This window comes from Ictidomys tridecemlineatus, chromosome 6 (genome assembly GCF_052094955.1).
Source record: "Ictidomys tridecemlineatus isolate mIctTri1 chromosome 6, mIctTri1.hap1, whole genome shotgun sequence".
In the NCBI taxonomy this organism is placed as follows: domain Eukaryota; kingdom Metazoa; phylum Chordata; class Mammalia; order Rodentia; family Sciuridae; genus Ictidomys; species Ictidomys tridecemlineatus.
The window spans coordinates 119516158-120669590 of NC_135482.1; the positions used below are offsets into that span (position 1 = coordinate 119516158).

A 1153433-nucleotide genomic window follows, 5' to 3' on the forward strand; every position below is an offset into this window, starting at 1 on the left:
ATTTACTTAAAACCTGCTTCTTTTTGGAGTGTTTTAGACTTGCCCTAACCTGACAGCAGTGTTCAATGTAAACTGGATAGCGTCCGTTTAAGTAGAATCCTGTGATGTAATAAAATTTGGCATTTATTTTCCGATTCAGTTTCAGGTCCATTTTTTCAGAAGGCAGTTCAGTCACCCACATGGATCCGTAGGGACGGCCTAATTACTTCCCATCACCCATCAACTGCCTTGCCCAGAGAGCCCTGGTGGCTGCAGCGTCTCACTGTGACAGGTAGCAGGTGCTGCCTGTCAGGAGTCTCCTAGACGAGGGCCTTCTCAGTGATGAAAATGAAAATAGTGGTGAACCCTACTGGTAGCAGGAAGAGAGAAGATGGGAAAGGACAAACAAAACATATCCCCATCGATTAGAATAGCAAATTAATAGTCAAATTACAAGATTAACAAATGAAAAGTACACCGTCGGTTTTAGAAAATATCAGTGACCAGAAACGCAAAAACTAAATAGTGAAACATGATTACCTCTGTGACCAGAACCAGAGATTTCCTCTATTCAATTAGATTTTTAAAACTATGTGTGTGTTTATCTTTCATTTAAAAAAAAAACAACACTCACATAATTTAAAATTAATAAGAATCCTATGATTTTTAAGTGTTGCTGAACTTATAATAGCTATCTTGTCATTATATATTTTCTTTGTATATATTAAAAAGGAACCTTATCACATCAAGGCCAGAAATTTTTGATGAAAAAAAGTGATATTCATATTTGAAATGTGTCCAGAGATAAAATAACAGTAGTTTAGAAACAATAGAGGTATAAATAAAAACAAATGATTTTCCCAGATGTAATGGTGCACATCTATTACCCCAGCTACTCAGGAGGCTGAGGTAGGCTGATCACAAGTTCAAGGCTGGCCTGGGCAACATAGTGACACCAAGTGTCAGTAAATAAATAAATAAATAAGTGATTCTAGGATAACTTTCAAATCTGAATTTAAAATATCTAGGAAAGAATAAATCAAATGAAAAAATTTTCCCACTCTACTTGATTAATATATACTTTTATGTGTGTTTTTATATATGTTCTACTTTATGTATATTTTTACATATATTTTCCACTTTTATGTTATCTTATAATACATATATTATTTTACACAACGAATAGTTATACACGACTCTATAAAACATGATAAATATTTTAATATTTAATATATTTTCACAAGACCCGATTAAAATTCACATGGAAAGTATGAGTTTTATTCTCGTAAGTGCACAGTCTTTCTAAAGCAGCTACATATCTAAGTAACTAACAACCTGAAATAATTCTGTTTAAGAGAATCCTTCCACAAAGCCCCAGACTACAAAGAAGATCCGTTGGGAGGATCTGTACACATCACCACGAATTCACATAGGGCTTCCTTAAATGGTGGTCTTCACTAATATAAAATTCAAGTTGAGGTTTAAAAACCAAATAAATGCCTAGCTTTTTAGGAACACATTCATCATTTCAAGAACGCAGGCTTGTAAAAAGCAAGTGTTAAGAAGGGTGTGATTACTTGAAAATGTGTGATGAATGTTCTGCCTCGTTAAAATGCAAAATGCTGTTTCAAAGAGAGGCAGCAGAGTAAAGCCATTCCAATGTGTAAATGGATGAGAGGGCAGATTCACAAAGATGCAAATGTTGAGTAGCTTCCATTACCTACATATGCGGCCAATGGAATATACACTTGGGTGGAGTAGAATGGGGATGGACTTACCCAAACTCTGCACTTCTTTGAGACCTTTGATTTTAATTTGTAGCTTCATCTTCAGATTTCCCAGAACTTTTGAAAATATAATTCTGTGCCAGTGACAGGCAGGCACTTGAAACAAGGCTAGACCATCCATTGGCAGATGGTTTCCATTGGGCAACTAATCTGTCCATTGTATTATGGCTTACAGCAAACCTCAACTGCTGTTGGCAGACAAACCGACTTGTGTGGGGAAATTCTGTGTGCTAGGGAAAGGAATTGAATAGATCAAAGAGATTTATTCCTTTCCAGATGCCTCTGAGTCTATATTATCATATTATATGGGTCCATCATAGCTTACACGGCTTCTGAAATAAAGGGAAAGTAAATTCACATGTCTGATTCCTACGCTTTTCTCTTTTCATTTCATGATTTTCACCAAGTTATAGGTTCAAATGCTTTTCTGTTAGAAAGCCAGTACTTGGTAGAAAATGTTCAATGTTAGATTTATTTGCAGTTAAAGTTTAAGGTACTCTAATGAATAAGTGAGGCAGAATAAAGAAGATTCTGTTGAAGGAAAAAAAAAACTGAGACCACTTTATCAAAGTTTATATGAGACAGTAAAAATATTTTTAAAATCTAGAACCAGACAGCACTCCAGTAAGCACAAAATGCTGGAGATGGGAGCAGAACCTTATGGCTCAGCACTGTCTTTTATTCAGCAGTGGAGGCAGGCATCAGAGGGGCTCACTTTCTGGGTAGAAAATGGCCCCTGGTTACAGAAGAGGTTTGGGGTTTTAGAGGTTACACCGAGAGATGGCTTGTCAGTGGGCGTTCAGGAAAGAGGTTGTGAAAATTTGAGATTGTTTTTACTGGGCAAGCATGGGGGCGCGGGGTGTCTGGTTATCAGCTCCCAGTGCTTATCTTGTCCTCTGGGGGCCTCATATTGTCACGGGGGCAGGATTAATATGTAGCTTTACTGTCATTGGGAGGGAATTTACTGGGAAAGGATCAATGTTTATTCTCTTCCCTTAGGCCGCCATTTTAGGATGGAAGTATGTTTCCTTCCCAGGGATTGTCTTGCCAGTGGCAAAAAATTCACTGGGGAAGGATCAAGGTTTTGTCTTCTTCCTCTCTCTGTCCTTCAAGTTCACATTGTCTTGTGGGTTGTCATTTTCCATATCCTTCAACTCCAAACTGAAGATGATCCACAATGCCCCTATTTCCAGGGGGGAGCTACTTTTACATGGAGAAAAACAGGAAATGAGTTACAGAGATTAACTAATTGGCGCAGTTAGTTTGGTGGTGGTCCTATTTGGGCCTAATTTCTAACTTTCAGCTTGGGATTGGCTGAGGCCTAGTTGCTTCGTTACAATGTTATATTCTTGACCTGCTTGCATGTCAAGCAAGATTGAAGTTCACTATAAATGAAGACCACATTGTGCCAGATTTATAATTCAAGCACAAAGGGCAATGTAGGACAAATTATTTCCATTCAGGAGTTCTTATGTTGGAAGAAAGAGAATTAAAAAGAAAGGCATCAAACATGAGCAGTCTGGCTAAACTGATGGTATGTTATTATTCACAGTGGTGTTGACCTTCATAGTGGAGTTGTAAATGTTACAACTGCTAGGTTAAATTGTGCAAATAGAAAAAAAACAAAACCACACACTTCCTAGACCATGAACATTAGTGTGTGTGGAACTCAAAGATAATGAGGAGAGAGAAGATTATGCTGAAGGCAATTTCCATTGGTGAGAGTCCTGTGGATCTGGCTAGAAGAGAAAGAAGAAGCATGTGCAATCTCATCTCATTAGCCAGGTTGGGGTACAGAGGCACAATGCCTGCTCTTCGTCCTTCTGGCTGGATGAGGGTGGAAAATGTTCAACATAGCTGTGGGTGACAAGGGGGTGAAGAACCCATTCTAATTAGGGAGAATTTCTTAGGTAACAAGTGACTGTTCATCATTCTGGGGTTTTGCTTTGAAGATGTATTTTTATTTGCTTTTTATTTTTAAAGAGAGAGAGAGAGAGAGAGAGAATTTTAATATTTATTATTTTTTAGTTTTCGGTGGTCACAACATCTTTGTATGTGGTGCTGAGGATCCAACCCAGGCCGCACGCATGCCAGGCGAGCACTACCACTTGAGCCACATCTCCAGCCCCTTTTATTTGCTTTTAATGTGTTTTTATATTTTGAACTTGTCAACAGGGGATACAATCACAGATTTAACATCACCTCAAATCTAAGAAGGTAAGTGCAGTTGAGCCTGCCTCCCACCTCTGACCACCCATCTGTCACCACCCTCACCTTTGTCCCTCAGGTAACCACTATCAATAGTTTCTGGCCTGCACCTTCACAAGCAACTGAAAATATATATTTTTTACTTCCCTCTCCCTTTTGGTTTACAAAAACAATATCACAATCTACACTGTCTTCAGAACCTTGATTTTTTAATTAACAACAATGTCTGTTTCCTGAATGTTTCCTCTTGTCCTCAAACCATTTAGTAAATAGTTCACCTTTTCATCCACTGATGTTAGATGCAATTCTTTGTTGTAAATTCTTGTATTTGGGTATATTTCTGGGCTGTTTGTTTGATCACATGTCTTTGCTTCTGTTCATAATTTTAATAACTTTATGTTTTGATATTTCTTTTTCTTTTCCAAAGTTTCCCTGGCTATTTTTGTTTGTTTGCTTTTCAACATGAAGGGTAAGACTAGTTTGTTTAATTTAAACATGAAACAACAACAATAATAGCAAACAAAAACAATAAAAATACCTCTTGGAGTTTAATTTATAAATTAACTTAGAAAGAATTGCCATCTTGTTGATGTTGAAGATTTCCATCCAAATGTCTTTCCATTTGTTTAAGTCTTATGCTGATATTTGACATATTTTTATATAGCTTCTGTGATTTCTTGTTCATTAATTCCAATGGATTTTTTGTTGCTGCCATTGCAAGCAGACTATATACCAGGATAGGTTCTAGTAGGAAACAAATGACTCAAATTGGATAACTTGAGATGAAAGTGATGTTTACAAAAACGTGAGCAAGGTACAGGGAAATTTAGGGCACAATTCTTTGGGGTTAGTAACAGCAGTCTTGGATCCTTTGTTCCCACACCTAGGCATGAATGGTTGAGGAGGACAATTTGCTGTGATATAGAGACAGAATCCCTATAGGAGATATAGCCCTGGTCCAGTGACATACTAGTCCACTGTGATCCCACCAGAAAGAACAGGGGTGGAGGAACACGCATCTTCCTCTTCTTCCTCTCTTAGGTCTTCATCTGGAGTCACCAAGGTCAACCAGAGGCAGGAGGATAAGAGAGTCCATTGATAAAATCAATATAATTAAACCTTTCTGAGTATAGAGCATTCTTGAGTTAGGTGAGAACGACTCTAGAAGGCAAATTGGATATCCAACATAGTGTCCTTTCTTCCCCTGAACCTTCTGCTGGTTGTTATTTTTGTATTTAAAGGATTCTGATTTTTTTTTTTTTGGTACCAAGAATTGAGCCCAGGAACACATAACCACTGAGACACATTCTCAGCCCTTTTTAAAAATTTTTTATTTTGAAATAGGACTTCACAAAGTTGCTTAGACCTTGCTAATTTGCTGAGATTGGCTTTGAACTCTCGATCCTTCTGCCTCAGTCTCCAGAGCTGCTGGGACTACAGGTGTGTACCACTGTCCCCAGCTAGGATACTGATTTTTCCATATGATTTTTCTTTTTGCATCTTTTGTGGTACAATTTGCATTTAATATAAAACTGAGATTTTAAGAGAACAGTTCAATGAGTTGGGTAAATGTAAGCCTCTCCAGTTCCTTTGTGCTCTCTTATGGTCAATTTCTCTACCCTAACCTGGACATAAGACAATTATGATCAGATTTTTTTTTTTTTACTGTCATTTTGTTTTTTCTGGAACTTCATATAAATGGAATAATGTGTTGTCATTTGGATCTGACTTCTTGCACTGTGCATGTTATTTTCATGTCTCATCCACGTTGTTGCATATATCAGCAGTTTATTCTGACGTTTTGCTAATAGTTTTCCATTGTCCAGACATACAACTTGTTTAACATCTACTCACTAGTTAATGAGTATGTGGTTTGTTTCCAGTTTGGGGCCACTAAGAATAATGTTGCTATGAATGCCCACAATGCCTTTGTGTGGATAAATGTACTTATTCTTGGTTATACAGTTAGAAGGGGAGTTGCTGAGTTAAATGTTAAGTTTGTGTTTTCAAAATGAGTATACCAGTATAGTGTAACCAACCACCGTGAGTGTTCCAGTGACTCTATCTCCATGTTGGTGCTTGGTATTGTTAGCATTTAAAATTTCAGCACTCTACAAAGTATAGTGTTATCTCTTTGTTTCTTAATTTGCATTTCTGTTAACCGGTGATGTTGAGTATCTTAACTTATTGGCTATTTGCATGTATTATTTTGTGAAGTGTCTATTTAAAATCTTTTTGTCCATCACCATCACCCCTGGGATTGAACCCAGGGAGGCTTAACCACTGAATTATGTCCCCAGTCCTATTTTATTTTGAGACAGGGCCTCATTAAGTTGCTTAGGGCCTCGCTAAGTTGCTGAGGCTGGCTTTGAACTCATGAGCCTCCTGCCACAACCTCCCAAGTCTCTGGGATTATAGGTAGGTACCGCCACACCTAATCTTTTGTTTGATTGAATTATTTGTCTTCTTGTTGGAAAGTATAGTAGTTCTTTATGTGTGTAGGATACAAAACCTTATTTGGATGCATATTTTGCAAATTTTTCTCTCATTTTATTTCCTGAAGTGGTTTGCCAAAGTCAAATAAAAATATATAGACAAATCTTCATACAAGAGATTTTTATTTAGGAATAAACAAACAATAATATTGCAATTCAGGATATGAGCACATTTGGGGGGCCTCTCTAGTATGTCTGAAAAACAAAAGAGAGCCAGGTGCAGAGGTGCACACCTATAATTCCAGCAGTAGGGCTTGGGAGGCTGGGACAGGACAATCACAAATTCAAAGCCAGCCTCAGCCACCTAGTGAGTCCCTAAGCAACTTACTGAGATCCTGTCTCAAAATATGAGAGAGAGAAAAAAAAAAAAAAAAAAAGGCTGAGGACGTAGCTCAGTAAAGCCCCCACCCCCCCACTCCTTCTTTTTTTCTTAAAGTTTTAAGATTTTAACTTTTAAATTTAGATTTGTGATCTATTTTGAGTTAATTTTTGGCACATAGTAAAAGATAAGAGTTTCAAGATTTTTTTCCCCCACATGGTAACTATTCCAGTGCCATTTATTGAAAAACTGATTTTCGCTCAGTGAAGTATTTTGGCATTTGGTTAAAGATCACTTGACTAAGTACATGTGGGTTTACTTCTGGGCTGTACTTTGTCCCACAAATGGGTGAGTCTTTCTTTATACACATGCCACACTCTCTTGATGATTTCCTCTTACAGCAGTTGATATCAGGTAGTTTAAATCCTCTAAATTTTCTCCTCTTTTAAAATACTGCTTAGCTATCTTAATTCATTTGCATTTCTATATCAGTTTTAGAATCTACTTGTCAATTCCTGCAAGAACAGGGTTTCTGTGATTTTGATTAAAATTTCATTGAATCTAGTGATTCAGGAAAACATGTTATGCCAACAGTATTAAGTTCCGGTTCACGAACACAGCATCTCTCTCCATTTATTTGGGTCTTCTTTATGGTCTTTGAACATTGTTTTGTATTTCTCAAATCTTCTGCACATTTTCTTAATTTTTTAATATTTATTTTTTAGTTGTAGGTGGACACAATATCTTTATTTTATTTTTATGTGGTGCTGTGGATTGAACCCAGTGGCTCACATATGCTAGGCGAGCGCTCTACCTCCAAACCACAACCCCAGCCCATCACTTTGCTAAATTTATCATAAAATATTCTCTATACTATTATAAATGTAATTATTTTTTAAATGTCATTTCAATTTTTTGATGTTACTATATAGAAATAAAATGATTATTGTATATTGATCCATTGATCTTGTTAAAAATCATCTACAAGTTCTAGTAAATTTTATATACTATATTCCCTTAGGAGATAGAAAGATAGGTAGATATAGAGATATATATTTATATTTTTGTATATGACATGTTGACTGCAAATAAAGACAGTTTTACTTTTTTTAATAAACTCTTTGCTTTTTTTCTTGCCTTAATGAACTGTCTAGAACAATAAGTATAATGTTGAATGAAAGTTGGAAGAATGGATACCTTTGTCTTGTTCCTGTTCTAAGATAGAAATTACGTAGTTTTTTTAACAATTCAATATGATGTTAGCTCTAAACTTTTTACAGATGTCCTTTTTCATATTCGGGAAATTTCATTGCCAAGAATTTTTATCATGAATGGGTATTGAACTCTGTCAAATAGGTTTTTTTTTTTTTGCATCTGCTGAAGTGATCATCGTTTTTCTCCTTTATTTTTTTTTTAATAAGAAGAACCACACTAATTCATTCTCGCATATTGACCTTATCGTGCATTCCTTGGACAAACCTCATTTGATCATGATATATCAATCTTTTGATACATTGCTAGAGTCAGTTACCTAATATTTTCTTAAAGATTTTCACATTTATGACCATGAAGGATGTTGGCTAGAGTTTTCTCCTTCTGCCTTTGTCAGGTATGAAATGAGGGTAACGTAAGCATCATAACATGAATAGAGCAGTCTTCCCTCCTCTTTTTCCTGACCTAGTTTGTGAGAGATTGGCATTATTCATGATAGAATTCATCATGAAGCTGTCTGGCACTACAGTTTTCTTTGTAGGAGGGTCTTGAATAGAAAAATTAAACTTAAGAAACAATGATATTTATCAAAAAGCTTCCTTATTAAAAAAAAAAGCACCAGGTGAGGTTTTATCAGTGGTAGTCTACTCCTCTTAAGTATTAGGGAACCCCTTGTTATTTAGGCCATTCAAAATTTTCCCACATTTTTATTGGTGTGTGGTAGTTGCACATAATGGTGGGATTTGTTGTTACATGTTCGTACCTGCACACAGTATACTAATATAATTTGGCCAATATCATTTCCCAGTATTTCCCCTTTTCCTCTATCCTCCCTCCCTTGGTCCCGTTCCTTTACTAGTCTCCCTTCACTTTTTATTAGATTCCCCCACAGACACACATCTTTCTTTTCCTTTTTCCTCTCTAGTTTTCACATATGAGCAAAAATATGTGACCCTTGACCTTCTGAGTTTGGCTTATTTTATTTAACATAATGATATCTAGTTCCATCCATTTCCCTGCAAATGACATAATTTCATTTTTCTTCACAGCTGAAGAAATGTGTATATGTGCCACATTTTCTTTATCCACTCAACTATTGATGAGCATCTAAGTTGGTTTCATAGTTTTGGCTATTGTGAATCATGCTGCTGTAAACATGGATATACATGTATTGCTATAATACGACTTAATTCTTTCAGGATAAATACCAAGGAGCAGTATAGCTGGCTCATATGGTGGTTCCATTCTTAGTCTCTTGAGGAACCTCCATGGTGATTTCCATAGTGTTTGTACTAATTTACAATCCCATCAACAGGGTAAAAGTGTTCCTTTTTCTCTACAATCTCTCTAGGATTTATTATAATTTGTATTTTTGACGGCTGCCATTCTGACTCGTGTGAGATGAAATCTCAGTGTACTTTTGATTTGCATATCCCTAAGTGCTAATGATGTTTAATATTTTTTCATGTATTTGTTGGCCATTTGTATTTCTTCTTTTGAGCACTGTTTACTTAATTGTTTTTTTGGTGTTAACTTTTTTGAGTTTTTTATATATTCTAGATATTAATCCTCTGCCACAATAATAGTTAGCAAAGATTTTCTCCCATTCTGTAGATTTTCTCTTCACATTTCTAATTGTTTCCTCTACTATGCAGAATCTTTTAATTTGATGCCATTACGTGTGTTAACTTTTGACATTATTTCCTAATCTTTAGGATCCTATTAAGAAAGTCATTGCCTGTGCCTATATGCTGGAGTGTTGACCTTACTGTTTTTTCTAAGGTTTGCATAGTTTCTGATCTAATTCCTAGGTCTTTGATTCATTTTGAGTTGATTTTTGTGCAGGGTCTAGTTTCATTCTTCTACATATGAATAACCAATTGTCCCGGCACCATTTGTTAAGAAAGCTGTCTTTTCTTCACTGTATGTTTTTGTCAGCTTTATCAAGGATCAGATGACTGTATCTCTGTGGGTTTGTCTCTGTGTCTTCTATTCTGTACCAGTGGTCTATATCTCGGTTTTTATGCCAGTACCATGCAATTTTTGTTACTATAGCTCTGTAAATAATTTGAAGTCAAGTATTGTGATGCCTCCAGCATTGCTTTTTTTGTTTAGAATTGCTTTGGTTATTCTGGGTGTTTTATTCTTCCAAATAAATTTTAGGACTATTTTTCTAGTTCTGTGAAGAATGTTATTGGTGTTTTGAGGGGTATTGCATTGAATAGTTATATTGCTTTTGGTAGTAGTAGGGTCATTGAAAATTATTGGAAGATTATGTTTCCATATGTTTTGTTGAAATTTTATGAATATTGTCATGTATAAAGTTGACTAATCTTTCATATGCTTTGGAATTCAAAATTATTGATTATAGTATTAGCAATATTGGCAATATTAAAAGATGAATCATTAGGACTACAATAGTTATCACTGTTAGGAAACATATTAGTAAAATTAATTGCCTTATAAAGAAAAAACAATCTTAATCTTGATTTAGGGAAGTTCAAGTTTTCTGCTTTTCTTTCGTCTATTTTCTTGACTGTCAAAAAATCTATTTCATCTAAGTCATTGAATTTGGGAAGCTTAATGTGGTTCAAACTAATTCCTTAATATATCGTAGGTACTGTCGAGATAATCCTCTTTAATTTTCAATTGGTAATTCATGCATTTAATTAACCAGTTAGAGGTTTACCATTTTTATGGATATTTTCAAAGAGCAAACTTTTGGTTTCATTGATTTTTCTTTCTAGTATGCCCATTTCCTATGTCATTGATTTTCAGTGTTATCCTTCTTACTTCTTGCAATCATTCAGATATGGTGGGAATTGGTTAGGCCATAGGGATTCTGCCTCCATGAATGGATTAATGCTGTCTCAAGGGATTTCTAGTTTTCATGGTACATTGAGAGCAAGTTGTTTGGAAACAGGGACCTTCTACATGTTCGGTCCCTTCTGCATGTGATCCTTCCCTTTCCACTCCTCCACCATGTTGTGGTATAAACCAAGGGGGCTTTTGCTAGGATTTAGGCTCCATGCTGTTTGGACATCCCAGCCACCAGAACTGTGTGCTTAATAAAGTTCTTTTTTCATGAACTACCCAGAATCCGGTATTTTGAAACACAAAATGGACTAGGACACTTGTCCTTTGGGTTTGTATCACTATGAAATCCCCCTGTTTATCTCTAATATTACTTCTTCCTTAAAATCCATGTCTATGATAATATAGCTACTCTGGCTTTCTTATGCTTGCTGTTCACCTGGCACATCTTTCATTCTTTTACTTTCAACTCGTTTGCATCTTTGGGTTGAGAGCACATAGGTGGGTCTTGTTTTTGTGTTCTCTCTTCCAGTCTGTATCTTTTGATTGGGTTGTTTAGTCTTTTTACATTTAGTAATTATATGATTGCTTTTAAGTCAGCCATTTTACTCTTTATTTATTATTTGTCACATTTCTTTTTTAAAAAAATCATTCTATTTCTTTCCTCTTTTCTTTAATGTGTTAAACAAAATTTTTTTTAGGGGCTGGGGTTGTAGCTTAGAGGTAAAACACTTGCCTAGTATACGTGAGGCACTGGGTTCACTCCTCAGCACCATATAAAAATAAAATAAAGATATTGTATCCACCTATAACTAAAATATAAATATTTTAAAAACAAATAGTTTTTAGTATACTACTTAAATAATTTATTGGCTCCTTAACTGATTTCTTTTCATTAGCTTTTTAGTGGTTGTTCTAGGATTACATGTGTATCTTTAACGTACTAGACTCTATTTAAGTTAGAACTACTTCTTGGAAAATGTAGGAACCTTGCAACAATACAGTTCTATTTATTCCTAACCTCTTCTGCTCTTGTTGTCACGCATATTACTTCTATACATTTTATAAACCCAACAATACTGTGTTCTAGTTTAGGCTTTAAGCAGTCATATGTCTCTAAATGAAATCAAGAGAACAAAAAGTATATTAGGTGTGTGTATATGTGTGTGTGCACGCACACAGGCGCGTGTATGAAATCTTGTGTACTTGGCACATTTTTTGTTCTCTTTGTTTCTTCCTGTGTATCTGAATTACCTCCTAGTGTTATCTGCCTTTAACCCGAATGACCTCCTTTAGAATTTTTATAGAGTGAGCCTCTTAGCATCAAATTTTCAGTTTTCTTTTATCTGAAAAACATCTTTAGTCTAACTTTATTTTTGAAGTATATTCTTCTAGAAAAATAGAACTCTTGCGTGACATACTTTTACTTTGAATTCTTTGGACATAAACTCCAGCATTTGCTGGCATCCACTGGCTCAGATGGGAGGTCAGTCCTTATTTCATTTCTTTATTCTGTGTATGTATCATTTTTATTTTTCTGCTTTGGACATTTTCTCTTTATATTTGAATATTCATAGTTTGACTATGATGTGTCCAAGTGTGTTCTTTAGGTTTGTTTAATTTGGGTTTTGTTGACTTTTTTGAATCAATTTTTAATTGCTTTTTGCTCTGGGTCTTTTGTTCTTCCAAATAAATTTTAGGACTATTTTTCTAGTTCTGTGAAGAACGTCATTGTGTTTTGATGGGGATTGCATTGAATATTTATATTGCTTTTGGTAGCAGTAGGGTCATTCAAAATTATTATTATCTTTCTTCATTCATTCTTCCCCCTGCCCCAATCCCCAACTCACCTCTTTCTATAATTCCAGTTGCACATATGTTGGAGTGTTTGGTATTGTTGCATAATCTTTTGACATTATTCATAGTTTTGATCTTTTAATCCCTATTTTTCAATAAAATAATTTCTATTGGTTAATCTTTAAGTTCACTGATTAATGCTTCTGTTGTTTATATTCTGCTACTGAGCCCCATAGTGATCTTTCATTTCAGTTACTGTAAATGATTCTCAAAGTTGTACCTGCCTTTCATTATTTTTCACTGCTTACATGTGATTGCTTTTAAATAATTTTGTTCAGCCTTTGTCATTGCCTGAGGAAGAAATTGTTACTTTCATGCCCGCATCACAAAAATCTCTCCTTGGTATATTAATTTAATATACTGTTATTTTCTCCAGTCCCTTTATTGCTTCTAATAGCCTAATAACTGACCCTCTAGGCATATATCATCTTCAAATACTGATAGTGTTACCATCTATTATGGCTTGAATGTATACCCCAAAGTTCATGTGTTTGAAATTTGACCCCCAATTTGGCCAAATGGGAAGTGTTTGGATCTTGTAGTCACTGCCATTATGAATGTACTAATGCTATCACCGTGGGAGTAGGTTTGCTATTACAGAAAAGGGCTCCTTTTAAAAGTATAAAATTAGACTCCTCTTGCTCTGTCTTTCCACTTCTTATCTTTCAACATGCCACCAACTCAGGAAGGCCCTTAGCAGATGCTAGTTCCTCAGTTGTGAACTTTCCAGTTTTCAGAACTATGAGAAATAAATTTCTATTGCTTATAAACTATCCACTCTATGGTATTTTTGTTATAGTAGCACGTAACAGTCTAACACATCATCTTTACAATTTTATATCTCTGATTTCTTTCTTTGGTCTGAACACATTGGGTAAGATTCTCAGTAAACAACAGTGGGTATAGTCATCCTTACATTATCCTGATATTGGATAGTGTTTCTCCAGGAAACCTAAAGCTATTATTTAAGCTATGATAGAAATATATTATATCATGTTAAGAAAATTTGTATTTATTTATGTTTCATTATTTTTAAATAATAAAATGCTGATTATTTTGAAATCATTTTCAGTCTATTAAGATAATATGATTAACTAACATTATATAAAAATATTTCCACAGGCTGGGGATGTGGTTCAAGTGGTAGTGCACTCGCCTGGTATGCGTGCAGCCCGAGTTCGATCCTCAGCACCACATACAAACAAAGATGTTGTGTCTGCCGAAAAATAAATATTAAGATTCTCTCTCTCTCTCTCTTAAAAAAAAAAGAAAAAAAAATATTTCCATTATTGAACCAACTTTACAATTCTGAAATAAATCCCAATCATGTTATATTACTCTTTTAATATGATTTGAACTTCCTATTAGATTCTTATTTAAAATATTTCAAGTCAACTTTTATAAATGAAATTTGTATGTAATTTTTCTCTTTGCTGCAATATTTTCAGATTCCAGCTTTGTATTATCTGGCTTGTTTATTTATTTCTCCCGTTTTTTTTTCTCTTATTTTATATACTTGCTTCTTCCTCCTTTTTCTTCTTCATTGTAAGGTTTGTTAGTGGTTTCTCCATTTTATGGGTTTATTTAGAATAATCAACATCTAAATTTATTTAGTTTCAGTTTTACCATTTTCTGCTTTAACCCTTATTTATTTCTATTTTTAACACTTAGGAATGATCTTGTTTGCCTTCTCTTTATTTTTTAAAAAATATTTTGAGTATTTTAATTCTTTCTCTTGTTGAAACTTATGTTAGTATTAAAAGTTATAAATTTTATTCTAGGTTCTGCTTTAGTTTAATCCCATAGATTCTTGAGATGTGGCATTCCCATTCATGTTGTTTTTCTAAAATTCTGCAGTTGTAGCTTCTATTTTTTTCTTTGAGCTATTTAAGAGAATTTAAAACATTGCGAGGGTAGGAAGTAGAGTTGGGTAGTAGAGCCCTAATCTAGTATATGTGAGGCCCTGGGTTCTATCCTTAGCACTGAAAAAGTAATTCTAGTTGTAAGCCCATTTTTTTTTAGTTTCTGCTTTTGCTGTTTATTACCATTTTCTTGATTTGTGATAGAAAACATCTTTTTTTTCTCTTTTAGAATTTATTGAGGTTTTCTTTGTGATTTAAGAAGTGCTCATTTGTACTAATATTTCATGAACATTTGAAGAAAAATTATCTTATGTTTTTAAGTCACAGAATTTATCTGCTATATAATTTTTTTCCCTACATGACAAATCATGAACTTAAAGAAGTGAATTATAGTCTGCTGCCCCTAGTATATTTCTTCCATTCTTCTTATGACGCCAGTAATTTCTGCTCAATACTATTGTTGCTTCAGTATTCATAGCTATTGCATCTAAACTGTGAATTGCACCCTTTAGTATTCCAAATTTTCTTTTTTGTTTTTGTGTAACACTTTTCACCTGAAATTCATCATATTGGCTATTAAGTTCATGATTTCTTTTTGTTTGCAATTTGCCTGGGACGTCTATGTCAATTCTTTTATTTTTTAGCTTTCCTGAATCACATATTTTAGGCAGCTCTGTTGTATATAGAATGAAATTGAGATTTGCCTTTTCATCTAATCTAAATCTCTGAAAAATAAGTTAATCCATTTACACTTATTGATCTGTCAAAACATTTTACTTCTTAAGTTGTTTGTAAATTTTGATTTACTTACTGTTTTTTATAATTTTGAAAATACTTTCATGAAGTCATTTGTTTTATTTTGTACTTTCTGTAATGTTCTTATAAAATAAAATTCAAAATATGCATGTTTCTGTTCTACGAAATAATTTTATAATTATCATTTTGGGTAATACCCTATTTTCTCTATTTCTTTAAAAGGTATATATTAAATCTCTCTTTTTCATTCATAATATTACCCAGCAATCAATTTTCTTTTTTTTAAAAAAAATTGTTCTTTTTAGTCTAGCAATCAACGTTCTAGTCACCAAGATTGTCTTTGGTCTTCTTTACCTACATACTGTTCGTTGTCTGCAGGAAATAAGATCCATCTATATGATCCTAGTGTGTGACTTTTCCAAAGATGTGGCAATTTCTTCCCCAAGTTTTATGAATTCATGGTAATATTTGTCCACATTTTTTGTTTGCTGCATGCAGTATTTTAATAGTACTAAATGTACTTTTTTCATTTGTTGACAGGTTTTGATGCTCATTCCTAGGGGTTAAATTGTTTCTTTTCACTGGGTCAGGCTTTCCCTTTTTCCTCTTTTCAGCCTCACTCATCCAATATATTGGATTTCCCTAGACTTGGCCCTGGAAAAACCAGGCATTCTCAGGAGGTTCCTATGGAGGTCTGTAGGGGAAGGACGGAGGAAATGGTCCAGAGTTCACAGTCCAGCCTTTCTCTGTTGCCACAGAGACAGGCTCCCTGTCCCGAAAATGTGGCTCATCTGAGGGCTTCTCTGAGACTCTCGCCTATCCTGCTTCTTTAAATCAAACTGGTTCCAGGAAAGACTTCTGCAGCCAGTCTCTGCAAACTCTGTTGCCAAGAAGGGAGTTAACTTTGTATTTCAAGAAGTGCTTTTTGCTGGAGCTCCCTGAGCTTTGTGGTTGCAGGGCCCATTCACCCCTCTGACTCCTTTCTTTGTCCTTCCCTGGGTTGCTTTTGTCCAGTGCCAGCTGTTTTTGGCAGCCCTAATATATATGCTTTGGAATCCAGCAAGAAGATCTGCCATTAATTTTGCTGAAATGGTTGCTTAAATTTTTTTTAATTATTTTAATCTTTAGTTTCTTTTATACAATTTTCAGGAGAAAGAAACTATTCTAATTTAAACAAGAATGCTCATCTCAGCCAGAGTTTGTAAAGTGGCTTGCAAAGGAAATTTGTCAGCTATTCATAGTCCTCATTACTTGCTCTCTTAGTACCTACCCTTTGTTCTTGCCATTTCCAACAAGCTCACTGAATTTCCTCCAAATTATAATTTCCTCTGAGCATATTTGTCGTGTGTGTGTGTGTGTGTGTGTGTGTGTGTGTGTGAGAGAGAGAGAGAGAGAGAGAGAGAGAGAGAGAGAGAGAGAGAGAGAGAGATCGGTGTAGCACAGAAAGGGGAAGGATTCTTATTACTACCTATATTCATAAAGTGATTTAAAAAAACACAATGATTTCTGCCTTTTCTTATCATCCCTAATGATATTCTGGAGCTTCCATACCCCCAGTGTTCTTAGATTTTACTCATACTCCACACTTGTTTGTTGGTCAGTCTTTGTGTGTGGTGGTATTATTTTAAATAACGCATATGTATTTATTTCCAGAAATTACTGTTTCCTCCTCCTCCTCCTCCTCCTTCTTCTACTTTTTTTTTTTTAGTGTAAAATATTTTAGGGTAAAATGTTCCTCACTGTGTAGCTGCCTTCATTTGCAATTCACCCACAAAAACACTTCCCCACTCCCACAATCTGTTAACATCATCTAATCTTATAGAAGCTTTACCTTGTCACCTCTAAGATGACAATTTGAAGCAGATGGCCTTAATTATCAACAATGGAGGGCTGAGCCCATCAATTAGTGCCAGCAATTCTGGCCTAGGACATTGCCAGTAAATTAAAATGTACAACTGGAAAGAAGAAGATCTTTTATAGCTTAATTCTATGGTTCTTGTTGTATAAAAGGCATAAGATCACATTGAATAGGAGAAATGTAGATTTTTAACTATGAATATTTTCTCATTTGAGAAGACATGAATAAAAATATGGCAAAGCCTGCTAAAATGCACTGATCATTCATTTAAAGATGATTATTAAGCAAAAATAAAATAGAGCAAATGCCTAATCCACACATAATAAGGAGGAATCTCCAAAACATTATGCCCAGTGTTAGAAACCAGACATAAAGGACAACACATTGCAGATTCCACTTTTCTACTGTCCAACAACCACCAACAATAATGTTTGGAGATAGATGTCAAAATAGCCACTGCCTATGGGTGGGAGTGAAAGAGACTGGGAATGGATATTAGGGAAACTTCTAGAGTGAGAAAAATGTTCTGTGTAAACATGATAATTACATGGGTGTGTATATTTTTTGAAACTTATCAAATATGCCTCATTTTTTAAAGAAATGATGACTACATTCTTTTTAGGCTTTATCGGGAAATTTCAAGTGTATTAGAAAATATTTCAGTAAGAGTAAACTTTTCCTCCAAGAAAAATTTTTGCTGAAGGTATCTTATCACTCCCAACATGTGGCGAGGTCATGGAAAACATGTATTTGAAGGTGGACAAACTGGCTTAAGCCAGCTCTGTGAACTTGGCAACCTCATTTAATTTCCTGAGACATGGTTTTCTTATATGTAAGCCAGAGATAACAAGCAAGACTCTGCTGGGTGGCTGTGCAGACTGGAGCTGTTATACATGTTGCCAGCCTACCAGCTCACAGTCAGTGATGGATGATTGGTAGCTGATGCGCAGCAGGGAATTACATACACTGCACTTCTCTGAACCGTCCTAGAGTAGAGCCTTGGAATTCTGGTATACATCAGAATGAGCTTCTCACATGAATGCTGAAATTCTGTCTTCTCATGAAGTTGTCTTCTTGGAACATGGCGACCCCTTTGTGTAGGGTTAGGCAGAAGGCGGAGATGGAGTTTTCTCTCTTCTGCACTATTTCAAAAGCCCCTTCAGTGTTATACTCATAACCTCCCCAACCCCTCTCCACAGGCTGCCAGACTCTTCCTTCAAAAGACAAAGACTCCTCTATCTCCTACTGCTACCACAGTCCTATGTAAAGAGCCCTGGCAGCCACAGGCTGATTCTGCAGGGGGTCTTCCTAGTGGTCTGTGCTTCTACTCCTCTCCTGGTTCACTTTGCTTCCACCTGTATTAGCCATACTTTTAAATTCCGTAAACTGAAACTTGGACATCTACAGAACGGTCTCTTGCTGTTCCTAAGCAAACAAACCTTAATCCATCCTAATTTGAATGAGGCATCAAAGATCTAGTACCTTTGGGTAGAGGTTCTGTTATTGATTGATAGAGAAAGATCATTTGAGAATATGAAGGTTGGGGAGGGAAATTTTTAAGACAGCAAATGAACTTCATCTGCCTAGAAAAGAGCAGAAGATCAATTTAAAGAGGGCAAGAATAGAAGAATTGGAACATAAGACTGAAACAACTTTTAAAATGCTTTCCTTCTTCATGTGACTTTGAATTTTGTTCTTCTTGAATTTTGTTCTTCTTCATGTGTACAAGCTCATGATGCACCAATGCTACTTTTACACATGTCTTTCTCTTCAGGTAGTAGAAGGTCCTGTGCTATAGATGACTGAAATGTTGCCTTTCATTCCTTTTGTACCCTCCGAGAAAACCTTCCTTTAATTTATGTTATCCAAGAAAGAACCAGTTTATGACAATATAATTCATATATTGAGTTAGATCCCAAGTGGAAGTTTTTCTTCTCTCTCTCCTAGATTTATTTTTTAAAACCTTATTTATTTTTATGTGATGCTGAGGATTGAACCAAGTACCTCTCACATCCTGGGCAAATGCTCTACCACTGAGCCACAACCCTAGCCTTTCTTTAGTCTCTTTTGAAATGAGATCTTACAGTATGACGTTCTCGAGCTTTTTCTATATTGCAATACCCCAAACTTATTAAAGTATTTTCAATATAGTTCAAATTCTTTAGAGAAATTTTATGGACTTTTTCTTTTTTATCTCTATGGCCCCATTAAAATCTTAGGAACAGTATGGGATTTCTCAAAAAAAAAATAGCTATATGCATCCTTAAAAAGTTTGCTTACAACTCTAGGCGGGTCATAAAACTCCCAGGGCTCCTTCATTGATGCCTGAGATCACGTGGTAAAAATCTGTGTTCTAGAGGTACCTGAATTCTGCCAAGAAACATAAAATTGCACACATTCAACTTTTCCAGCACTACAATGTTCCCCTTTATCTGCAGAAGATAGGTTCCAAGACCTCCTTTAGTTTCAGTGCGTGCCTGAAACTAAACCCTGTATACACTGTGTTTTTCATACACGTACACACCTATGATAAAAGTTAATTTATAAATTAGGCCCAATAATCAATAATAAAATAGAGTGATTATAATAACATGCTATAAAGTTATTAAAATATTATGAATTGTTTATTACTGGAATTTCCCATTAAAATTTTCAGAAAATAGTTAACCACAGGAACCTGAAGCCTAGAAAGCAAAACTATGAATGAGGGAGACTATCTAAATTTTAAAAATTAGCATTTAAACAAAAATGTTTTATCAAAGAACTTAAAAGACACTGTAAATTTATTTCTCAAACATGTGAAGAACTTGGGATAGTGGATGGCTTATGACAACAATCAATATGTATTCTCTATTGCATTATCACTCAAACCATGGTGACGACCACCATTACCATTACTCAGTAGTCCCAAGCTCAGCCAAACCAGGGAGTATGGGTATGGGAGGGTTTTCTTGGTGGAAGGTCTCAACCCCCAAACAGGGAGATTTAGGAAATTACAGTAAATTCCATATATTGAGAATTCAGGGTGAGGTCCTATGTACTTTGTGTATTTACTGCAAATTCCGACCTGTGTGGCAGGGACTGAGACAAGCTGTAAGGGTGGGGGTGATACATGCACAGGGGGTCCCCTGGCTTTTCTGAAGGTGGATACCTTATGGAGGATGAATATCTCCAAAAGGCAGAAAGCCAAGTCCACCTAATACTTTTTGTGGCTGAGAAACAGATGGAGAGGTTCTCTGTTTCAAGAGGCAGTTTAGGGGCACACAGCCGGTGGGCAAACTCCTCAACTGGGCAGTGAGGAAGGCCTGCCCAGTGTCATTGCATCTCAGGTCCCACTGATGTCTGGCAACTCTGCTTGGGCTCTTCTTATTTTAATCCATTTCTTCCCATCCCTTGGGACACCAGTCTGGCTCCAAGGCTGTCCACATCAAGAAACGTGTTTGTTGCTGGTGGCAGTGGTGCTCGCCCGTAATCACAGAGACTTGGGAAGCTGATGCAGGAGGATCTCAAGTTCAAAACTAGCCTCAGCAAGTTAGCAAGGCCCTAAGCAACTTAGCCAGAATAAAATAAAAAATAAAAAGGGCTTGTGGGGGTGCTGGGGTTGTGGCTCAGTGGTAGAGTGCTTGCCAAGCATGTTTGAGGCACTGGGTTCAATTCTCAGCACCACATTAAGTAAATAATTAATTAAATAAAGATATTGTGTCCAACTACAACTTAAAAAGGGTGGGGGTGGGGGGGCTGGGGATGTGGCTCAGTGATTAAGTGCTCCTGGGTTCAATTCCTGGTACCAAGATAAAAGAAAGAAACAAAGAGACCAACGATGGCGGGGTGGAAGGAGGGGAGAAAGAAAGAAGGTAAGAAGGAAGAAAAGGAGGGAGGGAGGGAGGAAGAAAAGCCAGGTAGGCAGGTGTGTTTGCAAATGGCATATAGCAGACCTAACACTTTTACAGTTTTGCCTCAGCTTCTCTGCTCCCCAGCCTGATGGTCCCCTCCTGAGAGGTGGCTCCTCCCTTTTTGGCTGGGGTGAGGTGGGAGCCCAGTGAGAGCCAGGGCCATTCTGCTCAGCTCCCAAAGCTTCTGAGATTCAGGGAAATCCAGAGCTACAGGTCTGGGCAAGGAAATGGCAGTAATGGTAGAGGTGGTGGCAGCCCAGACTAGGGGAATATCCACGCTTGTTTCAGATCATGAGGTCAAATCTGAGGGTGATCCAAAATCAAGTCAAATCTTAACCCATGAATCCAAATCACAGCATTTACAGGCGTTGAAATTTGCTCCACCAAATTCCTCTTCTCTCACTCTCTATGATGGTATTGCTTTCTGACCACAGCTCCTGGATCCATCAAGGTACAGTTTCCTCCTACATACATGTTGGATGAGAGGACATCACATTGGAAATCTGGCTCTGACCTTCAGCCACACCAGGTCTAAGACACAGAGCAGTCTCGGTGTGTCCATTTTCTGAGTACTTTTTTTTGGGGGGTGGGGGTCTCTATTGTAGGTGTTTTAACAATCACCATGCTAGAAAATAAAAGCGTGCCTCAGATACCTGCTCATCCTCTTATTTATGAACACCCTCTGAATTCATGGAGAAAATAAAGGCCGTAGAGTACTTTTACCGTGTACATTGATGAGTACTGGGAGCCAAGTCCTCCATTCTGAAGTGCATGATTCATTTAGTAATTACCGTTTGAGCATTTATCTAGTGTTCTAGGAACAAGAGACAGAACAGAATAAAGTAAAAAGATTATCTGTATTGTGCTCACATTCTAGTGGGAGTGGAGAAACAATGGACAAACAAGTAACATATAATATGTCAACATGGACTGAGTATACCCCAAAGGGCTCATATGTTGAAGTTTAATTTCCATTGTGAGGTATTAAGGGAAGAGAAATTGAATTGACTGTTGTTTAAAGGTAAGATCTTTGGGAAGTATTTAGGATCACATGGCAAGAGACAGGGAGTTTGCCTACGCATCTATCTCTGTGTGAATGTGTCTTTGGATTTTGCCAGAAAGGAGACCATTACCAGGATTGGAACTATAGCTCAGGGCTAGCAGACACCATGCATGAGGCCCTGGGTTTCATCCCCAGTACCACAGGGGCAAAAAAATAAAGAAGAAAAAGAAGGCTATCAGTAGATGCCAGCCCTGTATTTTCTGAACTGTGAGCTAAATGAATCTTTTTCTTTATAGAGTTACACAGCCTCTGGTATTTTGTAACAGTAACACAAAACAGACTAGTATAGGTAGTAAGTAGAAGGGAAAATATAAATATAAAAATATTGCATATTTTGCATATGTATGTGTGTATGTATCTGTGCATCTCTGTGTGAACTATTTTATATCAGTTAATCAGAGCCTTCTCTCAAAAGGTGATAGTAGAGAAGGACACTGCAGAAAGTGAAAGATGATTCAGGCAGCTTTGTGAGAAGAAATAAGAAAATACACAGGCCATGATGCTGAAGACAGATAGTTCAATGGATTAAAAGCATCAAGATTGCTAGTTAAGTGGTATAAATCAAGAACTCGAGATGTAGCTGGTGGCCAAGCATGTGCAAGGACCTGAAATTGATCCACAGTACCAAAAAAAATAAAAAGATATAAATTACTATATTTTATTTATAACCACTATGTATTTGTACTGAATGTGCACATGTCCCCCGAACGAATTCATATATTAAAATCCTCACCCCAATGGAGAAGTATTAGAAGACTGGGCCTTTGGAAGGTGATTAGGTCATGAGGGTTGGGCCACTATAACTGAGATTAGTGCCCTTATAAGGAACCAAAATAGAGTTTTTCTTTTCCACCAAGTGAGGACACAGCAAGATGGCACCACCTACGAAGCAGAAAGCAATCTTCTGGTGCCTTGATCTTGGAGTCCCCAGGTTCCAAAACTGTGAGAAATCAACTTCAGTTGTTTATATGCCCCCCAGTTTAAGGCATTTTTCTACAGCATCCTAAGCAGACTGTGATTCTATTAATTTTATATTTCTATTGTTTTATATTTCTTCAGGCTGTGAATACTTTGTTTTAGTCATGTTTTTTTGTTTTTTTGCAGCTGTGACCTGACAAGAACAATGAGAGGAAGAAACATTTATTTTGGGGTTCACAGTTTCAGAAGTTTCAGTCCACAGATGGCCAGCTCCATCCCTCTGGGCTCCTAGGAAAAGCATGACAATATGGCAGAAAACTGTGTTGGAGTAAAGCATCTGGGAACATGGATGGTCCCAGGAAGCAGAGAGAGGCTTCTCACACCACAAACTAAATATAGACACCAAAGGCACACCCCCAGTGACCCACCTCCTCCAGCCTATAGTCACCTCTCAGTTGACCTCTATCAGGGGATTAATGCAATGATTAGATTAAGACGCTCATACCACAATCATTTCACCTCTGAACCTTCTTTCATTGTCTCACCACACATGAGCCTTTGGGGAACACCTCACATCTAAACTATAACAACTTTTTAACTGAATAAATATATATATGTCCTCCCGTGCTCATGAAATATGAAGACAGTTTCCTGTCGATATGTGAGAGCAGATTTCTAATGTGTCATTTATCAGTTTCCAAAAGAGAGCTGGCAACGCATCTACGTGCAATAGCAGGAAAAGCCTCTTCAGCTCTCAGCCTTCTGAGCAGAGATCTCAAGGTAATTGTAAAAGCACTCTAGCAAAAGCAAAAACTTTAAAAACTTTCCTCCTGGCAGGGCAGCCATGAACTAGAATTGCAAACTTCTGAGAGCTTATTCATTTTCCAAAGTTGAAGCCAATCAGCTGCTGCTGACACTAGACTCTGTGGCCATAGGTAAACCTGGGATTTTTCTCACTGGCCCTGTCACTGATGCCATTTATATCCACCAGAACCTTTTACATGGAAATGCTTGTATCCTTTCTGGTACAGTTAGCTGTCATGCAATGCATCCTCACATTAGACATTCTGGTCAGGACGTTTAGTATTTCTGGAAGAAACAAAGCTATTTCAATTTCAGCAAATCACACACACACACACACACACACACACACACACACACTTACACATAATCAGTTGATGAGGAGAACAGACCTCTTCCAGAATTGGGGATTCACAGTATTTACAATTAAAGTGTGTTTCAAAAGAAAAAAGGATCTCTTCTAGAGTGTATGTTACTAAATTATAAATCCAATTGTGTATTTGATTGACATCTAACAGTAAAATAGTTCAGGGCATATTCTAACTTTGCATAATGTTGTGTCCACAATCCAAAGATGCAAATATCCAAAGATGCAAACATCAAAGAAGACAAAACACATCTTAAAATTTAAAAGTTAGGATTTCAGGAGGTTTCCATAAAGGATCAGATAAAAAGGATTGTTTAATTTAAAAAGTGAGGCTAAAAAGGAAAGGTATCAAATTCTACAAAATCTATAAAACTCTATAAATTAGAAGTGACAGCAAGACCTTGACCCATGCCATGTTTGTTGGTTGACATTTCTCTCATGTTTCCAAACTCATTGATCAGGTTTTCCCCTTAGTTTCCACTGCAAAATAGTTTTTTCCCAGTCTTCCTCCACCATTATATTGTGAATTTCTCCAGTACAGATAGATGTAGTTTTCTACTTCCTGTGCTTGGAAAAAGAGTGTACCACATGGTTTGTTTGAAGTACTGCTTATTGAGCAAATGAAAAAAATGAAGGAGTAAAGAACGGAGAGCTAAGAGCAAGGAATAGAGGTGCTCCCTGTGACATGTTAATATCCTAGTAGAGCAAGCAAAAGAGGGCTGGTTATGCCACTATCACAAAATAGATATGACTCAAGAAGAGACACAGGCTAAAAATAGCCTGGGGTTATGGCTCAGTGGCAGAGCACTTGCCTAATGTGTGAGGCACTGGGTTTGATTCTCAGCACTGCATATAAATAAATACAATAAAAAGGTCCATTGACAACTAAAAAATAATTTAAAATAGAAAGGATTTAAGTAAGCTAATGAATACCCATTGCATAATAGATCATTCAAAGGAAACTAGGAATATAAAATATATATTATGCCATCTTGGGTCCATCAAGGGATGTTCCTGGCAGTGGAAGATGCTTCTTTGGAAAGACTGCTATTTTCCAATGGAGAAGAAGCTGTTCTCTCAGCGGCCCTGTCTTTTCCACATGTTTCGTGAGATGTTGTGATAGTAGGAGCAAATGCGACTCCATTTTGTTTTATGACTTCATCCTGAAAAACAACCAAGAGGGATCAACAGAAGAGTCATGACTGGAGCAAGATGTTCTTTTCCTTTTGCTACAGAAACCTTTAAGAACACGGAACTACTAATGGGGTATTGTTTCTGTAACTAGGGGAACGGGGCTCTGTTTCTGTAACTGGGGTGACTGGGCTAAATGTGATTGGTTAGGTTTCCCTCTGCTTGACTGCACTGTCCCGCTTCTGTAACCTGGCTTGCTTGCATTGGCTAGACCCCCCCCACCAACATCCCTTTTGCGGTTTTCAGGCTTATAAGGAGTGCCCTTGCAATTGTTCGGGGCTGATCAGGGGAACAGCTTTATGTTCCGGTGTGCTTCAATAAAGGCTTGATTCGATTATACGTGAGTGGTCTGGAAGTCAGTTTATGAAACCTTGGGACAAAGCTTGAACTATAACAATGTGACCTGCCTTTGTGATACTAAGAGTTGGAACAGAGAGAATCTTGCACAAAGCACCACCCAGAGAAAGATGAACAGTTCTTAGACACCATTTTCTCCCACATCAGTCTTCTCCTCAGCCTGATTTAATTCCTCCCCAATATTCCTTGGATCTGCCTGATCCCCTTCTCCAGCTTGACCTTAGCCTTGACTCTGAGGTCTTAGTTCCTGGATTACCAACAGTTTTATTTGGTCATTAAATCATCTTTAATCGGAACTGCTCTGCCTTAAATTAAAAACATTACCTAAAATAAAACCATCAGTTCTTCCCACCTGTGTTAGTCAGGATTCTCTGGAGGAAAGAATCAACAGGAAGTATGAAGGGGATTGGTTAGATTGGCTGTCTCGTCCAGAAGCTGGATAGTCAGTCCACAATGGCCATCTGCAGGCAGGAGACCTGGAAGAACCCGTGGCTGTGCAGTCCAAGAGACTGAAGCCCCAGAACAAACTGTGCTACCCCAGTCCAGGACCAAAGGCTTCTGGAAACTCCCTGGAGAATCACTGGCAGAAAACGTTTTGGAAGAGTGAAGAAGGGAGAGTCTGATTTCCTCAGGTGATCGCAGCAGCGACCAGGAACCTGTTCAAGAAGAATTGAGTTTGCATCTGCTGCTGCTTCCCTTGTTCTTCCAAGTTTTATTCCATCCCAGCCACCATCCTATTGGACAGTGCTGCCCGAGCTTAGAGAGGGTCTCCACTTCAATCCCACATGCCAATCATTCCTAGACACACCCTCATTGACACACCCAGAACCCTCTTAATCATTGGCATCTCTTAATTCAATCAAGTTGACAATTCAAATGAACCATTACACTACCCTTCCGGGGGGGCCTGATCTCCAGTCTGTGGTCTCCTTCCCAAGCCTTGTCCAAGTCCCTCACCACCTTCAACAGCATCATGTGTAACATCTAGGAAGTCTCATGGGGAAATTTACCATTCCTCAGTGACCTCTCAACCCAGGAACTAAGACCCCAGAGTCAAGGGTAAGGTCAAGCAGGAGAAGGGGATGAGGCAGATCCAAGAAACATTGGGGAGGATTTAAATCAGGCTGAGGAGAAGACTGATGTGGGATAAAATGGTGTCTAAGTACAGTTTGTTTTGCTCTGGGTGGTTCTTCCTGCAAGATTCTGTCTGTTTCAATTCTTAGTATCACAAAGCAGGTCACATCGGACCTCTTAACCTCTCAATCTGGTTTAATTCCTTAAACTCAGATTCCAATTTACTGATAAATTAAGTGAAGACTGTTTGTAAAGTTGGATCTTTGCTTTCTAATCTGCCACAGTATTCCTCAAATGGTGTACTTTGAAGCCATATTTAGGCAATAATTTAATTTATAGAAATTAGGTGTGCACATATGCGTCATCTTCCCATTACATTTCAATGTCCTTATGGACAATTTCTTTTTCTTTTCTTAAATGTCCACGTGTCTAGCATCTTGCCTCATACATAGTTACTTACTCATAGTTGCTGAATGGATGAATGAAAAAAAGTCAACAAGGAAAAACAATTTGCTTTGCTTTCTTCAACAGTAGTAAGGCAATGTGTACAGGAGGCTACAATTAATGCTTTGGGGGGAAATCTGACTAACACATCTTAAGAGTTTACAAAGCAAATTTGCAAATTTGCTAAGAAACCTCAATTTGATCTCATTCTCTGACTCTCCACATCTATCAGTCAGATGGGGGTCAGGAGGCTTTGCATGTAGCAGCAGATCATGAGTAGATTTTGTGTAAGGATTATCAGGTTTGACATTGACAGTTAATAACACTGTCAGGTCTTGTCAGTTTTGTTTATGTGCCTATGAAAATGATAGAAAGTGACTGTAATTAGAGCCCCCAAAGTGAAGTACATATTTGATGCTTAGAATTTGGTGCAGCAGACATGAGTGAAACTTTATTCTCACCCCCTCAATTTTCTTACATCTAATTCAAGGCCTGGTTATGCATGAGGGCAATTCATGGGAATAATATTGCATTTGGAAATTTGGAGAGCTATTGGATCTGTACGAAGTAGAAAGGATATCCTCCCACACTATTAACCTAATTTTCTTTACGTGTTAACTTGGGACCCAAGAAGGGCATACAATGCATTTCCGTGTATTTCAAATAGGGAAGGAATGTTTATTCTAATTAGTTAATCATAGATGAGCATGGAAACTGAGAAAAGAGTTAACTAGAGTGGTTATTAGTTAAAACTATGGACAGCAATATTTAATCAAGTAGTGTATTCATAACAAGATTCTTGAATCTCCGCTATACATTTGGCCCTCCATAACTGCAAGTTCTGCATCCAAAAATCTAACCATCTGAGCATTGAAAATATTCAGAAAAAAATTTTCATCTGTACTGAATACTTATAGAGTTTGTGTCTTGTCATTAGTCCCTAAATAATACATCATAATGACGATTTATGTGGCATTCACATTATAATAGGTATTACAAGTGATCTAAAGATGATTTAAAGTATGCAGAAGGATGTATATAAGCTCTATGCAAATACTGTGCCATTTTACATAAGGGATTGGAGCATCCACAGATATTGGTACCCAAAGGACATTCTGGAAAAAATCCCCTGCAGACTTTGAGGTGACTTATAATTTGCTGCATGATAGTAGGAGGCATCATGAGTGTTCAACAGAATGAATTATTTGCTTGAGAAGTAGTTGACGTCTTGGATGTGACACAATGATGGGTCAGTCACCTTTCCTGGCGTCCCAAGCATTCCTCAGCTGTGGCTGTGTGGCCCCTACCCTTGTCTCTTCTTCTGCTTTAGTCTCTTTCTCTTTGTGTGTAGGCTGATGTCAAATTCAGAAGCTTTGTCTGAATGTGTTCCCAGAAAAGTTCATGGCCAAAGTCAGACACATTTAGCACCACTCTAAAGTCAGTCCTGAGTGGAGTTGGGGGAGCCTAGTGCCAGAAAAAATGCTTGTAAAATTCCAGTGCCAATCATAATCCCAAAAAGTGGATTCAATCATAAATGCCATCATCCTGAGTGGGGAAATCCTGAAAGATCAAGCCTGAAAGATTAAAATCCCAAATGTTGAAATCTTGAAAGCCCAAACCCAAGATTTCCATGGAGGAAAAAAAAGAGGACATGGTATCATGTCTTTGGGGATTATGACAGACACCACGTAATTTATTGGAGTAAATTTTTATTTTGTACATTGTCATAAAGATAAAAAGCCTTAGCAAGAGAAGTCAGTTCACATAGATTTTCCAAATGATATTAGGGACTCAAATTACTATTTTTCACATCTATGTACATAGATGTCGATTTATTGGTATAAAGCTGCTGAAAAAGTGAGACATATAACAAGTTATGAAAACATTTTATAGATATAATGTTTTAATATGTGGTTCAGTTCTTTTGTTTTATAACCCTTTACAACCTGAAATTCTTCTTTATAAGGTTCATCATACATTATAATATATTGTATAACTGTCTTAGCCTGACCCTCTTCTCTTTCGTTTGGATTGCAATCTCCATGAAGGACAGATGAATCAACTCTGCCCTTTGCTTCTTTTTATTTCTAATAATAATACCTGATCCTCTAGTCAGCTCTCCAGTAAATTTTATAAATGAACTTAAATAATTTTTTGAAAATATGCAACGTACTACATACACTGTTAACATGTCAGCACTATTTTTCATGATTCACTGTGCTATGTACTTCATCTCTGCATCACTTCCAGTACTGAAAGTATAAATGGTTTAAAGATATTTCATTTTATGCACTTTTTGCAGATTTGATTCCACAAAAGTATATTATTATTATTATACTATTCACTTTTTTGCGAGCATTGTGTATCTTCGAAAAATGAAACTTCCTCAATAAACGAAGAGGTGCTCTTTCTGTACATCTGCATTTGTGAAAGATAAAATTTCTTGATATCTCTGTTCTTTGCGTGACTCCACATATGGAGGTAGTCAATCAAGGCTTTTGATCCAACTCATAAAAGCAATTAGGGTGTCCTTCAGGGTATTTCGTATGACCACTGTTATAAATCAGGGTGAACACATTTACCAACATTTTACCTTTTCACCTATTTCTTTATGAATACATTTCATCTGTTCATGTGACTGTCATCAGTATACCCATGTTTATGCTTGCAAAACATACATGTTATTATTTATTACCCATTTTGTTATGTAAAGTGGTCTATGAAGTGTCTGTCATGTTTTATGTTTCTTAAATAAGACTTTCAAAAATCACTTTCAGAGCTAGTTCTTAAAGTGTCTTGATGTGTAAAGATGTAAATATATGAATTTACATATATGAATGCCTACTCATCTTTTTCATTCTCATTTCCCCTATGTCTTATTTTCCTCGTCTACCTGTTTTTAATTCTCTTTTTGGTTATTAGATTGTTGGTATTTATATATTCTATCTAAAATTCTATTTGGACCAAAGTATGGTTTAATTATAACAATAGCATATTTACAAGGCTATAGTGACAACTAGCATTAGCATTTCCAAAAATTTTAAGTAAAAGTGAATTACAAAATGTGTAGCAGAAAATAACATGCTTTAAATAACATCTCCCCATAGAATTTAGAATATAGGGTTCCTTAGAGAACTGAGCCATATTTGTGGTATCCGGTCTAGAAAACAAGGTTGCAAATTAAATTCTTCCTCAATCTAAGGGGAACCTTAAAGATGTTTACTTTTAGATTTGGACAGATTTATTTCAGCCCAATCTTCACTCTGGGCAATTTCATCTTCCAACCTGTTCTTTGTCCGTCTTTTCATTGCCCTACAATTTCATTTTTCCTCTTCCTCTAGTGTATCTGATGCTCAACTATTTTTAGGCATTTTATGGATCGCCTTTGAAACCTTGGAATATTGATTGATGAATCCTATTGGGTTCTTATTCAGAAACACCTATTTCTAGGAATTGGAACCTGACAATACCAGATATATTTTGCTTCTTTCCAACTTCTTGCCTGGGGAAGAGGGAAAGGGAATGCAGTCACTATGTGGAGTGAAGGGATACAGCCTCCAGGGAGCACTCTGCTGAATGACAAGGCTAGAGCCCTCTGGAGAGTGGTTGCTGGGGAGATGGGAGGGCAGTTCCTCCTCAGCTCTAACTCCCAATGCCCAGAGGGGCAACCTGGGCTCAGCTCCCTGTGGATGTGTCTCTCCCCATCCAGAGCAATTGGGGCAATGGGCAAGGAAAGGCTCTGTGAACCATTTTTATCACTCGCTGCTGTGACCTTGAAGTAACCCAGGAGACATTGGGCTGGTACCCAGGAGCCATACTTTCTTCTTGCTTTTGTATAAGAGAAGGATAATATGTCCTTAGGACTTTTCTGTTATGAAAGAGTCAGCAAACAACAGGAATCTTTTTCATTTGCTTGAACATGGTTTGTTGCTGCCAAAAGTAGTACAGACCCTGAAGGAGGCTGGAGTTGTTAGAAACAGCAGGGCATTGGGGAGAGGCATTTGAATCTTAGCTCCATTGTGTAATGGGCTGTATGTTGTTGGCAAGGAATCAACCTCCCAGATTCCTTTTTGGACCTGTAAATGGCTATAGCAGTAGCTCTAACAATGAGCTAATGAATGCAGAGGGCCAGCCTGGCGCCTCAGTGGACATTAGCCTCCCTTTGTACCCTATTTGCCTTTGCAGGGGAAAAATTATGGGTGAGTGATAAGAATTGGAAAAACAAAATTAGTCTCCGTGATCCAGCAACTAGCACTTTCAGAGGATACTGCTATAGGTTTATCCCCTTTGAAGCTCATATTGAAGTTTATCCCCATCATGAGATATTAAGACGTGGGACGAGGTGGAACCTTTAAGAGCTAATTAGGGCTTTGCGCTCAAGAGTGGATCAATCCATTCATGGGTTATCTCAAGAGAGTCTGCTATAAAAGCTCATTTGGGCAGGTCTCCCATGTTCTCTGCCTCTCACCATGTTATGCCCTTGCTTCCTCAGGACCCTGCCAGCAAGAAGTTATTACTAGATATAGCCCATAGACTTTGGACCAGAATCAGAGTCAAAATAAACCACTTTTGCTTATAAATTAATCATCTGTAGTATTGTGCTGTTAGTAGCAGAAAATGGATAAATATACCAGCTAATGCATTTGGAGCCAAGCTAGCATCCCCCCCCCTTCATGCACTGACCATCAGGTGAGAGCCTCTAAGCCTTCTTATGCATGAAATCAATGTTACAAATTGTGAGAGCCTCTAAGCCTTCTTGTGCATGAGACCAATGTTACAAATTTCCCTGTCTACTCCAAAAAGTACTTGTTATGGTTTAGTTATTAGTTGTTCCCCAAAAGCTCATGTATGAGACAATACAAGGTTTATAGGTGAAATAATTGAGTTATGAGAACCTTAACCCAATTAGTGCATTAATCCCCTGATAGGGAATAACAAAGTGGTAGCTGCAGGAAGGCAGGATGTGGTCAGAGGAGGTGGGTCATTGGGGGCATACTTTGGTGGTATATATATTTTGTGAGCTCAGCCTCGTCTTTCTGCTTCATGGTGTGATATCCAGAGTCAGTTTTCTCTGCCACACTCTTCCGCCATGATGTTCTGCCTCACCTCGAGCCTCAAGGAATGAAGCCAGCCTTCTAAGGACTGAGACCTTGGAAATTTTGAGCCCCCAAATCAGCTTTTCCTCCTTGAAATTGTTCTTGCCAGATCATTCATTTACAGCAGTGAAAAAACTGACTTTTAAATGTATTCCAATTCCTTTTTTAGTTAGGAAATGGAAACCCAGAAGAGAAGGAACATCCATGTACTTAAGGTCACCTATCTGGCAACTAAAGATTTGGACCTAAAACTCAACCAATCTGGACTTAGTTTCATCAAGCATGCATGCTCCTCTATGCCTTCTGGGTATCAGGTGCCAGACTTTCTAAAGTGTTCTATTTTTCTTTAGAGCAATGATCCCTACTTAAAATATTTACTTATTTGTTGGCACTCTCTCCTCCTTTGTAAGGTAAGCTCCCCTGGGGCAGAAACCTAGGCTGTTTGGTTGTCCTTTTTTTTTTTTTTTTTTTTCCCAAGCACCTACAGTTCCTGGCATCTATACTGTAGCATCTATAAGGATTTGTGGAATAAATGGATTTCTACAGTAATGAGGATGGATCAGCTTTTCCAGGCAATAAACTTGTACCTTGACAGGGACTTTTCTTTAGGGAAAGATCATAGCAAGTTGTTTGTAGAGTGCACTTCTTCAAACCACCTTTCTCAGGTCACCACCTGTGAACCCTAAGTGGTAGGCCTGAAATCCGTGATGTAATTTAGTGGTGATTCTCATGGAGGACAGAGCAACTTTCCTGGAAGGCTACTTGGAATGACTTGGGAAAAGAGCTCAGCAATAGTAGCTTTTAGTGATTCTCAATCACTTCCCCTGCCACCATGCGAACTTCCTTAGACCTGTCATTTTTCTTCCATTATTTCCTTTATTTTCTGAAAATCAGTTTTCAGTAACAACTTGACAGTTAATGCATCAGATAGTCTGGAGTATTTGAGAATGGTGGAGGGCTGCAACACATTAAAAGGGAGAATTTTAATCCATTATGATGAAATTTATTGGAATGCAATTAGTGAGCTCTGTATATACGCATTTTAACAACTTCCTGTTGAGAAACTTAAATCAGAATTAAAGCCCTTCCCCCTCTCTTTAGTCCCCCAATTTAAGTCTAACGCCACAATTAGGACAAACCGGTTTAATCAAAACTTCCTTGAAATTTCCTTTGCTCATTTCAGACATTAGGAAATGATGAGAGAGAGAGAGAGAGAGAGAGAGAGAGAGAGAGAGAGAGAGAGAGAGAGAGAGAATATATGAACGTGTAGTCTTCGCCTGGGAGTGGAAAGAGGAATTAAATCCTATATTTACTTATTTATGTTACCACTAGTACATTTCCCACCCTGTTCTGTTCTTAGTATTTTCTTCCAACCCATATCATCCCCAATTCTTTCCGGCCTTTCCCTAAACCCTGAAGGATTCAAAAGTGATGAGAAGCGACCCCGCCTTCTAATGAATATTCAACAGTAAGGAGCTGGGAGGAAGTTAAGAAAAACCCTGCAAGAAATTCAACGTGAGTCGGCCTGCCGCGGGCTCCAGTCCGCCGCCCCCACCGTCCAGCGCGTCCTTTAAAAAACAGCAAACAATAGTCCAGCCCCGGGTCCTGGAAGGCGAGCTCGCGGCTGAGAAGGATCCCCGCGGAACCGTTTGCCGCCAGTGAAACGTGGCATCTGCCCAGCCCTCCAAAGCCAATCTGAACTCCGGCCAACCAGGCGACAGTCAGACGGATTAAACGGTTCGGGACCGAGCGGCCAGAAGGTCCCTGCCTTTGTCGTGCAAATGAGGAGGGACTGGGGGGCTCTCGGGGTGGCGCGCACCCCGGGGGAAGTTTCTGAGCCTCGGGTGTTCGGTAACTTTTTCCCCATTTTGAACTCGGCGCGGGATTGTTAGATCCTTCCTAGGACCCCGCTGCTGACGTGGAGGAATGCTGAGAAAGGTAAGTGGGATTTTTTTGCGTGTGGTCGCCCTTCCCGCACTTTTGGAAGAGGGACAAACCAAACAGCATGTGGCCCAAATTCTGTGTTGTAGAACACATTTTTTCTGAAACGAGGATGGAAGGAAGTGAAGCTCAGAGGATTCGGACCGGCTACCAGGGCAGAGCAGTCGGTGTAGTGGAGGTTTGAAAAGTTGCCGCGGCCCCAGCAGGTGCAAGGGGGCGAGAGTGCGGAGCAGCGCCAGGCAGGCTGAACACAAAGCCGGCGCTTCGGCGCGGTTGCGTTGCCATGGCAGCGGGGGCGGGGCCGGGCCGCGGCGTGCCCGGGTTGCCGGGCGACGGTGGGGGCGCGGGCGCCGGCGCAGGCGCTGGGGACCCCGACGTCTCGGTGGCCTTCTCTATCCAGGTTGAGCCAGCCGGTCTGAGGTTTCCTTAGCCGCTTCTCCCCCTCCTTGTAGACTCTGTTGGCAGCCACTTGTCCAGTGGCGAGGCAGTCAGGCTTCTAGGCTAACACCTTCTTAAAAATACTCTGCTTTTGAAAATATTTGAACTGTGGTCCCACGAAGGCATGAAAAACATGGCAATCCTTTCTAAAGTAAAAAAGAAAGTCATTCTGTTTACTTTTCTAGCAAACATTCCTTAATTATTAATTATTTTAAAATAATAAAGAACCTAGGTTGTATCCATGAAAATGAATTGACCTTTAGTGTCTTTCAAATATCTTAACAAAATCTTTGCAAGAGAAAAGCACATCCAGCAGCATTAAAAAAAAAAATCAGTTTTACCGTTGCATCTTACAATGTTTTAGATGCTACTTTCACAAAACATAGAAGAGAATCAATTTCATTTCATTTCACTGTGAGCTTCCCTACATGTAAAAGTGCCAGATAATGTTGACTTATTCGTTCAAAGATTGTTTTAGCCATACACTATAAAAAAGGTAAGAATTTGAATTATCTTTTCCAGAGCAATGATTGACAGCTACAATACTACTTTTTTTAACTTTTTCTTTTTATCTTCCTATAATTAAAGGTATCTTTTGTTATTTTAATTAGTTTTTCCAGAGTTTAATAGTGTTTGCCAAAGATACTGATAGGTTTTTTGTTTGTTGGTTTGTTTTTGGTACCAGGGATTGAACCCAGGGGTGCTTAAGCATTGAGCTACATCCCCAGCCTTTTTTATTTTTTATTTTGAGACAGGGTCTGACTAAGTTGCTTAGCCTCAGCTAAATTGCTGAGGCTGGCTTTGAATTTGGAATCCTCCTGCCTCAGCCTCTGGGATTATAGGCATGCTCATAAGGTCCAGCTGTTATCAGTTCTTACACTCTTAACACTGACATGTTAGGTTCCATAGCAGTTTGTTTGTTTGATTTACTGGAGGTGGTACCTAGGGCTTTCAGTATGCTAGGCAAGCACTCTACTACTGAGGACCTCCGCAGCCCTATTTATCTTAATTTGAGATAGGGTCTCCCTAAATTGCCCAGGCTGGCCTTAAAATTGGGATCCCCCTGCCTCAGCCCCCAGGCAGCTAGAATTACCGGTTGATTTCTTTTCTCTGCTTCTATTTTTGTCTACGTCTTACATATGTGTTCATAAATTCATTTCTTAAACATAATAGATGGTGCCAGACTCAAGAGAAGAGGGGTAAGTGGTGAGAGAGACATAGAAAGTTTAATTAGAAACAGTTTAGAGTGAAGGAAAGGCCAGGAAGCAGTTATAATCCACTATGATGCATTCTTGTATGGAGATGTCATCAGCATGGCCCCTGGTAGAAAACCCAAGCTATGGGTTTTAAATAGGGTATACAATGTTTTTCAGTGCATTATCTTACTTGAACTCCACAACAACCATACAAGAATTCATATTACCATTCGTTTTTAATGTATGAGAAAACAGAAGATAGTGAATGACTCAAAGATAGTGAATGACTTGGTCAGAGTGTCCCAGAAAGAGGGGCACATTTGATGGTTAGTTTTATACCACTGCAAACAAGTTGCAATGGTTTTTGAGCTTTGGGAGACTGGGTCTGTTTCTCACCAGACCTGGAGGCGCTGCTGGGTGCAAGGTGCCTTCCCTCCCTCTCACTTTCCCAAGACTCCTCTTCTGTATGGGAAGAGGATGAGGGAAACTCTTTTCAAAGACAAGTAAAGAAAGAAATAGGGCAGAAGAAAGGAAGAGATGGAGAAGGGCTCCATAAAACAAAAGAAAGCAGAAGGAAAGAGTGAAGGAAAGTGGTCAAAAAAGGAACAATGCTTGGGCCGGGGTTGTGGCTCAAGCGGTAGCTTGCTTGCCTGGCATGCGCGGGGCGCTAGGTTCGATCCTCAGCACCACATAAAAATAAATAAAGATGTTGTGTCCACTGAAAGCTAAAAAAATAAATATTAAAAAATTCTCTCTCTCTTTAAAAAAAATAAAAATTAAAAAAAAGAAGAATGTTCAAAAATGGGAGTGAGGGGAGAGTGAAAGGCAGCAGAAACATTTTGGCCTATTCGTCAGTTCCAGCAGCTGTGGCAAAGTACCACAGACCAGGGGGCTTAAATAATAGGCATTGATTGTCTCACGGTTCTGGAAACTGGAAGTCCAAGATGAAAATGTTGGCAAGGTTGTTTCTTCAGAGATCCCCCTCACTGGCTTACAGACGGTGCCTTGTCCCTGTCCTCACATGTTGTCCTTCTATTTTGTCTGTATGCTAATCTTCTCTTTATGAGGACATGAGTCATATTGGATTAGAGCCCACCCCAATGACCTCATTTCATCTTCATTACCTCTTCAAAGGTCTTGTGTTCAAATACAGTCACATTCTGAGATACCTGGGGTTAGTGTATGAATTTAAGAATAAGGAAGGTGATACCCGCCTGTCACTCTGAAGACAAAACCTACTGACTCATTTTTCTTTTCATCTTTAAATTTTTTTTTTGCTTTAGTTGCAGATGGACATGATAACTTTATTTTATTTATTCATTTTTATGTGGTGCTGAGGATTGAACCCAGTGCCTCATACATACTAGGCATGCACTCTATCTACCACAGTGCCACAACCACAGCCCTCATTATTATTCTCACTAATTCTATAGTTGAGCAAATTGTGGTCATTTTTTTTACATTAGTAAATTCTACTGGATATCTCCTTTTATCCAGAAATGAATTCTTGTAATTTGCTTGCTTCATACTTCATTTCCACTCTCACCTCTGCAGGTTAGTTTCAAACCTTGGGAAGTTTTTGACAAGGGCAGATAGAGCTGAATGATGACCCCTGTTTCCAGCTAGGTATGATGGGTCTTTCTGCCACTTTTGAGCTGTGGAGTGATGTGAGTCTATTTACTGCCTGTGCAGCATGATAAGCCTGATAAGAATGAAACAGCCATAATGTAATCATACAGACAGCAAAGCACAGAATTTATGAGCATCTTAGGCATGAAGATAAGCTAGGGCAATTCTACTTAGATGGCAGTTTCCGTGCATATTTCTAATGAGATATGTTGGCATAGTGTTTCAGACTGCTTTTGAAAGGTAGCCAGAAAAATTTGAAGGTTTTCTCTGAGGCAATGAATAATGAATACTGTTATAATTGGAATGTGTTGCAAAGACTCAAGTCATTAAAATATGTGGTCATACAATAACAGGATCTAGAGAGAGGCCTGCGAGTCTTGTGGCCAGTGCCTGGCCTTAGGTGAACAACACAGAAGCTGCTTTGTCAAAGTAGGAATCAAGACTAGACTTTGAGTTGGACAAAGAAGTTTCCAGAGTCTTCCACCATATGTTTCCCTGTTCACTAGACACCAGAGTCTCAAAATATTTGTGTTTGTCTCCTTAACTTCCTTCATTTCTTCAAACTCTGCCTTCAGAAAAGATGGTACGTAGTTTTCTATTCTTGTTCTTTTGACATCTTGTCATTTGCAAAAAGAGTTTTAGTAAGTCAATCCTTGGTTCTTTTTCAAAAGTTGAATTGAAGCTCTGTGCATTGTTTTAGGAATCTACAGCCCCTCAATTCAAGTGTCCTTCTTCGCCTCTTGAATTCTGGAGTTGTGATTTCTGTCCTCATTGCCCTTCCCCAAGGCCTTCCCGCTTGATGACCATCCTATCTACCTCTAAGTGTGAGGCCCCAGACCATTCTGGAATATCCCTGTTGAAGAATGCTGTTCCTATGTACTAGGTGGGACTTTTTCAAGGAATACCAAGAGCTTTCGAAATGTGCTCTTTGGATACAATCCAGGAGCTTTCCTTGATGTGTGATTTCAGAAACTTGTGTGGAAAAGCTATTGTGATACCAGCCAAAAAAGAATGCCTGTTTCTCAGAGCAGGGCATACTTAATTAGTACAGGGACCAGGGCCAGTATGAAGAGGTTGAAAAGTCAGTTTGGAAAGTTGGTGTGAGTCCCTGAAGAGCAGAACCATATATTTCTCCTTCTTCTTTGAATCAAACATTTGCTTAACTAGTCAGCTGTGCAGATCCCTGGGCACGGCTTCAGGAGGTGGGTCAATCCATTTAGTCACTGCTTCTGTAGATACTAGTAATTAAATGTTCACCTGAAACGAAAGAACAGAAGAGCCACACTCAAATGTACAGCGAGTGAGGAAAAAGGGCTAGTCCTGGCTGTTGATGACTTCCTTGGATTTTGGCACAGCGACATAACCCCTCATTGCTGATGCCACTGAAGAAGGTAATGGCATCAAAGTGGCTTGGAAGTTCCCAAGCACTCCACAAGCATGTGTCAATCACTTAAAATGCACTCGTGAGACAAGAGGTCATGGACTTTTCCTACAGTAGTTTATAACCTGGTTCATGTAAAAGGACATGAGAGCAAGAAAGTAAAATGATAGGACGTGTCACATGCATGCTCCTAGACAGGCCCAAGCCACCTGGGAGCAATGGCTTATGATAGCTCTGCAAGAGATCCCCATCTTCCTTGTCTCTGGGGCTTCTTTGCAGATACCTACCTCTGCAATTTCTCCTCACCAAACCCCCAAACTATTTTTTTCTGCATATATATATATATTTATTTATTTTTGTAGTACTGGGCGTTGAATCCAGGCCCTACTCATATGCTGAGCCACACCCTAATGCCATTTCCTGCTTATAAACTCAGAGTCACACTCTCATCCAATGGAGGTGGGTAGAAAAACCCTAACTCTGAGTGTGTTTAAACCAGGGTGAACCTAGTTGTAGGAGTCTAAGTCTGTCTTCCTGGGGAAATTTACAAGGGTCTGAAGGAAATGAAAGAAGGGGTTGAACTGAAGGAGCAGAGAACAGAGCCATCTTTACTCTTTCTTTATTATTGGTAATACAGTAGTAAATCATTGAATAGCCCCACACATACCCACACATACTCAACTGCTCATTTGGGGAGGGAGGGGAGGATAATAGAAAATACAATAGAATGACTTTCCTATGTTATACATGAATACACAACCAGCATCATGTACAACCACAAGAATGGCATATTATACTCCATGTATGCATAATATGTCAAAATACATCCTACTGTCATGTATAACTAAAAAGAACAAATTAAAAAAAAGAGCATTCAGTTTAAGGGCAGAAGACATAGGCAGCTTAAGCATAAAGACTATGTTGACCTGGGCACGGTGATGCATGCCTGTAATCCCAGCAGTTTGGGAGACTGAGGCAGGAGGATCACAAGCTCAAAGCCAGTCTCAGTGACTTAGTGAGGCCCTAAGCAACTAAGGGAGACCCTGTTTCACAATAAAAAAGAAAAAGTGTTGCAGATGTGGCTCAATAGTTAAGCACCCCTGGGTTTAATCCCTGGTACCTAAAAAAAAATAAATTAAAAAAATAGGGGCTGGGATTGTGGCTCAGCGGTAGAGCGCTCGCCTAGCACAGGTGGGACCTGGCATCGATCCTCAGCACCACATAAAAATAAAGGCATGGTGTTGTGTCCATCTACACCTAAAAAATTAAATATTTAAATAAATAAATAGACTATGTTGAGGGCAAGAGCAGGGCAGAAAGGGGAAAGATACTGGTATAGACCCTACATGGTGATGGAAGAAAGGGCAACAGTCAGTGGCCCACATCCTGAGACTAATGGAAGAACACACACAGCCAGCCCTGGAGTACAGACGTGCCCACTGGGCTTAGCCTGAGCTCCCCACTCTTCACTCTTGAAGCTCAGTTCCCTGCTGTGGGATGATCAGCAGTGATTCGGAGCTGTAAGGGTCACAGATAGGAGCGTAGGGATCTGTCATTCCATCATTCCTGGCTTTTCAAGTTGGAATGATAAATTCTGTTCTTGGATGTTAGGTCTGCAGGGTATTTTTTTTTTTATTTTAGTATGTTAGAGTTTCATGTTTCTATTAGGTATGTGGGGCTGACAGGGACCTATTCATCCTATATCCTAAATCTGAGGAAAAGACATGCAAAATTCCCAAAAAGTGAAATATGTTTTTGTCGCACAAAACCTTTGAACCATGTAAATTAAGACAATTGAGAATTTTATCTGGATGCTGAGGCATGGAGCAGCAGAGAGGGCCAGAGGAGCATCCGGAGAGCTGAGCCCGAGTCTGGCCTCTCACAGGGATTTCCAAATGTTTAGCAAGCCAAATCCCGAGAAGTGGTGGTTTCTGTAATCTGCAAGGAAAGATCTGATTTGTTTCTGAGGTCTCTCAGTTTTCTGGAATTCGGCTCTTTCTAAAAACCAGCCTAAAATGGAAGTTGTCTTCCCTCAGCATCCCAAACACTTTTCAAATGTCAGTCTCTTTGTCTTTTATGTATGCCCTTATCCAGGGAGTGGACACTCATTTATAATGAAAGTTGATCTCTCAGTTTGTAGAATGAATATTTAGGAGATCTTATTTATCAGGTTTCTTTTGAGTGACTGTGTCTCTATTTAGATAATAGGTATGGTGTTTTTAGAAAACATTGTCACATCTAACTCCTAGACTCTATCACCTGGTAAAAAGAGCCACACTGCTACACACACTTTAGTGGGAGGAAAGCAGCTGAAGTAATGTGAAAATCAACAGTTCCTTTCATTTGGGAATGTGTTCTTTGGAGAAAAGTTTAAGCACTTGAAAATTAAATACTATATTCCTTATTGTTAGCTCTGGGACTCTGCCCAAACAAATCATTCTTCCAACAGTGTTTATGTTCAGTCAACATGGGCCAACAGCCATTGAATTAGGCAATTCTTTTCCCCTCTCAAAGACATGATTTGGCCATTAAGGATTTGGCAATGCAATTATACAATGACCATCAGGAGGTTAAAGCCCTAGATCTCAGAAGTTTGGTATCTCATTCACCATTTATTTATTTGGTACCAGAGATTGAATCCAGGGGTGCTAAACCACTGAGGCACATCTCCAGCAATTTTTATTTTTTATTTTGAGACAGGGTCTCACTAAGTTGCTTAGGGCTTCCCTAAGTTGCTGAGGCTGGCTTTGAACTTGCGATCCTCCTGCCTCAGCCTTCTGAGCCACTGGGATTCCAGGCATGTGCCACCATGCCTGGCTCATTCACCATTTTTAAGTGTGTAGTTCAGTGCACATATCTGTGCAACCATTCATGCTGCAGTATGTCACAATTTCATTTCCTTTCTTAAGGTCAAATAATATTCCATTGTATGTATATACCACATGTGTTTTACCATGTTCATTTTCAGTTGGGCTATTGGGTTTTATCTTCCCTCTTCTTGATGAACATTTGGGCTGCTTCTACCTTTTTCATTCCTTTTAATGGCAGCATAGAATTAAACCATTTCCCTGACAGTGAGCTTTCCATTTTTTTTCATGCTTCAGTGAGTAATTGGAATTTAATAGTACTTTGCATGTATACGTGCTTTTTCACTGCTGTCACCAAAAGACCTGACAAGAACAACTTTAGAGGAGGAAAAGTTTATTTGAGGGCCCACAGTTTCAGAGGTAATCAACAGCCAGCTCCATTCCTCTGGGCTGGAAGTGAGACAGAACATCATGGCAGAAGATCATGGTAGAGAAAGCAGCTCACATGGTGATCAGGAAGCAGAGAGAGAGAAATTCCACTTGCCAGATACAAATATATATCCCAAAGCCACGCTCCCAGCTCCCATCTCCTCCAGCCACACCCTGGCCCCCTTCAGTTACCACTCAGTTAATCCCGTCAGGGGATCAAATCACTGGGTTAAGGCTTCCATAACCCAATAATTTCACCTCTAAGCTTTCTTGCCTTGTCTCACACATGAACTTTTGGGGGACACCTAATATCTAAACCACAACAACAAGGATCTGAGTTGGCTAGATTTCTTGAGATGGATTTGCTGAAAAACAGTGTTTGGGGCCTATTGAATCTGGCAATGCTGCTGCTGTGTCCTCTATAGAGATTGCACGGAAGTGCCCCTCCAGTCAAGAGAATCCTTTTCCTACCCCTGGCCAGCACAGGGGGTTAACAACTTAACCTGGGTGTTTCAGGAGGACTATTGTATTTTTTTTTTTAACTGCTCCAGTCTCTGTGCTCCTTTTCTTTGTTCATTTTCACTTGGGCTATTGGGTTTTATCTTCCCCCTTCTTTATATTGGCTGCTGTTGAAAATTTCGCTTTTGTTTGGCATCCTTAAACAGCCTGTGGGAGTCTTTTTTGGAGCTCCAAAGTGAAACAGGAGCTTTGTCTGAGAATAGTAAACCTGCTTTTCAACACCACTGATCCAACTCTGGCTCTGTGACAGGACATTTTTTTTTTAAGGGGACTGTCTGGTGCTGGAGGAGGCTTGATGGAAGTGGTGATAGTTAGAAGTAGGAAAATCTTTGAGAATGTCATACAAATTTCTGTTCTCACAGTGTGTTTTAATGTCATTTAAGGTTCGGTCAAGTTTTCTCTTAGAAGTTCAATGAGTAAACCTCAGATGATAAGTAACTTGGTATTAACCGAATAAACAATGGGAAGAATAACATGCTGCTAAATTTCATTTTGCTGAGCCCGTACAGCTAACTACGTACCAGAAACCTCAAACTCAACATGCCCCACTCTGAACTAGTCCTTCCACCCACCAAGGAACTCCTCAGTTACTGAATTGGCTGGATCTTCCAAGGTACATCCCCATTTTCCTCCACGTCACTGCCATGGTCTAAATGTCGGTGTCCCTCCAAGATTTGTACCTTGAGACCTAACCCCCAGGATGGTGGCATTATGAGGTGGGGTCTCTGGAAAGTGATCAGATAAGAGAGCAGAGCCCTCAATGATATTAATGCCCTTATAAAAGAGGCCCCGAGAGCTGCCTTGTGTCCACCATGTGGGGACAGTGAGAGGGCACCATCTGTGAGCCAGGAAGCGGGTGCTCACCAGGAAGTGGGCTGCCACCTTGATCGTGGACTTCTGGCCCTTCCTCTGTGTCCACCCCCTGCCCTCCTTCCACCACCCTGTCTGAGTTCTCCTGGATGACTGCAGCAACTCCTACAGCTCCTTGGCCTCCAGACTTGTCCCCACTCAATTCCTCTCTGATCCATCGCCAAGAGTAGTTTATAAAATGAAAATTGGATCACTGCATCTCCGGTTAAAACACTTGGATGGCCCCCCATTGCCCTTAGGATTAAACTCCGACTTTTTATCATGGCTGCCAGGGCCAGCAGGTCCTGGCCTGCCTGCCTACCCCTAGTTTCCTCACTCACCACCCTTTCCTTCCTACACTCTGCTCTTCCCACAGTGATCTTTCTTTTTTAAAATATGTTTTTAGTTGTATATGGACACAATACCTTTTTTTCTTTTTTAGTTTTTTTTTTTTTAATGTGGTGCTGGGGATTGAACCCAGTGCCTCACACGTGTAGGCAAGCGCTCTACCACTGAGCCACAACCCCAGCCCCCCCCCACAGTGATTTTTTCCTTACCCTTAGGGTGTGTACTCTTGTTTCAGGAACTTTCACTCTGATGCTCTTCTTTCCTTTGTGCCTGTTCTTTCCTTCCCACCCTGTCTCTTTCTCCAGCAAGTTGAGTCTGACATTCCCCAGCTGGGAGTTAGTGGCTTCCCCTAGGATGCTGCATGTCCCTTACCGTTTTAACCCCCCAGTATTTCAACTCCCTGTTATACAAGCAAGACTCCCCCCAAGGCTCAGGGAGCAGAACCACGTCCAACCTTGTTTCCCATGATCACCCCACTGCCCAATACATTTATTGCTCATAAATAGCTGTTGATGAATAACTGTTGAAAGATGGATAGAGAATGAGACATTGCTACATGTGAGTGGGTTATGAGAATGTTACATTTTGAGAGTCCTAGAATGAGACCCCATGTCTTTCCTGCAAATTCTGGGACCTGTATTAAAAAAAGATGAAACTAAGATGACTGCAGTTTCATTAGCCTTATGTCCCACTAACCTTGTGTAAAAGACACTGAAGATAAGGCTTGCTTAAGGTGAAGACCAGGAAGGCGGAAAACAATGGCTACCCGCTAATCATCTTGGCAAAATCCCAGAGAGGAAAGGAGCTTATTGAGGACAGTCAGGATATAACAAGCTTGGGGCAGAGATCCTGGCCAGGATTGATGAGGAAGGGATGGAAACAAGGATGATCATCAAAAGATGCTAACAGTTATCGAGTGTTTACTGTATACCAGCTACTCTGCTAAAGGTTATCACTCAAATGACCTTCAAGGATGTTCCATTTAAAAACCTCTTCTGTCCTTTCTATTTAATACATTCACCTCTCTGTCCTTCTCTTTAAGATGTAAATGCGGTTTGTGACTGATTCAGGGCAAGAAATTTTGAGTTTGTAAAATGCAGTCTTTGATTTGGGAACTGGGGTCTTATGAAAATGCAGTTCAGCAAAAATAACACAGGCTATATGTCTTAGTCCATTTTCTGTTGCTATTAAAAATACCTGAGACTGACTTATTTATAACAAGTAGAAGTTTATCTAGCTCATGTATATATAGTGCCATTGCAGAGCATGGCACTGTATCCTCTGGGGAAGGGCCTCCTGCTACATCACAACATGGTGGAGGGCATCACAGGTGAGACCAAGGAAGTGTGGCCAAGAGAGTTTGCTTTTATGACAAAGGCACTCCTACATGACCCACTAATCCATTAATCCATGAATGGGTTAATCTATCCATGAAGGCAGAGGCCTTGGGACTCATACTTCATACAGACCCTCGTCTCCAAACCCCCACAATAGCAGTCCGGTTTCACATGGGTTTAGGAGGGTACAAACCGTTTTCCAACCATAGTACCATATTGGTAAGCAAGTAAACCTTGAACTTAAGACATTCTCAGATGATTTATCCTTTGGAAATTTATAGTAAATGTGGTCCTAAGATGTTTCTCCTTCATTGGACTTCACACTGCAAAATCAGAGAGACACAGCCTCCTACCAAAGTAATACCTCTTTGAGGTATTACTTCATCCTTCCCCTCCATCTGTTGATGAAACTAGTTTTCCTAGCAAGGCCGATAAGGAAAAAGAGGAAGGCCTAGGATTATCAGTATCATGTGTGTTGCTTGTATGACCAAAGGCAACATTGAGAAAAAATATTCAAGAGAGAAGTCAACTTTTCAGTCCATAGCACCAAGAGAATGGAATATTCACCCTATGGTGATCTTGTTACCGCTTTTGACTGGTGAGGAGTCCTTGCTTCCCCAATGTTGAAGTATAACACCAGAGAAGCACACCAAGGCCAGGTCAGAGTGGAAAATAGAAGTTTATTAAAGGACAGCAGTAAAGATTTCTCCTGGAGGAAGAAGGGGACCCAAGAGGTGGAATCCGTGGAAGTGCGGTTGTTTCTCCATTTTATAGTTCTTTCAGTGATGGAAGGTAGGTGGGAAGGCCCGAGGGGTGGGACACAGGTGGGCCAAAGAAGTAATCTGGTCAGGAAGGACTTCTGAGTCAGCATCTTCAAGTTTGCTGGGGGCTGTTCATTAACACTTCTTTGGGATGGGCTCTGGCCTTGGGCTTTTCCTGGACTTCATGAACATTCCAAGAGTTGTTCAACTTTTCCCGGAATTCATTCTCAACATGGTCTCCATTTTGGATCTTACTTGATATTAGACCCGATTTACCTAACCACACTGACTACCTAACTTTAAATCTGGCTTCATTCTTTGTTTGTAGAAAATTGATTAGGGAGACGTTGGGGTGAGGTGGTTGATGGGGTAAGGGGTTATTTTTGTTTTCTTTTTAAGAAAGAAGAGAAATAGGGAATGAGACTCATTATTCAGCCTTCAGTAGAGTGAAATATATACAGAAAGCTCCCCAAACAGGAAGAAAAACAAGGAGGATAACTGTGAAGCCGAAAGGGCCTGTGAGATCAGGAACCACGGAACAAGAGTGAGGCCCCAAAAGAAGGTTTACTGGGGCGCGCTCCCAGGCGAGGTTCGCCATCCTGGAAGGGTGAGGGCCAGGAAGTCAAGGACAGGAAAGGCAAGAACAATGCTAACAAGGGAAAGCGGAGGTAGGAGGGCCTAGGCCATCTAAATTGCAGCCACTGACCACAGGTTGGCCAAGTTTAGGGGGATCATGTCCATTGAGAACTGGTTGGGCAATTACTTCAGCCCACCCAGTAGTGGTGGGGTCTGTTGCCATATCAGCTTCTGATTGGCCATTTTGGGTCTCCTCAGCCAGGTGGAAAGTCTCTGCCCATGGCCACCATGAAAGAGGAGGCTGAAGGGAAACCTGCCGACCTAACTGTTGAGAGCCATAGCAGAAAGGGCCCCAGCAAATTCCAGCTGCCAGCAAACTTTCAGACTACCAGCTGATGATTGGCTCACAGCGGCCCCAGCAACATCTAGCTGATTGGCTCCTCTGCGGTGATGCTCATTGGGCTGTTTCCCAGCCCTTTCAGACCACGGAGCTGCTCATTGGGGGACTTCTTTGGCTCCGCCCACGCGACCCAGCCAATCGGCCTCAAGAGCAGGAGGATTGTGGGAGGTGGTGAGGGTTGTGTTGGTGTGAGAGGCGTGTGGGAAGCTGGTGGTGGCAGTTGGGCTCTGAGGGTTTTATCCTGAGGAGCTGTTTTGTTTGGCCTGTGTGGTTCTAAAAATAAAGTTAGTTTCTTTTGACAATTGGCTCCTGAATTGTGCCCAGTGTCCATGCCCATCCCCAGCCCTCTTTATTTTTTATTTTGAGACAGACTCTCGATAACTTGCTGAGGCTGACCTTGAACTTTCCATCCTCTTGCCTCTGCCTCCAGAGCTGCTGGGATTACCGGAGTGCACCACTGCAATCGGCTTTCTGGTTTCTTTAATCTTTTGTTGTTATTGTTTTAAATAAGTATCAAGGAGTTAAAATGAAATGTCCTTCTCCATTGTGAAGTGACCCCCATGGTTTGGAGTCAGGGCCAATTCTTGCCAACCGGGGGTACCCTTGTCATTCTAACAATTTGGGGTTAAAGGAAATTCATTCCTGGGATTTTAAATTTCCAAAATTTTTGGAAAAAAATGTTAAATGGAAGCTCTACTGTGAAAGCATCAGGGGCCTAGACTGGTCCGCAAAAGCACCTTTGACTAGACCTAAGGCAAGAGGAGAGCTCTGAAAGGCCCTGAGGGGAGCTCATGTTGGTGGGAAAAGTACCTTGAGGTAATCCCGGAGGTGGTCAAAAGCCTTTGTATAGAGGTGGAATTAGGTGCATCCTGCTGTGGCTCTAGAGAGCAGAGTGAGGGTAGAAGCTGAGGGTGATGGAAACTTCCTTAATAAAGGCAGAACTCTATTAGCATAAACAGAGAAGTGGCCGAGGAACTAAAAGGGTAGGCTTGGCCAGCAGTTGAAGGTGACTCACAGCTCTGACCTTCTGTCATGACCTGAATTGGGGATGGGTCCCATTCTTCTATGATTGGGACATTTTCTATTTTTTTAGTGAGTAGTACTAGTGAGAAAAGAGTAAATACAGAGCAGGGCTCTTTTTTGTTTGTTGGTTGGTTTTTTACTGGCTTTGCAAAATTGGAGTCTCTGAGTATAAAGGAATAAATAACACGAATGACTGAAAACAGAAGAGTAAAATTTTAATAGTGCACAATAGATTATTTACCCTCACTGCTTTTTGGAGGTATCAAGAAAATAGGCTTGTAACCAAATCCTATGTTTTGGTCAAAAGGTAGATAAAAAGCTAAAATTCTATCAGAATATTGTTACAAAGTATCCACTTTAATCATTATCGCAAGTAGGTTAGTTTAGTTCCAGGTTCTTGACTAGGGGTGATTTTGCCTCCCCAGGGACATTTAGCAATTGCTGGATTTGACTTTGATGGTCATGATTGTATGTGTGCAGGTGCTGTGGCATCTAGCAGCCAGGGGTGATGCTAAACACCCCACAAGGCAGGGGTCAGGACAGTTCCCAAATAAAGAATTATGTTGTCGAAAATGTCAGTCATAACAGGGTTGAGAAACCTGGTAAGCTTCAGATAGGGAAGCTACATGGTCATCCTTCTTTTGTTTTTGGCAAACTGATAAACATCATTTTAAAATTAGTTATCAGGCCAAGCTGATCTTCTGATTTATGTCCCTTAAAAAAAAAACAAAGACAAAAAAAAAAAACCAGCACAACAACAAAGAAAAGTTTTTGTTCTTTGAACACATGTAAATCACACATTATTTTAGTTTAGTTTTGCAGTGCAGCTCAGTCAGATCCAAGCAAGATTCAGCTTTCTTGTAATGAATTCCAGTTAACTGGATTTGACATTAACACTACCACCACCAGGCATTGGGTTTTAAACTTATTATTATTTCTAACCTATATTTAGACCATTGATTATACTGATTACTCGAAATGAATCATGCCCAGATAGGAAGCCAATGAGAGTGGTCAACTTTGGCAGGTGGCCCCGAAAGGCCAGTTTTCAGCTCAGAACAGATGCAATGTTGAGGCCAACTGAGGTTTTTCCTCTTTGATATAAAAATATGGTGTCCCATATTTCCATCTTTTTCTGATTAGCATTTTTGTATTCAAAATCAACCCTATTTGTGATCTAGACGGTTTAGATTCATCTTACCAAAAATGACTGAACAAAAATTACAAAGGGGATAAAAGGCAGAGAAATGTAGAAGATAGTGTTAATTAGTATAGTAATTTACAACTGAGATGAAAGGATATGTCTTTGGAAAGTGTTGAGGTGGGCTGGGGATATAGCTCAGTTGGTAGAGAACTTGCTTTGCATGCAAAAGGCCCTGGGTTCAATCCCCAGCACCACCATAAAAGGAAAAAAAAAAAAAAAAAAAAGGAAAGAAAGAAAGAAAGAAATTCAAGTAAATCACCTTTCCTAAAAACAAAGAACTAAATTGTAAGGAGAATTGGGGAAAGATGAGGTGGGCTTGAAGTGGATGGGAAGAGGTGGCCCCACATTCTGAGTGCTGGTTGGAGCCCTTATGGCATGTGCTTTGTCCATATCTGAACTTCCTTTTTAAAGGACTTGAAGTGTGTGGAGAGCTACAATGATAACCCAACTGGAGGATATGGTACCTGTGAGGCATAAGGAATCAGATGGTTCATTCTGGAAAAAACCCTATTCATAGTCTTCAAGGAAATGAAGTGTTGACAGATGTGCTATGTATTAGTTTCCTCTTGGTGCTATAACAAATTACCACAGGATCAATGGCCTACAACAGCACAAAATTTTTATCCAATGGCTCTATGTGTCAGAAGTCCAAAACAGGTTTCTCTGGCCTAAATTCAAGGAACCATTGCCTGCCTTCTAGAAGTTCTGGGGACGCTCCATTTCCTTGCTTTTTTTGCCTTCTAGGGATAGCCTCCATTGGCTCACAGCCCTGCCTCCATCTTCAATGCCTGCAGTCACCTCACTCTGACCTCTGCTTCCTCCATCACAGCTCCTTCTGTGACTGCTGCCTCCCTCTTGACCTGATAAGGACCTTGCCATCACCTGAGGCCCACCTAGATCCTCTCCTAAGTAGGTGGTGTCACTCCTGTTTCGTTGGTAGAAGAGCACAGCTCAGAGCCTAGTTGTTTCCTGTGTCCCATTCCTCTTAAGAATAACACACGTTTCTGGGTTTTCAGTCATTCTTGTTAGGATCAGCAATGATCTTGGGGCCAGCGGGGGGTGAGGAGGAGGGGGGAAGCAAACCTGGGCTCTTAAAACTGTCGTCTCCACCCCAGCATTAACCAATCATCAGGGTAAATTGGAAATTTTTGTGAGCAGAAATGGTGTTCAGTTTTGTTTTCTCTTTGCTTTTCTTTGTCCATTTGAGGTACCATGAGCATACATCATGGCCCATATTTAAAGTGTATGATTTGATAGATTTTGACATACGTGTACACCAGTGAAATGATCATCAAATCAAAATAATGATCACCACTAAAAGTGGAACACTCAGGCCCTTTCACCACCCATTCCGTCCCCTGGGCAAATACTGATCTGTTTCCTGTCACTGTGGACTAGTTGACATTTTCTTGAATGGCATTGTGCTGCAAAAGAGCATAAGAGAATTATACTGCATTCAGCATGAACTCTTTTGTGTGTGTGTGTGTGTGTGTGTGTGTGTGTGTGTGTGTGTGTGTGGCTTCCTTTGCTTAACATAATTACTTTGAGATTCCTCTATGTTATTCTGTGTATCATTCCTTCCTGTCTTTGTATTGCTTGTTGGTATTTTGTTGTTTATTCAGTCCCCTGTAAATGGGCATCTGTGTTGCTTCTAGTTTGGGGCTATTGTGAGTAAATAGCTTCAGCATTCCTGTATAGTCTTTGTGTGGATACACACTCTCTCTCTTCCTGGGGTAATTACCTATTTACAGAATGTCTGGGTCATGTGGTGGGTGTGTTCAACTTGTTAAGAGTCTGCCAAACTATTTTTCAATGGCATGTACAATTTCAGTTTCCCATCAGCAGTGAATGAGTGTCGCGGTGACTATATTTTCAACCACATGAGGTATCATCAATGTTTGAAATTCTAGCCATTCTAAAGTGGTATGTTGGAATAGTTTTTATATGGTTTAAATATGAGGTGCCTCCCAGTAGCTCATGTGTGAGACGATGCAAGCATTTTCAGAGGTGAAGTGATTAGATCATGAGCAGTATGACCTAATCAGTGGATTAATCCACTCATGTGGATTAACTGAGCAGTAACCATAAGCAGGTAGTATTTGGCTGGAGAAAATAGGTCACTGGGGGTGTGTGAGCCTTTGGGGCTTATATTATGTCCATGGTGAGCAGAGTTCTCTCTCTGCTTCCTGATGATCATGTCCTAAGCTGTTTTTCTCCTCCACACCCTTCTACTATGATATTCTGCCTCACTTTGAACCCAGAGCTGAAACTGTGAGCCAAAATAAGCTTTCCCTCCTCTACATTGTTCTTGTCAAAACAGCTGACTAAAATAAGATTAATCTGCATTTCCTTCATGACTAATGATGTTGATCATTTTTTGTGTTCCTATTTTAGGATATGTCTATCTTCATTCATAAAATGTCTATCCAAATCTTTTTTCCACTTTTTTTTATCAGGTTGTTTTCATATTATTGCAATTGAGGATTTTTTCAAAGCATATTCTGGAGAAAAATCCTTTATCAGATATGTGATTTATAAATGTTTTCTCTCAGCCTGTGGCTTATCTTTTCATTTTCTTAACCATGTCTTTCAAAGAACAGAAGTTTTACATTTTGATTAACTCTAATGCATCAATTATTTTCTTTTATAGATTGTGATTTTTTGCGGTTGTATTTATGAAATCTCTATCTAACCCAAGATCGTGAGTTTTTCCTAGGTGTTCATCCGGAAGTTTTATATATGTAGGCTTAACTTTGGAATATATGATTCAATTTGAGTTAGTTTTTATATTTGGTGTGAGATATGGATTATGGCTCCTTTTTTTTTTGCATATGAACATCCATCTGTTCCAATACCATTTGTTGAAAAAAACTACACTTTTCACTCAATTTCCACTTTTGTTGAAAATCAGTTGCCTATGTATTTATGAGTTTATTTCTATACTGAACTCTGTTCAGTGATCACTTTTCCATCTTTTCACAGATGCCTGACTGTCTTGGTAACGGTAGCTTTGTGTGTCTCAAAATCAGGTACTCCATTTTTATTTTAAGGTTGTTTGGCTATTTTAGCTACTTTGCATTTTCTTGCATTTTGGGAACAGATTCTAATTTTCTGAGAGAGAGAGAGAGAGAGAGAGAGAGAGAGAGAGAGAGAGAGAGAGAGAGAGAGAGGAGGGAGGGAGGGAGGGGAAGAGGGAGAATAGGATTTTGATTGTGTAAAATTTGGGGAGATTTGACATACAGTATTGATAATATTGAATCTTATCATTTATCAAACACAGTACAGTGCATCTCTCATTTTATTTTGTCTCAGCAGCACTGGGTAGGTTTCAGTGTACAGACTTGTCCTTCCAGGACTCCCAACTCTGATTCAAGTCAGGGAGATTTCTGGGCTCAGACTGAATTTTTCCCCTTGGACTGCAGCCAGGAAACTCCTTCCCAGCAATTACTGGGGCAAGAAAAGGGCTCACCTTATTTGTTCCTGTCTCTAGGATCACTGTCAAGTGTTGTCTGCTGTCTAATGTTTGAAAACTATTGCTTCATGTTTAAGATTATTTTTTTGGTGTGAGAGAGTAAATCTGGTTCCTATTTCTCCTTTTATTTTATTTTTCAGAATCAGGAAGCCCCACTCTGCTTTTAATAGTAGACTTTTCTCTACTTAGATGTTTATACAAAGCAAATTCAAAGCAGCTCCTCCATTGTTAATATTCCTAGCCCAAATCCCTGATTTGCAACCATGGTAAGTGGTCAATTTGCCTAGCTTGAAAGATAATGCAGTGTAGTAGAATATATTCAACAGTGAGTCAGTCTATGAGCATAAAGAAAGATGCTTACCCTAATTTGTAAACATCAGAATGCAAACTAAAATCACAAAAAGATGGCTTTTTACACCCATTAGGGCAGATCATTTAAGTTGGATAACACTAACGTGAAGGAGATGTAGAACAATTGAGCCATCATTCGCTGCTGGTGAAAGTTGAAACTTGGTCTGACCACAATGGAGAGCTGGAGAGCTTGGTATTATCAATCAATCCAGATTATTTAGAAAAGAGGATCTGGGCTTAGTGGGAGATGTTTGGATTATGGGGACAAAGCCCTCATGAATGGATTAAAGTCATTATATTGGGGGTGAGTTGGTTACCACGAAGAAGTCCACCCCTGGTGCTCACTTACCCTTCTGCTTTTCTGTTATCAGATAACCCGGTCCAAAGGTGCTTGGCAGATGTTATTGCCACGCCTTTGTGTTTCTCAGACCACAGAACTGTGAACCAAATGAACTTGTCTTGTTTATAAATTATTAGTCTGTGTTATTCTGTTATAGCCACAGAAACTGGATTAAGATGATGTTCTTGTTGAGGCTGATGACCGTGACTGTCTTGTCTATCCTGATGGGATGTTTAAAAGGAGAATCCAGCAAAGATAAATTAGGGAGCGGGATACATCCAGGTGGATAGGTGGGAAGACAAAGGAGCAAGGAATTTGGGATGTGGCCAGCATGTTGTGGTAATGATGCCTATGGATAAAGGGAAATGAAGAAAGGAGGGGACTGTTGGGCTGGAGATGGGTGTATTGGCATTTGGATGGTCATGGAGCAGTGGTGGAAACTGAATGAGCAGACGCGGGGGAGAAGCTGCCAATGCTTACTCTAGGGAATGGAAGCCTAGAGTGTGACCTGGGAAGAAGAATGGTGGGATAAAGGAGATCATGAGAGACGAGGAGATGAGGACACTGAGTGACCAGAATCAGTATTCATGTCATCAATGAACCCACCCAAGGTAATGGTGGGACCACAGGTGGACAGGTGTCCTGTGAACAAGGTGTCGAGAGGGAGTGACTATGGCGGGTGGGGAGGGTGATTTCAGCAAAGTGCAGTGCAGGTGCATGTTGGAGGCCTGAGCCTCAAACAAACAGTTAACAGCTTTTTTTCTTCTGCCACACAAGGTCATTGTCTACAACATGCCATTTATTTATCTGTCCATCCACTTAAGAGTTCACCCTCACATGTGCCTGTGATTAAAGAGGTTAAAAAATATATGGTGGTGAAATACTAAATGGCAAGTGCATGCCAAATTCAGTACTAGGCTTGCAAACTCGGGTGTAGATGAAGAATCCTCTTCTCAGGGCATTCAGAGTTGTGAACATGACTTCAGTGTTACCAAATGCATTCCAAAAGGAGCTAAATGTCACAGTAGAGCGATACTCTGTAGAGAGCAGAGAGAGGAACATACTTTTGAGGAGGGAGCAGGGAATTTGTAAGAAAGCATTCTGGACTTAGGAAAACACAAGATGGGCCTAAGTGGCTTGAGGAGTGGCCAGATGGGCATATTGGCATTTTGGGATCCCTCAGTCCCTCCCTGTTGGGCTGGTAAGACTACAAGAATAAGAAGCAGCAAAAATGCTTTACCAATTTGCTAGTTGCCCAGAGTCTCCCTGAAGGAAGTTTGCCCAGAGCCTTGTCTGGCTCCTCCAGGGAGGGAAGAGTATATAGCATACCTGGACCCGACCCTCTCAGGGGTGCGCTTGCCGTGCTCTCTGAAGGTAACAAGTCTCCAACTTGATGCTGCCCTAGAATGCCAATCAGCATTGTATACAGTATTGCTATCAAATGAGTCATCCCTGTTTAGAATGGGGCCCTGTACTAGTCATTTTTGTATTGCTATTATGAAATATCTGACAAGCTACTGAGAAAGAAAGGGAAGATCATGTAGTTCATATTTTGGCGGCTCAAGTCTACACAGTCACGTGCAGGCTCACGGGCCAGGGCCATCCGTGGGCTGCTTCACCTCATGGTACAAATAGCAATGGCAGAGCAGAGAGCAGAGAGGAGAACAGGAGCCGGACTTGCTCCTTTTATGGCCCTTTCCAGAGACCTTTGTGGGTCCCAGGAGAACTATCTTCCAAGAGCATGCCCCCACCTACCCTAGGACCTCCCACCAGGCTCTAAAGGTTCCACGGCTTCCCAGTAGAGCCACCATGGGAATAGAGTCTTCAATCACAATGGACTCCTGGGGGATACTCAAACCTTATTCAAGCCACAGAAGGCCCTTGGGAACCTTTGGCTCTGGTGTACCCAGAAGTGGTACAACAAAATATTTTTCTTTTTCTGAATGTGGGAGTGAATGAAGAAAATTGCTGCCATTTCTTCTTCTGTCGATTCTCCCAGTGAACTTAGGCCAAGGGTATGGTGTAGGTTTAGTTCCGTGAGGCCTTTAAAACTGAGACGTCTGCACAGCTACTTGAAATCCCATTTGTCTGGTTTTGAGGTTCTGTTTTTAGCATTTCCCCTACACTGGTATATGAACACAGGTGTGTGTGTGTGTGTGTGTGTGTGTGTGTGTGTGTGTGTGTGTGTGCCCGCACATGTGCATGTGTGTGTGCATTTATGTATCCTGTGTATTCAAAGATGTACCCATATAAATAGAAAGGAGACTACCTATATCAAATAACTCAAGTGAAGTGTTGAATTAAACCATCTTGATATTCTAGTAGCCGAAACTCCCAAGTGAACATAGCTTCTCTGACACCAGAAACAACTTCATTACTGAGCCTTAAGATGACCAAGTTTACAAGAGACAATGGTAAATCAGACTTTTAAAAAGATTGATAGTTCAAATACACAAGAAAAGACAGTACTGTGTATATCTTCATTAGGAATCTGAATTAAGTAGGCTTCTGTGCTATATGTCAAGTGATGTAAAATTTTTCTTGGGAAGCATGAAGGGGCTTTGATGATAACAACTAGCATTAGAGAAAATCTAGGACTAAAAAAATCACAGAATGAACAGTAGAATCTTCCTTGTATTTTACGTGCTTTGTTGGTAGTTAACTAATAGAGCTTTAATTGCATATAATGCATTCCAAGCAAATATTGAGGCAGAATATTAATTATGAGTAATATGACTACAAAGTCAGCCCATTTTTTGCTAATGCAAAATATTTGCAAAATATTTATTTTTACATTATACATCAGCCATGGTTCATTAGAGAACATCCCTCATATGAGAATCTGAAATCTGAAATGCTCCAAAATCCAAAACTTTGTCAGTTTCCTAAATGGATAACAAAATACCAACCACCTACAAACCACCAAGTTAGACTAAGTACCTTCCCCACTATCAGACATGCAGCAGAAATTGTAAAGCTCAGCTCTTGATGTTGGCTTTTCTTTTATTATTAGTATTACAATCTGTTGTATGTAAAAATAAATCAAATGGCTTAATATACATTTGAAAATGCATCTACCTTTCCTTTTATATCACTACCTTTTTATTACATATAAGTTATCTCTGCTAACTTGCTTTGAATTTTAAAAGCTCAAAGAGTTTCTCAAAGTGAATAATTCTTTGAGAATCCTTAATTTGAAAGAATTTTGCTTTCTCTGACTTGCTAGGAGTTAACGAATGCTGGAATTACATTGGCAACCAGTACATAATGCTCACGTTTCAAAATGATTTTAATTCTTACAATGTTTACTAATGATGGATGGATGGATGGATGGATGGATGGATGGATGGATAGATGGATGGATGGATTGGTGAAACCAAGTTCCTAAAAGATATGCATATGTGTAGAGGCAAGAATCAGGAATCTTTGATGGATTGGGGAATTGCCTAGTGACTAAGATCATGGAAGTAGCTCATGAATAGTGCTCAGTTGGTGCCTGGCAGGGTAGCTCTAAGCCAGAGCTCATATTTAAGTACAGGGATAGAGTGTATGCAGATAGAAAATGAAAGTAATAACTTCAATGATACTTTGGAGAATCTAGATTGTGACAAAAGGTACAGTCATACAGCTTTCCCGTCCGGTGAAGCAATGAATTTATGTGCTTTCACCACTCTTGGTGTGGGGACAGGGTTGTGGGAGAGGAACAGGAAAGATTTTAGTCCTTGCAGTAGCCCTTAAGATAATCAGTGTGATGAAGAACAGCTGATAAATGTTTTACAAAGGGGTCTGAGATCACACAAAACACAGAGGGCCATTTCCTAGGGAACACACATTCTTTTAGATCTGCCAGCAAGTCTTGAAAGTCGCATCTAGGGCCCAGAAATCAGCAGTCTAAGCATTTTTGCCAATGGAGGAGTGGATTCCTTTTCCTGCACACAGCAGCATAACTGACATTTTTTCCCTCCTTAATAAAGACTTCCAACCCCTTGACCTTTAGAGCTGACCTTCTAAGACAGTACACTGGTTCTTGCATAATTATCACCTGTTTGGCTACACAATTACCCCATTTGGACTCAAACTTCTAGATAGAAGACATTACCCTGAGAAGCACAGGATCTGAGTGGTTGAGCTAGAAGCGGCTATAGGTGCCTGCAACATTCCTTCCGTTTTCAGTGTGAACTGCAGAGAAAAGACAGTATTTTGTGAGTAAACATCCATAATTATATTATTGGGTGAGAGATTAATAATTGATATATTAAAGTCTGAGAGGATGTAGAAGGTAAGTTATCAGTATTCATTAGGAGTTATTACCTTGTATTAAAAAGTTGTCTAAGTCAGGTATGGTGGGATGCACCAATAGTCCCAGCTCCGTGGGAGATCTGAAGCAGGAGATGGCTTGAGCCCAGCAATTTGAGACCACCCTGGGCAGCACTAGTGAGAGACCATCGTTAAAAAGAAGGAGAAGAGAAAGAGAAGCAGAAGCAGAAGGAGAAGGAGAAGGAGTTGTTGAAGTTTTTTTTATTCCTGGTGTATATAAATGTTTTTACTTTTGAACCTTTATGGGAACAAGGAATTGATTAGAAACTAGATAAATATATAGGGCCATTATAGTATCTTGAGCACTTTGGAACATTTGACTTCCTTAGATTTCAAGTGTGACAGGAAAAAAAAAATCTATAAACAATATTAATGAGCAACGGTTTCAGGCAATCCCCTGACAAACATGTACCCAGCATGCTCCTCTCTTGTGTACTGTGACATAGGGAGGGACACAAAGAAGGCCAAGATGGAGCTCAGCAAACTGAAAGGGGCTTAGGGAAGGGAGCCCAGAGTGAAGCCAGGTGGGGTGGCCCTTGTACTAATGAGCACTAATTGGGAGGAACTAAGCTGTTCACTGTATATCTACTAGCGCATTGAATCATCACAGTAATCTATGGAATATGTACAGTTACAATCCCATTTTACAGTAATGGAGTCCCAGTGTGGCTGACACTTCCGTCACGTGGCTTGCAAGTGGGAAATCCAGGAGAGCAACCCAGACACAGGACCCTAACTCCTCACGCTTGTGTTCCTCCTGGCCAGCTCAGACGAGGGTAGCTATTCTAGGATTTTATTCTAAGAGCCGTGTAAATGGTGCTGTGAAGGACAGGATGCTCTTGCTTTGTGATCATCACAAGGACACCTCATGAAGAGATGTTGTCAAGGCCCAGCATTTGCCTGAGCTTCTTCACTGCATCGTTCCTGGCTGCCTTCCCCACTTACAGATCACAGTTGGCTGGCCGGCCTGCCTGCTTTCTCTCTCCCTTTCTCCCTTTCTTTCTCCCTCCCTCCCTCTTTCTCTCTTTCTTTCTTTCCTTCTTACCAGGGAGTTAACCCAGAGGGGCTTTACCACTGAGCTACATCCCCAGCCCTTTTATATATTTTATTTGGAATCAGGGTCTCCCTGAATTACTTAGGGCCTTGCCCAATTGCTGAGAATGGCTTTGGACTTGCTTCAGCCTCCCGAGCTGCTGGGGTTACTGGCATGCACCACTACACCCAGCGCAAAGTTAGCCTTTCTTTGGAGATGGAGTTTGGAGGCTGGTTCTTGTGCAAAGTCTTCCCCTTCCCCGCCTGCTAGGGGATCTTCCTGCCTGGCCCTCAGCTGCCCCTCTTGTGTTGTAGTTCTTCCTGTTAATGCCTTACCCTATCCAAGGGTCAAGCCTTTAAAGAACTGAGGCCTGGTCACCTAGCGGTCCGGAGCACTGAAGGTGCTGTGTAGAGGCTATTAAACACACTTTTGTTGAGTGACTCTGTCCAGGGCCTGTCTGGAAGAAGGGAAGGAGGCCCTGGGCTGCCTGCTCCCTGCCTGGCCAGTCTCTGTCTTTCTGGGTGATGCTTGTCTGTATAGTGGGGGGACAGGCTTTGTGTGTGGAGATGGTGTCTGTAGCCAGTAGCTGGGGCACTGGGGGTGACCAACTTCTGGGCTCAAAATCCTGCTGGAGTCGTGCCAAGCTGTGTGATCTTTAGGGGGAGGGAGTTTTTTAATTTTCGATTTAGGAAGAAGGAGCTGGGGATCCAGCTCAGGGGTAGGGCACTTGCCTAGCATGCTCAAGGCTTTGGGTTCAATTCCCAGCATGCCAACCCCCTCTTCCTTTAAAAAAAAAAAGATGGGATAGTACTACTTACTTCTTGTATTTGTTATAAGGACTAAATTAAATACTATATGTGCTTGATATATGGTAAGACTTACTAAACAATTTTTAGAATCATTATTCATGTGCACCTGACACTCTCAGAAAGGGCAAAATCACTTCTACTTCGAGCTTTGAAGGATAAGCGGAAAATTCTTAAGCTGTAGCTGCAGTAAAAGGCTCTCCTGGAGGACTGGGCTGCAGAGTATGGGGGTGATTTTTCAGGAGCAGAGAGGAGTGGTCCCTTTCCTTACCAGTCCTCAGGGTCACATGGCGTTGTTCCCTTGTGCCCGCCTCTGTCCAGATCTCCCCTTTTTGTAAGGATACAAGTCATATGATTAGGGCCCCCCATGACCTCATATTGCCTAATTACCCTATTTCCAAACAAGGTCACATTCTAAATTATGGAGGTTTAGGATTTTTAGTGTCTGAATTTGGTGGGGGCACAACTTAACCTTTACCAGGTTGGCTGCTGCACAGACTATAAATAGGCCTCATAGATGTTGCCTGGGAGACTCTCCCCAGTAGTGCTAAACCAGAATTTTCATTTTTTGCCAGATACCTAGGTGACTCCAATGTACACGAAGAATGAGAAGCATTTGTCTCCACAGCTTTCTAGGAAGGATTGTGGTAGCATGAATCAAGATTCCCAGAGTGATCATAATTTTTGAATTTCCACAGGATACAAGCATATCCTAAGAAATCATTTAATATATGAATACAAACAACGATGTTTATTCCAGCTTATTCTACTTGGTTATAAAACACTGCTATGCCTAGGCATTACTTTCTACCACTCTTAGTGAAAAATTGTTTTAATTCAGGTGAAATATGATTTATAGATATTCTTGTGTGAAATGATCTCTGAGTCCTAAACTGGCTTATAAACAAATTTCTGGAATCATACTTATTGGTAAACTTAGTAATTGTAGCAAATGAATCCTTGGACTAAAGGATTAATTAAGGGAAAATTATAACCATGTTTATTGCAATAATGGTGCAATGATTATATAAGAAATGATGTGTCCTTTTTGGAGAGGATATTAAATTATTTAGGGGTTAAATGGCGTGATGACTCCGACTGCTGTTTATATTTGAAAATGTTCACCATCCTCAGTTCAAAAATGCAGTCACAAAGTATTTAAGAATGAATTCTCTCAGGTGTTCTCTTGACTGACATATCTCCTTGTCGGTTATTTTGGTCACAGACTATTTTAGCAGTCTATTTAGTTGTTTCTTAGTTTATAATAAAATTGTGTTTATCTTCCCTGAATGTTATTATTGCTATCTAATGACCTTCTTTAACAGAAAGACAAGGTGGGTTGAAAGGCACAAGCCAGAGGAGATCCTTGCTGTGAGGGCCAAGGTCATGATTCATACATATTAATTTGGCTTCATATCATTTACCTTTCAGGTTAAAGTTTCCACGGGATTGCTGCACCTCTGGCACAGGTTTCATTTTTGGCACTTTGGATTTTTATGGTGAAAGCCATGTTCCCTTTGCAGAACTAGGCCTGTCATTTCTAGATGGGACCTCTATAAGTCTTGGCAAGACAGGCCCTGGAAGTAAATAAAAGGAAAATTGGCTAGAGAGGCAGGAACATTGGAAGTTTAGGGCTAGTTTCTGCAAGATCCTGTCTCAAAATAAAAAATGAAAAGAACTGGGGATGTACCTGAATGGTAAAGCATACCTGAGTTCAATGCCCAATACAAAAAAAAAAAAAAAAAAAGACTAACTTTCTTTTCAAAATATTCAGAGGATATAAGTTAAAGCTCTATCAATTTACACTTCACTGAGAAGTACTAGTTGGACTGTACATCTTAAGAAAATCCTTGCTTCAAAGTATGCATCAATATAAACAAAATTTCAGATATGACCCTGCCTTTGAGTTTCATTCTCTTCCTAAAATCTCTATTAACAGGTGATTTATCAAAAGCACAGACAGAGACAGATGTGGTGGTGCATGCTTGTAATCCCAGCAATTTGGGAGACTGAGGCAGGAGGATTGAAAGTTCAAGGCAAGCCTCAGCAATTTAGCAAGGCCCTAAGCGACTTGGTGAGACCCTGCCTCAAAATAAAAAATAAATAAAAAGGGCTGGAGATGTGGAGATGTGGTTAAGCACCCCCTGGGTTTAATCCTTAGTAACAGGGTGGAGTTGGGGGAACCACCCAGATAGGATATACCCTATCAGGTGTTGAGAACCAATCCTAAACTCCTAAGCAATTCATCTAACAACTCTCTCCTCTTGGCTTTATTTCTTACCATCCCTTCCAGGCTATTTCTCCCCTGGACATAGTGAATTACTGAGTAGCTACCTCCCAAAAGAGCATCCTCAGAAGTAGCCACAACAAAACACTTCCTATACCTGCACAGGTCCTCCCTCCAGCCCGCCTCAGGCTGACCCAGCCATCCTTGGCTGGTGAATGGCCATGGATCCCAACAACCCTCCCAGAGTCCAGATTTTCCTGGAGGGCTTCCCAGTACCCCTCCCTGAACTGTCAACCACATTCTACAAACTTCCCTGGTCTCCATCCTGATAAAACCTAAATAATTAAAATGAACTTGATTATTTTTAGAGAGAGTTTAAATGTTTTCTTTATTGAATTTTATTATCCTTCATTCTCCACCTCTGAAGACACACTCACTGTCCTGTTCTTTCATTGCCAGTACCTCTCAGCTCCACAGGGATTTGGAGGGTGCCTGGTATGTTGTTGCAGGATAAGGTATGGTGTGAGCAATAGTAACAAGAATCTTGGCTCCAAACCCACACAAGTATAATGACAAGAACTCCATTCCAAGTCTTTGTCCCTGGCAGGATTCAGGGTACTTTGTGCACTTTCTTAGATGCTCCTACAGTCCACCTGTCCTTGGCCTTGCATTTCTGATTTCTTCTTCTCTGTACCTGGGTGGTTCCTCCTGATTAAGTGGGTTGCATCCAAGGTGACTCTGGAGCTAGTTTCTGCCACATTGGCAGCTCTCCATTATTCTGGGACCTTGCCCTGGTCATTCTGAGAGGCAATTGCTGCTCTCTCTCTTTCCCAGCAGTGACAGTTTTTATCAGGATCCAAAAATTAAGCCTTCCCATTTCTGTCTTCACCTTAGTTATTGCACCAATTTTATTTAACTGGATTCCAACTTGTCTTGAGTTCTTGTTTGAAGAATTGGGCTATCCATCCTTCAGCAGCTGCCTGGAACAATAATACAAACTGCACCCGGATGTTGAACTTAAATTTGCCCTTCTGTGCCTTACGACCAAGCAAGGTCTTTGGGTTGATCTTGAGCACCACTGATTCTCTTCCTAAGTAGGCTCAATTTCCCAGAGCCCCGTGAATAACCTGTGAGGCTAAGGTACCCTCTTTCTTTTGCCTTCCTCCTTGCTTCCACCTTCATGAGCTCTTGGATCTCTGTATTCTGTCTTTGAGGAGTTGTTATTGTGTTCTTGCTATAGTCTGAATGTCCCCTGGAACTCATGTGCTGGAGACTAGATCCCCAAGTCATGTTAATTGTATTTGGAGGTGGGACCTTTGGAAGCTGATTAGGTTGTATGGGCTTTGCCCTTATAAATGGATCGATCCATTTGTGGATTCATGGATTAATGAGTTATTGACAAAGTGAGTGCATCTGTGATAAAAGCCAGTGTGATGTTTCTCATGAGCCCTCTCACCAGCTGATGCCTTATGCCATCTCAAGTCTCTGTATTGCCTCTCCACCAGCAAAAAGGCCCTTGCCAGATTCAGATTTGCCCTTGGACTTCCCAGCCTCCAGAACTGTGAGTTAAACACATCTCTATTCTTTATCAATTACCCAATCTGTGGTATGCAGTTATAGCAGCAGAACATGACCAAGACTCTTCTTTGGAGAGAAGCCCCTAGGGGACCCCAGGATTTACATATGTCCTGGGTTCAGCAGTGGGCAGGCAGTTCTGCTCCTACCCTAGTCTGAATCTCCAGCATGGTAACACAGGCATGATCCATTCCAGAGGTGCAGAGAAGTCAGGTCTGGCTAACGAATGTTGCACTTTCTTAAGTCCATGACTCTCATTCAATAAATACATGCTAAGTTGGTGAATGAATGAATGAATGGTAGATGCCCGTGTGGAGAGTATGATGAATACACTCTAGCAAAGAAGTGGCAGGCAGATTCAGTAAAGGTGTGCTTCTGAAGGTGAGAGATGGCAGTGAGTGTGCCAGGAGTGGAGGGAGGCAGTAGGAACTAGGAAAGAAATACCCTTCCCAGGTGGAGGCCATATGTGCACTGGGAAGAGAGTCGAATAAATATATTTAAAGGAATGAGAATTCCTGAGAAATTGTCCAATTTTATCCACAGAGAACAAATCCCCAAAATAACAACATGGATTTACATATGTGAACAATGTGCCAGTTCTTGTTCTAAACCATATATATATATATATGTCTTAATCTGTTTTCTGTTGCTATAGCAAAATGCCTGAGATCAGGTAATTTATAAAGTTAGAAGCTTATTTGGCTCACAGTTCTGGAGACTGAGAAGTCCAACAGCATGGTGGTATCCTCATCTCAGTATCTGGTCAGGAACTTTTTAGCTGCATCATAAAAGGCAGAAGGTATCACTGACAAGACGGAGCAAGAGTGCTAGCTGATGTCTCTCTTCCTCTCTATATAAAGCCACTAAGCCATCATGGGGTCCCCCCATCATCTCATTCTAATCACCTCCCAAAGTTCCCACCTCCAGATACCATTAACATGAATTTGGGGTTAAGTTTCCAATAAATGAATGTCTGGGGGACACATTCACCACATAGCCACACGTTAACTCATTTAATTTTCACAACTTTCTGTTGTTATTTCCTCCAGAAAAATTGAATCACTTGCCCCGGATCACACAGCCCAGTGGTGGGCTGGAATTTGAACCTGTGTAGTCTGTTCTTAACCAGAGTTCAAGGTATTTGAAACCCTAGGCTCACAGTTAGGAAATACACTGCCTGAATTCTGGGGCTGATGTATAATCCAAATATGGCAGGTAGAGATTTTTCCTGTGCTTTAAAAATCTGCTACTAAGGCTATGTGAGCTATGTGTGTGCGTGTGTGTGCACACACGTACATGCTTGCCTAAGAACACACACAGATGTTTGTATATATTTTTGTATGTGTGTTTTTTCCTTGACATATTTTTTCAGGCCAGAGTTCTGACTGATATTCTGATTTAACTTGAAATAATTTAATTTAAATTTAACTTTCACACCTCTGTGCACTAATAGTGCAACTTTTTCTTACTTTCCAGGATTTGTCTTCTCGACTGGCCCGTGACCCAAACCTGGTAAGAACAACTTCACTTCCTTCCTCCTCTTCCCTCTTCCTTTCCCCTTGGGTGAATCCTGCCTATGCTATGAGTCTGATAGCTCTTTGCTTTTCTCAACTTCAAAATACCCCTCTGTCAGGCCCTCCTTTGGCAACACCTTCCCTTTGGAAGCTAGGCCTTTTCTCACAGGAATTTGAGCCCACACATGAATTTTATTGCTCTATGCATGACCACTAAGTGTTCTGTTATTTTGGCCAACCCATTTGTAGGCAAACTTAGGAGTGATTTTGGTTTTGGAAATAAATATAAATTATAAATTAGTCACTTCACGGTGTCAGACCTCAGAGCCTTACATTTAAAGATATTTTATAGTAGGTTGGGGTTGTGGCTCAGTGGTAGAGTGCTTGCCTAGCACACATGAGGCACTGGGTTCAATACTCAGCACCACATAAAAAAAATAAAGAGATTGTGCTCATCAACAACTAAAAAAAAATTCAAAACATTTTTTTAAAAAGATATTTTATACTGATCAAACCCAGGAGTGCTTGGGGGAGGGGATTTTGTTTTCTACTGGATGAATATAAGCTTAGAGTTTAACATATTTTAGTATACATATACATACAGGTACATAAATAGGACATGCTGTCAGCCCTCTGTATCTGCTGGGTCTGTATCCACAGATTCAACCAACTGAGGATCAAAAAAAAAATTTTTTTTAATGTGTTCTAAATGTGTACAGCAATGCCCCGGTGCCTTGGCCTTTTTCCTCAAATTCCATAGAATTCACATTGTGTTTGGTATTATAAGTCCATCGGAAGATGTGTCTAGGTTTTATGCAAATTACACCATTTTATATAAGGGACTTGAGCATCAGAGGATTTTGGTGCCCCACGGAGTCCTGGAACCGATCCCCCAGAGATACTGAGGGCTGATTGTGTTTGTTCCCAATTATGGATTAAATTGTATTACCAGCCACTTTCACAGTTGTAGGTTATAGTGGCTTTTCTGATGGTCAGAGAGAAGTATTGTAAAAGATCATATTTTCCATCTCAGTATTGTTTAGATCCATGATTTACCTGTTGGGTAAGGAGGGTCATTTAGGTAATGAATGAAATATTCTTTTCTTTCAATTCCTTTCTTTACAACTAAAGTTTATGAAGAGCTTTAACTGAGCTAGACAATACAAAATTTAGGAAATTCAACTTGAGATTATATTTAGGCTTCAGAAACCCAAAGAGGCCGCTCCATTAATAGTCGTGTCATGTCAGTCACAGCATAATGGTAAGGCAATTTGCTTACTTGTTTGAAATTCAAGCAGAAGGTTATTCATTAATTCGGTGAACCATTGGCTTTACCTGACATTGACATGCATTTGCCATTTTCTATTTACCTGAAATAAGGAGGCTATTTTTCTTATATTTTGCTTAATTGGTGAATTTTAAAAAATCAACCCTTTGTATTTATGAAAAAAAACTTAATATTATGGCATTTGGGTACCAAAGTTTTTAGTATTATGCAAATGGATTGTTTCTATATATCTTCATAATCATTTGGCATACACGAAAATGAAAATAAAGTTGACCTAGTCTGTTTAAAAACATTTTGATAATTGAGGCTGAAGGAGAATCTTGAGACATACCTAAGTGGATTTCAATATTATTAGAATTTGGGTTCTATTTGGGGATCTGTAAAGAAGAATGTGCCCCTAAGTTACACGATTTTTATTTCTAAATGAGAAACTGTGTATTTTATAAAATATTGTATAATCATTGCAAATTTTGATAGCTGTAGAGCTAGTTACAATTTCTCCATGCTTTTGGTGGTTTTGTTTTGTTTGTAAGCTCATAATTAAAATATCAATTATCTAATCATATATTTATGTATATCATAATAAATTTTTAATGTCACATGCCCTGTGGTTATCAACTTTTCTTAAAGAACGTGTTACCACTGGATTCCCTCTTTCCTCCTCTTGTGAATACTTTATACTTAGAGTATTATTATTGAAGTGCTTCTCCAAGAACAGATTTAAAAAAATAAAACTGTGGTGGATCATCTTGTAAAACTGTTGCAAAAATCATGTTGTTTGGACCTAATTGCTGTAATCCAGGTTTTTAGAGATTTCTTACAGCCATGGGAATCCCAAGGAATAAGCCACGTGTAGGTAAAGCTCCTAGTATTAACTAGGTCACATTACTAACCGACCACAGGTATCCATTTCATGGTGGCCCAATGGAAGCCATGAGGTCTGATGGAGTCAGGGTCCCCAACCCTTTCTCCCTGCCGTCCTTCTTTGTTTGTTTGCTTTTTGTTTTGGTCCAGAGGGAGTTCTTTGTCCCTGACAGAATCTAGAAATTTCAGCTTCATTAATGTTTGAGCCCTCCCTGTGTGATGTGCGGACCTCGGTTTCTATCTTAGGAAGTCTACCTTGGAGGTGGAGAACATGACCTCTTGCAGACAGATTTTCTCTGTTGATGTGAAACCTACCAAACACAGGTGTAGTAACTTGAGGGATTGGGACCTCCTTGAGATCTGTACTTTGGGGTTTTTTTAAAAATTATTCTAATTTGTTATATATGACAGCAGAACGCATTACCATTCACATTACACATATAGAGCACAATATTTCATATCTCTGGTGGTATACATAATATATTCACATCATTTGTATCTTCATACATGTACTTAGGGTAATGATGTCCATCTCATTCCACCATCTTTCCTACCCAATGCCCCCTCCCTTCCCTCCCACCTCTTTACCCTATCTAGAGTTCGTCTAATCCTTCCATACTCCCCTCTCCCAACAGCACTATGAATCAGTCTCCTTACATCAGAAAAAACATTTGGCATTTGTTTTTTGGGGATTGGCTAACTTTACTTAGCATTATATTCTCCATTTACCTGCAAATGCCATGATTTAATTCTCTTTTATTGCTGAGTAATATTCCATTGTGTATATATGCCACATTTTCTTTTTCCATTCATCTACTAAAGGGCATCTAGGTTGGTTTCACAGTTTAGTTATTGTGAATTGGGCTGCAATAAACATTGATGTGGCCATATCCCTGTAGTAAGTTGTTTTTAAGTCTTTTGGGTATAGACTGAGGAGTGGGATAGCTGGGTCAAATGGTGGTTCCATTCCAAGTTTTCCAAGGAATCTCCATACTGCTTTCCATATTGGCCGAACCATTTTGCAATCCCACCAGCAACGTATGAGTGTGCCTTTTTCCCCACATCCTGGCCAATACTTATTGTTGTTTGTATTCTTAATAGCTGCCATTCTGACTGGAGTGAGATGAAATCTTAGAGTAGTTTTGATTTGCATTTCTCTAATTGTTAGAGATGTTGAACATTTTTTCATATATTTGTTGATTGATTGTATATCACCTTCTGAGAAGTATCTGTTCAGTTCCTTGGCCCATTTATTGATTGGGTTATTTGGATTTTTGGTGTTTAGTTTTTTGAGTTCTTTATATACCCTAGGGCTGTATCTGATGTGTGAGGGATAAAAATTTGCTCTCAAGCTATAGGCTCTCTATTCACCTAACAGATTGTTTCTTTCTTTTTTATTTATATATGACAGCAGAATGCGTTACAATTCTTATTACACATATAGAACACAATTTTTCATATCTCTGGTTGTATACATAGTATATTCTTACCAATTCATGTCTTTATACCTGTACTTCGGATAATAATGATCATCACATTCCACCATCATTAATAACCCCATGCCCCCTCCCTTCCCCTCCCACCCCTCTGCCCTATCTAGAGTTCGTCTATTCCTCCCATGCTCCCTCTCCCTATCCCACTGTGAATCAGCCACCTTATATCAAAGAAAACATTTGGCATTTGTTTTTGGGGAATTGGCTTACTTCACTTAGCATTATCTTCTCTAACTCCATTCATTTAATTGCAAATGCCGTGATTTACCTGCAAATGCCACATTGCTGAGTAATATACAGATTGTTTCTTTTGCTAAGAAGAAATTTTTAGTTTGAGTCCATCCCATTTATTGATTCTTGATTTTAATTCTTGTGCCACAGGAGTCTTATTAAGGAAGTTGGGGCCTAATCTCACATGATGGAGATTAGGGCCATTATTTTCTGGTTTTATTCCTAAGTCCTTGATCCATTTTGAGTTGAGTTTTGTGCATGGTGAGAGATGGAGGTTTAATTTCATTTTGTTGCATATGGATTTTCAGTTTTCCCAGCATCATTGGTTGAAGAGGCTATCTTTTCTCCAATGTATGTTTTGGGAACCTTTGTCTAATATAAGATAACTGTTAATTATGTGGGTTAGTCTCTGTGTCCTCTATTCTGTACCATTGGTCCACAGGTCTATTTTGGTGCCAATACCATGCTGCTTTTGTTACTCTTGCTCTGTAGTATAGTTTAAGGTCTGGTATAGTGATGCCACCTGCTTCACTCTTCTTGCTAAGGATTGCTTTAGCTATTCTAGGTCTCTTATTTTTCCAGATGAATTTCATGGCTGCTTTTTCTATTTATATGAGGAATATCATTGGAATTTTGATTGGAATTGTATTAAATCTGTATAATGCTTTTGTTGTAGTATGGTCATTTTGACAATATTAATTCTGCCTATCCAAGAACAAGGAACATTTTTCCATCTTCTAAAGTCTTCTTTAATTTCTTTCTTTAGCATTCTGTATTGTTGTAGAAGTCTTTCACCTCTTTTGTTAGGTTGATTCCCAAGTATTTTTTTCTTTTTTGAGGCTATTGTAAATGGGGTAGTTTTCCTCATTTCCCTTTCAGAGGATTTATCACTGATACACAGAAATGCCTTTGATTTATAGGTATTGATTTTGTATCCTGCTACTTTGCTGAATTCATTTACTAGTTCTAGAAGTTTTCTAGTGGAATTTTTTGGTCTTTTTGGTATAGAATCATATCGTTGGCAAATAGTGCTAATTTGAATTTTTCTTTTCCTATCTGTATCCCTTTAATTTCTTTCTTCTGTCTAATTACTCTGGCCAGTGTTAAAAGAACTATGTTAAATAGAAGTGATGAAAGAGGGCATCCCTGTCTTGTTCCAGTTTTTAGAGGGAATGCTTTGAATTTTTCTCCATTTGGAATGATGTTGGCTTCAGACTTAGCATAGATAGCCTTAACAATGTTGAAATATGTTCCTGATATCCTTAGTTTTTCTAGTGTTTTGAACATGAAGGAGTGCTGTATTTTGTCAAATGCTTTTTGTGCATCTATAGAGATGATCATATGATTCTTATTAAGTCTATTGATGTGATGAATTCCATTTATTGATTTCCGTATGTTGAACTAACCTTGCATCCCTGGGATGAACACTACTTGATCATGGTGAACTATCTTTTTGATATGTTTTTGTATTCGATTTGCCAGAATTTTATTGAGAATTTTTGCATCTATGTTCTTTAGAGATATTGGTCTGAAATTTTCTTTCGTTGATGTGTCTTTGCCTGGTTTTGGCCTCATAGAATGAGTTTGGAAGTGCTCCCTCTTTTTTTTATTTCCTGAAATAAATTGAAGAGTATTGGTATTAGTTATTCTTTAAAAGTCTTGTAGAACTCAGCTGTGTATCCATCTGGTCCCAGGCTTGGTTGGTAGGCTTCTGATGGCGTCTTCTAATTCATTGATGAAATCGATCTATTTAATTGTGTATATCATCCTGATTCAATTTGGGCAAATCATATAACTGTAGAAATTTGTCAATACCTTTGATATTTTCTATTCATTGGAGTACAAGTTTTCAAAATAATTTCTAATTATCTTCTGTATTTCTGTAGTGTCTGTTGTGATATTTCCTTTTTCATTATGCACATTAGTAATTTGAGTTTTCTCTCTCCTTCTTTTCATTAGCATGGCTAAGGATTTGTTAACTTTATTTATGTTTTCAAAGAACCAACTTTTTGTTTTGTCCATTTTTTCAAATTTTTCTTTTGTTTCAATTTCATTGATTTCAGCTCTGATTTTAATTATTCCCTGTCTTCTACTTCTTTGGGTATTGATTTATTCTGTTTTTTTTCTAGGGTTTTGAGATGTACTATTGAGTCATTTATTTGTTGACTTTTTCTTCTTTTGAGGAATGAACTCCATGGGATGAACTTTCCTCTTAGTACTGCTTTCACAGTATCCCAGAGATTTCAATACATTGTATCTGTGTTCTCATTCACCTCTAAGATTTTTAATCTCCTCCTTGATGTCTTTTGCAACCCATTGTTCATTCAGTAGCATATTATTTAGTCTCCAGGTGTTGGAGTAGCTTTTATTTTTTTATCTTTGATTTTTAATTTCATTCCATTATCATCTGATAGAATGCAGGGCAGTATCTCTACTTTTTAATATTTTCTAAGAGTTGCTTTGTGGCAAAATATAGGTCTATTTTAGAGAAAGATCCATGTGCTGTTGAGAAGAAAGTGTATTTGTTCATTAAAGGATGAAATATTCTATATTTGTCAGTTAAATCTAAGTTATTGATTGTACTATTAAGTTCTATAATTTCTTTGTTTAGCTTTTGTTTGGACGATCCATTTAGTAGTGAAAGAGGTGTGTTAAAGTCAACCAGAAATATTGTGTTGTGGTCTATTTGACTCTTGAACTTGAGAAGAGTTTGTTTGTAGACACTCCATTGTTTGGGGCATATAAATTTATTATTGTTATGTTTTTTGATGAATGGTTCCTTTAAGCAGTATGAAATATCCTTCTATATCTCTTTTGATTAACTTTGACTTGAAGTCTACACTATTTGACATGAAGATGGAAACCCCTTCTTGCTTCTGCAGTTCATGCATGGTATGATTTTCCCCAACCTTTCACCTTCAGTCTGTATATATCTTTTCCTATGAGATGAGACTCTTGGAGGCAGCACATTATTGGGTCTTTTAAAAAATCCGATCTGCCAGTCTATGTCTTTTGATTGGTGAGTTTAGGCCATTAACATTCAGGGTTATTATTGAGAGATGATTTGTATTCCCAGCCATATTTGTTATTGAACTTGACTTGGTTTCTCCTCTGATTAGATTTTCCTTTAGTACAATCCTCCCTCTGCTGATTTTCATCATTGTTTTTAATTTCCTCTTCTTGAAATATTTTGCTGAGGATGTTCTGTTGTAGCTTTCTAGTAGTAAATTCTTTTAACTTTTGTTTATCATGGAAGATTTTTATTTCATCATGAAATCTAAAGCTTAGTTTTGCTGGATATAAGATTCTTGGTTGGCACCCATTTTCTTTCAGAGCTTGATATATGTTTTTCTAGGATCTTCTAGTTTTCAGGGTCTGGGTTAAAAAATCTGCACATAATCTAATTGGTTTCCCCCTGTATGTAATGTGATTTCTTTCTCTCATGGCTTTTAATATTCTCTCCTTATTCTGTATGTTAGGCCTTTTCATTATAATGCGCGTTGGTGTGGATCTGTTGTTTTTGTACATTTGGTGTCCTGTAAGCCTCCTGAATTTGGTTTTCCAATTCATTCTTCACATTTGGAATTTTTTTCTGATATAATTTTATTGAATAGATTGCTCATTCCTTTGGTTTGGAACTCTATGCCTTCCTCTATCCCAATAACTCCTATAGTTGGTCTTTTTATGCTATCCCATATTTATTGAATGTTCTGCTCGTGGTTTCTTACCATTTTCACTGTGTGGCTTACATTCTTTTCAAGATTTTACATTTTGACTTCATTGTCTGAGATACTGACTTCCAAGTAGTCTAATTTGTTGGTGATACTTTCAATTGAACTTATTATTTGGTTTGTTGTTTCTTTCATTTCAAGGATTTATGTTTTTTTAAGAACCTCTATCTCCTTATCGAAGTAATCTTTTGCTTCCTATATTTGTTTATGTAGCTCTTTGTCAAAATGATCTTTTGCTGCCTGTATTTGCTCTCTTATATCATCCTTTAATTTGCAGAACATTTATATTATGTAATCCTGAACTCCTTCTCTATTATTTCTTCTGCTGCGCTGGTCATGAATTCTAATAATGTGGTATCTTGATTTGTTTGGGGCACTTTCTTCCCTTGTCTTTTTATATTGCTTGTGTGTCTTTCCTTATAGCACTGTGGATCTGAGGCGTTACCGTTTTTACCCAGTATACTTATAGTGTCCTGTAGGAATTCAATACCTGTCCTTTGAGGTAAAGGTCGATGTTAACAGATCTCAATATAAACAATATACACCCTAAAAAAATATTTGCTATTAAGACATTTTCAGTTTGGTCACAATATACCAAAACAGTGAATTCAACTATTATCTATAATATACTCAGTAGGTTTGTAAAAGGGTTTATAGTTTCTGATGGTAGACAAAGAAGTGGGATGATACACTGAGGAGGTAGGAGGTGAGGATATAGAGTTGTTATATCTTAGGAAGTATGAAAGGGAAATCTAAAGAGGAAGATTAGTAGCAGGAGAAGGGAGAGGAATTAATTTTGGGTAGACCAGTAAGCAGGAAGACAGTAGAGTACATAAAACAAACATATATATATATAATGGTAAAATAGTAGAAATTGGTGGGGGGAAAAAAAGAATATACAACACAATACTGTACAGATGTCCCAGTCTTCAAAAACCTAAATCATGCAAAGTACTTGGTTTCAGATATGTTGGGGATGTGAGCACAGGAGAATAGAGAGGGAGAGGGAAAAAATTTTTTTTTTGAAGGAAGAAACAGGGATTGTTTTGGTTGGAGATCAGTATCTTTTCTGCTTCCCTCCTCATCCAATAGGTGGGGTTGTCTGTTGTTAGCTGGTAACTCTGCCCTCAGGATGGTGAAGGTAACCAGGGTGTCACTGTGCTGGAGTAGTGGCTGCTGGAGAGATGGGGGAGTTAGAAACTGGGTACCTGGCCAGCCTGAGTTCCAAACTGGGACTTGCCCCCACTGAAGATGGTGATGAAGGTGACCCAAGATGGAGACGCCTGCTTTCAGCAGTGGGGTGTCTGGTCGGGTGTTGGGGAGCCAGCCAATGGTGTTAGACAATGATCAGAGTCTGTGTGAAGTTATCGGGTGCAGGCAAGCTACTGTGGGTAGGGGAGAATCTCCACTGCTGCAGAGTCCCAAGGTGGCGGTGACAGGAGAGCCCCATGTTGGTAGCTGGGGGTCTATACAGGAGTGGTGGCCAGAGTTCCTGCCTGTGGGAAGCTGTTGGGTCCCTGCGTGGGAGCAGCGTCGATGATTTCTACTTGGTTGGGTGGCTGAAAGTTCTGCACAGGTGCTGATGCCGATGGTCCTGCTCAGGTACCCAGTAGTCCTAAGTGGGCTAGTCGTTGGAAGACCCACTCTGACACTGAGGCCTAGAGTCCTGGGCAGGCAAGTAACTGTGAACTGTGTGGGAGCAAGAATAATGCTTGCAGAGAAGCAGTATTCTCACTACTTGAGTCCCAGGTCACGGAGTGACACAGAATGCTGCCTCCCTCTGGCCCGCCATCTTGGATCTCCTCTGCTTTGAGGTTTTCATGTTTTGGTATTTCCTTGTTTTCAACTGTTCCCCTTCAAGCTTTTGAACATCTGATTCTCTGGTTTTAGTACTTGAACTTTTAACTAATTTGTAATTGACATTGCTCCTAAAAATGCAAAAATATACTAGTGCTGTATTTTGTTACTGAATTCTCAGATTCATTCACTCCCATATCCTGAGAAAGCATATGAATTTCTGAAAGTTATTCTTGCTTTTTAACCTTAATTAAATACCTCATTAACACTTAAACAAATTTATCAATAAAAACACATTTACAGTCATAGAAGATGGAAAGCATTGACCTAAATTTTCAAATAACTGCTTATGTTTATTCTTGGCATGAAGATAAGATCATTATGATAAATAAAATTTGCCAGTAAGTGGTAACTGACTTAAAAATCTCAAAACTGAAGTTTATTGAGAACCACTTCAAATTTCAGTTCTAAAAATAAATGGAAAATAAAAATAAATTGAAATTTTGAAGTGTAACACTCAGGGCCCACAAACCCTGTTTCCCTTAGGGGCCACAAGAGGGAGCTGTTGAACCTTAAATATATTTGAATTTCAACCCTGTCTTGGGGTAAACTGTTCAAATAGTCTGGCCTGTAAAATTTAACTAGCATTGTAATGAGGATTGGTCTACTTTTTTTTCCTAGTAAAGCAAAAGTTATGCATATAATTAAGACACTAAAGTTAAATACAATGAATACTTTTGAGTGCATATTATTTATAAGGTGTTTTATTCCTAAAGAGGATACAGAGATAATTTGAGTGACTCATAATCATGTGTGTATGTCTGTACCTTTGCATTACAAAGGAGAATGTAATATATAAGAACCATAAAAGGGAAACAAAATATGTGAAGTTTCCAAAGAGGTGGCACTGGAAATTGCAGGAGGGAACAAGAGGCATTTAAGAAGGCTGGAGGAGTTTTGGTAGTCTGACAAATGAAAAGGAGGAAATACATTAAGTGGCAGCACAGGGTAACTTTAAAAAAAAAGAACTCTGAATCATCTGGTTTGCTTGAAGCAGAGGTTGCATAAAGGCAATTACAAGACTTTCAGGCAGAAAGGTAGATCCGGCTGTGTTGTGATTATGCATAAATGCCTGGAGGATTTCCTGTTCCCTAATTGTGTTAAATGTCAAAATCTAGCCAAAGGAATTCTTAACCTGCAAAGCAGAAGTGTTAGTGGGAAGCAGATCCTCTCCTACCTATGATTTCCTTCATGACCTCTGATAAGTAGGGCCCCAAGCCCCAAAAACATCCTGCTATAGTTTGGCTCCAGAATGTCCCCCAAAGGCTTAGATGTTAAATTCTTGGTCCTCAACTTGGTGCTACTGGAAGGTGATGGGACCTTTAAGAAATTGGGATTAATGGGAGATCTTAGATAACGGCATGTGCTTTCAAAGGGGATAGTTTCTTCCCACCCCCGCCCCCCACTTCCCAACTACCACAAGGTGACCAGCATGAGAAAGCTACTATCACAAGGTGTTGCATCGCCACAGGCCCAAAAGCAACAGGGCCAACTGGCATGGACTAAACCCTTTAAACCTGTGAGCCAAAATAAGCTTTTCTTCTTTTTTAGTTGATTATCTCAGGAGTTTTGTTACAGTAAGGAAGACTGACAAACACATATCCTGATACCGCTTAAAGGTCAGGGGGCTCAAGTGAGATAAAATGCTATAGTATGCTCTGTTATTGAGGGCTATTCAGCAAATATCTACAGAAGTCACAGTATTTACAGGTTCTTAGAAAAATTTAATGTTTCCTATAATTCCTGGACTTCATAAAAGCTTTTGCAAATTTTTCAAAGATATTTGAAAGCTATCTTCTTTTTATGTTACTAAGATAGAAATGACTTCAGGCATGGGGTATACAATGATAGAGTGCTTGGCTAACATGTGCAAGGCCCTGAGTTGGATCTCTAGCACTGAAAAAATAATATTTAAAATTCAAAAGAAGTAACTAATACTTGGTATACTGAGGATAGCTTTAAATTTTTTTTTTTAATAATTTTGTTCCATGGGCACAGTTTCAGCTTTGCAAGATGAAAAACTCTGGAGATTGATTGCACAACAATGTGAATATAATTAACATGACTGAACTGTTCATTTGAAAATGGTTAAGAAGGTCAATTTTATGTTATGGGTTTTTCACCACAATTTTAAGAATTAAAGATTATTTTTTAAAGCAAAAACAAAACAGAAACTATGTCTAGGAAATGGAGTGAATTTAACTCATGTTTTCAGCAGTTGATGCAAACAGCTCAGCCTTGCGGGTCATACTGTTTTCATTGATGGAACAAGTTTTCCTGGAATTAAATTTACACAAAATTTACAGCATAAGATCTGGATGACATGCTGGACAATAACTTCAACTATTGTTTTCAAAAAACACAGAGATCATTCCCATACTTGGATTCTCTTCAAAGCCACAGACATTATGGAAAAACTCAGGAAATTCATTTCTCTGGAGAACAAGGATAACACAATACTGACATTTTGATTTTTTAATTGTCTCATTTAAAGAGAAAATTGGGGTTTCATAGTGCAGTAAACAAAATAATGGTCTCCATAAAGGTGTCCTTATTCCCTGGAATCTATAAACATGTTACCTAATATAGACGGAGTATCAGACAAACAAAGAGTCTATTTTTCTCTCTACAGTCCAGTTCGGTTCTGGAGCTTTCTACTTGGAGAGAGCATCAGAACCCACAGGTGAAGGGATCGGTCCTTAGGATCACCTCACCTTTAGATGCCAGTCTCGAGCCTCAGGTTGTTTTATTTATGATTCTAATCCACTGGCTATAAATCAGGGTCCTTACAGCCCCTTTCTTGAGGTTAATTTGTTTGAGTGGTTAAGAGAACTCATACAGGTGAAGAGATGCCTAGGGGAGGGAAGGGGGAAGGGTGTGGAGTGGCCTTCTCTGGTTGTACTACCATATGTTCAACTACTCAGAAGGTCTCTGAACACTGTCCTTCTGGATTTTTCTGGGGACTCCATTGCATAGTCACAGTTGCTCATGGACCAAGTGGGAAAACCTAGTAAGGCCTGTCTAGATGCTTCTTGGCCTGACTGGGCACATTCCTTCCTCCAGATCTGACGCAGAACCCCTCTGAGAGTGAGGAAGGTCCTATGACCTATTGTGAGACAAAGTAAACCAGATAATTTCTTTATGGACCTGGTAAAGACAGAGGACAACTAAAGTTTCTATGACCAACCTGGGAGAGAGACATTCTAGTTTCTGTGAACTACTTGGGAAGGGATTTATGAACCAGGATCTGTGAGGGGGAAAAAAACAAAACCAAAAAAATACACCATCGTATCACATATGGCAGAGAATTAAAGTTGCATTCATTCCTTTCTGTAGTAACATAGACTATGAAGGCTTCTGGCTGAAAAGAAGGCATCATTAAGCGGGGCATGGTGGTGCACACCTGTAATCCTAGCAGCTTGGGAGGCAGAGGCTGGAGGATCAAAAGTTCAAAGCACTGAGTTGCTTAGCGATGCCCTAAGCAACTCAGTGAGACCCTGTCTCTAAATAAAATATATAAAAGGGCTGGAGACATGGCTCAGGGGTAAAGCACCCTTGGTTCAATTCCTGGTACAAGAAAAATAATAATAATAAGGCATTAAAGGGCTAAGAGGTCTGGTTCAGTTGTAGTATGTGTGCTTAGTAGGCACACAACCCTGGGCTCCATCCCCCAAAGAATTATGAACTAAAGCAATAGAGTCCCAGGAACATGGGGAAATCCATGAGCAGAATACATTCAAAATAACTTCATACATGGGGGTTATTAAATTTGTCCTGAAATGTAACCAAATTTTTATATATACCTGAATGTACTCACTGCATCCGGGTGGCCCTGCCCTTGTGGCTCCCATAGTTCACAGCCTGGTTTTCATTCCAACGATTCAGTTTAGTTTACTAACAAGGTCTCAGACTTAATTTTTGTTTTCTAGGTCACTCAGCCTGGGAATACTGGGACATTTGATATAGTCCTGGCCAGGGAATGTTTCACTCATTTATTTGACTCGGTTCGGGTGGACTGGAAAGGTTTGCGTAATATTATACTTTTATTGGAGAGAAAGGAGGAAAAATCAGGTTTTTTTTCTAGACACATAACACATCCATTTAGCTTTTTAAAATACATTTTTAAATTTGTCAGCACCCAGTCCTCCAATATTAGGAAAGAGCTGGAAGTCCCTGGGCCCGGCAGGGTTTGGCTGACGTCATTTCAGAGCAAGACCACTCGCCTGACCTTCATACTCTGCACGAAACCCTCAAATTGAATGAAACTACTCAGAATATAGAATTTCAAAAAAAAAAAAAAATAGAATAAAAGTGAAAGCCAAAAGCAACTGAGCTGAAAAAATAAAAATTAAAAATAAAAGAGCAGTCAGGATGAGGGGGAAGTGAAGCTGTGTTTAGGGTGTTGCTTAGCATGATGACAAAGAAAGCCACCTCTGGTCTGGCTGCCTTTTCACACATCACAAGGCAGGCAGGTGCTGGCAGTCAGTCTGTGGGACAACCTTCGGAGGCAGTGTCAGGAGAAGAGAGTAAAAGGGAAGTGTGGAGACCCTGGTAACCGCCTGGCTATAATATAGGCCCCTTTGCTTTTCTCACTTATTGGGAAAAGTCTTCACTAAACAGAAAGGAAGAAGGCGATGGGAAGATGGCTATAGCAAGTCCTTGTTTATGGAGGAGAGGACCATGTGTCTCCATTGAGTTCACTCCACACTGCTCTTTCCACATTGTGGGTGCACTTTCAACCCTTGATGAGGAGCCATAGGCAGTGGCTTCCCCCACCCACAGAAAAATTCCTCTGAGGAATCACGAGCCCATCGACATGTAGCAGCTGTTTAATAGATGATTCAGGCTCCCAGAATCATGCTGGAAACCCTTGGAATTATGGTCTTGGGCAACAAGGGAACTTAAAGTTGGGAAAAATCAACAATCAAATCTGAGTTTCAAACCCAAGCAAACGTTGGTTCCAAAGCCCCTACTCATCTGTTCCTCAGCAGTTACTGCCGAGTGGAGGAACAGAATGGGAAAAGAAGGCTGTTGCGGTTCCTTCTTCTTTGGATCAAATATGCATTGTCCCTCAATCTCCTTGAGAGAGGTTGTTTTATTTATGATTTTCATCCACTGGCTATAAATCAGCAAAGAGAGTAAGATCTCGGGACGCACAAGTCCCTTATATAAAATAATGCAGTATTTGCACAGAAACTACACACATTCTCCCAAATACTTTATCTTTAGGTTACTCGTGATATCTATTACAATGTAAATATTATGTAAATAGTTGTTATTCTGTATTGTACAGGGAATGATGACAAAGCAAACCTCTGTACATGCTTAGTACCAACACAATTTTTTAAAGCATTTTTCATCAATGTTTGGTGGGATCTGAAGAAGTGGAACTGGTGGATATGGATAAACAATTGTAATGGAGAAGACCAAATTTTCCATTGAATTGGTTGAGTCCAATCATTTAATACTAAATGCTCACTTTAGAGTTTAAAGAACTCATTGTTGGGGCTGGGGATGTGGCTCAAGCGGTAGCACGCTCACTTGGCATGCGTGCAGCCCGGGTTTGATCCTCAGCACCACATACAAACAAAGATGTTGTGTCTGCCGAAAACTAAAATAAATAAATAAATAAATATTAAAATTCTCTCTCTCTTAAAAAAACAACAACTCATTGTTGGTTAATATCAAATGGGAACTTCCAGGGGCTGGGGTTGTGGCTCAGTGGTGGAGCACTCACCTAGCACATGCAAGGTCCTGAGTTCAATCCACCACATAAAAATAAATAAAGGTATTGTGTCCAGCTATAACTAAAAAATAAATATGAAAAAAATGGGAACTCCCATCTGTTTCCTAACATGGAAGGACTTGATACAGGTACATGAGTTAAATACTTTAAAAAATTAAATTGGTATTTTATGCTTTCTCAACAGGTCTTGATAAAGTGATTTAGAGAGGTATTATTCTTCTCCATAAATTCAAGCAATATCTCCCAAATGATACATTTTATCTATCACTGCATAATAAACCAGACAACATGTAATGATTGAAAGCAACTGTATTATTATTCCTCATGGCTTTGTGTATTTGTTGCACCCTCCTGGGAAGTTCTGGTCTTGTGATGTCCCCTGGGGCCATAGTCATCTGCAAGCTCACTGGACTGAACCAACCGTGATGGTCCACTTGCATGCTTGTCACTTGGTGCAGCTCAGCCAGGAGTTGACCACAGGACCTACACATGACCCTCATGAGGCATGGGACCTCCACAGCATGGCAGCTGGAGCTGTATTATGATCTGGATATGAGGTGTCCCCCCAAAGTGCCTGGGTTAATGCAGGAATGTTTGGAGATGAAATGAATGGATTATGGGAGCTGTAACTTAATCCGTCTTAGTTTGAATGGGCTGCCTGGGAGACAACTGTAGGCAGGTGGGGCGTGGGTGGTCACTGGGGGCGTGCCCTGGAAGGGTGCATCTTCCCTGCTCCCCTCCCCCCACCCCCCACTGCTACTTGCTGCCATGAGGAGAGCAGCTTCCCTCTGCGGGGTCCATCTTCACCATCTGCTGCCTTACCTTGGGCCCCAGCAATGGAGTCAGCCATCTATGGACTGAGATCTCGGAAACCACATTGGTCACAGCAACGAAAAGCTGATGTAAAGGGTCTGAGAGGCTGAGTGCTAGGAGTAAGTGTTACGAGAGACCCTTCTTTCATTTGCTCAATGTGTATCTCAGTACACAATATATGGCAGATAATACCACACTGCAATTTCAAACTGCTAAAAGAACAGAGGGCAGAAGCAAAAGCTGCCTGTCGGTCCTCTAAAGGCTAAACCTAGAATTGGCACAGTGTCACGTCTGCCATCAACCATTCCTTGAGCAACCGCAGGGCCACACTATGGTCAGGATGTGGGAAAATGAATTCCACTTCTCAGTGAAGAGAGTTACAAAGAAATCATGGCCGTCTTTTGTCCATCAGATTTCTTTTTGATAAATAAAGCTCTAGACTACATGTAAGGCTGTTTGGGGGAAAGACACTTCTTATATCTTTCATTTCCTCAACGTGTATCTCAATACACTCCAGTTACATGGCAGATAATACCACAGTGCAATTTCAAATGGTTAAGAGACCCACTTTCTATCTTTTCTTTATTGGGAATCATTTGCTTCCTAAATTGTACTCTAAAATCACCTGGTTTAGTTTTGGCCACAGAAACTTGGGCCAGAATGCTAAGAACCTTAAAGGCCATGAGAATAGGCTAGTCTTTTGAGTTCCTGGGCACAAAGCCTGACTTAGAAACTAAGAAACCAACTTGGGAAGAAACCATGCCAGAGAAAGACCACTGCTGGGAGACATATCCCTGAGTCGTATTTAGTGTGTAGAAGGCAGAGTTCTCAGGATTCTTTATGTTCTTAAAAGCTGAGGATACTGGGGAGCTTTTGATTATAATACACTAGATCAACTGATATTTATAATATTAAAAATTAAAACACAGATGTTTTAAGAGTTTTTAATTCCTTTTTAAAACACCACATTATGGGGCTGGGATTGTAGCTCAGTGGTAGAGCACTTGCCGAGCACGTGTGAGGCACTGGGTTCGATTCTCAGCACCACATATAAATAAATAAAATAAAGGTCCATCAACATCTAAAAAAATTAAAAAAAAAACCCAAACACTACATTATGCTGGATATGGTGGCACATGCCAATAATCCCAGCTATTCAGGAGGCTGAGGAAATAGGATCGCAGGTTTGATTTCAGTAACATACTAAGAACTTCAGCAGCTTAGAATTTGAGCAACTTAGTGAGACCCTGTCTCAAGATTTTAAAAAAGAAAAAGAAAAAAAGATCAAAAGCTCAGTGCATAGAGTCCCTCTGGGTTCAATCCCCAATACCCAAAGAAAAAGAAAAACACATAATAATCTCGTTATATAAATTACATATTTTTATAAAAATAGCTATATTTTCCAAAGCCAAAAAAATAAATTGAGTAAGAAGAATGTAACTCTTTTGGAGTTTGCAAACCTCTCTGGTATCAGGCTTAATGGAAGACAGCTGTATTCTCCTATCTGCTCTTGCCTTTAATCTGAATCTGCGGAATATGTGGTCTTGTTTGAAGTAAACCTGGTCTCTCATAGATACTAAGTGGGAAGAGGAGGATCACTTAAACAGCTTTTCAGATAATGGTGGGTTTGTTTGGGTTTCTTGACAAGTGGAGTTTCTTAAAGGTTAGTCGCCATGTGGAATCTGGACACTGTTTTCAGTGTCATTCTGTTTAGGGAGGTTTTAGGCTCTCCCCTGCCTGTGACTCACAGGTAAGAAACCCAAACTAAGAACTCACTGAGCTGTGGGGACATTTGTAGTCCATCCCTGTCTGCTCCTTTCTGTCCAAAACTTTGCTGTTCATTTGTGCTTTTTTGGTATTGGAGATTAAACCAACGGTCTTATGCATGCTAGGCAGGCACTCTACCCCTGAGCTACACTAGCCCTTTTTAGTTTATTTTGAAACAGGTTCTCATTAAATTGCCCAGACTGACCTCAAACTTGTGATCCTCCTTCCTCAGCCTCCCGAGTAGCTGGGATGACAGGTGTGTGCCACTGCACCCAGCATCTTTGCTGTTCTTTAAGATCATAAACTAATCACATTTCTTCTGCAAAGGTTTCTCTCAGCTTCCTAACAAAAATATTTCCTTTCTAAATTCCAGCATTATTGTCTGTACTGCTGTAGATGGCACCTAGTAGACACTGTCCATTTAAAACTAATTGCCACGTGTTTTAGCTCTTTTATCACTGTGGCCAAAATATATGACAAGAACATAGTAGAGGAGGAAAAGTGTATTTGGGGCTCAGTTTCAGAGGTCTGAGTCCATTGGTTTGGATCCAATATGAGGCAGCATATCAAGGCAGAAAGATAGGAGGGGGAAGGCAGCTCAGGACATGACAATCTGGATGCAGAGAGAGCTCCATTCACCAGGGACAAAATACAAACCCTACAGGCCTGCTCCAGTGACCTTCTCCTCCAGTCACACACCACGCCTATAGTTACTGCCTGGGGAATCCATATCAGTGGATCAATGTATTGATTAGGTTAAGGCTTTCATAACCCAATCATTTCACTTCTAAACTTTCTGGCATTATCTCACACAGGAGCTTTTGGGGGGCACTTCCTATCTAAACCATAACACCAAGTAAGTGCTTGGTAACTGTTGATTAAGCGAATTGAAAACAGGTTTTTTGACTAGTTCTTCAGTTTATTTTTCTCACAAGAAATAAATTAATGATGATGATGATGACAATGATGATGTTTATTAATCTTGGGTTCACAGATTAACTTGTTGGAACCCATGAACCCCCAGAAATTGTAAATATCTACATATATATGTTTTTTTTTCCAGAAAAATTACTTCTCCCATTTCCCTGCAAGAAGATTAGTAACAACTAAGAGAGTCTCAACAAATATACTGTGATTGTTTTGGGGTGATTTTAAACCCACCATCTGCTATAATATTTCAGGAAAGGCCACAGGACCCGCCAATCCTTTAGACTGTCATTTATAAAAGCAGATCCTTCCTTAGTTGTGCCAATGGGTATTAGACCCCTCAGTTCTGTATAGATGCTGGAATTCCAACTGTATGGTATTCTTGAAAATTGCCAGGTGGTCTGTTTTTGGAAGACAACTCTGAACCTGTTTTGTTCCCTGCAAACATCTGAATAGTACCAGGAAAGTAGGATGGATGACTGCAGATGGTACCCAATTTAAGATGGTATGACTTAGGGATTTTTTGACTTTACAATGGTGCAAAAATGATGCTCATGCAGTAGGAACCATACTACAACACTCGAATGTGAATCTTTTCCCAGGATGGCAGTATGCAGTAGAGTTCTCTCTTGTGATGCTGGGCAGCAATGCCCATTGCAGCTCCCAGCCAGCCTGGTGGTCACTAGGGGAAACCACGTACTCTATGGCATGCTATGCTGCTGAGCTATGGTACTCGGTAGGTCCGTTGCATTTCCACTGCAGTATCTTCAATTTACAATGGGTTCATCAGAACATAAACCCACTGTGAGTCCAAAAGTATCTGTACAACATTTAAACAAGATGCCTATCTGAGTGCTGAGAAGCAAGACAGTGTCTAACTCAGGGGTCAGCAAACTGTAAATTGCAGATTTACGTTTTAGGTTTTCCAGGCTATATGGTCTCTGTCGTAGTAAAGGGGAAGGTATGGCTGTGTCCAAGTACAGCTCTATTTGCAAAAATAGGCAATGGCTGCATTGCCCATGACAGAGTTTACTAACCTCTGATCTAATTTATGGCTAACTAGAACCTAGAAATTCCCAGTTATAATCAGGAAGTGTAATACTGAAATGTTTGATAGGATCTTGGGGCCTCTGCATTCCACCCATGGAATGGAATGCAGTTCTAATCTTATCTAGAAAGGGAGCTTATAAATCCAGAAGAACTAGATCATCCCAGGTAGCAGCTCAGACCAGGCAGCCCAGTGGTGTGGGCAGGGAGAAGGGTGATTTTTTTGTGTTCAATGTTCCAGCTTCATGTGCAGGAAAAGGTTATCATCGACACCACCATAAACAAGAGGAGGTCAGCCTCCTGCTGAGAAATCTGGCTTGCTCTCTGATCTGCCTCTTTGTAATTAGGGGTCCTTTCTTTCTCTGTCTCCTGTAGACAATGAATAGAAGTTTGGCAGTGTATGGTGTTCTTGAAACAACCTCTTAATTTTTCTCCTTAGATTCTGCCTTTACACGGGGTTAGTCAGCAGCTGGTAGTCACCCCTCCATGACCACTACTCATTTGCCAAGCTGATGTCAACAGCTCCCTCCACCCCCCAGCAGGCTTTCCTGGCAGGCGGAAGCCTGGTGGGAGAGGACATGGTAGGTAGAAACACAATGGTGTCATTCCTAAGAGAACACAAATAATGGAAGCTGATTCACAACTTTGTACAAGTTTAATCATCCAAAGACAGAGGGGTTTAGACAGTCCAACTTGCAAATCGGAATTTAAAACTTGGCAAGCGCCTTGACTTATTCTTCCTTATCTGGTTTTATCAAAGGGCAGTTTTTGGTTTTTTTTTTTCTCATTCTCAATAGGAGGTGTTGGGCCTCCTCCTCCTATTAATCTTTGTCTTGGTCCTTCTTCCCTCTGTTTCTTGCAGTTACTTTACAAGAGGGATCAATAAATCCTACTTTTCTTTGCCTTGAGTAAGTGGTCATTTGTTCTCCCAGTCAAGCATATGATTGAGACTGGGGTCCCCTGTCTTACACACTTGCACACCAGAGCTTAGTGTTATGGCAACTATTAATGCTGTCCTCATTGATGTCCCCTTTTCCGCAGGAAAGCACTCTTCTGATCACTCAAGCACTGTCCCCATCAAGAAAGATTGAGCCCTGGCCTTTCTATCTTGGGTTACTAGTTCCTGTATCAAAGTATGGAGAGGGTCTTTTTTGACTGAAGGAACCAGGCTGCATGCCACTGCCCTAAAGCAATGAAGATCAGACTATGTGTGGACAATTACAAGCACCTTTTGGTTATATTAGCATTTTAAGATAAATATATTCAACAGCAATTCCCTAAGGGTCTGCTAAAACCCATACAGCAGAAATAGGAAGGGTTGATAAAATGAGTGGCCAAACCAAATGGCTAGTGTCTGCAACTACAGCTAAACTGGAGAGGGTGTATGTTAGAGCTCTAGTCCTGGAGAGGAGCAAGGAAGAAGGAAACAGCCTTCAAAGAATGCTCACAACATGTCATGCTCGGAACTGGTGCTAATTTGGTTTAGATACAATTTCCAGGTTCATTGATGGATGCTTGGTCCCCAGTCTGGTGCTATTGAGATAGTAGAGCTCTGGAAGGTGGAGCCTAATGGAAGGCAGTTAGGTTGTTGAGGGGGCACCACTGTCATAAGAGAGTAATGCTGTTCTCCTGGAACTCCAATTAGTTCCCACAAGAGTGACCGGATTGTTATTCAAATAGCAAGCCTGGCCTCTGGGAGTCTCTGGCTGCATGTCTCACTGTGTCATCTCTCTAGCACACACTCCCACCGTGATGCCATCACCATGAGCCCCTCACCAAAGGCTGAATGACTTTTAGCCTCTGAAACTATAAATAAAACAAACATCTTTTCTTTATAAAATATGCAGCTTCAGGTATGTTGTTATCACAACAGAAATGGACTAATACGACAAGACACTATATGTGTCACAAACCTATTTTTCAAGTCAGAAGAGTGAGACTTTAAGAAGTTAATTCCCAAGGTCTCCCAGTCTGTAAGTAGCTGAGCCAAAATTTGGAACAAAATCTGAGCCTGTCTGTCAACATTCTTTTTAATACCAAGTAGTAACTAGAGTTTTGGAGACAGAAACTAATAGTATTGTCAGGTGTAACCCCACCTTTATGCTCTAAGGAATAATGAGATTGGAGAGGAAGATAACATTATGATCCTGCTGACACTGGAAGACAAGACTCGATAGAGCTATCTGGTCCTGCAAGAGAAGGAGGTTTAAAACACAAAGCCAGGCAAGCCCCAATTTTGTAAAGTTCAGTTTTAGTGGGGAAAAACTACCTGAAGAAAATCCATTTAGGGTTTCTCTGTTATGGATATGAATTGGACCAACTGAAAGGGAGAAGGGGAGGTTTCAGGGTATTTCAATTTCAAATCCTTTAGTAGGTGAAATCTCTTCTTTCGGGCTTTTGCCATTGTTAGAAATCCTTTATGAATCTCTCCCTGTGTTTGAGGCTGGGTTATGGTTGGCCAATCACAAGCAGCTTTTGCTCAGGTGGGACCACAGCATTAACTAACACTCCACAGCTGGAGTCTACCAGGAAACCCCAGAGGCAAGGCCCTGGACTGCTGGGGAGCAAGCAGATAGCCAGGCACTGGGGAAGGGTGCTGGAGATGCTGTGGTTAAAGCCACTTGTGGAATAGAGCAACAAAAGCCCTTTTACTTTGAATCACAAATACAGCAAAATTGAAATACCAACCTGTGCGCTTATCTACGGTCACTTCATAGCCTAGCGCTGAGATGGCTCCTATCTATCCACTTAGCTTGATTCAACCCCAAAATCACTCAGAACCATAGCTAAAAATTCAAAAATCTTCTCATAATAAAAGTGGCATGTCCTCTTTATAGAATCTCCTAGCAAATTAATATTATGTAAGTTACTTGAATTTTTAAAATAAAGGGGTTTCAACCCAAATTTTTTAAAAAGATTTTATTTTAAATATCTATGGACACAATACTTGTATTTTTACTTGTTTTTATTTTTATGTGGTGCTGAGGATTGAACCGGTGCCTTGCACATGCTAGGCGAGCGCTCTACCGCTGAGCCACAACCTCAGCCCTCAACCTGAATTTTTATGTTAAATTTTTTTGTTCTTTTTCTCTCATTTTTCCAAATTGTCCAGGGTCAGAGTTGTATAATCTATGATACCGTTGGTCCAGTTAAATGTCTCAGAATCAGAATCTCACCTGTAAATATATAGCCCTGGTATAAAATGTGTCATCATATAAAACTGTTTAGTTTATATAATATTATATAGTATAAAACTTTTTTGTTTAAAAAAGTCAACAATACCTTTGTCAAACAGCTTAAAGATATTAGAACACAGATAAACGTGGAGTTGGGTTAGGAATCATAGTGGTGTTAAAGAAACACTTTGTCTGGCAGGGTGTGGTGGCACGTTTCTATAATCCAGCTACTTGGGAGGCTGAGGCAGGAGGGTTACAAGTTTGAGGTGTGGGCTACTTAGTGAGACCATGTCTCAAAATTAATAATAAAAGGACGGGAGACATAGCTCAGTAGTAGAAAACCCCTAGGTTTAATCCCCATTACCAAAATTAAAAACAAAACAAACGTTTTGTTTTTAGGCTTTTTATTCTCTCTACCCCCGTGGCTCATATTTTCATGCCTTCAAATTTGGTAGGCAAATATCTATCAAAACAGTGTTATCGTTTGAACCTGGAATGGCCCCCAAAAGCTCATGTGTTAAGGCTTGGTCCCCAGATGGTGGCACTATTGGTGAGGTGTGAAGCTCTAGAAGTGGGGCCTACTTAAAGGAAGTACAGCACTGGGGGTGTGTCCTTGGAGAGTATATCTTATTTCCAGTCCCCTCCTCTGCTTCCTGACCCTCACGAGGTGAGCAGATTTATTTCACCGTGTACTCTCCATACCTTGAGGTACTGTCTCTCCTCAGGCTCATAGCAGATGATCTAGTGAATATGGACTGAAACTTCTGAAACTGTGAGTCCAAATCGACCTTTTTTCTTTTTATTTTCTCAAGTGTTTTGCCACAGCAACAGAAAATAGGACTGTCATGGACAGCCATTCTTAGAAAACGGCAGAGAGGACTTGGTAACCAATGGCAGGTTCACAAAGGCGAGTTGGAACCAATGACAAACCAGATAGGCCTGTCTTAGTGTGTTGGCACACAGTCTGCACCTTCCCACATCCTGTTTGAAGACGTTGCTTACCAGAGTCTGTTCAGAACATGTTGTAGGGATGCTGTGCTCTTGGACTGTGTGTGGAACACAGGGATATCTGTTTGTTGCATTTGAGGTACGTGGACCCACTCTAGGAACAGGGTAGTTCTTCCTTCAGACACATTTGCTGAAAATTCATGGTGTCCTCTTTACTCTAAGAGTTGTCCCTAGTAGATCAGTGTCGACCTTGAGAGAGAGCACGGCTTTCAGAGTAGTTCTGTGACTTCTGTTGTTACTCCCGAATTTTAGGGATGCAGTATTTGTCCTAAAGATCATGAATAAGCTCCATTGGTTATAATAGGAATTTTAAGCTCTAATCAAATGGAAAGCAAGAGGAAAAGTAATGAGAAATTAAAAAGTATCAGACAGGGATGGTGGCACATACCTGTAATCCCAGCAACTCAGGTGAGTTATCTCAAAAAATAAAAAGGGCTGGGGATATGGCTTGGTGGTTAAACGCCCCTGGGTTCAATCCCAAGTACCAAGAAAAAAAGAAAAAACAAAGGACCAATAGTAAGGGCCCTGAAGAACTTCTGGCTTTTGAGGAAAGATCTATAAATCACTTTCTTTTTTCTCTTTCTTCCTTTCTTTCTTGGTACCAGAGATTAAACCCAAGGGTTTAACCACTGAGCAACATCCCCAGACATTTTTTTTGTGTGTGTGTTTTATTTAGAGACAGGGCCTCACTGAGTCATTTAGGTAAACTACCTGAGGTAGCTAACTTTATAAGAAGGAAGGTTTATTGAGGTCACAGTTCTGGAGGTTCAGTGTAAACAGCACACAGCATTCTCTGTGATGAGAGTCATCAGTTAGCTGTATTGACTTATGACACAGTTAGCAATGGCAGGAGTGTGTGGGGGCAGGGCTGGGGAACAAGCAAGTGATTGGGCAATCCTCCTGCCTCAGCCTCTGAAGCTACCTGGATCACAGGTGTGCGCCACTGTAGACGGCCTACAAGACCCTTCCCTATGTACTGCAGGTTCACAGCCCTTTGGTTTTGAAAGCAACCTGGGTTGCCAGCTGAAGGCATTAATCCTGATTCTCAAAAGCCACTCAGATCAGAGACACAAAGGCACGTTCACAAACGCGCCCCAACTTACCATCCCACAGAGCTGGCTCTCAGGTAGTCATTTGATATCTTAATCACCAGGAGGCAAACTTACCAAGTTAACTCTAAGGATAGAACACCTCAAAATATAGTGCGCATAAGTGTAATCCAGGATGCCTCATCAAGATGGAAATTCCTGAGTGTGGAACTGAGAAATCCTGTCCCAGGTGACCAACAGGGAGTCTAGGGATCTGCATTTTTATCAAGACCTCACCACCAACCAGCACCAACAGTTGATTCTGACCCTCGAGGTCTGAGAACCACACCTAGAGAAACACACCTGGAACTTACATTAGAAACTGGTTCTTCACGCTGGGGTTAGCACAGTGGTAGAGTATGTGCTTGGCGTGTGATAGAGTATGTGCTTGGCGTGTGAAAGGTCCTGGATTCAACTCCAGCACCCCCAATAAAAAATTCTTCAGAAGTTTCCTGTTTGTTCGGATTATAAATTCACAGCCTTAACCATGGTTTGACAGTTGATAGAATGATGCCAATGTTGTATACATTCTCAACTGGTCCAAATGGATAATGAAGCATTTAGTGATGGATGTCTCCATCAATAAGGACAATAGCAGATCCGTTCAAGAAAACTCATTAAACTCAGGCATTTGGTCATGGTGTTGGCACGATCCTTCTTCTGTCAGCTCACATGACAGAGAAATGCCAATGGCCTATCTGCATTTTGGACATGCTTCCTCTCCCTTCCTCACTTATATAATACTCCTCTGTCTTAGCTGCCTCTCCAGGGACAGTTGCTTCGGTGGTGACAAATGTGCAGAGAGTTATGCAGCCAGGGGTGAAGTGGGGCATGAGAAGAAAGATACCTACGTGTTGGATGCTGCTATCATTTGGATCTGGATTATCTCCAAAGGCTCATGTATTAAAGACATAGTCCCATTGGAATGTGGCAGAACCTTTAAGAGGTGACCCCCTGGGAGGTTTTAGGTCAATGGGGTGTACCCTGAAAGGAGGTTGTAGGAAGTCAGTTCCTTCCTCTCTCTCATTTTTTGGTTTCCCGCCATAAGGTGGATGGGTTGCCCTATCACATGATGTCACCATGATTTCCTGCCCCAGGCCCAAAACAATAGGGTAATGGATCACAGACTGAAATCTCCCAAACTGTGAACCAAAATAACCTTTTTCTCTTTGTAAGTCGACCATCTCAGCTGTTGTTTCAATAACAGAAGGCTGAGGAACATCAGGTGCTGTCTTTTGTGTATGTGTGAGCATAGAGTTTCTCTGCAACTGTGGTTTCTGCAGCTTGGGAAGTTGAGTAAGTCACTTCTGACAACCACATAACTACTCAGGGAAAGAAAGAACACCTCATCTCCTGGATTCTGGGTCTAGATTGTTTGATGGACCCGCACGCTGATACATGAAGGCACATTTGCATGCAATCCTGTCTCCCACAGTCTTGAGTTCAGTGCTAACTTCCAGTTTGGAATCCACAACCGTCAACTTGGAGGAAAACAACAAGCTTTCTGAAAGATGCAGTCCTTATTGAAATTGTCCCCAAACTTTATGTTTCTCGTAGCTTTCATCAGGGAATTTCTTTTGTTTATAGCCCTTTGCCACAGGGGAGAGGCAGAATATTGGGCAAGCACGATACAGAATGAAAGGTCACATTTTTGCAGCACATTTTTTGTAATTCTGTGCCAATTCATCCGACACCAAGATTTTCTGATAAATGCCCTTCCTGACAAAATTGGAAAGAACAGTAAGTGGAACAAGTGAAATCTCTCTCAACACCAGGGCTGCAGGGGGAATGGTGAGTGGTACATTTTAACTACATCTCAACCTTGGGAAATGGGTATTCATCCTGTTCTTTCCATTTGGGTGGAAATGTGCTGATGGATTTTCATTCTGCATCCACAGGGTGCTTTAATGGAAAGCAGGCAAGAGAAGGATTGTTAATTCCGTGTTTACCCCTGGTAAGAAAATTAAGGCTCCGAGGGTGGAGGGCTTGCCTGGCCCATGATCTGAGTGGACCCCTGCGCTGGGGCCAGGAGGGCTAACCTGCTCATTTTGCCTCATTTCCAGGTTCTCTTTTTAAACCCCCAATATCTCTTTCTTCCTTTATTCTTTTAATTTTTCCTTGAACTCTTTCTCTAAAAATAAAATCCAAGCCTATTGAATTGGTAAGATTTCCACTGTAAAAAGTGATTCCGATCTCCCCCTCCACGTCATGTCTATCAGTCATTGTCAAACCTCTGGACAAAGTTGTAGAAGTTTTTTGGCATGCCCCTCGGAAATTCTTATCTGGGAAATTGTCTTCTTTGAATAACTGACCTACTTCCTTCTATCAGATATGGGGATTTATGTATTTCTTGTGTTCCGGAAAGTTCAGAGCTAAATTTAATATCCAACCATGGCCTTTCTATTATCCTAAGAAGATTCTTCCCTTTCCATGAGGTTTTTAAATTTTACGTTTCAGCTTTATTCTATATGCACCTTTTATTATGAGCCAAAGCTTTTGGGAAACACGCATTTTGAGTAAACGTTTTTGGGGATGTGAATTTAATTGGTTATGAAGTAAAAAATCAAATGCCCTAACCCAAACTGTAAGAGTATTAGATTTAAGTGGGTGGATCATATAAAACAAGTGATTTTTTTTCATCACCAATGCTGTAGAGTAAATGCTGTTGTGTAAGAAACTTGTTGTTGTGGAGAAGTCCAGAAGTTTGATGGAGGAATGCTAAAGCTTGATGTTAGTGCTAAAGTCTCTGGAAGCAATTCATATAAAATATTATGGGAAAGATCATCTTTGCACTTCACAGGAAAAAAGAAGTTGGAGCCACTGGGTGCCTGTGATTTGTTTGTAATTCCACTCTGTCAGCCCTCTCAGCAAACCCTGTTGCTGGACGAAAGCATTGATTTCGGTTCTAGGCACTTATCGAGATGAGGTGAGGAGGGCTTCAAGTCAGAGCCATCTACCTCAATCAAGCCCCATTTCCCTAATCTGGAAAATGAAATCCTAATACCCACTTGAATGAATGTGGACAATTTAGCAAAATGCTTTATCACAAGGAATTATTTTACAATTATTTTTACAATTGTAAAAACTATCAAGTGTTCTGTCTTATAAAAAATCCTATGCAGAGTCAGGTGCGGTGGCAGATACCTGTAATCGCAGCAGCTTGGAGACTGAGGCAGGAAGATCATGAGTTCAAAGCCAGCCTCAGCAAAAGTGAGGCGCTAAGCAACTCAGTGAGATCCTATCTCTCTCTAAATAAAATACAAAAAAGGGCTAGGGATGTGGCTTAGTGGTCCAGTGCCCCTGAGTTCAATCCCCCATACTTGCCCCCCACCAGATTCTATGCAGAGCCCCATAGTAGGGTTTTCTTTTTTAAAGAAACTTTTTTTAAAAATCTATCACACAAAAATGTGTACAAATCACTAATGTGCAGCTTCTTGGATTTTCTCAAGGTGAACACACAAGTACTAGCATTTGGACTAAGAAATAGCTTAAAATTTCCTCCTACCCACTTCTCCATCCTAGGAGAGTACCACTATTCTGACATTTAATACTATGCATATAATATGCCTATTTGGGGGTTTTTGTATAAATGGAGCAATATAGTATGAACACTTCTGGGCCTGTCTTCTTACATTCAACATTGTTTTCCAATATTTATTCATAATGTATGTATGTGTAGCAATAGTTTGTTCATTCCTATGGCTGTATGGATATACATTGTATACCACATTTTATTTATAAATTCCAGCATTGATGGGAATTGGGTTTCCAGTTTGAAGGTGTTAGGAATCAAGTATTTCTGAAATTTTTGTACATGTCCTTTTTCTTTCTTATTTTGATATATATATATATATATATATACAGATAGATATGTAGCAGAATAGATAGATAGGAGAGAGAGAGGGGAAACATGAGAGAAGATTGTCTCACACCATTATGGATGCTGAGAAGTACCAGAAAAGCTGGTGTGAGTACTGGTCCCAGTTCAAATGCCCAAGAACTAGGAGCACCAATGTCTGAGGATGAGATAAATGTCCCAGCTCAAAAATTTTGTCTTCCTCACTTTCTTCTTCTTCTTCCTCCACCAGGGACATTCTACCTGTGCCCTTTTTGTTCTATCCAAGACCCACCTGGATGAGTGCAGTTCTTCTATACCCAGTCTACTAATTCCAATGCTGATCTATTCTAAAAACACCTTCATGGACACACCAACAAATAATGTTTAATCTGCTACCTGGACATTTCTTAGCCCAGTCAGGTTGACATATAAATTCACTATCACACATTACATGGCTGTGAAGTGCTATCTCATTATGCTTTTAATTTGTATTTCCTAGATGACTAATGCATTTGTTGAATTTTTAATATTACATAATATTGTTTAGATAAGACACCTGTGTATACAAAACAACACAGACCTAAATATATAAAGTGAAAGCTACCAGAGATATAAATACAACTTGGTGAATCACAAATGTAATGAATAATTCCAAATATTCTTATTTAAGAATTAAGCAGATTAGTGAACTTTAAATACTCAAGATAAATAAGATCTTAATAAATCCTTAATTGCATGTGATCATATATGTGTATTTTCATCCTATAAATAGGATGCTTTCTTCCTTTTAAATGTATAAAATTTAAGTAGGTACTTGATGATAAAGGACATTTCAAATAGTTCACGAAAGTGGATTTTAAAGTCATTTTAAAGAAACTGAAACCCAAAATAATAATGACAATAATAATAATAATAATAATAATAATAATAATAAGGTGCACTCTCATAAAATGTCCCTAAAGCAAAGAGGAAGATGAGGTTAAAATTATGAAATTACAAGTTATTTAGTAAGCAATTAAAACTAGGAGGACTTGTAGCAAATCTATGGCATCCAGGGAAAGTTGTGTTTTGAGAAAATAGCTTTAAGTACTGTCTTTATAATAGAAGAATTTTTTAAAAAGACAAGTTGAATTTATCTCAAGAAAATGGAAGTAAGAAAAAAATAAAATAAAGGAACCTAAGAAAAGGAAATTAATTAAGATAGTAGCTAAACCAGCACAGTGGCACACACCAGTAATTCCAGTTACTTGGGGAGGAAGACCTCAAATTTAAAATAACAATTTTAAAAGGGTGGAAGATGTAGCTTATTGGTAGAGCACTTGAGAGGCCTTGAGTTCAATTCCCAACATTGAAAAAAATAGAAATTAATAATATTGAAGTAGACAGAGGGGCTATTAAATCCTCGGTTACTCACATTTAAGATTAAGGTCAGTAAATATCTTAATTCTTATCTTGGACATGATGGGAACCTTAAATACAAGCGCATTAATTCTCTGGTTATTTAGCTTTCTTTGCTATTCTAAAATATCAACAGCAGCAGTAATAAGAATAATACCTAAGACAGTATAAATGGTCATAGTAAGTTTTAAAAATTAATGTTATAGTGAAATTTGAGCAGTATTGTGCAGCATTTATGGAGTCTGTCTATATAGGAAGGCTATTACCTCTACATATTTACAGTTGCCCCTCAGTATACCTATAGGATTGGTTCTAGAACCCACAAAGATAACAAAACCTGGGGCTGGGGTTGTAGTTCAGTGGTAGAGCGCTTGCCTCATATGCGTGAGGCACTGGGTTCGATCCTTAGCACACATAAAAATAAATCAAGATATTGTGTCCCCCCCCCCAAAAAAAGAATTAAAAAAAAAATTCTGTCAACTAAAACTTTTTTTAAAAAAAGATACCAAAACCTGTGGATGCTTAAGTCCCTTAAAATGGCACAGTATTTGCACAAACTCACATATATCCTCCTGCAGACCTTAATCATCTCTAAGTGACTTACAATGCCTGACTCAATAAGTTATGTAAATAGCTGTTATACTATATTGTTTAGGGAATAATGATGAAGAAGAAGTCTGTACATGTTTCAGTACACACATAATTTTTAAAACATTTTTGTTCCCTGTTTGGTTGGATCTGAGTTTACAGAACCCCTGGCTCCAGAGGACCACCTGCACTGTACCTATGCTATTATGCTAACTTCAGAATGCTAAAACCATGAGATGCAGGTACTGTTAAAGAGACAGTGGAGGATAAGGTTTTCAGTAAGGCCTTTATATCACATGTATAAATATCCTGAAGAAAATACCTCAAGCCCTTTTCCATACTGCCAACAGACAGAAGCTGCATGAGCCTTCACAAGCTAGAAGAGGCAAATTTGCTGATTTTCATTTGCAGACATTTTCAGGCTCTCTCTGAACCACCTGTAGAAATTATAGAATTGCTATTAACTGTGGTTTTTTGAGGAACTATTATAATGTTAAGCGTAGAGGATATCAGAAAACAAAAAGTTGGTCTTCAGTTTCTATAACAGAAGACTAAAAATCTTCAATGCACTCTAGTTCTTTGAAATCTGATAATGCTGATGGGTCACTTTCCCAGAGCCAAATTTACCTGCTTGACTAGTCTTCCCAAGAAACCAAACATCCCTGTTAAAAGATGAGATGTCAAAACAAAACCAATCAAAACAGAAGACAGGCAGAAGAGTGGGGATGCCTTATGTTGAGTAGGATTCAAGCCTGGCTCTGTCCCAGGAGCCGTCACTCAGGGGCCACTGTCCCTGAACCAGGCAAACAACCAGGAAAGGAGGGAAGAGCCCCACTGGTGGCCGGCCAGGGCAGCCCCCGGAACACTGCGTAGTATCTGCCAGGTCTCAGCCTTGGGCAGGAATCCAGAAGAGGTGATGTCATATTCCTGTGCTGGGTCTTAGCCAGAAGCTTCAATACAAGGCTGTTCAGGCACTTTCTGAATGTCACATACAACTTGCCTTTTCATCTCCAAATTCATGCATTGTGTTTGTGATCAAGGTCTTGCATTATGCCTGTCCTGGCAGGACTCCCTGGGCCTGGAGCACCATGCTGCCATGTTAAGCAACTGCGACAATTTGTACCACACTCAGATGGTCCTACTAAATTGATGCTGTTTCTCTGTCCGGGGAGACAAAACGTACTTCTCACAAATGTGCTACTGGTTAACTTTTCTACTAAAGCATGTTTGTTGTGTTACTGGAGGGTTTTTCCAGTAGGTTCTTAGAAGTGAGTGTATTGTGAGTGAAGCTGGCTCTAGACCCCCATCCACTATGGACCATGTGTCCTCACGTGCCTCTGGACTTCCCCAAATGTGTACAAAAGGGGCTGAGTCCATGAATTCCAAATGAACACTGTTTCTCAGAGCCCTGTTTTCCTTTCCTTTCTTTCTACACGGCACATACCTTATTGCAGGGTCTATTTAACCTTCCAAGCAGGTGTGGACCACGGAGAATGACTTCGAATCATGGTGGATGAGTCGCATCTGCAGCCTGTTTTGGCCTGGCATTTTAGGTGAAAGACTTCATGCCTGGGCTAGCACTGAACCTTTTCTGGCTCTCTATATATACTGCCTAAGCGCTTCCCTGCCTGCCTTATTACAAACACGCTGGCTTGACTTACTTCCCTGTGGAGTCTCTGACCATCTTCACCAGGTGTCACTGCTGGGGTCTTGCCTCCATGTCCCTCACCTTCTGTGTAGGGGCTTTTGGGTGATGCCCAGTAGCATCCTGGGTGAAGGAACTTGGGTATCCAAACCTGAGTTTGGGGGAGGAGGTTATGCTCAGGTGGATGGATGGTGGAAGGAAGTTCTATGTAAGTGCTTCCTCTTGTCTCCCCACTGGTCCTGTACAGTGGAGCCAGGGGAGAGAATGGTCCTTGCTGGGGGTCAGAGGGTTGGGGCTCAGAAAATCCCAAAGAAGAGATCACATGAGCAAACCATAAGAGGTGGGTGGTTTCTGAGAGGCAGGTAAGGAGTCGATAAAGGGATGGAAGGCAACACCATGCAAACCCTGGGGTGGAAGAACTTTCTAGGACCATAAGGGCAAAGGGAGGGGTGCCAAGGGATAGGTAAGGCAGAGGTGGCCGGCCTGGGAGCTCCCAGGAACTCTCCAGGGTTTTTTCTCCTCCTCTGTCCTGGTCCTCCCCTGCAGCTCTGACCCATCCGTCTCTTCTCCCAGGTTCAGACGGCCTGTGTGCTGGTCTCCCACCCCACTGTGCCCTTCAGTGGCCATCTCACCCTCCCTGTGAGGCAAACCTTCTCGTAAGGAGTTGGCCGAGTTTGACTTTTCTACTCACTCATCCATCTTTTGGTCTTCGGGGTCGCTTTGGGCTCTGTTTTTAATGCAATTCAAATAGAAGAAAATGGAAGAATGGGGTGGGATTCTGAAGGATCTCGAAGTCTTAGGGGGACAGTTTTGATTTTAAAGTCTTAACTTCTTGGTTATTGTTAAGAAATTATCTAAGCTGGGTGTGGTGGTGCATGCCTGTGATCCCAGTTGCTTGGGAGGCTGAGGCAGGAGGATTGCAAGTTCAAAGCCAGCCTCAGCAACATATAGAGGTCCTAGGTGACTTAGTGAGACCCTGTCTCAAAATGAAAATGGCTGGGGATGTGGCTCGGTGATTAAGCACCCCTGGGTTTAATCCCCCCACCCCTGCAAAAGAGAAATGATCAGATATTTAAATTCTGAATGATCAGCCCTTATATTCATTAACCTTACTATTGATTCAAAGGAATATACATACATATACGTGTACATGTATGTATGTATACAGAATCCCTCAAATATATATATATATATATATATATATATATATATATGAATATAAAATGCATGTATATAAACATGCATAAACATATGTCTATATATTTCTTTCTTTTTAATCCATCATATGAGATATAAACGTTCCAGACAGGTTGTTAGAATCTCCACCAGAACATCTCTCCCTGCCTCCTAATTTCCAAATGAAAACCAGTCTTCATGAACAGTGGCCCAGTGACAAGGAGAGATGGAAAATGTAAAAGGATGTTACTTTAAGGAACTCTCTGGACCCAGTACCCTCTCTATAAAAGACATTTTATAAGAAGAGCATAAATATTCAGTGCCTTGGCCTTGGTGCCCATGACTGCATTCCTACAGCCAGGACAGGCCAGCAGCACAAGGGCCCACTCCGTCCAGCTTTCCCCTCTTTCCTCCATGGGCTCCTTGTCTCACCCGCAGCCCTGCCCACCTCATTATTTATAAGACATCTTCTCCTGTTTCCTATGGAAAATTGTTGAGCTTCCTGTAGGCTTATTTTGGGACTGAGATCCTTGGCTTTTGATTTCTTCCCCCTCTACCTTACTAACAGCTCTGATTCTTAATTCTCTTGAATTCTCTTTCCTTTCCTGCTGCAATTTGGGCTAAAAAAAAAAAAAAGTCTCTTTTGCCATCTTGTTTTTAGGTTTAGGAGACCAATCAGTACCTACAACTTGAAGTTATTCAACTCTGTGATGTTTTTATTTTAGATATAAAACATCAAGTGTCTGAGCAGCAAAAATGCTTTCTTGCATTTTATAATCATGGAATTCCAAAAAGGTCTTATTTTCAAAGTAACTGTACTGCCTCAAGCCATGATCCATAAAGGATGAATGACAGAATTTGGAAAACCATTGCATTTATATGCTAACACCTAGTGAACTACAGCCCCTAGAAGCTTCCTCTCAATCACTCTTCAGTGCCTGGGGGATTTGTTCAGGGTTTCTGCATATTAATATTCAGGTAGAATTGATCAATGGAAAATAAGTTCCAACACCACCTGCCAGAGAAGTGAAGTTGGTCAAGCTGTTCTTACCCTGGATCCCAATTTTTTTGCCTGGAAATGGTAAGTCAACTTGGTACCTGAGCACCTGTTTTGACTTACCTTGCTACAGTTACTAAGTGGAGCACGGGGTGAGGCAAGTTCAGAAAGCTCTGCACTTTACAGCCACTAGGTGTCCCAGGAGCATGCACCTACAGGGCTCTCGGAGGCCAGAGGCTGCTTTGTCCTCCCCTGGAGTAGTTTAGACCTGCCGATGGAAGGAAGATGATGTTTTGGTTATTTGTTTGTATTATTTTGGGACTGGTAACTTACCCATCCAGACTCAGACAAGAATTTTTTTTTTCAGACAAGAATTTTTTTATTCAGACAAGAATTTTCAGAGACACGAAAACAATGCCTTAATTTTTCTTATGAACATCGATGTGGTAGTATCCCTGTATCGCTCTTTTAAGGTCTTCAGGGAATAGTCCGAGAAGGGCAATAGCTGGGTCAAATGCTGGTTCCATTCCCAGCTTTCCCAGGAATCTCCATACTGCTTTCCAAATTGGCCGCACCAGTTTGCAGTCCCACCAGCAATGTACAAGAGTACCCTTTTCCCCACATCCTCACCAGCACTTGTTGTTGTTTGACTTCATAATGGCTGCCAATCTTACTGGAGTGAGATGGTATCTTAGGGTGGTTTTGATTTGCATTTCTTTGACTGCTAGAGATGGTGAGCATTTTTTCATGTATTTGTTGATTGATCTTAATTTTTCTTGATGGCTGTTTAAAACCTGACTGGAAACTTCATATTTTCAGAAACGGATTCTTGTGTGGGCCATGAGTAGAAATTTACAAGAGATTTTTCAAATATCAATGAACTCAAAAAGGAAAAGTTATTATGGATTGTACATATGCTTAGAACATAAACATCTTAAAAATGAATGGCACAGCTTCTCGTGATCTGACAGAGGCACCTGCATAGCTTTGCCCATGCTGGGAATTTCTGAATAACAGGAACCCTGTGCTTAGAGGCTGCCTTGATGTGTGCAAAGGGGAGGCATAGAGGAGGATGTGAAGAAACCCACAAAAAGGGGTTAGCTTTCTATTACTATCATAAAATACCTGAGACAATCAACTTTTAAAGAGTGAAGGTCTATTTTGACTCATGGTTTCAGAAGTTTTAGTCCGTGATCTATTGACCCCATTACTTCTGGACCTGTGACAAGGTAGTGGACCAAGTCTTTATTGCATGGGCCTTGGGAGGACATTCTAGTTTCAAACTATATAGCAAAGGATCACTTCAAGGACACCATGAAGTGCCAGAAAGCTCCAGCACTCCCATCAAACCCCCAGCAACCATACTGGTCTAACCCCAGACCGCTAGCCAGGAAAAGAGGAAAAATCATTTTGGCTTGATTTAAATAGAACTTCAAATCCATTTTGTAATCATCTTGGATAGATAAATGTCAAATGTAATAAAACTAGCATGATTCAAATGAGTTTGTAAGTAGGTGGTTTTCCACAAATAATTGCTAAGCTACTATCAGAAGTGGGACATCAGAAACATCAGCTGGTAGGAAAGCCAAGTCGTCTAGTCAGTTAGCATTCAGTACTTAAAGAAATATCAGCTCACCCAGAGAGAACTTTCCAATTCAGTGTTAAGGAAACTTGTATGATAGCACAAGGATCACAATGCGAACAGAACACGAAATAATGGTGCTAATTTCTTTCCTTTTTTTTTTTTTTTTTTGGTGGTGCTGGAGATTGAACCCAAGGCCTTGTGCATGTGAGGAAAGCACTCTATCAACTGAGCTATATCTCCAAAATCCCACTAATTTCTTATCATAAGATGTTTTCTAGCATCTAAAAAAAATAAGTAGATTTAGCTAACTACATTTCAGAAAGTAGTTATGATGACTATGATTTTACATTAACAATTCATTTTTTATGAACAACAGTTTTAAATCTATATGTCAAGAGAGGAAATATTGGCCTATTTTATTTTACATAGTCTTTGAGAGTTAGATCAAGAAATCTAGAGTCTCCAGCAGTCTGGAGGGTGTATTTTATATATGTAAGATACAGGTATATTTCTATATCTATGTCTATCTATCTATCTATCTATCTAATGAAGCACCTGTTTTCGCTGTACTATACATTTTTATAATACTCAATTTATATATTTTTGTTATTGTTATGAAATTATTTCCCCAGATCCTTTCTCCTGCTGCAGTATTACATAGGTTGTTACATATTCCTCCATTCATTGTCAACACAACATCATGTAGTTATCACAGACTCAGTAAGAGGGCCAAGGTTCCAATCCTGGATGTCTTTTTCTATTCGTGTTATCATAGGCAAGCTGTGTACCTCAGTAGATGGAGACCAGTTATAGTACTTATCTTCCAGAGCTGTTATGGGGAAAAATGAGTTTATGCATTCAATGGTCTTAGGACAGTGCCTGGCACACCTTCAGCAATCATTCATTCAAATGATGTACTGCATACCAAGGGTTAATAAGTGGGATAGCATCAAATCAAAAAGTTTCTGTGCTGCAAAGAAAACAATTAAGAATGTGAAGAGAGGACCTACAGAAAGAGAGAAAATCTTTGCTAGCTATTCTTCTGGCAGAGGATTAATATCTAGAGTATATAAAGAACTCAAAAAATTTAACACCAAAAAATCAAGTAACCCAATTAATAAATGGAAAAATGAAGTAAACAGATGCTTCTCAGAAGAACAAATACAAATAGCCAACGAACATTTAAAAATGTTCAACATTATCAGCAACTGGGGAAATGCAAATCAAAAGTACCCTGAGATTTCATCTTACACCAGTCAGAATGTCAGTCATCTATTTGCATTCTAGCAAATAGTAAAAAATACTGGAGAGGATGTGGAGAAAAATGAACAACTTTATATTGTTGGTGGGATTTGTAAATTAATAAAACCACTATGGAAATTAGTATAGAAGCTCCTCAAAATACTAGGCATGGAACCACCATATGACCCAGCTATACCAACTCTTGGTATTTATCCTGAAGAATTCAAGTCATCATATATGCATACCCATGTTTATAGCAGCACAGTTCACAGTAGCCAAACTATGGAACCAGCCCCATTCATCAATGGATGAATGGATTAAAAAAATGTGGTAAAAATACACAATGGAGTTTTATGCAGTCATGAAGAAAAATGAAATTATGTCATTTGCAGGAAAATGGATGGAACTAGAGACTATTGTGTTAAGTGAAATAAGCCACAGCTAGAAGACCAAGTGTTGAATGTTTTCTCTCATATGTGGAAGCTAGAGTGGAAAAAGGAAAAGAAGGGGGAATCAAAGGAAATCAAATGGAGATCAGTAGTGGAAAGCAATCAGCAGGTGAGAGGAAGGGAGAAAGGGCAAAGTGCTGGGGAGTGATGTTGACCAAATTATATCGTTACATTGTGTGCATGTAAGAATATGTAATAACAAGTCCCCTCATTATGTACCACTATAATGCAACAGTAAAAAAATGTGGAAAGGGAGGAAAAAGATGTATTATGTGGCTGCTCCCCTTGAAGGCACAGGGAGATCTATGAGAGAAAGTCAAAAAGAGATCATGAAATGCCCCTCCTCTGTTGTCTTGTGATCTCAGCACTTGATGTGACAGCATCCCAGTTCCATGTTATTGAACCTTCACTCTGGGGACACGGTGACAAAGGGCTGTAGGATGAACAAAGGCAAGTTGCTGGCAACACTACATTAATGCCTCCTATACCCCACCAGCCTGAGCTCCTCTCTCACCCGCCCTGCTCTGACTTTCACACCTGGTGACACACTGGACGTTTGTTCTTATTTCTCTTTGCACAATTATGATGCTGTGTAAATTGTTACTGCTGTCAGTGAAGCCATACCCAGAACCTTACCTAGGATGACACCTTTCTTTGAGGTGGGGGGGAGGACCGGGGATTGAACTCAGGGGTACTTGACCACTGAGCCACATCCCCAGCCCTATTTTGTATTTTATTTAGAGGCAGGGTTTCACTGAGTTGCTTATCACCTTGCTTTTGATGAGGCTGGCTTTGAACTTGCAATCCTCCTGCCTCAGCCTCCTGAGCCACTAAGATTACAGGCAAGTGCCCACCCCCCCCAGCCAAATCATAAGGAGAAGGGAGAGTCCAACAAAGAAAACTGAACAACTCACCGTAGCATTGTTTAGGTAGCAGATTAGAATAACAATGGCAATAGCAAACTCACCAGGCCCCAAGCACTGTGTAAATCCATTTATTACAGATGGTCCCCAATTTGATGGGGTTCCACTTAGGTATTTTCATTTTATGATGGCTCAAAAGCAATACATATTCAGTTTTGCATGTGGATCCTTCCCAGGGTAGTGATAAGCAGTCCCATCCTCTCTCGTGATGCTGGGCAGTGGCGGGACCAGAGCTCCCAGGCAGCCCTGCCATTGAGGGAAAATGAGTGACACTCTCACTGTGCTGTCTTGTCAGGGCTTTTGTTTTTTTGTTTTGGATTCAAGTACTGCATACATTACCTGAGATGGTCAATGCTTGAGTATACAATAGGTCTGTGTTAGCTGATTCTGACCACCTGTAGGCTAATGGAAGTGACCTGAGCAGGTTCAAAGGAGGCTCTGCTAAGCTAGGATGCTCGTTAGGTCAGGAATATCACATGCATTTTCCACTTGTGATATTTTCAATTTACAATGTATTTAATCAGGATATGCCCCTGCGCTAAGCCAAGGAGCATGTGTACAACAACTCCTTAATCCTCACCACAGGTCTTTAAATTGGTAAATCTGTATCTGAGTGTCACAGTTGAGGAAATGGAGGCCAAATAGAAGGGATTTAACCCTCTACCTTGTGTGACCATTGCACCCTGGGCGAAAGCAAGAGCTACCTGGTATTTAAAGTCATCATTGATGACACAATTAGATCCTAGCAGAGGACATAACCAACTTAAAAACTTTCTTTGTTTGAAACTCATGGCTTGGAAAATGCCTACAGAATTATAAATTTCCAAATTTTTAAATTTGGTAAGAGATGGCAAGCGAAGAACAATTCAAGAGAATTGGCTCATTGCTCTTTTTGATGATGTATGTTGAGGGGCAGCATGTTCATTGTTCAGCATATAATGTAACAAAATTTATTTTCAAACAAATTTTTTTTTGTTCAGAACGTCTTCGGCCTCACCCACCTTGTAAAAGGTCCCTGCTTAGCCTCTGGACGCCCATCTTAAGTGAGAGTCGCCATTTTAAGGAAAAAGTCTCTCTTTCCCACCCAAGGGCCTTTCTGAGAAAGGCTCACCACTCCCTCATACCAACCCCACCCTTAACCACCCCCCCTACTCTCCCTGCATTAGGACCTGCCTGGCTCTCATTCCTGAGCCTGCCCCATAAAAGTCCCAGAACCCAAGCCTGTATGCCTCTCTCTCTCCTATAGACAGATGGCCTTTATTTGTCAGCTCTGACAAATAAACTTTGTGTGTATCTCTGCCTGGTCTCCGTCTTTAATTTCTCGCTTACCCGTCTCTCATTCCTCAGTTTCCCTTCACCTTGTTTTTTAAAAAGCATCCTTCTTGGACGGCCCTGTATTTGTTTGCCTCAGGGGTACACTGTGGTGGACCTGTGAGCTCCCAGGGCCAGGGCGAAGGGCCATGTATTGTTGTAACCACCGCCCAGCACAGTCGGTGGACCTGGGGGTGTCAGGAAAAGCTTGTCTTAGATCTGTACAGAAAATCCTTCTCACAGAGTGGCTACTCCTTTTGTTGTCCACTTGATTGCTGGACTCATTTACCACACTTGAATCTAAATGGATTTGGGCTGTTTTCAAAAGTGTGATTCATCTTCAAAAGATAATGATTTGGCACTGCTAAGTCACTTAATCTAGCACTTCAGTTTCTGAGGAGGAATCAATCCCCAGAGGATGAAGGCCGGGAACATTTTTTGGGAGTATTTTATGCTAAGGATGGGTACTTTTATTCTCATCATCTCATTTAATTCTCTCATTAGTTCTATAAGTTAATTATTATTTCCATTTTTTAACTGAAGAAACTGAGATTCAGAAAGGACAAGTAGCTAGCTCAAAGTCCCACAGGCAGCTAGTATATTTCAGAACTAATATTTAACTTGGGTACTTTTGACTCAAGAGCCTACCTTCAGGGGCTGTGGTGCAGCTCAGTGGGAAAGCCTGTGCTCAGCAAGCATGAGGCTATGGGTTCAAGGCCAAGCAACAGAAAAAAAAAAATTAAAAATAAAAACCTATTTTCTATTGTTGTTTTCTTGAAGAGAAGGTCAGGAGATGTTATGAGCAGTGGAAATGTCACTGGGAGGAGACAGAACTCATCAAAGCAAGCATTCTGGAGGTGAATACACTCATTTGCACATATAAATCCTAACAGGTTTGTTTACCTCTCAGATTGCTTCACTGTGACCTTTGGCACATTAGAGTTTCTTAATGCAGATGCTATTCTGTGAAGACTTATAGGTTTTCAGAGCCCCACGCCCACTTCTCATGGTCTCAATGCTCCTGACTGAGCACGAACCCAAATCCTACAGGCCTGGATAAGTCTGGGTCTTGTTTTTCCCTCCCACCCTGGGGGTGCTCCACCACTGAGCTACAACAGCCCTCTTTATTTTTTGAGACAGGGTCTGGTTGAGTTGCTTGCCCAGAGAGGCAAGTTTTGATCCTTGTGTCCCATCTCCTGAAATTTCTGGGATCACAGATGCAGGCCACCAGGCCTGGAAAGAGAGACGGGGATTTGCAGGCTATCCCCTTCCGCTCCCTTGCCTGCCTGGTTCTTCCTCATGGTGCTAACCCCTGGCCCCAGCTCTGTTCCCCTAGGCAGGCACTTGGTTTTATTCACATCTGTGTCCTCATTGTTATACCACCGTCTGGCACATTCAGAGGAGAAATGAGTGAGTGGTCATAATTCTTTTCTCGATTGACAAATAAAAATTGTGTAGACTTACGATGCACTGCGTGTTGTTTTAAAATGTATATGATTGTGGAGTTGCCAAATTGGATGCCTTCTTTTTTACTTATTGGATAATCATAACTCTTGATCTGTGCCCAGATATAAACCCTGGAGTATATTCTGGAGGTGAATAGACTCACTTGCACATATAAATCCTAACAGGTTTGTTTACCTCTCAGATTGCTTCACTGTGACCTTTGGCACATTAGAGTTTCTTAATGCAGAAACTCCTCCGGGACCCCACATCCATCCAGGTTCCTTCTCCCCTCTCCTGAGCACCTCAGCTTCCTTCCCTCCCAAACAATTCTGCCTCACCCTCTGGAATCCTTGACACAGGAAAAACAGATTTTCCTCATCACCACCGAGTGTTCTTCCACCTCCTCGCCTGAACTGAACTCTGGCTGTCACCCAAGGACACAGCTTCCCTGAAGCCGCTGCAGGGAGGGCAACTCCTTCTCCCATATCCTCTGCAGCTTGGGGTCAGGAAGAGGGGTCAGCTTTCCTCATGCTTTTGTTTCACTCTTTATAAAAAACAAAACAAAAACCTGCTTTCTACTGTGCATAGCATCTGATTATGAAGCAACCTTCTCCCCTGGGTTGCCGTCCTGAATCTGCATCCTCTTGAATCTGTGTCCTCATTACCTACTTCATGTTCAAAGATCTGGGCACCCAGCTCTGGGAAGCTCACAGGGTGACGTCTTCAACAACCTCGGGTCTCAGTGGTCTGCCTGACTCCTCTCCCATCTGTGTGAGCTCCAAACTCTCTGATGACTACACCTGGAGCTTTCTGTGCCCGAGAACTGCTATGCCCCACAGTGATCCCCTCAGTCACCCTACTCTGATCATGACCTCAGGCCCTTCCAGCACGTTCTCTTGTTAATGTCCACTGCACCTATTGCTCAGCCTCTTCAGGCTGTTCTACTTCCAGATGCTTTCCTAAAATTAGCTCTCCCATCATAGATAATTGAAAGAGTTGCAAGGCTCACAGAGCCTCAGCATAATAATATACAACAAAAAACTATTGGAAATGGCTAGAGTCTTGTGGTTCTATCAAGCCCATACCTTATGATTTAGTGACTGAATTACATTCAAATTGATGACAATTAAGGGGAAAAAATAGTCACCTCACAGTGGAGAAACCCAGCTGCAATAAATTGAATGTTTACATCTCCCCCAAATTCACAAGTTGAAATCCTGACCACAAAAGTGAGGATATGAGGGTGGGGCCCTCATCAGCAGGATTTGTGTCCTCTTAAGACGCCAGGGCAGGGGCTGTAGCTCAGTGGCAAAACGCTTGCCTCAAATGGGTGAGGCACTGGGTTCTATCCTCAGCACCACATAAAACATAAATAAAGATATTGTCTGTTTACCTACAACTAAAAAAATTTTTTTAAATAAATAAATAGACGGAACCTCAACAACTCCCTTGCCAGACAACTCACTGAGAAGAGAAGTGAGAAGATAATCATCTGTGAACAAGGAAGTGAGTGCTCAGCAGACATCAGATCTGCTGGCACCTTGATCTTGGACTTCAAAGTCTCCAGAACTGTGAGCAATAATAAATTTAAAAGCTTCTTGACAGCAAAGGAGATAATCAAGAACATGAACAGAGAGCCTACAGAAAGGGAGAAAATCTTTGCCACCTGCACCTCAGATACAGCATTAATTTCCAGGATATACAAATAACCCAAAAAATTTAACAACAACAACAACAAAATAACCCAATCAATAAGTGGGCAAAGGAACTAAACAGACACTTCTCAAAAGAAGAAATACAAGTAGTCAACAAATATATGAAAAAGTATTCAATATCTCTAGTCATTGAATAAATGCAAATTAAACCATACTGAGATTTCATGACAATTATCAAGTACAAGTAATAATAAATGTTGGCAAGAATGTGGGGAAAAGGGTACACTCAAAAATTGCTGGTGGGACTGCAATTTGGTGCAACAACTCTGGAAAGCAGTATGGAGATTCCCAAAAAACTAGGAATGGAACCACCATTTGACCCAGTTATCCCAGTCTTCGGTACATATCCATAGGATTTTAAATCAGCATACTACAGTGACGCAGTCACTAACAGCACAATTCACAATAACTAAGCTATTCAACCAACCTACCCATCAAAAGATGAGTGGATAAAGAAATTCTAGCATATATACACAATGGAGTAATACTCAACCATAAAGAAGAATGATTTTATGACATTTGCTGGTGGATGGATGAAACCGAAGACTATCATGCTAAGTGAAATAGCACACTCTCCAAAAGTCAAAGGTCAATATGTGGAAGCGAATCCAAAACAAGGGGAAGATTAAAAAAAAAAAGAAGAAGATCAGAGGATTAGACAAATGGAATGAAGAGAAGGGAGAGGGACGCGATAGGGAAAGTCAATGGACTGAATCTGACCTAACTTTCCTATGTCCATATATGTGTATACCACAGTGAGTCTCACCGTCATGTACATCCACAAGACACAATTAAAAAAAAGAAAAACTATAAGTAAATAGCAGAAAGAGCAGTAGAGTAGAGAGAAGGGAAGAGGAGGTGGGAAGAAGGGAGGGGAAGAGGAAATACTGGGGACTGAATTAGAAAAAATTATATTCCATGCTTTTATAATTGTGTCATGTGTCTATTGTCATGTATAAGTTAAAATAACCAATAAAAAATAAAAAAAGAACTGTGAGCAATAAATTTACATTGGTGTTAAGTCACCCAGTCTGTGATCCTTTGTTGTAACAGTGGGAAATTACTGACACATGGGCAGACACCACCTTCATCTTTGATGAAAGTTAACATCACTGACGTTGTCGTAGGCCATCACAGATCCCCTGACAAAGTCAAGGAGAACATTTTAATCCCTGGGTTATTTTTTCAAAAATCCCAATCCCAACCTAATTATGAGAAAAACATCACACAAACCCAAATTGAATGAAATTCTGTGAAGAACTTAAGTAGTACTTCCCAAAATTGTCATGAAAAACATGGAAAGTCCACTGGCTACATCTGTGATTCAATTAATAGTAATGTGTCCATCTCAGGTTCATGGATGTGACCCATGCATCCATAGTAATGAAAGATATTAATGACAGGGGAAATTGGGTAGGGGATAAGTAGGAGCTCTCTCTATATATAAAATATGTATTTTTATTCTAAAATGAAAGTTTATTTACAAAAATGAAGATGTAAAGATCCCCTTCTGCTGATCTCAAATAACTCTTTTGTCATCATTTATGTCAGGGAAGAGAAATTTATAAGGTATCTTCATACAAAGCCCAGCTGCATATTCTTAACCCTGTATACCATACTGAACCACAGAGCAAAACCTGCAGAAGGAACTGAAACTGTACTCTGGTTGGAGATTCAGAAAGGCCAGAATCACCAGGAGAATCCTTTCATCCATCCACCTACTCATTCAATGATATTGACAATCTACTTCATACCAGGCACTGTGTGAAATGCTGTAGAGAAAACAAACAAAAAAAGTCCTTGCATCTGAAGGTCACAGCCGAGTAAAGAAGATTAACAGGTACCCAGAACATACTTGGCAATAGGATAGTGTTCTGATGCTGTATTATAGAGCATAGAGAAGCAAAACTGAAATGGGAATATCTTGGGTTAGTCAACTTTTTGTTTCTATAACAAAATACCTGAGATAATCAACTTATAGGAAAGAAGGTTTATTTGGCTTACAGTTCTAGAGGTTTCCGTCCATGAATGACTCTGTGAATTTTAGGCCCATGGCAAGGCAGCACGTCATAGTGGGGGTGGGAGGGCCATTTGATGATGGAGCAAAGCTGCTCACATCATGGCCAAAATCGGAGACAGAAGGAGAGAGAAAGGAAGAGATCAGGATTCCAAGTCTCTTTTCAAGGTCATTTCGGGTCACTGGGGGAATGACCTACAGTCTCCCAGCAGGCCCCACCTCTTGGAGTTTTCACCACCTCCCTCATGCCAGCCTCGGCCTGGGGAGGCATTCCAGATCCACACTAGAGCAATTTAAAGAACAGCCTACTCAGGCTCTCACAAGTCCTACCACAGTCGGATCACACCTCCCAGGTGTATTATATGATTTCTAACATTTTATAATTTTATTAGGATGCTGTACTCTGCTGCAGGCTGGACGGCGGGGGCCGCGTGAGCCTTGGCTCCGCTCCTGCCCGATGCTGTTTTCACCTGCCGCCTTCCTGCTGGGCGCTTTCGCGGGTCGCTGTCAGTGCACGCCGGCTTGCGATCCTGCAACCCGGCTGAGCACAAAAACACAAGCCAGATGGAACTGAAACAAAGTTTTATTTTGTGAGGGGCCGTGTGCGTCCCCCTAACAAGCCGGTCCACACACACGTGTGTCCCTACCGGACACGGAGGGCTCCACTTCCCCCGGAACACCCTCCTACCATCCTTCCCCAACCAATGGGAACTCTCCGGGAGTCTTGTAACTTGAGTCCCCAAATGGGCCTGAGTGAACAGTAGGAGCCCAATTTCCATATGAATGTAATACTTTTGCAGTGGCTCCTAGCAGTACTCATCAGGGGGGTGTCTGATCATGGTACATAAATTATATTAATGGTAACTGTGCAGGGAAGGAAATGTTTGAGGCAGTAATTCAGCAACCAAGAGCTATCTGTTCAGCCTATGGCGACCTCTGAAATCCCTCAGCATGCTGAGCTTCAGAGCAAGGGTGCTCTGCATATGGGGTAGATATGGGGTACCGGGTGAGAGGCAGAGTGTGCCCTGAGGGGGATGAGCCTCCTTACGTAACAGGTTCTAGAAAGGAATTATGGAGCTTTGGGAATACAGTCCCCGGTAACTCTGAATCTCAGCCTTACCTTTGAGCAAGTCTTACCTCAGTGAAGCACTTAGAACTCAAATGACCACTCAAAACAGCATGGAATGTAAAGCATTAGCAAGGCTCATGGCATTGGATAACAAAAACATGCACCCCACACAGGACTCGGGGAGAGGCTGTTTTGCTAGTGTTTGGCCACATATCTGCCCTGAACCAATGGGACTCAGACCTGGTGAGCCTAGGTCTGAGCCTTGGGACTATTGGTTTATTGTGATGGTTAAAGTTATTTATTTGGGTGGTGCTTGGGATTGAACCCAGGGCCTTGTGCATGTAAGGCAATCACTCTACCCCCTGAGCCCTGTGATGGTTAGATTTTATGTGTCAACTTGACTGGTCTATGAGGTATCTGGATATTTAGTCAGACATTACTCTATGTGTTTCTTTAAAAAAAAAAAATTTGAGTTGGAGTCTTGCTCTGTGGCCCAGGTTGATCTTGAAAGTCTGCCCTCCAGTGATCCTCTCTCCTCAGACTCCTGAGTGCTGGGGTTATAGTTATCATGCATCACAGCACTTAGCTTATTCTGTGTGTTTTTGTGAGAATGTTTTGGATGACATTCACATTTTTGATCCAGTAAACAAACAAAGCAGATTGTCCTCTCTAATGTGAATGGACCCCCTCCCATCCATCAAAGGCCTGAAGAGAACAAAAAGGTCAACACCCCACCTCACCCCAGATCCTCCTGTGAGAGAAAATATTCCTGTCTGATGACCTTTGTTATGGTTTGGATGGGAGGGCTGCCCACAAAGCTCTGTGTTAAAGCATGGATATTCAGAGGTGAAATGACTGGACTGGGAGAGCTGTGACCTAGTCAGTCCGTCCTAGTTTGAGTGGTGTGCGTGGGTGCTAAGTGTGGGCAGGTGGGGCGTGGCTGGAGGAGGTGGGTCACTGGCCTGCCCTGGAAGGGGTCTCTTCCCTGCAGCCCCAGCCTGCCCCCCTACTCTCTGCTTCCTGATTGCCATGGGCAGAGCAGTGCTTCTCTGCTGTGCCCTCCCACCACTGGGCCCAGAGCAATGGACACGGTCCACCCTGGACGGAACCTCTGAAACTTAGAATCAATATAAACTTTTCCTCCTCTGAGTTGTTCTTGCCAGGTATTTTGGTCACAAAAATGAAGAAAAGCTGACTGACTCATCTTTTAAGCTGGGACCTTGAGTTTTTTCTCGCCTTCGGACTTAAACTGAAATATCCGCTTTTCTTGGATCTTAACCTACCCAGAGCAACACTATCTTTCTCCTGATTTTCAGACCTTCAGACTGAGCCTGGAATCAAACCAGAACTCCCCTGGAGTCCAGCTGGCCAGCTCACCTGCAGGTCTCCGGAATGTGTCAGCCCCCATAATCATGTGAGCCCATGCCTTACACCTGCCTACCAATCTACCACCTACTGGTTCTGTTTCTCTGGCAAAAAAAACTGACTAGTATTTTTATGGTTCAGAGATGATTATTAGTACAATAAGGAAATGAAAAAATACTCAGAAAACTCATGATTAAGTCCAGTCCTAAATGGCTTGAACCTGGGCTATCGTTCCTCTATAGAAGGGAGGCCAGCATCTCAGTAGATTCCCAAGCCTGGAATTCCTACTGGGAAGATTGGAATGCAGGGCAGCCAGGTTAAAGGGCAGGCAGCCACATGCTGGGTGGACTGATGCAGAAGCTAGCTGGAGCTCAGCCTGCTGTGGTGCACTCCAGTGAATGGAACCTAAGAGGAAGAAGAGGACGCCTCCATTATTGGAGCAAGGCATTGGAGAGAGAGCCTCTATCTGTGTCATTGAATTTAATCCTCAAAGAAACCCGTGAGGTGGAGCTGATGTCCAGTATGTCTGGATGGGGAGGCCAAGGTTTCGAAATGAAGTGCTTTGCCCCATATACGCAATCGCTTCTCGGAGGTGGATCTAATAAAACTGGCACTCGGAGTTGGAAAGCCTGATCTGACTCAGCCCTCGGAGATCTGCAGCTGATTGTGTGGTGTCTTACTGTGTGAACAGGTTACCCTGCGCTGTGTCAGGTCAGATTTAAGACTCTTTTTTTGGATTGTTGATGCTAATTTTTTTGTTGTTGTTGTTCTCTGTGTGATAGCAAGGAGGTGATTCTTGGCATTGTTACTCACTTTGCTTTCTGTTTGTATGCCTGAAAACTCTGTTTGTATGTTAATAAAAACTTTTTAACATTGCAAGATTTTAAGGAATTTTGGAGTTAGAGGATTCTCTCCATGGGCACTTTTGGACAGCTGACCCTGGGTGTTCTAGTAGCCTTAGGACTTAATGAAATGAGGATTGGAAGCTAGTCATCACAGGTTATTGCTGATTTTGTGGTAATTGAGAATGTAACAAGTACTTTCTATATCAAGAATTCAATTCATGTGCCCTCTTCTCAATGTTTATAGAAAATAAAAGAAGTGCATATGGCCAATCGAGGATACTAAGGAGAGTTTATTGAAGAAAGTATAAAATTGAGAACAAAAATGTGTGAGGAAAAAAAAAGTTGTTCTCTATCACAGAGAAAATGCCTTCTTGGAATCATAGGAAAAGGCTGTAACTAACCCAAACTAAACCAATACATCTAGAATGACTAAAACCCCCAAAGCATTGCCCAAAATGTTGTCTCTCATTTATGAAGTACCCATTTGCAAAACTACATTGAAACTGTCTTTACAATTTGCATGCCCGGATAAACTCGATGGAGCCTTTGCAGAAAGGTAAATGAAAAACCAAGTGCATATATGAACGGGGCACGTTGATGACTAATGTTCAGTTGGATCCTAGGTGCGCTGATCTCTACAGTGTGTATTTATCTTGGGGGCTGGACATCAGTTGCCCAGTTCTACTAGGGCTTCTGTTGCAACTTCTGCCTATCCCTGGTAAGGTTTGAACATGATTTTTACCCTCTGAATCTCAAATTGAAAGTTGATCCTCATAATGAGAATTAAGAGTCTGGACCTTTAAGAGGTGCTTAGGGCTTGGAACATATCACTGGATAAGCGGGACCTATTCTATGTGGATGTTAGTAGGCCAAGGAGTGGACTGTAGTGGATATTTGTCAATTTCTGCTTCTACTTTTTGCCCTTCTAATTTTTTTAAAGTGTATTTATTAATGAATTTAAAAATCGCATGATGAACCTGTTGCATATATACTTATATTTTATTAGGGCATTATAGTTAAGTTTATACATAAGTGCATGAATCCATTCATGCAATTAGTGTGTTAATGGGTACATGGGTTACTCAAGTGGGTCTGCTTTAAAAACCAGTTTGGGTAGGCCTCACGTGTTCCCTGCCATGCAATGCCTTGTGTTACCTTGGGACTCTGCCAAAAACAAGGTCATTGCCAAATGCGGCCCCTAAATCTTGGACAAAACTGTGAGACAAAATAAACCTCTTTTATTTATAATTTACCCAGTCTGCAATATTGTGTTATAGCAATAAAAAATGGGCTAAGTCAATTCCTTCACTCTTTCCCTTAGAGAGGAATTTCAGGATGTGGTTGTTAGATTTGTTGCCTTCCCAACTTCCTCTCCTACTTGTGCATCCCAGCCCCCTGGATTCTACGTCCTTTTCCCATGATTCAGTTGAACTTGTGTTCTGGAACATCACCAGTGATTGCTGGCCAAACTGGAGACACTTTTCTTTCCCAGTCCTAGTGCTCTGCTCCCGTCATGCTCTGGGAAGCTCTCGTCCCTTGGCATCACTTTTCTCCCAGTTCTTTTAATTTCTGATGACTCTTCCTCAGTGTCTGTTTTGGGCCCCTTTTGTTTTACTGTTCCATCAAGCGTCATCCAGGGTTGAATTCTGGACCCTCTCAAGGAAGGCTAAACCTAGTGTACGAAGGATCCTCCACCCATTTGTCCCAACCACAGCAACTCCTGAGCTCCGGATTTACATTTCCCTTTAGCATTTCAAACTGGACTGTCTAACATTGAACCCATTAGTTCTTGTCTCCCTGAATCTGTAGATTTAAGGACCATTGATATTTTTATGATGTCAGGTTTTTCTAAGACCATGGTGAAACTTTTTTTTTTTTTTTGCCATTTTTCTAGAGGAGGTTATGCTGTTAGGTTTAAGTATAGAAATGTGCCCTCCTCATATTCGACCATTTCTCATTACTAAAATGAAATGCCTGACACAGGCCAACTTTATAAAGAGGCTTATTCAGCTTTCGGTTTTGGAGGTTCCAGGGCACAGGCCTGGCCTTGGCTCTCTTCTCTTGAGGACTTGGTTGTATCCTGTCATGGCAGATGGCAATGGTGGGAGGGTGGGAGGGAACAAGTGGTCCCATCTCAACATGGGAAGCCAGAGAGCTGGGTGGGGCCAGGAGCAGGCTTTTCTAACAACTCGTCAGGAGAACTACCAAGGAGTCCTATGAGAACGATTTTTCTCCCTTTGGGGGCAGACACCCTGCCTCCCCCAGCCTAGAACTAGGCCCTACCTGTTCAAGGTTTCATCAGCTCCCACTGAACAAAGGGGACCAAGCTCCTAACCACGGTCCTTGGGGAAAACACACCTTATCCAAACCATAGCACCCCACATCCAAAGTTTCACTTTCTGTTCCTGTGATTACTTGTAATCAGAAAATAATAAATGGTAACTTCTGGGAACAAACAACTCGTCAGTTTAAAGTTGTGTGCCATTCTAAGTAATGTGTCGAAATCACACGATCCTTCTCCATTCTGCCCAAGACATGAAGCATCCCTTTTCCCAGTGCATCCACTCTGTATGTGCTACCTACCTGTTAGTCACTCAGTCGCCATCTCAGTTATCACGTCCACTGTTGCAGTACCACGATGTTGTGTGTCCAAATAACACTGATGTCATAGCCTAATGTTTCATCACAGTGCTGTGTCTTTCACTTCATCACACACATCAAGTAGTCATTTGTATCATCTGACATCATCATAAGAAGGGTGAGTAGAGTGTAAGGAGATATTTTGAGAGCAAGACCATATTCACATGAATTTTATTATAGTAAAGTGTTTTAAATCAATAGTACTAATTATTGTCAATATCTTATTATACCAGATTTATAAATTAAACTTCATCGTAGCTATGTATGTATAGGAGAAATAAAAAGCAAGTTTAGTACTATTTGTGGTTTCAGGCATCTACTGAGGTCTTGGAATATATCACTGGATAAGAAGGACCTATTCTGTGTTGATGTTGGAAGGCCAAGGAGTGGACTGTAGTGGATATTTGTCAAGTTCTGCTTCTACTTTTTGCCCTCCCTTCTATATTTTTAAAGTGTATTTATTAATGAATTTTAAAATCACATGATGAACCTGTTGCGTATATACTTATATTTTATTATGGCATTATTGTTAAGTTTATACATGTACCCAGCATGATTTTTAAAAATCCATTCCTAATTTTCTCCTTTTCCCCATTCCTCCTCTCTCCCTCACGATCTCCTTCTGCTCTACTGATCTTCCCTATATCTTTATGTATCTGACCTCTTCTTATTTCTCCCCTCCTTCTTAATTTGCTCTAGTTTCCACATATAACAGAAAACATTTGACCTTTGGTTTTCCAACTCTGGTTTATTTCAATTAGCATGGAGTTCTCCATTTTCATTCATTTACCAGAAAATGCCATAATTTCATTCTTTCTTATGACTGAGTAAAACTCCATGTGTATGTGTATCTCAATTTCTGAATCCATTCATCTATTGCAAGGCATCTGGGCTGATTCCATAATTTGACTATCATGAATTGTGCTGCTATAAACATTGAGGTGAATGTACTACTATAGTATGCTGATTTTAGTTCTTTTGGATAAATACCCAACAGTGGGATGGCTGGGTCATAAGGTGGTTCCATTCCTAGGTTTTTTTGTTTTTGTTTTTGTTTTTCTTACTACTTTCCAGAGTGGTTATGCTAGTCTGCAGTCCCACCAGCCATGTTTGAGTATATCTTTTTTTCCCATATCCTCATCAGCATTTGTTATTGTCTGTGTTCTTATTAATTGCCATTCTAGCTGAATGTACTTAACATTCTGTTGCACACAAAAGTGGTTAAGATTGTGAATTTTATGTGCATTTTATCCTAAAAAGTGTGGAGGATTAAATACAGTGTGAGATAAGTAGTTTTGATTTGCATTTACCTGATTGCTAGAAATGTTGAACACTTTTTTATGTATTTGTTGGCTATTTATGTCTTTTTTTAAGTTTCCAAACTTATGAATTCCACTGCCCCAAAATAGAAGCCCAGCTTCTTTATCAAGTAGGGCTCAGGCAGATGACTTAGCACTCTACCAGTCAGATTCACCTGTATGAATTTTTGACACATGTTAGAAACTTGAGACAGGAGGTGCCATATGTAATTTATCCTTATGAGTTTGAGTGGTAGCTGAGGAAGGCATCTCTTGGTGGGGTGGGGTGGGGTGGGATCTCTTCTCACACATGTGATTTTGGTATGATGGCAGGAGCAGCTACTGCTGCATCTATATAAATGGTAGCATTTAGGAACTGGTGATATCAATAAAATATAAGTGCCATAAAATTACAGACCTTGTGCTTATTTTACACTCTTTTGTCCCTGTATTGGCTGGATCTCTGCTTAGCATTTGTAGCAAGGGCCCAATTAATTCTTGTTGACTGAAACAATGAATGAATTCATAAATGAATAAGCCTGAGCAATTCAGAATCTTGCAATAGTAAAACTAAAAATAAAGCAAATGTTAATAAATGGGGGAAATCTTTCCATAGTTGCCAAGAGTTTAAATAAACTGAAGAGCTAAGTAGAACTGCTAAATGCTCTCCTGTTTCTAATGACCACACAGTAGCCTGGTACCACCAGCTGTGCTTGCTGATTAGATTAGCCATGATGCTGACATCATTTCTACTTTATAGAACTGGACAAGTTAAAGAGAACATTGCTTGTCCAGCTTTGTAAGTTATGCATTTAGTTCAAAGAAACATGAAGATTGTCAGCTGGAGTTAAAATGAAATGAAAGTTTTTCACTCCGACTTCAAATCAAGTGCCAAAGAGGGCCTGGGTAGGAGGTGCTCTTCCTTCTGCACCAGGCATAAGGACAGTAATGTTTCATGGACCAGTTTTGGGTGAATTTGCCCTCAAATTCATTTGCTGCTTAGCTATCTATTTTTATTGATGTTTCTCTCCCTGTAGAAGAGAAATTTCTAAAGAAGTAAGAATTTCTGTAGAAGACTTGGGACTAAAAATAATTTAGACTAGGAAAAGAATACATAAAAAAAACTAGAAAATAATGTGGAAGAATATGTTGTAAGACCTTCTGTGCTTATCAGTAACTTAAAAATGTGCTGCCTAAAAAAAAAAAAAAAAATGCTGCCTAATTGAACTGACCATTTTCCGCTCATATGGAAACATGTTTTCCCACTCGTAAACAAAAGGACTTTGAAATTCATTGAGACAATTAGCACCATTGGTGTACATTCTTATTGGATAGTTCTTAAATATCTTTGAGTAAAACAAACAAAACAGAGCATTTTTACATGTTTTCTTCATTGAAAAACTGTGACAAATGCAGTATATAAATAAATTATAGTGTATAGATAATTGAGGTGGAAAACTGGGATTCAAAGTATGCTAGAAATTGGATTTTTTTTTTTTTAACTTTGTGGCTCAGAACTAGGAAACCAGTTTGAAGATGTTCAATCAAACTGTTTCCATTCTGTCCTAAATAGAAACATCCTATGGAACTTTTTCTTAAGGAACTAACAAAGAAGAAGGCTACCTACTTGACTAATTCATAGACAGGGAATATGACCAACTAGAAATCATTTCTTTACCTTTCCTCATTGAAGTTGAGTGAAATATAATGTCCATGCTGCTTATGAACAGACCCAACTCGTTGTAGGAAAAGAGTGATCTGTTTTGTGTGCCGGAATATAGTTTATGCCTGATGTTCCATCAGTGAGTGTCAAGACAGCCAAATGAAGATTCAGTAAATCAGTGGCAAAGGATAGCTTCAACTGGACATGGAACAAAGGAATGAAGAAAGAAAATAGGTGCTTCTAGGAGCAATAAAATTTATAGGCTTTTTGTTTTGTTTCTTTATTCTTGTTCTGATACTATTTATGCAAAAGTTAAACAAATCTCCATGTCAACTGAGAAAAATGAACAAAAACAAACCAGCAGAATGGGGGACATGGAAACAGGACATTTAAGATTTTGTGGCTCTGGCTACCCATGGTTTGGGGTGCTACAGCAGTGAATGTGAATTGCAGGAACTGAGGCAATGGGTAACCCCGGGGAGATGGAGGGGGAGAAGGAAAAAGAAAAGAGTTCTGTTTACATGCAGACAAAACAATTGGAGATGTAAAAATGTGACACGTAATCAAAAGGAAGTTGCTCCTCCTTCCCCCAGAAAAGAAGGCAGAAGCCAAGCAGCAAGCAGGCCCAGAGAGCAAGGTTCAAGTGAGGTCCTTCTGAACCACAGACGAGAGAGACTCTCATAGTCCTGGAGGATCCACTGGCCTGTGGACTGGCAAATACCATTACGGCAAAATGACCCCCTTTAACTTTGGTATGTTCCACGAGGACCTTTCAATTAGAAATGGTGAACTCCTTCCCTTTGATTCATAGGTTATTGACAGGACCCTGGGTTCCTTGTCAAGCCACAGCTTTCACTAACTACTGCTGGGTGGTTTTTTTTAACAATGCTATCTCTTGTGGATTAAGAGAAAGGAGACTCATGTCAAGAGAGTGCACCATGTCATCATAGTTGAACTTAATACTAGCCAATAGATTTTTCCACTGTGTAGGCAGTGCCCAATCTCTGAATGGTTTCCATTCCAAAAGTTCTTTGTGGACTTGGAAAGAATTTTCCCACAGGAAACAGAAATAGGAATTAGATTCTCATTCCCAGTCCATAAGAGCTGATTCAATTCACTGTAGACCTGAATTACAGGGACCATATTCTCTGAACCCAAAATTGGGATCCAGATTTGACAAGTACATCTATTCTTCTGGAAGGAAAGAACAAAATGCAAAAAAAAAAAAAAAAAAGAAAGAAAGAACAAAATGCAAAAGTTGGATATGTGCTGGGAGATCCACAATGGACTCTAATGCAGTACTTTAAACACTGCAGTATAAACCCCCACACTGTAGAGAGTCATATTTCTAAGGGAAAATGCATACCTAGCTTCAGTGTTGGTGGTCAGGATTACATTTATCCTACTGCTCTGACCTCCTAATTTGAAGTCTCAGGAGATGACCTCATCAGCCCTCATGAGGACTGGTCTGCTCCAGGCCCTACATTCCTGTCTCCTTGACTGGTCCCACATACCCTTGTCTGCAGGCCCCAAACCATGCAGGCTTTTACGACATCCCAGGCTTGATCTGAGGACCTCTATCCATCACCAACCCTCGTCCTTTCTCCACACTAACTTTGTACACTATTTGCAGACACTGTGAGTTTGTTTTTTTCTTTTTTTTTAAATTTTTATTGTTGGTTGTTCAAAACATTACATAGTTCTTGACAGATCATATTTCACACTTTGATTCAAGTGGGTTATGAACTCCCATTTTTACCCCGTATACAGATTGCGGAATCACATCAGTGACCCATTGATTTACATATTTCCATACTCGTGTCTGTTGTATTCTGCTGCCTTTCCTATCCTCTACTATCCCCCCTCCCCTCCCTCCCCTCCCCTCTTCTCTCTCTACCCCCTCTACTGTAATTCATTCCTCCCCCTTGTATTATTTTTCCCTTTCCCCTCACTTCCTCTTGTATGTAATTTTGTATAACCCTGAGGGTCTCCTTCCATTTCCATGCAGTTTCCCTTCTCTCTCCCTTTCCCTCCCACCTCTCATCCCTTTGTTTTTTTCTTTTAATTGGCACATAAAAACCATACATATTTATTGGACACCATGTGATGTTTTGATACATGTACACATTGCATAATATGCAAATCAGAGTAAGTTTATCTCCTCTTATCATTTTCATGTTTGAATGAAAATATTCAACCTTTTTCTTTCTAGCTTTTTTGCACTTGGAGTGAATTTTCCCTGCAGGAAATATAAATAAGAATTAGAATCTTGTTTCCAGTCTATAAGAGATTTTTATCTTTTATCTATAGTCATCCTAATGTGCAATAGAGAATCAGAACTCAGTATATATTCAAAAGGAATGAACGAAATCGTCATATTGAAGAAGCATCTATACTCCCAGTTTTACTGTGCTCTATTCGCTATTGGCAAGAAATGGAAACAACCTAAGTGCCCATCAACAAATGAATGGATTTAAAATATTGGTATATAGACACCATGAAATACTATTTGGCTAGGAAAGGATGAAATCCTGTCATTTGCAACAACATGGATGGAACTGGAGATCATTATGTAAGTGAATAAGTCAGGCCCAGAGATGTGAATGCCACACGATCCCTCTGACGTGTGGAATTTAAAAAGTTGATCTCACAGAAGTTGAGAGTAGAATAGAGGTTACCAGAGGTTGGGGAGAGTAGGAGGCAGGGAGGGCTGGGGTAAGGTTGCTAATGGGGACTAGTTAGAGTTACCTAGGAAAAATCGGTCCTGGTGTGCCATTGCACTGGGAGTTTTGATGGAGTTCCTTGCTCCCTGCACTTAGTGCCTACTCTCCTGTGGTCCCTGAAGCTTAGTCTCTGTTGGGCACCTCTGTCAGCACTCTGTACAGCAATTGGCCTGCTCACCTGCTCTGTTACCTGCTCTCAACCCTCAGCTGTCCCGGTCTCTGCAAATACCAAAGACCTTCAGCCTGACAGCTCAAGGCCACCCTGATTCTGAACCAAATAGAATCAAAAGAGACAAGACTTGGGAGCCAGACATGCCTTGATTTGAGTTCTGACAGCCATTTAATAGCTGTGGGACTTGACCAAATTTATCAAAATGTTTGAACCCCAGTTTTCTGATGTTTGAAATGGGGATGATAAAAAGAGCTCTACTGTTTTCAGTATGCCAACTACTGAGCTATGCAGGTATGGGCTCAATTAAGCTTCACAATGAACAGTCTGAAGTCAGTGCTAGTATCACTCCATTTTACACATAGGAAACAGATGCATAGGTCCTTTGGGAATTTGTTTAAAGACAGAGTTAAGTATGGGGGGGGAAACCAAGCTTCTAATGCAGTGTATTAGATTTCCTTTTCTTTTACCTTTTTTTTTGTTTGTTATTGGGGATTGAACCCGGGGGGCACTTAACCACTGCGCCAGATCACCATCCCTTTTTAAAAAATATTTTATTTTGAGACAGGGTCTTGCTAAGTTGCTTAGGGTCTAAGTTGCCGAGTCTGGCTTTGAACTTGCGATCCTCCTGCCTCAGTCTCCCAAACTGCTAGGATCACAGGCACGCACCCCGGTGACTGGCTTGTTAGTCAGATTTCTGTCACTGTGACAATAGACTTGAGATGTTCTACTTAAAAGAAGGAAAGACTTATTTTGCTTATGGTTTCAGTCCCTGGTCAGTAGGGCCCTGTGGCCACGCGTGGGCCTGTAGAGGCACAGTGCATCATCCCAGCATGAGGCAGGGGAGGCCTGTCCACATATGCCTTTCTGGAAGCACAGAGGGAGAGAGAGGGGCCAGGCCCAACACCCCTTTAAGGGACCTCCCCCACACACACACAATCTAACTTCCTTCTCTTAAGTCCCCAGCTTCTAAAAGCTCCACCACCTCCCAATAGTGCCACCAACTGATCATCAATCCTTCAAAACATGGGCCTTTGAGGGACCTTTAAGATTCAAACCATCTCGATCAGTGTGACTTCAAATCTGTGCACTTAACCTATAGAAATAACCTGTGAGAGAAATAACCCCTCACCCAGCAGGCAGGAGGTCTCAGGAAGTAACCCATGTCGTTACTGTCAGCAGAGTGCGCGTGCACTCTCTAACTCAGCAGGTGTGTGCAGGAAACCGTTGTCACTCTACTCTCTAAAGCTGTATTCTTAGATCCATGATCTTGAGATCGATTCTCTGTCAGAATAGACGCAGCTTTCCCACCTCCACCCCAAGTCTGCCGTCACATTTGTGTGATGGGGGTTTAGCCCTGGTTTTCTTATTCCTTTTTTTCATTTACCCTTTCATGCAATTATTAAATATCCTCCACGTTCTTACTATTCTGAATACTAAGGACACAATTTTGGAATATGGACATGGCCTCTGCCCTCTCAGTGGTTACCATCTAGTGGGAAAACCAGACCACCAAACCATCCCTTGGCAAATGAGAATGACAACTGGCAAGGCTTCCAGAGGAAGGTGTAAGGTGCTGTCATCCCATCGCTGGATTTAATCTAACCAGAGAATCATGGAGGGCTTTCTGGAGGAAGTGATCTTGACTTGAGAACTGAAGGATGGGTTGGAGGCAGTGGAAACTGGGAAGCATTCCAGGCAGAGAGAACAATGCTCGAAGGCCCCGTGGTGGGAAGGAACATCATGTGCACAAAGCCAGTGTGGCCACAGCAGAAACTGTAGGGTGTGAAAGGAGACTGGGGAGATAGGCAGGGTCCAGACTCCTCCAGGCCTCATGAGCCACCGTGGGGCTTTATCTGTAGGCCAAGCACTTGGGAAAGTGTTGATGGAATCTAAACAGAGGTGTGGTTGAAGAGGGTGACAGGGTCCCAGTCACTGTTTGAAAAGACCACTCTGGCTTCACAATGCGTGACACACTGGAGAGAAAGCAAGATTGCCGATCTGGACTTTTCTGTCTGAAAGACTCTGGCTGAACTCTCCTGGTTGATCCGCTTGCTGATGGCTTTCAGAGAGTCTTATCTAGAAGCTGTAGCTGACGATCCTGATTGGAGAGTAGGTAAATGGGTGGAGGGCTAACAATTCTAATGCTGAGGGATCCTGAGGGTTTGAGGAGGGACCTTCTACCAGGTATGCTGTCCGGTTCTTTCATCAGCCCTAGTTCTTTTTTTGAATTGTACATATTTAATGTCCAGCGTGATGTTTTGATCTACTTACCTTGATATACATACACACAGTGAAGTGATTACTACAGTTAAGCAAGTTAACATCCCCACCATCTCAGATACAGTTAGCCCTCCATATCCACAGTTTCTACATACTCCCATTCAACCAACCACCGATTGAAAATACTCAGGAGGAAAAATAAATGCATCTGTACTGAACACGTAGAGACTTTCTGTCTTGTCATTATTCTCTCAACAAGACAATATAACAATTATTTACATCACACCTGTACCATATTAGGCATTCTAACTCATCTAGAGAAAACTTAAAGTGCATAAGAGTATGTGCCTAGGTGCTGGGCAGGTACTAAGCCATTTTATATAATAGACTTGAGCATCCCTCCCCAGATTTTGGTATCTGCAGGGTGGGATGGGGGTGTTCTGGAACCAATCCCACTGGGATACCAATAGGCAACTTCAATTACTTTTCTTTCTCTCATCTATTTATTTTTTTTTCTCTCTCTCTTTCTCTGCTTTTCTTTCTTTCTCGTTGTTGTAGTAAGAGTACCTAAACTCCACTCTCTGGGCAAATTTCCAGTGTACTCCACTCTATTAACTGCTGTCCGGGAGATCCCTAGACTTGGTCATCCTTCATAACTGCGACTTCACACCTTTGATCTACAGCTCCCCATTTCCTCCTGCCCCTGGAGGCCCTACTCCTAACTTGGGAGTACTCACCTGCTGTTTACAATAAATCACAAAGCCAATCTTGTGTCCCCAGGCAGCATCTGAGGAGGTGCTGAGACTTTCATGTTAAGATCTAACAGCTTTTCTTGCTTAGTCAGTGATCGGTGGTTTTCTGGACACCAATAGCTCAAACATACAGAAATGAGGAATTTTGTACTAAAAATTCAGTACCACAGAACTGAAGGTGAACGGAGGAACTGAATTGAGAATTCTGAAAAAACTCACTCTTTGAGTTCTTTATCTACCAGAGGCAAACCTAAATCTCAAACCCTCTCAGCTTCAGAGTTCATCTTCTCCATCTATCTTTTTGAACTGACTGTATGTCAAAACAGAAGCGCCGAGAATAAGACTCTTAAAAGATACCACAAGAAGTTTTATTGCTAAAAACAAACAACTCAGGGACATCACAGCAAATTAGAAAGTCCCCCCGCTATGGAATGAATGGACTGTGAAGAGATTAAATAGACACCAACGACTTAGTAGAATTTAAAACAAAGATTCTGACATGCTGCTTGAACCTAATCATCTGCCACTATCACACGCCTCATTGCTTTAAAATGCATAAAATACTCAAATGGCACATTCTCACCATGTAGATACAGAACAGGGTAGGAAGGGAAATCAGGATCACTGTGCACACATTTGCAGTTGGGAATTTGAACTCAGCCGGGCCAGACTCTGGGATCCATTAGCTTTGACATGCCATATGTCATTTTGGAAAGGTAATTTCCCCTTAAATTTGCAATTAGGTCTGGGATTTGGCCTGTGACCTTGATGTCACACAGTATCAATTATATTGATGACATACCATGTACCTTACCCTGGAAATCACATAGCAGAGCAAGAGTCGTCGTCTTTCAAATTCTATAGCGTTCCAAAAGCCCAAAGTGCTTCTCAGTTTTGTACTTTATTATGTGCCTTGGTAGGTGGTTGTGTGATGGTTTCACTAAAATCTTATCTCCCTCCAAAGAGTAAACCAATCTTCTTGAAGGTTGGAAAACCAGCTGCAACATCCCTTTTCTTTCCTCCTTCTCTCTTAGAAACATAGTCATCTCCTAGTAAGTTCTCAGTCTTTCCTTTTGTCATTCCCAGGGTTCTGTCAACCTTGAGATGTGAAGGAAGAGAAGTTCTGTCGGAACATAAATACGTTTTGTTTTATTCACTCTTCCCAGCATTCCTTTGCTGCCTGATGTATCTTAGGTGCTGTTCGAAGTCTTCTGGATGTAAAGAGATGTCAAAGCTTTAACCATTACTCACAGAGAATTCCATTTTGTCTTTGCAATTGGACGGGTGAACACAACAACTAGATTCATTTCAGATAAATCTAGCCGAGCCACTTAATAAAAACCACGTTTGTTTGGACATAAAGTGAAGAGGGTTGATTATGCAAAGTTTACTAGTAGTCTATGTAAGACCTTTGTCTTATTTTATGTTAATATAGTCGTCATTTCCCCCAAATTTCATCCTCATGCCCACCAACCCTTCTCCTCCATCCCTAACCACTCCTCTAGTCCATTTGGTACATGTCTGTGGATATGTGTGCAACTGTGAAAAATATAGTTGTGCCATGTATGTAAATATATTAAATGCACGTTGATAGTCTAGTACTGTAGCTCTCATTCTATTTCTTACTGTTTAAAAAGTCACACACCAGGCTTTGAAGACCACTGTATGTGGCCAGGATGATGCCACCTGTACCTCCTGTGCCACCTGTACCTGTCGGCTTCAGTGCTCTATCAAATGCAATTACCATTTTTCTCACTGGTTCCCCTGGGTTAAGCCCCAGGTTGCCTTCCATTTTCCATGTCCACAAAGGATGCTATGACAAGTCCCTTGCACTTTGTCCCTGGTGCCAGTCCCTTCCGACAGTGACTAATGGGTCCTAGGTGGAGTGCTTGCCTATTTCACTGATGACTGCCACACTGTCTCAGATGATGATGACAAGGCATCATTTACACTCAAGGGGAGAACCCTAACTTTTCCTTATAGGTTTCAAGTTAAAATCTAGAATAAAATCAATGGTCATGTCCACTGCCACATACTGAGCATCTGCCATCTACCAAGCTCTAAGCTAGTTACTTCACATGCAGGATCTAAAATACTTACACCTATGTCAGGCACAGCTGAACATCTTTTCAACAGGTGAGAATTCAGAGATTCAGAAAGGGTGGACTGTTTACTTGGAGGCACATATTGGAACTTACACTGGCATTAGCAGTGGTACTGAACTCCGTGTAATTGGAAAAGCATGCATTAGCAAATGTCCTAAGTTTGCTTTAGTAAAATAGCAGAGGTGACTGTGATGTTAGGTGGGGGAGGGGTGACAGTGGTGAAGAACTCAATCTCGTTTTATCCAAGACCTTTGGAGAGTTTTGTCCACCACTGTGGGATGCTCAGAGGACCATGGAAATTCTAATATTCAACTAGGGCTGAAATAAAATGAGATCATTGCATTATTTCCATATAAGTACAACAACAATAAAAACTTCCAAGTAGTCTTTTTTTTATTTTAATTTTTATTGGTTGTTCAAAACATTACAAAGATTGCAGAATCATATCGGTTACACATCCACATTTTTACATAATGCCATATTAGTAACTGTTGTATTCTGCTACCTTTCCTATCCTCTACTATCCCCCCTCCCCTCCCCTCCCATCTTCTCTCTCTACCCCATCTACTGTAATTCATTTCTCTCCTTGTTTTTTTTTTCCCATTCCCCTCACAACCTCTTATATGTAATTTTGTATAACAATGAGGGTCTCCCTCCATTTCCATGCAATTTCCCTTTTCTCTCCCTTTCCCTCCCACCTCATGTCTCTGTTTAATGTCAATCTTTTCCTCCTGCTCTTCCTCCCTGCTCTGTTCTTAATTGCTCTCATTATATCAAAGAAGACATTTGGCATTTGTTTTTTAGGGATTGGCTAGCTTCACTTAGCATAATCTGCTCTGTGCCATCCATTTCCCTGCAAATTCCATGATTTTGTCATTTTTTTAGTGCTGCGTAGTACTCCATGGTGTATAAATGCCACATTTTTTTTATCCATTCATCTATTGAAGGGCATCTGGGTTGGTTCCACAGTCTAGCTATTGTGAATTGTGCTGCTATGGACATCGATGTGGCAGTATCCCTGTAGTACACTCTTTTAAGGTCTTCAGGGAATAGACCAAGAAGGGCAATAGCTGGGTCAAATGGTGGTTCCATTCCCAGCTTTCCCAGGAATCTCCATACTGCTTTCCAAATTGGCCGCACCAATTTGCAGTCCCACCAGCAATGTACAAGAGTACCCTTTCCCCCCAAATCCTCGCCAGCACTTGTTGTTGTTTGACTTCATAATGGCTGCCAGTCTTACTGGAGTGAGATGGTATCTTAGGGTGGTTTTGATTTGCATTTCTCTGACTGCTAGAGATGGTGAGCATTTTTTCATGTACTTGTTGATTGATTGTATGTCCTCCTCTGAGAAGTGTCTGTTCAGGTCTTTGGTCCATTTGTTGATTGGGTTATTTGTTTTCTTATTGTTTAATTTTTTGAGTTCTTTGTATACTCTGGATATTAGGGCTCTATCTGAAGTGTGAGGAGTAAAAATTTGCTCCCATGATGTAGGCTCCCTGTTTACCTCTCTTATTGTTTCTCTTGCTAAGAAAAAACTTTTTAGTTTAAGTAAGTCCCATTTGTTTATTCTTGTTATTAACTCTTGTGCTATGAGTGTCCTATTAAGGAATTTGGAGCCCGACCCCACAATATGTAGATCAGAGCCAACCTTTTCTTCTATCAGACGCAGAGTCTCTGATTTGATATCAAGGTCCTTGATCCATTTTGAGTTAACTTTTGTGCATGGCGAGAGAAGGGGATTCAGTTTCATTTTGTTGCATATGGATTTCCAGTTTTCCCAGCACCATTTGTTGAAGATGCTATCCTTCCTCCATTGCATGCTTTTAGCCCCTTTATCGAATATAAGATAGTTGTAATTTTGTGGATTGATTTCTGTGTCCTCTATTCTATACCATTGGTCCACCCACCTATTTTGGTACCAATACCATGCTGTTTTTGTTACTATTGCTTTGTAGTACAGTTTGAAATCTGGTATCGCTATACCTCCTGATTCACACTTCCTGCTTAGAATTGCTTTTGCTATTCTGGGTCTTTTATTTTTCCATATGAATTTCATGATTGCTTTATCTATTTCTACCAGAAATGCCGTTGGGATTTTGATTGGCATTGCATTGAACCTATAGAGAACTTTTGGTAATATTGCCATTTTGATGGTGTTAGTTCTGCCTATCCATGAACAGGGTATATTTTTCCATCTTCTAAGATCTTCTTCTATTTCTCTCTTTAGGGTTCTGTAGTTTTCATTGTATAAATCTTTCACCTCTTTTGTTAGGTTGATTCCCAAGTATTTTATTTTTCTCGAAATACTGGCCAGAGCAATTAGACAGACAAAAGAAATTAAAGGCATTAAGATAGGAAAAGAAGAACTTAAATTATCACTATTTGCAGATGATATGATCCTATACCTAGAAGACACAAAAGGGTGTACAAAGAAACTACTAGAGCTAATAAATGAATTCAGCAAAGTGGCAGGATATAAAATCAACACGCATAAATCAAAGGCATTCCTGTATATCAGCGACAAATCTTCTGAACTGGAAATGAGGAAAAACACCCCATTCACAATATCCCCAAGTAGTCTTAATATAGAAAAATTGATTTCTCTGGAGAGCTCTGTATTTTGTAGTTTTATTAGAATAGTGTTCTTCTGTCATTTTTTACTCTGGGCTTTGGACTATAAATCTAAATATTTAATGTTTGGAATCACCTAAGACTTCAAAGGGGGACTAGAAATCATAGCTTCTATTTTTTTCTTAATATTTATTTTTTGTGTGCTTGGACATAATACCTTTATTTTATTATTTTTATGTGGTGCTGAGGCTTGAACCCAGGGCCTTGCATGTGCTACCCCTGAGCCACAACCCCCGCCCATAGATTCTACTTTTGAGGATAAAAATCCATTTGCTTAATAAAGTATATATATATATATATATATATATATATATATATATATATATATATATGTGCCAAATTGGATGAGGCTTTCTCTCTACAGTGGAGATGCTAACGAGCTAATGAGAACAGCAACAATAAACAATTTGAGGACAGAGAACCCCTAGGATAACAATTCAATAGATGCCCAGGGCAAAGGTAGTTCCTCTTGAAGGCTGGTAGATGATGCCAACTCTTGATAGGTAACAAAGGATACAGGAATCAATAGCCTGCCCTGCCTAGGAATCCGGGCTGAACTCTACCTCCTCAAGTATTGTGAGAAAACAAAACTTGCCCCTGCAATGCAAAGGAGGGCTAGCCTGGCTTGAACCCCTTGGGATGCCATCAGACTGGAAGTGACTGGGAACATGAAGGCAGCTGAGGTTATGACCAACCTGAGATGCAGAATGTAACTGTTGGAGCTGCAGATAGTTGGAAGTTTCTTACCATTCCCTACATTTCTGAGCCTGTCTTCCTCCATCATTTGCTTAAAGAACAGCATGACAGGTGCCAGGGGAACTCATTTGGTAACATTAATCAGAGTGGTTTAAAACTTTGCTTTCTTCTGATCGGTTCTGCAAAGGTTGCTTGGAAACCAGAGGGACTCACTTTTCAGACAGCAAGACTGCACGACCACTTTCAGCCAAACCGAGATTACAGTGATTCCCTCTGCTACTTTAGAATTATAACGTTTAACTGTTCACTTCCTGGCTGCAGTCTCCCTGGTTGCTGGGCGAACAGCCCCCATCTGGAAGAGCAGGGGCTTATCGGACATTCTCCTTTAAGCAGGGCAGGAATCCAGTTAAGCATTTCATGGATTCCTGCAGTGTCGGCTCATTTGTGCCAATTGCTGGAGCCACCACACCATGTCAGGCACCTCTGTTGCCTGCTCTGAAAGGGGAAGGTTTTTCTCGATTATAGTTCAACAAGCATTTTCCCTCCTGCTCCTCAGAAAAAGAAAAGGGAGAGAGAAAGAGAGCTCCATGACTGGAATTGTAATGAGCTCCCAAAGCTTGTCCTTATTATCTTCTGTCACTTAGCAACCTGCTGGATGAGAGAAGAAAGGAGCTGAACCATTTAAATTCAGTGGTAAGATGTGGGTGGAAAGAAGGGAATAGTGCGCATGGCACCCCAGGTACAACCCAGAGAAGCGTTTAGTGGGTGGGGGGAAGGGTCTTGTTTGTGAGTGCAGAAGCAAGGGAGAGAGGAGAAGCAGTGCCCATGAGGGACAGAGTCCTAGTTGACAGTCTGCTTTCACATTCACAGGATGGCCAGGGCAGGGACTCAGAACCAGGCACTGGTTGCTTCCACGCAGGTGCAATCTGGGCCGCCTCCCTGTGGATTTTGGTGCCTCCCATGTTTTCTGTGCTTTCTGGGTCTAACTGGGCTTCTGAGAGCTCTGAGCTCTGTAAGGTTTTTCTTTCAAGGGGTGAGGTCAACCTTGCTTTCTGGTATTGCTTAAAGAAGAAATAATGCTACCTAGTTCCCTAACTGGAGATGAATTTGTGACGCCTGCTCAGCCCCCATCTGGGGAGGTCTCTAGTGGAATACCACAGGGCTCCCAGAGCACACGTGTCCAATTTCAGGGAGCCCATGATGGCCGATTAACGGTTGTCGGAACCAGGTTGTAAAGGGTGTTGAGTAGTGACCTGGAATCCATGAGGTGACACGTTGAAGCATTTCTTCGCCTCACAAAATTTCAAGTACAGGTCAGAGGAAACCTAGCTTGACAATTTATGAGACATTGGAGGATGGAGATAGTGAACTTGGCACTCTAGGTACGACCCAAAGAAGAGTTTAGTGGGTGGGAGAAGGGCAAACAGAGCTGGGATGAGAGAGTGAAAAATACATCACGACTTCATGGGATTGAAAGAAAAGGAGAGGGCTTCTGTTGATGGTATCAGTCATCTGGAGAATAGGCTCCAGTTCTGTGCCTGCTTTATTTTTCCTTTTAATTCCCCCCCCCTCCTCCAGGAGTGTAAGCATGCTAGTCAAGCACTCTACCACTCAGCGGCATTCCCAGATCCAGTGTGTGTGGGGGGGTATTCAATAAACAACCTTGATCAACCTGAAATATCCAAAGAACCACCTGGAAGTTCTGTCATGGGGTTTCAGTTGCAGAAAGATGACTGCAGTCATGAACCTCTTGTAGAAGTTTGCCCTCACCTGACTTATTTACCTCCAGGTGGGCTGGCTCCCTTTTGCAGAGACTTTCCTCCAGCACCTGCAGGATTGTGCTGCGCACCCACCTGTGAGCAGCTTAGTCAATGTGGGAACCACAGCTGCCTTCCTGAGGGAATGTGAGCCCCCTGGCTCCTGTCCAGGCCAGACACAGAGCTCCTGTTCAACCCAGCGTATTTCCTGGCTCTTCAGTGTCACCAAGCCCCAGGGCACTATCAGTACTGCAAAGCTTCTTATCTGAGTGGGAGCTGTGTAGTAAACAAACACTGTGAGCTCTTTAGAACTTCCCAGGGTCAGGGAAGGTTTCCTAGGTAAGAGGGAATTTAAAGAAGGCTCAGATTTAAGCCAAAGAAAAGAGGGCAAAGGAGACTCTGGCCCAGAGAGATATCAGTGCCAACGTGCAGAGCAGATCGATTGGTTTTAAGGAGTAAAGAGAAAAGAGTCCACTGTCCCAAGCCATAAGTGCCACACGATTATGTAAGTGTGCATGGTATATAGTCATAATTAAAAAAAAATATGTCGTTATCTGATATTCAAATGTAACTGGGCATACTGTATTTTTATCAAGCGCCCCAAACAAGGGGAAGTCACTAAACGGGGTCTTCCAAATCACGTTGGGGGAACATTTATCACTGCCCTGTGACAGCTAAAGTAGACACCCAGAGTGAGTTCTGTTCACTGGAAATGACGCCCATCTATGAGGGCCTCGCTTGGCCATAAAGATTTCAGTCTGCATAGTACTAAGGCTCTGAAAGAAGGGAAGGATTTGTAGGAGAGGAGAAATGTGACCCCTTTCTTCCCTAGCATATAGAGAAAAACAAATTTATTTCATCAAAGTTTTACATGACACAGGGGCTTGGGATGTGGCTCAAGCGGTAGCGCATTCACCTGGCATGCATGCATGAGGCACTGGGTTCCATCCTCAGCACCCCATAAAAACAAAATAAAGAGATTGTGTCCACCTAAAAGTGAAAAATAAACATTTTTTTAAAAAAAGCTTTACGCAACACAGGAAACTTGCAGAGATGGAGACCCACAGACTCAGGGAAAACTGGCTATTTTCATATATAGGTTCAAGGAAGAATGAATATCCCTGTGGAAATGTGGTTGGACAAAAGAGTGGGAGCAAATGGTGATTGACTGAGGGGAAGTCCAGCAACGCCTGACCCTCCAGGCCCTTCTTGACCACTCTGTGGAGTTCCTTTCTCCCAGATGTGAGGCTGGATCCTTCTGGAATGAGGTCCTGTGACCTTCTATCAGACAAGAAGGGTCAGAGGACGTCTTTATGGCCTGCTCTTTGACACAGAAAGGAAGGGAAAGGTGAAAGTAGCATGTCTGGATTTACGGCTGGCTTTGGGGAAGAGGGGCTCTAGTTTCTATTTCCCACTTTGGGGAGAAAAGGGAGCAGGAGAAAGAAGGGCAGAGGGAGACTTTGTTCCTGAGGCCTTCCAGTGTCCTTTAGTTCAGAGCCCTCAGTTGGTGACAGGGCCATGCTTTGGGGGACCACTTTCTGGGACCCACCAGATTCAAGAGACTCGTTCCATGTCTCAGGGGGACAAGGGGGTCAGCTAGAAGGCAGTATGGAGATGGAGACAGAGCACTGTGCCACTAGCCATGATGGGTTCAAGGGTGAGGACCAGTGGCTAGGAGCAATCCCAGAAAGAGTGGTTGAGAGGGAGGGTGGATGTCAGAACACACGGAGGAGTTTTTGATGTTGCTTTGTCTGGGTTTTGTGGTTCTAGGAATGGAACCCACCGCCTCTTGGCCTCTCATGTGCTTGGCACGCAGGAAGGTGTGATTTTGAATTCTCTTGATACCCAGTGGGAAGGCTCCACAGGAGGATATGAGGAGCTAAATTTCAAAACAGAGCGGGTTGCAGCAGCCGGTTCTGTAGCCCTGGGTTGAGGTGGCAGTGGAAGCCAGCCTGTTAGGTGAGCCTTCCAAGGGTTAAGTGAGATTCAATAGAAGATCAGCCGGTGGCAGGAGAAATAGATTCTAGGCTCTAATCTGGGCTGAGATGTGATTCCCCCATGGCCCAAAGCAATTGCTTTTTCAAAAAAGGCAAAAAGGTAAACAAGAATGACTTGTAGCTGCTGTCCTGGGTTCCCTCCTCCACAGTCACCTTGGGGTGATAAGGCCTGGATCTCCTGCATATCCAGAAAGGCTTTCCCTGGTCCTCCCTGAAAGTCACAAGGAAAACCTGGCAAAGCAGCCAGCTCCCAGTGCAGTAGGTGAGGGCCCAGGACTGGAGTGAAGAAAGGGGAAGCAGGTGGAGCCTGCAGACAGGAGTCCTGGAGTCCTCCCAGCCCTGGGCTCAGCTCCTGACCACAGCACAGCTCCCTGCCCTCCCCCGCCCCCACTCGCTCTGCAAAGCCTCTGTTCAGCAGGTGTCCACCAGCCCACTGCCCTCCCTCCCTGTGAGGGAGAGTATGGAACACACCATGATCAAGCACTTTGTTTTCTCTTTACCAAGGACACTAGGGAAAATAGATTATGACCCGTAGCCATAATCTATAAGCACCCAGTGACTTAAAAATGGCTTAATTTATTCCCATCTTCATAAGATCCCGAAGGTTTCTGGTTCCTAGGCAGGTAAAAATCTGTGCATTTTAGAAAGTCTGGCTGGATACTGATTTCATTAAAAAGAATGATTTCATTTCAAAGTGTACGAGTGGTGGACTAAACCTAGATGTTCTAGGAGTAAAGAGAACAGTTGAAATGAGCCTGTCATGGCAGCGTTCATCTCCCCACACACTTTTCTAGGTCACAGGAGGTATGGGGAGGCCTCTGGCACCCTAAGCTCTTTGATCTACAACTTGGCAAGCTTCCCACAGAGCCTGGATTCTGGGCGGCCACTGGGGTCTTTCCCCTCTGACAGGAACTGCTGCTGCTGCCACAGCTGAGTTGGAAGACACCTGACAAAGACCCTCAGGGGCTGGCTGCTGGTTCTGGCCCACAGGGATGCCAGCTGCTGACTGGTTGTAGCCCCTGAGCTCAGCCACCTGCGTGGGTCCAGCCACTAAGAGCTCAAGCATCCTTCCCTCCTGCTGTCTTTGTCCAACCACAGTTAGTAATCATTTTTATGTCTCTGCAGCTGTGTTTGATCATCTAATTTGTAATTAGCCAAAAGCCTAGCTGAGACCAAAGCACTAGAGTTTGGTATTTATAGGCTTGTGATCTTTATTCATGAAATAATTGCAGATGGTCGTCCAAAGGCTCAGGCTAAGAGGGCATGGTCCTACAAGACAGGGAACTGTTCTGTGTTAAACGAAGCCTATGTGGCACTGGATCCCCAAAACCATTAGGGATGATCCCCATTTTAAAGACGAGCCAACTGAGGCTTGGAGTGGTGTGGAATTTACACAGAATGTTAAGTGTCAGAATTGACATTAGAACCCAACCCAGCTGACTTCAAGTTCTGAACTTTGTATTCCAGGCTCTAATGTGGAGCTCCAGTTTTTATTTTTCTTTGCCTTAAAATGAATATGTGTCTGAAAGTGAGCATGTAACTGGACATTAAAACATTAAATAACAAGGGTTGATTGATGGATAGGATCATCAGCCCAGAAGACTAACAAAACTTCAGTAATGTCCCAGCAGGTAGAAACTACACTTACTTTTAAAATAATATAATAAACGTACATATCTGTATTTCATTTTTCAAATTGATATATAATAATTGAACTTATTTCTAGGATACACTGAGATACACACATCTATATCTATCTATATATGTATATATATATTTGAATATATGTATACATGTATACACACATATACCAGGTGCACTTAACCACTGAGCCACATCCTCAGCCCTTTTTATTTTTTATTTAAGAGACGGGGTCCCAGTGAGTGGCTTAGGCCCTCTCCAAGTTCTTGAGGCTGTCTTTGAACTTGTGATCCTCCTGCCTCAGCCTTCTGAGCCCCTGGGATTACACATGCTCCACCATGCCTGGCCCACAGCGTGATGTTTTGATGGACGAATATTAAACCTACCTTTTTAACCACCATTTTTTTCCTTCCCAAAGTGAAATGAAAATCAAAGCTCTTTCCATTCTGGTGGAGGGGCTCTATTAAAAGGCATTTCCTTTGTCCAGAGATGCCTGGTTTAATGCTGGAAACTAGGGGATCAAGTTCAGGGAGGCTGTTTTTTGTAATGGTCCCTGTTTTTAAGATGGCTGTCTAGCTCTGTCCTTCAGACCAGGAACAGGAGCATGCTCTACTGACTCAAAGATGGAATTCTTTTAAATGTGGATTCAGGGCCATGAATGCTTTCCTGAATTCTCATGACCTTTTCTTCTCCCAGCCAATGCCTTGCTGATATCTGGCCAGGAAATTCTTCTCTGACCTTACCTGCTCTTCTTTTAGACCTGAGGAGAGGGAAGGATATAGTAGGGGTGGGTAAGGGGTGTGAAAGAACAAACCAGAGCTTGTGGGTTCAAGCTTTTCCAGCCCAGGACTCTGGTAGTCCACACTACTGTGTAGGAACAACCTTTAATCACTAACTGGGAAGAGTCCCAAGGTGGGCACTTCCATTTGTACAACTTTGAGACAGTTAATAAGGCAGATCTCTTTAAGCAATATTGTATTCATTCTTTGTTTTTTTTTTTTTCTGGGGGGGGGGGGTACCAGAGATTGAACTCAGGGACACTCAACCACTGAGCCACATTCCCAGCCCTATTTTGCATTTTATTTAGAGACAGGGTCTCACCGAGTTGCTTAGCACCTTGCTTTTGCTGAGGCTGGCTTTGAACTTTCGATACTCCTTCCTCAGCCTCCAAGCCACTGGAATTACAGGCATTCACCATCACACCCGGCTGTATTCATTCTTAATTTTTAAAATGTACTAGATTTTCTTGTTTGGAACCTACTCAAGGGTCTTCTGGCAGCTGTCCATCCAGTCTACTAGGAATCTTGCTTGTGTGTGTGAGGAAAGAAATATAGAGGCCATTAGTATCAAAGGGCCTTACCCTGAAAGAATCATTCAAAAGAAACTTCTAGATTCTCAAATGAGGTTTCTATATCAAGGATCTGCAAGGGCCAGTCTTCTTCAAAGTCACAAAAGAGATAGCATTTATCCTTTTGAGTGCCAATCCCAGCCTACACTGTGTTTCCAAAGCCTGAAGTTCTCCATTTGCCTTGGGATGATAGTCTGCCTTGGACCAATTTAGGCATTCACCTTTGTGTAGCTTACACATCTGTATCTTTCACTCACACATTTCCTAGATTTAATGGCTCTAGATAGCTCATCAGGGTTTTGGAAATCTAAAGTGTGGCTCTTATAAACAGCATATAATTGAATCATACTTTTTTTAGTCCATATTATGAATCTCTGTCTTTTTATTGAAAGGTTTAGTCTGTTTCCATTTAACGTAATCACTGACTATATAGGATTTGCATCTGCCATTTTTCTGTTTTTTATGTCTTATTATTCCTCTATTACTGCCTTCTATGATAAATATATATTTTTATATCATATTTTAATTTCCATTTGTTTCTTTTACTGTTTTTTATTTTATTAGTATTTGCCCTAATTGATTACTATTTACATCTTTGCACATTCTAGTTTGGGCTGATTGAAACTTAATTTTAGTAGTGTATAAAAATTTTGCTCCATTTCAGCTCCATTTATCTCCCCCTTTTCCATAAATGTCACACAACTTATGTCTTTGTACATAATAAGCCTACAATATATTATTATTGTTTTATGCAATTGTCTTTTAAATTATATAGCAGAATATAGTTGTAAACCAAAATTTATTATTTTATATTTTCTTCTGTCATTACTTTTATTGGTCCCTTTTTCTGTTTGTAGAATCAGGTTATTGTCCTTTCATTTCACCTTGAATGATGCCTTTTTAGTATTTCTTATACATTATGTTTGCTAGTGATAAATTCTCTCAATTTTTGTTTATCTGGGAATATATTAATTTTTTCTTTGATTTTTGAATGATAACTTTGCTGGCTGTAAAATTTTAGTTTTTTTTTTTTTAACCACTTCAAATATTTCACTCCAGTACCTCTGGTTTCCATGGCTTCTGATCAGAAGTCCGATATTAATATTGTCAGAGATCTTGTATAATGTGATGAGTTGCCTTTTGCTTACTGTTTTTAAGATTTTTCTCTTGAACAGTTTATGATATCACTAAATATGGGTGTCTGAGTTTATCCTACTTTGAGCTTATTGAGCATGGATGTATTGATTAGTGTTTCTTAATTAAAATTTCAAAAGTTTTTATCCATTATTTATTCAAATGTTTTTTCTGACTCTCTCTCTTAGAGCTATCCTCTGAGATTGCCATTATGTGTATGTTGGTAAACACATCTCTGAGGCTCCGTTTATTAAATAATTTCATTCTTTTTTATTTTTATTTACCAGAATGAAAAATCTCAGTTGATCAATCTGTAAATTATCTGATATTTATTTAGTTAGTTTGGTACTGGGGACTGAACCCAGGGGTGTTTAATAACTGAGCCACATTCCAGCCCTTTTATTTTATTTAGATGCAGGGTCTTGATAAGTTGCTTAGAGCCTCTCTAAATTGCTGCAGCTGGTTTTAAACTCCTGCCTCAGCCGCTGGGATTACAGGCGCACCATCACGCCCGATTATCTGATTCTTTCCTGTCAGTTGAAGGCAGCTATTGAGCCCTTCAAGTAAATTTTTCCCTTCAGCACACTTTTCAGCTCAAAAATTTCTATCTGGTTCTTTTTTGTAAGTTCTATCCCTTTACCTCTGATTGATGAGACATCATTTGCATATGTAATTTTAAATAGACATGGTTTCATTTTGACATGATTTTCTTCAGGCACTTGAACATTCTTGTAGTAGCTGATTTAAAGTCCTTTTTAGTAAATCTAACATCTGGGCTTCCTCCAAGACAGTTTCTATTGACTGCTGTATTTCTTATGCATAGATCATATTTTCCTGTTTCTTTGTGTGTCTCACAACTATTCCTTGAAAATTGGACATTTTGAATATTAAATATCCAGAGTCCCGCTTCTCTAGAATGTGTTGCTGTTGCTGCTGTTTGTTTTCTTAGTGACTTTCCTGAATTCATTCTACAAAGTCTGCACTCTTATTCATTTACAGCTTCTGAAGTCTGCTCAGTTAGCTTAGTGGTTGCCTCATGATTAGAGAGATATTTCCTTAAATGCACTGAACTGATAAGCCTTTACTGAGGAGCACTCAGTGCGTTGCATTAAAGCACACCTTCAGTACTCCCTGCACAGTTCACATCTCTGTCTTAGCCTTCACTTCCTGCTTGCACAGAGCCATAGGTGAGAGACTAAGATCTTCTAAGATGTTGCTTGGGAATACATACGTCTTTGCATGTGTGCACAGCCTGCTAGATTCTCAGTATGTCACAGCTTTACAAAGCCCCCTAGGGACATCTCTTTCACCAGTATTTCCTTTTATTTTTTTTATTTTTTGGTTCAACCACCCATTAGCCTCAACTGACATCACCATGTCAGGAAATTACTATGTTAAATAGTTGTCACTGATTGTGTTTGACCAATACTCTAGGGATATGGCTCTACCACACAGAATGTTCTCTGAATAAGGTCAATAAAGGCAAACCCTAAGAATGGAGCTTTTCAGGGAGCAGCCAGACAAAATATTTGGTGGGGCTCCAGGCTTATTCTGTCCCCTCTCGTGGCTGCTTAGTTTCTTCCTGGTTTTCCTTTTTCCACAAGGATATGGCTGTTAGATTTCAAGGGAAAAGGAGGAGGGGAACAGGGAAAATTGAAATGCCAGAAAACTCCTCTGAGATTTAGTTATATTCTTTAAATAAATCCTCCTTGAATTGTTGCAAGCCCTTGGTTAATTTACTGAGTTCTGGAAAAGTTGTTTTGGCCATTCTTGACAGTTTTTTTTCATTACTCTTATGGAGAAGTGAGGTTCAGGAGAACCTAATCTGCTACTCTGGAAGTGCATCTCCAAATTGATCTTTTTTTAAAAGAGAAACTGCCCTGTAATCCAAATAGGAAACCATTCCTATATAGATGCGCATCCTGACTGCTCTCTCGGAGGGAGGCAATTTTAAGAAGGGGATGCCAGGTCCCTCTGGGATGAGATAAAAGTGTTAAATATTATTTAGTTCACTTATTTTTCATACCCCCAATAGGCTTTTATTACTTCCTTCCTCTAGCATATAGTTATGGAATGACTGAAATTGGTTGGTGTTACCTGAATAAGAGTCAACAGTTTTCATTTTAGAAGTAGATGAGTCAATGAAAGAATTTTTAAACAGTAGTGATCATGAAGTAACATGAGAAGCAATTAAGAATAGAAGAGTTTATGAGCAGAATAATGGAAACCTAAGAGGATTCCATAGTAATCAGCCCATATGGGGATCTGTTAGAGACTGACTGTATATAGCACTGGGTAGAAATCTACACCAGGGAACAATTTCTGCTGGCCTCTGATTCTTGAAAACATATTATTCTATTGATATACTGTTTACCACTTTTCAAACTGCTGGAGCTTGGCAGCTAAATATTTCCACTTTTCATCTTGTAGTTTGTAAAGAAGGCAGTCATTGTTAGTAACATATTTGAATATTTTTTATGTGGATATTTATATTCTGTAGACAATACTATGTGGACTCTGAAAAAGCCAGTAAGAGTTAAAAGGTCGTTTGAGTCAGCCTGGAATACTAACATTAAGTTGAATTTTTAAATGTTTGGTATCTGCTTATTAACAATACAGATGATCATTTCCTTTTAAACAGATCCTGAGGACATGATAGCAGGGTGGGATAATAAATCTTATTTTCCAGAGCATCCTGGTAAAACAGCAAGAGTGATCACATTTTGTTAGCAAGGTCACATTTTACTTGAATTATTATCCAAAGCAGTAAACAATCCATCCATTTTCCCACCTGACCCTAATAAATAGGCCCTATATTTCACAGGGTTAAAAGGTCGGCCTCACAGAGAAACATCAATGGGAGTCTGCTGTGTCTCTTTGTGGCTGAGCCTGGTTTCAAGCATGTTTTATAAAGGGTGAAAACAATTGTCTCTGGGTTCACTCAAGCTATTCATCCTTCCTGAACTGAATAAAAGTCAGGAAATGCTGAAATTCACTTTCTGGTCACCCATATTGTAGTGTTCTACGCCATTAGGGATATACACTATGTTCAGCCATTTGCCAATAATAATAAACCTTATGATTAGTGGCACAGGTTTTCTTTAGGTAAAAATTAGTTCCTGAAAATTAAGATGGGCCTTAGGTAGAAACAGTCAATTTATTGGCTTAAACACAGAGGCAAAGTTACAGTTCAAGAATAGCTGGAAAGATCTGGTCCAGAGGCCCAATGAAATCAGATCTACTTGCTGCTTCTCTACTAAATAGAGTAATTGTGGGGAGAGGTGATGTCAGGTAGGGAAATAGAAGCTTTGGCTTGGTGACTTTGGGAAAACTGCTAGACAGGTTGAATTTAAGTATATTTTCTATTGGCCCACCCACTTTATGAATCAAGAGGCAAGATTCTAATATTAAAATACAGGGCAGATAGCCAGGAAAGGAGCCTGACTGTGGTCATAATTGCTTACAGCACTATTTCTTTAAGCCAAGTCATGGAATTTTAGGAGCATTTGGAATGCTTGTTGAAAGTGGAGTTGTCTGTGCCTTTTCCTGCCCTGATAAACTGATCTAGGATTTTGAGTTGATTCAACTTCTAATAATTTGACTTTTAATAATGTTATGTATTTAAGAACAACCAACTAAGAATTTCATGGAGTTCCTATTTACTATACACAAGCCACTTCTTATTCCAGTTAGTACAAGAGTTAAAAAACAAAACTAGCTTTTAACACAAACTAAATACTAAATACCCCCTCATTTCTTATAATCTGAGGTAGATATCCATCACATGTGTGTGACTAGCTGGTTGTCTTAATACCATTTAGTAAAAAGACTATTCTCCTTCCTCCTGTAGGATTATCTTGTCACCTTTATAAAAATTGATTTACCATAAACCCCTGGGAGTGTATTTATATTCTAAGATTGTTGTATACATAATATACAATCAATAAATGAATGATCATGGGATATTCTAATTTTATCATGTCCTTGGTCCTTGAAAACCGGGATTCCTGGCATAGAGGAAAAGAATTATACATGTAGTATATAGGTGTAAGAAATTACTACAAAACTAGGACTAAAAACTACATAGTCCTGAGTTTGAATCAGAAATATTAGTATAGATTTTTTAAAAAGTATTTACTAGGCCTGTTCACAACTATGGTCTAGAAATAATGGTCAATCCAATAACAATAATCACCTTTGCTCATCGTGATATGATCTTGAAATGTCTTTTCCCTCTAAAAGATAATCAGAGTTACTTGGATAAACAGCTGGTTCTAGGGCTGAGATATGAAATATGAAAGACAAACCTGGAATATCTTGCCATGCCAGAGAGCATGAAAGTTATCAACGACTACTAGGGCAACATCAAAAGGATACAGGAGCTAAGGTAAAGAAACTCTTGTTCAACAAAGATAGGATAATTTGATTTTCACAGTGATATTAAATGCTTGCTTTTTTGCTGTTTTGGGGATCAAACCCAAAGTGCATTCATGCTAGACAAGTGCTCTACCACTGAGCTGCACAATCCTTACAGTGAATATTGATCTATACTTGTCAATTATATTCATATCCATGAATCTTTTAAGAAGCATGATATTTCCAAAAATACTTGAATATTTTAACAAGGTAAGTGGTCACCTTCAGAGGATGATGAGGAACCAATTCATCATCTTGAAAATTATGAATACTTGAAGAAAAACAGCCTTTATCCTGCTGTATATCTACATACTGTGCAGTTGGTAACATAAATGAAAGTAAGCACCTCTTTATAAATAAATAGCTTAACAAAAAAATAAATTAAAATGCCATCATTTTGCCAATCCCAAAGAAGATGTAGTATCCTGTGTTGTCCAGCATGAGAGTCACTAACCACAAGTAGCTATTTAAAGCTTAATTAGGTAAATTAAATTAAAAGTTTGTTTCCTCCGTCACAGTGGCCACATTTCAAGTGTTCACCAGCCACGTCTGCTAGCAGCTATGGAATACTTCCTTTGTCACAGAAGGTTCTACTAGAGAGACTGTTTGGGCCAAACACCAATAATGCGTGTTGTCACCGAGTGGAAAACGGACAAGCGTGCTTAGAAGAGACCAGAACACCATGATGATCTTGCCTGAGGGATCCAGCTGTCCACCTATAGGAAGGACAGAGGACAGGGGGATGTGCTGAACAGCAATCAGAAAACCAGATGTGGGGGAATTCTACATATCCAATGATCTAACTTTTTAAAAAGTTAATAATGAGAAGGAAAAGAAAGATATAAGGAGGAATTTGCAGATTCCAAGAGAATTAGAAATTTCAAAGTAAAAGGGTGAAACGACCCTGTCTATGAATGGACCCTGGATGAAGAAACTCCCCCAAAATGCAAAGAAATGATGACACTGTAAAAGTCAGGGAGCAGTTACTAGTGGGGGAAGAGCTGTGATTGACTCAGGGCCCCTGGGAGCACTTCAGGTGAGTCCAGAGAACTCTATTTTGTTGACCTGAGTGCTGGCTACAAAGTGTTCACCTTCAAATAACTCACTAAGCCCTAGTTTTTGTTTTTCATGGCTTTCTCTATCAGTGTTTTATAATAAAAAAGTAAGTTTTTTTTTCTTCAAAGGTACCCAGGTCTATCGCATTGGGGCGTTATGTCTCTGTCAAGCTAATTTCTATGATTTATGATCTTTAAATTTCCTTACCGAATCTTTCTTTTAAGTGGCATCTGTATTCCCCACTGCATTCGCATTGAAGAAGATTACACTCTGCCTGCTCAGAATAGCTCTTGAAAGAAGAGAAAATAGCTTTTCATTCTCTCCTGCTGTCAGCATTGATGCCTTTAGTTTTCTGATGAATTAACTTTTTGATAGCTCACGTGTCTTTCAATGTGTTTGTGGAGACCTTGTTCTCAGCTCGCCCTCCTTCTCTCTTCCCTTGGTAACTTCCTATAGAGCACGCCACCTTCCACCTTTGTCTTTGACAGAATGTTCCTGGCAGACACATGAAGATAATTTAGTTGCGTCCATCCCCTTTAATAGTTGCTTACGAGAACAGAGGCCTGTAGAAGAAAGGAGCTGTTTTACGGAAGTCACAGAACTCATGGGAGCAACATTAGGGCTAGAACTTTGGTTTTCTAACTCTCCAGTTCTGTTCCTCTTCAAAAGCTATATAGAGACCAGGGAGAACTGTGGCTTTCCCTGAGCCTCTCAGTCTCATGCTGCCCATAATTGTCACTGTCACCTTCCTTGTAAGATTCACCCAATTGCATATCTCATCTAGCATCTCATCCTCCTTCCAGAGAAGTCTTGCCTTTCAGTAAATGTTTGGATGATGATTTCAATGGTGAATTTATGCCTTCTCTTGAGATAAAATTTCACCGGATTTTTGAGCATTGAGAAGGAGAAAACAATAATTTCACTTGACCGGCTCTTTTGTGGCATTATTAATGAGGATTATGGCCATCCTAGACTACATGAGTAATAGGGGATAAGAACCTGCCAGGTGCTGTCAGAGGGAAATTCACTAACACTTGGGGTGCAGATGATGCTGTACAGCAGGATAAGACTTTTGGTGCCTTGGCTCCTTTGGCTCCTCCATGTCTCATTGGGTCTGAGACAGCTCGTGCCCCACTCTGTGCAGATGCTGCTCCAGCCGACAAGCTCCCCGAAGTGACAGACATCCCATCTCACTGTTTTTTTCCAAAATCTGAATTCACCTGATGTCATTTTAAATTTTTTTTAAAGACACCTTTTTTTTCTGTCAAATTACATGAAATTTTTGTTACATAAAGTCTCAAAAAATATTCCCCCAAACAAGGAAAATATCCACCCACTACTAATGTCTTCCAGCACTGATTATTGATATGTGCTATTGCTTTCCCCCACTCTTTCCACTTCTGCATTTTTCTCTCCTCCCCTGCATTTTTCTCTCCTCCCCTTTCCTTATCTATTCCTTTCTCTTTCTCCATCTACTTTTTCCATACATATGTAATTTTCAAAAAATGCTGTTAAGGCATCTCATCTGTGGTTTCATCCTGGAGATATGCGAAGAGCATTTTCTAGGTTGGGATAAGTAGTTCATTCTCAATTTGTTGGTCCTATGACTGCTGCTATACTGAATTTGTTTAAGGGTTTTTTAAAAAAATATATTATTTATTTATTTATTTATTTTAGTTGTAGTTGGACACAATACCTTTACTTTATTTATTTATTTTTATATGGTGCTGAGGATCGAACCCAGGGCCTCGCACGTGCTAGGTGAACACTCTACCACTGAGCCCCAGCCCCAGCCCCTTGTTTAAGTTTTAATGCTAACTAATGGTACACTTATTATTTGTCTTTGCATTTAGAATTTTTCTTGTAATCCTACTGAATACTTCTGTGTATTCAGTTAAACTATTTTTATTGTGATAAAGATGTGCAACATATAACGCAGTTTTCAAGTGTGGAATTCAGTACTGTTAACCATATGCAACTTATTGCTGAGAGCCATAGCCGAGTCAGAATGAAGCATAGCATTTTTCCCAGAACTGAGTGGTTGAGAGGTGATGCCAGCAAGCCATTGAGATGATCATGGTTATGTTAAGCTGTGTATTCAATTGTATATTAGACCCCTGATGTCCTCCTCGGCCTGCTACTTTGGAGTTCTCAAGGGGATTCCCGGAGAGTTCCCATTGGTTGGGGAAGTGCGGGAGGAGGAATTTCCAGAAGAGGGATTTCCGTTGGAGTGTGGTGTGTCCCGGGAGAAGGCCGCGTGCATGGCATTCGTGGGAGTGCAGAGAATAAAGGAGTTCCTGTTTTGAACCTACAAGGCTGTGTGGCGGCTTGGTTATTTTGTGCCTAGCCAGACTGCAGCAACTTGCTATACAACAGATCTCTAGAACTTTCCCATCTTGCAAAACTATTGAACAACTCCACATTTTCCCATCCCCTCAGCCCTTGATAAACATCATTCTACTCTCTGTCTCCATGAATTTGTTACTTCATATAAGTGGAATAATACAGCATTTGGGGGGTTTTGAAACTGGTTTATAACACTTAGCATAATAATCTCAAGGTTCTTCCATGTCAAACTGTAATACAGGATTTTCTGCTTTTTCAGAGTTGAATAGTATCCCATGGTATGTGTATACCACATTTGGTTTGTCCCTTCATCCATGGATAAATGCATGTTGCTTCTCCCCTTGGTTATTATGAATAATGGGGCAATGAACATGGGGGACATATCTCTTTGAGATCCTGCTTTTCATTCTTTTGGACTTATACCAAGAAGTGGTCATGCTTGATCAATGGGAATTCTATTTTTAATTTTTTGAGAAATCTTCGTATTGTTTTCCATATGTCTGTACCTCCAATAGTGCATAATGGCTCCAATTTCTCTACATTTTTACCAGCACTTGTTTTCTGAGTAGCTGTCCTAATGGAATGAGGTGATATTTCATTGTGGTTTTGATTTGCATTTTCCTTATGACTAACAATGTTTGACATCTTTTTATATTCTTGCTGGCATTTTTATAACTTTTTTAAAAATATTATTTATTTATTTATTTATTTTAGTTGTAGATGAACACAATACCTTTATGTATTCATTTTTATGTGGTGCTGAGGATCAAACCCAGAAACATTTTATTTGCAGAAACATTTATTCAAGTCCTTTGTTCATTTTTCAAACTGTTATGATGTTGTTGAGTTGTAAGAGTTCTTTACATAGTCTTGATTTAATACTTCATCAGATACATGGTTTCCAAATATTTTCTCCCATACCATAGGTGGTCTTCTTAAGTTGTTGATTGTTTTCTTTTCTGTGAAAATGTTTTTAAGTTTGATATAGTCCTGTTTGTCATTTTTAAATTTTTATTTTCTGTGATTTTGGCATCATATCTAAGAAATCATTGCTCAAACCAATGTTATGAAGCTTTAGCTCAAGTTTTCTTCTAGGCATTGAATAGTTTCAGGTTTTACATTTATGTCTTGATCCATTTTGAATTGATATTTGTATATGGGGTAAGGTGGGGATCTAATTTCATTCTTTTGTGGGTGGATCAATTTTCCCAACACCATTTGTTGAAGAGATAGTTTTTAGTAATTACTTCGTTTTCTTTTTAATGAGGTAAAATGGAAAAATACCAAATGACACATGTTAAATAATCTCAGGTTTCATTGTAAGTCATAATGAGAGCAGGAGAATCTCTTGAACTTCACTTTTAAAATAATTCTGAATATGTCAAAATGAGATCACCAAATACAAAGTAGTTAAGTCCCCCACATGCTTCACACGTTAAATCCTATTACTATCGATTTATGTATTTTCTTTTTTTTTTAAGAGAGAGAGAGAGAGAGAGAGAGGGGTTTTTTTCAATATTTATTTTTTATTTTTAGTTTTCAACATCTTTGTATGTGATGCTGAGGATCAAACGCATGCCAGGCGAGCACGCTACCACTTGAGCCACATCCCCAGCCCAAATATTTTCTTTATGTCTAGTCTTCATACAGTTATTATTTGAAAATACCAATAGTGCTATTATTTGTTCTATCACATATAGCACAAAACAGCTAACCAGATCACCAAAATATTATTTAAGTGTATATGTTATATGCATATAACTATAACTATATATATATATATATAATGTCCATATATGTAATTACACACACAAATATACACTACATGTATCTATAGGCAGTCAGTCCCCAGTTTAAGACAGTTTGACCTGTGATTTTTTTTTTTTAATTTTATGATGGTGTAAAAGCCATACACATTCAGTAGAAGCTGTACTTTTAACTTTGAATTTGGATCATTTCCCAGGCTAGGAATATGCAAGCAGATCCTCTCTTGCAGTTTGAGCAAGTGAGTGATTGTAGCTCCCCATCAGGCAAGGAAACTACCCACACTCTACAGTGTGCTGTTTCTAGGCTGTCAGGCTCAGTATGTTAAGTGGATTCAGTGCATATATATATATTAGTTATAGTTGGGCACAATACTTTTATTTTATTTGCTTATTTTTATGTGGTGCTGAGGATTGAATCCAGTGCCTCACATGTGACCAGATTAAGTGCATTTTCAACTTATGATATTTTCACTTTTCAATGAGTTTGTCATGATATAAATTCATCCTAAACCGAGGAGCATTTGTCTACATATGTGTATATTACCAACAAAATTGGTAAAAGGTGATATTTTCTGGGCTCAGAGAAGGAAGGAGGAGAGGATAAGAGGAGGAATGGGATAAAGTTTCATAGGGAGAAGTCCACACTCAGGCTCATCCTCTTTATGCAGAAGCTTCTCATTTTCCCCTCCAAATCACAGTGATGTACAGAACTGCTATTTCATCCTTGGAGGTATGCCCTCCCACCCAGGCTGCTGCAGGTCAAAATGTCACTCCCTCAGGTTATTATCTGAGCAGGAGTGACTTCAAGTAGGGCTGACTGGCAGTTTTTAGTAATTACTTCCTTTGTTTTTTTTTTCTTCCAGCCTTTCTCATTTCAATGCCCTTAAATTATCCTGCTATATATATTAAAAAATGCACTGGAAGTGGGCCTCCCCTCAGCTGAATTCTGTATCAGCATGTCCACTGCCCATCATTGATGTTTTAATTCTGCCACAGCAACTCGACCACTTCTGTACCCAACCCATCACTTGAATAAAGTGTCTTTATTCTAGAGCCTGACTACACTTGCTGGAATCAAAACTGATTCATCTTAACTAATTGGATAGAAATGTAAAGGTACGCTTTTCCAAAAGGGGAACCCATACATCTTCCACCAATCTGTTACTGTACTTAACATTTACAAGAAATTTTAACACAATAAAATACACATGCGCGCGCGCACCCATACAGACACCACAATCTCTGAGAACAAGTTTTATTACTGTGTTTGCAGCATAAACAAGCACAGCATTAATAACAGTGACACTGTGACAATCAATAGCCCTGCTGCTTCCCCACCACCTCTACATACAGACTGAAGCCAGGAAGTCTGGGAACGGGGAGGTCCTCTACTGGGTCCCATCACACAAGCCAAGTGGGCCCCATGGGCAACTTGTTTGATGAAGAATGTCATGCAGATTGAATCACTTTGGGGAAATGGAATGAAAATTGAAATTAGCTGCTAACATCCAAACTCAATATTACCTGGTAGGTCAACAACTCTTCTGATTTCGACTGTATCTCAGCCACAGAGAACTTTGCTAATAAAATCTGAGGTATCCCCGCCTCTATCCCCAGAAAGTCGTGTTTTGTGTGAATTTGCACCAAGATTTTAATGGCCTTTCCACAGGTAGGAAATGTAGTCACAATACACACGTCCCCAGTCTAAATCTGAGGATGGAGCTGTACTATAAAAATGAGTCCTGTTTGTGTTTCATTTATACTCTCATTTTTAAAAGTTTATTTATATGTGGTACTAGGAACCCAGAGCCTCATGCATGCTAGGCAAGTGCTCTACTACTGAGCTACAACCCTGTTCCTAAAGTTTATATTTTTTTAGTGAAGTATTTTAAAGCAAACCTCTTACCACTTCATTCTAAATACATAGAGTACATCTCCAAGAGGTTAGACTTTTTGAAAACACATATAATTCCAGTGATATTTTATTCTAAACAAAATTAATGATGGAAAATATGTGTCTTTTTTTTGTTGTTGTTAACCATGTATCATTTATACTATCATTAAAAGGAGAGAAAAACAGGGGCCAAACTGGGAGGGTAGGGAGGAAAGGGAGTGGATGGAAAGGGATAGTGGGGAGAAGGAGAGAGGCCTCTGGATTTGGGAAAGTCCTGAATCCATCCCTTGACCCTGAGCATATTAATGCATGACAGTGGTCTCTCTGAGCCTTGGTTTCCTGCCTTTAAATGGGTGACAGTTCCAACTGCTTAAGGTTGTTTGGGAGATTAAGAAACTAAACAACAAATCACCAGTACCTTCTGTGCATTAAGGGCTCAATAATGGTCATTAGAGTTACATTTTTAGTTAATTAATTTATGCTAATTGGGTATATATGACAGCAGAATGCATTTTGACTCATTGTACATAATTGCAGCACAACTTTACGTTTCTCTGGTTGTACAGGATGTAGCATCACACCATATGTGCAGTCATACAGGTACCTACGATAATGAGATCCATCTCATTCCACCATCTCTCTTGCCCTCAGGTACCCTTCCTACTCTCCTGTCCTTTGCCCAATCAAAGTTCCTCCATTTTTCCATCTCCCCTCCCCATTATGGATCAGTATCCACTTATCAGAGAGAACATTCAGCCTTTGTTTTACTTCACTTAGCATGATATTTTCCAACTCCATCCATTTACCTGAAAATGCCATAATTTTATTCTCTTTTAATGCTGAGTGATATTCCATTGTGTATATGTACCAGTTTCTTTTCCATTCATCTATTAAAAGTTGCTTCCACAGTTTAGCTGTTGTGAGCTGAGCTGCTATGAACACTGATGCAGCTGCATTACTATACTATGCTGATTTTAAGTCCCTTGGGTATAGACCAAGGAGTGGGATAGCTGTGTCAAATGGTGGTTCCATTCCAAGTTTTCTAAGGAATCTCCATCCTGCTTTCCAGAGTGGTTGCACCAATTTGCAGTCCAACCAGCAATGTATGAGTGTGCCTTTTCTCCCCACATCCTTGCCAACATTTATTGTTGTCTGTAATCTTGATAGCTGCCATTCTATCTGGTGTGAGATGAAATCTTAAGAGTAGTTTTGATTTGCATTTCTCTAATTACTGGAGATGGGTTTTTTTTTTTTTGTATATTTGTTGATCGAGTGTATATCTTCTTCTGAGAAGTGTCTATTCATTTCCTTAGCCTGTTTATTGATTGGGTTGTTTGATTTTTGGTGTTAAGTTTTTGAGTTCTTTGAATATCGTGGAGATTAGTGCTCTATCTGATGTGTGTGTGACAAAAATTTGCTCCCAAAATGTAGGCTCTCTGTTTACCTCATTGATTGTTTCTTTTGCTGAGAAGAAATTTTTTAATTTGAGTCCATTCCACTTATTAATTCTTGACTTAATTTCTTGCACTTTAGGAGTCTTGTTAAGGAAGTCGGAGCCTACTTTTTCCTCTATTAGGTGCAGGGTCTCTGAAATAATTCCTAGATCCTTGATCTACTGTATGTTTTTGGCACCTTTTCTATACTGTGAGATAACTGTATTTATGTGGGCTTGTCTCTATGTCTTACATTCTGTACCATTGGTCTACATGTCTATTTTGGTGCCAATACCATGCTGTTCCTGTTACCATAACTTGTAGTATAGTTTAAGGTCTGGTATTGTGATGCCTCCTGCCTCACTCTTCTTGCTAAGGATGGCTTTGGCTATTCTGGGTCTCTTATTTTTCCAAATGAATTTCATGACTGCTTTTCCTATAAGGAAAATGATGTTGGGATTTTAATTGGAATCTCATTGAATCTGTAAAGTGCTTTGGGTAGTATGACCATTTCGACAATATTAATTTTGCATATCCAAGAGCATGGGAGATCTTTCCATCTTCTAAGGTCTTCTTCAATTTCTTTATCTTTAGAGTTCTGCAGTTTTCATTATAGAGGCCTTTCAACTTAACAAAAGACCTCTTTTGTAAAGTTGATTCTCAAGTTTTTTTTTTTTGAGGCTATTGTTAATGGGGTAGTTTCCTAATTTCTCTTTTAGAGGATTCATCACTGATGTACAGAAATGCATTTGATTTATGGATGTTGATTTTATATCCTGCTACTTTGCTAAATTCATTAATTCTCTAAGTTTCCCAGTGGAGTTTTTTGGATCTTCTAAATATAGAATCATGTCATCAGCAAATAATGATAGCTAATAATGGTCATCGGTATTATTAACCATAATATATCCTTTATAGTTTCAGGGAAAAAATTAAAACGTAATTGTAATCACCATTCTCAATCTCCATGAGCCATATTTATAAAAACAAAAGGCTTTTGGTGTTTTATTTGCTATGCATGGTGAGAAGAAAGCAGGACCTTGTCCTTTCCCTTACTTCCCTCCAGCCCCATACACAGGGCTATTGACCCTGGACAGCTGTGCAACGGGCACTGGGGAACTGAGCTGGGGGCAGGAGCCGTGGGCTGCATCACCAGGCACTGTCCCCGGCAGCCTGCGCTTCACTCCCTTCTTTCCTCCTAGGATCAAAAGTAGCTGGGTAAGTTGAGTGGGGGATCTGGTCCTAGCCCTAGCTCATGGGCTCAGGTGCAATATTAATAAACTAATACTGTGCTTGGGAAGCCTTCTTAACTGGTATAAACAGTGATCAAGAGCTGAGATTCTAGAGCCAGATCCAAGCTCAAGTCCCAACCACAAATCATGGCTCTTTGAGCAAGTTGCTTGACTTCTTCATTCCTCAGTCTCACATCTTTAAGATAATGATAATAATGGTACCTATCTCAACGATTGTTGTAAGAATCAAATGAGTCACTTAACTAAAAAGAATCTGGCAACAGAGACTATAAATGTTTGCCATTATTACTTTAAATACCATACACACTAAATACCATAAGCGAAGGGGAGATAGGAATTTTGGGCTTTTAATGATTTTACAAATAAAACTACTTATGCAGAACTGCTGGAGAGCAATAGAAAGTTTGAGAATATCCACAGGCTACATATAAGTGCTGAGAAAATTCCAGTAAGAAGTCTTTGCAGGGTGAAGTCTGGTTTTGTTCAATAGTGAAAAGATAGGACAAGATCTTTTTTTTTTATTATTGGTTGTTCACAACATTACAAAGCTCTTGACATATCATATTTCATACATTAGATTCAAGTGGGTTATGAACTCCCAATTTTTACCCCAAATGCAGATTGCAGAATCACGTCAGTTACACATCCACAATTTTACATAATGCCCTATTAGTAACTGTTGTATTCTGATACCTTTCCTATCCTCTACTAGGACAAGATCTTTTTAAGGCAAGAATGTTTGGAGTTTGACCACAAGGATCAGCTGATTTCACTTCATGTGAATTTAAAGGGATCCTCGTTCCATCTGTCTGTAAAATGAAGTAGTGATTTAGCCTACCACATTTTATAGTATTTGATATGAAAACTCTCAAAGCAGGCATAAATCCATCAGTTCTGAGGTATTTCCCCTTAAATATACATGTGTTTTCTGTATACACACATATACAAGTATCTTCATCTTTGTTGGCAGACATCATTTAGAGAAAGAAGCGGGATCACCTTCTTTCTTTATTATTCATGCATGTGACAATGCCAAGGAATGTTGCATATAAATTAAGTGTAGGCAGAGTTCCTGTCTCTGATGAGCTAAGAATTGAACTGGTAAAATAAAATTAATTGAGCATACATCCAAATAATAAACAGAGCTGTGTTCATGATAGTTTTTCAGACATCTAAATATTATATGCTAACTAATTAATATTTTAACCTGCCAGTTGGCTTGCTCTGGATGAAGCCTTTCTTTCCTACTCTGGCTGCAACCTAACTCTCTAGTTTCATTCTCCCTCACTCCCTATTGTCCCCCACCCCAGGTCACAACCAAAGGCTATGCCATACCCTTTTGTGCTTCTTTATACCTTTTTATCTCTTTCCTGGAAGGAAGTTATCTCCATTTTCTCTGCCTGATGAATGCACATCCATTATTTTAAGCACATCTTAATTGTCATCTTCTCAGGCTTGCTTGCTCCAGGAAGAAGAGGTTGTTTGGTCTTCTAAACTCCCACAAACCTTACTCATACCTCCATTGTAGTTCATACTGGGCTCTTTCAACTTTTTCTGCATGTCAATTTCTGCTCAAGGTCAGGAGCTATCCTGGAACCTTTAATACCAAACACAGTGCAAGGGAGCAATTGTATGTTGAATGTGTGCAAAAAGAAAAGGATAATGAAATATGAAATAAGTGCTAAAATAAGCCTATAGAGAATACGTTTTAGAAAGATAGAAATGAAAAGAGCATGAAAGTACTCCATTAGGGCTGAATTGTGTCTGTATGTTGAAGCCATTAGCCTCAACATTAGTACCTCAACTCTGGCTGTATTGAGAGACAGGGCCTTTTAAGAGGGTAATTAAGTTAAAATGAGGCCACATGAGCGGGTCTTGATCCAATCTGGCTGGTGTCCTTATGTGAAGGGAATAGGGCACCACGGGAGGAACATGTCAAGATGCAGGGAGAAGACAGCCATCTGTAAGCCATGGAGAGACACCCCAGGAGAAGCCCACCCACATGACACTTTGACCTTGGACTTCTAGCCTCTAATATTGTGAGAAATAAATGTCAGATAAATAAATAAAAAAAAATAGTTAAGGCACCCAGGCTATGGTACTTCATATCAGTTAGAAACCTTCTCCACCTTTCATTTCTCATCTGTGATAACTAAGAGTTCTTTTTCTCCACATTCAGTTTTTCCTTGTACATGAAAATGGGAACTCTTCCACCACGGAAGTTGGTGGGAATCATGACAGATTTTCCCTCTCACTTCAGTCAAGGGACTGTGAGGTACAGACTAAGCCGATTGGTGCATGGTTGAGCAGCAGGTCAGCCAGTGGCACACTCAGAACAACACTGGCATTGTGTTTCCCTGGGTCTAAGTACCAACAATCCAGTAATTGTCTCCCACGTGGAATCCCTGGTGCTGGGGCCGACAGAGTTGGCTCTCAGTCCAGAGCAAACTTAACAAACAAGTTCAAGGTGAGGGCCATGTCCACTTTACCAAGACCCAGCATTGCAGCTATAAAACCAAGAACCTGCTAAAAGAAATGGGAATAATAGGTCATCTTGTACAGAAAGAGACAACAAAGGAAAAAATCTTGTTCCCAAATTCATTAGTTATTCCAGATAAAGCAGATCAGGTGAGTTTCAACAAACTCGAGGTCAGGAATTCAAAAGATAACCATGTTCCAATGTCTGTGGGCCCTTCTGAACACTCAGGGAATAAACTGATAGGATTTTAGTTGAATTTCCTCTTGAAAAACTATATTTCTGGGAACTTTTCAGATTAAGCCCAAACATGAAAGAATGATATGAAATTTTTTTTTAAAAAAACAGGGGTGGCTAGTGTTGTGGTTCAGTAGAGCGATTGACTTACACGTAGGAGGCACTGGGTTCGATCCTCAGCACCACATATAAAAAAATATTTTTTTTAAAAAAGGAAGAAAATTATGCTTGCCAATAGCAGAGGGAATAATAAACTTTTACAATTGTATCAGGTGAAGAAGACACTAGAAATTAAAGTAGATAGTTAGAAAGGAGAGTGTAATGCAAGATGATTACAAAGTGCCCCTTTGAAGTCTTCCTTTAACAAAAGAAAAGAAATTTTAAGGCTCTGGTGCTCTCTTCAATCAATTGCCTGGGTGATAGTGGTAAAAATGTACACAGGTACAATGAATTACACACAGAGAGAAGAGGTTTCATAATTAATACCTCCACCATGTAGTCCCCAAGAGTCCAAAGAATGGTTGTCAAGCATTAAAAACAACAACAACAACAACAACAAAGACTTTAAGACCCTAGGAAGGAATAAAATCAAATATGGTAGTTTTTGATTTAAGTAAGCTGGTTCTCTCAGAAAATATTTTAAAAAAAGTGAAGTCAATTCTGAGTTTATGGAAATTCACTGAGAAAAATCACCTCCTTTCTTAGCAGTGCTGCCTGCAGCATACCCACATTTGGTGTCTCTGAATTCCACCTGGGAAATAGGAAAGCACCATGATGGTATCTACATAAGCTTTACTTCCCTTTATTGTCAGATATTGATTGAAATTATATATGTACACGATTAAAAAAAAAATCAGAAGAGAAGGATTGCCCGCATTCCTGGGGTTGCCTCTTAGAATTATTTCTGGTTTAGAGCTTTTTGGTGGTAACTCTCATATAGCTCTGAATAAGATGTGTGCATTGTTCAATCCACGAGTTAACTTTAGGTAATATTTTTTAAGATTCTGTTATGATGGGGCTGGGGATGTGGCTCAAGCGGTAGCGCGCTCGCCTGGCATGCGTGCAAACCCGGGTTTGATCCTCAGCACCACATACCAACAAAGATGTTGTGTCCGCCGAAAACTAATAAATAAATAAATAAATAAATAAATATTTAAAAAATTCTCTCTTTAAAAAAAAAAAAGATGCTGTTATGAACGATGCTCATTTCCCTCTCCTGAGTCCCTCTCCCAATTTTAACAATGGTGATGTTTGGTTCTTAGCTGTTTGTGCTGATAAATTACCACAGACCAGGTAGTTATAAACAATGGAGATTTATTTCTCACGGTTCTGGGTCTGGACCTCCTTGCTTAAGGCACAGCAGGTTTGCTATCTGATGAGTGTCTGGTCACCACTTCTAAGATGGTGCTGATGGCACCATCTGGAGGGGGGAAACTCTGTGTCCCTACAGGCCCCAAGGGACCAACTCACTCCCTGAAGTCCATGTTCAAGGTCACTAATCCCATCCTTGAGGGTTCTGTGCTCATTACTTAATCACCTCCCTCAGCTCCCAACTCTGAATGCCATCACACTGGCAATTAAATTTCAACACCTGGATTGGAGGGGAAACACATTTAGAATATAGCGAATCATCTATCTGTAACCTCTGCAATTTTGTTCCTAGACTGAAACCTCTATTTCTCACCCTTTCATCGTTGGGCTTGACTTCCCCCCATGTAGGCACTGCCTGGGCACATTTCAGAATAAAGGCCTTGATGATCATTCCAGTGCTTGGTTGACATTTGAGGGGCTGCTTCCCTTGAATGGGGAACCTTCCTGGGACCTCTGCATTTTCTGAGGAGGACCTGCTAAGGCAGGGATTTGCTTTGGGGGAGCATTCTCCCAAGGCAGTCTCCTTGGTTTCTCTTTAGAAGAACCCTCTAAGTCTGGGGATGGGGAATAAATGTTGGCTGCTTTTATGGCCTGCAGGGCTAGGGGAGACTGCTGAGGTGGTTTCTGAGGTGGACTTCAATTTGTTCCTGGTGTTCAGCACCTTTTCTGGTTCTCATCATTAAAGCCCGTTGGCCCCAAGCCCAGAGCTTCCCTGAGATTTTGCCAGAAAGATTGACTCCCACTTTCTCCCCCAGCTGCCTTCTCTGAATGTTCTGGGCTGCAGTGACTCTGTTCAGTTTCGGTTTCACATAGCAATACATTTGGATTTGCTTTGTCTTCGGGGAAAGATTAAAATCTCTCTTCCATTGATGGTAGCCCCTACTCCACTTCTCTTCACTATTGCCATTAATTCTCTTGTTTTCACTTACTGTCATTTTATTGGGGTCTTGAAGGGAGGTAAGAGCAATACAGATAGAGATACAGGTAGAGGTAGATATAGTACAGATGTAGTTCTTATCCTTATTCAGAGTCAGCCATGTTGAATCAGAACCAGAATCCATGAAAATTCTTTAAAAATGAGCATATACTCTACATACGTTTTTAGAGCTTTTCCCCCCACTTAGCTGTGTATTTTGAAGTATTTTCTTCATCACTATTATTTTTTAAATTCCTGCATATTATTCCAGTATATGGATAGACTGTCATCCACTTAACAAGCCATCCCTATTTACAGGCATTGAAGTTTATAAATTTTATTCTAGTAAATAAATTTGCAATGAATATCTTTATCAGTATAATCTGTGTGCCTCACTGACTAATGCCTTGAGATACCTTTTTAGAAGTGAAATTACTGTAGTCAAAAGGTCGCACATGGGGCTGGGGCTGTAGCTTAGTGGAGAGCACTTCCCTAGCTTGTGTGAGGCATGGGGTTTGATCCTTTGCACCACATAAATATAAATAAAATAAAGGCATTCTATCCATCTACAACTACAAAAATTTTTTAAAAGGTTGCACATTGCTTAAACATTTTCTGATACACAAAAACATAAAAACTGCACATATTAATGGGTACCATGTAATGTTTCAATACAAGTTTACCTTGTGTTATGTTTAAATCAGGATAAACACATCTCCTCAAAGCGGTTGCACTTTTTAAGGATTTTTTTTCTTTTTCTTTTTCTTTTTTTTTTTTTTTTTGGTACTGGGAATTGAACTCAGGGGCACTCAACCACTGAACCACATCCCCAGCCCTATTTTGTATTTTATTTAGAGAGAGGGTCTCACTGAGTTGCTTAGTGCCTTGCTGTTGCTGAGGCTGGCTTTGAAGTCATGATCCTCCTATCTCAGCCTCCCTAGGCTCAGGGATTATAGGCATGCACCACCGCACCCGTCTCGTTTTTTCAGGATTTTGGTGATACACATTGCCAATTGTTTTACAGACAGTCCTTGTCATTTTTCACTCCTGTATTAGAACTAATTTTCTTCCAACCCTGGACATCATACTTTTAAACTTGCAAATTTGACAGAGAAAAATGCCATACTATTTCAATTTTTGGCTGACTTTATTGTTAATTATATAATTCCTGCTATAAGGGAAACAAAGGCACTTTGTGTCTTTACCTTCACTGACTCCCCACAGAGGAAGTGAGAGCTATAAACATTGCAGCACACAGAATGAATGCAACCATGTTGTCCTGCTAAGCTGCCTCTTCCAGAACCTTGTTAGCTCTGCCAGCCAAGAGATTGTCAGTCAAGGAGTGGGGAACCCAGCTGAGGAAGATGGCTGTCCATCAGACCTCCTTCCCCTTTGTGCAGCAGATTCTACAGGATAAGGAGAAAATGAAACAAAGCTGGGGAGGGAACTGTGTTTTAGGAACAGGATTAATGCAACCAGATCCAAATTTTCTTAAGATTGAAAAATATCCACAGTCAATTCCAAAACTTTTGACCTTTCCAGCTGCTATAGAAATGAATTTCTTCACTTAAATCTGCATCAGTCCCCCAGTTTGTCCAGTCAATAACCAACTTTGGATAAGGGAACAAAGAATCCAGCCTAAGTCTTTTGGACCCCTGCTAAAAATTAGAATATGTTTGCTTTATCTGTGAAATAGCATATTATCTATTTCATTTTTATTAATATTAATAATGAGAGGCTAGGGAAATATTTCTAATTCTAACAAAATAAACAGTAATAATTTCCAGTATTTCTATTCCAATTGCTAGCATCTTAATTCAGACACTCTTTTCTAATATAGATCTTGTTTCCTGGAATCCATCCTCCCGTGGGGACAATTATTGCTGCATATATTTTATTCAGTCAAATTGTTTTTTCTTGATTTCCTTATTTGAAGCCATTCTTGCATTTCCTCCTAGGTCATGATAGCTTTTAAAAACTGCATTATTTGGGCTATTTTATCTCCATATTCATAATCCCAAATGACTCATGATTTCCCTGGTTATTCTGTCCTTGCTTGATACTGGTATTGAAGTATACTAGATTTGTCTGATCAGTTGAGGCTCTCTCTTGCTTTTTCCATTCTCCAGACTGTTCAGATTATAGATGCTTCTTGACTTACAGTGGGGTTACATCCCAATAAATCCATTGTAAATTGAAAACATTGTGGGTTGAACATTCATTCAATGCACTGAACCCACCAACCATCCCAGCTTAGCAGCTCAGTCTACTGCACAAGGTAGATTGTTCCCCTAGTGATGGTGGGGCTGACTGGGAGCTGCAGTCACTGCTACTGCCCAGCATTGGAATGAAGAGAAGATCAGACTACATATCACTAGCCTGGGGAAAGATCCAAGTTCAAAGAACCATTGACTATAGATGCATGCCACTTTTGCACCATCATAAAGTAAAAAAAAAAAATTCATAAGTTGAGCCATCTGTACTTAAGGATTACTTCCCTGGGAGAGTTGGTAAATGGTCAGTCTTGACCTTATCTTCTATTCCTTAGCAGCAGTATTTTCACTGTTGACTACCCTTTCTGCCGGGTTTCTGTTCTTGAGACTAAAAGGCTCAGGGGTCACTCTAGTTAAACTGGGCTGACTGGGCTACACAAAATAACCACACGAGAGACACAAATACCTTTTTGTTTGGGGTTGCTGTGATGGCTCCTCTGACCTTAAGGGTCCGCAGGAAGAGAGAGAGGGCGAGAGCACGCGCTGACCCCTTTTATTGAGAAGAAGCTATTCAAATGAGGCAAGGGGTCAGGTTTCAGGGGCTGAGTCTGTCTTCATGATGTCCACTGTCAGCAGGTTGACTGACACCTGGGTAGGCCATACCCAAGGGCACAGTAAGAGGAGGGGACACACACAAGGCACTTCCATGGAAGATTCTATCCTAAACAGGGCAAGGGGTTAGATTACAAAGGAACAGGTGAGCATAGCTCCACCCATGGGCTGTAGCAAGACACACCCATGCACCAGACCCCGACCCTCGCACCCAAGAAGGGTGGGGAAATCTCTGCCACATTTCTGTGACTGAGCGCCTCAGCACCCAGCAGGGGAGTGACCCAGTCACATGTAAGGTTGGTCTCCCACAACTTTGTCAACTTGGCCCTCTTTCTCTCTCTCTGTCATCCTTCAATCTTATTTGAGGTGGAAGTGTCCATCCCTTTCAGCACTCCTGGCTAACACCTTCTTGCCAACCTGTGACCTTGTCACAGGATACTGATAAGGACAGATTTTCTATCCCCTGGCATTGTAGCCAAACCGTATGGTTGGCCTAAGCATTTTCTACCTCCAATAAAAATCTCCCCTATGAACTCATCAGGTCAGTTCAATACTCTGCTCTTGTTGCCCGACAGCACTTCATAGCACCTTGCAGAACCTACTACACTGAATTATAATGAATTGTACATGAATTTTATCTCCACTGGCAAGCTTCTTATATACCATTTTCTCCATCCTTACGATTTCCCCGTCTAGGAAGGATGAAATTCCATTCTCACATCCATTTCTTGTGCCAGGCACCAAAAAGAGATAGTCAATGTTTGTCAAATAAATGAACTAAATGTTCTGATTAACTAAACATAAATAGCTCATTACAAACATCCCTAATAAGCAGTTTGTTATAGTACCAGTGTCTAATCAGGAGGCACCAATGTCTCACTCCTGCTCTGTCTTCCGTCTTCATCTTTAGTTCTCTGTTCCCTGCCTTTATGATCTGGGGATTCAATCTCCTTCCGTAAGTTCTTCAACATCTAGTTGTGGTATTTGGTCTGGGTTACTGTTGTTCCAGATTTTCACTCTGGCATTAATTTTTTTATGCTATTTCCACTGTTCAGTTGCTAAGGCCTCGGTTCTGTTTCAGACATCTGTGAGTGTTAGATCAATCCTTTTTGTGTTGTTTTAACAAAATACCGTAGGCTGAGTGATTAGTAAATAAGTTTATTCAGTTCACAATTCTGGAGGGCCAAGAATATGGCACTGGCATCTGCTCAGCTCTGGAGAGGATGCTCTGGATACATCGCAACATGGCGGATGGCATCATGGTGGGGGCAAGTGAAAGAGGGGAGGTCAAAAGGAAAGACAGGAACCCAGAAAGATGTGTGGGAGTGCTAGGCTCCCTGTAACAAGCTCTTCTCTTGGAATCTAACTGGGGTCCCATGAGAACTACATTAATCCCTTCCAAGGGTAGTGTCCCCAGTAACATAATCACCTTCCTCCAGGGTTCACCTCTTAAAAGTCCCACTGCTTCAATACCACAACACTGGGAACCAAGGTTCCAGCATATGGATCTTTGAGGGAAAACCTCATCCAAGTCATAGTAAGAGGTTTCTAGAATTCTAATGTTATCGTTACTTGTGCAGACAAACTTCACTTAACATGGGAGGCTACTTACTGTGACGAGTCACAGACAGACAATCTAGTCAGGCTTCCTGGAAGCTGGGTTCCCAGGAACAGCATCCCCCAGGAAGTAGTACAAATGCTGGCACTGAGGAATTTCCTGGCTTTCTTCCCTAAAATGTCCCTGAAACACCACTTAAAAGGCTATCTGGACAAATCTCCACTTGAAGATTTAATTTTGTAAACCACTTTGCATAGCTTATATCTGCATGTGCCAAAGTAGAACATTACATTTATATCAGCTATTTAAAATCTTACACAAAAGTTATTTTGGCTCAATTCATCCTTGGTGACATGAATTGATTGTTTCATAGAACTACTTCTGCAAAGAAGCTATGTTATCTTTTTAAATAAAACAAGAAAACAAGATCAGTTATATAAATACCAGCTCAAGTATGAAAAATGCTTTATAAGTTTTGAAAGTGTTCTCTGTGGGTGCAGGTTTAATCTTTCATACAGACTACTTGAGTGTTGAAAATGTTTTCTACAAGTCTGAATGTTAAAGAATAATTTAACTTCTCATTAGTGGAAAAGTACAGTGTGTTCATATGTGGTGTTGACTGACAAATACAGACTCTGGTTAGATTTTATAATTCAGATTTGCTGTAAGGGAAAACAGTAGCTCTCCAGAAATAGCTTTTGGAGACACTACTAGACAGTTCCTTGACTCTATAAAAGAATGATTGTCGTTCCTCTTTCTGGTGGCCTGTCAAATCTGATGGTTGTTTTGTCAAATCTGATTATCAGTTTTCCACATTGCTTCCTGACAGTGAGAACCAACTGGAAACCAATATGTGAGGCTGTTGTGTTGGTTGTTGGAGACCGCCTCAGTTCCTCACACATGGACCTCTCCACAGAACTGTTCTATACCCCCTCAACATGGCAGCCTGCCTTTCCTCCTGAGCTAGGGATCTAAGAGAGAACAAGGAGAGCCAAAGTATCTGTTATGACCTAGTCTCAGAAGTCACACACTATTATTCTTCCAATGTCCTTTGGATGCCACCATTCAGCAAATTTTCACTGTGGGAGAGCATCCAACTGTCTTATTCCATTCTGTGTGCTGAAACACAGTACCACAGACTAGGTGGTTTATAAACCATAGAAATTGACTTTTCACAGTTTTGGAGGCTGGGAAGTGCAGGATCAAGGGTGTATGGTGAGGTTTATTTTCTTCACAGGTGGAACCTTCTTGCTGTATCCTCACATAGTAAAAAGGGCAAACAAGCCCTCTGGGGCCTCTTTCATAAAGGCATTAATCTCATTCATGAGGACTCTACTTCCAAGACCTATTTACCTTCCATCATCTCCACCTCCTAATATAATCACCTTGGAGGTGAGAATTTCAACATATGCATTTGTGGGGGCGGGGGGGGGGGTGCAGGGCACTCAAACAACTGGCAACAGATATAAGCAGTGGCAAGTGAGGATCATGGGACCATCTTGGGGATTGACTGCTGCATTATCATTTCCTGACCTTGTACTTTGTGCCCTGTACCTGTATTCAACACCATAGCTTCATTATCTCAGGCAGCCCTCACAATGACTCATCTGGTAGATAACTTTGACTTTCATCTAATTAAAGAAATATCTCAGAGTGATCAACTTGTCCAATATCTTACAAATTTCAATAGGTAGAGATAAGATTCCAATCGAGGTCCAACTGTCTCTGAAAGCATGCAGTATTCAGCACTGCTGTAGACTGAATGGTGTCACTAAATGCGTATGTTGAAGCCCTAACACACAATGTGGTGGGTTTTGGAGACAGGACCTTAGAAAGGTAATTAGGCTTAGATGAGATCATGAGGATGGAGTCTTCCCCATGGGAATAGTGCCATTATAAGAGGATAAGAAGAGATACTAGAGTGCTTTTTCTCTCTCTCTTTCTGTGACTCTCTGCCCCCACGGCCATCCATTCATGCATCCATTTATCCATCCATGCATGCATTCCATTCATCCATCCATCCATCCATCTCCATCTCTTTATCTCCATATCTACCCCTATTTCTCTCTACCATATGAGGACCCAGCAAGAAAGTGGTCATCTACAAGCCAGAAGAGAAGCTTCAGTCATATTAGCCAACACCTTAATTTGGTACTCCACTGCTTCCAGACAAATGAGAAATCAATGCTATTATTTAAGCCATCTACTCTGCTGTCCCCATTATAGCAGCCCAAGCTGACTAGAACAACTGCTATGCTCCATTTTAATTCTTAACATTTACAAAGCTAATATAAAACCTTTGTTGCAAAGTAACAAGTATGCCTACATTATAGATAGAATAACTGAAAGCTAACCAAGATTTAATCATAGAAAATGTGCAATCTGGTGTTAATTTTGAATGCTCTGTCAACTCACAGGTGAAACCCTTAGCTAATTGCACTAAAAAATTAAATATTATTGTTTGGGCCTTGTCTAATTTTTCTTTCTTCTTATAGCTCTGTGACCTTACTCTCTTTGTCTTTGTTAACCCATACCACACTGGGTCACATTAGGACTATTATGCCAACCACAGATACTTTTCAATCTTGATCTGAAATCTTTCACAGTTTGCATGTATTAATTAATTGATTTTTAAATTTATTTTGAACTCTAAGTAAATAAATAAATGTGCTGGGGATTAAACCCAGGGCCTGACACATGCGAGGCAAGTGTTCTACCAATGAGCCACATCCCCAGCTCTCTCATAGTTTAGATAATACATCACCAAACATATTATTTATGTCTTTAGTTTTTAGTGATTTCCGTTTTTGATTGATTACTACATAGATTTGGGCAAATGGTGGAATTTTAGGAAGTACATTCATCTTCCACTTCTTTAGAATTGCCTGCAATATGTCATTCTTCTCTGAGCTTCATTGCCTCAGGAGGACTCTTTGTGAAATAGTTTTTAGAAAGAGAAAAGAATAAGAAAACCACTCAAGCCATTCCTTTATTGTAGATGGCCATCCTCCCAGTGACTGCAACCGCAGAACTGGCCGTTTCTCTGGCTTGCTTATGCTTGGGCTGTATAGAGACAGCTTTGAGCTGGACTGTCATTATGTAAAAAAAAAGAAGAAGGAAAAAAATTATTCATATTCTTCAGAATTACTAGTAGTGTATATTGTATTCTGCTTCAGTGTAATAACTGTGTTCCTAAAAACATTTCACACTATCAGATTCATACTGTAAAAATACTTCATTTTGCAAAATAATGGACTCAGAGGAAGACTTTGAATAATGTTAGTTTTGCTGAGGTTTCCATAGTAATCTATTTTTCAGGCTGCCAGCTTCTCTTATTATAACCAACTAAAATTATAAATTGGTTGATTAACTCTAAAAAGAAAGTCAAAAGACCTGATATGAAAAAATCCTAAGCAGCACATAAAACAGTCCCAAGCACAGGCCACTGCCTGCTGTCCACCCAGAGAGCACCAGCCAACCCAGAGGCCAGGCCTTGCAATAAGTGGCTAGGTGTTTCTCCACTTCAGGATTTTCTATGCCTCCGAGTTCCCAGTCCCCAACACTGTCTCTTCTTACCAACAGCGGTCTGACAAATACTCCCCAGTTAACTAATAACTTATTTCTCATTTTCAGCAGGAAAGTGCCATGTGTCCCAAACTACGTATATACTTAGTCATTACAAAAATTGTACAAAAAAAAAAAAATCAGGCAACTTTGGGCCTATGTGGATTAGTCCTACCTGATGCTTTCAGGATTCAAGTAATTTATTAGCTCAATTCTATGAAATTTAAGATCATCACAAATCAGTCATATCCCCTTTACCCCGTTGCTGTTGTTATCCTGTAACCTATATCAGAAGTTTCCAGAGGATGGAGCTTGCTTAAAATACAGATTGCTGGGCTCCCTGGATTTCTAATTCAGTGGGTCTGGAGTGGGGCCTGAGGATTTGCATTTTCAACAATCCCTGGTGCTGCTGGGACTGCAGGTCCAGGACCACACTTTGAGAACCACTACGTGACACTTATTGAAGAGAGGAACCACATTCTAGATTTACCCCTCTCCGACCCTTGGCATGTTGCCTAGCATATCGTCACCTTCCATTCACAAATAACATCGTGTATTTGGTAGGGATTACCTCATCTAATTCTTACAACTCTTACCAGGTAGACCCTAATCTATGGTCTCATTTCACAGAGGGAAAATGAGACCCTAGAGAGGTTAATCAACTAGCCCAAAGTCACACAGGCAGTATATAACAGGGCCAGAGAAATGTATTGGATCAATATCCCATTGGAATAAATAAGATTCCTAAGCAACGTTCCATTTTTGGTGATTATTTTCAATTTGTTGTAAAATCCTTGCCATGGATCAAGCTGAGAATATTTTAAAAGAGGAAAACATACAAATCCAACAGAGACGTTTTCACATTAATATTTAGGGAAGGAAAAAGATTGACCAAACTCGTCTTTTGCAAATATTCTTTTCTCAGTAGCTGCTAGACTTTTTTTCTAGGGACTTGGGTGTCCAGGAAATGGCCTTCAGGCAGCACTTATCAGGGTTTCTAAAGAATCCTTTTGCTCCAACTGAGGTGATGCATGATGTCAGCAGCTGTCACCAAAAAAGTGCCCTCAAAGCCAACTGCTGGCTCCCTCGGAAAAGCAGAGCCCCTTTCTTTTCCCGTCTATTTCTTGTAATTTAGCAAAGAATCTGGACTTGTCCTTGTGGGGAGCCTTATCTGCTCTCTTCACTGTACTGAGAGCTGAAGAGTCTGCCTAAAGTCACCTGGGAAAAGTTGTGGAAAGGGAGCATCATTCAGCCCAAGACAACTGGAATCCTCTGGCAGGGCGGATAGAGCTGATTGTCTTCAGCCCTCCACATGTAAACCAGGAGGCTGCTTGGAGAGAATGTCCTGATAGTAAATACCACGGTGTTTATTCCTGCTAGCTTTTCCATTAGGGATCAAATTCTGAAGTTCTCTTCAAAAAGCTTGTAGGTCTTAGTTATCCCCCAAGGAGAAACAATCACCAAATGGCCTGTAGTTCAGTTGATTTGTTTATTTCAGCTGTCTTTGGTGGGAAAATTGATCTGATGCAACCCTGCTGTGATCAGTGGCTAAAGAAGAAGCACTCCTGTATCCCTGTCTCTCTCCGAGACCTACCTCCCCTCCCCAAACTGGGGGGGGGGGGGCGGATTTTGTTTCCTCCTCTGTGAAAAATCAGGATTTTATGCTACTGCTTAATTTCCTAGTTAATGATTATTGAGAAACTGAAGTGTGGCTAGGAGGAAACATTGCAGAATGGAAAGACTCATTGCCTCTGTAAAGGAGGCACTCTGGGTAGGTCGCCTAGGTTACTTGCTTTGGTCCTGTTGTTTTGCTTTGAGAAAGATTAATGGCTTAAGTTGTCTTTGCCTTGCTTTGTCCCTAACATGCATGGCAGCAGTAGGAGCCACGAGTAAAGTAAGTTTCTAAACATTTTCTACATGAAAAGCATGGGCTTTGTGGTCAGATTTCTGGATTCAAACCCTAGCCCGGCCAGTCACAAGCTTGTGACCCTAGCAAATTACTATAGTGCCTTGTGCTTCATTTTTCTGACCTGTAAAGTGGAGATAATAGTAGTACCCAATTCCTACAGTTCCATGAAGATTAAAGTCAATACTTATGAAGTTCTTAGATTTTGGCATAAAGTGAACAGTCTTCTATATCCATAGATCTATAGCCACAGACTTCAACAAACTGAGGATAGGAAATTTTTTTTTGTCTGTACTGAACACACAGAGACATTTTTTCCTTAAGCAATACAGTGGAACAACTATCTACATATCATTTACTTTGTGCCAGGTATAAGTCATCTAGAGATGAGTTAAAGTGTATGGGAGAAGGATTCAACATCATTTTATATAAGGAACTTGAACATCCCTGGATTTTGGTTCTGCACAGATACTGGATACTAAGGATGACTGTATTCCATGAATACTTGTTGTTGTTATTTTTAAATATTTATTTTTTTAGTTGTAGTTGGACAACTATAAATAAAATACCTTTATTTTATTTATTTTTATGTGGTGCTGAGGATCGAACCCAGTGCCTCACACATGCCAGGCGAGCGCTCTACTGCTGAGCCACAACCCCAGCCCACTTGCTATTGTTATTGCAGATGTTAAAGTCAAAACCAAAGTGTCTACTAAAGAAGTCTGTGTGTATGCAAAAATATTTGTGCAAATATTTAGGAGTGAGAGGGGCTGCTCAGTGTTTTGCACTATTGCCTACAAGATTCTTACAGTTTAGTAGAAGAAGCCAAACAGGTGTGGAGCGAAAAGTTCAAGAGTGGTCCTTAGGTCCTCAGGCACTGCATGTCAGGAGAGGGTGGATGGTGCTGACTGGGGAAAGCTTCCTGGGCTAATGGGTCTGGGGCAGAAAAATGCAAGATAACAAATGACAAAGAGGAAGTAGGAGTTGTCCCTTGCTTGTGAGACTTTTTATTATTATTATTACCAAAGCAGTGCAAGCCCACTGGGGAATATACAGGAATGTTTAAAACAGAAAATAAGTCATTTGGAGGTCCTCCACCCAGAGATAACCATTGTTAATTCCCTAACACATTTCCTGTTTCAGCTTTTTAAGATAACCTGGGCAAACCCCGGCCATGGGAAAGGAAGACTCAAGTGCTCTGAGAGTAACTTGTGCCACTGGGAATGGTCCTGGGTAGGCAGAACAGGCCTGTGGTTCTGGGGCCCGTTGGTCCATACAGTGGGCCCACAAGAAGCAAACAGGACTTCTCAGATTTATAATCAGCTTCCTTTAACCCTCTGCTGGCCCAGATTGTACGGAGCTGAGTCTACAACGTACTAAAGAACATGTCAATTCAACACAAAAGGCAGTTTTTAGAGATTATATAGAGAAAGCAACAAAAGGCTGATTTGAAGTTTTTGAAGATTTGTTTATAGGTTCAAAATGTTAGTTTTTGATTAGCTATTTTATTTATACTTATATCTATTTATATTTTATGTCTGCTCTGGGGCTAGAATTTGAGTACATCCTCCAGAGTTTTACTGTCAGAAGCTTGGTCATCTGTGTGATGATGTTGAGGTGGTAGAACCTGTAAGAGGTGGGGCCTGGTGAGTGCTGATTAGGTCACTGGAGCAGTACCCTTGAAAGGCATGTGACTATGGTTAGTTCCCTAAAGAGGGTTATTATAAAGAGAGTGAGCCTGACCCCTGAATCTCTTTGCCTTCCTGTCTTGCCACGGGACTGTTCCTTCTACCACGTACTTCCACCACGATGACATATTTGAAACTAGAAACGAAGCTGCCATATTGTGACACAGTTAGGAGGGCCCTTGCTAGAGGCCAAACAAATAGTGTTGCCAGGAGCTGGGTCCTTGTCCCCAATGCCAATCCAATAATGAAGACATGATTGTGAGAAAGAGGAGAAGGAAGGTTTATTGCTTTGCTAGTAAAGGAGAAACACAGTGGACTCCTGTCCCAAATGCTGTGATTCTGCCATCCAAAGGAACAGGGGGCTTTTACAGAGGTGATTCAGAGAAAAAAATGAGGTCAGGGAGATCAGGAGGGAGAAGTTTAGGGAAAAGAAGATCAGGGATACCAAGGTTGGAAAAAAAGAAAACATGTAAGTTTCAAAGCCACAAGGGATAAAGTCAAAGCATCAAGTGATCCCCTGTTACAATAGGGCCATACAATCCTGGACTTCCAAGTTTCTAAAACTGTGAGCTAAAAATACATCTTCTATTTATAAAGTATCAAGCCTGAGGTATTTTATTTTATTTTTTAAAATGGCAGTTTTATTTAATTATCTATTCCCCCCCACCCCCGCTCTTTAAGATCCTTTTTTTTTTTTCATTTTGCACTGAGGCTGTTATTTTATTTCTTTTTTATATTTATTTTATTTTTATTTGTTCTACTTAGTTGTACATGACAGCAGAATGCATTTTAATTCATCATACACAAAAGGAGCCCAACATTTCAGTTCTCTGGTTGTACATGATGTAGCCTCACACCATAAGTGCAGTCATACATGTACCTATGGTAATGAGATCCATCTCATTCTACCATCTTTCCTGCCCTCAGGCACCCTCCCTACTCTCCCTCCCCGTTGCCCAATCAAAGTTCCTCCATTTTCCCCATGTCTCCCGTGCCCCCTTATGATCAGTATCCACTTATCAGAGAGAACATTCAGCCTTTGTTTTGGGGGGATTGGCTAACTTCGCTTAGCATGATATTCTCTAACTCCGTCCATTTACCTGTAAATGCCATAATTTTATTCTCTTTTAATGCTGAGTAATATTCCATTGTGTATATATACCAGTTTCTTTTCCATTCATCTATTGAAGGGCATCTAGGTTGTTTCCACAGTTTAGCTATTGTGAATTGAGCTGCTACAAACAATGATGTGGCTGCATTACTATAATATGCTGATTTTAAGTCCTTTGGGTATAGACCAAGGAGTGGGACAGCTGTGTCAAATGGTAGTTCCATTCCAAGTTTTCTAAGGAATCTCCATAATGCTTTCCAGAGTGGTTGCACCAATTTGCAGTCCAACCAGCAATGTATGAGTGTGCCTTTTCTCCCCACATTCTTGCCAACATTTATTGTTGTCTGTAGTCTTGATAGCTGCCATTCTAACTGGTGTGAGGTGAAATATTAAGAGTAGTTTTGATTTACATTTTTCTAATTACTAGAGTTGTTGATTTTATATATATATATATATTTGTTGATTGAGTGTATATCTTCTTCTGAGAAGTGTCTGTTCAGCTCCTTAGCCCATTTATTGATTGGGTTATTTGGTTTTTTCGGTGCTAAGTTTTTTGAATTCTTTGTATATCCTGGAGGTTAGTGCTATATCTGATGTGTGGCAAAAATTTGCTCCCAAAATGTAACCTCTCTGTTCACCTCATTATTTCTTTTGCTGAGAAGCTTTTTAATTTGAGCCCATCCCATTTATTAATTCTTGATTTAATTTCTTGCACTTTAGGAGTCTTGTTAAGGAAGTCAGGGCCTAATCTGACATGATGGGAATTTGGGCCTACTTTTTCCTTTATTAGGCACAGGGTCTCTGGGCTAATTCCTAGGTCCTTGATCCACTTTGAGTTGGGTTTTGTGTATGGTGAGAGATAGGGATTTATTTTCATTTAGCTACCTATGGATTTCCAGTTTTGACAGCACCATTTGTTGAAGAAGCTATCCTTTCTCTAATGTATGTTTTTGGTGCCTTTATCTAGTATGAGATAACTGTCTTGATGTGGGTTTGTCTCTGTGTCTTCTATTCTGTACCACTGATCCTAAATGAGAACACGGATATAACATATCAAAATCTCTGGGACACTATGAAGGCAGTGCTAAGAGGAAAGTTCATTGCAGTGATGGTCCTGTTTATTTACCCTGGAGTTTCCCTGAATAGGAACAGAAGAAAGAGAGAAAAAAAAAGGCATTATTATCTTTATTATGAACTCAGCAGCTCTTGGCTAATCTGTACCACAAAGCTTTTTTCTCTCTCGAGATTATAATAAGATCGGAATTTGCAAAGCCAAACAGAAATGGTTTGGAATCCTGGTACATCCATTATCTAACTTGAGGTCTTGGGGAAATCCCCTCACCTTGGAGATCAGTTTGATGATCTGTAAAATGAAGTTAATGCTGCTTACTTCATTAAATCAGTGAGGATTTAATTAGATAACACCAGAATGGAGGGAGAGGTTGCATAGACTAAGGATGGGCAGGGAGGTGGGGGACCATCAAGCCCTGTCTGCTTAGATTCTTCTTGGCTGTTCTGCAGCGTTCCTTCCTCCTAGGGATTAGAACATAACTGCTTCTGGATGAGGGTCTTATTTTGGCAGGGGGTGAGGGGTGCTAGGGATTGAATCAGGGGCACTATACTACTGAACTACATCCATATTCTGATTTTTTGCTGTTATTGTTTGTTTATTTTGGTACCAAGGCTTGAACTCGGGCACTGACAAGGCCTCACTAGGTTGCTGAGGCTGGCTTTGGACTTGTGATCCTCATGTCTCAGCCTCCCAAATTGCTAGGATTACAGGTGTGAGCCACCACACCCAGCTTTATTTTTCTTTTTGAGACAGGTTCTCTCTAAGTTGTGTAGGGCCACTCTAAGTTGTTGAAGGTAGCTTCAAACTAGTGATCCTCCTGCCTCAACTTCCCAAATTGCTGGGCTGTCAGGTGTTCACCATGGTACCTGGTTGGAATGAGGGTCTTACCATCCATTACTAGACAAGGTGTGTCAGAGAATTTCTTTACGGCCAGTTCCAAGACAGAAAGGCAGGAAAGGTTAAAGTGAGATTCTTAGGCTTTATGGCTTGCTTTAAGGAAATATACTAGCTTCTAATTCCTGCCTTGGGAAGAAAGAAGGAAAAGTAAAGAAAAGCAGAAAAAGTCTGGAAGCGACTGCTTCTGAGGCCCTTCCAGTGTCCTTCGGTTCAAAGTGCTCAGCACACCACAGTGCCTACAGTGGGGTATCGCTGTCTCAGCACTTATATGAAATGAGTCCCAGCATCTACAAAGAAGTTTCTAGGGGATACTGGAAAACTTCAGGCAGGGATGGTGTCTACCCCAGCCTGGCAGCAGTAGGGCCACCCTATCTAGGTCTGAGGTGCATAGGAGAAGGCATTGCCAGAGGGCTACCTCTCAGGTACTCTGTGACATTTAGCCAAGGGACAGAGCCAGCCTGCAGAGGTGCCAGAAGGGGCCTAGGGGATGGGAGAATTAACAACAGGATGCCATTCCCTTCCCTCCCTCCCTCCCTCCCTCCAGTCTCTGCTAGTGCCACTGGGCAAGGGCCCTGGCCTCTGAAGATCAAGTGGGTAGAAAAGGGTGAGTTATAGGAGAACCAAGGAGACAGAAGATAGCCAGCACAGTGAGGGCTCAAGAAATAAGAGCTACCGTGATGAGTCACTTCCAATTCGGTTTAGTGCCTTTCCAGCCCCAAACTTGAACACTGCTTAGAAACAGGAATCTTTGTTTGCCCAGGCACGAAGCGTGAGTAACTCCTCATGTGGATAGTGTGTGCCAATCACTGGTTGCTGAAGAGTCACCAGGTTCTGAAAAGGGCATAAAATATTGACTAGTGAGAAAGCTGAACGTGTGAATCTAATGTAAAGTTAAAGCACAGTGCATTCCAAGACGGTAGTGTTGTCAATTTAAATTGCACACCACAGATGGAGATAAAACAGGGAAGGCGTTCTGTCTGTGACAGCTTGATTCATGTCTAGCTTTCCCTCTCCAATTGATTTGCAGCCAAGTGCTCCTCACTGTCCTATTGGCAGAACAACTGTGCCATGGACTAATGGCATTTACAAAAAAAAAAAAAAAAAAAAAAGACTGTAAATGGCTTTGTAATCTGAGGGCTCACCCGTGGACCACAAAACTGTCTCTGGTGTCTGCAATTTCCTTTGAAGTGGGTAGGGAAGGTTTTACTTGTGGGGGAAGCTCTGGATGGAGAGAAGCTCTAACCTACCAGTCATAAATCTGAGAGTCCTGGGGCTTTATCTGAAGGAAGAAAGCACCTTTCACAGCAGCATGGGTGGAGTGTCCCGGAACCAGTCCTCTTTCCCTTAGATTTGGACCCCACAATAGCCAATTGGATGTTTTCCCTGTATTCCTGCCAAGCCTTGGAGAGAAAATGACATCATGGCTGTGATCCCCAGAAATGCTCTCCCCGGATCTGTCCCTGAGGACGTGCCTAACCTGCTCTGTAAAGGTCTCAAAACATTCCAAAGCATGGCTTTTTTTTCAGACTCCAATGCATACTTGATTTTTCTGGCTTCTGGTTACCTGTTAAGGCTGAAGGTGGTTCAATAATGGGGCAGAACAATCACAACACTCCACTGGGCCAAATCCTGCTGCTCAGGCCTTGAGTAGCATACTGACTTGTCCTTCAATGTCCCAACCTAAGGTTTCCAAAAGTGTGCTCCACAGGGGCTCAAGAATATGCATTTTAAAGCTCCCATTGATGTGGGTATACAGTCTTTACCATATTGCTTTAGAAACAGATTTCCTGGGATCAACCAAAATATATATATATTTAAGGATTATTTAAGCATAACAACTTCCTGCCCTGAAAGAAACTGCTTACTTCTCATAAAACATAGGAACTCCAGGTGAGCCATTCACATTTATTTCTGAAACAATAAGGTTGTGTTTACATTTCTTGTAAAATGACATTTTACTACCCATTGCTCTTTAGAACCTTGGCAAGACAGCAGGTGAGGCAAAACGTTTTTACTTTGCCTGCAATTCAAAATCAAGTAATGGTTGGCTTAAACTCAAGTATTAATAGAACCACCAATCTGATATGATTGTTACAAATTCAGTGACAGACTGAGCACCCAGGGAAAACTGACCCTTGTCTTTGGTTGTCACCCAGCAGCATTGGACCATCAATCAAATGAGCTCCTCTGATGTAGGGACTTCCATAAAATCATGTCCTTTAAAGAGGTGACTCTGCAATGTGGGCCTTCAATCCAAAGTATAGCTCATGCTGGCTAAAAAGAGGAATTGTCTAGACTTTTATGCCAAGAGGCAGATCTGCTTTCCACAGCCCACGCTAAAATGTGTGGATCAGAGGAGCACTCAGTGATCAAAGAATTAGTGGGAAATCTGTTCTGTGTGGGTGGGAAGGAATGGGAATCTCGTCTCTGGCTTTAATCCTCATATTTCCATGGTCAGTCCTCTTAGTCTTTGTATTTTAGGATAAGAAAATGGCTAAAACCACAGATGGGGCTGGTTGGAGAAATGTTAAGGATGCAATAGAAATTCTAATCCTAAAGTACTCTGTGGCCTTTGACCTTCTGGCATTGGAGGGACTGTGAAGGGGAGAAACTTCAGACCTGGTGTTTGCTGGAGGCCTAACCTTGAAATTGGAAGTACTCACTTGTTCTTAAGTTTAACAGCCCTTCCTGAGGCTCACCTAAAATAGGATGAGGTGGGAGAGGCCCTTCAGTGTATGGAATCCAGGGAAAAACTTCTAGTTTCTGGCCAGGATTTCTGTTTCATCCTTATCTACTTAGTATGCCAAAAGGCTATGTGATGGACACAGATTTATCTTTCAGACTGGGCAGTGGAGTATGCCTATAATCCCGGCAACTTGGGAGGTTGAGGCAGGAGGATTGCCAGGTTGAGACCAACCTCAGCAAATGAGCAAGGCACTGTGCAATTTAGTGAGACCCTGTCTCAAAACAAAAAAATAAAAAGGGTTGGAGATGTGACTCAGTGGGTAAGCGTTCCTGGGACCCCCCAAAAAAATAAAAAAAAGGAAGAAGGAAAGAAAGAAAAAAACTTTTGCCTTTCAAACTTTCTTGAGGCAGAAGTACTCAGCCCCAGTCTTCTCCCAGGAATTAAGCTCCGCCCCACACCAGCCACACCTGCCCCAGTGTTAAAGAAACAGTTATTCCAGGACATGAGTTAAAAGGAGGACTCAAAGGCCTGGGGTGTGGCAGAGCACGTGTCTAGCTTACATAAGGTCTTGGGTTCCAGTCTCAGCACCACAGAAAGAAGAAAAAGTAAGGCCGACTTTATGCAGGACCATTGTGACAGGTTAGGAACACGGCCACAGGGTCTTGCCATAGTGGCAGTGGGCTCAACTCCAAGGACTGCAGGGGCAAGCGAGACTTCCTAACCAAGGTAGGTGGTAGGAGGTGTCACTGGATGGGAACATCGGGGTCCAGGGGGCATTCTAGATAAACGAACGGACTGAAGGGAAAGTGAGGAATGAGAGATGCGTAAGAGAGAAATGAAAGACAGAGACCAGGCAGAGATACACACACACACACACACACACACACACACACACACACACACACACGGGATTATTTGTCAGAGCTGACAAATAAAGGACATCTCTCTTTAGGAGAGAGATGCAAAACAGGCTTGGGTTCTGGGACTTTTTATGGGGCAGGCTCAGGAATCAGAGCCAGGCGGGTCTTAATGTGGACGGTTAAGGGTTGGGTTGGTATGAAGGAGTGGTGAGCCCTTCTCAGAAAGGCCCTTCCTTGGGCAGGAAAGAGAGACTTTTTCCTTAAAATGGCAGCTGTCACTTAAGATGGCCAGCCAGATGCTAAGCAAGGAACCTTGCTGAAGACAGGCCAGGGTGATCAGACATCCCCTGGGACATGTGCAGGATGAAGCCCCTAATCCTATCTGGAGGGTGATCAGATATTGAGGAAGGGGCAGGGGTTGGCAGGGTTCCTTTGCAAAAATGATATTTTATAAGGAAGCACACAGATGAACCGAGGAGGAGTTTCAGAAGCCAGACTGAAGTTTGGCTAAGCAAAGAATCTTTGTCACAGTGCCTTTGTGGAGAGGGGTGACAGCATCACAGCTCTGGGGGTAAAGGTGGTAGATTATAAAATCTTATAAAGCTAGGGCAATTGTGCACCCCAATAATCCCAGCAACTGGGAAGGTGAAGCAGGAGGACTGCAAGTTCAAGGCCAACCTGGGCAACTTAGTGAGATGCTGTTGCAAAGTAAAAAGAGCAAAGAGGGCTGAGGATATAACTCAGTGGTAGAGCCCTTGCCTAGCATGCACAAAGTCCTGCTGAATTCCATCCCCAGCACCACAAACAAGTAGACCTCACGTCCTTGGACCCAAAGGTCTGGGCCCTGAAGGACCTTGGAGTCCTTGCCTGTGGCTGCTCATGCTGCTTCCTGATGCAGAAATTCACCTTTCTTCCTCCACAGCTTCAGCATTTTAGGGAAGTGCCAAGGATGGATGAGGTGGCCGGCAGGCTCCCCTGGCCCACCCCTTCCCTCAGGATGTTTTCTCTTTGCCCAGAATTGGCAGTGAACCCGCAGGCTGACCTCATTCCCTGCTTTAGAGCCAGCTGTTGATGTGGGCATGTTTGTACTGCCCCATGTGAGCCCACCACCATGTGTAAAGGAATCATGCCAAAGAAATCACAAAGCCCTGGATCCCGGAGTCCACCCTGGAGACCACTGGCCAATGGGACAGCTGCTAGCTTTGGACAAACAGGCTAATGAGGAGTGACGAAGTGGGCCTGGACCTCCTGTCACCCTGAAGGAGAATTCCCTCTGGTTCTGGTATGAGCTAGTGGGGGTGCCTGCCTATAAATTGGATATAAAGGAGACCAGTGAGCCAATATAAATCCATCTAGAGTCCTGGGATCCAGCTAGTAGAAGACAAAACAGAAGAGAAAAAATGAGAAGAGGTCAAAGATGGAGGCAAAAGGAGCATCGAGGAGAAGGCCAGAAGTATGTGGGAGGGATAATCAGTTTTCTGATTTATTAATGACATTTTACTCATTACTTGGTGTCATGAAAATAAGGTGTTTATCAGACACCATCAGGAGTTTAAAGTTGACCAGCTTTATAAAATGAATCATTCTGTGACCCTGTTCCCTAAGTGGAGAACTGAATGGCTCTCTGTGCTGACAGCATGCTGAAGGTTTAATAGTTTTTCAGGATAAAACCCAGACCACATGTAAAGAAGTAATTATTTATCATGTGACTGAGAAGACAAATCAACAGAACCTATAAACATGCTATTTATTTCCTAAATAAATGGCATTCAAATTTTGAATGCTATAGAATCTTTACTTTTTTCTCTATCGGCTTTCCATATGTTATCTAAGAAGTTAGGAGTCTCAGCAGGTGAGATTGCTAAGAAGAAAACTCTGGAGAGCTCTGAAGGAATGAGATGAGGTTTTTCACCATGAGGCTGTCTGGCTTCATCCTGATTCACTCATTTGTCTCCATATAAATCTCCTAATTTTCAGAAATAAAACCCATCCTAAAAGAGAAGAATTTTTCAATGGGGAAATTAAAAAAGATTTTCATACAAGCTTGAAAGTAATCTATAAAAGAAATAGTAAAGATACTTTAAACAAAAGCTATGCTATTAAAGTCCACTTATTAGGTGGTTGCTTTGAAGAGGCCAACATTTATTTGGGGTTTTATATTTTTGTGCATTTGTTTACAATGAGAAAAAGAAAAAAAGAATTCCCATCACATTATGGACACACTTGATCCATACTAAATAATCCCTTTCCTCAAGATGCCTCCTAGACTAACATAGAAGGCAATTCTCAGCCCAATCCCCTACTTGTTTTGGGACCAACCCCAAGGAGGGCACTTTTCAGGAACTGATTTATGTAACCATCTCCTCAAAGTATCTCTGCTTACCTGACCAGGATCCTGGATGGTCTCACTGTGTTCACTTCAGTATACCCAGGGCCTGGAAATATCTCAGAATCATGACATGTCAAATAAAAAGATTTTGTGCTACTTCCAGATATCAGGAAGTAAAGTTGGAATACTGGAACTTTGGTATTTATAATGTGTTCCAATGGCTTATGAGAACCACAGCGGGTTCTCATAGTATGTATGTGAAGTGAGAAATACAAGAGAAAATCCAGCATGAGCCCAGCTTTTGCACCATTGCACAAATAACTAGATTGTTGCTTTTACACCTATCTGAGGAAATGGAAGTTTGGCTGGGTCTCAGGAAACTCTCATGCTTTGGGGGTGGGTAACTGAGGAGAGAGAAGATGAGAGAGTGACAAGGCAGGAAGTTGATGGCAACATGAAACAAAGGAGGGTAGATTAGAGAGAGAGGTAGCTGTGGCAGACACAGTCTGTCATCCATTCTCTTCATTTCCCTCATAATAGCTCAGATTTCATTCAGGGTGGCAGTGTGCCCACCTTAACACTTCCAGCTTCCCTGTGCCTAGGGATGACCACATGACCCAGTGCAGCCAGTCCACCATGGTAGAGTCACTGGGAAAGCTTAAAGAGGAAGTAGATGACATGGACCATTTTAATTTTGCCCTTTATCCTTCTCCCTTCTTCCTGGACACAGAGCTGGTACATGGTGGGTGGGGAGGAACCATCATCTTTGTTACACAGGATGAAAGTGTAACAGAACAGAAATATAGAAAGAGCTTGGAAGTCAATTATATTATGGAGCTGCCATGTCAGTCTTCGATGGTATGATGGCTTGCATATGGTGTTTTCCCTCTGAAACCCATGTTGAAATTTGGTCCCCAATTTACCATGAGAGTGGGTTGTCAAACAGAGGCCGTATTTCATATTTTTTGTCTCTTCAGCACGCATCCATTCACGCTTCCACTTTTGCAACATGTTATGACATGGCAAAAGGCCCTCACCAGATGCCTGGGTTTTTACATCTAGCCTCCAGAATCATGAAATTTTTTTCCTTTATGATCACACAGCTTCAGGTATTCTGTTTTAGTAACTTACAAGGGCCTGAGACAAATGGCTTACCCTGCAATTTCCTGTTTTAGGGGAACAGTCCACCTCTATTTAGTTGAGCCATCCTACTCAGTCTTCAGTTCCTCAAGGTTAGCAGAATGCAATTCCAACTTATGCTGCACTGTAATAGAATGAACTCTGGGCAGAGACCTGAGTCCTATTCCTGGTTCTGATCCTTATTTATTAGTATGTGATCTTAGGGAAATCGCTCAGGACCCTTAACCTCATTTTTTCGTATGTGAAATTGGGATCAAGAACTTATCTTGACCATCTCACGGACTATGTTGAAGATTAAAAAAAATTGAAAGCATTAAAAGTTTTATATGTAATATAAAATCTTATGAATACCCTTATTAAGAAAACACAGAAAAGAAGGTATTAATTCAGCAGGGCCAAGTTTCAGAGGAAATATTAAGTAACAGCAGTATTTGGAATTCAATGTTAAGAAGAGGAAAATGCAAGGGATTCCCACAAGGAAATATGCTTAGAAGCTAGGGCCAGAATTCCATTGAGTTTTATTTCTTACATTCTAAATATGTACCTGTCACAAACTAGTGGTGCATCTTTTTTTATTTTGTTTGAAAGCAGAGGCAGATGCTTGCTACTATCAAAAGCAGGATGAGATGCAGCACTTACCTGATGGAAATGAAGTGCCCTGGCAGGAGATCCAGGGAGGCAGAGGCAGAAGGGCCTGTATAGGACTGGATCTGAGGCAGGAAGGCAACATGCAGGCTCCTGAGAAGGATAGTGTGGAAATGAAAATGGTGTTCTAGAAATACAATCTGGCAAGGAAGCAACTGGAAGTAGACAACGTAGAGAAAGATCAGAAGGAGAATACCATAGTGGACATTTGCACCTGGATTCATAGTTTCCAAACTATAAGGTGAAAGGCAAATCATCTTTTGTTGGGACAAGGTGCAGCTTGGTTTTGATAAGACCTAGAGAAAGTCACAGTCATGCTCTTTGTTCTTCTGGACCTGTTCTTGGGCCTCCGTTTGAGGAACAGAGTTTCCTTCTTCATCCTGAGAGCCAGGATCCATACTAGACTCCAGTTTTATAGAATAGATTCATGTACCCAAGTCCCTGGGTTGATAATCAGTCAAGCACTGCAGTCTCTGTGGGCCAGAAACCTTGCCTCTGGTCCCAGCCCAGTGGCAGGTGTCCTGCTGGCGTGGCTCATGTCCTGGAGGCACCTGACCTTCTGTTTGAATCTAAGAATTTCCAGAATTTCCAGGAGTCTCCGCTGTTGGGGTCTGCCTGCCCCCTTGGGAACTGGAGCCCCAGCTGCTATGTTCATCATCTGTCTAAGGACGTGATATTTAGAAATACCAAGTAGCCTGGAGGGGGATCCACAGAGAAGAATGGGTTCTGGTCCCAATTTTCATCTGTATGGTTGACACAGGGCAAAGCTGGCAGGTGATGGTTTCCCTTCCGTCATGAGCAGGTTCCTACCGTGTGTAAATGGTGGAAAAAGGAAATGGGATCCAGAAAGTCCTCCTGCTCCATCAAGGTATAGAGAAGGGCAAAGAGAGCTCATGGACCAGAGGGCACTTGGTGTTGGGACAAGGAGGACGTCATATACATGAATGTTACTGTCGTGGCTGAGATAGAGCCAACATTAGCAATGTATCCCTGCCATTTCCAGTGACAGATGTAACCAAGAGATGAACCCAGTGGGATGAGAAAGTGAGGCCTACGAGAATCAAATGATAGAATGAGATCAAACCACTCCTATGAAACTCTCCCTCTGCTCAGCTCCTGCCTAGGGTGAAGCGGGAGGGAAGTTTGAAAGCCTGTGTGTTTACTGCAACGAGATTAAATTAACCTCCCTTCGTAGTGGTGCTCAACTGAAATCCCAGCGACTCAAGGCTGATGTAAAAGGATCACAAATTCAAGACCACCTTTGGCAACTTAATAAGATCCTGTCTCAAAATAAAAAAGGGCTGGGGATGTAGCTCGGTGGTATAGTGTCCCTGGGTTCAATCCCCAGGATTCCCCCCACCCCCTGCAACAAAAAAGAACTAAGTTAAACTGATAGAGACTGTTTAAATCCATAATAACTATGTTTGTTAACTCTTTTCCTACCTCTAAGAAGAAATAGCATTCTTGGGATATCTGAGATCAGTTATAGAAAACAAAGTCAGCTGGGCACAGTGGTGCACACCTATAACCCCAGTGACTTGAAAGGCTGAGGCTGGAGGATCACAGTGTCAAAGCCATCCTCCGCAACTTGGCAATGCTCTAAGCAAATTAGCGAGATCCTGTCTCAAAAATTAAAAAATAAAAATTACTGGGATGTGGCTCAGTGGTTAAGTACCTCTGGGTTCAATCCCCGATACCAAGAAAATAAAGTTACATACAACTATCCTTCCATATCTACAGGTTCCACGTCCATGGATTCAACCAATTGTTAGTTGAAAATATCTGAAAAACATTGCCTCTATACTGATATACTGAATGTACACAGACTTTTTCCTTGTCATTAATTATTCCCTAAAACATACAGTATGACAACTATTTACATAGCATTTTCATTGCACTGAGTATTACAAGAAATGAGTTAGAGTATGCAGGAGGATATGTATCAGTTCTAGGCAAATAGTATGTCATTTTATATAAGGAACTTGCACATCCACCAGTTTTCCTGTCCAGGGAGGTCCTGAAACCCATCCACCTCAGATACTGAGAGACACTGCATCTGTATCTGTATCTGTTTTCCACATTGTGTTTAGATGTCAATGCCTGACCCCTGGCTTAAGAAGGACTAATGTCATTGAGCGTAGGGAAGACAGAGGAGCTGGAACTAGATACTCCTACTGATCTGGGGCAGGTGCTAGAGGTACGTGAAGGTAGGGGGAAGAAAAGCTGGTTATGCAGGTAAAACATAATGAGCAGAGCAAGCAACAGGTGGTAGGTAGGCCTAAAGGTGTAGAAGGTTGGTTCTGTAACAGGTAGGTGGGTGGAGCACAGTCCAGCTCCTTAGCTCCAGAGATGTCAGCAGATGGCTGGGGTGGGAGGCCGGCCCCACCCAGAGAGCTCAGATACCAGGCAGACAGTAGTGCTAAGGTCACAAGAAGGAAAATGGCAAGAGAGTGCAGAGTTAGGATTCAAAGGGGTAGGGAAACGGGACAAATGATCAAGTCAGGGACATAGGTATGGGAACTACCCTTCAGGATGTGACCTGCTGGAGAAGGGATAGCCCAACATGGAGCCATCAGACAGATAGCATAATGAGTGGGTGCTTCACCAGAGTTTCTTCACACTTCTGGCCTAACAGAGGGCTGGCCTTAGCACCTGACACAACACCTTCTAGGCTCACGTGGTATATGTGGCCTGACTGGGTAGGAAGAGTTTTCGGATTGTCAGTTAAAGGACTGTAGTAGAATGGTGCTTGGGTAGGACCCGACCAGGCAAAAACAGCCAAGAGGACATCAAAAGTTGTGTCATTCATTGTGAGTTCAGGCCCAGTGAACTTCCCTCCCCAGCTTGAGGACCTCACTGTTACGGAAGGGGTGAGTGCAACAGTACCCCCTTATCCATAGCTGGCTGCAGAGCAGTAGAACTGATGCCCAGAACAGCCCATCACTAGTTGGAAGTTTAGGCCAGGACTGGATCAGTAAAGCACCCTCCCCCTACCCTGGGAAAGGCTTTTCAAGAGAAAGGAAAATTAGTCATTTTTAGGAGGAGAGGGACAAAGGATCATCCATAGTGAATTTGAACACGCCATCTTGATAGACCAGAGGTCCTGACTCAATGAAGGACCACCAGCCTCTAAGAGCAGATAATGAGACACCATCCACCAGCCGCCCACCATGTGTATGCGTTTCAGAGGTGCCGGGAATTCTCTGTGCAGGGTCTTTGTTAGACTGAGGGAAGGCATTGTTCAGTCAGACAGAGGGTCTGAAATTTTTAGCCTCCTATTCTCATTAGTGATATAACAAGAGGGGCCAGGGAAGTTGCTCAAATGATTCCCCCAAAGGTGATGAGAAATAAGATTTAATATCACCTTTTGAGCTGGGAAGCCTTTGCAATCTGCAGGAAACTGAGCTCAGTGAGTTGGAGTCAGAAAACCTGGATGTAGTCAACTATGGGAGGCCATGGATCATGGGGTCAGTTCTTTGGTTGCTCAAAGACCCGGACAGCTCATCAAATTGCTCTGGTCTCAATTTTCCCACCCCCAAAAGGGGGCTACTATCACATTTGCTATGTCCTTGTAAGGTTCCCTGAGATGACACAGATGAAAGTGTCATCTCAGGGAACCTTACAAGGACTTAGTGAATGTGATGGAAAGTATTAAAAGTCTTGGGAAAATGTAGCATTCTGTGGGAAGTACGGATTCTATCATCTGGGTTGCCTGCTAGCTTCTGCCTGTGGGGACAAGACTTGGTCATGGGCTGCAAGTGTGACTCAGTTGTAGAGTGTTCTCCTACCATGTGCAAGGCCCTGGATTCAATCTCTAGCACTGCAAAAACTAAATGGACAAATAAACAACAAAAACAAAAAAAAATTGGTCTTTTTGAGCCTGGTAACCTTTCCCTCAGCTCCCAGTTTGATCCTTGAAAGAAAGAAAAGACAGTTTTGTGTTTCCAAGCTGTAAACCACTGTTCTAGTTATTAGTAGTGCCAGTGTTTCTCCCTGAGCCTACAAAAAAGGAAGCTTCCGTTCAGTGGCACCACAGCCTCTGGATGACTCGACTTATTGATATGGGCTGAATCCTGGCCCCCCACAAGACTTCATATGTTGACGCCCTAATTCCCAGAACCTCAGGATGTGATCTTATTTGAAAAGAGAATCATTGCGTATATAATTAGTTAAGATGAAATCATTAGAGTAGGCCCTGATCCAATATGATTGGTGTTCCATTAAAAAGGGGGAAATTTGGACACAGAGACAAACGCGCATAGATGGAAGACGTGTAGAAAGACATGGAGAAGATGGCCTTCCATGAACCAAAGAAAAGTGTGGAACAGGTCTCCCACACAGTCCTCAGGAACCAACCCTGCCTTCATCCTGGACTTCCAGCCTCCAGAAATTAGAGGAAATGTTTTTGTTGTTTCAAACCCAGTGTGTGATACTTTGTTAAGTACACTCATTAAAAAAAAGTTTCCTGATTTGCAATAATTAGTTATAGGGCAACACAGCAATTTTAAACACACAAGCCTGTATGTCCTATGAAATCATAATTGTTCAAGATTGAAATGATCTATTAGGACTTCAATTCCTTTTACAGAAAACCATCATGAAAAGTTTGAAAATTGGATAACATGCTCTACTTTCACACTAATGGCATTTTAGATAGAGTTCATTTTTTTTTCCAGTTATGAGCTTTCTACTAATCCTTGGACTTACTCCTGGATAAAGGGAACTATAATGAAATCTGACGGTATGTGCTGAGAGCAAATACGCACAAGCTTAGGATCCTTTGGAGTGATAGATTCGCCTGGCCTGCGTCGGATATATTAGTCTCACAAAAGTTTGCAAATCTTCCATGACATGAAAAAATATATAAGGGATAGGATACTTCTTGTTAGATCAATCTTTTGATCTCAGGAAAGAAACAAAGCACTCACTTTTCTGAGTCAAACTAAGAAGTTCTTGGTTTCTTTTAAACAGCACTCAGCTTCAAAAGTGGCTCAAGAGAGCATTAAACTTAGTTGGGCTGGTGTGTGGGAGACAAACTTTTCTAAGCAGATCATTAACAGGATATTATTCTTCTGAGTTTCTGGAGAGTCTTTCATTGCCAGGCCACAAAATTTCTTATTTTAAAACAAATAATAATGGATGGAAATAACTAAGAAACTCTCAGAAAAAGTCTTAGATAAATTCTGATTCTGGACTTCCCAAAGTTGTTGATAGATTTGGCTCTGGGGACCACATGTCCACCAATGCTGAGGACTCTCTGGACTTACTGGGCCTGGACAAATGGACCCTTGCACAGGGCTGGCCACATAGTAGCCTCACACGAATGCCAAATGGGTTTGAGTGTAACAAATTTGTGTAGTAAGTGGAAATTTGATTGAATATGTTCACTATTGTTATTAGTAAGGTGGTCATCTGGCTCAGAAACAGGTGTGAACGTCTGGTAATTCCAATGTGAACTAGGTAAAATTATTTCACCACCTTGGGCTTGTTTCCTCTTCCGTAAGTTGATTTACAAATCTCCTCCAACTTTGAATAGGTTGGTGGAAATACTTTCCTAATGTCAAAGTCAGGTGACAGGTCACTGAACTAGAAATGAGAAGATGTGGGCCTCAGCCCTGGGGTTTGCCAGAGATTCGTTCAGGGGTTGAGTTCAAGTTTTTAGTGTTTCTGAGCCTCCATCTCCTCTTCCGTAAAACTGGGAAAATTAAACTTGCAATGTTAGCTTTCTGTCATGTGACAAAACACCTGAGATAAACAAATTATAAGAACAAAAAGTTGGAGCTCATAATTCTGGAGAGTCCCATCCATAATTGGGTGGCCCACTGCTCTGGGCCTGTGGCGAGGCAGCACATCACAGTGGGAAGGCATGGTGGAGGAAACTACCTCCTGGGAAGCAGAGAGGAAGATACCAGCATCTCAATATGCCCTTCAAGAACGTCCTGATGGCCTAAGCCTCTCACTGGGCCCTACCTCTTAAAGGACCCACTACTCTTCAATATCACCACCTTGGGGACCAAGCCTTCAACACATGGGCCTTAGGGGTACATGCAAGATCCAAACTATAATACTCGCCTTGGGGATTTCTGTGGGAAATGTATTACATAACAGAAAAGATATCTTTTACCACAGAGTTGCATAATGCAGCCTGCACAGTGGTGCCCACCTGTAATCCCAGTGGCTCAGCAGGCTGAGGCAGGAGGATCACAAGTTGGAAAGCCAGCCTCAGTAATTTAGCAAGGCCCTGAGCAACTTAGTGAGACCCTGTCTAAAGCTAAAATAGAAAAAAGGACTGAAGATATGGTCAGTGTTAAGTGCCCCTGGACTCAATCCCTGTATAAATGAATAAATAAATAAATGGTTGCAGGGTGGGGGTTGTGGCTCAGTGTAGAGCACTCACCTAGCACATGCGAGGCCCTGGGTTCGATCCTCAGCACCACATAAAAATGAATAAATAAAATAAAGGTATTGTGTCCAACTACAACTAAGAAATAAATATTTAAACAATAAAATAGTTGCAGAATACAGCATTTATACGTAATATACGTAATCTGTAATCACCACGTGGGTAGGATTTTGGGAAGAAGTTCTTTGTTTTGTGCTTTTTTAAATGAAACGATCAGTCAGATGCGGCCATAAAAGGAGACCAAGGAGAATCTTAGGAAAACTGTTTTTCTAGAGACTGAGTTTTCAGAGATGTGTGGCATGGCAGGCCACACAGGACCACACAGCAATGACACCCTGGTGGCCAGAGGGCAGAAGTCAGGAGCAAGGGGGAGGTCCAGGCCATGTCCTTACTGAGGTTTCCAAGAAAAGGCAGGCAGGGCAAGGTGGATGGTTTAGGGTCAGTCTGTTTGAAGAGTTTCAGTAGGTTCCAAACTACAAGGGCGGCCCCTGGTTACCAGACACCTGGTGCTGGGACGACCAAGGCAGAGGAATATTGTCACCTGGGGTCCTGGGCCAGATAGAAGAGATCTGGCTCCATGTTGGTTGGATATCACATCAAAGACACGTGCCTGGAACTGGTCCCTTTGTTATCTTTGAGAATTTACTAGTCCAGACAAGGACAGTCTCTCCCCAGCCAGAAAGATGTTTTTTTTTTTTTTTTATGTGTGTTCTTTTCAGATATACGTGACAGTAGAGTGCATTCTGACATATTGTATATACATGGAGTAGAATTTATTCTAATTAGGATCTCATCCTTGCAGTTGTACCTGGTATGGAGTTTCACTGGTGGAGTATTCATAGATGAAGATAGAAAGTTATGTCTGATTCACTCTACTGTCCTTCCTATTCCCATTCTCCCTCCCTTCATTCCCTTTTGTCTAATCTAGTGAACTTCTATTCCCTACCCCCAGTTATTGTGTGTTAACATCCACATATCAGAGAAAACATTCAGCCTTTGGTTTTTTGGAATTGGCTTCTTTCTTTTTTTTTTTAATATTTATTTTTTAGTTCTCGGCAGACACAACATCTTTGTTGGTACGTGGTGCTGAGGATCGAACCCGGGCCGCACGCATGCCAGACGAGCGCGCTACCGCCTGAGCCACATTCCCAGCCCCTGGCTTATTTCGTTTACATGATAGTCTCCAGTTTCATCCATTTACTGGCAAATGCCATAATTTCATTCTTTTTTCTGGCTCAGTAATATTCCATTGTGTATATATACCATATATTCTTTATCCTTTCATCTATTGAAGGGCATCTAGGATGGTTCCATAGCTTAGTTATTATGAATTGAGCAGCATCACTGTAGAATGCTGATTTTAATTCCTTTGGATATATACTCAGTAGTGGGATAAATGGGTCAAATGGTGGTTACATTCCAAGTTTTCTGAGGAATCTCCAAACTGCTTTCCATAGTGGCTGCACCAATTTGCAGTCCCACCAGCAATGTATGAGTGTACCTTTTTTCTCACATTCTCACCCACATTTATTTTTACTTCTGTTCTTGATAATTGACATTTTGACTGGAATGAGATGGAATATCAGTGCAGTTTCAATTTGCATTTCTCTAATTGCTAGAGATGTTGAACATTTTTTCATATATTTGTTGCCCATTCATGTTTCTTCTTCTGGGAAGTGCCTGTTCCGTTCCTTTGCCCATTGATTGATTGGGTCATTTGTTTTGTTGGTGTTCAGTTTTTTGTATATCCTGGAGACTGCTCTATCTAAGGTGGAGGTGCAAAGATTTTCTCCCATTCTGTAGTCTCTCTTCACGTTCTTGATTGCTTCCTTTGCTGTGAAGAAGCTTTTCAGTTTGATACCATCCCATTGATTGATTCTTGATTTTACTTCTTGTGCTTTAAGAGTCTTGTTGAGGAAATCAGTTCCTAAGCCAATGTGATGGAGAGTTGGGCCTACATCAGAAAGATGTTTTTTAACCTGCTTCATTATATACAGAAAAAATTATAACGATTTACATTACAAACTTCTTTAAATTCAGCTTAAGTATTATCCAGAAGTGATATCAAGAAATAACCTTAAGTATTATCAAGAAGATAACACGTTCTGGGCTCATGAGAGGTCAGGTCAACAGATCAGGAGGGTCAGAGAGTAGGTCTCACTAAATAGCTCTATTTTGTAACCCCTGACACTCAGCGCTTTGTCTATTAGTTGTTCCTGGGTGTTCTTGAAATTTTACTCAGTATCATTTGAATCTCATCGATTTCAAGTTGCCTCCAGATATTCACAAAAGTACTACTGCATACACACTGCCTGATTGTTTCTCAGGAGATTGAGATTCACTGAGGCTTTAGTGTGTCCATTTGTCTACCAATGGACTGACACTGACTATTGACAGGTCAGGTGTCTGCTACTTTACTGTAGTGAAGAACAAACAGGTTGGTGGGTTAGTGTACATATTTTTAATAATCAGCAAAGGTGAATATATGTATCCTATGGTTGCTTAATAATTTTTTGGTAGTTTTTATATCTTTTATTTATTGGGGCATTATTGAATTTTAGCATCTTATTTAATATCATACTTGCATTGTTTCCTATGATTGCTATGAAAATATTCACAAACTGGGTGACTTAAAAAGCAACATGCCTTTATTCTTCCACAGTTTTGGAGACTAAAACTCTGAAATCAAAGTGTCAGAAGATCCAGGCTCTCTGCAGGCTCTGGGGAGCATCCTTTCTTGTCTCTTCCAGCCTCTCCCCATTGCCAGGAGTCCTTGTCCCTTGGCTTATGTGACTTTCACATGGTCTTCTCCCAGTATCAATGTCCAAAACTTTCTCTTCTTATAAATGACACCAATCAGATTAGGGTCCACCCTGATCTCATTGTAACTTTGTTTACATCTTGCAAAGACTATTTCTAAATAAGTTCCCATTCACAGAGGTTAGGACTTCATCTAACTCTGGGGCTACTATACTGCCCACAACAGTAGTTATTTAAAAAAATGAGGAGTTTCTTCTAAAAAAAAAGGAACAAATCACTGCAGGTGACTGACATAATCTCAGAGGAAAATCCAGGTCAGATTATCATCACGTGTCACATAAAGGCACTGCAGAAAGCTTTACTCTCCAAATTTTAAGCCACTTGAAATTTCATTTATTTATTTAAAAAAAATTTTTTTTTTGTACTGAGGATTAAAACCAGGGACGTTAAACCATTGAGACATGCTCCCAGCCCTTTATTTATTTATTTTTAAATTTTGAAACATGGTCTCACTAAGTTGCTTAGGGCCTTGCTAAATTACTGAGGCTGGCTTTGAATTTGCAATCCTCTTGTCTCAGCCTCCTAAACCACTGGGATTATAGGCATGAGCCACCATGCCCAGCTGGAGTTTTAAAACATAAATTAGTTAAGATTTCAGAATACTAGTTAGTAACCACAGAACCTACAGAAATAACTTCTGTAGTCTGGAAGGATAGGAAGTATGTTCTCCATTGAACCAACGCTCCAAGATTCCCCCTGGTTCTGACACTGAGTAACTATGTGATGTGGAAAGCTTGCCTCATGCACATACTTGTTGTTCCAAAATTTGTAACACGCAACATACAGCCACCTCGGGTCCTTCTAGTTCTAATCACTAATGACCACTCAAGCTATAATAAGGAAAATCCATTTGCTCTGGTTTTCACATGTATTTTCATAGGGGTAAGCAGTTCTTCAACTCTGTGTTTAGTAAATACGAGCCTGGTAGTGGAGGTTAAACTTAATTTAATTTATATTTCAGCCATTGCTATCCTTGAATTCCACCTTGAGCTTAGAGAAGAAAGGTCAGGAGCTCTGACAGATGCTGGAGGCTCAGCCATCAATTCACAGTCTGTTTTCCCTACAGGAAGAGGATATTTTCAAAATATAAAAGGCTCATTGATGTAAGAGTGGAGAGAGTGATTCAGCTATAGAATTTTTGTCTTTGAAGCCCTTTATAAACACGAGTTTGAGGGATCTGGGTTGAGATGCCGGCAAATCTCAACCCAAATCACAGGGTCAGATAGAGAAGCACACAGCTCTTTGGATCGAGAGCCCATCTCTCCCTACAGAGGCCAAACATTCTTGTTCCAAAGTTTGGTGTTATGGAACTTCCGTTCCTGTGTCTGTCCTGAAACAACTGTCGATGGTTCATTGAATGCACAGGACTCCGGTGAAGCTAGGAATCATTTGTACAACTCTGCAATTCGTCGAAGTGAAAAAGCCAAGAATGGTAGAATAATGAAGTGTACCCCTGAATTGGGGATGATTTTCTAACCTCCTTTGTAACAAACACTGGGATTCATAAACAGATGTCTGCCAGATTTTATTTTATTTCATATTTTGATACTGGGAATTGAATCCAGGGATGCTTAACCATTAAGCCATATTCCCAGCCATTTGTATTTTTCATTTTGGGTCAAGGCCTCACTAAGTTGCTTAGGGCTTTGCTAAATCGTTGAGGCTGGCTTTGAACGTGTGATTCCGCTTCCTCTGCCTCCCAAGTGGCTGGGATTATAGGTATGCTCCTACAGCTGGCGGGATTCGTTTCTTTAATGAACATCTACCACATTTAAAACATTAAAATTACCTGTATCGTATAATCATGAAGGAGGGTAATTTTAAAAATTATTAGGTGCTCTGAGGAATTTAATGAAGGTCACTTTTTTGGGTCACTATAATTGCTTTTATATCATCTGCTTTTCCTCCTGTCTTGCACGTTCTAGCGACACTCAACTTCTTGAACATGTTGTTAAACTTCCCAAGTCCACCCTCTCTTCTGTACCTCACAGACTCCTACTTATTCCTCAAACTCTTCCCTGACTTCTCCAACTGGGCTAATCCTTCTCTCTCCTACATTCCAAAAAATACCTCTTATGTTCCTCTATTATAGAGTTCATCAGTACAACACAGTTGCTGAGGACAGTCAATTGGAATGTGAATATAGTCATCTTTAGGTATCTGCAGGGAGCTGGTTCCAGGACCGCGTAGTATTTGCATGGAACCCATGTACATCATCCCTTATACTTTAAGTCATCTCTAGATATCATATAATACCTAGCACAATGCAAATGCTTTTTAAAATAGTTTTTATACCAAGGGGGGGAAAAAAGTCTGAACATGTTAAATAAATATAGACACGCTCATCACCGGCCTAACTACACAGGAGCATAATGAGACGTGAGGTGAATGATACCCAAACAACTAGTGCTGAAGGGAGGCCGAGGATTCTTGATGGCAGAGGCCACAATAGTGTAAGACTAGACAGTGTCCCCAGTGAAGGTGCATCCATGAAGATTCAGTGCAGTACTCTGCACTCAGTGGTAAACTAGAGTTTTGCCTTGAGGAACTTTCTAGAATTTTCTTTTCTGAATATTTTCAATCCTAGACTAGTTGAATCGAAGAATGCAAAACCCAAGTGTACAGAGGACTGACTTTCCCTCCTGAGGGAAGGGTCTCAGTCGTGTTTTTCCCTGCAGCCCGTGGGCCTGATATGCAGGAGATAGTTCACAAATAGTTTCTTCAGTAAATAACATGACACCATACAAGGTATGGCCTTTTGTATCAATAGCTACGAAGCCTCCAATGATTCAGAACAGGAGATCCAGAGATAGCATTAAGTGAACATATTCTTTCCTAATTCATGCATCACTGCAAGGATAATAATGTACTGTTTCAGAGCAGACTAACCTTCATTTTAGGCAAGGCCGGTATTTTCTTTTTCTTCAAAAATGCCATTTAAATTGGGCCAGTAAATGGAATGTCAGGTCTTCACATGACTATTCACCCTCAGTAGGGCATGTCAGATGAACCATGTAGAAATAAAACCTAAAGAACAGTGTTTCCAAGAAGGAGTTAAACAGGACTGAGAGACGCTGCTGTGCACATTCTAGATTGGGTGATTATAGACCAGGCAGGGCTCCACTCCCACCCCCTGCTTTATCACTTTTTACAATAAACAATCCAGCAGGCTTTTGCCAATTGAAACTTACAGTCCCACGGCGAGAACAGTCTTGTTAATCACTTGTAGGGAGAATTTTCTCAGTTTATATTTAAAAATAATTTTAGACTTAGAAAAATATTGTAAAATAGGACAGGGAATTCCCATATATACTTCTCCCAGCTTCCCCTAATATTAACATCTGACATAACCACAGTAAAATGATCAAAAACAGAATATCAACATCAATATGATTCTATTTACTAATTTACTAGCCTTATTTAAAATTCACCACTTACCTAAGGTTCTTTTTTCTGGTTCAAGATATAATTCAGAATCCTATTTTGCATTTAGTTGTCAAACTAAACTGCTTGCTCCAAAATGTAGTTTTGTTTTTCTCAACCTTGATGCTTTCAAAGAGCGCCAGCTAGTTACTCCCTCAGTTTCTGTTTATCTGGTGCTTTCCCACGTTACACTGAAGTTATGAGGAATAACACAGAAGAGAGTGCACCCTTCTCTGTTCATAACATTTTTTATGCTGGCTTTTTGTGTATTAGAACTTGCCCTTTAAGATGTAATTTCTTTCTTTCTCCTCCACTTCCTCCTCTTTCTTCTCTTCTTATTGTCTATATTTCTCAGAACTTTGGCAGATCACTTCTGTGGTTCGAATGCAGTTTGAGTGTGCCCCCAAAGGCTCACGTGTTAGAAACTCAGTCCCCATTGTGGTGATGTTGAAAGGAGATGGAACTTTGAGAGATGTAATCTGGTGGAAGATGGCAAGGTCATTGATTAGGCCATTGATGTTTGGCCATTGGGTCATTTGCTGCCCTCGGAAGGGATTAATGTAGCTCTCTTGGAATCCCTGTTAGTTCCCATGAGAATGAGTTACAAAAAGAGCAAGCCAGAGCCAGGTGTGGTGGCACATTTCTATAATCCCAGTGGCTCAGGAGGCTGAGGCAGGAGGATGGCAAGTTCAAAGCCAGCTTCAGCAACTTAGTGAGGCTCTAAGCAACTTGGCAAGAACCTGTTTTGAAATTAAAAATGCCTGGGGATGTTGCTCAGTGGTTAAGTACTCCTGGTTCTATTCCTGGTACCAAAAAAAAAAAAAAAAAAAGCAACCTGGGAGTGTGGGAGTATGGTAGAATGCTTGCTTAGTATACACAAAGCCCTGGGTTAGATCCTCAACACTACAAAAATAAAAAGGAGGGCTGGAGTTATGGCTCAGTGGTAGAGCACTTGCCTAGCGTGTGTGAGGCCCTGGGTTCAATTCTTAGCATCACATATAAATAAATGAATAAAATAAAGGTCCATTAACATCTAAAAAAATAAAATAAAAAATAAAGGGAAAAAAAGAAGAGGTGATTGGTGAATTCTAAATAAGGCTGGTCAATTAGTAAACAGAATCATATTAATGTTGATTACATCTTAAAGGGAGCCTGAAAGGCTCCCAAGGGCCCCCAATGGCTTGAGTCTAAGTCAAGTATTTGTGAGGTGAGCTCAGGAAACACCTGTTGGGGCAGGTAAGAGGGGTGAGAGGGAAGGACTGAGGCATTCCATCTGCAGTCCAGCTGTCTCTGGGGGAAGGCTGCATCAGCCCATTCATTTTCTGGCATCCTGATGCATTTCAAACCTACAATCCCTCCAAGCAGAGAGTCACTGGTGCCTCCTGTTCAAAATCTAGAACATCATTATTGTTGAAGGCAACTACAAGTGCACAGAGATGAAAAGAGCACCAACATCATCCTTTCTGCCTTTCCCTTCTCCTTTCTTATTTTTCTCTGCCCATTATCTCTGACATTTAAAAATAAAAAAAAATCATCCTAAGAGGTAGGTGGAGTGGACTGGGATGTTGGACACCAGAATAATGGTGTTGTTAGTGAAAAATCCTCTCACTGGTGGAAAGGTCTGTCATTAATTGCTCTTTTTTAATTTGAATCAATTGATGATTAGCCTGAATGATTCAAGGCAAAGAAGAAAAACTTGGTTCCTTAGTTTAAAAACTTATTCTTGGCTGGGAGTATAGTTCAGTGTCATAGCACTTTCCTAGCATGCACAAAGCCCTGGGTTCTATCTCCAGGGACACAAAAAAAAAGGAAGGAAGGAAGGAAGGAAGGAAGGAAGGAAAGAAGGAGGAGGAAGAAAAGAAAGAGGAAGAAGGAAGAAGAAAGAGGAAGAGGAATTGATATTTTAGAAGTTGTGGTCTTTCTTACCAGGATTTACACTACTGATGTGATTATAAAAGGAGATGTTTACCTGTGCTTGGAGAATCATACCTTCCATACTGAACTCAAAACGCCCTACTATAAATAAAGGGAAGCACAGAACACCCAACACTGGGGGTGGGGGTAACCTTTTTTGGAAACGTTCTGGCCACTTGATACCACATCTTGCAGTGTATAGTACACAGGGTCTGAGATTGGTTCTCCAAAACTACAGACAGAAATGTGCAGCTTTAACACTTAACTCTCTGGCCAGGTAATCTTAAGCAAGTTATTTATCCAATTTCCTCACCTATAAAATGGGAATAATAATACCTGCTTCACAGGTTAAAACTGATAGGACAAGGTCCCATCAGTGCAAAGTGCAGTCCAGGGTCATTCAGAGGAGGCTCTTAGCACATGGAGTGGGGAGGGAGTCACTTCCCACTGTATTTCAGACCCTGTGCTACTGGTGAGCTGTGTCTACTCCATCCCAGCTGGTCCTATAAACCAGTGAGGTCACAGTTATCTTCCCCACTTTGGAGAAATAACCAGAGAGGTGAACCCCCTGTCTCTGGGATATACCATAAGTGGTCAAGTCCAGGTGGAACCTCGACTGAACCCTGATCTTTGAGGCTGCGATGCCCTGTCTCACCTGATTCATGTGAGAAACGTCAGCACGTATGTGAGAGAGCAGGTACTCACCTTCCCCAGGGCCATCTTCCCCTATCAAGAGGGATGATTTAAGAGTGCAAGTAAGCTCCGTGTTCTCTGCCAAAAATACCACAAAAGAAAGAGAGCTAACAGAACTTAGCACCTTCTGCACTCCAGGCACTATGCCAGGTACTGTACAAAAAGTAACTTCTGTAAGAAGAGTTGGAGTCTAGCAAAATCCAGCTTTCCTTTCTGGACTCTGCATATCATGTACACATGTTGGCCAAGGCACGACTTTGCTCAAGCACATTTGAGCAGTTCTCAAGAGTGTTTTCTGATCCCTGAGGGTTCATCATTCAGCTCTGTCTGATTGTAGCATTCCAGGTAGCTGCAGTGGGTGCCAAGTGGCAGATTCTACCTTCTCAGGCCATGGCTTAGCTGGTGTTCCCTTGACTAGAGCAAGGAGACACAGACACTAGAGCTGTGGACTTTGGGGCCAGCAGTATGTGGGGCAGCATGGATGATATGCTGACCTGGGCGTCTGCCTAGCTGTTAACCTCCTTGCTTTGTCTACTAGCTTCTGCCCAGAGCTGTCCTCCTTGTATGTAAGGTGCTGACCCCTTTCAAAGAAATCCTTCATTCCTTCCCCAATTTAGGTGAACCTTTGGCCACATGAGGGGTGAAGCAAATGAGGTCTTTGTGTAGGGATGAAGTGGTAGAAAGGGGAGAGGAAAGGAGCATTGGAAATATAGTTGGGATTGAAGGTTAGAGCAGTTAACTAGAGTGTCCTACAAATTCTGAAGCAAACAAGTCAAAGGGAACTTGTTCCAACCACTAACTCCTCAATTCCCTGGCAATACTGACATCACTTCATAGGTCAGGAAGAGAGAGTGGGAAGGCACAGATAGTTTATTTGATTAAAATGTGTAAATCTTACTGCCTTAAGGGAAATAGATTATTTATCATGGCCACAAAACACCAACTAACTGGGTAACAGGTGATGATCTATCATCCTTTTGTAATGTTAAAGATATTAATTAGGGTTGTTTCTAATAGCCATGTTGTGGCATGAGGACTGGACTACCTGCAGCCAGTGTAGCAGAGAGCAGGAGCCTCTGACGGAAAGAGGAGTGTAAGGCCATGTTTTAGTCAGCTTTTTTCATTGATGTGACCAAAGACCTAACAAGAACAATTAGAGGGGAAAATTTTAGGGCTCACAGTTTCCGAGATCTCAGTCCATAGATGGCCAAATCCAAAACTCTGGGCCCAAGGTAAGGCATAACATCACAGTGGAAGAGTGTGACAGAGGAAAGCATCTCAGGACATGACAACAAGAAAAGAGAGAGAGAGAGAGAGAGAGAGAGAGAGAGAGAGAGAGAGAGAGAGAGAGAGAGAGAGAGAGAGAGGGAGAGAGAGAGAGAGAGAGAGAGAGAGAGAGAGAGCTCACACTGCTAACCAGGGACAAAATATAAATTCCAAAGGCACAGCCCAGTGACTTACCTTCTCCCCTATCTGTATACAATGCTACCAAATTAATCCATAACATTGGATTAATTCACTGATTAAAGCTCTCATAACCCAATTGGGTCACCTCTGAAAATTCTTGCATTGTCTCACACATGAGATTGTGGAGGCCTTATTATGTCACTGTGTTGGTGGCACATAGGGGAGATGGCATTTTAGTTGGCACCATCCACGTTCTGTTTAGGTAGAGAGAGTCTGTCAATAGACTTTGGGCATCTTGATTCCATCAGTGGAGTCAGCCTTGATTTGAAGATGATTGGTAGGGACTAAGCCATGAAATCTGATTGCCCCATCCCCTTGGGCAAGATTATTCCTATGGGAATGGAGCATCAGATTTATTTTATTTTACTGGTGACAGGGATCAAATGCAGGCATGGGGCAAGTGCTCCACCAAGCATTCTGTGATTGTTTCCATGTAAGCAGGTCTATAGAACATAAGTTGATTTTAATTTAAAGACAGGAATTGATAACTAAAATACTAAGGTGATACATAACTAAGCAGTTTATTGTCTTATCTACATGCCTTACTTAGTAAGATAACAAATGATAGATAAACTGGTATGATAATTAACACAGAGGAATGCAGGCTATGAATAACTTCTATAATGTTGTTTTAGATTATATCATTATGGGAAGTTTTCAAAAATTTTAAAAATTGCCTCAGTTTTCTTACTTGTCACAAGTATTTTTAAAATGTTGTGATTGTGTTACACATTTATCTAGTACTTGCCTTTGTAGCTAAAGATTTTCCATTGTGGTTGGCTTTTTTGTACAGTCTCAAACACCATTTACACACTGTAAAACACCCTATCTTCAAGATGGGCTGAAACTGTCTTAATCAAAATGTTCCTCATTTTGAACATTTACAGGACTTCCTGCCTTTTAAAAGACCTTATGCAGATGCAAAACGTTTTATTCCTAGGAAAACTATGTGTTCTACATGGAAGTAAAGGGAAGGAAACATTTTGGTGATTTTTTTTTTTAAAAAAAGAGAGAGAGAGAGGGGGGTGGAGAGAGAATTCTTAATATTTATTTTTTAGTTCTTGGCAGATACAACATCTTTGTTTGTATGTGGTGCTGAGGATCGAACCTGGGCTGCATGCATGCCAGGCGGGCGCACTACTGCTTGAGCCACATCCCCAGCCCAATTTTGGTGATTCTTGAGCTGCATCAATGGACTCTTTTCCCAGTAGGCCTCCAATAAGTTTACTGTTTTCCACTGTCCCTAACTTTAAGCCTGCATCAGGTAGAAGTCAAGCCTCATTAAGATATATATTTTTTAATACCACTTGCAGAAAAACTGTGTTTCAAGAACACTACTGTGATTAATTGGTACGGGGGTGGGGGAGATGCCTAAATATGTAAACTTTCTATCAGTTTAAGCTAAGCATGATGCAGTAAAGGTGGGAAGAGATAGGATGCTGACTCCATTGAATAACTTGGTTTTGACAGTGTGGTATGGTCTGCTTTGCTAACAGGGAGTTTCTTAAAGCAATTTAACTGCTAGATAGAGAAAGAGTGGTGATCTAACATGAAAGTCACATTGATTTGCAGTGATTTTCCTCTGCATGCTAATGCTGGCACAACTGATAAAGCAGATTGTGAGCGCACAGCACAGCCAGAAGCCACAGTTCTGCTTGTGAAGTTCCTTCACCAGCTTTCTTCCTCTGTACTCATCTGTCTTTTACAGGAGTGATGCCCGCTCAGTTCTCTCAGTCTGTGCACATTTTATCCTGTCTTCACAACTTAGCAAGGTCAGCCCTTAAGCCACTAAATCCCTTCCATGAAGTGACCCACACCATTTTTTAAAAATTATGGTAAAATACACATAATAACAATATGTGGATGGGCATGGTGGTGCCCATGCCTATAATACCATCTACCAGGGAGGCTGAGGTACGAAGATGGCAAATCCCACGACAGCCTGGGAACTTACACAGACCCTGTCTCAAAATTAAATAAATAAATAAGGGGCTGGGGTTATGGCTCAATGGTAGAGTGCTCACCTCGCACGTGCAGGGCTCTGGGTTCCATCCTCAGCACCACATAAAAGTAAATAAATAAAATGAAGGTATTGTGTCCAACTACAAATAAAAAATAAATATTGAAAAAAATGGCTGGAGATGTAGCTCAATGGTAGAGCATCCCTGGGTTCAGTCTTCAACACTACAAATAAATCATATTTACCATCTTGATCATTTTATTTTTTATTTTTATTTTTTTAAAGAGAGAGTGAGAGAGAGGAACAGAGAGAGAGAGAGAGAGAGAGAGAATTTTAACATTTATTTATTTTTTCTTAGTTCTCGGCGGACACAACATCTTTGTTGGTATGTGGTGCTGCTGAGGATCGAACCTGGGCCGCACGCATGCTAGGCGAGCGCGCTACCGCTTGAGCCACATCCCCAGCCCTTGATCATTTTAAGTGTATAAATACATTCACATTGTTCTGCAACCCTCTATCTCCAGAACTTTTTCATCTTCCCAAATACTGTACCCATTAAATTCTCCATTATCTCCCCATTTACTACCCTGAGCCCCTGGCAACCAGGGGCCTACATTTTACATCTGTCTCTACGACTTTGACTACTCTAGAGACCTCACATCAATGGAATCATAAAGTATTTGTCTTTTTGTGACTGACTTATTTCATTTAGCATAATGTCTCAAGGATCATCTCTGTCACAGCTTATATTAGAATATCCTTCTTTTGGAAGACTGAGTAATATTCCATTGTGTGTATACACCACATTTTCTTTATCTGTTCATCCATCTATGGACACTTGGACTGCTTCCATCATCTGTCTTTTGTGAACAATGCTGCCCTGAAGAAGGATGTACAAACATCTGTTCAAGATCCTGCTTTCAATTATTTTTGGTATATACCCTAAGTTGCTAAATCATATGGTTGCCCACTTTTTCAAAGGATAAAGTCCCATATTTGCTTTTATATTTTATTACTAAGAATCAAATATGGCTTATTAATGTGTCAGTCTTTTGATTATGACAAATACTATATGACTGTTAGTATTGCATTAGGCCACTGGTAATAAAGTTGTAAGGCTTTGGGGATCTGCCTCAGTTATGCTTCTCCCATGAACCCTGTTATCTTTCATGCACAATTTCACAGAACACTTTATTTTTCAGAAATGAATGAATTACATCAGTCCATAAATGCCCAAAGAATTCAAAGCAAATACGCAGGGCATTTTAGTCTGTTTTCTGTGCTATAACAAAATGCCTGAGGCTAGGAACTTTAAAAGAGGAGAGGTTTGTTTAGCGCATAGTTTTGGAGGCTGAGATCTGGCAATCCCATCTGCTCTGCTCTGGTGAGGTCCCCCTGGATGTATCACAACATGGCAGATGGTATCATGTGGGAGCGATTTGTGAGAGGAACGAATTACATGGTAAGATAGGAAGCCAGAGAGATTCAGAAACCAGGTTTGCTCTTTTATAACAATTCACTCTTATAAGAAATAGCCAGGGTCCCCACAAGAACAACATTACTCCCTTCTGAAGGCAGCACCCCTAGTGACCCAGCCCATTTCTCAAATGATCCGCCATCTCAACACCACTATAATGAAGGTATTGGACATGGACCAGCACATGGACCATTGGGGGACAAACCACACCCACACCTCAGTATGGGGTACTGTACAGTAGGTGCTGTACTACCTAATACTGGGGGAACATCAGAAAAATCATCCAACCTCAGTTTTCTGCCTAGAAATGCTGTCTCTCGTTGGTTCCTGAAGGATTCCCTGATCTGAAGTACCAACACAAACATTTGATGCACACATGATCAGTGTGCTACATTATGATTTCTAACAGGATTGAGCAGAGGATAGAACTCTGAGGGAGAACTTGTTTAGAGAGTTGAAAATCTCTGCTAGCCACTGACTCAGTCTTTTCCTTGTGCCTACATAGACGAGATGGTTTGGGGACATCAGGCTTAATGGACCCAACAAATTAGATAAGCAAAAATTGTCAACAAGGGCATTCTGGTTTTGGCAATAAGTGCATGTACAGAGATCTGGAAAGCTTGAAGAAGGCACGGAGGCGGGGGCTGGGGGAAGTGAGGCACAGAGTTGCTATTAATTTTATGAGGGCTGCTTGTTTATTATTCATGGTTTCCATGAGTGTCTGTACCGGGAAAAGCTCTACTCAGTGTGCCACATGAGAAGAGGACTTTGTGATTCATGGATGGTGACTAGCCTTGGTGGAATGTAAACTCCATCTACAAACAAAGAAGCAGAATGAGGACTGAATGCTATATTGGACCACAGAGTAAAATGATTCATGACCAAGGAGGTAAGAGGCTCAGAGACCCTTAGGGGCATCCATGATTTAGGTTACCCCTTATAATCCTGAGGTCCTAGTAAAGATGATACCCACATAGTCCTCAGGGGAGTTAGGCCTGAACGATTGCCAAAACTGAGTCCTTGGGCTATCTGTTTCATGGAAATATTAAAACAGAGGAAAAATAGAGTCCCTTTTTTCAATTATATGATAATATATCATGTTAGAGTTATTGTATAAATGATATTTACAGTAACTTAAAGTCAGAATTTTCATGAGGAAGAGAAATAATGTGCATTTGTCCAAAAGGCAGGCATAAGTGGATAGCAGATGAAACCAAATATCTTGGCACTAGAGAAGGAAGGGATTGGGGAAAGAAGGGAGCAGGAGGAATCAAAGGCACAGAGGGAAGGGGTGTCTTTTCTGCATATGTCACTTATCATCCCACTGTGTAATTTCACATCGCTGACCACTGTAGTGTTTTTCCAACTGTGGAACTTAGCCATGACAGTGTCCTGCAATCAATTTAGTGAATTTCCACAGAACTAAATGAAACAACCCAAGACAGAATAGAGAGCAACATTGCATGTAGCGAAGATCAGCCTTGTTGGTAATTTCTCTTCATATACATGCATAGATCTACTGGATTCTGAGTGAAATATTCTTCATATTGTGAAGTGTGAAGTTTGAGATGCACCCTGATATTTGCCTGTCTTCTGCCCCTGGACCTTACTTTGCAGTCAGTCAATGAGAATTTTGTGTTCAAATCTGGTTAAGGATGGGTTCTAGAGAGATGATTCCTGTTGACCCTGATATTTGTTTACTTTTTGCCACCATTTCTTCAGGAATTATGGATTATCCCAGGACACTCCACTGTTATAACTGGCAGTTGCAGAGTGCTAGGGAGAACCCTGAATTTGGAGCTGAAAACTTAGATTTGATCTTACTTCAGCCATTTACCAGTTTTGTTTGACCACAGCCATAGTTGCTTAAGAATCTTTCCAATCTAAGCCAGCCCTTTCCTGTTCAAATTCATTCAACAAATGTTGATTAAGTGCCTACCCTATACTGGGTATGATGCTAGGCGCCAGGATTCAAGAAGCTTACTCATTGGTGCTAAAAATAAACACATGAACCTAAAAGAACTAGGGGAAAGAAATATAAAGGGATATTTACTTCCACTTGTGGGAAGGTTAACATGTAATGTGCACACTGAGCCTTTTTTTTTTTTTTTTTTTTTGCTGCAGACATCAGTAGTTTATTGTTGGTTTAGTCCAAACACATTCAAAATGGAAACTCAAAAAGAATACTTTCCACCCGAAACAATTAAACTAGGTTCTACTAGCATATAATGCTTAACACATTACAGCAATAAAGATGGTAATCCATTGTCTTCTATACCTACTAAAGCCAAGATGGTAAAGCCAATTTGGTTGCAATAGTGTCATAAGGATAGAATATTACCATCAAAAAATAAAATAAAATCAGAAAATAACAGTAATGATAGATGAATATTTTTATTGCTTCACCGAAAAGGGGACAAAATGTTAAAAGTCCACAATACTGCAGGTGAACAATCACCATGTAAACTTCTCCATATGATGTTTTAATGTTTCATTTCTAGTATGTAAAAACTGAATAGCCTTGAATTGCCTAGTGAAGTGTAAGACTGGCTTTCCAGGCAGAAAGACCACTGCAAGTGGCATCATAGGTGTGGGAAACCTCCTGACATATTTGGGACAGAAATTCTGAGTGACAGTCATTTATGTGAAGGCCCTGTGATAGGGTGTGGGTCAGAGTAAGCTAAAAGTTGGATAGGGCCATCTAGTGAAGGGCTTCATGTGACATGCCAAGAAACTTCAACTTGATTGTGCAGGCAGTGAGGGGTGGCATGGCAGGTGTGTGTTTTAGAAAGAACTCCCAGGAAGCAAGAGGGGCTTGGAAGAGGAGAGCTGAGGCAGAGTGTCCCATGTCCAGGGACTGACTGCATCAGAGGCAGGGAGGGGCCACTGTAACCAGGCAGCAGTGGATATTTGCACAAGGGAATGTGTGAGGTTTTGGTCTGCAGAGGGTTGGGACAGCCTGAAGGAGGATGGAACTGGAAAACATGAGATTTTTAGGTAGATGGGAGGATGGTCATGTCAGAAAATGGCGGCAAGCCCAGGCTGTGAAGGGGAGAACCAGGCGCTTCCCTGGTGAAGCACCTGAATTCTAACATGGCTTTTGCTTCTTCCTGGCTCTCTTAGCACGACTCTGGCTTCACTGAACTACTCCAAATTTCTTGCCTCCATATACATACACATACTCAACACCTATATATACCCCTGACTCCCATGTGTCCCTCAGTGTCCCTCAGTTCCCCATAGAATTTTCTTCCTGCCAGTCATCTAGAGAGCAGATTAAAGGCTTAGTAACATGTTAGTGCATCTTTAGCATTGCTGGTACTCAAATTCTACCAGGCAACTCTGACAGTATGCCTGTACTTTTGGGAAGAACTGATTGGGCAGGATCTCCTTTTTGAAGCCTTTCTAGTCTTGCCATCCACCCCTGCATTAGTCAAGTTTTCCAGAAAACAGAACCAATAGGTCACACAACAGTCCCCTTTCATTGTGTTACCCATGGTCAACTATAGTCAGAAAATGTTATTGGAAACGTCAGAAATGAGCAATCCATAGGCTTTAAATTGGGCACTGTTCTGAATAGAGTGATGAAATTTGTTTGTCCTGCTCCATCCTGGGATGTGAATCATCTCTTACTCCAGGCTATCCCTACATGGTGCCCACCCTTAGTCACTTAGTAGCTAACTCAGTTATCAGTTTGTTGTGGTATCACAGTGCTTGGGTTTAAGTAACCCTTCTTTTACTTAATAATGGTCCCAAAGCACAAAATTAGTGATGCAAAAGAGGCATCAGGGCATAAAACATAAAAGGACAGATTAACTCTAGTACTATGTGGAAATGCTACAGAGCATATAGGAAAAAGCATAGTATATGGAGAGTTGGGTACTTACTGTCTGTAGTTTCAGACATCCACTGGGGGTCTTGGAACATGTTCCTCACAGACAGGGAGAACTAATATTATATATATTATACAGATATATGTGTGAGTGTATGTATACACACATGCGTTTTATACATGTACAAATATGGAAAGGGGGTGGGGAGAGAGAATTGTGAGTGCTAGCAAGTTCAAGGTTTGTAGGTTGGGCCCAGCAAGCTGGACACTCAGATAAATGTTGATATTGTAGTCTTAAGGTCAAAATTCTTGTTCTTTGCAAATTCAGCTTTTTCTCTTAAGGTCTGCACTGATTGGATAAGGCCCCCCCACATCATTAACGGTTGTCTAGTTTAGTTGAGTTCTATGGATTTAAATGTTAGTTACATCTAAAAAGAGCTTCCTAGCAACTTCTAGAATGGTGTTTGACTTAACAGCTGGGCATCATGGCCTACCCAAGTTGACACAAAAATTAGCCCTTAGAAGATTCCCAATGAAGAGTTGACACATCCTGGTCTGAGACATTTTACATATTTTAATCCATTCCTGTAGTAATCCTATAAAGAGAAAATTCTTGTCATTTCACAGATTAGAATATTGAGATTCACTCAGGTTAACAGACAGTGAACCACACAATTCTGACAGCAGCATCCAGGTCATGACCTTGAGGCCCTGGGTTCTTTCTTCAGCAGTGCTAGGATACCTGTGTCTGAATGTGGCCTGAGTGCTCCAGTAGATCCATGTCCATTCTTGGTGTCCTGGGGCATTGGAAACCAGGAAGAACATGGTTTTTGTTTGTTTCTGCAGTTTTGGGGATGAAACCCAGGATTTCTGGGTACCAAGCAAGTGCTGTACCACTAAGATACACCTCCAGCCCTAGAACTTGATTTTAATCCCAGATCTGCCAACCATGGGCAGCTGAGCACCTGAGGCCATTTGTTTAACCCCTCGCTGAATCTTTTTCCCCTTGTAAAATGACAACCATAAACCTCCCCTGTGGGGTAGTTTCCATGATAAAATGAAATGTTCAACATGATGCCTGACATGTAGTAATTATGCCCTAGACCACGACAGGACTAATAACAAGAATACATAATCACCAATTTATTTGGAATAAAATAAAATAACCATTTATATACCTAAAAAATTGGTTTTTGCCAGGATTTATAAATAAATATTTCAGGTTGTGCATAGAGATAATATGTACAATCCCAAATTATTTCAGAATTTTAAAAGATGACTTCATGTGTTTGTTTATTGTTTACTTTACTTTTGTCTAATAACTCTTTACCTACTTCCATGTACATTTTTACTTATTCTTTTTTAAAAAAATATTTATATTAGAATCAACACCCATAAATCAAAGGCATTTTGGTATATCAGGGACAAATCTTCAGAAACGGAAATGAGGAAAAATACCTCATTTTCAATAGCCTCAAAACAAAAACAAAAACAAAAACTTGGGAATCAACTTAAAGAAAGAGGTGAAAGATCTATATAATGAAAATTACAGAACCCTAAAGAAAGAAATCAAAGAAGACCTTAGAAGATGGAAAGATCTACCTTGCTCTTAGATAGGCAGAATTAATATTATCAAAATGACCATACTACCAAAAGCACGGTATAGATTTAATGCAATTCTGATAAAAATTCCAGTGAAATTCCTCATAGAAATACAAAAAGCAATCATGCAATTCATCTGGAAAAATAAGAGACCCAGAATAGCTAAAGCAATCCTTAGCAGGAAGAGTGAAACAGGTGGCATCACTATACCAGAACTTAAACTATACTACAGAACAATAGTAACAAAAACAGCGTGATATTGGCACCAAAACAGACTGGTAGATCAATGGTATTACTCAGCAGAATAGAGGACACAGAGACTAACCCACAAAACTACAATTATCTTATATTAGACAAAGGTGCCAAGAACATTCACTGGAGAAAAGATAGCCTCTTCAACAAATGGTGCTGGGAAAACTGGAAATCCATATGCAACAAAATGAAATTAAACCCCTATCTCTCACTATGCACAAAACTCAACTCAAAATAGATCAAGGACAGAGACACTGCATCTAATAGAAGAAAAAATAGGCCCTAATCTCTATCATGTGGGATTAGGCCCCAACTTCCTTAATAAGACTCCTGTGGCACATGAATTAAAATCAAGAATCAATAAATGGGATGGACTCAAACTAAAAAGTTTCTACTCAGCAAAAGAAACAGTCTGTGAGGTGAATAGAGAGCCTACCTCTTAGGAGTAAATCTTTACCCCTTACACATCAGATAGAGCACTAATCTCTAGGGTATATAAAGAACTCAAAAAGCTAAGCACCAAAAAACCAAATAACCCAAACAATAAATGGGCCAAGGACCTGAACAGACACTTCTCAGAAGATGATGTACAATCAATCAACAAATATATGAAAAAATGTTCATCATCACTAGCAATTAGAGAAAGCAAATTAAAATCACTCTAAGATTTCCTCTCACTCCAGTCAGAATGGCAGCTATTATGCATACAAACAACAGTAAGTGTTGGTGAGGATGTGGGAAAAAAAGGTACACTCATACACTGCTGGTGGGACTGCAAATTGGTGCAGCCAATATGGAAAGGAAATTTCTTGGAAAATTGGAAATGGTACCAGCATTTGACCCAGCTATCCCTCTCCTTGGTCTATACCCAAAGGACTAAAAAACAGCATACTACAGGGACACAGCCACATCAATGTTTATAGCAGCACAATTCACAATAGCTAAACTGAGGAACCAACCTAGATGCCCTTCAATAGATGAATGGGTAAAAAAAAAAAAGTGGCATACATACACAATGGAGTATTACTCAGCAGTACAAGAGAATAAAATCATGGCATTTGCAGGTAAATGGATGGAGTTAGAGAAGATAATGCTAAGTGAAGTTAGACAATCCCAAAAAAGCAAATGCAGAATGTTTTCACTGATTTAAGGAGGCTGATTCATAGTGGGATAGGGAGAGGAAGCATTGGAGGAATGGACGAATTCTAGATAGGGCACAGGGGTTGGATGGGGAGGGAGGGGGCTTGGGGTTATTAATGATGGTGGAATGTGATGAGCCCTCACCTCCCTAACACATGCTTCTGTCACACAGTATGAAAATAGCCTCCTCCTTCTCTCTCTCCCCGGGAAGTCAGCAAAGACAGGTAGCAGAAGGAATGTTCCACAGTGAATTATGATGAAGAGTGTACAGATTTTCTCTAAATAAAATAAACAACAACACAAACACCCACTATGTTGTTCAATTACCCCCATCTATTTATCTTTTAACTTGTGTAGGAAGAGCACCAACTTTATGGGAATCAATGCAGGACAGAATGTGAAGGAAGAAATGATTTTGTTGCAGTTATGGTGACACTCACCTGTAATCCCAGCAACCTGGGAGGCTGAGACAGGAGGACAACAAGTTCAAAGCCAACCCCTGAAACTTAGCAAGACCCTATCTCCAAATAAAAAAAAAAAAGGGCTGTGAATATAGCTCAGTGGTATAGTGTACCTGGATTTTTCAATTCTCTGTATCAGTTAGTCAATAAGCAAACAAAAATTTGAAGGTAAATAAAAGAAGATATAATTTTGAAATACTTAGAGAGATTGATGGCCACTAAAAATGACTGAGAAATGGTTTCACAGGCCTGATTAAAAGAGTATTGATGGTGGAATTCATCCTTTGAACCCCAGCACAGTCACTTCTCACTGTGTAAACAGGCTAGCAAAATGGAAATTAATATCAACAAGTATTATTATCAAACAAGTATTATTTTATGAAGACGTTTACATATAATTTCACTGAATGCTCCCAACATCTCTGGGTGGTGGGTGCCATTATTATTCCTATTTTTCTAATGAAAAAAAGTGAAGGCTGAGACAATACCAAGTGTTGGGAGGGTAGAATGCCTGGAATACTCTTTTTATCACTTGTGAGACTGCAAACTAGTCCAACCTACTGAGGCCAAAGATATGCAATGCAAATCCTATGACCCACCAATGCCACTCCTGGAGTATACTCCAAAAAAAGGATGATTTCTTTCTTTTCTACTAAAAGCATGCTCAAAAATGTTCATGGTAGCTTAATAACCCCAAGTAGAAAAGACCTAATTATTCATAAATGATAGATAGGACACAATATATTCAAACAGTAGAATATTTCATAGCATGGAAAAGAATGAACTAGTGTTACACACAATTACATGGATGAATCTAGACATAATGTAAACTAAAGGAAGTCAGAAATAAAAGATGCAACTAAAAAAATTATATAAAAAAGAATACATCCTGCATAAGCCCATTTATATGAAGTTAAAAAAATAAAACAACCCAAAAGTAGTTTATAGTGCCAGAGGGGAGAGTAATGTTTACCCTTGGTGTGGCAGGCTTTGCTAACCAGAAGGCACCTGAGGGAGTTTTCTGAGGAGCTAGGGATGTTCTATATTTTGATCTAAATTGTGGTTACATTAGTATTGTATCAGTTTTCTTGCTGTGGAACAAACTTAGTGTATTAAAACAACACAGATTTATTACTACTCTGAGTTTCCACGGGTCAAGAGCCTGGGGAAAACTCCACTGGGTCTCTCTTTCAGGGTCTCACAAGGGGGCAATCAAGTAATGATCAGGAAACTTGACTGAGGAAGAATTCACTCCCAAGCTCATTCTTGGTATTGGCAGAATTTGTTTCTTTGGGATTGCGGAAGTGAGAGCCCCAGCTTCCTGATGGCTGGTAGTGGGAGACTGCCCTCAGGTCCTAGGGCTGCCCACAGTTCCTTGCCAGGTAAGTTTCTCCAATGTGGCCACTTACTTGATCAAGCTGGCAGTGAGTCTCTAACTCCAGTCACTAAGATAGCGTCTTATACAGCATAATATAATGACAGCAGTGACATCCTGTTACCTTTGCCATTTCCAGTGATTAGGTACAAATCACAGATTCTGTCTGCATTCGGGAAGAAGGGGTCACATGAAGGCACAAACACTAGGTGATGATCTTTGGTGATTATCTTAAAGATTGTCTAACACATAGACATACACATGCATGCACGCACACCCACACACTCACCCAGCTGAACATGTAAGCTTTATGAGCCTCACAAAATCTTAGTAAAAACTTAATAAAACCCCCAAACGCTAAAAGAAATTAACTAATTAGCTCAGACTCACAGCTACTGGGTAGCAGAAGTAGGATTAAAATTTAGCTCTGTGTGATACCAAAATCTATACTCTCACTCTGAAGACTGAATGAAGGAACTTAAGTAAAGCCCAAATTCTGGCATAGAGAATGGCAGTTACCACAATGATGACAAGCCAGTTCAGTTTTATTACTTGTACACATTACCAGTTTCATTTTGAAACATGTTGAGGGAACAGTTTGTGTATCTCAAACAATGAAATAATCTAGAAGGTGCCAAAACCCCAGAGTTTCTTCCTAAAGACTCTACTCCAATTGACCTTGCTTACATGTATGCCTTTGCCCCTGTTTTCTTAAATCCCCAAGAATAAAATTCCATAAAGTTTTCCTAGCACATCCAATTGTTCATCTTCCCTTGCTGCCCAGGTCTAAAGTTCTGCTGCACATAGTCCTGAGTGAATATCCTGATCTGTGCTGTAATTCTCTATTTTAAAATTACTGATAATTGTCCCCTTCACTTGTTCCTTGTTATTCAAAGTCTACTTAGAAAGCAAAGGTGAGTCACCTTGTTCTCTCCCATCTGTTCTTCTGCATGTTTGAAATTGGGGCGTGGGGGGAGAACTTGGTTTTTAACTTGGGAAACATGGATTTTAAAATGGAAGCATTTCATTTGGTTGGGGTGAAATTCAAAACAGGTCACATGATTCATCTCAAATGATAGTTGTGGGCCCTGGTGGTTATTAGGAGTTCAGAATTTTGGAGTTGAAAAGAATTATTGTCTTAACACAAAATATAAACATCAGCCAAAAAGAACTGGCAGCATGCCAAGATTGTTAGATCCTTGATTTGGGGAACTAAGTTTTTTTTTTTTAAATCTTACTTTTAATGTTTTTAATGTAACATGCTTTTAAGCATATCATAGTAACTAATAGTTTATTATTATTATTATATTATTGATGTAGTACTTAATATGAACCTAGCATTATGTGAGATGTAATAACAAATAAATAACAAATAAATAAACAAAGTAAATAAAGTTTTAAAAAAATACATAGCTAGGGGCAGGGCACAGTAGCACATGCCTGAAATCCCAGGGCTCCAGAGGCTGAGACAGGAGGATTGGGAGTTCAAAGCCAGCTTCAGCAATGGTGAGGTGCTAAGCAACTCAGTGAGACCATGTCTCTAGATAAAATACAAAAAAGGGCTGTGGATGTGGCTTAGTGGTCAAGTGCCTGTGAGTTCAATCCCTGGTATCCTCCCACCCCCCACCAAAAAAAAAAAAAAAAACAACCCCAGCTAAATAAAGAAGCACATGATCTTTTTAGTGCTAAAAAAGGGACATGTTTCAGGTCTTATGCCATCAGTGGATATGAACTATTCATTGCTACCAAGGAAAGTCAGGGAAGGGGTCAAAGAAATGAACTTGAGTCTTTTCAAAAGACCATGGAAATCAAAGAAAACCTGCGCCTGGGTATGTCTCAACTCCGTGCAGTTGCTTTTAGTACACATTCTCTGCATATCAGGCAAGTCTGTTTACATAGATTGTTTCACTTAATCCCTGCCACAATGAGGGCAGGTATTTTATTTCTACATTGCAGATGAAGAAATGAAGGCCCCAAGTAGCTTGATTAAGGCCTCATAGTTAGTGAAAGGTAAAAGGAGGATTCTGTCTGAAATCTATCTCTAAAGCCAGTGCTCTCTCCCCAAGGGCAGAGATATTGTTCTTGAAGAGTTAAGTGCATATATACTATGCCATAATGAAGAGGTCCAAATGATAAGATAAAATATGTCACATGAGGATATTGATTATGAAAATTTAATAAAAGTTCAGGATTTTGGAAATTACTTGATTAAAGCAAAGAGAACTAGTTCTTACAGAGAATTGCTTTGGAAAAGTCCTCATCTTTCACCAGACCATGTCCACTTAAAAACGGACTGGCGGGGGGACTGTGTTAACTTTCTGTCACTATGACAAATAGAAGTAATCAGAAGTAATCAGCTTTTAAGGAGGAAAGGTTTATTTTGACTTATGCTTTCAGAGGTTTCAGTCCATGGTGACTTGGCCCTGTCCCTTTTGGCCTATGGAGGCCTGTTTACCTCATGACAGCTGAGAAACAAAGAGAGGAAGAAAGGGGCCAGAGTCCCAAGGTCCCTCCACTCCATGACCTAACTTTTTCCTACAAGGCCCCATCTTTTAAATGTTTCATTCCTCCCCAAAGTGCTGTGGACCAAGCACTTCAACATGAGCCGTAGGGGGACATTTCATATCCAAACAACAGCAGGGGCTTACAGAGCCCTCAGAATCATGCTGGGATCAGTCAGTTGCAGGGACAAAATCACCACCATCTTCCCCTAAATCCCCATAGTTTTGTGCAAATTCTGGTTAGAAGCTGGGGACAATTTTTTTTTTTCTTTTGATACCAGGGATTGAACCCAGGGACATTTGACTACTGAGCCACAACCCCAGCCTTTTTTTTTTCTTTTTTAATATTTAGAGACAGGGTCTCGCTTAATTGCTTAGGGCCTCACTAAGTTGCTGAGACTGGCTCTGAACTTTTAATCCTCCTGCCTCAGCCTCCTGAACTATTGGGATTTCAGATGGGCGCCCACCATGCCCAGCTGTCAATTTGTTTTTAATTGTAGCAAAATATATATAACATAAGATTTATCATCTTAACCATTTTTAAGTGTACAGTTTGGTGGCATTAGGTACATTCACATCTGTGTGTAACCATCACCACTATCCATCTCCAAAACATTTCATTATGTAAATCTGGATCTCTGTATCCTTAAATAACTCCCCATTTCCCCCACCCCCTACCCCTGAAAATGCCCAATTTACTTTTTTTTAAATTTTCTTTTAGTTATAGATGGATATAATCTCTTTATTTATTTATTTATTTTTATGTGGTGCTGAGGATTGAACCTAGTACCTCAAATATGTGAGGCAAGTGCTCTACCACTAAGCCACAACCCAGTCCTCCCAATTTACTTTTGATTTCTTTGGATTTGAGTAGTCCAGTAGTAGTTCATCTAAGTAGATTCATATATTGCCTTCTTGCTTATGATTTCACTCAGTGTACTGTCTTCAAGTTCATCCAGGTTTCAAGTTGGAATTTTCTTTATTTTTAAAGCTGAGTAACATTCCTTTGCATGCATATACCACATTTTCTTTAGTTTTGCATCCATCTATGAATACGAGTTGCTTCTACCTTATGGCAATTGTGCACAATTTTGCTATAAACATGTTGTATGAGTATCTGTTTGAATCGATGCTTTCGTTTCACTATAGCCCCAGCAGTGGAAATGCTAGATCATATAGTGATATAGTGATATAGATAGAATCACTATATAATCATATAGTGATTCTAATTTTAATTTTTTGAAGGATCAACATACTATTTTTTTATTAGTTGCTCAAAACATTACAATTAGTTCAACATACTATTTTCCATAACAACTGTGAGGACAATGTTACACCGGTCATCATCTTCTCTTTCATGTGGCTGACCTTCCCATCTGTGTTCCCTCTTAACCCTGGTGTGAAAGCATCCCTTTCTCTGAGCAGATGGGTTGTCTCTGCAGATAGTTCCCTGGAGCTGAATCCTGGCCTGTCCCTTCTGTGCTCTCCAGAACCACTGGCCTTGACATCCTTTCCTGGGCAAAAAGCAAAGACAATGTTTTCTTTTCCCTGCCCAAATTATTTGGTCCCTTCTCACCCTCCCCTAAGTAAACATTGATATGTTGAGATAATTTGACAAATGCCAAACATTATTTTATCATTCTAGGAAGCTTCAGACTAGGTCTCTGCTCTAAAGCAACCATAGAATTAAAGATGGCCAGCCCAACTTCTCCATTCCATTCAAAGACAGCCACTATTTATTTAGCATTTGACCGTGCTAAGCACTGAGCTAGGACTTTACATACATACATCCTCATCACACTTAATCTTCACCACAATATATCGCAGATGAAGAACTGGTCATAGTGAGGTTAAGGAATTTTCCTGAAATCACAGGGCTAGAGAACAGAAGAGGCACATGGTCTTGGGGTTTACTTTATGCTGCAGGGGCAGTTGTGGGTCAACTAACCTCCTTCGTTCCATTCCTACCTTCCAAACAAACACAAGGCTGGAGACTGATAGATGAAGATAAAACATAAGCAATATTTTTGATGAAGTCAACTGGAGGATGTGTGCATAATTCTTGCTGATCTTTCAGTGTCCCCCTTCCCCTTCTAGATCTAGACATGAAGGTACTCCCTCTAGATGACAGCCTGGTCTGTGATGTCCAAAAATGACCCCAGATTACTCTTTGCAGTGGTCTAGGTGGAAAGGTTAAAAAGATAGTTAACCTTCTTTGCGATTAATAAGTTAATAAATTAGGTTGGTTCTATCCATGTAGATAGAAATGGATTTCTCCCAACAGTCAGTAGAAGGTGCGGCAGAAACTAGAATTCTTATCTTGTAGAAGATACTCAAAGAAAAAACCTGAAATGTGGAGAAAGGAGTTTCTCTTCCTTCCATCTGAGAAACTCCTGCTGAATTAGGGGGAGGGAACTTTTAGCAGACTGAATCCAGCAATTCTTCTCCAGAACTTTGAGGGGAACTCAGTACTGCTTTCTTCATAATGTTTAAAATCGGGTGCAGGAAATCAAGTCCTGGCTCCATCACTTATTAGCTGTGTGACTTTAGATGTTCATCCAGCCTCTCTGAACTTCGTTTTCCCTATCTATCAAATGAGAATGATAATCATTTTTTTAATGTTTTAAGATAATGAATGTAAAGCCCATAAGCTATTAAGAATTCACTGAATATTAAGGGGAAGATAGATTATAATTTCTATTGCATGACAGGAAAAAAACTCTTGGTGAAAGTTTCTATCCCTGGATACTCTCCTGTAGAAAGCAACAGTGCTGTTATGAACAATCTTAGATGAAAATTTTAAATTGGCTACTGTTAGAATTTGAGCTGCTAGTTAAACTTGGGTACTAGCAGACCAGCAGAGAGGAAAAAAGACAAGAGACCCTGGGAGGTTCCCATTTGTGGGGAACAATGGAGTGCAGATGTCAGCTTTGTTTGCAGGGCTGAGTGATGGCCAGACATGTAGGCAGGGAGAATCGCCTCTATCAGATACAGGTTTTTGTTGTTGTTATTTTTTAGTTAGAAGTCATTTAGATACTTAGATTCCTTGTAGAATAATGGAAATGGAAAAAAAAAACCCCAAAAAACAAAAAACTCTAGATATCTGGCCCTGATCTCTCAGATTTAAAAAAGTGAGAATTAGAGTTGTATGGTATTAACCCATGTAGTGCACATAGCTAGATAGCGAGTGTGGAGGTTAGTACCCAGTCTCTCTGTATCAAATCAATTATTTTTCTCTTGAATCATCCTGACTTTCTCTAACAAGTTTAAAATCTGAACCCAGAAATACATTTTATCCCAGGAGCTCATGGAGCTCCACTGAAATCCTGAAAAATGTTTATTTATTTGTTTTAAAGGATAACTAACAATTATCAGGCACCCATATATATTAAGATGATATTAAGAGTTTTAATTCCTCAACCAATGAAGAAAGGGAGCTACCAACTGTCAGCTCCACACTGAACAGGAAGCTGAAACTTAGCTTACTGAGGGTCCCTCTGGGTGTCTGAGAGGCAGGATGCTTTTAGTTCAAGTCTGTTTGATTCTACAGAAATCTACTCATTTAAATGCCAAACCTATTTTCCCAAGGATGTGGTTTCAAATATAATGGTTTCTTTGCTTAAAAAAAAAGCATTGTATGTAAATATTAATAGTGGTTTCCAAGCAGGCAGAAACAATCTTTGGAAACACAGATGTTTTTTAAAAGAAAAATCAAAACCTACTGCTCAGATTTAAGTTAATTCTAACGAGATACTAAAAAACTTTCAAGTTAGTCCTTGATACTCTTTTTTTTAACAATATTAAGACGGATTTCATTTATGAGGGCTTCATGCAGATCTTGTTAGTTACATAAAATAGAAATAAAATGGAATATTTAATTATATTATCTTTCATGCTGTGTCTATAAAATTTTCCACAGCTTATTTTTTAGAATATTTTTTCTGCTTTTAACATAACATTGCTCATTGTCAAAAATTTGGGGAACTAAAAGAATAAAATTTTTCTGCCCTTATTTTTACCACCTAGTAATACTACTTTAATATCTTGGTGTGTTTTAATTGGTAGCCTATTTTTTAGAGCAGTTTTAGGTTTACAGAAAACTTAGTGGAAATTGTACTGTTCTGATATACTCTCCCTCATACTCCCTCCCTCCACACAGTTTCTTGTATTGTCAACAGTATTAGTCCTGCACATTTGTTACAACCTCAGTATGAGTCAATACTGATAGGCTATGAACAACTACAGATCATGGCCTATAAGAGGTTCATTCTATGTTTTGACAAGTGCATAATGACATATACCCACCATTATATTATCACACAGGTTAGTGTTTTCAATATTTAAAACATCAATTAATTGATTTGCATTGGGCAATCTATTAATTGTCCTTTTGTCTAAAAATTGAGGTATTCAATTGTAAAAGTATTACATGTTTATAATAATCGTGCTTGCACACATTATAACCAATCAATGGAATCATCTTAAAAACTACACTTTTTAAAAAGAATGCACTTATTTTATGAATTCCATTAGTTGTGTAACAGGAAATAATCATGGAACATTTGGGGCACAGAAGGGTTTGCATCCCCTCTGTGGTTTTCATGTGAATCAATGATTAAGACAAATGAGAAAGGTGATGATGGTCCTTTGAGTTCACGGAAACACCCTCACAAGACGTGCCCCAGGCCCTGGGGAAACCAGTAGGCTGAAGCATCCTCACCTTGGGGTTCCCTTCACTCTGAAATCAAGCGCAGCCTTCGCCCCACGTGAACTACAGGCAGAAGTGGGGCTAGGAGTGGGGACCCTTGCCCAGGCGAAGAGGCGGCTTCTCCCTCTTCAGGCGGACCCTGGAGTTTGCTGTGGGTGGGAGTAGGAGAGGGACCCGGCTGGGGCTGGGGTGGGGCAGCCTGCGAGCTGCAGTGGGGGGTAGATGGGAGGCTGGAGGAGAGTGGCGCGGGGTAGGGGGCGTTGTGACTGGGGAAACAGGGATGGGGCTGAGGCGTGAGGAAGAGGAGTGGGGCGTGGTAGGGGGGTAATTTTTTGGATGGGGTGAAGTGAGAGTGGGGAGGACTCCGGGGCGGAGCTGGATCTCAGGATGGAGTAGAGTGGAGGAACGGTGCAGAGGGCCAGGCATCCGGGTGGTTGCCAGCGAAAAGCCGCGCCACCGGGCCAGGCCAGGGGGTAGAGCTGGGCCCGAGGTCGGGGGTGGGGTGGGGGGGGGAGGCGGTGTGAGCCGAGCAGGGGCGTGGCCTGGGGTGAATCGGCGGGGCGTGCCGGGGCTGGGGGCGTGGCCGGAGGGAGCTGGGCCGGGGGGCGTGGTTTGGGGGAGCCGGCGGTGGCCGGCGGGTGGAGGCTCGGCTCCGCGCTTTCTCCCGCGGCTGTCCCAGAGCCTCCAGCCCCGAGGCCGCGCCGGAGAGAACCCGGCGAGCTCGGGGCTCTGCTGGCCTGGAGCCGTCCCTGGGGCGCAGGGACGTCTCGGAGACGTTGGCTTTGAAGGCTCTGTCAAGTGGAGAGAGCGCGAGGTGAGGCTGCACCGGGGGCGCTCGGGTCTGCCCGGCGCGGGCTGTTCGCTGGGCGCGCGGGGAGTAATTGACGGCCTCAGGGACTGGAGGGTAGACCGCTCTCAACTCCTCCTCCCGGTTCGTGGGCTCTGCCTCGGCTGCTCACCTTTGGGGCCGCTGTTTGTGCTCCCTGCCGGGCAGTGGTTACTTGGCGCCCAGCAGCCTTGCCTCGGGTCAGAGCGTGCGTGTGGTGTTCTTGCAGGAGGCGGTTTCCTGCTGGACCCGTCCAGGGATTACCCTGAAACTCTACCCGCGCTCCCTGCTCACTGGCCCCGGTCTGAGGGGGTGGCGTCGGGGGAACGGACAAAGGTTGAGGAAACCCTTGGCTGCTGAGAGACTCCTTTAACGCTCCGCTCGCTTCAGCGGCACGACCTGTGCTTCCAGAGGACCGGTCGGGGATGCGGTTGGAGAACTTGGCTTAGAAAGCAAGTTTTCCCCCCAGTTCCCTACTGGGGCTTATTCCAGGAGAAAGACTTTGGGACTTGATGTCTGTCCTTACTTGACTGAAAGGGAGTGAGCTGGCAGAGTTGGTTTGGCACCATTTCTGTTCAGGAGGTGGAAGAATTATTAGTCCCAGGAAGGTGGAAGCCGGCGCTGCTGCCAGCATCAGGGGGAACTCAGGTGACCTGTGTTGGCGGGCCACCCATCTGACTGAGCAGTTACAGGATCGGAGCAAATTTCCCTCCCTCCAATTGAAAAAAAAAATCAAAGCAAGCAAGTCTGGGTTAGTTGCTTCCCAGCGTTGGATAATTATATTGATAAATAGAATAATTGTTTGATATTTATTTAGCATGTGTAACCATGGTTTCCCAAGTCTGCACCTCAACTCATTTTCTGTTGCCTAGTGTTTTCCTCCCTATTAACTCCTCCAGATCGCCCAGTTCATTGCCCTCTTTTATTCTTACTAACAGGCAGGGAAATTTCATCCTATTTTAATTTTTTTGTTTTTTTGTTTCCACTCTATTTTCTTTCCCACCTTTCTTAACAAACGCCCAGTTTCTCTTTTAGTCTCCCCTCCCCCCACTTTTAAACTTCCTCACAGCATTGTTCTCTGGTTAATTATGCACCCTCCATGTGCTGCAGAACCTTGTTCTCTGCCCCTTCCCCATCCGCAGGCTCTTTATGTGGCTTGTGGCTGTTTCTTCTTATCCAATATTTTAATTTGCATCTACCTTCTTAGGCCCCCTAATTTGCCATTCTTCACCTCTCTCCCAGTTCTAAGGTTCATTATATCCTCCTTTATTTTTGCTCCTTTGCTTGTTTGGGTGGCCCATCCTGTCCACCCTACCTCCTCCTTCTACAGGCACTTTCTTCCCATTTACCTGCTTTTTCCTGGCAAGTGCTTTCTCCAGCACTCTCCCTGCTGCCCTTGTAAGCACATCTGGTCTCTGGTCCTTCTGTTGTGCTTTTTCACAGTCCCTTAGCATCCCTAGGTTCCTTTTCCTCCTTTCCATTTAGCACTCCATTACCTTGCATACATCTGTATTTCAGAATGTCTAGGAGGAGACATTCTGAGGAGGAGGGGGCAGCTGCATTTCCTCAGGAGTGATCTGTATCTCAGGACCTCCCCATTTGCCACTGTTTCTTTTCTTTCTTTCTTTTTTTTTAACTGAAGCAGAATAGCACATATAGTTGTTGAATGATATTAATACTGACATTAATATGATTATTAGGTAGCGTTTATTAAACACTTGCTGTGTGCTAAACACTGTTCTGAGGGTTTACATGTAGTTAATACTCACTTAAAATCCTCTTTATATCCCTGTAATATAGAATCTACATTGTCCCTATTTTACCAATGAGAAAAGGGAACTCAGAGAAGTAACGGACTAGGTTTCTCATGGCTATGCAGTGGTGGAAACCCTCTTCTCACTAGGCACAGAGCCTCCATGCCATAGGACTGGCCTCTCAAACTCAGGCATGCTTGGAGTTTAGCTTTAGAAATGAGATCATTATTTGACATGTTTTATTTAGTCTGCTATGTACACTTGTTGAGGACACAAACTCTTATAGGACTTATAGGACTATGCTGGAGAAAATTTGGAATGCCTGGTGTTCTCTAGAGTGCCTGAGGATAGTGCCTGGGCTGTCAGTTCACCTGTGCCTTCTGTCTGCTTTCCCTCAGCCAGGAAGAAAAAATGTCATAAAAAAGACCATTGCCAATCATCTCCTGTGTGGTGAAAGTTCAGTTTCACTTTAGCTGGATGGACTTTGGGGTCCCTGAGAACTGTGTGATTTTATAAGACTTGTTTATTTCTGTTTCATTGTGCAATCTTGAAGCCTTGATCAAACATTTCCTTGTTAGTTTTCACCCTCCTAAGAGTTGGAGGTAAGTATTTCTACATTTACAGATACCGAGATAGACTGTTATTGAAGTTATATACTTTGGTAGCTGGAAAGAACTTCACATTCCACAGATGAAGAATCTGTGGCCCAGAGAAATAAAATGACATATCCAAGGGGAAGCAGCAGAGGAGTAGAGCTGCCCATGGGGCTCTATAGCTTGGTGGGTTGATCTCTCTGCTGTTGAAAGTGACAAACTGTCTTTCCCTTCCCTTCCATTCCTTTTCCTTCACACTTTTTTTTTCCGTGTAAAAGCTAAATATTTTTAAATGTTTGCTTTTGAGACATGTAATGGCATAATTAGGATCATAATATCACAGAAATATAAATTTAGATGTTTTAGAAAGAACTATTTCTAAAATGTGAGGAAAGAACACCAACGGTACGTGGCTTTCTAGAGGCACACTTTATAAGTACATGGAATATGAAAATCAGTAACTGTGATGTTTGTGTTTTCCCCTTTGCTGAGAGAAATGCATTAGTACAAAGCAGGCACACAGTTTTCTTCTCTGTATTGCAAATCAAACAGCAATGAGAGAGAAAGCAAGTCAAGGGCAAGAGTAGCTGCTGTTCTTGTATTGCCACCTCCCTGCCCCACAGTCTTCTCTGGGTTCCTACCTGTGCCCTCTTTGTGATTCCCCGCACCTTCAGGGAGATACAAGAGTCCTGTTTATATATGATGCCCAACTCCTTCCAGGACAACTTTTCTGGGCAGAATTAAACCCTGCTGCTCTAAGGTGTGCATTGTGTGTAATGGCTTCATTATTCTCTTAGACTTCTAGAGTGTAGCAGGTGGCCATGGACCCCTTGGGAGAAGAAAGGAAACTTTTTTTTTTTAAAGAGAGAGAGAATTTTTTCAATATTTATTTTTTAGTTTTCAGCAGACACAGCATCTTTGTTTGTATGTGATGCTGAGGATCGAACCCAGCGCCGCACGCATGCCAGGCCAGCGCACTACCGCTTGAGCCACATCCCCAGCCAGGAAACATTTTTTTTAAAGATTTTTTTTTCTAAAGATGGACACAATATCTTTATTTAATTTATTTTTACATGGTGCTGAGGATCGGACCCAGTGCCTCACATGTGCGAGGCAAGTGCTCTACTGCTGAGCTATAATCCCAGCCCTTGGAGGAAACTTTTGAGCACATTGTTGTCCGTGTTTTGTATCCAGATGAGGATTGTGTGGTGCCCAAAGCTCCATCATCAGAGGTGAAGCTGAGACTTGAACTGAGGATTGTCTGGCTTAGGAGATCCATGTGCATCCTTCTATAGCCTGTGACTCCCTGAGACAGAAAAGCTATTACAAAGCTTTTTACACCTTTTACCAGGTAGATGGTTCCTACTTGCTGAGCTGAAGAAGAAAAAGCACTGAATTGGGCAGCAAGGCCTATGAGCTTGAAGGCTCAGAAGAGTTCTGGGTCCAGTTTTGGCTCTTTCCTGGGTATAAACTGTGCTGTCTGCCTCTCTGAACCTGGGGAACTGTGGCAAGCTCCAGAATGAAGAGAATGGTGCTGCTTTTTCCATGTGGTTCTGGCAATGTGTTGTGGTTGGGATGGCAACATAGGTAGATGCAGATAATAGTCCATCTTATAGTCTTCACATTCCAATGTCCAAGATGACAGACTGTCCCTAGTCTAACCAGGACTACAAAGGATCTGATTTCCTGGTCAGAAACACTCCCACCCTTTTCCCTGAAGCAGGCCCTTCACTGTCTTTGTGAAATATCTAAGAGAGCTTAGATGTTCTAATTTCATGGATCATGTACCTGTCTCAAAATTTTTCCCACTTGACCCGTACCTTCTTTTCAGGATTTAGCCACAAGGTTAAGGAACTCTACTTGTCTAATCCAGGAGAGGGGAAGGGCCAGCCTGTCCCCTCAACCCAAATTAACACTTTGGCAGAGTCTGTTTTTGAAAATTGGCAAGCTGTCCCTAGGAAAAAAAAATAGAACATAGGCCTCAAATGGCCAGACTGGAGCATTTTTGGTAGGAAAGCAACCTGAGGGGTCTCTAGGACCTTCCTCAGGCCAATTAGCTACCCCCTCTTAACACTGCCCCTCTTAGTCACACCTGCCCCAGCACCCCTACTGCAGACTTCAATAAACTGGGAAAGGGGAATCTTTGCTGGAGCATGTGCAAGGGGAAGGGCAAATAAGCTTTTACTGTTTGACAGCAGCCAGATGGAAGCCCTGCAATGAGATGTGTTCCTGGTATTGCAGGTCAGACCTTCGGTCAGTCTGTTTTTTTAAGAAAAAAATACTGTGTAATAGGTACAGTGAGCAGTCTATTGTACTTGAGTGTTAAAATTATAACAGTGTCCTTAAACAAGACACCATGTATGATATAGATGGAGATAACAGGTCTTAAGTCTTGAACAACTTATGCTTGTTCTTCTGAACATATTCCACATGTGTGTTTGGACTCTGTGGTTCTAATGCTTCAGAAATGGGCTCCATTTCCATCCTTCCCAGGGAAGGCAAGGGAAAAACCGCTTTCCTGTGATGTTTAAGCTTCTTTCTAATTCATCACTAATTGACTAATTGGGGAATTATGTGGATTTATGGCTATTGTGATCACAGGTGTGATAATACTTTCATTGCTGATTTGGAGGAACAAATGTATACCTAACACTTTCTAGATGCTGAAGATGGAAAATTAATCAGAATTAATTTCATAGAGGATCCCCTTCTTATCTGGTGGGAGAGGTGGATATGGAAAAACCTAGCAGTGGGTGAGGTGTTCTGTTTACACGGAGGGTGTTGGGGAGCACAGGAGAGCTCTGAGATCCAGAAAAGCTTCCTGGAGGACAGAGCAGGCAGGGAAGCCACTGACAAAGGCGAGTACTCCAGCCTCTGGGGACAGTATAAACAGAGGTGGGGAGGTGGACTTTAGCTTGGTATCACCAGAGGCCTTCAAATAGCTTCTGTGGCTACAGCCCCCAGCTTGTCGATGTGTCTGATCCTGTGCACCTAAGGCATGGCCCTTGCATCAAGAATGCTTGGGGACTTGTTAGAAAAGTAAATTCTAAGGCTGTACTGAATTAGAAACTCTGGGGGTGTCTCCCAGCTCTCTGTAGTTTAATGAGCCTCCCAGGTGATCTTCATGCATACTGATGTCTGAGCACTACTGTTCCAGAGCAGGTGCTTTCAGGAGGTAACCTGGAAATAGCAACTCTTTTTTTTTTTTTCCGAATTATTTTACAGCGCTGTGGATGGAAGCCAGGATTTTGAGTATTCTGGGCAAGTGTTCTACCACTGAGCCACATTCCCAGCTCCGGAACTGCTACTTTTTAATTGCTGTGTGAATACCTTTGCAGAGAACTGCAAAGGCTGTGCCTGTGACCGTGCTCCTTCCTGATTGTGTGGTGGTTAGTTTCCCTCAAGTCAACAGTCATCCATATTTGTGTACTTCTTTTCCCAGTGTATGTCCTAACAGTTTATTTTGTCCACCTTGCTTCATGCCACTGTATAACCTCTTTCTGGAATACCCAAAGCTGCCATGATTTGGTTTAGTAGTTGTATGGCAATCTGCTTGTCTCTGTTGCTGTATCAGCTGTGTGACCTTGTGAAGGTCTTAACCTTTCTGTGCCTTAGTTATCATATCTGAAAAACAAAGACAGTATCTATCTTATTCCCTTCTCCCTGTTATAATAGAATGTCTTAGCCTGGGTAATTATCAAGAAGAGAAACTTAGTTCTGCAGGCTTAGAAGCCCAAGCTTAAGCCATAAATATTTGATGTCTGGTGAGGGTCTTCTTGCTGCATCCTCAAATAGCAGGAGGGGTGAAAAGGGCAAAAAGGGACCAACACTGTGTCCTCTCATGGCAGAAAAGATGGAAGGACCAGATAGCTTTCTGAAGCCTCTTTTGTAAGAGCATTAATCCCATTCATCAGGAGCCGTCATGACTTAATCACTTCCAATATGTGAATTTTGGAGGGACACATTCGTTCAGCCATTGTAATACCGGATCTCTCAGCTGAGGGTTTCAGAAGCTTAGCTGCACGTTGGCATTACCTAGTCAGGGCAGCTGAAGGAGTCTTTAAAAAATTGAGGTCTATTCCACGCCACCCCCCAAAACAAACAAACAAACAAACAAAAAACCCTGTGATTGGTTTTGGGCATGACCTAGACTTTGGGATGTTTGACAGCTTCCAGGTAGAATCAAGTTTGGGAACCACTGTCATAGGCTGTTGTGAGGACTGAATGGGTCTATATAAAGTTCTTAGAAGAACATCCCTGGCACATAGGAAGTGCTGAGGACAGGCCTGCTGACAGAGGCTGTGGTGGTTTTGTGATTAGAAGCAATGGAGGTGCCATTTCCTTTGAGAATCAACCATGTTGATTGATGCACGTCAGTTTGCAGATCTATAGTGGTGTCTTGCCATGTTCTGAGAGTTGGAAAGTAAAATGGTTCCAATGCTGTGGGGATCCAATCCTCTGAGCATTCTTTAGGAGCAAGGATTCAGAAGATGGTGCTATGAGTGGAGAACAAGGGCCTAAGATCTGAAGTACCAGTGCTTTACAATGTACATAGAAATGTTCAAGTCAATCAGGTGCCCTAGGATTTGGTACCTTTTCTAAACCATCATTTGTAACAAAGTTTTCAAATTATTTCCAGACTTGGCCTCTCTTTGGCAACTGATCTATCTTCTAGGATCTAAATGTCATTGTGTTATAAATTATGTATTTCTAAACATTATTTGAAGGAATGTATAATCTTATTGCATATATTATCCTGTCATACATATTCATTCCACCTTCATTCATTGTTTTATTCATTCAGCAAATGTTGATGAGCACCTGCTTTGCGCCAAACACTAAGCTAGCAATTTTATTCCTTTTCTGTGACGAATTTCTCTCTGTCAGCATGGATAAAGTATTTCTGTTTTTTTTTTCCCCCTGCTGGGGATCAAACCTAGGGCCTCATGAATGCTAAGCAAGCACTGTATCACTGAACTGCAGCCCCAGCCCTTTCTTTTGGTTTCTATTTATAAGGGCAGCCTTCTCTATACCTGGTTTTTGTGGTGACATAATTACTTAACTTTTAATAATAGAACATCTGAAGGACATTTTTTCATGTTAAGTTCATGGGACTTCTTTGAACCCTGCTGAGATTAATTAAATCAAACCCCATGCTGCAATTATCCTAAGATATCCTGACAAGTTATTAATATGGAGTGTGCGCAAAGCTATAAGATTTGAGTAAGTGACCCAAAGTGGAGGAAGCCTTTGACTCGGTTTGAGTGCTGCTGCTTTCTAATTGATTTGGGTGCATAATCAGTGTCCTGGTACTGTGGTCACATTAATTACATAACTGAGAAATATGTGAATTCATATCGAGTTTATGATTTTGTTCTCTATCTGTGGAAAATTTAGATTCTGTCTTTGGTTTTGTTTTGTGGTGTAAGCCGATAATTAGCAGATGTTTACTGTTAGACTGGCCCTAGTACATTTAAATGTGTATTGTAAATGGAAAGAATTGATTCACTGTATGTGTTCTGCTGCCCAATTACTAAGCAAAAATCCACTGCTAGAGAAACTTTTGTATAGCCAGCACACAGGCCGCTCAGTATTATGGTAAAGACTAACTTCCATTGTGTGGTCTTAGCCATTATCACTTGCTTTACCCAGGGACTGAATAGGGTTTAGAAATACAGGCCTTCAAAGGAATGGCCCTTGCTTAAATGTTCCAGGGATCCTTCTGAAATAACATCCCTCCAACCTTCTTTGAAACAAAAAAGAAAGGGGTATATTAATATCTGCAGGTTTAGTTTTATCCAAAAGGAATATGTATTTCAATGAGAAAAATTAAGTTTTTAATTAAAAAAAGAAACCGGAGGTTAACAAGTAATCTAAAATGTGCACAAAATAAATAAGGTATTTTAAAAAGTAGGGTCATTTTAAGATCTGCCAGGCCCACATTCTATGTTTTTTCTACTTTTGACTTTTCTAAAATAAATCTGAAATCCCTAGAGCAGACTGCTCAGCTCATCTTATGAAGAGGCTTCTTGTTTTACCAAGTTGATTTCAACTCTGGCCTTAGAGCATCTGTCCACATGTCCTCGGGCTGCTCTGCCAGAACTGTGGGTTCCTACTGCTTCCTAGAAAAAGAAGGGACTCTTCCCTCTGTGACATCCGGGTCCCCATTCTCTGCCCAGGCCTGTTGGGGGTGTGTTGGCCTGTGATGGAGCCAGAATGAAGTGCTCTGCTGATCTGGGGTGGGGTGGAATGAGGTGTATAGGTTGACTGTCAGAGTCCTGGCCCCACTGTCTGAATTAAACAGGGGAATCCTGAAAGAGGAAAATGGAAGCTTCTTTTGAACATTTTAACATTGATTCTGAGAACTCTATGGCTAGGTGATTTTTTTGCATTAATGTGAATATTGGAGTGTAGCCTAGACGGCTACAATGTAACTAGGTGATGTGATATTATGAAGCCACTATCCAGTAATGCAGTTGTTGACTGAAATGTGGCTGTGTGGCACAGGAGGCACTGGCAGCAGCTCACAGGTTTTGCATTTACGGTGTTTTTTTGTTGCATCATTTTCTCTCCCATTTGTTTGAATCTTGTGTTCTTTATTTATCTCAGCCCTAGGAGCAATAGGCCATGCCATATATACAGTATGTGCCATATAGCTGAAGTGTGTAGTAGGCTACACCCCTTACGTTTGTGTAAGGACTCTCTGATGTTCCCACCGTGAGAAAACTGTCTGTTGATGTGCTTCTTAGAACACACCTCCGTCATTTAGTGACGCATGACAGTATTTCCCTCTGTTGACCTCACTGACCAGCATTGATAATAAACTGTTTTGCTGAATGTTAAGCCATCTAAAGGCAGAGACCTTCTCCAAGCTCAGCTCTTGAAATTCTGAGGAACACTGCAGAATGTTTTTGTTTCCTGCCACCGCCCCCCAGCCCTAGTTAGCCCTCGTCACTTTGGCTCCTGATGCTACGTGGCGGGGCAGGGGAAGGTGCTGCCATTGAGTACATTCTCCCAAGGTTCATTCTCAACAGTAACTGGGGCTGTGCTAACCTCTGCCCTCCCCTTACTTCATCTTCTCTCATTGAATTTCTGCTGAATGAGAGAAGGTGGAAGGAAACTGCTTCTAGACTTTTCCTTCCAGGATAGAAGCTTCTGTTTTCAGAGAAGTTCGGTTTAGAATAAGGTACTTGTAGCTCAGTCAGTCCCTGCTCTCTTCTCCTATCTAACTGCTCTGCTGGTGGACCAGCTGTGTTCTTAGGGCTCCCCTCAAAATTGGGGAAAATACTCAGGGCAAAGAGCATTCTGGGCACTTCCTTCTGAGGTGATCTCTGTGAGGAAGCAAGAACTTCCTGCTTTTTCTAATCCTTATTTGTAATCTGACCTTTTCATACAAACAGCTTACTCTTAATGAGGTTTGACCCAGGAGCTTTTAGACAGTACATAAAAACATGACTAGTTTAGCATTACAAGGTCATATCTTCAATTTACCACATTGTAGGCTTCAAATGCTCAGAGGTAGACAGGTCAAACTTTATTTTAGTCAGCTTTCTGTCACTATAACAAAATACTGAGATAAACAATTTATAAGGAAGAAAGGACGTGTGTGTGTGTGTGTGTGTGTGTGTGTGTGTGTGTGTTTCCTGTTAGATTCAGATGTTTCAGTCCATGTTTGACTAGCTCCTGGCTTTGAGGCCTTTGCTGAGGTAGTATATCATAGTGGAGAGCATGTGGTAGAGCAAAGCTTTTCACTTCATAGCAGCTAGAAGCAAAAAGAGAAAGGGCTAGGATTTTAGTGTCTCCTTTGGAGAACATGCCCCTAATGACCTACTTTTTCCTCTAGGTCCAACTTCCTATGGGTTCCACCACCTTTCAGTAGTACCACAGACTGGTATTACATGTGAACCTTTTGGGGACACTTATCCAGGCCAGAGCACCTCACCAGCACCACTGCCTACGAATGTTTGATTCAGAGCATAGTTTCTGATATTTCCATAGTAGTACATCTGAAGGAAGTTGATCATTTTGACTTCTTGGGAGGTTTTTTTTAAGCCTGCTGAGATTAATTAAATCAAGCCCCATGCAGCAGTTATTCTGAAGCAAAGCAGCTTATTAAATTTCAGTGCATGCTGGACCACTGATTTGAATCATTCAAGTAGATGATTACATTTTTTGTTGATATCCTGCAATAGAAGTTTAATATCTGTTTTTAATTTTTATGGGTGGACACTACTAGTGTCTTTCAGTTTTTCTTCTATTATGGGGCTAGGAATCTCAGGGAAGGAGAAGCTGCCTATGTAAGTAGGACAGAACGGCTTTCTAGGCTTTCCTAGAAAGTGGTCCCTGTAGAAGTCACACCTTCCACTCCACACAGTGCGTCTCTCTTGTTCTCAGGTTGGAGCTTTTGAAGAACACTCTGTGTCAGTGGGAACTCTTCTTCTGAGATGAGGATAGTGGGTATCTGTGTAGATCAGTATGGGATAAAAAGGTCATTGTCAATGGAAACTGGTTCAGCGGAAGGGTTTCTGGGTCCCCGTCACCCTGAACGGGGACAGGCATTCTCTCTGGGTGGTTTCTCAGGTTAACCTAAAAGTCCTGGGACACACTTCAGTCATGATTGAAAAAGATTAAATAAATAAACAAACCAAAAGCAAGTCTCCAATGAGTGCTGTTGGTATTACCACACTTTCTGAACAGAAGAGTGTCCTTGCATGTGAACTCTTGGTGAGGGGATAGAACTCAGGACCTTGCACATACTACATAAGTGTTCTACCAGTAAGTTTTACCCCAGCATCCCATGTAATTATTTTAAAGAGAACTGGATCATCCAGTAGCCAGTTATCACACACACACGTGAGTATCCTCTTCCTTGTGTAAACTCATCACTGCAGGATTCAGAAAGGATTAGCGTGGGACACATTTCTCTGGGAATTTGAGTTGGAAAAAATGCTTCCCATTGAGAGGATGCTGCCGCTGTTGCCTCGGAAGAGTGAGAAGCTCAGAAGTTGCTCCTAAATGCTGATTGGATTTGGGCAGTCTTACATTCCCGTGGAAATGACCCTTGCCATCAGAATGTAAAGGCCCTTGGAAAGCACTGCCCATCATCTGTGTCATGTTTTCGGCACTGCTGTTTTTACAAGAGGCAAAGCAAGATGGTGAAGTAGTGACCCTCATTCCAGAACCTGCAGGGCAGATCTGACAGACTTGCTGCTTCCATGTAGAAGGTGGAGTGAGAATCTGTGCTGAGAATTATAAATATGAAGTGTCCCCAGAAGAGCTTTTGATATGTGATATCCAGTGTAGCAATGTCCAGAGGTGAAATGATTAGATTATGAGCACTGTCACCTTATCGGTGGATTAGTCCACTTGATGGATTAATAATTCGAAATGGACTCCTGGATGATTAGCTGTTGAGAGGTGGGCTGACTGCCTTTAGTAGGACACTGGGGGAAGTGATGTTGGCCTATTAGAAGTGACATTGGTCCCTCCTCTTTCTGTCTGCCAGCTGCCACGAGCTGAGCAGCTTTCCTCAACCACACCCTTGTGCCTCACCTCATGCCCAAGCAACAGAGCTACACTGAACCTTTTCCTCCTGTAAGTTGTTCTCATTAGGTGTTTTTGTTCACACTGAAGAAAAGCTGTTCACTCCTCTTCCATTTCCTGGAAGAGAGTATGGACTGTGTAACTGTGTAATCTGTGCTGGAATTCAGACTGACTTCCACGTTCATCCTTTGTTTTCTTACTAAACCTGTATATTTCACTGTTTATCCAGTGGTGGGTAGTCAAGAAAAAGGTCTCTGTAACATAAATTTGAATCTCTAGATTAAAACCACACTTTGATTCTGGTGATGGGTTGTGTGAAAGCCAAAATTGGTGCATTGATTGTTTCCACTAGACAGAACATTGTAGTAAAATTCAGCATCTGACACAGAAGAGACAGGAATTGGTAGAAGGAAAAAGTAGGCATTCGAAAATTTGCCCAATATATAATTATACTAGTGAAGAGCTTTCATTCTTGTTTGTAAAAATTTAGTTCCTCTCAAATTTTTCAGATACTGAACTAGTCTTGAATATCTGGAATAGACCCAAATGGAATGAACCCCACTTGGTCATGTATATAATCATTTTTATATATCATTATGTTCTATTAAGCATTTTTGTGCCAATATTCATGAATGGTATTGATCTTTAGTTTCTTTTTTGTATTATTATTATTTAAAAAATTTTTTTAGTTGTTGATAGACCTTTATTTGTTTATATGCAGTGCTGAGAATCGAACTCAGTTCCTCACACATGCCAGGCACGTGCGCTACCACTGAGCTCTAGCCCCAGCTCCTCTTTTTTGTATTTTAATGCTTATTTTGGTATCAGGATGATATCAGCTTTGTAAAAACAAATTAGGAAGTGTTCACTCCTCTTCTATTTCCTGGAAGAGAGTATGGAACTGGGGTTAAGTTTTCTTTAAACATTTCATAGAATTCTCCAGTGAACTATTAGGGCCTGGAGATTTCTTTCTTGCTAGTTCTGAAATTCCAAATTCTATTTCCTTAATAGTTAAAAGCTATTGAAATGATCTATTTCACATTGTGTGAGTTGTGGTAGTTTCTGTTTTTTGAGAAAATGGCCCATTTTGTTAAAGATGTCAATTTCATGTCTGTAGAACAGTATTATTATCATTTTGATGTCTCAGGGTCTATATAGCCCATTTCATTCTTGATACTGTTATATCTTTTTTCTTTATTCATTTTACAAAAGTTTGTCAATTTTATTCGTCTTTTCAAGGAATAGTTCTTTGTTTATTGATTTCATCCTTTGCTTTCTGTTTTCATTTTATTTTGTATCTATTCTTTAATTATTTCTTCCATCTGCTTAGTTCAGTTTGGTTTGCTCTCGGTTCAGTAAATAGGAGCTTAGATTATTGGTTTGAGACATTTCTTTTTTTATCTATGCATTTTAGCTATACATTTCCCTCACTGTTTTACCTGTGTCCCCCATATTTTGATACCAGAATGCTTCATTTTCTTTCAACTAAATATATCTTTGAAAACTTCCCTGAAGACTCCCTCTTTGACTTGTGGATTATTTGGAAGTGTATTGTTTAGTTTCTAAGTGGTGCTTTTCCTGTTATTTCTGTGTTATTGATTTCTAGTTTGATTTCATTATGATTGGAGAATACATCCTATGATTTCATTTCTTTTAATTTTTTGAGGTTTGTTTGATGGCTGAGGGTGTTGTCTGTCTTTATTTGTTCTGTGGGCACTGGAATGTATATTTTCCTATTGTAGAGTGAAGTGTTCTATAACTGTCTTACCTTGTTGGTTTTTGGTATTAATCCTGTAATGTGCTGTATTATAGTAACATTGGTAGTAGTGTTTGTTTTTTGCCTTTTTTCAGGAGAGAGGAGTAAAGATCAGCAGAGAATTTGATATCATATTGCCTAGCAGAAATAAGGAGGGTTAGGGTTAGACGTCTACATTGCCAATTTAGGGCTAATTTGACAATTAGCCAAGGAGGGAAAACAGTTTATTTTCTCTTGAAAATTTAGGTACCAAAGAGGACCATTTTTTCATATCTTGTAGAATTAGCAAGACTGAAGAGCTGTGGGTAGTGGTGAATGCCTGTAATCCCATTTACTCAGAAGGCTGAGGCAGGAGGATTGCAAGTTCCAGGCTAGTCTCTGTAATTTAGTGAAAATGTGTCTCAAAATACAAATTTTAAGAAGGGCTGGGGTTGTAGCTCAGTGATAAGTGCCTTGAGTTCAGTCCCCAGCACTGAGGGGGGGGGTGGGGAAAGACTTAAGAAAATGAAGAAAGACTTATCTCTAAATCAGATCAGACAGCTAAAAAATTCCAACTAGCCTTGTTGGAAAATGGTACATTTCCAAGTTTCTCTCTGTTGTTTCTTGTTGAGAATATTTATGAGTTAACTGCTTTAATGTTAAGTATTTATTCCATCATTTGTCTATTTAGGCCCAGAACAGAGAAATGGATTCTTGATATACAGGCTAGATTATTCATCTGTTCTAAACAATTGGTTAAGTACTTGCTCTATTCTAAACATGGTGCCAGTCCCTGAGGATTTAAAAGTAGAACAGGGACATAGATCTTTATATCTCTTTCTTCTCCTGCAGAAGAAATACTTAGAAATCCGAATGATGGCTAGAAAACATGAGTAAATGTAATTTTGAAGATTATCTCTGTTTCAGATACTGAGCTTGAATTAGAAAAGTAATATTAAAAACCCTTGATGGAGGGGGCTGGGGATGTGGCTCAAGCGGCAGCGCGCTCGCCTGGCATGCGTGCGGCCCGGGTTCGATCCTCAACACCACATACCAACAAAGATGTTGTGTCCGCCAAGAACTAAAAAATAAATATTAAAAATTCTCTCTCTCTCTCTCTCTCTCTCTCTCTCAAAAAAAAAAAAATTAAAAAAAAAACCCTTGATGGAATAACTACTCCATATTTTATTATATGGTTCCCTAGTCACTTAAATTCAGAGTACACACCGTTTGCCTATCTCCTCAGTGGTGTGGGATCTGACTTTGCTCAGCCCCTGGTGTACTTCTTTCTTAAGTATGATTGTTTTAGAGACAAGCGTCAATTTCTTACACTTTATATCTAATTTTGTGTTTTATTTCTTAAGAAATAGAGGCCTCCATGTACACTGGAAAAATGTACTTACCTCTGTCTTTGAAATGACACAAAATTATAAGGACTGTCTACCTAAGTCATGTTGAAGTTAAATACAACAGATCTGGTATCAAGACTGTGGTTACTCCATGTCGTTTTGTAAACGCTCTGTTGGTTTAACCTGTTTTACCAGGTACAACTTCAGAAGGGCAGCCAAGAGCTTGGTCTGTAACTATAACATGCAAAAAATTATAAAATATAGCTACATACATAAATCATGGTAGTTGTGTTCTTTTTTCCCATGACATTATACTTTCCTTTTAATATCTGCTTTTCAGATCATAAAACAATATTATTTTTCCCAGAAAACCAGGTCTTTAGATAAATGGGGCCAGCCAAGTCCAAGGACAGGTTAGATACACTGGGTCTGGCATGAGTCCTAGAAATGACTCGCAGTTGATCTTCTTCCTCTTACCTAGGGGCTGTTTCATTAAATTTACTTTGTTTTCTGTGAAAGTGAAGCCTGGTTGTTCTCTAAAGAAGCTCCATATATCTAAATGGAAATAGTTGATTGGTAAGCTATTGTTAATAGCTAACAAGTCCATTTTATTAATGAACTTTCTCCTTTCTTCCTAATTAGATGAAAGAAAGTTGATAATTTTACTATCTAGCTTCTTTATTACTACTTAGTAAAAGTACAGTACATGTGAACATTGCTTTACTTCTCGGATTCACTATTAGTTTTAATTGTTTTCTTAAGAAATTCTTAATAAATACATGGAAGAAAGTAATAAGATACTTCCATAAGAATGCAGGCATTTCTCAGTAGTCTGGCTGATATGGTTTGCTGGAGATAAATCATATGACTTCTTTGAACCTTGTTTTTTGTCTCTGTGAAATGCATCTGGCTTATAATGTGACACTGGTGTTTGGTATGGTTGTTTTCATATTTCCTGCTAGTCTGAGCTCCTGCAGATTGACAGCCCTAACTTCTTGTCTATCTCCAGCTGGTGCAGCCTAGTTGTTGCAAATACTTATTCCTCTTGGGGCTATGCAGGTAACAGAGGAATCATCCAGTTTGGGTAGAGACTTTTGCTCCATAGGTTCCACCCAAGGGTCTATGGGCAATGTTGCCTATTATCAAACCTTCCAGTTTTCCAAGAGAATCTAGATTTTTTGAAGTTTTTCTTAAAATCTCTATTCTTAGATATTAGAGATATATAGGCCAAAGAAGGTGTGGATACTATATTGTCTGTCTGGACTAATATAACAAAATGCCATAGGGATTGAGTTACCTGGACTATAAAAATTTATTTCTCACAGCTCTGGTGACTGAGAAGGCCAAGATTGAGGCACTGGCTTCAGTGTTTGGTGAATGCCCGATTCCAGGTTCACAGATTGCCATCCTCACTTGGTGGAGGGGCAAGGGGTCTCTTTTGGGCCTTTTTTGGTAAGGGCACTAATCCCTTTCATAAGGGTTCAGCTTCTAAAACCTTTTCACCTTCTAAAGGCCCCACATCCTGATAATATCACCTTGGGGGGGAGTATTTCAACATGAATTTGAGGGTGGAACTAGAAGGGCAAACTTAGATAATAGCAGGTACTATCAAATTTAACCTAAAAACCAAAGCTTGCTGCCTTCTGAGCATGCTCTTGAAAAATGTTTATTGACTTAACAGTAATTTATGAGCACGTTATGATGTGGCTGCCAGAAACAGACATCCTTTAGATAGTTCTGAGTAACATGCACCTCTCAGTTCTGTCAAGAGATTTTTTTGTTTTGACCACACTTTTATGACATCACTTAACCACTTTTAACTATACAGTTCATACACTCACATTTTTGTGCAGCCAATCCCAATCTACAAAACTGTTTTCAGCTTGCAGAATTGATTCTGTACCCATTAAACAACTTCACACTTATCCCTTGTCCCAACTACCAATGTCACCAACACATTTTTATCATTTTTTAATTGTAGCCATCTTAGTGTATGTGAATTAGTATCTCATTTGATTTTGATTTGCATTTCCCTGATGCATCTTTTAATTTGCTTTGCTTCTTTGAGTATATGACTATTCAAGTCCTTTGCTTTTTTTTTTTTTTTTTTTTGTACCAGGTATCAAACCCAGGAATTTTTAACCACTTAGCCAGATTAAATCTCCAGCCAATTTTATTTTTTATTTAGAGACAGGGTCTCCATAAATTGCTTAGGGCCTTGCTAAGTTGCCAAGGCTGACTTTGAACTTGCAATCCTCCTGCCTCAGCCTCCCGGGTTGCTAGGATTATAAGAATGTGCCACTGCACCTAGCCTTTTGTCCATTTTTAAGTTGGGTTGTTTGCCATTTTGTTACTGGGTTATATATTTAGGATATATTCTTTATATATTCTGAATATATTCTGGATATTAGTCTTATATCAGATATATGATTTTTATGTAACTCTTCCATTCTATAGGTTTTTTTTTAACTTAGAGATAGTGTTCTTTGCATCAAAGTTCTAAATTTCTATGAAATACAGTTAAACTATTTTTTGTTTTGTCATTGTGCTGTGTGTTATCTAAGAAAACATTGCCTAATCCAAGGTCATGAAGTTTAGTTTGTACATTTTGTCCAAATCTTAAAGTTTTAGCTTTTACATTTAGGTGTTGTCCTATTTTGAGTTAAATTTGCATGTGGTGTGAGGGAAGGATCAGTCTGTATTCATGGAATATAGAATTCTATTTTTGGACTCTTAGTTCTATTTTCATCGATTGGTGTGTCTGCCCTTATGCCAGTAGCACACTTTCTTCATTACTAGTTTTATAGTAAGCATTGACATTGTAAAATGTAACTCTTTTAAATTTATTCTTCTTTTTCAAGATTGTTTTGACTCTTCGGGGTCCCTTGGATTTTCATATGAATTATAGAATCTGTTTGGCAATGTATGCAAAGTAGTCAGCTGGTATTTTGATAGGATTACATTAAGTTTGTAGATTGATTGGAAGCACATTGCCATTTTCACAATAGGAAGTCTCTTCATTCATGAATTTATTAATATCTTATTTATTTCAGTGATTTATAATGTTCAGAGTACAAGTTCTATACTTCATTTATTCTATTGCTACATTTTTTATTTTTTTGTTTTTGTAAATTAAATTTTTTTCTGAATTTCCTTTTGGGATTGTTCATTACAAGTTTATAGAAATTTTTATAAAAAATTACACATTTATCTTACTGCCTTCTTAAACTCATTTATTAGTTTATAGTTTTTTAGTGTTACTCTTAGTATATTTTCTACTTTAGATCATGTCATGTACAAATAGAGATTATCTTATTTATTCTTTTCCAATCTAGATGGATTTATTTCACTTTCTTGCAGAATTTTCCTGGATAAAATCTTCAGAATTATGTTGAATGAAAGTGGTGCCAACAGGCATCCCTGTCTTTTTTTGATGATGTTGTTCTTGGGGGGAAATATCCAGTCTTGCACCGTTAATTATGTTAACTGTGGGGTTTTGTAGATGGTTTTATCGGCTTGAGGAAGATCCTTTCTATCCTCACTCACTGAGTGTTTTCATCTTGAAGGGAAATTTAACTTTTCAAGAAAACATTTTTATGTTTATTGAAATAATCATGTTTTTTTTTCCTTCTTTATTGATAATGGTGTATTCCATTAAAAGCATTTTGGAGGTTAAACCAACCTTGCATTTCTATGTAAATCTCACTTGATCATGGTGTTTAACCATTTTATGTGTTGCTGGATTTGACTTGCTAGTATTTTCTTTAAGACTTTTATGTCTATGTTCATAGGAGTCAGTGGTCTATACTATTCTATTCTTGTGTTATCCTTTTCTGGTTTTGTTATGAGGGCATGCTGGTTTTATGTAATGAGTTTGGTAGAGTTTCTTCCTGTTTTCTGGAAGATTTTGTGAAGAATTAGTATTGTTTCTCTTTGTTTGTAATTCCTGAAGGGACCAAAAAAAAAAAAAGGCCATGATAGTTAGCCTTTCTCTTCAGCCACCTTGAACATTTTATCATTGACAGCCATCTAGCTGGCTCGCACTTCCTCTGTGGAGCTCTCTGTCCTGTGTGCAGAGCTGTTTCTGAACTCTGTGGTTAAGGCAGAATTCTCCTTAGCTCCCTTAACCTGTGTCCTAGGTGGTTACACTGTGGTATTTTCTGCATGCTCCCTTGTTTTCCTCCACAGATGGTGAACTTCTTGAGGGTAGTGACTTGTGTTCTGCACTTCAGTTGAGTGTTCTGAAGTGTCTAGCACAGTGCGTCAAAAAAGATGGGGGAATCTTTTATCCAACTACGCATACTTGAAGGCTCTTTTCAAGATTTCCTAGTATGTGTGAGTTTCTTTAAATCAGGTAAATTTTGGTAAGTTTCTTCGTATGGACATATGTCTGTATGTGCGTTTGTGTAGATATGTGTATAAACATACATACATAATGTCTATGTTCATACTCACATGACTGTATATTATTTCAGGCATAAACCTAAGTTTACTTATGAGAGAATTGGGCAGGAGGTATTATTCTTGGTTCCAGTCCTGGCCCTCACATGGAGATGAAGTCTTGCTTTCAGTTTATTTTCTCATCTATAACATATAAATTGCTTTGAGGACTAGAATAGATTATTTAGATTATTTAGTCCAATATTTTATACTAGTAAGCAATAAATAATGATTAACAGTTGATGGTGTGAGTTTCTATTTAAGTAATCTGACTGATATTAACCATATTCTAATATTTATTTAGTATTAATTGTGTTCTAATATGAATTTGAAATAATAGATGAGTCCTTCAATGAAATCAGATTTTGTTGAATGGTTAATTGAGCCAAAAATGTTCCTCATTAAATTTCTTGGCAAAGGAGTACTTTTTTCCTTTTCAATTCTTTGGAATATTTTTGGAGGTTTTCGTTATAGGCTGTCATTTTTCCTTGGCCATGAAGTGTCGTGAGCTCTTGAAGAAGGGCTTAAAAGCGTGTGCTCTAGTGTCAGGCACTCTGGACTCAAGTCTGAAGGCTCACTGCTGTGCGCTGTCTGCCCCACCTCCTTATCTGTCACAGGGGGAGTCGAGTCCCTGCTTCCAAGGGGTCTTCTGAGGATCCAGAGAAACACTTAGCACAGCACCTGGTATTTAGCAAGTACTGTATGTTAATCAGTTATGTTCTTCGTACTCATTATTTTAGCACTTTATACATATTTGGAGCACACTCAGTGTTTGAAAGAAAAGCTTTGTTGAAAGTATTAAGCTACTTACAGAAAACTTTTTTTCTCTTTTCCCATAATAAGAATTCTCCTGCATTGGGAAGAAGGCCTGGCTAGGTTAGATGAAACTCATTTCCAGAGTCTGAGCATCAAGAAAGACACTTTCCCACCAGCCTCAGTTTATAGACGGACGAACAAGCCTGCCCTAAGACTTTTTGTCTTTGTTTTCATCCTACTTTAATTTTTAAAGTTTATCATTTCTAGTAATTTTGTTCTGCCAATATTAAAAATATTTAGTTATTCAGATTGTATCAGTGTTAGAGAAACTCAGTAGGTTTCTCTGCTTCATTAATCTGGCCAGTTAAAGCTGGCCCATTAAACCCAATGAAACCAAGGGCAGCTCCTGCATGGACACTATGGCATTGGTGCCTGCCGTGGAGAGTGGCACTCAGGGGCACCATTATTTTTATTGTTCCTTTGGGGTTCAGAGTAAAGATATCTACTCCCATGTACATTCCTTATTCATGTAATGTTCCAAAAAAAGAGAAATATCGCCACATACTTGAGTACCCTCACAGTAGTAAATTCCTCTGGCATGCTTGGGGAATTTTGTCAAGGGGCTGCATTTTTCAATATAAAATCATATCAATTGAATATACATTTTTCAAATTCAAGTCAAGTATCATAAACACAAAACATGTTCAGAGTAGATATAACTCTTCCCTACTTTGCTCTGGAAAACTGTCATCCTCCCCAACCAAGATCCTATGGCAGAGTTAGAAACATTTGACAAGGGCATCATTACACCTTGAACTTTGTACACACAAAACAACCTGGGATTGTGGCTCAGTGGTAGAGCGCTTGCCTCACATGTGGGAGGCACTGGGTTCAATTCTCACCACCACATATAAATAAATGAGTAAAGTAAAGGTCTATCAACACCTAAAAAAAAAAAAAAATTAAAAACAAACTAACTTTGTTTAAACTTTGTCCAAATGTTTAAACTTATTTTAAGTAGAAAGTTCTCAAACAAGTACAAGTCAAAACTTTCATTACTTTGTATTGTTCTTCTTTTTCTTATTTGGGGGGTATTGGGGATTGAACTCAGGGGCACTCTACCACTGAGCCACATTCCCAGTCCTATTTTGTATTTTATTTAGAGACAGGGTCTCACTGAGTTGCTTAGTGCCTTACCGTTGCTGATACTGGCTTTGAACTCACAATCCTCCTGCCTCAGCCTGCCGAGCTGCTGGGATTACAGGCATGCACCACTAGGCTTGCCATAATATTCTTAAAAATGACTAATAGTGACCTTTCCTGTTGCAAGAGACAGTGAGGTGAGCTGGATTCCTGTCTGTATTAGGGTTCAAAGTTTGGAGGCATTCATTCTAATCCTGATTTTGCTTTGTATGATTTTAAAAAATAATCATGGCAGATTCCTCAGACTGGTGCCACCATGTTTTTTTCACGTATTGTTTCTCTTCTGTACACTACACGTTGACTTGGATCAGATATTATTACTTCCTCTGAAACTGAAGCTCGGAGAGGTTAGGTAACATGTTTAAAGTCATCCAGCAAAGTCAGCTTCCTTCAAAGGATTGTTGCAAGAAGTAAATCAGAATAATAATAAATATAGTAACTATATTTTTCTCTAATCACGATGTATGTTTACTACTGTGTTTGATTTTGGATAAATAGATGTTCACTGAGAATGACATATTTTGAAAAGTTAGTATTATAATCCTTTGGATACTGAAATTCCATATAGAAAATTCTCTGATTTCTCTATATAGAAATTTTTGGTTTTACCTTAATGGAGCTCGAATTCCATTAAGTAGATATGGGAAATGGGGGAAAAGCATACAGAGCCAACCAAACCACAAAGATTATCTTTCTATTTTTTTGGTTGTTGTTGCCAGTTTTGGGTTTTCTAGAGTGTATATTTAACTTGTTGATTTTTTTCCCTCTCTGGTGTGTAATTGTTGTTATATATTAACTTAATGCCAGGCAACAGCACGAACTTACAAATCACACTGGTGGGTTTTCGTATTCTGTGTAGGACAAAGTTCAAAGCTCTGATAATTTCATGGTCTGAGCGCTCCTGCCAAGTGACTGGATCTGAAATAAAATTATACCTACAATGGTGTGACCACTCTAGTGGCATGTTGAAGACTTGAAAAGGTAGGATGGGTTCAGGTGATTTTTAAATAAAATGAGTCTTTGGTTATCTTAATGGAAATCAGAGTCAAGGGAAAATTCATTGTTTGGTTATTGTTCTGAGTTTAAGGTCAAGTGGTAAAGTCTACAGCTAGTGACCATGGCCTTGCAGAATCTGAGTAAATGTTTCCGTCATTCCTTGGGAAATAGCTAATGCCATTCAGAACAGACGCTGGGAATCAGTCTTTTGGAAAGTGCCACATGTAACATTTTGTTTTGTTTCTCCAGGGGTCCTGCTTTGTAATTATATTTATTGCCAGTTAGGCTTTTCTCCCCTTTGTGTAGTTTAATATAAGCTTTTTCTAATGATGAAGATTGAAGTACACTCTGTGATATGTGTTTGTGGTACTCAGAAATGCTGGTTTGTATTATAGACCAGGCAGCAACTGCTATATTCTTGCCCAGCACATGTGACAGGCACTCAGTAAAGTTTATTGCTTGCTTTAAGAAGGATTTTCTTCACTAGGCATTTTATTTATTAGCAAAGTACTGCTGTGAGCAGAGGTGCCTATAATTTAAATTTTCCTGATTCAAGGATGTAATTTATTCTAAAGCTACCTGGAGATCCATTCAGTAAAAAGTAAGCCTTTGCAGAGAACTTAACGGATTGAAATATGAAAGCTCCAAATTAAGGTATGACTTTTATATTACCTCTGGAAATAATTGCTCCCTTAAAATCCACTAATAGCCTTCTATGATTTTTTGACATCATGATTATTGGTAAGTCTTTTAATATGGTCTCATTTCAGAAACCTGAACAAATCATTGGTTTTAACATAAGAGGCATGGTGTTTTAAATTTCTTACGATGTGTTTTATTGAAAGTTTCTAATGATCTGGATTTAACAGAGTAGACAAATAAATGTTTTGTTTCTTGATCCCTGTATTAGAGTTCTCCAGAGAAAAAGAAAAATAGGTTGTGTGTGCGTGTGTGCATGTACGTGTGTAACAGGTTGCATATCCTTTTCTGGGATTTTTAAAAATTTTGGAATATGTGCATATTCTAATGAGATATCTTAGGATGCGACCCAAGTCTGAACATGAAATACAGATAGGTGCATATATCACTTATATTCATAATATGAAGTTAATTTTAGGCAATATTTTTAATAATTCTGTGCATGAAGCTGTTTGATGTGGAATTTTCACTTGTGATACATGTTAGTTTTTCTTTACAATAACCAAGTACCTGAGGCAGGCCACTTATGAAGAAAAAGAACTCAGTTTTTCTGACTGAAGTCCAGTTTTCATGGGATGAGGGCCTCTTTCCACTGACTTGTCACCTCGTGGTGGTTGCAATATTGGGAGCAAAGAACAGTCTCAGAACAGGAAGATAGAGTGGCTGGGTGGGGCTAGACTCAAGCTTGTATAATAGTCCTGCCAACAGAACTAACTAAAATCCAGTGAGAAATACCTTATTCCTTCCGGAGGGCATGTCCCCAGTGATCTAAGGACCTTCTGTGAGCCCCCCCTAAAAGCTCCACATCCACTTCCCAGCATACCTATTTTGGGGACCACACTCCCAACAAGTAAACCTTGGGTGAAGTGCAGACCATGGCATGAGCTCACGTCTACACTCAGAATGATTCAGATTTTGGAACATTGTGGATTTCAGAGTCCCAGATTCTGGGTACTTGAGAGAGGGAAAGAGAGAGGGAGGAGATATTGCTTGATTTATAGAATTGACTCATGTGATATTAGGGACTGACAGATTCAGACTCGGCAGGGCAGAGGAGCAGGCTGGAAATTCTGACAGGAGTTGATATTTTAGTCTGGAAACTAAATATTTTTGAGGCTGAATTTCTTTTTTTTTTTACTGAAGATCTCTGCCTTTTAAAGGATTCCACTAATTGGAAGAGGCACTCCTATTATGCAGGGCCATCTGCTTCACTCAGTCTCTAGATTTAACTGCCAATCGCATCCAAAAAACACCTTTACAGTGATATCCATACTCATGTTTGACTAGAGAACTGGGAACCCTGGCCTGGCCAAGCAGACAGGTAAATATAGTCACCAAATAAGGAAATGTGGATGTTTCTGCAAACATGATTTCATAGAGAAGTCATCTTTTCTTCATCTACTCACATGATGTAAAGTAAATTGCAAAGTTAAGGCAGAAAAGTAGGAAGTTTGGGAGAAGCTATAGGAAAATCTAATGCTCCACCAGCAATTTGGAATTCCTGCTATGGCCAAGGTCAGAAGTTTATCTTAGGGATACACAAAGTCCTGTGTCATATTTGCTGGGGGTTGATAATAGTCTTCCAAGAGAAAAGGTTCAGGGAAGGGGAACAATTGTAATGGCCTAGCAAAACTGATGACAGGGTACCCTAAATCCCAGAGCAGAATAAAAATAGGTGGCCAACAACGCTCTCCTGACACAAGAGTCCCACTGAAATGGTTTCACAGTGTCTGCAGGGGATAAGTCTGTGCTAGGGCCAATAACTGAAGTGGCATTAGTTACTTTTCAATATTTCTCAGCCTTCAGTTTCAGGAAGCCGAAGCGAAACATAGCAGTGTTGCAAGCTTATCAGGATTTTTGTGATTGTTATTCAGATACAGGTTTTAGAGAGAAGGGCTCCACAGGGCAACTGTTTGGAACACAGCTATTGAAGTCATCAATCCAAATGAAAATAAAAAAGGAGGGAAGGGAATAAAGACCAAGAGGTAGATTGGAAATAGTAGTGCATTTAGATGTTATGTATCCTCAAGGAATGCTAATTGGCTCACTTATCAAGAAAATGGTTTCATTTCCCTAAAGTCACACTTAATATGCTGTTTAGTTAAAAAGAGCCTTCATGTGGGTTAAACGTGTAGGTGTAGGTTTATGCAAACTGAGCAGAACCAACAAAGAGACTCTTATTAACCCGTTTCTTTGCGGAGGCTGTTGCAGCTAACACCAGGTTGCATGTTGTGATACTTGGGCAAGAAAACACTTTTTTCACAGCAGTGTTCCCTGCTGACTTCTTCTTTGTAGACCTTGGACTGTCCCTGCTGTGCACTACCAGACTTTCATAAACCATGAACTCCTCTGCCAACTGAAGAAAGGAGAAAGTCAAAGGCACAACTAGATCTGTTTTTCTCCTGCAGTTGTTCTGGCCCAAAGTCATGCCTGAGTCATTGGAGCTTTTCAGTGAAGGAGGTATAGTTCCTGGTTGTCAGGTGGCTGATTTCTTTTCTTTCTTTTGAGTAGTCCTACCTATCTCCATTTCTCAGTTAGCCTTTAACACACAACCATTGCCCTATATGTCTCCACTTTTCTCTTTCTAGCAGTTGGGTGGGGCACAGAATACAGCTACCTCTTTTTCACCAGGCATTTTTTTCTGAAGCCCTTGCCTTTGAGGCATTCCTTATCAGGAATGAAAGCAAATTCTGAGCTACATAGTGATTTCATTTCTACATCATTGGGTATTTCTTGATTCTCTGCATCCCTTGACATTGTTAATATCTCTATTCTTCTTACAATTCTGTATGGGGACTGGGACACCTGTTACCCTAGTCTTCTGTCTGTCCTTCTGCCTCTGCACAGCTCCTTGTTTTCCTCCCTCCACTAAGTGTAGATGCCCCGCAGGATACTCCCTCCAACATTCTCTTCTCACCTCCAGCCATTGCCAAGGCCACACCTTTCTGAGATCTTGTCTCCACTGATCCCAGAGTGTCTCTTTTGAGTCAAGACCTGAAATTCTTGGAGGATGGAATAGTGTGAACAGAGGCAAGGGAGCAGAAGTCACTTTCAGAGACCAGCAGGCCTGCCGGGTTGACTGAGGCCTGCAGCGTCTGGGCTGAAGTTATGTGCCATGAAATGATTCTTACACCAAGCATGGTGCCTTGCATATTGTAAGCCCTCTCAGGAGTTTGAGAATCATTCAAAGTAAGGATGATGTGAATGATGAGGGCCCTGAAGGCAGGCTGAGATGATTGGCCTTTTATCTAGGAAGGGCTGAGGGCCATTGAAAGTCACTGATGAGGATGCTGACTATGACTGGGGGCCCCTCAGGAAGCCTCCTCTGGCACTGGATGGACTGGAGAGTAGAAAAGAAGAAAAATGAGAAGCTCTTGAGAAGTAACAAAGCCTCTCGGGTAGGAGAGAGAGAAGGGTAATAGACAGGATGGACCAACCCGTCAAACAGGGACAAACAGGTCCAAAGAACTCAAGAGGGACTTGATGGGAGGCAGGTGAGGATAGGGGAAAAAGATGAAGAATGCCAGTACAGACAGTTTCTGATTTACAGGGTTTAACCTAACATTTTTAACTTCATTGTGGTGTACATGTGATACCTATTCAGTGATAACCTGGATTTTTTTTGGTGGGGGGATACAAGGGGCTGAACTCAGAGGCACTTGACCTCTGAGCCACATCCACAGCCCTATTTTGTATTTTATTTAGAGATAGGGTTTCACTGAGTTGCTTAACACTTGCTTTTGCTGAGGTTGCCTTTGAACTCGAGATCCTCCTGCCTCAGCCTCCTGAGCTGCGGGGATTACAGGTGTGTGCCATGGCATCCGCCTGATAACCTTGAATTTTTTTTTTTAAGAGAAAGAGAGAATTTTTTTTAATACTTTTTTTTTTGTTTTTAGTTTTCGGCAGACACAACGTCTTTGTTTTTTGTATGTGGTTCTGAGGATCAAACCCAGGCCGCATGCATGCTAGGCGCATATGCTAACGCTTGAGCCACATCCCCAGCCCAGATAACCTTGAATTTTGAATATGGGTCTTTTCCCAGGCCAGCACTATTGAGATCTGATCCTCTTGATGCGGGGTTGCAACAGCAACCACTCTTCCCAGTTAGCCCCATGGTCAGGAGGGGAAATGACACTGTGCAGTGTACTGTGCTGCTGAGCTAACATGTTTGCTAAGTTAGGTGGATTCGGTGCATTCTTTTTTATTGATATTTGCAACTTATGGTGGATTTACTAGGATATAACCCTGTTGCAAGTCGTGGAGCTCTGTATTCCGGAGATTGTGTGGGGTGGGGAGCTACTACTGGTGGTGCTGACAGAAGATGGTGTGAGGTGTTGTTTTATTGGGAGACTGGTGAGAACAGGACATCAGCTTGATTGGGTTGGAGTGCAAGGGATGAATTCTGATAGGGATGCTCCCTGGCTGTTAAGAGCTGGAAGAATAGGTGACATTGGTTACTTAGGCATATCAAGTTACCTGGAGAAGCAAATTGAGTTTGGAATCTTGGGAATGGGCAGAGAAATTGAGGAGATCAGAAGGGACTGAAAAAGAACAACCAGGTATGGAGGAACAAGAAGACTCCTGAGATTGGCATGCTCAGAAACCTAGAGACAATCAGTAGTTATAGCATCAAAGGCTTCAGGCAAATTTAATTGGATTCTTTCTGAAGAGTCCTTTTGATCTGGCACTTAGCAGTGCATTAGCAGAATTAGCAAGCACAGTTTTAAGAACATAGGGAAGCAGAAGCATGATTAGTATGACAAGGTAAGGTCTACACATGTCAGACCTTGTGCTAGGTGATGGAGCCACAGTGATGAATGGGATAGATGCGGAGTCTGCAAGTGGTGCACAGCAAGAGAGGTAATCAGAGGACTCTTTATACATAGTGGAAGTAGAGAAATTCAGAAACACAAAGAGAAGCAAAAATTTGAGCAGAGTTTGCAGAGGAGACTGTTCAGGTTCATAGTTATTCAGGTTCCAAGTCCATCTTACCATCTTTGCATCCATGGTTCAGTAGCAGAGTCCTTGGGGGTGCCTCACTGATCTCTGCTGCCTTACAGTTTATGAACTACAACAGTATCACCCAAGAACATTGAGGGGGCTTTATTGCAGTGCTACATAGAGTTGCTAAAATGTAAACTGTGTAAGATAAGTGTTAATATATAAAATTATTTATGTTTGCAATAAAAAATGTCCCAAACTTTGCATCCTTTAAAACATGTGATTGGAGAAGTTGTTCATGCAATTAAATTATATTGAGATTTCTCTTTTACTTGGAGTCTATTGGAGTAGGACAGAAATTGGACAGGAGAATTCCCAGGCTCTTTGCAGGATGAGTTGGAGAAACATGGAGAACCACTGAGAGAACAGGCAGCACTGTGACATACAAGAAACAAAGCAGGTAGGGAGGTAGGATGGGTACTATATTTATTATACTCATAATTCTTGAACAATTAATGGATATGGATTAATGATTCTCAGTAGTTCTATCCCCCAGGAAAAATCAAAATAGTTATTTTATATCCTATTAACCTATAACAGTTTTAGAATTTGGGATCCATTATGCTACTGCTGGTAACTGCATAGTGAGCATGCTGTAGATTTTCACTCAGCACTTCCCAGCCTAATTGGATCTGCTCAACTCAAGGGGAAAGACAAGGATTTCTTCTTTTAAAACTCATCATTTTCTATTTCTGAGTTATTTGTGCACTATTTAATATTCTGTTTGAAGGTGTGTAGAATCTGGGCCTCATCTGTAGGAATTTAATCAATAATTTCATTGGTATCTGTCTAGTGAGCTCCACCATGGTCTTTTTATCTGAAGGACAGTTGCAAAATGCTTGTTTATTGGAATAGTAGGAAAACAATGCATGTTGTATGGTTCAGTTATGACTAAATTCATGGGAAGTGAACAATATGCTTTTTATTTTATTTTATTTTTTTGGGGGGGTGAGTACCAAGGATTGAACTCAGGGACACTCAACTGCTGAGCCACATCCCAGCCCTATTTTGTATTTTATTTAGAGACAGGGTCTCACTGAGTTGCTTAGCAACTCGCTTTTGCTGAGGCTGACTTTGAATGAGATCCTCCCCTGCCTCAGCCTCCCGAACTGCTGGGATTACAGATGTGTACTACTGCCCCTGGCTATAATATGCTTTTTAAAAACAGCTTTCTTAAATATGATTTAAATACCATGAAGTTTATCCATTTATGAATCAACCTCACCTTATTTAATTCCAGAATATTTTTATCACACCAAAAAGAAACCTGATACCTGTTTGCAGTCATTCCTCCCTTTTACCTCCCCCAGCCTCTGGCAACCACTAATCTACTTTCTGTCAGTCTCTATGTATTTCCCTATTCTGGACATTTCATATACATGGAATCTAATATGTAACCTTTTTTTTTCTTTTATTGATTTTATTTTTTTTATAGATACAAGACAGCAGTGGAATGCATTACAATTCTTATTACACATATAGAGCACAATTTTTCATATCTCTGAATATAAACTGTGTCCATGCCAATTTATGCCTTTATATATGTACTTTTTTTGCATTACAATTCTTAATACACATATATACCACAATTTTTCATATCTCTAATATGTGACCTTTTACAATTATTGTCTTTTATTTGGAATAAATCAAGGCTCATTGATGGTATTTGGTTTGATTTTACTTTTTGACTATTAAGAATGATATTGTTATAAACATTCGTTCATGGGCAAGTTTTTTGGCATACATATGTTTTCAGTTCTCTTGGGCACATCCCTATGGATGGAATTACTGGGTCTTATAGTAACTGTTTAATATTTTGAGGAAATACCAAATTACATCCCCGCCACCAATGTGAGAGGTTTCTGGTTTCTCCATATCCCTGCCAACACTTGTAGTTATTTGGAACAATACTGCATTATATCAAACTCTTAATTATTCAGGAGATGGTTATCTGTAAGTTGAGTTTTCTAGTAGGGTTTTTGTTTCTCTTGTCTCCCAAGATTCTGATTTGTTGGTTTCACTTTAATATCTAGTTTCACTTCCTTGGAGAGAGGAGGCTGGGGAGAACTTAAATTGGTTAATGTAGCTACATATTAACACCTGTTAACAAGTTGGCTAGGAAGGCTTAAGAGGGAAAGGCTCAATTTATTAACTTATGTGATGTTTTGGATTAATGGCGAGTGGACCTGTTAGAGCTGGAGATAGTCTTGGCTTTCTTTCATGATAATTAATATATTTTGTGTTTTTGTTTATTAGAAAAAACTAAAGTTTATGTAAATATGTTCCATATTATCTGGATGACACCATATATGGACAGCTATAAATTTTTAGTGACTTTTCTGTTGAGTTTAATATCTTGATGCTAAGAAATTCAACTAATGTGACAATAACTAACTTAATGCAAAGTTTTCAGAACATCTTAGGGGATCTGGTATAATTTTTCTAAGAGCTTCATATCTGATTCAAAAAAAATTTTTTTTCTGACTCTGGTTTGGTGAGGAATATCAGTCAGTATTCACAATGAGTGACCTTTTCCCACAAAGCGATTGTCATTGTAAGAAAGTGGGCAGGTTCCCAGGGGCTAGAGACTTAGCATGAAGTGGCTTGTCACAAGTCAATATTGCTTTCAGTATCACACTCAATTTTTTAAATTTCACATGAATTTATAGTGTTTCATAAACTCTATTCATATGAATATTAATATTTTAATATTAAACTCTTAAATTGTATTAAAAAATAGCCACACTTTCCTCTGGCACACTGAAAATTGTTCTAATTCATGTGGAATAGATTTTTACTATCCTTTTCACACCATCCATTCATCCAATAATTGTTTATTGATCCCTGCACTGGGGATATAAAAAATACAAGGATATTGTCCATTCTTTTTAAGATTGTACAAAGTACATGAGGAAACAGTATGAAGTTATGATATAAGAAATCAAGCGCAAATGAAATATGAAATGAAAGACTCAGGATGCTTTGGAAGAGATGTGAGGGCAGGATGGTTTATTATTGGTGAATCAGTTATTGAAGATGACAGTTTCACAGCTAGAAGGACCTGAGTTTATGATCCATTTCTTAACACTCATTGTATGACTTCAGCCAAGGTACCCATTTACCCTTTCTGAGCATCCCTAAGGCATCATGCTTGGTAAGTTCATATTGGTAACTTCAAGAACTAGATGAATGGGCTGGGGATGTGGCTCAAGTGGTAGTGCACTCACCTGGCATGTGCAGGGTGCGGGGTTCGATCCTCAGCACCACATAAAAATAAAATAAAGATGTTGTGTGCACCAAAAACTAAAAAATAAATATTAAAAAATTCTCTTTCTCTCCCTCTCTCTTTAAAAAAAAAATGAAAGAACTAGATGAGTTTTGAAAGGCAGTGTAGTGTGGTAGAGAAGAAATCAAATTGTTATCCCATGGCTGTCCAACTGAAACCCACTTTGTATGGCCTTGGGCCACTCTACAAATGTCTATGACTCAGTGACCTTGTATGTACAAGAAAGATTATTGATGTTGCAGTTGGAGAGACAGAATAATTAATCCCTTCCGGGTCTTTTTACATGTGTACCATTTGATATGGAATCTGGAGAATGAGTAGAGCAAAAAGAACATAATATAAGCTGTAGAAATAATAAATAAATAGGTCCATGTAGAAAATCAAAAGATAAAAGATAAAACACACTTAATGGGTGGAAAAATAGAGACAAAGAGAAAAGAGACTTTTGAAATAGGTTATGTTTTTAGAGCGTCATGGAAAGATTGCACTTCATTTAAAAGTAATTTTGATAGAAGGAAAACCAATAGAAGAGAGAAAGGGGACTGGGGTGGGGGAGGAAGAGGGGAGGTATTAGGTAACAGAATTAACCCAGTTTTGTCATTCTGTTTTATGCATGTGTCAATATGTAACTGAATCCCACTATTATGTATGACTATAATGCACCAGTTTAAAAAATCACCAGTTTTAGTTGAGTATAGATAACTCCTCTGATGGGTGTCCTAACAGTTCCTGTTTGATTATGTATTACTTCCTACCTCCGGTCCCCTTTTCATAGGCCTCAGCCCACATATATTCCCAAGGTAGTCCGTAGATATTTCTAAACCCTATTGTCAGGGAGGCTGGGTTTGAGACTTGCTCTTCAATTTGTTGTCTTGTGAATAAAGTCTTTCAAGAAATTCTTCATTTTAGTGATCAGTATATTGCATGGTGGACAAAATGGGCCTATTTCGACAAAATGATTAACAAACAAGCCTCAGGAATAATATGCAGTTCTTGGAACAGTGTTTAATTCCTTAGAAAATACCCTAGTTTGATCACACCACATTAATGTGGTTCATTTCCTGGTTGTGAAGTTATGGGCAATTTTTGCTTTCTTATAGGTTTTATGTAATATATGTTTGATTATATTGGTTAAAATATCTCTAGAAAGATCTGCATGGAGCTGGTGGCATTGAACAACTCTAGACTGCTGGCTGGGGTCAGGGTCAGAGTGAGACTGGGTCCTGTGTACTCTTTTGCAGTTTTGCATTTTGAATCAAGTGAAAGTATTAGCTTTATTTAAAAAAAAAAAAAAACAGTTTAGGGCTGGGGTTATGGCTCAGTAGTAGATCGCTCACCTGGCACATGTGAAGGCCCTGGGTTCTATCCTCAGCACTACATAAAAATAAAATAAAGATATTGTATTCATCTACAACTAAAAAAATAAAATATTAAAGAAAACAGAAAATTGGCAGCATAAAGAGAACAATTTTGGTTCTTTTGTCTATTTGTTCATGTACACAAGTGGTCTGGTACAATATCTCAGGCTTAACGTTCAATACATATTTTACTTTTCTGAAAAAAAATAGCAGATGAGTAGTATATTTCAAGAGAAAATGATTAGCATGATTTTTAAATTAGACTAGAAGTGAATTGACTAAAAAGAAATAACCCATTTGAGGAAAAATAAAGGATGAGAAAGTTTGAAATGAGCAACCAGCTTCTAACTCTAAGATGAGGAGCGATTTCCAGTATATTGGGAAAGCAGAACTTAGTTCTTTGAAAACTAGCTTTATGGCAAAACTTTTGTTTCAGTTTTTTTCTTTCTAGTCTGTAGAAAAGACTTACTTTAGGAATGTTTTTGTTCTTTAAGTCCTTCACAGGTGCTATAGTATCTGTAATATTTGTCTGATAAAGTAGTTATCAGCATAAAATAATAGTGACATAAGATTTTTACCATCATATAGACTTGATGGGAAAAGTGAACGAGTCAATACTGATTAAGTATAGAATAAGCATATCAGAATGGAACTATCAAAATGTGAAAACATGACTCTTCTTTAAGTGTACCATGAACACATGTCAAAGATCTACTTAGCTCTTTAATGAGGGAATCTGCAAAATGTTGCAGCTGGCTTAAAAATTATTGAGGATATTTATATATGCTGTTGGGAAAGACACACTGAAAGATTTGCTAAGTTAGAAACAAAACTAGTTAATGTTCTATAGGGCAGTAAAACCATTACTTCTTCAGTGATTTTTTTTATGAAAGGTGGAAATTAGTTGCGTCATTGCTGGACAAGAAGAAAAAAATAATCTACAAATTAACCTGTAACTTAACTAATCAGTAGTAAATAACAAGTTACAACAACATCCAACTTCTTAGAGAATGAAATAATCTTTGGGTAGATCTATTAGATCAGCTCTGGCATGGTTTTGAAAGGTCTACTGGACATCTTTGCCTTATTTCCATGTTCTGGCTAGTTTTAAAAGTATATTTTAGGATATTAGAGAGGGATCATTAATACCAACAGAATTGTTGGGCTACCTTGGTGTTTCCATTGTGCGCCTCAGGTCTTCTAAGTGGGCATGGAGTTTCCTGGAGACAGATTTTACCCCCCCCCCAAACTTGTGCAGCCAGCCCTCCATAATGGTGAGAATCATATCCTTAAATTCAACCAACTGTGCTGCAAATTTGGGAAAAAATTTGTCAGTATTGAACACAAATAGACATTCTTTATTGTCATTTATTCCTTAAAAAAATGTGGCATAACCGCTATTTACATGGCATTTACATTAAGTGTTATTGTGAATAATCCAGAGATGGTTTAAAGTATACAGGAGGAACATTTACAGTATACCTTATAAAGGACTTGAGTATCCTTGGATTTTGGTATCCATGGGCAGGTGGGTAGGGAGGGGATCCTAGAACTAATCTCCTGCAGATACCCAAGTGGTAGAGTGCCTTCCTAGCTTGTGAAAGGCCCCCGGTTTGAACTCTAGTGCTGGGGAAAAACAAACACCCTACCCCCCCCCCCCAAAAAAAGCCCACAAACAAGAAGAGCAGCTGTTATTCTTATAGCTCCTCACTTTCCCACTCTCCCTCTCCTGTTGCCTCTTTTTTTTTTTTTCTAAATTCACTGGACTAAATAGCAATCCTTCCCATTTTCCCCTCACTCTCATACAAACACAAACTCACTTTATAATAAAGCAGAAAGCGCATTTCAGATACAAATTGCTTCTCTAAATGTCTCAGAAATGAGAAAAAAGAAGTCCAGAGATTTCTGAAACACCTTTCCATTAAATCCTTCAGACCTAGTTAACACAATTCACGCACGTGGCAAAGGCCTTGTTGAGTTTGGTTTGGGGTATTCTTCTTTTTCATTCTGCTGGCAGTTTATGTTACTTTCCTTAGTGAGTATCAATTGGAATTTAAAGCTGGGTGTATGGTCAAGCAAGGAGGTAAGTTTTGTTTTATAGTCTCTCTTTCTTGTCCTTGTTCTGCAAAACCTGGATGTTGTGTGAGCCTGTCTCATGTGTTGTCATTAGGATGCGGAAAGTTCAACAAGTGAGGTGAGTACCAGCAATAGCAGATTGTCAAATAATGATTAGATGGTACCTCCTACTGAACAAGTGGAGAAGAATCTTTTCTGCTTCTGATATAAGGATTTAAAAATATGTTGTATGTTCTCAGAACCATAAAATCTTAACTCAGAGGAACTTGTATTCAAAATACAGAGGAAACCTCAGAGGTTTTGAATCCAGTCCCCATCCCATCTGCAATCCATGACCCCATTCTCTGAGCCCTTGTGGGGGTGGAGGTGGGGGTGGGGATGGAGAGCCTGAACTTGCTAGACAGTATGTTGTTTGTCAACAACTTTGATTCTTAGTGGATCCTCTGCCACAGGATGAAAAAGTCTCATCTTGCATATTGATCTACCAGAGAGTGTCCATCTGAGTAAATGTCTAATCTTTCTTCCAAAGGAAAATTATTGTCATCTTCCTTGGAAGCTGTGTTTTTAAAGTTGGCTGCCTCAGAATCCTTCTACTGTATGCAAAAGGATATGGGTGGCAAAAGCAAACCAGTATGTGCTTTGTGGTCCTTGGAACTGAATAATGCACATTAGTATATTTAGTGTGTGAATTTGAAGAGGGATGGGAAAGACTTGCCTCTTTTTTTTTCTAGTATTTTTTTAGTTGTCAATGAACCTTTATTTGATTTATTTATATGAGGTGCTGAGAATCAAACCCAGTAACTCACACATGCTAGGCAAGTGCTCTGCCACTGAGCTATAATCCTAGCCCCAAGACTTGCCTCTTTTGATCTGAGTTCTGCTTCTGTTGTTTGCCTGGACTAAGAATTCATTGGAATTTTCAATAGGTACATGATAATATCAGATCACATTGGCCATCCAGGTCACCATATTTTGGGGTTCTTTTTCACATGAATTGCTTTCATGTCAAGCATTCCCATGATAGCCATGTATGGGTAATTTTTAACCTAATCTTTTAACCTTAGCTATGAATACTTAATTATAACAACAGACAACACTTTTAATAACAATATTTGTCTTATCAGTGTGAAAAAACAGGATGGTGGTTAAGGGCTTAGACCTGGAATCAGCATATGAGTTGAAATCCCATTTCCTTTGCTTATTAATATGTGGCCTTAAAATGACATGATGATGCCTGTAAAATTCTTTCCATGGCTCCTGGCAAATGGTAAATAATCAATAAAGAGAGCTGTGCTGTTATTTTCTTTGCCAGACTGTACTAGAGCTCTTCAATAGGCATTTTCTTATTTAACCCAACTACAGCTTGATGAATACTATTGTTATTCCTCCTTTGTTTAAATGTGGGAATGGAAGCACAGAGTACTTATGCAACTTGTTCAGCAATATGGAGTGACTGAGTGGTGTGGCAGGAATTTGAATACAAGTCTCTCTGATGCTGAATGATCTGACCCATCTTTAACATTTGTTTGTCTTTTAAAAGACAAATTTTACTAAGTATATAATTCATGCCAAGAATGTAACGTGTAAGGGCAGAGATTAATAAACACTTTGTATGCACTACAGAAGTTGAAGTATAAAATGCCATTGTTTTTGAATGTCCCAACTTGTCCTCAACCCTCTCTATACCAAGAGGTAAACAGTCATTCTGATTTTGAGAATTGTTACTCCCTAACTCTTCTTTATTGGTTTTCCACATATAAATATACTCCTATATAATGTTTTTCTTTTTCTTTATGCAACTATTTATTAGAACAAACATAAGGCCATAAAGCATGAGTTATAAATACCAAGCAACTTCATTTTATTTTTTTCCCTTGTGGTCTTCTTAAATTACCTATGTGTTTAGTTCTCCTATTCTGAATGAAAACTCAAGCAGGCCCTATGATTCTTGTGGTCACTTTTGGATCACAAAAATTTTAGTCACTTCAAGTTTAAAAAAAAACAACTAGAAAACACTCATTTCTGCAATTAAAATGTTCAATTTTGTGTAACAATCAAAGCAATGATCTTGTTTTAAAATCATGTCTTTAATATTAACAGGGCATGTCTTATCTTCTTTTTCTTTTTTTCCTCTCTCAGAAGTATTATTGGTATTCCAAGCCTTCTGTTCTTCCACATAAAATTTAAATTTAATGAAAGTCACATATACACACTAATGCACCCGCAGGATTTAAAGTTGGATTGGAGATACCATTGTCTCTCAGTATCCATGGGAAATTGGTTTCAGGATCCCTCCATAATGGATGCCAGAATCTATGGATGCTCAAGTGCCTCTCTTTTTAAAAAAATTTGTTGTTGACATGATAGTCAAGTCTCTTATATAAAATGATATCATATTTGCATAGAAACTACACAGTACTCCTGCAGACTGACTTTCATGCCTCCCTCCTGCCCTCCCTCCCTTCATTCCGCCCACCCACCCTCCCTCCCTTCCTCCCTCCCGCTGGGGGATCAAACCCAGGGCCTTATGCATGAGAGGCAAGCACTATACCATTGAGCTAAAATTCCAAGCCCTCCCATATACTTTAAACCATCTCTACATTATATACCTGATACAACATGCCTGCTATATAAATAGTTGTATTGTTTAAGGAATGATGATGGGGAAGAAAGTCCGTATATATTTAGTACAGATTTATTTTGTTCTGATTGTTTTTGATCTGTGGTTGGTTGCATTTGTGGAAGTGGTACCATAGATATGGAGTGCCAGCTGTATTTCTGAGTCTTGATGGTATTAGTTTTTCATCTGTCTTAGTACAGTTAATATGCTTATTAACCCAAGGAGTAAATTTCTGAGAATTTCCCTAGACAAGCTGGGACTCTTTGTGCTTTGTACAAAGTTCTAGATGGCCTGAAATTGCCACTCACTCATTAGCTGCTTGGTATTTAAATTAATAATCAGTATTTTTTTAAGAACAGTTTTAGGTTTACAGAAAAAAATTGGTCAGAAAGTACAGTTCCCTATGCTCCCTTTCCCTTGCACACACAGATTTCCCTATTGTGAACATCTTTTGAGTCAGTGTTAATAACATTGTTAACTAAAGTCCATAGTTGACATGAGGGTTCACTCTTGGTGTTGTTCATTCTGTGGATTTTGACACACATCTCCCATTTCATTATCATATAGTATTTTCACCCCCCATCCTCAATACTCTGCCTATTCATCCCTCCCTGCTTTCAACCTCTGACACCACTGATTTTCTGTTCTCTCCATAGTTTTGTGATTTTCAGAATGTCACCTAATTGGAATTATAGGATATGGGTTTTTCAGATCCCCCCTCCCCCATTTAGCAGAATGCATTTAAGTTTCCTCCTTGTCTTTCTATGGCTTGATGGCTTATTTATCTTAGCACTGAATAATATTCCGCTGTCTGGATGTACTATGGTTTATCCATTTACCCTCTGGGGGACATATAAGTGTGGACATCTGGTGGCTTCTACTAAGAGCAGGAAAATGAGAATAGGTAGCATTTTCAAGTTAGTTGTAAATGGCCCACAGAAAGGAGAAGAAGCCTGAGAAAGGAAAAGAGGGGAATAATGGTGGGCATGAGGTGATAAAAGAGACATTAGATCAGAAGAAACGCACAGAGGCAAAAACAGGAGAATAGGGATTGGGTTTCAAAACCCCAGACAAAATCAAGACTTCAGAAAGTCCCAGCTGGAGGTGCATGTCCCCCTGTGGGCTGTAAGTCAGACTGAGAGGAGGTGGGAAGGCATTCCACAGGCTTCAGTAATGGAATTCAGGACATCTGCCACGCAATTGCTGTGAATGGTATTTCCACTTTTTACCAATGTTGCATGTGGAGCTAGAAAGGAAGGCTGGGATGTGGACAGGCATGGATGTGTCCCCCTGGCTAGTGGATAGTCACATCAGCTGGGAGCAAAACGACAACATCAGGCTGATGAATTAACTCAGCAAACACACCTATAACGCCCCCCTGGAGTTCTGCTTGTCACTAGCATAGTGCTGAGGGAGATGCTGTTTTCCAAATCTGAACCACAGTGATGTACTTGGATGACTCACTTGCTCTCAGAGCCTGGTGTACATATGAGAAACCTGTCTGCCTTCTGGATCAACACTCAGGCTCTATCCAGGAAACTTTTTCTTTTTCAGTGAGAGCTCTTTCTGTGGTTCTAATCATTTCAAGTCCAAGGAACGAGGTTTTCTCTCCTGTGTAACTTAAGGTTGTGCCATGGAGGAAAGTTGATGTCAAATGGCAAATTGAAAGCTTCCTTTTAAACTCCCTAAAAAGAATGATAGAAAAAACATCAAGAGAGAATAAGACCTTTTTTAGAGCTCACTGGTGATAAAGATAGCAGAGTTGTACAGTATGCTGCAGAGTTTTTGAGGTGTTCTGAAAATACTGAGGCAAAACAAGTTTGGCTTTTCTTCTTCCAGGCTCACCACATAGATCACTTTCAGGACCCCCAAATCTGGGGATTTCTCCCCACCCAGAGGCAAGCCATCTGTTTTACAGAGGCACTCTCATTCTGTTCAAGTCTGATGCTATTTGCCTGGAGGTAGCACCACATCCCACAGGTTGAGGGTCAGGTCTACCATACTTTCCCATTTCAAACCCAGTTTTAGTCCAGGCCTCCAGAAGGTCTGGAGCTACAGATTGGGATTCCTGTGTCCTTTTCAGGCTTTACAATTTTGCTACAGCATCTCATAAGAATTCAGGGAAATACTTACTTCTATTTACCAGTTTATTATGAAGAATAGTTTAAAGGATGTAAATAAAGAGGCAGATAAAGAGACATATAAGGAGAGGATCAGATGGGTCCTGAGCTCAGGAGTCTCTAGCTCATCCCCGCGGCATTGGGTGTGCCATACTCCTATATTATGGGTGAGTTCTCATTCACCTTCCTGAACGCCTCCACCAGGTCAGCTGTCCAGCAGCTCTCTGAACCCTGTCCTTTGGAGTTTTAATGGAGACTTCATCACATAATCATGATTAAAGCATGGGCAATGATGGAGAAATGTGACTGAACAAAAAGGATATGATTTAATGTTCATAGACTTGAGTGGGGGACCCAACCAGGCTTGTCGAGATTCTTCTTGGCCTCTCTGTGCAGCATTCTTCTGAATATGAGACAGGAGACCTTCTGAGAAGGAATTCTTACCATCTATTGTCAGACAAGGCAAGGTAGAGAATTTCTTTGCGACCAGCTTCAGGATGGAAAGGTGGGGTTAGGGAATAATGTATGACCTGCTATATCAGTCAGGGTTCTCTAGAGGAACAGAACCAGTGGTATGGTTTGTATGTGAGGTGTCCCCCAAAACTCATATGTAACACAATGCAAGAAATTTTAGAGATGAAATAATTTGGTTATGAGATCCTTGACCTAATCAATGCATTAACCCACTGAAATTAATTAACTGACTAGTAACTAGCAGGTAGTAGTGGCTGGAGGAGATACCTTACTGGAGGCTTGCCTTTAGGGTATATAATTTGTTGCTGGTGAGCCGAGTTCTCTCTCACTGCTTCCTGTTTCCTAAGTCCTGAGCTACTTTTCTCCACCACATGCTTCCGCCATGATGTTCTGCCTCCTCTTGGGCCCAGAGCAATGAAGTTGGCTGTTTATAGACTGAGACTTCTGAAATTTTGAGTCCAAATAAACGTTTCTTCCTCCACAATCATTCTTTTGGTCACAGCAGTGAAAAAGCTGATTCAAACAACTGTAGAATATATGATAATTATAAAAGGGGATTTGTTACATTAGCTTACATGATCATAAGCTGGACAGTCTCACAATGTTCTTCTGCACACTTGAAGAGCCAGAGAAACCACTCAGTCCAAGAAACTGAAACCTCAAAACAAGAGGGACTAATGATACATCCCCAGTCCAAACCTGAAGGCCTAGAAGCCCTATGGAATTGCTTCTGGGAATCCATGTTGAATGGCCGAAGAAACTGGGGTCTCATGTTCATGGGCTATGTTGGCAACAAAAGACACAACTGCTCAGGAAAAACTGAGCTTGCATGGCTGGCTGGCTGGCTTCCTCATCCTGCTTTTGTTCCATCCAGGTCCCCAACCTATTGGACAGTGCTGCTCACCCATGTTCAGCACATTTAGGGTGGGCCTTTGCCCTCAGTCCCATGACTCAATTATCTCTGGAAATAATATCACAGACACACATAGGTGTGCTTTACTAATTTCCTAGGCATCTGTCAATCCAGTCAAGTTGACAATCAAGATTAAACCATCACACCTGACTTGGGGAAGAGACATTCTAATTTTGGGGGAGAAAAAGAAGCAGGTAGAGGGAGGGCAGGAGAAGGTCAGAGAGGGCAGTTTTGCTTTCTAATGCTGCCTCTGGGACCTAAAGTGCCCAGTGTTATAACCATTTGGCACTTTTATCATTCTGAAACTGTTTTATGGACCAAGGACAGAAGACTGAATGTTTTAGCCTTACTAATCTATAGTCATTTAGAAAATGACAAGGACTATTATGGGAATTATGAGCCAAGAACCAAAAAAAAAAAAATATATATATATATATATATATACATATATATATATATATATATAATAGCATCACAGCTATGGATTTGGGAAATATTAGATTGTGACTCTTCTGCAGAAATCTGTTACTTGTATACTTAAAAACATGTTTTCCCTTGAATTATGTGATCTGTTGTCTAAATCCTCATAATGTTTATCAGACTACTAATACGGTCATTATGATTAAGATTTAGTTTTTAATTTTTAACAGTTTAATGAGATGTAGTTTATATACCATGAAATTTACTCACTTTAATTATACAATTCAGTGATTTTCAGTACTTTTCAGAGGTGTGCAATCATCCCTATAATCTAATTTGAGAATGTTTCCATCATTCCCCCCCTAAAAAGACTGGTGTCCATTTATATTTTTTGCCTGATTCCTCCTTCAGCCCCAAACAGCCTCTAATCTGCTTTGTGTCTCTGGGGACATGCTCTTTTTGTACATCTCAGTGTGTCTGGAATCATATGGCATGGGTGTCTTCATTCTTTCTCTTATTAGCCCAAAGCTCTTGAAGTTCATCCATGTCATGGCTGTATTTAATTTTATACAATAATAATAAGTTGTGTTTAAGAGAATTATTTTTTTAATTCAGAAAGGTGTTAATCACCTCATTCCATAGAAGAGTTTCTTCTATCCTTGAACCCCCAAACCCACTTTTATTCACAGAGCTGTGCAACCACACTGAATAGGTAGCCCAGGAACTGTAGCTATTCTCTTTTGTCATGGGGGTATTGGGAATTGAACCCAGGGGCCTTTGACCACTGAGCCATATCTCCAGGCTCCCCTGATCTTTTTGAGATAGAATCCAGCTACTTTGCTTAGAGCCTTGCTAGGTTGCTGAGGCTGGCTTTGAACTTATGATCCTCCTGCCTCAGCCTTCAGAGTTGCTGGGGTTATACTGCCTGGCCAGGAATAGTAACCATTCTACCCACCAACATAAAGGGCAGTTTGGGTCCTGCTTGAATGACACACTCTTGAACCTTACCTGTAGTCAAGTGCATGGTCCATGAGCAGGTCAGACACCCAGCACTGGCCTCAGTTCCTATTTTTTATTTTCACTTGTACTTTAAGATACAATATTAGAGAGCTTATGTGACTTTTTTAAATCTGTAAATTGGGGAAGAAAATTAGAATAAAGGTTTAAAAACTGAAGGGAGTAGGAGGAAGGAATCTTGCAAAAATAATAGATCCAGCATTCTGAAGACAGAAGAAAGAACCATCTCATTAGGCAAGGTTCTTCTTTTGTCCTTCATCTCTTTTTGCATTTCTTATTTGAGATAAGAAATTTCCATTAAGCAAAGGTAGCCAAGCACTCCTTGGAGCTTAGCATAATGTGATGTGCACCATTTATTTTGTGTAATAAAAATGTTACAAAACCCAAGCATTTCACTCACCTGCCCCATTGAGGGGTAAAAGTAGTTGAGAAGAAATAGTAAAATGCATCCTAGGAAGCGATTCAGAGCTCCCAGGTTTATGGTGGGTTTTTTTGTTGTCAAGATTTCTGAAGTTTGAAATTAAGTTTGCCTCTTTTTCCACATCTCCTCCCCCAAATCATATGGACATGACATAAGTTAGCAGCAGGGTAATTATACTGATAAATACAGCATTTCAGCTTCTACACATCTCTTTTCCAGAATCCAAAGGGACCTTGAAAAGCTAGTACATTTTATAAAGTCTGTTTTGGTGACTGGCTAGTTGGTCAAGTGTCTGATCAAGGAAAAGAGCAGAAGTCTTGTGACCTTTCACATTTTTTTTTTAAGTTTGCTCTTGAGGGTTGACATGATTTGTAGTTCTCACTTCGTAGTGTCTAGGTGTCCAGTTGCATGTGTATATTCTGGAGAACGTGACTTAAGTAATAGGGCCTTGCAGTCATTTCATGGCTGATTCTTGAAGGCAAAAAGCATGATAGGGTATTTTGGGGGGCTTAACTTCTTTGGGCCTTCCAGTTCTCAAACGTGTTATTCTTTTTCTTATTGGTATATGGAGAAAACACTGGATGTCATTTTTTTTTAATATTGTAAAGTTCAGAAAATTCGGAAGAATTTTTGTAGCCTCCCACAGAATGATGAGTTTACTTTGTAGACATTCAAACTTACTGTTTACAAAGAGGCCCTGGAAGTTACATCAAATATTTATCAAGCTGCTATTAGGTGCCAAACCCTGTGCTATATATATGTATGCTGTGACTAAGGATGACTAAGACAGGTCCTGTCTTTATGGAGTTTGTTTGGATCAGTCATGAAAAAGAGTAACTCGCCCCCACCCTCACTGCCCCCATACTGAATCCAGGGATGCTCTATGACGGAGCTACATCCCTAGCTCTTTTTTCTTTTTTATTTTGAGACAGAGTCTTGCTAAGTTGCCAGACTGGCCTTGAAATTACAGTTTTCCCAAGTCCCTGGGATTACAGCATGCACCCCTGTGCCCAGCAAAAACCTAACTTTATATCACATGTGTGTGATCCATGGATTGTGGCCCAGCATCATGATTAATACTGGAGTTGTCAATGTCAGGAAGCCATTAGGGGAATTTCACTTCCTGAAGGTTCTCAAACTGAAGCTCATAGACAAGTTGAAATTGCCTATGGGAGATAAGGCAAGAGGCAGATCACAGGGTCTTAAAATAACAATAAGAGATTGACAATAATAAATATTAATAACAATAATTATAACAATATTCTGTAATAATGTTATAAGAATGCAGTCTGTCTTATCTGTCTTTCTCAAAATATCTTAGTTGCCATCTCAGTTATCAGATAGATTGTTACTATGACTAACGATGACTAAGACAGGTCCTGTCTTTATGGAGTTTGTTTGGATCAGTCACGAAAAAGAGTAACTCGCCCCCACCCTCACTGCCCCAATTTCTTTTTTTTTCCTATTATTATTTTTTTTTTAAAGGGAGAGAGAGAGAGAATTTTAATATTTATTTTTTAGTTTTCAGCGAACACAACATCTTTGTTTGTATGTGGTGCTGAGGCTCGAACCCGGGCTGCATGCATGCCGGGTGAGCGCGCTACCGCTTGAGCCACATCCCCAGCCCCCCAATTTCATTTAATCAAGTAACCCTATTTCATTTAATCATGGCCCCAAAGCACAAGAGCAGTGATGCTGATAATTTGGATATGCCAAAAAGAAGCCAAAGAGAAGATGTGTTTTCTTTTATATTTTTTAGTTGTAGATAAACACACAGTATCTTTATTTTTATGTAGAGCTGAGGATTGGACCCAGTGCCTCACACATGTGAGGAAGGCGCTTTACCACTGAGTTACAGCCCCAGCCCAGAAGATGTGTTTTCTTTAAGTGAAAAGGTGAAAGTCTTCTGCTTATTTAATAAGGAAAAAAGAAAAATCATATTCTGAGTTAAAAAGAAATCATATGCTCTATGGTAAGAGTGAATCTTCTATCTGTGAAATTGGGAAGATGGAAGAAATTCATGTTGTGTTTGGTGCCTAATTGACTGCAGACTACTGAAAATAGAAAATGAAACCTCAGAATAAGTAGTGGGGAAAGCTGACTACTGTAGCCTGTCTGTCCGTCTGTCGTCTGACACACTCCTTATCACTGTCTGTCCATCTCATCTATCTTTCTCAGTCTCTGTCTATTCATCTATCTCCTCCTCCTCCCTCCCCTCACTCTCTGTCTACCTGTCTATCCATATATGAAATCTATTGTTATCAGGAGTCATGCAGAGGAAAAGTCTGATCAGCACTGCCGGGTAGGGAGCTGTGAAAGAACTTTCAGCAGAAAAGTGACACTCCTTATTCTTGTCAAAATTGGCACAACAATTTGATTCTGAAATTGCTTTGTTGGCAGGCTGTAGGAAGGCAATTAATTCCATGTGAGGCTCAAAGTTACTGAATGTGTTCAGAATCAAGCACCCGGTGGCCTCCCAGATTAGTGAGGGAACTGGGAAGGGTAACTTGATTCCAATGGTTACCGTAATTGGAGCATCCATTGTCAAACAGGCTGATTGACCTGTGCTCCAGATTCCTTTGGAATGGTGGTTCCCATTCCGGATCACCTGGTTGTGGAATCAAATACAGAATATGGAATGTGCCCCAGGAATTTTGAAGTTAAAGAGTATATAATTTCATTGTCTTCCCTTATTGCTGGAGTTCTAGGGAGTGAATGTAGGTGGAGCCCAAGTCTCAGCCATCACAGCCATCATCCCTTCCCCTCTGGATGTTCATATTGACTTCTCCCCAGCTGGTTGGCTAGTCATGCAGGTGTGGAATTCCTGTGTGTGTGTGTGTGTGTGTGTGTGTGTGTGAGAGAGAGGGGGGGGGGCTTTTTGACTGATCTTTAGCTGCCATAGGTGTAGCCCAACTTTAAGTCTTTGACAGAGCTTCTTCTTCTTCTTCTTCTTCTTTTTTTTTTTTTTAAGAGAGAGAGAGAGGTGGGGGGGGAGAGGAGAGAAGAGAGAGAATTTTAATATTTATTTATTTTTTAGTTTTCGGCAGACACAACATCTTTGTTTGTATGTGGTGCTGGGGATCGAACCTGGGCCGCACGCATGCTAGGCGAGCACGCTACCGCTTGAGCCACATCCCCAGCCCCCAGAGCTTCTTTATCACAAGAAATACCTCACATTTCCATTTATTAACTAGTTTTTTAAAGTAATTTTAAAAGTATTTATTTTTTAGTTGTAGTTGGACACAATACCTTTATTTTATTTATTTATTTTTATGTGGTGCTGAGGATGGAACCCAGGGCCTCGCACATGCTAGGTGAGTGCTCTACTGCTGAGCCACAACCCCAGCCCCTTATCTAGTTTTACTCAGCTGTCTAGAAAAGGTTGTTTGTAAGTATAACGAGAAAGGAGAAAATTAAGAAAAACTTCAACTTCTTCAGAAATTATTATGCTTGGTTTAATTTAAAGTCATTAGTCACTCCATTATTGAGGACTGGATGCCCACACTTTTCTTTTTTTAACCTGAAGTTTTCCAAAATTATGTGGACAATGCAAGAGTCCTGGAAAATAGAGATGGCTAACTATGATTTTGTTGTCATCATCTCCTGGAAAGAGATCCCTGGTGGTGGCTTCCCAGGCCTGGACACTGTGGTAAGCTCTTGGCCCAGGAGTGGAGTCTGTCATGACAGGTACTTAGGAACAAGCTGTGTGAGGAATTTAATTTGAAAGTGAAATCTTAAGCCTCTGCTAGGTTTTCAGTTGTCTTTGCTGAACTGAGGTGTGAGACTTTAACTTCATTTCATTTTTAATTTTCAAGTGTCAAGTGTTTTTGGTGAAAGTAGATTGCTACACTTATGGTAGTATGGGGTGGAGGAATTAGAAATATAAATTTCTTGCCAAAGGTTATTTGATAAAGTTAAAAGAGGCTTTCTGGTATATTTGCACCATGTTCTTGGAGTGCCCAGAGCACCTGAATAACAGGTATAAAGACAGGAATCCTGAAGGCTTCCCAGGAAATCCACGCTGTGTGGTTATTAACATTTGAATTCCCTCTCCTAAGTAGTTTGTGTCTATCTGCTGAGGTGTTTCTGGGGCCACTACACTGGCCTACCCCTTCTGGTTCTGATTATTGTCCAAAGTGACAGGATTACTTTGGATCTGTGTGTGATTGCCAGGCTTTGGTCTACTCCAGACCCAGAATATATCTTAAGCTACCTCCTGGACATCTTCACTTACATATTGCAAAGACAGTCTGTTTACCCGACTACCTACCTTCCTGCCTATGTCTATCCGTCCATCTATCATTCCATCCATCTAGCTATCTAGATATGTTTGGGATATTTTTTTCCCTTAAAATTTGCCTAGTTTCATTGGGGATAATTGACAAATAAAAATCATATATTCTCAAGACTGGGGATGTAGTTCAGTGGCAAAGTGCTTTCCTGATATGCACAAGGTCCTGGTTTCTATGCCCTGCAATATATAAACATATGTGCAAAGCAATTGTATATATTAAAAGTGAACACCTTATCTTTTGATATAAATACAGATTGACTGATCACTAATTTATGTCAATCAGACATTGACATAAATTTGTCACCTCATAGATACCAATTTTCGGAATATTTAAGATCTTCTCAGCAGATTTCAGGCGTACAGTACAGATTTATTAGCTGTAGTCACCATGCTTACATTAGATCTTTAGAACTTACTCAACTTAAAACAGAAACTGTACTCTTTGGCCAAGATCTCCATTTCTCTTACCACCCACCCCAGCCCCTCGCAACCATCATTCTACTTACTGCATATGTGTAAGGTCATGTAATATTTTTCTGTGCCTGGCTAATTTCACCTAGCCTAATATCCCCCATCTCCATCCATGTTGTCACAGATGGCAAGATTTCCAGCAGCTGCTTCTTCTTTTTTTTCAAACAGCTGAATAACATTCCATTGTACACATTTACAATATTTTCTGTATTCATTTGTCTGTTGATGGACACTTCGGTTTCTTCCATATCTTGGCTCTTGTGAATAATGCAATGAACATGAGGGTGCAGATGTCTCTTCAACATACTGATTTCATTTCTTTTAAAATATGCCTGATAGTGGGCTTGGTGGATCCTCTGGTAGTATTGTTTTTATTTTTATTTTTTTGAGGAACCTGCATACTCTTTTGCATAATAACTGTACAAGTGTACAACACTTCTCAGCATTGTGCAAGGGTTTCTATTCTCCATATCCTCACCTGCACTTGTTATCTCTTGCCTTTTTGATCATAGCCATTCTAAGGAGTGTGAGGTGATATCTCACTATGGTTTTGATTTGCATTTCCTTGATGTGCAGCGTTGAAGACCTATCCATATACTTGCTGGCTATTTGCATGTCATCTTTACAAGACTTTTGAATCAGATTCTTTGCTCATTTCATAATGGGTTCATTTGCTTTATTGTGGATGAATTGTTTGAATTCCTTATATATTGGGGGCATTAGTCCCCTGTAAAGGATATATAATTTGCAAATATTTTCTCCTATTCCAAAGGTTGCCTTTTTTTTTGCTGTACAGGACCTTAGTTGATATATAGTCCCATTTGTTCATTTTTCCTTTTGTTATCTATGCTTTTTATTGCATATCCAAATACTCGTTGCCACAACCAGTGTCAAAGACCTTTCTCCCTATATTTTCTTCTAGGGATTTAATGGTTCTAGTTCTTATGCTCAAGTCTTTAATCCATTTTTAGTTGATTTTTGTGTATTTTATAAGATAAGGAACCAGTTTTCTTTTGTGTGTAGATGTGCAGTTATCCCAATACCATTTATTAAAAGAATATCCTTTCCTCATTCTTTGCACCTTACCAAATATTAGTTGACCATGTATGTTAAAGTTAGTTTCTTGACTCCCTTTTCCTATTTCTTTCTTCAATTTTTATGCCCATATCATGCTGTTTTGATTACTATAGTTTTATAATATGGTTTGAAATCAATATAACAATATGATATAATCAATATATTATAATGTCTCCAACTTTATTCATTTTTCTTGAGATTGCTTTTTTTGTCAGTTGGGGGTCTTTTATGGTTCTGTATGAAGTTTAGGGTTTTTTTTTTTTCTATTTCTATGATAAAATGTTATTGGGATTTTGCTAGAGATTGCATTGAATCTGTGCTTTGGGTAATATGGACATTTTGACCATAGTAATAATTATTTTTACTTTTTTGTTGATACATTATAGTTGTACATAATGATATAATTTATTGCTGCATATTCATACATACACACAATCTAACAATACAGATTGACTGATATCACTCTCTAGTACTTCCCCTCTCCTTTCCCACCTTCCTGCCTTTGGTCCTTTTCCTCTACTGATCTCCCTTTAATTTCCATGAGATCTGTTCCCCTTTCTTGTCCTTTTTCTCCTCTAGCTTCCGTATATGAGAGAAAAATGTGTCTGTTGACCTTCTGAATTTGACTTATTTCACTTAACATAAGTTCCATTCATTTTCCTGAAAATGACATAATATCATTTTTTCTTTATGGCTACATAAAACTCCATTGTGTATATATACCACATTTTTTTTTTTAATATACATTGAACATTTGATGGACACCTAGGCTGGTTCTGTAGTTTGGCTGTTGTGAATTTTATGGCTATAAACATGGGTATGCAGTTATCACTGTAGTATGATGACTTTAATGCTTCAGGATAAATATCAAGGAGGGGTATAGCTGAGTCATATGCTAGTTCAATGCCGAGCATTTTGAGGAACCTCTGTACTGATTTCTGTAACTGGTTCTATTAATCTACAGTTTTACCAACAGTCTAAAAGTGTTCCTTTATCTCTGCATCCTCTCCAGTATTTATTATTGCTTATGTTTTTGATGACTGCTATTCTGACTAGTGTGAGATGAAATCTCAGTGTAGTTTTGATTTTCATTTCCCTAATTGCTAATGATGTTGAACACTTTTTCATGAATTTGTTGGCCATTTGTATTTTGAGAAATATCTTTTAATTCATTATTTATTAATTGGGTCATTTGTTGTTTTGGTGTTAAGTATTTTGAGTTCTTTATGTATATATTCTAGATGTCAATCCTCTATTAGAAGGGTAGATAGCAAAGGTTTTCTCTCATTCTGTAGATACTGTTGTCACGTTCCTAATTGTTTTCTTTGCTGTGCAGAAGCTTTTTTCTTTTTATTTATTTTTTTTTTGATGCTATTGCAAATGAGATTCTTTTTCATTCCTTTTTGGATTGAAAATTTTTCATTTTTAGTGCCTAGGAAAGCTACTGATTTCCATATATTGATTTTATATTCTCCAATTTAGCTGGCTATTTATGAATACTAACAGTCTTTTGGTAGAGTTTCTAGAGTTTTTTATCTATAAGATTACTGTGTTAGCCAGCTTTCCATTGCTGCAACAAAATACCAGAGAAAATCAACTTAAGAAAGAAATATTTATTTTGGCTCTTGGTTTCAGATGTCTCAGTCCATGGTTACTTGACTGTGGTGAGGAAGAACATCATGTTGGGGAGTGTGTGGTGGAACAAAGGACTAACCTCATAGGGCCTGGGGAGGAAAGAAAAGAAGGTGCTGGAGACAAAGTATCCTCTTCAAGTTCACACCCCCATGACTGAATTTCCTCCAGCTAGGCCCCATCTCTCAATAGCCTATTAAGTTATGAATCTATAAATTATTAATTGAAGTCAGAGCCCTTGTGATGTAATCACTTCCCAAAGGCCCTCACCTCTGAACACTGAGTCCCCAACACATGTGCTTTTGGTGGGACATTTAAAGACCCAAACCATAACAATCCTGTTCTGCAAACAGTATACAATTTACTGTCTTTTCTTTTTCTGATCTCTTAATTTCTTTTGCTTGCCTAATTGCTTTGATAGGACTTCCAGTGCTATGTTGAGTAGATGAGGTAAGAATGGGCATCCTATCCTGTTCCTGAACTTAGAGGCAAAGCTTTGAGCTTTTCACCATTGACTATGATGTGAGCTCTGTACATGTCATACGTAGCCTTTACTATGTTGAGAACATTCCTGTGTGTCATATTTATTGAGAGGGTTTTTGTTTTGTTTTATTTTGTTGGTTTTTTTTTAAATCATTAAAGGATGTTAAATTTCAGGAAGAGCTTTTTCTGCATCTCTTGTAATCATATGATTTTTATCCTTCATTTTGTTGAGGACTTTTGCATTTGTATTCATCAAAGGTATTGGCTTGCAGTGTTCTTAAGTAAGGACATTTAAAACTGGTCTCCTCGTCTTCCCTCCCCACCTGCTTTCCTACAGGCCTCTAGTTCTGTAAACTGCATCACAGTTTGACCTAGCTTCATATCTGGAGTCATTGCTGTATCCCATCCCCTACCCCTGTCCTAGGGGTCAAACCTGGGGCCTTGCACATGCTAGGCTTTCCTTCATCCCATACACCTGTTTTCAGGCCATTTTTAGTAAGTCCATCCACCACTGTCTGGCAATGGCAGCACTGAGGCTTTTCTGATGCTTTTCTCAGTCTTGCTGTCTTCTTATCTGCATGGGCCACTTGTGGTTGAAACCTTTGCTGAAAGTTCCTATGGTCCTTAGAGTGAACCCCAAATCTGTAACACAGCTGTTGAAGACCCAGTCTTTTTCTGCCTGTCCTCCTCCAGCTGGTGCTTCTGTCTCAGGTTCTTAGTACACTCACCATCCATCATCTCTCTGACATTTAGTGTTGAAGTCTCTTCTGGAGACCAGTTCAGGCATCATAACACTGCTCCGACTTATTTAATTATGTCCATCCCAGTTGTCTGAAGCTCTCTGATGACTTATCTGCTTTTCGGTGTTCTTTCCTGAGTTGTGTCCACCCTAATTCCACCCAGACAGGAATGTTACTTGCTTGATTGATTGAACAATGTCTCATATGAGGCTCATTCTTACTAAAAGATGGAGAAAACAAAAACCACAGGAAGCTCATTTCAATGGAGAATGACAGTATTCCTTCCTAATTTATATTTGCTCAAATGATGACAGGCTTGCTTGTCTTTGCAGGTGTTTTTATCCACAAGTGGCCCTACTGCTTATGCAACCACCCCAAGAGCACTGAGGCAGTGATTACTACTAAACCACCAGACTCTGTTACATTAGGACCCTGGGTCCTGGAGGGACTATTGGGACTTAGAGAGTTGGCTGCCATGTCATAATAGTTCTGAAATTATAACTGGAAAAGAAGTGAGCCAGCTGACTTTGACAGACTTGGCTAGGGTGAAACCAGGGTTGTTTTTAAATGAAAATTGAATATAGTTAAATGGGTTACATTGCAGCACACGCCAGAGCAGCTCCTTTGCCAGGTACTGAAAAATGAAAGACGGGCTTTGTTTGATGTGTGGGCAAGCTGAAATTACAAAGCTTAAACTTGTGGTAAGTATTCTTGTGATGTCACTCCTGTCCCTAAGCACTAAAGTGACTGCCAACATGAGAAACATCAACAAACAGCAACCATACTAGTAAAATTAGAGATATCATGAGTCTAAGGCACATGGTGGGTAGTTTAGAGGAGTCAAATCTCTAACAGGTCTGACCTTCCTAATGAAGTAGCACATGACAGCAGAGGAAACTACAGCAAATTTACTTCTGTGTGCTGACTGGCTTGGGTTTTCCCCTGTCTCTGCAACATTACGGACAGATCCCTGGACTGAGAAGCTAGAGGAAGAAGGTGGCTAAGAGGCAGAAGTAAACACTTATATTATGGATTGGGGTGCCGAGGGCAGATGTACAGAGAGGAAGGCCAAAAGATGCTAAAGACCTATTTCAAAAATATTGCGAATGGTCTTTTTTTACTGGAAAGAGAACACAACTTTGCTTCCCCTCTTTTTCCCCCCATTCTGTTACTATATGAACTTCAAAGACATCAGATTCTTCTTTTCATAGGACTACTATTCATGTACTTGGGTATATTGCTAGTGAATATTATTAATATAGTGATCCTATTTTCATTAGTAACATAGTTTATTTACATTATGAATTAAGTGGGGGAGAGGTAAAATGAACATTTTATAAGAAAATGTGTCTTCAAGCGTGAGCAAATGATTATAAATAGATATGTTGAATATTAATTGTTCAAAAATTTGAGGCATCTAATATATCACACTTAACAGGCTGGGGGTATAGCTCAATGGTAGAGCACTGGCCTAGCTTGCTTCAGGCCTTGGACTTGATCCCCAACCAAGTTTAAAATGTAAAAAAGCGGGCTGGGGATGTGGCTCAAGCGGTAGCGCGCTCGCCTGGCATGCGTGTGGCCCGGGTTCGATCCTCAGCACCATATACCAACAAAGATGTTGTGTCTGCCAACTAAAAAATAAATATTAAAAATTCTCTCTCTCTCTCTCTCTCTCTCTCTCTCTCTCTCTCTCTCTCTCTCTCTCTTTCTCTCTCCCACTCTTTCTTAAGGAAAAAAATGTAAAAAAGCAAAAAAGGTCAGAGACATTCTTTAGGAAAGCAGCCACATTCTTCCACTCATGCCTAGAAGCTCATCATGTCACCTGGCTATGACTTTGAACAGGCAGGATGAATATAGGGAGGAGGAGCTGCTTCCCTCTGTGGATCACAAAGCAGGTCCACATTAAAGCAGCGATCTGTCCATGTGGGTGCATTTTCTGCACCCCTATAGTGCCGAAGTCTGGCTTGGCACAAATCAGGAGCCACTTGTCAAAAAGAAACTAACTTTATTTTTAGAACTACAAACGCCAAACAAAACAGCTCCAGGGAAAAACCCTCAGAGCCCAACTGCCACCACCGGCTTCCACAAGCCTCTCTCCCCCACACCAGCCTTTTCCTCCCACAATCCTCCTCCTCTTGAGGCCGATTGGCTGGGTTGCGTGGGCAGAGCCAAAGAAGTCACCCAATGAGCAGCTCCGTGGAGGAGCCAATCAGCTAGATGTTGCTGGGGCAGCTGTGAGCCAATCATCAGCTGGCAGTCTGAAGGGCAGGGAAACAGCCCAATGAACATCACCGCAGAGGAGCCAATCAGCTAGATGTTGCTGGGGCAGTCTGAAGCTTGCTGGCAGCTGGAAGTTTGCTGGGGCCCCTTTGGCTGTGGCTCTCAACATCTCCCCCTCTCTGTTTAAACAACAAGCATGTGGCTTATGGACCGTGCCTGCCTTAGGTTGTCCAATACATATGGTCCTTACCCGTCTTCGGATGAGCTGACCTCAGGGCGTCAGCCTCCTGTCTTAGGTTGGTACCATTGTAATTGGATCTTACCCGTCATTGACTACCGGTCCAGTACAGCCACACCTGTGGAGAGGTCTCAGCGGGGGGGGGGGGGGGTGAGGTTCTTTGCCTCACCTCTGTTGACCCCCAAATTTTAGCTGAATGATCATGACAAGCAGAAGGGAGGAAGATATACCAAGTCAATTGACGGCTCCTTTTGGGAAAATTGTACCACCGATGATATCATCAGCAAAAATACCCCAACACTACCACAAGTCGTTGCACCAACAGATAGTTCACAATGCATACAAGTGACACATAGTTCTGTAAGCAGTTCAGTGCAAGTTCTGTAAGCAGTTCAGTGATGGCTATTGCAGAAACTGTAGATTAGTTTTATCTTTGTCTTCACCGGCACAGGGATGAAGATAGGAATTCTGGCAATAATGACTAAAGAAAAAATTAGGTAACATTCCAGAAGACACTAAAAGACACTATCTTTTCATGAGCGCTCATCATATATGATATATGGAAATACGTACATTGGACATACGTACATTCAAACATATAACACAAAACACAAGTGTGCACACATAATATAATACATACAACACATAACATAATAGTAAAGGCCTTATAACTTTTTACAGGTAAAATCTCTATTGCAATGTTTAAAAACTCTATAGTCAAAAAAAATAGAACTGATCAGCAAAACATTAACCTAGGTCTATATGAGCTCAAAAAAATAAAATAGAACTTCATGATATGGGAAAGGGCAATAATAAAATAGATATTGAAAAAAGCATCCTGGTTCTGTTGCAGATGTAAGGATAGCCAAATTGGAGTTTTGGATATCAGCTATTATGGATTTGAGCTAAATCATCTTCTTTTTGGTCTGTAGAAATCGCTTTAGTTAATCTCTCTGGAATCCAAATCGGCTGCTGTTCTCCCTGTGGAAACACACAAACAGGCCCCCGACTCCAGACAATCACTGGGTCAGAACCTTGGTTAATCTCTCTGAAATCCAAATCGGCTGCTGTTCTGGGTCAGAACCTTGGTTAATCTCTCTGGAATCCAAATTGGCTGCTGTTCTTCCTGTGGAAACACACAAACAGACCCCCGATTCCAGACAATTACTGGGTCAGGACCTTTCCATTGTCCTGTTAGAATATCTTTCCAAAGTACCTTGGGCTTATGTACATTTTTTGGACACATATGCCTTTCTGCAGCACTAAGTCCTGATGAATCCAAATTTAAAAAGTTTAGAGTAAAAAGCGTTATTTTAAGTTTATCTTTGGGGAATATATACCCCTTCCCAATTCCATCTTTTTGCTTTAATAAGTACATTTTAATAGTTTGATGAGCTCTTTCAACTATGCCTTGACCCTGTGGATTGTATGGGATTCCTGTTATATGAGTAATGCCAAATGATGAGCAAAATTGTTTAAAAGAAGTAGACGTATAACCAGGGGCATTATCTGTTTTTAACTGTTTTGGAATGCCCACAGTGGCAAAATTTTGTAAGCAATGAGCTATAACATCTTTAGTTTTTTCGCCGGCATGAAGGGAGCCCATCAAAAATCCAGAAGAAGTATCAATTGTAACATGCAAATATTTTAATTTTCCAAATTCTGGCAAGTGTGTGACGTCCATCTGCCAAATATGGTTAGGCATCAATCCTCTAGGATTGACTCCAAGATTAACTTGTGGTAAAAAGGTCACACAATTTTGACATTGTTTTATTATTTGTCTAGCTTGTTCCTTAGTTATTTTAAAACGCTTTTGTAAAGTATTAGCATTGACATGGAATCTTTCATGAAAATTTATAGCTTCTTCTAGTACAGAGAAAATATGTATGTCACGTGTAGTTTTATCTGCTAAATCATTGCCTAAACTAAGGGCTCCAGGCAATCCTGTATGTGCCCTGATATGTCCTATAAAGAATGGATCTTTTCTGTCCCAGATTAAACTTTGTATAGTGGAAAACAAAGAGAAAACAGTAGAAGAAGGGGAAATTCTACCAGCATCTTCAAGGGATACTATAGCATTAACTATATACTGGCTATCAGAAAATAAATTAAATACAGAATCTTTAAACATCACAAAAGTTTGTAATACTGCATTAAGCTCTACCTTTTGAGCTGATTGTTTGGGTACTAAAAATGTAAAAGTTTGATCAGGTGTAACTATTGCTGCTGTACCATTATTTGACCCATCAGTGAATATATTTGGAGCATTCATGATAGGTGTTTTTCTTGTCATTTTTGGAAAAATTACAGGATGCAATGACCAAAAAGACAATAAAGGATTAGATGGTAAGTGGTTATCAAATGAAACATTAGATTTGCACATTATTATTGCCCAAGTATTTAACTCATTAGCTAATTCATCAATTTGATTCATAGTATATGGAGTAATAATTTTATGGGGAGAAATTCCAAACACTGCCTTTGCTGTTTTTATTCCTTTGAGTATTAATTGTCCTACAGCCTCAGGATATCTAGTAAGAATAGTGTTAGGAGAATAAGATAAATGTATCCATAATAATGGACCTTCTTGCCAAAATACTCCTGTAGGAATATTTTTTGTTGGTAATAAAATAAATAATAAAGGCAAACTTATATCAATTCTATCCAAATGCATATTTTCCATATATGTTTCAATGATTTTTAATGCCTTTCTTGCTTCAGGCGTTAACATTCGGGGTGAATTTGGATCTGATGGACCTTTTAGGATATCAAATAAAGGTCCCAATTCTCCTGTTGGAATACCTAGATAAGGCCTTATCCAATTTATGTCTCCTAATAACTTTTGAAAGTCATTAAGTGATTTGAGTTGATCTACTCGTATTTGAATTTTTGGTGGACGGACCATGGTTGAGGATAATAGAACTCCTAAATAATTAATTGGAAAATTTAATTGCACTTTATCTATTGCTATCTCTAGATTATAATTTTTTAATAAGTTTGTAAGTGTGGCATAACATTCTAGCAATGTGTTTTTAGCTTTGTGTGCTAATAATACATCATCCATATAATGAAATATTTGTAGTTCAGGATTTTGATTTCTAAGTGGCTGGATTACTTTGTTAACATAAATTTGACACATAGTTGGGCTGTTAGCCATCCCTTGAGGGAGTACTTTCCATTCATATCTCTGATCAGGACCTTCATGATTTAGTGCAGGGATAGTAAATGCAAAACGTGGACTATCCTCAGGATGAATTGGAATTGAAAAAAAACAATCTTTAATATCTATAACTAAAACATACCAGGTTTTTGGCAAAGCAGACAATTGAGGAATCCCCGATTGAGCAGGTCCCATAATGACCATTTCATTGTTAATGGCTCTTAAATCTTGCAGTAATCTCCATTTACCAGATTTCTTTTTGATGACAAAAATGGGAGTATTATGGGGAGATACAGAAGGTTGTATATGTCCTTCCGCTAATTGTTGTTTGACCAGATCATGGGCTACTTGTGTCTTTTCTTTAGTCAAGGGCCACTGAGGAACCCATACTGGTCTTTCTGATTTCCATGTAATTTTTATTGTCTCAGTGGCCCTTTGTGAAAATCCAACCCATGTCTGTCTGTTCCTTGATCTATTTGTATTGGTGCTGCTATACATTGTTCTTGTCTTTCTAATCTTTTTCCTTTCCTAAAACCTTGTCTAGCCATAATAGTGGGTGCATTTTGATTGATATTATTTGTTAATGTCAAACCTAATTGATCTAAGACATCTCGTCCCCATAAATTTACGGGAAGATGATCCAATACATATGGCTGTATAGTTCCTTCACATCCTTCAGGATCCTTCCAATCTAATAGCATTGCACTTCTATCGGGATTAGTCGCCACTCCTAGGCCTCGAAGCGATTGAGTGGCTTGTTGTAATGGCCAATGTTTTGGCCATTCTTGACGAGAGATGATGCTAAGATCTGCACCTGTATCCAGTAGCCCATTAAATTCATGTCCTTGAATATTTAGTTTTAGCATGGGGCGAGAATCTAAATTTAAAGAAAGCATAGCCCAATCTACACCTGTGGAGCCTAATCCCTTGGAACCTCTTTCTACAACATGACTGGAAAATTTATCATGTAGGCTTGGTATTATTAGTAACTGTGCTATTCTATCTCCTGGTGAAATTACTGATATACCCTTTGGAGAACTGGCTATAATTTTTATTTCACCTTCATAATTGGAATCAATTACCCCAGGACTTATCAAAAGTCCTTTTAGAGTAGAAGAGCTGCGTCCCAATAATAAGCCTACTGTTCCTTTGGGAAGAGGTCCTTTTACCCCTGTGGGAATGATTTGAACTCCCATCTCTGGAGTTAGTACTGATTTGGTGGAGGCGCAGATGTCCAACCCTGCGCTCTGGTTTGTCTGATGAGGGATCTGATGTGCTGGGCACTACCCTGATGGGGTTGCTGGGGTTGCTGGGTTCCTCCAGTGCTCCGTATATTTGTGGTTTGGGGCCCCGGAGCATTGGGGCCCCCTGTCCATTTTTTGGCAACGGAGCCCGATGCCTTTGTCCACGATATTGTGGATAAACACCTTGTCCTTGTTCGTTTTTTGATAATGGAGTACCCTCTATGGTGGTTTGAGGACGGTATTCATTAGCCCAATATAATGGAGTACCCTCTATGGTGGTTTGAGAACGGCATTCATTAGCCCAATGTCTCCCTCTACGGCATCGTGGGCAAATACCCGGTATTCTACTTGTTTGATACCTAGTTTTGTTAAACCCTCCTCCTATGGGGCAATTCCTTTTAAAATGTCCTGTTTGTTGACAATTGTAGCATGTTCTTGGCCTGGCATCTAAAGCCTGTTTTACTGCAGCTGCCACAATTTGCCCTTGTTCATTAATGTCTCTGGCATCTAAAACCTGTTTTACTGCAGCTGCCACAATTTGCCCTTGTTCATTAATGTCTCTGGCATCTAAAGCCTGTTTTACTGCAGCTGCCACAATTTGCCCTTGTTCATTAATGTCTCTGGCATCTAAAGCTTGTTTTACTGCAGCTGCCACAATTTGCCCTTGTTCATTAATGTCTCTACATAATTTAATATATGTGTTTAAATCTTCATGTTTCCATGGTCTAATGATATCTCTACACCAACGATTCGCTTGGTCATAAGCCAGTTGTTTTATAAATGGCATTGCTTGTTCTGTATTCCCAAAAACTCTGGTAGCTGTTTGAATAAGCCTATCTACAAATTCAGCGTAAGGTTCATTAGCTCCTTGTATTATCTTAGATAATTGACCTTGTAAACCTCCAGGTTCTTGTAAAGACTTCCATGCCCTAACTGCATCTACAGCAATTTGTAAATATACACCAGGATCATATGCAAGTTGTTGCTGCCGATCCTCATAAGGTCCCTTTCCTAACAACATATCTAGATTTCTCTGAGGATAACCAGCTGCTGCATTTCGACTAGCCGTCTCCTTGCAAAATTCCTCATTGGCAACCTTCCATAACAGGTATTGTCCTCCATTTAGCACAGCTTTACACAAACTAGCCCAATCTGCTGGCGTCATGCTTAAGTTGGTAATGGATTCGACCAAGCTTACAGTGAAGGGTGCTTGAGGACCATAGGTTGCTACAGCCTCTTTTAGCTCCTTCACTGATTTGAAATTTAAACCCTGGTAAGTTCGCTGCCCTCCTACCTCAAATACAGGGCATACTTGAGATCCTGTCTCAGGATCCAAACTATCAACTGCGGGGGTTGGGAGTCTCTTAGCATATGGAGGTGGTGCTGTTGATTGGACACTTATGCCCTCTGGTGATAGAGTGCTGTTAGTAGCAGTCTCCTGTAGAGGTGGCGCTGTTGGTTGGACACTTACGCTCTCTAACAAAAGGGTCTTATTAGCAGTCACCTGTTTTAACTTTTCCCCTGATAGATTTTTCTGCTCTAAACTTCCTTCCTCTGTCTCACTATCTCGAAAGACCTTCTCTTTTACTTGAATCTTTTCCTCTTTCTGACTAGCTCGAGCTTTTACTTGAATCTTTTCCTCTGTCTGACTAACTTGAGAGACTTCCTCTTCTACTTGAATCAATATGTCTTCTTCTTCCTCTACCTCTGTCTGAACTGAAGGCTTTGGACTAAGCAAACTAGATACCAACGTCCACAATGACAATGTGCCAACTGGCAGAGTCCCTGGGTTGTTCTTTTCTATTCTTTTTAAATCTTCACCATGATGGTTCCATTGTGATATATCTAACAACCCCTCCTTAAAAAGCCATGGGCTATATTCTTGTATTACATCAACGTATGCCCTGACTGCTCTTGGTTTTACTGGGAAGCTTCCTTCCTCTAACAATTTACTTAACACTCTTTCGGTTTGTTTTTTACTAATTGCTGATCCCGTATTTCTACTATAATACAACCCAACAAGATGACGCCAAACAAAACCGAGACAGAATCCAATAAAAAGGGAACCACACAAAATCATTATAACAGCCTTTCTATCCTCCTGACATATGCATCCGTCCTTTCTCCCTATCTGTTCCTCAAACGCAAATAGTTTTTCCCCAGATGTGAGTGGTTTTTCTTCCCTCTCACTCATCTCCAGGGACAGGCAAGTTAAAACAAAAATGAAGCAAAACAAAAGAGGAATCTTAGAATGGCTCCCCATCCTCTCGCCCTGCCCTCAGGGGCGAGCAGTTTACTTACCCTCAGTTGCTCCCCGTGCGAGCCACCAAATGCCGAAGTCTGGCTTGGCACAAATCAGGAGCCACTTGTCAAAAAGAAACTAACTTTATTTTTAGAACTACAAACGCCAAACAAAACAGCTCCAGGGAAAAACCCTCAGAGCCCAACTGCCACCACCGGCTTCCACAAGCCTCTCTCCCCCACACCAGCCTTTTCCTCCCACAATCCTCCTCCTCTTGAGGCCGATTGGCTGGGTTGCGTGGGCAGAGCCAAAGAAGTCACCCAATGAGCAGCTCCGTGGAGGAGCCAATCAGCTAGATGTTGCTGGGGCAGCTGTGAGCCAATCATCAGCTGGCAGTCTGAAGGGCAGGGAAACAGCCCAATGAACATCACCGCAGAGGAGCCAATCAGCTAGATGTTGCTGGGGCAGTCTGAAGCTTGCTGGCAGCTGGAAGTTTGCTGGGGCCCCTTTGGCTGTGGCTCTCAACACTATAGGTCATCTGGAATCTGATTCTTCTGCCTGAGTCCATTTATATATGTATATATTTGTATGTGTGTATATATATATATATAAAATAAGCTTAAACCTATTGACTTTCCAACAGTCCAAGATTGAGGGGCCAATGAGGGCCTTATGCTATGACATATTATGGTAGAGGCATTACATGGTGAGAGAGATTGAGAGGAGACAGCACATGTGTGCAAGAGGAGGCTGAACTTTACACTTGCAATAACGATGTCATCCATTCATGTGGGTGGATCTCTCGGGGTCTAATTTCCTCTCCAGTGCCTCACCTCTGAACACTTCTTAATGCCGTGCCAGCTTCAACATGAGTGTTGGTTGAGACATTGCAATGACAGCAGTTGCAGATGTTGTTGATCCTTTTGCAGTGAGGCCTTTGCAGGGCCAGCACCAAGAACTATGCCCACACTCTCAGCAGGTACCCTAACCCCATAAACTCAGTGATGATGGCACAGCTCACACGTCCCCATAGAAACTTCTGGCCACAAATCTTTGTGGGGACTCCTAGGGAGTCACTGAGGAAACCCCTTGACTTGCTGGTGAATTCCTTTATGCAGGACAACTCTGCGAGAGAGAAATGGGAGCTGGCAGTGAAGGCCTGAGAACTGTGTGACATTTTTCTCCCTGTAAATTTCCCTTACTGGAGCTTCATTGTGTTTCCCCTGCTCGGGTTTTCCTTATGGTTCAGGCCCATTCACTCTTCCATTCAGGAGAGGGAGTGAGAACGTGTCTTCCTCATGAGCTGCTAGAACTTTCCTTATGTTCAGGCAAAATGTCACCAAGGATGAACTGATGATAAGAGCCTCCATTCCTAACAAAGTGGCCACAGATCCCCCTGTTACACGTCTCACAGGCGGAGGTCTGAGCCACCCAGTAACAGAAGGGGTCATCGTCGGGTTTGTTCACTGGTGACATCATCGCTTGTTGCTATCAGCTGGCTCTTAAATGAGGATGTTGTGCCAAGAGACATGAAGAGCTTACAGGGAGACAGTATCCAACTGTCAGTTCAATTAGAGGAAGACAGTTTAAACTGGACAGCAGAAAGCATTTGAGCAATTGCTTTAATGTGTAAAACTAATTTTGAGAATTTGAGATGCCTGATAGAACAGAGCCGGGGAAAGGCCTTTTCTGGACCTCTCTACTTAATGATGGCAGAATGGGCTGCTGTGACGTTACCTAAATTAGGACCTCATTGGCTCCTGGATGGAAACTGAGTTGAAAGTTGATCTCTGCTTGGAAAAATATTTAATGCAAAGAACAAAAACAAAAAACAAGACTGAAATAGTTGTGGGGACAGTGTAGCATGGATCTGTGCTCTTATGAACAGTTATCAGTACATCTCATTAAATGCTTGGTGTGAATGCTGCACTGCCCCTCTGAGGGGTTTCTATGTTGATTGCACTGTCAGGGTGTCTGAGCCTGTAAACCCAGTGACACATGGCCCCAGATTCTGACTAGTTTGCCTCTAGCAAGCAGGGACATTGTTTTTGCTCCAGTGACCTTCAAAGTGCCTGTAAGATTAGGGCCGGCCATCTGGAAAACTTTGATTGCTTTGAATGGTGAAGGTGGGGGAGGCACAGTCTCCATGGTGACATCAGCCTTGGCACTGGTTGCAGGCATTAGGTAGTCCTAGCTGTGAACTTTGGTGGCTGCTGTAATCTTATTTGCCATGAGGCAGGTGGAGGACAGGGCATGAGCTGCAGTAAGTCAAGACAAAACTATCTTCAGAGCTGCATTTGGCAGCCTTCCAAGGTTCTTTGAACCCCTACGTTGATGTGGGAGTGACAGAAGAGGGGATGAAGAGGCTGCAACTTAACTGAGCCTTGGGGATAATGCTCCGGTAGACGGCAGAGGAGGACACCACCCGAAGCTCAGGTGTAGACCTAGCTAGCCTTGTATCTCATGCTACATTTGTCTGACCCCTAGTTTCAGAGACAGAAGGAAGATTTTCTTTGGTGTAAAGCCTGCCTTTGCAAATCTTCATCTTCCCCTGCCTCACCCCCCTCCCCAACAGGCTCCAGTGTCACCCTCTAGGCTTGACAAAGCAAACATCCATCCCACTCGTGAAACACCATTCTTACCCACAGGAATATAGTTTATCCCAGTAGCCCAGATACATCAAGCCAAGACATTCATGTGATTGTATGAAATTGTCACCTTTCCCATATGAGCAATAATTCAGTCTTATCCACAGTTACCTCTGTTTGTGTTTTTAGATATTTTTTTCAATTTACAAACATTTAACTTAAATGATTGTTCTGTCTTCTTTGAAATATCCTCCCTATCTTTGCACAGAAGAGACACCGAAGGTACCTGATCCAAGAGTGAGGGTCTTGCCTTTACTGGGGTGTATATGTTGGATGTGGGAAGGGGAGAAAGTCACTTCGTCACTAGAATTGGGACATTAAATGCATTCTCCTATAAGTGCTGTGAGTTGTTAAATTAAATGACAGCATTTTATATAAGTTAAATTTAATTGAATGGGCTGATCTAAAATTATAATATTTAGACTCTTTCTGTAGGGAAATAGGATTCTCATATCAGTAACCCTCTGGAATACTACTTGTTCTTAAAAAATGTGGAGTTTCAGGATTTACAGCTTCCAGATAGACTCCTGATTTCAGCAAGGTTTTAGAAAGATGCTGGAATGAAGGAAAGACCTTCCAGAAATGGAGAGTTACCAGGCTTGTCCTGTACAGGAGCAAGATTTATCACTGTGGGACTTTTTTTTCTACTCTTCACCAAACTGTAATTAATTAAAAATGAAATTTTATATAATTGTAACGATGTAACCCATATGTTGGTGTCAAGTATTTTGAGTTTTAGTACTTACCCAAGTACATTTTACTACATGATTTTTTCCCACAGTTATTATGATTCAATGATAGAAGTTTAGTAATTAAAACCCTTTGATTACACAAAATATATATTTAGGTTAGGTTAATTAATACGACATTATTTGGGGTGAAATGGAGAATCTTATTCTCAACCTAAGTATGAATGTGTTTGATCTTAATTTCCTGGATAAAGAGATTCATAAACTACTACTTATTTCACCTGCTTAGTTTATATGCCATTTTACTTTTGTTTTACCATTTTATAAAGTTAAAATACTTTCTTAAGGCAGAGTAAGAAAAATAGAAAGGCGTGATTTATGTTAAATATTTCTAAGATTTATATTATACATATATATATATTTTATATTTATATTGATTTGAGTTTTGGGTTTTTGGTACTAGGGATTATACCCAGGGGCACTCTATCAGGGAGATATTTTCCAGTGGCCCCGCCCCTTTTTCTTTTTCTTTTTTGAACTAGGGTCTCACTAAGTTGCTGAGGCTGGCCTTGAACTTGTGATCTTCCTGCTTCAGCCTCCTGAGTGGCTAGGATTATAGATTAGTGCCACTGTGCCCAGCTTCGATTCCAATCTTTGAACATTTTTATTCAGATCTTATTGATCAACATTAGGACAGAATAAAGTATATCTTATCAATATCTACATTTGAACATTAATTTTAAAAATAATATTTTAAATATGATAAGAAACACTTATTTATAAAATTCCTAATTCACAGATAATAAGTTTTGTGTAATCTGAACATTCAGATGACTAAATTTTGGTAGATAAAATGATTACCAATTAAAATGAGATATCTGTAATGGTAGTTAAAAAGTGGCTAATTAAATATGACTATAAACATGTCAGTATTTATCACCCTATGATATTAAAATTCCTTTTTAACTAAATATTTTAAAAGTCATTTACAAAATTAGATACTATTGCCATAAGAAAATAGATAGTCCTTAAATTGAACTTTTAACCACAGGAACTATAACAGTGACCATTAAAAATTTTTAATAGTAGTACTGTCAAACAACAAATAGAACATTTTGTTTTATGACTAGAAATGATAAATTTCAGAAGTTTCAAAGATACTCCTCAGAGACTAATCAGTGATACGCCCCTGGTTTTTCTTTATTATATATCCTCTTCCTAGTGGCATCAGTGGTCACCATTCATGCAAACATCCATGAGGACCAGGCAAGTGTCCATAACAAAGAATTATTTGGCCCCAAGTGGCCTCAGTTTGATAAACTGGAGTTCTACAGAACAGTCATTTCTCCGCTCTGTTCACTGGTCACTCAGCTCACTGAATGCGAGAATACAGAGCAAAATCAGAAGTGGTTTCAGCTTTCAAAGAACTTCTCAGGCTCTTCAAAGAGGTTAGTGGAGAGATCAGACCAGGAGAGCAGAGGGCCAGGACAGCGTGGGGAGTGCTAGAACTGAGCTATGCACGAGGCCCTGGGGGCCCACAGAAGGAGCATCTGAGGGGCAGGAAGGAAAGAGTTACTGTAGGGCAAAGTTAGTTTGAACTAAAAAGCTTCCTAAGGCAAAGCAGATGTCAGGACAGGAGTAAGGCATTTTAATCAAAGAAGATCTAATAAAGGAATATTTTTATACAGCGGGGAAACAAAAGATAATGAAGCAATTCAGAGACAAGCAATAGCAGAGAGGTGCTACCAAGCTCTTAGACTGGAGTGATAAAGAAAAGAGGTGGAGTCTGTTGAGCCAGAAACCGTGTCACCTTTGGGACCTCACACATGGGAGGAAGGAACTGCCTAGCTGAGGGAGAAGCCAGAGCAGAGACATAGCAACCACTGAAAACGCTCACTAGAGAGACCCAGAGAGAGAGAAGGAGGAGAAGGAGGAGGAGAAGGAATAATAATAATAATAACAACAACACTGGGTCTCTCTTCCATTCACACGTCATCTTCTACCATTGCTTCCCACTGGCCAAACTGGGAATTGTGGTTTCCTATAATCCAGAGGGACAACAAGGGCCAGAGAAAGAATCTGAAAACAGGGAAGGAAATAGGCAGAGGCCCAACAGTATGGACGAGGATCTCTATGAATAATCCAGTATTACTACAGTGAAAGGTGATGAGTGCTAAGCTGAGGAGATCCCACGTTTTCTCAAAGGTCCAAAGGCAGACACTGGGCTCAGTGATAGAGCTTCATTTGCAGATTGGGAAGGACACTGTCAGCAGAGTGAAGGATGGGTTGTAGGTGAGCCAGACCATTCACTAGGCCAGAGAGGGGCCAGGAAGCCCAGGCAGTTGTCCAGGTGGAAAGTTCCTCAGGCTGATGGTAAGGCAGTGGCAACCCCAGCTGTGCAAAGATGGATGAGATGAGCATTAAAACCTGTGGGAGACCAACCTGGCATGACTGAGTTAACTCCCCTGCTGGGCGATGTGGCTTCAGGCACCCTTGCTGCTAGACTGCCTCGCTCTTCTAGGGTTCAAGTGACTTGTGTCTTCCTGCCCAGGCTTGTCTTCCTGCAGCCCCATGGGTGGAGCTATGCTCACCTGTTCCCTTGTAATATTACCCCTTGCCTTATTTAGGATAGACTCTTCCATGGAAGTGCCTTGTGTGTGTCCCCTTCTCTTACTGTGCCCTTGGGTGTGGCCTACCCAGTCAACCTGCTGACAGTGGACATCATGAAGATAGACTCAGCCCCCTGAAACCTGACCCCTTGCCTCATTTGAATAGCTTCTCCTCAATAAAAGGGGTCAGCACGTTCTCTCTCTCTTCCTGCAGACCCTTAAGGTCAGAGGAGCCGTCACAGCGACCCCAAAGAAAAAGGTATTCGTGTTTCTTGTGTGGTTATTTTGCACAGCCCAGTTAGCCCACTTTACTTGAAGTAACCCCTGAGCCCTTTAGTCACGAACAGAAACCCAGCAAGAACCTCTTAGACTTGGTGATCAAAGAGATTTGCAGAAGAAAGCCTTATAGGATGACCCCAGTTTATGGCCAGTAGGTGGCAGTGTTGGGACTGGAATCTTGTGCTGCTGATTACCACCCTATGGCACTTTCGCTAATAACAGTGTAGGAGTTCCCCATATTCACAGGGGATATGCTCACCAAGACTCTGGTAGATGAATGAAACCCCAGCTAGTTGGATCGGGAGGCTGAGGCAGGAGGATCATGAATTCAAAGCCAGCCTCAGCATCTTAGCAAGGTCTCAAGTAACTCTGTCTGTAAATAAAATATGTATTTAAAAAAGGGCTGGGGATATGGCTCTGTGGTTAGATACCCCTGGGTTCAATCCCAGGTACCACACACAAAAAAGTATTTTTTCTATATAGACATGCCTACAATAAATTTTCATTTTTTTACATAATTAAAGTGCTTTGCAGCTCCTCTTTGGCATGTTTGAATTGCTAGCATCACTACTCTTATGCTTTGAGACCTTATTAAGCAAAATAAGAGTTAATTGGACATAGCACTACAACAGTTGACCAGATAACTAACATGGCTACTAAGTGATTAATGGGTAGGTACTGTATACAGCATGGATACACTGGACAAGGAGATGACTCATGGCCTGGCCAGGATAGAGCAGGACTGTGCGAGAATTCATCCTGATACACATGCACAAAAATGTGATGTAAAACCTATGTATTATTTACTTTGAAATATTCCATTTAATATTTTTGGATTGCTTTTTGTCTGAATGTAGTTGAAAATACAGAAAGTGAAACTGGGAGGATGTGTAGTTGTAAATTACTCAGTCCCTTAAGTCCCAATCTCTAAATAGGGGTTAGATATTCCCTAAGGCAATATTCTCTAGGACTGTGATTCAGGGATCCATACCTTCACTCCTTTAGCCAGTAAGAATTCAATGTGTTTTCTTCTGGTGTTACTTTTTTCTGTAATTTAGGTCAACAATTACAGAAATCTTCTTACTTGCTCATGTAACCTGGTTACATTCCTAGATTTCAAATTTAAGTTAAAATTTAAATTTGCTAGTCATAGTTGTTTTTAGAGATTTCTCATTATGACTGGGAAGAAACTTCTATTCTGAAGTTCATGCAACCCAGAATCCAGCTTGTAATCAATTGGATTTCACAATATTCCCATCTAACATTCTTTCTTGTAGTTCTGTTCATAAACATCTCTGGCAGAGCTCCCATGATTTATAAGACTTGTTATAAAACCACTAATTGAATTGCAACCCTTGTTAGCTAATAGAGGTCAAAGTATTAGTTCTAAATAATGCAACTTGGTATGTTACTCAGAAATTCCAGGAAAAGTCTTTTTCCACAGTTTTCAGTTTCATTCTAAGCAGTATACAACAATCTCATTGTTCTGCTCATGAGCAAAATAGTAAGTAATTAGTCTTTCTAAAAAGCATGTTTCCCCAATTTAGAAGCTCAGGTTTTCTGCATAATTTTTTAACAGATTCTGAATTCTAAAGCTTAAGTAAGTTTTAAGTAAATACTTATTAGTGTTATAAAATTTAAGCATCTTCACTATAAAAAAATGTAATGGTATGTAATGATGATTTGTTACCTTGGCACAGGCAGGATAACATGCAATTTCACATCAAAATAAAAAGAAAAATTTCCTGGGCATGGTGGCGCACACCTGTAATCCCAGCCTCCTCAGGAGGCTGAGGCAGAAGGATTGCAAATTGGAGGCCAGCCTCAGAAATTTAGTGAGACTGTGTCTCAAAATAAAAAATAAACAGGGCTGGGAATATAGCTCAATTATATCCATGTTCAGTTTCCTGTACTGCCAAGACAAAAAACAAACAAAAAGCTAAGTTCAAGGGATCCAGTTCTTGTGCTCTGAGTATACAGTCTTAATCTAAAGGCAGCCATGTTAAACTATTGTTATAGTGTTTTGGTGATACAATTTAGACCCTATGGAATACAGAGTAAGGAATCTTATTTCAAGGAAGGAATTCCAAAGAAAGTTACACCTACAGTTGGTCTCAAAGAATGATTAGGTTTTAGACTTTTCTAAACCCATTTTCCTCTTAATATCCACTACTTCATTATAGGGAGCTGTGCTTCTGACCATGTTATTCTACTTATATATCAAGTGCTTTTCTGCAGGCCTTGAACCCTTAGGGTCAGCTCAAGGCAGCTGTCCTTCTTGGTTCCAGAAGTTCTCCTATACCTTCTACTTGTGGTGTCTGTAGTTTTCCAGTTGAATTATGTGGCAGGAATCATGCCTTGTCCTGTTGTAACAGGGGTTGTTCACTTTGATGCTTTGACTATATTCCTTGTGGCTTTGAAAGTTACGTGCTTTTTCTTTTTTGCAATCTTTTTTTCCTTAAACTTCTTCTCCCTGATCTTCTTTTCCCTAAACTTCTCCTTTCTGATCTTTGTCCTTAGTCTCATTTTCTCTTAATCTCATCACTTCTATAAAACCCCCTATTACTGAGGATGGGCAGAACCACAGCCTTTGGGACAGGAGTCCTCTGTGTTTCTCCTTTGCTAGCAAAGCAATAAACCTTTTATTTTTTCTTTTTATCAAGATTGGCATCAAGGATGAGGACCAAGCTTTTGGCTACACTGTGTGTCTAGTGCAAGTCATAATTAGACCTTTCCAACTTCAAGTGTAGCCAATCAGCGCCTGTGAACTGGATTTGAATATTCAATTAAACTATTTGGTACATTTCGGCATTTTGAAATGTTGAAACAACCACAGTCCCCTATCCCTCCCAGAATAGGTGAGGATAGAGGTGAATAGTTGGACAGAGTTGGTGAGAATAGACAGGTGATACTGAATGTAGGACTTATTTTGGAACTTGTCACAGATTTCACATCCAGTCTCAGTGTGGAGATGATTCTAGACTTTGCCTATTTGACTCATTCAAATGCAATTCACAGCCCTTCAGATCCCCCTCATGTCTCCATTAGAACATTAAAACTGCAGAGGGCATTTAGTAGCCCATTAGTCTTTAGATTAGTGTATTGGCTGATGCTGGCTGTCAGTATAGCCTCCCTGGTCCCAGATGGAATCAACCCTTTAACCATGGCTCTCCCTGGGAATCCTCCTCACTGAATAGTAGGCAGGGGCCAGTAAAAAACTCACCAAGAAGGTAGGACATAGAGGACACATACTTTGCTGGAGGTCAAATCTGCACTTGTGAAGAGTAAGCTACTTGGAGATCTAATCTCAAGGTCTTTCTACAACTTCCTCTTACTTCTTCCCTCCTGCCTTGGGGGTAATGTCCTTGACAGGCCTGTAAAGATTGTTGGAACTTGATTTGTCAGGGTCATGACATGCTGGAACCGAAGACAGATGCTTGGGGTGCAAATCCCAGCTGTGCCTCTGTCTCTGCTCATTAGTTTAGTGCAGTGGAGAACAGCATAGGCACTGGAGAGGCAGCTGCAGGACCCCCAGACAAATGGCCTGACCTTCCCAAGAGTCCATTTGATTGTCTGTAAAGTAGAAATCATGGCTCAGGATGGTGGCACATAATCCCAGTTACTTAAGAGTCTGAGGCAGGAGGATTGCAATTTCAAGGCCAGCCTGAGAAACCTTGTGAGACCCTGTTTCAAAATAAAATAAAAGGACTAGTGATGTAGATCAGTGATAGAGTATCTGTCTAGCATGTGTAAAGCCCCGGGTTCAATCCTCAGTAGCGCGAAAAATATAAAGTGGAAACCATCATGTCGAACTCTTTGAGATTTGCCTGAGTACTCAGTGGCATTATGTTTTTCAAGACCTTAGCATAGGATCCAGACACGTAATGAGCACTACCTAAATGGTAGTCTCTTGTAGTTATTATCTGTCATTCATTCACTAATGATTTATTCAGAATGTGCAGGCTGTGATGTTTTTAAGCTATCCTATGGAAACTCAACAGATCTCGCCTGATGAGGGGAGAAGATTAAGGGTAGCACAGATTTCACTTTGGTGGGGCAAGGAGGGCATGGACACGTGGAGGGGAGTGGAGACAGGTGCATGTGTGGGGATGTGCATGGACCAGGTATGTACAGTTGTCTGGGCATATGAGATGAGGGAAGAGGGTACAGTATTTGTTTAATTTGAATTCTTAGGTCTGAATTTTTAATACTCCAGGCTCCGCCCCGCATCTCTTCATTTTATGGCCAGTTAGAATCTGTTGAAAAGTCTCTTTGCTAACTATGTTTTCTTTACAAAGCCTTTCCTCATGCTTCCTTGGTTTGGTCCCTCCTACCCATGTGTCCATGCAGCTTTGTGAAGCTCTCACTTTCCTGGTGCTTTACAGCCCTCTTTAGACAGGAAGTAGCCAAGAGCATCCTGGTCACCATCATCCTCTGAGCAGCAGCATTCCATAAACTCTGCTTGTGTATTGACTGCATTGCATTTAACACAGGCTAGCTGGCATTTCAGTGTGACACGTTTTGAAATTGTTTTGTTTTTGTTTTTGTTTTTAGTATTTGATAAAGAGAAGGCACAATTTTGATTATTGCCTTGACATGTTCATTCCAGCAGTTTTTTTTAAAAAAAACTTTTACTTAAATAGGTTTCAGCAATTCAGGAGTTCTTCATATTAAACGCACCAACCCATAACTATCTTTTTCTTTTTTAGGACTGTATGTTTGCATTTTTGCCTTGATTTTTTATGAAATGAATTGAAATAAAAAAGTACAACTTTAATTTAGAAGCAGTTCTTGTTTGATCGTGGAACTTGCCTTTCTTTTGTTTCTATTAGCAATTGTTAAGCATAGTAATCAGACCCTGATTATAAAGGCTCCTCTGTGGGCAAGATGGCTAACTGTCTGCTTTCTTTGCTGCAGGCAGTGGCCACCTCTGCAGAGACCCATGAACACAGTAGTTATGAAGGCCAGGCTGGTGGCCCTGGAGATGAAGGTCTGGAGCTGGGACCTATGGACACAGATGTCTCTGTGGGTCTGAAGCACACTGCACTGTGGCCTCGGGTGCCCTGCCCCAAGAACATGACAACAGCTCAGAATGGCCATGGGCCAGCTGTTGCAGCCACCTGTTCAGCCTCAGATCCAAAGGACCCCAGAATGGTGACTGTCCCGGCATGTCAGAATGGAAGCTGTCGGAGCAGCCCCAGCAGTGACACTGAAGCCCCCGAAGCCAGAGTCAGTCCTTCCAAATTCGTGCGTCTTTTCGCTGTGAGCCGGAAAAGAATGAGTGCCAATCCTGAGAGGCCCCGTTCCCTGGTCCTGATGGGGAATTCTTCAACATGGAATGCACTGGCCTCCTTCCGGAAAATGGGATCTTTTAAAAAACTGAAGTCCTCTGTCTTTCAAGGAATTCAGAACCGGGAGGGCTCAGGTGCCTCAAAGGAAGATGCATCGGAACATGACCTGGGAAAAGCAGTCCCTAATGGTGCCGTTGTGGGAATTGATGCTAGCAGATGTTCCTTGTTGGGACAGTCATGTGACCCCCACAGGGCAGGGGAAGGAGGTACGTCCGATGGCTCTGACCCCGAGGACACAGACGATGCCTTCCAGAGGAGCACCCACCGCTCCCGTAGCATCCGCAGGGCCTATGGTCTGGGCCGCATCAATCTACTGGATTCTGAGAAACATCACACCCCTCAGAACCATGTTAGGCCCCTGTCCCCCATCATTCAGGAGCCCACCCTGTGTGAAATCCTAGTGAAGGACTCTGAAAACAACAGCATCATCTACAGGAGGAGCAAGAGCACAGACAACTTAAACTTCCTGAAGAAAAGTTCCTTCAAACGAAAGTCTACCTCCAATCTTGCAGACCTTCGAGCGGCTAATGAAAAGCTAACACCCCAGCGGACCCTGAGCAGTTCATCTGCAGACTCCGAGAAACTTGGTGGGTCAGAGAGAAGGATGAAACGCTGGAAGAGCCCCATCAGGGCCAAGGACTTTGACAGAGTCTTAAAACTTATGAGCAATGTGACTGACGCTGCCTGGAAGAGAGAGGGTGCCAAGAATGGGGGCCCCTCCCCCAGCGAGGCGAACCTCAGACTCCGGCTGCACAGCAGGCTGCACGATGACTACTCACGCCGCGTGTCCAGCAGCACCGAGCAGGACAGGCGGCGAGGCGTGTCGCCGGGGCACAGTGCTGCTGCGTCCTGCACCACGGCTCCTGGCTTCGGCTCTACCCCTTCTCAGGAGCCCCGCCTGGACGTCGACACAGCAGTGTGCCCTCTTGAAGCCCAAAGCTCCCGGGCATCAGAAAGTGATGGTCCCTCTGCCAGCAGCCCCTCAAGTCCAGTTGACTCGAAAGTGTTGAGCGAAACCTCCAGTGAGCCAGATGCAGGCAGCCAGTTTACATTTGACCCCAGGCAGCCTCCCATCCCTCTCAGGCCCACCTCGCCCAAGCCCCAGAGCCCTCAGAGCCCAGGGACAGGAGGCACCAAGTGTCCCAACAGTCTCAGTGCCTTGTCACTGAGTTCAGTGGAAAGTGAAGAAAGGACAGAAGATTCCACTCAGAGAGAGCCCAGGCCTGTGTCCTTCCAGGACTCCGTGCACACCACATGTGGTGACGAAGGTGGCAATGGAAGTGGTAGTGGCAGCCACCCTCAGCTGAGCCTTTGTGGGACAGCCAGTCCCAAGGAAAATCAGGAAGAGGTAAGGGTCCAGGTAGAGGTCCCTCCTGTAGGTGGCCTTGCTGAGTGATCAGTGCTTGTCCACTCTCAGTCTTCATCTCAGCCAGAGATTTCCATGCTATTCAGGGGTGTTGCTCTTGATCCTTAACTGCCATAGTGACTGGTGGCCCTATGCTGATCATGTCAGAGTTATGAGTGGGGATGGGAGTTGTCAATTTGCTCTTTACCAAGTTCAGAAGTAATTTCTGTCTCTTTTTTGAAATGAATTGCTAATGTATCAAATTCCTTGAGGTAACATTTACCATCCATTCATTTTACTGAGTCTGCATGGGTAGGGACACTCTATGTGGCTATTAGGTGTTCTCAGTTTTTTTGCATTTTTGAAACAATTTTTATTACCCAAATAGTTCTTTTTCACATTTCAAACTGTTTCTGTATCCTTTCCAACAGAGTTCTTATAAATATATTATTTGTGTTAGGAGGCCATTACATGTTCTAAGTCTGTGTTATTTCCTAGGAATGAATTAGAAACATGTAGTTCAGTACCTATCAACCCACAGATGATGTTTGTTCAAAGTGATTTTTATGATGGTTATTGTTCTTATTTTTAGAATAGAACTTAAAGTATCTCATGAATTGAATCAGCTAATAAATAACTGTCAGGCATTTCACATTCTGTCACACATCCAGACAGTTTTACTTTACTTTGTAATTTTCACTTTATAAGTACATTCAGTAACAGTACCTTGCATAACTGAAAGATGGGGAAATGCATCCGTGTATGTATATATTGCAAGGAATTCTTCACATACATCATCAGAGTATTTCACAGGTATGAATTGGCTTGCCATGGTGTGGGGGAACCCTAGAAACTTTTTTTTCCCTCTGATTTCTGGAGAGGACCTCTGTTTTGTCTGACTGTCAGAAGATGAACACCTAGATTTGCAAATACACAAGCAGCCAGTGGGACTGTCTAGTTTTGACCTTTGTTATCCAGAGATACCTAGATGGTAGAAACGTCTGGAAAAACCCACAAAGTAGAATTTTTGTAGAGTGCTTTCAGGAGATCCAAATCATCTTAAAGGATCCTTGATGCTGGGGATCCCTGGGTAGCTAGAAAAGTGAGGCTGCCTCATAGTATGATTCTAGGTTACAATAGAGACCTGAAGGCCAGTCTGCGTTTCAGAGCTCTCTCATATTGATGGCCATTTGCTCGTTTGCATATTTTGAAAAAATCCTGTGAAACAGTTGTAAGACAGAACTAGTTGCCAACCTTGGGAAGGACTTCCAGTTCAGCTGGCTGTGATTTTTTTAATTGACCAAAACTTTTATTCATTTCTGAGTGCGTTAATCAGCTTTGAATGACTATAACAAAATACCTGACTCAGACTACTGTGATGTCAAGAGAAGGTTATTTTGGCTCAGGGTTCTGGAGGTTTAAGTCTAAGATTGGACAACCCTGATGTTTTGGGCTTCCGGCAAGGGTGCCACATCCTGGCAGGAGTAGGTGTCAGAGGGACATCTGAAGCCAGAAAGCAGGGAAAAGATGAGTGGGTCCCACAATTCCATTCGAGGGCATGTGCCCAGTGCTCTAAGGACCTCCTACTAGCCTAGCCCACCCCTTAAAGGTCCATTATATTTCCCAATACCTTGGGACCGAGCTTTTATATTGAACCTTTGGGAGGCATTCAGTATCCAGCTATAGCCTTGGGTAAGGTGAAGTATGATATTTCTTCCACTAGACACCCTGTTCTGCCCCACTGATGATTTGGAGCCCTGCCTCCCTAAGAAAGAATTTGTTTGTCTAAAGAGTTCTTTGTGTTAAAGATGGGATTTTATTTCATTTCCAAAATTAGTTAAAAAAATAATTGGAATATTTTATTCCTGCTGGGTGTGTTGGCACACATCTCTAATCCCAGAAACTTGGGAACTTGAGGCAGGAGGATCACAAGTTTGAGGCCAGCTCGGACAACTTAATCAGGAAACCTTGTCTCAAAGTAAAAAGTTTTTTAAAAGGGCTTGGATGTAGCTCAGTGGTAGATTGCCCCAGGATTCAATCCCCAGTACTGAGATAAAAGACAAAAGAAAGAAAAGATTTCATCCTTGAGCATATATTACATAAAGATAGGCAAAAATCAGCATTACTTGTCCGGGTGATTTTGGCCATTCTGTATAGTTACACATGTATATTTGCTGATATTAGTTAAGTATAATTTGATTTCTACTCACAAGGGATCACCAAAGACAGAAAGTAAAAGAAACGCTGGTATTAAAATTCAGTTTATTAGAAAGCTCAGATGTTGATGATTCTGTAGATTTGCCTCAAGATGTTCATTGCATTTTTAGATTGCATACATGTCCTCAAAATTCTTATGTAGCATGTTAAGCTTCTTCTTTTACACCTGCACGCCCCTCTTCCCCCACAGTGCCCCAATAAGGGGGATTGTAATAATCTAGGGGTGCTCTACCTCTGAGCTACATCCCCCAACCCTTTTTATTTTTTTTTTTTGAGACAGGGTCTCCCTAAGGTGCCAAGGCTGGCCTTGAATTTGTAATCCTCCTGCATTGTTAGGATTACAGGTGCGTATCACCACACCCGGCCCTCTTCAATTTTTAACAAAAATGTCAAAAAGAGAAAAACATAGGGAATAGAAACTCAGTAGTAGATACTTGCCTATAATGCTTGAGGCCCCCAGTTTAATCCCAAGCACTACAAAGAGACAGAAAACATAATGATGGTTTACCCAATTTGTATCTTATATATTGGGGATCATCAATAATACTTACAGAGAAGTACTTGTAAACTATGCCCTGAAGCCTTTAATTTTGACACTGAGAAACAGAAAACAAAGTGGAACAAATAAAACACTGCCAACTCCAAGGATTCTAACCTTCATGTCTTAAAAGCAGTTTTTTAAAAATTTCATAGCATTACAGAAAATTAAATTTTAGTCTTTACTATATTTTGATTCATGTGGTGTTACTTGGTATTTTGTTCATTGCAAATATGATTCTAGTTATAAGTTTAAAGCAAATTTAAGCAGTGTTTATTGTTAAATGTACAAAGGTTGAAATCTGCATGTATTATGCTGTTATTGATAATAAAAATTATAGTGAACTCTCAATAAGGAAGAGTAATATTTAGAATTATTTATTTGTAACATGCCACACTAAAAATGACAAAATCATCTTTTGGAAAATTGTAAGCAGTTTGACGAGGTGGTTTATTCCTGTGAAAAAGAACTGGGGAAACGTCATGCTACTTTCATTTATAAGACACGTTCTACTCCTGCCACCTAGTGGTCAGCTTTGCTGTAATAACAGTTGACTAGGTCTCTAAAATTGTTCCTTAGTTTAAAAGTGCAGTTTGAGGGCTGGGAATGTAGCTCACTGGTGGAGCTAGCTTGCCTAGCATGTGCAGGTTCCTGGATTCCATCCCTCACCACAGAGAGAGAGAGAGAGATCCTGGCAAGTAAATGACCATTGGCATTTATAGTGCTACCTGTTCATTTTAAAGGTGCAGGCACAGGTAAGCTATAATCTTCTGGTAAATTCTTCTAGTTTGAGATTTCAGTTTTGTCATTCAAATAATACGTAATCTTGGCCGACTGGGAAAATTTGAATATTTTCTTTGGCTTCATTTTTCCCAAGAGTAGAATGTGGAATTATCTGTATCTGCCTCAGAGGGTTATAAGAACCAATGAAATCGTGCCTGTTAAACAATTTAGCTTAGCATTTTAACACTGGCTGCCACTGTGTGGTTGTCAATATCCCTTTAGATGATTTGTTCACTCTTCGTTGACCTGGCCTTTTGTTTGTTTGTTTGTTTTGGGGGTCTAATGCAGGGGTACTTAACCATGGCATCTCATGTCCAGCCCTTTTATTTTTTCTTTTGAGACAGGGTGTCAGTAAGTTGCTGAAGCTGGCCTTGAACTTGAAATCCTTCTGTCTCAACCTCTGGAGTCACTGATTATTGATGTGAGCCACTGTACCTGGCACGTTGACCTGGCTTGTTAAGACAGAGTGAAGTTAGGCTTTTTTTTTTTTCCATATCTTTTTTTTGATATAATACTATGTTATAGTCTTACAGGGGATTGAGAAGTAGTTTGGAGTCACTTTGTTTTATTTTTGTTTGTTTATTTTATTTATTTGTTTTTTTTTTTAAAGAGAGAGTGAGAGAGGAGAGAGAGAGAGAGAGAATTTTTTTTAATATTTATTTTTTAGTTCTCGGCGGACACAACATCTTTGTTGGTATGTGGTGCTGAGGATCGAACCCGGGCCGCACGCATGCCAGGCGGGTGCGCTACCGCTTGAGCCACATCCTCAGCCCCTATTTTATTTATTTGTACTGGGGATTGAACCCAGGGTCAGTTAACCACTGAGTCACATCCCCTACCTTTAAAAAAATTTTTAATCTTTTCTTTTGAATAGGATCTCACTAAGCCCTTAGGGCCTTGCTAATTTGCTGAAGCTGGTTTTGAACTTGTGATCCTCCTGTCTCATCCTCCCAAGTCATTGAGGTTATGGGTGTGTACCACCATACCTGGCTGATTTTTTTAATGCCCAAGAGTTAAGTTCCAGCATACCCTAACATTGATAGGTTCATTCAGTAATGCACCAAACCAAATTTGATGAACATTTTCAGGTTCAAATGACCAATTAGCTATAGCTATATCAAAGCAGTGTGGGTGATGTCAACATGATTAAGCCCAAATGTATGTATACCACAGGACAACTATGTAGAATGAAATAAATCCCACCAGAGAGGTAAGCAAAATGCTGCGAATTTCAGAAAAGTTTCAACTCTCATCCAGTTGTATCAAATCAGTGCCATTCAATAAAGACTTGTGGATGACCAAATTTGATTTGAAGAAATGGGATTTCTACCAGCAGTTATGATGAAGACAGGGGGCAGTTTGTTAAGGAACAGAAACTTGGGCAAATGTGTAGACATTTCTGTTATTGTAGATAACAGGATATAATATAATTTGGTTTGATATAGTAGAATAATCCAGTTAAAGCCCGGTCACAAACACTTCGAATCCAGAGCAAAGTATCCATACAGTTCTTGGTAAACACCGAGAAGCCAGGAACATTTTATGAACAGAGATGAGCCAGGCTCAGACCCGTTTTTAAGAAATCAATCCACCTTCAGTAGAAAAGGGAATTAGAAAAGGTGGGGGTGGGGGCATTAGATTAAAAAAAAAAAAAAAAGCTGTCAGGAGCCCAGAGGTGAAAAGAGCTTGAAATTGTTAGAGTTAACATAGGATAAGTCAAAAAGGAACAGGAGTGAATGAAACTTTGGAAGGCAAAGAACACATAATAAATAGTGAGATACTCTGTCAGTAAACACCTGCTGTGTGCCACATATAAGGAAAAAAGCTACAAAGCTGTCCTTATTCTCCTGGGTTCATAGTCTAACTGGCAGACTGCAGTGTATGCAAGTTGGCATGATGATAGTGATAAGGGCTCCTCCTGGGAAGGTACAAAATGCCTCAGGGGCACCAAAGGTTAGTGACTCTGGGGCAAAAGTGGCACAATTAGGTAGAGACAGTCAAGGGGTTCTTGAGGAAAGGGCAGGATGGGAGCACAGGGGTAGCAGTTGAGGAGTGGATGGGCCTTCCAGGCTGATGGGAAGACATGGAAGAAGAGACAGTCCCTGGACCTCAGCCCTGCTGCTTCCTATGTCTCGACATTTCTTGGCCATAAACTTGGGACTGGCAAAAGTTCCTGCGGCACAGGTTGTTTTGAAGGTTAAATGAGGTGGTGCATGTATTTAGCACCCCTAAATATGTTCTCATGGGAATTCAGCAGAGTGACTAATGCCTTGTGCTCAGTGTAACTCTTGCATGGGGTGGATGGGTGGGGAAGCAGGAGATAAGAGTGGTCGATAGGTCTGGCTATGATTAGGAAGGATCCTGCTTGGACTTCACCCTGCAAGCTGTGGAGAGCATTTGAGCAGGGGCCACAGAGGGACTTGTGGGGCTGAGACTGACCAGGCAGTTGTGTAGGGAGGGGTGGATGGGGGCGGCCAGGATCACAACAGTGATCCTAACTCATCTAGTCCAGAGGCCTTGAGACCTGTACTAAGGCTGTGGAAATGGAGAGGAGGGAATGGGTTCCAAAAGTACTTAGCAGTTTACATTTTACATTTAAGTGTATGAATGTCTGTGGGGTGAGAGAGGGCAAAGATGACTGTGACCCAGAGGTAAATTGTGTTGGGATGCCAGTAGTCAAGCAAGCCATCATCACCATGATCTGGAAAGAGAAAGGAAGAGATTTTTGTGGTACTACTGCAAGCTACAGTATCATCAAAATAAATTCTTCCTTCTGGTTATAGTAATAGAATGATCCAGCAGGTGAACAGGGGCTGGATTTGTATTCAGGCCTGCTTCCATTTTGAATGAGCATTGTGGAGTTTAAGGATGGTGATGGACACTTCAGATACAATGATAGCTCCAAGGTCAAGGTGCTCATCCCATAGGTTGATCAGAGGTGTAGATCCATGATGCAGCGTCAGCTAGGCATTGCAGTTCAGGTTGTTCAGATTGCTAGTTGGGAGATTAAACAGTTGAGAAGTTACCAATAGCGATTTTACAGAGCTATTCCTAGAACCAGGAGGACAATGCTGCATTATAGAAGCAGAAAGTCTGCTCCAGAGTTTAGTAGTTTTATGGAGGTAGGATTTGCATAACATTAAATGAATCTGTTGTGTAAGTTTGTTGATTTTAGAAACTGTATAACCTTAGTCAGTTAAAGGATATTTACATCTCCATGAAAAGTTTTGACCCTTTTGTAGTTAATCCTTATTCTCACCCCAAACCAGGCAACTACTGATCTGCTTTATGTCTGTCTACTTTTTACTAAGTGAACAATTCAGTGACATTTGCTAATTTATGGCGTTGTGTAGCCAGTAGCATTATCTAATTTTAGAAATATCCATCGCCCCAGAAAGAAACCTCATGCCCATTTGCAGTCCCCTTTTATTCCCAGACAACCCCCATCTAATTGTTATCTTAATTCTGGACACTTCCAAAAATATAATCATGTAATATGTGATGTTTTAGCACTAGCTTCTTTCACTGAGCATATTCTCAAGATTTACCTGTGCTACAGTATACATCAGTACTTCATTGCTTCTTTTGGCCAAATAATATTCCATTATATGGACAGAACACATTTGTTTATGTATTCATCAGTCAGTACAGACTGGGGTTGTTTCCACCTTTGGGTTAGTATATATAAAGCTGCTATGAACATTGATACACAAGTTCTTAGGTGGAAATATGATTTTTCTTTCTCTTGGGTGAATACCTTGGAGCAGAATTGCTGGATCATTTGCTAATTCCAATTTTGACCATTTAAGGAACCACAAAAGTTGTTTTCCTAAATAATGGACCATTTTTGATTCCCACCAGCAAGATATGAAGACTGTAGTTTTCCCACATCTTTACCAGTACTGGTGTTCTGGATTCTAACTCTTCTAGTAGGTATATAGTGGCGTTTCCTTTTGGCTTTACTTAGCACTTCTCTAATGACTAATGATGTTGACCATCTTTTCATGCACTTATTAGTCCTTTATATAGCTATTCAGATCTTTTGTTCCTAACTTTATTACATTTTTATTATTATTGAGCCACTGAGATTTCTTTAAATATCCTGGATACAAATTGTTTGTCAGGTATATGATGGATTAGAGTTCGCCAGAGAAATAGAACCAATATATGTGTGAAATTTATTGTGGGAATTGGCTGATGTGATCATGGAGACTAAGTCTCACCATCTGCCCCTGCAAGCTGGAGTCCCAGGAAAGCCAGTGGTATGGTTCATTACAAGTCTGAAGGCCAGAGCGTGAATGCAAGTGTGAGGATCCAGCATGAGTTGTGGAGTTAAAGAGCCAAAACCCAGGAGCTCCAACATCCCGGGGCAGGAGGAGATGGATGACCCCACTCCATGAGAGAAGGGAATTCTCCATCCCTCAGCCTTTTAGTTCTATTTAGGCCCACTAACAAACTGGATGGTGCCCTCTCCTGTTGGTGAGGGTAGATCTTCCTTACCCACACCACTGACTTCAATGCCAGTGTCTTCTGGAAACATTCTCAGAGACACACCCATAAATAATGCTGTACTAACTATATGGGTATCCTCTAGCTTAGTCAAGTCAACACATAAAATTAACATTATCTAAATTACAAATATCTCCTCTTAGTTTGGCTGGCCTTTATTTTATTCAATCATGTCTTTCAAAGAGTAAAATGTTCCAGGTTCTCAAACATTCTCTCTCTCTTCTTCCCTCCCTCCCTCCCTCCCTCCCTCCCTCTCCCTGTTCCTCTCTTTCTTGTTTTATAGTAGTATTGGGAAGGGAACCTAAGGCTTCCAACATGCTAAAGCAAGTACTCTACCACTGAGTCACACACCCTCATCAAAGTTTCTAGTTTTATTAAAGTCCAATTACAAGCTTCTTTGTGCTTTTACTGTTTAGAGGTAAGAAGTTTTTGATAATCCCAAGGTCACAGAGATTTTTCTCCTAGATTGTTTTCTGAAAGTTCTAAGGCTGCTCCATTTTTAGTGATTTTTTTGTGTATCCTGTGAAAGTTAATTCTTTTAATTATGGACATCCAGTTTTCTCACCTTCACCTATCAAACTGCCTCTGGTTTTTATGCCACAGAGAATGCAAGTTCCCATACTGCATTGGGTTCTCATTCATTTTCTCTGACGAAAATGTCCTAGAATTTGAATCTTAGTAATTGCATTTACAATTGGAAAGAGCATGTTAAAATATAGTATTAGTGCATTTAAAAAATACTTAGGGGAAGATGTTGGGAGTATAGCTCTGTGGTAGATTCTAGCATGCACAAGACCTAGTTTTGATCCCCAGCGTTTACTGGTTTGTATTTATACACACATGTGTACGCACTTGCCTGCACACATGTATGAATTCAACATTTTGTTACAGATACATGTGCTGTGACTCTCAGTGTAATATTTCCTAAGTACACACACACACACACACACACACACACACACACACATACACTCCTAAATAGCAACCCTGAATGGGAATTCAACAGATATTTTTCTTTCATGGGTGAATTTTAGTGGGATTTGAAAACAAGTAACATGATTTCTATGCGTTATCTTTGTGTTAGCTTAAATTTAGCTTCTCCTAGAGTGTTTTTAGTTGTATGGTATGTGTGTCTTTGTTTTCCTTTTTCTTTTTGCAGGTAAAAAATTCCTAATGTGAAAAAGGATCTCTTGTGGAAATAAGAAATCAGAAATTCAGATCATGAGTTTAAAGAGAAAAGTAACCTTTTACTTTAAAAATTGAGTCATTTTCTAACTCTCCTTTTTAAAAGCAGTTTCCACTTGCTCTGAAAAGGTTTATGCTCATTATTACATACAGAGACACTCTTTTTCCAGTGAAAAGTTTCAAAGTATTTCTAAATGGGTTCTCTGCATTTGATACCTTATAAATTTTAAAACCTAAGATTATTTTTTAAATTATAAAATCTAAAGGAAATGATAATATATGCATGTAGTTTTTGAACCTTACAATGGCTCATTTCTAGAATAGTTTTTCTCTAGTGAATTATCAAATAGAATTTTCTCATTAAAAATAATGGAAAAATGGAGATGGAGTCACATGCCCGAACATCTAAGTAAAAGGCTCTTTGCTGACTTTTAAAAATTCGCATATAATGTTTGTACTTACTTATTGGATATAGTATTATAATTTCTCCCTCCCCCCTCTCTGATTATTGAATTAGGATAATTCCATTGCCAACTTTTTTTTTTTTTAACTTAGAGACAGGACCTTGACCAGTCATGTTGATGCAGTCTCAGCAATTCAGGAGGCTGAGGCAGGAAGATGGCAAATTTGGGGCCAATGTTGGCAATTTAGTGAGACCCTGTCTCAATAAAAAGGGCTGGGAGTACAGCTTAGTTACTGCTACTGCTTTTCCTTGCCTAACATGTTTGAGGCCTTCAATTCAATCCCTGTACTGCCAGAAAAGTGAGAGAGATGGGCCACGATTGGGGGACGGGAGTCCTCACTTGGTTGCCCAGGCTCCAATGATCCTCCTGCCTCTACTTCACTAATAGCTGGCATTACAGGCTCAGGCCACTGTGTCAGGCTTGAGAGTTCTTTTTACTCATTGAATGAAGTGGCCCTTTGCTTTTTTTTTTTTTTTTTGGTAGTACTTGGGATCAAAACCAGGACTTCATGCTGCTAGGCAAGTGTTCTAACCACATCCTCCTGTTTTTCCTTTTTTCAGTTCAGGTGACATTGCTCACTTTTATAGAAAATACTATAATACTTATTTTTAATCAAGTATAAATAATATCATATATCGTGTGTGTGTGCACATGCACATGTGCTTTAAAAAAAATAATTTTTGCAGTGCTGGGGAATCAAACCCAGGACCCTAAGCATACTAGTTAAGTGCGCTACCACTGAACTACATCCCCAGTTCGGCATATTATGGTGTTATTCGTGATAAATATTCTGAAGTTTTTGAAACACTGGGCTAGGGGTGTTAATCAATACTTGAGTGTTTGCATAGCCTGCATAAGGTCCTGAGTTCAATGCTCAGGACTGTAAACTAAACAAATAAATAAGTTTTCTTATTTCTTTTAATTGGGGCCTTGTTTTAATTTTGGGGTAGTGAAAGGCAAACTAGGATCATAATGCACTAATAAAAACATTTATTAAAATAAAGATATACAAAGAATTTTTAGAATTTTGGTAAAATTCCAAAATACAGGAATGTGAATGTCAGTATTCTCTGAGGAAAATTTTAGCTTGATGATTAAGAAATTGGTTCCAGCATATCTATTTTTCTCTCCCCAAGCTTCCCTGTAACAATTAAGATCAAAGAGTATTCAGGGTGGGAATTAATTTCCAGTCCTCTGGGTGACAGATGTGCATTTTGATGTGTCTGCAGTGATTATTGGAAGGGATACTGTAGGTTTCATTGGCAGAGAGGCAGGAGTATAAAGGACCGTAGGTCACTCTGTAACCTGAATATCACCTGTGTTTCTTGCACCTCTCACAGTATGGGGAAAAGGCATTTGGCATGAGTTCTCCCTTTATTTAGAATGACCCAGTGCTGCCCAGTGAAGAGAAGCTGGGGAGTTATCATTGGTGCAGGGAATTTAGAGGGAGGGACTGGCTGTTGGCATGATAGTCATTAGAGCTCAAATTTCTCTTTTTCTGAATACTTAAACATATCCTGGTTCTTGCCTTTACCCCCTCCAAATAGGATGATTTATTTGAGATCTTATGATTATTTTTCTCAGCCATTTAAAATCCTGGGACATATAGTTGCAGTACACACAGAATGGGCCTATGCAGGGTTTTGCTGATTATAACACATTAATTTTCATTTAAGGGAAATTAGGTAATGAGCTAGACAGGTTGAGCATCCCCAATCTGAATATCTCAAATCCAAATGTTCTAAAAGCTGGACATGATGGTGTATACTTGCAGTCCTAGTGATTCAGAAGGCTAAAGAAGGAGGATCACAAGTTCGAAGCCAACTTCAGCAACTTAGACATTGTCCCAAAATAAAAAAAAAAAGAAAGAAAGGAGGTCTGGGAATATAGCTCAGTGGTAGAGTACCCATGGGTTCAATACCCAGTTCTGCAATATATAAATAATAAATGGGGGCAGGTGTAAAAACACCCAAGTCCAATCTCTAGTATGTGGGGAGGGAGTTTACAATTACTTTCAAGTTGTTTATGGTGGTGTATGCCTGTAATCCCAGCAAGTGGGGAGGCTGAGGCAGGAGGATTGCAAGTTGGAGGCCAGCCTGGGCAACTTAGTGAGATCCTGTCCCCTAACCAAAAAAATAAAAAAGGATGGTGGATGTGGTAGCCCAGTGATAGAATATCACTGGGTTCACTCCCCAGTACTCCAAAAAAAATAAAATCACCTTCTATTTGTAGAAGGTATATATGAAATACAAGTGAATTTTGTATTTATTTTGGTTTCCATGCCTATATATTACAAATATTCCCAAATCAAAAAAATACCTGAAAGTTCTGGAGTCAGGCATTTCAGATAAGGGTTACTGGTAGTTCTAAATAATGAGCTGCTACTATTTGGATTTTAAAAGATATAGGGACTCAGGTTTCACTTTTCTGAAGTTGGATCACATGCCATTATCACCAGCTTCTTGTAAGTGGTATGATCTATCCTATGAGGTCTAACCTAGTTGTATACAAAGGTTCCATGGAGAGAAATTAGGGAGCAGAGATTTTATTTTTATTTTTACTAACCTCAAGCTAAAATTTAACATTTCCTTGTTATGAATGTTAAAATCCAAGAAGAACAATTTTAAAAATACCTGTGATATTGTCAGATCACAGATCTTTCTACTTTATATAACATTCTTTGCTAATATCTTGAAACAGCTCTGCTTATGCTCATCAATATGATGATGAGAATATGGCAGATATTAGACCAACACTAGTCCTGCTATTCGTATCTGATATTTATTACTATACAACATTTCTTTCAATATTTTGATAACTGTGGTACAAAGTCCTTGACTTACTTTGTCTTTAAAAATGGGCTTCTGAGAAAGGGTCTGTAGGTTTCTCCAAACTACCATTTACCTGTCATCAGAGGCTCTGATAACCGTCGCTCTCACTCCTCTTCCTCAAAGCATTTCTACATCTAAGTTTGTAAAAGCTTAAAAAAATAAAGACCTCCTTTCTTTATTTTCTTATTTTGGGACAATGAAGGAAGATTCAAAAAGTTCTGTTTTCCCTCTTTAAGTGTGTAAGCCAACAAAGCATGTCGCAGAACGGAAAGAGCAGAGATTTTGAAATCAGATAGCCTGGATTATAAGATAGACTCTACGAATGTGAGCAAGTTATTTATTTTAACCCCAAGGTCTTAATTCAGTAAAATGTGTCAAATAGTACCTGCCCCCTAGTTGTGAAGATTCAGTAAGCTCTTGTGCAGGCTTGGCATGGATCTGGCACCTTGTAGGCCTTCAAAATTTATTCCTATTGTTGTTGCATCTTCTACAGTGTTAATTGTCACCTCCATCTCTGTAACAATACCTGAATTCCTTATGACATCTGGAGCTGTTGAACCCTGCGGGAAATCTGGGAGGCTAGCTTATTGCATTAATATGCATTTTGGAAAAGCCCTTTATCATAGTCCCTTTGCCTTAGTTTTTTTTTTTTTTGAATCTTCACAATGCATTTTTAATTTCCTTGCTTGTAATATTTCTTTCTGAATTGTCTTGTTGTACTAGTTTACTATGGTTGTCAAAATAAATTACCAGAAACTGGATGGATTAAAGCAACAGATAATTTTTCTTTCACAGTTCTGGAGGCAAGTTCAAAAATCAAAGTATGATGGGCGGGGCCAAGATCCCTGCAGAGGTCTTCAGGGGGATCCTTTGCCTTATCCAGCTTCTGTCGGTAGCCAGTGAGCCTTGGTGTACCTTGGTTTGTCAGTGCATCAGTTCATTCTCTGCTCCTCTCATGGCTTGCTCCCTTTCCTGTTTGTCTGTGCCCTCCCTAATTTCCCTCTGCTTATAAGGACAGCAGCTATTGAATCAGGTCCCACCTAATCCAGGGTGATCCCATTTTAACTTGGTTACATCTGCAAAAATTCCAGTCTACAAATAACATCACATTCACATGTACCTTGGGGATATCCTTTGGGGGGATACTATCAACCCATAACCTTTGCTGATCAATCCTTTATGATTACTGTGGGTCAAACTTCTGAAGAGATGCATGTAAAATCCAGGTGCTTTATAAAATTTTTTTTTTATTTTTCTTGTGTTCATAATTTACTCTTATCATGATTTCAAAAAGAATTTGAAATGTCTAGCTGGAGATAACAGCCTATATTAACTTTGCATGTTTGTAAAGTTAAAAAAAAAAAGAAATCTTATATAGAAAGAAAGTGTATCATACTGACTAGGAAAAGTACATTAAAAGTACACAGAGAAGTAAGAGTTAAAAGGGCAGTGACTATACTGCAAAGTCTGTTTACAAAAGTTTATGACTTGGGTGTGAATTGGCCACTCAAGCTTATAGACTCCTGGAGTGATCCTAGCTGAGACTGCTGGATTGGACCAGGCAGGGCTCTGGCCTGGCCATGTAAGCCCCTGATTACAGGGCTTTAAAGAAGAAAAACTCTAGAGAACATGGACATGGTCAGCTGCTTGTTTCTCCAGTGTGTCTGTGGGCTGCCCTTGCCCATGGCCAAGTCAGAGGTAGGTTCTCAGATTGTAGAAGTTTGTTGCTGTCTGTGTTTTCAGTTTCACAAAAATTCAGTCAAATTGTACTCCCTGAAATGAGCCTGGGCAGTATTTCTGACGTATGTGAATTTTGCTTAAAACAAAAACAAAACAAAGATTTAGTTTGTTCTGGGGATGCGGCTAGCTCAGTGGTTGATTACTTGCCTACATGTGCAAGGTACTGGGTTCGATCCCTGAACCACACAAGAAAGATTTAGTTTTAAAATATCCCTCAGAGTGTTTTGTTTTTTTAAATAAGGGATTTAACTCTCTTCTGCCTGAGATCAAATATTTGAATGTAAGCTTTAATCTGAAGCTTATATCCATTCCTTCTCTCTGTACTTCACTGGGCATGAAATGGATATGTCTGTTTTAATTGCGTGTTGTCCTGTTAACTAAATTTTGCAGTTCCTAGAACAATTAACGCTTCTTTTGTATCTTCAGTAGAACTGTATAAGCACTGAAAAATCAAATTATAGTTTGTTTTTATATGTGTCCCCTGTGCAAACACAATAGCTGACATTGAGGTGTGATGTGTTGAAGGAATAATCTTGTGCCCCTTCACCTGCTGTGTAATGGCCTGATTTGGGCACACCTACCTTCATTTAGCCCTGATCACTTCCTCGAGTATTTCCTTATTTTCGGTATCAGTAAGAAAAAAATAGCATGTTGCATAAGTGCCAAAACAAACTAAATTCCTTGGACAAAAGGAAAAAAATAGCATATTTGCATAAGTGCCAAAACAAACTAAGTTCCTTTGACAAAAGGAAACAAACAAACAAAAAACAAATAAAACCTCACATACAGCATTGAATAGACTATTTCTTACCTCTGATTCTGTTCTACTTCTGTTTTTCTAGCATGTTATTTCTGAACCTTTTTATTGCAGTGTTATAAGTGGGTTTATTCTCACTATGTACTTAAATTGTGAGTGTCAGTTGATTTAATAATTTATTTCAGACATCCATTATCATTTTTGTGTATAATCTGTTATATATATTTTGTATATACCAGTTGTAATATTCGTTTGTAATTCAGAAAATAATTGCAACTTTCATGGTTTTGCTTATATCTTTCCATGGTGGCATTGAGGAGGAAAACTTTTCCTCTATCCTCTTAGGTGCTGTGTTTGGAGGTCTGCATTAAATTGACAAACAATAGATTAGCAAAACAGATTTTTTTATTCTGGTGTATGTAGGTTTGTAGGTATTCACAGAAAAATGTGGCTCTAGTGGGTGATTGGAATTTGAGGTTTATATACCATCTTGATAGGGAAAGGGGAGGGGGAGAAGGGAATTTAGAGGAAAAGTAAATGTCCTTTAAGAGAGATAAATGGGCTTTTAGGAGAAGAAATGGGAGACAAGATAGATGTCTATTTAGGCATGGATTTTCCTTTTGGGAACCTCTGCTTTTAGGCAGGTAACAGTTCAGAAACAATGCCTTGGACTCAGAATAATTCTCATTACATAATAACATAATCTGGGCCCCTTCATAGTGCCTTGATGTAGAGGCAGCATTCCAGCAGTGAGAGAGAATCAGTGGAGAGGGCTGGGGTATATATAGCTCAGTGGTGGAACACTTGCCACGTATGCACCAAGGCCCAGGTTTGATCCCTAGCCCTACAGACAAACAAACAAGAAAAGGTGGAGAATAGGGTAAGTGAAGACTGCTAGGATCCTCTGTGAGACTGCTGGAAAACTTGTGGGACAGAAATTATGAGATTCACCTTTCAGGGTCTTTGTTGCCACGAACTGGCTCTGTGACTGGGGCAAGTCACTGAACATCTTCAGGTCTCAATGTTTCTAATTTGAAAAATGAGGAGGTTGAAATAGAATATCTACTAATCCCTTCCTGCTTCCTTGGCACTTCATCAAATAATCATGGTGTATGATCTTCTTGAATGTTCAAACTCATCAGACTGGAAATCTTAGGGCCTACCGTTCAGATCTTTGTTGTCACTGGCAGGAGGTGTGCCTTCTTGGGCCACCACCATTTAGCTTTCTTCAGATCCAGCTAGTCTTGTGGGTAAGGACAGGGTGGGGATGCCTGAGGCTACATCCTCAGCCATGGCCTGCCTTACCAATTTACTGTCTCTGGGTGTTCTCCTTGTCCTCCCTGTGCTTGGGGTATGACAGCCTTTTTCCTTTGCCCCAGGATGGAAGAACTGAAGGCATCAGGCCTGACTTGCAGGCTGGTCTGCTGCTGGCTCTGCTCCAGCAGGTCTTTGGACTCAAGTGTCCAGACTTTGAGGGAGTTGCTGAGATAGCATCTGTCTACCTTCAGGCAGGAGTAAACCCTGGGGATAGGACATACATGGCTTTGTAAGAGTGACCACTAACTCCAGCTGATAAGGCCTATTACCATTATCACATTTCACCCCTGCAAGGACCTATTCTTCCCCTGGGTATAGTTAGGGAGCCCAATGGGAGACATTGACTAACTTCCCTGAGATTACAAGGCTAGCTGGTTGCCCAGACAGTGACTGGCACAGAAGTCTGCCTGATTTCAAACCTCTTGTGTTTTCCTGACCATTTCATTGACTCTGAAGAATTGTTTCAAAAATGAAAAGGGGGTCTGGGGATGTAGTTCAGTGGTAGAGTTCTTGCTTGGCATGTGCAAAGCCCTGGGTTTGATCCTCTGCACTGTGACAAAAAAAAAAAAGAAAGAAGGTATTGCTTTATTGAGGGTCACAAAATTTTGAGCCGTGAGATGGTCCAGTCTAATATGTGAGATCCAGAGAAGTTAGTTGTGACTTGTCCAAGATGACACAGCTACTTAGTCACCTGATCTAGTTCTCTCAATCTTAGTTCAGTGCTCTTCCCCCATCAAACTGCTGCCCAGAAGCTTCCAGCTCCACTCAAGCAGCAGGTCCTTGAGTATTGAGGCTAACACCCTGGATTTAGTCTTCTGTTTTTAAGTAGTACACATTTTTGAAAGAAATACCTTAGGGCAGCCATGTGTAACTTTACACACTCATTTCAGGTTTGAGCCTCCTCCATGCTATTATTTTGTTTATTTGGGACACAGTAACTATAGTTATAAGTTCATTTTATTAACTTAAAATGGTGCTGGTTTTCTTAATATTAACTGTGGTTATTATAATGTAGTGGTGTTTGGCCACCGTTTCCTTCCTTCCTTCCTTCCTTCCTTCCTTCCTTCCTTCCTTCCTTCCTTCCTTCCTTCCTTCCTTCCTTCCTCCTGTCCTTCCTCCCTCCCTCCCTCCCTCCCTTCCTTCCTTCCTTCCTTCCTTCCTCCCTCCCTCCCTCCCTCCCTCCCTTCCTTCCTTCCTTCCTTTCTTCCTTCCTTCCTTCCTCCTGTCCTCCCTCTCTTCCTCCCTCCCTCCCTTCCTTCCTTCCTTCCTTCCTTCCTTCCTTCCTCCCTCTCTTCCTCTCTCCCTCCCTCCCTCCCTCCCTCCCTTCCTTCCTTCCTTCCTTCCTTCCTTCCTTCCTTCCTTCCTTCCTTCCTTCCTTCCGGCAGTGCTGGGGGATTAAACCCAGGGCCTCACTTTCTTCATGCCTTATTGTACCTCACCATTAGCCTCAAAATATCACTACTTAAATCACAATTTTAAATCAGCCTCAAATGACAGATGGATTTGGTTCTTCTAATATATGTGTTGGTTGTATCTTCATTGTCTGCTACACAAATAATAATTGTAAACAAGTAAATCAAGGCAGCCCCAAGTGGTGCTGAGGAGGATCGTGGGGAAGGAGACAGATAGCTTGTTCTTTGTTAATACCTTCCTGGATCTTGAAGCTCACCTAACATGTTCACATTTGAAAAGGTGGTGACTGGTGATCCCTGGAGGCCAGGCTCATCCCAGGATGAGGAGAGGACAGAGGTGCCCAGGATCACCAGGAGGAGATGGGGCTCTGGGAAGCGGTCCAGACCGCGGCCACTGTCTGACTATGGCCAACTGGCCAGCCGAAGTTTGTCCATTCCTGAAGACTCCATTGCTGTGGACCCCCAGAGAAAGGACTGTGTGGATGGGCCCCCCCTGAAGAACACATCCTCCACTGGTTCTGCAGACAAGAATGTTTCAGCCAGCTGTACCAAAGGAGGTCGGAGAAGACGCCCCATTTCTGTGATAGGAGGGGTCACCTTCTATGGCAACAAACAAACAGAGGAAATCGAGAATCTTCTAACCCAAGTAAGATCTGGTGTGTTGCTACCACAGCCGGCAAAGAACTTCCAGCTTCCAGGCCTTTGTTCTCTCACTGCAAACTAAACCAAACTAAATCGGAAGCTGCTTTTGCTTTCTTCTCTCTTCCTGGAAGATGATGCATCTCCTCACAGCCTTTTCCTCCTGATGTTGCTTGAAAACTTGCTTGAATTCAAACTAACCCTCTGACACCTGGTCACTTTTTTCCTAATCTTTCTTTCCTGAGGTCTCTAATGATTTGTGAAACAGGTTTGCCTTTTGTTTCTAATCAACCTGAGATTTTAACCAGGGGAAGGGTAACAGGATACAACAGAGAGTGGTCTATTGTTAAAATGGAAAGATTAAAAAAAAATAAAAAGAAATAGAAGGGCTGGAGATAGAGCCCCATGACAGAGTGCTTGCCTAGCATATGCAAGGCCGTGGATTCTAACCCCAGCACTGCAGAAAAACAAATGAACAAAAAAACATAAGGAGCCAGTTGCACACTTGTAATCCCAGTGGCTTGGGAGGCTGAGGCAAGAGGATCCTAAGTTCAAAGCCAGCCTCAGTAAGTTAGTGAGGCCCTAAGCAACTTAGTGTGACTCTGTCTCAAAATGAAAAATAAAGAAGGGCTGGGGATGTAGCTCTGTGGTTAGGTGCCCCTGGGCTCAGTCCCTGATACCAAAAAGAAAAAGAAGAAAAAAAAAAAAAAAGGTAATGAAATGGTAGGGGGAAAATTCACCTCTTATTACATTTAAAAGAAAATCTGTTTTATCCTGTGTGTGGTGGGGGAGGGGGGTTCTGGGGATGGAACCCAGGGCCTCATATGTGCTTGGGCTAGTGGTCTACTACTGAGCTACCCCCCTACGCCTCCAGTCTTTACTCTTTTCTTACCTTTTCTTTTTCTTTCTTTCTTGGTTATTTTTTGATTTGCAACTGGTTTGACATTGGTCCCTTGGTATATTTTAAATTCAACAAATATTTATCAAGTGCCTAGTGTACTCTGAGGATATAAGACTTTTAAATAAAGACGCAGTCCTAAAGAAATTTTATATGTGTTTGGCGAAGTTGATATCTTGGCTGTGGTCAAATGTTCACACAACAGTCTTTAAGTAATGTATATGCCCAATTTTATTTTTAAAACCTGCTGGATGATGTCTTAAATAACACTTAAATTCTCTTAGAAGGGAAATTCTATCCCACTTTTTTTTTTTTCTTGAAATGGTCTCACGAGAGTTACTGAGGGTTACTTGGAACTTGTGATCCTCCTTCAGCTCCCTAGTAGTTGGGATTACAGGCATGTGTGACTACACTTGGCAAAACCCAGCTTTTTATAAAAGCTCAGCTGTTGTTATTTTATGTAAGCAATTGACTTTAGGTCCTCAAGTCCTTGTGGGTCTTTAGGGATGGGTAAAGCTGCGGTCTGTAACCCTGTCTGGGCCTTATGTCTACATCTTTGCTTCCTCCAAAGTCTGCTCTGGGGAAGGCATCTTCTTCACCCGACCCTGAAGCTGTGTGGGCATTCTATCATCTCCTAAATCAGTCCTGTTCTCAGGCACTTCACTTTTGCTTACTATTCCCTGTTGACATGTCTCTGACAAATGCAATGAGATGTGATCCTGTGAGGTAGGAGCCTCTGAGCTGATAATGACTGTTAAAGTTTAGATTAACACATTGCCACTGAGCCCAGTGCAGCCTGCAGCTCTTGGCAGGATTTGGAGAAGCCGTTTCACATCTGTGAGTGGCTTTGTGGTGAGAAGGCTGTATAGCCTGCTGCTTGCAGGAGCTGCCACTTCCTGGACCCTTCTTATAGCTTTTGCTTTCCTTTTGTAGCCAACAGCCAGGCCACCCGTGCCCGCTCACCAGGTGCCACCCTACAAGGCAGTGTCGGCCAGGCTCAGGCCCTTCACATTTTCCCAGAGCACCCCCATTGGACTAGACCGTGTGGGACGTCGGCGGCAGATGAGAGCATCCAATGGTGAGTCTCAAAGTGGCCTCCTATGGAAACATCTGTTTGTTGCCAGGTGCCCAAAGTGTCCAGGTGATTTTGCTGCTTTTCTTCTTCCTCTGGGTCAGGGTGGTGCTTGCCTGGCCTTGAGGAAGTTTCTTCTCAGGATGAGGGTGTGTCATTTGCTGTTGGGGGGGTGGGTGCTTTTTCAGCCAACCTGGTGAATTGGAGAAGTCTGACTCCCTTGTGATGTCTGCGTACCTAACCTTCCATCGGGCACATCCCAGTGAGAACCAAGGCTTAGGCTGGAAGTCTGAGATCAGAGTGTGGCAGTGTTTGTTCCTTCATGTTCCTGTGGCATTCTCCGGGTACATGTGTCTGTCTCCTGTGTCCACATTTCCCCTTTATAAAGACACCAACTTTACTGCATTTGGATCCACCTTAATGACCTCATTGTAACTTGATCATTTAAAAAGATATTGTTTCCAAATAAGGTCACAACTGTGGGTCCCAGGGGTAAGGACTTCATCATCTCTTGGGGGACAGAATTTAACCAAAGGCATATATCCTGACTGTATCCATGTACAACCTGCACACACATGGTCAAAGAGTTACAAAAATTAGGGAAAACGGAAATGGTTTTGATAATGACATGTAGAGGATTTCTCTTCTAATCCCTAAACATATGCAAATAGCTTATTTTGTGCTTCCTGTAGAATTAGTTTTTTTGTTTTTGTTGCTTTTACATTTTTTCATTTTAGCTTTAGGTTTTTTTCATTGAAAAATACTAAAAATTAACTGGCTAGGTTAAGCAAAAAGGGAATGTATTGGAAGGATGTTGAGTGCTCCCAGAATTGATGGTTGGGGAACCAGGCTAGCATGTGGAAAGCAATCGGGGTTGCTCCCAGGAACCAAGGGGCCACAAGAAGGACTGACTCTGATGCCATCACAGGGAAGGAGTGAAGTCCAGTTTGTCCTCTGTCATTCACCCAAGAGTCAGAGTCCCCGGATGAGGATTCAGCTCTCTGAGCTAGGTGTCATGTCCACCACCTGGTAGCAGTGGTGCAGGGAGAAGGAGGGGGTGCCTTCAGGCCTCCTAGCCTTCTGTGCTTGAGTTCTTTGTCCACCAAGGCCAAATACAATAGAGGAGGGTTCATTCTCCTAGAGGAAATCTAGGTGGTGTTAGGAACAGGAAAAAGATTGTACAGGTTGTACGTTTGCTCTCTCTCTCCACTGATTCATTCACCATCAAGAGCTTACCATGTACCATGTGACAGCAGTCAGCAGAACAAAGCCTCTTTAGTCACTTACAATGTAGTGAGGAGAATAACAAGTAAATATTTAACAGGGCAGGTAGTGCTACAAAGGAAAATAAAGCTGAACACAGTGGTCCAGGCCTTTAATCCCAGCCACTCAGGAGGCTACCTTAGCAACTTAGTGAGACACTGTCTCAAAAAATAAAAAGGGCAGTGGATTTAGCTCCCCTGTCCACAGGAAAAGAAAGAAAAGAAAGCTGAGTGGTCAAAGGTTCTTATTGACAAATAAGCAGTACTTTAAAAAAAAATTTTCCTACCTAAACAAAACTGTCTCTAATGTTCTAAACGGTACTCTTATCATGGTACACCTATTCCAGATATTACTGAAAACCCTCCTCCTTACCTAGTGATGAGAAACCAAAGACTCATCAATTATAGCTGACACCTCCAAGTCTAAGACTGTGGAGTTAGAACTCTTTCTTCTCCAGTTCTGTTAGTGTTTTTAGCCTGAGATAAATTTAAGCAACACTGTATCATGATGGGAAGTAGGAAGAGGAAGGGCATAGTAAATAAACTAGTGTATTATGAGTACATGACATCATAAAAGGAAACTTCTCTCTTTTCTTTTTTGGCGGGGTGGGTGGGGTCTGGTTACAAGGCTGTAGGTGGTAGTTTTCAACTGCACGGATATTCTTCCCGTTGGCTGCTTCCTGGCCTCTCCCGGTATCTTACCTGTTAGGGCTCGGTGCCAGAGGAGGTGATCCTGTCTACTTCCTGTGGGTCAAAAATCGGTTACTCTATAAAAATTAATGGGGCATCAGCTATGACCTAGGGACTGTTTTTATCATTTGAGATATAGCTAAGAATTAAAGTATTACCACAAGTTAATAGGTGGCCCTTTCTATCTGAAGGTTCCACATGCACAGATTCAACTAACCACCGATCAAAAATAATCAGGTGCTGGAGGCACAGCACAGTGTTAGAGCCCTTCCTAGAGTACGTGAAGCATGGGCTTGGTTATTAGTACCTCAAAAATAAATAAATAAAAATTTCTGAAAAGAAGAGAATTCAAAAAAAGATTGCCCCCATACTGAATATACTCAGACTTTGTTTTTTCCCCCCTGTTGCTAGGGATCAAATCCACACAGCCTCTGTACCACTGAGCTTCATCCCCAGCCCCAGACTTTTTTCCTTGTCATTATTCTCTGAACAACCATTATAACTACTATTTACATGATATTCTTGTTGTTCTAGGTATAGGTGATCTAAAAATAATTTAAAGTATACAGGAGGATGTGCATAGATTCTATGCAAATACTGTGCCATTTTATATAAGGCACTTGAGCATCCAAGGATTTTGGTATGTAAGTGAGGTGTCCTGGAACAAGTTCTTCAAAAATACAGAGGGAAAACTGCACATTCTAGAATTTAAATAGATCCCATAAGCCAGTGAGGATTACCTAAGGACCTGTGATTGCTCTGCATAAGATGAATGAGGGTGAGGTGGTAGAGAGTAGGAGTGGGAGGTGACACTGGAGTAGAGATTTCAAAGATGAGTAGGAGACAGTGAGGCAAAGATTTGGAGGAGGAGAGGTCCCAGAGGAAGCAATAGACATCCAAAGATAGGCAAGATCTTGATATATCTGAGGTTCAGCAAGGAGGCCAGCATGACTAGAGCTCAGGGAACAGGGACAGAAGAAGATGCTACAGTCAGAGGGTTCAGCTATGGTTAGACAGAAGGGCACTGCAGGTCACGAGGATTTGGGGTTATTTTGAGTGCAATGGGAAATCATTGCCAGCAGGAGAATGATAGGTTCTAATTTCTGCTTCAGAGAGAAAGGAGTTTGCCGGGGAAAGGCAGAGGAAGGGAAACTGATGTGAAGGCCATTATATGAGTCCAGTTGAGAAACCATGTGTCAGTGACCACAAGGCCATCCATGTTTTCCTTGGGTGCTTTTTTTCCACAGTGGCTAGAAGATGCTATAATGAGCAGGCTTATTGGGTTCTAATTCAGCAGAGTCAGGGCTGGGAACTCCAGTGGAAGTACTTCTCCCTTGTGTGTATAAATTCAGTTTCAACAGAGTAGTTATTGAATGGGGAAGAAATATTTTGCAAGTGTGTTAAGAAGTCACCAAAAAAACTTCTGTATGTACCAGTGGTTTCCCACAATAGGTGAGCATTGCCCAGTGACATCAGTCATAAGTTCAGAGCATGTGTCTCCTGCATGGCAGCAGCAGGATGTGTCTCCGAGCTGCCTCTGTAATGTTGATTCAGAAAGCTGTGATTGAGCAGGAGATGGTCACTGGAGAAGGAGTGCTGTCTGAGATGCCACAATGACAGTCTAGGCGCCTTCACCAAGACCCAGCAGAGGTCTGGTGCTGAAGGAAATGCATGTCCAGCACCAGTGGTTTTTCCAGTAAGGACAATTCATTGTCCTCCTCTGTTATGACAAGGGCCCATTGTAATCAACTTTCCACAAGTAGTTGTCTGGTTCCTACCAAGAACCATATCATTAACTTGGTTGAGGGGAAGGTCTTGTGGTTTCGCCCAGGCTCAGCATCTATTTCTGCCACTAGAATGAACCCGCTTAGTAAACCATCAGGATAAAGAGGAAAGAAGATTGACTGACATCTACACAGTGGAAATAAGGTCCACATGATTATTAAACAGCCACTGTTGCTGTCAGAATTTACATGGAATGGTTATCTTCTCATATTTCGGTTTTCTGATATATCCAGTTAAAGGCTTCATTTATTATGTTCTTTCCACCTTCCCCCAAGCCATTCAGCCAAACCCTTAGTTCCCAGCCATGAGTCCACACAAGCTAAATCCTTCCTAAGTCCATTTCCTTCCAGTCAGAGAGATTATGTTTTGCCATTGGGGTTTCCCAATGATGGAAGGCCTCTTTTGAGGAAGGCTAAGACGACTTGCAGTAATAGTATGCCTACCCAAGATGACCTGGCCTTTGCATCACTGAGACTTTGAGCTTGGGAGTTGAGTGAGAACCTTGGTTGTTTCTTTGTTATACCAGCTTAGGTCAGTTTCTGCTCACCAGACTTGGAGATTTCCTGCTACTTAAATCAAGTGATGTCTTAATGGAGTTTCTCATCAGTTTTGCTCCTAAGGATGCCAGAGATCAGTTAGGCACAACAAAAGACCTCATGGGTCAGGTCATTCTAATAATTTGAGCTTTCCCTATTGCCTGGAGCAGTAACAGTGTCCACCTCCATGAAGATGCAGATCTTTAGTGCAGTGGAGGCATCTCTGGCTAGAATTCAAGGCTTAGAAAACTCCTGCCACTTTCATCTTCTGGTGGGAATTGGTACTCACTTGATAGACCATTTCCAGTGCTTCTATCTCCCAGGCTTAGGGTTTCTTTCTTTCCATATGATATGTGATTTTTGGTGTACATATCACCAGAGTGCTAGCACCAATCTCCTTAAGACCATAATTAGTTGCAAAATCTAATACAGATGCCACCCAGAGAGCTATGTTTGGTTTAATCTAAGTTATATTCCATTATGTAATGAGTGAACTTTGTTTAGATCTGATATCAACAAACCAGTTTTGAAAAAGATGATTTTGAGATGAAAGGGGAAATTTTCAAAGGGATTGAATGTTTGGTAACATGAAAGAATTGTTATTAATTTGTTAGTTAGGATAATGATAGTTTTAAGTTTTTTTTTTCTTCTTTTTCTTTGGTGCTGGGGATTGAACGCAGAACCTTGTACATATGAGGCAAGCACTCTATTAACTGAGCTATATCCCCAGCCCTATTTTTAAGTTCTTGTTATTGACATACATTGAAATACTTTTTGCATAAGATGATATAACAGATTTGTTTTAAAATACTCCAGGAAAGTAGGTGGAAAATAGTTAAAATTGGTAGATTTTTTTTTGGGGGGGGGATTACTGGACATTGAACCCAGGAGTGCTCTGAGCTACATCTCCAGCCCTTTTTATTTTTTCTAAATTGTTAGGCTGGCCTTGAATTTGTAATCCTTCTGCCTCAGCCTCTGGAGTCACTTGGATTACAAGGAATGTGCCACAATACCAGGCTTAAAAAAAAAAAAAATCCACCCTTTCCTAGCACTTGGCATTTTTCTTTCTCACTCTATTTAGTATACAAGTCTTATCTCTTATGAGCCCATGCAGGGTGTGAAGGAAGGTCATTTGAACTGAACACTGCTGGTCTACCTCATGGGTGTGGTATTTAAGATAACAGAATCAAGATAATGAATCACAGTGACACTTACAAGTGCCTTTATAAAGTTCATGTATAGAAGGCTGCTGATCTAAAAATATTATGGGTTTATTTATTTACTTAGTGGTGCTAGGGATTGAACCCAGGATGTTGAACATGGTAAGTAGGCACTCTAACACTGAGATACATCCCCAGACCAACATAATTACATTTTATATCTGTGGCTTCATATTCCCTGGGTTTGGCCTTATTGAATTTATCTATCCTTCTATCTATCTCTATTTATTTATTATTTTGGGCAGGAGTACTGGCATTAAATCTAGGAATGTTCTACTATTGAGCTACACTCCCAACCCTTATTTATTTATTTATTTGAGGCAAGGTTTAGTCAAACTATTCAGGCTGGCCTTGAACTTGTGATTCACTTGCCTCAACCTCCCTAGTAGCTAGAATTACCGCACGTGCCACTGCGTGTCCTGCCTAATTTCCCCATTCTGACTTCTGGGTTCCACTCATACTTCTCTCCTTAACTGGCCTATATGTTTTGTCAAGAAAATTTGATGGCTTTTCAGAATTCTTATTTTCATGTTCATTCACTTTCTCTCTACTGGTCCCATCCATCAAGTTCAGATTATTTTACTCTTATGATGAACTTCCGATTAACTTAATTGTCTCCCAGAAAAGAGAATATGTAGTTTTCTTTGATTTTAAACTTTAGTAGATTTTTGTTTGTTTGTTTTTGGTGTAGAGGGTTGAGCCCAGGCAGGCTTAACCACTGAGCCACATCCTCGGCTCTTTTTATATTTTATTTTGATACAGGGTCTCACTTAGTTGTCTAGGGCCTTGCTAAATTGCTGAAGCTGGCTTTGAACTCAGGATTCTCTTGTCTCAGGCTCCCAAGCTTGGAATTATAGGCATGTGCCACTGCTTAGAATTTTTATGGATCATAAGCAACAGATAAAAGTATGCCCAGGTATTGAAGTCACTAGATTTCGGTAGTCCACTTTCAAAAAGAAAAAAAAAAATCCCCTCCCTCTCTCAATTATTAAACCCCCATCCCCCATCTGTTATATATATTTTATATATTTATATTGGTTTTTTTTTTTTTTTTTTTTGTGTGTGTGTGTGTGTGTGTGTTGTGATGCCAGGGTTTGAACCCAGGGCTATGTACCTGGTAGGCAAGTGCTATACCACTGAGCTCTACCTCCAACCCCTATCTTATATTTTTAGAAAGCACTGTAGGGTTGGGGATGAAGCTCAGTGGTAGAGCACTTTCCTAGTGTACACAAGGCCCAGGATTCAATCCCCAGCGCTGCTTTAAAACAAACAAACATAATGCACTTCAGTTAATCAATACATCTATATTAGAGCATTTAGTAATTATGCCAGATAACAAAGGAGAGAATGGTGGAGTTAGTGGATAACTCCATCAGGGGGCAATGCTGTTCCAAGTGGGTACAAGCATGGCAAGTTGACTTTTTAATGATATTTAAAGTTTTTTCTTACACTAATAATTGCTTTTTAATTTTTGTTTTTACATTTTAGCTTTTTGTGAATCTAGTCACTCTGTCTAAGCTGGGAAAGAGAATTAAATTGACCCAGTAGTAGCCTTCTGACCGAGGACAACTCTCTCAACCTGAATGCTATGAGTTGCTCACACCAGATTGTAAAACTAAATCATATCTGATTCATATTTTTCATTAGGAAACAACTAAAATTCCAGTGCTTTAAAGGCATGATATGTCTTGTGATCTACAAAGGACAGCATGACCCAAATTATAGGCAGACCTCTGTATCTACTTGTTCCCTATCCATGGATTCAACCGACTACAGATAATATTCTGAAAAAAGTTGCATCTTTACTGAATATATATATTTTTGTTGTAATTAGCCCCTAAACAATACAGTATAATAACTTTTTAATAGTATTTACATTGTTATCAGGTGTTATCAGTCACCTAGGAGTAATTTAAAGTGTACAAGAAGATGTGGGGAAATTCTTTGAAATACAGCAGCATTTTATATAAGGCACTTGAGCACCCTCAGTGTTTGGTGTACCAGGGGATCCTGAAACCAGTCCCAGCCAGATACTGAGGAAAGACTATGCATGATGACCAACCCATCTGTGAAGCACATCAGAGCTGGTCAATGACTGGTGAAGAAACTGATTTTGAAAATCTCCTAGGTTTCAAACATTCCAAGAAAACAAGCAAAAAGTATTACAGATGCACAGATACTGATTATTGCTTTTGTTTTCACACACACACACACACACACACACACACACACACACACACACACACACGGGGCGGGGGAGGAGGAGAGAGAGAACAAACACGGGTCCTAGTTAGTAGTTGGAAGTTCCGTTCACTTATGGTCTTTTGGAGCCAACCATTCGTACGGGAGGTGCCATAATTAGATAAATTTATGCAAGCCGCCCTAGGATGTTGGCTCCTTCCCGGGCCCTGGCTTAGCCTGTGACCTCCTCCACAATGAATTGGGAGCTGGTCCTCCAGGAGCTGCTTGGGGAGCCCTGGAGTGCTCCGCAGGGAAGGGCGGGGTAGCACCTGTTGGACATCTGTCCCTAGCCCCCCATGATGAGAAAGGTCTAAGCACATGTGACATCATCTGACTGAGCTGGATGGGCCTTAGTGGGTCTTGGAGGGCCTTATAAACGAAGGAGCAAATGCCCCTTGCAGTGCTGGCCAGGCTGCAGGCCTGAGCGCAGAGCTGGTGGGACCACGCTCCGCCCCTCCATCCGCGAGCGGAGACCGCTCAACGGCCCCCAGAACATCACTTTTTTTCTTCTTCTGTTAAATGTATCCTGCGCTGATCAAAGGTTGGTTTATCTAAAGAAAAAAAGAAATGTGCCAAGACATTTTCCAATATGTTTAAGACCCAGTAGTTTCAAAACACAGTGGGGTTTATCTTTCAAAGGGGACATTCTTTCTGTAAGTGCAACTCCTAATTCTTCTATTTGATTTTGTAGTGAAATGTATTCGTCACTCAGAAATGGAAAAGATCCCCTTAAAATATTTGTTTACTTTTCCCTAGTAAGGAACTAGTATTGGTTGTAAAAGGTACATTGATTAAATGTTATGGCACATTGACAAGTTTGTATTACTAGGAAATGCTTCAGGACATGCTATTAGGACAAAAATTGATGTTATTTAAAGAAATACCCAAGCTGCTACCTTTCTGAGTTGGATTTGTCTTGTTTTTATGATGTTGGAATTCAAGCCCAGAGCTTCGTGCATGCTATGCAGGGACCACTGAGCTACATCACTATTCCCAGATTTTATTCAATTTTATTTATTTATTTAGTTAGTTTGCTTTTTTTTTTTTTTTTGTAAATTTGTGAGTTGTTTTTTAAATGTGTTCTTGGTTTCAGAGATACTTCCATGGTTAGGAATCTATTTAACACATATTTTATGCTCCTGTTATTAATGAGGCATTTTGCTAGAGACTAGGGGGTCATGAAGAAACTGGAATGTGTTCTCACACAACTGCTAGTGTAGATACCCCTGTGGAGTTTAATCAGCTCTGGGGGGTTCTGGTAATGAGATCTAATTTGAGAGTTGATGAGGGAAATAGTCCAATTTGTTGTTAGGAGTTATTCCAGGCTGAGTGAACAGCATATGCAAAGAGTGGAGACCAGAGAAAGGGGAGCACATTGGAGAAACCAAGAGCAGGGTGACACAATGCAAACCTCAACCCATTTCCACTTCTCAGATGAGAGCTGCTCTTCATTGCCTCTGTGGAGCAACCTGACAGAAGGCCCCAGCTTGCAGCATGTCTGTTTCCCTAAGCTGTTGTTTTCTTGCATGAGTCCATGCTCAAGGTCATGACCCCAAGCCTATTTACAGCAGTTATGTTTACTATTATAATTATGGAACTTATTTAGACATCATATATGCTGAAGAAATGTAAGTAGGAGACCAAAGAGTCTTTGAGTCTATGAAAATGAGTTTGAATACTTTGGAGAGGCTCAATAAACATAGATTGCTAGGCTAGGGATGTAGTTCAGTGGTAAAGAGCTTGCCTAGTGTGCACAAGACCATGGGTTCCAATTCCTAGCACTGTTAGCACAAGGTGTACAAATGACAGAGGTGGGGAGCAGACTTCAGGTCAGGAAGCTCTTCTTTATAATCTGCCAAACACCTGATGTGGCTCATTTTCAGGGATAAAATGGCTACTGACCATGAGGTTCCTGGTTTTATATATAGTAACAGGAGTTAGTTACTTTTGGCAGGTAGGGAGCAAGCCCAGATTATGGGAGGAGTTTTGGTGGCAGGATCATTTAGGGCCGGGCAGGAGGTCAGGTAGGTAAACCATATCCTTAAAGCACAACTGAAAAAACTAAGGAATCTTGTACCCAGATTGCTTTGTTAGTGTCTCTGGTTTTATTGCTATACTTTAAAGAAGCCAGAAATGGGAATCATAACTGAAGCATTGTGGATGTGGATTGTACAAGAAAGATGTACACTAAGAGTCCCTCTCCATATCATGACAAAATGAATAAATGCATCTTTACATGTTTTAAGTTAAGATGTTTATGGCATAAATACTTCATTTGTTTTTTCTGGCCATTTAGGCAGGTCCCCTGTGCTCCAGGTGCTTTCCACCTCAAAGCTGTAGATCCCTGAGGCTATGGCAAGGTGAAGGTGAGGGGGAAGGGCTTAAAGGCGGGTCTAGACTGGAGATCCAGCTACTAGAAGGAGAAGGAGCCTGGGGCAACCAGGAACCACTGAAGTGTTTTAAGTGGAGTGAGATGGTTAGATTTGCATTTTAGAGAGATGATTGGATAGATTGCGGAGCTCGTGGGAGGAGTCTGTTTCTTAATCTAGTGGCTACAGATACCTGAACTAGAAAATGAGTGTGATACTGGAGAAATGAAGAACTTGGAGGTCAAGCAAACTGTCTGGATGTTTTGGGCAAAGGAAAAGGAGGTCTTGCTGTCACCATGCCTGGGTGACACCAGAAGAGCACATGGTTGGGGAGCTGTTTCCTATTCAGGTGGGTGGAATAGGAGCCAGTTTTCAGTTCAGTTGTCATCACCTTGGATTATAAGGTCTGGCGAGGGGGAGGGAGACCCAGGCTGGAGGTATAACCACATGGGAGTCATGGGGGTGGGGAAGGGTGAGCATGAGAAGAGGCTCTTTGGGGCAGTACTGAGGATCAAGAACATTTGGGATCCAGTAAAAGGAGAAGTTCAAAAAGGTGATAGAAAAAGTAGCCAGAGAGGTAAGTAGAGTCCCAGATATACTAGGAAGCCAGGGGCTTTGAGTGGGTGAGTTAGGCAAATGCATAACCAAGTGTCAAAGGCAGCCAAGACTGGGTTATGCCTGTCCTTTCATCTCCTCGGAAGGCTGAGGCAAGGGGAAGACGTAAGCCAAGAGCTCCGAGGCCATAGTGATAACTCAGCAAAAAACCAAACAAACAAAAAAACCCCATCAGGGTGAGGAGGAGCCTGTCTGGTGACTTTGATTAAAAGTTTGAGATCAGCACTAAGGTGGGACCAGAACAAAGTAGAAGGCTATGGGAGGGGTCAAGGCTTTAAGATGGAAGTATTTTATCTACTTAGCTTAATCTGTGTTGATGGTTTTCTGACTTTATGGCTGAAAATATCCCATATTGCTAAGGATTAATTAAAAATGATTTGTTTTTGCCCTATCTGAAAGCTCATTAAAATGAATGTGCCAATTCTTTTTTTTTTTTCAATATTTATTTTTTAGTTCTTGGCGGACACAACATCTTTGTTGGTATGTGGTGCTGAGGATCGAACCCGGGCCGCACGCATGCCAGGCGAGCGTGCTACCGCCTGAGCCACATCCCCAGCCCCCAGAATGTGCCAATTCTTATCAAATGGTTTTTATGGAAATAGCAATGTTACCTTTATATCAGAAAGTTCCCTTCGTTGATTTAGAATTATTTAATATACCAACATTGAAGAAGTTAGAGGAATTATTAAAAATACCGAGTGTTTATATCATTTCAATTCTCTACCACTGAGCTACATTTCCAGTCCTTTTTTATTATTTATTTGTTTGTTTGTTTATTATTTTATTATTTATTTATTTATTTATTTACTGTGGATTGAACCTAGGGGTACTGTCTCCCAGTGAGTTAGACCACTGTTCATTTTATTTTTCATTTTGAGAATGTGGCTTGCTAAATTGATGAGACTGACCTCTAACTTGAAATCCTCCTGCCTCAGTCTCCAGAGTTGCTGGGATTACAGGCATGTGCCACCATGCCTGGCTTCATTTTTTTTTTTAAATGAAAGTGAACCAGAAGAATTACCAAAGCATATTTTTTTGAAAAATTTTATAGTAAAGTTAAGAAATTTATTAAAACTCTGTGTTTGGCACTGGGGTTGTGGTTCAGTAATAGAGCACTTGCCTAGCATGTGTGAGGCATTGGGTTCAATTCTCAACACCACATAAAACCATAAATAAATAATGATTCAAAAAAAGTGTCCCTGCATCCTCTTCTCCTCCTCTGCCTTAGTTTTTTGGTGTTCATTGTTTTAAAAATTCCTATTTATATTTTAGTGCTGGAGTTGTGGCTTAGTGGTAGAGCACTAGCCTAGCATGTGTGAGGCACTGGGGTCGATTCTCAGTACCACATATAAATAAAATAAAGGTACATTGACAACTAAAAAAAAATTAAAATTCCTATTTATATTTTGTTAGATATAACAGATTTACACATTGATAGTTCGGTTAGAAACAGATTGTAGCATACTTGTATTTTTCCTTAGGAGGGCCACCCGAATAAGGCACTAAAAATTCTGGATACAGAGAATTAATGAATCACTAAAGGGTGGGGGGTCTCAAATAGTTATTCTGGCTGCATATTGATGTAATTATTTTTGTGAAAATTAATTTTATTAACATAACTTTGGGTTAGAAAGCCAGAGCTGAATTTTAATTTTCTGTTGACTAGGTGTCGAACCCTGGGCAATTTAGTTAGCTACAGTCTTTTTTTTTTTATGTAGAATGCAGTGATATTTAATATAGTTATAGCATTATGCAGCCATCCCCATTATGTAATTTTAGACCCTTTTCATAAAACCCAAAGGAAGCTTACTACCCAGTTTTTCTTTTCTTCCCAGCCTTTGGTAACTACTGATCAGCTACAGAATCTTTAGTGCAATGGAGAATTTTTTTTTTTTTTTTTTTTTTGGTACTAGGGATTGAACTCAGGGGTTCTCTACCAATGAGCTACATCCCCAGTCCTTTTTAATTTTTTTATAAGTTGCCCAGGCTGGCCTTGAACTTGTGATCTTCCAGCCTCAGCTGGGATTAAGGCCTGTACCATTGGACCCAGCTGCAATGGGAGAAATTAATTAATATTACCTACCTCACAGATGTAGAAGAATGATCTGGTTCACAGAAAGTATGTAGTAAATAAATATTAGTAGCTAATCAGGAAAGCATTAATTTGTGCAGGGACATGGGTAGTAATGAGCAGTGAACAGAGTTCTAGTTATTTATTTAACCACCCTAACTAACGGCTTAACCCTAGCTAAGTCATGTCATCTAACAAATAAAGCCCTAGAGGGCTAGGGGGCTAGGAGACTATCAGGAACAATGTTCTCTCTAATTATTATACCAATATATGTTAAACAAATTTACAATCTATACCCTCATATTATTAAAGGGGAAAAAATTTAACCAAATCTTTTCCATTGATTTTCTTGACCTCAAATTGCAGTCATTATCCAGTGTTTTCAGAGACTCCAGTAAACATTTTGTTACAAGTATGGGAAGAAGAAGAAACCACAACAGGTGTTGAGGTGCCTTTATGATAATTGTGAGCACACCATTAAAGCTTGCTGTTTGATCTCCATTTCTTAGATCATCACTTTATGTTTTGTTTATTTAAATCACTTTTCAAAATTTTTCTTTCAGTAATGAATCAGAGAAAATATCAAATTAGGTCTTACTTGCTGAGCACCTGTTTTGGGTGATAACAGAGCTCTTGGAAAGCTGGTTGGAGTGTTGGTGACCCAGGGTTTTGATTGTTAGGTGTGAATGTCACGTGTCTTGCCCAATTCCTTCTTCCTTTCCATTTCCACTTTATATGTTCATGCCAAGGAACATTGGGTGTTGGTTGTATTTATCTCTAAAACAAGTTGGATTCGTTTACTTATCTTTAGACAAGTACTTGCAGTAAGAGTATTTTCCTGACTGCTAAGATGGTACACAGCAAAGTCACTGTCTTTTGAGCCTGCTGAGAGATAGCATAGATTCCACAGAGTCCAAGGCATTTAGAAATTATGAAAGGCTTCTGTGTGCAGGAACAAGGATTACAAGCAGGAACATCAGTGCCTGAAACTATATTGCCTGCAAGTCTTGGAGATTACATTAGCTCCAATAGCAGTTCTCTTCACTGGTATTTCATGTCTTATCATTGCCTATAATCAGGGTTTGTTTTTTTTTTTTTTTAAAGAACATAGTGTTCCAGTTCTTGCTCAGAAAAACATGATAAAGTATTTAACATTTTCCCTGCAAACTCATGAGATTTCATTTAAAACCTTCTCCATTTTAAAAATTGAATTTGTTCAAATCTTCCTGAACTATTGAAGAATGAACCTTCTTCCAAATATCACGTGTCTCCTTACCGAGTTTCAGACAGTGGATTTTAAAAGTAGAGGAAGGAATGATAAACATAAGAAGAGGGAGAGTTAAGCGCTCTGGACACCTGGCAAACAACTTCCAAGTATCAGTAGTCTGTCTGTTACTGGCTTGTTGCAAGAAGTCTGAGGCTTGAAGGTAGTGGGTAACCTTCCCTAGCTCAGCTAAGTGCAGCTGAATAGTAGATAGTGGGGCTGGTGTCCTAACCAGGTCCAACAGTTAAGAGAACAAAGAAGACTACAGAAAAGCAGAGATATATTTATTAGACCTTGAAGGATGAAACCTGCACACAGAGGACAGGAAAGTGCTGGCCTTTAGTGAAGAAAGTGCCTTGTCTTCTAAAGGACAGTTATGATTTATTTGTTTCTGCATTAATCCAGGTTCTAGTCAGTGCCCAGGTACAGAATGTCTTGTTTGGAGCAGTTTTTGGAGCGCATAGGCTATGGGTGGGGGTAATGATGGGAGGGTTCATTTAAGCCACCGAGAGCAGATTTTCCACAGTCTTATGTGTTCAAGTCCACATGACACTAGGATGAACAGCTGTAGCTTTGAAGGCACAAAGGCACTTTTCCTTTATCATTGCTTTCGACGCATACTGGATGCTTTTCACAGTTTGTTCTTCTAACTCCGGCTTCGTTCTTCTGTGCTGTAAGTGATTGAACCCTTTCCTTCTGTGGCGAAGAGCCTGTGCCAGTCAGCCTGCCGTCACCATCAGGAGCAGTCGGTGTGCTGAAACAGTGGCTACTGTTGAATTCAGTGCATGCTAGAAAATGGTATGTTGTACATAGCATTAAATGTCTTTTAGATTTCCTTGGAAACTGGCATAACCGACCAGGAGATTAATAATACAATGTCTGTTTTTAATCCATTCAGAACTAAGGAATCACCCTGGGTACTCAATTATTTATGCTAATGGATAAGGGAATATTGTTCTGAATAACTGATAGCAAATGCTGCAAATTATTTCCTGTTAAGGACATCTGCCATCCCAGCTTTAGAAATAACAAATCCATTTTAGCTGTGGGAGATGGCTAATGAGTGCCCATAGATCTTGGTTATGTTCCTCTTGGTTTGGGGTAGCCATTGCTGGTGTGGGAATTGGCACCATTGGTCAGTCCAGCCAGTGATAACCAGAGGTAGGGGTTTCTTGTTCCTTGAATGAGGTGATAGCTGTCCTTGAGCAGTGTTGTGCTCAAAAATAGCATTGCTCTGCCCTCCAGGGCCTCCTACTCTCAGCACCTGCCCCGTGGCTCTTGGGAATAAAAGCATGTCAAAACCCAGGGGAAACAAAGTTCCTAGGATATTCCTCCATTCTGGATATCTCTATGACATTAACATTGGAAAATTACTGCTTTGGGGAAAAAGCAGCAGTTGGGAAACTTTGGTTGCTAAGTAGGTATGCAGTGCTAATTCTACACACCATCAGAAGGTATGCATATAAGAAGATCTGTACCATATTATACTTAAGATACCAAAAATTCAGCTTTAATGACTACCTACTCAATCTCAGGAAACAATCCTGGAGGGGTAGAAAGGTGGACTGCTTTGAATTTGAGGTATTACTACTAACTTGCCTCTCCAATAGCCTTTCTTTTGAATATGCATGTAAATACATATGGGTCTTAGGCCCACTTTCTCTAAAGTAATTTAAATTCCTGCTTCTTTTTTTTTTTCCAGTGGGGGTGGTGGTCGTTGTGATGGTAGTGGTGATGTTAGTGCTACTGGGAATTGAACTCAGGGGCATTCTACCACTGAGCTACATCCCCAACCTTTCCTCCCGCCTCTTCATTTTTATTTTGAGGCAGGATCTTGCTAATTGGCCTAAGCTAGCCTTGAACATACCATCCTCTGCCTTCCAAATTGCTAGATTACAGGTGTGCATCAACACACCAACCTTAAATTCCTGTATTTATACAACAAAATGATCAGAACATTCCATGTGTTTTCAACATTTACTTTATTCTGATTGCTACATATTTGATATTAATATATAATTTGGCTCTCTTCACTTCTGGGACTGACTCTCTGCTTACTTCTTGTGTTGCCCAGTACCAATAATATATTGTAATGATCTCTTGCCCAAAGGAATTTGGGAGAGGAGCAGGATTATATGACTTCTTTCCACTATCCTTAAGTTGTTTTTGTTTTTGTTGGTGCAAGGCATTGAACCCAGGGACACTTTACCACTGAGCTACATCCCCAGCCCTTTTTGTTTTCTGTTGACAGGGTCTTACTATGTTGCTGAGGCTAGCCTTGAACTTGCAATCCATCTGCCTCAGCCTTTTGCCTCACTCACTATAATTGCAGGCATGCACCACCACTCCTGGCTGCAGAAGGTTTTTGTTGTAGTGTTTTTATTGATTTGGCAAATATAGGCTGTAATCAGTGAACTTTTTTTTTTTTTTTTAACTAGAGGTCAAACTTATTCTATTATACTCTTTTTAGTAGTGGCTTCTTCCAAAAATAGATTGCTAGGTGAACATCCTTAGAGAAGATACCACATTTCAGTTCGGCATTTGTTTAGGTATCATTTTTTTCTTCTTTTTTATCTTTATTTCATTTGGAATGCCCCATAAAGTAAGTTTATTTTAGTGAGTACCTCTCTTCTAAGGTCCTGAATTCTCAAGGCTCCTAATCCCTGACCCCATCTCTGGACTTAGAAAAAAAAAATCTCTGGGAAACAGAAGCTGTCCTGTACCAGATGCTTGTGGAAAGTGAAAGTGCAAACAGACAGAACAAAGGACCTGTGGCAACGGAGCTTTTTCTTTTTGAAAACCAGCAATTTTAAGAAAATGAAAGTGCTGTGGAATTTATTTGCCTTTGTTAGAATGGATGCCCATAAGAGTGAACTCCCACTTCTCGCTGCTTTTGCTTCTCAGTGTTGGGAATTTTATCTCTTCACTTGACTAAAACCATGCCTTACTCCTTCCTTTCATAGTTTTCTTTAGTTTCTGAATCAATGAAAGCAGCACACTGGTATTCAGGATTTCGCCTCATAGCAAGGTTTCTCAAGGAATGCTGCACAAGAACAGTGGACAACACACAACAGAAAGTTGCCCAGAACAACAGCTCTCACAGTTGAGTGTGCATTGGCACAACCTGGAATATTGTAGAAAGGCAGTTTCTCAGTCCACAGAGCTGGGCCCAGCAATCTTCATGTCTGACCCACTCCCAGGTCTTGTGAATACTGCTGGACTGCAGGTCCCTTGGTGAGGCTATAGACACTCTCTTTGGAGTAGTAATGTGTTATAGTAAAAAGAAAACTCTGACCAAATAAGGTTGGGAAGCTCCATGTTAATCAAGATTACACAACTGGCCGGCTGGACTTCTTATGCCTGTTATTACTGATGGAACTTGTGGGGTGTCCAAGGAGTAGATAAAGCATACAGTAGGTTTCAAACTTTTCATGGATCATCTTAGGCAGCTAGCATTCCACAAGGTAGACTAGGAAACTTTACATGACATTCATCTGCTATTAAAAAAGGGTATCTTTTGAGTCTATAATTCAATAAAGCACCATATTTATTGAGAATAAACGTACCCCTGTTGTACGAACTATTAATCATTTTAAATATTTGACTCTTAAGTTATCTTTTAAAAATACTTGTGAAGGGCCTGGGGATGTGACTTTGTGGTAGAGTATTTGCCTGGCATGGTGGGGCCCTGGGTTCAATCTCCAGCACCGAAAATAAATGTGAAGGAAAAAGCTTGAAACTGATTTAGTTGCTTGTTATTCCCAGTATGTGTTTCACTTTTATTGTGGGTGTGTCTGCTTGTTTTTTAATAGAGGAAAAAAAATGTATTTCTCCCAGTGCTGGAGGCTGGAAGTTCAATGTCAGGTAGCCAGCACCTAGTTCTTCTCACTTCGTTATACATGGCAAGAGGGGGAGTGCATCTCCTGTGGGGTTTTGAAATTATGAGTTCCCCAGAACACTTTACTTAGCTGGATTCAAGCATGGGATAGAACATTTCAATAGAAACAACCATAAATATTTGAAGATTAGAAAAGCCTTCAACACAGTAATACAGTCAACACTGGTATTATAATTGTGTAGCTTTGCATTCTGAGTTTGTGCATGATTTTTTATTTTGTTGTATTTTTTGTGGTGCTGGGATTGGAACCCAGGGCCTTGCACATGCTAGGCAAGTGCTCTTTACTGAGCCACACCTCTAGTCCCTGGTGCTGTGATTTCTATGAGAGCTGGCATGTTAGTAGGGACCTCAGTGTTTTTCTGTGCGACAGTAGCAGCACAACAGCTAAGATTTACTAATTCCCCATGCTGTTCTGAAAATAGTGTATTCTAACAATCCAATGAGGATTATTGGTACTCCAGTCCCTCTTCCCCTGTACCCCCTACAGATGAGGAGACCGAGATGCCTAGTGGAAATGTTCCCTCATTTAGCTGTGGTCCACCAGGTAGTCATGATGCAACAGGTTTTTTGAACATAGGCTCACCACTGTAAAGCATGTGTTTTACTAATTGGCACTATGGCTTTTTAAACCCACATTTATGACCTTGTGATCACTACTTTGCGTATATTATCTCATTGTTCATAAAGTTTAAAAGGCAGTGGCTTCCTGTCATGAAGAAATTGAAGGAAGCACACTGTTTGTTAACAGTGTCACAATGTAAAAGAAGAACCTTGCTTATTGTAAGACAATTTGGGAAATACAGAAAAGTAGAGAGGAGATAAAAATAACCCATAATGTTTTCTAGAGAGAACCTCCTTTGAAACACATTTTTTCATTAGAGAGGAAAAATATTTTATTTTAAAAAATTCTTTAACTGCACTTTATAGCACCTCAACTTGTTTGTTTTGTTGTTTTGTTACAGTGCTGGGGAGCCAACACAGTGCCTGACTTATGTTAGGCAGGCACCCTAGCACTGAGCGCTATCCCCAGGCTAGAGGATATATATTCTACATAGTAACATATACATATTAGGGCTGGGGATGTGGCTCAAGCGGTAGCACGCTCACCTGGCATGTGTGCGGCCCGGGTTTGATCCTCAGCAGCACCACATACCAACAAAGATGTTGTGTCCGCCGAGAACTAAGAAAAAATAAATAAATGTTAAAATTCTCTCTCTCTCTCTCTCTCTCTCTCTCTCTCTCTCTCTCTCTCTCTCTCTGTCCCCCTCTCTCACTCTCTCTTTAAAAAAAAAACATATACATATTACTTGCACAGAGTAGGGTATACATGTACTTATTTACTTGTGCATCTTTCAAATAAGAAATCCCTCTTTTAAAGTGGTTTTATAAATTTGCAGTTAGCATAATACAGTATCATAACTCAAATTTTTGTCATACCATGGTGTGAAATCCTAACTCAATTTTTGAACCAAGCGACCTCTGTGCTTTTCTCTGGTGAAATAAAAGCCTCTGGAAAAGCTCTGTGAAAGTCTAACTCAGGTTTGGAGATTACAGTTAAAAGCAGCAAACACATTTCTACCACAGTCACCAAGGCTCTCCACTGCCCCTGACAGGCTGTAAGTGTGCTGGGGTTTGGTGTGTGTAGGTTTTGCTTTAGTTTAGAATTTCTTCCCTACAGTCCTCGCGTTGTGATGTCGCTGGAGCAGCTAGCCCTGGGTCACACAGAGTGAGCTGTCAGTTTCTGGGCAGACTCTGGCCAGGAATCCACAGGGCGGCGGGGAAGCAGTGAATAGCGATTCTGCAGTTCCCGAACTGCCAGCCTGCCTATCTTCCCCAATACTGGTTTCTGCCACACCCTTGACCTGCCCTGAATGCTGAATGTTGCTGTTTTTCAGTCGCAAGGATGGTAGCTAGAGGGGAAATAGCAAGATTTTGGAGTCTGGAAAGCCTTCACATGGGTATGTGTACAGAGAATGGTTCCTTCTGTCCAGGAGACTCTGCTGTCTCGACTCTTTCCAAGTTGCAGTTTGTGCACTCTCCCTTTCCCTCCCTCTCCCTCTCCCTCTCCCTCTCCTTCTCTCTCTCTCTCTCTCTCTCTCTCTCTCTCTCTCTCTCTCTCTGTGTGTGTGTGTGTGTGTGTGTGTGTGTGTGTTCTGGTCAGGTGTGAATGTGTACAATAAAGCTCATTCCTCCCAGGAAAGGGTCCTGAGGGGAGGTTTCGTTGCAGACATAGTCCATCAAAGAGATTAACTTTGTTCATGGCACAGTACTTAGAATGAAAGAGAAAATAGTAAGAGTTAAGCATGGTCTTTTTTTTCTGTAAGAGCCGTGGGGTCTGGTTTTAGCTACTGGTACTGTTATTGATTACTACTTATTCATTTCATGAAATTTCCTTTATTTAAGAGGTTATAAATACATAAAACTGTTCCTTTATTTAAAAATTTTCTTTATTTAAGAGGTTGAAATACATAAAAATGTTCCTGGCTAAATTTAGGAGTGAGATTGGAGGTTGTAAATTGATTTGGGGAGAATACTGTTTCAAAATTGATATTGCCTAGTCTTCGGTTATTTCACCGTCTCATCACACCCTTTTTTTGTATTTTTAATTTCTTTATTACACTCACCCTAACTTCTTAGTTTTTCTAAGTATTGACTACTGGACTAGTCCCTATTTGAATGCAAAAGAAATATTATGCTAAGAAGTTATAAAGTATGATCCAAGTATTCTTAAAAGAATCTGTGTATTCTCTTACTTGCTTAAATTAAAGAAAAATTACTACACAAAAAGAATTTTCTCTGGCTGCTGTAACAGATACAGTAGATTTAAAAACAGTTCTTGTCTCTGTTTTTGCCTTAAATAGACGCCAGTAGCTTGCACTGAAATGAATGAAAATCGTAGGTGACAGCTTGAAGGCAGCCTTAGGCCTTGTCAGAGCAATACTGTTTGGAGTTTGTGCTTTCTTCCTTGTTTTGATTGGTTTTTCTGCTGGCCTGGAGAAGACAAGGATGTGGTTATGGCTTCTGTCTCTGGCTGATTGTCAGAATCAGACTGGTGTTCCATTGCACTAACCCAAATTTAGAAAAAGGAAAAAGAATTGCCCCCAGATTTCTATATTGAGAACACAAACCCTACCTTCACAGTGGCCTTGCTGGTCACTCAAGTGGCAGGGCTCAGTAATGCCAGCATCCCACACAGTACCCACTGAGTAAGGCCAGGATGAAAGGAGGGGCTGAGCGGGTGTCCTACTCTGGGAGTTGTTGCAAGGGAGGGATGGTGGCCTCCCTCTGACCTGCAGCATTCCTCCAGGCCTGGGAGATGATCCGGAGCTGCTTCCTCCCACATTCATGTAGAGACCCAGGAGACAGACGCCTGACTCAGCCTCTCAGAGGAATGCTCTGTGTTGCTAAAGACTCATAGCATGCCAGAAGCTTTCCTTGGAAAGCTTGTCCTTTGGAAATGGATTTTGGGGACCTGTTCCCCTTCCCATCATCATACCCTTACGGAATTGGGAGAAACCTGCTCCTGTGCCAGAGCACCCCTTTCACCCTGGCCTCAGCTTCAGTGGACTGGTCCTGGCTGTAAAGGGCTGGCAGCTGTCTCCTAGGCCTCCCTGCTGGGAAAGGCCAGCTATGGAGTTGTCTTCACTTCCCTCTCCGAAAGTTCCCTTGAGCAGTGTGTTCCTAAGACAGGTCTGTTATACTACATGCACATGTATGGTAAAATGACAAGTGCTATGTGAATTGACCGTAAATGATAAACTAGTATAAAATAAGGAATGAAGCTCACCCATGGTGGGTTTGCTTTCACTTGAAAAAAGCTGGTGAATGTTTGTGAGGCCCTTTGGGATACTTTGGTGATCCTTAGGGGGACGTCCAGTGAGAATAGACAGGGAGCCCTTCCCATTGATATGAGTTAAGTGAGGCCAGAGGCGAGGCAGACTCCCCAGGATTGTTTTGGAGCATACACATCTAGTCTGAATCCAGCCCTGCCATTGGGAGTAGTTAACCTCTTTGAGCCACAGTTTCCTCCTCAATAAACGAACAGTAATAATCCAGAATGCTGTGAGGCTCACAGATGATTATGTCAGGCTGAGTATGATGCCTGGAGTACACTATCGCTCACTCGGGGGATGCAGTGGAACTGGCTGGAATCTTGCTGGGTTCCTTCCACCAGTTAGCCAGTGAGAGGCAACTGTGGGAGCTGTAAGGGTCAGTGAGACACTGGCTGTGAGTGAAAGAAAAGAGGACGCTTCTAGCACAGATCCTCAGGTGCCAGAGAGGGTGGACAAAAAAAGCCATCATCAGTGCCAGAAACCCAAGGAAGGACAGCAACTAGCTGAAAAGAGGAAACAGAAACCTAGGGACAAGCCAAAAGTGAAACCCGAGGGCTTAGTGGGGTTTGGCAGCCCACACTTGTAATCCCAGCAACTAGGGAAGCTGAGGCAGGAGGGATCACAGGTTCAAGGACAGTTTGGGCGACTTAGACCCTGTCACAACACAAATAAAAAACTGAAAAGAGCTAGGGATGTAGCTCGATGGTGGAGCACTTGCCTACCAGGTGTGAGCCCCTGGGATTCAATCTCCAGCACTGCATTTAAAAAGAAAAAAAAAAGAAAAAGAAAACCTGAGAGCTCAAAACAAGATGCAGAGAAACCCCAAACTTGAATCCTAGGTCTGAATAGGAAACAGGATGGAGATCAACCTAGAGCAGGAGGAAGCAGAGCTGCTAGGCTGGTGGTGTGTGGGGTGGGTGGGTGGGGGATCCCAGAGGTGCTGGCTGCCCAGTCTCCTGGTGCAGACCTACCCTTGCAAGTCCCGTGAGACCCATTTTACAGATGAGCACGGTCAGGCTCTTTCAAAAAGTGATCTAGAGCATATGTGAGGCAATTTTAGGGTAAGTTTTCATTTTAAATTGAGGGGGGTGGAATTTATTTACTGGTAGTTTACTTAAAGACTTTTATACCCATTTTCAGAAGTTTGCTACAAATTTAGTTTAGTCATAATATAACTGGCTGCTGTCTGCTCTGGGCAGCCAAAGTCAAACATGGCCCCAAGTGGTATGCTGATGTAAAGCTGTATATATTGGGAGAACCATCTTATTTTTTGCAGTACAGGGGAGTTAACTCAGGGGCTCTTTTCCTCTGAGCTACATCATTTTTATTTTTTATTTTGAGACAGGGTCTCACTAAATTACCCAGGCTTGCCTTGAACTTGCAATCCTCCTGCCTCAGCCTCCCGAGTAGCTTGAATTATAGACACGTGCCACCATGTCTATAATGGCTGGGAGACTATCTTTAAACAATCCTTAGACTTTTGTGAGAGGTATCAGTGAGGGCACTTATGTTCATGGCTGGGGCCCTTTTTTTATTATATTATCATTCAATATTTCTAAAGATTAAAAAATACTATTTATGGAGAATGGTTTAAAAGTCTACATTGGGCTTAAAAGTGACTTAGGTGACAGTGATATTTTACATTCTAGAGTGTGAAAGATATTTCATGCTGTAATTCATTCAGCTAGCACTGACTAGTAAGCATGTTCCTCATCCTTGAGAAAGTCAAGGGAGCAGCTATAAGCTAACTTAAATGTAAGAACTTGTACATACACATGGTAAGTATTTTGAAAGAAGTAAGGTGTTTCTAGGACATTGAAGACAGATTGTTACTGTAGGGGATCAGGGAATAATGTGAGAAGAGAACTGAAAAATCATGGAATTCATCACCAGGAACTGACAAACTTTTGAAGGACGATTCGGAAGTTGACAGGCTGTTTTGGGAGGGAGGTTGCTGCATGTGGAGAAGTCAGCAAAAAGATCTTTCTCTTTTTATTGGAACAGAGAATACTCTTTGGTACCAGATGGCTATAGCAGAGCTTTCTGTGCAATCAGAATCCATTTCTCTTCAACCTGTGGCTTCCTGCATGGATAGGCAGTGAAAGACATGCCTCTTGCATAATCCATTCTTGTTATGTAGTTTAAGTAAGGTTAGTCTGAAAGTCCATTGGTTCCCAATTTGGCCAGGCATCAGAAAGAATCATTTTGGGGAGCTTTATGAAGACAGATTCTCAGCAAACACTCTCACCCACCCATCTTGACTCAGTGGTCCTGAGTGGGGCAGGACCACTGAACCAGAATGGGAGTGTTTGCTGAGAAAGTTTTTCTAAACATTCTCCATGTGATTGAGTAACCTAGGTGTCTGGGAACCATTAAGGAGGAGTGGGTTGGGTGCCCTGGCAGCCAAGTGGCATGCTTTGACACTGCTTGTTCCCTCTGTGTGCATCTCAGTGGTTTGAGGGTCACTTTCTGGGTTGAGGCATTCAGCCATGGTTTCAACCCTTGGAGCAGCTCCCTGTGAAAGCCACTCAGGTCTGTGCACACAGCTGCCTGCCTCTGCCAGCCATTTCCGCTTTTGAGATGGGAAGTCCAAATTGCTTATCTCAATCTTGAGGAAGTCAGTAGGAGTGATCAGCAGGAGGTTTTCTGAAGTACATGTTTTTAACAGATTCTTCAAAGCCCGGGAATGTCCCCAAAATAAGATGAGGGAAATCCCCTCTGAGAAGCCTGCTGGCTGGGAAAGGGTGCTGCTCATTAGCTACTGTGCTGGTGATAGCTGGCCCACGGTGGAAGTACTGTCTTCAGACCAAGCCCTGCTGAAGCTGAAGTTTGGCATCTTAATTCTCACCTCCACACCTGCCTTCTCATCCCTCCTCCCTCTCTCAGCTAGCTATCCAGGGCAGGGACATTTTCCTCTGTGACAAATGAGAAAACAGAGGTCAGAGAGGTCAAAGCCTTTCCCAAGATGGCCACTCTGGGACTCAAATCCAGATCTTTGATTTCCAGTCTAGTTCTTTTAAAATCCTGGCACTTAAGCATGTAAAAAATAAGCCATATGGGAAAGAGACCTTTTGTTTGTCATGAGGACAAAGCTCCAACAGGCTGTGGGCAAATAGGAAGGTGTTGTAAAAAGCAGCGCTGCATTGTTGGTGCCCTTTGGTGATTCCTGACCCCCCAAGTTCATCTTGAATCAGTTGCCAGATATGATCTTCGTATTTTGATTTATTGGTTTTACAGTGTTGGGGATGCGACTCAGGGGTGCTCTGCCATTGAGCTCTATCATCAGCCTTTTTAAATTTGAGTTGCTAAGTTGCCCAAGCTGGCCTTGAACTTTGTGTTTTTCAGCCTCAGACTCCTGAGTTGCCAGGATTATAGGCACATGCCACCATGCCAGCCAGGTGTAATCCTTTCATACATGTAAAACCTGAGTTCAGACAGAAGAATGTTATTTGTCTGAGGAGTGAAGGGGCTGCTTATTGTTGGCTTTTTTTTTTTCTTATGTCTTCTTTAATTGTAAAAGTCCTACTGATGTAAGACATGGCACATCCTCTGTGGATACAACACTGTTCTGCATTCTTACTCCTGAGGCCAGCTCTGGCCAGGACTGGAAATATAGACAAGTGGACTCTGGGAGGTGGTGGAGGTGAGTTCTCCTCAGGTGGCAGCCGTAGCCTGAAAAGCTGGTCAGTTCATTCAGGAAGTACACAGACTTGGAGCATAGAGGAGACCTTTGAGGCCAAACCTCAAGATGCTGCCACGTAAGGGGCAGGGCTAGGAAAGGGGCACATGGTGCCTGGGGACGAAGGTGGCTCAGGTAAGGTGCCCAGGAGACTTGGGAGGATGGCATTTCCAGGAGTGATGGCTGCCAGTGATTGTTAAATGGGAGTGTTCACTCACTCACTGCGTGTTTGGAATTGGCGGTACTCTGTGGAAAAAACTCATTCTAGCCAGAGGTATGTGCTGACGTCAGTATGGAGAGCTTTAGAAGATAAAGGGAGCTCTTCCTGCTTGGCTGAAGCTTTAAGAAATGCTGTGCAAGGAGAACTCTGGCTGCTGTCATGTCGATGACAGCTGGAAGTCTAGGCTTTTAAAGGTGATTTCAGTTTGGAGCAGAGTTGGCTCCATATTTACAGTAGCATTTTTAAAAAATGGCTTTTCCATACTTGTTTTCTCCAACAAAACAGTAGAGTTATCATTGAGAATGCAGAGAAACTGCATCCCATGCTCTGCTGGTAGGAATGGGAACTGATGCAGCCACAGTGGAAAACAGGATACAGCCTCCTCAAAAAACTAACACTACAAAATCACCCTGTGCTTCAAATTTTTTCTTTCTGGGTGTATAACTGAAACAATTCAAAGTAGAGTCCCCAAAAGAAATTTGCACACCCACCTTAATGGCAGCATTATTCATTTTAGTAAAGGTGAAAGCAATCCAAATGTCCATCCACAAGTAGAAGATAAGCTGAATGGGGTGTATACATAAAAATGGAATATCGTGCTACCATTAAAAAGGAAATTCTGGGGCAGGGGCTCAGCGGTAACGCGCTTGCCTGGCATATGCGAGGCACTGGGTTCAATTCTCAGCACCAAGTATAAATAAATAAAGGTCTATCAACAACTAAAGAATTTTTTTTCTTTTTTTTTTTTTTAAAGAGAGAGTGAGAGAGGGAGCTAGAGAGAGAGAGAAAGAATTTTAATATTTAGTTATAGGCAGACACAACATTTTTATTTGTATGTGTTGCTGAGGATCGAACCCGGGCTGCACGCATGCCAGGCAAGTATGCTACCACTTGAGCCACATCCCCAGCCCTAAAGAATTTTTTTTAAAAAGAAAATTCTAACACATGCTACAACATAGATGAACCTTGAGGACATTTTGCTCAGTGAAACAAAGGGACATACTTATGTGATTCCACTCATAGGAAGTATCTAAAGTAGTCAAAATCAAAGGAAAAGAAAGTTGAAAAGTGGTTGCCCAGGAGTGGGGGCAAGAAGAGAGGAAGTTGTGCTTGATGGGTATGGGGTTTCGGTTTTGCAAGATGAAAAAGTTCTAGAGAGCTGTTGCACAACAGTGTGAACACACTTAGCACTTCTGAACTGTATCATTAAAAAGGGAGGGTGGGTGTTTGTTTTATCATAATAATTTCCCCCGGTTTCACTGAAAAACATTGAGATTGATTGATTGATCGATACATACATACATACATATTGAGGATAGAACCCAGGGGCATTTTACCACTGAGCTACATCCCTTAGCTTTTTTAAATTTTTTATTTTGAGACAGGGTCTCACTAAGTTGCTAAGGCTGGCCTTGAACTCATTGGCCTCCTGAGTTGCTGGGATTACAGGTGTGCCTCACTGTACCAGCTTTTGAGAACTTATAATTGTTCTACATCACATAAAATTCCCCTGAATAAAGGGTTCGCATTACTAAGTTTCATCTTAGCTGAGGGTTTTGAAGTCCTTTGCAGTTGGTAAGGAAGTGACCCTGAAGAGGATGGAGACGGCAGCAGCCCAGGCCTGTAGGTCTGGGTCATTTAAAGAGGTCTGTCCCTCACCAAGAGGTGGGTGTGGGTGTTGGCACCCAGTGGGCACACATAGGGTTTTCATTTAAACTGCAGGTTGGTGTTTCTCCATCAGCAATTTGTAGTTCAGTTTAAAACAAAAACAAACAAAAAATAACCACTTATTGTAAGTGTTTGCCACACAGAAGCTCCTTTAAGTAGAATGGAATCAGATTACAGGAAGGCCTTGGAATACCTCGGAATACTGTCATGGAATACTTTCATAATGCAATAGATAATTACTGTGTAATTTCTTATGAAATCATGAAACCACTATTTTAAGTTTACCTTGGAAGTATTGTATAGCTTGTCTCAGGGAGGGAGATAGGAGCCCCAAACACTAGCTGGAGCGTTTTCTAGCTAGGATCTGCGATGAATGAATACTGGTGAGAGTTGGGGAGACCTGCATTTCCATCCTGGCTCTGATCCGGCACTTGTGTGGCTCAGTTTAATAACTTAACTTCTTGGAATCTCAGTTTCCTCATGGGCAATTTGTCGTTCAGTTGGAAAACACTTATCGAATGCTTTCTGTATGTCAAGTATTATGATAGAATCTAAAAATAGATTCTGTCCTCCCCTGAAAGGAAGTCACTGTCTTTAAAGGGAAACAAAGATAAGGACCATGAGCACAGATGCAGCATTATGATACAGCACTAACTTCCCTCTAATCTAGACACATACCAAAAAGTCCACCTCTATAAAACACATCTGAATTATAGGATAAAAACACAAGAATCATTAGCTTAGAAGGAACTTAAAATCAGGAATATAGTTAAGGTCATGAAGGGGAAAGGATTAAAACAGAAAACTGGATCAGGTCATTGACAGGCCCAATTGGGAACTATAAACTGGGGTAGGAAGCAAAGCTTAGCAAAGCACCGGAGAGTCAGTAATTATGGCTATTCTCCAGAAGGGTGTAAAGTACTAACGTTTTAGGACAAGGGGGATATCTGCCTAGTAGTTTTTGTCTGGTTACCAACAGCAGAGGGCCTACAAGGGAGGTAGTACTGCTGGTGGGTAAAAGTGAGAGGCCCGATGCACACAGCTGGATGTATTGGGACTTCAGTTTACTTGTGTGTAGTTGGGTACCAGTTATAGTACCAACCACATAGCATTGCCAGGAGGATTATATGAGCTGATAGACCCCAGAAGGCTTAAATTGGTACCTGGCACATCAAGCACCACATTAAAGAATGTCTGGTGCTTCTGTACTGTTTTTTACTTTGCAAAGTACATTTAAACATCATCATTTCATTTGAGGCTTACAACAAATCAGTAACAATTACTGTTGAGAATTTACAATCAGCCCTGAGAGATGGGTATTTATTATTCACATTCAATGGATAAAAAGACACAGAAAGTCCAAAAACTCACACTCAAATAAATAAATAAAAACTTTGCAGCACTGTCATTTGAAGGCAGGTCATCTGACCCCCAAACCATGCTTTTAAATCACTATCCCATATAACCATGCATTACTTAATGACTAGGGCACATTCTGAGAAATGCATTGTTATACTATAGTGTTCCTACTAAGACAGAATAATATAGCCTAAGATACACCTGAGCTTTTGCTCCTAGGCTATAAACCCATACAGTGTGTTCCTGTAGTGAATACTGTAGGCATTTGTAACCATGAACCAATTTTATATCTAAACTTAAGAAAGGTACAGGAAAAACATGGAGAATTTTTCTACCGCATTTTAATCTTTGAAAAAAAAAATTGTAGTTGTAGATGAACAACATGTCTTTATTTTGTTTATTTATTTTTTGTTATTATTGAGTCTCTTAGCGCCTTGCTTTCACTGAAGCTGGCTTTGAACTCAGAGATCCTCCTGCCTCAGCCTCCTACACTGCTGGGATTACAGGCATGTGTAATCGCGCCTGGCTCCGTTTTGTTTATTTTTATATGGTACTAATGATCGAACCTAGTGCCTCACTGGTGCTAGGCAAGCACTCTGCAATTGAGCTATAGCCCTAGCCCCTCCATTTTAATCTTATGGTACCACTGAAATATAATTATGTAATTGACTGAAATGGCATGGCCATTTCCTCCCATCTGTCTAGTATTTATTGGTCACATAGGTGTGCCAGAGAGTTGTCTAGTTACTAGGATTGCAAATAATGATAGATCAGATTAGATATTACATTGGTAACTTTTATTCAAGCCAGACAATAAAATGTAGTAGATGGTGACGACTGCTACAGAGGGAAGTAAACTGGGGAGGATGATATAGTGTTAAATGGGATGGTCCAGAAGTGCTTGCTGGGAGGGGTGCTGGGTGCAGAGGCAGCAAGCCCTGGGCAGAGGGCAGCGCCTGTTTTGTTTGTAGTCAGGACACCAATCAGGGCCAGAGCAGAGTGGGAGGGGTAGGAGGCACAATGTGTGCATAGGGAGGGCCTTGGGACTTTGGCTCTCTCCTCTGTGACTGGTTTTGAGCAAAATAATACCATGAGACTGAAGAATGATGTAGCACCATTATTCTGGCCACTTTGGAGAGAATTCTCTGTTGGGGCAGCCACAGGGGGGCCAGAGAGGGGCAGCTAGATTGAGTGAGCCCCAGCCATGTACCCCAGGCCTGGGTGGTGGGAGACCGGTGAAAGGTGGCCAGGTTCTGGCTACCATAGCTACCATAGGAGTCAACAGCAGACTTAGTTTGCTGGTGAGTCACGTGGGATGTGAAGGGCAGCAGGAGGAGAATGACCTGTGAATATACAAAACATGTAAACCTGCTCAACTGCAGCTAGATGGGAAAAACTAAAGTTGAAAGAGATCAAGTGACTTGCTCCAAGTGCGTTTATCTAGAAAGGCAGTGAAACCAGGATGTTTATAAGTTATTTTATTTTGAATTAACAAGTAACAATTGTACGATCCTACATAGGATGCAGTATGATGTATAGGTGCATTCATTGTGTCATGTCCAAATGAGGCAGTTAGAGTATTCATTACTTCTAGCATTTATCCTTCCTTTGTTGCATCCAGGGATTTTTTTATTCTATCCTTTCCCTTTTGCACACTGCCTGTCTCCCACCCCAGGCCCCTGCCCTGCCTCTCCCAGACAGCAAGGCCCAGTGACTACCTTTAATGTCTGAAATGTTATTATGCTAATGTTCTGAGTCACCAGATCTATGTGTTCTTGCACCTCCTTTCCACAGTGCTCAGTAGATACTCCTCTATGGTGTGGAAACCACTGCTAGAAATCTTTCTCATGACCCACCTCGTTCTCCTGTGTTTATGGTAGCAGCTCAGAGGTTTCAGTGTTCCAGGTCCATATCTCTCTCCAGAGGGTTCCATTCTCATATCTCCTGTAAAGTTGAACACTTCTTCAATGGGTTCTCCTTCTCATTAGACTTGTTTAAATTGTGGATTGTGCACGATCATTACTTTTACTGATTTTCACAACAACAGTCAGATTAGATGGTTGGACCCTCCCTGGGCAGATATTGTTTGGTGGTTCTTTGAGGGAGAAAGTGCAATTATCAGGGCTCTGCTCTGGGTGGGAGACCCAGACACCTCTATTTTTACTGAGCTGCTGCTACTCTTCCTCTTCTTCCTCCTTCCCTCCCCCCACTCTCTCTCTTCCTCCCTCCCTCCCTCCCTCCCTCCCTCCCTCCCTTCCTTCCTTCCTTCCTTCCTTCCTTTCTTTCGTTCTTTTTTTTTTTTTTTTTTTGCTCAACTGCAGCTGAAATGTGATAAGGAAAAATGCTGTTGGTTCCAGGCAGTGCCAGATCACTGTTGGCCGACATCTGAAGATTCCTGCGGCTTTGGGCCTCTTACAACCTTGGTTTTGTATATATTGTGCTCAGCCTGGAGCACTAGAACATTTCAGACATTAAAGGTAGTCACTGGACCTTTCTGTCTGGGAAGCTGCCAGGATTGGAGGAGGCTTTTAGCTTTAGTGCTATCTCTTTTTTAGTTTAAGACATACTTGTGTGTGGAAAAAAATTATACTTGCTTCCCAAAACTTTCTTCCCCTGGCCTCCTAAAACACATACCCAGGAAAGTGCACTAGTCAAGGTAACCTCCAGTTCTTTTTTTTTTTAAAAAAACATTTTTTTTAACACAATGCTTTTATTTTTATGTGGTGCTGAGGATCAAACCCGGGTCCTGCCCGTGCTAGGCAAGCGCTCTACCCCTGAGCCACAATCCCAGCCCAAGATAACCTCCAGTTCTGACCTCAGGGGAGAAAGCGGAAGTTACACATTTACAAAGGAGCCCGTCCCTGTGCTTGGTACAGGCTTGAGTCTGTTTCTCTCACCCACACACACACCCAGAATCAGACTGCAGAACCACCACCAGCCCTGCACTCCCTGGGGTGAGAAGTCCCAATAAGAAAGAGGGGGTGGGGAGGATGGAAGGTGGGTCCTGCTAGGTGGTGTCATTCCTTGCCACTTACTGGTTCAAGAGACAGACACAGAGTGGGTTTCCTGCCTTTGTCCTCCCTGCACTTCTCCTGGAGTTCCACTGACCCTGCTGTGCCCCTGACAGTGCTGTCCTCTCTCCCTTGGTGAAGCAGGGAGAAGCCAGGGCCCAGCCAAGGCTCTGGAGAGCTTCCCATTTTTGTGCTCAGATCCAGGAACATACCTTTCTCTGCAGCCCCATGTCTGAGGCATTCCCTTTCAGTTTCACTCCCCAGTCCCTGGGTAAGATTAGGGATGGGAACAGGAGTGGGGGGTTGAGGTGGGGAAAAGATGCTGGGCACCATGCACCTGCCTAGAACCCCAACTTGGTCCCTACCGAGAGCTGGAACGGGGCCAGTAGCATCATCAATTTATCCAGGGTTCACTGACTTTTCTGTATTCAGTGCACCAGCCTAGGCAATTACACTCCAGGGGCACAGGTGTGCAGACCAGTGGGTACAGCTGGCTCACCCTAGGCTCACTATAGGGCTCTGGAATGGAGGTGACTGCAGCTATGTTGTGGGATTTCCAGGTGGCAGGGGCACACTGCAGTGGGAAAAGCAGTTAAAAAGCATGGGCTCATCAGTAGACGTGTCTGGGTAGAGTGCCCCTAACACTGTGTTCAAAGCTTGGGCACACAGGACAGGGGCAACCAGTGGGAAAGTAGCTGGAGCAGAGTGTGAAAGGAGTTGCTAGGGCCAGGCTGGGAAAGGCCCAAGCTGGCCAAGTAACCACTCAGTCTCGGCTCTGTCTACCCACCATCTGCTTTGTGAGCATGGTGCCTCTGCTTTTCCAGCTTGAATTCTTTACCATAATCTTTATCCTATCTGTATTTGGAGGAAAATCAAAGAATCCAGCACATGAAATACAGTCCACGTGGTTAATTTTCAGAGTGTTTATAACCCCCATTGTTGCAAACTCCTTCAGTAATTTTTCCTACTTTTAGTGTAAGAATTTGAGGCTTTGCTTAAAAATCCAGTACTCTCTACAACACAGCCACAGTGTTGAGGGAAGGAGAGGACTGAGGCAGGTAGGATGCAGGGAGGAGGTCTTGGGATGGTCCAAGGCTGCATGTGGGTCTGCAAAGCTCCTGGGATGTATCCATCCAGCTGTGATGGGCTGGGAATAGAAAATGCACCTTGGATTTAGCAGCATATAAAAAGTTAAAAAAAAAAAAAAGTTCTTCAGTATAGAAAATAGGCTTGTTCACAGAGAGTAAAGTTAGTAGAAATGTTGATTTGCAAGTCCAAAGTCGAGCAGAGCACAGCCATGCTCTGACCTGTCTAGCTCTTCCTCCTTCCTTCTGCACTGGTTTTCTTCCTCTGGTATTCCTTTTTTAAATCCTCGTAGGAGCTTGGGGTTTTCTGAAATCATGTTGACTTCATCCTCTTTCTCTCTCCAAGCTTGAGCTTAACCTCTCCATCATCCTTGGACTTCAGTCCCCATAGCCCTTTCCCCAGTCCTTCACCTTGTTGCCACTGGCTCCTTCTAATCTCACTTCTCCCAGCTGGTTGCTCTGGCTTCATTCTCCTCCCCTTCCTCCAATCCTTCCTTCACATTATAGCAAAGTTGTTATTTAGCCCAGCCCTTGTCACCTTCAGTGCGATCACCACAATAACACTCTTGCCAAGCCCCAGCTGCTCATCAAGGATGCTAGGAGCTTGACGCATGTTCTGTCACTACATTCTTCAAAAAGAAGTGTGTGAAACTCAGACAGAGGAGTTGCTCAGGTCCAGGACCATGCCTGTAGAGGGTTAGCGCTGGAACTTAGCCCACACCTCAGCAACACTAGTATCTCCTCTCTCTACAGTATCAGCAGACCTCAAAAGCTGTCACTCCCTGGCTCAACCCTAAGAAAAGCCCCCATGGCTGGCTCTAGTCCTTGAGAGCCTCCACAGTGAGCCCCTCTCACCCTGCCCCCTCACTTTTCAGTCTCATCTGTCATTCCATGCATGAGTGAATACCATGGGGGATAATTTCCAAGACCCCCAGCGGATCCCTGAAATCACAGGTAGTACCAAACTATGTTTTCTCCTTATATATGCATACCTATGAGAAAGTTTAATTTATAAATTAGGCATCATAAGAGATCAACAATAATGACAAATAATAAAATAGAACCATTGTATACTGTAATATTATAAAACATGAATTTTTTTTCTGGAATTTTTCATTTAATATTTTTGGACTGTGGTTGACCATAACCTGGGAAAATGGAACTGCAGATAATAGGAGAACTTCTATACTACTGTCTGTGTAGCATGTGCTTCAGATTCCACTCTTTTGCTCTCAGTCAAAAGCCATCTGAGTATCATGAATAGATAGCCACTGCTTCTGTTTTTCTGTTTTATTACCTTCTTCCTGAAACTCTACCCTAGCTTACCAGAGTAATGTCCCTGGCCTGCCAAAGTCAAGGACTATCCTTTGCTTAATTTTTTTGTCCCCCAGCACCTGCTACTCATCCCCTTACATAAAATAGTGATGGAGACATCCCTCAGCTTGTACAGAAGGTCCAAGGCTATCAGTCTCAAAGAAGAAACATCTCCATTCAGTGTCAGATGATTAGTTAGCATTGGTGAGAGAAAGCCTTTGTCCCAATATAGAAAATCTTGATAGCAAAGTAGTGAAACCAAAAATTCTACATGTATCCTTAAAAGGTCTGTCTCACCCAGGCAGGGTGGTGCATGCCTGTAATCTCAGCAACACAGGAGGCTGAGGCAGGATGATAAGTTAGAAGCGAGACTGGGCAGCTTAGTGAGACCCTCTCTCAAAATTAAAGATAAGAAGGATTGGGGATGTAGCTGAGTGGCAGAGTGCTTGCCTAGCCTGAGCTCAGTCTCCAGTACACAAAATAAATGAATGCATAAAAGACCTGTCTCTTGTAGTAAAGATACCATGTAATTCCTAATTCTGAGAGTTCCAGTCCTTTTCATCTGTGGACAATAGTAAGAATGAACCTGGGGATTTAATAGTACTATTGCCTTGCAGACGGAAGCAGAATACTTTTTAAAAAGTGATCATAATTTTCAGTTTCTTTACTTACTCTAGTCTATCACCATATTGCTTAGAAACATTATATCTGTATTTTTCTGTTTTGAGGCATAAATTTTCAACTAAATCACACATAGTTTACCTTAGCTCACAAAATAATTGTATTAGCAGTGCTCTCTGAAATGTCCCACTTCTCACTTAACAGAACCCCTGACTCCAGCTCCTCAGAATCAGTTGCTACTTCTGGATTAATAAATATGTCAGTAGATGTTTTCTAATGATTTCTTATTTGAGTAAGATGAAACTGATAATTTTCTCTGAGGAGTATGTTATCAAAGGTAGTTTATTTTGTCATATGAAAAAACTTGTTATCTGTGCTTTCTTTTGTTTCATTTTATTTTGTTATTATCTGTGCCTTTTCAACCATGCCCTTCCTCTCTCTTTCTCTAGTTTCTTCAGATGGAGGTACAGAGTCCTCTGCCTTAGTTGATGACAACGGTAGTGAGGAGGACTTCAGCTATGAAGAACTCTGTCAGGCCAATCCTCGGTATCTACAGCCAGGCGGGGAACAGCTGGCCATTAATGAGGTACCAGAAATCCACACAACAGTGACATTTATTGGACACTGGATTTGCAGGGTCCAGAACTACTTCAGAGGTTGCTATCTATAGAACTCTGATTCCCATTTTGGGGATAGGGGTGTAGTTTGGTGATAGAGCACTTGGCCTAGCATGTACGAAGCCCTGGGTTTAGTTCCCAGCTCTGAAAAAATTGGCTGGAGGGGTAGCTCAATGGTAGAGCATAAATGAGGCCTTAGGTTCAATATCTAGCACTGGGGGAAAAAAAAAGCAAGCAAACAAAATATACCAAAAAAAACAAAAACATGCATATACAAGAACAACACTGTGGTTTTTTGCATTGTCCAGAAAAATGTCTGTGATCAAGCTTTCCAAGGCACTGAAGCTTATCCTTTAAGTAATTAGAGCAGCAATCGTTAGCACTCAGATCTTGCTTTTTAGTTTATGAAATGCACTCCCATGAGCCAATTACATTGGCTCATGTAATTCTCAACTGCAATCTAAAATGTAAATGTTAACATTAGTCATGCCCTGAAATGGATTTGGTAGCAAATGGTAGATCTGGAATTAACCATGTGATTCTCACTCCCAATCTGATGTTCTTTCTACCACTTTGCAGCTTTAGTTCTTTTTACAGAAATTTTTCTAGAAGGCAGGCATCTCAATCTTTGAATACTCTTAAGGAGAGTGTGTGGAGTGTAACTGAGGTCTGTTAGCCTCCCTACTGAGATCTCCTGTCATTATTCTAAACATGATATAAGCCAAGTATCCCTAAACTTAAACCCCCAAATCTGAAGCTCTTTAAGCAATAACATGACATTCAAAAAGCTTAAGATTTTAGATTTTTGGATTAGAATTATCAACCAGTAAAGACTATGCAAATGTTCCAAAATCCAGAAAACTCAGAAATCTGAATCACTACTGCTCACAGGCCTTTTTGTCTATAAGAGCTAAGGGGAGGCAGAATCAACTCTTCCCAGTGAATGAGCCATGTCTGTTCTTGACTTTTTCAATAACTGTTAAATATCCCAAGATCAAGCCATTGTCTTTAATTGTAGTAAAGTATAAAGTTGAATATCGAATTGGGAATTAGTATGAGTAACACACCTCTGGGAGAACATGTGCAGGACTTCCATTAACACAGACAACTAACATTAGGATGCTAGGCTCCAACATCTGCAGAAACCAAATATTCCAGATATTCAAGGTTTTCAGTTAACTGACCTAGAGCTAAGTGAGCTGTTTATACAGTCCCCAATTTACAATGTTTCAGCCTTTTTTTTTTTACCATGATGTAAATACTCATATATTCAGTAGAAATATACTTTCAATTTTGAGTTCTGCTCTTTTTAGGCTAACAATTCATTCCATCCCTACATCCATCCCTCCCTCCATCCATCCATCCCTACATCCATTCTTTTTCACTTTCATTTTACAGTGTTCCGTGTATTACCGGAGCTATTTAACATATCATAAAAGGGTTTGTTAGATGATTTTGCCCAACTATAGACTAACAGGAGTGTTCTGAGCATGTTTATGTTAGGGCAGGCTACGCTGTGATGTAAAGTAGGTTAGGGGTATTAAATGCATTTTGGATGTAGGATATTTTTAATTTACAATGAGCTTATGCGGAGGTAACCCCATTGTAAATCAAGCGGCATCTGTACATCTTTTAAAAGTAGATTTGGGGGCTGGGGTTATGTTGCTTAGTGGCAGAGCATTTGCCTCACACGTGTGAGGTACTAGGCTCAATCCTCAGCACCACATGAAAATGAATAAACGCAGATATTGTGTCATGTATAACTAAAAAAAGTATATTTAAAAAAGTGGGTTTGGATTTTCTTTTAAGAACAGGTTGGAGATGCCCACCTGGTACTTTTCCCCCAATATGTTTTCCTCTATTGATTTTTGTATAACCAGTGAAAGTAAGGATTGACTGGACGTCACCAGGTGTCTGAACAAGAACTAGGAGAGGTCAGAGTCACCAAGATAGAGCTCAGACAGTAGCTTCCTTGTTCCTGCCCGTTCTTAACATGAAGCCTGTCCTGTCTCTGTTCCAGCTGATCAGCGATGGCAGCGTGGTCTGCGCAGAAGCTCTCTGGGACCATGTGACCATGGATGACCAGGAACTGGGCTTCAAGGCTGGGGATGTCATCCAGGTCCTGGAAGCCTCGAACAAAGACTGGTGGTGGGGCCGGAACGAGGATAAGGAGGCCTGGTTCCCTGCAAGCTTTGTCAGAGTAAGTGTGTGGCCCTTTGTGCTTTTTGGAAGTATCTGAGGTGTAACAGCAGACTCCTTTCAGGCAGATCTCCCCCTTATTCAGGTCTAGTTCTTTGGTAATTTTTTGTTTCGGTCCCACATACCAGTTAAACCTGTAAGAAATCAGTTTAGTCCAAATAAAAAATTTAATGAAGGTAAACAAATTATTTGGCAATGCTGCTGTTTCTTGGAGTGTGTTGGCAGGGCTGTGGCTCTGCTAAGGCCATAAAGATGGAAGCTAGGACCAGGCCACTCTCATAACTGGTCACAGACAAGTGGGAAGCCACAAAGTCTTCACCTCCTCCTTCCTTACATCACCTGTCACGTGTGTGTGCACTGCAGCTTCGAGTCAATCAGGAAGAGCTGTCTGAGAATTCTAGCAGTACACATGGCGAGGAGCAGGAGGAGGATACCAGCACAAGCCACCACAAGCACTCTGAGAACAAGCACCAGATGCGGACAAATGTCATCCAGGAGATCATGAACACCGAACGGGTGTACATCAAACACCTCAAGGACATCTGCGAGGTAAGGTGCAGGCCCCAGGGCCTTGCTGTAGGTCAGAGCTCATGGTTGCAGGACACGACCCCACCTCCTCCTTATAAGCACACTTTCCTATACTTCTCATTTCTCCTTACCTCTGCTCCTGCCCATCTAGCCCCTGCCCAGATCCATTAAACACCTGCTATCTACATTGCTGAGTTTAATGGGCTGTGGCTGTTTTACCTGCTCTTGTAGCCAGTCCTTATTTATTCACATACATATATAAATGACTATGTATACACAGAGATGGGGTCTCGCTGCCTTGCCCAGGCTTGCCTCCAACTCCGGGGCTCAAGGGACTCTCTTGTCTCAGCCTTCTGAGTAGCCAGTCCTCTTTAAAGGGCACTTTGCAACTTCTTCCCTCAGGACTTAACTCCTGGGAGTACTTAAAGTGATTGACTTCTGCAGAACTCACTTGACTTTACAGTTGAAGGTTGTCACTTTCTCCAAGCCCCCAGTGTATAATCACTGACTCATAGATGAAATTCAGAGTCATTAGATACAGATGAAAAAAATTTTAAGCTTTATCCTAGACTATATTTTATGGTGTCATGATATTCTCCTCAGCAATCATTTATTTTATGTTCTTGTCCTAATTTCAGAGAACTGAACTTTAGCAGATGTGAGTCTGCAAGGCTCCTTTCTCCCCTATTGCTGTGTGTCTTGTAGACCTTGACTGAGTGTTCTGCTGAGCTCTGGCCTGCCAGGTCTGATCATTCCGGCTGTCCTAGCTGTGAATGCTGAGATCTGCACTATCAATTCAACTGTGACCATTTAGCACTAGAGACAAGCTAAGGCAAAGTACTGTCCATTCTGTACTTAGACAATCTGCCACATGGACCTACTGATATTTTGCTTACTTGTGCCAACCTTCTTATTCTGTGTCAATGTGTGGTGAATGAAGTGTCTTTAAAGTGACATATAAAGACCACCATATGACTCAGCTATCCCACTCCTTTGTATTTTTCAAAAAGATCTAAAACTGACATATTACAGCAATACAGCCACCTAATGTTTATAGCAACACAATTCACAATAGCTAAATTATGGAATCAACCCATAGCCTTATCAGTAAATGAACTGATTAAGAAATTGTGTTGAGGCGTGGTGGCTCATGCCTGTAATGCCAGCATTTGGGGAGGCTGAGACCGGAGGATCTCGAGTTCAAAGCCAGCCTCAGCAAAAGTGAGGTGCTAAGCAACTCAATGAGACCCTGTCTCTGAATAAAATACAAATAGGGCTGGGGATGTGACTCAGTGGTTGAGTGCCCCTGAGTTCAATTCCCACTACCAAAAAAAAAAAAAAAGAAGAAAGAAAGAAATTGTGGTGTATGTATACAATGGAATTCTACTCAGCCATAACAAAGAATGTAATAATGGCATTTGCCAATAAATGGATGGAAATGGAGAATATCTTGCTAAGTGAAATCAGTCAAATTCAGAAACTCAAAGGTCAGATTTTTCCTTCATATGCAGTAACTAGAGTAAAATAAAGGAAAGGGGCAGAGAAGGATAAGATTACATAAGGAACCAATCAAATATAAATAGATAAATGAAAGAAAGTCTGAAGGAGAAGAAGGGAGGGGAGGAGTGCCAAAGCCAATGTCTCGGCTTGGCACCAGAATCACGAGGCACTCACAGCTTTGTAGGTTCAAACAGCAATTCTTTATTCCCGCTCTCACACCGCCTCCACACAGGTCCAGGGGCAAACACGTTCTGCCGTCTCCCCACAAACCACCTACTCCACGAGGCTCTCTCCAAATCCCATTTTAATCTCACGAGAACTCAATGGGAACAAGCAGCAGGAACACCCTAATCCCAGCAATAATCTTCAACTTCCAACTTCCCTAAAACCCATTATCTTAAACTGGCAATGCCTTAAACTCAAGGAGCCGGTTACTTCCTCAAACCTGATCAGCTCTAAACCCGAATCCGCCTTGGTCCTTGAGCAAGGTCACCTTATTAAAGCATGCATGCAATGTTCCATCAAATGTCCTCTAAGCAGCATGGGGTACGCTTGGCAAGGAAATTTCGATGCATCATTCCTACTTGGTAATGGCCCTCAGCAGAGGAGAAGAGTAAAAATGGAGATCATGAACTGAAATCAAATCCCATGCACGTATGAACTTGTTGGGATGCACCCAACTACTATGTGTAACTGTAAAGCTCTGATTAAAAAAAAAAAAAAAAAAAGTCACAAAAAATAAAATGGCATTTTAGGAAAATCAGAATAACTGCTAATCATTGTCAAATATTTATCATGCTCCATTTCTTTGCCTGGATTAACTCAGTTACTAACCGTTTTTATTGGGCAATCCTCTTAGCCCCCTAATGCAGATAAGGAAACTGAGGCAAGAAAGTAAAGTGGTAGAGTTGGGATTTAAACCTAGGCAGTCTGTCCCAGAGCCTGCACTCTGAACTATTGCATTGTGTTATTATCCTGTTAAAATTCATACCAAAAGCAAAGGTCAGTTTGGGGACTGTGGTTGTGGTTCAGAGGTAGAGTAAGAAAATTAATTAGCACTCTTAGTTAGGGCAGTCCTCTGATTAAAGTTGTACACATTTTTGCTGTATAGTGAAAGTGGAATCCTTGTGTTAGATGTCCTTGGCGTCTTGCCATGATTGACAATGAGCAGAGCTGCATTAGCTATTCAGTAAGCAGTCACATTCCATGTTTGACAAGGGTTCTCAGCTGTGCAATAGAATTAGGGATGGGAGAATGATTGTCTTTAAGAATTTAGATTAGTGTGACAGTACTAATTTTTAAGTTCTGGTATTTGAAACTAGTTTCTGGAAGCTTTAAATCCAACCACATGAAACTTTTCACTTTTCTTTTTGTGTTTTTTTTATTTTTCCCCTAAATATTTATGCTGGGGTGGGGATATACTCAGTTGTTGAGCACTTTCCCAGCCTGTATTCGGCCTGGGGTTTGATCCTCAGCATTGCATTTCTTTGACTTTTCAAATAAAAAAGGTTGCTTTTGTATTTTGCAGGGCTATATTCGACAGTGCCGCAAGCACACGGGAATGTTCACTGTTGCACAGCTAGCCACTATTTTTGGAAACATTGAAGACATTTACAAGTTCCAAAGAAAGTTCCTGAAAGACCTTGAGAAACAGTATAACAAAGAGGAACCTCACTTAAGTGAAATAGGATCCTGCTTCCTTCAGCATGTATGTTACTGATGCTTCTTTACTAATAACATCTGGTTAAGTAATAATTTTGAAATGAGACTCCACTAAAAATAGGAGTCTTTTTTCCTTTATTTTGGTTTGTTGCTGTAATTGTTTGCTTGATTAATTTTCCATAGAATAGAGATGTCACTTGTAAAAATAGGTTGGGTGGTTTCTCAATACCCCAAGGCAATTTTTTCAATATCTTTTTGTTCAGTTTGGGATTATATGTGGAGTAATAGTATCCATTAAGTGTCTGTTATGTTTCAAGCACTGTTTTCCGAGGTTTCTCATTGGCTCCTCTACATTCATTAGGTTGAAATGATTATCTTCCCCATTTTACAGATGAGGAAACCAAGGCCCAGAGAGTAAGTGACCCAAGGTCACACATTACTAAGTAGTTGGCATGTGACATTGTGATTGTTTCAAAACATTTCACTAACAGTGACATGAGTTTATCATTATTTACCAGTCATTGACTATTATTATCTTATATACTAAGATTTCAGGAAAAGACAATTTCATTTCCAGCCAAAATAGTCAGGGAATAATCATAGTAATAATGTTAGTGACAGCAACACCACTTTTTCAGTTCTTGGGTCCTGGGCCTGAGAGCTTTTGAGCTGTTCCCTCAGGGTGGGTAGACCTTAAATTGCTGATCATCATGTTCTGGTGTGAAGATGGGCCCTCTAGGTACCTGGAGCATATCTAGGGCATTATAATAGAGCTGTGAGGTCAGAGTAGCAGGTCCTTGTAGAGGAGAAGACAGAGAGGCTTCAGAGGTGAGGGAATTAACAGGAGAGCAGGCTGGTGAGTGTCTTGAGGCCTAGAGAGAATTGCTGCTGCCACCAGGGAGGGTCCTGGTGAGGGACTGGGAGATGGGAAAAGAGATTTGTCAGAAGGGGTATTTTTGAGGAAAGTGTGACAAGTGGTTATAGGTGACAAAACAAACAAACAAATAAAAAAAAAAAACCAATAGTCAGAACTGCCTTACAGGGTTTTGAGTCTCAAAAATTAACAAGAAGCTTAGGAAAATCTGTTTTCTAGGGAAATAGGGGCTTAGTTTGACATTCTGTGTTGGAGCACACTCAAGCCTCCGCCATCCAGCAGGGCAGGGCCAGGCATGGGAAGGAAGGAAAGGCAGCTCTGGTGGGGGCTGAACACGTGTGAGTGTACTGCCCAGTAGCTGAGGGTCAGGGAAAGGCGACATTCAGGGACGTGGAGCAATGCCCAGGGACAGGGCCTGGAATGCAGATACCCTGTTGACCCAAAGGGTGGAGGAAGGGAGGGAGAAAGGGAAGAATGCAGCTCTGAAATCCAGAAAGGTAGATGGTCTTGATGGTCTTTCTTGAGACAGGAGAGTGACATGTGTGAAAATCAGGCCTGGGAGAAGTAGGCAGAATTGTGGGGAGGAGGTGAAGGAGGCATGGAGTCAAAGAGTTTATCAGTGAGCCAGGCACCGGGAAGCATACCTCTAATCCTCGCAACTCCAGAGGCTGAAATAGGAGGTCTCAAGATCAAGACTAGCTTGAACAATTTGGCGAGAACCTGTCTCAAAATATAAAAAGACTTGGGGGAGTTATAGGTATAGCTCAGCAGTAAAGCATTCATGGGTTCAATCCCCAGTACCCCTCAAAAATAAAAAGATCTTATCAGAGAAGTAAAGAGGAGCTGGCTAGAGAGAATCGGGTTTCCGGCAACACTTTTTTCTCTGCCACTTCATCTACAAACCCAAGCTGGATGAAGAGGGGATGGCAGAGGTCCTGCTCCTCCATCTTTCCATGACAGAAGCCAGAGCCTTTGCCAGTGCCCATTGCTGTTGCCCAGGTGTGGAAGCCACTACACAATGGTGTGGATCACCTTGTGTCTCATGACCTGTCCTTGCTGCAGTGATCCTTCCTCCTTTTCAGGAGTGTCCCCTTAGATGACCCAGAGTCACCCATAACCTGATAAGGCTGCTTTCCCCCTCCAGCAAGAGGGCTTTGCCATCTATTCCGAGTATTGCAACAACCACCCAGGAGCCTGCGTGGAGCTCTCCAACCTTATGAAGCAGGGCAAGTACAGGCACTTCTTCGAAGCTTGCCGCCTGCTCCAGCAGATGATTGACATCGCCTTGGATGGGTTCCTCCTCACGCCAGTGCAGAAGATCTGCAAATACCCTCTGCAGCTGGCAGAGCTGCTCAAGTACACCACGCAGGAGCACAGGTGAGGGAACTGCCATGGGACCTTCAGGGCAGATGGGCAGAGATGGCATTGCCCTGAACCTGTGCCTACCCAGTGTTTCTGCAGTGGCTGGGACAGATGGATATAAATGGCAATCTTTAGAGCTGTTGGTTTTTAGGGTAAGGGTTAGTTATGTTTATGACTGTCAACTATTGAAAATTCTAAAGAAAAAAAAAAAAGAAGAAGCCTTATAGGGTATTTGAAGAGGCTCCAGAATAGGCATTTTTAGAGATATAAAAACATGAGGGTAATTCTTAAACTGTGTCATGAGTGTGTGCAGGTTTTTACTATATTGTTATTTCTTACCATTTAGAAATACTGGATGAATATTTTTTCGTAGTAGTTAATGAATTCATTGGTTAAGTAGACAGGTGTGACTATAGTGGTCGCCCTGTATCTGAGAGGGAGACATTCCAGAAACCTCTATGGATACCTAAAACCACAGATACTACTGAACCCTACGTAGATGCATAGACTATGTTCTTTCCTGTATCTAAATATCTGAAAAAGTTTTATTTATAAATGAGGCACAGTAGGAGATTAACAACAACAATAACAAAACAGTTATAACAAAAATACTATAATAAAAGTTACCTAAAGCTTATGAATTATTTCTGGATTTTTCCATTTAATGTTTTCAGAGTAAGGTTGACCATGGGGAACTGAAACCACTGAAAACAACTAGATAAGGAAGGACTGACTAACCTGGATAAGGAGGATCACTGTACCAACCTGCAGAGTATAGAGTGTGAATCATTCTTTTGCCTTCTCTGCCTCTGAACTCTTGTGGAGAGACCAGGCTTAAAAAGGGAAGCTTTTATAATAAATAGATTGGAAGGTGAAGAGTGAGAGATGGCCCCTGAACACTAGGCCTAGATACTAGACTTAGTTTAAAGAATTAGAACCAAAGTGTGTGTGTGTGTGTGTGTGTGTGTGTGTGTGTGTGTGTGTGTGTGTGTGTAAGCGCACGTATCTTTCTGTCTCCAGTGGAAAAGTCAGAAAAGTTCAGTAGGAAACACAAACGTGGATGTCAAGAGAGAGCCACTAATTTGTGGAAGTGTTTTTTAAAAGAATGAATAGGCATCATGACAAGGAGCTAGAGAAAATAGATAATTCAGAAGCAAAGCCTCCTTGAAAAACATGCACCGGCAGCTTACTGCATTCCAAGGTAGAGAAGTTGTAGTCCAAGTTCACACCACTCTTCAACAGTGACTTTTCTTTTTCTTTTCCTCTTTTGTACTGGGGATTGAACCCAGGGCACTTTATCACTGAGCTATGTCCCAGATGTTTTATTTTTTATTATGAGATAGTATCTTGCTTAAGTTGCTTAGAGCCTCAAAATAATTTATAAATATATATATGAACTGTTCTGTACACACACACACACACACACACACACACACACACACACACACATACACACACACATGTATATATATATAAAACAGATTAACAAAATATATGAAATAAAATGGCAAAAAGCCCATTTCTTTGTCTTAAGTAAGACAGCAAAAATTCTAAAGAAAAAGAGAAAAAGAGGAGCCTTATATTCTACTTTTTTTTTCCTAGGATTGTACCAAAAAGTTTACTTTGCACCTTTTTTCTAAAGACCTCTCTGGGGCATTCACTCCTGTTATTTTGACAGCCCCCATGTATCATTTTTGTTCCTCTTTTCTGCTCTGCTTCTGTGGGAATAGTCCTGTGTAAAGACAGTGAGATCTGCTTTATGGCAAATGTTGGTATTTCAAAAAAAAATCTAAAACTGACATATCATAGCAATGCAGTCACATAATGTTTATAGCAGCACAATTCACAATAGCTAAATTATGGAATCAACCCACAGCCTTATCAGTAAATGAATGGAGTTTCGCTGTGGTTTTTTTTTTTTTTTTTTTCTCTGTGTTTGGTAGATAAGACAGCAGCATCTGCTTTCAAGGCTTTTCTCCCTGGCTGTGCAGGAGGATTCTAATTCAGTCCATTTGAGTTAACCCTGTGGCTGTGTCTGTCCTGCTAGTCACCATAAGAGACTGAAAAGTTCAGCCGTCAGCTGGATGGTTGGTTTTACATATCCCCAGATCATCAACGCTAAGCTAAATCTGACTGTGACACTTTCAGACACCGCTGTGTTGCATCCTGTGTAGATTAGAACTGCGGTTTCAGTGTTTTCAGTACTTATGGTTTTAGAGGCATGGGGATGAGGGCTAGCTAGGGGGTTATTTTAGTTTGGCTGCAGCATCCAGAAAACACTTTTTAGTGTTTTCTAAATGAAGACCTACTGGTGAGGTAAAGGTTCTGTGAGCACAGACACAATTCCTCACTTAAGACTGTGGCTTGTATCCTCTCATGGCCCTTTCTGAACAGGGGAAAGAGAAGACTTGGTGCAACAGTCCTCTTGAAATGGTTAGAGTGATTTTTAAAGTACTTTGTATAGCAGAACTGGCTATGTCAAAATCAAAGCAATAATGAAGACCATTCTTTCTGTATTATCACCATGACCAAAACTTAGTTTTCTTGTGGCATTTACTTTCATTCATTGTGATTTCTGGGAAGTGAATGAAAACATTCTTATTCCAAAGAATTCTGAATTGCATTCCGCCAGCTTCCTTAACCTATGCAAACTGTAGTCTATTCATGGGGAAACAAGGAGAAGGGAACAATGGCTATTATTTAAATGCCACTTTGTCTAGACTATTAGTGTACAAATCAGGGATCCAGAGCATAATTTTGTCAGTCCTCATTTGTGAGTTGTGTGTTATGTGATTGAAATTAGCTTCCCATTTTGCAGTGATTACAACAATATAAAGGCAGCCTATGAGGCCATGAAGAATGTGGCCTGTTTGATCAATGAGCGTAAACGCAAGTTGGAGAGCGTCGATAAGATTGCTCGCTGGCAGGTGTCCATTGTGGGCTGGGAGGTAAGTGGACTATCACACACACACACACACACACACACACACACACACACACACAATGCCCCTCCACCCTTTCCTGCACCTTTGACCTGGTGATGATATACTTGAACATCCTGCGATTGACACTTTGTTTTTGGCTTTAATGATATACATTACTATTAATGGTCCGTGTATTTTGATGCATGTTGATTCCTAAGTTGAGAAGGAAATTATTACCTACCCCATATGCCACTGTGGGCATTATATAATACAGTACAAATGTACTGTCTGTTTTAGCCAATAATAATCGTCTAAAAAATATGCCTGCTGTTTTTGTTTATACATACCTATATTAAATACATGTATGCTTGCAAATAGAGACAATAGTTAGAGCCTGTATTTTATTTACCTCATGTCTGGCACTGTTCTAAGCCAGTTACATCTATGAACTCATTTAATCCTCTTAGCAGTCCTATAAAGTAGATAATGTTATTACACCCAATTAGCAGAGGAGGAAATGGAGCTAAGGGTTAAATGTCTTGCCTGAGGACACAAACAGTAGAATTCAAACCAAGCAGGCAACCTGGCTGCAGAGTCTTTGCTGGTAACCACTGTGCCATATTGCTGCTCCTACGAATAAGCCAGCCACACTCAGATTGTTTTTAGACCAAGAAGAATTCTTCCTACATCCATTCATTGGTCAAAAGAACTTATTCTCCCAGAGGATTGAGAGTTTGGAGTGAGGAGTTGGAAGTTTAATGGAAGTAGACTTTAATGGTGAAAGTGGGAGAGAAATACTTACATTTCAAAGACTTTTTTAGATTTTTTGAAGCTTGGACAGGCCTCAGACTCCCTTATTTTGTATGTGAAGAATCTAGGGCACAGAGTTGCTTCAGGCAAGTAAATAGAAGAACTATTTTGGAGTTAAGCTCTTTTGCCTCCAAAAAATATTATGTATGACTGGGATTAAAGGAGAGTAAAATCTTATAAAACAAAGGCCAGTGTCATACCAAATATTATAAAGTAACATTGGATTAGATCCAACCTAAATATTGTGGAAGTGTTTTTCTTTTTCATTTTGAACTGACATTTAGGGAATAATTTAGTGTCAGAAGTTTACTAATTTCTCAGTGGCAATTTGCTGCCTGACCTTTGTTTCCAAGACCCTAGACAAGTCAGGGAGCTGTGATGTTTCTGACTCAAAGCTTACAGGAGTCTGTGGCACCACTGTGTCCCTGTACTGGAAAAAACCTCCTTGATGCTTCCTTATTCTTGAAGGATCAGTCTTATTCAGCTATCACTTGAGATCTGAAGCTATCACTTCTGGGGTCCTGCCTGCCTATCTGTGCAGACAGGCAGTGGGTGGTCTCTGGATTCACGTCTCTGGAAAATCCAAGAGAGATTATAGGTCTGTGTCTCAAAGACTCAAAGGAATCAGAATTAGAAGATCTGAAAGTGTGTTTTCATCCTTCCAGGGATTGGATATTCTAGACCGAAGCTCAGAATTGATTCATTCAGGGGAATTGACCAAAATCACTAAGCAGGGCAAGAGCCAGCAGCGGACCTTCTTCCTGTTTGACCATCAGTTGGTGTCCTGCAAGAAGGACCTGCTACGCAGGGACATGCTGTACTACAAGGGTCGCATGGACATGGACGAGATGGAGCTTGTGGATGTGGAGGATGGTCGGGACAAGGACTGGAACCTCAACGTGAGAAACGCCTTCAAGCTGGTCAGTAGGACCACAGACGAGGTTCACCTGTTCTGTGCCAAAAAACAGGAAGACAAGGCAAAGTGGCTGCAGGCCTGTGCGGATGAGAGGCGTCGGGTGCAGGAGGACCAGGAGATGGGTAAGCAGCCCTGGGCACCCAGGGCTTATCAGCCTCTGCTTTCCAGCCTCATTTTTTGCCTCTCATGCTTACTGTGTTCCCAGTCCACTCCCTCAGAGCTAAATCCCACCATTGGGAAAAAAGGATTTGCAAATTCTAAATACTTCTGAACTTGCTCCCAAAACCTAAGATGACAGAGGTGGTTCCCACAGACAGTATTTATTAGATATTTATGCAAGTTACTCTGTTCCACATTTATAGAGATGTGAAAGACCTTGGGATGTGGTTGCTTTTATTATGCCATTTTTACAGATGAGAACTTGAACCTAAGGAAGCAGCCCACTCTTACCATGTGGCACAGTAGCATTTAAAACCAGCTTAGCGTGACTGTAGATACTGAGGTGTACTATGGCAACCCCACCCCTACCCCCCACCACCCCAGGCCATTAGAAGTACCAGATGATTCTGGAGGCTTCAGCAGTGCAGAACACTTCAAATTTACATTGCTGCCTCCATCTATCCAGACCCAATTCTGCCTCTTATGTTTTTCTGTTGTTGTCACCCATGAAATATGCTCCATACATTACAGTTAAAGCCATGCTTGTTCATATTTGTTATGCTTGTACAGGTTGAGCATTCTTAATTTTAAAATCCCAAATCTAAAATGCTCCAAAATTAGAAACTTTTTGAGTATCAACATGACGTCACAAGTGGAAAATTCCTCAGCTGGCTCATGTGACAAGTTGCACTTGGAATGCAGGAACACTAAAAGTACTATATAAAATTACCTTCAGGCAATGTATGAGGGGTTTATGAAACATAGTGGATTTTGTGTTTATACTTGAGTACTGTCCCCAAAATATGACATTGTGTTTGTGCAAAGTTTGTGAAAAATCTGAAATGTGACACATTTCTGATCCTGAGCGTTTCAGGGATACTTGACCTATACTGCTGGTTTGTCTTCACAGTCTCTCCTGATCTTGAACTATTGCATGGCCCCATGAGACTGAAGCTGCCATGTGGCCTTAATGATGGTAGCACCACAATCTCTAAACCCAAATTTCAGAGTCCCCCAAACACTAAAGTCGTGAGTGCATCTTATTGAAGGGAAGTCAGGGTGCTACAGGGACTGAAGGTCCTTAAAGATGAAATTGGTGAAAGAAAATTGTCTCTGCAGCCCAAGTCATCCCAGACTGCAAAGATCCTGGGGTCCAGGATGGAGCTCAGGGGCTGCCCCGCTCATCCTCACCCACTGCTGGGAGGGAAACCTAGTCATCCCGTGTTGCATATAACCAGCTGCTGTCTTGAGCCTTGACTCTGGCTTTGTTCTCACTCATGGGAGGGTTTTTGTGGGGTCTTGTTTTAGAGTTGAAAGGATTTACAAGTCAGGCTAAGCCATTGTCAGAAGCAAGAATATATTCAGAGAGAAGAATGAATGAGGGGAATGAGTAGGGGGATGGATGGATGAGGCCAGGAAGGCTGTGAACTGGGTGCTTGTGGGATGAAATGGGCCCCAAGCCTCTGCCCAGGACATTATGCCAGTCTGGGTACATGATACTTGGGCAGACACTGAAGGGGTCAAGCCCAGGCTGTCTGTGACAGCCTGGAAGGCAGGAAATGCCAAGGAGCCAGAGTCTTGCCTGAAGGAGACATCAGTACCAATCAGGGACAGATGCTGGTCATGGGGAGGGAGGGTCATGCAGAGTTGGAGTCTGGGTCCCAAGAGTGACTCAGGGCTTTATTGTTGTTTTGGGTAGTAGGGGTTGAATTCAGGTGTACTTATCACTAAGCTACATCCCCCAGCCCTTTTTATCTTGAGACAGGCCTCAGGTAGTTACTTAGGCTGACCTTGAACTTGCAGTCCTGCTTCAATCTCCTGAGTAGCTGGGATTGTAGATGTATGTCACTATCTCTGGCTACTCAGAGCAATTTGAGAAGTGAAAGCAGAGCCCATATGATGTCTGATCAAAAGAAGTACCTGCCTCCAGGGGGAAGGCTTTCTGCTTCCTGCTCCCTGCTGGAGAAGATGGGGCCAGCACCAACTGCTGCTCAGTCTTCCACCTCTCTCTGAATCTCCTCAGCTTTTCTAGTGTTGCTTATTTTCACCCAGTTCACCTAGTGCACAGACACTAGACACCCTTGTTCCTTTGCTGCAGAACTTGAGCATAAAGGATACTCAGGGCACACATGCATATAGCTGGAGTAGAGCCAGTACCCAGTCCTCCAACAGCACTTTTGTTCAGGTAGAATCACGGCCTTACAGAACTCCCTCTGCACACAGGGAGCAAACCCTGGGCCCCTTGGCTGCACTGTCTCCTCCTAGGGCCTTGTGCAGTAGAGTGGTGAGGGCAACCACATGTGAACACTTGCCCAAGAATGTCTGGCTTTACACAGAGTCTCTGTGGTTATTCATAGCAACCCATTTTATTCTTGGTGATGTCTGGCTTTGGAGGTAATTAAGAAGCCACCCTAGGACAGTCTTTCTACCCTTGATTTTGCTTCAGATTGTGGTGCAGGTGTTGCTCTGAAACATCCCGTTTTGAATATAGATCATATTTGTTTCTTAATACAGGAATGGAAATTTCAGAAAATCAAAAGAAACTCGCCATGTTAAATGCTCAGAAGGCAGGACATGGAAAGTCAAAAGGTAAGGCTATATTGACTCATTTTATTCTTTATAACAATCTAGTACTGTTGCCCCTTTTTAGAAATTAGGGAACTATAGAATAGACATTATGATTGCTGTATGTATATAGGTGACTGTATGACCAATGTGACTCTGCAATCTGTACAGTCAGAAAAATGAGAAGTTATACCCCAACTGATTCAAATGTATGAATTGCCAAGGTCAATGTAATGTCATGTGTAGCTAATAAAAAAAGAAAGAAATTAGGGAACTGAGGCACAGAGAAATCAAACACTTGTCTGCAAATAACTGCAACTAGTCGGTGGCAGAATAGGCTTTTAGCTGAGGCGAGATGAGCTCCAGGTTTTCATTTAAAGCATGTTTTTGCTTTCCAACCCAGTTCTAATTCTTTTAACTTACTGCTGTGTGACCATAGGTGATTTACATAACTTCTCTGGGTTTCAATTTCCGTACCTGGATGGTATTAAGAGGATTAAATGAGATAATCTATGCCAGGCTTCCCCATGTGGAATTGGAATGTACCATTTCTTAGGATAGCTATTCAGTATTCTTTTGGTTAATGCTAAAAATTAGCTAAGATCTTTGAGTCTTGACATTTTTCTTTTTCCTTTGTGGTTTTCTTGAGTGACTCTCAATCAATGTTCTATTCCCCCGCCCCCGGAGTTAGACTATAGCGGATGCCCTGTTGCCCCGCCGCACCAGAACCTGCATCCCCTCCACCAGCGCCACATCACCGTGCCTACCAGCATCCCCCAGCAACAGGTGTTTGCCCTGGCAGAACCCAAGAGAAAGCCTTCCCTCTTCTGGCATACCTTCCATAAACTCGCCCCTTTCAGGAAGTGAGCAGCAGGCCCATCCTTCCCCCGAGGGACTGAAGAGGAGAACCATGTTTATTTCTTTTGTGTGAAACCCAGGGAAAGTTTCTTGGGCCCAGTGTTGAAAACTTCTTTGGGGGCTCAAGGAAGGAGTTGGACTCACCTTCACTTCAGAGATCCTGCTGCTTTCGTGGAAAGGAGGAGAAGGTCATGACACATGGCTCTGCCCTGCATGAGAAGCCCCAAGGAGCACTCTAAGGTGGCTGGGACCTTGGAACCAGGATCAAGTTCTACAGGAATGCTGCTGTGGTAGCTCCACAAGCCCCACTAGAGATGGGGACACTCCTGCGGTTCCAGAGCACCGAGAGCTTTTCAGTGCTAAGGATTGAGGCTGCATTTGACTTTGAAGGGAATCAACGATGGGGAGTAGCTATAATGCTGCCTCTCCCTACCATGTGTCTGGTCACACTTAGAAGGTGAGCTTTTACTCCCTCTGGTAGTATTAGGGGATCAACAGCTGCTTGGAGATGACCAGGGTGTTCCCTCGTGTCACCTGTGTCTACACAGTTGCCAAATGCAGGCCTCATCTTGCAAGGTGCCTCTTCTTCAAGCTAGTCGGGAAAATTACATCCGTCTCGTGGCAGCATAGCTTGAGATGTGGGGGCACTGAGGCATCCTCCAGGTCATGCTACTTTCAAGGCCAGCTTGTTTGTCCTTGGCAAGTCGGATCCTCACTTGCCTGTGTGCCTTGTGTAACTCCCTGAGCAGAAATCACATCTCTCTCATTCATCCTAACCAAGAAACAGCATTCGAACAACTGTTTGCGATATAAAAGCTCATTTACTTTAATTTTTTAATGACATGAGAATGCGCCAGTTGGAAAGCATTCTTAAAAACATCCTGCGCATCTTCCAATAGTTGTCTCCGATGTCTTCATCAGTAAAATTGCAACTCGGAAGAACCCATGAAGAAAACACAGGGCAGAACAATCCTGCTTCTCTGGGGTTTAAAGCTGCCTTTGTCCTATAAACTCAAAACGGTGGAGATTCACTGGCTGTGAAAGACACCTTAGCAAAATATCTAGGCTCAAAGATAGGAGTCTCTTTTTAATGGAGGCCACACAGGCTGATGCCTGCAGATAATAATCTCCTTTTCTTTGCCTATACTGAGAAGTATGATGAAAGTAACTTTTAGTTACTTTTAGTCTGGAGAAGACAGGCTCTGCACTCTGTGCTAACTAGGGGATATTGTGTCACATAGTTTGTGGATTTCTGTTTGAGAAGCTCATTTTTTTGTATGCTATTCTTGCAAAGTTTCTTCCCCCACAGACCCAAGCTTGAGAATAAACAAGTCTACAAAGTTAAAGAGGAAGGTGTTAACTTCCTTCTCCCTTCTCCCTTCTCCCCTGCCTTGCCATATGCAGAGTTATTCATGCATCAAGAAAACATAACTCTGGACCTCTCTGCTGGGCCCTTAGGGCATTTTGTGACTATTCAAATGCCTGCTTACATTGGCTTGCTGAGAGTTTGCCTTGCCCTGTGGTTTACAGCCTCAGGGTTGCTTCTTTCTCACCACAGGTCCCTTGACAGAAGAGGTGCTATGGCTTCATGCATTGGTTGTGTGTATATGTGAGTGTCCATGAATAACTGTTTCAACCTCAGTTGCATTTATATAACTGACATTTTTACTAACAAAATGTAATGATATATTTTGAAAACTACTTTTCTGTGCTAAATAGAGTTGTTTGTATGTACAGCAATTTTGAACAGGTTTTTGTTGTTTTTAATGTAATATAAGAGAATTGCTTTAAGGTAGTAAAAATATCATTTACTTATGTTACATTTTCAGTGAGGATTCATTCGAGTAAGGAGTCAGAGGGCTTCCATTTGCTAGTATTGACCAATTGGCAGTGAGCAAAGGCTTTAAGGTTTTGTGATCAGTCCTAACATGTTTCCCAGCTGAGTCCTAACTTCAAGTACCCATCTACCTCCATGGACTCCATAACAGAGAATCCTGAACACCAGGACATGTCTTGATTAAGTCAAGGTCAGTTCAAGACCTGGGATTGTGAGAATCAGTTTTATAAAGCGTGATGGTCATTTGATGATGTCATTTGATTATATACCTGGCCTGGGTGGATTCTACTTGGATTCTGAGGTGATTTTGAAAACTGCTAACATATATATTTTTTTAAAGGCTAGAACATCCTTTGACTTCTTAAATCTGTCTAGCTTGGGTTTTATTACTAAAAGAACAGAAGGCCTCAGGTATTCTTGTTTTCAGCTTGCCATACTTCCTTTTTGATTTAAGTCATGTTCTACTTGGAGAGAGAAAAAGAGGCAACAAAAAGTCCCTGCCTGTGTGGATTTTATTGGGAAACCCCACCTCCACCCACTGCCCAATCTATCTTCTCCACCCCCAACCCTGGGTGGGCATTTTTATTTTTTGGCCTTATAAATATGTACAATTTTTATGATTTTATGTACCAGTTTAAAAAAAATAAATTTAAATTTCTTTTAAAAGTCAGGCTTAGATGACTTCACTGGTTGACAACATTTGGATGAATTTCATTAGTGCATCACAATTTGCTAACTTTGTGAAAGACAGTTGAAATGGCCGTGAGCAGCTTTCTCAGTTTTTATATACCTAAATGGATGAGAACCCTGCAGTGAATTGTAAGCCATTCTAAACAATATTTGAAAAGTCCTAGAGAAGGGACATTCATTGTCTTTGGCCTGCTAACAAGGAAGAGGGTAACAAGCAGTTTGCCAGCACTGTCAAGGGATACTGTGTGCATGGTTTGTTTTCAGTAAATCTGGGTTTTGTCTCCGGTTGGTAGATGTGATTTTGTTATTGAAAACATATCACCACCATCAATGCCATATCCAAATACTATACCCTGTTATACGTAATCTATTTGAAGACTAATGCCACATCCTGTGATGTTATTGTATAGCAAAAGTGTTTTATTTCAAAATTTACTTCACAATCGAAATCTTTTGTAAAAACCAGGTGATTCAGCATCTGGCCAGGTAGCAATCTCTGCATGCCTAAATTGCTGATATTCCTGAATACAAATCAACCTCCTTTCCTAGTCAGAATAGAAGAGCCTGATTGCCCAGAGCTGGGGGAGTATTACTGTATTATTCTTGCATGAAGGAGAGGAAAACCAGTGAAGTGTATGTAAAAGGACAGTGCCAACAAGTGTGAATAAACATCCTTTCAATGAATGGCTTACAGACCAGGGATGTTGGACCCAACTTATAGATTAAACCGCTAGCAAAGTTTTCCCTGTAATATGCTTCACCTAACTATCAGCAACTATTCTTGTTAATCTTGTTTATTTTCAGGATGTAATGCAAATGGAGTACAAAAAAATTTTGGAAAAAAAGTGGAAAATTTTAGCTGGTCTTGGAAGGATTTTAAAAAAAAAAACACAGAAGTTTAAATGTTTCATGTAAATTTACCTAGTAGAACATACTTTTTGTTACTGCTTTTAGTTATCACATTGGCATTGACATTTGTATTTAGAAAATACTTTAAACCAACTCTGTAATTTAATAATTAGTCTTTTTGTACATAATAGAACCCATTGTGTATGACTTGCTTACCCACTTTGCAAGGCTTTGGTAATTTTTAACTCATCCATATAAAGATGATGTTGTCTGTATAAGTCAGTGATGCTTCCAAACTGGTGGATTAGCTTTGACAGCTAAAGTCTAGTCTACAAGAATACTGTAACTTGATATGTATTTTTGTTGAAATTCTTTTTGTAAAAGAAAAAAATTATTTACAATGTTATTTGAATGATTTATTGTAAATGCTGTGAATCTATATTTGTTGTTTTGTATCTGTATATTAAAATTAATTTCCCAAACTGGTCTTAGTAATTCATTTGAGTAGTAAAATAAGATGACGCTCTGTTTAAAAAGAAGAAAGAGACCATGAATGCCAGGAGTCTGAGATGGGAAGACCCTTTTCTGTCCATTTCTTCTAGCAACAACTCATTAATCAATCAGATCAAACCTCTGGGGAGGTGTGAGAGAAAGAAGGCTCTGAGGGGAACCACGAGGGGCCACTTGACTGAAAAAGCTACAAACTAATGGAATCAGACTGATGTAAGCAGAATTGGAAATAGGAAGTCCTAGTTTGCTTTTGCTTTTTGGTTTTGGGAGCTGCACCCAAGGCCTCCCGCATGCTCTTCGCAAGCTGCGCTTCCAGCCTAGAAGTCCTGGTTTGTTGTAGCAGCTTTTTCAAGGGATGGAATATGGGTGGCCCAAATGTTCCCCCTTGCAACAGCTACAAGGCAAGATGCCTCCACTAGGAGGTGACCTGGGGTCCCAGGATAACCCTTTGAATGTGGGGTGGATACGAATTTCCTTATCTAATTAACCGCTCAGAAAAACCAAGTAAATAGCCCATTGTTTGCTGTGACTAATCAGAAAAGGGTTCCTAAGAAAGCTGCCAAGTGCTTCTTGCTGGTTGTTTACTCCTAGGTCCACCTACTTCAGAGTGAGCTGCTGGCCCCTCCTTGGGTTGGGCTGAGGGAAGGCTGTGGGTGGGTGGGAAACAGGGTGGTCTACAATGGTACCATACATAGGAATGGAAATAATTGAAGGACAGGGGCATGAATTCACATGTATTAGCTGCCTGCTCTATGCACTGGGGAGCTGGAATGTGTGAATCTTCCGAAGGAGCTTGTGGGGTCAAAGAGGAGCACAAATAGGTGTGACAAAACAGCGGGAACTAAGCAACACCAGAGCTGCATAGCTGTTACTCAGCCATGACAGTGGAGTCCTCTTCCAAGGTGAGTATCTTGCGAGGGGCATCACACACTGGTGGGGGAAAGGGTGTGAGCTCACCTGGGTTAACCATGTCAGGAGCAGAAATGGAACTGAGACCATGGTCTCAGTGTGACCAGAATGGTAAGCTGAAGTTGGATGGCCAAGGCCCTGTGACCCATGGTGGCACTTGTGATTTCCTAATGTGATCACACAGTTTAAGGGAAGTTGCAGCAAAGATGTCCTATATAGGAGCTGGCTGGGTTGCAGTGAAAAAGGGCAGATGTTAAACCAGAGGCAGAGGGATTTCATGGGAGACAGTTGCTCAGGCATAAGAACAAGGCAGAAGAGCAGGAGGTGGATGTGCAGGCTACTTGGTGGCCCTGGCGGATCTCATAGGAAAGATGGAAGGACTCTGGTCAAGCCTGATGTGATGAGTGAGTGGGAGTGCCATATACGGAGACCGAAGAGTGGCTTGGTAGTGGGACCGGGAGACTCGTCCTTGCATTGCTGACCATCTGGCTTATCCAGTCAGCAAATGTAGCATGGATCTTAGGAGAGAGGTCAGGCTGGAAATAGGTTGGGGAATGGAGGAATCAGAGCAGGGTGGGCCACACACAGCCCTGAAGTCTTGAGTGGCCAGAGAATCCCTTTGGCAGCTAGACATTGCTGTTTGGAGCCCCACCACATGAAGGGACATCAAGTATCTGGGTGTAGCGGTTAAGAGATGAGTGTAAGCCGTGGGGTGGCCAAGAAGCCAAGTCCAGGTAATATATACCTGCAAGTCCAGTTCCATCCCCTGGGACCTTATGTTGGTTTGCTGTACTGATGAGGAATGGAATCATTTGGAGACGAGGGTTGGGATGTTGCAAGCCCCTATTAAAGTGAGGCTTGTCCTCACTGGCATACGTCCCCCAATGTGGCCTCTGCATTCAAGCCTCCTGCACCTCCCAGAAACAGACTTGGGGAATTTTGTCCTCCTGAAACTGTTTTAGATAAATGTTAATGGGAAGACTTAGGAAAAATGAAGAGTCAAACGGCAAGACATTGAAGAAACGGTCACACCATGTTTTTCTCAGCTGCAGGTAGAGAAGCGTGTATGAAGGCAATGAACTCTGAATCCTTAGCTACCCAAAGACCTAACAGCAAAAGGAATTACAAAGAAATTTGACCATAGTAGTCCTGGATCAGGATCCAGCTAAGACCTGGTCACTGTTAACAGTCTTAATTCTTGTCCTGTTGATTCACAGTGGACCATAGGTCCACTGAGAAGTTGCTTAGGAAAAGCCTGAACATCATTTTAAGGAAAGAAACCTGCCGAGGAGATTACTTCCTTCGGATTCCATGTGGAGGAACACCTTGTTTTATTAAAATGGTGGGAGGAGGGAGTTTTCTACACTAATGAGTGCTAGTAGCTAAAGCAACCTAACTCAAGCCTTGCCGTGAATTTTGAAGCTCTTCCAAGACATCTTGTGCCTTCCTCCATCCCCTCCCCTTCCTGCTATTTTGCAGTTATGTCCTCTAGGGAATTGTATGGCAGGAAGATGTGATTTTCTTTAGTTTGCCCTGGATTCCTGATTTGCACAGCACCTGGGTCCAGCCCGCAGCCCTAGGGTTCAGGTAAGCACATGGGGAGGGGATTTCTTCCCCTTCAGGTTAAGGCTTCTGGTCCTAAAACAGCTGTTATAATGTCAGTGAGAGTTAATCTGGCCTCATTTGCAAAATAGATGTCTTACAGAGTTTCGGGTAGTAGGAAGGGGAGTGGGATGTTTCAAAATTCATTCTTAAGAGGGTAAATAAGGGCTGGGGCTATAACTCAGTGGCAGAGCACTTGCCTAGCATGTATGAGATACTGGGTTCAATCCTTAGCACCACATAAAAAATAATTAAAGCCATTATGTCCACCTACAACTACCAAAAAAAATTTTTTTAAAGAGAATAAATAGGAGAGAAAAGCAGATCTTAAAAAATTTTTAGAACTCTGCAAACCAGCTGAGAGAAAAAGAGAAAAACCATACAATAATGTCCATAAAAATAACTGACCTTTCAGGAGAGCTTTCTAGAGAAGCTTGCAGGCTAATTAACACAAATATTAATGTGTACATTTTTTACATTTATGGCTATGCTAGTGTAGTAAATATTCTCAATATATGTTGAAGAGGAAATATAAAATGTACAATGCACAGAACACATGGAAGAAAATATAGTCAACAGAGGCAACTTTGAGATATTTAGATTCTTTGGCTGCTAAATGTGGGAGGGATGTCGGGTGTTAGTTCATCTCTCACATTTTATGCACAAGGAGGCTGAGATTCTGGAAGCAGGGGCTTGGAATCCCAGTAAAAATCACTCAGCTGGTTTCTGGCAGATGTGTATTAAGTCAGCCTTTGGGGAGAATAGGATTTTTCTTTTTAAAGTGTAAAAGAGTAGTATTTATTCAAGTGAGAAGAAAAGAGACAGAGCTCCCAAAAGGCAAGTGGGGGCCCCAAAGAGGCTTCCCAGAAGTAAGAATCTTGAAGAGTGAAAACCTTTAACCTTGACTGTGAATCAGAAAATTAATCAGGAGGGCCACTGGATAACCCTGTGTCAAGAGACTCAATAGTGAGAGAGAAATATAGGTGATAGGAGAAGAGACTCAAAAGTAAGACATTAAGTCAGAACCTACTTTATTTGGGACTAAAAACAAGTAATCCCAAGTCCCTTGCAGTCTGTGTCCCTTTGCCCCTTCCATGTCAGAATACCAAGTCCAGACCACAGCATTCAGCAGGTGGCTGCACTATGGCTTGATGCTTTCAGATTGCTCACCTTCATCAGGCAGTGACTGTGCCTGAGGGTCTGTGTGCCATGTGTCCTCAGCCACTCTGAGCCTTGGGCTGACTGCGGGTGGACACAAGCCCTCCTCACTTCTGATGAGAGGCCAGACCTTGGGCAGCTGACGCTTTGCCTTAGTCAGCATGTGGGCTTAGTTGTCAAAGATGGGGTGTAAGTGCAAGACTCATGCACGGAATCTAGGATTCTTCCTATGCCTAAACTGTTGCCCTCCTTGGGGAGTCCACCATGGCCCACCACCCTGTGTGCACCCATCACAGGAAAAGGAAAAGAACCCAAGGAATGACACACCCCTTCCCCTTTCTGTAGTCCACAATTGCACACATCATTTTGCCATTTCCATTGGCCAGAATCTGGTTTCATAGTCAAATCCAGGCTGCAAGGGAGGCTGGGAAGTGCAGTCTATTGGGGGCAGCCAGAAGCCCAGCTGAAATTGCTATTGCCTGGAAGAAAGTGAGAGGGATGTTGGAGATAGCCAGCGATCTCCACCCAAAGACTGACAGAGCTCCGATTCAACACCCAGACCCCTCCTGAAGGGTTGAAGGGTTGTGGAGACACAGTGGGAACTAAGAGAATATTTAATTCATTCACTCATTCTACAAATATTTGATGGTGGGGTATCAAAAATAATGAAGTGAAAAGATGGAGTCACTACCTTCAAAAAGTATTAAACTTGATTGGTGGTTACTAATTGGTAACCACCTAGGTGAGGTATGGAGAGCACGTGAGGTGTAGGGGTGCAGCCAGAGAAGAGAGAGAGAGTGTGAAGCTGCTCACAGGGAAAGATGGGAGACTTAGAAGGGGTCCTATCCCCAGTGCCTTCTGGAGAAAGACCAGACAGGAGTTCAGAGCTGAGGGTGATCACTGAGGTTGAACTAATGAAGCGCTCTGAGCATTCAACCCATGGTTTTGTGAGAGGCACATATGCCATTTTTTTTTTCAAAATAACATTAATAAAATTTCAGGTATATATACTTTTTTGTGTGCAAACCCTCAATGTTCTACATCAAAGCGCAAGCCCTCATCTAAATTTTTAATATACTACCACAACTTTTTTCATTGGTTATTTGGGAGCAAAGTGTGTTCGATTAAAAATATCCATTGAAGTTTGTCTGTGTGCTAAGCACAGAGCATAAGTAAGTTAGATGTTTTCTGCCTTAATCAGCATGTGGGCTTGGTTGTCACCAACTATGCAAAACTCAAAAGAATTATAGAAGGACAAATATTTACTTTTACGTTAATTCTTCTCTAGCTGGTAAACAAAATGGAGTTTTTCTCACTTGACACCTTCATGATCTTATGATCTTTTCTGCATTGGAGTGATAGAACACACCAGAACCTATGGAACACTTCGAAGGCAATTTAACAGGGAAGTTTATGAGTGGAATAACTTGTAATGCACAGACTCCCAACAAAGCCTGGTTACTGGAATTAAGATTTGACTCCTATCATCAGTCACTTCTGAGTTACACAAAAGATGCAGGTGCAGGTTATTCATGGATTCGGCTCCAAGGAAACACAAGTCAGTTTCCAGAAATGCCGTAAGTTTGTGACTTCGAAGGGAAACATCTGTATTTCCTTTTCCAAAAAATACTCTTAGCCTTAGGCTGGGCCCCGTGATCCTTAGAGACTTCCACAAGATGGCGGTATAGTCTTTTGTTTGGCAGAAGCTAGTTATTTTGAATGACTGAATCTAAGCATCTTTATTTAAAAAATACTTACCTAGAAATATATGTGTAGTGCTATAAAAAGTTTTTAAACAGGAAAATATCCCATAACCCCACCATTTCTAGAAAAAATGTTTACCTTTAGTTTAAATAAAAATATCTACCTTTAGTGTACCAATATGCATTTATTGGTTTATACCATTCTACTTCCTACATCACCTTCTGTTTCTACATGTTATTTAGTGTGCACCTTTTAACCATTGTAGATAAGGCTTTGGTCATCTCTGTGTTTGACACACAGATCTTGGATCATGATGAAGAATTTTAGAGATGGGTCACAAATAAGGGTGTCTTTTGCTTTTTACCTTTCCAAAAGGTTGGGCAGATCTACATTGCTGTCAGCAGCACATGAAGATCTGAGTTATGACCAGCTGCACTAACCTATGTGTTCATTTTGCTTTAAGTCCTAAAATACCTACCATGATAATATTTGTTTCATTTGATAAGTATTTGTTTCAAGTTTAATACTGGGTACTGAAAATATAACAATGTGGGAAATCCTGTCAGGTGGGGAGCCAGAATTTTAATCCTACAGGTACATTTTACATCAAATGTAAAACCCCTACCATGATAGGTACCGTGGAAGAGAGGCACATGAAACCATATGCACTTTCCTGTGGAGGTTGGATTTTGTCAGGAGGTCCCATGAATTTGAGTATCCATCCACATTCCTGCAGGCGCTTATATAGTCTGTTCCCTTTGTTTGGAACACTCTTCCAAGTTATCTCTTCCTCCCTTGTTCACAATTCAGCCCCTTGAGGTTTCTTTGTCTTTGCTCCTGATGAGGTTCGAAAGCAATCAAAGATCTGGGGCGGAGGGGGGGGGGCACCATTTATACAGAAAAGGACTTGAAAACGCACTTCTCCAAAATTGTGTGACCTTTTGTGTGTGTGTGTGTGTGTGTGTGTGTGTGTGTGTGCATGCATGTGCACATACACACATATGCGTGTGAGCAGATCCTTCATGGATCTACATTCAAAGAATATATTTAATCACAGAAGGACTACTCGGAATGCTTTACTTTTTTCCTTTTTCTTTTTTTCTTTGAGACAGGATCTCACTAAAGTGCTTAGTGAAAAACCTCACTAAATTGCTAAGGTTGGCCTCAAACTGGGATCCTCTTGCCTCAGACTCCTCAGTTGTTGGGATTATAGGCATGATCCATTGTGTCCACCTAATTTTTTAATTTAGTATGTTATTGTGGTAAGATATATGTTAACATGAAATTTATCACTTTAACCATTTTAAGTGCACGATTTAGTGGTATTAAACCATGTGGCATTATCATACAACCATCACCTCATCCATCTATAGAACTTTTTCATCTTTTCAAAGTGAAACCCTGTACCCATTAGATACAAGTTTCTGATTCCCCCTAATTTCCCCAATCCCTGGAAACCCCTGCCCTACTTTCTCTATGTGCTTTACTAATTTAGATGCCTCCTAGGAGTGGCTCAGACAGAAATTTGTTTGGCTAGCTTGTTTTTGCATAGCATAATATTCTCAAGATTCGTCCATGTTGTGGCATGGGTCAGAATTTCCTTCCTATTTAAGACTGAACATTATTTCATTGCAAGCACGTACCACCTTTTGTGTGTCCATCTACCCACTGATGGGCATGATGATTTTTCCCACTTTTTGGCTATTATGAACAATGGTATTCTGAACATGAGTTCTCAGTTCAAATCTCTGTTTTCAATTTATTCAGAAATATTCCCAGAAGTGAAATTGCTGGATCAGATAGATGGTAATTCTACGATGGCTTTATTGTTTATCATGTGCTTTTTTTCATGTACATCATGATCAAATTTGGTCTTTTCATCGGCCCTGTGAGTAAGCATTCTTCTCTGGCTCCAGGAAGTGGTTTTATAGATTGGATACAAAATGTCCCTCAGAGGTCATGTGTTGAAGGTTTGGTCCACAATGCAGTGATGGTCAGAGGTGGGGCTCTCGGGAAGTGAATTGGATAATGAGGACTTTGATTTCATCAGTGGATAAATCCACTGGTGTACTCTTAGCTGATGGCATTGTTAGGAGGTAGTAGAAGCTTCAGGAGGTGGGGCCTAATTGAGGAGTAGGTCATGGGGGGGGAGTGGTGGGGGCATACCCTGGAAGGGTATTTCTTATCCATGGCCCCTTTCTCTGTCTCTCCTTCCTGGTTACCTTGAGGTGAGCATGGCCTTCTGCCATGTTTCTGCCTTGCCACAGCAGTGAAGCCAGGTGACCTTGGACTAAGGATTCTGAAACCATGAGTCAAACAAACCTTTCTTCGTGAAGTTGGTTTTCTCAGGTATTTTGTCACAGTGACAAAACTGAAAAGATAAATAAAAGAGTATCCTGATCTCAAACTTGGCTTCCTCATTTATCATCACCATTAAGAATGATCCTCATTACTTGTGTTCCCTCCTAAAGACAATGTGTTTTCCTGATTGCAACCACTGTGGTCAGCTCCCAGGTTTCTACTCTCATCTGCCCTGACCATACTGCCCCTCGTCTGAGTAAGGATGGGCCCATTTCCCACTGCAAAGGAGCAGAGTCTGTGTTCATAGTACCAGTGACCAAGGTTTCTCCTTTTCTCTTTCCGTTTCTGTCTTCTAGCTCAGACTCTGTCATCTGGACCATGAGGATCTGGTGGTTGCTGCTTGCCATGGGAGTCTGTACAGGGAGCGTAAACTCACAGGACACGTGCAGGCAAGGGCACCCTGGCATCCCGGGGAATCCTGGTCACAATGGCCTGCCTGGGAGAGATGGAAGAGATGGAGCCAAGGGTGAAAAGGGGAATGCAGGTACTCACCACCTGGTGGCTTTCTGCTGCCCTCCATTGATGCCATCAACCCCTTATCACATCTGTGTTTGTTCTCTGTGTGGTTTCCCGGTCATCCACTGAACCCTCATCATTCACATGTCAAACACTTATCAAGAGTCCTCTCCTGTCAGATTCTGTGCTGGGTGCTGGAATGGAGTGAGGACTAGGCTGACATGGCCCTGCCCTCATGGGCTTCTCATCCCCTGGGGATACTGTTTGTTAGCCATTGTCTCTGATGTTATAGGACATATTCAGGAGTATACAACGTCATCAATCTTCCTGCCTTAGCAATGCTTATGACACATCTTCAGTAACATGAGGCCAATAGAGAGGGCTGATGGCTAAATACCACAGTCCCATATTATTCAAGGAAGTTATGTTCCAAGACCTCCAGCAGGTTTTAGCCAATGAGTGGCTAAAACCATAGACAGTACAGAATATTATATATACTATGTTTTTTTTCTATGCAGATATACTTACGAAAAAGTTATCTATAAGTTAGGCACAGTAAGACATTAATAATAGCTGATGATAAAATATAACATTTGTAACACTATACTGTAATAAAATTGCCAGCATCACTACTCTTGCCCTTAGAGGACATAAAATAAGGGTTACTTAAATATAAGAACTGTGATCCTGAGGACAGTCAATCTAATAACTTAGATGGCCACTAAGTGACTAATAGGCAGGAAGCATACACAGGGTAGAAAAAGGGATGATTCACATTCTGACCAGGATAGAGTGGGATAATGTGAGAATTCATCCTGCTACTCAATATGGCATGCAATTTAAAGCTACACATTGCTTATTTTTATATGGAGGCCTGACAGTTTATTGAGTGGGCGGGGTGAGGCTGAAGTTTACCAGGAGGCAACTTTATTCCTTTCCAACCACCACCATGCAAATATACTCTGTGAAGTCTTCTCTTGGATAATATCTCTGGAAAATCCATGCTGTTTTAGTCACATTTAGTCATTAGACCTATCTCATTTCTGGGTAGCAGAAAGTCCAGTGCAAGTTAATAGGAACACTTAAGTCTTAATGAACCCAATTATTTTACTCTCCCAATGGGACCACAATAGTGTGTTTGTTTTATTTTTTAACTTATGGGGTTTAAATTTTTATTTTAAAATATTTTATATACACAAAAGAGATGGATGATACATAAGAAGGAATAAGGTAAAACATACAACCAATACCAAGTTTCTTTCTTCCCTATTGAATCTCTTGCATTTTTCTTCAGTTGTATCCATTCTTTCTAGTTTTACATTTTCTTAGAAGTATATATGTTTTATATATTTTCCATATATATATTGCATATAACGTTATTTCTTAGAAAAATATTTAATCATATTGCTCACACTAACAATTCACATATTCTTTATCTTTTCCTTTTAAATTGTTTGTATGCTTTATAATGAATGCATGTTTAGTACATGACCTGTTCACAATTCAGATGCACATATATGTGCATTGGTGAGGTCCCCATTCATGTTTTGTTATTTGAGGTTGTGTGATTAAGAAAGCTTAGCGGTCACTGCTGGAGAGATGGCAAGAATTGAGAATTAAGCAGGGAAACAAAAGAGAAAGACTTATGGCTGGGGAGGGAGAAGAGGAGAACAGGAAAGGAATTAATGTAAGGATGACTCCCACTTGGAGGTCCCACAGTACCCAGGGCTGTCTTGGGAACATTGGCTCTGGGCTGCTTGGAGTCTCTCGGTGACCGCAATCATGAACATCAGTGTCTCCAGCCACACATTTCTTTCTCAACCTTCTTTGCTGCTCACGTGTGGCACATCTTACAAGTGGGTGCTTGGGAAGTGCCCTGATTCAATATAACTCATTCATCTAACACAGATAAGAGGCCCAGATGCTCACTCATGCCTGCCTCTCTCCACCCCAGGAGACACCCCCAGCACTCTCCTCCTCACACCACCCATGGAGGCCAGTGGCCAGAAAAATCAGATTTGGAATTTCAACTCATCTGTTTTCTTCTTTTCCACCTAGGAGAACCAGGACATCCCGGTGGCCCAGGGAAGGATGGAATGAGCGGGGAGAAAGGAGAACGAGGTCAGAAGCTGGCTTCCTATTAACCATGCTCTAATGTGGAACTAACACGATTTCACCATAGCTATTATGTGCTTGCTACTATGGATGAGTCCTTATGTGGCTCTGAGGATGTCCCAACAACGGAGGCCATTCAGTTCTTGCTCTCCAGAAGCCCACAACGAGCACAGGGATCCGCAAGCTTTTTGTGTAAAAGGCCAGATAGTAAATATTTTCAGCTCTGCATCGTGTCTGCTAAACTGTGCCATTGTCGTGAAAGGCAGCCATAGACGCTACATAAATAAGCGTGGCTGTGTTTCAGTGAAGCTGTGTGTATAAAGACTGAAATTTGAGCCTCATAATTTTCACATAGGACAGAATATTATATTTGACAATTTAAACCCATAAGCCATTCTTAGCTTGTGGGCTGTTACAAAAACATAAAGGCAGATTTGGCCAATGGCAGACAGTCTGATGAACCCTGACTTACTGGATAAGCACCAAGGAAGAAGAATTTGGACTCAGTGCCTCTGGCCCCACTGCATGGAGAGGGTGGCCCTGGAATTGGGATGAATGCTGGCAGTTGGCAACCGATGGAGAGAAAGATGGTTCTCTGTATCTTGTTCTAAGTGCTTCTCACGTATTGACTCAGTGGCTACAAGAGCCCTGTGAACTTGGAAGCATTACTGTCCTGATTTCATAGATGAGAACAGAGGTGTAGGAGGTTTACTCATTGGCCTGACATCCCATGAGCACAAGGGATGGAGAGAGGATGGAGTCCTGGCATTGACCTCCAGAATCCACGCTTGCAACCACTATGTTCCCTTTGGGGCGGAAGCAACTCAGAAGCACCAAGCATCTATAGAATAAAGAAAACCAACTGGTAGAATGAGCAGGCTGGGGCTGGACATTAGAGACGGATGAATGCCATACTCAAGACTTGACTTTGTGTCACAAGAAATTTCTTAGGGGGCATCACTTCACTAGGTCTGAGCAACTGTTAACTAAGTATCCTGAATCAATCTGCTGTTTGCAGTGCTGCCCTGCTCTGAAGAGTGTTTCTCTTAATGTTTGGCCTTGTTTCATGGTCAACATGGTGGACTTAGATGGTAAAGGGTTATCATTTCTCGTTTAGGAGACAGGAGTCAAAAGGTGTTTTGTGTATGAGAGTGTACATGCATGTATGTGTGCCCACATGCCTGTAATTGGGGAGTTCATTAATTTCTAAACCCTGAGCAGATACTGAACCTCAGCACTACTCCATCTCAATTAAATGTTCAATAACAGAAAAGCCAAAGTTGTTCACAAGGGAATATTTAACAGACCATTTCTTTTTTTTTCTCTTCTTCTATTCAGGAGCAGATGGAAAAGTGGAAGCAAAAGGCATCAAAGGCGATCAAGGCTCCAGAGGATCCCCAGGGAAGCATGGGCCAAAGGGATCTGTTGGACCCATGGGAGAGAAAGGGCTCCAAGGAGAGACTGGCCCTCAGGGGCAGAAGGGGGATAAAGGTGAGGTGGGTCCCACTGGTCCAGAAGGTCTAACAGGCAATGAAGGACCTATGGGCCCCACTGGCTTACCTGGCCCTGTAGGTCCCATTGGCAAGCCGGGTCCCAGGGGAGAAGCTGGACCTATGGGACCCCAGGGTGAGCCAGGAGTTCGGGGAGTAAGAGGCTGGAAAGGGGATCGAGGAGAAAAAGGAAAAATGGGTGAGACTCCAGTCTTGCCAAAGAGTGCTTTCACCGTGGGTCTCACAGTGCTGAGCAAGTTTCCGCCTTCCGATGTACCCATTAAATTCGACAAGATCTTTTATAACGAATTCAACCATTATAATGTGGCGACGGGGAAATTCACTTGCCACGTGGCTGGGGTCTATTACTTCACCTACCACCTCACTGTTTTCTCCCGGAATGTGCAGGTATCTCTGGTCAAAAATGGGGTAAAAATACTGCATACCAAGGATGGTTATATGAGTTCTGAGGACCAGGCCTCCAGTGGTATGGTCCTGGAGCTGAAGCTTGGGGATGAGGTGTGGATGCAGGTGACAGGAGGAGAGAGGTTCAATGGCTTGTTTGCAGATGAGGACGATGACACAACGTTCACAGGCTTCCTTCTCTTCAGCAGCTCATGACACAGAAGACTGTACATCTGCATCACCATTGGTCAGAATTAGCTTTTATAATCCCTAAGATTATTGTAATCATCTTTAAAAGGTGCAAATGGGGAAATCACTTGTAAAAATGGTTCTGTGTCACTTACAATATTCCAAAGAGTAAATTTTTAAATAGTTGCCCTGTTTTTTTTTTTGTTGTTGTTGTTGTTATTGTTTGTTTGTTTTTGCAGTACTAGGGATCAAACTCAAGGCCTTGTGGATACAAAGCAAGCAATTCACTCCTGAGATACATCTCCAGCCCCTGTTTATTATAATTTATTTAACGTTTTTCATCACTCCCATGATTGGGGGAACCCCTCGCGTGTTTCTGATAGGAAGAGCACGGCTACCACTCACAGTTCTAAGGAGATGTATGATGATTTAGTGCTCATCTATGCTTCTCAGGACATCAGTGAGAAAGAAAAGTAAGCTCTGTGGTAGGGCACTTGCCTGGCGTGTGTGAGGCCCTTGGTTCCATCCCCAGTATAACACACAAAAACAATGCTTATTCCACTTAGTGCTGATCAGAGCTTTAGGCTGATGACAATGAAATCCCAGAAGGCTGCAGATACTTTGCTTACTTTCTAATTTAGGTTTTCAATGCTACTCAATCCAACTGTAATGTCCACAGCCCAGGAGAGCGAAGGCAGTGGAAGAGCTTATGGAGAGGCCAAGAAAGTCATCAGAGATGGGATAGGAGGCAGAAGGTTTGCTCAGAAATGCTTATGGAGGAGATCTGGCGGTGATGGGCTTGACAGATCCTTTGCCAGAAAGACCAGTGGCCATAGGCTGGACAGGTGCACCTCTATTTCACATGGGGCTTCCTCTACTTTGCTAGGAAATAGCACCTCCTATCTCTCACAAGACTTTGTCCAGGGACAGCCTCTGGGACAAGCACTGCCCTCTCACAGTACTGTGATCCTCACTGGTGACCACAGGGGGAGGGATTTTCATAAGTTAGGCTACAGAAGCAGTGACAAATTATTAATTGGCTTCGTTTGCACTATTCCTTGTATTCCCAGCATCCCAAGGAGCAGCTGCCCTGGTGTGCAACAAAGCAGCTTTCCACAGATAACACTAACTTTCTCTAGTTCCCCTCATACATAAAAGAAAGCCAGTGGACACTGGAAATGTTTACCTGGACATTCTGGCCAGAACTTGCTCTTATTGTTCCCTTGACTAGGCTTTTTGGGAATGGAAAGGGAAATATAGAGACATGATGTCCTCTTTTTCCTCTAAGGATAACACACCAATAAGTAATTGTCCTGACTCTGTATTCATTTTCTAGGACTGCTACAACCAAGAACCACAAATTGGTGGTTAAAAAAAAAAAAAAAAAAAAAAAAACCAGAAATGTATGCTTTCATAGTTCTGGAGGCCATATGTTCAAGGCCATATGTCAGCGGCCAGGCTCCTTCTGAATATTTGAAGGAAAGTCCTTCTTTGGTGACCAGCTTCTGGTAGCCCATGGCAGCATTTGGCTTGTGGCAGCATCACTCCAATCTCTATCCCCACTTCATATGGTTGTCTTCTTTCTGTATGTGCTTGTGTCCAAAATTCCCTCTTCTTGCAGATTGCCTTAGGGTCTGCTTTAACCCAGTATGACCCATCTTAACCCGTTTATATCTGCAAAGACCCTAATTCCATATAAGGTCACATTTGCCACTCTCATGGATCAGGATTTCAACAGATCATTTTTGTGAGATACAATTCAATTCATTAACAGTCTGCTCTCTGCCTCCCCCACAAACTAGCTGCCCTTCCCATATACAGAAAATATCCCCCCATCTTAATATCCCCCAAAGTTTCAACAATTTCATCATCAACTGTTTGTTAAGTCCAAAATCTCACCATCAAGTCATTTAAATCAGTTCTAGGAGAGGGGTCGTCTGTGAGTGATCCTGGGGAAAAATATTCCTCCATCAGTAAAACCTATGAAATCAGACAAGCTATCTTCTTTCCCAATATAATGATGGTCTAGGTATGGAATAGACATTCTCATTTCAAAAGGTAAAAAGAGGAAGGAGAAAGAGCTTGCAGGTTCCAAGGTAGTCCAAAACCGTAGAAAAATTCCATTAGGCCTTTTCACTATTCAACTTCTAAAGATATTTTTTTCAGTACTGGGGATTGAACCTAACAACAGGACCTTGCACTTTAACACTGAGCTATCTACCCATGCCTAGTTTCAAAGGTTTATGCAAGAGAAAAAAAAAAAGTTACTGGTTGTGGACACCAGTTACAGGGGTAGAGGAACAGGAGAGGGGTAAGTTTATTAAGAGAGTAGGTTAAAGGGAAACTTGTCCCTCAGACCTGTAGTGGACACTTGTTTAGACAGGTCCCATCTATTTCCCTACCTTCAAGTAGAGGCACCCTACTGTCCGTATCCTAATGTGGAAAAGTCTTTCAGATGGTGTAAACTCTACCCTGCTTGTTGGACATGGGACACAGGACTGGTTAAACAGAATAGCACCTCCTGACCATGGTCACAGTTGCAAGATGGCACTTGATCTGCTCAGAACCAATGATGTTCAATCTGCAACTTAGCTGGGCTTGCTGACCACAGACGTGCTCTTCTTTAGTTGAAATTAGAAGGGGGAGGTTGAAGGCTTGAAGCTCCTGGCAGCTTCTTACTAATCTGTAGGGCCTAAGAATGAAGCCAAACAGCTAGACATAATCTAGTTGCTGTAGTTTAAATGGGTCGCTCAAATTATTTGTGTTGAAAACTTTATCTCCATATTCATATGTTGATGGTATTTGGAGGAGGGGCCTTTGAGAGTTGACTGGAATTATTATGAGGTCATGAGGGTGGGGTCCCTATGATAGTATTAGTGGCTTTCTAAGAAGAGGAAGAGAGACCTGAACTGGCACACTTGCTCTTCCTTGCCATGTGATGCTCTCCACCATGCTATGGTACAGCAAAAAGGCTCTCCCAAGATGCTGGTGCCATGCTCCATGGACGTTCCAGTCTTTGGAACTGTAAGACATAAACCTCTTTATTAATAAATGACCGGTCTCAGTCACTTGGAAGCAACAGAATATGTAGTAAGAGATCAGTTCTGATGGCATTGTTTGGGCCTCTGAATCCAGTTGTGCCTAAAGGCAGAGCCATCCTTGGGCTATTTTGTTGGGTGAGCCAACAAATTTTCTTTGCTTAAACCAATTTCATGCAGGTGTTGTCATTTCTATCACTTTCTTCTAAAAGAATATTAAGTGGTCCCTAGTCCAAGGAGAGGGGAAGCATGATCATAGTGGGAAAAGCCCAAGACTGAGAGTTGATATATATGAATTGCTGACTCAGCCAGGATAAGGGATGTGAATTAGATGAGCTATTTAGCTTTTCTGTGCCCCTGGTTTTTATTGAGCAATGAAAGCCAAACTGAAAAATTTCACAGGGTCCCAATTCTAGTCTAAAATTCTGCAATTAATTACATATACTTAAGTCAACTTGATATACTTTTCTATACTGAGAACTTAAACTGTATGTAATTAGAAAATTTGCCTAAGCAAAAAAAGACTGCTGGCAACCTTTGAGTTTGAAAGAATCATTCTTGGCATGAGTTTTTCAGTCCTTTACATGATCTTACTGTAAGCACTGCTCCTCAAACCAAAAATAAGACCTTTTGGATGATGTTTCACCAGGGTTACCAGGTGGTGACAGTTAATTATGCACATAACATTAACAATTAATGTGTTGATTGTAACTTGTGTGTGGTTCTAGGGTAGCTTCTAATCTCTGGGGTAAATACTTAAGCTTGGTCTTTTGCTTTTCGGTCATGAGAAGAGCAGTGTTGCTCCACCAAGTACTCCACCATGACATCCTGTCTTACCATAGCACAAAAACTAAGGGTCTGCCTAGTCAAGGACTGGAACCTCAGAAACTATGAACCAAAATAAAATTTTCTCCTTATGTTAAAACAAAAGGACTCAAGTTTAGTGCATGTTTAAGCTGTGGAATTTTCTACACCACAACATGGGACATGCCATTGACAGAATGTGCCATTTGAGATTGGGATTGTCCTAGAAACTACAGGATTTACAGGTGTTCTATCTATATTCAACCATCAACACAGTTTAGGTGGTAATGTTTGTTCCCTAGGGATGAGGGATTTTTCTGAATTATCACTACAAGCAAGCTGCACTGCTATAGATAAAACATTTTAAAATTACAGTTGGCCTTACATATCTGTGGGTTTACAACTCCAGATAAAACAAACCACAGATCAAAAAATTTGGAAAAACAATTTTATCTGCAGTAAACATGTATAATTTTTTTTGTTATGTTTCCTTAGATAATACAGTATAACTATTTTCATAACATGTATATTGTATTAGGTATCTTCAGTAATCTAGACATGATTTAAACTCTATTTAAGGGGATGTATGTAGATGTATTTTATGCATATCCTATGCCATTTTATATAAAGGACTGGAGCATCGTCAGAGTTTGGTATCTGCAGGGGGTCTTGGAACTGATGTTCCATGGATAACAAGATATGAATGTATTTGGTGACTATGCAAAATGTTAGAAGTATACAGACATAGAAATAATGTCTTTTATAGATTTTTTTTTGTTTTATTTACATTTCCTGTGGAACAGAAGGAGGATATGGTAAGGCAAGTGAGGGAGACAGAGTGTGAAATTTAAGTAGGCATTGCTCTCAGTCCTAGTCTAGCATGTGCATGGCCCCTAGAGTGGATGCCTCCTTAAATTCCCACAAGACACCTCTTATTGCAGAATGACGGACTATAGTCATTTTTTGAGCATGAATGTCGTTATTTTTTTGGCAGCTTTGCATTTTTTCAGTTGCAACAATCCAGGCTATTTTTCCCCAGTACAAATTCTGGTTTTGCTATGGTCCCAACGGTAGGAATACTTGCATCAATTCTCATCTAACTTAGGAACAAAATTTACAGAATGACATATGCATAAAGGAAAAAAAAACTTTTATGACTAGCACATAGGAAAGATGTTCTTATGATATTCTTTTTTTTGTGGGACAAATATAGAAGACATGATGTAAAACATGTTTTAAAGGACTTCAAAAGATAAAGTAGACTTGGGGGAGTCTAATCTGTCATTTGCAATTATTTTTCACTGGTTGTCTGTGAATCTGGAATGCAGTTTTACCTAACTCTGTCAGGCTGTCTGAGACAAAAGACACCTTGTTAACTTAGCACCAGTCACTGAGGGAGCATGTAAGCTTAAGTGTTTACATTATAAATGGTGGGTACCCTTGCATAAAACCCATCCTGGGCTAAAGAAGCTGTCAGATCTGAAACACATTTTTCACTAAGATGATAAAATAAACATTTTTGACTAATATATTCTCTCTCTTTCTTTCTTTTAAATGATACATTTGCCACCGCTTTGTAAGGGGCTGGTTGCTCCTCTAAGGACATAAGAGCCGGCTGCCACAAGGAAACATGAGCCACTAAGAACCGATCAACTACTGATAGTGTGATATTGATCAACATGGAGTTAGAAATTTGGTGATTTTTAAATAACTTTAAATCTTTGATTTAAAAAAGCAGAAAATGAAATCACAACTGAGCATGTATAAACAATGAAATAAAGAATTTATAATTTTTAGGAATTCTATAGGAATGGTCTTTTAAACCCAGTTTCAGTTGTTATTTATCATTTCTATCATTATCAACTGGGATTTTTCTTCCTACCAGGATAAAGTGAAAATTCCATCTTGAGGGGCTGAGGATGTAGCTCAAGTGGTAGTGTGCTCACCAGGTATGCGCAAGGCACTGGGTTTGATCCTCAACACCACATAAAAAATAAAATAAAGATATTGTGTCCACCTAAAACTAAAAAAAAATTAAAAATTAAAAAAAAAGAATTGATTTTGAACCAAAAATTTGAGGGGGGGAAGGGTGAGAAGTTGTCTACAGATTGTATGCACTTGGCTTTCACTCTGGTTTTCTGGAACTTTGGAGAAGTTTTCTGGACTGCTCAAAGCCAACAGATAATGTGAAAATGAGCAGAGCTTTACCCTAGGACAAAATATTCAGGATGAGATAAAGCTCTGAAGATACTTCAGTGAAGAACTTTTTTTTTAAAAAAAATGTGACAGTAAGCCAGGTATTTTGGTGCGCACTGTAATCCCAGAGATTTTGGAGGCTGACACAGAGGATGGAAAGTTTGATTCTTTCATTAGTTCTTTCATTAGTTCACAGAAGACTCAATGCCCTCCCCATTAAGACACTGATTTATAAGAACCAGGCAGTATCTGGCTCCTGCATAAAGCTGCCGACTCATTCAGATGAGGAGCGGACAAGCTTGTCTTAGCAGGCTCTCCCTCCTGTCTGCTTTCCTGGGTGCTCAGAGCCACTACCAGTCTGTATGGCCCCTGGCATTTTGCTAACAGTATTGATTGACAGGCGAGGCATTAATAATTAATGTCCACCTCTGCTGGAGTCTGGCTGTAGCAAAATAAGGGGGGGGGTGACGAATAACTTGTGTACGGGAGCCATTTATTGTAGGACAGTAGTATTTATACATTCCACATAGCTTATCTAATTAACATAAACTAGATACAGCAGTCAACCAATAAGGAATTTCCACACTTAATGGCTTGCTTTTGTTACTTTTCAAACCACTCCCTCTGGCATTTTGCCAGGCACCATCCAGACTTGTTTACAAACTCTAACATTTCCCCTGGCAAAATGCCAGGTATTATTTTGACTTGTTTACAGACTCTAACACCTGGGTCATCTTCTCATCCCCCTCCCAATCCACCAAGCTTTACTTCTGTAGAAGGGTCAATTCTCAAAGGGCTGGTCTTGTGTGGATTCCTCATTCTGCAGCCTATTCCACTGAGACCAGAGAGGCAGGTCTGTCTCTGGGCACTGTGATTCAGGGCTTGTCCAGGCACATCTTGTCCAGGCCCTTTTTCACAACCCCCTTTCTAACCACTGATTCCCCACCACTATCCATATTAGTTTCTCAAGGTTAAAAACACTTCCCTGTTAAACTCCCTTCCTTTCCTCCCTGTAAAGTAGACAATGAACCTAATACACGTTCCTTTCTGCAAACGGGAACACAGAAGCTTAGCAAGGTTAAGCTTTGGTCTTGGACAAGAACTTGGACCTTGAATCCAAATCTAGTGTGGCTGCCATTCGTTTAGAGGGGGCTAAGGCTATCCGAAGAGTTTTCCATGTTTTCCCAAACTAGCACCATCATTCTTCCATTTCAATTCCTAAGATCAGAATTTCCTACCGCCTTCCATCCCACAGCCCCACCTCTTTTCCTTTCTATATAGTTGCTTGAAGTTTAGGGAGATTCTAACTGATATTGTAATTCATTATAACTTTACGAGTCAAAATAGATTAGTCACGAATAGTTAATTCACTCCATTGCACACAATAGCACTCGCGTGTAGTCTTAAACCATCTGTGAGAATGGAGACAAGATTGGCCAGACTGATTGGACTGCGTGCTATCTCCTGTGGATTCTTCCACAGGTTTTGGCAGTGAGTCATCCTGGAGAAGTAATCAAGAACTCACCTTGCTGCGACCTGTGTATTCCCTTCTTGCTCCTGGAAAAATTCAAATTTATAAAGATTCTTCGGCATGGTTCAAGTCCCCTAAGGCGGGATAAGTCCTTTCTGTTCCTTACTTCAGACACACGGGGGCGCACGACCGCAGCGGCTGCGGAGAAGGTAGCGGGGCGACGCTCTTGCGAGGACGTACTCACGTCCTGAAGGCCTTTCGCCCTGATCCGGAAGCTAGGGCGTCGCATGGTGCGGCGTGGGCCGCTGCCTTGGAAACGAGGAGTAGTGCGCTCCCCGCTGGAGCTGCGGCGCCCTAGCTACGGCCCTGGTCTGGGGGAAGAGGTTACTGAGAGTGCACCATGCTGTGTGCCCGAAGACTGGGCAGCCTCGCAGCCGGACTGGCGGCTCTGCGGCCGGGGCGAGCCGCTCGGGGCAGTCTCGGAGCCGGGATTCAGGCTCGAAGGGTCAGCACCAGCTGGTCCCCGGTGGGCGCCGCATTCAATGTCAAACCGCAGGGCCGCCGCCTGGACTTGTTCGGCGAGCGCCGGGTGAGCGGCGTGGGAGGGGGCTCCCCAAGTCTGCACGACCAGCGGCGTTCCGGACTAGGTCATTCGGGTCTTGGAGGAACTGGATAGCAAAACGTTGCACTGTGGGGTGTCTTTGGCCCTCGGGGTAACCTTGCTTGCTACCTCTTTGAGGGTCCTATTTAAAGGAGGATCGGCGGGGCAGTCTTTAGTGGCCCCTCCACTAAATTGTGGACTTGCGTCTGCGTGAGCAGCCTGTTACCAATGAATTTAAAACAGTTGGTTCTGGCAGTAGCAGTGAATTTGGTCTGCCGGTCCCGCCCTCTCGCTATACTCAGCCCCACCCCTGCTAAAGTTTGCTTTTGCTTCTAACCTATGGTAGTGCCTTATGAGGCCTTGCCCTGCAGGTGATATCAGGTAGCCGTTTTGCAGGGTCACACTTGTTTTCGGCGGCGTAAATTGTAATCCCATTGACCCCTAACTACCATTACCCATTCATTTATCATTTCAAAGCTGTGTTCTTATATATATATATTCCTTTAAAACACAGAACTCCGTTGAGACGAGCCTGATTTCTAGAGTTCTGTGGTTAGAGTTGATCACATTGATTTACCCTAGGAAGTCATTAAACCCGGTGGTTTTGGTTCTTATTTCTGTCTCCATTCTGCCTATCATGGTGTCATTCAGCAGGCACTCCTGAATGAATGAATAAATGAATGAACGAACAAATCAATAAACGATTGATTTGTTTAATCGTCAAACAAAGAAAAGTCAAAGAAAGTCAAGCTTGAAAAGGACTTGTTGGATTCCTATTTTACTTTGCATGTATAGATTTTGTTCATTTAGGTTAAGGATCAGTTTTGTTTTTGCCTTTCAAAATTTCTTCGTTGTACTATTGCCTTCCTTATAAAGAGGAATCTAGGATATGTTTGCAGTGAACTTACTTGTATGTTTGTTTCTATCTTGTCCCCTTCATTAACTTTAAAATTCTTTTTGCATGATATTTCATATGGGTACATAATGTTGGTATTAGTTGGTTTGAGGAAAACTACCTATAATTACTGAATAGAAAGATGGAAAGATAAGCTTCGTTTTGAATGGATAATATATATAGCTAGTTTTAGCTTTTTTTCTTTTGTGCATTATGTACTGATAGCATATTTTCTTTTGTCTCAAAAAAAAGTTTGTGTAGTTTTTATGATTACCTTGTCAGGTATTCCAAGATTTAGAATTCTTGAGTGCAATCTGGAAGATTGTACAGGAAAGCTTATTCTTTAATCAAATTAAATCACTGTAAATAATTAAATTTTTTTGGTTCCCATTCTACTCTGCCTCCAAATGTATTTTATTCGTTTTCTTCAATTTTTTTCATATTCTTGAAGAGAGTTTAACAACTTCATTCATCTCTTTTTGTGCAAACAGTGGGCTTTATCAGACTTGTAAGTTTTACAGTTGGTGTTTCCAAAAAATCTCCATGATATTAATCTATAAAGTTAAGCATCTGCTCAATTTGCTTGTTTCCTTCACTGAGTTCCCCTATGTGTTAGACATGCTATTGAGCATCTCATTAAAAAATGAAGGTCAGAGTTCCTGTCTCTAGGAGCTTATCTTCTCAGAAGAGAAGACTTTCAAATATATAAATTGCAGTAAATTGGAAAAAATGTGGACTTTGCAGATGTAAAGAACAGGTACAAGTTCTGGCTTTCCCACCATCAATGAGTGGTCTCAGCATGTTTTTGCTAACCTAAAACATATTTGGGTATCTAAAAGGATAGTCATACTTCCTACTCTAGGATTATGTGATTTAGATGAGAGACCCTACATAAAGTACATGGCACACTTCATGACATGTATTTGATGCATACTGTTTTTTTCCCTCTCCCTTCCTGAGGGTATTAACTAGAATGTTTGAACTGGTATAAGAGAGTGGTCATTCCCAATAGATTAGTGATTTTTGTCTTTTTAAAATACTGAAATGTCTTTGGAAAGTATAAATTTTGCTGCCAGTTTTAGTTTGTGATTTAGTTTAATGTGTTCATTAAGTTTTTCTGAATATTTACGTGCTTTATAGTTAATTCATCCTCCCTATTTTATAATTGTAGAATAATTGATATTCTGTACTGAGACCTTACTCTATGCTAGGCATGATCATAAATACTTTACATATGCTTTGTAATTCAGCATCCATATGCCTATTGTGAGAATAGGTACTGTCATCCTCATTGTACCTGATGAAGACATCGAAGCCTAGGATAAGAAATAGCTTAGTCAAAGTTACAAGCTAATAATGATTATCACTAACTTCAAGTAAGTGCTTTCAGTGTGCCAGGCACTGTTATAGTGTTGTTTACAAGAATTATTTTGTTTAATTGTCCTGATTTGAAGCTACAGAGGTGACAGAACTGAATTGAAACCATATCATTCTATTTTTGTTTTTTATGAAAATTGAAGAAAAGTTAAATACTTAACATCTTCAGTCTAATCTTTGTGGAGTGACACAGGTAATGTGATGTGATAGCCACAGTGACAGGTATCATGATATACCAATGAAAACCAGGATTCCCTTCATGAAAAATGTATTTTTAGTTAATACAAACCAATCATAACTTTGGTTTAAACTATATTTATTGTTTGGATTTAAGGGTCTTTTTGGAGTTCCTGAGCTCAATGCACCAGAGGGGTTTTATATTGCACAAGAAGAAGCCTTGAGAAAGACAGAGTTGCTGGTGGAGCGCGCATGTTCTACCCCTCCTGGGCCCCAGACCGTGCTCATCTTTGATGAGCTCTCTGATGCTTTGTGTAGAGTGGCTGACTTGGTAAGACACTTTGTCTAAGACTTGAGACTATCTCTTTTTCAAATGATTAACATTTAAATAAAGTTTGTCCTTTGTTTTTTTAAGATTAATATTAGACTAAGCTTAAAAATGCCTGAAATTATTTGAGAGCTGTTGGGTATAAGTCATGTTGAAGTATGACAATGGGAATGGGGAAAATATATAGGAAAGGTGATATTTATGACTAATTTAATATGTATATATGAAATAAAATATTCATGTAATATGTAATAAAAGAATGATTACTAATACAGCAAAGATTTTTTTAAACAAAGGTCCCTTATTCATGAAAGCTTCTATCAAAATTCTAATGGAATTTTTTTGTACATTTATAACATAAGTCCCCTTTTTCATAAGAGGAATAAAAATTTTTTATAAACCTTTCAGTATTGCCTTTTCTGATGTCAAACCAATTATTTTTAATTACATTTTAAAATTGAAATAGAATTACAACTAGATTTTTTCATCAACTGAGAAACTCAGTGCTGAGAAAAGTGTGATTTTCTCTCAGTCCCCAAACGTCAGATCTTGCTTAGTGAAGGTGATTAGTGGTACACATAATCTAAATTTATGATCATTCATGATTCAGTCTATGTGATATTTAACTATATACCTCTTTTCTCACATTCACTCAATGCTGAGCCGAATACTATACTATGAATACAGTTATGAACACAACAGACACAATCTCTGGCTAAATGGAGCTTATATTCTGGTGCTTCCTTGTTTTTAGATCTAACTAGGTAGACAGTAGGCCCAGGTGATAGCTTTACCTGGATAGCTTTACCTCTCAGCATATCTCCACCCACCTCTTATCCTCACCGATGGCAACCACTAATCTGTTCTTCATCCCTATAGTCTTGCCTTCTCTAGAATGGCATGTAAATGGAACCCAGTATACCTTTTGAGACTATCTTTCACTCAGCATACTTCCTCATTTTTGGGTTATTTTTCTTTTTTAGAAAATTTCTTTCCTCCTCTGCATTTGAATTGAGCAGTAACACATTTCAGATAATTATACTCCACTATAATAGTCAGTTTTAAGAAAATTGATAAATTATCATATTTTAAAGGATCTTCCTCAGGAATGAAATTTGGGGCTCTGAGTAGTCAGTTCTCAGTTCAGTTATACTGGGTTTTCTTCATCTCCCTCTGGTATGTGCATAGGACATGTTTCTTTGATGCTGGAGAAGCTGTGGAGATGCACTGCCAGAGGAGCCTTATCCATCTAGTTGTTTCATTGAAATCTGAAAAGGAAAATGTATGTTACAGATTTTACTTATATATCATCAAAGATTGGCTTTGGTAGTCAGAATCCTGGAATTCACTGTTTATTTTTTGTCATAGTCTCCATCTTAATTAAGCCGTGTTCTAGTATTTTACTCTACATTTTTGTTTTTGCTTTTTACTAAAAGATTTTGAAATTTCTGCCCTATATCTTGTCCGGTCTTGAGTTTTAAAAAAATATTTGTAATGTATAATAGTACCTCATTTTAAAAACTTTTAAAATCTAGAACATGATTTATATGCATTAATCTTGGTCAAATAATTCAAAGAATGTTTTTCCTTTTTAAATTTTTAAGATGTTATTACTTATATGATCAATATCATGGTAGTAAGGCAGTAGTTTTATAAATTCTCAGCATATGGTCATTTTGTTATTCTTTTTTTAAAACAGTTTTTATGTAATAGAATTATTTTCCTCAACACCATTATAAATAGACTTTTAAAATGTGTGCTAGAGTTTTGATTTTTAACATTGTAACTTCTGCAACATGTAGATTTTTAATTTATAAAATATGTTGTAAATTTTACATAGCTTGTTTTTCAAGTGCTTTAGTATAAAATATTATTTTATTGTTCCCTGTTGTTACAAAAGATGTATCAAACTATGGATTTGAATGTTTCTGCATTAAAGGTTATTTGATAATAAAATTAGGAAATTTTACTTTGTGGTGATTTTATTTCATGTTAGAGCCATGCACGTCATTTTGGAGAATAAAGAAAGTATGTAATATTTTGTAGTTTCCCTGCATTTCATTTTCTATTGCAATGATTGTAGTTATCATGAAAACTCAAATCTAGTTTTACATGATTTCATTTTTTAAAAAAATTTGTGCTCATTTTAACTCTAGTGATTAACATAGCAACAGCAGTTGTCATTGCATGCCATATTAAATGGGGTCAGGAATTTATATTTTACTGAAAGAGCTATAAAGAGAATGTGTCTTTGTTTTCTGCACAAAGCCTAGAATGTGGTTGTTGGTTTTAAGATTATACTATGTGTTGAATATTTTAAAAAGCACCTCTCAGTTATTCTCTGGGGCCAGGTTAACACATGAGAACCATATTGCAAACAGTTAGTTACAAAGTTTTAGCATATTTGAAACCAGGGTCTGTTCTTTTGAACTATAGGATTAGGAAGAATTTGTTTGGTGTTCATTTGAGAGAAAAACTTCACTAAAATCAAGTTCATGGAAATATTTTCTTTGGAATGAAACAAACTTGGTTCCAGGGAATAACAGAATTAATAAATGTCTAGAAAGAAGCTGCTTTGCCATTCTAGTTGAGGGAAAATTCAGTAATGGAAATGCACAGTTCGAGCCAAATGGTACATTTTAAAACAGGTTTTCATTTTCACTCTCAGATCTTGGAAGCCAGCGATCTGTCACATTTGCTTTTGGTTTTGTCTTTTTTCCTTTATTAGGCTGATTTTGTGAAAATTGCACACCCTGAGCCAGCATTCAGAGAGGCTGCGGAAGAAACCTGTAGAAGTATTGGCACCATGGTAGAAAAGTATGTGTTGTCTTCTCCACTCCAGTGCTGGGAGACAGGGTTTCATGGATTTGCGCTTCAGGCAATTTTGTGCATAGTGCTTGTCTGGGTTCTACAGGGTGGGAAGTGGTGTGTGAGTGTGTGACCACTGGGTAACTGTCCAGAGGGTTGGAGAAAGGGAGGGCTCTGGGAGCAGGTTCACCTCCCAGCCAGTGACTTTGGCTAGTTACTTATCTCCCCTCAGTTCCTTTCCTTTTCTGTAAATGAGATAATGAAGTCAATCCTTCCTTTTAGGCTTGCTGTGAGGATTGGATATGATAAATGTAAGTGCTTATAAGGTGTCAGGTACATAGCAAACACCCAGTAACTTTCATCATCATTATTGTTTATGTTAAATAAGGGCATTTTAGTATCTTAGTGGCAAATTGGAGTTCCTAGATCATCACATGATTAAATTGCTGTTGCATAAATGGCTAGGGGCCATAGGGTGAGAAGCCAAAATTACATATACACAGTGCCCTTGCAGTCCTGTTGAATTGGGATTAGGAGGGCCTTAAGGGGACTATAAAACGTTGTGGGAGGGCTGAGGCAGGCTGAAAGCTGAGGCTATGATGAAGTGAGTTTTTAAAAAGTGATTTTGAGGTAAATTGAAATGTTTTTAAGCCATTTATGAGCACTCTAAAGTGCTTGTTAAAATAACTTAAATGTGGACAGTGCTATATTCCAAAGCACTTAGGTGCAAGATACCATGTCAGATGTGTATAAAGCTAAGCTTGCCTGACATGAATTTACTTAGTACAGGAAAACAGGGCCCAGGCAACATTGTTAACACTGTTTCATAAAGCAAAAGTTGGGGGTTGAGGTACTTTCTCCATTGAGATGAAAGTTGGATGGTAGACTCTTTCCTCCTGAGCTTTGGCTAACAGCAGGCTGGCTACATGGGCAGTGGTTTATTAGTATGAGGATTATACTCAGGTTCACACATGATCTCACTTAATCCTTAAAATAACCTAAGATCTAAATAATTTGCGCAAGGTCACAGACCAGTAGTAGGGACAGATCTGCATCTGGATGTGGCAGTAAAGCTTAGGTCCTATGCTTTCCTTTCCTATGGGTCTGCCTCTCCCACCCAGGTGAATACAGGAAGTTTAGGTTCAGAGTGCTGAGTTCAGGACTGGAAAACCTGTCCGTTAAGCCTCCTGTCAATCCTCATTCCTTTCCTCTTATTAAAAAAGAGATAGGCTTGGGTATTTCACTTCTTGCTTCTTTTCTATGCTTTTTGGGCCTAACTACTGACTATGGATTTGAACTTACTCTTTTATATTGTAGGACAGTGAATACCTTTGACATTTTACCTAACAGACTGCCTGCTTCTATACTATATAGTTCTGTTTCTAATAAGGTTATTCCTGGTCCAAATAAAGGAAGGGGGAGGACTAAATCTACTCCCAACTTTTAACCTCTGGGAATGGGTATATTATAATCTCATATGGTTTCTTTTTTTATAGAGAGAGTAAAAAATAAGACTTAAGAAAATCAGTGATTTTTTTTTTATTTTTAATTTTTTCTAGGTTGAACACAAATGTGGAATTATATCAAAGTTTGCAGAAATTACTATCTGATAAAAAGCTTATGGATTCCCTTGATGTAGAAACCAGGTACTCATTCCTTTGCATTTGTTATGACTGTGACTCTAGTGGTAAAGCTGAGAGTTTTCCCCTTTGGAGTATCCTCTGCACACATAGCTCCCTGCAATGTTCCTCCCCATATATCTCCATGACTCCTGCACTTTTTCTAAGACTCTACTCAAATGATAGATCCTCTTCCCACCAGGTCAGGCCCCATTCTCTTATCTTGCTTTGTTTTTCTTCAATGCCCTAGTAATTTCCATCAGCATCTTATCCATTTGTTTATTTATCATCATTTTACCTCACTAAATTTGGTTCACTGAGGCAACATGTAGTAGGTATTTCACCAATGAATGAATGAACTATAAACATTTGATAATTACGCTTACCTTTATGCTTAAAGTTCCATAATTGATACCATTGGAAGATATTACCAAATGGATTTATTTACTGTGGATATCAATATCTTTGAAATGATTTGCTTTGGTTCATTAAATTAATTTATTAGCTAGATGCATGGCTGAGGCAGGAGGCTGAGGCAGGAGGATCACAAGTTTGAAGCCACTGTGGGCAGCTTAGTGAGATCCTGTCTCAATAGAAAAAAGAGGATATAGCTCAGTGGTAGTGTGCCACTGGGTTCAATCATCAAAAAAAAAGAATACAGATTAATAAATATGAATCAAAAAGTCAAATTTCTAAGTCAATACATAAGAATATTTGATATATGACCTTGGATATCTCAGTTTTTGGTCACATTTGTTTATAAAATAAGTATAATAGGGTTTATCATTTATTTGCTCATATTTGGATCATAATGTACAGATTTTTGTTTTTCACCTTATTTGGATCTGCTTATCTTTTTTTTTTTTTTTTTTTTTTAATGGGACACTTATTTCCTTTGGCTCCAAATTTTTCTTTCTCCTGCTTCTTTCTTGTCTCTCTATATGTGGCTATGATTCCCAACCGAAGCCCTATTCCACAGGGACCAGTTGGTAATGGAATCTTGCTACAATCGTGCAGAGTGTGAGTACCATGCAGTACGAGTAGCAAAATGAGCTCAGCGTTTGGTGGCTTATTTTCATCTGACTGGCTGGTATGCTGGTACCTGACCTTGTTTTACTTCATTGATCCTGGTAGCTTGATATACTAGTAAAGTTAGCTGTGTTGACAGAATATTTGGTTTCATTATAATTTTAGGCTTCAGCATTATATTTGTCTTCATTAGTAAAACAAGTAAAAGTTGAATACCTATTAATGGTGCCAGATTTACACTTTATAAAGTAACAATGAAGAATATTAAAAATAAGATTATTCAATCTGATTTTTTAAAAAATATTTTTTAGATGTTATTGGACCTTTATTTTATTCATTTATTTATATGTAGTGCTGACAATTGAACCCAGTGCCTCACACATGCTAGGCAGGCATTCTGTCACTGAGCCCCAGCCCCAGCCCCTTCAATCTGATTTTTACTGAGGATTGACAGTTTAATTGCAGACTATCAGACCATCTTATATGCAAAGGACTTTTACTTATAGGATATATTCTATATTTCTAGATGTTACTAAAAAATGCTGATAGGAACTTTCGAATAACAAAATGACAAATACATTGGGAAGAATAAGCTACATGGAATATCAGTAGTCTAAAAAGAAAAAGCTTTGAAAGTGGGAGAAGGCTAGAATTTAAAGTAATAATTAATGAAATATCATGACACTTGCATATCAATCAGATGTGTTAGCTGGCAACCAGAAAGAACTATATCCTAGTTTTTATGTATTGTAAAGTATAAGTATAATGGCTAAAACAGAGATTTATTGATATAATAAAGTACCTTGTCATGATAAGTTAATGTATAGAAAAAATTATTCAAATTGAGTAGTTCATTATCTTACTAGATCCATTCCATGAAATATTAATTCTATCAGATATTGAGAACTTTTCTTAGAAGGGTTTTCTTGGTCCATAAGTTTGAGAATCTGACATTTGTTTCCCCATTGGAGAACCCAACCACAAAGAAACCTGTTTAACTTGGGACTTTCCAAAATCATATAGTCTGTATGCAAAAAACATAGAAAACTCACTTTCCAGACAATATAATGGAGGGAAAACCCCAGCCACAACAGCAACAAAAGCTGTAATTTACTTTGGAATTAACTCCCAAGGTCTGTGCAGAACCTGAACCTGGCATGGGTGCCTGTGCATGGACTCCTCCTTGTTCCCCAGTATGAGAAACAACTGGGAGAAATGTTCTTAGATAAGAAGGAAGAAGGTTTAGTGAGGCACTGGGTTTGATTCTCAGCACCACATAAAAATAAATAAAGGGCCACCAACAACTAATAAAATATTTTTTTTAAAAAAAGAAAGTTTAATATTGTTCTCTACTGACCTGTAAGTTTAGTACTCTTGTTTCTATATCTAAAAGAGACTTCATTGTTTTTGTTACTTAAATTATTTTGAAGTCTTAGAGAATAAATATGAAAGCATAGGTAAAAAAAAATTACTTAGAAGAGCATTATACGTAAGCCAGTCAATAGTCTATTAGATCAATGAAAAGCAAAATTTCAGACACATGTAAGACTATATTTGTTATATGATAGAGGTGCCATTGCATATTAGTGTGAAAAACTTGGTTTTCAGTAAATGAATAAGCATTTTGGGGAGGAAAAGTAGATTGATTAAAGATTAAATATTTTTAGAAGAAATCACAAAAGCATTGTTAATCCTGGGATGTGGAAGATCTTTTTTGGCATGATACAGAAGAGAGAAGACTGATGGATTTAATTACATAAAAATTGTAGATTTGGTGTGGCAGAACTGCATTTAAAGTTAAAATACACAATGAGACAAATGTTACTTACACGACAAAGGGTTAATGCATTTAATTATGTTGAGATCTTACAAATTACTTGGTGATAAAAAATAAGAAAGCCAGCCATCTTATAGAATAATGAGCAAAAAATTCTTGAGAGACTTTCATTTTACAAAATAAGGGATAGCAACACATGGTAAAAAAGGTCTAGAGCATGGAGATGTAGCTGTGGGATTAGACTGTCAGAGTCGGGTATTGACTCAGTAGTTCTCTAAGCCTTAGTTTTATCCTTCCTTGGACAGGAATAAAAAAGCATGTCATAAGATTACAATAAAGTTTAAACGAAATATTTCATGTAAGTGCTGTGTTCAGTATGTGGCATCCAAAAAATGGGATCTGCCATCATTGAAGCAAGGCAGAATAAAGCAAAAAGCCTGTCAGTCAACAAAGTTGAAACAGAATAAGAATAGTGATGTTAATGGGTTGAGGTAGAAGGTTTCCCTCTCTAGTTAAAAGTAAACTGATAAGTCTTTAGGAAGGACAATATGGTGATATATGTCAATGTGTGTATTTTTTGATCAGTTTAATTTCTTGGAATTTATCCTAAGGAAACAAACAAGGCTAAAGACACGTACTTAGCAGGAGTGGGAAAAATGGGAACTATTTTTAGTCCATAGAATAAAACACAAATTTTTAAAGTCATCTTTTTGAAGAATGTTTAGTATAGGGAGATCTATTCATGTTTGTGATGTGTTTTTTAACATTAAAATTATACATAATAGTGGGATTCACTGTGACATGTCCATACAAGCACATAACATAATTTTATGAATTTTCATTCCCCAGGATCTCCCGTTTCCCTAACCTGCTATCTCCCGCTTATCTCCTTCCTCTAGTCTCCTGACATTCTTTCTATTTTCATGAGATTCCCACCCCCTTTTTTCTTTATTTTCCCCTCTAGCTTCCACATATGAGAGAAAACATATGACTCTTGACTTTCTAAGTCTGGCTTATTTTGCTTGACCCTCTTGAGTTCTGTTCATTTTCCTGCAAATGACATAATTTTATTCTTTGTGATATAATTTTACAAGAAAAAGACAAATAAAAATGTGTGTGTGTGTGTGTGTGTGTGTGTGTGTGTGTGTGTGTGTATGGGTCTCAATTATTCTAAATAAATAATATAGCATATTGAAAGTAGATTGGGGCTAGGATATAGCCCAGCAGCAAAGTGCTTGCCTCTTATTCGCAAAGCCTTGGGTTTGATCCCCAGTTCCAAAAAAGAAAGCAGATCGGATGGAAGTACAAGAGTTTTAATAGTGGTTATCATTGGTGTGATTAATGATTTTAGTACATAATTTCTCATACATTTCTATAATAAAGTAATGTATAATAGAATAAATTTATCTGATCAATTCCCATTACCAGTTTATCAGCTCTGCTGTCTTTCTTCTCTCTTAGTAAAACAGAAAATTTATTATATAGTCTTGAATTTCTATAATATGGGACTCTTGTATCTTAAATTATTGTTGCTTAAAGTTAATAAATTCAGGTTATATTATCCTAAAAAAAAACAACAGAAAATTACTTAGAGAGGGCTAGGTTCTTAGGTGGACTGTTTAGAAAGAGAGAGGAAGGTGGGCTTGAGTGAAGCACTCTACATTATTTAAGAAAGAATATAAGTGACTACATTATTAGTTTTCAGAATTCCAGAGGAACTTTAATCTGATTATTTAAAATATCTCAGACACATTAATCAGGAAGATAAATAGCTCTCTTTTGAGACAGCCAAAAGAGTATATTAAATATTTAGCTGACCTATCTCCAGAAAAAACGCATTAAAAAATATATTGTTGACAGAAAAAGGTATTACAATTGAAATCAGTTCCAAACAAAAAGCAGAATTAGAAAGAAAGAAAACAGTTTTCCTTAGCCAAGAAACTTGGCTTCCGGCATAGCATCAAAGAATTGAACATTCGAAGTAGCTGCTACTATTTGGAAGAAAAACCGAAAATCTCTTGCAAAGGGCCTTTGAAAAATCATCCAAGTATAAACTGTTTTATGTTTTTAATTTTTGGGATTTGGATGAAGTTGAAATAAATAAGAAATTATGATGGTGACTTTAACAGGTTTGCACTGAATAAGGGAATAAGCTCTTACATGACAAGCTAATGATACTTATCAGTCAGCTAGATGTTTTTTCTGACTTCTGAGATATTAAGCTCCTTGTTTAAAACAGATAAATTATGTGTGTGCTTGTATGTGTGTTGAAACAACTTTTGGCAATAAGTTTTAAAAGGGTTGATTCAATGATGACAATAACAACAAAAAACCCACTGATTTTTGTTAATAAATTTTATTAATGATTATAACCTGGACTCTTTTATATTAGGCGAGTGGCCGAACTATTTATGTTTGATTTTGAAATCAGCGGGATCCATCTAGATGAAGAAAAGGTAAATCTTTTCCTCTGTATTTGATCCCTCTTGTTTTACTAGCATTTATAGTTGACCTCTTCGTTGCAGAGTGCTTATTTAGTGCTTGACTATTTATATTACAAAAATGCTCAGGTTTGGGGGGGGGCTGGGGTTGTGGCTCAATGGTAGAGTGCTTGCTTTGCAATGGTAGAGTGCTTGCTTTGCACGAGTGAGGCTCTGAGTTCGATCCTCAGTACCACATAAATAAATAAATATTTTTAAAAACGCTCAGGTCATTGTTATGGAATTCTCCCATAGGCTATGTTTGAATGTAGTACTCTCTGGAAGCTGGGCTATCACAATTAAAAAATGGCTTGAGACAGTTGGGATGCTTGAGATGTCATGGAATTAGGGTAAGATGCGCAATATCAGAAAAGATCAGCAAGCAAATAGGCTAAATCATTGATAGTCGAAAGTACAGGGGATTTCCTTAAGTGCCCTTATTCACATTGCCCATGTTTTTGACAGATCCATACACTTTTGTTCTGGCAGCAATAAGTGTAGGTCACAGTGTTTACACTGGGATGAAGGGCTTGATACATTGTCCAGACCTCTTGTTTTACAGATGTGGAAACAGGACAAAGTGATTTGTTCAAGTTCTTATCCTTAGTTCCCAGGACTTCTCTTCCTGGCCACTGCTCTTTCTAGAACATGACATCCTAAGAAACTGAGTGCTGCATTTTTTTCTTTAAAGGTAACAATGTTTTTCCAAATAAATATAGTATAATTAAACCATTTACTTAGGAACAGATTAGTTTATCAGGATGTCTTTGAAAGTAAATGGCAGTCTTGAGGATATACCACTAGCCCTCCATATTCATGGGTTCCACATCTGGATTTAACTAACTACAGATGGGAAATATTCAGAAAAATAATTTCATCTATACTGACATGTATAGCCTTTTTTTGTCACTAGTCCCCCCCAAAATTCAGTGTGTAACTACTTAACATGGCATTTACATTATATTAGGTAACAGAGATGGTTTAAAGTAAATGGAAAAATATACATAGGTTCTATGCAAATACAATAATACAATTTTATATAAAGGTCTTGAGCATCTGTGGACTTTGGTATTGTGGAGGGAAGGGGAGTATCTTGGAACCTATCCCTTGTGGATGTTGAGGGATGATTGTATATAATATACAATAAATTCTGTCATTTTGATAGGCACTGGGTTTGAATATTAGTGGATCCACACACATGTCTGGCGTTTTTATGTAGCTTCAAGGACTTTGCACCTCTCTCTTGGTCTGACCCTGAGCTGGGATATGCTTTCCCATGAGGTCACAAGGTCAATGGGTTCTACTATAAATTCATAAAGTAAACACCTTTGTCCCTCTCCACACCAGTTATTTATTAGTACTTTTCTATACTAGTGATATATACCATATTCTCTGACTCACTTGGAAGAAGGTTTCAGGGGCAGTTTGCATTTTTTCCCGTTCTAGTACTCTCATATCATAATTAGTAACCAAGTCAAATTACATTGACTAGATGATTGCACTGGCCTACAAAGGCTTTGTCTTCCTAATTGTCATTATAATTTATATCACCTGAGCTTTGCTATATTAAAGCATATGTTTCACATCATATCTTCCTGATAATTTTGAGAATGGTACCATTATTTCCGTTTTATTGATAAAAAGCTGGTGAACCTAGAGGTTGTGGGAGGCTATTATGTAAAGTCATACAGACTCCTGTAGGCATGCTGTTGCTCTGTCTAATCTACATCTGAACATTAAGAATCTTTATCTTAAAGCATCAATTTGTTAGATTCTCCCATCGAGAACCTCTCAGTCCTTTCCTTTGTTTAGTGCTCCATTGCAGCTCATCACACCTGTCTTCCATCTGTGTGTTTGTGTGGTGTGGGGTATGTCTCCTCCTTGCCAAGTTTGCCTGGCTAAAATCCCCTGGACATTCATCTTCAGGACATATGGTCTATGTATCAGTTCCCCAGGTGGAATTTAGTATTCATCTTAACTCATTTTACTTGCTTCACTCGTATGGCATGTATCCTTATCGCATATAGGCATTCATCTGCCTTTTATTGAAGTTGTTGCTGTTGCATCACTTATCTCTAAGGCTTATCAAAGACAGAGCATACAGCATGATTTTTAATGTGTAACAATTTTAGACTTAGTGAAATATCAAATCACTGAGTCATGAATCATTATAATGCTAGCTAACATTAATTGAATTTGATATCTTCAGAAGGAATATCACTAGTAGAGATCTTTATGGATAATTATAATATTTTATATAATCTTTATAAAAATGCTTTCTGTAACTTGTTGACAAATCATATGTGTTCTGTTTGAGCAATATAAACATTGCTGCTTTATCTAACATGTGTCCTTATGGTATATTACTCTTTCCTAGTAACTAATTCCATGGAGAACCCATCAGCATTAGAGATGTAAGAAAAGTAAATCTGCTAAATTTTGTTACAACTTCCATGTTTGTTCTCAAAGGTGCCCCACAAGGATAGGGTATAAGGAACACGTTACATGTTTTAGAAGAGAGCATGAAGTAAACCCACCAACATAATCTACAAATATAAAGGCCTATATTCTTTATAGTCTTTTTTTCTTTCTTTCTTTCTTTGAGATGGGGGTCTCATTGTGTTACCTAGGCTGCCCTCCCACTCCTGGGCTCAAGTGATCCTCTTGCTTCAGCCTCCCAAGTAGCTAAGACTTTAGATGTTCACCTCTGAACCTGACAATTTTGTTTAAATTTTATTTTAAGACCTCATGAATATAGTAAAGTGAATGTAAGTGTATTTTTTACAGTTATTTAATAACAAGTTCATAGAATTTTTTCAAAGTATTGCGTATTTAATTGCCACAGAACAAAGAAATGGTATGTCTAACAGATTGTTGAAATCAGAACATGAACTCAGTATTTACTTTTCCTTTTACTAGGTGATACAAATATTTGAAATTACTAATTTTATCACATTTTAATATTTTTATAGTGAAAGTTTTGGGGAAAATTTTTGAACTACAATGTAGTTTCTAGACATCGTTTGTCTTTTTAGTTATTCTACTAGTTACCATTAGGTGGTGATACATGGCCACACCAGAAACAAAACAGGCAAAGAAATCTGAGCCAAAAAGCCATTGGATCTCTGAAAACTTATGTTTCTCACAAAGTTTTGAATTTGCTGTATTGAAAACTTTGGGTTATTATTACAGAGTTAATTTTTTCAGCTTTTTATCAAACATACATCTGCATTTTAAGTATTTAATTTTTTAAACAATTAGTACTGCTTAATCACTTTTGAAGGAATAAAATATTTACCTTAGAATCTATTAATAGCTATTAGAAGATTAATAGCTTTTAGAATCTATTAATAGCTATTGCCCCCTTCCTAGAAAGATTTGCAGATAATTGACCTGAAGCCTCTTCATGAACCTAGTTTAGAAGCCCATCTGGTTCTCTAGTTACAAATAACTGGAAATCCATACCTTGTCCTCTAGTGGACCTGACTAATTATGTGAACTGTAGTTTATCTTTCATCTGAAAACATTTGTGGTAACTCCTTCAATAATGCACAGTTCCTCAGGAGATTGTGTTTCATAAAGCTGTGGCTGCAAGATAAAACTTCTTTGGTTCTGTTGGTACCATCCACATCCTCACCACTGACATTCTGAGGGCCTGGCAGGTACAGGGACCATGTGCCATGTGCTGGGTGCATTTGCACAGAGTAGAGGACACTGCCTGCTGTGTGAGGCCTCAGTCTGATGGCTTTATTTCTATTTTCTACAGCACCCCAAGAGTATGCAAAATCAGAACTTTTATTTTTTTAAAAACTTTTTTGTAGATGGACAGAATGGTTTTATTTTTTTATTTTATTCTAAACCAGTGCCTCACTTGTGCTAGGCAAGCGCTCTGCCAAGTGAGCTACAGCCCCAGCCCCCAAATCAGAACTTTTAAAACGGGCTTTCCTCTTGTGTGTGTTCTCTACTCTTCTGTGAAATACTCTATTACTTCACTTTTCCAAACCTCTGCCCTTTATTCTAATCTTTTAAGAGTAAATATATTTTCTAGTTCTGCCCTTTAAATATTAGTTTTTCTTAGACTAAAAATACTTTGTAAGGCCCCCATTGAACAGATATTATCCAGCACTCTATTCTCTGGCTCACTTAAGGAAGGCTTTTTTTGGGTGGGATGGGGGAACAGAGAAGGATTCTGTATTTTTCACATTATTAATTTCAAGGATTGGTAACATAATTGCATTAGACATAAAATAGAACTCTAGAAGTTGTAAAACTCTTAAAATATACAAACATTATAAAATCAAAGATGATTTTTTATTGAGATCTTAAATAATTAATCAACATCAAGATATTTTTTTTAATTGATGATTTTACTCTTTTAATTTGTTTGAATGTACAAAAACATCTGCAGGGCATATTTTAATGCATTCAGACATAACAAGAATGTTTCCTTACCTATGCTTCTCAACTCAAATATTTGGTGTCCAGAAACATTGTCATAAATCAATTGCATGATATTTTCATTTTGTGTTGTAATACATTGGTGTTAATGAGGTCAAAGTGTTGCCAAGGAAAGTAGAAGTACTCTGACTATACTGATCCTATTTTTTTTAACCATACGATTTATTTTTATTTTTTTTAGTCATACATGACAGCAGAATGTATTTTGACATATAATACATACATGGAATGTACATACATCAATCATATTGTCTATTCTATTCTGCTGCCCTTCCTATCCCCCCTCCTCTCCCATCCTTTCTCTCTATCCAATCTAATGTGACACACTTTTTTTTTTCTCATCACAATATCATGTATGTACTATGTATAACAATGAGGTTCTCTTTCCATCTTCCATGCAACTCCCCTTCTCCCTCTTTTTCCCTCCCACCTCTCTTTCCTATTTAGTGGTAGTGTTCTTCTCATGCTCTTCCTCCCTATCCCATTTTGAGTCACCCCCCTTATATCAGAGAAGACATTCGGCATTTGTTTTTTAGGGATTGGCTAACTTCACTTAGCATAATCTGCTCTAATGCCATCCATTTGCCTGCAAATGCCATGATCTTGTTATTTTTTAATGCTGAGCAATATTCCATTGTTTATAAATGCCACATTTTTTAATCCATTCATCTATTGAAGGGCATCAAGGTTGGTTCCACATTCTAGTTATTGTGAATTGTGCTGCTATAAACATTGAATCAACATCAAGATATTAAATGTTCTTTATCAGCTAAATATGTGTTGATTTCCTACCTTTATATATTGTCTATTAAATTAATTGTGAAATATTAATTTAAAATACCCTTAAATCACTTTTACTCCTCCCACATGTAGCGTAAAAGAGCAGTGGACCTTAATGTTAAAATTTTGGATTTGAGTAGTAAATTTCTCATGGGAACCAACTTTCCCAACAAGATTGAGAAGCATCTCTTACCAGACCACATTCGCCATAACTTTGTACGTGATGGGGATCATGTGGTAGTTGATGGTCTGCATGCGGAAGCACCAAATGACTTGGTATGTATTTTTCATTCTCTTTATTGTTTAGGTCCCATCTAGACATACTAAACAATGTATGTTGCTGCTGTTTTAACCAAAAATTTGGTGATAAATTAAAATTCTTTGTTACAAAGTTTTAAACTTTTAACTAATGGGATCAATAATTCCATAAATGCTTTGAATAATGAAAATGATTTAATTTTTCATGTCTCATAAAAAATTTCCTTCTTTTTTTTTGGCGGGGGGTAGTACTAGAGATTGAACTCAGGGGAACTTAACTACTGAGCCACATCCCCAGCACTTTTTAAAATTTTATTCAGAGACAGAGTCTCACTGAATTGCTTAAGGCCTAGTAAGTTGTTGAGGCTGGCTTTGAACTCACGATCCTCCTGCCTCAGCCTTTTGAGCTGCTGGGGTTACAGGTGTGCACCACCATGCCTGTCTTAAAAAATTCCTTTGTTTTAGAAGATGATAAAAACAACAATGACTGACTTTATAGACTGCTGAGGTTTTTAATGCATGAAGTCTTTACCTGATTAAAGATAGAGAAATAGCACTGGGTCAAAGTTTGTCCCACCAGACCCTAGCTATAGCTTCAGTCAAGTATTCTGTTGTGACCCATACTGTTTTATTACTCTGAAAGCTTTATTCACCTTGTATAAATCAATATTTAATTTTGAAAGTCATGATTATAGATAAAGTGGTGAGATTGGGACTATGTTATTGTTGCATAGGACTTTATGTTATGGATTTTTATATCTTGCACTTTTTAAATATAGGTTCGAGAAGCTGCTTATAGGATTTTTCTTTATCCCAATGCCAGTCAATTGAAATATTTAGAAGAATTGCTAAGCAACAGAGACCACCTGGCAAAGTTAGTAGGCTATTCTACATTTTCCCACAGGGCTCTCCAAGGAACAATAGCTCAAAAGCCAGGTAAGCCTAGTTATCCACCTTTTAAGGACAAAATGGGGTTTAAAATGAAAATGAACTTCTGAGATATATATGATATAGCTCAGTACTCACATATGCTAAGCAGGTACCTACCACTGAGCTATCTCCCCAGTCCCAAACTTCTGATTTTAAACAGCTATAAATGAGTGTTTTGTTTTGAATACACTCAGAGAACCGTTTATTGAGATTTTTGACATCTTTTGATGGGAATGATCTTTAAATAGAGCTAATAATTTGGTATATATTCTTTTCAGCTAAGGTTATTTATTTCATGCATGAAATGGGAGTAAATTTCAAAGTTTCATTTGATGATAGTTTACATTCTTTTCATTCTAACTCAATTAATTTCTATATTTGACATAATCAAATTGGTTAGAATTAGGGTGAGAGGATGGAAGATTAATATTTTTACTAAGGTCAAAGTTAAATATAAATATAAAAACACATAGTCCCACAAATCTACCTTTCATAGAGAATAGTGGTAGTCGATGGGAGGAAGGTTTATGCTAAGTGGGGTTAAAGGATAGCATCTATCCTTGAGTTTACAATAAACTTGCCTCGTGCTATGTTGAATCCTTTATGATTCATCATGTTTAAGAGAAAATGTTATACAATGATCATAATATATATATATAATAAGTCTTTTCAAAGACAGTTTTTAAATCTCAGCTGTGATTTAGGCAGTGAATCAGGATTAGGTGGGTGAAATGGTGCAGCTGTTTAGATTCAAGATGAATTTTGGAGGTCAAAGTTATAAGACTTGGTGCAGGTTGAAAGGGAGGAGGAGATATTGCATCTGGATGGATATGCCATTCATGGGTGGAGGCACCGAAAGCAAACTCTCTAGGGGGAAGATCGAATCCATGATTCTATGCTATTTTTCTTCCTTCCATGTTTATCCCTTCTTTCTTAATCATGTTCATGTGTTCCCTAAATTCTTTTAAACCTATCCAATTTTGTTTTCCACTCTTTCATACATATCTATTTTCCCTTGACCTGTTTAAGGCTTTTTGTGAGACCATAGGCATGTCACACTCATTTGGGTCTGGGTGCCTTTGCTCATACTTTGTTTTTCAATGTTCAGCATTCAATCCACCTCTTTCATGAAGCCTGTTAAACTTTTTTACTTTCCTTGAGCTCTTTTGTCCTTGAAACCTTTACGTGCATACAATTTTTTTTTTTCAGGGCTGAGGATGGAGCTTAGGACCTTGCCCATGCTAGGCAATTACTCTACCATTGAGTTATACCACCAGCCAAGCAGTTAAAATTTGTTTCATATAATTTAGCTCCTAAATAGGCTCATATGTACTTCATGCATTATATGTATATTTTTAAATTTTGTGTTATTCCTGTAATCGCTGTTATTATCACTTTGATTATAATACTAATTTTTATTTTTATATAATTATAAAATATAGTATTGGACTATTATTCAGAGCTTACTCTGATATTATCACATTTAATTTTTCTAAGGTTTTGTGAAGTAGGCATTCTATCCACAGATAAAGAATATAAGTTTAGGATATTTTGCTAAAACATGGCAGAGCTAGAACCTAAACACATACTCTATAAAGTTACCTCCATAGGCTTCTTAAAAGCCAGTGCTCTGTTTTCATTCATTGACTCAAGAAGTTTTCACTTAGTGCCTACTATATGTCAGATATCATTCTAGGCACTGGAAATGGGTCAGTGTAGAAAACAGTATAGGAAATTGGCATTCTTAGAAGGGAAGACAGTTAAGAACTCAGTAAGTGGGTCGAGTGTGAGGGGGGCAGCATTATAGTTTCACATACAATTGTTATCTGGACGGGCTTGCTGAGAATATGATGTGTGAGTGTAGACCCAAAAGGGGTGCAAGAAAGATTCTGTTGCCATCTAGAGAGAAGGTTCTGAGCAGAAGCATGAGCAAGTACCAAACTTTTGAGACAAAATGACTGACATGTTTGAGGAAAAGTACAAAGGGCAAAATGAAGTGGAGGAGGGGGAGAATGGAAAGAGGTGAAAACAGAGGGCTTGGCAGGGAGGTCTGCATGAAGTGGGGCCTTGACTCAAGTGAAACGAAAAGACATTGCAGGCATTGGGTGAGAAATGAAATGATCTGACATATCTAGTGATAAGTCACGTGCTGCTGATGTCAACAAAGACTGCAGTGGGGTGGGAGTGACGGAATGACATTTGGAAACAATTTTGCAATAATCATAATAAGAAATGATGCATCTTGATCAGATTGGTAGCAGTGCAGCTGGTAAAGATGGGGTCAGAGTTAGATATAGAGTATTTTTTTCCTTCTTTCCAATTTTTTTTTTGGTGCATTATGGTTGTATATAATTGTGGAATTTGTTGTTACATATTCATACATGCATACAATATAACAATATAATATGGCCAGTATCACTCCCTAGCACTTACCCCTCTTTCCCTCTTTCTACCCCATGGTCCTTTTCCTCTTCTGATCTCCCTTTGATCTTCATGAGTTACCTCCACCTTACTTCTTTTCCATTTTCCTCTTTCGCTTCCACATATAAGAGAAAATGTAATGACACCTGACCTTCTGAGTTTGGCTTATTTCACTTAATATAATTCTAGTTCCTGGCTATAGAGTATTTTGACGTGAGAGCCAAAGGTTTTGACTTAAGCAAATGGAAAGAGAGTGAGTTACTATTAACTGAGATAGGAAGACCAAAACCTTGTTTTGGTTTAAGTTAAATTTGAGATGGAAGTTGGCATTCAAGTGGCAAAGCTGAGTAGGAAGTTAGATATTCAAACATGGAGTTGAGAGTGTTCTGAACTAGAAATGTACATTTGAATCTTTATATGAATTCTTGTGCCAAGGGAGTATATTAGTGAGAAGGAAGGAAAGCAAATAGAGCATGTGCTCCTGGAGGCCATGAAAAAGAAAGTCTTAAGAAGAAGGGAGTGAGTTGACTGTAATGCTGTGGGAAGATCAAGTAGGAAGAGAGGACTAGGGACTGTCATTAGCTCAAGTGCTATGGATTGGAGCTCACCGGAACTGCAGCAACCTCAGCCATATATCAATGCTGACAAATCACCTTGTTCACTGAGTGGTTGGTGTGGTGGTGGTATTTTGGAGGGAGACTCTATGAATACAGTTACATAGATAGGCTGTGACCTGTATCCTTGAGGAGACTTATAATTGGTTAATAATAAGTTCAGGTGTATACATGTAAAAGTAAATATTAATAGTACAGGTTGGCAGAGCTTTACTGCCAAATGATTAGTATAGACAAAACAGTGTCATAGGACTTTATGGAGTCAGTAAGTTTGTCAGATGCTTAGGTGGCAGTTGAGGTCTCATGAAGGAGGTGCACAGGGAAGAGATGGGAGACTTCACAGGTATAAGGATGGCAGAGAAAGGGGTAAATGAGGGTAAGATGGACATTCATGTGATGGGTGAATTAGGAAATAACTGCAGCGAGTGAGTCATTTATTTTTAGGAGTTTCAAATTTAGTCCTTTTAATGTGACAATTTTACAGATCCTTTTATTTCTTCTTTTTTTTTTTTTTTGTAGCAGAGATTGAATTCAGAGGTGGTTTACACTGAGTTACATCTCCAGCCCTTTTTAGTTTTGATTTTGAGACAGGGTCTTGAAAAATTGTTTAGGGTCTTGCTAAGTTGTTTAGCTTGGCCTCAAACTTTGATTTTTGCCTCAGCCTCTTGAGTTGCTAAGTTTATAGGCAAGTATCCCCACACCCAGCTCTAGATAGATTCTTTGAGGCAGATTATTGTGACCAGAAAAATTAAGTGAGTAAATGTAGCAAAATATGGTTGTCAAGAAATAAAAAGTAGGGGCTGGGGATGTGGCTCAAGCAGTAGCACACTCGCCTGGCATGCGCGGGGCGCTGGGTTCGATCCTCAGCATCACATAAATGAATATATTATGTCCACCGAAAACTAAAAAATAAATATTAAAAAAATTCTCACTCTCTCACTCTTTCTCTTAAAAAAAAAGAAATAAAAAGTATACACCATGATTTATTTATAAATAGTCCTATATGGTAGCTGGTATGATATTCTAAAGTGAGATTTCATTTTCAAATACATAACAATTTTCTTTTTTCTTTCTGTAATTGCTAACACCACTAATATGAAATATGAAGCAGTATCTTCAAAATTAATCTATCCAAGACTTGTTAAGTATTGACGGTGGCAAGAAGCCCTATGGCTTCATGGTTTAGGTTAACCTCCATTCTTTCCTTAGACTTTTCACTCAGAAAGGAGATAACTTAAATTGAAGAGAGGGCAAGAAACTTAAAACCATATAAAAGATCATCTGGAACATATAAAAACAATGTTTGTGGTAAACTAAAATACACATGAAAGCTCTATACACAGTCAGTGGCAAAAAGTGCCAAATGAAAAAATACACATAAAACATTTCCTTTTGTGGGAAATAATGGCAATTTTATTATATTACTTTTATAGATTTATAAATTATAAGGACACAGTATTTTAATATACACTTAAAAAATTCTGTTAGACCTTAAAATATTTAATGTTATAGTTTTGCTTTATCTTATTTTGGTATTATCTCAAATAGATTATTCTATACTTGTTTACAAAAATAAGAATAGTCAATATTTTAGTTTTCTTTCAATTTTCAGTAAATCATAGTTCATGATTTAAAAAAAAAGATTTTTTTAGTTGTAGATGGACATAATATCTTCATTTTTATTTGTCTGTTTTTATGTGGTGCTGGGGACCAAACCCAGGGCCCCTTGCATGTGAAGCAAGCGCTCTACTACTGAGCTATAACCCCAGCCCATATTTCACGATTTTTAAAATTTAATTTTTAGGAAATCGTATTTCAAAACTATACTACTTCTTTTTAATGAACAAACCTGTCTAGCTATCTCTTTAAAACTTAGGAAAAAATTGGACATGCCTAAGATATAATTTTTTTCTCTTATACCTATAGATAGAATCACATTGAAATTTGAGATATTTTCCTTTAGTCTTTCACTGACAATTTTAATTTTGGAGTATAACCTAAGGATTTAGATTCTTACTATGCCAGGGTTTTATTTGTTTATTTGTTTGTTTTGTACTGGGGAGCACTTAACCACTGAGCATTCCCCACTCCTTTTTATTTTTTATTTTGAGACAGGGTCTAGCTAAGATGCTTAGAGTCTTGATTAGTTGGTGAACCTGCAATTGGCTTTGAACCGGTAATCCTCCAACCTCAGCCTCTAGAGGGGCTGGTATTACAGGATAATGTACCATCATGCCTGGCTTACTGTGCTAGTTTAATTAATTTTTCTGATTAATTAGAAAAGAGATTATCTATAAATGTTTATTATATAACATGTTAGCAACCTTGCTTCAGTTTGAAAATCACCACTTTAAGGGAGTTGTATGTAGATTATGATTATCACAATATAATTTTCTCAGGTATGTTCATGTTATTTCTCATAATTGAAGCTGTTTTCTTTGGATTTTATTTTTAGAGACTGTCATGCAGTTCCTTGAGAAACTATCTGACAAACTTTGTGAAAGGTTAGTTTTTCTTCTGCTATTTAGTGTTAAATGTCATATAGTTTTTTAAATTGAGAACTTAATATATAAAATAAATTAAGAAGTGACCTGTTAAGAGTATGTTGGAATATTAGCTATGCAGACCACTCAGCAAGACATATTCACTGTGAAGACCTACTTTGAAAGAATACTGTGGTTTTCTTAAGGTGCCAATCTTGACAATTTAGGTGGTCCACCGTCATTAATCCATTGTCTTTAGCAACCCATCATTTGTGTGTAATTTAAATATGTTCCCAAAGCCTTCTTGAATGTATTTATTTTAACCTGTAGAGTTAATTTTATAACAAGCATGAAAAGTATCATTTCTCATCTTTCCAGCTAAGTACAAGAGATTCACAGATGTGGTAGATTAATCTGTTTGGCATTTTGTGGATTTTGAGAGTGGCTCTGCCTCAATGTTTTGTACATCAAGCTAAAATATTTCCCTCTGCTTGGTTGGATTCTTTGTTACAATGCTGACTTTCCTGCCCAGTCCTTTCATTATGCCTTTGATTGATGCTCTTCTAGTTCTAGTGGAGGGGTAAAATACGACTGCCCTTAAATAGCTAGGGTTCCAGAAAGGGGCACATATGGTTTGTAAAAGAGGGCCAGGTCATCTCTTTTCTTTCTTTTAATGCTTTCTAAAATTTCAGTAGCCTTTTTTGACTATTGCAACACATTCTTTGTTAGCTCAAATTTCTGTTTTGGATTAGATAGTCATGTTTTGGAACACATTGCTTTCTAATTTGGTTTACATTTATCAATTCTAAAATCTTCTTAATACCAGTGAACCATTGCTTTTTTAAGGTGGGGCTGTTAGGCAATTATTTAAGAATTAATTGTATTTAGCTAGGTGTGGCACAGACCTGTAATCCCAGCTACTTGGGGGTTGAGCAGGGGGATTGCAAGTTAGAGGCTAGTCCGGGCAATGTACTGAGACCTAGTCTCAAATTTAAAAATATATTTTTTAAACATTTAAAAAACATTTCTAATTGCTCAATTTTAATGCAAACCAGACAGTTTCAAAATAACAAATAATTTATAAAATTGAACTGGGGAAGTAGATGCATCTCAGGGATAGAACACTTGTGGGTTCAATCCCCAGTGCTTCAAAACAAAAACAAACCCAATTTATTGTACTTTGCTGTGATGGTTAAGTGGTGCAGTGTTCTTTCTCCACTTGTATGTGGTTATAGGTAGTATTTCAGCTAACATATCTATATAATTTTATAGTTATATAGGAGTTAATTCTAATGAAAAATTTATATTTTATAAATATTAAAGACTTGTTGAATTATTGTCAACTAGTGTATTTCTATAAAGAAAAAATTATGAACAGCAATCTTAATTGTCTATATTAGTATTCTTTTATAGAGAATATAGTGTAAGTTTCTTACCTTTTAAAGCAAGATTTTAAAGCACTTTTTTACACATTGTAATAGTGTATAATGTATAATTTTTTAATCTGTATAATGCTTTTTTTAAGATAGGAATTGAAGTGATATACTAATTTATGCAGTCTTGTCTCTTCTAATACTTTAGTAAAATTTGGATTAATGCTAGTTTACATTTGTTCGTAGATTATATCTAATTTATCATGAATATTGGAAAGTTAGTTCTTTCATAATTATTAAACTTTTGTCCTAATAAATAATGATAAACCTGTTTTACAGAACTATGAAAGATTTTGAGATGATGCGACAGATGAAAATGAAACTAAATCCTCAAAATTCTGTAAGTAAATATTTTGGAATATTTTTATTAAGAGCAGCCTATCAACTGAAATGATTATTTCTTGATTCTAGAACTTTCTTGTGATATGCTGAAGATCTATGTTGTTTTGTTTTTGATGCTTTGTTTGGTGATTAAAGGTATTGAAATATTTGATCCAGAAATTTGAGTGTGTGTATGTGTATGTGTGTATGTGCATTAACATTATGAGCATTCATGCCAGCGCTGCTTTCATTCTATAGAAAGTTGGCTTCTCAATTTGAAGCATCCTTCAATGAGACTCAGTGAAGACTCAATCTAGCAGTTGGTAATTTTAACCATCAACATTAATACCGATGTTTACATGCTCACTTATTTGTTTGCTAATTTATGGTGCTCAGTTAAGTAGATCAGTGTTAACTGACAAAGTATATCCCTTTCTAAAAACATACGTTGTTTTCAATCATAAAGCACATGATTGTATGACCTTATAATGTAGGGTAAGGGTCTTTACAACCAGCATGCTGCCCAAGTGATGGAGATGCTCTGAAAGTGATGGGATTCCAAATGTCAGGACCCTTGTTCCCATTTAGTTTGGAGCCTCCTCAGGATTTCTGGAGTTGTGTATACTTTTCTGTTTTAGTCTTTTTTACTACTGTGACTAAAGGACCTGACCAGCACAATTGTAAATGAAGAAAAGTTCATTTGAGAGCTCATGGTTTCAGAGGTCTTAGTCCATAGAAGGCCAGTTCCATTCCTTGGGGCTTGAGGTGAGGCAGAATATCATGGCAGAAGAGTGTGGCAGAGGGAGGCAGCTCACATAGTAATCAGGAAGCACAGAGAGAGAGTCTCCAAACTCAAGATACAAAATATATACCCCAAAGCTATACCCCAATTGCCACCTCCTTCAGCCATACCCTTCACTTCAGTTACCACTCAGTTAATCCCTATCAGGGAATTAAATCACTGATTGGATTAAGACTCTTGCAAGCTAATCATTTCTCCTCTGAACCTTCTTGCATTGTTTCACATGTGAGCTTTTGGGGGATACCACATCCAAACCATAACACTTTCTTTCATAGATGCTGCTGTTGGTAATTCTTGATTCAATAGCAACTACTACCACAGGAATAATTTAGGGTCCAGGGCCTTGCATATTTAGAAACTATATGCCAGCTTCTCAGATACAACCACTGTGAAACAGATTTTAAATTGCTGGATTTGATGGAATTAGAGTAGCATGTTAATCTGTTAATTTATGATAGGAACCATATTTAGCAAAATTACTAGTATTGGTTATCTGCACTCTTTGGCTTAGTGGATAGGTCTACTTAAAAAACCAGATAAGAGATCCGAATATGGTTTGGTGAATATGGAAACAGTAAAAATGAATTGCCAGAAGCAAATTCAATAAAACCTGATATGAATTTAAACTATTCTTCCTTGGCATTATTGTGCAGTTTATTAACTATTATATATTATTCTGCAGATATTTGTGAGGTGCCCACTCTCCTCATGAGTCTCTGTTCTGGTGAATGTTGCCACCGCTCACTCTGCTGCCCTAGTCAGCCCCTTCACTTTCTGTAGATCAGTGGTTTCCAAAATGTGGTCTCTGGACCAGAAACATCACTTGGAGATTTGGTAGAAATACAAATTCTCCAGCCCCTTATCAGACTCATTGAATCAGAGAGCCTGGAGCAAGCCCCATGAGATGAATTTTAATAAATCCTCCAGGGTAGTTCACATCCTCACTTATTAGTTCTTACACATTCTGCTGTCTCAAGAACATGCCCAAAGATGGAAATGGGTTCTTTCTTCCCTATGCCTATTGTCACAGTCTTGGTTGGATCATTATTATTTGTCACTCACATCATAATTGTAGTTGCTTAATTGGTTTTCTAGCCTTTTGTTTTTGCTCCCTTCAAAACCATACCAGATTCAGACTGTTTAGCAATGTGCCCAGCCCAGTATTAGCAGAGAGGAGGTGCCAACACTTATTTAAAATATGAATAAGTGAATAGATTCCCACCTAAGGGGTATTTTTTTTCCTAAAAGCAGATCTGCTCTTGTCACTCTTTTATTTAAAATTCTTCAATAACTCCTTACCATTCTTAGATTTCCCTTCCAATTTCTTTGTGTCTTCCACCAGGCCCTTCAGGATTCAGGCCTGCTTATCTTTTAGGTCTCATCTCCTACTCCCCCTTTAAGTTGAGTTTAGTGTTCTTTATTCTTGTCTAATACCTGTGTGGTACTCATGTGCCTTTTATGTTTACTTTTGTTTAGCTTACCCTTGATGTACTTTATTGTTTATGTGCCAGCCACATACATATGGCATGGTAGGTAGCTTGTGATCATGTAACATGGAAAAAAAAAAACTCATTATTTGAGGAGATAATGCTGACCTTAAATTTTAGAGGGTGATGTTAACAAGAAAAACAGCCTGTATTTATTAAGCTCTACTTGATGCCAGACATTGTATTTAATAATCTAAGTGCATTTAGCAGTCCTATTTGGGATGTGTTGTTGGTTCATTCAACAAATATTTTTTAGTGACTACCATGTACCAGGCACTGTCCAGGGTGCCAGGATACAATAGGGAATCATGCAATCAAAAGTTGCTGGCCTTATGCAGTTTTCAGTTTGGTGTGGATTGAAAACTTGAACCTGGTGGTCTGACTTTACAGTCTAGGCTCTTCACTAGTCTTTTTGCCACCTGGACACCTTGTAGGGAGGATGATCTATTCAAATGTTCAAACTTTCCTTTGTTTTTTTTTTTTGTTTTTTTTTCTTACCATTTGTCAAAAACAACTATTATTGTGATATTTCTTTATGACAAATTTTCTTTGCCGAGATTAGAGTTAATTCTGCCTTACTTACATTGTAAATTATTGCTTTCAGTTTTGGGATCTGCCCTAACCTTCATGCTTACATTTAGAAAGAACCCTAATCTAATCTTTAGTATTTTAATCATAGTGCAGTACGTTTTTAAAGATTAATACCTGGGTTACATTTTTTGAAATTTTCTTCACAGCTCATTTAATTTGTTAATGTTGTCTTTGGTGTACATTTTTTAGTAAAGTAATGTATTCATTTTGAGTTGGGGTTTCCAATGTTGCCAGGGCTGGCCTTGAACTCCCCACTTCAGCCTCCAGAGTAGTTGGTACTACAGGCATGTACCATGGCACCTGGCTTTAGTTTACACTTCAGAATTACACTTGTTTATCTTTATCCCGAATTCTAGGATTAGGTCTTCTTTTTTTTTTTTATTGTTGGTCGTTCAAAACATTACACAGTTCTTTTTTTTTTTTAAAGAGAGAGTGAGAGAAGAGAGAGAGAGAGAGAGAGAGAGAGAGAGAGAGAGAGAGAGAGAGAGAGAGAGAGAGAGAGAATTTTTAATATTTATTTTTTAGTTCTCGGCGGACACAACATCTTTGTTGGTATGTGGTGCTGAGGATCGAACCCGGGCCGCACGCATGCCAGGCGAGTGCGCTACCGCTGAGCCACATCCCCAGCCCATTACACAGTTCTTAATACATCATATTTCATAGTTTGATTCAAGCGGGTTATGAACTCCCAACTTTACCCCGTATACAGATTGCTGTATCACATCAGTTACCCTTCCATTGATTCACATATTGCCTTTCTAGTGTCTGATGTATTCTGCTGTCAGTCCTATTCTCTACTATCCCCCCTCCCCTCCCCTCCCCTCCCCTTTTCTCTCTCTACCCCTTCTACTGTAAATCATTTCTTCCATTTGTATTATCTTGTCTTACCCCTCCTTTCCTCTTACATATCATTTTGTATAACCCTGAGGATCGCCTTCCATTTCCATGCGATTTCCCTTCTCACTCCCTTTCCCTCCCACCTCTCATCCCTGTTTAATGTAAATCTTCTTCTCAAGCTCTTCTTCCCTACCCTGTCCTTGTTTACTCCTCTTATATCAAAGGGGTCATTTGGTATTTGTTTTTTAACGATTGACTAGCTTCACTTAGCATAATCTGCTCTAATGCCATCCATTTCCCTCCAAATTCTATGATTTTGTCATTTTTTAATGCAGAGTAATACTCCATTGTGTATAAATGCCACATTTTTTTTATCCATTCATCTATTGAAGGGCATCTAGGCTGATTCCACCATCTTGCTATCGTGAATTGTGCTGCTATGAACATCGATGTAGCAGTGTCCCTGTAGCATGCTCTTATTAGGTCTTTAGGGAATAGACCGAGAAGGGGAATAGCTGGGTCAAATGGTGGTTCCATTCCTAGCTTTCCAAGAAATCTCCATACTGCTTTCCAAATTGGCTGCACCAATTTGCAGTCCCACCAACAATGAACAAGAGTGCCCTTTTCCCCGCATCCTCTCCAGCACTTATTGTTGTTTGACTTCCTAATGGCTGCCAATCTTACTGGAGTGAGATGGTATCTTAGGGTAGTTTTGATTTGCATTTCTCTGACTGCTAGCAATGGTGAGCATTTTTTCATGTACTTATTGATTGATTGTATGTCCTCCTCTGGATTAGGTCTTCTTTATCCATTGAATTAAGAGAAGCCAAATTCCTCCAGGCTATGAATTTTTAGGGTTTTTATAAAATTTTTCTGATATACATTAACTGACTTACATTCTTTAAGCAGGCTGATTTACAGTAATTGGTTTACGTGTTATAAGTTTGGCTACATTACCAATAAAAAATTTGAAACTGTCAATATCTTCATCACTATGAATTATTTGATTGTAGGAACTGATGCCTTGGGATCCCCCCTACTACAGTGGTGTGATTCGTGCAGAGAGGTAAGTTTTCCAAGAAATACACGTGTAAGAAGGAAAAAGGAAAGAAATATTTACTGAGCACTTTGCACATTAATTATGCAGCTACTGTCATGCACTCAGGTGCCCACCTTACACATGTTTCCCCTCAAACCCATCCCCTCTGTTGGTAGGTACACTTCTGCCCACAAATTTTTAAAATCTGGATTGCAAAGTTGTGCTGTGTCATAGGATCATGCTTTACCTCTCCCCCACTGGTTCATTCTTATGTTGCTTGTGTCATTTCCTTCTTTAAAACTTTGAAATATCTTCTCACAGCATCCAGCATCTGTCTTCTCTCCAACCTTTCCTGTGCATAGCTTCCTGGTTCTCTTCCTAGACTATGGGCATTTAAATGCTGGGACTTTGCTAGAACCCTTACTGTCTCACATACCAGGGTAGGTGCTCAGCAAATGTTTGTTGAACCATTGAGGGAACAAAGCAGTACTTCCTCATTCCTATGTGATTTCCATGTTTTCTCATTTTTATTAGAATATTTTGTCAGCATGATTTTGGCACATTCAGAGGGATATAAATGAACTAAAAATTTTAGGAAACAAGTCGATCAAAGCAGTCTTCTAGCTTCTATATTGTCTTTCTTTGTTAAAGTATTAGATATATTTTTTTTTCCCTAAACATATTCTATTTCTTTCATTTGTATATTTACTTATAACCCAAGAATATAGAGTTCTGTTTAAAATTAACCCATTGAAAAATGTATGTCCCCAGCAATTTTATATGCCCAGAGGGATTTTTTTTTGAAAAAAGTCTCAGAATCCTACCCTTTAACATTTTGTTTACATTTTTCTCTTATAAATCTTTTTTTTTGCATTTTACTTAAAATATTTTTTATTTGTTTTAATTAGTTATACATGACAGTAGAGTGCATTTATATACTTTGATGTGTCATACATAAATGGGGTTTAATTTCTCATTTTTCCCATTGTACGTGTTGTAGAATCACATTGGTCATGCAGTCATATATGTACATAAGGTAGTAAAGTCTGTTTCATTCTATTATCCTTTATATCCCCGTATCCCCTCCTGTCCCTTCACCCTTCTCTACTTAATCTAAAGTAATTATTTTTCCTTGCCCACCTTATTGTGGATTAGCATCCACATATTAGAGAAAACATTTGACCTTTGGGTTTTTAGGATTGGTTTATTTTGCTTAACAACGATATTCTCCAGTTCTATCCATTTACTGGCAATTTCATTCTTCTTTAAAACTGAGTAATATTCCATCAAATATGTATACCACATTTTCTTTATCCATTCGTCTGTTGAAGGGGCACCTAGATAATTTTTGACGTAGGTAATTTGACTAAGGTTATGATTTATTTGAGTAATAGAATAAAGTACGTTTTTTTGTCTTTCTCCTTACTAAAACATAGGTGTATCTTGATGATGTATTTATTTGGTGTAAGCTTTGAAATATTCTTATTCCTATGCATTATTAAGCATCAAGTAAAGGGTAGAAGGAACCTTTCTAAAATTAGACTATAATTTTTAATTATTTCTTTTGTCATTTGTTGAAATAGCAGAAAAAAATAACTTTATATGACCTCTTCTACATCAGCAGGATGAGATGTCCTAAGATAATTCTACATCAGATAATTCCTTTTCATTCATTTTCTCGTCTTTGACCTTTATTCATTACTGTTCTCAAAACCATTGATAAAGCATAATTAACACCAAACCCTTAGGTAATAATATTTGATCAGCTATTTTTTTGCACATGTATCTCAAATTCAGTATAATAATTTAGCCATGATAAACAGGGATTTATAGTATATAATGGCTTAACATATGATATTATTTCAAAGTGAATCTTTTTTTTTGGTTAAAAACTTCAGACCCTGCTCATGAAAATATAATTTTTCTTCTAAAATTCTTTTAAAAAAAGTTTTAATCTTATTGCTTACTCTGTTAAAGATGTGGCATAAAGGTATACTAACATTTACTTATTAATGTTTTCCATTTTTAAAATATTTGATTTGATTTTTGATGTTGAGAAGTAATGCAAATTGAATGTATTTGGTTCTGATTTTTGCTACCATGGTTTGTGTGTGGTATTACTTCCATATCATGTTCCCCACCCCTGATCATTTTAATTAATGCCTTAGCCTTAAATTAAAGTGGTATTTTTGTCCTTTAACTATATTCTGTAAGTATAGCATGCCTGAATGATGGTTCTGTGGAAATTTCACATGAATATTCAAAGATTTGGAAAGATATAATCAATAGAAGTTTAAAGCATATTTATTAATTAGGCATCTGAGATCCCTCAGAAGTTTGTGGTTTTAAGCAAAAGCTATCATATAAAGGATAGTAATGTCTTCTCCATTTCTGCTAAAAATACAATATTGAGAAGTCTTTCTGTTGCTGACCAACTCTAGAGACAGGACTTACAGATCCCTGATCCCCTAGTAGTTATAGAGTTCTCACTCCTCAACATGCCACAGAGACATGGTCTTTTTGCCAAGTTCTCCATTAGAAAGAGTGGAAATACCAGAGACAGCTATTCCTGTGGCCAGGAACACATTCCTAGAAGCTAGAAGGAATAGCAAATCCTGGCCACCATTTAAGGGGCCACATGATCTTTGACAGATTACTTATGTTCTCTTAGCCTTTCAGCAGGGTTATTTCTAAAACTGATTATAGTTTCCTGACTTCACGGGTCAGGCTTAAGGATATGTTAGTATTGTTAGTAGATATATAATATTATTATATGAAATTGTCTATTTATGGATTCTCTTCTAAGAAGTGATCTACTCTACGATGCTTTTTAGGTACTCTCCAACATCTTTTAAAGGAGAGGGCAGATCTCCCTTTTTAAAAAAATACTCGTCAAAAGTATAGTGAACGTTTCACATGAATTTTAGAATGCTCTTCAGAGAGCTTTTGATGACAGATTAAGAATAAATACTAAAAAAGAGAAGACCGTGTTGCCTATGCTTCCCAGCATCACAGTATCCAGGGTGGAAGTGCCCTGCATACATCTGGCAGAATGGCTTTCTGCTGTTGATCAATTTCCTCTTTCAGGTTGAGGGGTCACCACTGCCTTCAAAATAAAATTGGAGCTCTCGTTCAGGGTCTTAAAGGATCTGATCATGCTTTTCTTTTAACAATAAATAAAAAGGTGTATATCCTTATTTCTCAAGCATTCAACAATTCGTATTGATTCTCTAAAATTTTTTGAAAGATGAGTGTTTTAAACGTGGCACTGACCCCTCTTTGAAAAGATTTTAGAGAATACTTAAAGAGGATCCCATGAAGTGGACCATCCCCTAGAAGAATTTCCAGGATGATGAGTATCCAGATTGGATCTAGCCTGCCATTCTGATTTTTTCCCCCCACCAGTTGTCTTCCTCCAAACCTTTCTTCAGCTAAACTAAATTCTCTTCTCTAGTCAGACCCCCTTGTCTCAGAGACAGAATCTGTGTTTGGTGAGCAATCAGATTTTCCTTCCTAGTGTTTCTTCCTCATCTGCAAAATCTTGCTGAGTGTACTTACCTGCCTGATGGCCACGTGGGGCTTTAACTTATTTTAACTAACATTTCATACTAGTTCATTTACTTGGCTATTAACTCAGGAAAAGGGATGCAGAAATGCTTCAGAAGGGATTGTGAGATTGGGGGTTTTTAGACATCTATTTTAAGTAGCTTACCGGGAATAAATGATAGTATTTGGGTTTGAGGTTTTAATAATCTTGATTGATTAGAGTGGGAAGAGAAGCATAGGTAATAGATGAGAAAGAAGGGGAAAATATAATAATTTGGGTTGAGGTTAGAGGAATGGAACAAAGAAAAGATTTCTAAATCCTTGATAAATTTATAGAATTTCAGGTAAAGACATAAATATGTGGGTGGACCCCAAATGAAAACTAGAAGGGGCCTTTTCTTGATTGGAACTTTTCTTCAAGTTAAATGCCAGGGAATATTTTTCTTGCTTTTATGTTAAACACTCCAGATTTATTTCACGTTTCCTAAATGTCTTTCCAAAGAAGAAAAGAACCTATTTTAGAAGTAAGAGGAGAAATCAATATTTTTTAAACCAGCCAAAGATTGATCTGAGAAAATACTGGATAAAGAACCATTGGTATATCTTAAAAAGAGCAACTCATTGTTTTCTTTTTTAAGTTTTAGTGTTAAATTCTTACGGGAAGGAAAAATTAATTCTTTCAGCTATGAAAAGTATACATGATTTTATTTGAAATTAAATTTTGTTTTGGAATAAATAACATATTCATATAATTTTAAAAAATTAAAACAATGTTAAAAAGTGTTCATTAAGAAATGTTGATCTTATCCTTGCCTCTACCCCCAGAGGTCATCATTTTAGAGTTGTTTAATGTACCTGTGTAGTGTTTGGGTTTTATTTTTAATGCTTTGGGGTCTTGTCTCTTTTCTGCCAATAATGAGTTTCAGTGAATCATATTTTATTTATTTTGCTGCTATTTTACATTAAGATACCATTGGGAAGTGGAATTCAATATTGTCTATTCCTTGTTAAGATATAATCTCAAAATCTTAAGAACATTTATATAATGAAAATAGGGGTGTTTTGTGTTTTAAATTATTCAGAAAACACTGGGCTCTCACAGAAGGACTTCTGATTGGTATTTGAAATTATATCTTTATTTGTTTGCATAGATGTAGGGACCTCCATGGATTTAAAGTTAAAAATTAACCTTTATTATGAAAACTTACAAAATAGAAGTAGAATGACATGATTAACTCCTATATATTCTTCTCTTGGATTCAATGATTATCAAGATTGGCTAGATTTGCTTCATGTACCCCTTTTCCCCTTTTATTTCTCTTCTCTTTTGGCATTCTTTACTCCTCTCCCTCATGGCTTTACTTCTTTGCTTGTTACTGAATATTTTAAAGTAATCTTAGCACTCCCGTTATCTTCCTCTTATGTATTTATCATCTATCTCTAAAAAACATGAACATCTTACATAACTCCAATGTCATTATTACCTAGTATCAACAGCAGTTTGTTGTCACCATCTAATATCTAGCCTTTAGTCATACTTCCTTGATAGTATCTATATTAGATTTCTGTTATAACAAAATACCTTAATCAACTTATTATACATTGGAAAGGTTTTTTGTTTTTGTTTGTGTTCACAGTTTTAGAAGCTTAAGTCCATGATCCATTGGCCTTGCTGATTTGGGGCCTGTGGCAGAGCAACACATCATGGTGAGGAACATGTGGTAGAGAAAGTTGCTCACCTCATGTCAGCTGGGAGGAAAGAGAGAGACAAGAAGGGGTCAGGGTCCCAGTGTCCATTTCAAGGACATCCCCCAGTGACTAAACTTCCTTCCACTAGGCCCCACCTCCTAAATGTTCTCCCACTTCCCAATAGCACCATGGGTCAGGACCAACACTTTAACACATGGCTTTTGGGGGGACATTCAAGATCCAAACTATAGCAGCATTAAATCTGCCTTTTTTTTTTCTCTTTCCCCTTCAGTTAGCTTGTTGGAATTCAGATCCAGACAAGGCCTATACATTTCACTTGGTTTTTCTCTCTCTTACTCAGTAACAATTTTCCATATCTCGTGTCTTCTGTATCCATATTATCAAGCAATTGTTGAAGAGACCATATGTTTGTCTTACAAGAACCTTCTGGATTTATCTGGTTGTTTCTTTCTTTCTTTCTTTCTTTTCTAATTTTTAGTTGTAGATGGACACTTTATTTATTTATTCTTATATGATGATGAGGATTGAACCCAGTGCCCTACAGGTGCTAGGCAAGTGTTCTACCACTGAGCTACAGCCCCAGCCCTATCTGGTTGCTTCTTTGTAGTGTCATTTCATTGGTTGCTTACATGCTACTATTTCTGTAAGCTGGATGGTATATCTAAAGACTGTATGTTAAACATTTCCTGTTTTTGGCAGGGACACTCATAGATTCACTCAGTTAGAAAGTAAATTACATGTTGTTATCAGCAATGTGAAAGCATCCAGTTCCGCATCATTCACCCGATGGCTTCTCACTAGTGTTTATGAGACCCAGTTGATCCTGAGAAGTTGTCTTGTGGGAGAAGTGAGTGATGATTGCTCCTGTTCTGAGCCAGAAGAGAGGAGGGGTCTGAGGACAATATATTCACATTCTCTGCTCTTTTCAAGTGTGCATTTTGCCTGGCCTTTACATGTCCTCTGGCAGGCCATCTCTTTCATTCTGTAATGAACCTCTGAGCATTGGAAAAGCTTTAGGCAAGGGCTCTGAACTTCCATCATCTTTTTTCCCCCAAAGCTTTGGGGAAGAAAAATCCTGCCTGTTTTCCTTTCTACAGCTTCCACTTGTGCCTTCTCACCAGGATTTATTTCCTCACTTCCCCGGGGAGGGTTGGGGGTGGGGGTAGACCTAGACACTGGCTCCCAACATTTCAGCAGCTCTAAATGGAGGGATAGCTACAGGTAGAAGTCTCACTGCTGTCGTAAGACTTGTTTCTAGTGACTATGGTTGGGGTGCTGTCACCTGGTGCCACTTCTGTGTGCTATTATTATCCTTTCTCCAGTCAGGCCTACTGATTCACTTTATTCTCCATGGTGGTGATGGAATTACACTATCTTTGTTCAGCCTTGATTTCCAGTGATATCTGCAGCTAATCTGCACCCCTAAGGATTATTATTCCCCGATGACCAGGAAGTTTGGCAGAAGCAATGTTCTTGCTTCTAGGTTGACAGACAAATCAAGATAAAACCAACTTGACCATGGGGGGTTCTCTATGAAATGGAAGGAGGAAAAGGTCTTCTTCATTTTTAGTGCTATATAATTACCTGAAAGACAAATAGATTCCAGTATCACTCAGTTCTTTCACTGCTACCATACCTTTATTTAACCAAAGAAAACAGTAGCTCTCCCTGTGGCGTTCTACACTAAACATTTCAAAATGCCATCCAACTATAACATTATAATTATACCCAGACAATCATTTCTGATGCCAAAAGCATTCCAGTACACTGTTCTTTTGATAAAGTTAAAAATAGTTCCTCTGACAATATTGTCACATACTGTGCTCTTTTCAAGTGTGCATTTTGCCTGGCCCACACATGTCCTCTGGCAGGCCATCTCATTCATTCTGTAATGAACCTCTGAGCATTTATTTTATGCCTTTTGATGCAAAAGTTCTGTCTCATACCTGCTTTCATTTATTGAATAGAGTGAGACTGAAGCCTGTGTTTACCTGCAGTTTTAACCTGGATCCATTGACTGCACTTAATTGTGTTTTATACTTTCACTAAGTTCAGTGCCAAGATTTTTGGAAGTAATATCCAAGTTCTTTCTTAACCTTAATTCCCTGTGCATCAGAGGTTGAAATTCAATGTGACTCAGAGTATGCTTCATATGGACAATGAAACATTGTTTTTTTTTTAAATAAACAAAAATCTCAATGATGAATGAAGAATTCTTCAGTTGAAAAATCTTTTTCACTGATATTTCTTTGCTTATTTCAATCATAATTAGTATTCATGATGAGAATTTTGATATATTGTTAAATTTTATTGTTTTTTATTTTATTTTTTGTGATGTTGGGGATTGAACTCACACCCAGGGCATGCCAGGCAAATTCTCAACCACCAAGGTATATCCCAGCCCCAAATTCCATTATTTGTGCTAAAAAAGACCTAATCATACTTATGCCATTTTACCATTTTGATTATAATTTGTTCTGATTTTTTGAAAATTGAAAATTTGTAAACCCATAGGTAGCAGATTTTTAACCAGAACAAATAGCAGATCACTTACTGAATTTCACTCAGTAACTATGATAAATAATTATTTTCTTCCTGTTTCTTTTTCAGAGGAATCAAAGATTCCTTATTTTTGGAACCAAATCAGGGGAATTCTTTACAACACATTAGTAAAATTCTCTTAGCAAACTCTAAAAGAGCTAGATGTGGTGGCATGTACCTATAATTCCAGCTGCTTGGGAAGTTGAGGTAGGAGAATTGCTTGAGTTCAGGAGTTTGAGACTGGGCAATCCCATCTTAACAGCAGCAAACAAACAAAAAGAGAAAAGGAAACTAAGAGTTTTCAGTGATGACTGGACAGTATCCCATGTAAATTTTCAAGATGTACTTAAATGTGATTCTGTTTGCATTGGTTGTGGCTCCAGTATGCTGGAAGGGTTGATGTGTCACCTATATTAAATGCTTTTCTATGGTTCTGGGTCTCTGTGTAATATCCACAAAAATAAAAAGCTCTGGGGCTGGGGTTGTGGCTCAATGGTAGAGCACCTGCCTAGCACATGTGAGGTGCTGGGTTCAATCCTCAGCACCACATAAAAATAAATAAACAAAATAAAGGTATTTATTTTGATAAGAACCATAAAGGTATGGTTCTTAAGCACAGAACCGTGTGTGTGTGTGTGTGTGTGTGTGTGTGAGAGAGAGAGAGAGAGAGAGAGAGAGAGAGAGAGAGAGAGAGAGAGAGAGAAGTTCTGATAAAGATGTTGCAACTTCATATTCACAGCCAGATCTTGCCCCACTTGCCCCATGCGGCAGGAAGAACATCCACCTCCTGAGCCAGGCTTGGGTGGTCATGTCTGTAGCATCCTGAAGGGGTCCTAAGGAATGGGGAGGCCAAAGGCCTGTGACACTGAGGTATCACATTGGAAACTAGGACCAAAGTAGACATGGGTCTCGTAGGGGAGTTCAGCTGCCTCTTGGCTGGTCTATATGAGGAATGGTTCCTTAGTTCCCCTCAGACACTATTGTAGCTGCTGTTTTTTGAATTCTTGCATCCTCTCTGGTTCTTCTTCAGGAAGGAATTAAGTTTCCTTTGGTAAAGTCACTGAGGGTGTGGTGCAGCATGCAGGTAGAAGTTAGGTTTGAGGTGACTGAGTAACGTCTAGGGTAATCAAACTTGACCGAGCTGTATGTTCTCTTCATTTCAATTCCTTTGAGCCCTTGCTGGTGCTTGTTCTTCCACTTAGGATGCCTTCCTCTCTGCTGGAACCTCATCTTTTTTTTCCAAGTCCTCCTTTTAATTCTCTCTGATCTTCCCATTCTCATTCTCTCCTGACTGGCAGGCAGAATTAATTGCAGCCTCATCTTTGTGCCAGAGACCTGTTTATACTGCTCGTGTGTCCTTTATCATTTGGATTAATCATTCTTTATGGGTACTGTATCTGTCTACATTGAGGAGTTACCTGGCACATAGTAGGTGATTCATGAATGTTTACTGCATTAACTCAGGCTTCTTAACAATGTTGCATTTCATTTTATAGGTGACAGCAGCTTTGAGGAGTATAGAGGAATTAGCAGAAGTAAGAACCACTGTTTTCACTCTGGCTCTGCCACTCTAACTGTAGTCATAAAAGTGGCTGCAGTTTACTGAGTGTTGGCTTTGTTCCAGGAGCAGGGCCAGGTTCTTTGCCTGTGTTGAAACTGTGAAGTATCATTCCCATTTTCTCAATGAGGAAATTGAGGCCTTAAAGAGGCAAATAACTTGCTTAAAGCATAGAAGCAGTAAGAAAGAGAGCCGGTATTTCAACTTCAAGCCCAGACTCTTTCTCCTATTCCCAACTGCCTTGGAATTATCACAAGCCTCTTGGGGCCTCACTTTACTCAAGTGAAATTAGGAAATCATTCTTAAATTATCTATCTCACAGCATCACAAAAGGTCTAAGAGAAATTCTTGATGAGAAATGCTTTGCAAATTTTATTTTTTTAATTTAATTTCCTGTTTGATACCTTTTTTTAAAAAGAGAGAGAGAGAGAATTTTTTTTTAAAGAGAGAGAGAGAGAGAGAGAGAGAATTTTTAATATTTATTTTTTAGTTCTTGGCGGACACAACATCTTTGTTTGTATGTGGTGCTGAGGATTGAACCCGGGTCGCACGCATGCCAGGCGAGCGCACTACCGCTTGAGCCACATCCCCAGCCCAAGAGAGAGAGAATTTTTTTTATATATTTATTTTTTAGTTTTCGGCAGACACAACATCTTTATTTGTATGTGTTGCTGAGGATCGAACCCAGACCACACATGCACTCCGGGCGAGCGTGCTACGGCTTGAGCCATATCCCCAGCCCCAGCTTTGCAAATTTTAAAGCACTATGACAGTGTGAGACACTATGGTCAAACTACTTTACCAGTTACATTAACTTTATCATAAACACCAATCTCTTCCTTTCTAATAGCTTCTTCCCCTTGGTCTGCAGACCTGCTAAGATATCCCTTATCTTAAATATAAATAATTACTTCTCACTTGAGTCATTTTTTTCTTCCAAACTCCCCCATCTCCTATAGTAGTTTTTCCTGGATCCTCCTCCTTTTTATTCTCTGATGTAATCTGATGTGTAACCCTGTTAGTCTACCCAGCTCATTTTCCCAAGTTATCAGCCATCTGCCAGTCAGTAACTTGTTTAAGTCCTCAACATTCCTGATACCTTCAGTTCTTGACAGTGCTTACTGCTTCCTTTCCTTCTTTCTTAAACACATACCTTCAACTTCCTGTTCTTCACTTTGTAATCACCACAGTCATTTCTCTTTGTAGTTCTTTTCTCTGAATCTGTGGCTTTCCATCTTTTTTCTCATTGTTATGCAGCTGCAGGGATGAACTTTGGGTTGTAAGACCCCAATTACAGTCAGTAAGTAGCCCCCTGCCTCTCTCATTCAGGAAAGCATTTTGAAAAATGTGCTTAAGAATGAGTGATAATACAGTCTTAGTGCTTTCTTTAGTACTTGTTTTAATTTGTAACAAATGTTTGTGAAAAACTACTTCAATACCTGAATCTAAACAAAGACATGCTCTTTTGATCGTTTTAAAAAGAAAATCTCTTTCTATATACTTATTAGTTGTAATAGGAAGATTATCATCTTGTAAACATGTTTTCTGTTTCCCATTGTAACATGTGAGTAATGACACCACCTTTGGGATTATTTTGCTATTAAATGAGATATGTATAAAGGGCTAAGCCCAGTGTCATAGTGAGGACTCACAAAATGTTGCATTCATCATCGTTGTCATTATCATAATGAGCTTGGTCGGGATTTTTTTTTCGTAGATTAAATTAGGGAAATTGTACATATTTATAATATTGAACCCTTTCTTCCCATATTAATCATGAATATTTGCATTTTAGACTCTTCTATATCACTAGCAGAATAATCTTTTTATTTTTTTTTATTTTTTTATTTTTTTTTGTTTTTTTAAATTTTTTTTATTTTTTTAATTTATTTTATTTATTTATTTATTTATTTATTATTGGTTGTTCACAACATTACAAAGCTCTTGACATATCATATTTCATACATTAGATTGAAGTGGGTTATGAACTCCCAATTTTACCCCAAATGCAGATTGCAGAATCACGTCGGTTATACATCCACAATTTTACATAATGCCCAATTAGTAATTGTTGTATTCTGCTAACTTTCCTATCCCCTACTATCCCCCCTCCCCTCCCCTCCCCTCCCTTCTTCTCTCTCTACCCCATCTACTGTAATTCAATACTCTCCTTGTTTATTATCCCATTCCCCTCAGAATAATCTTTTTAAACTGAACCATAGAATTTCTTCTCCTTTGCCTCTGCTCTCACATTGAGTGCACTCTGGGAATATCTGGCACATGGTGGCCAAATGAAGGCCATTAGGTCTACTGTGCTCATTGGTGCCCAATAAAATTAGCCAAATAAACATTTATATATCTGTATCTCTACACAACAGAACAGACCAGGAGGGTAAGCTAGAAGGGGAGGAATCAAGAGATATTATCTAAAATTGATAAGCCAGTAAAATATTTAATTATTTAAAAAGTAGTAGAGATAACAGAGGAGCTAAAATACAGACTGTAAAAGTTCCAAATTACTTAAAAGAAAAAGAAAATGCAGCCCACGTAGCCAAAAAAAGAAAATAAAAGAAGCATTAGAAGAACATATCAGAATTATACTGGCAAGAGTGAGGATGGTAGCATTTTTACACACTATTTAGAGGAATGTAAAAATCTTTTTTGGCAGGATAATTTGGTAATACTTATCAAAATTTAAAATTTCATTTCCTCAATTTGTCTTATAGACAAGCTTATACAGGTATGACAATGGTGTTCATTGTGGTGTCAGTTTAATAAAGAGAAATTAATGGCAGGTAACTGTTACCCAGTAGAAGTAGCAGTTGACCAAGGCAGGAAGATGAGTTGGGGTGTGGCCACATGGGTGCACTTTTTATAACAGAGTTAAAATACATAAAACCGATTAAAAGTCTGGGCTCTTTTTATTGTATTCATGTGTAGGCAATTGCAGGTGAGGTCAGTGACTGGATACTTTCTCTCCCCATTGAAGCGCCCACTGCCGGTGTACACTACAGAGGAGGAGATGCATTGAGTTACGGCAGGTTTTCTGTAGATGATTACACGCTGACCAAAGAGAAAAAGATAGAGCTTTATATATTGACAACAAGATAGAGTCCTCCCTATTCCTGGGACTACAAAATAAACATATAATGTACATATTTTTAGGGTTAAACAAGGACATTACAGCATAGTGTGAATGGTATAATTCCATTTGTAGAAAAATTTTATATATATGTAAACTTCTATATGTGTACATAGAAAATTGTTTATAAAGATCTGCAAGAAATTGTTAACAGTAGTTGCCACTGGGGATGGAAACAGTGAGTCAGGGGAAAAGATTATATACTTTTTGCCTTTTGTTTACTATAATTTGAAATCCTCCCCTGCCTTCTTCTGGTGGTACTGGGGATTGAACCCAGGAGACCTCATGCTTGCTAAGCATGTGCTCTAACACTTACCTATACTCCCCACCCTCAAATTTAAAGAAAAAACAAACAAAAGCCAGGGAGTTTTACATTACTTTTCCATATTCTATTATTTTATTTAATATGTATAAAACTTACACATAGACTGATGTTGTGTAACCTTATATTTTATACTTAATTTTTTTTTTCTCTAAGATAAATTGTTTCCTTGAGTTTTGCCTGACTACCACATATGGGTGTCATGGGCATTAGGTAAGTCAATAAATATTTTTAGGTTGTAGTTTAATATAGCAGACTGTTGTTATTAGTTTTACTGTGTTTCTTTTCTGTGGAAATAAACGTTATGTGCTCATTATAATCTTAGGCAGGGTTTGATTTTAAGATGTAAAGCTTCTTTTTATTCTTCTTTATTTTTATCTTGATATTTATTATCTAACAACCAAAAGGTGAATTGTCTTTTATGATAAAATTAATCTAGCTATAGCAATATGTGGTTAAATTTTATTTGTTTATTCACGTTCTGTCTATGGTTTGAATTTGACCTTATGATTTTAAGGCCAATCTGTTCCAATTTAATATTATAAAAGATAAATTAATTATTTATTTATTTTTCACAAAATAGAGTTCCATTTTGAGGTTCTTTTCATTTGAACTATATTCTCACCATTTTTTCTGCTTGCTAAATCTGTCCACTTCTGATGTATAGGTGTTGAAATGTCCAACTATATTAGGGGATGCATCTATTTTTCTTTGTAGTTCTGTCAGTTTTTACCTTTTTTTTTTTTGAGATGGAGTCTTTCTGTGTAGTCTCCAACTCCGGATCTCAAGTGATTCTCTCCTGCCTCAGCCTTCCTACTGCTGAGACTACAAGTACATACCACCAAGCCTGACATAGTTTGTTTTTCTGCTTTTGTTGTTAGGTTTAGACATGTGAAGGATTATTACATCTTTCTGGAGAATTGATCCCTTTGTCATTATATAATGCTTCTTTTTAATAAGTTTCTCTTGCTCTGAAGTCTGCTGTATCTGAAATTAATGTAACTATATTAACTTTAATTATTGTTAATGTGTGTAACTTTCTATATTCCTTTTCCATGTGTCTATCTTTATAGGTGAGTTTTTTATAGACAATGTAAATTTAATCCACTGAGGCAACCTTTCTTTTAATTGGTAAATTTAGACAATTGACATTTAAAGTGATTAGTGCTGTAGTTGAATTAACATTAAACATTTGTGATGTGCTATCATCATTCATTGTCCCCTTCTTTGAGTTGGTTTGGTTTCCCACTCTTTTTCTGCCTTTCATGTTTTTTTCTTCCTTTTATGTTTTTAATAGAACATTGTACATAATTCCATTTTTCTCTCCTCTAATTTTTCACTTTTTTAAACATTTGCCCTAAAGTTTGCAATATACGTTTACAAATAATCAGGATTCTTAAAACACGGCTATCATGTATTTCACTTATCCATAATCACCTAATATATTGTTTCTATTATTATTTTTAGCAAACTTTTAACATACAATTTATCTTGGGGAAAAAAAATTTAGAACATAAGTTTACATAATACTCTAAGTTTTATAAACATTAAATTATTAAGAATATGGAAAAGCAATTGGTATTAACTTCAAGTGATTATGAACAAAATACTATAAAGTAATATAAACTTCCTATTTTAAAAAATGATCTGTTAGATCATTTACAATAAGAAAAAATATTTTATCTTTATTTATTCCTTCTCTAATGCTTTTCTTTTATTTGGTTCCCTGTTTTTGACCTATGTCAGTTTATAGTGGATAGAAACTAGAAGATGCATATAATGTATAAATATATTTGTAGTAGGTTGAATACTCAAAATTTAGTTCATTGGTGGGGTGTGTAGTCAAAAGGTTTACAGAGCAGATCATACACCACAATGTAGTCCGGTTCTTAAGTGTGGTGTACCCTATCTCTGCCCTGTGGTCCTGCCTATGTATTGTACACTGTTGTTTTCTATTTATCGCTGCGTCATGAACTGTGTCACATTGAGTTTCATCATCTCTAGAAGTTACAAGTCTATTTTGTGCCATCATGCTTTTGTTGTACTGCTGCTTCTGCCTGGAATTCCCCTGTGACTACCTTCTCTTCTGTCCCTCGCCTCCCCTTCCAGCCAGCTCCGATTCATCCTTCATTCCTGTCTGAGAGACCTCCATGGTTCTCCTCTGTCCTTCTCAAATAAGTCTTCATGCTCACCTCCTCCTCTCACTGTGCAGTGCTCCTTTACTCATTCCCTGACATTGATTGAGCACCAACTGTGCTCACTGTTCCAGGCTGGGGACATGCAGCATGGGCTGTTCACCTCTCTGCCTCCACCGCTGTGAGTCCATAGAGACAAAGACTCTTCCTTCCTTTCCTCCACCAGCCAGCAGCTTTGTTGACATTGGGCATAAGTGAATGAACCCAGGACTGGGGTGCTGGGCCACTGATGCCTCCTTCAACACAAAGATCTTGTTATGAAAAATGGATGAGAAATTATGTTGTACTATTGTGGATGAATCTGATTTGTTGTGCAATGTATTTTCACTCATGAAATCCAATCATTCATTTGTACTAAGTATATATTTCTGTATATTTTATATATGTTTATAGAAATTCATTAAATCCAAAAAATAGAATTGTAATGAGCACCTACATTTAGTCTAGAACCATTCTTTTTGCTGCAGTTGTAAATCTTGGCCTGATTTAATGACTTAGAAATAAACATTCAGATCAAATATTTTGGATCTGCTTTGGTTTATGTTGTAATAAATAGGGCTTAAAAAAGTTATTTTTGAATGAGGAATAATTAAGTTTGCCAGTTATGTTGTCCTGAATTTAAAAACATACAATTATAAAACAAATACATTAAAATGTGATTGCTTATATTCCAGGCATATTTTTTTTTCAAAACAAATATTTTACCAGTGAGAATTTTAAATTTTCTTAGTGTGAATCAGGATTTTATTTGTTTAATATTTATATGCTATGCCATATTTTTTAGAATGTAATATATTTTATAAAGTTTATCATTATAATTGAAACTGGTCATGTTTTGTGTATGAGTATGTATGAAAGAATATGTATAGTGTAGGTGATTGAGACAGACTCCTAATTAGGTCAATGAAAGATTGAAACTGAAAAGGATCAAGATTGGGGAATGAAATGTCTACCTTAATTACTGTATTACTAATAATATTAATAATAACTGGACTGTCATCTGAATATCTCTTGAAATGATAGAAATAAAATAGTTCCTCAGTGTTTGCTGGGGATTGGTTCCAGTATTCTTGCAGAAATGGAAAATCTAGAATACATAAGTCCCATATATAAAATGACATAGTATTTGCATAAAACCTATGCATATTCTCTGGGAGACTTTAAATCATCTTTTGCTTATAATAGCTAGTACAATATAAATGCTCTGTAAATAGTTATCCTGAATTGTTTAGGGAACAGTGACAAGGAAAAATATTTGTACATGTACATCAGAAACACAACTTTTCTGAGTATTTTCTGTTGAGGTTGTTTGAATCCTTGGATGTGGAACCCGAGGATACCGAGGACCAATTGCAAACCTTTATGTTTTGAATCCTTTTTTAGCCATTATGGTCCTAAGTATTGAATGAAAAGTTAACTGAACTTACCTTGAAAAATTGAAAAGTAAATGCTGTTAAACTTCTCTTCCTTCTCTTAGGTACAATATTGAGCCCAGTTTATACTGTCCATTTTTTTCCCTTGGAGCTTGCATGGAAGGCCTGAATATTTTGTTTAACAAGCTGTTGGGCATTTCGTTATATGCAGAGCAGCCTGCAAAAGGAGAGGTGTGGTGTGAAGATGTCCGAAAGCTGGTAAGCCTCCCACTTAATGTGCAGTCCCACAGCTATGCCCCTTTGGTTTTGGTAATCAAGTTGACAGAAGTTAGCTTCGTCCTAATGGAGGGTGTCCCACCTTATTTCTGATTCATAAAATAATCCAGCTACCACTTTTGATTTTGACACTCTATAGAGGTTCTAAACATATGGTAGCAGAATTAGTTCTCCAAAAAAATTTGAGTAACTTGATGGAAGGTTGAATCTTCATATCTGGATCTTCATATGTTTACAAATTCTAGCTATAGGAAGTTATGTCAATATCACTTATTTACCTGCAGTGCAGTGTCTCTTTTGGTTAGTTCCAAAATCCATTGATAACCCTTCTTTTCTTTCTAACTCCTTCCCATATCATAAATATTATCACTCCATCAGTACTAACTTTTATTACATGTTCTGATTTATTTGATTTCTTTGACAATAACCTAACCCTGGAGTTTGTTTTTCTCCTGTTAAGGTCCACCTTATTTGAGGAGTGAATATTTTTAATTTTTTTTTCAGATTTTAAGGCTTTTTTGACTCAAACATTTGTCCCTGAAACTTTGTGTAGTTGTCTTATTCACTTTTGCCTGCATGCTTTCTCATTGCACCTACTTCACTCTGTTCAGCAGCATGAGTTGTCTCTTTGGCTCTGGGCCATGGGTGCATGGATAGGTGTGACAGGGGATTGAAAAAGAGAATTGATGGGACTAATCACTTTATCATGGAAGTTACTAAACATCCATTTGTATTTCACTAACTTTCCAAAATGATCAAGACTGATAAAATGCAGAAATGTAATTAAAAAACAAACAAACAACAACAACAAAAAAAAACAACTGGTAACCGAAGACTGAAAAGACAAAGTTCCAAGTAATGAGGAGCTCTCACTGGTATTCCAGAACATGGGCTTACTGGGGCAGCATTGTGTGCTAGTTGTGTTCACTGCTGTATCCCAAATGCCTTAATCAAGTCCTGACCTAGTAGGTGCTTTTTGATGTTTGTTGAATGAATGAATACTTACTTGCAGGAAACTTTAAAGCACAAAATTGAGGTTTTCTCTAATAGAATTATCAAGGTCAGAACAAACAAAAGAAGGCAAGATAGAGACAGTGGCTGTGTCTTACCTTTAAACTGTGCCTCTTTTGTAAGGCTCTTTTGGAGAGGGAATAAAAAAAATATTACTAATTTTTCAGCTGAAGCTAAGAGCTGCATCTTCTTGTTTTTGATTCCAGGGATTATAATTCACTTGTACTCATGTAATTATATTCCAAGATGTAAAGGAAAAATAATTTTGCCACTAAAATTGTCCAGTCAACACTTCTTCCCAACTCATTAGGGTGGGTTGTAAAATCATCTCTGAAGAACAATGGTTGGTACAAGTATTATAGAAGATGGGCATTTAGAACAAAGGATTCCCATGAAAAGAATTTTCTTTCCTGGATAGAATTTTCAACTAAAACTATTTGAGAGATGGAGCAAAAGAGGATGAGGGAAGAGAGAGTCTACCTTGTGGTAATGTGGAATGTGGGAAGTGAAGTCAGTATTTGTGACTATGGATTTTTAATATATAGGCTCTTGTGTTAGAAATATTTTCCCACTTAGAGTTTCCGATGGGCTCATTTACCACTAAATTTAAAATTGTTTTCTAGGCTGTCGTCCACGAATCTGAGGGATTATTGGGATACATTTACTGTGATTTTTTCCAGCGAGCAGACAAACCATATCAGGTGATCTTTTCTTTACAGAGATTAGCAATTTATTTTTATTCATGTGAACTTTATGTATCATTTTTATAGTTTCATAATGTTTAAAAGGCACTAATGATAGATACTAAATATATACATTTGAAAATAGGATAGTATTTGAAAACAATAAAGGTCATAGAAATAACTGCATAAATATGTATCTGTCACTTTTTTCTGGAACATGATATTAATGATAGTAATAATGATAGCTGCCATTTTATGTGCCCCTTTTTGTGCCATCCAATGCATGGAGCCTTTTTATACACATCCTATATCTATTAATGTTCTATCACATATCAATGTTCAACCTTTTGAACTAGGCTCTAATATTATGAGGAAACTAAGTCCAGAAAGGTTATGTATTTACCTAGAGACTCACAGCTGAAAGTTCTAGGGTTTGAATCTAAACATTGTGACTGGAGCCCCAGTTCTTAACTCATCTCCATGCTTGACAATGAACCTAATTCAAAATTTCAGAACATATGTCCATGTGGAAACCTTACCTACCAATTAGCTCCTTGTATGGAAGATGTTAGGTTCATTTCCTTTCCTTTAGTTCTATACCAAATTTGCTGGCCAATCAGCTTTAGCAGCTTATGCAACTTGATGAGAGATATCAAGAAATTAGATTATCAATTATAGAAATAATGGTACCTGACATTGAATAGTGATTCACAGTTACTAAGGGATTTCCCAGATGTGAATTTAGGAAATCTGGATGACCACTTTGGGATGTGACAAGATACTCTTTATATTCCAGAGATAAGTGACACTTATAAAGGGAGATTACGTTCCAAGATGATTTGTCTAGTAGGTGTCAAAATGGGGACGAGAGTATAGGCTCTGAGTCCTGTATACTTCTTCTTTGCCCAAATAGGTGATAGAAACTCCAGTTAGGTAATTAACAGCCCTGGCTCCTAGTAGTTAACCTGGATTCAGATCCAAGATACAGTGATTCTAACTGGGTGTCGTTGGACATATTATTTAACATTTACAAGACACAATTTCAGTTTGCCCACCTGGAAAGTGACATAACTCCCTTATGGGGTAGTTGTGAGGAATAAGTGATAGAGTGGGTGAATCTCAGTGTGGTCCCTGCTCCAGAGGTAGTTCCTTCAGATTTATTGCTTCAGGATCATTTAGGCCCCTCATTTCTGAGTGATACAAATAGCAGACATGGTAAGTACCCCCTAGTTCATTGTTTGATACGTAGTAGAGACTCAACATAAATATTAGTGTCCCTTCCCCAGTAGCTGTTGTTTGTCCCTTCCTAGTTACTTGAGAATACCTTGAGGGTGTGAATCTAGGCTCTCTGATGACCTGTTTCCTACATCTGGCACAGCATCATTTCAGTGTGTGTTTTTGCACTGGGTGAATGAATCAGTCAATACAAGCTCAATATATTGCCAGTGCTTTAAAGAATTAAAATTTTAGCAGAGTAAAAAATGTCAAGAAAAGGTGTCTTTTTAAATATATAGAATAAAAATAGAATAAGTTAAAGTTTGAACTTACATCTCAGTGTGTTTTATATTAATGAATATAATAGTATGATGACTCTCTTGCTCTTTAGATTGCCTAATACTTTCACCTCATTGTATGTTTTCTGATTCTCAAAGGATTGCCATTTTACAATTCGAGGAGGCAGGTTAAAAGAAGATGGAGACTATCAACTCCCAGTTGTAGTTCTTATGCTGAATCTTCCCCATTCCTCAAGGAACTCACCTACCTTATTAACTCCTGGAATGATGGAAAATCTTTTCCATGAAATGGGACATGCCATGCATTCTATGCTGGGACGAACTCGGTACCAACATGTCACTGGTGAGCTGTGAAGAGAACTTTCATTTAATATAATTCTTTAAAAACTTGAATATTTTTCTTAATTGGAAAAAGGGTGTGCTGTTTGGAAAATGTGATCATTTAATAATGTTCTTTATCTTAGATTGCCTCATCTTATTAAATTTTTCACTTTATAAAAAATTGTAATTATAAGTTATCTTAATTGTGCAAAATACTGTGATTTTTTTACATTTACATACATGCATACATACATAAATGCATATTGTCATACAGCCTGACCATTTTATGCTTTTTTTCATCCTTGCTAACAGCTCTCACCAGAGCATAAGTCTCCATTGCCTGTTTTTTGAATATGTACCTTTTTCCATTTTCTAATGTTTTACATGGAATTTATGTTTGTGGCTTTGTGAGTACATTGTGTATGTGTGTGATAGAGGGAGAGGGAAAGAGAAATGCTTATGTATCTCCTTAGCACCTAGCACAAAGTTAGTGAAAGAATAAGTAAATGAATGTTGCCTCTTTTATCTGTTAAAAATCAAAGTAAGGCACGTTTAAAAAGCATGATAAAGTGCATTTCATTTTTCTTATACTATTATCCTTTGTATAGTATGATAGTTCTGCTTTGTTAGTTTTTTATGTTGACATGTGACCATATTTAATGATATTCTAGACATTCCTGTTAGTTGTCCTATCTCTAATTCTTAAGCTCACTCCTGTAAATAGTCAGCATTTGACCACCTGGGAAATTGTTGGCACACATTACTTATTAACTAACTTTATACACACAGTATTGGGCAAGGAGAAGGTAGTTGGAAAGACTATATAGATAGACTGAACAGAATCATAAATTGTCACCAAAAAGTCCTTTCAGGATTTGTGGCTTTAAGTAATTTTGAGTTTAAAATATTGATTTTTCTTTACTAAGGAATGACTTTGTTACAAAAAGCAATAGATAGATTGAATAAAGTACTTTTAAAACAAATAAAGAATAAAAACATTGGGTAATGGAATTCAGTGAATTAAATACAAATGCTATATTAATTGTGAGAATGTTTTAATTTGTATTTCAAGTATACCAGCTTAGCAAAAGACAGGTTTGTTTGTAGAGGGTGTGAGCTGTTGCTTTATAAGGTGTTTCAGCAGCTGTGCAAATATTTGGTTATACTTTTGATATAAAGAAAAATATATAGGATTATAATAAACTTTTCTGTAAATATGTACAATAATTTTATAGAAGTAAAGTATTGATTTAATGAATTAAAACTGATCATAGTTCATCAGAAATACAAATAAAATTTTTAAAAGTATACATAAAAAAGTAAGATAAATATGTTGATTTGACTTATACCAAATATTTTTCTTTCTTCCCATTTTAGGGACCAGGTGCCCCACTGATTTTGCTGAGGTTCCATCTATTCTGATGGAGTACTTTTCAAATGATTATCGAGTGGTTAACCAGTTTGCCAGACATTATCAAACTGGGCAGGTAGGAACTACTAATTCAGCTCAAACATCCTTAATTCAAAAAGTCTAAATCCAAAATGCTCCAGTATCCAAAACTTTTTGAGTGTTGACATGATGCCACAAATGGAAAATTTAACCCCTGACCTCATGTGACCAGTCATAGTCAAAATGCAGGTGCACTAAAATGTATGTAGAATTACCTTCAATCTGTGTATAAGTTAAAATGTTTGTGAAACAAATGAATTCTATGTTTAGATTTTGGCCTCATCCCCAAAATATCTCATATGGCATATGCAAATATCCCCAAATCTGGGAAAAAACCCAAAACTTGAAATACTCCTGGTCCCAGGTGTTTTAGATAAGGGGTAATACTCAGTTGATATTGGTTATTTTGTCTTTAGGGTTTAGATGATTGACTTTTATGATAGTGATGATTGGCTGGATAATTTTGAATACTTGGTACTTTTTCAGAACTCTGTCACCCTCTCCTAGTATCAGATTCCTTTTATTTTTTTTAGATTTTCTTATTGATTCCCTTTTCCTCCCCTTGGACTAGAGACTCATAGTCTTAGCATATAGTCATATGTAAAAACATAACTACCCCTTATTATATGCCAAGTTATCTACTATTTAGTTCACCACCCCATGAGGAAAGTTCTGTGTCCTGTTTTCCAAATAAGTATGTAGGAGTCTTCTTGGTAGAGGACTTGAGCCTGTCTTACTTCAAAGAGCCTTTGTTTCTAAATATTTGTTTCCATGGCCTCAGTTTTATGTTGTGCATATTTCCCAATGTCCTTGCATATTTTTTATCTATATAATGCTAAGTCTTAAAATCCCTTAATTTAAGGTTTAAATTTCAATGGAGCATTGTAATTTTAAAGGTTTTTAAATTAAAATGGGAAATACCTTGTGGTAAGTTAGCTGTAATATCAACGTTGCGCTGCTTGCATTAGAAAATATATTTCTTCTCTAACAACTTTGATTGCATAATATCACATTAGCTGGGGTTTTCTCCCCTAATAATGTACCTCCCTGTTGCCAGAGTTAATTATATTCATCTTTGAGTCTCCAGGCCCCAGAGTTGCCTAGTCCAAAAAAGGGACCTAACCCACCTTTATTTGTGATTCTTGTTCTGATTATGTCTATAGATGCATTGTATGATTTGGTCATTTCTTTTTGTGGACTTGAGTCTATCTATCTATCATTTTCAACAATAGATAATGGATGGGTTTCTTGGTAATTAATCTGATCAAGTCTTTCTTATAATTTACTTCAGTTATTAAGATGGTAAGATTGAAATATTTGGGACTGGGGCTGTAGCTCAGAGGTGGAGTGCCTGCCTAGTGCCTGTGAGGCACAGGGTTTGATATTCAGCACCACATATAAATAAATAAAATAAAGGTATTGTGTTCACCTAGAACTAAAAAAAAATTTTTTTAAATGAAATATTTGTAATCTAATTAGCTATTTGTTCATCATAATGCAAAGAAGTGCTCTGAGGATTATGTAGACATGGCCAAATAGTATAGAAATGAAAACCCCACCAGATAGCTAACCTGTCCATGGGGTTAGCTACATATCTGGGGGCTTAGGAATGATCAGGAATTTTGTGATTGTTCCCTGTCTGAGGCCTGTTGGAGCATAGCTAGGTACACAGTGTGAGGTCACGGGGGGATCCTAGCTCAGACTGTCTGGGAGCACTAGGGAGAAGCTGGAGAAGGTGTGCTAGAGGAACAAGGTCTTGGAAAAGGACGTACAAGAGGCAGTGTGCCAGCCAGCAATCAGCAGCCCTGATCCATGTCTGTCTTTTTTTTTTTTTTTTTTTGTAATTTTTAATTTTGATTCAGGGTCCTGCTTAGATGCTGAGGGTCTCACTGTATTGCTGAGGTGGCCTTGGACTTGCAATCTTCTGCCTCTCCCTCCCAAATCTCTGAGATTACAGGTGTGCACCCTGTGCCTGACTGCCCTAATCCATTTCATCAAAGATATTTATTGATGACATAGTAAGAACACGAGGTTCTCAGTCAGGAAATTCAAGTGGAGTTTATGTTTAACACCAGTCACTGTTGTCCATATCTGAGAAACAGCCATGAATAAGTAAGTCAGCATTCCAGGACTCATGCCTTTAATTCTTAGGGAAACAGGCAAAGCTAAATGCAGCGCATTTGTACCGATGGGAAAAGCCCCTGAGAAGCCTCGAGAAGTCTTCCAGAGGGCTTATGGTGAGGCAGAGGGTGTGGTTAGAGGAAAAGGAGGAGAGAGGCAGCCAGAAAAGGCCCAGGGATGGAGAGTAGGGCCATATGATGAAGGTTCAGATCCTAAACAAAAGTTTGAACTGTATCCTGTTGTTTATGTGTGGTGGGGGTGGTGGAGTGTGAATCATTAAAGGGATGTAAGTAGAGAAGTGAGATTATCAGACTTTTTGGAAAATGACCCTGGTATCTGGAAGGTATACAGATTGAGGAGAGATGAGCTTGGAGTCTGAAAGAGGCATTCCTCATGTCAGTGAGCTACCAAGGTTTCCTGAAGAACAGGGCTGGGACTATGTATGGTCCAGGGCTTAGACTGTCAATTCCCTCATGGTTCGTGAGCCTTGTGCACAAGTTGTACAGGGCACAGCCCTGGCCTCCGAGCCTACCTATCTGGGGCTCTCTGTAACCCCTGCTATTGCCTGCCCTGCTCATCCCTAGAAGTTGTATCAGTCTTGGCACCCTTTTCCCCACATACCTTTTAATTGCAGCCCATCTCCCAACACTGCCCCTCATCACTGGAGTGAGTTTCAGCATTGTTTTTACAGAACTTTGCTGTCTCACTTCCTCACTCCTCTGCCCCACCACCCATTTTCTCCTCAGCCTTTGGTAAACATCTTTCCTGGATTTCGTCTTTGAACCTGTGGTCTGGCTTGCTCTTTAGTGGTGAAGGCAATGGCAATCAGGCAGTGATGAGGGCCACATTGTGCACTGCAATGGCAAGAAGGAACAGGATACTCCAGCCCTGTGAGACTTAGGAAGGACTTGGGCTACTTAGATAGCAGAGCAAGGAAGAAGGAAAAGTCAGATTTCACATGAGAGAATTCTGGAAGAGGGTCAAGTTTGAGGGGAAATTTGTATAGAGTTCTTACTTTGGGTATATCAGAGAGCATCATTATTGTCCAGAATGCCATTGGTAATACAAGTCTAAAATATAGTAGTCACATGGACACTGCCAATATGTGGAATTACATGGCAAAGCAATGACAGCTGAAGTACAGGGAGATGGGAAATTGCCCATTCAGAGAAGCAGGAGACATCTCAAATTAGCCAGCCTTGTTAGTAGGGGAGCTGTCTGGGGAGCATGTGAACACAGGTATGAAAAGCACACAAGTGTAAGGAAGACTGCAAATTGACTAGAAGCTTTTCAGATTTTGAAAAATAAAATTTTTGTTTTGAAAAAATAAGTTAAATGTTGGTTCAAAATTCATCATTGATTCTAATGTCAATTTTCAAATATTACAATTTCTTGACTGAGCAAGCAGAGGAGTGGAGAAGGGTTAGAGTCACTGCTTGGAGAGAGATATAATGTCCAAAAAAAGGAGAGAGCTTCTTAGTGCCTATATTCTTACTGAATTCTTTAGTAAGAAAAACCATTTTGAACTAGATGGTTGTAAGAAAATAAAAGGCCCCAAATACCCTCTAGTATAGATGAGATAGAAGAAGGAATTAAGCTGCTTTGAATTAATCCAGCTTTCAGACTCAGAAGTCATGTCCAGTGCCCTTAAGGGACTTGAAGACACAGTCTCTGAAGAATTTAAAATAAATATGTGATTTCACAGAGAAGGGAAAGCATGCCTGAAGGCAAGAGATGGACGGATAAATGCTTTAAGCTTCACAAAGGGCTTGCCTTTTCTTGTTACTAATTAAGACACCAAGTGACTTGAGGTTTTTCATTTTAAGGGCAGTCCTAGCCTTAAGGATAAGAAGTTAATTCCCTAAAATCCAAGTCTTTGTAAATAAATACATTTAAGCTCATAAGGAAAAATAATAGGGTCACATCTTTCTGCTAAATTTCCTATTCTGTTGCATTTCAGGAAAGGATTTTAATATCGTGAGATACATTCCAGAAACCTATCAGTGATTTATTGACACCTACAAGTATTTTATCTGAACTAGAGCATAATGGAGCCAATGAATTCCTTTTGGTTGGAGAATTACAAGTATGCTTATCTGATGTGCAGGTGCCACACAGATAACAAATGTCAGGTGCTCATTTGAGATTCAAAACTGTCTCAACAAGCTGAAGCATCAAAGCGGAAGCAGCATGTATTATATATTGATCAGTAGCCCAGGTACAGAGAGAGGTACACACTCGATAACAGCCCAGGTTTTTAAACATGATAAACTTAATATGGGTCAGTAGTCTGGCATTTCCCCACAAACTTCATTCCCTTCTATGGCTGCATTAGTGGACCTGTGATGTTTAAGGACATACAAGGTTATAGTCTCTTTTCTTAGTGCTTATTGGTTCTGACCTTCATCCCTTTCCATTTGCTTGGAGTGAACGTAGAATTATATCTATTGGGGTCCCACATTTCTGAAAGCATGATCCTTGTCTTCCCTAAACCATTTGAAAATAAGCAATCTTTTCCCCCCTGAAACTGCTATTCGTTGTTGGTTACCTATTTATATTTAATATCATAGTTACTCCCACCCCCAGGCTGTTATAAAATCATAAGTGCTCTTTGCAATTATTGCATTCTTGTATGTAAGGAGAAGAGATAGTCTTAGACTCTACACCCAACTTTGAAAACATTAAGCACCTGCATTCTGCAGTTTGAAACCTGACCCTTACCCCATCCCCAAACACCCCAGTGGGGAAGCTAGGCTACCTCTGACACTCACAAAATTTGAGTACCCAGAATTTTCCTCTTCTTTTTTTCACTGTCCCCAGATATTGATTCCTAAACACAGAATCTTTTTGTCCCTACCTTAGATTTGTGATCTTTTCATGTCAGGTTTTAGGTAAATTTCTGAAAATAAGTCAAAGTTTAATACTTCTGCCTTTTCTTCACATTTCTGAGGTTCCCATTTTTTTCAGACCATATTTCTACCCAGGACTCTTTTAACTATGTAACTGAATTAGCTTAGCCAAAATCCTGAATAGAACAGATCCTTGATTGTCCGTCCTGCCCTTCCCTGGCAGCAACTGCTGCTCTATCTTCTTTTTTCCCTGATTCTCACAACTCCCTCCACACACCCTCACACTCTCCTCACCTTCACACCCCCCCCCCCGCATACCCCTATTGCCCTCTTCATGTTGTGATGTGCTGGGCTCTCCATCCCTTTCTCCAGGGATCTGTCATATACCAAGGACTCATGTCTATGTACTGGTCTGTTTGTAGGATTTTTCTTTTATTTCATTGTGTAAGTATCTATTCTCATACTGGTGCCACACTGTTTTTATTACTACAGCTTTATAATAAACCCTCAAATATGGTGGGATAAGTTTTCCTCAATTTGTTCTTCAAAAAATTTGTTATCTAGCCTAGGGTCTTTGTGTTCTTTCCTGTCCATTTTAGAATCAAGTTATCTATTTTCTTGAAAATTTTTTATAAGAATTTGCTCAGAATTGCATCATCTTAGATCAATTTGGAGAGATCTAATATCTCTGAATATTGAATTTTCAAATATATGACTATGGCATATTTCTTCACTTGTTGGTTTTTTTTAAATTCTTTTAAAGTTTAGTGTTTTCCTAAGGGCCTTTTTCAACTTTTATTAGACTTAGTCTTGAGAGCCCCACCTTTTGACCCCACTATGAATAGTATGTTTTTTAAAATTAAATTTTGTATTTGTTGGTGTTTTAAAATGCAGTTTATCTTTATTGTATATTGATCTTATTTTCAACAACCTTGCTGAAATTATTACATTAATAACTTGTCTATAGAATTTTTAAAGTATTTCTGTTGTGACAATGTGACTGTTGTATTCTTTCTTTCCAGTGACATTTATTTTTTGTTTCTTTTTGGCATACAGCTCTACTTTCTAGAACCTCCCATACAGCGATGAGTAAAAGTTGTAAATGGACATTACTTGCTTTATTGCTGAATTAGAATTATACATAATAGTAGGATTCGTTATGCCATATTTGTACATGTACATAACATGGTTAGATCAGTTTCACTCTCCAGTACCTTCTTTCCCCTGCCCCGTCCTCCCTTATCCACTTGCTATACTCTACTTATCTTCCTTCTATTATTATTATTATTATTGTTATTGTTATTATTTTAATTAGTGTATTATAATTTTAAATATTATGTATACACACATATAGAGAAACAGGATTCATTGTGGTATATTTGTACATGGACATAGCATAGCATAATTTAGTAGATTTCATTCCCCAATACTTCCCCATGCCCTCCCTCCCTCCAGTGCCCTTCCTCTATTGGTATTGATCTTGATTTTACAAGGAAATGTTTCTAAAGTTTTATTATAAAAAAAGATACTTGCTATAGATTTGGTGGAGATGCCAGAAAAAGAAAATTCCTTCCAATTTTCAGTTTGCAAGTTTAAAAAAAAATATTTAAATCATTAATGGATATTATATTTTATCAGTCAGATTTTTCTTGTATCTTTTGAGGTACTGGATTGTTCTTTTCCTTTAATTTTCTAATGTTGTGAATATAAATGTTAAAAATTAAATCATCTTTGAATTCTAAGATTAAGCAACCTTCTTCCTAAAATTTTTTATGACTCTTCATTATAGAGCTAATGTTTGCTAATATGTTGCATGTAGAACGTTTTTGCATTTGTGAGAGAAATCAGCTAATGATTTTTCTTTGTCCTATTGTTCTTCATTGGTATTAAGTACACACCATTTTATAAAAGGACCTGGTATGTGTTCCTTCTTTTTCTGTTCTCTATAAGTATTTTTATAAAATGATAATCATCTGTTCCTTCAAACTTTGACAAAATTCATCCATAAAACTATTCACGGTTTGTTATTTTCTGAGGGAGAAGGTTTTTAAATGACTGATTCTTTAGTAGTCATATGACTCTTTGGGCCTTCTTTTCTTCTTAGTAAGCTTTGCTAAGTTATAATTTTCTAGAAATCTATTTATTTAAGTTCTTTAGTTTATTGTCATAAAGTTATTTATAGTATTCTTTTATCTTTCAAATTCTGTTAAATCTGTAATTATGTGCTTTTTTATTCCTAGTATTGTTTTCTCATTTTTCCCCCTATTAATATTGGCCTGAGTTTGGCTATCTCATTAGTGTTTTCAAAAAACTAATACTAACTTTGTTCCTCTCTATTTTGTTTGTTTTAGTTCATTAATAGTTTTTGCTTTTGTTATTAATCTCCTCTTCCTCCTTTCTTATTCCTTCCCTGATTTCTTAAGGTAAACATTAGCTAATTGTTAGTCTTATAACACACACATTTTTGGGGGGTACTGAGTTTGGAACATAGGGTCACTCTACCACTGAAATACATACATCCCCAGCCTGTTTTTAATTTTTTTTTTTTAAATTTTGAGACAGGATTTTGCTATATTGCCTAGGCTGGCCTCAGCCTCCTGAGTCACTGGTATTACAGACTTGTGCCACCACACCTGAGGTGCATTCAAATTTTAATGCTATAAATTTTTGATTTCATGATGTAGTGCTTTATTTAGCTGCATTCTATGATGTTATTACAAAGTATTTATAATGTTCTGATTTCTGTTGCAGTTTTAACCAAGGACTTGTTTAGAAACATAATTTAAAAATTTTAAACCTTTGCAGGGGATGTATTTATCTTTTCGTTATTGATATCTAATTAATTTATTTCATATTGATTCTTTGCTGTTTGTTGATATCTATTTATGGCCTCATGTGTTGATAGTGTTTTGGAAGTAGTCTGTCAGTACTTGAGCAGCTTGTCTATTGTGTGGCTGGTGGATTCCCTCCAGGTCTGTTAAGTTAACCTTCTAATTCTATTGTTTAGATCTTTGAAATATAACTTTTTTGGCCTACCAAAATCTTCTACTAGGATGTAGAAGAAGTAAAAATCTTCTACTAGGATGATGAATATGTCATTTCCCATTTTGTTCTATTTTTTGCTGTCGGTATTTTGAGATATTTTATTAAATGCATATAAAATCATAGTTTTTTTATCTTCCTGGTGAACTATTCTTTCCTTCCATCGCCTCGAATGTGCGAGACTCTGGGTTCGATCCTCAGCACCACATACAAAAATAAACAAGTGAAATAAAGGTGTTGTGTCCAACTACAACTAAAAAATAAATAAAAAATAAAATAAGTTATTATTTTAGAACTTTTTTTCCTGGTATTTGAAACTCATCACCAAATACATCCAATTGAGTTTGTGAGAGAACCTGATATTTTAGGTATAGTTTTGTCCATTAGCCATTATAACAAAATGTTTCTTGTTAGTTTTCTTTCTCATGAAATATTTATCAAACCATAAATAATGGAAATCAAAGCTTATTATTTTATATGTTTGTTCTGTCTAGGAGTCTATGGTGTGGGTATGTGGTTACCCATGCTGTGTAGACACTAAGACCTGGACAGGTCAGCTAATCTGCCAGATCATACAGTGGTAACATGGGGTTAGTAGATTTATTAGTTTTACATGTACATTTGATCAATCAATATTAAATGTTACATGTTAAAGTTGATCAATCAATGTTAGAACCTTGTGGGCGTTTTCTTTTTCCAGTTTTTCCTAGTTAAAAATCCCTTCATAGGAAAAGGCCTATTCTTCTGAGGGAATGTCTTGCAAAATACAGTACCCATAACTATTTTAAGTGTTCTTTTTAGAACAGTAAAATTCAAGTATTTTTATTTTAGAACTGCATCATTATAAGATTTAGTTTGTTGCCTTGGGTTTGAAAGTCAGCCCAAGGCGAAAATTGCTTAAGATCTATTTCCCAGGAGACATACAGACTTGTAATAAATCTTCTCCTGTCATTCTTTCAGGAGATATAAATAAGGATTGAAGGTCAAAATTACAGTGCAGCTAGAACTAGATTAGTTTTGGCAGCTTTAGGTTATTTGGGAATTTTTCTTATTTTTCAGCTTTAATGCTTCTCAGTTATGTCTAGACAAAAACATTGATGTGGGAGGTAGAGATGGGTCTGATTCTAGCCTAACCACCTTGCACAGGTGACCTTAGACCAGTCACTACACTTGTCACTTGTCTGTTCATTTATTACTTAAAAAATTAAGCATTTAGAAACTAAAAATTAACAATTCATCCAAACCTGCTTCAAAAGTTTTGTTAGTCAAGTTTATAGTATTCGTGAACTTTTTTCTAATGGAAATTAGACCTCTATCACCTATCAAAATGTTTATTTATTTATTGAGCCCAGGACCGCATGCAAACTAAACACTCTACCATAGAGCCACCCCCTCTCCAAAGTGTTTAATGTCCAACCTCATGGAACCCAAAGCCTTCTACCCTCTCTTTCTTTAAGCCCTCAATAGGCCCATGATAATACATAAGCATTTTAAAATATTTTTGTTTTAAATCTCAGATCATCTTAGTTTGTTAGAAAAAAACCACTAACAATCGAGTAGAAAATAAAAGATATTATTACCTGTGAACTTAGGCCTAACATTATCTCTGTGGACTGAGGCAGCATTTTTAATATATTGATTATGTATCATCTGTATACTGATTGTAGCAAAACAGTGGGTTGAAACATGCTGATATCCAGTTATTTCTCCATTATAGATATGAATGGAGATTTAGTGCTTGCTGTCACATATAGCTTGGGGTAGAATGGGATCAGGCTGGAAAATGGGAGCTGCTGACTCATAGCCTGGGCTGCTTTAGTGCTTGGCTTTGTGCCTCTGTAGTATTTTCTCAAATTAGATGCCCATACCTCAACAAGTTGTTTTTCTATCTTATTTTTTAGTTATAGTTGGACACAATACCTGTATTTTATTTATTTATTTTTATGGTGCTGAGGATCGAACCCAGGGCCTTGTACTCTACTGCTGAGCCACAACCCCAGCCCCTTCAACAAGTTTTATATAATTAGTCCGAACATGTCCTCAGTGGACATCAATGATAGGAGTTCTTTAGGGAGGAGTTGAATTATTACCATAACAAGGATTTATAACAGAAAATGTCTTAACTTTTAATATTTATGCATCTTCTAAAATAATAAACTTCCTGAATAGCCATAAATACAAGAAGGTATTTTATCATAGAGGGTTGGCTCTGTAAGAATATGATGCCAAACTTATAGCATTAATAAATTAGGCTAGTGAGATTATGAAGTAAAATAGAAATGGTCTGGCAAGTTTATGAGGTTACATGCTTACAAGTTAAGCTCACGGAAAAATATTCAGAGAATTCAGGTGGTGCAAAGTATGTTAAAGCATTTGTATTTTCTAAAATATTTTCTAGTTGGGCTTGGTGGTATACTCCTATGATCCCAGCAACTCTAGAGGCTGAGGCAGGAGGCCAGCCTCAGCGACTTAGTAAGGCCCTTTCTCAAAAAAGGGGTTTGCGGCACTGAGGATGTGGCTCAGTGGTTAAGCACCTCTGGGTTCAATCCCTAGTACCAAAAAACAAAAAAAATAGTTAAATAAAATAAAAAATCTTTTCAAAATGTTGTGCTCTGTTGATATAATAGAAAAGCTGTTATTTTTTGTTTCGGTTATTTTGTTCGTATGTATGATCAACCAACATTGTAGTTTTTGTTTGTCCCAAGAATACAGTCAACTTATTCCTCTCTTTAAAGTGTACGCTGTGGCTAGCTGGCACAGTGCTTGGCATTCATATGAAGAGCCCAGTAAGTTAGTTATTACTAGGTGACAATGTGATCTATCACCTAGGACAGAGCATATTAAAGAAGGAATAGGGCACTATTACTTGTCACACAAAGACAGTGGTCTTGGGCTGAGGTTATAGCTCAGCGGCAGAGCGCTTGCCTTGCACATGTAAGGCACTGGGTTTAATCCTCAGCACCACATGAAAATAAATAAAGATATTAAAAAAAAGACAGTGGTCTTAATTTAGGACTATTGGGCCTATATCTGCATGTGGTCATGAGCTATGATGGACTTTAAGAATCCAAATGTTTTAGGTTCAGGGATCTGAATTTATTCTGTTGAATTGATACATTTCATAAGTTGATTAAATAATTGTTACCTCATTGAATCTTTAGCTAATTTGGTACAGAGGTGTTTTTATTCTCATTTTACAAATGAGAAAACAGAATACTGGGAGACTTCTTGCAAATGAGTAGCAATAGAAAATCCAAGACAGGTCCAGTCCTCTGTCTTTCACACATTGCCAATTCTTATGGGCAGTTTTTCTACTTGTGGATTCACATTATCTCGTTTTGCTCACCTTTGTTTTTCAAGTCATTATAATAGTTATGTTTTTCTTAGTCAGGGCATCTCAAACTTGACCATGCATGAAATCACCTGGGGTTCTGGTCAAAACATAGATTCTAATTTAGTGGATATGACATGGGGCCAAGGTCTTGTCTACGAAGTTCCCATAGATGCTGATGCTGCTGGTCTCTACTTGGCTTTAGGCTTCATAGAGTTGGATAGTTATTATTATTATAATTATAGTTAGGCCAAAAATATCTGTGATTCTGAGTAAGAAACCAGACTTTACCTTCTTGACATGAGAAAGGGTCAGTTTTATGGTCTTTCATCACCCCATTTTGACCATAATTGTATTCTGACATTAAAAGAGAGAAGAAAGAAAAAAAAAATGAACTGTAAGGCAGTCTTTATTCAAAGGGATCATCTACACTGGGGTTTTATGGTAAGGCAGCAGATCCTACTCAACTCTGAATTCAACAAAAGTAGGGATTTATAATCAAGGAGCAAGATGGCAATGTCAATGGATAAGAGAGATTAAAGAGGATTCTAGCTAAACAAATTTAATAGATTGCTCGGTGACAGCAGACAAGGTGATCAGACATCACTGGGGCGATGGTGCAGATGAAGAGGAACCTGATGACATACTGAAGATGATCAGATTTTGAGATTCTGGCTAAACTGACTGCTATGGCTTGGATATGATTTGAGTGTGTTCCTCATGGGTTTGTGTGTTGGAAGCTGAGCACTAGAGTGGCATGTTGAGGTGGTGGAACTTGTGGGGAGGTAGGGCTTTACTGGAAGGTAGTTAGTTAGGTCCTTGGGGGTACTGCCCTGAGAAGGGATTAACAGAGTCCTTACAGGACTGATTAGTTCCTATGAGAGCAGGTGTTAGATTCTGTAAACAAGTCAAAATAACACCTGGTATTTTGCCAGGGGAATGTTAGAGTTCTTAAACAAGTCTGGATGGTGCCTGGCAAAATGCCAGAGGGAGTGGTTTGAGAAGTAACAAAAGCTAGTCATTAAGTGTGGAGATTCCTTATTGGTTGACTGATGTATCTAGTTTATGCTAATTAAGATAAGCTGTGCAAAATGTATAAATAGCTCTGTTGTCCTACAATAAACTGCTCCCATTCCTGCTGTATCAAGGACACCCGCGCCACCCCCGGTTATTTTGCCCAGCCAGCTGGACTGCGGCAAGCAGGCTGTCATAAAAAAGCAAGAGTGGCCTGTCTCTGGCTTCCTGTCTCTCCATGTATTCTCTTCTGCACCCACTCCCACCATTGTTGTGCCATCTGCCAAAAGGCCTCCACCAATCAGATGGAGCTGCCTAGTCTTGGACTTTCAGACTCTTTTGGCTCTGTGATCTAAATAAATCAGTTTTCTTTATAGAACACCCAGCTTCAGTTTTTTGTTACAACAACAGCAAAGACTTAGCAGGTCTCTTCTAAAACTGAGTCAGGACCTAATCTGAGAAGAGAGTTGGGAGGAACTTCAGTAGAGTTTGGTTAAAGAGATATTGTTTGTTATTCTTCTCAAGGTACCTAGGATAATAGCTTATACTGAGAATTTTATTGAACAAATGGATGAATAGTTGGTACTTTAGCGTATTTACATTTTTGCATTTCATTTTACCATTTTATTTCCTTTGAAATTATATTACATACATTTCTAACCCTCATTGCTGTTTGTTGACTCTCTGCATTATTTAAATTAAGGTGCAAAATCCTCACAAATTAACTTAAATGATTAGAGTTGGCATATTTAAACATTGTAATTAGTACAGTTTGATGCTTTCTGTCAAAAAGTTAAGCCCTAGAGGAAAGAGAGGCTTAAATCGTCTTCTTTTGTTTCTTGAGCCTATAGGAACTAGCATAATAAAAATGGCTTTTTTCCCCCAATAGTATTTTGAAAAATAACAAGGTCTGCTAGAATATAAGTTCCTTGAGAACTGGGATTTTTATCTGTTTTGTTCACTCATTTACCAACTGTATCAGTCACATAATGGACTGTCAGTCAGCAAATATTTGTTGAGTGAACTTTCTTTAGGCTAAAACCCATTGACTCCCTTCCTTGAGAGTACTAAAGCATGCTGTCTTATCATGAATGCTGCATTGGAAGTTCTTCATAATAGTTTTTAATGTCTAATTCTTGACTTAAAGGGGTGGCTCACTCTTTATACAGGTTTTTTGCCTTTGCTTTTTTAAAAGCCCAAAATGGTATTACTTAGGAAGATCTACACTGATGAGGATTTTCCCACCCACTCAGGATGTAGAAAGTTCAAAGGGCACAGCTGTCAACCTAAGTACAGAAAAAGACAGATCAAATCCTAACTCTTCTTGAACCCATGGAGAGCTGAGGTCACCAGGTCTTTTATTTTATTTTATTTTATTTTGTTTTAATTGTTGGTTGTTCAAAACATTACATAGTTCTTGATATATCATATTTCACACTTTGATTCAAGTGGGTTATGAACTCCCATTTTTACCCCGTATACAGATTGCAGAATCACATCAGTTACACTTCCATTGATTTACATATTGCCATACTAGTGTCTGTTGTATTCTGCTGCCTTTCCTCTCCTCTACTATCCCCCCTCCCCTCCCCTTCCCTCTCCTCTTCTCTCTCTACCCCCTCTACTGTAATTCATTTCTCCCCCTTGTATTATTTTTCCCTTTCCCCTCACTTCCTCTTGTATGTAATTTTGTATAACCCTGAGGGTCTCCTTCCATTTCCATGCAGTTTCCCTTCTCTCTCCCTTTCCCTCCCACCTCTCATCCCTGTTTAATGTTAATCATTTTCTCATGGTCTTTGTCCTTACTTTGTTCTTAGTTACTCTCCTTATATCAAAGAAGACATTTGGCATTTGTTTTTTAGGGATTAGCTGGCTTCACTTAGCATAATCTGCTCTAATGCCATCCATTTCCCTCCAAATTCTATGATTTTGTCATTTTTTAATCAGAGTAATACTCCATTGTATATAAATGCCACATTTTTTTTATCCATTCGTCTATTAAAGGGCATCTAGGTTGGTTCCACAGTCTTGCTATTGTGAATTGTGCTGCTATGAACATCGATGTAGCAGTGTCCCTGTAGCATGCTCTTTTTAGGTCTTTAGGGAATAGACCGAGAAGGGGAATAGCTGGGTCAAATGGTGGATCCATTCCCAGCTTTCCAAGAAATCTCCATACTGCTTTCCAAATTGGCTGCACCAATTTGCAGTCCCACCAACAATGAACAAGTGTACCCTTTTCCCCACATCCTTGCCAACACTTGTTGTTGTTTGACTTATAGTTGTCTGAATCTAAGGAGACACAGATTGGCTTGCCTGCTGTAGAACACTGAGTGATAGATCTGACTGCCAAACAAGGGGTCAGAAAAATCGGGTAACACAGATTGTTAGAAGCCAGTTGTAGACTGGCTATCAGTCTGGTATTTTCAAGGGCTCTGATACAGGGGAAATTTGCCCTCACTCATACTCTATTTTCTATATACCTCTACCAGGTGCTTGTGAAAACTACTGGGAGTAGGGTGAGAGGCCAGGTGGAGTGTGCAGGCCTAGAGGAGGTACTTCAGGAGCAGCACAGAACCCTGCACTCCCCTCAAAGATGACTCATTGAACAGAATCAGTCTTAGAGAATTTAAAAGAGCAGATAATTAAAATAGCTATTGGACAGGTATTGAAAGAACTCTTTTAAAGGAAATTATCCCCTGTACTTAAAAAAAAAAAAAAAGTAATGTGGCTAAGATGAGGAACATATGTAAAAAGATGGGGAGAAGAGAAGGAATATGAGAGAGTTAGTCAAATGAAAATGCAAGAAATAAAGCCCCAGTTCACATATGATCACTTCCTTTGAGGAATATGTAGCATTTTGATACATTAGTAGGATTCTTTTGAATCTTTAACAAGTGTGGCAGTATCTAGATCTATACACTTGACACAGCTGATGAAAAAAGCATTGAATTTAAAGACAGGTCAATAGAAATCACCCCAATTGAAATACATAGGGAGAAAAGGAGTTGGTGAATAAAAGATAAAGAGGAAGCAGAGCATCCAAGAACCTTGGGACAATCTCAACCAGTGTAACATATAAGCAATTTGAGTTCCAGAAAGGAGAAGAGAGAACAAGTTGGAAGAATTATTTGAAGGAATAGTAGCTGATAATTTTCCAAAAATAATAAAAATCAAACCAGAAATCCAAGAAGCTTCAAGAAACCAAGCAGGATAAATGACAAAAATAATATACCTAGATACAATACACTGTGATCAAATTGCTGGAAACCAAATAAAAAGAGAAAACCTTGAATGCAATCTGAGGAGGGAAAAAGACATTACAAACAAATCTAAGAAATATAGTCAACATTTCTTCAAACTATGCAGCTCCAAACTCTAGAACCATTGCATGGAATATATTTGATTAAAATACCATCAGAAGCATAACATTTTCTGAGTAGTACCAACCAGTCTTTTAGAAAATGTGAACTGGAACCTACAGATGAAAAACTGACTCATTGTTTGATAATCAGTTGTACTTACAGTGAAAAAATATTTTTAAAAAATGAGTTAATGACCAGATTTTGTGGCAGATATTAAAATATAGACTGTATATTAATTAAATTAGATTTTTTTCCCCAAAAACCTTAATCACCAGTTTGGAGAAAGTATCCCCCTCTAAAACTGTGTAGTTTGGTTAAAAATATGTGGCTATCTTTTGGGGTAAAATTGGGAGTTCATAACCCACTTCAATCTAATGTATGAAATATGATATGTCAAGAGCTTTGTAATGTTGTGAACAACCAATTAAAAAAATAAAAGGAAAGTAAAAAAATATATATATGTGGCTATTTTAGCCAGGTACTGAGGTGCATGCTTGTATTTCCAGCCACTCGAGGCTAAGGCAGGATGATTGCAAATTCGAGGCCAGCCTCTGCAATTTAGCAAGACCCTGTCTCAAAATAAAAAGAACTGGGATTAATGTGGCTATTTTATAAATAAAAAGAAATATAACATATAAGCAGGAAACTATAAAAGTACATTTCTTATTTAGAACCTGTTAGGTGCTAAAGAAAGAGAACTATTTAGCTATCATTCCTGTCTCCTAAGAACTTGTAAATCTAAAACAGACTACATTTACAGAATATGTAGACAAAATAGTAAAATGTAAATTAAGTTTGTCAGTCAATGATTATTGTATTATATAAGATGGTAGAAATAATAAGTAGCACTATCTACCTTTTTTTATTTAGCGCCTACTCTATGTTAAACTTGACATACTGAGTTTTTAAAATATATTATCTTGTTTGATTCTCATCTAATCCCATGAAAAGATAATATTAACATTTAGCATATGAGGAAATGTAGCTTAGAGAGAAGTTCAGTAAATTGCCCAACATGAAGCCAGCCACTAAGCTGATAAGTTGTACAGGATTCAAGCTTAGTTTGGTCTGGCTTCAGAACCTACACTCTTTCCTTTATGTTGCAGTGAAGCACAGTAGTAGGTTTCACATCTACACAGGTGTTGGCTTTGAAGCAGACTACAGTATCAGTTCTACATTGACAAGTCTAAGAAGGGGTCATGGAAATATTTCTGGATAACTGGATAATGGAAATTGACCATTTCTGTGGTCAGGAGTTTGGCTGTTTCCAAATGAGAAAATAGAATACTGGGAGACTTCTTACAAATGAGTAGCAATATAAAATCCAATCATTTCCAGCATTCTTAATAGACCCAAAGAACTCTCCAGACCTGACATTTTTTATACATTCTTTAACATAATTAGTTAATATGAGCTTTATTCTTGATTTACAGCATTCCTAATATGCTAGTAGGATTTTAAAAAAAAATCTTTAACAAGTAGGGGAGTGTCTAGATCCTAAGAAGAACTAAGCAATTATATGTCATTATATTTGAATTTAGAGATGAGCGGGAAGCAGGTATTTTCTATCTTGGTAATTATCAAGATTGAAGTAGAATCTGGTAAAACATGCAACTGATTATGTGATGACATAATTTATTCCACAGACTTTGGCAAATTTTCATTTTAGTGAATGCTATATTATTCAATGTTCTAGTGTTTAAAATGTAGTTTCATTTATATCTAGTTGCTTATTACCTGTAATTTGAGATGTGATCATTATCTGTTTCTTCAGTATATCATATGTGAGAATCTTGAATTTAGGAGACAATAATATGAAACATCTGCACTATTCTGTGAATATAACCACTTTTGGAATTATAGCCTGAATTATTTCAATATTGGTTATCATGTCTTACTGATAAAGTGAAATTTGCAGAATAATATTTGACCAGGAAACTTTTCTAAATTGAAGCTTATTTTTTTAACTTGTCAATAATGTTTATTTAGTAATAATTTTTAAAAATTTGCATATAACTTAAAATTAGTTTGTTATTTAAGTTGATTTTGTTTTAAATTTGTTATTTTATTTTAAAAAGGAAATATTTTCTAAGAGAATAAGTATATAACTCTTGCATCATGAGCTGAAATACATTTATTCCAGCCAACTAACAACCAAACTACATTTTATAAAAAGAATTTTAAGAATTAGAGCCAACTTGAATTAGTTTCCAATTTACACTTTACTTCATGTAAATGTATCATTTAAGATATAGTTTGATGAGTTAATGATTCTGTCTGAATTCTAGGATTTCATTTCTATCCATTTTAAAAATATTTTTTGATAAATGTTCTTTGTACTTATTACAGTATATATAGTAGGTCTTAGATATATAACTTTTAGATTTGTTTGTTTTTTACATTTTACACTTTGAAATAATCATAGGTACAAGACAGGCCCCCATATCCCTTTACTCAGTAACATTTTATTTAACCCCATGTGGGTTTTTTTTAAATCGTAACTTTTGATAAATTGTTTTTAGTTGTTCTTATGCTTGTGTGTGCTCTTCTTCACATATTTTGTTTTATTGCAAACCTGGCAGGGAAGGGATTAAACCTCACTGAGTCTGTACTGGAATGTTTGCCCTTTCTATAAAGGTTTGAACCTTGAGGATGTTGTCCTCCAAATAAATGAGCTACTTCAGAAAGGAACGGAAAGGGGAATGTTGCCTTTGGCTTGTAGAGCTAAGACTTGGCATTTCCGGTAATTGTCTACAGAGCAAAGAGCTGAGTCTTTCACGCAGGCTAAGTGCAGCTGTGGGCCAAGCAGCTGGCCTGCCTGTCCTCCCCTCCCAGTCCACACTTTTGCCTTTACAGGATGCCTTTCAATTGCCCTTCTACTTCTCCCTTTCTTTATCCACCTCTGGTGCCCCCATATCCTGATCAGGGCCTTCGGTGGGGGCAGCTTGCTTCTGCCAAAACACACCTCAGTGCAAAGAGGTGTCACTGCAGTGGATTGGTGTGTGTGACACCTGCAAAATTTTGCCTCATCTCTTTAACCCTCAGACTCCCACTCCCTCCCAGCCACTTCCTCTGGGCTCAGGGAGAGTTAATGCCAAAGGGGGACCTTCTGGGTCTCCTCCCACCTGCTCTTCTCACTGAGCTATTCTTTTCCCTGTCATCTGTACTGCTTTCCTTCCTGCCTTCTCAAGAGCTCACCTCATGCTCTTCTTTCTACAGCTTGAGCTTTTGTCCCCTCTAAGGGCCATCAGCATTTTTTTTCTTAAGCCAGCGTAAGCATTTCCTAACCTTAAACAAAAATTTCTCCTTCTGCCCAACCTTCCCAACTGCTGCTGCTTCCCTCCCTCCCTGTGCACTTCTTGGCCACTTCCAAAAACAGGCCAGGTGGTGTGTGCTCACCTTCTGTCTCTCCCCATTCCTCCTCTTCAGTTCATGGGAACTTAGCTACCGAGAGCATCAGTGCGGATGCTAAGCATTGTCTGCTAACTGTAGTCTTCTAAGGGATTTTCCTAATCCATTCCTGCCTTCATCCTGTTCAGCATCTACTTTGTAGCCAGAGAAATTTTAGAACACAAAACTGACCCCACAAAGTCTTTACTTAAAATTCCCCAGTGGTTTCCCATGGAGTGATGCCTGAGGGTGGAGCCAGGGCTCTTGGTTGGCTTGCCTGGGGGTTGCTGAATGGATTGATCCATCTGGGCTCCCTCTTTCATTCCTTGGGCTCTTTTCCACCTTCTTCCAGAAGCCCTGCTCTTTTCTGACTTTTGAATCTGTTGTTTCTTCTGCTTAAATTGCTTCTTTCTCCCTCCCACTCATCCGTCTCTTGTCCAGCTAACACCCATTTCATTTTGCAGTGTTTTACTTCTATGTCATCTCCCCAGTCGTGGCTCTCATGCTGTCCTGAAGCACTGTACCTTCTTAGCACTCATTGTTGTTAGTAATTGAAATAGGTGCTTATATGGAGAAGCTAACCAGGAAGCTCTTGGGCAGGTATCCTCTCTATTACTCACCATTTTTGGTCCCTCATGCCTAATGCAGTAGCACTTACAGTGATCTTTATGGCTGTTAGTTAAATGAGAAACTGTCATCCTTTCACATATACTTGTGTTGTGAAAATAAAACTATTAAAACTTTGCGAAGCATGAAATATCTCCTAGGTGTAGCGTGAATCCTGTCAACATAAGCTGTCATATAAAGTAAGGTTTAAAGAACCTGAACATTTTGCTACAAGCAGTTGGCAGGTGTGACTTAATTAAATCTTGACTTTAAAAAATCCCCATTTGAGGAAATTTTTCTTTCATACCAGATGGGTATCAGAAAGCCCCAGGCCTTTGACCTGTACCACAATTTACACTACATAATTTGTTTCAGTTTGTATTTTAACTCTAAAATCATCTTTTCTTCCTGGTTTGCTTTTCTTTCTTTTTAAATTTTATTTTAATTTGTTATATATGACAGCAGAATGCATTACAATTCATAGTACACATATAGAGCACAGTTTTTCACGTCTCTGGTTGTACACAAAGTAGAATCACACTACTCATGTTTTCATACATGTATTTAGGGTAATGATGTCCTCATTCCACCCTCTTTCCTACCCCCATGTCCCCTCCCTTTCCCTCCTTCCCCCCTTGCCCTATCTAGAGTTCATCTAATCCTCCCATGCCACCCGCCCCAACCACATTATGAATCATGGTTTGCTTTTCTTATAAAATGGAATGAGAACAGGAAAGGCTGCAGATTTGGTCTGAGCCACCATCAAACTTTCACTTAAGAAGTGAATCACTGATGGTGATTATTGTATTCATCCATTCCTTCAGCCAACCTTTACTGAGTGGCTGCTGTGGGCCAGGCCCTGTTCTTTGCCCCAGGCATAGAGATGGCAGTGACTGATTCCCATTCTACATGTGGGTCTACGGTCTCATTCACAGGCCAATAATATAGACTGGACAAGTAGACTATGAGTCACCTGCTACCATCTCTTATATAAAGTTTCTCTTTAAAGGGGCTGTTAACTTAAATTTAAAATATAGTTGTATTAACTTAATTTACAATAGATTGTAAGTAGAGTTGTATGAAGTGGTAGCTTTCTTCAATAACCATCAATATTAATGATGTTAAAGATTGAGCAAAGTACTTATTCAGCTGCATTAGTAAGTTATTTCCAAGAGGATGTGTATGTTATAGGATTAGGCCTAATTAGTATCACAGAGAAAGCCTTACATCATATAGGGGCTTTGTACTGAGTGTCCAAGTTTTATAATTCTTTCAGGTTGGAAAAATAAGAATCTCCAATTTATTATCATGCCAATTTGTCAGGATATCAATTCAAGTTTAATACTACTGGCACCATGGATTATCATGGATTATTATTATTTCTTGACATTTTAATCTTTTAGTCCAATAGTCAGTTATTTTGTGCACTTAAAAGTCAAGAGAGCACTTGAACAGACTCTCATGGAAACAAAGGAACAGAAAAAGTATCCCTGTGGGGTTTTAAATAGATTGTAAAGATCAGTGCCAATATCATTTCTCCCTTTAATCCTGCTTTTTCATGTGCAAACCCTTATTTGACAGTTTGAAATTAAATGGAATGTCTTCATCTGTGCCATCAGCTAAAATATTTTAAAGTTATTGAAAACTATAATGAGATTCTGTTTTTCGTTTTCAACATAATGTTATTTTTAAATTTCCTGACTCAAAAACGTACATAATACAGTGACTTGTTAAGCAGTTTACTCACATATATCTTCTTTTATTTTATTAAGCCATTGCCAAAAAATATGGTGTCTCGTCTCTGTGAATCTAAGAAGGTTTGTGCTGCTGCCGATATGCAACTTCAGGTGTGTATGCAACTTTGTTCCAAAGTTTTCCAGAGTCATTATCCCCTATAAAGATAGAACTTTAAATTCTTGCCAGTGCTACACATTTATTATAATAATTATGCTTCTAAGACATCTTTCATCTAAGTTCAAAGAAGTTGGCCAAAATTGACTCTTCAATCCTTGCACTGTCCTTACAAGGTAGGTGTTACATAAGGTTTTTTTCCATTTTTAGCTGGAAAATCAAAGCCTAGAAGGACTATAAACTCTAAATCAGACATTTCAAATAGCCAAGTTAGGGCTCAAACTCAATCATATATATTCTTACTCATTTGGTATCTTTATCTAAACTTGGTGGTTTTAGATGGGAAATTTAAACTGTAATTATTGTTAATTTTAGATAATATTCAAAACTAATTTCCCAGGTTCCCGAATAAAGAAAAATTTTATGAACCATGTGTGCCAGGTCTGCATGATACCAGATGTTTAGATATTTGTAACTACTGAGATTGTTTATGGAGTTCTTTTTTTTTTTTTTTTTTTTTTTATTGGTTGTTCAAAACATTACAGAGCTCAAGACATATCATCTTTCATACATTCGACTCAATTGGGTTTTGAACTCCCCAAATACATAATACAGACTCACTTCTGTTACATACTCACATTTTTACATAATGGCATATTAGTGACTGTTGTATTCTGCTACCTTTCCTATCCTCTACTATCCCCCCTCCCCTCCCCTCCCCTCCCAACATCCCTCTCTACCTCCTCTGCTGTTGTTCAATTCTCTCCCCTTTTTTTCCCCCCACCCCCTTGCCCCTCATAACCTCTTATTATTTTGTGTATCACTGAAGGTCTCCTACCAGTTTATGGAGTTCTTACTGTTTTCATCAGATCTTGAGAGTTGTGTCACCACAGCCTAAACACCAATCTTTTATCTTACACAATATTAATTTTATAATGATCCACTTGCCTGTTTAAGAGTGAAAACACTATTTGTTTTATAGTTTTATAAAATTTAGTCTTAGAAGGTAACAAGTGAGCTCTATTTTTGTTATACCTTAAAATATATATTTCAGGGCCAGAGGTATAGCTCATTGGTAAAAGCACTTGCACAAATGATAGAGCATACACAAGGCCCTGGGTTGGAATCCTAGCACTTCAGAAAAAAAAGAAATGTGTGTGTGTGTGTGTGTGTGTATGTACACACACATATAAAATGCTGTTAGCAAAGCTATGAATTTATATTTGATTGATGTTATTTCATGTCTATATTTGTCAGTATAATTAAAAAAGGATTTCTGAGTTATTTTTAAAAATTAATATTACTTGGCAAAAAACTTGATTTGCTGGTATATGTATGAGGAGACCTGCCTTTTTCTAAAAGTCTGTGTTATAGCTTTCTTTTTGGAATAGTTATTCTAATGATCTTCCTTTAAGATGAAAAAAATCTTTCCTTCCTTTCACTCTCCAAAAAGATTAGCCAGAGACAGAGAAAGAGGGGGAAATTCTTGCCAGTAGAGATACTCGTATCCAGTTTTCACATTATGCTTATAATATGAAGTCAAACAAAGATGAAAAGGAAGTGAATCAGCTTTCTAAGGGGGAATAAACAGTATTTTTTAAATTGTGAATTTTTAAAAATCATGCATAATTTTAAAATAGGCTCTTTATTTTTCCATGGCTATAAGTTTCTTTAGCCTGCTGGGTTAGCAGATTGACTGATGTCTTCAGAATTATTTCATTTATCAGCCAATCAGCATGAAATATTATACATTTATTTTGCTAATTTTGAACTTATAGTTCAAAAAAGGCATTCTATGTTTATATCATTTGTTAAAGGCATAATTGAAGAAATGAAACTCTTACATTTTGACTTGTCTATAGATTGAGACCAAAACCACCTCAGTTCAGGTTATAATTAAGTTTTAATTCCTAATAATTTACTGAGAAGAATAGGTAAGACATAGATGAGTAATTTCAGCTTCTTTGATTATTCATTATTACTCATTATAGAATATAGAATTGAAAGAGCTGTTTTTAGCTATATGTTTAGATTACCAGTTAGAGGAAAGCAATATTTATATTTAGGAAATGTCTATATTTTTAGGGAAGGTTTTAACTTGGCTTTATAATTTAGAACCATAATGCTACATCTAGATTAAGCCAGAAGCTAGAGGTCATTTAAATTTTTTCTTTTATCCAGACTAATCCTCACTTCTTTCAAGTCAACAGCTGCACATTCTCTACAAATTCTACTTCTGAATCAGAAAGATACATATCAGAGGCATAATTGCATGTCAAAGTTTTTCCTTTAAATAAAGCATTTTCACCTTTCTTGTATCAGGTAAATTCCAAACCATGTTAAGATTGAAGTGAAATGTTGGCAGCAAAAATACCCTTTATCTTTACTTTGGATTTTCTATGCAAAATTTAGTTTTCAGTACTTTGAAAACACAGAGTTCATATTCAGACTTTCTTTGATGTTTTATTCTTCTATTATGTTTCAATGACCTATGTCCTCTATTCAGAGGTGAATGATCCTGCTGTCCTGGCCCCACATTGAGCCAGAATTGCCCAAACGTGGCAGCTGCTTCCTTCATACTTCTGACACCAGGGGTGCAGTCTCATGTGGCCCTCACTCCAGACTCCAACAGCTGCATCAGGATTCTTTATAACACCTGTACTCACCATGTGCTAGATGACTGTGCCTACCAACTTCATCCCACCTACTTAGTGTTCCTTAATCTCCAGTCACAAGACTACAGTTCTGTTCATTTAACTTTTCCTATTTGGGATCTATCTGAATTTTAGAAAGAAACCAAACATGATTTGTTAGATCTTAGGTGTCACAAGTTGTCACTCTTCTTTTTTTTCCTTCATATTTCTAATTTCATATATAATGACAAAGTTTCACTTTTGTGGCCACAAATTTTAACTTGCAGCATTACACATAAAGAGTACTTGTGGATAAATTTCAAAAGTCTTTAATATCCTTAATCATGAAAAGGTTGAGAACATTTCTTTTAATCTTCGACATGGTCATAACTGTGGTACAGAGTGTATCTCAAATCATGTATGTTTATTTTTTAAAATATTTATTTTTTAGTTGTAGTTGGACATAATGCCTTTATTTATTTATTTTTATGTGGTGCTGAGGATCGAACCCAGGGCTTCGAACTTGCTAGGCGAGTGCTCTACCGCTGAGCCACAACCCCAGCCCTCATATATGTTTATATTTCTGAACATTTTCAACTATAGTTTATACTTATTATTCTCGTTCTCTCATGACATCTTTGGTTGACCCCCTTCTTTCTTTTTTAACCTTTTACGTATTTTATTAATACATTTTAGTTGTACATAATGATGGGATTCATTGTTATGTATTTGTACATGCAGAAGATATCAACAATATAATTTGGCCACTATCACTTCCTAGCACTTCACCCCTCCCTCCCCACCTCTCATCCCCTGGATCCTTTCCTTTGGTTTTCTTGAGATTCCACCTGCCTCCTCTTTTTTTTTTTTTTCTTTTTTCCTCTCTAGTTTCCGTGTATGAGAGAAAATATATTACCTTTGACTTTCTGTGTTTAGCTTATTTCACTTAACAAAATGGTCTCTAGTTCCATCCATTTTCCTGCACGTGGCATAATTTCAGTTTTCTTTATGGCTGTGTGAAACTCCATTGTGTATATATACCACATTTTATTTATCTGTTCATCCATTGATAGACGCCTACACTGGTTTCATAGTTTGGCTATTGTGAATTATGCTGCTATAAACATGGATATACATGTATCATTGTAGTATGATGACTTTAATTCTTTAGGATAAATACCAAGGAGTGGTATAACTAGGTCATTTCGTGGTTCTATGCCTAGACTTTTGAGGCACCTCCATACTGATTTTCATAGTGGTTGTTCTATTTATAATCCCACTAACAGTATAAAAAGTATTCCTTTTTTCTCCACATTCTCTCCAGCATTTATTTTTGTTTGCATTTTTTGATGGATATAAGATGAAATTTCAGTGTACTCTTGATTTTCATTTCCCTAATTGCTAATGTGCTAATGATGTTGAACATTTTTCATATTTTTGTTGGCTATTTCTATTTCTTCTTTTGAAAAGTTTCTGTTTCATTTATTTGCCCATTCATTATTTAGGTAATTTGATTTTCTGGTGTTAAGTTATTTTGAGTTCTTTATATATTCTAGATATTAATCCTCTGTCAGAAAAGTAGTGGGCAAAGTTCTTTTCTCATTCCATGGGTTATCTCTTTACATTCTTAATTCTTACCTTTGCTGTGCAGAAGCTTTTTAATTTGATGCTGTTCCATTAATTAACTCTTGGCATTATTTCCTAAGTGTTAGGTATCCTATTGAGAAAGTCATTGCCTATTCCTATATGCTAGAGTATTGATCCTTCATTTTCTTCTAGGAATTGCATAGTTTCTGGTCTAATTCCTAGGTTTTTGATCCATTTCAAGTTGATTTTTGTGCGGGGTGAGAGATGAGAATCTAGTTTCATTCTTCTACATATGGATAATCATATTTCCCAGCACCATCTAAATGTTAAAAAGGCTGTCTTTTCTCCAATGTGTGTTTTTGGCATCTTTGTCAAGAATCAGATGACAATAGATGTGGATTTGTCTCTGTATCTCCTTCTCTGTACCACTGGTCTATGTGTCTGTTTTTATGCCAGTATCATGCAGTTTTTGTTATTATTGCTCTGTAGTATAATTTGAAACCAGATACTGTGATGCCTCCAGCATTAGTTTTTTGGCTTAAGATTGCTTTGACTATTCTAGGTCTTTGATTCTTCCAAATGAATTTTAGGCCATTTTTTTTCTAGTTCTGTGAAGAATGTCATTGGTATTTTGATGGGGACTGCATTGAATCTATATATTGTTTTTGGTAGTATGGCAATTTTAACAACATTAATTCTGCCTCTCCATGAACATGAAAGGTCTTTCCATATTCTTTTGTCTTCAAGTTCTTTTTTCAATGTTCTATATTTTTATTGTAGAGGTCTTTCACTTCCTTGGTTAGATTTATTCCTAGGTTGGTTTTGAGGGTGGTTTTAAGGCTATTGTGAATGGAATTTTTTTATTGATTTTTTTTTTCAACAGATTTATTATTGGTGTATAGAAAAGATGTTGATTTTTGTATCTGGCTACTTTGCCAAATTTGTTTATTAGCAGTCTTTTGGTGGATTTTTTTTTGGAGGGAGGCAGGGGGCATCTTCTACATATAGGATCATATCATCTGCAAACAGTGATCATTTGACTTCCTTTCCTATTTTTATCTCTTTCATTTCCTTCTCTTGCTTTATTTCTCTGACTAGAAGTTCTAGCACTATATTAAATAGGAGTGATGAGAGTGGACATCCTTGTTTTGTTCAGATTTTAAAGGAAATGCTTTCAGTTTTTCCCTATTTACTGTGAGGTTGGGTTTGGGTTTTTCGTACATAGCCTTTATTATGTTGAGTTAGGTTATTTCTATCCCTAGTTTTTTCAGTCTTTTTTTTTTTTTTAGGAATAGGTACTGAATTGTTGAAGACTTTCTCTCCATATATTGAGATGACTAAGTGATTTTTGTTCTTAATTCTATTTATGTGATGAATTACATTTATTGATTTTCATGTTAAACCATCCTTGCATCTCTGAAATAAAACCAATTTAGTCATGATGTTCAATCTTCCTAATATGTTTTTGAACACAGTTTGCTAATGTTTTAGTATTTTTGCATCTGAGCTCATCAGAAATATTGGTCTGTAGTTTTCTTTCCTTGATAGGTCCTTTAGTCAGTCCCATCTTAAATATGAGGGTGAACTATCAAAACTAATAAATATTTTTATCTATCTAGGTCTTTTATGCCACTCTGGATCAAATCTACCATGGGGAGCATCCCCTGAGGAAACCAACCACAGACATCCTCAAGGAAACACAGGAGAAATTTTATGGCTTACCCTACGTTCCGAATACTGTGAGTCCAGCATTTTAATCCCTTGTGTGCTATTGAATGACTTTGCTGGTGTTTCTGTAGGTGGTGATCCAACCAATAGAAACTGAGCTCGTATTGGCTTAAGCAAAGGAGTGAATTTATTGAATCTTGTAACTGGAGGTGCAGGAGGGTATCTGGTTCTAGCCAAAATGGATCTAGGTCACCAGTAATATTTTGGGAAAGGTTTCTTTTTCCATTTGTCCCCTCTGTTCTTCTCTTGAGTTCTTTGCATTTTCAGAAAGGTTTTTCTGACTAGGTGGTATGATGGCTACCAGTAAATCTAGGTTTATCTCCTCTGTCTTAGTCTAATAGAGAGCTAATATAAAAGTACTGTATAAACTTCATAATGCAAAAGGAATGTCAACTTGTTTTATTTATTATAGAATTAGATATTAGAATATATTGTGCTGAGATTCAGTTAATCACTAAACTAGAATTGTCCAGTGAACTGTCAATGTTAACACTCAGACATTCATGGGAATAATTTATATTTACCATTTTATATGTATGGTATTCTTTTTCAATAGTTTCTTATTAGAAGCTTAATCATCTTCTCTAAATGTAAAATGCTAGTCATACTAAACAACTTCTTTGTTATTTTCTGGATATTGAACCCAAAAGTACTTTACTACTAAGCTGCATCCCCAGTCCTTTTAATTTTTATTTTGAGGCTGGAACTCTTGATAAAGCTTTTTAATTACTAGAATTATGGGCTTCTAGCACTGTTCCCAGCTCTAAATATCTTTTTTTTTTTTTATTGATTGTTCAAAACATTACAGAGCTCAAGACATATCATCTTTCATAAATTCGACTCAATTGGGTTTTGAACTCCCCAAATACATAATACAGACTCACTTCTGTTACATACTCACATTTTTACATAATGGCATATTAGTGACTGTTGTATTCTGCTACCTTTCCTATCCCCTACTATCCCCCCTCCCCTCCCCTCCCCTCCCATCTTCCCTCTCTACCTCCTCTGCTGTTGTTCAATTCTCTCCTCTTTTTTTCCCCCTCTAAATATCTTTTTTTTAAAAATTTTCTAATAGTGCCAGGGATCAAAACCAGTGCCTTTCAAGTGCTAAGCATGAGCTCTACCACTCTACTCCTAACTACCTATTGTTGCTCACATATAATTTATTGTTCTAGTACTCCAAACTATTGAACTCTTGATTATCTGTATTAGTGAGAAATTGTAGTGCCAAAAATAATATAACAATTCACCCGTGGAATACATAACAGTTGCCTAGATTCTGCTAGCTTTTTCCTGTTTTCAAAATATTTACTGATTCATGGGTTTTTGGACTTGTATATTTTTGCTCTCATTTTATAGTCCACTTTGCTTATTTAAAAAATTGATGGGAGTTAAACTCCATGTAGTTACAATATAAGTAATAAGTAGTGAAATTGTAGGAAGAACAAAAAGAGAAAATATCTGGGAGGCTTTCTGTTTTAGTCAGCTTTTATGCTGCTGTGACTAAAGGACATGATTAGAATAATTGTAGAGGAGGAAAGGTTTACTTAGGGCTTTCAGAGTTCTCAGTCCAAAAACAGCAGGCTTCATTCCCCAGGAAGGGAGGTGAGGCAGGATATCATGGAAGAATAGTGTGGCAGAGGGAAGTGGCTCACTTGATGATCAGAAAGCAGAGAGAGAAAGATCTCTACTTGCCAGGAGCAAATATATTGCCCAAAGCCACACCACCAATGCCCTACCTCCTCCAGCCACATCTCATCTGCCTCCAGTTACCACTCAGTTAACCTCATCAGGGATTAATCCATTGATTAGTTTAAGGCTATCACAACCTGATTATATCCCCTCTGAACCCTCTTATATTGTCTCACAGGTGAGATTTTGAGGGACACCTCACATACAAACCATAACACTTTCCAAAGCTACAGAACTTCATCTGTGACTGAGTTGCTTACCTCCTGCATGTCTTTATCTTATCTTTTTTTAAAAAAAATAAATTAAACTCCTTTTTATTTAAAACCAATAGCTTAAAGCATAAAAATTGGACATATTTATGTGTTATCATTCTTAAGTCTTATGATAATATAGCTATGCCTATTTTTATAATAGAACCCAAACTTCCTTTATTATCTAAGTTTCTTCTATGAAATCATTTAATATATAAGAATGAAATGACACTGGCAATCATATTCTGAACCAATGATCTATAAGTCATTTTTAACTTAAAAGGAAGGATGATATAAAGTCCACTCTTCTTATCCTATTCCTTTTGGAAAAATAAAAAAGGTTTATCTCTTCACTGGGGTTATCTCTCACATTCACATTCAGTAGCATCTTAGTGTAAGTTGTTTTAAGAGATCCTTAGGAGAAGTTTAGCTATGTTTAGAGAAGACATTATTTTAAAGCTTGTGTATTGTATTTTGGGGGCTCTTTTTCTTTTATTTGGTACTGGGAATTGAACCCAGGGATGCTTTACCACTGACTTGCATTCACAGCTCTTTTTATTTTTTGTATTTTGAGATAAGATCTCACTAAGTTGCTGAGGCTGGCCTCGAACTTGTAATCTTCCTGTGTGTCATACACACACACACAAACACACAAACAAATACACATATATGTATTTTAGTGTCTGACACTTTGCTTGATTTGCACAAATATTGCACTCTTCCTACTTAGAAATTTTACATTTCCTCATTCATCAATTCATTCATTAATCCTATAACAAACATTTCCATAAAAATAAAGAATAAAGCCAGGCTGTATATTGGAACTCCTAAATGTAACATTCATAAAAAGACTAGGAATACAAAATATGTAAGAAGTCAGAAGAAACAAAACTGTCATTACTTGCAGATAATTGATTTTCTGCAAATAAAACAAAAAGTATCCACAGGTAAGTTGTTAAAATTAGAGAAGTTAGCAAGTTTTCTGCATGTCATTAATATATTAAAATTAATTCCATCTCTACCTATGACAGACAAATTGAAAATAATTTTATGGATACCATTAAGGCAACAAAAAGTGTAAAATATCTACCAAAATAATCTTTTTTAGAAAGTATATTGTCTTTTTGTCAAAAATGATAAAACCTTATTCGAACTATTTTCAAAATTATAATTGAACAAAAAACTATACATTTATGGATAGCAAAATTTAACCTCAAAAAGATGTCACATTTTCTCCAAATAATCTAAGCATTTAATATTATAATGTCATTCTCTATATGTTTCTTTGAACCTATCAAGCTAATTATGTAATTTTATACAGAAGAGCAGTAGCCAGGACAATTTTGAAGAACCACAAGTTGTTTAACTTGCCCATTTGGGATTTAGATAGTTACAGGGGCTGGGGTATAGCTCCGTGGTAGAGCACCTGTCAAGCATGTGCAAGTCTCACAGTTTCATCCCTGGCACTGCAAAATAAATAAATAAATAAAACCATAAAGAAGCAATAACAACAAAAGCCAAAGACTGCCATAGGAATTTAGATAGGGTAATACTGCTGTGAGGATGCATAGTGGAATAGATGTAAGAGCCCAAAAGCAGACTCAATACATTTTCCATTCTTGACTACAAGCTGGGTTGACAGCTTGGATATGTGGGCTCAGAAGGATTATCATCACCACCCTCCTCCAGTTTTAAAATGTGCTGTAGAAATTGCAAGTACTTATAGAAAACATGAAAACTGGATATCTGTCTCCCATGCAATATAAAAAGTAAAATGGGCTAAAGACCCAAATGTAGGAAGTAAAATTCTCAATTTCTAGAAAATAATATGAAAAAATATCTTTAATATAGTATTTTTTATACTCAAAGTCATCTTCTTTAAAGGGTGCTAATCATAAAGCAAATAATTGTCAAATTTATGTTGAAATTTAAAAGTACAAGTTAAATATAATATTAAAATATGAAAATCTGTGCATCAAAAATATTTTAAAACTGAAATGGAAGTAGAAAGTGGAAGCAGATATTTCAGTATGTATTCAACACATATTTTTTCCATGTTTTTTATTTTTAAAATTTTCAATTGCCATCTTGGCAAAGAATATTTTAAAAGTACTTTGGGCAAACAACTTGGATACACAATAAATCACACAAAATGATCTCAGTATTAATCAAGGAATGCTACTTACAAACACCTTATAATATGATTTTACTCTTACCAGTTTGGAAAAAATAAAATGGTTGAAAATAACCAAATGTTGGCAAGGATATTGAGTCACAGGAAGTCTTACACACTGCAGGTTCAAGTGCAAATTGGCACAACCACTTTGGACAAAAATTTGACATTATCTTTTTACATTGAATATGGACATACCCTATGGTCCAGTGAAACTCCTATTTACATAATGTATTGTACTTTTTCTGCCAGATATACTTTCTGTACTCTGTGTTAAAAATAGCAAGGTTTATAAGAATTTATAAAAACTCTTTTTTTAAAAAAAGGGGGAGGCCAGGGGCAGTGGTGCATGCCCAGGTAATCCTAGTTACTTGGGAGGCTGAGGCAAGAGAATCGAATGTTTGAGGCCAGCCTCAGCCTCAGCAACTTAGTGAGGACCTACAACTTAGCAAGACCCTGTCTCAAAATAAAAAAATAAAAAGGAACCAACCCTAGAGGCTCTTCAATAAATGAATGGATAAAGGAAATGTGATATATATAAAATGGAATTTTATTCAGCCTTATAAAAGAATGGCATTTGTAGGTAAATGGATGGAGTTGGAGAATATCATGCTAAATGAAATAAGCCGATCCTAAAAAAACCAAAGACCAAATATTTTCTCTGATATGTGGATGCTGATTTATAATGGGGTGGACAGCTAAGGAAGAATGAAGGAACTTTGCGTTGGGCAAAGGGGAGTGAAGGGAGGGGATGGGGCATGAGGGTGCAAAGGATGGTGGAATGAGACGGGCGGATATTATTACTCTATGCACATGTATGGTTGCATTATAGTGTGACTCTTTGAAGTGCATTCTGCTGTCATATATTACTAATTAGAATAATGAAGGTGGTGGGGGTGCTGGGATGTGACTCAGTGGTAAAGAGCCCCATGGGTTAATCCCCAGTACTAAATAAATGAATAAATAAATAAAGGGAGCCTGGTTTTGGGTGAGGGGAAGAAGGAGGAAGAACCCAAGTAATCATCAACAGGAAAATGGAGAAATAATTTGTGGCATCTTCATCAAGTAGAATACTATACAATAGTAGAAATCAAGGAATATAGATGGTGAACCTAACAGGCACAAGGCAAAGTAAGTGAATTTCTTAGGAATCAAAGTAATACATTTATATAAAGTTCAAATCATGCAAAGCTAGGTCATAGATATAAGGGAATAATAAGCACAGAATTCAAATAGTGCATACCTCTGGCCAACGAATGGACCAGAGAAATCTTGCAATATTTAATGTTTTGAACTGATTGGTGGATATAAGAAGTTGTTGACTTTGCATTCTACTTTGTTAATGGAAATACATCCTTGGTATATATTTTTCAGTTTGAAAAACTGGTTTGGGCTGTAGTGTGTAGGGTAAAGAGTGGGTTTGGGGAGACCTGCTGGGGGTTGTTATATGCCTTCACAAAGCTGATGGTTGTTTGAGCTAGCATAGCAGCCATGGGAAAGGAAGGTTAGAAAGGACTTGAGTACTGTGCAGAAGGCAGAGTTGATGAGACCAAGGGTGGGATGCTGCATAGGCAGGGGTACTGAGCAGCACTGAGAGCAGGTAGAATGGTAGGGAGGCTATAATGTTCATGTAGGACAGAAGAGGACTTTATTGTGCTCACCCGTAAACTTGCTTCCAGAAATTGTTTCTTTGCCATGAATAATTTTATTCCACCAAATTAAACAATGAGAAAAGGAAAATATATTTCAAATAACAACCTAGAGATTATTCATAATTTTTATAGTCTATACAGATTACATGGATGTGTGTAATGTGGTCTAAGCTATTAGACATGGACTATGTATGTGTCTTATTAGCATTTCTGAAGTGCATTGATGACTCATCTTGTGAATAAAGTGTCCTGTCAATTATCTTTGGGAAATATTGATTTTAACAACATTAAGCCAGTGCCTCTCCTCCAGGACCTTCAACGTACTAATGAGAACTGTGAGTCTTTGGTGCTCTATCCCCACTTGCTAACCATGGATGTCTTCCTAGATTATTTCTAGGCCCTAGACCTGTGTGGGACATGTTTTGGAAAACTGCCTTTATATTACTTGTAACTATGTTGCTGTAACAGATAATGATGTAGTTCCACCATTGTTCCATATCAAATTATGGATGTTACTCTACAAAGAAATAAATAGCCTTATTGTGTCAGCAATGTATTAATATTTATGTGAGTGATAAATCACTCTAAAAAATATAGACAAGTTTAATTCTTTCTTTCTACTAACATTAGTTTGATGCTAAAAATCCAATGTTCCTGCTCGGTTAGTTGTGAATAGAGAGCAGTTTTACAACATGTACCGACAGGCTTGTGTTGTATTATGACCACTTCTTTTTCATTTAGAGTATAGTGAGATATGTTTGTTTTGTTTTTATACTAATAACCCTCTCTTGGCCTCAAAACCTTTTGTTTCTAAGGGATTGTACATCTTTCTTTTGTTTAGTTCAAAGAGTAAAACATGTTATATTTTTGCTTTAATAGTGTTCCACGTTTGTAGTTTTGCCTTTTCATACATCTCTCTGAAGTGGTTTAGACAGTCAAGTCTGAAGTTGAAACTTTTTTCTCTGGGATGAAACTTTTTTCCAGACTTTGACCCTGTGACTATGGCCTGATGAGTATTTTTCAGGCACAGAACATGAGCAACTGGCTCCATGAAGAGACTACAGTTTCTGAAGATCTGTTAATGATGCAGTTATATTTCAGCATTTTGAACTAAGTTGTAGATTTGTGAATTTTGGTTGTAAAGCAGTGTCTCCAGCCTAACTCTTCTCAGGGGAGTGCTGTTACCTGAATAAATCTCATGGCCAGTGAGACACTCTCTGATCCTTTTCTGAGCTCGAATTTAAAACAGTAAATATATACAGAAAAAGAAAGTCCTGAGCACTGTAAGTCTTTGAATGAAAATATCTTAATAATGTGTCTGGGAAGGTTGTCTTTCTTCTCAGTTTGTAACTTAATGCTTGCCATCCTGATGACATAAAAGTTGCTTAAGGAAGACCTATTTCAGGAAAAGTTACTGAAGCATATTTTGATATTTAGACATTATTATAACAAACACCAACAAAGAATGTGCAAGAGGACATATTGTGAATAGTACCCATTACACATTTAGGTTTCATTTCTTTATCTGGCACAAACTTCGTAGAGTGACACAGAGTACAAGTTGGTTAAAGTGGCGCACCAATCATTCCATTTCACTTGAGGCAGGGAAGATGGGAATTTACATAATCTATATGTAAATGTCTGTACATTTACTCAGATGTGTGCTGCATGCTTACTGGGGAAGAAAGCAGATATACCTGATTTCTGCAACACACTTAAGGTATATTATTTTCAATAGGCTGCCGCTTCAGGAAACTGCTTTCTATTAAGACTTATCTCTACTAAGTCTAATTATACAGAAGGGATATGTATATATTTCACATTAGGCATGATTTCCCATTTTTGCATACCCTGTTGTTAGAAAACGGGAGAGTTGTGCTGAATTTATTCAGACACATAAAATGTGACTTTATTTGTTATTGAGTATAAAGAAAACTACAGTATTTCCAAATCCCAATTTATATATTTGCACATGAATTTATTTGTATTATTTATATTATAGATAATGTTTATAAATTATTTTTAAAAATTGACACATTTATAATGTATACTTGTATGTTATATTTTTATTAAGTGCCTACTGTGTACTATACACGATCTAGGTGATAGGATATAACAATGAATAAAATAGACCAAAATCCTTGCCCTCATGGATTCTGTACAGGAAAGACTTATATTTACATGCACATTCATTGATGGTTGATATCTGGCTGCCCCGACAGACATTTTATTATGAAGCAAAGTATTTCTTGAGCTCTTCATATTGCTTTAAGTTTTGAGCAAATCAATTGAAACTAAAAACTGAGAAGATTGGGACATTCTGTTGCATAGTACAGCAAATACAGGGGACGTGTTGGGACCCTAGTGTTTAGTTTCTAGGGAGAGGCTCCTTCATGTAAAGCATTCATGAGGAAGAGAGGTGCCTTTTGTGTTTTCATCAGACTTCTGCATTCTTCCTCCCTGGATTATCTGGTAACCCACTTCCATTACTATTGCATTATCAAGCATTTGTTGAGGTGTAGTATTCCCTGGGCATGGTGCCTGCTGGACAAATGGGAGGTTAAGCAAAGGGAAAAGGAAGGTTGAGAAGACTGGAAGAGTGGTTTGAACCACCGGGTGGCCATCAGACAGACCTGGGTGTTTGGTGCTTGACAGGTTGGGAGGTAGTGGTGGGATGACATCCATTGCTTTAATGGGGCCATCTGTGGGGCTGGGGCTGGCAGTCAGTGAAATATAGTGTCCAGTAGAGGTAGCTGCTTTATATGGTGCAGAGATCATGAGTTGAGTTTGATGTGACTGTAGAATATTCAGCTGTCAGATCTGCGGGTCTGAATCCCATGGAACAGTTCAAGGCAGGAGCTCTGTAGATTTGTGAGTCATTACCTAGAAAGAGTAGGAGAAGCTATTGGAATAGACAGTATAGAACAGAGTCTGCTGGGTGAGGCTGGGGGAATCTGAGAGAGACCACCAAGGAATAGTCAATCTGTGAGGGACAGGAGCATCTGTCAAAGGGTGCAAACTGGCCCAAGTTAGTACCGAAGCCTTTTTTCAACCACCAGCAAAACCCAAAATCTTAAACACATTATTTTCTTTTCTGCTCTCACAACAATCACAACAATATAAAGGTCTTCTGCTCTTTTGTATTATTTTAGGGCTACATTGACTTTATGTAGTTTGAAATATTGTTTATAGAACATTTGTTTTGGATGTGTGTTCTGAGTTCCCAAATAACAGAATAAAAATGAACTCTTTATAGAATTTATATGTAATCTGAGGGCTTCCCACCTTGAAATTGCTTGATTTTTGGAGCAGATTCCTAAAATGACATTGCTCTGGCCATGATTATATGTACAAAGGAAAGTAACTGCTAATTTACCAGTTGGGAAATGGAGTTCAGCCAGTGGTAAAGACAGATGTTTATATTGTGTGTGCATCTCAGATTAACTTTCAAATAGCCCTTCTGACCATGTGGAAAGACAGACAGGGATAGGAGATGAAATTAATATTTACTATGTGAGTTTTATTTTTTAATAATCTCAAAAAGAAGAAAAATGTAAGCACCTACCATGTGAAAATGATATTTTTATACAAAGTTTTGGTGTGTAATTAAGGCTTTTTTTTTATTATCATGGAGGTTTTTTTTCCCTATTCAGTCAGTAGTCAATTTTTAAGAGCTTCTTTGTTCAAAAAATGTGTGTGTGTGTGTGTGTGTGTGTGTGTGTGTGTGTGTGTATGTGTGTGTGTGCATATCTATCTTTCTCTATGCACATATGTTGGGGGGCCAGAGAGAAAAATGCATAAAGTTAGCTGATATTTGAGCATTCATATTTATTTTAACAATTGCTGTTATATTTTAATGCTGAATGTATAAAGCTTTTCATTGATGACCTCACAATTACATTTTAATTTTTTTTTTATAATTGGTTTTGACAGTGCTAAAGATTGAGCCCATTACCTTACCATGCTAAGCAACCTTCTACCACTGAGCTACTCTCCAGCTCCCAATTTCACAATTTTAGTTCAACCACTAGGAAATTGTATCACTGCTTATTGATCTTATGTAGTATCAAAATTTTGGTGATTTTTATTTTAAAATCTTTAATTTTAGAATGAAAAAGCAGTAATATAATTATCTATTAAAGAAGTTATCTAATAAATGATAATTTTTATTAAATAAATTTTTCCTTCTTGATTAAAAGTGCAATCAGATATTTTCCAATTATTTATTTTAGAGGTAGGTAAGAGAAACCATGTTCACATGATTGGGGGGCATCTCTTTATTATAGACATCTGAGGTCTGCTTTTGACTTTTGTTCTTCTTATCTCACACTTGTCCAGATATGGGTTTAAAGAAGGGCATAGAGGTCTCTTTCAATGTCTACAAAAATATATTGCCCGTTCAACAGTGGAACAAGCGCCTCAGAGAGTAGTTAAAGTTTACTATTCTCTCTCTCCAGAGAACATTCAACTTAAATAATGTGGTAAAATGCTATTCCTTCTTCTTAAGTTTTTCCTGGAGAATAAGTTCTGTTTCCTCCTATTCTTGTTCCCTGGTCTCCTGCAAATGGAAACGTGTGGGGTGAAGGCTCTGCCCAGGTTGAGCTACTTTGTAGTATTGGTTGTTGCTAAGCAAATGTTGGATGAAAGAAAACAATATTTATTTTTGTTTTTTTTTATCTTAAATTCAAAAACATCTGGGGCATATCTAGAAACACCTAAGTGGTTAATTGCATGTTAAATTCCTTTCCTCTTTGGCTGTGTAAACAACTGAGAAAATATTTACCTTCTCTGTCATGCTAGATTTATTTATGACTTTGTAACTAAAACACAGAAGTGTTATAAATTGAAATCTTTAATCTCACGATTGACTCATTTTCTAAAAATTTATATGGTTTTAGTTTGTGGGACAGCTGCAACTCTAGATTTCACCGATTTAGTCATGAGGAAATTGTATGACTGCCTGGGTTGTTTTTATAATATAGGACTTTGAGTCAAGTCACCAACTTTCATTTTATCTTGATTTTCATGAATAGTGTCGCACTTTTATTTGGTCTGAAATTTGACATGGGCTGGATATCATGAACTGAAAATCCAGAATATTAGAAGTTCTTTCTTTGTATTTTAAATGATGCACATGTGTCTTTTAGGTTTAAGTTATTTACATTTCAGGAAGGCTTTTCTCTGGTGATTCTGTAAGGTCAGTCAGGTTTTGTTCTCATCCAGAAGGAATGTGAGCAGGACGCAGGTCTCACACTATTATTCATGAAGTGATGGGTGCCCAGAGGGACTCCTTTTAATGCCTATTTACCTCAGCCCTATCATCAGCAGGACCTCCAAGGGCAATATTAGCCCTATAGAAACATTGCAATGGAGAGTATTCATTTTAAAATTTTATTACATTTTGAGTAATATACGCATGTGTTTAGAAATTCATAAATTATAAAGAGTTTATAGTATAGTTTCCTTCCTACCTTAATTCTCCTCTTGGTTCCTTTCCTGAAAGCAACCTGGGTTACTGTTGGCTGCACACTGATTTAAAGATAGAATTACCTCTGTTAAATATAAAGACAAAATCTGCAGTTCTCAGTCACTTCCTTTCCTTACTGCTTTTCCCCCTAATCAGCTGACTTTAGACTGGGAAATTATAATGCTCCCCTAAATTATAATGCTCTCCAAACAGCCATTAGTGAGGGCCATTCTGAATATTAACTTGATTATAACACTGCTCTCCTTAGCATCCTTCCATTGCTTCCATTACACTTAATCTGAAGGTCAGGGCCCTCTGCCCTCCCATAAGTTCCTGTATGGCTTGGTCACCCCAGTATCATCCAGCTCAACATGCCCTGTTTCCTTTGGCACTGGGTCCTTGGCACGTGTGCTTTGGCTCTCTCCTTCCTGCTCATTTTGCCTCTGTTTGAAATGTCATTTCTTCAGCTCTGGTCAGTCCCTCTGTTATACCATGTCATAGCACCAGGGCCCTTTTCCTCAGATCAGTCATGTTCCCAACTAGGGTGAAATTTCAGCTGGAGTGAAATTCACACAAGAGGAAAACTCATTTCTGATTTGTTCATTATTTTCCTTGCATAGTTACTTATCACAGTAGGTATCCAATAAAATTGAAGATTTTTTAAACCTTTTTATTGAGAATATAATTCACATAAACTGTACTCATTCTTGAATTTTTAGAAATGCATTTACCTGTGTAACTACTACCAGATCAAGATGTATGATTATAATAGCTCAGAGACTCCTGTAGCACTTATACACTTTGTCCCCAGGTGTTAGATCTAGAATGTTCCCCAAAGGCTCATGTGTTGAAGACTTGGTGCCTAGTGTAACAATGTTCAAAAGTGACCTAAATAAGAAGTGGATGGTTGATGGGACAGAGGCTGAGTAGAGTGGGTTTCAAGAAAAAATGGAAAGAGAAAAATTGGAGACAGCAAAAATAGGCATCTTTGATGTTTTCCTGCAAGAAAAGGAGAGAAATCAGACTTGACGGGTGTGCAGGGATAGAGATATTCAGGGTGAGGTTGTTCATTTGTTTGATTTCATTTTGATTTTTAATAAGAAGAATAACAGATGCACAGGCTAATGAGAAAAATCTATTAAAACTGCAAAAACAAAAAAACAAAGAAAAAAAAAGCAAAAAATTGTCAAGAAACAATAAAAACCCCTGATGATTCAGGAGAGAGGGAGGAAATCACTGGAAGAGATGAGAGAAAACTTTGTTATATGCCTACAGGGGTTAGCATTTGCTGGGAGCAAAGAGGGGGAGGGTCATTAGCCAAAAGTGTGAATGGGATAATAGTGCTGGTGTCTGAGAGGAACATGCAGGAGTGGGAGTCAGGGGAGCAAAATCATGAGGTAGGATTGTGGCCAGCGTGGAGGCCCCTCTTGAGGGTAGTAGCATTTGAAAGGAGAGCATTGGGACTGGCTGATCAGTGAATCAAGGGGCCAGAATAGTTTCCTACTGCTGTAGCAAATTATTACAACTTAGTGGCTGAAAACAGCATAAAAATACATTCTCGTATGGTTCTAGAGGCCAGAAATCCAAAATCAATCTGAGGGGGCTAAAATCAATGAGTCAGCAGGACTGGTCCTTTCTAGGGGGTCCAGGGGAGACTCCGTCCCTTGCTTCTTTTATCTTGTAGAAGCTGATGGCATACTTTATCTCCTGGTCACATCACTCTAGTCTCTGCCTTCCTGTGACATCACTTTCCCTCTCTGACCTTCTTGCCTCCTGCTTATAAGGATTCTTGTGATTGTTTTTAGGGCTCACTTGGATAATCCAGAATAATCTCACTAGGATAGTCCCTAGATATTTATCTTAATCATATATTCAAAATCCATTTTCCTACGTAAGGTGACATTCAGAGGTTCTAAGAATTAAGATACAATTTTCTTTGGGAGAAGGGACATTATTCTTTCTATCATGCAAGGCATTTGAAAGATTTGCTATGGAGACATTGATATTGGTGGGATTATAACAGGAATAGGACTGGTGAAAAATGAAACCAAACAAAAGTAAAAAATAGTCAAGAAACAAGAGGGACTAACTGATGATCCCACTAATGACTACAGCAGAAGAGTCAACATAGTCCATAGTTAGAGAAATTAGAGTTGGAACTGTTCTTGAGAAGGAGAAAGGAAGGATGTCTGGAACTGGCAGTGAACACGAAGAACACAGCTGCTTCTCCTCCAGGCCAATGATAGGTGAGATTTGGGAGAAAGCAGTCATCTTTTGAACAGATTGTAAGGGTAGTAGAGTTCTCGGTGGGGACACAGGTTTCTTATAGAACAAAAGGGTGAAGCGAACATGCAAAGAAGACAGATGAAAATTCAGATGATTTTGCTGATGACTGAATTTCAAAAAGTTCAGTAGATTATGGGGGAGGAGAAAGACGAGGCAGAAAATGAGATAACAGAGTGCTTTGGGGAGCCTAGTGCTACCTGTGGTCATTGATGTCAGCAAGCTGGATGGTATCAAGGCTAGTGATTTGTTGTGGTGAACTTGGGAGAGTGGGAAGCCTTGGCAGAGTACCTGGAGCTCTGGGAACCCCACTAATCAGTGGTGAAGCCGATGGAGGGTTGGTCCCATTCAGAGTGTATGGAGTAGAGTAAGGCAAACTCAAGATCCACCACACTGCAGAAACTGAGTCACAAAGGAGGGTACAGAAGATGCTATGTTTTGGATGTTAGTTTACAGAAGGAAAGTACATGTTTCTGGGTTTTTTGTTTGTTTGTTTGTTGTGTTTTGTTTTTGTTTCTGATGCTCTGGGTGATGTCAGAGGCCAGGTTGTACATTTAGTTTTAGGCTAAACTAAGAAGCTTTGCCTCAGATTTCCAAACTTTAAAGTTGTGTTATAGAGACAGAATAGAGGCGGGGGATTACTTTGTTTATCTAAGATGTCCCATGCAGCATTGGCATACATATTCCCTATCGTTTGAACTGGGCATTTCCCAGTTTATAAAATAAATTCCAGATGGACTAAACACTTAAAAGTGTTTTAAAATCAGAGGTAAACCGGTTGGTTTTAAAAATTTAAAGAACCACGATAAATGTTATTACTTAAAGAGTTCATACAAATAAAATGATAACAGAACAAAAAAATTTCTTTTAGATCTCAATATTCATGGGATAATGGACAAAGAACATAAGAAAGAGAGTCACAAAAGAGGAAAATAGTAAATGATTAATATGTTTGAAAAATTGTTTGATTTTCCTAGCTCTCCAGAATATGCAAGTAGAAATAGGAGTGAAGTGACATATTCATGTATCAAATTAATAAATGTTTTATAAAAGGACACCATGCTAGTACCAGTGTTGATACACTGGGGTAGATATTTTTATATTTGTAACATAGGAGGATAAATAGCTTTGTCAGTAAGGGTGAAGAACCCGAAGAGCTTACATACCCCTTAAGATAATAATGTAAATTTTAGGGATTTATTCTAAAGAACTAAAAAAGAAATCCAAATAAAGTTTTATACTTGATGATTACCACATGTACAAAAAATTGGTAAGAGTCCACATTAAAGGAATATTAGGTAAACTATGGCATGTCCACATGGTTGTCATTAGACCTGCTCAATAATAGTCCAGCTTGCATGATTCTGGCAAGTGGTAGAATTGCACTTTCTTGTCCCATGCAATTAGTTGTGGCCATGTGACTCAGTTTGACCAAATAAATGTGAACAGAAGAGATATCATTGCTAGACTGTGGCTTTGAGGGCTACTGTACTGTCCCTCCCCTTGGCCCATCAACCAGTGGTATTCTGGATGGCATAGGCTTTGATGGACAATTAGACACTGATTACTTGGGAAGAGCATGGTGACCTGAGATGGACAGTTGTATACTCAAGAAAGAAACAAACACATGGTTTGGGGGGTTTGTGTTATTGCATTGTTACTTGGCATAACCTCACTAAAGTAATCCATATGATCAAAGAATATCCTGCATTTTAATGTTTACAAATAATTCTTAAATTAAGTAAAAAATTGCTTAGGGTACCCAGTCTCTGGTATTTTATTATAGAAATTCTAAGACATGAAGTTTAAATTTTGTTCATCAAACATTTTTCAAGAACCTTTTTACTATGTATGCATAGTGCATTGGTACCTTGCACAGAATGGATGGTATGCTTGTGCTTGGCACTCATCTGTAGGCCAACATCTGGCCTTCCTTTCACCCCTAGTGTGTTTTCCCAGGCTCTTCTCTTATTTGAAGTTAGTATTCACATTCCATTTGCTTGATCTGAAGCCCTGCTCCCAAACATTATTCTCTTGGCCTCAAGTCTTTTTTTTTTTTTTTTTTTTTTTTTTTGGACCGGGGATTGAACTCAGGGGCACTCAACCACTGGGCCACATCCTTGGCCCTGTTTTTACTGTATTTAGAGACAGGGTCTTACTGGGTTGCTTAGCTTTTGCTTACTTTTGCTGAGGCTGGCTTTGAACTCGCAATCCTCCTGCCTCAGCCTCTGGAGCAGCTAGGATACAGGCATGCGCCACCACACCTGGCTCTTGGTATGAAATCTAGTTCAAGGTTCTATGTCCGTTTTCAGCATTATAGAAGGCCTGCAGATAACCTCAAGGATGCATAATGCTTTGTGCACTTGAAGACTTTAGCCTTCAAATAAATTCCTAACAGTGGTACTGCTATGCACAGTTTATATTCTGTACACATTGCAAAGTTACAGTCCAAGTCGTTTTCCCTTGACAATCTTATTTGCTGATTTTAACTTTTACTCAAACTCTTATTTTTGTTTCCAATTTTTTTAGTAGCAAACCAACATCTTTCCCTGTTTTTCCCCATCTTTTTATATGAAGTATCTGTCATTTTTTTATGTTTATATTGATTTTCCTTTTGTTACTGAATTTTATAGAAATATTAAAATTTTATCCTTTTTGTTATATTCACCCATTTTGTTATTTATCATTTATTACTTTATTAATGTTGAGAAGATTTCATTTTTGTTGGTTTGCTTGTTTGTCATTGGTATTAAAGCTGTCAGGCTTAGTTTTCTATTATGCTTAAAAACACCTTCTTAACCCAAGATTCTTTAAATTTTTGCCCACATTTTCTTCTTGTATACTCTTATGATTTTGTTTTTCACTTTAAAATCTTTGTTTATTTAAATTTATTTTGGTTGTAAGTTATGAGATTTGAATCCAGTGTTAGCTTTTCTGATAGATTTTGGAATAACCATCCTTCCCCTTTGGATTTGAGAAAGTCTGCTTTGTCTGATGCCGAGTTCTCTTACACCAGAAAGTTTGCATTCTTGGCCTACCACTTCAGGGGTTCTTATGAAAGCTGAATAGTTATGTGTGGAGCTTTGGTTGACAGTTGGTTTTTAGCACAAATAGCCTTTGCTTCACTAACCCATTAATCTGGCTATACCTTTCATTGTATGGTACATTTATCATGTTCTTTTTAGATGTTCCTTAACATCTTGCTAAATATTTTCATCTCATGAATTTTTTTGGCCATTATGAATGGGAAATTTATCTCTTCTTTTTTTTCTAGCTAATGATCATTAATATGTAAGTCATTTGTTTTAATTTGTTGGTTCTGTGGCTGGCAGTCTTTTTAATTATAATTATTCATGCTTATTAATTGCACATATTAATGAGATTCACCATCGATCACTCATGGTATTTCCATGCATGCATACATCATGTAGTGATTGTGTCCATCCACATTTCTTCCTCCCTCCCACTCCCAGACCCTGCTGGACCCATTCCCAGTCCCTAAAATTCCCTCTTCTACTTACAGATTGTCTGTTTCTTTCTTCTTAGTTTCCATATACATCTGTGTAATACTTGTTTTTCTGTGTCTGGCTTATTTCTCTTAACATAATGCCTTTCAGTTCCATCCACTTTCCTGTAGGTGACAGATTTTTTTTTTCCAGTTCTCTTTATCCATTCATCTGTTGATGGACACCTAACTGATTCCACAGCTTATATATTGCAAATAGTGCCACAGTAACATGGGTGTATAGGTGTCCCTTTTGTTTGCTGGCTTCTTCATTTCCTTTCCATAGTGGCTGTACTAACTTACATTCTCACCAAAAGTGTATAAATGTTTCATTTCCTCCACATCCTTTGAGGCTGATAATCTTAATGAACACTTACCATTTCTGATACTTAGGGGTTTCCTAGATTTCTAAAAGTATTTATAAATAATGATTTTACTGCCCTTTCCAGTATTTACATGTTTCCATTTGTCCTTGACTATTTCAATGGTTTGAACTTTCAAAATAATGCTAAATAATAATGGAGAAGATGAACATTCTTGTTTTATTTATGGTTTTAATGGATGATCCTGGTTTGATCTATTATTTGAAAGAGGGCTAGTTTGTGTATTTGAGAGAAGAGAAGATTCCAGGTAAAGAATGGCATGTTTGAATTCCAAAGACAGGAACATGAAAGTTATGTGTGGAAGTAGATTGTATAAAGTGAAAACTGTTTTAGAGAAGTTAAAGCATGAGCAGAGGTGGCTCCGAGGAGGAGCGTAAGCTTAATTACGCACAGTGTACCTACCCATACAGGAGGAACAGAGTATGGAGCTCTAGAATCAAATGGCTGAAGTTGTGGGTCTTGTGTATCCAATCTCTGTCTAAAAGATGATGTAATGTACAACCTATAGGGCTGTGATGAAGATCAAATGAAATAACTGTGTCAGAAGTACTCAACTCAATGTCTGACACATGATAAACAAGAAACAACTGTTGTTATTATTATTGGAAATAATAATAAATGATGCAGTACTTGAAAGGGGATTTTAAATGACTAAAAAGGATGTGTGGAAAAATAATGTCATCAGTTGCATGTCGCATCGGTCAGAACAGGAAAAAAACAATTAAAATTGGTTTTGATTGGCTAAAATTGATTAACATCTGTGTATTTAGCATTCGTCCAGCAGTGAGTTTTGAGGGTGACCCCCTGTTCCTCAAAGATAACCGTTTTCCAGGCCACCTATTCTTCACAATAATGCATGGAAAGTCACCTGAGCACCAACAGAGCAGAGTTTTGCCCTGGTAGTGGCCTTCCATAACCATATGTGGTTATTAATATGTTAGAATAGTTTATCTTAGTGTCTTTGGCACATCTTAATTTGTAATATGTATATGTAATAATCATAAAAAGGAGTGCCTGGTTAGTTGCTTTTTTAACATATACTCTCTTCAGATCCCTGACTTAGTGTGATGCAATCATTCTTTTCACATGTGTATGTTTTTCTGTGTCCTGGGGAAGCTTTGAAATACTTGCTGATTTATGGAGAATGAAAAGTGAACCAAACTTTCTTAGAACATTTAAAAAAAACTCTGACACTTAAAAGCCAAAATCAAACAGTATTTGAAATGATTTATAAAATTACAGCAGTAACTTTTTTTCCACTTAAGCCAAAGTACAGTCTAAACAACCCTTTCACTCTGCTAAGTCCTTTAAATGGAAGCAATGTATGTCTATAAATCAAATGATAGTTTACATTTATTTCATAACCACCTTTTCTAACTCATTTTCACTCTTAAAAACTTAGTATATCCTCTGAAAAGTTGAACCAGTCCTGCATCGAATTAAAATTGAAGTGAGTAAAGAAATACATTAAAAGAAAGACTGTGGAGATTGATACGTTGCCAAAGCTCATCTTAGAGAAGCACAGTATTGAAAGAAAGTAGAACAATATGACACACTCTTATTAGGATAAGAGAATTCAGCTCTAAGCAGCTTTGTCTCGCTAGTGAGTAACAAAACAGTCTCTGTGGTGCCATAATCTCAACTAGCCTTCTGGCACTGTTCCTTGGAGTCCACAAAACACTGTAATTTGAATTATTTTCAAATAACTTCTTATTTCAAACAGTTTTTTGTTTAAATTTTATTTTGATTTTATTGTATTTTAATGGCTCTCTCTACTAATTTTTTTTATTTCTTTAGTTGAACAATAAGTTCTCTCTCAGGCAAGTTCTGTGTCTTTTTATTTTTTTCTTTCTTTCACAGTATCTAGCCTAGCTGGGCACACAATAGATTATCAATAACTTTTTGCTGATGAACTGTCTGTTCAGCAGCTACTGATAAGGTAGCTGCTAATAAGCTGGATATTCCTAGGAGGCCCTGAACTGCTATCCTTAGATCTTTGTGTAAAATTAGGCTAGATCACATGCTGTTTGGTGCTGTGTTGGGGTACCCAGGTCCCAAAGATGTTTCCTGGCATTGAAGACATACCAAGAGTGACAGGGCTATTCCTGGCAAGGTGGACATTGGCTGTGACAATGGGAATCATTAAGCCTGTCAGGGGCCACCCAGGCATCATGGAACCTGGGTCTATTATCTGACCTGACTGGGGTGGATGAGTGGTAGCATCTGATGGAGGGCAGGGAGGTAGATGGCTGCTGATGAGGCGTCATGCCAGGATGCCCTGCTGTTCCACAGGAGCCAGGCAGGGTCCTCTTGTACATCTGTTGAGGGTTCTGGCCATGCTGCTGCTGTTGTCATTTGCTGTCAGGCATATTTCAGCTGTTCCATGTGGAAGTTCTGGTATTCAGTAAGCAAGTACTGCCTCTGTTGTTCTAGGACTTTGTTCTCTCTCTGTTCATGATGGTTTCTAGCTCCTCAAAATATTTAAGTTTGATTTTTGTTTATTCATTTGTGTCTTGGCCAGGAGAGCTACCAGGGACTTGATCATTGTCTCTTCCACAGCAGCCAGGCGCTTGACTTTGATGGTAGCCAAGGTGAGAGCAGCTGCTGCCACCGTGACAATATTTCCTTCAGAAATCTCATATTGTGCTTTCTTCTTATATCACATTTTCCTTCTTTAGATTTGTCAGTGAGTTCCTTGTTCCTCTTCAGTCCTTTTCTTCTGGTTGATATCCTCACTAACTTCGCTATTCTGTTCCTTCTCACTTTTTTTTATATTCTCCATCTAGTACTTCATCAGCTTCTTCTGTTTCATTTTCCAATTTGAAATAGCTCATTGTTCATAAGTTGCAAAAATAGTTCCCATGTCTTTTCACCCAGCTTTCCTGTTGATAGTATACTACCTAGCCATAGTGGGTTGTCAAATCCAGGCTGTTAACCTGGGTGTAATACTATTAACTCAGTAATCTGAATTACTTTTGCATAATCTACTTGTACATTTTTATTACTTCTGAAATTTACTACCCTTTTTTTCCCAGAAAAACACTACATCTCAAAACAGCTGAAACCAACTTATAAATTTAATCTATAACATAAATTCCCTTGTTTTCTATAGATGGTAATCAGATTTCAGGTATACCATGAAGATAGGAACAATATAAGTGGGGGATCAGTAGAAACTTGCATATCACTGAGTCTGTATCCTGTTACTGTGTTAGAAAAATACAAATATTTTGAAATGTTACCCACAGAGAGCCACAGAGGCTCTCTTTCTTCAGGGTCTTCTTGACTGATAGGTAAAAGCAGTGTATGCTATGAAATCACCCATTTTAAACTTTTTGCATGTTAGATCATATCTACTTCAGTAGCACTGACTTTCTTACCTTTGTCCTTAAACTGTTAACTCATTAGCTTTTAAGCATTTTGACCAAACTATGGTAATAAATGCATTTTACATTATGATCTATTGTACAAATATGTATAAGTACATTTAAGCATATATGTGTATGCACGTGTGGATGAAAAGCTGAAACAGACTAAAAGTTACCTTCACTATATGAAGGTAACTTTTATTGTTTTTTATTGTTTTCTATTTGTTTATCTCTTTAATGCTAGTCCCAACTCCTGTCCTGATTTACAAACCCCTGGTAGATAATGACCCACAGTCCAAAAGAGTCCATTTTAACCTATCTTGCCCATGATTTAGCTTATTTCATCTTCTTTGCCAAGTCAATCATAAAACTTTTTTCAGATAGAGATGTTTTAGAACAAAATTATTTAGAACAATAGAACTATAACTCCTGCTAGATCCCAGCACTTCCATTTCTTCTCATGTGTGTTATTTTATTGGACCGACAGATGAGTGTGTGTATGTGTGTGTGTATATATATATATATATATATATATATTAGATAGTTTGAAAATGATATGATGCAGTGCTGTGAGAATTCTGTTGTAGATAGGGAAGTGTTAAATTTTGCCTCATGAAGTCAGAAATGACATTTTATCTGTCCTGGTCACTTCTTTTTTTTTTTTTTTTATTGGTTGTTCACAACATTACAAAGCTCTTGACATATCATACCTGGTCACTTCTAATTCAGATTTTACCATAGATTAAATCACACTAGGGAGAAAGGAATGAGGACCAAGTGAGATGTGATAGAAAATGTTAGAGAATATTTCAGTCTAGGGTTGCTTGCTGATAGGGAGTTTGTTATGATAGCAGGGACTCTGGGTAGGATTGAAAATAAGACAGGGATCAAATAGTAGAGAGTTCATTATGTCTGCTGAAAAGCTTATGCACAAGCTTAGAGGGAATTGGGAGACCTTAGAGATTTGAAGTTTGTAAGCAGAGTACTGGCATGAGCGGATAGAAATTATAGGGAAATAGATAAGGTTTAGGTATGGGGATGGCCTAACGGAGACAGAGATAGAAGAAAGGAAGTTAAAAATCTATCCAAGTCCTAGATTAAAGCAAAAATTAAAATATAGTGAATATTACCATATACTTAAAAACATCAATTTTTTATTTGTGAAAGTAGTCTACTAGATCATTTTGATGTTTTATTCTCTTAGCAACACATTTACAAAAATTTCTTGAAAATATATTTTATCCAGTCTTTTAATTGTTTCATTCTGGAGGGTTGTTGGAAATAACCAAATCCATCATGCTATGAAAACAGAAGTTTCAAGCTGGGCCTGTGGCTCAGTGGTAGCGCACGCACTTACTTAGCATGTGTGAACACTGGGTTCTATTCTCAGCACCACATATAAATAAATAAAGGTCTATCAACAACTGAAAAAAGCAAAAAGCAGAAGTTTCTACTGTGCAATTTCCTGTGCTGCTTATTATGCTTTGCTTTATGTTCTATTTTGGGAGATTTTGTTAATTTTATCCCCTTACTCTTCCCACTATTTTTCATTTGGTTTTGGGACTTCTTCCTGTTCTTTTCTTTCTTTTCTAGTGCATCCTTATCTTCTTTAATGAATGTAACTTTTTTGGTCACAGAAAACATATATGCACATAGATCCTGCCGTAAAGTTCATGTAATCTAGGCAAGAAATGAGCAAAATCTAAATCTGGACACTGATGATGGTAGGAATGTAAGTCAGGGTAAAACTACAGGAATATTTTGAGATAAAATTGTCAGGACTTGAGAATTGATTGACATTAATTGAAGGAAAAAATCAAGAGTTGTTGCTGATCTCCAGCCTATGAAGAACACCTTTGAAAAGCCCCCAGCTCAATGATGAAAGACTGAAAACGTTCCCCTAAAATAATAAGACAACAATGTCTGCCTTTGCAACTTCAGTTCAATATTAAACTAGAGGTTTTAACAAGAGCTAATAGGCAATAAAAATAAATGTATTCATACTAAAAAGAAAGAAGTAAAATGGGGATCTGTTTGGTATGGTCCTATATATAGAAAATCCTGAAGAATACATACAGAAAAAATATTAACATGAATAAAAAAGCTTAACAGGGTTGCAGGATACAAGGTCAGTATACAAAAAGCATTTGTTTTTGTATACTTAGGCAATGGAAAATTTAAAAGTTACATGAAGAAAACAATTCTATTTGAAATAGCCCCATAAAAATAAAATATTGGGGAATACGTATAAGAAAAGAAATCCAAGGTTTATATGGAGAAAACTACAAAATATCATTAAAATAATTTAAGGAAGACCCACATAAATAGAGAGGTGTTTCATGTGCATGGATTAGAAGATTTACTGTTAACACGGAAATACTCGACTTACTGTTAACACGGAAATACTCCCCAAATTGACCTACAGATTCAACACAATCTGTATCAAACTCTCTACTCCTGTTTGGTAGAAATTAACAGTCTGATCACGAAATTTTACACAGAAATACAAGGGTTCCAGAATAACCAAAACAATCTTAGAAAAGAACACTTTAGAAGGTTCACACTTACTAATTTCAACACTTACTACAAAGATATAGTAATCAAGACTGGATGGTACTGGCACAGAGTAGATATATAGGTCAATGGAATATAGTTCAGATTTCAGAAGTAATTCCATTCATTTATGGCCAATTGACTTTTGATATGAATATCAAAACAGTTCAATGGGGAAAGAATTGTCCTTTAAAAAATGATATTGGGACAACTGGATATCTACATGCAAAAGAATGAAATCAGACTCTTGCATGATATGATATTTGAAAAATTACTCAAAACCGACTAAAGACCTAAATTGAGGAATTAAAAGTTCTTAGAAAAAGGCATAGTTGTGAATATTCATCGCTCTGCATTAGGAAATGGTTTGATACCAACAAGAAATCAAAGAAAAAAAAGATAATTTTGATTCATTAAAATTTAAAACTCTGTACCCAGAGGACACTATCACGAAAGTGAAATGACAACCCAAAGAATGTGTGTCTGATCTCCAAAATATATAAAGAAGTCTGACACTTCAACAATAGAAAGTCAATTAAAAACTGAGGAAAGGATTTGAAGAGATATTTCTCTGAGAAAGGTAAAGAGGCCAATAAGCACATGAAAAGATGTTCAATGTCATTGATCAAAGATTTGCAAATCAAAACCACAATGAGATACCATTTCACTTTCACTGGGTAGATACAATTTTTAAAAAAAATAACAAGTGTTAGTGTGGATGTGGAGAAATTAGAACCCTCACACACTGCTGATGGGAATGTAAAATGCTGTAGCCACTCCTTGGAAGAGTTTTGCAGTTCCTCAGAAAGTTCAGTAGCATTACTACATGACCCAGCAATTTCACTCCTAGGTGGGAATAGAATTCAACTCAATAGAACTAAAATCATGCCCACCCAAAATTTTGTACATGAATATTCATAGCAACATTATTCGCTATAGCCCAAAAGTAGGAACACTCTAAAAATCAATAAATGCATACATAGCTACACGAAAATGGTGTATCCATACAATGGAATATTAATCATAAAAAGTAATGAAGCATTGATGCATGCTACAGTGTGTATAATCCTGTACACATTCTGCACAGGAGGAGCAGCCAGGTACTAAACACCACATGTTGTTATGATTTCACTTATAAGAAAGGCCCAGAATAAGTAAATCTCTTGAGACAGAAAATAGATTAGTGGTTGTCAGGGGTTAGGGGGAAGAGGAATGGAAATGACTGACTGCTAATGGATCTAGGGGTTTTGTTTGTTTGTTTTTGTTTTGGTGTGATGAAAGTGTTTTGGAATTAGATGGCAGTGGTGGTTGCATGATCTTGTGAATATACTAAGAATCACTGGATTGTATAGTTTAAAAAGAGTTAATTATGCGGTGTATTGTCTTTTATCTCAAAAGTCAATGTTGACATAATGTTTTAGGACAGGGAAAGGTCATGATGGGTCACATTTGGTAGACTTGATTCACTCCGTTGAAGGAGGAGACTAAATTGCTATAGAAGTGAGAGATCAACTAACCTCAGAAGTGTGTTCTGGTTAGTATTATGTAGGATAAGATTTAACTTAGTAATCTATAGATTTATAAGGATATACAAGGCTATTAGTTCATTTTAGCTTAAGCCATTTCTCATTGCTGACCTTTTCAAGGATCAAACCTTGAACCTTCAAATTTAGGCAATATATAAAAAAAATCCAAACATTCTTATATAACTCACATATAATATATAAAATGTTATAGCATTGTAACATAATGCTAGTTGATACTATTTTTTATTTAACTGATTTTATTTTTTTAGATAAAAACAACAGTGGAGTGCATTACAACTATTATTACACATATAGAGCACAGTTTTTCATATCTTTGTATGTAAAGTGAGTTTATGCCAATTCATGTCTTTATACATGTACTTTGGTTTGTTGGGTTTTTTTGCATTACAATTCTTATTACACATATAGACCACAATTTTTCATATCTCTGTATATAAAGTAGGTTGACACCCAATTCGTGTCTTCGTACATGTACTTTGAATAATGATGTCCATCACATTCCACCATGCTTGCTAATTCTACCTGCCTCCTCCCTTCCCCTCCCACCCCTCTTCCCTATCTATAATTCATCTATTCCTCCCATGCTCCCCCTCCCTACCCCACTATGAGTCAGCCTCCTTATATCCGAGAAAATATTTGACATTTATTTTATGTGGGATTAGCTAACTTCACTTAGCATTCTCTTCTCCAACACCGTCCATTTACCTGCATGCCATGATTTTCTTCTCTTTTATTGCTGAGTAAAATTCCAAAGGACCTGAACAGACACTTCTCAGATGAGGATATACAATCAGACAACAAATATGTGGAAAAAAATGCTCATCATCTCTAGCAATCAGAGAAATGCAAATCAAACTACTCTAGGATATCATCTCACTCTAGTCAGAATGGCAGCTATTATGAAGACAAACAACAGTAATTGTTGGTGAGGATATGGGGGAAAAGGGTCACTCATACATTGCTGGTGGGACTGCAAATTGGTGCAGCCAATATGGAAAAGCAGTATGGAGATTCCTTAGAAATCTGGGAATGGAACCACCATTTGACCCAGCTATCCCTCTCCTTGAACTATACCCAAAGGACTTAAAAACAGCATACTACAGGGACACAGCCACATCCATGTTTATAGCAGCACAATTCACAGTAGCTAAACTGTGGAGACAACCTAAATACCCTTCAGTGGATGAATGGATAAAAAAAAAAAGTTGATACTATTTTGATATGAGCAGTTTTAATAAATTTCAGGGCTGCTTTATTTATGTGTATACTAATTTTAACTAGGGGTGTTGATTATTTTTACCTTATCCTTTTTGTAAAAAATTTCATTAATATGTGCTATTTGGCATTATCCAAATTCTCAATGTTTCAGGTACAACTCTGTTTGTTTCCTCTTTCTTATCTTCCTCCTTCTCCTCCTCCTTTTCCTTTTTCTTTTTTCTTTTTTTAGTTTCTTGGGTTTTTTTGTAAAAAAAATTGCTAAAAGCTATTTCATCAGGAAGTTTGGAAACTCTTCAGATGAGATAATCAGAGGGTATTGATGTTGGTAGAAAGCAAACAACCCTAACAATTTCCATGGATCAGTCATGTATTTTATTCCTGTCAGTTATGTTGCACAAAATACAGGTAGCAACATGCCCTGCAGATGACAAACTGTCACATGCCCTGGGCTATACTTGAGAACATGCAGTTAATAAACTTCTGGAATGCCTTCATAGCATTCCTGAGGGGCGGAGGAGGTGGCTGTGAAGTATTCCTGGGGGTGAAAGTGTTTTTTACCATCTTTATTAACTCACTTTCATCCAGCAAGAGAAGAACCCTTGGTAAGACATATTTCCTAATTGCACATGTCCAGTTGTATACATCTTAGGTAATATAAAGGAGTGAGATTCACTTGTCCGTATGACCTGGAGGGATCTTTCAATAGGAGAATTAGAAAATAAGGTTGGAAAGCAGTGGTTGTTCCAACCAAGGAAGTTGAGTGAACATCATTTAAAGCTTAATAGGCAAGAGCTAGTGAGATGAAGATATAGATATGTAGACACCAGATTTCATAGATTTCAGATGAAATCATATAACTAATCAGGAAGAATCTAGGATGAGTCTTAATTCTGTGAGAAGCATTTTAATTTTGATTTGTCACTTCAGAAATTCAGGGGTGTGTGTGTGACCGTAACTTGTATATTACCTATTCATTGACACCTTTTTAATTTTAGTGATTAATTGAAACTAATTATGAAAAAGATTTGGACTTATAAATGTATATTTTATATAAATTGCAGTAATTTGTGTTTAATTCTTAAACTTATTTTATCATCCTCTGTGTGTGTATTTGTTGAAGACACTGTGCTAGTAATAAGATACAATGAGGTACCCAGGGTCCTCTCTGCTCACCAAAGGACTAAGTTGGTAGTTGGCAAATAAAGCCATCCCAGAGGACCAGCAGTGCAAGCCTGATGACTCCTTTCTCTTATTTAACCCATATAACTGTTCTATGAGGTGGGTGTGACACAGTTACATTTGCAAGATTAGGGTGAGCAAGATTATGGATCTGGTGATGGTTAAGCAGCCACATTGAATCAGACAATGATTCTTTATGTCAAGTCTTCCCCAGGAGACTATGTGGCTATGAGTACAGGGTCCTTAGTATCCACTTAAGATCCACTACCCAGCATGTCATGAGCATTCAATGAATTTTGGAAAGAGGGATGGATGATTTTTGAGTCTGTTTATCCATTTTGAGTCATGCTTCTAGGTAAAGAGGAAAGAACTATGTGTCTATATGACAGTGAAGCCCTGATATTAACAAACACATATTTGAGGCTCTAGGAGTACAGGAGAAATTAGAACAGCCTTAGGTTTTCTCTACAAAGATTTTAAAGGCACAAGAAAAGCTCTTTTGTAATTGGGATGGCATTTTGAAAATATTAAACTAGTGCATCTGTCCCATATATCCTCCCTAAACCAGTCTCATGTGCTGGCTGATTAGGTTAATGGGGAGCCCAGCAGGGTATCTCCATGATAGAGAAGTGGCTTTTAAAGTCAGGACTTCAGTGCCATGGTGGGGAGAAACACCACCCCCTGAGGGGACCCAGAAGGCCCATATGACCATCCCTGAGAGCCCAATCACTCCCACAAAGAGGACCAGCATAAGTAGAGATCCAAGGCACAAGTGGGCCCCTGCTGCCACAAACAGAGGCCTAACTGCCTGTGGGCAGGAAACAGAACTAGTAGGCAGTAAGCAGGGTCTTTTTTTTTTTTTAATTATCAGAAAAGATTTTATTGATTAAAGTATTATTTGAATAAATACTGAAAAAAATGAGAAAAAGAGACATATGGTTACTTGTAGGGGGCAGTTTCTGAGGCAGAGGAGACAAAAGCAAGGACAAGGACCTATGGGATTCAGAGGTTGCTCCCTGCCTATTGTGTTTTGAACCAGCAAGTCACCAGTGTGGCTGCAGCAGAGTGATGGAGGCAGAGACAGGAGATGAAGTCTAACCTATGAGGATCAAAGGAAGAAATTCTAGGATTCTCCTTGCCCATATCATACAAGAAAAGTTGATAGGCTTTTTTGATACCAAATCATTCTGTTTGTCCTTGTCCTTTTTATATTTCAAGTTGCTCTTACAGGGCAGGGATACAGTCTGTCTGGTATCCCAAGGTGAGTGGAGAACTTGGTTCTCAAGCTTAGTGCCAGTCCTGAAGGGTGCAGTTGGGTGGAGAGAGATTCTGCCCACATTGGGATCACATCTCTCTGCACACCTCCTTCCCTTGCATACCTACTTGCATGCTCTCTAGAGGTGATGTACCTTCCTTGGGACTTTCTTTCCTTTGAGAAGTTACTCCCTGCTGCATCACTGTTTTTATATTCCTCTATACAAAGGGGCAGAAAATCCCATTGTCTACAAAGGACGGTCATATCCTTTTTTAGTTTTCCTTTCATATTTTTTTTTTCTGATCCTGTATACATACCCACCTCCTTTGCTGGGTAGTTTGTGATCTTCCCAACACATAGCTTTTATTTTGTCCCAAGTAGAGTTCTAATTTTTATGTTTTTTCCAAGCTAACATATGTGATCATATGAAGACAAAAGCAGTACCCTCTTCTTTTGGTGCCTATATTACACCTGTCTCATGTGACTAACTACCAAAGACTGCCCTGACAGTAGCTATTCCTGCCAAGGTCTCCCTTGTTTTCCAGTGCCTTCCTGACCATGGAAGCTGGAATCCTCTGTATTATTGGACCATGACTTCTCTAGAATGAAGGGACAATCTGCCTTTTTCTCTTGAGATGTTACAGTCAACAGAAAAAGCCATGTTGAGAATTTTTACTAGGAAGGAATGAAGCCAACATTCCTTAATTCCAGCTGGGCTTGTGGCTTGTTTTTCATTTATTATCTCATTTAATTAGATCAGTATACTTTTTCATATTTCACCTAATAAATGTGTTTTAGTCCTTGCTCTTCTAATATGTTAGTTTTTGATAGGTGTGTAAGACTAGATTTCCAGGGATTTTGTTTTACAAAAATTTTTAAATTCATGTATAAATAAAATTGACAGTTGAAGTTGACATACTAAAAAGACTCCTATTTAATATGTTGTGCATCATTAGCACGATACCACCTACCACCCCGTTGTGCTAGGGCTATGGGACAGGCAAGGAAGGCCCACAAAGATGAGATACAAGCTACAGGGTTTATTGAGAAATGTTTACCGGGAGGTCTGGTGGTGAAAGACTGCACAGATATACCTCTGCTACATGCAGTTCCTCCAGTACCTAGCCAGAAAGTCACAACTCTTCCTCCTCACAATGCTTTGTCCAGAGGCTGCGGGGAACTCAGTGGTGCTCTTGTCTGCAGCAGTTACTGCAGGCAGGAAGTATTTTATAGATTAAGTTGCAAAACCAATGACACCATCAATATTCGCCTGCTCTGCTCCTTGTATGGACCAACATCGCAAGGAGAACTGTCTGGTATACAGGCAGAAAGCAGCTTTCTACAGAGAACACCAGCTTGCCCTAAATCCCAGAATACATGAGAAAAAGCCAGTGTCCTTAAAGATATCTGGAGATTCTAGCCCAGATTTGCTCCTATTGTTCCCTTAACTTGGCTAGGTTCTTGGGGACAGAAAGGGGACATTCAAGGGCATGCTGTTTTATTGTCCCTTTTTTCTTCAAGGAGGATATAAGCAGTGTGCCTGTCCTGTTGCTATTAATTGCCTAAAGAGAATTGGATTGTTAGGAAGTATTTTTTTTAATAACACTGGGCCTAGTCTCTTTAAAGTAGGTTATAATTCTGTCATTAGTATAGAAAATATTTTCTTAGTTGTCATTAGGATGTTGTAGGATTCTCATGAAATGATATTTTTATAAATTATTCAGATTTTATATGCCATTATTGACAAGGATGTATGTCTGATACATATTTTTACATATTAGAGAGCAGGATTAACGTTTTAGTCTGTAATTCTATTATTGCTTGTGTAAGAACTTCATTTTCAGCTGTAAAAAAAATAGCTCTGTGGTGTTTTTTGATATGTGCGTTAGCAGATATGGTAGAAATGAAGTGGGAAATTACAGGTGTCTGATGTAACAGGAGTGTGGCTTGTTGCAGGTGTCAGTAGTTGAAATCAGGGTAGATGTACAGTTGGTTTCTTTCCTCCATCTCACAAGCCAGAGGTGAGTGGATAGGTCTAGTAAGCTGGCATCTTTCCAACGCATGGCTTTTATTTTGTCCAAAGTAGAGTTCTAATTTTTACGTTTTTCCAAGCTAACAGGAAAGGCCTTTAAGAAGTATAGGTACCCCTCCAGTATTTCTAGTTTTTTTTTTTTCTCTTATGCTGTTTCTTAAAACAGTAAGGTTATGATATTAGTTTTCTGCTGCTGTGGAATAGTCACCATAAACATAGTGACATCCAACAGTGTACATCTCACATTCCTAGGGGTCAGGCATCTGTACTACTTAGCACTTCCTGTGCTTAGGGCCTCAGAAGGCTGTGGCAATGATGTCAGCCAGGCTGTGGTTTCATCTGGGGCTTGACTGCTTTACCAGGTTGTCGGTGGAACTCATTTCTTTGTGGCGGTGGGACTGACAGGCTTCTTGCTATCTATAGATAGCCCACAGATCCTAGAGTAGCCCCCTGCCCAGGTCATAATGGCTTCTCTCAGGTTATAGAGACCCCTTCTTCAGGTCCTGCAGGCCTCCCAGGTTGCAGAGACTCCCTCCTAGTTCTAGAGGACCCCTAGATGTCTGACAGTGGGATTTCCCAACATGGCTATAACTTCCTTCCACTACTACAAGAGGCTTTCTAGGGTGAGTGGGCTAGAGACAGATATCATGTATGAGCATCAGTCTGAAAGAATCACATAGTGTCCCCCCACCTGTCCAGCCAGCCAACCGGCAGAGTCTACTGAATTTCTGTTATGCTCTGACAGGTACGGTGCTGAGTGTATATTTGGACAGATCATGTGGTTCATGATCTAAAGAAAATTTCAGTACAGAATGGCACACACTAAGGAAGCAATGGATACCATTCCTATTTGCATGCAGTTTGTATTGTCTCATAATAAGATTGTTTTAAAATATATTTTAGGTAAATGCATTTATACACATATCACTGGAAATGAAGAAATGATGCTCCATTTAATAGTGCAATTAAGAGAAATGGTTGGTTTCATCACTCACTGTTTAATATGTGGTGAGCGAGTACTTCCTCCCTCTAGTTCCTATTCCAGGTTTGAAAGGGAAAATAGTAAAGAGCTACATTGCTGCCTTTCCATTCCTAGAAAATCATAAAGTCAGAGAAGAGAAACAGGCAAATAAAAACTCTCAAAGGGTCTCACGTTCTTTAAAGAGTTCTAAGGCAAATAACATTACCCACGGGGCTCTTTTTTTTTTTTTTTTTTTTTTTTTTTTTTAGCTATGGCATTCAAGCACTGTGGTAGCTATTTTTTTTTAATATTTTTTTTTATTGGTTGTTCACAACATTACAAAGCTCTTGACATATCATACTTCGAACAATAGTTTCAAGTGAGTTATGAACTCCCATTTTTACCCCAAATACAGATTGCAGAATCACATAGGTCACACATTCACATTTTTACATAATGCCATACTAGTGACTGATGTATTCTGCTACCTTTCCTATCCTCTACTATCCCCCTCCCCCCATCTTCTCTTTCTATCCCATCTACTGTAATTCATTTCTCTCCTTATTTTTCTTCCAATTCCCCTCACAACCTCTTTTATGTAGTTTTTTATAACAATGAGGGTCTCTTTCCATTTCCATGCAATTCCACTTTTCTCTCTCTTTCCCTCTCATCTCGTGCCTCTGTTTAATGTCAATCTTTTCTTCCTGCTCTTCCTCCCTACTCTATTCTTAGTTGCTCTCATTATATCAAAGAAGACATTTGGTATTTGTTTTTTAGGGATTGGCTAGCTTCACTGAGCATAATCTGCTCTAATGCCATCCATTTCCCTGCAAATTCCATGATTTTGTCATTTTTTAGTGCTGCATAATACTCCATAGTGTATAAATGCCACATTTTTTTAATCCATTCATCCATTGAAGGGCATCTGGGTTGGTTCCACAGTCTAGCTATTGTGAATTGTGCTGCTGTGAACATCGATGTGGCAGTATCCCTGTAGTACGCTCTTTTAAGGTCTTCAGGGAATAGACCAAGAAGGGCAATAACTGGGTCAAATGGTGGTTCCATTCCTAGCTTTCCCAGGAATCTCCATACTGCTTTCCAAATTGGCCGAACCAATTTGCAGTCCCACCAGCAATTGTATAAGAGTACCCTTTTCCCCACATCCTCTCCAGCACTTGTTATTATTTGACTTCATAATGGCTGCCAATCTTACTGGAGTGAGATGGTATCTTAGGGTAGTTTTGATTTGCATTTCTCTGACTGCTAGAGATGGTGAGCATTTTTTCATGTATCTGTTGATTGATTGTATGTCCTCCTCTGAGAAGTGTCTGTTCAGGTCCTTGGCCCATTTGTTGATTGGGTTATTTGTTGTCTTATTGTCTAATTTTTTGAGTTCTTTGTAAACTCTGGATATTAAGGCTCTATCTGAAGTGTGGGGGGTAAAAATTTGTTCCCATGATGTAGGCTCCGGATTTACTTCTCTTATTGTTTCTCTTGCTGTGAAAAAACTTTTTAGTGTAAGTAAGTCCCATTTGTTGATTCTTGCTATTAACTCTTGTGCTATGGGTGTCCTGTTAAGGAATTTGGAGCCTGATCCCACAATATGTAGATCGTAGCCAACTTTTTCTTCTATCATATGCAGAGTCTCTGATTTGATATCAAGGTCCTTGATCCATTTTGAGCTAATTTTTGTGCATGGTGAGAGGAGGGGACCCACGGGGCTCTTGACATGCTGTTCCACCAGCTCTATGTTCTGTCTTTCAGGTAGGTTCACTGAGATTATCTAACCCAAGACAAGTTTAGATAACCATGCCTTGGGATAGTGTTAGGATTTGAATGTCTGCATTTCTAGCAAGAATACAAGGAAAATTATGAAGACGTTTGCATCATTTGTTTTTGAAACCAGATCTGTCTGTCAAACATTGAGGGAAGGGTGGACACTTGTCCACTTGACAGTTCCCCCCTAAAAAGAAGAAAATTTTGATTTACAAGGAAGAAAATGAGCTAATTCCAGTGCTTAACCTGAAATGCTGTCTTACATTTTTTCAGATGAAAGAGTAAAATAGAAACAAGGATGTAATGTTAAGTTAAATTAGAAGGAATTCAGCAGTTGTGTTCAAATAGCAGTGGAATTGTAGGTCTAGTTGTCCATAAAGTTACAAACCTCTGATGAAAGGTGTCAAGTAGGTATAATTGATTTAGCAGGTTGTAAGGTCTGGGAAGGGTGTAGCACCAAACTCAAGCCTGTAATTAAAGAGCAAGACACAGCGAGAATACCTGTGTCCAGGTAGGGATGATACTCTAAGGCAGATGTGGCAGCTTAGGCAGTGGTGTGTCACAGAAATCCTGATGTCTCTGTCTACAGTTCTGAAAGGGCTTATTTTTACTACTCTGTTTATATGGAATTCAGTTATGAGTTGATGAAACTAAGAAACCTAGACTTTTTTTTTTTTTTTTTTTAAGCTCAAATCAGGATGCTGTTCAAGTAGACCTGCTCTCAAGATGAAACAAAACTGTATTCAGGTCAAATCTAAACAAAGTTAAATTCAGCATATATTGCAAAGGCTGACAAACTGGATCTGGCAGATCACCATGAAGAAAACATTTCAAAGAGAAAGCTCCCTAACTGTGTGCTGTGTATTTCACTCTGAGAGATGCTTGTATGATCCATAGCACCAGAGCCAACATAACTTCAGGCCATATCCTATTACTAAAGATATCATCTCTTCCAAATTGCTTCATGTATGAAAGATCACCAATGGTCCACATTTTAAGCAACATTTAGCAGACTGGGTTTTCAGAATAACATCAAAAATATACAAGACTCCTTTTTAAATAAGACAGACTCTTCAGAACTGTGTGTGCATTATAAGTGAATTCCAAAGACCCAACCCTTTAAATTAAAAATGAAGTCAGTCACAGTTTGCTGTTCTGAAATTGGACCATAGATGGCCTGGGTGGTTTACTTTCTTCTAAATACTACTAGCCTTTAAATAGGGTGAAAAGTCTCTGTCTACCTCTCTGCTTCTTTGCTTTGAGAGACTCTGCTGACTGAAGACATTTGGGCCACATTTCTAGTGCACAGCTTCTCCCATCACAAGGGCACAGCCTCTCTTGAGCCTCTGGGAGCCAGTGTGCCTGGTGTGCGTGGGGTGAGGAGTGTCTTGTGATAGATAGAGTTCAGGCCTTGCTACTGTGATTGAGAGGGAGATGACAGCCAGCTGTGCAAGTGTACCTGCATAGCATCAGTGCTAGACACTGCCTTCACAGATGGTGCACTCACAGGCAGGTACTGGACATGGTTCTTCCCTTCAGCACAGGACTCCCAGAGTGCCCACCTTGTTTTCAATCATCTTTTTGCAGAAAAGGGAGAATAGACATTGAGGGTTATTGTCAGCTTAAATTGATTGGAGTGCTCATGCATACCTCCCTAACCTGCCCAGTCCAGGCAGATTAATTATCTTAAAGAAATGCACACATTTAGAGAGTAACTGCCACATGGTCATATCTTTAAACTTGCTGCGTGTTGAGTAGGGGGCTCAGAGAATGTTCTAAGATTAGTCGCACTTCTGTGATGAAAGAACCATCTTTTCAGAAATATTTGTTTCTTAATATCTTAACTAGAATTTGCTTATCTAGTTTATAGAGTTGGAGCAAGGATTTTATTTATATCTTATTTCCTAGAGAATTAGAGAATGATTATCACCCAAAAGAAAATCCCATTTTTTTAAAAATTTAATGTCAGACAAAGTATACCATTGAAGTGTATGATTGCATGCTTCTCTAGTTTCAAGAGTTATAGTGTGGATCATACTTTATTTATATTTTTAGGGAGTTATGAGATTGATTATGGAATCGTTATTGATCTTAAGAGCTCTGGTTCTTTTACAAAAAAAATTTAATGTCAGGTAAAGGTTATTTTAGAAGAAAGTAGAAGACCATGTATTAAATTCATTTCAGAAAAGTAAAAAATTTAAAGTCCAAGTGTTGAGAATAGGGTTCATAACCCAGCTTCTGCTGAGACAGTTTTACAAAGAGAAAAATGCTGTCCTGCTCTTATGCATCTGTACCTGTGTGGCCCTCCTCTTCCTGGCCAGAGTGTGGGGGTTTTCAATTTTTCAGTACAGAGAAAGAGCAATATTATGGGACTGGAAGTTTCCACTGGAACAGTATTCTCCCATGAATATCCACATGGCCTTTCTTATAATAGCTACATCCTTGTTCTCAGAAAGAATGGATGCTTTCTCTCAAAATTCTCTCTGATGCCCACGACCAGGTATTCCTTGCTGTCCAAAGAACTGTGAAAGTCCAAGCCCGCTACATGATCAACCCTCTTGCCATCTTCCTGGGTTTTCCTCTCTACATTTCTATTGCAGAAGTGAATCCCAGAGTAACAAACTTGAACACGTGAGTGATGGCAGTTTCTTCTTGTCATGATTAGAAAATAAGCTGAACAGGCTTAGGGAAGGCAGGGAGCCCTGAGAATTTCTTCACCTTTTCATCAAGCTGCTGCAGAAGCCAGGGATTACCTTTGGTTCATAGTGTTAGTCTTTTATTTATGGGAAAAAAAAACCCTCAGATTCCAGCTTCTCTGCCTTCATATAAACAATTTTTCAATTCTATCCCATTTTTCTTATGTTCTTGCCTTTTTGACTCATCATCAAATAATAGTAATGCAGCCACATCAATGTTTATAGCAGCTCAATTCACAGTAGCTAAACTATAGAACCAGCATAGATGCCCTTCAGTAGATGAATGGATAAATAAACTGTGGTATATATACACAATGGAATATTACTCAACATTAAAAGAGAATAAAATTACGGCATTTACAAATAAATGGATGAAGTTGAAGAATATCATACTAAGCTAATTAAGCCAATCCCAAAAAACCAAAGGTCGGATGTTCTCTGTATGTGCTGATCCATAATGGGGGGAGGGCCATGGGAAAAATGGGAGAACTGTGATTGGGCAAAGGGGAGGTAGGGGAAAGGAAGGAGTATGGGGGCAGGTAAGATGGTGGAATTAAATGGGCATCATTACCCCTAGGTATGTGTATGACCTGCACATATGGTGCAATGCTACATCTTGTACAGCCAGAGAAATGTTGTTTTGCAATTGTGTAAAATGAATCAAAATGCATTAAGCTGTCATATATACCTAATTAGAAGTAATAAATGGATAAAATTTTTTCAATTATGATAAAATATGGATATTTTTAGCTTTAGAAAAACCAGTCCAGAACTGAAGAACAGTTCTTGCAGCAAATGGTCATTGCAAAGTAAAACTTATCAAATTATTAAAAATAAGTAAACTCATGAGTTTTTTTTTCTAAATTGTCAAATGAAATAAAATGTATTAAAATTAGTTTAAGTAAGAAAACTCAATTAAGAAAGTTAAACATATTTGGAGGTATATGTATATATGTATATATAGATAGATAGATACACACACATACACACAAGAAAATCTGTTTGAAGATTATATTCACATCATTTAAGAATTTCTTTGTGTATGTATTAGTCAGCCGGAGCTGCCATAATAAATACCGTAGACTAGGTAGCTTAAACAAATGAAATTTCTTCTGCATTTGTTTCTGTGGGTTTGTTTCTCCTAAGGCCTCTCTCTTGTATTGCATATGACTGCCTTCTCTATATCCTTGAATGGCCTTTCATTTCTGCACATGCTCTAGTATCTTTGTCCAAATTTCTTCTTTTTCTGAGGGTACCAGCTTTATGTTAGGGCTTCACATATAAATTTTAGGGAGACACAACTGAGCTCATAACAGTGTATAAAATGTAAAAATATTAATATTGTGAATGACATAGCTCTGTAGGAGAAACTTAAAACATGCACAGGTTTATATGTTTCCATTGTGCTCTCATATATAATATTCCTAAAATGCAAAGACTGAATTATTTCTCTTGCTGTCTTTCTGTTTTTGCAGGCCTGGCAGCTGAGATTCAGCCACCTTGTGGGCTATGGTGCCAAATATTACTCTTACCTGATGTCCAGAGCTGTAGCGTCCATGGTTTGGAAGGAATGTTTTCTACAGGATCCTTTTAACAGGTAATAAGGGCTATGTAAGTTTATAAAACATTGCCTCCTTCAACCACAGTAATCCCTATCACACTATATCCAACGTCAATCACTTGGAACCCAGGTGACCCTGGCAGGAAGTGGGAACTCTATGAGACAGACTCATCTTGGGGCCCTGCCCTCCAGTGAGCCTCTTCCTGAGGCAATGGTGGCCTTGAACTTCCACCTTACTCCACAATTCTGTGTTCTGTAGAATTGCCTGGTACCCTCCACATGCCTCCACTGACCCCGTGTAACTCTTCGGCTTCTGCACAAGACAACCCATTGCTGCTTTCCCATTCTGCTCCCTTGTATTTTCTCCATTTTTCTAGCCACTCCTGCTGTCAGTGCCTTCTGCTTTCAGAGCTTCCTGTCACTTTTGACAGGCTTCTTGACTTTGGCACACGCATCTACAGTTTTACCCATGAGGATATAGTTTTTTTTCCCTACTGCCCAACAAAGGTTTTTTAACTCTTCCCCAGTTGGGAGCAGCACCATCAGCAACATTATTTGTTGATAGTAACATGGTTTGTTTCTGGATATTACCCCTCTGTCTTCTTTTGGAACATTTTCCTTCCCTGGGGAGACAGTCTCCATGGAAGGCAGGGCCAGTCTCAAGAAGGGGCTGCTTCACTGACAGTCCCTGATGCAGCGCCCTTCCTGGTGGCTACCAAGATAGCATGGGTGGCAGTTGAATTCCCGCATGCATTTCTTTCTGCCTTGACATCAAAGGGCCCCCACCTTGCCTCAGGTGTACATCATCAGGTTAATCTATGGTTTAGACAACAGAGTCTGGTGCATTCCAAAATAGAAGGTTGACTGAGGTATTTGGTCCACTCCCAGAAGCATAATTCATCAGAGCATCCCAAGAAGCCAGGCACAGTAGCACATGCCCATAATCTCAGCAGCTCTGGAGGCTGAGTAGGAGAATCTCGAGTTCAAAGCCAGCTTCAATAAAAGTGAGGCACTAAGCAACTCACTGAGACCCCATCTCTAACAATAAAAGGCTGGGGATGTGGCTCAGTGGTTGAGTGCCCCTGAGTTCAATCCACGGTACTCACTCACTGTCTCTACCCCCCCCCCCCCCGCAAAACAAACAAACAAACAAAAAAAAACCAACAGATCAGCCCACAAATCTGGTTACCTTTAACAATTGAGTAAGGGAACAGGGCAGGTCAATTTCAGTTATGAACAGATCATGCCCACCGCCTCCCCTAGAACAGAGGCAGGAGAGGGGAATAGGAGTGTAGAAACCTGGGAGAGGCAGTCCTATTTTCCCATTCACTTAGGAAATACTGGTAGTACTTGCATTGGGAGGAGAGATACAGGGGATACTCCTCACAGGACTCCCTCCAACAATAAAAACCAATAGAAAGGGAAGTTTGGGTCTCATAATGCCTTAGAAGGTGCTTCCTTCGAAAGTAAACCAGTAATTATGATCTGATGTCATATCTCCTCACAACCCAAATAAACATGTCTTCAAATACCTTTCTGGCAGTTCTGGTGGGTGACTATTATCTTCACCACTTTAACATGGTTTAAAATACACATCCTGTTAGAGTTTTAGCGTGCCCTGGAGTTGACATATGACATTCACAGCAGTTTGGCTTCAACAGCTACGTTTTATAGTAAACTGAGGTTCAGAGGAGAGTGATTTGTTCAGGGCTTAATGTTGACAATGGTCGATGGTCATTTCGGTCTTCTTCCAGTTCCTTGCTCCTGCCTGTCTCTTTCACACCTCTCAGCTTTCAAACAGTTTGACACAGATTTGGCTTTTCTCAGCAGTTAATAGTCACATTCAATTCTAAAATCTTTTGAACTTAAATCTGATGTCATAGAATTTTTAAATGTTTTACAGCTTGGTACCCACATGTTATTTTGTCTTGCCCTTTGCAGACTGCAGACACTTGGTCTGCTCTTTGGATTTTATTATTTTCAAAGGATCTACAGCCAAACTTAACTATAGTAAATCAGTTTCAGGGACTGCAACTCTTTACTGGAGATTTCTATAAAATGGGAAAAATATTATCTTGTTTGAAGGAACTATACTAGAAAACCACATACTATTAAAAACATATATTTCCAAATATTTGTATCTTAGTTATGTGTGCATTCTTGCCTAGACATGTAGTTGCCATACTTTTATGAACACATAAAAATAAGCTAGTAAAAGTGCTCAGTAGACTAGAAAATTCCTAACCTCTGTCAAAGGGTCCTTTTGATCCTGCTTGTGATCAATAATCAGGCAGAGAGCCTTCATCAGGCCCTGAAGAGTGGCGGCACGCTTGGAGCAGGAAAAGGGGTGCTGCCTCCTGTGGCCTGAAGGGGACCCTAGGCCACCGGACCCGGGTACAGGCAAGGCTCTTGTCCTTCCATGAGAGGGCCACACCTCGGTGCAGTCTTCCTGCCTTACCTTAGCATTCATTTCAGGGTGTGACTGTGATGTTTGATGCCAACATGCTTTTGATGCTGTAATGCTCTCAAAAGGTCCAATTAGAGACCATGTATATAGGTTCACCGTGTTACCTGGGTATAAAGATGTTCCAGAGCCAGTGGAATGAAAATAATCTCAATTTACCTAAGTCATCTCATCACAATGTATGGTCAATTGTGTTAAAAGAATAACATTTTCCACAAAACATAAAGGAATAGCATTAGTTTGTTTCTAAGTGTCATTAATGTGGGGAATTTCAATCTATAAAAAGTCTCAGCTGTAATCCCAGTGACTTGGGAGGCCAAGGCAGGAGGATCACAGGTTCAAGGCTGGCCTCAGCAACTTAGCAAGATCCTGTTACAGAGAAAAAAAAAAAAATGAAAAAGGACTGGGGACATAACTCAGTGATATAGTGCCCCTGGATCCAATCACTGATACTGAAATAAAAGAAGGAAGGAAGAAAAGTCTCTAAGGGGCAGTGGGTGCTACTCCTTAGTACAACATTTGCCTAGCATGCATGAGGCCCTGGATTTGATCCCTCGCACAGCAAAAAAAAAAAAAAAAAAGTTTTCCAAACCTGCCTTCCTGTGTATAGACAGATGTACAGTGTTCTCCGTGGAAGTCAGTGTCACATAGGTGCAGCTCACTGGTGAAGAGTCTGAGAAGCTGAGAACCACCTGCATTTCCGTCTCTGCCTTCACCACTAGCACACACACTGTCAAGTCTCCTGGTCCTTTAGCTGTGGTTCTGGGCTGAGGTTTGCTGCTGTCATCTACCCTCTCCTGCCAGCTGTCTTTCCTGCACTCTTATTTCAGAGTGTTATTTGTCTGTCTTTGTTAGGTGCTATCTCAAATTTTTTTCAGAAAGTAAAGACTGGCATGAATAATTTCAAACCTTCTTTTAAAATAATCCTAAAAGCTGTACAGAATAGCATATCATCTTTTACTTATTCTATACTACATAAACTAAATAATCCTTTCTATATGCTAAAAAAACAGAAAGCCAAAGATTCTGTTATCCTGATAACAGTGAATGTATCACACCTGGTTTTATGTATTTATTTTAGAATCATTCAGAAATCAGAATTCAGTTTTTAAAAGTAAGAAAATAATCTAGGGCTGACTTGTCATAAGGTGGAAAGTTTCCTGAATGTGGCACCAGAGTGGCTTCCTTTGAATAACTCAAGATGGGAGTCCATGGAGTCCGGCAAGCCCTTCCAGCAAGTGTGGCTAACACTCTCCTCTTCTCCAGGGCCGCTGGGGAGCGCTATCGCAGGGAGATGCTGGCCCACGGCGGGGGCAAGGAGCCCATGCTCATGGTTCAAGGTAAAACAAAACCAAGTATAGAAACTTTTCCTTGATGTGTGCTTGTTGTGTTTCCTTCTTTTTAAAGATTCTATGAGTTTTCTGTTTTAGTTTCCACTTTCAGAATATTACTGAGATACTAATAGAAAATTGTTAAATTAGTCCTAAAATTCTCAAAAAATGCAGTGTTATATTTTAACAGGTCATAATGTGGGTTTTTTCCCCCAGTTTATTGTTTTCAGCATAGAGGACTCATTTATTTCTTCTTTATTTTTTTTCCTTAGAAATACCAAGGCACCAAGGTAGATTTTTTACCTATTGATAAATAAAACCTAATTAAATCACCTTTTTTGTGATACAGATACAATGTCTTTTTTCCTATGAAAATTTTTAGTGTTTTTTTTTAATATTTTTTTAGTTGTAGATGGACACAGATCTTTATTTATTTATTTTTATGTGGTGCTGAAGATCGAACCAGTGCCCCGCACATGTGAGGCAGGCACTGTACCATTGAGCTACAGCCCCAACCACTGAGTAGTTATTTTTATATATGAATATTTTCACAGAAAATTTTAACTGCAATTGGAAGTGGCCATCATGATTTTTTGTGGAATGTTTGCCCAAATATTTTAGTAAGATGCAAGTATTATTGAATACTCTCAATATATTAACAAATATTTGCTGCTAAACCTTCTGACTGTTGGACAAAATTGCATTTAGGAAATAAACTCCCGATACTGGGGAAGTGTAATTTTCATTGTAGCAATGGAGTAGGTCCTGATAGTAATTGGTCTAACTTAAAGGTGTCCTTGCCTATATAGGTTGAATCTAATTGCTATTACCCTTTTTAGCATTCCTTCAGATCCTTGCCTTCAACCGTTCATTTATTCATCAAATATTTATTGAGTGCTGATAACATGCTAGGCAAAATTTTAAGTGTAAGAGGTAAAGTACAGAAATCCTGCTTTTGTGGTGTTTGCATTTATTCATTCAGCTTTTTCAGGTGGGACAGGTATTCATCCAGGTTCCATATGTTTAACACCGCAACAGGTTTATGAAACAAGTCAGTACACCCACTGATCCCACAGTTCCAAGTAGCCATTAGTGGAATATGCCTCGAAATTGTCATCTTTTGACAATAGTGCACATTAATGCTTATGGGCCTTTCTTGAACTTTACTACAGCCAGAACTGGTTTGATTGATTGAGACCTGATCTTGTTATGTTATCCAGGCTGGCCTCCATCTCCTAGGAAGAAGGAATCCTGCCTAATCCTCCTGAGTAAGCTTAGACTTTGTAGTGCATGCCACTGCACCCAGATATAATTGTTTTAGATGATTTTTATGCATTGGTTAATTTAATCTCCTTGGTAACTCTTTGAGGTAGAAATTATCATTACCTCCATTTTACAGATGATTAAACAGGCCAGGTCCCTTTCCCATGAGCAAGGCAGTGAATAGAAGGGCCAGAATTCAAACCTGGTACTTCCAAGAGCAGAAACCAAGCTTTTCTGCAACCTATGAAACAGGACACCTAACCAAAGGTCTGCTACTGACCCAGGAAAAAGTGAAATTAATTGGCTAATAATAGTAAGCAACTGATTTTTAAAATTGTGTACTTTTATTTATTAGTTGCTCATGACAATACAATGATCTTGACATATCATACATTTGATTCAAATGGGGTATGAATTCTCATTTTTCCACATGATACAGATTGCAGGATCACATTGGTTATAGAGCCACATATATACATACAGCAATACTAGTGTCTATTGTATTCTGCTGCCCTTCCTATATACCCACCTCCCCTTCCCTCCCCTCCCATCACCTCCTTCTACCCAATCTACTGTGACACATTTCTCTCTTTTATTCTTCCTCCTCACACCATCATATATGTATTTTGTATAATGATGAGGGTCTCCTTCCATCTTCCATGCAATTCCCCTTCTCCCTCCCATTCTCTCCCACCTCTCGTCCCTGTTTAGTGGTAATCTTCTCATGCTTTTCCTCCCTACTCTATTTTGAGTTACCCCGCCTTATATCAGAGAAGACATTCAGCATTTGTTTTTTAGGGATTGGCTAACTTCACTTAGCATAATCTGCTCTAATGCCATCCATTTCGCTGCAAATGCCATGATCCTGTTATTTTTCAGTGCTGAGTAATATTCCATTGTGTATAAATGCCACTTTTTTAATCCATTCATCTATTGAAGGGCATCTAGGTTGGTTCCACAGTCTAGCTATTGTGAATTGTGCTGCTATGAACATTGATGTAGCTGTGTCCCTGTAGTATGCTCTTTTTAGGTCTTTTGGGTATAGTCCGAGAAGGGGAATAGCTGGGACAAATGGTGGTTCCATTCCCAGCTTTCCAAGGAATCTCCATACTGCTTTCCAAGTTGGTCGCACCAATTTGCAATCCCACCAGCAACGTACAAGTGTACCCTTTTCCCCACATCCTCACCAGCATTTGTTATTGTTTGACTTCATAATGGCTGCCAATCTTACTGGAGTGAGATGGTATCTTAGAGTGGTTTTAATTTGCATTTCTCTGATTGCTAGATGGTGAGCATTTTTTTTGTGTATTTGTTGATTGATTGTATGTCCTCCTCTGAGAAGTGTCTGTTCAGATCCTTGGCCCATTTGTTGATTGGGTTATTTGTTTTTTTTTTGTTGTTGTTGTTGTTGTTGTTTAACTTTTTGAGTTCTTTGTATACTCTGGAGATTAGAGCTGTATCTGAAGTGTGAGGGGTAAAAATTTGTTCCCAGGATGTAGACTCCCTATTTACCTCACTTATTATTTCTCTTGCTGAGAAAAAACTTTTTAGTTTGGACACGTCCCATTTGTTGAATCTTGATTTTAACTCTTGTGATATAGGTGTCCTATTAAGGAATTTGGAGCCTGACAAGATAGAGATTAGGGCCAACTTTTTCTTCTATTAGACGCAGAGTCTCTGGTTTGATTCCTAGATCCTTGATCCATTTTGAGTTAACTTTTGTGCATGGTGAGAGAAAGGGATTCAATTTCATTTTGTTGCATATGGATTTCCAGTTCTCTCAGCACCATTTGTTGAAGATACTATCCTTTCTCCATTTAAAATTGTGTAACTAGTGGTTTGCAGTGCTGTGTAGACAATCCTCCATGAATTGAGAATGGGAGAGATGCACCTGAATTCCTTCCTCTTGGAGATAGTTCCTGTTAGGTGTGACCTCTAGAAGCTCTGCTTACCTGTCCTTTTTGAGGCCAAACTCTAAATGCTGTCCACTAATAAATATTAATTTTCATATAGTTCTATCAAAAGAAAAATTAATATTTTCCACATTTTATCTTTTGGCTAGTGTATTTTTCTATTCTGTTCCTGACAATAGTGCAACTGTCTTGCTAAAAATTCTGTTCTTTATCCAAAACATTTTTGTACTAAGAAATTTAATATTTTTTACACTAAAATCCACATAACTCTTTAGAGAAAAATATGTCAGTGGTTCAAACCAGAGGTGCTAAAGTATTCAGATTCCAGTTAACACCAATAGAACAATTCTGCTTTTACACTTTAATATTTTTCTTCATGTTGTTCTGTCAGATCTCATTAATTCGCATGATTTGTTGCTTGCCAAAGATGAATGGGGGACCTGTAAAGAGGGTATGCTTATTGTCACTCGATAGGGTTGGATTTATAAGACAAGACCTGTAGTAGCTTCTCATTTTCTTTCATGCCACCAGCCTATACCCCAAAACAGAATAACTTAGATGATGGCTCATAACCTCAATTTTGGGGTATGCCTAGGAGTGATTGGTAAAGTTACTGAGATTTGTGATATAAAAAAAAGCATATTCAATCTAGTTGGGATCACTCTTATGAAAATATAACTTTTTATAAGTGTTTTATATATTTTAACTACTTACTACGTAAGTATAAAAAAATTCTATTATGTAGCAAGAAGCAAATAGAATACTTACCTTCAAATTATGTACCTTCCTGACTAAATCACAACTCTGTTTACCTTCCCCATCAAGACTTTTGTTTCGGATGAACTCCAAGCCATTCCTTAGTGCCCCAATGTCTGTGTATTGTGCTTGCAGTCTTTGAATGATATATATCAGAGCAATCAAATAGAGACAGCTTTTGATCTTTGAATAATAAATACTGCATGGGTACACTTTTAGATTACTTATCTTTTCCAGAATGAATCATCCTTTAGGAACTTGGCTGTGCTCATTCACTGAATTCCTCTGCAGTTTTAGTCCCCGCTTACAGAAGAGCCTCAGTGGTCAGAACTCCTTCTAAAGCAAGTCCCAGAGAACACAGGATTCCTTTTTTTCTTTTTTCCCCTTGTTTGCTCCACATTCATCAGTTAAAGGCCACTGCTAGGCAACCAAGAGTCTCTACTCTCTAACTCCAGGCTACAAGGCATTTATTTAGCAGTTCCCTTTGCCTAACTCTGTACAGAGAGATCTCTACAGGAAGCTCAGCAGGGGCCTTTCTTAAAGAGTCTGCATTTTTTTCTTTTCAACACCCTAAATGCCACTTGAAGAGAACACCATAGTGTTTAAAACACTATTTCCTTCTTTAGAGAAGAAAACCATGGTGGAATAGAACTGGATTTGCAGTTAATAGTTCTGCTACTGTAGGAGGAGCTGTAGGAGGTATAATGTGATTTGATTCCAAACACTTTCTGATCCTCTTCTCCTGTTATCAGTCCATCTCTGAAGTAATGTGTATGTGTATACATGTGTGCACACATAGCAATAAAAAACATTACAGATAGTATGACCTTATCAATTTTTAAACACATTCATAGCTTATATAAAGATGTTTATGATAAGTATGATATTTGGCAATGCCCAGCTGAAACCAACTTTCTTGTTGCTGAGCATTCTGAGTGAGGTTTAGTCCTCTGTTCAGTTGTCGATTGAAGGTTTTCTGCTGTTCCTTCATATACCCTACAATGTTTTTCAGTTTATGTTAAGGATCATATTTCTGAGCAATAAGAGAACTGAATTTTTTTTTTGCTTAAAACCATGATGATATGACATTTCCATTCATTTTGCCATTTTGTAAAATATATACTGGAATGTTTTTTAAGTTGTACTGTGATTAGCTTGATGCAGGGTTCAGTTTCCTTTCAGATTCCAGTTAACACCAGTAGAACAATATCCATTTACAGTTTCCATTACAATCATTTTAGAAAATGTAGTTTTTTAGAAAGATAAACATGCCCTAAGATTTGTTGAGTAGCAAGGAAGTCATATTTTGGCCTTAATAGGAAGCAGACTTGTTTTCTTATTACAAATAGAAGAGTGGAATTATATGGCTCTTCAGGCTAGAAACTATACATGCTTTCCTCTGTAAAGTATTTTATCTTTTTTGTTTTATATTATTGAAAATTACATTATTGAAAGTTCTTGCATATGGCCCTTCCTGAATTTTTAGGTTTAGATAGCCAGAAAAAGAAAAAAAAGAAACTATTAAAAACTTGTCATGGAGTAGATTCTGTCTGCAGTTACCTAATTTAATTCTCTGTCATGTCAGTCCTCATTTTTGTGAATAAAGAAACTTGGTCAGGGTTTATACTCTCTCTACTGCTGCCTTGCCCATGGGAATTTTGATTTGAAATTGACCTGTTTTGCACCAAATGGGAGAACCAAGTGACTTGATCCTTGAGGCCTGGTAGTACCCTAATGAACTACTCCCTAATGATCCTCAAGTCTTTTGTGTTATTGTTTTAATGTTGCAACTAACTATTCTCACTGCCCGGGGAAAGACCTGCCTGATGAACTGCTTCCGATCAGGAGTAAATCTTTGTTTCCTATATGCTCCTTTAGACTTTGGAGGCAAAGCTAGCCAATGGGTTTCTAACTCTGTGATCCTGGGGAAAAATTCTCTCCAGGTTCAGGATTCTGCCTCTGGCTTCATCGGTCCTGGTGCTCTTACCCCAGCCCTACATAAAGACGTTTTAGAGGGGATGGAAAGATTTTAATATTCCAGGTGTCTGTTGGTAAATATTAAACACTTTTATTTTTGTCCTCCTTTCTAGAAAGAATCTTTTAGCTTTATTTTTATGTCTCTAGTTTGTAAGAAGAGATACAAAGTAATAACTAGACAGAGTTTAAAAAAAATAAAGATCAGATAAGTTGAGAAGAAATAGTAGATAAATGAGTCAGTTATCAGAAAATTGAAACTCCTTTCCAAACTGACTCAGAATGAAGGTCTAGAAGCCCTCAGGGCCTTACCTTAAGCTAATTAAAATTATTTAATACTTTACATTTCTTCAGAGCTTTATACTTGCCAAAACGCATTCAGTTTTGCCATAATTATTCTACATCATCTCTTGTAGCTCATTAAATATTATTTTTGTTCACAGCACAAACTAGAGGATCATGGCTTATACTCCAAAATGTCACCCCCCCATACCCAAAGGAGATTAATATAAGCAGTTTATAAAGACATTTGCTCTCTTCTTTAAAAACCTTGGTTTCAATACCGTTGAGTATTTCCAGCTGAGATCATGCCATGCTCCAGTAAAGAACCAGGGATCTTTGGAGAAATGGCTGATTCTAGGCCTGGAGCAGGGAAGATACAAAATTAACCTGAAGCATGTTGTAATGCCAGAAAATGAGGATTGCTCAGAAACACATGCTGCATATGTCACAGGCAGTCAGGAGCCCACTGACAGAACTCTCAATGGCAAAAGCTGGGACAATTTGAGCAATCAATTAATGCAGTATAACACTGAGTATAAAATATAGACCCATACTGATGTCAATTATATGAATGAATAATGATGCAGAGTTCAATTTCAATACGCAAATTTCCCATGAAGTATGGGCTGTGCAGAGTGACTTCCTTCAAAGAACAAGTATGCAATGGGGAGAAAAGGAGGCACCTTACAGTGGAGAAATCTGATACAGGCTGCCTCTGTCAGGTGGTCATGGTCAATATCAACAATAATCAGTCACATGTATAGTACCTGCTCTTGTGCTGTGATGAGAAGAGTACTTTGCCTCTATGGTGGTCTTACACCAAACCCACAGCCCCAGTCTAATTATGAGAAAAATATCAGATGAAACAAATTGAGGACATTCTACTACACACCTAAACAACACTCCTCAGAACTGGCAAGGTCATCAAAAACAGGGAGGTCTAAGAAACTGTCACAGCCCAGAGAAGCCAAAGGACATAACTACATGTAGTATGGCCTCCTGGATGGGATGCTGGAACAGAAAAAGGACATTAAATAAAAACTAAGAAGCTTTGAATACAGTATGTGTTTAGTTAATAATGCTCTGTCAGTATTGGCTCATTGGTTCTGACAAATGTGCCACACCGTTGTAAGATATTAGTAATAGGGAACGCTGGCTTGGTAAGATTTTTATGCCCCCCATGGTTCCATCCTCATGATACTTTATTTGCCACATCATGGCCACTGAGTGCCATGGGAGACACCATAGTCAGCAGGGGAGGCAACAGCTACCTGGAGTGTAATATGTGAGAACAAATAAAGTAGAAATGCAAAGGCAAAAGCGAGGCCTGCTGGTCTAAACAGGTCAGCCACTGTGTGGAATTCAGTGCAAAAGCACCTGAGCCAAGGGGATCCAATTACTAAATCACCCAAGAGACCCTGAGTGGAATTGCCTATCAAATAGCCCTTCTGCCCCAACAAGTTCTAGTGATGAGAAACCTGGGTTTTTTTTACAAGGCAAATTTGTTTTGCCTTTAGATAGCTTTAATTGATGAGATGACACATTTTTTTCAAATCGACCCAAAATATCCAGTTGATACATCATCTTAGGTAATGAACATTAGTCCTCTTTTTTTGTTTTTAGTAACCCAATTACCAACCTAATAGGCAATAGGCCAAATATGCTTATCACGTGGCTGTAATGTTGGTGTTATTTGTACAAGACAAACATGACGGCAGTCAAGGAGCAGCAAGTCCTGTCTGTCAGCAAGAGTACAGCTGACATTTAAAGTAAGAAAGCTAAATAAACTGTCATTGTTCTACGTCAGCTTGATTAATTTCCCCTATTGTCGAAGTGTAGGCATAGTTACTTAAACAGAAAAGGCATTTTTTATTGTTTTATAGCACTGAAAATTAGTAGTTACTCTAGTTTTAAAATATGCAGTTAACTTTTAACTATACAATTGGATTAATCCCTAAATATTGGCATTATGTGGTAAAAAAAACTGGCATACTCAGTTAGATGCATGCTGCCTTTGGATGATTATTCCGGAGTTTATTGTTTTAAATGTCTCTTTGCTTCTTAATATTTTAATCAAGTGGGATTTTTAAGAGAGAGATAAGTACTAACACCTGACATGTTCTGCCTGACATCTATGCCCCCTGTGTGGAGGCCCGGCATTAGTGAGTGCCAGAGCATACCCAAGGGCCATGTGCCTTGGCTAATGAGTGCCCTCCCCAGAATGTATTGCACATTTGTAAATGACTTGGGGGAAAAAACCCTCACACAGCTTTATTAAGTATGAAAAGATGATTTGAAGGTACTAACATGCCAAACAAATCAATGCTCTTCGAAGTAAATCATTCTAATGAATCTCAATGGGTTGTTCACAGACTTGCATAGACTCTTTCCATTCCCTATTATAACCAAAAAAGGCTTACCTGTCCTTCTTGACTGCCCCCCTTACTCTACCTACTTTCCTGCCCTAATTTTATCATATATTATTTCATTTATTAGCTTATTATGGTCTCTGCCTCCAGTAAAGTCCTAATTCTCTGAGGTGGTCACGTTCATGGCTGCACCTACAGCTTTGTTGTAAGGCTCAATGCGTAGATCTTTAATAAAGATTGTTAACTGAGCATATGTATCAATATCAAAATCGACTTCAAGAGTCAGATGTTTCTTGTACTATAAAAAAATGTTAGAGCAAGAACTGGTTTTTATTTGCCTGGTTCTGAAATCTTTATATCACAAATATATTTCCAAGTATTTTATAGGCCTAAATATTTTTGTGAATCTCTATAATAACGTAAAAGAAAAACTATAGATAGCAAAGGTGTTGTATACATCGGTGTTCACTCCCTCTTGTTCTCTTCCTGTCACTGTGTCACCTCTCAGATATCTGGGTAGGAGTTTGGCCTCTGCCTCCTACTACCACCTGCATAGCTCTTTTCCCCCACTGAACCTTGATCAGAAACCGGCGGGCCTTCCCCTTCACTGGCATCTGTCCTTTTTGGTTAGGCTTTGTTAGCAGGACAGAAGATGCCTAAGTGAATTCCACCATTTGGTTTCCCAAGATGGCACATGTTCTATTCTTTTTATTAGCTTTCCTCCTAAATATCATGGACATTTATCATACTACACATGACCAGTGTTCTATAAGAGAGAGTAAAATAGATCATTCTTTCATTGTATAATTGTTATAATAGAAGACCACCAAGTCAACCTAGTATAGTAGAGTTAGGTTGCATTCTGTAAAGATCAGATACACCCACCCTTCCAGTAGCTATTCAAGTATATATACAATAGAAAGGAAAAAGCCAAACTTTGAACTAAAGAGATTCCTAGAATGTGAGATGCAAAGAACTAAAACTAAAGTTTTTTAAGATATAGGTATGCAAAAGTGTGTGGTGGCTGTAAGTGAAGCCCTGAGGAAAGAGTGGCAATTTTCAATTTTCTAAAAATAACTCTGAAACACCATGAATAAGCAATTGCTGTGGGAAATTGGAGTTATAACACATCAGGTTAACTATCACACTAGATACTGTTCAGCACTCTGTAATTTTTACAATATAGGGCAAGAAAAGCTATGTGACATATTAATCTCTTTACACCAAACAAGAAAGTGAGTCTTTGTAAGGAAACTATAGTCTTTCTTCTGCTCTCTTATACTAAACTTAACCCAGAAGCCTCTACTATCCCTTGATCCCCCTACCCCAGTTTTAACAGAGTTTTAACTTTTTTTTTTCTTTTTAATTGAGATGGGGTCTCACTATGTTGCCCAGGCTGGTCTCAAACTCCTGGGCTCAAGCTATCCTGTTATAGGTGGCAGCGACTGTAGGTATGCACCTAGGTACCTGACTAGAATTTTGACTTCTCACCTGAAAATCCTCTGTCAGTTCTGTATGGCATTACATTTGTCTTAATCACTTTTCATTTCAGTATAATGTCTTGACATTCTGTCCAGGGGTGAGTGAGTATTGATGGTAATACAACCAGAGAGAAGGGACTGGTGGGAACCCTGTTAGCCAAGAGGAAGGTCCCTGCATTTCCCCTTTATGTTCTTGCTGGTCAGAGTTCAGCACTTCTCACGAAACCCTGAATCAGAAGTTCCTGCCTAAATCATTTCAGATCATCAGTACTCTGTTTTCAATAGCATGCAGGAAGGAAATCCACTCTGCAGGAAAGGCAGTGACATAATGAAATGATGAAAGTGGGTTGAATGTGATACAGGAGCATCTCTGATGTAGCTGCCACTTGTTCTTATATGTCACATATAAGGAGATGGAGGTCTGGGAAGCTGACTGGCCCCTGAGTGCTGCAGGGCTATTAAATACCATGGTCAGGAGTCACCTTGCTGTTTTGATTTTGGGGCCCTTGAGGTGTCTGACTAACTCACGGTGTACCTATTCAGATCCCTCTGGAAGCTCAGTTCTTGGACACTGTCTTTGTCTTCAACTTCTTTTTATTACTGGTTACGTTTGGTGTGTAATGCTTGTTTTGAATGTTGTCTTTGAATGGTAGCAAGCTGTTGTTTTTTACTTACTATGTACATTTGTTGGGCCTTTTTTGCATTTGTTTAACTATTTGAGATAACATGTCTGGAGTTTGACTTTATTTCAGGACTGAGAAAATATCTTGTAGTAGACTCATGGTGAAAAATATACCACCAATCCATTTTTGTTGAATGAACGTATACTACCTTCTAAAATATGTAAATAATATTCTTTCAGTGCTTTGATTACTTAAGGGAAATTTCTAAAATGTTCTGTAAAGGTGTTGATTACAGATGGTGTTCTTAACTGGTTTTCTAACCTTAGAAATGTGCTGTGGGCAGTGGACTAAAAACAGCTTAGAAAAGCAGATGTCATTTCCCTAAAGCTCCAGATCTAGATTCAAGGACCAAGGCAGTGAGGAGCCATGAATATCTTAGACAGGACTGATGTTGGGGATATACTGATGAATTCACATTTGGAAAGTTTAACAATAAAAGGTTTAAAATCATAATCACAGAGATTTAGAGCACCTTTTAGTTGAAGAAGTAAAATTGACATTTGCTAACTGACTTGGAAATTTTCTCATAGATCATAGGGACTAGCAGATGTCTTTTGGTTTAACTGGATCATTTCCTAAAAGATCATTTATAAGCTGTCCTCTGCTATTTATTTGAGTTTTTCAACTAGCTCCAAAAGAAACAATTTCCTTTTGACTGTTATATAACACTATTAATAATGAAATTTGATTATGCAATTAGCATACCTAAGCCCAATTATCTTTTTTATTTAGTAGTTCATCTTTACATTAAAGTTTTTCCTATAGAATAATCCCTCCTTAATCTCAGAGTTTGCACATCTCAAATATTTGAGTAGCATTATCAAGTTATTTTTCTGACCCATCACCTAAGTTGGAGCATGTCAGGTAACATGTTTAGTTTCTTACTGTTTTCCTAGTACCAAATGTACATTTCGTTTGCTTAAGTTGTAGGGTTAAAGAAGGCCTACCTCATCTTATATTTCTTCTTCAAACAGTTTAAACAAAATCAAGCTTTCCAAATTCTTAAAACCTTAAGTCACACACTCAAAATAATAGAAATTTCAACACTAGATTTATTTTTGTCTTCTTTACGTGTACATGCATTTCACATTAGGACACGGATTTATTAACATGTCACAACAGTCTTACATACCAGTTTCCCCAAAATAAGTGATACTTTATGTTGGATATTAATCAGTAAATCTCATTTCTACTCTTTTATATTTTAGACTTGAATGAACAGGGGAGAGTTATAGTAGTCACAGTAACTATAACAATGAGGGCAATAACAATAACTACACCTGAAAGCATTTTTGGGGGGTATTCCTGATGTGCAGAGTGTTATTTAATTATCTAAACTGTCTAAGGGGTGTTTGCTAACTTATATACCTAAGGTCACCCAGTAGCGAGGGCCTAGAATCAGGATCCAGATTCAGACACAGTGACTCAGTCTTCTGTGGGCGAGTAATTCCTTAAACTTCTTTTTCAGGTTTTACCATGAAGCTTTTGCTTTGGAAATAGGCATATGCATATTCCACTGTATTTTTTTCCCCTTGCTCTTTTATAATTTTGACAACTGAATTAACTTATCAGAAATACACTATGCTCCAAGAAGATCTTGGTGAGTTCTCAGTAAGATATTAGGGGGACAAAGCTGCAAGATGGCATATGCCAACTAGAATTTATAAGGTACTCACTGCCTTACATACAGTACAAGATTTTATAGCAAAATAAAGTTATTTTATTTTGTCGAATGTGAATGTATGCATGCAGAAAAAGATTTGTACTTTACAACACACTCATTTGGCAGGAACCTTCTTTTCTTGCACAGCAGAAAAGGGATAAATGACAAAAGCATAATATGGAATGAGAGGTAGAATTTGATAGCTTTAGGATTTCAACATAAGTTCAATAATGAAAGTAAATGGCAACCCAGAATAATAGCCAAGTAAACAGAATCCCTAATCTTTGGCTTATTTAGATATTTACTCAACATAGCTTCTAAAATAGCTGAGAACTTTTTGGAGGAAAGAAATGGAAGTGAGCACCTGCATTCTCAGGTAAAGGCTTCCTTTTCATAAATGCACTGATTCTTCAAGAGGGTGTGTGCATGTTTAATGTGTGGGTGTGTTTGTCTAAGGAAGACATTGAGCTCCAAAAGGCAAAATGTTTCATAACCCAAAAATGTAATTGTGAATGGAATTATTAAACCTAATGATTAAATTAAAATAAGCTCACATGTGAACCAAGCACTTATGTGAGCTCAGCTTCTCTCTAGCAGGGCTCCACTTCAATCTAACCAATAACTCCAGCCTCTCTCTTATTTGAACAGCAGCAGCTACTATTTCAGCCTAGAGAGAAGTGGAGTTCTTCAGTTCAAAGGAAGAGAGGAATTTCACTTTTTGGCTGATGGTCTAATTTCCCCAGAAACTGATTGTAGATAGTGGGAATTAACCTTTAGCAAAAGATGTGGGCAACCACAGCCTTGTAGAAGAGGAATACTTCAAAGTTGAGAAGGCGAGTCACACAGTTGCCCCAGGCTTGGGAGAAAGATCTGGAATGAGAATTCTGATCTCATAAAATTCACTAAAGATTTTTCAAACAGCCAAGCCAGCCTTTGAAGCTATAATTCTCAATCAGTCTGAGCTGAGTTTGGCACATATATTTTTTCCATTAAAAAATAACTATTAACTATTACAGTATATTTTTAGAATTGGTAGTGATTGTGGGAATGCTCAGATCTTCTTTTCACAAATTCCCATGTCTGTATAAATAATCTGCTTTTCTGTATATCCACAGTATTGTCATGTTTGGTGAGTGGGAGAGTAGAGCCCTGGTGAATCCAAAGCTCTGGTTATGGTACTTCTAAATGTCTTCTTTTATTAATTAATTTATTTATTTATTCATTTTAATTGAGGTAGACAGAACATAAAATTTATCATTTACCATCTCCCAGTATACAATTCAGAAGCATCCACAATGTTGTGCAACCATCACCATTATCCACCTCTAGAACTTTCTCATTACCCTAGTGATCTCTGCTTATAAATTTTCTAACAGAAAAATTGATTGGTTTTAGTTACATCTTTAATTTGTTTACTTTATTGGATAGACAGTTATCTGATGAAAAAAGCTCAAAAAATAAATAAGTAATGATTCATGAGCTTATAGTTTTAATTTTTTTTAGTTGTCAATGGACTTTTGTTTTACTTTGTCATATGTGGTGCTGAGAATTGAACCCAGTGCCTCACACATGCTAGGCAAACACTCTGCCACTAAGCTACAACCCCAGCCCATGAGCTTATAGTTTTAAGATTTGTGATAGTAACAGATAATCATAGGACAATCAACTTGTACAAAAATGATGAGTAACCTCATCCTTCAACTCTTGAACTAGGAAGTAGATTTTCATAGACTTTCAGGTCTGATTGTTATTATTGCCAGTTACTAAGCAGGTTTTTTTTTTTTGCATTAAATATACTCTTCATTAATCCTCATAATAATTTAGCTATGTAGATAACCTGATACTGATTTCATGAACTTCAAACATTATATTAGACTCTGGTATTTTACTTTTCATCACTTATAGGAGAAATGAGGCTTAGGGAAGTTAAATGACTGGACTGAGGTCCCTTAACCCCAGTTGGTTTGCCCAGGGTGATAACTTACCAAACACTTGCTCCAACCATTAGGATATATTGCCTTTAGAGATATCTAAAATTGTGTTTAAAAAAGGATTGTTTTCCTCCTTTGGATTCTTTCAAAGGAAAACTTTTGTTTGGTCAAAAGAGAACTAAACTGTCATTTTAAGTTGTAAAAGGCCACAGTATACCAGATAATGTTCCATTCAGTTCTAAATTCAAGACAGCATAGTGGCCCTCTGGCTGTTTTAGAATCGCAGGGTAGTTCCTCTGTTTATTTTCATGGGGGGGGGGGGCTGGTGAGTCTCCTAGGACTAGGAGTCCCCCAGGATATTTTCTTCATGTAGCCTGAGGCTCTTTTTGATTCACTGAACTGTCTCTAAAATACCTGAAGGCCTCAAATATAATAAACCTATCTGAGCAGCATACAATTAATTAATCTACACCAAGTACAGTGATTAGCTATTAGCTTTGATTTTTAAAGAACCAGTGAGCCATTTTTCCTGGCCACCTTGGCCTGTAAATGCTGGCCACTTCTGATCTGTGTCGGAACTTTATTCACCTGACCTACAATATAGAGCACCCAAACCTCACCTCTTGGGAACTTGGATCTGTGAAACCCAGGATTGAAGGGAAATTTTCTTCCCTGGTTCCACAAGGACAGAAGCAGTTTCAGGAGGACCCACCAAGGATGGATCAAGATATCCCACCCTACATTTTCCTAACCAAACTCCACATCCCTGTCCAGGCTGTGTGGCACTGAGACTCTCTCTTCTCGCCTTATCCAGGAACACCTCCTGTTTGGGAGAGAAGAGATTGGGCAATAAATTTGTCTTGTCTCTCAACTGGACTTTAGTTATCAAAGAAGAGACAGCATCATTTAAATGAAAAATATCCTCTCCTAGAACAAACTTGGCAAAGTTGGTCCTTAATCAAAAATGTTCATGTCTGCCAGACATCATTAAATCTCAATTGGGACTCCTCTTGAAAGAGGTGAAGGACCAACTCTGGCTTACTAAAGCAGAAGAGGCATTTTGGGGGAACAATATGGAGGAGGGCACAGAATCAAAGGGAGAAATCAGAACAGGGATCAGAAAAGAACCGGTATGTTCTTTAAAGTCCTGGTGCCAGAATGGGTCTGGCACCAGTAATCTTCGGATCTTTTCTCAATCTGCTCAGACTCCAGTTCCAGGAAGAATACATCTGACTGTCCTGGTCAGCAACCTGGAGGCAGAGGGGTGCTTTGATGAAGACTCCCATCAGGCTGTATTCATCAGCCCACAGCAAAGTGTTGATGTTTGCCATCTGATATACCTTTGTTGGGGGCCTGACCTTTGCATAGGATGGTGCCACCAGTTGTAGCACTCCACGGTGTCAAACAAAAATGTCTTCTGGTGTTGCCAAATGTCTTCTGGGGAACAAAATCACCCTTACCTGAGCATATAGTAAAATTGTTCCTCTAACAAGACAGCAAATGGGTGTCAAAATAGAACAATGAGCAGCATCCAGTAAGGCTTTCCTCTATGCTCCATCCAACCTGGACCCTACTCCAGGTTGTAACTCAGCCTCCAGTCTGTGGGGTAACTGGTTCTACATGATTCCTCACAGACTCTCTGCCTCCTCATAGAACTGTGACATCTCCTGACTGTCCATGCCCAGTTATTCATCACTCCCTCTCCTGTACCATCTCTGTACCTGGTATATACCTCTGTTTTCCATGAACATTTGTATTTTGGTGATTTTTTTCCCCACCTAATGAACTTTCTAAGAACAGAAATTGGGCCTTACTTATATCTGCTGTCTTACATAGTATTTGGCACATAGATACTTGGTAAATTTTATTTTTAATAACTCATGAACAGACTTTCAGTCCAAATGGAATAAAGAATGGTTACACTTCTGCCAGCTGCAGGGTTGCTAGAGCCTGGCATTCAGGCAGAGGCTGTCATTTCAGAACTCCAACAGGAGGTCCACACCTAGGCAATTCCTATCTACCATTCTACTAAGAGGCACACCATGAAAACCCCATTTTAGCAGAACCCCTGACACCCCACAGACTTCAGTGCCTGACCTAACCACCAGTCTTTTCCTTGGAGAGGGAACGCCACCAGGGCGCCTTCTGGCATCTGATTTTAAAGCTCAGAACAGGCTGAAAAATAAATAAATAAATAAACAAACAAATAAATAAATAACAGGCTGAACTGATATATAAAAGAAGCTTCTGAGAAGTGTTTTCCTCATAGAAGAGCCAATAACTGATAAATACAAAGCCTTGTTGCTGGTAACCAAAATAATATCTTGTTTTTAAATCTTTTTAATAAAAATATTGCCCTGGCCTCCCAAGAGTACCCCATCTGGGAGACTTCTTAAGCAAATTAGCAAGTCCAGAGTCACAGCTCCCACACAATTGCACAGTTCTGCCAGGGCTTCCTGGGCCTCCTCCACACCTCCACAGATTTTCAGGTTATTTTTATGCAAAACCACTTGACCACTTAGGTGCTTTTCCAGCTAGTTGAGCTATGCCCTTGGGTCTTAGCCATCATAACTTTGAACAGTGTCCCACATAAATTCTAATTTTTCTTGATGTGATTGTTCTCAATTTCACTTGAGAAATATTTTTTAGTTTAGTTAAATAGAAAATCACATCTTTCTTGTGCAGTATGTTTCAAGTTCTAGTTGTCAGAAGAATATCCACCTCTACTTTTCAGGTTTAATAGGTTTCCTCCAGTCCTTCTGAGCTGCAATTCTCACACTTTAGAATGTTCTAGAAACCCTGAGAGGGCTTGTTAAAACACATATTGCTGGGCTACCCCCAGTTCTGATTTAGTTCATCTTGGCTGGGATCAATGATTTGCATTTCTAACTAGTCCTCAGGTACCACCAATAAGATTGGTCTCTATTTTTAGTCCCATTAGATCATAATTCCTGTAAGAGTCTCAGTAATTCTTGTATATTTTATAACATCTTTGTGAGATTGGGGATGTGGCTCAATGGTAGAGCATTTGCCTAGCATGTGTAAGGCCCTGGGTTTAATTCAGAGTACCACAAAAATAAATAAATGAATAACATCTTCTTCATAAATAGTGTGTGATTTTTTTTTCCTGCCAGCTTAAAAATCACATTAGACACTCAGGTAGTGATAGAGAGAAATGAATGAATGGATGAGCCCTTAACAAAGGTTCTGTTTGTAGTACTTAATTGATCCTTCTTCATCTTTCATTAAACTTTTATCAAACTCAATCATATATTTATTTTGTTGGGCATCCTTAGTTGGTATTAAGCAATATATGAAATACACTCAGAGAGGAGATGCAATTCTTATACTTATTTTTCAAGGCTTAAAATAATTCTAATATTTTTTTAATTATCCCTGCAATCTCCTATATTTTCAAAATTAAACAATATACGAATTATTTCAGCCCAGGCACTTAGTTAAGAGAGCCAGAACAAGATTGTGTCTTTGCAGGGTTGGTTTAGAGGCATATTCAAACTGCCAGCCAGTTGCTCTCAATCATGTTTGTAAGAAGTAATATTAGTCATACATCCAAAAGGCCATTTAAGGAGTTAAAGAGTTCAGGCCATGATCATGCTGATTTTTAAATGGAGGTCTAGTTAGATTATTTGGTGTATTACAAAATAATAGGGCGTTCACTTGTAGCTTTGTACATGTATTGAATTCATACTGGAGCTGGCGGAAATTTTTCTAGGTGAAGCATGGAAATATGCATAGATAGGAGCCCCTTAAACATGTAAGGGCTTCTGTTGCAAGGAGTTGCCACAGTTACTTGGAGGCCACCCAAAAAACATCCTTAAGCGCAAAACTCTTAGGCACCACTTCTCCCAGTATCACGCCAAGACAAGAACTCCAGCCACAATCAAGGTTATGAGCATTGTGCTCTGATATGTCACGAAGTGAGTGCCTGTCCATGAGTGTCCCAGTGATACACCGCTGAGCAAAGCCAATACCCCTTCTGCCCTCCCAGCAGAATCCAGTTTGTTTCTGTTCAAAATGTGTGCTATAATACAGAATTGTTCAAGAACCAGTGAGCATTTTGGTTGTCTTTAAGGGAAGAGGACCCTGAATAAGTTGGCTACATAGGGTCGTGGGTATCATGCAGGAACAAGGGGAATTTTTTTCAGTATTTTTCCACACAAGAATGCTGATATTCAAATATGGATCATATTTATGTATGTATGTTATCTTATAGAATTTGAATGCATGAGGAATATATCATAGTTCCTAAAGAGCATGGGATCTCGGATCAAATTGTTAGGATTAAAAAACAAAAAAACAAACCTAAGAGTTGTATGACTGCTTTGTCATCTTGTTTGTGAGGTGGGTCCCTCACAGGTGCACTTTGAGGAGCAAGTGAGTTAGCACTGTTAGTATAGTGCCTGGCACTCAGTAAACACGCTGTAAGTAGCTCTAGTCATTTGCTGGTGGTATGGATGGTGATCTCTGACAAACCCTTTCTAGACCAGCTGTCTAGGTAAGTCCCCTCAGGTGGCATCTCTCTCCACTCTATTTCGAGCTCCTGTCAACAGCCACTTGGGGGGAGTAGCACACAGTGCAACTTGAGAACCTTAACTGCTTCAAGAGTTAGTCTTGAAACCCATTTGACATCATAATTTACTTTAGTCAGGCCTACAATAGTCATCCTGTATTTGAAGCTTATGAAACACACCACTATGAGCAGAGCGGTAAGAATGTAGTTCTTTAACTACTAATTATTTATTATCAATCCCTGTGAGTAGGATGACTAGATGTAACTTAACTCACTATTTTCCTTTTCACAAAGTAATATGGGCAACGTGTGTCCTGTTGAAGTTTTGCCTTTCTTCTATTGCTGTTGACACATTTCTCTTTCCATTTGTGAAGTTTTTAGTTGTTTTTGTGAATCCTTTTGAAAAAAAAAAAATCCATTTCCCCTGCAATTTGGGTTGTTTCTTCCATGAAATAAATACATTTGCCACCTCCACTCACTCCAATCTATTCTCAAGAAGGTCCTAAGAAAATACAAATCTAATTATCACCATTTTGAAACTAAACCTTGTAGACAAAGGGGATATCGTTTTCAGCTTTAAAAAAAAAATAGTGTTCTTAGAATTTTTTTGGACTATACACATACCAGCCAACTTCAATTTTTCTTATTTGTTCCCCTCAGGTCCTGATCTCCTTTTTGCAACTTTCATCTTTAGCAATCACACTGATAAAATTACCAAGCCATTTAAGTCTCACCATGTTTTATGAGAAAAGACCACAAGTGTGTTTTTCTCAGGTCACCATAGTCTCTCTTCTCTAAAATGCAGAAATGGTTCAGATGGGAAATTGGAGTAGGAAGCATGCTATTTAGGTCTGTCTGCCGAGGAGAAAGCAAGGTCATATTTATGTTGGCAGTTGGTTGAGTTGAAGTGAACCACTTCAAAGGAATAGGAGGGTCATACTTACTTGAATAGGTTGGCTCCGAATAAATGGTTTTACCTTCTGACAGTTCTAGTCATTTAATTATAAACGACCAGTCTTGTAATTATAGAAATGTTTCAAATATTAAAAGGAAGAAAACAGTGTAATGGGTTAGCACATTTGACTGAAAGCCCTGTCTAAATATTTTTCCACAAATATGCTCTGCATCAAGAAACCTGGCACATAGGAAATGTGCAAAGACTGATTTATAATCAGATTGAGTCTACTTACATAGCCTTCATCTAGAAAGTACAGTGTAAATGTGCAACTTGAGTGATCATCAGAGACCCAGCATTCCCCTCATTAGTCACTTATCTGGATAAAAGGAGAGACCTGCTTTCATCCATAGGAATTATTTTACTGTGTAAAAGAAAATTGCATTTTGAACGTTAGTAATACAAATTAAGCCATGGCAATGATATTCTCTTTCAGTACTTCTGCTTAACTCCTAAGATGGAGCCATTAAAATTTGAACTTACATGAGGATGAAAATATTTTGATCTGCAGTTGAAAATATTATAATATTCTTGCTATTTATCAGCTACACTAGGCCTAGTTAGTGACTTTCGAGTATGGATTTAGAGCTACCATTTTTATGTTGGCCTGTTTCCAGTCTTGTACACGCCACCTGGTGGGAATGACCACATCCATGTCTTAGACTCGGACTCTCCTCAGACCATTACATTTTCACTGCCATCTGCAGATTGGACATCTCCACATGGAGCATCCCCTTGCTTATTAAATTTGGCAAGCAGTTGTTCTTTGCTGTGCCCTGCTTTTCCTGTGCCCCAGCTCAATTTACCCTTCTTGACCCATTGGTGAGTGGTTCAGAACTCAGATTGTTCTTGGCTAACCACACCACAAAGCCAGTAACTTTGTGTCCAACAGACATTTTGTATTTTATATTGTACCCTCCCTAAAAGACCCAAATTTCAATCTAAATCCTCCTCAACTTTTAAGTTTCTGCTCAGATCTCATCTTCACAAACCTGAATCTCCCCATTGGAACAGTCTCTCTCTGTTCTCCCAATGACTATGCTGTTAACATCCAAAACTCACTTCTTACCAAAATTTTATGTTGAAAATTTTCAAACATTGACAGAGTTGAATGAACAATATGCTAACACTCAAATGCTTGCCATTTGGGTTCTATAAAATAAAAATTCATTATAATAACATTTTGAAATATTTATATCTGTTCTTCCTTCTATCTGCCCATCAATCTGTCATATACTTTAATGCATTTCAGAGTAAGTAGCAGATGTCAATACATTTTACCACTAGACACTCTGGCTCATAATGCATTCATTAGCACTTGATTTTTGTTTACTTTTTTTAGGTAAAAATTTTTAGACAAGATGCACAAATCTTAAACATTCCGGTCAATTAATTTTGACCCATGTACGTACCTATATAATTCAAATCACTATCCAGATATAGAACATTACTATCACATCTCAAAGATATTCTATGACACTTCTTCTAGACATTTCATAATTTTATCCTTTACACTGATGTGTGTAACCTTTACATTTTAGTTCCTAGCTGAAGTATAAGAGGGGGACAAGGTTAACTTCCCCACATGGGTACCCCCTTCTGCGGTTTGCCTTTACACCCAGCAAATATTCAATTCCCATTTATTAAATTGCTTCAGAGATTACATAGGAAAATAGAATATTCTGGCAATCTTTTAAAGTCTTGGTATTGGAAATAGTTTTATAGGGTTGATCCCTCAAACTAAATGTCAGTACAGAGCCTCTTCAGTCCTTGGTTTAAAGAAACCAAGAATATAGATTGAAGCAACAAGATTGGTTTCATGAATCTTTGCCTTTGGTTTCCTTGGAGTGAAGAACATAGATAAATTGAGGTTTGTATTTAATTCGCCAGACAGTGCTTCGTTGCTTTTTGTTCCTTCTTAGTTTATAACAACGGTGTATATCAGATGAGGAAATTTGAGTATCAGGGCTTTTCAGTGACTTGTATATTACACAATTAGTAATTTCCAAAGGTATGAGTTCTCTAAGACAGGGACCTGGAGGAAAGCCAGTAACTTGATTCTGATGTAAGATTTACACTTGATTGGTTTTGAAGTGTGTAGAACTCAGTAATAAAACTCAGTTAAGTAATTAAACTTACTATATTCTGAATCATACCAGTCAAACATAACTAGAAAACTCAGTCTTCTAACATCATTCCAACTGGCTAACGACAGCTTCAGTAACAAAAAGTCTTGGGAAATATATTTGGGCCTAAATCTGTAAGCTAAGTACTGGTTAAAGAATAAAAATGCTTTAAAATAAAAAAAAATAGCTTCAGGGCCCTCATAGTGCCCAGGGCTTTATGAAATAGCCTCATAGTCACGTTACAGAGCCAAATCTTCTCCTGAAAAGCCAGAGCGTTTGATTTGAATCCATGTCCTTGTCCCTCCTGGTGTCCCCCAATAATGTGGTGCTTATCTCCTCTGGTTGCAGGTATGCTTCAGAAGTGTCCTTCTATTGATGACTTTGTGAACGCCCTTGTTTCTGACTTGGATCTGGATTTTGAAACTTTCCTCATGGATTCTAAATAATGGAAATACCTTGGATCTTTTAAATCAAAGTCATATAGATATTAACTATTTCTTACAAATGTTATTGCTGTGAGAACTCATTTCTGATTTAAGTATTCACTTATGTAATAACTCCTGACAAACCTTAAACTGATGGAACCTGAAATAAATAACTTGTTTGAATTATACTTGCTTTTCACCTGTTATGGCAAATTTGGGACATACGGTAATCGACTCAGGCAAACTAGTAAAATCTACACTCTATATGAAGGTGCTACATGTTAAAGTTTGGGCATTTCTGTATTGTGATCACTGTTCCCTTAAATTTTTCGCCTTCTTTTTGATCTTTAATACTTTAGAGACTTAGTTAAAAGCAAAATTATTTTGGTTTAGGACACAGGTTGAAGCAGTCTTCACATGGATCACACATATAGTTTTTTTAAATAATTACCATTTCTTAAGACCACTATACTAGACTGAAACACACTCTGAGTAACAGTAACCAGGAACAAGTACAGTTTCCAAATTACTTGTAATTACTTGCATTGACTTTTCTGATTGTTCAGAGACTACACAGATGGACTCAGGAGTGAAAGATGTTGAACTTATACTTTTCTGGCTTGCCAAGGTCAAGCAACAGGTACATAGGGAACAGGATTCAAACTGTGTCTTTCTTTAACCAGAATTTAGCTGCTTTCTGCTGTTGCATACTGTGTTATTGCATTCTTATTAATATCAGGAAAGAAACCATTTAATGGGTTTTTCCCACCATTAAAGTCAAGAAGTTAATTATAGCTTTTGAGTTTGAAATGCTGTCTTCCAACAGCCTCTCCCTACTTCTCACTAAATGACCAATGATGAAGCAGAAAGAGTCAAAATCTCCCAAAGTAGGACACACATTCAAGCTATTCACAGACTGTGAAGGAGTGTCTACAGGCTCATAAACAGATGGGACCAGATGAAGAGATGTCATCAGTGAGCCTCATGCCCAGTTCCCCTGGATGCCAGGGGCCCTGACCCTTCCTCCTTTCTTACCTCCTATCCACATGTGCAAATCCAAATTTACAACAACTGAAAAGCAGAGCAAATGGCATACCACCAGGACAGGGCTTCTGTGGCAGCCACAGTGCTACAGTTTATCCTTCTTCCTGCTCCTCCTGTTCTGGGTTTCTCTAAACAGGAACACTTGGAAACTGCAGCTCACAGGAAGCATACAAGCAGAGAACAAGGCAATCCTGGCCATGGCATCTGCTCAGCGCCCAAAGCAAAATCGGGAAAGGGGTTGGGGTGGTGTTGGCAATAGGAAATGCCCCAGTGCCAGTGCCCGAGGAAGCATAGAGCTGATCCTGTGTCCCACCCTATTTATTCTCAGTATCGAGCTAGGGAGGGAAAGATCTTATCCTTGCAGACTTGCACTAGCAGATGCCAGCTCCGTTCTGGGAAATGGACTTGGAGAACTCCACCTGCCAGTCAGTTACAGACGAATCTGAAAAGGTGCTTTCACCAGCTCCAGGTGTCCCGACAGTGACAAACCCCTGCGTCTTTATAAATGTTTTTTTCAGTTGAGTGGAAACAGAAAAGGAAATCTATGTGGAGCCTACAGGAAACATCCTTCCGTCACCTGGAAGGTGTGGAAGTTGTAATTTTGAAAAGGAGGTAAAGCACACTGTAGAAAATCTTTCTGGTATTCTTGAGATTACAGAAAACATGATATTTATGAATCTGAAATCCATAGAGAAGAAACAAAGGAGGAAAGACAATAAGGTAAGCTGAGGAGGGAAATAAGTAAAATAAGAAAAAAAATTCAGAGAAACTAAAACCACAGCACAATGATTTAGAACATAGAGAAGCAGAAAAGAGCAAAATTGTCAAGATGAGCTTGAGAAACTGTGAGAATGCAGGTTAAAGGGATGTGATGGCAGCAGATGGTGAGGATGCAGGGTGGAAAGGCACCTCTTCTGAATCACAGAACTACAGAGAATGAAGCCAGGAAAATGAGAACCAAAGGAATCACCAGAAATAAATTCTTCTGTACTCCTGTTTTCCCAAACCAGCGTACAGCAGTTCATAAGTGATCCCATGAATAAATGCTATGCAATGAATTAAAGTTTTTTTGAGCAGGAAAGAACAAAAAGTGCAGAATTTAAAAGGGGAATCTTTGATGGTTGTACAAATATTCTTGTACAACAAATATCACTGTAAATATCCTTCATGCCCCTAAACCATGTATTTAAGAATGGGCCCAAAATGGTAAATTTTATTAATATTATACACAATATTTTAAAAAGAAAAATTCTGAATTCCAGACCAGAAAAGTAAAAGGATCCAACACATAGAAACATTCTGCTTTTTTTGAGAGGTAAAATATAAATAAAATTATGACCCCACATATCCCAAATTGGGCTTTGCAGAACACTTCTGAGGAACCGTTCCTTAGTGTCCCGTAAACTCATAAGGATCCCTGACATTAAATGCACAGAAATCTTGAAAGTTCACTGCACATATTAGCAAATTTAAGATTACTAAACATATTTAGCATTGCATGCATGACTCAGTATTTCCCAAATATATCTGACTATAGTACCCATCCCCCTTTTGGAGTATCTATTGACATTTTTCACATGACTGGGGAATAATTACTGAAAGCATTCAGCTAACAGTAACAGACTTACCTATAACAAAACAAAAATTGTGGTCATCCCAGAATACAATTGGTCATCACCATTAAGGGCCAGGGGACAATTTAAAAAGTTTGGAGAGGTAAAGACAGTGATGCAAAGTGACACTTTCAGATAATAGGAGGGTGTAGGAAACATCTCAGCTTTAAAAATTATAGAAAGACATCTACAAAATATTCCATCCACAGCTGTGGAACACACATTCTTTTCATCAGCACATGGAACTTTTTCCAAAATAGATCATATTTTAGTCCATACAGCAAATCTTAACAAATACAGAAAATCAAAGTAATTTCTTGTAGCTTATTGAATCATGACAGAATGAAACTAGACATCAACAGCAAGAGAGAGAAACTAAGGAATTTTACAAACACATATAGGTTGAACAATGTAGTTATGAATGAACGGTGGGGTCGCTGAAGAAATTGGGGGGAAGTTAAAAAATTCTTAGAATCAAATGAAAATGGAAACAACATACCAGAATCAATGGGGTACAGCTAGAGCAGTACTAAGAGGGAAGCTTATAGCTAGAAGTGCCATAAGAAGGAGGGGGGAGGGGGGGAGAGAGAGAGAGAGCCTAAATAAATAAAACAATAAAACTCAAGGTGTTAGAAAAACTAGAACAAAAAAATACCAAAATCAATAGAAGGAAAGAAATAATAAAGATCAGAGCAGAAGTAATGAAATAGAAATTAGAAAAACAAAGCAAATAACCAAAGAAACAGAATGGAGTCTTGGAAAAGACAGACAAAATCCACAAACCTGTAACCTCTTAGCCAAACTAACCAAAAGGGAGGGAGAGAGAGAGAATCCAAAATAAATAAAATTAGAGACAAAAAAAAAGGATATATTACAACAGATACCATGAAAATCCATAGGATAACTAGCGAATATTTAGAAATATTGGAGGCTGACAGACTGGAAAATTTGGAAGAAATGGACAAATTTCTAGATGCATATAATTTAACATAATTGAATCAAGAAAATACAAAATACCCATGTTTCTTCAGGCTCCTAAGTGTCCACCCTGACAGGACCATGGAGTGTTGACTGACCTCATGACCCACCCCAGCCACCTGGCCTTCTGCAGTGCACCATCTTCCTGCTTGGGGCGTCGGCGCCCATGGACAGATGTGAAGTAAGAGATGATGTTACCCATTAGATAAAGAGAGATAAGAACTTGTTTCAGAGAAGGGTAGAGGTGAAAGGAGAGGCAGAAATCTTCTGGAATATTTATCAGTAAACCAGAATTTAGATGGTATGATGATGGCAAGGTAGGATTGGTAAATAGGTCAGCTACATCTTTATCTAAATCATGACTCAGTCTTTATTTAGAAAAAATGTATAGGAAATGGGAACCAGGTACAAGGTCGTGGTTGGCCACCAGAGACTTCACTTAAGGTTGATATACTACTTCATCTGCATCGTTTGAACTGTCATCCAGGTAACAGTCCTCTACTCAATCTATGAAAACATAATGAAGAACTCTAGTGCCTTACTGAAATTCAGATGCATGACCATAACACTCTCATGGTCAGAGGTTGATTGCAGGTCCACAGGCACTGTGCTTGTCATGCTTATAAACATCTTCTCCTCCGGCAATCTTTGGGGGAAATGATCACCAACAGAGTGACACTTAGAGGAGATGATATAAAAGCCACCTTTGCCCAGTGTGTTCGTACATACCTGTTGTTCCAGCTATTCAGAAAGCTGAGGCAGGGGACACTTGAGCCCAGGAGTTCAAGCTCAGCTTGGAAACATAAGGAGATTCATCTCGAAATACAAAAACAATGATAAAATGTATATGGGTGCCAGTTGCAGACACTTCCTAGAAGGAACTGGCCATAAGTAAAACTTGGAAAGAAATGACAGGTATGAATTGGAAGACTGACTCAAAAAGGAACTCAAGATATCTGTGGTTAATAGACCTTGACAACATGTAAAGCTCCAACTTCCTCCAAGAAGTTCTCATTTTATAATGTAAAATAACAAAGGATTCAGGAACATAAAAGATTCAGGATATGTAAATATGTCAACTGCATAAACATAAAGTGTACTTCACCTTGGGAGACCCAAAGTACCAAACAGAACATTGTATACATTTTCCCTTCCAAAATGCACATAGTTGGATGTGGTGTTGCATGGCTACAGATGCAGTTGCTTGTGAGACTTGTGTCCAGTAGTCTGAGCCCAGCCTGGGCATCAACACAAGATCTCATCTCAAAAACAAAACAAAACAAAAAACTATAAACATCTTCTTTTCCAGGTTGCCATGTGGGTTGTCAAGTGGCATGTCATTTTTTAGAAATTTTTTCAAAGGGTCCATATTACTTATATGTCTTAAAGACAAATCGCATTTGACTTGTAAAATCAAACTCATCTTCCATCCCAAATACTCCAAAGTTCCTCTCTTGATCAATGGCCTTGCCATCTTCCAAGTTGCTCAAGTGGAGCCCCACTGGCTCACGGCTCCTCACCCTCATGCTTGGTATTTACCTTCCCTGTCATATTTAATGTGTTCATTATTTATCTGTAATCCAGGGAACATGTCTTACTCATTGCGGCTTCCTTTTTGCCAAACTCAATTGCCAAATATGAATCAGAAAATCAATAAAGCCCTCCAGTGTAGTCTGGCTATGAAGGTCCAGAGATTGAAAGGAGGAACTATCAGGAAATACTGTGTAGAAGGCTTAACACAGAAGGAATTTCACATTTGGATTTGGGTTTCCCTGGAAACTTAAAAAATATATCAGATGCCTAGTATGAGTGAGGCCCTGGGTTTGATCCCCCACATCACAATAAATAAAAACAAAAAAGCAAAAACACTTCGTCAGATCTCGTTATCACTGAGATAAGTTGTGAAATTTTTCCTTTTTGCCCTTATCACTACTTTAAGATGAATCTACAAAAATTATATGATGGTTCATTAAATGTGTCAACTTGACTGGGCCTCAGAGTGCCCAGATTAAACATTGTTTCTGGGAGTCTCCATGAGGATGTGTCAAGATGAGATCAGTGTGTAAATCAGGGGACTCAGTAAATCAGTGGTCCTCCCTAATGTAAGTGGGCCTCATCCAATCTGTTGAGGATCTAAAAAGAATTTTTTAAAAATGGAAGAAGGAAGAATTTGCCATTTTTGCTTCCTGTCTACCTGCTACCCTGGGACATCTGTCTTCACCTGCCCTCAGACTGAGACCAGCTCCCCTGACTCAGACTAGAATTTCATCGTGGAGTTCCTGGGTCTGGAGACAGCAGATGGCCGAATTTGGGACTTGTGAGCCTCCATAATCACATGGCCAATTCCTCATAATAAATCTCTTTATAGCTATGTGTATGTGTGTGTGTGCACATGCATGGGCCCATGAGTGTATCTGGTATGGGTCCTGTTTCTCTGGAGAACTCCGACTGATACAACCTATCAAGAAACGTGCTGCATTGTTTGGAATTTACATAGGACACCAAGGAAACCAAGACCAAACCAGCCACAACAAAGAAATCCTACCACAGCTGTATGTTTCCATTAGGATTTGTGTAGAAACCTCTTTTGACCTATTGCAGCTGTTGCTTTCTGTACCAACATACTTTTTGTGAATTCTTTGTAGAAAAGGCATACCTGCCAGGAGAGAGCTCTTAGTGGCAAAACCCAGATCTCTGACTCACCTGTTAGCTCATTGGGCAAGAAGATGGGAGGCTCCAAGAAGCAAACACCCACCAGGAACATCTTGGGGAAAGTTTCTTCACAGCTTTTTATGTTGAGTCAGCATCAAAGAAGTTATTTTTGCTCTTTCTTACCCATCATGCAGGAGGAGGGGCTGTTTACTAAGAGCTTGGAGCAGGTAGGAAACATCTTCACATGCAAAGGGTCATACATTGTAGCTAGAACCTGTCAGGCTGGGTTTCGAAGTCCACCAGTTCTGAACATCTCAATTTTGAGTTTTTCCAACTCCTAAAAAAATACTGTTTTAAGGCAAATTATTAAATCTCATTAAATTTAGTAAAAGTACCAGATTGTGCTTCTATTTCTTCAGATATTCCTTTCAAATTCAATCATTAGTGATTGCCGTATAGAGCTAGTTGAAAGCTTTCTTATTTTTACAAAGAAGAAAGGTGGAGGTTGTGGAGAGAAGGCCTGGTCACTCTGGCCATGGGCCTTGGGATGACCCGGCACCACAGCATGTCAGAAGAGCTGTCCGCACAGCCTCAGAGGGCTACATGGAGGGATGAACCAGAGCTGTTCACCAGCAAAGGCGTCCCAAGTTTAAAAATCTGAGCTGAATAGGAGTAAAGCACAGAATGAGTGCTTAGCCCTGATTCAAAAGGACCACTCGCTGCCTGGAGGGCAGGGCAAGCTCCATCCAGAGTCCTCCAAGACTCCTCCACTCCCTTCTTTCCAAGACCTATGGCGTCTTCAGGGGTACACGCCTTAGGAGAGGCAAGGTTTAGGTTAAACAATTTGTTACAGTTGGAGAAAAAGCATGTGCGTACTAAGAGCAAAGATTGTAAATGTGCACAAAATGAGGATTGCTGAGAAAGATTAAAGATAAGCAGTGTAAATACCTCTGCCCAGCACAATATGTTTCTAATAGTGCTCTCATTGTTTGCAGATTGTTTATTAAATTAGCGAGTTCCATACCACAGATGGCTCTTTATGGCTCACTGTGTGTCCTAAAGTCCTTTTGCTTTTTAGCTTGGAAAAAAAAAATAAGCCAGAGCGACATGGATACCAAACTTCCAGAGTGATGAATCACGAATGTGATGAATATTGCAGGAACAGGGAAGAATAAGAATCTTATCCCTGTTGGCTAGCAATCCTTTGGTCTGATCCTCAAACATCACATGTGAATGCACAGCAAGCCCTTGTTGCTTAGGAGAAGTCAAAGGCCAGAGGATTTACTCAGGATGGCATTAGTTGACTTCCTGTGCTAGAGCAGCATTAACCCCAGCTGGAGCCGTGGAACACAACCCTGCCCTCACAAGAGGATACACATGCATGTGTGAGATACAAAGTGTGACACCTGTAGCACGGATGTTTGTTTTATTCTCACCTCTTCATGTGTAAATCAATTTAGTTTATTCGTTCAGAGACTGAATTAATTACTGCTCATTTATCGAACACCAGACTGGGTGCTACAGATAGGAATTGAACATGAGTCTTGCTCTCCAGGTACCAATAGTGTAGTCCGTAGGTGCTAAGTAACCCAGGGAATCTTGGTGTGAGGCTGCAAGTGGACAAGGATTTGAGAGGACAATTAAGGAAAACTTGAAGTAAGTGATAGGAGAGAGTTAGAAAAGCCACTGGAAGGAAGTTTCCAGTGCCAGGACAAGGGAGTTGCCTGCTCCATTTGGAAGTCAGAAAGTCTATTCTTGGAAGATGAAGTAACAAAGGATTCAAAAGTCATTTGTCCAAACCCAAGAGTGAGTGTAAACTAATGTACACTATGGACTCTGGATGATTATGACATGTCAACACAGGTTTTTTGATTTTAGCCAATGCACCACTCTTATGGGGACATTGATGGAAGAGGGGGGCTGTGCAAAGGTGGGAAACCTCTGTACCTTTGTCTCAATTTTTGTTGTGAACATAAAACTGCTTTAAAGCATAAGGTCTAATTTAAAAAAAAAATGATTATTGCCTGCAAGAACCAGGGAGACTCAAGACTAGAAAGATTATTTTACATTCATTTTCCCCTACAAAATGAATGATGCCCTGTTCTTCCTTGCCAATTCTGTCTTCTTCCTGTCCTTTTTCTCCCCCATATGTTTTTGTTTCGTTTCTTTGAAATGGATCTCACTCTGTTGCCCAGGCTGGTCTTGAACTCCTGGGCTCAAGCAATGCGCCTGCCTCAGCCTCTCAGGTTGCTAGGGCTACAGGTGCAGGCCGCTGCATCCAACTTCCCTCCTCTCCTTTCTCCATGCCTCCCTCTGATTGTGGAATCACCCGTCACCTGAACTGGCTCAATCCCTCCCAGAGAACCCTTCTAAAGCACATCACAAAAGCCCGCACTGAGTCCTTGTTAAACATTTGGAAATACCTGCCAGCGATCAGCATGAGACTAAAGGCTGACCGCAGCCTGGTCCTGTGCACAGTGGCCTCATTTCCCTCAGCTGTTCTGTTGCAAGCTGCTGCTTCTGCCTACTCCACAGTGCACCGTCCCTCCTACTCCACAGACTCCAGCCTTGTTCTTCCTTCAAGGTTCACCCATCACTTACTTGAAGTCATAGGAAGATTTCCCTCCTTTGACTCATGGCCTGTAATGAAGTCCTCTTAGAAGGTCTCACATTGTTCTGCTCTTTTAGATTGTACTTCTCTGTGAACCTGTCCAAAGGCCCTCCCGAACTGTCATTCCCTAAGGTGAAAGGCCATATGCTAACTTTTGGTGGGTGGGTCCCTTACAGTGGATCTTGTACCTCATAGAACCTCCATATTTAGCAAGTGGATAATGTCTGTTTGAAGGAGTGCCTGTGCTGTGTTTATATCTCCGCTTTTCCTTCTAAACCATGAAAGGGGATGGTCTGCAGAGAGACAGAGTTAAGAGAAGTGATGGAGAAACCTGGTCTGCGTGACCTCTGTCCTCAGCACCCAGCAGTGCCCAGCGCCCATTGGTGCATACTGTTGACCTGAACAGGCTGGAAGGGATTGGAGGATGCTGGCCGAGGGCAGGGATGGTTTTGCACTGTGGAATAGGGTAGCACCCAGGCTGCAGAGAGTCAGGGAGGATCCTGAGTCAACAGCTCCCACTGAATGTGGGACTGAAGAAATGGTGGGTGGAGAAGGAAACCAGAGGAAAAGGAAGAATGAAAGATGAGGAAATAGAAGCAATAAATAGAGAATATTCTTTCAAGAAACTTATTCAAGATAACGGGAAGGGGTTGAGATGGAATGGCTTATAACATGGTCAGCTGCCCCTAAGGAGCATAGGAACCTGTACCAGTCCACTGTGGAGGCAGCAGGGGTGGCCCCAGAGATATGGGAAACTTGTGCTGTATCACACACCCCTCACCCTCACAGAGCCTCACACGTGTGAACCTAGTTTGCTGTGTTCAATACTGTGCATCACATTCTCCTCCTCCTCCTCCTCCTCCTCCTCCTCCTCCTCCTCCTCCTCCTCCTTCTTTTAGCATCTGTAGAATTTATTCAGCATAACCACAGAGGCATTGTCTTCATGCTGTCACACACAGATACAGCACAATATCTGTATTTAGCCCAAGTGCATTCCTTCTGAGGCTCAGTTGTATGTCTTCATATGCCACAGCTCATCATTTAAATAATGGATATTTTCAATGCCAATGCCTTTGCTGACTTTCTCAGTGTCTTCTGCAGACATCATCTTGACTCCAACACACAGAGCATGCTCTTTGCCTTCTGTCATGATTGAAACAGTGGTAGCTACTGCAGCAGGGTAAAGCTTAGCTCCAGGAGAAGTTAAGCCTCGATACCTGATTTTCCTCCACTGAGTACAAATTTGATGGCGCCTTTATCAACCTGCTGGTGTGGCAGAATAAAAGGATATTTGTGAAGTAAACTTAGAGTTGGATAAAAAGGCCCTTCTCCTTGTTTAAAAAATAGCGATTCTCCATTTACTGTAAAGATTTCTGTCTGTTCATGGCATTGGACTATTTTGACAGGCTTGCTCTTAGGCATGATTTGATTAAGCCACGGTTCAGTACTTGAAAATTGTCCTATCGATTGGTTCTCAATGACCTTAATAAATGATGTTTTGAACTGAATGCCATTGGACACATTTTCTTTTTCATCATATTTCTTGAACACGATCCAAGGTGAAGGAGGCAACAAGAAGGGAGGGCCGGAATGGGAAAGAAATTGCATTAGCAAGGGTCCAGGGATCCCCTTACACAAGGAAGGCCAGCACTGACAATAGGAACTGTTGTTGTTACACAGAAGCTCCACATTTTTAAAACAGACATTGTGATGGTTAATTTTATGTGTCAACTTGGCTGAACCATGGTACCCAGATAGGTGGGTATCATGGTGGTCAGATACTATTTTGGATGTTTCTATGATATTTTTAATTGACATATAAGTCGGTAGAGTTTAATAAAGCAGATTGCCACCTCAGAATGTGGGTGAGCCTCATCCAATCAGTTGCAGGCATAAATAGAACATAGACCAAAGGACTTACTCTACCCCCACCTCCAGAGCAAGAGGGACACGTAAAGAATACTGACTTGGGGCTTCATCAGGATGGTCAGCTCTCCTGGTTTTCCACCTGCCAGTCAATCCTGAAGATTTTGGAATTGCCAGCCTCCATTATCCACATAATTGGTGAGTCAGTTCCTTAAGACAAATCTCATTCTCAAGATGATCATTGTGTGTACACACACACACACACACACACACACACACACACACACACACAATGTCTATGTATATATTTCGTGTATTATATATAAATACACATCTACATGCTTATTCTATTTATCTATATATTTTATAGAGAGATAGATAAAAGCATATACATCCAATTAATGCTGTTTCTGTAGGAACCCCGATTTGAAGAAAGCAGACCTGATGCAGGAGTGGGAGCCAAAGATGGCAGATCCTTCCCCCTAGTGAATGAGCATGCTGAAAAGAATCACACAGAGTGGAGAACGGAAGGCAAGCTGGCCTTCTGCAGAAGTCTGAGAACCACCCTGGTGGGGAGGGTGGCCAGATGTACGTGTGGGTCCCATCAGTGACCCAGGGCGTGCGGACTGTCGGGGTCTGCTCGACATAAGGAATATCTTGCTAAAAATCTGAGCGGCTGACAGTGGAAATGCCTGATCAGGAGCTGCCCATCGTCCCTCAGGGATCCTTCAGAAGGGAGTCCTGTCCAGGAGGAAGGCTGGGTTAGCTCAGACACCTTTTCACTTTGTCATTGGAAAATGAAGGCCATTGTTGGGGACCCTATTTATTCCTCCAGGATCTTTGGGAGGAAAAATGTCAGCTGTTAGGACACAGTGCAGACATTTCCCAGTGCTTCTCTAAGTCACCTTGGTTGTCCCTTACTGCTTAACTCTTAAGTGACTAATGGGTACCAGCCCTTGCCAAAAATGCCTAAGAGCTCCCAGTTTCCTATGGTTTCTGTGTCTTTTATCTTTTCCTTCTTCTCTAGCTTCAGATGTGTGTGTCTTCCCTGCCTTTAAAACGTTCCATCTCCTCCTCTTACCATATTGGCAAATAGAGCACTGATTCTGTGGGAAGGTTCTTGACCATCCCAGACCCACAGAAGCACATCTCCTGCCAGACGCCATTGGACTTTAAACCCATCTTGGTTACAGAGCAGAAGAAACATGAACCAGATATAATTTTTTCTTGTGAAAAAAAAGAAAAGAAAGCAGTACCTGGCTCTTGCTTGTTAAGGCCTAAATTCATTAAGGGATTTAACTTCCATTTACTCCACAGAAGTGAAGATAATAAGCAGAGGCAGCCAGAAGAGGGAGGGGAGACGAAGGTGATGATAATATTCTTGAGGGGTGTCCCATAGGATTGAGGCCTAGGCCCCGGTTACACTCAGAACTGTTGATGGTGGTTTGCTGATTGTGAGGAGCTTGGGCCTCTGGATGAACATTAGAACTGGCCTGGGAGAGTGATTCTGTGTCCCAGCTCAGCCTAGAAGCTAAGGAGCCTAGGAGATCTTCCCTAGGGAGCAGACCAAATATGCTGGAAAGAAATTGCTCACTGTCTCTCCTTCTGCAAGATCTGCAGAGCACGGGAATGTCCTCACCTCCATCCTCTGCACCCTCTGTTCTGTTACATGGTTTCATAATACAAGTTAAGTCACCAATGCATGGGAACTAGGTGAATGTAGCAACATAAGGCAGATGCTGTATGGTTTGTGGAAGACTAAAGCAAGATGTCCACTGGGTAGTATAACAAAATACCATATACGGGGTGGCTTATAAAAAAACAGAAATGTATTGCTCACAAGAAAATGGGAAGTCCAAGATCAAGGTGCCTCTAGATTCAGTGTCCTGTGAATGCCCCCTTTCTGGTTCATGGATAGCAACTTTGTGTGTTTTCTCAGAAGAAGGTGTGAGGCTGTCTCTGGCCTTCTTTGTAAGGGCACTTACCTCATTCCTGGAGGGCCCACCCTTGTGAACTAATCTCATCCCAACGTCTCCACCTCCAACACCATCATCCTGAAGTTTAAGATTTCAACACAACAACTTCAGAGGAACACAAACGCTCAGACCGTAACACCAAGGGATCCAGAGAGTGGGAGCTGAAAGAAAAGAGCTCACTAAGAAGGAGACTTTCAGCTCCATTTAAGAAAATGAAAATGAGAACCTAAACTCAAGGATTGCACCTGGCAGAGGGGCCTCCCCAGGCTGTGGCAGGGCACATCTCCTCCAGCACTCCACCGCAGCTTCTGTACCCAGGCCAACACTGCCACCCACCGTCCTGTGCACTCTGGATATCCACGTCCATGGCCTCCAGCCTCATGGAGTGCCTGGGCCGTGCACAGCCTCTCCCTCCGTGCTGACCTTATATTAATTTTGTTGGTGGTCAGCATCTAGGCTTTGAGTCATCTGCCCTGCCCCACTTTTTTCATGATTCCTGTGTTTTATAAGATTTGTCAGAATCTCCCCTCCCAGACTATGTAAAGCTCATGTGAATGACCTTAGGGTAAACCTACATTGTTGTTGTTGTTAATCTCTCTCTCTCTCTCTCTCTCTCTCTCTCTCTCTCTCACACACACACACACACACACTCTTTCCAGTAGTCTGACTATAAATTTATCAATCTTGTGCTAGGTATGGTGGTGTACGCTTGTAATCTCAGTGGCTCCAGAGGCTGAGGCAGGAGGATTGCAAGTTCAAAGCCAGCCTCAGTAAAAGCAAGATGCTAAGCAACTCAGTGAGACCCTGTCTCTAAATAAAATACAAAAATAGGGCTGGGGATGTGGCTCAGTGGCTGAGTGCCCCTGAGTTCAATCCCTGGTACTGAAAAAAAATAAAATAATAAATTTACCAAATGTTAGACGTTTTTGGTCCTCTTTTTACATTTGTTTTTATTATTTTATCCAGGAAGAGGTTAATGAGCATTTAATAGAAAAATGCATATAAGTACCTAGCACATCTGATGGGGCAGAGTAAACCTCTAATGAATGGTATTTTTATAAATTCTATTAATGGTATTATATAAAAGTAAGAAGGTAATTAACATTTCCTGAATACCCACATTAAACCAAATTCTTCCTATATATGTGTATATATACATATATGTATGTGTGTATGAAACTATATATATATATATATATATATATACACATATACATATGTATATATATGTTCCTTTACTTTTTATGACCCTGTGATATAATTAGTTGTTAAAATACCCCTTTTTAAAGTTTTTTTATTAGTTCTGTTCTATTTTTATTAATTTAAGATCTATCTATTCGCTTCTTCAATTTTCATTATATTTTTCTTGTTCTTATTTTCTTATTCTCATGTGAATGTGGTTCAGTAACTTAATTTTCAGCCTCCTTTTCCAAAATATAATTTTAAGACTATAAATTTTCTTCTAAGAACTGCTTTAATTGCATTTCAGAAATTTTAACACATAGTGTTTTCATCGTCATTATCATTCAGTTCAAAATATAATCTCCTACCGTGTAATTCATGTTTTAGAAGTCTGTCTTTATTGCATTGTGGTCAGAGTAGATATTCTGATTCATTTCAGTCCTATGAAATTAATAGAAGCCTTGTGGCTCTATATATGCAGAGTCAATACTGTAATCATAAAAATAATATATGTTTGGGGGCTGGGGATGTGGCTCAAGTGGTAGCGCGCTCGCCTGGCATGCGTGCGGCCCGGGTTCCATCCTCAGCACCACATACAAACAAAGATGTTGTGTCTGCCGAAAACTAAAAAATAAATATTAAAAAATTCTCTCTCTCTCTCTCTTAAAAAAAAAATATATATATATATTTGGAAAAAGTATTTTTTAAATATGTTTTTTAGTTGTTGATGGACCTTTATTTTATTCACTTATTTATATGCAGTGCTGAGAATTGAACCCAGTGCTTCACACATGCGAGGTAAGCATGTTGCTTGGAAACTCTAATACTTTGGTTCTGGAATGTCCCTCAAACTCTCATGTTTCACAACCAACCTGACCACCAACCTGTGAAACTATTGGGATGTGGTGGAAACTTTTAGAGGTTGGGCCCTAGTGAAAGGAAGTTAGGTTATTGGGATGTTGGGACTCCATCCCCTTTCTCTCTTTTGTTGCTTCCTAGCCACCACAATGTGAGCAGTTTTGCTCACCACAAGCTCTCCCCTCTGATATGGGGCCTTTTTATAGGGCTAAAGTGATGGGATCAAGCGACCGTAAACTGAAACAGTGAACCAAAATAAACATTGCTTTTAAGTTGATTGTCTCAGGCATTTTGTCACAGCAATGGAAATCTGTCTAACACAGAAAATTGGTACCCAAAAGAAAGGTCGTTGCTGTGAATATATTTGACAATATTATTCATAAGCTTTTGGAATTGGTTTGAGGGAGATATTTGGAAGTTTGAAGAAACAGGTGGATAACACCTAGGATGCTGTACATAGAGCTTACTGGGCAATTCTAATGGGAAAAGAAGACTATTCCTATTCTTATAGGAATGTAGGCAGTAAAGACCATGTTCATGAGGTTTCAGATGGAAATGGGGACTCTACTGAGAACTCGAATTGATGCCATTTGTGTTCTTTCGGCAAAAACTTGTGTACAGAAAATATGGCTTGAGTGCATTTCAGTATTTAGCAAGACCCCCACCCACCCACCCATCACAGGTTTAAGGGTATAGGAGTGTAAACCCATTTCAAAGACTTTGCTTTGAGAAAAGAGTACCAGAGCTCCCTATTCACCCAGCTCCATGTAGGGAGTTGTTTCCTCATGTCATCCAGCAGCCTCTCAGAGCCCACGCAGCTATGGTCCAAGCAGGCACAGCTGCTGTTTGAGTGAGCAGCAGAAGCAGCTGGCATTATGTATGTCATGCTCGTTTTGCAGGTCTGCAGAATTCAAGAGTTACAGGATCATAGAGACTTCCACCAGGATTCCAAAGGAAGGCCTGAGGGTTCAGGCAGTGTGTGGTAGAGTTGAAGTTCTTGCAAGAAGTCCCTTAGTAGTCAACTTGTAAATCTCTGCGAATAAAGCTGAAGTTGCAATGGAGGCTAGAGGAATTCAGAGATGGTAGACCTGTGCAATTCTTTCTGAGTGAAGCCACAGACAGTGAAGACAGCCAGCCCGGGAGAGGGCCACATGGGCCGCAGCCCTCAAGACCTAGGGGCAGGGCTACCCACGCTTTTTGGAGCTCATTTCATGCCGTCATGAACCCAAGATGTCAGACATGTAGCTACAGGACTTAATGTTTGCCCTGCTTGGTCCCATCTCTCCTTTATGTTCCTGTTCTTCCCTTTCTGAATGGGAATGTTTACCCTGTGACTGTCTCACCATTTTATGTTGGAATTATGTAACTTGCTTCTGATTTTCATAGGAGTTTGCAGTTAAGAGTTTGCTTTTTGTCTTAGAGGAGACTTTGAAGTTGGAGTTTTCAGCAAGGTTGAAACAGTTTAGACTTCAGGGGCTCCTGGAGGTGGACTAAATGCATTTTGCATTGCAAGATGCACCAAACCCTCAGGACCAGGGGTGAGGTGTTACGATATGGATCTGGAGTGCCCTTCAAAGTCTAGGTGTGGAAGACTGGTTCTCCATCCTGTAGAGTCATTGGGAGGTGATGGGAATTTTAGGGGGTGGGACCTACTGTAAGGAAATCAGAATGTGCCTTTGAAGGGGATATCTTTCTTGTTTCTCCGGATGCCGTCATGTACGCAGCTTTGCCCCACCACATACTCACCGCCACAATATTCAGCCCCACCACACACACCCAAAGCATCGGGCCAAATGACCATAGATGGAAATCTCTGAAACCATGAGCCAAAATAGACCTTTTCTTTCCTGTAAAATTTTTTTGTCACCATATAACACAGAAATCATATAGGCTATATCATGTATAATGTGTGTCACTGTATATTTTAATATTCACAGAGTTGGTTTTAAGGTTCAGGCATATTTATCATTTTGAGTACTCTGTTCTGTCTTGCGCCTCTCACTTGCCACGTGTTTGAAGGTTGCCTTTAGAGTTCTCTTTAATATCATTCTACTGAAAAGGCTGTCAGTTTTCACTTATCTACAAAATCTTTATTTTCGCTTATCTATTAACATCTATACATTCTTCCAATGTTTTATTAGTAGACTTTCTCATTCCATTTTTGAAGCATATTTTTTCTGGGCATAAGGTTCCAGGTTGGAAGTTCTCTTTCATCACATTGACTTTATACATGTCACTTTCTCTTGGCTTCCACTGTTGCTCTTGGGACACTGTCAGTTAGTCCACGACTTGCTTCTTCGAAAATTTGCTTTTATTCCCTCCCATTATGCCTCTTTTAAAGATTTTTCTCTTTTTTTGTAGTTTTATTAGGATTATACCTAAGATTTGTTTATCTCATTTATTACTTATTAATTAACCTATTTGGGATTTATTAAGATACCTTGGGTTCATGATCAATTTTTTTTCATCTGTTTTGGAAAATTCTGGGTCCTTCACTCTCTCTTCAGATACTGCTTCTGTCTGTGTCTTCAGTTAAACCTAGACCTCACTGTGTCCTCAGTCTCGTACCTTCCCTTCTCTTTTCCCATCCTTGGTTTATCCTTGTGTTCTCAGAGGTTTCAGAAGAACAGTTCAACCTCATAGCTAACTATCTTTCTGGACTTGCTAAGGATACCTGAGTGTTAAGCTCACTCTGAACTTCTGTTATTTCCAGGATCTCAACCAGTTTCATATTACACGATTGGCTCTTGAAAACTTTTAATAATACTTTGAGACATATTTCATCCAGATTTAAATTGTCTTTGATGGGACAGTTGATCCAAATACCTAGTATATCATCACCAGGAACGTAAGTTTTTTGTATTCTTCAAAGAACTAAACATAAAATTACCCTATAGCTCAGCAATTCCACTCCTACTGCCAAAAAAATGACAGCAGGAACTCAAATATTTTAAACCAATATCCAATGAAGCTTTCTTCACAATAGCCCAAAGGATAGAAACAACCTACGAGAGAAGTGTCCAGCAACAGATGGACCACACAAATGTGTTGTATTTAGAAAATGGAATATTACTCAGCCATAAAACGAATGGAATTCTGACACATGTACTGAATTCCATGGATAAATCTTGAAAATATTATGCAAATGGAATTAAACAGACACAAAGGATATATATTATATGGTTGGACTTAACATGAAATATTTAGAATAAGCAAATATATAGTGACAAATAATGGATTAAAGATTACCAGAGGCTGAAGATGGGAGCAATATAACCAGAGAGTTAGTGCTGAGTGATTGTTTCTCTGGTTCTTGCTCATTTATTCCTGTTCATCTATCATTGAGTATTGCAGATTGAATTAGCAAAATTAGAGGTCATAGGGTTTCTATCTCACACAGTGAAAAAGTTCTAGAAATAGCCATGATGGTTGCACAGTGATGCAAATGTAATTAATGTCACTGAATTATACGCTTAAAACAGTTAAAGTGGGAAAGTCTTCTGTATCTTACCACAGTTTTTTAAAATTAATAATGTAGGGCTGGAGGGGAAGCTCAATGGGTTGAGCACTTGCCTAACATGCAAGGCACTGGGTTCAATTTTCAGCTCTGAAAAAAAATATATATATATAGTATTAAAAGATATCAAATTAGACCATAGGTGAATTTTGTAGGAATTATACCTCAAAAATGCAGGCTTGTTTTTTTTTTTTCAAAAAAGGAGACCTAAAATTATGTATCAATGTTAATATACCCACTCATATATGAATAAATCGAGGCCAGGACTTGCGTCCTTTCATTTTTATTTACCCCATAACTCTTCTAGTGTCTGGTGTGTGGTATTCCCACTGACTGCGTCTTCATCTAAGCTGCATTGAAGATTAACTTGCTTCATTGAAGATTAACCCGTAGTTCTTGCTACATGATCTTTTGCCATAACAGTTTTCTTTCCGACCATGGTGGGTATGTTGACAGGCTTCAAAAGGCAATGTCTGATAGAAGTGCAAGTGTTTCTTCCTGCTTTTCCAATTGATGAAAGATTTCCATTTTGTTGTGAAATTATAATTTTTCTCACATACCAAGCTCATATTAATGCTCACAATCCTTATTTCTCTCTCTTTTCCTTTAATTTCCTCTTAACCACTCTTTATTAGTTTTTGTATCTTCAGAGATGGATAAACTATTATCACAGAAAATAGAAATATTCTTATACAAAATAACAAAAATTGAAACTCTTGTTATACAAAATAACTCTGCCACTGTAGCTTCAACTTCTTTTTTTGTGGGGGAGGAGGGGATTGAACTCAGGCACTGGACCACTGAGCCACATCCCCAGCCCTATTTTGTATTTTATTTAGAGACAGGGTCTCACTGAATTGCTTAGCGCCTTGCTTTTTCTGAGGCTGGCTTTGATTTCTCCATCCTCCTGCCTCAGCGTCCCAAGCCGCTGGGATTACAGGTGTGCGCCACCATGCTCGGCACTGTAACTTCTTTCTGCAGGTTTTTTTAAAACATGAAACTTTGGTGCTTGCCTCAGCAGCACATACACTAAAATTGGAACATTACAAAGGAGATTAGTATGGGCTTTGTGCAAGGATTACATTCATTTTCATGAAGCTTTCCACCCAGTAGGGTAGAGGAAGGAAATCGGGGGAGGAAGGGAGGGAGGGCAAGAGGAGGAATCGGGGATTAAAATTGATCAAATTATGTTAACTGCATGTAAATAGGCCACAATGAGTTTTGAAGAACAGGTGAGTGTTTTCAAAGGCTTAGAGGCCTGAGGTCATCCCTCTTCCTTTCACTTTTACACAGAGACTTCATTTTCCAACTATGGAGACATCATATTGAAGTTGGGAAAGGATGATTCTGGAAAAATACATTACTTAATAGTTCTATTGGCCTGAGGCAGGATGAGCCTAAATGTCCTCAACAAAAAATGGGACCAATACATGGCCCAGAGTGGGCCGTGAATAAACCTGCACCCATTCTAGAATCATCTTCCTGTTTCTGGGATGGGCAGATCTGCAAGCAATCTCTTTCTCCCTCCCTTTTGTGTGTGTAAATTTGTCTCTCCCAGACCTCACAGGGAGGAGGGGTGGCTGGCGGTGCTTGGATACTTTCAGAATTTCTGACCCAAACACTACCCAGTAAACTCTCTGGACCCTGGGATTTCTACACCTGGTAGTTGTCCCAAGAGCCTATGTACACTGCCTATGATCCTCATATCTGGGGGCTGACGGTGACATTCAGGGTCCATCAGTCAGGATGTGCACCCACACCTGTGTGGAGTCTTTGCCAAGTTACCCTCCCCGTCCCCCTACCCTCTCCAATTAAAGGCAAGCCAGGGAAGGGGGTGTCCAGGCTCTCCTCGCTGCTTCTTTGTCTGACTTTGGTTCCCACCTATGACCTGCTTCTGTCCTCAGACAGGCACCTTAGACAAGATCTTGGATACCACCTCCAGTGGCCCTCAGGAGTCCTGGCAGCAAGAGGCAGGTCCAGACCCAGCTCCAAGCTCCTCATCCATTATTCTGGGCACTCCTCCCTGCAGGAGCTGCTGGGCTCAGACTTGAAAAGCCCCTTGTGTTTCTGGAATCTAGAAAAAGAAGGCAGGAAACCTACCTATAATTGTCCCTCTGGAAGATCAGCAGCATCCTAAAGGGAGATGGAATATCAAAGCAGCTATGTACGGTAGCAGGCCACCCTCTGAACAAAGGTAAAGAGCTGGAAAACTGACCAGGTTTGGTAAATGGGACAAGGACTTGTTGAATGATTTGATGTCCTCTGTGCATCTGAACAATGTACTCTCCATCAGGGTGTGTGCATGTGTGTGAGTGTGGTGAGAGAGGGAGGGAGGAAGAGAGAGAAGAGGGCCAGCCCCAGGTGGGGTCTTGATAAAGGCCATGGGCCAGATTTTCATCTCTCACTGTAGGAAATCCCTGCCACAAACAGCATGGGGAGTTTATTTACTTACACATTTAATTGTTTACATAGTTAATAATTTGGTTTATAAAATTCACCACCTGGCACAAGTACATGTTTAAAACATTTGTACACCACAACTGCAAATAAACCGCCTACCCAACAGTGGGGTTTTCAGGTGGCCCCTGGGTGTTCAGCTGAGATTGCCCTTAGGCGGGTCAGAAAATCATTCCAACACTAACACAGCCGGAGGTCTGGCTCACAAGGATGCGGCTGCTTTCTTTCAACAACTATTTATGGGGCACTAGGCATTGGCAAGTCCCTGTGTGCACAGCCATGAGAAGCTTGCAGATCTGGGAGCTGCTGCCATTGCCCTCAAGGAGAGAAGATGCAGACCAGAATGGGCCATTTCCAGGCAGAAGCCAGTTGCCTGCTGACCCATCAGAGTAGAATAAGGCTGCAGGGCAGGCACAGATGTGGGTGGATGGGAGGGGGGCACCCGTCCTTCCCCAGGGTCATTGTGTATGCACAGCACAGCTCCATCCTGACTCGTCGTTTTTCACCAGGACTAGGCTGTGTCCCTCTTTGGTGCATCTCCCTACACCCTGCTCCTCACCCAGATTCATTGCCACCTGTCTCTCCCTCATCCTTATTGAGTGTTTTCCCTCCCACTTCACAGGGAGTCCTCTCAACCTGGAAGTCTCTACTCCAGTGCCATCTGCTCCAGGAGGTCTCTCCTCCCAAGGGTCTCTCCATGAGGGATGCCCTTGCACTCATCTCACTTATCCTTTTGGAACAATGACTGGGTCTGAAATCATCATGTGGCTTTGAATACTTGTTTACTGTCACTCCTCCATCCAAAAGGTAAACTCATGACTGCAGAGACCTCATCTATCTGATCACTGTTCACTCCCCCAGCCTTTAGAAGAGAGGTTGACTCACATGGTGACCCAAATGCTGTTTATTCAGCAACAGAATCACTTAACCTAAGATGAACATGGCTTCATTAATGGAGATGCATTTGCAGCAGCTGTGGTGCATTTTCACTGTGCATGAACGGGCTTCAGGGGCCATTCAGAGAGCATCTAATTTTACATGCAAGTTTTATGTGTGTGCATTTTCCTGGACTGGGTTTCCACAGTCAGCTCCAGATTTCCAAAGTTATCTATGACATTCTTCCTCCCACCAAATAGGAGAAGCCTCCAATGGAGTCTGGTGGTACCCTGAAGCTCTGTGTCTCTGCTAAGACTGGGGCAGCAAGAGAAACAGAGCAAACCCAGCCAGAGCTGTTTCTGGGAACTCCTCATTGTAGTGTCTCACACAAAGCCTGAGATCCCTGGGAGTTTCATCAGGGTTCTTAGGGGACTGTGTGTGTGTGTGTGTGTGTGTGTGTAATGGGGGGAGCCCTGGAGGACAGACTTTACACATTGACTTCCATCTTCAGTTCATTTAGGAAATACCTTCCATTGCTTTGGGAAAGGGAAGGGGGAGAGGTAGGTGAAAGCCCCTTACATGTACAAGTTTCTTTGGCCACAAAGGGGTCACATTCCAGTCAGACCATTATAAATTTAAAAATAACAGAAATCGAAAATGCTTTTAATACACCTTATCTACCAAACACTGTAACTTAGCACAGCCTATCTTGAACACACTCAGCACACTTCTGTTAGCTTATTGTTGGGTAAAATTATCTAACACAAAGTCTAGTTTATAATAAAGTGTTGGATATCTCAAGGAATTTATTATAAGCACACTGTAGAGGGCCAGAAGTTTCTCTCATGATCGTGGGGCTTGCTAACAGCAGTGATCATGTCACTACTCAGCACCACAAGAGAGGATGTCACTAGGTATCACTAGCCTGGTAAAAAGATCCATATTCAAAATTCCAAGTGCAGTTTCTGTTAAATGCACATTGCTTTTGAATCATTGTAAAGTTGAAGTGTTTTAAGTTGAACCTTAGTAAGTTGGAGACTGAGATAGGAATTTGGGATAAAGAGATATACTGACTGAGTCTCAAAGGAAACACTGAGAAATTGAAATGCAAAAAGCACCCAGAAACAATTCCAGCTCCTGAGTTACAAGTCCTTGGCCCCATACCCTTGACCATGCCCTTACAACAGGAGGGCAAAGTACAAGTGTAAGGAAAATTGGCACAAAATTGTGTAGCTCCACCCTGCCTCCACTTTAGTGTAGTCCCTAGCAGCACCCTTCTGCAAACATTAACACCCCACACCAAGGAGTTGCTGCCCGTCCTTCTGGAGATAATCCTCATTCTTCCCTGAATGCCTATTTCTTGCCTTACCCCAAAGGCATCTCCCTTGAGAACTCTCCCATTGAATATTTATCTACTTTCCTAAACAAATCTCTATGCCTTTGATGGGCACGTGCTGAAATTCACTGCTCCCCCTTCTCTCTGAGAATGGCTCAGACCCTTGTTTGGGACATGTTTTCTCCCATAACAGGAACTGTCTGTACTTATTTGGAGAGAAATTTTAAAAGAATCTGTTTTCCTATGTAGTTATTCTCATGTCAAGAGCAATGGAGCCTGAAATGTCCCCATGGTGTAGAAACCTTTTTCTCCTCTGGGGGGGATGCAGACAGACCCTCTGAGATATGCTCTGGCCTTTGAAAAATTTACCTGATCCCCTCCAAGAATGAAAACTTCAATGATTCAAGAATACTGGACTTTGCAGGCAACCCCTCTCCTCTGCCAGCCTCAGGACAGGGAGGGGCTGAATAACCTGAACTTAGACACGAAGCTACCTGACCACCTTTGTTGGGGCTCCAGGCATTGGTTGCCCCATGTAAGGAGCCAGGTACCTGCATGTACATGGATCACCTGGAGATGTTTTATTCCTTGGCCATTCACCAGGCATCTTCTAATTGCAGGCAGGCCACACCACCCCAAAAGACCAACTAGCACTTCTTCCAACAGAGCAAATAACCTCTTGGGGCCATAAAAAGAAAAGGGCAAAGAGAGGATTCAAGACTGAGAAAGTGAACTGGAAAACTGCAATAAGCAGCCTGTGAGCATTATTTTAATTTATGGACTCCTGAAGTCACCAGGGACAATCAAGCTGAATCTCTGGACAAATGTGTAGCCCGTGTTGGTGGCTTCCCTCTTCTAGAGAGGAACAGAATCTGCAGCTCTGTGGCCTGCAGGGCTCTGCAATTCCTGATTTCTTCCCCACTGGTCCATTGCTGCCTGCCCCATGCATGCCCGCCAAGGAGCCCCAGAGCAGGGCCTTGTGTTTGGTGTCAATGAGGATCCTGTCTTCCCTTGGTTCCTTTGTTTGCAACAGTCCCTGATAGTAGGTGAATATTATCCCACAGCAATCCTAAGTCAGACAGATCTCTCTGTAGATCACTAGCTGGTGGCATCCAGTTGCTGCAAATCTAGTTGGTCTCTAGATAGACTTCAGAAGAGTCTTCTAAAATTTTAGCCACCAGGTATAATTTGCATTCAGGTCATAGTTCTAAAATTTGACTATCTCAACCACAAAGCAGCTCTTAGCAAATACAAAAAAAAAAAAACTGAACAATTCCTTGCATCTTATCAGATCATAATGGAATGAAGTTGGAATCAACATGAGCAAATCCTACAGAAACTATACAAACGCATGGAGATTAAACAATGTCCTTTTGAATAATGGCTGGGGGAGTGAAAAAATCAGGGTAAAAATTTAAAAATTCTTGGATTCAAATGAGAACAATGATACAACACACCAGAACCTCTGGGGCACTATGAAGGCTGTTCTAAGAGGAAAGGTTATAGCTATGAGTGCCTGCATAAGAAAACCAGAAAGATCCCAAATAAACAGCCTAATGATGCATCTTGAGGCCCTTGGAAAAGAATGAATCTATTCCAAAACCAGTAAGGAAATAATTGAGATCAGAGAGAAAAAAAGAAATTAAGAATAAAAAATATAAAGGATTAATGATACAGAGTTGGTTCTTTGAAAAAATACACAAGACTGATAAGCCCTTAGCCAAATTAACCAAAATAAAAAGAGAGAACACCCAAATCAATAAACTTAGAGATGAAAAAGGAGAAATCACCACTAACACCACAGAAATTCAGCAGATCACTAGGGTCTATTTTGAAAACATATATTCCAATAAATTGGAAAGCCTAGAAGAAATGGATATGTTTCTAGACACATATGATTTGCCAAAATTGAATAAAGAAGACACAGAAAACCTAAACAGACCACTAACTTGAAATTAGAGAGAAGCAGTAATAAAAAGCCTTCCAACAAAGATAAGCCCAGGAGCATATGGACTCTCAGCTGAATTCTACCAGAGTTTTAAAAAAGAGCTAATGCCAATATTCCTCAAGTTATTTACAAACTAGAAAAGCTGGAACACTATCAAATCTATTCTATAAAGCCAGTATTACACTCATACCAAATCCAGACAAGGACACATGTATGAAAGAAAACTATAGACCAATATCCCTGATGAACTTAGATACAAAAATATTAGCAAATCATGGTCAACAACATATTAAAGAAGATTGTACATCACAATATTCTGGGGGGAAAAATGAAAGCATTTCCTTTAAAATCTGGAACAAGACAATATTGTTTTAAAAATTCTAGCCAGAGCAATTAGGCAAGAGAAGGAAATAAATGGGATAAAAAGTAGGAAAAGAAGAAGTCAAATCATCACTGTTTGCAGATGATATGATTCCTATATGTAGAAGATCTAAAACAAACAAACAAAAAACTCTGCCAAAAGACTGCTAGAGCTAATGAACAAATTGGGCAAAGTTGCAGGTTACAAAATCAGTACACAAAAATCATTAGCTTTTCTATATACCAACAATGACACTGTTGAAAAAGAAATCAGAAAAACAATTCCATTAATAATAGCCTAAAAAATTAAAAATACCTAGGAATAAATCTAACCAAGGAGGTGAAGACCTCTACAATGAAAACTATAGAACACTGGAAGAAAGAAATTGAAGAAGACACAAAAAGATGTTCGCAGATAGGCAGAATTAATATTGTTTAAATGGCATTACTACCAAAAGGAACATACAGATTCAATGCAATCCCCATCAAAATACCAATGATATTCTTCACAGAACTAGAAAAAAAAGATGTCCTAAAATTCATTTGGAAGAATTAAAGACTCAGAATAGCCAAAGCAAACTTAAGCCAAAAAACAATGCTGGAGGCATCATAATCCCTGACTTCAAATTATACTTTAGAGCTAGAGTAACAAGAACTGCATGGTACTGGCATAAAACCAGACATAGACTGTACAGAATAAAAGCCACAGAGACAAACCCAGATATTTACTGTCATCTGATTCTTGAAAAAGGTGCCTAAAACATAAATTGAAGAAAAGACAGCTTTTTTTAAAAAAAACAAATAGTGCTAGAAAAGCTGCTTATCCATGTGTTAAAGAATTAAACTAGACCCTTCTCTCTCACCCTCAAAAATCAACTCAAAAAGGAACGAAAACCCATGAATTAGGCCAGAAACTATGCAACTCCTAGAAGAAAATGTAGGTTCAACACTCTAGCATATAGGTGCAGGCAATGACTTTCTCAAGAGGACCCTGAGAGGTCAGGAAATAATGCCAAGAGTTAATAAATGGGTGAAAAGCTTCTGCACAGTAAAGAAAATAATTAAGAATGCAAAGAAAGAACCTATGGAATGGGAGAAAATCTTTGCTAGCTACTCTTCTTACAAAGCATTAATATCTAGAGTATATAAAGAACTCAAAAAACTTAACACCAAAAAACCCAAATGACCTACTTAATAAATGGGCAAATAACTTACATAGATACTTCTCCAAAGAAGAAATAGAAATAGCCAGCAAATATATGAAGAATGTTCAACATCTCTAGAAATTGGGGAAATGAAAATCAAGATTATACTGAGATTTCATCTCATACTAGTCAGAATGGCAGTCATCAAGAATACAAACAATAATAAACGCTGGAGAGGGTGTGGAGAAAAAGGACCACCTTTACTCTGGTGGTAGAATTGTTAGTCAGTACAACCACTATGGAAATCAGCATGGAGTTTTTTCAATAGACTAGACATGGAACTACCATATGACCTAGGGATACCACTCCTCAGTATTTATCCTAAAGAATTGAAGTCATCATAGTACAGTGATATATGTGTCCCCGTGTTGATAGCAACACAATCACAATAGTCAAACTGTGGAAGCAGCCTAGGTGTTCATAAACAGATGAAAGCTTAAAGAAAATCTGGTATATATACACATTGGAGTTTCATTCAGCCATAAAGAAAAATGAAATTATGCCATTTGCAGGAAAATGCATGGAACTTGCGTTAAGTGAAATAAACCAAACTGAGAAGGCCAAGGTTCCTATGTTTTCTTTCATACGTGGAAGCTAGAAAGGAAAAAAGAAAAAGGAGTGGGGCAGATCTCATGAAAATCAAAGGGAAGTCAGTGGAGGAAATGGATCAGGAGATGGGAGAAGGAAGGGGGAGTGTTGGAGAGTGATATTGACCAGATTACATTGTTATATTGTGAGCATGCATGAATATGTAACAGCAGACCCTATCATTATGTACAACTATAATGCACCAATAAAAAGTGTGGAAAGAAAAAAATTTGACTCTCATGTCATGTTATTCCAGTGTTGCCAAATCATTCTGAAATGCACTATGGGGACGGCCAGCCTGCCTTTCCTGAAAGTCATGAAGGAGTTAAACTGAACATGCGTTAGCCATGAGCTGGGTGCAGTGGCATGGATTGAGGTTGGGTGTGGGGACTCATAGTGAATCCTGAATCAAATCCAAACTCCAGACTCTGTCTCCACAGCCCCATGGAAAGCCTTCCCTTCACACTCCAACTCTCACCATCTCAGGTTTGGTTCTTGAGGCCCCAATCAAATCCTGTTTTAGGAACTTTACTTGTTTTTCTTTCTGCCTGAAAGACTCTCCCCACAGATCTCCATGTAACTGTTTCTTCTCAGAGGGGTCAACTTAAAGCCCAGCACCTCTTGCATTCCCAGCTCCACCACTACTGTCCACTTAAAATGGAGCATACCCCAAAACCCATCATAAGTCGAAAATAGCATGAGTGGAAAATGCATTTGATAAACATTTAAACTCCTAAGGCCCTAGTTTAGTTTATTCTATCTTAAATGTGCTCAGAAAACTTTCATTAGCTTACAATGCGGCAAAAAACATTGAAACATGAAGACTATTGTATAATAACAGCCTTGACTATCTTCTGTGACTTATTGAATATTGTACTGAAAGTGAAAATATGATGGCTGCCTGGGTATGCCTTTGCTCTATCGTAAGTTGAAACAATTGTACATCCAACCATTGTAAGTTGGAAACTGTACACACGTCATCACTCACGTTCCCATGTGCCTGCGTGATTTCCTTCATAGCACTCATTGGTAGAAGGAATCATCTCACCTATTTGTCTGTGTGACAGCAAATCACTGTTGTACTCATCACAGCATCCCAGCATACAGGATAACATCAGGCGTGGCAGTTGACTGACGGCCAGTATACATCGGTTCCCAGCACAATAGGTCACAATAACTGCTCAGCACACACAGTGCATGGTATGTGAGAGCATCATGGAGTCCTCTGAACTCTCATGGAGGAGAAAGTGCAGGGAGGCTCTGGCTACGTGTGCAGCCAATCTGTGTCAGGCCAATGTGGAAAGCAGCCACCCCTCCAGCCTGGGAGTCCCAGCCCCCTGCACAGTACCCAGACAGAGAGTTAGTGGGTCATTCATCAGGACACATTTATCAAAGGCTTGCGATTTGCAGACTTGCAGTTCCAGCAAGCACGGAGCAAACCACTCTTTCAAGTGGCATCTGGCACGACCTGCAGCCTGTCACTGGGTGGTTAGTGGGAATGTGTGGGCTGAGGGAATGCTGCTGTTGAAATCAAGTATAGAGTTTCCTGACCTCTGAGCATTTTTTTTTAACTCTTTAGATTTTGGATGCTGCAGTGAGAGAGGGACCCTTCTTACTTGTTATTCTCCTTTTAAGATATCAAGACATCCAGCATTTTACCAGGAAATCACCTATCTGATGGTTATTTCAAGACCTCTGCCCTTCTGAGATCCTGTCCTCAGCCCTCAGTCTTTTAAAAAGCCTCAAGAATTCCCAAGCATTCCTTGATAAAGGATACTTTTATGAAGCCTGCATGCACAGTGGAATAGAAGCCCAAGGGCAGTTACCTTAATTTTGCAAGAGGCCATGTGGTCATCTCTGGGACCAAATTCCATTTCTTATTTATTAAGTGCCTAGATTTCTTAGCAGACTTTAGGCAAGAACCCTCATGGGCCTGCAGGGCAGCTGTATTTCCCCAGGGCTTGATAATGTCCATTGTGTTACTCTTTTGGATTCCAAACCCTTTGTTCCTCCACCTCATAATCACTACCCGCTAAGGTTGGCTTCCAAGTTGCAGATGGCCCAGCAGATGGACGCAGCATCAGAGAACAGGACAGAGTTTTCTGAGTGCTTTAGGAGACATCTGGTTAGCTGAGCCAGACCCCAGTGAGGGGTGGAATGGGACTTGTGGGAACGGTGGGCCCTAGCTGCAGTGGAGTTCAGTTTTGCTGACACTTGTGTGTTCCTCGGATGTCCCAATCGTTGGCTCTTAGGTTACGGAGTGGGCACTATCAGGGCTTCAGGGATCAGCTGTGATCAGGGACCCAGGAACTTGGGCTTTGGTGGCTCTGATTGGTAAAAGAGGTTGTTACGGCCGCAGACATGGGCATATGAGCTTCTGCACTTACCCAGGCATCTCTGGTCAGGGATGTAGAAGGAGACCTCTCTTCATCCCAATTACCCAAAGTAGTTTGTTGCTATTTACTAGGCTACAAAGCACTCTGGAAACCCGAAAGAACATGTAGCTGAGGACTGGGCCAGAAAGGTTCCCCTCTTTCCAAGTCTTGCCCCAAATCTCCCACCCGCTGGATGAATAGAAGAGATGAGGGCCCATGTGGACTGAGTGGAGAAGAGAAGGAATCTGCCAGACCCACCTAGAGGTCACTGCCAAGAGCAGGACAGAGACCTGCTAACACTCAGTGGCCCTGTCCACCAAGACCCCTGATGGAAACCCAGCTGGTATCCCGCTCTGTCGAGGAAGACTACAGGAGGGACTGGCTGGGCCCCCACCCACAGAGGCCCAAGGCACAACACATCGCACCCTTCAACCCTTACTTATAAAACGTGTAGCTTTTAGGAAGGGTTGTATGCAGATTCAAAAAGCATGGGTGAAAGTAGTATAAAGTCAGTGACTTCTGAACTATTGTTCAATGTGCAAAGAGTGTCAGCTTTATAATAAAGTTCCAGAAATGGATGGTGACAGTGCTGTAGGACATTATGAAAGAAAGCATTTAATAACACTGAGTTGTGAACTGATGGATGGTTAAGATGGTTAGATTTATTTTTTAAACAAAGTTGGTGTTATTTTATTTGGACCTTTATTTTGTTCATTTATATGCGGTGCTGGGTATTGAACCCAGCGCCTCACACATGCTAGGCAAGTGTTCTACCACTGAGCCACAACCCCAGTCCCAAGATGGTAAATTTTACGTTATGTGTTCTAACAAAAAGGACACATCCACAATATATATATATATATATATATATATATATATATATGAAAAAAAATCTGGCTTCTTCCTTGTGGAAGAAATTTATCCAGATTCTATAATCATAGAGCAAGAATCAGCATCCCTCTGACCCCAAGCATTCATTCTCTGCTAGTTTCTGCCTGTCCCTCAGCTCTTCAGTGCCCTCTTTCCTAGTTCCTTCAGGACAAGAGCCTGAAAGAAGGACTGGAGGTTGCAGCAGGTCACCCAGGTGGAGTTCAAGAGCTTCACCATGTCAGCTCTAGTGGGGCTGGAATTGGAGCTCAGGGGTACAGTGTTTGCCCATCAGGTACAAGGCCCTGTGTTCCTTCCCCATCATGGCAGACCAACCAACAACAACAAAATTGTTGCTTTGATTGCTAATTTTACCATTTTGGATAATCTATTTTTGTAGAACCCACTTTTTGTCCTCAAACTGCCCTAGTGTTATGCATTTTGTGTGTGGGCCAAATAATTAAACTCTGACATTTGTTTGTTCTTTTGGCCACAAGCAAATACATGTTTAAGCAACAGCTTCCATGAATTATGCAATCTAAAAATACCAGAGTGGTTTAATTTTAGTTTTGTAGATTATGTAATTGAAAAGTAATTTTAAGTATAATGAAAAAAGTGATATATTTTTAAATTGGTAAAATAAGATGTCGAGAGCTATTTCTCATTTCACTTTTTGGAAGACCCAGAACATTGGTGCCTCCCTTCTGCCCTTGGCTGGCTTCTGTCTCCTGTCCCACCCACTGAAACTAATTTTCTTCAGGTTATCTGAGCAGAAGACAAAAGAGACAATCACTCATATTTAATGAGCACAGTTGTCTTGGGTATCAAGAGGGACTGGTTCCAGGCTAACCTGCAGATACAACTTTGAGCATGCTTAAGCTCCTTATATGAGATGGCATAGTGTTTGTGTAAACCTATGCACATCCTCCTGTACACTTTAAATTGTCTCTAGATGACTTACAATACCTACTACAATGTATATGCTATGCAAATTAGTGGCTATATTGTATTTTTAGGGGATGATGACAGGAAAAAAAGTCTAGACATGTTGAATACAGAAGCAATTTTCCTCCAAAAAATATTTTCTATGTGTGGTTGGTTGAATTCACAGATGCAGAACCTGTGAATAGGTTCTGTACTTCATAAGATGGGGTTCTAAGGGATTTAATATATTAGCATGAATAATCCTTAACAGATACACTGGGAGGTAGATACTGTTTTTAATCCTTATCCTGTAGAGAAAGCTGAGGCACAGAGAAGTAACTTGCCTGGGGTGACAGTTTCATATTCAGCATGTGTGCATTTCATCCCAAAGTTACACTTCCTGCCTTTGGAGAGCTGCCTGGTTGCCTTGGCAGCCCTCACCCCTTCCTCTGCCTGGGAAGACCCCATTTCTTTTGCAAGAACTTCCACATGATTCTCTCTATCGAGTTTCCCCTGTTGGCTTGGGCAGCCACCACCATTCACATCTGCATGGTTGCATTTCTTGCTTCCAGTGAGATCATTTACTTCCACTTCCTCTTCCCTGTTCCTGTGGTCCACGGAGGTTCATGTTCTTTTTGTGTACTATAAGCATCTAGCATAAGCATCTAGCACAGAATGCTAGATGCTTATAGTACACAAAAAGAACATGAACCTCAGTGTTGGCATAAAGACTGAGGTTGGGCATAAAGCAGCTCCATCAGCACTTACTGAAGTCACAAAATGCTGAAGACACAAAAGATGGATTAGTCCCTACCAGCCTGGGGCAGGTACTGAGTTGCCCAAGCATCTCCCCAAAGCCAGACATCTGGTAAGTGAGGATGGGAAGAGGCAGCTCAGTTCTTGAGAACTGGAGCCCTTGCGTTCCCAGATGGGGTCATGGCAATGAAGCACATAAAGACTTCCCACTGAGCATGCCCAAAGATCCCAGGGGACATAACTGCCCCTTTGTACAGACCCCAGCATGGTTGGCAGTGCTGCTTGGGCTTCCAGGGTGCCTACTAATTTAGAAGGGACAGTTTGATGGCCCTGCAGCTTTCTGATGTCCCCACAGCTGGTCACGTCCCAGCACCTTAGAGCCACATTGCTTAGCTGCTTCTTCCATCCAGTCCTGCCAGGCTCTTGGTCATCCTGTTGCATGGTCCTCACCTGCACCATCTCTGTCCTTACTCACCACTCGCATAGACTCTGCTGGCTGCTGCCTAAAGCCAGTCCCCCCGCTCCTAGCCCTTTGTGCTCACTTTCTTTCCAATTCCTTCCATCTCATCTAAATCGCTCTCCCTCTGAGGGCTCTGGCCAGGGTCCCTGGGGGCTGGTGGGGAGCTCTCTCGCTTCCTTAGTCCATGACTTGATACCTCAACTATGCAATTCAGAATTATTTGTGTTTCGTGTGGTTGCTTCAGCCATCTCATGTTGCAAGCTCCCATATAATTTGTTGGCCTTTTCTCATTCCCCTGAGGTCTCTTTCAGTGTTTGTACTTTCCAATACTTTATCTCCTTGCCATTAATAACTATGTTTGGGATTCTTGTCCTCCTTAGAGTAATAGCTTGCATTTTTTCCACATTGGCCCTCCTTTTATTTACTGCCCTTAATTATTGCCTCTTGCTATTTGTATTCTAGTCTCCTTGAGTGGGAGGCTGATTTAGTTTCAGTTAATGGACAGTCGTCCAACCCAGTCTTTTCAACAGGGAGGCAATGTCAAAAGGAATTAACTTTCCCAGGGACCCAATAGACATCGCCTTCTTCTCCCTTAGATAGTGCTTGCTCAGTTGACCATGTTCTTCCTAGTAGGACCCGTCACTGAGGCTGGTGAAAGGACTCAGAGAGATGATCGATGATAAAAATGTAGATTTTCTGAGATCACTTTACTGGGAAATAGATTCAGTGACTTCTCTGTATTCTTGCGGGTGAGACATTATTATGTCATGGATGGAGACTAACTCTATTTCCCATCTCTTTCACAGGATGTAGATGGGATAATACTAGGGTAAGAGATTGCCTTAGTCCATTTTCTGTTGCTATCACGAACTACTCATGTTTGGCAACTTCATAAGATGAAGAGGGTTATTAACTTCAGAGTTCCAGAGACTAGCACATGGTGCCTAGCACAGATCATCCCTTGGCTGTGTCACAACATGGCAGAGAAATGGAAAGGCAACCAACCACCTGCAGAAGAGTCTCTTGGTGAGAAAGCAAGCCAGAGATTCAGGGGCCAGGTTGGTTCTTTTCATGAGAGCCCACTCTCATAGGTCACATGAGAACTACTTTACTCTCTTCGGAGGGAGATGCCCTCCATGAGCTAATCACTACACGCTAGCCCCCACCTCTTAAAAGTTCTACAACCTTCCAACGTGGCTAAAGTGCAGATCGAGCTTCTAGCATGTGAACTTTTATGGAACACACTTAAACCATATTTAAATCATTGTAGGGGTTGCATTTACATTTGAGAAAAAACATCCCAACAGCTAATCCTGTTACCATGATGGTTACTTGGGGGAAAGTGGGGAACACAGTGCCCCAGATTGTGAGGTGGATGTCTATGTTGATTATGGTGACGAGAGCGTGATGCCATGGGATGATGCGATGCAGAAAGCTGTCCTGGAGTGGAAGGGTTCTCCGCCTACAAGAACCTTATAAATAAAGCAAGGACTGTCCTATCCCGAGAAGGACTCAAATCCACCCCTGGTAAAAATAGGATCTTCGATAGATTTAGATTCAACATTTTCTGACTCACCATCCAGCCCTGAAGACATCATTTTTAGTACTTTTGCTTTTCTTCTGCTGTATGTCGGCCATTTATCTCGGGATCTTTAGAGTTGTTTTGGTTTAGGAGAAAATGAGACGGAACAGGTTTACCATAGGCATTCCTGATCCAGGAGCCATCTTTGATCTCTGCACATCTCATCTTTGACTTTAAAGACGTTCTGCCTGTAACCCTATCTCAGGAGCTCATCTCCCACCTGAGATCGACAACTCAGAGTCAACCGACCTGGGAGCCAGGAGCTCCGGGAAGGGATTTCAGCTGTGGGACAATTGGAGCCAAATCCCTACCCTGATGGCATTTCCTAACTACTTCACCTCAAGTCCTGTTGCCATGATGGTTATTTGGGGGACAGTGGGGAACACAGTGCCCCCAATACAGTGTGAGGTGGATGTCTATGTTGATTTATGGTGATGAGAGCGTGATGACAGAAATGGTTCTAAGCCAGTTGTTTTCCCTCTCTGGATCTCATTTTTCCCATAGTGACTTGTTTATATGTGGGACTTAATTATCTATGAGGCCCTTTCCAATTCAGATTTACTCTGTCGAGTTAAATTGGCAGAATACCGCATACCACCCCATGATGACTAAAGCTCCTAGAATTGGGTGGATGATCTTCAAAGAATGGTGTGACTTATTCAAAATCCTATAGTTTGAGCATCTCTAATCTGAAAATCTAAAATCTGCAAGTTTTTGAGCTCTGACATAAAGCCTCAAGGAGAAAATTCCACATTTTATCTCAGTTATAGCTGAAATGCAAGTGCACTAAAAATATTGTCTGACACTATCATCAGGCTATGTGTGTAAGTTTTATAGGAAACATGAATGAATTTCATGGTTAGATTTGGGTCTTTTCCCCAACACACCTCATTATGTGTATGCAAAGATTCTAAAATCTGAAGAAAAAAAAAAGGAAATCAGAAACTATTCTGTTCCTAAGCACTTCAGATAAGGAATACTTGTAGTTTAAAGTACAACTTTTCTGGCCTTTTTATTTTTGAGAAAGAATGATTTGAAGTGTTGTGAGGTCTAGAAAAAATGTAAGATTCTTGCTTTTCCTTGACCAATTTGTGGAGGTTCACTCAATTTTCATACTTTTCTTCCAATTTTTTTCTCTCACTGCAGCCCAACTGGCTCCTACCTCCCCATGCTGGTTTTCAGGACTCCTGTAAGGCACAGAAGTAAGGACCGAGCCCCATCCTCCAGAACACAAAGTAATTTAAAACCACGATAACAACAACAGCAACGCAAAAACCCAAAGTAACCATAGATCCTCAGGTAATCAGTTGCACTCTGTTGAACCTCGACATTAGAAGTATCACTGAATACAAAGAACTCAAAAAATTAGACAATAAGATAACAAATAACCCAATCAACAAATGGGCCAAGGACCTGAACAGACACTTCTCAGAGGAGGACATATAATCAATCAACAAGTACATGAAAAAATGCTCACCATCTCTAGCAGTCAGAGAAATGCAAATCAAAACCACCCTAAGATACCATCTCACTCCAATAAGATTGGCAGCCATTATGAAGTCAAACAACAACAAGTGCTGGCGAGGATGTGGGGAAAAGGGTACACTTGTACATTGCTGGTGGGTCTGCAAACTGGTGTGACCAATTTGGAAAGCAGTATGGAGATTCCTGGGAAAGCTGGGAATGGAACCACCATTTGACCCAGCTATTGCCCTTCTCAGACTATTCCCTGAAGACCTTAAAAGAGGGTACTACAGGGATACTGCCACATGGATGTTCATAGCAGCACAATTCACAATAGCTAGACTGTGGAACCAACCCAGATGCCCTTCAATAGATAAATGGATAAAAAAAAATGTGGCATTTGTACACCATGGAGTATTATGCAGCACTAAAAAATGACAAAATTATGGAATTTGCAGGGAAATGGATGGTACTAGAGCAGATTATGCTTAGTGAAGCTAGCCAATCCCTAAAAAAACAAATACCAAATGTCTTCTTTGATATAATGAGAGCAACTAAGAACAGAGCAGGGAGGAAGAGCAGGAAGAAAAGATTAACATTAAACAGAGTCATGAGGTGGGAGGGAAAGGGAGAGAAAAGGGAAATTACATGAAAATGGAGGGAGACCCTCATTGTTATTCAAAATTACATATAAGAGGTTGTGAGGGGAATGGGAAAATAAACAAGGAGAGAAATGAATTACAGAAGATGGGGTAGAGAGAGAAGATGGGAGGGGAGGGGAGGGGGGATAGTAGGGGATAGGAAAGGTAGCAGAATACAACAGTTACTAATAGGGCATTATGTAAAAATGTGGATGTGTAACCGACGTGATTCTGCAATCTGTATTTGGGGTAAAACTGGGAGTTCATAACCCACTTGAAGCTAATGTATGAAATATGATATGTCAAGAGCTTTGTAATGTTGTGAACAACCAATAAAAAAAAGATAAAAAAAAAGAAGTATCACTGATACTCTAGTGTCGAGGGTCTCTGCAGCCCTATAAAACCACTGCCAGGTGGTGTTCCCACCCCCCCATACTTAGGAAATCATCTGGTTTCCTCTGATTAAGCAATATCAAGATTTCAAAGAAAGGTTCAGTCCTCATTTTCAAGTTAATTTGAGACGATTCCAACTCAGTGAAACCAGAGGGAGTCGGATACATCTTGTCCCCTGGGCAGGAGCAGGTGACTGAGTTCCTGTGGACAGGTTGGCCAACATTCTTCCAGAGCCCCAGTAACAGGCCAGGTTTGTGTAGGGAGAAGAGGTGAGAAGGGGAACTGATGTTTTAGAACATGAAAACGGGGTGCCCATTCAGGGCATGGAGACGTTGGACGTCGGGGTGAGGAGATGCACCTTGTGCCTCATCACACACTCCCCTCAGTCTCTCCTTCTCTGGGCCTCCTCCTGATCTTGCCACTCAAATGAAAATGCTGCTGTCCACTGACTAGTTAGGCCCAAAGTTTTCACCCCTCAGGGCAGGCCCAGCATCTCAGGAAATAGGTCCATGGCATGGTTTATGGGGCCCAGTTAGAAAAGAAAAGATGGTGTCCCTGGTTTAAAAATGTTTGAGTTTGACAGCAAGCTAGGCATGAATCCAAGCTCCGGGCCCTTCTGAGTATGGGGCCATCTGCAACCACACAAGTTATGTGGCCCAATGGCAGCCCTGACTCCAGGACATCCCCAAAGCAACTGTGTGGCCATGGAAAGGCCAAGGTGGGTTTGTCACACTCAGGCCTATACCGAGCCCCCGGCATGTACATGTGTCATTGGGAGGCCCTTCTCCTCCCCTCTGTGGGCTCAATCAAAGGCACTGGCTTCTCTGAGAGCCCTTTGTTTGAATGAGAAAGGGCAGCAGTGTCGGGATTAGAGGGCTTCAGGTAGCCATCTAAACCGGCAGAGGCACAGAAAGGGAGGGGAGGGGAGGGCAGGAGGCCTGCTGCTTTGGAGAGACTTCAGAGGAATGTGAGCCGAAGGCCCTCCAAGAAGCCACAACAAGGAAGAAATTCTTCCTCTCCCAGGCTCCTGCTCAGAGGACTGGTATCAGATGAATCCCTCCAGCCAGCCGGCCTGCTGCAAAGAATGAGCACAGGGCTGAGTGTGAGAGCTTGCACAGGGCCAGAGGGCTCCCTGACCTTCCTGAACATAGTCGCCCCCCACCCCCATGCCCTCTGTGGGGCACCTGCAGTGCTAAGTCCTGGGAAAGGCACCCTCGGGAATTCTAGTCCTTTCCAAGGTGGAAGCTGTTACTGGCTTGGTCTGGTATCTCTGAGCTAGGTGTCCTGCACTGGAACCCCCTCAGCTAAAAGAAGGCCCTGGGTCCCTGCAGGCTGTGACGGAGATATGGAATTGTTGCCTGGGCCCTGCTAAAGAAACATCAGGAAACGAACTTACCAGTGTTATTAGGGACTTTCTCTGAATGCCCTTCCCAGGTTGTCCTGCTGAAATAAAAATAAAATGAAAACCAGAACATACAGACCGCATTGTGTGTGTGTGTGTGTGTGTGTGTGTGTGTTTTAGGGATCAAACCTAGGGCCTTCTATATGCTAGGCAAGTGCTCTACCACTAAGTACATCCCCAGCTCACAACCTACCTTGCTTCCTTGTCAGCATTAGAAGAGGACTTTCCGAGAGCTTGGTTGCCGACCTGTCTGCACAGAGTCCCAAGGGTGAGTTCCCACATGGGTGTGGGTGTCTCTGGGCCGTGGGGCCTTTATCCCTGACCTTGCCTCAGCCTCTAGCCAGTGAGTCCCGACTCCTGCTGAGCAACTTTCCAACGGTGCCACCATGTGGCACAATGCCAGTCACCCATTCCTTGACCATCTTCCTTACTAAGCACCTCCCATCTCCTCTTTTAATATCCAATACACACTTGGAAAATAGATTAAATGGTTCCTAATGTTTTTCCAAAGTTGCTTCAGAGGTTATAGTTTCTACTTCTCCCCATCACAACTCCCAAATGATTGTCATTCAGTTTTTCTTAAGAGTTAAAAATATCTACCACCTTGATAGCTTATAGCTTTCTTTTCTCATCAATAAGAATATCCATCCCCTACTGGTTATATGCTTTGCGATGTCTTCTCCCTGGGGTTTGTCTTATCAATTCATGGTGACTTTAGTGATAAGCATGTTTATTTGAAATCTGAAATGTCAGTGAGTGTGCCCATCTTTTTCTTTATAGTTTATGTTTTTTAATGTTTCGTTAAAGAAATATTTCCTTACACCAGCCCCCTCAAATTATCTCCTTTCTTTTATTCTAACACTTTCAAGTTTTGTTTAGAACATTTAGATATTTAATTCACAAAGAATTTATTTTGGGGGCAGGAGTGAACTGGACCTCCAATTTTATTTAAGATGTTTACATAGAAATGAACTGAGCAAGCTGGGCATGGTGGCACATGCCTATAATCCCAGCAGCTAGGGAGGCTGAGGCAGGAAGATCATAAGTTCAAAGTTAGCCTCAGCCAAACAGAGGCACTAAGCAACTCAGTGAGGCTCTTTCTCTAAATAAAATAGAAAATAGGGCTGGGTTTGTGGTTCAGTGGCCGAGTACCCCTGAGTTCAATCCCCGGTACCCACCCCCCAAAAAATGAACGGAGCCCCTCGTGTGGGCAGTGCCACCTGTTGTATGTCATGTTTTCATGTGTCAGTGGCCTGGTTTCTGAGCTCTCCAATATGTTCCCCTTGTCAGTTGGCTAATGCTGCACTGTCCTAACTGTTTTCTCTTTATAGAGTCTTGACATCTCATATGCACTGAACCCAGCTCATCTTCAGGAATGTCTTGACTATTCTTCACTCTTCCAGAAAATTCTTAGAATCGGTGCCTCTCGCAGAAAACCATCCGGGTTTTGATTGGAGCTTTATCGAATTTATTGTGAAAAGTGTGCTAAAATCCCCACTGTGAAGGTCAATTAATCCCATTCACTGTGTCATTCTGCCCATGGCATATATTTTGTGCATATTTCTTTTGCTCACTTGTATATTTGAAGCTATGCTATCGGGTTCATATACTGCCAATCTTTCCTATTATACAATGACCTTCTAATGAAGATAGTTTTGCTTTATTGAATCAAGTTTACTTGATCTGATATAAATACAGCAAACCCAGCAGTATTTAGATTAATTTTTCCTTGGATATTTTTTCTGTCAATTTACTTCAAGCTTTCATTGTTTTGTTTCAGATATGCCTTTTGTCCATAGCCAGATCTTGTTTTTAGGTAATCTGATGATCTTAGCATTTAATGTTAAGGTTTAGATGATTTACTGTAATTGTAGCAATTGAGATATTAATAATATTATGTTGTACTCTCTATTTACCATCATTTTTCTTCTGCTTGTTTTTTTCCCTTCTTTTTTAAACTTCAAGATTTCTTTATTCCAATTATTTGCTTCTCATGGTGTGGAAGTTATGTCATCTATCTCTCTCTCTTTTTTTTTTAGTAGGTTACACTTAAATTTTTGGATTGTATTCTTGACTTTATGATGTCTAATGGTAGTATCTTTAACTTTCTTCTGAATAATAGAACTTAGAAACTTTAACTCTGATCTTATTTCTGGCCTCTCATGAAATCACTCTTGAGAATTTTAGTTCTACTTTCCTATCCTCTTAAAGCAATTTTGTTGATGTAGCACAATTAATTATAATTGTGACCTATTTTAAAGAGTAAAACTTGAGGTATTTTAACATGTGTACTGACCTCACCCTAATCAAGACAATGAGCACACACTTTGATCCAAACCCTCTACCAACCAGAATTATCGTGGCCACGTACAACTAATTCATAGTGATTTGCCCAGGTATTTATTTGATTTATTTGCTCATGATTGCTTCTTCCACTTTACTCTTTCAACCAGGTTAATTTCTTTTTTCTCTCTTAAAATTCTAGGGTGAGGCTCTGTGGGTGGTAAATTCTCTCCATTTTTGTCAAAATGTCCATTTTCTGCCCTTGCGTTTAAGTCAGGTTTTATCTGGAGGCAGAATGCTAGGTGGATGGTTTCGTGCAGCATTTTTAAAACATTGTTCCAGAGTTGTCTGACCTCTATAGCTGTAGAGGACTCTGAGGCCATGGCGTCTGTCCTTCATGTGTAGGCCATCTGTCTGATGTTCTGTCTGTCTTTCATGGTATTAGCCTCTAAATTTACCCTAACAGCTTTATGCATGGATATTTATTATTGCTGATAAGTGGTAGTCTGTGAGGAGCCCCTTGGACAAATACTTTTTGTGGGTTCTTGGCTACAGAAACCATTTTAATCACTAAAATCAGTCCGTCAGCATCATCCTGGCAGCCCAGTCACACATAATTCCAAGTGTGGGCTGTGCGTGGACTACATTGCACATCGCAGAGTAATGAGTCGAGAACTTGGTGTCTGGGAACTTCCAGTGCACAGTTCCTCTGGCTGACTGCCCAAACACATTGTGAGCCCTATTCAGCTCTGCCAAAGGTCCCATACAGCACCTGAGATGGGGTGACCTGCTGTAGTCACACAGCCCCTCTGAGATGGGTGTGACCTGCCAATATGCCAATCGACCTGCTGACTGCAAGACATCACGAAACAAGACTCCACCCCTGAAACCTTACCCCTTTGATGTACCCCCTTAAGTAAATCACGGGAGCCATTTTCTAATTTTCTAGCTCAGACTCCTGTGTGGATTGATTCTATCAGGGGCTTTACCTTTTTGAAACTATCTTTCTGATTTTGTCTTTTATTCTTCACTAATTATTCTAGAGTTTAATTTCTTTGGAGGCTTACACCCTCCTGAGCAGGAAGAAGAACCCCCTAATGAGGCACTGGCCACCTCTCCATATCCAAGAATTTCAATGAATTGTACTTGGACCACAGAGAGCGATCTACTCATGAGGCTGCTCTCTGGAGCCAGCGCCTAGGTACAGGGACCTGGGATCACCCATAGGTTCAAATCTTCAAGTCTTTCAGTGCAGGGCCCAGAGCAAGACCCTTTTCACTTGAATCTCAGGGTGATATCATAGATGTGTAACCTTGTTCCTGAAAAATGTGCTCTGAATAGTTTCTTTCCCTTATCTTCAATAATCATTTTTTCTGGAACTCCTAATTAATATGTTATATTATATTACATTCTTTCCATTTCCTCAGATTTGATTTCCAGTTAATTGATTCTCTTTTCAACCATGTCTTTTCTGTATTTACTGAGTCCAAAATTTCAATTGCAGTTATCCCTCTGTGTCTGTAGGATCTGCATTCACCAATTAAACCAAATGCAGATCAAAAATATCTGAAAAAGAAATTGTGTCTGTACAGATTTTTTTGTTATTCCCTGAAAATATATAGCATAACAACTTTTGCATAGCATTTACATTATATTAGAAATGATAAATCATCTAGAGATAATTTAAAGCCTATGAGAGAATATGCATGTATCATATAAAAATATTATACCATTTTTTTATATGGAACTTGAGCATTCCCAGATTTTTGGCATCCTTGATGGTCTTGGAAACAACCTCTGTAGATACTACAGGATGATGGTACTATATTTTTTAGGTTCAGAAGCTCTATTCATTTGTTTTGCAAATATGTTTGTTTTTGTTTCCCATAATTCGTATTTTTTTTATATCTAATCATTTGAAAAATATGTTCCCCATTGTCTTCTAGACACTGGCTATATTATAGCGAGCTCTTGAAGGGCTAATCTTGCCCTTGGTTGTGTCTGCTGGTTTGTTCATGATGGGTAATTCTCTCTTATGAGATATTTTTGTGAAAGACAGGGAAGAGGGCTCTGTTTGGTCCTTTTTTCCTTGTTTTTTTTTTTTTTTCTCTCTCTCTCTCTCTGTCTGTGCAAATGGACTTCTACAGAAGGTTTGCATGGGCCGTGCCTAAGCTTGAGGTGAGTCAGCTTCCATGGCTGTTCTTGGTTCTCTGGGTATTATGTGGTAATGAGTTTTTTCCAAGTCAGTTTTCATTCCATCAGAGTATAGACAACTTTATCCCCTAGTGATGGGTCAGATCTCAGAACCCCACGGAGCATGTGAATCATGGCAAATGCCTGGGCCCAGGATATGCTATGCCATCCGCTGAGACCTATTTCCCAGCAGCTGCCATTTCTGTGCCTTTTCTGACTCACTGCTTCCTCCACCCCTGCTGACCTGGCATCTGTGGTCCCCCCCTCATTCCCCACCCACCAAGGAAGGGGCCTTTCCTTGCGGCTATGACCTTACTGGAGGCCTACAGGGGACTTCCTGCCAGGTATGGGGAGATTTCCTGGGAAATCTCCACCAGCTCTTCCACAGTCTCCCACTTTCTTCACCTCCGCCCTTCTGCCTGATGGTGGAAAGCCCTGACACCCAATTCTGGGGGTGCTTTCTTGTCCAGGTGGGCCTAGCTGGGTCCTTGCAGCAAAACTGGGCCAACTTATCCTAATCTGGAAGTCTACCATGAACTAGGGGACGAGACATCTTCTGTCTCTCTGCCACTCCCACTCCATCCCTACCCACATCTCTTTGGAAAGCATGAGACCAGGCCCTCAAACTACCTGGTTATACCTTTCCCACTCAGCCAAGGGAGCAAATGCATTAATGTCCATAAGTAGGTTAGCATAAGGGTTGTTTTTTATCACTGGGGTAGGGTTGGGATGAACTGAACCCGAGGGACGTGGAAACATGATGGCACACGGGAACAGGGTGTGTTGGACAGTATCTCCCTATGGTTCTTTCCTGGTGGCCATGGCATACATTTGGCCGAACACAAGTTCCCTTGACTTTCACAGAAACCTGGATCCTTTTGGAGCACTTTGGTGACTCAAGCTGGCCTTGAGTGGGTCAGTTTGGATCTTAAGGAACACTGTAAGACCATATGCATGTCAGGTCCAGGCACCCTGAATTTGGTCCTCAAAAAGCTCAGTCCATGCCTGTTATGCTGACTTGACCTCAGGACAGAAAGGGACTCTCACTGGGATGAACCTCTCAGAGCTGACAACACTCAGGCAACCACCCTGTCTTTCCCCACACCCCCCAATGGCCAGCACAACCCCTGTCTTGGACACTGGCTGAAACCCAGACTCCGTCTTTCCTGCCCAGCTGCAGAAGCTTACAAAACTGGGACCACTATCAGCTTTCACCTCCAAATGTCCTTTCACCTCCAAATGTCCAAATGGATGGAAACAGAGCCCTTGAAGAGGAAGTGACCATACTTCCTATCCCTCCCAAGGGGGAAAGTTTAATTTAAGGACTTTTTGTCAGCTCCCAGCTGCTGAGGTGACCTGGGCTTTCCTTAGCCGTTGTCTTCATAAACAGACGACACGGCGTGATTCAGCCTTACCCTGTCTGCCTGGGCACGCTGAAGGCGTTCATGAGCAGCAGAGGGAGGCTCAGCCACCACCTCTGTCTGGCAGGTGTTTCCTGCTCTTCTTCCAGTTCTTCTGTGGAGCATATGCCCAAGTCATCTAAAGTGCTGGCAAAGTGTCCTCTTCTGGAGATGGCAGTGTGAGCTGAGGGTCTGCTATCATTTCCTCTCCTACGACCTGTGCACCTCAGGGAGATTACTCAGGAACTTTGGCTTAATCTCCTCATCTGTCAAATGACAGTGGATGAGCTGTTTGCAAGCCTCATTACAGAATCACCTGCAACTTGGCCCGAGGCGGTTGTGGGGATCTGTCTGTTTGGGTTGGTCCCAGAGAGTCCTGATTTAGACAATACATTACATCTAAAAAAGGTTCCCACACATCTTTCAGGGTTGGCTATTAGCAAAAAAGAGTGAAGGTAATAAGCACTGGTAAGGGCATGGAGAAAAGGGAACCCTGGGGCACTGTTGGTGGGAATGTAATTAGTACAGCCATCATGGAAACCACCATGGAAGTTCCCTCAAAAGACTAAAATTGGAATTAGCATATGATCCAGCCATCCAGCTACTGAGTCTACATCCAAAGGAATGAAATCCGTATGTTGAAGAGACATCTGCAGTTCCACGTTCACTGCAGCATCAGTCACAATAGACAAGATTTGGTCAACCTAAGTGGCCACTGATGGATGGTTGGGTAGAGAAAATGTGGTATATGTGCATAATGGAGTATTGTTCAGAAAAAAAAGGAAATCTGTCATTTGTGAAAAAGGATGAGCCTGGAGGATATATGCTAACTGACATAAGCTGGGCACGGGAAGAAAACGAATGCATGATCTCACTCCTATGTGGAACCTAAAATGTCTTATCCAGGTAGAGAGTTGCCGAAGTCCGGCTGGGCAAAATAACTGAGAGGTGACAAGCAACTTGAAGGTTGAAACGGGAACTACTTTATTGGGAGTGAACTCAGAGGGAACTGAGCGAGAACTCAAAGTAGTGGGCACCCAAGATAGCAGGAGCCGCTTCTCTGTGGGACAGCAGAGGTACATATACCCAATTCATTACACACAGCTTAACTTAATTAACATCATCTAGACACAGCAGTCAGCCAATAAGGAGTCCTCATCATCTTAATGGCCCGCTGGCATTACTTCACAAACCACTCCTCCTGGCAAAGTGCCAGGCACCATCTTGACCTGATTTGCATCCCCAACAGAGCGTAGAATAGTGGTTTTTGATACTTGGAAGGAGAAAGTTTGGGGAGATGTTTGTCAAAGGGTACAGAATTTCAGAAGCCAGGAGTGGTAAATTGAAGTACAGAATGATGACTATAGTTAATAATAAGTGGAATTTTGAAAATGCTAACAGAGAAGATGTAAAGTGTTTTTCCTACAAAAATGATAATCATGTGAGAGGTTGCATTTATTAATTGACTGTATTTATTCATTTCATATAATTTATACTTTGAGATATCATGTTATACGTAGTAAATATATACAATCTTATGTGTCGTTTTAAAAAAATCAAAAAATATATTGTGATAACACAAAATTTACTGTTTTAGCCATCTGTAAATATGCAGTTGAGTGCTATTAATCCCATTCACGATGTTCCATAATCATCACCATCTATACCTAAGACTTTTCCGTTATCCCCAACAGAAACTCTGTACACATTCAAACAAGAACTCCCTCTGCTCCTCTCCCCAGTCCCTGGCAACCTCTGTTTTCCTTTCTGTCTATACGAATTCGACTACTCTAGAGGCCTCCTATATATGAGATCATACAGAATTCATCTTTCTGTCATATTTTATTTAACATCAAATCTTTGAGGTTCATCCACGCTGTGGCGTGTGTCAGGAGTTTAGTTATAAGAATGAATAATATTGCATTGTACGTATGTTTCACATTTTTGTTATTCATTGATTCACCAATGGGTGAAGAACATTTTGGGGAGAGGAGGGGGAAAAACATCAGCTGACCTCCCAGGGACCCCCAACATCTGTCAAAATCTATGGTCTGCAAACTTTTTTATTTTTTTATTTTTTGACACTGGGGATGGAACCCAGAGGGGTTTCACCACGGAGCCACCTCCACATCCCTTTTTAATATTTTATTTAGAGATAGGGTCTCACTAAGTTGCTGAGGCTGGCTTTGAAATTACAGTCCTCCTCCCTCAGCCTCCTGAGCCGCTGGGATTACAGGTGTGTGCTGTGAGTCTGGGCAGTCTGCAAACTCTTGATAGCATCCTGGAGTTTCCCTTCCAACAGTGTCTGGAAATGGTGGTGGAGGGGAATCACAGCCAGGTCCTGCCATTTTTTGGGGGGGATAACAATAATGAGAGGAGAGGAAACTTGCCTGCAGAAGGCATGTGGCAGGTGAAGAAGGTGAGTGCAGCAGGAGAGGAGTCAGCCTCTGGAACCCCTGAGACCCCAGGTTTCACTGCAGAGCAAGAGGGCCCCAGACAGCGTGTGAAATCTGACTCCTGTATTTTATAGAACAGGAAAAGCAAGATCCCGAGAAGATGTGCCTGGGCTCCCTCAGCGGGTTGGCAGAAGTCAGACTAGCATAGTTCCTCTTTGTCCCTTGTCTTAGCGTCCATTTTCATCAAGCCCAGCCTCCCCTCATGGACCGTAGTCACTGGGCACCTGGAAAAATGTACAAGGCAATAATGGGAAATGGGTGAACATTAACCCTGGGCTTTTGTGCATTACGTTCTCATTCAAATCTCAGAATTGTCGTAAGGTAGAGACAGTTGAGTTTCCATTTGGTAACGCAGTCACCTGGTGCTGAAAGAGACCACAGGACCTTGACAGGTCAGGATTCACATTTGGTCCATCTGCTTCAGAACCTAAAGCTTTCAACCGCTGTATTCATTTGCCTTTTTATAAATCCAGCCCTTCTTTTGAGGAAAAAATCCTTGAATCTGATTGATGACTATGTCAACCTCAAATACAAAAGAGATGTTTTGTCTAGTCTGATGCTAAAACAGTTTCCCCAAAAGTAGATAACGTTCAGAAATAAACGTACCCAGGGTCAGGAAAGTTCACATGAAGCCAGTCAATCAATACACCACACAGATTTCTTAACTTTATTGAATCATATATCTGTTAAGCACCTACTATATGCCATGGGGTGTTCCAGTCTGGAGATTTAATGATAAATGAGATAAAGTCTTTCCCTGTTTGGAACTTAATAATTATTTTGGGAGGCAGACGAGGAATGACAAATATTAATAACTGTTCAGCATTGTGAAGAAAGTCATTAAGGCAATGGTGGTGTAGCAGGGTGCTATGTAGAAAAAGATAAGGATGGTCAGGGAATGGCTTTCAGAGTGTGCACCAAAGTCAAAGTCTCTGGTTAAGACTGAGTTAGCTACCCAGGGAAGAGCAAGTGCAAATGTCCAGGGGTTGAAGAGAAGGGAGTCCTCAGAGGGCTGCTGAGAGAGCAGCGTAAGTTGACTGGGAGGTAGATGAGGACTGACACAGGTGGCATGTGTCAGTCAGAATAACAGATTTGTTATTTATTTCAAGAACCAAGGGACGATGAGGAATCTGAGAGTTATTCATTCAGTCAGCAAATGTTTAATAAACATTTGCAGCAACCAGTATTCTAGGTTAGAAATATGTCCTGTTTTGTGTTATTATAAAAACACCTGAAGTTGAATATTATTATATTTTGTTTGCTACTTTTTTTATTTGTTCTTTTTAGTTATACATGACAGTAGATCGTATTTTGACATATCCTACATACATGGAGTATAACTTCCCATTTTTGTAGTTGTACCTGACGTGGAGTTAACACGTCGTGTATTTGTATGTGAACATAGGAAAGTTATGTCTGATTCATTCTACTGTCTTTCCCATTCCCCTCCCTCCTCCCTTCCCTGCATCCCCCCGTGTCCAGTCTGGTGAGCCTCCACCTGCCCGCCCCCACACCTTGCCACCCGTTACCTATTGTGAGTCAGCATTCACATATCAGAGAGAATGTTAGGCCTTTATTTTGGGGGGATTGGCTTATTTCATTTAACATGATAGTCTCCAGTTCCAACCATTTACTGGCAAAATATCATAATTTCTTTCTACTTTATGGCTGAGTAATATTCCATTGTGATACATACCGTATTTCCTTTGTCCATTCATCTGTTGAAGGGCACCCAGGTTGGTTCCATAGCTTAGTTATTGTGAATTGAGCTGCTGTGAACACTGATGTGGCCCTGTCCCTATAGCATGCTGATTCCAAGCCCCTTGGGTATATGCTGAAAAGTGGGGTAACATTGTCAAATGGTGGTTCCACTTCAAGTTTTCTGAGGAATCTCCATACTGCTTTCCGGTATTTCCCCCCACATCCTCACCAACATTCATTGTTACTTGTCTTCTTGATAATTGCCATTCTGGCAGGAGTGAGATGAATCTCGGTGTAGTTTTAATTTGCATTTCTGTAATTGCTAGTGATGTTGAACATTTTTTCATATATTTGTTGATAAATTGTGTTTCTTCTTCTGTGAAGGTTCTGTTCAGTTCCTTTGCCCATTTTTTTGTTTGTTTGGGCTTTTTGTTGGTGTTAGATTTTTCGATGGAACTGGGTATTTTGAAGAGGTTTATTTAGCTCACTTCTGGAGGTCAAGAGCATGGTGCCAACATCCATATGTGGCGAGGATCAGGGCAGATAGCATCACTAGGCAGAAGTATGTGAGAAAGAGATCACGTGGGGAGAGAGGAAGTGAGGGCACGCTGAGAAAGCCGAATCCACTTTATAACAACAGACTCTCCTGGCAACCAGTCTCATCCTCCAAGGCCTCATCCAGTCTCAGAAAACTAAACCCAGCCTCTTGAGAAAAACATTGATCCATTCATGAGGGCAGATCCTTCACAACCCCAAATGCCTCCCGAGTGTCCCACCACCTCAATGCCATCGCACAGGGGGCATCAAGCCTCCACATGAGTCCAGTGGTGTCCACGTGGGAAGCACAGCCAACTGTGAAAATGGAAAGATAAAAACCCTGACTTGCAGCTCAACAGGAAAGCAAGGCATGCACACAAACCATGATGAAACTGCTGGAAGCATCACAGTGGAAGCTTTCAGGGAAAGAAAGTTGTAAACCGAGAAAACTTCACCTAGGAATTAGTTAATGATTTGAGGCTTAGAGCTTGAATTCCTCAGGGAGGCCTAGGGGTGAGAGCTGGTGAGGGTCATGGGCAGAGCAAATATCTGCTGCCGAGATGAAAGAAAAGGGCACAGCCAGTTCAGCGTGCCCACAGCAGAGATTTGGGGACGGGTGGGGTAAGAGATTGGGACTGAACGAGAGGCTGAGGGAGGGGGAGCACAGTGGACCAGCCAGGCTCCCTGTGAAGGGCCTTGATGGCATGCTCAGTCTGGAGGAGCTGGACGATCAGAGAGGCTCGTGGAGTTGATAAAGGAGGCGCATGATCTGATCTGAGGTTGGAAAGGGCCGTGAGTGATGTTGACGTGGGGACAGTGGAACAGGTCAGGACAGTGTCCCTGGGTCTCTGACCTGCTTGCTTGAGGTCAGGCGGATGAATCATGGGTATTTGGAGCTAGGAGACCAAGGATGAAGTCCCTCCACTTAAAAGATGAAGAGGTTAATGGTCCTGTGTTTGGAATAAGGCCCAAATCCTCTGATTTCCTCCACCTCAGGCCCCTCTCTCCCTCCCCAAGAAATCCACCTTAAACTCTAAGGCATCATGCATGAATCACTGTGTCAAAACTCCTAGGCCAGGCAATCTCTAAGATTCTTTCTAGAGCAGGCTGGGTATGTAGTTCAGTGTTTCACATGTGCAAACTCCTGGGTTTGATTCCTAGCACCACAATAAATAAATATTGAGAACATTTTTCATATATAAAAACATTCCTCCTAGCATTTTCCTGGGGCTGCCAGGTTTAATTAAAGTCTTTTGTTTGTTGTAACAACCTTCTGACTTCATTCTGCATGGACATGGCCATGAAACTCTGGGTTTCTGTTCACGGTCAGTGGAACTGTACTGCATGGCAGAAAGAGGAGCCTGAGGTAGTCAAACATCCAGGGTTCAAACCTCACTCAGCTCTAGCACTGACCCGCTGGAAACATCTGAAAACGTTTGCACGTTTTCTACCGTACACTAAGTTTGGGGCTGGTTACTTCATCTTTTCACAGGGTGAAATGTGAAGATCAAATGCAGTAATGGGTGTAAAAGTACTGAATAGAAAATGAGTCATCGTTAAATATTACACATTATTATCAGCAAAGCTCTGGGTGAAGACTCTGGTTTGAATAGATTTATGACTTTCAACAGAAATGTCCAGTGTACAAGGTGAGGCTTTTAAGTATGGAAATATAAACAAACCTTGAATAGACAAATACCATGAAATGCAAATATGCCCTTTGGTGGAGAGACTCATTTTGATCAAGTTGCTATTACTTAAAACTTTGAAATGTACCTCTTGGATGTGTCTTCAAAGCTGGGGTAGGCTTGGTGAGCTATGTACCTCTTCACTCATTTGGACTGAAGTTTGATGAAAAACTAGTCATGACACTAGACACCTCAAATGTGTTTTAAAACAGGAGGGATACCTTGTATGCCATTAGCATATTTTCTTGTGTCGTGTATATTTTTCTAAAATTCAAGCACCTGCTCTATACTGACAGATTACACCATTTGTTTGAAGACTCATGGAAATGGATGTGGGGACTTTGGACCAATAATGAAAATATCCTGGAGGATGCTGTAACCAGGATCCCCAATGCCAAAGTTGAAGAGCTACACAGAATGTGTGCTTAGAAGGAAAACAGAGTATTCCTTCAAAGGGACCTGTAAGACTGAGGAGGTAGGGCTGGCTTCTATGGGAGGGGAAAGTTAGCAAGTTTCTACTGGATTCAGAAACCATGCTTGGGAATTGTAGGAGATAGGCTCTTCTCGGATTTTTCCTGAGTCACTGGGAGACCTCAGGCTCTGTCTGGGCATTGCTTTCTTTACCACAAAGGGAAAAGAATTCCCTGGATTGCCGGGAGAGATGAACTAATTACAAGGACTGCCGCTCTCAGAGCTTGAAACCACACATACAGCCTGTTTTTTGTGTCTAATAACAAGTGACAATATTATACTTTTATGCCAGGGCTCATGTCCAAAGAAATCATTTTGGCCATTCTTTCAGAAATAGAACAACCACTTTTTTCCCCCTTATTCTCCTCCAACTAATATCCAGACATCACATCAGAAACCACTTGATCCATGCCTTTCGCCTTGATCTTTGGTGAGAGGCAAAGTCCACACTGTGAGGAAGAGTGGGGGAAGGGTCAGGGAAAGGGGCAGAAAAATCTGGGTGCCTGAAGAAAAAGGTGAGAAGTTCTAGCCATTCCAGACTGACAGATTGCTACTTCTGGGCTATGTGACTTGGGCTTTTAAGAAACCTTTGAGTCCCTGGAGAGCCTAACAGTTTGCCCTACATAAAACAGTTCCCTTGATTGCCACACCACAGACTTGTTCTGTTTAGCCTGGGGAATTATTGATTGATTGATTGATCAGTTCCTGTACAGGTCAGAGCGCTCCAGAGAAAAAGAAGCAATAGTGTGTGTGTGTGTGTGTGTGTTTGTGTGTGTGTGTGTGTGTGTGTGTATCTCTTGATCTGTCAATCTCTCACTCCTAGTCACCTATCATCTATCTCTAATCAATATACTACTGTATATATTATCTGTATCTATCTCCTATTCATTCATCTATCTCTATCATCTATCTACTCTTCTATCTATCATTCTATCAATCAATCTATCTATCTACCATCTATCTTACTAGAGGGAATTAAGATGGTTGTGTGGAATTGGCTCATGCATTGTGAGGCTGTCAAGTCTGAAATCTGCAGGGCAGGCTGGGGATCCAGGGGAGAGCTGTGGTTCAGTGTAGAGGATGCACACAGTTTGGGCAGAATTCCCTTTTCCTTGGGTGGACCTCAGTGTTTACTCTTAAAGTCCTTCCACTGATTGGATGAAGCCCACCTATGGAGAGTTTATGTCAGTCTCACCAAAGAATATCTTCCCAGCGACATCCAGACTAGTGTTTGACCATATATTCTAGGACTGTGGCCTGGTCAAGCTGACACATAAAGTTAACATCCCTGGACCCCTTCTCAGTATCTGAGATCCACAACGTTACTGGTAGTTGACGGGTTTATAAACTGAAAACAGACATTTTCCAAAGAGACCTCCCATCACATCCTCACCAAGCTTCTACCTCAGGAAATACCATCTGCAAACGTGCTTTTGTCCTTAGGGTCAATCACCATGCTCGGGGATTCCTGTGCAGATTTATTCCACATTAGGTTCCTCCAGGAAATAGAATCTACAGTAAGATGCACAGGGATGGACCCTGGGCTGCATTTCCTTTGTTCCATTTCATGTGTTGCTCTGTGATTTGACTCAGTGGCTGTTAGACCACCGAGGAAACTGCTTCTCCATCTGCTGGGACAGACGATGTTGCTGGAGAGCTGGAGACCAAGACTCTAGGAGTTGTCAGAAACACGGTGAGGGCTATGGAAGGAAGGAGAAGGCAATAACGAAAGAAGGAACAACTTCTTTCCTACAAGAATTCATTCCAATGTGCCTCTCTCTCATTAACCCCATACTTCCTGAATCTTCCATTTGAAAGACACTGTAGCTCCCTCTTAGTTTTCTCTCTCAAGATCCAGTGCTAGGTTTCTGTGACATTAGTGTCAACACCTTCATTCTACCGAAAGATGCAACCCTCTGGTCACATCACCATGGGAGTTGATGCTGATTGGTTCTAGGTCCTTCAAGAACATACAAGCGCCGTGTGCAGAGGGGCACATCTGTAATTCCAGCAGCTCGGGAGGCTGAGGCCAAAAGATTGCAATTTCAAAGCCAGCCATAGCAACTTAGTGAAGCCCTAAGCAACTCAGTGAGAACTCGTCTCTAAATAAAATATTAAAAGGGCTGGGGATGTGGTCCCTGGTACGGAAAAACAACAGCAGCAACAACAAAAATATACTAGCATGTTCCCTCGGGTCTGATAATAGAATCTGGGGAGGATTCTTGGGTTCCCTCAACTTTATGCTTGAGCTCCACCTCTGGTTGGCTCATTTATTAACCTAAATGCCTCAGTGAATTTATTTGCAGTTAAAAATATATGAACAGTTCTTGGACATGATCAGAAGCTAGTGCTGAGGAGCCATGGAGGGATGGAGGGCATGACCCTGGGGAGCAGGCAGAAAAGCCCACAGGTACAGGATGCACACGCGCTGCTGCCTTCCCCAAGCCACAGGCCAGCCTCCCAGTCCCTGTAGATTTCCTGTGGATGCTGCTCAGCCAGGAAAAGAACAAACAGCAATGGCAGTAGCATTTCTAAGAAAAGGGTGTTTGTGGGGGCAGTGTTGAGAAAAAAAATAGATGATTTGGTAAGATGTTAGTCCTCAGGTAAGGATGACTGGTTGATTTGGAAGTTGGTAGACAAAGATGTTTTGCCCCTCAAGGCTGACTCAGACCTGCAGGCATGGTTGGCTAGAGCTCTGGTTGAGCAGGACCCTGAGTCTGAAGCCTGGTGCTCTCCACAGGTGCAGGGAGGGGTGAGGCCACACAAGTAGATTTGTCATCCCTGCCTGGAGCATCCTCAAAGACTCAGAATATTGGCTGGATGTTAGCAGGTAGGTACCTCAGCCAAATCCTCCACCTCCACCTGATGGTCAGCCCCGGGCAGTGGAAGTTGGGACAGGCTCAAGGTGACCTAGATGATGGGGGAAACGAGCTCACGCTCCATATTTCCAACCAGGGCACTGACTTTCCACCTCTGTCTCTGGACAGTGGCCACTTCTCATTAGTGGGAATTTCCTGTTTCTGGAGAGAGATCAAATCCCTCTCACTCTGCACTTCCAAATTTCTGGAAGATGGACCATTTTAAAGAGTTTTTCATGTCATGACATTTGCTGAAAGGTGAGCAAATCCTCTGGAGGGGGATGTTCAAGTCCCTGGGAGGGGCACACCGGACCCCTGTCAGCCTCGGCCACCTTACCTGCTCCTTGCGCTCCAGTACGCCCTGCTCCTCACGTCCCCTGGACAAGCTGTGCCTTTCCTCATGCACTTCTACCCCCTTCCACCCCAGCCTCCCACCTGCCTGGTAAGTGCCTTGGGAGTCTTCAGAGTGGACCTCCCTCCCACCCCTGTGCTCCTTCCTGGCTGCCCAGAGCATCACTGCTCCCCTGGGCCCAAGAATTCGCATCTATGTCTTTAGAGTTAAGAACTGTTTAATAAATAGTTGAAAGGCCTGCCCCCCTCATATTTCGCAGTATCTGCTTAAGCCCTGGCATTGTATTTAGAATCCGGCAAACACTCTATACTACTCTATAAACACCTTTTAAATGACTGAATTGAGGATTGACACAAGGAAAGGCCTCTTAGGAGATTGCGCCTTCTGAGAGGAGTTAAGACTGTGTTCAGAACTTTAGGGGATTCGATTCAGATCTGATAGATGGAGGCAGCGACATGGTGCTTGGGCCTGTTCTCCCAACCTGCTATTAAGAGATGGCCAGCAGAGCTTTCTGCAGATCTTCTGTTTACTGTCAATAGTCAAGCCAAGTAAGGAAAATCCCTCTGCCTAGTTCTGCTGGTTACATTTCACCCTAAACAAAACCTGATAGGACACAGCTATTTTGCTCTTACCTAGGAATAGCTTATGCCATCAAACTCAAGATAAAGAAAGAGAAAGAACCCTTTGTCTTTAATGACTTAGAATTGAAACCTCAGAAGACCACCCATGGATCTAGAGAAAGTGTTTTTTGCTGCAAAGTTTTTAAAATTCAAGATTTCTGGAAAGACTAATTTGAAAGCAGCTATAAATCACTCTGACTTAAATGCTACTGGTAGTTCACGAAATGACCCAAACTGGGTCTGCTCAATCTCTGGAGTAGAAGGCTTGTGATCCTCCTTTGGCTGAACTGTGAGAGAATGAAAATTACTGTGAACCATCTCCTTTATTCAACATAATTATATCTATATAATCACATAACCAAGTTTTATTGATGTTTGTTAGATAGGATAGAAGGTTTTGGAAATTCTCAAGACACCACTTAGTTTGAAAATGATTGGCTTGATAAATTTAAACTTTACTTTCATAAATTTACTGGTTATGATACTTGATTTAAATTTTTTATTTGTGCCATTTTGATTCTTTACTACCTTCTCAAGTTATAATGGAACAAACTCGTAATAGCAAGTTGCCAACAGCAAAGACCTTAATAGCAGGAAACGAGTGTCCTTTCCACATGGAACGCAGTGCCACTTAACACAAGAGACTTGCCAATTGGGACATCAGGGTGTCACTTTAAAATAAGAACATAACACTTTTTTTCAGGAAGTGTAAACTCTTCTCTCAAAATCTAGTAACTTTCTTACAAGCTCTGCTGAGGGGAAAGAAGAGATCAAGAAAGAAGGAAAGTCGAGCCATGAAGGAAAAAGACACTCCTGCAGTGACCACTGTGCCTCTGTGGACATTCTTTCCTTTCTTCAGTCTACTCTGTGGCTGGTAGACATCCAACTGACCTACAAAATGAAGGATCATGAAACTTTTTAAAAAGTTTTTCTCCCACTGTTCTGTGTCATAAAATGAAGAGAAAAAATAATATCATGATAAAATCTTGGAAAAAAAAACTTCTCAAAGTAATTCTGGGAATCTTTCAGTAGCTTGACATACCTGAGAAATATAACAAGGAAACTTACTAAGGATTTTGTGGCATCCACCCTCTTAAAGTTTGGGGGACCAAAGAGGGTTTTTCTCTGAAGGAACAGGACTTTGCACAACCCTCAAGTGGACTTCTGGTAAGAAATTTTAAAATATACCTGTATCCACAAAACCAATGATTTTCTTACTGGACACATACATAAGAACAACAAGTATTGATTTTATTCACAAATAAAAAAGTCTTACAAAACTATTTGTATAGGAAAATGATAATTTACAAATTTATAAATTCTAGTTTGCAAAACAGTAATGAAATCTAAATTTATTCAAACTATCTTTAAGCCATGATGGTTTTTTCTTTTTCTTTACTAGCACTGACAGCAGTGCTTAACCTAATAGCAACACCTGATCTAAAGTAGAGTATTTAAAAAATATATTCCATATACACAAAACTAGAAAACCCATGACTTGACTTGGTTGTGCTTGAAACCCTTGTCTCATTCTTGTCATGAGCTTCCACAGCATGGAAAACAGCGATGATGCCCGCTGGACCATGTTTCTCCACGTAGATTTCCTGACTCCAGCAGCTGAGCTTATTGAAAGTTGTAGGATATTCCAACACAGTCAGATACAAATAGAATTTTTTCCTCAACTGTTTACAAAGAGTGTAAAATATAACATAATATGTTTCTAGAGTAAGTGGTGTCAGATGTCTTCATCTTGATAAAAATAACCCAGGACTTTTCAAACGTAGAATCAAATGAAATCCATTTTCAACCCTAAGCATCTCTCTCTACTGATCAAAAGTGATGTTTTGGGATTTGGGGCCAAAGTCTCTTTCCCATCAGTCTGGCTTTCTTCAGCAAGCATCTGTCTTTGAAGTTAATCAGGACTCTCCATATGGAAAATATATTCAGGTTACACAAAGGAACACAACCCTGCCTACTTTGATCATCCCTGTCATAACAGAGATGATCGGATTGCAAACAATGGCATACTTCTGTGAAATACAGGAAGCCACTCAAGGAAAACTGGACTTGCATTTTCGTAGATGTCTTGTGGCCAAATCCAAAATATTTTATTAGAATTTCCTAAGGGCAATTTTCATAAGAGTTGGTGATCACCAAAGTTTAAGAACGACTAGCTTACACTAAAACAGGAAACAAAAAAAGAGAGTCCATTGGTTATGACCAGGCGCTACGTAAACATGAATAAATGGGGGTTATCATGAGACATTGTGATTTTCTATTTCGGAGAAAAGAACTGAAGTCATGAGCAGAAAGAGACACAGACAGCTAGTATACCCATGTCAGAACCTAAAACTATCAATACAGAAATGGCCACAAGGAAGAGGGCTCGTTAAATTTTACTAATGTCTTAGAAAAAAAATGTTGGGGTAATAAAAATGACCTAGAAAAGACAGATTAATTTTAATGTTTAATTTAAATGTTAGGTAAAAGACACTTACTATGAGCCCAAACAAATATTTTAAAGCCCTCTAACACACTGATGTTCAAAGGTCTATTTATTGTTTAAGTGTAAATGTGACAGCTAATAGGGAGCAGTTAAAAGACAAAGGCCAGCTCTGATCATGAATCTTTCTAGAGGGGAAAAAAAAATCCTGCTCAATTAAATCCCTTTCTACTTAAGATCAAGAGCAAATGAGCTATCCCCTGCTTCATGACTGAACTGGTTTCATTTCTTTCTTAGTCCTGGAGACAATGATCCTTTGTAAATAAGATGATAGAAGATGGAGCACCCAGACAGAAGCACCAGACTTCTAAATTCCATATCATCTGGCTAATACAGGAGACTATGTGCTGTGTAATCTCATAAGTAATATTAGAGGGACAACCGCAGAGTTCTGGTCACACCACACTGTGCCTCTTACAGACTTTTCTACTTTTTCTTCTACTACATAGTGTAGCATATTCTCATGGAAGATGACTTCAGTAGCAGGAGGAACCTGATATGCTGAGATCCCCAAAACCTTTAGTATAAGATACAATACAAATAAGAGATCATCATGTTTATATATCTCCTTTTCATAAAAGAAATCCTGTACCGTCTCAGCTCAGGCATAGAGATAGATGTGACAAGTGCTTCCATATCAACTAATTGAACATGAATATTAATGAATTTAACTTGTGCATCCAAGTCTCTAGGATATGCACGTCAAGTGGTTTTGATGCCAGGGTGATGGGCCACCCTCTGCTGCCCACTGTAACTCAGGTTCCATCTCCTACCGGCACCAGAAGGTGTCGATGTGATAGAGGCTGAGGTTAGAAGTGAGATTCTGGAAAAGGGGTGTTCTCCGATTCCTGGTCAGTTAACTGCCTTTAATAAAGCCAAGATTCAGACAGGTGGTACAAAGTCGATGTAACCACCTAAGCCAGTCAGTTTGGGATGATGAAGAAGTTACCTTATTCAACAGAAACACTAAATTTCAAACCCATTCTACATAAAAAACTAACATTAAGAATCTGACATGTACTTTTAGCGGGATAACAGACTAAATGAGACTATTTCTGGAAAGAAAATGTCAGTGACAATGGATACTCTGGGTCTTCAGCCTTGTTAGACCACATTCACCATGAAAATTCGCATGAACACCTGGCTGTATCTTGCTATGTGTCCATCATCTCACAGGCTACTCTCAACCCACCAGTCTTTGAAGCTGTTCTTGAAGACTGGAAACTTCTGGTTTAGGAAAGATGCAAACAGTCTGCCTAGAGGATCTCCTTGCTTCTCATTGAGGTTTCGGCTTACAGCTGGTCTGGCTCAGAAGCAACTAGTTGAAAGGCTTAAAATGCCATCAGCTTGGTTCAGATTTCTTTTTTCTCCAGAAGCTGTGCAGGGTCCAGACTGCTCAGTCCATAAGCCTAACAGAGCGGTGCCTCTGGGTTCCAGACACACAGATCCACTGCAGGAAGAAGAACGGCTTTTAGGCTTCCTAAAACAGTGAGAGAAGAAGAGCTTTAAAAACAATCCTTTCAAGCTGCTAAACTATAATAAAAGATGACTGTGCATGGTTTTTACTAGTATTTACCATGAATTTAATAATGCATGGACAAGAAATTCATTCAATAATATCCAGGAACCCATATTCTCCTGATAATAAAATTGAGGTTTCCATAACAACTCACGGTCACTCAATCTTTGCCAAGATTACTTAAAAGATGTTAATGTAACCCACGGTGATCACAATGAATAAACAATGTTTCTGCTGATTTCCAACCTCATCCAATCATTGAAATCATGTTTCTTCAGTGCTGGCTCCTTTAAAGCATTGGTAGGTAAAGATTTTAGGGTTCTTCATGCCCTTCTTTCAAAGATCAAAAATGATCAATGAATAGTGCCATTCTTTATCTGTCAACTTAGCCTTTGAGTTCAAGACTTCCACCCCACTGTAGGAGAATGTATAGAAATAGGGAATGGAATTTTTCTTATCAGATCTTCCTGGAATATCACAATCATCATAGGACAAATATCCTCAGTGAAGGGGAGCCATTTGATTTGTCCTTATCAGGAAAGGCACTGACCTCACTTCAGGAAGGGAGGAGCTTCAGCCATCAGAAGGTGACCAAAAGGGAGTGGAACCTTCACCTCGCTCATTAACCCTTCACTGACTTATTTACCATTAATTAGCATCAGTGACCTACATAAGTTTGTAGAAAAGTTTTTTTTAGATCTTAAGAGATACAACTAGAATAAAAGCTCCTGATGTTCTTTTGAATACTAGGAGGTTATTTAATCAAATGTGTTGGTTAATAGACCTCATCATAATAACCACATTAACTCCACTGCAAAAGGCAAATTATCCTCAGTTTGCCTATGTGGAAAAAGTAGATTTCAGTAGACTGAAGGACTAGAATCCTGGTGTCCTCATATCTTTTCTAAACTTCTTTTTGTTCCTTTAGGCTCACATTTAAAATGATGTTTAAAAATTAACATCAAGAAAAGCTTTGCCTGTAAGCTTCATTCTCCCAAATATCTCAGCAAATGATGTGCTATATGCCTCAGTTCTGTTCCCCTCTGGGGGAGAAATTTATCAGGAAACTTGATTAAAATTGAGTCATATAGACTAAAGAAGGCTCTCACACCTATTTGCTTTATCCTGAACCATAACTATCATCATCAAATTCTGGGTGGTCTTAAACCACCCACAAGAAAACTACAGTTTTTGGAAACAAACCTATCTTGCACTAGAAATCACAGACTCACACCCAGAAATACAGTGCCTTCCGGAATTCTGAATGAGCCCATATTATAAATATGACCTAACTTACAATGTACCAAGGAATGGGTAGAATTAACTAGAAACCCTGTGTGTTCCTAGTAATAAGCTGCTGAAATCAAATTCTTTATGAAATGTGTCCTCTGACTTGGAAAGTTGAATCTGTTAGGAGAAATGTGATTGCTTTTTAAAATTTTGTATTTTAGAAAACAAAACAACAACAAGAAAAACTAATTGAGTTAAACACCTGGCTGACCCCTAAAGTAAAAGAGGCCTAGCTTCTGAAGGTTTACAGCTGTTGCTGCCTCTATTTTCCTCGGAAGATTAGGGTTCGTTCAGTATACTTCATGGATTCAGTAAATGCAACTAAATGGAAAATGCTTTTTAGAATCTGGAAAAGATGATCTCTTAAAATGGGCTCAGGGCTGGGGGTATAGCTCAGTGGGTTTCATTCCCAGAACCCCCTTACACACATAAATAAAGTGGACTTGAACTATTACTTACTGTTTTTTATTGTAGGGGGGAAATCAAAAAGGTTTACATTTTAATAATTCTTTTCTAAATTCAGAATGTCAAACTTAAGTTCACCTATGTGATCTAATAATTGTAAGGTAACACATCTTGAAAAATTATTAACAGCTGTTAATAAATCATGTTATGCAATAGAATAGTAACATTTTCTCAGCAGGTTCATTTTAGATGTGATTACAGCTTTCTTTTCAGTTCATAATAATTGGAGTTGAAAGTATCTTTACTGACCATTTCTTGGACTTTTCTGAAAGGGAATTAATGTCACCTGTGCCAATCTTATGTATTAAAATATGTTTCTCAGATTCACATTCATCAAGCTGTGGTAGCAGTGCTTACAAGCCACATCCCCAATCCTCCAACACCACAAACAGAAGAAGGTGGACCCTGAGTTGGTTCCGATAAGACTTAGTGTTTGTTTTATTCCCCCCTCTTAGCAATTTACATCATGAACCCGGGGACAAACTAAAAGATTGAGGATGATGCTAACTAATTCTCTTGACTGACAAGACTCTGCAAAACCCGGGTTAGTCAGTTGGGAGCTGATAATCCCTCTTACTCAGACTTTTCCATGACAATGGACACACAGAGGGTGCAACAGGCCTGGGGGAAGGCAACTCACTGGGGTAGCTGGCAGGGCATCCAGGGCTTTGTTGCTCAAGGGTGAGACTCGCCTCCACCTGTTTTGCTGCACCCTCCCTTCCCTTACCTGGAGGCCTGGATGGTAGGACTTGTTACCTGCTGGAGGCTGCTGGGCCTTCTCAGCCCTTAAGTTTTGTGGGGCACAATCCATTCTAAATGCTTAACCCTTTTCTTATTTATCATCATGAAAGCTATATGAATTATGGGGTGACTCAAAAAAAACCAGGATCAGTAAGTAACCTTCCCTTGCTACAAGTAGAGTTCAGATGAATGTAGTTTACATTTTTAAATTGGCCAATCTGTTTTTTCTTTGTTTATTTACCTCTTCTCCATTTTCCACGTTTTGAGACTAAGAACAACAGTGTTTTCCCTTCAAAGCTAAAAAATGTTTGCTGCATAGAATTCCCTAGCAAATTTCCTTGTAGTTTAAAAGAAAAGTTGTTATCTATGTAGTGATCCTAAAAAGGAACACATCTACATCACGTTGACTTTGGGCTAAGTTTTTGATATAAGCGGACAAGGATACGAAGTCTCCCGGAAGTGGAGGCCACCCTCCGCAGCAGGTGCAGTATGTTTTTTACTGCTTGCTCAGGCCTGAAGCCCTGGACTTGATGCAGCAAGGACCAAACAGTGAGAGCAGCAAGGCTGCGGTGCAGGGCAAGGTATTTTAGGCCCTGAGAGCTGATGGCACAGCTGTGACTAGCCCTTTCTACTCAAGGCTGACCTCATTCCAAAACTTATTCTGATAATGCAGGCACTTCCATTTAAGGAAACATACAGAAGCATCAAGTCAAATTCAGCAAAGTCCCTATCACCTGGAGGAGAAAGCAGAGGTGGTGCCAGTTCTACCAGAATCCTTCCTGCCCCAGCACTGCAGGGTACCAGCCCCCATCTATCTGCACTGGCCACCACTCCCCCTCTTGCCCCTAAACCTGATTTTAAAATGTTCTACCTGGGAGAATCTTACGATGCATTTGCCTCTAGATCACAACCACCAATCAGTATTCAACCAAATCGATAAATTGCCCAAAGTTGAACAATCCAATAAACAATAGGAAAGAAGGGAGGAGGGGAGGAGTAGTTTTAGAACTAAATTTTGATCACCCTGACAGTGAGTGAAGTGCACTGAAGATTGGCCATAAGAATTTATATTTAGAAAATGAAGGTCTGGAATTGTTTGCGAGATGCTCTGGTAACTAATCTGTCTCTTCAGTCAGTAAAGGAGACTGTACTAGGTAATCAGATTTATAAAGAAGAATAAAAAAAATACAGCTGCCCTTTATGGTCTTATAGAATAGCTCTATTAGTTAAAAAAAAAGACTATTGAAATTTATTTTAAAACATATTCTATAATGTACATGAAATTATGAAAAATGGAGAAACTGTATCAGGATTCCCCCTGGGGATGGAATTCCGAACATTCTGCCTGCTAGGCAAGTGCCCTTCCATTGAGCTACATCCACAGCCCAGGCCAGCCCACGTTCACTGCAAGGAGTTCCGTTACCCTCCCTCCGGTCTGCCACAAGTCGGACACTGCCTTACCTGGAGGGATGTGGGAGTGGTGGGGTGCACAGTATCTCCACCCTCCGGATCCAGCTGGCTTCCAGTACTTAGTGCTTCCTGAGTTAGCGCTGACTCTGCCTCTGTCTCCTTGTATCTAGATAAATCAGCAGTTTCTGTGAAGTTTCCAGAATGAGCTTGAATTGAAACAGCTCCACCAACCAGATCTTGGCAACTGTTTGACTCCAAAGATGTTGAGCTTTTGTTTTCTGGATTGAGAGAATCAATTTCTTCTCCATTGAGTTCAGGGTAAGAATCACAAAAAGAGATGTCGTCGCCACCCATGGGATTCTGCATCAGAGGCCAGGCGTCGGAAAACTCGCCACACAGGGACCTTGAAAGGGACCCGAAGAAAGTTGGCATGGTCTCCCCCACTGGAACTGCGTTTCTGAACACATGTTCAAAGGATCTTTAAATTTCACGGTGAGAAAGAACACTACTACAAAGCAGCATTTCAGCTATGATCTTAAGTTTTCTAAATGAAATAGCAATTTCTTAAGTCAGGATTCTACTGCTTCCTATTGTTATAAAGTTGCATCAATACAGGGACTCAAAGTACTCCATTTACTTTAAAGCTGATTTCCTATGCATATTTCTAATTAATATTCTTAAGCTAATATATGAGATATGCCATTTCCTATAGGAAATGAATATGCTAAACGAATACACAGCAAGTACATGGAAGTTACAGATGACAGAGGTGTCATAATATAGGACAAAAAATCAACTTTGTGGAGAGAAAAGTACAAAGAATATTACATTGTCTATTAGCGCCTTGAGAGACCTCTTTGATTTGTGCCAAAGAACTATCTCCCTCCAATATCCAGAATGCCATTAATAATACTTAAAAAGCAATGTTTCTATAGTTCCACATGAAAATTAGTAAGTCAGAAGAATGCATCATGCACAAGGGAAGGTGAAATCATTGAAATGACTGTTACCTCTCTGGAAGGGTGGCCCTGGAATGCACCCCACAACCAAGCGCTGGCCGGTCAGTGCCGCAGGCCTCATCACAGCACAAGGACGGGATCAAGTGGACAGGCCCTGGGGAAGCCAGCAGAGGCATGAGGCATAGTGCTTTTCTCTGGAACTTTCTCTTTAATACCAGTTCAGCATGGTTCTAGGAAATTTAGCTATTCTCCTTGGTTAACTTGAAGTTAACTTTTTCCTTATCTTAAAAAAAAAAAAAAAGATGAACCACTTCTATGAGATACCTAGAATAGTCAAACCCACAGGGACATTTGTAGGGGCTTCCAGGAGCTGTAGGGATGGAATTGTACAGTTTGTTTGTTTGTTTGTTTTTAATTAAAAAAATTTTTTTTAGTTGTTGATAGTCCTTTATTTATTTTACATGATGCTGAGAATCGAACCCAGTGCCTCACACATGCCAGGCAAGTGCGCTACGGCTGAGCCCCAGCCCCAGCCCTGTACACTAGGTTTTTGTTTTTGTTTTTGTTTTTTTTTCCGTTGTGGAACAAGCTTGTAATGCTGCTCATTTCCTTAGAATATTTTGAATTGTTCTTTCTTGGACTTGAAAAATTTTAAAATATTTATTTATTTATTACTAGGCTTCATTTTTCCCCCACATTATTTTACTGGTGCATTGCAGTTGTACAGAATGCTGGGTTTGGTTCCTACATTACACTAGTGTTTAATGGAGACAGCTTCAGCTGTTCTGGGAGTTCTGGGGGTGGATGGAGCTGCTGGTTGCACAGCAATGTGAATGTACTTACGCTACACTTAACTGTTCACTTAGAAATGGTTAAGATGGTCAGTGTCGTGTTATGTGTATTTACCACAATAAAAAAATGATAAAAGGCTATGGGAAAGCATGTGAAATGAGACTCTCACACACTGCTGATGACAGGAGAAACAGTACAACTCCTCTGCTGAATGTGTAGTAATATAGACAAGAACCTAAAAATGTTCCAAGTCCTTAACTCAATGAACACAGATGCCTATTTTTAATTGCTGACAATGTAAGTTAAAGCATAAGCAGATGTGTGCCCTCAGCTTCACAAACCACTATGTTCACTGAAGAAGGAAAAAATTAAAAAATATACAGTTTTTTTTTTAGATAAGCATAATCTTTCCCAATCCTATAAGATGGAAATATTAATTTGGCCAACATTTTAGTGAGTGGCCTTCTAGATTTCTTGCTCTCTATGCACATTTAAGTATAATTTTGATTTTTATGAAACTATTAAGTTACCAAAGCACAAAAATACAAAGACATGTGTACATAGTTAAAAAAAAAACTTGAAGCAATTATATATATCTACACGTATTTATATTTGTTTTTGTGTGTTCCAAATTTTTCCATGGGGAATATCTATTTTTATAAATGGGAAATATTATGAAATTGATATTTATTTCCCTCTCAAAAAATTAATTTCATATATTGAGATGCAACTGCAAACCATTGTTGACAGGAAGGACATCCAGGTAGACTTTATCTAAATCTCTCTCAAAGCAAGACCTCTGTATGGTACATGAGAACACACCATGGTGACTGGGAACTGTGACTGCTGTGACCTGCTCCAGTTCTACCACTAATTAACTCAACAAATGTGTCATGCTCACTATGGGACATTTCAAATCACTTAAAAGCAAAAGGCACTATCATTCCAGGTAAAAATGGCTAATTTCAGAGAAAGTACAAGATAAACCTTGAATTCTTTTTGTGCCAGAAAGTAATAAGGTGCTAGAAATTTAAAGGGGACATGTCAAAATAGCATATGAGCCAGTCTGAGGGAACTTCTACTGACCACATCTAGAAGAATTTGAACATCAAAATTAAAAATGATTCCAAAGAATTTGTAACTATTGGGCTGGGGATGTGGCTCAAGCGGTAGCGCGCTCGCCTGGCATGTGTGCGGCCTGGGTTCCATCCTCAGCACCACATACAAACAAAGATGTTGTGTCCGCTGAAAACTAAAAAAATAAATATTAAAATTCTCTTTCTCTCTCTTAAAAAAAAAAAGAATTTAGTCTAGACTAACTGAAGTAAATAAATAAGTGGGGGAAAAGGGAAAGTTCTTTCTTTTCATAGGAAGCCAAGTTGTAAATGTAGAAAGAATGATGGAATTAGAAGCCATTAGTAATACCAGTGTAATTCCACATCATGTACAACCACAAAAATGGGAAGTTACACTCCATATATGTATGATATGTCAAAATACATTCTACTATCATGTAAAACTAAAAAGAACAAACACAAAAATTTAAAAAAGAAACCATTATTAATGACTGGCTTAGGTAAAAATCATCAGGGATGCTAATCTCCTGGGTCAAAGTCGGGGTAGGAACAGGATAATTTACAAATCTCCAAGTATCTCTTTCCCCATATGTTTACTAATTAAAGATAGCAATCACTTTACAGTGGAGAAACCTGGAAGATACCCTTTAACTAAGTGGCCCAAGTCAACCTGCCAAGACATGTGACAGAAGGACTCTGGTGCCTCCTGATCCAGTGTCCTGAGAAGGATGTGGCGTTCCCTCTGCAATATTTCTGAATCTAATCCTGAGTAAACAATCCCAAACTGAAGGTCACCCTGCAAAACTACTGACTGGCCTGTACTTTTCAGAAAACATCAATGCCATGAAACACAAAGAAAGTCTCAGGAAAAACTCCAGCTTAAAAGAGACCAAAGAAACTTGACAACTGAATGCAGCAGTGGTGTCTGGTTTTCTTTGCCAGGAAGGACATTATTGGATAGATAAGAAAACCCAATATGCTCTGTAGATTGTGAAACAGCATCGCATTAGTGCTCATTTCCTGATTTTAATACTTGTGCTAGTATGTAAGAGAATGTTCTTGTTCTTAGGAAATAAACACTGAAATATTAAGGGGAAAACGCATACATCTATGTAACTGATATTTAAATGGCAAATAAAAATATGTACATATACATGTATTTATGAGGAGATGAAGCAAATCAGAAAAAAAAATTAATATTTTTGAAATATGGGTAAAAGATAAGTAGAAATTCTTTGTCCTATCCTTTCAATGTTTATATGTCAGAACTTAAGTCAGAATAAAAATGTTAAAAGAAAAAAAGGGGCGCTGTCATGAGGAGGAGATGCTTATAATGACAAGCTACACTGAACTTGGACATTGGTATAAGGAATCTTCTGTGTTCTGTTTAGAGATTGTATAAACCAGGCCACCTGTAGGTTTAATCTTTTGTATTACAAATTAATCTTCTAAATTAAAATTAGAGTTCATCTCTTAAGAAATTATTCCTACTTACTCTGATTCTAGTAGCAGTGTCCATGAAATATTCAAGAGGACACAATGATTGTGTGTGTTTGGGGATCACAGTGTTACTGTCAATAGTTAAGAGCCCATTATCTATAGGCAAAGGCAAAACTGGATCCACACCCATCACAGAAAGTCTTGTATTTTGCTTTTTAACCCATTCCTAAAATAGAAGATAGTAATGATCAGTAGAAAAGAAAATCAGTTATGAGATTGAAACACTTCAGCCTGCAATTTTTTGAAAAGCAAGATTGGATAGTGTCAGGAGGACAAGCCAACCTCACGGGGATATATTTAACTTAAAGCAAATAAAATGTGCTTAGGAGAGACAACCTGGTGTAATTTAGCCTGGCATTTGTGGGTGCTAACAGAAATGCAGTTAGGGAGAGAAGGGAAGCTAGGGTGGACTCAGGCAGGGCTGTTGGTCACATGCAATTTTCATTTGTAGAGTAGTGAGATCATTTGGTGGGGACTGGAATGGGACGTGTAAGGTGCAAAAACCTCGTGCTGATGAATACATGTAAATAGCAAAGGAAGTCAGTTTCACCTTTGGTCCATTTGCCCAAGTGAGAAACCGATTTCCATTTAAATCACTTTCCTAAACTGTCATGTCTGTCAATAACCTGAGAAGCAATTATGGTTTGAGGAAAACTCTGACATGGACCTCTTTGCTCCTTTTAAGACATCACAAAAGACATTAAAATGGAAACATTAGGGTTGGGCATGGAGTTCAGTGGTTTGATTTGAAGGTTTCGTTTGAATTCACAAGATAAAGGATTAAAACACTTCTACTCTACATCAGGTCAACATGATTTCAAGTCAACCTGACTCAGAAAAGGAAAGGCAATCTTGCCCTAGAAAGTTGCTGAAAAATGTTAGGGTGTGAATGAGATGCTGACTTTCTTGGCTTGCTTATGTACTTAGGGAGATTAAACCCATGGGCATTCTATCACTGAGAACACCCCCAGCCTTTTTAATTTCATAGGCTCTTGTTAAGTTGCTGACTCTGGCCTCAAAATTACAATCTTCCTGCCTCAGCCTCTGGAGTCTCTGGGATTACAGGTATGTGCCACTGCCCCTGTCTTTATTTTCTTTTTAATCGTGAAGAGATCTGACACACCCCAACCAACAAGAGACAGTGGAGAATGATTTAACAAGATTAACTCTAACTAGAAAACTGAGCCCAGCCACCTCACGGTGAGACCCATATGGACAATGCTTTGCAGTTTCAAACTCTGCCTTCCACGGGCTGTCTGACAGGCGCTTTGTGGCTGAACTTACCGTAGGTCTGGGCAGAATCCTGGTGGCACTGGCAACATGCTCTGTGAGCGTATTCGCTGAGCTGAGGTCTGTCAAAGCAGGACAGTTCAGAGCCATTGTACTGAATATCCTGTGGTCTCAGAGACCCTGAAGGCAGGAGTGACAATTCTATCAGTGAGTAGAATTTCCTTTATAAGGGAGTTCCATTAACACCATAACCCAGACTGGAACCATGCTAGCTTTTGTATTTTTAGAGAAAAAGTCCGCTCTCACTGCAATTTTTGATTACAGATCCTGCTCGACTTTGCAGGGGACCTGTAGTGATAGAATCATTTTGCTGATGAATTCAAGTGACAGAGAAAGTTGGTATCACCTTTGCCCACATTGGCCCAAGTAAGAAACCAATTTTCACCTGAAAACCCCATTGAAAGTCGAAGATGTTTCAATGCACTTGATACAACTAAGCTACTAAACATTACAGCATGCCTAGCCTACCTGAAATGTGCTCAGAACACTTCCAGCAGCCTACAGTTTGGCAGAATCATCTAACACAAAGCGTATGGATAGTAAAGTGTTGAATATCCCATATAATTTAGAATGCTGTGCTGAACGTAGCTCTTGTGTGGGCATGCTTTCATAACACTGTACAGTCAAAAGTCTGTTAAGCTGAATCAGGTAAGCTCGAGGACTATTTCTTCTTATACACAAATATGTTGCCAAATCTCAGGACAATTTTAATATTTGCCTTGTGGCACAGGGACATCCCAGCCTTGTCAGTGTTGTCATAAAGTTGTGCCATCCCTGGTGAGGTCCATTTTCATGTGCTCACTATCCTTCAGCAACTACTGATGCTTGCCTTTGCCACCACTCTTGTCAAACACTTAGATGACAATGATAATTAATAACAATAAGGAAATATAAAGAGTTAGGAACTTACAACTGGGTTTCTTCTCCATGAACTGTCTCTTACAGTAGATGACACACAGGATGAGGAGGGCGAGCAGCACAGTGGCCAGAGCACTGCAGATGACCGCAGCTAGGGCTGTGTCCCGAGGGCTGGAAGCCGTGGACGCGATCTTCACAAGGTTGACCTTACTGGTACCTGAAAATCACAGCAATGGGTTAGCGCATTCTCAGCAACCCAAAGTACTGACACCATCCGTAGTTGGTGGGCACCTTTAGCAATGGCCTTCATACGGCAAAAATAAGAGCTAAGAAAATCAGTGTGAGAGATTTTAAGATGAATCAAGTGCTCTCCTCTTGGAAGATTTTTTTTAAAAGTCTACATCTCCACCTTTTACCCCTAAATTTGTTGGATGTGCCTCCTCTTTGTTCCTTCACCACTGCAGACCCACAGTCCTAGTACACCGTCTTTGGTCTACTAGAACAGAGAGCTGGCATCTCGACCTCTGGATCTCCTACTTGGCACACAGCAGTGGTGGGGTAAAGGGAAATTTCCTCCCCTTGCTCTGAAGGTTCGCTGATGTGAAGGATAATAGGCAGGTTAAAGGGAGAAAAAACCACACGCATTTCCATTTCCAGGCACACGGGTTCTCTAGGAGGGTAAATGCCAATAACACAGGGGTTCAGATGCCCTTCCTCACAGGGGAGAGGAGGTAGAAATGTACACCATTTCTGAGGGGTAGTAAATGACTGTTGGGAAGAAGGAATGGGCCCTGAGACCAGATAGGGATTTGTGAATGGTTCCTTGCAAACTGAATGAGATCAAAGAGCAGACAATAGCTTGCAAGAAGTCTGCCCAGGTGTGATGACCTTCCTCGTCTCCTTTCCTGCAACATGAATTTAACTTTCTCTGGATGAATTTCAGGAAGTGGACCTAACTCACTTGTGTTCACCTTAGGCAGGTCAGGTCTCTAGGTAGATCAGGGAGTATCCGAGAAAAGCATTTTTCCAGCATCTGCTAATTCCCAAGTGTCTTTAATTCAAAATAATCCACATGCTAGTGTCTTTTATTTGGAGGGGATAGTCTCTGGAATCCTTCATTAGGTAATTAATTGGAATTAGGCCATCTATATTTTCAGGAATACTGACCTAAAATATACTTTTTTGAGCAACTATAAGGTAAAACCAAGAGTTGGATCATCCACAAACTAATTGTAGGCCTCCCATTTCTGATAGAGTAAACATTTTGAGTTCTTTTAGATTTAAATTGTCAATTATTATAATTAATATGATTATATATAATTATATAATATAATTACCTTTATTAAATTAAAACCTCTATGTTTAGCAGAAAGGACTCATGCTATTGTATACAGGGGCAGGTATAGTAATGCACTATGAAAGCCAAAACAAGATGCTGTGTATTGTTTCATGGTCAAGGGTAGATTTGGGGACCGATGGTCTAAGTCAGTGTCTACTTGTATCACCTTGAGCCACTGACTTGGTCTGAGTCCAAGTTGATATCTGTTCAAGTGGAATAAGTCATCCAGCTGTTGACTTATTAAAGGATTAAATGAAGTATTATGGAAAGTACTTTGGAGAGGCTTAAGTGCACCTAGTGCTACAGAATCATAAGCTATTGTGGTGATGATGATCATAGCTAGCATTTCTATTATCCTTAAGTTACTCAGCTGAACACACACATATAAATCAGAAATCTATATACAATGGGATCACAGAAGATGCTATTTAACTCAGCCCAAATGAATCGGAGAAAGATGAATTTGAGAGAGGAATAGCATCTAAATGGAGGGGAAATTACAATTTTTCTATAAATATAATAAATATATCTCAATTGAGCTCACTGGGGTGGGCCTCATTCTGCTTCTGCTTTGGGTCCTCAGTGCTCCGTGCTGTCCAAAGAAGAAGCACAATGCATGCCTCACATGTAACTTTAATTGTCTAGAGGCCACATTTTTAAAAAGTTGAAAAAACAAAACAAAACTTTAATCTATTTTACTTAACCAGAAGCTCTTAAAATATTTTAACATGTGTTCAATATAAAAATTTTGCATTCTTTATTTTGTACAAAAATCTCAAAATTCACTGTGATTTTACAGAGATAGCTCATCTCAGTTCAAGACTGTCCATGTTTCAAGTGCTCAGTAGCTACATGTAGCCAATAGCTGATGACCATCATATAGGACATAAAAACTCCAGAGAATGAAGGGTTTTATCTATATTTGTATATTACGGCACCTAAATGCAGGACAACTTGTCTTCTGGTGTCTTGGTATCTTTTTTTTTTTTTAGCTCTGGCTACACATTCCCCAACCCCAATAAGATTGTTCTTCATAGTATGACACTTGAGGCTGGAGCCAGAGAGAAACATTTGGGTTAATGTTACTAAATCATGAATACAGGATACAGGAACAATTATATTGGAGCATGAGTCCTAGTATTTCTAGTCTCAATAATTTGGGCCACAAAGATCAAAGTTTCTTCACCATTCATCTGTACCTTGGGCTTGGATGAATAGGGGACCAAATTGTGTAGTTTTAAAGGCGATTTATTTGTAAATATGTTTAATATTCACAAAATATTTAAATCACATAACTATATGGAAATGCTATAATAATCAAATAGAACATATTAAATGTTGATTATACAGTGATTTAAACAAATTACATTCATAGCCTGATAGAGATTAAATCGAAATCTGAAACAGCCTCAATCAGTGGACAGAGTCACAAAGGATGTATGAACACAGGCCCAGCTGTACAAACACGGGCAGATAAATAACTGAGTTAAAACAGCAGTCCACACGGAAGGGAAGTGACTTAGAAGCATAAGCATTATCTATTTGGGCCAAAGGGTAAAGCTGTGGGAAACTTTCATCCCACTTATATTTGTTCACTTCAGAGTGAAAACAGTTTCCTTAGCTAAACTCTGGATCACATAATCCAGCCCTGCTTAATACTGGGCTTTAGCAAAAGATGTCATCCAAAATAAGGCATAATACATTGATGTAAGATGAAGATCTCAAAGTTTCCATGTTGTAACTTTTAAGTTAAGGTCATCAATTTATATAGAACTGGATATTCAGGAATAGGAATTTCAGGTTAAAGTAGAATTGCTGTAGAGTTCTTTACATTGTCAATGTTTAAAATCCTTCCAAATTGTATTGGTCAACTTATTTGCTTTAAAATAAAAGGAACTGTCTCTAACTTATAAATGGATTTATAAGTTGTAAATGGAGTGAGGATTTAGTTATTTTCTCTAAAGATAAAAGTCTCATAATATACACATTCCTAAGACAGAAAACTAATACTGTAATTTCTTTTTTTTTTCTTGAATTGTTCTTTTTAGTTGTATATGACAATAGAATGTATTATGATATACATACTTGGAGCGTAACTTCCCGTTATTGTGGTTGTACATGATGTGGAGTTATACTGATCTTGTATTCATAATGAACATAGGAAAGTTATATAATGTCATTCTCCTGTCTTTCCCATTCCATCCCTCCTTACTTCCCCCTTCGCCCCTGCCCAATCCTGTGAACCTCCCCTCCTCTCCCTCCCTTGCCTATTAATATGGTAATTTCAATGACATCAAATTGCCATAATAATATCAGTTTTGATAAGTACACCCATTGTGTCCATTCTCTATTCACCTTCCTATGCAATAACATGTAACAACAAACAAGAAAAATACACAAGTTTATCTCCTAATTTTTGACATTTATAGAAGAAAAGCCATCCTGTTAATTCTTACACCCTCAGTCTTCAAAGTAAGTAGGTAAGAAGTAAACAGAACTGCCTTCTTGCTTATATGTCCAAGTTTGTGACAACACTTAAAGCAAACCATGCTATTTACAGAAAATGGGCTCGTCATTTCTGGCTCCTCATTTTTGGTTTTGTCACATACAGCAAGGTCGACATAAATAAGGTAAAGCTGTGGAGACTGGGATGAATATTGTCTAAGCTCCAAAAACTAATTCACATATGTGCTTTGTTTTAAAAGCCTACTTTTGTATAATTATTTTTTATTTGAACAGTAAAAACAAAGTGTTGAGGGGAAGAAGGGAGTTTTGTACCAGCTAGAAAATGACTTCTATTAAGTTGTGGTTAATTGAGATGCTACTGAGAATTTCCCAGAAAACAACTTATCTACTACAAACTAAAAAGTATTGTTTTGTTGACCTGTGGATACTTCAATGATGCTAACATTAAAGATTAATTCCACCCACATGCCTGGACCAAATACTTTGTCCATAGTTCACTAAGCATATGAAATGCCTGCAAGGAATTTTTCCTATACCTTATTAGGATTCTGACAATACTTCTGAAGAACTGGGAGTAGGAACAGCCACATTGTTTTGGAAACAACTTTATCTAGAAAACAAAGGCATGCTTACCCTAACCAATTAAATTATTAAATTCCTTCAGAGCGTGCGTTTTTATAGCCACATGCCTTGCTCACACCCCTAGAGGGATTTCATGGTCTTACTTAGGTAGAGTGGGGAAAGTTCACCCATGACCCCTTGTGCCCTCCAGGTGGGGAAGACCTGTGTTCCCCGCTTAAGGTTCACAGCAAAGGGACCTTGGGCTGGAATCCCATCTTCTGATCCCATGGGGAGATTGTACTGCTCCATGGATGTTGTTCCTAGTCCCTTCTTCCATGGCAAGAAGCAGAGGATGTTTTATGGGGGTGATGGAGTCCGGAAAGGCCACACGCAGAGAGAGAAATGGAACAAGGACACACAAAGACAGACCCTGGAAGCACCAGGGTCACATCCCGACCCTGCCTGCGCTTTCCAGAGCCACAGCTTTGCTTCCTATTGATCGCCCTCTTGTGTACCTTCCTCAACTTCCTAGTACCTGATGTTTAGAAATCTGCTAAACAAAAGATTCTTTTTTTTTTTTTTCCAGAGAACATTCCTGACAAAGGGCCCTGTTCAGGCAGGGCTGGCTGGAGAAGGAAGAACTGGGGTCCAAAATCCGGCTCTTGCCACTTCCCACCAGGACTGTGAACAAGATTTTTCACCTGAGTCTCAGTTTCCTCCCAGGGAAGATGAGACAGTTCCAGGATCCTTTGTGAGGCTGAGGCACTGCGCACTCCTCTTAGGTCAGAGGAGCTGGTGCAGATCAGTTGCAATGCGCTTCTGGAAACGCTGGCTGTCAGGGAAGTGCGGCCTCCACCCTGGGGCCTGGTGGCTTCTCTCTGCAGAAAGGAGTGTGGCCCTTACATCAGAGATGGAGATCCAGTAGGAGACTTTCACTGCTCTGCAATGTATGCTCCCTGTCTCAGCTGCTGTCCTGAGTTCCAGATTCCTGCCTCCAATAAACTACTGACCATCTCCACTAAGATGAGGGAGCACTGTAAACTCAACAGCCCAAAGAATGAGTTCCTCATTGCAACCATGACCATCTGCCCTAAGAAAACTCCCTGTTCCTCTCCCAAATCCTTCTCACCTGTCATTGCTGCTTTCTGTAATGCTCTCCGTCTGCTGCGTGGGTCACTCCCTCAGCTGGGTAGGTCCTTCCTCAAATTCATCTACTCGGTGAGGTTTCCCCACCAAACTAAAATTGCAATCTCACCCCACTGCTTCCTACCAGCTTGCCTGCTTTCTTTCCCTCTGCAGAACTTCCTGCACCTGACATTTTATATATTTGACCTGTTGGGTTCCTTGTCATTTCCCTCAAGGTGGGAGTTATGGAACCCACCTGGCTTGTGCAAACACCCAGCTGGCTGTGGCCAGGCTGGCCCAGTGAGCGGCCAAGCTTTCCAGCCTCTTTCCCAGCCACGTGAGATAATGACCAAGGTAGAGTCACTGGGAGGGTGGGGTGGGCAGAAGAGATGTGTGTGACCTGCGGGTCATTTCAACTTAGGGACAAATTGCTTGCCCTGGTCTTTGTCTTCATGGAGAGCTGGAGGCTGGGTACTGCAGCAACCTAGCAGTGATTGGAGGGGTGAGGCAGGTAGACACACAGAGGTTACACAGCAGCAGGGTGGGCAGCTGGCCTCCGAATTCATCCAGCCCAGCTGTCTGCCTGGTGGGACTGGCTGGACTGTTACATAAGAGAGAGAGAAACTTCCATCACACTTAGGCCAAAATCCTTTGGGGCCTCTTCATTATCACAGCTTAGCCTTTGGCCTTACCAAGTATTTCCTCCATACAGTTTCCCAAGGTCAGGGGTTTTTGTCAGTTTTGTTCACTACTGCATTTACAATATTTCTAAAGGATCTTGGCACATAGCTGGTTCCGGATAAATATTTGTTAAATAACAGAATGAATGAATGTTTATAAAAGAAATGAAACACTCTGAGAAATCCAAAAAGTTTATTTAATGGGGACTTGCCCCATCAATAAAATGAGATTATGGCAATGACATGTTTATTGGGTATCTCCTATCTCTGGCAATGTAGCTGGTGACAATGCAGATGGAAACAGCCTGGAGCAAAAACAGTTGTGTTTGCATGAACTTACTTGATGGAATATTAGTTTGACTGTGGATGAAAAGGCAAGGGCTGTTCAGACTGATCAATACACAAACCTGAAGGTTAGGAGCTGTCTCTTCAGAATGAATACCAAACAAAAACAGCCTTCCTAGACAATTTTGATTAGCACTCTAGGGAGACATCACAGAAAGGACCTTACTTTAGTTCCTAGATGCCAAATGTAATTTTAATTAATAATACATTTTAAATGATGCTGATTTATAATGGATGCCCCAAAGAAGCCAGAAAACTCAAAAGGCCTTTTGGGAGAGGAACAGGGAATTTTATTAGGGGAGATGGTCATGGTTGTAATGAGAAACTCATTCTTTGGGCTGTTGAGTTTACAGTGCTCTCTCATCTGAGTGGAGATGGTCAGTAGTTTATTGGAGGCAGGAATCTGGAGCTCAGGACAGCAGCTGGGACAGGGAGCATATATTGCAGAGCAGTGAAAGTCTCCTACTGGATCTCAATCTCTGATAAAAGGGCCATACTCTTTTCTGCAGTTTTTAGTCTCTTCTTCCAACAAAAGCTATTTCAAACTTGGAATGGAGCCACCATTTGACCCAGGTATCCCACTTCTCGGTCTATACCCAAAGGACTTAAGAACAGCATACTACAGTGACTCAGCCACATCAATGGTTATAGCAGCACAATTCACAATGGCTAAACTGTAGACCCAATCTAGATGCCCTTCAATAGATGAATGGATAAAGAAACTGTGGTATACATACACAGTGGAATATTACTCAGCATTAAAAGAGAATAAAATCATGGAATTTGCAGTAAATAGATGGAGTTGGAGAACACCATGCTAAGTGAAGTTAGCCAATCCAAAAAAACTAAAGGCTTATTTTTTTCTCTCTCTCTCTGATAAGTAGATGCTGATCCATAATGGGTGAGGGTGATGGGGGGGAGGACACTGGAGAAATGGAGGAACTTTGGTAGAGCAAAGGAGAGGGAAGATAGGAGGGGGCATGGGCAGTAGGAAAGATGGTGGAATGAGATGGATATCATTACCCTAGGAACATGTATGATTGCACGAATGGTGTGGCCCTACTTTTTGTATCACCAGAGAAGTGAAAAATTGTGCTGCATTTGTGTACAATGAATCAAAGAGCATTCTTCTATCATATATAACTGATTAGAATAAATAAATAAATAAAAATTTTAAAAAAGCTATTTCAAGCCAATTTCCGAAACTACTAGGAGGATAGGATAAAGGAAACAATGGAGTCTTCACATCATTTTTATCAAATTCTGCATATGAATCTTACGATTCTACTTACTCCCAACCTCCAAAACTATGCAGAGGTAGCATAAGATTGCCTAGAGCTGCTAACAAGAGCATCATTTCTCTTTTGTAGACAGTTCTCTAAGCCATTACCCACCCTATCATAGCTCCCACGTGCCCAACATCCCAGCTGTTTGCTTACTAACTTCCTAGGAATCATAATGATGCTTTACAGTAAGGGTTTTATACTTGAAAAAAGCCATACATATCCAGGAATTTTTTTTTTTCATGTCAAACCACTAGTAAGTGGTTGGATCTAAATTTGAGCTTAGGTTTGTCTGACTCAAAAACTTATGCTCTCTCTCTCTTTTTAAAGTTATACTATATTCTTTACAACCATCTGGAGTAAAGAAAAATACTGTCATACGAAGGATTATTGCCTCAAATTTTGTATAGGGGAATAAATTCTAGTTAATCAGCTAATACATACAATATGGCTTGACCTAATTAGAAACACAAATATGGCCTCACAAATTCAACCTGTTTTATCCCTAAGATTAAAGAGGCTACTGCATTTTATTAAAGGGAAAAGCAACATATGACCTTTAAACTTTATTTTTTCAACATTATTTTTATAGTCTATATGGTATAATTAGGTGAGTACTGAATAAATATAGTAGGGAAGAACAAGTTGTAAATGAACTAATTATGTTTTCTGTCTGGGCTAATATCTTGTGTTTTCATCAGAAAGTTTAGCATATGAAATGACACATCTGGTTTCCTGCTCTATAACATATCTCTGGAAACTTCAACATAATCAGAAATGTGAGCATTTTTATTTGTTGATGACTACATTTTGGCACATGCAGTTCAATTAACAGCTAGTTCTGGAATATAAACATACAAGTTAGACTTTTTAAAAATATTTCTCACTAAAATATTTTCTCTTGGACTTTTATATTTGTTTCAAGTAAACTACAATTCAATCTATTGCTTTCTGTGCTGTTCCACTGTTACCAGCAAAACTCTCAAATAAAATAAAGGTGTAACAAATTAAAACCTGAAGATGAATCTATTTCTAGCCTTGCCCTTTAATTAAAAAAAAGATTATTAACAATAAATTCTTCGCAATCTTAACTGAGGCAAGTTTTATCTTGTTAATCTAAACTGGTTAGACAAAAATATATATGGTAACATTTAACATACGAATTCCAGATGTAATATAAAAGTCGGCCAATAAACAAAATGGTTGAATTTTTTATCCATTTTATACCAAGCACTCTGACACTGGATAAATATAAAAGTGAGACTTTGTCATTTATGTTTCCTTCATCGTAGATTTTAATTTTTTCAATAATTGATAAAATATTATTCCAAAAAGAGATTTTTCTATTTGTTTTTCCATCCATACCCATACCTATTTCTTAAAAATGTGACTGATTTTTCTTATCAGGGTAAAATATCCATAGGATTTACCTTAATGTTGTGCAACTATAACAATGTTGTGCAACTACAACCACTCATTTCAGAACACTTTCAACATCCCCAAAGAAAACCTAGAAACCAAGTAGTCACTCCATTTCCCTCATGCCTCAGTGCCTGGCAAGCATTAATCTGCTTTCTGTCTATGTATTTGCCTATTCTGCATATTTCATGTCATATAATATTATATATACTTTTGTGTCTGGCTTTTATCACTTAGCATAATGTTTCCAAGGCTCATCCATAGTTTAGAATATATCAGAACTTCATTTCTGTTTATGGCAGAATGATATTCCATTGCATGAATATGCCATGTATTTGTTTATCCATTGGTCAGATTATAAACATTTTTTAACACCTTTTGGCTTTTGTGAATAATGCTATATGAGTGTACAAGCTTTTCCTATATATTTTAAAACTTTATACAAAGACATTATAATTGTTCTACATACTATCAAAAGATTCTTTATTGATATGACATTAATGCTTAATTTATAAGTCAGTTAAAAATATTTCCTGAGAAAGAACTTGAAGAGTTGAAAGAGATGATACCAGATGAGCTGAGTATGGGCAGTTAAAATAGGAATTTGCAAACTACAATGAGGAGTTGAATTCTATAATAATAAAAATAGGAAGTACTCAATAACATCAGAATAAACATCTTCTGAAAAGTATAGGGAACATTCTCCAGAATAGATTATATGTAAGGTAATAAAACAAGATTCAACAAGTCTGAGAAGATTGAAATTATACAAAACATTTTTTGAATCACAATGGAATAAAACTAGAAATCAATAAGGGAAAGAAAATCCACAAATTTTCACAAATATTTGGAAATTAAACAACACACTCTTTAATAACCACTGAGTCAAAGAAGAAAGCACAAAGGAAATTAGAAAATATTTTTATATGAATGAAAATGAAAACATAACATACCAAAACTTTTGGGATATGGCTATAGCAGTACCTAAAAGGAAATTTATAGCAGTAAATGTCTACATTAAAAAAAGAAAAATCTAAAGTTAACAACCTAACCTACTTTGAAACATTAGAAAGTAAAAAAGAACCAAAAATATGAAATGGAATAATTTTAAAAAGGATCATAGCCAAGATCAATGAAATAAGAAGATAAAAAATAATAATCAATAAAATTAAAAATTGCTTATTTGAAAACATAAGCAAAATCAAAACTTTAGATTGACTAAAAAAGGAGAGAATACTCAAATTACTAAAATCAAAAAGAAAAAGAGAACATCACTATTGACTGTGCAGAAATAAAGTAGATCATACGAGAATTTATAAGAGATTTTATGTCAACATATGAGACAACTTAGATGAAATGGACATATTCCTATAAACACATGAATGAACAAAAATGACATAAGAAGAAATAGAAAATATGAATAGACATATAATAATTAAGGAGACCAAATTGGTAACCAAATAGCTCACAGTAAAGAAAAACTCAGGAACAGAGGCCTTAATTGATGAATTTTACTCCATATTTAAAGAATTAAATCCAGTCCTTCCTAACTCTTCCCAAAAATCTAAAAATGAGAGAATACTACCTAACTCATTCTATAAGGTCAACATTACCCTGTACCAAAGCCAGATAAAAGCTCTATAAAGGAAGAAAACTGCAGATCAAGATTCCTTATAAATATATAGGCATAAATAGTAAGCAAATCAAATTAAGAAGCATAATGAAGGACTGCACATCATGACCAAAAGGGATTTGTTCCAGACAAGGATGACTAATCATATAAAAATCAATCAATTACTATGAAATAGTAAAATGAAAGGGGAAAAAAATCCACAGTGTCATCTCAGTTATGCTAAAAAATCATTTGACAAAATCTATTACTCTCTCATGGTAAAAGCACTCAATTAGGAAGTAAAGAGAACTTCCTCAATATGATAGAGGTCACATATGAAAAACATCATATTTAGCAGTGGAAGATGAATGCTTTTTCCTAAAATAAAGAAGATGAAGATGCCCACTTACCATTTCTACCTAACTAGTACTAGAACTCCTAAACTAGAGTAAGTAGCCAAAAAAAGCAAAAAAAAAAAAAAAAAAAAAAAAAAGAAAAAGAAAAAAGCATCCAAACTGGAAAGGAAGTAAAACTATCTCTATTTGCAGATAACATGATCTTACAAATAAAAAATCCCAAGGAATTAAAAAAAAAAAGAAAGAACTATTAGAATTAACAAGGATTCAATGAAATTGAAACATAGAAATCAATATCCAAAATCATTATATTTTTATATTATAGCAATGAGTCAAAAATCAAGAAATTCTGTTTATAAAATCATCAAAAAGACTAAAATACTTGAGAATAAATTTTACTAAGGAGGTACAATGTTTATATAGTGAAAATTTAAAAAACAGTGTTAAAAAAGTTAAAAGACTAAAATAAATAGAAAGACATCCAATGTTCATAAATTGGAAGACTTAATATTTTTCAGATGACAGTAGTCTACCCAAAGTAATATGTAGATTTGAAGCAATGCCTATCAAAATTTAACAGAGTTCTTTGCAAAAATGAAAAAAAAAATCATCCTAAAATACAAATGGCATTTCAAGGAACCCTGAAATAGAAAAAAAAAAAATCCTTGAAGAAGAAAAAATTTAGAGGACCCCTTCTTCCTTTGGATGACTACAAATATAGTAATTTAAAAAAGTGTGCTCCTGGGATAGACATGGAACAATGGAACAGAATGGACAGCCCAGGAATAAAGTTCTACATTCACAACCAAATGATTTTTGGCAACACCATTCAATGGGAGGAGAAAGAGTCTCTTTAAACATGGTGCTCAGAAAACGATCTTTTTGCAGCTGGAAAACCTACAAAAGAATGAAGTTGGGTACTACCTCCTATCAAATTTACAAGTTAACTAAAAATGGATCAAAGATCTAAATTGAAGAGCTAAAACTAAAATTCTTAGAGACAGGGGAAAATCTCCATGACTTTGGGTTTGGAATGGTTTCTTATATAAACAATGGAAGTATAGGAAAGAAAAGAAAAATAAATAAAAATGAAAATTTTTGTGCTTCATAGGCCATCAACAAGAGCATGAAATTATAACCCACAGAATGAGAAAAATCATTTATGAATTACATACTTGTAAAGGTTTAATATTCAGAATATATAAAGAATCCCTACAACTTGACAAGAAAAAGATACAAACAACCCAATTAAAAAATGGGCAAACACTCCCGTAGACAGAGAATTGGGTCTCCTAGAACAAATTGCTTTAAGATAGAATTATAATCCATGAAAAAAAAATGGACAAAGTACTCAAAATAAATATTTCTTCAAAGAAGATACATAAATGATGAATATGTGCAGGGAAAGATGTTCGGTCAACACTCAGCTAACCATGGTGTTAGTGATGTCTAGTGTTTCAACTTGAGCAATATTTGTTGTCTGAGCAATTGGTGTGCTGATCCACTGTGAGTCAGGTAAAGGAAAGATAGAGTCAAGAACAGTACCTAGGTTTTGGAGGAAACCACCAGGTAAATTATGGTGCCATCTATTAATTTACAGAGATGGTACAAGGTTTATTTGGAAATGTTAAGTTTGAGGTATCTATTATCTATCCATATAGATGTATAAACTGGAGCAGAAAAGAGATAGTAGCTGCAGATATAAGTTTTGAAAATCATAAATATATAAGCAAGTAACATCCATAGCCAGAGGACTGATAAGACACCAACATGTATAGTATAGATAAAAGAATCCAGGGCAGAACCAGGTATGTGGTGAAGTCAGAACAGGATCCAGCATCTGAGATAAGGAGAAAATAAGCAGGTATACTTTCAAGGAAGCCTGAAGAAGGATACATTTCCAGAAAGAAGTTAAATCAAGCTTAACTGGGTGAATTCTTCTGATTCTTAAATAACTGGGCTACATTAAAATATTTTATTTTGGGAATTAAGTACAGAAAGCAAATTTCAACATTTTGGAGAACAGTCTGATAGTTTGTGATTTTACAAAAATTATTGACTCTGCCAATCTGGAAATAAATTGATTACTGAGTGAATATGAACTAAAATGAAACCAAAATGTGATTTGGAAATATAATGCCACGAAATAGAAGAAGAGAAGCACAGTTCAGTGCAAATTTATAATACATAGTAAGTAGAATCCTTTATATAAGCAAGATTATTTAAATTAAGAAAATATCACTTAAGAAAATATCACTTTACAAATAAGTGATAATAGAAGGACTATACAAAAATTTGCATCTTTTTCTTAAGAAATTATAGGTCTCTTTTGAAGCTTTTCCTAAATGTGTGTGTGTGTGTGTGTGTGTGTGTGTGTGTATAAATCTTTTATTTTTTTTTTGCTTGATTTCTCTCCTTGCCAGCATCTGGAACTGGTAAGACCAGCCCAGCCCATCTTCTAACATCTGTATCTAGGTTAGCCAGTGTGTGCATGAAGTGGAGGTAAAGTGTATTATGTTAGACCACAGCCTTTGACTTGTGGCTAAGTTTATAACTCAGTGTCAGATACTGTTTTTATTGATTTTTGGTTTTGAACTAGGAGCACATCAAAAACAGTGCAGCTATATAAGCTGCAAGCTGTGTTGAGCAATGTTGTAGCATTTGTTTATAGATACAGAACTGAGCTTGATATTCCTTTTAAGTTCCCTTGGTAGGCACTGCCCTAATTACCAGCCCTTTCATGCTTTAAAATGCAAGTGAATCAAGGCAGAACCCCATGGTGCCCCAAGCTGTCTTTGTTATAATACTCATTCTGATGATTCATCAGTATGCTCTTATTATGAGCAGAACCCACCCCTAAGAAGTACAGTTCCATGTCTTTATTTCCCATTGGATTACTGTGTTTAAGCTGTATCTAAGAGCAGAGTAGCTGGTAAAAGCTGCCAGGATATTGCTGGAACAGAAGGGCTCCATCCTATGTTGGGTTGGCACTGACCTGCCCTCGACGGTACCATTATGGGATGTGGGTGATTTTATTTAATTTTATTATTAATTATTTATTTTAAACTGATAGATTAAAAACATAAAAATTGTCCTTATTAACGGGGTACCATGTGATGTTTGATACTTGTATACATTGTGTAATGTTTAATTCAGGTTAAACATGTATCTCCTCAAACATTTATCATTTATGGTGAAAACTTTCAAAATCCATTCTTCTGGCTTTTTGAACTGTGTTGAGTAAATTACTGTTTTCTGTGATTATCCTACTGTGCACCCCGCAGCAGAATTTCCTGCTCTTGTCTGACTGAAGCGCTGCACCATTGAACAGTCTTTCCTCACCCCTCCCTCCACTCTCCCCAGCCTCCAGTAGCCACCATTCTACTCTCTACTTACAGGAGAGCAACATTTTGAGATTCTACTTATAAGTGAGATCCTGTGATATTGTCTTTCTGTGCTTGGCTAATTAAAATGATCCCCAGTTCCATCGAGGTTGCCATAAATGATAAGACTTCATTCTTTTTATGGCTAAGTAATATTCCATTATGCTTATGTACCACTTTTTTTTTTTATCTTTAATCGACAAAAATAGTGTACAGGTTTATGGGGCCCAAGTTGATGTTTTGATACATGTGTATATTGTATAATGATGAAATTAACTAGCATATCTATCACCTCAAGCATTTATCATTTCTTTGTAGTAAGAACATTAAAAATCATCTCTTCTGTATAGTTTATAAACTAAAAAATAGAATTACCACATGACCCAGACATTCCACTAGTGGGTACTTATTTATCAAAAGGAAATGAAGTCAGTATATGGAAAAAAATACCTGTGCTCCTATGTTCATTGCAACATTACTGACAACAGCCAAGATATGGAATCATCCTGTGTATCCATTAAAATTTGAATGGATAAAGAAAATGTGGAATTATATGCAGGATTGAATACTATTAGGCCTTAAAGATAAGGAAATCCTGTCATTTGTGAAAGCATGGATGAAACTTAGAAGACATTGTAGAAAGTGAAATAAGCCAGGCACAGAAAGGAAACACTGCATGATCTCATACGTGGAATTTAAAAATGTTGATCTCATAGAAGTTGACAGTTGAACGGTGGTTACCAGAGGGAGGGGTGGAGAGGGAAAGGGGAGACCATCCCTGGGTACAATCAATGTTCAGTTAGGAGGAATAAGTTCTGGCATTCTGTTGCATAGGAGGGTAAGTACAGCTAATGCTCATATATGGTAGGTAGTTATTTAGAACCCTACAGAGCGGAGCACAGCCCTGAGATGCTCTGGGGAGGATCTTTGGGCCTCTTTCTTTCCATTTAATCCTAATACATCCATTTCTGTTTTCCTCTGTCCATCACTGTTCTATCACCATCAATCACTTGCCTCAAATGTTGAAATAAATGTTGAAACATTAACTTAAATGTTGAAATAAAATCCATTTTATTTTCTTAAAACTGGGAGGAAAAGGGTACTGATATCTGTTCTTAGGTTTAAAACACTTAATGATTCACATTTATTCTCAAATTCTTATGAGTCATTTAAAAATAGTTTCCTTTAGATTATTAATAAAACATTACTTTCAGCCACAAGACACTTAAAAAGATAGCCAACGTTCTAAAGATGGTTTCCATTATCACATTTTTAACTTTTGAATTATAGAAGGAGAGGTCCAAATCTTGCAATTATATGAATCAAAGCCATCCGTTGTATTCTGGAAAGCTTTCATCAAAATATGTTACTGATTTTCTTTTAACAAAAGAGGTATGTTATTAGAAAAATAGAAACTTCTTTAAATAACAACTTTTTACTCAATCAATTCTTAGCTGCTACTTTATCTCTGCTCTTGAAAAAATCTTAACTAAAGGCAGCAGAGCGGCTTTAGATCACTTTTCAGAGAGAGAAATAAGGTTATGTGATTGATTGCTCATCGTTTGGTGCAGACAGAACATTTCTCCAAACCAAAGAGTTAGCATAAGAATGCAATATTAAGAACAGTTGCTTTTAATTAGACCTACAGATGAAGCAGAAAATGAGAGAAATGATAGCCCAGATAAATTAATAAACATGATAGTAACAGACGGAAATAGTAGATTCAGTGCAATAAACAGTTCACATATTAAAGCTGTATGTGCACGAACCTGATTTTACTGAGTGAGAAGTAAACTAGCAAACATGCATTCAGAAGAACTGACTTGAAGTTTTGGTGAGGCCTCTGGTGGAGGCAGATCCTGAAGTGGTGCTTAATTGATCAATTTAAGCACTTTGTTTTTGAGGGATCACAGATGGAATTTTTGAAAGGATTTAGATGGTTCAAAGTCCATGCAAATCAAATCACCACATTGTATCTCACAAATATGTACAATTAACAGCAATTTTAAAAAAATAACAAGCAGGATTTAGATGGAAGCCTCCCTCGCTGTAGGCTGCATGCAGATGAGCAGGCCAGCAGTCCCTTCTCTCTTCTCCTGGCTTTAAAACTTATCAGAAGGTGCTGCACACTCTAATATGTAAACAGTTTTGCCGTCAACAATCAGGGTTCAAATCCTGGGTTTGCCATTTACAAGCAAATGTTAACCTCTTGCCTCAGTTTCTTTATTTGTAAAACCAGAAGTGACAGTACCTGCCTTAATAGGATTTTTGTGAGATCAAATTGCATGGTACGTGGCACACAAACTTTCCTAAGAGTAGGCCATGCATCTCCTATTATTATTTGGAATCAGATATTATGCTATGTCAGGATCTAGATTGTCTCTTAACTGAAGCCATCTATACAGTAGGTGGGTGGCTGAGCAAATCGATGGAATAAATTACTTACAACTGATTGTTCCTGCATGTGTCCTCATATCCCTAGAGCATGGGAAAGTTAAAAAGGAAAGATAATGATAAAAACAAACCCAAATAGTTTGCTCTGGAAGTTCACATTTGTTTTTTTACAAAAGACTTAGATGCTACTATTTTTACCTAAAAATCTCAAAGGGCCTTACCACAATGATCTCTTAATTGGTAACATTTAGCAACAGTTAGCAAACACAAAACAATCCTCAAAGAATTTTGTGAATAAAATGGTAAAGCCAGTACTGAGAAAACCCTTTAGAAGAAAAAAATTTGTGGTAGGCAAGTAAGAAAATTTTAAATATTATTTATCAGTTACAGAGATAGCCCTTGCAATGCTGTGCTGAGGCAAACCCTGACAAATCCTTAAAGGAATGCGTATGGTTAAGGTTCTCACTCCAGTTGAGGAAGTACCAGCTATAGCACCTGTACCTACTTTTCCTGATACACTTCTTCGGAGTACTACATCTGCATGACTGAGATGCACACTGATAGTATTTTGACTTAGTATTATGACTAAGTATTATGACTTATTATTATGACTTCTGTGGTAATTTCAAAATATATTCCAAAGGTTTTTATTGAGTATTGTTGGTGTAAGGATTTAGACAGACTGATTCTTTCTTCCCTAGCTGCTTCAGCACTAAGACCATGGCTTTGATAAGTCTGGTCTGAAGCTACCCATCTACATATCTTAAGTTTGGCCTAAAGGTCTCCTCATACACAGTGAATTGCTCCCTAACTTGAGATGTAAAAGACTGTAACCTACTCTTGTAACGGGCTAGTCTCAGCTAATCACAAGAGTCTGAGACAGACATTTAGATAAGATAGGCAGGAGCTAAAACCTCTTTCATTTTCTGGATCTCACTTCCTTTTCTGTGGCTATAAATATAACTCGCCCATGTGGCTGGGCAGAGCCATCTAAACCATTTTTGGTAGTGACTGCTGCCGGATTCTCGAATAGCAAATAAAACCAATTAAGATCATAACCATTAAATTTGTTATAATTTTGTTTTTTAATGGTTTAGATTTAACTATCAAGGATAGAAACGAAAACCAACGTTAAGCAAAAATATCACCACATATTTAAATCACATGACAAAAGAGGACATGGAAGGCAAAGGGATTGATAGAAATGAGCCTGAAAGGGAAAGAGAAAAAAATCTACCTTTTCTTTCATAGGCACCTGTTTGTCCAGGTCTGCTGTCAATATTCAAAGGGTCTCCTGTTACTAACAAGGATAGCAGTAGAGAAGTTCCAGGAGCACATGCTAATTCTCTCTGAGGACAAGCCGGTTGGACTTAGTTCAGTCACAAGAGGGGATTGGTGACACTCAGATGAACATCTGTGACATTCTGAATGACCAGCATGGAGAGAGAGATTCTTACACTTGAGAGGAAGAGGATGAAGGGGAGAAGGAAGACCAGAAGACCACCTGGCTCTCCATAGCATTTCTAGCCCCAGATATAACCCGACCCATGAAAATCACATCCAGTGTTGGTGATATCCCAGCCAATTCTACCTTCACTCCTTGCCTTTACCTTTTCATTTTTACCTGGAGAGAATCTCTCGCCCTCAAAGCTGGATGCACTTAGTAGTCAAGGAAGTTGGTGATAGCTTTTATTTGTCAATAAGCTGGCAGTATGAGGTAGAAATGTGGGTTTCTAATTATTCTGATGAAAATAACTGGCTATGTTCTCTGACTTGTATTACTAATCTGCTTGGTTACTAACACTGATTTGAAAACTAAGCCAGAAGGGTCCAGGGCTCTACTTGGTGTGGGCTTGGTTCCTTGTTCAATGGAGATGGTCTTTTCCATGCAAACCTCCTCCAACCACATAAACAGCCTCCATGTGTTGTAACAGTCCCTGGGGCAGCCAAACTCCTTTCTTTTTTGGTAGCATCACACAGAACTCTCCTTACTGCTCCATTCCTCTGCACCCAAGTGTGTTAGTCAAATGAAAACATCATCTAAAACTGTGAAGTAAATTGATGGTACTTAACAACATAAGCACAAATCACTGTGCTTGTGCCAATATAGGGTTTTTTTTTTTTTTTTTGGCTGCTGTTGTTCCTAAGCTGAAAACCACACTATCATAACTCATTCTGACTGCAATAATAAGTTCTTTGTGTTTTTATTTCTGGAAAATTAAGACTTTAGCATATCCACTAAACCCTGCAGTATATACTTCTTTAGAAATTGTTTTTCCAATGCCCTGCCTGGAGGTTGCTTCTCCTTCCTCCCACAGCTGCCTTAGTTCTTGTTTCCCTTTTCCCCTCTCAAATGCATGGCCTCCTCCCTGACCTGTGTCCTGCCAGCTCAGGGCACACAGACCACTGCCCTACTTGCCAGACTGGCCACAGAAGCCTGCTTGGCTCACACCACACTTGAATGTCTGGGAAGCCACCTAAGAAACAAGCAGAAAGCAGGGATTCTGAGCTGTCACCCTTCGTGGTTTGCTCCCAATACTGGTGGGAGCACAGGGGTGGCACCTGGGAGAAGAACAGAAGGAGTATGATCTGCGCAAGCGTCCCAGCAACACCTGTCATGACTGGTTACTGACTCACTGTTTGCTTTATTATCAACAGTAAGTGGTAAACATGTTTAAATTTTTCTTTAAATTTGACTGGATTTTAGTTTTTAATATAAAATGTGAATGTTTCTATCCAGAAAATGAAAAGTAAGGGTCCTTGTAAGGGATTGAGCTGAACAGATCTGATTTCTTCTTAACAAGACCAAAGAACATTATAGATGGACAAGATAAAAATAGAGTCTTCCAGTCTTTGAGATGTAGACAGTATCTAACACTAGCAGAAATGCGATCATGAAACTGCAATAATACTAAAAGAAAATAGCATGAAGGGATCCTCAGCAGCCCAGGGACAGGAGGGGGCAAGTGTGAAGAAGGAAGGGCTGGGAGTGTGGCTCAGTGGCAGAGCACTTGCCTAGTGCACACATGGCCCTGGGATCAATCCCTAGCACTGCAAAAAAAAAAAAAAAAAAAAAAAAAAAAAGTCAGAACGATTGAGAGGTCCTTGGTGGATGCATGCAGGATGTGGCTGGCAAGTGGCAACATTCTGAAGTTGAACCATGAAACAGAGATACATTATCACAAGGGAAGGAAATCTAAGGTAGGGAAAGACTGAAGGTCATAGTAATGGAGACCTAGTAAATCATTTAATAGAATTGAGTCCTTACAATTCTCAATCTTTAACATTAAACAGGGACGAGAGGTGGGAGGGAAAGGGAGGGAGAAGGGACATTGCATGGAAATGGAAGGAGACCCTCATTGTTATACAAAATTACATATAAGAGGAAGTGAGGGGAGGGGAAAAAAACAAGGGAGAGAAATGAACTACAGTAGATGGGGTAGAGAGAGAAGAGGGGAGGGGAGGGGAGGGGAGGGGAGGGGAGGGGGGATAGTAGGGGATAGGAAAGGCAGCAGAATACAACAGTCACTAGTATGGCAATAGGTAAATCAATGGATGTGTAACCGACGTGATGCTGCAATCTGTATAAGGGGTAAAAATGGGAGTTCATAACCCACTTGAATCAAATGTATGAAATATGATATGTCAAGAGCTATGTAATGTTTTGAACAACCAATAATTTAAAAAAAGAAAGAAAGAAAGAAAGAAAATGTGGAATCTAAACCAAAGCGCAGTTTTCCCCACCAATGTTCTACTGGGTGTGAGTTATAAATCCTATTTTATATTAAAAAAAAACAACAACAACAATTCTCAATCTTGCTTCCAGATGATTTAGCCTAGAGATCTGTTTCCCACTGGGGTTGCATAGGCCCAATATTATCATGCATGTCTTTGAGGTGGGAAAGGAGGAAAAAAGGAAAGACAGAAAAAGCAGTTACCACAGGAGAGTGGCTGGCCAGGCAGGGAGGTGAACTGCGGGCCACCATCGCCCACAGTTCTGACTCCATGATTGATTGAAGACATTTACCACCATGCCCTGTTCAAAGAAAGTCTGTTATGCCAGGAGCGAGTTCATTACTTGAGATTCCTCTTTGGCACTTGGTGGATTCTAAGTATAACTGTTTTGTACTTTAATTACTATAAATGCCATAATTAACACTGAAAAAAAAAAGTGTAAGCCACAAAATGGCAACAGATTGTCTACAGTCTTTCTCTGCAAAGACAATAAAGTTAAAAGAAATTTCCTTGCTTTCAAGAATGTTTTTCTTTTTATTATCTCACCGACCTATAAGGTCTTGTTGTGTTTACTTGACTGATGAAACAATGAAGCTTTTAAACTTCTACACCAAGAGACAGAAAAGACACCATAAAAGAAACACATCATTATGGCCTTGAACATCTGTGCTGGGGGCTCACAGGCTCAAAAATAGTTGTGCTTCAATTGGGACTGAGACAGGATCGCCATCTGGGAACTGGAACAAAGACACAAAACTTGGGTCTCTGCCCTCCGTGTTCAGAGCAAGGAATCTCCTTAACTCTTTGAGTGCCAGACTCCATATGAAACCCTGACTCCATGTCCCTGTGAAAGTATGGCCTTGTCCATGTTACCTCATCTGTGGGGAAGGCCAGGCTGAGATGGGCATGCTGTAGCCTAAGGACCCTGCATCCTGTGATCTCAGGTTCCCTGTCATTAGTAAAGTGGATCATTCTTATTTACCTTACTGCAGTATTTAAAGAAGTAATCTCCTGTGAAATTATTCTCAGATGATGAAACTCAAATTATTTCTACCCATTAACTTCCCACTAAGAAAAACTGTGTATATGTGCACAATTTAACCGGACTGATTTGGTCTGGTTTGTGAAAAGAGAAATATAGATTAGACAGTATTTCCTGCTAACTCCAATTCCAGCAAAATTGTTACTGATTGATAATTTTACAACTAACAGGACTTAAAGGAAAGAGCCAAAGACTCTGGGTTAGACCAGACAGACTAAACTTTTCTTAAGATTTGGAACATGAAACTGATTTAGGAATTCAACCCATCTTTTGTTGCCTCTTACAATTAATTATTAGAGTCTTCTGGTACATGAAGAAAGAGAGACACAAAAATTAAATTATCTATCTGAAAATTCAGTGTTAGGACCAGGGCTCAAAATCAAGTTTTCTTCACAGTGTAGATTAAATGAGGGCTGAGGATGTGGCTCAAGCAGTAGCGCCCTTGCCTGGCATGCGTGCGGCCCGGGTTCGATCCTCAGCACCACGTACCAACAAAGATGTTGTGTCCGCCGAGAACTAGAAAATAAATATTAAAAATTCTCTCTCTCTCTCTCACACTCTCTCTTTAAAAAAAAAAAAAAGATTAAATGAGCGAATCCATGAAAGACATCAAACACATACCAGTTTGCATTAGTCTTGAGATGATCAAATGTGGTCATTATGCAACACTACCAATTTTAGTTCCAATTAGTGTTAGAGGTTAGAAAGAACACCCCCTGATTTTAGTTTTAGACATTTATCTGTGTCCCTGGGGCCTAAAATAATAGATAGCACTTATGATGATGCAAAATCTTATGGTATGATGTAAAATCTTGTTAATCTCTTCCAAATGTGTTTCTTGCCTTGGTTTAGAAAAAAAAAATAACCAAATGCTATTCCATGATTTTCACTGACCTCACAAAGAGCCAAAAAACCCCACAATTGTCCCTTGGTATCCTTGGGGGATCAGATCTCAGATATCCCCTCTTCACTTGGATTCCAGAGTCCAAGGATGCTCCAGTCCCTTATATAAGATGGCTAAGTTTTCATATATAACCTGCATCCTTGTATACTTAAATCATTTTAGATATCTCAATATCTAATAAAATATAAATAGTTGAGTACTGTTTAGGGAATGATGACAAGAAAAGGTGTCTATATATGTTCAGTGCAGATGTATTTCTTCTAATATTTTCATGGCTTGTTGAATCTACAAATGTGAACTCTTTAGATATGAAAAGCCAACTGTATAACCAATATGTTATTTAAAAATAACATAGTTAAAGCAATCAAATAGAATATATTTAAGCTAAATTAAATAAATTGCAATGATTAAAATAATTAAACTAATAATCAAGTCTTGAGAAAGGGGTGTAAAACCTGTTCCTCAAAGTGCATTCATCATATCTGCTGTAAATGTTCTACTTAACTAGAATATTAAGTCTCTGCTTTCTCCTTCATTCCCTGGAAGCCTGTTCTCAATGGCAGCCATTCCTGTAGTGAACATCTCTCAGCTCACAAGAGTCTCTTGGATGGTCTACCTGATCTGCACCCCACTCCATCCATTGCACACACTGGACTCCAGCCTGTTGAGTGGGCCATTCCCTTGCCCCTCCTTTAGGCCCTGACCAAAGCCCACCTTAGTTAGGCCTTTCCTCAACACCTTATCATAAATTACATCTCCTCTCTGGCTCATTTCAACTCCCTGAGGACAAGAAATTTAGTATGTGGTTTTCACCTGGGATTCCTAGTGCCTTCATCTGTGCTTGGGATATTATCACTGAAGGAGAGGGCAGCTGAGCTACCCAACACAGGGGAGATGTCTTTATGAAGCACTTTGCATTCCTGCACTCAAAAGGTATTCCTTGACGTGCTTCCTGAGTTGAACAGTCAAATACTAAGAATGTTTAAATCATTTTTTTCCTCGTTTTAAGAAAAGCAAGTCTTCTAGCAAGCTCTTCAGGAATTATGAATTTTCAAATATTTTTAAAAGTTCAATACTGGAGATGTTGCAGAAAGTCATGTAAAGACAAAATTTTATCCCATAACCCTTAGGTCTCTTGATGGAAACGGGAGACATGGTTAGAACATGATAATACATACATGCATGAATTTTAAAATAGTGTGAGAATAAAAAGGTGTCTAAACAACATCCTGAAGATGGTTCATAAAGAGAACCCCTCTGAGGCCACTCCAGGAAAGATAATGCTTAAAAGGCATCACGTTCCTTTTGGAGTTGACAGAAGTATCCTGTGTCTTCATCAGGAACAATCATTAGCAAAATGTATGACACATCTGTCAAAACTCACTTAAAATAGGTGCATCCTCTTGTATGGAAGTTATGTCTCAGAAAACTTATGTTGAAAGAGTTTTTTTAAAAAAATCACTTCCTCCCTTTTTAAATGATACTTGTGTGAGCCTACAGGGGACAGAGTTGTCTCCTGCACATGCCACCTCACGAGAATAAATGCCCCAGAACTGATCTCTGAGTATTTCCACTGCAGGGTTGGCATCAACTGTTAAGACAGTTTTTCTCCATAATCTCACATTTATTTATTTTTAGCATTTACTGGGTACACACACAAGTCACTGGTCCATTTGTAAAAGTCCACACTTAGTGAAAGAGGCCTGCTGGACTTTATATTTTTTTAGATAAACTGCACTTAATCTAAAATTCACTTAATTTAGCGATACCCTTTAACAAACCACAACCTGTTTCTTCATGTGTAAATATTTGAACCAGCTCACCAGCTTTAAATGCCTAAAAAAGACCGAGGATAAGAGCTAGAGAAGTTAGATTTATTGGAGACTGGGTAATAGGCAACTGGGACAATTCTCAGAGGGCCTGATCAAAGTCTTCTGTCTCCTGAGCCTTTTGGCCTCCCAGACAGTCTCAGGCAAACAGGGACCCTCAGCACCAGCTCCTGCCAGGTTCAAGGGGTTTTGTGAATTTAGTCTCATTATTTATTTTCTCTCTCTTTTTTTTTTCACTGATAACAGACAAAGTTAATGGCTTACAAATATTTGGCAGTTTTATACTGGGAGAAAAGAATAAATGCAGAGCACATAAGTTTAAGAAACTTTAAAAAGAATTTTCTGTTTTGTTGTAACTTTAATGAAACTGGAGCTTGGGAAAGACATTTGGAAGATATGTGTTGGAAATAGCCAAATAATCATACAAAGCAATTATGTTGACGATGCACTTTTTCTCTGAAGAGGTCAGGATGTGTAAACTGTCCAGCCAGTGTTTTCAACATCCCAGAAAATGAGAAGCATACTTTCACAAATTTTCAGCCTATTTTTAGCAACAATTGTTGACCATGATAAGCAGATAAACTTTAAAATAAAAGATTGATCATTTTCAAGAGATCATTCTGAAATGAATTGCAACAGCCTTCTTAAAAAGACGTGCGCTGGGAGCGGGTAGATAACTCAGTGGTAGAGCACTTTCCTAGGATCCCCAGCCCCATAGGGGGAAAAAAAAAATCTTCCACAGATGTAATATGATCCTCCTCTCCGTCCTTTTTTGGGGTCCAGGATAATAATGAGAACTATAATTATCATACTGAGAGGCATTAGAGAGAAACCTCAGGGGTCAGTCATTAGGATAAGGAGGTCTGTTTGTTCTACACTAAATGTCACAAAATTACAGAGTGTTTTGGGTTCTTGTGGCTGCTTTTTTGGTAAAAACTGACTCCTCCCTACTTGACTGCAGGCTGCCCTTTCATTTCCTCTTGCATCCCTCTCTCTGCCTCTAGGAGTTTCTTCCTCTCTTACAGTTCCCTCCACCACTGCTGGTTTGGTACAGCGATGCTGGCAATAAACAAACAAATAAAATGGATTCTAAGGGAGGGCTTGCAAGGTGTGTTTTCTCAACACACAGCCAAAGTGCTGGGACTTCACAGGGACAACGGGTTGATTTTCGTGTTGTCAGTTGGGTTTCCGCATAAGCAACCTTTACCATTATTTCAGACTGTTTTCAATAAAATCATGAAATCACATAATCACACCAAACAAGAGAGAGACAGGTTAAAGAAAAGCACTTCACTACAGAAAGTGGAAAGAAAGGCAGAAAGAGCAATCCTATTTAAAGCCACCAATGAACGGATGAGTACAGGAAGGAATCCCTGCTTCAAATGTCAGAGGGCATGGCTGGCTTTCTAATCTGTATTCCACAAGCTAGGGGCTGCTTTGTCTGTGCTAAATTTCCTTTGATCTCATTGTTTTATCTTTCTTATCCTACACGTTCTAGTTAGCAGGATTGCAGTAGGTAGATATCTGTTTAAAATGGGCAGGAGCACTCATGGTTTCCCCCCACAGCCAGGTACCACAAGCAGCACCCCTGCCAGCAATCCCCGGGCTGGACATTCAGGAGTCTTGGTCTGAGGACCACAAACGACTTCAAAACCCTCAGTAAACTGAGCCCTTCATTAGGACTCTGTGGACCCATAATGCAGAGACCCCAGTGAGCGCTCTGGAAAATCAGGCCATCAAGTATTAGCAAACTCATCAGAAAAACTGATGCAGAAACAAAAGTAAAATCATACCTACACATAATAAAAATCACATGCTGTTTCCAGAAAGTGATTTTGGATCCTATATACTCCCTTCTGTATTCCATTATACAGTCATTTTCTCTGATCAGATTCAAGTGTTTTAAGTCCCCAGGAATGATGGGTACTAGGTGCTGGGAGGGTACCAGGAACTGGTTTCTTAACCTCAGGGTTAGGAAATAACATATTCGGGAAAAAGCTGAAGTCAACTTGGAATTTGCCACCAGGAACTTGCTGCTTCTCCTCTTCCCATGCCTCTGCCTCCCCTCCCTTCTCTTAAAGAAAACTTGAAACCCATGTTGGCATTGATTTCAAAAGACTCACACTTCATGCCCTCTTAAAATTGTTTTTGTTTTCTTTAAAAGAGGTGTTTGCCAGGCATTCTTACTACAAATATCTGGGCATTGCATGTTAAGAAATTAAAAATAGGAGTGTCTCTGGACATTAATAGACTTGTGGGCATCAATCTGTCAGTCCATAAATGACTGCCTCATCCTGCCTGCATCCTGCCCTCACTGCTGAATGGCCGTGTGTGTACTGCAGACAGCCTTAAAAGTCAGCTCAGTGCAAATACCTCTATGACACATTATTCAATACAGCCTTTAAAATAATGCTTATGAGTAATACGTGAGAAACTATAACCAAAGTGGGAAAAAGATAAAAATAGCATATATAGCATCATTAAATATATATATATATATGCTAGGATTGAACCCAAGGCCTCACAAATGCTATGCAGGTGCTCTACCATTAAGCCCTTATATCTTTTTTTTTAAATTTTTTATTTTTTTATTGGTTGTTCACAACATTACAAAGCTCTTGACATATCATATTTCATACATTAGATTAAAGTGGGTTATGAACTCCCAATTTTACCCCAAATGCAGATTGCAGAATCACATCGGTTATACATCCACAATTTTACATAATGCCCAATTAGTAAGAGGTTGTGAGGGGAATGGGAAAATAAACAAGGAGAGTAATGAATTACAGTAGATGGGGTAGAGAGAGAAGAAGGGAGGGGAGGGGAGGGGAGGGGGGATAGTAGGGGATAGGAAAGGTAGCAGAATACAACAATTAAGCCCTTATATCTACATTTAAAAAATTAATCTAGAAAGAAAAACCTCAAAATGCTATATGTTTTTTTGCTGTATTTTGTTAACACTGAGAATGTTTAGTTTAGGGGAATAATGCTATTCCCCACCCTTTTTTTCTATTAAATAGGGCTGGGGTTGTAACTCAGTAGTAGAGCGCTTGCCTAGCATGGGTGAGGCCCTAGCTTCCATCTTCAGTACCACATAAAATCAAATAAACAAAATAAAGTTTAAATATTTTTTAAAAAACTTTTAAAAAGTTATCTTTAATGAGCAAATATTTCTTTAGAAAGTTCATTTAAAAGTTCACTTTGAAATTACTTGTATTTGTTATATAAGAAGACACTTTAAATTTCCTTTGGAAAATAATCATCTTTTAATAATGTGATTTATTACCTAATGGTACAAGGAACTGTTTTCTGTGTACCGAGCCACGTAAAATTCCTAAACAGTTACAGGTCAACATAGCTCCTGCTTTTTTTTTTTTCTCCCATGCAGTGATTTATCTGATCTCTATCTCTTTGGAATCACGTGGCTTGTTTTACAAAGCCCCTGAGAACAAAGCAAACATCTAGGTTAAATACACTTAACTAAAGTTGTCCTCTGGTGAAAACCACTTTGAATCTTTTTTCAAAACCATTTGTTCCAACCACAGTATTTGCTCCAAATTAAGTAAACATTGCTCAAAGAAATCGAACAAAATCTGCATTTCTTCCTTATCAGCCCCAAGGCAGGATATAGTTCTAAAATTTCACGTGTGTTTTTCTCTATGTCTCCTGAATGTTCCTAATGGGATCAGAAGATTCAGTAAGAGCAAAGCCTGTAGTTGTTATTTCCATACACAGTGTGCCTCTTATTTATCTCCAAGTGACAGTAACGCCACCCTAGTCACCCCGGTGCGCCCTGCCCACAGTCATCAACACCAACTGATGCTCTCAGTGACCTGATGAAGGAGTTATGGGTGGACTGACTGATGACCATCACTAATCCACCATTATTTCAGGGGCAGGGGCTTCGTGCTCATCGGTGAGTAGTGGGGCTTGGAGCCTCAGGAATGGGCTACAAAGGAAAGAACCCAGCTGAAGGTAGATCCTCAGCCAGTCTAGCCAGGAGAGCTTTCTAAATGCCAAACTCCATGGTGGCCCTTTAACTATCATTCCTGGTTACCCACCGGCAGAGGTGAAGCACCAGCAAGACAAACATCAAAGCCTATGCAGCATGGGATCCTCGAAGGAGGGGACACCCACCAGGCACCCTCCAAACAGCACACCTGGGGGGGCAGGCCCAGGGAGGGAGGGCAGGTGAGTTCACTGTGGAACAAGGCAGGCCAGCATGTGGACAGGCCCAGCTGCTCTTCTGGCTGGTATCATGTTACTGGATACTAGTTCACCGAGTTCTATCCCAAATTTATAGATATGGCCTTATCATCTCCATTTTCTAGGGAGCAAACAGAAATTCCAAGAAGGGAGAGGGTCTGCCTGAGCTTATGCTACAGTACAATACAGAGCCAAGATGCGAATCTGAACCCTCGGCCTCAGCCTCCAGAGTAGCTGGGACTCCAGGAATCTGCCGTTGTCCCTGATTTTAGATATTGTCAATTGCACATTTAAGCTGTAGAGAACCTATTTGTGCTCTGACGGCTGAATTCTCCTCAACTTCCCATCGTACCATTTCCTGTTGAGTTGGGAGCCAGGCAATGTCTCGCTGCTTTTCTTTGAACCACTGCCTCTGCTAAATACCACATCTCCTGGACAGTCCCGGGCTTCTTCATCAAGATAGCAGCTTCTCCAAACACCAAGAGAGAAGAGCTAAGCAGTCATTAAGAGCCCAAAGGAGCAAGCCAGGAGGTCAACCTGCCAGAGCCAGACACTGTTCAAGGCAGTCACATGATCTCACTTAGCACTTACCTTAACAGGTATCACTCCCTTTAATAGGGGAAGAAATCTGCCCCTAGGGGAATTTTGTCACTTCCCAAAATTATACCAGCCATCAACAGGCATGGAACCAGGGTGGCCCTTGGACAGGTGACAGAAACTTGGGAAGTTTTCAGCCTTGCATTTTCTATTGTTGCTTAGTTCGTCTCAGATATTGCATAAATATAAGAAAATGTACTTGCATTCATTTAAAGTTATATTCATGCTATTAGATGGCCATCCTCTTTAAAGTGGCTTTGATGTCTTGGGGCAAATTCAGACAACCTCATAGCAGAAGCCCCTAGAAATGTCCTAGGAGAGGCAAACTAATGCCACACTTTGACCATAGTCTCCAGTGGGACTTTTGACACTCTATTGGGAAACCCACAATTTTACTGAACCAACAGCTCCTCCCCACTCTGTGCTGAGAACCTCCAGCACTTGTGCTCTTCCAGCTTCAGAGTTCCTTGGCTCCTGCCTTACTCCTGCCTCACAGAGACAGAACCCTCCACACTCCTGCCATGGAATGAAGAAGCTCATCATGGTGGGTTGGCCAGCCCACCTCCTGTGCTTGGATCCTCCTCCATCCACCTGGTCACACTCTAACTGTCTCATACGAAATCCTCAATTTCAAAAGAAAGAAAGAAAGAAATCCTCAATCGTCAGATGGAACCTTCCCTCCCATCTTCAAACGTGCAGATGTGTCTCTTACCTAAAAACTGAGACAGTCGTGCACAACATAACAACAGTTTGGTCAATGACATAATGTGATGGCAGTGATCTCACAAGATGATATGACAACACAGGGTCTGAGTTCGTGTAAGCATACCCTATGATATCCACACAGCAATGGAATCACCTAATGATTCGTCTCTCAGAACAAGTCCCCTTGTTAAGTGACATAAAACTGCGAAATTAAAAGGCCCGGCATCACCCACACAGCTCTTTCACCCGTCCCCCTGTTAGAATGGGTGGTCTACGGTGGCCATCTCCATTCCATTCCTGATGTCAGCTTCTAATCTCATGTCTTGATCTTGCTCTGTTTCCACTGCTCACGGCAGGGCTCTTATTGATGACATCAAAGACCTCAGGGCTTCCAAGTCCAGAGGACATTTCCAGTGTTCACTGACTTCTCTATCCAAAGCGTCAGGGCATGCTTCACTCTTCCTTTTGGTCCTTCTGTTTAGTCTCCTGTTGTGTTTCCTCTCCTCAGGATGATCCTTTCAATCATGACTCAGAAGCCACTGTGCAGGAAAGCCATGCCTACCCCATCACACCATTGCTCATTATCCAGACATTCTTAGAGCACTGTGCACGGTGCCAGGCAGGGGACCCATCACTGTCACGTTTTGCATCTGCATGTGGGATATGTGTATACTGCTTAATTCAGAGTCAGGATTTATTTGACTACTCCCCCACTAGACTGTAAGCTCCGCAAAGAGGAAGGGCTCCGCCTGTTCCCCACGTGTGGCTGGCAGTCAGCAGCCGTTCAAGTGCGGTCAGCTATTGCTTGATGACAGGGACATGTTCTAAGAATGCTTCATTAGGGGCCAGGTGTGGTGGCACTGTTATCCCAGCAGCTCTGGAGGCTGAGGCAGGAGGATTGTGAGTTCAAAGCCAGCCTCAGCAACATATGGAGGTCCTAAGCAACTCAGTGAGACCTTGTCTCTAAATCAAATATAAAAAGGGCTGGGGGATGTGGCTCAGTGGTTAAGCGCCCTGGATCAATCCCCAGTACCAAACAAACAAACAAAAAAAAAGCTTTATTAGGCAATTGTGTCACTGTGTGAAAAACATAGAGTAAGTTATATACTTACACAAACCTAGAGTTACAGCCTTCTACCCACCAGGGCTATATGGTGTAGCCTATTGCTTCTCGCCTACAACTGTACAGCGTGTTACTGTACTAAATACTGTAGGTGACTGTAACACATGGTATTTGTGTATCTAAACATAGAAAATATACAGCAAAAATATGAGGCAACAGAAATTTTTCAGCTCTGCTATAATCCTCTGGGACCACTGCAGGGTCCGTCACTGAGTCCATCACTGAGTGTAACATTAGGTGGCGCATGACTATTTCTACAGGTCACCAAGAAAGGTCCTGCCTCACAGGATGATGGTATTTGACTAGACCAGTCAGACTGCTCTGAACCGTGAACAGGTAAGTAGAGAGCAAAGTGGGCTGTTAGAAGCATGAGGAAGAACTAGAGGACACAGTGGTTGTGCTGACGACAGGGCCCCACACAGCGTGCAGAACCCCCGATTGTCGGGGAACTATGACCCTCGGCTCCAGGCACTGACTCCTGGGTTCCAGGAAGCCCGGCTTCTTCATTACCCCATGCATCCCTGAAAAAACATCCCCATTCCTTGGGAAAGCATGGGAGTCATCCCTTTCCTACAGCCACGAGTCTCAACGATACAGGAACTCCTCAGGGGAAATCACTAAGCAGCAGCCTTTGTGGATGAGTTGAAAAGCCCGAAGTAGAAGAAATGAAAACATAAGGCGCCTTGCACAATTTCCTCCAAAGACTTCAAGATGTCCTTTGAGGAGATTATTTGCATTCTGGAATCATTCCCAAGAACAGAGCCAAAGGCAGCAAGCTTTCTTTTCCAGAGATAAGAATTACCGTACTCAAGAGGACCAGACTGTCTTACTTTGTGGTTTGAAAGGTCCTTCGCTGTGCACACTGTATTTTTTACTTTGACAAATGATTTATTTTTCTTTGCTTTCTAAAGAATTTCACACATGGAGAATATCTATCTATCTATCTATATCTATGTTAAGCTAATTTTCTTTTCAAAATTACACCTTTTCAGGGCTTCATAAGACATGAAAAGATGCATGTGGCCCATGTTCAAAGGCTAATTTGTGACATCTAAGCTTAGCCAAAGCCTCAAAGGCAAAATGTTCCAAAGTTTCAAACTTTTTACTAGATTATATTACATTTAAACCAAATACCATAAAGGGGAAAAAAAAAACCCTTAATACTAACTAACTCTAAGCGGGGCAATACTGATTACTTCTCTGAGAGTCTGCATGATGGTTTGGGTTGAACTTGCTCCTTAACTTAAATCACAGCTGATTGAGCCCTGGCCATGGCCAGCTTGCTGAGTTTTAACTCGCAAAAGGACATGTCCTTTATGGGCTGTGCAACTGCATAAAGAACACCTCTCAGGATCCCAAAGGATTTCTAGAGGTTTTGTTAACTGGCAAACATGAAAGCAAGCAACATAAGAAAAGCCAACATGCGGGACAGGTCATATAGTTTGATGTTTTTTTGTAGGGAGACACAGAGCCTGGTAGAAAGAGCCCAATATTTGGTGTGAAGCATAGTTGGGTTGAAATACTGTCTCTGCCATGTGCCAGCCAACATGGAAAGCTATTAACATCTCCGGATCTATATTCTCACTGACAAATTGGGGCTGATGATAGAATTTATTGAGAAGAGTAAGTCAAATAAGCAAAGCACCTGTACTGTGACTGACAACTAACAGGCATTCGGTACTGCATTTGTTCACTGCAATGAACTGGTGAATGTTTACATATTATCAAAATGATGGTCAATACAGATTTTCTATAAAAATTAGAGTGTTCTACTCCCCCCCCCCCCGCTTTCTATCACTTCAAATGAGGAATGGAGCGTAATGCATTCTGGTTCATAATTCATATGATAATATGAACTACAAAATTCCATGGCATTCTTGGAAAGAGAAATAACACGAATGCCCTTATCCAATGATGCAATAACTTTCAATTCTTTTGGAGGGAACTTTCTTTGTAGAAACAAGGAAAAGGACTGACTCCATGTATTAGGCACTGTGTCACAACAGTTCTCCCTAGAAAGACTTGTGCCACCTATGCTTCTCCATCCTTCTCTTGCCTGGACTTAGCTGTTTCTGGTTTAGGTGAATAACAGCACTTCAAAAGCCCTGCTCTGACACAGAGGAGCATCCGCTGGACCCTGAGGGGAGCCCACTTGCTGACTTCTCCCAGCATCCTCAGGTTTTCACTGGCCGGGTTTAGAATTAAGAGGAGTGACCGGTTACTCTTCTTCCTATTCCAAATCAATATGGTTGATAACTTATAACAAACACCTTTTATAGCTAAGGAAATATAGGATCAAAAAGATTAACTCATGTTAATATGAAGAGGAAAACGTACCATTGTCTCATTAATGGTTATATCCTTGGCATACAGTAAGACCTCTCTTCTCATTTATTTGTTAAGTTAGGGAATAAACCAAGTGAACTAGGAGTCCACCTAATGATACGCTAATGAGGGTAGAGGATTCACAGACAGGACTGTCTTTGGAAAGGCAGACACCACCACATGATCATGTCTGGGGACTAAGAAAGGAAAACCCAGGAATGCATGGGGCCACAGCACAAAGACATTTAGCATTAGGGTCTGGACCACCTAGTTAATTGGAGTTGCCTGCATTATGTATCTAAATGAAAGATAAGAATTGAATGGAGCACAGCAGCAGCAAAATGTCTGCATTTCACTTTGAGATTCAAATCAACGGCAGTTTAAAGACTGAGACACACAACAAAGACGCTTTATGTCCTGCTAGGAGTAGGATAAAAGAATCCTACGAGCCCCATGGTAGAGATAGATTTGGCTCCTTTTGCCAACTGAAGAAAGGTTTAAGAAATGAAAACTTTGTAAAAGGCCCCTGCTTTGGCTTGACTTGACCGTGTTCACTCACAGTGCGGTTCGTAGGGAGGAGGGGGATCTCCACAAGGCACGCACTCCATGTCTTGAAAGCCAACAAGTTTAGTCTTCCTATAAAATCTGGAAGAGAAAGGAAAATAATCCTTGTTAGCACTGTCATCTATGCACACATTTGCAGCCAACAAAATTTACATCACACCTGTCCTGCAGTCTCCAATACCAGTTCTGTGGTTAAAAAAAAAAAAAAAGTATGCAAAGCCTTCCGTACAACAGTGTCATAGAGAAGCACATCTAGAGCCTTCCTGGGCAGGCAGCTGACACTTAATAATTACCTACTCCATTGTATCATCGATTCGTCTCAGTCCACTCCTTTCCTATATTGGGGTTGGAGTACTAGTGAGGGAATATGAAGTCAGTGCTCTTTGGCATTTCTATTGTAAATTGAACTAGAAAACTTTATGAATAAAGTGCTGGTTTTTAACATTTGATATGCAAGGACCAAAATGCCACGCAAACCCGAAAAACAATGGAAAAATGTAGAGAGATACTTATACATCTTGACGTGGGATTTTCTAGGCACGATAAGAAACCAAAGTGGAAGGGACTGACAGCTTTGAATAAAAGATAAACAAATGAAATAAAGTAAAATAAAATGAAACAAAAACTTTTTTTTAAATAAATTTTTATTTATTTAAAACTGGGAATTGAACCCAGGGGCACTTTACCACGGAGTTACATCCCCTCAATAAAAACTTGAAGCTGGGCATAGTGGCACATGCTTATAATCCCAGTGGCTTTAGGCCGAGGCAGGAGGATGACGAGTTCAACGCTAGCCTCAGCAAAAGCAAGATGCTAGGCAACTCAGTGAGACCCTGTCTCTAAATAAATATAAAACAGGACTGGGAATATGGCTCAGTGTTTGAGTGCCCCTGAGCTCAATCCCTCCTGGTAACCTCCCCAAAAAAACCCCCAAACTTGAAGACATCTGAAGGGTGAAAATAAAGCATCATCAACATAGATACCAGGTAACAAAATTGAAAATTATCCTAATTATAGTATTAGCTATAACTTAAGTCTGTAAGGTGAAACTTAATTATTAGAGTAAAAGTGACACTACAATTGAAAAACAGGCAAAGAACACTCATCCCAAAAGAACATAAACTTAACAAGGTTAAGATTTTGTAAATAAAATAATTCCAGCAATTTATGTATCTGAGACAGAAGGATGACAATTCCAAGGCCAGTCTCAGCAACTTAGTGAGACCATGTCTCAAAATAAAAAATAAAAAAGGACTGGGGATGTAGCTTGGTGGTAAAGCACCCCTGGGTTCAATCCACAGTAATAACAACAATGACAAAAACCCTAAAAAGCTCTATGCAATTAAAAAAATTTTAAAATCCAATATTTAAATGCTTAAATTCATTATTAATCAGTGAATGTGAGTTGAAGGGAAAATATATCATTTTTACTTAAAAATTGGTGCAGTGTTGGTATAATCAAAGGCAAATAGGTACACTTCAAGGGGCAATGTAAATTGTGACTTTTAAGAGGGAAATTTAGAAATATATCATCAAACTCAACAAAAGAGTTTACCTAGTATTCTCATTCTTAGAAATATATTCTAAAAAGAAATATATTCTAATCAACTGGGCAAAGGTGTATGTGCACCAATAGAATCACTGCAGCATTGTTTACAGGGGTGGGAGTCAACTAAGCACAGTCCAATGCCTACAAGTGCAAATAACCCACCAAGGTAGATCCAAGGCAATGGAGTAGAAAGTTGCCTTTAGAAATGATAGTGTGGATTTGATATACACATTTTTTTAAATTCACAAAGTACCATTAAGTAAAAAGAAGTGCACATAATTTTATTTTGTACAAATATGAACTTTCAGTAAATCCACTCAGATTATTAACCAATGCATGTGAAAATAAAAAATTTGTGTACACATTTGCATTTTAAAAATGTTTAAAAGGGTATAATACACTAAACAGTAATAGTAGCTATTTCTAGATAATAGAAATTCATGTGACTTTTCTTTTTTCTAGACATATAACTTCCAACTTTTCTATGGCCAAAAATAGTGATATAAATCAAGTCTAAAAAGAACAGGTCAGATGCAATTATTTTGTGAAATTTTATAATGTAGTAACACATCTGTATAATTTAAGGTTAAAGCAAAATTTGCCCTTGAAACTAGGTAAATTATTTCGAATTTTCAGATAACACTCAATAATTGCTCAACCTTCCATTTTCATTTGACTATGAAAATCTGTCCAAATGATATCTAATATAGTGACTTCCCAACTGATTTTAATGAAATCATTCATTTTGGAATTTGTCAAGTAAAAATAAAAAGGAACAAAGTCGGAGGACTCACATTTCCTGCTCTTAAAACACATCACAAAACTAAAATAGTCAAAACAGTGTGGTGCTGACATAGAGACAGATTAGCAGACTGGTGGAATAAAAAGGAAAGCCCAGAAATAAACCCTGCAATGGATCTTGACGAGGATGCCAAGACTGCTCAGGGAGGAGAGGAGAGTCCCTGCAAGAAACGGTGCTGGGACAGTGGACAAAAGAATGTACCTGAACTCTCATCTTACATCATATAAAAAATTAACTCAAAATGAACTAAAAGACCCAAAAGTAAGACTTAAAACTATAAAACTCTGAATATCCTCTACTGTCATGTACAGCCAAACAGAACAAATAAAAAAATCTTAAAAACCCACAAAACTCGGAGAAGAAAACAGGGGCAGCTTCATGCCATTTGATTAGGCAATACTTGTTCTGCATGACCCCAAAGCTCAGGGAGCAAAGACTGACAACCACATCAGACATACGACCTCTGCACACCAAAGGACCTGCCATGGGGTGAAGACCGCCTGTGGAATGGGAGGAAATACTTGCAGATCCTGTATCTGTTAAGAGGTTGATATCCAAAATAGATAAAGACGACAATTCCGCGGCAACCAAAATCGAATAACCTGATTTAAAAAGTGGGCTAAGGACTTTCTGCAAAGATGATATACGCCTGATCAACAAGCCCAGGAAAAGATGCTCACGTCACTAGTCATCTGGGAACTGCGAGTCAAACCCACACTGAGTTATCACTTTGCACTCTTTAGGATGGCTGCTATCAAAAAACAAAACAAAACAATGATAAGAAAATAACAAGTATTGGAGAGGGTGGAGAAACTGGAAGGTAGGACTGAAACTGGTAGGACTGTAAAATGGTGCAGCCACTGTGGAAAACACTATGGCAATTCCTCAAAATATTAAAAATAGAACTACCATATAACCCAGTAGGCCAATTTCAGGGTATAAACCCCAAAGAATTCAAAGCCAAGTTTTAAATATTTGCACATGTGTTCATCGGACCATTATTCTCTCTTTTTTTTTCCTTTAATTTTTATTGTTGGTTGTTCAAAACATTACATAGTTCTTGACATATCATATTTCACACTTGGATTCAAGTGGGTTATGAACTCCCCTTTTTACCCCGTATACAGATTGCAGCATCACATCGGTTACACATCCACTGTTTTACATATTGCTATACTCGTGTCTGTTGTATTCTGCTGCCTTTCCTATCCTCTACTATCCCCCCTTCCCTCCCCTCCCCGACCATTATTCTCAATAGCCAAGCGGTGGAAGAAATTTGAACATCCATTAACAAAGAAGTAGGTAAACAAAACATGCTGTATGCTACAAAGGAATACTATTAACCTGTAAAAAGGAAGTGGATCCTATCACATGCTGTAAGAGGGATGAAACTTGAAGACATTATGCTAAGTGAAACAGGCCACAGTCTCTCGCATGCTAAGCTCATGCAAGCTCTACGCCTGAGCTACACTCCTGGTCCCTTACTTTCTCTTTATTTTGTGGACAGTGCCATGGTTTGGGAACAGAGACACATTTGCAATTTTATTTTCTGGCCAAGGGACACATGTCACAATTTTAAAAAATGAAATGAAATGAAAGGGAACAGAGATATTATACAAGACGTCTGGTTAAACAGGTTTCTAAAGCTCAACGTTAACTCTTACTCTTGGCTTTCAGGGTGATAATGCCAAAAGGCAAAATAAAACCACATTGGATTTTACCTAATCACTGTTTGATGAAAAGTGGTATATAAATGTATTTGTAAGCTGACAGTGAATGCGAAGAGAAATTTTAATTGATCTGAATCCAAATAATACTGGTTAACCTAGTGAATACTGAGTTTGAAAACTGTTATTTTAAGAAAAACCTATTGTAGACCCTCAATTCTTCAATCCATGAACAGATTTCTGCATGGAGATGATGTAATTCCCAGCTTTGGTTTTATTTTTTATTTTTATTTATTTATTTTTTCATTAATTTTTTATTTATATTCGACAGTGGAATGCATTATAATTCTTATTACACATATAGAGCACAGTTTTTCATATCTCTGGTGGTACACAAAGTATATTCATATCAATTCGTTTCTTCATACCTGTACTTTGGATAATGATGTCCATCACATTCCACCCTCATTTCTAACCCCATGCCCCCTCTCTTCCCCTCCCACCCCTCTGCCCTCTCTAGACTTCCTCTGCTCCTATAATGGCCTTTCTTAACTCCAGGTCAAATGCAGTTACTGTCAAGTCAGGGTGGAATTTTCTGAAGTACCCAAGTCAGATGCCGAAGAAGACTGTTCTCTCCTACAGCCTTGGCTTCCTACTGTGGCTAAATGACAACACAAATTGTTGGGACAGGAGCCCAGACCTCACACAGTGTCATGGTCCCTGGGGACCCACAGGGAACAGCAGTGGGATCTGGGCAAATGGATGCAAAATGGCCCAAGGGGATTCCGGCAGCTTTCAGGGCAGATGGGGTGGGGCAGGTAGTGAGGGTTCCAGGGCAGAGTGGATGCAGGGCACGGAGTGAACAGAGACAGTAATTGTGATGAGCCATGACTCCTTGTAAGACCTCCCGGTGAAACTGGACTTGGGCTTAATCAAACATGGGGCTCAGTAGTGCAGGTGAACCCCAGTCCCTCCAGTGACACGCTGCGTGACTTTGGGCAAGTCATTGGTCCACTCTCAGCATCAGGCTCCTCCCTTTTAAAGAGGGGATGTTATTAAAACCTACTTTACAGAGTGGTTTTGGTGACTAAATAAACTGCTTAGCACAAAGTAAGTGCTCAATCAATGTTTGCTGTCATGTTACTGGAAGAAGGGAAGAGCTGGCAGGAGGCAGGTATGGCTTCAGGACAGGGTTCCAGTTTCCCTCATAAGGGGTATGGGGTCATAAGAGGCCCCTTGGCTACACTCCAAAAAAAACAACTACACAATGCCTTTGTTGGCCCCCAGGTCACCACTGGGCCATCATGTCCAGTGTTTATTTAGTGCTTACTAAGACCAGGAGCTCTGTTGGCACTTTGCATGCATTATCTTTTGATCCTCCCACCAATGCATCGGGTTGTTCTGAATATCAGGTGACGATTTTACAGGGGAGAAGAAGGGATGTTGGAGAAGTTAAGTAGCTAGCTGGTCTGAAACTACTGAATGTCAGGGAACAAGAGGACGGGCTTTCTCCTAACACTCCAAGGGCATCCAGGAGAGGCAATTTTCATAACAGCAGGTGTCCCGCAGGGTCTGAGCCTCTGGGCAGCAGCAATTCTTTATTACTGTGAGGCTGAGGCTGCAGAGGGTAAATGGCACTAGAAATAACCATGCCCTACTCGTGACTGATGTATTCTGCTACCTTTCCTACATCAGTCACGAGTATGGCATTATGTAAAAATGTGAATGTGTAACCGATGTGATTCTGCAATCTGTATTTGGGGTAAAAATGGGAGTTCATAACTCACTTGAAACTATTGTTCGAAGTATGATATGTCAAGAGCTTTGTAATGTTGTGAACAACCAATAAAAAAAAAAAAAAAAAAAAAAAAAAAAAGAAATAACCATGCCCCCTCTGTGTGACCTTGGCATCACTTTTCTGGAAGCAATAGGCATTTTACTTGTTTTCTATTTGCCAAAGTTTTCCTGTTGGAAAAAGACAGGTTTCAACTATTTGCCTTCTTCACATAAATAGAGTCAACTAGAAGAGTACTTTAAAAATGATCTAAAAAATAGCCGGGTGTGCTGGTGCCCAGCAAGTCAGGAGACTGAGGAAGGAGGTCTACAAGTTCAAGGCTGGGGGGGGGGGGCAATGTGGTGAGACCCTGCCTCCAAACAAAACCAAAAATAAAGAAATAAAAAAGGCTGAAGCTAGAGCTCAGGGGTAGAATAACCCTCAGTTCCACACCCGGTACAGGACCACAGATAACAATAAGTAAATAGATAAATAAATAAAATGCTCTGAAAAGACCAGGTACAAGTTGCTATATAATTATCACCTACTTCTCACATTAATGCTGGCTTAGAAAGGATGTAATTTTAAACTAATCATATAAACAAACTGAAACATCATTCAAGCATTTATTCATTTATAACTTTCCCTCATTTAAGTATTTACTTAAGAATGAGCCAACACTGTAAAAAGTAAAGCCACGGGCTCAGATGACAATGAAGGGGGAGAAGCATGAGGAGCCATGTTTGGAGGGAGGTCCTGCGAGGGAGACCTGCTCTCACGCTGCGTAGCGCACACACTCTGGTTCTGGTGTAAAGACTAAGGAGCTGACTTTTATGAACCAAGTCCTTGGGTCCTGTCTTTTTTGCCACCCAGCCCATATATCCCCTGGGGACGTCCTCTTCTCCCCTGGATAAAGGGCATAGACATGCGTAGACATACTTTCATCAGAAAACTGTAGGAGATGGACAACACATAGGTCAGATGTGCAGTCATGTTCCTCCACTAGGTTTGCACAAGATCAAAATCCCGGGGAATGATATCCACAGACATCATTAGAGATCTCGGATTAGACGGTTACTTCCTTTTTAAATGACAGATTTATTGAGATATAATTCACATACAATATGACTCACACCTTGGACAGTGCACCCTCGGCGGTTTTCAGTACACTCACAGAGGTGTGTCACCACCACCATGACCGATTCTAGAACGTTTTCATCACCTCAGAATGCAAGCTTTTAACCTATAACCTTCACCCCCATTTTCCCCAACCCACCCCGTCCCGAGTCCCCAGCAATCCTAATTGACTTTCCATCTCTACAGATTCGCCTGTCCTGGACATTTCATGCAAATGGACTCATGTAATATGTGGTCTTTTGTGACTAGCTTCTTTCATTTAGCAGAATGTTTTCCAGGTTCATCTGTCACAATGGGTCAGAATTTCCTTTCCTCTTACTGCTGAATAGCGTTCCCTTGTTCACACACACCCATGTTGTTTATCCATTCATCTGTTGATGGATTCCCAGCTCACAGCTCTCTGGAGGTGGGAAGGCCAAAGCCAAGGAGCAGCATCTGGTGTCTGATGGGGGCCTTCTCACTGCACCTTCTCAAGGGGAGCCACATGGTGGTCTCCTATGGCAGAAGGCAGAGGGCAGAAAAGGAATGTGCTCTCTCAATGCCCTCCATAATATAAGGACACTTACTGCTGCTCTTGAGGGCAGGTGTCCCCCTAACCTAATTGCCTTCGAAAGGCCTCACCTTTAACTGTTACGTCGGTAGCACCTGATTTGGGGAGGAGACACGTTCGAAACACAGCAGGGTTGATTCCGATTTTTGGCTGTTATATATCATGCCACTATGAACATCAGTATATAAGCTCTTGTGTGGATGTAGGTTTTCAACAGAAGTGCTGGGTCTCGTGGTAACTGTATGTTTAAGATTTTCAAGAAATGTCAGACTGTTTTCCAAGGTGGCCGTCCCACTTCACAGTTGCACCGAGAGTTCAAGAGACTCAAACAGGTATCTACATCCTGGCCAACAAATGGTATTGTCCATTTTTTTGGTGAGAGCCGTTTTAGTGGATGTAAAATAATACCTGTTGTGGTATTGATTTGTATTTCCCTGATGGCTACTGTTGTTGGGCATCTTTTTTGTGTGCCTATTGGCCATTTGTTTCATATTTTATTTTGAGGAATGTCTATTCAGACCCCGTGTCTTTATTTTAATTAGATTATTTGTCTTTCTTAAAAAATATTGAGTTGTGCTGGACGTGGTGGCATACTCCTGAAATCCCAGAGACTTATTAGGAGGATGAGGCAGGAGGATTGCAAGTCCAAGGTCAGCCTCAGCAACTTAGGGAGACCCTGTCTCAAAAAATAAAAAGGGCTGGGGATGTTGCTCAGTAGTAAACCCCTGTAGGTTTAATCACCAATACCCCCCACCCCAAAAGAAAGAAAGAAAGAAAAAATTACTGAGTTGTAAGAGTTCCTCATATATTCTAAACAGACAGTCCCTTGTGAGACATGATCTGCAAATATCTTCTCCCTTTCTGTGGGGTGTTGCCTTCCTGTGGTGTCCTTTACAGCACAAAGTTTTTAATTTTGATGAGGTCCAGCACAGCTATTGTTTTTTCTTGTTGCATGCGTTTTTGGTGTCAGATCCCTACTTTTTGTAACTCATTAGGGGTTGGGTCCCTGTATAAGGTCATTCTTGACTCACAAAGCCATTTCCTACCCATTTTCCACTCTCCGAGACCAAAGTTTTATCCCTCCCTTGACCTCAACAGAAGAGCCCTCAAGACAGCTGGTAAGAAGCATCCTGATCGGTAGAGTCCGGCCCGTCCTTCGACTATTGTGGACATGACTTCAAACTTCACAATGTACACACTAAGAAAGCTTGCCTGGATCACCTTAAACCCTGAAGAAGGCTTGGTTTCTTCATTTTGAAACATTCTGAAAACTACAGAAAATAATTCATGTAAAGTCACATTATAAGAAGAAATGTGTTATGGTTTGCATATGTGGAAGCCCCTAAAAGCTCCTGTGTTCATGCATAAGTGTTCAGAGGTGAGATTTTGGGATTGTGAGCGCTGTAACCTAAGCAGTCCATCCCAGTTTGAATGGACTGAGAGGTAACTAGGGGCAGATGGGGTGCGGCTGGAGGAGGTGGATCACTGGAGTGTGCCCTGTGGCCCCTTTCTACTTTCTCTTTCTCCCCTTCTCTGCTTCCTGGCCACCTTGAGCTGAACAGTCTTCTTGGCCATGCCTCTCCCTCACCTTGGGCCCAGAGCCATGGAGTCTGACTGTGGACTGAACCTCTGAAACCACAAGTCCCATCCAAATATTTCCTCCTTTAGGTTGGTCTTGTCTGGTATTTTGGTCACAGCAATGAAAAGCTAACAAAAAAATGTTTGCTACTCCTATAACATTGCTGTTTCTGGTTGTTTCTGTCTTTTCTTTTTCTTTTTTGCAAAGAACCTGGTTTCTGCAGCTCCAGTTTTGGTTGCTGCCTCTTCGGTCTTTGCTCAGGAACCCTGGCTCCACTCAGTGTGCCTTGAGTTATTGTGATATCCTGTTTTGTGTCTTTCCCTTCTCACCTAGTAGAGCAATTCTCCCACTCCTTTACGTATTGACACCCTCACCTCTGAGTCTAGTCCTTCATTCATATTCTGCCCTCCAAATGTGTTTTATCTGGCCTGTCTGGTCCCATGGGCACTAGGAAGCATCCTCCTCTTGGGCTTTGCACTCATTCTGCCCCCGGTATAGTCCCCATCCCTCCCACAGTTCCCTCCGAATGGGGTAGAAAATAGCCGAGTGGGTTAAGTATAATCTTGTGCAGAGACCCAATACCTAAGGACCTTCAAAATGCAGGCACATAACACCAAAACATACCCAACAAAAGAAAAAACAGCTATTTTGGATTTTATCAAAATTTAAAACTTGGTTTCAGTCCCCAGTATCACCCTCCAGCACACACACACACACAAAGAAAATTAAAAACTAACCTACAGTTTGGGAGGAAATGTCAACAAATCATCTATCTTATAAAAGACTATCTTTTCTAGAATACATGAAGAATTCATATAAGTTTTCAGCATGCCTACTTAAGGCTTTTACCACTTATACCTGCTTATCTCTCCTTCTTGTCTATCATCCCTTCTCCTGCCACTCTCTTGCACTTTCTGCAGTTTCTTAAATATACCAGATGCTCACACTGGGGCCTCTCGCTGATGTTCCCTCTTTCTGTACTCTTCTTCCCCAACATACCTGCTTGGCTAATTGCCTCAACTACTTCAAGTCTCTGCTTAGACCTCCCTTTGCAATCAAGCTACCCTCATTCCCCAATTGAAAACTGTAACTTGCTGTAACCTATCCCCCTAATTGCCTTTATCTGCTTCAAATTCTTTTTTTTTTCCATAGCGATTATCATCTACTATCTCTCTGCACACTTTTCTTCTTTATTTTTAAGTATTTTTAAAAACCCTATTAGGATATAAGCTCCATAGGGGCAGGGATCTTTGCCCCGTTATCTGCTAGTATATACCAAGGACCTAGAGCCACGCCTCTGAGCTGCTTGGCTAACATCTACTGAAACAGTGGTGGGTGATTTGCATCTCTGTGATTGCTAAGGAGGATGAACGTTTTCATGTGATTACTAGCTATATGTTTCCTCTTTTGTGTTCCCTGCTCACTCCTTTGTCCATTTGTCCAAATTTTCTTTGTGATTCGTTTGTAGGAATTCCAGAGAATTTCATGCCACTGCTGCTTTGTCAGTATGCCTCTTCTATTTGATTTGTAAGCAATCCATGCACAGCATGTGGTAGGCACTGAGAATCCAGTGGTGAATGTTGAGACCAGGAGTCACATGCACTCTGCAAATGTCTGTGGGCCAGTATCAGTGTGCATTCACGTTTAGAAGGGAACAAGAGAAATGTCTTTGAAAACAGGATTTAATTAAATAATTATGAGAATAAGAAATTGCCAGACTCACCCTGGCAAGCAGTCCCCACAGACGGCATCGCTGGTGACTGAACAATTGGCCTTCTGAAAGCGGTTCACCAGTGCACAATCCAGACAAGGCTTGCATTTCTGGAAGCCCCAGTCTTCCTTGAACCTGTGCGGCCGGCATGTCACACACTGTGCATCCTCCCCATAGCCGAAGCCACATTCCTGCAGGGATTAACAGGCAATAGAAAGCTATTCAGACTTTGCAAGCGTGAAAAAGCAAAGACCGCTGGGATAAAATGAAGACCTGGTCTAATAATTACCAAGTGTCGCCCTTCCTCTATACAAAAGCAGCCCTTTCAGCAGGTTCAAATGTGTCTTCCACTGCTAATAATCTCTCTTACTGCGGTAAGTATACTTAGTCATCCACTTTATTCAAGAAGCCATGAGCAAGTGAATAAGAAAAGGTCTCCCAGACTCCTACTGTGGCATTATTGTTAGCTTATGGCAGAATTATGGCACTTTCTTCTTTTCTAATTAAACCAGTCATGTGAATGTCCAGAGGCTGAAGCCGGCGAAATGTTCAGACACTTACTCAGTTATCAAGGCAGAAAGTAAGTACATCAAAATCAAGGGTGATAGTTTAGAAAATGAAGACAACTGCATGAAAGAGTTCAAAAGCTTAGAAGCCTGGAAAGTTATCCAGCAGAAACCTCTTTGAAATGCTCAGCAGCTTAATATTTTCTGAAAGTTGAAAGATTTTTTACACATTTGTTAAAACAACATGAAATTTCTGTTCAGACAGAACTCTGTGGGACTAAAGGTCTCAAGCTTCTCCAGATGTGGACATCAGAACACAGAGCTGTTTCCCAAGGATAGCAAAACAAATGTCTCTTTGACCCACAGATGATCATTTCCACAGGTTCAAGAGTGAAATAAATTATAGTATGGCATAAAACAGGATTACAAAGCAGCCATAAAAACAATACAGATGTGTTTAAAAAATGTTATCACATGGAATTAGAAGTATGATCCCATCGACTACAAACACAATAACCCGACTCCCATGTTCCTTTTGTAGAATTGTTTCCTAAAGAAAACCACTCCTTGACTGTTGCCCTGTCAGGTTTATGTGCACTCTGTAACCTCTTCGGTCATGGCAATCCAATATTCCTAACAATCATGCTAATGTGCTATGAAAGGTGGAAAATTTGAGGATACAGTGTAGATGATATAAAATTGGGAACTGGTTGGTTTATGTCTCAGTTTATTAACTATTCAAAGATACTGGTCCTTCATCATCTCCTAAGGAAAATTTACCACCAAATTTGAAACTGGAAAGTCACTGGAACTGTTGAAAAAGGAATCGTATTTCATAGCTTTCTAGATTTTTAGTAGTCACATTAAGAATGGCATACAAATTAAAATGTCTGTTTATTGATTCTCAGTCCAACTCATAAAATCTCAATTATGAGAAAAAAAAACTCCTGGCATTTAATCAGTGTTCTCTCCAGGCCAAGAACTTTATACATGCTATCTCAATAAGCAGCCATGATGACAGCCATGAGGGACACTGTCATTATGCCCATTGCACCGAGAGAGAGATGCAGCTTTGCAGAAGTGACATACCTTAAGTAAGGTATCAGGACCAGGATTGGAACCTACACAATTCAATGCCAGTCAGGCTTCATAACTGCAGCACTCTGACGGCTGCGGGGTACTTTACGTATAGGCATTACATATACATAGGAAGATGTCTGAAAGGTGATTCCTTGTACTTTGTGATGTGCATTAAAAAAAATAGGCATCAGCTTGACAGCTGCATGAAGAGCACCTTTGCAGAGAGGGGCTGGGTCAGGCCATGAATATTAGCTACATGAAACAGAGGGAGCAGGGCTCAGATGAAATCTCTAAGAGACTCAGTTTCCTCATTCATAAACCCTGGATGCTCAAATGTAAGTTCCAACTAGTTCAAAATACCTATTCTTCTATAGAATTCATATATTTTTAATTTCTCCATTCATTTGTGTTTGTATGCAAAACCAATTATGCAATACTAGCTGATCAAAAATTAAAATCAAAATCAACTAAGAGAATAGTATTGCTTGTAATCAGTAAACTACTCAGTAAAGGATACTGAGTATTCACTTCAGTCTAGGGTTTTTCACTACTTAACTCATTCACATTTTGGAAGAGCAATATCTTTTCTCCTCCTCTCAGTTACTCTGCCTGTCTTTCAAAGAAATATACATCTTGAACATGTACCACAAAGAGTCGGGGAGGAAAACAAGTGAAGGGTCTCTTTATCCTGAGTGCTCCAGCTACACAAAGTTTTAAAGCAAAGGCACAGACAGGAGAGAGAGAAAAAGCAACATGATTTGAAGAACTAACCCACAAATTAGAATTTCTTTAAAATCGTTCAGAGATGATTGCTGTTGGCCATAGGTGGAATTATCATTTTTCATCATTCTGTAATAATTCATTGTTTGCAAAAACATTCATCATTCTTGAAATGAAGAAAATGAGAAGGAGGTATTTATTCAAAAAGAATTTCTCTGGACCTGTGCTAGGCCTTTGCCGGGAGGTCATTGTGAACGGCTTTGGTGCTTTGTGCTGGGCATTGTGGCTCTGTGCTGGGACAGATGTGTGTTTTTGCTGAGCACTTTTGTTGCTGAGAGAGCTGTGAGCAGGCGAAGGCTTTCTGTAAGTATAGAAGACAGCCTCCCACACACAATCTCTGGGATCAAAGCACAGTGCACGTGACATGTGGGGGGCACACATTGTTCACATGCTGGGCAGCCCCATGGCAGAGGCTCTGGCAAGAGCAGAGGGCTTCAAAATCATGCTTTGATCCTGGCAGCCTGGATGGCAAGACACTCATGTACAGGTTACAGCACAACAAAGAAGGAAACGCAAAAAGGAAGGGAAGTAGAAGAAAGGAAAATAAAGAGAAAGAGAAATGAGATCTCAGAAAAAGAGATACATTCACAAAGTATGATTTTTTTTAAGTCAGGTTGATATAGGAGAAGAAACTATGTTTCCTACATTAGATCCAAAGATTTATGAGTTTGCATGCAACTGCCGCTGCTGGCTAAGTTACTCTGAGAACTCTCTGATCCTCAGGTTCTTCATGGAACCTGTGAGATGGAGATAATACCTGCCCCGTGGGGTTGTTTTGAAAAATGAACGGGAAAACATATAAACTCTACATCAAGCACAGAGTGGGCATCATTAAATAAATTATACCTATGGCTATTATTATTTTGGATTTTCTACAAACCAATAAAGCAACTTTACTGATTCAAGTATAATAAAGCTTCATTAGGGAACCTGGGGAACTTCTGACCTCATTTTTTTGGGGGGGGGGCGGGGGTACTTGAAACATACCACTTTCCATCTAAAATACTTTAATTGAATAAAAATAATTTTAAAATGAGTTGCAATTTCCTTTTCTTTCTCTCTCTTTTCCTCCCTCCATTCCTCCCTCCTTCCCTCCCTCCCTCTCTTCCTTCCTTCCTTCCTTCTTTCTTTCTTTCCCAGTACTGCATATGGAAGCCAGGGTCTTACTCAGTAGAAAAGTGGTCAACCACTGAGCTACATCCCCAGCCTTTTATTTTTTATTTTGAGACAGGATCTCACTAAGCTGCCCAGGCTGGCCTTGAATTTGCAATCCTCCTGCCTCAACAAATCCAAAAATTTTAATTAAACAATACGAATGGTACACAAAATATAGCTGCACTTGACCTCACTGTGTCACCTGCTGTACTGTGCTGTCACACAAAAGACATGGCACCCTGTGTCTACACAGACACTTCTGCCCGCTTAATCCCTGCCAGGCAGTGCACTTTCACTGTTGGCTCCTACTGAGTGACCATCTCCAACAATACACTTTTTTGCTTCATGAGGAACCAGAGAAGTGATCCAACTAGACATGAATTGAAAACAAATATCAATAGGAGTTTTGATGGTCTCATTTTTTGGTAGAACAAAAGTGAAAAACAACAAAAGTTTTATTGTAGGGGAAGCCTTTGTGTTTATTTTTGGATCCCTGAATATATCCTAGAATTTTATTGTATATAAGGAACGCTTGCACCCATGTGTTTTTGTTATACAATGTTCTGTGTCAATCACATGTCATTATATTTGGTAGAATGAACATCTCGTGAAATTTTTTCGCCCATTCTACACTGGACTAAATCATATATAGAAATCAAAGTCAGGCTCCATACATTTCATATTTTTACTTTCATTATCTGGATATCAACTTACTATGTCTATTTAGAGTTCATGTGTTTTTCTGTCAACAGTAGTAAATTTCACTGGGGTGGGTTTAGATCAGGAGTTGAGATAAAGCTGGCATCTAGTACTAGATGCAAAATACAAACATTGATTGAGCATATATCAGACACTTTCCTGAATGCTTGTATAGATGGCTTATTTGAGAGAATTTTATTTAAAATATTTTTCTCTGAAGTATTTGCCATTTCCAAAAAGATAATATTAGAAAATCAGAATCTTCTTATTTTTAAACTTATAGAACTAGCTGACAGTTAGTTCCTGATAGTCTAAGAAATAAACGAATGCTACTGGAAAGCTTGAATCAAGTAGAAATTCAGAGAAGTTGTTTCCAAGGAATTAAAGTATAGTACAGTGTCCATAGCAGCAATCACTTTTTGAGTTGACTATCATAATTCTAAAGCACCATAAACAGAGACTCTGTAATTATTTGTAATCCAGGCTATAAAGTAAACAGCATATAAATATTAAATTACCCTCAATATAAACGTCTGCTTTGATGTTTTTATTTCGGTCCGTAAAACCAGGTGGTTAAAATGCCTTGAAATCTTCCACAGTAAGTCCAATAAATAACCCAGGGAAGAAGAAGTACAGCAGCTGAAAGGGAGACTCAGCAGCCTCCCATCCACCACAATTGCGGCTGGCACAGGCTGACTGGGCCTTTGCAAACTTGAGTTGTCTTCCTGGCTGGAGATCATTCCTTTTCCTTTTTATTACTTTGTATATTAAAAAGTACCACATGTACTGAGATTTTTAAAAAAATCAAACAGTCACCCCTCTTCCCGTCCCTAGTTCCTAACTTCCTCCCACTCCACACAGGCAAACACTGGCACCAGTTTGGGGGTAGCCTGCAGAAATATCCTATGTGTGCACACACGTGCACATCTACCACACTGTTTTGCAGCTCATTTGTTTTTCCCACTCAAGGCATCTTGGAGAGATTTCCCTCTCAGCAAATGGAGAGAGTATTCCAGTATATGAATGTAGCTGAATTTATTTGCCTAGGACGGAGCTAGGACAGAGGAATCCATGTTTGACCAATTGTGTTGGCATTGATCAAAGGACCTAATTGTGCATCTAATGAAAACAATTACATTTTTTTTTTGTCTTTCCCCCATAACTTACATATAGACAGGGGTAATTTCTATAAATATATTACTCAATGCAGCAGGCAAATAAGTCAGTCAGAAAGTAAATAAGCACGGGAATGAGCTAGGTTTAACAAAGATTCTCCTTGATCAAACTCCAGCCAAGCTCCTCTGAGCCAGGTTTTCCTGAGACCTTGTCCTCAAGAGCCCAGTTAAGTCAGTTTAGCCAGAACTCCCCCTCCTCCATATCTGGTCAGCTCCCTTATCCTCCACCATCCGCCGGGTGATGTCTGTTCTGGTCACCCAGGCCTGTCTTAGTAAGAATCCTGTTCGGTCAGTTTTGCCAAAATCCCTGCTGACCCCTGATGCTTTCTCGGTAATTTTCCATCCGCTGAGCCCTAACCGGTTCCTTGGCTACAGATCCCCAGTTGCCCATGCTGTATTCAGAGGTGAGCCCAGTCCTCTACTGTGGTCTTTCTCCATATGGCCATAGTCCTGAGTCAAATCTATTTTGCCACGTTATTTCCTATCTCTGGGTGTTTTGGACCTTTCCAGTTTGCACTGGAGTTCTTTTGTCTTCATTCCATAAGAAGAGATGGAAGTGGGCAGGTGAGGGAATGGAAGAGAAAAGAAGGTAGAGGAAAGATAAGTCCATCACTGGTCTAGGCTTTAGAATTAGGTATATCATTTCATTTTTATGGAGCATGGTCTACTGTTAAAATCAATGGTAGGAATAAATCTTAGCTTTAAAATATCATGGTCTTTATTTTTGAGATTATGACATGGTACCTAAAGAGCTTGAAGGAAATACCTGGCACTACTCCAAATCCCTAAGAAGACTTTTTGGTGAATAAACTTTCAGGTTGGAACACTATACACATATGTAAAATAATAATGCAATGAAAAAAAGTGTTCCTACTCCCTAAAATCAGAAGGGTGCCATCTTTGGTGTCTGATGCTACCGTCCCCTACTGCTTCCCCCCAAGGCCTGTCGCTGTCTCTCACTCATAACAAGCCAGTGAGTGAGAAGTAAGTGCTGGTGAGCAAACAAATGGATGTACAAATAATGTTGAAGGCAGCTTTTCCTAAAGACTGACTTTGTTTTTTTTAATTCCAGGGAGCAAAAGCATGTAAAGGCCACAGGAGTGGTTCCTGCTCGGTCAGGCCAGACAGTCCTCCTGTGCTGTGGGTCGGTGGGGTGGGGCTGGGTAGGAAGGGGGTGCTGGGTGGGGGTGGGGTGAGCAGGTTTCCTTATCTTGGTTCTGGATCCAGCTGGGCTGCTACCACCCACCCCAGCTGGCGGCAGAAGTAGCTCTGTCACTATGCCCAAGATTTTGAAGCCACATTTGGTGGCTGTCCAATAGCAAAATGACTCCAAGAAAACAGTCTCCCCAAATCCCCTTTTCTCTTTTCTCTCTTGGTAAATCCAGCACTTAACAGAAACAGAAGTGAGTCCCTCCTCCATGGTGGAGGTACAGTTCTCTCACACCATGGGGGAGAACCTCATGACACCCCCATCCTCCCACCCCCCCTAACACCCCCCCACCCCAGCAGCATTCAGGAATCTTATTCTGGGACCTCAGGTCAAATGCACTATTTATTTGTACAGCCAATATGTTATTAACTTTGGTTCTCTGAACTTTAAAAGTTAAACGTTAAATTCCACATTTGGATAGGAAAGAAATTATTTATGGAGAAAAATCTAGGACACGCAAATGGAAATGACAAATTAGATTTATGTGGCCAGTGCTTAGAAATCAACTTTTTAATTTCCTTTAATAAAACAACACCAAAGAGATATTTCCCCCCCCACAACTTAAGAAAATCTCTAGTGGAGTTTTTTTTTTTTTTTTTTTTTAAGAAAAATTACAAACGAGAGCTTGTTATTATCTGCCAAACATCCCTGGGCTTGATCAAGTGTCATTAAACGTAAACAAAGTGAGCAATGCTGTAATTAAATGGCAGAAATAAATCTTTTTTTTTTTTTAATGGTTGCAAATTATGTGGGCTTTGGGTGACCTTCCTCATATGAGTAAAAACTGTTTTCAAAAATGAGACATCTTTAAAAACATGAAGTTGGACACGCACCCTGTAGAGGAAAGTATGTTGTTGTTTACAAGAGTTAATTTTTTCACATTAACTAAAGTCATCCCAATAATTGGTTAGAAAAGCTTACTTTGAAAATCATGCCAGAGGCTTGAAGCCTGTTTCAAGTGGTTCATGCAAAAACTCGTTTCCTGATTTACTGCTGTGAGGCGATCATGTTAAAAGCACACTGTTGGCATTAACACCGCGAGGAGGAGGGGCGGCGGCTTGGCGCATTCTAGGCAGTAAGAATTAAAAGGCTAATGTGGTTACTTTGGGAAAACAAAAATCATCCTCTCCCACATATCCCAAAGCTAGGTTTATTTTCAAGAGCTGAAAAGATACCCAATGGCCAAGTAATGCTCTGGGGCACAATAATGGATCAAAATACCCACCAGGTGGTACATACGGAGCAAGGTGGATGATGTTTGTCATTTTTGACATCGAAATGGGGAAACTATTCTCTATCATCGTTATTAGAAACATTCAAAAATGAAATTCTGTAGTGGAAGAGAAATAAAGTAAATATGGCTCAATGGGACAAAAGTCCTCCAAACAGACGCCAAATGGCTCAGTGACCTGTCATATATTTTCCCCAAAATACTATAAAGCTAACCATTTATTAAGCTGAATGACTAAAACGGACCTGAATGAGAGAGAGAGAGAGAGGATGTTTGGGGCTTTAGGGGAAGGAGACTGGGAACCAAATAAGATGATGAGATGAGACTGTTCAAAATGCCACCGAGGGAGGGACATCATCTGGTGCGAGCAGTGTGGAGGAATGGAAACAGATGGGTGTTAGTGTCCAGGAACTGGTCACGGGGACAAGGGCACTTGGGGAGAGGAAGGAGAGGAAGAGAGTGTCCAAAAAGGCAGCTCCACCTTACACGTGTGTTGTTAGGTCATCATGATTTGTAGAGGTCTCTGTTTTAGAAGCTGGTTCTCAGCCAGAATTTCTGGAAGACGTTTCATCATTCTAAAGCTCCACCATCCAATTCACTACCTAACCTCACGGGGGAACTTTCCTTAGATTTCATCAATCAAAATGAAATACAGTCAAATATCTAGTTTCTCAGTGAAACTGGCTAGTCACATTTCAAGTGTCCAAAGGCCACAATGGCTAGTGAATCCCATATTGGATGGCAAGGACATAGACCATCATGGCAGACAGTTCTAGTGAACAGGAACCTACTAGAGAAGCATCAAAACCAGAAAGACCATTACTCTCAAGTGACCCCTACCACTCCCCAAGCCTGGCACTATTATTAGCAGTGCCAATGCACACATCAATTAATTCCTTGGTGTCTGTTTCCCCTTCTATAAAACGGGAGTAATTATAATACCTATTTAAGATGTGTGGTGTAAGGATTCCATTATTTAATAGACAAAGATCACACAGATAGTGCTTGGCCAATACCATCTCTTTTGGATGCACGAGACCTATTGCAGTTGAATGATAACTATGATGACACAACAACTAAAGACATATTTGAGAGAAAGTCCATTTTGTCATGTTAAGAGATGTTCATCTTTTAGATGAACCTAATCCAAATGTCCAGGTTCAAATAAGTAATCTGTAAAAAGTAGCCAACGTAGGGGAGAGCATCAATGCACATCACCCATGTATGGCCAGGCTGGAGCTGCTGTGCAGACTTCTCCTTGTCTAATAATTAGAAGGAACTGAAAAGAGGCCAGAGAGCCACTGACCACACAACGGTAGGTGTGCCAAGGACACACTGTCTCCAGGAACACGATTCCAATGTCCCAACAACATGTTTTAGATGGTAAAAACTCACTAACAATGGGTAAGGTAGCCCAGACATTTCGAGAAAAAATAGAATTGAATGCCTTCCAAAGAAAATAATAATTAGGAGTAATAAAACCACAGATGGAAAGTGTAACTAGGCCTGCTTACCCAAAGCATTTCCAAGCTTTAGTTTTAAGACACAGATACATGTTTGCATCTGAAAGAACCTGATGACCTAGAAGTACTTATAGACCTAGACACTGGGTATTAGGAAACAGACAAACAGTTTAGTTAAGTTTAATAGAGTGAAACAAGTAAAATAAGGATGTCAGCATGAAAGTTATTTGAAGGCTCTTATGTCTGGTGAAAATGCCCTTTTTTTCCCCCTAAACATAAAGAAAACTTTAGTTGTGGATATCAGTAATTTGATCCAGCTTTTCTACTTTTTATAACCAACTTTAGAATGTTTTCTGTTTACTATGTCTTCAAAATTTCAAACACCACAAGTAACCAAAATTGTAAGCCTCGGTTAAAAATGCAAGGACTCTCAGACGCATTGCTTCATTACAAATTAAAAGGTAGCCCTCCAAATTATATGTTTAACATTCCAAATTAAGAAATATATATGTGTATATATATATATATATATATATATAATTTATAAATAAAGTTGTCTAAAAATATCTTAGTCCTAGTCAAAAGAATAAATTTTCCCTAAATATCTAAAGCTTGGAAGTGATATTTAGCTCATAGGATTTATTTGTCAATTTAAGTGATTATCTGATTTTAATATACTGCTAGCTTTTCTTTTGACTGAAAGATATACGCTATTGTTAAAGACTTAAAATATACCTTGGAAAGAAGATAGCAATTTAATGAATGGACTATGTAGAGCTTTCTAATTCCTAAGTAATTGCTTACAAAAACTCAAGCTCTCTGCCTTGATCAGTTAACTGAGAAATAAAAATGTTAATATTATTTCTGTGTTGCATCTTAGTGTATGAGCCAGGTTCAATTACTAATTTTATTTACTGTGAGCTAAAAATCAAGATTAAAGACTTTGCAGAACTCATTATTCATACTATACACAAATTCATTAGTTTTTATATTACCAGATTTAAGTGTTACTCTCCTCCCCGCTGAAAAATAACCTGAGGTTGATTGATTCGTTCATTCCTAGGGTAAAAAGTACCGTGTCTGTTGGGAGCCAGGCATTCTTAGTATGAGAATGAAGGTGAGAAGCTGGGTGATCTGTGTTGCTGCCCTCAAGGCGGACAGTACTAACGTGATGTATCAGAGTTGTACCAGCAGAATGAGGGCTGCCACCTTTTCATTGATGCCAATGAAATAGGATTGAATCACTGTTTCAATATTTGAGGAAAGCTGCTAACCAGGGAAAAATAATTCCTCTGGATATCCATGGAAATATGAAATAGAGAAACTATTATGATGTTCTTAGAAGATAGATTTCTAAAAATACTATAAAAACTTTGTTTCCTTTTATTTTGAGACAGGGCCTCATTCAGTTATCCAGGCTGGCCTCCAACTCGCAATCCTCTTGTCTCAGACTCCTAAAGAGCTGGAATTACAGGCACATGCTACTATGCCCACCTAAGACTTCATTTTTTTTAGAGCAGCTTTAGGTTCACAGAAAGAGGAAGGCACAGAGACCTTGTATGTATTTGCTGCCCTGCTCCTCCTCCCACATACATAGCCCCATTCATTATCAACATCCTGCATTAGAATGGTGTATTTGTTACTATCCATGAAGACATGAATGTCACCTAAAATCTGTAGCTCACATTAGGGTTCAGACTAGGTGAAGTGCATCTTACGGATTTGAATAAATGTTCAAATACAAAGTATTTTTACTGCCCTCCAAATCCTGTGTTCTGCCTATTCATGATATTAGATGAACCTAATCCAAATGTCCAGGTTTCGTGAAAGGTTCAAATAAGTAATCTGTGAAAAGTAGCCCATGTAGGAGAGAGCTATCAAGGGGGAGGGCTATAAATCCCTCCCCCTTGTATCTGGAAAGCACTGATCTTTTTACTGTCTCCACATTTCTGCCTGTTTTAGAATGTCCTATAGCTAGAGTCACACGGATCTCTTTCAGATTTCACTTAGTACTATGTACTTAAGGTTACTCCATGTCTTCTCCTGGCTTGGCAGCAGACATTATTTTTTGCTATCTATTTCTGTTTTATTCTGCTGTGGTCTAAGAACAGGCATTATGTGATTTCTAGTCTTTTCAATTTGTTAAGGAGTACTTAATGATAAAAATGCAGTATAGCTTGATGAAATTTCCTTGTGAGCTCGAGAGAGATGTGTATTTTGCTGGTGTCAGATGAAGTTGTCTGTAGATGTCAATTATATCCAGTTGACTGACGGTGCTGCTAACTTCACCTATGTCCTTAAGTACTTGGCAATCTGCCTGTAGAAGTTGTCCATTTCTAACAGAGGGGTGGTGAAGTCTCCATCTATAATAGTGGATTCATCTTTACACTTCCATCAGTCTTTATTTCTTCTTCATTTTTAAAGGATAATTGAATGGGGTACAGAATTCTATAGATTGGTGGTTATTTTCTCTCAACACTTCAAATAGTTCCCTCTCCTCCTCCTGCTCCCTCTGCTTTCCTCCTGCTTGCATGCTCTCTGTGAAGTCAGATGTCACTCTCATTGCCCCTCCTCTGTAGGTAAGGTCTTTGTTCCTCTAGCTTCTTCAGGACTTTTCCTTTAATTTTTGTTTTTCCTATAGTTTGAAAATGGAATGCCCATGTACAGGTTTTTTGGGTGTTTATTTTTCTGGGTATTCTCTGACCTTCCTGGATTTGTGGTTTGGTGTCTGATGTCAATTTGTAGAAATTCTAAGTCATATTGCTCTAAATATGTCTTCTGGTCCTTTCTCTCTTTCTGGTATTCTCATTCTGCATGTTCATGCCTTTTATATCTGTACTATAATTCTTGGATATTTTGTTCTTTCTTTTTCAATCTTTTAATTTTTTTTGAGGTTTCTATGGATAAATCTTCAAGCTCAGAGATTTTTTTTTTTGCCTAGCAATGACCAGTTTACTTACAAGCCCATCAAAGGCCTTCTTCATATCTGTTAGTCTTGGATCTCTAACTTTTTTTTTTTATTCTTTCTAAGGATGTCCATGTCTCTGCTTACACTGTCCATCTATGCTTGCATAATATCTATTTTATTCATTATGGCATATTAATCATAGTTGTTTTGAATCTGCTGCATTTGATTCTGACGCTTTCCCTCTTGCTTCAAATTGTGCTTTTTTGCCTTTTAGTTTTTTATTAGAATCAATATCTGACGTACAAGGTAAAAAGAATGGCTATAAATAGGGCTCAGGTGCTGTGGAGATAAGGCAGGAGGGGAGGGGAAGCATTCTATGTTTCTGTGATTAGGCCTGTGCCCCTGGACTGCAGAGTTCACAAGTATTTCAAGTTCCTCACACTCCACCTTATCATGGGACACAACGGACAGAGTGGGCTGCAGTTGAGTATCTCCTTTTCCTCAGGTCAGTTAGGCTCTGGTAAAACCCCAGCAAGTTACTCTCTGGGAAACTGGTTTCTCTCCAGGACAGTTCCTTTTCTTCTCTCCCTGCCGGAAGAATGAAGTGAGTTTTCTGATATTTACTGTGAGAGTCTGATTATGTTGGAGGTAAAACAAAAGCATGTAGGTCACTCTGTGACTGGGCTTCCTCTGGAGTTTTGAACTCTGGGAATTTTCTATACCTAGGCTCTGGCAATCAGTTAGGTCAAGTTCAGGTTTTCCTGCTCAGTACTCTATCTAGAGTGCCCAAGGAGGTCTCTGCTGCAGTGTACTGTGATTCTCTGTATCTGCCCAACTAGGGACAGTAGTTTTTCCTATGACCCTACTTCTCTTACGATCGGAGAAGAACTGTTTTTAAGAACTAATTTTTCAGCTTGTTCAGTTTTTATACAAGCTCCTAACACGTGGGACTTATAAATGAGAAAAATAATTTTGGTTTTCATTTAACAAATCAGGGCTGATTGGATCATCATCTTCTGGTCGAATTATTTTAAGGTTATATTCTCCAGATTCAAAGGATAAAGAGAAGAGAACAACTTCTTAGAAATAATTTACTCATCTCTCAGACTCTGGAAGGTTTCATTTGGACTTTCACAGAGATTTAGGAAAAGAAGGCCTTTTCGGGGATAGAAACATCCTCAACTATTTTCTTCTTGGCCCTAGGGCATTTTTAACTACTCAGTTCACTGATCCTAGGTAAGTAGGTCTGCTACAAATGAATCTTTCCCCATCCAACCTGGTAAAACCCATGTCTCAAAATGCAAGTTACTACAATCAGTAGAGATTGAAAAATACCTATTGAGATGCTATAATTAACTAGACGTCAGAGAGCTTGAAAGTCAATCAGTTTCAATCCAAATATAAAAGCTCAAGACACTGAAAGCCACTGCTCACGTAACACAACAACCACAGAGAAAAGCCATCTACCACCACCTACTTGTGGAATGCATGTTTCTTTGTTTCCTGCTGTCATTTAGGTCATTGATCAAAAATCTACGAAAGACTCAACTTTAAATAATGGTAGTCCTAGAGGAAAAGAACTTCTTCTTCTTTTTTTTTTTTTTTCTTTTTTTTTTTTATTGAAAGTCACTTTAAATAAAAAGAAAAAATCTATTATCCCCTTTCTAACAGGAAGGGTTTGATGTTTCACTTAGAACAAAATATTACACCAATTCTTCACCACCAGTAACATCTTCCAAAGATCAAAAAATAAAGCAAATTAATGCACAGTTCTGAATAAGCAAGACTGTGAAATATAATAAGCCCTGCTATAACTCACTATTTCTTAATAAATACCAGTTTAAATGAACATATTTAAAGTACTCCTGGAAGTAACATACCCTCAGAGTAGTAAGACTAATAATACTTGAGTTGTTAAAGGAATGTTCAAAATGCTAGTTTGGAAAAGAACTGCTACCTTGGTGCATCTTTATTTAGGCCAATTCTGGAGTGTCTCCTGACTAGCAATGGTAACATTCAGTTTAAAATAAAGAAGCCCCAGTAAATGGTAACATCACCATTTTCTGTTATGAATGCTTTAAGTTTTCAGAAGAACATTGATTTTTTAAAAATTAAACCCCAAAGACCTTGAAAATGCAATTCTTTCAATGAAACACTATAAACACTTAATTATGTAAACCAATAAAATTTGTTGAATTTCAGTTTTTAGATCCTATCTATCTTGGCAAGGCACATGCATCAGAGGTATTAACATGGGAATTGTATAATATATGACTAAATGACACAATGAAACAAGAATTCTGTCAATAGTATCCAAAGCTTCACTAATAATTAACTAAAGAATTTAGTTCAAAAGAATGCATTTTACAAATACAGATATACAACTTTACCACATATCCAGAATGTACCTTAGACAACTCCATGCCTGGCCCACACTGTTTGCAGAGAATGCAATTTCCAGACCGGTCCCGGAATTCCTGTTGTCTGCAGTCTCCGGTTTCGCAAATGACTTTACATGACTGGGAATAAAATGTTTCACAAACATTATCTTAAAGTACTTTCATTATATTGTTTGTAAGAAAGGAATAATATCTTCACCATTAGTCACATAATCGCTGAGAGTAAATATCAACTTAGAGTGAGGTCAATTTAATTTTCACTTTAAAAAGAAAAACCACTTTCTGAGTGAGTCAGTGGAACAAGTAAAATCAATAAACCTAATAATTATTTTCTGTATTCCAAAGAATACAGAATATTCATTCACTCTTTATAGAATGGCGTTCCCTTTTCTTGGAATTAACTATTTCCTCTAATATTCTTCTGAGGACTCAGGATAAAACTGACCTAGGGGATGATGTTTTTTCTAAGACGACATATTAAAGAATAGCCCTGCAGAGACCTAAGGTCCTTTTGCTACCTAAAAAATCTGAATTAAATAACCAAATTTTTTGATTTTCAAGAAATATAAACATACTTAAGTATCATAAATTGAATAAGTAGATGGAATATATGCATATAGCCACAAGAACTTGCAATTATCCTTGAGATATATCTGCCATTTGGTTTTGATAGAGAATTTTCAACTTTTCCAGCTGTACTCCATTAACTTAGAGATCATAAAAAAATATTATCTGGCAATCATGAGACCATTAAAATGCTTCATGATGGTAGTTGTGGTGTTGTAGATGATAAGAATGGCCAAATTCTCTGAATTCTTCAAAGCCAAGTGCTACCTATACATGAACTTACATCCTTACTGATTATACAAAGTCATTTCCTGGGACCTAGTTATATACCTAGTTCATAGAATACGTCTTAAATGAAGTAACCACCCTTTGGCAAAAAACAAAGGATGTAGGTCATTTTCCAAAATAAGCTATTTTCCCCCAAAATAAGTTCACTTTATTTCTATCATCCTTCAAAAATGTGCTTACCTGCTTCTTAACAGATAATATTTTATTAAAAGTGTTGGAATTAATAGTATCTCAGGATTGGTCAAGACATTCAGTTTTGTTTTCATAAGCAAAAATGAAAACCTTAGGGAGTACTGTGGGAACAGACACTGTTGTGTCTAATGCCTATCACACATAGGTGCACAGAAAACTGTTTTTGATGCTTACAATAAGGAGCAATCATTCTCTAAAAACACCCTTACCAAGTAGGAATATCTGTAATAATATCTGCCAGCCTCCTTAAATAAAGTCAAAGTCTGAATCTCCATGTCCAGTGGGAGGGAAAGTGCAAGGTAAGGGTTGGGACTAGAAAATTCTTGGGGGTTAAAGGTCTAATAATCTTGTCCTACCTCTTTTAACTCCACCTAACTACCATATTGGTGGACTGATTTTACCTAAAGAGTAGGAATTTCCCTTTTTATTCAGAGACTGTAATCTCTTTGAGAAGGAAATTCTACAATCTCCCTCCTAGGCCATTTCTGCAATGTGTAACAACTTTAAGGAACAGAAAGGAAGTTTTCCTTACATCTACATACATTCCAGACTCCAATTTGATCCCATTTCCTCTTAAATTGTCTTCCATGATTTTAGGTACTGTGTTCAGTGCAAATAATTCTCTCTATGTTTGTACATCCTTGTTAAATCTCAATATTAAATAAGTTGAATACCTTCATAGATCTTGTCACACATTCAAACATTGAAATTTCCTATATGCCTTTACTACTTTTTAAAAAAACCTTTATTTTATTTATTTATTTTTATGTGGTGCTGAGGATTGAACCCAGGCCCTCGCATGTGCTAGGCGAGCAGTCTACTGCTAAGTGACAACCTCAGCCCATGCTTTTAACACTTTTTGAGACCAAGATGGATATATATACCTACATCAAAATAATAACTTTAAAAATCCATTTTAAATTATTCATAAACTCTAAGTCAAAGACTCCAAGTCAGAATTTATGATCTTGTTGGAGTCTAGGATGTGTTAGAGACAGGTGTCTATAAATCCAGGATTTATAACAAAGCAATTTTATGACTTCATGTAAGTTTAAATAAAATAATTTCAATACTTGTTAAAAATTTCACAGCTTAGCAGCACTCTTTCACTTGATAATCAAATGCAAAAATGATCAAATGCAATTTGAGAGAAAGGAAAATTATATGGGATGAGAAATAGAAAACTTATGTGAATCTTTTACCACATTCTTAAGAAAGGAAAGTTTACTTACCAAACAGCCTAGTAAAAGCATAATGGTGAAGAATGTTTTCTCTTGGTTTAGTGGTACTTTTAAAGCCATTGCTCTTATCAAATGTAGTTATCCCTGAAGAGTTCTAAATCAAAGATAAGAAAGATACAGTTAACACCAAAAGCTTTAGTGACTAGGCTCTGTATTTGCCCTATAATTTCTACTATTTTCTATATGTGTGAACTACTAAATATTACTTGGGTTTTAAAAGGAACCACTTTTTAAAAAGATACAGTATAAGGGGCAATATGGGAGTGCATAACCCACTTGAATCAAAATGTGAAATATGATATATCAAGAAATATGTAATGGAGGGGTAAGACAAGATAATACAAATGGAAGAAATGATTTACAGTAGAAGGGGTAGAGAGAAAAGGGGAGGGGAGGGGAGGGGAGGGGGGATAGTAGAGAATAGGACTGACAGCAGAATACATCAGACACTAGAAAGGCAATATGTGAATCAATGGAAGGGTAACTGATGTGATACAGCAATCTGTATACGGGATAAAGTTGGGAGTTCATAACCCGCTTGAATCAAACTGTGAAATATGATGTATTAAGAACTGTGTAAGGTTTTGAACGACCAACAATAAAAAAAATAAATAAATAAATAAAAAGATACAATAGACAATATGTAATTCTTTAAAATTTAAAGTTTAGATGATGAGAATGGTACTGTGCTTACTCACATATTACACACATAACTACTGACTCGGAATTCTTAGGTTATACCTGCCATTATTTTCTACTCAGGTCTTTACAGTGTCCAATCTTTTTCATACAGAAGAGAATTACATTCAAACAGTGATTTATAAACCTTCCATTTATATGAGTTCAGGCAGTGCCAACAGGATAATAACAGTGATAAAATAACAACACTTGCTAAGCACTGTGAGCCAGATACTATTTTTAGCATGCTAGCTTATTTAATCCTTGCAACTACTCTAGAAAGTCAATACTATAATTCTTTCCATTTTAGAAATGGGAAAACTGAGACAGCAAGAGGGCTAGAAAACCTGCTAAGATTACTCTGCTAGTAAGAAGTAGAAGTGGATGCAAACCTGAGCAGGGTGGCTCTTGGGTCCCTGTTCTACTGGGTCACATACACCCTGCAATACAATGGACTCTATTGAATAAAATCACTGTACTTGGATCTTGGATGCTTCATCTCCACCATGGAGCAGACAGTTAAGATTGAGCATTTGTAAATTCTTCCCTAAAGCAGCACTGTGCAAATTATGAATTGGCAGAAAAATCAACATTCATGTTATTGAAACATGCAGAAGTCACTTCTAAGTGATGCAATGGGAGGCACTGATCAACATTTCAATAAAAGATACACCCAGCCTTTTAATTTTCATCAGCAGTGATCCAAAACAGAAATAAATCTGGATTTGTTCACAAATATATGCCAATTCAAAAGAAGACAATAAAAATAAATAAGGAAAGCCTCATCTAGTGGCCCCATTTATCAGGTAGAAAAACAATGGTTTGGTTTCTTCTAAAGTGGAATCTTCCTAAACTTATGAGAGGCCCCAGCAATCATTTGATTCCTTAGAAAGAAATGAGAGCAGAGAACCAAAACATCAGAATGATGGGCCAAAGAGTTCAAGGAAAACAGTAACAAAAACAACAACAGAGGAAGCCATGCTGGGCAGGCTGCTGTCAGCTGCTGGTGGCAAAGCCACTGAGGGCTGAGCCTACAGGCCGCCCCAGGGTGCCAAACCCAGAGCTGTCATTTCAGCTGCCTTAGCAGGTCACATTGCCAGGGCAAGGAGAATCACTTTACATTAGTTGAATGAATGGTCCATTTTGAGGGAAACTAAACTTTTTCAGCTTCTTGGTGGTAGCTTTGTCTCTCCTGACATATTTCAAGGTCTTTTGGCAACTATCCAACCTTGCACCTTACTGCTCCTGTAGACAAAGGGTTAGGGTGGGGGAGCTGGTCAAAAGATACAATCACATTCTATGAAACATATATTTAAGGTTATCCCTTTATGGAAATAGTCCTAAATATTGAAAAAATGTCATTTCTAAAAGTTAAATGCTTCTAATTTATGTAAGATTCAAATTAATATGAAAAAGGGTACATGGATTGATTATCCCTTACCTGAAATGTTTAAGACCAGAAGTGTTTCAGACACCAGATTTTCTTGGATTTTGGAATATCTGCATATATGCAATGAGATATTTGGGGTATGGGGCCCCAGTCTCTATAATAAATTCATTTGTTTCTTGTATACTTTATACATATAGCCTAAAGGTGATTTTTTACAGTATTTTTAATAATTTTGCACATGAAAGAAAGTTTCAGCATGGAATTTTCCACTTTTGGTGTCATATTGGCACTCATAGAAGGTTCAGATTTGGGAGGTCTTTGAATTTGGGGTTAGAGGTTTTCAACCTGCAATGCCAAAGCATTTACACCAATAAGAAAAAAAGAGCTCAATAGACTGAATCCGTACATGCAGAAGACAAATAGTAAAGTGTTTCTTAGCAAGATTATACCAAGACTATATCTCTAAAAAGAGATAAAATTAGAATCTGTCTTATAGGGTGTAGTGAGAATTAACTGGGAGAATACACAAAAAGTGCTAACCCAATGGCTAGAACAGAATAAATCTTTTTTTTTAAATTTTTTTTTTAGTTTTAGTGGATACAATATCTTTATTTTATTTTTATGTGGTGAGGATGGAACCCAGTGCCTCACATGTGCTAGGTGAGCACTCTACCACCTAAGCCACAACCCCAGGCCCCAGAATAAATCTTAATTAGTGATGGTTGCTGATGTTTGTGTTGCTGTTGTTATTGGGAGCATCACTAATTATCTGCATGAATCTGAACAAGCTACTTCACCTGGAGTCTCAGTTGCTCACCTCTCCATTGGGCAGTGTGATAGTACCCAGCCCCTGAGACTGCATGAGGAGTGAGTGAGTTTACCAGTCATAAAGCAATTGACCGAGAGTTAACTTTCTGGGACATTTTCAGTGTTATTGAAGTGTTAGCAACTATTGTCCTTCATGCTGTGATGTTATTCTTGAGGATCAAACGAGCCAATATATATGACAGTCCTTGAAGACTGCAACCTGAGAGACCAATAAGAGACACTTGATGGCCACTAACAGGTGGCAGGCTACTTTTAGAATTCTAGAACTATAGGCCTGCAGAAAGCATAGGAAGACTCAGAATTCAAGGTGTGAACAAAGCATTTATGATGTTAAAAACTATACTAAAGCTTTATAAAAAGCCTAACTTTTTCTCCTTAATACCATACTTTCAAGAATATATTTACCCCCATATGATGGGAGAAAAAAACTGAAGGTGAAAAGACACAAATACTAGAACTGGTGAAAATCAAACTAAATTCATGCCTGGTGATTCCAAAAAGGGTTTCAAGTCAGGAGCATTGTATACTACTGACACCTTCCATTAGGGACAGTAGAATTTCATCAACAAAAACTGATGATAGATATAAGACAAATAATACATTTAACTATTTATCTATTTATTCAACCAACTTTGGATAAGCAGTTATCAGGAGCCTGAAAGAAGACAGCATTAGGTTAAGGAGAATACCAAAAGGTTGTACTTATAGACAGTTCACAGCTTAGCTGGGGTGGTGGTCTCCTAAATGTCTTTGAATGTAGCCTGGCCAACAAGCATTTTAGAAATAAACAGTTTAGCTGGTGGGGTGTTATGAGTGTGACCTTGAATTTCCTGGAATAAAGTGAAATTCCTGATGAAGTTCTTTGGCTCTCATAAAAGAAGGAAAATTTAATAAAATAACAGTGTGTAAGTGATGATATTTAAAATAAAAATAAGGTAATAAAAAGGTTATTTGTTGAAATTGCTTTTAAATTCAGAATCTGGCCCAAAGATAGAAAAATGCTTCTATATGTTTAAGAGTTCTATTTATTTGGGACTGGCATGAATCATACAAATGATTATATGTAAAATGGGTCTGTCCTTTGGAGTTTTTACAGTCTATCCAGACCAGACAACATCTACTAACCATCTAGCATCTACTTTTGCAGAACATGTGTAGATACACTGGCCCTGGCTAAGCACTTAAAGGCTAATAATGCCTGCCTTACTCTAAGCTAGTAGCATAGAATTTCTGCAGCACTGTCTGCCATTCAGCAATACTAAGCAGGCTGGCAGTATCTGGAGAACCAGGCAAGCAATAAAGAACGGACATGAACCTAAAGCACAGAGCTGGCAAACATCCTGTTCAGCTGCACCAAAAGTGGCTCCTTATCAAATAAAGCTGCTCAGTCTGCTCATTTGAGTGAATGATTACTAATGCAAATGTGTCCTAATTGGCCTCCATTAAAAGAGACAGAAATCCAACAGGTGCTATAAATGCACACCCCTTGCACTTCCTTGACTGAAATCACAAATACCTGTGCTGGTGTGTCCACAGGCAAAGGGGCAAGGTCTCAGAGGCTGCAGTTTATGGGAGTGTTGCTGGGGAGAAGGAGCTCCAAGTTTCATTCCTCACTGGCTGGGCAGATGACGAGATCTGTCTGCAATGCCTGTCCCGCCAAATTGTCTTGTCTAAGGTCTCTGGCATCTCCTTAAATCTAGCTAGGGATACCCTGGACTTAATCTCACTGTCTCATCTAGTTACTTCTCTTTCTAGCTTTTGTGTTGCATCTAACTGGCATTTATGTTCTTTAGCTATGGCAGCATGTGATTTTTAAAATTTATTTTTGATGTTAAAAATGAAGAACTTTCATGAAGCAGACAACCTGGCCACCACAAGTCCACATGGAGGCAACAACATGAGCGGAAACTGAGCATCAGGTGCCCTTCTGGGGAAGCCCACACACTTTCTAGTGCACCCGTCCCCACAATGCTCTGCTGTCCTACGAGACTCCCTTAACTCATGTTAGCACCCATCCAGCCATTCAAGTTTGCCACCAATCAGGGTCTGGGGACTTCATGACAAGGAAACGGATTTCACTCCAGATGGTAACTTATCCAAAGTATATGCCCAATACATGTTAATGAAGAAATTTACTAATTAAGAATAATATTTTATCTCTTAGAGATATAAGGGAGGAAACAATATATGTGAAAAATATGAGCAAACATAACTAAATATTGAAATAAAAGTTACGGTGGTCCAACCAAATCCAGGTCAGGATCCCATTTCTTGACTGTATTCTATACTCAAGGCTGGGCATCTTTTATCCAAAATGCTTGGGACCAAAAGGGTTTCAGATTTTTGATTTCTTCAGATGTTGGAACATGTACATAGTGAGGGATCTTGGGGATGGGACCCAAGTCTAAACATGAAATTTATTTATGTTTCATATATACCTTATCCACATACCCTGAAGGTAATTTTGCACAGCATATTAAATAATTTTGTGCATGAAAGGAAATTTCATGCTGTGGAATTTTCCACTTGTGGAGGTGTGTTGTCACTCAAAAAGACTCAGATTTTGGAGAATTTCAGATTAGGGATGCTCAGCTTGTACTGACAAATATCATTTTGTCGAAGAAGGTCTGGTATTTATCAATCTAATTTTAACAATAAACAATAAGTAACCAGTCTTTTTTCTCTTTTCTATTATGATTCTAGGGATTGAGCCCAGGGGCTCAAACATGGTAGGCAAGCATTCTACCACTGAGCTACCTCTTCAGCCCTTTTTACTTTGAGACTGTTCTTGTTAAGTGGCCCAGGATGGCCCCAAATTTGTGATCTTCCTAACACAGTCTCCCAAGTAGGTGGGTTACAGTTAGGTGCCACCATGCTAAAATAACAATACATAATTTTTCTTAGAACTATCTTTATATCTATATTGCAAGTGACCCATATGAAGTTTGGAATAATTTGAATAATCTGGATACTTTTTTTCAGAATAAATTATTTAATTTTCTTTATTTTCCATTTCTTAAAGGCTATTTATTATCCAACACATGTGGTTCGCCTGCAATAGGTAACAGTTTTCATCTAGTAATGGTATATTAACATTATGTAATGAAGCTCCATTCATCCCATACATTTTTTAATATGTAACAAGCTGAACCATTAAAGAAATATATCAACACTAAAGCAAACTGGCAGGCTTACAATTTATAAAATCAGCATTGAAATAAAGCCAATGCTATAAATACAGAATTTTACATTTTAATGGTGGAACATAAACTTTGGCTTAGAAATATTGTCAATCCCACATGTTGAAAGAATGAAAAATTAATTAGAAATTTAGGATACTGCTGTTTCCAAAAAGGACAATAACCCCAAGCCTCTAGCTATTCTGCAACTTACCCTTTAATGCCACTATATTCGAAAAATCATTCTTTCTACGTGGTAGAGTTGGCAGCCCTTCTGCAGCCTAGAAAGCTCACAAAGGTGTGCTGTAATAAGAATCTACATATTTTTGTTGGCTGAGGAAGGAGAATGGTTTCCCTTTCTCAAATCATGAACTGTTTTCGACTAAAAACTCTATAAGCTTTAAAACTCACAGTTGCCAAATATAGTATTTCCAATTCCTCCAAAGTTCAAAAACATGAAGGGCCATTGTCTTAAACTCTTTTATTTATTGGTTTGTTTTTAATAGAACTTAACCTAGGGTGTGGTTTTCTAAGACTAATTGGTTTTCTCTGAGTTGTAGGCTTTACCATCTTTGCTCCAGAGAAAACATTGTCAGAATTTATAAAATATTCAATCAACAAGCACATAGTAAGGTACTTTTTCCAAAATTCATTAAATGCTTCTCTATTCTGAGGTACAAATAGAATAACTGTATCATCAATGATGAAGGGAGCCTCAAATATCTACACAGTCGATCTTAAGAAAACTGTGTACAATCATCTCTAAAACACAGCTGTCTAAATTTTTATTTTAGAAAGAAATCTGGATAGAATCCAAAACTGGTCTTTACACCATTCAGAGTGTTCTTCTCCAGTATAAGTAGGCTCCATTCTTTTAGAATTTCCTCATATTAGACCCATCCAAGCTGACTGAAGAGGGGCTAAATAATAATCTTCAGATATACAAGTTCCTTTGTCCCAAGTAATTGCTGATGGATGGTCGTTCTCTTCCTAAACCCCAGGTTTTAAAACTTCAGTTTAAAAGGTACAGGCTTTGTGATGTGTGGACTGGACGATAACCCAATTCTGTTTAAACATCTTACTTTTAAATGTAAATATTTTTGACAGATAAAATATGATGAATGAATGCACCGTTCAACCAGTAAATCATGGAAAGAAATTCTGCTCATACTGCTTTACCTTTCTTTATCTTCAGCTAGAAGTTTTCTTCACAAAGTCTATGAACATTTAATAATCAGCTGCCATGGGACAAAAGTATTAACTGTTCAGTGACTCTGTTCTCACATAGGCAGCTGTTGATTTATTTATTTGGAACATATACTTATTTAAGGTGGGCATTATTACTCATCCTGTAGTCAACACAGTTAAAATATGCTGGTCTTCTCCAGAATTTTAAATGCTTGATTTTAAATATTAATTTATCAGATTTTTAAAAAAAACACTTGTTTTTTTTTTTTCTCCTTTTAGCATTAAAGATGAATGGATTTTTTTTGGTTGTTGTTGTTGTGTCATGTTAATTTTTAAGGCTGGATCTGGTCCAGGGAGATTGAGATAAACTAGGTGCTGTTCAGAGATTTAAATAAGAGGAAAGGGAAACTGAAATTCTCTTCATAAGTGTTAGTAGAATTCCTTACTTAGGTTTTTAAGTCCCCAACATGTTCTAAATTTGTATAACAGAGCTATACCTAGTAAATTAAACCAATATATTAAATACAGCAAGTGACATTAGCTGTCTCAACTCATTTATATTCTAAAATATACATTAATTAAAATGCAGAATCAACTCATTTATATTCTAAAATATACATAAATTAAAATTCAGAATCATCTGTTTAATCATCTGATTTATCTTCTATTCTTTGGAACAGCTTCTTTTATAGCTATTTAAATGTTAGCAATGGCCCATATTCAAGTCTTTTGATAGGAAAGGCATTTTACACTGTAGTGAATAAGGGTCTTTTATGCATCTTTAACTTCAAATTCAAGATCCAGCCCAGCCTGAACTGTCAAGACACTCTAGGAAAGAAAAAAAAATCCAAATAAAAAATAGATAAAACATAAAGAAAAGAAAGAAAGAAATAGCTTCTATGATTGTACAGGGAAATACTAACACAATACCCCAGTTAACATCTATTGTAAAAAAAAAAAAAATTCTAAAGTCTACAAAATCACGTGACCTTGGCCTTGGTAATAAAGAGGATGTAATAAGACATTTTCATTAATTAAAAAGTAAAGAACTTAGAGAGCTCATGATAACACTTCATGTAATAATGTCAATGCAATATTTTGAAAATGCATGTCTATATTTTGTATTATCTTCAGAACAACCCGATAAATAATACACAAAGAAAAATTCTTTTTAGTTACCTGCATCTCTGAATACATAAGAAACAGTTTTCTACATTAGGACTTAATTCTCACCCTTTTCATTATATATATTTAAATTAGATAATAAGCAGTGCTTGAAATAAAAATATTTTTTTGAAAGCAGCTTTGGCAAAAATGCCTGAGGTGAAATTCTTCCATAGACAACATACTTAGTAAATCCTGAACTAATGCAATGTAATCCTCACTTTCGAATCTAAGTATCTGATCATGAAATAACAACACTAAAATAAAATCTTTTGTTTACATAAGTCATGTTTAACAATACCCTTTTCCTGTTTATATAAAGAAATTATCTTGTAGTCAAAGAAAACTTATTGGAATAAAAAGAATGCCTTCATAAAATATTGAGTTAAACTGTTTAAAGAAATGCTGAGCAATGCTTATGATTTTGTTTGAAAACTGAGCCCTGTTATTAAAAGGCAAAAAAAAAAAGTGACATGAATTTTTCACAATGATAGATGCAGGCTTGATGATTAGTTGACTGTTACAAAACAGATCCCAGAATTTTGACCCCACCAAACTTTAATCTCTAAGAACATACCAGCTAAATTTCTATTCCATGAAATTACTTACAAACATTAACAAGGGCTGTGAGAACTGACTTCTTTTCTATCTAAATCTGTTACATGCTCTGCTCCTCAATGTACCAGTAAATACTGCTGACATTTAAGAATTTTTTTCTTTTTCCATGGAAGGAATAGGATAGAATTAAAAGTCCTTTTATTACCTCCTGGGCTGCAGTTCTGCAGTGGGGCCTGCAGATGAGTGCTCCAGAGACCCACCTTTCTAGCACGCGCCAGTTGGGGCGCTGGGGAGTACCTCTCGCAGGGACGCGGGGCAAACGTGTAGGGCCCGGGATAAGCACGATGCATATTTATTTACATACTCACATATATTTGCTCTACAAGCAGATTTTCTATTCACAAGAACCCTAGATGAAAAGTGTCAGCGTCCTCATCCCCAAGGCCGAAGGAGACCAGCAAGCGTTGTCAGGGTCTGGACCCTGCAGTGGCTGTGGCCAAAGCTCTGCATCCCAGTGCCTCCTCAGCTGCCCCGGGTGGTCACTCCTTCCTGGGGTCCTGTGGTACAACTCAGTCCGCTCGCTCCCCTCTTCTACATGTGAGCTGCCCCTGCTTCTCCCTCCCTCCGTTAGGCAGCCGCCTCATCTCGAGGCTCCTATCTAGAAAGGATCCACCCGAGGCGAGGGCTGGGGTCCCCGCGCAGCGCAGCTCAGTCCTGGGAGGAGCGGGACACCTACCTTCCCAGTCACCTGCCAGGCTCGGTCGGCTGGCGCGCCACGTCGTGCCCTGCGGGTCGGGGCTGAAGCCGGGGATCCCGGGAGCGCAGAACCGTTCTGGATGCGGGCGCCGGGCACAGGGCACTGGGTGCAGGGCGCGGAGCTGGAGAGGGGTCTTTTCCAGGCGCGCGAGCGGATCACCTCCCAGCGCCGCCGGCCCGGTGCTCTCCGGTAGCCCGGCAACAGCTGCCGCCTCCCGAGGCCCCGCCCACTCCCTCCCCGAGGCTCCGCCCACCGGCTTCGCCCCGCCCCCTGCTGACTTCAGCTGAGCTCCTCCTGGCTTTCCCAGTGTCCCGCGCTGGGTGAGCAGACCCCAGCCCCGGCCGGAGCTGGTGAATGCGGGACGGGTCGGGGAGCTGGTGAATGCGGGACGGGTCGGGGAGAACCACGGTAGAGGATGGGGTAGCCAAGACCATGAACAGCTTGAACTTTCTTGGGAGAAAGGATGGAGCCTTCCTTCCCACCCCGGGTGTATTTCCCTAAGACCTTTGTGCCTTTCCCGTGCCGGATCACATCCTAGGCAGAGCCAGCTTCTGCCTAAGAGGAAAGGCTCCAGAAAACGAAGGCCAGATCTGTGCGCGTGGCGCTTTAGCTCGGGTGGGTCAAGATCGTGATGGCCCAGCTAACAGCGACCTCACTGATTAGCGTGCAGTTTTTCAACAGATACCCTCCCAGGGCTGGCTTGCCGGGCAGAATCCTCTATAGGACAGGGGTACGTTCTAGCCAACGCCTGTGTCCGTCTCCTACGTGCCAACCCAGTCCAGCAGCTAGAGTCACCCAAAGAACCTGAATATTCTGACCCCGAGGGACTGGAGAACAAGGTCTGGGCTCTGTGGCTTTACTAGTACTTTGTGTCAGGCTATTTACATAACCTCAGCTTGAGTTCATGCATTTAGGAGGCAGATCTAACAATGCCTACTTTGCTGTTGCGTTAAAATGGGTGAGTGGATGAATTGTTATCAGTGATTGCACATCCCGTGATCACATATTTCAAACCATGTAGTGTAACAGGTACCTGTGAAAAATACTTAAAAATGTTATCATTCCCAAGTATCACACCTCCATGTTTTATGCTTTAAATATCACATGTCTGGAACTTAAAAATCACATCAGTGACTTATTTGTAGATGATTTACAAATGATGTGCATTTCCTTACTTGAACCTCAAGGTACCTGTCATTCCCCTAGCCTATATGACTGCCCTCATCTAGTGTCCCTAGAGCCCCACGAGCATCACCCATATACCCTTCCAGCACTATGTTAAAGAAATGTCTCTATTGTGTTCCTTTCCCCAATTAGATTTTAATCCCTTGAGAATGAATTTTATTCATTCAGCCTATAACACAGAGAATACTGAGTTTATCTTTAATAAACTGAATTGTTGCTTCTTTCTTTGCAAGGTCTTAGGCATTCCTGCATCTCTTTCTCTTCAGACCCAACACCTCCACCACAGTCCAGGTCCTCCCAATCCCTCAGCAGAATAGTGCCACCGCCTGGGTCCTATTGCCTGCCTTTCAGGTTGCCACTGTTCAGTGAAGATTTACAGGTGGTTCTACCTTGTAAAGAATAGCTTCCACACTTCTTTGATTAGCATTCAAAGATTTCCCACTTGGGCTACACCCACCTTTCCAGCCTTATCTTTCTCTCTTCTAAACCTCCACTTTATATTCTGACCAAACTGGTCTGCTTGCCTTGCTGCACATATGCCCTGAAGTTGCCCTTCCTTGGCAACAGTCTCTTCTTAATGCTCACACGTCTCCCTTACTTCTCTGACTTCTTTCTCCTATGTCAGGCAGCTCAAAAGCCACGACTCATATGAATTTTCCCCTAATTATGACCTATAATTTTTCTCAACAAAGTTTGGGATACTTTAGCACTTGCCACATCCTGCTTTGTGTCATGAATATCTGTGGACTTAGTTTCTGTCCCAAGGACTTAAAATGCTTCCAAAGAAGGAGGCTATTTTGTTCTAACTTGTATCTCTGATAGTATCAGTCATTCAAACAAATGTTCAATGAACTTTTTCTGAGTAGAATTCAATCTGCCAACCCAGGAACAACATTCTCTGACTTCAGCCAAGTGCTCTTTTCCTCCCTGACCTCCTTTTGTATTTAGAGACAGTAGCACATTATTTAGTTCATTAAATCTTGAATCATTTCATGTGTCTTTGATTGATCTTCTCAGTTAGCCTGTTAGCTCACTATGGAAAGAGACTCCATTGTGAATGCACATGGGCTTTGGCACCAGACAATCTAGTCTTCATGCCAACTTGGCATTCACTAGTTGTATAACCTTGGAGAAGTTAGTTAACTTCCCTAAGTTTCCTGTTCTTCATCTGTAACACGAGTTGCTTCCTTCATGGTTATTAAATACCCTAAGGTATTTAGAGCACTTGGCTAATCTTTCACACATAGTAAGTGCTCACTAAGTGGTACCATTTTCCATGGCAATATATTGCTTTTGTAGGGCATAGGACACTTAGCATCAATCAATAAATGACACCTGAAATAATAATAATTGACAGTGGGGGGAAGAACACTGAACCTCTGAACTCTAGACTGTGCATCTCATTCTTTAGAGAAGAGCCCATTAAGTTAAATAAATATTCTACACTTTACTTTGCCTTGAGTGTTTATATGATCTGAAAACAGTATCTACGCGAAACTCAGGCCCACAAATGAGCATCAATGGCAGTTCCAAAAGAATATGATCCTAGCCTCCTTCAGAATGAAAATGATGCTTAGAATCAGAACTGGAAACATTTTTCTCCCCTTAAAAGATTGGAGATAATGCGTGTGTTGAAATTTTTATTGGAAAAGTCAAATTGCTATGAGGATCTTGATGGAGGTGTTTGTTTTTAATATTTTATGTAAGGTTCATTTTCTGAAGCTAGTTTTATCAATATCTGAGCTGGCAAAAATGTGTTTGATATTTTATAAGATATTTTCCCCACAAAGTCGAACTAGCAAAGTAACGTATTTCTTAAACAAAAATGGTTTCAGTGACAAACTGGCTCACTGAAATCTCAAGGGGCAAATTGCCTGACTCCTAGTAATTTGTACTGTAAGTCACTATTCCTTGGGAAAATGGAATAGACTGCAAGTGAAAATATGGAATTTAATTGGTTTAGTTCACAAGGCTGGGCATATAGTAGGTATTCATTAAACATTTGCTCAATGAATTAATTATTGGGAATGAGACTCTGAAAGGGAAATAGTTTGCCAATATATAGTTAGGAAAATAAGATGGAAAAAAACAACAACAAGATTCAGCTATTTAAGTCATTCCCAGCACCCTCTAATATCAATTATAGTCTATCAGTGGAGGGTTGGAGAGGACTGTGAGGCCAGAGGCTGAATGACAGGCTCAAGGTCATGCCAAAAGTTACTGATAAAACTGAGATCAAAATGTGGTCTCCCTGAATCCTTACGTAATCTTCACTGTACCAGTAGTGCATAAACCTATATACACAAAGATCAGGAGGCTGTTTTGTTTAGATAATGTCAAATTCGTGATATTTGTAGAGCGAAGTCGATATACGTTTTGCAGCATGTGCACTGATCTTTGTGAGTTCATGACATGTTGGACCCAACCATCCCCATGGGCTAGACTCTTTTCTTGAATTTAATGAGAAAAGAGAGAGCGATCATCTCTCCTTTCCCATAAATGTGGCGGACTCCTCCACAGAGGACTAGATTAAGGAACAGGCTGAGTGGATCACAGTCTATGGTGCAAGACTGTGGGTCTGTTAAAGAATTGGGGATATGGAACAGGATGAAGAAAACTGTATTTACCAGAATGCCTCTCAAAGAGAGTGGTTTATGTTGGAAGGAATGGTTTATAGCATCACTTGGCCCCCCACCTGCCCTTTCCTCTGACTCACTTCTCATCCAAGAGCAACTCAGGATGGATGGTGCACTGCTACCTGCTCAATCAAGAATGTGAGTGACCTCGAGGAGGAAACTGGATGCTTGTGACAGTCGAGGGGATATGAAGCACAGCCACCAGGCAGCTTCTCTCTGCCTGCCTTTATCATTCTCACCCATTCCTCTAAAATAGTTTCACAAAAAAATTAAAGAATCACTCTTTAAAGGGTCATCAAATTTTTTTAGTTTTTCCAGAGTGGTTTGGACTGATATTATCCTCACAGGGAGAGATTTTGACCAACCAATGGCTGGTACTTGAGTTCAATTCTGTCTCAAAGCAGAGGATGAATGGATTATGGCTTGAGGTTATAGGTCAGCTGAAGCTAAACTCTACTAAAAATGTTTAGTCGCTTTTATAAAATACATCAAAAGAAGGAAAGAAAGAGAGGGGGAAGGGAAGGAAGGAAGGAAGGAAGCAAGGAAGGAAAGTGGAACCCATTATTTTGGGCAAAATTTTGGCTATAATGTTTGCTGACAATCAAGTTCAACTGTATGTAATAGGAAGAATTAACAGGCTATCGCTAGGACAAAAGAATCTAAGAGATTGTGAGGATCCACTCTTTGGTCTTGAAAGCAGCATATAGGCATAAAATTTCATCAGTAACTAAATTAATTTTTATCCCAAGAAATATTTTTTTTCCAAGAAAGAAAAAAAGAGTTAATAAAAATGCATTCAAGGATTCGTAACATAATCAAATATGGTATGTAACCCATATCATGTATGAAACCATGTTGAATTTGACCAATGAAATTTCACAAAACTCCACTGTAGATCTACCTTGAGGAATAATAGATTTAAATCAACTATTAAACTTTTCATGAGGGCTGGGGCTGGGGCTCAGCAGTGGAGCACTGACCTAGCACATGCGAGGCATTGGGTTCGATCCTCAACGCCACATAAAAATAAATAAATAAAATAAAGATATTAAAAAAAAAAACTTTTCATGGATCCCACTGGCATCTCCTAAGAAGATATCAATTTTTTTGGAAAACACTTAACAAGATGTGCTTATATAATGTCAACTCATATGTGTATATATATAGAGAGAGAGAGAGAAAGAGAGAGAGATAGATTTAATTTTTTGTAAAAATTATTTTAGAAGTATGGTAAATTATGTGTTGTAGTAATTGTGCTTATACAGCTTAGAAATATGAAAAGGAACTGTTGGGAATTAATTGGGCAAATCCATTTGAGTGACAGTTCTATCATGGAAACAAACAAACAAAAAAGGACTACAATAGGAAATGGCTATCTTTATCTTTCAAAATATCATTGTTTTCTGATCAGCTCCACTGTGCATATGTTTTAGCAGTTGTTGGAAAAGAGCCTACACATGGTAGACAGGAAAGAACCCTGGGCCAGCCCTCAGAAAATTAGCTGTGTGACCTTAGCTAATGCTGCAGAGTTAGTTTTCTATCATCTCAGTTTCCTCATCTGTACAATGGCCATAAAAATTCCAGTCATGCTTATTTCATGAAAATGATCTGATCAACCCCCTCACTTCACACATGAGAAAGCTGAGTAGTGAAGTGACTCTCTAAGGCCACATAGCTAATCAGTGACAGAATCAAGAAATAAAAGTCTTTTGAAGACATGGCCTTTCGGCAGTAACAAAGCTGCCATTGAAGCAATGGTTAGGAAAGTGCTTTGAAAAAATGTAATATACGCATTCCGTTCCATAGAAGTATGGGATATATCTACTCAATCACCATCAAGGTCATCTGTGGCAATTAATTAAGAAATGCCTTTTAAGACTATAACTATACCTTCAGCAATAGCCATTTTTCTTTTAAAAAATCAAATGCACTTTGTTTCATATCTCTTCAAAGACACAAGAAGTAAACAATTAACTGAATTAATTTAGACACTGAAGTGGGTTTTTCAAGGACTTGACTTGCCCAAGCTAGTTTGCTACAAAGCCTAAATTAATCAGATAATTGCTAATTCTCTCCTTTGTTTTGTGTTAAGAAAAGTCTGCATTTGTTAAAACGAAGCTAGTAGCCAAAGAAACCGTCATTTAAAACAAAAACAAAAAAAGTTTTAAACTCCAAATCTGAACTAAATGAGCAAGTTCCTAAGCACACTATTTCTTTAGGCATCACTTGTAGGCACCAATTTAAAAACTAACTTTTCTTCTCTGAATGTGAACATTAATACTGAACTTTAAGACAAATTTTTTAAAATCAGGATTTATCAATATGACTTGTTGCATTGTTGGTGGAAAAAATCTTGAATGATCTCTTGAGTAAAAATAAGAGTTAATTCTTTCACATTGAGTTCTTACTGACAGACTTTAAAAAACATTGTCTGTTTAGAATGGTTCTAAATAATATCTACCTAACAACCATCAAAGTTTTAAAATTAAACAAACAATGCTAATTAACCTCCTAATAGGAGGAAAATTTAGAAAGTCATTTAATTAATTGGCTTGGAAAAATTAATTATATATGAAAGGAGACTCATTAAGACCTTTCCTGTTTCATCAGAATTTCAGAGTCAAGAATAACTGGTTTATGGCTTATAATTTCTTTGTGGCTCAGCTAGCATAAAATAGGCTATTGTGATGATAATTAAATATTTTGCCCAAATAAACTTAGGTCTAGAATATTAAAACAAACCAGTGTGCACGTGGAAAGATCACTTTCCACTCTATTGAGTTCTTGCATTTCAGCCCAAAGATTTTACTTTGGGAGGAGAGAATATTATTGAATTGACAAAGATATAACAATTAACTTTCAAATTCAGTGCAGCAACATAATTTGGTTTTGAAGAGCATTCACTAAAATGAAAATGTGACTACAATACTTTGTGTAACATAATAACTGTTGATTACTCAGATAGTTTTCATAAACAGTTGGCGAATTGCAACCTACAACAGCTGTCACTATAAATTTAAAGTAAATGTTAATTTAGGAATATTAACCTTGTGAATGTTTCTGTAAACAAGGCTTGTGCTATTTCCAAAGGTTACAGAAAATCGCTAGAGTATTTTTAGCCAAAACCTAGTGCCACTTCCCCCTACACACTGTTTTTAAATTCTTCAATTTTACACATAAAAGGCTTTAATCACACTCCAATGCCTTTTCAGCAATTCCCTTGTGATTTCAAACTGCATAAGGAAATGTATTTGATAGATTTACATCTTGAAGGTGAAAGAGTAAATAAACTAAAGAAATAGGATTACCAGAGATGCATTTTTCTTTTCTTTTTTTTTTTTAATAGAGACAACAAGGAATGCATTTTCAAAAAACAAAGTTCCACTGCCTGTTTACTAACTAAAGTAACCTGTAAATACTTAAAGCAGTTACAGTGCACAGGTCTCAGGGGCTGCAGCAGAGCATGCATGCTAAAGTTAGCACCATTCTGTTTTGTCCTGTTTACACAACTTATTTCCAAGTAAAATTTACATGACAGATTGCAAACCTTCTTGTACAGACTCCTAAAAAATTGCATCAAGCATCAATTTTACCCTGATACACACATACAGCATAATGTAGTATTTCGGCTACGGATATGTTCGTTCTTAACTGATCAAAACCATCTTTTTTCTTTCTTAGAACACATGTGGAAAAATGCAGTGGAAGCAACAACAAAAAAAATAAAACCCAGTACCTGCAACTGCTGAGATCTTTCCAGTACTCACCCTTTCAGCAGCCTGGTTTCTCCTTGGCAGCACTTCTATGCCAAATGCTTCTACCTTCCCAAAAATGTGTGTCAGCACAAGCCCGGACGAAACTTCAAATCCAGGAAAATGAAATTAACCATGCAGATCAAAGGCAGACGAGCAGGGAGATGAAATGCCTGTAATCTGATCAGTGATCAGTTGCTGAACATCAAAGGCAGGGCTGAGCTTATATATATGCATGGATATCAAGAAAGTTCGCTTTCAGCAGGTAGGTAGTTACCCTCCCGCCTCCCGTCCACACACTCTTTTGTTAACCACGGATCACGTTGCTTTCCTCCCCTTTTTTTGCAAGGAGGCAATGCCGGTGGTTCCCCCACGCTTGGGGTGAGTGGCTGGATCCGGAGCTCTCTGGGTTCCCAAGCTGTGTTGTGGATTGTGTGTTGGAAGCTTTTCCTCCTGCCAGCGGGCTCCGCTTTATCCCTTTCATCTCGCTGAACTGCAGATCCCATGACATCATTCTGCGCCCTGGGACTGGTAGGAGAGCTATAATTCAGCCTGTGGGGGAGTTGGGCTCAAAGAGAAGCCAGAGTTTGCCTGATTTCTAATCACCTTCCTCCATTGTGCCTCACATAGGACAGATTCTGTTATCTGTCTCCCAGCTGGAAGGGAGGGCAAGTGTCCCTGATGAATGGGGGCTCCAAATGACAGCATTTAATTGCCTTTTGGTTGATAGAAATCACCATTTCCTACAAAGACTGTGTGTCAAATATTCAGAATAATTACACAGCAGCATCTCATTCTCAGACATCCCCCCCAGACACTCAGGTTACACTGATGGAGGGGCAGGATAACATTTAAAAATTTTGTTTTTGTTTTTTTTCAATGCGACAAGCCTTTAAGGATTTTAAGGAAACTGTCTTTCCTTGAAAAGTAAATTATTAGGATTTGACTATCAATCAAATGGTATTCATTAAAGCAGTTAAGGAGGAGAAAAACTGATAATGAATTCATCAGCAGACTAAGATCTGTCACCCTCTCACTTAACACCTTGGGCAGAGGCTTAATTTAATAGTCTTGTTCTCTCAATTTATGGCTCTGAAAATTTGAATTTAAAATAAGTAGTTCTTACGCATGATTCATTAATACTTTTTGAGCATTTTAAAATTTCACAAGAGAATTATGCAGAGGAAAGCACTTACCCTGTGATTACCCTAAGGCTGTGTTCCCTTGTCTTTTAGGACTTTCTCAAAACACGCAATTTGGAGTCTTCAGTAAAAATCACCACCTTAGTCTAATTTTCCATATTTTAAAAATTAAAATAAATTTAAATCTATTTTGCATTACTTAGAATTTTATTACTATTTTCCCTTAACGATGGCAGATTCAATACAGTAAAATCATCTTATTTATATAATGAAATAGAAAAGAAGAAGAAATTTTATCTTCATATAATCTGGGATAGGGTGCATTTCTGAATTCCAGATCTTTCATGGAATGAAGGAAAATTCTTTTCTTTTCTTTTATTTATTTATACCACTTAGTTACATCCCCAGCACCCAAAATTTATAATGGAAACTGATCAACTTTTAGAAGGTCAGTGAGAAATATTTTTGGAAAACCTAAAGGACAGTAGAATTTAATCTTTCTTTCTCTAAAATCCTTCTCTAATTGGATTCATCTAATTTTCCTTGATGCCATATTTTTTTTAAATTTTATTTCTTTTTTTATTTATCGTATGTGGTGCTGAGGATCGAACCCAGGGCCTCACACGTGCTAGGCGAGCACTCTACCACTGAGCCACAACCTCAGCCCCTTGATGCAATATTTGAAGATATAGTTTGTGATGTGTTTACTCCAAATTTGTATGATTCTTGAACAAATTTTAATAGCAAAATATTTGGTTTGAACAGTGCATGAGTTGAGTATAACACTTGAATAGTTCCATTTATTTTTCAATATTTCTTGTGTTGTCCTTTTCAGGGGCGATGCTGGGGATAGAACCCTGGACCTCATGCATGCACTGTATCTCAGAAGTATACCCTGGCCCCAGTGTTTCTTTCATAATTTTTGTACCTGATACATCATTTCTCAAAGGTACCTCAGACAATATTTGAACCAGACATCATGATGCTTTATGGCTTCGCTAAAGCAGATGGAGCAGTGGCACCTAGACTCCACACAACATTCCCTGGGCTCCTTGAACTCATAAACACAAAGAAAATATTAATGAGGACAAAATGTATCCAAGACACTCATTTCTATTTTTTTTCCATCTTTAGTTAATTTTAAAACTTGGTTGCTCATTTCTGAGGTAGTTTAACTCTTCCTCTTCCTCTAGGAATCTGTATTACATCAACCTGGGATGAAGTTTACTATATATTAATGATCAGTATATTAACACAGTAACAACTAGATGCTCTGTAAGCAAGGTTATTCCGATAAGCAAGTGGATCCTGTCTTTATAGATTTCAACACCAATAGAAATGGGTGAGGAACTGGACTCAGATTCTTATGGTTCTACTGAAAGCTTACGGAAGTATTTGAAAACTAGTTCTATTGAAAGCAAGGACTCAGATGATCTCACTATTCAGGTTATCCTCAATTTATTCAAACCTCACCCAGCGAGATGGGTCAATGAAGATACATCTAGTGATGCCATATCACCATCAGATCACCAAGTCACTGACAATAATCTTGAATGGGTCCTTTTGTGGTCAAGAACCTCCCACGTGTGAGATAAAAGGTTAGGGCCCAGTCTGTGCCCAGATGCAGAGTGTGGCAAAAGGCTGGCCTCCAATGAGGAGTGACCTCTTGACCCACAGATCATTAGTACTGCACTCAATTAACGGAGCTCTCTTCATCCTGAGAGGGGCCTGGACTACTGTTGTTTCCGAACAACACTGTGAAGGGGAGTACTAAGACACTTTTCTAACACCAAGAACCTAGATTAGTGAAATTAAATCTGATGCTCCAGCGATGAGAGATTTACCATTACATGCTATAGACAGTCACATGTCCCTGATGGCAGCGGTTTTTTTTTCTGGGAAATGTGTTGTTGAGTGAACATCACGGAGTGACTATGCCATCTGACACAAACCCAGATGGTATAGTCTACGACACACCTCGGCCACCTGGTGCCTGTGTGTTATCGCCTACTGATCTTAGGGCCACAATGAAAAAAAAAAACGCATAAGATTAGATCAAGCACAAGAGAAAAATGGAACAATCAAGTGATGATGTGAACATGAGACATATCAGACTGCTGACAGAATAACGGGACATACTGTCTCACAGTAACCTTTTGTTTTTGTAAGTAGAATGAGTATACCCTGAAATAATAACAAAAAGTATAATCAAATACATAAATGAGTAACACAGAAATTGATTATTAAGAATAATTTACTGTACCAAATTTTATATGCTATACTTTTACGCATGTAGCAGCATGTGTTTATAACAGCATCAAAACACTCACACACACACACACGAGTAATGCTTTACTCTGACATCATCAGGTGACAGAAAATTTTCAGGTCATTACACTCTTATGGGACCATCCTCATATGTAGCCTGTCATTGATCAAAGCATCATTTTGTAAGCATGACTGTGCTCACCTATTCTCATAATACTGAGTTATTAGACTCCCAGTGCCATGTCACAGTACAGATAAACTATCTTATTCTATTTGCCAAAATGCATTTCAGCCACCTGGCTGTATAATGGGACTGGGGCAGTCCCCTGATCCACAGTGGAGAGCTCGGTGCTGCAGTTCACAGCATTATGACGGAGACATCTTCAGTTGCCCAGAAGCAAGAGGGAGGGGACTTCCTGAGATTCTCCAGGGGCAGGGGCCTGAGTCTCTCCAGTTGCCAATGTGTCTTGATTTTCTACCATCACCTGAAACACACTTCCTTTGTTTCATTACCTTGGTAGTAGATCATGTAAATTCCTATAATTTTAAGATATCTACTTAGGTAATGAGCTTTTTCCCCCCATCAAGATTCACAGTTTTGGGAGTTAGTTATTAAAAAAAAAACTCTAGAAAAGGGTCAACTTTAAAAACTGTTCAGAGGATATACCCTGGATTATATCATGTAAGTATGACTTCAGTGTGTGTGTGTGTGTGTGTGTGTGTGTGTGTGTGAACAGTTTTAGATTGATAGAAAGACTGAGTGGTTAGGACAGAGATTTCTTATCTACCCGCTGTGCTCACACAGTTTCCCCTATAATTAGCATCTTGCATTACCATGGTATACTTGTAATAATTAATGAATCGGTATTGATATATTGACCAATATCCATAGTTTATACTATGAATACATTTCTATGGATTTTGAAAAATGTATAATGTCATGTGTCCTCCATTATAGTCATATGGAAGAGTTTCACTGCCTTAAACATCCCCTTTGCACCACCTATTTATTCTTCCCCCAGAATATAGCATAATATAGTAGTTCAGAACAACAACAATTGATAACAAGCTGATTTAGTATTATCCCATTTTTATGTTGCTATAACAAAATACATAAGGTTGAATACTTTATAAAGAAAAAAAAAGTTTTATTTGGAACACATTTTTACTTAGGAGTATGCCACTGGCTTCTGCTTAACTCTTATGAGGACCTCATGGTGAAACTGGTGTAAAAGATATCATATGGCAAGACTATAAGCCAGAGAGATTCAGGGCCTATAATCTAATCTTATGCATTTTGTTCATTGTGGCCCTAAGAGCAGTAGGTGATAACACACACACACACCAGGTGGCCGAGGTGTGTTGTAGACTATACCATCTGGGTTTGTGTCAGATGGTATACTCACTCCCTCACTCCGTGATGTTCACCCAACTTAAATTAACTTTAAGGGATTATTCTGTAGTCCCCGAAGTCCCCTCCCCCTTGCTTATGGGCAACTGAGATTGTCTCAGTCAAAATGCTGTGAGCTGCAGCACCGAGCTCTCCACTGTGGATCGGGTGACTGTCCCAGTCCCATTATACAGGAGGTTGAGGTAGGAGGCGTGCAAGTTTGAGACCAGTTGCAACTTAGTGAGGCCTTAAGCAACTTGGTGAGTCCCAGTCCAAAAATAAATAAATAAATAAATAAATAGAAAGAAAGAAAAAGAAAAGTTTCAGGAAAACCCAAAATGTATTTTAGGGGAAAGAATAGATTAGAATATCCTTGCTAAGTCAAACTGAACTGCCAAAGAAGGTGGTAGAGACAAGTCATTACTTTCAGACAATGAGAAATAGGCTAAGAAAATGTTTAGACATCAGCTTTCACTATATTTTTAAAGCAAAATTTTTAAGGCCAGATTAGATTTTTTTTTTCTGTTCTACTACTTAAAACAGAAAATAAAGACAGTTTAACTATGTGAGAAATCCTAGCTGGCACAGCCATGATCTTTATCATAAAATCACCTCTGAGAAAACAAAACTCTAGTTTTGAGATGATTTTATATTTACAGAAGAATTGCAAAAAAATAGTACAGAGAGTTAAGCTTTTTCATATGTGAACATCTTAAAAAACTATAGAACAACTGTCAAAATAAAAATATCAGTCTTGGTTCCATCCTATCAATCTACAGAATTTATTCAGAAATTTTTCTCTACAGTATACAGTTGTACAGGTTTTGACAAATTCTTAGTTGCCTACAGAACAGCCCCAGCACAGGTAAATCTCATACTGCCCCTGAATGCTCAACCTGCCCCCCCCCTTACTCCTGGCAACCATAGATCTCTTTTCTCTCCCAGTCGTTTTGCTCTTCCTTTGTGAGATTGCGAAGTCATTCATATGGAAGATAGGTTTAATTCATGGGAATCTTCCAAACTGTTTTCCAAAGTGGCTGTCCCACCTTGCCGTTACTTCCAACCACGTACGACATTATTTATTCCCTAAATATAAAATCACCTTTCTACAAAACATATTCCATGGCACAAGTGCTGCTTCTCCCTGGTGGAAATGAACTCCCCCACAGAACACTTCACTTTATCACAGTGGCAGCCCACCTTGTGTTGGCCTCAGAGTTTAAATTCTATTTATTTTCCAGTTTTACAGACAATTAAAAAAAAACAAGTAAGAGATACATAGTTGGAAGTAGATATAAGGAATTTTGTGAAAGAAAACTAATTTAGTTAACTTTCCACTTTTTAAAGACCTAGTTAGAGCCATGCTGCTTTGGGCTGTCACATCTGGCTGCTTTGGCTGGAAATCCAAGGCTTCTATGTGAACTTCTGAGTGTGAATAAGTCACTTTAAGCTTTAGCTGCTTTATTTCTGAAATGGGGACAATAAGAGTATGTTAGTCAGCTTTCCATTGTTGTGACAAATACCTGAGATAAATCAACTTTAAGGGAAGAAAGGTTTATTTGGCTCACAGGGTTTGAGACCATGGTGGCTTGGCGCTATTGCTTGGGCCTGTAGTGGCCTGTTACATCATGGCTGGAGCACAGGGAGGAGGAGGACTGTTCACTTCCTGGTGGCCGAGACACAAAGACAGCCGGAAGGGGCCATGTCTCAATGTCTCCTTTGAGAGCACACCCCCAATGTCCTCACTTCCTCCAACCAGGCCCCACCTCCTAATGGTCCCTTCACCTCTCATAGCACCACAGGCTGAGGACCAAGCCTTCAACATAGGAGCCCTTGGGAGAGAACCGAGGTCCAGAACATGACAAAGAGTAGCTACCTTGCAGGGTTCTTGGAACCTTTGAATTGCACCACGGCTTATAGTAATTATGGAACCCACACTGACTTTCAGCTACTTAAAACGTTGCTAAGGGGCTGGTGGTATTTACCTAGCATATGTGAGGCCCTGGTTTAATTCCCAGCACTTGAAAAAAAAATGCTTTGAAAAAATAACTACTTCATTTTAGATTGTAGCAGGTTAAGAAAAAAAAATTACTTCCCTTTGCAAGAAAAAGTCCCCGTATTCTGCTTTTTCTAAGCATTTCTCACATTGAAGCCAAAAGCTACTTTGCATTTTGGCAAACAACCTATTTTATAGCAGTTTGAAGGTGAAATTTCACTTTCCAATCAATACTTTGATTTTTTTTTTAAAAAAAAAGTGGAAATTTTGATGTTTAAAAGATTGCTGCTATGATGTTACAGTAATATTCAGTTGAAAAATCCAAAGAATATTATGACATTTTCCAGAAGGGGTATTTCATTCATGTTAGAATTCAAGCTTAAGTATGTACCATTCTTTAAATGAACATATGACATTATAAATGAGATTCTTTCAAAATATGTGTGTGCGTGCGTGTGTGTGTGTGTGTGTGTGTGTGTGTGTGTGTAAACTTCAGGCTGACAGGGACTCTCATATGCATATGTTCAGCAAGATGGTGAGCTGAACAAGTCTTCCACTATCAAAGGGTCAGAGAGCCCTACAAGAGAGAAGGATGTTTGGTCCTTCAAAAATACCCAAACTAGGGCTGGGGTTGTGGCTCAGAGGTAGAGCTCTTGCCTAGCATGCGTGAGGCACTGGGTTCAATCCTCAGTACCACATAAAATAAAATAAAGACATTGTGCTACCTTTAGTTTTGGGGAGCTATATATATATATATATATATATATATATATATATATAGCTCCCCAAAACTAAAGGTATGGCAAAGAGCAGGAGTTTCCATGGGGACCAGCTAGCACCTTTGCAGCACAATCGAGGTGGCCTGTGTATATGAGGTGGGAGGATTGTTGCAGAGAGCAGCATTTGTGACTCTTCTATTCTGGACTGGTGTGGGCTTCCTAAAAAGAGGGCAGAGACCTGAAGTCCTGGGAAGAAACAGGTCTCTTGTGCTTAAGTCTAAGAGTGTGCTTGCAGAGGGCTGCCTGGAAGGCATGATAACAGTCCCCACCTGTAAAAGATGAAAGAAGTCCAACTGGGCAAAAGTCAGGAGAGTGATCGGAGAAGAAAGGCCTTGAGGCTGACCACACATGGGGTGTGGGAGAAGCAGTGGCGGGGATGTGTCCAGCCCTCCCTAGCATGCCCTGAGCACCTGGCAGCTCATTTGGTGTTTCCAAGAGGTTGAGAACACTGTGGAACACTTCTTCTTTTTTATTTTTTGGTGGTGCATGAGGATTGAACTCAAGGCCTCACACATGCTAGGCAAGTGCTCTGTCACTGAGCTACACTCCAACTCCTCAACCCCTCGTCTGTTGAGTTCTTAATCAACTTCCTAGTTCACAGGCCAGGAAACTGGAGGTTGGAAAGGCTAAGTCACCTTCCAAGGTCATGTGGCTAAAATCCATCCCAGGAACCTGTAACTGTGAAGTTCATTCTGTTTCACTATTGTCTTTTTGGGGTGGGGGTGGGGGGAGGAGTACCAGGGATTGAATTCAGGGGTACTTAACCACTGAGACACATCCCCAGCCCTTTTACTTTCTTTCTTTCTTTCTTTTTTCTTTTCTTTCTTTCTTTTTTTTTTTTTTTAAATTTTGAGACAGGATCTTGCTATGTTGCTTAAGGACTCACTAAGTTGCTTAGAGCCTTACTAAGTTGCTAAGGCTGGCTTTGAACTTGGGATCCTCCTGCTTCAGCCCCCTGAGCTCTGGGATTTCACTATTGTCTTGTGGATTAAATATCTTTCTAAAATAGTTTTAATTTTCACAAATAGGTAGCTCTGCCAACTTAAGCATTCATGTCTTCTGTAAATTAACCTAGGCTCCTTAGACCATAGTAATCCCCGATTGGAGCCTAACTCTTCTTTTTTAAAATGTTAAGTTTCTTCCTATGTATTTCTGTGGTATATTGTTTGCCACTTATGTTATTCACTTAATAAATGATGATGATTTTCCAGTGTTAACAAAATTTCTTTTATAACATCATTTTGAGTTTTTGTTAACTTGCCTCTTAATCTGCAGTACATTTTGCTAGTCCTTTCTTTTCAGCATTTGTAGTTTTTCCATTTTCCCTTTTAAAAAGTAATGCCTTGGAGAATATTTATATTGCCCAAAGTGTTAAAATTCAAATTCTACTTTTCTCTGGTAACAAACCCAGCATATATAGAAAAATGGATAAGTATAGAAAAACGAAGAAGTAAAAAAAAGTCACCCATATTATCTGTAATTCTAACTTATTCTTCTTTTAAAAAATGATATAGATGTAAAGGATCAAAGCAAGAAGCAAGAGCCTCATTCTGCCCCAGAGGTAACCCCTGTCAATGGTCATTTCACACCCTTCCAGACAGACAGTCCTTTGATTTGAGACCACAAACAGCTCAGCCACTTTGGTTGCTTCCTCTCTTCCCTTTTGGCCAATTCTGAATAGAGAAGGTAGCTCCACACTGTGATTGCTGTCAAGCGTGTTTTCCTCTCCTGTTTACTTAACCTTCTCGTTGGGGTCTCAAGCACTCCTTCAGTGTGACATTTAATACCTGAAATGTGTTGCTGCTGCTTTATGGGCTTCATCTCACCATTGCCTTTATGGCAGAGCTTTAGGAAACAAATGCCTCTGACAATCACTCCCTTTACTGGGAACATCTCTGACACTTGCGGAGAGATTGCAAAATAAGACACTGCCCTCAAACCAGATTTCTGAAAGAAAGATCTCTTGTGTTGGAATTAGGAAAGAAATGGCACCACTTCCTCTCTGAAGGTCTAGCATGAAAAGAGGAACTTGACTGAGATCAGAACATCAGAACAAGTGTCTTAAAGGACATGTGCATGCTGAACATGAGCACCTTCCTCCTCACTCCACGCTGGTCTCATCACACACACCGACTCTGCCCAGCTGCAGGGCAGCTTCCTCTGCAGGTGGTACCTATGCCTCACATAGACAACACAAGCCACATCACATACTAAACACACACATACACAGCACGACCCTCACACAAATACATCACACACAGGCATAGATACACACACACACACACCACATGCCTCACACACATATATACTAGACACGCATCTTATATGACATGCCTTATACACACACATCACACACTCCACCCCATCCACCTCACACACACCTCCCACACACACTACACACACCTCCCACACATACAAATATCACACATGTACATACCCACTACATACACCTCTACCTACACATCACACATACCTCATACACATAACACTGCCCACACATACACCACACATAGATCTCACAGCACACCTTGCACACACAACACACACCCTGCCCCCCACACTATCTTACATCCACACAACATCTAATCTCACATACCTCCCACATATATACACACCATACACACCAGGTACACAGACCTCATACAAAGAAAACACAGTATGCACAACGTACCACATACACAAGCACTCCACACCTCATATAAATACACATACAGAGGCACATGCACCACACATACATCACATAGACCTACGTTTCATACACCCATGCAACCACATAGACACACTTTTTTTTACACAAAAGGTGATTATGCTCTACTCTGCTATATTGTTTTACAAGTATTTTTGTCTATTAAATATACTTAGTAAAGAAAGTTATTTCCAACTGTTGTGTGTATATATGTATAAGACACAATCAACTGAACTGTTAGCTCAGGGCATAGTATTGTCTGCACAGACTCTTTCAGCTTGGTGTTGCTGTTCTATTTTACTCTATTTTACTTTACAAGTTTTCTTTCTAGCCTCATTTCTAATGTCATTTTCTATTCCCTTCCCTTCATATCCATTCTTGTTATGATTTGGTTCTAGACATGTTTCCCCCAAAGCTCACATTTTGAAAGCGTGATCCCCAGTGAAATTTAAGCATTTTTAACTACTGAATCCTCATCAGTAGATTAATCCATCTGATGGAATAGTAATTTGGGTGGACTACTGAACAGTATCTATAAGCAATTGGGCATGGTTGGAGTAAGTGGGTCACTGGGGGCATGCCCTTGGGAAATCTGTTTTGTTCCTATCTCCTCATTCTCTCTCTCTTTCTCTCTCTCTCTCTCTCTCTCTCTCTCTCTCTCTCTCTCTCTCTCTCTCTCTCCCCCCCCCTTCCTGGCAGCCGTGAGCTGGGCAGTTTTCCTCCCACCATGCTTTTCTGACATGATGTTCTGCATCACTCAGGACCAGAGTAATGAGTTGGCCGATCATGGATGAAACTGTGAGCCTTAAACAAATTTTTTCATTCTCTCATTTGGTCTTATTAGGTATTTTGGACACAGCAATGAAAACTTAATTAGTACAACTCCTGTCCATTAATGAAAGTGAAAAAATTTCACATTTCCTCCTTTCCTTGATTCCTGAATTTCATGTTATAATTAAGAAAACTTGAGTTCCCTGAACTGTTGACCTAGTTTTGTCCCAGCCTCCAAATCCCCTCTCCATGTATGAAGAGCTGCTCATTTATAGGGCCACACACTGATGGTGGAATCATACATTCATGCAGGATGATATAGCTGCATTTACCCAACTTTCCCTCTTGTGTCCAAGGAGAGTTGACAAGAATGTCCATGTCAATGTCATTTATATGGCAGGAGGATAGCTTTGTCTCTGTCCTCAGCTGGAGACTCTTGGAAATCAAAGGAGAAGTTACTGTGGTGCCATTTGTCCTGGTGGCTCATGCAGAGGAATTCTTGGCTAACCTAGAGATCTCGGGAATAGAAATCAGGCCAGAAGACTTTAGTTTGCTTTTGACCTAGTGGAGCCAAGGTCATTATTTTTTAGGGAATAGGATCTGAGTCAAGATTGTGGGAGTCCTAGGCTTGATTACAAGTTCCTCATGTAGAGTAGCGGTTAATTTTGTTTTCTTCAAGTATTTGAAATTAGTCTGCCTCAGCGTTCATGGTGAGAGAAAACAGATGAACATTTGTGTCCACCCTCCTTCCAGGGGACAAGGGCTTATCCATTTTCCAGAGAAGCAAACATAACACGGCACCCCTAAAGTGTGGGGACAGCTCTCCTGAGATAGGGATGGGGACAGGAGGTAGGAGGATTGGAAGATAAGAAAAGGTCAGGGGACACAGTCCAGAATGTCTTCCAAAGGACTAGAGAGACACTGCCCACCTGTGTGGAACAGATGGGATTCCATGAACCAACAGACAATCTATCTCCTTTGACTTCTCCCCAGCTCCGGCTTGTATATTTGATAGAAGGTATCTAAACCTCTCTGGTAAGAGTGGGCCCTCTCAAGCTTGCTTCTGTTCCTTAAAATTCTATGATTTTAAACTATGCACTCCTAGATGAACAGAGATGCTGCATATGGAATCCATCTAGTGATAGCAACTATTCAAATACTTTTCTATGTACATATATCTCTATATATTGATATCTGAATCATAATTCTGCCAAAATGTAATATAATAATTGGCTTGATGTTACTACAATGGAATACCTGAGATATCTAACTTATGAAGGAAAAAGATTTATTTATTTGTTTGTTTTTTTATTTGTATATGACAGCAGAATGCATTACAATTCTTATTACCCATAGAGAGCACAATTTTTCATATCTCTGGTTGTATACATAGTATATACACACCAATTCGTGTCTTCATACCTGTACTTTGGATAACAATATTCCTCACATTCCACCATCATTAATAACCCCATGACCCCTCCCTTTCCCTCTCACCCCTCTGCCCTATCTAGAGTCTATTTCTCCCATGCTCCTTCTCCCTATCCCACTATGAATCAGCTTCCTTATATCAAAGAAAACATTCAGCATTTTTTTGAATTGTCTAGCTTCACTTATCATTATATTATTTAACTCCATCCATTTACCTGCAAATGTCATGATTTTATTCTCATTTATTGCTGAGTAATATTCCATTGTTTATACATGCCACATTTTTTAATCCATTCATCTATTGAAGGGCATCTAGATTGGTTCCACAGTTTAGCTATTGTGAATTGTGTTGCTATAAACATTGATGTGGATGTGTCCCTGTAGTATGCTGTTTTTAACTTCTTTGGGTATAGACCAAGGAGAGGGATAGCTGGGTCAAATGGTGGTTCCATTCCCAATTTTCCAAGAAATCTATATACTGCTCTCCAGATTGGCTACACCAATTTGCAGTCCCACCAGCAGCATATGAATGTACCTTTTTCCCCACATCCTCGCCAACACTTATTATTTTTGCCTTCATAATAGCTGCCATTCTGACTGGAGTGAGATGAAATCTTAGAATGGTTTTGATTTGTATTTCTCTAATTGCTAGTGATGATAAACATTTTTTAAAATATTTGTTGGTTGATTGTACATCATCTTCTGAGAAGTGTATGTTCAGGTCCTTGACCCATTTATTGATTGGGTTATTTGGGTTTTTTTGGTTCTTTATATACCCTAGAGATTAGTGCTCTATCTGATGTGTGAGGGGTAAAGATTTGATCCCAAGATGTAGGCTCTCTCTTCACCTCACGGACTGTTTCTTTTCCTGAGAAGAAACTTTTTAGTTTGAGTCCATCCCATTTATTGATTCTTGATTTTAATTCTTGTGCCACAGGAGTCTTATTAAGGAAGTTGGGGCCTATCCCACATGATGGAGATTAGGGCCTACTTTTTCTTCTGTTAGATGCAGGGTCTCTGGTTTTATTCCTAAGTCTTTGATCCATTTTGAGTTGAGTTTTGTGCATGGTGAGAGATAGGGGTTAATTTCATTTTGTTGCATATGGATTCCAGTTTTTCCAGCACCATTTGTTGAAGAGGATATCTGGAAAAAGGTTTATTTAGATCACAGTTTTGGAGGGTCAAATTTCATGACTGGACAGCCCCATTGATTCAGCTTCTGGTGAGGGTGGTACATGACTTTACATCATATTGGGAGAATATATAGGGACATGTTGTCACATCTCAAATCATGAAACAGAGAGAGAGATGGGGCTAAGAATAACTCTTTTATAACAACCCTCCCATGAAAAGTAACTCAGATTCCCTTATTCACCTTAGAGAACATACCCCTAATGACCCACTAGGCCCCATTTCTTAAAGGTTCCACAGTACCTCCTAATTCCTCCACACTGGGGATCAAATCTTCAACACCTGGATCCTTTGGGAGACACTCAAATTATGCCAAACTATGGCAAATAAGTACAATATCACTGGTAGGACCCAAATGACATTTTAAAAGTAGGGTTATCAGGTAGAAGGAGGTGGGTTAGTAAGTAGTAAATATGGGCAAGAAAGACCATATAAGCCATATAAATTTGCTAATGAGGGAAATTATTCATTAGTTTCTGCTACAGCTGTAGTGGATCTAATGCTTCACTTTATGTAATTTTGCAAAAAAAAAAAAACTTCTTATTATTTGTTAGAAATTTTTCCTTATCTGGCCACATTGTTCTCTCTTTAGTTTTACCTTTAAGTTTCATATTATGTCACCTCCAAGCAGGCAAAATAAGAACTCACCTTTCTTAGTGTTAACACTTTTTTAAATATTTGGAGACTCTTATCAAGTACCCATGTATCCCCTCTCCACCATTACCTGGGCTTACCTGCCAGGTCCTTTTAATCTTAATGTGCAGGTCACTCCTTTGATCATTTTGGTGCTTTGCTATGGAACCTCTCAATGATATCAACTTACTTCTCTTAACAAATATTGCTCTTGAGAATTCCAACTGTAGTCTTTGGAAAAAGCAGATCACAGAATATTCCTTTACTGTTCCATGATGTAAATCCCTGGAGTATCAAACCCAACTCAAATCTTTCTTTCTGACTCTAATTGAAGTTCTTTCAAGATTAATGTTAAGTGCCAGCTGCTCAGGAGTTTGAGGCAGGAGGATTGTGTAAACCCAGGAGACCAGCCTGAGCAACAAAATGAGACCTTGTCTTAAAAAAAAAAAAAAGGAAAAGAAAAGAAAAAGAAAACCGTTACAGCTCAGCAGCCCTTCAAGTTTTTATCAATAATAAAATGTGCGGTAGCTTTAATTGTGGGATAACAGAAAAAGCCCTTTCAGCATTATCTGCGGATGAATTTGTCTCCACCTTCTTTTGGTTTGCTTAACTGGAGCTAGCTAAGTATTTTACTTGAAATAGATGTCACGTATTATGAATACTAGTGAGAGAATGTTGAGGACTGAAGGTTTGCATTTCCCCAAATCCATATATTGACACCTTATTCCCCAGTGTGATGTATATTTGGGGATGGGCTTTTGAGAGTAGCAAGGTTTAGATAAGGTCATGGGGTGGGGCCCTCAGGATGGGATTAGTCACCGGAGAGCTTGCTTCCTTTCTCTCTGTGAGAGCACAAAGAGGTGCTTATAACTCACAGCAATATGGCAGCTGCCTGCAAACCAAGGAACGTGGCCCTCACCAGGAACCAAATCTGCTTGCACCTTGATCCTGAACTTCTCATCCTCCTGGACTGTGAGAAATTAACTTCTGCTGTTTAAACCTCCTAGTCTCTAACATTTCATGATTCTATAGGCTAACCAATACAGAGAGGATGCATTGATTTAAATTCTCATTAAGCCATAATCGTATTAACTATATATATATAATTCCTAAAACAAGTGTTCGATTGTAGTGTCTGGAATTAGAAAATGAACCACAGAGAGGAACATGGCTGGGAGAAGGTTGCAAAACGAGGAGTCTGACCCTGGAGAAAAGGCAGCCTTTTGAGCAAATGGTGCTGGGAAAACTGGCTATCCATATGTAGAAGAATGAAACTAGATCCCCCTCTCTCACCCTGCACAAAAGTCAAATCAAAGTGGATCAAAGACCTAGGAATTAGACCAGAGACTTTGCAACTTCTGGAAGAAAACATAGGCTTAACATACTGCTGCAAGCACTGACTTTCTTAACAAGATCTCTAAAACTCAAGGAAAAAAAAAAAAAGAATCAATAAGCAGGACAGCATCGAATTAAAAACCTTCTGGACAGTAGAGGAAAAATTAAGAGCATAAAGACAGAGCCTATAGAATTGGAGAAAATCATAGCTAGCAACTCCTCCAATGGGAATAATTGGAAGAATATATAAAGTGCTCAAAGAGCTAAATAAAAAACAACAATAGCAACAATAAATAACCCAATCAATAAATAGGATAAAGAACTAAACAGGGCTGAGGTGGTGGCTCAGCGGTAGAGCACTTGCCTAGCACATGTGAGGCCCTGGGTTCGATCCTCAGCACCACATAAAAATAAGTAAATAAAATAAAGGTATTGTGTCCAACTACAACTAAAAATTAAATTTTTGAAAAGAACTAAACAGACATTTCTCAAAAGAAAGAATACAAAGGACCAACAAATACATGAAAATATGTTCAACATCCTTAGTAATTAGGGAAATACAAATCAAAACTACATTGGGATTTCATCTCACTCTAGTTAGAATGGCAATCCTCAAGAGTAGAAATAACAATAAACACTGGTGAGGCTATGAAGGAAAGGTACAGTCATACACTGTTGGTGGGACAGCACATTAATGCAATCACATTGGAAAGCAGTATGGAGATTCCTTAAGAAGACTCAGCTGTTCCAACTCCTTGGAATTTATCCTAAAGAACTAAAATCTGCATACTATAGGGATACAAGCATATCGATGTTTATAGTACCACAATTCACAATAGCCAAGTCATGGAACCAGCCCAGATGCCTGTCAACGATGAATGGAGTAAGCAAATGTGGTATAACTACCGAGTTTTACTTGTCCATAAAAAAAGAATGAAATATGGCATTTGCTGGTAGATGAAAATGAAGAACATCATGCTAAGTAAAATAAGCCAGACTCAGAAGTCAAGGGTCAAATGTTTTCCTTCATATGGAGAACCTAGACCAAAATAAAGGAAAAAAGCAGGATGTCAGGGATCCCATGAAAATAGAAAGGCCATCAGCAGATTAGAGGAAGAGGAAGAGAGAGATGGGGGAGGGGAGGGAAAGAGAAAGTACTGGGAACTGAAGTGGAGCAAACTATATTCCATGCATGTTTGATTATGTCAAAATATATGTATCGCTAATTATGTACTGATAAAAACAAAAAATAAATAAAAATTTTAAAATGAGTATGAAAATAAAAGACAAATACTGTATATCCCACCATTTGACTTAGGGATTAGATAAATGCCTTATATAAATTAACATTCATTCTCCACATTTCATATGAGGCATGGCACAGTATGGGTCCACAAAAAAAAAGTGGTTAAATAAATAAATTTTGTTAGGGAATGATCTGTTTCTCAAATTTGATCCATTGCTTCTGTATTCTTTTTCTCTAAGATATACTTTATTTTGTAATATACAAACTTCCCCCCCCCCTCAATACATTATTTGCAAAAACATACATTGGAGGAAAGACAGTCTTTTTAAGAAATGGTGCTGGGAAAACTGGTTATCCCTATGTAAAAGAATGAAACTGGATGCTTATATCTCACTGTGCATAAAAATCAACTCAAAATGGATCAAAGAGCTCAGAATTAGACCAGAAACTATGCAGGTCCTAGAAGAAAATGTAGAGTCAACATTCCAGCACATAGGTACAGGCAATGACTTTCTCAATAGGACCCTGAGAGCTCAGGAAATAATGCCAAGAGTTAATAAATGGGACAGCATTAAATTAAAATGCTTCTGCACGGCAAAGGAAACAATTAGGATTATGAAGAAAAAACACAGGCAATGGGAGAAAATCTTTGTAGGTACTTTTCTGACAGAGGATTAATATCTAGAACATAGAAAGAGCTCAAAAAACTTTACACCAAAAAATCAGATAACCCAATTAATAAATGGGCAAATGAAACTAAACATATGCTTCTCAAAAGAAGAAACACACATGGCCAACAAATATATAAAAAAATGTTCAACATCTTCAGCAATTAGGGAAATGCAAATCAAAACTACACTGAAATTTCATCTCATACCTATCAGAATGGCAGTTATTAAGAATACAAATAATAATATGATGGAGAGAATGTGGAGAAAAAGGAACACTTTTACACTGTTGGTGGGCCTGGAAATTAGTACAATCACTATGGAAATCAGTATGGAGGCTCCTAAAAAGATTAGGCATGAAACCACCATGTCCGAGCTATACCACTTCTCTGTAATTAACCTGAAGACTGTGCTTAGAGCAGCACAATTCACAATAATTAAACCAAGGAACCATCCTAGGTGTCCACCAATGGATAAATAAATGAGGAAAATGTGGTATATATATACACAATGGAACCTTATTCAGCCATAAAGAAAAATGAAATTATAGCCTCTGCAGGAAAATGGATGGAACTAGAGACCATCATGTTGAGTGAAATAAGTCAAACTCAGAAGGGTAAGGATAGGGTCCTGTGTTTTCTCTCATGCAGAAGCTAGAAAGGAAAAAGGAAAACAAAGGCAGGGACAATCTCCTAAAAATCAAAGATGATAAGTAGAGGAAAGGGACCAAGGGGTGGAAGCCTGGGAGGGAGTGGGGAAATGCTGGGGAGTATTGGTCAAATTAAGTTTTTATATTATGTGCATGTATGAATGAGTAACAAATTCCATCAATATGAACAAGTACAATGCACCAATAAAAATGTGGAAAAAAATAAATTATTTGGCATTTTCTCCAACCTATTTTTTTTCATAGTGTTTCTCAGTTTCATGTGAAAATTTTTCTACTCTACCCAGTTTTAGTTTCCAGCATTTAAAAAAGACAGATGGATATTATTAAAAACTGTGCTTGCTTAATCTAACGGGAGTTAATATACAGGACATTATTAGTACTTAGGCTATTATTTTCTTCAATACTAAATTTCATACTCCCTGGAGCTCAGATGGTTTGCCTCATAAGCAGTAACAGCAGAGCATCTAATGGCTGTGAAAAATATTCAAAGGAGAGAGGAGATCTCTAAGGAATTTTTTAGACAATTGACAGAAGAGCTTTGTAGATTAAATCAACCCCTTTTGAGTCACTTTCAGAAGTAAAATAGAACCTTCTGTTACAGACCAGAGAATCAGACTAATGCATATCTAACTTCTCAAAGTAGACATTGCTACTTAAGGACACGATTGAAGTTTGTGCATGAGATGCAGACAAATCCCAGAAGGACTTTTCTGACTGGCAACTGCAACAAAGCAGATTTCTGTGATGGCATCTACCATTTGAGTTTTAAAGGATTCACTCTTTTGTAAAAAGTTTTGAAGTTAGAGATCTATTTTTCTCTCCTACTATAGTTATTTTGCAAAAAATCATGTTTTGTATCTGAAAAGGGACGCATTTTCAGCTGAATTTGGTATCAGAGTGGTAAGAAAATACAATAAAGCATATCCAAAGATGTTTAGGAAAAGACTTTCATTTTGGTATGCCAGGTGATCACAACTTGAGTAAAGAAAAATATTTATTAAGTAGTTCTTAGAAAAGTACTATGATTGACACGTCACAAAAACACAGATCTGACCTTGAAGAAACTTATACCTAGGGACAAGGACAGATGTGTACACAAATAACATATATCTCTCTAGAGAGAGCTGGAAAATACAGAGTTGGTGGAAAATATGTAAATGAGACTCTGTAAGAAGTTAGGCTTCAAATTCCAAACTGAAATGGGAAGCTTAAGTCTATCCAGAGGTGGATTCTGCAAGAGTGTAGGCACTGTTTTCCTCTTAGAAGATGTCTTCCCCGAACTCAAAAAGTCAACTTGAATTCCTATCTCCTCTTTCTGTTGCCCAGGCAGTGATGTGGGTTATAAATCCGAGGGGATGCGAAGCCCATTAAATCCATCCAGCAGAACGCTCATTTCCTCCTCCTGCCTTCCGTGCGAGCGGTTGCCCTCTCAGCGCACTGATCAAACGCCAGGTCTGTGGACTCCCGTGGCTCTGCCTGAAGCCCAGGAGGCAAAGACCAAGACTTCATTTCGTCCCAAGCAGAACCTGCACATTCCAGAATGTGAGTGTCTCTGGGTCCGTCCTGCATCGCCATTTTTCTTACAGCGTTGTCTGGGTGACCATTTCCCAAAGTGATGAAACAGGAGCCTCAGAAACCTCGGCAGCTGCTCGGGGCCCGCGCTTTTCTGCACCGCAGCATTCATCCTGTGACTGGTGCCCGGGCCACGTGGGCAGCGGCGGCGCTGGGCATTGCTGGAGTGGATCCTGTGTAGAAATCCCCCTCCAGGTTGATCTTTCAGTTAGAGGTCACTGTGATAATATAAAGGGGAGTGGGGGGAAGACAGACAGAGGGGAGGGGGACAAGAAAAGGGAAATGGAAGGGAAGGAGGGAGAAAGGGAAAAAGAAAAAAAGTGAGAGAAGGAAGGAAGGGAAAGGAAAAGGGAAAGGAAAAAAGATCAGGAAGGAAGGAAAAGAAAGAAAAAAGGAGGAGGAAGTGAGTAGGGAAGGAAGGAGGGATCCTTTGAAACATGCTAAGAGAAAGAGGGAAAGATCTTTCCTATTTTTTTTAAGTGTTTAATTAAAAGTATTTCACATATCTAAATGCATTCAGGTGGACTTCATCAAAATCTTAAATTTCTATTCACCAAAAACACCATCCGGCAAGTGAAAAGCAAAACCACAGACTATGGGAAGATATTCACAAATAAGTATGCCAGACACAAACTTCTTCAGAATAAATGAAGGCTTCTTACAGAGAAAGAGGAAAGAAAAACCATCTGATTTTTTTTCAACTAAGCATTTCACCAAAAGGGATCTCCAAACACTAAACACGTGAATGCAGGTGGTGTGGTTGAGATACGAAGTGTCCCCCACAGACTCCTGCTGAAGGCTTGGTGCCCAAAGCAATAGTGTCCAGAAATGGGTATTTGGGGAAGTGACTAGATTATGGGGACTCTGACGTTGTGAATGGATTAGTCCATTGAACAACTCATATTTGATGGCATTATGGGGAGGATATGGAAACTATAGTATGCTGTGGGACCTGATTGGGTCACTGGAAACATGCCCTGAAAGGACATATTTTTCCTCTGGCCCTTTCCTTTCTCTCTGTCTTTCGGCTTTCTGCAGCCATGAGGTGGACAGCTTTCTTCCCCCACACCCTTCTGCCATGATGTTCAGCCCAAAGCAATGGAGCTAGCCAACCAAGGACTGCAACTTCTGAAACTGTGAGCCAACATAAACCTCTCCTCCTCTAAGTTGTTTCTCTCAGGTAGTTTGTCCCAGTGGCAAAAAGTTGACTAACACAGCAGATGTCAAGCACTATTATTCATAAGGAAAATACAAATTAAAATCACAGTGAGATACCACCAGACACTCACCCAAATAGCCAAAATTGAAAATGACTGACAGTAGCATGTGTTCATAAGGTTTGCAGTAACTGAAATTCATATCTATCACTGATGCTAAAAGTACTTTAGCAAACTATGTTTGCAGTTCTTATTAAACTTAAGTATACAACTACGCTAAGATTTAGCAATTCAAGTTCTAGGACATATTTAGGAGAGATGAAGGCCTATGATCACAAACAAAAATATCCAAAAAGTTACAGACACTTCATGCATAATGGCCAAACCTGGGGAAAAAGTAAAATATCCACAATAGAGTACTTGATAAATAATGGTGTGGTATTCATACAATGAAATACTTTGCAACAATAAAACACTATTGGAACTATTGGTACATACGAAACCAGCTATGAATCTCAAGGATGTTGAGTTTTAAAATAGCAGACAGATTTATTATGTTAAATCATTCATATGAATTTAAGAAATGGCACAATTGATAAGTGACTGGAGTCAGAGTTGTGCCTTCAGGGGTGGTATAAACTAGGAAAGAAAACAGGTAAATCTTACAGGGTCATGAACATGTTCTCTATACTATTTTAGGTGGCAGTGACTTGGGTATATACATACATAAAAAATTCATCAAGCAACACCCTTAAGATTCGTGTCCTTTATCTACAATATTATTCAAAATTTTAAAGCAAGAACATGAGGAACAACAGAGAACAATGCTAACGAGTTTTGTGTAGTGCCAACATTTTGTCATATTTCTTTTTTATTAAAACATGAAACAGGGCGTACTAGATGTGAGCCATCCCCACATTCCATGCCCCTTCCTTGGTCCCCAGAGGCCATGGCTATCCTGAAGCAAGTTTGCATCCTGATCACTATGCCTTTCTGTTTCTTTCTGAGCCTTCCCCAGGCCAGGCACCGTACTAGTTGCTGGGAATTCAGCAACGAATAAAATAGATAGTGTCATTGTCCCCAGAAAGGCGACATTTGAAAGATTGTCAGGACAATGAGCAAAATACTAAGTAAAATATATGTTTTGTTGGATGCTAAGATGTGCTTTGGAGAAAAGGAGAAAAGTAAGCAGGAAAGGAGAATAGGGCGGGCATTGAAGTTTGGATAGGTTTGTCGGAGAACAACTTACTGGAAAGATGACATTACAGGAAGACCCTAAAAATGTGAAGGAACAAGGCACAAACATATCTGGGGACTGGAACCAGGCAGAGGAGGTAGATGAGGTGGCAGATGATAGTGCCCAATGGGTTCCAGGAACAGTGGAAAGGTCAGTGGCTACGGAGGAATGAACAAGGTGTAGCTGAGCTCAGGGAGGGCTGCTGGGGTGGACTAGCCATCCGTTGTAAGCAGTTTTCCAGGAGCGAGCCATGGAAGGTTTTCAGCAAAGGATTGGATACTTAACCAGACTGTTCTGGCACTTGTGCTGAGAATAGATTCCAGGCAGGAAATGGGCAGAACCCCAGAGGCCATGGCTATCCTGAAGCAAGTTTGCATCCTAAGAGCAGCACAGTAAGCCCAAAGCAAAGATACTATGAACTGTCCCCGCTGGTAGCATGGATGTATGCAGGAGTGGGTCAATTTCAGGTGTATTTTGAAGATGTGTACAGTATCTTTGTATGGATCAACAATATATGACAACAATGTATGACATTGTTCAATGCCCTTTGAAAATTTACATGTGTAGAATCATACTGTCAGTTCTTTTGCACAGAGATTGTTTTATGTGCAGTGTGATATAACGTCATGTATACATACTAGAATTCATCTTTTTTTTTAGAGCGAGAGAGAGAATTTTTTTTAATATTTATTTTTTAGTTTTTGACGGACACAACATCTTTATATTTATGTGGTGCTGAGGAACGAACCCAGCGCCCCGCGCATGCCAGGCAAACGCGTTACCGCCTGAGCCACATCCCCAGCTCCTAGAATTCATCTTTTTGGTGAGTTGAAAAAAGTGTTTTCCTTTTCTGTCTTGTTTAAATGATATTTCCCTATTTCAAGGTCAGAAAGGTATTCTCCAATATTTTCTTCTAGCTTTCAATGTTATGCTTTTTGCACATAGATAAATATCTATGATTTGGATTTTTAAAAAAAATTTTAACTAAATACATTTCTATTTCACGCTTAGGACAACAAGTTGTCCCACCATATACTGTATAACTATTTGTACACACTAGGAATGTATCTGAAATATTAGTAAGAGGTAAGGTATTTAAGCATTTTTATTTTTATGAAAGTATTTCAGATACTTTATTGAAGGTTGCTTAGAATTTGTTAGTTACCATGAAAAAAAAAAGTCAGTTGCCTTTCATGTAGTAAAAGAAGCACAATTTTTTAATAGGCCATGCTTTTCTAATTGATTTGTTATGCTATCTGTATAGTATTGTAAATGTATAATATGTAAAAAAAAAAACCTGCTCCTTGGTTTCATTTTGTTCTGCAGGTTTATTTAATATCACATTTTGGTGCAACATTTTTTTTTCTCAAGTTAAGAAAAATTCCTTGTATGTCTAGTTGGCTTAATTTGTTACAAAGCATGAATTTGTTTAAAAGTAAATGTCAAAATCTTCTAAGATGATCAGAACATCTTTCTTTTATTTGTTAACGAGGTGAATCACATCACTATATTTTTCTTAGATTCACTTTCTTGGGATAAACCCAAGTTGCTCAATTACAAACTGATCTAAGTAAACTTGGCTGTGCATAACTTTTAGCTACTTTTTGGTGGAAATCAGTAACCTCTGCAAAGCTTGAAGTGGGTGGTTAGCTACCACCACATAATCTCTCTAGGAAGAATAACAAAAGCAAGTCTCAGTCCAAGTTCTGCTACACACAGCAACATTTACTAAACAAATATTAATTAGAAGGCAGGCATAAACTTATTCATGCAGTCTTTAATCTAGATGAAATTCTAGCTCTCTGTTTATTTGGGTGCTTTGACTAGCACTTTGCATAAAAGCTTTGACAACATTCCATAGTTGGTGTTAGGCAAGCAAGAATTGGCAAGAGACAAGATCTGGTTACAGATCAGGCCTCAAAGCATCACTCAGGGTTTAGGCGCATGGAACTCTTGTGTTCCATGCACTATAAGAATGGGAAATATCTCTAAAATATTTTAACTGATATCCATTGTGGAGAGTGGTAATTTGAATCATGGCCTGAATCTCTTGTGGGCTGGGTTGCACTGGGAACTGCCTGTGCAAAGGTGCAGGTCAAGATGGCCTTTTTGTTATGGTGACACTGGCCTGAGGAAACTCTGTGCAAAGGCTCAGAGTTATCAGTCAAAGCCTTGAGTTCAGGCACCAACTCCCTGGAATGGAGAATTGTGAGTAAAACAGGATGACCCCAAATACCTCACCAGTCCTGCATCCTCCAGATTTCCTGCTTTGCTGAAACTTTCCCGCAGATAACCTTTTGACGACAAAACCTATATAATAAATATGCTGAGCTAGCTCTGAGTCACTGCTTCTCCACCAGAGAGCAGTGCCCACCAGGCCCCACCTTTTACTCTCTATGTGTGTCTGTTTGTCTTTTCTTCACCCCCCATCACCCTTGACCAGTTTCTAAATTAATAGCCTCAGCTGAGAGATGATAGGGCCGTGGCAGTTGGCACCTGAACAGAAACATGAGAGGCCCAGGCAGTCCATATCCTGAATATTTAAGAATGAAGGCTGAGATGGTTTCCAAAAGGAATCCTGTGAGATGGAAATGTGTCTTCTGGCATTTGTATACTAGCGTCATAGGTATTGAGGAAAGCAAAGAGAACCCAATCTCAAGGCAATAAGGTCTGTACAGGACCCACAGAGCATGAGGACTTGAAGGCAGGCACTAAATGATGGGAAAGATCCAGGTGAGAGGAGGAATGTGGGAGGTATGGTGCTTCCAAGAGAGTCACTGTGCTTCCTTAACAGACCGAGGTCTATGAAGTCTAGGAGTATTTCAGAAATAAAACTGCTTTAAAATGCATGAGTAGACATGAATATGAAATATATTCGATTTGATAATAATAATGTCTAACTTTTATTGAATCCTTATTAGGTACCCTGCACTGTGTTACAGGGTCTACACAGCTTAACTCTATGGGCTTCAAACTTTTGCATGCATCAGAAGTATCTGAGTACTTCTGATTTGGTGGGTCTGGTGGGGCCAGGAAATGTGCATTTCTTATAAGTTTCCAGGTGTTGTTGCTGGTTTGAGGACTCCACTTTGAGCATCACTTATTTAATTCTGAAAAATTAATTGGCTTATTTAGTTCTGAAAAACGTCTGTAAGAAAGATACTATTATTATCACCATTTTACACACAAGGGAACTGAAACTGGCAAAAATGAGTAACTTGCCAATACATTCCTTGTCACCCTCATGCCAAGTAGGTGTGAGGCTGGATCTGAACCTAGGCAATCAGACTCTAGGGTCTGGATTTTAAATGCTATACCATACAGTGTCACATGTAACTAGTCCCAGAGAAATCTCATTCACTAAAGATAGCATCCTGGCAGATGTATTGCCATCAAATATAGTTTTAAAGATATTATCCCAAAGATAGCTAATATTTGACAGTGAATAAAATAAACTGTGCATATTTATGCAAAATCTTGTGAGATTAATAATTGTGATAATTGCCTTTCACATATATTGTTAGATACTAAAAAGATAGAAGTTAACATAATGGTTGGCTAAACTTATAAAACCTTCAAATCTTTATAGCATTTCAAAGATATATCTTGAATTTGGACTACTGTTTGCAGTGAATTTAGATGCTTTTAAAATATATTTGCAGTTTCTTTCTTCCTACTGGACCGAGCATGCCAAAGTGTGTTATATAAGATCAACAGAAAATGTTTTCAAATTATTTTATTATGTCACTATAAAGTCTGTAATTCAAGGCATAATAGGCATATTAAACCCATCACATATCTAATGACAACTATGGTTATTAACTGAGATGAGATATAATATACTCTAAATAATTATCATTGCTTTCAGGTGTTAAGCAGAGTAAAGATAGCACTATTCCATGGTCAAGTCAGTTCAGAAAATAAAGAGGAAAAAAGAAGCCAGATCTGAATGTTTAAAATTAGATTAGTCTTCAGTGACCCTCCATGCATCTGCTTGCCCCAAACTCCGGTTTATAAGAAAGATCATCTCTGCAGGGCTTCATGCAGGTACAATCACAGATTAAAGGTGCATGTGATAATTTCACAGCTTCAGCCACTGGGGATCATCATCACCTATGGATCCCATCTGTTTTGCCTTTATCAAAAGATTAGGGACATTCTGCTAACAGTGCGGTTCAGACTCTGATAAGTGGGAATCAGAAAACTAATCTTTGTGAGGCTGGGAGGTGTACCTTGGTGACAGAGCACATGCTTTGCATGTGTGAGGTCCCAATTTCCATTCCCAGAATCAAAAACAAAACAAAAGAACCTAACCTTTGGCCTCAATCTAGACCAGAGCTTATCAGCCTGGCACTATCAACATCTGGGGACTGATGATTCTTTGTTGCAACAGAAGTGTCCTGTGCACTGTAGGATGTTCTGCAACACCTTGGCCTCTACCCACTACAGAAGAGAAACAGCTTCAGTATTAACAATGAAAAATGTCTCTAGACACAGAAAATGTTCCCTGCGGGGTAAAACCAGCTTTCATTGTGACAACCACTGATTCAGACCAATGAACCAGTTTTCTCTCTTTTAGATCTTTGCCACTAAGGATGAGGCCATGCTTTAAAGATGTTGGAAGTAATTATTAAGCAACCCTTTTGATATATTTTTTTTCTCTAGATGAAACAACTTCAAATCATAATAGGTACCTTCACTTACCTGCTGGCCCCAATCCTTACATTTAGAAGGATGATTTGAGATCCTGTGCTCTAGACTCCTAATAGTTCAGATTAGGCTCATAAAACAATATATTTGAATCATTTCAAAAGAGAAGGGATAGAAAATAATGACTCAGAATGGCTTGAAAAGGGAAATAGTGAATTATAGAAGATTGCTGGTATAGTACTAATAAGTAATGCAACATTATAATTAGGCAATGCTGGAGTCCTGTGCTAACAGGAGCCCACTAATTAAACATTCACTGAAGCCCTGAACATTTGATCACGTTCATACCGCCAACCCCAAAGCTCTATTGACTACCTTTTGTTTTACTGAAAGTAAATGACGGGTAGTTCGGCTATCAAAAAGAGCTTTTGATTAATTTAAAACATCAAACAATATCAGTACTTAGAAAAAAAAATACATCCATGCAAGAGTTCAATAAAAATAGATGTTGTTTTGCCAGACCCTATGCTGGGTGTTGGTCTTGAAGGCTTGTAGAGAATTAATTCAGTTGCTGTAGCTGGAGAAAACTGCAGTAGTTTCAAGAATTCTTTTCTCAGGGATGGTGTTTTTGGGTGCATATGTGGCAGAGCAATATCACAGCAAGTTCTTCCTGGAACCCCAGGTATGCTGAATACCAAATGCATTAACAATGCAAATGATTATACTCCATCGAGGCTTCCAGTGCAACGGATTTAGCTTTACAGGAACTAAGTGGACAAGTTTGTTGAATTGAAAAAGAATAATTTTTAGAAAGAATAAAAATGAGTCTGATATTTACTAATTTTGGACTTCTCTGAATTCAGTATCCTGTTTTTTGCTATCCCATCATCCCTGTCTTTGCTATCTCAGTTCTGGGATCCAGTGAGTTAAAATGCAGGAAAGTGCTTTGCACACTGTTAAGAACAACACAAAGTCTACTTCATAATAATAGCATAATGAATGACACTGTAGAAGTCACTTTTTCTTTTTTAAAAGCACCTCATACACTAAGCATACTGAGTGAACTCATCTTAATTTTGATCATGAAAACTCACGTTTAAAAGAAACTGAGTGGGTTTCTATTTTTAGCATTTTAACATGAAAGTGGCAAAATTGAGAAACATGAAATTTCCCCAGGACAATCCCTACTCAGGATTCTCCAGCCCCCATCATGCCATCACACCCCTTACTGGAGCACCATCAGGGCAGAGGCAATTCCTTGCTTTAGAACTGGTGCATGTGAAGGTGAGAAGAGGTATCATAAAGCCAGAGAGTTTTGCTCTGAACAAATACATCAGGTCAATTTTCTTTTCAGAATATTTATATGTGGAGAACCAAAGCAGTGTACGGTCATCTGTGTCTCTCACCCATCTCCTCACCTTGGGGTGGATTTATCCAAAAGGAGACAGGTGTTCTCAGCACCACCCAAGACCAGCTCTTTGCCACCAGCAGAAGGAAAGAGGTGTTTAAGATACACAAGCCTGGAAATTAAATGAACTTGCATCTACATCCTATCTAATGCATTTATCTTCTATTTAGTACATGTTTACATCGACTCCATTATATTCCTAGATATTCCTTCATGTGAATGGGATTTCAATCCCATTATTCTCTTGGCAAAAAGGTCCCAGAGATTGCCTACGACAGGTATTTTTTAAAAATCCCAAGGATTGAACGAATGGGCACAATATTCAAAAAATCATAGAGTAGTTTTAAACAGAAGGATTACAAAATAAATAAATTTGTACATCAAAGTGATGGAAAAGATTAAACATTAAATGAACTAACTATAAGTCAGAGAACATTTCGGAAACCCCTAACTGGTACTTAGCTTTGATGAAAATGAGAATTATCACTATGGTTAAAGTAAAGTCCTGAGCAAGATTCTTCACACTGTTTTGGCAACACTGTTTAATTTCCACCCACAGCTACTAAATTACCCTTTGCTTCTTTTGAGTGAAACAGGAATGTCCTGTACTACCTTGAACAATTCTGAAGGAACTTTCCAGAAATTCTCAGGGAAATAAGCTGCTATTTACTAAAGCTTTCAAATGAAGTACTCCGTAACCTTTAAAGACCACTATCTTTGAAATGAAACAATGATGAACTTCTCTAATGGAGAATGTGATGCAAACAGATTCAAAATGTGATGCAAACTCATTCAAAACTCTTTGAATGAGTGCAACACCTGTCTATTCTGTCATTAGGAAATAATGGATTGGAAGAAGAGAAACAGCAGTTTTTAGATGTTTTCACTTGTGATGGATGCTGTCCATGAACATACACACACACCACACACTCACACACTTGCATGCTCAAATCCATGTTGTGCTATGATAAACTCACGAAGTCTCTTGGACAGTTGTTGGCCTTCTTATAGTAATTTCCACTGTATAGATGAGATAACCAAATCCTGGAAGGGTTAAACACTTAACCTTAGTTACCCATTTAGTCTTCTAAGGAGGAAAAACACTTAGATGTCCTTCCAGTCAAAGAGTTCAAACAAGCAAGACTAACCTCACGGAAGAGACTTAGCTGAGTGCTTTCCTGGTGAGCATTTGGTAGGTGAGGGTAGAGAGCAGCTTCCATTGTCTTCTGTCTCCTGAGGCCGTCAGGTCGGTTCTCCAGCAGCCAACAGCCAAAACAAAATAGCTTCAGGGTTTCAAAAAATCTACTGGATCTCACAGGACTTCAAAAGACACCACAGTTGGCAATAGTACTAATGGATGCTAATGGACATGACCTTAACTGATTAAATCCAGCATCAGCTACCTGGTCCCTGCACCATTATTGCAAGGCTTTTAGACAAACAAAGACTTTTATCTTACCACTGCACTGATCTTTTCATAAAACATTAAATTCTACCACCTGAGCTAGTTCCACCATGTGCCTTTGAGGGTCTTCCCACTCCCACGGTGCTCATTCTTCAGAGTTCAGGAATTCCAGGAGAGCGAATGTGAATTTCCGTGTCTTGTGCCTCCAGTTCCTCTACATCAACCCATTGCTAGAATCACTAAGCGCTTAACACTATTTCAGATCATTTCTATTCTCTCAGCCCTCATCTTTGACTGGAGGCAGTGACTGGCTGCCTTCAGATCGCGTAGGATTTGTTTACAATTTGTTTACCCACATAATGCTAACTATCATATTTTAATTTTTAGTATTTCTTTTATTGCTTTAATTACCTTTTCCTCCCTCTCCTATTTTTGAAATGTAGGGACTCCTTAAAGGGCAAATCTATCCTTGGTCTCCTCTTCCCTCTCTCTCTGTACCCTTGGAACCTTATGTATCGCTTAGTTTGAATGAATGATACTCTAAAAGTGAGGCTTATATATATTTATCAATTCAATCAAAAAATGTTGAGTATATTTGCAAAGATGAAAATGAGACACTATTATTTTCTAAGGGGATGGATGAGACAGATGTAGAAACACAGTGCAATTTGGTAAATGCTACAACAGCAGAACAATACAAGAGTTTCCACAAAAGGAGAAGCCTTTGAGATGCATTTTGAAGACTGAGTAGAAATTCAACAAAGGAATAATGACAAACCTTAGAGGCTTTTGTTTATCTTGCATTTTAGAAAGAATTTCAAAAACTGCTTTGTTTTGCGCTGTACTTGTTCAGTTTGATCTCATCACTGGTCAAATTAAACACATCCAAATCTGATTTTCTACCTATCTTCTTTTCTTTTTATTTTATTTTAATTACTTTATTTATTTCAGTTAGGTATCAATGACAACAGAATGCATCTTGATTCCTTGTATACACTTGCAGCACAACTTTTCATTTCTCTGATTGTACACAATGGAGCATCGCACCATATGTGCAGTTATACATGTACCAGAGAGGGTATGGGGACAGGAAAGATGGTGAAATGAGATGGACATTATTACCTTTCTCTTATTTTCTTAACACATACAAACATGTTCTCCTCCAGCACTTTCTTGTACCCATTGCTGGCACCCCCATTTTTCCTGGTAATCAGTCTAACCTTGAGATATTCTTTTTTTTGGAGTATGTGGGATAACCGGGGATTGAACTCAGGGGCACTCCACCACTGAGCCACATCCCCAGCCCTATTTTGTATTTTATTTAGAGACAGGTTCTCATTGAGCTGCTTAGCACTTCACTTTTGCTGAGGCTGGCTTTGAACCTGTGACCCTCCTGCCTCAGCCTCTCAAGCTGCTGGGATTATAGGTGTGTGCCACTGCCCCTGGCTAGCCTTGTGATATTCTTGATGCTTCTCTCTGATACCCCACCAGTAGTTAAATTCTGAGAGTCTCCCTTTAAAAATCGCTTGAACTCAGGACATCATGCCAAGAGGACAACCTCACAGCCTTGTAAGTGCTCAGGCCCTTGCTGGGGTCTCACTTCCTGCACACATGTGATCTAGCCTGCCAGGAGCCCAGCTCTGAAAATGCCAGTCTCTCCTCTAAATGCCTTACATGGGTTAGTTTATTTAATCCTCACACCAGCCTGAGTAGGTAGTGTTACCCGAGTAGGTAGTGCTACCTTAGTTCTTATCTTTCTAAAAGAAAGATTTCACTTGAGAGACACAGGTAGAATCCACATAGTGGGTTTGCTTAGCTAAATGCCACAGAGAATGGCAAGGGGTGATCCAAGTGAGGCGAGGACCTCGTCTTGTGTTGTGGGCTTGTACGGCATGTCTGGGATCCTCCCACCTCAAGAATTGTTCATTTGGGGTGATGAAAGCTGTTTCTCACCTAAATTGAGTGCAGGAAATTTCCTCATGTTCCCAATTTTCCTAGCATAGGCTGTATCCATTTCTCCAGTTTGACAGGAAGCTGTCTGACAACAAGAAGCCCATCCCCAGGTGGTGTCATGGCCACGTGGACTCCGGGGCAGAGTCTGAATTTCCTTTCCCCACCTCTGTTGCTCATGTCTCTCCAGCTACCTCCTCCTAACAGCAGAACTAGTAGGAGTCCTCCTAGTAAATGGCCCAAGTGGAACATCCAGAGGGTAGCATGGCCCACCCACTTACTCACATTGAATGGACCACCGTCTTGCTGAAAACCCATCTTGACTCCCCTTTGACTCCAGAATTCTGCTCTAGTTTCTGAGAGCCTTGACGGCTCTTGGCAACTGGGCCTCAGCCAGCTTCTCATTGACATTTCTGTTTTCCAGTTTTCTCATAGTTTGTCCTGAGGTAAACTATGATACATCCCAACAGTGCCTAGTGCTCATCAAAGGCCCTAGGAGCTGGGTGTGGTGGCTCATACCTGTCACTCCAGTTTCGCTGGATGTTGAAGTAGGAGGATCACAAGTTTGAGGCCATCTTAGGCAATTTAGCGAGACCCTGTCCCCAAATAAAATTGAAATGGCTGGGGATGTCACTTAGTGGTAGAGCGCTCGCCTGGCATATTCGAAGCTCACAAACACTTGTTGGATTCTGGGGTTTCCTCTTTAGATGTCTCCTGAACCCATACCTTCCTTCCCAACTCCCCCGCTATTGGTATTGCTCTCTCTGATCTCCCTCATCATTGGTAGTCTTTGGTAAAAACCTAAAGGCAGCTTCCTAACATGCAGGGTTCTTTCCTCTTCCCTGACTTTGGCCACACTGTCCCCTGCCTGTGATGTCCCCCGTGTCTCTTTTGACGGATGCAAATGACATCATCCTCAGGCAGCATGGATCTCACCTACTTTCCTGATTCTGATTCTATTCCTATTCTCTAGCTCTGTGCTTGGCCAGAGAAAAATTTCTTCCTCTTGTGTTTTTGGACCGTTTTGTTTTATACCTGTGAGACAATCTTACCTCATTCCACATTTAAATAACCTGTGCTTTGGATCTTTTCCCTTTTCTAGATAATAGACTCCTTGAGGGCTGAGGAGATTTTTCATTATTTTATTCTTACCTGGGACTAGTCTCAGTGATTTGTATTGGTTCTATACTTATTGAATATTGGCTGTAATGTGGACAATATGCCAAGGGATACATGGGCTCCAGTATCACCTGGATCATTCATTTGATAAACTTAATGCAAACACTGAGTGTAAAAATTAGGCACAAGTTGCCAGGCGTGGTAATGCATGCCTGAAATCCCAGCAGTTTGGGAGGCTGAGACAGGAGAATCATGAGTTCGAAGCCAGCCTCAACAAAAGCAAGGCACTAAGCAACTCAATGAGACCCTGTCTCTAAATAAAATACAAAATAGGGCTGAGGATGCGGCTCGGTGGTCAAGTGCCCCTGAATTCAATCCCCGGGTACCCCCCCAAAAAAAATCAGTACAAATAGAATTGGCAATGATAATGATAAAATATGTATCACAGAAACATTTACATTCTTCAGTATGCTATTAGAACATATTAGGATCAAAATGTTTCCTAAGATAAGTCATCAGCAAACTTTAATGAGAGTCAATGGAATAATATATCAAAATAAAATGTTGTTTAATCCAAGTTTATAGGGTTAAAATATACAACCTATATTCACTATAGGTAAATTTAAAAACTGCACTTATAGATAGAAAATATATAGTTACTCTGCATAACTTCGAGTTTGCATCATTGGATTTAATCAATTGAGAATAAAAATATATTTTGAAAATTTCGACTGTATGAAATATGAATAGACTTTTCTTGTCATTGTTCCCTAAACAATACAGTATAAAAATTAGCTATATAGCATTTATATTTTACTAAACGTTATAGATCATCTAGATGATCTTAAGTATATGGGAGTATGTGGATAGGTTCTATGCAAATACTATGACATTTTATATAAAGGACTTGAGCATCCATCCATCTGAGTTTCTACTATGTGGTTCTGGAACCAATCCCTTTCAGACACTGAGGAATTTCAGACACTGAGACTGTAAAATTCTGTGTTTGGTAAGAATTAGGTTGGAGGAAGTAATTTTTTTTTTAATCAAGGACAAATATTTATTTATTTTTATTGGTTTATTTTATTTTTATTTTTTCCCAGTTATACTTTTATTTATTATTATCATTATTTTTTTAAAATATACAACCACAGTGGAATGCATCACAATCCTTATTATAATCCATTTTAATATAATTATACAAGCATGGAATATATCTTATTCTAATTAGGGTCCCAGTTTTGTGGATGTACGTGATGGTGGGATTCACTGTGGTGTATTCATATATATTCATAGGAAAACTATGTCAAGATTCATTCCACTGTCTTTCCTTTTTGGAGGAAGTACTTTTCGAGATGAATTTGAGCTGCCTGTAATCTGTTGTGAAAGGTGATAGAAACACAAAGGAAAGTCCCAACCCGTAGCTGAAGCAGAGGTGAGTCTGAGAACCCAGGAGCCTTGGGGGCTGGAAAGGGAGGCCACTTGGATCCCCAGGAAGGCTTACGAAAAGGCTGGGCGGTGAGAACCAAGAAAGGCGGGGGACAGCAAGTTAAGTGAGTTTGTCCTTGACAGACAGGACATTCTGCTCCACATCATAAACAGCTGGCTGCCCGAGAGGGGGTGATACGATTCCTTTGAACTTAGGGGTCATGTGTAGGTCTGGAGAGGATGGTTCACCGAGGGTGGCCGCCCTGTCACAGTGACATTCTCAGGAAGACTATAGCCTGGAGGGTCACCTTCGACCTAGGGCTTCTCTGGGCTCTGAATTACTAGAGCCTGTAATCTGGGATTCCAGTCAGGGTACTGGAATGCAGGTGCAGATAAGGAAAGTGAGCTCAAATGTGGGCTTTGAAGTTGAAGAAGCAGAAGTTGGAAGCAGTTCCCTGGTCGTGCAATCACTCAGAGTCTGTCCAGGTTGCCCAAGGACGTCTTTGACTATCACAAAAGCAGGGGAGGAACAGGGGAAATTTGTCTGTTCTACTTGAGTCTGAGAACTTGGTACTACGGAGACAGAAGTTGAAAGGAAATATATCCTGGATTCTTGGGCAGCCAGCTGTCTCTGTGATGTGGAACAGAACATTCTGTCTTTCAAGAATTGTTTTTTTCATTTGTAATATTGGTGTGTACTGTCAACTGTGCATGTGTGTGTGTGTGTGTGTGTGTGTGTGTTCAGGGGGTGGTCTTTCCCATGACATTCTCTATGTCCACGGAGCACCCTAGCACTGAGGGTCACCTTCAACCTAGGGCTTCTCTGGGTTCTGAAAACTAGAGCCTGCAACCTGGGATTGAATTAGCATTTATGAATCGGTTTATGAAGAGCAAAGCATGGGGAGGCAGAAAACTTTGGACTTGAATCCTGGTTCTTGGCCTATCAGCTATTTTATTAAAGGTCATGGGCACAGTGCCTGGCACAGGGAATGAGAATGACATCGAGCCTAGTTTATTCTTTTCTCTCTGGTGCTGACAGTTCATTCCTTTACCTGCTCTCTTGTATGGAGGTAAAAATATCGTATATGCCGTAAGTGAGGGAATACGTTGAGGCACAGAAGAGTTAGGAAATTTAAATGCAATCAAGCAGGAGTTAATTCAATAGATCTTAAGGTGTTCAAATTTCTACGGTCACTTGTTTAAAAAGAGCTTTATATTTTAAAGTGATTTTGTTTATTTCCACAGAGCATCCCACTGTCCATTATTTCTGTCTTTAAATTATAATTACAGTAAGGTTTTGGTTACACTGGATCTCATCTCTTGAAGCAGAGACAGAGGAAGAGAATGGGATACAAAAACCTGGCAAACAGATCGATTGGATCTGCAGGCCCTGGTTCCATCTTGAGTCTAGCAGATGGAGAGAGAAGGGTATGGAGCTCAAGGAGTCAAATCACAAATAACTTGCCTCTGTAGGGCAGGTCTAGTCAACTTCAAGGACCTAGGAAAAGAGGGAATGAGATAAAACTAATAAGTAGGAAATCTGAGCCTATTAAAATGGATTAACTCTCTTTACTACATCACCTCAAATAGAGTAATAATCTCCGGGATATTATAAAGAACTCAAAAAATTTAACACCAAACAAACAAACAAACAAACAAAAAACCGAATAACCCAATCAATAAATGGGCTAAGGAACTGAGCAGACACTTCTCGGAAGAAGAAATATAATCGATCAACAAACATATGAAAAAATGTTCCTCATCTCTAGCAATTGGAAAATGCAAGTCAAAACTACACTGAGATCCATCTCACTCTAGTCAGAATGGCAATTATCAAGAATACAAGCAATAATAAGTGTTGGTGAGGATGTGGGGGAAAAAGTCCACTCGTTGTTGATGGAACTGCAAACATGGAGATTCCTCGGAAAACCTGGAATGGAACCACCATTTGACCTAGCTATCCCACTCGTTGGTTTATGCCCAAAGGACTTAAAATCAGCATACTATAGTGATGCAGCCACACCAATGCTTATAACAGCTCAGGTTACATTAGCTTAACTATGGAACCAACCTATATGCCCTTTAACAGATGAATAGATAAAGAAACTGTGGTATATATACACAATGGAATATTACTCAGCTATAAAGAAGAATGAAATCATGGCATTTTCTGGTAAATTGATGGAGCTGGAATATCATGCTAAATGAAATAAGCCAAACCTAAAAAAACAAAGGTCAAATGTTTTCTCTGATAAGTGAATGCTGATCCTTAATGGGGGCAAGGGAGAATGAAGGAACTTTGGATTATGCAGAGGGAAATCAGGGGAAAGGAGGGGCGTGGGGATGGGAAGGACAGTGGAATGAAATGGACATTATTATCCTGTATACATGTATGATTACACAACCGGCATGACTCTGCACCATGCTCAGCTAGAGGAATGGAGAAGTTGTGCTCCATTTGTGTACAATGTGTCAAAATGTATTCTACTGTCATGTATAACTAATAAGAACAAGATTTTAAAAAACTGATTAACTCTGTGTAGATCAAATGTGTTGAACTGGCAAGGTAGATAGAGTGGGGAGAGGGTGACATATTCAGGAAGTGGCATAAATTGATGTCAAATAAGGAGTTCAATCATTGCTTCTTCTAAAAGCAATGACCCCATGCACCACGAGAGCCCAATTTGAGATGTCCTGTTTCTTTTCTGGCAACCGTATTTCTACAATATGGTTTTTGCACCACCTGCTGGCAAAGAATCGTGATCCCACCTCTCACTGAGGGAAAATTGGTGTTTAAACTGCTGGTAAGAGATACAGAGATAAAAATCACTTTGTTTGTGAGGAACACGTAGCTACTACAGCTATACAGCGTCCAACTCATTGTCACCACCTTGTTAACAAGTTTTAAATTGTGCAAGGTGATCTGCACAGGTGTCCTTCCTGAAAGTGTCTTAATAATGTGAGAAGATTATTCTGCATTACATTAGTGGGAAGGAGAACACTATTTTTCATGGTTAAGAGAGACAGTCTCTCTCATACTCCCTTTTAATATACAGACTCATCTTTATTTGGAAAGCATATCTAGGCTACCTCCATTTTTAAATGCAGAAGCTACATTACTTATAATTTCTTGGCAATTTATAATTGCCAAGGAACCATTAAGATTTCCATGACTGAGCAACACTTCTGGAACAATCCAAGAATATCATGTTCTGCTCTGAGTCTTTGAAGTAGCTTTTCTGGACAAGGTGACAGAGAATGTCACTGTGTTGATTTTGCCCCTGGGAGGGAAGCTGGCTTTCTCTGTTCCTCTTTGGGGATGAAAAAAATCTGAGCTAAATTTACAGGGGATCAAATAGACTAAAGACCTTACCCCAAACTACTTTGGGTTCACCCAGTCTCCACGGTGGTTCGTTTACAGCTGGAAACCCAGGTTGGGAGTTGGGGATGCAAGTGGCTCTGGTAGTATACCTGGAGTCCAGAACAGGAATATTCCTTTTCTCCCTCTTCCACACACAAATTTTGCTTTATATGAAGGAGAAGTGGCTTATAAATAAATACGATGGAACTCAAGCACTTAAAAGTATTGAGATTATGTCCCCCAAGTCAAATTCCTATTTATTCATGTCACTAGCTTCCTTCTTCTAAATACAGACATGGTGACTTAGTGTAGAAGGATCTATAGAGAGTGGACCTTTAACCCATTCCTAAACTCTCTTTTTTCACAGGTGCACAATATTTCACTAGCCTTTTATAATGAACAGATTAATACTTTTCACCAGCAGAAGCTGGGGCTGTGAGTGATAAAGCATTGTTCTAAATGTTCCCTTTATTGGAAAGGAAATTACAAACCTGTTTGTTATTTTAAAGTGGCATCTGGAAAGATAGTTTAGCTCTAATATTGAAGTCCTCCAAAATTGCCTAAGTGGTCCCACATGGAAGCAAACGCATCAAATGTGTCTTGCAAAGCTCCTTCAGACTGCAGAATGGAATTCATGTTTGGAGGCAACATCAATGTCTGCCAGGCTCCCAAGAGCTATTTAGTTTTTCAAATAAATACACGAAACAGATGTGATTAACGGATATTGAAGAGAGGCCAACATGAAACAAACTAGCCCTGGTAAAGACACAAGCGGCTTCCTTCAAAAAGCTTGCTTGGGTTTGATAGCTTTAGACCAATTGCAATTCTGCCAGAAGTAATGAACTCCTCCTTAGCCTTTTGAAACAAAGGCCCTAATAGAAAAAAGTGACAGTATTTTGTAATCCCGTGGAACAAATCTGAACAATGCAATGGGACTGAAAGTCTCAATAGTTTTCATAAAAGTTGATAAAGGAAATTATTTTCTCTAAAAATTAACATTTTATATTTTTAGTCATTTAGAAATTTCCTGATTCAGTAAAATCTTGAATGTTTTTTAAGTGAATGAAGAAATTTGGCCCTGGTACAGTGGCGTACACTGGTAATCTCATTGGCTTAGGAGGCTGAGGCAGGAGGATTGAGAGTTCAAAACCAGCCTCAGCAAGAGCAAGCCACTAAGCAACTCAGTGAGACTCTATCACTAAATAAAATACAAAATAGGGCTGGGGATGTGTCTCAGTGGTTGAGCACCCCTGAGTTTAATCTCCGATACCCACCCACCCGCTGCCCCCCCAAAAGCAATTGGGGAAAGTCATTTAAGAAAATTCTGATTTTTTCCCCAAACTATTTACATTCTTATAACAATCACCATCAAAGGAAAAGTATGCAGTCAGCTCATTGATAAAAGTTAGCATAAGATATAAGATGGCGAACTTGGATAATGTTATCAATTCTTAGAAAGTTAATATCCTTATCCTAAAGATATATTTTGTGGCATGGTTTGGTTTGGGTAAAATACACATCCATGTGGCATTTGTTTTTCCTTCTAAATGGATTTTTATTTAAAAAGGGTTAACTGCTCATCTCATTTTAGACATAAAAAATTAACATTCATCTCTTGTCTGCAGAGAGGTTTGAACTGGTTGGCTTCCAGAAATACATTCTTGCTCTGCTAGGCAGAGCAAAATCTGTCTTTTACAAATTTGCATAGCTGGGCACAGAGGAAAACCAGACCTTTGCTGTATGCCTGGGATGCGACTCCGTGGTAGAACACTTGCGTAGTAAGAGCGAAGCCCTGGGTTCCATCTCTAGCAATGCAAAAAACAAAAACAAAGGTTCTATGGAAGCAATCTCACCTTAATTCATTTAATCATCTTTTGTGCCTCATCTTCACTGATGTATATCATTCACTTTTTGTGAGAAATCAGATCTGTAGCCTCTGCATGATGCCTGGAATGTGCTGGCAACATAGAGCAGAAAACCTCTGCCCCCTTTCCTGAATTCAGTGCTTGTCATGGATTAAGCCAATTTTGAGAGAGAAGCCCTTGGCACTGGCTAGACCACGGAGTGGCAGGGAACCTTCCTGATGTTCTGAACATTCACAGAACCCGTGCTCTGCTCAAGGCAAAGCAGGTAGGCACAGAGGAACAGGCCTCGCCTGGGCAAGTATGCTCAGAGCAGTGACCCACACCAAACTTCCATCTACCTTAGGACCTTGTCCACTGGCCTTAGTGCTTCCTCCAGAAGGGTCACAGTTTTCTGGAAAGACTGAGAATCAGGGGAAAAGCAGCAGTTTCCTATGGATTCAAATGGTTTGAGACATGTTGTTTGGGGCTAAAGGACACCTGGGAGAGACTCTTCCCTTGCTTCATCAGCGGTCTTTAAAAAATAAGGTGGGTGGGTGCCAGGACTGTGAGTCAGGGCACAGAGATCTTGGGTCTCGAGACTCACTGGCACAGGGGAGTTAAAAAAGGCACAATGTGGGATACCAGGATTCTGACGACACCCTACATCCCGTCCAGCAGGACATCAAAGCAACTCAGAGTGATCCCTGAGCAACAGAGGTGTGTCCTGGTTCAGCTGGTGTACACACCTGGGACCGAGTGCCAGAGGTGGCACTTCTTGTACGTAGTAATCACGTTGCTGAAATATTGCACAAAATCGACCCGATTATTAATATAGTTGAAATGTGGCCTAAGATCGATGTCCTGAGACCAGAACCAACCAGGCAGAGAGGAAGAGGGAAGGAAGACAAAGAAAAGCTGCTCTTTTGCAGAGCTAAGGTAGGGATTATTTCACAGAGTTCTTAATTAAATTTGTATTTTAATGTTTCGACATTGATACATTATGCCTTGGGAACTCTCTCTCTCTCTCTCTCTCTTCACTTTCTATGTGGTTCTCCTGGGGCGTGATATTCCTCTCCATTGATGGCCACACTCCCAGGTTCTTCTGATGCTTCATCTTCTCTAATGTGGCCCTTCTCCCTTGTCCCAGCCTCACCCCCAGAAATACAATAAATAACTTCATTTTCCTGAAGCCACATTCAGAATCTAATTGTGCAGTGATTCTTGGGTTGGAGTCAGGAATAAAGATAGCTAACTTTGTGAACCAAATTCTGTGTAATGGTTTGTGACACCAATTTATATAAACATGCAAAAGACTCCAAACCTATTTTCACTTCAAGATTAAGTTACATTTTAACAGTTTGTAACCTGACCAGGAAAGATTTTGATGAGCCAATAGTAAAAATCCCTGGTAACTGGAAGGCAGCACTAGCATCGGGCACGACTACTGCGTAAGCACCATTTCCACTGAGTGCCTGAAAACAACCATCATCAACTTGCTCGTGATTCTGCAGTGTGGGGCAGGCTGGGACCCCCACCTGGGAGTCCAGGAAGGCCCAGGGTGACATCATGCTCCTCTGCCAGGCTTCAGCTGTGGGTGGGAATGTCTAGTCACCCGCTGGACCTCTCCCACCCCCTCCCCTAGCCCTGCCTTCTTTCTCCCTCTCCATGTACTCTTTCCAGAGGTGGCTGAACCGAGTTCTGACAGTGAAAGCTATCCTGAAGGCTGAGGCCTGGCCCTGTTACAGCTTCATTTCTGAGGAAACCCCACAGGTCAGAACTCAGAAGAGCAGCCCAATTCCTGGGAAGGGTGAATAAACTCCAGTTCTTGTTGGGAGGAGTAACTAAAAAAATGTGGCCACGTTTAATCCCCTACAATGTTTGTGCAGGTAAAGTTGGACAGTCACTCCAAACCAGAGAGAGGAAGTTGGGGGGGACTGAGAATGATCTGAAGATAATTGTGCCATTATTGTTGTTGGTTTTATTTTTAGTTTTGCAGACGTCCAAGTAAGTTTAGGCAACCACATGTGTCTCTGTCCCGATGCTTCAATCTGGCCTTTCACAACATCTTCAGCGTCTGTGTTCAAAAGTGTAGAATAGGAGTGACAAACTGCAGCTTGCATGGATGCCTTTGTAAATAAAATTTTATTCGAACCCTCTCTACCCAGTCATTTACACATTGTTTGTGGCTGTTTCTGTGCCATAACAATGCAGTTGAGTGATTTTGACAAAGATCATGTGATTCACAAAGCCAAAGACGTTTACTTTATGGTGTTTTTGATTTGAAAGTCTCCTACTGTAACAAAGCACCATGGACCGGGTAGTTTAATCAACAGAAATTTCCTGTCTCACAGTTCTGGAGTTCACAATATGTTGGCAGTTTTTTTTTTTCTTCTGAGGACTTTAAGGGAAGGATGGATTTCAAACCTCTCTCCTTGACTTGTATGCCCAGTTTCTTCCTGTATCTTCATATCATCTTCCTCTGTGTCTTTCTGTATCCATATTTCCTCCTCTTATAAGCATACCAGTCATATGGGATCAGGAACCTCATTTTTAACTTGATTACTTTCTGCAAACACCCTGTTTTACAGATTAGTTTCAAGCAATGAAATTGTAGATGCCATCAAAAGCCTACCAAGAAAGAAAAGCCCAGGGGAGGACAGATGGATTCTCAGCCAAGTTCTACAAGACCTTCGAGGAAGAAATAATGCCAATTCTCCTCAAATTATTCCATGAAATAGAAGAGGAAGGAACCCTTCTAAACTCATCCTATGAAACTAGTATCCCCCTAATATCAAAACCAGACAAAGACACATCAAGAAAAGAAAATCTTGGACCTATATTCCTAATGAATATAGGTGCAAAAATTCTTAAGAAAATACTGGCAAATGGCATACAAAAATATATTTTAAAGATAGGACATCATGACCAAGTAGGGTTCATCCCTGGGATGTAAGTTTAGTTCAATATATAGAAATCAATTAAAAATAATTCATCACATCAATAGACTTAAAGACATGAATCACATGATTATCTCAATAATTACGGGAAAAGCATTTGACAAAATACAGCACCCTTTCATGTTCAAAACACCAGAAAAACTAGGGATAGTAGGAACATACCTCAACATTGTAAAAGCTATCTATGCTAAACCCAAGACCAATATCATTCTAAGTGCAGAAAAATTGAAGGCATTTCCTCTAAAAACTGGAACAAGACAGGTGTGCCCTTTTTCACCACTTCTATTTAACATAGTTCTGGAAACTCTAGCCAGAGCACTTAGATGAAAGAAATTAAAGGGATACAAATAGGAAAAGAAGAACTCAAACTATTGCTATTTACCAATGACATTATTCTATATTTAGAAGATCCAAAAAAGTCCACCAGAAAACTTTTAGAACTAATAAATGAATTCAGCAAAGTAACAGGATATAAAATCAACACCCATAAATCAGACACATTCCTATACATCAGTGGTGAATCCACTAAAAAAGAAATTAGAAAACTAAACCACTCACAATAACCTCAAACAAACAAAAAGAAAGAAAGAATCAAAAAACAAGCAAGCCAAACGCCCCCCCCCCAAAAAAAAGAAAAGAAAACTTGGGACTCAATCTGAAAGAGGAGAAAGATAGCGATAATGAAAACTACAAAACACTAATAAAGAAACTGAAGAAGACCTTAGAAGATGGAAAGATCTCCATGATCTTGAATAGGCAGAATTAACATTGTCAAAATGTCCATAATACCAAAAACTTTATATAGATTCAATGCAATTCCTATTCAAATCTCAATGACATTCTTCATAGAAATAGAAGAGCAATTATTAATTTCACTTGGAAAATAAGAGACTTATAATATCCAAAGCAATCTTTAGCAAGAAGAATGAAACAGGAGGCATCACAATACCAGACCTTAAACTATACTACAGAGCAACAAAAACAGCATGGTGTGGCACCAAAACAGACACATGGAACAATGGTACAGAATAGGAGACAGAGACAAAGACACATAAATACAATTATCTCATACTAGAAAAAAGCTCCAAAAACATTCATCGGAGGAAAGATAGCCTCCTGAACAAATGGTGCTGGGAAAACTGGAAATCCATATGAACAAAATTAAAATCAAACCCTTATCTCTTACCCTCCACAAAACTGAACTCAAAGTAGATCAAAGACTTAGGCACTAAAACAGAGTCCCTATACCTAATAGAAAAAAAAATGTAGGCCCAAATCTTTACCATGTCAGCTTAGGAATGGACTTCTTTAACAAGACTCCCAAAGTGCGAGAAGTAAAATCAAGAATCAATAAATGGGATGGACTCAAACCAAAAAGCTTTTTGACAACAAAGGAAACAATAACGTGAAGAGAAAGCCTATTGAATGGGAGAAAATCTTCACCACATGTACCTCAGACATAGCATTAATCTCCAGGATATATAAAGAATTCAAAAAACTTAACACCAACCAATCAACAAACAAACAAACGAACAAATTTCTCAATCAATAAATGGGCAAAAGAACGGAACAGACACTTCACAGAAGAAGAAAGACAATCGATCAACGAATATATGAAAAAAATGTTCAACATCTCTAGCAGTTTGAGAAGTACAAAACTACTCTTAAGATTTCATCTCACTCCAGTCAAATGGCAATTATCAAGAATACAAACAACAATAAGTGTTGGTGAGGATGTGAGGGAAAATTCATACCTTGCTGGTGGGAATGCAAATTGATGCAACCATTATAGAAAGCAGTAGGGGATTCCTCAGAAAACTTGGAGTGGAACCACCATTTGACCCAGTCATCCCATTCTTCAGTTTATACCCAAAGAATTTAGACACTGTAGTGTATGTTCAGCATACTACTGTGATGAAGCCACATCAATGTTCATAGCAACTCAACTAACAATAGCCAAAGTATGGAACCAACCTAGATGCCCTTCAACAGATGAATGGATAAAGAAAATGTGATATATATACACAATGGACTATTACTCAGCATTAAAGAAGAATAGCATTTTCAGGTAAATGGATGGAGCTGGAGAATATCAGGCTAAGCAAAATAAACTGATCCCAAAGAACCGAAGGCCAAATGCTTTCTCCGATATGTGGATGCTAATTCACAATAACAGGTTGAAGGGAGGGGAGGGCGTATTGGGATAGGAATGATAGTAGAATGAATTGGACATGATTGCTCTATGTGTGTATATGATCACATGACTGGTATGGTTCTACATCATGTACAATCAGAAGGATGAGAAGTTATACTCTGTTTATGTATGATGTGTCAACATGCATTCTACTGGCCTGCACAACTAATTAGAACAAATAAAAATAAATTTTTAAAAAGATGAAGAATATAACGTCTGATGTTACAGGGAGTGGGGTACAATGCAATCTACTGTAATGGCCCTGTAAGAAACAGTGTACTACTGGACATGGTGGCATGCCTGTAATTCCAGGGGCTCCAGAGGCTGAGGCAGGAGAACTGAGAGTTCAAAGCCAGCCTCAGCAAAAGCAAGGCACTAAGCAACTCAGTGAGACCCTGTCTCTAAATAGAATACAAGATAGGGCTGGGATGTGACTTAGGGGCTGAATGTCCCTAAGTTTAATCTCTAGTACATACCTACTCCTCACCTCTGCCCACCCCCCAAAAGAAAGCAATTGGGGAAAGTCATTTAAGAAAATTCTGATTTTTTCCCAAACTATTTACATTCTGAATAACAATCACCATCAAAGAAAAAGTATGCAGTCAGCTCATTGATAAAAGTTAGCATAAGATATGAGATGGTGAATTTGGATAATGTTACCAATTCTTAGAAAGTTAATATCTTTATCCCAATAATATTTTTTTTGTGGCATGGTTTGGTTTAGGTAAAATATATATTCATCTGGCATTTGTTTTTCCTTCTAAATGGATTTTTATTTAAAAAGGGTTAACTGCTCATTTTAGACATAAAAAACTAACATTCATCTCTTGTCTGCAGAAGGGTTTGGGGTAGGAATGATAGTAGAAGGAATTGGACATGATTACTCTATGTGTGTATGATCACTGGTTGGCTTCCAGAAACACATTCTTGCTCTGTTATTTTGCAAAAGGCAAATTTGCATAGCTGGACACAGAAGAAAACCAGACCTTTGCTGTATTCCCACTAATACGGCATCCTAAATTCAAAAGTGAGGGGCTTGGATGCAACTCAGTGGTAGAACACTTGCATAGTATGAGTGAAGCCCTGGGTTCAATCCCTAGTACTGGAAAAAAAAAAAAAAAAAGACGAAACAGGGCATTAAATTCAAAGAATATGTCTACTTTCAGACAGCGCTACTCTCCCTGAGTAACCCATCAGCTCTGAGTTGGACATGGTTTCATCCCCACGGAGGACGCCCCAGGCATGCTGCCTGAAAGAGCATGCCACCTGCAAGAGCATGCCTGATGTCTGACAACTCCCTCTGCAAGTCTCAGCCACTTGAGGCAGCTGATTCCAGCTCTGCCCAGGACTTCTTGCCACAATACTCAACTACAAAGATCTGTGTTCCTTGTTTGACATTCTGGAATTAGTGACAACAGAATTTAGTCCTTTGATTATTAACATTTGACTTCTGGTGTTTATAATCTACACTACAAAAAAAAATCACTTCAGAAACAACTGTAGCATGTGGCTGCATTTATAATTTTATTAGGAAAAAAAATCTTCAATTGTTTAAACCAAAGACAACTGCTTCCAAACTTGGAACAATATATATTTTTTTGTACCATCTTCAAACAACTTAGTGAAAGCTGCGATTCACCTCACTAATAATATCTGATCGCTCAAATGAACATTCTCCTTGCTTTTCCCAGGCCTGATATAACACCAATCAGAAACATTAACCATACAAGTTACAACAATCCAACAACAAGATGCAACAGGAAAGCTGATTATTGCTAAAGATATTTTTATAATGGCCTCTGTAGTTTGAGGAAACAAAACAACTTTCAGGAAGGTTCCAAATTTCCATTTTCCACACAGACCTTGTTAAATTATTAAGCGTGGGCAAGCTGGGCATTTGAAATAGCCAGGAGCCAGAACACAAAGAGGGTCCTTACTCACCTGAAAGTGCCACTCATGAGCTGGCCTCAGTTGCTAACAAGGGAGATGGGCAGGTCTGAAGACTGGGCAGGGGCCCTTCTCAGTGGTGGACATAGATCCTGCTATTATACCTATTCTCCTGCTAAGCTAAAGCTCTAAGCTTGGTAGTCAGCCCTCCACCCAGGACCACACCATAGAGATATGGACTAAAAATTCCTACCCTGGCATCTAGACCCCCAGTGTTGTAAAAGATGGGACTTTGGGAGGTGATTAGATGATGAAGGAAGCACTTTTATAAATGGGATTAGTGTCCTTTACACTGAGGTGTGGAAGAGACCAGAACCCCTCCCCAACCCTCCCCTGACTCAACATGTGAGGACAAAATGAGAAGACAACCATCTGCAAAACAGGAAGTAGCCCTCAAAAGACAGAATATGCCAGCACCTTGACCTGGAACTTTCCAGCCTCTAGGATGGTGAGAAATAAATCTCTGTGGTGTTCTCTTAAAGCAGCCCTAGCTGATTAATACAGACCCTTTGCTTCTGGGGGAGTCAAAGCAGAACTTGACTGCCTTGGGAGATGAATGAAAAATTCTCCTGCTCCTGGGACAAATGCATCACTGCCTGACTTCTCTGGGAGATAGGAAGTTTGTTTCCTTGCCTCTGGAGGAGGGGCAGGATCCATTCTTGAGCCCAGGATCTACACAGTGCAGAGTTGGTTACTGCACTCAAAGGGTGAACTCTCTTCCTACCTCACCTGGATCCAAGGCAGGGTTCATTTTCATAGGGAACAGAGACAGGACAATGGGAAAAACCACCCCATCCCAAAGCGCAGGTTCAGGGTCTGAGACAAGCCCACCTGATCCTATACCAAAGACCAAGACATAGTGTCAACCCCCAGAGGAGACCCAGGTGCATGGGGAGAGACCCTCTCTGTGGCCCAGGTTTCTGAGGGTTGCTGGAAATGGAGAGTGGAGTGGGAACCCTGGAAAAACCTTCTAGCACACCAGACCCTACTCTAAACACAGGTAATAGCAGCCCACAGTGAGAGGCACTTGGAGTCTGTGAATGGAAAATATTGAAACATCGAACAACCCAAGGATGTAACCCCACACAACAGCCAGGCAGAAGAGGAGTTGTGAACATTTCTCAGTCTAAATACAGCACAATTCACCACAGTTTCTACTGTTCTCCCACCCCACGATGTGCAAAAACAAACAAACAAACAAACAAAAAAACCCCAATATATATGTGACACATTTAAAGGCAACAGAGTGTCTTCATATTTAAAGATTTAAAGGTGTTACAGCTTCAAAATGTATTCTGGAGAAATTGAGGTTCGTTGATTTACATTTTCCACTTATTTAACTTAAAAAAAAACAGATTAAAAACAAGAACTTTGTGTTTTCTGGGTTAAATGCACTTCAAATGAGTCAAAGAGGCAAAGATTTTAAAACTCTGGTTTGTGATGAAATAGGTTATGGCTTCATTCTCAAGAAAACCAGTATGATTTGAAGTAACCTATAAATCTGTGATTTTACTTATTTAATAACTACTATCTTTCTAAATTTGAGACAGCTTAACATAAAATATAATTAACCAATAGGCTTGATAGGTCAAAATCAGAGAAGAGGCTATGCTTGTTAGGAGGACTAGAATGATTGTTGATGGAGTATAACAATTGAACATGGATTTGGTTCTGAGTTTGACAGCCAGGCAAAAACAATCTAAGTTTGTGGGCTACATAATTCTAATGTAGGATGATCACATATTCCTTTCTGTTTTGGAACTGGGGAATTGAACCCAGGGCTTCATGCATGCAAGGCAAGTACTTTGTCACTGAGATAACTTCTTGATGCCAAAATCTGAAGGAATCACCTTAGATTTCATGCAAAGGGCCTTGGGTGATAAAATCGTGTTGCTCACTTATATCCACTTTTTTTCTTCAATGAGTGTTCATCGAAGCACCTATCATGGGCAAGATGTTGAGAAGGAGAAGCCCAGATTCCTGCTCCCCAAGACCATCCAGTCTAGCCATTAGGGGAATTCATGATCTGGTTGCCATGTGAGGATGAAAGACCTCCTGTCATAAACATTCAGAACATTCCAGCAAGCGTTCTTGCTAAACTAGAAATATACAGGGTGAGTTATTAAGACCAACTCTGCAGGCAGAGTTGGGGGTTTTCCTCAAAATGAAGCCTTGAGTTCAGCTGAATGTTTAGGTAAAAAGTAATCTGAGCCTGTGGAACTCTAGGAATAGATGGGCTTCATTGTATGTGTGCGTGGTCACTTGTGTGGTCATCCAGGGGCATGTCTGTTCCGAACTCCAGGTTGTCTGATAGGATAAATTAGTTGTGAATGTTTAATCATGTGTGTGTGATGAGAGACATAAAGAGCGCCTCAGAATATCAGACTGTGGGCAAAGGACTGGGCAGTTCATGTGGGAGTAAGACCTTGCAAAACAAAACAAGTAGAAGCAGGTATTCTGGTTAGGATAAAACTGAAAATTTGTATTTGGTAAGAACGAAATAAAACTAAGATGCTTTGGGATGCTATTGGGTGCCCAGTTACTTGGGCTCTTGAGGAAGAAGGTAGATTAGTATTTTTTAGAATGTTAGGTTTAGTTCTTTGTCCCATTTCCACAATTGTGAAGAAGGCCTTGGATAGAGAAACATGTGCTATGATTGGTACTTATCAGCCACGATGTGGGACTGGGTGCCCAGGGATGGAGGAGTGTCCTGCCTCCTCATAAACCATTTTCCAATCCTTGAGAAACAATCAGAAAACACCTCCTTTAGCAAATTCTCCTTAAATTGGCACGGCAGAGATTCATTAGGATTCATTATTATAGAAAGCAAAAGAGTTATATAACAACTGAGTATTTATCCCTGGATAAATGATCATTATTCTGAATCAGTTTGCTGCCTCCAGAGAGAGGTGCCTATAGAAGCATGCAGTGTGTCGTCGGTGCCATTAAGGACTTGGCGACTCATCAAGAAAAAAAAAGGCGCCATTAATGGGGTTGAGCACATAGTTACCATTCACCCACAAACACCCAGACTCATTTCCCATTTCAATACCTCACTTTTTCATTGTACCTCAAATTATCCAAATCATTATTAGTTGAACTTTTTAAAAATGAACTTTGTGCATTAGTCAATACCTTTTATCACTTCAGAGAGCAAAATTTCCCATGGGCAATAGTATGAAAATTATTATGGAAGCAGATGACTATCTACAGGGCTTCTGGAATGTCTCCTGGGGCAAATTTATCAGTGATCTAGTCATCAATAACTCATTTAGCTTATTTTTAGTTCAAAGAAATCACAGTCCTTTTACATGAGCTTTCATTTATGCAACAGCTCGCCAGTGAGCTCACATGGCAGTTACTTTGCTTCCTGGAGGCTGAGCTGGCTTTAATTCAGTAAAGCAAATGGAAACAGCCAGATGTTCATTTCATAAAACAAAGCAGAAAGGTTTGCATAGTCTTTAGCAACATAAACTTTAAAAGAATGGTTTGTAATTGAATTAAGACTCAAACTAATGTTTTTTTTTAAAAAAAACCTTTATTTTAGATACTGTAGAAAGTATCAATAGCTCTAATAGATATTTGATCTTTAATTAAGGTGTGATACTTTTGAAATTCCTGGAAATTAATATTGTTATGTCACTATTAACTAATCTCTAGACTTTATTCAAATTTCAACATGTTTTCCCATTAATATCCTTTTTCTGCTTCAGGAACCCATCCTGGTCACCACAATGCATATCACTGTCATGTCTCCTTGGCTCTTTTACTCCATGACAATTTCTCAGACTTCCTTTGTTTTTATAACCTTGATGGTTTTGATGAGTATTCATCAAGTGTTTAGTAGAAGAGCCCTTGATCTGAGTTTTTATGATGGTCTCAAAATTGAGTTGGGATTATGGGTTTCTTGAAGACGCATCACTGAAGAGAAGAGTCCTCTTATACCCCATGATGTATCTATGACATGGCTAGTGATGTTAACCTTCTCATCCTGGTTCAGGTAGTGTTCTCTTGGTTTCTCCACTGCAAATTTATTTTTCTATATTCTTGGGAAATTAAATACCTACCCTCCAGGGAGGACAATTAAGTCCTCCCTCCTAGAGAAGGGAGTATTGGCATATAGTATTTGGAATTCTTCTGTAAGAAAGATTTGTCTTTTCTTCCTCATTTATTTATTTAAGGGCTGGGAGTGTAGCTCAGTTGTAGAACTCTTGTCTAGCATGCATAAGTCCCTGGGTACAATCCACCAAATCGTATTGGGCTGGGGAAGGACATATATCAAGATGGGACTGGAGAATTCAAGACTGCTCTCTTGAACTCCTTTCTTGACCTCTTATCCCTTCCTCACCCCCCGCTGCCGCCTTAATGCCTTAATAGCCCCTTATCTTTCTAGGGTGTCAGGATTTGATCTAATCATTAGGAAGAAAATAATCTGCTTAAATGAATCTTGCCTTAGGTGTGAATGATAGAATAATCTAATAAGATGAGTGGTTCTTGTAATTTTGCCTGCAAATGACCCAATCATTGACCAGTTGAAAATACAACTACTCACATCCCTCATTGCAGGCTGAGTGGGAATCTTGGGGGGCGTTGTGTGGGTGGGTCGGTATGCTATTACCTCCATAGTTTGGTGACCTAAAGTGTTTTGTGAGTATATGTAAACTTAGATCACTTTAATGACACAAAAAATATTAGTGTGTGTATGTATTAATCTATTGCACACACACACACACACACCTTCCAGTTTCTGAAAACTCCATTTCAGGCGTGGTCAAAATCGACCTTTTTTGGTCCAAATACCAGGTGTGCTGGTTATTCCCGTTTTCCCATCTCCCTCTCACATCCCTCCCAGGTCCATTCTCCACTCTGTCTGAATCTGGAAAACTATTCCCTCGAGACTTTGTTTTTCAACCTATCATCAGCTCGCTTCCAGGTATAGCCAGAGGATGGAACTCAAGTAGAGAGAGAAGTTAGGACCATTCTCTCTTCCCTTGCTCTCCCTGAGTTGGTAGCACCATTTGGGTGATAGCTGTGTCCCTCCAAGATTGCAGTTACTGGGCTCTGCCTACACTTGCTTCTCCTTGCTCCTACAAGACTTGGGACCATAATGGCCTCCCAACCTTGCTCATCTCTGGGTGTCTCAGCATCTTTAACATTGCCAATGCAACCCACATCTCTGTGAAGAGTCCCTGCATCGAGTCTTATAAAGCGAAACTTGTGAGTGAACATCTGTTTCTTGCAGGGAGCTGGTGCACAAAGAGTTAAGTGTGCCTCTTCCATCTGTGAAGACCGGTGTGGCTTTTGGGGTCAGAGGAAAAAGGCTGAGACTTACTGTTTTGGTTGAAAAGCCCAAACATTAAGATTTGTGAAAGATTAGGCTAAGGGATACATGCTTTACAGAAAAAAAAATTTTTTTTTTTCTTTCTTGGTGTTCAGAGGACAGGGTTAGGATTTATAGCCCAATTTTATAGTTGCAGTTGACTTCATCTCAGACATATAATTAAATCAACAAAGAACCTAGTTGAGCATTTCTAATGACATTATCTCTGGATAACCTGCTATAGAGTTCTTGAGATTAGGAAGTTGGCCCAGGAAACTCTTTCCAGAGCCTTTTTGGACTGTGATGCTTCTGGGAAGAAAAAGTAGAGATGCTGTCTTGGGAATCTCAGCAATATTTTATCGAAGGAGTCAATCCTGGCTCTTGTGTGTTGGCTTTGAATTTCTACAGGATACGCCTCCACTGTTTCCATGAATTAGTTTATTATATTTTCTTCCTGATTACCCTGCCTGCCAGAGACGGGATGGGATTGTTTTTACGCACTTTCCCAATTTGCTGGCAAAGTACAAATCAGTAAACCCAAACAGATGGGAGCAGAATGCACTGTCAATCATTGTAGGGCTAGATTTTTATCTCTGCTGTTTATATCTTGTTTCTACCACCTTGTGCTAAGGTACTGCATATCTGATCTTTTCTTTTGGATTCCAATTGCTTAGTGGTTTTAACTCTTTCTTCTCAGACACCATGGTAATTGCCTTTCCTGGAAGAATTTTTTTTATTGAATCTCCTCTGTCATCTGTGCCTCCCTCTAAACAGTCTCCTCATTGAATTTTCCTTTCTTGAAGACTGAGGGTAAGAGCTTCTAGGCATTCCTGGAGTTTAGATCAAGTCCAATCAGAAATGAGAAGTAAATTGGAGAAAGATCAAATAGGGTCTCCTTAATATGTGGGGACAAGGTCATTACCTACTATAGATACAAATAACCTGGAGCATGATTTGCCTTCGATGAAAGCACTTGTGCCTAGACACGGAGGCACCAACCCACCTAAAGTTACAACTCATATTTTCATAAAATCATTTTGAGTGATTTAAAGTTGACTTTGGATTTCATACTATGAGCTACCTTATTTTCTACTTCTGTTTCTTAATTTTTATTAGTTCCAAAGTTTATAATTCTAGAAAATCCTAGCATTTTCTAATTCCAATGACTTTAAGTATATATTTCAAAGTCTTTTTTTCTCTCCCCTTCCTAATTGAATCCAGTTTGGAGAATAATTTTGCCAGTGGAAATTCCAGCTTTACCCAATTTTATGGTATCAAGAGCAAATGCTCTGCTAGTTTGATTATTTTTGCATATGCTCGTTTTAGTTTTACTTTTTATCAAAGTCATATATGCCTGTAGTTTAAGCCAGTGAGCTGGATGTGAAAAACAAAGGCTTCATGTCCTTTTCCCCTCATCTACTCTCTAGACACCCCTTCTTCCTCTATTAGCTGATGTTCTGCAACAACTTCTGTTTCTCTACATGGCATGTCTATAGTCCCACATTTCCCCTTCCCAGTTGCAGGTTACCTTCCCACTGGTTGCTTAACTGTTTCCTCCTCCCACCTATAGGCTCCTGCAGACCCTGGCTAGTCTCCAAACTCCCCAATAGTTACTTTGTAACATAGTGAGCTCAGTTTTCAGTACACCATTGTACACTATGTGAACGGTATTCACAGCTGAACCATGCTGCAGTCAGTTTTGATTGCTTTTTCATTTCTGTATCAATTTTGCTTTTCCTGGAGTTAATAATCTTTTTTCTCATTTATTTTATGTCATTTTATTAATCTGATTCAAAATTTTCACAAGTTATCTTAAGTTTCCCCTCAAGGCTTTAAGGTACCTTGGGCATTCTACCAATTTCATTTTTCTCTGGAGAAATCTCTTTGACTGCTTTCCCATTTCCTTTCATCTGGATTGTGTGTCCTTCTTACTCAGCACCCAGTTGTCTTCTGGGATCTCTCTTAACTTTTTTGAATTTTGCCTTTTTCCATGCTGATTTCTTATTTCCTTTCTTCCACGTCTTTGTGGGTTAGCTCCTTATGGAACTCATCTCCTAGTACCTTTTTGAGAGATGCTATGCCAGACAGGAAAAAAATAATGTTTCTGAGGACTTGTACATTTTAAAATGCCCTTCTCTTGTTCTTACACTTGATTTACAGTTTAATTAATTCAGGGTCTAATTTGGGGATGGAACACATTTTCCTTTACAATTTCAAAGGCATTATTCCATTGACTACTGGCTTCCACTGCTGTTGGTGAGATGGCTAAAGTGATATGCCATTTTTTTACCTCAGAAAATTTTAAGATCTTCTGTTTGTCCTATATTTCTGAATCTTTTTGTTAATGCTTTGTTTGTTTGTTTGTCTGTTTGTTTTTTGTTAATGTTTGTTTCATTTCTTGAGTTCTTGGCTATAGGGTGGATCCTTAATGGAAGAATCTCCTGACTCCTGACTCTTAGTTCTGTGGAAACTTATTGTGTTGAGCTCTAGTAGGTCCCTTTCTTCCATTTTCTCTGATTTTATTTTTTATTATTTATTTATTCATTTATTGTGTGTGCAATTCCAACTTTTAACTTTTAAAGGAAAGCAGAGAGAAGGAGTGTATTGAATGCTCTCCTTATCCTGGAGGTTTAAAGACGTGAAGAAAAAGAATTGGTGGAACAGAGAAACTAAATACCCTTGAAAGCCAAGGGAAGATAATGGGATCCAGGGAGAATGATAATTTACCTATTCTTCTCCTTTCTTGAAGAATAAAGTTATTTGACTGGAATAAAAGTGAAGAGTGATTTGGATTATCTTTCTGGGACTTTCTATGGGGTTGGAGAGGAGTGGAGCTTCAAGGAATAGGATCATATTCTTCACCTACCTCGGGGTTTAGAGGTGCCTGGTGTGCTCCGCGGGAACTTGGGCAGAGTAGGCTGGTGAATTGTCAGGGAGTCCAACCCTTCTGGCCTTGTCCACGGTGAGCTTGCCAAGTGGTTGATTCAAGAATCACTTTGACCTGGCCCTTGAGAAGATGGGACATATCAGCAGATGGGGTGGGAGAGAGGTCTCTCGGTGAGTGAGAAGACAGCGTGCTCATCAGGCATCCTTATTCATTTCTTCTTCACTTTTGTTGGGTCAGATGTGCAGCATCACTACCATCTTCTCAGACACACACATGCGTACACGCTGATGGGCTCACAAGCCCCAAACCAAAGAGAAACGGAACACAACTCAAGGTCCACATGTTTCTATAGCACATGGGGACTGTTAGGTTTGAATCTGGAATGTCCCCCCAAAGCTCCTGGGTTGAAGGCTGGGTCCCCAGTGCAACAATGTCCAGAGGCAGGGCTTTTGGAGAGTGAGGGCTCTAACGTCATCAGTGAATCAGTCAATTTGGTGGATCAGTCATTTGAATGGACTCCTGGGAGAGAGCAGCAACTGTAGGCAAGCAAGGCATGGGCAGAGGAAGTGTGTCACTGGGGGACACGTTCTTGGGGACAGATATTGTGCCTGGTCCCTTTCTTTCCCTGTCTCTGTATCTGCCTCTCTGTCTCTCTCTGCTTCCTGGCTGGCTGCCATGGGCTGAGCCCCTTCCCTCCGCCATGCCCTTTTGATATGATGTTCTGCCTCATCTCAGGCACAAAGCAATGGTCGGGTTGACCATGGACGGGAACCTCTGAAACTTGGAACCAAAGTAAAATTGCAGCCTCTAAGTTGTTTTCCTTGGGTATTTTGGTCACAGCAATGCAATAGTGAACCCAGGAACACATATATTTATCTCTGACACAGTTTTCTATCTCTGTTATTATTTACCATTTTGTTAATGAATCTGGTATAAATAAGCCATTGAGGGCTAAGACATGGCTTTATGACTCCTGCAATGCTCTGTACCAGGGCTGGTACTTTCCATGTATACACCCACAAATATATTGTAGTTGGTGATGACCCTTTTACATTTTCTCTTTAAGTCTGAGAGAAAGCCTGAAGGGGATAGCAATACCCAAGTAGTGTGTCAACCAGATTTCCCAAGAATCAGTCATAAGGAGCCTTACCTGGGAACTAAAGAAAAGTCTCTTAGTGCATGCTGTGTTACTATAACAAAATACCCAAGGCTAGGTACTTTATAAAAAAAAAAAAGAGATTTATTTAGATCACAGTTCTAAAGTTTCAAGGACATAATGCTGGCGTTGGCTTCTGGGGAACCCCTCCCTCACCCGATGCATCACAGCATGGCAAATGGTACCATGTGATGGGAGCTGGCGAGCAAGAGAAATGTCACTGGAGGAGACAGGAAGCAAGCCAGGAAGGGGCCAGGCTTGCTCCTTTAGAGCCAATTCACTTTCTCAAAATTTAACTTGGTCCCCTCCAAACTACCTTAATCCCTTCTGAGGGTGAAGCCACCTAACCTAATCACCCACTAGGCCCCATATCTAAAAGGTCCACCGGCTCTCACTACTGTGACCTTGGAGACAAACCTTCCAGGACATGAACACTGAGGGGTACAAACCACATCCAACAGCAATTCTTGAAAGTGTTCTTCTGAGCTGGATGACTATCGCTAAGGAAAGCTACTCACCAGAGGAAATGAGTTGGGAGACTTTCTTTTGCAATTCATCACAAAGTTTTCTTGGATTTCTTGGGCATCCGCCCACCTCCTCGATTTCTACAAGACTTCCACAAACGGATCCCTTTTGTGACTTCAGTCAACCATGGTGAGAGACTGATTGTGTAAAGAATTCCCTCTGGAAAGTTAAATAAGGGTAAAAAGTGACATGAGCAGTTGAAGGAGTGGTGGGTGGGAGCACAGAGGCCCGGGGGCTGTCAGTGACAGCAGCAGATGTGGAATGCCTGCATTCCAGGGCTTGTTCTGAAGCCAAGAGAGGCCCTGAGCGAGGGAGCAAGCCAGCACAGCCTTGGCCCTGAAAAGCAAAGAAAAGCCTGCAGGCACCCCGTGCTCCCCAGCAGAACCAGGGAGACAGCAGACTCCTGCTTGCCTGCCCCATAGCTGGCTTCGCGTTACCATTCAACTTCAGATCTGGCGGAAGGACGATTTTAAGTAAACAACGAAATCCAAGCACACAGCCACCGTTATTAGGCAAAATCGTCTATCCTAATGACAAACTTGAAATCATATATAAAAAACAGACGGCTAAAACTTAGTTTCTGGTATTTCACTAGAACTACATTAAAATGGTCTTTTTTCTTTTTCCCCCTAAGAAAATAAGCATTTTCAAAAGTAGCTTCAAAAAACAATTCCCATTTTAATGTAATAAACACTTGGCTTTGGAAAGTTTATAGCATCATGTTCCACATTTTAGTTCAAAGGAAATGGAGCTAATGGAGCTGGAATTTGTTTCCATTCGACTGCCAGCTCTTGGAAGTAGACAGGCCGTGGGCGCCGGGTGCCAGCAGAGTGAGTGTTTGCTGCCTCCTGCCACTGGAAGGACTGGAGGATCCCGCAGTCTCTCTTCACCTCTTAGCAACAGCCTCCTTGTTAAAGTGCTCTCTGTCAAGATGATTGACAGATACTAACAAATAATAGCAGGGAGTAGGCTACCCTCTGTCCTAGGCACTTTCCTTACATAATCTTACATTATCTCATTTAATCTCTACGCACCGACTACTGTCATGATCCCCATATCACAGAGGAAGATATCTTCCCAGAGTCCCAGAGTTTAGTGACTGCTGAAGCTGGGATCAAACTCAGGACTCACAGCACTTCCAAACCCATCAGGGGATGGCATCAAAGCCTGGCAGGGAACAGTGTCTGTTGTCTTTGCTGAAGGACATTTTCTGTTACCTCACACCCAATTCTACAGAGTTCTTTCCTTCTAGTCCTTATGTAAACCTGGCAATCAGTGCTCACTTTGTAAAAACAGACTCTCCATCTTTTCTTTTCAAAATTTCCATCATCATTTCTTCTTTATTACAGGGTACATGAATGGGGCGATTTTACTACTCCAAGAAAGCTAGGATGACTCAGAAATGTAAGAATCATCATCATCCTCAAGTTTCATAAAAGAGAAAAAAAAAACTCAGTAAGAAATTAGAATACCCAAGAAGCCTGCCAAGATTTAGATCTATTCCTTCACCTGTGACTAAACCCTCTTAGAAGCATCATTTTTATATCTGTATTACTGCTACCTGCCTCACCTTCTAGAAAATACAGTTTTCCCAATAGTCTGGATTCAAAGGTCCTAGAAATGGAATAAATTCAAAACCGATCATTAAAGACTATGTGAACATGTGTATGAAGGTTTCTTTTGATTTTTTTTTTTTTCAGTACTGGGGATGAAACCCAGGATCTGGCACACACTGGGCAGGGGCCCTACCACTGAGCTGCACCCCAGCCCCACGCCTTCAGTCTTGAAGTAAAATAAAAGAGAGGGCTTAAATAGCACAAAAGCCAATGACATCATAATACAGGAGCTAATCTCCACCGAGTGCTCTCTCCTCACCAGGACTTTTCCAAGTACTTTCCATAAATTAACTCACTTGTTATGTAAAACAGCCCTCCTGTCTCCAGTCTGCCTTCAGATCCCAGCTTTGTGACCTCAAGCTTTGGGACACTCTACTTCTCTGGGCCTCAGTGCTCTCATTTGTAAAGTCTGAACAATAACGAAAGTAACCACTTCTTACTACGTTTTAGAACTGTGCTATTTATTTATTTATTTGCAGTGCTGGGAATAAAACCCAAAGCCATGCATGTGCCAGGCAAGTACTCTACCACTGACATCCCCACCCCTGTGCTATGTTCTTACAGATGTGCTGTCCTTTAATCTCAGGTACAAGGTGGGAGAGGTGAAAGTTTAAAGACCTCCAGGTAGGACCCTACAGACAGCAGGTGACACATGTAGTAGGCCACCCTGACTATACTTGAAACTGCATGTGGGCACACTCAAGCATCAAACATCAGGGTGAGGATTTAAGTAGTCTGCTGAGTACAGTAAGGCCAGAGCAAAGGCTGATACAAGCTGGTCTCCATGAGATGTCCCTCAGAACTTCTCATGACACTAGGGATGAAAGCAATGCCCACTTCCATTTATTAGCTCATATGTGTCTATTTCAACACAATGAGAAATGTTTAGGGATTTTATTGGTAAGAAATTGTTTCTTACAAGATTCTTTAGTCAATCAATGTTTGCCTGATGTCCATCTGGGTGGCTACTACACATCACCGAGTAAAGATAGTAATAGAAAGACTTGCAGGTTGATTTTATATTTGTATCTTTAAATTTTTTTTTTTTTACTTAATTCTTCATCTTGGAATATTTGTCTTACTGTAGCTCTCTCTTCCATGGACAGAGCAGGATGTTTTTAAATTTTCACTGAGTCGTATTGCCTTAAGGAAAAGGTGCTAGTCATTTTTTCTCTCTTTTGTATTTTTTTAAACACCATATAAAAAGTAAATGAGAAATTTATTAAATCACTTCCATTCTTGTCTGGAAGGACTAGACAAAGTTCTCCCCAATCTTTTACATCTTGGTTATATTTCCTGCCTCATGGGATTTGTCTAATGACTCCATGCCTAGGGAATGAGAAGGCAGGGGTGTGGGCACAGCCTGAGGTGGGAGCCCATCTCTCACCATGAATGCTATTGGCCCACTCCTTTCCAGAGGAAGGACCTGGGAGATATGCAGAGGATGGCCTTAAACTTGATGGCTAGTAGGCTCCCTATTTGCATATCCAGGTAATAAGACGAAGGAAGCCTGGAGTACATCCATCCACCCATCCCTGGGTATCCTCAGGGAATGGGATCCAGGACTCCTTACAGACACCCAAATCCTTTTATAACATGACACAGTATTTTCTGAGTTCCTTTTATAACATGACACAGTATTTTCTTGAAACCTATTCACCACTTATACTTCCAATCATCTCTAGACAACTTATCACACTTAATACAATGCACATGCTATGTAAATAAGCTGTAATATTGTATTGTTTAGGGAGTCATTATAAGAAAAAAAGTCTGTTTGTGTTCAGTGGAAATGCAGATTTTTAAAAACTGGTTTTGATCAGCAGTTGGTTGAATCAGAGGGTGCGAAACCCACAGATCTGGAGGGGCCACTGCATCCAGTTCAGGAGGCTCAGGCGACAAAGCCAGGGAAGGCCTGGTTTTAATTTTCTATGGGAAATATTTGGTTGGGTGGATATGACCAAAAGGCAGTCCTAGTCCTACTTCTTGTTTGCTTACATTCAGAAAAACTGTGCAAACAGTTTGTGTGCCTGACTGCCTGGAAGCTCTCCAGTTGGTCTATTAGCCCTGTTCATGCTCACTTTATTTAAAAGGAGGTCCATGTCTGAAAGCTTCCTGAGTACCCAGCAAAATGATTCTGAAAACTCCCATGCACATTGCAATAATGAAGATACACGGGTTATGAAACCAACAGTTTGGTTGTCAGCAGGCAGCTTGAAGTCCTCAGGCTCCTTACATTACTCGGAATCTCAAAAACTTCTTACTATGTATTTTCCACAGCCAACAGTCTCTCATCAGCCACCTTATCAGGTTAAGAAGGCTGTGTCATGAGGCTGAAAACCCAAGCGTATCAATGGTGACTTTGGCAGGGTTCTTGCACAAACAGATGACGACAGCTGATAACATTAGCGACTTCACTTGTCATCTTTGTCTTCTCGTTTTGCTGGGGCACCTGCTTCCCTGAGAATTATTTATGTTTGCTGTATTAATCCATGGCAACCACTTAACACAGCTGTACCAAATGTCGCTGCTGACATGACCAGTTGCTTAGTCTCCTTTCCATGGTTCTATTTTGGGGGTGGCATGGACTTTTGACCATGCCCAGTTGAGTTCTTGCTCCCATCAAGTTACCAAAGTGGCTTGTAAAAGAGTTTTCCACTTGGCCTTCGTCTTTAAAAGAAATAAATTCTGCTAATTTCCCCAGAGGGCACTATTACTCATATTTAAATTCTAAAAGATTAAAAACAGGCAATGTTTCTTCCTGCATCAAGAAACTTAAACATTTAAAACACGTTAATAGTGAATTGCAGTAATCCATTGCATTTTTGATACATAGAGTCAAAAGTGTATAGAAAAGTATAAATGCTAAACAACTGCCTCTGTTTCATGCTTCTTCAACTTCTTCCATGGTTCCTTTATGTTCCTTCACAAAAATAATGACAAAAAAACGTGAAAAAGTCAGAATGAACTTTTTAATTTCTGTTGAAATTAACCAAAGACTTTCAGCCACATGGGAAACATTTATTCAAGAAAAAATATCTGAATCTAAGTAAGAACAGTAATCTGTATGGCATTTTAACTTACCCTAGCCCCATATCCCATTCTCCAACTCAGCAAAAGCCTAGAAAAATAAGAATGACATTCTAGATACTGTTAAATCAGAACAGAGCTGGGGCCATTCATTCCCAAAGATTTGTCATTATTTGGCCTATCAGGTAGATCTATGAAAGATAGTGGGATGATATTCAAAGGAAAGAAAGAATGAATGAACTATGGGGGATGGTAATAGGAAAGACTGTAGAATGAATCAGACATTACTTTTCTATGACCAGTGTAACTCCACATCACGCACAACCACAAGAATGGGAAGGTAGACTCCAGGTATGTATAATATGTCAAAACACATTCCACTGTCATGTATAACTAAAAAGAACAAATACAAGAATTTTTTTAAATAATAAAAATGAAACACATACAGAAAGAACTGCGCAAATAATTCTATATTCACCAAACCAACCTCCAAAAATGAGAGAGAAATTGAAAAATTTCTACATGAATAAAAGCTGAGAAGATTTGTTGCGAAGATACCTACTCTAAAACACACCAAAAGAAGTTCTTCTAGGGCTGGGCTTGTGTCTCAGTGGTACAGTGCTTGCCTAGCATGCATGAGGCACTGGGTTCGAACCTCAGCACCGCATATCATTAAAAAAATAAAGATATTGCGTTCACTTAAAACTAAAAAATAAATATTTTAAAAACAAACAAACAAAAAAGAAGTCCTTGCTCTGGGCCCAAGGTGAGGCAGAGAAAGCCTGGGAGAGGAAAGCTGCTCAGGACACAGCAATCAGGAGCAGGGGGAGAGGGCTCTGTTCACCAAGGATAAAATAGAAACCTCAAGAGCACAGCCCCAGTGGTCCACTTTCTCTATCCACACGATCCCTGCCTAGATACCGCCCAATTAATCAATATCAGTGGACTAATCCACCCATTAGGTCGCACCTCTCACAATCTAATCATTTCACCTCTACACATTCTTGCATTGTGTCACAATGAGCTTTGGGCGGATACCCCATGTCCAAACCGCAACAGAGACTGTATACCAGGATAAGTGTACTTTTTACTTGTAACTTACTTTTTCCTTTCTATATGATTTGAGAGACCACCACATAAAGCAATAATTATAAATCCACATTGATGATTACACAATGTATAATGATGTAACTTGTGACAATAACTCATATAGGAGGGATAAATGGAGTTATATAGGAGCAAAGTACTTGTATACTATTGAAATTAAAAGTTGATATTATTTAAACAAGGTTGTTAGTAAGTAAGATGCTACTGGTAGTCACATCTTAACTAGTAATTTAATTAACTCAAAACTATAGTAAAATAATAAAAATTAAAATGGCACATTAGAAAACATGTTTAAAATGAAGGAAGTTGATCATGGAGAAGTGTAGGAACAACAACAACAACAGACTAACAAATGTAGAAAGCAAAAAGTAAAAGGGAAGATGTTAATCCCAATTTACCATAAATGATGTTAAATGTAAATGAACTATGCATTTCAGTCAAAGAGCAGAGATTGGGAAACTAAATATTGTCTGTAAGGGACATGACTTAGGTAAATAGATAAATAGTTTAAAAGATCAAGAATGGAAAAAGATGTGCCATGCAAACAAAAAGAGAGCTGAATTTATCATAATATCTGAGGAGCTAGGCTTTGAAACAAAAATTGATACTAAAGACAAAGGCATTTCATAATGATAAAATCATTAATCCATCAAAAATATATAATAGTTATAAACATATATGCACCTAACAGAAGAGCTTCAAAATACATGAACCCAGACATTGTAGCAGATTTGACGTGGGAAATGAATATTTAAGCAAAGTAGCTGAGATAGTAACACCCTAATTAATAGAAGAGCTAACAAGAAAGTCAACAAAAAAGTAGAAAACTTGAAAAACACTATAAGTAAATTAAACCTACTAGACATCTATCTAGCCAAATAGCAATAGCAGAATACACATTCTCAAGTGCATTGGAACATTGTCCAGTATATACCATACGTTAGGGCATTAAAAAAAGTCTCAATGGCTGAAATCCCAGCAGCTCAGGAGGCTGAGGCAGGAAGGTCACAAGTTCAAAGCCAACCTCAGCAACTCAGTAAGGCCCTAAGAAACATAGCTAGATTCTGTCTGCAAATCAAAGTATTTTTAAAAAGAGCTGGGGATGTGGCTCAGTGATTAAGTGCTTCTGGGTTCAATCCCTGGTTCCAAAAAAAAAAAAAAAAGTCTCAATAAATCTAAATGGGCTAAATCATGTAATGTATATTCTCTGACCACAATGGAATGAAACTATAAATCAATAAGAAATATGAGGAATTCACAAACATGTAGAAATTCATGAACACACTTACAGAAGAAAGCAAAGGAAATTAAAGCATAATTTAAGATGAATGAAAATGAAAAATTAATGTACTAAAATAGATGGTGTGCATCTAAAGCAGTACATAGGTGGAAATTTATAGATGCAAATTCCTATTAAAGAGAAAGGCCTTAAATCAATAGCCAAATATTCAACCTTAAAATGCTAGAAAAAGAAAAGCAAACCAAGTCCAAAGCAAACTGAATGAAGTCAACAATGGAGCAGAACAGAAATGAACAAGATACGGAAAAAAATAGAGTAGTTAAGTAGAATCAAAAGTTGGTTCTTTGAAAAGGAACAAAATTGAGCAATTTTTGCTAGACTCACCAGGAAATAAAGGGACAAGACTCAAATTATTAAAATCAGGAATGAATGAAAGGACATTATTATGAATCTTCTACAAATATAAAATATTAAAAAGGAATATTATGAACAGTTATATGCCAGAAAAATTAGATATCTTAGAAGAAATGGAAAAATTCAGAAACACATAAGCTCCAAAAACTGACTCAGGAAGAAACAGAATCGCCATAAACCTAAAATGACTAAAGAGATTGAAAACTTTCCACAAAGAACATCTTAAGCCCAGATGGCTTCACTTTCAATGTCTGCTACATGGATTTTAAAGAAGAATGAACCCTAATCCTTCGTAAACTCTTATTAAAAACTGGAAAGGAGAAAATATTTCTTAGACCCATTCTATGAAGTCAGTATTATCTTGATACAAAACTAGGCAAAGATATCACAAGAAAACTATAGATCAGTATCTTTTATGAATATAGATGAAAATCTTCAACAAAATACTAGAAAAACAAATACAGCAATGTATAAAAAGTGTTATACGCCATGACCAAGTAGGATTTATCCCAGTTACACAACAGTGGCTCAATACATAAAATCAGTCTGTGTAATATGCCACGTTAATATAATGAAGGAGGAAACCCCATGATTATCTAAATATAATTAGAAAAGATATTTGACAAAATCACACCCTTTTATGATGAAAAAAATCAAAAAATTTACTCATCTGATAAAAGGTATCTATGAAAAATTCGCAGTCAGCATCATATTTATTGTTAAAAGACCCTTTCCATTTCAGAGATAAGAAGCTATACTAGAAGTTCTAACCTGAAAAATGAGGCAAGAAAGTTAGATAAAAGACATATACATGAGAAAGGAAGATGGGAAACTATCTGTATTTGCAGATGATATTATTTAGTTATAGTTACAGAATAACATAAACATACTAATGTAATGATTATCTGTTTTAATGACCTATGTGTGCACTTTCAATCGATGTGCACTATTTTTGTAATTCTTTTCTTCTTTCTGATTACACTTATTGAAATGTAATCTTTTGGTTTCTGAATCTGATAATAAATTATTAGGATTTGTGTTTTGTGAGTCTTGCTTTTTAAATTCTACTTTTCTAGTAACTTATTTTTTAATTGCATTTTAGAAAGTAACAACAATCAATTAGAAATTTTCAAATAACTGGTCTTTCACTGCAGATGATTCAGAAGCACTGGCGTGATTCCGTTTTGTTTGACATTGTCAGACTTTTTGATTAGACACCATGTAAGTGTGTGTTACAGTGGTATCTCATTGTGATTTTAATTTGCATTTTTCTAAGCACCAGTAACATGGAGCAACTTCTTCTATGCTGATTTGTAATCCATAATGTATTCTTTGGTGAATTATCTGTCCAAATCTTATGCCTATTTTTTAATAAATTGTTTGTTTTCTGTTATGGAGTAATAAGAGTTCTCTAGTCTAGATATCAGTATTGGCTGGAAATTACAGAACAATGTTAAATCATAATGAAATCAATAGGCTATTTTTGTTTTAGATTTTCACAGAAAGTTGGTTACTACTAGGAAATATATTTCATGCCAAAACTATAATTTGACATTTATTAGAGTTTGGGGACATTTATTACATATAATTTGACATTTATTTAATCTTTTTTAAAATTGATTTTATTTTTTTAAATACATGACAGCAGAATGCATTACAATTCTTATTATACTATAAAGCACAATTTTTCATATCTTTGTATATAAAGTATGTTCACATGTCTTCATACATGTACTTTTTCTTATTTTATCTTTTTATTAATATTTTAATGTTTATTTTTCAAAGTCATGAATCCTTTCTTTGCCTGTCCTATATATTTGCTGACTTTTACACTAATAGCCATTTCATGATGCTCAAAATTATTAAAATGTGATGCATTACAATAATAAATTTCTCCAATATTAATCCATCCTTCAATTCTCTAAATGAGTTCTACATAGCCTTATTTTTAATATAGCTTAAATATTTATATAATATTTTCTTTATGATTTCTATACTTATATTTGTAAAAAGGTTAACTTAAAACTTAATATATATTTTAGGTTTTTATGTTTTGTTTTTATAATTGATCTTCATAACATGAACCCAGTTGCTTGCTTTGTCTTTTTTCCTCTGTTTTTGTAGAGTCTATATGGCTGGTAAATTATGTATTTCTGCAAAATTTAAAGGAATTTATTTCTAAAACCACATAAGACTAGAATGCAGGCCCTCAAATCTAGTTGCATATTAAAATGACATGGAGAGATTTAAAAAATCTCAATGCCTGGGCCATACCACTGACAAATGAAATCAGAATCTCTAGGTTAGAAATAGATGTCAGCATTTCAAAATGCAAAATAAAAGGAGAGGCTCAATGATTTGTAAAGTTAGTGCTAGAACTTATATTTTGTAACTTTGTCCATAACTGGTCCAGTAGTAAATACTGATTCATCTGTAATCTTCTTGGCATCAACTGATAGAATCCAATGGCCATAACCATAGCAATTGTATAAACTAGCTTCTCTACTTTTATCTTACTTTAATCTTATACAAATTTAATAAGTAAAGCAGATAATATAATCACTGTTTTAAAAGCAAATAAAATTGGGGCTTGGGAAGGTTAAGTGGCACAGCCTCTTGACTCCCATCATTTTGGTATTTCAATCAATAATAGTCCAAGGCCAAACAATAAAACAATGGTTAACATACAAGAAAAGAAATACGAGCTCATTAACTAATCAGTAGGTCTCATTTCCAAAGAGTAAATCTGATTACATTGCTTCCCTTTAAAACCCTTCAATGGCTTCCTTATGTCTGAAGGGGGAAAAAAATCCAAATTCCTTTGTGTGGCATAAGAGGTTCTTTGTATGATATAAGATCTGGCCCCTCATTGCCTCTCTAGCTGTACTTCTCAAAGAACTCTCTCGGGCTGCCTATACTCAGTCATGCAAAATGTTTTTCAGTTTTCCAAATGCTTTGGCTTTTGCTCAAATAAAAGCCTTTGCTCAAGTTATTTGCTCTTTCCAAAAGGTCCATCTTCCAAAACTTTCTTTTCCCTCCCTTATCCCCTCCACTCTGTTGACTAATTTACCTTTAAAATTGGATTCAGTTTTTGGGCTACCCCTTCTGTATACTTCTAGAGTTCTCCAATAAAAACAGTGCTGCCTGAAGGGTAACAACCACTGGTTAATTATCTTATTCCTAGAACAAGGCGATCATTGGTGCTTAGTAAAATGTATCAAATGAATGAAGACTGGTCATTATCAATCTTGATTCCCTGCAACTGAAATATGTAAAAGATACAAAGTAAGGGCTGGGGCTGTAGCTCAGTGGTAGAGTGCCTGCCTCAAATGTGTGAAGCAATGGGTTCAATCCTCGGTACCACATAAAAATAAATAAATAAAGATATGTGTCCATCTAAAACTAAAAACAAAATTTTAAAAGATACAAAGTAAACTGTTATAATTTCTGATAGTGGTAATATCAGGGACTGTAGGGATCAGTAGATGGAACTCCAGGTCAATCTCTGCTTTTGACCATATCTGCCCCTGGATTCTCAATGAGTCTTAACAGAATTGGCAGGTTGATGAGACTGGCAGCTACCCCACCACAGATATGTTGTTTTGGTAATTCCAGCACTTACTCCTTTCCTCAACAGTAATAATAAAACATGACAACTAAATGCAATGTAGGGTCCTGGATAGCATTCTGGAAAAGGGAAAGAATGTTATTGGAATAAATGGTGAAATTCAAATCAGGTCTGAGGCTGAGTTAATAATAATCATACCAATGTTAATTTCCCATCCTCAATAATTGTCCTATGGTCAAAGAAGTTGTCAACATTAGTGAAACATGGTGAAGGACATAAGATCACTCTTTAATTCTATTTCTGAAACTTTTGCAAGTCTCCATTGAGTTCAGAATAAAATTGGTTTAAAAAGTGATTATAAATTAGGAAAATCAAAGTACTCTTCATGAGGGAAAAAAAAACGAAGCATTTCTTCTTTAGTTGATTGTTACATTTTTGATGAGTTGAAAGTTTGAACAAAACCAGAGTCACAAATGCTGTAATTGTTCTTGTCTGTTAATAACCGCAGTAGACAATTTGATTGTGAGTGTGCAACGTGCCTGTGAGCTAGTTTCTATGTGCTGTGTTTTCAGTCACATACCCACAGTTTGCAGGACAGCTTCACATATACCGGGTCAGGTGTCCATGAGGTGGTCAAAGCTGTGTAAGAAGCCTGAGATGTAATTCTTCTGCACAAATTCACACCCTGGGGTGCTGCCCCACCCTGTTCCCTGTGTGCTCTGTGGCTACACACCTGCCTGAGGACAGGATTAATGATGATGAGAAACGTGCCTGTTTCCCTGCACCAAAGATGATGTCGGCGTGGAAAGTCGCCAAGGGAGGATTAAAAGCAAAAATGTGAGAACGTGCTCAGGAATCTGCGTGATGAAGACGATGAGCTTGTGAGCCGATGTTGGCTCTGTGAGGGTCCAAGTGTCTTATTCACTGGCGAGATTATTTTTCTCTTTGTTCAGCCTTCAACAATTCATGCAAAGATTTCAAAAAAGATCTAACAGAAACCAGGAACAATGGTGAAATCTGAGGAAGTCGATTTAGATCTGAATAAATATTTGTCAGGTTGGAGAAAAGAAGAGAATAGTGAGACTCGTTGATATTTCTTCTTTGCCAAAAAAAAAAAAAAAAAATCATTATGCTAGGGAAACACCGTGATCACTCTTTTCCAGGATGGTTCGTCTTTTGTTGAGTTTAAAATTTAAAAATTGGAGTATCTTTGGGAATAGAAAAATACAAGTTCATTTTATTTTGTAGCCCAGCAGTTTTTTTTTTTTGTCTGAGTTTGGAGTCCAGACATATTAGAATCTGAAATACACAGGTATTCATTGGTATCTTGCTTTTCCATCACTATGACGGGGATAATCAACTTAAAATGCAAAAAGTTTTTTGGGGGCTCATGGCTTCAGCAGTTTAGCCCATGATCCCTTGGCTCTGTTACATTTGGGTCTGTAAAATGGCATAGCATATCATGGTGGGAATTCTTGGAAGAGGAGGCCTGTTTACCTCGAGGCAGCTGGGAAGCCAAGAGAGGAAAAGATGGAATTCCAATATATACTTCAAGGTGACTCCTCCTGTGACCTGCCCTTCTACCACTAGTTCCTACCTCTGCAGGGGTCCACCACTTCCTAAGCCTTGAACATATAGACCTTTGGGGGATGCTCATCCAAACCCAGAAATTCATGAATTTATTACAAATGCTTTAACAAAAAAGTAATGGCTATTATTTAAAAATAAAAACAAACTGTAAAGAACTTCTTTTAGTTAGTGAAAATTTTCCATGGATTTTTTTTTTTTTTTTTTTTTTGGAAGGAGTAGGAAGGCAGTGGGCATGTTGGGTTTCCATTAGAATGTTTTGCTGCAAAGAAGAGAGTCTTACAAGATAAGGGAGTGGGGAAGAAGCCAAACTAAGCTGATTTTTTAAGTGCTTACTTAATTTCAAAACACAGCATCTTCCATTACTTCCTACCTTTAAAAAGAGAACAATGCACATCTGCTCAAAATTCAATCCAGAAATGCAATTATGAAATAAAGCTGTGTTACATAGGAACCATTCAGATGTCCTCTGTTCATGCATAGCGTCTACCAGATGACACACTGAAGTGGCCTGGTGTCTGTATGCAAGATGCTGCCAAAGGACCAGGCAAATGGCTAATGAAAATCATTCATCATTTTAAATCAGAGATGCTGAATTCTTGCAGACTTCTGTTTTGAACAATGCCATTTGAGTTTACATTGGAACAGGCTGTCTTCAACATTTAGGATTGGCCTTGGTCCCAATGACGTAGACAGAAAAGGCATCTCTTTCTCCACATCTCCATTTGTTGGAATGTTTAATAAATTGTGTTTTCAGAAGTTTATTCGCCTCCCACAAGATTAACTTTACTGAGTCGAATCTTATTATCAATTCTTATCTTCTTCAATTGGTGCAAAGACTCAGATGGGAGATATTGTTCATGACTTTTTTATTTAAAGCCATACATATGAGTTATTACAGAGAGCAATTCGTTTTGAATTTGGTTTCTGGGGAAAAATATTTTAAGTCTGCATTATCTCTTCTGTAGGCTAATGATAATGCACATTTATCTTGTTTCCATTTTGGCCTTGGTCTCAAAAAAGATTCAAAGCAACATTTGATACTTAAATCACAGAAACTATGTCAAGTGTTAGCATTATCATATTCATTATTTTCTTTTCTCTTGATCTTTAGTTCCCATTTCCATTCTTTTTTTATTAAGCCTATCGTGGTTTTCTTTCGTTGTTGTTGTAGAGCTATATCAAAACCACCCACATATACACATACGCATTTAAATGTGAAATTGTTAGACTGAATGTATTAGTGCATGTGCATGTTAATTTTTATATTGTGATTGAAACTGTATTTAGTTATTATAATTCTGTGTTGTAGAAAACAAAACAGAAAAAAACCACTTAGTAGGGAAATGATAAAGTGTAACTGTCTTTTACTGTCTAGCTAAGTGAGCTTTGTTTTAGATTATATGCCTCTAGAAGAAATCGTCTCTTTAATTAAATGAGAATCAAGCAACTTGCTTCTTCATGACTTTAACTCTGAATTCATCATCCACATCAATACAGATGCCTGATATCTGACCAGAATTGTGATTGATAACTGGGAGATTTATCTTACACATGCTCCAATAAAACTACCACTAAGTTAGAATCACCACGATTGAATAGAGCAAAGTTGTAATAAGATGAAATAAAGAAGATAAAATAAAATAAAAGGAATGTGCCTGTGAAATGTTGAGGAAGTGCTGGCCCAGGTAATCAATATTTAGATCTGTGGGTAGGTCTGCTTCAGTGTCTCTGGCTTTGAACTTGATGGTTTCCCAGTTATCTCAGTGGGCTGCCCAGGTCCTTCGGAGCTCAGCTTTGAAGAGGACCCTCTTCCAGCTATGGGCAGACAGAAACTCTGGGCTGACACAAGTGGGAGACTGACTCCTGAGTTTCTCTTGGATGCTTCTTGAAGAGGGCTGCTCCAAGGCTCTCCTGTCCTTTCTTCATAATCGTTTAAATCAGATCCTTCTTCCAACCCTGAATGGAGAACAGAAGCTACTTTGTCAATTACCAGAGGAGAAGAGGGCCAGGGCTGGAAGCCAGGGATCTCTACTGGAGACAAAGGCGGCCGCAGGCGTTCTTCTTCTTCTCCAGGCCGGCTCAGCGGGCGCTGGTGCCACCGGCTTCACTCAGGACACCCGTGGGCACTCTGCCTTGCAAGCTACAGCTGCATCGAGTTAAGCACTTCTGAGGACCATGTGTTTCTGTGAGCTGCTCTTCCTGTGCTTTGTACTCTTAAAATTTTCCTATGACATCAAGTGTTCCTGAAATACGGGGACGGTGCTGACTTTTCATTCTGTGACAGCAGTGGGGCTCCTGTTTCCCCCTCTGGTGTCCCTGCTGAGCTGAAAGCGCCCTGCTGTCTGTCTCACTGGCTCTGGTGGAGGATCAGTGCAGTACCAACCACTTGTGCACCTTGGGCAAACTCCCTGGAATTTCTTTTCTCCTTGGCATAACGAAAGGATTGGAACAGCTTCCTAATCTGAACAATCTCATTTGAGTTCATATCAGAACAATCTGTTATTAAAAAAAAAAAAAAAAAAAAATCCGTGGGTCTATTCCCAGCCGCTGCAGCGAGGATCGTTTTTTTAACGATACCGCGGCGCCCTCCTGTGGTCGAAGTGAATATGCCTGGGGTCAACTTGCAAGGAGCAATGCAGTTTGTAGACAGAGGGCTCTCGATTTCCGTGGCTTCTGCATGTGCGAATTCCACTAACCCCGAACGGAAAATATTTGGGAAAAAAATTGCTACTGAACCGAGTTTCTACGGACTTTCCCCTTGTCATTATAGACAATTTACATGGCTTTTATATGGCATTGGGTATTACAAGTGATCTAGAGGTGATTTAAACTCTATGGGAGAATGTGCATAGGTTCTATGCAAGCACGACACGGATTTTATATAAGGGACATGAGTATCGGTGGACTTGGGTATCCTCTAGGAAAAGAGGGAGGGCCCTGGAAGGCATGCATCCCTTGTGAATACCCAGGGACAACCGTATAAACCAACTATCCAGAAAGCACAGAATTGCTGTGTAGAGGGTTGCCAAGTGTCACTGAGAGGCTGGCCTGATACTTTTGAATCTCTCTTTTGCTGGCTAGTCGGAAAGTTCTGGTTACTTCAGTTGAGTCCTTCCACAGGCTGCCACACTGCTGAGAATTCTTGGACTGCTACTGTCATTCTTCCCTTTCCTTCTTCCTGTGCTGGGGATGGAACCCAGGGCTTTCTGCCTGTGAGGCAAGCACTCTACCATGGAGCCCTAATCCCCAGCCCCACTTCATTTTTCTTTTAGGACCAGTCGCCAGGTAAGCCCCCAGGCAGTCTTGGCTGCTGCTGCCTGCCCCATCCTGACTCCCAGCAGTCTTCTGTAGGGCCTTCAAATCCTGTTTAGGTGGCCTGTGGAGCCTCACCTATGCATCCCCATCAGCCATCCATCTGCCATGTCAGAGGAAGAACCGCCTTCCCGGGAATGAGGAAGGCTAGGAATCACAGGAGACCCTGAGGTGTGGAGGAGGAAGCATGGACTCTGTGTCCTCAGACTCCCTCTTGGCCCTTCACAGATGAGCCTCCCTCTGTGGGAACGGTAGTCCAGCTCTGCCAGCTTCTCTTTGCTCTATTGTAAAGACCACTTTGATCATGAGGTTTGTTGGGAGGCAGAAGTGAAATAACCACACTCTGAATTCTAGGTCCCCACTCAGATCTCAAGGTATAAAGATCCATTTTTAGACTTGTTCGGTGCCACACAGAATTGGGCATGAGTGGAAAGGAGGGACTTATTGTCTCAGTGCATTTTGTGCGGCTATAACAAAATATCTGAGACTAGGTAATTCCTAGTGGACAGATGTTTATTAGCTCTCGGTTCTGGAGACTGAAGCCTGAGAGAGCAGACAGAGCTGCATCTGGGGAGGGCTTTTGTGGTGAGACAGAGAGGAAAAGGGGTCTGAACTCATTCTTCATTAAGGACCCCTGTCTCATGACAATGGTGTCAATTCATTCATGATTCCTAACGGCCTCTTAAAGGTTTCCCCTCTAAAAACGGTTGCCCTGGGGATTAACACATGATTTGGAGGGCATATCTGAACCATAGCATTTACCTAACTTAAAGAATGGAAAACAAAATGGTGGACTGAAAAAAAATTAGAGCTCTGCATTCTAGTCAAAGTCTAAATACTCAGGAAGTGATCTGGCAGACATTCCTAGATGGTGAGAAGAATGGCCACTCCGCCAGTGTGTATGAGTCCCCATGAACTGCCATCAGGAGATAGAGAAAAGACGAAAGACCATTTGGGTTCTTGTTGTCATAGATGAATGTTTGCTAAGCACTTACTCTCCATAGAGCAAGGTGATAGATGTGGGGTAAATTAATAAAGAGAAAAAGAAAGGCAACCCTTTTGGGGTCAGGAGTTCACTCACTCACTTACTCACTCACTCACTCCAAGAGTTCTTTCTTGCAAGGTCTCTGTACTGGTCAGTCTCTGAGCCCTGACTTTGGATCATGCTATAGATTTAAGACGTGATTTCTGCCTCCAAGAGATTTATATTCTGAAAAGACAAGGTAGATATATAAAGAAATAACTAGCAGCTGAAATATTTAAATTTTTAAGTTGTGTTAAAACAGCATAAAATTTAGCATCCGAATCACTTTTAAGTGTATCGTTCCATAACATTAAGGACATTCACATTGTGGTGCAACTAGTCTTCAGAAATTTTCATTTTGCAAGTCTGAAACTCCATAGGGACTGAACAGCATCTTCCCATTCTCCATTCCCCGGCCCCTGACGACCACTTTGTCTATGAATTTGACTTCTCTAGGAAGCTCATATAAGAGTCATATAATAGTTGTCCGTTGGTAACTGGTTTATTTAACTTACCATAAATCCTCGGGGTTCATTCAGGTCACAGTATGTATCAGAACTTAGTTCATATTTAAGACTGAATAATATTCCATTGCATGGATATTTCACATTTTGCTTATCTGTTCATCCATCAGTGGATTCTTTTGTTGCTTCCACTTTTGCCATTTGTGATCAACGCTGCTAAGAACAAGGGCTTACAAATATCTGTTCTAGTCCCTGCTTTTGGTTCCTTTGGTGTATACCAAGAAGATCAAATGTAATTCTATGTTTGGTTATTTACTTTTTTTAAAATTTTGCATTCCTACCAACAGGGCTTAAATGTTCCCAAGACGTTTTTAGCCTTTAAAGAAATCTAGAGAACACCTTCAAGAAGAACACAAAGAACACTCCTATTTCTCTTGCTCATGTTTCCCAAATTGAGCATTTGCCACTTTGCTTTCATATATAGATGTATTTGTTTTCTGCCATGGTGCTCATCATCTCTAAAGACCTCAGTGTGGACCTCCCTAGAACTAGGGCTTCCTCCTAGGTAACTGCCATGAGAGTGCAATCTATCCATATGATACCTGTTCCCCAGGCAGCTCCTCAGCATCTGTGTGGCCAGAGTTCTGCAGTCCTCTCTGCCCCACAGCTGAGATCAGTTCTAAATTTAAAGTCTCCATGACAGAATGGTTTCCAAAATTGGAAAACAAGTTTTCCATCCCCTGTTCTAGTTCAAATTCTCCAAGTGTTTTCTGTTCCAGTTTCCGAGTTTTGTTTTTCAGAGGAAGTCATGCTTGGACTTTCCGTTTCAGCCAGCCAGTTTGAGGAGAGGACTGGACTCACTGCTTTGGAGTAAGAACCGACCTGAACATGCAGAACTAAAGTAAGCAGTGGAAAATGAAAGTCAGGGAAAGAATCCGCTTTTCATGCACGAGGCATGGTCTCAGCAGCAAGGGAAGAAGGACCAGAGCATAGACAGCACAGGACGAGGACAACAGAATATTCTCGTTTTCTACCTAAGAGGAAATTCAGCAAGTGTCTCTTGAGATCAGCTATAGGTTGAGCTGGGAGCTTTCAGACTTTAAACAGCTTTTGAAGTTGACTTTTTTATCTTCATTTTCCCTCCAAAAAAGTGCAGTTCAGAGATGAAGTAGGTGGCCTCAGGCCATTTATTGGGTCCCTGCTGGGGCTCAGATTGAAACCCCCATTTGTCCTCTCTCTCAAGACCTCAAGTTCATTTTATTGATATCAGGCTGAATACTATTTTTTTATTTGAAAATTCAACTTTATTTATAAAGATTCTCTTCTCAACCAAGAAGACATTCTACCCCTTCAAAATAACTGATAATTTAAAAAAATCTACATAGTTTTTAATCTTTCTACATAAAACTGTATTATGGGATGAGCAATCTCACAAGATGCTCCAAGACCTACAAACAACAACAACAACAATGAAAAATAAAAAAACAACATCTAGCATGAATGTTCTATTGACAGAATGAAGACTTGGGAATCACACTTTTTAATGTGCGGCTCCACCAAGAAATGTAAACATGATAATACTTTGGGAGGTAAAGGTTTCATAGTAAACAGTCTTTTTACATAGGATAGTTTAATTGTGATTGCGTAGGATTGATTTTGCAGGCTAGTATTTATGCTCATTTTATCAAGTAAGTCTTCATCCTTGTAAAAAGGGCACAGACATTTCTACATAGATTTTTCTCACAATGAAAATATGCAGATACTGGTTTGGTCTCATTATTCAGAGCAATTAATAACAAATGCATAAAAAGAACTAAAAAACAATCATCAGGTGACTGACTTACAAAATTAGAATTTTCCTTGAAATCGGAGTATTGTCCTTTATAGTGTGTGTGTGTACACACACACACACACACACACACACACAGACACACACACACACACTATAAAGGTCAGTCTGCTAAGGAATGAATGTTCTAGTGATGACTTAAGTAATAACTTCCACTGGCATCTCTTCTTCTGAGTCTCCATTTGTCCCATTGATGTTTGCCCAAATAGTAAACACATTACGTTAGCAACCGAGTTTACTATTATCAGTGGTACTCATGGCACATTTCTTACGGATAGAATAAGGCTCATTAGCTGAGATTTAATTCCTGGTTCCTCTCTGAATCTGCCAATTCCCTGGTGTGTGATTACCCACTAGGATTTGAGGAAATGTGTTTCTCAGTTCCCCAATACCATTTGACAGGATCTCCTTCCAGTAAGTGAGAGGCTGTAGAACGAGGCATGTGAGAGGAGGGTGCTGAAGGCTTGTTGCTGGAGTGAGAATACAGACTCCTCTCCCACAGTTTGACGTTGAGTGCCTCCATTAACCTATGCGATCACCAGTGTCCTCATTATAAAATGGGAGTTATATTTGCTTCCCAGAGTTGTAAGGGCTAAATGAGATAATATATACAGCAAGCTTATAATAGGGCCTTGCAAGTGGTAAGTACCCAATAAAATGTTATGGTTTGGATCTGAAATGCCCCCTCACAGGTTTGTGTGTTGAAAGCTTGGTCCCCAGAGCAGCCATGTTCAGAGGTGAGGCCTTTGTGAAGGTGATTGGATCCTGAGGACTCTGACCTTATCAGTGGATTAACCCCCATAATTGGCATTATTTGGAAGTAATAGGGGCAGAGGCTAGTTGGTGGAAGTAGGTTACTGGGGGCATGCCCTGGACACTTTTTTCCCCCTGGATTTTCTGCTTGCTCTGAGCTGAGCAGCATCCCACCACCTGTCCTTCTGCCATGATGTCCTGCCTCATCTCAGGCCCAGAGCATCAGAGCCAGCTGACAAGGGACTGGGACCTCTGGAACTGCAAGCCCAAACAATTCTTCCCTCCTTTAAGTTATTGTGATCAGGTGTTTGTCACAGTGGCAAAGAGCTGGTGGCACAACTGTTATTACTGTTTGTTAAGTGGTCTGATTAAAGAATGCTGATTAACTTATCAATTTGAACCCGAAATGCTGTTCCCAGGAGGTGGCAGAATTCTTCCCTAAGCCAGATCCTACTCCATAGCTTAAATGGGACTCTAGTGGGTGTGCATAGGAGCCACGTACTCACCACATTTAGGGTGATCTGAAGCTGGGAGCTGGGGTGGCTGTGCACCAAGAGTCTCTCATCCTACTCTCGGGACCAGCCTCTTGGGATATATTTTTTTTAATATTTATTTTTAGTTGTAGTTAGACACAATTTTATTTATTTATTTTCACATGGTGCTGAGGATTGAACCCAGGGCCCCGCATGTGCCAGGCGGGCGCTCCACCGCTGAGCCACAGTCCAGCCTCTCTTGGGATCTTTCCTGCTCTGAGCTGTTCTTGTTGAGTATTTGGGTCGCAGTGACTAAAATCTGACAAATACAATCGTATAAAGAAGAAACTAGACATATTTTGAATTATTTCATGTGCTAGATCTCAGACTGATGTTTTAAGAAAAAGAGTATTGAAATCTGAATCAGAAAAAAATCACTTTTTACCATTCTTTAACAGTTATGTGACCCTGGATACTGCACACAACTTCTCTGTGTCTCTATGTCCTCATTTGTTAAGAAACAATAATGTAAATAAGTCAGTCTCAATGGGAGGATTAAAAGAGATAGGTGCCTGTATAAAGAAACAGACCTAATAGATATATACAGACAGGGAGAGGATTTGCTATGGGAATTGGTTCATGCAATTGTACAGACCAAGAATTCCCAGTGTCTCTCATTTGCAACCTGGAGAACCAGGAGAGCCAGGAGCATTGTTCAGAGTCTAAAGGCCTCAGAACTGGAGGAGCTGGTGATGTAACTCTTAGTCTGAGGAAGAGGGGTGGAGATGGTGGACGGCGTTATAAGTCCTCGAATCCAAAGGCTGAAAAACCAGGAGGTCTGATGTAGAAGGGCAGGAGAAGATGGATACCCCTGTTCAAGCGGAAAAAGAGAAAGAATTTGTGAGGGTCTGTAAACAAGTCAGGATGGTGCCTGGCATTTTGCAGAGGGAGTGGTTTGTGAAGTAACGCCAGCGAGCCATGAAGTGTGGAGATTCCTTATTGGTTGACTGCTGTATCTAGTTTATGTTAATTAAGATAAGCTGTGTGGAATGTATATATGCCCCTCCTGTCCTACAATAAACGGCTCCCACTCCTGCTGTATCAATGTACACAAGTCGCCCCCTGGTTAGTTTGCTGCGGCGGGACTGCGGCAGGAATTCACCTTTGGTGTCTTTTTCTCCCCACCCATGCTCACAACTGATTGGATGGTGTCCACCACATAGGTGAGGACGGATCTTCAATACTTAGTCTGGTGATTTAAATGCTAATCCTCCTAGAAACACTCTCACAGACACACCCATAAACAATGTTTTACAAGCCACAGGGACATCCCTTTATTCCGCCAATTAGCATCTAGGATAAAGTGTTGTACACTTCAGGTATAATCACATAGTGTCAGGTTCCTGTGTGATTTAGGATAATGGCCTCAAGGTTTGGAACAGCTGTTTAGGGGAAGTCATGAGACTGTCTAAACTGGTTGCAGACTCCTAGGAGTCTCTGGCAAAGAGGTGTGGATTTCAGGCAATGGGGGGGATCCTCCACCAGATTAACTACCCAAGTCCCTTTCACTCCAGGCCATCTGCAATTCTGCTGAAGGGAGAGTGTGCCAACTGTATGAAGAGAAAGCACTGAGTAGCTGCAGATCTTATCTGTGGCCTGGGAGGGTGATTTAGGACGCTTGAGTGAAAAGTCCTAGAAAGGGCTGTAATTTTATCATCCTAGCAACTGTTGCTAGGAGCTGCCTCCCTTAGGTCAGAACCATGCCCATTGACCTGCCATTGCACCTGAAATATTACACTTATTCCCCAGATTCATTCCAGGGAGTACATGTAAGTGAAAGAAATTGGCTGGGTGGACACTGTGTGAACCGAAGCCGACTGAAGCCCATTTAGAGAGAAACGACCACTTCTCAACCTTAGCTAATTGTTGACCACTGGCCATTTGAGAATGTGGGTCATGAGTTTTCAGGCCTGTCAGTTGTCAAGGGAAGCCAGGGATCTGGGTTACATGGGAAATGTCCCAACTTCTAAGGATCGAAAAGTTCTTTAAATGTTAATGATTTGTTAAATACTGTTGCTAGCCAAATAATGTGAGGGCCAAGTGATACAGTTCTCAAGTAGCAGTTGCACTAGGGGAGAAGCAAGGGAGAATGTCAAACTTTCATATTCTATATGCAATATAGAATCCATCTTTTTTGTGGCTGGGGATCATGGAACGTTCTTGAAAACACAGGCAATAAGTTTGCAGGTTGGATTTTAACATTATGATCAAAAGAGTAATGACTAAAAAGACATTAGTTAAAGCTCTGCGAAAGCTAAGTGTCAAAACAACTAGAAAAGATAAAGGGTAACATATTTAAAAAAAAAATGTTGTGATTATTTCCCCACAATCCTCTGGGAAAAACTTTCTCAGCCTGCCTGTCAGTACCCGCCACTAATGTCGTAATGTGACTCGGTTTATTTAATATTAGTTTAGTCTTTTCCCGCCAAAGAAAGAAGTACAGAACTCTACCACACTTTGATTAACATAGATGAAGTTTTATGGGAAGGAGAGAGTAAGCAAGCGATTAGCCTGGAACCCAGAGCCTAACCATGAAGATGGCAAGACTCACTGGGACATCACCAATATGAGTGTTGAACAACTAGTTCCCTGAAAGCCCTTGTTTATGTCATCTGCCTAGTTCCACTTTGCAACCGTGGCTAATTCCCATCCACCAATGTGATGTCACCAAAAGGGGGATGAGAGAGAGATGGCACAGTTGGCTCCATCTTCCCTCTGGGCCTATCGCAGTGGGATCTGGCAGCAGAGTGGAAAGTAAGAAGGCACAGGTACTAGACAGTGGGTGTGAGGAGGTCCCACTAAGCCCAGTCCAAATACCTCCTTCTGCATAAGGCCTTATCAGAATCTTCTATCTGTGGAAGGTATATCCTTAACTGATTAGGATAGCAAACACAAAATTTAATTAAGTAAGGTCGTATCCTGGTGGGCAGTTATAGATATCCATGAATGATGAAAATGATTAGTTAAGGAGATGAATCAAACCTAGGCACAAAACTGTGGGCTCCATGGACATTCCTTTCTATCCAATATAGAATCCTTTTGTTGTTGTTGTTGTTGTTGTTGTTGGTATCACAGAACAATAGGTCTGGATTTGTGGAACCTCTGAGCTCTGGTCTCGGTCTGTATCTCTGGATGTTAGGTAGCCTTACAAGCTGGGTAACTCCAAAATTGTTGCAATCACATAATTATTCTTTTTAGAGGCTAAGCACCTTGGGCTTCTGGGAGAAGCTTTGAATTAAATATAGAAATATCGAAGAGATCAAACCCATCAGCTCTTTGGGATTTATGGATTAATGTTGAGAAATAAATTGTGCACATTTGGTGTTTTAAGTATAGTCATTCTTCAGTCTCCAGTAGAGAGTAGTTCCCTGTGGATACTAATATCTGCTTATGCGCAAGTCTTTTCCATGGTGCGGTATTTGCTTACATCCTCCCACATACTTTCAATCATCTCTAGATTACAATGCTCAATATAAAGCAAAATTATGTAAATAGTTGTTATGTTGTATTGCTTAGAGAATACCGACAAAAAAAACTGTTCATGTTCAGTATAGATGAAATTATTTTTCCTGAATATTTTTGATTGCTAGCGATGATCAACTTTTTTTTTCATATATTTGTTGATTGATTATATATCATCTTCTGAGAGGTGTCTGTTCAGGTCCTTGGCCCATTTATTGATTGTTTTTTTGGTGTTTAGTATTTTGAGTTCTTTATATACCCTAGAGATTCGTGCTCTATCTGATGTGTGAGGGGTAAAAATTCGCTCCCAAGATGTAGGCTCTCTATTCACCTCACAGATTGTTTCTTTTGCTGAGAAGAAACTATTTAGTTTGAATCCATCCCATTTATTGATTCTTGATTTTAATTCTTGTGCCAAAGGAGTCTTATTAAGGAAGTTGGGGCCTAATCCCACATGATGGAGATTAGGGCCTACTTTTTCTTCAATTAGACACAGGGTCTCTGGTTTTATTCCTAGGTCCTTGATCCATTTTGAGTTGAGTTTTGTGCATGGTGAGGAGATAGGGGTTTAATTTCATTTCCCTGCATATAGATTTCCAGCTTTCCCAGCACCCTTTATTGTAAAGGCTACTATCTTTTCTCCAATGTATGTTTTTGGCACCTTTGTCTAATATAAGATAATTGTAATTTTGTAGATTAGTCTCTGCATCCTCTATTCTGTACCATTGGTCTATCAGTCTGTTTTGGTGTCAATACCATGGTGTTTTTGTTACTATTGCTCTATAGTATAGTTTAAGGTCTGGTATAGTGATGCCACCTGCTTCACTCTTCCTGCTAAGAATTGCTTTAGCTATTCTGGGTCTCTTATTTTTCCACATGAATTTCATGGCTGCCTTTTCTATTTCTATGAGGAATGTTATTGGGATTTTGATTGGAATTGCATTAAATCTGTATAGTGCTTTTGGTAGTATGGTCATTTTGATAATATTAATTCTGCCTATTCAATCTATAATTGGTTAATTCCACAAATGGTTAATCCACAATTGGTTAATCCCACAGATGTGGTGGACCAACTATATTTGTATTGTTTAAATATATTGGAGTCAGAGATTAGCCTTACAAGTCTATTAATATTATTAAATAACTCACAGTAAGTTGTGGCTGTTTAGCTCAGCTGGTTGGAGCGTGGTGCTAATAACTCACATTAGTTTGTTTTACATTGTAGTCTTTACATAAAGGTCTTTCTAAAATGACACACATTGATGGACGTCATTATACAAAGTACATGTATGAAGACTTGAATTGGGTGTCAACATACTTTATATACAAATAGAGATATGAAAAATTGTGGTATATATGTGTATTAAGAATTGTAATGACAAAAAAACCCCACAAAGTACATGTATAAAGGCATGAATTGGAGTGAACATACTTTATATAGAGAGATATGAAAAATTGTGCTCTATATGTGTAATAGGAATTATAATGCATTCCACTGCTGTCGTATATTTAAAAAACAAAATCAATAAAATATTTTAAAAATGACATACATTTAACATAATTTAAGAACATTACCTTCATAAGTTTATTAGATTTGTAGGGGTTTTTTTAAGCACTCAGGAAGATTTTGCTTATTAAATTACAGTGCTTGAAAGGAGAATTAAATACTTTATATCTATAAGTAAGTTTAAATTATTTATGATCATCTAATTAAGTTGTAAATATATTTTTAGTAGGGACTGCTGAAATTTGCTAGAGCCATACTATTCATTTTATAAAATAATAAGATTCATACATTGCATTAAAAACTCAAGGAAAATTTAAAATTTGTAACCTAAATGAAATGAATATTAATTCTGGAAGCAGAAATAACCTTTGAGTAATATTTTGGGGGCACAAAAGCCACTCTTGGGAGTATCCAACAATCTTTCATTGTCACTTAACTCCCACGGGCAGAGTTATTTTCTGCCTCCCTGTGCCTTGTTCCCCAGTGTTTGTGCAATGCATCCAGCTGTACCCAGGCCACGCTCACTGTGTTAGTTTGCAAGATTCCCTTTCTCATGAGACTCTGTATTCTCTTGGAACAAGTGCAAGACTTGGAGCTAGGGGGAAGATTTCTAGATCTAAAAGAAATATTTGCTAAATAGTGGGGAGTAAATAGTGGGGAGAAGCCTGAGAAGGGAGGAGAAAGCTGCCCTAGGATGGACTTGGGGCAGGTGTGTGGAAAGGAGGCCAAGGGCTGACCTCCACTTGCCTTCAGAGCCTGGGCTCTCGCATAGCTTCTCTTTCAAGCCCCATGTGATTCTGCAGCTGTTTGTGTATCTTGGAGTTGGGCTCCATGTTTTGATAAGTGGCTCTTCTCCACATTCCAAACACTCATTCAGCATGAGATTATGCCAACACTTGCCCAGTCGTCATTTGTAGAAGGATTCACTGAATTATGTCATCCCATGACCTGATGCAGCTGTTCCAAGGCTACCAGAAGTCACCGTCTCCTTGACAAAGTGGCCTCGGGGAAAACAACAACTGCTTTGCTTGGTCCATTTCCTGTTGCTATAGCTTAATAGCACAATCCGTGTAATTTATAAAGAATAAAGGTTTATTGGATTCTGAAAGCTGGGGAGTTCAAGATCAGACAGTTGTCTCTGATGAGGATCTTCTTGCTAGTGGGGACTCTCTGCAGAGTTCAGAGATGGTATAGAACATCACAGAGGAAGATAGAGCAGCCTAGCTGAGGTCTTTCTCCCTCTTTTTATAAAGCTATAGTCCCATTGGATTAGGGCCACACTCTTATGGATTATTTTATCTTTGACACCTCACAAGGATGTCACCTCCAAATATCATAATTGGATTAAACTTTCACCTGTTACTGCTCACAATGGGGATTAAATTTCAACCTCAGTTTAGATAACAACATTAAATCCAGAGCAGAAAGTAAGGCCAGCTATTTGGGCATTAAAAAAAGTAAATGGATTTCTTTTAGCTATAAGAGTAAGAGAAAATTCAGAATCTTGGGTGGCTATGTTTTATCCATCTCTATGATTCCACCTTGAATAGAATCATAGAAATGAAAGGCACATGGTAGCCATTTAATTATTTGCTGCATGAAGAAATAAGAGCCTGGATGAATAAAGAAAGCATGACTCAACCAAAGGAGCTCAAGTCTATAAAGAGACTTTCATAGATGGTGGTGGTAACTGGCAGCTCTTCTATCTGTTTGCAGTAGCACCCCCTCTTCCTCGGGAGCACTATGGATTCAGGTATGATTAGGAGCTAACCTCCTTCCTCAAATCCCATGCCCAGGCTGTGGGGATTGGACAGAGCTGGGCACCTGAGCCAACCTGAGCCAGTCTGAGTTCCCCAGACATTCCCAGGGAGCCTCTGTCATTCACGACCTCCTAGGATTAGAATAGGGTTGGCCAAAGAGTTAAATAGAGAGAGAAAGAGGGGAGAGAGAGAGAGAGAGAGAGAGAGAGAGAGAGAGAGAAAGAGAGAGAGAGAGAAAGAGAGAGAGAGAGAGAGAGAGAGAGAGAGAGAGAGAGAGAGAGAATATTAAAGGTATTAGGAGTTTAGTCATCCCCAAGGTCTGTTTTTTTTTTTTAGTTTTATTTTTGCCTAAACCAGTCTGAGGTAGTATTTTTGAAATGCAGAGTGTATTAGTATAATGGGCAATGATGGTGCTAATAATAATAGTTTAGTATTGAGTGCCTTCTGTTACTGAGTGCTTTATTTAGAGTAACAAAGAGCGTACTACTGGGATACTGCCACATCGATGTTCATAGCAGCACAATTCACAATAGCTAGATTGTGGAACCAACCCAGATGCCCTTCAATAGATGAATGGATAAAAAAATGTGGCATTTATACACCATGGAGTATTACGCAGCACTAAAAAATGACAAAATCATGGAATTTGCAGGGAAATGAATGGCACTAGAGCAGATTATGCTTAGTGAAGCTAGCCAATCCCTAAAAAACAAATACCAAATGTCTTCTTTGATGTAATGAGAGTAACTAAGAACAGAACAGGGAGGAAGAGCAGGAAGAAAAGATCAACATCAAACAGAGACACGAGGTGGGAGGGAAAGGGAGAGAAAAGGGAAATTGCATGGAAATGGAGGGAGACCCTCATTGTTATACAAAATTACATACAAGAGGTTGTGAGGGGAACGGGATAATAAACAAGGAGGGAAATGAATTACAGTAGATGGGGTAGAGAGAGAAAATGGGAGGGGAGGGGAGAGGGGATAGTAGAGGATAGGAAAGGTAGCAGAATACAACAGTTACTAATAGGGCATTATGTAAAAATGTGGACGTGTAACAGATGTGATTCTGCAATCTGTATTTGGGGTAAAAATGGGAGTTCATAACCCACTTGAATGTAATGTATGAAACATGATATGTCAAGAGCTTTGTAATGTTTTGAACAACCAATAAAAAATAAAAAAAAATAGAGTAACATAAATCTGACACAGACGCTCTTGCTCTTGTTCTACCTGGTGATAGGCTCTTAGGAGGAGTCAAAGAGGAGGAAGAAGAATACTTAAAACATGACTATTGGAGTAAGGGAGATTATCAGGTGAGAAATGACAGAATATGGATGAGCACAGTGGGGATTGTGAGGATTGATTCTGATTGATTGTTATTGCATCTTGTGAGATGCAGTAACAGCAGGCAGAGGTTAGCAATGGCTCCCCTCTGAGGGGCTTACAAGGCTCCAGGCTCTGTCCTGTGGGCTTCACATGCATTCAATGGCTTAATCCTCACATAGGACCTAGAGGTGGGAACTGCTGATAACCCCCTGCTTCAATTGTACCTAGGACTGAATTTCTGGAGGTGACTGAGTGACAACACAGAGAGGTCAGTGCCATGGAAGGAAGTTTATTACAGATTCAGAGGAGAAGGTTTGCCATCACATGCAGGGCCACAGCGTCACAGGGAAGTACTAGGGTCATTCAGGAGTCAGAGGAGCAAGGAGAATGCATTCCAGAACCTTTCTTGTGGTTTTCCTGGGAAAGAATGAGTGTGGCAGGGTAGGTGAGTTGAGAAAATTTAGGATTGACTACTCTTTGAAATTTTTCAGTTCATGGTAGACTGAATTAGGTGCCCTAATCTTTGGTACCTGTTCCAGGCATGATTTAGAATAGGGGAAATTTTGGTTTGCTGTGTGAGAATTAGATAAAGAAGGTTGTTGGAGACATAGGCTTTGAATTGGTTGGTGTGTATATGAAAGGCAAGCTGACAACTAAACGGTTGGCTGTGTACTTAGCCTCGGAAGGGACAGTCTCTTCATGGCCTGCAAGATGTCAAGATATCAAAGCATCATAAGGTATAGAAACTTAACCCTTTGCCCCTGGCTTGATGGGCTAGGGAATTCTGATGAAGAGAGGATGATTAGTTTGCACAAGGTTACCCAGCCAAGTGGTGAAGCTGGAGATTCAATCAGGGGATGGCCTCTATGTTTAATCATTGTGACAATCACCTCCAGATTCATTTAGTCTTTCTAAAAATGGTAACATGCAAGAGTTCAGTAACTCTGGAAAACTTTTACACATAGGTAAAGTTTATTTTATGGTATGTAAGAATATTGGAGACAATTTTTCAATGTTCACATGAACTCATAATCTGCTATTGCAACTTGAATAAATATGTTTCACTTTTGTGATCAAAGGAAATATGTTGTCATGGAGCAGAATGCCTTCCAGAGTCCCAGAGGGCACGTTTGACTCCAGTGGCATTTTTGATTAATAAGGAGCAGGTGGCATGAATGTGGCTAGGCCAACATTCCTCTCTCAGGGGTGGTTTAGATTTAGGCTGGACTGAAACAGAGAGATGGTCCTTCATGACCTTTCAAGGTTTCCTGGGGACATAACATAATTTCTTTCTAGTTTCCTTATCTGGCTAATCCACAGTTTTCTCCTGGTTTTCACAAAAGAAGCCAAATGAATTATTCAAGTCACTTCCATATTTTTCAAGTGAGGTAGACTAGCACAGCGTTGTAAAATATCTCTTCACCTTGCTTTATCCCTTTTACAAAATGTTTAAGTGGAAATACATATTTAGATGAAAATTGTGAATTCGTAAACATCAGTTATTTCTTTTTGTGAAAAAATTATCATTACTTTTCCCCAAATATTTTTATCTCAAATAATATTTCACTCATTTGCTCTTATGTAAAAAAAAAGGACAAAACCTCACAAGTAAACCATAGCACACATTTCTTGTATTGCTGTGGCATATAAGGTTTCTTGCTGCAGGCTATTATTAAAATATCTTATTTTGATGTCTTGTTTATAGATGTGTTACCTTATTTAACTCACATAATAATTCTGCTGAGGCAGGCAGGATGGGCACAGACATGATGGTAGGTGCTGTTTTTTTTTGTCTGAGGAGTCACATTTCTTATTCTGTGAATAACAAGAACCCTCATTGGCTTGCCACCAGGGAGGTCCAAATGCTTTTGGTACATAACCAAAAGGTTAGGGGCCTGTAGTGGTTGACATTGGTTTGACTGCTCATTGAAACCATTGGGCACTCACCTCCTTCCATCTTTCCATCCTTAGTTGGCTCTCCATACTTATGGCTGCTAAGGCGCAACCTCTTGTTTAAATTTTACACAGAAAACACTGGTAGGAATTGACTCAGTTTGACCCCTTCTTACTGTGCAATAACTATTTTATTTTTAACCTTGAAATATATATATATACATATACATATATGTATATATATATATATACACACACACACACACATACACACATATATGAATATATATATTTATAAATGTATATTTTATATATTAATATTATATTCCAATATATGTATACTTAAATATTTTAAATATACATATTTTATACATATTTTAAATATACATATTTATTCATAGAAAGATAGATATAGATAGTTGTTCATGGATCTAAAACATTAACTGTACAAGGTTATACTTGCTGGGAGAAGGAAATGAAGGAGAGAAAATTATCTTTTCATTCTTTAGCTGCAAAGTTGACTACCGAGGGTGGTGAGAAGAATCTGATGATTATTTTTACATTAGCTTTTTAACACACAGCTTTGTCACATTTTCCCTGACATCCATCTCTATTCTTAACCAAGTTTTGGTCTTGTACTCCTATGGGGACAATGAGTCATAAGGTCTTGGTCAGAACTTTTGGAAGGAATAGTAACTTCTGAGTTAGAAAGCCAGGGGACGGGCTGGTGGCATATGTCAGTGGTATAGCAGTTGCCTAGCGGTGCCAAGGCCTGGGTCATATCCCCAGCACCAAAAGGGTCAGGGGAGCCAGAAAGACGTTGTGAGGGCACAGATTCCAGCTCAGCACCACTGAAGATTCCCCTAGAGCCATACTTGGGAAAGTATGGTGGTTTTTCTGGTGTCCAACTTGGTGAGATGACCATCTCTGTTAATTAATCCCACACTAACCTGAACCTTGATTTGAAGGTATTGTGCATATATGATTAAAGTCCAAAAGTAGTTGACCTTCAACAAGGGAGATGATCTTAAATAGTGTGGGAGGGCCTAATTCAGACAGTTTTAAGAACATCTACCACGGACAGCAGGCTAGCCAGTGCTCAGGTTGCCCAGCCACCCTCCGGATTTCAGATGTGCTTAGCCAGGCCCACACTCAGGCGAGTCACTTCCTTTCAACAGATCTCTTCATAAATGTCTCCCACTGGCCTCCATGAACCTTGGTTTAGACCGATGGTATGACTTGATAACTTGAGAGAGTGAGAATTTCAACTCACTCAATGAAGGTTTCTATTTGTATTGATTTTTAATGGGTCTGTAATTGTATTAGGAATGGACTCTGATCATCTGTGACCTCATCAATCTGATTTTTTTTTTTTTTGCAGGAGTCACTACTTTTAAGGTCACCAATAATGTTAAAAACACTTGAAAAGATGGAGGTATAAATATAAAAATAAGCATGAATATACATACAAATCACAATATGTTTATTCTCCCATACAAATTAAATTTTATTTGATGTTAAAAACATAGACTATTGGGCTGGGGATGTGGCTCAAGTGGTAGCGCGCTCGCCTGGCATGCATGCAGCCAGGGTTCGATCCTCAGCACCACATACCAACAAAGATGTTGTGTCCGCCGAGAACTAAAAAATAAATATTAAAAAAATTCTCTCTCTCTCTCTAAAACAAAAAATATAGACTATATCCCCATGTTGATTTTTCATTCCACCTTAAGAATAGAATATTTAAAAAAAATTAGGGTTGTCTTCTCTGCATAATTTTGACTTTGCTGCTGTTCTCAGAAGCAGAATGTAAACCTCCCAAATTTGGAATGCTTAGAGGAAGAAAAACAAGGATTGCATTGGAAAAGGCAGAACCAGAGTGAACAGCCAGTGTAAAGACGGAACGCTCAGTTCTGACTCTGGCGAAGCCGTGGGTCGCATTTCCAGGACTTCTGCCCCCTGCCCTGACTCATCCTGAAGCCCCGATGCCCCCATTTGCTTAGTAGCGGGTTTCAGAGATCACTTTTTCCATCCTTGATTCCTCTCCACATCTTTTCAATCTGCCAGTAAAATTGATCAATATGTACATAAATCTTTTTACTTGTCACCATCCTTCTGTTTACAACCGGATTTCAAACCACTTTCAGTTTTCACCTGAAATGATTCCAAAGCTCTCTGTCGGAACCTTCTGCCTTCACACTTGCTGAGCTCAAAGGGAAACCAAAGTGATCTTTCTTAAGGATCAATTGGACCCAATGTTTTCCAGTATCATTAGAACACAGGTTGCTGTTTTGCATGCTGACCAGCCCCTCTGTCACCTGGATCCTGACTCCCTTCCTAACCCATCTCTTGCCACTCTCTCCTCTCCTCTCTGGGCTCTCCAGTCTGCGACCCCTTTTACCGACCCCCCATCTCAGGATCTTTGCACACGACACTCCTTCTGCTCTGAAGGTTCTTATTTGGCAGTTGCTGTATGCAGTTGCTTCTGTCTTAGCACAGAACTCTTATCATTAGAACATAAAGGGCATGTACCAGGGGCAGGAATTGTGGCTCAGTGGTAGAGCACTCGCCTAGCACAGGCAGGACCCAGGTTCGATCCTCAGCACCACATAAAAATAAAGGCCTGGTGTTGTGCCCATCTACAACTAAAAAAAATCAATATTTTAAAAAAAAAAAAGGGCATGTACCATGGACCCATTAGTATATAAAGGGCAGAGAGACATTGGCCATAATCTTATGCCCAGTATTCAGGAAGGGTCCACAATGTATTTGTCAAATTTATCAAGCCAGCTAAAATAGTATTTTCTTGGTGAAACCTCTCTTGGCATCCTATGAAACCTCACCCATCCCAGTTACTTTTTGTCATAAAATTTATAAGTATGGGAATAAATTATGTATTCATTTTAATTTTTTTGTTATTGACCTTCCCCAAGCTAATGCAGACTCAGAGAATTTAATCCCAAAATAGGTTTAAAGTATCAATAGGATAAATTTGCCTATTAAAAAGTACTAAAATAAATAAAATGCTAAATTCAAACTGCAGATTATTACATAAGATACAGATCTAAATAGATTGTCTTTGGATGATCAAGTGAATTATAGGGAAAAGAGATACTGGGATGGTGATATTAATACCAGATAAGATTGAATTCAAGGCAAGATCTATTAACTGAGATAAAGAGAAACACTTAAAAAATAACAAAACAGTGTACAATAATGAAATATCTTTAATCTTTATGCAGAAAAAATACCATAAAAATACATAAATCAAAAACTTCAGGAAATTCAAAGAGAAATAAAAAGAAATATAATAGTAACAGAAAACTTAAATTTATCTTTCAACCATAGCAGAGCAAGTAGACTAATAATCAGAGCATAGTTTTAGTCCATTTTTGTGCTGCTATGACAAAATACATGAGGTTGGGTAATTTGTAAAGAAAAGAGGCTTACCTAGCCAGAATTTTAGAGGTTCAAAGTTCAGGATTAGCAGCCACATCTGGAAAGGGCCTCATACTGTGTGATAACATGGTGTCACATGGCAGGAGTTGTAGGTCAGGCCATGAGCAGCATGTGTGGAAGATCTCACATGGTGAGAGAGGAAGAGACTAGGTGAAGTCAGGCTTGCTTTTTTATAGTAACCCACCACCATGGGAATTAATCTACTCGTGCGAGAACTAACTTACTCATGAGCTAAGCACTAATCCCTTCAAGAGGATGATCATGACCCAAACACTTCCCACTCAACCCCACCACTTAAATATCCCACCACTGTTCAGTAGCATCACACTAGGGAACATGCTTCCAACGTAGGGGCTTTTCAGAGACAAACAGCATACAGACCATAGCAAACATGCAGGGTCAGAAGAATCTCATTAACTAGGTTGTTGTCACAATCACATGTTTAACATCATAGTACTGTAACAGACAATGCACAGTCTTTTATTTAGATGCATAAATTGATAAAAGTTAAAATAACTTAATCCATGATATCTGACCACAAATTTTTTAACCCAAGTAGAATCAAAATGAATGTTTGCTACTTGGAAATGACAACATTTTTTTTCTGAAACCACATATGGTTCAGAAAAAAATAATCCAACAACTCTCAAATACCTATCTAATAATGATGATTAAAACATTATATGTCAAAATAGAAGAATTTGTTAAAGTTGTACCCAGGGGCACATGCATCATCTTAGCACAGATATTTATTTAGAACTAAAAAAAAAAAAGTAAGTGAATAAAGTATTCAACTCAAAAAGTAAGAAAAGGAAAACAAAAAATCAAGGGAAAACCAAGAAAAAAATAAAGATAATTACAGAAATAAACTAGAATGCAGAAAAAAAGAACCAACAGATCCAGTAACTAGTTCTTTGAAAGATAATACAGATAAACTTCTAGATAGTAACCAGTGAAATTGGGGGTTAATCACAAATACCATAATTGAGATAGACCCAGGGAATAAACAATATCAATAAGAGAAGTTAAAACATTTATGGAACTATCTTGCAAAACTCTATGCATTTACATTTGAAAACTTTTATGACCAAACACCACAATTCAGCTTAAAAACTGCAAAAGAAGAAATGCTATTGTTTGTTTCAGTAAATATTGAGTACATAATATCCCTGTGTTGGCGCTGGAATAAAGAAAAATATCCTGGATGAGGCATGATGCAGTACAGGCTTTAACCAGAGCTTTCAGGAGCCCTGGTGCTTGTTAACTGTCTTCTCCTTAGGACGTCACAAAGTTTCTTTGTTCCTCAGTTTTTATTGTCTATACAATGAAGAGGTTTGTGATTCGATAACGGTGAGCCTGAAGAAACCCAAAGTGGGAAATACAACTGCTTTTCAAAATGTGTAATGAAAGGTTACTCTATTATTTTTCTGCTTTAGCAATTTCTTAATGAATGATGGAAATCCATCATTCATTATATGACTTCAGACCTAACTAAAGACTAAGTGAAATGCATTGATGATGTAGGGGTTAAATCTGGAAGTGGCTCTCATGAAGAGCCAACCGGTTTGACCAGGAACATCTCCATGCCTTGTGAGAGAGGTCAGGAACAGGACCAGTTGGCATGATGAGTGTTCAGCCGGCATGAGCTGGATGTGGATGGGCACAGAGGAAGCAAGTGTTCAAACAGGGCTTGAGTGCCTAACGTCAAGAGAGGTGGTACCTGAGGCAGGGCAAAGGAACGAGAATATTCCATAAACACTCATTCGAGAAGAACGTGAGGCTATGTGCTGAGAAGTGACAGCATTCAAATATCCTGTAGGCAGAGATGGCAGCTGTTCGTTTGGATGGACACAATTTTCAGAGCCTGGGGTCTGAGCTCTGGCTCTCCAAGTCACTCCATGTGATCTTAAGCGAGTTTATTTATTTATTTTTTTAACAGTTCTGACTGAACAGAGTGGTGAACCTACCTGTCAGATGTTAGGAAGTAGCAGGACTGAGTCTGTATGGTTGGTTATGCTGGATTTGCCTTGTGAAGTATGTGGTTGAAAATTGCATCACACATAAAGTCCAAGTAAGCCTCCAACTGTGTAGTTTATCAGCCGTTTCTATGGTATTAATTTCTTAAAGCATCTAAGGCCAACATCTATAGGAGGAAGCAATCCTGAAGAATCTACCGGAGAAGGCTGGATTGATGTGAATCATCCCACCCATGTTATAAGGCTATTTAGTGAGTCCTCCAGGATTCTAAACTTGGTACCTGGCAAAAATAAGCCTCCCCACAGGTTTCTGCACTATTCAGTCTTGTTTTGCATTGCTCTCAACAGACTATGTGTTTGTTTTTCCTCTCTGACTTTGCTGACATTTGGAGACGGTCCTGGATATCAGGCCTGACTGGCTCTAAGGTCCAGTTTACATCTCTCATTTGGCAGCAGCTCCACACCCAGGTCTGCCCAGGCTGGGACCCCTCACAGTGTTCTCAGGTTGTCAGCTTCTTACAACTGCAGTGACAAGAGGCTGGCTGCTCCAAGATAACTATTAAGGAAACCGGATGCAGATGGTATAAAGCACAGGGCAGTGTGAGACACAGGCTCAGAGAGATACCTGCACCAGGGAGATCCCTGAGAACCCAAACAGACAAGGAAGCTCCCCAATTATGGCAGTCATGTACAGAAAAGTGTCTGAATGAGGTGTCTTCCTGTGGTCACAGTCGACTACACTGCAGTTAACCCCAGGGAGGACAGCAGGAGAACTGGCTGTGGGTCCACACACAGATCTGCAAGACCACATACCTCATTCACCCGTCTTTCTAGTCTTGCTCATTATCCTCTTTCTACAAACATAGATTCCTAACCTGTTTTACTAAAAATAAACTTTTTATCACAAAAGTAACAGAATGAAAATATCATGGAGGAGTTTGCCACAACTCCATGATCTAACCACCTTAACATAGCTATTTTAGTTATTTAAAGTACATTCCCAGATTTTTTACATGTGCATATTTATTTTGTGTAGTTATACTCATGCTGCATTGATTCATCTATTCTGCTTACCATGTAATATATTACTCAGTTTGTCTATTAGGAACGGCTAAATGAAGTCACAGAGGGCTCCATGCTTAGAAGGTTGCGCCTGCCTTAATGCTCTGTAGTTACCATCTCAAAATTCTTAATAATTTTGAACAAAGTACACAATATTTTCATTTGGTAGTGGGACCTGCAAATTATATAGCTGGTTCTGATTTCTATTTTATTTTGTTTTTATTTTTAGGACTATGTTATTTTATAATTTATGTGATGCTCAGACATTCGCGCTGTACTCTTGTATGGATAGTCTTGCAAGAAGATATCTAAATTTCGTTTTGGTAAGTTAGTTATTCAGGATAAATTCTAGGCATGATCAGTGTGTGTGTGTGTGTGTGTGTGTGTGTGTGTGTGTGTGTGTGTGTGTATTTTTGTGCCACATGTTGCCTTGTGATGTAACACCTCATTCCTTCATATTATTTATTGAAATAGCACCATGATCTCACTTCTTTTGAGCCAAGAGGATGATCACTCAGCTTTAGATCTCTTAAAGAGAGCCCTCACCTTGTCTGCCTGCTCATCAGCCCTGGGATAAGGGACATGTATAGGAGATGCCACTGTTCGCTGCTCACTGTGCCTCCTGGGAAGGAGGGTGGTGGTTACAGTCACCTGGGAGGGAACCCTTCTGGACTCAGCCTTTTCTAAAAATGGAGGGTCAACTGAACAATTATTTTGTGTGGATTAAGAAAAACATTCTAGTAACCTAATGCCTGGAATAATAATGCCTGGAATGCTGTTGATGCAAAATTCATGCTAGTTTTCCATTTCTCCTTAAAATCAAATTTTTCCACTTATTTGCTCCAGTACTCAACAAAGCAAAGACTAAAGAGACTCAAGCTCTTCCTCTCATTTTGAGCTTTTCTGAATTTACATAGACACATGTTATAAAAATGGGTTCTGTCTCCTCTTATTTGATATTCTTTGAAGTTTGGTTACATTTTTCTGCTTTTGACCCTTTTCCTGAGCCCTCTACATCTGTTTCAATGATGAGATTACTTACTCATAAGATTTTATATATCCCCAAAGTAAGGTTAATAAAAAACATTAAAATGACAATAAAATCAATATACTAAATTCATATGCCAATAGTATCAGTATTATTCTAATTGAACATTTACTCAGAACAAAGGCCAAAAGGCAGACACATGATCATACAGTTGGATCAAATGTATTTGGAAAAAAGTACTTGTAACTCATTGCATCTGTGTTGAACATGTACCGTCTTTTCCCCATGTCATTATTTTCTAAATATTATAATAGCTAGTTACACAGTACTTACTTGTATTAGGTATTATAATCATTTAGAAATTATTTCAGTTATTCAGGAAGATGTCCATAAGTTATATGTAACTCCATCTTACACACATTATATGTAACCCCATAAGTTATATACTACCCCATTTTATATAAGGACTTGAGTGCCTGTGGATTTTGGTGTCTTAATGGTTCTAAAACCAATCTGAAATCTGCAGATACCATAGAATGACTATATAATCCCTCTGCTGACAAAACAAAGCACTCTTTTAGCGAACAATCTTCCTAATAAATTCTCCAATAAATTTGTCACATGGATGAAAATACTGTCTACTTACTTACTTCATAGAAAGTAGTCAATGAGTAAGATGAATAAGGAATTTTGGACATTTTTGCTTCTAAAAGTAAGCATGGAAACAGCAACAGTATAATAACTTGTTGCTAATATTTATATGAGAACCGAACTAGGTGTTGTGCAAAAAACTTTAGCTCATTTATTCCACACAAACACTCAATAGGGTATGGTTCCATCCCCACTTTACATTTGAGGGAACTGGGGCATGCAGACAAGTCCTGCCTCAAGGGCCCCAGTCATAAGTGGACAGCCAGGGCTTGCCAATCTGTGCATTTGCATAGCATCCTCCCATGTGGGGTACATCATGCTGCAGGGCCCCTGCCCAGGTAGAGAGTTTTCCACCTTCACAGAAACTTTCACAATTGAGTAAAACTGGAGGAACATCCTGGATGCTCTATAAATGAATGTGATTTTTCCCATACTCTGCTGTTGGAATTGTATTTCCAGAGGGCCATTTGGCAAGTCTTGTACAAGATGTCCTCAACTTGTCCATCCCCTTTGGCCCAGTATTAAACTTCAAGGAATATGGTATCAGGAAATGACACCTATGTATACACAAGATTCACAGACACAAATTGGATATAGTTGAAATATTCAACAGTAGAGAAGTAGTTGCAAACACTATAATGGAGCCAATGAAGTGGAATCATATGCCTCTATGAGTATTTTTTACAGGACCTATAAATACACTGATAAATGTTCACAGTATTTTGTGAGGTGGGAAAAAATGTAGCCTCAAGATACCTATATTGTGGTTCTAATTTTGCAAAGGATACATAGTGTTTTAATAGATAAAATCATTAGATAGTATATATTAAAATGTAAAGTCCTATGGTCCAGTAGTTTTTCTCCATATTATCACCCATAGGGCCATAATCACATGAACATAAAAAGTTAAGTATGCAGATGTTAATTGCCATCCTATCTTTTAATAATGAAAATTGGAAATCACATTATATTTATCAAGAATGAAAGAGTTAAATACATGGAAGTTCCTGACTGTGGAACACTATGCAAAAGTTAGAAGGAATGGGAAATAGGCATGAAAATAGAAAAATATTTTCTAGCAGGGTATAGATTTTGTTTTTGTTTTTGTTTTTGTCTTAAGATGAGTCTTGTTGAATTGCCCAGGCTGGCCTGGAACTTATAAGCTCTTGCCTCAGCCACCTGAGTAACTGGGATTACAGGTGAGCATCTTGGCCTTTGGCTTGGTTATGTTATTTTGGTGATTCAGTGCAATATACTGCTATGTTTATATGAATATGCATTGTTGAAAAGGTTTAGATTTTCTCTAGAAGAAGAATGACTGATGATAATGGTTACTTAGTCTGAGATAATAAATGGGAGACATGCTATTTATATATGTAAGATTTGTTTTAGCTATAGTTTTTGATAATTTGCAAGAAGAATACAATAATCTGTTACTTATGTAATTTAAATTCACCATTCATACACTGAGTGTGAAAGAAAAACAAAACTAAGTATACAAAAATGTTGAGTGCCGTCTTAGTATTTGATTTTGCTTTGATTATTGTCCATGTTAAGGTCATTAAATTGCTAATTTTAATTCTAGTTCTAGGTCTGAAAATGTCATACTTTATAAGACTTGCATAGGATAAATGTCTGATAAATAATTTTTGACAGAGCTGGCTGTTTGTCGAAATTAGCATATTCCAATGTCATACTGCTATCTTCTTCCTATGCTTAATTTTCTTCTTAATATTATTGTATAACATTTGACATGTATGTTTATTTGTGTGTGGTTGGTTTCTCCTTGATAGAACTCCCCTAGGCGGGCCCTTGCTATTTGATTTATTGCTATTTGTTTTCTGTGGTGCATAGCATAGGGCCCTGAACAAAGAAGGCACTAAATAATTAAATAAATAGTTGGTTTTGCACATATATGCCCAGGGAAGGGCCTGACATGATTTACAATCACTAAAACACTAATAGTGTTTTTCCTAGTGGTAGGGTTATGGTGGATTTTTATTTACATGAAATGAGCTCTGTTTAAAAAAATGTTTTCTAAATGTGGGGGCTGGGAGACTGATCTAAAATAACTGCTCCTTGTATAGAGTCTGTTTATCTTGTGGCCTCAGGGAAATTTGGGTTATTGGCATAGCCTTCCTTTTATAGTGAGTGGATGATTCTGTAAATTGATGTGCACTTTTTTTTTTTAGGTGACCACGTGGCCTCAAGCATTACTTTAAGAATCAATGATTAAAAAAAATCAATGATAATTTTGCCTACACCGCATCATGTGGCAGAAACCGGGTATGTTGTAATTAAGGCACAGAAAGTCTGCAATTTTTCTTTGTAATGTGATTTGTATTGTGAAGCAGGGACAAAAGGAACTCAGTTTCAACTTTGTATGAAGAGCTCCTTATGAGGAAGCTGCATGGGGATTGTCTCTGTTTGCCTCTATGTGTGTGCCTTGGAAACTGCAGGGGATAAATCAGAGATGAGCTTCGGGGAACTGACTTCTTAGAAGCAGTTCAAGGAACCCACAGCAGGCTTGTTAACACTGTGAGGCCTGAGGACAAAATTGGCTGGAGGAAGTGAGCTCTGCCTTGAGTCTCCTCTGTTCAGCTGGTCTTGGCTGTGCACCTTCTATATGCCCACCCAGGACTACAAGCTGGGGGGCTGTGTCAGGGATCTGTTACATGGCTGTGCCTGTCACATGCTGGCTCACCTGAGAAGCCACACTGCGTGTGAGGTCTTCTTTCTGTTGATAACCGAGTACCTCTCATATCTTTGGGGACTGTAAGTTCATCTTTCCATATGCCGTGGAACTGTTTGTTGCTATTGTTAGAAATGTAAATGAAAATTTCCTGAAAGATTTAGTTAAAGGACTTCAATGTTTATTAAGGAAATGTCTTGTCCCTTTCCCTAAAATTATAACTTTTAAATTAGAAAAATGTCTTAAAGTAGAGAAAAACCTATATACCAATCAACTGTTATTTGAACCCTTATGTGCCAAACCCTGGGTACATCCACATGAGAAAGGACTATTCCCATTTCACAGATAAAGAAACGGAAGGTCAAAAAAACACGACTGACTGACTTACCGAGGCATTTACTGGCTTACAGAGACTGAATTCCTGGCTGTCTTTTTGCAGCCAAGAGTAGTTACTGAGATAGAGAGTACAGGTGTGAGATGCAAGTGAGTGAACAGAACCTTCAGCAAAGGTATTAAAGCTAAGAATCTAGAATGGTCAGTATATGCTGAGATTGAGTTGATATCACCTCAGGTGGAACTGTGGACCTATCTGAGTTAATAAAATGTAACACTTAAGCAACTTTGTAGAAAACAGCCAAGAAAGCCACATGGTCACTAGGCCATTTACAGAACTTCAACCATATGACATAGTTGGAAAGGAAGTCTGGGCTCAGACTGAACAAAGGCTAAAGTGATCCAGGAGAAGAAGCCAGAGTGTGGGTGCTGCCAGCTCTTTGAAAGCTCGGGACAAGTGAGACAGGCATATGCTCTGGCTGAGCCTTCATAGTTCTGGACAATGGTGGAAGCAGGTAATACCATCTTACATCAAGTTCTAAGGTTAGTTTAAGGTAGGTGAAGGCATTGCATTAGAGTTCTCCAAAGAAGCTGAACCAAAAGGATATGCGAAGATGTCTGAAGTTTTGGTTCATATGATTATGGAGGTCAAGAAATCTTCTGATGTCTCATGGCTGTGTACAAGTCAGAGAACTAGGAAAGGCAGTGGTATAGTTCAATCCAAGCCTAAGAACCAGGGAAGTTCCAATACAGGGCCAAAGCCGGAGAGCCTTGGGCTAGGAGAGGGTTGGTAGTGTAAGTCCTGCTGTCTGAAGTTCTGAGAACAAAGAGACCTGATATCCAAGGGCAAGAGAACACAGATATCCTAGCTCCAGGAAAAGGAGAGAAATCATTTGCCTTCTTCTGCCTTTTTTTTGTTGTGGCTTTTGGGCCCTATTTTTAAAAAATTTTATTTATTCTAATTTGTTATATATGATATCAGAATGCAATTCAATTCATATTACACATATAGATTATAATTTTTCATGTCTCTGGTTGTGCACAAAGTAGAGTCACACCATTCATGTCTTCATACATGTACTTAAGGTAATGATGTCCATCTCATTCCACCGTCTTTCCTACCACCATGCCCCTTCTCTTCCCCTCCCTCCCCTTTGCCCTATCTAAAGTTTGACTATTCCTCCCATGCTTCCCCCATCCCTATTATATATATCAGCATCCTTATATCAGAGAAAACATTTGGCATTTGGTTTTTTGGGACTGGCTAACTTCACTTAGCATTATGTTCTCTAACTCCATCCATTTACCTGCAAATGCCATGATTTTATTCTCTTTTAATGCTCAGTAATATTCTATTGTGTATATATACCACATTTTTTTTATCCATCTACTGAAGGGCATCTAAGTTGGTTTCACATTGATGTGGCTGTGTCCCTATAGTATGCTGTTTTTAAGTCCTTTTGGTATTAAATGAGGAGTGGGATAGCTGGGTCAAATGGTGGTTTCATTTCTGGGCCCTATTTTTATAGGTCTTTTGTAGTAACAGATTGGATTGTTCTTTTTAACACTGATGAGAGCCAGTCTAGCTTGGATATTAAGAGCATCTCCCCTGCCCAAGCCTGGATGTTAAAAGCTTGGCACCCAGATTGGAGCTAATGGAAGTTGGTAGGAACTTTTAGAGGTAGGGCTGATTGGGGTCTATGGGTTATGGGGAGGTCATGCCTCCAAAGGGGATTGTGAGACCAAAACCCCTCTCTTTCTTTTTTGCTCCCTGGTCATGAGGTAAGAGGTTCTACTTCACCACGAAGCAATAGGACCAAGAGATCATGGACTGAAACCTCTCAAACTGTGGACCAAAATAATTTTTTATTTTTAAGTTCACAATGTTTTCTTTGTAAGCTGATTTTCTTAGATTTTTGATATAGTAATGGGAAGTCAAGGACAGATCTCCTTTATTGGGTCTTACAATTGAAATATTAGTTTCTTTAATAAACACCCTCACAAATACACCCAGAAATAATGTTTACCAGTTATCTGGGTCATCCTTAGCCCAGTCAAGCTGACACATGAACAAACCATCACAGACATCTTGACCTCTGTCCTGGTTAGCAGTCGATCATTTCCCAGAACGTGGAAAATCCATGATTTGCTAATTATGCCGAAACCTTTGCTTTGTAACATTTTTAAGACAAAGTGTAAATCTTTGGATGACAACACTCAAATGCCATAAATAGTGCCACAAATATAAATTGTGCTCAGATGGTTTATTAAGTGTGCCATTGTATCTGGACCAGGGCAGGGTGAGGGACTTGTGGTGCAAACGAAACCATATTCAGAAGGCACACAAAGCTAGAAATAAATCTGTGCAACTTATTGATAGTAAAAAAGTATACACTATGCACTACTCACGAGGTATTTGAACTCTACATAATGTGACTATTTTTAAATAACCATATTTCATCGGGCACCTTTTACAGGGTGAATTGGTAGACAAAATGGTCTAACCCTTCTGAAAACACCATATGTCAAGTTAGAAGTCCCCAAATAAGGAGGAGGCTGAATAAATTATGGCATAATAAGAAGGACCATAATGCAATAGGACCAAGAGATCATGGTCTCAAGAAATAAAAGAAAAATATTTTTATTTTTTATTGTTTTTGGCAGTAGTGGGGCTCAAACCCAGAGCCTTGATCATGCTAGGCAGGTGCTCTATCACCGAGTCACATTTTCAACCCAAGGAAATATTCTTAGTATAATGTTAAGTGGAAAAACAGATTCAATAGCATATTCAATGTATACTTTATCTTTATGTATTATATGTATATAAACACACACAAATACAATCTGTATATATCTGATTTGTATATATATAATCTGCATGTATGTGTGTATCAGTGTGTGTGTGTGTGTGTGTGTGTGTGGTCAATCAATGGGTACTGGGTTAAAATTAGGAGTAAGCACAGCTGATGTGCGGTGGCACAGTAGAATGACTATATAAAACAATAAGAGTCTATGCATTTTGAAAAGAAGAAGAAAGGATTTGAAAGTTTTCACCAGAAAGAAATGATAAGTATTTGAGGAGATACACATGTTTAACCTGATTTAAACATTATACAATATATACAAGCATCAAAACATTACATGGCACCCCTTTAATATGTATAATTTTTATGTGTGAGTTAAAATAAATTTTAAAAAGATTGAGAGTAGTTATTTTGGATAGTAAAAGTACTGGCTATATTACTCAGATTTTCCAGTATAAACACACAATGCCTTTGTACTCAGCATAAAACAGTAACTGTCACTTAAGAAATACTGTAGGAGGCTGGGGATGTGGCTCAAGCAGTAACGCTCTTGCCTGGCTTGCGCGGGGCACTGGGTTCGAGCCTCAGCACCACAAACAAATAAAATAAAGATGTTGTGCCCACTGAAAACTGAAAGATAAATGTTTAAAAAAATTTTTTTTAAAAAGAAATACTGTAGGGGCTGAGATGTAGCTCACCAGCAAAGCAGCTTGCCTCACATTCCCAAAGCCCTGGGTTCATTCCCTGTTTGAGAGAGAGGAAAGGAGGAGAGAGAGAGAGAGAGAGAGAGAGAGAGAGAGAGAGAGAGAGAGAGAGAGAGAGAGAGAGAGAGAGCTGGCATTGTGGCTCAGTGGTAGAGCACTTGCCTAGTACGCGTGAGGCACTGAGTTAGATTCTCAGCACCATATGAAAAATAAATAAATAAAGGCATTGTGTCCATCTATCACTAAAAAAATAAAATAGAAAACAATTTTAAAAAAGAAAAACTGTCAACACGTAGGGCCACTGGGAAGCAGGAGCAGTGTAAGAGCTACCTCTGATGATTCAAATATTTATTTAAGACAGTAAAAATCAATTGGAATCACCTATACATGGGGTGAGGAGATGGTGGTAAAGCTGATGCAGCAAAGAGATATTACAGGGCATGAAGGGCCACCCTGCAGGGTAGGGATCATGAGCAGGAGACCATAGGCAGGCATTCCACACTGAGGAGCTCTCTGGCCCAGACAGCAGAGCTCCACATTCAACCTGCAGGAATCTTTTTGTCTCCTGCTATGGTTTGAATGTGGTCTGTTCTCATCAAAACTCAAGTCAAGCCTTAATTCTCAGTGTAGAAGTGTTGGGAGGTGGGGTCTAGTAGGAGGCATTGGGTTGTGGGGTGGAGTGCTTGTGGATGGGTTAAGCTTTTCTTCAAATAGTGAGAACTTATTCTAGTGGGACTGGGTTAGTTACCAGGAAAGTGGGTTGTTGTAAAGCCACCCCTTATTGCTGGCAATCCTGCGTGTGCCTTCATCATGAGTTGAAGCAACATATAGTCATCGCTTGATGTAACCACACAGCTTCCAAAACCATGAGGTCTTTTCTTTTGAAATTACCCAAACTTGGGTATTTTGTTGTAGCAACAGAAAACAGACTAAGACATAATCTAAGTATACTCAGCATTGGGTCCCAAACAGGAATTTTTTACTGAAGCTTTTTCATGATGAGAGTACTGAAGACAGAATTATATTGCACAACCCATAGCAGGACATTCTAAAAATGTACGGTCCTTATTTCTTTCCCGTCTCTTTTCCCCCTTCTCCTTCCCTTCCTCTCGCCAATCTCTCAAACACCTGTCAGTCGCCTGGATTTTCCTATCCTGAGAATCCCTCCCTCCACTCTAGAGTTGTCACCAGCTGGACAGTCCTTTGGTGCAGCATGATGTAGCTCTTCTCTAGGCTCCTGCAAGAGACTTTTCTCTTGGCTTCTGCCTTGTGCATCCTAACACTCATACACTGAGCAAAACAAAATGGTCTCCCTTAAAAACCCACTTTTCTCACTCATGGGAGTGAGGAATTATACATATTCACAACTTACAATCCAATTGTTGCACCATTAATTAATTTGATAAGGAAATGGTACTTAAAACTGATGCAGCCTGGAAGGAGGCAGGCTTACTTACATAAGGTGCATGCCACCAAGGGCCACACTGCTGGTGGCCCATGCAGCACTTTGGTAAGAATCCAGAGGTCCCCTCAAGACATCATGCTCTCTGATAAAGTTATTTTACTTGTTATGTATCAATTTTGTTGGAAAAAGTCATTTCACTACTATCTCCCAGGAAATTACAAACAGTTCACCCTTCTTATCCATAGGTTCTACTTCTATGAATTGAAACAAACACGGATAGAAAATATTTTTTAAAATATTGCACCTGTACTGAACACGTACAAACTTTTTTCCTTATCATCATTCCCTAAACAATGCCCTGTAACAACTATTGACGTAGCATTAACATCGCATTGGATATTACAAGTCACCTAGAGATCATTTAAAATGCAAGGCAGGATATGCATAGACTTATTTTATATAAGGAACTGGAGCATACCTGGATTCAAGGCTCCTGAAACTGAACTCTTATGGATACTCAGGGATGGCACTACTTGAAAATGTGAATCTCAGATCTAAAAGAAAGGCTGTGAGATTGGTGTATTATGCTGCAGCCCCGTGTAGGGTTAGACTGCAGAGAATTGGGGACTCTCTTTCTGAGGACAGTGCAGACATTTGGGACCTGCTTCTTCCTCAGAGAGATGATCTGAACCTTTCAGGTCCAGAGTTGGCTGAACTGAATTAGGTATTTTCCCCAGGGGTAGAACAAAGAGGAGCTTCCAAACTCTAGTAATTCTAGATAAGCCTAAATTCTAGATTTATACAGATAAAGTAGGCAGTCATCCTGGGAGACTACAATATGGAATATAGTGTAGAGCAGAGCCATTAAAAACAGATGATATTGGGATTTCAGATCCCCCATTTATAGGACGCAAGAAAATAAAGATCTATTTGCTTTATTTTTAAAATATTCTTCTTATTAAATTGACGTTAAAAATTACAACTGTATGGCATTTCCAAGTTCACAAAGCATTTTGAGTGAATGCTTATTTGTTTTTCACCTTTGGAACCTCATACCTCAATCCAAAGAACACAGATTCATGCGGTGCAAACACACCGTGTTGTTGTGTTTTATCTGTGAGTGCATTGCTAGGATTTGGGGTTTCTTTGTAATAAATTGTAGGATCTCCCGACTGGACATTGCCTGCTCATTTGCCTCTTCATTTCCCATGAAGTCAAGGAGACCCAGCCTGAGGTCTAAAGCCCCAGTTATTTGTTTAATAGAGTCAATCTTCCATCAACCAATCTCCCCTGATAAAATGAAGAAAATTTAAAAATCTCTCAACGGTTACAACAATCCCGTGTCTGCAGCATCATGGAAACCTAAGGTCGATGATCTGCCTATCTCTTTAAAAAAAAAAAAAAAAAGGGCGCTGGGTGGGGGGAGCTACTGACTCTGCGGCATTCGGGTGCTGGGACCCAGTGCGGCTGGCTGCGGTGGCAGTCACGCTGGAACCTGCTGATGGTACAAAAGGCAAACAAAGGCACCAAGACCGGGATGCGTGATGCTGACAGCGACCAGTAAGTATCCGAGGCTCCAACGAGGTCGTGAGCGAGGAGGGGACGTGGACCAGAAGCCTAGGGCGACCCCGGGCTCCGCGGTGGGATGGGTCCTGCAGTCCCCCGGGAGCGCCTGGGAGCCAGGGTCGGTCCGTCTCTGCAGCCGTTTGCGGGGATCCCGGACCCCCTTCCTAAGGTCTTGGCCTCCGTTAGAGGATAGAGCATCTTCTTAGGTGTGCGGTGCCGCTGTGAGTCATGAGATCTTTTAAAAAGGTTGAGTCTGGGCTGGCTGCCCGCGGGTTGGGGGGTGAGGCGCCAGCTGCAGCGTTACTAGAGATCCGCTCTGCTCAGGACGCGCAGACCAGCCGCTTTGTCACTGTAATTGCCACCCTGGGCTGCAGAGTGCGGTCCCCATGCATCTACTGCTGTAGTACAGTGTGAGGAGTCTTGAAACCATCAGGTGGGGTTCTCAAAGGAGCTTGTTGTTTGATTTCTAGTGGTTGTCCTCCTTTTAAACAGCCTGTCTTCAAACCATCCCAGGCGTGACTTATGTAATAATATTTGAAAATCCTTTTAGTTAAAAACATTTTTTCTTATTTGATTTCATTTTGACCAGTGATTGCTCGATTCTTAGACGGTATTCCAATTTAAGCAGGAAAATCTCATGACTTCTTTCTTTTCTTCTTCTCTTCCTACCTTTTCTTTTCTTTTTTTTTTTCCCCTTAAAACAAGGCTCATGTGTCGGAGAAGAGGGTTGACGTTCTTTCCTCACATAGCCATTGTTTTGGCTTTAAATTTTAATTCTGCCTCTGCAGATGGATGGTTCTTCCATTTAAGTAAAATGTAAAATACAGATTGATTGCATGTGTTTCTCAAGCATTAGCTTCCAGAAATTTTACGGAAGGCCAGCTCTTTATTTCTACACCAACACAAATAAAAGTAATTGATGCTGAAACCCATTTTGTTTGTCACATGACAAGTAAATCTATCACTTTTTAAGCTACTCATTGATAACCCGATACATACTAGGTTAATGCCTGGTTCTTATGTTCCTATAGTATTATTTTCGGTTAACCAGCTTTCATTCCTTAATCTTGTCCATGAAGACTTACTTCATGCTATGACAAGTCTCTCTCATTCTTGGTCATTCCTTTCATCCTTTGTTTCCCTTCTCTGAATTTTTGGATGGATAATTTTTCTCCTCTTTTCCCCTGGGATCTTCAAGGCTTGCTCTGTAAATCCTTCAAACAAACCAAGCCAGATTTTCTAGCTTCCCATTTGTTTTTGGATATCTTGCTTGAATTCTATAAACTTTTCTATGGTTAATGCAATGTTTTATATTCTTCAGTTTTTTAAAACTAAGATCAGAAGCACATTTGGGTACTATTGCTTTGTGCTGGATTTGTCCTCTGTAGTCTTGGGTTCAAATCTCTGCTCTGCCATACATATTGTCACTCTGCAGTCACTGAGGATTCACTTACTTTCTGTAAGTCTCAGTTCCTTCCTCTGTCAGAGATGATGGGGGTCCTTGCTCACAAAATTACCATAGAGTTGAAACCAGAAAATGTGCATGAAGATGCCTAGTACATACTTCACACAATGTAATCATTTGGTGTTTTGACATTTTCTCATTCAATCCATTCATCTACTATCCACCCATCCATGATCCCCGCAAAAGTGGTTTCACATATTAGTTCACAAAAAGAATGAACTTCTGACTGTGTGCATCTTAATCAGCTGTGATCAGTTCAAATATACCTATTCAGTTCTTGCTATGGGATAAACACTGTTCTAGCAACTTTTACTTATAAAAGTAATGCTAAATTTCCATTTTGTCATAAGAGTATTCTGTTAGAGGAAGGAAGACCGATTTCCTTAAGTTCATTATGATAGTAGCAGTGATGACAACATTGATCACTCCCACCATGAGTCCAAGGAGGATCCTTAAATGTGATTGATGTAGACGTGCCAAATTGTAATTGGAATAATTCCGTTGCTATTCTGGTCTTGGACAGTGTCAATGGCAATGTAATTTTTGTATTTTCTGTTGCTATTTTAATTTCTATTTTATGTGTCTATCTCCTTTCTCCTTGCCATCTTTTCTTTCCTTAAACTTGACATTTAGCACATTGCATTCGATTTCAATGTTTAGGATGGAGCTGTTGCACCCTAAGAGGGAACATAGTGAAATTGGAAAAAGCACTACGTTTTATTGATTATGGAGTGTGGCTCTAGCGCTACCTTGGCTTCTCTTTGTGCCAATTAGAAAGTCATTCACCCTTATCCTAAGGTAAGAGATCTGAGTTAGAGAATCTTCATATTTCCTTTGTGCCATGAGTGTGTGATTCTTTGGTCTATCCTCGGTTTATAAGAACTACTTGATCCAATTAGACATCTTTACCTAGGTTGTCTCTTCTGATTCTCACAGTAGCCTTATGAAGCAGGCAGTTCCATTTTTTTTTGTAGTACAAAATATAAGATTAAGATACAGTAGAAGCCTATCCATTTTTTAGTTGTTAAAGGAGATGTTGATGAGTGTGATATTGGGGTTCACTTTCTTGCTGAAACTCTCAAACTAAAAACCCTGAGCTCTGGTCCTTTCCGCAGTGTCCTTTCTCAAGGCACTTAGAATTTATGGTGATTTGAAACCCAAGATGCCATGATTGCTCTTGGTTTTGTAAGGACTAATTTTGGTTTCACTTATAGCATTGCTTCATCCAGACGGACATTTGTTTTAAACATTCTACTCTGGATTAGATCAGGAGTCTGTTATCTAGGACAGTCTGTTATCTAAAGGCTTTGCAGTCTACAAAATCTTCATGTGTTCTGAAATGATAACATTTTAATATAAGTCAAATTCATCCTAATATCATTTAAGTTTCACAGGCCTCTTTAGTTTATTAAAGTACTAAATGCTTTAATTTGAATTTTATAAGTATCTGGAATTTATACATAATGGTAGATAGAAGCTCAGGTTTTCTTCTTGTTTTTAATACGATGATAAATTTAACCATTAAAAATACCAATAGATGCAAGATAAAATACAAGAAATATTGCATAAGACAAACACACTAATGAATTATTATTTATCTGAAATTCAAACTTAACCAGACACATATACTTATAATTAATTTGCTAAATTTGGCAGTACTCTATAAACAAACTTAACTGATGAATTAAATGATAGTTACTTTGCATGTAAGGATAACAATTTGTTAGTTCTCTAAGTTTAACACATAAAACCAATCACTATCAGTTTTCCACGAATCATGCCAAACACCCCACTAGTTTTTACTGTTGATGTTTTATTTTTTAAATGTGTACGCTAAGTGAACATCATAAGAAAATTCTTACCCTGAAGAACATATTTGTGTCCAACTCATGTTCCTGTTCCCTAGAGACCCTCCTAAGAATTAAAAACAAGCTAATACCCAGATTTTAAATGAATTTATTTGGAGTCAAGAGTTGATTTTGAAAAGTGACATACAGTATACTCATTCTGACGTTTACCCTCTTGAAGCCTCAGGTTCTTTCTTCTTACACGGGATCAAGCATGAGTTAACAATCCCAACTCAGAGGTTAGGTGACAGGTCAGCAAGCCCCTGGCATGGCTGTATAGGATGGACTCCCCCTCATAAAGCTATTTTTTAAACAAACGAATAAATATTATTTATCCCTCCTCAGAGCCACTTGGTATCAGTCATCTAATATCAAGCTAGATAGATTTTAATCATATAATTTTAATATTAATTTTAACAGCTTTACTGAGATATAATTCACATACCATACAGTTTAACCATATATTATTTTTATATAAAATCTTATCTGTGAGATAAATTGAGCTTTTTTAAAGGGAAACCTAAGAGTCCAAGGAACTTCTGTTCTAGTGCGACCCCCCACAAACATCTGCTTCCCACAATTAGCTCTGCTGTTTGGTAGACTGAAATCTGAGGCTGGATCAACTGGATTCTAGCTATACTAATAAAAGAAGGTGTGTTTTTATTACCTGGAAATTGACCAAAGTTATTAAAGTGTTCAGTCTCTATTAAATACCTTATGTATCCATAGTCTAGAACCTATTTGAATGGGGGCGTCAAAGATGAACAAAACATGCATGAGGGATTTCAGCAAAGTAAATGACAAAGACTTGTGTAACACAGAGGGCTTTGGTACGCTGAGGAAATAAGTTTTTTTTTTCTTATTTAATCTGAAACAGAGTATCTTTACTATTGTACATTTTCCATGGAAGTCTTTAATTACACACATATGCCCAATGAGTGGCACTCACTTTTAGCTTTACCTTTATGTGCTGTATAAAATGCATTTTATACACCTATTCAATCACAGGGTGTGCATTCGAGGTCACGTAATGGCTATGGTGACCGTGACCTTTTCTACAACACATCGTGCTGAAGCAGTACTGCCAGTAATGACATCAGCAATACTTGCTATGCTGTAGATTCTGTCTGTCGATTTATACGTGATTTCACCTTTTTCATTTTGCAAAAGTTCCATTTTAAACCAAGTCTGCCTTTGCTGACTCACGTTTTTACCCTGACTCGACAGAGGATGAGACAATCAATCTCTTGGTGATTCCAGTGGGGGCTTTCTGGTGGGCTTCAAGTCTGTCTGCATTGGATTCCTTGTTTCTGTAATGTTAGGGACTTTTTAGGGTAATTTTCCACCATATCCTAGAGGATTTAGCCATGTATGAGTTTGTTTGGTCCGTAAATGATTAAAAAAAAAATAGTGTGGATTTTTAGTTCTCTTCTTCAGAGGAATGTGTGCCCTGTTCTCAGGAAGTGGCTAAGGGCAATGCTCTTTTTTTGCTGCAAGAGTTAATAGACAGTATCTAGGGAAACAAGGCTCTCCTGATAGGTCAAGCTGCAGAGGGCTGGGCCCGGGAGCACTGCAGCACTGAGCATAGTGAAAGAGCAGGAGTTGTCTCTGCTGTCCTTCCTTCTGCCCTGACATGACCCTTCGCCCTCCCCACCTCCCACCCCATGAGGAGGGGGTTTTACTAGTCTTGAAACAATGCATGTGGTTCTGAAATTTGACAGACAAGCAGAAAGGACATCACGTTGAAGAGGGTAGATAGCTCCTGATTATATTTTTATGCCATCCCTGTAGGAAAAGCCTTTCTTGTCATTTCCTTGGGTGACAGCCAGCTGTCCGTGTTCTAGTTCTTAGGGTGTTCGCTTTGTCCTCCTTCTTTCTGCTGCAGTTCACGTCATTGTACCTCAGAATCCCCTTCATCTTCCCACATGCTTCCCCCTGCCCACCTCTGCCAAAGGGCAACTTTGAGTTAAAAGAACATTACCTATGGCTTGTCCTGCAGCTGTGATCTAAGCCTGGAGTCTCCAAGCTGTTTCTGTTTCAAAAGGAATTTTCACATCGGTGAATCAGTGGACCTGGCATGTTTCTCTTCCTACTCCTTAAATGAGATCATATAGAGTGCCAAATCCTCCCACTCTGGGTAAACCCCAGGTTGCCAAAATAGAATATTTTTGCTGGGAAGGCAAAGAGGTCACTGAGTGGACACACTGTGCTTATGATAGCCACGGGCAGCAGCTGCAGGTTTCAGAGCCAGACGGCCGTTTTTGTAGTTGGCAAAGATGGATGTCCAAGCCCCATTTCCCAACAGTGACTCTATGGCTTTGATTGTTTTGGTCCCTGATGCATGAGGTGAGGACAGGGATCAGTGGGCAGACACTTTCATGGACACATTTCATATTATTTTGTGCATTACAAAATATAAGTAAAAGTAGAGGCATCCGATATGTGTACAAACTGGACTTTAGTAAGCACTTTCAGACCCAGTTCACTTTGGACTTTGTGATGATGCTGTCAATAGATAGGGCATATCCTGGCTTTACAGGTGAGGACAGTTGGCCACTGAGAGATTGTGTAATTCTCAAGTCCTGGTGAGTAGATGGCCCATGTTGGAAGGTTCCATTATGCCTCATTGCTTTCCAAATTACATAGTAGAAACCGCTTTATCCCCCTCCTAGAGAAGGTAAAAGAGGAGAAGGAAATAATATTTGAATGTTCATGCAATTTTCCCTCGATATCTGCAGTGGATTAGTTGTTATTGGATGCTGAATCTGAGATGCCCAAGTCTATTATATAAAATGGTACATTTTTTACACAGAACCTACACACATCCTCCTGTAGACTTTAAGTGGTGCTTAGATGACTTATAAAACCTAATGCAAGGTAAATATGCAAATAGTTGTTATACTGTGTTGCTTAGAAAATAATGACCAGGAAGAAAGTCTGTACATGTTCAGTAGAGATGCAGTTTTTTTAAAAAATATTTTTGATCTATATTTAGGCGAATCTGTGGATGCAGCACCCATGGATACAGAGTACTGTACCTGTGTCAGGCACTCAATATTGGGGAATAAGGAAAGTACTGGGAGTTAGAGGACCTGTGTAGTCCCTATATGGGCTGATGCTTAATTCTTCTAGGCACCAGCCTCATTACTATAAAAGGGAATTAACAATTACCTACCCAATCATAAGCCTTTAACAAAGCTGAAATGAGATAAAACCTATGGAATCATTTTAATGAATTAAAAATACCATGACTGGGCTGGGGTTGTGGCTCAGTGGTAGAGTACTTACCTAGCATGTGTGATGCACTGGGTTTGATTCTTAGCACCACATATAAATAAATGTATAAAATAAAGGACCATCAACATCTAAAAAAATAAAAAAAAATACCATGACTATACAAGGTAACCTTATTATACTGCACTTTAATATTAAATATCAATAGCATTTTAACTATACATAAAATTTAGGATATACTCATTTTGTGGGGGGTATGTTAATGAAATACATGAACACAAAATTTTCATGAAAGTGGTAAAAGATGCCAGACTTATCGAATCATGATTAGTTTGTCAGTCTTATTGAAGAACTGTCTTAAATTTTTTAGTATGGAGTTTAAATGTTGGTGTTTCTTCCTTTAAAAAATTGCATTAGGCTGCTGTTCAATCATATTATATGCCAGAATAAAGAAGATTAGCTTTTATCTTTCAAGGTTCTTGTTAAGGATTTACATAAGTAAATGTGTCATAGATTGAAACATTCAAAAGTCATGCATTATTAAATGAGGAATTATTTCCCAGGAAAACATTAAATATCTAAGTGTAAAAGTTCTGACTAGGATTGGGCATGTAATCAGTAAAGAACAGAAGGCATTTCCATAGTCTACAGTAATAAAACTACAGTAGGACAAAATATGTATTTCATTACAAGCAGTGACACTCTTTGCATTCATCCCCACATATCTACTTATTTAGAATATTTAAATTCAGTGCACCCGGTAATGACTATTTTGTTGAGTTTGATAGATGTGCGTGCATGGAATCATAAACTGGAAATTTCAAAAACGATTTTAATATTTCTCTTGCTGGCATTTGTTGGTCTTGGGTTAGTGCAAAGAAATCATGAGAAAAGATACAATGATATACAATAAATATTTAGTGAATGTTGATGTGCTTTATTTATTTCCTGACTGTTGTATGAGAACTGATCTGGTTTATTAGAGAAAGCCAAGCTGCGGGCCTGGTGATCATGTTGGAGTTGTCTCCTCCTCAGTGGAGCACTGCAGGGACCCAGGGTCCCAAGAGGCACTGTGGTAAGTGTTCATTCTCCCTCCCTCCATGCTGCCACCACGTGGTTATCGTTTACAGAGACTAACATTCATGTGGCACCCTTATAGACTGGCCCCGGGGATTTTTGTCACTGTGTCCCCTTCTTTTCTATGTCCTTAGGGTCTGGGTCCATACTTTAGCCTTTCTGAGCTTCTGTCTCTTAAGCCTTAAAATGAGGAGACTCTCTGGTCTACCTCTCTTAGAAAGTTGTTTGGACGATCGTGTGACAATGTGTGTGATTGTAAAAGATGATACAGATGTAAGAATTATTATTTAGTTACTATATTTTGCCGAATTTAGTAGTCATTAGAACGGGTTTACAAATATATCTTGTGAACCTTTGGAAGACGAAGGGACAGGTTTGGAATGATTGAGAAATACACTGTCATGGAGCACTTTTCCAGGTGTTAAGATGCTGAACCCGCCTACAGAGAGCGTGACTGGTGGTTCAGGAAGGGTATAGGTGCTGCTAAGGGTACAATGATTCCATGCAATGAGGAAGTGATCCCTTCTGCCAATTCCTTCTCTCTTTGCTTGCCCTCCCTCCCCAGCCTAGGAGGAGCTGGGGATGGGACCCAGGGCCTCACTTAATCCTAGGCAAGTGCTCTACCACTGAGACACACCCTCATTCCCCTTATTCTCTCTCTGTAAAGGCTTATTAAATAGACATTATTCCATCTCTAATTTTTTATTTTTGTTTTGTGGTACTGAGCATTGAACCCTGGGGCATTCAGCCACTGAGCGGCATCCATGGTCTTCTTTTATTTATTTTTATTTTTTTGAGACAGATCTCACTAAAATTATGGAGGCTGACCTGGAACTTGTGATCTTCCTGTCTCAGCTTCCTGAGTCCCTGGAGTTACAGGTGTGCCCCACCACATCTGGCTCTAATTCTTAATCAACAGCTGTTTTGAATACAAATCAAAGATATTAAAGAGGTCACTGTATGATAGATCTGCTTTCAATACTGTCTGATATGCATGACATAATTTATAGTACAATTCTAACTTTAATTCTATTTAAATGAAAATAGTAGGCATAGAAAATAGTATATGTAAATTGTAGTGTGTTGCCAATTTTCTTAGGTACTTTCTTTCTTTCTTTTCAAGAGTTCTTTCTGTATTCCGGACACAAAACCTTTGCTCATTTTTCCATATGGCAAATATGTTTTGATTTATATAGCATGCCTTGGGTGAACAGAAGTTTTTAATTTTAATGTAGACTGAATTTAACAATCTTTTTCTTTATGACTAGTGCTTTCTATTTGTTATTTAAGAAATTCTCCTCTATCCTGAGGCCAAAGAGAGATTGTGTTACAGTTCTTTCTGAAAGTTCAAGGTTTGATTAGCATCTATGTCCTTAATCATCTAGAATTGATATCTGTGCACAGTACGGTGTTCAGATAAGTTTTCTGTGCTTGTCTCTCTGTTGATGAATGCTTGTCTTAGTAACATTTTTGGAATGGTCTAGCTTTCCCCCTAAGCTCCCTGATAGCTCTCTTATGGATCAAGTTTCTATTGACACTTGGGTCTGACTCAGCTGACTCTGATTGTTCCTGTGCAAATGCCACACTAATTATAATAAGGCTTGATATCTAGAAAAACAGGACTTCTCCTTACTTTTTAAAGGAGTGTCTTTGGTTATTCTTGTCCCTTTGTTCTTCCACAGAACTTTTAGAATTAGCTTGTCAAGTTTTATAAAAAGTGATTTGGATTTTTGTTTCCAGTTGCTCTGAATTATAAGATCAATTTTCAGTGATAGTGAGCCTTTCTGTCCATGGTACACATAGCTCCATTTTAAAAAGAACATCTTTAATGTCTTTTGTTAAGGTTTTTAGATACTTCTTCAATTTTTTTATATTAATTCCTTCCTGATAGTCATTCCAAGGAGTCTCACAGTTAGCTTTAAAAATATGCCTTTAAAAAAAAAACTCTTACTGGTGTTGAGTGGGGCTGGGGTTGAAGCTCAGTGGTAGAACGCTCACCTAGCACGTGTGAGGCATATTTTTGATCCTCAGCACAATACAAAAAGAAACAAATAAAATAAAGGTATTGTGTCCATCTACAACTGAAAAATTAAAAAAAAAAGAAATGCAACTGAGCTAATATCAGTATGCTTGGTTACTATCAGTACTTTATTATTAATTTTTGTTGTCGAAATTTATGAAACTTTTCTGTGAATCCCGACAGTTTGGTTCCTCTTCTTCCTTCTTTCTTCCTCTTTGTTTCTATTTTTTTCTGTCTTGTACTAACTACCATCTCTGACAAAATGTTGCATACAAGTGGAGAAAGCAAAGTATACTTATTATACCGTTAAAATTTGACCTTTAATCTGCTTAGCTGATTGTTTAGTAAGAGTTTTTGTTCTGTATTTTTGGTCATGGATGGATATTAAATTTTTCCTATGATAAATCCAATTTGGTATTATCTTTATTATACATTGCTGGGTTCACCTTGCTAATATGAATTTTGAATTTTTGTGCCTATGATCTTGAGTAAGCGTGGCCAGTAATTTTCCTTTTTTTCATACTTTCCCAATCTGATTTGGACATATTTACAGCCTCATGAAATTAATTGGGATTATTTCCTGTTTCTTATATTCTCTGGTAGAATTCATATGATATTAGAATTATCTGTTTATTGAATATTTGGTAGAACTCACCAGTAAAATCATCCATTCTTGCATTTTTTTTTCCCTCAGGGAGATTTTAAATATCAGTGATTGAAACAATTTAGTAAGATCAACTTATTCTTTAAAAAAATTTTTTTTTGTAGTGTTGGACAGAATGCCTTTATTTTGTTTATTTTTGTGCAGTGCTAAGGATTGAGTCCAGTGTCTCACATGTGCTAGGCAAGTGCTCTGCCTCTGAGCTATAGAACCAGCCTGGATCAACTTATTCTTTAATGAGTTTTGGTACTTTATATTTTGTAGGAATTCATCCATTTTCAAAATGTTCACATTCATTACCTCAAGCTTGTTTATAGTATTCTTCTTTATTTTCAAAAAATTTCTCATTCCCAATACATTTTAAAACTTTTTTGCTTTATGATGATCAATCTTCCAGAAATTTTCCAATTTTAGTAGTCTTTCAGAAGAATTAACTTTTGTTTCTGCTGAAATTTTCCTTTTTGTTAATTACTCTCCTATCTTTATTTCTCATTTCCTTTGGAATTTGTCCCCAAAGGAAAATTTAACCTTTTTCTAAGTTCTTGAAATGGATATTTAACTCAATTTTCAACCTTTCTTCTTTCTGAAAGAAGTCACTGAAGGCTAAGCTTTCCCCCATAAGTTTACTAATCCCTACTTTTAATAAAGAAAAAGCAGGTCAAAGACTGTTTTTGGTGAGCACTTGTATCCAGTCAGAATTTAAGAATCCCTTTGCATTCATTTTAGTTATCTTCAGAGTTACCTTCTATTTGTAGCACATGGCATTATTCAGTTTCTATTTATGGTAGAGATAGAAATTTTTCTTTTATTATATATTTATTCGAACAGAGAGTGGCTTAGTCCGTATTTTTGTTGTTGTTGCTAATAATACAATATCACAGACTGGGTGAATTATAAAAAAAAGAGGTTGATTTTGGCTCATAGTTCTGGCCCAAGGTTGAGTAGTCACATAGAGTGATGGCCTTATTACTGACAGAGTCCCAGTGCTGCTCCAGGGCTCACATGGCAATAGACAAGGAGCATGCTTGTGTCTCCACTGTTATCTCTCCTTTTCTTATACAACTACAGAACTCTCTCATGGCAGCTGCACCCCATGATTTTACCTAATCCTAATCGCCCCCAAAAGCCCTACCTCAAAACACATAGATTAAGCTTCTACCCTCTGGAGACCACACAATGGGGATTCAACTTCAACATGAGTTGTAGAGGGAACAAATCATATTCAACCCACAACAGAGTTATTTCAAGAAAAATATTAATAATTGAAAAAGTGCTACAAAAATTGGCCAGAAAGGTATGTTGTAGCTCAAATATGAAAAATTATGAGAGTGATTTATCAGGGACTCTTTTTTGGGAAACTAGAGTTCTGAGGAACTGCTACCTTCCCTCATTCATATGTACCATTTTGTTGCATATGTAATTATTCAATCATAGCCGGTAATTTCTGACAATTGTGGAAAATAATGCAGAGATGGACGTGTACAATGTTCTAATGTCCAGTAAAGAGAATAATTACTCTTGAGAATTCCAAATTTTGGGTTAGATGTTAATTGCAGAAGTGTTATTAAAATTAAAGATTGGATTATTTGAGAGTGAATTCAGGAGGTATTAGAAAAGGTCACAGTGATCCAGCGTGTGTTCATCAAGAGCAAGTCATGTCATATGAAACCACTTCCCCCTTATTACTAAGACAAGATTATTTGATTGGCAGATCAGTGTAAATCAGGAGAAAGACTGTATTGTGCTTTAGTAATACATAGGCCAAAGTTATCATATACTGTAAAGTGATAGAAATAAGTGTGATTGACTCTATGTTGTTTAGCAATCTTATCAACATACTTGATAATTAATATTTCAAATCTTAGAATATTTGTTTTAAAAAAGCTTCGAGAAACTGGAATTGGAGATTCAGTGAGGTTACAAAGCATGAATATGTAGTGTTCCACTGAGATCAATACTTCTCCAATTTCCCTCTAATGTTCCCCCAGGGCCAGGACATGGTGAGCAGATACTCTGTACAGACGTAGGACAGAGCCCCAGAGGTTTTGCTTCAAGTATAACTAATCCCGGATTTCCCTGTACTTGTATCTTCTATCATAAAGATTCCTATAAAACCTGCATCTATTCTACAATACATTTATATTTTATGATTATATTTAAAATAACATTTGATCAGCCAAACTTTGTTTTTATTTAAAAGACCTGTTTGGAGCTTGGGGTATAGCTCAGTGGTAGAGCAGATGCTTAGCATGTGGGAGGCCCTGGGATTGATCCCCAGTGCCAAAAACAAACAGAAAAAAGGCATATGTGGGTGAATTTCTAGTCCCAGAATCGTTGAGGGGTTTTAAAACAAGTATACTTGTCTATAGTTGTAGAGTTTTAGAGACATTAACAACTTAGAACACTTATTCCCAGCTCCTTGCTTTATAGATATAGAAATTGATCCTCATCTTCCACTTCCTAATATTTGACCTCTCTTATTAATCTAAATATTTCAAATGAAGAATCCAATTTTAAAAATCTGTTGTCACATCGAAGGCTTAGATCCTCTTGCTGATGTAATCCTTCACTTTCATTTCTAAATTTTAAATTTAAATGTACGATTTCTTGAATTCTTGACATGTGGCAATCAAGATGTCATTGTTTTAGTTAGCTGTTGCATAGTGGTGACCAAAATACCTGACATAAACAATTTAGAGGAGGGAAAGTTTAGTGGAGGCTCAGTTTGAGAGCTCTAAGTCCACGGACAGCCCACTCCATGGCTCTGGGCCAGAGGTCAGGCAGCACATCATAGGGAAAGGACCCAGCAAGGGAAAGATGCTCCACTCATGGTGGGGACCAGAGTGGGCGCCAGGGAAGAACAGCCCTTCATGGGTAAACCCCCAGAGACCCACCTTCTCCAGCCACGCCCTACCTGCCTACCCTTATCACCCAGTCAGTTCATTCAAAGTAGGATGGATTTAGGTTACAGCTCTCACAATCTTATCTTATTGCCTCTGAATATTTTTGCATTAACAGGAGTTTTTGGGGACACTTCATATTCAAACCATAGGAGTCATGATATTAGATTTTATTAAGATTTTGGATTGATTTGTTCTAATTAATCTTAATCACAATGCCTAGTTAAATTTTTAATTGTCAAGTTGTTGGGGAAGTGTTTTCAGGGAAGGGTGTGGGTTGAGCTTTAAGTTCTTTTCTAGGGTTTTAATGAACATCCAAATACTTATAACACTATTACTATAGCTTAGATTATCATCTCTCTTACTTTTGTCCACAATGAAAGCTTGGGAGTATAATCTGGTGGTAGTGTTTTCCAGCATGCTAAAGCCCTGGAGTCTCTCCCTAGCACCACCAGGTTAGAGGATAGAAAAGAACAAAAGAAAAAATGAAGAGGTATTTTTTTTTTTTCAGTTTGAGCCCATCCCTCCTTGAGTGATTTTAAACAAATTTACTTACTTTCCTGCATCCACATTTCTTTAACATATATATTAGCTGCTCTAGCTCTCTTGTTCTACTTCAAAGAACCATGAATTGTAATCATGTGTAAGAGATAATTTTCAAATATTTGAAAATTATCAAGTATTTATAACCATGGCATCTGTATGAGTGGCAGAAAATTCGTCTTATGTGTCCTACTAGTTTATCACTGTGGTGAAAAGTTTGTCATTTTCCCCCTTCTCTTTATTTCTGAAAATGTTAGGCCATTGTGGCACCAATAGTTATTAAGAACATGACTATAAGGCAGTCTTTATTTATTCCTCTTTTCCTTTTTCTTTATTAAAAAAAAATAGAGTATAATTTCTCATTTTTCTAGTTATACATGATGTAGAATCCCACCAGTCATGTAGTCATATATGTACTTAGGGTAATAATGCCTGATTCATTCTACTATCCTTCCTATCCTCCCATCCCCTCCCCTCCCTGAACTCCTCTCTAGCTAATCTAAAGTAACTCTATTCTTCCTTAACCCTTCCCCCCCACCCCATCCTCCTTTATTGAGAGTTACCATCCACATATCAGAGAAAACATTTGGTCTTTGTTTTTTTTTTGGGGGGGGGGGATTGGCTTATTTTGCTTAGCATGATATTGGCTACTCTTCTTTTTCCAAGGTAAATGTTTCTCTTTCAAACACAAAATATTGTGTGTGTCAAGTCATAGGTTTGAGTTTTAAAGGTGTTGTTCCTGAATAGAAAGTGCATTATTAGTTACCTTGCCAGTTAACTAATGTGTGAGGAGAAGCACATATTTCCACTTGGAAGAAGCCAGGGAAATAGAGCATGAACCTAAATGGAGACTTTTTTTTTTTTTAATTTCTAGAGACCTCCATGTATGGTGCTGTGTGTGTTTGTTGGTTGTGTGTCTTGCTGGGAGGGAGGGATAAATGGCATGCTGGTTGGCTGTAGTGCCACCTGTGGTTTATAATTAGAAGGTTACTGGAACTAGGAACCATGGCTGTTTTCCATGAGAAATTGCATTTTCAGTGCACTGACTCGAGAACTTTCCCTTATTCTGGTGTTTACCCTTCCCTGATTTTCCTTTCAGGACCCCAGAAGTGAGGTCAAGATGCCCCTGTCACAAGAGCCAGAAGAAAGGCTGTCACCAAGAAGTATTTTGTATCTGCTGAAATGAAGGGGATTAAGACCGAGTCCAAGGACTTCTATAACATCTTCCCCCTGCAGCTTCAAGAAGAAATACAAGAGATTCTCAGATGAAAAAAAGTTAATTTTGTTTTGGGGAAAAGCCAAGAACTCTTAGCCAATCCAGTGTTTTACCTTAAGAACTTCCGTGGGTCACTGGATCAGAAGGCAGTCATTATCAGAGTGGGTGTCACACTTTAAGAAACGCAGACACGAAACACAAGGATGTTTTCTGACATCAGATGATGAAAGGATGTTGAAGGCAAAACCCAGCTTTTCACCAGCCAGGAAGAGCTGAACTCGGAGTGCACATTTAAAGACAAGACAAGCAAAAGACTTAAATAGAAGAAAGAAAAGTACTTTCATGGTTTTCAAGGACAAACATTTCAGAAGTGACAATGGAGACCAAGGAGAATAGGTAAATGAATTAATATTTTAGATGACAGTTGTTTGCCTTGAGATTTTAAGGCTTGTCAGGTTTTCCCAAATGAAATGTAGACAGGCAAAAACAAATGCCTGTTCTCTAGAGGTAAAAGTGAATTAGCCTCTATATAGAGGAACTCTCTATATAGAGATACTCCAGGTTTAAATTAGATTGCATATATAACATTCCAAGCCAAGCCAAGGATTAAAAATAATTTCTTCATATTTGTACACATAGTTTTGCATTTTTCTGTTTCCTTATGTGGCTATTCATGTTGTAGAGTTGATTAAACTCTCTTATTTTCTCTTTCATGAAATGTATATGTTAGTATCTTGCATCAACCATATTATTATTTGGAAAATATAAAATAAATAGCTGTGAAGTACTTGAAATTGTACTGAATAACCTGATGAAGGAGAGAGAGAGAGAGAGAGAGGGAGAGAGAGAGAGAGAGAGAGAGAGAGAGAGAGAGAGAGAGAGACTGACTTTTCCTTTATAAATTATGATGATAAAAGATAATGCTTGCTCCTTTTCTCAAATTGCTTATTTTACAAACTTGAGGATTAAGGTAAAAATGTAACATTTATGTATATTTGCAACTACTGCTTAAATTTCTCTGTGTTCTTCTTTTCTTTTCAAGCATATAACAAAACACCCTTTTATAATTTTTACTGCTGTATGCCAATGGCACACTCTTTAATTGAGATTTTAGTGCCATAGAGACCAGGGAATGCTTCACAAGCTAATAACTATGTCAGCAGATAAAAAGGCTTTTCAAATTTGAAACATTAGGGGAAAATGCTATTTGTTTTTCTCTTTACTTTTTGACTACAATTTTGCTCATTAGAGGAATTTCATGTTATCATTTCAGTAGAACTTGCCTCTTAGTGTATCCAGATTAATCTTGTGACTGATTTTTAAATTAATTATATGACTAGAAGCTGGGTATGGTAGTGTGCACTGATAGTTCCCAGCAGTTGGAAGGCTTGGTGGGAGGATCATTTGAGACCAGGAGTTTGGAACCAGCCTGAGCAATATAGTGAGATGAAAATAAAAAAGAATGCACAAGGTATTATTTATTTTCTGGTACTATTAGAAGTTGTCTGAGATGAATTTTCTTACTACTACTGATACTAAATTGTTTGGACATGAAAGAAATGTACTTTATTGTCTCATGTTATCTTGCAATATTGCTGTGGATTTTCTTTTTTAACCTTCTTTAGTATTTCTGTATTAGTACTTCCCCCCACTAGTTTAAGAAGTAGATGTTTTTTCAAGTGAAAGTCTATCTCATTTTCATTTACCTTGCCAGTTAACTAATTTTTAATGATTTCATTTATACATTTATTTGAAAACTGGTGGTTATATAAAATCACTGATGCTAACACTGATTATAGGTGGTCAACAATCAAGATTGATTTGAAGCATTTAATGATATTGAAAAACCAACAAATTACATTGTCTGTACAGGCACTAGGTGATAAATTCTATTTATAGCTAGAAAAAAGTATGAATAAACTTTGCAGATAATTCAGGTGTTTTTGTGCAGAGATTTACAATATGTGGACTTTGGCTACTTAGAATTCCCAGTTTACTTAAAGCCAAAATATTAGTGGCTGCATAGAACAACATTTTTGAATACATAAAGTAGATGTATTGAAAGTCAAAGCATCAACTTTGAAATTTTTTTTTCTTAATAAACACTGCAATTAAGACTTGTAAAAACCTGTCCCATTAAGATCATAAATTTGTGGAATACGGTTGCCTGGTCTCCTTGTTCCTAGTGCAAGATCATTTTTAAGGCTTAAGATAGAGCCTAGGCTTGCACTCTGGGGCTTTTGTACTTGACGTTGCTGGTGTGTGTGAATGGTGGTGGCTTCCTCAGAGTCTCAGCATTAGTATACAGGACCTTCATAGGCATTGGCTTTATGTATTTTTTTTTTTTTGTGGGGTGGGGAGAAGTTAAATTATCTATTAAGTTATATGAAATGCTATGTATATGCCAACATAAAACCAGATACATTATTGAATATACCCATTTGAAATTTTAAGTTAAAAGTTGCAATATACAGGATGCCTGTCCCTTCTTGAAGGCTGCTTTGAGAATCATCCCTCAATCCTTTGCCTTCAGGAAGACATTGGTGCAACAGTATGTGATGGTACAAAAAACAGATTCCAGGAATGGACTAGATTGGGGGGAAATGCATGAGGATGCCAAAGAAGCAGCAGCTCTGGCTATAATACACTTAGGAGCATGACATATTTGGGATCCATTCAGGCTGGTGACAATGTCTAAGAGATTTCCTTTTATGGGATGGGTCTCATTTGGTAGATGAGAAAATGGAGGTCACATGATTTGCTTAAAGTCATAGGGTTTGTTAAAGAAAAAAATTCATTTGACACTTGTTAAAATGGCAAGGAAGATTTTGTTCAGGACAGGTGCTAAGACTATTGCAGTGGAGGAGAGAGATGGGGTTCAATGGGTAATTTATAGCCATCATTCAGAATTAGGGTTTGGTGGATGGAAAATTACTGAGTGGACATCAGAGGCAGGAGAATTCTTGTTAACTGGCTTGATAGAACGATAATATATGAAGGATGAAAGATAAGGAATTTAATGAGATGTAAGTTGTGATCAAATATCAAGTTTGGGAGATTCTCACCAAATGGATTTATCAGGATGCTTGCTACAGTTGAGCCGGGCAGGTCAAGACAGGACCCTAATTGAAAAGAGTCTCAGAGGAGACTGCCTAAAGTGTGGTTAAGGAGAGATTCTTTTTTGGTCCCTTCTCTCATTTAAGGAAAGAAGGGACAGCTTTCTTTTCTCTGAATAATTTAAATGAATTTCTCATTCCATTATCTTTAGTTCATCAGTACTAGCTGAGCCCTCTGCTGAGTCTTGGTAGTACAGAACATTTGCTGGATGGTGTGAGAAGTCAGGCATTTAATGAAGGGGGATTTCTATGAAAATAAAAACAAAGATTAATCACTGGAACGGACTGTACATCCAATTTCTGAGACTAGAGGGCAGCTCGTTGAAAAGATTTCCAGATATCAGCCTCAAAGCCTCTTCAAATGGTGGAGTGAGGAGGCCAAGAGGCAGTCTAATGAATTTCCTGGTTTGCATGTCCAGGAGATGGTATAGCTGTCAGGGTCCAGTCAAGGTTCTTTACTGGAGCAGAGTGTGCAGATGCAGGTGAAAGGGTGACCTCAATCAGCACTTTGGTCTGTATTTGATCACAGATGTTTTCAAGGATGCATCAGAGTATAACAAAAACTTCCTGTGGACCAAAAAAAAAAAAAAAAAAGACTTTTAAATGGCTGTGGTTAAAGAGCAGATGAGTGCATTTGACCAGAAAATTCAGTTATTTATGTAGCATACATTTAAAAATAAAGAGAATTATGATGGATAACATTATACCAGGACTGTCAAGGATAGCAAAGTTATCAACAACTTTTCTAGGAGTGTCATACAACTTCTGAAATATTTTATTAATGATATTTACCTATACAAGTATAACAGAGAGAAGGCTAATAATAATTTTTTTATTTGACTAAATTTTTCATTTAATTAAGCATATTAAATAAGCCCAATTATTATTATTGTTATTTGAGGGGGTATTGGGGATTGAACTCAAGGGCACTCGACCACTGAGCCACATCCGCACCCCTATTTTATTTAGAGACAGTATCTTATTGAGTTGCTTAGCGCTTCACCTTTGCTGAGGCTGGATTTAAACTTGTGATCCTCCTATCTCGGCTTCCTGAGCCACAAGAAGCCCAGTTATTATTATTTTAAAAATATTTTTAGTTGTAGATGAACATAAAACTTTTATTTAGTTAGTTTTTTAAATGTGGTGCTGGGGGTTGAATACAGTGCCTCAGGCATGCTAGGCAAGTGTTCTACTACTGAGCCACAACCCCAACCCCTAATTATTTTTTATTACCACTCTTTTTACAAAGTGAAAGAACAAATCTTTGGGGATTTTCCAAGTGCCCTCTGGGAAATCTCAAAGTCAGTTTGAGATTGAGACATTTTTAGAATTTGATTTTGAGAAGACAAAACTCAAAAATGTCAAAAGTTTTGAACTCCTGGCTGAATCAGGTCCTAGGATGCTATGAAACAATTCCTAGCTACCTATTTAATCAAAGTAACCATAAAAGAATTTGAAAGGAGGTAACACAGTTGTTTTTTTTTTAAACTTAACTCTTAAGAGTGAGACTAGTTGATCCTTTTAAAAGTCAAAGACACAATAAAAGTTAGACAGGAAATTATTCTGATAAGACAGAGAATCCTTGTTTCCTAGGTGGATTACTTAAAAAGTAAAAAAAAACCTTTTAAAAATTTCTTATTAAGGGAAGATTAATAATCCAAGAAGATCCTGTTATTTAAACAGGTTTTTGCCATTTATAAACAAAAGAACAAATTATAAATAAGTCCATTCAACCTCAGTTTTGACCACATATGATAAAATTCCTTTGGGGATATTTTTCATAAACTTTCTATAATTTTTCATAAACTTTCTGTAACTTTTCATATCCAGTCAGGTTTTATCCTATGATTTCCTCTTTTTATTTCTGGGACAACCATTTCTATTATGATGAAATGTTTTTTTTTTCTTCCTCAGTAAAAACATACTTTGCATATTTTTCATAGAAAGTTGTTTCTCTTTCTCTTTATACTTTTAGTAGTTTCACTTACATATACATATATAACATTTAACAATTGGTAACATTTTTTTTTAACAGAGAAAATTAGGATGTGGACAGTTGTGGATTGGCTGTCACATACCAGCATTCTGTAATTCTGACTGCAAATTTTATGAGTGTACCTTCTCAAAATTTTGGCAGGCATGTGCATTGTAGTACAATTTTTCATATTTATTAACAGACCAAAATATATTTTGCCTCTGTACACCATATAAAAATAAGCCAAAATTTTATCAACTTAAAACTTGTGCTTAGTAATTAAAGTGCCAGAAGTTATCTTAGTTAGGAATTCTAATAAATATCTATTACCTAACAGAATTCTAAGGTTTCAAGTTACCGAAAAGATTATGGAAACTTTTGAGTAGACATTATAATATTAAACAAAGCTAGAGTCTTCTCAAGTTACTTCCCTATTAAGTATTTTTAGAGCATCTTTGTGTTAGGCAAGTATCATAAAAAGCAAACAAAAAAAATAAAGAAAGATAAAGATAAAGAAGACAAGAAAACCAAAAACTTAAAACACATGGGTGTTGTTTTATTGCTGTGCTTGATATATGTCCAGTGACAGGTATTAAGCATTAAGCAATTCGTCTTTCACCTCATCTTTACTTATATGTTTTTCTTAGGTTAAATACAAAGTTTTAAAAAGAATTTAAAGCATTTATTTATAATATTAATTTATTTGATTAGTAAACCCAAGTATAATGCTTAATTATATGTATTGCTGAAAACTTAGTACATATACCCATTTTCATTGAACAATAATTAATTTTTTGTAAAATTTTTAGTTGTAGATGGACACAATACTTTTATTTAATTTATTTATTTTTATGTATACTGAGGACTGAACTCAGTGCCTCACATGTGCTAGGCAAGCACTCCGCTACTGAGCCACACAACCCTAGCCCTGAACGATAATTCTAAATTGACTTTATTCATTAGAGATTTACTCAAGTTGTATGATCTTTCTTTGGGGTTAGTTTCTATGTTTCCTGGAGTTCTAGGAATACTTAATTCATGTAAGTGCTTATTTATCACTGAGCCAATTTGAATAGAACTCCTTTAAGGGAATTCATAAATTAATTTGGTGATACTTTCCAGAGGTAGAAAAATATCACGTCTATCTAAACATCCTAAGCATACAGACAGACACAAAGAGAGACCTCATAGCTTTTGTTCTATAATTTTAAACAGGAGTGAGGTAAACACAGTAATACAAAACTCACCGGTTTTTATAAAATAGTTGACTCTTGTCTTTGCCTTAGTCTTTATTCTATCTGCCTGGGGTTTGCAACAAATAGAGTAAGTCAAGGTTACCTGCTCGAAAGGAGAGAATGTTTTCCACCAACGTTTATGGAGGAGACTTTTAGATGTTGATATCCAATTGCTTCTGAGGGTCCCCGAGTCCTTTGTGAGTTCCTCATGGGGGAAGAGGGTCCAAAATTCAAGTAACTGTGAGGAGTTGAGAGGCTGGAGTGGAAAGGGAAAGTTCTGGCAGGGGCCAGAGGAGGTCAGGGTTGGAGGGCAGCCTACCTACCGAAGGATTCAAAGGAACTGAAGGGACCACCAGAGGTGGGTGGTAAGAGAGGAAGACAGAAGTGAAGGGGAGGAGAGGTCTTGGAGGAGTCAGCTTAGGAAAGTTCTAAATTGTCCTTAGTGAAATCAAGCCACAAGAAAGAAAGAGTTCAGAAGTAGGGCTGCAGTAGTGAGCCCAGGGTCATCAAAGATGGGAGGGGTGTGGGTAGATGGGGAATTCAGTCACGGAGAAGTGCCCATCTTCTTAATTAATGATACCTTGCAAACATGGAAGCCTGGTTCTCACAGCCAGCCTCTAGAGTATACCCAGAATCTTAGGAAACCAAATCTCTCCTGGCCATACTTCTATCAGCTATCATCAGGGCCCTGGCTTTAGAGTCGGACTCCCCAGTGGATTCCAGAGCAACCAGTCAGAAGACAAAAGCTTCAAATGTGCGCCATGGCTCCTGGATGAGTGGTCTGGGGTCCCGTGATGAGTCTGATCTTAAACAAGTCACACGGCACCGTGTGTGTTAAAGAAATAATTATTTGGACCTTTGCTAAATCAGTAAGGAAGACATTATTCAGGATGATCACAGCAGGTGTGAAGACTATCATGATGGAGGGAGGGGTTGAGTTCAACTGAAATACGGTGAAGACAGCTGGGAATTATGTGGAGACATGGAAGATGGAGGGCTTCTTGCTAAACTGATTTGATAGGTTTCTTGTGGAAGGCCAGGAAGGGTGATGGGATGGGGAATTCTCACCAAACTGACTTAGGGAGTTCCTGCTACAACTGGACAAAGACAAGGGCAAAGACAAGGTCTGAACGTGAGGCCTACTGGGAAACAGGCCTCAGAGGATCTTTCTAAAGTCTGGTCAAGAAGAAAGAATTTGTCAGGTACAAACTGAATCATTCTGGTCTTGTCTCTCCTGTCTCCCTGCAGGGGTGCCCTATGTGTTTGTGACATCTAACTTGGGGATTACAGTGCACCATTTTTAGTTAGGATTCTGCAAATAATCTTCTGTTCATAAAATTATTCATCCAAATAGCACGTATTGAGCTTTTATTTTGTGCTGGGGACTTGGAATATATCCAGGAATGAAACGGATATCGATAACAACTTTTGTTGAGTTTTTCATTTTCACAGAGCAAGGCAGAAAACAAACAGTACATCTAATAAATGACCAAATGATATGGCATATCGTATGATGAAACAAAGGGAAAGGTGGACAAGGAAAATGTGGTGGGAGTTCAGTGAGGCTCCATGGGAACGCATGTTGCTGTTTTAAATAGTGTGGTCAGGATAAACGTCATGGAGGAGGTGAAATTTGAGCAAACACTTGAAGGCAGTGAGGGAATTGGTCATAAGCTATTAGAGGAAGAATGTTCCAGACAAAGCCCCTCAGTGAGAGCCGCCTGGCATGTTCCAAAAACAAGGAGGGAGCCAGCCTGGCTGGGGTGAAGTGACTGAGGGCCAAGGAAGTCACAGACGCAGCGGAAGATGTCAGCCAGGCACCAGATCACTGTGGAGGAGTGATATGATCTGACTTGCCTTCTCAAAGTATCCCTGTAGCTGCTCTGCTGAGGGGCAAAGGTAGAAGTGGGGAAACCCATCATGGGTTTTGTAGTAATTCAGGCAAGAGATGATGGGGACTGTGGCCAGCGTGGTTGGGGGTTGACGTTACTTGCCTGATGGCTCTGTGCTGATGTATGTGTCTGTCTCTCCAATGAGTATTCATTTCCTTACCACCTGGCAGTGTTGGAATGTCGAACACACTTAGGACAAATTTTAGCACCCTGGTTATTATAGATGCTGTGTTGTTTTCCAGAACCACATATCCTCCAGTCCTCCCATACTAGTTGGGTATCCAACAATTCCACTGACTACCTAGAGATAACTTAGACTCCGTAGGTGAAGGGCTCAGTCCCACCAGACTGCTCCTCCTTCGGATGCTAGCTACAGAGGAGGCCTCCACCTTGCAGTTCTTCCCAGCCAGCCACAAATGAGAGAGTTCCCATGACTCTTCCCACCTCCAGGTTTGACAAGTTGCTAGAATGACTCAGTCTTCAGGAAAAGCATTTTCCTGAGGATTACAGTTCATTATAAAGGACATAATTCATAGTCAAATGGAAAAGGTGCAGAGGGGAAGATGTGCTGAGGTGGGCAGGTGTGGGGCTTCCAGAGCTTTCCTGAGCAGACCAGCCTCTCAGGATCTTGATGTCTTCACCACCCTGGAAACTCCTCTCATTGTTTCAGAATTTATATTAAAGTTTGATTACATAGAAATTATTGATTAAGGCTTTGGCCATTGGAGATTGAATTCAATCTCCAGCTCCTCTGTCCTTCCTGGAATTCAGAGAGTAGGGTTGACATTTCTAAACCCTCTAATCCCATGGTTGGTTTGGCAGGCCACCAGCCCCCATACTGAAGTTATATAGGGGGCCACCCAGAGTCATCTCTTAGAATAAAGTCAACTGAGATAAAAAAATGAATCCTTAGGAATAATGAAAGAAACTCATCACTCAGGAAATTCCAAGGCTTTTCAGTGCTCTGTGCCAGGAACCAGGGGCAAAGATAAAAAAATATATATATAATTTTTTTTATACAGGGAATTGAACCAAGGTTGCTACTGAGCTACATTCACCAGTCCTTTTTTGAATTTTGTGACTGCCTCAGCCTCCCAAGTCTCTGACAATATAAGCATGCACTACAAATATGTATATATATTTTTTGTGGTACCACAATGGAAGTAACAAAAATTCATATATAGGAGCAGAATCAGTCTTCAGGACAGCAGGCCGAGTAGCAGAGTCAAAGCATATGAAAAAAAAAACTCAGGGAAGAGCAGGTGGGCAGGAGCCGGCCAAGAAAATTAGCCAGCCCAACATGTCAGATGAGGGACAGAAGTAGATGCAGGCCTGAAGCCATGACCTAGTGGCAGTAACCCAGAAATAGAGCCAGGGTGCAAAGACACTGCCGAGGTTTCAGGAGTCCATGGGTATAAGTCAGGTCAAGTATTATTTACATGCATATCTCCATGGCTCCCAATCTTCGCTTGTTTGTCAAGGCCTTCAACCCCCCATGCTACTGCCCTCTGCTGAAATTTTTCCCCAGCTATTTCTGGGCATTCTCAGGGCAGTGATGTCTCACAAGCTCTCAGAAACAAGTTTGCTCTTCTTCTTTCCACTTGAGCCTCTTGGTCTGGAGGCCTTATGGTGTTCTGCCACTGGTGCCCTAGGTAAGGCATCATTCACCTGCACCCAGTGGGTCCCTTGAGCAATGTTGGTGGAAAGGTGGGGGAGGTGACTGGCTTCTTATGGAGCCTGCACTAATTGTATTCCCTGACCTTTCTTATGTTGGAAGAAAAAAAAAAAGACTAAATGCAGAGTCATAAAAGAACAGATTTCAGACACTAATTTATTTGTTCTTTTATCTGCATGGAGAAGAATAGAAGCACATGTGCCATTCCAAGAGAATAATGTACTGAATACCTCTGTGCACCTACACCAAACTTTATTTTAAGTAGGGAAGGCTTAGCTCAGACCTTCAGTTCAGTTCCAGAATCACATCTTTGTAAACTAAGAGAGGATAGTGTGTGGCGAAAGAGCATGTGCTTTGTAGAGATCATGTTAAGTGTAGAGGCAGCTAATCGTTTCTTTCTGCCCATTGATCAAGGCCACTGTTATATTCTTTTGGATCATGTTATAACAAGAGATTGTTAATAGCCGTCACTTCCTGTTTTGGAACAGGGCATTGTTACTGTAAGTTAAGAGTAAATACCACTAATGTTTCCTAATTTAATCATATAGTGAGGCTGATAAGGGTTAGTTTACGGCTGCTCCTTAGCCCACTGCTTTGATTCATAAAGTGGATTCTCTGTAGATGAGGTTGTAAACCCTTGTCCAAACCATGCTTAGTCTTTGGTGGCTTGTTTTTACCTTAAGGTCTAGTAAATAGAGTGGCAGTTTCCAGTTGATAATCTTTCATATGAATTGTCTCATACTACAAAAAGGTTAGATTTTGTAGACCTTGTTTTCACAGTTTAAAAGTCACTTTAAGTGGATTTCAAACTTAAATGACAAATTAAGTTGCAAGTTCATGCTCAGGAATAGCATTCTCTGAACTGTGCTGTCCTCTGGGTAAACTCCAGAAATGCTTCTCCTAAGCTGCATTGCCTGAACCAAACCATCACCCTATGCAGACAAATGGTGCCTTCATAAAACAGCCATTCAATGTCAGCCATACACAAAACCAAAAAAAAAAAAAAAAAAGTTTGGGGGAACCAGAGCGACCTAATCTCCAAAATGTCCTAGAATTTAAAAGTATTTTCTAAGCTGTATTCTCTTACTCTAAATGTTTTTTTTTTAATATTATTATTTGCTTTACCGATTTAAAAATTCTGTCCTTAGTGTTTCAAATCTTTCATTTTTAAAAATAATCAATAAGTAAATATACATCTTTTTCAATTTTATAACTAGTGTATCCAGTGAAATTCTTCCAAGAGAAAATCTAAAATTGTTTGGGAAATGAACAACACGTAGGATTTTAACAGATGAAGTTTCTATTTGATTGTAGTAATTATGTAAAATCCACTCATTTTGTTTTTCTGTGGATCCATTCCCAATTTTCCTTTATAAAACTCCCTTGACCTATTTCTAACGGGCGCTCTCTTTGTGTCCCCTCCAGTTGTGGGTGCCTGCCAACCACTACAATTGTTCTACAAGACAGAAAATGTGTGTCGCCATTTATAATCTCTTCTACATGAGGAAGGCTGTGGCATGCTTCTCTTTTAATAAAATACAGAGAAAAACACTCTTTCTAAGTCTATAGATTTCATAGATATGTTAGTTTGTGGGAATGGTTTCCAGAATTCATCTTTTGAATTATTGTAGCATTGAGTCTACAGAAATAATAATGACCCTTTGAAATGTTCATTGACAATACCACTCTGAATTCAAAATCCTAGAAGGGAGATGAAAAACCTGTTCTTTAATTTTTCGAAACCTGAGTGAGGGATGGGGGATGCAGCTCAATGGTAGAGTGCTAATTTAGCATAATGTGAGGCCCTAGGTCTGATCCCTAGCACTGCAGAAATAAACAGACAGCTATGTGAAAGTAAGCCAGAAATATTAAAAATAAATGTGAAAAAAACCCTAAGTAAGATTCCCATTTATTTTTCACAAATAAACTCATGTTTCTCAATTTCTTCTGGCCAGTGGGGGTTAATAAAGATGTAGTCTAAGGATTCCATCTGATGTATTATTTTGGAATTAAGGAAATATATTTTAAGAAAAGGAACTCAGTTGCTATAACTAACTGAATAGAGTAGACAACTGTAGGGTTATTTTTGGATCAGCAGATAGTTGTAAGATTTTTGCTGAATGCTTATACCTCTATTCTGCAGTTCATATTTATGTATTCTATATATTTGGTATAGGTGGAAGATCTTCAACTCCAAAACTATGAAATTGAAATGCTCCAAAATTTGAATTCTCTTGACAATGACAGCACAAGTGGAAAAATTCCATCCCCAGCCTCATTCACATGAGGCAACAGTCAAAGGAAGGTGCACCAAAAATATAATATAAAATTATCTGTGACCTATATTTATCAGGTGCGTCTGAAACATAAATTAATGTCATGTTTAGACTTAGGTCCCATTCCCAAAATATCTCATTATGTATATCCAGATATTTCAAAATTTGAAAAATCCTAGATCCCAAAGTCTTCTGAGCTCAAACACTTTGAATAAGGGATAGTCAATCTGTAGAATTGTTTTCCAGCATGTATGTGTGAGGGCTTTGTGCTACCTGCATCCAAGCAGTCTCTAAAATTGCCATGTTCTTGAGATTGTAAGATTTCGATTAGCCCTTAGGAGATATTTTAGTACCCTGTTGTCCCTAAAGAATGCTGACCATGATCTTCAGAATCTCAAGCAGAGCGTTGGTTCAATGCCCTTACCTCAAAGTAGGGAGCAGGGCAGCACAGGAGAAATAGAGCAAGACTGGGGTTCCCAAACTGATTTGCATTTACAGGGAAAGCTTAGATAAATTACTTACCCTCTCTGGATCTTGAATTCTTATTATGTTTGCAGATATAAATGTGAATCCAATGTCTTCCTTGCAGGGTTATCTGAGAATTAGACATGATAGTGTGGATATATGGATTTTGTACATATTTAGAGACAACTGATTAAAAATGAGTATTTTTCTAGTTGTTGAAATGTTTTTCTTTAGAGTGAACCAATATTTATATGTATCTAGAGCCACAGATGCTTTTATACATGAAAGTCATTCTCCCATTTAATATTATACTCTTCCCCTGGACTCATGTCTTAGTTTCTTTTCCATTGCTATGACAAAGTATATGAGACCAGCTAATTTTAAAAGAATAGAAGATTTATTCAGTTCACTATTCTGAAGGCTGGGAGGTCCAAAGTGGAAGAACCGTAGCTGGTGAGGGTCTTCCTGCAGAATCCCAAAGTAGTGTAAGGCATCACAAAGAGAGGGGTTTATATAAGAGACAGGGCCAAACTGACTTTTATAGCAGACCCATTTTAGAGATACCCCATAAACCCATGAATACATTGGTCCATAATGGATTGACGTATTCCTGAGGACAGAGTCATCATGACCTAACCACCAGGTCCTATCTATTCCCATCTCTCAACCCTCACAATGGTAGTTAAATATCAACATGAGTTTTGGTGGGAACATTCAAACCATAACAACTCATCTTTTCTTCAGGGTATACTTCTTTAGTGATGTCATTGACAAACCCATATGGGGACATGTACTGTGATGAAAAACCCAGACTTTGGGCCCGCCCCCCAGGACAGGGTGAGATCTTATCCTGTGTGAGGTTTTGAGCAGTTATGAACTTTCTGAATTTCTCCTCCACCATCTATAAAATGGGCATAAAAATGCTCCATAGAATTGTAGTGCAGATTAAATAAGATAGCGTTTGTAGAACACTTAAAAGTAAATAAGCATTTGGTGTCAACTAAGTCGTTAATTAATGGCAGTTATTATTATATTATTGCTAATGTTAGGTATGTTTTTGAGTTTCTCACCCTCTTAATTATTGCTTTAAATAAACAATTATACTCACGATATGATTTCAGAGGTAGTTGAGGGCTAACCTTTTCAAAATATGAACCCCATATTCCACATAGCAATAGAAATTAAAATCATCTGTTACAACATAAATACATTTGAGAGTAGCATTGGCTATTGCTTTTCTTTGTGAAGAAGCAAGCAATGATCAAAGGACACCACCAAAGCCATTAAGAATAAGTACTGTTGACAGGTACTGAGTCTGCCTCATCTTTTCTAAAGATCTAAGGAAATGGAAAGAAAGAGACATTCTTGTAAGCAAGCCATACGAAGTGAAACTTTACCAAAGCATGGTCTAGATGGGAAGTATTATAGAATCAATGCCATACCTGATAGATCTTCCTGGGTGATTAGCTGTGTAGTATTCTTGGGAATAAAGATTCAAAAAAATTTATCCCAGGTATAAAATCAACCTCAGAAGGCAATCATTATCCTGACTGGGGAATTAGCCATGGCGGTAGATCTGAAAACCCTGTTAACAAAAGACAGCCTCTAGTCATTTAGCATTAACTATTGACTTGAATAAGTTCTTTACTTCAACACTTTCCCTTTTATATCAAAATTATGTTTATTAAATTTGCGTATCATCCCTTTCTTTGAGTTCCATATAGGAAGAGATGTTACATTTGATTTCTCAGTTCCCGGCAGAATGCCAACAGGTAGAAAGTACACTGCTAATATTTCCTGAATGACAGAATTGAGGAGGGTGTGGAGGAAAGAGTAGGAAACATCAGGAGAGGAAGGTAAAATTATCTTAATTGTCCCCTCAAGGTATATGTGTTGTAGACTTGTTCAACGGGGTGACACTACTGAGAACTTTTAGGAGGCGGAGCCTCGTGGAAGGTCTTTAGGTTACTGAGGACATGCTTGAATAGGGTTGTGGGACCCAGCCCCTGGCTTTTCTCTTTTGCTTCTGGCCACAAGGAAAGCAATTTTGCTCTGACATGTGCTGACTCCCCATAGATCCCAAACAACAGGACTAATCAGCTACCAACTGAGACCTCTTAAACTCTGAGCCAAAATAAACCTTTTTATTTTAAGTTGATTATCTCAGGTATTTTGTTACAGTGAGGGAAAACTAACATAGAGTTTAAGGTGTTTAGGATATCCTTTGCCTACTTTTCATTTTTTTTCCTCACATTGGCATTGACTGTGCAGGTGACAAAGCAACAGAGAGGGAAAGGAAGAGGCCAAGAGTGAGGAGAATAGAGTATGGAGTCTGCTATCTTGTAATCCCTTCCTGATTACCATTACCCTGAAGTGGTGTGATTCCTGAGGCAAAAAACTATGTTTCTTTTTCACAACACCAAAAGGTACCTCATTTTTTAATTATATGAATAAATGAGCACCACTTAGGTCAGGGACAGCCTTATTCCACTTCACAGTAACCTGGAAGGAAGCTGTTACCCGTCTAATTGTACTGGTGAAAAGTGAGTTGAGAGGGGTGACTTGATTTTCAGCTGTAGGTGTGAGGCCAGAAGTAGAGGAGAGAGAAGAGGAGAAAATAAAGAACAATGACTCAGGAAAATAAAGGACGAAGCAGAAAGACAATCGACTGATTGGAATAGCAATACCTGGAGACAGAGAAAAAAGGAAAAAGTTCACTGTGGCCTTCTATGCTCATGTTATTTCCTTTTTTTGTGTGTTTGACTTCATCAGTTTTATAATGGAATATTTCAGGTGTTTATGTCATAAGTTTCCTACCATTGTAACTTGGGCTGAGATCCTATTATGACACACTGTTAGCATCCAATACGTTTATTTTTATGTACTACTGCTGTAGCCAACTCACTGTATTCCCAGATTTTCTATAAATGTTGCAAAAGAGGATGTTTAATAAAATATTTTAATCAATGTAAAAGGAATTCACACACCTGGCTTTAATAGTCCCTGAAATGGCCAATACGACTCAGGAGGTGTCACTTCACAATATCTGAGGGCTTGACATATGTTTTTCCTTTCTCATGCAAAGTCCCCTTGGGTCACTCAGTTGAAGTATGTAAGCTTGACTACCTTTGAGACCTTTACGGGTTAATTTTGTTTTAGCAAAGCTGCCTTCAAATAACCTAGGATTTTTGGTAACCAAACAACCAGCTGTCATGAAATTGAACAGTGGGAAATGGATGGAACTGAAGGACATGATGTTAAGTAAAATGAGACAGACACAGAAAGACAAATATCCTGAGGGTAGAAGAGGGACTTTTAGACACGATAAAGGGGTTAGGTGGGGAGGGATATATAGAGGGAGGAAAAAAAACGGTAGAAGAAGAGTGGAGGGACGGGATTAGGGCAGTGTATGCCTGCAGGAAAATATCACAATGAATCCATCAATTTGTACGATGAAGATGAGTTGAAAATTATAGCAAAAAAAAAAAAAAAAAAAACAATGAACAACAGAAGGGCCAGGCATGGTGGCGCATGCGTATAATCCTAGAGTCTTGCGAGACTGAGACAGAAGAATTGCAACTTTGAGGCTGGCCTCAGCAATTTAGCAAGGCCTTCAACAACTTAGTGTGAGACTCTGTCTCAAAATAAAAAACAAAAACGGCTGGAGATGTGGCTCAGTGCTGAAGCACTCCTGGGTCCAATGCCCAATACCAAAATTAACAGACAAACAAAAAAACCTACAGACCAATAAAAAATCAGTACCAGAACCTCATGTAAAGTCTGCATACTCCTATTTTATAACTTTCACAGCACTCTAGAGAATTCATCATGCTCTCTCTGCAAGTAGAAGAGGCAGAAATACTAACTCAGAAACATGACATTATTTTCCCAGAGCATGTTTAATGAAATGAAAAATAGAAGTTCACCAAGTGTATACAGTTAGTGCCTAGAGAGAAGGGAAGTTTTCTCACTTGTCTGGAGGATGACTGTGGCCTGTTGCAGGAACTCCATCGGGGTCCACAGCCTCTCTGGGGGAGGAGTTGGTCTTCCCTGGAAGGGATTGCTGTGTGTCAGGTTTGGACAGAGGAGCTGGTGATCCAGGTGCCCTCCCTTGGACAAGCTCGTGGCGTAGGGAAGGGGTGGGAGACACAGATGAAGTAGCAGAAACGAGGTGGCTTTGATGACATCTCATGAGGCATCAGGTGTCCCCAAAAGGACACGTGGGTTGAATCTGAAGGGGGCTGGATGCTGAGGAATGGAGGAGTGTGTGCAGACAGAGACCCCCTGAGCAAGCTGGGTGAGTTAGAGGTACTAGATGGAGCACAGTAAGGAAGGGGAAGAGGGGACGTCCCTGGTGGGTGGAGAATGAGAGATGACAGTGAAAAGAACTCAGATGTTCTGATGCGTGTTGTTTTATTCAGCCTTTTCACTGCTGTGACTAAAGGATCTGATCAGAACAATTGTAGATGAGAAGAGGTTCAAATGAACTTCTGGTTTCAGAGGTCTTAGCCCTAGAAGGCCAGTTCCGTTCCTTGGGGCTTGAGGTGAGGCAGAGGGAAGCAGCTCCCATCATGGTGACCAGAAGGCAGAGAAAGAGACTCCACTTACCAGATACAGATAGATACCCCAAAGCCATGCCCCCAATCCCTTCTCCTCTAGCTATACCCTGTACTCCAGTTAATCCTATCAGGGATTAATTCTCTGATTAGGTTAAGGCTATAACCCAATCATCTATCCTCTGAACCTTCTTGCATTGTTTCCCAAGTGCACGTTCAGGGCGACACCACACCTAAACCATAACGTGTCTTGGGAGCAAAGCTGCTGTTTCTCACCATTCTGGTAGTGGGCTGAGAGCACTGTACAAATACAGTTCAACAAACTTGGAGCTCCCTAGCAAGGCCACATTCAAATGTTTTTGTGCCTAGAGGAATTTTACACATGGTGGTCTTAGAAAAACCTTTGTATTCATGTCAGCTACCATGCTTATTCCTTTTTTTGTTCCATGTAAATTATCGGATAATTTTACATATCATAAAATGTGCTGTTTAAAGAGTACGATTCGGTGGGTTTTTTTATTCACAAGATTGTACAACTGTCGCCACTAACTCGAGAACATTTTCTTCATTCCCTAAGGAAACCCCATGCCCATTAGTAATTATGCCTCATTCCTACTCCCCACAGTCTCTGGGAACCACCAATCTGCTTTCCATTTCTCAATTCTGGACATTTCATCTCAACGGAATCATACAGTGTGTGGTCGTTAGTGACTGGCATGTTTCTGAAGGTCGTTCTTATAGCATGACTCACGGCTGCATACAATTATACAATGAGCTTATAGTTTTTCCACCAAGGAAACCAACACTAGGGCGAGGGGAGGAGGTGACACAGAGGCACAAATACCCTGGGTATCAGGTCTGGGAGTTCAGGATGCACCAGTAACGAGCATTCAGTTATTCAGCAATATTTATTAAATACCTGTGGTGCTGTGGACTGACTGACTGTTTCCCCTTAAAATGCATGTTTGAAGCCCTAACCTCCAATGTCATGTTATTAGGAGATGAGGTGTTTGGGAGGTAATTAGGGTAAGATGAGGTCATGAGGGTGGGGCCCCAAAGATGGGATTAGTGCCCTGTAAGAGGAGACAACAGAGAGCTTGCTTCTTCTCTCTGCTCACAGTCACACACCCAAGAGGCTTTGTGAGCATAAAGCCTTCCAATGAAACCCACCTCTCCTCTTTCTTGATCTTGGGCTTCCAGCCTCCAGGACTGTGAGAAGTCAATGTAATTGAAGTCACCCTGACTATGCTGTTTTGTCATTGCAGCCTGAGTAGACTGAGATTATTGTGTCCTGTTAAAAACCTGATTGTAAGTGCTGGGAAGAAAGCAGTGACTTAAACATGTTCCCTTTGCTCTCTCGGGGCACAAGCATAGTTGTCGATGGACATGGTCCAGATAGATAATTGAATATAGATCTGTAGAAAAATGTGATGGAGCCAATACAATAATTTAAGGGGGATGGAAAGAGGTGCACAGCATGGGGGGGGGCGTTGCCATTTTTATAGGCCAGCCAAGAAGGCCTCCTGGAAATAATGGCACCTCAGCACAGATGTAAAGGAGATGAGAGGGTGAGAAATGCCCTCTGGAGGATCAGGCCAAGCAGGGGAAAATCAGCAAGTGCAAAGACTCTCAGGCAGGGAGCAAGCTTTGATGCTCCAACACTGAAGGTGCCAACTGTGGCTGTGATAGAGATGGGGAAGATGATGTCAGGGAGGCTGGAGGAGCAGGGAGCCCAGGGCAGATGAGGCCATGACAGAGCAGGGATTGGTCACTCTGGGTTTGTTAGGCTAAGTTCACTGACTTTCACTCTAGGGGACACAGAGAAGCCACTGGTTCATGACTTTTCTTCCTGAGTTCACTCTTCACATTGATTTTGCTCTAGTTCTCTGTACACTTTCTACTAGACTCCGACTGCCACCTGCAAGTCTCCGTCCTGCTTCTCAGAGATTGGGTCTCCAACTCATTTCACATGCAATCATGTTCTGAACTCAAAATTGTTTGTCCCAATGGAATTTGTACCTGAATATTCACTCCCAGAGAGGCCCGAGGGGAAGGGGAAGGCGATGCTGGTGGCGCCTCTGGGGGGAGCAGATGGCAAATCGAGGGCTTTGGGGAGACAGAGGGCAGGTGTGGGAATGCCCCCAGGAAGCCTCAAGAGAGCCTGATGGAGAGCCAATGAAATCCATGTGGGAGAATGCACTTCTCTGTTCTTTCAAGTTCAAGTGTATCTGATGAGAGGCTGCATGGCGGGGGGGTCTAACAACACTGAGGTTAGAAACTCAAGGATAAGGAAGGGAAGAAGGTCCAAGAGGTCAGCATACAGATGCTCGGTTTTGTGCTAGATGAGGTAAAAAGTATTATAATGGCACCATGTGGTATCATATTCAGTCCTGCTGTCTTGGATCTGGGGTGCTACCTGCTGCCTTTTCCCTCTGCCAAGACTGTACGAGGAATTTCAGGCTTTCACAGATGTAGCCTCTGTGCACACATGGTGGGAAGTCCTGTGGTCAGTTTCCATCGGTGGTAGCAGTTCATTATGGCTCAGAGTCATGAACACTCCTAGTGTGTTAAAAGAAAGGGACAAGTGTTTTCTATATGCCCAAGCACACGCATACCTCATACACACCAGCTGTCTTGTAAGACTATAAATACAAATGAAGTGCTTCCCCCTTAAAGACGTAGTACCCAGTGAACTTAAAACACAAAAGCCAGTATTGTACAAAAATATCCATCAGTTTGAAGAATGCCTCCGTTAATAGGTTCTTTGATTTTAGAAGAGATCTTTCATGTCAAAATTTGCAGTGGGTGGAAAATTTGATATTCCATGTAGAAATTTTGTAGCAGGTAGGATTCTGATGTGAGTGTCATCTCAATTTTAAGTACTTTATGTGGAAATTGTGGCAATAAGGAGAATGACCTAGAATAGCTTAATTTCCCTTTTATGGAGAAGAAATCAAAGATCCTTGCACTTGACATTGGGATGAAGATCATGCCTCCTAGATCCCCAAGAGCATCCTACTGTTTCCTTTGTGTTTTTTTTCCCCCCACATGTTTGGTCCCCTTCTCAGTTGGCACTTTATATTGTAGCACACTGACCCACATAATTTTCTAGTCCTCTGCCCATTATATTTCTTCATAGGATTTACCTCTACTTCGTATTTCATATCTCTATGCATATGAAAGTGGGAGTCTTAAAGAAGCTGGGGGGTGTTTTTTTAACTGCCAGATTCTGGTGTGTGGTTGGGGTTTGAACTATAAATTGGTGAAGTACATATGGTTGCACATATGGTTATTGATTGATATATTATTTGTATGCTTTTCTCTCTTGGGTTCTATGAGAACACAATTCGAGTTGGAAAATGTGTATTTAATATAAAAAATAATTGCTGATGGACTTATACAATGAAACTACAAAACCTTGATTCCCGAAAGAAACTTAAAAAGACATACATCAATGGAAACACATCCCATGGTCATGGCTTGGAAGATTTGATATTATTAAAATGTCACTGTTCTCCAAAGTGATCTAAAGATTCAATGCAATCCCTGTCAAAATACCAATGATACTTTTTATACAAATAGATAAATTCATCCTAAAATTCCCATGGAATCTTGAGGGACTTCAAATATCCAAAGTGAATAAGAAGAACGAAGTTGGAGAACTCATATTCCAAATTTGGAAACTTACTATAAAGTTTTGGTAATCAGTACAGTGTTCAGCTAACATAAAGTCAGGACAGTAGAATAGAAAAAAAGAGCCAGGAGGTAAATTCTTAAATACATGGTCAAATGATTTTGGACAGGGGTGCTAATACCATTTAATGGACATAGGGCAATCTTTTCAACAAAGAGTGCCGGGCAAATGGTGCAAAAGAATGAAATTGAACCCTTAACTAACAAACATACAAAAATTTCAATGAATGGATAAGCAGAATACATCCTACCATGGAATATTTTTCAAAAGAAATGAAATTTGGGGAACTGGAGATTTAGCTCAGTGGGAGAGTGCTTGTCTAGAATGTGCAAGGCTCTGGGTTCAATCCCAATACCACACACACACACACACACACTCACACACACACACACACACACACAGACAAAAGAAAATTTTTGCAGTATGCTACAAAATGAGTGCCTTATGTTAAGTGAATTAAGGCAGCCACAAAAAATCAAATAGTGTATGATTCCACTTACATGAGGTACATAGAGTCATCAAAATCAGAGAGAAAGAATGTAGAGTGTAGTTGCCAGAGGTTGGGGGAGGGGAAATGGCAGGTTATTATATAATGTGTAGAGAGTTTCAGTTTTTACAAGATGGAAAGATTTATGAAGATGGACGATGGTAATTGCTGTAAATTTTGAATTTATTTATTGCCACAGAACTATATATCAAAATGGTGAAGATGGTAAATTTGAAGTTCTATGTATTTTACCACAATTTAAAAATTTTGAAGGAACAAAGTACTAGGGGCTCATGTATATCTGAGATAAAATATGTTCTAAACAAAAATGTGTCTTACTTTAGTTTTGACAGTAGATACTGTATACCAATTTGTGGGGGGGGAATTGACAAATCCCTCCTCATGGACACTATTTATAAAACCCCTAAGAGCAGAGATGACACGGGAACATTTGAGGCAGAAGTAAGACAGGGAGAGAAATTTTGTAGAGATTTTCTTTTCTTTTGGTCACAGATGTTGCTATAGACAAGAGTAGAGGGGAATGACCTCCTTCACCAGACCTGGTGAACCACAGACTCCCAGGGGCCCAGGTCTGACTCCTGCTGAAGCTAAAACACCCCCAGGAGGCAGGGAGGGGTGGCTGGACTATCCTTGGCTTGTACTGCCTGAGCTTGTCAGGTAAGGGATATGAGAGACCTTTGTCAGGTAAGGGTATTTTCCACAGACCACACCTGAGCCAAGTGGCAGTGCATCAGAGATGGGTAGGTTTGGAGTTTCTTCTATAGGGTCTTCTTATGGGGAAGAGGGACTCCAGCAACAAGAAGTGGGAGGTGATATGGAATGCCTGAAGGTGTGTAAGGAGACACCAGTGAACATCAGATATAAAAAATGTACTTAGCAGGGTCCACAGAGGTCCTGAGTGGTAAGATGGTTCTTCCCATATTTCTAGCTTTGACCAGGGTGGGATCAAATAGCTGGTAACTATTTGGGGGAACAGCAAAAGAGCAGAAACTCTCATAACTCCTTCCTGGAAGAGGAACTATGGGCAGGAACAAGGACAGATACAATCTTTGAATGGAGATTGAAGGTAGAAATTTTATTTTGTGACTGGCTATACTTGTTCCAATCATAAAATTAATATGATTTTTTTTTCTTAAATTTAAAGTGACCTCAAGACTGTCATTAAATGAGAATGAACAGAAAAGACATGGGGTCTGCCCAAATTCCCATCCCAAGGCAGAGAAAAATTACTTGCAAGAGATATCCTTCACTAATAGCCTTTTAAAAATATCTTTTGATTATGTTACTAGCAAGCTTTTAAAACTTAATAGGTGTTGCTTTCTAATATTTCTGTGGACACTTTAAAATAATTTTGCTGAGTAAATTAGGGCGATGACGTAGATGACATTGTTGGATGATCCAATAGTTACTCATGAATCTCTACTCTCTTGCTGAAACCTTCCATTGTAGAGGCTTAGAAAGGTAAGAATTCATATTCTCTGTTTTCCTTGCAGCTAGAGGTGGCCATGTGATAAAGTTCTGGCCAATACAAGAGAAATAGAAGTCTCATGGGAAACTTCTTGTTTCTCTGATAAAATAGTCTGACATTCTCCCTCTTCTCCTTCTTCCTACTGAATTGTTCATTCAATGTGAATACAGTAGAGCTAGTTAGCCTTTTAGGACAAAGAGAGAAAGACACAAAAGGTCACTAGGACTCTGGTCCTGATATTGTTGAGGTATGTCCTTCCTACAGACTTCTTGACACATGAGGAAAAAAAAAAAACCCAAACCCTTATCAGCTTAGCTATTGCTAGTCAGGCAATCAGTTACTTGCAGCCAAAAGAATGTCTAATAGAACCCAAATCAAAATAGAACCTTGTTGACTAATGTCAAGATTAAAGTTAGTATTCACCCATATGAAATCATTCATTCAAAGTCTCATGTTTTAGGTAAATTTGTTACCTATTTCTTTGTGCTAAGCCTTTAAGATACAAAAAGGGATGTAAAGGAATTTTTATTGCAAAAAATAAAAATTAATTATAATTAATAAAACTGTGATATTTGCTATAATACCAATGTAAAGACAAATTTTATAGAAAAATCATGGAGGCATATAGGCAAGCTGTGGGAGTGGTGGTTCTTGCTTGAGGACTTAGGGATTTATCAGATGAACAGCGATGGGAAGAAGATGGTAGGTAGGTGGAGACAACCCATGTACAGCATGGGGCTAGACAGACAGTACTTACAGATTAACATTTACTATTTCATAATTTGACACTGGGATTGGGTTACCTGGGCTCAAATCCTGTATTTCCCATGTTTTATCTTTGAGAATATAGGTAGGATGTTTAGTCTCATTTTTCTTATCTGAAAATTGAGGTTGCATACACTTCTTGGGATTGTTGGGAAGAGAGAGTGAGCTAAATCACAGAAGGGTTTTGATAGGTGCCTGACACATAGTAAGACTCCATCAATGTTGTGTATGGTTATCAGCTGGTTATGGAAACAGAGTGTATTATGTGGATGACCTACAAGAATCCCACAGGATTGATAGGGGTTAAGTTGCAATGGACCTTTCATGCCATGCAGAATAACTAGAACCTGATACTAGTCATTGGAAGATTCTTGAAAGTTCTAGAGCACAGAACTAAGCCAATGAGAGCCTTCTAGTTGTCAATTCCTATGTGTATGTGATATTTGTCACTGCCCATTCCTTCTTAAAGCTTTTCTCTAAATCTCATGGAAACATCTTTTTCTTGGTTTTATTCCTATTTTATATCTTTTCTTCTTCCAAGTTAGCCTCAATATTTCTGCCTGAGGAATCTTTGTAAAATGCTGACTCATTAAACAAAGGAATAATAATCAGCTCTACTTTTGTCTTCGGGTAACTAGTGAACATTCATGATTGTTGATTGGATGACTGATTGATTCCCTGTGATAAAAGACATGCTATGAGACACATAAAATTACCAAGCCCTGTTACTGGAGAGTTCACTCTCACACACACACTATTCTTTAAAACTGCAGGGCACACCAATTTGTGTGACAGAGAATGGAGGGAGGGTAAAGGGAGAATATCAGGGTAAAGGGATCCTGGTAGCTATTTAATAATTTTTATATTGGACCAAAATTATTACTCAAGATAGGTTTTTCAGTTACTAAAATAATTACTAAAATAAGTTCATTTTAGGGATTAGAAGAAGTTCATCATTAGAGAATGATGGGAACTTGGATTCCTGACAGATATTTCATCCAGAGATGAGGAGAGAGAAAAACAACTTAAAATGTGGATATCATGAGAAGGACTAATTTTGTTTTCTGCTTCAATCCTGTGGAGTCCAGTTTGTGCAGTAAATCAGTTGTATTTGCTTCTCTCCACAATTGAAATGGGCTTACTCGGATCTGGGGTTATAGCTCAGTGGTAGAGCATTTGCCTAGCACATGTGAGGCACTGGGTTCAATCCTCAGCAACACATAAAAATAAATAAATAAAATAAAGGTATTGTGTCCATCTTCAACTAAAAAATATATATATATATTTTTAAAAAGGCTTACCAAGTGGTATGGTGCCTTTCCATGGCTTATTGGTATGGACTCTCTCTTAAGGAATGGCCTAATGTTTTGATGTCATACTGTTGCACTTGAGAATCTGTTTCTGAAGAATGAGTTAAAAGACTTAAGTAAACATTTCTTAGAACATGTTAGTTTTGCAAATTTCCTTCTCATCGGAGACAGTGGTAAAAGCAATGAACCAAAATATTTATTGAAGTGTTCAATTTTGAAATAATAAAGTGAACACTTTAGGTAGACCAAGACATTTCTTCTCAGTGGAATATTATGCAGAAATTAGAAATGAGGTTTATACAATGATAAAATGTTGGAAGATGCTATGTACTTATGATAAAACTGCAAACATATTTAAAAATCCTTACAGTAATGGCAATGTACAGAAATGTACGTAGTGGTAGAACTACAAATAATATATGAACTTATTTATTTCTGCCTTTTTATGTTTTCCAGATGCTCTTTTCTGTCTCTTCTCCCTTCTTTCTGCCCTCATCCTTCTCTTACTCCCTCCCTTTCTCCTTCCACTTCTTTCCTTTCATCCTTCTTTCCACCCTTCTTAATATTTCCTAAGCAAGCACCTCTTCTCAAAGACCTCTTTATAGCTATAGGAAGCCATAAATTACAAAAAATAGATATCAATTCTGAATCTGTTGTTATCATAGGTTGGGAATGAATTGGAGAGGAAGTAACTAGAGGTCTCTGACAGGGTAGGGATATGATGCTACCCATTCAGGTCAAAGATGATCAGAGTGTGAACTACATTGGTTGCTCTGAGTTTGCTTTCTTCTCACTTTCTTTGTGCAATCTCATTTTATTCAGGCCTCTAATTAAAGTCCATTCTCAGAAAAGTATTCTATAATATTCTGTCTTCTTTGCTTTTCTATCTTGCTCTGCACACCCCCTCCTTCTAGAAATAGTTTTTATCTGATATCATAGGAGGAATTCATACATTATTCATCTATTTATTTTTGTTTTTCTTTCTCAGAATGAAAGCATGAAGTTAGAGACTTTGGATTTAATTTTTATTCTTTAAACATATATTTATTGGTTTTTAATAACTACCACCAGTTTAGCCCATTCCATCTGGGAAAGAGCCTGCTGTTTGGAAGCAGACCTATGTTCCAGGTATGGCTCTACCATTTCTCATCTATGTGACTTTAACTTTGGGAAAATCATTTCAACCCTCTACTCCTTAAGATTCTCACTAAGTTGGAAGTTAGATTCTGATTGATTTTTTTCTTTCTTTCAACTCATATGTATTCATTGATGGCTTTTAATGAACTAATCCTGTCATTTATTTAGATAACATACTTTAGAAATCTTCCTTCTACACAGGAACACAAAACCTTACAGAACTTGAGGTCTCTCCTTCACTAATATCAGTTATGATATTAGTGCTCATATTTTATCACTTTTGCCTCATTCAGGTACTAGTTGTTCAAGTTCATCTTTGTTCTCTTCCTGGCCTTGACATCTTTGGCAGCTTATTGTCACCTGCCAGCCTGGGTATGGTATTAAATGTCTGGTTGGTGATGTGACCTGTATCATAATTAGCCTACAGCCTGTCCTCTAGCTGCCACCTGCACCAAACCTTGGCAGCTCTTCTCATCAACTCCTTTTGTTTTTCTGGACTACTTTAAAAATATTTTTTTATTATGGTAACATGCACATAATCCTAGATTAACCATCTGAGCCATTTAAAATGTGCAACTCTGTGATATTAAATACATTCACAATGTTGTGTAACACCATCCATTTCCATATTCTTTTTTCATCTTGTAAAACTGAAACTCTCTACCCATTAAACTACTTGGAGACTTTGTTTTGTTCACTGTATCCCCACCATTGAGACCTGTCCATTGAGAGTCCTATAGCAATGCAATACATATTATCTTAATGATTGAATAAGTGTTTCCAAAATCTAACTAACCCTTCAAAATGTATCCCAAGGACACTTTGAGCTCCAGGTGTTCAAAGCGTCTTCTGACTAGCCTCTTCGCCTAGTTGAATCTCCTTCACTTCTTGTGAACTCTTGGTTGAGGTCATTCCTTTGTCTCTCCAGTCTTCAGCCCCACCCCTAGGTTCCATTGTCATTACATCCTGTTTGGCTTCCAAAGACAGAGCATAAGGAAAGCTGGTAGAATGAAAGTTTTACTCTGAAGTCTTTTTTTTTTAAAACATATTTATGGGGAACCATGTGGTATTTTGATTCATGTATGTATTGCATAATGTTGAAATCAGGTCAAACATTTATCTCTGTAAACATTTATCATTTCTTTATGATGAAAGCTTTCAACATCCTTTACTCTAGCTTTTTGAAATATATAGTCCATTATCATTATCTATAGTCACCCTATAATGAAAGCATGAAATTAGAGACTTTGGATTTATTTTTTTATTCTTTAAACATATATTTATTGGTTTTTAATAACTACCATTGGTTTTTAATAATTATTGTGCAATAGCACATCAGAATTTCTTTTTCTTATCTAACAAACCCTAAAATATTGTAATCAAAGGATTTGTCCTGGATTCTGTGAGTGCTGTGACAGTGTAGCAGGGGCTGAGTTTCCAGGTATAGGAGACTGAAAATGGTGCTTGGACCAGAGAGAGATAATAGAGATAGATAGAGATGGACATGTTACTTGGGAGAGATATTAGAGATGGAAATGTTATTTGATAGACAAGAGCTCACATTTTTCCACTTGTTGATATTCTAATATATTTATTTGCAGATACTCATCTGATTAAAGAAGTAGGTAATTGTCCATGAGAATTTTTTGGCCTGATCTTTACATGGAATTACCATATTCTCCTCTAATTGACTGAACACCCTTACTGTCTGCCAAGTAGGAAAAGACCAGCATCACTTATATCACTTTCCCTTTTAACTACATTAAGAGATAGGAATGGAGAGCTGTAAGGATATACTATGTAGTTATTGCTAATGATGAGTTTTGCATAATTATGTTATTTTGGGAGAAGGAGAGAAGTGGTAATTCAACTTATACCACTTTTTTTGGATCCCCTCTAAAATTCTATTCTATTCAGGGTGTTTAAACATACAAGTTTACTTATTCATGATGTAGCTTTTGAATTGTCTTAATAGATGTTATCCATACGTATAAGAAATAAGCCAAAGGAGGGGCCTGTATTCACTGAATCCTTATCAAGCCCCCTACACTTGCCAATTACCAGGCAACTTTAATTATAACTAAGGGCGATTCTATTAACTGGGTCCTGCTCTCAAGGAGCTTGCAGGAGCTATGGGGAGACTCAGACTACCAACGATGTAAGATAACACCACCAAAATAAGTTATCTAAGTTTTTAACATATCATAGGATATATTTTTTAACATATCATAGGATATATTACTTTGCTGCTGGCTGTCTTTCCTTGGGCAAACTGAATGACTGATTTTACTTCTGTGCCTTAAAAGCAAACATGAGGAGCTGGGGTTGTGGCTCGGTGGCAGAGCTCTTGCCTAGTATGTGTGAGGCACTGGGTTCGATTCTCGGCATCGCATATAAATAAATAAAACAAAGATCCATGGACAACTAAAAAAGTAAAAATTTAAAAAAAAGCTACCATAAAATAAATACACATAAGACATTCGTATTTTGCAACCACAGCATTTCCCTTTCATGCCTGAGGCTACAGTTAATCTTCTTTAGAAATGCTTCCATCGGAGTATTAGAGTTGAAGAAGATGACTTAAGTCTACAAACGTCTAGTTCTGCATTTTAAGACACTGCTCAACTATCAGGGGGAACGTATCTCTTCCCTAGAAGTACATTCCGCAAATACCGTTGCCCTGAGTAGAGGTTAGGGCTGCAGTGAGACGTCTGGGCTAGGCGGGGCGGGGCGGGGCGGGGCCGGGGCGGGGCGAGGCCGGGGCGGGGCCGGGGCTGGGGCGGGGCTGGGGCGGGGCTGGGGCGGGGCTGGGGCGGGGCCGGGGGAATCTTCAGATGGGGTTGGGTTAAATGTTGCTTGGAGTCTGGGGCTGGGCGAGATCCTCAGTTACAGGTTGCGTGCAGTGGGGCGTGATTTGCTGAGGAGGTACGAAGCCTGGAGGAGGGGGCGGGAGGCTCCTCAGCTAGTGGTTCTGGTTGGACTAAGCCGGGCTTGGAGGGCGGGAACAGGCGGCTCCTCCGCTCAGGGTCGCGCCCGGTTGGGCGGGGCTTCCAGGACGGGGCGGGGCATCTCCTTAGTTAACGGTCCGGGCGACCAAGCGCGTGCCCGCGGGCGGCGCCTGCAAGGGCCCGGGCCGTTCTGGAGCGCGCCGCCGCCGCCTAGCTCTGCTCCTCCTCCGCCGCGGGCTTCCTCTTGCCTTTCCATCTCGCTAGGGCCCCAGCTCCCCCGGCTGCGGCTGAGTCTCCCCGCGGCGGCGCCCCCTGCGCCATGAGGATCCCGCCCTCGGGGCCCGCTCTGGGCCTCTCGGTGTTGCGGGGTTGGCGGCGGTGACCCGGCGCTGGTGCTGGGGGCGGACACGGGCCCCGCGGCCAGGATCGCCCGCCATGGGGGACAGGTAACCAGCCTGGGCCGGGCCGAGGGCCGCGTGGGGGTTCGGTGCCCGAGACCCGCACGCTCTGTGGACTCGGGCGGGGCCGGTCCTCCCCACGGGGTCCCCCTGAGAGTCCTTTGCCTCTCTTGCAGGTGGGTCCGCGTGACCGTCCTCCCTGGCTGCGTGGGCTGCAGGACAGTGGCGGTGCCGGCCTCCTGGACCGCGCGCGACCTCAAGGCGCGCATCTTCGCGGAGACTGGCTTCCCGGTGTCGGAGCAGCGGCTGTGGCGCGGCGACAGGGAGGTAGGCGGCCGGCACGAGCGCAGCGCGAGGGGCGACTGCAGTCCCTGAAATCAGGGCCGGCACTGGGTTAGGATGTAGCACGTCACCTCACTGATACGGAGCGAAGGGCTTTACTTAGTGTCAGAGAAGACCATCAAATTTAAAAGTGCTTTGTAAATTTCAACATTTGTATTGCCCCCACCACCCATTTTTTTTTTGTCTGAGTCTTCACTTAACTGAAATTAATATAATTTTTTTAAAAATATATTTTTAGTTGTTGTTAGACCTTTATTTTATTTTATTTTTTTTTATATGTATTGCTGAGAAACCAACCCAGCGCCTCATAACATGCCAGTGTGCTACAGCAAGTGTGCTACAGCTGAGCCCCAGCCCCCAAACTAATAATTTTTTAATGGACGTTATAACCTGAGTAGTTTTTTTTTCTTTTCAATTTAGAGACATCATGATGGAAGTGACTTAATCATTACTCACACTTTCTATTTATGTTTTAAGTTTAACTGGAAGATTATTGAATGTCTTCACTGTAGATACTGTGAAAGTTTTCCTCCATTTCTGAATTATAGGCATCTAGGACTGAAAAGGATCTTCACACATAACTTACTATTACAACTTCTAATTTGGAAGAGAGACCTTACATTAAAACTTTTGAAGTGCTAACAAATAACTTGGTAGAGCAAAACTTTGGACAAAAGGAATATTTCATATTGTGATATGTATCCTTTAAGATTGGTGAAAAGTCTACAGTTTTCTTAAAGAGGGAATTGAATACATTTTTACTGAAAATTCACTTATTCAGTTAGTCTAATAAGGGTCTTCACCTTTTTGTGTGAAAAAAGAGCATCATTTTCAGGATTTGAAAGAGGCAAAAGGAGTTGAGCAGATAGACAAGAAGTACTTGAACAATACTGAATGACGTTTCTAGCATTGGATTTGCTTATTACAAAATACAAATAATAAAGTACCTGCTCCTGATGATTTTTATCCTTCAATGTAGTCTTGACTTTCCATGTACCTAGGTCAGTTTTTTTGCTTATTTAGATATGGGTTTCTGATTGATCTGTTCTTATGCTCCTCAGTGGGTGGACTCAATCCTCATTGTCAGTTCCCTCTAGTGTTCCGTGGCATGCCAACATTGACTTGCTTGAGGACTTTAGACAAAGTTGAAAAGGATCAAACTCTTATCATATCTCTTTTTCTGTGCCCACCCCTATCCCATAACTTCCCTCTCCTTTCTACTCTCCTGGTTCGCTGCCCACTTTTTTGGTGGATCCTTTAGTTCTACTTTGTCATCTTGTCCCCTAGATATGATCATACCTCAAGGCTCATTTGTGGCACTATCTTGCCATTGGAAGTGTTTGAGCAGATGTGTGTGCAGATGCTGGGTATGGGATGATAGAAGTTGTAGTGGCATAGTGTTTGGGATTGAGTGGGTGGGTGAAAAGGGTCTAGGTAGGACACTGTCCTGATATGAGGCCACTGAGTTCTAGACTGGTTGTGAAGGTGAAACTAAGATTTACAGGAGACTTTGTAGAAAAATATGGCAATTTGGTACCAAATGGGTCACCAGGATTTGAGGACGGATGTAGACTAAATAAGGCAAAAACCTTGTCAAGGATGTCACAAAACCTAAAGTTAGATGAGGAAAATAAGGGTTCACTTAGCAGAGATAATAAGTACAGAGTTAGGTAAGGAATTCACTGGAGGTGTGGTGAACAGTTTGCTTTTAAATATGATTTAGCTGATGGTGAGATATAAAAGAAGGATCTAGGAACATGCACACAAGAGAGAAAAGAGTGACCTAGACCCTGTTTTCTATTTTGTCAATGTACATATATAACAAATGCCAAATGAATTCATGTATGAGGCTCTGCTTTTTTATTTCTAATAATAATACAATAAAACTAATTCTAACCAATTCTAAGGTCACCACTGGACAGTGAAATCCAGCAGGTAGCTGCAGCTCTCCGACTAAAACTCAAGGGTGAGCCAAGGTTCAAAGAGATGAAGTATCAGGGCAGGATTTGAACCCATGTCTGCTTGATTCCAATGTCTATGGACTTTTTATTGTTCCATTCTAAAGATTATTTATTTATCTGTTGGGGATAAATAACATTTAAATGCAAAACTCTGTAAAACAGGGAGGAAGGATTTGTACTATTAAAATATGAACTTTAAAAAGTCAAGGATGAAGTTCATGCAGAAAATAAGTAGAAGGCACAGTTCTGATTCAAAGAGGATGGGCTTATGCCATCCAAAAGGGACACCTATATACAAGCAGATCTTTCACAGAAGTGTAATTTTCTTTTCCTTTTTAGTTTAATTTTCTTTTTCTTTTTATGCTGCTTAGAACTTTTAGATAAGAATTATTGATGAGAATTCTGAATACTTAAGGATAGGCAGGAAGTTAAAGCTGTTAACAACTCCTTGTCTCTGCTTTGGGTTGGTTTTAGACATTGTCAGCAATAAGCTCTCTTAGTTCTTAGTTGGTCATCTATTATCCTCTTTCTCTTTGTCTCTGTTTTACTTTTTCTGGTCTGATAGTGGAATTTGTAAATGTTTTACTTTAACTCCTGGTCCATGGAGAGACCAAACCTGTAAATTATAGCTGTGCCTCTTCCTGTTCCTTTTTGCTCTTTACCAAATGTGTTTGGGCCTCCGATATTTGATGTATTACTTACTTTTATTTTAAATGATCATGAATGCTGCCCATACTTCCCCTTCCCTAACTTTTTACTCTTTAGCATCTTCTGTCTTTGAGAGGTGTCGGAAGATTTAGACAGTAGTTTATATTGTTTGCTTAATAATTTGGAGAGTTATTGTTTCCTAGTAAATGAAGATGAACATCTCTGAGATCTATAAGACACATAATGCTGGTAAGGCCAATATTCAGAGGTTCACATTGTCTTATAATCTCTGTTTTAAAAACAAATAGTTGAAATGGGCAACTTTTAAGATTTCATATGGCACATTACTTGTAGGTTTAAATAGGACTAACATTCTTTGCCTGCTTGGAGTATCCAGGGAAGGGAGAGGCCTAAGCAAAACTCCCAAATCTTGTCAAGCTCAGTAAGAGATGGTGCTGCTAAAGGTATCTTTGCTGCTTGATTGCTTTTTTGGACCATCATTTCCCTGTAGATGGGCCACAGATTGTTGATTGCCAGACCCATATAGTCAGTTACATCTCTTTGGTGTGGTCCTCTTTGGTGTCTCCTTCCTAAGTCTTCTTTAAGACCTGGAAACCCCGTATAGTATAGATTTACTTCCTTCCTGCCTACCTTTCTTTCTGTCGGCCTTTCTTTCAGTGCACCTTAGCCACACGAAATTGAAATAATCCTTGTTTTATGCAGGGCTGTCTTTTAGTAATTCATTAGTTAATTAACCAAGAGTAGAATGAAAATCTATGATAATATTATCCAGCAGAGAATTAAAACACTGTCCAGTGGCTTATATTGATCTCTGTATGTCATCTTCCTAGCCTGTTAGCCTGCCTCTCTTCCTTTACCTTTATGTGTGTATTGTTCTGTTGCCTCTTGGTGTTGTTTTAATATTCTATAAGTCTATGTTTTTGTATATACATATGTGAAAGTGTATGTGAATATGTGTGTGTGTACCCAATATATAACCAAAATAACACACTGTTTAGTTTTAGCTGCTTATGAACTTTATAAGAAACTTATTATTCTAATGTAGTAATGTTGAACTAGCTTTGTTCATTCAAAATTGTTTTTTAATATTCACCCAATTGTGTGCAGCTTAGTTAATTCATTCTTTACTGCTCTATGTCATAGAATTTGGGTTGCTTCTAAATTTTCTTGTTAGAAACAGTCCTTCTATTGATATTCTTATCCATGTTGCTGAAGCACCTTTACAAGTGGTAAACTAGTTTTTTTATAGGGTAGCTTTAAGATTCAGTGGGAATATGTGCATAAAAGTACTCTATAAACGAGAATAGTAACAGTGTGCTCAGATTTGTGTTTTTACATATGGGAATAGGATGAGGATGATGTACAGGAAGGAGATCAGATAGGGGAGATAGTTATAAAAATTGAAGAGAGATGCAGAGAGTCTGTGTGAGTGGGAATGGAAAAAACAAGTTAATTTAGAGAGATTGGGGGATGGACATTCTGGGATCTAGAAGTTAATTGGAAATGTGGTTTGAAGAGAGATGTTCCTCCAGCATTGTTGACTGAGATGAAATAAAGATGAGAGAGGGTTTTGGAAGGATAGTTAGTGACTTTGCTTTTTCACAGGTTAAATTTCAGAAATCTTGGAGGATATCATGTGAGATGAGTGGTAGTCAGTTAGAAATATTGAATGTTTAAAATAGTAAGTAATGTCCTCCACCTTATTTGTGCAGTGTTAGGGACTGAATTCAGGGATTCATACATGCTAGGCAAGTGCTCTACCACTGAGCTACACCCCTAGCCCACATATACAGTTTTAAATGAATCAGATCATTAACATTGAAAATCATTCTTTTGATCAACATACCTTAAGTATATTTATTACTCAGAACATACGTCCACTAAACCTAACCAGATAGCAGAGTACAAAGGAAAACCTTTGTTTTTAAATTGGTTGGAATAATTTACTTTTTAGGGTATTTAACATATTAATATGTATGGTAAATTTTTTTTTCTTGGTTCTGGATATTCTACCCAGGGGCACTTTATCCTGTCAGAGAAGTGTATACTGGGTGAGCTTTTGATTAACGTTGTACACTATTGACCTTTACAAGGTCATTCCATATTAGGAAGACTCAAGAGTGGATCTGGTTGATCTGACTTTAAAAAACATCTCTCTTATGGATCACAGTAGTAAATCTTGTACTTGATTTTATGGTATAAAAATTGCCAAAAGGGAAGCAAATATCAAGACTTTTCTGGGAAAGTCAATGTCAGAGATGTTATAGACCCAATTAGCTTCAGGAGTTGAAAGGTTCATTTGTCCCTTTGTTTCACACCACACCTTTTTCTTTTTCTTTTTCTTTTTTTTCTTAGTAGCAGCATCTGTGACAATATTTTCCAAAGTGTGTTTCTGTAGGAATACTAATCATATAGGATGCTCTTTGAAAGTAAAATTTTATGAAGTGCTGCTAAAATTTGGGAAATACTATGTAATAACTCTAAGAAAGTTACCATGTGAGAGCCGGGCACAGTGGTGCATGTCTGTAAACCCAGGGACTTGAGAGGCTGAGGTAGAAGGATATCAAGTTTGAGGCCAGCTTCAGCAACTTAGCAAGCCCAAAGCAACTTAGTTAGGCTCTGTCTCAAAATATGAAATAAAAAGGGCTAGAGATGTGGCTCAGTGGTAAAGTGCCCAGCACCAAGAAAAAAAAATATTAATATAAGGTAGAGCACTTGCCTAATGTGTGTGAATCCCTGAATTTAGTCCCTAGCACTGCACGAACAAAAATATTCACAAAAATGTAAATTATTACCAGCAGAAAAATGTGTAATCTATTTCTAATTATTTAAAGAAGCATCCTTAAATCTTAAATTTAAATCTTTCAACTTTTTTGACTTTTTGTTTTCTGCAGTCTTCACTACGGAGGAAAATATTTCCTGATAAAAACAGTTAGCAATCATTATTTCTTAAGTGAAAAATAATTTGTGGTAATGTTTTGAATTTATAGTAGTAGAGATTATGTTGCTTTTCATATATCTTATCTTCTTCTTTTTAGTTACCTGACTGGATCAAGATCGGAGATGTGACTTCCAAAAATTGTCATCTTTTTGTAAATCTTCAATCAAAAGGCTTAAAAGGGGGAGGTATAATATCGACTTTACATGTAGAAATGGGAGAGTAAAATGATTGCCAGAGGGTGGGGGAGGCTTTGAATAAACTGCACAAAGTTTCAGTTGGGCAAAGTGAATGAAATCTGGCAGTTTACTTAGTATAGGGCTGGATTATGATTAGGAATACTGTGTTGAATACTTAAAAAATATCCAGGAAGGTAGATATTAAATTAAGAGCTCTTCAACAAAAGCGGGAAAAAAGAAGAATGGGAAGAAATTTTTGAACGTGAAGGATAAGTTTCTGGGATTGATGGTAATGATGGTTTGATAGTTTCACAAGTGTGGTGTATTTGTCTCCAAATTCCTCATGTTGTGTACATTAAATATCTAGCTTTTTGTATGCCAATCATGCCTCAGTAAAGTGGTTTAAAAATGATTATGTTTTAAAAGTGAATTGAACGCATATAATGTTGGGATGTAATGACGGGATACCAGAGTTAAAGGAGAACAAAGGTGGGTGGAGCTAGATGAGGGATGAGTGAGAAAGAGTAGTAATAATCTGTGGAATTGGTCTTGGTCTTGGTGGATAGTTGTACCAAATTGTGCAAGTAAATGTGCACAGGTTGAGTATCCCCAGACTATGAATACAGAATGCTCCTAAATCCAAAACTTTGTTGTGAGTGCCAACATAGTGCCACAAATGGAAAGAAAATTCTGTGCCTGATTTCATGTGACAGTTCACAGTTAAAACAGTTATACTAAAAATATTGTATAAAATTATCTTCAGAGCATTGTGTATAAGGCAAATATGAAATGTAAATTAATTTCATGTTTAGAGTCGGATTCTATCCTCAAAATATTTCATTAAGCATATGCAAATATTGCAGAATTTGAAATCTGAAACAATTCTTGTCTCAGAAACACTTCTGGCTCCTTATCTAGTTGATAAAGAGAATTCAGTCTAAAGTAATGACTTAGTTTTTTTTTAAAGTGCCAATTACTTTTTACTTATATACAGATTTTGTTTTGTTTTGTTTTGTTTTTTGGTACTAGGACACTTGACCACTGAGCCACATTTCCCCGCCCTATTTTGTATTTTACTTAGAGACAGAGTCTCACTGAGTTGCTTAGTGCCTCACCATTGCTGAGGCTGGCTGTGAGTTGCAATTCTCCTAACTCAGCCTCCTGAGCCACTGGAATTACAGGCATGTGCTATGGCACCCAGCTATATACAGATTTTTAAAATTGTGTGCCTCTGAGGAATTACTTCCTTCTTACACATTCTTGTAAATAACTTCCTGTTAGCTATTAAAGGTATCCTTGTTAATTGATGTAAGAATATCTAGCATAGGCAAGACTACAGAGTAGTAAAACTAGACAACCATGGAGATAAGGACTGCTGAATTTCAGAATTATCAGAGCATTGGTTGAGTTTGAGAGTATTAAGAATGTGACACAAGGCACCACTGTCTCTAGCCAATAATATATTGGCAAAGTAATGACAAATAGCACCATTTATTTAGTTTTCTTTGGAAAATAGCAACATTTCCACACCTATTGTGCTCTTTATTTTTGAATAAGTAATCTTTTTTGATAGTATATTTAAAATATTTTTGTAACCTAATTTGTAGCTCAATTAAAACTCTTGAGATTTGATAAAATTGAGTTTGCTTTACTTCATAATGAATTGCTTAGGTAGATTTTTGAACCAGGATCCTGCTTGAGATATATGAAATAAACTGTACTATCTATAGTTATCTGTGTCATGGAACCAAATCATATGGCTGATAAATCGAAGATATTTATCTAAATCATTTTAAAGGTATTCTGTATTTTAGGTCGATTTGGTCAAACAACTCCACCACTTGTTGATTTTCTCAAGGACATTTTAAGAAGATATCCAGAAGGAGGACAGATTCTTAAGGTAGGGTATGTGTTGTGCTCATGTTTAATTTCCTTTGATAAAAATGAGACACCGCAAAATTTCTTAGAAATCTTTTAGTGTTTAAAGTTTTAAAGTTTTGTCTAGATTTAAATGGCTAAATTTATTTATTTCTGTGACTGCAGTGTATAGGTGGATGGGATAAGTTTGAGAATGCAGTCGGTGTGAGTATGTGAGTTTACCAGGGCAGAGGAGCTCACTGAGCTGCTGTGACTGTCATTAGGCACAAAGTGTTGCTCTAGGACATTGTGTAGAACATGGTGCAGGAGCATCACACAGCAATCAAATTACCAGCCAACCAGACTAATATAAACTTCACGTCAGGGACCAGCAATATATTTACATTTGGCTTTTGGATTTAGAAGTTTACTTTTTGGGCAGGTTTATTTAATAGGATATTTATTTATTTATTTCTACTGACTGATATTCTTTTTTAATGTACTCATTAAAAACAAAGGGGCTGGGGTGTGGCTCAGTGGTACAGTGCTTGCCTAGCATGTGTGAGGCACTGGGTTCAATCCTCAGCACCACATAAAAATAAATAAATAGAATAAAGGTATTATGTACATCTACAACTAAAATAATTAAAATAACAATAGCAACAACAACAACCCCCTCCCAACTGAACAACCATAAAAGAAAGCAATAAAGGAAGATATTGCAAAAAGTAGATTTTGTGTTTAATAACAAACCTCCTTAATGAATTATAAAACAGATCAATTATTATGTCTTTTTCCTTACTAATTTATTTAGTATTTGTTATCTTTGGTATCTTAGCCCTCATTTCTTTAGAGATGGTTAGGACTGGGTCAGTTGAGCTCACATAGTAATGTTCAGTTAGGCACTCAGTGAGCATAGTATCTTTCTTTAATGAAGGTCATGAGATGAAATACTGAAGGAATTTCAGAATGGGCACCAGTGGTTCATAGAAGGTTAATTCGCAAACTTATTATATTGATTAATTAGGAAAATGGACCTGGGAAGAGTATGGATATGGGATTATTATGGGGGTAGAGAGAAGTGAACAGAGTGAATTCAGAATGAAGATGCAGTTGTGACAGGAAGTAGGGTCTCATCAATTCATTGCTAGGAAATGAGGCAGTGGTCTGAGCAAGGTGTGTTGCAAACAGCTGGTGATTGATTCTTCTCCTTTGCTTGTTGTGTATATTTATTTTGTAGCCAGTTCAATAGAATTTTGTTTCTTGGATATTTTAGTGCTAGATTTAATAAGAACCTTAAAAAAACTGCCTGTACCTCAGCTAATACCTTTTGTGATTTTTTTTTAAAAAGGGTCTGGATATTTTAGTGACCTGCCCAAGAGCAAATACAAAATTTATTGCTGCTGCTTCTCAGAATCAATTTATAAGTGATTCCCTGAGGAAATAACTGAGGAGAAAGTTTCCCATCCTATTTGGAGCCGGGGACTTAATATTTTATCTTCATTTTTTTCCATCTCTGCTTCCTAAAATATATATAAATCACAGATATCTGAATGAAGACAAGATCCAACCTCTAAAATGCTATCATTTTGTAAGCTTCTTATTTTTTTGGTAATTATTTCACCCTTATTTTTCATTCTGTTTGTTGTATCATAATGTAAATAAGGTTGCTAAATTTTAGAGATTTTGTTAGGTTGAATAGAATTAAAATGGGCTTAAAAAATAAAAATCCTATGAGAAATGGGCAGTTTGTAAATAGGAGGAATTAGTAGCTGACAAGGATGTAGTAGAAGGGTGTGGTTCAAATACTCAAGTTTGGAGTTGAACAGCTTCTCAGTTCAGCACTATTCCTTCAGTATCCTTTCAGTTGTATTTCACATGGAAGTGTCTCCTGTCTACTCTAATTAAGGTTTTCCTCTCCACACTTCTATGGTATCAGTGTCAGCTCTCTTAAATTCTTATTCATCCCTACCTCTGATTTAGTGAACCTAAGGTTTTGGGGAGGTAAAGAAGTACTATATTTCATTGTATAATTGTTGCAGATTTTATGCCAATTTTTTGGTAAAAAAGTGGGGTGCAACCATTATATGAAGTTTTTTGTTTGTTTAAATTGTGCTGGTGTTACTTAAAAATCCTGTCTGAGAGGCAAGATTAGGATGTACTCCTGAATTAATGTCAATGTGGTGGTGACAATCATGCAGTGAAGTATAGTATTTCTCCGCAAAGTCAGGTTTCTGAGTATAATAATACAGAGTGATTTATTGTGTTTGTAATGACCTGCCTATTTAAATAGAAGCCCTTGATTGGTTTGGTCTTAAGTCATAGCTCATTTGGAAAATTATAATCTATTGATCTTTCCTTACTTTAGACAAGATCTGAAGAAAATAAACTAGGGATAATGTCTATGGAGTTCAGATCAATGTTTTGATGATTATAGCCTGACTTTAGGAGTTAAATCTTAAAATGAAGTTTCTTTTCAACTTACCAGGGCTCAGCAAGTTTTGGTAGATGTCCAGAAGTGGTTGGGGTTGGAAGTTTTATTGAGGCCAGTGATGGGTATAAATCTTAATTTTTCCTTTCGTTTCTGCATTACAGGGGTCTTGTCACCCATTCACTCACCCACCATCCACCAAGGGAACAATATTATTATCTCCTTTGTGAAAGGACTGAAACAGTCCCAGTCATCACACTTTGTACTTAGGAGAATGCCATGTTCATGTGTCAGGCTCTCAAGAATGTGGCATATGAAAGGGTACATATAGATTGATACTACTTGGTTCTTTTTTTTTTTTTTATGAGAAGGTAAGTGTGGTAAGCAAACGATAACCAAAGGTCTGTTTTTGGAAATTGCTCAATAAGCATGAGATACTCCTACAGAGAACAAGATGTGCAGCTTTTGGAAATAATTTCTTTTTAAGGAAGATAAAAAGTTTTAGGTAAATTGAAGAAACAGTTGAAAATAGTTCCAGGATTTGTATTTAGAGGTTAAACTTAGTAATGGTGACTTGAAAAATGTATATAATTAGAAAAGGACTTTTCAGCCACACTTTCATATATATGTAGCAATTACTATTTTTGGTAACCTCACTAGAGCTTAAAGATAATAAGTAGTTGATTTCCTTATATATATATGTACTTTTAAAAATTGTAGGTAAATACAAAGTCGGGCAATAAATAACTATATTATTGAATTGTATATTATTTAATGTATTTCTATACATTAAATTATTTTTTAACATGAACTATATTATAATGTATTATAATGAACTATATTATTTAATATATTTCATGTTTAGGAATTAATTCAGAATGCAGAAGATGCTGGGGCCACAGAAGTTAAATTTTTATATGATGAAACTCAATATGGAACGGAAACTCTTTGGTCAAAAGATATGGCACAATATCAGGGTAAGAATCAATAATTAGGAGCAAACTTTATTTTATGCAACAAGTGATTTTTAATGATTTATGATTCTTTGTTTAATGAACAGTCTAATTATCATTTGCATTTCATGTCTTGGAATGTTTAATTACACTTATTCAGGCACTTTTCTCTGCTTTTGGTTGGAAAATGTCTCTGCCACTTGGTAATTTTAGAGAACCAATAAAAAGCAATATAATTACATAAGTGTTTTATTCTATTCAATCACTTTGGATTTATATTTTTACTAAGATGATGGGATACCCTTTCCATATACATAACATTTTTTGAATTTTGGAAAGAAGGTTGTGCTTTGTGTGTGTTTTGTTTTCTACTCCAGGGATACTTTACACTAGGGGTGAGAGGAAAGATTGAAGGGGAGGAGGAAACAGGAAAATGAAAGAAAAGATAACAAAAGAGCCATAGCCAGTAGATTACTCTGAGCATACTTATACTCTGAAGCAATGTATTGAAAAGAATGTTCATAACTTTTAGTGCAGCTCTGAAGTTGATAGGGTGATTGTAAATGACTATAAATGAAAAAGAAGGGTCGGTTCCCTTTGCTCACAGATTTTCAGAGAGAGATGAGTCATACAGTTTAAAAAGATGCTTTTTGATTTAGGAGGGTGATCACCATTGGTAACTAAGTATTTGGCATAGTCATAACTTAGATGCTTTGTGATTTGGAAGTTGCACTTTCTTTATTCTTTAAAAAGAGACGTATGAATCCTGGTAACATCAGAAGGCTTGCATTTTGGATCTGAGTTCCTGCCACTGTGCTGATTTATGGTCAGTCACATCAGAGGTCATATTGTTTCAAGAGAGGTTTAATGTGTAAGATTTCTCGACTCTTAAGTCTGTGACTGAAGGTAATCATGTGGCAAGACATCCAACTTGGATTCTAGGGACTTCAGGCTATGTCCTAGACCTACATGGGGCTACCATACTGTCAGCTCCTCAGGCACAGGTGCACCAAGTGGCACCTCTGATCCTTACATTTATTCCTGCTCACCTACAATTGGTAACAAGGGCAAAATCTGTCTCCTAGTTAGTTTGATGATTAATTAAGGTCATAGACATGATAATGTTTGTGTCTGGTATTATTCTGATATTGTGTATGTACTGTAGAACCGTAAAGGTAAGATTGTAACGAGATGTTAGAAAGATTTTGCTTCAAAATTCTGCCAGATGTCTGGGATATTTTGTTTCCAGTCTTTTTACCTCATTAAAAAATATTTTAAATAAGATTATTTAGTTGAGTTAGTGCATATTTATGGATAGCCTCTTTAAAAGCATTATCCATTTAATCATTTTTAAAATAAAAGTTGAGCCAGGCGGGGTGGTGCATGCCTATAATCCCAGCAGTTTGTGAGCTGAGGCAGGAGGATCATGAGTACAAAGCCAGCCTCAGCCAAAGTGAGGTGCTAAGCAACTCAGTGTGAGCCCGTCTGTAAATAAAGTACAAATTAGGCCTGGGGATGTGGCTCAGTGGTGGAATGCCATTGAGTTCAATCCCTGGCATGCTCCTCCCCAGAAAAAGGTGACATATAAAAATAGGTGACAGTGATCTTTATCTGTATTTTAAAAAGATTTATTGAAGATTCTCTGTGCTCTTGCATATTTGGGAATGACTTTCTTTTGCCTTTAGACATGAGCAATCTTCTTGGATCACAATTTATTTCTGTTTTTTTTTCTCCATGTAGTGATATTTAGAATTTATATGAGAACTCTTCTGTATAGCTTGTTTTTATTTCTTTTTATATAATGAGTTAATAGAAGGCTAAGATGGTAAATCAGATGCACCAGAGTAAGAGATCTTACCCAGCATTGCACTTAATCAGTCTTTCAAAGATAAAGAGTTAAGACACACAGGTGAAGGGAACACGGAAAAGTCTGGGACTCCTCTTACCTATCTTCAGGTTCTTTGATGCTGTTAGGACACACACTGGCCTTGGTTTAACAGAAATGGTCCCTGAGTTGAGTTGTACATATGGATCATAACTTAACATAGGAGCTATTCCAGTCATAAAACACACTCATATTTTTCTCTGATAATCACAAAACTATGACATTTTCAAGTGGATTATCCTTCATAAATGTATAAATTCCAGATGTTTTTACAATAAGCTACCTTTTTGAAGCTATCCAATAGCTAAGGACTCACCTCTTAGTAAATACTGTGAGTTTCCCCAGAGATCTGTCATCAGCATGTTTACAAGGAGACTTAGCTAGGCCATCTCTTTTTTGAGTATTCCCTAGGTAAAGAAGGTAGATTGCAGGCCTCTGCAAATTTTTTTCTACTGAAATGCATATTTTCTTCTTTCGGGATGCTTTTCTCATAAATATCTCATTTTTGGAACTAAGAGCACCCCCTTTTAATCAGGTGCTGATTTAATAGGTGGTGGGGGTTAAACTGATCTCAGTGATGGAAACGGAGAGAGATCCAGTGAGACTCCCAAGTTGATTGGAGCAAAGGAAAAATATGTGGTCTCTCCTAATTCCAGGATGAGTATGATCAGAATTAACCCTTGAATTAAAGACACTGAGAATTGACAAGGCTTTTCTTGCTGGATGCACAGACTTGAGAAGGGATGTATCTGGCCCACTTTGACCAGTTCCCTGTGCTGCTGTAGGGTCATGTTTGTCTTTGGTTCTAACTGTGAACAGACAGGGTGTAAGGAAGCTCCGGTTCCCAAGGCCTAGGGAAGCTCTGCTTATGGGATGGTTTTCACTGTGTTCCTTCTTTTAGGACCTATAATAGCAATTTGAATATGTACAAAAGCCTCCGAAAAGAGATGTGAAGGGGAAATTATTTTTCAACAAGCATTTTATTTGAATTTTCCAAAAAAAGGTCCTGTTGCTTTGTAATTTAATGAATGTTTTAAATAGGCAGTCAAGCAGTAAAGAGTTGGCTGCCGGCTTTCCTGTTAGTGGGAGGGATGGTGGGTCTTCCTTTGGGCTGGTGGTCTGTTGCATTCCTGGTAATGTTTCATTCAGGGTGTGTCCCCTGCTAAATTTCTTAATTACCTTCCACAGGCCTTACAGTTACATGAGTTCTTTGTAGTTTTGGGTAAGAAGATCACTCGGGCCTGGGGTTCAGTGTTGAGTTTTTGTGGTCCTTTATTCTGTGTCTTCATAGCTATTTTTAATGGACGTGGAGCAGGCAGAACCAGGCACTGCTTTGTTAGATACCATTTTAAATCAACTCAGGTTAACTGTTGTGCAATAACAATATGTGTTTGTTACTATTCCTATGATATTGTGTAAAATTATATATTTTGTCATACTATGTAAAGACTGCTAGCATTATATTAAAGACTAATGGTATCATATGCTGATACTGATTATATTAACACTGACACTTTTAGGTATGTACTCTCTCCTGGGTGCTGTGCTCAGTCTCTTATTTGTATCATCAGATCTTCAATGCTTCTTTGTGGGTAGCTACTATTCTTGTCCTTGTTGCCCAGATGAGGAAACTGAGCCTTCTGACTGTGGTTGCTAATGGTCAGGCTGGTGACATCCAGACTTATTTAAGTCCAGAATCCTCCTCTCACTTGTCCTTTCCAAAACAACCTTTGCAGCCTTAATTTATTATTATCCTGATTATTTTGAAATTAGAAGTGACCATTTTTTGTAAAACAAAACAGGCTGTCATCTTCATATCTGGGCTTAAATTTAAAGGAGCATGAGGAGAACCATTTGAGGATTCTGAGTTCATTTTCATAGTGTATAGATACACATAGCATAGCTTTTTTTTTTTTTTTTTTTTGTACCACTGAGCCACATCCCCAGCCCTTTTTTTGTTTTTTGTTTTATTTTATTTAGAGACAGGGTCTGGTTAAGTTGCTTAGCCTTGCTAAATTACTAAATCTGGCTTCGAACTTGCCATCCTCCTGCCTCACCTCCTGAGCTACTGGGATTACAGGCATTTGCCATCACACCTGGCACACATTATTGTGTATGTGTTATTAAGTAACTATTTTTAAGAGAAAGCATGTTTAAAATATAATGAGTTAATACAGTTGAATATTTAAAAGAATGTTAGAGCTTCTCAAAATAGAGTCCCAAAAATATTGGTGCAGAATTATAAAAATAACTTTTTAAAGAAGCTACTTTGGGTACATGTATGAGGATACAAATTGGTGTCAACATACTTTATATATAATCAGATGAAAAATTGTGTTGTATACGTGTAACAAGAATTAGAATGCATACCACTGTTATTTATTGTAAAAAAATTATAAATAAATAAAAAAGAAGCTACTTTGGATATAATTCTGGATCACATATTTAAACATTTGTCACATTAATGACTTTTTAAATTTTATAAGTAATACCTTTTGTAGAAAACAAAAAGCAAAACTAAAAAAAGGCAAAACTCCAGAATTTATAACATGATTATTAATAGTGAAGAATTATTTTTCATTTTATTGAATAATACATTAATAAGGTTTTTTTGGTCAGCAATAAATTCTTGATTTATTCAGCTGCTAATTTTTACCATTACATTCTTTTTATTGTGAAAATAATTGAAATTATAATGAATTCTGAATTCTGTCACTGCATTCACTTCTCTCCATTTTCCCTTCAAAAAAAAAAAAAAAGAGTGTACTACTTTCTGAATATCTGCCTTGCATTTTAACACCCAGGGTCAGCTCTCTATGTGTACAACAATGCGGTTTTCACTCCAGAGGACTGGCATGGCATTCAAGAAATAGCAAGAAGCAGGAAAAAGGATGATCCATTGAAGGTTGGAAGATTTGGAATTGGGTTTAATTCGGTCTACCACATAACAGGTGTAGTATTTGACTTTTAAGTCTTGATAATGGAAGATATTTTAGACTAAATTGTATAATTTATTTGGTTAATTTTAGAAATGATACTCTTTTAAAGACATCTTTCCCACATTCTTCTGTCAGTAGCAAGAAGTATGTTAATGAATATCAGTGTTCCAAATTTTCTAAAATCATCATAGTTAATTGTACCCAAATTGTACTTCATTATGTCATGTTAAGAGTTAAAGTTATTATGATTCTATGGAATCAGTGTAATACATTGTTATATTGTGTGTGATTTAAATTGTAGCTTTTGAAGTATGAAAATTTGTTATGCTAGAAATCTCTAAGAGTTAAACTGATTCATATAGATTTCCTTGTACATGTTTGCACATATCAGAAGGTTAAAGAGAAAAGTGTAATATCTCATTGGTACTGAATAACTGAAAAAAAACGAAGGTCTTTAAATTGGTTCTGATATCTCTCTATATTTTTTTCTCTTGAGTAAACATGCTATTCTTCTTAGATTTACCAGTATTTTAGAGATCACTTTGAAATCATGTTTTGAATCTGGAAAGAACCTGAGGTTTCTGGAACATAGATACAATTGGAAATGCTTGAAACTCTTAGTGTAGACATTTCTAAGAGTAATGTCTGATCTTCCAAAATCACAGCTTTTAGTGCTTACTATAGTTGTACAATAAAAATTCTTTGTTGAATTGGTTCTTACTATAGTTTTGTTTGAAATTGATTTTAGGAGAAGGAGAGACTGAGTAGGTAGGGCTGTGACTATAGGTAGGATGACCCAGTATTTTATCATTCAAATTGGAACATGTTCAGGAGTAAAGGAGGGTGTTATTATTTTCAGACAATTAGCCTAAATTAGAATTGTCCTGGACAAATGGAAGTGGGATCTTCCTAACTATACCTGAATTTTACTAAACTATTGCACTTACATTAATATTGATTTATGAAATAACATTGAATGTCTCGTATATGAAAATTACATTAAATTATATATTGGAGTATATTACATATGAATAATAATATTCATGTGTTTACTTATTCGAAAGTTAGCCCTTGGGACTGCAACATGTGATGGTTTTGAAGTGTTATGTATGTATACGAATCACACAAGTGTGGAGACTATTCTGCAGGAATGAACCATGAAGTTAGAACCAGGCTGATAAATCAGCATTTGTATCTCAATGTGGTTTTGTTAAGTTGACAATGAGCACATTTATGTGGGACATTAACTGGAGAGAATTCTCTAACCTGAGGATTTGAGAGGCTGTAGGTAATGCTTTTATAGCGTCAGAAATCTCCTTAACCTGATTTTAGTCATAGGTATTTGGCATTGTGTAATGGGTGTACAAACAAGTGTGTCCTGGAATGTAATGTTGCCAGGTAGTTAAATCCGTCCATTTGCTACCCAAGAGCTTATGAGTTTGTGATTGTGACAGTTAACCACACATAGATATTAAGGGTTGACATCATGACGTTACTTCTTGGATGAAGCTTAGGTGCTAATATCTGCATGTGAGACCACATATATCAGAATTACCTTGGGAATTTCACCAAAGGGCATCATGGATAGAATTTCTTTTAATACAGTAGGTCTGACACATCTAGTTTTTTTCTACCAGTGTTGAAATATCACTCAGTCTTTGATTAAGAATCAGTTGAAGCAATTATCAATTCAGGGCCATGTTATAGAAAAAATATGTGTCTCTAAGTACTATACAGGCTCAGTGTGGTGAGACTTTTCCAATGTGCGAAGCACTTTCACCTGAGGGAGCTCACTTCTTATTCACTAGAGGGCCTGTGCTTGTTAGTGACATGGTGGGCAGAACCACCTGCATTATAGTTCTCCTCCCATCTTTTTTTCATAGTATAGAGTTGAATTTTAAATTTTGAGCATAGGTTGTAACTTTGTTAATTGGGTTCAATGTGGCTGTGGGGGCTGAGTATAAATATCAAATGTTCTTTATATCCTATGTTTAATGACGTTGAATATACAGCCTAGGTTTTCACAATAATTATGGACAGTTTCTGGGCCTGGCACTTGTTATTGATTAGATTGAATCAAAAGAGAAATCATTTTTAATGTTCAAAGCATTATTTTTTCAATGCCAAATTAAGTCAGTTGTTGAATCATGTTTTTCAGGTGCTAGATTTTGATGATAATTTTAATCTTATTATAACCACTTATTATCACAGTGCATTAAATTTCAGAGTTGATCATGACTTTAATTTTTATTTACAGATGTTCCTTGTATCTTTAGTGGTGACCAGATTGGGATGTTAGATCCTCATCAAACACTTTTTGGCCCCCATGAATCAGGCCAGTGTTGGAATCTCAAAGATGACAGCAAGGAAATTAGTGAGCTTTCAGACCAATTTGCACCTTTTATTGGCATTTTTGGGAGCACCAAGGAAACATTTATAAATGGCAATTTTCCAGGAACTTTTTTCCGTTTCCCTCTTCGCTTACAACCTTCGCAGCTTAGTAGCAACCTCTATAACAAGCAAAAAGTTCTTGAATTGTTTGAATCTTTTAGGGCAGACGCAGACACAGTACTGCTCTTTCTGAAAAGTGTGCAGGATGTCTCTTTACATGTGCGAGAGGCTGACGGGACAGAGAAACTGGTGTTTAGAGTGACTGCCAGTGAAAATAAGGCCCTGAAACATGAACGGCCAAATTCTGTAAAGATTCTGGAAACTGCAATAAGTAACTATTGTAAAAAGATTCCAAGCAATAGTATCACCTGTGTAACATACCATATAAATATAGTTTTAGAAGATGAGAGTACTAAGGATGCACAGAAGACATCTTGGCTGGTGTGTAACAGTGTGGGTGGGCGAGGGATTTGTAGTAAACTTGACTCTTTAGCTGATGAATTGAAATTTGTCCCAATCATTGGAATAGCCATGTCTTTGTCATGCAGAGGTGACGAAGAAAAAGGAGCAATATCTGATTTCTCAGGAAAAGCATTTTGTTTTCTTCCTTTACCTCCTGGCGAGGAGAGCAGAACTGGGCTCCCAGTCCACATCAGTGGGTTCTTCGGCCTGACTGACAACCGCAGGAGCATAAAATGGAGAGAGCTGGACCAGTGGAGAGATCCAGCAGCCCTGTGGAATGAATTTCTTGTTGTGAATGTTGTCCCCAAAGCATATGCCACCTTGATCTTAGATTCAATAAAACGTCTGGAGATGGAAAAAAGCTCCGATTTCCCTTTGTCTGTGGATGTTATCTACAAGCTTTGGCCTGAGGCCAGCAAAGTCAAGGTGCATTGGCAACCGGTATTGGGGCCTCTGTTTAGTGAATTATTCCAAAATGCTGTGATTTACTCAATCAGCAATGATTGGATCAAGTTGGAACAAGCCTATTTTTCAGAACTTGATGAAAGTTTGGAATACACACAATCTGTGCTCAACTACCTCCAGAGCTCAGGGAAGCAGATTGCCAGGGTGCCAGCAAATCTGGCTGCTGCAGTTCAGCTCAATGCTGTTGCCTCCTCCAGCTCCACGCTTATGAGGAAGGTGACACCTGCATGGGTGCGGCAGGTGCTGAGGAAGTGTGCACATTTGGGCAGTGCTGAAGAAAAGCTTCACCTTCTGGAATTTGTGCTTTCTGACCAAGCCTACAGTGAGCTGCTTGGGCTAGAGCTGCTACCTTTGCAAAATGGAAATTTCATCCCCTTTTCCTCATCTGTGTCAGATCAAGATGTTATTTATATTACCTCAGAAGAGTATCCAAGGTAGAGATCATACCTCTCAAATGCTTGTTTACTCTGGGGGCTTCCTGCCCCTCCCCGCATCTTTTATTGTAAAACATATCAGTTAGCTATGTAGATTTTGTGGGTTGGGAAGGTTTTTTGAAGAAATATTTTGTTAAAATACTAAAGGATATGTTGCACATTTTAAAATGCAAAAGGGTGCCAGTTATTTATCATTTAAAAAATTATCTAAAAGCTGGGCATGGTAGCATACATCTGTAGTCTCAGATACTTGGGAGGCTGAGGCAGAAGGATTATTTGAGCCCAGGAGTTCAAGGCCAATGTGGGCAATAGTGAGATCCCATCTCAAAAAAAAAGTTATCCAAGTAGTTATTTACCTTAAATGTGAATAGCATCCCTGAGAACCATGATTATAAAGTGCTAGTAATAACTAGGTCAGATTAGTCTCTATTGAGGTGTTTTGATGTATCTCTTTATAACTGAGGGTATGTATTGACATTTCAGAAAGGAAAACTGATTTTATCCTATGGTGTTTAGAACATGTCTGAATTATTTTTTAAGTATTTTTCTTTAGTTGTAGATGTACACAATGACTTTATTTATTTATTTTTATGTGGTGCTGAGGATTGAACCCAGTGCCTAACCCGTGCTAGGTGAGCACTCTATCACTGGGCCACAACCCAATATGGTACACAATATCCTCATATTTTAATCCAAAGCCTAGGTAATAATTGGTCAAAAGTACTGAAACTATTTCATCTGTATACTTTATGTAAATTTAATCTTATCATTTTATGTAAGAAAAAAATAGTAGGTTTAACTGGCTTGAAATTCTATGGTAGAATATTTTTTAATTTTAGCATTATTAAAAGATTATAATTGCTGTGTGCCTTTCATTTTCTAGGTCCCTTTTCCCAGGTCTTGAAGGAAGATTTATTTTGGATAACTTGAAACCTCACCTTCTAGCTGCTTTAAAGGAAGCTGCCCAAACCCGAGGTATTATAGTTGTTTAGAATTTTTTTAAAAAACAAACCTCTTGCTGGGCATGGTGGTGCATGCCTGTAATTCCAGTGGTGTGGGAGGCTGAGTCAGGAGGACCACAAGTTCAAAGCCAGCTTCAGCAATTTAGAGAGGGCCAGAGCAAGTTATTGAGACTCTGTCTCAAAATAAAAAGGACTGGGGATGTGGCTCAGTGGTTAAGTGCCCCTGGGTTCAATCCCTGCTACCTCCACGCCCCCCCCAAAAATGAATCTTACAAGGATGTAAATAGGTTTTGTAAGTTTTCTATTAATAATTATTCATTTTAGACTTGTAAATCAATGATTGTATATGGTTCAGCCTAACAGTATTGCTATATTTTAAGATATTTCAGAAGTCATTCTAGCATCTAAAAGAATCCAAACATAATGTATGTAAGAGTCTCTCCTGTCATGGTCTGATGGTGGCTATTTACAGAATCTCATCTTTACCAGTGTAGGGCTTTGCATTTTTTTCTAGTGCTTTTTCATTTTGACATTTGAGCCTCTTTTCCTCACACCTTGCAGAGCCTGTGTAGTAATAAGGACAGCAATTATTAGTTAAGTGGCATGGATAGGAATAGAAAGGTTAATAAGTTCAAGGACATCACAGAAGTTCAGGTCTTTGACCTTGCCCTCTTTGTTTCCTCCAGGGCTTCTTGTGGTTATGCTGGGTTTGCATTAAATGTGATCAGCTTCCTAGAAATGTGAGCTGGTACATTGAACCCCATAAAACTTTTCACTGAAGTATAACGTACATACAGAAAAGTGCACTTATCATGAATGTTGGCGTAGAGGAATTGTACAAACTGAACATACCTATGTCACCTAGATCAGAAAACAGGACCAGAGTCCCTCTCTTTCCTTTTCAGTTCACAACTCAAGGGGCACAGCAGAAATTAACTTAGCTAGTTATCATCCTTTTAAAAGCAATCATACAGTATGTACTTTTTGTTTTGCTTCTTTAACTTAACTGTAGTGCTACTGAGATTCTTCCAATCATCGTATGGTGGTATAATTGCTCTTATTGCTATAGTACTTCATTGTGTGATGGATTACTTTCTTTTGAAGAGAATATTTGGTTGGTGGCAAATAGTTTCTGTTGTGGATATGGATTTACAAATCAGCTGAAAGTTATTCAGAGCCAAATTAGGTGAAAAGAATAGAAGGCCAACAGAGTAATACTACTTTGGCTTGGAATTTTTCAGATATCCTATTGTATAGAGTGTGGCCAAAGTTTGCTTTTCTAGCCTCAGTGGATTGGTTGGGGGGGAACACACTTGGTGTTATATTTGTAGGAGTGAGTTAAATTTATAAGTTAACTTTGGTAATTTGATATCTTTACAAAGTTCAGTCTTCCTACTTTACGTATTTTCTCTCTCTCTCTTTTTTTTTTTTGTTCTTAGGACTTAACCCAGAGGTACTTTACCAGTTAGCTATATCCCCTATATCAAAAAAATATTTATTTTTTTTGAGACAAGGTCTTGCTGAGTTGCTCAGGGCCTTGCTAAATTGCTGAGGCTGACCTCAACTTGCAATCCTCCTGCCTCAGCCTCCTGAGTCACTAGGTTTACAAAGTGTGCCACCATATCCTGCTCATTATCTCTTTTGCATGTCCTGGTTATTTCCTGGTTATACCATAAACACTGTGTTTTGTCTCTTGTTAATTTATCTTTTGGTTAATTTTTTTTGAATGATAACTAGATGTTTATTCAAGGCTTTCTTTTGTTTGTTTTTCATCATCCATCATGTGTGCTTATAGCAGCCAGTGTCCTGTTCTTCTGTTGAGCCCTAGAATTAAATGCAGTAACTCACAATGTAGTTATAGGCAGCATTAGAAAAACCACAGGCTTCTTTACATGTGTCCTGCCCCTGCAAAATATGGAGGAGCTTGCTGTAAGAAACATACTGAGCATGTGCAGATTCTCTTCCTAAATTTACCAATTGGGTCATTCTACCTTTTGGAGGTGTGGGGTATATGAGTATGAGAAGAGAGAGACCGAAAATATTGTTTGTGGAGATCTCTTCATGTGGTAGGAAACACCAAAAATACATACAGCATTTGGTATTTTCTGTTCTAAGTAATGGTTACTCCATTGTTTTGCTGACAGAAAGCACCGTGGACTCTCAACTTGTGTTTACCTATAAAACTGCTTACTCAGTCTTGAAAGTACTGCTGCATGAAATTAAAATGTGATGTTTCTTCCCATGCAGTGGATAGTTCTCTTCTACTTCTGTAACTCAAACAATTTCTCTTATTATTTGATAATTTCTCCTTTTACTTATAACACATTTAAATTCTTAGTCAAATAGTAATTACTGCTTGTATTTTCAATGTTTACATCTATTGTCCTTTTGTCATTAGCAATTGAACATGTTTCAGTATCTTCTATTTCAGGGAAAGCAAAAGAAACCTTGACTTTGATTTCAATTCTTGAATTCTGTCACAGTCCAGTTTCTAGAAGAGTAGTCTTATTACTCTGACCATTTATTATCACTGTAAACAGACTTTTACTTCTACTGTCATTCCTCTGAACGCTGGCTGAAGTCAACTATTAATAATTTCTGTGTTATTATGTTTAGTGTATTCTTTTTTCCCTTTTATATGATCTCCCTGAAGATCTCGTGCTGTTGCTCACTACTTTATACCCTCTGCTTTTAAGCTACTATTCTTTCTTTTATCCTCCTATATCTTTGACTATTCCCAGAATTATTTGTGAATCCCTGTTCTTTAGTTAACTCCCTAAATATGAGTTAGTTCAGGGGCTCCTTCTTCAGCTATTTTATTTTATTCTTTATTTTCTTTGAGTATATTTATTTGTGTATTAATGACCTCCATAGCAATCCAGTCTCAAGTGTAATGTAATGAAACAATTAAAAACCTGGCCTTATAGTCACATAAGTCTGAGTTCAAACTTCACTCCTTGATTTATTGTGTGACTTTGAACAAAATCATCACCCTTTCTGAACCTGTTTCCTCTTTGATGCACTGATATCCTTCCATAAGGGTGTATCTGATGTCCTCCAGATTTGATTACATGGGTTACAGGAATACTGCTGTATTGTGAGGTTAATGAAATGAGAATAAAGATTGAGTGGATTGTGGCACCAGTCACATGTTACCAACTGAATTTTATCCAGATTTGTATAAATTACACTAGGACAGATTATTAAGAAGATTTTTTTGAGGACAAAATAATGTATACAGAATCTATCTATCTATCTATATTTGTCTATTATGTATGTTGCTTAGCTCAATTCCTAGCACATAGTAGATATTAATAAATGGCATTTATTATGAATGATCATTTTACATTTGGAGTTTCATAAGTATTTCAAAAATAAAACATTTTCAAAAATTTTAGTCCTCACCTGAAATCATTTCTTCTTTTGAATGACCCTGTTGAGAATGATGCCACTATCCATGGGAATTGTTCTAGATGAGTTCTTGTTTGTTGTCTTTTTCTGCAGTTTGCTGGTTGTTTGTTTTAGTCAGCTTTCTCACTTCTGTGACCAAAGACTTGACAAGAGCAATTTTGGGGATGGGGGGGAATGTTAATTTGGCACTTAGGATTTCAGAGATCTCAGTGCATAGACATCCAACTCCACTGCTCTGTGCCTGAGGTGAGGCAGAACATCATGGCAAAAGCAGCTCAGGACATGACAGTCAGGAAGCAGAGAGACTAAGCTCAGCTCACCAGGGACAAAATGTATACCCCAGAGGCAGATCCAGTGACCAACCTCCTCCAGCCACACCCTGCCTGCCTACAGTTAATGCCCAGTGAATCCATTCAAGTGGATTAATTCACTGATTAGATTAAGCTCTCATAACCCAATCATTTAGCATCTAAACCTTCTTGCCTTTTGTATTACATGAGCTATAGGGGGACACCTCATATCTAAACCATAACACCCCTGCTCCAGGTTTTCCAGTAGATACTGATTTAATCAAAAGAGATCTAGACTTGTTAGTATGTGCCAGATAATGTTCATGATTCTGAATTATTTCATAATTGTGAAGAGTATCTTAGTGACCTTGCTCTAGTCAAAGTTACTCTTCTATTCTAGTCATACAGGCACATATAGCCTGACAGACATAAATGATCCCTTAATTACATGAGAGCAGCAATACCAAGCAGATCTGTCACCACCATGTAGAACAGTGTCTACTTCAAGATAGGTGCTCAATAATTTTTTTAACTGAATCAACATTTTCTCATATCGGTACTTCTGTATATGGTATTTCTTTTGCGTAGGATACTTTCTTTCCATCTTGCATTTGCCCAGGCAACATTTGTGTGTGTGTGTGTGTGTGTGTGTGTGTGTGTGTGTGTGTGTTTGTGTGTGGTGCTGGGATTGAATGCAGCACTTGCATATACTAGGCAAGTGCTCTACCAATGAGCTACAGCCCCAGCTTCTAACATTTTTTTAAAATTAATTTTTAAAACTGATACATAAAAACATAAAGATTTTGCATGTTTATGGGGTACCATGTAATGTTTTGATATATTTATACATTGTATAATATTTTAAATCAGGTTAAACATGCCCATCTTCTCAAACATTTATCATTTCTTTATGGTGAAAACATTCAAAATTCTTCTAGCTTTGTGAAATACACAGTATATTATTGTTATATGCAGTCACCCTGCTGTACAATAACACAGTTGAAATTCTTATTCCTGTCTAACTATAACTCATTACCCATCGATGAACTTCTTCCCATCCCGCTCACTTCTCTACTCTCACCATTTCCCGTAACCAGCATTCTTCTCTCAATTTATATGAGATCAACATTTTTACATTCTGTGTATGAGTGAGATCTTGTGGTAACTGTCTTCTGTGCCTGGCTTATTAGCTAGCATAAGGATCTCTGTTTTCATCCATGTTGTTGTGAATGACAGTATTCTATCCTTTTTTATGGCTTGATAGAATATCATGGTATGTATATACCACTTTATCCATTCATAATATGATGGATACTTAACGTTGTTTCCATTTCTTGCCTATTGTAAATAGTGCTGTAGTAAACCTGGAAGTGCAGATGTCTCTGACATGTCAGTTTCTTTTCCTTTAGATATATCCAGGAGTGGTATTGCTAGATCATTGGTAGTTCTAGTTTTAATTTTTTTTGAGGGAACTGCATACTGTTTTTTATAATGGCTGTACTAATCTACATTCCCACCAACAGTGTGTAGTGTTGCGTTTTCTCTACATCCTTGCCAGAACTTGTTATCTTTGTCTTTTTGATAGCAGCAGTTCTTAATGAAATGAGTTGATACTTTATTGTGATTTTGATTTACATTTCCCTTATGATTAATGTTTTTGTGCAGTTTTTCATAAACCTGTTGGCCATTTCTGTGTCTTCTTTTGAGAAGTGTCTGTTTAGGTCCTTTACCCATTTTTAAAACTGGTTATCTTAAAATCAGCATACTATATTGATGCAGCCACATCAACGTTTATAGCAGCTTAATTCACAATAGCTAGACTATAGAACCAACCTAGGTGTCCCTTAATAAATGAATGGATAAAGAAAATGTAGTATATATACTCAATGGAAAATTACTCAGCTTTAAAAAAGAGTGAAATTATGGTTTGTTCAAGAGTGTAAGTTGTTTAACTTCCATTCATTTGTATAGTTTCCAAACCTATTGATTTCTAGTTTTTATTGTATTGTCATGAGAAAATTTACTTGAAATGGGTTGTGTATCAGATTTATTGATTTGTATATGCTGAACCGTTCTTGCTCTGGAATGAATCCCACTTGATCACTGGGAATCTATTTAGTGTGTTGTTGGCTTCAGTTTGTTAGTATTTTGTTGACAGTTTTTATATCTATGTTCATCAAGGATATTGGCCTGTAGCTTTCTTTTCTTCTATTGTTGTGTTCATATCTCATTTATGTATCAGGGCAATTCTGGCCTTTTGGAATGAGTTTGGGAGAATTTCATCTTCCTTCAGGTTTTTTTTTTTTTAATAATTTAAGAAGAATTGGTATTAGTTCTTTAGTATTTGGTAGAACTAAGCAGTGAAGTTATCTGGGAGACTTTTTATTACTAATTCAAACTCATTACTCATTAGTGGTGTATTTAAGTTTTCCTGTTTTTTCATGATTCAGTCTTGCTAGGGTGTATGTGTCCAGAAATTTATCCAATTCTTCTGTCATTGAATTTGTTGTATGATCCTTTGCATTTCTGTAGTATCCATTGTAATGTCTTCCTTTTCATCTCTAATTTTAATGTATTAAGTCTTCTTTTTTCTTATTTAATCCAGCTAAGGACTTGCTGATTATCTTTACGAAGAGCCAACTCTACATTTGTCTACTGTATATTTGTTAGTGCTTCCCTTATTTCTGCCCTGATTTTTATACTATTTTTACATCTACTAAATTTTTTTTTTTTGTACTGAGGACTGAGCTCAGGAGCACTCAGCCACTGAGCCATATCCCCAGTCCCATTTTGCATTTTATTTAGAGATAGGGTCTTACTGAGTTGTTTAGCACTTTCCTTTTGCTGAGATTGGCTTTGAACCCGCCATCCTCCCGTCCCAGCTCCCAAGCCTCTGGGATTACAGGTGTGCACCACTGTGCCCAGCGCCTCCTAACATTTTAAAGTTTTGTTGTTCCATTTTGCATCTTTCCCTGTTGCCTGCTCCTACTATTGTTAACATAGTTATTAAGGTCTTTTTGTTTTTAATATTCATAATAAAGATATGAATTGCCTACATACTGTGTTCCGAGCATTCTGAATTTGTCTGTGTAGTTACTTTGACCAATGCATTGTATACTCTTCAATGTTTTCCTCTTACTTATTAACATCTCTTTTTTTTCAGTTTGAAGAACTCTTAACATTTCTAAACACATGTGTGGAGGAGATATATTCTCTCAGCTTTTGTTGTCTGGGAATATTTAACTCTCATTTCTAAAGGATAGCTTTGCTGGATACAGCATTCTTTGTTGACATTTTTTTCTTCTTCATTATTGTGAAAATTCCTTACCATTATTGTGAAAATTCCCTCTTTCATTGCCTATAAGGTTTCTGCTGACAAGTCTTCTATCAGGCAAACTTGGACTCTTATTTGTTAATTATTTCTTTAATTTTGAGAATCTTACACCTTGAGAGCTTGATTGTAATATGTCTTAGGATAGACATGGTTGAGTTAAATCTGACTGGTTATCTTTTGACCTTCCTATACCTGGATGTTTGTTTTCTTTTTAGATTTGGGAAGTTTTCTGTTATTATTTCTTTGAATAAACTTTCTCTCTTTTTGGCATTCTCAAGATCCTTTTAAACCTCCAAATCTGAATAGTTGCTCTTTTATTATTGTCCCGATGTTGATATTAGCTTTCTTCTTTCCTCTTCATTTTTTTTGACAGGTTGTTGTTTCCATCTGCCAAGTGAGGCCTGGATTTCAGGAACAGGACTACAAAAGGATGTCAATCATATCATTTGCCTGTGATTTAGTATTTCTTTCCAAATTAGTGTCTTCTGTTACAGTGTTTTTCATTACCATGAGATAACAGCCTATATCATCATCTCCTTTTGAGAAGCTCAAAGAAATTGAAGGATTTAAATGATTTGCTTGAGTTGTAGAATTGGAGCCACAATTCTGTTTATTTTTTATTTGCAGGTCTAGATTATTTATCTATTAAAAAGTGAGTAAATGGGTTAATTCAGAAATTGGGGAAGAAGAGAAGAGTTAGAAGAGCAGGTAACTGGACAAACTGAATGAAAGGAAAAAGCAATTAAGTGAGACAAATGCTTAACATAGTGGCACCAGGATCCTATTTGTATACTTTTAAATTTTTATATTCATTTATTAGTCATGCTCATATGCTTTGTTTCATATCATGACCAGAGTCTTCCATAAGTGTCGGTTTCAAATTCCCATATGTACCAGGCATCATGCTAAATGAGATTAATATACAGATGGATAAAATTGAAGAAGTTCACAGTGGAGTGAGGACCCTGATGTAAAAATCATTACTGTCATTTAGTTTGATGGGCACTTAATTAAATATTGAGAATAGAGTGGGTCTATATTGAGGTGGGTGGCAAGTCAGGGAGAGCCCATGTAATGTCTTGCACATGTAGGGAAAATTCTAGCCACCCCCATAGCTATTTATTGGATGGAAGGGACCATGTATTAAGAATGGTCTCTTTTACCCTTCCAACTCCACTCTCACCCTCACCTTCACCCTCATTCAGGCCACTGTCATCTCTCCTTGAAATGGGGAAATAACCTCTAGTATCTCCCCGTGTTCATTCTTACCCCTCAGGTTGACTCATCGTGCACAAGTATTGTCTTTCTAAAATACTACTTTCCTACCACTTCTCAAAAATCTTTCACAGACTTCCACCTTTTACTTACAAAAAGGCCTAATCCTTAACCTTTCTAACAAGGCTGTTTATTACCTGGCTGCCGCAGCCCGGCTGGCTGGGCAAAATAACCGGGAGGTGACGAGCAACTTGTGTAGATTGATACAGCAGGAGTGGGAGCCGTTTATTGTAGGACAGGAGGGGTATATATACATTCCACTCAGCTTATCTTAATTAACATAAACTAGATACAGCAGTCAACCAATAAGGAATCTTCACACTTAGTGGCTCGCTGGCGTTACTTCACAAACCACTCCCTCTGGCAAAATGCCAGGCACCATCTTGACTTGTTCACAGACCTTAACACCTGGCTTTGTTTTCTGGGTGTCATAAAGATGCCTGAAACGTGGAAATCCTACATAAATCTTTGGTGTTATTCCTCTCCTTCCTTGATTTCTTTGTTTCTTGTGATCTTCTCATATTTGGGGAACAGTATGTTCTCCTTCTCTCTTAGGTGTGGGACATGTGGCTTTTGTCTTTGCCATCCTCCTTCATCTTGCTACTTGGTACTTCTCTTGCTTGCTGCCACCTGTGCTTCCAGAGCACTGGGCTCACCACAGCACTACACCGGTACTTCTTGTTTGTATGTTTATCTAATACCTGCTTTCCTCATTAGACAGAGACAGAGTCTGGGACTACGACTGGCTGTTATCTTCTGTGTAACTAGCACTCAGCTGATTTGCCTGACAAATGCCTACCCTTAAGGTGATTTGAAGGATGTTTAGAAGATTAGAAGAACTTAAATTTCTTTGGTTAGACCTGTGATTCTTGTCTTAGCTGCCAGGTTGAGCCTAAGATGCCCAAATACACAAACATTTTATCAAGTTACAGCAATCTGCTTGATCAAATAAACGACTTGCCTAGGCAGGGAAGGGTTAGATGTCAATGGAGCAGTTCTTGGAAGTGTGTAATTATTGGTGGTTGTCTAAGCAAGTGGTGGGAATATTTGATAAAATTTCCCTTTCTTTTTCATAAACTCAGAATTGTACCTTTACTTTCTTTAAGTATTTAAAAATTATGCTTCTCTTTCTCAATTGTTTTCTAGAATCTCTGAAAGTTATATGATGCTAGCCTGTGCATAAAGCCCATAAAATCTTATCAAGTGACTTTATGTGGATGAAATGCAATTGATGCTTATAAACTACATGCTTCTTACTTCTTTACTTTGTTTCTGAACTAAAACTCCTGATTGTTTGTTATGTTGTTTGGATTAGCTTGCATTGAAATGTCTTTAAAATTTTAAATGTATATTCTGCTACATTAAGAGTTTTGTTTATGACTTGTCTTTTACATAATGAAGAGTAAAGATTCTATAGACAGCATTGTCTTAAGATACCAAATAATTGTTACAGCAGTTATGTGAAAATTGTGACAATTTTGGCTTTTCTAAGAATGGATTTAATTACATTCTAGCACAACAACTTCTCTGGGGATATTCAGGTAGGATAACTGACTGAATGTTGTGTTCTTTTGAAGCTTGATGTTTGTGTTCATTTGATTTTTGAATCATGTGTTTTCTTTTATCTAAGTAGTTAGAAATTATACCAACAATTTTTTTTTGGTGGTAATAACTATTAAAGGAGAGAGGAAACTTGATTAATACAGGTATTTGTTGTTGCACATAGTACAATAAAACCATAGTTAAATGACTTAGAAACAGTTCATTTCATAGGACATTTAGTCTCAAATGAAAGATCATGCAGAAATTTTGTATTTTAAGCTGTGATATTTAATAGGAAAGTGTAACAGTGAATGTACCTCTGTTATATGTACACACAGATATTCAGAAGAAAGTGTAGGAAGAATGAATTCTGAGATCTCTCTCACTAGAAAGTTAGAGGCCTCACAATGAACCATTTGATTTTGGCTTAGTGCTGAGGCTGGTGATAGTGGGAGCCCTGTCCTGGGCATGCTGAAGAATCACACCGTGGCCCATCTAGTTTTTATTAGGGACCATTGACTAACGGTCCTCATAATGCCTATTTTGTCATTTTACTGACTCTCTCTCTATATATATGTATTTTTTTTTACATAAAACCAACTTTATTCAACTTGTGGTTTTACTTTTCCCAAGTTCATGTTTCACTTAGAAATTTAAAAGGTGCAATATTTCCTTTATAGAAATTGTTTCTATGATAAATGTTATTCTTTGAAATAGACCATGCATATAAAATCAGCTTAGAAATCAAATCATTATTGTACTGATAATTGATAATAGATATTAGATTTGGCTTCTGATTTATATTAAAAGTACCTTATTAGTCTTAACTACTATTATAAAATTTTCCTAAAGCTTTATCAATATATCTTACATTTTGTAACATGTAGTCAAATCAAAGAGGAAAGGAAAATCTTGACTAAAGTAGGCTGCATAGTTAACACTTGCCCTGAGGACTCTTCCAGGTTAGGTATAGTTCTCTAAATGCTGTTTCATCTCCCATTCTAAACCAAAGCCTGGAAATCAGTGGCAGAGCATCAGTGCTGTTTAGGAGAATAAATTTGGTCATTGGGACTAATTTTGAACCCCCTTGGCCTGCTGCATATAAAAGTGGGACATTTGTACTAATCCCCGATGCTTAGCAGTGCTGCCACTAGACTTGTGGCATTCCTGCTAGAGTCTTAGCTGTCAGTTAGAATCTCTTTCCTTTTTGTGTTTGGTCTTTTCTTTTTCTTTATTTTAATATATATATATATATATATACACACACTCATATACATATATATATGTGTGTATACATATATATATTGTATATATATATTATTTTTGAAGATTTGACTGGACCATTTAATTGGACCATCACTATATCACATATTTATTTACATAGAGATTTTAATATGTTTACACAGTGGAGCATTATTAGAACTCATTAAAGCTGGCATTGCCATGTATGCCCAAAAGTATAAAAAACTTACCTGTACTTGAAGTCTCAGATCAGCACTGTAGCCAATTGGGTGTGATTCTGGAGGAGTCTGATCAAATGTTGTAAACTTCAGTTAATATTTGGGACTGTGATTTTTTTTGGTTAAGTAATTTTTTTTTTAAATTTTAAAAGTGCTTTCCCAACATATAATGATCTTTACAACATTCAAGAGAGGTACATAAATAATACAACACTTTCAAAGATGGAGAAACTCAGGCAGAGATTAGTATTTTATATTGAAGGGCACAATATGTAGCACAATTGGGAAAAGAATTTGAAGTAGACTGCATTATTTCCATTCATGTTGAACTTGTCTTCACTAAGCATAAACATATAAATAAACATAGACATTAAAAACATAGTTCAGTCTTTGAATAGTGATTCATCCTATTGATGTTGTTATTCTCACCATGTAAGTGATTAACTCATCTATAGTGAAACAAAATTGCTCATAGAAGAGTTATTCCAAATTTAGTGATCCTACCAGATAATAGTGTAGATAACTGTTACTTTCTCTAGGAACAGATTCACTTCTCTGGTTAACTTCTTTTGACATTGTTGCAGATTTTCAAGGACATAAAACTCACATTTACTAAAATGTATAAAAATTATTTTATTGATTCTATTAGAGATACTTCAGTAGATTTCTAACCCAGGTCATGGGGACTTTTTTTCTTTGTTGAAATTTATACTTTAGGTTAAAGGCTAAATGTCTTTGATACAAAGTAGATAGAACTCAGGAACTCAGATTGAATCAACTTAATGTATTTAGAATTGTGTCTTACTACATTTTCTCTCTCCTTTATTTTCTATCATGTTTTTTCAATTGAGCATGACTGGTGTATTAGTTGCATGCTATATGTGATGTGTGTGTGTGTCTTGGCATTTTATTTACGTATTAATATCAGGAAATTTTCCTAAAGGTAGGTATCTATAAGTTGCCACATTTCATACCAGGATATTTGGTAGGATATCTTCAAAATGCATGTCTTATGGCAATTAACATAGAACATAAAGTGGTGCATATTTAATTTTTTGTTTTGTGTGTTCTGAATTTTTAACTTTTTTATATCTGAAGTATTATATCCATGCTTTACTTACAATTTAGATATCCCATAACCATATTTTAAGAACATTATTGAAAATTATATTTTAATGGGGTTCGTAGATCAAAGAAGCTATACTGGTTAGACTGCTCTCAAGGTCTTATAATTTTTAAAATATTTCTACTTGAATGACCCTAAATCATACAGTATGGAAAATGAAAATATTTTGAATCTGGGTATTGTCACTCTCCTGAAGTAGCAAAAGTATGCCCTTATTTAAATTTATGTGAAAGTAATTTTGAAATGTCTTATTGTAACCTGACAGATAATGTTTGGTAGAAGATAAGGCCATCTTCCTGCTGTGTTAAGCATTTGAAAGAAATGCTTCTTTCTTGCTTAAGAAATAATGATTTAAAAAATTACCAAGGGCCTGAGGTACACTCTCTTTTACAATTTTCCAGAATTGCTTTTCTAAGGGTCTAGAAGTCTTATATACAGGGAGAAAACTAAATATTGGTTTCTACAAAATTGAATTTAAGATTCTTTTTATTATCTCTGTGGGCAACTAGATATCTCTAGGTATGTAGTGTTATTTTTTTCATTGTGTTCTTACTGATATAAATACTGTAAATATTCTGAAACACAAAATGCACTTAGAAAGAGAACATGAATTTCTAGACCAGTGGTTAAAATCAACACCCCACCCTCACCACCACCAAAAAAAAAAAAAAAAAAAAAAAAAAACATTATTTCTCTCCTATTTCATGAACTTACAGAAGTAAAATTGTTCTGGTGGGAGATAACCCCTGCCTTTATTGCACATCCATTCCACTTTCCACTTTCCTGGCCCCTGAAGCATTTTTGCAAAATCCCAGGGCTCTTTAGAACACACTTTATAAATAATAAGTAGTGCTGAAAAAGTTGTGACTATGTTTTGTATTTGGCATATATACATAGAACAGTCTTTATACCAAGATCCTCATCCTTATTGTTTTACCAGATGAGAGTTTTTCAAATTCTGGAAAGAATAAATAATTCTAAATTACATGTCTGGTTAGTGGTTAAAAGGAAACTATGTAAGTCTCATTGTTGCCTGAGCTTCAGAAAACGTTAGTCACTGGGATGAATACTCAGGCTCTGACTTCACATTCTTCTCTCTATCCCACATAGCCATGTCGCTCCTTCATGAGGGAACATGAAGTAACACAAAAAGATATTCCCACTTGAGGATTCCATTTGTAGAACATCATAGGATACTTTTTAAAACACATTTAATGTGTTTTATATATTTTCTTAAAATATGAATTTTCTAGAGGGAATTATTTCTACCAAAGGCTATTCTAAATATGGATTCATACATAAATTCTCTATCATTATTATTTAAAAATTACCCCAGGTGTACTGAATTTTCACATCTACTTAAAACTCCTATAATTTTCTAGTTCTTTCTTACCTGTGATAAAAGAAGGCTATTACAATAGAATTATGTGTATTTATGATATTTCTGTGTATGATTTACAGGAAGGCCATGTACTCAGCTGCAGCTTCTAAATCCAGAGCGATTTGCACGTCTTATTAAAGAAGTAATGAATACATTCTGGCCCGGCAGAGAGTTGATCGTTCAGTGGTATCCATTCAGTGAAGACAGAAATCACCCACCTGTTTCATGGCTTAAGATGGTTTGGAAGAATCTCTATATACATTTTTCAGAGGAGTTGACTTTATTTGATGAAATGCCACTTATCCCAAGAACTACACTAGATGAAGGTCAAGTGTGTGTAGAACTCATTAGACTCAGAATTCCATCTTTAGTTATTTTAGATGATGAAACAGAAGCACAGCTTCCAGAATTTTTAGCAGACATTGTACAAAAACTTGGAGGGATTGTTTTGAAAAAATTAGATACCTCTATACAACATCCACTCATTAAGAAATACATTCATTCACCATTACCAAGTGCAGTTTTGCAGATAATGGAAAAGATGCCAATGCAGAAATTATGTAATCAAATAGCTTCTCTTCTTCCTACACACAAAGATGCTCTGAGGAAATTTTTGGCTAGTTTAACTGATACTAGTGAAAAGGAGAAAAGAATAATTCAAGAATTGACAATATTCAAACGAATTAACCACTCATCTGATCAGGGAATTTCCTCTTATACAAAATTGAAAGGTTGTAAGGTCTTGCACCATACTGCCAAACTTCCACCAGATTTGCGACTTTCTATTTCAGTAATAGACAGTAGTGATGAAGCTACCATTCGCTTGGCAAACATGTTGAAGATAGAGAAATTAAAGACTACTAGCTGCTTAAAGCTTGTTTTAAGAGATATGGAAAATGCATTTTATTCACATGAAGAAGTAACACACCTGATGTTATGGATCCTTGAAAATCTGTCCTCTCTTAAAAATGAGAATCCAAATGTGCTTGATTGGTTAATGCCATTAAAATTCATTCAGATTTCACAGGAACGGATGGTATCAGCAAGTGAGCTCTTCGATCCTGATATAGAAATACTTAAAGATCTCTTTTATAATGAAGAAGAAACCTGTTTCCCACCCTCAGTTTTTACCTCACCAGATATTCTTCACTCTTTGAGACAGATTGGTTTAAAAAATGAAGCCAGTCTCAATGAGAAAGATGTTGTGCAAGTAGCAAAAAAAATTGAATCCTTACAGGTCAGTTCTTGTCCAGATCAGGATGTTCTGAAGAAAGCCAAAACACTGTTACTGGTTTTAAATAAGAATCATACACTCTTGCAATCTTCTGAAGGAAAGATGACATTGAAGAAAATAAAATGGGTTCCAGCCTACAAGGAAAGGCCTCCAAATTATCCAGGTTCTTTAGTCTGGAAAGGAGATCTCTGTAATCTTTGTGTACCACCGGATATGTGCGATGTGGCCCATGCGACTCTAGTGGGCTCATCACTTCCTCTTGTTGAAAGTATCCATGTAAACTTGGAAAAAGCATTAGGTATTTTTACAAAGCCTAGCATCAGTGCTGTCTTAAAACACTTCAAAATTGTTGTTGACTGGTATACTTCAAAAACCTTTAGTGATGAAGACTACTATCAGTTCCAACACATTTTGCTTGAAATTTATGGATTCATGCATGATCATTTGAATGAAGGGAAAGAATCTTTTAAGGCCTTAAAGTTTCCATGGGTTTGGACTGGCAAAAAATTTTGTCCTCTTGCCCAAGCTGTGATCAAACCAATCCATGATCTGGACCTTCAGCCGTATTTACATAATGTGCCTAAAACAATGGCAAAATTTCACCAACTCTTTAAGGTCTGTGGTTCAATAGAGGAATTGACATCAGATCATATTTCCATGGTCATTCAGAAGGTATATCTCAAAAGTGATCAGGATCTCAGTGAACAAGAAAGCAAACAAAATCTTCAACTTATGTTGAGTATTATCAGATGGCTGTATAGCAATCAGATCCCAGCAAGTCCCAATACACCAGTTCCTATACATCACAGCAAAAATCCTTCTAAACTTATCATGAAACCAATTCATGAATGCTGTTACTGTGACATCAAAGTTGATGACCTCAATGACTTATTAGAAGATTCAGTGGAACCAATCATTTTGGTGCACGAGGACATACCCATGAAAACTGCAGAATGGCTAAAAGTTCCATGCCTTAGTACAAGACTGATCAATCCTGAAAACATGGGATTTGAGCAGTCAGGACAAAGAGAACCACTCACTGTAAGAATTAAAAATATTCTGGAAGAGTACCCTTCTGTGTCAGATATTTTTAAGGAACTACTTCAAAATGCTGATGATGCAAATGCAACAGAATGCAGTTTCATGATTGATATGAGAAGAAATATGGACATAAGAGAGAATCTTCTAGACCCAGGAATGGCAGCTTGCCATGGGCCTGCTTTGTGGTCATTCAATAATTCTGAATTCTCAGATTCAGATTTTGTGAACATAACTAGGTTAGGAGAATCTTTAAAAAGGGGAGAAGTTGACAAAGTTGGAAAATTTGGTCTTGGATTTAATTCTGTATACCATCTCACTGATATTCCCATTATTATGAGTCGAGAATTCATGATAATGTTTGATCCAAACATAAATCATATTAGTAAACACATTAAAGATAAATCTAACCCTGGGATCAAAATTAATTGGAGTAAACAACAGAAAAGACTTAGGAAATTTCCTAATCAGTTCAAACCATTTATAGATGTATTTGGCTGTCAGTTACCTTTGACGGTAGAAGCACCTTATAGCTACAATGGAACTCTTTTCAGATTGTCCTTTAGAACTCAACAGGAGGCAAAAGTGAGTGAAGTAAGTAGTACCTGCTACAATACAGCAGATATTTACTCTCTTGTGGATGAATTTAGTCTCTGTGGACATAGACTTATCATTTTTACTCAGAGTGTAAATTCTATGTATTTGAAATACTTAAAGATTGAGGAAACCAATCCTAGCTTAGCACAAGATACAATAATAATTAAAAAAAAGTCCTGCTCTTCCAAAGCATTGAATGCACCTGTTTTAAGTGTTTTAAAGGAAGCTGCTAAGCTCATGAAGACCTGTAGCAGCAGTAGTAGAAAGCTTCCCACAGATGCACCAAAGTCATCTTGCATTCTTCAGATCACAGTTGAAGAATTTCACCATGTGTTCAGAAGGATTGCTGATTTGCAGTCACCACTCTTTAGAGGTCCAGATGATGACCCAGCTGCTCTCTTTGAAATGGCCAAGTCTGGCCAATCAAAAAAACCATCAGATGAGTTGCCACAAAAAACAGTAGATTCTACCACATGGCTCATATGCACCTGCATGGATACAGGAGAGGCTCTCAAATTTTCCCTGAATGAAAGTGGAAGACGACTGGGGCTGGTTCCTTGTGGGGCAGTAGGAATTCTGCTGTGTGAAACTCAAGACCAGAAGTGGACTGTGAAACCACACATTGGAGAAGTGTTTTGCCATTTACCTTTACGAATAAAAACAGGCTTACCAGTTCATATCAATGGGTGTTTTGCTGTTACTTCAAATAGAAAGGAGATCTGGAAGACAGATACAAAGGGACGATGGAATACCACATTCATGAGACACGTTATTGTGAAAGCTTACTTACAGGCTCTCAGTGTCTTACGGGACCTGGCCACTAGTGGGGAACTAACTGATTATACTTACTATGCAACGTGGCCTGATCCTGATTTAGTTCATGATGACTTTTCTGTAATATGTCAAGGGTTTTATGAAGATATAGCTCATGGAAAAGGAAAGGATTTGACCAGAGTCTTCTCTGATGGATCTACTTGGGTTTCCATGAAGAATGTGAGATTTCTAGATGACTCTATACTTAAAAGAAAAGATGTTGGTCCAGCAGCCTTCAAGATATTTCTGAAATACCTCAAAAAGACTGGATCCAAAAACCTTTGTGCTGTTGAACTTCCTTCTTCAGTAAAATTAGGATTTGAAGAAGCTGGCTGCAAACAGATACTGCTTGAAAATACATTTTCAGAGAAACAGTTTTTTTCAGAAGTGTTTTTTCCAAATATTCAAGAAATTGAAGCAGAACTTAGAGATCCCTTAATGAATTTTGTTCTAAATGAAAAAGTTGATGAGTTCTCAGGAATTCTTCGTGTTACTCCATGTATTCCTTGTTCCTTGGAGGGGCATCCTTTGGTCTTGCCATCTAGATTAATCCATCCTGAAGGACGTGTTGCTAAGTTATTTGATATTAAAGATGGACGGTTCCCTTATGGTTCTACTCAGGATTACCTTAATCCTATTATTTTGATTAAACTAGTTCAGTTAGGTATGGCAAAAGATGATATTTTATGGGATGACATGCTAGAACGTGCAGAGTCAGTAGCTGAAATTAATAAAAGGGATCATGTTGCTGCTTGTCTAAGAAGTAGTATCTTATTAAGTCTTATTGATGAGAAGCTAAAGATAAGGGATCCTAGAGCAAAGGATTTTGCTGCAAAATATCAAACAATCCCCTTCCTTCCATTTCTAACAAAACCAGCAGGTTTTTCTTTGGAATGGAAAGGTAACAGTTTTAAGCCTGAAAAAATGTTTGCAGCAACTGAGCTTTATACAGCTGAACATCAAGATATAGTTTGTCTTTTGCAGCCAATTCTAAATGAAAATTCTCATTCCTTTAGAGGTTGTGGTTCAATGTCATTGGCTGTTAAGGAGTTTTTGGGATTACTAAAAAAGCCAACAGTTGATCTGGTTATAAACCAATTGAAAGAAGTTGCAAAATCAGTTGATGATGGAATTACATTGTACCAGGAAAATATCACCAATGCTTGCTACAAATACCTTCATGAAGCAATGATGCAAAGTGAAATAACTAAGGTATCAATTACTGAAAAATTAAAGTCTTTTAGCTTCATCTTAGTTGAAAATGCATATGTTGACTCAGAAAAAGTTTCTTTTCATTTGAATTTTGAAGCAGCACCATACCTTTATCAGTTACCTAATAAATATAAAAATAATTTTCGTGAACTGTTTGAAAGTGTGGGCGTGAGACAGTCATTTATGGTTGAAGATTTTGCCCTAGTTTTGGAATCCATTGACCGAGAAAGAGGAAATAAACAAATAACAGAAGAGAATTTTCAGCTTTGCCGACGCATAATCAGTGAAGGAATATGGAGTCTCATTAGAGAAAAGAAACAAGAGTTTTGTGAGAAAAATTATGGTAAAATATTATTGCCAGATACTAATCTTTTGCTTCTCCCTGCTAAGTCCTTATGCTACAATGATTGTCCGTGGATAAAAGTAAAGGATACCACTGTAAAATATTGCCATGCTGATATACCAAGGGAGGTAGCTGTAAAACTAGGAGCAATACCAAAGAGACATAAAGCATTAGAAAGATACGCATCCAACATTTGTTTTACAACACTTGGCACAGAATTTGGGCAGAAAGAAAAATTGACCAGCAGAATTAAGAGCATCCTTAATGCTTATCCTTCAGAAAAGGAAATGTTGAAAGAGCTTCTTCAAAATGCTGATGATGCTAAGGCCACAGAAATCTGTTTTGTGTTTGATCCTAGACAGCATCCAGTTGATAGAATATTTGATGATAAGTGGGCCCCATTGCAAGGGCCAGCACTTTGTGTGTACAACAACCAGCCTTTTACAGAAGATGATGTTAGAGGAATTCAAAATCTTGGAAAAGGTACCAAAGAAGGAAATCCTTGCAAAACTGGACAGTATGGTATAGGATTCAATTCTGTGTATCATATTACAGACTGCCCTTCTTTTATTTCTGGCAATGACATCCTGTGTATTTTTGATCCTCATGCCAGATATGCACCAGGAGCCACATCTGTTAGTCCTGGACGCATGTTTAGAGATTTGGATACAGATTTTAGGACACAGTTCTCAGATGTTCTTGACCTTTATTTGGGAAACCACTTTAAGTTGGATAATTGCACAATGTTTAGATTTCCTCTTCGTAATGCAGAAATGGCAAAAGTTTCAGAAATTTCCTCAGTTCCATCATCAGACAGAATGGTCCAGAATCTTTTGGACAAATTACGCTCAGATGGGGCAGAACTTCTAATGTTTCTTAATCACATGGAAAAAATTTCTATTTGTGAAATAGATAAAGCTACAGGAGCTCTAAATGTGCTGTATTCAGTAAAGGGCAAAATCACTGATGGAGACAGATTGAAAAGAAAACAGTTTCATGCATCTGTAATTGATAGTGTTACTAAGAAGAGACAACTCAAAGACATACCAGTTCAACAGATAACATATACTATGGATACTGAGGATTCTGAAGGAAATCTTACCACATGGCTAATTTGTAATAGGTCAGGTTTTTCAAGTATGGACAAAGTATCTAAGAGTGTTATATCAGCACACAAGAACCAAGATATTACTCTCTTCCCACGAGGTGGAGTGGCTGCCTGTATTACTCACAACTATAAAAAACCTCACAGGGCCTTCTGTTTTCTACCTCTCTCACTGGAGACAGGGTTGCCATTTCACGTGAATGGCCACTTTGCACTCGATTCAGCCAGAAGAAACCTATGGCGTGATGATAATGGTGTTGGTGTCCGAAGTGACTGGAATAACAGCTTAATGACTGCATTAATAGCTCCTGCATATGTTGAATTATTAATCCAATTGAAAAAACGGTACTTCCCCGGTTCTGACCCAACATTATCAGTTTTGCAAAACACACCCATTCATGTTGTAAAGGACACTTTGAAGAAGTTTTTATCATTTTTCCCAGTCAACAGGCTTGATCTACAGCCAGATTTGTATTGCCTAGTGAAAGCGCTTTATAGCTGCATTCATGAAGACATGAAACGTCTTTTACCTGTTGTCCGGGCACCAAATATTGATGGCTCTGATTTGCACTCAGCAGTCATAATTACTTGGATTAATATGTCTTCTTCAAACAAAACTAGACCATTTTTTGACAATTTACTACAGGATGAATTACAACACCTTAAAAATGCAGATTATAATATTACAACACGCAAAACAGTAGCAGAGAATGTCTATAGACTGAAACACCTACTTTTGGAAATAGGTTTCAACTTGGTGTATAACTGTGATGAAACTGCCAATCTTTACCACTGCCTTATAGATGCAGATATCCCTGTTAGTTATGTGACCCCTGCTGATGTTAGGTCTTTTTTAATGACGTTCTCCTCTCCTGATACTAACTGCCATATTGGGAAGCTGCCTTGTCGTCTTCAGCAGACAAATCTGAAACTTTTTCACAGTTTAAAACTTTTAGTTGATTATTGTTTTAAGGATGCAGAAGAAAATGAGATTGAAGTTGAAGGATTGCCCCTTCTTATTACCTTGGACAGTGTTTTGCAAACTTTTGATGCAAAACGAGCCAAGTTTCTAACAACATACCATGAATTGATCCCATCGCGCAAAGACTTGTTTATGAATACACTGTATTTGAAATATAGTAGTATTTTATTGAACTGTAAAGTTGCAAAAGTGTTTGACATTTCCAGCTTTGCTGATTTGCTATCATCTGTGTTGCCTCGTGAATATAAGACCAAAAATTGTACAAAGTGGAAAGACAATTTCGCAAGTGAGTCTTGGCTTAAGAATGCATGGCATTTTATTAGTGAATCTGTAAGTGTGAAAGAAGATCAGGAAGAAACAAAACCAACATTTGATATCATTGCTGATACTCTCAAAGACTGGGCATTGCTTCCAGGAACAAAGTTTACTGTTTCAGCCAATCAGCTTGTGGTTCCTGAAGGAGATGTTCTGCTTCCTCTAAGCCTTATGCATATTGCTGTTTTTCCCAATGCCCAGAGTGATAAAGTTTTTCATGCTCTAATGAAAGCTGGCTGTATCCAGCTTGCTTTGAACAAAATCTGTTCCAAAGAGAGTACATTTGTTCCTCTTTTGTCCTGTCACACAGCAAACATAGAGAGCCCCACAAGCATTTTGAAAGCTGTACATTACATGGTCCAAACTTCAACATTTAGAACTGAAAAATTGGTAGAAAGTGATTTTGAAGCCCTTCTAATGTATTTCAACTGTAATTTGAGTCACTTGATGTCCCAAGATGACATAAAAATTTTAAAGTCTCTTCCATGTTACAAATCCATCAGCGGCCGCTACATGAGCATTGGCAAATTTGGAACATGCTATGTACTTACAAAAAGCATCCCTTCAGCTGAAGTGGAAAAATGGACACAATCATCATCTTCTGCATTTCTTGAAGAAAAAGTTCATTTAAAAGAGCTATATGAAGTGCTTGGTTGTGTGCCTGTAGATGACCTTGAGGTATATTTGAAACATCTTTTACCCAAGATTGAAAATCTCTCTTATGATGCAAAATTAGAGCACTTAATCTATCTTAAGAATAGATTATCTAGTATTGAGGAATTATCAGAGATTAAGGAACAACTTTTTGAAAAACTAGAAAGTTTATTGATCATCCATGATGCTAACAGTCGACTAAAGCAAACCAAACATTTTTATGATAGAACTGTGAGAGTTTTTGAAGTTATGCTTCCTGAAAAACTGTTTATTCCTAAGGATTTCTTTAAAAAACTGGAACAGCTTATAAAACCTAAAAATCAAATTGCATTTATGACATCCTGGGTGGAGTTCTTAAGAAATATCGGGCTGAAATACATACTTTCTCAGCAGCAGTTGTTACAATTTGCTAAGGAAATTAGTGTGAGAGCTAACACAGAAAACTGGTCTAAAGAAACATTGCAAAATACAGTTGATATCCTTCTGCATCATATATTCCAAGAACGAATGGATTTATTATCTGGAAATTTTCTGAAAGAACTGTCTTTAATACCTTTCTTATGTCCTGAGAGGGCCCCAGCTGAGTACATTCGATTTCATCCTCAATACCAAGAAGTAAATGGAACACTTCCTCTTATCAAGTTTAATGGGGCACAGGTAAATCCAAAATTCAAGCAGTGTGATGTGCTCCAGCTGCTATGGACATCTTGCCCTATTCTTCCAGAGAAAGCCACACCCTTGAGTATCAAAGAGCAAGAAGGTAATGACCTTGGTCCACAAGAACAGCTTGAACAAGTTTTAAATATGCTTAATGTTAACTTGGATCCCCCTCTTGATAAGGTCATTAATAATTGCAGAAATATATGCAACATAACAACTTTAGATGAAGAAATGGTAAAAACTAGAGCAAAGGTTTTAAGGAGCATATATGAATTTCTCAGTGCAGAAAAAAGGGAGTTCCGTTTTCAACTCCGGGGAGTTGCTTTTGTGATGGTAGAAGATGGTTGGAAACTTCTGAAGCCTGAGGAGGTAGTGATAAACTTGGAATATGAATCTGATTTTAAACCTTATTTATACAAGCTACCTTTAGAGCTTGGCACATTTCATCAGTTGTTCAAGCACTTAGGTACTGAAGATATTATTTCAACTAAGCAATATGTTGAAGTGTTGAGCCGCATATTCAAAAATTCTGAAGGAAAACAATTAGATCCTAATGAAATGCGTACAGTTAAGAGAGTAGTTTCTGGTTTGTTCAAGAGTCTGCAAAATGATTCTGTCAAGGTGAGGAGTGATCTAGAGAATGTTCGAGATCTTGCACTTTATCTTCCAAGCCAGGATGGTAGGTTGGTAAAGTCAAGCATCTTAGTGTTTGATGATGCACCCCATTATAAAAGTAGAATCCAAGGGAATATTGGTGTGCAAATGTTGGTTGACCTTAGCCAGTGCTACTTAGGGAAGGATCATGGATTTCATACCAAGTTGATAATGCTCTTTCCGCAAAAACTTAGACCTCGGCTTTTGAGCAGTATCCTTGAAGAACAGTTAGATGAAGAGACTCCCAAAGTGTGTCAGTTTGGAGCATTGTGTTCTCTTCAGGGAAGACTGCAGTTACTCTTGTCTTCTGAACAGTTCATTACAGGATTGATTAGGATTATGAAGCATGAAAATGATAATGCTTTCCTGGCCAATGAAGAAAAAGCCATAAGACTTTGCAAAGCCTTAAGAGAAGGCTTAAAAGTGTCCTGTTTTGAAAAGCTTCAAACAACATTAAGAGTTAAAGGTTTTAATCCCATTCCCCATAGCAGAAGTGAAACTTTTGCTTTTCTGAAGAGGTTTGGTAATGCAGTCATCCTGCTTTACATCCAACATTCAGACAGTAAAGATATTAATTTCCTATTAGCATTAGCAATGACACTGAAATCAGCAACTGACAATTTGATTTCTGACACTTCATATTTGATTGCTATGCTGGGATGCAATGATATTTATAGGATTAGTGAGAAACTTGATAGTTTAGGAGTGAAATATGACTCTTCAGAGCCATCAAAACTGGAACTTCCAATGCCTGGTACGCCAATACCTGCTGAAATTCATTATACTCTGCTTATGGATCCAATGAATGTGTTTTATCCAGGAGAATATGTTGGGTACCTTGTGGATGCTGAAGGTGGTGACATCTATGGGTCATACCAGCCAACATATACATATGCAATTATTGTACAGGAAGTTGAAAGAGAAGATGCCGACAATTCTAGTTTTCTAGGCAAGATATATCAGATTGACATTGGTTATAGTGAATATAAAATAGTTAGTTCGCTTGATCTGTATAAGTTTTCAAGGCCTGATGAAAGCTCTCAAAGTAGAGACAGTGCTCCTTCTACACCAACCAGCCCCACAGAGTTCCTCGCCCCTGGTCTGCGGAGCATTCCTCCTCTGTTCTCTGGTAAAGAAAGTCACAAAACTTCATCCTCAAAACACCACTCCCCCAAAAAGCTTAAGGTTAATTCTTTACCCGAAATCTTAAAAGAAGTGACATCAGTGGTAGAGCAAGCTTGGAAGCTTCCAGAATCAGAACGAAAAAAGATTATTAGGCGGTTGTATTTGAAGTGGCACCCTGACAAAAATCCAGAGAATCATGACATTGCTAATGAAGTTTTTAAACATCTGCAGAATGAAATCAACAGATTAGAAAAACAGGCTTTTCTAGATCAAAATGCAGACAGAGCCTCCAGAAGGACATTTTCAACCTCAGCATCTCGATTTCAATCAGACAAATACTCATTTCAGAGATTTTATACTTCATGGAATCAAGAAGCAACAAGCCATAAATCCGAGCGGCAACAACAAAATAAAGAAAAATGCCCTCCTTCAACTGGGCAGACTTATTCTCAGAGGTTCTTTGTTCCTCCCACTTTCAAGTCAGTTGGCAATCCTGTTGAAGCACGGAGATGGTTAAGACAAGCCAGAGCAAATTTCTCAGCTGCCAGGAATGACCTTCATAAAAATGCCAATGAATGGGTATGCTTTAAATGTTACCTTTCCACGAAGTTAGCTTTGATTGCAGCTGACTATGCTGTGAGGGGAAAGTCCGATAAAGACGTAAAACCAACTGCACTTGCACAAAAAATAGAAGAATATAGTCAGCAACTTGAAGGACTGACAAATGATGTTCACACATTGGAAGCTTACGGTGTAGACAGTTTAAAAACAAGGTATCCTGATTTGCTTCCTTTCCCACAGATCCCAAATGACAGGTTCACTTCTGAGGTTGCCATGAGGGTGATGGAATGTACTGCCTGTATCATAATAAAACTTGAAAATTTTATACAACAAAAAGTGTGAAAGTATTTAAAGAAAAAATAAAGCAGAGCCAGATCTTGAATGTGTTGTAGCACAAAACAAATATGAATTGCTGTACTTCGTTAAGCTTCATTGCCAGTTATCTAGGAATTGTGAAGCACATTGCAGATTGTTCTGGAAGAATTTTGGAGTTATTAGTATGAATACCTATAGAGAAGTTTAACTGAATCTAAAAGAAAATTATTTTGAAGATGGTTGTCAACCGCAAAATTGCTAGAAGTATTTGAATGATTGGGATGGCACATTATTGAACTGCACTTTATATAACCAAAGCTTAGCAGTTTGTTAGATAATGAGTCTATATATGTCTCTGGTTAGGATGAAATCAATTTTGTTTTTAAACATGGTATTTTTGAAGGAGCTAATGAAACACTGGACGTATCTTTGGTTTGAACATAAAAGGGGAATTAAGTCTTTGAAGTTTATCATTTTTAAATGGATATTCTTGGATGCATTATTCTTATCAGCTGGATCTGATTATGAATTTGTTGCAATTTTACATCCTAAGTACTCAGTATGTTTAAAATGGTACAGTATTTTAATCCTGAATATTACTTGAGTAAGAGTATGAAGATAGTATTTAGAGTGCACTGAGTGCACTTTACATCTTTATTTTAAATGGTTTTTTTTTTTTTTACACCTTATGTTTACAGGCTTCCTATTTCATGACGATAACATATGGAAAACTCCAAGTGGTGGCAGTTCTCATTACATGATGTTAAATATTGTTTCTGAAACTGCTTACCAAATGTCATTTATCAGTGGTTAGAACATTTGCTTTATGTTTGTGTGTACGTATTTTCCACGAATGTCATAATTTATATAGTGTGGTTGAACAGGATGCAATCTTTTGTTGTCTAAAGGTGCTGCAATTAAAAAAAAAAACAAACCTCTTTGTCTTTCAATATGGCACTTATTGAAATTTTTTATTTTAAGTTAAAAATTAAAATCATCATGATACTAGTAGCTTATAAAAAATGAATTATTAGCTTGCATTTTCTTCATGAATGATTCAAAACTGACATTTAATTTTCATCATGTTCAGATGTCCTACTTATTTACTTTAACATATTTTGTTTGCAGAATGTTAATGAAAGAAAATAATAGTTTATATAAATGTACTGGCTGTAAATGATGCTAAATATAATATTTTATGCAATTAAGGGCTTACAGACCATGTTAAAACTTTTTTACTTTTATTGGTAATAAGGAATGTTTGCACCTCCATGATTGTGTTGCTTTTGGATGTGAAATCATGTAATTATTTCTGCTGTTAATAGTAAGTGCCATAATTTTAATAAAGCAAATGTACATATGAAATCATTGTAACTGGTATTTCTTGAAAAATAGTTCATTGGCAATTAAACTTAATTTCTTCCTTATTAAGTTGTGATATGCATATTTATGTGCACTTATTGGAATACTGGAATAGGATTGTTCTGTGTTTTTATGTTGGAATTAGTAGGTTTCTTTTTCATGGTTAGTTGAATAAGGAGTGTATGGTATATATTATGTTTATGAGGTGCTCATTGATGTAGTTAAGAGTGGAGTTTACTTCAGCTTTTTAGGGAGTAAGATTATTTGATATGTATGTTGTATAAATGTATTTGAAAACAGACACATCAAATATGGGTCTCCTTTAGGTAGAGTTTGAATTGATAGTTCCTTGCCTTGACTGCATGTCTGGGGCTCATTCACACTTAAGCTTACCTGATAGAGAATGTTCATCTTTATTTATTTTTATTTGTTTTTATAAAGATATACATGGATGTAGAGTATATTTTGACATTTATACGTACATGAGTATAACTTATTCTAATTAGAACCCCATTCTTGTGATTGTACTAAATGTGGAGTTTCTGGCCATGTATTCATATATGAACATAAGAAAATTATGTTAAATTAATTCTTCTGTCCTTTCTATTCCCATTCCCTTCCCTTTGTTCCCTTTGTTTAATCCAGTGGACTTCTATTCTTCCCTCTCTCCCCACCTTATTGTGTGTCAGTATCCACATATCAGAGAATATAGTTGGCCTTTGGATTTGGGGGATTGGCTTATTTTACTTAACATGATAGTCTCTAGTTCAAATCATTTACCAGCAAATGCCATAATTTCATTCTTTATGTCTGAGTAATATTCCATTGTGTATATATACCACATTTTCTTTATCCATTCATCCGTTGAAGGGCATTTAGGCTCGTTTCATAGATTAGCTATTGTAAATTGAGCTGCTGTAAACATTGATGTGGCTGCATCACTGTAGTATGCTGATTTTAAGTCCTTTGGATATAAACTGAGGGATGGGGTAACTGGGTCAAATGGTGGTTCCACTCCATCTCCATCCTGCTTTCCAGAGTGGTTGCACCAGAGCATTCCCACCAGCAATGTAGGAGTGTGCCTTCCCCCTCCACATTCTCACTAACATTCATTGTTGCTTGTATTCTTGATAATTGCCAGAGAATGTGCAACTTGTAACTGAAGCACAAAGTTAGGTGGAGGAGGCCTAATAAGCTTTCTTTTCTGGGGTTTCCCAAATTCTCTCTTAAGCTTTATTTAAAAAGTGCTTGCTGCTTTGAAGCTCAGAGTCAGCACTTAGAACATTTTTCATTGCTTTGCAGTATTAAAAATCACACAGAAAACCTTGTTTGGCTTTATTGATAGTTAATTTAATTCGATTTGTGTGTTTTTAAAAACTTTTAAAAAGCTATATATAAGTTCATAATCATGTTTATGAAACACTTGGATCCAAAGGAGTTTCAGAATTTGATTTTAGAATGTTAATATGAGGGCATATCTGTTTGTGATGATTACAGGCAGCACCCTGTGATCAAACCTACTAATATTTCCAGAAAGCCTATGAATATCCACACTTGAATACATAAGTCTGATAAATCATAGAGATTTAGGTCAGGTTTTGCCACCAGTAGTTTATAGCAGTTATATTTGAAAATATTTTATTTTTCAGATTTCTTTAGATTTTGAAATAGACTAAGAAATTTTGGCTCTGAATTCAATTTATGTATATTACTATTTAATGCTTTTAAAAATCCCCCTCCCCCCTTTTTTAAGACAATGGAACACAGGTGCTTCTGAGTAGCAGGGATGGTGCAGGAAGGAGGGCATCTCTAGCAAGATGGCCAACTTATACATAGTCTCCTTGCCAAACTGGGCAAGGAACCTGCATGGTGCATCTGGTTAATGAAGCAGGGGTAGGGAGCCCAAGAAAAGTTTAAGTAGAAGGTTGTTATAGTGTTCAACAAAACAATGGGAAGTTGTTCACAGGTCTGAACATCTTGGGGATGGGTGGAATTTACTTCTTCCTTAGTGCCAGCTGACACTTACTGTACTTTAAGTGTTTTGTAAATCTCCAGAATGATGTCTAGTGCTAGTAGAAATCAGCAGTCATAGAAGATTTTCCATTCAGCCATTTTCAATCCAGATTCTACCAGAGAAACAACAGTAGGGGAAAAGAAGAGGGAGGAGGGGAGAGAGGGATAGATATTGATTTAGTGAAAAAATTGTCTTGTGATTGTGGAGCTGGCAAGTCTAAAATCTATTTCTGCAGGCTAGAAAGACTTGAGTAGGAGCCAAACCTGAAGTCAACAGGTGGAATTCTTAAAACTTTGGCTTCTAAATTTGGTTTTCATTTCTCTTGTTTTAAGAGACATGACTTAAAGTAGTGTCATTCATTCATTTGAAGCAAAACCCCAAAAGTAAAACATCTCTGAGCACATTGCAGGTGTTATATATGCTAGGTGTTGGGATATGATGGGCACATTCCATTCCATGAATCTAACTAGCCTGATATGATTTATCTACTAACATGAAATCAGTCAACTTATATTCTAAAGCCAAATTAGTTAAATTTTATTTATTTTTTAAATAATGAGTCTAATTTTTTTTGGGGGGGGGGGTTGTTTTGTACCAGGGATTGAACTGAGGGGAACTTAAAAGCCACATCCCAAGCCCAATTTTCTTTTTTGTTACTTTGTTTTGAGATAGTAGCTTGCTAAGTTGTTGAGGCTGACTTTGAATTTGTAATTCTCCTGCCTCAGCCTCTTGAGCCATTGGGATGACAGGTGTGTGCCACCACACCTATTGGTCTCTTTTACAGTTGACATGTGGTTCTGGAAGTACCCTCCTTTACCCTGAATACAAAAGCTGGCCTCTAAGGAGACAGAATTGAAGTCAGTGTGTTTATTTAGTTAAAAATATGGTTTTTTTTTTTACAAAATTTATTTGGCTTTCAAACCTCAGCAATAGTAAGTGGCATTTAAAATTTGGAGAAGACTGGTAGAGCCAAGTAAGAAGCAATGCTATTTGTGGGAGGGAGGGTACCAGGGATTGAACTTAGGGGTACTTGACCACTGAGCCACACCGCCAGCCCTATTTTGTATTTGGAGACAGGGTCTCACTGAGTTGCTTAGCACCTTGCTGTTGCTAAGGCTGGCTATGTACTCGCGAACCTCCTGCCTGAGCCTCCTGAGCCGCTGGGATTATAGGCATGGGACACCGTGCCTGGTCAAGCAATGGTATTTTTAAATCAGGGGAAAAAAGGGGATGAACGGCCATATGAAACAGACACAAAATAAAAACATTAGTGTGCAGGGTTTCAGAACCTCTGCCTTCATTCACTCTTCCCTAAAGAAGCGAGGCTTGCCCCGTATGTGAACTGGGGAGAAGGGCCTAGAATATGCAGCTCTAACCTATTAGTGTGAGTTTGGTGGCCTTTAGAAAAGGTGGTCTTTCTTTCCATTCTCTATAGGGAACCATGAGAGTTGGGACACTGCAGTTCTGCCTGTGATCCCAAAGTTTTTTTTAATTTAGCTGTGAAGTCCTTTTTGCAGCAAACCTAATGTCTTTACAATTAAAGTTTATATTTTTATTGTCTTCTTTTTGATTCATGTGTCTACTTTTCAGTTTGGTTCATAAAAGAAGTCAGGGTTTTTTTAGATCCCTAAAACATTAACACTCCATTGTCTACCACCACTTTGTATAATGAGTCTGTCTATGCACCTTGTTAGGTGTGTTTATCATCATGACCTTGGACCTTCAGTGAAAATTTAAAGTACACCCTATAATGTATTAATAATTTTCAGATACAGACCATCTAAATTTTTCAATCTAACAAGGGGTAAATTCCTTATTGTTGGAGAATGCAGCTATCTGTACAGCTTCTTTCAAGATGATTCCACTTAACTGAAGAGGAAAAAAAATCAAATTTAAACATTCCCCATATTTCTCCTTGATTGTTTTTCTTGATCTACTGTCATCTGAACACCATCTTTTGGACATGTACTATGAGAACCAAGCTAAGTTGGTGATCCTATGTTAGGTCAACAGAGCTTGAAGACATTTGTTTTTCACAGATATGGTACAGGAAGTAAATATGAGAAAATAGCAGAATGGTTTACTATGACCATAGGCATGTTGTGTTAAGAAAGCAGTATTGATTTTAAAATTCAGGATTTAACTTAATGGAAAAGGTGAATACCAATTTATAATTAGAAGCATACCCCCCACCCTGCAAAACTTTAGGATCATTACGTTTATAGAGTTTTCTCTTAACGGCTTAGAGAGCATTGTGTTTGTATTTGCAACTGAATGTGTGTATGTATACTCACTACTTCAAAACCAGGGAGTTGTGAGCAACACTGTTAAATTAGCACCTCATTAAAGCAGCACTAGAAATAGTTCTTTCTCTGGATTCTGAGACTAGAATAAGAACTTGAACTTGGTATACATCCTATAATTAGGATGTTCCAATGCTCTTGGTCTTGCTGCATCTTTAGCTGTTTGGTGATTCTTATTGTAGCACTGTTTATAACAAAACAAAAGCAAATCCCACCACAGAAAGTGGCGACATCTTTCAAAGTAAGTTCCAGGCCTCTATAAAATGGACTTGCTTTCATAGGTTCAGCATCCCAAGTGTTTTAATCAACCCACACAATTACTTGCCACACTAAACATACTTTCACCAAAGGTTAAGAGGGATTTAGAAGGCAGTCTCCAGTCTCTGTGGTATAGAGGGAAGCATGCAGTCTGAGCAGGTAAGAGTCCCACCACTCACTACTTGATCGTGGAAGATGAAAACAACACTTTGGGATTCAGTTTCTTTATTTGTCCAATTGGCACTGTCTCATTTGTACAGTTGTCATATAGTCTGGTGTTTGGGATAGAATGAGAATATATCAGTGTTTCCAGAGAAAACAGCTATGCAAAAATTGGGTCATAGTTTGGGTCAATTCCAGTAGTTCTCTGTGACCTGTGACTTGCCCTGAGTCTTTGTCATCAGTACCTTGAGGGAGAATATTACTAACCTCAAAGAATTGTTTGTAGGGATTAAAGAAAGTAAGAACCATGGAGTCTGAAATATGTAGGTTGATTTTTATTGCTAATTGACAATATATATAAAATAACTTATTTTTTTGTAATTTATTCAATTGACTACATATTGTAAATCAGATCAACCTCAAATCACCTTTGAAACCTGAATATTTTCTTGTGAAGCCTGACACACTGTATGAAGCTGCAGGAAGAAGGAGACGCTGTATAGAACTTGGGACATTTTTGTATTGACCAGTTCTACTTTTGTGAAGAGTTAGATATCCGCTGTTGAACACTATAAATTAATTCCACACCCAAATTCGACATTTTGTTGAACATTGACATGTATGAGAGATGGAGAAGAGGGCTAGGAAAAGTCACAATTGTTCTGATGAAAATTAATCCAGTGGAATAAGCATTCTTCTGACATTCTGATTTTTGTATCTAACATCCACAGGTCACCTGGAGATCATGTGGTTTTGTTTTTGGTGCATTCCTCTGGAAAGCCTGTCCTCCTCCCAGTTCTCATCCTGTCTCAGTCTTGCAGGATGTCTGGCTGCCCCCTAAGTGGAAAGGTTCAAGGCCACAATCCCAGGGAAACAAGGCAGGCGGTCTGTGGAAGAGGCAGTGGTTCAGAGACAGACGTGGCTGTGTTCCTGGCACGTGGTATCCACACCAGCCACAGACAGATAGAGCTTCCCATCCGGACACACACAGATTTCATAGAGTCCCTCCGGGCCACCAGAGGGACTCCAAGTCCCCTGTACCAGCTTGGGTAGACGAATGGTTTCAGTATCAAGCACCAGCTGTTTGGAAGAAAGAAAGGGATGGGATGCTAAGGAGGAATGAAATGGATCAACAGGAAATTCATATTCTCACAATGTTTCAAGAAGATTAGTTTTTTCTCATAGAGAAAGAAACAGGCACCTGACTTGAATTAAGCCACATCACAATTATCTGTTGATTTAAAAACCTACTTCACATTTGCATGCCGGCAGGGGCCAGACAATTCCTCCTCCAAATTGGAGGGAGGCTGCTCTTTGTTTTTTTAGTCCAGCTGGAAAAACTGACCACTCCTGACACCATGCTATGCCCTTACAATTTGTGTGTTCAATAAACTGGATTGCTTTTCAGTACTATGATACTACACTCCTAAAAATTCCTTTCAGAATTATTTGACAAAAATATCACAATTCTGTCAATTCCCATTTATCTTATGAGCCAATTTGACTTCATGTTAAATTATCTCCTCATTAGGATGATGTACAATTCACAGAAATAGATTCATCTTGGTAATTTTTACCTGTAAATGTTGGAATTTATCCTAATTTTATCTGTGATTTTGTTTTCCTATGAGAGACAATTAAATTACTCTTGTTAGCAATCAACTATTGCCCTAACATTGTAAGATTGTTTTAAGATTGTTTGAATTTCCACTTCTAGATGCTAAAAACAATAGATTTACTGATGAAAGCCAATTCAAATGTGATAAAGGTGACTAGACCGTCTGGTCATATTATAATTTAGTTAAATTGAAATGCAAACACATAGCTATTGATGGAGGCTTGGGAACATTTTTAATAAAGAAGTTAAGAATCATCACACTGAGCAGGAGCATCTAGCTGATCCTTAGCCATCCCAGTATGCTTACTGGAGGGAATTAAAATAGGTTGTGGTTGGGCATAGTTTTCTTCCTTGCTGACAAGGTTAGGTCCTTCGTTTATTTCATGTAGCTGTAACCCTGGAATTGCAATCTTAATCAACTGGTGTCTGTCTGCTTTCTACCTTCTCCCTGAGACACGGGCCCTGCTGTGCATGGTGCGAGCAGCGTCACAGGCAGAGCTTGCCTTACTTACGTGGCCTGGCACATTGTTAGAGTAGAGGAAATCGAATGGAAATTATTGTTTGAAACTCAGGTGTCCAGTACATGAAATTCATTGGGTCCTTGCTTTTCCCCAGTGTTTTTAACTTGTTGGTTTCTTTCCCTTTCCTTGCGGTTAATTGGACATTTTTTTTTTCTAGTTATTTTCTAGCTGTTATTTCTTTTCCTACACTTTCAGCAAACGGTTATCACTGGCAGCGCACATACCTCTTCCTTCCTCGTTTTCATTTGCTCTTAGAGGACAATATTTGGTTGGGGGGGAGCTGAACATCTACCACTTCACTTTGAACTAGCTCCTAGTAATAAGAAATATCAACTTTAATTATGGGTCTGATCATGTGCTACTTGTAAAAACGATGCCTTAAGTGACACCATTTCAACATTAAGATCAGTTTAATGTTTTTTGAGGATTATACATTTTAAGTGCATAATGATGCTATGACTCCACAGTGGGATTCCAAAATTCTTGGTTTCCATTTCTGCTTTATCTGTTCTTTGTAAGCTCCAGCTGCAGGGGGTTCTCCAGGTGACTTTTATGTCCACCTGTAGGCAGCTAGCTGTTAGGTGCTGTCCACCCACCCTGTAACAACCTCTCATGGCCTGTTTGAGGACAGTACATGTGCATCTCAACTGCACCTTCCTATTAATATTGATGTCATTTCAAAATATTGTATTAATGTTTCAAGACACTGTGACATTGTTAAGCAAATATTTTCCTGCTTGATAAATGAGGAGACAGACCCGGGGAGAGCCACTGAACTTTTCTGAACTTGGGTAATGATCTAGCAGTAGATTGGGCTTCCTGACTGACAGCTGAATCCTTAGGCCATTGCACTGTTGTGATAGGTATGATGGTCCGACAGGGCTGGGGAAGGAGGGTAGATATCCATATACCCTCTCCTTGTACCAACAGCTTCCACAGACTGATTACATGCACTGGAGGCATAAGGAGTATAACCTGCACCATTCACTGCAAATTGTAGTTAAGTTGGAGCTGTTTAAAAGGAAATCCATGGACCTGTGGCTTATCCTAAACACATGAAAATACCTAGGGACAGGCGAGAGAAGATGAGATCAGTTGTTTGTGCACATTTGTAAGACAGTATCATGTGATTGGAATCAGCTTTTCTGCCAAACCCTGGTTTTTTTACCTAGAGCTTTAGGAACATCCCTAGCATGCCTTATTTTCTGGCTGACTGAAATCAAGTTTTTCCTTTTAAAAATAAACAGTGTTCCAACAAGTGACATCGAGTGACATGTGCTCCATTGTGTCATTATGACTTTGACTTCTAAGAGTGGTGTTTTATTTCTAGACTTGAAGTCCCAGATTATATCCCTATTGTCGTTGACTTTCAAAAAAATGCTCTTATTTTTCACCTTTCATCTTCATTTAAACTTAATTCTGTGTTAGTGCTCTGGGCATTACCAGACAATGATTGTCATTTATAGATAACCCCCAGTGACAGCCAGCCTGAGAGTAGTTGGGTCACTAAGAAACGGCAAATGATATTTTCTGTAAGCTCTGAAAGTTGGTAATGTTGTTACAAAGTTGAAAAGAATAAGAGATTGGGTAGCACAAATGCCAACGAAAGCTGTCCTGCTCTAATGTGGAATAATTTTCACCTTTCTTGGCCCTTTCATTGCTGAAGTGTCTTTTGCTTTCCTTTCACATTTTCTACAATATGGATTTTATGATGTTTCATTAGAGAACAACCCGAAATTTAATATCTGATACCTTGATGGACATGGCTCAGGAATTTCATCACAGGACATACACAGGATGAACTCACCATTCCATCACTGCTCTGCAAAATGACGTCCATTTGAGAAAGTGCCTCGATTTTCCCAGCATGAGCTTTAATATGAACCCCCCTCGGGGCATCCATGCTCAGACTCCGTGTGGGGGATTCTAACCTGAAGTGAGAAAAAGAAGCCAAGAAAAGTTATTCCTTAAAAAGCCACCCTGGAGCCAGGTGTAGTGCTGGGCACCTGGAGCCCCAGCTACTTGGGAGGCAGAGCCAAGTGTATCACTTAAACCCAGAGGAAAGGAAAAAAATAGCCACCCTAGCAATCCCTCGAGCAATGGCTTATCATAGAAGGTACAATTAACCAGGGATATCGAATCTTTGAGTCGTTCCTAAATGCCGACATGCTGTGCCTTATTCATTGATAAATCAAAAAATAATGTGTAGTAAAGAAAGAAATGTGCTATCCACAAGAGCCTATGTAATTAGTGTCCTTTAAAAACGTAGACAGTCCTAATCCTGTGCAGTGTTCAGCTGGTATGATTATAAACTTGGAGGCATTCCACACCAGAAGAAAAATTCCATTGTGAAGGACTCCGTAAAACTATTAGAGTATTTATTTAAAACACAAACTTATTTGGAAAACAAAAAACTGATTCAAGATCAACACATGCATTGGGCACATGTTTGGCCTAGGTTTTCTTTCTCCTTCCTTTTTTCTTTCTTTCCTCCCTTCTTCCTCTTTCCTCCCTTGTTCCCTCTCTCCTCCCTCGCTCTTTCTCTTCTCCCTCCCTCCCTCCCTTCCTTTCTTTAACTTAGAAAGATGGCAGGGCAGATGAAAAGATTTCTTTTGGAACAAGACTGAAGTGATTAAAGTGAATAGAAGAGAGTTGGCCTCAGCTGGCTTTGTTTTAGCAAAATTTATTACAATCGGATACAGGAATATACAATTCAGAAAATTTTTTATTTGCCTCTACCTGGAGAAAAATAAATTTCCACCAGATGGCACAATGTGATCACTGGAATATTTTTTTCAGCTGTTTAGCCCAAAAGTTTGAAAAGCTCAGTTCACGCTAATGTGTCAAGATCAGCGAGAGGGGGCTGGGGTTGTGGATCAGTGGTAAAGCACTTGCCTAGCACATGTGAGGCCCTAGGTTCCATCCTGAGCACCACATAAAAAATGAATAAACAAATAAAGGTAATGTGTCCATCTACAACAACAACAACAAAAAATGTTTAAAAAAATCAGTGAGAGGGACAATAGACAGATATGCAATTCAAAATTCTTTGCAATGTAAGGTAGGACTGGATGGGAATAGGGTTAGGAAGGAGAGAGAAAGAGGTATGGTTTAAGGAGAAATGCCTTAAGAATGAATTTGCTTTTAAATTAATATTAATTTGATAAATGGATTTTTTTTTTTTTTGATGCTGGGGTTCCAACTCAGGGCCTCAAACATGCTAGGTAAACGCTGTACCACTGAGCTACTCTTGGTAGAGGGTTTTTTTTTTTAAAATATATTTTAAATTTTTTTACTTATAGATTCACATGATATCTTTATTTTGTTTATTTATGTTTTTTTGTTTATTTATTTTTATGTGGTGCTGAGAATTGAACCCAGTGCCTCACACGTGCTAGGCAAGTGCTCTGCCACCGAGCCAACAACCCCAGCCCCTTGGTAGAATTTTAAATCAGATGGATACTACCTTTGGTTGGAGAATTATTTACCCATCACTATGATAGAAGACAGATTTCATTTTTGTACCTATATCAGAGCGTATAAAAATTTTACTTCTCCCACATTTTGAAATCTTGAATATGAGAAAACCCTTAAAAGACATTTATGGAATTTATTGGTCATATTAGGTTAGGCTCCACTTATGGGGAAACGCTTTGGTGTATCTAAATGTACTTGCTCTGGGGGCTGGGGTTGTGGCTTAAGCGGTAGCGCGCTCGCCTGGCATGCGCGGGGCTCTGGGTTCGATCCTCAGCACCACATACCAATAAAATAAAGATGTTGTGTCCACTGAAAACTAAAAAATAAATATTAAAACAAATTTCTCTCTCTCTCTCTCTTTAAAAAAAAAATGTACTTTCTCTGGTCCAGCTTGCTAGTTTGACCTCTGCTAACTGCCTACACTTTTCCTGTCTGGGTGGAAGGGAAGGAAGGAAGAACACATAGGCAACTCTGAGAGGCCTGGCTCATTTAAGCAACCCATGCGTGCCCTAGGAGGTCCCAGTGAAGTTGAATGTTTCCAAGACCAGTTACTAATTAACAGCAATGAGTTCAAAATGACCATGTACTACTGCATAGGTGGAAAGATGTGATACCTTTTCTCACCATCAAAAACGGTCCCAGCCAACACTCCTCCTCCCATAGACAGGTTCACAAGAGAGAAGCATAACAGATGTGTTTAATCCAATGGCACGGGTTCATTCCAGAGGGGTGTCCCAAGACCCAGGGAGACCTGTCTGTTGTGCTTAGGTGTAATGAAGAATGGACAGCCATGTAGAAACGTGGCTGAGTGACAGAGTGTGATGCAGTGGTCACAGAGTGTACTTATACAAACTAAGATGACAATGGCCTCAGCAGGTGATATAAGCTTTTCTCCCCCACCTTTTGTATTAGTGCATTATAGCTGTTCAGAATGGTGGGATTTGTTGTTACATATTCGTGCATGCACATGATGTAATAATAGAATTTGGCTAATATCACTCCCCAGCACTTCCCCCTCCCTCCCTTACTAGGTGATATGACCTTATGGGACCACCACCACATACACAGCCTATTCTTGACAGAAATATCCTAATGACTGTTAAGAACTATATCCATATGCTTATATGTACATCTGTGTGTGTGTATTTATTTTTTCTATATCAAATATTTTTGTCACTTCACAGCAGTTTTGTTCTCAGAACATAAGACCTTGACTTTGCTTTCAGAATTTGACTTACTCTCTTCTTGTTAATTCTTCTTGTTAATTCTCTGTCTGTGAAAGAGAAGTTGGCTTTGGGAGACTTCACAGTTGATTAGTATCACACACACACACACACACAAACACACACACACACACACACCAATTGGTATGATTTACTTCTAATACAGATGAGTTTTCAATTGTGCTCGTTTTTAAGTAAAAATAAATAGAATTCAGTAATTTCCCAAAGCTTTGTTGATATTCATTCATTCATGAGACTGCCCCAACACAAAGACATGATGAGAGTTTGAGGAGGTGGAAATGCTAATCACGCTGATTATGTGTCTAGAACATGGCTAGTCAATCATGTATGACTTTAATATGTATTCCTTATGTCATGTAGTGCCATTCAATAAAAGGGCAAAAGTTATGGGAAAATATGGATGATATTTGCTTTAAAACATTTCAGACTTAGATTAAGCCCAAATTTTGTAAATATGATAGAGACCAGGAAGCACAAATACAATTATGATAATAAAACAGATTTTATTTGGGGGAGGGAGAACTTCATGGGTCTATCAATGGCTGAATGCCAAGTGGGTAGTTAAAAGGAGGCTGAATCCTGGCATCTGTGCCTTCATTTTGTATCAGTCTCCTTCGCCTTAAACTATGAGTCAGATTCCTGCTCAGTTCTGCATGAGGACGTGTTAATCACTTAAGGAGTACCTAAAACCTGGTAGTCCTAAATTTTTTCCTAATCTATCTCACCCCCCTTCAAGTGAAAGACATCAAGATATGAGTAACTACGTTATTTTCAAGATTTGCAGGGTCATTTATCTGCCAGCTTTTACGACGTTCTGTCACAGAGCCCCTGGAGTGGCACCTATACTGGTGACATATAATTTATTGATTCCAGTCATTGCTCTTTTTAAAATTTATTTTTATTTTTTTATTGGTTGTTCAAAACATTACAATGCTGTTGACATATCATATTTCATACATTTGATTCAAGTGGGTTATGAACTCCCATTTTTACCATCTGCCCCATCTACTGTAATTCATTTCTCTCTCTTGTTTTTTTTGTTTTTTTGGGGGGGAGGGGAATGGAGGGGAGGGGTATAGGAAGGGGATAGGAAAGGTAGCAGAATACAACAGTCACTAGTATGGCAGTATGTATAAACGTGGATATGTAACCAATGTGAATCTGCAATCTGTATACGTGGTAAAAATGGGAGTTCATAACCCACTTGAATCAAATGTATGAAATATGGTGTGTCAAGAGCTTTGTAATGCTTTGACTGGCTCTAGCTCAGTGGTTCCTTTGACACAGAATTTACAACCAGTCATTGCTCTTAACCTGCAGTCATCTTGGATTCCAGAATAACAGAGCCCGGTAGACCACCATGATGAGAGTACCACCCCACAAAAGAGAGCAGTTTCCCACAACAGGAACTGAGACTGCCCCAACACAAAGACATGATGAGTGCTTAAGGAGGTGGAAATGCCAATCACGCTGACATGAACATTCTTCACTGTGTATATATATATGAATTGAATTATCACATTGGACCCCACAACTAAATATCATTAAAAGAAATAATTGCAGTGGAAATACTACAAATATTTCAAAATTCTTGTCATTTCCACATACTTTATACATCAGTTATTTAATGAATTCATGTTTAGTTTTTGAACCATGCTTATTTTTTTTCATTATGTCTTTACTAGTGACACCTAATTTAATTGATTATACTGGTGACATATGATTTAATTGATTCTAGACATAGGACTGCTGGGGATGACTCTATTGGACACAACTGTTTCATAGGACCAGGACTTAGGAGTTATCTCAACTCAGGCTTTTCATGCACACTGAGCTGTCGCTTGGCATCTCAATCCATGTATCCCCATTAGAGTCCCAGCCCCTAGTCTCTGGGATTTCCCAAGGGTACCTTGGTTTAGCTTCCCATCTGCTCTGACCATGAGCTTCTTCTTTATTACTGGGACCCGGGAAATATTCTTTTTTGTTTCTAGTTGAGTTTAATGTCTGTAAAATCTGATTAAATAAGCGTCAGTATTTACAAGTATTTGCAAAAGCGCAAATGTTTCCATGTTTGATCATTTATTTATCTGATGAAGACTCTGTAGTAGACATTATTCCCAGAAGTTTACACATACTAACTTGGTTGACATCACATCCCTATGTGGTTGCAGAGGATTTAAATGCTTTCTTCCCTGGGATGTCATTTCCCATCACCCTGGGAGATTTTATGTTCATCCTTCTGTACCCTTACTATAATTTGCACTTTTATCAGAGCAACTAATTAAACTCTCAAATTTGTATTCATGTTTTTTTACCAAATTGATTGTTAAATCACTAAGATAAAAAACAATGTCTTTGATTCCATACAACGAGGACTTATTATAGATTCTGGTATATAAATATTTCAATATATTTTTGCTGATGTTTTTGAAAAGAATAAATTATATTATGTATGAATGAAAGCCAGCTTTAAAGTAACATCAGAGTTTCTATTTACCTGTGAATGATTTCTCCACAGGTCATATAAATCTAGCTTCCATACAAGTTGTTCATTTTTTATTCAAGAAAATAATAACTATCTTCTTTCTATGACTAACATTGAGCAAACAAACTTTAAATTGTAATAAATCCATATATTTCAGAAACCTATTTATAAATGCAGTGTGATCTAAACCTTCCAAAAATCATATTAAATATTTTCTTAGGTCAATTAGGATATTTTGGGATCTTTTTCAGCTACTCATGCAGGAATAGTAATGCAACTGGATGCAGAAATAAAAAAGTGAAACAGTTTAAGAGTTTGCAGAAGAAAATATGACCATCATACAATCAATCATGGAAAACTGATAATAAATAAAAGAACAAATCTCAAGGGTCTATTTGGGTGCTGGGCACAGTAATTAGGATATACATGGACTCTAGAACTGGATCTGAATTTGAACTATGGAACAACTACATCTTTAGTTTTGTAACTTAGAACATGGTACTACCTTGATCTATTTTCTTCCTTTACAAAATGGGGATAATATTGTTTACATTTTGAGGCTGGGTTGATGATTAAATGAGATACATTATGTGAAAGCCCCAGGCATAGTTACTGGCAGTCACAGGCATTCAATAAATTAGTTAATACCTTCCATTCTTACCAATGCCTCAAGTAATTCCTTGCAACATCAAGGAATACTCAAGTAATTCCTGAGTATTTGCTCAGTCTCTTTGGTTATAACACTTGGATTATATAATTTTATGTATCACCTTTTAGAAAGCAATGGGATATTCTTTTGTCTTCTTTCTAAATAAGAGTGTGGTAAAAGCTAGCAGGTTTATGTCCTAATGGGAAAACATAGAGGAATTAATTTTGAGAGCTACATATTTTAACATTTATTTAAAAAAGTGCTTTAACATCTCCAAAAGTTGTATTATTTTGCTATTTCAAAATAGTGTTGATGGGATTACTTTTAAAGATATTGAATGATTTTCCTGTCTTCAGAAAGTAAAATATTTTCTTCCCTAACTATAATAGTTCTTTAATATCAGTCTTATGGTCCTTTATAAAAATTAATGAACGTTGGAGTACTTTAATTATAGCCGCATTTTATTTTTATGTTACAAATGTTCTGTAAGGGATATGATAAATTGAAGTTCTATTTGCCTTTAATATTGATTTCAATATTAAATAAAAGGAAAAAGTTTGAATTTCCTAACTCCTATTAGTGTAATACCTATTTAGTATAATAACAATAATAAAAATGATGGGGATTAGTATTAAATATTTAAAATACCAATTGGATGAAAAAAACCATCTCAAAAAATTAGTTTGACCAAGGCTACCTGGGTGGTCCATGTAAAGCTGGGATCCCTACTGTACCTTGTTTTCCCTATTATACATAACAGATTATAATAAGCTAATTGTCCTGTATATACTTCAACTTTTAAAAGTGATTTACAGTGATATATTGGACTTAAAGATCATTTATTTTAAAGGCTATTATTTGGTTTTTGATATAAAACACATATATCATTGGAATCGACATTACCATGTGACAGTCAGTAGTCTGGGAGAGGAGAAATACACACTGGCACACAGATTCTGAAGGCGAGGAAAAAAATCAAAGTAAACTCACATTTTTAAGAATGCCTTTGGCAAATTTCAAAGTCCATGTATGGGCACCATTCTCTTCCACTAAAAGGAAGAGAAAAGATTTTGCCTTGGTTGCAGATGGTGTTGAGATGGATGGTATAGCAAGAGAGGCCCTCCAGCCACTTGGAACAACTTGTGAGAAAGTATGGGTGGAGGGCATGGCAGCCACTCAAGTCTGGGAGGGCACAGAAGGAGGAGACAGCTGCCAGGCACAGCCTAGAGCACAAAAGGCCATGAGTACCCCCTGCAGGGCTTTTAAATTTTCCTATGGTTGAAGCAGAATCGATAAAGTAGTTTTAAATAGTTTGCAATGAGCAAAGTCACTCTGATACCAATGTGAAGGGCCACTGGAGAGGAACAGGCTGGAGGGAGGAGTAGGCTGTTGGAATAGCACAGAGCCTGAGTCAAAGCAGTGGGGACAGGGAGAGTAAAGAGGCCTGGAACTCAGAGAATAAGAGTCGTGTGTCATCAATAGAAAGTTTGTCTTGTTTTGGAGTTCAATTAATAATGACTGGTTAAGTGCAAAAAGTCAATGAAAACAAAGTCAACTAATGCAGTAAGAAATAATCTGGTAACAACTGCTGACATATTATTGCACCACATACCCAGTCATCTTCTGTAAGAGTTTGTTTAAATTGGAAAAAAAAAAAAATCTTACCTAAGGTCTTGAAATGGGTCGGCTCTGACAAGGGGTGTCTCCACCGAGTGTTCAAAAAGAGCTCCTTCAGGCCCTGAAAAAAACAAAACAAAACAAAGATGTGTTCAGAACCAAAGCAAAATTAAGTGGCATCAAAGAAATAAAACTTTCATTCGACACAGGTTGAGCATCCCTAATCTGGAAATCCAAAATACTCCAAAATCTGAAACTTTTTGAGCACTGACATTGGTGTCACAAGTGGAAATGTCTACACTGGACCTTATGTGAGAGGTCACATGCAAATCATATAATGTTACCTTCAGGCTATGTGTTTAAGGAGTATATGAAACAAACAAACAAAAAAAATGTGTCTTCAGACTTGCTCCCATCCCCCAGATTTCTCATCATGTATTAAATTTTTTTTAAAAAATCTGAAACATTTCTGGGCCCAAGCACTTTGGATAAGGGACACTCAATCTGTAGATTTTGTTGTTTGTTGCTAAATTTGTACAGATGTTTCAGTCACAGAAAAAAAAAAAAAGGCACAACTTCTTCTTTACTTTTCTAGACTACAACAACATTCTATCAACGAAATGTGATTTTCAAAGTGATTCAAAATCAGTGGGTTTATTTTTAAACTAGAGTACGGTACCTGTATCAAAATGAAAAGAAATAATTCCTGTTAAAAAATGCATTTGCATTTATGTTGTAGGCAACGATAAGTTAACTGTCTAGATTTTATGTTTAAAAGTTGTGTTGTGCATTTATTTCTAATGCATAGAATAATTTAAAAATTAAATATTCAAAATAGACCTGCTAATTTCTAGCAATTGGTACATTACCATTTTCATTAGTTTAAGAACTAATTGCATGCCAGACATTCTGTCATTTGGGTGCAGAGATAGACAGTTAAAAATGACACACTGTTATGTCCTAATTTGTTTAATACTTGAGCCTTATGAAGTAGATAATATTTTCTCAACAAGGAAACTGAGGAACAGAGAGGTTAATTTGCTTTCCTAGGTTAAGACAGTTAAATGCAGAGTTGTAATTTGAATTTAAAGCCCACATTTTAATCTATAAGCTGTTGGATTTCTCATACAAAAATAAACTATAGATGTTTGATAGAAAGCAATGTGCCAGGAGCAAAGTGCAGCACAGTTATTTGGGTGTTCATTGGCAGGGAAGAATTACTTTACAAGAGCTGGAAAGACTTGATATGAAAAAAAACATTTAGTCTGAATCTTAAAGGGCATGGACATTTAAGAATGTCTGTAGCTCATGGGCAAGGACTGCAAGATAAACTGTAATCTGGGGCAGGAAAGTGTCATGAGTACACATCATGGAAATGTAAAAGATCCAAGATGTAAATGCAACTTCATTGTTCATCTAAAATATTTCTCCTCTTGAATTTTATGGATAGACATGTCTGCATGCACCTGTCATGATTTACCTTGGTGGCAGGAGCCTGGCTCAGGCCCTAACCCTAGTTCAGGCCCTGCCCATCTCAGGCCTCCTCTGGTTTAGGCCCCTCCCTGTTCTTAGGCTGCTGCTGTAGTTCACAAGTAATTTATATCTCCCTCTTGATTCCACAGGGATCTCAGAACCCATCCTCACATGGTACAGACTTTCTTCTATAGGAAACCCTGCAACAATTAAAATGTTTATTTTCTAATCTATCATTGTACTGGTTTTGATATTGGGCATTCAAAAACAAATGTGTTTGTGAAAGTTTCCTGGACTAGGTTGGGAAATTATCCTGGGCTAAAGGTCTCAGCAGCAGCCCTTGCTAATTTAACGATTCCTAATACCTTCACTTTTCTTTTTGCTATGATGAGGACCAAACCCAGGGCCTTACACATGTTAGGCAAGCACTCTATCACTGAGCTACACTCCCAGCCCCCAAAACCTTCATGTTTTCTCCACAATAGTACTAACTATATTAGCTTTGTTATTATAATTACTATTTTCTTTGTGATTTTACTTAAATGTGAAGACATGACAAAATATCACATTGAAAGCTCTCATTTAAGAAATAATAGCTTATGGTACATAAGTAAAAGAGATTTAAATCAGCACAAAATGAAATTTTTAAATTACAACCAAATTTAGTAGCATGATTTACATAAAAACTAGCATCAGCTAAAATAAAGGAACACATAAATGAAGGTTAATGGTTCATGAAAATTATAATTAATGCAAATTATATTCAGATGAGAAACAGATCCCAGTATATTCTATAACAAGTCACATCTCTTTAAACTACCACTTAAGCAAACCTAAATGATAATGGGGACCATTATGTAAAGTAAGGCTATACTAAGCATTGGAGTTTCCACAATGAATTGTGCCAATCAAATTTTATAGTACAACGTTTAGTTCGCCTGAGTGTAGACAACATTTTGTGTTTGGTGGAGGCAGAAAATAATTTAACTCAGTAATTTGTATGATATTTGTACATCCTCTTTATTTTTTTTCTTTCCTCTGCTTCTTCTGATTTGCAAGATATAAAAGAAAAAGTAAAGAACACCACAAATCAATCATTAGGCAGAGATTTGCTTAGTTTTATATGAGAAGCAGATTTTTGTGTGGTTTAAATATCATCGTTGAGACATGAACAGTGCTTTGTTATGAGAGACCTAGGATGAGCTTTACAAATACAGATGGTCCCCAACTTAGGATGGTTCTTTGTATAATTGTTTAAATTTATGCTGGTGTGAAAGCAATATTCATTCGGTAAAATCAGTACTTGAATTTTGATCTTCCTAGAATCATGATACGTGGCCCCATGCTCTCTTGAGATGTTGGGCAGTGGCAATAAGCTGCAGCTTCTGGTCAGGCCTGTGATCACACGGTTACTGTGTGTAAAATAGGCTGGATGTTAGATGATGTGGACCAGCTGTAGACTCATTTAATTGTTCTGATCACTTTTCAGGTAAGCTAAATTAATCTGGGAAGCTTGGTAGGTTAGATGCTTTGAAAACATTTAATTTGCAATATTTCCAACTTATGATGGGTTTATTGGAATATATTGTAAGTCAAGGAGCACATATAATTCAAAAAATAATTTCTTTCCATAACTAAGTAATAGAAATGAAAGGAATATGGACCTTAAACTCTTATGTCATTTTTATCTATTTTTATATAAACAAAAAAGAAGTGTCAAAACATTTTAATCTCTACAAAAATATACCCTTTGTAAAACCAAACTGGAAACTGTAGTGTATTTCAATTGCACAAGCAATTTTTTTCCTGGAGTGGGGATTGAACTCAAGGCTTTGTCTACCACTGATCTACACCCTCAGGCCATTTTTATTTGAGGATAGCTTCAATTCTTTTCCCCCTAAAAGCTGAAATTATTCAGTGTCAGTGGCACTATTTTTACAAAGAAATATAACTCAATAATCGGTTTTTACATACATTGCTTTGAAATTTAAAATTTTCGTTACTTCTGATATGATCATGATTAGTGATCTTGTCACATGATGGTAATGTACATATAGGCAGATATACAACCTTTAAATAAGAGCAGCAGTTTCTCTATCACTGAAATTGTAAATGCCCCCATTATATGATCTTAATTATGTCATTACCATTTAGCCTCAAAGTATATATACTCCTCAGAACCTATTTGCATATAATAAAATGAATTTCCTTGCATGACTTCATAAAATGATTCTCAATAAGTGGCTTTTCATCGTCAGTGTAAATATATTTCCTTTATTTTTGCACTCCAATTTCAATATTCCCAAACAAAATTTTGATTAAAAATATAATTGGCAAAACACTTGTTCCTTGTAGAAAATAAAACACATTTATTTGAGATCATATAACCTAAATTTTATGTAGGAAAAAGAATTCTACAATAAGATAGATGACATTAATTAACCCATGCATTAAAGTAATCCTCTTTAAAATGTGTATTGTTAATTCTGGAAAGTACAACCTAAAATGAAAAAAAAAGTACAAAAGACAAATCCTTGTCTTTATAATGCTAACTTCTTAATTTTTTAAAAGAATATGTCACCAAGATTAGACATGATAGATGGTCTGGTCATTTCTACAGGGAAGTCGTAGTATCTATATAACATCATTCTTCTCTTCTGGATTCTAGAACATTTTATGATAAATGACACTCATGTGGAGCTTTGTATGTAGTAAGACTGTGGTAGAAGATGTTTTGAAATGGTGGTGAAAGCAGGTGAATCATTCATGTAATAGTGTCCAGCAATCAGGGTCAGAACCCAACTGGGGGGGGAAATGGCTCCTGTTTGCTCCATTCCTCCCAACATGCTGCTATTTCTAGGTTCTTTCAGTTACAGGGAAAAAAACAACCACCCAGAATTTACTATTAATAATTCTATTCAAATAGTAGGTAATATCCACTCAGATTTTTGTATCTAAACTGATAACTATTGAGGTTCATGCCACATATTCACTGAACACTTCATGGACTGATACCGGCTTTTCAATTGAAACAAAATAATACCATTGCCCACCTTAGTGCCAAACTTCCACATAAAAGCTCTACTACCTCCCATTCTACTCACATTATAACCATTTCAGCCATCTCTGGCCTTTCATAAAAATGCTCTTGTCAAGATAGCAGTGACTTCCATGATGACATACCCAAGGATAGTTTCTGTCATTTTCTTTTGGTTCCACATTCTGGGAGCATGGGCTCTACTGGTACCAGGAACACGGCTACCAAGATGTCCCTTCCACCACACTGTCTCCCCTTTTCACCCCCCGACCCCCCTAGGCTCTCTTCTTTATGGCCTCTAATGTCGGCATTTTTTTAGAGCTCAATTGGTGCAGGCAGCTCCTTTGTATCTCCAGCCTCGACTTTTGCTCTGAGCAATAACTAGATCACATACCCAATAGCTACAAAACTGACACATCCACGTGGCTGTTTCACAAGTATCTTCAACTTACATACCTAAAATATGAAAAGTTAATGCCTTCTGCTGTGCAAATGTATTCTTCTCCTCAGGCTTAGCCATTTTCCAGAGAGTAATGCCATTATCCAACAAAAAACATCATCTTCAATTCTCTCCTGGGTTATATGCCACCCATTTGATCTACTGACAAGCTCTACATGTCAGATCTTAATTTGGAGGAATTCACTTCCCTCTGTACCACTGCTACCATCTAGGCAGATCACCATCATGGATTGTTTGTACTACAATTAATGTCATCCTGTCTTAATGCTTTGCCTTCAAACAATCTATCCACCCTTGCAATGATTAGATTGATCTTAAAATGTATGATAACTCAAGGGGTATGCTATTCAAAACAGTTCAATGTTTTTTCATTGCATTTGAACAAATCCCACCTCTCTATAATGACCAACAAGTCCTTCCATGATCTGATCCCTTTCTGTCTCCCCTCACATCAGGCTTTTTCAAACTCAAACTCCATATGATTAAAACATAAAGACCATGAAATAATTATTACATAGATAAACTCTAATAAAGAAGTTATCAAAATGAATATGAATGTCTTAAAACTGATTTAGATTGGGTTCACAAAATAAAATCAAGCTAAATGCCACTTACAAGAGAAATGCAAGCACTGAAGATGAGGAGAATTCTAGGCTGGAAGTATAACTTAGTGACCATTTCACCACTGAGGTCTTCTCATAGATATTTAGATGGAAGTAATTACAGAGGAAGGTGATGCTTGGAGCTGATAGAACCATTTTGCATTCACAGAGGAATATCAAAGTAGTTCCCCAGAGAAAAACATGGAATCAATAAATTACTCAGCCAGGAGCTACCCAAACTTCTTGAGGCAACGTATGGCCTTATAGTTTGAGCCTTTTTTAATTGGGTCCTGTGGCAGGAAGTTCATCAGCTGTCCACAGGCTGCATCTCAAAGTTTCTGGTTATCTTGGATATGGGCTTGAAGGATATGGTGATCTTTAAGAACCTTCCAGATGTCTGTCTTCATGTCTCTTTATGGGACCGGGACCTATCCATGCTTATTTTCACTTCTTCAGCCGTTGAAATCTTCCTTCTGTAGGTCTGCTTTTGTTAGTTGTAAAGAATTTGTGGGAGACTCCAGCATTTCTACAGGATCTCTCTGACTTAATGTAATCCTGCTCATCTGCTCAGAAAGACATAAGGAAGTTGCACTGGACCTATCACTAGAGCTTATTAGTGGTGGGAATTGGATACTATTACAGGACCTTCTTATTTTAAACTTTACTGTTGAGGAACAGAATCAGCCTACCAAATTATTATCAAGGTGCTAAAAAATACATTTGGGTAGCCTAACAATTTATCATCTGGCTGAAGTCATTTATGGCAATGATATGGAATATTTCCTTTTGAAGACAAAATTTTGATGTTATTCCTAGAATATGCTCTGTAACTGGGGTTAGGAAGAGAAGCACACTAACTTGGTCACTTGGCAGCCAATTCTATTTTGAAGTGGGGATGAAGCCTAGGTTAATCCAACTGAGCTGGCGAAAGTATTTAATTTTCTCTATACATCTTACTATTCTGTATTTATGTATCTTACTATTCTGTAGTTTCCTAGTTGACTAAGTCTATGGCAGGTATTTACGAATTAACAAGGAGTTTCATCTTTTGCTTTGGTATTACTTGAATAACAGAGACAAATACAATGGCAAGAAAATGTTTCTGAGTCCAGTGAGGATTTACTATGAGTTAGAAGTTCAGAGCGCACTGTGTTAAATTTAGAGCACTTCACCCCTCCCTTGCAACCCCATGCTGAGAGCAGCTGTACCAATGAGAAAAGTGAAGCAAAGTGTTCCATTTCCTTTCCCAGCCCCCACAGTGAGACTTTCTCTCCTCTCCTACTGCTCCTCTTTCCTTGGCTGTCACCTGTTGCTACTTTTGCGGATCTGAGAAAAATCCAAAGGCTACTTAGATACAATCCACTTAAATAAGGATCAAACTCTCAGAGGAAGTAGTGGAGAAAAGTTTTTGTATGAGTTTATCTTGAGGGACTTGAGTTCATAAAAGCATTCTATTATACTGAACAAAACTTAGTCATAATTGTAGGGACTGTGAAATTACATAAGTAAAAAAAAATCCAGTTTTGTTTTGTTTGGTGCTATTTCCCACCATAGTTGGAATGGCATGAAGGATGCATTTTTTTTCTATTTCTGTGCTACTAATTATGACAAACTTAGCTGCTAGAAACCATGCCCATTTGTTAGCCCCAGGTCCTGTAAGTCCCAGGTTCTACTCAATGGGTTTGGCTGGGTTTTAAGCTTGGGGTCTCTCTGGGTGGCAGCTGGAAAATGATCCCACCTGGAGGCTCCAGGCACGAGGCTGCTTCTCAGCTCATTTAGGTAGTTGGCAGAACTCAGTTCCCTGTGGTTGTAGGGCAGAGACTCTGTTTCCTTGCTGTCTGCCCTGGTCCTCTTTCAGCTTCCAGAGCCACAATTTCCTTGACACAGAGCCCCTTCCGTTTCCTGAACAGCAGAGCAATGAATCCTGCTTGCTCTTGAATCTCTCCAGCTCTCCCTTACTATCTAACGTTGGCAGAAAAACAATAATAGCCACATGGAGAGCGCCATTGGTCATCTCAAGGGTGAATATCAATCTGCAACATTAAAATGATCACTCCTGGAAGTAGTGCCTGTCAGGTCGTCATCCTTGTGGTTGATTCGTACCTACTTCTTCAGGGCTGGCAAGTCTAACTTTCCAGTTCTTCTTTAGTTGGCGGTTTTGTCAGTGATCACATCATTTCTACTCCATGTTTGACTTCCTAGAACCCTGCATCTTAATGTGACAATCAGTTTCTGTGGGATGCTACACAACATCCTACTATATTAGTGATCTGTGGATACTGATGTTTGTAGTGTGAAGCACTGAGGGAAAGTACTCACTCAAGGTCACATGCCTACTCACTGGAGCAGCTAGGATTGGACTCAGTCTGACCCTTAAAAAGTTAACCATTGATATTTTTTTTTTTACCGATTATCTATTAATATCCATTCGTGCTCTACATTCTGCACAGAATGATAACCGTTATTTTTTCTTCTGATAAACTCGTACCCATCATTCTAGAACTTCTTTTTCCTTGGGAAATATTTTCTGACCCAGTTTGTCTCTCTTCCCATTACATCCTGGAAGAACTGACTCCTTTCTCTGGGTTGCTCCCAAATTCCTTTTTCCAGGCATCCTTTATTGCGCTTAACACAATATATCCAACAAGTTAACTCGTGTTTCCATCTCCCCAGCCCCAATCTAAGCACTGTTTACAATAGAATTTAGCTTAATTAGTAAACACTAAACAAATGCTAATGACTTCCAGAAAAACATTATAGATTTAGGGTAGACCAGAGATTCTCGGCTGGGGTTGATTTAACTCCCCTTCTCCCTGAAGTTTTTGGCAGTGAATTGAAACATTTTTGGTTGTCATAAATGATGCAGTGAAGATGCTATTGGTATCTAGTATATAGGAGCTAAGAAACATTCTGCTGTTAAACATCCTGCAATGCTCAGAACTGTCCCCTTATCCACACCAAAAGCACCATCCAACTTGGAATGTTAATATTGTTATTGTTGAGAAAGGCTGAGCTACACAATACATAGAGAGTCAGACATCGGAGAGAAACAAGAAAAGTCAGAAATGTGGAATTTCTTGGTTTTCTTTAATAACAGGGGAAGCCAAGAACATATTGTTGAGCTGAGAAGAGGTAAGATCTGGTCACCCAGGTTGCCAAGGCAACAAGAACTTCATATTAGTATAATATCATAATGACAAGGAAGTTACACAGTTGGTAAAGTGGGGGTATATCTGTTCTAGTTTGCCTCACTGGAAAAAAACTGAGGATTTGGGGGAGAATTTTCTGCCTTGGACCAAAAAAAGAAATAAAGAAGAAGAAGGCTTTGATTTATTTATTTTTAAAGGATAACTTGAGCGTGTCTTCTAGAAAATGTCTACGTGTTGCTGACCTGTTGCTTTTTCCATTGACTCTGATCAAATTAGCATAGGGCAGTGGTTCTCAGAGTGTGGTCCCTGAAACTACAGGACCAGCATCATCTAAAGTGTGTTCAAACTGCAGATTCTCAAAACCATTCCAGACCTACTGAATCAGAAACTCTGGGGATGAATATAATAAATATGAGTATAATATAACAAAACATCAAGGTGGTTTTGGTGCATGCATGCCGGTAATAAATAATATAGTTGCTCTCAGTTTTTCTCATCTGTTCCACTAATGATGTTATAGCCTGGCATGAACTCTGGGCCAGGGAAAGTTGACTTTCCTAATTCTCTGTGAATGATGGCTTGGGGCTGAGGCAGTGTAAGCTGATATGTAGATTGTTTTTCCTGTGGATTCTATTGCTCTGTTCTGCAGTAATACTCTCCCCAGAACTCTGTTCTCCTTTGCACACATCAATCCATGTGATTCAGCAGTAATAGAAGAATAAAGATACTGTTAACAACCCACTCATAAAAGTGAGGAAACAGCCAACAAAGACAAAATAATTTCTTGAGGTCATGTAGCTAGTAGTTTTTGAGGTAGGAAGAGATTCTAGATCTGCAAAGGCTATATTTCTTATATAGAAGCTCCTTGATTTGTGAGGAGTTATATCCCAGTAAACCATTCATAAATAAAAATATTTCAGTCAATACTATTAGCATATAGTGAACATCATAGTGTAGCAACAGAGTACACAGTGTCAGTTGATCGTCCTCGTGATCATGTGGCTAGCTGGGAGCTCTGGTTATTGTGCCGCTCAGCATCACTAGAGAGGATCCGACTGCACACTGCTTCCCGGGGAGAGAAGTGGGACTTCAACCCAATATGTATTGCTTTCACCCCATCATAAAACTGAAAGCCTGTAAGTAGAACTGTGTAGGTCAGCGACATCTGTACCGGGCAATAATCAATTTCCTTTAATACTCTTTCTAGTGTCATTCATTTTGTAATATCAGAGACATTAATGCCTAGAAAATACTGCAATATTACATAATACTGTATTAGGGCTGGGTCTACTTTCTAGGTCAGAAACATCTCGTTTTCATTTGAGAGTCTGGTAATATTAATAAGAGAATAATGTTGCTATTGGTTTTCAGAATGAGCCAGAAAAGTATGGAATAGATTCAATAAGTATCTGATTGTTTATGCCTTCTACTCTTTACAGAAGTTTAGCAAGTGAATTTAGAATATGTCCTGAAAAACAATCTTTTCATTAAATTTCATCTTTTTGTTAAATGTGAGTACTATGAGAACTTATTCTACCTTTTATTCACCAAAAGTGTTTTCTTTCCTTTTTCTTTTTTTGTAGAAATGTAGGAAATCCAAATACCTGATATAATGAGAATAAAATTAACCTGAAAACCAGATAATCAAATTATACGAATGTTAGAGGAATATATGATAAGCCTTTGGGTTACACCAATTGGAAAGAGAGAAAGGGTAAAGTGTGGTGGAAGCCAGGAGGGGGAAGAGATTTTACTCTCCTAGGAGAGGATAACAAGAATTTCAAAAGTTATGCCACCAAGAGAAGTTAACAGATTCGAACTACGTTTTCTTATCTAATAAAGAGTCCAGAATAAAGTTGCCAAAAATACAAATGCAGAAGTGCATTCCATGAGATATTGTCTTTCTCAAGGTTACTACATACCAGTCACCCGAAGTTTATCTGTGCCAACCACAACTTCCTTTTCATCAACAGTAAAGAGTGGCTTTCCATCTTTGGAGTTGATCTGAAACTGCTGACTCTGGACTTCTACCATTTTAGGACCTGAAGGATCAATTAAAACAGTTTATTATAAAGTATTTACCATAGGCAATGTTGAAATCCTTATGTTTTACATATGCGATGTCATCCATTACCAAGTAACTAAACATTTAGGATTTGCTATCAATAGTTTTATTGATTCTGTGACTAAGGTTTGTAAGTCTTAAGCTTAAATCTATAATTAAAATTAATTTGTCAAGCACATGCTAATCAATATCAAATAATTCATGACAATCTAAAGGTTTTTTGTTCATATTTATAACATTATAATATGATTCTTCTACTCGTAATTAAATTTGTATTTTTATTAACCAGCTGAGGGCTTTGTATTCTCAAGTGCAAGATTTGTGAAAGACCATCTTACAAACTGCTCACTTGAGGGGACCAAGTTCACTCAGAAGACAGTCAACCTCAACTCTCTCCTTTGCCATCATTCTCAGAAGAGGGCCTGCCCTGCTCCAAACACTGCCATGCAAGAACTCCCTTGCATTTTTGCCCTTCTTCTGCTCTTAGGAAATTTTTGTCTTTTTCACGCCCTCTTTCTTTTCTGGTCCACTTTTCCTCCAACCTCAATCCCTTCACCTGGCTCTAGACCCACCAACTTCCAGCTCATTAATTTATTCCACAGATGACTAATTGGAGCCCACTGTGTGCTGGACACAGGAGACACTGTGCCCTCTGGGATGTATTCCCTTATATTCATTTTTTTTTTACCCCTCTCATGCCTATGCTCAACTGTGAATGAACCCTGTGTGTGAGTGTGTGTGTGGTGTGTGTGTGTGTGTGTGTGTGTGTGTATTTCCCAATTTCTGTGCTTCCAGTCTCTCCAACCCAGGTAGTACCATGGATCCTCTCTAGAACACAGTTTTATTATTTGCTTAAGAAACTGTAAGAATCCTCCAGTTATTTTATGCCTTCTTCATATTCTTGTCTATAAAAGGTAAGTTTATTGAGCAAGTATATTATATCTTATAAACTTTTTGTGTGTTCTCATGTCCTTCATAGTATTTATGAATATTTGGGGGTAGAAATGAAGTAAATCATTTAACTTAATGTATTAATTAGTCTTAGACATGATCACCAGAGTATTTTTATATAATTTTATTAATTCCTACTTCAAAACTCTCCAGTAATAAATAATAAATAAATGGTTTTGATAAGAGAAGTAGTTTTAATTGAAAACTCATTTCCCCCTGTCTCCTGTTTTTTAAGGAAGCCTGATAATTGAATGTATTTTTCCTGCTCTAAGACTCATGGCCAGTATTTCTCATATCTTGGTCACTGATATATGTCTTACATATTTATTATATGAGGATGGATTTGTATTAAATGATAAATACAAACTTATCTGTTATGAAATCAAGGAAAGAACTGTAATAATTTACCCATTACAAGTTCACAGTTTTGGTTTTCAGAAGTTCTTATGACAACTCTAGGAAGTTCTGTTGAATGTCAGGGATTAAATTTAATTGATTAATATTTTTCTGAAATAATAATTTTCTATACATTGATAAATACCCATCAAATGAATCTAGCTGCTTATTATTTGAATAGCAAAACCATATAAACCCTTACTCAAAGAAAATGCAAGAAAGTTAATCTATTCCATTCAACTCATTTATTGCATACTTTTAAAGATCCCATGCTAAGAACTGTATAGATGAATAAGAAGTAACTCATGAATAAGAAGTAACTCATGACCTGTAGGAGTTCCTAGGCCACTAAAGAGAAAAGCATTAAGCCTAATGTCAGGACAGTCCGCTAAGTGCTGTGATACAAGCATGGGCAGTGTTTGATAAGGGCCTTGACAAGGAATGCATCTTCCATCTTCTGAGATCAGAAACGGCCTCCAGGAAAAGATGAAGTCTGAGCTGACCTTGAAGGAGTGAGGAAAGGGCACTGTAGTAGGAGGAACTGCAAAGGCATTTGGGAAAATAAAGTTTCATCTCCATTTCATTAAAGAAAATGTTGGCATCAAATGTTTAAATTTAAATGTTTTCCACTTCAGAAAAAAAACTACTGTTCTCCAAGTGATAATAAACCCATGATTACTGAGTTTGTAATTAATCTTGTACCTTTCACTACCTTTCTACCATTTTTATGAACTCATTGGGTATTGATTAGATCTGGGCAAGTAATCATCTTTTGCAGAGAGATCTTAAGAAATAAAATTCTACCTTGTTGATAAAAATGACTATTAGTATAATATTTTTAATGGAAGACTTATACAAATGAAGAAAAGTTAATGGTTTTATGATCCGATTAATTTTAGTGAAAATTCTTCCTCAACATCCAAAATGCTTCATTAGCAAACATTTTCCCCCTCACAACATCTTTACTAAGATATCATCATTGAAAAACAAATATTAGAAAGTCCTTTAAAAAAAGAAATGTGTATTCTGTTGCTGCAAATATGGCATTATAAAGTACTGGACAAAACTATGATAAAGTTTGCTCTCTACTTTTTTGGTGTAGTCTTGTATTATTTCATTTCACTTTATGTCTGACATTTATGATCCTTTAAAATAACCCAATAAAGTGAAATGAAATAGAACCAGCCTTGAGAATTCTTTGAGCAGACAAAACCAGTTGATCCATGCAAGTGAAAAATAACTTATACTACTTTTTGTTAATGTATCTGACAATCATAAACACAATTTAAGTGGCTTTCCAAAAAGGGTGAAAGATGATCACTTGTAACCATCCTCTGCCATCTGGAAACCCGCCTCATAATAGTCCAGCATTGTATAAGGTCTAACATCTTCACTGTTGCTCTAAATACTTAAGCCAGCCTGTAAGACCAGCTTCTGAGCTTACTCTTATCACTTCCTGGTTGGACAACTGTTTTTCATATGCACAATGCGCCTTTTAAACTTGATCTGATTTATTTTTGACACCTGTTTAGCCTGACCCAATTCTTGAGGCCAGTCCATTATATCCCTGCAATGTGAACTTGTGGACCCACATTGACTAGGCAGATGCTTCCAAGCTGTTCACAGGAATTGCCTTGGAAGAATTCCCTTTCCTTGTTCCTGACTTGCTTTGTTGAAGTTTGACCATCTGTCTTTGTTGCAAAATCTTGGCTCTGTTTCTCATTCCTGATTCTCACTATGACTATAAATACCTCTAAAGGCCATGGCTCAGACCTGCTCCTGAAACTTTTTCCACTTTGGACCACCTTGGATAGGTCACCTTGCCTCGTCTCATCTTTGGAGTCCTATTCCAAGTTTAAACTCAGTTCATCCCATCATTCCTCCATTTATTACAAATATTTATTGACTGTCTACTAAATCCATAATAGTAGCCTGAATTAAGAATTGTGGCATTAGCTGGATGAAAAAAAAACATGTTCAATATTTGAGTATTGTTTAATCATATTATTATATACACGAATTCCTTGCAACATTACAGAGCCATTCAAATAATGCCATGAAGATGTTTTATTAAATTGGAAAATGATGAATTTCTGGGTAGCTGAAGACAGTGGTGGCTCTGCAATAATCAACTTCCCCAAAATCTTCTCCCCAAACTATAAGGAATAGCTTTCCCAGCTATAAAAATCCTACACAGACCACACCCTCAGCAGGATTTGAAGAGAAGCTGAAAAATAATGGAATCTAAGGAGAAAAATGTCCAAGTGCCAGGACCACAGCTGCAGAAATTCTTGCACCATTCTGGCCCATTACAGGCTTCCTGGGAGCCTGGGAGCCCTGAGAAGCCTATGGGGAAAGCAGAGGAGCTGCATTTGTGAAGGGCTTACAAGGGATGGGCAACGTAACTACAGAAATGGATGCAAAATAGAGCTGGGATAGAACTTGTGATATCAAGGTGCAATTCAAGTCAAAAGCATTAAACATGACAAAAAGGACACTTTCAATGCTAAGATCAAGTGGATTAAAAAATAAGGAGATACAAGGTCTAAAAGCATTATCATCAAAGCAACTCTCACAGATGTATATTGGAGAATGAATATATTGAAAGTACTTTAAGAAGCAAGTTTAATTCTGATATACCTAAACAAGAAAAAGATAGCACAAGGGAAACTATAAACTACTATTATTCATGAATGTACAGCATTTGAAATGGTACCATAAGGAAATAGAATCTAACATTACATTAAGAAAGTAATAGATCGTGACTAAGTGAGATTCATTCCAGGAATGCAAGATGGGTTATATAAGGAAATGATTAATATCATAATTAATATCATATATAGTTAGTAATTCTAATAACAACAAATCACATTATCCCCATAGATGTTGGAAAAGTCTTTGCAAAATTCAACACACATTCATGATAAAAATCATTCAAGAAAATAAGCAGTGAGAGATGCTTTCTTAACATGGTGAAGTATATGTACCTTAACCTTAAGGACAATATCTTATTTAATATAGAAAAGTGCCAAGGTCTTGGCTGGGCACAAGATCACGAGCCACCACACAGCTTTGTAGGTTCAAACAGCAATTCTTTATTCCCGAACTCACACCGGCCTCTACACACGTTCTGGGGAAATCCCAGTTCTGCCCGCACAATTCACGTCCCAAAAACTTTCTCAATTCCACGAGAACTCAACAAGAACTCAGGCCGAAGGAACGCCCTATTCCCAGCAGCAATAAACTTAAACCTGGAACTTCCCTAAACCCAAATTGTCTTAAACCCGGATACTTCCTAAAACCTGCAGGATACACCTTAATCCTGGATCCACCCTGGTCCTTGAGCAGGGTCACCTTTCTCAAAGACACATGCAATGTCCATTTAACATGGGGTATACTGGCAAGGAAATTTCGATGCATCATTCCTACTTGGCAATGGCCCTCAGCAGAAAAGCTAAAAGCATTTCCACTAAGAGTGGGAAGGCAAGGATATCCATTATGTTCATTACTTCTCAACATTGGACTTACTATAGTTCTGATGTTGAGTGTCCGCTAAAGGTCCAATATAAAGGCTTGTCACCATGCTGGTGGTATAGGGACATTCTGGGGAACCTTTGAAAAGTGGGATCTAGTGGGAGGTCCTTAGGTCATGGAGACCTGATCTCTTGGTCTCTCTGCTTTCTGGTTCAAAAGTGAATGCTCACTCCAACATGCACTCCCACCATAATGTACCACCTTCACCACAGGCCTAGTCCAACAAGGCTGCCTGATCTTGGACTTGAACCTTCAGAACCATGAGTAAAAATAAATCTCTTTTTACTTCATAAGTATCCTCTGGCAGGTATTTCATTATAGTAATGGAAAACTGACTAACACAGTAATAGAGGTATTAGTCAATGCAACTAACAAAGTAAATCAACTAGAGGCATATGATTGAACAGGAAAGAAAAACTACCTCTCACTGGCAGGTGATATGATAGTACATCTGGTAAACCCCAAAGATCTTGTCAAAAACAACTAAAACAAATTTTTAAACTTAACAAAGTAGCAGGATATAAGAATCAGCATACTTTTTTTTCACTTCCCATTATTTATTTTTTATTGCTATAATTATTCTACTTTATTAGTACTTATTCTTTTTTCACATTTTTATTGGTACATTATAGTTGTACATAAGGATGGAATTTGTTGTTACATATTAATACATGCAAACAATATGGCAATATAATTTGACCTCTATCACTCTCCAGCATTTCTCCCCTCCTTCCCTGCCTCCCACACCTCGGTCCCTTTCCTCTACTGATCTGCCTTTGATTTTTAGGAGACCCATCCCCACCTTTTTTTTCCCTTTTTCCTCTCTAGTTTTGACAGATGAGAGAAAACACATGACTCTTGACCTTCTGAGTTTGACTTATTTTGCTTAACACGATGGTCTTTAATTCCATCCATTTTCCTGCAAATGCCATAATTTCATTTTTCTTTTTGGCTGAATAAAACTTCATTGTGTATTTATACCACATTTTCTTTATCCATTCATCCATTTATGGACACCTAGGCTGGTTCCATATTTGGCTATAGTGAATTGCGCTATTATAAACATGGGTATGCATGTATCACTGTGGTAAGAAGACTTTAATTCAATACTGAGGAGTGATACAGCTGGATCATATGGTTGTTCCATGCCTAGTCTTTTGAGAAACATCCTTACTGATTCCCATAGTGGTAGTACAGTCCCACCAACAGTGTAAAAGTGTTCCTTTCTCTTCATATCCTCTCTAGCATTTATTATTATTTGCATTCTTGATGACTGCCATTCTGACTGATATGAAATGAAATCTCAGTGTAATTTTGATTTGCATTTTCCTAATTGCTAATGATGTTGAACATTTTCCCCCATGCATTTATTGGCCATTTGTATTTCTTCTTTTGAGAGACGTCTATTCAATTCATTTGCCCATTTATTCGTTTTTTTTTTTTTTTGGTGACAAGTTTTTTTGAGCTCTGGATACATTCTAAATATTAATCCTCTGCCAAAGAGTAGCTTGCAAAGATTTTCTCCCATTATGTAACTTTTTTCTTCACATTTCTAATTGTTTCCTTTAGCATACCTTTTAAACAAATGGTGTTGGGATAATTGGCCAGGGCTTCCTGCATGCTAGGCAAGAGCTCTGCCACTGAGCCATATCCCGAGCCCAATAATTCCAAAATAAGTGAAAACACATTCTATTGGTGAGGCTGTAAAGAGACAGGCATCCTCTTACATTGCTTTTGCAGAATGCCTGCATTGCCACAAACTTCTAGAGGGAAATTTGGCAAAACCTGACAAAAGTAAGAATACACATATTATCAATCCCACTTCTAGCTACCTTGAAGATTGCCTCTAAGAAAACAAAATACTTATGCAATGGGCATACTTAGTGGCAATATTTATAATCAAAAATATTGATACCTGCATATATGAGTGGATGATTGAACAACTATAAGATATCTGTACAATGGAGTACTAGGAAACTATTAAAAAAAACAATGAGGGAGAATCTATGAATTGATATAGTAATTTCCAGGACATACTGTTAAATAAAAAAAGTAAAGCATAAAAACGTTATCTATTGCATACTACCTTTCATGTAAGTATGAAGGGGATATACGAAAATACACATGGACCTGCTCATTTTTACAAAGAAAGGGTAAAATCAAAACTAGAGACTGGTTACCTACAGGTGTGGAAAGGAGGTCACATTGAGTGCAGTGGTTTATGCTGATAATCCCAGAGCCTTGAGAGGCTGAAGCGGAGGGTGGTAAGTTCAAAGCCAGTCTTAGCAACTTAGTGAGGCCCTAAGCAAGTTAGTAAGACCCTGTTTCGAAATAAAAAGGATTAGGGATGTGACTCAGTGGTTGGTGTCCCTGGGTTAGATCCCCAGTACCAAAAAAAAAAAAAGAAAAAAAAAATGAAGTCATACTTCTCTGACCAGATCTTCTTGTTTTGATATGACTTTGCCAACCACAATGTTACACACTCTCACTCTTACACATGTCCTTAAAAAATAAACATTGTGTTGTCTTTAAAGCAAATTCCTGTTTCTTTCTCTGTCTCTGTCTCTGTCTCTGTCTCTGTCTCTGTCTCTGTCTCTCTCTCTCTCTCTCTCTCTCTCTCTCTCTCTCTCTCTTTCTCTCTCTCTTTGGTGCTGGGGATCTTCCTTGTGCAAGCAAGGCAAGCACTACCAAATGAGCTGTATCCCCAGCCCCCCGTTTCTCTTTTTGGAGTAGATTTTTCAAAGTACAGTGCTTCTAAAATTTTAAATGCATGGAGGCATTTTTTTTGGTTTATTGTTTTTCAGAGCAATTAAAATTTAGCATTATCCTTGAAGTGGAATGTAACTTCATTCTATCTCTTTTGCTCCCCAAAGTCCACCTTATGATGCCAGGTGCTTTCTTCTGAAAGAGAACCTATATTTGATTGGGTATTCTGGATATAACACAACATCATAAAGTTCTATTTATCTGTGGAACTGAAAAATTGACTTATTTTGGTTTTCTTCCTTTTCAGTGGGTATTTCCCGTCCCTGCAATTGCTAGTCTTGTATTCCTGTCAGTCCTGAGACTTTTTATGCCAATGTTCAAAATTCTTAAGCAAAAATACCTGTATCTTGTGTGTATATTTCTGTTTGGGGACTTTCCTGGAGCATGCCTGAGTATGTTCCTCAAATGTACTGGGCAGATTTTCTGCAAGTCTTCATGGGTTCGAACTCAACTAGTGCTGAGGGTGGCAGCCCCTCCATGAACCTGCTGCTCAGCTTCTTGGAAAGTTCTTACTGTTCTTCAGGGAACAGTGCTACACATCCCCCCAACCACATGGGCATCATCCTCCTCCTCCATGACACTGGCTCTTTCCCACTGAACTTTACCCTTCTCAACATTCTCTTCCTCTTTTTCAACTTCCAGAAATTCCCCTCTTTGTAATGTAATACTTGGCATCTAATGCTCATATTTTCACATTTTTGCTTCTACCAACGTTTTTGTAGGCTTGCCCCAGAATTTCCTCCATAATATCTGAGGCTTTGATATTCAGAAGAGCTGAATTCAAGTTCTAGCAGATATCATCACATGCTTATGTTTGTTTGTTTTAGACTGGGCAATTTTTGAGTGGCCTTTAGTCATTTAAAAAAATTTAAAAACTTGCAGTTTTAGACAAAAAAAGAACACATAAAACTGGGGCCATAAGAGGTGGGTTGTTAGAGAGATTACTTCCACTAGAGAAAAGTGGACAATGCTTTGAGCGCATCTCAAAAATCAGCAAGACCACACCCATCATGGGGTCAAAGGTGTAAAAGAGAAAACTCCTTTCAAAAGAAACTAAGGGAGCACCCTGGATGCCTAAAAAGCTATTTCCTCAGAATCTGTGGTTTCACAGTGCTCAGTCTCTCAGGCATTCAAAGGCCACTATGGCTGTGATCCAAGGTGGGTGTGTGTTGGGGGTGGGGGTCGCTACTGCTCAAGCAGGTGACAAATGTTAGCATTGCTTATGTTGTGCAGGTTCCTCAGGAATGCAGGATGCTAGAGTTAGAGCATCATGGAGGCTTCCACTGAGATTTCAAAGAAAAGGCTTGGAAGGTTAGGCAAATTGTAACAGGGTCAAAATCCCTGTGGGCTACCCCTGAGAGGGTGACGCATATAGCAGTCAAGGAAAAGCTGGAGCTAAAATGGAGACCCTAGAAATTAAGAGATGCTAGTACTGTGGACTGTCTCCCAAAATGAAAACGCTGCTGGCTGTGGAGAGAGCTAGCTTGAGGCCATGTGGGCTGCAACTGGCAAGGCCATAGGAGCAGGAGCGCAGAGATGTTTGTAGATCACATCTCATTGCTATGTGCCCCGATGTCAAACATGTTGCTGCAGGAACTGATGTTTGCCTGGCTGGTTTCAATCTTGTTTTGGTTCCATCCCTTTTTTTTCTATTCCCTTCTTTCTCCCTTTTAAAAGGGAGACATTTACTCTGTGTTATTGTATGTTGGATATATGTAATATTTTTTACTTCTATGGGGGCTTGCAACTGAGAGTTTGTCTTGAGGCTCAGATGTGACTTTAAACTTGAACTTTTGGGCATTGCTAAAACCATTAAGATTATATGTACTCTTAAAGATAGACTAAATGCATTTTGCATTGTGAGATAGACATTCAGTTCTGGGGACAAGGGATGAGTGTTATGGATTAGCTATTAGGTGTCCCCCAAAGGCTCATGTATGCAATGTTCAGAGGTGAAAAAATTATATTATGAAAGCTATAATCTAATTGGTGAATTAGTACATTAGCTAGGTTGATAATTGAAAGTTTGACTGTTCTGGGTGGTAACTATAGGCAAGTGGGGTGTGGTTAGAAAAAGTAGGTTACTGGAGGCATGGCCTTGGAGATTATATCTTGTTCCTTGGCTCCCCACCCCTGCCCACTCTGCTTCCTGGCTACTATGAAGTGAACACTCTTCCATGCCCTTCTTCCATGATGTTCCACCTTACCACGGACCCCAGAGCAAACTTTTCCTACTCTAAGTTGTTCTTTTTAGGTGCTTTGGTCACAGTGATGAAACACTGACTGACAGCTACTGTGTTTACTTCATTGTAATTTGAAGATCTCCACAGGGCATTCGTAGTGATTAGACAACTGCAGACATCCCTTGAGGTAGAGGCCAGGGACATAGTTGGGGCATGTTTATACCTAGTTTTGTTGGTTGTTTCTGTAGGACACATTGGTTGCAGCCTGGCTCAGTTCTCATAAAATTCATCTCTTAGCCCTACCAACTGGGATGGGTGCAATTTGCACACTTCTTGATGTGTCCTTTATTTTTAAGCTAACTCTGATTGATTTTTGCTACCTGAAATTAAAGGAAAATTAGCTCTAGTAACCAGAGCTGCATATTCCTCTAGTAAGACCTCCTTGTTGTTGCTTATGATTTGGCATCATTTAGTTCAAAGACTTGAAATGCCAGTTCCTAGTACACACTTTGTAATGTTGGATTCCTTTGGAATTTCATCAGTATTTTTGGTTTTGATTGTATTGTATGTCATTCCCCCCTAGTGGTTGAATAGAAAATAGCGATTCCTTTAATTAAATAGGATTAATTTGGCTACTTCCCATAAATTACAACTTAATATCCAAACTGGCTCAAGTTTACCTCTTCCAGGAAATATGAGGCTGGAAGGATTTTGACTGTGGGAAGTCATTTACTGAAAAGGCTCTTGAATTTGGAGAGCTGAGTGATACTTCCTATCTCAAGGTCCTCAACATAATAGACTTTCTGGACAAAGGTTTAGGATAAGTCATGAATTTAGAAACAATGTGGCATGAGTTTAAAACTAAAGATTTGAGGTTTAAATGTTGGACCAAAGTAATTTCAATGGAAAACTTAAACAACAACAACAATAACAACAACAACAACAACAACTGTATAACATCTAGTCATTCCTTGGTGACAGAAGTGGAAACCATGTTTGCAACTAATAGAATAGTTACTGATATGTAATTTCAGGAAATTGATGGGCAGGAGGACTAGTGGAAACAGCCAGCTGAGAGAAGCACTTCTTGGGTCATTCCTGTTTTGACTTTTAAATTAAGTGGCTATGTGTTCTTGAAAAAATTAGCTTTTCAGTACTTGCATTTGTCTACCTATGATATGAAAGGCATGTTTGTATTATCTCTGAGCTCTTTGTATGCTACATGTAAACCCATTTAACAAAAAGATAAATAAGCAAATGAGTATTTATTCGAATTAAGTTTTACAAGAGTAAATAATTCTTCTACTTTTGGTGCTTCTAAGTAATAATTGCATATTCTTCATATGTTATGATAAAACAGCATATAGAAATGTACATAGGCATTCATATGCGTTTTGTATGAATGTGAAAAATTAGCAAAACCCCCAACAAACATTTAAAATCTAGGCAGCTAAGAAATGATAAAAATTGTAATACTGTATAACTCATTAGGAAAATAGAATTTGATAGATATCCCAAGTTTCAAGAATATGGATGTTAGGTCAACTCAGGTCCATTTCTAGAGCAACTGGAAATTTCACTGGACTGAGTGATCAAACGTTTCATTTTTAAGTGAAAGAAAAATGCAATTCATTATTCAGAATATGCTATCAAAGTTAAAACAATATAAAAAATGGAACACCTTGTATCAGTATAATTAAAGTCATCATCTGGTTAATGTTTGCTGTTTACAGTGCAATGGAAGTTATCAGCTTGCGTTGGCAGTGTACCTTTTATCTATCTCCTGATAATCACAAGGGCAATGCAGTTTCCTAGATTTGACAGATCTGTATAGGATTGAGGTATAGAGAATGACATGCATTCTTTCCACCAGCTCTTTTGTTATTTCTATCACCTACAGTTGCTTCTCAGAATCCATGAGGAATTGGTTCCAGGATCCCCATAGATGCTCAAATCCACAGGTGCTTGAGTTCCTTATATAAAATAGCACAGTATCTGCATATAACTCACAATATTTCTCTATGCTTTAAATCATTCTTGTGACTTAGAATACCTAATACAATGTAAATGCCATGAAAATAGTTGCTATAGTATATTGTTTAGAAAATAATGAGAAAATAAAGTTTATACATGTTCAGAATAGATACAATTAAAAAATTAATTTCCATTTGTAGTTGGCTGAATATGAGGATGAGAAATCCACAGATAAAGAGGGTTAAGTGCATACTCTTTCTTGCTGGTCCTTTTCTCTTTCTGCCAGCTTCCATGTGACCTCATTCCTAGGGGACCTTATTCTATGTCATTAGCTGATTGGATAGGTGTGCATAGCTGGCCCAAAGGCTGTTGGTTGAATGATTGAATTGGGTTAATTAGGGGACTTTGTTGACATTTTAGAATTTGTATAATTTGAGATTACAGTAGTTGATGCTGAGAACAACAGAACCAGGGAGGTCCTGCAGGATCAGTAGAGAGAGAAGTGATGCAGCCATATACCCAAAAGGAACTGATAGGTGGAAATACCCTGGAAAGGAGGAGAATGGAGAATATAGGTAGAAGGAGAGAGAGAGAGAGAAGTGAGAAAAATGGAAAGAGTGAGAAAAATGGAAAGACATATGAAGAAAGGAGGAAGAGAATATGTATATGATTTTGGCACTCAGCCCTGGTTCAGTTCTCTTGAGAACAGCTACTTTAGTTCTTTTACTTTGGTCACTAAGAGGTGTGTGTATGCGCATGCACTATAATAAATATTCTCTTCCTTTCACTCAGTTGAAAGGTCTTCTATTTCTTGGAAACAAAACAATTTGGGTTAAAGCATTTCATACTGTGCTTCCAGCTCCTTTACCCCTTTCTGTGGTATTAACCATTCTCTGTGGTCAACACATTATATAATTTAGAAAATTTATGATTTCTTACTCATAAATAAGCTTTGAATTCCTTAGAATAAAAACAAATTTATCTGTGTAGCACTGCTCATGGACCTCATGCATACAAAGTGCTAAGAGGAAGTTGGACTCACCCACTTTCAACCTGCCTGTGACCTCCCCTTCTGAGTTGCGTGCACTGACGGTAACATTCTGAGTTGACTGCAGAAGCAGAGAGGAGTCCTAGAAAGAGATTTACCAAATCAGCTAAATATATCATATCTTCATATCTGTAGAAAGAGCCAGAGTTATATAAAATTTCTCCATTGCCACAGATCCTAGAACTCTATAAATTTTTGGCTAAAACTGTGAAAAATCCTGGATTACATTATGTTAAAGAAATAAATGTATAAACTTTTTTTATAAACTATAACAATTTTATGGGTTTGTAATACTATGCATACTGTTTACAATGTGCCAATCAGTTTTCAAGATAAATGCCTAATATGATCAAGTTCAAATTATTGCTTCTTCTTTTCCAAGGAATTCGAATTCTTTTGCTGTTATTTATGTCCAAAGAAGATATATTTTAAGGAGAGAAATTGGATAATAGGAAAGTGGGTGAATGGGGAGAGGCTGATTGATGGGTATCAGGTTAGAATTAGGCATAAGAAATTCTGGGGTGCTATTGTATAGTAGGGTGACTATAGATAACAAAAATACTGTCCATTTAAAAAGGCTGGAAGAAATAACTTTGAATGTTGTTACTTTAAAGAAAAGATGAACATTTGAGGAGATAGTTATATTTAAGCTGATTTATTTATTTATTTTTATTTTTGCTTCTTATTTTAAATTTTTTATTGGTGCATTATAATTGTACATAGTGGTGGGATTTGCTGTTACATATTTATACATGCACATAATATACCAATATAATTTGGCCAGTATAATTATCTAATATTTCCCCTTTTAATCTGATTTAAACATTACCTAATGTTTATATATATCAAAACATCACACAGTACTACATTAATATAAATAATTTTTATGGTTTTATGTGTCAGTTAAAAATAAATTTAATTCTAAAAAAGTTTTAACAATTTGTTGGGTGTCTTTCTTTTTGAAACTTTTTGTTGGGAATTAAAGTCATGATAAAGTAAGTGTTTTCTGGGTTATCATAATTTTGAATGATTGCCTCTGTTGTGTAGAAGGTTTCTTGCATTTATATCAATAATTGCTTTCAACAGAACTGCAGTAATCTGACTGTGGGACTCAGGGGTTAATGTCTCATGCAGAAGAACTGAATATCCTCCCAAAGGATAGGGAATTATGTGATCTTTCAAGTGATGTTCATTTTTCCCAGTGCTGTGACCTCAATACTTGTTTTTGCATTGTTAGAAAATAACTATCATGATTAAAAGAGTTAACACTTTTACCAATAGTTTTAGCTGGGATTCCCTCATTTCATCTTCTACGTTATGAAGTAGGTACCTATTATAGAAATGAGGTAATTGAGTTCAGACAGAGTAAATTACTGCTCATCCAAAATTATACCTGGCAATGACAATTCCGTAATGGAATGCAATCTTTAGATGCCACCGCCCGGCTCCTTTTGTACCTTTCTGTTGGATGGGAGAGCAGGAATCAGGTTAGAGCTGTAAGATTCATTCCCTTGTCTATACAAATTCAGCTCTTGTGGGGTTCACTTTTGATCATTTGAGCCAACAGGCACTCTCCATCTCTATTACTAGAAAAGGACTGCCTTCCACTGTGAAGGCAGGGAACTAAATGCTTGTTTGCCCATCCTGTCTTACAGCTAAGGGTAGCCAAGTGACAACTCTGGTCAATGAGATATGAGCTGCAGTCTGCTGAGGGCAGTGTGGGAGTTTCTAGGCAAGCTCTTACTTTCCAATGGAAGGCACACAGGCACCAATATGGCCCATTGCTCTGCCATGGGCCGTGGATATGGTCTAGCAGTCATCTAGTGAAGGGGCGGAGGGAAGCAGAGGATGGCAAAGATGCTGGAGCCAACCTTGCTGAGTTCTGAATCAGTGCTGTCCTTGCCCCTCCTGCTTCTTGTTAGTAAGAATAGAAAAACTTTTGCTAGTTTATGCCACTATTGGCTGAGTATCCTATATTTCTGTTTGGATCCCAAGGTCTCTGGGTCTTACAGTAGTGGCTTTGGGCTTCGGTCCTCAGTGGCATTCCCATCCTGGCCTTGTGTCTTTATGGCCTCCTCCCCACAGGTGTGCAGCTTTATTCAAGGGGGACGGGCAGTAGTTACAGCTGTTTTCTGCCTTCCTCACTGTCTCATGCAGTGGTCTGGCTGCAGTCTCATCCATGTAGGTGACATTTTGATTCTTGTTATTCTGTGGGCTTTGGCTGTAGGTTACCTGCTTCTTTTCAGGACTGTGAATCTCAAAGATAATTATTTTGAGTAAATCATTATCACCAGGTGTTATGGTGTGGTTATGAGATGTTCCCCCAAATTTCAAATGGAAGAATTCTTAGATGTGAAATGATTAGGTTATGAGATGATTTAATTGTTGTGTAAATCTACTGATATGGATTAATGGGGCCGTAACTGTAGGCAGGAAGGGTGTTGCTGGAGGAGGTGGGTCACTGGGAGCATGTCCCTGGTGAGGGGAACTCTCTCCCTCTCTGCTTCCTGGCTGCCATGTCCTGAGCTGCTTTCCCCTGCCATGCCCCTCTGTCGTGATGTTCTGCCTCACCGGGGCCCAGAGCTCTGGGTTCAGTTGACAGTGGATTGAACCTCTGAAATCATGAGCCAAAATAAACTTTTCTTCCTCTAATTTGTTCTTGTTGGGCATTTTGTTTAGAGGGATGAAAAAGCTGACTAAAACTCCAGATAGTTCTATCTCATTTCTGTTTGTTCATAGTATGTTTTTAAATATAGGTTGAGCAGTGCTAATTTGAAAATCCAACACCCAAAGTGCTCCAAAATTTGCAAGTTTTTGAGCATCAATATGATGCTACAAGTGGAAAATTCCACACCTGATCTCATATGATGGGTTACAGTTAAAATTCAGGTGCACTACAAATATTATATAAATTACCTTCTGGCTATGTGTATAAAATATTGTATATAAAGTATAAATATTTCATGTTTAGACTTGGGTCCTATCCCTAGGATAGTTCATTATGTTTAGGCAAATATTTCAAAATATTTTTTAAAAAACCCAAATCCCAAACACTCTGGTTATTAGAATTTAGATTAAGGGATATTAAACCTATAAAGCCTTTTTGTCTTATCAGAAATAATTTTTATGTATTTGGGTTAATGGGCAGAGTGAGTGGATTTAAGGCATTATTTCAGTATTGTTTTCAAGGAGTTATTGAATAATCAGACATTAGAGATCAGAGCACCATGCTGATTTATATTTATAATGAAGAAATTCTTTTAGTCCAGCATTGTAGGTAAGTGAATTATGTGGCAAATTTTGCAAATTTATAAAGTAATTTATGTTTTGTAATTTTATGTAAAATATCTTTCTAGACTTACCTTTGAAAAGAAAACTAACATATCAGTGCATACAGAAGTGGTGAGACACAGTTTTGTTTGGTGGCTGCTACTGTTGGAAGGTCAGATTAGTTACATAATTCTGTACGGCCTTGTTATCGCATACTATTTAAATTGTTCATGTAATTTTATGTGTTGATTGACATATCCATTAATACCACATTATGAGACTTTAATATGTGCTTATCTGAAATATTTTTGCAATTTTGCTCCCTGCTTTTTTTTTTTTTAAAGTATACCGGAGATGAAGAAGTCTGATAAAATATTACTGAAAGTTATTAATTCCAGAATATTACATTCACTCTAATTTAGTCGCCTGATTTCTATCATCAGGTATTCTACCAGTCCCATCTCTTCCAAAAGATGGAAGAAAAAAGGATATGTTCTAATATTTGAATTCTTTATTTAAATTGATTTAATTTTCCACGTTCCTTTATGACAGGGCTATAACACCCTGAAATGTCATTTGATTGATTGTATTGCCAGAATAAGCTCACAGAATCAGACTTATGCATGTATCATTTGTCTACTCCTACCTCCAAAAAGATATTTCTAGAAGTGATACAGTATAGTACTGCATAAAACAACTTAGATGCTTTGCATTCTCTGGTATCTCATCTTTCTGGTATTTAAATGTAAGTTTTATGCTGTGTCTACTACTATAGCTGGTAGTAAGAGCTGGGTGAAAGGTCCAGTGTTTACATTAGGAGTGTTTTTTTCTCAGCAAGATCTGCTGTTTCTTTACAGTAATTCTGTGATTTTCTAATTTCTCTATAGCAGCTGTATAGCCTCTGCAGGCAGGAGATACCAAAATATCCATTCACATTTAGAAATACAGAAGGAAAAGGAAGGCTGTACTCTTCAAATAGTATCATTTATCAATAACCTATCATCAAAATGATTGTGTTTACTACACAGTTTATGGTCTAACAGAAGAAAAAATAGAACATATTACAAAAATCATTTGACTTTTTTGTATTTTATTTTTGACTCTCCTCTTTATGAATTTGTTGGAGGTGAATAAAGAAAATTTTGATTCACTTTTATTTTTGGGGGGCGGGTACTAGAGATTGAACTCATGGGCACTCAACCACTGAGCCATATCCCCAGTCCTATTTTGTATTTTATTTAGTGATAGGATCTCCCTGAGTTGTTCAGCACCTCACAGTGGCTGAGGCTGGCTTTGAACTTTCGATCCTCCTGCCTCAGTTTCTGAGCCACTGGGATTACAGGCTTGCACCACTGTACCCAGTTTGATTTGCTTTTAAAGTCACACAATTATTTAATAATGATGTTGCACCCGATTATGGATAATTCTATGAGATCTTAATCTGTAATTAGAATAACTAATGCAGAAAATACTACTATGGAACTAATTTCTCTAAGATAATTTGAATGCCCTGAAATTGCATTGATTAAAGCTTAAATGGTGTTTGGGAAAAATTTTCATTTCTAAGATCTTTAGTTAATTATGGCCTAAATTACTGAGGTCATCACATTCAGATCCAAAGCACATGAAAATAAAATCTTTATAGAATATAATATCAGAGATGAGTTCCATAACCTAATAGCCAAGTTTTTTATTTTTTTAAATAAAGAGAAGAGCATGAATGTATGGACATATATGCTTTTTAAAAATTTCTTCCATTAATACTGAATACTTAATCATTATTTATTTTTCACAAGGAACAAATTATTTAAATCTTTCATCATTTTCTTACCACTCTGGAGCGTATTTCTTTGGCATATAATGGTAATAAAAATTCTGACTCTCCTTCCAGGCGAAGTCCATCATTTGTTACATGCAAATGACCCATTCCTATCTGTTAAAAAATGAGATAAATAGAATTTTTTATTACTGTCTTTTTCATATTTCGATAATGACATATATCTCCATATATTTACACATATATCTCCATTTATTTAATTCCACATTGTTGGTTATTTCTTGTAATTTCCTCATTTAAAACTTCACTTGCTTTTATTCAATATTCAAGTTTTTAAAAATCTTGTGTAAAGCTGCCGGGCACTGCAGCACATGCCTGTAATCCCAGTGGTTCTGGAGGTTGCCACAAGAGGATCACAAGTTCAAAGCCAGCCTCAGCAACTTAGTGAGGTGCTAAGCAACTCAGTGAGACCCTAAATAAAACACAAAATAGGGCTGAGGATGTGGCTCAGTGGTTGAGGGCCCCTGAGTTCAATCCCCAGCACCCTGCCCCCCCAAAAAAAATCTTGTATAAATTCAAGGACTATTTAGAAGATACCGATAAGACTTGAAGAATCATTTTACAATAAACATCCAAGACCTCACAACCATATATAAGAAAGAAACTTTACCATTAATATTTCTTTTTAGTTTTAAATAAAGACAATAAAATAGATTCTTGTGAGGCATAAAGTTCTATGAGTTTTAATACATCTATAAATTTGTGAAACCACAAGGATACAGAATAGTTTCATCACATACCCAAAACACCATAAATACCTTTATAAGGCTTCAGGTGTGTCACTATGTTCACTACATAGTAAATATTTATTGGAGAAAAGCAAAAACAATTCAGGAGGGTGGAGAGCTCTGTTCAAGGAACCTTTGATTGTTATGAAGGATTACCAAGCAGACGTCAAAATTCTGGAGGTCACCAGTGACCACCATGATATCAAATCTTGTGGGCATCTTTAGCTTCTTTTCTTTGCAGTCTTAACTGGGACTATTTCTCCCTGAAAAACTATCTTCCTCTAGTTTTCATGACTTCCTCCACCCCTCAGAATTGCATTCTCAGTTTCCTCCTCTTGTCCTTCTGTATCTATCTTTGACAGCTCAGTCCTGTCTTTTCCTGTGTTGACTCTGTAACTCCACTTCTAACCATCTCAGTGGCGAAAATAGGGAAATCAGGCCAAGTGTTCATCCACAGATAAATGGATAAGCAAAATGTGGCTTGAACACACAATGGGATATTATTCAGACTTAAAAAGGGAAAGAAATTCTGACACATGCTACAACATGAATGAACCTTGAGGACATTGTGGTAAGTGGACTTAACCAGTCACAAAAAGTCAAATATTGCATGATCCTTCTCAGATGAGGGACTTGGAGACAGAAAATGGAATGGTAGTTGTCAGGGCTTAAGAGAAGGGAAAAGGAGGAGTAGTTGTAGAATGTGTGTACAGTTTCAGTTTTACAGGATAAAAAATGCTCTGGAGGTGGATGTTGGTGACAATTGTACAACCTGGATGTGGTTTTGGCCTTTCAATACCTAAAATGTTGAAGCTCCAGGCTGTTTTCTGTAGAGACGACTTGCTCCTGTGGGAAGCAGTCCAGGCTGGTAGGAATAAAGACTCTTCGATTTAAACAAAACTGGGACTTGGGTGTGTTTTCTGAGTGACCTGCTGCACAACAATATCAGAAAACATCCTGAATGGCAGTCCCATACATTCTATTTGGATGCCGTAGTGATATAGTCTGCTACATACTGAGCAGTGATGCACTGTCTTAAAGCAGTACTCCAAGGTTACCATCAACAGTGCCGTCACACGTATCACCATAACTATCAGTTACTACTACCCAAGAATTGCAAACAGATATCCACATTTATCAGAATGTGCTTCTCAATATATTTCCAAACAGTGTAGTGGCACTCGGACCAGATGATTTCAGCAGAATCTATTTTGAGATTAAAGCATAAGCAATCATGATCAGCTGAAGAAGTCTATGTTGAATCTATTGGTCCCTATTGTTTTATGCACCTAACAACTGAGAAGTATCTTAAAACATAATTAATGTCCTTGCCACCAATCACCTGGACATTATATAGAAATAAAAGTCAATATTAGATGATAAATACCTTTCAGCAAATTTTGGGAAGCAACAACTATAAGAATGTACATATTTTATAGATCAATTTATTTAGGTGCATTGGCAAAGAGATGAGAGAATTTGTGAGGAAATGTTATGGTCCATTAAGTATACTCTTAACAAAATAATAAATTAATGATATTTGGATTGTAATCCTGGGTCCATCAGTCTGTTGGAAAAATGCTAGAGAAATTTTAACCTGTCAATCCAGTATTACATTTGTGTCATTCTTTCTTGATCATTGCTAACTTCATAATCACACAAACACCTGACAAAGTCATCTTTAATTTCTACCTGTGTTTTAGAATTATAAAATATTTACTGGGTACATAATTGTGTGCAAGTCACTGTAATATAGCTGGGGATTCAAATCAGTACGATGCTCTGCCAGGAGCTGTGGTGCATGCCTGTAATCCCAGTGGCTCAGGAGGCTGAGGCAGGAAGATCTTGAGTCCAAAGCCAGCCTCAGCAACTTGGTGAGGCCCTATGAAACTCAAGGAGAACCTGTCTCTAAATAAAATACAAAAAGGGCTGGAATGTGGCTCAGTGGCAGCACCCCTGGGTTCAATCCCTGGTACCAAAAGAAAAAAAAGTACAATGTTCTATTGGTCCCTTAGTTTCTCTGATATAAATAGACTACTAGTAAAGGAAACTTCAAGAATTTACAGTGGGGTTTTGTTAAAGAGTGTTGGAGAATTGGAGAATGTGTTTCAGAGGATGCAGGGCCTGCACTGAGCCCAGCTAGAAGGGGAAGTCTTTAGAGATTTAATAGAATGTCAGTGACAAACTTTGTCATGGAGGGACTATGCTGAGGAAACATGTTCAAGATTCTAATAGCTTTTGTTATGAGGAAAAGATAATTATCTTCTTCAATGTATCTAATTTTTAAGTGCTGTCATCTTTGAAATTCTATTTAACATTTTGTGCTGAAATTGGTCTGAGTTCCACATTTGAAAGTTGTATATAATTTCTTCCTCTTTCCCTTTTCTTCTTCTTAGTACTAGGGATTGAATTCAGGGGTATTCTACTACTGAGATACATACCCAGACCTTTTTATTTTTTATTTTGAGATAGGGTCTCACTAAGTTGTCCAGGCTGGTCTTGAACTTGCAATCTTCTTGCCTCAGTTTCCCTCAGCTGGGAATATGGTATGGCAATGGTGATTACTGAAAAAGTAGGTCTTGTTTTAATTATTTCTTGAGTTCCATCTCATTATATTAACATCTCATAAATCATCTGAGATCCATATTTTACAAATGGGGTAGTGGTTTTTGTCTGAGTATGACTACTTTTTTTTTTTTTGCACTGGGAAGTTTAATAGGGATGGCAGGTACTTTAATGTCATATTGGAAATAGAACAAATAATAATTTTGGCCAATGGACTTTATAATTTAATGCCAAGCATTAACTGAGAATTTAATTAGTATAAATACTTTTTTTTTTTGTATCCATGGGAATTGATTCCAGGACCATCTACAGATACCAAAATTCCTAGGGGCTTAAGCTTTTTATATAAAATGTCATGATATTTGCATGGAATCTATGTACCTCCTCTACATACTTTAAAATCATCTTTGACTTAAAATAGAGATGAATTACTAATGCGATGCAAGTATTATGCAAATAATTGTTATATTGTTTAGAGAATAAAGACAAGAAAAATGTCTGTATAGGTTCAATATAGATGCAACTTTTTTTCTGAAAATTTCTATTCACAGTTGGTTGAGTTCATGGCTGCAGAACCTGCAGATAAAAAGGGCTGACTGTGATCATATATGTTTTTGGTTTTGTCTGAATATGTGTGCCATCAAAGATTCGTGCCTTCAACATAATCCTAATTAAAACTTTTACAGTATCTTAAAGTAAGTTTTGTTTTATCAAATAAAATTGAAGTCAATGAGATTTGGTTGGTCTATAATTTCAAGACATTATTTTCATTAATATTTGTGAGAGAAAACAATTATGTTAATGGAAGACATTAACAGTTTTATATTACTGTTGGGAAAGGAAAGAAAGCGAGTAACTTCACATTTGAAGCCCATTACTTTTGTTATAGTAATGCTCCACATGACAGGGATGTGAATCACAGTTCCAGTTCAAGCTGATGAATATCACCACTTGCAAGAGCCTGTGGCTTATGAGAAGATGCATGCTTCTGCCTTCTTTATTTGTTATAATATGGCTAAATCACTCATATTAAATTATAATAAGAGGAAAAATTGAAGACATAGTCCTAGGATAAAAATTAAAACTATACTGCTATTTGTATCTTTAGACACCAGTAATAATAGGATTTGTATCACTGATACCAGTGACAATGAAATTTCTCTGAACTTAAAATAGCTCTAGGTTTATCTTTCTCCTCCAAACTCAGAAAGAAAATGCCATTAAGCTAATACACTTTCCTGCTGTTCGTGACTTCTGCTTCAATACCACTGTTAGAAGAACATATAAGTCAAAAATTTCAATTTGGTTTTTAGACTGGAAAGCACTGATAGAATATAATACCTTTTAGAAGGGTATAAATAATTTGAGAAAACGTCCATGGTACTGGTTAAAAAATGCCACAGTGTCATATTTTTCTCTAATCAGGGTTTCCACTAGTCTGAAAAGCATGGGAAAGAAAGGTCAGGAGTGTAAGCCAACAGGTCATACCAAGGAACTTCTGAGGATGATGAGGGCTGGGCACGGGCAAAGGTGGGGTCACAGGAGGAGCAAAGGGAACAGGCTGCTTCTTGGCACCAGGCACATCCCCACCAACCCCTGGCAAAATGTTGTTCCATGAAGACATCACACAAGTTGATAGATACAGTGAAGAAGAATGGCTTCCTTAGTCTCTGTGCCAGATTCTGTCAACTGCCTTCCATTCTTATATGTTGCTTTCCATAAGTAGCAACTGTGTTATTTTGTGTTTCTTTCACAACCAATTTCATTAGAGACCTCTCTCCAAATGAGGATCCACTGCCCTTCTTCAGGAGCCATACTAGAGCCAGCCTCTGAGAGTAGAGCAAAATCACCACCGGGCTGAGTGAGAAGACTACTCACGTATGACGGCAAGTAGAAACAGAGGCACCAAAATGTGGTGCCAGTTCTTATGAAGAAGAGAAGCAAAGATTTCTTAATGTATAACAAAATCACTAAAATTATGATATTGTATTTTTTGTATAATTATTTATGTAAGATTTTATTACAAAATAAAATCACTATTCGAGCAGCCTATTGAATAGTCTAATAAGTACTTTAGTAGGAGTAATCTTGGTTGTGGTTCAATTTGATCTCTTAAGTCCAATAAGTGAGCAATGATTGACATAAAAAAATAGAATTTCAACAGCATAGGTGTCAATTTTTTCTTTCATGAAGGAATCTTATAAAATATAATCCTACTCAATGTATTTGCTAGTATGACCACTACGGAGATATGAAAAATGAAATTGCACCTTTGAGAAAATTCAGTGTCTTGATTGTGTAATCTCATTCAGGAATATCCCTTCAATTTCCATTTACACAGTGAAGGCCCAGAATGACTCTAATACATATCATATCCACACTGTCAGCATAAAACATTATGAATGAGACAATAGAGAAAAGAATGAAATCTGGTACTCCATGCAAATCAAGTTGTTTTTCAGATCACCCTAAGGTAGCCCTTTCCTAAGATAGTGTACCTATCCTGCAGCCCAGACTTCCCTAAGACCCACATATACTTGGGTCCAATGCAGGTTTCCATAAGGTTAAAACACATTAATATTTTAGATTAAGCTAAAATATTGTTAGCTTTTTGCTGCTTCCCAGCAACTTAGAATATCAATATCCAACAATATATTGAAACTTAAATATTTTTTTTTCTATTAGTAAATTGCCAAGAATAGGGTCATCTGATAAGTTTTTAGAAATTTTCTGTTTTTTTTTTTCTTTTTGTTAGTGTACATCAGAAGAGAAATTAAACACTTCTTTGGGTAATGTGGTACCATTGCATTTGTTTTATATTGCCCTGTAACAAATCAGCACAAATTTAGCAGCTTTAAACAATGCACAGATCTTATTTCAACTTTCCTGGGTCAGGAAGAGCTTAGCTGGGGCCTCTATTCAGAGTCTCATGTGACTTCAGTCAATTAATTGCCAGCCAGGCCACGTATTCAGTTCTGGAGCTTGGGGTTGTTTTCCCAGCATGTGTGACTGTTAGAATTTAGTCTCTTGCAGAGTAGGGCTGAGATCTCTTGTCTTTCTGGCAGTGAGTAGGGGTCACTCTCAACTTTTAATGGCCATCACAGCCTGTTGTCAGGAAGTGACACAGACCCTCTCAACCCGGGGCAGCCGCCTCTTTAAGACCAGCAGGAAAATTATACCCTTTACAAAAGGGCATTGTCCCCCTTTTAAGGTCTGATGGGTCAGACCTACCCAGAATAATCTCCCTTTTAATGAGTGAAAAACTTGGTGATTCAGAACCTTAGTTACATCTGCAAAATTCCTTCACCATGTAATTGGAATCTCACTGAAGAAGTGACAACCCTTTATCTATTATTGGCTGGAAGCAAACCCAGGTCCTGCCCACACTCAAGGCACAGGGCTTCAGAGTACTCAACTCCATGGGACAAAGATCTTGGGACTTAGAATTCTGCCTACCACAGACATAAGCCAAAATAAAGATTTAAAAAATAAAGATGAAAAAAAAATTAACACTGTAAAGGCATTTTGTCATCATGATTGCCATCAAATCTTTTTATAATACAGTCATTATCATGAAGTTAGTATGCAATAGTACATTTGTTCTTACCCAAAGCAGAAAATGTTTTATAAGATTATGAATTTTCTTCTCAAAAAGTGAGATAATGCAACTTGCCTAAAATCCATGAGTACAGTATATTGGACATAAAATTGTCAGTTTTTACATCAGGAAGGACTTGAGAATCATTTGTTATAAATCAAGAATTTTAGAAAGGAAGAAAATAAAGGCCATTGAGTCAAACAATGTCCCTTCAAGTTTTCATACGGAGTTTGTATAATTTTGTTTTCAGATTTTTAGAGTTTATAAGATGTGAATGGAGATTTTAGAAAATATCACTACAAAGGTGATATTTTGATGGCTCTTCCTGAGGACCGTGCCTTTACAGAAAGCCTGTAGTCGCTGCTCTGTGGCATTCTTTTCTGACTGAGATTTTAAAATCCTTTTCAAATGATTATATAATCACAGGGCTAAAGTAAAAGTCATTAAGATGCCATCTAACTCCATTTCCCCAGCTTCCTATGAGTGATCACTGACTGCTTAATGACAAAACATTTATCTAAGGAAATATCTGCAGAGGCTGTCTAATAAGGCTTTTACTCACTTGCCAAATGAAAGATTCTTAATGGGATAGTCCTTAATGGAAGGTTTCTAACGGCTGGTTTCCAAAATGAATTAATATCAAATCCTTGTTAGGGATTAATTCACTTGGGGTTTTTGATCTCCTAAAAAAGGGCATTGCTACCTATTACCAGAGTAAATGAAAACAAACAAAAATTGTCAACAAAATGTTTCATAATCCTACAATTATAATATTTAGTAATATTCAGTATTGTAATTCTGCTTTCATTATTTATTCCCCCCTTTCCCCAAAGGACTACCAAAATTTAATTTTCAGGTTTAATACAGTTAGCTTAGAATCATTAATCATACTTTGCTAAACTTACACCCAGAAAGTGCACTGAACTATTATGTAAGAAAATATTAATAACTAAAGTTTTTGTGAAGTGTTTGTCATTTAAATTAAAGATGTCATTTAAATTTAACATACTTAGAGATATGACTTATATACATTATCCTATGGCCATGAGTACTGAAAGTAAATTAATATACATATGAGCTTTATGGAAATGAAATATAACAAGGAAAAATATAATAAGCCACTTTGTTGCACTGATTTCCACTTACTGTCCTCTTTCCTAATTGATATAATGAAATATTCTAGAAACTTTATGCTCAGCATCAGTTGTAACAACTTCCTAAATAGTTTTTAATTCTAGGAATAGAAATAAATTTTTAGATACCGGTGTTTTGAGTCCTTTGTAATCCCAGGTGGGTAGATTATAAAACCTGGCTCAATCTCATTTGAATTTAATCATTTCTTGTCAATATTGTCCTTCTGTTCTTTCATCTCTTTGAAATCTCAGTGTTCTTTGGTGTCATTATGTTTTCATTTTCTCAATGTCTCTTTGTCTTGGTGTTGTTGAATGTCTTATTGATAGTTAGCTTTATTGCTTTCTACTGTGAAATATTGAAGCATGATGAGGTGAATAACATATTATTGATATATTGTTGGGGATCAAAATAGAGAAAGCCATGCTAAATTTTGCTCATAAAATTCCGGTTTTCCTCATGCTTTCACTAATGACCATGTGGGTGGTAAGCTATTACCCTGAGGTTAGGTAGAGAACTAGTTGGTCCCTGTTCAAAATTTTACAGCTCTCAGCAAATGCTCAATGCCTTACATAATGTTACCATTTGATAGTTGAGCTCTCCAAAAGGTTCGGTTAAAGTCATGATACTTCCTTGGCATGTCTACATTCAAGAAGAGACCTTGGTTTATATATGAATAAAATAAAAAGAAAAATGATTTCCATTCTTTTGGATAAATACCCAGAAGTGAGTTTTAAAGAAACCTTCATACTGTTTTCCCTAATGGAAGCACCATTTTGCATTCCCACCAACAGTGTGCCAGGGTCGACCACATCCTCATCTCCACATCCTTATCACGAATTGCTATCTTTGTTTTTTTTTCTTTTTTGAATAATAATCATCCTGACAGGTGTGAGGTGACCTCTCATTGTTTTCTATTTGCTTTTCCCTGAAGATTAGTGGTACTGAGCATCCTTTCAAATGCTTATTGGCCATTTGCAGGTCTTTCTTAGATAATTATCTATTCAGGTTTTCAGTGGTTTTAGGTTGCAGGAATTCCTTATATATTTTGGAAATTAACCCCTTATTAGATACATGGTTTGCAAATATTTTCTCCCATTCTGTAAGTTGTCTTTCACTCTACTGTTTTCTTTACTGTGCAGAAGCTTTTTAAATTTGATGTAGTCCCATTTGTCTATTTTTGCTTTTGTTTCCTTTGTTTTGGGCCATATGCCGTTTCTTAATCATTGCTAAGACCATTATCATTAAGCTTTTCCTCAAATGTTTTTTTCCTAAGAATTAGGCAGTTTCAGGCCTCGAGTTTAAGTCTTTAATTTAGTTTGTGTTGATTTCTGTATGTGGTAAAAGAGAAGGATTCAATTTCATTCCTTGACATGTGTTCATGCAGGAATATTCAAAGGTAAAATGATTAGATTGTGAGAGCTGCAATCCAATCAGTCCATCCTAGTTTGAATGGACTCACTGTGTAACTGTAGGCAGGTGAAACATGGCTGAAGGAGGGGAGTCACTGGACGCATGTCCTAGAAGAGTTGTTCTTCCTGTGGCCCTTTGACCCTTTCCTCCCTCCCATCCTCTCTCCTCTTCTACACCCTCTCCTCCCCCTGTCCTGACCCCTCCATGAGCTAAGCAACTTTCCTCCCCCGAACCCTTCTTCCATAATGTGCTCCCTTACTTTGGACCCAGAGCAATGGAGTCAGTTGAGAATAGACTAAATATCAGAAGTCATGAGCCAAAATAAACTTGCCCTCCTCTAAGTTATTCTTGTTGGGTACTTTGGTCACAGTGAGGGTAAATCCGATGAACACAGCATGTGAATTTCAATTTTCCCTGCACCATTTGTTGAAGAGGCTATATTTTCTCCAACATATACAGTATATACACTTGGCACCCTTGTCAAAAGTCAGTTGACCACATATGAATAGAATTATTGCTGGAATATGAATTTTGTTCCACTGGTCTATGTGTGTGTCTTTATGCCAATATCACAATTCTTTAATCACCGTAACTTTTTAATATATTTTGGAATCAGGACCTGGGAGGCCTCCAACTTTGCTCTTTCTCCAGACTGATTTGGCTCTTTGGGGTCTTTTGTAGTTCCACAAGAATTTTTGGATTTTGTTTTCTTTTTCTTTTTAAATTTATTTCTTTCATACATGACAATAGTGAAATGCATTACATTCATAATTATCCATTCACAGCACAATTTTTCATAACTCTGTATATAGAGTACGTTCATGGCAAATTATACCATTATACGTGAGCTCTCTTATTGATTTTTTTTTCCCCAAGCATGGTGGAAGGGGAGACTGTCATCATTATACAAAATACATGTATGAAGATGTGAATTTGGTGTCAACATACCTTATATACAGAGATATGATAAATTGTGGTATAAAGATGTATTAAGTAGATTTGGTTTTCTACTTCTGAAGAGAATGCAATTAGTAGTTTAATATGCCCTGAATGTATAGATAACTTTGTATTGTATGGAAAATTTAAGAGTGCTAAGTCTTCCAATCAATGAACTTGAGACGCTCTCTCACTTACTGTATCTTTAATTCCTTTCATCTGTGCTTTGTAGTTTTTAGCACACAAGTCTTTTACCTCCTTAATTAAAATTTTTCTCTGAGATATTTTATTGTTTTTGGTGCCACTTGAATATGCGATTGCTTTCTTAATTTCATTATCAGGTACTTTGCTGTTTATCGGAAAGAATGGAAATCAGGATCTGGAAGAGATATCTATACTCTCCTATCAATTAAAACCCAAGTCATGATAGAGAAGATGAGGAGACAAACTAAATGTCCATGGAGGATGAATGGATAAATAAAATGCATACAATGAAAGATGCATAAGAGGAAATATTATTTGACATTAAAAAATAGAAAAGTCTGCAGTATGATGCGACATGGATAAAACTTGAGGATCTCATGCTAAATGAAATAAGCCAAGTACAGAAGGACAAATACTGTATGATTACACTTCTACTAGGTCTCTAAAATAGTCAAACTTATAGATTCTAAGAGTGGAATTGAATGGTGGTTAAAAAGGCCTAGGGAAGTGGGGGAAGTGGGGCATTATTAATAAATGGGCATAAAGTTTTACTCAAGCAAAACGAATAAATTCTAGAGATACACTACTGTACAAAGTTATTATTTATGCAATTGCACTGTACACTTAAAAACTAGACAATAAAGTAGATCTCCTGTTGTTTTCTTACTACAATAAAATGACATTTAAAATAAATACATAAAAGAAGATAAAATGTGGTGTATTAGTATTTTTCAAGTCAGTAAAAAGTTAAAGCATAAGTTAATATGCAATTTGCAGTCTCATATATATATATATATATATATATATATAATATTCACAAAAGCAAGGAATCAAGCTTGTAAACATATGAAAATTACATTGTTGATATCATTCCACTTTGAGAATAATGACTCAAAGTCTATTCAATAATTTTAGGTTAAGGCCTGGCACTTTCCATAGACCAGGGCTTTTGCATATCTTGCCTTGTGATCCCATAAATATTAGTGATAGTTTTTCTTATTTTTGCTAAAGGGCAGCAGTAGGGAACCCTGGATACTCACTGTCAGTGTGCATACGCACTAGAAAAGGCAGAAATGGCAGTTGATGTCTGCAGCAAGCTGTTCTGCATTGGTAAATGGACTTTGCAGCTGGCACAGTTTAATTTCACCTGAGTTTATAATGCCTAAAAGTTGTTTTAAGTGCTATGATATATGATAAAAGCATTAACTAAATGTCACTTTACATTCATGCAGTTTACAAGTTAATCCACACATATTTCTAAAATAAGGAACATCTTCATTCATTCAAGGTAAAGTCTGGTCTCACCTAGACCTTGCTGGGCTGTGAGATGGTTTCCTTCAGGTCCTTCTAGAATCTGCTTCCTAGCAAACCATCTCTCAACTCTGCATAGCTGATGGGATTTTAGCAGATTGATGAAGGGCCATCTCTTCCCTGTTTATAATTTGAGGACTTCAACCTTGAGTTTATTCCCACAAATTAAAATTTAAAAATCCTAAATGTAAATGATAAAGTCATATATGATGTTCAAAAACATGCATGCTGCTTCATGAAACAAAGATATCCAATGGAGGTCAACATGATTATGATGCTATAGAAATATTATTTTTATAAATTTTAAACAAGAAATAACAACTTAAATTTGCTACTTAAATATATATATTTACATAGAATTTATAATAATAATAATTTAATACATATTATGCATTTATATTATTACATACTGAGTTATTAAATACACACATTTCAAAACATTTTAATTTGGTTGGTATTCTAACTCTTTGCATGTGTGAAAATATAAATATTTATTTGTGTCAACAAAATAAATAATGTGTCTTTGGGATAAAATCTTAGCAGGATAAAAATAATTAAATAAAAGTGAAGGGTACTGTCACTGGAAGGCATTACAGACCAAAAGGTTACAACTTTTGCTTTTAAAAAGAGTCCCTTCAGATGCATGCAAGGAATATATTGATTTACCTATGATCTTCTCTGTAGTAGTATTTTTATATAACTGTAAGTATCTTGCAAAATTAAGACAATCTACATTAAATGAGTCTTTTTTTTCCAAAAAGTACACAAAATAGAGGCCAGAGATGTAGCTCAATGGTAAGTATTTGCCTAACATGTGCAAGGCCCTGGGTTAATTTCCCAGCGCCACAAAAAAAATAAATAAATAAAATGTATACAACATATCATCAGGGAATATAAAACTATGCAGTTATCTTTAAAACTGAGGATGTTTAAAATAGAATATGAGTTCCTTAGGACTGCAAGTATTTCATTTACTAAATCTCCTGTGACTCAAGTGTAACAAAATGTGAAGATAAATTTATTGCAATCACAGAATGGAACTGCTACAGTTTGAATATGGTTTAAGTGTGTCCATCCAAGGTTCACAAGTTGGAGAATTAGTCCTCAAGGTGGTGACCCTGGAGATGGTGTAGATCTTTAAGAGGTAGGGCCTTGAGGGAGGTCCTCAGGTCAGTGGGGACATGCCCTCAATAGAGAGGAGGTGTTTCTCAAGGGGCACTGGCTATTTCTCCAGAGAAGGTTGTTATGAAAACCTGAGCTGGGCCCTATCCAGCCTCTCTATTTCCTGTCTGGCTTCCTATTGGTTGTGATTTCTTCTTCCTACCATCCACAATGAGTTCATCACTAGAGCTGAAGTGCCATGCCCTTGGACTTCCCAAAACTGTGAGTTGAATAGACCTCTTTTATTTATAAAGTTAGCCTGCCTAAGGTATTTCATTATAGTAATGCAAAATAGGCAAATACAGGCATCTTAATTGTAAATATTTATGAATTAATGAAATAGGAAACCACTGATGTCTATAATTCAAAAAAAATGATGAATTTAATAATCATGGTCATCTTGACTCAATCAACCACAAATTCAAGATTCCAGTTTTCCCACCAAATAGAAATAATGACAGTATCCTTAACAAATTTTTGTAATGAAAAAAATCATGGTAGAAACAAACAAAATGAACACATGATAGTTCACAATGAGGTAAAGAAGGGAGAAAAATATAAATATCACACACACATTTTGCTAGTGAAAATTCTGGGGCAGAAAGGAAAGAAACAAATAGTACATTAGAGGAAACTTCTATCAATACAGTCTAGATGCACAGGATGTAGTGAACACAAGCACCTACTAGCCAGAAAAATAATAATACTTACTGGAGAAAACCACATCACTCTAAGAATCCAAATCGTAAGAGCAAGATTCACAACAAGGATGATGAGTAAGAGAAGAACGAATAAGTAGAGGCAACGCTTTCTCCAGCCATAAATGCCAATTTTGTAGACACACTGGTTCTCGGGCCTCTCTATGGGGGTGCCTTCTGTGGCGGTTGTGTACTGTTCCCGCACCATCTGCCATGGGAGGTGTGCAGGAGGAGAGAGAGAGGAAGCAGGGAGGGGGAGGGGGAGAGAGAGAACTTATTTGTCAATACTGGTTTGCTACCAGTGGAGGAAAAAAGTTTTTAACCACAGTAATACATTTCCAGAATTAATAGGTTTTGAAAAGGGAATGAAATATTACTTTGAAATGCATCACATGTTTTAACCACAGGGAGATATTTAATCTATTATTTAAAATATTTTAGATATGACAAATTCATTTGAAATCCAGTGACCATATTTTCAGGTTTTAATCAATAAACACAATACACATATACAGCTTTAAAAATTCTGCAGGGTTAAACTTGGAATTGAAGCATCAACCTGCAATAATCAAGTTATCAAGTTCTTGAAATATTCAGTGGGAAAAAAATCAAACTGGTATCTATCTGTGTGTGTGTGTGTGTGTGTGTGTGTGTGTGTGTGTTCCAGTTACGCAATTTTATGTCAAATAATTAAATTATATCTTCCTTCAGTTAATTACTCAGAATTAAAAGGCTCTTTTCAAGATGTCTAACCACACCAATCTTTGCCTATAATAAAGTTCTCAAATAAGACAGGTAAGAATACATTTTATATACAAATGTTTACAAATACTCATTGTTTACGCAAATTAGAGTAAGTTTTAGCCACCATTTCAGCTCTATGAAGAGATTTTAAAAAATCATTTTTTCCCTTTACACGAAGAATAAAAGAAACTGCTTTTTTTCCATAAAGGGAAAATTAGAAATTATGAAGATTTTGTAAATGTGGTAAAGTGATGAATCAGAATATAAAATACCCTTGTCTGGGATGTTTTTATGCAGAGTTTATATGTTTATTTTTAGGGGTGATTTGGATGTGTCCTTATTGAAAAACAAGTCATGGTCTAAATTCTTTAAATCTCTTTCCAACTTAACAATAGGCATTTTCTCATGTTGTAAATGACTATATAGAATTATTTCTACTAGTATCCTCAAGTTCACAGGACGGACCTTGATGATGATTTCATAAAGGCGTTACTTAGGCATTTCTTTGATTTCCTTCAGTCTTCTCTATATTAGACAGTGCAACACTATCCACTTAGTTACCCAAGCCCAGGTCCCTGATGTTAATTCTCTTTTCCCTTCAGCCACACCTTGGCAGGTCCTATCAACTGCTCCTTGGTGAACTCTCATCTGTGTTGCTGCAAACTCCACTTCATTCTTTCCCCCAGAGTCTGTTTTGCAGTGATGCAGACCAGGCACCCCACCTCCCACTCCATAACTGTAATAATTAAGCTTCTCTCCTGGCCAACAAGATCTTTATGAAGAGCATCAATAGGCTTTCACAGGAGTTCTGCAGAGAGTGCAATGTGGTTTGAAGTTTCCTCTTTCTTGTAAATGCCAGGTGTGTAGACATAAGGTGTGATAGACTCTGTCTCAAGAGAGCTCAACGTACAAGTTATGTCTCTGTTTTCCATATAAAAATGTGTGAGGCCTCTGCCTCCCCTAAAACTATGGGACAAAGAGTAACTGTTGAGTACCCGCCCATAGTCATGTAACCACCCACCCCATTGAGTATAAATCTAAAAGAATTTTCAGACCCAGGGTCCAGAGATTTTTAGGCATTAGCCCTTGTACTGCTGAAGCTTAAATAAACCTGTTTCCTGAAAATTCTTCCAGTATCCAACCTCGTCTGTCCTATATCAGCAGTACTGACATGATTAATAAAACTAGCAAAGTTTTCCAAGAGTGTGGGTATGTGCCTAATTCTATATGTTCCTATTCCTGTACATACTTTCTTATTGTTGGTTGAACAAATTTATCTAAAGTTTAGTGACTTAGCACAATACAACTTTATCTTATAGCTCAAAGTCCCCAAATATACATCTCTATGACCAAAATCAAAGTGCAGGCAGGAATACATTTCTGTAGAGGGTGTAGGTGAGAATCTGTTCCTTCCTTTTTCCAGCTTCTAGAGGCAGCCTGAGATCTTGGCTCTAAACTATAGCCTTGTCAAATCTCCATCTCTGACTCTGGCTTTCCTGCCCACTCCTCATAAGGAACCTCATGATTACACTAGGCACCCCAGTGTAAATTATCTAATTTAGGATAATTTATACCAAGAACCTTCACACAATCACATCTGCAAAGTCCCTTTTACCAAGAACGTGCTCACAGATTATGAGGGTTAGCAACATGGACATTTTTGGAAGGCATTGTTCTGTCTACCATAAAATGCTTTTGTTCATCCATAAAACTGAGTATATTGGTATTCACTTAAGACAATTTTGTCTTGGGCTGATTGCAATTCTGTTACTCAGGCCCCCCCAAGTCAGTGATGGGAAACTGAACAGTTTATTTGTTCATTTGTTTATTTCCTCTCATTTGTTAGAATGTAAACTCCACGAGAATATTTTCTGCTTTATTCACCACTAGATCCTTCATGTAGTACAACAGCAAATAATGGGCACAAAATAAAAACTCTAAATGAATTAATGAACTGTTGAGTTTGATAGATATTAATTGAGCTACCTTCCAGGAATGATGACACAAAAGGAGGCTAGATTGACAGCAGCAAATCCTGTGAAGTATATACTAAATAAAATATTATTGATTTATGGGTATGTTCAATCCATTAAGAAAAGATTCAGTACTTGTTCTTAAACAATTATTAGGAACGAGGAGTTAATCTAAAGTAGGATTCAGACTGGTGGAGAAAAATAAAATGTCTCTAGTATTTTAAATATGAAAAGAATATGAATGAGGATATATTATACCAGATTAGATAAACAGTTTTAGAAGTGTGCATGAACCACAGTCAATGGCCTCCTGAGGGCTGTGATCATGCACACTGCCATGTGCCCTGGAAAATAGAAGATGCTTCCCGAATGCCCCAGCCCCATTTCTTCCTCTTCCTTATAGCAAAATAACTACGGTCAGTTGATTATACTCAGTGTTTCTTCAATTCAGTTTTGTGACTTGCATTATCTCTAGAACCCTTATCCAGACCTACGACTTCATTGAATTTGTCCTTGCAAAATTACTGTTGACTTCCATATTGTTAAACAAGATGTTCATTCACAGGACCTGCAGCCATTTCCTCCTCCTCCTTGAAATGCTTTTTGTACCTGGGATCCAGAAACTTCACCTGGCTTTCTTCTCCCTGCAAAGACTTCTTATTCTCATTGATGGTTTCTGCTCAGTTTTGAACTTCTCATTTTCATAGCCACTTGCCCCTATTATAGATGCACATTTAAATTGGGGATTCCCTTATGTATATTCCTAGGCTGGAGTCATCTTGGACCACGATCCCCACCTGAACCCCAATATCCAACTGGGGATCTGAAACTTTGCAAAACTCTTCTCCCTGACCTATATTCCTTGTAACATTTTTTTTCCATGTAACTAATGGGAACTTCATCCTTCAAGCTGTTTGAGCCAAAAATCCTAGAGTTGCTCGTAGTTCCTTTTTCTTTTCCATAGCACATCCACTCTATCAGCAAGCCTTCTAAGCACTATGAAGTCTAGAGTGTGATTTCTACCATCTCCTTTCACCTGAACTATTGTAATGGCCACGGAACTGTTCTCAGCCTCCATCTCTCAATCTTTTACTGTCAATTTCCAACATAGAGGCTGTCACTGTCATTTTAAAACAGAATCACACCTCACTTCTGCAAACAACAACAACAAAAAACCCTCTCGGAATAAAAACCAAAAATCCTTATTGCAACTGGCATGATTCCTCCTGCCACCACCCCCTGTCACCTTCTCTGACCCCTGTGGCTCTAGTTCATACTGGTCTTACTCAAGTGTAACCCCACTTCAGGGGCTCTGGTCACCATTCTCTCTACATGGAAGGACTTCTCCCAGATAACTACATGACTCAACTTCCTCAAATCTCTGCTCCAAGTTCACTTATCAGCCCCCCACACCAATGCCACCACAAAGCTGGCTATGTTCCCTTCTGCTTAAATTTTTTACCCACGACACTTAACTGTATATTACACACTATATATTTTCCTACTCATTTTCCTGTAAATGCTCATCCCAAGAGGGTAGAGTTTTGAACTGTTTGTTATTTTGTTATATCTCCAGCACCTAAACAATACCTGGCATATAGTATAGGTTCAATAAGTACTTACTGAATAAATGGGATAAAAACATTAAATGAACAAACAGCCAGATTACTTATATAAATTTAAAGGTAAAACTAACAATAAGATAAGCTGAGGGTTACTTCTGAGTTTCTTTGAACTTGTATAATTAGAAAGTGAAAACCTACTCACAATGGAGAATATTAGGTTGATTACTAGTTTACTGAGGAGACTCAGCAAGCTCCATTACCATCTGGCGGGTGTCTTCCAGGGAAAGGGAAACTGGGGATTGTGCTTCCCTGGTTTGGGAGTCACCCCACATCTGTGCACTTTCTTTTTGACAGCTTGAGTAAGAGGCTGGACCACTTCTTGAGTAGAACCCATTGAGGACTTGCTGACTGTTGGGGGCTCATGAGTTGCTTTCTAATCCTTCCTTTCTGAGCTGCATTTACCAAAATCATTTCTATTTGATCACAAACATGTTTTCTTTTAGATTTCCAGTTTTATTTCTTATTATGTCATGTTTTATGATTGCCTTTTTATACTACTCTGGATTTATTAAATTGCCATCTACCAGTGTTAACTGTGTTGTATTAAAAAGGCCTTAATCTAGGTAAGCAGGAGCTAAATGAGTAGCTATATTCAATTTAAACCTCTTTAAAAAGTTGGTTTTGTTTTAAATGTACCATTTAGATTTCTCACAACTCAAATTATTTTTTATTAGACATTATATAAAATATTTCTAGATCCTCTCTAATTTAGTGAGCTTCCTTCTGATATTTATATAGTTATCACTGGGAAGCAGGCCAATTCTTTAGCACTTTGAGGTCATGTAAATTGATATTCATGTTGGCAAGAAATTGTTCTGACTGGAACCATGCATAGCACTTTTGGACCCATTTATAACCCTTTACAAAAAATAATTACAAAGCAAATTTTTAGAATTTAACATATATGTTCCAAGATAAAATATTTTGAGATTTAATATATATTGGACAGAATTTGATTTTATAGACTCCTTTATTTTTTAAAATAATTTTTTATATTTGAAAGATTTTACATCTTTCCCTGCTAACCATCTTTCAAAGTATGTTGAGGCTATGCTTAATTATAATTGGTTTGAAATGCATCTGTCAAATATAGTTATCAATCTTTTAATGGATAAGGATTCAGACATGAATCATTATAATATCTTTTGCATAAATATAAACTTTAATATACTATGGAAGTCATGATTTTGTATTTGTTATTTAAAACAAAATGGTCTTAAGAGTAGGTATTCTGCCTTCTATAATCACTAATTCTCGTCATGGCACTTAGATTGAAAACAGGCACTGACTCCTCAGCAGGATAAATTAATTCAAGTTTGTTAAATAAAACCATCAGAAACTTAAAAAATTTAATAGAAAATGAAAAGGTGTACCATTAAAAAAACTTTGTAGATGTTTTCTGAAGGAGTGAATGAACTGTTGAAAATAAAAAATGGTAAAAACATGCACCAGAAAAACACTGAAACCAAAAAGTGGGATACCGAAGTCAACATGGAACAGAACAGCTTTCCAGGTCAAATAGACTTTAAAGCGAAAACCAAAAATAAAACAGGGAAAAAAAACCACTTGGGATTACAGAAAGCGAAGCCCACCTTAACATGGTAAGTATGGCCCCTAAATTTCAACTTTGTAAAGACGGAGGCATGAGGCAAAGTTAAGGAAATCACTCAGGTGAACACATGTAGGCTATGGCCCACTAGCAAGGATCTCACAGAGGGTTTCAATCCATCCTTCTCCAGCAAGCACTAATGTTTGAGTACCTCTGGGGATGATCCTGAACCCCAGAGCCTGCTCAGAGATTCTAATAGGAAGTAAAGGAGGGTGAAAGGGGCATTATTCCAGTCGTCTCATGGTTCATAGAAATCTGTTTCATTAGTCTGTTCTGAGTTTAGATTACTGGTGTTAGGGGTCCATCTTAATACCCTCTTTGCTGTCATTGCTTGTTTCCAATCAGACATGTTCATTATACCATGCCATTCTGCATGCTTTCCCAAAGAAGATGTGACTTCAGCCACCCCTTTCTCTTGGGGCAGTCATTTATGTAATGTCTGGATTCCCATAATTATAGGATACTGATGAGGTATTACTATACTACTTAGATATAAAATAAATTCTCCAGGAGGCTATACAAATTCTAGACTTATATTCACCTAACAACCTATCCTGATATACCTACGTCTATCCATCTACTTAAAGAAAAGTCATTTTCAGAGTGGAGAATTTTAATACCTCTATTACTAGATCAAGTCCACCTAAATGAGAAGAGTGCAGAGAGAACACAATTAACTGACATTGAGAAATTCTTATATTTTTTTTGAGCACACAATGAAAAATTTACAAAAACTGAGAACATTCTAGGTCACAGGAAGTATAAAGAATGCCAAAAACACATCTCTCACACAAACCTTTTTCACTGGTCATCATAGAGTTAAATTAGAAACTCATACCAGAATGATGAATAAAATACTATAGGGCTGATGTTGATACTGGATGATAATGCTAACTCTGATTTATGTTATGTTTTCTTGCCATATTCAATAGCTTAATTTATTAAGGATAACCGCCCTGCAGGAGGTGGAAAAGGTTCACAGTGTACAACTTCTCCAATCTCCCTCATTGCTTCATGGGAAATTCACTTTGAGTGTTAGGGGTGGGATACTGCCTGCTTCAGATAAGGTCCTACCAGGCACTGGTTTTTCTGACTATGGGCTTCTGTATAGTTCTTACAGCACCTATAATATGAAACTCTCAGAAAATTATTTTCCATGGTTTCAAAAATTGTCTTTCATATACCATATCACTTAGATCTAATGTCAAAAAGGATATTTTCTTACTACATAAGTGTGACCATAATGTCACATCATCCATCAAAAGAGCCAGGCAATCTACATGAGAAGCTAATTACAACTATATGACTATATAAGGATGCCAAGTATGGATTATATGTACATAATAGACAATCAATGAGTATTTGCAGAATGCCAATCAATGTGTATTTGCAGGATGAATGAAAGTTTTGGGAATGAGCTTATCCTACAAAGAAACCAGGAAGTTGTTAATAATAGTTTCCCTCTTACCATCTACCTTATTCATTTAAAATAATAATTCCCAAATGTTTTCTTTTTTTGGATTTATAGAATATATATATATATATATATATATATATATATACACACACACACATACATATTTCTTTTAATACTAATAAATTTATCATACTTGACCCAACTTTATGACTACATTTAAGATGGTCAAATAATTTCAAGAACATTTCTGCTCTGTTTTAAATTACCCAGAATGATGTACCTAAATACAGAGGAAAGCAAATGGATCATAATTAAGGATTTTATCCAAAGTTCCAATCACCATAATTTTCACAATAGTACATAGCCTTATCATAAATACACATAAACATGTGTGCATGCACCTACCATATTAAAAGGTAATGAATCTGTTCTCTCTCCTTTACAGTGGAACTGATTATTAAAATAAAATAAAAATTCTAATATTTAAAAATATGCTGAACCAACAGAATTAAATGATTTTTAAGTTTTTAACAAACCTGAATGGGGAAGAAGGAAAGAAAAAAATGCAATCCCATTGGCATAAAAATATGCCTACAAAATCATGGTTTTATTTTTTTGCTTTGCTATAGGCTCATTTTTATTTATTTATTTATTAAAGAGAAAGAGAGAGAGAATTTCTAACTTTTATTTCTTAGTTTTCGGCAGACACAACATCCCTGTTTGCATGCGGTGCTGAGGATCGAACCCTGGCCTCACGCATGCCAGGTGAGCACGCTACTGCTTGAGCCACATCCATAGCCCTAGGGTCATTTTAAAACAGTATTATATTTACAAAAGTAGGCACTTCAAATATTCTACCTTTCCCCATGTTTTGTCCTGGTTTTAAAGTACATTCAGAAATTTGAAGCTTTCATATTGTCATTAAGGAGTAACTGTTAGCATCAGGTGATTCAACAGGCAGAAATGATACAGAATGATACAGAAGAGCAACCCATCAAGAGAACAGCACTTAGGTCAACTATAAGTGCACATACTGAAGTATCATAACAAAGACAATGGTGTTTGTATCCCTAGCCTCTTAGCCAGATCCAGGTGCCACTTGGTACTGAATTTGCTCCAGTTCTTGGCACGGTTTCTATCTACCATCAATTTCTGATTTAGTGTGCATATATCAAAATGGAACCAGAAAAGTCAGCAGCTGGTTGCAGTGAGAGTTGAGTTAATGCTTACAGAGTCCTGTACTGATGAGCTGCTGGAAGATGCAACTCCTTGTCTGCTTCTGTATCACACGGTAGTGGCACCTACTGTTTTCTTCTGTATTGATAGGGGCCTCTACTGTTATTTTCTGTTATCAGATGATAGTGAGTGCCTACTGTTTTCTGTTTCATATGATTAGTGGGCACCTACTATTTTCTTCTGTATATTATAGTTTTATTCTACAACATATTATACTGGGCTCCTAATGTCTTGTTTTATATCATATAATGGTGCCCACCGTATTCTTCTGTGTTATATTATAGTTGGTGCCTCCTATTTTCTTCTGCATAACAATTCAATGGGCCTCTAACTGTTCTCTTCTGTATCACAAGATGGTAGGCTCTGACTTTTATGATCTTCCTCGGGAACACTCCTCCTCACCTCCATGTTGTTGTGGTCCAGCTATCAGCAAGGTAAACACAAGTCCAGTATCGCAGTTGTGTATGTGACACAGGCAGAGCAGGTAGGGTGTATCATTAGTGTAGGCATGGAAAATGGCATTGGGACATCATGGAATTCAAATTGATTCAGATGTTCTGAGAGTAGCTTGCCTCTGGCATCAGAAGATGATGGCTCATCTAACACTTACCAGCCAACACTCCTGTTTCCATCTCTTGGAGAAAGCTTGCCAGAGAAGAAACCAGTAAGAAGGGAAGAGAGTGAAAGAGTGCAAGAGTAAATATTTAGATAGAAGGATAATTTCTCTAAGAGTTATGCCATCATATTTAGCTTTGGCTAACATTGAAGAGATCATAAAACCTCTTTGTTTCTAGGTCAAATGTTTACTTTCCTGTGCTCATTTCCCTCATTTTATTTATCTTATTTTATTTTAATGCTTAGCTCTTTCTTCCTAGAAAACATTTCTTCTACCTTCTCAGATTTTTCATAATCTTCTCTCTCCAGCCTCCAAACGTCAGGCTTTGCCTGAACTTTACTGGGACCATCTCTTCTCCTCTTCCCTTAGTCTTTCAAGGTGACTCTATTCATAATCCTATCTTTAAATACTATTTATAGGTTTATGATCCCCAAATTTACAATCTATCTAAAATATCTCTAGATTTATGTCTGGTTTGATGTTTCTACTTGGCCTATCAAATACATTGTTAAAAAAAGTAACTTTTAATAACTTTACTCTCTGCTCCTAAATCTCCTCTTGGCCTTCTCTCATCTCATGTCAGCTGTTTCCGATTGATTTTCTCGGCAACATGAGTGCCATCCATGATTCCTCTTTGCCACTGCTGTGTCTCCTTCATCAGCAAGTCGTGTCCACATCTCTGACCCATTCTCCCCTGTCCACTTACCCCCTCTGTATTGCCACGGGACCCCTTAATCCAGTTCTACACATGGCAGCCCAACAATGACCATGAGTCTCCCTGCTCAAGGTCACTCAGGAGTTTTCCATTGTACCTAAACCCAACATGGTACAGCTCGTCTCTCCAGCTCCATCTTATCCCATTCTGCTCTTTTCCATGATGGCTTCCTTTTGTTTCCTCACACTGAATCAGCTTTTCCTGTGTTACATAGGCTTCTCCCTCTGCCTAGAAAGTTGGTCTGTCCCCCATGTCTGCCACTTCTGACCTCCTGATGCCAGCCTTCCAGGCTCACTGTTCTGTGTACCTTTTGGGGTGGAAAATATGCAATCTGTCCTGTTTCTTTCCTCTATAACTCTGTACAGGAATAATGATATCTTTGTTTACTTTTTATTGCCTATTCCTCTTGGGACTCTTCTCCATGAGGAAAGGAAGGGTTCCTCTTTTATTTATTATACAGCTAGAACCCTAAAATAATGTCTGGTGCACAGTAGGGGCTCAAATTGTAAGCATTTGCTGAAGACAGCAGAATGAAGCACATTCTTATCTGCAATGATTTTGTGGAATAGATTTTCAATGTTACGCTATAACATTATATTTAAAAACCGAATCATTCCATCTTTACTGATATTTCATGTAACTCTTATCCCCGTTCTTTCACAGAAATCCTACCAACTTGAATACCAATTGCGTTAACATCTGGGAAAAGAATTTGAACTCACTGAACAAAAGAAGAAAATGATATATTTACATATTATTATTTTCCAGATCCTTTTGTTGCTGTGATGGTGTGATAAATGCCTGGATGCCTATGTGTTGATTCATAGGCTGAAACTTCCCTCATTTCACATCTCAGTGGTCAAGCACACCATTTCATTTTCTAACATGAATGTTAATCCCATAAGCATTCTTTGTCTTTGAACTGTGCATTTTAAAGCTCAAGATCAAAGAAAGTTCTAAGATGAAATGGGTTGGATCTAGGAGGAAGATTAGCATCTGAAAAGCACTGTTCCTACTTCTGCTTTTCGAATCTAAGGGAGTTCTCTTTTGGTTTCATATAAGCCAGCCTGAATTTTAACAACCTATTAATGATAAAAGTATAATGATCAATTCTGTCAGCTGATCAAGTCAAATGGCCTGTCCAGCTCATCCCCATAGCTGGTGGCTTCTGACCACCCCAGTTCTAGGGTGCATCCTGATACTGGTTAGAACGCATTGGAAGTGCTCTGCTGCAGAGTTCTGGGTTTTTGACCCCCTGGTTCTGAGACCTAGAAGTGGTGCAAGAAGCTATGTCTCCTTCTTATCCCTGAGCTCAATAGCTTGACATCTGGCATTCTCCTTGCTGTTTCTCCTCTTCTTTTCCTTCTTCAGACTGCCATTTCTTTCCCAACCTACTCCAGTTGAGGTCTTAGTAGAGCTCTGGGAAGACTGTGAAGATTTACTCAGGGACACTCAGTCTTTTAACATTAAGACTCCCCCAACAAAAGTGTCAGATTAAAGGTATAGTATTCTTTGATCCCAGCTTATCTGTTTGTTTTTAAAGCATAGACTTTTTTGAGTTAGGTGTCAAATGAACAAGATGGCTTATTTCTTAATTTAATTTGCAGTCTTTAAAAAAATATGTACTTTCTAAGGTTTTGTTGTGGATTTTGAGTTCCAAGTCCAAAAAGTATCTTCATATTGCTCAGGAAGTACCTCTAAAGATGTGGGCTATTTGATTGTATAGGTGTTCTGAAAGGTATATCAACAAAATAGTTGTTATCAAGTATAGTTTCCAATTATTCAGTTGTTCAAGAATTTTTTTTAACACATGAGTGTTTTATAGGGCTGTGGCTTGGTATCATAAAGGGTTTTCCAATATTGTGAGTTATATAATAATTTTCTTCTAAATTCCCCTGATTCTCTAAAGGAGGCTTATAGCCAGGACTCTCAAAGTTTTTATGGTCAATTTTTCTGTACATGGTGGTTATCTTTCTCAAAGCAGTTGAATTGCAAAACTGCCTGGTGAATTACATACAGGATTTAACATCTCAAGAACTATAAGTTTCATAGTCTATTATGCCTCTAGTTATTATAATTCTTTCAAAGTCACTTTATTATCCCTGGTCATTAATATTTATAACCAATCTAGTTAACCTTGTAAAGGCTGTGTTACATCCTTTAAAATATTTAGGCATCTTACACATCTGGAGGCTTCTAAAATTTGTCAGTTCCAAATGTAAAATAAGATGCTCCTAGAATAATGTTTAGCATAGAGGAAACATTATACTTGCTGTTATTGTACAGTAAGTATGAAATTCATAGTTTCTTATGGTAGGTCATCTTAATGTTTCAAAGATTATATATTTATAGAATGTGATGATGCTACTTCTTGACAAAGTTCTGGAAAATATTACTACAGACATTACATCAAATCAGAAAAGCTATATAATGTCATTAATAAAATTAATCAAGGCCATCTGGGCAAGGATATTTTGGAGAAGATGCCAAAGTATTGGTAACAACAGCAAAAGTAGACAAATGGGATTGTACCAAATTTAGAAGCTAAAGCTTCTGCACAGCAAAGGAAACACAAAACAGAGTAAAGAGACAATGTACAGAATGGGAGAAAATATTTGCAAACTATATATCTGATAAGGAGTTAATATCCAGAGCATAAAAGGACTCAAACAATGAAATAGTAATAAATTAATTAATAACCTGATTTAAAAATGGTCAAAAAACCTGAATAGACATTTCTCAAGGGAACACATACAAATAGGCAATAGGTATAAGAAAATATCCTCAACATTACTAATCATTGGGGAAATGCAAATCAAAGCCACTATGATATAGCACCTCACGCCTGACTAGAATGGCTACACTAAAATAGATAAATTTTGATCAGAGTGTGGAGAAATTTAAATCCTTATAAACAGTTGGTGCTATTAAATTTGTATAGACATTATGGGGAAAATATGGTGGTATCCTAAAAAAATTAAAAATAGAACAACATATGATCAAGTAATCTCACTGCTGAATACATATCCAAAGGAAATGAAATTAATCTGTCTGCTAGTTATGCTTTGGATATGAAGTGCCTCCTGAAAAGCTCATGTGTTAGGCAATGCAGGAATGTTCAGAGGTTAAATGATTATAAGAGCTGTAATCTCATCAGTGAATTAATTCATTTGATGGACTGATAATTTGAAAGGACGAGTATACTGGGTGGTAACTGTGGGAAAGTAGGGAGTGGCTAGAGGAAATAGGCCCATGGGGACATGGTCCATAACTACATGCAATCATTATGTGTCAGAGGTAAAGATGTTCAAATACAAAGTTGCTAAAATTATTATATAAATTATTTACATGTTTATGTACTTTCCATGTTTAGTTATACTAAAATATTTTAAATAGAGTAATTATATAAAATTGCTTTTTGTATCAAAGTAATCACCCAAATAATGAAACCTCTAATATGTCCATGTTGAGAACAAAGAGACAATTATTTAGCTGTCCTTTGGCACGTCCCTTTGAGTATAATTACTTTTAGGCAGAATTTGTGCAGGGCTAGGCTGGGAGGTTGGAGTTGGGGGCACTCAGTTAAGTTGGTAGCGCTAACCTGTTCATCTACTTCTGAATCCAAGAAAATTACTTTTTTGTTGTTTTGTTTTATTTTCTAGTCTGGGGATTGAACCCATGGCTTAAATTATTCTTAATGCAAGTTTTTCTCCCCAGTCTCCTCTTTCCTAGATAATTTAACACTCAAAACAAAAACCAAAACCCAAATGTTGCATCTGTGTTCCCCTGTTATGTTTTTACCTCTGTGAGACCAAGATGACTTTTCTTCCTCTGTGGCCAATCTCAGAGTCTAGAACTCCTACCAATATTTGTGGATTGAATGTGTAAATATAATGCAACAAGAAAACTGCCATCAAACACTATTTTTTAATTGTCCTATCAGATTGCACTTTGGCCATAACTACAGAAGTAAAACAAGTCAGGAAAGAAAATTATTTTCTAAAAAACCAATGAAAAAAATCATAGAAACAAAAATCCTAAACAGTATTGCTACAGAAAATGCTAGAGTGTGCCACCCAGTTCTTCACCTCCACTTTGCTTCCATTTTCACCTAAATGCATTCACCCAGCTCCCAGGGCTGTTTCCTGCTCAGAGGTCATACCTCAGTCCCTATGCTGGAACTGAACAGATTTGACTCCCCCAAAGCTCCTTGGACAGCCAAACACTAGCCAATAGTGAGAACAGGGGCTTGGCCCCTGCCTTAATCCATTGCTGCAGTCTGGCTGGGCACAATTCAGGAGCCACTTGTCAAAAGAAACTAACTTCATCTTTAGAACCACACACGCCAAACAAAACAGCTCCTCAGGAAAACCCTCAAAGCCCAACTGCCACCACTGGCTTCCCACAAGCCTCTCTCACAACCACAAGCCTCTCCACCTCCCACAATCCTCCTGCTCTTGAGGCCAATTGGCTGGGTCGCATGGGCGTAGCCAAAAAAGTCCCCCAATGAGCAGCTCCGTGGTCTGAAAGGGCAGGGAAACAGCCCAATGAGCATCACCACAGAGGAGCCAATCAGCTAGAAGTTGCTGGGGCCACTGTGAGCCAATCATCAGCTAGCAGTCTGAAAGTTTGCTGGGGCCCCTTTGGCTATGGCTCTCAACAATCCATGACATCTCTGAAGGGCCAGTCTGTCTCAGAAAGCACCCCCAACAGCCCTGAAGGATCAGCTGGGTCCTCTGTGGTCCCCACACCAACAGCTCAGCTTCTTTTTCTGTTCAGCCTGGATTCCTCCACTCCCTTAAATTTGCTCTTCCCCAGAGCTTTCCTCAGTAAACTTCCCCCATGGAAATGCTCGTCTTCTGTGTTTCTCAGGGAAACTGATGTAACAGGGCTGGTGGTCGGAATAGTCTGGAAATTAAATCTAAAACAGCATCTGGGATCAGGATCACCCATGGGTGACTGATGATGAGGACCATTTGCCAGCAGTAGGTGGAGTAGTCCAGGACACACAGTCTGGCATCGTTGCTAAAACTGTCACTGGTGGTGAACCAAGAAGAGACACCAGCGGAAGGAAATTGACTATTGGGTGCAATAGATAAGGTGTTTGAGGGTTTCTATGAAGTGTTATCATGAAGGCAATGGAACTGATGTCTCTGCTGAACTCCATCCAGGCACTGGAGGAAGAAGATAGAAAGCTGAGGTGATGAAGGCAAGCTGTGAAGGTCATGGGGCCTTGCCAGAGCTTTTGCAGAGATGCTTACCTCCCTCCACTGCAGGGCACAGCAAGCAAGGGATCTGGTTCCTCATGAGAGCAGTGGCGTGACAATGAAGATAGAGTTCTCAGTTCTTGTCTGAGATTGTCTGCTCTGTCAGGATGAGGGCCCTTACAAGGGAGGAGGGGCCCTGAGACTTGGGATGAAACATCTGGGACAAAGCACTCAAGAAACTGGAAACTCCTGATTCCCTAGAGCAGACATGACCCACTCCCCCTCTCCTTCCCACTTAAGAAGATGTGACAACCTGTTCACCACTTCCCCTCCTGGCCACCCAGCGAATAATTAAGGCTGAATAACAACATAACCCAGGTGGGGAAGTTCTGGACGGGAGCAAGGAGAGCATATTCGGTCCAGTACATTAAGGAACATTCTTCCAGGATATACGATTTATTATTTGGAACGATCTTGGGAGAAGGATCTCTATCAAAGGATTGGAAATAGCTATGGCTGATGCTTAGTGACAGAGAAAAATCAGAACTGCAAGGCTGTCATTGAGGAGGGCAAAGATGGATTGACATCCAACAAGGGGATGATTCAATCTATCAATCAAAAGAAATCATCTGAGTGTGGTGGCACATGACTGTAACCCCAGTGGCTTGGGAGGCTAAGGCAGGAGGATTGCAAGTTCAAAGCCAGACTTAGTAACTTTGAGAAACCCTGTCTCAAATAAATAAATATATAAAAATAAACAAATAAATAAATATAAAAAGGGCTGTGAATGTGGCTCAGTGGATAAATGCTCCTGGTTCAATCCCCAGTACCCTCATACCCCCAAAATGAAACTGAGCTTTCCTAGTAGGCTCAAGGCTACTACCCTCCATAAAAATTACAACTCTTTGTTTGAAATCAGATTAATCCAGTCTCCACATCTGGAAATTCTTGACTGAGGAGAGGCCAGGTCACCAGAAGGAGGGTGCCTTGCAACATCAATAGCAATGACTACCATTGTCCCCAGCCCGTCCCCAAGAGAGCCAAAACACATTTAATTGGGTTATAGTACACTGTAGAAACGGGAATACTCAATATTTTGAGGACACTGGACATAGAAGCTAGCTTGACTATTAATACTACAGACTTGAAAAGCCATCATGGTGAGGACATATGAGAATCACGTGACAAATAGAATCCTAGCCCCAGTTTGGCTCGTATTTGGTCCTTGGAATTACCAAATGGTCCTTTCCCCCCAAAACAAATATAAAATTGGGATGTACATATTTGGTAGTTGATAGAAATCTAATGTAGGGAGTGCCTTGGGAGAAGAACATGACAGTGAGAAAAACTGAGAAAAGTTCCAAGACTGCCCTTCATTCCTTATGTATCCCAGGAAGAATGGCAGAGAAAAGTGTCCATCTCATAGGACATGAGGTTAGCCGTTAAAACCATGTTCCCACTTAAGTCACCAGTTGGATCCTAGAAAAACCAGATATTTCCCAGAAGACAACTAAGGCCTGCTTCAAATCCAAACTGGTAGATGTTTCTGGAGCTGGTGTGCTGGGGGTATCATTCCTGCTCATGCAGATTAATTTAGCCCCATATATAGGCACAAAGCCACTGGGTTGGCAAATACATTCCCCCCACTTCTCTCATAGCTGAGGACAAGAAGTGATTCACACTCACATGGGCTTGACTACAGTATTTACTTGCTCCATGGTCATGCTTAAATTTATTTCCCTCTATCTTCATGTTCTCAAAAGGGCTTGGGCTATCTTGGACATTTCTGGAACACAGTTGTTTGCTAGGTTTATGGTGCTATGGTAACTAGGTTAGGGAAATGGATTTGACACATATGTTGGAGAATTTAGAAGGTAAGAGATAAATCCTACCAAGATTTTGGCACTTGACAAGTTAGTGAATGTTTTAGGAGACCATTGCTCCAGGACATTCAGGAAAATCCCCTGAAAATAAAGAGTAAATGATTGTAGCTTGTACCTACCACTGCTGTAAAGGAAAAATAATGCCTCCTAATCCATGTCAGGTTCTGAAGCTAGCCTCTTCTATTGTTATTATGAAAGCTGAGAGCATTGTGGGGGGCCCAGAATAGGACTTGGCAGCAGGTGCAGGCTGTAGTGTGGGCATTCCTGATGATTAGGCCATACATCCTTGTCCCCTTATGGGATGAGATATCTCTGATAGTAAAGGATGTAATGTGATATTTATGGCAAGCTACAGTGGAAGAATTACAACATAGACTTCTTTCTGGGATTTTGGAATAAGGCCATGACATCTGCAGCAGAGAACTATATGCCATTTGAAAAGCATTTTCCTAAGTTCTGCTTGGCCTTCATGGAGATAAAGTACTGATCATGGGATATCAAGTCACCAGGAATTCCTGTGGCCAAGAATTCCCATCATGACCTAAACTCTGTGAGGCCTTCCATGGCATAATGTCAGGAGGCCCAGCAGCAATCCATTGTAAGCTAAAAGTGGTGTACCAGGGACGGGAGCAGGCAGAGGGATACAGCAGGCTACAGGTGCAGGAGACTTGGAATCCATGTCACTCTAATGTACCTACACCTGTTCCCAGCTTATCCTGCTTTCTGGATACCTGGGGGTGTCCCTTATGATCAGCCTATGGGGAAGAAAAAGGCCAAGTTTGGTTTAAGGGTGGGTTGGCCCAATGTGTTGGTGCAAACCATCAAAAGCTTGCTGCTTTTCTACAGCCCCAACTGGGGTGATCCTGAAAGATGATCATGAAATGAAACTTCTTCCAGGATAAGACTACAAGTAGTGCATTGGCTCATCTACTTATAGAAACAGAAATCACATGAGTTAGAATACACACAGTCCATGGATGGTAGTGGATGACTAAGCTGGTCCATTGGGGCCTGGAAGAGGGGAATTTGGAAAGACAGAATTCAGGGAAAGAGGTTTGTGGATGAGTCTTTTAGTCACAAGGGACTCTCTGTATTCCCCTTTGTAACTTTGTCAACACTCTTGGGAGTGTCCACATCAGAGGAGGCACCAAAAAGTCAGAATGTCCCTCATCACCCACTCCAGTTTCCCTACCATGGACTCTTATAGAGTATCCCAAAATGGTGTGGGATCAAGATCATGCATGGGCCCATCAGCAAGGGCTTCCTTCAGCAAAGCTGATCTAAAACTACCCATGACAGATACCACTGCTGAACCTGGAGACAGTACTATCCTTCAATAAGACCAAGCAGCCACTCAGTGGTCAGCTGGTCACATCATATTGACTGGAACAGACTCCAAGGCTGGGAGTGGAATATTCTGTCTATAAGACCTCAGGCAGCATTTCTATCCAAGGACTTAGAGAGCATTTGCTCTCCATGAAATGGCAGTGAACCAAGTGACCCACTATTCTTATCCTATATTGTATTTCCAAGGAACTACCAGATTGAGGAATCCTTCCAATTTTCTATTGGGATCCCCTCTTGGAGACCTCTTGGAGGAGAGGGAATACTTCAGGATGCTAAATCAACATCTTCATGGTGCTGCTTTGTGGTGGAGAGAAAAATCTGTCCCGGAGCCAAGGCTGAGTGTGGAAGTGGTCATGTTTTCTAGCATCACTTTTTATGACCAGTTGGAACATGTGAGCTTCCCATCCCTACTACCATGGGCTCTGTGTAGCAAAGTCCATTCTCAGTGAGGAATTCTTCTACCAGGGAGCACAACATTAGTTCCATTAGTCTTCAAGGTGCTATTCAGACCATTAGCCCCATGACAAGATACCACTAGGAAGAATAGGGTGCACAATTCTGACAATAGCTGTTAGAAAGAATATCTTTGTCACCCTGGTAGACCAACAGGGCATTTCTGGGTGTTCTCCTGTTTTGACAGTAAATGAACAGGTGCCATAAGTGTACTGGTAAGGATACGGTGATAAGCTCAGACCTCTCAGAGATGGATGTCAAAGTCACTTCATCAGGTTGGCTACCTAGACTAGCAATGGTGTCATCTGACAGTGAGGGGAATCTTGAGTGGGTAGTTGCAGGTAGTAGTTGATAGAGAAAAATAATAAGTATTAGTTGCAATCCTGAGGAGCAGCTCACAAGTAAAGGCTGTAGTTCATTCAATTAGCCTTCTTTTAGTAGCCTTCTCAGAAAAGGGACCAATCAGAATCCCAAATAGGTATATGAAACAAGAGAATCTGAGTGATGGACTCCAACAGTTTGCTACCATGGTCATTCCTGGGAACTAGGATACTCACTTCTTAGCTGTCAGCAGTAATAGCAGAAGACAAGAATGACTGTCGACTGCTGAACTGCCTTATCTGGGCTACATCTATCTAATGTCAGATCAAGGTACAGGTGTAAAATTCTAGCACTTCCTTCAACTTGGGATACAGTCTGGAGGTCCATCCCAGCTCCATCACATGTACATTGCTATTTGGCATTTTCTTTGGTTCAATTACCCTGCCTTCTTTCTCCTGCAGGTGTTTTTATTGAAGGTGTGCTTAACTGAATAAACTGGCATGTAGACTGCAGCTCAGAGCCTGGTTCCTGGGGATCCTGTCTAAGCAATTGCTCTTGGAAAGATTTGGGCACAGTACGATCAGTCCCACTGATGGACTTCTCAATAGAATACTGTTCAGCTTTATCTTAAGCCAGGTTCTCCAGAAGCAGAGCGTCAGATGAGGACTCTTATATAGATAATTTATTAAGGAAATGCTCTCAAGATAAATTAATCAGAACCAGGAAAGCAGGAGAGGCATGAGAGAGAGAGAGAGAGAGAGAGAGAGAGAGAGAGAGAGAGAGAGAGAGAGAGAGAGAGAGAGAAACGCGCCAGCCAAAGACATGGGCTGAATCCCAAGGCAAGTCTCCAGAGAAATGTGGAAAATTACTGGCCATTCAGTAGCCAGTTAATATACCATCTTTGTAAGGGAGACCAGCATTGAGGCAGTGGCATTTATACTGTATGGTGATATCCTTTAGGCTTGACTATTTATAAAGAAAGAGTTTAAAAAAACCTTAAATTAAAATAACTCATGAAAGCTGTGCTTAATCAAACAGAGAATAAAGTAGCCTGTTATCTAATTTATCAAAACTTTTGTTTTTTTATACTGCAACTGAAATTTTCAGCAAATCAACCCAATCCCCCCCCTTAAAAAAATAAAACAAAACAAACCTTAATTTGGCTAGGCCCTAAAAAGAGCACTTAACTAAATTCTGAGAAAATTAAGAACAAATTTTAAGAAAGTTATTTGAATGTATCAGCTAAGCTGAATTTTTTAGTTGCAAGACTCTAAATGAAAGATTTAAAGCCAAGAGAATTCTTGAGGTAAACATAATTAAGGTTCTTATCAAAAGTGCATATGCAATTTTCCGATCGCCTTGACAGTTTATTAAAAAAGTTTCAGAGGTCTTCAGGGCCATGATTCACTTCTACCCTTATCATTACCTTTTCTTCAAAATTGGAATGGGATGATTTAATGTGACTTTCAAATGGTGCCAAAATATACATATTCAAATGCATTCTATGTTTCACCAAGATTAACATTTCGGAATATTTGATATAAAGGTTTCATTAAGACCTAAAATGTTTAATGAAAGGAAAATTTTCATAGGAATTTTAAACAGTTATTTGATTTTCTTGTTGTTGTTGTTGTTGTTGTGGCTAAATTCCACCATCAGAGATCGTCAGCTGCAGAGAACTTAAGCAGGGTTTGCTATTTGCATCCTGGAATGTGCACACCACTCCTCAGTAGCTGTCTCTGCATGCAGAGAACATTCTCAGCTGGGAGCAGAAATAGCTTCAGCCTGGAATCCCCTTCGTGGTTAGGGATTATTCATGGGGCTCTTTTAGAGGATTGGAGAAGCCGGGTAACCGTTTTAACCATTCAAAGCCATTCTCTGAAGTTCTTCCCTTATTTCCTGTCAGTGCTAGTCAAGATAAGAGATTATGTATCTTTTTTTTTTTATGGTAAGGATGATGGGGACAACTATTTACTCAGAATTCAGAAACTTTGTAAGTGCCTTTTATGGACTTAATGCCTCCTTTTACACATGAAGAAACAGGCATTAGAAATGAAGTAGGCATTAGAAATGATCCACAGGAGATCATGTGGCTAGAACACAGCAGTCTGACTTCACAGCCTAAACGTTTCACCATTTATTGTTACAAAACTGTTATACTTTTCAAAGACATTTCCCAAGAAAAAGTGAAAATTTAAAAATTGAGTTAAAATAGTCATGAAGGTGAAGCTAGGTTTCAAGGTCTCCCTCACTTCCTCTTCCACTGCCGTAATTCATTTTCCATGGCAAAAAGGGCAATCCTTACAAATAATAAGTAGGACTCACAGCTCTTATGTCATAAATGTTCCACGGGCTTCCCTCTACCATAGGACGAAGCACCAATGCCTTTGATCGAAAGAGAGCCCTCCCTAAGTCCTCAGCCTCACAGTTCCTTGACGATATGCTACACACCAGGCAGCCCCAAGTCCAGTAGATGTTGGCATTTCAAGGGATTTTGAGAGAAGTCTGGAGACCTTTGCAAAGTCACAAGTTAATAAATCCTCCTGTACCAATCTTCCCATAAAATTCTCTATAGCACAACACATAAAATTATTGGAGTCTATAAGGACAAAAATATAGTGGGGGATAGATTTTATAATAAGAACATCATGAAATTTTCTGGCTCTGTGGCAGGTCCAGAGAAGAATAATGCCAGAGAGATGCTGATAAGGCTTAGAGAAAAGGAGGAAGGATAGAAAGAAACATGTGGGGAGGCTCAGGCAGGTTTCTGAAGCAAGGCGGACATCTTCAGTGCTCTGCTGCGTTGTGCCCCCCCCCCCCCCCCCCCGGGGGGAAGCCACAGCAATGATGGGCACAACTGGGAAGCAGCAGCCGGGTCACCATGGGCCACGGAGTAAAGAGTAGAAAAAGAACTGCAGCCCTTCCAAAATGCACAGCACTGAACAGATTGGACACCACTAATAATTCACAGTTAGCATTTAATTTCCACATTCCTTCTAATAGCAATTTAGTTTAATGACCAGAAAGTGTATTTTTTTAATAGGACAATACGTGACAAATTTATTTTCAGTATTTTAAATGAAAGCTTAGCCAGCATCATTTGGAAACTTGTACTTGTGAATCTTTAGAATTGTATATCTAACTATACTGAAATGCTACTTTTCATTTGGCTTTGAAAGAAAATCTCAAATTCTAGAACCTATAAAACTAATCCCAATTTGAACCACTAGTTCTGAAATTCCTTAAGTGTGCCTCTTTGTTCCTCATTGTAAAATGTTTTCAACAAACAAACAAACAAACAAAACAAAACAAAAAAAACCCAAAGTAAATGTGGTACATTTTGAAGTTTCTTTTTTACTAGTGAGTTACTCCATCCAGTTGATGAATCATTCAGGCAATTGAGTTACATTTTCCCTTATTATCGTTCTGTATTACTTTCTTTAAAAATTTATGTTTTCCAAACTACCACATATTAGGAAACACAGAAAAAGGACCTACAAGTTCAGTAAGCAAAAGCACTAGCACATCTTTTCTACTTATTTTACTTTTTTTCATGAATTTTGAGCAGCACTTATGTCTTTTTCAGATTTGGGGAGGGAAACATTCCTCCTATGGTGCAAGAACAGTTAGGAGCCAGATTGATATTTTGCTCTTGTTTTGCTTATTCCCACATGATAAAACCACTTGACTTTTGGTCTCATTAATTTCAGTCTATTTCTTAATATCCCTAACAAAACTATCAATAGACTCTAAAACAAAAATAATTTTATCACAAAAATTTAGAGTAGAATTAGAAGTTGATCTTAAAGATTATACTTTGCCTGAACTAACTACAGTATACAACTTAAATGTCTAATAATATGGCAATGCTACCACATTTTACAAAATGAAAATATGAGAAATATGTGATTATGCTAAAATATGTAGCATTTTAGTAATCAGAATAATCTAAAGAGCTGAAATGAGAAGCTAACTTGATTTTGTTAAAATCAAAACATATTTACTAGAAATAATTAATTTGTTAGCTTAAATTTAATTTAAATTCATCAAGTAGTTTTCTACCTAGGAAGAAAAACAAATTAAGAAACCCTATTAATTCTTTGTTTTTTAAGTTATTCTTTGAATTATACAAAATCCAACTTAAAATGGTTACTTACCTTAGAAATTTTGACAAACACACGAGAATTAGTGATAGCTGGTCTGAGCTCTACTGGAGAGAGAGTGTTTCAAACTTTTCCATTACTTACAGGACGAGAAGGAAGGAGTTGGGCTTTACCAACTCTACCCAGGGAGAAAAGGCGCTCACGTGTTTGGCTTTGGCTCGTGTTTCAGCCGCTGGTACTAGCAACAGGCCCTTCTAATTTTACTCAGTGACATAAACAGCTCAGGCCACACTTGAAATTGTTCGGGAACCACTTCCAGCATGCAATTCTCAGTGTGCCCAAAACAAAACAAAACAAGCCCAAACTGTTTTTACAAAACCAACATTCCTACATTTAAACCCTGAATTATGACTGTTTCATTTAATTATAACTTTCTAAAATAAACTTTACCTTAAATGAATAACGAGAAACTTCTGAGACTAGTTTCTGGCAGAATCTAATGTTGATAAAATATGAACAATCATTTCTAGTTAATATACAGTGTTTAGAACTTGGGACTTTATTATTGCAAATTATCAAACAATAGTCACTCTTTAAAAATCACTTCTCTTGCTGAGTGCAGTAGTATAGGCCTGTGATTCTGGTGATGAGGGAAGCTGAGGCAGGAAGACTGGAAGTTTGATGTCAGCCATAAAATTTAGTCAGCCCTGTCTCAAATTAAAACAAAACAAAATAAAAAAAAGTGCTGGGGATTTAGTTCAGTAGTAGAGTTTCCCTGGGTTCAATCTCCAGTAACACACACACACACACACACACAAAAAAAAAAAAAAAAAAAAAGAAAGAAAGAAGGAAAGAAAAATAAATCACTCCCTTTTGCCTCTTTTTAAGTAAAAGAAGTAGATATTTGAGCAGAAAAACCTAAATAATGATTACCATAATAAAGAAAAGGTAAATGAAATCTGTGTTAAAAGTGTGACACTTATTCTCCAGCCCACTAACATTTATATTACATTTAACAAAGTATGTGAATGTAATTATGTGATCTTAAATTGTGTTTAAGATCAATTAAATCATCCAGTTTTTATAAGGGGCAAATAAAATAAATATCAAACATTTGGATACTCTTATTTTTTTATTTTGCATTATTTTAATGGAGACTTGATTGCAGCATGAATTGAAACAATCTAAATTATGTATTTGAAATTTAACTTTTTAGAACTAAAACTTGAATATAAGCAGCAATGCAGTGATCATCCGCATGCCTAATTTTCATTTTATTTTCTTCTTGGGGGGACTTTTTCTTTGGTTTATTCATACTCTAACTTCTCTTGAAATTTGATGCTTCTGTCTCACCAACAGCTGCAGGCCTTAAATTAAAAGCTGGTACAGCTTTAATTAATTATATATTTATAAGGTGTTTAAAAAAATCTCTTACGAATTCTCAGCACATTATTATATCTTCCGTATGGCAATTTGGTTAGATACAAAATTATAACATAACTGTAAATTCTTAACAACAAAAAATGATGTACTGAACAATGATGATATGAAATGTAATTTTATATCAGAATGTGTCTGAAAAGTAAAAGTTTGAACTCTATATTCTGATATTTGAATTCAAAATCCTAACTTTATATGCTGATTGAAATGTCACTTATTTAAAGGTAACATATTAAGGGACCTTGTCATCAATCAGTGAGTCGAGTTTGTAACAATGAACTTTTCAATATTTGGGGGACTGCATTATAAAAACAGTCAGGACTTCTGTGTGATTTAGATTCACTAAATACTATCAACATTTTTACTTTTAGTATTGCAGGAGAATGATTTAAATCAGTTTTAATTTTATAGGTATGTTAGTTAGCTCTTTGTCTCTATGGCAAACTACCTGACAAAAACAACTTAGAAAAGGAAAGGTTGATTTTGGCTCACAGTCTCAAGTCTATGGTCTGCTGGTTCCATTGCTTTGGGCCAGAGGTGAAGTAGCATCATGGCATTAAGGGCATCACAAGCAGCCAGGAAACACACCTCTCTCTCTCTCTCTCTCTCCCTCTCTCTCTCTCTCTCTCTCTCTCTCACACACACACACACACACACACACACACACACACACACACACACAGAGAAGGAGATCTCACATTCTAAGTTTCCATCACCTCCCAATAGTGCCATCAAATTCTGAATCCACCAATCCTCCAGTGGGTCAATCCATTGATGAGGTTAAAGCCTTTATGATCCAATCGCTTTCTCAAATACTCCACCTCTGAAAACAGCTGTATTAGGGAACAAGTGTTACACATATGAGCCTTTTCAGGGAAGGTTCTAGATTCAAACTATAAACAGGTTAGTTTAAATGATTACATCAAGTCCCACCAGTATGTATAAGTGTACCTTTTCCCCACATCCTCACCAACACTTATTGTTGTTTGTCTTCATCATAGCTGCCATTCTGATTGGAGTGAGATGAAATCTTAGAGTTGTTTTGATTTGCATTTCTCTAATTGCTAGTGATGATGAACATTTTTTTCATATATGTATTGATTCATTGTATATCATCTTCTGAGAATTGTCTGTTCAGGTCCTTGGCGCATTTATTGATTGGATTATTTATTTATTTATTTATTTTGGTGTTTAGTTTTTTGAGTTCTTTATATACCCTAGAGATTCGTGCTCTATCTGATGTGTGAGGGGTAAAAATTTGCTCCCAAGATGTAGGTTCTCTATTCATCTCACAGATTGTTTCTTTTGCTGAGAAGAAACTTTTTAGTTTGAATCCATCCCATTTATTTATTCTTGGTTTTAATTCTTGCGCTATAGGAGTCATATTAAGGAAGTTGATCACATGATGGAGATTAGGGCCTACTTTTTCTTCTATTAGATGCAGGGTCTCTGGTTTTATTCCTAGGTCCTTGATCCACTTTGAGTTGAGTTTTGTGCATGGTGAGAGATAGGAGTTTAATTTCATTTTATTATTTTATTGCATATGGATTTCCAGTTTTCCAAGCATCATTTGGTGAAGAGGCTATCTTTTGTTCAGTGCATGTTTTTGGCAACTAATATAAGATAATTGTAATCTTGTAGGTTAGTCTCTGTATCCTCTATTCTGTACCATTTCCATATTGGCTGCAAATTAGTGCAGCCAATATGGAAAGCAGTATTGAGATTCCTTGGAATATTGGGAATGGAACCACCATTTGACCCAGCTATCCCTCTCCTCAGTCTATACCCATACTACAGGGACACAGCCACATCAAAGTTTATAGCAGCACAATTCACAATAGCTAAACTGTGGAACCAAACTAGATGCCCTTCAGTAGATGAGTGGATAAAAAAATGGCATATATACATAATGGAATATTACTCAGCAATAAAAGAGAATAAAATCATGGCATTTTCAAGTAAATAGATGGAGTTAGAGAAGATAATGCTAAATGAAGCTAGCCAATCCCAAAAAATCAAATGCTGAATGTTTTCTCTAATATAAGAAGACTGATTTATAGTGGGGTAGGGAGGGGGAGCATGGGAGGAATATATGAACTCTAGATAGGGCAGAGGGGTTGGAGGGGAAAAGATAAGATATGAGGTTATTAATCATGGTGGAATGTGATGGACATCATTATCCAATGTACATGTATGAAGACATGAATTGGTGTGAATATACTTTGTATACAACCAGATATATAAAAAATTTATGCTCTATATGTGTAATATGAATTATAATGCATTCTGCTGTTATATATAAATAAAAATTATGAAAAAAATGAAAAAAAGCGATTACAACAAGATTTTCAAAGTTTTAATGCATGTCTAGCTTACATTTGAATCTCATATACCCATACTAGATATATATTCAATGAAATCATAACATTTTAAGCTGTAAGAGATGTTAATAAAAACCTAGTCTAACACTCACCTAGGTACAAGTAAGTATTCTGTGTTACAAAGGTAATAAAGCATGGTCAAAGTGGCTTTAGTACCTCTTGGGTATTTTGTGTTCCACCTCTGCTGACTTCCAAGCACAGCCAGAGTACCTCTGAGGTACATTCTAGAGTTCACCTCATTCTCCCTCTGCTCCTATTCCTGATATCACACTACAGTCCTTGGTGAGCTCTGTCCCCTTCTGGCTCCTCTCCTTGTCCTCCATGGAGAAAGTGTGACAGTAGGGAATGAGATAGTTCAAATCTTGAAAAAAACCATAGAAGTTTAAAGTACTTGCTGTGAAGACCAGGTTTTAAATTCACTAGTGAAAATTATCAGATCAGCTAAAGTTGAATATAGATGCTTCTTTACCTAGGATGGGTTGCATCCCAATAAACTCATGGTACATTGAAAATATGGCAGATTGAAAACATGGTAGGTCAAACCTGCCCACCATCCTATTTTTAGCAACAGAGGGCACTGCAGTGTGGTTGCTTTTCCTTGTGACCACAGGACTGACTGGGAACTGTGGTCACTGCTGCTGACCATGACAGTGAGGGGGAATCAGATTCCCTGGAATTGAAATTCCATGCAGTTTCTAATGAAGGCAAGGCACTTTTGCACTATTATATATAAATTCTAACTTGAACCATTTGTTGGGTTGAGATATCATAATTGAACCATCAAGTTGAGAATTCTCTGTACATGGGAGCCATGATTTAATAGTTTTCATAATATTATATAGGTTGTATGTCCCTAATCCCAAATCCAACATGCTTAAAAGTGCTCTTTGGCACTGGATTGTCAGAGTAAGGATGCTCAATCAGTAAAGTCTATGCAAACGTTCCCAAATCTGAAGAAACTCTAAAATCTGAAACACTTTCCATCAAAAGCATTTGGGTAAGGGATGCTCAAAATGTATGATAATTCTAGCAATAAGTTCTTTTGATGAACTCCCCTCAAACTATGTGAGATGTTCCTACAAAACAAAATTCCTGGTTCCCCAAACTTGCTCTTCTGTCCATCTTTTCCTTCTTGGCCCCCCACAATGTCAGGGAAGATAGACTTGGGAGTCTCCCTCATTCCTCAGGCGGCCAGTCACTAAGTCCTGGGAATTCCGTAACTTCTGCTCTGCCTGCTCTTTCTACTGTGTTCCTGCCTGGCTGTAGGGACACATCTTCTCTAGTTTGTTTGTTGTGCCAGCCACACGCCCACCCCCTTGTCTTCCTCCTCGTTCCATCCTACAGTCCTGGGGACTGCCAGAAAAACCTCAGGAACAAGTTCTGTCCACATCACTCCTCTGCTTAAAGTGCTTTAGCATGTCTCCAGGAGACGATTCCAAGTTCTTGATCCGACACACATGCCTTTAAAAGGGATTGGGGTTGTCTGTCTCTGGGGCCTCTTGTCCTCTAGATTCTGTGAGATAAGTCACACATACTGCTGTATTATTACTGACTTTGTCTCTGACTAAAGGCACCTCCCATCTCTTTCTGCTGGTGAACTGCTGTTTAATTTTTTGAAGCTTGCTTAGATATCACTATCAGCTTTTCTATATGTCTTTTCAAATACAAATATAATTATTTGTATTTACATTGCCATCAATTGTTTATGTACCTGTCCTCTGCTACACTAGCAGCCATCAGCAAGGGACTACATATAGTGAACCCAAAAAGGGGTTAAACTCTGAATAATTACACCAGGCTTTTCAGTGTTTTTTTTTTTTGTGTGTGTGTGTGTGTGTGTGAATTTCATAGAGCATCTTAAAAAATAGAGCTAACATATGACCCAGAGGACATTACAGGAATTATCCAGAAGAGGTCAGTAAACAGCAGGTGAAAGTATGTTTTTCAGGATAACTTAAATGTGAAATCAGATTAATTATTTTGTAATTTGTAAACTAAGATTTAAAAAAAAATACCGTGTCAAGTATTTCTTCTTCAGTTGAAGTTACAATCCTCAAAGTAAGTATAAGCAAAATGAAGTGACCAGAGACTCTACACCTGACCGAAAACTTTAAGTCTTCATTTGGTTGTCATTACATGGATGATTCTCACCCATATTCTTTGGTTATTTTAAAACAGGATCAGCAAACATACACATTTTAACAAAGACAATTCTGACTCCTTAGATGATTACTAGATTATTAAAGGTGTGTATTATACGGCTTTTATGGTATTTTGAGAGAATTCACTTATTATAAAGGGCTAATTTAACATTCTCAGAAAAGGGAAAAAAACACATGGAATCTTTGTGAAGTTAGAAAAATAGAACATGTAATAAATTCTCAAAGAAAAAGAAAACAGATTTCAGAAGAGAAAATGGAGTACTGGGTTGGGGTTGTGGCTCAGGGTTAGAGCACTTGCCTAGCACATGTGAAGCACTGGGTTTGATCCTCAGCACCATATTAAAAAATAAATAAATAAAGTTATGTCCATCTACACCTAAAAAGTATATATATAAAGAAATGGAGTACTAACTGAAATTTCATAATATCATGCCTTATTATTAGCAATTGCTGAATTGGGTCATAATATCCTAAAATTATTTCTCCACGAAGATATGACTTTGCATAATTTATAGGCAGCAGATGTTACAACTCCATCAAGTATTGACTTCTTGGGTGTGATTCTCGTTTTAGGCAGGGAATGGAAGTGTGGCATGTGCATATTAGAACCATACATTAAAAATAATGATGATCAAAGTAGAACTTGCACATGTTAAGGAGGAAATTGATCAGAAGGGCTCATAATAAAAACCCTGCTGTTCCTGCTTCTGCCCAGACCACCTTCATCTGCACTTGTGTGAGGTCCCTACTTAGATCTTCCTTTTTATAACCTTTAAAAGACTTCTTATTGCTGTATCTCAGTGTCGTAACTTTGGACATTATCCATCAGATTAGTTCATGTTCCTTATCACCTAGTGCAAAATATGCCTTCCTCAGCATATCCTAGCTGTATGTCAGCTTTTATTAATTTAATCTACTATTTGTAATTAATTCCACTTTTCTTCATAAAATTCTCTTGCCTTCATTTTCTAATTTATATATTTTCTGTTATGCTTGGATTGCGTGACCAAACTCCATTTCCCTTATTTTCTAATTGTTTTCCTTTTTACTTCTTGCATTCACCACCTCTATCATATCCTCAGGTTCTTGCCCAGTTTCCAATAATAACACCCATTGTCCATGATATCCTTTTTCTCCAGCATTCATGTGCTTGGGGCTTTTCTGTCCCATTCTGGTAGACTGAGCCTTTGCAGAGCTGCAATCTGGATTGGTGTCACTGTTCTCCTGAGCTGAGCTAATTACTCCCTGAAGTTTCTCTCATGATTTTGCATTTACTCTCTTGCCATGATGAAGTCCACCCTCAAATAATTATTCAGAAAGACTGTTTGGAGAGTAGATTGTTTGAGTCTTCTTATGACTGGAAAGTTATCTATTCTGCTCTCTAAAATAGGTTAGTATCATTTTCAGTTAGCCTAGAATTCTGGATTGAAGTAACTTCCTACTGAAATCTTTCTCCTCTAACATCTATACTCAAGACATTCTGCAAAGCCTGGAAATGACGTAAGCCTGTAATACTAGTGGCTTGGGGGGCTGAAGCAGGAGGATTACAAGTTCAAAGCCAGCCTTAGCAACTTAGCAAGGCCCTAAGAAACTTAATGAGGCCCTCTCTCAAACTAAAAAATAAAAGGGACTGGGGACATGGCTCAGTGGTTAAGTGCCCCTGGGTTCAATCTCATATTAAAAAAAAATTTTTGCAAAGAGGTGTAGTTCTAGTCTGATTCGCCTTTCTAGTTTGTACTGAGTAAGATATATTACTGTGTAAATATATCTCTGCCTATATCTTGGTAAAATTCAAATTAGCCTCAATTTATTTCCCTTTACATTCATCTGGCACTTCATATATCTGCATGTGATCAAAGAGGATATAGTATGCATTTATAAAACATAAGTACATTTATTCTTATTGCAAAGTAGCAAGGATCAATAATACTCAAGACACAGTCATAAATGTTCCTAAAATTTCTTTACTGTGATCAGAAATTTCTGATCAAGGATTACAAAACAGATGATGGTAGAAATTTTGAAAAGAAGAATAGGTGATATAAAATAAGTTTGAAGGAAGAGAGCAGGATCAATAAAGAGAATATTGGAAGTCTGGATATGGAGGAAGTCTGGGGGATCTGTACCCAAGGAATTTGAAGAATGCTAACCATTGAAGATTTGTGACAATGCTGCTCATTTACATAAGGGAAACTTACTCTCTTTCTGAGAATTCTCTTTCCATTGTACAATATTCCTGGACTCTTTCTATAACCTTTACTCATTTCTTCCTGTGGAAAGTGGATGTTTACCTCTCATCAGTGAACTGGAATGGGAAAGTGAACCTGCACGGCACAGCTCCTGTCTCTTCAGGGACCTGACTTCATGCTTGCAGAGGGTACACGTTCTGCATTGATCTTTCGTGCTGAAAGTTGAAAATGCAATCACTTAGAGGTTACCTGAGATGCTCCAGCTGCCTGAGGTCAGTGAGTCCTTGTGCACCGTGTACCCTTAGGAAGTCTATTACTGCTGCACACAGAGGATGCATTCTTTAACAGCTCTCTTTAGAACAAAGTCAGAGCCTCATTTGCCACTTTCCTTGGCCTGTCTCAGAAGGTGGGCAGTAAATAGAAATATGATTTTTTTCAATCCTTTCAAACTAGGAAACGAAACAATCAAAAAGCAGCATTTAGCAACTACAGATGTTTTGTAGAGGATCTGTTATGTAGGAAGGGCTATTCTATATTAATATGTAGCCTTCTCCAACCCTCCCTTCCATTCTGGCCCAGCATCCTGTTTTCTTCCAAGGTTGGTGCCCTCCTACTAATTCCCCGGTACTCAGGGCATTCAGCATAGACTGATTCCTAGCTGTTTACTTGTCTCTCTCCTGGTGATGTTCACATGAGTTTAGGTTTGACCCCAAGGATTGAATTTTGATGCATATATTCCCTTAGCCTCTAGATACTCATTAAATTTTGCTAAATGAATGGATTGATAAATAAGTTGTTTCCTCTACTTAAGTAGTTTCCTTCCAGCTGAGAAGACGGCTAAATAATTACTGAACAATATGGTTAGTATTACAATCAAGATATAATCCAATGGCTAGAGAAGCACAGAAAGAAAACCTTAACTCTATTTGAAGAGTTCAAGTGGCAGTTAATTTTCTGTTAGCACAAACCATCATTAACTCATCCACTTAAATTTCCCAATGTTTGAATGTTTTAAATGTATTTAATATATTGATTTTTCATTTCCTTTATTGTTAATGATGTTGAACATTTTTTTTCATATATTTTCTGGCCATTTGTGTTTCTTCTATATATTACAGAGATATAACTTAATAAATGTATAAAAGTCAATACATATTGAGAGATATGCCGTTCTTCAAAGTGATATGATTTTTATTAACTTACCAGGAAGTTGAGAGATCAACAACCCAAACCTGGAAAAGAATCAACCAACTTAGCTCCTTGAAAAGAAGACTGCAAGAGGGAAGGAAATGCCACCTACTCAGAGCTTGTTAGACACCCCCCTGGTGGCCTCTTGGAACATAGGTACAATTCTGAAATGAAACATGGCCCATGCTTCAGGGAATGGAGGTAGACGTGAGGCTGGGTTGATCCATGAGGAAGAGCTGGGATGGAGAACCTGAGGGAGATATTCCAATTCAAAGGCAATCTTCCCTCAACAGGAAATCGGATTCCCTTCGATATACGCCTGAACCTTGACCTTCCTACTTCTGAATTTAATCTTTGTGTCAGTGACTTAGGCTCAGCCTCCTAGATCTGATGGCCTTTTCTATTTGACAGCTTGACCAATATCTTCTATTCTGATAAAAAAACTACATGATTATTAGTTTAAAATTTTTTCTTACTTTCTTTCTCCCTAGAGATCATAAAAATGCTCAGAATCCCAGGCGTTGGAGTCAGCTGAGCTTTAAATTGCTATTTAACTTCTCTTAGTGGCTATATAATGTAAGATAAGTCATTTATTTATTTATTTTTTAAATTTTATTTTATTTTATTTTTTTTGAGTGAGAGAGGGAGAGAGAGAGAGAGAGAGAGAGAGAGAGAGAGAGAATTTTTTTAATATTTATTTTTTAGTTATCGGCGGACACAACATCTTTGTTTGTATGTGGTGCTGAGGATCGAACCTGGGCCGCACGCATGCCAGGCGAGCGCGCTACCACTTGAGCCACATCCCCAGCCCAAGTTATTTATTTTTTAATGGTCAATTTTCTCCTATTATTGTGGGGGAATCATCCCATCTCCCACTTAAATTAAGTAAAATAATTAAATGAGATCACGTACAAAAGGTACTTGACACATAGTAAGACATTCATTCAATGATTAGCTATTATTAGTCATGCTTAAATTTTCAAAAGAAATAAGATAGATAAATAATAGATTATAATGCAGGTAGCCTTTATGATAAAGATATTTTGACTTCCCTGCTGAGTGATTATGCCTAATCTGATAACAGCAGTTTGACTTAATGTTATACCTGATCCTTCATGTGCTCAATCAGTAATTAACTTTCATAGGCAGACTATAGGATAGCACTTTTATAAAATCAAACCAAGTTATTTTTCTTTTTTCCCCTTATAGTTTAGCTTTTGAATCAAAATCATCCGTCAATAGCTGCTCTTGATATGATGTTTGCAGGTTGATGACCTTGACCAACACACAGGGATGTCTTTATCCTTTGGGAGGTAAAGATGCTGGAACTCCCATGCAGTTGAATCTGACTTGCTTCTGAACTTTGTCCCTCCCGCTCAAGTCACCTCCTGAGCGTCCTTGTGCTCCTGAACTCTATTCCTCACCTAGTGTGGAGTTTTTAGAATTCTCTTCTCTCAAAAGGTGTTTTACACTGAACATGAGTACTTGGATTCTAGAGGGGCCACGTCAACAGGAATGCTGTGCCAAGAGGTCATAAGGCTGATGGTCATAAGGTAATTATGTTAAGACATGGGGGAAGACAACAGTGAAGAGGTGACCAGAGGAAGAGAAGAAACAACAAATCTGCTTCAGATCCTTCGTGTCTGAGGACTTACAAATATGGACATTTAAAGTCATCATGTTGCAAACTCAATATATTTTCATCATTTCTTTCTCTTTCTCTCCAAACCATTTTCTCTTCTTGGCTGTTGGTACTGCTGTTTGCCATTTGGCAACAGCAGACATCTTACATAGTTTGATTTAAATCATTTCAAGTAATGTGTGTATTATTCCTACAATAAGCAAATGAACATTTGTGTATACATACTTAATTTTTGAGGTCCACTTATTTAATTGGAAATGAAGAATTGAAATTAAATGGAAAAAGAAGAATAATGTTGACCTACGCACATCATATCCATGATCCTACCCAGTTCCTTAACATGAAGAAAAGTTGTGTGATATCAAGCATTGATTTTGTATTATATAATTTCAGCAATATGAAAGTGTTACAATTTCACAGAGTTCTATACATAGCACAAACATTCTATGTTCACTAATATTTTGAAAAAAGAGAAATGTTTTCATTTAAAAATGAGAGATTAAAAACTTCAAAATGCTTACTCATATATTTCCCAACATCCATAAATTCCACTTCTGATAATGACACTTGGATTTTCTTTTTGGTGAATCATCACTGCACATACTTTTATTCCATATATTTTGTTCAAATCAGATCAACACAATTTCCAGGTGAGTGGAAAATCATGTGGCTTAGGCCTGGCCAACAGAATATGACATTCTTTGGGCCATAGAGGTTATTTTAGAAGTACTCAAATCAAGCCAATTAGGCTCAAGCAGAGCAATCTCACTACTTTTGTTTCAGTGACTGTGATGATGCACTTTCTTTTCTGTCAGACTCGAATTTGGAAGTGCTGTAAAATTGAGATTTTTAGCTGTTATGAGAACAAGCCAACATAGCAGAGGCAGAGCTGAGAGATGGAGAAACATGTTTGAGGCCACGGATCAAGACATATCTAAGCCAGACCTAATCTTGTACTTTTCACTTACGCTAGTCAATAAATTGTCTTTTAACTGTGTCGTTGGCCTTTGATAATTTCTAATATAATCTAATGCAAGTTTTATCTAAACCAGAGCAAGGATATAAAAAACATGCCTATCTATAATTAATTAACTAATTAATTAATTATTGTACAGGTGGAGTTTGTGTAAAAATATATTCAGTTTCAAACAAATGGAAGAGTGAGGGACAAGGTAACATAGAAATGAGTATTGAAAATAAGGTGGCGAACACAAATGTGCATGATTCCCTACCATTAGCTATGCTGAAAGAACTTATAAATTAATTACATACAAGAGGAAGTGAGGGGAAAGGAAAAAAAAACCAGGGGGAGAAATGAATTACAGTAGATAGGGTAGAGAGAGAAGAGGAGAGGGGAGGGGAGAGAAGGAGGGATAGTAGAGGATAGGAAAGGCAGCAGAATACAACAGACACGAGTATGGTAAGATGTAAAACAGTGGATGTGTAACCGATATGATTCTGCAATCTGTATACGGGGTAAAAATGGGAGTTCATAACCCACTTGAATCAAAATGTGAAATATGATAAATCAAGAACTATGTATTGTTTTGAACAAGCAACAATAAAAAAAGAACTTGTAAATTATGGAAATCCACCATCTCCATATTAGCACATATAAATAAGAGGAACTGTTATCATAGACCCTAGGGTAGTCAGTGTAAGGGTAGTGTAAGTTAAAAGGATGGAGAAAGATTACTTGATTTGGCAAGGGAAAACCAGTGAGGAAATTTAAGACTTGGGCAAATTATAGACACGTTAATGATTCCAGAAACTTTATGGAAAAGACTTTGACTTTGTCACATCCTATAGCTCAAATCTAAGACTGACAACTGTAAGAAAACCATTACTTTTATGTTACTAAGAAAAGAAATACTTCTGTAAATTGTGGCATATCACTCATTATAATATACATCCCAATTTCAGAGCTATTAAAATTTGAGAAAAATTGGCATCTGAGATTTGGTGAAATGGAATAGTTGCACAATGGACTGAATATTAATAACTGCCAATCATGCTCTATTTAGAGAATCTTCATCAATGATTATCTCTGGCATATACCTGAGTTTTTTTTGTTTGCTAATTTTAAAGTGTTTGTTGCTTACATTTAAATATATAAAAATAAGACAATTTCTCAGCAAGAAGTTTCTTAAGAGAATCAATATGGTGATTAGCAGAATGTTTTATATATAATTGTCAAAAAAGGTCTTTCTTTGACACATGAGCTGACACCCAATTAATGAAGAAGAGCCAGTCATAGGGAAAAACAAAACAAAACAAAACAAAAACCAGAGCAGACTTCCAGCTCCCCATGCTGCTATCCTAACAAAATCTGAACAGAAAAACCAGCAACTCTTCTAGGATCCAAAAGAGGAACAAGATCACAGGGTGAAGTTCCACTCCCAAGTTGGACAGCGAGGCAAATACAAAGAATCCCAGTCAGAAATTAATGGAGCAGAAACCTCTGTAGGAAGCAGTGCTGGGCCAGAAAGACCTGAACTGAAACCCACCTGCTGGGAGGCTCAGTGTGGACACTTCAGAGTCAAAACTCCAGGAGGACCCAGTCCTAGGGGTAGCCCCCATGGTCTTCTGAGTTTTATATCCAGGATCTCAGCTAGAACAGTGAATATTGGAGAAAAATTCCTTGGCATTTCTGACAATGAAAGGAGGGAAAGCAGCCACTTGGAAATATGCTACAACCCTCTGTCCTTCTTCATGCCTGGTCTCAGGAGAAAGTAGTTAACCAGAGTCTAACCTTCCAAGTATATCATCAATACCTAACTGAGCTGGGGGAAGGAAGGTACCCAGCTACAGCCCACTTGAGCCATCCTGTCCCACCTATGGGTGGGGAAGGACTGAGAAATATTAAGTAGTTCACATGCCAGAAACAAAAAGTTCACCAATAGACTGAGACCTAATCATAGGACTTATGATTGGGTTATAAGTCGGAACCTTAACATAACACCACCAAAGGACTCTTTTACACAGTACATCATATCTGATTTTCAAGAAAAATTACAAGGCATACTAAAAGGCCAAAAAAACACAGCTTGAAGAGACAGTGAGGATCATAACCAGATATGGAAGGAATGTTGAAGTGATCAGACCTGGAATCTAAAACAACTGTGATTAACGTACTAAGGGCTATAATGAGTGGAATAAGACAGAATGCTAGAGTAGATGGGCAATGTAAGCAGAGAGATGAAAATTCAAGGAAATAACTAAAAGAGAAATACTACAGATTAAAAAAAATTAAAATAGCAATGAAGAATGCCTTTGATAGGCTTATTTATAGACTGGGCATGGCTGAGGAAAGGATCTCCAAGTTGAGTACGATCTTGGTAGAAATCTCTGAATTGATTGATAGAACAGAATAGAGGGCTCAGAAATAGATCCACCTAAATGCAGTGAACTGATCTTTCACACAGGAGCCAAGGCAATGCAATGGAGAACAAATGATGCTGAAACAATTGGACAACCACATGCAAAAATAGTGACTCTAGACACAGACTTTACATCCTCCATAAAAGTTAACTCTAAATGGGTCACCATCTAAGAGTAAAATGCAGAACTATAAAACTCCTAGATGATAACATATGAGCAAATCTAGATATCCTTAAATTCAGAAATTAATTTTTAGATATAATAACAAAGGCACAAAGGGACAATTTATGAAAGAATTTCTGGAATAAACTGGAAAACATTAAAATTAAATTTTTTTGTACATAAAAAGATACTGTCAATGAAAAAACAAGTTATGGACTTGGACAAAATATCTGATTAAAAACTGCTATCCAAAATATACACAGCGTTCATAAAACTCAATGATAATCAAATTAACACCTAAAAAATAAGGTATACAGAAAGCAAACAAGCATACGAAGAAATGCCTGGCATTATATTTTATTAGGGAAATGCAAATTAGAAGCACTACATATCTACTATAATAGCTGAAATACAGAACACTGATTCCACAAAATGCTAGCAGGATACAGAGCAACAGGAACTCTCCTTCATTCCTAGTGGAAATGCAAAAGGTATATCTATCTTGGAAGACACTTGCAGTTTCTTACAAAACTAACCATTCTCTTCCATCACTTGATCCAGAAATCACACTTTTCAGTAATTATCCACAGGAGCTGAAAACTTGTGTCCACACAAAAACCTGCATGTGGATATTTTATTCATGATTATCAAACTTGGAAGTAATCAAGATATCCTTCTACAGGCAGATAGATGAATAAACAGTGGCATCACCTGTCAGTGGAATATCATTCACCACTAAAATAGAAATAAGCGCTCAAACGACAAAGAAGACATGAAGCGATCTTAAATGCATATTATTGACATCAGTCTTGGAGATCAGAAGTGGGTCCTTGTTTCCTGGCGTTGAAGATTAAACACCCAAGAAATGCCAAGGCAAGAGTAGAAAGGTTTTTTTTTTTTTTTTTTCCCCACCAGGGATCGAACTCAGAGGCACTAAACCACTGAACCACATCCCCAGCCCTTTTAAAACATTTTATTTAGATACAGGGTCTCACTTAGAACCTCACTAATTGCTGAATTGGCTCTGAACTGGGATACTCCTGCCTCAGCTTCCTAAACCGCTGGGATTACAGGTGGGTGCCACTGTGACCAGCAGAAAGCAAGTTTTACTTAAGAGATAGTGACAGACTTCTCTGAAGAGAGGGGGTCCAGGAACTGGGTGTCTTTATAGACCCAAGAACCGCTCTTTTTAATTATTGCCTTCTTTTTCTTCTTTGCGTACATGCCAAAGCCAAAGAGGTAATTGTTAGCAACCCGAGTGCCAAGAGCTCAACCGCAGAGGTTAACAACCCATTGTCCTCCCTGATAACGAGTCCATTCTCTCTTGACCCCCAACATTCATTACCTACACTGACTGCCTGACCTTCGCCCCCTGTCTCAGTTTGCTGAGGAGTGTGACATATCCTGTCCACTCAGGCCAGGTGGGGCTACAGGCAGATTGCTTTTGGGCAAAGAAAACATGTGGGGAGTCAGTACAGTGGGTCCATCTTATAGAATTATTCTCTAAACTTCATGTTCCACCATTCTCCTCTCTATGTCCCCTTATGTTACCAAGCGGAAGAAGCCCATCTGAAAAGGCTACATAATGTAGAATTTCAAGTATATGACATGATGGAAAATTGCAAAACTACGGAGACAGTAAAACAAATTTTCCAGGAGATAGGGGAGCGGAGGGATGTTTATGAAGCACAAAGGATTTTTAGGGCAACGATTCAGCATGATACTATATAGTAGGCACATGTAATTTTACATTTGTCCAAACTTCCAGAATGTATAATACCTCAATGTAAACTATGGAGTCTGGATGATAATGTATCAATGTAGGTTCACCTATTGCAACAACTGGGCCATTCTGGTGGCTCATATTGATTATGTAGGAGGTGGTGCATGTTTAAGGAATGGAAATATGAGAAATCTCTGTACTTGTCTGCTCAATTTTGCTGCAAACCAAAAACTACTCTAAAAGTCAATTTTTAGACAAAAATAAAAACAAAGCAAAGTGTGATTCAAGCAGGAAATGAGAAGTGCAGTGCTGAGGCAGGAATGATCTTTGTATGCTTAAGAAGCATAAAGAAGTCCAGAGTTGGAGTGTGGTGAAGGAAGAGGACAGAAGGTCAGAGAGAGTTGGAGGCTTGGTTGTGAAGAGCCAGGGTCTCTTTATGAGCATCAAAGTCACCCTGGGAGATGTATCAGATGCCCCTGTGTAGGATCCCCACCAGAAATTCTGTTACCTGGTATTGATGTCATCCAGATATCAGTATTCTTTAAAGTTCCCCAGGTAGTCCTAATGGGCAGCCAGGGTTGACAATCACTACTGCAAAACACCATAGTCTGTTATAAAGGGACTAAGACTTTATTCCAAATACTAGATGCATTAACAAACTGGAAAGGGTCTACATTACCAGAAATGAATGAAAGTTCCTGTTCTATACCCTTTCACTTAGCAACGTGTAGCTAAGGATTCTTCACCTCTTTTGTGGCTTAATAGCTCATTTCTTTTTAGTGCTGAATAATATTCCACTGCCTTGATGTCCATTTCCCCCTAATGACGGAATTGTCCATTGTCTGAATTGTTACTTTTTGTCTATCTCCCTCTTGTTCCCTCTCTCCCTCCCATCAGCTATTTTAGGTTCATGACAGGCAGAGTTCTGTTGTGATTCCACCGGAGCTTTCTTCATGACTGACAGTGTGCTCAGTTTCACTTCTCAGTCTGTTTTCTTTCTTTCTGTAGCAATGCAAACCCTGTCCAAGCATCACTGTTTTAGACAGACTGCCTATTGGACATATGGCTTCTCTGTGTGGTTTCTCATTTGCCCACTTCCTGTGCCTCCTGCATCAGCTTGTGTATCTCATGCCCAGCGTCATAAATATGGCGCTCAGACTTTGCGCTGAACAGGATGGACCCTTTGTGTTGCAGAGCATCCACTGGGTTTTGAGTCTGAAGCTCTGAGGTCCTCTCACTCTTCCTCTCAGAACACAGCTGCTCAATCCCCACAACTTTCCATCGATTCTGTAATTTGGGGTTTCAGTTTTCTCCTAGTTTTGCCAAAAAGTAGAATTTCAATGAGTTGTCTATTCTCCATTGTTGCTTTGGAGTGATTTCTGGAAATCAATGTGCAAATACTAACTTCACATTTACATCTTCACAGTGGAAAATCTGTCATCTCCCACATTTCATCGCAACTGGCAAATGGGATCACTAGGTATTTGTTCTGGATCCTTCTTCCTGAAAGAATTCAGATCTTTAAAAAAAAACTAGGTGATCAAGAAAGGGTGTTTTAAACCCTCTTTAGAGGATGTATTAGGGTGGCCTATCAGCAGTAGAAATTTGCTTCTCACAGTTCTGGAAGCGGTCTGAGATTAGGGTGTCAGCATGGTCAAGTTCATCTGCACTGAAGAAAGCCAGTTTCTCATAGTATCTTTGGACATGACATAAAGAGAGCAAGAGGACATTCTAAGGTTCCTCTCTAAAGGACACCGATATTTTTCATGAAGGCTCTACCCTTATGACTTAGTTGCCTTTCTAAAGTCCCACCATCTAATGAAATCACATCATGAGCTGGGCAGGATTTCAGTCTATGAGTTAGGGAGAACATAAACATTCAGCCCACAGCAGAGAGAAACTGTGAATTCAGCACTGGTGAAGTGAATTAAGGGTAAAAATAAAGGTGACCATTTGTGGTGTCAGGCTAAGCCCGACTTCTGGGATTCCTGATTTCTTTCTAGATCTCATCCTGCTCCAAACGCCTGGCAGTTCAATTGCCCTCTTTTGGAATGACACATCTTCAGTTTCCCTTTATGCCTGGAAGCATGACTGAAGGCTTAGTCATTTTTGACAGTTGGTTTAAACCCAATAGAATGTAGTCATTGCTTTAGGTTCCAAGAGTGACACTCTTTGGGGGGATATATTTCAAAGAAATTGTTATTTTTTCCTCCACATCCAGGTTGTGATGTGCAAATATATAATCCATATAAATGACACTAAAAAAAATTTTTGTTCAAGTGGGCAACTTAGAGTCCACCCAGAGACTGTGACCTTGTCCTGTTATGCTGCCCTTATTGATAGGAAGAATCTCCTTCTCTGATCAGGACTGTGCAAGGTTCCTTCCTGTCAAAATAGTCATTTCACTTGTTTTCTCAGAAAAGGTTCCTTATTCCTTGGACCTATTCTGAGCATAACATTTTCTGATAAATTTTTGGTGTAAAGAACTGAAACACAGAAATTATTCTATAAATAATGTTTAGGTCCTGGGAAACAAGGGATATGAACATTATTATTTAGCTACATTAGGGTTAAAATATTTGCAGAATATCCTTAAAACATAACAGTTATGATACTTTTCTGTGGAAATGTATTCAGATTTGAAAACACACTTCTTAAAACATGGCCAATTTTTGGGATGGAAATGTACACTTGGAGGAATTTAATTCCCAGTTTTTCCATTTTTGTATCATAAAAATAAAACATTTGGCTACTATTGAATGGTTTTAGGAAGGTAGATCAATTTTTTTTATTTAAAAAAATCCACTGTTCATTCCTCAATTCTGTTTTTGTTCTTTACTTCATCCCAATATTTGTACTCTGAAATTTAGTCCAGGAAATATTAGGCATTTATTATGTGCTGCATTTCATATACAATATAACTATCTAAAGTTAATATAACCATGTTCCTTTTGTTTATGCTTTTTCAAACTTCAAAAAGTTGCCTCAAAATATTCTTTGCTCAAATAGTTTAACATTATAATAAAATAAATTGATGAACATTTTAAAACAAACTGCATCAAAATGGGCATCAAATAATACTGACTTAAATAGTCTAGTTTGCGGCTAGACTGTTACATTTTAAGCATCCCTAATTTGAAAATCTGATCTGTAGTGCTCTAAAATCCAAAACTTTTTGAGTGATGATATGGTGTCCACAAATCTGAAGGTTCAATGTACATGTGATAGTGTGGATGTTGTATATCTCCCAAAGGCTCATATGTTAATGGCTTGGTCACCGAATTGTGGCACTATTTGGAGATGGTGAACACTTTAGGCCTAGTGGGAAGAAGTTAGGCTACTGGAGGCATGCTCTCAAGAGATATATTGGGAGTATAGTTCCTTTTTCTCTCTTAATTTTCTAATTACAAAGAGGCAAGCAGCTTCTTCTTCTATGGGTCCCTACCATAATGTGTTGCCTTGTCATAGGCCTGAGCAGTGGGCTATAGACTGAAACCTCTCCTTATAAGTTGTTATCTCAGGTAATTTGTTAAAGTGATGGAAAGCTGATGAGCACACTACACAACCTTTGTCTCATGAATAAAATTATTAAAAATGTTTTATTAAAATATGTTAATTCCCTGTATATGAGATGTGGATTTTATGCTTACAACTGGGGTACTATCCACAAGGTGTCTCCTTAGGTATATATAAATATTAACAAAATTTTTAAAAAATCTGAAATCTGAAATATTTTTGATCCCAAACATTCTGGATAAAGGGTATTCAGTCAACAATAATTTTCCTTTTTTTTTTTTGTCTTTAGTAAACTAGCCATTTATATAGTGACCATCTCTCTCAAAAATTCTTCCTTTTAGATAATCCTCAAATAAATTAACTGGATGGTGCCAGTGGAGGAGGGTTATGGGAAAGGTAATAGTTGAGTAAGTGAAGGAGACAGCATAGAGAAGGGTCAGAAAAGTCTGCCTGGAAAAGGGGAGAGTGGCCATGCACACTGGTTAGGGTGCATCTGGGGACAGCAGGAAGTTGAGGCAGTTCCCACCTGAGTGTCCAAAGCTTCAATAGAATAGGAGGAAGGTCACCATGGGTGAGTGGATCCAGCAAAGGAGTTGAGAACAGGAAAGGAGGTGATGGGCAAAGGAGTCTGTATAAAACAGAAATGAGGCACCAGACTTCTCTTCGATGCTCCAGAGATGAAAAGGAACTAGGGCACTGGAAGTTCTAAAACAGTTTTCTATGTTCATAGCTTAAGGGTATAGAGAACCTTATGCTGAGTAATCCAAGATGGCGGTGAATTCCACATTACTGTGTAAAGCATCATAAGGCAAAGGCCACTGGGGGACTGTGTGGAGCAAGATGGATGAGATAATACCAAACCAGACTGTTTTAGTCACTTTCCATCACTGTGGCAAAATGCCTCAGATAATCAACTTATTATAAGGAAAGGTTTATTTTGGCTCACAATTTTGGAGTTTCAGTCCCCTAACCACTTCACACTGGGGTCTACCTCTTAAAAGTTCTACCACCTCCCAATAGCACCACATGCTGGGGACTAAGCCACAACACCTGAGACTTTGGGGAACAAAACAAGATTCAAACTATAGCATGGGCGAAGTGTGCCCAGGCAAGGTTTGATCCCAGGGTGTAAAAGAATAAGAGTGGAATGAAAAGCAAAATGAGCCAATCAGAGCCAGAATGGTTCCAAAAGAACAATGATACATTCCACTGTGGTCACATGAAAGATGTGGTATGTAAGGAATGGCTGGATGGAGACGAGAAGTAAGCAGCTTGAGATTAGGGCCACTCTGCTCTATGAACTTTAGGCCATATCACCAGGTGATTGTTAGTGAAAAATCCAGCCTCCCTTTTCTGAAGGCAGGGGATAATCTGTTTAATGGAGGCCAGGATTGATAAATGATGTCAGCCCCATTTTGGATATAGCATATAAACTTTGTCAAAAACTTATCAAAAGGAAAATTTTCCTCTGCTCAGTTTTTATGGTATATTATTACTTACCTAATAAGCACAGAAGTAATTGCCACATGGTGACAACTTCTCGTCAACCACCAGGTCTGAATTAATTTGCCCTTGGAACAAATAGTCTCCTCACTGAACTTAGAGCACTGCATACCTACCCTACTTCTATGACCACACCTTGGATTCACTTTCTAAATCTAATAAAAATGATTACTGAAAGATGTTTATTTTTCAAGGAACTACATTTAACAAATGTATGTAGGAAAGAAAAACAACAATGATGGCAAACACAAAACCCTTTCCTGTCCTTACCTTTGGGACATTTATTTCATTATGAAAACAAATTTATAAATAACCAAAATCTGCAAATTGAAAAAAATAATACCCCAATTGTTTATGGGTAGCAAATAAAGGATAACACCACTTTAAATATATGGTTACTCTTTTTTAAAGTTAGGCAACAAAGAGAAATCTTCACCTCTTTCCAGTTTGAAGCTAAGAATATTTAGTGAAATTGTGAAAGTTTTTAAATGTCAGAAGGGGCATGCTTTATAAAATACTCTGTTTTATTTCCGTATCTGTCATTCATACAAATCCTACTTAGTTTTTAAAGAAAATCATCTGGCTTATCTTGATTAATAAAAGCTGTAATAGAATTATAAAACAATAACCGTGCCTTCCAGAGTGGTTGCACCAATTTGTAGTTCCACCAGCTGTGTATGACTGTACCTTTCCCCCACATCCCTGCCAACACTTATTGTTATTAGTTATTGTTATTGACATTCTGACTGGAGTGAGACGGAATCTCAGTGTAGTTTTAATTTGCATTTCTAGCAATTTGTAATTGCTAGAGATATTGAAAAGTTTTTCATTTATTTGTTGACTGATTGTATTTCTTCTTCTGGAAGTGCCTGTTCAGTTTCTTTTCCCATTTATTAATTGGGTTATTTGGGTTTTTTCTTTTTTCTTTCTTTCTTCTTCTTTTTTTTTTTTTGGTGTTAAGTTTTTTGAGTTCTTAATATCCTGGAGATCCATGCTCTCTCTGAGGCACAGGTGGCAAAGATTGTCTCTCATCCTTTAGGCTCTCTCTTTACATTCTTGATTGTTTCCTTTGCTGTAAAGAAGATGTTTTAGTTTGATTCCATCCCATTTGTTGATTCTTAATTTTACTTTTTGTGCTTTAGGAGTCTTGTTAAGGAAGTCAGTTCCTAAGCCAAAATGGTATAGATTTGGGGCTACTTTTTTCTTCTATTAGCTGCAGGGTCTCCAGTATAATGCCTAAGTCCTTGATCTGCTTAGAATTGAGTTTTGTCCTGGGTGAGAGACATGGGTTTAATTTCATTTTATTACATATGGATTTCCAATTATTGCTGGTGAGACTGCAAATTGGTGCAACCATTCTAGAAAGCAGTGTGGGAATTCCTCAGAAAACTGGGAATGGAACCACCATTTGACCCAGCTATTTCACTCCTTGATTCATACCCAAAGGGCCTAAAATCAGCATACTATTGTGATGCAGCTATATTAATGTTTATGGCAGCTCAATTCACAGTAGCTAAATCATGGAACCTGCCTAGGTGCCACTCAACAGGTGAATGGATAAAGAAAATGTGATATGCATACACAATAGAATACTGCTCAACTATAAAGAGACATGAAATTATGGAATTTTCTGGTAAATGGGTGGAACTGGAGACTATCATGCTAAGTGAAATAAGCCAATTCCCCAAAATCAAAGGCCAAATGTTTGTATGTGGATGCTAACTCACAATAAGGAGGTAGGGGTAGGGAAGAATAGAAGTACTTTGAATCAGAAAAAGAGGAATGAAGGGAAGGGAGGAGGAATGGGAATAGGAAAGATAGTAGGATGAATCGGACATTACTTTCCTATATGCGTAAATGATTACATGGCCAATGTAATTTTACATCATATACAACCATAAGAAGAGAAGTTATATATATGTATAATAAGTCAAAATACATTCTACTATCATATATAACTAATAAGAAGAAACAAAAAAGAACTTTTTGCATCTATATCCATTAGAAAAAATAACTGCAAATTATCAAGGTTTACTCACCACAAACTTTCCACATTTAAAATATGTGTTACACACATATATTTCCCTAATTCTTTAAATTTCAGGTTGCTACATTTGGTTTAGTGATGAAATAGAGGATAATTCTTAATGCATTGCAATGTATAAAATAATCAGTGATGAATCCATAAAAATATTAATTTTCCAAAATAAGGAAAACACTGCTTTGTACCAATTTTTTCAAATTATATTTGGTTTACAAACACTACCTTACTCATCTTGGAGTTTCAGTTTCAGAGAGGAAAACAATGTTTTAAAGCTTGTGACGGATAGTTTTCTGAAGCTTAATAGCAGGAAATGAGAAGACAGAGAAGATAAACAGGGACTAATTCCTTTTTTGTCAAATCTTCTGAGTATGATCATATCCCTATTTTATATCAGGGAAATTGTCAAGATGTAACATTTATTTATATTATTTATATTCCAATCTGTGTTGGAAAATATTTCACAATTCAGTTTTTACTTCTTTATTGATGATTGCTTCCATTAGTATAGACCAATGTTTGGTAAATGATGGCCATTGGCCCAAATAAGGCCTGTCACCTTGTTTTGTAAGAGGAGAATTACTGGGACATAGTCATGCTTACTTCTGTAAACATCTGTATGGCCACTACTAAGCCAGACTTGAGTTTTGTGATAGTGACTTTATGGCCTGCAAAACCTAAAATATTTACTGTCTGGACCTTTACAAAAAAGTCTGCCAGTCTTTGATACTGCTCATTAGAAATAAACTATTTTGTAAGATATACAAATCAGGTTTTACTATTTTAAAAATAAATTTATTGTGTCTACTATTATTAACCAAATAGGTCAATCTGATAATTATGTTCTTATATCTCCTCTGCTCTTCCTAAAACTAAAATTAACTGGTACTTAATTAGAATCACAAGTTCATACTCTTCTGAGTTTTTATATCATAACAAAAAATGAAATAACCAAATCTTAATTTATTGTAAGCAACCAACTTCTTAAGCCCTAATCCAACATTATTAAATAGTAACAAAACTGTCTTGATGTCCCAGCTCATTTTCCAACTAATATTTGGAAGAAGTATCAATAAAAAATTTAATTTCAAAGGTATAGGCAGGCCAAGAGCAAATACCAACAAAACCCAACCGATAATACACAGACTACATAATCAGCATAAATTACCAAGAATTATCTTTCATACACATTTAATATTACTTAATATTGTATTTGCCATTGTTATCATTAATTTTAAAATTCCAGGAACAGAACAGCAGTTTGGTTTATTTAAAATTTGGATAATTCTGCATAAAATGTAATATTTTTTAAAACACAGGGCTCTTTTTAAAATGGGAAAGAATGAAATATTCCCAAGGGTCAGAAACAAGGATGGAAATCAAAACTGAAGAGAGCTGGGAGGTCATGCCATTCACAGTGTTACAGAGATTAATAGAGCCCCTCATGAGCCCAGAGGCTGGGACTGAATCTTAATGCCTAACAAGGACAGGGTAACTGGCCTGTGGCCAGAGCAAGACCACAGCCCCAACACACAAGGAAAGCACTAGAAGAGGCCCTTCCTTCTCTACGGCTGTGGATGGTATCAGAGTCAGAACGGGACGCCCCCAAGTATGGCACCTTGGTAAGCTGAGCACTTCAAATTGAAGGGTGTTGGAAAGATCTCAGAAGGAAGATCTCCCTTACCTTCTCCAGTCCTCCAGGGTCCCACTCCTCTTTCTTTCTCTGAGTTGCAGAATCCTGAATTCCTCTTGCCCAAAGAGAGTCCTAGAAACCAGAACCCTTCTTCCTCAAAGCAAACCTAAAATCTACCAAGGTCACTCCCTGAAAACACTCGGTCCACAATGGGTCTTGACCCATACAAAGAAGGAAGGACTGGCACACAGAGAGATCGAGAAGAGACCAGATAGAGAAATCTTGCTGGTTTTCCCTCTCGTCTACCACTAGAGGATCATACCTTTTTGTCCAAATTAATTTCCACATGATTTTCCATTAGTCATCAAACTGAAACTTAAAATGAGACAGTGTTCCCACAGTCTTTGGGTCTTCCTTTTTGAAGTCTGCCATATCAGACAAAACTATGATTAAAAAAAAATGTGTTATCCTTTTTCCTTGTTAACCTGTCTATTGTTATAAAGTGTTGGCTATGATCCTTAGAATGGGAGAAGAAAGGAATCACATCTTTCCATCTCTCAGTGGAAAGATGACTAGCTGGAAGGAAAACAGTCATAAACTTGCAGCAACCAAAATAATATGCCATTGTAGGTGTGGGCTTGTAGCAAGAATATTATAAGTTTGAGGCCAGCCTCAGCAATTTAGCAGGTTGTAAGCAACTTAGCAAGGCCTGTCTCAAAATGAAAAATAAAAAAAGGGATGGGGATGTGGCTCACTGGTAAAGCACTCCTGGTTTCAATCAATTCCCAGTACTCAAAAAAAAAAAAAAAAAAAAAAAGAAAGAAAGAAAAGAAAGCCAAAACCACTCTTAGGGACATCTCTACACATAGTCATTGAAGCTAATGAGGTCATAAAAAAATTACAAACTGTTTGCAAAAATAAACTATCATGATACAGAATATTGGAATCAGCAAGCCAAGAATAAATTGAGGATAGAAATGAGAAGGTTCAACACACTGCAGTGAGAATTAGAGAGGGGCATGGGGAAAGCACAGTACCTTCTACTCTTCCTAAGTAGCAGGTAAGAAGAATCACTTGCAGCCTGCTGGAGTTCTGTTCAGGAATGTCCCCCACAGGTCCATGTACTGATAGCTTATTCCACAACCTGTGGAACTCTTGGGAGATGGCAGAACCTTTAAGAGGTGCGCCTCAGTGGAGGTCTTTGGTCGTTGGGGGTGTGCCCTTGAAAGGGATTGTGGGATCCCAGTTTCTCGTTCTCTATCTTGACTTCCTGGCTACCAGAAGATAAGTAGCTTGCTCTACCATGTGCTCCCACCAATACTGTGCTGTCTCACCTTAGGATCCAAAGCCATGGGGCCAAGTAATCAGGAAATGTCAACTCAAAACTGTGAGCCAAAATCACCCTTTTCTCTTTATAAGTTGATTATCTCAAGTATTTTGTTTAAAAAACAAACAAAACAGTAACCAAAAAAAAAAAAAAAAAAGAAAGCTGACTAACTTATAGCCCCAAGCAGAATATATTATTTCTAAAAGAAACAAACTCTAAGACAATTACCTTTGCTTGAAATAGGTCAATGGAAGGGACTGGGATCTTTATTTTTCTACTTCAGTTGAATAATTGTGCCAGAACTCCATTCCCTATTCATATATAGATCAGGGTTTGGAAATTAGGGAAGAAAAAAAAATAAAAAGGAAGAAAGACAAAAATGAGACAGTAAGATATGGTATGTCATCTCCTTAGAACAAAAGTAATAAAATTACAAAATTTCCTAAAAGGAATGCATCATTCCACTATGCTCAGCACATCTCAAGACTTGTTAATAAGCTACTACTTTATCAACATCTCTATTTACCAAATTAACTCAAAAGCCAAAGAGAAATATTTAATTAGAGATGAAGATATATAAGGAAGCTTCTACAGAATTCCAAAAAATATGTGAGATTATAAGAGAGCACTAAAGTTAATGGCACCTGTTCATTATACTACATCAATTTAAGTTTGAATGTGACAGTCTTCTTTTCCCATGATTCAAATTTCTTACTAGCACTAGTCATATGGACCAGTCATTTGGGATAATCTGCACATACAAGGATGAAGTGTATTTTGAGCTTTCTGCCATAATGGGAAGGATAGGTTAGGTATCAGCTCTGGGACTTGGCCACCTAGACAAGTTACACCCTCTTTGGTCCCAGTCTTCTTCCATATTATGTGGGATCCCAATCCCAGGGTGTGTGAAAGTAGATGAAATGAAATAACTGAAGTACCTTCTAGTAGATGATAGAGCCATGCAATATGCATAATACTTTGTGGAGACCATGCTAGAACACAGAGTTAAAGGGACAAAGCTATTAGGTGTACCTGTGAGAAGCAAATTATCTGGAGAATAATTGATTGGGTATTTACATCAAATCACTTTGGACTGAGAGGTCTTATAAACAAACTGAGTCAAAAGTCTTAAAGTCAAAGACTATAGGGGAAGAACCTAAAACATGACTGCCAAGAGGGTTCACTGTTCAGGTGGAAGAGCTGGGCCCACCAGGAGAGTGGAGGAGAACTGCAACAACCTTTTCTAGATAAGAAGTATTTGCAACTATAATGCTACGTATTTCACCAAGCCTTTAATATGCAAGAAAACCTCAACTGAAGCACAACTCACGGCATTTCATGCAAATGATTCAGTGATTCCCAAAAATCTTTATAAAATCATAACTTTTTTTCTTTTTTTTTTTTTTTTTGGTATGAAGGATGAAACCCAAGATGCTTTACCGTTGAGCTATGTCCTCAGCCCTTTTAACTTTTTTTTTTTTTTTAATTTTGAGACAGGGTCTCACTAAGTTGCTGAGGGTCTCAGGAAGTTATTGAGGCTGCCCTTGAACTTGTGATCCTCCTGCTTTAGCCTCCCAAGTCACTGGGATTACAGGTGTGTGCCGCTTTGCCAAGCTATAAAAAAAGTTTTATATATATATATATATATATATATATATATATATATATATATATATAATTTAAGGCTTTTTATGTTTGATTGCGAGGTAGGTCTTTGGCTTCAATTCAATATTATTTTAGTTAAATTTTTCATATTTTTAGTTTTCTGTTTTTCCTCTCTCAGGTTATTGTCTCTCTTATTTTTGAAAAGAAGGGTTTGGCAACTAATTATTGAATAAAATCTACTGGTCAAAAACCAACCAGCATATTTTTACACATTGATAATTGGTTTATGTTACTTTTTGATTTCAGCTTTCAGTGTATTACTATTCATATAGTTAAGCTTAAATGGAATGACTCACTCAAGGTGCAGCCCCCATGCCTGTCTATACTTTGGAGACCTAATTGAGGTGATCTTAGCCATGAGAATAGAATTGGGCCTCTGCTGGGAGCTGAGTCCAAATTAGGTATTAACCTAATTGAAATTCAATCCAAATTAGGTATTAGGTCCAAATATTTTTCTGAATAGCAGATCTATAACTATCATCAGATTTTCCAAGGGGTCCATGATCTTAAAAAAATTAGGAAGAGTTAATTTACTACCTCCTTATTTTTCTTGCTGTCTCCTACTCCAGCACAAATATTTCCCTCATCTCTAACTAAACAATGATAAAAGTACAAGTTCTAATGTACTTATTTCATTTCCTAATTTAGAAGATGTCATGTTCATAAATGTATATGAAAATATCCTTCAAACTAGGGATACCCATACGGAAAACATTATTTGCACCCATGCCTAACATAACCAGTTATATTTACTTCATAAATTCAACTATAGACAAACCTAAGGAAATGGCATTTTAACATTATAAAGTATCATTACCTAAGTCTATAGATCATTAAATCTTTGGGCTGTTACACCACTATTATTGTCATGTCCATGTCCATATAAATCACTTTCTAACAATACAATCTCAGAAAAAGAAAAAAAAATTGTTTTTATCATGTTTGTTCAACTATAACCATGTCCATAGATATTTATCTGTTTTTCTTACAGTACAACAAGATCTCCTGCAGGACACAGTATTAAATCATAAACATCTAAACAGGGTTTGTGTGTGTGTGTGCGCGCATTTGAAAAGGTTGTAAATATTCTTCTAGCCATAATTAATAAAATGCTTTTTTAAAAGGGGAATGAGTATTATTACTCTCATTTTCTAAGTATTTTAATAGTTTAAAAATCAAATTATTTGTTAAAAATCAAAGATTACTTATTTTGTAATTTTGAACTTGATATAGTTCTGATAACTTTATTAAATGAATTACTCATTGCTTTTTTTTGGAAATTAAAGAGAGATGTTCTCATAGGTGACATTGTTAAACAGGACACCTGCTCTACACATATAAGCCTAGTGTAGGGTGTAGCACTCAGCATTATTGATTTATGTGGAACACCCATCAAATAATTAACTCGTTTAGTGTCTGATTCAGCAAAACAAAACAAAATAAAAAGCATTGAAAGTGAAAAGAGCACAGGATTACGGAAAAGTAAAATACTTGAAAATGTGACAATTGTGTAACTTTAAGTTTACTGTAGCTAGCTCATTAGTCACTTTGGAAGCACACTGGCATGAAAGGAAGTTTCAATACCAGGCACTGAAACTGTAGTAAAATATCGCCCTCCCTCCCCCCCCCAAAAAAAAGCAAAAACAAAAACAAAACCCCAACTCCCCCCAAAACAACAACAAACACAAAACCAATAGTGCAGCTTATATATGTTTTTAAAATAATATTGCACAGTTTTTAAAATAGTTTTTGATATGTCCCCTGCTCATATAAAAGGAAAAAAAAAGTTGCACAGGAAGATCCACAAACAAAATCTTTTTTAAAAAATATATATAATTCCATTGCTTTATAAACAGACTTACCTGCTTTAGGAATCACCCAGGAGTATCAGTACAAGAATACCACATATATACATAGAACCGTGACTATAAAATTATCACTTGATGAGTGGTTATTTCACAGTTAAATTGATTGTACTAATATTTATAAACATCAACATATTCAGTAGAGATTTCAATATTTGTGACCTCCTAATTCTGAAGTGAAGGAACATGCAAATAGATAAATACCGACAACTTAGTGGGGACAATGAACACAAACAGGGTGAGGTTCATCAAGTTAGAATCCTATTGAAGATCATATAAGCCAACTGTGCTTTTAGGGAATCTTTGGTTTCTTTTTAACACGACCAAAGTAAACGACAGAGAACTTTGCATTTGGGGCAGACACTGGGCTTACTCAATGTTAATGACTGGGCTCCCTAGCAACAGAGGGCAAGATTTCTGACAAAATTAACTTACAGAGAACAAACTGACTCTTATTCTCTCACCTATACACCACACACACACACACACACACACACACACACACACACACACACACACACGAAGTTACTTAAGTCTTATTTCAGATCACTTAGCAATCTTTCAGGCAAAGAAAAAAAAAGCCAACTGTCTAAAATTGTTGCAGAGCCATCACTGGTGGGGCAGGGCAAGGAGATCGGTCTGGAGCAGAAATAAGTTGGGAGAAGAGGCGGTTTAGGATTCTTGTGATGGAAGGTGGTGGGAGTTGGAGATAGGAGGCCGTGGTGTTGGAGGTGGGAGATCTTGGGAGAATGGCTGAACCAGGGATGAGGGAGCCTAGCAATGAAGGTGTTAGTTTAGGAGGCTGGAAGAAAAGGAAACACTAGGAATTTGGGGAACTGAAGGCCAAGTGGTGGATGGCGACCCTTCTTTTTACCTGCTGTACTTCTCCGGGACCCGGAGTGCAAACAGCCAAGGCATTTCCCTTCATTCCAGATGGGGTGAGACCAGTGTCTTCTCCCCAGACAGCGGGCTTCAGCTCTGTCATCCTTCCTCAGCGACCGCTGCAACAACTCTGCTCCTGGGTAGGGAAGCAGCAACCCCGAGCCGAGCCGCAGGCGCCCACATTCCGGACTGGGTTCCGGGCGCAGCTGGCCAGGGCGCGAAAAGAGGTGGGGGCCAGGGACCCCTGCCGCCAGGCTAACGCCGGGGCTACTGCGCCACTGCCGGTGCAGCCCCCAGCCCAGGTGAGACCCTGGCACTGACAGCAGGATGAACACCTGCACCCCTCTCGCCGGGTCACTGAGCCCGGACACATTGGGTGCTCCTGGGGACTTAACGCGCCCCTCCGCCGCCTTGGAACACCCGCAGGTCCCCACACTGTACACCCCTCCAGACGTTCCCCAGAGCACCCCTCCCAAATCTCCTGCAACCTTCTCGTTCACTGCACGACCGCCCTCTCCACCCCTGGGTCCCTCCAAGACCACCACCGCGCGCCCCTGCAGATACCGGAGGTGCAACCCTCCAAATTCCCTTCCCTCGACTGGCCGCCCCCAGCCGGTCCAGGACTCCAAATGCTCCTCTAAGTCCCTTAGAGTGTGCCCTTCCAGCACATCGGAGCCTTTCTACTGCCTGTGCGCACGCCTCCATTTCCACCAGACGCCCCTAGCTCCCAAGTCCCCAAACCGCATCCCTTGGAACTCCCTTTAGGATACGCTCCCGCCCCAGCCCCACCCGGCTTCTCCACCCTCAGTGCTCCGCTCGCTGTCGAGGAAGTGTGCGGGTCGCTGGGCAGCGACACTTCTCAACGATTGCAGCTCCCGCTACCAAGCTTACTTAGGTCGCCTTCTACCCATCTCTATTTACAAGTCCCATTGAGGCTGCCTACATGCGTCGTGGGCTTGGAGCGAGGGTGCCCAGTTACCGATTTTCCCACCTGGTCCCTTATGACCTGAAAAGTCAGCACCTCCCTATTCTGTGGCGTTTGGGGAAGTCCCTAGAGGAGAGGGACATTTCCATTTCCGAGGTGCTGAAGTCTCTCCACTCAGCCTGTTATTTGAGAACCCCTCGGGCCCCAGAAGCAGTTTACTCTGATTATCAAGTTCCTAGGAAGCAAGGTCCTTGTCCTGCCGCCAGGAGGCACCCCTCGCGTTTTGCCGAGATGGCTGTGGCAGAAATAAGGTCGCACGTTCTTTAGTTCTTTGACTTGGACTCGGACTTCGGGAGTGCTGACCGTAAGTTCTGCGAAGCCGCTTCACTATGATTTTGCCCAGCTATGGAAAGATTCTCCCAACTCCGATTATATGACACAGTTCCCCAAGTAGTGCTTGTGTATTTCAGTCATTTCTTTACTCGCCGACTTACGCACGCATCATCACAGGAGAACGACTTGTTTTAGCAGCTTCATGTGAAAAGGGCATTTGAAGATGTTTGACGAGTGTGCTGAGGAGGCAGATTATTGAAAAAAATTCCAGGAAGGATCGTGCTAGTGGATTTTATAATTTTGTAAAATGGAAAAAATGCTACCATTTTGGAGTTAAGTGGAAACATAAATTTGCTGGCGACTATTAGAAACGTTTTTCGTGTAACAGAATGGAACATTGAGAGGCAGAAATATTTACAACTTTTAGATTACACTTTTTTTTTTTAGAGCAAACTTTTTCAAAGGTAAGAATAAAAATCGGGAAAGTCAATTTCCCAGAAAAGTTCTATGGAATTCTTTCCTAATTGCTTCTCCACCTAATAGATGATAGTGATGACCCTTTTTCAGAAACTTGCTCTTCACAAGATAAATAAAATAGATGTAGAGATAAATTCTTAAGAATATATTACTACTTTTCTACATATTACATAGGAAACATGATGACAAAAATTGTGATTTATTACTCTGAAAACATCCACACTAATCAGTAAATGTTGTAGTTTATATATTTATGTCAAGGAATTTAAAAGTTTTAAGGTTATTCAAAACTAACATGATCTCAGAGCCAGAGTTTTTTTTTTTGGGGGGGGGCTAGCTTAAAAGAAACAACTGGCAACAGTTCCATGCAGCCGATGGTGAGAACTCTGGGGATCCGGAGCACTAGCTATGATTCCTGTGATGGAAAAGCTAAAGATACTCAAATTGCTGTGTGGTAAGAAAAAAAAAATGGGTGTTATATACAAGGTGTGAAGTCTGCAGACTGTTTTGATTGAGCACCTTACTGATAAAAATAATTCTAAGCAGAACATGTGGGTTTGTAAATTGCATGCATTGATGAATATGTTGAAATATATGTGCATGATATCAAGCTATTGTTCACAGTAGAAAACAGGTACACACTTCAAAAGGAAAGATAAAAGCACATTTAAATAGGAAAAGCGTTGGCATGTTGATATGAAGATCTCTGCAGAGGCTTTCCCCAATGAAACAATCATACCTGGTGAAACCTATTAAAAAACAATCATTTAAAGTCTATGGAAATCATCCTAAGGGCACACAGCTAGTAGGGAAGTATTTATTCTTGAAAATCTACTAAATCTTGATAAGAACAGTGAGCTTGTAGCATTTGAACTAGGACTCACTCTCTCCCCCAGCCCCAAGATCAGTATGATGGAAGCTCTACTACGAGCAAGCATAGCTAAGAAGATGGACTGTCTCTCCCCCAGTTCCTAGGACAGATTTTTGGTTTCTCTAGGGGATGGAAGGCCTCCAGCATTCTTACTCCCAGTCTACAACCTTTATACCAAGCAAGTGTGGAACAGAGATCTTAGCTCTATCCAGCCATCACTACCACTGTACCAGGTTACGAAGGGCTATCAGGTTAAGAATCAAGTCATCCTCTGCCTTAGCTCCTGCAGGTGGAAAAGATCAAGGGTTTCTGTCCTGCTTGGAAAGCAAGAATGTCACTCTAAGAGAAGCAGGTTGTTCTATTTTCCCAGTTTTGAAATAGTGGGGCAAAGATTCTGCCCACAGGGAGACACACGCTGTCAAAATAGAGAACTTTATGGCTCTCTCTAGAAAGACTAATTTTATTTGGAGTAGAGAGCATGGAGAAGTTCATGCCCAAGGACACTGTCAAAAACAATAGAGATCTGGGTGATAAGCAATTAATAGGAGGCTGGTTGTTCCACTAGAAAAAAGCTAAACAGTAGACAGCTAGAAATTTATGTGAGAGGATCGGGAAGAAGAGTCGTGCTGAACTTAGAGAGAGCCTCAAGGAGTGGCCTGGAAGACTATCCCTGAAAAAAGGTTAGACTATAATTAGATCCATCTATAGAAGAGTTTATGCCTCAGTTGTCAAGGATAATAAGCAATCAGCTTGCAATTAGTGGGGCCTGAGAACTAGGTATGATGCTAATAGAGGAGGCCAGTCAGAAATTTACCAGGAAAATTAGGGAAAGGTCAAGTCAAAGAGAACCCAGCAAAAACCACAGTTATCATAGGAAGGAGTGGTCAGGAGTATTGTATGCATGCCTGAGGATGCGTCACATGAGGGGTGCATCTTACTGGCTGCTGGCAGAGGAGGAAATAGACCTTCTTGAGTCCAGCAGAGTCATTAAACAGAAAGGCAAGTAAACACATAATGAAAAATAGGAAGGGGGTAGGAAGGATCAGAATCTAGGGTTGCTATATAATGTAAAATGTCCAGTTTGCAAGAAAAAATGATAAAATACGAAAACTAACAAATAAGTCTGCAAAACATAAAATTTAACCCAAACACAGGAGACAAAGCATGTTTTTGAGATGTTGGACTGAGTGCATGAAGACTTCAAAGCAGCTATTTTAAATATGTTGACAGAACTAAAGGAAACCATGACTAGGAGTCCACAGGAATGTATGATCACCATATCACACCAAATAGAGAATATCAATAGGTTGAAAATATAAAAAAGGGCAAAATGGGAATTCTGGAATTGACAAGTATGCTAACCAAAATGGAAGATTCATTAGGAAGCTTGGTTGTATATTTTGACTGACAGAAGAAAGAATAAATGATCCTGAAGACAAACTGCTAGAAATTATGCCATCAAATAACAGTAAGAAAAAAATAACAGGGGAAAAAATGAAGAAAGCTCCAGAGATTTGTAGGGCACCATGAAGCACACAAGCAGATACACAACAGAAGTATTTGAAGAAGAAGAAGAGAGAAAGAAAAAACATCTTAACGGCTGAAAACTCTCCATTTTTGATGAAAACCATTAATTCCATATCCAATGAGTTTAATAGACAATTAAGATAAGCACAAATACATCATAGTCAAAATGGTGAAAGCCAAACATGAAGAAAATCCTAAAAGTAGCAAGAGAAAAATGAGTCACCAGGTACAATGGAATTCCGGTAAGATTAAAATCATGAAGTCCAGAATGCAAAGAGATGATGTATTTTAAAGAAAAAAGAAAAAGAAAATGGGTTTGTCAATCAAGAAAAATAATTTTTCAAAAATGAAGGCAGAATTTTTTCCAAACAAAATCTAGTAGATCCACCTTTCAAGATATATTAAAGTACTTCTTCAGGCTTCATGTATAATTCAAATACACACACACACACACACACACACACACACACACACACACACACACACCACTACCACCAGTAGATTAATTATGTGGATAATCATAAAAGCAGTACAATTGTATATCTCTTCTTCTTTCTTCCTTGTTATATAGTTGATTTACAGTTCAATTGCATAATACAATATTCATATAATTGTATTTTTGAACCCAAAACATAGAAATGCAATATATTTGATAATAAGAGCACAAAGGAGATAGGTGGGAGATAAATACTTTGAGGTAAATGAAAACAATATATAAAAACATAGAGTGCAGTTGAAGCAGTTTTTAGAAGAGAATATTTTTAGTCACAAAATCTTATATTGGCGAAAAAAATCTCAAATCTATAACTTAAACTTTTACATTAAGAAATTTTAAAAAGCAAAATGACCATAAAGTAGGTGAAAAGAAGGGAGTAGTATTAGAAATAAGCCAGGTGGGGTGGCACATGCCTTTAATCTTAGTGGCTCAGGAGGCTGAGGCAGAAGCCTCGAGAGTTCAAAGCCAGCCTCAGCAATGGTGAGGCACTAAGCAACTCAATGAGACCCTGACTCTAAAACACACACACACACACACACACACACAAAATGGGGCTGAGTTCAATCCCCAGTATCCCCACCACACACACACACACACAAAGAAAGAAATGAAATAAAAAAAATAGAGAACATCAACAAAGCAAAATTTGGTTCGTTGAAAAAATCAAATCCACAAAGGTTTAGACTGACAAAAATACACATACAGATTTAAAAAAAAGAGAGAAGATATTCAAATTGCTAAAATCATGAATGAACAATCATGAATGAACATAATTACAAACAAAGAGATAAAAGGATTATAAAGAATACTATGGACAACTGTGTTCTTACAAAAAAGATATCTTAGATGAAATGAAAACTACAAAGACACAAATCACTGAAACTGATTCAAGAAGTCAAACTCTGAATAAATATATAACAAAATACTATAACAAAATATGTAACAAAATACTTGAGGTTAAGTATAAAGAAAAAAGCTTTGCTTGGCTTACAGTTCTAGTGGTGCAAGTTTGAGGGCCATGTCTGGTGATAGTCTTGTTGGCAGTCCTGAAACATTGTAGGGAGATACATGGTAAGGGACTGGGAGCGTGTGTGTGTGTGTGTGTGTGTGTGTGTGTGTGTGTGTGTGTATCCCTCTCTGTGTTATCTGATCTCTCTCTTCCTATAAAGAAACCAGAATTCAATCATAGGAGCTCCACCCTGATGACCTTATCTAATCCACTTCCCAAAGGCCTTATCTCTAAACCCCATAGTTTTATAAAATTTCCATACCTCACAATGGGCATTAAATTTCAACACATGAACCCTTGGGAACACACTCAAACCATATCAAAATCATAGCAATTATTAATTGAAAAAGTCTAGAAAGAAAGGGTCCTGTTCATATAACATTCCTGGTGAATTCTCCCAACCATTTAAAGAAAAATCAAAACAAAAATTTTCATAAGTGTTTTAAAAATACAGAGGAGGAGGAACACTTATCAAAACGAAAACCACATGGTTATTTTAATAGTCACAGAAGAAGCATTTGACAGAATGAAATATCCTTTTCTGAGAAAAATTCTCAAAAAACTATGAATAGAAAGGAACTTTCTCCTCATGATAAAGACCATCAATGAAAAGTCCATAGGTCACATTGTGGTTAATGGTGAAAGACTGACCACTTTCTTCCAAAGATATGGAAGCAGATGTCTAATCTCACCATTTCCAGTCAACATTGCATGGAGGAGCTTTTGAAATGAAGTGAGAAAAAGAAATAAGTTCATTCTGGTTGGCCTGGAAGAGGAAAACTATTTACAGCAACATGATCTTTTATACAGAAAAAATTTAAAAGTTCATTAAAACTTTGTAGAGCTAATTAATGAGTTCATCATGATGGCAGGATACAAAATCAATATACAAACTCAATTATATTTCTCTATAGTTGCAATAAACAATATGACATAAAATTAGGAAAACAATTCCTTTTACAATACCATTAAAATATTCTGGAATGAATTGAGCATATAAGTACAAAACATATATATACTAACAACCCTACTGATCATTCTACTATCAGGTTAGCTGTTTTTTTTTTTTTTCCTCTTTTTTGAATCTGGTTTATTTTACTTAACATGATGTCCCACACTTCCACCCATTCTACTGTAAATGACAGGATTTCATTCTTTATGGATGGTTAATACTCCATTGTATATATACATTGTATTTATTTATCCATTCATCTGTTGACAGGCATCAAGCCTACATCTGTATCTTGAGCATGCAAGTATCTTTTTTGTCTCAATTCCTTTTGGATATATCCCCAGGATTGGGATAGCTGGATCAGATGGATCCTAGTTTTAGATTTTTTTCTAGGAATTTTCTTATTGTTTTCCATGGTGTTTGTATTAATATACTTCTCATCATCAGTGTATAAGTGTACTTTTTCTCCATATCCTTGCCAGCATTTATTTGTTATTTTATTGTTTTAGTTTGGAAATACCACTTCACATCCTATGGAAGGCTGTAACAGAAAAAGTTGTGCTGTAACAAGTTGGCAAGGATCTAGGGAATTGGAACCCTCATGTATTGCTGTATTTTTGGAGGAAATGGTACATGACACATCTATTCTGGATAAGAATTTAGTGCCTCAAAATGCTAAGCATAGCATAGTCATATAACTCAAGACATTTTTTCTATTTATTTATCCAAGAAAAATAAGTGTATTTCCATACTAAGTCTTATATACAAATATTCATTAACAGACAGAGAACATGTTATGAGTTAGATATGAGGCGTAGCCCAAAAACTCAGATGTGAGACAATAAAAAATTTTCAGAGGTGAAATAATTAGGCTATGAAAGCCTTAGCCTAATCACTGGATTAATCCACTGATACAGATGAACTGGTTGGTAACTCTAGGCAGAGTGTGGCTGGGGGAAGTAGGGAGGTATGTCGCTGGGTACATGACTCTGAAGTTTATAATTTGTTCCTGGTAAGTGGAACTGTCTTCCTGATTTTTGTGTCTTGAGCTGCTTCCTCCGCTACATTCTTCTGCCATGATGTTCTGCCTTATCTTGGGCTATGGAATCAGCTGATGAGACTGAATTTCGGAACTCATGAGCCAAATGAACTTTCTTCCTCTAAATGGTTCTTGTCAGGTATTTTGGTCACCGTGACAGAAAGCTAACTAAAACAGATAAAACATCTTTAGGGGTAATAAATATGTTTTAAATTGATATTGTGATTATGGCTTTGTGACTCTGTGAGCATAAAAGTAAGCATTTTAATTGTATAATCTGAATGGGTGAATTTGTATGCTAAGTGAATTTTATTTCAATGAAACTGTCACAAAATACGTATAAATAAAAATATTGACTTTTTGTCTCACACTTTAATGTTGAGCAGAAGTCAGAAAAGAGATAGGTCTAGGTTGCCATCATTTCTGTTTTTATCTTTTCTATCTGTGCTCTTCTTTTTTTTCCTTCAGGAATTAAAACTAAATGAGAACAAGTTGAATCTATAAAATTTGTATATTTTTGGACACATTTTCTTTTATGTTGATGTCCGTGGTGGTCTTTTCTTTCTTTTTTTTTTTTAATCTTGAGTGCTGCATTGTTGTAAGACTGTAAGCCAAGGGCTCTTCTGTGACTGCTTGTGTGTAAATAAAATTCATGTGTTGAACTACCACTTCAAATCTGTGACTTTAAAATTCAGTTGAACTGGTACCACAAGGCAATGGACAAACCTTGCACTTTGTGCTAGGTGTTCTGGTTAATCCAAATTCTATTCCTAGATCCAGAAGTCTTTTCTATGGTGAGAGCTATCTTTATGGGCCCGAAGTTTCTCATCAATGATTGAAACAGTTACCAAAAGTAAACTTAGTCTTCTTTTATGTCCCTGAGTGTTTCACAAGAAAGACTATAGAGTTTGAATGTGCCTTTTTTTTTATCTGTAGGACCTGAGGTTTCACCAAATCTAAAATGACTGTAGTTTTAATTTTAAAATGTGTTATTGAATTCACAGGTTCTTTTCCTACTCAATACCATTTGCAAATAACCAGTTCTAGGAGCATGAAGAAATTTTATTCAATGGCCAGTGAAAAGAGGAGAACTTATGCTGTAAAGATACCTTCTCTCCAAACAGGTGTGGGACCTGTGTTTACTAGAGCTGGGCAGTGAGGGTCTTGGTATGCATGCTGTCTTCAGAGCTTTTCACTGGGAAAGAAAGGGATTTACAGGAGTCAGGGTGCCTTTTCTTTTCTTCCTTAATTTGTCATAGTTGGATCTGTCACAGCACCGATGGGAGTGCTTTTTATCATTATAAGGAGCCCACGTTTGTCTGGAATGTCGCCATGGCATCTAAATCAGGTCTGGAATTCTCTGTAGCTGGGAGGATGTGATAAGTTGGTGATGAGCATCTGGGAGCATGTGATTATCAGCATTCAGATTTTAAGGTTTGCCAACAAGTGGCACCTAGGACAGGGCAACAGTCAATCAGCAATTTCAAGTTTCAGACTGGGGTTCAAGATTCTGAAAATTGACCTTCTGATTATGTAGAGGTCATCATGTAAACATACCAGATACTTAGAGGCTTCTTTTGCTTGGCTCACAGAGGCCCACTGGTAACTCAAAGCAGGATAGTAGTAAAGCTTGGCATCTCATTTTGTATCATCTCCTCTTGCTGTCTCAAACTTTGGGTCAGATTCCTGCTCAACTCCACTCATAGGCATATTAATAATTTAAGGAATGTCTGTCTAAACACTGACAAAGTAAGTTTGATCAGCCTTAAATTTATTTAATCTCTTTTTTTTCCCTTTTAAAGACTGAAGGCACCAAAATAAGGGGGAAAAATAGATATTTCCAAGGTAACAGGAATAGTAATTCTTGTGGGCAGATCAGTCCATGATGACACTACCCCTTCCAGGGGGAGAAATTACCCCTTGAGGGAAACCAGGCCTGCCCCACTAAGGGAGAGCAATCATCTCATCATGGGAACCAGATTGTCCCCTTTCCCCCTCAATTGGTAACTACCCCTTTAGAGCCACCTTGCAGAACCAGACCTAAGACCCTGACCAACCAGACTGTAGTCTGAACTGTGCATACCTCTTGCTCACTGCCCCAACTATTGAAATCTGAAGTGCATGTCAGTACCCCCAAAGAAGAGCTGAGGATACTGGGCTCCCTGATTTCCCAGTGTGGCTAGACTGTTTATTAAATTTTTTCATGCTCTTCACTATTACTTTTTCATTTGATGTTTGGAGCAAGAGGCTGGACCTGGTCCTAGCAAGAGGTAGGACCCTTCTGGCTCAGGACGCCAGCGATATAGGGTTAAAGGTCTCTCTGAGTCCAGAATCCATGGGCTGTGATCTCTTGCTCTTGATTATTGTCTGATCTTTAGTAAAATATACCATTTATGCCTCTATTTCTTAATCTATAATACAAGGATGAGAATTAAGATTTTAGTCATGGAATGTTGTGAGAAATATCTCTCTCTTTCTCTCAGGAAAGGCAACATCTTTTGTTTTAAAAAATATGCTTGATGGTATGGGCCAGTTTCAGTTAGCAGCTCCAACAGAAATTTGATATTAAATGAACATATTTACATAAATGTTCTAACCATTAGATAGAACCACTAGATAGAATCATTCCTTCTTATCTGTGAATGACTGGTTCCAAGACCCTCTTCAGGTACCAGAATCTCAAATGCTCAAGTGACTTACATAAAATGGCATAATTACTTGCATAGAACCTCTTGCACATGCTCCTATATATTTTAAATAATCTCTAAATAGCTTATAATATATAACGTAGTGTAAATGCTATGTTCATATTTGTTATGCTCTCTTGTTTAGGGGATAATGATTAAAAAGTCTGTATATTCTCAGTACACATGCAGATTTTTCCTTGAATATATTTGATCAATTGTTGGTTGAGTCCATGAATGCAGATTCTTCAGATGTAGAACTCAAGGATATGAAGGGATGACTGTACTTGTTAGGAAGGGTCTAATGCTCATATATAACTACAATATTTATATACCATTACACACTAATGAAGGGTAGTACTTAAAATATATGTGTTGATATAGAGTAGACTTAAGGGAGTAGTGTATTCTTTGCAAATATTCTCAAAAGTTTATGAGAAAAAGTTATATATATACATATACACATATATGTATATACATATGCATATATGTATACATATACATATATAAAATCGTTGTATTCTGGTTATACAGGTCAGAATTTAGGATTTCTCTTACAGCAAAATTTCAGTTGAACATTGTAGGGCTAAATATAGGGCTAAATATCATTTTTCTTTTGCCAAAAGGAGAATAGGATGACAATTTCCAATCTATTTAATTCACTATTCCTAATATTTTATTAAAAATGGATATTTAAGGGGCCAGGGTTGTGGCTCAGCAGCAGAGTGCTCACCTAGCACATACAAGGCGCTGGGTTTGATCCTCAGCACCACATAAAAAAGTAAATAAAATAAAGGTATTGTGTCTAACTTACAATAAAAAAAGTTAAAAATGGATATTTAAATATTCAAATGTACTAAATAAGTAATTTCAAAAAATAGTATTTTCCTTTAACTTAATTTTTTTCAGAAAAAATAGTTTCCCTTGATTAAAAAAAAAATTTAGTCATGCATTGTCAAAAAGTTCCTCAAGGCAAAAACTGATGAAAGTATTGAATAGGTACTTATGGACTTTTAGGCTTAGGTACCTGAATGACACGGGGTGGGGGTGGGGGGCAGCCACTTCCTCTCTGCAGGGATTCCATTAATATTCTGGAGCCCAGAGGATCAGAAGCTTTGAGAGAATGAGAGGCAGGTTTGTTGACAAGTTCACAACACATTGAGAGCAAAAGGTTGTCACAGGGACAGCAAGGAGGATGGGGGTGGGGGTGGGGTGGGGTAGGGTTGCTGGATAAGTGTGAATAGGACATCTCTGAAGGATTTCCAAGAAATGGCTGTTGATATTTGTTGGGTTAGAGTGGAAGGCTTAAATCTAGTTACAAGTTGTAGACTGTCAATTTTGGGGCCATATATTTTGGGGGTCTGGGTAGTTATATATAATTTATGTCCGATTGAAACTTATCTGGTTTCTTTAAAATGTCAAAAGAAGAAGTTTGAGTTATGAAAATCAGACTTTCATTTTATTTCTTCCAGAATAATTGGCATAGGTGTTGTTTGACAAAGTAGTTGATGGGGGTTACTGGGTACAACCTGGACATATTTGCAGTAAATTTTAATATTGGTTTATTTTTTGTAAAACGGAGACTTCAAAAGTATGCACATTTCTGTCATGCTATGCATTAACCTTTGCAATTTGGCTTTTGCTCTACTTCATGGCTTTTTTTTTTTTTTTTTTTTTTTTAATTTGGGATGCACCATTCTTATGGGAAAAACCAAGAAAGCTTGTGGAAGCACACAAGGTACTTTAAAGCTTCTGTTTCCATATGGCCTATGTCAGCACAAGTATGCTCAGATGCCAAGCCAATCTACTATGCAAGCCAAATAGCAACGAAGCCTGGCTGTATTTCTTATCCTGCATAAGATACTGTCGATCACTTGGTTCTTATAATCCTCTAAATTAATTTATAAACTGAAGGTTAGGGGAAATAAGTAGTTTTGAACAATAATGAGGTCATCCCTACAGGTCACTATACCAGTTGTGTTCTCAAGTTTACTGTCTTGACTAATCAACCAAGTTTACATAATTTCAAAACAAAAAGATTCATGTTTTGTCATTTAATTAACTAAACTTATGAAGCATGACAGTTTTGTTTCTAACAATTATGCATTCTTTCTTTTGCTAGGATGTTGTTTTTTAAACTGGAACACTGCTCCTTAAGTTTATAGGTCACTTGGATATGATTCAGAAATACAGTTCTCTAATGGATTGGTGGCTATGTAAGTGTGTATTTTGCATGGTTTTCTTGTTAGTTCTATACATATGATTATTATAATTCAAAGGGATGGAACTGTGTTTCAGGTTAAATACTATTTCTGGGGCATTTGATTAGTGTAACAAATATATTAAAGAATAGCAAGGTTGCTTCAAAAACATCCCTACACATATCAAAGATGTAGAGATGATCCAGATGGCCTTTACACACACTTAATTTTTATAGCTAAACTTGGAATTATTTCAAAACATGACTTTCTGCTATCATCAATGAAATTAATGAGAGATCATAGAAATTTGTTTTAAGGTTTCTATAGGCCACAGTTAATAACCAATATTTTTATGGCAATGACTGTGTGATCTCTTTTTCCTTTTATTTGGTTCAGTTATTTTGTGTAATGGGTTTTGTCTTTTCCTTTTTAAATTCATCCCTTCATCATAGTGGCTTTTGATTTTGTATAAATAACATTTTCGTTTTCAAAGATTTTATATCATCTTTTTTACCTCTATGCTAAATAATGTTGTTAAATGGTTTGTTATGGGGTAATAAATTTTGAAGTCACATTGAAATATATTCTTAGCTTTATCTAGATTCCTTATATTTTATTTTATATTATTTAATTCACCTAATAATTTATTTTATCATAAAACTTAATGGTGCAGATTCTTCCAGTGCATAAACATTAGGATAGTCAGACATGCTCCACAACAGAAGGACTCTCATGCCACTAATACTATTTGTGAATTACTCTTTTAAAATATTAAGTGTATATCTGTGCCTAAAAGCAATTATTACAATTTAGAAAAATGAATTTCTGGACAACTTTTTAACCAATAAAATTATATATCTTCATTATTTTCTTTTTAGTTCTTTACATTTGTTACTCTACTTGCTATTTCCATCAACTTTCTCATGGAGAAAATTTTACTCATTTTTCAGATTTTGTAATCTTGATTTAGAGGAGTTAACATTATTCCATGGTCTCAAAATTTTAAGGTAATTTTACAAATTTCTTTTCTTTATTTTTGCCTCTCCAACACTTTTTATTTGCTTGTATTCTGTGTGTGTGTGTGTGTGTGTGTGTTTGTGTGTGGTGCTGGGGATTGAACCCAGGGCCTTATGCATGTGAGGCAAGCACTTTACCAACTGAACTATATCCTCAACCCATATTATTTGTATTATTGATAATTGCCATTCTTGCCTGGAGTGAGATGAAATGATGAAATCTCAATGTAGTTTTTATTTGTACTTTCTTAATTAATAGATATTCAACATTTTTTTCCTTATACTCGTGAGTCAAAGTGCTCAACCACTGAGCTCATTAAAATCTTTATGTGTCTCTAATATGAGAAACAGAATGAGAACTACAAAGTCTTGTTTGTGCTTCCTCATGGTTTAGAAATGAAGTGCCCCCTAAAAGTTCATGTGTGAAATAATGTAGACATTTTTAAAGGTGAAATGATCAGATTATGAGAGGTGTAATCTAATCAGCAGAGTAATCCACTGAGATGGATTAACTGGGCAGTAACTGTAGGCAGGTAAAGTATGGCTGGAAAAAGTAGGCCAACTGGGAGTGTGCCTTTGGGGTTTATATTGTGTCCCTGGTGAGTGGAGCTCTGTCTCTGCTTCCTGTTTACCAGGTTCTGAGCTGCTTTCCTCCACCACACCCTTCTGCTATGTTATTCTCTCTCACCTCAGGCTATGGAGTGTGCTGACCACGGACAGAACCTCTGAAACTGTGAACCAAAATAAACTTGCTCCTTCAAAGCTGTTTCTGTTGGGTTTTTTGGTCACAGTAACACAAAAGCTGACTGAAACATTCCTATTTGATGAAAATAAAACTTATCATATCTGAAGAAAGACTTTCAGTCTTTGAGTGAGTGATATGTCCTGGTATTATCAGTATTTTAAGTAAAATGTTGGAAAAAAAATCCGTGAATAACTGAAAAGCGTAATTCTCATATGGGGTGACAACACGCCATGGCCATTGGGGAATAACTATGAACTACTTAGATGATAAATTCCAAATTTATAGTGAGTATCAGAAGTTCAGAGAAAGAAAAAATAACTGATGGAGAAGATGTAGTAGTAGAAATAAATGAAAAATTATCTTAAAATGAAGAAAGACATGGATATTTACATATATTTTTATTAGTTTTCTAGCAAAACTAAAGAAGAGATCACATCTTAAAAATTTTGAATATCAAAAATAGAGTTTCTTGACATCATTGCAAAAGAAAGCTTGTGAGTTAATAGGCAGATAGAATCATCAGATTCACTTTAGAATTGTTTTGTTGTGATCAAACTTTAGAAGATAGTTAGCATATTTTTGAGGAGTGTTTAGAGGTGAGTGGAACTCTTCCATTGTTAGGAAGCCTGGAGTGTTTCGGGTGTTTTGTAGGCAGATCCAGGGAAGATGCAAATCCTAAAGTTGATGGGCTAATTATTCTCTATGAAGACCTGTCCTTTACTAAGAACCATGGCACCCAATAGTGGAACAGTGTTCTCAGCACTGGATTTTTAAAAAGCAAAGCTGATAAAGGACAATAAATGTGCAATTATAAACTGTTATTATGATGGTTAAGGACATGAACAGGTGACAGATACTCAAAAAAACTGTAAAGAAAAATATTTCATTGTTTTAATGGCTAAAGTAAAACTCATACAAATCCCTTTTAAAGCAAATATTGATAAAAGGAATAATTTTAGCATTACAAATATTTTTGACAAAGAGAAGTTTCATAAATTATTTTTATTAGGAGGTTCTGGAAGACAAATTAGCCTTTTAAAAATATATGTTCATTTTCAAACAGTTATTCTACTACTAGGAAATTTTCTTAAAAATTTTATTTAGGGGATGTTGCAAAGGTGAACTTGGAGATACTTATTGTATTATTACTGAAGTTTAGTAAACAACTGAATTATCCAACAAATAAGGCTGGTTAAGTGAATTATTGTATAGCTATACAATAGAATATCAGTGATTAAAATAATGGTATAAGTTTTATGTTGACATTATGGAAAAAGTAAGCATGTATTGATAAAAGACATAGAACATTCTTATAAAATACTAAATCAGTGAGTGCAAAAGTTTGCAACGATATGCAAATAAATATCATCTTGGGTATGTGAAGTTAGACATTTTATTTTATTCCTTATTCTTAACTTTTTTCCTCCATGTTAAATAAAGGGAAATATCCACTTCCAATATTTTTGGAAAAACAAATTACTAATCAACAACTTCATAATTATAAGATCATTGCATTAGATATAATTTGGCATTTTTAGAATCCTACTAAGATATAAATATACCACTTATTTAAAATGAAAAATTCAACTACATTAAGTTAAGTACATCAGGTGTGTAAAAATATCAACATAGTAATTTAGAAGATCACTATAAAAAGATGGATTTTTGAAGCTTATTTTGAGCGGTGCTGTGATCTTTCCTATTTGGGGTTTTCTTACTCTTTGGGAATAATTTATGCCTCTGTAGTTTATGTATATATTTAGGGTACATAGGGTATATTAACAAACATCAGGTATCCTGTTCTTGAACCAAGATGACATTTTACTAGCTCTAAAACAAAACCAGTAATGGCAACACTGAAAGTACTTTCTATGGTTTGAACATAGCTTGTCCCCCTGAAACTAATGGTGGGATAATTCCCAAAGTAAGAGTGTTGAGTTGTATTGGGTTTTCAGAAGTGATTAGGTCAATGCTAATCTTAGGGATCAATGCTTTTCTCTTAGGGGTGAGAAAAACTCACACTCTGACTGAATTGGTTACCAGAAGAGGGATTCCTCACAGAGTGATGCTACCTTTGGCCTCTCTTAAGCACTGGCTTGCCCTCCAAATTTCTGCCATGTTATGATACAGCACAAGGCCCTCACCAGAAACTGAGTAGATGCCAGATCCATGATCTTGGACCTCCCAGCCTTCATCACCATGAGCTAAATAAATTTCTTTCCTTTATAAATTATAGTGTCAGGCGTTTTGTTATAGCAATAATAAATGAAGTAAAACAGTTCCTTTCACTACAGCTTTCTCTTTAGATTCTTAATATGTTATCCATTTCTTTTCATAGGAATAATGAATAAAATTGCCAAGATACGTCTATAATTTACAGTCCTACCATAAAATCTTCTCTTAATGGAACCAGATTTGTTACATATTACTTTTTAGCTGGTAAATTCAGCCAGAGTTCCCTATTCTTATTTTATTTTGAACTATAATTTTAATTTTTCTAATCCTACACCGTTTATAAATCATAGAAAAATTTGCACATTATGGTTATTATTGTATTATTACATTAAATACCTTAAAGACATCCAGCACAAGAATTGTAACAATCTGGTTTCTCTAATTGTGGCAATGATTATATAATATGTTCTTTCTTAGGTGATTAAATATTTTTTATTTTCTTCATAAAATTCCCAGAGTTGCAACTGATGAGATTATGTAGTCATCATATTATTTATTCCATCTTAATTTGGGAATAATTTGTGGAAACATTTTTATCTGAAAGATTTTCTTAACTAATTTTTCTGGTTATATTTTGAATCACACTTGAACATTTTTAATATGTAAATCAACTTAGCTATTTATTTTAAAGTACATTAAATGTATTTCTGTTTTTCAAATTTCTGATTTTCAAATCACCTAAATGATTACATTTATGTCTTTATTAAGCATGCCAATGTTAAATGACATTGAGGGTCCCGATATTGTCATTTGCTTAAATTGAAAATTATAAGATAATACGGAGAGCTTCTTTTCTAGCTTTATTTCTGAAAATAGAGTTGCCCCTTGGAGGATTGATTCCAAGACCTCCCAGAATACCAGCATATGAGAATACTCAGGTCTCATATAAAATGGTCAGATGCAGATGCAGTTTTTAAAATTTTTAGCTGTCAGAGGACATAATACCTTTATTTTTTATTTTTATGTGGTTCTGAGGATCCAAACCAGTATCTCATGCATGCTAGGTGAACATTCTACCACTGAGCCACAACCTCAGTCCAGTCCCAGATGCAGTTTTTATTCAGAATATCTTTGTCCCACTGTTGGTTAAGTTAGAGGATATAGAACATAAAGATATAGAAAGCCAATAGAATTAAATTCAAGGTTGAATTTATTCAGATTTTATCTTCAATTTTTTACCTTTAATTTTATGAATTTTATAAAATAGCTAAAATAAGAGAGTGTTTTTGCCTTCTATGGCTACAGGAATATTTTGTGCTTGTTTTATAATGAATATTTATATAGCAGATTTTTGATCCGAGACTAGTGTTTAAGTCAAGTCTATAACACTCAGCTGCCCTATTGTTGGCCACCAGTATATACCGAAAAGAGTCTTGCTGCCCTCCACTCCCTGGAAAGAGCTTTACTATGCCCTTGATCTGGGAAAATCCTACTTATTCTTTAAGATACTCAATAGACGACAGTATATTTGGAGACTTACAACGACAACAGAATGAAGAACCTTAATTAATAACTTCTACTGAAGATAACAGCTACAATGTCATTGAAGATTTAAAAGGTAAAATACACAATTGAAGTTCACATAATCTACTCTTAGCCTGATGGGTTTTATGGAGATGCTAGCAAAATACACAATTGATCATTTTATAAAATCTTTTACCCGAAGAAGCTACTTAACCAAACTCAGACTGTGGGTTTTGCTTTCTGGAAAATAAAATGTATACAAAGATGACCCATGTCACTTTTAAATTTGTGTTTAGTAAGTGTCATTCTCTGAAATGCAATTGTTTTTCAGACCATCATTTCCCCAGAAGTTTCACTTACCTTCAAATATCATCAGTGTATCTGTCTGTGACATGCAGAGAGATAGCTGTGGGCAGCAGGGCCTATGTGGTGGGTTTTGGTAGAATTCGTTCTAGATGAGAAATTAAATTTGCCTCTGAATGCTGATTGACGGGTGTAAATATAATGCCCACAAAGGAAGGGAAGAGTGTATTCTGAACAGAGATGCTGTGGAGAAGGTGGGGCAGGCTTGGGAAAGGGATAGCCTGAGCTGAGCGGTCAAGGAAACATATCAGGGACTTGAACTCCAAGTGTGATTTTGGTTTCTGAGGGTTTTGGGTTTTGGTTTCATAATCAGCACTTGGTCTAAAGATACAAGTCTGAAGTCAGGTTATCATTTAAATCAACCTTAAACATCACCTCTACTTTGTTATATTATTCCTTAGGACTTGAATTGCTACATTAAAAACTTCAAATCTTTGAGTTCTTTTGTATAATTTTATCCACCCCAGATTTGATTGCCACATTTGAAAAGTTAGACAGCTGATACCACTTTCCATCTTTTTGATGAGTGCTTAACTTATATAATGACACTTTAAGTTTTAATTTTGTAAACCTTAATTGTAACCATTACAGCAATCATTTACTTATAATCTATAAATGTAGTCCAGGTTTTGAATCAAATTGAATTCCCACTGCAACTGCCACCTTCATCTTTCATGACTTAATTAACTAAGAATATTTAATTAATATACTATATTTTAGCCAATTGTTTCTAAAAATTAACTTTCCTGATGTGTTAAGAATTAATTACAGCCATTACTGCAAAATTAATCATTACATTTTAATAGAACTACATGAAACAGACAAATTCTGAGTTTTAAAGTATTTCTTAAAATTTTTAGTTATGAGATCCATCAATGCTGACATCTTAATTTTGTTCTGCTTTTCCACTGATGCATTTATTTTTATATAATTATGAGCTGTCAAAGGTCCCTTTCCTAACAACAGATTTTATTTGCTTCACTGAACTTAATGAAATTCATGTGCATGAGTGAATTGCACAGATATATTTAAATTCTGTACCTGAAATTCTTATCTCCAATGGTGGCTAATATTTTAAAACATGAGGGCGATTGAGGAAAGCCAGTCATCGAGAATCACAAAAACCATAGGTTAAAAGATACAAAGAAGATATTTAGTGGTTTGGTAACTTCATTCTGTTTTATACCTAAATCCTTTCAATCTCTTGCATAACTAATTGAATCTTAATATTTTCAGGGAAGATTCTACAAGTTTCTTCAGAAATATGCTCTATTATCAAAAGGCATTTCTCAGAATCAATAGCTTTGTTTCAGCTACTACATTAATCACCCTGAAGGAAAAACAGCTATTCATTTGTTTCTACAAAGCAATCATTTTCATCAAATATTTCGTGAGTTTTATATTCTCTTCTTTTAAAAAATAATAAGCATGTTGAGTATGATTAAATTCATTTATTGACAAGGTTGGGTTTGCAATGTATGGTGAATTAGAGGTTATTTGTGCCATTCCTAGGGACACAGCCGCGAAATAGCTTTGGTATTCTTCCTGTTAAGTAAGCTAAAGCAGTTTTTACAGATGCTATTTTGAGACTTAACTTCTCCTTTAGTAAAAGTAATTAAAGACGGGATACTAGGAGCAGTGAGCTCACAGTGCTAGAGGGCATCATCCTTACCACATCGAGTGAGTACTCATGACATCCATCCTGGGGTGCTTCAGTCAGACTCAGGCTCTTCTGGTTTTGGGGGGGGTCCAAGAGAGGCTTTCTTTACTGACTTCCAGTTTTGCCTGTTACATTTAATGAACTGGGATGGCTTTATAATGTAAAGTGCCTGGTATGAAATTCTCAATTTAATTGGATCATGAGATAGTGGTAAACCATATTGAAAATGGACTTTAATCTACCATCCTAATGCTGAAGTTAACTGGAATTTGGTTCTTGCTCTCAACTTGTTCATAGTCAAGCACGTTGAAGGTAGGGGGTAACGACAACATCCCCCCCTTAATCTGCAGTTCGTTTACCCTTATTCAAAAAGAAGAGGACATTTACATGATGTTTGTTACAATATATTGTTAAGATTACTCAATTTTATTATTGTTAATCTCTTACAACCTAATTGGTAAATTAAATTTTATAATAAGTAATTATATATGGAAAAAATAGTATATACAGGGCTCAGTAGTAGCCAAGGTTTCAAGCATCTGCTGGGCATCTTAAAAGGTATCCCCCATGGCTAAGAGGGGACTAGTGTATAGAAGTAAATATACATGTATGAAGTTTAAGAGTCGTGATAGAATGCAGGGAGGGAAGACTAAAGAATTGCTTTAATAGAGACGAGCCTTTTGAAATGGATCTTGGAGAATGAATTAGAATTGACCAGGAAGAGGAGAAAGAGATGAGCTCAGAGTCAGAGTCTATTCAATGGAATAGAAAGCCTTTGTGAAATTAGTAAATTATTTATTCTTATGGTTTGGATATGAAGTATTCCCCAAAAGCTCACGTGTGAGATAATGCAACAAGGTTCAGAGGAGAAATGATTGGGTTGTGGGAGTCTTAACCCAATCAGCGAATTAATCCCTGATGGGATTAACTGATTGGTGACTTGAGGCAGGTGGGGTGTGGCTGGAGGAAGTGGTTGATTGGGGGTGTGGCTATGGGGTATATATTTGGTATCTGGAGCGGGAGTCTCTCTCTTTGCTTCTTGACCACCATGATGTGAGCTGTTTCCCTGTGCCACACACTCTGCCATGATGTTCTGCCTCACCTCAAGCCCTGAGGAATGGAGCTGGACTCTGAACTGAGACCTCTGAAACCGCGAGCCCTCAAATAAACTTTTCCTCCCCTCCAGTTGTGCTGGTCAGATCCTTTAGTTGCAGCAGCCCAAGCTGACTAAAACATTTACATTTCTTTAAAAACTCACATTCCTTTAGCCCATTATTATTACTTTGCATGCAAGATTAGAAACAGGAGTGTAGGAAAGTGTTATTTCACATGGGGAACACTTTGCTCAGGTTACACACTAAAGTAACCTTTGGATTTAGGAGCTGTGTTGCTACTGAATTCTTCTGTCTTTGAGTTTATTCTATTTTTCTTTTTTAATTTTCTTTTTTAAATTGAATGGTTAGTTCACTAATTTTCAATTTTTACTTCTTAAAAGTGCTTATTTAAGTTGATTGTACTTTATAGCATTACCTAGGATTTGATGTCTAAGATTTCTTTCTTTCTTTTGATCTTGGTAATTCAAGTAACATTTTTCCATTTCAATCATAATAACTCCCTAGGCTCAGTAATTATTTGGAAGTATATTATTATTAATTGTTTGGGAAAATATTTAAATTTACTGTTTGTGACAATTTTGTGATTTGTTGGTTTCAGGGGCTTTAATTTTATTGCTTTGGGGAAGACAGTGCTCTGTATAAGTAATTTCTTCAATAGAAACTTCTTTTGTGGGTAGTTCTTGGCCAAAATTTTGTAAATGTTTATTTGTTTAAATTTTTGGTTTTAGCTGGGCATGGTGGTGCACACCTGCAATCCCTGCAACTTGGAAGGCTGAGGAAGGAGGATTGCACATTCAAATGCTGCCTCAGCAATTTAGCAAAGCCCAAAGTAATTTAGCAAGATTCTGACTCAAAAAAAAAAAAGAGCTCAGAGGCAGCTCAGTGGTTAAGTGCCCCTGGCTCTCTAATACCCGCCCCCTGCAAAAAAAAAAAAAAAAAAAAAGAAAGAAAGAAAAATGGGTTTCAGGGCTCTCTGAAAAAAGTCTATTACGTCAAAACCATAGTTGTATTTTATTTTTAAAAAAATTTTTTAGTCACTCTGATGGGTATATAAAAATGATATCTCATTTTGTTTTTTAGTTTGTTTTTACTTAGTGAAGATTTGAAAACTATTTCATATGAGTAACTGGTTAAGGCTTTTTTTCTCCATTAATATATTGGAACATTTCTTTCTTTTTTTATTTTTAAGGAATTCTGCATATACTCTGGGTATGATTTCTTTGAGGATATCTGTTTTCTAAATAGTTTCTGGTGTTTTTGTCTTATTCTTTAAATAATGAATTTTAATACTAAGTTTTTAATTTCTTGAACTAAATTTACATCATGATTCATGCATTTGTGCTCTATTTAAGAAATCTTTAACTCCCCTTATAATGTCTTTTAGACCTTTATTGTTGAACATGTTTACATTTGTGTTCTGTGATTGTTTTTAATGTATGTTTTAAGGTACACCCTAGGGCACTTATTCTATGTGGATGTCTAATGAATTAACAGTCACTTATTGCAAAGAAAATAGTCCCTCAAAACAAGGCATTGCCACCTTGGTCATACAGTGAGCAATTAAGTCTGTTTCTGGGCTCTCTATTTCACTGGTCCATCTTAATTATGATAGCTTGATCACAAGTTCTGATACCTGGAAATATAAGTCCTACAAATTTGTTACTCCTTGAGATTGACTTTTCCATGCTTGAGTTTTTCATTTCCGTTTTTAGGCACACATACATACACCCATGATAAAATTTTGACTGGGAATGAATTATGCCTATAGTTAACTTTAGGAAAAACTGATTTCTTAAGTGTTAAGTCTTCCCAAAGGTGTCAAAAATGTATTTTGGAGGAAAGACAGCCTTTTTAACAAATGATGCTGGGAAAACTGGATATTCATATTTAGAAAAATGAAATCAGACCTCTGTGTCTCACCTTGCACAAAACTCAAATTGAAATAAATCAAAGTCTTGGGAATTAGACCAAAGACCTCAGTCCATCATATGAGTGCTAGCACCAACTTCCTAAACAAGACCCCTAAAGCACAAGAAATAAAAACAATAGGAATCAATAAGAGGGATGCCATCAAACTAAAAAGCTTCCACACAGCAAAGGAAATGATTAAGTGTGAAGAGAGAGCCTACAGAATGGAAGAAAATCTTGGCCAGCTTCTCCTCTGCTAGGGGATTACTATCCAGAATATATTAAAAAAATGCAAAAAATTTAAGATCGCCCCCCCTGCCCCAAACAACGCAGTCAATAAAGGGGCAAAAGAACTAAGCAGAAACTTCTCAAAAGAAGAAACATAAATGGCCAAAAAATATATAAAAAAATCTTCAACATCTCTAGCAATCAGAGAAATGCAAATCAAAATGACACTAACATTTCATCTCACTTCAGTAAGAGAGGCAATGATCAAGAATATAAACAACAATAAATGCTGGTGAGGTTGTGGGGAGAAAGGAACACTTGCACATTGTCGGCGGGACTGCAGACTAATACAACCATTCTGGAAAACAGGATGGACATTCCTCAAAAAACTAGGGATGGAACTACCATATGACCCAGCTATCCCTCTCTTTGGTATTTTCTCCAAAGATCTAAAATCTGCATACTAAAGCAACACAGTCACCCCAGTGTTTATAACAGCACAATTCACAATAATTAAATTAAGAAATCAACTCAGGTACCCATCAATAGATGAATGAATTAAGAAATTGTGGTATACATATATGTATATATGTATATGTAAAGCATATGCAGGTAAATAGATGAAAATGGAGAATATCAGTGCTCAGTGAAATATTTCAAACTCAGAAACTGAAAAGTGAAATGTTTTCTCTTGCATACAGAAGCTAGAATAAAATAAAAGAAAGGGTGAGGGAAGGATAGGATATCATAAAGTGAGAATCGGAAATGTAGAAGATGAGAGGCAGAGTGAAGAAATGGGTAAGAGAAGGCAATGTAGAGTGAATTTATAAAAAAACCATGTATGTGCATATGTAAATATACCACAGGGAATTTCGCCTATATGCATAAGTAAAAAGATCCAATCAAATATAAATAAATAGACAAGTGAGAGAAAGTCTAGTTAGTAGAGAAAGGAGAAGAAGGGAGGGAAAGGAGAATAGGAGGGAAAAAATTAGGATTGTGAACTGAAATAGACTTCCATGCATCTATGAGTTTGTCAGAATGAACCCAACTATTTTATATATCTATAAATCTCTAATTAAAAAGAACATAAAACTAAGTATTTTCTAATTAATGAAGAGAGAATATCTCTCTAGTACTAAATATTTACTTTCTCCAAGTGTTTCTTATACTTTTCTCTTTATAGGTCTTACTTACTTTTTTATTGCTAAGTATCTGACATAAATAATAGTGTTTAAAAAATTATACAACTTCTTATTACTGCTAGTGTACAATTGATTTTTACATACTGATCTTGTATCCAGGGCATTAAATTAGTAAAAAATTATAGTATATTAAATTATAGTAAATTAAATTCACTATAACATCTTATATGTTACTTGCTTATATGTTACTTGAGTTTCTTGGATAATCTTTATACACTCCTATCATCTGCAAATAATAATGGATTTACTTTTTTCTTTGCAGTCCCAAGGTTTTTCCTTATTGCTTTGGCGAGGACCCACCGAAGTCCTCTGACTTTGAATCTTTGAGACTGACTGAACATTGTGCTTGGTAGAGGAAGATCTTATATACTAGTACTTTGCATGCTTCATCTCACTGAATTTGGTCATCAGTCTTACAGGTGGATGTGAGAATTAGCATCTTTAGTGTCAGTTTTGCAGAGGAGATGACCAGAATTAGAGAAGTTAAAATAGAAATTGAAGTCCTGGAACTGATCCTACACCAGACTGAGATCTGAACTTGAGTCCTTGCATAAAATTAGATGACTCAAGGTTTTATGCCAGCAATGAAAGGGGACTTAAAAATAACATAAATTTGTACTAATTATTGCAGAGAATACTTATTTTCAACACTACAACCCTGAGTTTTGAATAAGAAAGATGAGTTTAGCAAAGTTAATGGGCTTGCCTGAGATTACCATTAGGACATAATAGGGCCCAGATTTGTTTTCATTTCAATGGTTGTGAGTCTCTAATTCTGTGTTGACTCCTTGCCTAATAATACAGTTCCCTCCATCCATACTTCCTCTAAGTAAACTTGTTCAGTGAAATGACATTCAGGAAATGTCAGTTTCAGGAAGATGATTTTTCCAGAGAAAGTGGAGGCTGTTACTCTCTGTAGACATTCATGACTTTGAAAAAGGAGACGGGGTTGAAGGTGGCATGGTTTTAGTGTACCATTCCAAGAGTTTTGACAAATACATAACTTGGGCAATTCAAACTCTTGTTCAGACATGGAACATTACTATGACCCCCAGAAAGCTATCTCATGTCCCCATTCCTCATTGGCAACCACTGTTCTGAGTTTTACTGTTATAGATTAGTTTTACATGTTTTAGAACTTAATCTAAAAAGATTCACACAGTTTCTGTTGTTTTGAATAAGGCTTCTTTCACTCAGCAAAATATATTTCATGTTGTTATATGTATTGGTGGTTTGTTCCTTTACATTATTGGATAGTATTTTGTTAAATGAATATACCATTATTTTTTAAAAAAAAATTCTATCAAAGGACACAGGGCTATTTCTAGTTTGAGGCTCTTACTAATAAAGAAATGAAAAATATTTTGTATAAATTATTTTGTGGACATACACTTTCATTTTTCTTTGATGGAGACCTAGATGTAGAATTGCTGAGTCATAGGGTAGGTAAGTATTTAGTTTTATAAGAAACTACTTTTTATCCAGAGAATGTTACTATTTTATATTCCTGCTTACGACACATGAGAGTCCTGAGTCTTCTAATCTTTTCAAATATTTAGTGTTGTCTTTCTTTAAATGTTAGCCATTTTAATGGGAGTGTAGTTGTATCTCATTTTAGTTAATTTGCATTTCTCTGAAGAATAATTATGCCTAGCAATTTTTGATGTGCTTATTGGCCATTCATATTCATCTGCTCTCTAAACCTACAATTCTGCATCTGCCTATTCAACTAATTTTGGATTAAAAAATATTTGAAAAAACATTGTGTCTGTACTGAACATATACAGACATGTTTTCCTGCCATTATTCCCTAAACAATATAGTATAACAACTCTATGTATTATTTACATTGCTTTGGTGAATTTGTTGGAAATCAAAAGTCAATATAAACATGGGTTTATTTCTTGGCTGTTTTTTCTATTCCATTGATCTACTTGTTAACTCTTACTCTAGTATCACATGATATGTTGATTAATATAGCTTTATAATAAATCTTGGAATCAAATATTGTAAGTCTGCCAACTTTAGATGATAAACATACTAGACTTTTACATACTAGGTGGTTTCATATTGAAATCAGGTTGTAAATTTCTAAAAAAATGAAAACTGCCCATTGGGATTTTTATTGGCATTGCATACAATCTAATTAAAAACTTAAACTCAACACACAGCAATAAAAATATAAATAATTAGAGTTTGATAAACTGTATTTTGCTAAAGAATAATAGAAAGCCATGAAAAATTAAAGAAATAAAATTAGAGTCTCCAGTCAAATATTAAGACCCAGTTTAAGGCCATTGTGGCTTAAACACTATTGTATTATAGTTAAAGAAGCTATATAGAAATCCATAAACATATGGAAACTTTCCATATGACAGAAGGACATTACAAATCCGTGAAGAAATGTAGGCTCTTCAACAGATTGGGCTGAGCAATTGGTTTGTCGCATGAACACAAAATAGATTCTATTCTTACATCTAACTATGTACTAAGTTAAATACCAAATGATTTATGACCAAATGTGGACACCAAAATTTAAATTATTTGGAGGAAAACAGCAGAATAGGCTTTCATGACACAAAATTAATCAAGACTGAAAACTTTCATGAGTCAAAAGACACCTAATGTGTGATGAGGCCAGCTACACACTATAAAATATTTATAATACAAAATTACAAAGAATCATTATATGGAACATAATAATATTAACTGACATATTTGCAAAACGCAAGCAATACTGTTGATAAATGTGCAAAATAGACTGTGGTAGATTGTCTTCAATGAAGGCTGCCATAGATTCCTTCCTTCCTCTCTCTCTGCATGCTGCTGCTCCTCCTGCTTAGAGATGGACTCTTTTTCTCCTCCCATTGAGCCTACACTCATTTTATGAATTGCATTGACCAACAGAATGCAGCAGAAATGATGACAAATAACCAAGTTGCAGAGAAAGAAATCTAAAAGAATAGTAAAATGAAGAAATGCTCAACCACACTGATAATCAGGGAAATGGAAACAAATGTCTATTGGTATCATCACACATACATCAGACAGGCATTTATAAAGCCTGATAATATCAAACAATGGTAAAGTTTCATATCCTGATGGAGGCAATAAAATTTTCTATATATACATTGGAGAACAATTTTGCAATATCCAGACAAAACAAAGGTGTCTATTTTTCAAACTCAGCAATTCCTATTCCTCAATATACACCCAGACTAATTTTCTCATAGGCGTTTAGATACATGCATGAGAATGTTTAGTTTTCAAACTAACTTGTCAAAATGAAATACTGTAAATCAACTAAGTGATTATCATTCAGAGAAAATCAAATCGTGGCCTTTTTGTATAAATGGCAACAACTTGGAAAATAATACCTTATACTGATTGAATGCTTTTTCAGGTTTGGGGCACAATTCTAAGTTATTTCTATGTTATTTACTTTTAGTACTACTGACATCTCTATGAGTGTCATTACCATCATCATCTGTAGTTTACAGAGAAATAAATGTTTTCCAAGACATATAGCCAATAAATAGAAAAGCTGGGATTTGAACTTAATACCCTTAATAACTACATTATATTGGTTTTAGAGGATTTTAGAGGACCTCTAAGAAATCTTCCTGAGGAATGTCATTTGCAAGTTTCTGCTGCAGAGATAGCTGGACGCAGGCACATATGTTTTCTCCTTCCTGGGTCCCTATTTATACCATGTCTCTAGGATTAAGTTTTGTCCAAGTGTACATGTGTGAGAAAAGGCTGAGATTTGTATAGGCAGGAGAGTGTTAACTTACTCGAGAAGGTAAATGTCTTGCTCTATAAAATTCTTAAGGTTAGTAAATTAACTTGGTATATTAAGAAAAAAATGTAGATTTTGTTAAATTCAAGGAACAATATAAGCTTGTGTGTGGGATAAGACAATCATCAATAGACAGTATATATAACACTAATAATACATAAGCTTGTAAAGATGTAATGAAATCATATATTTATAAAGTACCTGGTGCATGGTAGGCACTCAATAAATGCTCTCTTCTTTAATGCAAAATTTCTAGCTATTCACAGTACTATTGTTTATGTTATCACCTCAATAAACTATGGAGTTTCAAAGAAAAGTCCTTGAGGTCTGAATTTATGAATTTGCATGTGCTGATTTCAGCATATTCTAAGCACATAAGCAACAAAACAGGAAATAATAATGGAGTTTGACTAGCTGTGCAAAGTCAGCAGCCAGAAAAATGTCTTGAGAACAAGTAAAAGTTGATTAATACATAGGGGGAAATGGAGGTCACTTATTGGTTAAGACCAAATAAATTTTAGAAATAGTTAATAATTCCTATCAGCAGTGTACCCTTGAAAACAGTCATGAATTTCTGTCAACTTGATGGGAGAATATTTGCTTCTGTTCTAGATGATGGAGAACATCAGTGAACAACAACAACAACCAAAAAAGACTTCAGCCATTGGGAAGCTTAGTGACAGACAATAAATATATAAGATATATGTTGTGTCAATATTGGGAAATATGGTGATAACAGAAAAGTGGGGGTTTTGGGTGCAGATCAGTGGCAAGAGTTGCTACTGTCAGATAGGTTGGTCTCACAGAGAAGTGGTTTTTGGGTAAAGACCACAGGAATGTGTGAGAGTGAGGAGAAGACTATTATGAGGAGAGAGAATAACATCTACAAGAGTTTTTATGAGTTCTAGAAACAGCAAAGAGCCTAGTTTGCCTGAGCACCTAGACAGGGATTGCACAGAGTAACATTTTTCTGGTTACTGAAAAGGCATAGACTGGTTTCTGAGTGAGATGAAAACCATTGAATGACACTGCATGGCCTGAATCATGTTCCTCCCAAATGGATATGTTGAAGCCCTAGCTGCCAATGTGGCTATCCCTCGAGATCAAATTTTGAAGAGGTTATTAAAGAGGGCATAAAGGTGGGGCTCTGTTAGAGCTTGAATGTGTTTCCCCAAAGTTCAAGTGTTGGGAAGACACTCCCCAAAGCACAGTATTGAGAGATGGGACCCTCAAGGCATGATTAGGTCTGCAGGAATGGATTATTGACATTATTATGGGAATGGGCCCATTATCATGGAATTAGTGTGCTTGTAAAGGTTGAGTCTGGCCCCTTCCTCACTATCTCATATACTATCACATAAGCTATCTTGCCCGACTTCCACTGGATGACACAATAAGAAGACCCTTGCTAAATGTGGACCCATTGACCTTGGACTTCCCTTCCTTCAGAACTTTAAGAAACAGATCTCTATTCCTTACGAATTACCAAGTGTCAAGTATTCTGTTATAGCAACACAAATTGTACTGATGTAGGACCTAATAAATGTGACTGTATCCTTATGAGAAGAGATTAGGACATGTGTCAGTCAGATTTCTGTCACTATAATGATTTTTTGAGAAAACTGAATCATAAAGAGAAAAGGTTTATTTTGGTTCATGTTTTTAGATGCTCCCGTCCATGATCAGGCACACCCATTGCTCTTAGACTTCTGGTGGGGGTGCCAGAGAGCAGTGGTAGGAAGCATGCAGTGGAGCAAAACCATGCACCTCATTCCAGGAAATGAAAGAAAGAATGGGAAGAAGGGCCCACCAGGGGTTCTCCCTATTTTCTTTAATGATATGCCCCTAATCACTGGAACACCTCCAAGCAGGCCACATTTCTTAAATTTTCCACTGTCTCCCAATAGTGCCTTTTTGGGAAGCAAATCTTTAATACATGGATCCTTGGGGACATTTAAGATCCAAACTGGAGCAAAACATGAGAGACACCAGGGATACATATGCTCCAAGGAGACCATGTGAGGACACAGCAAGAAGGTAGCCATCTGCAAACCAAATAGAGAGATCCCCGGAGAAGCCAAATCTGCCAACACCATGATCTTGGGCTTCTGGCCTCCAGAACTATTCGAGTATACGTTTTTCTTGCTTAAACCACTAGTCAATGGTATTTTGTATTTTGCCCTCATTGATGAATACAAATGATTAGCAGCTAAATGACATAATTGAAGCTTAGCTTTTACCAGTGTCCCTCTGACTACCTCAGGAGGAATAGACTGCAATGACAGGGGCAACATGACAGAAGCTATTGCCATGGTGGGAGTTGTCAGTTCCTGGGAGAGAGTGCTATTCTGTGTGGAGGCAGGACTTGAGGTGTTTCACAGAGGCCAGTACAGCTTGGTGATGGGCTGGATATGAGAAAAGAGAAAACCAGCAGAATTAAGGTGAGCAGCAAATTTCGGCCCCTCAGATGGATATATGGTGGAGTGGTAGAGATGTTCTCAGGGCATAGAAAAAGGTAACCTGTCACCATCAGTATCGTTCTAGAAATAGAATGCCTAGGGAGAAGTAGGGATTACCTCAGGGGAAAAAGTAACTAGTATGTAAAAGGAAACTAACAAGAGTATATAAGGCTATGTCTCCTCACACTAAATGCTCAGCCTTTGGAGAAAATTCTGCAGCTCCTGTGTTGAATAAACCTTGCTACTTGGCATCTCCAAGTGCTGTTTGTCTCTTTCTATTGCCATAATTGACTGTAACAGAGGTACTGTGGACTGATTTAGAAAAGATGCATGGAAAAGTAAGTTTAAGGGGGAGGATAAGGAATTTGATCTTGGACACGTTAAATTTGAATTACTTTGAGACATGAAAGCTCAAGTGTCAAGTAAGCGGTGAGTCTGAAGATATAAAAGCGGGGGTTGTGGGTTTTTTTCCCTTTGGTGATGGGGATTGAACCCAGGGACACTTTATTGTAGTGGCACATCCCCTTGGCACCTCCTTCTGCACCAAAGAATCATAATAAACCTTTTCCAGAGACCCTCACGGTAATTGTTCCTCTGTTACAGAATCAGCAAAAATTTCTGTAAAGAACTCAATGTTGTTTGAAACTTCCTATTTTCTGTAAGAGCTAAGTTGCTCTTTCTTGCAAAAGCTAAATTTACCTATAAACTTGATGATGTAAAAAAAAAATTGTTACTTCTGCTTTTCTGTGGAAAAAAATTGTGAGACCTCTGTCTAGCCTAAAAATATGGGACAAAGAATAACTGTTATGCACCTACCCACTGACATGTAACCACTCCAATGAGTATCAAGTTTCAATTCCAGACAGGAGGTCCAGAAATGTGTAGGCAATGGCTACTCTGGACTTCCTGCTTCCTGCTAATTCCTCAGGTGTACAGCCTCATCTGTTCTACTTCATGACCACCAAGCTAGATCCCCAGAGCCCCTGCCACTTTTAAATTTTGAGACCGGGTCTTGCTAAGTTGATTAAGGCCTTGCAAAATTGCTGAAGCTGGCCTTGAACTTGCAATCCTCTTGCCTCCGCCTCCTGAGCTGCTGGGATTACAGGTGTGTACCATCACACCTGGCAAAAATGGAACTTTTAAAGCTGTGCTTGGATTGCTCCTGTATTTAGAGTTTGAAAAGATGAGAAGGAATAGGCAAAGTGTAGTAAAATATTATAGTGAGAGAAGTGGGAGGAATTAGGAAAGAGTACCAAGGCAGGGGTTCTAGAGCTATGTATGTGTTGTCTCTTGGATTAGGGAGGCACTGTGATGAGTTAGGCTGCAAGGTTGGTGGGATGATGGCTGGGAACTGGCCACTGGATTTAGCTTCATGGAAGTCATTGCAGATTAGTGAACTGGTGACGATAGATACCTCATTAAAATGATAGTGAGAGGAGAAAATGAAATGAGAGGAATGAGAGACGACACATATAATTAATTTTTCAGAGAAATTTGTCATAAATGGGAGTTAAAAAAAGGTATCAATGAGAAAGAGGAAGTGACTCCAGATGAATTTTGAGAGAAAACAACAACAATAGGGTTTTGACCATAAAATTAGCAAAGACCAATGACAGCAAAAGGACTATAAGCTGAGGGTAAGCTACAACAACTGGTGAGATGTATCTTCAGAAGAAGAATTCAACAGGACTTGAAACATGTTATGCAAACATGTTATGGTGGGAAACTAGAGACTGGTTAATAATCATCAGAGTTAGGCAGGCCTGGGGTGAAAATTGAGGCTCTTCTTCTTTGCATCTTAATCATGTTTGCTAACCACTGTACATTTCATTTTCCACCTTTGTAACCTGGCTGTTGTGAATATCAAATAAGAGAATTCATGCAGAGCCTTAGTGTCTACCATATAGTAAGTGATCAATGCATGCTAATTATTTTAGATGTGCCTCCTTCTATAAATGTGATCCAAAGAGAGAAACAGCATTTCTTTTTTTTTTTTAGGTTTTGCTAAATCACCAGCAGATGATAAGATCAGTAACATTCATGAGAAAATCGTCAGAAGGTACAGAGGACTCAAATGAAGTGGTTCCTGGCTGCACATCCATTGCCAGGAGAAGACATGGCCTCACCAGGAACCCAGCAGAGGACACCTTGACAAGGGTGAGGGGAAATGAACAAAAAGCCTCTATTGGCCAAGAAGAGCTTCATGGGGGATGGCAGCAGCAGCACCCTGGCACTCCTGACAGGGAGACACCATTTAGGACCCAAGAGTATCCTGACAGTAGACACAGAGAGGAGCCACCAGACTGGAGTTGCATCCTGGAGATTTCTTGATTGGCGGGTGGTAGATGAATTTAGCTATTGAGAGTGTAGTCTATGGATCTGTGGGAAGGATGCTGTTTCTTTGAGGGACTTTTTGGGAATAGCAAAATTTGACAATCAGAAAAATTCAGATGTGAAGATACTGTGTTCATAGATAGGATTTGAGTCCCACTGATGGGATACATCTTTATGCACACACACACACACACACACACACACACACACACACACACACACATATATATATATTCATATAGAGATGTACCTTGGTATCCACAGGAGACTGGATCTAGAACCTCCTGGTGATACCACAATCCTTGGATGCTCAAGTTCCTTACATAGAATAGCATAGTGTTCATGTAGAATTTATGTCCATCTTCCTGTATACTTTAAATAATCTCTAGATGCTTGTAATACTCAATGCAATGCAAATAATATCTAAACAGTGTTCTACTGTATTGTTTAGGGGAGATATATGAAAAAGTCTATATGTATTTAGTACACACACAATTATTTTTCTGAATATTTCTGATCCTGGATTGGTTGAGTTCATGGATGTGGAACCCCTGGCTGTGAAGGGCTGACTCTATGTATTTATTATAGGTTTCTCTAGAATTCCAATTTTGTGAAGAATACCTCTTTTAATATTCACTCTGATTAGGTGGAGCTAGAGGTAGGCAATACAGAGATTCCTAGAAAGTTTCTACTTACCATACAATATTGACTGTTGAGATTCTCCTGGATAGAAGGCTAATCTATTTCTGTGCTTCCAGTCAAAATCGTTTCTTTTTTTCCACTCTTTCCAGGTCCAAACTCAATTTGAAGTCATTTTGAATTCCTTTAGCCCTTACATAAGTTCTGTTTGCTAAGTTCCTTATTAATTATTTGCATTATGTAATTTTTGTTGTTATTTACATACTATCCTGTAAATTTACCAATTATTTCATCATTTTTTAATAAATTGTTTCCTTTGATGTGCTTAGCTAGCTAGGTTGCAAATTCACTGAGAACAATAAACATATCTTGAATTTATTCCTAAGAGTGTTTATAATAAATGGTTAACACTTTGGTTAGGTGATTAGCTTATATAAAATGGAAAATCAGTTGTACATATTTTTCTAATATTATGCAGGCAATTTGTTGCAATTTTTAAAGGAATCATTTTCATGTTAATATTAAATTAGAGATATGTTTCACTATAATATTTTTCTTGTTGCTTTATGAAACAAATTCAAACATATGGGGGAATTTTTTCTTCTTTATTTCCTTGTGGTAAGTTCTGAAATTTTTTTTATTAGAGCTTTACGTTTATACACAATAGTTGGGTTCATCCTGACACACCCATCCATGCATGGAAATCAATGGGAATTTTTTTGAACAAATGTTAACAAAACATTCTTGGTAGTTACAGTAATATTCTATTTTAAAAAAGAAAACATAAATTCAAAACATAATGCATCAAATAGAAAGCTGTGGGTCAAAATTTCCTGATTTTTTCGAGTGGTAATTTCAGTAATTTGAAGTATTTAATTAATTTTTAATTAATGTGATTCTCAAAGTGCCTTAAGATCTTCAGGTAATTTTCAAGGCAAGGGTTAGACATTTTTTATTGCTTTCTTATTTTTTTCTTTGCATGCTTTTCCATACATAAGATCATTTTGCTGTGGCTCACTTTAATAGAGACAATAAAAATAACATTAAGGCCCTAAATAAGCTATTTCTTACTTCATTACTTAGTAGTTCATTTATTCATTCAAGAATGGTTTATTGAATGCTAATGTGGGTCAGACAGGGATGAACAAAATGGAAAAGGTTAAATCCCCAATGTTAGATAATTGATTTAATATACCTACAATGAACAAAAACCTCTGCTTAATTAATAGTGTTGAGAAGAGTTCACTATCAATAGTGGCTGCATTGTGGATTATTAGCATTTCAGCTTCTAAAGTTAGACTAAATTACTCACTCTATAAACTCTCTCCAAAATAGAGTTGGAAACTCTGGACTTGGTAACAGCTAAGTCTAAAATAGTATAATGCTTTCCCCATATAGCACTATTGTGAGCTGTTTTTATTCTGATACCAAATATGTGGGGATTTTTTTTCTCCCATATCAACTAATCCTGATACTTTTGTCACCAACTGGATACCCTCCTATTTTATTTAATTTTGATGATAACTCCCTGGAATTAGGAGGGATCCCACAAACTGCCCCCACTTCAGAAGCCACTTTTGCAACTCTTGGGTGCCCAGGGTACTCACATTTTTATTGAACTTAGCTATTGCTAAGTCCAGGGGTTACAACACCACGTTCTTGGATTTAATAATTTCCTGGAGTGGCTCAGGGAACTCAGGGGAACAATTTACTTATGATTACTTGTTTCCTAGCAGGGGGTCCGCCTCATGCTTTGACTCTAACTCTTGCTATTCAGCCACTGAATTTAAAGCTGATTTTTTTTTCTTTTCTCTTGTCCTTCTTCCCCTTCCTAACCTTAGGGGGATCAAGATTATCCTTCTTCTATCCTAGGTCCAGTTATCTATTCTTAAGCACACACACCACAGGAATGAAGTAATTTGGGCTCCAGGACTAGTGCTGGAAGATCTAAGAAACGGCTCTCTCTCAAGGCTTCAAGCGAATTATGGTCCCTGACAGGGCACAGCTGAAATGTAGCCTTTGAATGACCTCTTTCAAAGCCCATAATAGTTAGAATCACAGCCTCTAGTACAGGAGGCCCCCATGTTTCTCCTTTGGCAGCAAAGCAGTAAAAACTTAATTTAAAAAAAAAATATTTATTTTTTAGTTTAGTTGGACACAATACCTTTATTTTATTTATTTATTTATTTATTTTTATATGGTGCTGAGGATGGAACCCAGGGCCTCGCACGTGCTAGGCGAGCTCTCTACTGCTGAGCCATAATCCCTTCCCCCCCCCCACCAAATCTTTTCCTCTTTGGACTGGCATTAGAAACAAGGACCAAGCATTCAGTAATTGCTTATTATGAAAAATTTACTGAGGATACAGATGAATGACCAAATAAAGAGGTATAGAGGGGTGTGGTCTGGAGGGGGGGTTGGCGTGTGCACCTTTCTGTACGTAGCTAGTCAGCCATGAATGAGTGGACATGGAAAGAATCATGAAGGGAGACTGAAGACCACAGGGAAACTTTCCAGGCAAACTCTTGAAAGATGGCGGTCTGGGACATTAAAATCCCTTCCTGCCATAATTACATCCCCTTAAGGAAAGCTATTGTTTCAAGATTATGCCACTTTATACTCGGTGGCTTGGAATCTCCCTTAAAACACAGAAACTATCACAACCCCCAATCACCTGGCTACCGAAATATCAAGACCCTCACAAAGACAGCTTGCTGAGGGCTCTTCAAAGTGTCATAAACCAATAAGGTGGCAGGAAGTGGAGGCAAAAACAGAGGGACTCAATTTCCCTAACTCTTACTCCATGAGTACCATACCGTTCTCTCTTAGAGGCAGACAGTCTATGAAGTTCCTGTGCTCTTAGTCAAAAGCCAAAAGGTGGACCTTGGTGGGACTCTCTAGAATCTTCCCTGGGATTCCCAATAAAACTGGAGTGCAGGAAGGGCAGCCATCCTTCTCTTCCCTGAGAAAACCACTCTCTCCTTTATGAATGTTCTCCTTTCCCTCTTCCTACCCCTTCTAATAAAATCATGCCTGTTGTTCTGAGGGACTGAAATCTTTGAAATCTTTCTTGCATGATGGCAAGAATCAGGGTGAAGGGCGAACTTTATGACTTTTTCCACTTCACAGCAGGCCGCATGCCCAGTAAGACCTCTAGCATGTGTGTTAGCTAACTAAAAAACTCTCTAAACCTGATTAGTTAGGGTTTTTTTTTTTTAATAAAGGTTTCATTCCACAGGGCTGGTGGATTAATAATTGGCCTTTGGTGACTGATCTCAGTCTCTAGCTCCTCTCTTCTGCCAGGAGGTTGGGGATTGAGGATGAATCCTATCTGGATTTTTCTGGTGAATTATCCCCATCCAAAAACTATCTAAGGCCTCCCAAGAGCCACTAGTCATCTCAGAATCCAGATACTGAAGACACCCATCAGTGTGGAGATGTCCAAGTGTTTTAAGACTTATGTGCTAGGAACCAGGGACAAAGATGTGATACTGATTTATTAGATCACAAGCACACATCATGCTTTAGTGTACTGCCTGCTCCCCTGTGTTAGTCAGATTTCTGTCTCTATAACAAATATCTGAGACAAATTATTTTTAAAAAAAGGTTTATTTTGGCTCATAGTTTTGGAGGTTTCAGTTCACGGTCAGTGGGTCCTATTGCTTTTGGGCCTGCGGAGAGGTATCACACAGGAAGGTGTGGAGGAGAAAACTCATGGTTTGGAAATAAAAGGGAGAAAGAAGAAGAGACAGACTGGGGTTTCATTAACCCTTTCAAGCGCATGCCCCCAAAGACCTAAAGACCTCCCAGCAGGCTCCACCTCTTAAAGGTTCTGCCTTCTTCCAAACAATGCCAAGCAGAGACCAGGTTTAAAACATGGGACTTTAGGAGATATTCTGCATCCAAACTAGAGCATCCTCCTTCCTTTGACCCTAAGCTTTATAAGTTTCAGGTTCACCATTTTATTACCAATGCTTCATCAGAGGATGACACATAGTAGTGGTGTAAAGAAATTTTGATTCATGAATGGATGCAGGTAAGAAGAAAGTTATGATTTGTCATTAAAAAATTTGCCTGATATTTAGAACATAGTTATAATTTTTTCTCTCTTTCTTTTTAAAACTCTGTCAAGTTTTCCTGAAGCTAAGTACATCTTTAATCATGCTTGTTAATTTCCATATTTATTTATCGTCCAAGAAATACCTAATGTAACTTGAATACTAATAGTATTTTTTTTTGTGGGTGTTCCTGTGTTTCTTGCATACACTTTGCAACTTGGAAAGTTTTCTGTCATAATTCCAGTGGACATGAGGGGGTTCCTAATTTTGTCTGGATTGGCATTAGTTGTTTATTAAGATAAGACCAGATGTGCTCTGATAGTTTAAACAATATGCGTTCTGTTACCAAATGTGCCTCTATTAAACCACCAACTCAAGGTAATAAATATGCTGCTGTTAGATGTTCAGTTTCATTAAAATCTATCTCTAGGCAATTCATCTTTATTAATTTGTGATTTTTCCCTTGAAAATGGCCCAAATATTTTGGCTATAAAATTCAGACCCAGAAGAGTATGGAATTACACATCATACACATCTGGTGGACTCTTTTGAAGGCAGTCTTCATTCACCTCGAAATGTAATAATGTCATTTTCTTTGTATCTCTATCATTATTTAAATATTTATCAATGTGATATTCATTCACATACATTGTAGACATTTGGAAAAGTAAAGAATGAAGAAAAATTAATATGCCACGGTCCCAATACTAGTAATTTTAGTGTATTTTTGCATCCTCAATTTTTCTGTCTTTAAAAATTATCTGTCATAAAATTTTCCATTTAGAATTTCATCAAGTCAAAGGACCAATGTCATTTGGAAGCTCTTGAAAGTCATTTATTAAAGTTTGATCCAGATACAACAAAGTTCTTTTGCCTCAGACCTATTTTAAATTTTTGAGAATTAAAATGACTCTCATGCTGAACAACAGCTTTGGCATTTCCATGGCCTATTAGAAAAGATGCAGAGCAATGATCTTAATAAAATTTGGCTTTATTGTTTGACAAATATTAGAGTTTGGATGTTGAACGTCTCCCAGTGAGCATGTGTTAAAGACCTGGTCACCAGCCCATGCTGCTATTGGGCTGTGGTGAAGCATTTGAGGCTGGTATAGTGGGAAATAGTTAGGTCACTGGCAGCATGCTCTTGAAGGGAATATTGGGATTCCAGCCCCTGTTTTTGCTTTCTCACTGTTATGAGGTGAAGATTTCCTCGGCCATGTACGACCTTCCCACAGACCCAAAAGCAATGACCAAGGAATGCAACCTCCAAAATTGTGAGCCCAAATAAATCTTTTCTCTTTATAAGCTATTTATTTTAGATTTTTTTTTCTTTGCAGTAACAGAAATCTGACAAGCATGGGCAAGTTACGCTATCTGAATAAGCTTGTCTGGCTTTCACAAAAGGTGAAAGAGTTGAAAAAGCTTTCACACTATTGTCTTTTAATACCTACATTGTCTCTCAAGACGTACAAGTCTTACTCACCTGTCAATATTAAATAGATACCTTCCCAATGCTTATTGGAAGAAATTTTCCAGCTTTTTTTTTTTTTTTGGTCTCTATATTTTCCAATTCCTGGTTATAATAATGACACAGCCCATCTCAGACGCTATATATTCTAAAATATACCCTTGAACTATGCCCGATCTTTAGAGAGCTTGTTATTTGTTCTGTACTGGCTCTTGTAGAATTGAATTTATTAAAATCAAAGTCAATATGATGCCATCCGGCTATGAAGCTTATTATAATAAATACCCTCCATGGTACATTATTGTGTCCAATATAATCTGAGAGCATTATTTCTTATATAATCATGTTCTCTTTATGAAGGCATCAGAAGACTGTTTCTCTCAGCTGATTGCTTTGTATTTACGTTGTGCAGTTTATGAACTGTTTAGCTGAGAAGGTGCTTTCTAGGCTGGATGGTAAAAGCTGAGCACAGAATAACTTCAGGATCTCCACTGTTTACTTGTGTATTAGAAAAGAATCAAGACAATTGTCTAAATATAATTTTACCTCATGGTGGACTTCACTCTTTCATACCATATTCTGATTCTTCTTTTTCTTTACTTCAATTTATGTCCTTTTGTGATTATTAAAAGCACCTTTCTGAAGACAAAGGGAAAGAATCAAACTTAGGTTTCTCTTAACTCTCGTACAACATGCTTGCAGTCAGTTCTGCTGTGAACACAGGTGGGATGTCCTCTACTTCAATTCAATTCCGACACCATCTTCCTGGAGGCAGCATCTGATCCTGCAGGTTGAGGGCTGAATCCCACAAGTCTTCACTCTCTTCAGATGCCATCTGCAAGCTTCAGGTTGTGACCTGTGCTCTTGATGCCTGGCTATAAATCAGAGTTTCCACAACCCCCTCTGGTTTGGTTAATTTGCTAGAGTGACTCACAGGGCTCAGGGAAACATGGTTGCTTATTCATCATAAGGACACTTCAAAAGATACCAAGGAACACCAGTTCATTTTTTCTGATCAGTAACTATCAGTTCCATTCCAGACATATTTTTTAAATGTTTATATATGCCAAGAAATTTGGAGTCCCAGATTCCCAAATGCTTTCAATCTGATAGGAGAAAAGGTAAAAACTAAATAGTTTCAAACCAACCGAACAACAACAGCAAAAAACAACAAAGCACCAGAAAATATAATATACATTGTAAAAGAATGGTACTAAGAGCTATAAGCATCTCAAGATAAGAGATCACATCTGTTTGAGAGATGGTGGAAGGCCAGGCAGGGAGCACTAGTGTTGTGTTTTAAAATATGTGTTGTTTTCTGACTGTCAGAAACGGAGGTTGGCAACAGGGATGACAGGTAGGCCCAGACGGTAAAGTAGCAGAGTGAGAAGTACACAGAGCATGGTCCAAAGGAAGGGGCTCAGTACACCTGGAGCACAGGATGCATGACATGGAGCAGCAAATGGGCTGCGATCAGATGTTCACCTTCATGAAGACTACTGGGGTCAGATTGAAAGTCATTTTAAATAACAATAAATGCAAAATGCTAGAGTACTTTAATATCTGTCAGGATATCACCTGGGGATCTTTTAAGTGCTCCTTCCCATTCAGGCCTTGGGTAGGCTTGGGATTCAGCATTTCTCCAGTGACCCTAGTGCTGCTGGCTGGTAGCAAGGCTCTAAGGTATCATTGGTGGTAACTGTGCCTATTACTGCTGTGCCAAGGAGTGCAACTTGATTCTTTGCATTTCTGAACTCTGTTCCTGGATCCCCAAGGCCCACAGGGTTGGGAATACTAATGCAAATAAATTAGATTGTAATTTGCCTTAGTCATTGGAGTTCTATGTCTAAGACTTTCCTTGAAAAAATGGGATGGATCCCAAACACAATTGCAAACCAATTATATTGGTCACAGGAAACCATTAAAGAAGTTTTGAGAATGAAAATCACATGGCCAAATATGAATTCCAAGAACATAGATTCAATAGCAATAAGTAGGATATATTAGGAGGGTTTAAACTTGGAGATTAAGAAAGCAGGTGCTGGTCCATCCCTGCAACATGTGAGGCTTGTGGTGGCTGAGCATTGGATGGTCAACGTGGGAGTGAAAAGGATGGCTTGATTTGAGAAATATGGACAGAGCTAGGGAGTTTATTAAATATAAAAGGTAAAGTAAAAATCAGGGATGTAAGCTATCATTTACATTCTTTAAGTGTAAAAATAATAGGAGTTGGGATTTTAACCAATACCTGTTTTTGTCTGCTTACCTGTTCCACAAAGCTTGATAGTAAGCTCATCCTCATGCCCAATTCTCCATCCCAGCACTTTATCATATTATAGTCAGAGAAGATTTGGTTCTTCTCTGCTCTTCCACATTCCTTTTAAGAGCACATAACATGCAAAAGTTCTTTTGATTCCTCTTTTTTTTTTTTAATTCGTGACATTTCATCCTTAATTCAGTTAATCACTCCTTGGGCAAAGCAGTGTTTATTGTTGCAAACATAAGGTCTAGAACCTGGTACTTGAAAATGGTTTTTGAATGAGTAATTTTGAAAAAGAAAGCATTTCAATTCCTCATGGGGCTCATTCCAGGCAGAAATACCCTTGTTGAAATATCAGTTGCTTAACATTAGTTTGAACAGAGGAGAGTCGGTGTGGATTGTGAAGTTTGGAGTGAGGCAGATCTGCTATTTAAGAGTTATGTGACCTTCAATAAGTTATTTAACCTCTCCAGGTTTCTGAGCTAAAAGCTAAGGTTAAAAGCTCAACAGCTTTGCTTTAAATGGAGATAAAAAGTTGCCATCTTTCTTTAAAGACAGGCTTCGTTTTCAATGCAATGTTTTACATTTTTCCAGACTGCCATATCAAGGATAAAAATGTGGGTAGATTTGGGTATTTAAGTGGACTTTGACAACAATAATAGAACAACAGCAATTTCAGAAGGGATATAATCATCCAAAATTGTTGGCACCAGAGAGGAAAAATAGAGAAAAATCTGTTTTTCATCTTGACACTAAAGGTCCATCAAAACATGTACAAATCTTCTTGAGGAATAGAGAAGACACATTTAGTGCTCTGACCATCTGAGTCACCAAATTGGAATGTAATAGACATTGGAGTGAATTTAGGTAGTTGCCATGCAAATCTATAACAATAAACGTCTATTGAAACAACTTTATGCACATCTAAAAACAACTTTCTACCAAATGTAAGAAATAAGTCATTTTGTTCCAAGAAGACTTCCTCCTATAATAAAATGTCACAATGGATATAGAAAGTATAAAATGCTTGCCTTTGAAATGTAACTTCTGGACTTAGAGGCTTTCATTTCTTATCACATAGTATAGAAACATTTTGAAGTCCATAGTACTTGAAAATCCCATTTATATTCATAATAGTCAGTACTTTAAAATTTTTAATAGGTACTTTCATTTCTAAAGAGAATGATTCATATGTATAGACCATCACAAATTGTCAATATGGAGTTTCCATGGAGTATTTAAAGTAAAGAATTGGGAATCCTTTATGGTTCTCATTAATTGACTTAGTTGGATTTTTCTCTTGCCTGTGCTTATAAAACTATGAGATGAGGTATTGAAATATAAGGAAATAAGAATTCGTCCTATTTTGTATAGAATATATGCAAAAGCAGCATTGTTTAATGACCTTGGTCAGGGACAATGAGCCACAGATTCTTTCCAATCCTTTAATTAATCCCTGATACTAAATTAAGTTCTTTAAGTTCACTGGAGTGCAAGTGCAGCAGATTACGTTGCAGCTTGTCCCAGTGCCTCCCAGGAAGGAACACAGCGAAGCTACATGGAGTCTATTTTGTGAAACATTATCAGACCTCCACATCATTCTGTGTTTTTTAATAAAGGCCAGCTCTCATAAGGTTTCCAATGTATCTGATAAAATGTTACTTAAGATATCTTACATTTTAGGCTATGGCCTACTTAAAATTTTTGATTTTTCCCCCAACAGTCTGATGTCACCTATCTTTGCAATTTCTTAGCCCCCTTTTGTCTACTCTAATAAAAATGAATCCATGAATTGTGTTATGCTTCCAGGATTTTGAACATCTGTTTTCTTTGCTTGGAAAATATCTTTTCTCCTCTACCCCATGAAAGTCTCTGTGATCCAGCTTGAAGGTCACTTCTTGATGAAGGTGTTAGGCTCTCTTCTACACAGGGTTGGTTGCTCATCTTGCCATGTCCTATAGAGCTTGGAACACACCTCCATTATAGCCCTGTCTATGCTGTATTTTAGTCATTATGAAGACCCTGCCACTTCTCAGTGAGGACAAAAGCCAGGCCTTCTTGATTTCCAGTACCTTACACAAAATTGGCATGTTAGAGGTGATTAGTAAATATTTCTTTTATTAATTATAAATTCAAATTGTAATTTTTTCAAAACTCAAATTTGAGTGGAAAACTCAAATTTACCACTTACAAACTTAAGTGGTAACAAATATTTCCTCCATCATAATCACCCAACACTTGCCAGCCATATACTATGTCGGAGTCACTATTCTAAGGCTTTTCATGTGTTGCATTATTTGATGCTCAAAACACCATATGAAGTGAAGTACTAAATGCTTTCTCTAGATACTTCATAGGTCACCTTGTAAAGAAGTTTCAATAGAATCTTCGAAATTGTGCTTCACTACCAAATAAGGCTAGGTTTCACCAAATTATCTCCATCTGTATTTCTATATCTAATCTTTGATATCTATTTATCTATCTATAACACATATATACATATATATTCATAATCACTATATAATATGTAATTATCAAGCAAATTAATTTTCCTCTAGCCAATCTTATGTCTAAGATCAGCTTTCTCTCTTTTATACATTTGGTGGTCAGTTTTTGTGAAAATATTTTCAGCAATAGATTATTTAATCATCAAATTGAAAATAATGATACAGATAATCTCTTCATTCATTTGCAAACATCTGTTGACAAAGTACTGTGTATCCACACTAGGATACAAAAATGAATAATGATGGCCCTTGTAGTGCAGGACAGGGAATAACTTCTCGGTTTAGAACAGATTTAAGAGAAGGCAACAAATCTTTACTTGAGAATTTGCCCCAGTAAGAATGCTCTGCTTTCAATTTCTAAGCATGTTCAGCTATAAGCAGAAAGTGGGAGGCTGGGGAATCTAAGCTGTCTCATACATTCTTCAGTGTTCTCTGTATCTCTTTATTATTTGCTTAAGATATTCCATAGAGTATGTCTATAAGACACACACTCATTTTAAGAACAAAAAAGAAATATTAGAATAAAAAGGAAGTGCAATGGAAATGGGTTGTCAGCTTGTAAATTTACTTTTACCACAATTTTGGTCCTAGAATTTGTAATCCAAGGAATGAAATACGATGAGCCCAACCCAGGGAGGCCTGGGGAAAGCTGACGCAAGCTAATTATACTATGAACAACTGAGGCTGTTTTTCAAAGTGAAAGGATAATTTAATCTTATATATAATAGTTTAAAATCTACGATTATTAGATAATAATGAAGACTTTTATATCTAATTTCTGATTAACCAAGTTGCTTGAAATGCAAGGTCATGCTACTTTCAGTCTAACTCTATCAGGACGTTATACACAGGCATGAACGTATCCTTACCATTGAAGCCCTGCTTACAGTGGCCTCCGTCCTGTCTCACACCCCCATCTGCTGTCCCTTTCCAGGACCCCCTCCTCAGAATAACTCTCCCCTAAATCTCCAACTTATGAGTTATTTTTCCACTTATAAATTTTAAACTACTGAGGGTGGCCTTTCAGAAGCAAATACTCGAATCAGGCAGAGGTGCCTGGAGGCTGGCTACCCAACCGTATGGAAAACTGTCCCAGGACGCTCCATGCCACCCTGAATGTCCTCTCATCCCCCTAGCAGGGCCTCACTGCTTACTGGTCGAATTCAAGAATTCGGGAAATTCATTTGTCACAGTGTGGGATAGTCTCCTCTGAGAGGAGAATCTTTGGGAAAGTCAGAGAAGACTTCTGGGAAAGAATCCCTACCAGGTTCATTGCTGCAAGTTGGTTGCAACTCGTTGGCTTACTGTCCAGAGCCTGTTTGTGGGTGGACAGCTATGGTTATGGGACTTTCAAGAGACACATTCAAGACTGATCCAGGGTGTGTGTGACCCAGCACATTACAGATGACTGAGAATCCGATAAGCAAACCTTTGTGCATATAGTTGATGCACCTTGGTCTACATGGGGGTTTTTAGAAGTTGACTTTCTTATCCTATTCATCTCCCACAGCAAGAACCCATCCAGATTGAGAGAAGAGATCCCTCACTGAGACAATTAAGAAAGTTTCTTTCTCACTTCCCTCTCAGATTATTATGGGATTTGGGCTGTTATAGTAACATTTTCTGCTAGAGAAAAATGAGAGGAATTTTGTTATTTCCATACAGTTAGAGGCTTGCACTTGTCCACGCTGTGAGCTAAGTTTGAGCTCTCACCTCCTGACTCTCCCGAAGCTGATGTGCCTCATCAGTCAATCATGTGTTCCTTGGTTTCAGGTCAAGCCGCCTCTGCCTTTGCTCTGGCTTTCCAATCATCACTAATGAAGAGATGCCTGGTCTCACACTGCTGACAACAGCTCTGGCAGGTGAATGCTATGAGACCTAGCAATCACTGGAAAGCATTCTAGAAATATTTTAATTAACAAGAGAATAAAGCCCCTGCTTTCCTAGAGTTACGTACCAGAGGTGGAGATAGACCACTCAAGGAAGGGAATAATTTATTTATATTTATTTTTTTAGAAAAATTTTTTAATGCATTACCATTCTTATTACACATATAGAGCTCAATTTTTCCTATCTCTGGTTGTATACATAGTATAATCACACCAATTCATGTCCTCATACATGTACTTTGGATAATAATGATCATCACATTCAACCATCATTAATTACCCCAAGCCCCCTCTCCCTTCCCTTCCCACCCCTCTGCCCTATCCAGAGTTCATCTATTCCTCCCATGCTCCCTCTCCCTATCCCACTATGAATCAGCCTCCTTATATCAAAGAAAACATTCATGTTTTTTGAGGATTGGCTAACTTCATTTAGCATTATCTTCTCTAACTCCATCCATTTACCTGCAAATGCCATGATTTTATTCTCTTTTATTGCTGTGTATATGTGCCACATCTATTGAAGGGCCTCTAGGTTGCTTCCACAATTTAGCTAAAGTGAATTTTGCTGCTATAGACATTGATGTGGCCGTGTCCCCGTAGTATGCTGTTTTTAAGTCCTTTGGGTATACACCGAGGAGAGAGATAGCTGGGTCAAATGGTGGTTCCATTCCCAATTTTCCAAGAAATCTCCATACTGCTTTCCATATTGGCTGTACCAATTTGCAGTCCCATCAGCAGTGTATGAGTGTATCTTTTCCCCCACATCCTTGCTAACACTTATTGTTGTTTGTCTTCATAATAGCTGCCATTCTGACCTGAGTGAGATGAAATCTTAGAGTGGTTTTGATTTGCATTTCTCTAATTGCTAGAGATGATGAACATTTTTTCATGTGTTTGTCGATTGATTGTACATCATCTTCTGAGAAGTGTCTCTTGGGAATCATTTTTTTTATAGTAATAGGTGACAGGTAAATAATTAAGTGAGGGTAATTAATCAAGAGAACTTAGATTTCAGATGATGGCAATAACTTTTGAATGATGAGTGGGATTTCAGAGTCTATGGTAAAGCAGAAGAATGAATATGAATATGGTAGCTTCCAGGCAGGAGTACCCTGTGTCTTGTGTGCAGCATAATGTAGATACCCAGTCACCACTGGGTTTAATTCTCTATCATCTAGGACATAGATTTAGCATTCTGCTCACATTTCTATGTGAAAGAAAAGTCACCCAGGAGGTGGGTGAGAATTCTTTGTGAATCACTATGTTTTTCCAGGTCTGGATATAAAGAGCTCTTGAATTTGGGGGTAATGCAAATAAGGAAAGGCAGAAGCCTTGAAAAACAATGAAAAAATTCTCCTTCCCTTGGAATTAACAAACTATGTTGGAAATTGTTTAGCCCCAAAGACCCATATTATTTTTGAAAGCTTTCTTGAACAGAGACTATGGTGATTGTTCCAACTTTTGTACAGAAATATTAACAATACCTACTACTTATTGCATCTCTAATTATGAGCCTTTTATTAGCTTCTAATACTTACAGTATTCTCTTTAATAATCTATCATGGAAGGCTCAAGAAGATTAAGGAAGTTTCCCAAATTTATATTGCTATGATGTATGCAACATAATGCAAATGATTAATTTAGATTGGAATTGTAATGTGCTGATTTTCCTGCCAACCATGGGGTGCCTTTTATACAATGGAGCTATTCTAATATCCTCAAACAGTCTTTCTTCCTTTGTTATAAGCAAGCAGGGCTTGATATATTCTATTTTATTCAAGCAAGTAGAGATTGCATTAGTAAGTCAGATAGGTTTAAAAAAACCTTTAATTGGTCAATTCTTTCAACTTTGCACCTATTAAGCCATTTTGAGAATAAAAATTTCAAGTCTTATTTGATTAGATCTCCTTATTGTTCCTCTTGAGATATTACCAAATTTTATAATAATCCAAATTTATCCACAGGAGAAAATAGAAGATGCAAAGTATTTGTACAACCCACACATTAATCACTCAACTCAGACAAGTTGAAAGTTGTGTTTATGCAACTGAAGTCAGTATATGCTAGAAAGAAATGCTTATCTATTTCTGAAAACTGGAATTCTACAATGTATAAACTTTTTAAAAGTACCATAAATGAATGATTCAAAAAAAATGTGATCATTTTTTCTCTGAGTCTAAAATCTTAACACCTTAAGTAAAGGTTCCTGAACAAACAATGCAACCAGAATGATGATAAACTATTTGAGTTTGATGGTTAGCACTTTTCCTGCAATTTGTGGAACCACTGTGTTCAGAGGGACATTGTCAATTTATTTGAAATTGATTTACTCCTACATCATCTTCAGTTCTCTGGGGTTCTCACAATTGATGCTTCAAGATGAGGGGAATTTTTGAGAACAGAAAAATGGAGCTTTTTTTTTTTTTCAATTCAGCTTTCTTCATACAAAGTTGAAAGTTTGTCATTCGAACCAAAACCATTATAAATCAGTGACTATCTGCACAGGTCGCGAAATAATACTCAAAAAATTCTTTATGGGAGAGAAGATTTGGAATAGATGATAAAAAACTCAGAAAGACCCTGGGTTCCATCTCCCAGCACTGTAAGACAAAATGAAACAGAAAACTCCCCCACAAACACACTACCACCACCAAACCCAAACGTCAGAAAGACAAAGAAAGTTGGGGAAGGATGGGTCTCTGAGGCTAAATGAGTCAGTTATGTTGCAAGATCAATGGTCTGATCTTTCAGATATGCAGGAAACTGAAGGAAGGACTGGTTTAATGGTAATGGTTGGGGAGAAGAAATTGACTGGTTTATCTTCTTTTTGGGACAGGAAGATGTTTGGTAAAGTTTAGGTATTAGGTTATTTAAGAACTGGGTCTAGAAAAAAAAATGTATGATGCAGGACTCCTAAAGGCATCTCTATTCCTGGAGCATTTTCTATCCAGAGAACTCCAGGGCTGCTACCACTTTCTCATGATAATCTCCTAACTAACCATCTTTGGACCTGCCTCTTCAATATTCTCTAAGCTCTGCCAGAAGGTCTAGAACTTTGTTTTATTCCATGTTTTATGTTTATGGTCCATTTTAATTTTAGGGAAAATTAACTAGAAGGAAAGATTTAATTGATGACTTGGATGGTTCACTTGTTCCAAAGAACTACTGCCCAAGAGGCTGACTCAGGGAACTCACCCGTGTGGGAATGACCACCGAAGACATTTCAGCCTATTTATACAAGTAGTCTGGCTTTTCTCCCTTATTTTGGTGGCAGTTGTTAATTTCAGTCTAGACAAGTCTTCTATTGTCTCTGTAAATGGTGTTCAGCCTTGTCATGATTCCCTGCCTGGGATCATGAACCCATCATTCAGTCTCCCTCCTGGGTCTGACCTTGGAGGTGTTTCTGGGTGCAGCACTGAGTTAAAAACTTGTAAGGGACCGGCGAACGACGGAGGAAGAGACCACCAAGAGACCGTCTCATGCAACAGCAAAAGGGGTTTATTGAAGCTTCAGCGCGCTGGGGCTCCATGCTCACTCAAGAAGGGAGAGTGGCCAAGAGCTCCGAGAACAACTTGAGCAGGGTTTATATACATTTTTTAGAGAGGGCAGGGGCTTTACATACATCATAGTCCCCTTTAACAAATCACCATACACCACAGGAAAATCAAACAACAACTCTCAAACATGATTAGTACATTCATTGGCGGGAACAGGTTGGGCGGGGGTGATAGGTCAATCCTAAGGCGCGGTATGCATTCAAACTGATTGGTCTAGGCCCCGGGGTGCGTAGGTGCTGAGCTGCACGGGGTCAGGTTAAGCAACTAGGTAGTCAAGCATTCAAACTGATTGGTCTAGGCCCCGGGGTGCGTAGGTGCTGAGCTGCACGGGGTCAGGTTAAGCAACTAGGTAGTCAAGGGGGGGATTTCGACACACATCTAATGGGCAGTTCCGGGAATTGTCTTAACTGCTACAGGAATTTCAGGCTTTGAGTGCAGCTTAGAAATTTTACAATACCTGGTCCTTTACATTTTAACTTCAGTTTCTTTTGTCCTTTCAAACTGATCTGTCTTTTTGGGACAGTGAACATTATAATGATTTCTAGTTTTTGTTTGGTATATCTAAGGTTTTCTGTTACTCCAGGAGTAGTTTGTCTGGGGTAACATTCATTTGCATTTGGGGGTTCTGATAACTGAGTTTAGCTTCACCTTATTTTTGTATTTTCTACCATCTTTCTTTCTTTCTTTCTGTTTTTTTTTTTTTTTTTTGTACCTGGGATTGAACCCAAGGGCGCTTAACCACTGAGCCACATCCTCAGCCCTTTTTTGTGTTTAGACAGGATCTCAGTGAGTTGCCTAGGGCCTTGCTAAATTGCTAAGGCTGGCTTTGAACTCCAGATCCTCCTGCCTCAGCCTCCAGAGCCTTCTGAGCCTCCTGAGCCACTGGGATTACAAGCATGAGCCACCACGCCTGGCTTTTCTACCATATTTCTATTTCTCTAGACACTTTGCCTATTGTATAAATCTTATCCTTGAGGGATTATAATTCTCACAGCCAAATGACATGCACATATCAGTGACTGGTACCCATTTGAAAATGGAGGGAGCTCTTTAGACACCTTCATGTCTGTTCTCATGATATAGGGATCTTCCCGCAGGTACATCTTTCTCACTCCGATAACACTGACACGGAAGAGTTCATTTTAATGTTTACAGCAACTAGACCTAAGGGGATCTTTGTTAGGGACATAGGATTATCCATGTGGTTGGTTAAGTTCTAGTTCAGTTCTAGAGATCAAGAAAATGCAGCAGGGAGACAGCCAAGCACATTTGTCTACCCAGAGATTGCCAATGAGCTCCCCCAGGGCTGATTCTGGGGAGGGACAAAGGCAGAAACTAGGTCAGGGTGGGTTAAAGAATGAATGAAAGGTGGAGAATTTGAGACTTTAGCTAATGACAACTCTTTTGAGAAGTTAATGTAGGAAAGAACAGAAAGCATATGGGATGATAGCTAGAGGGCAATAGAGATTAAAGAAAGTATTCTTCAAAATTAGGATTTAAGAGGGCGGGTTTGTAGGCTGATGGGAATGTTCACCTAGAAATGGAGACAGAAAAGAGAATTCAAAGTGCTACATATATTTCCTGAGAAAGAAATATGAATGCAACAATTGGGTTTTGGTAAGATCTGGAAATTTTCTCTGTGTTTGGAGGGGACTAGAACATATAAGCACAGATTAAGGATGGAACAAGGAAAGATTTTCTGGTTGGTTGGTTTCATTTACTCAGTGATACAAAAGTGAGGTCCTTCCATATGTCAGGGGACACTCCTGCCTATGAACATCTTTTGAGAAGCAGGTACCTCAGTTTTCTGATCCACAAAATGGGGATATTTACAATGGTTGTCCTGACAATTGGTAATCTACATAAAAGAATTCATTCAGTTTTTATCAAAGTATGCAATAAATTCTGGTGTTAAAATCATATGATCTAGATGTGAGGTATCCCCCAAAAGCTCACAAGTGAGACAATACAATAAAGTTTAGAGGTGAAGTGATTGGGTTATGAGATCTTTAACATAATCAGTGCATTGATCCAGTGATCTAACAGCTGGTATTTTCTTTTTCTGTCTTTTGGATACATACCTTCATTTTCACTTTCAAGGGGGAAAAACTTGTGATTTTATATTTCAGTATAGGCTAGGGCTCAAGAAGGATGAGGTATATTGGTGTTTATGGAATAGAGAAATAACTAAATGTGAAGATTTGGTGGAAATCAGATCTACTCACACGTATCTATTATTAGATTTGATAGGCAGCTATTACAATTTCAAAGCCTCTTGGAATAGTGTATAAATAAAAAATGCAAACAAATTGCAGAAAAAACCTTAGAATTAGCGTTTCCTTATGATTAATTGACACTTATTAGTGTAGAGGTGTTGGGGTGCAGCGGAGCGTCGGAGGGGAGAAACCACACAAGAGACTCACTTCATGCAATCGCAGGGGGGAAGTTTATTGAGGATCCTGTTCCAGCACACTGGGACTCTGTGCTCACTCAAGAAGGGAGAGCAGCCCAGAGGCCAGAGCAGAGGTCAGGTGGAGCTTAAGTACACTTTTTGGAGAGGGTGGGGGGCTTTGCATACATCAGAACAAATCATCATGAGGCGCGGGAAAATTGAACAACAACCCTGAGTCAGGATTAGTGCATACATTGGCGGGAACAATTAGGGCAGAGATGATTGGTCATTTCTAAGTGGGGTACACATTTAAACTGATTGGTTCTGGGGCCTAGATGCGTACGTGCCATGCTACCTAGAGCCCTTAGCTATTAATCAACCAGGGAATCAATGGAGACATTTACTAGGCAGTTCCCTCATTGTTCTAACAACTACAGGGATTACAGGTTTTGGGGGTAGCAGAGGGACTCTAACAATACTAGTCTTTTACTTTTTAACCCAATCCCTGCACTTTGGAAACTTTAGGATGCCTGGTCTTTTACACTTTAACTCAGGCTCTGCGGCTTAGATTCAGCTTGGAAATTTTACCTTTACAATAGTCTTGTCAAAGCAGCTGTTCCTGCTTGGGGTGTAGCCTTAGCATGAGTATAAAATGAACACTCTTACAGTTAAACTAAGCTGCTCTCATATTTGAAAATAATACACACGGCACTTAGAAAGATTATTTTTTATTTTTCAAGAATATGTCACAAATCCTAAATACCACAGTGAGGCATCTCAAAATACTCTTTTCAATTTCAATTTCAATTTTGTAGATTTTTACATGCTTTTATTTTAGGCATGACTTGGAATGCTGATTACCTGACTATAGGACATCAAAATTGAAGAAATATTCCTTTCCATCTATGTTAATCAAAGCAAAAATATAAAACACATTAATGGGCTAGCTTTAGGCTCAGTACTAAATCCCATGTCTCAATTTCTCCAAGGAATGGAGAGATTGGAAATGACAGTGGGAATGAGTGGGACCAGAGCAGTTTGCAACTCTTCACGGGAGAGTAAGGTCTCCCTTACCTAAATGCTTCAGTTTATGTGTGTGTGTTGTGTGTGTGTGTGATTTTGGAATATTTGCATATAATAATGAGATAATTGAAGATGGAACCAAATCTTAACACAAAAATGTGTTTATGTTTTTGTATATTTCGTAACATATCCTGAAGGTAATTTTATATAATATCTGTAGTGTGCTTGCACTTTGGACTGTGACCTGTCACATGAGGCCAGGTGTGGAATTTTCCACTTGTATATGTCAAAATTCAAAGACTTTTGGGACATTTTGGATTTTAGGTTTTTGGATTAGAGATTTTCAACCTATATAATAATAGACATAACAAGTCAGGATATATCTGATTTTCAATTTTAAGTGGATAAATTATTATGTAGATGTTTTACAAACATTATCTGTCTTCATAATTAAGAAATTCCAATTAGTCTGAAAAACAAATACTGAAGTATGACCTTCACAATGTCTTTTGGGTGGTTTTTTTTTTTTTGTGTGTGTGTGTGTTTTATGCCATTGAGTAACTTTTTGCTGACATTTAGAAGAGCAAACTAATAGCTATTTTTAATGGCTGACAAACCCATTTCTGTTCTCCCTAGTTTCCAAAGGACTTGAGGTTATGAGTAACTCATAAAAGTTACATTTCCACAAGTTACACTAACTCATTAGTTTTCTATCATGTTAGGCATTGCTTGTTCTATAAATATGAATGCAAATTTCCTGACAACTGCTCATCTACAACACAAGGGGCTTGTACTAATTGGATCATCTCTCAGGTCCCTTGCATTGCTGTTATTGTCTGTTTCACACTATGTGTGAGGCAATTAAACAGACGTGTCTTCAAGTTACTCCTGAGTTATTGTTGCTGGGAGGGAACTGTGATCACATTATGTAGAAAAAAAGTCAAGTTTCACAACTGCCTGAAACTAGGGAGCTGGTAAATCCACATTAGGATCTTGCTGAATTTCTTCAAGTGAAGGTCTGTCTACATGGCATCAATGTGGAAGGAAAGTCAACCTAATTCATGCCTTCATAGGAAAGAAAAAGGACCACAAAGTGATCTCGAAAATTCTTTCTGTACACAGATGACTAAACAGAAAAAGATCATTTACAAATTAAAATAACATTCTTTAAAATAATTGGTAAATAAGAAATAACTATAATTATTGCTAATCTAGAAGATTAAGTAAGAAAATTGCAAATGAAACTTCAGTTCACAGCAAAAACAACTCTAGTGAAAATGTTTTGTTTGATGGTTTTCATTATTTACTAAGAAAACAACAAAAAGATTATCAAACTGGGAATTAAACCCAGGAATGGTTTACCACTGAGCTATATCCCCAGTCCTTTTATTATTATTACTATTATTAATTTTGAGACAGGGTCTTGCTAAGTTGCCCAGGCTGGATTTCAACTGCTTCCTGCCTCAGCCTCTGAAGTTGCTGGGATTAGAAGCATGTGCCACCATAACCAGCTACTTTTCATGTATTCTGAATGCTTTATCAGTAGCATTTTTACTGTGGAACACTTTTTCTGAAATGGCCTTCCTGTTGGTAGCATAGAATTGCACTCTCCTGGTTTTCTACATTGGTTTATATTTTAGTCAGCTTTTCTGCTGTTGTGACTTAAGACCCAGCCAGAAAAACTGCAGAGGGAAAGTTTATGTGGAGGCTCATGGATTCAGAGGTGTCAATTCATAGAGAGCCAATTCCATATTTTGTGGCTCAAGGTGAGGCTGAACATCAAGGAGGAAGAGTGTGGTAGAGGGAAGCAGCTCACATGATGATCAGAGAGCAGAGAGAGACTCCACTGGCCACATACAAAATATATATTCCAAAGCCGTGCCCCAAAGCCCCCCACCTCCTCCAGCCATACTCCACCTGCCCCCAGCTATCACTCAGTTAATCCCATCAGGTGAGCGATTCCTGATTGGATTAAGGCTCTCACAGCCCAATCGTTTCTCCTCTGAACCTTCTTGCATTGTCTCATACATGAACTTTTAGGTGACACCTCACACCCAAACCATAACATTGTGCAACAAATTCTTCTCAGTGAGCTTCCTGGGTCCATTCTCCTCCACTGCCCCTGAATGTCAGTATTCCCCAAAGTGTGACCCTGAGCTCTAATGTGTTGCATGCTCTAAATGGCTTTGTCTTGACCTAGAATTTAACTGTCTTTAACCTGTGATGGCACTCATCATTAAATTCCGGGCAGCAGTCCTTGCAATCAATATTCAAATGTTCATTCCTTTCAGTCCCACTTTTGCCACCGTGGCCCAAGTTTTCCTATCTTCTTTAAAGTAAACTCAGAACTATTCATCTATTCATGTCACCCCCATTTCTCTATGATCAGAGGCAGTTTTTAAAATGTGCATATATAACATGTCACTCTTCTACTTAAAGCTTTTTATTGTCTGTCCATTGGTTTTACAGTAGGGGCCCAAATTCTTCCCTGGCTGGTGATATCGTTCATGATCTGACCTCAGTCCTCCTCTCAAGGTTTTTATTGAGACATTCCTCTTCCTTGTCCCTTTTTGTGTCTCTGATTTTTGGAATGTGCCATGTGGAATGTTTTGACAACTGGATTTTTAAGCCTTTGTAGCTTATTTCTCTCTCATTAAATAGAGTAACAAATCATTAAAATTTATAAAAAGTCTAAAACATTTAATAATTTTTTTCTTGTTTTTATGCATAAGTCTTACTTGTTATTCCCAAAACCAATGACTAGAGTTCATTCTCAAGTATGTTTTCATTTGCTCAATGCCTTGCTCTTTAATCATATTTCTTGGTTTGTAAGTTGTTTATTATTTTAGTTTCACATTATATAGTGTTACTTAGAATTAGGTACATGAGACGTTACATAGATTTATATTTTAATTTTATAACATAAAATGCATAGATTAAATTGAAATAAAGTAATTTTATTCTTGTCTGCTGCTAGTAGTCCTGTTTATAGTAGGAATTCTATACTTTCCAAAATTAAGATATTCCTCTAAATATAATATTTGAATTTTGAAATTTTCTTCTGTTTTTAAAGGAAGAGTTATTTGTCTAATTATACAAGGCCTGGCTTTGTTAACTATTTTGAACATGGCAAACATTTTCTATAAGTTCAGAGAGCCTATTTGTAGATCCAAGTTTTGGCAAAATGTGTATTTGAAAATATTTTGATAAAAGAATTTTATCATAAAACATATTTATCACAAAATATATTAATTGCTGCATTGTATTATGGTGGCAAAAAAATGGACTTCCCCTTAGTAAAGGAGTAGATGAATCCAATATATATTATAGTACCTCTACATTAGAATTCTCAACAGAATGTTTTCTTCCCCCAGAGGCTATCTGACAATATCTGGTGACGTTTTTAGTTGTTACAGTTAAAAGTGAGTGTGGTAAGTCCTTATGGCATCTAGGGGACAGAGGCCAGAGATGATGCAAAACATCCTATAATGCATGGGACAGTTCAGTTCCTATGACAAAGAATTACTGTGTCAAAAATAATCAGTACTGTTGATATTGAAAAGCCCTGGTACACAATATGAATGTAATTAAGTCATTCAAGGAGTTTAATTTAGGCTATGCTAGAATGTTTGCCTAGAATGCACAAAGCCCTGGTTTGATTCCCAACACCACAGAAAATGTACAAGTTGAAGGATGTCTGTTGTCTTGAAAGTATTTTTTCACAAGGTACTATTGAATTTGGAAACCAACATGCAGAAAAGTAGGTATAGTATGGCACCAAGTTTGTTAAACAAAGAACACCTTTCATAATGTGCTTGTTTTTTCAAGTGTATGAAATGGTCTTACAAGTGCAGGGAACCCCTGGGAAGTATGCATGAGAGAGATTTCACATGTTTATTCTATGTTGGGAAGGCCTGATGCCCAACAGGTGAAGGAAAGGAAGCCCCAAGATTCAGGAAAAGATGTTTAAAAGACATTAGGATGTATTTGTTTGCTAAATTATAAATTATAACATTTTATATGCTAAATTATAAATGCTTTTGAAAATTAAAGTTTTCATGTTTCTGATCAGCTGTGTGTTTCTATGACCAAAATACTTGATAAGAACAACTTAGGGGAGGAAAAATTTATCTTGGCTCATGGTTTCAGAGGTTAGTGGGCTGACTCCATTGCTCTAAGACCAAGGTGAGGCAAAGCATCATGGTGGATGAGTGCTGTCCACCTCATGGCTACCAGGAAGCAAAAAGCAAAAGGGGAAGGGGCCGCAGGGAAGCTGAACCCTTCCAGGGCATACCGTTAGTGACTCACCTTCTCCTGCCACCCGCTACCACCAAGTTAGTCCATTTATCTCAGATGGACTGCTTAGGTAAAAGCTGTCACCACCCAATTTATCATCTCTGAAATCCTGCATTAGCACTGGAACTTTGGATGGGGGGGACAACTCATATCCAAACCATAATAACTTTTTAATACTGGTGTCTGTTAGTCACCTTTTTGTCACCATAATATGCCTGAGATAATTATCTTATAAAAATCATCTTATAAACATAAAAGTTTTATTTGGACTCTTCAGTTTTGGAGGTTCTGGTCCACACTGAAGCAGATCTATTGCCTTTGATCTCTGATGGATGTGCATTTGGCACTGGTGAGGATTACTTTGTAGAGTGAACTGTTCATCTTATGACTAGGAAACAGAGAAAGGAAGAGGCTGGTGTCCCATAATCCCCTCTGGGGACATATCCCCAGTGACCTACAGGTCTCTCATAAGGCTCCTCCTCCTAAAGGTCCTACCACCTCCCAACAGTGATATCTGGGGACCAAGCCTTTCATGTGTGGATCTTTGGAGGTCTTTGATATCCACATCATAGCATGGTGATATTCAACACACACTAAAGCAGAAAACAACCACAAAAAAAGTATTTCTCATCTTTTGAAGATTCTCTATGATTTGTAGGGAATTAGGCTCATGTAGAGTAAGCTTACAAAGTAACTCAGAGAGTGAACCAAGACAGAAAGTCTTGCTCCCCACAACTCCAGGGAGATTTGTACCTAAATGGAAAAGCAATCAACAGAGTACCACCTTCCCTGGGGATTGTTGGTGAAATTTCAGCAGCTGGATTTACAACATGCCAATAAGGACATTTGTCCCAGGAGCAGCAGGAAGTGAGCACTGGCGATGTGAGAAGACCACATGGAGGCAAAGAATGAGAGATACTGCAGAGAGTGGGAAAAGGAACTTCCCTAAGGATTTTTTTTTTAAGTGAGTATTGTTGTGGGCCGCACTCTTATATTCTTGAACTGTTTCTTTTAGAAAGAGTATACAACAAAGACCTGCTTTCAGGACTTTCAGAACAAAGCTGTTATTCCTCACACCAGCTCCAGCTGTCTTCTAGAAGGGAGCTGAACTTCCCCAGCTGGGATCACCCTGGTCATGGGTGTTCCATGAAGGGGAGGGGGCTCCTCATAGGGACCAGAGCACACCTACAGAGCTCTTGGTTGTTTTGTAGGGAGAAAAACAGGGATGGCAATTTTAGAAAGACTTTAAAAGGGCTAAGGGACTAGAATTCATGGTTTTTGAAATGTTGGTAATATTTTAAAAATAGAGTCAAGAGACATGGAGCTTCTAAGGTCAGAAGTCAAGATGATCAAGGGCTTTCAGAAAGGAAAGAGGAACAAAATGCCAGACAGTTAAATAGCCTCAGTGTCTTCTTATGTTAAATTTTTCTGTCTTGAATTTGATTCAGTAAAGAGCAATCTGTTTATTTAAATTGTATTTGTCAGAAAAAGCCAATTAAGAAAAGGCACCATCTACAGAATGATTCATAAGAGATATGGATCTCAGATCATGTTTCCAAAAAAGCTTACATTAGTGAGTTCCAGTTTCCCAGACCACCATGTTGAACACAGCTCAGCATTTGATGAGCGTCTGCTGTTTCCCAGGTTCCAGGCTGCAAGGTGAAGGTGTCAAGCTTGCCTTCACATGTTGTGTGTGGTGAGGAAGACACTGAGCAGAGCGATGTCTTGCTATGAGCAATGCAAAATAAAAGGCTGGGCTAATTAATTGTAAAATAAAAAGAGATGTGGATAAAAAGTTTCTGTCATTGGAGCTACAACTCAGTGTCTTATTTAGCCCTGGCGAGAGGAGATTCAGTATGAGAAAAGGTTGATGCTACAGAATTATTGACAATATTATATTTCCTCCCATTGATTGAGGAGATGGGGCTGTACCTTACAGTGTAAACATAATCTCATCCAAATAACTGTAGTCATTTTCAAGTTGTGAAGAAATAAATGAGCAAATCAACAATGTTCATAGAAAAGCAAGCCACTCTCTCTTGGTTTTGGGGAGGGGTAACTTTTGTGACAAATGATTTTTACATGAAAGATAATTTTCCTTTGCACACACTTATTTGTATTTACTCTTTGGCCTGTTATTTGGCAAAATATTTGTAGTTCCAAAAGTCCATTCTGACGGGCTTTTTGATTATGACTTTCCTCCACTAGAGAATGTAATTGTGTTTTATCTGAGAATTCAGGGAGTGTACAACCCTTCTGAATCCATGCATATAATCTGGTCTATGTTTTATTCCAATTCATTTCTAAAGTAGGATCATCTATCCATTTTTAGAGCACTATTATCAAATATGTAATCCAAATGGAACTGTCACTTTTGATAAAGTTCTTTCTTTCTTTTTTTCTTTTCTATCTTTGTATCAATGCTTTCCTAAAAGATTCATGTTAATATGTTTTCCCAGTAGTGCTGGTGCTTAACAATATTTATTGTAATTATCTGTAATACTAACTAGTCATTCACTAAATTCTGAGTGGGAAATTCTTTTAAGGTTATATAAAGAAATAAAGAACATAAATCTTAAAAGATAAACCCAGGTTATTACAATCCCTTTCAGAATGATTCAGAGTGGAGTGAAACTGAAGATTTTTTCAGGTACAAGGAACAAGGACATGAGAGCTTTTTAAATTTGACGTATCTATATGTTGTGCAAAGGAAGCAAAGGCACCAAATTCAATCTACTTGTATACATGAATATAGCATTGTGTAGAACTTAAATACTCTACATTATCTACAAGATGTCTACCAGAAACTACTTTTCTGAATGTTGTCATGTGTGACAACATGGGTGGAATTGGAGATCATTCTTTTCACTGCAATGAGCAGAAAAAGACAAGTACCACATAATTTCATTGTCATATATGATATAAAAAAAGTTGAACTCATGAAATTTCAAGTAGAAAGGTGGTTACCAGAGGCTGGGAGAGTAGGAGGGAAGGATATTTGGGCAGAGGTTGATCAATGGGTACTAATTTGTCATCAGGAGTAAGAAGTTCTGGAGTGCTACTGCATAGTAGAGTGACTAGAGATGACAATTTGTACCATATGTTTCAAAAAGTTGGAAGAAATTTTGAATATTTTCACCATAAAGAAATGATAAATGTTTGAGGAGACACATATGTTGGCTTTGATTTGAACTTTACTCAATTTATGCAAGTATGGAAACCACAGTAGCTAAATAAATTTAAATTAGAAGTGAAACTTAGTTTCATAAAGAAATGATAAGATGATATGATTAGTTTAGATATATCACAAGAAAACTGAAGTGACTATATAAGTATGAGAAAAATTTTCTGCTTTTTCAGAACAAGGAATATTTCCAGACATAGGAAGACAGTTGACAAAGACAAAGAGGTTAATTCAACAAGAATACATAACTATTTCAAATATGTGTGCCTCAATAATAGAGTTTAAAATACATGAACAAAAATACATAATGATAGAAACACTTCCTTCTCAGAGATTAATACAACACAGATAATTAATATGAAATAAATCAATTGAACAGTACTCTCAACCAAGTCAATCAAACGGGCATTTTTTTAATCACTCCATTTAAGAGAAGCATAAGAGACACTCTAGCAAGTACCTTTTTGTATTTCCACAAATATAGACCATATGTTGTACAATTAAACAAGATTCAAGACTCAAAAAACTTAAATTATGTGTATTCTACATCTGTAACCTCAATGGAATTGCATTAAACTAGGAGTGCCCCTTTTCTTGAAAATTCACAAATGGTGAAAATTAAACATCACAGTTCTAAATAATTGATGGGTGAAAGAAGTTATTAAAAGGAAAATAGTAAAATATTTTGAACTCAATTAACATGAATAAATATAACTGTAAAAACAAACAAACAAAAATACCAGTTTGTGGGATTCATGTAAAGCTTTATTTAGAGGAAAATTTATAGCTTTAGTCTTAGAAGCAAAGATTTAAAGATATTATTCTAAAACTAAACATACACATACCATATCACCTGGGAATTTTATTCTTTTTAATATTTTTATTAAAATAGTTGTTGATGGACATTTTTTAATTTACTTATTTATATATGGTGCTGAGAATTGAGTTCAGTGCCTCACACATGCTAGGAGGCAAGTACTCTACCACTGAACCACTACCCCAGCCCCGAGAATTTCACTGTTATACAGTCACTGAAGAAAATAATGACCATGCAAAGACTTGTGTGAATATTCTTTGGGTGTTAATAGAAGCTTTAATCCTAATAGTCAAAATGTGGAAACAACTCCAAATGGAAATCAGATGGTAACTGGATAAACTGTGGTATATCTACACAATGAAATGCAAACTCAGAAAAAATAAAAAGGAACAGATGGATGATACATTCAACAACACAGATGAATCTCAAAAAGCATTACACAAAGTGATGGAAGTCAGGCACAGTAAGGTGCATAGTGTCATTCATATGAGAAAAGACAAACCTAGTACCTGTCACAAAAGGCATATCAGTGTTCCTTGGGCAGTATAAGGGTGGGTGGGGACTACCGCAAATTAGTCCAAGGGAGTGTTCTGGGAGATTAGACACCCTGTATCTTGAGAGTGCTGGTATAAGGTACCTGGATGGGTCATATTTCATCAAACTGTTTTCTTAGAATGAATCAGTTTATTAAATATAAACCATAGTAGTTCATAAAGTTTACTAAATAGAATAAAAAAAATCTAAATGGCTACAAGAGACAAAACAAATGTCCTTTTTTTCTTTCTTGTCTCCATTGGCTCTGCTGAGGGTGCTCTAGAACATTCCCCTCTCTAACCACTGTTCTGTGCTCATGAGTCCAGGAAGTGGCTGGCTCTGAGGTCCCTGGGTCCAGTTCACCCTGTGTGCATGTGCAGAATTTGGCAAATGTTCTATATTTGCACCATGGAGTCACGACCATAAGCTATTTTCAGAATAATCTTTCCTTCCCTATTTTTAGCTCCTTTTTTGTGCACTTTGGTGATTCATTCAGGAAGAAGAGAAATAAAAATGAAGACTTTTCTGTAAAGCTGCTACAGAAGTGAGAAAACTCCTCTCAAGTTTTCAATAAAAATTTTAGTTAATTCTTCCTAACACACAGCATGATTGCTTGATCTTGTTGCATTAAAAAAATCAGATAGTAAGTATGGAGTCAGTAGCATGTATTAAAAGCAAGCAAAAAAATATTGTGTGAAACTCTTATGCCAGTGGGAAGAAGATATTGCTTGGATTTGCACTTCAACTTCTTAATATCAACTAGGGTTTCTCATGATATGTTGATACTCTTGTCCCTTTGAATAGGATCTGGGCCAGCTGATGCAGTCTAGGGTGCTTGTTGGTGCTCCACCTGTATGCTGACCTACAAAACGCCTTTCCATAAAAAGCTTTAGAACTGCAATCCAAATCTAAAATTTAAGACCATTTGTCTTGAATTTCAGGTTACTAACACCAATACATTTTTTAAAAAGAAGAATAATTTGAAAATTCCCATGATATTGTATCTTAATCAGTTTTTACCCAGCAATGTTCCTTTATATATTTATTATTGTTCTAAATATCAAAGTGGTGGGCATTTATGTAGCTGGATAAATTTAAGGAGATTTTTGTGTGTTTCTTGGATTCAAATTTATAGACAGAACTAACTGAAGTTCCATTTATGTATCTTAAGTGATTTTTCAAACAAAACTCTTAGGCTACATAATTTTCTGTCATCTGCTCTTCTCTTTCCTGAAATTGGCAATGTTGATATTTTAAAATTTACCAGTACTAAAAAACAAACAAACAACAAAAAAAACAAAACATCTTAGCCAATGCTTCCTACACATCTGGCTGAGGGAGCCTGACCAGCTCCATTTTCCTTGTGACATCATGTTACAGTCAGCACATTTGTAAAAGTATTTACGGTACTTTGTTAAAATGTCCATCTCCTCCCAGATGTAAGAAATGGTTTTCAACTTACTGTCATCTGAATGTATATGTTCCCTCTCCTGATTTATATGTTGACATGCTTACATCCAAGATGATGGCAATAATGGGGGGGGGACTTTGCGTGAGGTGACAATGTCTTAAGAGCAGAACCTTCATGAATGGAATTAATGCCCTTATAAGAGACACCCAAGGGAATTGTCTTGCCATTTCCACCATGTAGAGGGCACAGCCAGAAGATGGTTACGAACTTGGAAATGTGTCTTCACTAGACTGGGAATCTCCTGGAGCATTGATCTGAGACTTATCAGCCTCCAGAACTGTGAGAAATAACTTTATATTATTTGTCAGTCACCTGGTTTATGGTATTTTGCTGTAGCATCCCAAATGGACTAAGAAACACCTGTTAGCAGTTGACATTCATCCCAACTGGATTCATTTGGAACATATCGCCTGTCTGACTTTTCTTGCAGCAAGTTTCTGACAATCTTAATTTAGGATCCATTAGCAAGGACTGCAGCAGGTGTTTCTGTTCCCATTCATCTAACAACTTCCCACATCAGCCAAATTGGCTCCTGATGTGTTTATGCAAAGACTGCTTGGAGTAATGCATCAGAACCTAAAAGAGAAGGGAAAGGAATTTGTGCTGAGAAGCCACAAATCAAATTAAAACAGGGAGATACCATCTTGCTAATAATGAAGAGGAGAACTGATACCAACTTAGTTGTAAAGAATTGTTCATGTGTGGTAAGTAAAAACAAAGCACGAACAAATTTGGTAGAAGTTTATCTCTCTGAAATCTGGATCCTATCTTGGCTGCTACATTGTGCTTTGTTTATCAGTTTTTGGAATTTGGAATAGAGAAAGACAGTGTTTGAGTTTGTGTTCTTCCTGTAACTAGCTGTTCATTCAAAGGAAAATTTTATCACTTGTCTGTGACTAAATTTCCTCATTTAAAAAATATAACTTAGTTAAACTTTGTCTGATTTTTTAATATAGTTTTTTTTAATTCACTAAGTGAAATGAAAAATCCCTCAGTAAAGGGTAGAAGGTTAACATTAAAATGCAATGAATTATAGTAACTGTATTTTTGCTTTTCCAGTACAAGGTGTTCTTAATAGGGTATACATAGTATAATTCTTTTCTTTTTATCAGTAAGTCTAGCTAATATTTTAAATTTATTTTGTTGCTAGGAGAATCTTTTATTAGTTTCATAAAATATTGGTATAGTGCATCTGCATTATTTGAACTGCCTAGACCCAGTTTCTGTGGATATTTCCCCATATTCTCTTTCTTCTTTTTTTGCACAAAGCTTCCATTTTCTAATACAATGATAATTAATGGGTTCATTGACCCAAAGTGAAAGTGTCTGGTGATTGAGGTCATAGATAGAAATTTTGGAACTATTATAATTCATGTCTTTGCCTTGTATTTAAAAAAAAGGATCTAAAGTAAGAAGAAGAAAGTCAGCCTGCTGTAAGAAGCTGACATAAGAGACACATAGTGTTGAAGGTGGGGTTGTACCCTGCTGCTTTTTGTTCCCCCAAATAATTTCTATTCATGTTACCCATCAAAACAATCTTAAACATTCTTAGTTAAAGCTTATAGGTTTTCACTTGCAACCCAAACAACCATAATTCATGAAATTTGCAGTTTACTTACTTTCAAAAACTATCTCATACCCCAACAACACCTTGTAACTTTAAATATTAGGTTGCATTTCTTTGTGGTCTTAAACCACATTGTTTATTTTCTTCTCTTTTCTTCCCCAATAAATACAGTCATAGAAATTATTTAATATATACTTTTACTCCATCTGACTTAGTACAAAGGAAACACTAAACTATACCATGCTCTGTTACCAAAAAGTTTTCTGAAGTTGTGGTGTTAAGGTAGATATCCTCGAACAGGAATGAATGTGTATATGCATGCCAAAAAAATGTTGTCTGCAATTTCACGACCTCATGTTCTTTAATTTTCTTCCCAACCTGTATTTTTAACAGATAAATGATGTTTATAAATATGGCATCTAAAATTATTTTTTCTCCTCCTTAGCAATCTTCTCTATCAAAAAAGTGGAGATCACTTTAAGACTGTCTTTGATTCATGTATTGTTCTCACTGAAGAAGCATTAGTCTAACTATGGCTTTGACAGTAGTTATAAGAACTCTTAATTTTTATCATTTTGTCTATTGAATGGTTCTCAAGTGGTTCTAAAATATGCCACAGACAACACAGCTGTTAAGAGTGGAATGATGCCGTTCATAAAAGCTGTGAGTCAATGGCTCTTTGCTGTCTTAACTTTCTTACAGAAATTTAGAGTTTATTTGGGTAAGAGAAAATGAGGCGTCACATTTCAGCTTGAGGGAATGACATGTTCTTGCCAGACCAGCAATATATTATTCCAAAAGATGTTTTGTAAAGAATACCAAAAGATGTTTTATTTGTACTTCCAAATGTTTAATAGTATCATCATAATGATGAACTTTTTAAGAACACAATTATATAGACAGCATCCTCCAGAATAAATAAAATTTATAAGCTTCAATTTATTATTAGAAAATTTATGGAGATTTTAAAAGAACATAAAGCAATCTATTCCCAACCTTTCATAATAATAAACTGATCTAAACTTGATGAAATTATAGCTATTTTGAAGGCTTATAGGGACTTTGAGATTACTTGGTCATAAGACTACATGGAAGGTAAATGACAAGTAAAAGAGAGAGATAATGTACACTAGGAGTTCAAGGAAAGCAATTTGGAGAAATAAATGTTAATCAGAGCTAATGGTTACAGGGCAAGGCTGGTGGGACTAGGATGGCTATAGTTTTGTAGGTAAAAGGAATATTATGGCAGTTTATCATTTTTAATTCTGTAACCCTTGCTCAACTTATTCAATTTCTCTTGGCCTCAGTTCCCTCTTTTAAAAAATTGTGATAATAATAGTACTTACTTCCTGGAATAGGTAAGATTAATTAGGATATGATATGCGAAGATTTTAGCACAGTACCTTGCAAGTGATGTTTTCACTAAAGATCAGCTTTGATGAGAAGAAATTGGAAGATTTTATACAAGGGATGACTTGATTAGATTTATATACGTTTAAAGATCATTCTTCAGTGTAGGAATGGATTTATAGAAGAGCAAAACTAAATGTGGTAAGATTAATTAGAGTGACTTTATATTAATCCTGGCAAGGAGTGGGCTGGGATAAGAAATAACAGGTGAAGTGAGCAACATGGAGGAGTGGGAAAACCTGGACCCTCCTTCCCCACACAGACTTATTCAGCAGTGATTCCTGAACAAATTTCATTTGTGACAAACAATGAATGATTAGAAAGACCCTTGCATGGTGGGAGAATGCAAAACCAAGCTCACAGAGGCCAGTAGAGAGTCAGGACACATTTTCAAAGCGATAATAACCCTCATGCAGTACTGTACAATCAGGAAGAAACCCTCTACCAGCTTCATCCAGGGGATAGAAGAGGTTAGATTCATGTCAGCATCCAAGAATTTCTGAGGGGGATCCCCAGAAGAATGACTCCTGTCTTGGCCAGTCTTGCAGTTCTGATGATCCCAGCACATTATGGTTGCCAAAAGAGAAAGGTGTGGTCGCTTGGACTGGAAAATACCATTGATCCTCCCCCTTGCTCAGCAGAGAGAGCAGACAAAAATTCCAGCTCTCATCTCCACAGAGAGGGAAAGAGTTATGCATGCATCTAGTAACCCAACTTCTTTAGGTTTCCACAAAGAACTAGCATTTATATCATCAGAATCGAAGCTCAGGCAATTCTGACCTAGTCTAGCTGCCTATGGGGGAATAGTGGCAGTGGCGTAGGATGATAGATTCCATAGTTTTCTCCTATCCCAGGCTCAGTACAGAGAGAATGAACAAAACCCACAGCTGCCTTTGCAGAGAGAGTTGGCAAAGTCCCCAGAATCTCTGGTCAGGCAGATTGGTGAGAGTCTTCTCTTGTGTGAGAACGATTCATGAAGACTAGAAGAGTTTCCAGCTTTGTATAATATGGAAGCATCAAGGAAAATTCAAAGTAAATGAAGAATTAGGCAAACATGTTCCAAATAAGAGAACAAAATGGATTAATTCCCAGAAACCTATAAGGAGACTGAATTATAAAAAAATCTGAAAGTCTGAACAAACCAATAAGAAGTAAGAAAATTAATTGACTTAGTAATAAAATAATCATTGCAATAAGGAAAAGTCCAAGAATGTTCGGGCATTACAAAGCACTTTTTTCCAGAACCCATGGCCTATTTATGTATGGCCTACAAGCTAAAAATTTTGTCTTTTATAATTTTTTGAAAGTTGTAAAAATTAAAAGAATGTGCAACACAGATCATATACTTAAGTCATACCCGTCAGGAAGGCTATTATAACTTAAAAAAAAAAAAGCCAAGTGTTGGCAAGGGAATGGAGAACTTAGAATCTTTGCATACTGTTTGTGAAGCAATTATGAAAACAATATGAAAATTTCTCAAAAAATAAAAATACCATAAGACCCAGTTATCCCACTTCTTGGTGTTTATGCAAAAAGAATTGAAATTAGCATCTTAGGAAGATATTAGCACTCTTATGTTCATTGCAATACTATCTACATTAACCAAGATGTGGAATCAACTTATGTGTCCATCAACAGACAAGTGGATAAAGATTGTGTGTACATACATACAATGGAACACTATTCGGTTTAAAACAAAGGAAAAATTTTCAGTATATGAAAACATTTATAAACCGTGAGTACATTATGCTAAAAGCAATAAGCCAGTCACAGAAAGACAAATATTGCATGATTCCACTTGTATGAGGGATCTAAAGCAGTCAAATAGAGAAAAACAGAATGCAATGGTGGTTATCAAGGGCTAGAGAGAGGGGTAATTGGGAGTTTTTGATTAAAATAGAAGATTTCAGTCAAGCAAGATGAAGTAGCTTTATGGAACTGCTGTACAAAGTTGTACCCATAGACAACAATAATGTACTATAGACTGTTATACATTTGTAGAGAAGGTTGATCTCATATTTAGTGTTCTGACCATGTTAAAATAAGAGGAAAAAAAACTTTAAAAAGTACGGAGAGAGCAGTACAGGATAAGTTCTAGTTTTTGAGTTTTTTTTTTTTTTTTTTTTGTGTGTGTGTTTTGTATTTTTTGATACTAGAGATTGAAGCCAGGGTGCTTTATGCTGAGCTACATCCCCAGCCTTTTAATATATATTTTTTAAAAATTTGAAACACTGTTTCAAATACTGAAATTGCTTAGGACCTTGCTAAATTGCTAAGGCTGACCTTACGGTTGTGATTCTCCTGCCTTAGGCTCCCAAGTCAATAGAATCTCAGGCATGGGCCACCATGCCCATCTACTCGTTTTCTAGGATTTTTTTTATTGTTGCATAATAAATTACCATAAATGATACAGTTTAAAACCACATATTTATTTTCTTACACATTCTAAGGGTTAAGAATTAGACTGGGCTCTCTTATCTGGGTCCTGTGTTCAGGCTCTCACAAAACTGAAAGCAAGATGTCAGGGCTGCAATATCATCTGAAAGTTCAACCGTGGATGACTCCACTTCCACACTCTTCAGAATCAAATTTTTTTTGGGAACAATACTGCAATTACCAGTACCACATATTTAATGCAGATTGCATCCTTATTCTGATGCTCCATAATCCACGGTGCAGCTGCCATGAACACTGACTCTAATGACTCGTGCAAAGGTAGTTTATGTACTTTGGCTCAAAAATGAAAACCTGTCCTAGAATATGAAGAAAAATGTGACAGCCAGTGTCTATTCTGGTCATGTAAATTTTACCACTTGCAGATTTACAGTGTAAAACTTGTCTTTCAAGCATGTCTCCTCTTGAACACTTTGATGAATGCTCATTCTGTTCTTGGAATTCAATCTCTTTGATGTTGACCAAACTCCTGCTTCTCACATACTATCAGAAGTGGAAAAACTCATCAAAAGTTTAAACCAAATGTAATTATTAAAAATGTAGCTTGCAAATAGAAACCCATCAAATTTCATAGATAAAAAGAAAGGAGAACAATGAATAAACTAAATAAAGAATGCTCACAATTATAAAAGGAAGTTCTACAATGGCATTTCATAATTTTTCTATTTTAGTGAAGAATCTTTTCTTGAAAATCTTGTTATAATTGGATAAATTGGATTCTTTAGTAGGATGGAAATAAATTGAAATATTGAAACATTCTTAGTTTGTGCAACATTTAGAACAATCATAACTATGGCAAGTTACTTGAGGTTTTTCTTGTAAAAAATATTGTTAAAGATGGTATTCTGCAAGGAAGCAAATACAGTTGACACTGAACATGCTGGGGTTTAGAGGTGGGGGCTTACTTCTCCAAGACAAAAATAGCAGTTGAGCAGCACACATTTTGTATGTTGTATGTATTATAAATATTGAAAGATATGCAGATAGAGCATGAGATCACTTTTTACTGCAACACAAAATTTACTGGAAAGAGGAACTGCTCAGGTGAAAAATGATGAACATCCTGTGTTGTTTTTAGCAGATATTCACAAGTCTTGAGCTCACTGCATAGCAACAGGGAGGTGGCTACCCAATTATTACAGCAGTACAATAAGAAATGCAGTTAATTTTAGGGCAATTATGATTTAATACTGCATCTTTACCTTTATTTACATTTCTCTGTACTTCAAGTGGGACATGTATAGTGTTTGTGTGCTTAAATTTTGATAAATTTTAACATATAAATTAGCTTTGCATGTATTTATGGTAGAAAATGATAAAAGACTACTATCTACCTGTATTCTATGCATTCATGACACACATAAGTCTCTTAATTTTTTCAAATACTTTTATGCTATACTGAAAGGTTAATAAAATAGGTACTTATCACTCTGTTTTTCTATATGCTTAACAAAACACTGTTGAAATCTTGTTTCCAGGATGTGTTGTCCCCAACTGTTAACTCTTTGCTAATCTTGTTCCCAGAATGTGCTGTCCCCAACTGCCAAACTGCAGGATACACTCCCTCACTTGGTTGCAGGCAAACTGCCCACTCACCCTGACCCATCAATGAACTTCCCTCCATGCCCTCTCCAAGAAAAGTATATAAGCTCTGCTCAAGCGGTTCTCAGGGCTCTATCTCTCTTTGCTGTAGAGAGAGCCCCAGCATGCTGGTCTCCAAATAAACCCACCCTTCTGCTGTTGCATAAGAGAGTCTCTTGTGGTCTCTACTCCGACGTTTCGCCGTACCCTTACATTTGGTGCATTGGCCGGGAACTGCGAATCGCCGGACAAGGAGACCTCAACAAGACTCCTTTAGGGGGGTAAGTAAGGCGCCTTATCTCCTTCTTATTCTCCTCCTTGTTTTTCCTTTGCGATTGTCTGGCTTCTGGTTTCTGGCTTCTGGTTTTGGGCTCAGAGAAGAGCGAAAGCTCTCAGAGCTTCTGGTTTTGGGCTCAGAGAAGAGCGAAAGCTCTCAGAGCTTCTGGTTTTTCGGTTTTGGGTTGGCAGAGTGTGGTTGTCAGCGGAGAGCGTAAGCTCCCCCTGGCGGTGGTGACAGACGTGTCAAGAAGCCACAGGCCACGGTCTTTTCAAGGGACGCTTTGAAAGACTCTGGGGGGGACGGAGGTGCCCCCATCTGGGAGGGACGGAAGTGCCCTCATCTGTATTCTGCTGCCAACCCGTCTGGTTTTGCCGGCATCTTTTCTTTCTCTCAGGTTGAATCACTGTCTGTTTTTAATCTTTGCCTCTGAACTTGTGTTACACATTTACTGTTTACTGTGTGTCCGTGTTTGTGTCAGTTTGTATTGTCCCTGTCTTTGTTCAAGTAACTTTCATTATAGGACAGAGTCATTCACTGGACTGAAGTCCACATAAGGGCTCAGAATCTTTCTTTTTCAGTAAAACACCGGACCTGGCAGACTCTCTGTGCCTCAGAATGGCCCGCCTTTGGAATTGGATGGCCTCCAGAAGGATCTTTCTACTCCCCACTAATTTGAAAAGTCAGAGATATTGTCTTTGTCTTTCAGCCGGGACCACATAGCCATCCAGATCAACAGCCGTATATCTTAACTTGGCAGGACCTTTGTGAATCTCCTCCTCCCTGGGTGAAGGCTTTTCTTGTCCCTGTTCCTGCTACTACCCCTCCCCCTACGATTCTATCTCTCAAACCTCCTCCTCCACCCTTTGTTCTCCCTGAGTCTCAAGATTTGACCCTGCTGGACTCTCCTCCCTTTCCTTATCCCCTGCCTCCATTCCCCAACCCCCAACACCCTCTAAGTGTTCCCCTGCTGCTGACTCAGCTTCTCCACCATTGAAGGAGGTTAAGCAAGCCCAGCACCCTTCAGATGACTTCCCCGAGGCACACATAGGCCCTCCTCCCCTGGAGGAAGCTGGCCCGCCTAAAGGAACTCGCCCGCAGCGAATGAGTAAAAACCCTGAAGCCCCCGTGATACTTCCCCTCTGTCCTTATGGGCCAATGATAGAGGATAACCATGGTGGAGAAATGCAAGCCTACCAGTATTGGCCTTTCTCCTCTTCAGATCTATATAATTGGAAAAATAACAATCCCCCTTCTTCCGAGGACCCCACCCGGCTCACAGGTCTGATTGAGTCATTGATGTTTTCACACCAGCCTACTTGGGATGACTGCCAACAACTCTTAGGCATTCTCTTCATGACAGAGGAACAAAAGAGAATCCTCCTGGAAACAAGAAAAAAATATCCTTGGACCAGATGGGCGACCAACACAACTTCCCAACATAATCGAAGCTGACTTCTCCTTGAACCGACCCAACTGGGACCCCAACACCTTTGAAGGTAGGGAGCATCTGTCCACTTATTGCCGGGCTCTAATAGCGGGTCTCCGAGCAGCCGCTAGACGGCCAACTAATTTGACCAAGGTAAGAGAGATTATTCAGGGGCCTAATGAATCACCCTCTATGTTTCTGGAGAGAATTATGGAGGCATATAGGAGATATACTCCTTTTGATCCTCAGGCAGAGGATCAAAAGGCATCTGTCACGATGGCCTTTATTGGGCAAGCTGCCCTGGATATTAAAAAAAAGTTACAATGCTTAGATGGATTACAAGATATGACTTTGAGAGATTTAGACAGAGAAGCCGAGAAGGTATACTATAAGAGAGAAACTGAGGAAGAGAAGGAACAAAGGAGGGAGAAAGAAAGGGAGCAAAGGGAGAAAGAAAGGGAGCAAAGGGAGGATAAAAGAAGCTAAAGATGGGATAAGGCCCCATATTCAGAAATATCTGGCCTTAGGGGTCCTAAGGCCCTGTCAATCGGCCTGGAACACTCCCCTGCTACTATTGCCCCATTCAAGACCTAAGAGAGACCAACAACAGAGTGTAGGACATTCACCCCACAGTACCTAATCCATACAATCTGCTTAGCACTCTTAACCCCGAGCGAAAATGGTATACTGTCCTGGACTTAAAAGATGCTTTATTTTGCTTGCCTCTGCATAAAGAAAGTCAATTACTGTTTGCTTTCAAATGGGTAAACCCAGAAACTGAAACGTCTGATCAACTAACTTGGACCAGACTCCCACAGGGGTTCAAAAACTCCCCCACTCTTTTTGATGAAGCCCTCCACAGAGATCTCAATAACTTCAGAACCATGCACCCTGAAGTCACCCTACTCCAATATGTGGATGACCTGCTACTGGCAGCAGACACCAAGGAAAACTGTGAGTCTGGGACCCAAGCACTATTATCTGAGCTTCTGCCAAAAAGGCCCAAATTTGCCAGCAAGAAGTAATCTTCCTGGACTATTCCCTTAGGGGCGATAAACAATGGCTCACTGAGCCCAGAAAACAAACTGTTGTGCAGATACCACCCCCATCTAATAAGAGGGCAAATGAAGAGGCTAAATTGACAGCCCTAAACAGAGGAACCATGTTAACACTTTCCATACGGGGGAACATAAGTCAGGAGATTTAACTACGTCGGAGCACCCCGACAACTTAATATCTGAGGACACTGACACTGAACTCCTTGACAACACTGAACCCAACTTGCAATTTCAGAAAGCCCTACACTACATTAAGGATGTACATCAACTCACTCACCTTGGTTCAAAGAAACTGCAGGCATTCCTAAAAGATCAAGAACAGAGTTTTCCACTAACCAGCTCACAGCGAAAAAAATTAGCTGAACGAGTAACAAAAGCCTGTCGGGTCTGTCAATTGGTTAATGCTTACCCCTCCAAGCTTCCTATAGGAAGGCGCCTTCGAGGAACCAGACCAGGACAATTCTGGGAAGTGGACTTTACTAAAATTAAGCCAGCAAGGTATGGACTTAAATATCTCCTAATCTTTGTAGATACATTTTCAGGATGGATTGAAGCCTTCCCCACAAAAAAAAAAGAAAAAAAAAAAAAGAAATGGCGCAAATGGTGGTCAAGAAGATCCTGGAAGATATTTTTCCAAGATACGGCCTGCCTAAGGTAATAGGGTCCGATAATGGACCGGCGTTCATGGCCCAGGTAAGTCAGGGGTTAGCCAGGACCCTGGGGATTAATTGGAAGTTACATTGCGCTTATAGACCCCAGAGCTCAGGACAGGTAGAAAAAATAAATAGAACCATTAAAGAGACCTTGACAAAATTAAGCTTAGAGACCGGCATAAAAGATTGGACTATGCTCCTGCCTTATGCATTGTTTCGTGCAAGAAATACTCCCTCTGTTTCTTTGTGTAACCTAACCCCCTATGAAATTCTCTATGATGCCCCTCCTCCAATAAGGGACCTGACCCCAACTCTAAGACCTAACAATTCCTTTCACACTCTCTTGCTTGACAGACTTAAAGCTTTTAAAAAAACTCAGTGATACCCGTGGAAACAGCTGACCACTGCTTACCAACCTGGTGACGAAGAAACTCCACACCGATATCAAGTGGGAAACTTCATCTATGTAAGACGACATCAGGTGTCATCCCTAGAACCCTGCTGGAAAGGACCATACCAGGTGCTACTTATAACACCTACAGCGGTAAAGGTAGACGGAATCACTTCCTGGATCCATGCCTCTCATCTCAAGCCTGCGCCCTGTCCATATTCTGGTTGGAAATTGAAAAAGACTAATAACCCTCTCAAATTGCATATTCGCCATGTGGATAGGGCTAAGGACTCTCCCCCTGACCACCAGTAGTCCTAACCCTCATCAGCCCATTCAGCAGCGATGGTTGATCATAAATCCTATTGGACAGAAAGTATGATCTATCTCACATACAGCCCCCTTAGGGACCTGATGGCCATCTCTCCACCCAAACATTTGTCAGTTGGCTATAGGTCTTTTCTACTGGGTATCCCTGATGAAAAAGATCCCACTAAAATTCCATTAAATCCCTTCCGTACCATAGATAATAGAAACAAACATTATGGATGTAGGGACACGAGAGCCAGATGCAGGTTGGCTAATCTAGATTACTATGTTTGCTTGGCAGACTACCAAAGCCACTAACAGTCATGGCTGTGTGAGATAAAATCCGACTTCTTCTGTAAGTCATAAGGATGTAAACATACAGGGGCTACCTGATGGAACCCAAACCTCCACCAGTTCTCAGACCATTGCCCCCTTGCTGAAGTAACAGGTACTGAGGTATCTCTCCACCCATTCACTCCTCTCTTCTCCTCTCAGTGCCCACACCGGGACCCACCAGGACTATCCAAAATGTAATGAAAATGGCCTTTAAAGTTGCTTTATCATTACTAAAAACAGGTTACTAAAAATTTAAAGTCCCTCACAGGCTTTTTGGGATAGTCACTCCAGTCTTCCCCTCTGCTCTACCTGTTCTACTACTCAAGTTTTTATTGCTAAAAAAATCCCAAACCCCTTTCCCATTATTCTTCTACATCTCTCCTTCCTCATTCTCAGATCCACGGAGCTGCTCTCAGCACCGCCTTCCCTGTCCTCCCACTCTGTACCAGGCCCACAGAAAAGTCTTAACTGACCTTCTCCAGAAGTCTTCACTATGGCTGACTTTAGGACTTTCAGCAAAAGAGTCCCTATAAAAGAGTTCAGTATAGATAAACTTCCTCTTTTCATGTTGCCCTGTTCTACTTGGCCACTGGCTGGAAAAATCAGCACTCCTAAGCTAGACACCCCCTTACTAGTTTTTCACAAAATATGTGAACAGGGCCTCTGGCCTTGAGCTGAGGCTTCACAGAGATGGCTACATTTCTAAGATAAAAAAGTTATCAACTGGCGCCATGGTAACAGTTGGCAAGGAAAAAAAAAATTCTCCCCCTCCCAGGTGTCCTTGAAAAGTTAACTTGCCCAGAACAGAGAAAAAAAAATAACAGAAACAAAAACTGCTTTTTGTGAACTTCTGCAGACTGTGAACTTCTGAGCCCTTTCCCTTACATGCTGAGTACGGAGTTCTAAAGCTGCCTAAACTTGGGGTTCAGGGGATTAATTGATTACAGCGGAAGCAATGCCCTCTGAATCCGATTGCAGCCAAATAGAACTGTTTCCCTGTCTTCAGTGCTATCTTAGGTACCTTGCCTTGTCCGTCCCTACAACAGTATAATTCTATATACTTAAACATTATTTATGTTTTCATAAAATGGTCAACAGATGTGATTAATTATGTAATGGTGCAGATGTTTCCCAGAGTGCTCTATCATGACGCAGGTTCATTTAAAGATCAAATAGGGGGGCATACAACCCGGTTTCGCCGGGAACCTGTATCCCTCACTTTAGCCATCTTATTAGGAATGGGAATTGCTGCAGGGGTGGGCACAGGGACCACTGCCCTGGTCCATGGGACACGACAAATGACCCAATTAGAAACAGCAATGGACCAAAACTTAAAGATATTAGAAACCTCCATCACAGCTTTGCAGGAATCTTTAACCTCTCTCTCTGAAGTTGTTTTACAGAACAGGCGAGGGTTGGACCTCCTCTTCATGAGAGAAAAGGGCCTTTGTGCTGCATTGAGGGAAAAATGTTATTTTTATGCCGACCATACTGGAGTTATAAAAAAATCTATGAGTAAACTAAAAAACGCCTTGAAGAGCGTCAGAGAGAGAGAGAGGCCCAAAAAGGGTGGTATGAGTCTTGGTTCACACAGTCCCCCTGGTTAACTACACTTTTATCAGCCCTGGCCGGCCCTCTAATAATTCTTATATTGTTGCTAACTCTAGGACCCTGTTTGCTCAATCGTGTAGTTTCCTTTCTCCAATCCCAAATTGGACAAGTCAAACTTATGGTAATCAGACAACAATATACCCCACTAGCAGACACAGAATGTGACACCCCGCAATGATCACTTTTATGATTAAAAGTAGCCAGAAGAAAAAGTGGGGAATGAAAGGTTAATAAAATAGGTACTTGTCACTCTGTTTTTCTATATGCTTAACAAAACACTGTTGAAATCTTGTTCCCAGGATGTGTTGTCCCCAACTGTGAACTCTTTGCTAATCTTGTTCCCAGAATGTGCTGTCCCCAACTGCCAAACTGCAGGATACACTCCCTCACTTGGTTGCAGGCAAACTGCCCACTCACCCTGACCCATCAATGAACTTCCCTCCATGCCCTCTCCAAGAAAAGTATATAAGCTCTGCTCAAGTGGTTCTCAGGGCTCTATCTCTCTTTGCTGTAGAGAGAGCCCCAGCATGCTGGTCTCCAAATAAACCCACCCTTCTGCTGTTGCATAAGAGAGTCTCTTGTGGTCTCTACTCCGACGTTTCGCCGTACCCTTACAATACAACTATGCTGCAAGTTTTTCAAATCATCACAAAGGAAAAAATCTTCATACAATTGGACACAAGCAGTATAATTCTATGTTGTTTAAAGGTCAATAATAGATATATAAGAAGTGTGTGCTGGGATAGTGACATTTTAATATTAAAACTAGAATTGAAAATATTCTTTAACAGAGTTATTCTTAGTTAATAGGTACCTCAATACTTACAGATACAAATATTATTTTTTTAAAATCAATTGGGACAGCAATTTTTAATAATTTTAAAGAAGAGCACAGAAAAAATTATGAAAATATCAAAAAATAAGATCACATTAAAAATACATTCTTCAGGAAAAATTAGTAAAACTGTTAGGGAATGAAATTATTATGATTATGCAGGCATCTCTCAGGAGTTATATTTTGGCTATATTTCTAAGACTTAGATAATATAGGAAGTCTTTGAAAAGTTTACTTTAGAAAGAAATGTTTTCTTTTTCGAATATAATTTATTATTTAATATAACTTTGAGTTATTTAAAAATATATTCTGCCATAGATTTCCAATAAATTATTCTGTAAGATCATAAGTATAACAATCAAATTTTTTTGTTGAAATATCAATATTTCAGAAATTAAATAAGTTGAAATTCTTTTTAGACAGATTTTTCTTCTCAAAAGTATCCTAATTTGGACAATAAATTAAATGACCATCCTGTCTCTAGATATAACTCTTAAACCAAGCCTCTGTGTTTAAACATCTGCAGGTAGAGGGCAAGTTGCACTTATGGTTCTTATTTTCCAAAAATATATATGCTAGTGTGACAGAAATTGGTACTTGAAAACCAATTTAATGGCCTTTCTTTTGTTTGGTGTGACTATGAGATCAGGTTCTGTTGGTTATAAACACTGACAGGAATAATCCATAGAATCTCGCATATTTGCTTCTTCATCCCTCGTTTTTAGCTTGCTGAGCAACATGGAGATAAATTTAATCATGACTTGTGAATCCCACGTTAAAGGTTACAGTTTGTCTCCCTAAAAGGAGTCTGTGTCTATGAATTCACTTGGAGAGCCTGCCAGCCAGGAAAACATGCAACTGTTACCTAAGCAAGAAAAAAATTTAATAAGTAACTCACTGAAAATTTGGAGTTCAGGATGGAAAACAAGATTAATTTATTTTTAATACTCAAAAAATAATGTTAGAAGCTCCATTATTTAGTAAAAAACAACAACATAGAAATGTGTACTTTGATGTGGGGTGCTATTGTTGCTATATGGCAATGTCTTAGTGGTTGGGCAAAAGTTAGTAAGAAAATTGACATTGAAAGCTAGGAAGATAGAAAATATGTTTTACAGAGGTAAAACATTTGTAAAATTCTTTCTCACCAAACTTCATAGGAATATCATGGATCTACTACAGGATTTACTAATTACTATGCACCGCTGTTTGCTGAATGATCCCTATTTTTGCCTTTTCCAAAATGGAAATTATAATCTCTGGTCCTTTGTTGTATATCAAATGTCTGTATTGGGGTGGACCCAGCTAATTGGTGTTTGTAGCTTTACATGCCTGTACTACATTGTGTAGTTATTTTTAGTGCTATGACCAAAATGCCTGACAAGAACAACTTAGAACACATAGACTGCATAAACAAGCAGGGGTTTTCATCCTTATATTAGATAAAGTGGACTTCCAACCAAAGTTAGTGAAAAGGGATAAAGAAGGACATTTTATACTGCTTAAGGAAATCATGTCAACAAGACATAATAATCATAAATATCTATGTCCCAAATAATGGAGCATCTATGTTCATCAAACAAATTCTTCTCAAATTCAAGAATCAAATAGACCACAACACAATAATACTGGGTGACTTTCATACACCTCTCTCACCATTGGATAGATAGATATTCCAAACAAAAACTAAACAAAGAAACTATAAAACTCATTAAAACATTCAATAATTTAGACTCTCTCTCTCTCTCTCTCTCTCTCTCTCTCTATATATATATATATATATATATAGAGAGAGAGAGAGAGAGAGAGAGAGAGAGAGAGCAAATACACTTTCTTCTCAGCAGCACATGAATCCTTCTCCAAAACTGACCATATGTTGTGCCACAAAGCAAATCTTAGCAAATAAAAAAAATGCAGATGGGCTGGGGATGTGGCTCAAGTGGTAGCGCGCTCACCTGGCATGCGTGCGGCCCAGGTTCGATCCTCAGCACCACATACCAACAAAAATGTTGTGTCCACTGAAAACTAAAAAATAAATATTACAAATTCTCTCTCTCTCTCTCTCTCTCTCTCTCTCTCTCTCTCTCTCTCTCACACACACACACACACACACACACCTCTTTAAAAAAAAATGCAGATACTAGCCAGCATTCTATCTGACTATAATGGAATGAAATTAGAAATCAATAATAAAATAAAAAATAGAAGTTATTCCAACACCTGGAGACTAAGTAATATGCTATTGAATTAAGCATGTACAAGAGAAGACATCAGGGAGAAGATAAAAAAGTCTTAGAGGTCAATGAGAACTCTGATACAACATATCAAAACCTCTGGGACACTGTGAAGGCAGTGCTGAGAGGAAAGGTCATTGCATTAAGCCCATTCATTAAAAGAAGAAAAAGTCAACAAAAAATGACCTGTATTACATCCCAAAGCCCTAGAAAAAGAAGAACAAACCAACACCAAAAGTAGTAGAAACAGGAAATAATTAAACTCAGGGCAGAAATCAATGAAATTGAAACAAAAGAAACACCTGAAAAAATTGACAAAACAAAAAACTGGTTATTTATTTATTTTTACTTGTTTTACTTAGTTACACATGACAGTACAATGATATTGACATATCATATATTTGAATCAGATGGGATATAATTTCTCATTTTTCTGAGTGTACAGGTTGCAAAATTACATTGGTCATGCAGTCACGTATATACATACAAAAATAATAATGTCTATTTTTATTCTGCTGTCCTTCCATTCCCCTCTTTTCCTCCCCTCCCCTCTCATTACTTCTCTCTACCCAATCTAATGTGGCCCACTTCAAAAAGCTGGTTTTTTTTTTTAAAAGAAATTGACAAACCCTTAGCCATCATAATGAAAAGAAGGAGAAAGAAACTCAAATTACTAGAATTTGTAATGAAAAAGGAAATATGACAGAAACTGTTGAAATACAGAAGATAATTAGAAACTATTTTGAAAATTATACTCCAGTGAAATAGAAAACCTTGAAGACATGGATAAATTTCTAGAGGCATATGATCAACCCAAAATGATCAGAAGAACATTCACAATTTAAACAGATCAATTTCAAGGAAGGAAATAGAAGATACCATCAAAAGCCTACCAACCAAGAAAAGCCTGGGACCAGGTGAATTCACATTGCATTCTGTAAGACCTTCAAAGAAGAATTAATACCAATATTCCTCAAATTATTCCATGAAATTGAAAAGGAGTAAACCCTTCCAAACCCTTCCAAACTCATTCTATAAGGCTACTATCATCCTGATACCAAAACCAGGCAGAGACACATCAAGGAAAGAAAATTTTAGACCAATAACCCTGATGAACATAGATGCAAAAATTCTCAGTAAAATCCTGGAAAATTGCATACAAAAACATTTAAAAAAATGCTCTTTAATCAAGTGGGGTACAATTCCAGGGATACAAGGTTGGTTCAATCTATGGAAATCAATAAACATAATTCAATAAACATGAATAAATAAACATACATCAATAGACTTATAGATAAAAATCATATGATTATATCAATGATGCAGAGAAAGAAACTAAGGATAGTAGGAACATTGTAAAAGCTACCTATGCTAAATCCAACACCAATATAATTCTAAACAGAGAAAAATTGGAAGCATTCCCTCTAAAAGCTGGAAAAAGACAAGAATGTCCTCTTTCATCACTTCTATACAACATAGTCCTTGAAACTCTAGCCAGAGTATTTAGACAGATGAAAGAAATTAAAGGGATATGAACAGGAAAAGAAGAACTCAAACTATCATTATTTGCCAACAACTTGATTCTATACTTAGAGGATTCAAAAACTCCACCAGAAAACTCCTATTATTAATAAATGAATTTGTCAAAGTAGCAGGATATAAAATCGATACCCATAAATCAAATGTATTTCTATACATCAGTGGTGAATTCTCTGAAAGAGATATTAGGAAAACTACTCCATTCAAAGTAGCCTAAAAAATACTTGGGAATCAATCTAACAAGAGAGGTGAAAGACCTCTACAATGAAACTGCAGAACATTAAAGAAAGAAATAGAAGAAAACCTTAGAAGATGAAAAGATCTCCCATGCTCTTGGATAGGCAGAATTAATACAGATTCAATGGGATTCCAATTAAAATCCCAATGTCATTCCTTATAGAAATAGAAAAAGCAATCATGAAATTCATTTGGAAAAATAAGAGACCAGAATAGACAAATCAAACCTTAGCAAGAAGAGAGAAGCAGGAGGTATCACAATAACAGAACTTAAACTATACTACATAGTTATAGTAACAGAAACTGCATGGTATTGGCACCAAAATAGACATAAAGAACAAGGGCACAGAATGGAAAACACAGAGACCAACCCACATAAATACAGTAATCTCACACTAGACAAAGTCATCAAAAACATACATTGGTGAAAAAGATAGCCTCTTCAACAAATGGTGCTGGGAGAACTAGAAAGCTATATACAGCAAAATGAAACTAAACTCCTACCTCTCACCATGCACAAAACTCAACTCAAAGTGGATCAAGGACCTAGGAATTAGACCATAGACCCTGTGCCTAATAAAGGAAAAAGTAGGCCCAAATCTTCATCACATCACGTTAGGCCCTGACCTTCTTAACAAGACTTTTAAAGTGCAAGAAATAAAACCAAAAACAATAAATGGGATGGATTCAAACTAAAAAGCTTCTTCTCAGCAAAAGAAACAATCAACAAGATGAAGAAAAAGCCTACATTTTAGGAGCAAATTTTTGCCACACACCTGTCAGATAGAGCACTCATGTCCAGGATATATAAAGAACTCAAAAAACTTAACACTGAAAATACAAGCACTCCAGTCCATAAATGGGCTAAGAAGCTGGACAGACACTTTTCAGAAGAAGACATACAATCAATCAACAAATATACAAAAAAATGTGCAACACCTCTAATAATTAGAGAAATGCAAATCAAAAGCACTTTAAGATCTCATCTTACATCTGTCAGAATAGCAATTATCAAGAACACAAACAACAATAAGTGTTGGTGAGGATGTGAGGGAAAAGGCACACTCACACATTGCTGGTAGGACTGCAAATTGGTGCAACCAATCTGGAAAGCAGTATGGAGATTCCTTAGAAAACTTGGAATAAAACCACCTTTTGACCTAGCTATTCCACTCCTCACTCTACAGCCAAAGGACTTAAAATCAGCATAGTACAGTGACACTTCAATATTTATAGCAGCTCAATTCACAATAGCTAAACTGTGGAAGCAACCTAGATGCCCTTCAATATATGTATGGATAAAGAAACTGTGGTCTATATACACAATGAAATATTACTCAGCATTAAAAGAGAATAAAATTATAGCATTTGCAGGAACATGGATGGAGATGGAGAATATCATGGTAAGTGAAGTAAGCCAATCCTAGAAAACCAAAGTTTGAATGTTCTCTCTAATAAGGGATGGTGATCCATAATGTGGGGGTGTGTGGGGAGAATGGAGGAACTTTGGACCAAGGGGAGGGAGGGAAGGAGAGGGGGAATGGGGGTAGGAGGGATGGTATGACTGCACATGTGGTGTGAGTCTACATCATGCACAACCAGAGAAATGAAAAGTTGTGCTCCATTTATGTACAATGAATCTAAAAGCTTTCTGCTGTCATGTTTAACTGATTAGAACTAATAAAAATTTTTAAAAATGACATAAAAAACAAACAACTTAGAAGATGAAAGGTTTATTTGGGCTCATGGTTTCAGAGGTTCAGTCCATGGCCAGTGGGTTTCAAGGAAGTGCATCATGGCCGCTGTGCGACTTGGAGGAAAGCTGTCAGTTTATGGCAGCCATGAGTGAGAGATAGCACACTCCAGTGACCTGTTTCCCTCCAGCCATATCCCACTTGCCTGCAATTACCACCCAGTAGTTCATTCAGTAATCAATGGGTTGATCCACTTATAAGGCAGTGGATCCCCAACACTGAATCTTGCTGTATTGGGAATCATGATTCAAAATGAGTTTTTTGAGAAACATTCCAGATTCAAATCATAACAGTGAGGATCAATGTTCACACTTGGTGTCGAGTACCTTTTGTCATGTTTGAATCTTGTCCATTGAGCTGGATGAAGCAATTAGATAGAAATGTACTTTTTTCCCTTTATAGATTATTGTCTTGAATCCAATAGGACTAATTTTTAAGTTGTTTGTCCTAATTGTCATAAAAACTCCAGAATTTCTGCTCACTTTGTTTCCCATGTTCGAATCTTTTGCCATTGTATCTCTTATTCCTACTTTTCCAATCTTCTAAACGATTCAACTCTGCTTGTAAAAATTCATAATTCATCATCAGAAAAATCCTTAATATTTTCAACCCTTTCTTGAAAATGTTACCATTATTTTTTTTCTCTAATAAGAAGCTATTTTTTTTTGTTTTTTCATAAGGTTATCCTGTCGGGGGTGGTTCTTTTCCTTCCATAGTTCTTGAATTATTAGTGTCTGGAGATTTAATAAAAGTCCTTTTAGTTTCTTTTGCTAATTTCAGAGAATTTTTTCTACATTTCTATGTAAAACTAACTTTGTAATCATGGAGAATAGGCTGTGCTCTGCTCTGAGTTACTCCATGATGTATAGAATGGTAGTATTCAGGCTGTGCCTAACCCTGAGTTAATCCATTTTTAAGATTATAGTCTGCTCTTTTAAGGTCTTCAGGGAATAGTCCGAGAAGTGCAATAGCTGGGTCGAATGGTGGTTCCATTCCCAGCTTTCCCAGGAATCTCCATACTGCTTTCCAAAGTGGCCGCACCAGTTTGCAGTCCCACCAGCAATGTACAAGAGTACCCTTTTCCCCACATCCTCACCAACACTTGTTGTTGTTTGACTTCATAATGGCTGCCAATCTTACTGGAGTGAGATGGTGTCTTAGGGTGGTTTTGATTTGTATTTCTCTGACTGCTAGAGATGGTGAGCATTTTTTCATGTACTTGTTGATTGATTGTATGTCCTCCTCTGAGAAGTGTCTGTTCAGGTCCTTGGCCCATTTGTTGATTGGGTTATTTGTTTTCTTATTGTTTAATTTTTTGAGTTCTTTGTATACTCTGGATATTAGGGCTCTATCTGAAGTGTGAGGAGTAAAAATTTGTTCCCATGATGTAGGCTCCCTATTTACCTCTCTTATTGTTTCTCTTGCTGAGAAAAAAACTTTTCAGTTTAAGTAAGTCCCATTTGTTGATTCTTGTTATGGAGCCCGACCCCACAATATGTAGATCGGAGCCAACTTTTTCTTCTATCAGACGCAGAGTCTCTGATTTGATATCTAGCTCCTTGATCCACTTTGAGTTAACTTTTGTGTATGGCAAGAGGAAGGGATTCAGTTTCATTTTGTTGCATATGGATTTGCAGTTTTCCCAACACCATTTGTTGAAGATGCTATCCTTCCTCCATTGCATGCTTTTAGCTCCTTTATCAAATATAAGATAGTTGTAGCTTTGTGGATTAGTCTCTGTGTCCTCTATTCTGTACCATTGGTCCACCTGCCTGCTTTGGTACCAGTACCATGCTGTTTTTGTTACTATTGCTCTGTACTATAGTTTGAGATCTGGTAATGCTATACCACCTGATTCACACTTCGTGCTTAGAATTGCTTTTGCTATTCTGGGTCTTTTATTTATCCATATGAATTTCATGATTGCTTTATCTATTTCTACAGGAAATGCCATTGGGATTTTGATTGGCATTGCATTAAACCTATAGAGAACTTTTGGTAATATTGCCATTTTGATGATATTAGTTCTGCCTATCCATGAACAGGGTATATTTTTCCACCTTCTAAGATCTTCTTCTACTTCTCTCTTTAGGGTTTTGTAGTTTTCATTGTATAAATCTTTCACCTCTTTTGTTAGGTTGATTCCCAAGTATTTTATTTTTTTGAGGATATTGTGAATGGAGTGTTTTTCCTCATTTCCGTTTCAGAAGTTTTGTCGCTGATATACAGAAATGCCTTTGATTTATGTGTGTTGATTTTATATCCTGCCACTTTGCTGAATTCATTTATTAGTTCTAGTAGTTTTTTTGTAGACCCTTTTGGGTCTTCTAGGTATAGAATCATGTCTTCTGCAAATAGTGATAATTTAAGTTCTTCTTTTCCTATTTTTATGCCTTTAATTTCTTTCTTCTGTCTAATTGCTCTGGCCAGTGTTTCGAGAACTATATTGAATAGAAGTGGTGATAGAGGGCATCCCTGTCTTGTTCCAGATTTTAGGGGGATACTGCCACATCGATGTTCATCGCAACACAATTCACAATTGCTAGACTGTGGAACCAACCCAGATGCCCTTCAATAGATGAATGGATAAAAAAATTTGGCATTTATACACCATGGAGTATTACGAAGCACTAAAAAATGACAAAATCATGGAATTTACAGGGAAATGGATGGCACTAGAGATGATTATGCTTAGTGAAGCTAGCCAATCCCTAAAAAACAAATACTAAATGTATTCTTTGATATAATGAGAGCAACTAAGAACAGAGCAGGGAGGAAGAGCAGGAAGAAAAGATCAACATTGAACAGATACATTAGGTGGGAGGGAAAGGGAGAGAAAAGGGAAATTGCATGGAATTTCCCTTTTCTTCTGAAACGGAAATGAGGAAAAACACTCCATTCACAATATCCTCAAAAAAAATAAAATACTTGGGAATCAACCTAACAAAAGAGGTGAAAGATTTATACAATGAAAACTACAAAACCCTAAAGAGAGAAGTAGAAGAAGATCTTAGAAGGTGGAAAAATATACACTGTTCATGGATAGGCAGAACTAATATCATCAAAATGGCAATATTACCAAAAGTTCTCTATAGGTTTAATGCAATGCCAATCAAAATCCCAAAATCTCATTGTTATACAAAATTACATATAAGAGGTTGTGAGGGGAATGGGAAAATAAACAAGGAGAGAAATGAATTACAGTAGATGGGGTAGAGAGAGAAGATGGGAGGGGAGGAGAGGGGGGATGTCACGACCCCCCTTGCCCGCAAGGAAGACGTGACTCAGGAATCTTCTTTCAGCAGTTTATTCAGGCCCTTGATATTCTTCTAATGATTCTTCTACTACCTGGAATAATAATTGGATGCCCCTCCCAGCCTTAATAAAGCACCTCGAACCCCAATGCAAAGCTGCCACGTGTACCCTTCTCACAGGGTGCTAGAAAATGACACGCCAACTTTCTCTGATAAGGAGCTGGGAACACGCCAACTCTCTTTGATATGGAGTTGTCCTTCACAGACCACAACGGAGCCAGTGCCATCATGTAATGGCGACCACAGTCCGCAGGAACGGCTCACCACAGGGGGATAGTAGGGGATAGGAAAGGTAGCAGAATACAACAGTTACTAATAGGGCATTATGTAAAAATGTGGATGTGTAACCGATGTGATTCTGCAACTTGTATTTGGGGTAAAAATGGGAGTTCATAACCCACTTGAATCAAATGTATGAAATATGATATGTCAAGAGCTTTGTAATGTTTTGAACAACCAATAAAAAAAAGATTATAGTCTGAGTCCAGGAGCCAATGTAGAATGGACTCTACACTTTCTACAAGTAAACAACCACTATGTGTCCAGCATAACCATAAAGCACAGATTGACAACTAATTTATGCCAACTTATCAAACTGGATCAGGAGGACCCGTACCCAGGGGCATCCCAAATCGTATCAGAAACACAGGATACATGTACTTATCAACACTACCAGACGTAATCCTCTCACCTAAGGTTCATAAAAGGAAGAAACCCCCAAGACTGGACAAGGAGGTAAACTGATCCTATGACCTGGTCACTCATCTCAAGCCTTGCCCAGGAAAATCACCATAGTGACAAACCTCCAATTCTCTGTCTTTGGGCTTCAGCTCAGTTTGACTTCTCCTGCCCATGAGCACTATGCATGGCCTTCTCTCAGCTGACAACTCAATCTGACACCTCAAGCTGAACTCTGAAACTGCCATCTGTCTGTTGGTCTGTCTGGATCCTTCCCTTAACAATTCTGCAGAATTGGTTCATTAAAACCCTTATCTGATCACCTAAAGTGATTTTTTGTATTTTATCTGCTCTCTACCTTTGCTCTTGGTACAGCATCATGTAACTCTGTGACTGTTTTAATCATTTCTTAATCTCTCTGTAATACATATGAAAATATATATATATGCATATATATATATTATATCATCCATACATATGCATATTATTGTGTGAAGTATGATGTATGACTTGAGTGTTATTGGTAGAAACAATAACATTAAAATTAACATTGGGATAGAATAAAAGAACTTGTGATTGTTCAGTCTGTGACTATCATGTGACTCGGAACGTCTTGGTGAATTATAACTGATGAAAGTGGTATAGCTTGTGACTTTATAGATATTCAATAAATTCTGATATTGTGGAAAGACACAAATGTATTTGGTGCACAATAATGGTGTAGTTCACTCATGACAAATTTGAAACTCAAAATAGCAGACTGTATCCTGCAGAATATTCATTATATTCATTATTACTGTCAAATTCTAACTCATGGGTCATTCTCCTAGGTATTATCTATTGACTCACTCTCTCTAATCCTATTACTTTACCCTGCTTTTTACCTATCACTTTGCTGCATCTTTTGGATTAGTCCCATACACTTACAAATATGCTGTTAAGTCTCTCACTTACACACACACACACACACACACACACACACACACACACACACACTTATACGCACATGAACTCTCTAGAACAATTTTCTCACCATAGTTTTTTAAAACTCTCTTTTAATCTCTTAGAAGGAATTGTCTGTATTTTCCATTACAATTTCCTCATCCTTATTATCTCCTGAATCATGAGATTTGACAACTACCATCCATAGAAACCATTTCTGATAAGTCATGAACAATTTCCACATTGCTAGATAATGTTCAGATGTGAAAGATTATTTCATGTTTTCTAATATTCATATATAGAATTTCCTGGCCCTGCTTATGGCAGAGATCGTATGCCATGCTTCACAGTATTATCTTGTGTTTTAACAAACTGTCCATTTGTGTGGATTTTTATGAGGGCTCCTACTTTTTTTCTGTTGATCTTCCAGTCTCTCTACCCAACACCACACTGGTTAGTCACTGTAGCCTGTAGCTTTCAGATAAACCTCAATATCTTTTAGAGCAAGGTTTTCTACCTTGCTTTCTTTCAAGAGATTCTTAGCTAATATCAATCTTTTATATTCCATTTAAATTTTAGAACTAGTTGCCAATTTTATGAAGTAACGTGTAGGGATTTTCATAATATTATTTTATTGAATATGTAAATTAATTTGGAACACTTAACATCTTTACAATATTGCCTCTTCCATGATATGAACATAGTATTCTATTTCTTCTATTAAAACATTTCCTTCAGTCTTTTTATAATTTTCATGTTTTATTATACATGTTTATGTATAAATTTTTCATGTTTTGTTGGATTTAGTATAATATATTAGTCTTGTTTGCTATAATCTTACTAAATTCAGCTCTTATTTTTAGTAATCATATGCAATAATTTTATATTTTTATGTACCTAATCATATCAAATACACAAAATGACAATCATAGTCCTGCATTTCTAATGAGTGTACCTTTTATTTTCCTTATTTTACTGCACTGGCTAAGACGTCCAATACTATGGTGACTAGAAAAAAAGACAATGAATATCCTAGTTTCTTTTATAATCTCAAAATCAAAGTGTTCAGCATTTCACCATTGTGTATTATGTTTTGGTCGTTATTTTCTCTTAGACTAAATAAAACTTATGTCTAGTGTTAGTTGCTAAGAGTTTTAAATTTGTAAAAAGTGTTAATCCTTCAAACACTTTTCTATTAGATTAGGATAATAGTGTAAGTTTTCTCCTGTGTTTTCCTCTGACACTCTATTTGATTTCCCCTTTACAAGTTGCATTGGTTGATTTCATTTTTTTGAACAGTAAATCAACTTTATGTTTCTAGAACAAATTCAACTTTGTCATACATGTTATCTTTTTATATTTTACTCAATTTTTATAATAGTCTGTAAGATTTGATATAAAATATTTGCATTTATGTTCATAAAAAAGGAAGTCTCATTTATTTTTCCTGTCTGAGTTTTGTAATTAAAGTTGTTCAGCTTTTATAAAGTGCCTGGGTGATGCAACTTCATTAAAATTAAACAAATTCTGAAGGAATTTGTTTAAAATTAGTATTATTTTCTCTGTGTTGGTGACTTTACTGTTGAAATCCTTCAATTTATAACCTTTCTCTCTACCTGAGTGTGTTGGAGGATCTAAGATGAAATTTATTTATGAAAATTGGAATTTGATTCTCATTGTGTGTCCTGCACTCCTCCAGAATTTGTGCTGGTATTATCTCACTTAATCTATTTAGCTAACTACAAGCGCCCCCAGTTTTCTGATAAGAAACCTGAGGCGTTGAGAGGTCTGATAATTCTTTGAGGACCAAGATGGAAATTGGTGGAGTCAGGTTGCCATCCTAGGTACAATGGCTCCAGAGTTCACTCCACTTTGGGTTGAGACTATTGAACTATTTCTACTCCATCAAATTGACTCCTATGTTCATTTATTATCCATCTTTTCCCATTTCTAGCACAGGTCTTCATAGTCAAATTTCCCTTGATGAATGCTTTATTTGAATCCTGAGTTTCAATGTATTGTACTTTTCTTAGTCATTTCTGAATAGTCTTTAATTTTAATTCTGAGGTTTTCTTTATCCCGAGCTATTTAGAAGAGTGATTTAGCATTTCTAAGTGGAAAGTTTCTTTCAGGCTATACTTTGGTTGTTTACTGTCTAGTTTTGTGACATTGTAATCAGAACTTGGGCTGTATAATTTCTGCCTTGGAGACTTATTTTGAATTTTTTGGTAACCTAACATCTGGCTAATTATTGTGAATGTTCCATGGTGTTTGGAAAGAATGTGTATTTTCAGTTTGTTGGGTACACAATTCTATATATATCAAATCATGCTGAATATTTATGATATTCAAATCCTTTATATTGTTTTTTTCCCTACTTGATTTGACATTTTCTGAGAGAGTTTTCCCCCCCTCCTTCTTGGTTTTGGTTTTGCCTGCCAGTTTCCCTTTGCAATTTTGAAAATATTTACTTTATATGTTTCAATGTTAAATTCTTCTGTCCTTAAGTTTTTGACTTTCTGATAATGAATCCATCGAAATTCATCTAAAACATTTGTTCTCACCAGGTTAAATACTTTGGCCTTGTATTTGATTTTATTCAAATGTATTTTTTTCTAAGTTAATTTTTATTTTGCAGCAGTTACTTGATGTGTCTTTGTCCATTTTTTTTTTCTTTTCATGTTTCAATGCCCTAAACATTTGCTGCAGGAGCACTGCTGGCTTACCATGCTGTACTGTCCTCTCTCCTCTTTGCTATCTGTTGAGTCCCTGAGACTTAAGGCCAGTAAAGTCTGGGAAGATGCACTTACTCTTAAGCCAGCAGGATGTAATTGAGGATGCCTGTCTGTTGTCTGTTTATCTCAGTTTCAGCAGGGCTTGCTCCTTTTCCACAGAGTTCTTCTAGTACCCTTGAGAACAAAATCACTTATAAAATTCTTTCTGTGGCTCCTACAGAAATGTAGGGGCATAGATCTACTCTATCACCAAGGCTTCAGTGTTGTGTTTTACCCACTTGGTTCTCAGTATTTTTTCCTCATGCCTGAATTATATTTTAATAGCTATTAACCTTCAAACAGACACAAATCAGCTTAGGAAAAGTCTCTGCAGCTGCATACTTTGAGTACTTTGGGACTTGTTGGAATCTTCTCTTTCCTCTATCCCTGGTTGACAAGTCATGGCTCACAGCTCTAGTTTCTGTTTTCACTTTTATCTCAAAGGAATGCTTTAGTTAACTTTTGCATTGCTGTGATCAAAATACCTGTCAAGATCAACTCAGAGGAAGAAAAGTTTATTTGGGGCTGATGGTTTCAGAGATCTCAGTCAGCAATGGCTAACTCCATTGCTCTGGGTCCAAGAGAGGTGGTACACCACAGGGGAAGGGACCAGCAGAGGAGGGCTGCTCAGCAGGGTGAGGAAGCAGATGATATTAGTTTCTTCCTTTAAGTCCTTAGGCATCAGGGAGTGCACCTGGGTCTCCTTAATAGCCCTAGTGTGGATTGGTATGTCTGGCACAAAAGCATTCCACAAACTTGTATGAGCTACATGCAAATAGAGTAATGTTTTCATAGGGATCTAACATAGAAGGCACAGGTAAAATAAACACGAGCTCGCTCTACTCGCTTCTATCCTTGGCCGCTAAGAGTCTATTCTCCCCATAACAACAGAAAAATATCTTTTAAAATTCTTGTCTGATCCCATCACTTCTCTGCTCAAAACTTGATGCCTGAGGACTTTCCTTTCCTATTCCAAAGAAAATTTCTTACCCGATGGTGCCCAACATGATGTGCCTTAGTCTCCCCATGTTCCTTATGCATTCTGCCTGGTCATTTTGGCCTTGCTGACTTTCTTTAAATAACCCAAGTGGATGGGGCTCTGGAGACTTCACACTTGGTTTCCTTGGTACCTGGTTGACAAGGTACCTGGTTGACAGAGAGAGAGCTCTGCCTGGCACACATTCCTCTGCTCTGTATCCTCATGGCTTCATCTCTCACCTCATCCAAATATTGGCTCTCATGCCACCTTCCTTGACAATCCTTTCTGATAATGGTCTTCCTGTGTCTTTCACTGCATTGGTTTCCTGAAACTGTGTGACATCACCTGGCATATTAATATTCATATACCACCTGCTGGATGGCAAAAGGCACATCTGGTTTCCCACTGCTAGATTCCAAGTGCCTAGTGAGTTATGGGCATCACCTATTAAATGAATAAATAGAATTACTTGCGTGGTCTTGTTAGCCACAACTGCCTTTCCTGTAGCCACGCATACTGGAAACAGTCATGCAGCTGTCAGAAGGAACAGAACTGCCACGGGTACCACTGGAGAGTGTGGCAGAGCAGACAGGCAACCACATGCTGCTACCCAGACTCTGTGAGACTGCACAAAAACCAGCCATATTCTCAGTCATCCACGAGGAAACAAAAACTACAGCCTTGAAGTTCATTCCTGGGAGAGGGATGCTACAAAGCACGCATTCTTCTTGTACATGTTAAAAAAAAAAATGGGATGGGTGGTGGAAACTAGTGAAGAATACATGTGTGCATCAGGTGAAAACAAGGGTTAGTGAACCAAAGATATTTTAATTTAGTCTCTGAAGAAAGTCCTATTCTTGTATTCATGTTGCCATGGAGCAGCAAATCAGGTGAAAAGTTATTTGAGTTTAGCTTAAACTCAGGTCTGTGTTTTCATTGTCTTACATGGTCCAAGACTTTCATGACCCAAATCAGGTATCTGTCTCTGTCAGGAGCTGCCACATAGAGCTGAGTGCCCCCTTGCTTTGAGCTACGGAAATGTGCAGACTGGCTTCCATGACCAGGAAGCAGGTGGATCCCCATCTCTCTCCACTCAGTAGAGGAGCGAAGCTTTGGGAGTGGGCGTTACCCATGGAGTGAACTGCCTTCTTGTTCCTTTGTAATACTACGCCTGACCTTTTTTGGAAAGAATATTCCAAAAAAGAACCTCCCTTTGTGAGTACTCCCTATATAAGAATAAAGAATTCAGTTGGTACTCTCTTTCCAACGGATCCGAAAGATCCAGAGCCATCCCCGGATTTTGAAAAGGTACTTCTGAGTGCTCGTGTGCTTTCTTCGACATTTTCTTCAGTTATTGAAGTAGTCAGATTTTGTGAGCCCAGCATAGATTGCCAGCTTGGATAGATGGTGATATGTCCCCACACCACCTTTCCTCTCTCAATTTGTACTGCCTGTGTAGAAGCTGATTACTCACAGTATCATTCATGGATGGATTTTTTTTTTTTTTTTTTTTTTACCACATTGTGATCTGTAATCTGTCATGTCTGGGCTGAATAAAAAAGCCTACAGCCAGCACAGAATTGTGCAAAGATAATAAAAATGGCAGCTTAACTATAAAATTCTATAATTTTTGTCTTCTTCACTTATCAAATTGAGCATTTGTTAAATTTTTTCATACCTATGAAATGATATTTTGACACATAGGCTAAATTTCCTAATGTATTAGTGACCTATTAAAAACACAGGTTGGAGTGATGGGTGAGGTGGCAATGGTGAGGTTGACTGTCAATTCATAAAGCAGTGCTGCTCACTTTATCTTGGCCGCTGTCTCTTCCCTTTATTGGTAGCTTTCAATGTGCCAAGTTCTGTAAGGGCTTTTAATGAATGGTAATAATTATGATTTAATTATTAGTAAAGGGAATTAAGGAAATTATTCTTAACTCAAGCAACTTTGAGAAGGAGGCTGTATTATTAACTCCACTTCACCCGGAGGAAACTGAGATCAGAGAACAGTTTTCCTAAGGCTATACATCTGATCAGTTGAGAAGATGGTAGTATGATGTAAATAATTTAAATGCAGAATTTGTGCTTTTGCTTTATTCTTCTCTTTTATGTCCAGCAGGCTACATGCCTTGAAGAGACCTGGATTTCTGTGATGCTTATCAAGTTTCAGAAGATGCTTAATCAAACTATTCAGGCATGAAATTCCAGAAATCTAGAGCAAGAGGCCAGTGTGTAGAATTCCACAGAAGTCGCACATGGATTGGTGAAGCAGTTGATCTGTTAGATTCCCTTTGAAAGAACAACCACAGTGCTGCTTTTGATTTCTGAGTAGTACCATGATCCTTCAAGAGAATAGAACATATGCACAAAATCAATGTCGTAACACCAAATCTTCACTATTTTCTGTAAAGGTATAAAACAAATTAGTTTTCTGTTGCATATTATATAAAAATTATGCAATTGATAGTTAAAATAGGTCTTTTAAAATTATTTTAAGGAGTCATCGTGTAGAGAGGCCCTTAAAACTGAGCTGTAGAAGAAATGTTAGCACGTAGCAAGTATGATTTCTCCTTCAGAAAACAGGCTTTTAGGAGATTCTATAAAAGATCACTTGATATTGAAGCTGAATTGTTTCCTTAGCTAGACTATTAGTAAAGTTAAGGAGGACTTTAAGTACTATACACATAAGAAAGCTTAAAGGAAAATTGTTATTTTTCTTTTTTTAATGTTTAAAAAGCAAAATCATAGCCTGAAAAATCTCACAGTAAGAAAAGTACAACCTTTCCTAATTTCTAATTTCTTATTTATTATTTGTACTTTGGCTAATTTTATTTACCTTTTGAACTTTTGAAGCTTCTCCAAGATAATTTTTAAAAAATTCTTCAGTACTGAGGAATCAAGTCCAGAGCTTCATGTGTGCTAGGCAAGTGCTCTACCACAGAGCCAAAAGTAATTGTTCTTTTGTTCTGTTCTTGATTGATACCAGTCTCAGCAATAACGCTGACACTTTTCAAAGGGTATTCATTTGTTCTCATTTATTCTGTACAAGATCAAGGCAGGCGAATTGTTCACATAGGTTAAGTGACTTGCTCAAGGTTGGGCAATGAATTTATAAGTCAGGATTTGAACCAAACCTCTTCACCTTGTGCTTTATTTATTTTATTGGTCAGAATCAATTTTGACATAATTATAAAAGCTTGGAATATATCTTGTTCCAATTCTGACCCCAGACCCCAGTATCTGTCCTTCCCCATCCCTCTCCCCACCCAGTGCTCCTTTTAGCTTGTGCTTTAAAACACGGAAGATGTAAAGTAATCCTGTGAGCTTAAATAATGCTGATGCAATACACCTGTGTGACACTGAACTTTAAATAGGTCTCCTGTGGTTTGTTCTATGCCCTTCCTGTTTGATACACTTAGAGGTAACTCAACAATTATCATGAGGAATAAAACTTTAGTGTACATCTCAGTATTTCTAAACTTATTTTATAATTGAAGTAATTGGAATCTTTTACAGAGATATGTTTGTGCTGAAATTTTTATCAAAATTATCTAAGACTTTTGAATTATACAAACTGTAAGGTTTTAAAATAAAATTTTACTTTTTCTATTATTTCATTTTTATGGAGATTGGTAACATTTAAAGTGGGGTGATTAAGCAACATCACCAATGAAATGTTTTAGAATACTTGCAGAGGGTAACAGTAATGATGTTTTCCTTTCCAAATGTGAGACTGGTGCATAAATGTACTTATCAATTAGGGTTATCAACTGGTCAACATGAACTTCCTTGAACTTCATGTTATAATCATACAAATTGAACTTGAACTTCTAGTTCATTATGAAATGTAATGTAGCAAACAATAAAGTTTGTCCTTCATTTTTTTCTTCCTTCTTTCCATCCACCTTACTATTTATCCTTCTTTTTGACTTGATATTTCTGTCTTTCTTCCTCCTCCTCCTCCTCCTCCTCCTCCTCCTCCTCCTCCTCCTCCTCCTCCTCCTCCTCCTTCGGTCTTTTTTAGTTATATATGACAGTAGATTCCATTTTGATAAAATCATACATGTATGGAATATGTTTCATCATTTTTGTGAACACTTGTTAGTGATGCTGCCTGGCTAACTTTATGAGTTCCACATTAAAGAAAAAGTCATGGGAAGGTCCATACAAAAACAGAATATTCTGGTAATACTTAGGGGAGGTTACCATTAGACATGCTTTAGGTAGGTTACACATCAGGTGCTTGATAAACAATTTTAAACAGAGTATTCAGAATCTGCAGGACGATTAAGGAATATATTGAATTTTCCCTATTCACCCTGATTATGAAACTATTTACATTTCTCATAACACCACTCAAAAGAATGTCAATGTGGAAAATGTTCCTCTGCTAATTTAAGCTTATTAGTTACTTGATGCAAATGTTTTCAAGTCAGACAATTTGTTAACACTTGGTTGGTCATTGTCTGTTAGACAAACTCAATCTTCCTTAATGATGGTGGTTCTTTTCATTTCTTCTGGAATTTCTAACAAAGTTTGCTTTACACAATTTTTAATGATTCTGTCTTCTGTTGAAATGCTTAAGATTATATTGACTTTATCATCTATTGCATTTTACATATATTTAAGACATACTGCTTCATTCCTTTATTTTTGTCTTGTACTGTATATTTTTAAACAATTGATTTTGAAATAGTTACAAGTTCACAGAAATATGCAAAAACAAAACAAATAAAACAACCCAAATGCACCTGGATGTCTGTGTAACTTTCATCTGGTTTCCCCAATGATAACATCTTTTATAATTACAGTATAATATTAAAATGAGGAAATGTATATTGGCACAACCCACAGAGCTTATCAGATTTTAATAGTTTTGAATATGCTCATTTGCATGTGTAAAGTTTTATGTGAGTATGTAGACTTGTGCAACCAGCACAGAACTCTTATCATCACACGTTTCCTTGTTCACCCTCCACTCCTTCCTCATATTCTGGCAACCACTAGTTTGTTCTTCATTTATGTAACCTTACTTTGAGGTTGTTACATAAATGGGACCATCAATTACATAAACTTTTGAGACTGGCTCTTTTTAATAGCATAATGTCCTTGAGATTCATCTGTGTTTTCATGTGTTCCAATCGTTCATCATTTTATTGTTGAGTAGTATTCCAAAGTGTGGATTCCATGGCTTGTTTTACCATTTATTGTAGGAGCTTTGGGTTGTTTCTAGCTTTGGTTTATTATGGAAAAAGAGCTATAAATACTTATATTTCTTCATTTATCTGTGATAAATGCTCAAAGTGTAATAGCTGGGTCTCAGAATAACTTAATGCTTAGTTTGATGAGAAACTGTCAAACTTTTTCTGAGTATCTACACCATTTAACATTCCTACCAACAAGGGATGAGTGATCTACTTTCTCTGTTTCCTCATCAATATTGACTATTCATTTTAACTATTTTTTAAAAATTTTAATTGTTCTGATAGGTATGCAGTGATGCATTATTTTAGGTTCTTGCATTCCCTGATAGATCATGTTGTTGAGCATTTCTTCATGGGCTTATTTGCAATCATCTTCAGTGACATGTTTATTTATTTCTTCCATTGATTTTTAAATTATTACTTTTTTATTGCTGAGTTTTGAAAGATTTTTTTTATGTAGTCATGTACTCATAATAATGTTTAGTCAATGAGGGACCACACATAGGATGGTAGTCCCAAAAGATTGTATTATCAATGACATAATAGCCATCTTAATTTATGTAAATGCACTCTATGAGGTTTGCACAACAATGAAATTATCTAATGACACATTTCTTAGAACACATTTTCCTTTAAGTGACATATGTCTGTAGTCCAGATATGAGTACTTTGTCAGAAATACAGTTTATAATTTTTCTTCTCCTTCTCTTGTTATATATCCTTCCATCTTTACAAGGTTTATCACAGAACAAAGGTTTAATTTTGTTGCTGTCCAATTAAATTATATCTTAATTGTAACTAATATTATTAACTTAAAAATTCCTCTCAATTACAATATATCCTTTTAATTTTTCCAGAATGACTCTTGCTTATTATAAAAGTTTAAAGAATATAGAAAAATAAAGTTAAAAAATTTAAAACCTTATCAATTCCCAAATAACCATCATGTGCATATTTTAGAATAGATTTAATATTTTTCTCTTACAAGTGATAGAGTTAATTTTTAAAAATATGATACAGCTCATTTTATTTGAAAAAGTCTTAAATTCATTTTTACTCAAAACCAAAAAAAGGAAAGCAAAGTGAAAACATGGGACATGTTGAGATTCAGAAAAAAATTATTTTATTAGGAAATTTTAGTTCTTATACAGTATCTTACAAAGTAAGAGAACATTTGTGAAAAATGATAAGGGTTGAATTTACCATTCCTCTTTCGGGGCCCTATTGTTTATTTTATTTCACTTTTATTAGTGCATTTTAGTTGTGCATAATGGTGGGATTTGTTGTTACATATTCGTGCATGTACATGATATAACAATATAATTTGGCCAATGTCATTCCCAAGGATTTCCCCTTTTCCATCCTTCCTCCCTCCATCTGGTCCCTTTCCTCTATTCTATTGATTCTCCTTTTGTTTTCATGAGAATCACCTCACAACTTTCTTTCCCTTTTTCTTCTCTTCCACATATGAAAGAACTCATGCGACCCCTGACTTTCTGAGTTTGGCTTATTTCGCCTAACATAGTGTTCTCAAGTTCCATCCATTTTCCTGTAGATGATATAATTTCACTTTTCTTTGTGATAAAATAAAACTCCATTGTGTATATATGCCACAATTTTTTTTATCCATCCATTTATTCATTGATGGATACCTAGGCTGGTTCCATAGTTTGGTTATTGTATTGCTTCAGACATGGGTATGCATGTATTGCTATAGTATGATGACTTTAATTATGGAGAAGTGGTATAGCTGGATCATATGATGCTTCCATTCCTAGTGTTTTGAGGAACCTCCATACTGATTTCCATAGTGGACTTGCTTTTTTTTATTAAATTAAAAGTTTCAAATTTATTGTATTGGCTCTATCTCACAAAGATAACCATCTATTTTATATGATTCCCTTATTTATCTTTATCCCAAATTCCATTGTTTTTACCTTATGAACATTGATGATATACTTTCACAGTATTCACTTTCTATGCTCTCAATGTGATTCCCACAGTAGGTTTTTTTCTTTGGGCAGCTCTACTATCCACAGGCTGTTTTGTGAAACTTCCTTTCCCATGGCCCTCTCATGCACCACATTGTCACTATAGTCAAAAACCAATGGATATGTGTTTTATACACGACCATTACTTTCTGTATGCTTCCCCATCAATGATGTATCCCATACAGCTGTGTTAACATAAGTTATGTTGTCCAGACATTATAACTAGTTTAGTTTGTGTAAGAATATTCTATGATGCTTGCACAAGTGTGAATTCATCTCTGATGATTTCTCAGACTGGATCCCCATCATTAAGTGACACATGACTGTGATTCTACTCCCTTGATTATGTCGTTTAAGTACCCTGCATCCTTACTTATTTCCTTTTGTCCATTTGATCTGTACTTGAATGTCTACTATCACAGTGTTTTCATGTCACTTCGAATCTCCTGTCTTTTTGCATCATAGTTTATAAATATTTCTAAGCATTATATTGGCATTTGAAATATAGCTTTTAGCATTACAATGTGCCTTTCTTTTTACATTGGGTACTTTAGGCTTGGATTCTACTTTGATATATTGATATTACTTTTATTTTTATGTCATTTCCATGTTTGTGATGTACCTTTATCTAGACCTTAATTCTTAAGATTTATAAGTCACATTATTTTAGGTTGTATTGTGTATGTGTCATGTAGCTGGGTTTTGTTCTTTAAGGCAATGTGAAAATCAGCTCCTTTTCTTTGAATCCATGCAATACTATCTTCCCCATAAAGGTACTACAGAATTCTGAGTCTCCTGAATGTAGCACACAAATTGCTGAGGACAACAGGCACTGTCTAGGATTGTTACTCATCTGTTTACCCTTGCTGCAACCTCTGAGCCATCTCTCCACATCAGGTTGGAAAGAACAGGGGGTGTGGTGGGGGGCTTCTCCTGCTGGCATTAAGACTCTCTCTTTGCCAGGGAAACAGGCCATTAACTGATGTTTTAGGCATTTCCTATAAAATTGCCATCTTTCCACAGAGTTGGATATTGGGGGTTGTAGAGGTGATGTCTGATGCCTGACTGTCTGCTCCTTTCCATCCTGCTATGTACTGAAAGTAATCAGGCTATGAACTTTGCCTTACCCAAATTCTATTGCTTCTTAGCCTTGGGCAGCAACTTTATGTTGTAAATATATTTAGAAGAAGAAAGATGTAACTTCTTTATATATTTGAAGAAACTCTATGAGTTTCTATGACCTGATTCCTCTAGGCATGGGTTCTTTATATGTAAAATAATTTTAAAACTCCTCTTTTCACAAGGCCTGGTGTGCAACTCAATTTCCCTGCTGCCAACTCAAGCAAAAATCTAATTTGACAGTTAAAGTCAATAAATGACTTCAGTGATATAAGACCCAATAACTGTTCTTCACCTAAATACTGAAATACTTCACTTCAAAGGACAATGAGAGTCTCCAGAACTTGAATATATATATTTAAAAAACTATAAATTATCTCCATTATAGAGGTAATTTCAGAAAAAGTTGTGCAAATTATTGAATTTTCTAGAGTTAGTCAAATTATCTGCACACATTACACAAATGTGTTCCTTTTCGTGCTGCTGCAGTGTGTAAAATTGCTATCATTTTTGTCACTGTTTTTAGGTAAGGCATTGTTTCTGGAAAAATTGTTAAGGTTCTGGAAGAATTGAATGTGAGTTAGCTATGGAATATTATGAATGACTGATGATCTCTTAGTTCATTTGGTGTTGCTATGGCAGAAGACTATAGACTGGGGAATATATAAAGAAAAGATATGTATTTGGCTCATAGTTCTGGAAGCTGGAAAATACAAGGGCATGGTACAGCATCTGCTCAAAATCTGATGAGGTCTTCTTGCTGCATTATCCTATAACATGAAATAGAAGGTCACATGGATGAAAATGTGGCTGGGGAACTGAACTCATCCTTTCATCAGAAAGTGACTCTCCCATGAACCAAATCGCTCCTGTAAATGAACATGGGTACATTCACAGTTAGGATCGATTCACCACTTAAAGGTCTCATCTTTCAACACCATTGCATTGGGGATTAAGTTTCTAATATATGAACATTGGAGGACACAATCAAACCACTGATTTCAGAAGAAGTAAGAATATGGTCATCGCTATATTTGTTTCTAATATGGAGGGGTGATCTCTAAGTCTCTAAGAATAAAGAAGTCAAATTGATGAGTTTGTCCTAGATGCTTATGAACATCATACCTACTACCTGAACTGCTGAATGACATTTGTTTTGTGTTTGTGTGTGTGTGTGTGTGTGTAATGACCTGGTACTATTACTTTATTTGTATGTCACTAAGAAAACTCCTCCAATCATATCTAGTCATACCAAAGATTGAAACTTCTGGAAGATATTTTAATCTAAAAGAAAACTTTGGATTTTAAGCACTGTATTGACTGCTCCCTGCTCTTTGGAATTGCCCTATTGATTTAAAAGATCTAATAATGATTTCATGTGGCTAGATTTATAAACATTGCTCGAAATTATATATTTTAGAGAGAACAAATAATGAACGCCAAATTAACTATTTGTTGGATAAATTTATAAACACAAATATTTTAACATAACAAATATGTATGTTGATGTTTTATTGGACATAATGCTAACACTAATAAATATCCTAGATTCTTCTTAGGGTCCATTTAAAGATAAAATAAAAGAAGAGATATAAAAACCTAATTAAAATACTGAAAAATGCAAGACAAGAATGATGGGAAAATATAATTGTATATAAATATTTGATAAGCATTTACTCAAATATGTGATAAATTTTTATGTATTATATGAATTATCATTTGAAATACATCTGAAGAAAAACTTTATTTACATATTCTAGTTAGTATTCTTGCTGGCTTAGCCTCTCATTTCATGGTCTATCCTTAGAGTATAGGTGTGGAATATTACATCTTACTTTAAATTTGAGGTACAAAACTATTTCTTCATATTTGTGTTGTTATATAATCTTTGGGAAGATAGTGTGGCTTCTCATAACTCTAAAGAAAGATTGGATTTTTCAAGAAAAACAGTAGAGACAATCAATAAAATCAAGATTTGGTTCTTTAAAAAGATCAATGGAATTGCAAAACTTTTTCTAAATAAACTAAGAAAATTGAGAGAAGAATCCAATAATTAAAATCAGAAACAGAAAAAAAGGACAACACAATCAAATTTACAAAAATAGAAATTGTTTATAAGAGAACACTGTGAACAATTGCATATCAATAAATTTGATGACTTAAACAGGTTAAATTCCTAGAGACACAGCCTACAAAGGCTGAATCATAAAGAAATGGGAAAGCTAACCAGACCTATAACTAGCACATAAATGAAATCAGTAATCAAAAACCCTTAAGATAAGCCTAGGACCAGATAGTCTTACTAGTGAATTTTACCAAATATTTAAAAATGAATTAATGTCAATCCTGAAAGTTTTTATAAAAAATTGAAAAAGAGGGACAACTTCTTCATTTGCTCTATGACGCCAACATTACCTTCATACCAAAGCCAGACAAAGATACTTTAAGAAAATTACCTTTGATGCAAAAATCCTCAACAAAATATTAGCAAACTACAGATGCTCTTGGCCTACAAATGAGTCATGTCCTGATAAACCCACTTTCAATAGAAGCTATTGTAAGTTGAAAATGCATGTAATATTCACAAACTACCAAACAACATGGCATAGCAACACAGTACACTGTACAGTACTCATTATCTACCATCGAGAATATGTGACTGGCTGGGAACTGTGGCTCACTGCCTCTGCCTGACATTGTGAGAGAGAAATATACTCCATATTTGCTGGTCTAGAAAATAAATAAAAAATTTAAAATTTGAAATACAGTTTCTACTAAATATGTTTCACTTTCAAATCATGGTAAAATTGAAAAAAAATTGTAAGTTGAACCATTATATAAGCCAGGTACTATCTGAGTTAAATTCAACAATATATTGAAAGATTAAATAGCACAATCAGGTGGGATTTGTTTTGGGAAGGCAGTGATGGGTCAGTATACAAAAATAAATCAATGTCATACAGTACATTAAAAAATGAAGATATAGATAAAGCATTTGACAAAATTCAGATTTGTCTCATAGTAAAAACACTTGAACATGTGATAGGAAGAAACTACCTCAACACAAGAAAAATCCTACATGAGTTCTCACAGCTAGGATCATCCTCAGTGGCGAAAGTCTAAACACTTGTCTTAGATCAGGAACAAGACAATTATGCCTGCTTATACCATCTCTATTCGACATGGTATTGGAATTTTGAGCCACAACACTTAGGCAAGAAAAAGAAATGAGGCATCTAAAGCTGAAAGGAAGAACTGAAAGTATCTGTTCACAGAGGACAAAATCTTATATGTAGAAAACTCTAACTTTTCTTTTAAAAACTTCAGACTGTTAGAACTAATAAATGAATCAAATTGACTTGTAGGGTGCAAAGTCAACATGGAAAATTAGTTGCATTCATATACAATAGCAATTGACAAGTAGAATTTAATAACATAAAAATACTTAAGAATAAACTTAAGCAAGGAGGCAAAAATCAGTACACTAAAAATATTAAACCTTGATGAGAGAGATTAAAGAAGACACAAATTAATGGAAAGGCATAATATGTCCACGGATTAGAAGCCTTACTGTTTTAAAAATATTAATATTATCCCAAATGATCTACATTTTTAATGAAATACCTATAAAAATCCCACTGACATATATCCTAAAATCCAAATGGAATTTCAGGCTTAAATAGAGGCCAGATAGTCAAAGTATTCTTGGAAATAACAATGTGTAAATCTCACACTTCTTACAAACATTACAAACAGTATGAAACTAGTATTAAGACAGTCCTATAGATTGATGGAATATTATAAAGATACCCCAAACAAATCCTCGCATGATCAAATGTCTTTTGACAAGGGTGCCAAGATCATTAAATAGGGAAATGATAGTTTCTCAGCAAACGGGGAAATTGGTTGTCAGCATGTAAAAAGAATAAAGTTGGACGTTGACATTACATTGAATGCAACTTACACAAAATTTAACTTGAATGGACCAAAGACCTAAACATAAAACTTGAAACAAAATACAGGAAAAATTCTAAGGACACTCGATTGGGCAAGGATGTCTTGGATAAGAAACTAAGCACAGGCAACAAAAATAAAAATAGGTAAATGACAACAACTTAAAAACTTCTGCTTTTTTTGGAAAGGGGGTGCTAGTGATTGAATTCAGGGGTGCTTAACCACTGAGCCACATTCACAGACCTTCTTATTTTGAGACAATTTTTCACCAAGTTTCTTAGGGCCCCACTAAATTGCTAAGACTGGCCTTGAACTTGTGATCCTCTTACCTCAGCCTTTAGAGTTGCTAGGGTTTCAGGTGTGTGCTACGGTGCTCACTTAACTTAAAAAGTTCTGAAAAATCAAAGGACACAATCAACAGAGTGAAAAAGCAACCTATGAAATGGGAGAAAATGTTTGTAAAATGGAGAAAGGTCCAATACCTACATCATATAAAATTCTCCTAAGACTCAACAATAACAAAAACAAATAACTGTATTAAAAGTATACTATCAACTTGAATAGACAATACTCCAAAGATGATATACAAATAGCTGGCAAACATAAAATGATACTCAACACCAATCATCATGAAGGAAATGTAAACAAAAACCCTAACCATAATGAGCTATTGCCTCAGACCCATTAGGATAGCTGCTGGAGAGAGAGGAAGGAATGTGGGGGGAATGGAATAAAGGAAGGAAGGAAGGAAGGAAGGAAGGAAGGGAGGGAGGGAGGGAGGGAGGGAAGGAGGGAGGGAGGGAGGGAACAAGAATGGCAAGAATTTAGAGAAATTTGAATTCTTTTGCATTGTTGGTTAAAATGTAAAATGGAGTGGCTTTTGTGGAAACCAGTATGGTGGGGTCCTCAAAAATTTAAACAGAATTACAAAATGATCTAGCAATTCAAGGTATAGTACCCTAAGTCATTACAAAGTAGTCTCTTAAAGAGATATTTATGAACTATATTTATAAAAGCATTATTCACAACAGTGAAAAGGTGGCAGAAACTCAAGTGTCTATCAACAGAAAAATAAAACATTGTATCTATATACAATGTGATATTTTTCAGCCTTAAAAAGAAGGAAATCCAGTCAAGTGCTACCTCTTGGGTGAACAATGAGGACTTTATAGTAAGCACAATAAACCTGTCACAAATGGGTAAGTACCACCACATGCTTCCACTTACATGAGAAATCGAGAGTAGTTTCACAAAAACAGAAAGTAGATGGTGGTACAAGGAGCAAGTAGGAGGGGAAAATGGAGAGTTGTTTAAGGGATATGAGTTTCAGTTTTGCAAAATGAAGAAGTTCTGGAGATTGAGTGCATAACAATGTAAATATTCTCAACAAAACTGAACCCTTAAAAATGATAGAGATGGCAAATTTTTGGTTATACATTTTTTATTACAATGAAAAATATATATTAAAATAAATAAAAAATAAAAATTTAAACCTTTGGTAGTACAAAATATAAGGTCATAATCACAATTTAAAAATTATTTAAAGTATTTGGCTTGCTTTGAGTAGATGACTTTTCTACTCTATGATTTTTGTTATGACCAAAATGTGATATAAATTTCTTCAATTATTGATTCCATACATTGGCTTCTATATTCTGGAATTGTGATTTTCCCAACTTTATTTAACTTAAAAATAGTTTAAAATATGTATTCTTCATTCTCTATGAAAAGAGTAAGCCTAAGAAGAACTCTGCATTCTACTTCTAATTGTTAAATTTTTTTAGTTGTAGATGGACACAATAGCTTTATTTTATTCATTTATTTTTATGTGATGCTGAGGATTAAACCCAGTGCCTCACATAAGCAAGATGAGTGCTCTATCACTGAGCCCCAGACTCAGCCCTTTAATTTTTTTTAATAAAAAAATTTTATTTATATTTTTATTGGTGCATTATAATACATAATAGATATTTAAAATAATTCTTGTAACTGTACACAATACAACAATATAATTTGTTCAATTTATTTTCCCAGTACCCTTATTTTTCTTCCCTTCCTTCCTCTGCCTGATTAAATCAAAATATCTTTAAGGACTTTAGGTTTTAAAAAGTAAATATAAGTTTGTTGTAAAGCACATAAGTAATGCCAGAGTAGGAAGAAGATCAAGTAAGGGTCAATCCTGACCCTTAGATCCAACTATAGATAATCACTTCTTTCTCTGCCCCTACCCAGCCCAGTGACCCCAATTCTCAAGGTCAATGCTATCTTTGCCATCAGTCTCACTTATGCTTGAGGGCCATTTAAGTTTCCAAATCTGATGCTGTTATAAACCATTTGGTATCACATGTACTTCTATGCATATTTCTATTCATTATCCCATTATTACTCAAAGAAAATCCCCCAGAAGTGGTATTTCAAGGCAAAAGAAATATACATAACATTCCAATTCTTACTACTACTTTGCTCCTAAGGAAGATTACGACCATTTACATTTCCATGAAGTATATGAATCAGTCTATTTTCTCACAATCACTCAACTAAAGTTATTATAAATCTTTAAACATTAGACATTTTTAGGCAGGTAAATAGCACCTCATTGTCTTTTTAATTTGCATATCCTTAATTAATGATGGAGTTGATTGTTTATTGATGCTTATTTTCATATTTTTCTTTACAGTGTTTGTAAGTTTGTTGTTGATTTGTAAGACATTTTTATAAGTCAAATACATTATTCCTTTATCACATATATTACAAACATTTATCTCGAGTTCTACGGGTCTTATATTTTTTTTTCCTTGGGATTATTTGCCAAACAGAAATATAATTTTTTATGTAGTCATTGTTCTCCACCCTTTCCCTGATGAAGCTTGACCTTCATGTCAGGCTTAGAAAGATTTTCTTTAGCCAAAGATTATCAATTACATTTCTATATTTTTTTTCCTAAATATGGCAGGATAAAGTTTAATTTGAAGCTTCGAAGCCTGGTACAGCCTGATTCCCCTGTGTAGTGCATGATTTGTGTTTTTATTTATTTTTATTTTATCTGTTCTTTTTAGATATACATGACAGTAGAGTGTTTCTTGACTTATTATAAATACATGGAGTATAACATTCTCATTAGGATCCCATTCTTGTGGTTGCACAAGAAGTGGGGATTCACTGTGGTTATTCATACATGAACAAAGGAAAGTTATGTCAGATTTATTTCACTATCTTTCCTATTCCTATTCCCATTCCCTTCCCTTCATTCCCCTTTGTCTAATACACTGAATTTATATCCCCTTCCCACACCCTTGTTGTGTGTTAGCCTCCACATATCAGAGAACATTCAACCTTTGTTTTTTGGGGGATTGGTTTATTTCGCTTAGCATGGTAGTCTCCATATTTTAGAGTCTCCCATCACTGAGTCTCAAGCTTCAGAATTATACTTGACTTGGTCAGAGAAAATGTTACTCCTTATTTTTGAAGGCTACAACAGAGGTTGTGAAGGAGGGTGTGTGTATGGAAGGGGTGGAGTTAATAGATGGGGCAATTCCTGCATCTATATAGTGTGAGAAATTCCTCTGTCTCCCAGTTCTTCTCCACATTCCAACTTTTACATTTCAGTGACTACAATGGGACTTTGCATTGATCCACTTCTTCATTAGTCCACTCCCTGCAGGTGATTGTTTCATAAATGATTTCATCTGAACCTATGCAAATTCCTTTCCCCCAAATTCCTTTGAATAATGATTCCCCCCTTAAGCATCTACCTACTACCTAATCCCCAAACTATGTGTCATGTTTCAGGTTTATAATGGCCATTCTACTCTTCAGAACCAAACTTTTTTTCAGTTATCTATTGCTACCTAAGAAACTGCTCCAAAATCTAGTGATTTAAAAACAAAACCATGTTATTATATATCATGATTTTGTGGGTCAGGAATTTGGAATTTGGAGGACTGGACAGTTCTCCACATGTTACTAAACTGGGTATACTTTGTCCACTGCCAACCACCAAAAACACTGTATTTCTGAGCTCCCAAACTTAAATCCACCTTGCCAAGGATAAGGGTTAGGGATATTTGTGTGATAAAGAAACAGGGTGGTGTGAGGCCTGGGGAAAAGTGGTTGGAGGTGAGGAAAGGCCAGTGAATCACTGGTGGTTAGCACATGATCAAACCTCACAGCTCTTCATAAGTTGCATGCTCAGAAAATGATGGCATTAGCATGACCCTTGGGTGGAGTTTTGCCTCTCTGACATCAAAAGGACCCCCAGGAGACACTTCTGCAGGTCCAAGTGAGGGGATTGGTTGCTTCAGTCAGTTTGAGACAGACAAGGCTATCCTCGATTCCCTAAGAAAGCACTGAAACAGCCACTACCAAAGCGACCTTGCATCAGAGGTACTATGCAAAGTGAATGTAAGTATAAATGACTGAGACAGGAGCAGACCTCAAAAGGATCAGCCAGCTGTCTTTATCAAGCATTGGTGGAAGGTGGCATGGTACATGGTACATTTTCAGGGGAGAAAATGGGCCCTGGTTACAAGAGGGGTCTGCTTTTTACAGGTCTTAATGAGAGTTCATCATAGCAGAATGTTCAGTGTGACTTAATCCTTAGAGACTCGGGCAGTCAGGAAACTAGGTTAAAAATCTAACTCAGGAAAACAGCAGTAAAAACTCAAAACTCATTCTAACTCAGGGAAATAGTTGTAAAAGCTTGAAACTCATTGTTATTGGGATAAAAATTTAGAGCCCAGAGCTCGTTTGTCTGCCTTCCCCTCCAGGACTCAAGTGTTACTGGGGAAGGATGAAGGCCCAGAGCTTGCCTTTCTTGCTTCTCTTCTTCCTCTGGGATCCACTGATACCCAGGGCTTCACTATTTGCTTTTATCCTTCTAAACTCATTGGCAATGGGAAAGGGGAAAGTTCAGGGCCCAGTGTCTGGTACCCACCTCCTTCCTTCAGGACCCATTGTTTCCTCCTTCCTCTCACCCTCCTTCCAGGCCACGCTGTCCTCCTTTCTTCCTGGGGATTGTCTTGGGGGATGTCACTTTTCACATCCTTCGGTGGAGTAGCTATGGGGTCTGTTCCTTTATTGTTTAGTTAAGAGACTTCTGAAATTTGTGAGAAAAACCAGTAACTAGAAACAAGTGAAGCAAGATGGTCTACCCAGATTTCCCCTGGTTTTTGAAGAACATAATATGTTTTTTTGATTTTTAAACTTTAGAGGAAAAAATAATTAATTTCATTATAGGGGTGGTACATATGACCTGAGTAGGATCACCCATTCAATGATGTTCAGCCTGGTACTTGTTCTGGCGTGTTCCAGATGGCCTGATGCATCTCAGTGGTTTAAGGGCACCTTGTATAACCTTTCCAGCAGGGTAATTAAACTTGTTACCAGTAGCTTAAGACTCAGAGTAAGTATCCCCATAGACTAAGGCAGAAGCTGCAGTCTTCTTGTCACCTAGCTTGGATGCCACAGAGTGTCACTTCCAGTATAATCTATTGGTCACACGGGCTAAATCCAAATAATTACGCAAGAGAACTATGCAGTGCATGAAGACTGGGAGTTTTGGATCATTTGAGGATCTTCTACTTCCCAGACCCCAATGACTCATGACTCTGACACATGCAAAATATTTTCGTTTTCTTCCAAGATCTTCAAAGTTACATCCCATTTCTGCATTAGCTCGGAGTACAGGATTCTGTGGTTTAAATTAGTTTTTGTGTCACATGAATCTTCTTTGATGTGGCTCCTTGGGCATTGCTCACCATAGCACATTGTCACTTTGTCTAAAGAGTCCCAGATTGAAGACAGGTTATCTCCCCTCCCTGACCATACCCCACAATATATTGGTGAGAGAGAGATGGAATAAACACAACAGACATTCCTTTAAGATAAGTGCAAGAATAATACATGCATAGCAATCACTGGTCTGGAGGAATTGTGAAATCCAGCAGGGTGCAGGCACCACCCTCTGGGTGGCTGATTCCACCTTCTGAGTCATCTTGACTGTTAGATAAAAAGTAGCCCATTTTTAGCTACGGGGAAGTGCCATCAATTGATACCTTTCCCTAGGAGTTGGGGCTCTAAAGGTATATTTTCATTTTATACTGTCTCTTCATGTTTTTTAAAAAGTGAGGTGAAATTCCCATAACATAAAATTAAGTTAAAATTCACATAACATAAAATTGTTAAAGTGAACAATTTTGTAGCATTTGGTTCATTCACAATGTTTTGCAACCACCATCTCTGGCTAGTTTCAAAATATTTTTATCACACTCAAATAAAACTCTGTACCCACTAAGCAGTTCCTCCCCACTCTCTCCTCCCCCAGTCCTTGGCAACTACCAGTTGCTTTCTATCTCTGTGAATTTGCCTATTCTAAATATGGAATATGAAGCAATTGTACAATATGTGAACTTTTGTATCTGGCTTTTCCCCACTAACATAATGTTTGAGGCTCATTCACACTGTTGCCTATATCAGAGCTTTAATTTTTCATGACTGAATAATACTGCTTTGTGTGCATATTTCCAAATTTGTTAATTCAGGAACATCTGGGTTGTTTCTATCTGTTGGCTTCCGTCAATAGTTTGCTACTATTTCTTTGTATTTAAAAATATGTAATTCCCTTAAAAATTTTGAGGATATGTGATATTTTTATAATACATCCAATTAAGCAAAAATACATAATTAACTTTAAAAAAATTTTTTTTTGGTTGTCAATGGACCTTTATTGAATTTATTGATATGTGGTGCTGAGGATCGAACCCAGTGCCTCACATATGCTAGGCAAGCACTCTGCCATTGAGCCACAACCCCAGCCCTTAAGTTTCTTTTTGAGAGGTGGTTTTTTGTCCCTTGGGCCACATATGACTTTGTTATGGGACAATAAATAGAAGAACTTTAGAAGTCATGTTGAGTAGCCAAGTTCATATGCGAAGCAGGCTGTTCAGATTTTAGAGGATACATATGTTGTCAGTACATATCAATGGAGTCCTTTTTTTTTTTTTTTAGCTTTCTATGACTATCTCTTTATTATTCTTCAGACTCTTATCAATAGCTAACCTCTGTCCAAACTGATCTTTCAAAGTATATGATTCTTTAATGGTTTTCCTTTTATCTTGAATATTTTTAAGGTTAAAGAAAAAAAAAAGATCTTTCTGAAACCGTGTGGGATAATTTCCTAGTAATTTATATATATTTTGGCCTTGACTCTCCTAGAAGCAGAATCTGTCATAAAGTCTTGTATATAGGTAGTTTATTTGTGAAGTGGTCTCAGGATTGTGTTATCAAGGGGACTGTCTTTCAGCATGGATGGGCAACCTGGATTTTAATCTCCTTGTAATGCTCTGAGAAGGTGTGCAGAATGGGCTTCAGAGTTATCTCCCTGCTAGACTGAAGACAGAGTGGGATTCATCTACCAGCTCCTATTATCACTAGTCATGAAAGACCCCAATGGTTTGAAATCTCTCACACTGATGTCAGAAAAGGCTGATGCAGGAAGCAAGAATTACATGTTGCAGGTGAGGGAATGTGGTGTCATATCAAATCTGTGTGAAGGCAGCTACTTCAGAAGGGCTTCAAAAAGAGAGAAGCTGAGAGTCTGTGAAATTGATAAAGTCTTCATGCGTTCATGCAGAAAGCAAGGATAAGAGCTGAAGTATTTATTGGCTTTTGTTGCTATAACAAATAATCCCCAAATCTTAACTATATTTATATATGGCTCTTATTACACTAGGGCAGTTGTCCTACTCAGATCTGCTTGGCTCCGTGGAGGTCATATCCATAATATCTCTTTTCGGGATCCATATTAACAGGTTAGCTTTTATCACAAGTGTGCTTTTTCCATGGTGAAAGGCAGAATATGAGGAATGAAAAAGCTGAATCATGCCATGTCAACGGAATCAGCAAAGTACAACCCTTATGCCAAATTCAACCTGTCATTTATTTTTGTAAATGAAATGTTATTAGAAAGTAACCATGTCAGTCTCCATTTCTGTGTTATCTATGGCATTTATTTAGTGTGTGCTACCATGGCAAAGTTGAACAATTGTGACAAAACAATTATGACCCATGCAGGTAAAAAATTTGCTGTTTGACTTTTGTAGAACACTACTTCCCCTGCTAAATTCTGATACAAAGCTTCTGTTCAAATATGGCAAATAAGCATGCTCCATTCCATTGGTCAAAGTCCAAGGTCAGTAATACATGGGTGAACAGTTGATCACAGGAAGCACAGATGTCAAGAAACGATGTACAGAATCACATAACTATGTTGAAGTTGGAAACTGCAGGTTTATACGTTATTGTTCATTAATGAAGATCCATTTAATTAAAGTGCTAGTAAGGAAAATATTTTTAAAAAGAATGTCAGCTATACAATGGAGAAAACACAGTTAACATTTATCACATAATCTTTCCAACAGAAGTAGAAAACAATTTGCAATACTCAATAATATCTTGTATAATTTCAGCTCTACTGAAGTCATGTTGTATAGACATATAGGCAACCTTTGACTCTATCTATCTATCTATCATTTACCTTTCTAATCTTTCTGTCTATATGTCTACCTATCACTTCACCCTCCACCTATATATCTAAATATCCAGATTGATTAATTATGAAATAGATTATAGGCCATTTTAGTAGCACTGTGGAAGAATATAAAATGATTTGGTGAGAAGTTCATAAATAAAAACAAACTAGGTTACAAACAGGATGTATAGCACAGTTTTATAATTTAATATGCATATACACAGAGAATCACAAAATTAGGATATAATAGTGATTTTTTGTGGGAAAACACGGTTAAATTTTAAGTGTGTGTGTTTGCTTATGCATATTTTTCAAAATAACTGGGAGGAACATGAATTACTTTTGCAATTTGAGAAAAAAATTTATAAAAATAAATCTGGAGATTCTTTCAGTAATAAAGTCTTATAATGATTAATACAATTATCATGATAATGTCTGCTTAATGGGTGGTGACTAAATGTTTTATTTCTATTTTGTTATGTCAAGCATGTGATATTTGTTTTATTTCCTGGAAAAATACATTTTAAAATTTCTAACATGTATGATGTTGGAAATATTGGATCTGATCACTTATATGAGCTATTTTTTAAAAGTCATATAAATTAGGTCAAGTCTGCATGAGAACTGAAACATCTATTATAAAAAGCTATTAAATCTTTTAATCTAAATCATATACTGTTTATTGGAAGTTTTATAAGAAAGATATCTCTTTAGTCTGAAACAGGAATATCTAGAAATTTGAATTCATCACTTAACAATGAGAAAAAACTAGTTAAGTATCATCTTGATTTGATTATGCAAAAAATTTTTAGTATTAAAATTTTTGAAGAATTTTTCCAAAACATTGATTTTTTTTCTTCCAATAAATTAATACACTAGGCAAAACTATTCCATAAAAGATGGTCCCTCAAATAAGATGGTCCTTTGTTTCAGAGATAAGTTTTGTCACTATAAGTAATAATATTGTTTAATTGAAAAGTGTATATCACGCTAACAATAGATTTATTCTAGAGTCATTAAACAGCTCTCATAAATAGATGAGATATCCACTTAGGCAAGTGACAGTTTATCAATACCTATGAGAAAAAGAAATAAGAATAATGTCTGATTAGTTTCTGAGTTTAGATCAAATAAAAGATTAAGTAGGAAGACATAGATGAGTTTAAAAATAGGTTAAAACATGCTTGTAGTTTTTATATAAATCTGTGATGTAAGACTAACAAGTGTACAAAACAAAAATCTGAAAAAATTAAATATAAAGAAAAGTTCAACAGAAAATAAACATGAATCATTTGCCACTCTTTTGACTATGTAAATTTATCATACTTTCAAGTAATTTAGCTAACGACTACCTTTCTAAAATTATGTGAAGGCTTTTATTTACTTTTTTATTCATTTCACTTTTAATTTATGCATTACTATTAAGCAGTTTTGTTAGCAGTTGGAATATCTGTTCCTAGATTGAAGAATCAGTGATCTGGATTCTGACTAGATCTAAGGCTCATGATTGTCTTCAATGGAAGCCAGTCTCACTCATAACATTAATGCCTGTTCTGGGTGGGACAAAACAAACAGTTGTCAGAATGATGCCTTAATTGGCTTTCCATCACTATAAGAAAATACCTGAAAAAATCAACTTATAAATAGGAGAGGTTTATTTAACTGAGTGTTCTGGAGGTTCTAGTCCAAGACCCGTCTGACTATCACTTTTGGCCTCTGCTGGGATGCCAAATGGCAATCGTGGGGATTACATGGTCAGGAAAACTACTCACCTCATAAGCTAGGATGAAAATAGGAAGATTATGATGCCAGGGCTCCACAGTCCCATTCAAGGGCATGCCTCAATGATTTATAGAGCTCCCACTAGGCCCTACTTCCTAAAGATTCTTCCACCTCCCAATAGCATCACCCTGGAGAGCAAGCCTTTAACACCTGGATATTTGGGGGGCAAACTATGGCAATGGAAACAGGATTTCTTTTGGAATGATATTCTTCTAATATTATGGACAAGTTGTTTGAAATACAAGAAGTATCTTGGTATGATGTACATTTTTTTAAACAAAAGAGAAATTTGAATAAGTGATTGCATGTCATTTATTGGGAAGCAGTGGAGTTCTGCTTTATGTTGGGAGAGTAGTTGAAAATTACACCTTGCTGGGCGTGGTGGTGCACACCTGTAATCCCAGTGGCTCAGGAGGCTGAGGCAGAAGAATTGTAAGTTCAAGGCCAGGCTCAGCAATAGGAAATCACTAAGCAACTCAGTGTGATCCTGTGTCTAAATAAAATTCAAAATAGGGCTGGGAATGTGGCTCAGTGGTGGAGTGTCCTTGAAAATTCAATCCCTGGCACCCCCTTTACCCCCAAATAATCACACTTTGATGACAAATAGGACTGGTCAAAGTTCTAGCTCTGTCCTTGCTGGGTCACTTTAATGCCACTTCTCAGTAGTTCAGTTTCCTCTTAAAGTGATCACAGATTGTAACTTAGGGTTTTAGTGACAATTTAAAAAAGATGTTTGTGAGCTCTTTGGTATAAAGCCTGACATAGTGTAAATGCCCAGTATTACTTGGCTCTTAAAACCATTGCTAGATGCCTGCTTCTGGGGTGTGAACTGCCTCTGATTTGGAGGTCTCTAGTGTTCTACAGACATCACCTTGCTTGTTGACAGTGGCATCAGATACTTCCACAAATTTTTGTGAATCTTCATAATACAATTCAAATTTTCTCCACAATCTTAGAACTTACTAGAAAAAGCATCAAGTAGATTCCCAAAGAATTATCTGTCATCCTGTTGCTTCCTTCTACAATAATGGAATCATTTAAAAATAGGTTTTCTTCATTCAGCAGATGTCACTGTTTTATTTTTTTTAAGTCAACAAATGCTCAGGGTGGATTTGTGCTTCTGAATCCTCTCTTGCAGGCTGTATTTATAATACCAAAGATAACTGAATGCTTCTGGGACTGGAATGTGAATCATTGAAGATAAATTATCATCTGTAAAGCTTGGGTAAATCCCAGTCTGACTTTAAATGGAGTGTGAATTACTTAACTTTCTTTCTAGTATTACTTGCATTAAAGAAACCTGATATACCACAATTGGTTCTACAAAAAAGGAAGAGTAAGAGAAAGAATATTTAATCCTGTGATGTGTTTTCTTCACACAGAATTTAGAGAAGTTTCCTTATAGGTATTAAATGCTGCTGATACACCCGTGCTTTTCCGATAGTTAATTTCCAGGTATTGAGCTTATAGGGCAAATCAACACAGCTGAAGTATGTGAGGACCACCATAAAGTGTTGTTTAATTTGAAATAAAAGTATCCCCTGGAACACTAGGAGAACTCAACTGAAAAAGATTACTCCTATTATATTGCAAAATCATGTCTCAGAGATAGGAAGTGATGCACGTGAGTTCTAAGACTACTATGCTTTTAGCTAAAAACTCAAATGAACATTTTAAGACATAAGTCATAAAAATCATGCTGTCATAACTTTACTACCTCTTCCAACTTGTTGATACTTCCATGTTTCTGAAGGATCAGCTAGGAACCTTTTCACCCTCCATTCAGGGCTCTCTGACTTGTGATCCCAACATCATGAGTCACTTTATGATCTTTTCCTAACTGGACTGGCACGTATATAGCTTCATGAACTCAGTCCAGATTTATTGTTACCATTTTCTAGGCTCTGCTTCCTTCATTCGCATTTCTTCTTGCATGGATTTCTTCCTCACATGTACAGCTCCTTCCTCATATTTACCCTTCCTTCCTTTACCATTATAACTGTCATGGTTTAGCTATGTGGTGTCCCCCAAAAGCTCATGTGTGAGATAATGCAAGAAAATTTAGAGGTGAAATGATAGGGTTATAAAAGCATTAACCTAATCAGGACATTAATTCCCACATAGGGATTAACTGGTTGGTAACTGTAGGAAGGTAGAGTGTAGATGAAGGAGGTGGGTCATTGGGAGTGTGTCTTTGGGGTATATATTGTCCATGCTAAGAAGGGCTTTTTTTTCCTGGTGTAATGTCCTGAACCGCTTTCCTCCATCATACCTTTCTGTCACAATATTCCATTTCACCTCAAGCCCCAAGGAATGGAGTCAGCTGTCTATGAACTCTGAAACCACAAGCCTCAAATAAACTTTTCCTCCTTAAAATTATTCTTATTAGGTCTTTTGTTCCCAGCAGTGAAAAATCTGACTAAAACAATAACTTATTCTACAGTTGATTCAAATGGAAACTTTTAAACAAGGCTAGAGAGCCAACATACAAAATCTGACATCTATACCAGTCATTTGATATTATCATAAGCTCCCTGATGAGGTTACTCATTTTTGAAATGTCTTATCTTTTCTTGACTATATTCAAATTCTTTCATAATAGAAAATATACTTTACATATCTTATATTTTTCATGTTGCATTACAAGATATCTTCCTTCAAATAAAGGTTTTATGAACTCTTAGATGATGGATGTGTACGGTGTTTTCCATAAATGCATATAATTGCCTCACATATTGTACCATATTTCACAGGAATTTTTCATTATTCTTTGGTTTATTCATGTAGTCAAGAGATATTATGAGCTCCTAATACATAGCATGCTAAAATTTGAAAGGCACTTTAAAATAGTGCCTCTCAAATTTTAGCATTCATCAGAACACTTAGAGAGCTTGTTAAAACACTAATTACTAGGTCCACACCAGAATTTCTGATTTGTCAGGTATGGAGTGGGCCCCGAAAAGGCCATTTCTAACAACCTCCTAGGTAACGCCAATGCTGCTGACATGAGACCACACAGCTAGATCCACAGCTTTAAAACTGCTTTCCTACTTACTTTTGGAGAGATGAAACTTCTTTGTTAATAGAAAGATTTTCCTCAATCAACTACAATTCCTCAGCCCAGTCTTGAAGGACTTCCACATGTCCCATCTTCCCCATCACCTCCGTGGCTGTTCTACCAAGATAACCTGCAAGCTATCCTGCTTTTCTGCTCATGCTTCTTACCAAACAGGGGCCCTTCCCAGTCACTATAATTTTTTTCAAGTAATTCCTGTCATTCTCTTGACTGGTAAAAAAGTTCAAGATTCAAACTTTTTCTGTTTTTTTCCCCCCTCTGGAAACCCACTGCTATAATTTAGACCTGAGTGTACCCCTAAAGCCTGTTTGGTAAAGTCTTTGGTAAAGGTGGTAGGGGAAGTGCTTTTGAAGGGGATTGTGAGACTCTGAACTCCTTCTCGCTCTTGCTTCCTGGGTATGAGGTAAGCAGTTTTGCTCTACTACCTACTCTCACCATGATGTGTTGCCTCACACGGGCCTAAAGCAATGGGTTTAACCAATGATGGGCTAAAACTTGCAAAACTGTGAGGCAAAATAAACTTCCTTCTTTATTACTTGCTTATCTCAGACACTTGTTATAATAATGGAAAGCTACCTAATAGAATTTCTGAAGAGATCATAGTATAATCTTTAATCATTCATTCATTCCTTCTTTCAGTGTTGGTAGTCAGCCAACAATAATGCATTGGACACTTAACATGTGCAGCAAAAGGAAACATCATTATTTGAAAGCACACATACACATGTGTAAAATAATAGTGAAAATTTAAACAATGCTTCCCATTATTCAATTTAAATTTTTTTTTGTATTTTAACTACCAATATTATATTTTTAAAAAATTTATCTGAAAGAGCATACTTCAATGGAAAATTAGTCATATACACAATAATTTATTTTTTATATGCATACTGAAGGCAATAACCAAGTATTGTCAAATAACAACTAAGAATCACTATTTAAGTACAGTTTTGTGTACAATGACAAGGATATATATCAAGAAATGGTTCCTGGGTTGATTTTGTCATTTTGTGAAATCATAGAGTAAGTGTATTTACAATAACCTAGGTAATGTAAGTCAATTGCTTGAGATGGTTTCTTTTTCATCTGTTTATTTGCTAAGTTACTGGGTACAAACTTGTGGTCCTCTTGTCTCAGTCCCAAGAATCACTGGGATTACAGGTATGGACCATGGCGCCTGGCTCTTGACACGGCTTCCTGATGCAATCAAGAGACCCAGTGAACATGAGGTTTGTGAGGCTGCCAGTGTAACGTAACTAGTTTTATGGTAACATTTTTTAATAATTACAGTCTAAAATATCAATAAAAATTATAGTAAATACATAAACTAGTATCATAGTAGTTTATTGTAATTATCAAGTATTATGTACTGCACATAACTATATTGTTATACTTCTGTATGATTGGCAGCACAGTTGGTTTGTTTACAACAGTTACACCATGAACATGTGAATGATATGTTGTGCTATCAAATTAGGATGGCTAGAGTGCCCCTAAGGTAAAGGAATTGCTCAACTTCCTCTTAAGATTTATGGTATTACCATAGATTACTATAAATTCCAATATGGTAATGCCATAAATACCATATACTGTATTACTATATATGGTGTCACCATATATATCATCTGTTGTAAATCAAAACATTAGGTTGCACATGGCTGTACAAGAGAGAGGCAGAGCAAATAACCAGGTAAGGAGGGAAGGGAAAGCTGGTGGAGAGCTTAGCGGAATGGAGTGGTCAAGCCCTGTCTAGGCTTATCCTTGACCAACTAATTAAGCAGGTCCAGTTTGTCTTTGAGGTCCCCACCTCCTTTTTCCCCTTGTCTTTACTTAGGTTCTCAGGGTACTTGCCACCACCTTTCTTCCTTCTACAAAGTCATCCCATGGCAGGGTCCAGGAATCTGACTATGTAACATGAATGCAAATGATAGTTTTTAGTGAATTGTTGAATACAAGGGGAAAACATAAAACATGTGAACTTTGCAACTGCTAACAAGAAGGCTGTCTTGAGGTCAGATTCCACAGGCTCCCAATGATAGCTCTCGATAGGATACATAAGTTTTAAGGATATTTTGGGAAAAACTAAGTACATTGGCAAACCTCATGATCATATGCAGCTTCACCTCTGAATTCTTTTATTCTGATTTCCTAAACGTGTTTTTCCTAGTTTCTTACATTTGTCAGTTTGTAACTATCATAAAATATTTGAGAAAAGAAAATTATAAAGAGAAAAAGTTCATTGTGGCTCAGAGTTTTTGGAGATGACAATCCATAATCATTTGGCACCATTGCTTTGGGCCATGGCAGGTGCATGTGTGGAACAAAAAGCACATTATAAGCTAGGGAGTGAGGGAAAGAAAGAGGAGGTGGCCAGAGGCTCATAATCCTCTTTAGGGACACAACCTCAGTGACATAAGGACATTTCAAAGGCCTTGCCTTTCAGATTCTACCACCTCCCGCAGCACCAGACTGGGAATTAAACTGTTAACACATGGGCCTTTGGATGGGCCATTTAAGATCCAAAGTATAATACTCCTTCATAGCACACAGACAATATTAGAGAATAAACAATATCACAAAATTTGAGAAATCATTAAAGAGTTTGTGATTTAGATAAAAACATTTAGATGTAGCAAATCTTTAAAAGACACACATCTGTCAGAGAACAAGCCTGTCAGGAGTATAGGGAACAACTGGTCTGTTACTCATAGACAATTACTTAAATTTGGTATCCCAGCACAAAGACTTCTGAATGCCCACAAATATTTGTCTCTTGTTTTCTAGTGATAGAACCTAGAACTGAGCTAGTATAAGTGAACAGGGAATAAACTGGTTCAAAACTCTGGACAGTATAAGGAAGACTTAAAGCATGGCTGGTTCTGTGCAGTCAAAAACAAGCCATCAGATTCTCTTTTTCCTTGTTTGACCCTGTGAATGTTCATTTCTATCTCAGGACAGGACATGAAGCTCTCTTTCATTTGATGTACGTGTTTATCTTTCTATCAATCTCAAGGTCTCTTAGTTATTATATCTTTATAGTAAGTTTGGAAATCGGATGGCATAAGTCCTTCAACATTGTTATTCTTCTAAAAAATGTTTTGAATATTCTAAGCTCTGCAGGTTGTCACATAAAATTTAGGGCTATCTTGTCAATTTCTGCAAAGAAGGGCTACTAGGATTTTGGTACTTATTGCAGTAAAACTATAGGTGAATTTAGGGAGAATCTTGACCTGCCCACAGAACCCACTTCTCCATTTGTTAATGTTTTCTCAAACTGCTTGAAGAGAAATATTTGAATTAACCAATACAGTAGAGTTTTGAATGAGTCAATGAAGAATATGAATTTGTAGACCCAGATTGTTAGTTCAAGGTTCCGGCTGAAAGAAAAAAAATCTTTTCTGGTCTCTATAAAGTCAGCAACTCATGGTGAAAGTACAGATCAGAACAAGACCATTCACCTAATGACCACGAGGCAAAGAGGGAGCAAGGAAGAGGTCAAGGTCTCATATTCCTTTTCAGGGCATATCCTCAATGACCTAAAGATCTCCCATTAAGCTCCACCTCTTAAGTTTCACTATCTCCCAATTGCACCACCCTAGGACCAAAACTTTAAACATCATCAATCTCTGGAAGATGTTCCTGACCCAAACTCTTAATAGCAAGGAGCATATAGAGCAATTCATTCTCAAGGTCAATTAGAGATATGACTGAGTAACATGAGAAGTTATATTCAAATCATGGCAGATTCCAAGCTTCCCTATGCTTTCCTTAATTTACAAAACTTTTCTTCATGAAGATCTAAATATTACTTTGTAATTGGTTTTTTTATCTTCAGCTGGATGCATATTTTAAAACTTTCTTCTAATATACTCTTTTGAAGTACAGTAGGTCTTAATATTAAGACTTACTATTCTATTCACTTCATTCTGTCTTCTGATGTATATAACCAGATACAATGTGTGAACCTGTCTTATTTGGTGATTTTGAACCAGATAAATCATGGAAATAAAGACAGAAAGGTGGAGGTTTTAAAGTGCAAAAGGGCAGGTGCAAAATACTACATACAGTCTGATTTTGTTTTGGTTGAAAATGATCCATATGTGTATGTATTACATTTTCTTATAAAAAATTATATATGCTCAATATGGAAATTATGTAAATTATAGGAATATTTTATAAATGAACATATATTGTGTAATGTAAACAGAAAAATTTGGAAGGGTACACATTAAAGCTTAATTTATGGATGTTGGGCTATTTTTATTCTGTTTTTCTAAAAGGCATTTTCTAAGTTAATAATTTTCACTAGAATGTCCTTTATGTAAACAAAAACATGGGAGAGTTTCTTTTTAAAGAAATGTAGGAAATGAGTTCTAAAAGTGTTAGATATTAATATTAGGTATTAAGGCTATTAAATACAAATTTGGAACGTGTAACTCAGGAAACTTAAAATTTCAAATTTGCACTCAAGTTCAAACACAGAAAGCAGAAATTGACAGAGTATACATGAGAAAACTACAAATATGTAACCATAGTGAGAAATTTTTACACACCTCTCTAACCAATCTCTTTATGAATAGACAAAACTTTGAATAGCAAAACTAATATGCTCAATCTAATAAAAGTATACAGAGCTTTCAAACAAGAATAAAGTATGCACTATTTCTCAAATGTGCATTTGTGGAAATTGACCACTTGCCTTCTCTTTATCCAGAAAACAATTTTCCAAGCATTTCTCAGTAATACTAACCATGCTGTATTAACACAGAGAAATTAGGCTAAAAAACACAGAATAAGATAGTGAAATCCTATTTATTAATCTTTAAAGGGACAGAAATTAGAAAATCTATTTATTGTGGTGAAATACCTTTCACACTTCTTACACAGTACCTTATCAAATAAATGTTGGAGTTTTCTGTAGAGTATTTCAAAGGAAATGTATAGCTTTTCCTGCTTATATTAGAAAAGAGGAAATTACTGACAAGGAGCTCAGAACATAGGAAAGAACTTGGGAGAAAATAAAGTAGAAGAAGTGAAATAATAAAAGAGCAGAAATGAGTCAAATGAACTCAAATAATTAATTACAGAGAATTAGTAAAATCAAAAGTTGTTTCTTTGGACATGGAATTGAGGGGACATACAAACTTTTGGCAAGATGGCTCAAGAAGAAAAGGAAAAGCCCAATTAACATTGAGAGTGAAAAAGGAGCCATAACTACAAACAGGGCAGAAACAAGAAAGCAAAAACTATGAATAAAGCAATCTCTATTATGTCCTATCAACTACATGAACTAGCTAATTTCCTGGAAAAATAACTGAGAAGTTGATTTTGAAAGCAAATTTAAGAATATCTATATAGACATAACCATTAAATAAACTGAGAATTGTATTTGAAAATCTACAGTTCATACAATGCCCCAATATATTACTAGAGCGTTCTACTAAATATTCAAGGAGCACTTGCATTTGTTCACAAACATCTTTGGAGAATAGAAAAGGAGACAAATATTTCTGACACTAATTTATGAGATTAATCTCAGGACCACAAGGTGAAAATGATAAATACAAGAAAGAAAAATTCCAGGCTGATCATTCATAAAATGTCCTAAATTTTAAGAAATATCAGCATATCCAGGCTCAAAATGCCTGTGTAGAAAATTCTACAAAATGTTCTCAGGGTTGCCTTTTTATTTATGTCCAATTCAGGACATACTGGGACCTGGTTTAGACCATGCTGTTCCACAAGCTGGGAACAGAGTGACAGAGTTGCTAGGTTTTTCTCCCTCAGGGACATGACTCTCAAATCATATCTTGCGTTACAAATTACCTTAGTGTTACAACTGGATGTTCATCATTAATATTCTAACTCCTTGTTTTTTTATGTCTGTTATTTATTCAGATGCTTCATTTCCTTTCTTGTTTCTTTTTCCCACTGATTTGAAGTTTAACCATTCTGGTTTTATTCCAGCAATTTCTCTGTGATTTCAGGTGTATATTTGCACATATATACATTTCTCTCTCTATATATATAGACATCCTTATATTTCCATATGTATGCATACATGTGAACCACTAACATCAAGTTTAAAATAACATGTGTGAAAAAAAGGAAATTAACAAGACAGTACTCACTCTCCCACATTTTATATTTGTGGCTATCATCTAGATTTTGTTTGTTTTATTATTAAATTATTGCTTTTTATATAATTTGATCTTTCTAATCAGAGAGTGTCTTGGTTTTCACTATATTTAAACCAGTCATCTAGCCTTGATTTCGCCTGTGCTTTGCTCATTAATCTTTTGCTCCTACCCACCATCTTGGTCCTGCACATTATCCATAGTTGTAAAACTACCTCCTCTAATTGATTTCTATGAGAAAATTCTACAAGAGCCAGACATTTTGTGCCGCACTCTCAGCTGAGACTTGGGAATCCCGTGGGATGCCCCACAGATAGCCTTCCATCTGCTTACTGGCTGTACCTCCTTGTGTCCAAAGTCAATGCTCCCCTCACGTGGCCCTTGTGGTCATGGGTAGACGTTGGAAAGCATTATCCAGTTACCTGAGAAGCAATCCTGCCTGTCTGATTTTGCCTTTCCTGGGACTCCTGGAATGTGGATAAATAAAATGGTCTTCTATTACCAGTACCACTGTTCAAGTTCAGAAAATGTCCCTGGGCCTGCCCTGGGAGGATATTTTGAAATGAGTCCTAAGTGGTAGCTCAGTAAAGAAAGTAGGTACATGGCCATAGAGAATTTAAAAACAATGATAAAAGTCATTCTGCTTTTTATGATTGTATATGTCAATATTTCTAGAAAAAAGTAAGTGAAGAAAGTGAAATACCCTTCTTTGCTGGGGATGACAACTCTGTTACAGGTAAGTTGTAGGTAGATAGTTTTATTAACCCAATATACAGATGGGGAAACAGAGGTTTACAGAGAGTATGTCTTCTCCTCTCCCACCATGCCTTAAAGTTTATAAAGTGTTTGTGTTAGGTATAGATGATTCCAGTTCCAAAGTACTTAATATGTAACTGTGCCAAATTTTTAATGTCAGTGAGGTTTTTTTTTAAATTTTTTTTTAATAGCCCTTGGTTTTTCTCTGCCCCTCAATTGAGTGCCAATTGAGGCACCATTAGTGATAGGACGTTTGTACAATGCTCTAGGAAAGTAATGATAGTTTCAAATAGTTATTGTCAAGGACTATTGACCAATGAGTTCCCATTTAGTGTACATGAGTAACAGAAATTTAAGGCTTCCTGAATTCATAATGAAGTACAGTTTTTGCTGGAAGATGAAAGAAAATCAGAACATAACTGGTTCTCTACAATGAAGAGCCAAATTTGATATCCAAACAAAGACTTAAAAAACAGAAACTGTGCTTTGAGAAAACAGCATAGTATTTCCTAAATACTACTCTACTATTTGTCTCTGAAAGAAAAAATGTTTGTTCTAGTTTAAATGATCCATAAAAGTTTCCACAAATAAAATAGGAGCATTTCAGAAAAAAGATATGATTCATATGCTACATGCCAAAAATTTATCACATGACATTTATTCTCTTTTATGGTGGTGGCAGTAAATATGAAACTAATAAATATTTTTTTTCTCTAATGGTTTGCAAAAAATTGCTATTAAGCTTAGATCCAAACTACTTGAATAAAACATATAGTTGCTACTTTTATTCATCAGGAATCATTAGCATGATCATTTTAAACTGTTTATCTATCCTTTATTCTCTACTTTGTAAATGGTTTGCCATAGAAACATCCTTTGTCACGGGAAGTGCAGAAACTCTATTCCTAGAGACCTGGATTCACATCCCTCCATTGTACATGAAGAATGATAGGTGTAAATTGTTGGTGTAAATGTAACTCGTAGAAATGTTATAAAAATTAAATATGATACTTGATATGAATTATGCCTGGCACATGACATTTTTCCTATTAAAATGGAAATATATAATTTGTTATTTAAATTTAAGTGTGTTTAAAATATTCATTAGAATGATAAAAATCTAATAATATATCACTTATCCAATGTAAATAATAATTATTTTGGAAATCTCATGGTTAAGAAGTTCTGCTTTAAGTAAAACTCCTCCTTTGTTATTTGAACCATTATTTTAACTCTTCTGCTTCATATACTTTTATTGAGAAAGAAAAGTAATTTATCTTTCTTATTCAATAATTTAAATTTCTAATCAATTTTGTAATATCTCAGATGAAAATAACATTATATTTCAGACATTTACATCAAACCACCCAGATTTGACAAATCTGATTTAACATTTATCATTTGCTTACACCTTTTAATTCTTTTTTAAAAATCAATTTAAAATGTATATATGTACTTTAAGACAATATTCCTATCTGATCCCCTTCCTTCCATTCCTTAGTAACTAATCACTAAAAGAGATGTTTGCTATGCAGGTTATCAGCTCACACAGCTCCAGGGTGACATTGATATAGATTACAGGGTATACAAAATCTACTATGTACTCTATACATGTATGCTTAAAACAGAAATTGCTTTTTAAATGTATGCAAATAGTCTTATACTGCAGCTACAGTTTTCCCTTGGTATCTGTGAGGGGTTATTTCTAGGATTCTAAGGATTCCAAAATCTGTAGATGCTCAAGAGCCACATACAAAATTGTGCCTTATTTGTGTATAACCCATGAACATCCACTCATATACTTTAAATCCTTATTTTACTTACAATACCTAATACAATGTAAGAGCTATGTAAATAGTTATTATACTGTATTGTGTAAGGAAAAAGGACAAGAAAAAAATCAGTTCATGTTCAATATAGGCACAATTTTTTGATACTTAATGCACCATGGGTTGAATCAGCAGATGTGAATCTCACGACGGATAGGGAGGGCTTGCTATACTTCTTTTCCGTTTTTTAAAATGCAAGTTATCTGAACCTTTCATTTGAATGACTTCCACGATTTGCAATGAAAGAATTCCAAAGTTTCCTTACCCAGTTTCTGACTTAGGGATAATTAATAGGTTGCTCCTTTTCTTCCCGTTCTTACATCAAATTCTATAGTTAACATCCTAATATTTTGTCCTCTTGAATTAGTATTTATTTATAGACTTGCAATTGGGATTGTTGGATGTTCTCACCAGAATAATAGGACAATTCCCATTCCCACATGTAGAAAGATGGAGTCGGTCAGGCTCCCTCACCTGGATGCCCGGGAAGGAATGACGAACATGTTTTCAGTATTTTGGGAACAATCGCGCATGCGTACTCTTATGCAACCCGTGGTATCCTGCTTGGCACGCTGCCTATAAAGTGACTGGGATTTGCAGCTGCTGAGGATTGGCCTTCTGTAGAATAAAGGGTTGTCAGATCCATACAGCCTCACCTATTTTCTTCAGGCTGCCCAAATCTGGAGTCAGCCCACCTGGAATACAGCAGTTGCAGAACATCGCACATTCTTATCAAGATTTGGTGTCACCAAACTTGTTTTTTCAATTCATTGATTATAAAATAGTATCTCTCTGGTTTGATTACAAGAGAGGTTGAACATTTTTTAATCTGTTTGTTGGCAATTTAGTTGAACCCAAGGGCACTCTACCAGTCCACTCCCCCCACCTTCTGTTTGTACTTTTGTTTTGAGATAGAATTTCACTAAGAGATCTAGGCTGTCCTTGAACTTGGAATCCTCTTCTTTAGCTTCCTGAGCGGGGCCTTCATACCCTGCAAAAATATGCATTGTTAAGAGAGGAAGTTCCTGAGGCCAATTATGGAAAGTAGAAGTTTATTTGAGCAAAGAAGAGCAAAACAAAACAAAGCGAAATTTAATGAAATATATGATTCATAAATAGAGCAGCTCCCAGACCAGAGAAGGCACTAAATACTCCAAACAAACAACAGGGTATGATAGTTTCTAAAGGAAAACAGAAGTGAGATAAAAACAACTGATTGCAGCTTATTTAATCAGTAAACTAACTGGTAAGATCTCAATTAGTTAATGAGTTACCGAGCCTACTGCACCAACCAAACTCAGTTACTATGATTAAACTCTATATTGGTTTGGTTTGGGGTGTTCTGAGTAGGTGCCTATTTCAAATCTATGGCCTCCCACAAATTTTACCGATGGGTTATAGTATTAAGTTGTTGGTCTTCTTGTTGCCCCCATCTGTATGAAGTTAACAAAATATATACGTATTTTGTATAATAATGCTGTGTTGATTTTTCATTTTGCAAGTGTATTTCATTGATCTGTGGTTCATCTCTTCTGGACTTCACCAGATTTATAAGATATCTTGAGGGACAGAGTTTTCTTATTTATTTGGATATCTTCTTTCAACACTGATCACCATTTGTTTTCCCTTGGGGACTAGAATCCCGTCTTTGATCAGGAGCTGCTAAGCACCTTCCTGCCCTTCTAGGACAGAAGTTTCAACAATGTTGAAAATAGGAATGAAATCCTCAGGACCTGGACCTGACTGAACTGGGCTAGGTGTGGATATGCTTTGATTTACAACGAATAGTGTTATGTTCTGATAAAACTATCCTAAAAGCTAAAAATGAAATTAATACACATAACCTGCCAAATACCTAGCCTAACCTGAAAGTGCTCAGAACACTGAGTAGCCCCAAATTGGGAAAAATTGTCTAATACAAAACCCACTTTATGATAAAGTTTTGAATATTTCATATAATTCCGTGAATGCTTTTCTGAAAGTGAAAAACAGAATGGTTGTATGCATTGAGATGTTCCTTTGGTTCTCACTTGAATCTTTTTCTTGCTATTAATCTCAATGAAATTCAATAAACTATGGTAAAGAAATTCAATAAACTATATATATATATGTATATATATATGCATACACATACATAGTTATTATATTTATATGTGTCTTGTATGAGGGATTGAACCCAGGGTGCTTAACCACTGAGCAACATGCCCACCCCTTTTTATTTTTTTTTGTTTTGAGACAGGTGTCACTAAATTGCTGAGGCTGAGTTTGAGTTTGCAATCTTCCTGTCTCAGCCTCCCAAGCCACTGGAAGTACAATCATGTACCATTGCACCTGGCCATAAATTTTTGTTGGGTTTTTCTAATACAAGAAAAACAGTGACATGCTACATCCAAATTCTTCATCTCTTGATTAGACAAGGGCTGGAAATACTGGACATGAATAGGCTGATAAATATCCTTGAACTCTATCTTCACAAAACTGTAACAAGTTTTCATTCAAATATTATGAATTGGTGGAAACACTAAAATTAAGCTCACGTACTTCCTAAGATTTTAACCAAATATTCTATTATATAAACATATTATTTCTGACCAATAATTCATTGTGGATGGGACTAAACATCTGAAGGATTAGTACTCAAAACAAAAGTTAATAAAGCAACAGAGAATTATTTGTTTTTAATTTATTATCCTTTGAGGGATGATTGGTTTATTTCAAAAATAAAGTCATTTAATATAGCCAGGAGAAAAAGAAGTGAGTTGGGTCCTATAATATGCATTCAGGCAAAGATTTCTATTGCAGCCAATGTTAACTGGAGGGCAGTATTTAATTAAACTTTATTGCTTTATTTCCTTTCTATCACAGAGAGAGAATAATTTGCATTAGTCATTTAGAAATATCTATGTTGTCTGTGTAACTGACAATCCCCTTCCTGTTCATCCCCACCTAAAGTTGTGTAAAGATCTAAAATTAGACTCAAAGTTGAGAGCTGCTTAAACTTAATTGGCTTCTAAGAAAAGCTGAGGAGAAATAAAAGATCAGTGAGGAGTCAGACAGAAGTCAGAATTTGGAAACCAGTTCAAGTGAGAACCAGAGGAACATCTCAAACTGTGAGTTCAGAGAATTCAATACAGATGATCCCTGACTTACAATGGTTCAACTTATAATATTTCAGCTGTACAATAATGCAAAAGCACATGCATAAAACCATTCTGTTTTCACTTTCAGAAAAGCATTCACGGAATTATATGAAATATTCAAAACTTTATCATAAAGTGGGTTTTGTATTAGACAATTTTTCCCAATTTGGGGCTATTCAGTGTTCTGAGCACTTTCAGGTTAGGCTAGGTATTTGGTAGGTTATGTGTATTAATTTCATTGTTAGCTTTTAGGATAGTTTTATCAGAACATAATACTATTCGTTGTAAATCAAAGCATATTCATACCTAGCCCAGTTTAGTCAGGTCCAGGTCCTGAGGATTTCATTCCTATTTTCAACATTGTTGAAACTTCTGTCCTAGAAGGGGGGGGGGAGGTGCTTAGCAGCTCCTGATCAAAGATGGGATTTTAGTCCCCAAGGGAAAACAAATGGTGATCAGTGTTGAAAGAAGATATCCAAATAAATAAGAAAACTATGTCCTGCAAGACTTTCATGAGAGTTTCCTTATTTACTTCTGAAATGAGGTAAGTTCTTCCATTATGTCACCAGAACTTCCAGAAGTATCAAACATCTCTCTGGATCTCCCTCTATCTGTGCCTCAGAGGTCAAACATTTCTCACTTCTTTTATGTAGTACATAAATAATAATTGAATAACCTAATTTCAATGAACTTCTGAATTGTCATCAAAACAATCAGAAAATGCTGTAAAAATTGACTTGCTAATGGCTTTATTGAATAATTTGACTGTTCTTTTATTCATTTAGCCAGCCTTCGCTGAACTACTATTAAAACACCCTGTATTTCCTAGAGGCAGGCTAACTGAAAATAGAAAGAAAGACAATGAGCAGATGGATTAAGTGCACATGTATCTCTGGTTACTCAAATTTACAGTTAATGAGTTTAGATAGAAAGAGTTTAGATAGCCACAGTTACCAACATTTCGCTATTGAATGACAGTGGGTATGAAACATATAATCCCAGGAATGTTAAAAATGCCAAACAGCTTTTAAATGATTCTGTGTGCACTTATGTATTCTAATTGTGTCTCGACAAGATTACACATGCTGTTTAATTGTATTATGATGATCTTTGGTATTTGTTAATTTTTGCTAAACAACTAAATTATTAATGAAGATCCCATATTTAGGTTGTGTGTTTACCTGTTGGCTCTAATTTACTTCTCACATAGAAATACCAATGATATCAGATAACAGATGCAAATAAGTAATAGTTTTGGAAATAACAATTGATATATTCTCATTTCTTAAAGGAATTATGCCTCCCTTCACATCCACGTCAAACCTTACACCACGGAGGTAGCCACAAAAACATCAAGGAAAGGAGATGGAAAAGCTTTTTTTTTTTTTTCCTATATACATACTCTGTCCCCCCTCATAAGGGACTTTAAGATTTAAGTCAACCCCAAATCCTAGAGTTCACTTCTTAAATGGTGATACACTGGAGACAGATAATTTCCCTACTGCTATTTCTTTATCAGTTCTCTTTTCCTTTGAATCAGAATATCACAGTTCTGAGAGATGCAGCAATCTGAATGTCAAGTGAAGCAAGTAGCAGATGTGATACCCTGAGCTGTGCAATTAAGGATAGGCAGGAACAGTCCTAGGAAGGGCATCAGCTGTAGAACACAAGGGCGGGTGTACTTTCATTCATGACTTCTAGCTAGCAATATATTGAGATACTTTGCTTCCGTATTACTTACAAAGAAATTTACTTTCTATCATTCAATTAGGCAGGCAATAGAAAGAAGGAGAAAACCCTGTCATGCTAGCCAAACTTCAAAGCTAGCATTTGGAAGATTGCAAAAATTTGTTTAGAGGTTGTAGCTACGATGCGCTCTTTAGCAGAATTGACATGGGGATGACTTCTGCATTTCTTAATGGGATACTATTCAATTAGAATCCCTCATCCTGCTGAGGAAAGTTAGAAAGCTGGTATAAAACCTGTTCAAAGGCACAGGAGAGCTAAAAATATGTTGAAAAATTACCTGCCAAGATTTGAGAAAAGATAGAACTCAGAAAAGACATCTGTTTCCCTGGGGTTATTTGCTGATTGCTGATGATAGAAATGTTACACGGAGTTGTGCAAGACTTTTGACAAACTTTCAAAGCTGGGATGGAGGACTAAAACTGGAAGCCGGAGTCCATCAATATAATCATGGGGAACCTGGTAAAACCTGAGGCTGAGTTGAGGCATGGCAGATATCCCTTACAAGTATTAGTAACCGTCAAGCCGTCCTCCTAATGACTGTGTTAAGGCTTTACATGATCAGAAGTCTGATGAAGTCCGTCAGTCTATTGGCTGCCTATTGGAGTGGTAGAAAGTAAATTTCTTTGTAAGTAACAAGGAGGTGAAGTATCTGAATAGATTATTAGCTAGAAGTCATGAATGAAAGGAGCAAAGAGGAATCTTTTCTGGAATAGCATTAGTAGCAGATCTCATAGTATAAATAACTACAATCACTGTAGGAGAGAGGACAGTGTCAATTAGAACCCACACAAACAACAGATAAAGCTGAAGGGGTGAGGGGTGGGCAGAAAGCTTTAAGTTTTAGAATCGACAATACTGACTTCAACATCACTGTCAACAATTACATCCAAATACATAAAATATAGGATTGAGAATTTCAGTACAGAACTGTAAACCTTTTTTTAATGGTACTGAGGATTGAAACCAGGGATGCTTTATGACTGTGCTACATCCCCAGCCCTGTTATTTATTTATTTATTTATTTATTTATTTATTTATTTATTTATTTATTTATTTATTTATTTATTTTGAGACAGGATCTTGCTAAGTTGCTGGGGCTGGCCTCAAACTTGCAATCCTCCTGCTTTAGCTTACTGACTCACTGGGATTACAGGCACTTACCAGTGCTTCCAGAGACAAATGTAAACTCTTGAATTCAGATTTCATATCTGAAAAATTAAAAAAACGTAGTAAATAAAACATTATATCCTTTGACTATCACCCCAGACCTCAATTTCTAATCCCTATACAACACTAATCTACTTTCTGTCTCTAGAGCTTCCTAATTTGGAAATTTCAGACAATTGACATTGTCTGATATGTGATTACCTGTAATTGGCTTCTTCCCACTTAGCAAAGAGTTTTCAAGATTCATCCATATTGTGGCATGTGCCAGAACTTCATTCTTTCTATGGCTGAATAATATTTCTTCGTGTATATACTACATTTTGTTGATCCCATCACCAGTTGTTGAACATTTGGATTGTTTCCACATTTTGCATACTATGAACAATGCTGCTTGGACCTTTGCAATACTTTTGGAAGACATATATTTTAATCTATCATGGGTAGATAACCAGGAGTGAAATTACTGGATCACTTGTAACTATATGTTTAGATTTTTGGAAACTGTCAGGCAATTTTCCAAAATGAGGGTTCCATCTTGCAATCTCACCAGCAGTATTTGAGGGTTTTGGCCATATTTGTATTATCTTTTTTTTTAAAATACAGTCAACTTAGTGTGTGTGTGAAATAGGTTGTGAAAATGCTTTCTTCTTATCATAACTAAAAGAAGTTGGATGTCAATGAAATGATTATTTTAAGAAATAATACCAACCCAGAAATCTATGCTTTGTGAAAATGTACCTCATAATTTCTTTGAAATAAATAGAAGTTGAACATTGAAAGAAATGCCAGCACTAAGAGGAACACAATAACATATTCTGCAGGGAGAAGGAACATTCCCAGATGAAAACTCACATGAGCATTAATCCCTAAATTCCAAGCCAGAATTCAGCTGATCCCTAAATGCTATTTCCTTAAAACCTAATAAAATGAGTGCTCTTCATTTTTCTTTATATTTATGTGTGTGCGTGAGTGTGTGTATATATATGTATATTATATGTATATAATATATATAGTGAGTGTATATATATATACACACACACACACACACACACACTCTTGGTTTGGAGCTCAGTTGAAAGAGTTTGGGGCTACATAGTGGACCAGAATGCTGATGGCTTATGTTGATAGTGATAGACTCAGGCTGGGAAACCCACTCAGCCTTCTTTAAATGTTCATGTGAAGGACACGGACATACTCCTTGCTATTCAGTGTCAGTTGGATTGCCTTGAGTTCAGGCATCTTTGATTCTCAGGTTCATCCCTGATTGAATTTCAACTACATTGAAGGAGGAAAGAAGAGATTTTGAGGAATTTCAGCAACTAAGATATGTACAGAAGGAGGCAAAAGCCACAAAGATCAGAGAGAAAAGGTGTCTAGAATGGCTGGGAAAAAATACTTAAGAGGAGCTAACGTTGTAGGAGCTGAGGGAAGAGAGCATTTTACAAAGGAGGTCAGATTAGAAAGACAAGGCAGAATGTGTTTTTTATTTTTATTTTGGGGGCTTTTTATAAAGATACCCCAAGGGACATTTTTGAAACAGTTTCAGATAATAAGTGAAGACCAAAGATATTGTGGGTGCACATGTGTGTGTGTGTGTGTGTGTGTGTGTGTTTGTGTGTGTGTGCAAGTATGTGTATGCATAAAGAGTATGAATGTTGGTGAAGAATGACTGGAGTCTGTGGAAGTGGAAATGGTGAGTATAAGCACCTCCTGCATAGACTGTCCCTGAGAGAAGCTTAGATTCCTCCAACCAAATTAATTTTTTTTTAAGGAGGGAGATAAAAAGAGGAAACAAGCAATAGCTATGCACTTTTTATATAATGGAAGCCCTGTGTAGATATGCTGAAGTATAAAACCTCATATTTTAGAGGACAGTGAGGAAAGTAATACTATATGAGGTAACTTTCATAGTTAGGGAAAGAAAGGTTTATAGAAGAGTAATGAGAAAACGAACAAAAGGATCGGAAATGAAGACATCGGTGAGAAAACATGGAGGTGTTGAACCTGGGGTCTCATAACAGCTGACACAAGAAGATAAATTGGGCACACAAGAACTGTTTCACAGTCTGTCCACATTGCCTTGCATAATTCACCTTACTTAAACCACATAAATGATAGAAAAACTATTAAAAGTGATCCTGGGAAGATAAGAAGGAAATAAATGGGACACTGCATTGTAATTATATTTCTCTGTGTTTGCAGCAGATGTTCAATGGGAAGCCCCAAATGTTTGCTGCTCGTTGTTATTCTTGGCTCAGAACGGAACAGCTTGTGTGAACTGCAGGCCCAGGATGCTGCAGTGTGAAAATAAGCCACGTCGTCAACCCCATTGTGATTATTGTGAATAGATGCTGTTAACAGCATCCTGGGGGTTGTGCATTAGGTAACTTTTCTATTTCTAATCCAGAAATAAATTATATGTCATTTTGCAAATTTAAAATGCAATACACCATTGGATTATCTGTAGACATACCAACACAAAAATTGGTATTTTAGGATGTGGGAATATGTCAGAAATATATTTTTTCACTGATCTGTGTACAATTTCTAAGGCTAAGATGGCTAATTGTTATCAATGAGTTTATTTTTTTGAGGATTTAGAGGCAATAGTGGCTAAGATTCATGTGAATAAAACTAAAATCTATTATATCAAAATAGAAAATACTACTGTTCTGTGTTGATAATATTCTTATTGTAATGTTTAATTTAACTAAAGCAAAACACCATCACAAAAAGTGAGAGATATGGGCTCAGGAAACCCTGTAGGATAAACATAAATTTAAAAAGAAATCTTTCAAACAAGAGCCCTTAATGAAAGAACTGGAATAGGGAAATCAACGGAAGAAAAAATGTTTTTCGTTTAGCTAAAACATAGAGTGTTAAACAAACTTGATGTGCCGAGGGTTCCCAAATTAAATATGGGAAAAGTTACTATGAAACTGTTATTATTCTAGGCTCAATAAGAACTAAATTTGGGGGTTGGGAGTGAGTGGAGTGCTTGCCTGGTATGCATGAGGCTCTGGGTTTTACCTTATCGATGAACTTTTTCTGTTTTAATTGTAACATTAAATATTATTGAAATATAGAGTTCTTCATCTCTCACTAAGAAGATAGTATTCCACAAATATTTTCTGTTAGTTTCTTATAAACACAATTACTTAATTTTTGAAATGTATTTTCCTTTCCCTTCCCCTACTGTGTGTCCTCCTCCAGGCACAGTGCCCTATGGGGATAAGTCACCTACACTGATGTGGTAGTGTAGGCACACCTTGTTCTCTTGCAGGTCACAATCCTGTGAAGATGTCAGACAGTAATGAAGACATTATAGTTGTGGTGAGGGCTGGAAAAAGGGGACATCAGTGCTTTGCAAGTTTCCAGTGCCCTCTGAAGCTACCATGTCTCTGCTGACCAGTTTTGATACCCCAGATGCTGGTTCTCTCATCTCCTTCCCCCTGAAAAAAATCTTAGTCAAATATTGGACCTCACCATTCTTCAGCCCCTTTCTAACTGTTGAAGTTAGTTCTTTTCTTTTCAGTTGCATCTGCCGTTCTTAAGAAAGAGCATGGTGGTTATAACCCAATTTTTCTTTTAAAACAACTTTGAAATGGTTGCTTTCCTCTGTTGTGCCTCTTGAAAGATACTTACTGGAAAAATCTACCAATTTCTATTCTGTAAGTAGTTTAGTTTTCTATATGTAAAATGTTCTCAGGTTTCTTTTTTTTAGGACCTTGGTCTTTAAACATTTTTTTTTTAAGTACCAGGAATTGAACCCAGGGGTGCTTAATCACTGAGCCATATCCCCAGTCCTTTTTGTTTTTTATTTTGAGACAGCATCTCATTAAGTTGATAAGGGCCTCACTAAGTTGCTAAGGCTGGTCTTGAACTTGCGATCCTCTTGTCTCAGCCCCCCTAGTCACTGGGATTCCAGGCGTGTGCCAACACATCTGTTGGGATGTAAACTTAATTCTTGCTCTAGTTTGGATTTGGAATGTCCCCTGAAGGCTCATGTAATCAGGGGTCCCCAGTTTGGCACTACTTGGAGGTGGTGGAATCTTTAAGACCTACTGGAAGGTCTTCCAGTCATTGAGAGTGTGCCATGGATGGGACCAACTGGCCATTGCTGGAAATCTCCAAATCTATAAGCTAAAATAATCCTTTTCTCTTTGTAAGTCAATTACCTCAGCTATTTGTTACAGTAACGGAAAACTATCATAATTCTGTTTAGTGGATTTGCCATTACAATTTCTACACTGAAAACGTTTTATCAATTCAAAAATAAACATTGATCCCTTTCTACCCTTTCAGTGTACAAAGCATTATGATTTCAGTAAATTAAATATTAAACCAAAAAGAGTATCATAACACTTTTTTTTTTTTACCTCACCTTGTTTTAGAGAAAAAAATCCTGAAATTAAATTATGCTCAGTGGTAGAAGTGTTTTCATGTTTTCCTCCCAGGCTTTTGGAAAAATTTACTGTGTATATTTCAGTAGAATTTATACAGCACTGTTTGTTGCTATGCAGGTTGACAGTCATGATGCATGTGGACCACGCGTCTGCTGGTACTTGGCATCTACAGAGCCTACAACCACCTGTGGCCTTAGGCCTCTTTATTTAATATGCTGTTATTTTACTGATGGTACTGACATTTTTTTAAAAATGTGGCATTTATACACAATGGAGTATTACTCTGCATTAAGAAATGACAAAATCATAGAATTTGGAGGGAAATGGATGGCATTAGAGCAGATTATGCTAAGTGAAGCTAGCCAATCCTTAAAAAACAAATGCCAAATGTCTTCTTTGATATCAGGGGAGTAACTAAGGACAGAGTAGGGATGAAGAGCATGAGAAGAAGATTAACATTAAATAGGGATGAGAGGTGGGAGGGAAAGGGAGAGAGAAGGGAAATTGCATGGAAATGGAAGGTGATCCTCAGGGTTATACAAAATTACATACAAAAGGAAGTGAGGGGTAAGGGAAGAATAATACAAGTGGAAGAAATGTTTTACAGTAGAGGGGGTAGAGAGAGAAGAGGGGAGGGTAGGGGAGGGGGGATAGTAGAGGATAGGATAGAGAGAAGAATACATCAGACACTAGAATGGCAATGTGTAAATCAATGGAAATGTAACTGATGTGATTCAGCAATCTGTATATGGGGCAAAAATTGAGTTCATAACCCTTTTGAATCAAATTGTGAAATATGATATATCAAGAAAGATGTAATGTTTTGAACGACCAACAATAAAAAAAAAGAAAAAAAATGTATTTCCCACCACTAACTTAGAAGCCTTTTAGGAGTCTAATTCTATACTAGGCGATGAGATAGGCCTACTTCTCTATTTTATAGGCAAGGAGATGGAAATTCAGGGAAATAAATCCAAAAGCTAAAAGGCCAATAAGGTGAAAATTGAAGTCAAGTTCAAAACCAAGTCTGTTCAACCCTCAACTGGCTCTTTTATCTCTTGTATGTAACTCATGACACCCAGAAAATTAGCTGAACATTCAAATTGAGAATGGTACTTGAAACATCTATGTTATAGTCACTATATGTCTTTTATCTCCAATTAGATATTGTCTGTCACCTCTTAGAATTATCATTAAGCTTTAGATCCACAGAGTGAAACTAAAATAGTTTGTCAAATAAATTGTAATTCAATTGCTATTCTTTCCTTAGAACCAAAGATAGATTTAAAAATTTCAAGGTATTTTTGTTATCTCCAGAACTTACTTTTAGGGCTCAGTGATTATATCTCATTTAATGATTAATAGAGTCATATGAAATTCATTAATAAACTCAAAATACTTATAAGTGTAAACATTTCAAATTAACATGTGAAAGTTTTTGTATATTTATAAGTAGAATTTTTAATGGAGATGACAAGGTTCCCAAAATGATCATGGATATTATCTTCTAAGAACATTTTAATAAAAATGTATACTATCTTAAGAATGACAAAAAATAAGACATGCAATCTCATTTCCTTTCAGATTACATCTTGCAATGTAAACTAGTTTCTCTTCATGTTCAAATTATCCATTAGTTACATTTTCCTGTGCTATTGATAGTCTGTTTATTAATAAAAATGAAATTGTTCTTAAGTATAATAGCAACTTTTATAAGGACATTGTATATTTATATAATTGAATAATAAAAGTACTATAAATGAGACTCATGAAATGAAATGTGTTCTTTAGAAGTATGCCCAGTGTCATCATATTCTCTTTTATAATCTCATTTTTAAATTTATTATATTTCATCCTTTTTGAAAGCTTTTGTGAGCTATTCAATATCTTTTTAAATTACAAAATCAATGTTGCAAGTTAGTTAAGTCATTTAGTTGGTTATTTTCCCACATAGAAAAACATAAGAATTCAGAGGGTATTTTTGTAACTTCGTATTTTCTTGTGAACATAGGAACTTTTCATTACATAATTTAACACATTATTTTAATGAAATTATTTAGTTTTAAGGGATGTCTAAATTTCTTAGATAAAAGCTCCTTTTGAGCATGAACTTGCTACTCTCCCCAATATTACAAACGATAGAAAACATCCTGTTTCATTACATATAAATATGAATCCTTGTATCTCTGCAGGATATGTGCATTTCAGAAAAATTGTACCAATGTACATACCCTAAATAGTGTTTAAAAACACTTATCATTCTAATATCTTCATCTCATAGTTATGGGATATATTTGTATATATTTATATCTTGTCAGTTTGGTAAAAAATCATATATATCCCAATATGTATATATCATCAAGTAATGAAGTAACAGAGACCAAATTTCAGCTTCTGGATAGAATATATAAAACATCGTTGGCTAGATATTAGACAACAGGCACTACAGGACAGTAATTCTTACCAGATGAAAGCAAGTAAGGGAGCTCTAAAAATAGCCCAGAGGACTTCCTGGACAGAACAAATGGAGAGTCCGAATGGAGCCCAGTAGCTCACTGGCTTCAGGAGAGCAAGTTCAGAGTTGGAGGATACTAAGAGGCTAGAATTTACAGGACAAAATGCTGGAGAGGACAAAGTTCATATAGAGAAAGAAACATGGAGACTTATGGAGGGGTCCCCTGTGGTTTTGGTTGGGCCCCGATACAACCAAGAATTTTCCACAATACAGGTGGAAAACTTCTGAGATCATGGAAGGAGCTATCAGAAAGGAGTAGCTGAATGATTCCCATTGCTCACAGAGGGCCAGGAGTATGACTGTATTAGTTCATGTTCACACGAAAAAGAGAGGACAGACTCCCTAGCATACGACATGGGCTCTTGAGTAGGATCCTCAGAGGAAATTGCTTTAATGTAGCTAGAAAGTAACCCTGCAATCTAGGTTGTTAGGGTCCACCCAAACATATCTTAATGGAATAGCTATAAAGTAAAAAAAATAATTCTAAATAACTTAGAGAAAAGTTCAATATTTGAAGGAATAGAGCAAAAATCAGCACCCTTACTGTCTGCCCAGTAACATAGTTGTTAGGACAGAACACTCAAAGAAATCTCTCAAGAAAGAGTCTTATGCTCAGAAAGCAAAGTCTCTTAGCAGGAAAGGCCTTCCAGGATTCCTATTGGAGTGGCACAGCAGCCAGAGTTATGTCTTTTTTAACAAGGAAAATGAGCAAGCTGGATGGAAATGACCTTGGGTGTAGGTGGTTGGGTAACAACAGGTTTTTTATTTAGGGACCTTGGAAGTGGGGTGGGTTATAGGAACAGGATATCTTAAGTTTCTTTATAAGTTTTGGTTCTGAGTCCCAAATCAAAATGGAGTTATTAATATCTAGAATATTCCACTAATAGTCTACACTGTATTACTTTGTTTTCTGTTAACTGTAATGAAATACTAAAACCTGGGTACTCCATAAAGGAAAGAGATTTGTTTGGCAAATTTTGGAGACTGAACATCCAAACAGCCTAACTGGCTCTGGTAAAGGTGTTTTTGACCGTCCTATCAGAGCAGATGGCCTCATGGTAGGAGTACATGAGAGGAGAGAACACTTGGTAAGACAGGAAGCCATGGTAAGGCAGGAGGCCAGGGATGCTCTTTTCTAACAATTTGTTTTCCTAATAATTAACTTAGGGTCCCAGGAGAACCACCTTCATCCCTTCTGAGGGCAGCACTCCCAGTGATCTGACCAACTGCCCTCAGGTCCCATCTGTTAAAGGGCCCACAACCTTTCAACATCAGCACACTGGACAGCAAACCTCCAACACATAATCTTTAGGGGACAAACCACATTCAAATCATAGCACATGCCGCAATAAAGGTTATGCCCAATATCCAAGTACAAATTCTCATTCAATCAAAGAGTCAGAATATGAATCCTAGCTAGGAGATAAGCCAATCAGCAGAAATACATCCATAAATATCTCAGTTGACATCGTTGTCAGCAAAGGACATTAAAACAATGAATATATATACATACTGCATATGTATAAGAAGGAGTCAAAAATATCAACATGATGATCAAAGAAGTAGAAGATAAAAATGACACCAATCAAACTTCTAGAGATGGTAAATGTAATATCTCAAATGAAAAAATACTGACGAAGTTAAAACAGCTTGAGCACCACAGAAGCAAAGATTAATGAACTTGTAGCCATAATATTAGAAAATATTGAATGGTAAACTCAGAGGGAAAAAAGAACTGTTTTAGAATGAACTAAAAGAATATCAAACAGCTTAGTGAAATTTGAGACCAGAAAAGAGCAAAGAAACTTAGTAGAAGAAAAAAATAGGTGAAGAAATAATAAGCCAAATATTCACAGGTTTGATGAAAACTCTAAAACCACAGATCCAAGGTTCTCAAAAAACTTCAAGCAAAGTAAACACAAGAAAAACTGTACAAAAATGCAGTCTAAAATCCAGGGAAAATTTAATATTTTATATATATATATATATATATATATATATATATATATACACACACACACACACACACACACACACACACACACACTCACACACACATTTACATTAGGAAAAATCAAAGATGATAGAGTGACACTTTTAAAAAGTCAATTTAAAAATCTGCACACAGTAAAACTTTTTAAAAAATTAAAGTGAAATAAAGACATTTGTAGACATTCAGAAGCTGAGAGAATTCATCACAAACACAAGCACTACAAGAAGTGTTAAAGGATCATAAACCTCAGGCAGGAAGGAAAATAAGAACAGAAGAAATTTGGGTTACAGAAAGAAATAAAGAGTACCAGAAGTGGTAAATTGGTAGGAAAATGAATCCCCACTCTTTGTATTTAAAATCTCTCTAAATGATAATTGCCTTTTAAAAAATATTATTTTTTAGTTGTTGATGGACCTTTATTTTATTCATTTATTCATAAGTAGTGCTGAGAATTGAACTCAGAGCCTCACACATGCTAGGCGAGTGCTCTGCCTCTGAGCCACAACCCCAGACCAAATGATAATTGTCTTTTAAAAGCAAAGGAATATATTGAGGGGTTTTAGAGTACACATACACACACACACACACACACATACACACACATACACACACACACGAAAATCAATAAAAACAAAAAGGTACAACTCGTAACATGAATTGAAATTTTAAAATTATTCAAATAATTCCAAGGAAGGCAAGTACAAGAGAAGGAAAAGACCAAGATCATACAGGGCATTTGGAACATATATAGCAAGGTGACAGATTTAAATCCAATCATAGGGATAAAAATATTCGTTGCCAGTGGTCAGAATAAATTTAAAAAATGCATTTCTAAATAATACATGAGACAAAGAAAAAAATTATAAGAAAAATTGCCTGAGGTTTTAGGTCTTAGAGAACTTCACTTGAAGAATAATAATATAAATAATAAAAAAGTACAGGGAATCAAGGAATTCAAATATATAATAGCTATTAATCCTGTGAAATGAGTGGGCAATAATATAATTATGTAATAATAATATTGTATAATTATTATTACATAATTATATTATATAAATAATACTATTGCTTTATTATTATATAATATATAAGTCAAAAATATTCAAAATCATAATATACCTGAAGATAAATATATATAAATATTTTAAAAAAGACTTACAATATTCTATGTGTCAAAGAAAAAAGAATAAGAGGACTTAATATCTTTGGCCCAATATGTACAAAGAAACAAAGATGAACTGACCAAAAAAATCAGCAATTTTTCTTAGACCCATCAAAGATTTGAGGTCATTGAGCTAATTACCAGATCCAAGTCTGATACAGAAAAATACAAGGAAAGTCATCAGACAACAACAGCTCACCTGAAGCAGAAGCTCCTGGAGTCCTAATCTGCTAAAACACAGAAACAGAACTTCTGTAAGCTGAATGTGAAACTGGATGGATGTGAGAAACTTCTCAAGGCCCAGTCTCTCCTTCCAGAACTGAACCATATTCTTATGGTATAGATAGAAGAAAAATCCCCTCCTGTTTTTGGCAGGAAAGTAAAAGCAAGTGTATTGAAATAGATTCAGAGGACTGTCTATAAGAAAGACTCCACTGGAAAAGACCTTGTTAGGGCTATATCACACATGGTAGAAGGGCAGGTTGACCACTCCAGGCAATCCCCTTTAGTTTTCCTGTTTCAGTTAAGGGGAGGGAAAACAGCCAAGAAACATTTCTGAAGGTCACAGACCAGAGATGCATAGTCTATAAAATACCAAGATTTAATCACAAGCTATAAGATACTCCTCTTTCCTCACATGTGTTACCACAGGATAGCAGAGCTCCAGTAAAACTCGGTGGATTTAAGCTGGTTCCTTTTACAGGAGCTAGTAATCTTGCTTCCTCTGGTATCTGTCTGTAGTATTGCAAGACAGACTATTTCAGAAGGATTAATTGGAAAATCTAGTCACAACAGGTAAAGGGTAAAGGTTGGGGAGGAAGCATCAGGTACCTATAATACTATATACTATAGAGTAGTACTACAGTACTACTATAATAAGCACTAAACACAGCTTAACTCTCAGCCATATTAACATAAAATCTCACAATAAAGGCTCATTTACCTAATTTCCTGTTATTAGATACATCATATCTTTCTTTAAACAGAAAACATCACAAAACATTCTAAAAGGCAAGAGAAAGAAACTAAAGAGAGAAAGCAAACATCTCAGGTAAAATAAATTTTGCAATTATCAGACCATTAATTTTAAATAAATCTTATTAATAGGTAAAAATTTATAATATAAAAAGTAAACAATATTCAAGAACAGATAGGTAATGAAAGCAGAGGGATGAAAACTGTTAGGAAGAATAAAAAGAAATAGTAGAAATAAATGTAGTCTAACAGAAAAGAAGAATACTTGTGTTTAAATGCAGCTAAAGAACGAATCAGAAAAACTTGAAGACATTTCAATAAAAAATTCCTAAACTGAAATGCAAAGAGAAAAAGAATGAAAAAAATTAAAAAGATCAGAAAGAAAAGAATATTCAAGAACTCAGGACCAATTATATAAGGAGTAAATATGTGTTATTGGAATACCAGAAGGAAAGAAAAGAGAGAAACAGAAGAAACTGTTGAGGTAAGAAAATTCTAAAATTGGTAGCTGGCATTATTCACAGATTCAGTCATATCACTTTAAAAATTAGAAAGGTAAGCACAGAAAATCCTGAAAAGAAATCAGAAGTAAAAAAAAAAAGTCATAAAAATTACATTGTACTTCTCATTAAAAACCATGCAAGCAAGGGGCCTAAGCAAGAAGTTAGAATAAAAAGTTCCCACCTTCATTTTCTATAGACTCTAACTTAACAACAATACAAGGATGAGAATACGTGGAGATTATGCAAACTATAGAAAGCATCTGAGAAATTGAAGTGAGTGTGGAATTGAGAAGGGGAAGAATCATTTCACTTCCAGGTGATCACCTTTCCCCAAGCTTGGCTTGCAGCCTCTCCCTGGGAGGTAGAAGAGAAGAATCCCAAACTCTGGGTTTTCAGAGAGCTTCATAGGTAACTAGTGTCTGTCATAGCTGACTCAGAGCACAAATAGCATTGGCTTAGTGTGAATATTGGCCACTGAAAACAAGGGAGAGTGCAGAAGCTTGCTGTGACTCCAGAGGGCATGGTAGTACCACAGAAGGAGTCCAAGGTACCTGGGTACAAATGGGAGAGACAGATGAACTTTTGTTCCTTCCCTTGGAAGATGTTGAGGAGTGGATCATGTGGCTGGCATTTTGATTTCCAGAAGACTACCCCAGGGATTGTCTTACTTGATGAGGGGTACTGAGGGAAAGCTGGCATACTTTGGACACTTGTAGCATCAGTGAATCTGCAGTACCACAGAGAGACACCAGAAGGACAAGACACCCAAACTTCTGGAAAAGAAACCAGCATATACCTCAAACTGGAACATTACCACACAGAGAAATTGCAACCCACCAAAAAAAGGTTTTAGAAGACTCCAGAATGTCTAGCCAGGTTAATTGGAGAAGATGTTTGACTATATGATTCCAGTCCCTAAACTGATAAAGGTAGGCATTTTTATTCAAATGCATAAAATTCAGCAAAAGTAGTAAATGAATGAATGAATACATAAATAAAATCACAAAGTATACAAATATAGGGGTCAAATGGTCCTATCAAAAAAGCAAATGGTCCTATCAAAAGAGCAAAAAAAATCTATGAATTAGCTGACTAGAATTCAAAATTGTTTTAAAGAAGTTCAATGATCTGCAAGAAAACACAGTAAGACAATTAATATCAGGGAAGTGATACATGAACAAAATGAGAATATCAACAAAAAGATAAAAAACTATTTAAAAAGTATAATTCTAGAGCTTCAAAATACAATAATTAAATACAAATTATTAGGATTCAACAATAGATTTGATCAAGCAAGAGAAAGGATCAATGAACTCAGATTAGAATTGCAAAAGGAAAAAAAAAAAAGAACGAAGTGAAGAAAACTCAGGGAATCTCTGGGTCACCATCAAGGTCATCAAGTTCATATAGGCATCCTGAGAAGTCCAAAAGGAGAAGAGAAAGAGAATAAAACAGAAAGATTGCTTTCAGAAATAATGTCTAAAAACTTCCCAAATCTGAGTAATAAAACAGATGAAGTAAGACTGACAGAACTAAGGAGAGAAATAGACAGCAATATTATAAGAGTAGCAGACTCCAATGTTCTACCTTCAGTTTTGAATAGAAAAACAACAACAAATAAACCAGAAATATGTCAAGAAGGAAACAGAAGACATGAACAATATTATAGACCAATTGGACTTAACAAACTTACACAAATCATACACTCAATAACAAAGCTTACAATCATATGATAATCATAATAGATGCAGAAAAAGCATTTGACAAAATACAGCACCCCTTCATATTCAAAACACTAGAAAAACTAGGGATAATAAGAACAGATCTCAACATCATAAAGGCTATATATGCTAAGCCCCAGGCTAACATCATTCTAAATGGAGAAAAAATAAAAGCATTCACTTTAAAAACTGGAATAAGATGGGGATGCCTTCTTTCACCATTTCTGTTTACCATAGTTCTTGAAACACTGGCCAGAGCAATTAGACAGATAAAAGAAATTAAAGGAATAGGGGTCGGTAAGAAAGAACTCAAAATAGCACGATATTAAAATATGACTCTATCCTAGACAACCCAAAAACTTGTAGAAATAGTAAATGAATTCAGCAAAGTAGAAGGATATAAAATAAACACTCATAAATCAAAGGCATTCTGTATATCAGTGACAAATCCTCTGAAAGGGAAATGAGGAAAACTACCCCATTTATAATACCATAAAAAAATACTTGGGAATCAATGAAAGAGGTGAATGATCTATACAATGAAAACTACAGAATGCTAATGAAAGCATCTTGAGTAGGCAGAACTAATATTGTCAAAAGGACCATACTACCAAAAGCACTATACAGATTTAATACAATTCCAATAAAAACCCCAATGATATTCCTCATATAAATAGAAAAAGTAGTCATGAAACTCATCTGGAATAATAAGAGACCCAGAAAACCTAAAGCAATTCTTAGCAAGAAGAGTGAAGCAGGTTGCATCACTATACCAGACCTTAAACTATACTACAGAGCAATAGTAACAAAATCAGCATGGTATTGGCACCAAAATAGACCTGTAGACCTATGGGACAGAAAAGAGGACACAGAGACTAGCCCACTAAATCTTATATTTGACAAAGACACCAAAAATATACATTGGAGAAAATATAGCCTCTTCAACAAATGGTGCTGGGAAAATTGGAAATCCATATGCAACAAAATGAAATTTTTATGCCCCTATCTCTCACCATGCACAAAACTCAACTCAAAGTGGAACAAGGACCTGGAATTAAATCAGAGACACCGTGTCTAGTAGAAAAAAAGGTAGGCTCAAATTTCTATCATGTCAGATTAGACCCCAACTTCCTTAATAAGACCAAGAATTAATATCAAGAATCAATAAATGGGATAGATTCTATCTAAAAAGCTTCTTCTCGAATGCTTTGACAACATGGCAGTGGGCATGGAGGTATCAAGTCTCTGACCTCTTCAGCTGCACGGGCATAGGGAGTCTTAAACCGTCTAAATGCTGTTTGCTCAGGATCACTAGGCAATGCTGAGCTAACATGGATCTGGGGCGAATAGTCTGCTCCTCTCAGAACACACACCAAGCCCAGAGCGGCCAAATTCAGGCTCCCATTTGCCTGCGTCTCGCAGACAAACTGCTATGACTCAGCGCTAAACGATCCTGCTGAAACAACTTGTCAGTTCCGCCTGATCCTGCAGAGGTTAATACCAACCGAGCCTTCATAGATAGTGGCCACAGGATTCAGAAGGGGCTTGGGAGAGGCAGTCAGGACCCACCCGTTGCATCGGACACCTGGCAAGGGAACGAACTGCTGCCATTCGCATGTGATACCACCATGGCAGAGTACTGATGTCACCAGAATGTGGCAGAAGAGATAACTTCATTGAAACCAGCGACGGCAGGTGTGTAACCCTCTAGCCCCCCCCTCCACACAGCGGGGAAACCTCAAGGGCCCCTCCCAGCTCTCCCATGAACGCGATAGTCAGACCGAGGGAATCAGGAGAGGCGCGGGACCCGCGGCGCGGAACCCCCAGCTACCGCTCCCACCAGCGCAGACAACTGGGGTCTCTTGCACCAGCTACCGGGGGCGTGGCTACTGAAGGGCAAGCAAAATACGCTGAGGGTTCTCAGCCCCAAGCTCGACAAACTTAGGGTCTGAGGGAAGGGCAAACAGGGAGAGTGTGCCCAGTCATTCAAGAAAATAGGGCTCCCAGGAGCAGCAGACCTGGCTTGTAGCCAGTATTGTGGTGAGTGTCACCTGTGAGCAAGGCCTGGCTGGAGGCAAAGTGGGGGAAGTGACTAGACACAAGAAAAGGCCTGAGGCACTTAGGATTGGAGACCCGCCCAGTCAGGGAGGAGGAGCTGCTGCACAGTGATTGGTTACCATGTATTGAGAGGAGAAGCTTGGCCCAGTGAGCACAGCTCCACCTACTGGAAGAGAAGTTAATCAAACTCTAAGACTGCATTTTTAAAATTTGTTTTTAATTTTAATTTTAATTTTTAAAAATTTGTTTATTTTTTAAATTATTTTATTATTTTTTATTTTTATTTATTTTTTGATTATTTTTTAAATTTTTTTCTTTTTTTGTTTTCTATTTTTTTCTTTTGTCTTTTCATTTCTTTTCAATTTCCTTATTCCCCTTTCCTTGAATTCTGCCTGTTTACTCTCATTCTCTTTAATGACTTCTTCCCTTCCCTTCTAATACCTTTCCTCCCAAGCATCATGATGCTGTTTATGTGTAATTTATTAAATATGTATAGGTCAATGTTCCGAGGCAGTATATAGTGCTACCAGGTCCCTAGCTTCCCCCAAATACTCCAGACCATTCTCCTGTTAATATCCCTCGTCAGTAGAGCAACCTTCCAAGGTTGCTAAGAGATACCAACCTCAATACCATCATATCATTAGACCAAAATATAAGTCCCAAGACCAAACCGTAAACCACTATATGCCACCAGAATCCGTACACAGTTTAGAAAATGAATGAATCCGCACTAAAATGCAACAAAACTTATTATCTCTAGTCATAGTCTCCCATCACAAAAGAGAGACCCCAGAGACACACAAAACCAAATAAATTTATAGGAGTAAACAGTAACTCAGCAGTCAAACAGAACAAGAAGTAACATGAGGAGCATGAAAAAGTAAGGAAGAAAAGGAGTACAAACAATGCAGGACAACCTAAATATTCAGGAGGACCTAGAGGCATCAGAAAAATGGTCAAATAAAGAACTCAAGGAAAACCTTAGAGAGATGGAATGGAACCTTAAAGAGGATATGAGACAGCAAATTCAAACAATGAAAGAACACATTGAAAATGAATTACATAAGCAGATAAAAGAAGCAAATAAGCATCTTTATCAGAAGGTAGATTTTATAAAAAAATCAAACATTAATTCTAGAAATGAAGGAAACTAAAAACCAAATTAAAAACTCAAATGAGAGTATCACTAACAGAGTGGAACAAGTAGAAGCCAGGACGTCAGAAAATGAAGACAAAATATATCATCCTGAAAAGAGTCTAGCCAACTCAGAAAGGCTGGTAAAAAATCACAAGAAAAAACATCCAAGAGATATGGGATAACATAAAAAAAAAAAAAAAACAAACTTAAGAGTCATCGGGATAGAGGAAGGTATAGAGGTTCAAACCAAGGGAATGAACAACCTGTTGAATGAAATAATTATAGAAAACTTTCCAGATATAAAAAAGGAAATGGATGTACAAATTGTAGATGCATACAGGACACCGAGCATACAAAATCACAGTAGACCAATGCCAAGACAAATTGTTATGAAGATATCCAATATACAGAACAAAGAGAAAATATTAAAAGCTACAAGAGAAAGGAGACAGATTACATTCAGGGGTAAACCAATAAGGTTAACAACGGATTTTTCATCACTGAAAGTGAGAAGATCCTGGAACAAAGTATTTCAATGTATTTTAAACACAAAAGACAATAGATGCCAACCAAGAATTTTGTATCCAGCAAAATAAAGCTTCAGTTACAACAACAAAATAAAAGTCTTTCACGATAAACAAAAGTTAAAAGAATTTGCAGCCAGAAAACCAGCATTGCAAAACATCTTGATCAAAACACTACACGAGGAAGAAATGAAAAACAATAAACAAAACCAACAGTGGGAAGTACATCAGTAAAGCCAGAGGGCAGGGGAAAAGCTAATCATGGAGAAACAAACTAAATTAAAAAAAAAGATAAATAATCAAACATGGCTGGAAGTTCAAACCATATATCAATAGTAACTCTATACATAAATGGCTTAAACTCTCCAATAAAGCGACATAGGCTGGTAACATAGATTAAAAAACAAATCCAACAATATGCTGCCTCCAGGAGACACATCTGATTGGAAAAGACATACACAAGCTGAAGGTGAAAGATTGGGAAAAAACATACCACGCACACGGTCCTCGTAAGCAAGCAGGGGTGGCCATCCTCATATTGAATAAAATCAACTTCAAGATTAAGTTAATCAAAAGGGATAAGGAAGGACATTATATACTGTTAAAAGGAACTATTCACTAACAAGACGTAACAATTATCAATATTTATGCACCAAATAAGGGTACTGCATTGTTCATAAAACAAAGTCTCCTCAAGTTCAAGAATCAAATAGACCACAACACAATAATTTTTTTTCTCATAATTTGCCATTTTTTTAAAATTTTATTTTTATTTTTTTTATTGGTTGTTCACAATATTACAGAGCTCTTGACATATCATATTTCATACATTAGATTGAAGTGGGTTATGAACTCCCAATTTTACCCCAAATGCACATTGCAGAATCACGTCGGTTACACATCCACAATTTTACATAATGCCCAATTAGTAATTGTTGTATTCTGCTACCTTTCCTATCCCCTACTATCCCCCCTCCCCTCCCCTCCCATCTTCTCTCTCTACCCCATCTACTGTAATTCATTACTCTCCTTGTTTATTTTCCCATTCCCCTCACAACCTCTTATATGTAATTTTGTATAGCAATGAGGGTCTCCCTTCATTTCCATGCAATTTCCCTTTACTCTTCCTTTCCCTCCCATCTCATGACTCTGTTTAATGTTAGTCTTTTCTTCCTGCTCTTCCTCCTTGCTCTGTTCATAGTTGCTCTCCTTATATCAAAGAAGACATTTGGTATTTGTTTTTTAGGGATTGACTAGCTTCACTAAGCATAATCTGCTCTAGTGCCATCCATTTCCCTGCAAATTCTATGATTTTGTCATTTTTTATTGCTGCATAGTACTCCATTGTGTATAGATGCCACATTTTTTTTATCCATTCATCTATTGAAGGGCATCTGGGTTGGTTCCACAGTCTAGCTATTGTGAATTGTGCTGCTATGAACATCGATGTGGCAGCATCCCTGTAGCATGCTCTTTTGAGGTCTTCAGGGAATAGTCTGAGAAGGGCAATAGCAGGGTCAAATGGTTGTTCCATTCCCAGCTTTCCCAGGAATCTCCAAACTGCTTTCCAAATTGGCCGCACCAATTTTCAGTCCCACCAGCAATGTACAAGAGTACCCTTTTCCCCACATCCTCGCCAGCACTTGTTGTTGTTTGACTTCATAGTGGCTGCCAATCTTACTGGAGTGAGATGGTATCTTAGGGTGGTTTTGATTTGCATTTCTCTGACTGCTAGAGATGGTGAGCATTTTTTCATGTACTTGTTGATTGATTGTATATCCTCCTCTGAGAAGTGTCTGTTCAGATCCTTGGCCCATTTGTTGATTGGGTTATTTGTTTTCTTATTGTCTAATTTTTTGAGTTCCTCACACTTCAGATAGAGCCCTAATATCCAGAGTATACAAAGAACTCAAATTACACAACACAATAATTATGGGTGACTTCAACACACCGCTCTCACCATTGGACAGATCCTCCAAACAAAAGTTGAATAAAGAAACTATAGAACTCAATATCACAAACAATAACCTAGACTTAACTGACATATATAGAATATATCAACCATCATCAAGTGGATATACTTTTTTTCTCAGGAACACATGGATCCTTCTCAAAAATAGACGATATATTATGCCATAGGGCAACCCTCAGTAAATATAAAGGGGTGGAGATAATACCATGCATTTTATCTGATCATAATGGAATGAAACTGAAAATCAATGATAAAAGAAGGAAGGAAAAATCATACATCACATATAAAATGAAAAATATGTTACTGAATGATCAATGGGTTACAGAAGACATATAGGAAGAAATAAAAAAAATTCTTAGAGATAAATGAAAATACAGACACAACATATTGGAATCTATGGGACACAATGAAAGCAGTTTTAAGAGGGAAATTAATTGCCTGGAGGTCATTCCTCAAAAAAAGAAAAAACCAACAAACCAACAAATAAATGAGCTCACACTTCATCTCAAAGCCCTAGAAAAGGAAGAGCAAAACAATAGCAAATATATCAGAAGGCAAGAAACAATTAAAATTAGAGCAGAAATCAACGAAATTGAAACAAAAGAAACTATTGAAAAATTGACAAAACTAAAAGTTGGTTCTTTGAAAAAATATCGATAGACCCTTAGCCATGCTAATGAAGAGAAGAAGAGAGAACTCAAATTACTAACATCCGGGATGAAAAAGGAAATATCACAACAGACACTACAGAAATACAGAAGATAATTAGAAATTATTTTGAAACCGTATATTTCAATAAAATAGAAGATAGTGAAGACATCGATAAATTTCTTAAGTCATATGATTTGCCCAGACTGAATCAGGAGGATACACACAATTTGAACAGACCAATATCAATGGATGAAATGGAAGAAACAATCAAAAGACTACCAACCAAGAAAAGCCCAGGACCGGATGGATATACACCGGAGTTTTACAAAACCTTTAAAGAAGAATTAATACCAATACTTTTCAAGTTATTTCAGGAAATAGAAAAAGAGGGAGCTCTTCCAAATTCATTCTATGAGGCCAACATCACCCTGATTCCGAAACCAGACAAAGACACCTCAAAGAAAGAAAACTAGAGACCAATATCTCTAATGAACGTAGATACATAAATCCTCAATAAAATTCTGGCGAATTGGATACAAAAACACATAAAAAAAAATTGTGCACCATGATCAAGTAGGATTTATCTCTGGGATGCAAGGATGGTTCAATATTTGGAAATCAATAAATGTTATTCACCACATCAATAGACTTAAAGAGAAGAACCATATGATCATCTCGATAGATGCAGAAAAAGCATTCAACAAAATACAGCAGCCCTTTTTGTTCAAAATACTAGAAAAACTAGGGATAACAGGAACTTACCTCAACATTGTAAAAGCTATCTATGCTAAGCCTCAGGCTAGCATCATTCTGAATGGAGAAAAACTGAAGGCATTCCCTCTAAAATCTGGAACAAGACAGGGATGCCCTCTATCACCACTTCTATTCAATATAGTCATTGAAACACTGGCCTGAGCAATTAGACAGACGAAAGAAATTAAAGGCATAAAAATAGGAAAAGAAGAACTTATATTATCACTATTTGCAGGTGACATGATTCTATATCTAGAAGACCCCAAAGGGTCTACAACGAAACTACTAGAACTAATAAATGAATTCTGCAAAGTGGCAGAATATAAAATCAACATGCATAAATCAAAGGCATTCCTGTATATCAGCGACAAAACTTCTGAAATGGAAATGAGGAAAACCACCCCATTCACAATATCCTCAAAACAAATAAAATACTTGGGAATCAACCTAACAAAAGAGGTGAAAGATTTATATAATGAAAACTACAGAACCCTAAAGAAAGAAATAGAAGAAGATCTTAGAAGATGGAAAAATATACCCTGTTCATGAATAGGCAGAACTAACATCATCAAAATGGCGATATTACCCAAAGTTCCCTATAGGTTTAATGCAATGCCAATCAAAATCCCAATGGCATTTCTTGTAGAAATAGATAAAGCAATCATGAAATTCATATGAAAAAATAAAAGACCCAGAATAGCAAAAATAACTCTAAGCAGGAAGTGTGAATCTGGCCGTATAGCGATACCAGACTTCACACTATACTACAGAGCAATAGTAACAAAAACAGCATGGTACTGGTACCAAAACAGGCGAGTGGACCAATGGTACAGAATAGAGGACACAGACACTAATCCACAAAGTTACAACTATCTTATATTTGATAAAGGGGCTAAAAGCATGCAATGGAGGAAGGATAGCATCTTCAACAAATGGTACTGGGAAAACTGGAAATCCATATGCAACAAAATGAAACTGAATCCCCTTCTCTCACCGTGCACAAAAGTTAACTCAAAATGGACCAAGGAGCTAGATATCAAATCAGAGACTCTGCGTCTGATAGAAGAAAAAGTTGGCTCCGATCTACATATTGTGGGGTTGGGCTCCAAATTCCTTAATAGGACACCCATAGCCCAAGAGTTAATAACTAGAATCAACAAATGGGACTTACTTAAACTGAAAAGTTTTTTCTCAGCAGGAGAAACAATAAGAGAGGTAAATAGGGAGCCTACATCCTGGGAACAAATTTTTACTCCTCACACTTCAGATAGAGCCCTAATATCCAGAGTATACAAAGAACTCAAAAAATTAAACAATAAGATAACAAATAACCCAATCAACAAATGGGCCAAGGATCTGAACAGACACTTCTCAGAGGAGGACATACAATCAATCAACAAGTACATGAAAAAATGCTCACCATCTCTAGCAGTCAGAGAAATACAAATCAAAACCACCCTAAGATACCATCTCACTCCAGTAAGATTGGCAGCCACTATGAAGTCAAACAACAACAAGTGCTGGCGAGGATGTGGGGAAAAGGGTACTCTTGTACATTGCTGGTGGAACTGCAAATTGATGCGGCCAATTTGGAAAGCAGTATGGAGATTTCTTAAAAAGCTGGGAATGGAACCACCATTTGACCCAGCTATTCCCCTTCTTGGACTACTCCTTAAAGACCTTAAAAGAGGGTACTATAGGGACACTGCTACAATGATGTTCATAGCAGCACAATTCACAATAGCTAGACTGTGGAACCAACCTAGATGCCCTTCAATAGATGAATGAATAAAAAAAAGTGGCATTTATACACAATGGGGTATTACTCTGCACTAAAAAATGACAAAATCATGGAATTTGCAGGGAAATGGATGGCACTAGAGCAGATTATGCTAAGTGAAGCTAGCCAATCCCTAAAAAACAAATGCCAAATATCATCTTTGATATAAGGAGAGCAACTAAGAACAGAATAGGGAGGAAGAGTATGAGAAGAAGATTACCACTAAACAGGGATGAGAGCGGGGAGGGAAAGAGAGAGAGAAGGGAAATTGCATGGTAAAGGAAGGAGACCCTCATTGTTATACAAAATTACATATAAGAGGAAGTGAGGGGAAAGGGGAAAAGAACAAGAGAGAGAAATTAACTACAGTAGATGGGGTAGAGAGAGAAGATGGGAGGGAACGGGAGGGGAGGGGAGGGGGGATAGTAGAGGATAGGAAAGGCAGCAGAATACAACAGACACTAGTATGGCAGTAGGTAAAAAAGTGGATGTGTAACCGATGTGAATCTGCAATATGTATATGGGGTAAAAATGGGAGTTCATAATCCTCTTGAATCAAATGTATGAAATATGATATGTCAAGAGCTTTGTAATGTTTTGAACATCTAATAATCAAAAAATAAAAATAAAAAAGCTTCTTTTCAGAAAAAAAGCAATCAGTGAGGTGAATAGAGAGCCTACTAATTGGGAACAGATTCTTATCACATGCACATCAAATAGAGCACAAATCTCTAGAATATATAATGAACTCAAATATCTTAACACCAAAAAACAAATAACCCAATCAATAAATGGGTCAAGGACCTGAACAGACACTTCTCTGCAGAACATATATAACCAACCAACAAGTATATGAAAAGAAATCATTGCCAGCAATTAGAGAAATGCAAATCAAAACTACTCTAAGATTTCATCTCACTCCAGTCACAATGGCAGCTATTAAGAATATGAAAAACAATAAGTGTTGGCGAGGATGTGGGGGAAAAGGTATACTCATACATTGCTGGTGGGACTACAAATTGGTGTAGCCAATATGAAAAGCATTATGGAGAATCCTTGGAAAACTGGGAATGGAACCATCATTTGACCCAGCTATCCCACTCCTTGGTCTATATCCAAAGGACTTACAAACAGCACACTACAGGGACACAGCCACATCAATGTTTATAGCGGCTTCATTCACAATAGTTAAACTGTGGAACCAACCTAGATGCCTGTCAGTAGATGAATGAATAAAGAAAATGTGGTATATATACACAATGGAATATTATTCAGCATTAAAAGAGAATAAGTTCATGGCATTTGCAGGTAAATGGATGGAGCTGAAGAATATAATGCTAAGTGAAATTAGCCAATCACCCAAAATCAAATGCTGAATGATTTCTCTGATTTAAGGATGCTGATTTAAATATGATTTGGGGGTGGGAGTTGGGTGGGGTTGGAGGATTAAATAAACTCTAGATAGGGCAAAGGGGAAAAGAGGAGGGAGTAGAAGGAAGGGGGAATAGGAGTAGAAAAGACAGTGGAATACCATGGTCAACATTACCCTTAAGTACATATATGAACCCACAAAGGATGAGACTCTACTTTGTATACAACCAGAGATATGAAAAATTTTGCTCTATATGTGTAATATGAATTGTAATGCATTCTGTTATCATATATAACAAATTAAAATGAAATAAAAAGAACTCACAAAAAAATAACAGAGCTTACAAATTCTTCTCAAGAGTATGTGGATCATTCCCCAGAAGTAATCACATGTCAGATCAGAAAAGAAGTCTTAAAAAAAGGAAAATATAGCAAATCAAAACTTACAGGAGTCAGCACTAAGTGGCAAGTTTATAGTGGTAGCCACTTATATTAAAAAAGGAAGTATCTCATGTCAATAATGTAATTATGTACCTCAAATAACTTTAAGAGTAAAAACAAACTAAACCTTAAGTTAGTAGAATGATGGAAGAATAAAGATTAGAGCCAACAAAAACAAAATGGAGAATATAAAATTGGGAAAAAAATCAACAAATCTAAGTTTGATTTTGGGAAAGATCAGCAACACTGATAATCTTTAGTCAGGTAACTAAAAGAAAAGGAAAGAAAACTAAAATCAGAAATGAAAAAGGGAAATTATGACTGATGCCACAAACATGATTATAAGAATGTTCTATGAACAAACATTGACACATTGGATGATCCAGAAGAATTAGTTAAGTTCTGAGAAACATTTGGCTTTAGAAAACTGAATCATGAAGAAATAGAAAATTGGAATGGACTAGAAATGACTAAAAAGGAGGAGACTGAATTGGAAACCTAACCTCTTCTATAACAAAGGAAAGCCCAGGATCTGGTGCCTTCAATGGAGAAATCTGACAACATCCAGAGAAAAATGAACATCAATCCTTCTAACAGTCTTCCCAAAAAACTAATGAGGAAGAAACACTTCCAAAATTCTTCTATAGGGCTTAGAAAGATACTAAAGCCAGACAAAGTCACTCCAAGAAAAAGACATGCCAATATCCCTGTTGAACACAAAAGCAAAAACCCTCTGACAAATGCTTTGCTGATGACTGTCTTCTTTTTGTACCTTCACAGGGTGAGAGGTGGGGAGAGGGACAAGAGGTCAATCCACTCATGAGAATTCTACCCTACTGACCTAATTACCTTCCCAAGTGCCAACTTCCTTAAATCATCATACTGGGTATTTTAACATGTGGATATTGGGGAATCTAAACATTTACTCCATAGAACTTCGCCCCTGGCCTGCACAAATTCATAGCTTTCTTGTAAGCAAAATACATTCCTTCCTTTCCATTAATTCCAAAAGTCTTAACTGTTCCAGGGTCAACTCAAGTCTAGCATCTTATCTAAATTTCATCTGAATTATACACAAGTGAGACTCAAGGCATGACATCCTGAAATCACTATTGTTCTCCAGCTGTGGTCCTTTGAAACCAAAAGAAATTGTGTAATTCCAAAATACAGTAGTGAGACAAACATTAAATAAATGTTGCCATTCAAAAAGGAAGAAGGAAAAATGAGGGGCAGGTCCTAAGTCTAAAACCTAGAAAGGCAAAGTACATGAGCTCTTAGGCATGAGGATAAGCCTGATACTCTGCTTTCCGGACCCACTGAGTTGGCAACCTCATTGCTCTGGGTAGCTTTGCTGGGAAGGGCTCATGCACCTAGAGCTCTGCTGGGTGGACCCATGCCCATGGTTTCTGTGGGGCCTCTTTGCCCTTTGAACCAGAGGTAATGGCCCTGAAGGTCTCTGAATTGTTTTGGGGTATTTCTTTCCTTTTCTCCAATGATAACTCACCTTTTCAGGTTTCTTTTATTCTGTCCCATTTTTCCCAATTTCATTTAGTCTCCATAGGCAGTGTTTCTATCATTTTAATCCTACCTCTTCCTGGCTTCTCTGAAATAACTGATTAAATTTCTAACTCATACCTACTCTAATTTCCTTATTATTAGCTTGTCACACTAGTGTTATCTTCCAAATGTATTTTAATTTTTTTAACATCCAGAGGTTATGCAAATTTCCAAATCTTTTAAGTTCTGGTTCCTTTTAAAAATGATTTGCTCTTTAAGGTATACATGACTGTAGAGTGTACTTTGACGTATTATACATATATGGAGTATAACTTATTCTAATTAGGATCCCATTTTTGTGGTTGTACATGATATGGAGTTTCACTGGTCATGTATTCATATACGAACATAGGAAAGTTGTATCCTATTCATTCTCCTGTCTTTCCTATTCCCATCCCCTTTCTCTTCCCCCATCCCCCTTTGTCTAATCCAATGAGCTTCTGTTCTTCCACCCTACCCCCTTATTGTGTGTTAGTATCCACATGTCAGAGAGGACATTTGGCCTTTGTTTCCTTTTTTTAAAATTAACAATTCATCTTCAAATGATTTCTCTCTTCTTACATTTTACTATATGTCAAGAGAGACCAAGCTACTCTTTTGACATTTTGACATCCAGCTCCTCAGCCGGCTACACAAAAAAGCATCATAACGAATGTGAACGCAGTTCCACTAAATTTTCTTTGTCACTTTATAACAAGCATCACTTTTACTCTAGTTCCCAAAAAACATCCCCAAAACATTCATTTTTATCTCAGAGCTCATCAGAATGGCCTTTACGTGTGTATTTCCACAATGAGCGTCACTGCCTATGTTCCCACCAACTTTCTATCCATGATTACTTGTGTTCTCTCCAAAAAGATGGAGCCTCTCTTTCTAGCTCTCCTTTTTTGTTTTTTCCCCAGCCTTTATGAGAACCTCTATTAAATATCACTCCATGGCAAGACAAGCTTTGTGCGTGCCTGTGTGTGTGTGTGTGTGTGTGTGTGTGTGTGTGTGTGTGATGGAACTAAAATTTTCACAGTCTTCACTCACTGCCCAGTTACCAAGTTGTTTCCCACATTTTTAGGTATTTGTTATGAAAGAATCCTATTTCTTTCTCTATACCAATTTCAGTCGTAGGTTGGGTTGCTATTAAGAAGTATAGTATAGACTATGTGGTTTAAACAACAGACATTTTTTTTTTCTGAAAGCTCTGGGGATCAGTCCAAAATCAAGGTGCCAGCAGATAAGGTTCTCCTGGAGGCATACTCCTGGCTAGCAGAGGCCTGACTGGGCTTTGTATGCTCATGTGGTGTGGGGAGAGATGAAATCTCTCACATCTGTTAGAAATATACCAATACTATTCATGAGGGCTCCACCATTACAACCCAATTACTCTTTCAAACTTCTACTTCCTAATACCATCATTGTAAAGTGCCAAATTTTCAACATATGATATTTTTGGGAAACTCAAATAATTTAGTTTATAAAAAAGGCAAAAATATTATACACTAAAAACTATTTAACACTGCAAAAAAATCTAAAGACACAAATGAAAGGAAAAAATTTGCATTTATAAATCAGAAGACTTAATACTATTGTTAAAATATGCATACTATCCAAAATAATCCATAGATTCCTTACAATCCCTATCAGAATCCCAATGCCATTATTTTGGCAAAATAAAACCATTCTAAATTGCAATTACCCTAAGTAGTTAAAATCCTTTTGAGAAAAATGAATAAAGCTGGATTTTTTTAGAGCATCTCTATTGAAAAATATAATCAAAAGCATTATCATCTTGTCATAATGAAAGACACAATGGAGACCTCAGAAGTAAATCATCAGATACATGGTCAAATGATCTTTGAAAAAAGACTATGCAATAGAAAAAAATTTCTATTAAAAATTTTTGTCTGTTATACAAATGTTATTAGGAAGATTGAGTATCCCCATGTAAAAGAATTCTTATCTTGCATCCATACAAACTAAAGCTGTATTAAAGACGTAAGGCCTGAAGCTAAAACTCCCCGAAGAAACCATAAGGTCAAAGTTTAGAAATATAAGTTTTGATAATATTTTCTTGGTTATAATATCAAAAGTAAAAGTAACATACACAAAACCAAGACAATGGTCCTTGATCAACCCTACAAACTTCTACATAAAAAGGAATAACAGAATGAAAAGGCAATATGTGAAATGGGAGAAAATATTTGCAAGGCATATATCACATTAGAGGTTAGTAGATAGGATCTATTCCAATTTAAATACAAAAAAGAACAAACAACTTAATAAAAATTTACAAAGGACTTAAACATTAAACAGACATTTAAAATATGTGTGTGTGTGTGTGTGTGTGTGTGTGTGTGTATCTCCAAGAAGCATGTCCATATACAAAGATGCTTAACATCTCTAATCATCTGAAAATTGCAAATCAAAATAACAGTGAGTTGATTTTAGGATTCACTCCTACTAAAAAAAATTAATAAGGCAAGGATTTGGAGAAATTGGTAGTGTTGTCCATTGGTGGATACACAACATGGACAGTAACTATGAATAAAGTAAGAAGTTTTCTAAAAAAAATAGAATAAGAAATATCCTATGATTAAGCTATCCCACTTGTGGGTATACACCTATTGTAGTTTGGATCAAGAATGTTCCCCAAAGGCTCCTGTGTTGAAAGCTTGGCCTGTAGCTAGTGGTTCTAGCAGATGGGGCCTAGTTGGAAGAAGTGGATCGCTGGGGGTGTGTCTTTGGAAAGTATATCTTGTGCGTGGGCACTTCTTTCTCTCTCTGTGTGTCTTGATACTATGAGGTGAGCAGGTTGCTCTACCACACCATCTCTGCCTTGATGTTCTGCCTCACAACAGAACCAGAATCAACAGAGCCATTGACCATGGACTGAAATCTCTAATACTGTGAGTCAAAGTAAAGAAAAGTTAAAATGTCTATGCCACCAAACACGATAACTTATATAAAATTGAACAATTCATTGAAAGACACAAATTATTAAAAATTACGTAAGAAATAGGTAATTTGAATAGGTGTATTAAATAAATTAGCAACCATCCCCCAAAAAGAAAAAGACCCAATATTGTTCATAAATAAATAATTCCAAACATTTCTGGAAGAAGTTATACTACTTCTCTATTTTTTTCCAGAAATCAGAAACAGAGGAAATACTTCCAAATGCATTCTAAGAGACTAGCATTACTTTTAACATAAAAATTAGATAAAGATTTTTTTAAAAAAGGAAAATTACACACCAATATCACTTCTGAACGTAGATTTTTAAAAGTCCTCAACTAAATGCTGTGGTACCAAATCAAATTCAGCAATATGCAAAATAAATTATACATTTTGCAAATAAATGGATGTACTTAATAAATGAATTTCATTCAATTATAGAGATTCATGCACCATATCAACAGTATAAGAGAAAAATCATATGATCATATAATTGGTGCAGAAAAAAACATTTTTTTAAAAAACAAGAATACAATAAAAACCACTCAGAACACAAGGAATTGAGGAAATATTCCTCAGTTTGATAATGAGTATGTATACAGAAATAAAGCTAACATCATACTTGATGAAAAACTGAATACTTTCCTCCTAAAATAGGATATGTGGCAAAGATTTCTCCTTTCTTCATTCTATTTAACATCATACTGGAAAAATCTTAGTGCAGAAAGGCAAGAAAAGGAAAGAAAATGTATCTTGATTGTAAAGGAAGAAATAAAACTGTCATAGTTTGAAGATAATGTAGAAAATGTCAGAGTTAAGAATAAAAAATCCTTGAATTAAAAAGTGATTCAAATAATTTTACAGTAGATAATAATGAACAGATGTCAATTGCTTTTCTACATACCAGCGATGAAAAATTCTAACTTATAAAAACAAAATACCCCTTATATTCGCACCAAAACATTTAAATATTTGGAAATATATTTGGAAATACAAAATAATTGAATGTATATAGGATCAACTTTCACAAAAAATATACAATTCTGATTAAAGAAATGAAAGGAAATATGAATGATTATAGAGATATCCTAAGCCCATAGATTGAGAAACTCAATATTGTGAAGATGCAAACTTTTTTCCAACTTGATATAGAGATTCATGCAATCCCAAGCAAAATACCAATAAACTTGTGAATATCCTTCCTTTCTTCCTCCCTTCCCCCATCTCTCTTTCTTTCTTTATTATACTGGGGATTGAATCAGGCGTGTTTACCACTGAGCATATCTCCAGTCCTTTTCATTGTTTAATTTGATACAGTGTCTCACTAAGTTGCTGAGTCTGACCTTGAACTTGTTGTCCTCCTGCCTCAGCCTCCTGAATATCTGGGATTACAGGCTTGTGTCTCCATACACAGTTCCTTTGTGGATTTCAAAACTCCAGTTCTAAACTTCATATGGAAAAGCAAAAGATTTAGTGTGGTCAATACAATAGTAAGGAAGAGGAACAAAGTTTGTCAATTAATCCTACCTGATTTCCAGACTATACGTTCCAGTGGGAGTTCATAACTCACTTCAATCTAATGTATGAAATATGATATGTCAAGAGCTTTGTAATGTTGTGAACAACCAAAAAAAATAAAAATTAAAAAATTAAAAAAAAATTAAAAAAAAAAAAAAGAAATTCAGGCAAATGTATTTAGCAAAAGAATAGATGTATAGATGTATTGATCTATGAAACAGAATTCAAAGTCCAGAAATATACTCATGTAAATAAAGTGTAAAAAGATAATTCAATTGAGAAAGAATGGCCATTTCAATAAGCAGTTATTTAGCAAAAGGATATTCATATGTAAAACAGCACCCCAACAAAATTTAGACAGAGATTACATTTTTCATAAAAATCAACTCTAAGCTGATCATAGACCTAAATGTAAAATTAAAAAATATTATCAAACTCCTAGAAAATAGCATAGGAAATATAACTAGGTGATTTAGGATTTGGTGTTCAATTTTTAGGTAAAACACAAAAATCATAATCAAGGAAAGGAAAGATTGATAAATTATATTTTATTAGAACTAAAAACTCTCACTTGTGAAAGACATCTGTTAAGGGAAAGAAAAGGCAAGTCAGAAACTGGGAGAAAATATTTGCAAAATACATATCTAATAAAGTCTTCCATCTAAAGATAGATATGTAGATATATAGATATATGGATATATGGATATATGGATAGATAGCGGTAGATATAGAAAGGAAGATTTTCAGATATAGGTATATATATATAGATATAGATAAATATAGATATGTAGATAATAAGCACATACAAAGATACTCAACATCAGTTGCAAATTACAACAAAGATGAGACCCCCTTATATACATATAATTGCTGAAATCCAGAATACTGCCAACACCAAATGCTGATGATGATATAAAGCAAAAGGAACTCCCACTCATTGCTTGGGAGAGTAAAAAATGGTACAACCACTATGAAGGATGTTCTAGCAGTTCTTACAGAACTAAATATATATTATCATATAATCTGTCAGCATACTCCCAGGTATTTACTCAACAGATTTGAAAAATTATGTCCACATAAAAACCTTCATGATAATGTTTATAGAGGCTTTATGCATATTCAACAAAACCTGCATCTTTTTGAGGGGGTTGTACTAGGGATTGGACTCAGGGGCACTCAGCCACTGAGTGTTAGAGTCTGTAAACAAGTCAGGATGGCGCCTGACAAATGTTAGAGTCTGTAAACAAGTCTGGATGGCACCTGGCATTTTGCCAGAGGGAGTGGTTTATGAAGTAACGCCAGTGAGCCATTAAGTGTGGAGATTCCTTATTGGTTGACTGCTGTATCTAGTTTATGTTAATTAAGATAAGCTGTGTGGAATGTATATATACCCCTCCTGACCTACAATAAACGGCTCCCACTCCTGCTGTATCAATCTACACCCCCCCAGTTATTTTGTCACCCCCCAGTTATTTTGCTGCAGCTGGACTGTGGCAACTGAGCCACATCCCCAGCCCTATTTTGTATTTTATTTAGAGACAGGGTCTCACTGAGTTGCTTAGCACCTTGCTTTTGCTGAGTCTGCCATTGAACTTTGAGTCCTCCTCCCTTAGCTGCCTCGACTGCTGGAATTACATGTATGCACCACTGTGCCCTGCCAAAAGCTGCATCTTAATAAACCACTTGTATATTTATTCTTATTTCAGGATCTGATTTTGGGGAACTTGACCTAAACCCATAAATTTCCAATAACACATACAGGTACTGCTGAATATCCATTTGGAACAAAATGAAATTATGTTTCAATTTATCACCATACATAAGAATTAATTTCAAATAGATTCAAGAGCCAACTGAATAATATATCTAAAAAATAATATCTAGAAAAACATTTCACATAGGAAGTAATTCTATGCATCAAACCAAACTTAAGAAAAATTAGAAAATATAGCCATGAACTAAGTTAAAGTTTTCTGATGAGAAAAAGATTGTTTAGTTTAAAGATAAAAGATAGATCTAAAAATTATTTTCAGTACATATTACAAAAGGTTACATAAATTACACATAAATTTCTAGAAATAATAAAGCCCAAATAACCCATATAAAATGATATAAGAGATGGGCAAAGGTAATTCATAGATGGAATGTGTTTAACTACAGTAATCAAATGTACATTAAACCTGAATATCATCTTGTGAATGGGAAAAAGTTATGATTGGCAACAGTGTGTGAAAATGAACACATATCCACATGCAGGCAGAGAGAATTTTGTCAGCCAGAATTTCTCAATATTTTAAATATACTAACTTTAGGAATATCTCTTGTAATAATTTATAAAAACATTTTTCAGGAGTCAAAAGATATATAAATACAGGTTTTACAAAATCAAATGGAAATTAATTAAATAAGAAAAAGATTTGAGATGATTTAAGTGTCCATTAATAGAGGAAACACTGAAATATCATGGGGTTGTACTTTACAGAGATCAAAACAATGAAGTGATTTACATGTGGTGATGTGGAAAGGTTTCTGACACTTGGGTAAAAATAAGCACACTGCAGAACATGCAAGATGTATGGTTCTGCTTATCCAACAACACCATCAACAGCAAACTCTATGTACGCAGACCTTCTCATGGGTGTACGTTATGTTTACCAACTTACGTTTGGTATGAGGTATATCTTCTACTTGTGATACCGTTCTGTGCTTTGTAACTATCTTAAAATCCCCCAATATATTTGTGGGGATTAATTTCCTTTGCACTATAGTTGGAGGAGTTAAGATTATTGGTTTTTAAATAAGCGTTACTAGAATAACCATTCCACCATTTCATATCTGTTGACCTTCAGCAAGTTTTTCAACTCCCTAAGCTTTGATTGCCTCATTGGCTAAAATAGATAATAACAATATCATTACTTTTTTAGTGGGGCAACACAAGAAAATAAGACCTGGTCTGCAAATTTTCCACCAAAGACAGTAGTTATTTACCATCCCTATAGGAATCCATTCCTCCAGATTCTGTGGCTGTCAGAGGGGGATTTTGAATAAGTCTTAAGATTCTCAAACATTTCAGAGGAAAAATAAAAATTGAAGACTTTTGTTTCTAAAATACATTTCAAGGTATAACACATAATTTCAGAGTATTTTAGTTCAAAAGACCTAAAAAAAATGGCAAAGCCAAACTGACCTTCCATTGATCTTCTGTCATTGGTTTCTTTTAATTTAGTCTCACCTTCTCTCTTTAGCAAAACTATTTAATCTTTTACAGGGGTGCAAACAGCTCTCATTTAGTTTTTTTGAAAAAAGAAAGCAAATATTACTGGTAGAAAAATGACTACCTAGGGAAGTCAGTAGTCTTACATAAAATAAATTCTGTAAAAATTGTATTACACAATACAAAAGTTTTGGATTTAGGCTGATTATTGAAATTGCATCGCCACTGACTCTTTTGTAAGATTTTGTCTTTCTTTCACAAAGTTTTGAAATTTGTATTATTTTGATGCACTATGTAGTCTGGTTAATTACTTTAGAAAGCACAAAAAAGAATAACTGTGATTCTAGAAAGACCTGATACTATTTTCATGGCCTTGGCCAAGTACTTCACTTCTCTCCACTTTCTTTATCTCTATGTGTTACAAATACTTCAGTGCAGAGGGTTTTCATTAAGTGTGAAGATAATAAATGAAGAGTTTCCACCAAGTGCTTTCAGCACAGTCAGCACTCGACAAATAGTAGCTGATGTTCTCAGTAATCAGGGTGTTCATATTTTGAGACATATTTTTCCCTGAAAGAGCTGAGCTGATATGTTGGAGTTTGGGGCCAACATTTTCTCCTAGCAGTTGCAGGGTTCCTTGTCTAATTCTTAGGTCCTTGATGCACTTCGAGTTGCATTTCGTGCAGGGTAAGAGAATAGGGATTAAATGTCATCCTACTACATATAGACTTCCAGTTTTCTCTGCTCCTTTGTCAGAAAGGCTATATTTCGTCCTACATGTGTTTTTGGCACCTTTGTCTAGTATGAGATAGCTGTTACTTAGGTGAGTTTTTCTCTGTGTTCTCTATTTTATCATTGGTCTTCATGCCTGTTTTGATGCCTATACCAAGCCGTT

The 1153433-nt window shown here is 38.6% G+C and overlaps 6 protein-coding genes, 5 long non-coding RNA genes, 1 other non-coding gene and 1 pseudogene across 33 annotated transcripts; 7 read left to right on the top strand and 6 right to left on the bottom strand.

Annotated features, from left to right (window-relative positions):
* Positions 1 to 34143: 34143 nt before the first annotated feature.
* On the top strand, positions 34144 to 365976 carry Spata13 (spermatogenesis associated 13). Of its 10 annotated transcripts, none has more exons than XM_078015680.1 (14): positions 34167 to 34289; positions 64787 to 64822; positions 288263 to 290044; positions 308075 to 308440; positions 310265 to 310409; positions 345594 to 345730; positions 347782 to 347961; positions 348324 to 348509; positions 351517 to 351696; positions 353669 to 353901; positions 356705 to 356834; positions 358286 to 358658; positions 361210 to 361284; positions 361910 to 365976. In XM_078015680.1, the coding sequence occupies exons 1-14, from the start codon at positions 34278 to 34280 to the stop codon at positions 362125 to 362127; spliced, it is 4053 nt and encodes a 1350-aa protein (XP_077871806.1). In that variant the 5' UTR covers positions 34167 to 34277; the 3' UTR covers positions 362128 to 365976. The 10 variants fall into 10 exon arrangements, with proteins under 10 accessions (XP_077871811.1, XP_077871806.1, XP_077871812.1 ...); XM_078015684.1 differs by having other exon boundaries at positions 34169 to 34289; positions 361948 to 362124; XM_040281322.2 differs by having other exon boundaries at positions 34178 to 34289; positions 361952 to 365976.
* LOC144365013 (uncharacterized) lies at positions 212242 to 216858 on the bottom strand. 2 transcript variants are annotated; one of them, XR_013423272.1, is made up of 3 exons: positions 216679 to 216858; positions 215732 to 215868; positions 212242 to 212525 (listed from the first exon to the last, which is right to left on the bottom strand). It is a non-coding gene; the product is annotated as an uncharacterized LOC144365013 (long non-coding RNA). The 2 variants fall into 2 exon arrangements; XR_013423271.1 differs by lacking the exon at positions 216679 to 216858 and having other exon boundaries at positions 215732 to 216344.
* A 7207-nt stretch (positions 365977 to 373183) lies between the features above and the next one.
* LOC120888404 (uncharacterized) lies at positions 373184 to 386085 on the bottom strand. Of its 2 annotated transcripts, XR_005732021.2 has the most exons (3): positions 385957 to 386085; positions 373989 to 374174; positions 373184 to 373748 (listed from the first exon to the last, which is right to left on the bottom strand). It is a non-coding gene; the product is annotated as an uncharacterized LOC120888404 (long non-coding RNA). The 2 variants fall into 2 exon arrangements; XR_013423273.1 differs by having other exon boundaries at positions 373184 to 374174.
* LOC101974037 (uncharacterized) lies at positions 374057 to 378579 on the top strand. The gene is made up of 3 exons (XM_013363913.4): positions 374057 to 374222; positions 376253 to 376315; positions 377648 to 378579. Exons 1-3 carry the CDS (start codon positions 374057 to 374059, stop codon positions 378418 to 378420), a joined length of 1002 nt encoding a protein of 333 aa, XP_013219367.1. The 3' UTR covers positions 378421 to 378579.
* Positions 386086 to 386152: 67 nt separating the features above from the next.
* On the top strand, positions 386153 to 530493 carry Mipep (mitochondrial intermediate peptidase). The gene is made up of 19 exons (XM_005337580.4): positions 386153 to 386491; positions 389110 to 389283; positions 392009 to 392097; positions 393648 to 393734; positions 398906 to 398969; positions 404325 to 404507; positions 405269 to 405425; positions 410910 to 410958; positions 412650 to 412710; positions 417422 to 417474; positions 433939 to 434092; positions 435745 to 435822; positions 437457 to 437661; positions 439017 to 439126; positions 460577 to 460651; positions 466495 to 466614; positions 504073 to 504194; positions 507889 to 507962; positions 530229 to 530493. Exons 1-19 carry the CDS (start codon positions 386303 to 386305, stop codon positions 530324 to 530326), a joined length of 2142 nt encoding a protein of 713 aa, XP_005337637.1. The 5' UTR covers positions 386153 to 386302; the 3' UTR covers positions 530327 to 530493.
* Positions 530494 to 540209: 9716 nt separating this feature from the next.
* Positions 540210 to 540811, bottom strand: LOC101976491 (malignant T-cell-amplified sequence 1-like; annotated as a pseudogene).
* An 8796-nt stretch (positions 540812 to 549607) lies between these two features.
* LOC120888741 (U6 spliceosomal RNA) lies at positions 549608 to 549714 on the top strand. The gene has a single exon (XR_005732432.2). It is a non-coding gene; the product is annotated as a U6 spliceosomal RNA (small nuclear RNA).
* A 38925-nt stretch (positions 549715 to 588639) lies between these two features.
* Tnfrsf19 (TNF receptor superfamily member 19) lies at positions 588640 to 678326 on the bottom strand. Of its 4 annotated transcripts, none has more exons than XM_013363914.4 (10): positions 678188 to 678326; positions 660849 to 660951; positions 658579 to 658689; positions 643976 to 644154; positions 633190 to 633275; positions 599251 to 599415; positions 598335 to 598460; positions 593734 to 593836; positions 592775 to 593126; positions 588640 to 588778 (listed from the first exon to the last, which is right to left on the bottom strand). In XM_013363914.4, the coding sequence occupies exons 2-10, from the start codon at positions 660915 to 660917 to the stop codon at positions 588770 to 588772; spliced, it is 1200 nt and encodes a 399-aa protein (XP_013219368.2). In that variant the 5' UTR covers positions 660918 to 660951; positions 678188 to 678326; the 3' UTR covers positions 588640 to 588769. The 4 variants fall into 4 exon arrangements, with proteins under 4 accessions (XP_013219368.2, XP_005337638.2, XP_021590412.2 ...); XM_005337581.5 differs by having other exon boundaries at positions 592775 to 593180; XM_021734737.3 differs by lacking the exon at positions 678188 to 678326 and adding an exon at positions 670579 to 670814 and having other exon boundaries at positions 592775 to 593180.
* Positions 670880 to 698191, top strand: LOC144365014 (uncharacterized). The gene is made up of 3 exons (XR_013423274.1): positions 670880 to 671438; positions 678102 to 678703; positions 697705 to 698191. It is a non-coding gene; the product is annotated as an uncharacterized LOC144365014 (long non-coding RNA).
* An 84252-nt stretch (positions 698192 to 782443) lies between these two features.
* Sacs (sacsin molecular chaperone) lies at positions 782444 to 930581 on the top strand. Of its 6 annotated transcripts, none has more exons than XM_078015692.1 (11): positions 782444 to 782576; positions 797429 to 797941; positions 827140 to 827290; positions 832974 to 833061; positions 834867 to 834952; positions 838206 to 838317; positions 842983 to 843129; positions 845375 to 846869; positions 847753 to 847844; positions 924776 to 924892; positions 930426 to 930581. In XM_078015692.1, the coding sequence occupies exons 2-10, from the start codon at positions 797922 to 797924 to the stop codon at positions 924865 to 924867; spliced, it is 2283 nt and encodes a 760-aa protein (XP_077871818.1). In that variant the 5' UTR covers positions 782444 to 782576; positions 797429 to 797921; the 3' UTR covers positions 924868 to 924892; positions 930426 to 930581. The 6 variants fall into 6 exon arrangements, with proteins under 6 accessions (XP_077871818.1, XP_040137257.1, XP_021590413.2 ...); XM_021734738.3 differs by lacking the exons at positions 924776 to 924892; positions 930426 to 930581 and adding exons at positions 857656 to 857682; positions 861731 to 874623 and having other exon boundaries at positions 782447 to 782576; XM_040281323.2 differs by lacking the exon at positions 930426 to 930581 and having other exon boundaries at positions 924776 to 925058.
* On the bottom strand, positions 879678 to 987796 carry Sgcg (sarcoglycan gamma). Of its 3 annotated transcripts, none has more exons than XM_021734739.3 (8): positions 987400 to 987793; positions 933472 to 933666; positions 919708 to 919809; positions 914601 to 914688; positions 901612 to 901731; positions 891017 to 891089; positions 883304 to 883427; positions 879678 to 880437 (listed from the first exon to the last, which is right to left on the bottom strand). In XM_021734739.3, exons 1-8 carry the CDS (start codon positions 987508 to 987510, stop codon positions 880264 to 880266), a joined length of 987 nt encoding a protein of 328 aa, XP_021590414.1. In that variant the 5' UTR covers positions 987511 to 987793; the 3' UTR covers positions 879678 to 880263. The 3 variants fall into 3 exon arrangements, with proteins under 3 accessions (XP_021590414.1, XP_005337641.1, XP_077871819.1); XM_005337584.5 differs by lacking the exon at positions 987400 to 987793 and adding an exon at positions 956762 to 956903; XM_078015693.1 differs by lacking the exon at positions 933472 to 933666 and having other exon boundaries at positions 987400 to 987796.
* A 52138-nt stretch (positions 987797 to 1039934) lies between these two features.
* LOC144365016 (uncharacterized) lies at positions 1039935 to 1062727 on the bottom strand. The gene is made up of 2 exons (XR_013423276.1): positions 1061393 to 1062727; positions 1039935 to 1059219 (listed from the first exon to the last, which is right to left on the bottom strand). It is a non-coding gene; the product is annotated as an uncharacterized LOC144365016 (long non-coding RNA).
* LOC144365015 (uncharacterized) lies at positions 1059215 to 1060915 on the top strand. The gene is made up of 2 exons (XR_013423275.1): positions 1059215 to 1060219; positions 1060742 to 1060915. It is a non-coding gene; the product is annotated as an uncharacterized LOC144365015 (long non-coding RNA).
* Positions 1062728 to 1153433: the final 90706 nt, after the last annotated feature.

What these genes read in the sequence shown, in the direction of transcription:
- Spata13 (XM_078015680.1), top strand. An exon ending in TGGCCCGTGACCCAAACCTG is followed by an intron (nt 64,823 to 288,262) that starts GTAAGAACAACT and finishes TCTTTGCTGCAG; the next exon opens with GCAGTGGCCACCTCTGCAGA. An exon ending in GCAGGAGGACCAGGAGATGG is followed by an intron (nt 358,659 to 361,209) that starts GTAAGCAGCCCT and finishes TTCTTAATACAG; the next exon opens with GAATGGAAATTTCAGAAAAT.
- LOC101974037 (XM_013363913.4), top strand. Translation starts at nt 374,057, where the DNA reads ATGAGGATCTGGTGGTTGCTGCTTGCCATGGGAGTCTGTACAGGGAGC. An exon ending in GGGTGAAAAGGGGAATGCAG is followed by an intron (nt 374,223 to 376,252) that starts GTACTCACCACC and finishes TTTTCCACCTAG; the next exon opens with GAGAACCAGGACATCCCGGT. An exon ending in CGGGGAGAAAGGAGAACGAG is followed by an intron (nt 376,316 to 377,647) that starts GTCAGAAGCTGG and finishes TCTTCTATTCAG; the next exon opens with GAGCAGATGGAAAAGTGGAA.
- Mipep (XM_005337580.4), top strand. Translation starts at nt 386,303, where the DNA reads ATGCTGTGTGCCCGAAGACTGGGCAGCCTCGCAGCCGGACTGGCGGCT. An exon ending in ATTGGCACCATGGTAGAAAA is followed by an intron (nt 392,098 to 393,647) that starts GTATGTGTTGTC and finishes AATTTTTTCTAG; the next exon opens with GTTGAACACAAATGTGGAAT. An exon ending in TACCCTACGTTCCGAATACT is followed by an intron (nt 466,615 to 504,072) that starts GTGAGTCCAGCA and finishes CTGTTTTTGCAG; the next exon opens with GCCTGGCAGCTGAGATTCAG.
- Tnfrsf19 (XM_005337581.5), bottom strand. Translation starts at nt 660,917, where the DNA reads ATGGCTTTAAAAGTACCACTAAACCAAGAGAAAACATTCTTCACCATT. An exon ending in CATGGAGAAGAAACCCAGTT is followed by an intron (nt 598,461 to 599,250) that starts GTAAGTTCCTAA and finishes TCCTGCCTTCAG; the next exon opens with GGTCTCTGAGACCACAGGAT. An exon ending in GGATTCTGCCCAGACCTACG is followed by an intron (nt 593,837 to 598,334) that starts GTAAGTTCAGCC and finishes TGGCTTCCCCAG; the next exon opens with GGCCTGTCCACTTGATCCCG.
- Sacs (XM_021734738.3), top strand. Translation starts at nt 797,922, where the DNA reads ATGGAGACCAAGGAGAATAG. An exon ending in TTCGGTCTACCACATAACAG is followed by an intron (nt 843,130 to 845,374) that starts GTGTAGTATTTG and finishes TTTTATTTACAG; the next exon opens with ATGTTCCTTGTATCTTTAGT. An exon ending in GGAAGCTGCCCAAACCCGAG is followed by an intron (nt 847,845 to 857,655) that starts GTATTATAGTTG and finishes ATTACATTCTAG; the next exon opens with CACAACAACTTCTCTGGGGA.
- Sgcg (XM_021734739.3), bottom strand. Translation starts at nt 987,510, where the DNA reads ATGACAGAGCTGAAGCCCGCTGTCTGGGGAGAAGACACTGGTCTCACC. An exon ending in CACAGGCAGGTTGAAAGTGG is followed by an intron (nt 901,732 to 914,600) that starts GTGAGTCCAACT and finishes TTGATCCTTCAG; the next exon opens with GTCCTAAAATGGTAGAAGTC. An exon ending in TGCAGAGCAGTGATGGAATG is followed by an intron (nt 880,438 to 883,303) that starts GTGAGTTCATCC and finishes TCTTCCAAACAG; the next exon opens with CTGGTGCTTGATACTGAAAC.